At 35.4% G+C, this 1,125,866-nt stretch overlaps 9 protein-coding genes, 1 long non-coding RNA gene and 2 other non-coding genes across 32 annotated transcripts; 8 read left to right on the top strand and 4 right to left on the bottom strand.

Moving 5' to 3' along the window:
• Positions 1-1,679: 1,679 nt before the first annotated feature.
• Positions 1,680-73,980, bottom strand: LOC138701783 (calcium-binding and coiled-coil domain-containing protein 1-like). 3 transcript variants are annotated; one of them, XM_069829045.1, is made up of 13 exons: positions 73,778-73,980; positions 69,847-69,985; positions 51,104-51,311; positions 50,686-50,879; positions 47,909-48,052; positions 46,568-46,735; positions 43,768-43,947; positions 43,594-43,654; positions 38,507-39,482; positions 32,584-32,830; positions 28,927-29,198; positions 20,603-20,732; positions 1,680-11,590 (listed from the first exon to the last, which is right to left on the bottom strand). In XM_069829045.1, exons 2-12 carry the CDS (start codon positions 69,982-69,984, stop codon positions 20,609-20,611), a joined length of 2,712 nt encoding a protein of 903 aa, XP_069685146.1. In that variant the 5' UTR covers position 69,985; positions 73,778-73,980; the 3' UTR covers positions 1,680-11,590; positions 20,603-20,608. The 3 variants fall into 3 exon arrangements, with proteins under 3 accessions (XP_069685146.1, XP_069685154.1, XP_069685160.1); XM_069829053.1 differs by lacking the exon at positions 20,603-20,732; XM_069829059.1 differs by lacking the exons at positions 69,847-69,985; positions 73,778-73,980 and adding an exon at positions 59,700-59,836.
• Positions 73,981-83,305: 9,325 nt separating this feature from the next.
• Lasp (LIM and SH3 domain protein Lasp) lies at positions 83,306-263,274 on the top strand. Of its 5 annotated transcripts, XM_069829016.1 has the most exons (8): positions 83,306-83,556; positions 94,317-94,411; positions 231,665-231,749; positions 237,527-237,627; positions 238,075-238,166; positions 242,191-242,403; positions 249,679-249,869; positions 253,587-263,274. In XM_069829016.1, the coding sequence occupies exons 1-8, from the start codon at positions 83,488-83,490 to the stop codon at positions 253,761-253,763; spliced, it is 1,023 nt and encodes a 340-aa protein (XP_069685117.1). In that variant the 5' UTR covers positions 83,306-83,487; the 3' UTR covers positions 253,764-263,274. The 5 variants fall into 5 exon arrangements, with proteins under 5 accessions (XP_069685117.1, XP_069685108.1, XP_069685133.1 ...); XM_069829007.1 differs by lacking the exons at positions 83,306-83,556; positions 94,317-94,411 and adding an exon at positions 137,687-138,037 and having other exon boundaries at positions 253,590-263,274; XM_069828996.1 differs by lacking the exons at positions 83,306-83,556; positions 94,317-94,411 and adding an exon at positions 137,700-138,037.
• A 7,598-nt stretch (positions 263,275-270,872) lies between these two features.
• Positions 270,873-291,760, bottom strand: LOC138692851 (coiled-coil domain-containing protein 13-like). The gene is made up of 10 exons (XM_069816566.1): positions 291,694-291,760; positions 289,721-290,105; positions 287,173-287,306; positions 285,030-285,183; positions 282,529-282,767; positions 277,548-277,658; positions 275,172-275,269; positions 274,373-274,478; positions 272,839-272,961; positions 270,873-270,956 (listed from the first exon to the last, which is right to left on the bottom strand). Exons 2-10 carry the CDS (start codon positions 289,917-289,919, stop codon positions 270,873-270,875), a joined length of 1,248 nt encoding a protein of 415 aa, XP_069672667.1. The 5' UTR covers positions 289,920-290,105; positions 291,694-291,760.
• A 3,459-nt stretch (positions 291,761-295,219) lies between these two features.
• LOC138701758 (uncharacterized) lies at positions 295,220-309,785 on the top strand. Its single transcript, XR_011332684.1, has 2 exons — positions 295,220-295,443; positions 306,711-309,785. It is a non-coding gene; the product is annotated as an uncharacterized lncRNA (long non-coding RNA).
• A 4,808-nt stretch (positions 309,786-314,593) lies between these two features.
• On the top strand, positions 314,594-314,666 carry TRNAN-GUU (transfer RNA asparagine (anticodon GUU)). The gene has a single exon. It is a non-coding gene; the product is annotated as a tRNA-Asn (tRNA).
• A 20,282-nt stretch (positions 314,667-334,948) lies between these two features.
• LOC138701747 (G patch domain-containing protein 4) lies at positions 334,949-341,638 on the bottom strand. Its single transcript, XM_069828977.1, has 5 exons — positions 341,504-341,638; positions 341,123-341,289; positions 339,469-339,579; positions 339,207-339,352; positions 334,949-336,493 (listed from the first exon to the last, which is right to left on the bottom strand). The coding sequence occupies exons 1-5, from the start codon at positions 341,565-341,567 to the stop codon at positions 335,878-335,880; spliced, it is 1,104 nt and encodes a 367-aa protein (XP_069685078.1). The 5' UTR covers positions 341,568-341,638; the 3' UTR covers positions 334,949-335,877.
• Positions 341,586-514,827, top strand: LOC138701732 (probable inactive tRNA-specific adenosine deaminase-like protein 3). Of its 3 annotated transcripts, none has more exons than XM_069828950.1 (3): positions 341,586-341,707; positions 346,921-347,012; positions 510,555-514,818. In XM_069828950.1, exon 3 carries the CDS (start codon positions 510,595-510,597, stop codon positions 511,903-511,905), a length of 1,311 nt encoding a protein of 436 aa, XP_069685051.1. In that variant the 5' UTR covers positions 341,586-341,707; positions 346,921-347,012; positions 510,555-510,594; the 3' UTR covers positions 511,906-514,818. The 3 variants fall into 3 exon arrangements, with proteins under 3 accessions (XP_069685051.1, XP_069685069.1, XP_069685060.1); XM_069828968.1 differs by having other exon boundaries at positions 341,596-341,648; positions 510,555-514,827; XM_069828959.1 differs by lacking the exons at positions 341,586-341,707; positions 346,921-347,012 and adding an exon at positions 417,160-418,544.
• gem (transcription factor CP2 like gemini) lies at positions 401,281-907,620 on the top strand. 11 transcript variants are annotated; one of them, XM_069828911.1, is made up of 17 exons: positions 401,282-401,718; positions 645,066-646,061; positions 646,987-647,194; positions 693,197-693,320; positions 750,931-751,008; positions 774,757-774,837; positions 780,352-780,593; positions 783,849-784,005; positions 785,262-785,406; positions 786,857-787,069; positions 788,710-788,856; positions 791,992-792,102; positions 802,091-802,185; positions 874,798-874,981; positions 893,826-894,022; positions 894,787-895,031; positions 897,539-907,620. In XM_069828911.1, exons 3-17 carry the CDS (start codon positions 647,023-647,025, stop codon positions 897,586-897,588), a joined length of 2,241 nt encoding a protein of 746 aa, XP_069685012.1. In that variant the 5' UTR covers positions 401,282-401,718; positions 645,066-646,061; positions 646,987-647,022; the 3' UTR covers positions 897,589-907,620. The 11 variants fall into 11 exon arrangements, with proteins under 11 accessions (XP_069684953.1, XP_069684984.1, XP_069684993.1 ...); XM_069828852.1 differs by having other exon boundaries at positions 401,281-401,718; positions 645,066-647,194; XM_069828927.1 differs by lacking the exon at positions 646,987-647,194.
• Positions 907,621-931,238: 23,618 nt separating this feature from the next.
• On the bottom strand, positions 931,239-953,330 carry LOC138701680 (uncharacterized protein PF3D7_1120600-like). Its single transcript, XM_069828839.1, has 4 exons — positions 953,123-953,330; positions 941,359-945,398; positions 937,299-937,416; positions 931,239-933,608 (listed from the first exon to the last, which is right to left on the bottom strand). The coding sequence occupies exons 2-4, from the start codon at positions 945,378-945,380 to the stop codon at positions 933,501-933,503; spliced, it is 4,248 nt and encodes a 1,415-aa protein (XP_069684940.1). The 5' UTR covers positions 945,381-945,398; positions 953,123-953,330; the 3' UTR covers positions 931,239-933,500.
• A 2,823-nt stretch (positions 953,331-956,153) lies between these two features.
• Positions 956,154-1,031,363, top strand: Start1 (Steroidogenic acute regulatory protein-like). Of its 3 annotated transcripts, XM_069828816.1 has the most exons (14): positions 956,154-956,814; positions 956,991-957,087; positions 966,017-966,174; positions 974,914-974,994; positions 982,199-982,276; positions 989,361-989,414; positions 991,152-991,284; positions 994,163-994,288; positions 997,757-997,812; positions 998,597-998,749; positions 999,279-999,383; positions 1,001,273-1,001,448; positions 1,004,280-1,004,439; positions 1,004,549-1,031,363. In XM_069828816.1, exons 2-14 carry the CDS (start codon positions 957,003-957,005, stop codon positions 1,004,564-1,004,566), a joined length of 1,383 nt encoding a protein of 460 aa, XP_069684917.1. In that variant the 5' UTR covers positions 956,154-956,814; positions 956,991-957,002; the 3' UTR covers positions 1,004,567-1,031,363. The 3 variants fall into 3 exon arrangements, with proteins under 3 accessions (XP_069684917.1, XP_069684926.1, XP_069684908.1); XM_069828807.1 differs by having other exon boundaries at positions 956,155-956,814; positions 1,004,280-1,031,363; XM_069828825.1 differs by lacking the exon at positions 989,361-989,414 and having other exon boundaries at positions 1,004,280-1,031,363.
• A 39,066-nt stretch (positions 1,031,364-1,070,429) lies between these two features.
• LOC138709304 (gustatory and odorant receptor 24-like) lies at positions 1,070,430-1,111,455 on the top strand. Its single transcript, XM_069839983.1, has 7 exons — positions 1,070,430-1,070,651; positions 1,090,579-1,090,832; positions 1,097,526-1,097,786; positions 1,100,418-1,100,702; positions 1,104,526-1,104,603; positions 1,104,712-1,104,801; positions 1,110,831-1,111,455. The coding sequence occupies exons 1-7, from the start codon at positions 1,070,435-1,070,437 to the stop codon at positions 1,110,933-1,110,935; spliced, it is 1,290 nt and encodes a 429-aa protein (XP_069696084.1). The 5' UTR covers positions 1,070,430-1,070,434; the 3' UTR covers positions 1,110,936-1,111,455.
• Positions 1,111,456-1,117,658: 6,203 nt separating this feature from the next.
• On the top strand, positions 1,117,659-1,117,731 carry TRNAV-AAC (transfer RNA valine (anticodon AAC)). Its single transcript has one exon. It is a non-coding gene; the product is annotated as a tRNA-Val (tRNA).
• Positions 1,117,732-1,125,866: the final 8,135 nt, after the last annotated feature.

Raw genomic sequence — 1,125,866 nt, 5'->3', positions numbered from 1 at the left:
AGTTTCGCAGTCAGACGCACTAACCATTACTACACAGATGTGGACAAAATGCTGGAACAAGTGCACTGCAACCAATGCGGGCTACCTTGAAAAACAAAACAATGCAATTTTGAGGATAAATAAAGGTATTAATTTATTCATAGCTTTCTGATCAAGGTCAGGTCTTTCACTACAAACTCAACATTCTCCAATCTTCCCTTCTTTCCACCCTCCTTTTAGTCTCTGCTTACAATCCACATATCTTAATGTTGCCTATCATCTGATATCTTCTTCTGCTCCAAACTTTTCTGTCATTCACCATTCCTTCCAGTGCATCTTTCAGTAGACAGTTTCATCTTAGCCAGTTTCTTTCTCTCTTCCTGATCACTTTTAGTATTTTTCCTTCACCCAATCTTTCTACCACGGCTTCATTTGTTATTCTCTCTGTCCATTTCACATGCTCCATTTTTCTCCATATTCACATTTCAAATGCTTCCAGTCGTTTCTCTTCACTTCTTTGTAATTTCCAGGTTTCTGCTCCAGATAATGCCATACTCCACACAAAGTACTTCACTAGTCTCTTCCTTAGTTATTTTTCCAGAGACCTGCAGATGATGTTCCTTTTTGTACTAAAAGCTTCCTTTTTCATGGCAGCAGCTCATGTTACTAATTATAGTACACACCAAGTATCTGAAGCTGTCCAGCTCCAGTAGCATATCCCTTAGTATCATCTCCACTTCTGCAACAATGCCATATCAGCAGAAAATCTTATCTTTCTCCTACTATCACCCTCTCTTGTTCTGAAAACAGTTCATCACTAAATCCTCCAAGCAGATGTTGAACAGGGTAGATGGTAAAAGGCATCCTTGTCATACTCAAATAAAGGTACAGTAGAATCCCAATTTTAAGAGACCTCCATTTTAACACTTTTCCATATTTCATATTAAATTTTTATGGTCCCTGTAATTATTACATATGATTACATCTTGACTAATGGAAAATGCATTTTGATTCAATACGTAACACACTCGTAAAAATTTTTTGAAGTGTCAACCACTTGACAATGCTGCTGCCTCGCCACCATGTGCTAATGATGTGAAGCACATGATCCTCCCTCTCTCTGCACCTACATGAAGTTGCATGTTTTTGTAACAATCACAACTTACAGCATCAGTCGCTTCCTGTCTCTTGTGCTCGCTAGGTGTGTAGTGTTAGCGTTAAAACAGAAGAGATGGAATTGTTTTCGCCATTACATATCACTAGAAAACAATGGCCACAAAAAGGAAAACACTTTCTCTCATGGAAAAAGTTAATTCTATTTGCGAAATGGAAAAAGGAAAATCCAAATGTGAAGATATCTGAGATGGTAAGAAGAAAACCTGACTGGCACCCAGCTTCCCCTTAATATATTCCGGATTGTTGTACATTATTATCCATAATTTACTTATTGTAGCATTTTTGCCAGTAAATTGAATTTTTGGAAAAATATTCAAAATTTCTTAAACAAAAGCAGCAAACCCCTATTTAGTGTCAACCTCCACTTAAGTGTAATTATTTTGTGTCCCCAGAAAAACGTTGAATAAAGGTTCTACTGTATGACGTAACAAAAAAAAAAAAACTTGATCATTCATTACTGAACAGTCCTTGTAAAAGAATATTGGAGAAGGCTTCAGGAATCTTAAAATAATGTAAGACAGAACTGTAACTTGAAATAAATTTTAATTATGCAAAACGTATGCACTACAAGGAAGAGAAAAGAGAGGATATTGTTACATACTTAATAACATAAACACATTTAAATATCACACCACTCTTTTGATTATAATATGTCTGTTATTATCTTCTGAAACTAAATATTCACAATTATGATTAATTTGTTGCATGAGAAACAACTTTCATTTCTACAAACATAATCACTAAAAGCACTCGTGATACATATTATTCTACAGACTGTAGGTTTTATCTATATAATTCATTAATCTAATAAAAATGGCTATATCAAGGAATAACAGCAAGAACTACTGCTAACAGATTTTTGCAGTGGACAAAAGACTTTGTAAACATACCATCTCAGGTGTCATTATTTTCACTAATATCAAAGGACATATTGAACGTACCCTGTACTTCTGATTAAAGAATTCAAGCATTTAAATGTTCATTTTCAACAATACTGTTCAATTTTTCTTTAGAAAAGGTGTTGAGATAAGTGGATAAAGGAAATTCAGGAGGAACAATCTGCAATAGGATGACTCAGAATTCAATCGGTGTATGCAGATGACATGATTGCTTGTAGAATGATAGATCTGACAGAGAGAATGACAAAACTGAAATGTAGTGCTGACGAAATGGGATGAAGATAAATGCAAACAAGACGAAGACCATGATTATTGGCAGAAAAATAAAAAAAGAAGGTAATGTGTGAATTCGAAATGAGGTACAACTGAACAGCTTCAAATACTTGGAGTGTACTGCAAGTAGTAACATAAGCTGCTGTCATGGAAAAGGAAGCTTTTAATACAAAAAGGAGCAATCATCTGTGGACCTCTGGAAAAAAAAAATTACGGAAGAGACTAGTGAAGTGCTTTGTGTCGAATGTGACACTGTCTGGGGCAGGAACATGGCCATTACGAAAAAGTGAAGAGAAACGCTGAAAGCATTTGAAATGTGGATATGGAGAAGGATAGAGCATGTGAAATGGACAGACAGAATAAGAATGAAGCTGTAACATAAGACTGGATGAAGAAAGAATAATGCTGAAACTGGTCAGGAAGAGAAAATAAACTGGCTGGGTCAATGTATAAAAAGAAACTACCTATTGAAGGATGCACTGCAAGTAATGGTGAACAAGAGAAAAGTTCGGAGCAGAAGAAGATATCAGATGATAGGCAACATTAACATATATGGATCATATGCTGAGACTAATAGGAAGGTGGTAAAGAGAAAAGATTGGGGAATGCTCGGTTTGCAGCAAAAGATCTGACTTTGGGCAGAAATCTATGAATGAATAAATGAATAGCCTATGAAAAATGTTCGAACTTCAAATATCTAGACTCACAGATAACTGTTAACACAAAGAAAGAAATTAGGACCAAAATATATGCAGTTAATAGATGTTATCATGCTCTATTGAAGATTTTAAAACAGGAGGCCTGAATAAGAACATTGAATTAAGATTTGGTAAATTTGTTATAAAAACAACTTACTTTTCTGTGTTAATGTGAAACTATGGTGGTAATTTACCTTAGCTGACTAGTTTTGGCTTGATATGTAGCCATCTTCAGTGTGTAATCAAGATTTTTTTTTTTTTTTATCCAGTGCCACCAGATTGTCTTTTCGATATTTCTGGTCTTCTCTCCTGGCTGTGGCTTAGTTGTAACCCACGTATATCAAGATGTATATTCAAGAATATAAAACTATACCATACATTCGTTAGACCTGTTGTCATGTATAATTCGAATGGAAATCCAGGAGGACATAGACAGAGAGAAAGAGCCATGAAAATGTTGACTGATTTTAAAATGACAGGAGTTAAAAATGGAGAACAGATGCTGTTAATAGAGAAGAACTGATTGATAATGTTTGGGAGATTAAGGACCTTCATGTGCTACAGAACGGAGGAGGATGAGGATGAGGATGATGAGAAGAAGAAGAAGAAGAAGAGGATAATTACTTAAATATTATCTTAATATTTTAAGTTCAAGAAAAAAGTACTGAATCTTCTAGTCTGAAATTAATAGCAATGAAATTAAAACAATGTTGGAATTAACAGAAACAGATTTACAAGGTAAAGATGCTGAATTAATTTGAAAATTCTACATTTCGATATAAAAACCAGAAATAATTATACCATTAACCACAGCATAAGAATGTATTTTAACTTTAATGTACATATAGTATCAGTATTGCTGTTCTGTTTCCTGGCAGGTGAATAAAAAAAAATATTTAAAAATTAATTTTTCTCAAAATAGACAAACTTTTTATATAAATTTCTGCTTTACAAGATGATCTACTCAAGGACAAAATATTAGTTTAGTGTCCAAATTTATGAACATAATAATAATGTAGTTCAACTAAATTACCATATTTGTAGATAGGAGGCATCACTTCTTAACCATCGGTATGTTCTCATTCATTGAATTTAATACATAAAATTTCTATCATGTATTAAATATTTGATTTCAAAAACGTTAATTTATAAAGTGCAACATTATTATGTGCATGGCGAAAAAAATTGACATACATAAAAATCACAAATTTTCAATACTGTTATATATTTTTAAACAGTGACAACTTGAAGAATTTTAGATCAACCACAACCCCATTTACAAAACATAAAAAATGAGAAGGCAAATATGTGAGATATCGAAATAAATAGAATTTTTTTTTATCTTGCTGTCATTTCTAGACATCTTTGTAATTTGTTACTCTTGCGAACATTACATACAGATTAATACCATAAAGCACACAAATTCATAAGATGTAGAATAATAATAATAATAATTTACAAGGCAAGAAACAAATATTAAAATACCACATAACTTTTTAATAATGTTGTTGGTTACTCAACAATTAAAAAAGAAAATCTCAGATTATCTTTTGTACAGAGCCAGAAACAAAATTTGGGCTGCCTGAACTTTCCAAGTTCTAGTTATAACTTACTGCGCATGCTCAGTAATCATGTGCAGTATGTTATAAAGGTGGTCCAAATTTTGTTTCACGATCTGTACGAAGACAACAAAATAATCTAACTTCTTTATATAACTTTGTATACATAAGAAATGAAGTACCAAGCACTGCCTTGCTTTTACTACCACAATGCACAAAGTTAAACAAACAGTACATGATGACGATTATTATGATGCTGCTCTGAGATATTATTTTTAATACATGTGAAGTGTGTAACTGGTAAACTGTAAGAGATATTGGCCTTCATTAGATTTCATCTCTCAATGTGCTAATGGAAGAGTGGACAACTTTAGCAAAGGACTATTGAACCAATATGAATAATATCTCAGTGTAATCCTTTCTAAAACAGCACTTTATTGACCAGTTTTTACGAACACGGGTTTAAGAAACTCTTACTGTTGTTTCTGTATAAATAAATATGTGTAATGTATGTGTGTACATTATACCTATGTCTTTGTACACACACACGCACTAGCAAATACACACTTCTGTCGAAATATTTAGAGAATCTCGATAATTAATTTAACAGTTGTACTGATACCCAATTATGTTTTGGTCCACTCCTATTTCCGAATTAATAATGCAATTATTTATACAATTCACTTTCATCACTTGTTAAGTAAACGCAACTTTAATAGAGACCCATTTTGGTAAACTGAGATGTTTTATAATATATAAAAGATAGAAAAATAACAGTTTACACCTTCAGAAGTAAATTTTGAAAAATGTATGATAATGAAATGAAGTCTGATTTCCTTCTGAAACTTGTAACAAAGGTCTACCAGATGCATCTAAGAATTCAAGTACAAAAATTAAAGGAGACGCACTTTTGAACTTCATACAGATTTAAATACCTCAATAATGTATCTTATTGTTGCATCTATTTGTGTAAATTAAAATTTTAAAACTAAAGACAAATATTTACAAATGGAATACTAAATAAATTTTACAAGAGAAAGAGTTCATCCAAAAGGCTGGACTCGGGAAGAGTACCCAAAACGCTCATTGTATTTCCGCGTTGAATTGCAATACTTAAATGTTGACGCAAATAAGTAGTGCAACGATGATCACCAGTAATGGAGATCAAAATTTGGCCGATTTGAGATACCAAAACTTTAGCGTCATGACTCCAAAGACCGAAGGTCTCCACAGCAAAGGGGACAAGGATATAATTGTCTAAAAGATGAGCATATTTATTGACTTTATTTTTCACAGCTAATTCAGCAGCAGATGCTGCACGTCTGGAAGTATTCGGCAAGTAAGATGGAGCTAGAGTGTCAACGCAAGTGGAGTCCCAAATTAAAGATTTTCCTCTAGACCATGCAATTAAGGTGAGACCATCAGGTTTTTTACCATCCGTGCGACTAACACCTGGTGGTTCCAAAAGAGACGGGATGCCACAAGACGTCAGAGATCTTTTAATGATATTATTGAGAGATGTATGTCTGGGATACAGTGTAAATCAATATAGTGATGATATTTGCAACTATATGGCAAAGCTTGATTATTTCACAATGCATAACTATTTTGTTGTGACATAAAAGTTCTAAGGTCTCAATGTAACTCAATATTTATATTAACAAAAAATTTAAAAGGAAGGAAATGGGATTATATAAAAATAATGAAGTCTGGACAAATAAGAATTTTCAAACATCGAATCTGAATTTCTGTATTTTTGATTCTATTAACATACAAATGACAACAAAAATACTGTTAGAAAGTTTGTATTGTATATATAGCAACATAAACATAAATGTCATTAATTTAGTATCATGTCATTACTACAAAGAAAACTCTGAATTAAATCAGAAACTAATAAGACTGTAACACTGTAACTTAAAATTAAAAAAAAAATGTGATTATTTATAGCTTTTAAGATATATTATTAAACTAAGGTACAATACTGAATGAATGAAAGAATCAATAATGATGACGATGCGAGTAGTAATAATAATAATAATGATGATAATAATAATAATAATAATAATAATAACAATAATAATAATAATAATAATAATAATAAGAAGAAGAAGAAGAAGAAGAAGAAGAATATGGAAACGTAAAAAGATTCTTCCTTTTTCAAAATATTCTAAGTTGTTAAATTTTGAAGTCATTTTTATTAATTGAAAAGAAAGTAAATTTCTCATTTTTATAACAATTAAACCTCTTGATTAAACATAAAGAGAAGCACTGATTTCTTAATAAAAATATTAAAATTTACATAGAATCCTGCAAGAACTTCAATGTCAGAAAAGAAACCACTAGAGCAGGCCAGCAGAACTCGCTAAGTAGGGGAACTATGACGTCAGCCTCACTCCACTTCTATTGGGGATGATCGACTTCCGCCCCGAGAATGAATGTTGATGCAGGCAAGCGTAACTAGAACGCCGTGACTGCACAGGTTGAAAAGATGGGTGGGGTAAAAGAGGGGAGGAAAGCAGTCACTCTCAAGAGCTACAGTTCTGCAGACCTGCATTAGACATCTATTCCAAAGGTAATTACGAGTAGAAGAAATCTTTACCTCTTCTGACCTTTAAAAAATGAAATGCTATCATAACTACCAGAGAAGAACAGAAATATTTGATTGAAAATAACAGATACAACAATCGAGGACGGAGGCACACCATTAGCCAAATGGCTACAGCATTGGTTTTCCATGCTTGCAATCTGGGTTTGAAATCCAGAGGGGTACAACTAGAAATTGTGATGGACAAAGAGATAGTGTTTGGCAGTAGGTTTTCATGGGGTAACCACATTTCTTCTACCAGCATTCCACCATTGCTCCATTAATCATCATTATACAGCATTACATAGTTTTCCTCTTATGGTGCACCAAGAGCAATGCCTCATGGCAGCTGAAAGAACTAAAATCATTAGCATGTCACCCACTAAATAGGGATGCTTGATGAATGACATAAGTCAAGTGCCCAAAATTAGTGAAGAAAAAAAAATTACCGAGGACGGACACAATGCTAGCCATGAAAACAGCTAATTGCTAAAAAAGAAATGTAACATTACATTATGAAATCATAATTTTAATGCTGAGACATGTTTCGAAGATCGTAAATACTGTATATACTCAAATACTCCACATATATTTCTTCCGGAATTGTGCAAAGAAAACTAGGATGCGCACATTATTTGAAACACAAATTACAGCCAATTTAATTATTTTTATTTATTTATTTTTTTTTTAATTTTCTCTCCTAAAATCAGGGTGCGTGGATTATTCGCGTATATACGGTATGTTAAGGAGACTGTGTACATAAACAAGAGTGAAACGCTATTCACATTCGCCTCTGGAATTACAAAGCGAAGAAAACTTTTAGTACTATAAAAATCACACGAGTTATACATTCTCTTTGAAAGCATCTGAAGCTTTGTGTCTATTACATAATTATACACAAAATAAGATATAAACTACACTGTTGCCAACAATATCTGGCCAAAAAATTAAAATGGTGAGTTTTGTGAGTTTTAACCACCATACAATTAAGCAGACCAAACATTCATATACACGTCTCCAAGCAAAACTTATGTTCGCTTTTATTATTATTACCAAGTCTAATTTAAAATGAACTGTTGCTTGCATTGTAGCTATGTTGTGAGCTTTAATTTAAAAAATAAGTCGAAGAGTAAAATCTGAAATCAATCAAAGTCATCTGAAATCAATCAAACTCAAACTGTCAAGCTATGGAGTCAATCCTTTAAATATTGCTTCTAAATTATCTTACAAAATATGCTAATACTTTTGTATTTTGAGTTATGATTGAACTTAATTGGTGTATGTAGCTTAAAAATTAATGAACGTCTCAAACACATACTTCAGAATCACAGAATATATTATATTTCCGTCATAAGTGATGCTTTATATTACAAAATATATGTTGTCATCTATTAATAGAAAACTTGAAACATGTTTTTCATCATTTTTGAGACAATCACTAAAACAATGGTTTCATAACATACAAATGGAATACTCTCACATCCTAAGACTGGCATTCATTTATAAATGGAGAAGAGATATTGAAGATATAAAATGAAATAATTAATACTAATAATAATAATACTTTACTCAGGACAGTCGTCGAAACAGACATCTAAACCAACGACTGGAGGAGGAGGAGATGAAGCAGGATCTTCAACTTCCTACGCTAACCTCTGGATATTAGGACATTATAGAGTCTGCACTTTTCAGAACTATAAAATATAACATATATTTGATGCAGTTTAATATAAAATAGCATTAACAGTAACATCATGATTGTCTCCAAAGGAGGATTTTTACTAGAAAGGAATTTACTTTTCTAGTATTTGTTAATTTCATTCTACTTATTATTCTTCTTCATATTACATAATTGATATTAGTCTGCATAAAATAAGGAAGAAATAAACTTGAATATGTCTACTTCTCAATAACTCAAAAGACCCCATAAGATAATAACTGTGTAGGAGAATGTCCTCAAATTTTCTCAAATGCCACTGTAGTGGGCTGAAGTTAGCATTACAATATCATGCTATTTCAAACAGCTTAGTCAAACTACTCAAAATATTACTTCAAGTGCGCAAAACTGAATTGCAAACATAGAAACCAACTACAGACTCAGTACGAAAACTTCGTAAATGTAAATAAAAAACGAAACTCTTTTCATACATGAACTTAAAATGTTAATTAACATACTAAATTTATATAATTGTACACTAACACAGAAAAAGATATCAGTAAATTGATTTGGCTACCTCTGCCTGCTTCCATAAATTTCAGTCCAATACTACAACCTATGGAGGTGCAAGGAAAATATGGAGAGGTGGAGCAAAGACGAAAATTATAGCTTTAGAAAATTTTTCTCAAAATTGATCTGGAATGTAGAGAAAAAATTACACTAAATAAAATTCTTTACAATGAAATAAGAAAAAATAACTTCCAAAGCAAATATTATCATAGTATTATGTAACTACTTATTGTTTATGACATGACAATAACAACTACAAATATTATGTTTATCTCAGTATCCTCAACCCTTTCCTGTTCTTCCATTCAAAAATGGAATTCTGAGTGCACAATTACACAATTACTTCAGTTAAACGTCCTCATTATAACGAATCATAAAACCACTAATTCTTACCTTCAATAAGAGAAAAATTACGTAAAAGTTTTGCTATATTTAAATGTGAGAAGATGCTCAAATACAAACGAATGTAAAATAGGTAATTCAAAGTGACTAATAGTTTACTCATACATCTTACGAGGCCTGATATAAAAGTAATGGTATGAATTTTGTAACTTGTCAATATTTAAACTTGTCAACTGGCCTAAATTTTTCTCAACAATCAATCCAAGTTTTCACTGAGATGATGCAATGTACCAGATTTTATTATTGCATGACCATGCTAGAAACATGAAGAACAAGAGGAGGGTCAAGCAACCTGATTTACCATTAAAAGGCTGATACTTCATGAACAGTAAGCAGAAACAATGTTCACTATAATGAACACAGTTCAAGCAGAATGTGTTTCACTGGCAGAATTACCATTCTTATATCATTAATTTATAATGCATAAAAATAATTAACTTTCAACTTCGACATTTTTTATTACAGAAAACTATTTTCAGTGAAGATTACAATTATATTTTAATCCAATAATCCAGCTCAAATAACATAATTTTCTCTTTTTAAACTTGATAAAAATGCAGATAAAATATTAAGTAACTACAACGAAGGAAATACAGAAAATAAACCTTAACTTCTTCTCAATTAAGTAAATTGAGAACATTCTGACAGTTTTTGGCACTGACTTTCTCTAGGAACTTTCATTCTCTCATTCTCTGATAAGATAAAAATATGATTTTAAACCAATTAAAATCTCATCTAACTCAATGTGGTAAAATTTTTACTTTCATCTAACTTATCTCTTCTATTCATGAAGTTTTATCACGCAAAAATACCTGTATATTTTAGTCTTCAGCTATAAGCAATGAAGTGTCAAATACAGTTTTAAGCAATTGTGTTCAGAATGAAACCAAAAAATACTATAATACAACCACGATTATCCGTCTCTCAATTAACCGATCATCAGATTATCTGATGGTGTTTGAATCATGTGTCCACTATAAAGTGCACTTGAAAAGTGGAAACCCTCACACAGATTTTGGAGCAAATGGATGACACTTCATTCCCAGACATTGTTTTACTTCAGAGAATTAGAATGGAGATCAGAAAAAATAACTGTTGGTAGTAATCTTCAGAGAAAAGTGAGAGACACTTTAAAAGAACATACAAATAAAGTAAGAACAAACATAATGGATTATCCGCCTTTTTCAATTAACCATATCTTCCCTCCATTTCATTACAACGGATTATAGAGGTTCTACTATATGAATAAGACAAGAGTTTATAATATATTATGATAAAACAATTTAATTAAAAGAGACTTACGTAATTTTGTGGTCTTACTATAAACTGGTAGCTTTTCCCCATTCATAAATATTTATGTCCTAAAACTTATTAAAACAGCATAAAAAGAACTGTCCAAGTGTCCATTAAAAAGAACTCATTTATACGAGTAAAATATGTGTTCTGTTTCTAGGTTGCATACTTCACATCTAGCACATTTATCATCTCTCTCAAATACATTGGAGGAAATTTAGTAGTAACTCAAGAAGAAAATAAATCAGACATATTAAAAACTCACATGCATCCATCCAATTTACTGTTCATACTTATATTTACTTATAAGCTTACATATTATATACAAGCATGTACTTCACTTCGTTTATGATGTTAAAACTAATGTCTTGACTGTCACATAAAGCTAGAATTTTGAACTAATCTGCTGTGGTTCTACAAGAGTTTCTTGAACAAATATTACACAAAAAATAATAAGCTGCGACATGATGTTCCAGTGCTGCATTTGTTACAGGAATCTGCAAAAAGAAATACCACTGCATTAACTATACAACTTTTACATTGTGAGTTAATTTGGATACTACCTGTTGCCTGACAGTAAATGCCAATACAGAATAAAACTGCATAATAGTTTGACAGTAATAGCTTAAGATTATCTGCTTTAAGATTTTGAAATAATGACCTACACTACTTAATATTTACATTAATAAAATAATGTCGGAATGGAAAAGAATATCAGGGTGTCTGCCGAAAATGTGAAAAAAAAAAAAATTAGTTACTTTTAGTTACAATAACTTACTAATTACCCATAAATATAATGAAAAAAAAAACACTAATCACATTTCAGTCATCTTACGATCTGTCATCAGACTTGATTCTTAAGTTCTCTGATCTTCATTTAAAGGACCTTCAACTCCTCAGCTTTTTCTTTCAATAACATGTACTTTTCAGGGGCGAAGCTCTTAAAAGACTTTTGAGGCTTAGCCTACCCAAAAAATTTGAGTTATTATACCTAGTAACAATATAAGATCGTAATAAGGATGTAACGTAACACTCGGTTTCATTCCGATCCAGCCATATATTAAATTTACTGCACAGTAGACTAAAATGCAAATCTTGTAGGACAAAATTAATAACTTCTCTCGTATCCAACAGATTTTTATGAAACTTTGTACATTAGTTACTGATTGCATATGTTTTTATGTGCAAACTCTGGTTACGTTTGTACAAGAGGAACTACCACTTTACAAGGGGTGCATTTATACAAAAATTAATAACCTCTCATATCCAACAGATTTTTATGAAACTTTGTATAATGGTTACAGGCAGTGCATGTTTCTTTTGTGCAAAATCTAGTTACGTTTTTACAAGAGGAACTACTCTTTTACAGGGGGTGTATTTACACAAAAATTAATAACTTCTCTCATATCAAACAGATTTTTATGAAACTTTGTACAGAAGTTAGAGGTAGCATATATTTTTGTGTGATAACTCTAGTTACGTGTGTATGATAGGAACTACCCCTTTACTGGGGGTGTATTTAGACAATAGATTTTAATGAAACTTTGAACAGAATTCACAGATACAAACTTCGATTACGTTTGTGTAAGAGGAATTACCCCTTTACTGGGAGTGAATTTATACAGAATTAATAACTTCCTTTCTATCCAACATATTTTTATGAAATGTTGAACAGAATTTACAGATAAAATATATTTTTGATTACCCCTTTATAGAGGGTGCATTTAAACAAAATTAATAACTTGTCTCCTATCTAACAAATTTTTATGAAGTTGCTCGTAGAATATATTTTTCGTGTACAAACTCTTGATTACGTTTGTATAAGAGAAACCACCCCTTTATGAGGAGTGTATTTTGGATAAAAATTACGACTTCTATCTAACAGATTTTCATGAAACCTTGAACAGGAGTTAAAGGTAACATCATTTTTTTTTATCAAAGCCAACTGACTTGCAAAACACAATTGTTCTTTCGAAGTTTCTTCGACAAGGGATTTATCAGTCTGTGCTTAATACAGACACTTTCATGAAAAGATTTATGCAGTCTTCCTACTTTTGAAGAATAGCCTCAGTGGCATTAAGTCGTTTCTATAATTTTGTGATATTAGTAGAAAATTGTACTTCACAATTTAACCAAACCTAATGTTTCAGTAAAAACGTATTCAACGTATTCCTATTCAATTGTGTTCAGAACTTCCGAAAAACAGATTTAGTTTTATGTATTTTTGGTAACTTTAAAACTAACAACACTGCAGTCCTGTAATCTAATACTTTCTCTGTACATATTTACATAGTACATTTAAAATGTCACTTTTTGTTCCACAGAACTTCAAATAATTCCATATGGATTGTACAGGTAAACCATTTTTCGCTCCGCACGACATAATCTCACCAGAAAGAAATTAATATATTGATATTTCATTCATTTCATTTCATTTAGTGTTCTGCCCAAGTGCAGGTCTTTCACTGTAAACCCAGCTTTCTACAATCTTTCCTATTTTCTGCCTTCCTCTTCGTTTCCTCATATGATCCATATAATCTTAATGTCGTCTATCATCTGATATCTTCTTCTACTCTGAATTCTTTTCCCGTTCACCATTCCTTCCAGTGCATCCTTCAGTAGGCAGTTTCTTCTCAGACAGTGATCCAAGCAATTCCTTTTCCTCTTCCTGATTAGTTTCAGCATCATTCTTTCTTCATCCACTCTTTCCAACACAACTTAATTTCTTGTCTGTCCACTTCACACATTCCATTCTTCTCCATAGCCACATTTCAAATGCTTCTATTCACTTCTCTTCACTTCGTCGTAATGTCCATGTTTCTGCCCCATACAATGCCACACTCCATACAAAGCACTTCACTAGTCTCTTCTTTAGTTCTTTTTCCAGAGATCCACAGAAGATGCTCCTTTTTCTATTAAAAGCTTCCTTTGCAATTGCTATCCTCTTTTTGATTTCCCGACAACAGCTCATGTTACTGCTTATAGTACACCCCCCAAGCATTTGAAGCTGTCCACTTGCTCTACTGCCTCATTTAGAATTCGCAAATTTATCTTCTTTTTTTTTTTTTTCCTATAACCATACTCTTCGTCTTATTTGCATTTATCTTCATCCCACACTGCTCACAGCTGTCATTTAGCTCCAGTAGCATATCCTTTAGTATCATTTCATCTTCTGTTAATAACGCTATATCATCAGCATATAAGAATATAAACTAAATTTTCCTGTTATGAAATTAAATAACCTTCTGTCCACATAGCCTATACATTTTTCAACAAAGAATGATTAGAAAATGAATTAAAGAATATTTATGTAGATGAAGAAAAGCATTTACTCCCTGCAGACCTCCTGAAATTCATAATTAGCAATAGTCTTCAAACCATCTATAAAGAGGTAATACAACTTATCTAGTTGGTCTTGGCATTCACCATTACTACAGCTTCCTCCAAAAGAAGGATAAAAAATTATTTTCGAAATTCTACGAAAAAAGAAGTTCTCTCAGTACAATTGCCACTGAAAAGAAACTGGGTAAACAACTTGCAATTGATCAAAGTTTCAAAGAACAAGTGATTAATACTTTTGCAACCAAGAAGAACTGACGCCTGGACCTGCCATATAAAAATATAAGGTAAGGAGATTTTTTTCAGCCTACCCAGTATTTACACCATAGCTTTGCTACTGATATTGCAACTTCAGCTGTTTCAGCTCCACCTTGGCCAAGATTAAAATAAGTGAAGCAGAGCAATTTCGTTACTTTCGTTAACAATTATTGCTTAAATTAGTTACTTTTTGGTTACTTTCGTCACCACACACCCTGAATATTTATTATAGAAATTTTAATACGGGTAGTTAAATAAATTATTATATAATGAACTGACAATAATCCCACCTCTCCTCAATATAACTTACAGACTGGAATCTCTCTCCTGAACAATATTTTCCACAAGTCTAAAACACCAGCTTTTTGAAATGATGTATCACAGACGTAATTGAGTTAACAATTACATATTAAAATAAGGAGGAGAGAGGAGACATTAATTTGGAAAAATTAAAGTTTAATTATGTGCCAATGCTTTATTAGCTGTTTATGAACAGTCTCAGCAGTTTGTTTTTCTCAGGTCAGTTTTATGTCAAAAAGTTAATTTTCTGGACCTTTTTGATAAATTATAATTAGTTCAGATGATTTTTCCCTTTTATTTTCTTCATAAATATTGCGAACTTACAAGAAAAATATCAGCTTTAATCACCTATGGCTGTGAATCTTCAATTCATAATATGTTTCTGCTTTCCCACTTTTTACTGGGTTGTACCTAGAATAGTATAGCTGTAGATACACCTCCAGCTTTAACAATGTCCCTAGGTACAACAATATTCTCACAAAATGTTGGTTTTGTCTCAGATTTTTAATATGCTGACGATAGGAAATATGCATCACACTCAAAGAATGTGAAGAACTACCATGAAGGCAACAATGATGTTAAACTAAATTCAGAAATATTAAAAAAAATCGTAATTGAAAATTGTACCGAATCTGAAGGAAAAAAATAGTCAATTGAAAATGTGTCCTGAACTTGAGAAAGAAATATTCAATTATGAGCAGAAATATGTTACCAGAATTGTAGAGTAAATTTTCTCAAAGGAATTCGATGTCAAATTCCTAATAAAAGATATTATATAACTTTTTTTTACGATGAAAATTCCGAAAGGTTTAGTTTATTTTCCAACAATAACATTCTGAAAACTACCCAAATCACAAACTAATTGAAGGTTCTAAATGTAGAGAAATAAAAAAAATACATATTCCCTATGAAGCTTATTTGGTAGAGTAGGATACTTCACCAAATTTCACTTTAAGTATTACTCCCTATGTGCTTACTCCTATATCTGACTGTAGGTAATATTTATTTTCAAACACGTTTTTTTAATTAAAATGTATATTTAACTTACTTTATTTATAAGCACACTTAATTCCAAAGTTCAACATACCCTATTTCTAGAGCCTCATATTTCGGGACACTTGGAACACGTTAAAAAGAGTGCTCAAAGGACGAATTAAGAAAGGAAATAATTTTTATGTAATTATTAGGACACTATAAGAAAATTTTGAGAATTTAACCAAGTGAAATGTAAAAATCAAACTGAAAAATGTAGTCTGGTCGTTATTTCTGGCAGCAAACCAGATAACAGTTCTAGTCAGTTGACACATTGGTCCAATGGTATTGGCTGTCAATGATACACATGTGGCAAATGTTCTCACGTTATCAAATCTAGTATATCTACTGTGAGCAGTTGTACACAAATCATTTTAGACAATCAAATGCCCGTTAATCAAGCAGAAAAAATTATTTAATCTATGAAAAAGAAAAAAATAAGTAAATTTTAAATATTAGAACAAATTACCTATGAATATACAATAAAATCCCGATAAGACGCTGTTCAAGGGACTGCATGTAAACCGTTTATTAGACGGGTATACTAATTTTGACTTATATACAGTATCTATTAGCATTTTTCTTTATTGAAATACATGATTCATGAAAGGTAATACAGTATTATCCATTATGTAATTACTGTACTGTACGTCAAAGACATTTACAATATGTACTGTACTTAATTCTTTCCAAAAAAGTCATTTATAGTTGTTTGCGCTTACATCTTCCCGACATCGCAACTGCAGTGATTGAGTCGCGATTTTTTATTATCGTATATAATGTCGATGATGGAATTCTTAATGAATCAGAGAGTTGTTTCTTATTAAGAGTACTGTTTTTATCGTACTTTCGTAAGATTTCCAATTTTTCTGACACAGAAAGAGCTTTTTGTTTAACTCTCATTGTAATCACACTCACAGACACTTCAATACACTAAAGGACAACAAACTGCCCAGCAAAAATTTCCAGAATTTTATTACGGCTGAGAGGAATGCTGTTTGAGAGAGAAGGTTAGCAAGAGGGTGAGATATTGTAACTATATGTAAGCTTTAAGCGAATAGGTAAAGAGTCGCATAAGAGAGTGTAACAAGAGGGTTGGGTACTGTACAGTATAAAGGTTTAATTGCGCAGGTAAAGGGTCGAATACCAGTACTTTCCAGGTTAATGGCACCAGTGAGTTCAATGGCCAAAATGTTTCATTGCTGTTACAGTACATTGCTGAAAATTACATAGAAAATATTCCACAAAAATAGTGTATTATGCGAGACCTGAGCGCAATGAACAGGCTATTTTATAAAGGCGTTACATATAAAATGTGCAAGGACAGGAAAGAAAAAGCGTATTACACGGGATAGTATAATATCGAGATTTTACTGTATTAAACATGAGGGTGTGAAAAAGATCGCCTCCATGTGATGCCTCCTGGATAATGCGAAATGATCTTCAAAACTAGGTGCACATCTCAGTATAAAACCTACAATGGAATAAAATGGTTCCCAATCCAACTGGACCTCAAAATGATTCACTGGAATGCCCGAGAATTGTCCCAGCCCAAAATTACAGAACTAAAGAAAAACTGCAATATCCAATATTATCGACACAATTATAACAGTAGAAGCAAATGTTGCTCAAGAGAACAAAAAATATTACAACATACGATAATACTACAGAAATACATAAAACAGGCAGTTTGAGTGGCACACTAGTCTTCAACAAAAAAAGGCTTAATAACAAAATGTATAATCATCAAGACGATGAATGATAAAATCAATCAGAAATCATTCAAATAAATACTGTACTTGAAAAGGAAAATATCGCCAAGAAATTTATTTTTTTATATAGAATTAGTCCTTCTCTGAATAACGACCTAAACTTTGATAACATAACAATCACACTATTATAATGGAAGACTTTTAACGTACAATCACAGATAGGGACCAGTGGTGGGCTTATGTGAGGGCGGCAACGAACCTCTGGGTTCCTTAAAAGCCTGTGTGACTCTGAATACTAACCATTTCTCAACATACTGAAGAAGAGAACTTCTGCAAGAGCAATTCAAAAATGCAAGCACAATTTCTGGAACACAAAAACTATATGCTTTCATGCCCATAAACATCCAAAACTTCATAACAAAGATATATCCCAACTCTGAAATGTATCAAGAAGAAAACATTTCGTTAAATGATGAACTCGACTATACCAATATTGCAGGATGTGTCACTTGTAATGATGACAATAAATGGTGGATTGGGTGTGTGCTAAGCGTAAAAGAAACAGATAGAGTGAAAATTATGCTTCTGCATCCCAGAGGACCATCTCCATCATACGCTTATCCTACAAGACCAGACATCAGAATCATACCTATGTAATTAATTCTGATGATGTCACTTGATCTGTAAACTTCAACAGGAAGAACTTACACTCTCCCACAAGAGGAGAGCATCAAAATTAACCAAAAGCATATATCAGCATGTAAATAGTTTTTAAAACAAAAATTATTCCTGATGAACATTTATGAACCTTAGCAATACGGTAGACCTGTGTATGTGAAAACATCTTAGTCAATAATTCCACAAGTTTCTGCAGTTCCAAAATGAAACTTACAGGATATATAACCATATAACTTGCAAAGGAAGTTGCAGGAGACGAGGATATCTATACTAATAATAAATCTGTAGCCGAAATTTTTCTGGTAATTTTCGATTTTCCAAAAATAATTGGTCCTAACATATATAATTAACCACCCTGAAACCAAAAATCGCTTTTTTGAAATTTCTGTTTGTATGTTTGTCTGTCTGGATGTTTGTTACCTTTTCACGCGATAATGGCTGAACCAATTTATATGAAAATTGGAATATAAATTAAGTTCGTTGTAACTTAGATTTTAGGCTATATGGCATTCAAAATACTTTATTTGAAAGGGGGGTTATAAGGGGCCCTGAATTAAATAAATCGAAATATCTCGCTTATTATTGATTTTGTAAAAAATGTTACATAACAAAGGTGTCTTTAAAAATGATTTCCGATAAGTTTTATTCTTTGCAAAATTTTTATAGGACTGATATTTAATGAGATAAATTAGTTTTAAAATTAAAATAACGCCATCTAAGGCGGTGCAATGAAATAAGAACAAATGACTTCCTCTATAAGGGGCCTTGGACAACAACAATCGAAAGATATTAAACATAGCCTAAAGAGAATGTTTCTGTGTTTGTATGAAGTAATATCGGATGCTAAATTAACCGATTTGTATAATTAATTATTATTTCACCATTGGAGAGTGTAGTTTCTCTAGATGGACATAATGCTATAATGTTATTACAGTAACGTCTGAGTGAATTGAGGACAGGTAAGATTAAAATAGCTTCTTATGCACAGAAAACTTAATAGGCTATTTTGTACATTCATTAAACTATGGTTGCATGTAATAACAAATAAGAAACATGTTAAAGGAATTGTCATTGCACCAAATGAGTGGTCTCTGGACCAAAATGATCGCATTTTAATTATTTAAATACAATTTAAATTAAGTAACATATTAAACGATTTATCCTTCTATCAAACACGGATGTTCCCTGGATCAAATGTCCTATTTTAATTACATAATTACTTTATATTTATTTCTAACTGGTGCAGCGGAGCGCACGGGTACGGCTAGTGGAGACAATATATTTCAAGATGCCGAATCCACCAATGAAACCGAAATACATGAAATAGAACTACAGCACTGGCAGACCAGATGGGACAATACAACTAAGGACACAATAAGCAAATCCTTTTCTTCAGTTAAGGGAAGACTTAAAATCAAATTGCCTACATCACATGAGTTCACTGCAATAGTCACAGGCCACAGGAAAACAAGATCATATCTACATAGCTTTCACATAATTGAAAATCCAACACGTACATGTAACAGAGGACAACAAACTGTCAACCACTTAATACATGAATGCTCAGATATTAAACAACAAAGATCACAACTAATAACACAAATCAGGAAAAATGGAAGCGACTGGCCAGTAACTACCCAGTAACTTATAAATAGACATTTGAGACCATTCTACCATTTTATCCAATCAATAAATTTGTAAATTTTGTATTAAAATTAATGTAAATGTTATTAACAGATAAGATGTTAGGATTAGAGATTAATTTGTAGATTAATTAAAATATTATACATATTTTTATTTATTCTCACTTATTGTAACAATCATGTATATATAACATTAGAAAACTGTAATAGCAAAATTTATATTGAAAAAAAAAGCATGTAATATTACATTATAATGGGCATGCTAACGATTTCTTAATGAAAAAAATGTACAGGCACACGCGCACACATAAGCACTTGTGTGCACACCTGCCTGAGTACATATAAATTACTCCAGTAAGCTTCAGGGAGAATACAAGGGTGGCGTCCAGGTATTCAACGAAGAGGGAAAGGCTACATAATGTATTTAATAAAACCAAACCCAACAAGATTACTACAATGAAGTTATATGACTTTGGAATAAAGGCTAAATCATTAAATGTTCCATGCATTTTCATTGATCCTATAAAAAAATACTGTGCCAAATTACCTGCATCTAGCTGAGATGTGCATCAAAATGTTGTGTAAACAGGTCATAGGCTCCTGGAGGGAATGTAGCATAGCAGATGGGGCATATAGAGCAGACAATAGATGTGCTTTTCACTTGTGATGCCCCGGCACTGAAAGGAATCAAAACCTTCAAACTAAGGGACATATCTATCTAAAGTTCCCTGTTGCAGGACTTTGACGTTTGTCACAGAGTCCACGTATAATTTAAGCAAAATAACTTCAACCCTAAGATAAGAAAATAATAAACATTCCCACTTCTAAATTTTACATTATAAAATAATGAGAGTGAAATACAAACAGAATAGGATTCTACAAACTACATGTACTTAACAAAATAACACTTTAATTAATTAAAAGATATTATGAGCTTTTCATACTTCGTGTCACAGTAGGACTGTAAAGAAACAGAGAAATAGAAATATACAGGGATCTGGACTAATATAACGGTATTTCATTAATAGTAATAATAGTAGTAATAATAATAATAATAATCTCAGTAATAACAATTCAAAGTAGCTAAAACTTCACGATGTGACTAAAAAGTCAATGATAGAAAGTATTCCTATAATTTTTCCCAATTCTATCCCTAATGACCAATTTTCCATCAAGAGATATTTTCGAAAATAGCATGTCATCTGCCAAACAACTACACTGGATTTCAGTTTCTGAACTGGCGGAATAATTAGCACTTTTATGGGGAAGATAAATGTTAACAAAGTGAAGAGAAAACGAAACAATTCATTAGGCTTTCTACTAGTGAAAAATGTCGTCTTCTAGCGACAAATTGCCAGCATGATCTTCTAGACAGTGTGGTAAAATTTATTTTGCCAGAATACTCCAATTGCAAGGCGCTTTGTGCACCAGAATTCAGTTTAAGTGTCATTAAGTTATTACCCAAATCTTTAGTATTGTTGTTGTTTAGTCAACTGTCCAAGGACAGGTTTGAACCTCGTAATTCATTCATTCAATCACAATGTTCTGCCCAAGGGCAGGTCTTTCACTGCAAACCCAGTATTCTACAATATTTTTTATTTTCTGTCTTCCTCTTAGTCTCCACATATGATCCATATATCTTAATGTCGTCTATCATCTAATATCTTCTTCTGTTCCGAACTGTTCTCCCATTCACCATTCCTTCTAGTGTAGTACATCCTTCAATAGGCAGTTTCTTCTCAGTCACTTACCCAACCAATTTCTTTATCTCTTCCTGATCAGTTTCAGCATCATTCTTTCTTCACTCACTCTTTTCCACATAGCTTCATTGAACCTCGTGACACCAATAAGGCATCACACATGAGGCAACTAAGCCAGGAGATAATAGGGTAGAGTGGCCACTTCCTTTCCTCCTCCATTGCATACATCGCTGAGTAGTAACATATTACACTAATCAAACTCTGTATGTATAGAAACAGTTGTTGTTCCTCTGACACTATCATCAAGTGAGATGTACTGCCTGATAAAGATGTACATATCACCCAGTGCCTCAATCAGAGGTATTAATCGCACTTTACAAGGCTGATCTACACTACACCAGTGATGAGGTGAGGTGAGGTGAGGTGAGGTGAGGTTGGGATGCCACAAGGGAACCAAAGCTTCCAGAGAAAACCCATATTACCTGGATCACAGGCTTGCCCAACACTCTTAATTGGGGGTATGTCAGGTGAAAATGTGATAAAAGGCATGACTTGTACAGTATCCTATCCTGCACTTTATTGAATAGTATTGAACGAAAATGTAAGCATGGAAAAGAATGTTGTAACTGTGACTGATATTGATTTACGTAATTAATATGTCAAGTATGTTTACATGTATGATGCAAGATATATAAATAAGCAAATAACTTGCTCACAAGCATGTTGCAGGAATTTAGACTGACCTACTGTATTCACTGAGAAATACATATATTGTCAACAACTGCTAACCTGGATGCAGTATGATGACATGGAAGAATTAGTTAATAGGCATAAGTGAACCTATAATTAAACATAAATATGAAAGTTATAGAATAAATTTAGATTTTTAAAGTAAAAAAAAAATGAAAAATTAATTTTAAAATGTACATGGTAAAAAATTGTGAAAAGGAGCAGATAAATAAGTTTTAAAGTTTTAATAGTTATCACGATTGGTTTAAACATGCACTAAAACTAGACATAAATGCAAGTTTGAACAATTAATTACTGAGATTTGCGATAAATTAATTAGTTTAGGAAATTGTATATTTATTATGTATAACCACTTTTGTATATAGATTATTTTTTTAAATGATTAAGTTTGTACTTTTGTGAACTAATATCAATAAATCTATCACTATCTATCCCGCACTCTAAAGTAAAAAAAAAAAAAAAAAAAAAATTAATTTAAAAATGTACATGGTAAAAAATTGTGAAAAGAAGCAGATAAATAAGTTTTAAAGTTTTAATAGTTATCACGATTGGTTTAAACATGCACTAAAACTAGACATAAATGCAAGTTTGAACAATTAATTACTGAGATTTGCGATAAATTAATTAGTTTAGGAAATTGTATATTTATTATGTATAACCACTTTTGTATATAGATCATTTTTTTAAATGATTAAGTTTGTACTTTTGTGAACTAATATCAATAAATCTATCACTATCTATCCCGCACTCTAAATATAATGGTGACAATCTTATAGCTCTGAACACTTTGCTTTTAAAAGATTCATGTTCAATAGTGTGTATTGCCACCTCAGGCTCTGATGACCTCTTACAGGTAATGTGGCATGCTTCTTATGATTCAGACTATGTCTTCTTGTGAAATAGAGTCCCATTCCTCCTGAAAGTGTGCCCGAAGTTCATTTAATGTTTCTGAAACAACAGCTCTTCCATGAACTCGCTTTTCAAGAATGTCCCAAATGTGTTCCAGGTCAGAACTGTGGGCTGGCCAATTAATAGAATTAATCTGAACCTCATGCAGAACATCTGAAACGATTCTTGCTGCATGTGCTTGTGCATTGTCATGCATTAAGAGAAAGCCATTACCAATAAATTGAGCATAAGGCACACTGTGAGGAATTATACACTCTTCAATGTACCGATCCTCGTTCATTGTACCATTCTCTATGAAAACGAGCTCTGTGCGAGCTGCAATAGAAATGCTTGCCCTCACCGTTACAGAGCCTCCATTGAAAGTTATACTAGATGACATTGTACATGGTGCATAGCACTCTCCAGGTCTTCTCCACATACATGGTGTAGTCCACCTGCTGAACGCAAGGCAAACCGGGATTTATCAGTGAACAGAACAGACCCTCAATTGGCTATGGTTCAATTGATATGCTGACGAGTACAGTGAAGGCATGCTACTCTATGTTCTGCACCAAGTTCTGGACCTGCGGCAGATTTCCTGGACATCAGTCTGTTCTCATGGAATCTTCTCCTTATGGTTCTAGCAGACACAATCACAATGCGTACCTCCGCAAGGCGATTAGAAACAATTGTTGCTGGCAAATGACTGTTGCTTAGTACAGTACTGACAGCAAATCTGTTATCTTGTTCATTTGTAAACCATGGTCGGCCCGAATGTTATCTTGTGTATTGCCCAGTTTCAATGTACACCTAATGGCATGATTCATTATGTTTTGTGCTACACCCAACACATTAAAGATGTATCGGATGCTGCAGCCATCCTCACTAAGAACTACTGCCTTTGCAAAGTCTTCAGGTCTCATATCTCTTGGATTATGAGCTGAATCTTCAAAATAAACCACATTGATTTGTTTAGTAATGATAAACAATTGAATGTGTGAACAATGAACATAACATTAAAAAATCTGCATAAGCAACATTTTGTTCAAATCTAGATTGTGATGTTATTGTTGGTAAAGTGTTGGTGGTATAAAATTATGACCATTTTCGTTTTCAGTATATGTTACGTTTATAATCTTATAATTAAATTAATCACCATTTAAAACATATTGGTTAAATATTAAATACATTTACAAAGTAAAATTCAAGTGTCTCAAATTTTCTGTCTGCCAGTGTATTATATTTCGCGTTTTATCCCTAATTAGTTGTAAGATAATTGCAATTTTGTATAAATTGGAAAGAGAATTTTATGTAAAAAAATAACTCTATATTACATATTAGGCGTCAAAATAATAATAATAGAAAAGGTTTCATGCATCAATTTATTCTACATATTAAAATTAAACACAACTTTATAAAGCTGACAAAAAACGTTATTTGCGTAATGTAACAAGTGCACTGTTTTTATTTCTGGAACAAAAGCATAGCAGAAGTCACAATATTACTTTCTTTCATTCTGTGCCTACGTCACTAACAATTAAATTATACTTTGAGAAAAACCTTTCTGCATCAACAGATGCACAAGGAACCCAGATACATTTCAACACAGCAGATCGTTGGCTTGGAATGGCAAGGTTCTAACCACCAAAATTACAGAAATTGATTTTCTGTGTAAATTGGCCTTAGATTAGGGTAATCTTTTATATTTAACAATGTAGCTGCCATTTGTTGATTAATATGAAAAATAGAGAATGCCAAGGTTATATCTGCCATAGAAAAAATCCAGTAGTTGGAATGACAAAGTTCTAACTCCTGTTATTTCTGTAGTATTGACTCAGTAACCAACCATTGCTTGTTTTCAGAGCTTACGTGTGTGACTGTGTGTTGTGTTTAATTCCGTATCAAATAAGAATGTATTTATGTGATATTCTACATGGATTCCAGAGCCATTTCACCAAAACAAGGACTACAAAGAAAATAGCAAACAAAAATAAATGGCAGGGCACAATCAAAAAGCAGAAACATGAAGCTGACAAATCGTATGTAAGTAGAAGGGGAATATAATAAATAAAAAAAGGTTGTAAAGTGCAATGTAATATAAAATGTACCTCTAAAATCAGTGATAATGAAATAAAATAATATTCTATTTCTATTATACAATTTATACTAATGAAAAACGACACTTTCTTCTTCATTCAACTCAATGTTTCCTCACAAAATGTCCAAGACGTAAATAATAACAGTTTAGAAAGAAAACGATAAGAAAAGGGATGTAGCTGAAAGAGAAAACAATAAGAACAGGGATGTTTCATTCTTAATTTTTTACCTTGAAAAATGTCATTAACTTTCCAGGGGCTGAGATAAGTTCTATTTACAGAAGGAAGTTAAAATATTTACAATCAGACAGGCTACTTTACCACAAAAAAACTATTTATTGTACTTTATAGAACGACCACAGACTAATGGAAATATTAATGACTTGGCTAGTGCTAGATTCAGCTACTTGTGAAAATTAATTTACTGACTTGATTACATGGAGTGAGTCCTGTACTTCACGGAAACTTAATTCATATATTTCGAATGAAACACTTCAATTTCTAAAAGAAAGCCTTGGAATAAGTACTGTAACCATGAACATTCTATACCCGGTCATTCTTGCTGCCAAGAAGTGGACAGCCCACACAGTTCAATTGAAAAAGCTATGCAAAAACTAAAATGTTTTCACCTTTGGATCTAGTGAGATTGCTGCAACAAATAAATAAATTTAGGCCTTATAGAGTAACCCAGTTAAGAGATCCAGACTTCAAAGATTTTTTTTCACCTGCCCAATTACTGAATTACAACTTGTATCATTTTCAAAAATATCAACCAACAAATTTACTCAGATTTTTTATTTTATTATGTGACACTGAAGTTGTCTCATAATAAAAATGAAGAAACAAATACAGTTAACTTAAACTGTTCGAAAACAAGAGCAGACAAACAGTATTACTTCAAGACATTATAGAGGACACACCAAAACCAACAAGTAAACTTACAGATGCCGTATCTCCAAAAAAAAAACTTGAAGGAGAAATACATGCCGAAGTAAGACAAGAAATATTAGAATATCTTGAAGTTTCAGTTGCATGATTTGCAGTGATTGTATCGGATACTTAATTTTGTTCTTGTAGGTTCTATAACAATTAAAGAAATGTCAGTAATTTTATTAAATCAACAAACATGCATAAGTTTTAATTTACCACCAACATTATTAAAATGATCAGTAATAAACGAGACAGGCAACAGAATTTGTGATATTTTATAATACTGAAGTAATATTCTCCCAGTCAGCAAGACAGGCAACAGAATTTGTGATATTTTATAATACTGAAGTAATATTCTCCCAGTCAGCACTTATTCTGACACAATACCAATAAAACAAAATTTTGATCCAATATTTAACACGGTCATTCATTTGTTCGGCTACGCTCATGACGAGAGACCGGTATCGGTCGGCGAGGTGACAACGTAACTCTGCATCTCAGCTAGCATGTGGCCGCAGCAGTCTGCTGTTTGCCAACCTTGTGCAGGAGTTGTATCGGCATGAGTCACCTCATACAGATCCCATTCTTGCCGTTGCAAGTGCATGAAAATAAATGAGAGGCGCTGTATTCTCACAAACTGATTAGGCTGTAAGTTACACCCTCGCATCCGCCGGTCTACCCCAGCGCCATCATCCGTGCACCTCACAGACAAATTACATGGTGACATCTCTACAGCTAAGCTGAGTCAAAGGCCAGCGCATCCACATGTTTGCCCTGCAGCAAATACCCTTGCATCTCGCCCTGCATGCAAGTCCATAAGCTGGCTTGGCAAGATTCAGAGAAGAAATTGAACCTTGGCAGCTTACAAGCATGTAGGTATTCGATCTTTGCGGATCATAGGTTTTCATACAACAAAAATACATCTGAGCTGCAAGCAAACTTATTAAAGATGAGCAAGAAACAAAGAATGATGCTGTAAATTATAAATAAATTTATTTAAATAATTAAATTGGTTTTTTCTTGTAATGAAACCTAAATCATATGATCTTGCATGATTTTGATATGGTAAATCCGAATATACCACCAAAAGTCTCTTTTGGTCTAGTTTTTTTAGTTACGAGCTACATAATTTATGTAAGGAAACAAGTATAAAAACATGAATTTAAGTTCACATCACTTAACAAAATAATCACCACAGAATGGTAAACAAATCATTGTCTGTCAGCAAAGACTTGTATTTTGTTCTATGAAGACATGCCTAGGTAAAAAAAAACTCCAAAATATCAAGGGAAAAATATTACACCCACAATTACGGATATTTAAAAAGTTTACTCTGACTGGCTGCTGAATTACCAGAATAAGCCTTCAATTTCTCATGTTTATTGTAGCTCGTTTTGTATTTTATCCAAATGGTAGAAAGAAAAACAGAGTATGTCTTTTGCAGTTCCGATGATTTGGCGAGATGACCAATGGTTACTTCTGTCTTACAAATGTATCGGGATTTACTGCGAAAACTAAGCATTTAATACTGTTTATCCTGAAGTGATATCAGCTCGAAAGTCAGTACCACACAGTGATGATCTGTCTGTACTGATTCACATACAAATGCCCACTTCTAAAAGTTCTTCAATATCCTCCTCTTTAGGTTATCTTTCTAGTTCTGATAAAGAATACTATTCCAATGTAAAACGCTACATCTCATTCAGCAATGTGAATAAAATGATTTAGCAAGAGACCTCAGAGACTTACAGTTGGAGAAAACCTCAGGGAAAAACCCAACCAGGTAATCAGCCCAAGTGGGAATCAAACCCAATCCGAGCACAGTTCAGGATCAGAAGACGAATGTGTTACCCACCTGAGCTTCACCGATGACCATATTTTAACATTAACACCTTCAAATACGCCCCTTTTGCACACAATGTTCCTAATAGTTTTTCCATTCTTCGCAACAATTCTTTAAGTCTTATTCCATTAGGCTGTTTAGAAACTGTGTCATGAATATTTATTTATTATATTCTATACTGTTTCACAGTGATAACCTTTCAACTGCTATTTAATTTTCAGAAATAAGGAATAGTCACATGGAGACACATCTGGACTGAAAGGTGGATGTGAAGATACTGTAATCTGTTTCCCTGCCGAACACTGTCTAATTGACTAATTTTATATTAATCATAAGTAACAACCATTTTTTCTTGATTTCTCACATTTAGAGACAGGATTATTTCATGTGCCATGAATCTACAGCTACTTTTCTTAATGCCAAAAATGATCGCTATTGGCAATATTTGAAATTCCAGATTCAAGACCTTATGACAATGGTAACCACTTGATCATGAAATATGATTAATTATTAAAATAAGATAATAAAAATTATAATTTCAATTCAAACATGAATCTGGTTCTAAAACCTCAAATTTTGTGCAATTTTCAAAGTTCTCAATCTGGAATCCCCAATAGAGAAAACTAAATGTTGCAATTTCTTATATGTATATTTATACACTTACGTATCAGAACTTATTCCTGTGGTTTGTGATAAAGATATTAGTTCTGCAGTAGCAGGTTCCCTTGTAGAACTGCCTGCCTCTGATTGGTCTGATGATGACTTGGACTTCTTTTCACTAAGCTTACTATAAAATTTTGCCAATCTTCTTTCAACCTTCTGTTTCTCAGTATACAGCTTCCTGTACTCTGCTGCTGCCATCTCTAAACGTAATTTCAACTGCTGTTCCTGCTCCAGGCATGTATTTACTTCAGTAGAGTTTAGGCTGCTGCATTGCTGCAAAGCAACAGTTTAAAAGAACTCTCATCATTTGATTCAATATTAACATACACATGTAAAAATATTTACTCAATTAATTGTTAGGGCCTATATGAACTTCAATGCAATGAGACTGCTGTTCTGCGCAGTAAATGTCCTGCATATGGGCTATTCGTGCTACATGCCCTGCCCATCTCAAACGTCTGGATTTAATGTTCCTAATTATGTTAGGTGAAGAATACAATGCGTGCAGTTCTGTGTTGTTGTAACTTTCTCCATTCTCCTGTAACTTCATCCCACTTAGCCCCAAATATTTTCCTAAGAACCTTATTCTCAAACACCTTTAACCTATGTTCCTCTCTCAGAGTGAGAGTCCAAGTTTCACAACCATACAGAAGAACAGGTAATATAACTGTTTTATAAATTCTAACTTTCAGATTTTTGGACAGCAAACTGGATGATAAGAGCTTCTCAACCGAATAATAACACGCATTTCCCATATTTAATCTGCGTTTAATTTCCTCCCGAGTGTCATTTATATTAGTTACTGTTGCTCCAAGATATTTGAATTTTTCCACCTCTTCGAAGGATAAATCTCCAATTTTTATATTTCCATTTCGTACAATATTCTGATCACGAGACATAATCATATACTTCGTCTTTTCGGGATTTACTTCCAAACTGATCGCTTTACTTGCTTCAAGTAAAATTTCCGTGTTTTCCCTAATCGTTTGTGTATTTTCTCCTAACATATTCACGTCATCTGCATAGACAAGAAGCTGATGTAACCCGTTCAATTCCAAACCCTGCCTGTTATCCTGAACTTTCCTAATGGCATATTCTAGAGCGAAGTTAAAAAGTAAAGGTGATAGTGCATCTCCCTGCTTTAGCCCGCAGTGAATTGGAAAAGCATCAGATAGAAACTGACCTATACGGACTCTGCTGTATGTTTCACTGAGACACATTTTAATTAATCGAACTAGTTTCTTGGGAATACCAAATTCAATAAGAATATCATATAATACTTCCCTCATAACAGAGTCATATGCCTTTTTGAAATCTATGAATAACTGATGTACTGTACCCTTATACTCCCATTTTTTCTCCATTATCTGTCAAATACAATAAATCTGATCAATAGTCGATCTATTACGCCGAAAACCGCACTGATGATCCCCAATAATTTCATCTACGTACGGAGCTAATCTTCTCAAAAGAATATTTGACAAAATTTTGTACGACGTCAACAAAAGTGATATTCCTCGAAAGTTACCACAGTTGGTTTTGTCCCCCTTTTTAAAAATAGGTACAATTATGGACTCCTTCCATTGTTCTGGTACAATTTCCTTTTCCCAAATAGCAAGTACAAGTTTATAAATTTCGCTATATAATGCACTTCCACCCTCTTGTATTAATTCTGCTGGAATTTGATCGATACCTGGAGACTTGTACTTTTTCAGATTTTCTATCGCAATTTCGACTTCTGAAAGCGTTGGTTCGGGTATAAATGGCTCAGCAGTTTGTATTCCAATTTCGTCCCGATCATTTCTATTTGGCCTATGTACATTTAGCAGTTGCGCAAAATACACAACAATTGATATTAGAGTTTACGAGTTTTAAAGTATTTCAGCAATGAAGAAAGAAGTAAATATGACTTCAAAATGTCTCAGATTTTAACTTCAGAAGCATGTAGTGTAAACCAATCTATGGTGTAAAGAATGTATTCAGAAGCAAAAGAATTCGGTCTGGGGCCTTCAGTTTTTCTCTCACCCAGAAAACAAATAAATGTACCAAAGAGGACGACAAACTTAGATGATTTTGAGAAAGATGTAGTATGTAGAACTGTTTTCTTTAACTTTATGATCGTGGCGAATTTCCAACAGTCCAAACGATTATTTATGGGACAACATTTCTTATGTCCACCTTGAGAATATTAACAAATTTAGGCTTTGAATACAGGTACAATAAAACTTATGACAATGACGAACGGAAATTACTTATGGAGAGCAGTGATATTGTTGTGTTAAGGTTAAAATTCCTTCGAACAATGCACAAAATTCTAGTTTATAATGACAAGAGATCAATATTTTACTTAGTCGAGACCTGGATAAATCAAAACCACACATTATAATACATTTGGAAAGACTCATCAAGAAATTGTGGATTACAGATTCGACAAAAACGGAATTTTTACCAGAAAGCAAGTGGGTTTTCGATCTAAACTGATGTCAGATTATCAAGATGAAACAGTAGCTGTCACATTTAAAGACTTGGATCCAAGGAGCAGATATACCAATCCAACCAACAAAGTACTATTGGGATGCTAGCTGGAAAATAGATGAAACCCAAAATCCAGAGCATTTAAAAACTGATTTCTGAACAGATACATTAATTATCCGGAATTCCGAATACCTCAGCTAGAAAAAATGAAATTCAACAATGGCTACAATAAAAAGAAATTAAATTTTCACAAACAGAAACTAAATTTGAATTATCAAAGAATGTATGAGCTGTACCAATTTGCTAATGAAAGAGTCCATTAAATAATATGATTATCCCCATACCATTGTCAATACAGCACCATTGGACTTGTGTGGGCTCAAGTTAAGTGTCAAGTTGCCAGGAGAAACAGCAAATTCTAAAATTGTGGACGAAGACTTGTTTATGCAAAAACAATACGTCTTTTGCATAAAACACATAGAAAAATTACAGGAAGACGATTTCGGTAAGAAATACGATTTCGTATAGGTTGGTGCGATATTTTAGAACCAATATTATAATAAATTTAAAAGATAGTGACACAAGGAGCAGTTACAATGAAAAGCAGCAAGACTGACGGGAATGACAAAGACAATGCAATGGAGAACTGATATCTCTTTCCCTCTAGCTCCAGCACCTCCATCTCTCTCATACAGGATTCATATCCCTCTCCTCCTTCCCCTCTCTTTCACATGAGACAGCGATATTGCAATACCGCAGCAATCTGCAAGAGATTTTCTGCTGATAATACTTCTTTGTTAATTTAGAACATATCAATTTATAATGTTTTTATTTGTGATAGTGATGTACCGAGAACCAAGTTTCAAAAGCAATGATATGAAATATTCATCTAAAAACAATGAAATGTTAATTTATAAATAATTAAAAAGACAAATACTGAAACTCACTTGGAAATGAGGGGAGAAAGAAGTGGAAAAAAAGGAGGGATAGGGTAAAGAAGGGGAGAAGAGGAGAGGAGAGGTAAGAAGAGAAGGTACCAGTTTGAAGAAAAATTGTATCTTTTTTATGTTGAAGGTTTATCAGTTCAGAGACTTAAAACTAAAAGGAAAGTTGTATTTAACTAACAAAAACTGACATCTAAAGATATGAACTCCATGAAAACTGCAAAATGCATTACAAATACCTGATCTTGGGAAGTACCGCCACTTGTTGTCAATTTTTTCTGCAATTCAGTTTTCTCCTTTTTAGCAAGTGCCAACTTCTCTTCTAAACTTAGCCCACTTGCAAGAATTTCGCTGCTATGATTCAATGCTTGGGTTAGCTGATTCTGCAGTGTTTCCAAATCACCTCCATGTTCTCTGACGAAGTGAATTTCGTGTTCTTGCAATTCTACAAGCTCTTTATATGCATCTTCTTCGTTATTTTCATACCTTAAAATATAAACATAAATGACGTTATTCCTTATGTATATTAAATGAACCTAGAAATAAAATGTTAAATCTCGTAATCAACTGTTTGTACTGTATGACAGATGGTTTTCTTCATGGACAATTCTGTGACTTGCTAGCCTAATTCCCTAAATTTTAACTAAATAAACTGTTAAAGCCTTCGTCTCTATGCTTCACATGTTGCTATGTGATTTTACAAACAGTTCACCCTTCTGTTAAATTTTGAGTGTGTCAAGTAATGCGTCTGCCAAGTTTTCCTTCCTCCTAGCCGCATTCTTTATTTGAGAAGATGGTAGGAATCAGCACTCACCTGGCTACCCTATGGTTCCTGATATGTCTGGCAATCAAAGTGAAAGCAGCTCCATTTGCTACACAAACGTCATGTCATGCACATAAGAGGCTACTCTTGAGACAACTACAAAAGCAGCTTACAGAGAGCAGAAGAACCTCGACTCTGAACTGCGTCACTTCTCACCGCTATTTTTCCCACGACATTCCTGCCTTTGATTCCCTCCCCACCATTCATTCTAGCTTGCCTTGAGCATTAGTTTCCTTGAATTTCCTTCTCTACAGACGATTGTGGACCACTGTTTGCTAACCTCGTCAGCAGAGAGTACAGAGAGTAGCTATAAACCCTTTCGATGGTCATCAAACAGCAAGCAAACGTTTGCAGAGCTTCGATAAGTAAAGGTTGTTCTTTTGGTCATCGGATTCAGGTCATTCATTTGCAGCCTCAATAGCGAGGGACCCCCCCCCTCCAAAGCCTGATTCCTATCCATCAACTTTCCTAACTGCTCCAATCCCCACTCTACAGGGCAAGCGGTTTTTTCTCCCCAGGCACTCCCGTTTCCCCCGCTTCCTGTATCTCTATTTCTGTCAAAATTACATATTCATCTTAGCTCACATTGGAGTCAGAGAACGAAAATTCAATTTTTACAATGACATTCCCATTACCCCTACCTGAGAACCAGTAGGGAAAACTAAAAGATTCAATAAATCAATAGTTCTATAATGAGTCTTTCCTTTCTACATCGTCACATCATCCCTCCTCCATTACCAAAGTTTCGGCCCTCTTGCCCATCTTTCCATTCTCCACCCCTCCTCTACATTTCAATGAAAATGCCAGCTGGAGTACATAATGGAGTTCAGCACACAACAGACATTTAGTATATTATGACCAGAGACCGGAACTTTGGCAGAATGCCTTTTTAAATGTGTTAAATCTATCTTCATTTTGAAAGTAACTCTGTACAGTTTTATATTGTCCTTTTCTGCCTTTTTTAATATAAATGCCTAATTTACAAAATAAATGCTTTTTTTTTTGTCTTTATTTGATTATTTATTAATTTATTATTAAAAATTGCCTACAGGTATATTTTAATCTATTTCTATAACCGCTACAATGAAAGTGACTTCACCGAATGTTGTTGTCATCTAATGCCGGGCTTTGGCAACGAAGCCATTAGCATTCTTGCTCTCCAAATATTTCTCTGTAGTGGATCCATCAGGTAGAACTTCACAGGTTATGAGATGATCTTCAGTCATTTCTTCTTCTTTGTTGCATAGAGGGCAATTTGGATTTGTTTAAATTCCTATTTTATTCAAGTGTTTGGCCAAATAATCGTGTTCTGTAAGCAGTCGGAATTTTGCTACTGCAGATTTACGTGGGATTTCTTGAATAATTTCTGGTTTTTTTATTAAAATGCTTCATTTTTTATCTTTGGAGTTGGTACATAGTGCTTGGTTTTGCCTGATTTTATATTTATTTTTAATCAGTCTTTCGATGGATGTAAAAGGTAGGCTTGTATTTGTATTCTGAATTAAATTGGATTCTTTTTTGGCAAGAAAGTCAGCAGTTTCATTTCCAGCAATTCCGCAATGTGCAGGTATCCATTGCAATTGAATTCTTTTCTGTAGTTTTTGAAGTTGTTGGATCATTTTGTGACATTCTTTAATTTGGATTGACATCATTTTATATGAATTTATTGCATATAATGCTGCTTTAGAATCAGGGAGAATGACAGCATTTTGAAATTTATCTATTCTGTATAGTAGGTGTTGGAGTGAGATATGAATAGCCATTATTTCCGCATCAAAATTTGTTGTATGATGTCCTGCTAGTTGATAAAATGAGAATAACGCACACGTAATTCCTGATCCTGAGTTGTTATCGATAGTAGACCCATCTGTGTAGATATGTAACCATTCTTCTGGTGGGTATCTATTGTTCACAGCTTCTAATGCCAGCGCTTTTAGTACAGGTTTGGAAGTTTCAGATTTTGTAACTGGTTCTTCTAAATCTAGTTGAATGTTAATTGGTTCGAAGGTTAGAGGGTTTTCTCTGCTTAAAATGTTTTCTGTAGATTTAGGGAGATTCAATTCTGTTTTTATTTCTGTGACTTTGGACAGGAAACTTGTTTGTGTTTTCAACTTGGTTGGTTGTAACAGTCTTTTTTTCCCATTTTGTTGTTGTTAACCGTAGCATTTTTTCATGGTGTGTTAGTGCCTGCTCCTCTAGGGTGAGATATATTGGAAGGTTCTGGGTTAGGGCTTGCATTGCCGTGATTGGGGTTGATTTTGCTGCACCAGTTATTAGTCACAGGGCCTGATTTTGGCATACTTCTAGTCGATTCAGGTTGAAATTATTTGCTGTAATTAATACCTCCGCATTGTAGAGAAGTATTGGCTTGATGAATGTTTTGTACGTGATGTTCAAAGTCTGCCGATTACTACCCCATTTGGCTCCAGCTAATCTCTTAAAAATTGGAAGTCTTTTTATTGATTTGTTTACTACTGCTTCAATATGATTTTTCCAAGATAATTTTGAATCAAAAATTGTCCCTAAATATTTTGTTTCATATGTTTATCTCAGGTTTGTTTTCTTGAACCGTAGATTTAGTTTTGGGATTTTTTTCTTCAAGCTAAATATTTGAAACGTTGTTTTATCAGTATTTATGCCATCAAATTGTTGTCAGTCCACTTTTCTAATAGGATCAGAGCCTTTTCCATTGAAGTTTTGGATTTGACTATTTCTGGGGAAGATGTCCACATGACCATGTCGTCTGCAAAAAGAGCTGTCTTTATTTCTGGGCTTGAAACAGCTGGGGGGAGAGCGTTGATGTAGATGTTAAACAAGGTTGTACTCAGTACTGCACCTTGTGGGAGGCCCATTTTTATTTGTCGGAATTAGGAAGTACTGTCATTCCCAGAAATGCTGGGAAAGGAAGTGAGTGAACCAGTTTAGTATATTATTGTCTTTCAGTCAGTTCATATTCTCTTTGCAACAATGAGTGCTGCTGTGCAAAAATGTATAACAGTAAGCGTTTTAATTATCGCTTGTATTTCACAAGGCAACTATGAGTGCAGATCTAACGTTATTTTTAACGGTTATTTTTCTTTCAGTTTTCATTGCAACATTGTTGTAGCATGACCCCAGAGAACTTAAAAAAGCATTTGGTGGTTGTGTGCAACGAATAAGGCATTGCAATACATAGGCCTTTTAAAAACATTTTCATTTTTGTGTCAAGTACAACAGCAGCATTTTGTTTAAAACTATGAAGTTCTTTAAAATATGACGATCGAGTTATTGAATAGTGTAATCTAGTAAATAAATGAGTCTAGTGCAAGGTTTTTTGTAATTTCCTTTTATTGCGTATTTTAGCTATTTATAATGCCTTTTTGCCTGCCTACGTTAGCTATTTATGATGCCTTTTTGCCTGCCTACTTTAATGATTCATAATGCCTAAACTTCCAGTCTCTGATTATGACATTCAACCCTAACAGCTTTCAGGTAGTGGAATTATGCCAGAGAAAACATGAACATTACAGAACTTCCTAATTCAATCTTCAGTTTCCCCAACACAATACCAAAGACATCGTGTAAAGTAACTAGATCCATTCATTCCCACTGGCAGTTGTCGAAAGTAACAATATGTTGGACAAGACAAAATACAGAGAGAAGAAAAAAGAATATGAAACATGCAAATATGTTCATCCTTTCAAGGGGTCCTGCCAATAAATGAGTTACTAGTTCGTAGGTCTATTTACATCATACCAATTATTACAACAGCATGTAACAAACAGAATATCCACTAAGCCACACCAAATTCTAGTTCCAATGCCAGATTGAATCTTTCTCTTCCACCTATCTGATCCCCTTTGGTGGCCTACCCTCATGTACTATGTCGCAGAATATGTGACAGTGACATAATGTCCAACACTATGTACAGAGGTGCACTCATTACGAGTGACTAAGTGGCCAGGGTCTCACGGAACAACATGCTGTCTTGAATCACGAAGTGATTACTTACGCTAGTCATATTACTATGATGTACCGGTGCCGGAGAGAATTTTTCTCCATTCTATCCATCCTTCACCATTTCATAGTGTGTTTTAGAAAAGCCATAGATTTAATTCTCAATATGCTCAGTCAATTTAAGAGAGCAGTGTATTACGACAATGAACGATAGAAAGAATTTTAGTTTTGTCCTTTAAATGTGCAAAAATTTGATTCCAACAAATGTAACTTTTCGTTCTGAGAAGAAATTTTAAAACATTACATTTATTTGAATCAAATTTCTGCATATTTAAAGGACAAAACTAATATTCTTTCAATCGTTTATTATCATAATACACTGCTCTCTTAAATTGACTGAGCATATTGGGAATTAAATCAATGGCTTTCCCAAAACATGCTATGAAATGTTTCATATAAAACAATTTTTATCTCTGAAAGGAAGCAAAAACGAGCAAAATTGTATTAAACTTTTACGTTTGAAATATCTCAAAGAATAACTCCCTGAAATTAATGACATTACTTACAGTTCACCCTGTACACATCGCAACATAAACGAAAGTTGTAAGAGTAGCCTACACAAAAATATTAAAATTTACTTCACAACTGCATAGCCTGGTGGGCTATTCAAATATCAATGTCGGTTATTTTTTTCTTTCCCTGAGTTTACATTCTCTATTAAAATCATGTTACTGGATTGTATCACATATACATACAAGGTAAGTGGTGATGATGATGACAATGATGATGATGATGATGATGATGATGATGATGATGATGATAACAACAACAACGATTATGATAATAACACTAACAATAATAATAACAATAATAACAACAATACTTACTTACTGGCTTTTAAGGAACCCGGAGGTTCATTGCCGCCCTCACACAAGCCCGCCATTGGTCCCTATCCTGAGCATGACCAATCCAGTCTCTATCATCACATCCCACCTCCCTCAAATCCATTTTAATATTATCCTCCCATCTAAATCTCGGCCTCCCCAAAGTCTTTTCCCTCCGGCCTCCAAACTAACACTCTATATGCATTTCTGGATTCGCCCATACGTGCTACATGCCCTGCCCATCTCAAACGTCTGGATTTAATGTTCCTAATTATGTCACGTGAAGAATACAATGCGTGCCGTTCTGTGTTGTGTAACTTTCTCCATTCCCCTGTAACTTCATCCCTCTTACCCCCAAATATTTTCCTAAGCAAAAACAACAATAACAACAATAATAATAATAATAATAATAATAAAGAAAGAAGTATAAAACAAAAGAAAAATATGGTTAAGAAACAGAAAAAATAGAACATCAATCAATTCTGTCAACATTAACACTAACACTGAAACAGTACTTACTCTGCTTTCCTTTCTGAAGCCTGGGTTTGCTGCTGCATTAAAACTGACTTTTCCTCCTCTATTTCCCTTATTCGTTGATCTATCTCAGTAAGCCTCATCTTGGAGCTATCCACAAATTGTGTCAGTTCATTTACAGACTCTTTTAAAGCGTCAATATCAGAGGTACCACTAAAAAACCCATCAACCATAAGGTAACTACGTCTTGAACTCTCTTGTGCTGCTGCAAGTTCCTCCTTTTTCTGGGCTAGCTCGTCTTCTTGTGTGTCACGGATAGCTGCCACATCCTGTAGTTCACAACATAACTTTCCTTCCTCGACATCCAACTCTGAGATCCGCTCCTTTATTGCGTCCAATCTTTCCATCTGAACGTTTTTATTAGCTATTGCTTCTTCATGTACTATTTTCAGGTTTGCAATCTTGTGTTCAATATCAGTGAAAAGTTCCTTGAAGTGGGAGTGTCTCTCTTGCTGAATATTTGATTCTTGGAGTTGAAGTCTTAAAGGTGCTGATTCACTTTCTAACTCCATTAAACGTTCTGTGAGACGTTCATTATGTTCCAATGACTTCTTATGAGCATCAATAGCCTTCTTTAAATCTGACTCCATAGCTGCTAATGATCGTTCATTCTCTGCTATTATGTTCTGTGCCTCCTGCAATTGTTGTTTCAAGCATTTGTTCACTTGGGCGGTCTCTAAAATATCCTTCCTTCTCTCTTCTTGTGCTGTTTGTGATGCAATCAGATCTTTCTCGATAGTCATAGCTTTCGATGCCACATCTTCCAAACGACTTTCATATATCTCAGTTAATGTTTTTATTTCTTTCTCTTTTTTACTTGCTGATTGGATTAGTTCACTCAACAGACGTTCTTTTTCCTTTTCTAGGTCATTTACGTGCTTTATCTTTTCCACTGATGCCTTCTCAGCACTCAAAGTTTGTTCTAGAAGTTCCTGAAGATTTTTCTTTTCTTTCTCAAGTTCTACAATGAACAAAAACAAAAACTGATTAAACTTACAATAGTGTAAAAGGCTTAAGTTACAAAAGAATTATCATTAAATCTTACATGTGTAATGATCACTGCACTACTGTTTATACACCATTTTTAGTTTTAGTGGAGTAATTTCTCCGATACAGAAGCAGAATCAGGTAATTTCCATTTAATTGCAAAGTTACACAAAATGATCATTTAGGTAAAATGTATTCTAATAACTTTCTTCTTACCTCTCCTTCACATAAGTAGTCACTCAAAAACTGTATAATAAACCATATAACTTCCAAAAAATAAAGAAAATCACTTATTATCTACAAAATGAAACCTTCTGTAGTTTCAATCTCCAACAAGCATTGCACCATACTAACACCATCACCATCATCATTAGACTGCGGAACTTGATGCAATTACATGCTTTTATTGATTTGACATATTGAAAAATTTGCTCTGATTGTGGTGTTGGCTGATATGTACACTTAATGGCAAAAAGAATGGGCCGACTCTTGATCGATAGAAATGCTTAACTTTTATCACGCAGTTCACTCATGTAAACGCAACGCAATGCAAGGCATTGATGTGGTGTCTCTTCATTGAAAGTCGTCCATCTACAATGTAGTTAAACTTAGGAGCTGTGTGTGGCCCAGTGGTAAGATGTCTGACTTCAATACCAGAGGTTGAGAGTTCGTCTCCCTATACGGTAAAATTATATTATTATTATTATTATTATTATTTTTTTTTAGTTTTCAATTAACTTAGTTTAAATGTGAAATAACATTTGTTCATAAACTTCGTTATGCCTGCCTTGTAAAAATATTGTTGCCCATCACCTGTGAGCTATTAATAGGCGCGATTTGATCCGTATAAACAAAAAATACTTGTTTCACATCCTAAAAAACGGACGCATATCAAACATAAATAAATAATTAAATAAACAAGAAACAAACAATTTGTTAATATATTAACAAAAAAGGCCTGTGGTGGGGACTAGTATCTTGTCCACAATCCACCTGCGTCAACAACTGCCCTCATTCTGCACGGCATGAAGTCTACAAGATTATGGAACAGGTCTATACTCATGGCCACCTCTTTCCACGCATCTAGAACTCTATTCCACAATTCGTCAGCTGTTCGAACAGGCAGTTGTTATGTCCAATTAGAGTGTAGCATCGGTTTGACTGTAGCCCACAAATTTTCAATCAGATTCATATCTGGTAATTTTGGAGGCCAGTTGACCAGGTCGACATCAGGTCTCCTTGTAAACAATCTTTGAATCCAGTTGGCGGTGTGTACCGGGTGATTATCCTGCTGGAAGAAAAGTGTTCTTTCTGGATATCGTTCTCGGGCGGAAGGGATCATTGCATTTGCCAAAATGTGTCTATAGACTTCTGCCGTAAACCGGCCGTGGATGCATTCCAGAAGTCCTGCTCCATCGTATGACATCCAGCCCAATACACGACGCTCACACGACCTGTTCAGTCATGCCACGAAGCGTTCATCGTATCGGTGGCCATTCATACAATAAAGTAGGGCAGGGCCATCATTGCTACTGGAGACAATTACCTCGTAGGAGAAAATGACATTTCTCCAATCGAAGTCCTGTCGGAGAGTAGCATACGCTAGACGGTCCATGGCATCCTCCATCGTCACAGCTCAACGACACTGTATGCCACGCTTTCTATTGTCTCTCTGCCATCTTCAAGTGTAATGACGAGACAGAACGTTTTATTAACAGACAAAAGTATTTTTTGGAAGAGAGAGAGAGAGAGGTTTATTATTTATTAGATTAGATTAGATGTAAGAGATATCGCCACATAAATATAGCTTTGCGAGACGTACATGATGGCAAATTTGTAATTAAAAAAAAAAAAGACATTGTGGGAGTTTTGTACCTTGATCTACTACTATTAACTCGTTCAATAGATCAATGGGGTAATGACTTGTGCTACTGTGACTGTTAATATCATTTCAGCATAATACTTTGTTTTCCTGTTCATATTCGCTTCAGTTGATTTTGTATTTATCAATTTTATTATTATTTTACTCTTCAGAGGCCATGGTGTATCTAGAATCAATCCTTCATTCGATTTTGTAACATATTTTAGACTTTTAAACAAAATACAGCAAATTTAAATGGTTTAATTATGTGTTACCTGATGAACTATGGCTTTGACGAGATGAGCATGAGCAATGTTATGTCTTTGGAACTTAGAAATTGCTGGTGGCCCATTCTTTTCGCCATTAAGTGTACATCTATTATCGGGCAGTACATCTCACTTGATAATAGGGCAGTACATCTCACTTGATAATATGTGTCAGAGGAAGAACAATTGTTTGTATGGATCTGAAGTCTGACTAGTGTAATATGTAGCTAGTCGGTGATGTATGCAATGGAGGGGGAAAGGAACTGGCCACCCTACCCCATTATCTCCTGGCCTACTGGCCTAAGTGGTGCCTTGTTGGTAACACTTGTGAGGTTCAGACCCGTCTTCAGACAGTTGACTAACAATAATATTGAAAAAGTAAAAACTGATCATGGCTTTTACATTCAAATGAAGCAAACATTATTTTGTTTAAATGCATATTTCGAGGGGTTTCCCTTCTAAATGCACATATATTTTTATTTTGCATATTTAAATGCAAATATTAACATCTTTCCTTGTTTTCCCTATGTTTTTATCTAATTTCAAAATTTCTCTGTGTTAAAAATAGGAATAATTTCCAAGATATATAAAAATTATGTGAGAAATAAAACCAATAATTAGTTAATTACTGTTGGCATGAAATTGTTGGATGACAATGGACACTTCTTTCTATAGTATAAGTTGGATCGTTTCCACTTTAACATAAGGCTAGCTCTGTGTACATACTAGCCATGTTTTCAGGAGCCAGAGTGAACTTACACATTGCCTAGATGTCATTCAGACTTTTACTCTGATTTCATTGAACCAAAAATGGATGTATATTATTTAGAGACCTGCAACAATAAAGTCACGTATTGCTGATGTCACAGAAGTGCTGTGAAAGGTAAAAGACTCACTGGAAGCAGTTCCTGAATCACAAACTAAAGCAGTGTCTGCAAAATTTAAGAGTGTGTTAGAGAATAACCCCCCGCTATAAAGAAATGCTTCAAATTGCTGACATTCTCAGTGGAAAATGTGAATCAGTCACTGAAATTCAGAACATTTCTGCTTACAAATATGCACCAGTCACATCATGTGATGTCGAGAGAATTAAAATAATTCTGACAGATAGGAGAAGTTTCACAGTAGAGAACTGGAGAAATCATTTGTTGTTTACTGCCATAATAATTATGTTAAAAGCAAATAAAGTTAAAAAAAAAGTTGGGCAATTAGAAAGTTAAAAATGTACCAATTCAAATATGTATGTAAAATGAGTAATTAATACATTTACAGAAAAAATATATTTAATGAAATTGATAGCTTGATGACAATTATTGCCATACTCTAACTTACTTTAACTTACATCATATTATTAAACCAAATAAACCTCTGAAGTGTTTTTCTTTTACTGCACATATTTTAATTTTTAGCACGTATTTCAACAGTTCCGTGGTATCATCATCATCATCCTCGTCGTCGTCGTCGTCATCATCATCAGTAATGAAGAAGAGGGTTTAAGACTAAATAATCTTGCTCATCATAAAATTCAAATGTTTCTGTTACATAAATGATCTTATATGGTGGTAAATAGCCGAAAATAAAAGCAAAAAAAACTCGTAACTGTATACATAATTATCAGAAACACAACTCTATAAATTACTGAGGAAGGTAAAACCCTAGATCATATATGTAACAGATAACTCCTCGCTACGTTAAAATCGGCAGCACTTTGAAGAGAACAACCGCCAGGATCGCCATCCATCCGCCGTAAACAAACACGAGATGGCAGCACAGTCGCTAATGCAATTCAAATGGGAATTATGATGGGACTCCTTATGTAACAACTAGATGGCAGCGTAGTAAACCTGACAAAAGTTGTTAACCTCAAAGCCTATAAGCCCGACATATCTGTTACATATATGATCTAGGGTAAAACTCACGCAAGCTAGAAATGGTCGGGTGATGACAAAAGAACTTACCAGATATTTTGTTCTGTTGCTCTCTGCTCTTTATCTCCAAATTTTGAATGTCTTCTCGTAACTTGAAAGAGAGGAAAAGTCTTCATTTAAGTATACATATGCACATGTTAAATAAAAGTGTGATAAGAACCTGTGAAAGATGTTAGCAAGTGATTACAGGTATAATACCCATACCTGGTTGTTTGTAGCTTGCTGAACACGAAGCTCTTGAGCCACCATCTCCTTACTCTGTGTCAGTGCTTCCAACATGTGACTCAGGCTATCCACTTGACCCTTGTATTGACTTACTTCTGCAACCACGCCAGATTTGTTCTGTGTCTCACTTCTTAGCAGTTGTGCCATGTGCTCCTTATCCTTCAAACAAAACAAAAGCTCGAATTTAACATAAATGAGAAGTAATTTCAAAGACATGTTTTCCGATAATCAAGTACACTACGTATATTAATGGATAAAAGTAGTCAGTCATGAACTTATCTAATAAATAAGATGCTATAATCTCATTTAGTATAATTCAACTAACATTTTCCACCCTAAAAAGCCATCTTAAGGTTGGGTAAAATTGAAAACATTTGTTGAATTATACTAAATGAGATTGTAATATCTTATTCATTAGATAAGTTCATGACTGACTTACCTTTATCCATTAATATAATAAATGAGAAGGCTAATGCCCATTCTCCTTAAAACTTAAATTAAGATTATTTAACTCAAATGTGAAGTCGATTTTATTATATGGGTACGAAACTTGGAAGGCAATGAAACAAACTGGAAAAAAATTGCAAGTCTTTATAAATCGTTGCTTGAGGAACATCATGGGTATTTGGTGACCAGAGATTATAACTAATAAAGAACTCTAGAGAAGAGCAGATCAGCACGAAATCGGCACAGAAATCAAATTCAGAAAATGGAAGTGGATTGGGCATGTACTAAGGATAGAAAATGATAACATCATTAGAATGGCTCTGGATTGGAACCCTCAAGGACTGAACAGGCGAAGAGGAAGACCTAAAATAACATGGAGCAACACAATTAGAGATGAGGCTAAACAGGCAGGAAAAAGCTGCAAAGAAATTAAAGCGTTGACGAACAATAGAGTACGATGGCATACTTTCAACAAGGCCCTATGCTTCCCTGCAGAGTGACACAGTTTAGATATTGCATCATAGGTTCGTATTTTTTTTTTTTTGAGGAGAATGGGAACACTGTGACAGTGAACAGTGAATGCTGGGGACATTTCTTCAATCAGAACTGCGTAGGCGTCTATGTGAGATTGAAAGACAAATTGTATGGTTTCAGCAAGATGGTTCCATGATCATACTGCAGAAAATTCAATGACAGTTCTGCACTGCATGTTTCCAGGGCACATCACTTCCCAGCATGGCGACATTCCCTGGCCTCCCCACTAGCCTGACCTTACTGTCTGCGACTACTTTTTGTGGTGTTACCTGAGGTCCAAAGCGTATGTAAACAGGCCCCAAACTGATGACCTGAAGACTGCCACTGCCCAGAAATCGCCAACATTGATGGCGAAATGTTGGAAAGAGCGACACGCAACTTAAGGGAAAGATTTGAAGAGTGCATAGAGAGAGACAGACACCATTTGAAGGACATAATTTTCAAGACAATCTAAATGTATGTCAACAAAATGGCATACATAGCCAGCTTTTTTGGCAGTAATAAAATTGTTCTAATAGACATAACTACTGAGTCATTTCTATTTGATAATCGTCCGATTTCTCTGCCACACCTTGTACTAGACTGTGATAATACCTTATTACTTGAAGAAAACCAGGTAATCATATCAAACACTGATGACAATTTACAGAAAACCACATTTAGATTAAACAAGCTGACGACAATATGGGCTAAAAATCACTGTAACAAATAGAAAAAGATGCCATTTAAAGGACCTGACCCATTAAGAAGAAAAATCGTTATCAAAATCAAGTAATTGATTAAGTACAATGAGGGACATAATAGTTGAGTGACTTGAGTATTTTCTAAGTCTAAAAATGCTATATCATGGATGCTCCAAGCCGAAAGTTTTGGTTCATATGATGACAAGATATTTGCTTCGCTTTTCTGTTTAAGTATTACACTCTATGCTGAGAAGGAATTAAAATTGTAACCGCTTATGAACCGTGCTACAGATCTTGAAACAGTGTCACCTGCTCAACAATTCTGTGGTGTTTGGGTAAAGGGAGATAAGTCATAAAAATGAGTTCGGAGATAAATGAAAATTAAACTTGGAACCCTCATTACAAATAATTTTCTACACAAATAAAACACATCAACTACTAGTATTCTTTGATTTTTGCACACCCGCTTGTATAATTTAACTTGTGTGTTCATCTGGGGAACAAAATTCCACCTGGACAAAAAAGTGACTTAGACCCCTTTACCCGAACACCACAGAATTATGTCCCCTACTGTACATACATTCAACTATTTAGGATATAATATGATCTCACACGAGGGAGAAAAGGATATCAATAACAAGCTGAACAATTTTTAAAAAATAATATGTATACCAAATGGCAATTTTAAATCAAAGACAGCAATAAAGAAAACTACAACCTAATTATATTATATCCTGACTTTTCCCACTCTTCTATACGCAGTGAATCTTGGACAACCAAGCAGCAGATGCATCAAGAATAATTAGAGCAGCAGAAATGAAATTCAAGACAAAAACAACTGGTTACGTTTGATCAGACTACAAAACTAATGCAATAATAGTAGAAGAATTAAAAATAAATCCAGTCTTGGAAAAAAAAAAAGTGGAAAATTACAAAACATAATGGTTACAGCATGCAGACAGAACGACAAGAGACAAGTGGCCTAACTTCATGATAGTTAAATGATGAATGATAATTTCTTTTTCACATTCTGCACAGGCTAATTCTATCCAACAAATTAATGTAAAAATTAATACATTAAAATCTCCATGATAGGTGATATCCAATTTACTTACTGCACTCAGAGTGTCTACAGTAGCTGTGAGAACTTGAATATGCTGTTCTACTTTTTTCAGCTTTGCTACACTCTGGTTCTTCTCTGTGTCAAGTGCCAGAAGATCTTTCTGTAATCGTTCCACGTGGCGTTCCATATGCAGATTTTCTTCTAGCCTCTTTTCTAAAGCCTATAGAAATAATTATGGCTCAATTCAGAAAATATCACATGTAAAATTATAAATGCTATTGCATATCCTCCAATATACTAATACCCACATGCAGTCACCGTGCATGCGTGCGTGCGTGTGTAATATCATACCCCTAGTAAAATACTGTCATATGTCGAAAATCAGATATTTTCGTAAGCAATTTTCTAGACTGTTGTACTAGTTATGAAATTCTAATAATAAAATAGTGGAATATCAAAGGCTTTGGTATCTGTTTATTATAATATTTTTACCACAATATTTTACTAGAAAACAGTAAATGTTTACAGATTGCAATTTTTGAGTTAGGACACTATTTTAGTGGGAGTGTAATATATTATCATATAGATGGCTAAGAAATGATACTTCACATCTACAAAAATAGTCATTCAGTTTAACTACACTATTATTTAGATTAACTACATTATTATTACATTAGGGTTGCCATAATTCTGGATACAAAAATACGACCTAAAATCTCATTCTTATTACAACTAATTTGAAATTTTCCACCTCTTCAAAGGATAAACTTCCAATTTTTATATTTCCATTTCGTACACTATTCTGATCACGAGACATATCATATACTTTGTCTTTTCGGGATTTACTTCCAAATCTTCCTGGGCCTGATGACAATAGTAGAAAAAAAATTAGTGCCCCTTCCTCCCCCCATCCCATTAGAAAGACCTGGATCCGTCACTCTTCTGGAGCCTACTAGCAAGAAACAGTGGAAATATTTATGATTTTAATTCCGACACACTGATTAAGGTGCACAAATTTAAAACTGATATTAAATAACTCGAAACCAGTACAGAAGAGTCAAAGACGTAATTGTCAAGTACTTTGCAGTGGAAAACAAGCAACTATCTATCATATTTTATCATAATACATAACAAAAATGCATATGCAAATCTAACTAAATTAAATGATTAATAAGGTAATAAAATCACAAAAAAGTGAAAGATAAATAAAATAGAATACAATACAACAAATCGACAGATTACCTACATACGTACATATATACATAGTACAATGCAACAAATCGACTGATTTCATGTATACATATAATGTATTTCTCTTCTAAACATAACACAGTATAACATAAAATTACTCATAAAATATAAAGAAGTACTAATATAATCATTATCTACATACCCGTTTTTCAGTTTCCAATGTAATAAGCTTCTCAACAGCACTCTGTAGTTCCAAAGCTATTTTATTGCACTTCTCTTTTAAAATCAGCACTTCGCCCTCTAGACTGTCTTTATCTCTCTGCAACTGTTCATTTGCCGAAATTGTCTAAAAACAAAGAGCAATATATACATTATTTATTCAAAAGAATAAACATCAGCCTACAAAATGCAGGTGACCACAAAGACCCTGAATTCCAGAAGAAGTGAACATGGAAATATGAACATGAGTTTACATAATATTTTAAAAGCACTTCAAAAAATGCAATTCAATAATGATAGTGATATAAATAAAACAGTATAAAAGTGTCACAGATTAGTGCAATATGTAGCTAATCAGCGATGTGTGCAATGGAGGGGGGAAAGGAACTGGCCACTCTAACCATTATCTCCTGGCCTAGTTGCCTCATAAGTGGTGCCTTCTTTGTATCATTTGTGAGGTTCAGATCTGCCCTTGGACAGTTGACTAAACAACAACAAAAATGTCACAACTTATTACAATAATTTAGGCACAGTAAATGATTGTGTAAAATACACATTGAGCCAATAATAATAATAATAATAATAATAATAATAATAATAATAATAATAATAATAATAATAATAATAATAATAATAATTTCTTTTAATATTCTGTGAGGGATGCCGAGTTCTTGTAAAACATTCCATGTATACTTAGTTATACCTCCTTGGCTACAAAATAGTAATCCTTGGTAGCAGACAGAAATAATAACTCACAAACATATTTTAGCAATTTCCAAAATCATTCTTTGTAACAATTCAATGGTAATGTTTCATGGACTTAAGTTGCATAAAGAAAAACAAAACTGCACTAGGAAATAAACTATTTTAAAACATAATCAGACGTGGAGAGAGTCAAGGGAATCATAATGCAGATGCTTTTGAAATTATACCTAAATTAACTGTAATAGATGTAATTTTCAGTAAGATAAATAAGCAATATAAGATAAATAAGCAATACTGTGATAGGTTTTTCAGAAAAAGAGATGTGCAGCGCAAAAAAAAAAAATCACATCCACTAGTGACAAAATTAATAAATGCAAGTATAATAATTGGACAAATGTTGTAAAAATGAATGAATACAGATCACTTCTATAAATTTCAAACTATGTCTCCTAAGAAAAATAAAAGTTAAAACACCTCTGAAACATTTCACAGACAACATTCTTTGATTGCTGAAACAAATCATCTCATCAGACATTCGTGAAGAATGATGAAGATGATAAATGGACAACTTTTTCCTTTGTCATGAAGGATCGTATTCTAATCTCAAACTAAAGTCGTTTAAGCAATACCAAAGTATATTAAAATTGTGGGTTTAAAATTATTTATTTTAATTCCCAAAGTAGCAATTCCCTCTGTCTTTACGACATGGGATAAAAAATATGGTACAGATTACAGATGAACAATAACAGTAAAATCTTGGAATGTAGGCTTTCATGCCGGTGTCATACGAATCGATGTTATCCGGGCTAAAGAGCCGTGGTCTGTTGGTGCTGTTGCTACCATACATTTCGTCTGCTGCTCCGGCAGACATCGTCAGTGGTGTGGCACACATAGTTTCATGACCTGGAATACTGAACATATAAGAAACTGCCGCCTTGGCCACATAGATGAGTCAGCAGTAGCCGAACATGTGTATAAAGAGGGGGAGCACAACATCAGGTTCTAGGACACTGACATCCTAAGTGGCACGCCACACTCGAACCCGACAGTAGCTCATCACAACACGTCGACCACCGGTGTGGACCATGGCGACAACGGCAAGCCATGCTCCATCCCGACCTTAAATACCGTAAGCAAACCAGCCACATCCCAGTCATTCCCAGCACACTACAGAGATCTTTGCGCTCCCATTTGCCACACCACTGACGATGCCTGCTGGAGCAGCAGACGAAATGTATGGTAGCAACAGCACAAACAGACCAGGGCCCTTTCACCCGGATAACATCAATCCCAATAACAGTAAAGCTTAAAATATGTAATATAGTAAGAGTAAACAAGATGATGATTCAATCAAATTAGAAATACGTGTACAAAAAAAGGAAATACGAGTATATTGATTTTAAACTTTTCTTCTAAATGAAAGCAGTCTAACAGAGTAAATTTGAAATATCTCTTTTCACTTTGAGAATAAGCACACAGATATTCGAAAACAACCTTATTTCAAGTCAAAATGTGATTACAACTCGAAACTATAAACTAAACATATATTCAGTTTGACTTGTGTACAATTCAAATTTAAACATCTTAGAAGAAAACCGAAATTTTAAAATAGAAATACAGTATAGTACACTGTACAGTATTATCATAATCTTAACCAGTCTCCAAACATACATCCTTAACTGCAAAATTTTACTGAAGTGTGTCCAAACTTGCTAGTGCAAGAAATACACGCTAGTACAGGTGGGCGCAAGTTTCGGCTCTCATCAAAGTAAAGGTCCCAATTGTGTGAATACAAAACAAAATGCTGGTGAGTGAAATTATAAAAAGCCATTGTCTATGACTTTTCTTTTGTAAAAAGTAAATTTTATTAGTCACACAAAGTCTCTTTTCAACTTTTATTAGACAATATCATTACATGCTCGTAATGAAGAAATGATTGCATAAAAGTGGAAGGAGTAACTGGAAGTACTCAAGAATAAATTTGCCTCACAACCATTTTCCATTTTCCCCATTTCTCAGGAGTATGAAAGCAATCATAGTACAATAATTGTTCACCTGTCTTAGTTTCTCGTCAGTAAGTGCAGTTCTGGATCTAACAACCACTAGTCCTCCAGGTTCTTCTATGGCACAAAGTTCATTCTCATGAGGATGCCGGAACTGGAAAGGGACACTTGCGCCACAGACGACATTGTCAGATGTAACATAGCACAATTGGTAGAATTCATTCACATCTTTGGGTAGGCTGCTGGCTGCTCAACAAAACAATGCTAATTGTAAATCCCTCTCATATTAATCTATTACAACAATAATAATTTCAGAACTAATGAAAACAAATAATTAAATGAAACAATTTACACTACACCACAACAATAATAATAATAATAATAATAATAATAATAATAATAATAATAATAATAATAATAATAATAATAATATATAAATAAATAAATAAAACCATAATAAAACCACTTACCTTTAAACAGAACTTGAAGTTCTGATTTATCTGACACTGGTGGTCCTGGTGCCCACTCAAACTGAATATATTCTTGGACAGAACTCCAGCCAACACGGAACAGAGCAATTCTGTCCCCATGAGATGGAGTGACTCCATCAGTCAGAGAGTATCGGCAACAGATATCTGCATCAGTTGGGTATGTGTCAGCAATGTCGTGGAATATGACCTGTTGAATTAAGTACACATGTCAGATTTAATCAAATAAAGAAATAAAATTACTCATTAAATTAAATTAATTTATAGTAAGTTAAAAAAATGCTTATTATAATGATAATTATGGCCGCCATGGTGGTCTAATAGGCTAAAGCACTGGATATCTAATCCTGTGGACCCAGATTCGATCCCTGGTGTATCCTCAATTTATAATGTGTTGGGCAAGCTAGTAGTCCAGATACACAGGGTTTTCTCCAGGAACTCCGGTTCCCTTGTGGCATCCCAACAAATCACCATCATCTCATCTCATTATGGGTGTAGCACAGACCAGCTTCCTACAGTATAGCACACTCTGGGCAATGACTCTGTCAGTAAATTGGTCTACAGAACTGGCTTCATATGGGTGAATGATGATCAGTCAAATACCACCTTTAGAAAAATAAATAAATAACTAATGAAAATGATGACGATCACCATGATGATAATGACAACAACGATGATGGTGATAATAATAATAATCCCCTAAAAATTGGCAACTAAACAATACCTAATAACAAACACAAAATCATAGAATAAACACACTTTTCTACTGTTTCAGAAAATCATTACTACGAATTATTATGCGACAAAGACGTAATTACACATCAAACAGTCGCAAGCTATATCAGGAGACATAACAGTGACAGAGAGGAAGGGAAAGGAGACTACAGTAGAACCACAGTCTAGTATATACAGTCACGTAGCTTAAGTTGTGAGGGTGCTAGGAACAATAGACTGTGCCGGTACTATTTCACATTGTCTGTAATGAGGCAATATTAGCGATCATAGTGGTCAGCAACTATTTATGGATGCATATTTACTACGTATTGAGCTTCATGACTGTATGTATTGATCTTCATGACTGTATATACTAGACTGTGGTAGAACCTCTATTATCCGGTTAATCAACAAAATCGGATAATCCGTACTATAAAAAATTTTCATAAATTAAGTGCATAATATTTAGCCTATAGTTCCGTAATTTTCTACGTGTTCTTGTGTTCAACATGCTAGTTAGTGGATCAGAAGTTCACTAATTTAAGTCTGGTTTTCAATGACGGGTTTTAAGGCCCAAGGTAACTCCTTGTGTTGGTTGTCTGCGGAAAGATAGGAGTAGAGATCTCATGTTGTAGATTTACACACTCGTACTTTGTACAATTTACTCTATTTTTTTTATTAAATCGCGCACAGTTGTAATGCCAATGTCGTATTCTGATTCGAAATAAGATAAAATTTCTACTTTTCCAAACCTCTCACTTATTTGCGCTTTTTTCGATACTTAGCAGAACACGTTTTCTTTCGACACCCATAGAAGAAATTTTACATATGCTATACAGTATGTCCACTCCAACAGTAGAACAAGGACTGGATTGTACAAGGGTTTTGCAATTGTGTGGAAGTTTTTGGGGTCATTTCCTTGAAAAACGGTACAAGTTGGGAAAAACACTTCCTTAAACAAGTAACTGTAGAGGACTCCATATTTTGTCCTGCAGCAAGAGAGAGAGAGAGAGTCGGATAATCCACCGATCGGTTAATAGGGTGACAGATAGTCGGGGTTCTACTGTTATTCCTTTCTATCTCTAAATCAGAAAACCTGGATTTAAAATACAGAGTAAGTAAGCAAGTGCCAATTCATAGCACAGGCTGTGGCTGCAAGAAGAAATCCAAATTTTCTCAGACCATTAGTAATATCAACAACCAGAGTGACACAAAGAAAATTCAGCAGTACCTTAGTATACATATAAAACAGAACTACTTCTGGAACATACGAAACATAATCGAGATAATATAGAAAGTAGCTCTCTTATGCATAATACTGCTCACGGGTATATGGACAGTGAATAAGCTGCACTTGTTGACCACAACCCTGAACTTATTGTACAAAAAAACCACGTAGAGTAGAGATTATATAGAGTGCAGATGACTAAAAAAAAGTTTTCTACTTGTTTAAACAGACAAAATATAACAGAGAAGAAATCAGGCCGTCTGTGTAGATTCTGATAATCACCCTCCTCCTTTATATTCAATTGTAATGGTGAAAATACTGTAGTAAACATGTCCTTGTATCCGTGAAAAAGAAATAGGCTACTTTTTAATTTTATCGAACAATTTTCATTAACAAATAACAAGTAATAGATCTAAGTTAAACAATTATTCCATCTTAGACACAAGAGAAACCAGCACAATAAGAAATCCTAAATAATGGTTATTCGTACACACTTTCTAATAAAATATCCCATTGTTATGTCACGCGTAAAGTTATCCTATATTATTCATGCTACCTTTGTTAGGAACAAGGAGTGTATATTCCTACTTTTGTTGTTTTAGATACTTGATGCCATTGTGAGAAGTGGCTTTTGTAAACGTTTATCCACTCCACTCACTGTTCCTAACAACAGTAACATGAATGAAAGAATAATTTTATATATTAAATATTAAATTATAATACCATTAATTTACTACAACGATTTATTAAACGTTGTATTACATAAAATAATATGTACCATAGGAGAGTAAACAGATTTCATGAACTTGTGGAAATTACTCGTATTAACCTCAACTTGCACCTCTGGTGCTAAATACTCCATAACTCAGAATAAAGTCCTCCTTTTCTCTCTTGTAGCACAAATTACTATGCTGTACGAGTAAAAGTAGATTTTATCCATGCATGGGAGTGTTTAGTACAACATGCGCATACCAAATGTGCTAACTTCCATGATTTGATTAAATCCATTTATACAATACAAAATGGATACCCAAATGAATAAATGAGTAAATATATATACATATACACATATATATATATATATATATATATATATATATATATATAAATACTTATAAATGGCTTTTAAGGAACCCTGAGGTTCACTGCCAGCCCTACATAAACCCACCATCAGTCCCTATCCTGAGCAAGATTAATCCAGTCCTTACCATCATATCCCACCGCCTTCAAATCTATTTTAATATTATCTTCCCATCTATGCCTCGGCCTCTCCAAAGGCCTTTTCCCCTCAGGTCTTCCAACTAACACTCTATATGCATTTCTGGATTCACCCATACGTGCTACATGCCCTGCCCATCTCAAACGTCTGGATTTAATGTTTCTAATTATGTCAGGTGAAGAATACAATGTGTGCAGTTCTACGTTGTGTAACTTTCTCCATTCTCCTGCAACTTCATCTCTCTTAGCCCCAAATATTTTCCTAAGTGCCTTATTCTCGAACACCCTTTTTTGTTTCTTTTTCAATAACATGCATATTGTAATAATTGAACTAATTGTAGCTAAACAAGCATAATATTGTTCTTCATTCATGGTCTTCTAAACTTAATGCATAAATATTAGTATTAACAAATTTAGCTGTTGTGGAGCAAGCGTTAGGAGAGCTTTTGTTCCCAATTTTAGGTTATCTTTGATAAAATCTTTTATTAAAGATTTTATGTAATGTAAAATAGCCAAAATTCTATCTTTTATCAAAGATTTTTGATAAAATACTTTATCATATTCTTTGTCAAAGAACTTTGATAGTGTAATAGCAGCCTAAGCATGGCTAATGGACAAATCTAGCATGTCCCATCTACACTGACCTATAGGTTTTGTTACAAATGCCACCCACTTGCACATATGCATTCTTGACAACTTCGTAAAATGTTTTTGTTCGCAGTAACAAACTAATTACATCAACCTCCAAACCAGGGAAATGTGGTGTATTACTACAAAAGTAATAATTTATCATTAAACACGTTCTTATTGCACTAATGTACCTTATCATTATTGCAATAGAAATAAATATTTCAGAAAATTAACAGTATGTTACACTTGAATGAAAGTGTAGTTCAGTAATCTCCCAAGATGGCTTGGCAAACATGACTAATAAACTCCAGGAAAAGAGCATAATAAATAGCCAGGTTTTCCTGGCAAACTTTCTCAAGTATGTAGCTCTACCTTTCAACATAACTTCACTGCACTATCATTACAATATCTGAAGAGATTGTGTGCGAGACAATATGATGAAGGAAAGTTATTAAGGGCACTAATGTTTATCATTTGAGAGATATTTTAGAATTTAATACAGTAAATGTTTCTGTAAACAAATAAAAACAAAAAGAACTACAATATCTTATTCTGCTGTTTCTTGAGTAAGGAAAAGGCTTAAAAAATGATCACGAGCAAGCTGCCATTTGGTGTTGTTTAAGGAATTTAAAGTGATATTAATTTCCAAGTACAATGTCTGATTTTCCGTATGTACAGATCCCCATAAACTCATTCGTATTGAAAACCAACATCTTAGTAATATGTAAACAGAAGGACGGATGGACAGAGAAGCAGGTGGTTGGATGGAAGGCTAGACGGATGGACGCAAAGACGAATGGGTGAAAAGAGATTGGCAGATACACAAACAGCATACAAAATACAGGTTCATCAAAATTAAGAATGATGAAATGTGTTTTTTTTTTAATCCTACACATTTGTCTAAAAAATGTTGTCGCATTCTATTGTTTTATTAATATCACTTATAATTTTCGTAGTGAAATATTATTCAATCTAAGTAGTTTCTCAAATCATACTTTTAATGACATGTTATGTGACCTCTATTACAAGGAAAACAATATGTTAGTTATGTGTTATTTCATCTGGATACGAAGAAATTTAATCACTTCAATCACATGTATGAATCCCACGCGCCATAAAACAAGAATACGCCATACATCATCTGAAATTTCTCTATCTTGCGAAAGATATAGATACAAACTTGATAAGATACTGCGCATGATGTAAAAGCTCCACCATCTGCCTCAGAATTCAATGATTCAACATTATTGTATGCAAAATATTCACACTTTATCTCACAATCGTTTTCGAAGTCAAACTTTGAGGTACAAGGTAGAATAAGGAAGGAACAACAAATAAGATTGAGCTTTCTGTCATATAGAGATGAACAGAGTGCTATTATTTTCTCACTTATTCGTATATATAAATAAAACTGTAAACGACAAAACAACTTATTTCGCACTTAGATTCTATATATTAGTAAAAATCTACACAATACATATCAAACATACAGGAGGCTCTACTGCTCATATTTTCTCACAATATAAGTCTTTATTACATGGTAAATAAAAAACATTTTAAATAAATAAATGTAAAATTATCTGCAATCTGCAATCACATTTTCCCAGAATTTTTTTAGAAAGTCACAAGATTCCCAATGACGAATGTTTTCATCTTCTTTTATGGTTTTATAGCCATTTACAAAGCGAATCACAACACAGCAAAACAACATGAAGTACCACCTTCATATATGAGCTAAGGTTACCAGACATCGCTGTTTTTCAGATACAGTTCCCAAATTTTGCTTTTTCCCTCCCTCAGATAAAACTCATCCCAGGAATGTCCCCAGATTTTCAGTGTTAACAATTATTAATTTGGTTTGCAAACTGTTGTGAGTGAATTTGCTAATAATAATAATAATGATTTATTTAACCTGGCAGAGTTAAGGCCATACGGCCTTCTCTAACACTCAACCAGGAGTAAAGACTGCGTTACAAAAACACTACAAATTTACAAATTACACTACAATTTTACACACAAAATTGAATAAGATAATAATAATAATAAAAAATAAACAACAAATAAGAAGAAATCGGACATAATATATAACATACAGAAAGAAAGAAAAAAGCATAATAATATGTGAACAGCAGGTCAAAATAAATGAGGCATACAAAAAAAAAGACAATTATTCATAATAATAATAATAATAATAATAATAATAATAATAATAATAATAATAAAAATAAAAAATAAGAATAGTAATAATGATGATGATAATAATAATAATAATAATAATAATAATAATAATAATAATAATAATAATAGTAATATTAGTAATAAAATAGTGCAGTACAAAGTATACAGTGAATACAATATTTCTAAGTACACACAATAAGGAAAATTAAGATTATATATAGCTCAACTTATCACATTAGAGATATAACATTATCGGAAAATATGAAAACAAAAATATAAAATAAGTTGAATATCATTAGAACATAAAAAAATGTGAAAACGTGGAAACATGCAATACAACACTTGTCATAATAGTAAGTTAGTTTGGCAACTCGTCATAAGATAATTTTCTAACTTTGATTTGAAAGAATTCAATGTTCGGCAGCCCTTGACTTCAGGCGGCAGAGAGTTCCAGTGACGAGAGGTAGCAACAGTGAAGGATGAGGAATACAGAGACGATGCGTGAAGTGGAATTTCTAGCGTGTTATCGCGTTGTGATCGAGTATTAATATTATGATAGCGAGAGAGAGTATGAAATCGAGCGAATAAATAATAGGGGGATGAAGAGTGCATAATTCGATATAAGAGAGAAAGTGAGTGCAGATTTCTCCTCTCATGTAACCTAAGCCATGATTACTTTCTTGAAAGAAGGTGAGATATGATCATAGTATCGAACATTACAAATGAAGCGGACGCACGCGTTATGAACACACTGTAGTTTCTGAGCAGAATCAATCCTGAGATCACTGAACAAAACGTCGCAATAATCGAAGTGAGGTAGAATGAGTGTCTGTACCAGCGTCTGTTTTAATTTAGATGGATAATGATACAATCTTTTTAGTGAACAACTTCGTCACTTTTTCATGACACCATAATCAAAACTGAAGGTGAGAACGTTGAGTTTTCCATATTGTTAATAGAAAAACTGAACTCCAGAAAAGAAGAGAAATGTATTCCATTACCAATTAAGTAAGTTTTGGCACCTGTAGAAGAATGTGGTTCTTATTCCACAACAAAATTTCTCAGTCTCTCTTGTGAATTTTATGAAAATGCTGTAGAATATCTCAGTGTCTGGGTTATTCATTCATAAAATATCTATGGAATGTATACTGCTGAGATCTCCTTCACAAAGAGAAAAAATTTGAAGAGATAGTATTTAATTTTTCTTCAAATGTAGATGGACTTTACCTGGATGAAGATAATTTATTTGATGGAATTTCTTGCTTGCAGAAATAAGTGACTTCAGAGAAAATAGCGAAATGGAATGAGGAAAATGCTGAGAATGGAGTGAAATTTCTCGAATCTTTTTCTGAGAAAATGATTCCTGTGCACAACTCCAGAAGTTGGTTAAACTATCTCTGTGTCTTCCTGGAAATAATCCTTCAGTGGAGAAAGAGTTCCCCCTCCCCCAATGAACATGATGATGGCATCCCAAAAATCCAGAATAAGTTTATAAACTGATCAAGCCATGCTATCTTAACCAACACGACTTATCAGCAGGGCCTGTATTTACGTATGGGCCAATGGGCCCAGGCGCAGGGCAACAAATTCGTAGGGAAGGAAAAGTTTTGAAGAAAAATAAAGAACAAAAAATCAGGCTTAAAATAAATGTTCTATATTTTCCTACTTAGCAAGATGTCTGCTTCAGATAGTAGTATGTTAAATTGTTGTTACATGTTACTTTTTTCACTGTTTAACTGCTAAATGTCTAAAAATTACGTAAGTTAGTTGAGGGAAACGCAACATTTTTTGAGATCCATGGGCATAACACTTCCTGTTAGGAATGTGTTCCAAAATTGGGATCCAGAGAATACCTGCTTATAAAATTCACTCTTCTGCGAAGTATCAGTAATATGAATAGTAGGTAGGCCTAAGTAGAATGAATATTTTTAGTGTGTAAACAGAATGACATTTTTGTTGATGTTTAGTCAACTATCCAAAGGCAGATCTGAATCTCACAAGTGATACCAAGAAGACACTATTTATTAGGCACTAGGCCCAGAGATAATGGGGTAGGGTGGCCAGTTCCTTTCCCCCTCCATTGCATACATCACTGACCAGTAACATATTATACTAATCACTCTTTAGATGCATACAAACAATTGTTCTTCCTCTGACATAATATCGTCAAGTGAGATGTACTGCCTGATAATAGATGTACATCAGCCAGAACCTCAATCAGAGGATAAAATTGATGTTAATAAATAAATAAATGTTAATGATTAATGTTGCAATAAGTATTTTCTGAATGCACAATAGCCACACTGCTCTTTCTTAATGTGAAAACAAATCAATCCCTATTTCTAGCAATCTCTCCAGCTCACAACTGTAGGACACTTTTTTCATTATTTTGTTTATATAAAGATGGCAGTAGATCGAAAGTTCTTAATATGAATTTCCCATGTTATTTTGATAACAATGAAACAATTCTAAGCTATACCTTTTCTGAACAGCTCACCAATGCTCATACCTTCATGTATAGCCACTTCTATTAGTTCTAAGTTTATGTCTAAATTAAGTAAGCAAATAAGTGATCTTATTCAACAGATACAATAACAAAATGAACTGTACCATCATTTCTAGAATTCAGTGATAATCGTCATCAGTATTAAGTGTATTCTGTTCCATTCAACAGCACTTACCACACTTGCAATAAACTGGCAACTGAATATAAACACATATGCACTGCTGTTAAATGGCCTTGGTGATATGATAACACACACAAACTTATAACGCAATGTCACAATCAAAGTCAAGAGGAGGAAACAGATACCACAACAACAAAGGAAAACAATTTGAAACTTTGAATAGGTTATCTTAAAACTAAAGCATATTATATTACAACTTACTCACTTACAAAGGGTTTTAGAGAACCTGAAGGTTCATTGCCACTCTTACATAAGCCCACCATCAGTCCCTATCCTGAACAAGATTAATCCAGTCCCCAGCATCATATTCCATCTCCCTCAAATCCATTTTAATATTCTCGGCCTCCCCAAAGGTCTTTTTCCCTCAGATCTTCCCACTAATACTCTATACACATTTTTGGATTCACCCATAAATGCTACATGCCCTGCCCATCTCAAACGTCTGGATTTAATGTTCCTAATTATGTTAGGTGAAGAATATAATGTGTGCAGTTCTGCACTGTGTAACTTTCTCCATTCTCCTATAACTTCATCCCTCTTAGCTCTAAATATTTTCCTAAGCACCTTATTCTCAAACACCCTTACTTAATCTCTGTTCTTCTCTCAAAGTGAGAGTCAAAGTTTCACAATTGGTAATATACCTGTTTTACAAATTCTAACTTTCAGTTTTTTTTTTAAAGCAGACTAGATGATGAAAGCTTCTGAACCGAATAACAGCAGGCATTTCTCATATTTATTCTGCATTTGATTTCCTCTAGTGTCATTTATATTTGTTACTGCTGCTCCAAGATATTTGAATTTTTCCATCTCTTCAAAGGATAAATTTCTAATCTTTATATTTCCATCTCGTACTATTTTCCGATCACAAGACATAATCATATTACTTTGTCTTTTCGGGATTTAATTCCAAACATTTCTCATTACTTGCTTGAAGTAAAATTCCCAGGTTTTCCCTAATAGTTTGTGGATTTTCTCCTAACATATTCACGTCACCAGTATAAACAAGCAGCTGATGTGCTACGGTGATGGGTTGTTAGCCCTTTGCCCAACCCTTAAGCTGGACTACCACCACTTATCGGCTGTCTGCGACTGCATATTCAATATATTCGCAACTACCTTCCATATCTACAGGCCGTTTTCTCTATTTGCAACCTGAGGGTGTGCCACACCATGATGATATAAAGCATACTATATTAGTCTTTAAAAACTCTGAATTCCTAATGAAAGTAAAGTCACTTCTCAAACATAATTTTTATGCTAAAAAGTTGTTTTTTATGTTACATCTGCACTGCAAACATTCAACTTATTGTGCTAACCCTATAATGAAATTATTCACTCAAGTCACTGTAATATACTTGTGTTCATGAAAGAAAGCTGCAGATACTTTATTAGGTGAGTAATAAATATTCCAATTCCAATGTTCTACTCTCGAAAATGGGATATTTCTTGAAATCCAACACAACACAATTGCATAACATATACTGATCTATTTTCAAAGTTCATCCAATAAAGTGCAGCCCAGGTTATTCAAAACAGACACAAATTATGTACTCTCTTTGACACCGAAATTGGTTGCTGTTCAGAGACTAAGTCCTCCTTGGAATAGCTCAGGAAACAATGTGTGCACTGTGTTTACATGTGTGCATTTTACATTGAAAGATTCGAAGCCCAGACTTTGCAATGAGAAGAAAGAGTTCTATCGCTAAGTCATACAGGCTTCATAGGGAATATGTCATTTCGTGATAAACAGATATGTTGCTTCTACAACTTGACTCCATTCTCTGACATCGATGTTTAATATTTCTTCCTGTGAATCTCGAATGAACCCAAACAACACTTAGACAAATTCAGACTACAGGAAAGTGACCATTTTTCGTGTCAAAGGGTATACGTCCTTTGTAGGATTCGTCTTGTTATTTTTCTACCTAATACTTGTAAACGTCAATTCTTCAGTTTTCTTTCCACGCAGTTCTTTAAGAAAAATTTCAATTCTTTTGCTGTTTGAGAGTTTGGAAAACGACATTGCCCTTTTGGAAGTAACTGTCGAAACAGAAAAACATAATGACTGTCACCTAATCATAAATATTACACAAAAAAGGTTAACTTCTGCTGTAAAATTAGAGGTAAAATTACGTGATAAGTGATCTAAAGGAATATAATATAATAAGCCATTACGAAATTCATCAATCAAAATATATGATCAATGCCAAAAAACAAATCAAGAGAAGATAAATAATAGACTTCGAAGCAGCACTTGTAAAAAGTATATGTTCATGAATGTAAAAAAAAGATACTGAAACCAATGTTAAAGCAAGCTATGTCATTGCAGAGCTGCTAGAAAATGATTTATTGAAAGTGAATTCGTTAAGGAGTGAATTGTTAAAACTGCTGAAATTGTGTCTTGGTTAGGTTCAAACTCTGAAATATATCCTTTTCGCGAAACACAGTGGCCAAGAGAATTGATGATTTTTTCAACTGATTTAACTCAATAATAGCTATAAATCTCTATTACAGTTGATGAAAGTACGGATATCAATACCATGCAGTGGTGATATTCAAACACATTAACAACCAGTTCTCTCATGAGTATTAGGAATCGAGTGAATAAAAATCTATTGGAAAAGAGGATGTGACAAAATTAATATGAGTTGCAAATATTTAATACAATGTATTCCACTGTATTTATTTTTATTTTTTGTTTCTTATTTTTATTGTGTAATCATGTAAATCGTGTTTATTTATCACTTAACACCAATATGTATTCCACTGTGTTGTTTTTTTAATAATTATTATTTTTTTTATTGTGTACATTTTATTAAATTGTCGGTTTCTGGTTTAATTATGTGAATTTTACTTACTTTTAATCTAATATTAATATGTATTCCAATGTCGTTATTTTTACTATTTTTGTGTGATTCGTATTTGATTCTAACAAAATTAATATGTATTCCACTATGTTTATTTTTATTTTATGAGGTAAATTTTTATGTAACTATCTCTTTTGATCTTATTATGTACCTAAATCGTATCAGTATGTAATTACTTAAATCCGATCCAGTTGTAGGTTCAACTATGTAAGCAAGTTTTAATCCTGGTTAGTGTAAGAGAAGGCATTATGGCTTTAACTCTGCCAGGTTAAATAAAGCCATTATTATTATTATTATTATTATTATTATTATTATTATTATTATTATTATTATTTTTATATTTCTGGTAGCACCTCTCTGAATGTAACTAGGTGATTTAAATAAACTTAGAAGAAACAATACCATTCATTCTTATTCCATCAAGTGATATAAACCACAGATTAGGCATGTTACATGGATCACGGAAACATGAAAGAATCTCTTCTACTTTAATCACAGAAACCACAAAGGATTAGATACAGTTTTCAGCTTCCAATAATATTGTTAATGTAACGTCAACACAAAGCCACAAGTAATGATCACCTATGTCGACACTTACGGTATCCAGTGTTTTCTCATAGAGGTGTTCAAACAGTTCTCATGCAAAGTAGATTCATCTGGAACTTTGTGACCACTAGTGTCTTCAAGGGATTCTTCACCACATTCTACGAGATTTTTTTGATGCAAATACCTCAAAAAACTGCATATTGAAAATGTACACCATAGAACTTCTTATGGATGAAATGAATGGTTGAATTAATCTTTTTCCTTTTTCTTTTTTGTGACTGTTTTTACTCTCCCCCTTCCCCTCCCTGAAAAGTACGATTTAACAGTCTCCTTTAGATTCGTAAATATTTTAGAAAGTTTGTGGACCAATAGGTTTCATACATTTGATTACGGAATTACTAACGAAAAATACATGTTACAATAGTAATGTGAAACATACACGTTACAATAGTAATGCTACAAAGGAAAAAAATTAGAAAATGTCAAATCCTAGGAATCCAAGCTTCACTAATAACATGTTTGCGCTCTACCATCTCTACCATGGGCTAGACCGCTTGGCCTGGTTACCTGGTTGGGTTTTTCCGAGGTTTTCCCCAACTGTAAGGTAAATGCCAGGTAATCTATGGGGAATCTTCGGCCTCATTTCGCTAAGTACCATCTCGCTATCACCAATCTCACTGACGCTAAATAACCTCGTTATTGATACAGCGTCGTTAAATAACCAACTTAAAAAACCATGGGCTAGGAATGTTTATCAATATTAGCAAAGGTCTGAATTTAGAATGACACTGATGAAATCTTGGTTCTCTCTCAAATCATGAAAACTTTTGCTGACAGTAAAGCAAGAGGCAGAAAATTGAATGTTTTCATTTACAATGGTGTCAATGTGTTTCTTTTGCTATAAACAAGACCTCTATACACACTATCCTGATGTGACATATTAACATGTGTCATATCCTATATTTGAATGGAAGTGTTTATATTGCTATAATATGTCGAGTTATTGCTGTATCTCACACAATAAACCATCTGAGGCATCAAATCAATATATGGATTCCCAGATTTCGTCAGACCTGTTAAGGCATAAGAAATGCTCTGCTCATTGTCGAATTATGTATCGTGGATATGAACAAGGCAATGCTGTACTACCTTTCTCAGCTTTGTTACAACCATTTCTAGAAGGGCATAGAACTGATCTTTCGACATGTAACAATACACTGAAAATCGCTCTTTATCTGCCAGAAGTTGAGGTATCAGGTAATGTAACTCGCCATAACCATGCATTTATAGGATGCATCCGCATCATTCTTGTTCCATGTTCAGCTGCAATCATGCACATTGCTGCTACATTCGCCTTCTAATCAAGTTCAATCAGCAACATCTTTGCCATTGCAACACAATGATGCACTTATAAAATCTATTCAATTGACGTGACACAATGTCGGAGCAGTGTAAACAGCTGAGCCCTAGGTGCTGTTTTAATAAAACCCAGCAGTTCAACATTTTCAAACTATAAAATGGTACAAATTGAAACACCTGTGCTTCGTTGGATGAGGCATGTTCTTAAAGTAAGTTCCAAAAGGGTGTAGTAAGTAAACGGGAAGATATTTACAAACCATTTTTGTTGCATTGTATTCCCTACACTTCAATTACTTCTCAACATAATCTCCACAATTATTGAGGCATTTATCGAGTCGTGGCACAAGTCTTTCTACCCCCTCTTTGTAGAATTTGCCCGCCTGTGATGTGAACCACTCTCGCACTGCTATTTTCACTTCATCGTCGCCATCAAAATGTTGACCACCGAGGAACTTCTTGAGGTGCAGGAAGAGATGAAAGTCACTCGGAGACAAATCCAGGCTGTAGGGGGGGAAAGTCAATTTGTTCCCAGCCAAATTTCGAGATGAGATTTTGGGTGTCACGAGCTGTGTGTGTGGCCGAGCGTTGTCATGAAGCAACACAACTCCGTCGGTCAGCATCCCACGTCTTGTTCTGAATTGCGCGACGGAGCTTCTTCAAGGTTTGACAATAGGTTTCTCTAATAATGGTTTCACCCCAAGGCAAGAATTCCATGAGTAGGACTCCTTTTCTGTCCCAAAAAACAGTGCACATGATCTTGTGTGTTGACATGGTTTGTTTGAATTTCTTTTTCCTTGGCGATGCAGTGTGCCTCCATTCCATGGACTGCTGCTTCGATTCTGGTATCATGTGAGACACCCAAGTCTCGTCACCTGTCACGAAATGGTCAAGAAACTCATCGCCTTGCTCACTGTAACATGTGAGAAAGCTCAATGCACTGGAAGCTCGTTTGGTTTTGTGTTCCTCGGTGAGCATCTTAGGTACCCATCGTGAGCACAATTTTCGATATCGTAATCGACCTGTCATAATTTTGTAGAGAACACTCCGCGACATTTGTGGAAAATTCAAGGAAAGCGAAGAAATTGTGAACCTCCTGTCCTCATGAATTTTTTCATCGACAGCATGCACCAAATCGTCATTGATCAAAGATGGCCGACCAGTACGCTGCTCGTCATGCACAGAGACGCAGCCCTAGTTGAACTTCCTAACCCATGTCCTGACCATTTCATCACTAATGGCATCATCACCATACACCTCACAAAGTTGACGATGAATGTTTAAGTATACTGTATTATTTGAAATCACAAATAGGACTGGTATCATGGTTTAATTTTTTTTACAGTGTATTTCCAGTTTCTACATATACCGTAGCATAGTTTTAACTTCTTATCCTAAGTGATTTACGTTAATACAGTATATGTGCCAACAAATAAACATAATTTTAATGATAAAGAACTTTTAATTTCAATTAATAAAAGAAACTGTACTTTTATTTGCAATAGGTAACAACTACTAACGTAGCAAAGATAATGTCTTGTTTTATTTGAGCAAAATCATTAACTAGCTCGTCTTTTACTTCTTAAGCATTTATAAAAGTGAAATATTTTAATGCAGTTCTCACATTTTTTCTTTAATACTAATACTCAATTATTAATTTTTCTAATCTTAAACTCAGGGGGTAAGGGCAACTGTCCCGCTTTGCCCTCTGTAAATGACGCCTCTACCTATACTCAAAAGAAACATTGGTCTTATTTTGTCTTGTTTTTTTAACTGATTGCTTAAACAGTTCCATTTATTTATAAATACCTAGAGTCATTCTAAATATTCAATAAAGTTAGGATAGAACAGTCAAAGGACCTAGTTCTTGGAAGGTTGTGTTGGAGTAGGCAGTAGCAGTGATGGCAACATACAGTAGAATGGCTATTAAATGTATATTTTTCCAGTCACTCTAGAACTTCCGTGTAACTTGGTACTTACCACATTTATGAGATGTGCATATTGAAAATGGACCTCAATCAAGTCGAGTAAAGCCAATAAATTGTCGAGTTCTGGGCGATAAAATACAACCTAAGGACCAATTGAGTGACCCACTCACACACAAACCTACCAACCAACAATCCCTATATCTTGTATAATATGGACTGTGACTACTCACTTAAATCTCTGGTTTGAAATCTATGTTATTTTTATCTATGGAGGAAACTGAAAGATAGAAAGTAGTCAATTGGAAGCAATTTAATGCAAATGTAATTAAAATACATTATTCATGTCAAAATTTCTAACATCACGAGAAATCTACTATAAGTTAAATTAAACTTAGGGTATGAATGTCTAGGAAACAAACTACTAGTTTATTGGGAATGGCACACTGCTTCAGAGCCTCTAACCATGACTAAACTCCAAGGGGTTCTCCTTATAATAATGAAACAACAATGAAATAAGGATAATAGGAGGAACAGAATTACACAAACAAAAGTTGACCCACAACCCATCTGCCTACCACAAAATTCACGTTAACTATCCTAGGCTGAACCCTAGCCTCTTTGTTGAGAAATCGTATGGATCCGAAAATGTTAAGCTTCTGATATATTAATAATAGGCCTATATAGGTAGTGCAAAATTATTTAAGAGAATAGGCCACACCTACACAAAGGGAAAGGATGCTACAATTGTTATGCTCATCCAAGTAAGACAAAATCATGGGACTCAATGAATGACAGGTATGAATGCAAACAAAACTGTGTACTTCGCTGCACTAATATTAGTATGTGCAGTGATGCAATATGTTGCTGAGTTACTGTTACGATCAATGTCTATAAATAGAGTAGCCTACATCATCCTAAAAGAATGCTTAGTGACGTCGCACTGTGGGAAATAAAGTTACCAATTGTGGAGCTCTTGAGCTGTATCATTAAGGATGTCGTATTGAAGGTGACAAAGGAAAACAATATAAGTAAAAAATACTTCGTAATACGGAATTTCTCATTCTTAAACAAATTAAATTAGAGTCACGAAAATCTTACAGCAACAACAAATTATGAGCTGAAATGTCAATTTTGTCCCAGTTTGAAACAATGGTCTCTTCTACTGATGAGAATAAGAGTTATGAAATTAGCTAGGCTACTTTCATAACCTTCCAATTAAATGTAGCATCGTAAGTTATAAAAAACGTATAGGCTAATTGAGATTATGACATCCAAATCAATATTGTTTTGTTTCTGAAACTTCCATTCTAAATTTAAAAATGAGAGACAGACTAACTCTAAAGTTCAACAAATTACATTTTTTCGTAAATTGACATGTTTCACACACATAAATTAAGTGGGAAATGAACTTCTCTCAAATAAATTACAAAAATTATATAAAGATTTAGTATGATGCAGACTCAATGGAAAGAAAATATATTTGCAATGGAAAATACAGGATTGTAAAGGGAAAGGCTAGTAATATAAGGTCAAAGAAAAAAGTAATGAAGGACAAATTAATGGTGATCAAACCAGTTTTAAGTTATTTACCACTGTGAGTCCAGAACATAAGATCCAAACATTACAGGCACGTAAAATGATATACAGTAGTTCATTGCTGAGTAAGTGGGGCTGAGATCACATCTGTAAAACAGCCTGATTTCTATTCTCGGTATGTACAATTTTAGCCTGTTGAGCACTTATTCTTGTTCTCTCTCATCTGCTACAGTCTGATAACATTGTCCAGCAGATACACATGATAGGGTCATATGGATGTGGATCAGGGTTTGTTGGCAGAGCTAACTGATGTGACAATAGACAATGCATGGAGTTTACAGATTTCACCTACCAACATTAGCGAGGATTCCACAGTCTACTAACTTATAGTTTTTCGATCTTTCCACGTTTCTCCTAAAGATTGCAACAGTCTTATAATTTATAGACAGAATCAAGGGAACTGTTATGAAGAATCCACTACAGAAGCTCCGATTACAAACAACAGATTGATCAGCCTAATGGACTTCCAAGACAAACACTTTTATCAATTTCACTATGCTGCCATCTAGTGGCTGCAAAGGAAGTTACATTATAACTTATAGAATTGTATGGAAATACCTCCGTCTTTGACGGTCTTATTAATAAATTTTCTTTACTGTAACCTATTTTATATTTCAATTTGTATAATCATATTTTTGTAAAAGGCAAGGGTCCAAGAGACCTGGTACTTTTAATAAAAACATCTTAAAACTCTAAAAAAAAAAAAAAATTGTATGAAACAACTGTACTTCCATCTAGCCATTGTTACCAAAAAATGTCTTTGGTGGAGGTTATGGTAGTTATTCTCTTTTTATGTTGCCATTTCATAACATGGGAATGGTCAATCTGATATATGTGATCAGGGACAGAACTCCTCCTGACACACTGTAAGATTTCAACAAATTATGGTCTTCAAAATCTTGCAATGACATTTCTTTGACCTATGTACGCATCTGTGCCTACTGAAAGAATATCAGCTTGTGTGTTTGAAAGATAGGTTGAAAATGGAGTTAGATAAAGACTTGTTAGAACACGTTTTCGAGATAATCACGTAACCTTACCATCATTTCACCAATTTCATTTTCCATAACAGTCACTCCATAAGATTCCTACAGCAAAAGACTACGCAGCTAAGTTAGGAATACCCTAGTTGGTCCCAAAACTTATTTGTTAGTCTAGTCATTTTGTTAATCAACAAAGAATCAATCAATTGAGGGCTTTGCCGGAAGAAAATTGGATAGACCTATACGCCCTTCTTCAGAAAACAGTTTAAAATGTAGTGAATAATTATAGTAGCGAAATTTTGTTTTGACTGTACTGTACATACCTGCAGAACAGGGCTGCGTGTGTGTATAACATTTTAATCAGGTGCGTTTTAAAATCTTAGATTGCATGTATCTCAATTCGCCATATTGAAGTATACGCCCTTTTTCCGGCAAACACCTCAATTGTCAATCAGGTGGAGATGTCAGTTCACATCTTATTTATTCTACATGTTGGTGTGTGTGTGTGTGTGTGTGTGTGTGGTGTGTGTGGGTGTGTGTGTGTGTGTGTGTGTGTGTGCGCACGCGCGTGCATGCGTACGTACGCATTGGTGTGTGCGTGCGTGTGAATGCCCAACAGTCAGCTGGTGAGTGAAATGTGAGGGTTGACAATGCCACACGAAATCAAAGTCACATAGAGAAACCACTATGTCAGCCCTTCATTTCTCGGATTTTTTAGAGCCAGTGCATTCACTTAATTACGAAAACTAGGATCACTATTAATTATGAAATACAACAGACATAAATTGCCTTACCTTGGCGTACTGTGACTGCATGAGTAAAGAGTCTGGACTAAGTTCAGCAATATGGGGAATACTATAATCTTCAATCAAGACACTCAATTCCTCTTCCAACAGCGATGATGCATTTTGTGGTTTAACACTGTCTGCCATCCTATAACAACACATATATTAATTTTGAATTCTCTTTTATTTTTATGAAAGATATGATGAAACTACAGTGAGTCCCAGCAAACATTCCTGATGTTTCTGTCAGCCAACCAGCAGTAGATCCCCTCCTCTACCACCACTGCTTGCATCCACAAATTCATGATGCTCCAATGTATTAAAATTTCCCACTATATTATATTAATAACATTCGGTACTCACTCTCCTCACAGTAGCTGTTGGAAGTGTTGCCCATCTTGTGTGATACATAATTTACATCACGTCATTCACAAAACCTGTTTCATTAAAACTATTCACTAATTTAATATTGGTTTTCTACATGGAACTGGGCAGCCAGAAAAATCTACATCTAAAATTTTCCCTTGTTCTGCCACATGACTTATTTTCCAGATGTAGCTAAGTTTTCAAAATTGGATATTTCAGTTTTATGACTAACTACTAAAGATGCTGATTTGACTATTTTCACGAGTTGATCTCCCCTTATCTGCATGTGTAGGCCTACATGTTCATGCACTGAACATAGCACAAAGCAATAAACGTCACTTCTTTCAATAGTCATGCAGAAAAGGGGAGACAAACTCGTGAGAATAGTCAAATTGGCATCGTTAATGGTTAGTCATAAAACAGGAATGTCCAATTTTGAAAATGTATATCTGGAAAATAAATTTTGTATCAGAACAAGGAAAAACTTTAGACATAAATTTCCTGGCCACTCAGATCCACATAGAAAACCAATACTAAATTAGTGAACAGGTTTAATGAAACAGGTTCTGTGGATGTGATGTGATTATGTATCACACAAGATGAACAATATTTCCAGCAGCTACTGTTAGGAGGATGAATACCGAATGTTATTAATATAACATATCGGTAGTAAGTTTTAATCCTTCAAAACACCATGAGTTCAAGGATGCAAGCAGCAGCAGTAGCAGCAGAGGGGAGATTACACAGAAAATAAAAATAAAGATTATTTGTTTATAATTCTTGCGCATGTTAACAGCATTAATTCAACAACCTAGTGCATTAGATGTTGATGTAGTACGGTATGTGTTTCATATATCAGTACCATGTTTCTTGGTTAGGGAATTTTTGCGGTTATTTATGAAAAAAAAAAAAAAACTGAAAATTCAGTCAACTGCGAAATGCAGTCGGTTGTGTTACGATTTCTCAAAATATTCTATCAATTAAAATTTGTCATGCTGTGTCTGGTGAAGGAGTACCTCATGGTCTGAAATATAAGTAGTGATGTTCAACAAAAAGAAACTAATAGGCCTAACTTATTCACAATGAGGAAAGATCTGTGCATCTCCCTCACATCAGTTAATTACTGATATTACTGAAGATCTCATCCTCTGACTGAGGTTCTGGCTGATATGTACATCTATTATCAGGCAGTACATCTCACTTGACGATATGTGTCAGAGGAAGAACATTTGTTTGTATGCATCTGAAGTCTGACTAGTGTAATATGTAGCTAGTCGGCGATGTATGCAATGGAGGGGGAAAGGAATTGGCCATCCAACCCCATTATCTCTTGGCCTAGTTGCCTCGTAAGTGATACCTGTCTTCGGACAGTTGACTAAACAACAATTGAAGATCTCAAGAAAAAGTCTGACAAACACACTTGACAGAACAAAATAACGTTTTTATGAAGTGCATGAAAAATTCCTCACTTTGGTGGTTTGAAGATATTGACTACCTAGACACGCAAAGTACAGGAACATACTCTGGCGTAGTCATATCCAGTCCATATCTTTTGATGAGTCAGCTATTTGTTCAAAACACATAGACAAATATAGCCTACATCTATGCCGATTTGCACTCCATCAAAAGTTATGCTGTGATATTTTCAACATTCACAAGCGTCAATTAAATCAGCCCTACGTGAAATAACATTAAAAGAAGCAAAGGAATTAAGAGACAGTGAACGATCTGTGACTCCTGGGGAGAAGCTCTGTTCAATGTTTAGGAAACGCTTGTGTGAAGTTCGTAACACACTCACAACTCAAAACAGAACATCGTCTTCTTTTGGTCAAGAAGTTACTGAGTCTACAGATTTGATTCAAGAATCACCAAGTAGACTGAACACCACTTTACTTCAGTAGGCATATCCCCTATACAATTGCACTCAGTTTCTAGGCACAGGTAATCGGTTGCAGCTAAACGAAAGTTTCAATCAGCAGTACAAAGCACTCAGTAAAATTTATGATATTGAATTAGCAACTGAACCAGAACTTGAGACAACAAAAGCGAACGTGCAAGAGAAAGCACAACATTCTGATAAGTTAATGGAAAAATTGAAAATAAAATTAAACATGTCAACATCCGTGAAGGAATCCAATACTTACACTGGTACCACTGTCATGGCCTAGAAATAAAGTTAGTGAAATGTTTGACGTTTCTGAGTACATGATACGCCAGGCACGTGCACTTGTGACTGAGAAAAGTATTCTAGCATTGACCGAACAAAGGAAAGGGAAGAAACTATCAGAAGAGACAACCAAGAAAGTGATTGATTTTTACTTGGATGATGACAATTCAAGAATAATACCGAAATGAAAGACAAAGTAAGCATAGGCCTAAGTAAAAATGTTTATAAACAAAAAAGGCTTGTTTTAAGCAATATGTCAGAACTGCATTCAATGTCCTCACTATTTTACTAAATAATTCTAGAGTAAATTAGGCTACATTTTTTGTTTGTTTAAAACAAATATGATGACTTTAAGACCAACGTTTTCCATGTTTCTGGTCACTCACGTTACAACTTAATCCTAGTTTTCAAAACTTGATGAAAGGCATTTCACATAAATTAGGAGAAGAAATTATAACCTTGTGTTCACTTATCACATGTATTTTTTAATATCCTCCACTATGAGTGTTTCTTCTACTTATTATAAAATGCTTGAAAATATAGGGGGGAAATTTCAGTACAGGGATTCCTCACTGACAATTATATCTTACAATATTAAAAGGAGCAGATTTGTCTGCGTTTGTCGAATGCGCACCACCATGTTTACGAAAAGGCACGTTTCGGCGCCAATAATTTATTTTGTGTGCACAAGGTTGGAATTTTGAAGAGGGAAAGGAAGGAATCCGTGTTCTGAAATTTATCCTAAGGAGTTAGGGGGATTAGGCTTATACCACTAGTTAACAAAATTATTAGCTCCAGCACATAATGTGCATTCTTGGAAGGACATAAAATAATACAGACTAGCGTAAATGAACGAATATTGAATTACGGTACCGCTACTCATCATTATGCATATTCTGACAAAAATTTAGTAAGTGGCAGATGGTTCGCCGTAACTGATATTGACGTACGTACTCGAAGTTCAAGTTTATGCAATCCATATAAATATCATGTTAACAGAAATGCTAAAGTAGGATATTATATATTACACAGTTATCCCCGCAGTAATAATTTGACCGACAATTATCAATTTCCTCTCAACAATTTACAATGAGTGTAAACAAGTACCGGTAATAAAAAACACTGACGTGATTCCTGTTCTTCCCCATCTGAATGAGTCATTTATTTTTATTTTAATGTCATATCTGCTTCAGTATTGCTAGCATAAATACAATCGAAGTCACTTACGCAAGACAGGAATTTTGTGAAATCATCCTTAAAACCTATTAATAAAATACAACAATAAACATCTGCTTTAATTCAATATCTTATTACATCGCTTAACATTTTCCAGATTCGCCGTCTTCTACTCACACAGTTAAATGTACCGTTACAGGCTAAAAACAATATACTAAACAATGCACTTACTTTTTGTGTATCACACTGCAGAATTTTAGAATTCAGAAGAATATCGAACAAGTTAAAATAGTTTATGCGTAATTTTCTTCACGAATACGTGTGACAATCATTATTCTCTATTGCAAGTGAACATCAATACACAGATTCATAAAATACCAACTAAAGATGTTGCGAAACATACAGCTGTTAAACGCGATTACGCAGCTGGTAATTCTGACAACAGGTTCACCAACATAAAATACGTCACAGGGAGAAAAACATACGACATTCAAACTTCTCTAAATGCAGTCTAAATATACCATTATATAATATCTTTTGAAATTAAATTAAATAATGTTTCATTTAACGACGCTCGCAACTGCCGAGCTTATTTCAGCGTCGCCGGTCTGTCGGAATTTTGTCCCGCAGGAGCTCTTTTACATGCCAGTAAATCTGCTGACATGAGGCTGTCGCATTTTAAATACACTTAAAATGTCATCGAACCCGGAACTTTCAAATGAATTTTTCTAAATAATTATTGGATTTTTTTTTTAATTTTTGCCACTACCTTTCCTATATTTTACTCCTAATAGTTACATACGTCGTCTCTCTTGAAATCACCTGGTGAGCACTGAATTACATGATTTCATGTTAGGTTAGATTAGCTGTAAGGTAATTAAATTTGTGACGAAGCCAAGAAATTATTTATTTTTCTTCTCCCGAATACATTCATCCGTCTTTAGGTGCTTTGCTTTGGTTGCTATGAATGTAGCTTGTCGTTTAATATCTGGGTTATATTTAGTGAGGGAGAGAAAGTTTTACTTCATTGCAATGTTGTGATTTACTGTGCTCCAACCACGAGAAAGTCTCTGCCGGATGAGACGAAGGAGGGTAATGCTGTGAATGAATGTTGATGTCATAAGGTCACACACGTGGGTACTCTTATCTCTATTGACTAGCTCTCACAGCACAAACCATAACATTGATACCAATGAGTTAGATACTATAGAGAGGTCAAAGACCTCAGAAAGTTGAAGACAATTGAACATTGGTCCGCCATGTTTCGGTTAGTCAAAACAAAGGGGCGCGGCTCGGATGTTGTAGGAAATGACTGTAATGAAGTTAGTATTATTGTGAATTGAGTTACATATTAAGACTATGTTAATAAGTAAAAAGTAAAATACACACAAACCTTTACGTTTTATAACAGCTGTAGGCCTATGTCTTACTAGTTTCACTAAATATAGCCCAGATATTAAATGACAAGCTATACTCGATGCAACCAAAGCAAAACACCTAAAGACGGATGAATTTAATCGGCAGAAGAAAAATAAATACGTAATTTTTTGACTTCGTCACAAATTTAATTACCTTACAGCTAATCTAACCTAATATGAAATTATGTAATTCAGTGCTCACCAGGTGATTTCAAGAGAGACGACGTATGTAACTAATAGGAGTAAAATATAGGAAAGGTAGTGGCGAAAATTAAAAAAAAAATATCCAGTAATTAAGTTATTGAGAAAAATTCATTTGAAATTGGAATTAACACAGAGAACTTTTGAAAACTGCAATTGTTAAAACTACAAATAACCTCTTAGCATGCAACATAATAATTAAAGTATGACACTAATAGAAATTTACTCATGATCATAACTCACCACATTTATTGAAACGATAAGATACTTACGATTAGCATTGTTATCAGAAACAACAGGAGCCACAGCTAGGTACACTTCTTTTCGCGTGATGGAGACATCATGTAGTCTAATATAATTTGAAACAAATATTGTCGCGTGATGGAGACATCGTGTAGTCTAATATAATTTGAAACAAACATTGATCTCACACGTGTCTCGCAACTAGGCAGAGACTTTTGCAGAATAAAACTGTTCTTACATTATTTTGAACAATAATGACAAATTGTGTGTGATGCAAGTGCTAACTTTCCTCTTTGTTAACAAAAAGAGCCCTACGCATTAATAAAAAGAAAATTGGAGTAGGCCCTATAAACACAATAAATACTAAACTCTTGATGGTACAAACTTATTAATACAGATATTTCGCTTATGCTCAGTCCGTCTTATCTTATAATTCTCTGCGGCAATGGTACCTGTATGGAGAGGGTTTAATTATCCAGCAACGAATATTATGATTTACGGTACATTTCATTTAAATCCGAGGGAATGAGACATTTTTGGAAAATTTAAAGTCTTAATTATTACTTTTTCATTTATAAATCAGCTTTTTACAAAACCTATAGTGAAATGTTTAAATTAAATATTGATGTATCTGAAAAATATAATACATGTACCAACTCGTTGCACTGTGCCTTGCGGAGGCTGGCGGTACTATAGACCGCCATGTTTTTTAGGGAACGATCCATAATACTGTTGGCCTCCGCAGGGAGCGCTTATCAGAGGTCTTCAGCCTCGCTATAGTATCTAACTCGTTGATTGATACAGACATATTGATACTACCCTAGTTACAAAATTAGATCACAGTAATCTCCTGGTCTTTTAATCTCTTCATACAGGAAATAACATATGCAGGAGAGCGCATGGTTTTTAAACTGGCTTTATAATGGTAATATTTTTTATCTACTTCATTCCAATAGATGAGGCAATAGTAAGCACATTCCTTTCACGGTTGATCTCCTGGTTGGAGAACAGTATACATGGAAATATTTTGTCCTCTGATCTGTTCATTAGAATTGTCGTCTGCTGTAGGACTATAGGTCTCGCAACCACGGATTACCGACGGAAGGAATGCGGATCAAACACTGCGATAAGGAAGAGCGGGCGACAGGAAAGGTCACGAGATAACTTGAATGATATTCAAGAGTACATTCGGAAGAGAAATTACATCGATAGAATCAGTCTTGCCTTGTGATAGTTACATTACGACTTTAGTTTGTTCCATTTCATGTGAATGCGTGTCTTGTATCGCAAGGCATTATTATTTCATTCGTAAACATATGTTGTGCGTTTAATTAGCTTCGACTTTTTCTCTTGCTACATTCTTTATTTCCACAACGATGTCCTCATTTGTTCATCTTCTTGGAAGAGCCAGTACTTCTATCGGCTCGCAAATCTCCCCCACCCCTCGGCGTGCCTACATACACACGTCAAAACCGACAGCAACGCCACCATTGGTTTACGGTAATCGTTTCTTGCGTGAGCTATACCACTCAAAGACGTTTTATAGTATACCACTTGACAGCTCTGCTGTGTTGCCACATCTATGAAGATAACTTGTTAATTTAAGATGGCGGTGACAATATGGTACTGCTGCTTCAACGAACTCCTGCAAATGTTTTATTAAGGCAACAAAAGTCGATTTTGGATATCTAAGCCCTCCTCTGCCTTGGTCATTTAATGGTGTCGAAGTTTTAGGCATAGATATATTCCTAATAGACCAATCACAACTTACTTTCTCATCAATTACGCGTATTAAATATCTGCAAATCAATGCTTGGGAAACAGTTTCTAAATTAATGTCAATTCTATCATTTGGTACTCTAAGCTTGTCCAAAAGAATCAAAACATGATCAGGAAGAACAAGGTAATTTTCGGTACCGGTATCTGTGATACTATTCCCACCAGTTGGAAAGGTCTTTCTGCAATATATATTATCTCCAATGACATTGGCTGCTTTGCAAGCTATCATAAGTCCTGACTTCAATATTCTTTTGATAGCTTCTGCTGCTGTGTACGTACATGTTAAATGTTATGTTTTATTTAATGGCGCTCGCAACTGCAGAGGTTATATCAGCGTCGCCGGATGTGCCGGAATTTTGTCCCGCAGGAGTTCTTTTACATGCCAGTAAATCTACTGACATGAGCCTGTCGCATTTAAGCACACTTAAATGCCATCGACCTGGCCCGGGATCGAACCCGCAACCTTGGGCATAGAAGGCCAGCGCTATACCAACTCGCCAACCAGGTCGACATGTGTACGTACATTTGTTATATCATTACTACCACCTCCCATTCTAACTGCGCTAAAAGAATCTTTACTGGATCTCCAGAAAATCTTCTTGTGAGAACGTAGAAAAATCCATTTTTCAAAAGATGTATGATACAATGAACTGTAGAGTTCACAGTGAACAGAAGTGCCTCTGTCGTCTCTTTGGTTAGCCCTTTCAATTTAGCCCGTTTCGATTCAGCCTGAATCCTTCTTATATATCCGACGAAGTATTACTGTAGCCACTGCAGTCTTTCATCAGCTACAGAATAAAACTGCATGGAATTCGGGTTGCATTGTCTCATATGCTGTGTTTTGTCACGTCATGCATAGTGAAAAATTTATATATACACTTCATGAAATGTACAGATGGGGCAGCTTCTGAGAAGTATACATTGGTATTGATACGGGCATTGTTATTCATGAAGTCAACTGTGGCAGTTACTCCAGGAGAGAAAACTTGTACAGCCGTTGCTAATACATTCATTCTTTCGAAGTTAGTAGGTTCAATGCTTAGCATAACACCAGGCTTTAAATTTTTTTCTTGCAGTTCTCTCTATAGTCTTCTGAACGAAAATGGATACTACACACACGTAAGTAATCAGTTGGAACCCACCTGCTACCATTATAGACATCTTGTCTGGATATAGACACCAGCCACTTTTCTCTAAGTTCTTTTGCTGAGGAAAATTCATGATATTTTATTTCCTTTGAATGTGAACTTCCTTGTCTAGATTTACAAAGGAGAACACAACAATTCACCATTTTTAAATATGAACATAGCACCTAATTTATATCGAAAATTAATATCACGTTTCGCAATAATTTATGACTTTGCACAAAGTTTATACACACAAATTAGAGCATAAAAATTCAATATATTTATAACTACTGACTTCAACGAATATTTAGCTTAGTCAGATGTAATAATTAATCATACAATCACTAACAATCGCCTCAACATTTTAACATCTGCAGATTAGAAATGATGTGGCTCTGTGCGGTATGGTGCAGTCACAGTCGCGCTCTAGCGGCAAATTCTAGAAACATTACTATACGGCATTTCCCATATGTGTTATAAATTTTATAAATTGTACCGAAGAGTAGGCAGTATTATTACAATCCAGACGGCGGTGTCATTGCTATACGGCGTTTCCCATGTTATAAATTTTATAAATTGTACCGAAGAGCAGGCAGTATTATTACAATCCAGGGGCCTGTTTCTCAAAACTCACGTACTAGTAATACTAGTCTGTACAGTAGTAATAATAGTTTGTTTTACAGGGGCCTGTTTCTCAAAACTCATGGACTAGTAATACTAGTCTGTACAGTAGTAATATTAGTTTATTTTACAAGTCTTGTGTTTCTAGAAACTACAAGGGTAAAGTAGTAGTTACCAGGGGCCTGTTTCTCAAAACTCACGGACTAGTAATACTAGTCTGTACAGTAGTAATAATAGTTTGTTTTACAAGTCTGTGTTTCTAGAAACTACAAGGGTAAAGTAGTAGTTACCAGTTCACAGACTAGTAATATTGGTCGATTTCACCAGTTCCTAAGAGATTCTGTTTCTCAAAATGCTAATCTAGTTGATTATAGGCTACTAGTATTCCACAGGAATGTTCCTACAAGACTCTAAAGACTGGTGATTTCTATATTATCAGTTACCAGTGGCAATCTTTCTCAGATAATCAAAACAAAATATTGTAGTTATTTTTTTAATATGTGGTTTAGTGATTCCGATTGAAGTAGTACAGAAGTTGTGAGAAGAGCTTAAACTATATCGAGAAAGAACAATTATTATTCCTTTACGGGAGCATTGTTTAAATATAATGAATGGTTTAAATAAAGTGCTGAAAAGCTTGGAGAGTTGTTCAATATAGTGGGACCTGCCATAACAAGACAAACAAATAGAAGTCATGCATTATCAGCAAAGCTTCAAATACAAATTGCTCTACAAATCGGGATGTTGATTATTTTCCAATGCCATCTGGTTTTTCTGCCCTAGACCAGCAACACATGCAGAATTTTTTTCCTAATAATCTGATACCAATTCATCAACTGCAGTAATTTTTGCTGACTTTCCACCTCCACAGCCAGTTCTTCTGACATTGTCAACTTTAGCCTACAAATTAAGTACAAAATGACACTAATTTACGAATAGATCAAACGTAAAACTGGAAAAAAAAAAGGCGAATTTTTCAAGTCATAAGTGGCATCCATGTCGCCAGTAGACTCACTTGCTACATAATGTGTTCATATTATGATACTGTGAACTTGAATTGGTACTCGTCAAAGTTGCTTTCTTAATGTTGGGCCAGTAAGTGTCCCTAACGTATGCATAATCTTTGTTCTGAGGTATCAGTTCCATACCCTCACATATTACAAATTTTTTTGTCCATTCGTTTACTTTATCATTTTTTGTTACTATGCTTGAAAAAGCACCAAATAATATATCCTTTGATTCATTAATCATATTGAGTATAGTTAATTTGCTTTCAATTGATGGAATTTCAAGAAAAGAGATAAGTAAGAACCAAAACACAAACAACTTAGCCTTCTAAATTCAAATAACAATACCTACCAATGGCTATAAACAAATTAACTCAATCAGCTGACTAGTGAAATAGATCATGTGACTAGTGAAAAATTGTCACAAGTTAATAGACTGGTAAAATAGTTTGAGAAACAGAATCTACTAGAGCTGATGAAATATACTCTGGTAACTAGTAACTGGTGAACTACTAAACTAGTATTTTTGAGAAACAGGCCCCTGTTCACAGACTAGTAATATTGGTCGATTTCACCAGTTCATAAGTGATTCTGTTTCGCAAAATGCTAATCTAGTTGATTATACTAGTATTTAACAGGAATATTCCTACAAGACTCTAAAGACTGGTGATTTCTATATTATCAGTTACCAGTGGCAATCTTTCTCAGATAATCAAAACAAAATATTGTAGTTATTTTTTTAATAAATGTGGTTTAGTGATTTCGATTGAAGTAGTAAAGAAGTTGTTGTGAGAAGAGCTAAAACTATATCGAGAAAGAACAATTATTATTCCTTTATGGGAGCATTGTTTAAATATAATGGACGGTTTAAATAAAGTGCTGAAAAGCTTGGAGAGTTGTTAAATATAGTGGGACCTGCCATAACAAGACAAACAAATAGAAGTCATGCATTATCAGCAAAGCTTCAAATACAAATTGCTCTACAAATCGGGATGTTGATTATTTTCCAATGCCATCTGGTTTTTCTGCCCTAGACCAGCAACACATGCAAAATTTTTTTCCTAATAATCTAATACCAATTCATCAACTGCAGTAATTTTTACTGGCTTTCCTCCTCCACTGCCAGTTCTTCTGACATTGTCAACTGTAGCCTACAAATTAAATACAAAACGACACTAATTTATGAATAGATCAAACGTAAAACTGGAAAAAAAAAGGCGAATTTTTCAAGTCATAAGTGGCATCCATGTCGCCAGTAGACTCACTTGCTACATAATGTGTTCATATTATGATACTGTGAACTTGAATTGGTACTCGTCAAAGTTGCTTTCTTAATGTTGGGCCAGTAAGTGTCCCTAACGTATGCATAATCTTTGTTCTGAGGTATCAGTTCCATACCCTCACATATTACAAATTTTTTTGTCCATTCGTTTACTTTATCATTTTTTGTTACTATGCTTGAAAAAGCACCAAATAATATATCCTTTGATTCATTAATCATATTGAGTATAGTTAATTTGCTTTCAATTGATGGAATTTCAAGAAAAGAGATAAGTAAGAACCAAAACACAAACAACTTAGCCTTCTAAATTCAAATAACAATACCTACCAATGGCTATAAACAAATTAACTCAATCAGCTGACTAGTGAAATAGATCATGTGACTAGTGAAAAATTGTCACAAGTTAATAGACTGGTAAAATAGTTTGAGAAACAGAATCTACTAGAGCTGATGAAATATACTCTGGTAACTAGTAACTGGTGAACTACTAAACTAGTATTTTTGAGAAACAGGCCCCTGTTCACAGACTAGTAATATTGGTCGATTTCACCAGTTCATAAGTGATTCTGTTTCGCAAAATGCTAATCTAGTTGATTATACTAGTATTTAACAGGAATATTCCTACAAGACTCTAAAGACTGGTGATTTCTATATTATCAGTTACCAGTGGCAATCTTTCTCAGATAATCAAAACAAAATATTGTAGTTATTTTTTTAATAAATGTGGTTTAGTGATTTCGATTGAAGTAGTAAAGAAGTTGTTGTGAGAAGAGCTAAAACTATATCGAGAAAGAACAATTATTATTCCTTTATGGGAGCATTGTTTAAATATAATGGACGGTTTAAATAAAGTGCTGAAAAGCTTGGAGAGTTGTTAAATATAGTGGGACCTGCCATAACAAGACAAACAAATAGAAGTCATGCATTATCAGCAAAGCTTCAAATACAAATTGCTCTACAAATCGGGATGTTGATTATTTTCCAATGCCATCTGGTTTTTCTGCCCTAGACCAGCAACACATGCAAAATTTTTTTCCTAATAATCTAATACCAATTCATCAACTGCAGTAATTTTTACTGGCTTTCCTCCTCCACTGCCAGTTCTTCTGACATTGTCAACTGTAGCCTACAAATTAAATACAAAACGACACTAATTTATGAATAGATCAAACGTAAAACTGGAAAAAAAAAGGCGAATTTTTCAAGTCATAAGTGGCATCCATGTCGCCAGTAGACTCACTTGCTACATAATGTGTTCATATTATTATACTGTGAACTTGAATTGGTACTCGTCAAAGTTGCTTTCTTAATGTTGGACCAGTAAGTGTCCCTAACGTATGCGTAATCTTTGTTCTGAGGTATCAGTTCCATACCCTCACATATTACAAATTTTTTTGTCCAGTCGTTTACTTTATCATTTTTGTTATTATGCTTGAAAACGCACGGAATGATATATCCTTTGAGTCATTAATCATATTGAGTATAGTTAATTTGCTTTCAATTGATGGAATTTCAAGAGAAGAGAGAAGTAAGAACCAAACACAAACAACTTAGCCTCCTAACCTCAAATAACAATACCTACTCAAATGAACTCAATCAGTTGACTAATGAAAGAGACTAGTGACTAGTGAAAAATTGTCACAATTTACTAGACTGGTGAAATAGTTTGAGAAACAGAATCTACTAAAGCTGGTGAAATATACTCTGATAACTAGTAACTGGTGAACTACTAAACTAGTATTTTTGAGAAACAAGCAAAGCGAGCCCCAAGTCGGCCGTGCGCTATTATTGACAAATGCGACCCTTTAGTTAAGATCCGAAACTCGGTGTATTAATATTAGCTTCCTATGAGAGATGGCGCAGACATCAATATTTACATATCAATTTTTTTTGTGACTTCTGTACAACATAAATAACTATTTATTAAACAATAAGAACAATTATAAGATGAAAATAGCTCCATATTTATTCTAATGTATTTGTTACGTTTAAGAAGTATAAAACAGCCACATCTTATTACAAACAACTACTTAAATGATACGAAATTGACTTTCTGAGTGTGCCCCTCCTCACTGGCATTGTAGATTCGAAACCATCCGAAGCGACAGTTTGTGAATTTCCGTCCTACTGCAAAGTTGTTTGTGCGTGCATGTGTAGTCGATTGGCATTTCCGTGACGATTCGTCAAAACTAGTGATTTAGTGGTTGGTGTAATACGAAAGTTTGTATCTAATTTACGTACATTACTTGTATAGTAAATAACAATGAGTAAAAAGTGTGCGAGATGTGAAAAAACAGTTTACCCGATAGAAGAATTAAAATGCTTAGACAAGGTGAGATTCTTGCTTTATTTTAATCTTCATAAAAAGTAAAATGGAATACTGCTCTTTCAGAGTTCCTTGTATCGTTGAGTTTTGTGTAATTGCTTCTACGTACTGTAGTCGAAAACGTATGATATAGGTTTGATATTATTACCAATACCGGTTTATTTTAAATGGTACCACTATAGAATCGCAGTTTCCAGACTGAAACGGCCTTCATAGTATGTTCTCTTAAGTCTGAAGGGCATGCACTTTTTCAGAGCTTCTTTTTTTAATCTTTTTAAATTTTAATAACTTTGAGATGTATACTCACTATTGTTGGAGTTAAACATTTTCGATTTTCAATTGTGCACCTAAATATTACCTAGACGAAATTAAAGGCTTTTCTTGAATATCCATCATTGGCTAAAACTAAGCACACAAATAGCGCACATTTGTTGTTCACCTACAGTTGTTATAAATATAAACAAACTGCTGTTTTTTTGGTTTGTGTGTTAGATCTGTATGATTCATTTATATAAAGCACCCCACTTCTGCTTCACACAGATTGCGTATTGGTATAATTTAGTTCAAATCAGTTGACGGTAGGTACGTACTACGTTCAGTTCAGGGAACTTCGGGGATCCTTATATGCAGATTTGGTCAATCGTCGCCAAAGCCCAAAGCGGAAAATAATTATGGTCGCTTTGACGTTGTATTATTGGTCCAGGGAAAATAACTCTTATTTTATGAAAGTACTCGCGGGCTCGCAGCAGCCACCATTACGGCTAAACTAGCGCTGAGATAGTTTCCTTCGTACTCCACACGAATCTGTGAGAGGTTAGATTTGGTTAATTTAGGCTTTTATTATGCCTTGCATATACGATCAACTGCATTTCCACAAAAAATCCTGACTACTAGCGCTGAGAGTTCCAAAGGGCAGATCTTTCACTGCAAATCCGGCACTCTCCAAGCTTTTCTATCTTGTACCTTCCTCTTTGCCTCCGCGTATGATCCATATATCTTAATGTCATCTATAATCTGATAGGCTGATTTTCTTCACTCCCGAACTCTTCTCCCGTTCACCTTCCTTCCAGTGCATCCTTCAGTAAGCAGTTTCTTCTCAGCCAATAACCCAACAAATTTCTTTTTGTCTTCCTGATCAGTTTCAGCGTCATTCTTTCTTCATCCATTTTTTCCAACACATCTTATTCTGTTTGTCCATTTCACACGTTCCGTTCTTCTCAATATCCACATTTCAAATGCTTCTATTCGCTTCTTTTCACTTCGTCATAATGTCCATGTGCCTGCTTCATACAATAAATACCACACTCCACACAAAGCAGTGATTATTACCTATTAAATGTACTAGCAAGGCCTAGTGCAATTTCTACAGTCCAAAAATAGCTTCGAAGTAAACAAATGTGTAAACCTATCTGTTGTTTTATATGTTCTACTTATTCGTACCGGTATTAAATGGGATAAACTTAAGTAATTCTCTAAAATAACTACACCAAAGGAGGCACGGCTTTGGTTTATATCAGGTGCCGTGATAGGTTAGTTATTTATTTAATTAATCTTGCAGTGAAAGTAATCTAAACTGTTCCTGTAGGTTGGAATAGATAAAAATAATTAGTACGTATATGGAAGTTAGATCCTAGGTACAATTAACATTTGTCTTTGAAAGGTGAGACATGGTGGCACTGCATGTTTAGGCTGTCTGGATTCTTAACAAACTCTAGATATTCACAAGTAGTGTGATAACCCTGATCAAATATATAACAGGTACAGCTTGATCAGTGTAATGAACTTTAAAGGAAGGAATTGCATGAAGCAACTGTACTTCCATTTAGCCGTCGTTACCAGAGAATGCCTTTTCGACGGTGGAGACTCTGGTGGTTATTCCTCATTTTATGTTGCCATTTCATAACATGTAAATGGCTAATCTGATAACATATGTGATCATGGGTGATACCTTAAGTACTAGTCAGCAAAGTGCAAGCAAGACCACCACTTAAAAATAACTGAGGGCAAAGGCAAACCATTGGGACACAAATCTAATCCAATAAAAAGAAGAAAAATCTCTAGACAATAGCGGAGGATATAGTTGACCAGTGTTGTTGGCATTACAATATTTACCTATATTCTGTTTATCCCTGAAATAAATTTTTGCTCAGGAAATTTGTAGCCCTACATGTTTTTTAACGAAGTCGAGTGTAATGTTTTTAAATGATTATCATATTAGGCTAGTTACGTAAAATTAGTCACGGTTTTACAGCATCAGAACCAGTCCATTACTTTACCGAGACGTAACCTTGACTTAAATAAGCTTTTGGATTGTTAACTAGACTGGTAATTTGCATATAGACCACTTTTACACTAAACCTAAAATTTGTTTTTGCAAGATATACTAAAACCCTAAACTGATCTAACCTAACCTTTTCCTTAATCTGTGACAGGTTAAGTTAAGTTAGGTTAGTGTTTTAGTATATGTTGTAGACACTAAGGTTAGGTTTAGTGTAAAAGTGGTCTATATGCAACGTCGTCTCATAGTAAATGACCACTAGACTAGTATCTTTTATAATGTACGTAGCTTACAGTTTCGTTTCATACACTAGGGCTGCTGATTGAAATTTTAACGTATGACAAGAATATATTTTCATATTGGCCAGTTATTTGTTGTACGTACAGATGGAATTTTTTAGATTGGAAAATAAGACTACTGTATATTTCTATATTTTATTTAAAAGAAAAGTATTGGGTATCACAGAGTATTTTCATAGGTTTTTTTTTTTTTTTTTTTTTTCAAATACTAATCTCATACTGGGTCCTGCCACTGATTGTGACCGTTGTCAGTTATAATCATACCACGCTCCATTAGATGGAAAATAGTAATCACTAGTTGCCGTAGTTTTATTTAATAAAGTAAAAATAAAAATTACTGTTCGAAGCTGTAACTCAAATTACACTTTCATGTGTTTCATTATCGGCTGGGAGAAATAGACTAACCACACGTTACCCCTTACTGGTTAGTTGATCACCTTTGCTGAATGTGAGATAGCAGTCAGCTGTCCGCGGGCTGTCGAGCCATAAGAAAAGCTACTATATAACATGTACTTATTCGGTGTAGTTAATATTTCTCAAATTTCTCTTTCGCCACAGGAAAACGCGAACATATTTCTGAAACGTACTATACTCACTAACTCAATACTGTTTACTATGGCCGTAAGGCGACTTTGACTGCATACGCGGCCTTGGTTCTGTGTGGAGGACGTTTGGAAGTTTACTATTAGAGGGGGTGGGCTTGAAGTACATTCCAAAACTCAGGTACAATAAAAATTGAAGTAAAAATAAAATGATGTCCCTGTACATCCATATACTGTACAGTACTCCGAAATGTTCCAGTAACCTAGATATGCTATTCTTCCTTATTTTAGTTTCCTTTACAATTAAAATTATTTCATAATTATATATTGATTTTTTGTTTCATGTTTATTGCTTGGGTTCGTGAATGGCCTTAGTCTTTACATTCTAGTTAGGATTATTTTGCAGTGATAGTTCTGTTGTACATAAAGTGAACAGATAAAACAAATACAGCATAAACTGTCATGTAAGCTGTGGATAAAATGTTGTAACTTCAAGAGTAATTATTTATATTTGTAAAATTAACTTCTAGTTTTTTCTACTACAGCAGATGATGTAACTAAGTTAATTGATTAATTAATTGTCTAAACTTAATAATTAATTTATATTTTAAAAGTATTTATTTCAGTCACTGACTTCACAGCATATGTTTCAGGTGCTACACCTTTACATTACATATTTAAAGGACGTATGAATGTTTTCGTTGGTCTACGCCAACATCATCAGATACGAAGTACATTTCAGCAATATCAATACTCTCTACTTCGTATCTGATGATGTTGGCGTAGGCCAACGAAAACGTTCATACGTCCTTTAAATATGTAATGTAAAGGTGCAGCACCTTAAACATATGCTGTGAAGTCAGTGACTGAAATAAATACTGTTAAAATACGATATAGACTTCTCTGAAAATTAAAAATGAATTGCAAAATATTAATAATTAACGCTTGATGCAACAAGAATTTCCTTTTTTGTATTTCATTTCAAGGCAAGTGAATGTGTTGTGTGATAATTGAAAAAATAAAAACACAGATACAGAATGTCTGCTATTAAACTAATTTAATTCATTGTTTAAACCTAGTGAGTAATTCTAGGTACAATAAAAACTTCATATCTGCTTATACTGCATATAAAAATGCAATTAAGTTATAACATCCTAATTATTAACAACAAATATTCTTGGGGTCAAAAAAAGATCCATATAGTATGTAGTATGACATTCTAGAACAGCTAAGTTGCGAGGATTAAATGCATATTTATCGATTTACCACAATATTTGCATTAAGTAAGCTGTGGCATGATGTCAGAGGAATTCATTGATACTAAGATTTACGTCAGTATTATAGTCTTTGTGACTACGCGCTAAATGCATAATGAGCCATGTCGAGTAAATGATTTTCCACATAGCTGGCTTATAGCATTAGATAAAATACCTGATGAAGTAGATGACATGCAAGAAGCACTAGCAGGCGAAATATACTAACGTTAAAATTCATTTTAAAATATTAAGGACGTAATATTCAAAGTCGATAACTATTTTATAATCCAGAATAATATTACAAAAAAAATAATAATAAAAAAAAGGAGGGGGAAGAGTTTATAAAGTGTCCATAGCAACACAATATCAGATCAAACAAAAAGAAAAATCCAAAATTAATTAAGCACTTCTTAAAAATCATGTTACTAACATTTGGTCCGTGCATTTTATTTACAGACATTAACTACCGAGTGTAACAAAAGTTTCTGTAACAGTATGTTAAAATTATTCTCTTGTTAATTTCCATTTTCTCAGGAAGCATGACCAAATTTTATGGTGTATGTGTTGGTACTACTTGATTGTTGTGTGATGCAATCCTATTGGCTGAAAATGTGATATTTACCATCAAATATTTGAAGAAAACTAAAATTTTCACTGTACCAGAAACTTTTGTTACACTCTGTAGTTGTCGCGTGTCGCCAGCCAACAATATTGACGACGTACATTCATTTCCCTTCAGCTGTACTGTCCATTTACTGATGTTTTAGCTAGGGGGTGGGGAGCCCTCTTCCCAGCAGGTAGAGTTTTAGCTAGTGGAAAGGGGTAGTGTTTACTTAGTCTGAAGCAAGTCAAAGCCCTATCCTATACAGCCTATACTGATACAGCTACTTTATCTGAACCTTAATCATAAGATATAGAGGGAACTTATGTCAACAACACTCGCAAAATATATATAAAATCACAGCAAACTTCAGATGTATCCAACACATTTCAAAGCATCCTCCTATTATTATTATTATTATTATTATTATTATTATTATTATTATTATTATTATTATTATTATTATTATTAGTTATTAAACTTATTATTACTTTAATGTCGTTTACAGTAGACATTTTACATCGGTGACCATGGGTTCCCTTTCTCAAGTTGCTTGGTTAAGACCACTTTATCAATAATCGTTGAAATTATTTCGGTGTTGTTCATTAACGCTATATACAGAATGTTCCTTGAGGAATGTAAAATACTTAAAGGATAATATAGTTCAGGTGAAACTACATTGAATTAGCCTGATATACTTATGTCCGAAATTTAACGGTTGGGGAGATGTTGATGGGTGAACTTTTAAATGGAGACGTATCTCTACATTTAAGAATAATGTGATATACATTATTGAAAATTCTCTATCTTGGTGCAGTTCTAACAAATTTGTTGCACATTAAGCACAAACTCTGTAAAATAAAATAAAATAATATTACACAAGACAAATATTACTGAGGTTAACATTCTTATGGGAGAGAAATTTTACATGATATTCTTATTGAATTTGGCATTCCCAGGAAACTAGTTCGATTAATTAAAATCTGTCTCGGTGAAACGCACAGAGTTCGTATAGGTCAGTTCCTGTCATGCGTTTCCAATTCATTGTGGGCTAAAGCAAGGAGATGCACTATCACTTTTACTTTTTAACTTTGCTCTAGAGCAGTGGTCGTCAGCACTCGCTGAAATGTGCAAAGGGTAAGCGGTGCCGTCCCGTGTGCACCGTCGTGCAGCAGGAAGAGAGAGAGCATACCCGCTAGCAGCTACGAGTGCACCATGGTGCACTGCGTTTTCCGCGGGTAAGAGACGCTAGCCCCAGGGTGCTCTGCGCTGAGGACCGCTGCTCTATATTATGCCATTAGGAAAGTTCGGGATAACAGACAGGATTTGGAATTGAACGGGTTACATCAGCTGCTTGTCTATGCGGATGACGTGAATATGTTAGGAGAAAATCCACAAGCGATTAGGGAAAATGCGGAAATTTTACTTGAAGCAATTAAGGAGATAGGTTTGGAAGTAAATTCCGAAAAGACAAAGTATATGATTATGTCTCGTGACGAGAATATTGTACGAAATGGAAATATAAAAATTGTAACTTTATCCTTTGAAGAGGTGGAAAAATACAAATACCTGGGAGCAACAGTAACAAATATAAATGATACTCGGGAGGAAATTAAACACAGAATAAATATGGGAAATGCCTGTCATTATTCGGTTCAGAAGCTTTTATCATCCAGTCTGCTGTAAAAAAATATGAAAGTTAGAATTTATAAAACAGTTGTATTACCGGTTCTTTATGGTTGTGAATCTTGGGCTCTCACTTTCAGAGAGAAACATAGGTTAAGGGTGTTTGAGAATAAGGTGCTTAGAAAAATATTTGGGGCTAAGAGGGATGAAGTTACAGGAGAAAGCTACACATACAGAACTGCACGCATTGTATTCTTCACCGGACATAATTAGGAACATTAAATCCAGACGTTTGAGATGGACAGGGCATGTAGCACGTATGGGCGAATCCAGAAATGCATATATAGAGTGTTAGTTGGGAGGCCGGAGGGAAAAAGACCTTTAGGGAGGCCGAGACGTAGATGGGAAGACAATATTAAAATGGATTTGAGGGAGGTGGGATATGATGATAGAGACTGGATTAATCTTGCTCGGGATAGGGACCAATGGCGGGCTTATGTGAGGGCGACAATGAACCTCCGGGTTGCTTAAAAGCCAGTGAGTAACATTCTTATGGAGTCCACCATGAACTGCAAGACTGTATTATCACAGCTGAGGAGAAGTGTTTAGGTATTACTCGTTGCACGAATGATTGCACGATCGTCTTGCGATACGATCCATCTCCTACGCACTGTTTATGCTTTAGTTCGCCTATTGGCCGCCGGCAATCATTCGTGCAACGAGTAATATCGTGGCCTCCGTGATAATATCTTATCATGAAGACCACGGTAATACTATTCATGTTATGTTTATGTGACCGCTGACCTTCACACTAGAGGGGACAGGAATCCTCTGCGATAAAGATAAGGTTGTGTTTCTTTTTACCATATGAATAAACAAACAAAATACTACAAACATACAGAATGCTTACAAATTCAATCATTGCAGTATATTATGAGAGTACCAGAGTATTAGAGTAGTTACATTTTTCCACTGTTTTAGATACAACAGGTTAACAATACAGTACAATGCCGATATGGTAAATTGCAATTTACACAGGCTGCTTTGCTTTGTGCAGAGCACGTCTAATATAGTACACGGAACCGCAAGATGTTCCAATATTTCGGCCGTCAATTTCCCAACCATTAGACATCGGACATATTTAGGGGTAACTAGTGATATCGGTAAGTATTAAACAGGATCAGTTTTATCGGTTTTAAACCAGAATGCTGTTTAAAATGTTTTTTATCATGTTTTATTGCATTAATTGGTTTTATTATCAAATTAAAAATATTCTTGACACAAATATTAATAACAAAAGTGAGAATACAAACCGATAATAATAATAATAATAATAATAATAATAATAATAACGTAACTCATAGTTTTAGTCTTTTCAAAATTAAATACTTTTGAGCTAGAAAAACTGAACGTAAATTTTCAGCACAATACAGGCTACAAATATAAAAAGCAACACTAATAACAAGAGGAATAAAACTTAAAAATAATAAAAACCTTTTCTCTTGGCATTTTGAAAACTCTCATAGTTATAAACTAGAAAACAAATATCTTCCTCATTTCTTGTTGCTACACTAATCTTCCTTAGTAGTTGCTTCATCAGATATTGTAGGCTCTAGATGCACTGGTTCAGAACTAGTGAACTTAAGATTCCATCTTACCATTACAAGTTTCTCCAACCTTTCAGGGCACAGCCTATTTCTGAGTTTTGTAAGAATGTTGCCATGAGCGTACCAGTTACTTTCGTATGCAGCCGAAGAAGGCGGCACATTTAATATTCACAAAAAAAAATTGAATATAAAGCCTGTCCAGAACATAAGCCTTTCCACCACAGACTGCTGTTTCAAAATTATTCCAAATGCTTGAACGAGGTCTCATTGTACTCACGAGCTTACACAGTACAGTATCATGACACGACTGGTTACGGACTAAAAGCGCGCTCTGAACTGATCTATCAGTTGTATTATGTATTTGTGTATAAACAAGACATCCAACAACCAGCAGCATACACCAACAACCCTAGCGCCTGGCACACAGAAGTAAAACGCCCAGACGTATATGCAAAATGGATGGCATATATGATGATTGGATTGCATTCAGTAAATCCAATTAATCCTAGTAAACAGGGTTTTAAACCCATAAAAAGCGATGTATATGGATTTAAACGAATTAAAACCGTTTTTTTACATCACTAATTTTAACCCAACTATATTATCCTGAAATATTTTACATATTTCCTCAAATACCCTATATTCTTTTTTTTTTTTTTTTCGTTATTAAGTTACGTTTATTAAAATGACCACGACTCACTTCCTTCCCAGTCCTACTAATCTTCATAACATTTCATAATATGTTGTCTTCTCACCTTCCGCTACAGACCTGCTATCTGTTCGAGGTAACTGCTCTCTAGCGAGGGGAGAGAGCATTAGAGGCAACTGCTGAAGAGCGGAAACTTCTGACAAAAAATACCTACATTTTGAATTCTTACCTATCATGTTTATCTTTGTATATTCCTTCATTGCTCTCTTGTATATTTCATTTCTGCTGTGGATGTGTGTTTTTTCCTTTGCTACTGTTACACGGTGTAGTGCATCCCAAATAATTAGTTTGAATCTTTGTACACAGTAGTGGCAAAAAAAACCGGACCGACCCTTGTAGCTGATTTCAGAACCTTGTTCACTCCAGAACGTCGGTGCATATTCCTTGGACCCAAAACCACTTGTGCATTTGAACAACAGTCACGCAGCTGATTACTGTTTTCGTCCGGTTTTTTTTTTTTTTTTTTTGCCACTACTGACAAAATTATGCGTCGCGCTGCGTCTGAACATTGTCAGTAGTTGCAAAAAAAAAAAAGTCGGACGAAAACAGTAACCAACTGCGTGGCTATTCAACTTCACAGGTGGTTTCGGGTCCAAGGAATATGCACCGACTCTCTGGAGTGAAAAAGGCTCTGAAATCAGCTAGAAGGGTCGGTCCGGTTTTTTTTTTGCCACTACTGTACATTATAGGAAACACATTGAAATTACTTCAGATTTGTTTTATGGAGGCCCACTTCAAACTTGTGTTTTATGGCAGACATCAGAACTGCCCAACAGAGAAAATGTAAGAATTGAGCCCAGGAAATTACAAGTTTCTTTCATTACACATTTAGGGCCATATTCATAATTCATAGACATTCTTAGCGCGGGCTTCCGGTGGATGATCAGCGAACTAACGTTTTTCGTATTCATAAACTAGTGTTAGCTATATGATATATGAATCCTGTACAAGTACTCGGTCGATAGCCGGGGCTAGTTTAGCATGCTCGTAGCGCGGGCTAGCGAAATGTCTATGCATAACACACTTAGAGTACAGCCAGTGCCACCGATTCTGGCGTGTGAAATAAGTAATGAGAACTTGAGAGCGAGTATCTTATCTTTGCAATAAAATGTGGGCAAGAAAGCTGACAACTGTGATTGGCAGATTACTGACGACACATCTGTTTAGGAGGTGGTACCACTCTCAGCCGAAGTGGCAACAGATGCCACTGACTGGACAGTGTACTCAAAGACATCCCAGAAACGCGAAGTGCGAGTGTCTTGCCTTTGACGCAGTGGGCAGATTGCTGACGCGACGTGTTGGGTGGTACCGTTCTCAGCTGCACTGGTAACAAGTGCTCACTGACTGGCTTTTTACTCAAGGACACGCGCCAAAAACGCTGGCACTGGCTATACCGGTACCATCCTTCACATGACCTACAGAAATGAAGTGAGCTTTAACTCTGCATTGCAGACTTAAAGGCATCTTTGTAGTTATGGAAATATTTGAAAAGGCAGATGGCATGCCAATGCTGAAATCTGTTTTTTTTTGTATTATTGGAATATTTACCTTTTATAATAAGTAATTATAATGAGTAGACTGTTTCCTATGTTATTGACGTCTGGGATTCCGGTCGTTGTAAAAAGAATGCTTTTTTAATAATATGTAGCAGTTGTGTTGAACTCCGATACAACCTGGGACTTAAAGTAACATAATATAAACACTATATTAAGAAATACATTTAATTTCTGTTATAAAGCAGATTTTTAAAAGTTGCGTAAGGAGAACATTTTCACATGGCCTTTTGGAGAGAAACAATGGGAATGTTACGCCTGTTTGTTACAAGACTTTGAAATATCTTTTTTTCAGATCTGGCACAAACAGTGCTTCAAATGTCAAGTGTGCAATATGACCCTGAACATGAGAAACTACAAAGGATTCAACAAACAGCCATATTGCGAAGCGTGAGTACATGACTCTTGTTCAATAATTGTAGATTAATTATTTATATAATGGTGAGAAATACTATTTGTACAGAGTAATGTTGTGAGCAGTGACAATACCGTATTGGTATAAGTGGAATTGGAAGTTTAATCCTATTCTACTTCATTTTGAAAAGGTAATTTTTAGTGCCAGTAATTACGTAGAGTCGTGATGATACAAGTTAAATAAGTCTTGGATATAATCCTTTAATCACTTTTAGTTCCGGACTGAATTTCTGTGGAGAGTTTCAAGGAGAGGTGTGTGACTGAAAATTTTTTGGCACAAGTGATAATTGTATTTTATTTCCATTATGTAGCTCATAAAACCATAATCTTGTTGAGCTGAAACGTGTAATAAATAATTAATAATCATTCAGTAATAAAATTCTAGAATTTATGATGCTAAAATAGTTTTATAGAGTTGTAAGAATGTTTAGATGTCTAATTCGTAAAATATGTGTTGCTCTTTGGTTTTGAATGTATATTATTTGTAAACTTTAATTAACATCTTGTTCACATTACAAAAATAATTCAGAAACATTTTCATTTTAGAACATTTACTGACTCCTCGTAGTCAAGTATGTTAATTATAGGAAGTATTCCATACTGTTTGTACGTATATAGCAAGACATAATGTGCTGAATTTTATGTACCAGTACTTATATTTTCAGCATTATATGTGGCAGACACATCTGTCTTTTATTTCAAAATTTCCCAGTATAAATAACTATTTCAATTAAATTTAATGTGAAAAGAAAGTCAGCTCAATTTAAATATTGAGGGGGAAGTTTAAAACTATTATAGAGGTGGGGTGTGAGAGCATTTTGCCGTCACAGCTCTGAACTGTGACAACTCCCGAAAAATAGCTGTGACAGGTGATTGCGATTTTGTAACTGTGATTTTTGTGTTCGGATGATTCTTGGCGATTGCGAATGTTGTGTCGTCCTGGCATTCACAGAGTCCTCCATTAACGAAGATTTGTTTTATAAACACATACATTATCTGAACTGTAAGGTTTGCAGTTATTTTTTCTTTTATAACCAGTTCGTAGAGGAGACATACATAGATATTTCGAGGTGCTCCCACCTTCATATTATGATTCATATAGGGCCATTGCTTGTGGGTTGCTCAAGAAGTCGAACAAGTATATCCCACATTTGAATCTTTCAGGACTGGGCTAAGCTTTGTTGTAATATAAAGAGTAAGATAGTGTCACGACTTGCATCATAAGTTCGTGTTTGAAAGGTGGGGCATCATCTTGTCTCACTGAAACTTTGAGATGCAACGGAAAAAATATCAGTAACACTTACTTATTCATTGAGTGGATATAATTAATTCATCAAATATTTTTAGCTGTTTTTGATTAATAGATTCATACATACAGAGATTTAACATACGAGTAAATTAGCACAGCATGTAGCATTATGTTCCTAACGTCCAGAAGGTCATAGTTCATTTTCATCTGTAACTGACAAACTTTCTTTTCTTCAATTTCTGTGGAAGACTATCCGTTTAATGAATATAACACACAAAGACTTAAACAAATATACTGTGTTTAGCAGATTGATTTATAAAATATCGTCTGCATGTTTTATTTATACGGATTGTGTGACTAAAACTATTTTTACGTTGTTTTTAATTCTAAGTACCATGCTGTTAAGACACATAACGTCCATATTTGTATATTCATTTTCCTACATCTGCATTACGAGGAAATTTGTTACCTGTTATTCCAGTCGGATAGAGTAATGTTTGATGCAGTAGCTAGCCTTCACATACTCTGCTGGAGTTGAATCTTACCCATTGAGTGTGAATTGATGAAGCAGTAGAGTAATGCGTATATCAGATAACGTGATCTCTAAATAAAGAGAACTATTGTGTGTTCATTGTAGGCGGTGACGGTCTGTTCTGCAATTAATTTGTTTTTATCTTAACAAAATATTCAGTGAAGGTTTTGGCAGTTCATATCTGCACTTGTTCGATACTTAACAAATGTCATGTTATTGAAGAGTTTCTTATCGATTAGTGTTTACGGTAGACTGTGAGAAATACTATTTCCCATATAAGTTTTGTTGAAAGTATAAAGTTTCAGACAAATGTTCGCTATCTGTTACAAGATATTCCTTGAAGAGTACGTAAGACTACTGTCTCGTATTTGTTTTTATGTAATGATTTATTCAACGAAAATTTTTTATTTTATCAGTAAAATGATGGAATCATTATGAATAATTAGTAAACAGCTTACAACGATCCGTTAATGACGTTTATTTAATACTAACCTTGCATTTTTTTTTTTGCTGAGGTTAGAGGCGTGCAAAATAGTACTGCAGTCTGTTTCAGATGTGCAACTCCAGATTTCTCCATTAGCCTACAGAGTAAATTATAGTTCAGTTAACAGCTTCATACTAACGATATCAGAGTTAATTACCTAGCATGTCTTTCGAAATTAGTTGTCAAATATGCTTTAGAACTTCACTCAGGCTACCAATTTCGTATGACATTCTTACCCCAAAATTGCTTTATTGTCGTTGTATCGTGAAATCGTTGTTCTGAATTGCGGAAGTAGTTTGAAAAAGATTTCAATAATTACGAGACTGCATCTTACTGTTTTATTTGTCCGCTTTTTAGAAGTTAATTTTTTCTCTTCATTTTAATATTGCCAGATAAATCCTGAAACTAGACTAACAGATACTCCCATAGGATGGGTGTCGACACAGTGTTACACCCCCAATTAAGACAAGACATCACGTTGATGTTGCATGAATATTTAATCATCAGCTGAAATTTTAACCAAGGACCGTGGTATACCTATTGAACATTAGAACAACACTGATGTACCTCAAATACTGTATTGGAAACATTCTAAACATGATTTCTGGACATTTTCCCGAACCCGCATTCCCGAACATCCATTTTCCCGAATACAAAATTCCCGAATCCACATTCCCCACAGACATTTTTCCGATTTCTTTGATTTCCATTTTCCCGAATACAAAATTCCCGAATCCACATTCCCGTCTTCTTTTATTTCCATTTTCCTTATAATACAGTATTATATATTGTCACACAAATGTATATAATATATTTATGGTATATTTAATTACGCTTTCTCTTTACAAAGCGAAATAATGTCCAAGTGTCCTCAGGTAATCGAGATGTCTATTATCGGCTGCATACACTACGGGTCAGAAGTTTCCGATCACCTATCACAACTGTGGATTTCTGGTTAAAACAAGGTTTCATTTTGAATATTCTATCATATCATAATGCTAGAGAGAGAAAAAAATGTTTATTTTGTTGGTCTATTTAGTTTTTCTGATGTTTTTGTACATTGAAATGAAGTATATAGTTGTTTTCATAGCTGATCCAAAACTTTTGACCGGTAGTGTAGGTGTGATAATCCTGCAGGTATTCATGTTTGAAGTTGACAGATTATTTGTTCGATGTTCATTATTTAATGTGGAATTGTACTGTTCCACAATGTCGTATCATATCGAGGAGGTACAGGTCGCCTTCTGCCACGAACTCGTGTGCCACTGATGTACATGACATGAAAGTAATCAAATGTTCGGGAATTTCTCGCGTAATATACAGGGTGTTAAAAAGTATTCAATATTTTAGAAGGTATTAGTATGCATCAAAACAAGAAAAAATGTCGAATAAACATGGGTCCTACGACACATACTTTCTGAGATCTAAACACTTGTTCATAGGAGGTGCTCAATGTGACGTTCATTCACGGCAATGCATTCCTCTGCCTTTCGGCGTAAGGAATCACACACTCTTTGAAATGGACCTCGTTGTTCTTGATAACCAAAAGTCTAGGGGATTTAAGTTTGAGGTACGTGCAGGCCAAGGTGTGGGGCCTCCCCAATCCAGCGATCCTGAAATGTCAGCGTCAGGTGTTCATGCTCATTGCGGAAAAAATGTGCTGGTGTGTCATCATGCATGAACCACATCTGTAGTCTTTGCTGATATGGCACATACTCCAGCAAGGTAGGCAATACGTTAATAAGAAAGTCCTGATAATGAACTCCAGTTAATCTCTGTGGTAGCACGTATGGCCCTTAATCTATCGCCAAGAACGCCTGCGTTGATTGCGAATCGGTGCTGATACTTTGTATGCTGATTACGAAAATTCACAACACCATCTCTGCTGAACCCTGCTCATATCCGCAACCAGACTTTTCTTTTCAGTATTCCTTGCGACGTATCAGTATTCCATGCCTGGGGTGTCAACTACGGTATGATTATCTGGTAGCCTGCTGTATTGTATGGCAGAAAAATGCATTGCTATAAATGGACGTCACATTGAGCACCTCCTATGAACAAGTGTTCAGATCTCAGAAAAATGTGTGTGTTGTAGGACCCATGTTTATTAGACTTTTTTCTTGTTTTGATGCATATTATCAGGTCCTAAAATATTGGATACCTTTTTTAACACCCTGTATTCGGGAAACTGAATAGCAAATTAAATTCGGGACCGTGACTTCGGGAACTTGGCTTCGGGAAAGTAACATTCGGGAAAACATCCATTCTGGAATGCGGATTCGGGAAAATGGGTGATAACGTCTAAACATAGATTAAAGAATGTTACTGTTTTTTCTAAAAAAAAAAAATCTTCCAACACTGTTTTAAGTTCGAATATACAATATAATGTTTTTAATTTCGAATATACAATATAAATCCAAGTAACAGCAGTAATGGGCATCGTCGGAGGAAGTAATTTCAGACAAATGATTTCATACGTCTCTTGAAACAATCACCAAACGCGACTTGGCAGCAATTAGTCTTGGAGTTATTAAGTAGGAACTTGCATCACTACTGCTCTGCTGACAGAGAGCATTATCCTTCGTTAAAAGCACAATTGGTAGTTCCAGTACAGAATATTAACCGAATAATCCTGCATGAAGGGCAATGCCACTAACATATTTCGTCCTGTCAGAGCTTCTTGAAATAACATTTAACGAGTTACAAACATCTGGTGTACAGAGTTGTGACGTGTTTGTCGTTAACAGAAATTGTACGATGTCGACGTCAAACTCCAGTTATAATTTCTTGGTATATTTAGTAAATATATTGAGAGTGGTTCCAGTTACAATGTTTAACGAAACATTCAAATATTAGAAAAACAATTTTCTTAACGAGACTTGGCCTTTCGCGTTGAGTTAGAATGATTTTCCCGAGTGTGTAGTAGTTTAATTTTCTCAAACATTTCTAAACTGAGTGAGATTCCCTCGGGATAGTGTTGCTCGGGACAAAGCAGGTTCACTTAATTAGGTTCATTTGTTAATTATGGGCTTTGATAGGTGCATGTTACCCATTAATAGCTCTAACAGCCCTTGGGGAGTTCAGGCCTACTTCAGAAATAGTTCTCACAACCTAAAATTGGTCATACACAAACAGCGGAACTCTCATACGTGGATGTATTATGTAAGAGTTTTGATTAAATTGAGCGATACATGTTTGCACATCACGGGCCATATTCATAGACATTCTCAACGCGGGCTTCCGGTGGATGATCAGCGAACTAACGTTTTTCGTATTCATGAACCAGTGTTAGCGATATGATATAAATCTCGTACAAGTAACCAGTCGATAGCCGGGGCTAGGTTAGCACTCTCGTAGCGCGGGCTAACAAAATGTCTATGCGTAGCAAAAGTTTATACCCTACTATGCATTAAAGCCGGGATATTTCAGTGTCTAATACAGGAGACTTTTTGAATGAACGAGTTTTTTCATCAACTCTATAAGATTTGGCAAGTATCAGAGTTTCCTGGTCATGTTATACCTTGGCGCAAGGTCGCCGTTACAATACAGGACAAACGCAAAACAAGAAATATTCATATATACTCAAGACCCTGTAAAAGAGAATTCCTACACGTTCCTATCCGGCATAAAACCTGGTTAAATCAACGATTTTCTAATAATTGTATTAAAAATGAAATACTTCAATTATTACTTTTATAATTCACAATTTTATTCTTGTTTTTAAATTCGATTTTGAATCTGTGGCCAGAAATACTACCTCTTGAATCATAACAGGAAGTAGTAAAAATATAATTATTCGCTGTTCAAAATTCGAAGCTTGCATATCGAAAACTAGCTAATATAGGGTGCGTCAGAAAGAATGGATGGATTTCAAACTATCGATACGCAGCGAGGGGAGGGATAGAGTGAGGGGGACCATGACTGTTGGGTCAGCCAGAGAATGCAGTTTCAGTTGAGAACATGGTGTTGGTCTGGCGTACAACGTGTTTTCATAACAGAGACATTTTTGAAAAATGAAGAGTCTGTGATCGCCACTCAGGACTCATTTCGACATCGGATGTCACGCTAGGATTCCAACTCGGAATACAATTTTGCGATGGGTGCCTTCATTTCCTATCACAGGTTCAACATTAAAGAAGAAATCACCTGGACGAACAGGGAGCGCGTGCATACCTGCAAATGTGGAGACAGACAGTAGGTTGTCCGGCCACCTCAAAGATCAGCCAGTAAACATGCTATTGCTCTGGGATTGTCCGGGGATACGGTAAGATCTCGCGCGCTGCGACTTCTTTCTTTGGGACTATTTGAAGGCGTAAGTTTGAAAACATCGATCACATACACTGGACGAACTAAAGACGGCGACTCGTGAAGAAATCGCGGCAATCCCGCCAGCTATTACTGCGAGTATGATGGCGAACTTAAGAAAACGCCTCGATGCCTGTATTGAAAGCCAAGGACATCATATGGCTGATGTTGTATACCATAAAATAAACTGCATGTATTGGTGAGTCTGTTGATATCAATAAATTTTTGATTTGACGAATCCTTACAATTTTCTTGCCGTGTGAAATCCATCCGTTCTTTTTGACGCACTCTGTATAATATACAGTAATTTAATTTAGCATTCAAGTAGGATGAGACCCAGGAATCCAACCCAAAGAGTACTGTTAGGAACCATTGCTTTCGGTGCAGCATGTGACACCAATATTAAAAAAAAAAATACTATTTTTAAAATATGTGCACTTTATTGAGTTTCGAAAGTACCTATATGTAAAGGTCGTGTTAAATATTTCTGGACATACTGTACGTGAAATTAATTTCATAAGATTAATTTCTGTAACGAACGTAAAGATGTAAATTTCGCGACGTGTAGAATTAAGAATTCATTTACAGCCATGAAACATTAGGCACTGTCAAATACATAACAAATAGGACTTGTAGGATTTCAGTAATAGTAAAACTTATCACAAATCAGTACAATGCTTTCCTTTTCCCTTAAATACATTTTCGTGAGCCTTGTCTCTATTACAAATGACTTTTATGTTCTTTTATTGGGGTGAATTATTTCGATGTTATTAATTTTCAACTCGTATAATATGCGTAGGTTTAAAGTCGCGTAGGAATTACGGTATTGAGTTCAAATCTCGATTAGAGTAGTATGAACTTACGTGTAGTGCATAGAAGAAAAATCGGTATCGTGCTGACTCCACGCCACGATGGTTCTAGTGTTATGAACAATATGTTTGCATAATGTTAAAATGATCAAGAAAATAGCAGAGGTGAAATCATAGCGATGATAAATTATAACAATAATTGTGGTGTTAATGTATTTATTGAAAATGTTGCTATAATACGAACCACAAATAATTACGTGAGAATTTACATTTAAAAAACCATGGTTTTTATATGTCTATATCAGTTGTTTTAGAGACCATTCGCTTAGGAGAGTTTCAGAAGTGGTTCTCCCGCCAAAATGGACATGACTTATGAACGCTGTACATAGGTCGCTGTCGTATAGCACCAGGAAACTCCCCTCGTACCCTCTCACTTGCCGGAATGCCCACAGGTGAACAGACCTTGGATACATTGTGCTATTGGTTTCAGAGGAGAAGACTGCCTTCATGGTTTGATGCGCAAGTTCATAGTTCCTACACGTTGCTGCTCCTATTGCAGTCTCACCATGCCTGGAGTCCTGTTAAAAACAGTATATTTTTTTAGTTTGTACCGTAGTTCTTTTTGTGCGTGTCTTCTAAAGATACCCAACTGTCATCTTTAAACAGTAAAAGGAACATATGCAGCGGATGTACACTCTTCCATTGACAAGATTTTAAAATTAGTTCGTGCATGCAGTGTTTAAATATAAAATTTAGCTATTGCGGATACATGCTATGTATTTACAACGCAACGCGTTTTCAGTGCAGTTCTAAAAACGCGAAACACCGAGAAGACGGAATTAAACAGTGAGGACAATAAGCATTTGAGGAGCGTTATTAATAGATATTTGTGAACGCAATCTGTGGTAAATGAGATATTAAAACATTTTTTTTTTCTGTAGACATTATTAGCTACTTACAGATGGCTTTTAAGGAACCCGGAGGTTCATTGCCTCCCTCACATAAGCCCGCCATTGGTCCCTATCCTGTGAAAGTTTTTTAAATCCAGTCTCTATCATCATATCCTACCTCCCTCAAATCCATTTTCATATTATCCTCCCATCTACGTCTCGGCCTCCCCAAAGGTATTTCTCCCTCCGGTCTTCCAACTAACACTCTATAAGCATTTCTGGACTTGCCGCATGCTCTGCCCATCTCAAACGTCTGGATTTAATGTTCCTAATTATGTCGGGTGAAGAATACAATGCGTGCAGTTCTCCATTCTCCTGTAACTTCATCCCTCTTAGCTCCAAATATTTTCCTAAGAACATTATTCTCAAACACCCTTAATCTCTGTTCCTGTGTCAAAGTAAGTTTCACAACCATACAGAACAACCGGTAATATAACTGTTTTATAAATTCTAACTTTCAGATTTTTTGACAGCAGATTAGATGACAAAAGCTTCTCAACCGAATGATAATAAGCATTTACCATATTTATTCTGCGTTTAATTTCTGTTACTGTTGCTCCAAGATATCTTTATTTCTTCACCTCTTCGAAGGATAAATCTCCAATTTTTATATTTCCATTTCGTACAATATTCTGGTCACGAGACATAATCATATAGTTTGTCTTTTCGGGATTAATTCCAAACCTATCGCTTTACTTCAAGTAAAATTGTCGTGTTTCCCCTAATCGTTTGTGGATTTTCTCCTAACATATTCACGTCATCCGCATAGACAGGAAGCTGATGTAACCCGTTCAATTCCAAACCCTCTGTGTTACCCTGAACTTTCCTAATGGCATATTCTAGAGCGAAGTTAAAAAGTAAAGGTGATAGACTATCTCCTTGCTTTAGTCCGCAGTGAATTGGAAAAGCATCAGATAGAAACTGGCCTACACAGATTCTGCTGTAAGTTTCACTGGGACACATTTTAATTAATCGAACTAGTTTCTTGGGAATACCAAATTCAATAAAATATTATATGAAACTTCTCTCTTAACCGAGTCATATGTCTTTTTGATATCTATGAGTAACTGATGTACTGTACCCTTATACTCCCATTTTTTTCTCTAATATTTGTCGAATACAAAAAATCTGATCAATGGTCGATCTATTACGCCTAAAACCGCACTGATGATACATTTTCATCTATGAAAGTATTATTTTGAGATTAAGTAAATTGTATGTTTAATGCATTGGTTCAAATGGTGATGAATTTCCCAGGGGTCTCCTGTTCGAGTAAAGATTTGCGTCTTTTCCATACGTAGTAATTAGGTTTGTGTTGCACCTGTCGTGTTTGAATAATCGTTGGATTAACCACCTCATGCAATCAGTCTGAAATTCTCTGCTTTTGAATGTTTAGTATCGGGTAAGAATATCAAGCACATTTAGCAGCAAAAATCTCGTATGGTTAGTACTGTAGCGCTGTATAGTGTTACCTTCCAAAACAGAATCGAAGATACATTTTGGATTGAGAGATTATCGATGTAGTTATCCCGTGTGATACAAATTCAATAAAAAGCATGAAAAGGTACTAAAGTATAAACATACGAATAGAATTAGAAATACAACTAGTGCAGAACGTGCAAGCTAAGCTACCATAATCATACTCATCATTGGTACCAGAAGATGTTATTAAAATTGTATTCTACCGAACAGGGAACAAATTCTTTTAGTGGGACAGAGTATCTCGGATTGATACAAGTTTGCAACAGACTTCAGCTCACATATGTGTAAGTACGGTATTTTATCAAGTCACATTAAGGCTGGTTTACAATAAATCAGGAACGAGGATCAGAAGAAGAATAGGGAAGCGAAGGACGTGAATGTGAAGATGTTCGATTCACAATAAACCGAGAAAGGAAACGCCAATTCTTATCGATATTGCATGTCAATAACGATTTGTGAATTCGATGTTACGGATTCTGTTATTTATAGTATATATAATTGACCAATGGCGTTCTCTCATGAGTATAAGCCAAGCAACAACGTAAACACAGGTTAACCAACTTCAAAATTTGTGACAATATTTTTAAGAATTCAATTCACGTGATAATGTGATCCCACATATACACTTAGCATAAATTGAAAGTGTTTCTACTTAACTCCTTAGTAGAAATGATGTATGAAGAAGAAATTATGTCACGGCCTCCTTGCTACAAAATATACGACGACCCAATAGCTTTATTTTAACAGAAGGAATCTAGTAGACTGTGATCGGAAACAAGAACGGCAAAGTTAAAACTTCTCCAGCTTTTACGTTTCCGTTCCCGTTCCTGGGCTCCCGCAAGCTTCTCGTTAAAATTGCGAATGCTCACATTTAAATATATGTATTATGACAATTTTCTCGTTCTTGTTCTCGTTGTTTCCGTTCCCAGTTTATTGTGAAACAGGCTTTACTTCTTACCTTTCAGATTTTCTCTTTCCCATCTTCCCTTCTTGTCATAATAATAATGATCCTTATCTTTTCAACTACAGTATATGAAATCTTATTAGATAGGCCTAATTGAAAGCTTATTATTATTATTATTATTATTATTATTATTATTATTATTATTATTATTATTATTATTATTATTATTATGTGTAATCATTACGTCGCTGACATCCCCATATCCCTGGTATAGCCATGTCATGTCCTCTCGAGCCATCGACATTTTTTCTAAATCTCTTGTACGTAGCTTCAATTCTTTTTCCATTGTTTTCTTCGTTCATCTGTCTTCTGTTTGTACTTCTCGGCAGTTACATTTTATATTCCGTATACAGGTATATTAAAGGCTGGTTCACAATAAACCGGAAACGGAAACGAGAACGGAAATGATGTTAAATGTATTTAAATGTGAGCATTTACAATATTTAATTGTGAATGCTCACATTTAAATGCATTTATTTTAACAATATCTTCGTTCTGTTCTAGTTGTTTCCGTTACCGCTTTATTGTGGACCAACCTTTAGTTTTAGTGGCATATTAATTGCTACTGTTACAGTGACCTATTAAGGAACGCTTAATCCAGTCGCTTTGAAATTCGTGGTTATTTACTTTTCTTTTTCGGTTATATTGTACTTGATGGAATATGTTTAATAAAGTTATATTTTTGTCATTCTGTAAATATTGACATTTTTCTTAGAGAGTTCTAAAGTTTTAGTCTTGGCCATAGCTGAGTCAGCTGACAGTTTTTTTATTAGGCCTAAAGGAGTCCACTGTTTGTTTCATGACGGATCTGCGAGACTAGCTGTAGAAAAACTGTACGTGTGGCATGTTTTATCCGAAGTCTTGGTGTCATTGCTATTCTGATATCATAGCTACATTTTTGCCGTATCATCGTACATATGTCTCTGAACCTGTCTAGTTGGATGGAAGGATACGTTAAGTAAAGAATTATTACCAATTACGGAATGCCGTAACTAAACAAAAATGATGTGCTTCCTCAGAATTCTGGACTACTACATTCGAAATTTTCTCACATTCTGCATATTCATTCTGTTTCATTGCTCGCTGAATTTCAAAGAAATGTCAGTTTGTCTACAAGTTGATGCCATGTAACAAAAAGTTTGAAATTGTAGTGCTCGACTTCATTCACAAAAAGAGGGTATGAATCATGCATTGATTCACTGAGGAAATAACACTTTCTCTATGTGCTCTTGACATGGATTGAGTCATTCATTGTGCGTGTAGTGAAATACGTAAGTTATTGTCATTCAAGGGAATTCTGTCGCGGCAGGAATACGAGCGAATAGGTGATATCATTTAGTAACATCCTGTAATGACCGCCATTCCGGTACGTTATTGAGGTCTAAATTAACAGAAATGTCACAGTCATCATGATAACGAGTGGAACAGATGTTGAGGAAATGAGAGTAACAATGTGTATGTTTTCCATTACAGATTCGAAAACTAAGACGTTTAACTTCGTGTACCTGACCTACTTTTATGAGTCTACTTATTTTTTGTGCTGATTTCTTGACGTCTTTATCTGCGTATATTAGTGTTAATTGCAGTTTTCCATTTCAAATTTTCTTTATACGAGTATTACTCCATAAGTTCGGCCATTAATATATTTTCCTTCTCCAGGAATTTGCCGCCTTTTTCGCGCCATTCTCAAATTCGACTATGTATTAAACATTCATAGGTAATGAAACTCCTTGGTCATATACCGTAGTCAGCATTGCACAATGCAACTACATAAAGCCTTTTTTGAACCGACGCATGCGACATGTGAGGTGCGAGGCCCGCCTGGCACAAATCCGGACTACACGAGAGATAGTGAGTGGTTTCTATAATTGCGAAATGCGAGGTCTGCGCACCACGCAGCCAAAGAAACCACTCACTATCTCTCGTGTAGTCCGGATCTATGCGAGATGGGCTTCGCACCACGCACTTCGCATGGGTTGGTTCAGAAAAACCCAGGTTTTAGACAACGCGGGACAGTGGCTACAGCCAGTTTCTATGGGAGGTAGATATATCTCTAATTTTCTTCCAGGAATCAAACCCATTTCCTCCGAATTTATTTAAAAACCTCAATGATTTGAACCATTGACGACAATAATTTGAGTAATACTAAGTAAAAAGTATCGGAAAGAGATTTCGACATAAGAGGGATCAATGGAAAAAACAAATTGTTACCTATTAATGAGAAAAAATAAGATTCAAAACTTTCTTCCTTCCTGAACTAGTGTAAGAAAACATTTATCATTTAAACTTCGGCGAAAACAGTTGTGTTAACACATGTGAAATTGATATTTATCAGAATTAAAAAAAAATAAAAGTATAGTTAGAAGTTATTTCATTCTCTTATTAAATGTGCACTAAAGCGTTCCATAATCAGCTTATTTTTAAATTGTTAGTACATATTTCTAGGGTTCTTAGTGCATAGTTAGTTGCATGAATATTTTGGCAGAGTTAGTGCATTTAAATCCTAGGTCTGCTCATCATGAAAGAGACGAAAGGCTTAACTTTGAGAATGAGCTCAAGTTGTCTGCAAATGTTCAAATTGAGAGTGATTTGAGACTTTGAAGAAGAACAAATTTGTTGGAAGAGTGATGTAAAAAATTGAAAACTGGTTTCACTTGGACTGTGAACTTGGTTACGCTAAATGATAGAGATAAGGTTACGTAACACTGTTAAAGTAGCGAATATGAGTTATGAACTTTATGTAGGTCACTATACACACCAAATATGTCCATGTTATAAAGTTACAAACCTAACGCCTTATTAGCAGAGAATGTAAGTAGAACTTTCTACTCTTCTCTGGGTAGGTCTGCGTAAAAAAAGCTAGGTTCTTGAAATTTACATATAAATGTCTGGATTTTTCAATCCGCTGCAGAATCTTTTAGTCTGAAATTTTTGAGTTTAAGTTTAATGCTAAAATTGACTATATTAACGTGTTTTATTGTATCTTGGCTTCAAGTTTTGTTTCCAGTTGTTAGGCTACGCATTGAATTGATTGCCGTCATGGGTAAATTAACATATTCAGTTTCTTTTTGACCTCCATTAAAGAACATGACATCTAAATGAATAACAGACTACTTATTAGTAAATTATTCATAGTTGAGCTTGAAGTTGCGAATTTGTTAATGTTACTTAATTTAGTGGCCTAGTTCTCACCACTGCAGACGTAGCTAAGATTCTGAGATATATTGTGTTGAACGAATATGCTGTGCAACTGCACTGAAATTTTCCTACGACATAATTACATCTCCATTTTATCTCGTCTTTTACTACACTTCGTGATTCATAAAGAGGGCGCTAAGTGAAGAATTATACACAATTTCTTGGGTGTGGGTCAAATGATGACAGTTCTCACTAAAACCCAGCGCACCCAGGTTCGATTACTAGTTAAGAATTGGAGATTTATACGGAAATTATCTCCTTGTATTTGCCTTGTGTAGTCTCGAGCAGCAGTCTTGCACTGGCTAATCATATGACATTGATCACACTAATTGTCATCTGCAGTGTTGACTAAATATCTAAATAAACTTGAGCAAAAAGCTCAAAAGACTGATAAACACAAAAAAATTGAGAAGCTACACTTAGAACAAATTCTACATAAACAAAATTTCAGAAAACGGTAATCATTAGAGATGAACAACGATTGAGAAAGCAATGCTAACAGCGCCCGCAAAGCCGAAAACTCGCACGACAATATTGACTACATCGCGTCGTTGACGTAAAGACTGCTCTTGGGTGTTTCGAGATGTCGAGAGTTGATCACTCCCGAAGTCCCGAACGCGTCAAGCAGCCTTGAATCGCCTCAGTTGTTTATACCCGACTGAACTTTTATCTACTTTGGTAACTGTTATAAATGTATAAACTATCGAGTAGCCTATTTGAAACATAATCTATATCTTTCTTACTTTCCCCAGTCTTTATGGCCGATTTAATTACTAAGTCCTTATTAAAAGGCTAGGAATTTTATTTTCTTATGCTTGAGATCAAATGTGCAATCTCAAGTAAAAAGATATTAACGTTATGTTATATGTTTCTTAGAAATGCAAATTTATTTGAGAATTTTTTTCTATTTATATAACCATAGGTAATTATAATAGAACCAGAACATTTTGATAACTAAGATACTGTTCTATTTTGTCTTTTTGTCTCATTTAAACATTTATAATGTTATTTATTTCAATTATGTATCTTATTCAAAGTTACGAAATCTTCCTACGCCGTCCAAATGTTACTTCGAGAATGATGAGCGAGACTCGAAGCGCACGAGAATGACGAGATGAGACTCGAAAGACAAATGCAACGGACAGAGCGAGCGAGAGCGGCAGTTAGTTTTGTTTATCTCTAGTAATTCTGAACATTTCTAATTTAGTCCGAAATTTTCTAAATTTCCATGCTCTCGACTCTGTTGAAATCGTCTTGTTCTACTGCCAACGAATGATTGTAAATTAATCAAAACACATGATGATGATGATGATGATGATGATGATGATGAAGATAATCATAACCATGATTATCGATAGAAGATAATATTGTTTGGGAAGAATAGTTCGAATCTACTCCGGATGAAACCGGATACAACCTGGAATGGACCTTGTTCAGGACGATTAGTTTTTTTTTTATTTTAGTAGGTTATTTTACGACGCTTTATCAACATCTAAGGTTATTTAGCGTCTGAATGAGATGGTGACAATGCCAGTGAAATGAGTCCGGGGTCCAACACCGAAAGTTACCCAGCATTTGCTCATATTGGGTTGAGGGAAAACCCCGGAAAAAGCCTCAACCAGGTAACTTGTCCCGACCAGGAATCGAACCCGGGCCACCTTCCAGGACGATTAGTAACCACCATGCATGTTTGAGGAGGAGATTGTCAGATTACTGTGGTATGAGTAGTTTTAGACATGGGTCCGATTTTTAACGGTTGTGATGGTATCGTTTGTCGAGCTATACAAAATTCATATAGGCCTACAGTTAAAAGTGTTGTATATAATTAATAATAATAATACTAATAATAATAAAAGTAATAATAATAGTAATAATATTTATTGGTCATTAAGTAATTAAATTATAATAGTCTTCGTTAAAAGGAAACATTACAAATTAAAAATCAATTTAAAAGACAAGATCATTCACCTCCACATTAAAGAACTCAGCAGTGTAAAAAACCTCATCAGTTAACCACTTTAAGAGAACTTTTTTAAAATGGGAAAGAGCAACACATTTGGCATTAACTGATATTCCTGTAGTTTCCCAACTTTCCAGTGCTTTGTAAGTCGACAATATTTAAAACTAATCACCACATGACTTATTGCCATAATCATGAATGGGTGATCTACAGTATTTATCCACATTTTCGTTTATAAAAATCAGACAAGCAGAGATATAAATTCCAGGAAAAGTTAGTACCGGTATTTTATAATTAATAAATAAGCTTTTACAATGTTTAAAATGAGATTTTCTTGCCATGATACGTAAACCTATTTTCTGCAATATAAAAGTCTTGGTTTACATTTGCTGTAAGTACTAATGAAAATTTGAACGTTAAGATTAAGGTATCATAGTGATTAGTCAAAGTTACTATATTTTGTTACGAGGGATGGATTGCAACAGCTGACGTAAATTTTTTCATGAGTGAACTGAGCGCTAGCATTTCAGATGAGTGTTTCGCCTCGAGTCTGTGACATACCTGGTGTCATTCATTACTTTCCGACTCCGCTACTGTTTATGCGAGATCCAAACGAATTATAACACACTCTCTCCGTAACCGGCACGTGGCAGCGCATCGGCTCGAGAGTCAAATTTCTGCTTTGTGGTAAGGAAGTAATTATACATCTGGGCTTAGTTTCTTCATAATCTTCTTCATTCAACAACAATAACAAATTGCACTAGTTTATAGTAACATCTACTCTTCAAATAGTATTTTCGTTAACATATGTTTACTTTGGATACTGCAGGAATGATGCAAAGGTTACCAGCATTTGATTTATACCATTCATATTGAACTTTTCCCCATTGACATAGAAAACTTATCCCGTTTGCCATTTCATTCAAGACCATCACATAATATATTATCTTTATCTCGTCCGCAATCTGAATGCATTGTTTACTTTTGTTACCGTACTTGTTCATGAGTATAATATCGTGATTGCTAGCCGCACATTAGTCACCTTCCTAACAGCGTTGCGCCACAGTCAAGAGGACGGGAGTTGTGAAACGTATTTTCTCATAATTATAACATTTAATATTTTTCAATCGATTGAAATGACTCTATTCCAAACTTTTTTCTTATTTTTGCCTTACTCTCCATCTGCATCTTCTAATAGAATTTAATTATATAGTCTCGATTTCCGTCACCAACTGATTTAGACCGAGGTACTGAACTCCTTTCACATTGTCCGCTACAGATAGTTTTACGTGCGGACAATGCAGAAACGAGAGATGAACAAAACTAATTGCCGCTCTCGCTCACTGTGTTCGTTGCAGTCTCGCTCATCATTCTCGAAATAGCATTTGGTCGACGTGGAAAGATTTCATAACTTTGAATAACATACATCATTGAAATAAATAGCATTATAAATGTTTAAATGAGACAAAAAGACAAAACAGAGCAGTATCTTAGTTATCAAAATGTTCTGGTTCTATTATAATTACCTATGGTTATATAAATAGAAAAAAAAATTCTCAAATAAATTTGAATTTCTAAGAAACATAAAACATAACGTTAATATCTTTTTAGTTGAGATTGCACACTTGATCTCAAACATATGAAAAGAAAATTCTTAGCCTTTTAATAAGGGCCTAGCAATTAAATAAAGTTTGGGGAACGGATTATTATACTCTGAAAGGTAGAGAGATGATGTTTCAAATAGGCTACTTGATTGTTTATACATACATAACAGTTGCCAAAATAGATAAAAGTTCAGTCAGGTGGCGATTCAAGGCTGCTTGACGTTCGGGACTTCGGGAGTGATCAATCTCGGCGTCTCGAAACACTCACAAGCAGTCTTTACGTCAATAACGCGACGTATACAACATTGTTGTGCAGGTTTTCGGCTTTGCGGGCGTTGTTAGTCTTGCTTTCTCGATCGTTGTTCATTTTAGTAGAAACCGTGCTTAGTTTATAACTTGATGATGCTGATATGTGTAAGAAAAAAGCAAAAAGAGCTACATCAACGGCAGGTTTAACACCGAAATCAAGTTTTATTTTCACCAAAAAAATATGGTCCCTAGTCGTAATGTTTGTATACGTGCATAATGAACGTACCACATTACATTCTCTATTGAGTCACCAGCATACAGAATGGCCCAATAAAAAGGTAACCGAAGATCGTATGCCGCGTGTAACATTGAAAACACCAAAGAAATGTAAGCGTCGGATATCAAGAGAACTCGTTGCACATATTATAGTGCGCAGCAGTGTTTAATGCATTGATACATGCAATGATATTCAGGTATTTCGTGAGCGGAAGAAGCCAGACTTCATAGAACGAGTCCAATAGTGTGCACGTGTTCTGTTCAATGTGTATAAAGATCCTGAGTATCTCGAAAACTGATGGTGGTCTGACGAATGTGATGTGCTACTGAGTGGCCATGTCAATAAGCAATGGACGCATACTCGAACAGCTATTTCCCGGTCGGCTGATTTCTAGACATACATTTTCCACACCCTTCACGAAGTCTTGATTTGTCGTTGTGGAATGCGTTTTTTGGGGGGAAAGATTGTATTGTATTGCGTTTTTTTATGATACTGAGAAAAAAACAATGCTTCATACCTTTTCATCGTAGTCTAGACGAAGTTCGTGCTAAGTTCTGCACAGTTTAACAGTGGAGCAGTTTGATGCTATGGTCACTAGGTTGATAAACCTTATGAAACATGTCGTTTACAATGATGGAAGACCGAGAGAGTTGGCGCAGACGGTAGCATTTGGGACTCGCATTCGGGAGGTTCCGGGTTCAAACCCCGTTGCCGGCCAATCTGGCTGGGGTTTTCCATGGTTTCCCTCAGTCACAAAGGCAAATACCGAATTGTAAATTTATGTATTATGATTCATAAACGCCGCATTCACCAATATCATAAAAAAATTAGTCAAAATCGAAAATCAGTTATATAAACACATGCCATCTGCAACACACAATAGAAACAGATAGCCTACTCAAAATAGTAACCACGGCCTACTGATGTACCCATAGATCCTTTAAAAAAAAAAACACGCGATATGATTACAGATGTTAAAGCGTGTATAAAATAAAAAATGGAAGACATGCAGAGCACGAAGTTGTACGTTAGGCCTGTCGTTGTGTACAAAATGTTACTGAAGTATTTCGGTTACCCTTTTTTTGGGCCATCCCGTATTTCCTTTCTCTGACGATGTGTACCTCTGAGATTCTGGCTGATATGTATACTCTGGGCTGCAAAAGAAATGCCAATACGAAATTATATCGTTTTCCGAAGACTTTAGCAAACATGGCGAGGTGGAAAGCTATTTTCCTGAGATTATTTTTTTTTAAAACGTGTAAGATTTTTATAACATGTTCACGTTATTATTTAAGTTAATATGAATTGATTTTAAATTATTCGTATACTTTTATTTTACAGCATTAATAAGAATACTACACGAAAATAGTGAAACTGCAATTTATATGGTATTCCACAACTTTCCTTATTATCCATGGAAGCTGTCATAGTTACAGTCGATATATGCGGCCAGTTGGTTTCAAATTATATTAACAAAAAAGTATTACTGTAATTTTATTATAAATATAAATGTAAAATTTTATTATAGATACAGATACAGAAATTAAAATTGAATCTAATTTAAACATTTAACTACACATTTCTCCTTTGCATAGAATAAAACCTCTTCACAAAATTCAGGCCATATCAGATGTGTTTGTATATTATTATTTCATGCATACAGTGAAGTCCTTGTTACACGATAATATTTCAGATCGATAGCAACTTCGACTCGACATTTCGTCTGCAGTCCGATGTACTCCTATTATCAGGCAGTACACCTTACTTGACGATATGTGTAAGAAAAAGAACAATTTGTTTGAATAATAATAATAATAATAATAATAATAATAATATACTTTATAATATAATAATGCATCTGAAATCTGATTTGTGAAATGTTACTAGTCAGCGATGTTTGCAATGGAGTGGCAAAGGAACTGGACACCTTATTGGCGTCACTTGTGAGGTTCAAACCTGCCTTCGGACACACAAAGTATAAAGAAATATTGTACAAAACACTTGGTTCGATTTCGATATTTTCAAGGAAATAAAAGTTTCCAGCATATTCCTGATATAAAAAGTCGTTTCCGGCATGATATCCCCACCTCTGTGACGCAAAGAGCTCAGTTTCGTTGGATTTGTCTCGAGCCAAAGTACAATTCTCCCAAGATGTTTTTTTTTTAATGTTATGTTTTTTATTTAACGACTCGCAACTGCAGAGGTTATATCAGCGTCGCCGGATGTGCCGGAATTTTGTCCCGCAGGAGTTCTTTTACATGCCAGTAAATCTACTGACATGAGCCTGTCGCATTTAAGCACACTTAAATGCCATCGAACTGGCCCGGGATCGAACCCGCAACCTTGGGCATAGAAGGCCAGCGCTATACCAACTTGCCAACCAGGTCGACTTCTCCCAAGATTTGACAACAAGCATCAAATATAATTTAAAAGAAAATGCTAGGGTGTCTGAATCTATAGCGTAACAGTAATCTACAATCCAAGATCCTCGTTGGATCCGAGATTCGAGGATTGAAATCCGCCCTAGGGTGATATGCGATAAGATCCTTAACATGGCTTCTTTAGGGAGGAAAGTAAAGATGTATGATTCGTGTTGTACATTTACGGGAAACGAAATAACCCGGTTTCTGATATAGGGTACCAGGCAAAATCTGTCCAGTCACTTTTCGTTCGCGTTGAATTAGGACTGTGAGTAACTCCTGCAGTTGAAAGCATCGTCAAACCCCACCACATTCCAAGGTCCATACGTAAAATCCTGTATCTCAATAGGTCACAGTGTATAGTGAGTCATGCGACATAGCTACGTTAGTGACCTTGCATCAGCCGTATAAAACATAATTTTCTGGTCTATAATAATGCAGAGATCGACCATGTTGAAATACGTCAAATTTTCTTTGTAGTTTGAGTGGAGTTACAGTAAATAGTGGTACTGTATTATTAAATTTGTTTTAGACCTGATTCAGTGACAATTTATCAGTACACAGGTTACGTAATGTCCGAGATAGTATAAGTGCGTACGTACTCAGAAAACGTGTTCACCATTTTATCGATTAAGTCCATAATGTGAGATGAATTGGTGCCATATCTGTTATCTCTCTGATCAACTTCTATGTTTACACTACAGTATGATTCCATCCTCCTATGTTTATGGCACACTGTTAGGTATTTACGATACTTATGTTAAAAATGGAATTTTATTTTGCGAGTAGGGATGTTTATGAAACGAGGCCGCTAGCCGAGTAGAGCAAACCCAAGAAGGAAAATATCAAGTCTAATGTGTGTCGTACATTGTTTCTTTATTTAGACAGTCGTTCGTCCGTACTGGTATAGAAACAATTTCCGCAACTTCTTCACTGCTGTATTCTCCGTAATTAGCCAAACTTAATCACATTTAAAACAAACATTGGCTCAACTCTGCATTGCATTGCAGACCGATATCCCCGGTTAAAACCCGGGTGCCACCTAATTTTTATAATTACATTTAAATCTTGATCAATTAAATTATCAATAAATTAATTTTATAAGCAATTTATTTAATCTGTGTACGTTACTTAACCAAAAAAAGAGTCCTTTTTAAAATTTGACACTTACTAACACCAACAATGAATCCTTTTAGTCGTTAAAATGTCAGATTATTGAAGTAATTGACACACATTTCTGTGAGGATCATTCCATGAAAATAGTAACCTGAGTTACCATACAAAATTAATTTATATTATTAAATTTACGCTGTAATTAATAAATTTAAAACTTGTAAAATTGGAAAAGAGCAATTGAAATTATATAAAAAATGTTATACATGTTTTGTAATTATCAGAACTTAATTAGCCTACTTTAGAAAAACGGATAAATTGAGAATAAAATTCACTGCACGTAACCTGAGTTACCATGGAATGGCCGTGACAGTCAGTGAGTATTTTCGTATACGCAAAAAAGCTATATTAGGATACAGGGAATTATACTTCCATCAGTGGTCGAAATATTTTGTCTTGCGAATTAATACTTTAGTCTTAGCACATAAGCAGGTTGGAGGGGCAAGACATGCTCTCCCTCCCCTTAGCCATCACTTAGTTCATACATTTTTTTTCTAAAATGAAAGTTGTAAAATCAAACAATTCCGCGTATGACAGACGAACATCTCGTTGCTCAGTTAAAATTGGCTACATGCAGCTTGACTCCTAATTTTAACGAGTCAATGATACATCCATCATATTTAAATTGTGAATAACATCAGAAAAAAAAAAGTCAGTCAAATAAAAATGAAAAACAAATGAACAAACATATTGACGTAAATTTAATTGAAATTTTCCTTAGATTGAGTATGTTCACTGTCTGTCTCTACTTACGCAAAACTTACAATAGTGAAGATGTTCCGCTACGTCTCATCTTAAACCTCCCTCCTTTCACCTTCCTCTTTGCTGTGTTTTGAGGGCTGTATTTCATATGATGTCATCTTTGTCGACCACTGGTCCTCTACTAGTCCCCCCAAAACCTCTTCGCATCAAAATTCAGCCTCCATTTCAGAACATAGAACATTCTTCAATCTTTGCTGCAGTCGACTACAAAAATCGATATTTTTACGATACCCGTAGAGGAAGTAAAAGTGCACACAATATTCATAGAAAAAAAATAGATAATTATTGGCCTTACCAAACTATTGAAACAGAAGTCACAAACATGTTTTTTAACGGTGTTGAATAATATTTTGGTACATATTTAATAGTTTTTGCGATAGAAAGGGTGTACTTCGTGGTTGTCATATTTCGCACAATGATTCAAATTTCGCGTTATTTTGCGATTTCGTTCTACTTAAATATGGTATTTTAGGTATCTAAAAGAGTAACTGTAACAAAGAGAGTAATTGTGAAAAATTTCGCGCGTAATCGCTATTGCCAAAAAAAAAAAAAATACGGTCCCTAATTATGACTTCTTCATGAACTTCTCAGCCATGTAAGTGACCATAAATTTTATTAAGCTATATTAAAAATTGTTTTATCCTTCAAAATGAAATTGTCCATTTCCTCCTCCCTAATTTTAAGAGCAAGTGACATTGATTTCATTATGGATAGTTCATCAATGTTTAGAACATACTTGGGACTGGCATGTGGGTGGATAAACGTGTTGTTTTTCGGGTTACAATGAATACGCATTAACAAACGTTTTGCTGTGTCTTTGGCATCGAACCCAAGTTTTACGTGGAAACCAAAACAAGTTTGATGTCCAAGTGGCCTGTCAATGCCATGAGAAGAGAAAGTAGTCCAGAACCTGACTGCACCGGACGACTCTTCTGCCTTCTGAATCTAGCTCTCACCATATGGACATCGAACACTAGTGTTGGCGAAAGTAGTTCAGTACAGCTCCTTGTATTACTTACCTATAACCGAATCTGTATGTGCTGCACAGCATTGTGTCTCAATTTATTTGACATTTTTCTTCTCTATTTTCCAAGTCAGATTTTGCATTTCTGGTTACAAATTCAGAGAGCACGGTTTCTGTAGTCGCCGGTATGGAACTCTTTTAATAAGGGTTGTATACAGGGTGATTCACGAGGATTTACCGTCACTTACGGAGCTTATTTCCGAAGACATTCTGAACAAAAAATGTCATATAAACATTTGTCCTAATCTCAATACAGTATGTTCAAAGTTACATTAATTTGAAATTGTTAGTCAAATAATTTTTTTCTTTAGTTTTAAGAGTAAAAAAATATTACAAATAGAGAATTAACTATTCAGAAGTGACATTTAATTGGCTAGTGTTCTGAAGCTGCAAATGTATTCTTAATTGCTTTCTACAGAGTTCATTTTTCAATTTTTAACTAAAAATTGTATAATTCTTATATATTTATCACAAAAGTTGTTACAAATCATACGACTTCAGGAACTATCATCGTGATGCACGTGGGGAGCTACGATAGGTAGCGAAAATCCAGTTTCGCAAACCATCTATAACGGCTGGGAGGGGATCATTGTGCTAACCACACTATACCTTCATACTTGTTGGACGATCTTCCACCTTTGTTTCGGCATGTGGACGTGAGACCAGCAGGCGGCTGGTCGGTCTTGGCACTTCGTGGGCTGTAGCGCCACGGATTATGTTCATCCATGTACTGTACTGAAACCTGTGTCGGGGAATACCTATGTCCCGGCATCGGAACGATGGATTAAATACGAGTTAACCACTTGACACAGAGTACGAATTTGGAGTTTTAGTTACGTATGTAATAACACTTCTATTGTGCGTATGCAACAGCTAAACTGCGCGTAAAGAATTATTTTTGTAACTGTTGCTTATAAAAATGAACCGAAGTTCGCTCCCAGGGAGAATTCAGGAATTTTTTTCTGGAAAATGCGATTGTGAGGGCAGATTTTCACCAGAAAATTCGGTTTCCTCCGCCACTCGTCCTACCACCGTTTCGTTATCATCACCTTATCTCATTATAGCCCTACGTAGGCGAAACAGATGTTAACTTAAGATTTTGTATAATATTGATTGCTATTACTGCTGCTTTTGCTGCTGCGACTACAAATATATAAAACTTCGAAGCATAAATTCAATTTACAGTATATATTAAATTATATGAGGTTTGGACTAAAAAGAAATCGGATCAATATCGAATTAATAATAGAGATGCGATGTATGAGAAAAGCAGCTGAGTATTCACTTTAGTAGCTTAAAAGAAATTTGTAGATCTTGGAAGAATTACATATGCAGCCAATTTTGGTATTTATCCAGGACTACAAATTGAATTAGATACAGAACGTAGAGGGCAGGATACCCAACCTAAAGGGAAGTGAAGTTCGTGACGACCGAATAAAGGACTGATTGACACCGTAACAGACCGCGAAACACAAGGTGGAAAGGACTGCTGTTGTTTCAGATAGATTGGATGTGAAGTTGTTGCGTTTAGCATTATTTCCCTATATAATTTCCCAGGGAATTTTTAATAAATCAATTTATTGAATTATGTATGATCATACAGTTTCTAGGTAATATTCATTGTATATAATTATTTATCAGATTGTAAATACAGTGCATACATTTTATAGAGTGGAAGCGGCAGCGCACTGAGAACTCGGATATGACTTAAGAGTCAAGAACACACGAGATAAACAGTAGATAGTTTTTTTATTACATTTTCAAATTGTGAAACTGCTAAAAATAGCTTATCTTTTTCAAAGAATTGTTGGGCGTGGAAAGATAAAATGTATGCACTTAAGCGTAATGTTTGCTCTACAATAGTCTTCTCATCACCATTTTGCTTCTCTTTTAACGCAAAGTATAGTTTATATTTTGAATTTTTGCTGTTTGGAATCACAAATGATTAAGTTATCTCAGTCGAGCAATGTTATAAAATCTTGTTTCATGAAGTCTTTCAGCAGTTTTAACTAGGATGATGTCGATTTCATTTCTTTCCAGAGTAAATAGTAAATGAAGTAGGTCACAGTTCATGTGAATCACTGGTTCATGGAACTTTGTACATGAATCGTATAATGCAACTCACTTGTGCTCTCGGCGGTTTGTATTTTGATACCCTCTGCAAACAGATGTTGGCGTGATTTTAGTGCTGATAGGTTTTTCAGTGTTTGTATTAGGGATTTCCAGAAGCAACAGCAGCAAACAGCATGAACTCCCTACCTAGCTTCTTAATTCTGTCAATCACTTCGTTGTTTTTATTTTTTAACTACAAATCTGTTGAGAGATTCCACGAAAATCGAGCAATAATGGAATGAGAGTAATAAAAGAAATAAATGGTATCTGAGAAAATCTGTTTTACAAAGACACTTCAACAACAAATAAAATTATTGTGAGCTGAGATTTCTCTTATTAAAATGTAGAAATAGGCCTACTCTTACCCATGCGCACACAATCCATTATGGTGTATCGGTTTGAGATTCATTGAATTTTTGTTCGATTTCCGAGAGAGAAATGTAAATTTCTTTTTCTCTTATCTTTTTTCCCCCCCTTCATCCCCCTTCTTCTAAGAACTGGATGTGTGTATTTGTCCTTTGTTTTCGTAAGTGGTATTCTTGTGCCATGCTATTTATGTAGCCTGGGACTTCTGCTACTTGTGTCTACTGATGATTGAGAAAGTAAACAAAAATGTCTGGTAGCATAAATCTCAATGGAGAGTATTAGTATGACTTTGATAATGATCATTTATGTGATTTTAAAGAAAGTGGGCCACGTTTAACCCGATCTGATTTTATCAGAAGTGCAGTAGCCATTTCATTGTTTTTCTTCTTTTCATCATCATCATCCATGGCACTACAATTCATCTCTCAATCTGGGCCTTCTCAAGAACTCTCCTCCACTGTCTCGATACAAAGCAATCGTTCTCCAATTCCTCATTCTTAATGATACTGCATCCCCATTCACTCCAACTATCCACCGCAAAATTGGCCTTTCTTTCCCCCTCTGTCCACCGTTTGTAGTATCATTATTTTCCTTGGAATTTCTTCATCCTTCATCCTCATTAGATGTCCTGCCCACCTCAGTTTGGATATCTTGATGTATTTACTGATATCAGGATTCTTAAAGAACAGCTCTTGGTTGTACATCTTCCTCCATATGCCATTCTCACATATTGGCCCATAAATCCTTCTTAGTATCTTTCTCTCAAAACAGAGGAGGTCATACTCATTTGTTTTGCTAGTAGTCCATGTTTCAGATGCGTATGTGAGAATTGACCTTATCAGAGTTTTATAGATCTATACCTTTATAGATCTCGGTAGAACATGGCTTTTTCATGTGCTGTAGCAATCCAAAGTAGCATTTGTTCGCCGCTGTTACACGCTGCTTTATTTCCTGTGTGATATCATTATTCATTTGTACTATGGATCCCAGGTAAGTAAAGGACTCTGCTATTTCAAAGACATAACTCTCTAGATATATATTTCAGATGTATTAGCATATCTTTTGTCTGAGGTCATATATTTTGTCTTTTTTAAATTAACAGTTAATCCCATTCTTTTTGCACTACCGGCCATTGCAGTACAGTATATGATCTGCCAATACTATCCACATCATCAGCATATGCTAATAATAAAATTAAACAGACTTTGTAGCAATAGTTTTTTCTCTTTGTATGCGTAAATCTCTTACGGCTTTCTCCAGTGCGATGTTAAAGAGGAGACAAGGTAAGCCATCCCCTGTCACAATCTAATATTACTTTCAAATTCGTGACTAATGTTCTTTTGAATTTTGAACCCCAGCTCCTCTTCCGCTACCATACTTATTACTTGCGTATATTTCGGACATTCTCAGTATCTGCGAAAGTTTCCTGTAATTTTGTTTTATACCTCAGTCTGTCTTGAGTGAGATCTAGTTTTTCTGCATTAAACTTTCTGTGTTTAAGACCTCGGAATTTCTTAACATTGGATAGTCTGGAGCGAATCCTTGTAACCACAAGGAAGTGGTCCGAGTCCACATTAGCTCCTCTAAATGTTCTAACGCTCATCAAATTTAGATCTATGTCTTGCACTTATTAAGACATGATCAATTTGATTCAATATAGTTCCATCTGGTGACCTCCATGTGTATTTGTTTCTCTTTCCCAGGGAACATCGTGCTACCAATTATTAGTCCCCGTGATGTTGCAAAACTAATCAACCTTTGTCCATTTTGTGCTCTGGTGGGCGCTAAACTGGCCAATTGTAGGATGGAATGCTTTTTCTTTGCCTATTTTTGCGTTTAAATCGCCTAATATTATCTTTATATCATATCGGGGAGTTCTATCCACTGCTCTTTTTTCTTCTTTTAGTTAAATCTTCAAAATGTAATTTCTTTCGCACTTTTATATGTGTATGCATTTTATTTTGTAACTAGTTTTGCCTAACGGTGGGATTATTTTTAATTCTCATGTAGTAGTAATAATAATAATAATGATGATAATAATAATAATAATAATAATAATAATAATAATCCCAATTTTTAAAGCATCCTCAAATGAGAAAATTTTACTAGAGGAAAAGAAGCAGTCAGTAAAAAAAAAAAAAAAAAACCAAGACTGGTACTGGGAAGTAGAGCGAATCACTGTTCAAGGATGCAGGTGTTTTCAATATGTTGTGCATGTAATATTTAAAGAATATGCATGTTCTGCAGAAGACATTTATGCAAAGTGAACAAATGGCATCCGAACAAAACATGTCCATCGGTTTCAGTCGAGTAACTGCTGAGCAGTTGTGGCTTGACAGATGGATATCGGTATAACTCATGTCAACAGATTTTGAAACTGTTAACACCTTTGCTGAAATGGCGACCGTGCAGGATTAGATCAGGAAATGGTAGTGACTCGACAATCATAATTTATGAATTAGGCGACTACATTGTCTGCCTCTCTACAGAACAGGACTACAGAATTTCTGTATGAAGGATCCAGATTCCAGAAGCTTGGTTTGTTTTGAACTGATGTTCTGTTTATATCATGTGCTCCAGCCGATTGAAAGCAATATATTTCTGTCGTCGACATAACTTTCAAAACTATCCTTTGGTAGGTCCTCCGTCTTATAGTTGAGCTGAAAGGTAAAGAACCGTAATGCTGACCACACGTCTCAATATCGAAGGTTGTAGAAAGCAGAGAAACTCAATCAATCCGATTTTTTGTTGACGTACCATTGCATGCGCGGCGATATGCAACTCATAAATTTATTTAGCTAGCATATAAAGTGCCTTATCCGATTTCTCTTCGATTCCGGGAATTTCAGTGGTTAATGCTCCCTACGTTTGTTGTAGATGTTAGGTAGCGAAAATCCGGTTTCGCAAACCAGCCAGGTTAAATAAACCATTATTATTATTATTATTATTATTATTATTATTATTATTATTATTATTATAACGGCTGGGGAGATCATCGTGCTAACTACACGATACCTCCATTCTGGTTGGGTGCTCGTCTACTTCTGCCTCGGCATGTGGACGTGAGGCCAGCAGCCGGCTGGTCGGTCTTGGCCCTTCAGAACTGTAGCGTCTTGGATTTACGAGTACTTACTTTACGTTTGTTGTAGAGATCCTATGGAGTAGAGTATATTAGGAGTAGCACTAGTTACCCACTACTTCTGCATCGATGATAGCGATATACGAGTATTGCTATCTATGGAGAAATAATGAAATGATGGCAGGGGAATCGGGGTACCCTGAGATAGAGGGTGATACAAAAGATCGTTTACAACGTTTGAGGGATGGTAGGGGAGGTCAAGAGGAATAACTTTTTATGTACGAAAATTCATGTACATCGACAGTTTTGCCGCTAGGAGCGATTAGGGCATAAGAGCTCATTTTCAGCACAGATTTTCAGTTAATATATGGGCTGACATTGTAGGCGATCGTCTGGTTGGGCATTACATTTTACTCAACCGAATAGGTAGTGGCAATTATCATCTGTTTGTACGTGACGTCTTAACCACAGCTCTTAGAAGCTGTTCCTCTGGTACTCGGTCAACAACTGTAGTTTCAGCATGACTGTGCTCCTGCACATTATGCCATCGCTCCAGGAACTGCATCAGTGAAAGGTTCCCCAATCGTTGAATTGGAAGGGGTAGGCCTGTACAGTGGCCACCTCGATTTCCCGATCTGACACCGATGGATTTCTTTTTGTGGGGAGACATGAAACGTCTCGTTTACTCGACCTCTGTAGATACCGCAGAAGAATTGATTGCCCGTGTTACTGCAGCTGCAATGGCCATCGCGGAAACTCTTGGCATTTTTTAACGTACCAGACAGTGGTACCCAGATGCCAACTCTGTTGAAGTCAATGGCGAGTTATTTGAACAACGTCTGTAAGTTAAACATGTAAACTTTCCTTTCTTGGAATTGGTACTTAGTACGTAGAGTTGTGACCCACTCTAATGGGAAATCTGTCGATGTAACATGAATTTTGGTACCTACATTAAAAAATTGTTCATTTTGATCTCGTCTATCATACCTTAAACGTTGTAAACAACCTTTTGATCATGGAGGATGCGCGCTCCCATACCCCTAACCTCTCCAACTTATCAGCGCCCCTAGCGCCAAAACGGTGGATGTACATGCATTTTCGTACATAAAAAGTTGTTTCTCTTGACCTCTCCTACCATCCCTCAAACGTGGTAAACGACCTTTTGCATCACTCTATACAGGGCATAGGCTAATTGCTTGGATTTGCTGGTATTTGAACTCCTTGTCTCGAATCGATCGACTAATGTTATGACAAATTTTTTATGCCAGATCCAGAATGATATAGACCTAAATAAACTATTGAAAGAGAGTATGCAGAATTAAAAGACCACTTCTTAACATTATTGATGATTCTGTATATACCAACAGACTTAAGTTCCTTTATCTTTGGTTCATTAATTCAGTACAGCATAATGTGAAGTAAATTGAAAGAGTCATTTTACACTTTTAAATTCATATTTCAATTGCTGTATTCAAAGGCTTAATCCTAAACTTTATAAATAATCATTTTTTTTGTTATGTCCGTATATTGAGCGTATAGTATATTGAATTCATTTTATGTACTGGTATCGCACTAAATAAATTGAATAAACGATAGTAATTGATTACTAAAATTTTAATGTAAGAGAAGCATAATTTTGAGAATGCCATGCAATGCTCGTGCTTTACTTAAATAACATTTGTTTATAGGAACATGTCTACCTACTGTGTTAAACGACGCTCCGTATCAACAATATAAATTATAGTTTGTGATGAAATAGTTTGATGTAGTGGAAAGTAACTCCATACTATGGATTCCATCCTTTGGCCATATTAACAGTAAGATAGTTTCCACCCCATATGGATGGTGTTCGATCTCTGGTTGTCTTTGTGATATATATAGTGGATGAAGCTGTTGTGCGGTTGGTTCTCTTACTACCTCACGTAGATTTCCAATCTATCGTCACCATTTCATTCTCTTCACAGTCTGAATAGTCCCGTTATCTCAAGATAGTCTTGAAGATTACTTGTCTACCTGCCAATCAAAGAAACAGTATACATAGATCTCTAGCAGATCATATGAGATCAGTGATCATCATGGCACAGCCTAATTACATTTTTTTCGCTAGGTTTTCAAAAACTATGATGAATGCCAGGTGATCATTGCGGATCATCGGTTTCATATCAAAAATACCTTCTCGCTATCACTGTACATACGCTAGATAATCTCCCAGTTGATAGAGCTGGTTAAATAGCAAATTATCATAGGGAAAAAAGGGTTTCTAGCAGTAATATTATTAATTTTCGTTGTTCTTGTCATTGTCATTATCAACTCTGCATTTCTTCATTATCGTATAGTCATTCCATCATATCTGAATGGTCTCTGTAGTTCAAAAGAGGCGACAAATTATCATTCACATTTCCTGTAATCCTCGGCCACCGTAAAATTTACTAGGAATTTGACGAGTACAGAGAATTACAGGGTTTTTTCCGATCTCTGATAACGAATTTGAATGGCATCATGTGCGTCATGAGTAACACGACAGCTGAACTGTGGCGCGAGGTGACAGACCAGTAGTGAGTGATCTTATAGTCAGAGTGCATGCTGACTCCCAAGAAGATGGAGCCTTTTTGGGAGAGGTACATAACAACCCTTTCCAATGCCAAGTACAGTTAAGTGAAAGTAAAAGAAGCCTAGAATAAACGAGGTTTCGTTATTTCCAAGAAAGGCATATTCTGTGTACTTAATATTGGTAAAGCTCGAATGGATTTAATTTGTATCATTTCGTGTGGTGCGGCGACTTGTGACGGGAGGTGGATTTGCTTGCTTTTTCCACTCTGGAATTAATCTCATCCGAGCTTTGCTAGTCTTATTAGATACATACAAGATCCCTTTCTTGGAAATAACGAAACCACGTTTTTTTTTTTTTTTTGCAGACTCCTATGATTTTCACGTAACTGTACTTGGCATCGGAAATAGTTATGTACCCCTCACAAAAAGGCTCGAGTTTCTTGAGCATTGCTACTGGGATACACCGTGCACTCTGATTATGAAATAACTCACTACTGGTCTGTCAACTCTCGCAGCAATTTAGCTGTCGGTGTGATTCCTGACGCAAATGACCTCATTCAAATTCGTTATCAGAGATCGGAAACAACTCTGTAGAACAGTTCTGTCATTTCTTATAATGAATTGTATGACTTACTCATTCGACCGATTATGTCTCTCAATTTACAGGTGACTTAAAGCATATTTTTACAAGTTCGTCTGAAAGAAAGACGCAGTTCCAGGACATCAACACGAGAGGAAGACGAGAGTTAAAAGAGGATGATAGCGGAATTGTTACTGTATTTGCATCGTTCGATCTGTGACGTATGAGTTGTTACAGGGTGTAGCTTCAGCTCAGAAACCATGGACATTAAAATGAGCGTTGCCTTTGTATAAAACCACTCTACTGGAAACAATAAGGTTTCTTAGAAGGTTCAGAACTCTTGACGATTGATAACAAAAATACACCTGAGGTCAAAGCTATTATGAAATGCAAATGACTACAAAACAGGCTTATCTACGTCATTGAAGATCTCATTTTGACTTCAAGAATAGACGGAAGTCTGAAAGCGATGACACTAGTCCGTATTAGACGATTGCTACTAAACTTGATAAATTATAGAAGATAAATAGAGATACAGAGATATCTAGATATGTAAGATAAATATGCAGAGAGAGACACGAAACTGTGATAATTAACTATCCTATTCAGAGGCGATAGAGATGTACGTTAATCTTCCAGTCGTGTAGAGTAGACTATAGGGTAGGCCTATGCAAATAGTAAATGAAGAGTGCACTGCAAGAATGATGGATGTCATTTGGAATACATTTTGCAGGAGAAGCAATTGAAAGTTTGAAATGCTTAGCGCTCAAAGCTTAACTGTGATATTCCGATCATTACTGGACAATGACTATCAGTGTTAATGCCATATAACTCTATGTACATTCTATATGTCTTAAGCTATGCATTGACAGTCTTGGTTCATTTTAAACAAGAAAGTGACATCCATCATTCTTGCAGTGGACTCTTCAAATTTGATGTATGGGAGATATACCTGTAAGTGCCTTTTATAATTTTTTCTAAATAAGTTATTTTACTACTACCAGTTATTATTATTATTATTATAATATTATTATTATTATTATTATTATTATTATTATTATTATTATTATTACTATTATTATTATTATTATTAATGGATATTTGAGGGAGGTGGGATATGTTAGGGATAGATTTAATCTTGCTCAGGATAACGACCGATGGCGGGCGTATGTGAGAGCGACAATGAACCGCCAGGTTCCTTAAATCATTATTATTATTATTATTATTATTATTATTATTATTATTATTATTATTTTCAGTCCAGGTAGGCTTACTTACAAATGGCTTTTAAAGAACCCGCAGGTTCATTCCCGCCATCGGTCCCTATCTTGTGCAAGATTGATCTAGTCTCTATCATCATATCCCACTTCCCTCAAATCCATTTTAATATCCTCCCATCTACGTCTCGGCCTCGCCAAAGGTCTTTTTCCCTCCGGCCTCCCAACTAACAGACTTATTGTATGGATTCGCAACAAGCTGTTTTTTACGGTGATTTGTTGTTAGCCCTTCGTCCAACCCCCAAGCTGGAGGACCACCCCATATCGGCTGTCCACCACGGCTTATTCAATATATTCTCTTAAATGATGGATATGATTTTTCAAACTATGAGACAAATAGGCATCTTCTACGATCACGAAAAGAAAAAATAACCTGTTTAGGGACGACATATTCATGGCAGCCATGCAGGACAGTTGTACCGAAATTTTTCATCATACACTCTTTATGATTCCGCTTACTGTTTTCTCTCTCACGTCTTCAGAAGAGCTTAACCCCATTCTGCCATTATGTTTCTAATGTACTGTAGATAATGATATAACTCACGAAATTTTCAAATAGGGCTACACGAATTTAACAATGAATAATTTTCCAGGTGCCTGCTATGTTCGCCGCGCATACAGATCTTTTATTTTCTCTCTGCCTCCGTGCAACGTCATAGTTGCGGTGAGGGGGAAGAGAGATAGCAAAAGGTTTCAATGCTTTTTAATACATTGACCCCCACGACTAAGATAAGTCACATGAAATTTAACGATCATTGTTCGGTATATTTGTGTTTTATTACTGTGGCAATTTACTAGCCTCCTCCCCAAAGCACGATGTGTTATAAACAATCTCTCATTTGACACTGCATGTGTATGATTCTGAGCAATCCGTTTCTTTTTATGGTGCATTTGTTACTAGCAATCAGCAATCGATTTTTACGCTCGAAGAGATTTTTAACTTTGATAAAAGGACTTGTGCTATTGAAGTCCATCGCTGTGGACGTAGAACAATGATATATACTTCAATTATAATACTATCAAATAAAGGCGATACAAAACTTTGAAGTGATAATGTCAATTTCACTTTCGGCTAGACTGATAACCTTTTACTGGCTTTCCTTATGGAATGATTGTCTGCACCTCGTGGTGTATTGGCTAAAATAAGAGTTCAGCCATTAGGGCCTATTCCTCATGGATTTTAGATGTTCAATCCACATGAGGATAAAAAATGAGTTATTGCCTTTCGTTAAAAATTATAACATCTGTAAAATATTTTAGTAATTAAATGTACGTAACCATTTTATACTGGATCCTGACAATTCGTACCTGCGACAATTCGTCTCTTGACAACTTTTGAAGATCCGTCCTGGGAAATTAGTCTCCAGTAGGACAAATAATATTTTTGAAAAATGTTAAATTAATGTTCTTCTGTTGCTAAGAGACGGTTGATCGTTGTTATGAAATGTTAAATAGTGCATTTCTGTTGCCAAGAAACGGTTGCTCATTTGTGGCTTAATTAATCAAAATTAGTAACTTGTGAAAACTAATTCTACAAAAGTCTCGAGTGATGGACCGTTCAAGAATCACAACCTCCGAAAAGGAGAAACCGAAACTAATAAACAAAAGGTATGTATATATCAAATAAAGAAGGTGAGGAAAAAAACTGAATTTAGGTGCGAAAGGAGGGGTGAATGTTCTGGTCGTATACACGTAACTGCCGAAACGCGGAGCGACTGTGCCGTTTGGTACAGTTCAGTTCAAAAAACACGACCGATCATTTTGTTTCCGTGGGTGTACGTGTGATTAGCATTGAGAAAAGCCGCAGTATTGATAAAATTAACATAACATAAACATAAAATAGGTGATACAAGCAGTTACTGTAATTGTAAGAGAAAAATCTGTGTTACTTTGATTGCAATAGAACCTAGTGGGCTGGATAAATTTTGTATCTGAAATACTGTAAAAATACTTAAAATAATTTGTTACATTTGTCTGTATAAATTCATTTCTAATTAATCAGTGTTGTTACTCTACATTGTAATTGTGTCATATGAAACATGTAGTTATTGGCAACTTCCTTTTACAGTTCCAGTGAATTTAACTAGTCTATGGAAAACCGCTAACTTCACATTCCAAGAATTAGGCTACGTGAATTTGTACGATTCCCTTTACTCCCACTTCTCGCTTTGTGATGCTCCAAAGGGAAACTTCATTCAGTCTGGTCTGGTACGTCGTGAAACAGATGTTCTCGACTGTTCTAAGTAGGGAAGTGGTCACCTCATGTGATCACCATCCTTGTACTTGTACCGTTTCTACTTTATCGTGTCATATCCTGAAGAAAACGGTATTCTTCAAATTACATCTAAAAATATGTGCATACGTGGCAGGAAAAAATAGCGCTATTGAAATCCCCTTTTAAGACTGCCTTGCATGTGATCAATTCTCTGTGATAACTGATTTAAATGTCTCTCTTCTCGCGAATAGGTAAACATATTTTATCAACTGTCCTAGACCTTCGTGTATATGTGCAATACCATGTAGGTAGTAAACTCTCTTACCTCCAACACTTTATTGTAAACTTTCTTTCCATGCTTCATTCAGCCTATGCACTAAGACAGGGTTGCAGAATTCGGGAAGAAAGGGGTGGCAGTATGGGGAAAGAGTTCGTTTCCCCATCTACAAGGCCGAAGCCTTTAATGACGTTTCTGTAACACACTGTTCTCTCTTCTCTTCTCCCTCTACCGTAAAATGACGCAAGGGTTGAAGGGAAGGGATGAGTTACGTGTTCCGGCTTATGACGTGTGCTTCAATTGTAACACAGTTTTGTATCCCTGCACTAAGAGGATGCATGATGGGACTTAACGTGACACCGGATCTTTGCCTAACACAGAACATCGAATTGACAACGAGAATATATCCATGCCCTAAATGGGATTCGAACCCAAGCTTCGAAGTCTTGCGCTTTATCCGTTACGTATACAGAAATGTATTTACCTATCCCTCCTAGAACCTATTGACACATGAATAGTGTAATGAAGTATACAGTTTAAAAGTCTAGGCGAAATTTTCGGTAACATCCCTTTCTTGCCCTTTGCTCCAAATTTCACAGTCGTTGCCGGCAGTTGTGCATTTCAACAAGTGGTATGTATAAATTACTACTCCCCGATGCTATAATCTTGTGTTCGCTGTAAACATTCTTATCGTTTATATAGTATGAGTAAAATTTCTGACCTTGTAATTTGCTGATAAAGGTTGAACGAAAGAGAATGTATAATTACGATATGTGAATGAATAACGAGGAATTGAAAAAAAAGAAGGAAGGCGCGAAAAATAAAAAAGGTGGCTATGAAGTAGGGGAAGAACGGTAAACATGTACAGGAGAAAAGGAAACATTGAAAGGTTAAGGAAAAAGCAAAAAGAAGAGGAAGGGAAGAAAAAAGTGGTGAGGCAAATGAGATAGAAGAAAGAATATGTCGAGTAATAAAGCAGCGACAAGAAAATTAACACTGAATTAAAAAAGGGAATAGTACAAAAAGGGAGAGAAGCGAAAAAGACAAAGAAATAGAAAACTTAGAAAAGAAATAGAACCAAATCGACGAGAAGAGAGAATGAAGTATTTATTCATTGTTACTGTAAAATACTGTCTTGTAGTTCGGAATGTATCCCAGCAAATTCTAATAGCTTAATTTCATGTTGTATAAGTTCGCGTTACATGTGAAAGTGTGAATATTTCCTGTACAGAGTTGCACAGCTCGACTATCGTGCATTTGTTTGCAGTTTTTTGTCTCTCTTATTTGTCTGCAGTTTTGTATTTTTTTCTTTTTTATAATTCCCCTAATCTCTGATTGAGGTTCTGGCTGATATGTAACCTAATGTGTTATCAGGTAGTACAGCTCATGCATTTTGTCAAGACACTCGCGCAATGTGCAGTACGGGAACAAAGTTTCTGTGAGGGTGGTAGGAATAGAAGGGAAGGTCGGGCTTGTGTCTACAGAGTTAAGGCAAATTCCCCTATAATTCGTAAGTAGACTCATCCGATCTCGTGCGCAGCTCTGTAGGAAGAGTCTGGACATAATGCATGCGCATGCGCTGTACATCTCGCTTGAAGATATGTCGGAGGAAGAACAATTGTTTGTATACATCTTAAGTGTAATTAGTGAATTATGTTGCTAGTTAGCGATGTATGCAATGGAGGGGCCACCCTACCCATTTCCCGACTCACTTGCCCCATAAGTGATGCCTTATTGACGACACTTATGATATTCCAACCTGTCTTCGGACAGTCGACTAAACAACAATAATTTGCTTCCAGTGTACTTTTTAAAAACATTTAACACGCAGAAGCTGTCTTTCAGAATCTGGTATGTGGTGAAAAAGTAACATTTATTTGTGAATAGCTTTACCATCATGATAATAGGCCTATCGTAAATAATGTTTACACCTTCCTAATGGTCTCTTTCATCCAGATATTTCATAAAGAAAGTGACAAGCAACAAGTTTTTCACCCTCGTTCGACATTCCATTCTTAGGTCACTTTCATGTATCACAGTCATTCAAGCATTCTGAGCTACAGACATTTTGTTATTAAACTAGCTTTCACAATTTTCCTCTCGCTCTTTTCGTGCTACACCGTGTCGCATCCGCATAGCAGAGGGAAATTACATTGTAGACATTACTTGTCTTTTTTCCCGGAGTTCATAACAAAATATGGAACGTTTTTATCATTTCTATGTTATAATCTTGTTATCGTCTTGTGATTATAAATTAACACTGTATAATAATTATTAGATGTGACTCCTGTGTCACGTAATCAATGTGACGCAAGACCAGAAACAAGACAGGATGGACTGGACACAATGCAAAGAATACTCCCATTCGCATAATAGTCTATATCCTGGTTTTTCCCTACCGGGAAAGGAAACTTGGAGCCTGACAGATTTGTAGCATTCCATCCACTGCGGAGGATGTTGGTTTTTTAGGCCTTACGTTTGATTTCAAAATTGTTCAATAAATTGAGAATACATACATCTTGAATGTATTAGTTGTTTGCAAATTTTGGTAATAACGCAATTATGGTTAGCTTTTCAAGATTGTAACCAGTTTGGTAAGGTCCCAATTTACGATATTAGGAAATATTAAGCTTCTGAAATTTTCACTGCGCTCCTATGGATAAACTTTTGCCAGTAATACTGCCTATAAAGTGTTTGTCTATTACTGATAGTATGCACATTGAACAATTTCGATTAAGTAAAACAACTGTTGCGAAATAGACGCGTAAGACAATATAGAGCTAGAAGCATGCACAAAAAAAAAAAAAAAAAAAAAAGGACCACTTAACACAAGTATAGAGGCAGAACTGAAGTGTTGGCGATTGTATGAGTAAGATGTATCACATCGGTAATGTCGTCAGAGTGGGAACTTAGAACACGACGTGCATTTTGTTTCCGCGTAATAGCAGAAGAATTATAAAATACTAACCATTTAAAATTAACGCATTTAATTGTTTGCAGTACAATCATAGTCAACTGACGACTTTTCAATGGAGAGACCTGAGTTCGACGTCTGTCGTTCCCGATAGTGAAGTGATTATATTGCTACTAATTTTATCCGAGATTCGCTGATATAAATGCAATCAAGGATATTATATAAAGATTTTCCATGTACAGTATACATACACACTCACTCACTCACTCGGTTTTTTAATGTGTGACGCATCTTCCTAAATGTCTGTTCCATTCTTCTACGTTGTTTCATTGGTCTTCATCCAAATTATTTAATCTCCTCATCGCTATTTGTATATTATTCTTTCAGATTGTTATAAACCTTCCTCTCTAGAGTTTCCCCGGTGGTATCCATTCCAGTACAGTTCTTGGTATTCTGTTATCCGGCATCCTTCGCACATTTCCGTACCATTTCAACTGTTTCGTTGTAATATCGTCCAAATTTGTAATTTCCACTCCCGTCATTCTTTGATTTTGCTATTTCTGATTTTGTCTTTTCTTGCTATTTGGGCTGCTAGACGCCAAAAGTCCATTTTAGAAAATTAATAATAATTTTGATTGTTTTCTCGACTGGCCAGATATCTCTACCGTAAGTTATTCTGCTATTGTAGATCTGTATTTTTCTTTTGCTTATGGTTTTGTCCCATAATATTTCATTCAAAGTTTTATACTACATAATATACACACAGCGTGTTAAAAGTATGGAATTTGACTCATAGCTTCTTAAATTTTAATTTCAGAAAAAAAAAAGGTTTGTACAAAAACTTGGTACCAGTGTTTGAAAAAAAAATATTAAGACATACAGGATGTGACAGTAAACTTCATTTTTTTAAATGGCACTCAGTATTAAAATTTCATATTCCGAATATCCATTAAATTTTACGTACGAATGTGTATACATTTTACCCATTCACCCGTTTTATGTCTTTTATGTAAACAAAACACTATGAGTAATCAAACTTTACCACAAATGCTCATTCATTCAATGTCCCAGTAGATACGAGATGGAACAGATCCGTCTGGTAACTGAGAAAGACAAGATACACCGTCGCAGCGATCTCCGATTGGTTCTCCTCATATGCAGGAGATTTGCCTCGGTGAATAGTTGTATAGTCATTCTCTTATCAGGTCGTCCCACATAGTTCTAGGTGGTTTAGCGGTTACCACGTTAACCATTGGATTTTGAAGAGCGATAAAATTCTTGGCAGTGCTTTCTGCGGGAGGCAAACAAAGCTGGGAGGTCCCGTGTCACAGATTTCTGATGTAATAACGATCACATAACGATATTATTGCCTCATGTGGAACGAGCTGCTACGGTTAGCCAAATTTATGAAGATTAATTCGAAAGCAGCAAGATTAGTTTAGCTAGCGGGTGCCGACGTCTTGTTGCGTCGCAGATGTGTACCGAGCGCCATTGTGTCGAAGACAGCCTTGTGGGAACAGAAACAATGCTAGCCAATAAATAAAACATGTTGCACAGAGCGTTTCCTGTACAGCATTGCTTTACTTTACACGCTTTTGCTGAGAGGTTTATGGAGACCTGTTTGTAGTTCTCTTGTAGGATTGCGACACAGTGCATGTGCGTACGCAAGATCCGACAGCTGGTTTTTTGGTTCACGTGATAAAGAGTCGGGATTTGAGAGTCGCAATATGATGACTATCATAATGAGGTGTACTTACATGTCACGTACGTGATAACAGAAATAGAATTTGTTTACATGTAAGATAAAATTTGCCGTGAATTTAATATAACTTACATATGATCATTGGCCCACGGCTCAACCTTAGCTCACATAGACGGAAAGATCCCTACCAGGAAACGCGACATTTTCACTAAAACTCAATAAATCGTTTCAACACGTCTTCATTGACTGCCATCAGTTACAGCTTGTAACTTTTAGCTGGCAGAACAATATGTGCGAGAAATATATTTAAACATCCTATCTTTATTACTGTCTCTGAATAACTTCTGCATTTTAAAACGACATTGAGTAAGCAAACACATAGGCTACAATTGAGCCGTTCAGAGCAGAAATGTGGTAATTCAAAATTGGGTAATGAGGTTTAAAGTAAACATTCTGTAAAATACAGCGCAAAGTAGCAATTAATGTGTCCTTCGTGCTATCCACGGACTACTAATAGTTTAAATAAATTGAATATTAATTGCTACTTTGCGCTGTTTTTACAGAATGTTTACTTTAAGCCTCATTACCCATTTTTTACTTACACCACTTCTGCTCGGAACGACTCAATTTTCCTCTGTTTATGAAGTTATGACCGGTTTCAAATTTGATAATTTTAATATACTTCAGTGCTATAGACAAAATGTAAATAATTGTATAAAAACTTAATGTGGTTTAACTTCGAATCTGTTTCGTCTCGGCTATTTTGAATGGTATGTCAAAATACATGGGAAAATTTCCCCACTTGAATATGAACCTTGATTGTTACATTGACTACAATACACGGGAAACTTCCTCAGAACTTCTTAGAAATTAAAGCAGCCAGAACTACACTCATTCTTACTTCCTTAAATTGAACTAGTTACGAAATAATTGTATGAAATTCAACATTCTCACCCTAACCCTTTTCCCTTACGCAGAATGTTTTTCACGTATGTCGAGGGTGCACCGCTGTGAAGTAACGGTTAGCATTCCTGACCGTGAAATGAGCGGGCCCGGGTTCAAATCCTGGTTGCGACAAGTTGGTTGAGATTTTTTTCCGGCGTTTTCCCTCAATCTAGTAAGAGTAAATGCTGGGTAACTTTCGGCGCAGAACCGGGGACTCATTTCGCTGGAATTATCACCTTCATCTCATTCAGACGCTATATTATAACCATAGCAATTGAAAAAGCGACGTAAAATAACCAAATAACCGTATCTTGAGATTTACACTATTATAATAATGTCATAGTCAAATGTAGAATTACTTTTAGTACAGAAAATTACTATTATCTATGCCTATGACATTGTGTCATAAATGTCATCCTTGACATTTGCCCTTGCATATAAATTCATTTTTCTAATATTTTTTCGTGCATATTTTTTCTATTCCTGTATTAAAAATCCACGCCTTAATGCTGTTTACATAGACCTATTAGTTTGACAATTTGCTCTCTTCGTCTCTGATGTGGGAATACTAATATTTCTTGTGATACAAAGTAACATTTTCTCATATGAAACCAATTTTAGCGAGAAATTTAGAAAGTTCACTCAGAAAATATGAATTTCAATTAAAACAGCAGGGGATAATATCATTTAATCGGAATATTTTCACCACCACCACGATCACCACCACATCACCACCAAACTAATGGACTGTTCCGGTTTAGCCCTCGTTTCCACATTTCTGTCACCAATTTGCTTATAGTCTGTTTATTAAGATTGGAAATATAATATTTTCTATTTCATTTGACATTCCTTATTCATTCGTTCATTCATAGTATTCTGCTCGAGGGCAGGTCTTTCACTGTAAACCGAGCATTCTCCAATCTTTTCTATTTTCTGCCTTCTTTTTAGTCTCAGCATACAATCCGTATATTTTATTGTCGTCTGTCATCTGATATCTTCTTCTGCTCCGAACTCTTCTCCCGTTCACCATTCCTTCCAGTGCATCCTTCAATAGGCAGTTTCTTCTCAGTCAGTGACCCATCCAATTCCGTTTTCTCTTCCTAATCAGTTTCAGCATCATTCTTTCTTCACCCACTCTTTCTAGCACACTTCATTTCTTATTGTCTGTCCGTTTCACACGCTCCATTCTTCTTCATATCCACATTTCAAATGATTCTAGTCGTTTCTCTTCACTTCGTCGTAATGTCAGTGTTTCTGTTCCATACAATGCCACACTCCAAACAGAGCACTTTATTATTCTCTTCCTTAGTTACTTTTTCAGAGGTCCGCAGAAGATACTCCTTTTTTCTGATAAAAGCTTCCTAGGTCATTTCTATCCTTCTTTTGACTTACTGGCAGCAGTTCATGTTACTGCTTATAGTACATCTCAAGTAATTCCTTATTTAATTTCTGGAATTTAAAAACCTCTATTATTTCACTAAACTTCAGCTCGTGTGTGTATGTGTTTTAATATTGTGTGCATATTTCAATATTTGTGTACATTTCCGAGTTCCAGCTATGAGTTCATTCACATTAGCAGAATTATGTGATAGTATCATTACTGTCCCCTTATCCAAGAAGAATTATTTTATCTGCTTCATTATTGATTTAAGTACGGGAACGTGCACTTTTTCATTTCGTAGCAAACTTGTGAAATCTTCCTTGTTTGCTACCCACTTAAAATGACTCATGATATGAAATACTGAGAATCATTTCCACATTTAGTTCCAGTGTTGCATCGGTATCAGAGTGATGTGTAAGTGACTCTCTCGTAGGATCTTGTATTAAATTAGTGATTTTTAATTCCAGTGAACATGGGTTTGTTTGCTGCCGGAGATCCTACTGCACAGTTCGATATGTCTGTGAATTCTCAATGCTCCATTTTGTATAGGAAGAGACTTTCGCGTGTAGTTAATATTACGTCAGTTCCACGACACATTCGTCACCAGAGACTTATTAGAAAGAGTAAAGGTTCCGTCATAAACAAGCCCATTGGACAAAATATTAACAAGCTTGTTGCCAAAGAAGGTACCCTGAAATTAAACCTGGAAGCTGAAAACTACAAACACCATGGCCGTATACTGAAGCGTCATTCGAGATGCAGGTGAGATTTTGTGAAGTTTAAATGGAGAAATATGAAAATAATATCAATAGCAGTACTAGTTCCGAATTGCCTTGTCGAATACATACTGTAGTACAGTGGTGTCCACACCTGTGGAGTAACGATTAGCGCGTCTAGCCGCGAAACCAGGTGGTCCGGGTTCGATTCCCGGTCGGGGCAAGTTACTTGGTTGAGGTATTTTCCGGGGTTTTTCCTCAACCTAATATGAGCAAATGCTGGGTAACTTTCGGTGCTGGACCACGGACTTATTTCACCGGCATTATCACCTTCATCTCATTCAGACGCTAAATAACCTAAGATGTTGATAAAGCTTCGTAAAATAACCTACTAAAATAAATAAAGTACAGCGGTCGTCAGCACAGAGTACCCTGGGGCTAGCGTCTCTTACCCGCGGAGAACACACTGCACCATGGTGCACTCGTAGCTGCTAGCGAGTATGCTCTCTACCTCTTCCTGCTGCACGACGGGGCACACGGGACGGCTCCGCTTACTCTTTGCACATTTCAGCGAGTGCTGATGACCACTGCTGTATTAGATCACTTTCTTTGCCTATCTTATTCATATGTTGGTCCATTATGTATGTATTTATTCACAGTGCAAATGGGTAAATACCCGGTGGCAGTGGTAACTAATTACACTCAATGACAATTAATAATAATACAATCAATAATAAATTGCAATTAATAATTAATAATACTAATAATAAATAGTAATAGTATAATAATATTAATAAGGAGCATCGTAATTTAAATGAAGCACGATTTCTTAAAATAACATTTAAAGTAAAAGATAATTTGTATCTTAACCCTAAGTATTCCCATCATTAATTGAGCCGCTTGGACTTGTCAGCATGTAAGCTCATAGAATATAGATTCTCCAGTCTCCCTGTCTTCCTCTCTTAAGTTCTTGCAGTCTCATCTGATTCACATTACTTCTGATTGCCAAGGTTTTAATTCAATTCTATATGCTGTATGTATAATGGATTCAAACATTCGAAACAAAGATGAAGAGGATTGATTCCATGCTGTAGTTTTCCACATTCAAGCAAAAGTACTGGTGAATCTAAATGTTCGTGTGTTTAAATTGAAGGAATTTTGCTTTACAAATCGATCATGTTTGGTTGAATTTTGTGTTTGTTGAATGTTTAATATTTTTCCATCAAATAAGGTAATTTATAAGACGAATAATAATACCGTATTTCCATTGCTTTGAGTTACTTGAACTCTTTTTAGCTCGTAGATATTCGCTTCCTCTGGTAGGGCATGCTCTTTCGTTTGTTTGATATATTGTAGTTTCGTAGGGCGAGGGAATCTTATTGGGGGACTCGGTTGTTCCAAATAATATTTAATTATAACTAATAATTCGCATTGGAACTATAGTTATTACAAACATCATTGATTCTATTTCACCATGGTTTAATGACTCTGAAGATGCGAATTTTTGTTCGTATAGTGCTTGACCTGAATTTCCATAAAATCCAAGGCTGCTAGATTAGTTCCAAATTGCACAATTCGGTAAAACTAATGCTTAGCGCTGTCTCCCAGTACGATATTTAAGGCAGTATCAGTGCTTTTATATCATTAACTTGTAGGCCTGAAGATTTGCATGGAAGTTTTTGCTCCCATAATGTTTCCATAAGGACGGAAAATATGGCCGATTTTTGCATATAACTTAGTGTTCACATAATATTGTTTACTTAAATTATGTAGTAAATATACCAACGCCTCTTCGCTCTTTTAAGTTACAGGTGATTGGTTATTGGAATCGAGCAATATTTTTATAACTTTAGTTGATATAATGGGGATTTTATTCACTTCTTGTAACATCACATCAAGATCTAATATTGTCTAGTTGATCTGGTAGTTTTAGCTTTAGAACAGGCTCGTTTTTGATGATCAGAAAATAATTTTGGCAGTATTCTACGCTTCGATCTTTCTGATTTTTCTTCGAAACATAAAACAAGGCGACCTAATTCTTGTCTGAACACACTGATTTCTATTTAAAATAGGGTTTCTACATAAAAGCTTTTGTAATACTCTGTAGCTTTGTTGTCATTCTGTATGAAGGTTTGACGAAAATTTTAATAATTTATGTAATCTGGCAGAGCTAAGGCCAGTAGGCTTTCTCTTCCGCCCAGCCAGACTCTAATTCTAACTGAATATCTGTAACTTTAAATTTCAAATTGTATTACATAGTTTCTGATAGATTGCCTTCATCGCTGAAGTTCAATATGTGATTCAGAACAGCACTGTTCCTTGTTTAATTTTACGGTTTCGCCATTCCATATGCCAAATAGTACTTCGCTCTTCACGCGACATTTATCTGGAAGAAAGTAAATAACCCTTAAGGTGGGTTTATCTTCTAACATGTTGGCCAGGAATGTTGGGGCAGACAAGTTAGGATAGGTCTGTTTGAATGTTAATTCATAATGAAACAAGTTGCCAGCTCAACATATCAGAAATGCTGGAAGTTGTCATGAAGCAGGACTTAAAAAGTCTGTCCTATGCTCATGATGGACGAATACGTGGCTTTGCCAGTTTTTAAGGGGATCTGGTCCTGAACGATTCAACCAAACTCTACTGCTCACTCAGGTCGAAGATATATGATAGTTGGTCCAGACGCCAGTCGTTGCAGATGCCTTCTGAAAACACACGTGAATGCAAGCAGAAATTATACTTCCCCTTTTATGTCTGTCTTCATTTTCCTATTGATAATTTAAGTAAAGGTATAAAACTGACGATAAATTCCCCGAAGTTAGATATAACATGTAACGTACACCAGAATTATCACTTAAGGGAAATTGTAACTTGAAACTGCTCTCGGTGAAGGACGGATATTTGCACCTTGAGTACCAGTCCTGATCACATATATAACAGATTGGCCATCCTCATGTTAAAAACGTAACATATTAACATGTGGATGAGAACAACCACCAGGATCGCCACTGTCGATTGAGAACGATCGCTAGATGGAAGTACAGTTGCTCCGTGTAATTCAAATGAGGTTATAACGTGACTTCTTATGCAGTAACTAGATGGCAGCAAAGTTGTTGCTGTCGAAGCCTATTAGGCTAAGCAATCTGTTGTATATGTGATCAAGGGTACCAGAAAATAGATGAGTAATAAAAATAATGCCGGAAACTGGCTAGACCGCAGGCGTCAAAATGTTTACTTACATATCCGTATAAAGAAAGAATTTTACCCAGATACCCACGTCTACATTTTGGACGAATGCTTAAACATAGCGCTGAATCTGATTCAGTTATTTGAAATGGGTAACGTATGGAAAGAAAAAGACAGTCCTTTTCACCTTGTATGAGAGAAATCTCCACATTCTTGTTGCTAATAGAACTCAGATTGGACGGATTCATAGTCCGGTTTTCTATCACTAGAGTCACAGCGAACAGATTCTTTTAATAAATAATTAAATTTTATGTTAGAGGATCACTATTAACTTCCTTAATAATGAATAGAAAACAAAATTTTCACTTCTTCCATAGTTCTACATGGGGAAAGTGTAGCTTGAAATAACTATTGTTTATATAGCAATGGACGCACGGTATCATTTGTTGCTACCTGTGTAAGTGTTCACTATTATGTCTGAAAGTCTAATGAAATACTGTTGTCATGATAACTTTAGTTGCCTTCCCCTTGGCGCTACTTTCGAAGATGGGTATTGGTTCACCAGTAATCTTAGTAAAACTGCTGTCATCTACAGGTATTTTTGACCTTTTGATATGTGCCGCTGTTGATTACATGGTCCTTACACCAGTCCCATGAAATATGTTTCGAATAATAAATCTGTAACCAAAATGTTTGTTAATTTTCGCTTTTCCAAAAATAATTGGTGTTAATATCTATTAACCATTATGAGATCGAAAATCGCATTTTTGAAATGTTTGTTTGTATGTCTGTCTGTTTATCCGGATACACAGTTAGGCCAACATAAAAAATTATCTTCGTACATAATCCACTCTATATTGACATTAATTTGGAGTGATTTATTTAAGGATGCATTCAAGACTAATTTAGAAAAACATTAAACGAATTATCCTTGCACCAAAAACGGATGTTCTGTGAACTAAATGATCCTATTTTAATTATTTGCATGTAATAACAATTAAGAAACATGTTAAGGGAATTATCCTTGCACCAAGTGAGTGCTCTCTGGACCAAAATGATCTTATTTTAATTATTTAAATACAATTTAAATTAAGGAACATATTAAACGATTTATCCTTCTATGAAACACTGATGTTCCCTGGACCAAATGTCCTATTTTAATTATGTAATTACTTTATATTTCTAACAAGTGCAGCAAAGCGCACGGGTAAAGCTAGTATATAATAAATATAGCATTGTAATTTCTTTAGAAATTTTATTATTTCTCACTATTTCCGTTAATTTTACTATTTCTCACTATTTCTGTTGTTGGATGACTAAGTTACTTTTCAGTCATTTACAATTCCTTCCATATTTTAGCCAAAATACTTACGGTCTTACTAATAAAAACACTATACACAGACGTTTAACTGTCTTATATTTATACAATGAGTTGCTCGTTTATAAATCGTGTGCAAATTCCTTACTAATAATCACTGCATACGTCGAGTATAACAGTATAACTGTTACACAGCTACGTCATAGTTTCGTCATTATTTCATTCCGAAAGGTAATAGAATATCTGAAGTTCTCTATTGCATCCAGTAGAGTGCTCTAGTGTGCCGTGTCAAGTATCGATAGTACAGTGACTCTGATTGATTACCACACTATATTTTGGTCAAAGAGTACAAGCTACAGCAATATTATTCTTAATATTATGTGCTCTTTGGTTTGTTCTGTGGTTACGAGGCAACCATCATCATAAAATGACAGTCGATACGAACAGCTGTTAGAGGGGCGGCCATTTTTTCTCTATATACAACGCTTAAACAAGGGGTTTCGTGTATATACTGTAACTACTGCAAAGCAATTCCCATGTATAGTTACAGACTGTTTATACATCCATCGCTTATGCATGGTTTATTAGTAACGTTTTCTGTCTCAACTCTGCATAAGTCTCGTATAAAAACTATACACGGTTTATTAAGAAGACCGTTAATGTTGACAAAAGATTGAAGACAGCTGGCCTGTGGCCTGGCCGGAAACAAAGGAGAATCATGTTGACGTGAGGTCAACATAATGCTGTACCTTGAAGCACATCACGTTGGCAGTGGACATACATTCCATGCTCTAGGTGGAATTCGAATTAATGACAAGTTTTCATGTAGTATAATGTGTAACCGCTGCTTACATCTCACAAATAGAAGTGTGATCCGCTGCACTTAAATATTTGGATAGTCCTACTTAATTCATTGTGTATAATGTAACTATAGTTGTCCATCCTTGCCTAATTTATTCTCATCACCACTAGAATGGAAACTGTACTTGTAGGAATGAAGGAGTTTGTATCCACAATAGTTTTACAAGTTCATCTTCCTCTGATGATAAAGAATATTGCTCCTCGGACCTGCATTAGAGGTAACTGAACCGTACACACGTCAAGTGGAACGTACAGTATCTCTCAAACACATAATTGAATCTTCCGTTAAGCGTTTCATCTTTTAAAACTTCGGAACTGTGCTTGGAGCTTAGTACAACTTTGTGGCTCGTTCATTAGACCCACACCATGCGGATTAGATGACCGGAATTCGACTCTCTTTAACGGCTCTTTCTGAGGGTAGAATAACAGGTAAAAACGACACCTTGTACTCGATGTTTCATCTTGTTAAACGCTCATCTGTCCATGTGCATGCCATTGAGACTTGCTGAAACGTAACTTGGATAGTTTCCGAAATTTGGCAGTGGAAGTTGTCGTATGACATATGGTCAGCACCAGGTTATGAGCGGCTTTTCATATTCGTAGAAAACTCAGTACTCAATTTAATATGTAGTGAGTGAGTGGCTCCGGGAACCGTTTTAGAACCTGGGCGAGTCAGTTCAATTTTTTCTTGATAGGTTTATAAATCCGGAAACTCGAAAAATATTTAATGATATTGTCTCTTTTGTCTTGATTTAGATTTAAATTGACTTTTGTTACTTTAACAACCACTTAACTGGTCGTAGAAACGGTAGTACTTCTAGCAAACCTTCCAGTCGGTCCTGTGAGATTCGAACTCGAATTTGGCACGACAATAGACGTTCTGGAAATTGGATTAATAGTTGTTTGTTCTTTTAAATTTAACTTGCTCTCGCCAAGATTCGAATTTCTCTCCTACATTAACATCCTATGGTTTAGCTAAGGAGTTATACAGTCACGCATATTTTCTGTTACAGCTAAGTGGAAATGTTCTTCGAAAAACGCTCGGACGTCAAACAATATATTTTAAAAGATACTTTTTCACAAAAACAAACCATTCTTGATATCATTGTTGTGCGAAGTGTGATGTCATCGGAAACAGTTTCAAACGACACCCTGTATTTTTCTGTATACCATCGGAAAGATTTTATTATTCTCCATGGTTACACAAGCTATCAATTGTTTTATACAGCAAATGTTGGTGTTCTGCGACAATATCTGAATTTATCTTTTTCCAGCATCACTAATGCTTTCTCTTTGTATTGCTCTGTACAGTGAGAAAGCAAAGAATTTAATGAATTCTGGATCCTAGTAGTCAGTCGTAGATGTCGGCCATATGTCCCAAATTGTGGAATTAGTAGTAGTTCTTAGTATTACCCTCTACAATAATCCCATCTTAGCAAACTTTAATTATTTTGTACAGTGACGTGACAGACTATAATCTGTGCATTTCGAACTGGCGGATCAAGGTCACTTACAAACCACGCACGAGTCAATGAACTGAAAACTGTGAACTGAAGCAATGATAATTCCGGCTGTCCCAGCTGACTTTAGCTGAGGAGAATGGTCCAGGATTGGGGTAAGCACGCGTGGCAAATGCAGTCTATTGTTTGACCTTGAGCCGCCAATTCGAAATGCACAAACTAAATGCGTGCATGTTGTCGGAATTGCCTTATAAAGTAGTTTACACCACTCTGCATGTGGAGACAACCCTGATGTTTTAAAATGAGTTTTATGAAAGTTGGGAGTGATTAAAAATGTCTTGAAGATTGCGGTACGTTTTAGTGTATAGGCCATATACGAAATTATTTTAATGTACCGAAGTACATATGATATTTCCATGCAGATATTCTGCGTCATCATACGATGAAAGAGTAATGGAACGGAGAAAAATTCTCTCCGGCGCCGGGATTTGAACCCGGGTTTTCAGCTCTACGTGCTGATGCTTTATCCACTAAGCCACACCGGATACAACCCCGGCGTCGGATAGAATCGTCTCAGATTAAGCTCCAACTCTTGGGTTCCCTCTAGTGGCCGCCCTCTGCACTACGTCATAGATGTCAACTAGTCACTCATAACGAGTGCACCTCAGCACATGTGTGGACTTCGGTCCTAAGTTCATAGACATCTATGACGTAGTGCAGAGGGCGGCCACTAGAGGGAACCCAAGAGTTGGAGCTTAATCTGAGACGATTCTATCCGACGCCGGGGTTGTATCCGGTGTGGCTTAGTGGATAAAGCATCAGCACGTAGAGCTGAAAACCCGGGTTCAAATCCCGGCGCCGGAGAGAATTTTTCTCCGTTCCATTACTTTTTCATCATATACGAAATGCTTACAGAACGATGGGGTGAGTGTATACCACGGAAACAAAACATTTTTAATTAAACAAAGCCTACATAAGTTATCCTATTTTGGCTCTATACCCCGCTGAAGTGTCGCAGTCTTTGACAGGATATAAACATCTCATCGTAACATTTGAAAACAAACTACTTCATCTATCCATCTATAATATTTGAGCTGATGAGTGATACATACTATATAAGTTTACATTTAAGATATGTAAGTATTGAGCTGTGTGTTTTCTCAACATAATTGTACTTAATTATTACGAGTATTTATTATCCTTTGTTCAAGTTTTCGCTTAGTTCGAGTATGATTGAGAGAGAAATGTGGAGTGAAGGAAAAAAATACTTAGTTCAGCGACAACTTACTGTTTTTCATAGTGCAAAGAGATGTTTTCATTGTAGAATTTCCGAATTATTGAGGACTACAAAAAGAAATCTGCGATACAGAAGTATAACTGATCAGGAAATTTAAGTAGAATCCAAGAACACAAATTCGCAGTCAAGCGTTTAGAAGAATGAAGAAAGAAAGCGCATAATCAAATTGTTGGAAAGATTATTAGAAATGAAGGCTATCACGGGAAAGCTAGAATGAAACCCTACTTTAAGTAGAAAGCAAAGGTTACTTTTTATCAGAAGATAAATTAATCAGATTTCCTAATAATAAATACTTCATGCAGAAGAAATGTTACTGCAAACTTAAAATCTCAAGGAAGTGAAATGTTTTCTTTCTACATATCCGTGAGATATGGTACTACAAATTTTGATGCTGAATTTGAAGCTATATGTGTAACGGTAAAAAAAATTGTCATATTTTTCTGTGCAATTAAGCAGTTATAGCTACTTTCAAGAACAGCGATTGATGCTAGAACATCAATTACTTCTAAAAAGTAAAAATATTCTTGAGCATTGGAAAATTATATATCTCATGAAAAGATTAATTAAAAAGAAGTCCACCACTGTGGAGTACTGATTAGCATGTCTGACCGTGAAACTAGCGGACTCGGGTTCAAATCCTGGTTGGGACAAGTTATCTGGTTGAGGTTTTTTCCGGGATTTTCTCTCAATCCAAATAGAGGAAATGCTGGGTAACTTTCGTAGCTGGACCGTGAACTCATTTCGCTGACATCACCAGCTCACTCAGATGCTAGGTAACCATAGTAGTTGATAATGCATCGTTAAATAAGTCAAATAAAAATTAAAAGAATAGTTCTTCATTGGGTACCTTCACATTGTGGTATTGCTGTTAATGAGACAGCTGATATAAAAAAATCATTCAGAAGTTACCTTTTCATTTTTGTTAAAAAATTTAATTAATTCAAAATTCATAGAGATTAATTTGGGATATTACTCGAAGTAAGCTGTACACAAAACATGGAAAATTCTTTGGGTTTGCAGTGAAAAACCTCCCCTTGGGCAGAACATGTGTGTGTGTGTGTGTGTGTGTGTGTGTGTGTGTATGTACAATATGAACTGAATGTATGGATGGATGGTATATTTGACTGATTTCTTAAATTCGGGAAATTGAGTGGTGATCTTACATTAATGTTATACACTGTATGTATTTATAAAGCGATCTTCAGAACAAGAAAGTGTTCCGGATAAAACCCTTAATGCACTTTTCCCACCAGCATCTCATCTTAAACTGCTTTGAAGGTAACAGCGGTGTAGAGTTTGTGTGGACTCTGCAGTATCTGTTTCCGGCATAAAACAGAGAGCAGAAAACACGAGACTTGTTGCACATTGTGCTTGTTCAGACGTTGCTTTCCGTTGTATACTAAATTCCGATTCTTCTTACTTTGTGTTATGAAAGTTTAACTTTTACCATTTGTAAATCCAACGTTGCCACAAGAGTAGCCTCCCTATAATCGTGATCGGCGTGGCTGAATGATAGAGGAGTGAGAGAGAAACATAAATGAGGTCATACATATGACATACATGCCCCTTACTTTCTTCTTTGAATCCTCTATGTATACATCATACAAGACAAATGCTTATCGCAACAAATAATACTGACAGCTTAGTGGCTCTTTGCCCTAATAAGGTTGTCATGATGCCAAATAGAAGATTGGAATAATGCGTCCTTGTAAATCACTTTTGATTTGAATCTAAGGGTAACTATGGCTTATTTAGATGACAATCTCGTGTGAAGGGTTGTATTCCATTAGAGCACTCAGCTGACTGTTCAGCACCAAAGAAGAGAGGAGTTTATTAGAGGAAGCAGCTGTGAGGTTTTTTTTCAAAGAATATTCCGTTTCATTTTCCCATTGCTCCACTATTTATTCATAATATCTAACCAAAAAATAGACCAAATTTAACCAATTTGAGTAGTCTACCGTTATGCTTATAGGCCCAGTATTGAAAAGAACGAAAAATAGCTGACAAAAGTAATGATAATTTCAAGCTCAGCCAAAGGTCCCGGGTTCGATACCTGGTCGTGGAACAATTCTTAGCCACCGGCGTGGCTCAGTCGGTTAAGGCGCTTGGCTGCCGGTCTGAAGTTGCGCTCGGGCGAGGGTTCGATCTCCGCTTGAGCTGATTATTTGGTTGGGTTTTTTCCGAGGTTTTCCCCAACCGTAAGGTGAATGCCAGGTAATCTATGGCGAATCCTCGGGCTCATCTCGCTATCACCAATCTCATCGACGCTACGTAACCTCATAGTTGATACAGCGTCGTTAAATAACTAACTTAAGAAAAATCTTCCCTTGAAATGATTTAAGCCAGCTTTACAGGGAGATATACCTGAAAAATCCAGATTTATATAATACACGTAACTGTTTCGATAACAGAAAATTACGATTTAAGTGTCTCAGGATTGGTGTGCACTCAGTGCTGGGGGTCTGACGATGTCAACTCATTTTAGATACGTTGATTTAAGGAGAAAATTGATACCGTGGCCTGGTATAGTTCCTGGGTAGCTCATTCAGTAGAGCGTTGGGCGCTCAGTCAAAAGTCTCGGAATCGATACCCGGACCTGGAACAATTTTCCCCTTGAAATTATTGAATTCAGCTTTACAGGGAACTATACCTGAGAAAGCTAGATTGGTAAAAGTAATAATATTTCAGCATCCAGTGCATTTAAACTTGCATTGTCTTTGGTATCTAAAGCCGAGCGCTTGACAGCTAAAAGTCGCTGGTTTTTCTCGTTTGATAATCAGCTTAATACACGTTGCAAATTTGTATAGGACATATTATTACACAGATGACTGCACGAGCGAGAGTATGGTTCCTAATTTCCTTATAGGTCGTCTGTCCAGTCTTCATAGTGGCGAAAAGTTACTTGGAGTTAGAACGAAGTAATGACGGAATTTGTTATAGAATTTTGTTTTTATTCATATTTATTCATGTACAAAGGGATGTTTTATAAGTAGAACCCACATTGTGTCAACTGTTTGTTTCTTATTACTTGGAAACCGGAATTATACTTTTCCCTTCAAAAATTCATGGCTATGGTAACCACATCATCGCTGAGGACGGCTAAACTTGTATTGTTCAATAGTTCATTCTTGAAATGCAGAAATAAAAAACAATATCCTACAACTCCAATGCTTCCAACTTAATAGAGAATTTCGCACGATTACGTTTATAAAATAATACCATTATTAACCTCGTTTATAATGTGTTTGCTTTGGTCACAAATTAGCACATTCATTATGTGCAGTTATCTTGAATATTTTTGCTATTTGTTGCCTTTTGGTAACTGGTTCTTAGGTGGAATAATAAATTCTTCTCAGGTTCTCAGTCAGGAAAATTGGATAGTTGCTTTCAAATTTTCCTTCAATCCTTGAAGAAGATGGCGGAGCTAGTCGTCGAGAGCTTGGAAGCAACTATCCAACGTACCTGGCTGAGAACCAGAGAAGAGTTATTACATATCCAACGCCGGGAAAGTCTCTAGTCCTACATGGTTCTTAAATGTTTGTGATCCTTCCTTTTAGAGCAGTGGTCGTCAGCACTCGCTGAAATGCGTAAAGAGTATTCGGTGCAACATCACATGCCCCGTCGTGCAGCAGTCAGAGAGGGAAATAGCGCGAGGAGAGAACATATCCGCCAACAGCTACGGATGCTTCATAGTGCAGTCTCTTAGCCGCGGGTAAGAGACGCTAGCCCGAGGGTGCTATGTGCTGATGACCGCTGTTTTAGAGTATTTTTAGTAGGTTATTTTAAGACTCTTTATCAACATCTAAAATATTTAGCGTCTGAATGAGATGGTGATAATGCCGGTGAAATGAGTCCGAAGTCCAGTACCGAAAGTTACCCAGCATTTGCTTATAGTCTATTGGGTTGAGGAAAAACCCAGGAAAAAACCTCAACCAGGTAACTTGCCCCGACCAGACGCGCTAATCGTTACTCTACAGGTGTGGACTTAAGAGTGTCGTTAGTAGCGTATTAGTATGATTAGCTTTCAGATCCACATTTCTTTGGATTTATTCTCAGATAATTATGTGTCGGTGTTTTTAACTCTTTAGTAATCTACTCCACTACTGCTGCTGCAGTTATGAATACTGCATATTCTAAATATGCGGATTTACACACACACTTGAGGGCAGTGGAATTTTAAATATGTAAAAATATTGTGATTGTGGCATATAAAGATTTGGATTCCGTGTCGTACACTTCAGTCACGTAAAGTAACGTTATCTCTGTATGGGAGGGATTGAGACAATTTGTTCCACATTCACGTTCTACTCAAGTAAACTTCGTCATTCACCTAGAATTATGAATTCGGCCTTGCAGGTGTAGCACCACCACAAAATCGTCATTAGGCATCGGAAGTTAAGGCACTAAAAATGGCGCCTACAAAGGCTCTAAAAACAACAAAAATAGGGCAATAAAAGGCATTGAAATTATACTGAATCACACATAATTCATAAAGTAGACATCCATGAGACCATAAGTAACTTAACAAAGTACACTGGAAAAGTAGTAACATGGACTTGTTTCACTTGTACTTATTGATCCACAACTTCGTCTATAATTTGAGTTACAATAAATAACAAGCAACTTTTCAAGATTAACGCACAAACTTCTGTCACGTTTATTGGACGATGATTAATGTAACAACAATGAGACGTCGGTAGAGCCGCGAAGTCCTACCAGCAAGCACCGTCTTTGTCCACCACAAATTATAGTTGGACTCACGGGATTCGAAACCGGGTTATCAGCGTGGAAATCCAACGCTTCATGTATTCGACTAGTACTGATATTTGTTGTTTTAGTCAACCGTACGAACCTCACAAGTGACACCAATAAGGCATCACTCATGAGGCAATTAAGCCAGGAATTAATAGGTCAGTGCTGGAGTCAGATAGCAGTGCTAGGTAAGGACAAGATCGATTCGGGAATAAGGGAAACAACAACACTGCATTGCAACAGGTTTTCCCATATCTATGGCTACTATAAGAACTGCAATTTCGAACGCAGAAATGAATGCAGTATTCTTGAGTATTCATATAAAAAAGGCAAAGAAGATATATATAAAAGCAAGAAAAGGGCAAAAAAAAGTACATATTAAAGTAAAAAAAAAAGGCGTAAACGGCAAAAAAGACAAAGGCAAGATCAAACTTTATCGGAATGCTTCATTTCTCATGATTAGTGCACATTTACTAAAAGCCTTTAAATATGAACATTAATAAAATGGACATTTTCCTAAACATCCGATGTCTAGTCATCACTTTAAATGACTAAGTCATTTCGTATATTTCATACTCGACATTTTGCAAAGACTTTAAATTATCACTATAAAGGTTTATGTGGTTATTACGGTGAAAGATCACTTCGTAAGATATCACATAATAAACAGAATTTAGAACGAACACACACACACATATACAGTTCCTGTGGAAGTGAGTTAAAATATCCGCTGCTTTATAGGGAATCGAACCCGCGTCCATTAGATTTATGTGATATAACTAGTCGCAGTAGGTCATCACTTTACCTAGTGTATTCAATGGAGCCTATTTGCTACTCGTGAATAGCATTTGTGCCACCAGTTCGACGAAATTTGTTCCATTCCCAACCAGGAAAGTGGGAGAAAATCACCATACTAACCCAATCCCATGTCAGCTGGTGACAATTAAAATTTTTGCGGTTAAGCTGACGGAGAAATTGTGATATTTACCGAAGCTTTTAATATCAGTGTGAGTGACTTTTAACATATAGCAACACCATGGTTTGTGCATAGTCAACAGAGAAGGTTGACGCGTTAACGCATTGAGATATGAAGGTCAGATGTTTCTGTAATGTGTTCACGTACCCGTATTACTCTTTAAATGAAGAAAGTGAAAATATTTATGTAGTTGAGGTTGCGGTGTTAGCAGTATGCAGCATAACAATTAATTCCGGATTTAGTTCTACGCGTAAACTACAGCATCGTCGGAAATTGTTGCTGGCCTCTTGAGTGCGTCGATGTCTCTTCTGCTAAGAACCCAAGTAATGCAAAGAATGAGTATAATATTATGTAATTGATGGCTTTCAGAGAACTTCACTTCTCTTTCGCCTGTCCATTTTCGTCAGCTATGTCTTATATCAGTTTTCTCGTTATTTTCCTTTCATCTCGTCTCTCATTTTCTCTTCATTTGTTACATCGTTTTCCTTCCATTTGTTTGTCTTTTTTCTACTTTTCATCCGCCCTATTAGTTTTTTCTAATTTTTTTTCCTTTTTGTGTTTCTGTTGTACAGTATATTGTTACATTCGGTAACATAACATTGGACGTTTTGTGTATATAGAAGCGCGGAATTCCATAATGCCGTATCACTTATTTTTATCATTGAAACTGTAATCGATTTCAATACAATGTATACATTGGAACCCCCTGAAATCTGCCCTCTCCCCTTTCGCACGCACACACACACACACACACACACACACACACACACACATACAGTTCTCCTAAGTAAGAGATTTTTTTTCTAGAATTTATTTTGTTTACCATAAAAACCTTATATTATCACCTTATATCCCTGGTAACCTCCGTTCGTGTTCGAACAAGAGATTCATCTCTACTTGACGGCTGACAATAAGTTGATTCTGTATTTCACCTGTTCCTGGATAACTCGGATAAAACACCTACCTCAAATTAGGGAATTTTAAAAGAAATATCCTTCCTAAGAAATGCCATTCAATCGAAAGTGGAGAGATTGGTGTTTGCATACCTCTATGATTAAGGCATGGAGACTTAAAATTTTGCCATACAACAGCACAAACAAGAAATCAACAAATTGCTTCCTGTTTCAGAAATCATTGTTACTTTAATAATATACGCATCAAATAAACCGCCTACTGAGTAGAAAATGGTGGCTAGGAGAATATGGCACACAACTCAATCTAGAAATATAAAAAAACTCAAGATTTTTTAATAAATATTGTTCATTATTCTCGTATCATTAAGACTTGAAAATTAATCAAGAAATTAACTCATGAATGTAGGCCTATGCGTTCATTTTGAATAAGTAGGCTGATAATGCTGTACAGCAAAACCAATTTTCACCTAAACTTAGCTGTTACATGTGTTAATGGCCATTAGAAAAACATCAGATTGCTAAGACAGGTTTCACTCTAAAATTTGAAGCTATCAGTGTTGCGTTTTTAGGTATGTAGACTTCTCTGTTTAGTATACTGGCGTAACGTCGTAATATGTGTAATTAAAACTATGGTTTTCTGTACTACCTGTTTCCCAGATGTGTCTTGACAGTAGTGCATGTTTTACCTAATCACTTACGAGTACTGCTATTCCTATTGTATTACTGCGCCATTATTGTCATAGTGTAATAATTACTGTGCAGCCCTCGTATTTTAGAGAAGATGCATTAATAAATAATTAAAATCACAATTAATGTTTAATATCTTCGAATGCCATAAAAAATAATAGAAACGTGATTCAGTGAAGCTAGAAATGTTGTACTGAAAGTCGGACGATGTGAAAGTGGAGTGTTGAAGGTTTGCACCAAGACGGCCCTGCACTTTAAATTGCTGTCTCGTGACGTCAGCAGCGTGACCCCGCGCTGACAGCTGACTCGCTTCGTCGTGTCCCGGAACGTGTGCGGCTTGTTTTTCGCTTTTGAGGAAGTTTCATAGAGTCGGAAACGAGCATATTGTCATTATAACGTAGAAACTGGTTTGCTAGTTATTTCCATCCGAACTCTGAACAAGTACTTTTATATAAACACCTACGTTACGCATAATCATAACTCCACGGACGTTAACACAACAGATATCGGAAAGTCTCTACCTTAGCGTGTACAGTATAAATTTTTTAAGTAGCAAAAAAAGGATGAGCATCCTTACCTCTTCTCATATAGAAATAAACACGAATTTACGATGCTATAATATAGTCATAAATTTTACGCAGTAATAAATATATTTTACGTAAAGTGGGGTATACGAGTAATTATTGATATTTCTAAGTAAAACAGAATAACAGTATATACTTTATCTTCAAGGATGGTCATTTGACCCATTTCTTCCCTGCTTATATGGGAATTGTGAATAAACATCACATAATCGCAATAAACAGGACTCAATTTTCATGATGATGTTGCAAGCTCACTTAAAAAAGGAACACTCCGTCCCTTAAGGAGAGAGGGACAGAGATACTGCATGTGTCCACTTCCCTGTAGGCTTATAGAGAATCGAACTCGGACCAGTTTAAACGTGACTACTCGGTTCACAATGGAGAACTTGTATTACAGACTATGTAGTATTTTTGTCTAAAATTCTGACGAGTTCTACATTTGTTTACCATCTGGGGAAGGAAAAGAGAAGTTGGAATATGTAATACAGCGGGGGACAATGTAGCAGTTGATGTCTAGCCAAACTCATGACTGAACTGCAGAGACGTATGGGAGATTTATCGTGACACATAAAGTAAGAAAGGAGGAATCATAGTAGCATAAGTGCCACGTATTGTTCGCTCAGAAAGCTGTTGCCTTCTAGGAAGTTGAAGACGATCACTAATGATGAATTCGATTTTGATCGTTTCTGTTCGAAAAGGGAAGTTAAAACATATGTTCCGATTATAGCATGGAATTCAAACGTTTTTTTTTTTAAGAATACGAGATATCAATTTGTATGAGAAATGTACATACCTTATTGATGGCATTTACATTACATGTCTAGTCCTGTAGTCCTGAACATCATTGTCAGCATCATGCGATACTTTTGGGATAAAGTGGTTCTTCCAGCATGTGTAATTGTATTCTTTATCATAAATATACAGAATGTATAGAAACACCGACAACGCTTAGTATGTTGGACAAGACGGTAAACTGATCATTTTCAAGAGGGAACCCATGTCCGGAAATTCATGATTTGGGCGCTGTGAGGCGTCGAAGTTTCATCGGATTGTTTTTGTTGTCATTGATTAGTTATGTAACCCAGTAGCCATCAGCGTAAGGTGGATGACGAACTCCACCTTAACGTTCCTGCGCATGCGCTACATTGGTAGAGGGACCTGTGCCATGGCCACCATGGTCACCTGATTTTATACCTCTTGACTATTTTCTGTGTGCTACTATGAAGACTGTGGAGATGCTACTCCTGTAACATCAGAGGAGAACCTTATCGCATGAATTCACACTGCGACTGAAATAGTGAGCACAAAGGCGCACTTATTTGACCATGTGCGTCAGTCTTTGCACTCTGAACAGGTTTTGTAATTTACTGTACAGTATGATACTCTTGTTGAGTTTCGTAAGGAACTGTGGAACGCACACCCATCACCATGTCTGAACTGTTCTCAAACTACGACGCTCCACAGCGCCCAAACCATGAATTTCTGGACATGGGTTCCCTCTTGAAAAATGATCAGTTTACCGCCCCGTCGAACATACTAAGCGTTGTCGTTTCTATACACCCTGCATACATACGGTATATATAACTTATTCAGACATAATAATGAATCCTGAGTGTACAGGATGATTAACGTGCATCGCCTTGTATCTTGCATACTCTCTGATACGACCATGGACTTGTACCCGTAATAATTATTGGCAAAACAGTTGGAGAGATTAACTGATAGGCGAAAATTCTTGGTTAAATCTGATGATCGTTGGGTACCTGCCTGACTCATTATTCGCAGTGCTGTACTTCGGTATTTCCGTCCTCATAGAAGTAATGCATGTAGATAGTTGTATGTTGTTGTTTTTTCTGCTCCTGTCCATTTATTCCAGGAAAAAGAATTAAAACAACGGTAAGCAGTTCCGAAACGTTGAAAACTGAAATAAAATGTGGTTGAAACATACATATGTTTAATAAACCGGGTGAAGTTTTAATTGCCATTTAAATTACTTCAGTAAATTGCATTTCTTGTTACGTATGATGGAGATTTAGTCGGCAAGTTTTCCTCTCATACCCCTCGAATGACCTTGAACCATCGCTGCCCTCTCCCTCAGCAAGTCTGTGTAATGGGCAAATTATTTTTTATCTTGACGCTTTGATGGCGGTCCAGACACTGAGCTGTCAAACTGAAGCTTGAGCTGGTCTACATAACAAGTTTGCTAATTGTTTGTTATGAATATGAAATGTAGACCTCGCAAGAAATCAATCTTGAGAGTTATCACCCGCATGCTAAATCTTGTCGGGGTTCTTCTTTGCCTGCTCTCTATACTTGTTTGAATGTGAAGTCTTTGTTTTTCAGTACTTATCTTTTAAGTGAATACGTCATTTTATTTTATTACATGTTTCAATATATTTTTTGCACTTTATTTCCTTTTATCTATTGTAACACGTTGGATGAGTTCAGTATAGATAACGGATGTGTAAATCTTCTACCGTAGGGCTCTTGTTATTCTTGGAACTCTTCATATTATCCCAGACACGTGATAAGAGCGCTTGTGTATGCAGTATTCATTATGACACCTGGCGTTCTCAGCCGCTGATGGTAAAGCGTATCGTCAAAACAACATCCTTTGCGGCCAAAGAAAAGTAAAAGGAAACTGGTGAAGACAAATCTGTTTCCAGAAACTAAAACCAAGGAGGATTTTTGAAACGTTGGAGATTTCCACTGTTTGAATGCTCTCACGTCTTCAAACTAAAATAAAAACTCGTTGATTTGTTTTCAGTGCCAGTGTCTCCAGATCAGTTTAACTGGATTGGCTTTCTGCTACGTTATGTTCAAACCTCGACTCTGACCTTTGGTAGGGATAGTGATGTCGGTAAGTTTTAAACAGGATCGGTTTTAAACCAGAATGCTGTTTAAAATGGTTTTTATCACGTTTTATTGGATTGATTGGTTTTATTATGAAATTGAAAAGATTCTTGACACATTAATAAAAGATGAGAATACAAACAGATAGTAATAATAATAATAATAATAATAATAATAATAATAATAACGTAACTCTTAGTTTTCGTCTTCTCAAAATTAAATACTTTCGAGCTAGAAAAACTGAAAGTAAATTTTCTTAACAATACATGCTACAAATGTAATATAGCAACACTAATAGTAAGAGGAATAAAACTTAAAAATAATAAACACCTTTTCTCTTGTCATTTTGAAAACTATCATAGTTATGAACTAGAAAGCAAGTATCTTCCTCATTTCTTGTTGCTACACTAATCTTCCTCAGTAGTTGCTTCATCAGATATTGTAGGCTCTGGATTCACTGGTTCAGAACTAGTGAACTTAAGATTCTATCGTTGCGAGTTCGATCCCGGGCCAGGTCGATGGCATTTAAGTGTGCTTAAATGCGACAGGTTCATGTCAGTAGATTTACTGGCATGTAAAAGAACTCCTGCGGGACAAAATTCCGGCACTTCCAGCGACGCTGATATAACCTCTGCAGTTGCGAGCGTCGTTAAATAAAACATAACATTTAAGATTCCATCTTACCATTACAAGTTTCTCCAACCTTTCAAGACACAGTCTATTTCTGAGTTTTATAAGAATGTTGCGATGAGGGGACCAGTTACTTTCGCATGCAGCCGAAGAAGGTGGCACATTTATTATTCGCGAAGCAATTGAATGTAAAGCCTGTCCAGAACATAAACCTTTCCACCACAGACTCCTGTTTCAAAATGATTCCAAATGCTTGAACGAGGTCTCATTGTACTCATGAGCTTACACAGTACAGTATCACGACACGACTGGTTACGGACTACAAGAACCGGCCGCGTTGAACTGATCATGGATTTGTGTACAAACAAGAAATCCAACGACCAGCAGCATACACCAACAACCCTAGCGCCTAGCACACGGAAGTAGAACGCCCGGATGTGTATGCAAAATGAATGGCATATATGATGATTGGATTGCATTCAATAAATCCAATTAATCCTAGTAAACAGGTTTTTAAACCCATAAACCCCATCCTATATGGATTTAAACGGATTAAAACACTTTTTTTTACATCACTAGGTAGGAAAAAACAGGCTTTTCAAAAGTAAAAGATAAATTTAATTGCTTATATTTTCTTCATTTTCTACACAATCGTAAAAATTCTGGTATTGGCATGGGATTTTTTTTGCATTACTATGACAATTTTTTTTTTTTGTTTCTGATTGTTTTGGTGGTGGTATTATCAGCCAGTTATTAACCCAGCAGAGTATGGGGCTATCTGAAGGAAATTGTTCTTGAGCAAATCTACGACAATTGATGAGCTGAAAGACTTCATCGTACACAATGTAACACGAACTCAGAGCTGATGGATAGGACATTAATTGAGAGGGGCTGTTACTTGTAAAAGAACTAAATGGTGGATACATACAACATCTAACTTACTGCAGTGGGTGGTGATGCGAAAAATCGCGTTTCTTGTGTAATATGACAGTGCCAGAATTTATAAGACAGTTATAGAAAATGAACATATATAAACAATTAAAGTTACTTATTTAAAAAAAAAATAAACAAATAAAATATAGCCTATACAGTATATTCTTATTACAGAGACTGTATCTTTCCCATTATTTCTTTCCCTTTGTCTTCTTCAGCGGTAGTGCTTTTAATCGGATAAATACCGCTGCTTGTGCAAGTTCCTTGTTTATAACTCATACAAGAATAGGATCCAACTCTTGTAGTTCCCAACGAAAAAAACAGTTTTCGAACGCCGCCATTTTTCCTACAATCGATATGAACATTGCGGTGTAAGTCTTTGACCACGACGCTCTGCGGTGCGGGAAGCACCTACAAAGCTATTTTTTTTTTCTGGGATATGGACGATTAAGTTCTGGGGATAAACTGACAAGACTGTTTAGCAAGTCACAATGATGAGGGATGGGATGATCAGAGGAGAAGGTGGAAATATGGGCTACCATTTTGTTTTCCTCATAATAATGGAAAATGATGTGACATATTGCTTGGAAATCTTTATTGGCATACAAAGTAATTATTCATATACAGTTTGTCCAGTCTTAAAGATCAATAGTTGCAATAGATGTTTGTATATAATTACTTTTTGAAAGAAAGACGAACTGGTCCTCTACAGGTAGTGGGGTCTAAATATGGGCCACCACAAAAATTTGGAAATAAAATTGGAAAAAATAAAGAAACATAAGTAGGAAACCTGTGTCACATCAGTGGCAGTATTCTGTAACAAATAACTCAAATCACGATAGTGAAAATACGGAACGTGTTAATGTGCTGGTAATATGGGCTACCTATCCCATATTTGACACATAGCGATGGCCCATGTTAGCATCGACTCAAGAAGGTTTCTAAGATTATATATGGAAATTGTTTAAATAAATATTACTCTTATGCCATGTGATAGAGCTATTCTTAATCAGTACAACACATCAAGCGTGATTTCTAAACACTAAATATATTTCTTTCAATAAAATTGAAACTACATACCTGCAAAAACTTTGAAATTGATGAAGAACACACCACATAGCCTAAACACCACAAACGCAAATGATTTGTGTCTTTGTGCACGCAGACTAATGGACACGAGATATACTTTTAGAGATTTTTCGTTAGGTAACAACACCATATTATAGTAAAAAATGAGGTAGCCCATATTACCACTCCTAGCCCATATTTCCATCATCTCCTCTACTTTTGGTCGAGAAGGATATTTGTTGATTAAACTTATCCGTCTTGCAACGATTTCTTCTGATTCGTTACAATATAACCGCTCAACATCGATCTTCAGTAAACTATGATAGTTTCCTAATGTGTCTATCCTAGATGCTGTCTTCAACAACCAACAAAATATTCTTTTAAGGCGTTACCTCTCAGAGATTTTTCATGTCAGGCTTCTGCAGTATAGTAATATGGATGAAATGTAGACGTACTAATTGCGTAAAATACCTTTAAAAATAAGTCGCTACTAGTTCCGCTTCCAAAAGTGAATTTTATTAATCAGTTACGCGTCTCACTTGTAACTTAATCTTGAAAATTCGACACTTTGAATTTACCGTCGGGCCTGAAATTTAGTTTACAGAGTCATGTCATCGTATGAATTTTGATTTTATGTATGCATGTGTAGCCTATACTATATTTCCAAGCATATGTGTTCAATTATTATTCTTCTGTCATTACTAGGCCCGTGGCATTGGTAGGCTATATTTGTATTAGTTTGAGGTCGATTGAAGCTGAACATACGACGCCGGACGTGTTTCAAGTACAGGCAGCGGAAGCGAATTTGACACACGCCTAAGCAAGCACTTTCCGTGTTTTGTTTAAGATTATTGCGTATTATAAAATCAAGACAATACAAGCATTGTACATAAGGATAGAAGGAATCATACAGAAACGATGCAGCTTCCATAAGTAATGTCCAAACTCTTCCTGGTGACCGAAATATTAAAAAACAGTGTGAATATATTTCATCTAATTTTGGATTTATCCTCTTTACAACAGATTACCTCGAAAAGACTGGTGTGAAATTGGTGGAGCAAATTTCGATAGTAACTGCCGTCTCAAAAGTGAATGATCTGCAAGATGATACAAGCAAAAAGGTGTGTGCGAAAATGAACACAGTAAAAAAAAAAAAAAACAACGTTTCAATTCATTATGCAAAATTGCAAGAGTTTTGTCAGATGACAAATGTGATTGTTATTAACTTGATGTAGAAATGGATGATGTGAAATATTTTACATATGCGCCCTTGGTTTCAGCCGATGTAGAACGCAGTTTTTCCACATACAAGGTTGCACTATCCGACACTCGGCGAACATTTTCATTTGAAACTTTGAAAATAAATGTTGTTCTTTATTGCAGCAGGAACCGAAACCGGGCGAACAACATGCGAGAAAAGTAAGGCACGGAATAGATGTGATAAATAAATTAATGTAACAGTTAAATATAAGGAAAGCAAAATTGTACGCCATAGGCTATACGTTTTCTGCTTTCTAAAACTGTAATGCGAAACTATAAATATGGAAAAAAAAAAAAAAAAAAAAAAAACCACACACATTTTTCAGACTTCTGTTTTAGCATATTTGTGACAATTTAAGTATGATTTCCAACAAATTATTCTCAACCTCACCAACATTTTAGACCTTTCCGATATTAACCCTTATATATAATGACTGTATTGTCTTGATTTTATAATATACAGTAATCGGATACAAAACACGGAACGTGCTTGCTTAGACGTGTGTCAAATTCGCTTCCGCTGCCTATACTTGAAACACGTTGACTACATTCTGTCCAGCGTCGTATGTTCACCTTCAATAGACACCAAAGTAACACAAATATACCGATGTCACGGCCCTAGTCATTACATGGATATTCTCCTTGGTGTTAGTGTGACAGCGTTTTTAGTTTGTGTTGGTATTTTACTTGGGCCACTATTAAATTTTGCCTATTTTACAAAACTTTAAGGTAATGATCGCAAATAATCCTTGATGGTGATGTGCCCTTTAAACATCATTATCGGTCCATAATTGAAGAGAACTTTAATAAAGAATTATCGTTATCATATAGGCCTTGTATTAATGTGTCCGTGAAGCATGTATGTTTTGAGACTTAATTTCGTTAGTTATTCTCGTCTTGCAATGGTAATTAGACTTAAAGTGCCAAACAAAGTACGTTGTAGTTTTATATGTGATCACGAGACAAAATATATTTGCACTTCAATTAACTTTGTCTTTCTAAAGGTGAAACTACTGACGTGGTAGATTCTGCGCTTCATACCCATGTTTCCTTTTAGTCGTCTCCATATTCAGCGGCAAGTCACATACGATACCTTATGCGTGCTGGAGGACATTATTGCTCCAGTTATGGCAGCTTTCGTAAATATCAATATACGACGTGGTCCTCAGCTCGAAGGAAGCCGTATCGCCTTCGGCTAGATTTGAATCCGCAAGTTTCGTATCCTTAAAGCATGGTAGCTACCAGAACACAAAGAATGGCATACATTAAAAACCGTATAATAGTAAGTTATTTGAAAAGTAGCGTACTGTTGGAAACATCGACATGGTGCTATATGGAGCAACGATTGACTTGTATGTATCTCAACTGTACTGGCCATAAGCCAAAAGCTTTGCTCTGAATTTTATGATACAGTAATCTTTGTCGAGTGGGAATGCGTAGGCGAATAAGTGGTTTCTATGACGTTATACTTGAGATTTTTGTTTAATAATAATTCATGGTGGACTAACTTGGAGACGTTTCTATTCTAGCTCAGCCGAGGAAGTTACGAATGCTGTCTCGAATAGTAACTTGAGGAATGGCTTAAAATGCCATTAACAATTATATCAGACCCGTGGGCCGTGCCTACCAGTGATGCATGGGGTGACCCTAGATCCACATGCAGGATAACAGCACTGCAAATGTCGATGGAAAGATAAATTACAGTCTGTCTTCATTGCTAAGGACAAAAAAATATTTCTTATGTGAAATAAAATTCCAAGAAACTTGACGTAAAATATCACTCGTCCAGAAATTAATATATGCCCACAGCGACGATGCTCATTTTCAAGTTTCCCTCCCTTGCCTCCCCATTCATCAGAGTATGAATTTAAAGAGTGTGGGTTTAGATAATAGCAAAAAATTATGCAGACTTAGTGTTCGTAGGCGATGTATAAAATACCTAACCAGTTTTATCAGTTCTGATACAAACTCTTGCTCAGACTAGGGATGGGAATGTATCCGCTAGCATGTTCAACATTAAATTAATTCTTAGACTTGCGGAAAATTGAATTAGGGCCCACTTTAAACTGCTACTTTCATTAAAATAGTGTACTGATAAAAATTAACAAAGTTTCTCCAAAACAATTACACATAATATGTTTGCAAGTTTAGTTATACAGGATGATTCACGAGGGTTTACCGTCCCTTACGGAGCTTATTTTCGAAGACATTCTGAGCAAAAAATGTATAAACATTTGCCCTAATCTCAATATTTTCAAAGTTACATTAGTTTTGAAGTTGTTAGTAAAATACCGTTTTTATTTACTTTTACTGTTAAAAAAATATTACAAATAGAGAATGAACTATTCAGAAGTGTCATTTCTTTAATTGGCTAGTGTTCTGAAGCTAAAAATGTGTTGCTAATTCCTTTGCACAGATTTTATTCTTCAATTTTTAACTAAAAATGACATCATTCTTACCCACTTATCACAAAAATTGTTACAAATTATACGACTTTAGTAACTTGATTCTTTAAATATTAATTCTGCATCCAACTTACAGTCTTAAGAGTGTCGTGATTTGTAACAATCGTTGTGATAAATTCGTAAGAAAATGTAATTTTGTAGTTAAAATCGGAAAAAAAAAAAAATCTGTACGAAGCACCTATGGAATTCACAAATATTTTTAGCTTCAGAAGAAATGATACTCAAGAATAGTGGTATTTTACAAACAATTTTAAATTAGTGTAACTCTGAAAATATTGAGATTAGGACAAATGTTCATATGACACTTTTTGCTCAGAATGTCTTCGGAAATAAGCCCCGTAAGGGACGGTAAATCCTCGTGAATCACTCTGTATATAAGCATGCACTATACTATCTATACCTATCTGAATGGAGTGAACCTGTAACGAACATAAGCAATTAATATTGTTCGTTTTCTAAACTATTATTTAATTTTGGAAACTATTTTAGCAGTACAGAACGCCCATTCGGTTTTGCTGGACGGCATTGTACTGAGATAGTCATAGCCAGTTGAAATTTAACTCTTATTATTTAATCTTAAAAAATAGTATTTCTTTTCTTTATACGGGTATTCCTATGCTTCGGATTTTACCAGGAACAGTTAAAAATCTATCATCAGTTGCCAACTGAAGTTTATCTTTTGACAATTTCATCTCAATCTTTATAAGATAACATGCATAAAACGTGATCTGTTCTGTTTTGCTGTACTAAGCTTGAATTATGTTCAACGTTATCTGAAGGAGAAGTGTAATTTTCATTATACCTTATAGTCAGTGCTGTAAAATCCATGGCGCTACAGCCCATGAAGGGCCGTAGTTGGAAAAAGTTTCGTACTGGAACTCTTCAATTTCAGAAGCCCCCAGATTGCTTCTTAAGTAGCTTCTTTTTTTTTTACCGGCTCTCACTTTCTGCATGCAGTTTCATTTGTTGTCCGCCTTCCTGTTCGCAACCAAGACTACATATATGAAAATTAAGCTGCTTGCTCTTGAGATGATTACAGGACAGTTCCTTTCCTTCGTCATAATTTCAGCCGTAGCATTAAACGATCTTTCACATTCTGATATAGATATAAGTAAGTTTTGAGTTCCTCTGATTATTACTTTCGACAAATCCCCTGAAAGCATGGATCAACTTTCGATTTTCTGGTAAATCGAAAAAAGAATAACATTAATCTGTTTACACTTTTGTCACCAAAAGTGATATCCATATCAGTGTCAGGAAGCCAAGTTTTTTTTTTTTTTTTTTTTTTTTTTTGAACAATACTCGTACTTAAGTCTCTCATAATTTTGATTCCATCCTCTGATTTACCTTGTTTCGTTCATTATCCACATTAGAACGAATGCCTGACTGATATTAGTGAGCTTGAAGTTTCTTGCTAAACTCCTAAAAACTGGCCACAGTCGATGGAAATTACTGTATAGTTTGCACATAAACTTGTTTCTTCGAAAACTATTTTTGCGCAGCAGCCTGAGGTCATTCGACCCTGGCACGCTAAGACTTAGGAGATCGCTACTGCAGAGGTTATATCAGCGTCGCCGGATGTGCCGGAATTTTGTCCCGCAGGAGTTCTTTTACATGCCAGTAAATCTACTGACATGAGCCTGTCGCATTTAAGCACACTTAAATACCATCCACCTGACCCGGGATCGAACCCGCAACCTTGGGCATAGAAGGCCAGCGCTATACCAACTCGCCAATGATGTCGACTCAGCCACTGTTGATGTCTACCGTAGCTGTAGACGAAACGTCTGTCTAGATGTAGTATAGCCATTAGACCACAGCCTTTTACCCGGGAAAACTCTCACCCCAATCTTTAGAACAGGGGTCGTCAGCATAGAGCACGCTGGGGCTAGCCTCTCTTACCCGCGGAAAACGCAGTGCACTGTAGTGCTCTCGTAGCTGCTAGCGGGTATGCTCTCTATCTCTCCCTGTTGCACGACAGTGCACACGGGACGGCACCGCGTACCCATTGCACATTTCAGCGAGTGCTGACGACCACTGCTTTAGAAGGTTTAACTTCCGCCTCAATTTGTAGACTCATCCAAAGTTTATCAACTTCACAACACACAGCACGTCTAAGAACGTTTCACAACCAACCGCTCACTTTCCTTAACAAAATAAGCACACTTGTGTGAAGACCAGCATTTAGGACACGAACAACATGATTGTACAGGTAGTTCTGTTTCTTTACTAGAAGTTAGTCTACGGAGATCATGTACTGAACAATACTTTTCACAGTTTTCCCTGTGTTCACACATGCAGCTGCAGTCTTGGTCAAAATTGTGATAATTATTTCGTGAACATACCTTATATTTTATTTTATTTTGTTTATTTATTTGGATGCAGTGCGTTACAATTTTGAATGACAGCATTGACCTCCGGTCACATAGCTATCACTCATCAACATACAATTTATATTTATACATAAGTAAACCTTGTTACATTATATGCACACATACGTTTTAAAATTTATTTTACATGTCTTTTAACTTATTTATTTCCCTCACTCGTTTTTCTCTTACTTTCCATAAGTATGTTCCTAAGGATTTTATTATCTGTTCATTTGTAATTCTTGATATTTTGACTAAAATAATTTCATTACTAAAATTTAGCCACTCCCTTTTCATAAAACTGCGTTCACTCCAATCTGTCTTGACACATGTTAACAATATATTCTTTATAGTTTCTATAGAGCGGGTAGAAGAGAAAGTGACGTTACTTCCTGTAGTTCAGTGGTTCGTCGCCGAGTGGCACTACCTCTGTTTTCCGACCGCAGTTTCAGGATCGGTATTCGAGCGAATGCAAAAGGTTTTTAAAAATAACCCATTAGATAAGAATGTATTGTAGAGCACTTTGTTACAAGATCTGTTCTGGTTTCAGAATTATCATCTGTATGGAGATTTTTAGTACGATCGTAGGAAACTATTATTTCTAATGCTTTAATATCTTGCGACATTCCTCCTGACGCAGCGGGAGACTCCAATGCATTGTGCTTCAGGACGTCCCCACATCACGTTTCCCAAGGCTTCGCAAATGGGTGGAACGCGCACGCTTTCTGGTTTATACATTCCTTACATCACTTGCACGTTGCTTGGAAAACCCTCTCTTGCCCAGAAGAATGGCAGAGTGGGTCAGACAGAGTTGGCAACGGCGAACATAGGACTCGACAACCTTTCTCGAATACGTGACCCCGGCACAAGAAAACGGATGCTCGAGTCTCCAGCAGGAATCCAGGACATTTCTCTCTGCAGGAGGTTATTACGAAGATTTATGACATTCTGTTACCCTGAAAACTATAAGTTAGTGGTAAAATTTTGCTTTTAAAGTAGGTATGTGGGTAATACAGCCATTGTGATGCAACGCTTATTATCTTGTACCAGGCGAAGTGGAGAGTTACGTGTCACTGGGTGTTAAAAATGAATGTTCACTTCTTATAAAGGTGATGTAGTAAAATTTTACTTGTTGTGCAGTATGTCTTGAAGTTAGCTGTGACCTAAAGAATCTCAATTAGTTACACGTACTGTATTCATTTAACAGTGGATGGGCTCTTGGACTAGCTGAGACCGGAGATTAAAGGCCGATATTTAAAGATAAACTTTTGGTACGTGTAAAGGGTAGACAGACGTCTATTACATGGACTATTTCAACACTCTTTCTTTAGTTTTATTTTACAAATTTTAATCCTTTCCTTCGTAATATTTCTTCTTCTCCGCAATTCTATCCTTCAAAATTTATAATAATCATAGTATAGGCCTGTATTTCTTTTGGTGGTGTCACGACATCCGTTGCAAAGCTTTGAGGAAGGGACTTACTCAGAGAGTTCCTAAATTTCCTTAATGATTTTCATTTATTTTATAATTTTCCCCCACTCTTTCTTGTGCACCTGAAACTGATATTAACCTGTAATTATATAAATATATAGTAGGCTATATACTATCAGAAACTTAAGTTAGGGCCCTTTCACACGGTAGGGGAATTTATGGAAACTGGTTTTATTCGAATCGATTTCTTGCGGACAGCAGTGTACACACGGTTCGACTTTTCTCCGTGCATAATTAAATTTAAGGTACTAGTATACAGGAAAAAGTCGAACCGTGTGTACACTTTTGTCCGGACGAAATCGACTCGAATAAATGCCCTCTTCGAGAAATTCCCACACCGTGTGAATGAGTCCTTATACAAGAAATGAAAGAGAATAATAATATTCTCGAATTTTCCGGTACTCCACTGAATTATCCTTATTTCGCCTCTTTTATTTTAGTCCTCCCCATCACCACTATTATTATTTCTCTGATTGATACCATTTGTCGTTTATCACCACCAGCACTACCGTTATCATCATCACTATTTCTCCAAAATCTATTCCATTTGACGTTGATCACTGATAAGATACCGTTAGGCTACTACAGCAGTGCAAGCACAATGGAATTTTTTAGTGCAAAGTGATTATAATATACAACAAACCCCAATAACAGGAAAGAAGATAGTACGAGCCTTATAAAAAGCAAATGTGTTCATTTGCGTAGTCTAGAATTAAATGTCGGTTGACTAGTACACTGTAGTCCTAAATAGGACTATGGATGCTTCTTCGTCGAATTAGAAATACACAAAGTCAAGTCTGTTTCAAGAGTATTTTTGTACAACCCTGAGATTCTTTGCTGTACGAATGGAATGCCGGAAACTTTCTCCTCACATGAGTTCGTGCAGTATGGAATAGTCTGATTCTAGCATGTATCTTCTGTTTGTTACCTGCACTTCGTTGTGAAAGAAGGGAAGAGCACACAGTTTTCTAAATTCGGTTTTATACTAACATTGTGAGGTTTTTGTTGTTGTTTAGTCAACTTTTCGAAGACAGGTCTGGACCCCACAAGCGACACCAACAAGGAATCACTCATGAGGCAACTAAGCCAGGAGACAATGGGGTATGGTGGCCAGTTCCTTTCCCCTCTATTGCATATATCGCTGACTACATATACACTAATCAGACTTCAGATGTATAAAATGTTTTTCCTCCGACACAGTCGTCAAGTGAGATGTACTGGCTGATTATGGATGCACCTACATATCAGCCAGGACCTCAACCAAAGGTCATAATTATTATGAGATTATTTAGTTTTTCTTTTAAAATATAGTTTTTTTTAATACGATTGCCACTCGAATTTGAAATTTGGAAATTGCGAGACCCGAGAATGCATACAACAGAATTTTATACTTCATTTCAAGTTACGAATGCAACTTAAAATTGAATGGCGAAAACATGATGAGACTTATTTGTATTGTTATGATTATCAGAGACAATGTCCAATTTCAATTTGTCCACACTGAAATGAAGTCCAGATGATGGTAACGTCCTTGTCTCTAAAAGGTCCAATACACAAAATGTTCAATTCCCAAAAGGTCCAATACACAAAATGTCCACTTTCCAAATGGCCCAACGATGTGAAAAGTCCTTTTTTCATAATGTCCATAGAAATGAGCCCCCTTAATTCAAAATTCCCAATTTCCAAAGTCCAAATACAAATTGTCCAGTAACAGTGGTAAATTATTCTTAGCCAGTAAATAAGGATAGAATCAAAAGCAGATCTGAATTTGTAACGCATCTTGCATTGCAGACTTTTCTGCTATAATACTTCCAATATTTCGACGTTCTATTTTGGTTCTCTGAAAGATAGTGATATAAATTTTGTCTGTACAGCGACATAGGCTTATGTTTTTGCGTCAGTATTATTTCTGTCATGTTCAATTTGCCCGAAATTCCTTTAGAGCTCACTTCATGAGAATTTTGAAATTACAGTACAGTTACCTGGTAACATCACAACAGTGAAAACTTAGATTTGTTCAGATTAAGACTTCTCCGGTGGACTTTGTCATTGGACCATATTTCTATAAAAACTATTTTCTTATTGGACAATATGTTTATCTGGACCATATAAGTATTGGACCATTTCATACTTTGGATCATATATGTATTGGACCATTTCGTACTTTGGACTAATTCCTTCTGGACTTTATATCATGGACATTTTGTTGTCTGGACAATTTCTGTTGGACCTTTTAGCTCATTGGATTATTTGCATTGGACCTCATCTCTGTTAATGATTATTTTACATCACATGTCACGGGGTCCTGAAACGTTTCTTTTTAAACTAATTAGACACCGCACCATTTAGGATAGACTTTAAATTTGACTTTCCGTCCGTGCGTGCGTGTGTCTGTGTGTGTGTGTGTGTGTGTGTGTGTGTGTGTGTGTGTGCGTGTGCGTGTGTGTGTGCGTGCGTGTGCGTGTGCGTGTGCGTGTGCGTGTGCGTGTGCGTGTGCGCGCGCGCGCGTTTTTAATGACTGAGTTGAGTTGAATATTTTCCAAACCTTGATTTAAGGTAATTTTAATTACTTCTTCACAGTTCGTAACATTCGAATGTATCGCTGACATCAGAAGTACTTTACAGTTCATACTTGACAGAATTTTTACACTTCAGCATATTCCATTTCCTCTCCCATCTCATATTATGTGACACTTCTTTTTCATCACATCGTTGTCGTCATTGTTACCTCTTATATCTTAATTTCCAACACTTCTCTGCTGCATATTCGTGATTACGTCATCTTTCGGAATTCAGATACCGTAATAGGAAAACAAGAGAAAAGAACATGTTCAGTCTGCCATTCCACCCTTTCCGCATCCGTAAATACGTGATTGGACAATAAAGAGTATTCATGTGATCTGCTGAGGTAAATACCCTCAGAGCGGCTTCCGGGATTTAGAAATCGTGAGGTCGAACCCAAGTTAACTGCTCACGAATGTTCAAAACAATGCGATTGACTAAAATCAGAATTGTCAGCTTTTACAATTTAGCGTCTGTGTGGATCAGTGATACAATAAATTCATCGTTCACTGTAACTAATGTGTACAGTTACTTGTCATTATGAAAGGCATATTCATTCCCTTTTCACTCTTGCTTTTTCTAGGAAAACAGTACTAAAATTATGAAAAACATCTTTATTCTTGTGTTCTCGTTACGTGGTGTCTGTATAGTATGTGCAGTTATCTCGATTCCGTACAGAGATTAGTCATTTCCTAGTAACCGCCGGCGGGTATTTCGGACATGAAAATCGTACCGTGACTTATGGGATCAGGTACTGCTTACAGCAGTACAATTTTTGGAAATATTCAACATTTTTTCCCTTCATTTCTCTATCTTGTATAATAATGAAAATTTGTATGTATAAAACACTGTCCTTCTGCTATATGAAAAAAAAAAATAGTTTTACGATTTAAAAAAAAATTATATATATATATATATATATATTTTTTTTTTTTTTCAGAATTCAAAATGTTGCCAGTTCACTGTGTAGAGATGAAGCGTTTCCCTCGTAACTAAAAAAACTTATTAACTTTTCATCTTCTCTCTCTTTTATTTTATTACTGAAATTCATGTTTACAATATCATGCTCTTTCAACTATATTTCTTAATAAATAATATATTTTTTTTTTATTTTTTGTAATAGAAAATATTTGACTATTTTTTAAAATGAGTTTATTTTTATCAGACTATATATCAAAGGTAGAGAAGTGAATGTATTATAGACATGACATGCATAGATACACACAAAAAGTTTCATCACAGAATGTTGGATAGTTTTTGAGTTATGTGGGAAACTCATCATCACTGCACAGCGAACTGAATTTTGAAAATAATAATAATAATAATAAAGTAAATAATATTTTAAAATCACAAAAATATTGTTTTTTTTTTCTTATAGCAGGATGACAGTGTTTTACACATATTAATTTTCATTATTGTACAAGATACAGTAATGGAGGAAAAAAATGTTGAATATTTCCACAATTTTACTGCTGTAAGCTGTACCTAACCCCTTAAAGTTCAGAATTTCGAAGTGATGATCTGGTTCTCGAAGGAAGATCTCGCATATTATAAATGTGTCCCCGCAACACGATTAAATCTAGTATCGTGTTGCTGTTATTTCTATAATGATTTTCTTTATTTAGCGCTACTATTTTTCCTCGTAAATAAGACGAAAGAAAATAGGGATTGAGGCGGCCATAGTCTTAAGACACTTCATACGATCACATACCTTCGTAATCTCAGATCATTGAGCAATTTAATGGATACACAGACTGCGTTGACCTGCTTCAATTATACCAGCCCTGTCAATGCAGTGAAGAACAGAGTGTGCCCGGCTTCAACATACAATGCTGTAGAATTAATAGACTCGTGAAACGCTGGTAGGTACAATTATTTTTTGCGTACTGATCTCACTCTTAATGCACATTTTAACGCCATACCACACATTTAATAGATATACAGTACTTAGTATTGTGCAGTTCCGACATTTTTTATGAAATTTTCATTGACTCTACCCACGGAAGTAGTCTACTGTATAATGACAAGTAGGCTTATTTGTTTCTCACTAAACAGTTTTACTTCTTAGCTTCTCCCTAACAGTAAAGGCTGGTTCACTATAAACCGGGAACGGAAACGATAACGAGAACGGAAATAATGTTAAAATAAATGTATTTAAATGTGAGCATTCACAATGTTTTAATTGTGAATTTTCACATTTAAATACATTTATTTTAACAATATTTCCGTTTTCGTTCTCGTTATCGTTTCCGTTCCCGGTTTGTGAACCAGCCTTAACAGAGAGACTGTTCACTTACGACAGCAGCCCTAACTAATCCCTGCAACAGTCATGCCTACTATGCGGTTTACGTTATGTCATCTTTTTCTGATTATTTATAAGTACACCGGTATATCACTTTATTTAAAAAAAGTAACTGCGACTGATGCTGAGGAAAATAAAAATCTATATTCATGTATGCAATGGAGGGGAAAAGGAACTGGCCACCTACCCAATTATCTCCTGGCTTAGTTGTTTCATGAGTGATGTCTTATTGGTGTCACTTATAAGATTCAAATCTGTCTTCGTGCAGTAGACTAAACAAAACATCCATGACAACCTATATGTTAAAACAATGAAAAATATTATTAGTACGGTAAACAATATTAAAATTTGTTACTTCGCAACCTGTTTCGGTTTATATATTGCAACTTTCAGAAAATTGATTTTACGTACTCTTAACTGAACTGCTAGTATGTCGACTTTCCATGTTGGAGATCCGTGTTGTAATGCTAACGAGACTAATTGGAAGTTGTGTAGACGGGTATGCTGGGGCATGTTTCCTCAGAGTACTTCAGGTTCACCCGGTATCATCGCACCATTTCTCAGTCACGTCCATCACACTACCTTGAAAGCTAAGGTAAGCATGCCCAGCAGTGCACATTAAGAAGAACTGCGCCTAGAATAGACATATTCCAGTTATAGGACTCCTAGTATGGTGACGTACTTGACACAAAACTATAACTTACCTTAAGACAGTGGTAGCCACCGGTGTAGTTCAGTCGGCTAAGGTGCTTGCCTGCCGATCTGGAGTTGCGCTCGGCGTAGTCTCGATTCTTGCCTGGTCTGATTACCTGATTGGGTTTTATTCCCCGAGGTTTTCCTAACCGTAAGGCTAATGTCCGGTAATTTATGGCGAATCCTCGGCCTCATGTCGCCAAATACCATCTCTTTATTACCAATCCCATCAACGCTAAATAATCTAGTAGTTGATATAGCGCCGTTAAATAACCAACTGAAAAGACTGTGGTCGGCAAAGATGACGTCATATAAAATACAGCCCGCAAAATACAGTGATGAGGAAGGTATAAGAGAAGTCGCGAACACCTTCACTATTGCAAGTTTTGGGTGCTCAGAGACGAACAGTGAACATACCCAAACTAAGAAAAAGTTCAATTAAGTTTATGTCTGTATATATTTGTTCATTTCTTTTCCATTTTTGTAAAAGAAATTGTTTATTTAACGACGCTCGCAACTGCCGAGGTTATATCAGCGTCGCCGGTGTGCCGGAATTTTGTCCCACAGGAATTCTTCTACATGCCAGTAAATCTACCATTTTTGTATGATTTGATTTCTTTTTTCTGTTATATTATACACAATTTAAACGTTAGGATGTGTAATTAACTCGTTAAAATTGAGTCAAGCTGCATGTAGTGAATTTTAACATAGCAACGAGATGTTCGTCTGTCATACGCGAAATTCTTTCAGATTTCACAACCTGATGCTGTCGTGTTTACTTCAACATTGCGTATTTTTTAAGAAGAAAGGCAGATCATGCCTTACCCTTCCAACCTGCTTGTGTGCTAAGGGGTTGACTCGCGATTCAAGAAATGCCGACCACCACTTAAGACAACTGTCACCGATCTACCGCAGTCGGCAGGCACGTTTATCTGCTTATTCGGAGCTATGCTAGGACGTGGGTTCGATTGCCGCTTGGACTGGTCACCTATTTGTTTGTTTGTTTTTTAGATTTCCCCATGGTAAATGAAAGCCATGGGTATTGTAGATTATACATTTATTTTGTTTCGTTATTCTTACTGTTGTTCGTAGACTATTCTCCCATATCTCGTTTCGTTTTATTTTGTGGGGCTCTCATGTGCCCAATCTGATTAAGTCTTCTTGAATAATTTTTGACACTACTGTCCGTTGCTGGGTTCTGTGGCCGGCGTAGAGGGGCCATACCACGGCGCGCGGGGACGGGGGAGAAGCGATTTTGGAAGTAGTTAGCCTATTTCCCTCTCACTCACCGTTCCTCCCGTGTTCCTGCGCATGATGGCATGATCACTCTACAGCAGCCACAGAACCGTGCAACAGACTGTACACCTGAATGGTATCATTTATAGGTTTAATATTCTTGTCATGCTTAATTTTTAACTTGTGAGCGGTTTTCGCAGCCTCAAACACTACTGCTTAAACATGAAAGAGAACAGGCATTGAAAATAAACGTGTTGAAAGATTTGGCTTTCCAAATACTTCTGTACCGAAGATTGATTGACTCATAAGCTCTTGTTTTCAATATGTTACTCAGGCACTCTCACAGTAATTTACAAGAAATAAGACAAGACCTTGAAAAAGCTGTGCACATGTAGACACCACTTTAAGAACTATAGTGACTTAGTGATGAGTGGATAGAGATAAATTATATTTTTTCTTTAAGGCAGAAAATTCTCGAGCATTTCGGTTTACACAATTTTCGTGACTCGCGTTTCTTCAAATTATATTCGTCTCCCTGGCAATTGAGCATTAGCAAATTTTGCAATAATAATAATAATAATAATAATAATAATAATAATAATAATAACTTACTGGCTTTTAAGGAACCCGGAGGTTCATTGCCGCCCTCACATAAGCCCGCCATTGGTCCCTATCCTGAGCAAGATTAATCCAGTCTCTACCATCATATCCCACCTCCCTCAAATCCATTTTAATATTATCTTCCCACCTACGTCTCGGCCTCCCCAAAGGTCTTTTCCCCTCCGACCTCCCAACTAACACTCTATATGCATTTCTGGATAATAATAATAATAATAATAATAATTTCATTTGAACGATAATAATGGTACACTTTTGGCACTCCCGATGAAGCGAAAGCTTGTGGCCGGGAGTGAAGTTTACATTGAATAATTGAAAAGTAATATTACAAGTTTAAGCTTACACTAAAATAATTATTTGTTTGTTTAATTTAAATAATGAAATATATGTAAGCAAAAGTAAAGTGATGAATATCGAAATAATAATATAAGAAATACAATGAAATTATATCAAATATATGTAAGCAAAAGTAAAGTGATGACTCCTTACAGTCCCGACGAGCCGATTCATACTTGCACAGTAATGTGTCTTGCACACACACTTTTCAAGAATCAAATAGAGAGTCATTTCATGCGATATCACACGAAATTGCACTCGCAACAATTGCACAAGCATCGATGCCATCTAACGTGAAGGGGAATCGGAGAGCAGAGTGGACGGCAGACGTCCAACATGCCGTAGGTCTGTAAACCAAAACAACAGCCCTGTAGTTTCGTATTCTATCTCTGAATTAAATATTTTTGTCTGTATGTGTGCATGAGCGTCTGCGCTACTAGGTTAATTTTTTATAGGTAAGAGAGAACTCTAGAAGGTAAAAAAAAAGTCACTTCTTTTCAAAAAAACCGTAGTCTGTTCCACTTTTTCGTAAGGACTTCATTTAAAGTACCGTTAATTTTCAAGTAAAAGTTTAGGTATTTCATGTAGGCCTACATAGCTACTTCCTATAAAAATTAGAGCGAATAGAATAAAATTTTTATGTGAAAATCTGAGGAAAGTATCTTTTTCTCACGTCATTGAATTTGTAACTGTAACGTGTACAGAACGCACGACTCCTCATGGGGAAAGAAATTTTCTCATGAAATTTCGCCCAGTGTCTGGGACCGGTGCCCACCCAGAATCGTGATGCACTTGGGGAGCTACGATAGGTAGCGAAATCCGGTTACGAAAACCAGCTATAACGACTGGGGGGATCATCGTACTAACCACACGATACCTATATTCTGGTTGGATGATCATCCACCTCTGCTTCGGCATGTGGACGTAAGACCAGCAGCCGGCTGGTCGATCTGTGCTCTTCATGGGCTGTTGTTAACGTGTACAAAACTAAACTTTCGGACGACTGTGAATTCATTGTTCATGTAAATTAATTATCTCTTTCATTGTTATTCTTTACTTGTTTCCTTGCTACATATACTTACTGGCTTTTAAGGAACCCGGAGGTTCATTGCCGCCCTCACATAAGCCCGCCATTGGTCCCTGTCCTGAGCAAGATTAATCCAGTCCCTACCATCATATCCCACCCCCCCCCTCAAATCCATTTTAATATTATCTTCCCGTCTATGTCTCGGCCTCCCCAAAGGTCTTTTCCCCTCTGGCCTCCCAACTAACACTCTATATGCATTTCTGGATTCGCCCGTACGTGCTACATGCCCTGCCCATCTTGCTACATATTCCTTCCTTATATATAATATTTTGGGTCAGACTTTTTGACATGGTTTCAAGGTATGATTTCAATTTAACCATACACCCTACCCTACAAAGACATGGCGTTACTCTTGAATAGTGTAGTAACTACGATGCCAAGTTTCCAACAAGGCATCCCATCCCGCTGAAAAACATTCTTGTCTTTAGCGGGAACTGAACCCACAACCGCAACGTCAAAGCCGTATTAATGAATGCCTCTGCTTGAATGGGAATGCCTCTGTGACTGACGACGGCTCCTTCATTGGCTGTACTACTCCATCTCAGCTGCAGTCCATGCGTCACTAACCGGATTCTTCTGCTTCTCCTTAACATATCTTGTGCAGCTCTGGTTACGTCATCGTTCAACTTTCCTACATTTTGATTAATGAATGTAGGTTGATCAATAGGACAATAACCTGTGACAGTGTCCTTTCGTATCCCTGTTTCAACGTTCACTTCACGTTGGATATTTCTAATTTTCACCTCAGTTGTGTGGATGAAGTTATTGGGGCAGATTTTTTCGAGTGCTTCGATTACTATACCCATCATTCTCATTATCTCTAAAGCGCCTTTAAAGAAGAACATGAAATAAAGAATACGGATGTACACATTATTCGTAAGTGTAAACTTCACATCCATTATCATTTCTTAAACAAGTGAAATAGCTATGAAATTCTTGGAAATGCGTAAGCATTTATTTGTATCATTACTAGGGTAAGGAAGTTCGGTCTACACCTTTTGTAATATGCGTGTAACTATGCCTTTAAAGTGTGCAAAATAAGGTACCTAAAATGCACGAAATAAAAAGTGCCGTTAGGTCTGTGGATCTGTGCCTCGAGTCCAATGAATTAATTAGGGTCTTATATTGATTGTAAGTGTTCAGTATTACCACAGTCTAATATATACAGTCACCAAGCTTGAGTTGTTGAGTACTAGGAACAACAGACTGTGCCGGTATTATTTCGCATTGTCTGTAATGAGGCCATAGTAGCGATCCTAGTGGTTAGCAACTATCTATGGATGCATATTCCCTACGTATTGAGCTTCGTGACTGTATATAATAGACTGTGGTATTACAGCGCAGCTAATAACCATGATCTCCAATGGCTTAAAACAGGTTCAGGAGTTAATGGAGTATTTGATGCCATACTTTTGAAAAGCTATCCTAGATGTGCTAGGTTTCACAAAATATTTTCTTTACCGTGGGTAATGTTAACTTATCTACTCTAGCCGTTTCGGTAGCTCAGTTGTAAAAGCACTGGTTAAACGATGGTTACGGATCCGGTTCAGATCTCGGCGATGGCAGAGTCGTATTTGTGGTGGACAAAGTCACAGTCCCTTTCAATATTAATCATCATTTCAATAGTATCAACATCAACCAAAATACTAAAGCTGGATGTGGTTTTGTGACTGCCGTACAGATAGCAGGACTTCGCCTGTTCTTGAGTCTTCGTGGCTGAATCGATAGACGACAAAATGCTTTGGAGCAGATTTATTGGAATATAGCGATTTCTTCTGATGTTCTCATTCCATTATAATTTTTTCTATTGCTGTCTTATCTCATCGTCACTAAATGACTTCGAATTTGACAAATACTTCAAATAAATTGTTACAGTTAGGATTGATAACGTTCAATGTTAAGATGTACTTCAAAATGTAGATGTGTTGTATATGACTTTCTGATTTCGTAAACAAATATAAATTGAGAAATACTAATATTTACGTCTCATTGTACAGCAGTTGCGTTAGAATGTACATTCTCTGTTACTGATGCCGTTACTTCTCTAGGAATTACTGGAATGTGAATAATGTAGGCACGTTTTTCCGAAGTAAAAACAGGCTCTTTACTTTCACCTTCAAAGCTTGTGTCAGTTACAAGTCAGACGGTATGTTTGAAGAGTTGTATTTCTTCAATGTTGTTACATTGAAATTTTATGAAATGGAATAACTAGTCTTTAAGGGTGCTATGCATAGACATTTCGCTAGCCCGCGCTACGAGCGCGCTAAACTAGCCACGGCTATCGACTGATTACTTGTACAGGATTCATATCATATATCGCTAACACTGGTTTTTGAATACGAAAAACGCTAGTTCGCTGATCATCCACCGGAAGCCCGCGCTAAGAATGTCTATGAATATGGCCCTAAAAGTTCGGAAGTTTATTTTGAAATGTTAAATTTGCGGATAAGAAAAAATTTCGCAAGGGCTACTACAAGCGTTACTCCTCACTTGCCTTCCGACTAGGGTTAGTGACAGCTCAGTGACACACACAAAATCTGCGTAGTCAATGGACTCTGGGTAGTTTGTCTACTTCATATATTTTGTGTTTTATTTATTTATTTTGAAGCTTTCAATCTGGCAATCTTTGAGTGTGATTGAACATCATATGGGAAGCCTATGAACTTTCACATGGGATGGATTCACATTCTTAATAGCAACTTCCGACATGATGATTACATTATTCTGCATTAACATTGATGTCTCTGGAAGAATTTGACTTCTACTGAACATGATTAGATATCACGAGAAAAACAGATTAATATCCTTCGTCAGCTGAAGGCAGTAAAGTGTGATATCTTTACCATTCAATCTCTTAAACTGCAGTGATCGTCAACTCGGCCTAAAGCGGGCACGGGCGCTCAGCACTGCTTCCATGCAAGACAAGCGGGCATACCTCATCCTCGACATTATGCAACCCTAACTCCCATTAAGTAGATACTCTTAGTAGAAGCTAGCTGCAATGTTGAATAGAAGTAGTATGTTTCAACGGTCGTCGTCACCTTCGGGAGAAATTCCATTCACAATTTCAAGACTTGAACGTGTGGAGTCAGATTTCAAGATTTTCATAGCCTAGCGTTGGGAAAAGTCGTCCTTTTTCAGGAACATTTCCGGTTCCGAAATAACAGCCAGCAAACGTCTGACACAACGTAATAATCACCAAAATATATTGCCTCGGAACTAGTTCTGTTTCCAAAAATTTTAGACCATAATGCAATTCGAACCACGATAGCCGTTACAGTCAGGTGTAAGTGCAGTAATTTATACAAACTATAAAACATCGCAATGGTTTGATCATTCCTTCTGCTAAATAAAGGATATTACTACTACGCGATATTAGTCTCTATTAAAGCTTTATAATTTATTTATAATAAACATTGAGGTTATTTAGGCTACATTTGTACTGTTATGTTTATTTATTTATTTTATTGCTAGTAAGTTTGAAATGAATACAAGTTAATAAATACAATGAAAGATAAACTAGCCCACTCCTGAATGAGTAAGACTCGTGCTCAGGAGGGGATTCCAATACAGACAAAAATAAAATTAAAATTGAGAGTGAATACAGATTAAATAGTGTTTAATATGTTTAAACCCAAACTACAGTATATACAAATTTTTAACAATACAATACTGTGTACAAATTTTTATAATTTTTCTTCATTGAATATAATAAAAGAATGACTTTGGAATAATAATAATAATAATAATAATAATAATAATAATACACAAACTTACAATTTATTAATTTTTTTGTTATATTAATAGCAAACAATGTAACTGAAGCAGATTGGCCAATCAGACTGATTGTTTAATATTAAAACGCGCCCTGAAAATTCACTGTAGTAAAAAATTTCGCGCTTCTTCCAGCATATTAATATGTGAAGTAACTACTAGGCCTATACATCCAAGGAAAGCACTTAGGCTGAAACTGTTATGATCTCTGAGAAAGTATCTGGAGTGTTCAAGACAAGATGGTTAGACGATGTGTTATACACTACTCCAGTTCCTATGAGGAACAGTCTGCCAGAAACTCCTACTGTTATTTTAGAACAGAATTTTCCGACCTACAATTCTTTTTTGAAACTATTATTTTCTCGAAACACTTCCGACAGTACTGTTATTTTTTCCTTCTCTATCATAGACCCATCCACTGTGCTCTTTTTGAGCTTCAGCTAGAAATTGGACTAATAGTGTGATAGTGAACTGAAGATGAAATATAAAAGCAGAAAAAATTTTGTATGATTTTTATTCACATTTTTCATCAGTCAGAATTCTCAGGCTTCATCAGCACGATTTCGTCAGACTGTGCATGTTCGGATCTACGTACATATGCGAACACTGTTTTCTTTAATGAAAGTAAGTAATTATCACCACAGTCTACAACATTTCCTCAGTTCATGCACTACCCAGATCATAGTACATAACTGCATAATACTGAATGCTCAATCAGGTACGCTACACATTAAATGAGAAAGATCTCTTCTAACGAAACAGAGTTAGGAAATGATCCCAGGATGGAGGCAGCATTCCCTCGCTGAACCGCTATTCCAATGCGTTGACGAAGGAAATTGATACATCTAGGATCGCCGGTACGGGACAGTAGGCGTGTACCAATTTGGGTGAGTAGATCTTTAGCGTCTCTACACCACGGACCAAAGGTCTCAACTGCAAAAGCGACGAAGATGTAATTTGATGTTAAATGTTCATATTTGCGTCGTTTAGCATGATAAGCGGATTCAGCAGCAGATCCGGCACAATTGACAGAAGATTTTACTGAATAATTAGTACGCAATAAAAGGGCTCAAAAATCCCGTAAAATTAGCATTACAGAACATCAGGAAATATTTTCACCAATGGTCCATTAATGCATTAACAAAATGAAAAGAAAAAGTAGAAATATGAAATACAGTATCGTATTTAGTTTTATTTAGCTTTCATTTCATCCCTAACCCATCAATCAATTGAGTAGCCCAGATGCAAAACCAGCTAACTGCCAAAAAAATGAAAAATGAGATAATGGTAACCATGGTTTCAGTTCGTCATTAGCTACGTAATAAGCCATACATTCGGTTACAAATCCAACTCTAAACCCTTTAAATCTAGTAAATAAAATTGCATACCGTTGCAAAACCTGCTAAGTGTGGAGAGCGTAAGGATGCAATACCTGCTAACTGCACAATGCCATGTTTACTTTTGCAAAACCTGCTAAATGTCACTGAGACAACATGGCCATATTGAGAGTTACGGATGCAAAAGCTGCTATTTCGATCTCCATAAGGATTACATTGAGCATACTAAAATAACGAATAAGATATTATTAGACGCTGATAATAAAGCTACTTTTTGCTCGTAGAGTTAAATTGACTATACTGCTGCATCTAATACATCAACTGAGAGTTTCTGCCCACGCTTTATCGGGGACTTCTAACCTTTTATGTTAAGTGTGTTGAAGTCTTGAAGTGGTTACTGTGATTATCTTGTAGTTTTTTCGACTTTTGCCGAAATGAGTGTGGATGGATATGGTGTATCCTGTTTCTATAACTCTGTTAGTGTTGAGGGAGAAGATACAGATGATGAAGAGAATGGTACCAGTGAAAAGGAGAATCCAAAAGTTTAAACAATAAAGGTAAACATTTCCAAAAGGACTACATTCCAATGGGTGTCATCCTTAAAGAAGCAAACATCAGGGACATTGAAAGACTTCTGCAATTGCACTTCGGGGAGGACTGGTTTCGGAATGCAAACCTGACCTTCTACACCGAAATGTTCAACCAGCAGCAAGACCTTGCTGTTGCAGACCTGAGTGAAGATGAGGATGAACATACGGATGTAGTGGACTTCGAACTCATGGATGAGGAAGAACCGAACATTTTTTAAAGTGTTATATTACATTGATGTTTGTAGAAATTGCAACACCAAGAAGGATACATGTGACTGAAATGAAATTGATATCACAGTTTAGATACATGACAATACACAAGGATTAGAATTACAGAACTACCTGATCTGTGACCGTGAGATTTCAGTATGGAATGAAGCCTCCATGCGCTGCAATCAGAGCTTCTAAGCGTCGAAGCGTCGTGGTATGGAATCAAAGAGTTCCTGGATATGTTCCAGGGGAATCTCCCTCCACGCAGTTTGTATGCGAGTCCACAAAGCGTCAAGAGTGTGTGCTGGAGGACCATGACGAACAAGTTGCCGACCAACCATATCCCAGACATGTTCGATGGGCGAAATGTCTGGCGAACGTGCAGGCCAGGAAAGCAGTGATACCCGTCGTTCTTCGAAGAAGACTTGCACAATCCTCGCCACATGTGACCGGACATTGTCCCGCTGAAATATGGCATGTGGAGTTGCCTGAGGGAGGGGCAGTACCTCGGACTGTAAGACCTCTCTAATGTAGCGGTTGAAGTTCAGATTGCCTGAGTACGTAGGAAGCGAGATCGCATATTGCATCACACTAGGAACTTGTCCGCAATGCCGCTCAACAATGCAGGCTCTCAGACTGCGTTCACCACGGTAGCGCTTAACACGTATGTGACCATCACTGTAGGACAAGTTGAAGCGGGACTCGTACGAACACATTACATTTGGTACTCTGTTTTACACATCTCCCGAGTTTTGGGTCGTTCGGGCCATTTTTTCTGGGTGTTCTTTTCACAAACAGTAGTACATAAGAAAACCTTCAAACTATAACATTAGTATTCTGTTCTCCTTAATTACTTTTTTATAGTACAATATTTGTGTGTTGAATAATATTTAGGTATGTAACGAAAATAATGTTCTCTTCCACCGTCAGTTTGTTTCCAAGTTAGTCTTGTCAGATAAACTGTTAACATTGATCAAATACCAGGTTTTGCAAACTAATGTATCGTTAATATGGCTACCTATAGAGTTGCAAATCCTGCTAACTGCTCTGTTCGGCTGCAAAACCTGCTATTTGCAAATTAATATACAATATAACTAATTACCTATTAATCATATATTTCTGAGCTGTAGGAAGACAAACTAAATATTTTTTCCCCATTTATTAAACTAGAAATCATGCCTCTAGCATCTGTGGTTAAGTTTTTACACAATTTTCCTCATTTGCCAAAATTCGTCTAACTTGCAAATAGCTGGTTTTGCAAATTGGCTACTCAATTGGTTTCATACACGTAAATACCAGTTCACACTCACATTACTTTAAGTTTAATTTGATCAATAAGAGAAACAATTACTATCACGAAAAAGGAGCCATCATCGCAAGCCTTCTCTGTGCCCGCGGTAGCGGGACCATAACGTCTTTGAGCGGGACACGAGCGCAGCGGGCTTCAGGACTGGCTGAGATGACGTCACAGGGCATCGAGTTGATGACCAAGAATTGTAATTTGGTCAAACCTTATTGCGGTAATGGATTTCACAGCTCGTAATTAATATTGACCATGAATAGAGTAATATATATATATATATATATTTTTTTTTTCGGCATTCAGAATCAAACATTCTTTTGATACTGTCGACGTAAGTAGCATACCTTGACCGAAGTCAGTGTTGTCATTCAGCGTTGTACAGCTCATATATTTTGTCAAGACACTCACCCACTCTTTCTACAGAGCTGCGCACGAGATCGGATGAGTCTACTTACGAATTATAGGGGAATGGGTTAGTTTTTGCCTTGAACTCGGTAGACACACTCCCGACCTTCCCTTCTACTTCTATCCCCTCTACAGAAACGTTGTTCCCGAGTGTCACACATCGCGAATGTCTTGACAAAATACATGATGAGCTGTAACTCACTGTAACCAAATAAATAAGAATTCTAAATAAAATAAAGTTTCATGCCACATTTAATGTTTGCAGGCCCAGAACCGAGGATGTATATAGTAATACCATACTGAAGCGTTATTAATTAAACATCTTATGTTTTATTTTCTCCGAAGTGAGAGTGTAGGAGTTCGCGAATGATTCGAAAGGGGTCTATAGAACGAATGTGTGTTTTTAAACTATATTTTAATTAAGCTTCGGTTTATCATGTCTTCTGAGTCTTCACAGCTTGTTGGAATATTTTTTTGCTTATTTAGGCCTATCAGACATTTTGAGACACCGAGTTTAACGGAAATGAGATCGCCTTAAGAACTTCTCTTGGTTTGCAAGTCTTGCCTACCTGTCTGATATTTTTAGAGTTAAATTTTTTTGATTTGCAGTCTTCAGGGTCCAACTTGTAGCAGTGCTTACCGCTCAGAATCAGATGAACTCTTGCTCGATATCGTTGGAAATATGAGATAATCTTGATTCATTAACGTTAAAATTACGGGACTATATGAAAGAAACAATTTAAAACAAAGCTGAAAGAACGCTTCATGTCACATGTCTGTGGTGTTCAGATAATCCAGTAATACGTGGACATGAATCATTTTCCCTATTTCGGCCAACTTTCAAAGTGACTTCATACGACTCTGGTCGTTTTTCTGTTTCATACTTTAGACACGTGATAGTTCCTTTTGAACCGAAAATGGACATGAAGCGTTTTTCCCGCTTGGTCTTCAGTTGGAAGAAAAACCCTTTGTTGGTGACAAAAAATATTCCGTCAAAGAGAGGAGCTGTTGATATTACTTTCTGATTATAGTTTAAAAATCGTGTTGCAATCTTGGTTGCATGCACGAACATCCCGAATTGCATTTAAAACACTTTAATTCCCCTTTCCTTCAAAATACTGCTGTGAATGTAGGCTAATATAATTCCTGCTCTGATCGTGAACAAATATAGAAATAAACTTAATGTTGCGCTAGACATGCGACTGATGTATCTACAATTGAGCCAAGCTTTGTGGAAAAACAACAGCTGCAAGGCAATATCAACTATCTTGTTGACAGCCTTCTGATAAGCCTAAAATGCTAATTTTCTTTTTTCACCGAAAAACATGATGGAACATAAACTAATTCAAAAGCTGAAACTGAAGTAGGCCTATAATATTGTTATCAGTTTATGAAGGATGCTTAATTCATTACATTATGCAAAAATTTAATGAGTATGAGTATGTGTGGATCCTGACACTCAAATGTTTCGGAACCTCTGCAAGGAACTTTTATTTTTTTGTGATTGTTTTGTGTATTTAATTTTTCTGAATGTTGTTTGAACGTTGATACAGAAATGCATAGCATTATTGTTAATAATAATAATAATAATAATGGACCAATATTATTACTTCGCCGACTCCTGACAACACCAGTTTCATTAAACCAAAATAAAGTTTAGTGAACTTAGTGTAGTTATGATTGTTAACTATGGTAGAAAATTATTTTCCATTGTATTATATGTGTAATGTAGGACCAACATCACAGACTGAACCTTTGGGTAGTGCAGAGAATTTACCATTTTTGTTAATATTTACTTAATATTGACAGTATTTGGAAATTGCGTATTTTTTACATCTGTAAAATATTACTATTGTTACATGGCATTGGGATTTTATCGGTGATCAAAGTGTGATCTTTAGATTTTTAATCGATACTAGACATTTACAAGCAGTAGGACTCTTTGGCCATATGGGTAGCATGGCACAAGGTCACAATTTTAAAATAACAGACCAAACATAAGCTAATGCTCGCACCGCACACCCACTTCATATGGAAGAAAGGTAAATGTTCACTTCCTGTCTGGAATTGAACACGGATCTTTTTTGTTTCTATTCGGAAACTCTGTTATAATGGATATTTATTTAGCGATATAGTAGAAAAGAAAGTGAATATTTGATTGAGTTGGTAATTCGACAAGAGTGAAGGTCGAATTTATATAAATATCTACATACGTATAATTTTCAATGGATGGAGGAAGCAACTTTGTGGTTTGAGTAAAATTTAATTCATAGTTGAGAAAAATGGTAAATAATAGAAAGTTACGCAAAAAAATCTAATTTCCCTCCAATGTAATTGTCTTCAAGAATGGCGGCGTGTGCCAGTGTCCCTCTGTTAAACGCCAGGAGCAGTGCGCAAGTGGGCCAAAACAGTTGCGAACAAATGGAAAGGATATGCATAAAAAGTTGTGCTTGGTGGTGACTGGTGAAGGTGAAAGTTTGCAGCAGACTAGGGGCGGGATCGACAACGAGCTGCACAATCGGATGATTGGGGCACCACCCACAACACTACGGTCTTGTCACAAAGATTGATACAAGTTATATTCATTACTTCGCCATCGAGCTCTGAACGGGACCTTGTGAATCAGATCACTTGAACGAATGGTTGTTCGTTGTCCCCAAAGCTGTTTTTAGAACGGATTTATTTTATACAATTCCGAATATCACGACCCCAATAGGAAGGTGTATTGCTTCTGCCCGGGACTAGAATGGTTACTAGGGTGCTATTCATAGACATTTCGCTAGCCCGCGCTACGAGCGTGATAAGATAGCCCCTGCTATCTACTGGTTACTTGTACAGGATTCATATCATATCGCTAACACTGGTTTATGAATACGAAAAACGTTAGTTCTCTGATCATCCACCGGAAGCCCGCGCTAAGAATGTCTATCAATATGACGTGAAAGGTGAGACTAGGCTTTGAATACAATAGAAAATGTAAATATTTTGCATTGCAATTCTTTAACAGTGGAGTAGAGTCCACACCTGTGGAGTAACGGCTAGCATGTCTGACCGCGAAATCAGGTGGCCCGGGTTCGATTCCTGGTGGGGGCAAGTTACCTGGTTGAGGTTTTTTCCGGGGTTTTCCCTCAACCCAATATGAGCAAATGCTGGGTAACTTTCGGTGTTGGACCCCGGACTCATTCCACCGGCATCTCATTCAGACGCTAAATAACTGAGATGCTGATAAAGCGTCGTAAAATAACCTACTAAAAAAATATTGGAGTATATTCAAATTCAAGCAGACATGTGGACTTACTCATAAAAGTAGTGGAACGAGAAATATTATTCTTCCACATAGTAGATGTGTATTTTGACAGTGATCGTAGGATTGTTCGTTTCGCTTACATCACACTGCGAATGTGCAGTAAACAAGAACCCCTGTATATATATGCTACTTGTGGACAGTCGTGTGAAATTGTTGCCTACATATAGGAGAACTCCCATCAAGACTCTCTCCAAATTGTAATTCTGTATTTGTATACTCTATTCAACACTCCTGTTTACGGTTTACAATTTGTAATCATGAATGAACAGGGGATGAAGAACTCTATGATTTTAATAATTTTAAACGTATAGACAGGAGTGAGAGGCCATTAACAATTTTATATTATCCAATCATTTACACACATTTTGGGCGTATTAATATTGTCATATTCTACCAAGATACACACCAGTCTGTTCGCTTATTTCGCCCGCCCTCATATTTTCTACCTTGTTTTCTGGTTGTTCATCAAAAGTCTTCCCAACCTCACGAGAAGTTCTGCATAGAATTGTGTAAAATGCTTTCCCATTCGAGGTGATGGTTCGCAGAGACGTCTGCAAAAGAAGTATCCGTAATTTTGTCGAGACTGATTAAAACCCAAGCTTTTTCGTACTTGTACACATTTATTGTAATTTTTGATCTGAGGTGATGTTGATTATATGGTATGAGGATTTTTGTTTTCACAATCTTACAAGGTTATAAGCTAGCTATGAGGGTTTTAGAATCTGAGTTGAACCGTATCTTTTTCGTATTTGTCATAAGAAATAGATGAAATTAAAATGTTTTTACCTCTCTGGTATTTCCTTCCTTCCCCAATGCCAGCAGGTTGTCTTTTTGACATTTCTTGTCTTCTCCTTGCATTGGTTTATGTGTAACCCACTTCTGAGGTGGGACGCCTGGAAGGGGGAATAACGTTGCCCCGATGATATGGTAGGATGATTTTGTAGAGTCAGACGTCTTAAATCTTGTATAACGTAAATTCCAGACCATGGACGAACGCAGGGACAGTTTCCTTTAAGAGACAATCCCTGTTCTTTGACCGGGAGTCATGAAGTGTGGCCAGAAACTGATCACTAGACCATGAGGCTGGTCATCTTTCTGGTATACGTAGGTGCATATAATTTTAGTTCACTTTCATAACGTATCTTGAAGAGTCCTAGACTTTCATTTATCAGCTGATATAGCTTTTCTTATGTCAGACATGGACAAAAACCAATTACAATCGGAAATGCAACTCGCATATCATACAGCTTCTGTGAGAGGAGTGTAAAAGAGTAACATTCAACGCTTATCTGTGCAATAATGACAATACTGTGGAACTAATCGAAAAACAATGCTACAATAACGATCTTGACAAAATCAAATTGGTCATTTGACATCCGACACTGCATCAATGAGTGTAATGTAACATCCGACACTGCATCAATGAGTGTAATGTAACATGTGTACGTGATAACGTCACACATTTATAGTGATTTTTACCTTTTACTACGTCATACTACTTTTCACCAATAAAACGGCACGAGAGGACGTGTTTCAACCAATCATGGCTGCTTATCGCTACAATTTTATCACTTCCCTAGCATTTGTTTATTTTTATCACTTTGTTTTTATCACTTTCCTAGCATTTGTTTCTTTGTTTGCCAACGTTCCAAACTGCAAATTCTTTACGGTACTATAAAACATGCTTTGCTATCGTCATTTGTTTCCCTCATAGATAGTCGACTGAAAATGGCGGCTCCGTTCAAACATTTTGGCGTAGCTAACATTAGTGAAATAGAATTTTAATAATTTAGTTAACATTTTATTGTATTGGTGTACTTTATTTCTCCTAATCGTGTAACAGTCGGTTAAATTCCACTCGAGTTTTGATTTTCTCTAGATAAATCAAAACCTCTAGTAAGATTACTGTTGAAAAAACACGCACACAAACTTACATGATCTTAGCATCCTATTTACTGTTTTAAGCGAAAGCCTTAAACATTGTTAATTACACATAATGACTCGTCTTGCTAATGGTGAGTGTGTGTTGGCTCATTTCACAAAAGGATTGAACAGGTCAAATGGCATCGTGTTAAGGATAAATATAAGAGAAATAATTTCTTAGAGTGAAAAGTGAATTTCTAGATTCTGAGGATGAGTAATTTCCAGTTTATCTTACGGAACTTTATTATCAATAATTCTGCATTGTTAATCGGGTCACGAGTACTTTAAAAAAAAAAAGTTGTGATTTCCCCCCTCCCCCCGTTGTGAGAATTTTTATATTCATGATATAGCTTTGAATATTTTCATCCTTCGTTCTCTTTCTTCGTCTTGTCTTTTTTTCAGTCTTGTGTATTTTTCATTTCATTTAATTTCACACATTTCATACTTTATTCTTTGTTTGCTTTTTGTCCATGATTGTCTCGTACTTAATTCTTTTTAATTTCATTCCTTCCTGTATTTTCCTTCAGTTTCCTTTTCTTTTTGTATGTTTCTTCCTAGATGCTTTCGTTTTTACTTTTTGTTTTATCCCTTTTCCATTCTTCAGTTTTTTCATCTTTCGTGTTCCTTATTAAATGTGTTTCTTTCTTTATCCTTCCTTCCTTCAATTCTTCCTATTTCTCCCTTTTGTTTCAGTTTTTATGTTTCTTTATCTTCAATGATTTGTTCTTGTATAGGCTACGTCTCAACACGAATTATATATGTATATTTTCTTTATTATTTACGAACTCTTACGAGTATTTGTTAACGTAAGCTTGGCTAATCCTTGACGAATTGCTGAATCTAATCTCGATACACTCACGTACATTATTTCTATCAAGGATCATTGTTTATCCGTTATGGTCAGACCTACAAGGACGGAAAATAAGCGATTTAAGACTTTTTCAGCATGAGAATTCTGCAGGATTTTGTGTAGATATAACGTACACAGCATAAGATACATTATCATCATGTAGGCCTATGTATAATGTATATTTGTCATCAAAATCATGTACAATTTGTGTGTCATTCGTTAATGGTGGTCCTGTTACATTTCTGTTTTCCAAGAAACCACCCTTAACTGCATTTTACTATTAATAACTATTCTATTACTACATATTACATGCAATCATCATTATTTATTAATTAAAACTCTTCCTTGATTCTTGTGTGGCAAGAAATGGACCACCGTTTTGATGTTTGTCGCGCAACACATGATGCGCATGTTGAGTGCTTGCAACCTCGTGGACTATAAAACTTTAAACCTTTCTCTATCCAATGGTGTGCGGCAAGTGTTTCTACTGTTCATAGTTTGTTTAAAATAAATATTTGAAATCTGCTCTTTCTTTTGAATAACCCTGTATATTACCTATGGTTATATAAATAAAAAAAATTCTCAAATAAATTTGCATTTCTAAGAAACATGAGACATGACATTAATATCTTTTTTACTTGAGATTGCACACTTGATCTTAAAAATATGAAAAGAAAATTCCTAGCCTTTTAATAAGGACCTAGTAATTAAATAAAGACTGGGAAACGGATTATTATACACTGAAAGACAGATGTTTCAAATAGGCTACTTGATTGTGTGTGCGTGCGTGCGTGCGTGCCAGTTGCCAAAGGTAGATAAAAGTTCAGTCAGGTATAAGCAACTGCTGACTTCGGGACTTCGGGAGATGATCAATATCGCGTCTCGGAAGTCTCACAACCAGTCTTTACGTCAAGGACGCGACGTAATACTACATTGTCATGCGGGTTTTCGGCTTTGCGGGCGCTGTTAGACTCGTTTTCTCGATCGTTGTTCATCTCTAATCCCATCATTTCTTCTCTGTTGTTATGTTTTGTATATTCTTCCTGTCTCCATATGATTTTTTTTTATTTGTAATCTATTAATGATTTTAAACCGTTTAACTTGCTAAACATTTCCTGTCTCGCTATCTCCTTACTCCTCTCCATTATAATTTTGCCTATTAAATTTATTCATTACTCGATTTAATAATTGAACGGGTGAGTGGAAAAAGGATAACATTCCAAAAAATTTAGAAACTAAAGTGAAATAGCCATTTTGTAGAGTTTTGCTTAAGCTATCCCATGAGTGTAAAAGGGGCATATTCCAGTCTCATATTATTATTATTATTATTATTATTATTATTATTATTATTATTATTATTATTAAAACCAGCATTGAAGCTTAGTTGAGTGGAAGAAGGATAATATTCCAGGAATGTTATCTTTTTTCTACTCAGTATTGCATTAGTATAAATCCGAGGTCACAGTTTTCTGCCATGTGAAAGAATATTTTCAGTCAAACGACAAGTTCGAAGATTAGATCGGATTTACTCTCCAAATCAGTATGACATTCGAAATGCCAGGAAACTAAACTCCCCATGTCAAGCAAAGAGGCTTCAAAACAATCGGTACTCAACTTCAAACACTGGTGGCCAGAGTATTTCAAGAAAACATGTAAAGATATTGAGAATAAAAACCTGACATTCAACATCAGCAAGTAGGCAACTTATATTCATTCGGAAGATGACAGACTGTATCGAGGCTTCAGAGTACACTGATGGTTTGCACTCTGGATCATTTAAGTTGAAGGAACAAAATCATGTGGAGCTTCCCACTACTTCAGCATATAATGGGAAACTTGGAACCAATATCAAAAAGTTAGAGGGCATCTCAAAAGTCACGCACTACATACCTGATGAGTACAAGGCATTCTATGAAGACATCCCTTAAGTATCCAACTCAAATATAGCAGACAGTGATAAGGATGAATAAAGACTCATAATATGGTCATCATTGTATAGAGTAAAACCATTTTAAAGTGTTCTTTGTAATATTAAACATTTCATGTCACAAAAAAACATAGTTAATAATTTTATCTGTGTCAAAACATGGAGTGGAAAAAGGATAATATTCCAACACATTCAATTATTAATAATTAATAAACAAATAATTATTTTTCTTTGAGATTATTTGAGAGAACACTTGACTAGTTCTACAATTGCCTAATAGTAACTTTTCCAATAGAAACCTTAGCTTTTTCTGTAAACTTATTTTTTATTTTTTGTTTTCCCACAGACTAGGGAAGTTGGAATGTTATCCTTTTTTCCACTGGCCCGTTCAATTTAATTAGACCATAATAAATTCATGCACGGATTGCTAGCATATAACAAATATAGGCTATAAATTAAAACTCTTTCAATGGCATACATTTCACTTTCTTGTCACTAATTAACATTTTCACGCATGACAGTGTGTCGAGTTTATCTCGGCACTAGAATTTAAAAGGAAAGCGCGATTAGAGTGAACACCCTGTTATCTCAAGTGTGCCCCTGACAATTAAGGAGATATGTCACGGACCTGAAGACAATGTAGCGTGGGGACGGCCGGCCTTCCTCTTAATTACTCTACCAAACCCATCACACTCCCAGGCTCTGGTGCTTTCCATCAGACCGGCAAGGCCGAGACGAATCAGATTCATATAATGCTTTCGAACCCTGTCTGACAGTTTCTGAATTCTTCTATAGGTTCCGCCCTCATAATCGTCCTAAGTGATCGAATAGTAAAGTACTTAACCACTAGGTCAAAGGTTCATGAAATAAAACCAGCCGAATATGATGGATTTTAATAGCGATAAATATTCTTTACAGCACTTCATACGAAAAGGAAGTAAAATTGGGAGGCACATTTTGTACATTTATGAGATTTCGACGTATAAAAAGCCCTGCCCTTGAATGAAAGGGTTCTTGTTAAGATATTGACCATTTGTTACGTCATAACTAGGGGGCAGATGTTGGTGAAAAGTCATCTTATTTTTCACATTAGGACGATGCCTATTATGAGTAATATAGAAATCCTTTCTATGTTAATATCAACGTAAAAAAGTAATTATATTGAATTTTTTTATGGTTTTGAACTAATAGGTCATTTTTATATTTCTCAGCATTTTTTGGTCATGTTTAATACTTTGAAGAACTTTTAGATCATTTGGAATGCATTTTACTTTCTGCTTTACCGATAGGTCTGTCAAATCATTTTCTAACCAAATAGGTCAGTAGTAATTATCTACTGAATAAGTGAATAACAGTGAAGTTTGAGTTTTATAATTTGGAACAGACTCTAAAGTCCATCGCCCATTCCACTGAAGGCTTTACTTCACACAATGGAAGTAATATAAAATGCTTGACAGCAGCTTAGTTTAAGTGAGAACTTTGTCCGCTACTGTTCTTTTCTCGGTGTCTTTAGAATTTATTTGGAAGGGGGGAAACTTTCACTACGTCCTGGACAGGACGTTGTGTCCTCAATATGGTTCGGAAGGTATGTCTGCTGTAGTAGACAGTATTTTTAACACAAAGATTGCAAGAATGCACGCTGCGCCCACAATTTGTTTCGTCATTCACACTCCCTCATCTGGAAGATCTGGCAACAAAAGTGAAGCACGGAAGGAGACTGAGAATGAAGGCACTGATATGGACCACCCCTGATTGAAACATATTGTAAATCCTCGTTAAAATCTATAGTTTTCCCTTAAAACCTTCATTTTGTTGCATATTCTTTTCCTTTATCTTAGCCAAATTCCAGGAAGTTGCCTCCTCTCTCCGAGATTTGCAGGGCAGTCATTGAAACAAGGTGACTAATTTTTAAGAAGTTGTGGTGCGAGTACGGTGAATAATATTTAAATGTCATTTTCTTTTAATTTCTACGTCATTTTTCCATTAGTTTAAGGGGATTTTAATGATAATTTTAAGTAGATTTTTAGATCAACATCCGCCCCCCTAGTCATAACCATCGGCCGTTGGGGTTACGAATTCTGATCTGCTGATGGCCCCATCTTAGGAATGAAAATCTTCCCTCATGTTAGTTAATATACTCTCTAATGAAGGCGACGGCGGCGGGAATAAAAATGACGACAGTTACAACGACGGGAATAAAGACGATGGCGACGATGATGGTGGAAACAAATATCAGTTAGCACACACTTGACTCACAGTTTATAGGGCGTGTTTCATTGACATTGATTTATGACCTCGTAAAATTATTTCGACTTCTCCTTGACTAGTCGTCGTAGCGAGGCTCATTTTGGAAACAGAACCGCTCTTACGTGGGCGCAACAGAACTTACTAGTGACTCACTCATACTCTCATGAAGGTCAGCAGCATCCGTTGCATACCCATGTGTGATCTCTGTGATGAATAATAAATGGTAATTACTTTTTGCAGTCCGAGCCACAAGAAACAGTTCCTACCCCATTTACGAATGGTACAGATTTGTGTTTGTTATCATTATGCGTATGTAATTATAAGGCCAATGAACGCTACACTATTTTTGCGCATTTTTTTCCTCTGTTGGATGTCATGTTACAGTGTGGCCCCATTTTTATTTAACATGCGATGTCTGCTGGAGTGTTTTAGAATTATATTGCTTGCATCTCCGCGTTTACACTGCTACTACAGTACTTGGTTTAGAAGTAGCCTACGTCTGAATTCGTGAATCCAGTAGCTAAGCTGTTGCTCGGATGGGAAAAGTTCTACAAGCTACCTACCTCGAATTGCAGTTTTCTCGTAGTACGTAGAACTACAGGTGATAGCAACTACATATCTTGTCTTCATCAAATGTATACAATATGCAATATCATTATCAGGCTTCGGCCTAAGGACACAGAGTAACCAGTATGAGGTTTAGAGTACACGGATTATAAATGAGTCATGACCCGTGTGGAAGGGTGACTGCAACAGCACAGGTGGGTCCGTAATGTGCATTACCGTTGTGTGTATTGCTGCTTGGCTGCGGTACGTGTAACAGGCTTCGGCGTAGGGACACCTGATTGAAGGTTACAACTCACGTTAATACTTTAATGGTAGACATTTATTGTCTACACTAGGAATGTACTGTATATACTGCACTATACAGGGTGAAATATATTTTGTGCTGTACTATGACGGACTGTTTACATGTTGAGACACGAAATAACGGCGCGCTCCATCTCCCACTCCACTCGACCAACACAACACTATCGACCGTGTGTTCTGAACTTCATGCGTTTCTGTGCCCAGGACCGAAGCCTGATCATTATTTAACGGTTTGAGAATAGCATCTTTAGTTCAAACAAAGAAAACGAAGTTACTAACTCCTTTAAACTGTCTTTATTTTGCTTTCTCCTTCAAGACGCTTTCAGTGAGGAATGTTAATTCTGTGCTTTTATTGGTCGATTGACCTGCGTTGTTTTATAAATTTTATTTTTTTAACTGGCGGTTCCAATTATGAGTAATGCAGCCACACAACAGGTCCACACGGAAGTAGCCTACTAGTAAACCAATACGAACCAGACATCTTGTATTTAAACTTGTAAACAACACGTTAATTAATATTGCATCAGACATTTTTGTTCAAATTTTATCGCAGAGAAACGGACAATAAATTTGTCTGACTCTCTTTCATTTAAGGAGATCTCTTTTACATGCCCTAAATCTACGACAGTAGTTTTACTTGTTTTCCGAAGGAAGTCACGCAAAATATTTAACACTAAAAAGTTCATTGCTTTCATATAGGTTTAGACCTCAGTTTTAATGATCAGCGTGGTAATAGCTTTGCAACAGAAGGCTGCGTGTTTGATTAATGTTCAATTTCCATTATGCCTTATCATATAACTTACAATTGTAAAGGGAATTATAAATTACTGTTGAAAAAAATCTTTATCAACTATAAATATAGATGTCTTTGAATAGAAACACTTTATTAGAATAATATATAACTTTGACATATTAGTCCGATAAGATACAAAGATATAAATATTTTTCAATGGGTTGTCCAGTCTATTAACTTATCCTACTTTGAATTGGCTTTAAGTCTAGTTAAACATTTAAAATATTACAGAAATGTGAAGGACAAACGTTTTCGCCATTATGGCATCTTCAGGTTCTGAATCGTGTATATTTTATGAACACCTCTTTCATGATGGATTAAATAGTATGGTATGCAAACTAAATAAAAACAGTTTACAGCAAAATTATTCAATTTTAAAGTATTGATTTCATTTTGTACCATTATTGAATTGGTTTCCGGTTCTAGTTCGTTCTTACAGTTTTCTGTGTGTGGCGTTGTTTAGCTGTATATTAAAATGAATTAATTTATTTTGTAATGCCAACTTTGTTTCTCTCTCTCTCTCTCTCTCTCTCTCTCTCTGAAAAGTACAATTTAGTCTCTTTTAGGCTCTTACCGCCTTTCAGCTGTTTTTAGTACCTGTAGGATTGACACATTCGGATTCCGTGGGTATGAAACGGAAAAATACATTGAAATTTTCTAATACGAAGTAAGGAAAAAAAGATAAGTTAAAACCTACAAATTCGGACCTTAATAAGTTACCATATTGTCTCGTGATCGCTGCATAACTTTATAGTTGACTAGACACGTTAAATCTAGAAATATCTGTTAATATTGGTGTTTGAAGTACTTGGCATACTTTTAGGCCTACATGTATCATAGAACTACTTATCATGGAAAGGTCCTGGCGTTCAACCCCGGCAAGTCATGGGGCACTTGTATTGAACTTAGCTGTTAGTTGCCTGGTTGACCGTATTGTTCTCATACCACAATTGCCTAGATATCGCTGTATCTTTTAATGTCTCGGAATATCCCTAATGTCTGTAGGGCTAATTGAAAAATATGTTACATGCAGAAAGGCGGTACATGTTTCAGGTATTTACCAAGAGGAATGGGAATATCTCACTTTATAGCATGAGTGGTGTTTCTTATTGTAAAGGCAGTTATTGATACGAAACAGTTTGCTCTACATCTCTGGTGTGGAAATATTCGAGGCCATGCACGAGCGTGTGTCAACGTATGTGTGACGTACACCCTGCGTGATACTCTTGCATGCTACGATCCGTAATTTTCCTATTTCCATTCTCTCCTATAGGAAATTAGATGTTTCAACTGTTTCCGCAAAACCTGCCTGGCATCAAGTCAATTACATTATTTCCTACAGTGTTGTGCTGGAATTTGTTCGCAACCTGTTTCTTGCTGCACATTGTACACATTTTTCAACAGAACCGAATGCAATCCTAATAAAATTATTAGTTTGTAATTTTATGTACTTTTTTCCTTTCTACAAGTTGTGAAAAAGTACTTTCTGCGTCTCCTTTCAGCAATGTTCACGATATATTAAACGTAGTACGAGTATGTTAAAATTAATTTAACGATTGTCTCTATCATGCACTTAAAAGCGCTACAGCTCTTGAAAATGTACGACTGTTCATTGTTAATATACCTATAAATCATGTTTCAACGATTTCCTTTCTTTTAATAATCCTGAAAATTTTTTACGAGATTGCTGTGAATAGTTAGTACAGTAAGTTCTTCGACAGCCTAAAATTGTAGTCAGTGCGCTGGCGGATGTTTTTACTTTCTCACTAGAGAAAATATTGTGATCCTACAAAAATTAGTTCCCGAAATTTTGAAGACACGTTTTGAACATCTCTGATGCCGAAAAAGTTGTTTTGGGCATGCCGTCTATCCTTGTACAGCAGTCTCTCCTAAACTAGGTACCGAACAAATTGTGTTCATAGAACTATGAGTCAAGTTATCCGGAAATTGTACACATAAAATATAATCTACTTATTAATAATAAAACTGTAACCAAATTTTTTCTGGTAATTTTTGCTTCCACAAAAATAGTATAATGAACTGTCCTGAGGCCGAAAATCGCATTTTTTGACATTTTTGTTTGTATGTCTGTATGTTTGTTACCTTTCGCGCGATAATGGCTGAAGCTATTTCTACGAAAACTGGTATGCAAAATAAGTTAGTTCCCACTTAGATTTTAGGCTGTATAGCATTCAAAATAGGTACTTTCTTTAAAAGTAGGGTTATAAGGGGGACTGAAGTAAATAAATCGAAATATCTCCTTTATTATTGATTATTTTAGGATTATATTACGTAACAAAAGTTACTTTGAAAAGTGTTTTCAACAAGTTTTATTCTAAGCAAAATTTTTATAGGACTGATATTTAACGAGATATGAGTTTTAAAATAACAATGAGCTTTATATGCGTGCCGCCTCAGTCAGGCTGATAACATTCCCCGAACGCCGGCTAGCCTAGGGACGAGTGGGGTTGCCTGCTCGAAACCTGGATACGCAGTAAACCTTAGTGTAGTCAGCCGGTGTGAATATGAGAATGCGCCTACGTTGAAGGTTAGCGCAATAGATCGTACAAGGTCGCAGTGCTGGGTTAGTACAGTCCTCCCTCCCCAAAAAGTCCATTCCATTCCAGAACTAGAATTGGTGTTCTAGAAATCGTGGAAAAGAGGAAGAACCCCGGCTGAATCTGGAGCTGAACTTACCGGAATTTGAACTCTGCTCTCTCTATAGCCTGGAAGATTATTATTATTATTATTATTATTATTATTATTATTATTATTATTATTATTATTCATAAGCTGAAATATATTTTTCTTGTATTTCTAACGTAAATCAACTCCGAGCAAAACTAAATTAAGAAAAATGGTCTTAATTACCAGAATTTAAGAGTAGTTTGTTTTGGCTATAAGTTAATTCGTTCCTATTAAACACTGCCGGAGTATCTCAATCCATACTTCCGCTTGGAAATGTTATTTTTGTAATTGCATCTCGCTAATTGATGGACTCCATTTGGTCTACAGGAGGGATATAATGGTTTAGTAGCGGAAACTGTTCATAACACGTGCATTATGAGTATTAGAGCCCATTCGAATAGGGATATCCTGAACTAGCACCAAGAGATAGCGCGCGTGTACTTTGAAGGATGCGCTTTGCGTGTGCATTTGTTTGCCAGTATATAAATATTGAGGATTTGCATAGTGTATTAGTATATTAAATGCTGTTAAAAACAATTTTCGATGCCAATTTTTTTTGTGTTCCTCTATGTAAAAACCAGAGAAAGGTTTTTTTTTTTTTGGCCTTCAATCAGTTTCCGAAAGATGCATACAGCTAGCTAGCTCAGACCTGCTACCGCCATACATTCACTTTCTGCTGTATCAATGCCGTTGTCGCTCAATGTCTGACAAGGTACTGCTTGTTCTTCATGTATTCTGATTCACAGCAAACAACACAGATACATCAGCCGTTGGAACAACACATTTTATATAGGTAGTAGTAGTAGTATTTATTCCATATTTATAAACCCTATTTTACATATAGTATATTAGGGTTATATTTTAAACTAATCATAACAAATTGAAACTTACAGACTACCATACAATAAATATACACTTGTAAGAGTGTAACATATATAAATTAATTAGATTAATGTCTTGAAATTACAGTCGAAAAACATAGAGAATTTAACATGAATAGCATGTTGCACTTATAGATAATATTATGACACTTAGCTAATATACATACATACATACATACATACATACATACATACATACATACATACATGCTTACTTACGTATGTAGAGACATAACATATAGATACATACGGTGAATAAACATTAATTTGATTGAAGGCTTGAAATTATAATCGAAATACCTAGAGAATTTAACATGAATAGACATGTTGAACTTGTAGATCATATTAAGACATTTCGCTAAAATATGTACATTTGTAGACATAATATAACAACATGTAGACATATATTTATAAATATACACATGCATACATACATACATACATACATACACTCACACACAGATACATATATATTATATATATGTATATATATATATATACACACACAGCAAGATGTACGTCAGTAACAGATAATTGGAAAGGATGAACAATATTAAATACCTTGGACATTCATTATCACTTACACATAACTTTGATATACAAAATAAATTTACCAAATTTATAAAAACATAATGCATAATAAATACAATTTTAAAACCATCATTTATTTAGAGTTATACACGAATCGCAGTTAAAAAAGAACTCTTGCCCGGCAGTTTTAATCGCTGCCGAGATGGACTTCATGAGACACAAAATGGAACCACGAAAGAAATAATGATATCCTGAAATAACTCAAAGTCGAATCAATATTACAATATGTTAATCATTTCAAAAGGATGGATAGAACACTGATACCGAAACAAATCCTGCAGTACGCTCCTCGTGAAAGAAAATTTGTTGGTCGCCCTGCTAAGAGTTGGACTGACGTGAGACCTTAACAGACCATCTAGTCTAATACATGTTTTGGATTATCATGATGATAAAGATGAAATTATAACCTTGAATATATAAGATGTATGAATTTGACGAAACGTTTGTAGCAACAGTGCTTTTGAAAAACAGTGCATATTGGTTGCTCATAGGTTATTTTACAGTTTAGAGCATGGACAGTAAGGTATTGTCTTTGCATGTAAAATATAGGACATTCAAACAGTAGATGTTCAACCGACTGAATATCTCCACACGAGCACATCGATTCTTCTCCAGTCTTAATTTTGAATCGTTCAAAATAAGCTCCAAATTTACCATGACCTGATATAAATTGTGTACTAATAAAGTTTGGAGAGTAAATTTTGCATTTCAGTCGATCATATACCTGAGGAAAAAATAGGTTTTTGGTGACTGAACCTTTATCACTTGTAGACCAGTGTGAATTCCAATTAGAAGTAATATGTTCTTTCATTTTACATTTGATATATGAGATTGGGCACTTTATGTATGAATAGGGTATGTCTGCGGAAGCAGCTTCTTTCGCAAGTTCGTCTGCTCGTTCATTGCTTACAATACCTGTGTGTCCTCTAACCCAGGATAGGCATATGTGATTATTGTGATTTTTAAATTCAGACCTTATATCCAAAGCATTGGGATGAAGATTCCTATTGTTTCTAACTGACAGAAGTGCTGCTTGTGAATCAGACAGTATGCAGGAGTTCGTTTTGTTGATAGTACTCCATCTTATTGCTTGAAGTATGGCAAATAGTTCAGCTTGGTACACACTGCATACTGGTGCTAATCGATATTTAGAATAAAATATTTCTGTACCATTATTAAAAGCGGTAAAAGCACAACCTACAAAGCTCTTGCCATCTTCTCCCTGTGTTCGAGAACCATCTGTGTATATATACACATCGTGCTTGCAAAGGCATCTTGAATTTACAACAGGATGGAGATGATTTCTTGGATGACCCAATGAGAGAAAATTAGCTCTTTGTTCAATTTCGTATTGAACACCTTCGTCAAGAAATAATTTACCCTGTTTATAACTAAGGAGCTCAGTTCTTGCAATGGCAGTTAAATAGAGTGGTGCTATGCCTGCTATAATTAGAGCTGCATCTGTTGAGATAGTTCGAAAAGCCTGTGTGATACGTAAAATGAATCCACGTTGAATCTGTAGTATAGGTATAACAAGTAATTTTTCAAGTAATTTGAAGCCTACATTGCATTTGCATCTTTAATTAAATCCCATCGATTTCACAGTTCCATTGGGTTTACTATATGTGACAGTTTCACAGGTGGCTGAAATAAAGCAAAGAGATACTTGAAACATCAATCATTATTAGGAAATGACTTGGACTCTTCTGGTTCGTCCGATATTTGTTGATGCACCTTTATTTCCATCTGAATATGCTTTCTTCCTTAAAAAATATAACTAATTAAACAGCGCCACAAAACTGCTAGCTATTAAATAAAAAATAAGTACTTCAAGTAAGGAATTGTTGGCTACAGTTTCATTTTGGGAGAAGACATATGCAATCTCGGCAGCAAACTATGATAGCTTAGATTATATTCAGTACCGTACTTGTATGAGTTCCCGGAGTTTACCCTTGCATTTTAAGATGGAATGATACTAGGCCTAAAGTAATTCTCGATTAACTGGGATGTTGATTATCTGGGACGATCCGCAGTGGAGAATTATACACGTTTACACTATTATTTATTCTAAATTAAATTAAGGTATGAGGTAGGAAAGTACTGAATTATATTAAATGTTACTATGTTATACAAAATAATTGTAAATATAATTTTGACACGCACAGAAAACCACCAAGCCAGGGAACTTCAGCAACTGTAGCATATAGCCCTACATCATGTTGTGCCGCATGGAACGCTTCTGCCATCTAACGACAAAACTTCGCATAAGATACCTCTATGGACAATAGCAACTATATTGGCATGGTGAAGAGGAAAGAATTTACGTGCATGACAAATCAGAATAATATAAAAGAGTAAATTAATTTTGGCTATAGGTCATATTCTTTAAGCACACTGCTAGATCCTACACCTTGCAGATATTTGTTTTATAGTACAAGGACACAGTTTGTTGTCTAGTCAACTGTCCGAAGACAGGTCTGAACCTCATAAGTGACACATTAAGGCATCACTCATGAAGCAATTAGGCCAAGAGATAATGTGGTAATGTGGCCAGTTCCTTTTCCTCTCCATTGCATGCATCACCGATTAGGTACATATTACAGTAATCAGACTTCAGATGCATTCTTCCTCTGACACATATCGTCAAGTGAGAGGTACTGCCTGATAATAGATGTAGTCTACATATCAGCCAGAACTTCAATCAGAGGTAAAGGACATAGTGTCCAGTCAAAAATTACCGAAGTAACATCATTAGAGTTCGGGTTTTTATGTAGCCTAATTACATTTTTTCAATTTTATTTTTGCAAATCATTGATCCCAATCGTTATTTTTAACGGTTAACTGAATAATAAGGAACTACTAGAAGTCCGACACTGAAGAATGGAATGCAGAGTGCAGTAATCACTGATCATACTTTTGTTGATACCACATTTTTACTACTTCAGTTAAAAAGTATTAAAGAGTTTATACAAGAACAAGAGAAATAAAGCTTAAAATACTAATATGTGTTGCTTCGAAAACTATTATATTTTATTCAACATATTTATGTACAGTATAATTTCATAAAACTCAATCATATAATGATTTTCAAAGCATAGTATGTTATTAACTCAGAACAAAAAAAAAAAGTGAAGAAATATGACAAAGATTATAAGAAAGTTTTTTATATAATTACCGGTATCTTAAAGTGATAGAAAAATTAAACATAAATCGTTTATGATCTCACCTTTTCAATTATACCTTGGAGCAATTCGCCTCGTTGGACAATTTTTTTTCCTTGCGTGGATTCTCCAGCAGGAACAACTCATGCCGGCGTATTTCAGGAATAAACCACTCCCGTACTGGCCCGTTCACGAATGTACTCTTGATGAATGGACGTGCCTCCTCTCCCCTCTCTTTTCGCCTCTTCTTTCAGATTTATTTCTCATCTGTTTTCTAGATTCCATCTTTCTTTCTCTTCCTGTTTTAAGGCGTGATAGCAAACAGTTTAGTAGGAAAGAAGTGAAGTATTTCTAAATATAGTATCTACGCACTCAATTGTCTGAAACTAGCTTTCGCAGATGTGAAAATATACACACTGTGTAAGGGCCCGTTCACACGGTACCGGTACGAGCATTTATTGACATCGGTTTCGTACGGACAGCAATGTACACACGGTTCGATTTTTTCTATATAATATACAGTTATATTATAACTTAAATTCCATTATGCACGGGAAAATATCGAACCGCGTTCGCAAAAAAATCGATTCGAATAAATTACCTTTTCGACAAATTCCCGTACCGTGTGAACGAACCTTACCGTACATTACTACTTAGGAATATGAATACTAAAAGTATTTACGTACGTAACCTTCAAATCATGGGATATACCTGGCTTGGAGCATTAACTAATTAGCAAAGTATTTACGTAACCTTTATATCGTTGGATATACCTGGCTTGGAGCATTAACTAATTATATCAAAGTATTTACGTAATCTTTAAATCGGTGGATATACCTGGCTTGGAGCATTAACTAATTAGCAAAGTATTTACGTAACCTTCAAATCATGGGATATACCTGTCTTGGAGCATTAACTAAATTATCAAAGTATTTACGTAACCTTTAAATCGTTGGATATACCTGGCTTGGAGCATTAACTAATTAGCAAAGTATTTACATAACCTTTAAATCGTTGGATATACCTGGCTTGGAGCATTAACTAATTAGCAAAGTATTTACGTAACCTTCAAATCATGGGATATACCTGTCTTGGAGCATTAACTAAATTATCAAAGTATTTACGTAACCTTTAAATCGTTGGATATACCTGGCTTGGAGCATTAACTAATTAGCAAAGTATTTACATACCGGTAACCTTTAAATCGTTGGATATACCTGGCTTGGAACATTAACTAATTAGCAAAGTATTTACGTAACCTTTAAATCGTTGGATATACCTGGCTTGGAGCATTAACTAATTAGCAAAGTATTTACATAACCTTTAAATCGTTGGATATACCTGGCTTGGAACATTAACTAATTAGCAAAGTATTTACGTAACCTTTAAATCGTTGGATATACCTGGCTTGGAGCATTAACTAATTAGCAAAGTATTTACATACCGGTAACCTTTAAATCGTTGGATATACCTGGCTTGGAACATTAACTAATTAGCAAAGTATTTACGTAACCTTTAAATCGTTGGATATACCTGGCTTGGAGCATTAACTAATTAGCAAAGTATTTACATAATCTTTAAATCGTTGGATATACTTGGCTTGGAGCATTAACTAGTTAGCAAAGTATTTACGTAACCTTCAAATCATGGGATATACCTGACTTGGAGCATTAACTAGTTAGCAAAGTATTTACATAACCTTTAAATCGTTGGATATGCTTGGAGCATTAACTAATTAGCATAGTACTTACATAACCTTCAAATCATGGGCTATACCTGTCTTGGAGCATTAACTAAGTATCACAGTATTTACGTAACCTTTAAATCGTTGTATGTGACAGTATGCAAAATATGGCTGTTACTTTCAAAGACAAACTTCAGTAGTGAAATCTATGGATAATTTTTGCTTTTTATGTTTGTGGTAGGTATATAAATCTTACAGTCAGATGTTTTTACTTTTATTATGGGGATTAAAACCCAGTATTGCGACAATTGGTGATGTATTATCCTAATCCCCAGCTAGGCACATTCTCACCAGCACCAGTTAACTGCGCTAAGGTCCGCTGTGTATCTAGGCTCTGTAGAACCTTCACATACCCTCTGGATTAGCTCCCTTGGCACGTCGTCGACCGGTAATCGGAGAAATGCTGATAAAATTATAAGAAAACGGAATGACGTCGATGTCTATGTCGAGGACAACAGAACTCTGAGAAATTCCCTCTAACTGCGATTTTGTCCACCAAAAGTCTATGCCAGACTTGACTGGAACTACATAATAACCGCAGGGGTTACAGCCGGATATTATTATTATTATTATTATTATTATTATTATTATTATTATAAATAATTGATACTTTTCACTACAGAACATGATTGTCCAGATTCTTAACTAACATTAGACATTAGCTATAATAAAGGGAATTTCTCACGATGCAATAACTGCGTATTATGTCGCTAGGCCGCCACTTAATATATTATACCATAATGTCGAATAATTGTAACTCGTACCGAGGTAACCCCTTGCGTGAGCAACCCGCAACGCATATTCTTTAAGGTCGTTTTTCCTATTTTATATGGAAAGTTATAGACCTTAGCATAGCATGTTTGACGTGCAATATCTCCTGGTTCTGTAGGCTTTTGGATACCCATGCGTCCACACCTGTGGAGTAACGGTCAGCGCGTCTGGCCGCGAAACCAGGTGGCCCGGGTTCGATTCCCGGTCGGGACAAGTTATCTGGCTGAGTTTTTTTCCGGGGTTTTCCCTCAACCCAATACGAGCAAATGCTAGGTAACTATCGGTGTTGGACCCCGGACTCATTTCATCGGCATTATCACCTTCATATCATTCAGACGCTAAATAACCTTAGATATTGATACAGCGTCGTAAAATAGCCCAATTAAAAAAAAAAAAGATACCCATGCATTATACTGTAAGTTTTTACACACAAACATAGTACGGGGAACACACATACAAACACTGATTCCCTATGCGAGATAAATATGTAGGCCTGTATACTTTAGGGTCGGACATGGAATATAGATTCCGCTCGATTTGTAGCTACAAAAGCTGTCCTTCGAGTTACAGTGAATGAGATCCTGAAAGTATCGATTAGACATTAAAAATGAACATCAAAATGCTGATCATTGAAAAGATGAATTTTAGTTGTATTAAAAATAACTAAGAAATACGTAATATAATAGTTCCATAGTGACTAAATATTTTCCATTCGCAAAATAGTCATTCGTTCATAGCTTCGATCTGATTTACAGCCATATTTTATGTTATTGCCATGAATGACGCTACAGTCCGTGTGGAACCTTGGCTTCTGTAGATTCGTCTACAGATTTCTGAAAACAGAATATTAAACGTAACGTTTTCCATCCATATGAAATTCCATTGTCTGCTTAGCACGTATTCCTTGAATTCCATAAGTATCTTTTTAATACACTGCAACAATACAAGTTTTTTAATCCTCGGTGTGACACAGTAATTAACGAGATTTCGTCATTTGTCTTGTACAGAAAGTGTAACATGTCATCGATTATCTTGTCTTAATTGAACAACTAGGCTTGAAGTCGAAGTGTACAGTTATACATTCTGTTAATTTTGGTGCATAATTTTTCTTTGCACCGCGGTGTGCTAAATTACACAGTACTGGTCATTCATAACCACAAACGTGTGTTATAGCACCCACTGGAAATGCCCTTGAAAAACGAACAGTAGCTTGTTAGGTTAAGAATACATGACACACTTCTAAGTAAACAGAATTTGATGCCATATGAGACTGAATCCACTCCACATTGCAGGAACCTCACATTGTGTGTGTCTTGTAATTATCCTGTAATGTCTCAACGGTGGCTCTGCATCATGACCAGAGATGCATGAATTTGTGACCTGTCTAGTATACGATCTAATAAATCTCCCTCCTCTAATCGCAGTGATGAATCTTTATTTAAAATCAAAACCATAAGATGGTGATTCACTTCACGATTCGACAGATTTTTTTTTTTTTCAACAGTAGAGATGAACAACGATAGAGAAAGCAAGACTAACAGCGCCCGCAAATCCGAAAACCCGCACGACAGTGTTGTATACCTCTCGTCGTTGACGTAAAGACTGCTTGTGAGTGTTTCGAGACGTCGAGATTGATCACTCCCGAAGTCCCGAACGTCAAGCAGCCTTGAATCACCGCAGTTTTTTTTTTATGGAGTTAATGTTGCAGCTTCTATACCCAGTATTGTTGTTTAGTCAACTGTCCGAAGAGAGGTCTGAACCTCACAAGTGATACCAATAAGGCACCACTTATGAGGCAACGAGACCAGGAGATAATGGATTAGGGTGGCCAGTTCCTTTTCCCCTTCATTCCATATAGCCTATCGCCGATTAGCTACATATTACACTAATCAGACTTTAGATGCATACAAACAATATCCAGTATTAACCTAACGAAATGCAAAAGTGGCCATCATAACAATCATCCCACAATTTAAAATATTATGTGACGTTAATTTACTTTTACTGATTTTTATCAGTCCCTAAGTATGAGCACCCATTGAAAAAAAAAATAAAAGTGGCGTCTATGAGTTTGTCTTAATGTTGTCTGTCATTTTATACCTTCTCCTACCGTGAACTTTTCTTCCGTTCATCATTCCTTCCAGTGCATCCTTCAGTAGGCAGTTTCTTGTTAGCCAGTGACCCAGTCAGCTTCTTTTATTATTTTTTTATTAGTTTCATCGTTATTCTTTCTTTATTCACTCTTCCTAGCACAGGTTAATTTCTTATTCTGTCCGTTCATTTCACATGCTTAGAGTTCTTTTAATGTGGGAACCATGAAATATTCCGAAAATTTCTTCTTAATTCACGCCATTCTACTCTACTGCAGAAACTTTGAATCTCCTACAAATTTCAACGTTCTTTGAAATAAGATTAACTAAATCGAAAGAACAGGCAATTTCAGCAAAGAAGAATACTTAAGTACAGAGATTGGAATGTGAGGTAAAGAAATTTCACGCCTGACCTTGCCAGAAATCTCGTAGAAACAGACACCGCAACTTCGAGGAAGATATGCATTAAAATGTAGTGTTTTGTAAAACTAAAAGGAAAGGCAAGTGAGTCATTCTGTACTTCCACTTGCCTTACTAATTCAGACTAAATTCCTACCTCCCCCAGCTAGTATGAAATACTGAAAACCACCGTATTGTTGAGGGGTTACTGGTTCCTAGTCGTAGAAATTTTACTCGTCGGTGAACCGCTGAAGTAAGGTATAATATACTTTAACATATGTCACTTTTTAAATTAGTACTATTGTCTTAAACAGGAAATATTTAAAGTGATTACAATATAGGTATAGCCATTTTATGTGAATTTGTGCAAAATTAATTACATGTATGTATCTATTTTGACAGTACAATATATGGACGAAATAAAATGTCTTACTTTAGGGAATATAAAAATTATAAAGGCATTTGTTTGCAATCCAGAATTAAATGATTTCATTCGAAGAAGAGTTCAAGAAAATAAACTGTAAACAGTAATTTACTCGCAACATGATTGAGCTGAATTGTAACGTAACACGTAAAACGTATGAGAAATTATGTCGTGTTGTGACGAGAATTTTTTTTTCGTTCCTTGCGTCCTCTCATTTCTTGCATTCATGCATCATGTATGTTCGTTGAAATAATATTGGAAATAGTATGTTACCCATAACATAGTTTCTGAACATATGTTGCTCTTAAGTGCAGATTGTATAACTGTATTAGAGCTCTTAGTTCTCCTTTCTGAGTGAAACATTAATTCGTATGCACATTCTCCATTTGTTTAGAGGTTTTGTTTGCCTATAACATCATAAAGCGTCTTGTAAAATTTAAAGCTTGGAACACAGTATCTTCCCATTCATTTTCTTTGCTACTTGTCTTTTTTCTTTTGTAACTTACTTTCTTTGCTCTTGTTGCCGTAAGCAATGTGTTCTCTCTTAATGCCGAATTGTGTACCTCATCCCTACTGAAAGCATGGTTCACACTGACAAGTCGTGATGTTAGATTTCGTTTTGTTGTATCGGGTATAACCGTCTGATGGATTCTCTGGAATTTCCCATATAGCACCTTACAATTCATGTATCTTATGACCCTTGGGGCATCTTCATATCCAAGCTTTCAGACAGCTTGAAAGAGATGGGTATCATTTCCATCCTTCTTCTCCACCCACAAGTAACCTGCACGTTAAGGAAGCCACATACTTTAATTCTTTTCACGGAATTTACGTAAATTCATCTCCATACGTCATTCTTAAAAGTGGAGTAAAAGAGTAACCTGCGTATTTTAATAGCGCGTACACAAATTACCGTAAAACTGGATGAATAGGAACTAATTTTTACTATGTCGTATTTCTTAGTTTGTAAGAATGCATACAATAATAAGAATATTTATTGGTTTACTCGTTGCGAATGAAAATATAAATACTCTTTATTATACAAGGTGATTCACGAGGATTTACCGTCCCTTACGGAGCTTACTTCCGAAGCCATTCTGAGCAAAAATTGTCATATAAACATTTGTCCTGATCTCAATATTTCAGAATTACATTAATTTGAAGTTGTTTGTAAAATACCATTATTCTTTAGCTTCAAGGGTAAAATAATATTACAGATAAAGAATGACTGTTGAGTAGTATTATTTCTTTAATTAGCTAGTATTCTGAAGCTAAAAATGTGTTGTGAATTCCATAGTTGCTTCATACATTTTTTTTTTTTTTCGGTTTTCAACTACAAAATTACATTTTTACGCATTTATCACAATTGTTAACGCCACCTTTGTAAATTCTTTAAGACTGTACATTAGGATACATAATTAAACTTTAAATAACCAAGTTCTTAAAGTTGTATGATTTGTAACAATTTTTGTGTAAAGTATGTAAGAGTGATGTTTAGTTAAAAATTTAAGAACAAAATCTGTACAAAGCAGTTAACAACACATTTTTAGCTTCAGAACACTAGCCAATTAAAGAAATGATACTTCTGAATAGTTAATTCTCTGTTTGTAATATTTTTTACCCTTAAAACTAAAGAAAAAAAGGTATTTTACTAACAACTTGAAATTAGTGTAAGTCTGAAAATGTTGAGATTAGGACACATGTTTATATGACATTTCTTGCTCAGAATGTCTTCGGAAATAAGCTCCGTAAGTGACTATAAATCCTCGTGAATAATCCTCTAGTTACTCTTTAACACTAAGAAATAGAAAACACCTCATTTTACGGTGCTCTGTCAGAGGATTTAGAGAAGCAGTGGAAATGGCCAGTCCACGTACGAGAATGGAAAGTTTTCAAAGACGACATACTTAAATTTTCAGGTACGTTTGGATAACGTATTTAAACGAATGTTAAAATCTAGAGGAAGTATTGTCCTTTCGGCTTAATATAGACAAGTTATTATATTTCTTAATAGTGACAGAAATAGTGTTCTTTCGTAGCTCCTATGATAATAAATAAAACGCACTGTAATTCAGCAAATAATTGAGCGGCAAATAACGTCTTCGTGTGCTTTCTGCGAACGCCAACGAAAGAGCAAAAATGGCGGGCGATTATATTAAGTATTTATCGAACCTTAAGAAATGAATAACGTCTTCATCAGCGAATCACAAGACGCACACGTTTAAATGTAGTCGACCTGCAACGCGATTGGCTGCGGAAATTAAAGCGTCAGGACTATAGGTAAGACCACGGCAGAGGAGAATCTGTAACATTCAATAATGCAAAATAATTACTTATATATTTAACATAATAGACGTACTTTCAAATGTTTTCCATTGGAGGTAGAAAGATAATTCTAAAGACGTGTCTTTACTAATTGAATCATATTAGGAGAAAAATGTATTTGATCACTTTATGCACTTTCAACTTTAGTAACATCTTATAGTTTTAAGTTTTATTTACATTGCCCGCTTTGTTACTTTTCATTTTTTATTATATTATTTTTTTTTTTTTTGCGTTCATGATTTATATATTTCAGAACATTTTTCAAGAAATGTAAAGCACGAATTTTTGTGCGCAGGTGGGAATGTATGACTTCATCATTTCTCCCCACACATATGAAAATGGCGGCTATTTTCAACCTCCACCTTCACATATCTTGTTGGGAGACGTTGAAACTAACCAGAGCGGATGTGCCTTAAAAGTTTAGTCAAACTAAACAAGCTTTATCTAGAAATATCTAAGAATTCTGCATTCTTTTCGACTTACGCATAAAAAATTCGTTGCTACTTCCCCTGCTTGACTCTTGGTTGACGATGCTTCAGGTCTTGATAATTACATAAATTAATTTGATGTTGCTGAATAATTGAATCCCGGATTCCAAGAGAGGTCCAACTCCCATTTTATGCGACATTTAGTTTTCATGTGCAAACAGTTTGTTTTCCACTCATGCATCTGTAGAATGAAAATAACAGCCCAACTCCAAACCTTTGTACATGAAATAAGGATTAAAAAATTCTACGGATTCGAAGAGGATTCAAGCCAATGTTCGAATCCGACAAACAGTTGTACAAAATTTGCACTATGTGGCAGCACAATCACTGCGTGTAACTCCTACTGATCATCGAGGGAAACATAACAATAGACCTCGAGCAAAAGCAGATTATGTTTATTGAAGATTGACACACACATAAGATCCTTTCCATATAAAGTAGTCCATTATGGAAAATCAAGAAACAGTGTAAAGAAGAGTTACTTGTCGGCTGATTTATATCTGATAAAAATGTATTGTGAATTTTTGCGCTTAAATGACCCAGATAAATGTGCTGAAGTTGTTTAAAGAAATCTCGATACAGAAAAAGTGAAATGTGAGGTAACATAAAGGTATATATTAGGTATTTTCGATCAGATTTTAATTATTCTTTTGGGAGACTAAGCTCAGATATTTACAGCTTTTGTAAGGAGAAAAAAAAAGTCCGAATTAATGCTGAGAAAATTAAAATATTAAAAGAAAAGCTCCAAAAACTAATTGAAGTTCACAAATCAAAAGCGAAGGTTTCCTGCCCTAATTTGCAAAAGTATGAAGAAGAGGCCCAGAATAATGATCCGGTAGAAACGTTATACTTTGACTTTATGCAAAACATACCATTTCTTCATTTACCTATAGGAGAAATCTTTTATTTAAGACAGCTCTGGGTGTACGTTTTTGGTATATAAAGTGGTAAAGCAAAAAAATACGATTATGTTCTTTTGGCTTGAAACAGAGGCAAATATATTAACGAAAAAAGTGGATGAAAATGTCGAAATTTTGTACCTTTTCAGTAATGGCACTACTGACCAAAACAAAAACCATTCCACTGTTGCATTTCTTTAATTATTAATAAAGTTGGTCAGATTCAGTAAGATAGTGCATCAGTTTCTTGTAAGGGGGCAATAGTTTTCAACCATGTGACAAACATTATTATTATTATTATTATTATTATTATTATTATTATTATTATTATTATTATTATTATTATTATTATTATTTTATTTTTATTTATTTAATCTGGAGGCCATCAGGCCTTCTCTACCACACCATCAGAATACAAATAGGCATATAGAAAAACAAATGCAGGGAGAAGAAACAAATAAGAAACATTTTGAAGTGTTAGAAAGAATGAAAAGAAAGCAGGAAGAAGTGCAACATTACATGGAATGGGTAAACATGATTCGTGAAAAGTTTGATGTTGTTTTAATGAAAGGGCTTGACATGAGAAATTTTAAAGGTCATTTGGCTAAGTTTTTTTTTAATTAATTTGTTAAAAATGGTGAAAAATTTAAAATTTCTTAATATTATGTATTTACTTACAGCTCTGTTCATGAAAATGAAATAGAGATTTCACGAACAATTTCAAACAAGGTAACTTCACGTTTTAGACATATCAAACCATATCTTGTACCAGATTTCCAAATTAACTTCTGTATACTTCTGTACTACCTATAAATCCAGCAAAATTGCAAGATGTAAGTAAAGTAAGAATGCATTTACAACCAGAAGTAGTTGAATACATACGAGTAGAATCACTCCAGTCTGCTGAAAATGTACGATCTGAAAGTGAAACAGAATAAATATTGTAAAATGTGTGATAATGACGTATAAGAAGACAATTGGATTTATATTTTAAGGTTCCTTTATTCATTTATCACCAAACTGCATTGGAAGAAGGCAAAAATATCATTACATTAAGCTAAGTGTATGTACACCGTGTCTCTGAAGTAAGTCCTACTTTAATATTTTTATTTAAGTACCACTTAATCTTAGGCAATGTTTTATGGCTCATATAGTGCACAAGGATCCCAGGTTTTGCTTCATTAAAGTTATTCTATATGAACGCCGTGTGCGACGCGATATCTCAATTCCAATCAGACTCTGGATAACATGTCAGGTGTCACCGTGACTGCGGTTTCTTCAATCCTCATTCGTAGATCCTGCAGGTCTCGTGGTAGAGGTGGTACGTAGACTTTCTCCTTTATATAACCCCACAAGAAATAATCGCAGGAGGTTAAATAAGGAGATCGCGGCGGCCATTTCATGTAAGCTTTGTCTATATCTCCTACTCATCCTATTTCAACGTTGGGAAAGTGTGAGATTGAGATAGTCGCGAACTTCACAGTGATAGTGGGGGTGTGTCATCCTGCTAGTATAGGTAATCATTCGAATCTTTATTCAGTTGAAGCATTAACTACGATTGGAGCATGTCAAGGTAGGTTATGCCAGTGACTGTAGACTCCATGAAAAAAAACAGGCGATTACGATGTGACGTGTAGCACCTTTCCACGTTGTTTGGTGCGGTATTCCCAGCAAGAAGGATCTCCATAAGAACTTCTGAGAGCTACGTTGAAAACACTACCGTACACGCACAACACATTCATTAGAAACTCCTGGACGTCCAGTCTTTTTCTGTGAGCACAAGCAACCAGTCGTGACTAATTGATGATGCCACTTCTTTATCACCTTTCTGTTGAGTGCCTCCTTTTCATATATCGTCCGAAAAAGGCGTTGCACTTGCGTAGCACAATCATTTGCATTGAACTGCAAGACGCAATATGGTTTTTCCGTACCATTAAACGCCATTGTTGGATTGTTGCGCACAGAGCCGCTTGTGGTCAATCAAGGAAACTATAATTAAATCTGCAGCGTGCTGTACTTGTACAAGAGCTCGGCCGTTCGGCTACCTGATCATCCACACAATAGGAGTGGTAAGCACAATAAGCCTCAGGCTGCAGTGTAAGCCTTAGGGTCCCTCCTCCGTACAAGAGGAAGGAAAAAAAAAGACAAAACTGGATGGACTATCCTTGCACATGCCACCTGATTCATCATAAATTGTACGCCAGGCTGTGCGCTATAAATTGCTGAAAGTGGGACTTACTTTAGAGACACGGTGTACTAAAGTATCGGATTACAAAAAGGTTCCAAAATATTATTTTTTATTAATTTATTTTGATATTTTAAAAATAATTTCTAACAGTTTTAAGATTATAAATGGATCATAAATATGAAAATGTTTAACCAGAGTAACATATCGATGTTTAAATATACAATTCCTATAATGTAGACAGTTTTCTTTGATTTCCCAAAAAAAGTGGTCTTGTGGAGATGAGTCCCTCTTGGATTACTTGATTCAGTTGGAGAGAACAACTTTACGTTTGTACATAAAGGAGATTAAACAAACGCGGAGGAAAATGTGAAATTTCATGATGTGTACTTGAAGACCCAGCCATAGTTCAGTAGCTGTGGAATGTTTCTTTTTCCGTCCTCTAAGACTCCTTAAAGATTTCCCTGGTGTTTTTATTTCACCATTTCTCCATTATAATTATGAATAAAATGTGGAGTTGAAAAGAGACATTAAATGAAAAATTACCTGTTCGATCGGGCACCAGACTGTGGAACACTCGTGACGTGACAGCATAGATAAGAAATGTCCATATCCAAGACTAAGTTCGACCGCTGATCGTGACGTAGATTTTACGCAGTATTAAACCGTCTCTCCAATTTTGTCTACATTGCGATCGGAACGAACAAATCTATTTTTAAACAGCTTGCAGCTATGCTGCGGTTTGTCCGAAAAAAAAAAAAAAAAAAAAAAAAAAAAAAAAAGATAAACATGAGCAAAAAGATTATAGAATCACTGTTTGAAAGAATTTATTTATTGTTTGTTGTAGTAATCTATGTCAGTTGTCCATAGCCAAACATTCAAAGTCCAGTCCCTTTGCACTGTGAACTCCATCTGCTACGATGATGACGTGATAGTCCAGCACTGTGGAGGATGTTTCCTTGACATGCATATGTTCCAGTTGCTCATAGTCTGGCCGATGTACGGCTCAAATTTGCGCACGTCAAATAGGTTACATGTATTTGTAAAAAGTTACGTTATATTGAGAATATAATACTTCCTTTCATTTTTTAATCTATTTAAAGCTGTCAATTTTTAATTGAGCCGTTCAGAGCAGAAGTGGTGTACGTCAAAATTGGGTAATAAGGTTTAAAGTAAAAATTCTGTAAAATACAGCGCAAAGTAGCAATTAATATGTCCTTCGTGCTGTCCACTGACTACTAATAGTTTAAACAAATTGAATATATTGATTGCTACTTTGCGCTGTATTTTACAGAATGTTTACTAAATAACCCTCATTACCCATTTTGACTTACACCACTTCTGCTCTCAACGGCTCAATTGTTATGTATAATACTCTCAACTGTTGCTTATTACTGACATGAACCTGTCGCATTTAAGCACACTTAAATGCCATCGACCTGGTCCGGAATCGAACCCGCAACCTCGGGCATAGAAGGCAAGCGCTATACCAACTGTGCCAATCAGACCGACGTTATTACTTCGTAAATGATGCATTGCAAAGTAGCGTTATTATTATTATTATTATTATTATTATTATTATTATTATTATTATACTCGCCACACTATCCCATTATCTCCTGCCCTAGTTGCCTCATAAGTGGTGCCTTCTTGGTATTACTTGTGAGATTCAGACCTTTCTTTGGACAGTTGACTAAACAACAACATACCTGTAGCTCTGTAGGGACTGCATATGTATTCTTGATCTTTTTCCCCCATATCACCTTAAGCGGTGACCTCCAGTTTCTTTAAATTTGGTTTTCATAAGTAACAGCATACCTATACGTAGGCCTACTACCTGTTTCTATTACACTTCAAACTTGACATGCTGTTCTGAACAAATTTATAGTTTTCCAAGAGTGTAATAATTCTCTCAGAGCATTTATTCGAAATTACAATCTCTTTTTGGTGAGTAAATTTGTATAATGTATCTTTACTTGCATGTAATTGACACAATAAATATCATTCTATAAGAATGATAAATATGATGGTAATACTTGCACTAAAGAGCCACTGACGTAGTCCAGAAATTAGCGAGTAGGACTCGTGTTCAGAGACTGCTCTCGGATGTGGGTTCGAGTCCCGGTGGGGCAGATTACCCTGTCCCCTCCCCCCCGAGATTTACCAAACTAAGGGGAATTCTAGGACTCATCTCGCTGTCGCGAATTCACTGACTCTGGATAACCATCCAGTAGAAATAACCTGTTGAGATTAAGATTAAAGTTTTCAGAACCTCTAGCCGATGTACGAGAGAAGTCGTTAAGACAAAATGTGATATCGTAAACAGGAAAATACTGTGGCTTGTATTTGTTTCTGTGAAAGCGACAGGAATGTAACGTGTAGTTCGTGAAGCTTCATATCATTGTGCACCGGGCTTCATTCTTTCTCTGCATGTCGACCTAATTTTGAAAACTCGTTCCAAAGTCATTCCTCTTCTCGGAAGGATCTGCTTCTTTTGGTCTGCAGAATAACTTTCTTCTTCGCAGTTCATTCCTACCCCTCCCGCCTCCATTCCCCATCCTTCTCCCACCGAGAGCTATTTCAACTGTCGTCTTCGGGATTGGGCATTTCAAAGTATTCGCACTAGTCTTATTTTGAACGTGTACAATGCTGTATAGTGCCTGATGCTGTCTGTTCCTGATGAAACAAATAAGAGAAACGGCTTTTTTCAAGGTCATCAGGTCTAGGACGCACTATACAGGAACAGCTGTCATTTTCTCTCAGTCATCCTGTCGTGCAATGTGGACCATTTTAACTTACGAATCTGCATAACCCTTGGTAGGATCCGAATTCATCTAGACTACACCTAGAGTCTAGATTTCTAGAGACTTAGATAAGCCTGAGCACTTCAACACTAATGGGCCTTGTCTCCTTGAAATACTGTTAGCTCAGAATCCTTAGAATGAAATATAGGCTAACTAGTGTTGAGACTTATTATCTTCTCTAATCAGTTTCAGAACCTTTGGTGTATTAAATCGCAATCCACTGTTAAAAATAAAAAGTAATGATTTTGACTTTAACTCTAATGTAGTCATTTATCCATATTACTTTTTAACGATATTTAACGACGCTATATCAACAGTGAGGTTAACCAGCGTCTACGGTAACAGTAGCGAAATATTTGACGAGATGAGTCGGAGGATTGGCTATGGGATTACTTTACATTCTCCTTACAGTTGAGCAAAACTCAGGAAAAACTTAACCAGGTAATCAGACACAGCTCGATTCGAACCCACGCCCGAGCACGGTCTCGAATCACGAGTTCAATTCGCTGCCCCTCAGCTACGCCGATGTTTCTGTTACATTGTACACTGGATTCCATTAATGCCGTCTTGTTCTTTAGTTGTATTGACAACGAAACTGCGTCTTCTACCCCCACCTCTACTGTGCACGTGCGGCTTGTCTCGCCTGTATTGTGTGTTCCAGTTTTCGGTGGCGGTCATGCTACAGTAGTATATACACAATTTATAACTGGTTTGCGATGCATGTCAGCATTTCAGAGGTGCAGCGGCACGCCATTGCTCTTAATGGCTGTGTGTCTGTTGTGTAGGCCTACATACTTACTAGCGGGGGTTGGGGGTGAAACATAACTTCAAAACGTTAATTAAGCATTCTAGAGGTCCTATAGGGGATTCCACGTTAAGAAAAAAGCATTATGCATATAAGACTATTCCATCCAATGACCAGTTGCCATAGGAACGCCTACCTACCACATAGCTGGTAGAGTGTACGAGAAGGCCTATGGCATAAACTCTGCCAGTATACATAAACATTATTATTATTATTATTATCATCATCATCATCATCATCATCTTATACAACAGTGGAGCGACGTGTTGTGCCCCGTCGTGCAGCAGAAAGAGGTAGAGAGCATACCCGCCAACAGCTATTAATGCACCATAGTGCAGTGTTTTCTCCGCGGGTAAGAGACGCTAGTCCTAGGGTGCAGTGTGCTGAGGACCGCTGTTATACAATGTACTAAGCAAGATCCATAAAACCAGTGCTTTTTTCTTAACGTGGAATGCTCTAGCCTATAATCTGCTTCAGCAACTGAAGTTCAGTCCCTGCCCCGTACTTAAGACGCTCAACAGTTCAACGTTCAGAAACCGAACTACACTTTCTTGTGTGAATAAATTACATTGTTAGGCAAAATTTATCGTTTTCTGACTTCGGTTATAGTCATCCAAAGCGCAACATGTATTTCCTCTTAGATTATTGTATATAATCTTTCAAAATCGTTCAACTTTATCATTTGTTTTCTCCTTTTCGATCTTAGTGAAGTTTATATTCAATGAACCATCCAAGAATGGCGACATATTTTAGGTATTGTATAGTCGTGGTATTAAATTTTAACTGCTTGTTCTCAGATGAATGGTTATTAATGTTATTACATTCGAAAACATCTGCAAATCGCCGGACATAAATTATTGCTTATAAGAGATTATAATCTTAAAATTAAATTAAGAGCTGAGACCTTTACAAAAAGACCGAAAACTATAACTGATTGTATAACAATTGAACAGGTAATGCATATCTGAACATATCTACAAATCACAGGACATAAATTATTGCTAATAAGAGATTATAATCTTAACATTAAATCAAGAGCTGAGACCAAGTCCTTTACAAAAAGACAGAAAATTATAATTGATTGTATAACATTGAACTATGATACTTGGATTGTAATATCCCCTACTTAAAATGCATACGTTTAGATCGTACCTAGGGGCACTGCGTGGCCAAAAAAGAAATCACTAACAAAATAAGAACCAGTGTATAAATGGTTATAACATTTAAAAAAATAAATGACTGCCATATTTCCAAAAGGCATGTTACAATATAAACCGGAAAGGAAAAATTAGAAGATAACGTAACTTACATAATGCAGTTGGAACAGGCCAGATACTCGTGCTGTGATCAGATTATAGGCCTATCTCTTGAGTTGTAATACATAACGTTACATGCGCAGCGATTTTATTCTCTTAGCCCACAAACCCTACAATTTGAATTACTATCATAGTCTCATTATGCTTGTTCTGTAAGAGTACAATGACTTGTCAGTAAGTCTATCACAGTGTTAGTCTGCCTTCCCAGGACCAAGATCCGCTTAGTGACGTACTTTGAGGGTATTCAGTCAGATCCACATTGCTATTGAGGTAGCAACCTCAACTATATGTAGCAGGTTTCGGAAACTGGATTTTTTTGTTGTTGGCAGATGCCTGGAATTGAGCTGGTAACACCTGTTTGGTCAGGTATTAAAATGTTAAAACACTTGCATGTGGAATACAGAGAAAAAAATGGTAAATATATAAATGTTGTGATTAGTTTGCATTAGATGACATTCTTGTCATACTGAAAATTGAGGCTGTTTTGAAATCACTACTTGTATTGACTAGTTTGGCAATGAAATCTTTGTATAGAATCTGGCATTGAGTATTTGCGTGTTTTGTGGTTGAGATTATTTGGCTTGTTCGATGACTGGGTTTCGTTCTTCATTCCGCTTGTAGAATTTTGTACTCATAAAAAGGTTTTGTGGAGAATATTTTAATTTCTTTCGAGAGATTGTTAAATATATCTAGTCATACTCTATACGTTATCCGTAGAACGTATTCTTTTGTTTGTGTAGCAGTTCGTTGCATTTATCATGCATGTATGGAAGCATCGAAAACTTGTTAAAAATTGTCAGGAAAAGTTATGTACGGTACATGTACATAGGGTTGTTTCCGATCTCTGATAACGAATTTGAATGACGTCATGTGCGACAAAAATCGCACTGACAGCTGAACTGTGGCGCGAGGTGACAGACCAGTAGTGAGTGATTTCATAATCAGAGTACACGGTGTATCACAGTACAATGCCCAAGAAAATAGAGCCTTTTTGGGAGGGGTACATAACTCTTTCCGATGTCAAGTAGTTACGTGAAAATCATAGGAGCCTGCAAAAAAATGTAGTTTCGTTATTTCCAAGAAAGGCATCGTATGTGTACCTAATAAGACTGGCAAAGCTCGGATGGGATTAATTCCAGAGTGGAAAAAGCAAGCAAATCCACCCCCCGTCACAAGTCGCCGCACCCCACGAGATGATACAAATTAATTCTATTTGAACTTTACCAATTTTATTAAGTACACAGAAGATGCCTTTCTTGGAAATAACGAAACCTCGTTTATTGCAGGCTTCTTTTATTTTCATTTAACTATACTTGGCATTGGAAAGGGTCGTAATGTACCCCTCCCAAAAAAGGCTCGATTTTCTTGGGAATTTCTGCTGAGAGTCTCCGTGCACTCTGACTACGAGATCCCTCACTAATGGTCTGTCACCTCGCGCCACAGTTCAGCTGTCGTGCGACTCTTGACGCACATGAAGTCATTCAAATTCGTTATCAGAGATCGGAAACAACCCTGTACAATAATGAATCACAAATGAAAGGAGAAGTACAGGAGTTAAGATTCTACAGTTTGTAAGGAAGGAAAGAAAACACTGGTTGCAACCTATATAAAGATCGAAAAATGAAATATTCGCCCACACACATATTTATTTATGTGAGCAAAATATTAAGGGAGTTGGAAAATCAAACAGGCGGCTAATTGACAAAATTCATTAGGATATAAAAACAAGAGATTTTTCTATTGCAGAGATACTTATTAAAAAGAAATGCTACACTTCGAAGGTTCAAACTTCCCTCGTCTTCAGATGAGGGTATGAAAGAGACGTCTTCGTTAATAAGGCATATCCACCGAGTTTAAATTTCTCTCCGTCACTTGCAGTTCAACATGATGAGGCTGCTGCTCATTGGATTGTTATAACTGGTTAATCTCATTCATTGATCGAATCAACATCTTTATCGATAAATCTAGTAGAAAATATTAATAGTACCGTCATTACCCATAACTATGGTCCTGGAACACAACTATGGTCCATTCAAATTTTGTACTCCATAACGTAGTACCTAGTCTATCTATATTTTTGCTGTACTGTAGTTTGAAGTCAAGTCACTGCAGCTATCTACGAACGGTCTATGTAACTTCTACAGTGTTCTTTGAATAGTTGTATCGTGAACCATAGTTGTGTTCCAGGACCATAGTTATGGGAAATGACGGTATATATCGCTCCACCCAGTAACGAAGATGGTTCCAACCTTAGAAATGTATTTTAAGTAGTACCTAATTTTTGGCATATTTATTAAGAATTAATTTCTGTAGAACAACTCGAAGACCTACAAGACACTCTTGGCCAAAGAGATGTGAATCGTCCAAAAAGAAGACAGGCTAAGGATAGTGAAAAATATTTATAGTTTCTCATATATGATCGGGATTGACTTGAAATCTTCTGATGGTCTTCTCTTGTTTCTACAAAAGCAAAACAACGAACTTTGTCTTCCAGTCTTATTAACTTAGTAACAATGTCCCGAATGAACATATCTCTAACAGGTACTTATCACAAGTTTTCTACAACAGTTGAAGTATTCCACACAAATCTTCCTGATGAAATGCTACTGTATCTAATCCTCACCTGAGCACGACAACACACTCTTTCAGGGGAGTGCAAGAATTTTGTCAATTTACAATTTCTTTGCGTTTTATTTTTCTGTCAATAAACAATATTATATATTATAACTTATTATATACCCGTTTCTGTAGGAGACCATCAATAACTCAGCTTAGATCTATAGGCCTGTTTCATAATCTAGATTTATGCTAGAACTGGTCTTCCACCTTTTTATAATAATAATAATAATAATAATAATAATAATAATAATAATAATAATGATTTATTTTAGCTGGTTAGTGATCGGTCTACAAATCTTTGGCCGTTGGCTTGTACATACATAGTCCTATAGTCTGTATGGAATTCTGTCATTCATTCTTGTTATCTGTGCGAATCAATTATTTGTATTAAGTTTTACTCTACAGGGAATTCCATTATTTTTGTTGAGGTTTTTCGTATTCCTTGCAAGTTTAAGCCATGAGTGTTTTGGACTTCATCGACCTGATAGTCTACTACACGGATCTACAGTTGATCCCATATGATGTGGACACCGGGCCTTCATTCCATGCAGTAGGCTACATCACATTGCCAACGTACAAATATGCATACCTTTCGATGGTTTGAACACAGCTATGGTTTCCACACACAAATCAGAACTGCGCTATTACTGTTTCATATACGGCGGCTGACATAATCTTCATATATTATCTCCTACGCTTCTCTACAGTCCCAGTGTTGTGTATGTCTATTTCTGCACGAGAAATGTAACATAAGATATTGTTCTTTATTGACTGTGTTGTGCAAGAGCTTCCTGGTTCTTCCTTCAATTGATAAACTTGCAATATCCACCTTTCCGAAGTGAAATTGATAGACCTACATCAACTTTGATAAGCGACTTCCTCTTTTCTTATCTGTTATTGACAGTCTTATATTTGCGAGTAGCTAAAAATATACCTTGCGAATAGTAAGTGTAAATAAACCAAAACTGAGAGAAGAAAAATTAGATAAAGCTTGTATAAATCTAGTCCAATAATTAAATCATGCATTAGAAATCCGGAATGTACGAAGTTGGGTCATGTTGGAATCCCTGGTAACGAGGCAGCGGATGCTGCAGCAAGGGACGGTGCTATGAATAGATCTCAAGTATATTGGCGCGAGATATGGCAAGATATTCAAAATCACTTGAAATATAGAATATGGTGGCAATGGGAAGGAGAATGGTCTCGCTCGGTTGAGGATTGGCCATTCTCATCTGACACATGGCCATCTCCTACATGACGAGCCTCAGCCGGAGTGTGATATATGCCGTGTTCAACTTACGGTGGAACATTTTTTATTGCATTGTAGAAAATATGACCATGTCCGTCGGCCGACTTTACGTGACGCTCTTGGAAATGATTATAATTGTACAAATACAGTTCTGATATTTTTTATCGAATACAGGGTGATTTAGTGTTTATTGACCAGTTTTACTTATCTTCCGGACCCTATCCGGAGGTTACGTTTGTTGTTTAGTATATGTTTTAGCAAACTTGACATTTTGGACCTTTTACATCCGAATATTTTATACAATTTTATTGTTTTGAAATGTGCTATGCAATTTATCTCTTGTGGCCTTAGTTTTATTATTTTATTGGTTCGTTTCGAATACTACCTAGGGTCTGAGAACTGCTCACTTAAATGATTATTTACAAATCACCTTGTGAATACTGCATTTGTGTACCTCGTTTTAACCGTGACAACACTTTTTAGTTCTTTTTAGCATTCTGATTATTGTGTTGTGTTTCTGTTTTGTGAAGTATTTAGGTAAGAGCGCAAATAGCCATAGTAACTGACGCGCCCTTTTTAAACCCCACTAACTATACGAAGTTCCAGCAATGGTTAAACAGTCTCGCAAGCGATCATTAGTTATTTTGGATCTGAAACTGTTCTTCACAAAATTAATGTTGGAAAACATACTTTCGCACACACATTATGTCGACGACCCAAAAATTGCCAGCACATATTTTGAAAACTTGCGCAAGTTAGGATATGAATCACTATCAAGAGAGAACCAAGACGTTCACTGACGTAATTCACAACGTGACACTGATGCTTATACATCTGTGGAGCACATTGTTTTAGATTTTGGGAACGTGTAAGTCATACATTACTCCCTGAAATATTTTACTGTTTTAATTATTATTGTAATTATTTTTCTTTTTACCTTTGACATTGCATAAACCGTGGAGGTCCGGGAAAAAAGGCTTCAGGATCCGAACCGGAGTCTGTCATTTGAAGACCACTGGCCTAAGAGATTCCAGGCAGTAATTTTCCTGCTCCGCTATATAGTCTACTGACAACATGATTCAGGAGTCCTGCAAACAGTATTGGTTCTAGGGCTTATCTTTGAAAGGTGGAATGGGAGACCGGTAATTTTGATGTTTGCTTTTAAAGTCTTTCTTTGATGGTAAAAGTTTGAAGATAAAATTTCGCAGAACATGAGAAGAGCATTTCCAGTCACCGAAACTGTGCTAATTTTACATGCAGTTTCCGTATTTATTTTTATTATCAAAAGTTGAAACTTCGCGCGTCGTCAGGAAATGTGACGATACATTCAATAATACGAAGGCTGTAGCCCTGCCTCGATCGCCGTACTTGCTTCCTGTTTATGCACTGATAATGAAGGGCTTGCGGTCCCCGTGTGATTCATCTTATATTTGAGATACCTTTGAATTAGAAGTACTTAATATTATCAGTAAGACTATGTAATATCGAAGCATCCACAAATTAAAAGCATCAAAATTACTTCATGGATATTCATCTTGTATTGCGTTTGTCATCTAGAGATGACGCAGATTGTTGAATTTTTTCTCATCTACCATTGTTAATTTCTTAGCCATAGCTCAGTGAACTAACAGCTTCTTACCCTTGAGGCTACAGTTTTAATCCGGATAGTGAGATTCATGGTGAACAAAAATAACATTGATGTAGTTTTTTTTTTTTCGGTTACTCACATTTCTTTGTAGTTTTCATTCCATCATTATTAAATTACCACATATCATTGTCTTAGAATAGATTCTGCAGTTAGGAGGAAAATTGAGACACGTAAAAAATGTAAATCTATAGGCCATCGGTTGGAACTACAATATTGTGAACTTTCAGAGACTGAAGAAGCAAAGTCGAAAAAGACAAAGACTTTTCCATTTATCTGAAAAATAAGAGGAAGTACAGTCTTAGAAAAAGGTCGCTCGTCCTCTGATAATGCGCACTGTCTCCTTTCTGAGTCTTTATAAAGTATCTGTCCGACTAAACTTTTTTCTAAGACTCTACAATAATAGACGAAAATATAAATGAGGACCTAACGGGAGAACTAATTCAATTTTATATTACTGGGGGAAGGGAGAAGAATACTGAATTCCGTGGATAGAGCGAAAGATGAGCTAATTTCAAAACTTATTTTTAAAATATTGAGAAATTAAATGTCTCCGAAAATTAAAGAATGCACAGTAGTAGATAGTTTTGTTTGCAGAAACTGAAGACGAATTAAAACGCTCTGTTTTTAAACTACAGATGATTTTAAAAGAATACAATATGAAAATATCAACCGAAAAGACCAAAGTAATGACAGTTTCTGGCAAAAACCTTATACGAACAAAAATAGTGGTTGATAACAAAATAATAGAACAAGTGACAGATTTTGTATATTTAGGAAGTCATATTTCTTTGTATAATTATAAAAAAGACAATAAATAAAAATATATTGAAATATAATCAATTTTGAGAAGGGACTTTGGAAAGCAAATGCGAAAAGAGGTCCAAATCCGATTTTACAACATAATATCAAAACCAGCTCTGTTATATGGCAGTGAATGTTGGACACTGCGGCAAAAGGAAATAAATAGAATCAACGCATCACAAATGAGATTTCTACGATCACTGACAGGAGTTACCTTGCGGGACCGCATTAGGAGCGAAGACATAAGAAATCAGTGGGAAGTTGAGGAGATGACCATAGACGTCCAACATTATCAACGTAAATGGAGAAACTACCTTCTTAGGATGCCTGAATATCGTTTACCAAAGAGACTATTGTAATACCATCCATGAGGACGAAGAGATTTAAGCAGACCTCACCGACGTTGGACGGGCAAATTCCATTTGTAGTTCACAGACGGGAAACAATCCAAAACTGTGTTTTGGCAGAAGAAGAAGACAATAGTAGATAAAATAGACTGCAGGAAACAATATTTTATATTTTATTGAATATAGAAGGAGCTAGATAGAGCATCTTAGTAAAGTAGATCACGGAAGAAAGTTTAAACAGATCTGTTATTCGCATTAGAGATGGAAAGCGTAAGTTCGGAGAAGAAACATTATCACAAACAATACGCCACAATTTGACCATCTTGAGTGGTTCTTACCGACATTGAATAATTCGAAATAGCATCGAATACATAAACAAAATATGAGAAAACCTTGTATAAGCTTGATCACACCTTGTAATTTCCATTCTTTTTGCAGTCTCCAATTAAAATTCCTCGGGCTTGGATACTGAAAACGTAGCAGCGGTCCGCATTGGATGTGCAGCGAGTGCCGCTTTTATGTGGACACCTGCTCGGTACAGTAGTGCAGTTTGGCAGCAGGATGTAAAGCAGCTTTTCGAGTTCAGTGACAGTGAAGCACTTTTTCGCAAAAAAGAATGCAACACGGTATTATCTCGTATGAGATAATTAGGAAGCAACGTATTCGTATACAAAATTTCAGCAGATCATATTTAGTTCCTAAATAATGTTAGGGTCATCGTCTGTCTACGCTCTCGTATTTCCTCTGTTTAATTATTTCCTCCGCTGTTATGCTAGGATTCTGTATCTTTCTGCTATGCTATGAAGGAATTTGTTTCTTATCATGTCATTTATCTAAAATGATATTTATTGTGGAATGTTTTATTTGACAATACTGAAGGATTAGAGATTAATTATAAATGGATTTTTTTTGTATTCTTATTATACGAAGTATAGATAAATATTGTGATACTGCAGAAAATCATTTCAAGGTTTCCGTACGTTCTCTGGCATGCTACTTGTTCCTTTGTATACAACAGTCTTTGTCCTGAATCACTGATCACATTTTGTTCATGTTGAGTCAACTCGTACAAAAATAAGTAAATAAAGCCCTAAAAAAATCCCTGTATGCCAAACATATTTAGCGTCTGAAGTTCACCGGATGAGATAAGTGCAACTAATTGTGAGATCACATTTTATATTGTATAGCCTACTTACTGCCTAATTTCGTATGGTCAGCCGGGAAAGACGCATATGAAATGATTCTTTTTATTCCAAATTCATTGCATTGTCTGAAGCTATTGCTTTTAAAAAAAAGTATTCATAATCGGCTGTAGGGTTTTTCATTTCATTATACAAGAAATATTGTGTCCTCGAGTGTTTTTTTTACTTGTTTATTTAACGACGCTATATTAACTACTATGTTACCGTCGATGAGATTGGTGATGGCGAGATGAGGCCAAAGATTCGCCATAGATTATCTGACATTCGCCTTACGGATGGGGAAAGCCTCGGAAAAACTCGACCAGGTAATCAGCCCAAGCGGGGATCGAACCCGTGCCCGACCGCAACTCCGAATCGCCCTCAAGTGTTCAGAGTTAATGTAATTGCAGGTGCATTTCTTCTGAACACTACATTATGTTAGTAGACAAGCTTTTCAAACTCTCCAATTACAGGCGGTATTAAGTTACCAAAGAAAATTTGGACAGGAGTTGAAAGCATGTGAGCTATTGTGAATGACATTTTTCTTTTTTATTGAGTGTTACAAGTGGTAGTTCTAAAATTATTCGACGACGCTGCTTCAAATGTGCGGTTATCTAGCGTTGATGAAATTGGTGACAGCGGGATAGTTCAAGTCCAGTTTTTCAGGCAAAGCTCCCTGTAAAGCAGACTTGAATAATTTCAAGGAAAAAATTGTTCTGGGGCCAGGTATCGATCCTGGGACATCTGGTTGAACGTACCAGCGCTCCACCAACTGAGCTACCCAGGAACTCCACCCGACACAGTCTCAATGTTTCCCTTTATATCCACACAACTCGAGTGGGCTGACTAGACGCCAGAGACCCACATCGAGCGGAATAGTGTTTTGATGAGATGAGCCCGAATGGCCGTCTTAATATTATATTGCAATTGGGTAATCACCAAGCGGGATTAGAACCCACGACAGAGTGCAGTCCTGGAGCACGAGTACCGCTCGTTATCCCTATACCATGTCGGTGGCCCGAGTAAAATTAAATTATGGTTTATTTAACGACGCTCACAACTGCCGACGTTATATCAGCGTCGCCCGTGTGCCGGAATTTTGTTCCGCAGGAGTTCTTTTACATGCCAGTAAAACTACTGACAGGACTACTGACTGTTGCATTTAAGCACACTTAAATGTCATCGTCCTGGACCGGGATCGAATCCGCAACTTCGAGCACTATACCGACTGGCCCGAGTATAAACTTTCCAAAGGAAGAAATGTGGAAAATAGAATATAATAGTGAATAATTACACGAATCTTTACTTGGCTTCTCAATTAAATGTTCCATACAGTAGGAATGAGTGAGGCGTGTTGCAGAAACAGTTAATTTCCATAATTCAGTCAATCATTTAGGAAGTCTAAAATAATATAAGAATTATAGAGAAGGATTGCTCGTTAACGAAAAATTGACTATGAAATCTGTACGCTATAATATACGTATAGTATTCTATTCTTGCAAAGTTAATGATTCAGTGGTGAAATTCGTTTCATAAATATTGGGGAATGACCTCATTCCTAGAAATGCATGAGTGGGTATTTCCTGTGTACAATTTTGCAAAGGATCTATAAAAAGTGTAGCTGAAACATTAGTTACTTTCTCCTTCACACTGCCATCATCAGACACATTTGTTAAACCACACGAGTTGTTGAAAATGACCTTGTCAGCTTTCTTTCTTCCCAGTTATTAACTTCACTTTTTATGTTCCTTTTCGTTCACAAGAGTACCCCACAGTCCGAAGAAGAGCTTGTGTCGAAAGCAGTGACTACTGCCTTGACAAATAGAAGTGTCTGGAGAAAGACAAGGGACGAGTTAAATGGGTTTCCAACTCAGGAAGCTGTGGTATTCATTATGTAATCTCTTAAATCAGACTTGTTTGTCATCTGTTGCTTCACTATTGTCTTCTCGTTGAGTTGGCCCTCCATTGTTCCCTCCATTGATGCAGAGCTAGAAGATCATAAATCATTTGTTTGTATAATAGAAGTACACAGTATTGCCTTGAAAAGTATTATAATAGTGAATGGTAGTGTGGAAAGGGGTCAATAAACTTAACCTACTTTAACGATCTACATATTGAAGGTGGCTAGGTTAACTGTTTTAGTTGACGAATTGACAACTCTTCAGTTAAACGTTCCGTGAGATGGATGGCAGATTTAAAGCTTCGGGATATTATTCTTTTGATGATAAGTAGATGGATTAAGACGAGACTTTCAAGACGAGAACTGCGTATTATGCACAGACGTTAATGTAGCTAATGAAATGGAAAGTTTTTAATGTTTTGAACTATTTAATGGTTTCATATTCAGGTACAGAAGTAAAGGGAATATATCACTTACGTTACCAACATCACTAGTCATCGTAAGCCGGCGGTCCCCACTTTTGAGTGTTACTGTATATAGAGTGAACCGTAAGTAATGTCATTAACTGCAGGGGGTATTCTTTGAGGTATTTCAAACAAAAACATTTAATACAATTTTGCTAGCTTTTTTGCTTTCTTTTCGAGATAAAAATTGTTTTATATTTGAATCAGGAATTTTCAAAAGGGACCAAGTCCGAAAAAAGTAAATTTTAAGGAAACAACACAAACCTTTTTGTATGGATCTGGATGTATAACAGTCCAAACATGTTGATACACAATTTAAATGTGTACATTCCATAGAACTTGGTTCCTTTTAATGCTGAAATCCAAGAAGAGTGTATGGAGAGCCAGAAACGGGTATAAACTCAATTTGCAAAAAATATGGACTTGGTCCCTTTTGCAAATTCCTGATTCATTTATGAAACATTTCATAGCTTGTTTCGGGAAAGGCCATTGATTAAATTCCCAATATGCTTATTCAATTTAAGAAAGCAATGTATTATGGTAATAAATTATTAAAATAATTTAAATCTGCAGAAATTTAATCTGAACAAATGCAACTTCGTTCTGCAAAGGAATTTTACAATGGGTGCTTTGAGCTCGTAATTCCAAGTTAACCCTGATAATTTAATGTAACTGAAGTTGGAACCAGAAGATAATTCCCTTAACAAAAATCTTCAATTTCAACATACGCTTTAAGTGATATACAATAGTAAGTAGGTGTAAATAATTTGTTACAAAATGCATACTGTAACTCGTAAAGGTCTGTCTTCTTGCTGACTATAGGTAAGGGGTGCCCCATTGTGTCCTTTAAATAATAAAAAGAACTTCAGATAAACTGCAGTTGCATGAACAACTCTCGATTGATTTCCTTTACGAATCAGGACGCAGTTCATTTTTATGTGTCGTCTACTTTTGATTGCTCACTGGCCTCGATCAGTAAAGTAATACGATGTTACCCGCTAAACGGTTGTCTCCCGCCCCCCTTTTCGGATATAAAAATCTTACCCACCCTTACTTACCTGAAGTAGAATTTAGAAGTGATAACCATCTTTTGGTTACATGCCTCACATTTTCATATATTCCAATAAATATCGTGAAAACTTTGTAACTAATGCATCAGTTCATAGCATAAATACTCATCAAAAAATGACTTTTTTACTCCGTCGGCATGTCTATCGTGCTAACAAAAAGGAGTGCGTTATATGGCAGTAAAAATTGCAATAGCCTCCCTATGGATATAAAAAATCAAATTCAAAACAAGATTATTTAGGATCAAATTAAAGAAGTACCTAATTTCTCATGCCTTCTGTTCTGTAAGTGAATTTATGACATTCAACAATGCTGCTTGAATATTTCTGGCTTGTGTTAAGTATCGATACTATCCCCTTATGTTCTACTAGTATATTGTAAAACACTTCTGTATATAATTCAATTAGACTGTGACTATAATTAAGGCTTTGTAGTAGTATTAAGATTTTTATGTGTTCCATATTCTATTAGCTGTGAGACGATGTACGAATACCATGGAATGTAAATAAATACAATACAGTACAATACGTCCATGTTCTTGCATCATTATGTTGTAATCTTTCACATGAATACAGATTAAGACAAGATCATTGCATGTAATTAATCGTCATTCTCGACTAATTACTGAAAAGTAGGAAGTGTGCTTAGTTGAGTTTTCTTCCATGAAGTAATGATACATTTTCTCTTCTGGTAATTTGCTGAAAACAGAATTATTTACCAAAATGTCTTTAAAAAATTCATCGTTTCCTCGTGAAACATCTGCCCTAATCTTATTACACATGCATTGATTACACACCAAACTCTGATTTTCATGTTTAATAGGGAAATATCTTGCCAGTAATTTGTAAACCGTATCATACTTTATATTTCAATTCGAAGGAGTGATCAAATGTAGGATTACTAGATACCGAATAGGTAAAACACTAGAATTCAAGATGATTATATGATATAATTGTGATGATTATTACAACTTGGGTGTGTGCATTTTATATTACCGATGTAAGATTATAAGTACACATCATGGCAAAAGAGCAAGGAACTAGGGAACTAGAAATCACGCTTTCATAATGTCGACATGAATGTGGCTGGTAGAATCAAATTTCAGTTGCTTCATGTCCTTATTTGAGAGAGTCCATTAATTCATATCTCCTGCCAACTCTTTCAGTAAGTGTGAAAATAATTACATTTGTTAACTTAATTGAAACAAGACATTTATCACGGATCCTTTAGGTTTATCAGCTCATATTTAAGTGAAAGAATAATATACCTCTGCTTATCTTCTATTAAACAATTTCAGTTGCAATAAAATATAGTAACATGTGTATAAATTAGCATTTTTGTTTATTTACAGGCACATCCCAAAAGCAAAGGCAACTACCATGGCAGAAACACCAGAGCTGAAACGAATTGCGGAAAACACAAAAATTCAGTCAAATGTAAGTCAGACATTATTCTTGTTATTTTTACTGTTAAGGAATTTCTATAACAAGTTTCCTTTTACCCAAAGTAATTTTGCTTCTCCACAGTTCTTGGAAGCATCTTATTACCCTTCGAAGACACGTTTTCAAATTCTCGAAAGTCCAAAGACTGTGTTGGGGCAGGTTTTCCTTTTCTCTGGTGCATCATTTCTCTCGTCTTACACAAATTCTCCGTGAGGAAATGTCCAGCTATGTCAACCAACGTATCCTTCTTTTTATAATAGGTGGTCTTTATACTGGATGTTCCATTTATCTTGAGACCATAAAAAATAACTTCGTACGCAAGCACTAAATGAAAAATTGTTTCATTCAAAAGGTGTACAAAGAACTATAATATGATCTGTATAAGGAATCAGATATCATAGCATTCATAAAGATAGGTCGTTTACATTTGACTGGACACCTTATAAGAATGGAGGACTCACGACCTACAAAAAGAGCCTTCATATCTAATCCTGGAGGAAGTAGATCCTGGGGTAAACCTAGGGATAGGTGGAAGGACAATGTAACTGAGGATGCAAAAATTATTGGAACACGAATGTTGATAGTTAAGGCTAGACGCAGAGAAGACTGGAGTAGCCTTCTGAGGAAGGCTAGGACCCTCAATGGGTTGTCAGCCCGATGATGATGATGATGATGATGATGATGATGATGATGATGATGACAAAAGGCGTACAACTGAAAGGGGTAAATAATACTGATGGGGAGGCAACCTTGTAGCGTTTTTTATTAATGAGATACGCGTATTGACATTGTTTCTTTAAATTACACTATGTATTTATTATTCAATATTTCAATTAAGCTCGTCAAGACCTTTTCAAAAATGTATCACTGTGGGTCATTCTGATAAACAGAACGTTATTGATGCCTCGACAGCATGGTTCTTGTGCATAATATGAAGTGATTTGACTTCAAGTTAGTGTAAATAATATGTAGTGCATTCCAAATGATACTCAAGGTCGCGTAACTCATACGAATAGCTTTGGTTTTATTCTGCTGAACACTGATGACTGAGTGAGTGGTCTGTGCTACATTTGGTTTCATGCATTTACTGTAAACCAAAGCTACGTGGAATGGATTACGCGACCCTGGGTATCTGCAATGTAGGCCTACTATGTATTGTTTACACCAACTTAGTCAAATCACTTCCTTTGTACATACTATGCACAAGAACCATGCCGTCCAGGCACCAAGTAACATTCCATTTATTAACATTCTGTTTATTAGAATGACCTACTGTTATGCATTTTTGGACAGGTCTTGACGAGCTTAATTGAAATTTTGAATAAATACATAGTGCCATTTAAATAGTGTTAGCACTCGTAAATCATTAATAAATAATGCTACAAGGTTGCCTCTCCATTGGTATTATTTTCCCCTTTTAGTTGTACACCTTTTGTATGAAATAATTTTTCATTTGATGCTTGCGTGCAAAGTTATTTTTGGTGGTCAAGATAAATTGGACATTCTGTATACCTGCCACTTGAGCTGGAAACAAATCAGAGATAAATAAAACGAAACATTGTTATTAGTTGGACTTTTGCTGGTGTACACCCAACTCTGATGAGTCCAACGGACAATTTAGAATACCCAGATATAAAATTAGGGAAAATTTGTAAGAATACTCTTAATATCCCAATGTCCCTTCCCATTTATTCACCAACGTTAACCAGTATGATTTCCATTGAGGGATTACAGAGTCTTGCTGGTCATCAAATTTGTTACGTAGTATGATAATCATATTTTACTTTTTTCCTTTAAAGACAGGAAACATTAAAGTCGCTCCTCTTCAGTTTTGATGGTGCAAATTATGTAAACTTGCATCTTCATCCTGTTATTTTCGCCTGTATGAAGAAAATGATTATGTAACTGTAGAAATAGTGACTTACATTTTCATTAAATTGCCAGTAACCCTCAAAATAGTAATAAAAATAATAAGTTCTTCTTTCAAAATGATCTGTATGAATTTGTTCTTTTAAAACTGTAAATGCATTCATTATTTGAGAAACAGTTTCCATTCACTTTTCTAGTGTGTTCGACAGTTGGCAAAACTCGTATGAAAGATATTTTAATTTTGTAATTAAAATTGAATCCCTCAATTAGCACAGCATTTATTATTATTATTATTATTATTATTATTATTATTATTATTATTATTATTATTATTATTTCAGATACAAATCAGCCTAGTTACTGCAGAGTGTTACAATTAAATAATGGTATGACCTCCGTCTCTTCTATTAATTAACATAAAATCTCGGACTATTCTATTCTTATCAGAAGACGAGCCTTGCTAATGTCTGTGTTGGTTTCCAAGAACAAATTTAATTGTTTTAAACTTCGGTGAAATATGCTGGATTCTGAAGTAATGACTGGATTTACAAAGAAACGTTGTGATTCCAAAATGGTTGAATTTCATCCGCCTGTAGCTTACATTTTTCTGTTTTCTCTTTGTATTTTTCTCAGCATTGTCTGTAGACATTACTCAAGCTAAAACTGAGACATTTCATTCAGTGGTACAGTAAATGGGTGCAGAATGCTTCAGGTTGTAGATGTAACATGTTTTAGAATGCATTGTAACTTGGTTAGAGCATTACTGAAGGGACTAAAGAAATGGATGTAATAAATGAGTGTCGCTATAAAAATATCTCGCGCTGTAACATGGTCAAAGGCATAATGCCTAGGACTCGTGTTACGGAATGCGAGTTAGTTCGAGTTCCCATTGGAATTTCCGCATCAAATTACGGCTAGTGTATGGCACTGGTGCCCACCCAGCATCGTGATGAATTTGGTTAGCTATGATAAGTAGCGAAATCAGTTACAAAAACCAGCTGCAACGGGTTGGGAGTAGGGGGAATCATCGTGCTAACTACACAATACCTCTATTCTGGTTGAATGATCGTTGACTTGTGCTGAGGCATGTGGATATGAGACTAGCAGCTGGCTGGTCGGCATTGACCCTTCATGGGCTGTAGTGCCACGGATAAACAATACAGTAAGGAAAATTCGAAGAACAAATGCATTCGAAATAATATGTATTTTGTGCATTACTGTAATTTTATATGCAATTTTATATAACCCTACATTACTACAATTTTATTACCAATGGAATCAAAACAACTCCCAATAGATTCTGTGAGATTCCTCATTAATATTAACAGCATCAAAATGACAATAGAAGAAAAAGCACTGATCCAATATGAAAAACTTATCAGATTACCAGGAAACAATTTGCATTCATACAGTCTTCTCTGTAGATTAAAAACTCAAAGTTTTATATCCATGGTTCAAGAATTAAAACAGAAAATCAACATCCCGAATTTAAAAGAAAACTTACAAATTAAACCAAACCCTTTAATGCTATTAAAATTTAACACAAGAAATGCTGAAATCAGAAATAATGAAACAATTGTCTTTAGAGACAATTAATATTAGGTACCCTCCACAAAACTGGCTTCTTTTATACACCAATGGATCCTTGATCTCCAGGGAACTAGGTGCAGGCGTTATGTGCTGTCTCTTCTCACTTTATAGATCTCTTGGGTATGGAACAACAAGTTTTGATGGAGAAATCATTGCAATAAGTGAAAGTGTCAGGAATCTTCAATGCCACATTAATAAATTTAAAAATGCATTTATATTGTCAGATTCCAAAGCAGCTATTCTATCAATAGTCTCTAGACACACCCCTTCATCTCAAACAGCAGAAATAACTAAAATCCTCTCTCAATTAATAACACTCAATAAAAGAATTATATTCCCGTAGATACCATACCATTGTGAATCCTGGGAAACGAGAATGCGGATGCTTTAGCAAAGAAGGGCAGCTCTGCTACTTACAGACCTGTTACTAAATCTACGTATTACGCTCTGAAAAGATTTATTAAATCTACATACTTAGACTTCAACAAACAAAATTTGATAACCCAATCTCGAGGGGAAAAAATGGAACTCTCTGCACCATAATCCACAGTTAAGTCCCGATTTACCACGCAAATCGTCTGTAGCTGCATTTCGATTGGCAACAGGCTGTGACTGTTTGGCCAAGCACCTGCATAGAATTGGAATATATGAGTCCCCTAACTGCTCATTGTGCAATTCAAATAAAGAAATGGATTCGGAACATCTCAAAATCTGTGCTTCAGTGGCCGACCATGACAATATCTTTGAAAAATATTGGAGTGCAAGAGGTCAAATGACTTTGTCAAACGCCTGGCAATAGAAAACAAGAACAACAACAACATATTTAAAATATTGTGCGTATAGTACTCATTAAGAATGTGAGTTAAAGAAATTTATAACATTTTTCTCCTTCAGTTTTGCATAATATTGCATCTGTAAATCATTATCAATTCTTCCTTAACAATTCCAAATTCACGGCACATATTAGCTTTCTTTTTACCACTATCGATTTATTTTATAATGTGCTTTGTCTTCCACATGATTGACTATTAAAAATGTGTCGTTGCAAAAATACTAAATCACATTTGTTTAACACAGAGACAAAAAACTGTACAGTACATATTTCTTAATGACTGTAACTAATGTTTTCTATTAGCCATGCTCTCTATAACTAAGTTCAACTGTAATATCTACTTGATGCTATTTTTATAATTTATTTAACTTACGAATACTAAACTACTGAAAACACTGTAAAACAAATTCGATACAGAAGAACACGAAACATGACATTTTTAAGATACAAATTGGTTTTGTTATAAAATTATTTCCTTAGACAGTTGTAGACTCTTCACTACACCACAATATTAAGTGAGAAGCCTTGTGCACGCGCGAATTAATGCCATAAACACCACAAGCATAAGAGTCAAACAGATTTGAAAATGCAGTTGTTAACCCCAACTAAATAAATTTAATTTTGCCCAGTGACGTTTGTATTCGTTCTTTTCATTGGTTAACCTGCATAGAATGCAGTTTGACATATACGAACTAAAGCAAAGAGCTGCGTGGAATTTAAATTGTATAAACCTTCTTAACTGGGACAAACTGACAACAGGACTCAGACCTTTGAACTGAGATTTCTAGTACGTTCCTTTCGATTTACAAATACTATATTGGGCTTATTCTGTGTTATTTTCATGTGTCATTAAGTTAATGTCTTCTTCCCAATAATGTTTATATTTACTATTTTTTAAAACCATTGCCAGACTGAATGTTCCTGTGGTATGGATTTTGTAATTAATTTATGTTTAAAAGGTATTTTCTGATGAATTAATTTACTTACTCGTTTGTGCCTTTGTACTAAATCTGGATATTTAGTAACCCGGTAATTATTTTATTATTTTTACCAGTTCATCTGCAGATGGCGTCAATATGATTCATGTTAAGTATGCGTTATATTTTCTAATATTTTATACCTTTAACTTACCCAGCTATGATTAGATCTGCTGTTTTGTATTATTTTCTTGGAATAAAAGATAATTAGACCTAGTCATAGCTTAGTCATTTAGCAGGCAATTTTATTCGAAATCTAGCCATTTCTGCGAGATTTATGTCGGACAAAGTGACTGTGAGCAGATTTTCCTCGTGTATGCAATGGTTTCTCTGCCATTTTCATATCACCATAGTTTCCTGATAGTAATATAAGAATAATATCATCTGTAGTTTAAGAATGACGTTAAATAAAAAATTGTCTTATTTTACAAGAGACTGGTGATTTATTATAGTTTATCAAGAGGGTATTTAATTCACTGCAGTATCTTCTTTGCTTTTTGTAGGTTTTGTATCATGCGGAGTTTGAAAAAGCAAAAGGAAAATTCACACAAGTAGCAGATGATCCTGAAACACTGAGAATAAAGCAGAATTCAAAGATTATCAGGTATGCTGTATGCTGCTTTGTATAACAAATATATCGATATAAGATCCTCATCAGTTCTAGAAGATTGGTTTGTAAATCACATAGTTTGCATCAATGTTAATATTGATTATCATTTTACGTTAATGAACCTCTTAATTAGATTTATACAGGTGAAGTTCAGTAATTTTTTTGAGATATCCAAATTTGCATCCCATAATGAGAACGAAGATTTAAGATTCATAAATACACACTTCTTATGTTTTCAAAACATATAATTTTATTTAAAGCTTTTTAACTTCATTTATTTAAATTATCTCAAATTTTTGTTATTGGATTTATACTTACCTATATTCTTCAATTCATTGTGGTTCTTAACTGGATTATTAAATGTAGATAAACACACCATAGCATATTCAATATTTGTAATTTATAACAAGATTATGTATATTATGTTTATTTTAATTTTAGTAATGTTGCTTATCATGGAGAGTTGGAGAAAAAAGCAGCCATGGAACAGAAAAGAGTAATGTCAGGTGAAAATGGCGAGTCTGTTGGTGATGGTGAGTATTAAACTTAAGTTTTCATTTTATCAGTCATTTCTTAAAGTTCTTAACGAAAATTTTCATTCATCAATCATAGTTATAATATAAAGTTTCTGACTAAAGATCATTTGTTTTACATCTTATAAAATATTTAAATACAAAGTTAAAAGACCAGTATTTTACTATCTTTAATACTGTTATCACTAGAAATAAATTGATACAAGTTCAGTGATATTTAATATGTAAATACAACAAGTCCCAGCAAATGTTCTTGGAATTCCTGCTGGTTGACCAGCAATCAATTCCCTCCGCAACTACTGCTGTTTGAATCTGTGAACTTGCGGCGCTTTGCTAGATTAAAATACGAGAGTGGATTGGAAAGTAACACACAATAATTTAAAAAAAAAGTTTAATAGGTAACAAAAATAAAAAATACATAAATGAACTCATCTTTTAGCTACTTTTCTACATAGGCGCCAAGTTTCTCAACACATTTCTCCCATCATGGAGTAGCTGACTCAGCCTTTTTAAACCCCACTAACTAACCCATCGTGGTACCAGTTTCAGTATACCTGTTCATAGAAGTCCTTTCGGTTGGAGTATGGCCATCTGCAGACAGTTGATTGCACTTCTGCATTGGTCGCAAAGCTATGGTCGGTCAGGAATTTCTTCATGGGACCAAACAAATGAAAGTCCGACGGTCAAGGTTGGGATTGTATGGTGAAAGCTGGAGCACCTCCCAGCCAAATGTGTTGATTTTCTCGCGAGTAGAAGCTGCAACATGGGGGCGAGCATTGTCATGAAGTTTGACATCGTCAGCATTAATGTTACAGCATTTGTTTTGTTATGTTGGTAAATTTGCTCCAAGCATTAGGGGGTTCACCAGCCATGCAGATAAGGGGAGTTGATGTCTCGAGAGAAGTCGAATCAGCATCTTCAGTGGTCGGTGATAAAACAGGATGTCCAATTTTGAAAACTGGTTAAATTTATTATTTTTTATTATTATTTAATGCCATGCGTCTCTGCCTACTTTTGGTGGTTATGATGAAGAATCCTGCTCTGAGGTTGGGGCACCCATTTGTAGTATGTAAGTCATAATCTGGCAAAGCACCGTGAGTTTGCAGATGTAAACAGTGATGGTAGTGGGAAGTGACCTGCTGTTCGTGGACAGAGAGACACGCTGGAAATTTTTGCTGGGACTATACAATGTTTTCTGGTTCATATGTTTGGGGTGTTTCAAAGCATTGTGTTGGAAGAAGAAAATCAGTTTGTATTAAATGTTTGAATTGTGGCTGTTGTGAATGCTGTAAATATACTATAATTGTTGCATTGGAATAATTACTTGCTATGTTATGAAATAAAATTATGGAAATCATTTATAATTTCATAAGTCTTATTAGGAATTACTAAAATTTGAAATTCCACAAACTCTCATTGTCTTTGTTATCCAGTCTGTATGTAAGTATGAAACAAAATGCCTTGATGTTTGCACCGAGCAAATGCCATGCTTAAATTATTGATGATGATGATGATGATGATGATGATGATGATGATGATGATGATGATGTATTTCAGTTTTTTTATTTTTCTCATTTTCGTAAGGGAAATTTGATATTCTTATAGTTGCCAATAAAATAGAAGACTTAAACTGTATTTCAGGAATGTCCTATTACTTTCTATTTTGTTTTTAATATTTACACTCCTTAATATCCTTAATACTGTAGGATCTTTACATTTGATTTCTCAAAAAATTCTCTTGCAAATATTACATTTCTTACTTCATATAATTTCCGTCATTTTAAGAGTACAGAAGATGTATGTATCTATACAAATGAACTAAGCTCATCAGTACATGAATGAACAATATTGCAATTACTTGCCATGGAACAGTCTGGTTTCCTTTTACTGAATACAGTGTTTCCCAGGTCAATGAAAACAAGAGATCCATTCTGTTAAGAGAATGTTTGGCTTCTCTTAAAGTTTTTGTACCATGTGAAGCCTGATTCTCTGATTCCACTAACAGAAACTGCACGCTTTACATATTGCACCATTATAAGCAGATAAGCACATGATGCATAGGATCTACAACATGAGTTTCAAAGTTCTGGCGCATTTTATTTAGCATAATACAACACCTTTACAATCTTCTACTGTAATATTTAGTGCACATGATGGAAAACACTAAAATAAAATGCAAAATAGACATTCTCTGCCATGCTGAAGAACAGTGGCACTTAACTGGTTAAGACAGCCTGCCACTTTTTTCTTGCATTCTGGCTGTTGACATTTGGCAGACCAGATATACCTTCTGAACTCTTAAGACAATTGGATTTCTGTCGCACTTCAGACATGCATTACAACACACAAATTCATGATCAGTTTCATATCAAGGCATAAGTGTGAAAGTAGGTAATGCAGTGAAGATACTGTGTTGCTAGGCATTAGTTACAGCAGGTGTGTCAAACTCATTTTGGGCTATGAGCCGTTTCTCATATCACATGACCTATAGACTTTGTCATTATTAAGCATATATATATATATATATATATATATATAATATATTAATTTCAGAGTTGTTGCATGTTGCTGATTCATACTTTTGTTTTTCATGGATATGGGATGGGCTGTGAAAGAAAAGAAAGAAAAAATAATGGGTCGCCAGTTTGACATACCTGAGTTATGGTGTTGGTAATTAACAGCATAGGAGTAGTAGGGTAGTTTACCTTATTAATAACAGTAATAGGTTATCATTTTATTACATAATTCTAGCATGCAAGAAGTCTTAACAAATCTAACACAAGTTCCCTTGATGTGAAAGTAAGATCACTAAACAATAAATGGTCATTTAAAACTGGGATAATGGTGCTGGTCCATTTATTTTAGTACAGTTATTGTCTTGCATAATTCGAATTTACTAAAAAGTTGACATTCATATAAATCTCACTTTGCATATAAAAAACATTTGGAATTTGGATAACCTGTCAAAACAGCTTCTGCTGAAGATTCAATTGCAATTTTATATGCATGTGATGTCCACACCTGGCCGCGAAACCAGGTGGCCCAGGTTTGATTCCCGGTTGGGGTAAGTTACTTGGTTAAGGTTTTTTCCGAGGTTTTCCCTTAACACAATATGAGCAAATGCTGGGTAACTTTTGGTGCTGGACCCCGGACTCATTTCACTGGCATTATACCACCTCATTCAGATGCTAAATAACCTAAGATGTTGATAAAACGTCGTAAAATAACCTACTAAAAAAAATATATGCATGTGACCAGTGACATGATTTATGCTCTTAGTTAGGAAACTTCAGATTTTGTTGTTAAACATGCAATTATTTTCAAGATAATTTATAAAGAAATATATGTACCGGTATTTCTTTAATTTCCAGTATTGTTTGCGTAATAAACTCTTGAGTTGGGCTGTAAATTTCTTTGTTCATGTTTATGAGAACAAATATAAATGGAATAAATAAATAAAGTTTAAGTACTAATTGCAAATTCTTATTTAAAGACTAGGCCTAATTTGTAACTTGCATTTTATGTGATCTAACAATGTTGTTTGCATATCAATATGAAGAATCTCATGATGATTTGTTACTTAAAAGTTTTATATGTTTGAAAGAAAAAACACTTGTTAAACAAGTGCAATTTGATTTGATTTATTCTTTGGAATTAAAACACGTTTCCTATTCTAAGTTAAATAATAACTGTAGTTGTAATTTTCTTTTGTACAATCCTCCACAGAGTTCGTTGTGATTTTCTCTATTATTTGTGTTTTCATGATTTAATATCACTGGATGGAGAGGAATTTTCATGTAAAGGATTATAGTATACAGGAAGATGCTTTCAGCATGAATCCTTTCTTCACAACTAATTGAAGATCTCCCTTGGAAAAATTGGCTGAGGATTTTTGTCATTCCTCTAGCTGCTAGGTACTAACAAGTTGCTTGAAATTGGTGTTAGTAGAATAGTTGTGTGGCTTGAAGTTGCTTTGTGTTATATGTTGTGTATGTGTTTTCATCTCCTCCCTCCATCATTATAGCCGATGACTTAAACATGCCCCCACCCCCGCAAGTGCCTCCCCCTGCTGAGCCCATCAATCATCATCACTCAATGGGAGTGCAGTCCCACCACCATCATCATCATGTGCCTGGAAAGATAGCGGACTACGACCCCTTGGTGGAGGCTCCCCGTAATTCCCCCTACTCGGCAAGACAGAGTGCTACTGTTATCTACACTTCTGACAGAGGCGCAGGTATTGCAGGCTCATTTGTGTATTATGTGAGAATTGTGTGGTTTTATTCCAACACTGATTTGGGGAAAGAGGGGTGGGAACTTTTTTTTTTCTTGAAATTGCAGTATTACATATAGAGAGATAGAAGGCAGTATTTCAGTCTTTCGCAGTGATTGAATCTTGAAAATGTTTCGGATTTTTTAACTATGCATTGATTTAAATTTTCTGACGTTTCGGAATTATCCACAGATTCCATCTTTGAAATCATATTGATAGACATCTGGAAGAATTGCCAGATGTCTGTCTGGTTAGTTTAGATCAGGCCTGCACAAGGTTTGCACTCTCAGAGTCGGTTCACAGCTCGAGAGTGGAATCCAGATATTGGCTGCGCTGTGTATAAGGGTGATTTCGTACAAAATGTACACAAACGTACTAGTACGAGTGTTCATGAAATGAATTCCCATTCAGTATTTACAAAACTATCTTGGACTATTATTAATTAATAAAGAAATATTTATTTTACAGAAATAATAGAAACTCTATAGCTACTTAAATATACAATATCATTTTGTTATATTTTTATTTATCAGTATATCAAAACGGGGTTTTATGCTGTTGGCAGCTGAAAGGAACAGTACTGATCGTAATGAAACATCAGGTACAGATGTTCGATGTCTGCCTTTATTAAAGTTGATAATTAAAACAGTTGCTCACAAATATAAATGTTGAGCCAAACATAGCAATCATTGTCATAGCCAGCTTGTGTAGTCGTGGATATTATTGCTGAGTCTTGTAAAACTCAATTAGACTAGTACTATTATTCAAACGGTCTTTAGCCCTTAGGCCACATTGAAGATCAATAAGTTCAAGCTGTAAATTGTATGATACAGTTTCAACTTGTGTTGAAGGAATTTATTACGATAACTTTAAACTTCTTTCCAATTAAGACAAGATCTTGGAACCTAGAATAAAATTCATTTTAAATTTTAATTAATATTTGCACATAATCGTTTAACATGACTTCATCATGAGCAGTTTCTATCGTTGAAATTATATTATGTTTTCCTCTGTCTTTCAAATTTTTGTGGCAAATAAGTATTGACTCCAGCTGCTTTGAAAAAATGAGCATATTCCCATGCAATATTGAAAGAATTTGCCTGATGATCATTTTCCCGATTTTTAGATTCCTCCATTATGTAGCCGTTAGGCAAAGTGAAATAGCTACTGATAATACACACTACTCCAGATAGCTGCGTGGACTATCCTCTACCTATAGCAGGCCTACGTCATTCCGATGTACTTTTTCGGCGAGCTGTTAGACAACTCTCCCGCTCTGAAGGAGCGTCTGTGCTCAATGAGCGCTGTTTGTGCAGGTGTGGTTTAGACTATTCACATGCAAAAGTTGCAATCTTTTTACTTTAGCAGTTAAATTGTTTCCATTTCTATTTATGTAGTGTAAATTAAAATACTACATTTTCATCGTAGCAATGAAGGAATATTTTATGAAAATTAAGAAAACCTAATCATCTTCAATGTTGCCCTCTAATACTGTATAATAAACTACAGTTTTCAGGTTTAAGAGACAGAAAGTAGGCAATCTTTCTAGGTCTTCTGTGATACTACACTAAGAATGTAACCTGAAATTAGTTTCGAAAAATCGGAGAAATTAAATTTTGGCACATGGTTGCAAAATCCGAATGTCAACGAAAAAAGTTAATTGTTTCAGTGTGGTATAAAACCAAAAAGTCTCCCACGATACAAATTGTCGTGTATGTTATTATGATGTATCTGTACAAATCTCATTCAGCTTGTTCATCCTTCAATATAAATTATATTTGGTAGTGCCTATGCTGACTTACTCTAGTGAAAATGACACTAAAATATTAATAAAAGAAAATCTAATCAGCAGAGGTAAGGTTTTTGCCTTCTGTGGCAGGGTATACATAAAAAAAAAAAGCGATTCTGATAGACTAATGGAACTGGGTAGAATTAATTCAATAAAGGAAATATAAAAATCTGCTACATACAGATTTCAGAAATCTCAGCATAGAAATTCTGCAAAATAATACATTACAAAGTGAGAGAATGGAATTCTTTTAAATAGGCCAAAGGTAGAGAGAGGGTTTAATAGATACGGCTCATACAAATAGTGGAATTCGTTCTCGCTTTATATTAATTGTTGTTGAAATAAAATTAACAGCTCCTAGGATTGAGGATACACCAGCTAAGTGTAATGAAAAAATTGCTAGGTCAACCGTTGCTCTGGCATTTTGTGTTATTTGCTTACTTGTTTTATTTACATTCTAGTTAAAATGCAAGAAAAATGCATAAAATAAATTCAAGGATGTCTATGGAAGAGTAATAACTAATCCCTATCACTGTAGTGCGACAAAGGTGAACATTATTTTTAAAGACTGTTCTAAAGAACATGCACCACTACACAGGATTTTTGCTCTTCAGTCATGGTGCTATCATCTGTTAGAAAAACGAAAGATGCGTAGATGATACTAAAAATATATGACGAAATTTATGAAAGGAAATGCTTTTGAACACACTTCGATTCACTCTCTGAATTTTATGAGGGGAAATTTACAGTTTTCTGCTGTTTATGGTCTTATAATCTTCTTAGGTGGGTCAATAACTTTCATCAAATAAGTCATAAACAATTACTAATCACCTTGTCCTCAGACACTTGCATTATTACAAATTTTGAATTTTGGACTGAGTGGATTCTAACTGATTTTTGTTGAAACAAATCATATGATGTAAGAAAAATTGATTAAATATCATACCCTGTGATTGTACTGCTGTTGCTTGTGCCATGATCACCCATAGCTTAACGACAGACAATGATCTCTGCAGGAGTTGGCATCACATACAGGTACTGACCAGACAACTTTGCATAAAATTTTACGAAAACTTCTGCAGTTGCACAAAATTGCTGCTAAGTGAGTGCCACATGAACTGACAGAAGGACTAAAGTAGACACATTATGAAATGTGTTGTTTGAACCTGGAACAAGGTGACATTAAGGAGACAACATGTTGAACAGGATAATTGCCATTAACAAAACCTAGGGCCAGGGCCTATGATCCTGAGCTTAAATGCCAGTCTTCTGAATGGCAACACCAAGGATTGTGAAGGCACAAATTCCGCCAAATCTCCTGTTAAATTAATGGTAATTTTAGCTTATGACATTCGAGGAATTCGTGTCATTTTGTTCCACATGGCCAAAGTGTTAATACAGTCTACTACGCCACGTATTCCCAGAATAACCTATATCACAATAAAATTTCCTTCGGAAAGAAGACGATTATAAACTCCATGAATCCAATTCTTTCGCTTCTGTTTTAAAGCCAGTGCAAACATATCTTTTCGCTAGCTATAATATAATTATAATAAATGAAAGTTAATATACCAATTAAATTTCATTATGTTTGAATGCACATTATGTATTAATTTACTATTATTTCTTAAGTATGTAGTTATAATAACCACTTTCATGTGTTAAAATAAAAACTCAGTTGTATGTTACCTAGTTGACTAGTTTCAGCTTTGTCTCAGCTGTTTTTATGATATTCTAACCTATGATCAGTTTCTTCCAAAATTTTTAGTACCATGATCTTCGTGACGTGGTGTCTTTTGTGAATTTTTGTGTCATTCAAATTTTCAAAATGATCGTTTCTTAAATGGATAACATTATCTCCATCTAACTTAATTTTTGAGCAGTTCCAGATATAACAGTTCTACATTGAAACGTTCCACCATTTTATATTGCAACTAATGAACGATTAAATATTTAAAGACAGAAATTTCTAAATCACTAAATTTAATTATAGTTTTACTGGTTCATTAGGCCGAAGATGCTTGGTGAGATATAAAAATGATTTAATGAATCAGTAAATAAATGAATGAATCATTACAACCTTAGTGAAGCTTGGTGAAACCGGCCCTGATACTGCTGAACACCTGGTCATCCAGTAATGTGCGTATATCCTTGTCATGAGGTGTCTCATTTTGTTAGACGAAGTAGGGATAACAGAGCTGAAATATGGGAACTATTATTACAGTAATTCTCTCATGTTGTTATAAGGAGATTTGTACACATACATAATTATAAAATTGTTTTGGAAAAGAAATAAGAATTTAAAATGGCAATATATCAGCAGTGGACATTAACAAGTAAGTATGTAGAATTCTGGAAGATATCTTGATAAGATTATAATGCATGCTTAAAAATTGGGATATGTTCCTGTGGAGTAGTTCTACGTAGCGTTAGATGATGTCGTATAGTCTCCTCCACTAGTTTTGCTTCGTAATTTGTGTTAAATGTTGGAGATTTTTTAAGTAAACGTGTGTGTGAATCTTTTGTGTATTGGTGTAAACTTAGTCTTTGTAATATTGTACACGTTTGTTTAGTAATATGAGATATTTATATCTCATGGTGTCTTAGCATAATGGTTGCCATGTTTGTATTTGGATTCGAAGTTCCACAGGTTCAAACCAACTGATGATGTTGAATTTTTAAGGAAAAATGAAGATTCTTAGCATTGCTTCCTTCTGAAGGAAATTAAAACCAAAGTTCATTTATGTTAGATTTATAGCACATGAAAGGACCCAGACATAGTCCAAATCACCAGGTAACTGTTCCATACTGTTGTGTGTCTTGTTTTGCAGACTAATACCTTTGTGGTTTGTTATCTCGATTGAGACTGTAGATATCTTTACAGGACAAAGTTTAGTGAAACCCATAGAGGCCTTTGTGAACAAAATATGAGACAAGTTAGAAAATGGGCGGAATAGACCATTAAAGACTGTACCATTTAAGGTGTTACGTAAAATTTTGGAAATATTAAACATTTTTTTCCTCCATTACTGTATCTTGTACAATAATGAAACTTAGTATGTGTAAAACGCTGTCCTTCTGCTACATGAAAAAATATTTTTACGACTTAAAAAAGTGATTTATTTATTTTTTCAAAATTCAAAATGGTAGCAGTTCACTCTGCAGTTATGAAGCATTTCCCTCATAACTCAAAAACTATCCAACATTCTGTGATGAAATGTTTTATGTGTATTTATGCATGTCATATCTACAATATGATGCAAAATCACTTCTCTATCTTTATCTTTGATAGATTGTCTGATAAAAAATAATTTCATTTTAAAAAATTGTCAAATATCAATATTTTCTTCTAACACAAAATATATATATATATATATATACTCGGCCTGTCTAAAAAGTATCTGACCTTTAGCCAGAAAAAATATTTCAAATACCTGACAGGGTTGGGACCCTAATCCCCTTCAAAGTAGGCCCCTTGTGCTTGCACACACAGCCCACCGATCCTTCCACTGCCGGAAACACCTTTGGAAGTCTTCTTTTGGAATGGTGTTCAGCTCCGTCATCGTGTTCCACATTATCTCTTCTCTACTCTCAAAACGGGATCCTTTCAGTGGTGTCTTCAATTTTGGGAACAACCAGAAGTCGCAAGGAGCCAGGTCTGGAGAGTAGGGAGGTTGGCGAATGGTTGTAATTCCATGTTTGGCCAAGAAAGTGTGGATCAATTGGGATGAATGTGTGGGGGCGTTGTCGTGATGCAAGTGCCAGTTGTTTGCCGTCCACATGTCTGGTCTTTTGCGCCGAACTGCATCACGGAGTCGCCAGAGAACATCGTGATAGTACTCCTTTGTCACCGTTTGTCCTTCTGGTGCGTATTCGTGATGCACAATTCACGGACATCAAAGAAAACAGTCAGCATCACCTTGATTTTGCTTCGCACCTGCCGCGCTTTCTTTGGCCTTGGAGACTCGGGATGCTTCCATTGCGACGACTGTCTTTTTGTTTCTGGGTCGTACCCGTACACGCATGACTCATCTCCAGTTATCACGGTGTTCAGAAACCCAGGATCAGTGTTGGCGGTGTCCAGAAGGTCCTGTGCAACGTCACGACGGAGGTCTTTTTGTTCCGGGGACAACAACTTGGGCACGAATTTTGCAGCCACTCGGTTCATGTTCAAATCATCACGCAAAATTGCATGTGCAGAATCTTTACTCACTCCAACCTCTTCGGCAATCTCCCGCACGGTCAAACGACGATCTGCCATCACCAAATTTCGCACCCTCTCAACAACAGCTGCACTCTGAGCAGTTTGGGGCCTGCCACAATGCTGCTCACTCTCCGCTGATATGTGGCCATCTTTGAATCGGTTGAACCACTCCTTAATTTGTGTTACACCCATCACATCTTCCCCAAACACCTGCTGAATCTTACGAATTGTTTGACTTTGAGAATCACCAAGCTTTTGACAAAATTTGATGCAGTATCTTTGCTCAATTCGTTCAATCATCTTGCGAGAAAACTAAATCCGACAAACACTTAGAACAGCACCTTACTTGGCGACCACCAGCCAGTGACTGGCACAAGCGAATGCGGTGAAAAAATTCAAGCATGCGCATTACGGTTCCTCCTTCCACTGTGCACAGTGGCACCACCTTAGAATCACTACTTTGCGCGGGAAAATTTATTAAAGACTGTAGTTGAAAGAGCATGACATTGTAAACATGAGTTTCAGCAATAAAATGAAAGAGAGAGAATATGAAAAAGTAACAAGTTTATGAGTTATGAGGGAAACGCTTCTTCATTGCACAGTAAACTAGCACCATTTTTAATTTTGAAAAAATGTATAGGTCTATCTGAATAATTTTTTTAAATCGCAAAAATATTTTTTTCATATAGCACATACCAATTTTCATTATTGTACAAGATACAGTAATGGAGGAAAAAAAGTGAATATTTCCAAAAATTTTACTGCTGTAAACTGTACCTAACCCCTTAAGGGGACTACATGGAGATAAGTAGGCCTGACATATTTAGATTTAGATCTGTAAATAGCTAGATTATTACTAGGACACTGATGTCCACAAGCGTTATAAAACGTATGTTATATAGATTAGCCTTGTATGTGATAAGTTTAGAAATACGAAAATAGGCAATATACTGTTTCTCTGTCGTTCTTTCTTTCTTCAACTTCGAAACAAAGTAAAGTAGATTCCTCCTACATTATACTATACTGTAGCCCCTTCTTGAAAGTCGGGTAATATATGAAGAAGACAGAAATACAACAATTTACATTTACTAGTACTAACTTGTTCTATATATGCTTTCTGAATAGAAGCAATACTTGTATATTGTAAAGTGTTGTGGATAAGGTGATAATTGTATCTTGTTTGCTTATTGTGATAGTCCGTTCCTTGCTTTGATGTGTTGGTGTTGGTTTGGCTGATGTTCCACAGTGACAAGTCCACCTACACGACGGGTTGGCTCCATTGCAGACCTCGATCCTGTGAACAATTTCTATGGCTCACTGTCGACAGACTACAGACCCCCTAGCAGTGGCAGTGGCAGTGCCAACAATTACAATAATCATGTTGTGACTACACCCATAATTAATCAGAACCAGCCAACCAAGTTGCAGTCATCTGGGGTAAGTCTTGTCTTTGGAACTATATTAGTAAGACACTGTTACGTATGAATGATGGACAGTCAAGTATCTGCCATTAGTAAAAAAAAAAAAAAAGTAAGACTCTGTTTCTTTATTAAAAGAAAACTTGGTTAATTGGGGACGCTCGGGTTTTCGTCCAGAGCCGGCCTGGCTGTCAATGTGTTGGTTACCACAAGGAACACACTTGCATGTCCAGCACTTTTAGACCTACAATCCTTCTGTTACAATACCTAAAAGTTACAGTACTTACCAACCTCACATTCGTTGCTCAAAATGTCCTGCATTTACTGCAACATACATGCGACATCTTTTTATGAAATTTGCAGTCATTCTGTAGGGCCTCAATTTAAGTAATTTTGTCGCCACACCAGCAGAACTTTTACTTATTCCAGTTTCCTGCGCTAAACGTCTGAGGGACTTTTGAGGGGTGTGTTCCAATCTTTCACCAATCTTGTCTAGTTTCTCTTCCGACAGAACACAGCGTTCTGTTTTCGGTTTTTCATCATAGACCGAACCTGTCCGCATGGACTTCTTATAAAGAGATTTTTTTATTGTACTGGCAGCTGAAACTGATCTCTCTGGAAATTTTTCCCGAAATTTGCATCTTGTCACTGCACAAAATTTTCGTTTCCATATGTATGTATTGTATAGATAAGTATGTTCACATAATGAATAAGTCATTACAACAATAGCCTACACGGAGCACTTTAAACTTAACTTAAACTTTTAAGATTACAGTTTTCACTGCCAACTTACTTCTCACAACACAACTAAAGCAAAACTGCAGTGTCACTCATTGCTTGTGCGCGTCGAGAATGTGAATGCACTATTCTCGGTGATCATGCAATCTCTTGGCGGGGAATGGCTCCTGCAAAACCTGAGCATCCCTAACTAACCTCACTGTAGTACATCAGTTTACAATGAAATTCGTAGTTTTTCAGTCATATCGAAAGTTGGGCTTTTATAAAATAGTGTAGTTTCAAAAACTCAACTTGGAAGCTTTTAAAATTCAATTTACAGATAAGAGGTATTTTGCACAGATTGTGGGTTGAATGAATGACATCAAGCCTACTCATTCTCTGTCTTCCTATGGTAAGTAGCATCCTAGCCCAGTGCCAGAGAAAAATGTGTACAGAAAAAATTACGAACTATTAACCAAATTAAAATGTTGTGTAATATCCTTAATATTTGTCTTTTGTGTGAATGACTGTGTTTTCTTGTGTGAATGGCTCTGTGCATGTGTGCGTACGTTTTCTCTCTCCATTATAATATTTCTACCCCAAAGTATCACATCTGCAATTCGAGAGTGTGCGTGCCTATTTGTATATAATATGTACTGGTAAGCATACGTGTGAGTGTAGTATCGAAATAATGTGTCAGAAATACATAATTACTCCACTGTGGATGTAAATTACATTACCATCAATTGCTGTAGAGTTTAGGGTTGTCAACTTTTTTTTTAAGAAAATACAGGAGATTAAGAAATCGACAAAATTTCACATAGAAAATTGGCAAATTATTCAGTTCAGTTACTAAAAAGCAACTTTATTCTACACTTCGACAGCTAAGCTTAAATTAAGAATATTTTGAGACAGATCTTGTCTCGCATAATAGTTGAAGTCGATAGCAGTTTGCAGCTCTGATTACATTAGATGTGTCGTACTCCTGTTTCAAACATCTGTCCAATATTGTTCATGAGATAAGACATTATCTTTGTATGAGCATTACTACTTGGTATGTATAGAACAAAACTAGCCAGTTTTTCTAAAATTATAATATTAATATTGCTTGATTTTAAACAGGTGAGCATTAAAACCCATTTCCTGCAAGCATTACCTCCCGAAAAGACTGCACATTTCAATGCATCTCTTGAACAACAAAATTCATCATATAAACAGGCATCATTCACGGCAAAATCAAATGTTTAGAATAATGATTTTTACATTGCAAAAATAAGGGAGAAAAAAGATACGGGAGCCAGGGAATTTAAAAATTAGGGGTAAATACGAGGGATCCCGAGAAATATAGGAGGGTTGGCAACCCTAGTAGAATTAGGAAACTTATCAAAATACTGTGATTGATGTGGGATTCTATCATTCTTAATGGTAGTGGGATAGTTTGTAGCAAAATAATGACATAGTACTTACTTTATGTAGCAATTTTTAATTTTTTAATAAAAACCCGCAAGAAAGTTTAACATTTCTAGTTAAAACTCCAGACAAAGAGTACACCTATGGAGAAGAGACTCCTATTCTCTCTAAAATTTCAGAAATGCATTTGATGGTCTGTAAAGTCTCAACAACGAGGGAGTTGTTGGAGTGAATTAATACTCTCATGTATTCCCCAACAGAAAACCAGAAGTAACAAGTGTAGAGACTTTCGAGACCAGGAAACTGGCTCTTCTCTTCCAATCCATCTCCTACAAAAAAATTGCTCTCAGATGTGTTGCATACTACCAGCAAAGTGAGCAGAAGCCCCACCATGCTGGAACAACATAACTTCACGTACTTTCTCTACTCTAGCAATTCCTGTAGCATCTATTGCATTCAAGTCTCGGTGGGAGTAGTCAGAACTGACTAGAAAATCATTCGTAACATTTACCCAAGCTGGTAGCCTAAGTGATGAGAGTCCTAAAGGTATCTGAGAACAAGAAGTGGAGCCACCGGCGTGGCACAGTCGGTTAAGGCACTTGCCTGCCAGTCTGAAGTTACGCTCGGGTGCGGATTCGATCCCCACTAGGGCTGATTACCTGGTTGGGTTTTTTCAGAGGTTTCTCCCAGCCACAAGGTGAATGCCTGGTAATCTATGGTGAATCCTCGGTCTCGTTTCGCCAAATACTGTCATGTTGTCACCAATTCATCAACGCTAAATACTCTAGTAGTTAATAGAGCGTCGTTAAATAACCGACTAAGAAAAAAACAAGACGTGGAAGTGACGAAAATCCAGAAGCCATTTTCATTGGATCCAGAACATTACTGACTGCTTTATTTAGATTGGCTAATGGACAGAACTGTGGCTACTGAACGTGAATGGTTATAAAAAAAGAGGGTGCATATTAAATAATTTCCCTTATGTAAGTTCTTCGACTAATAGTTCAAGAAAATAGCTATAAACGTGAATAAAGAAATTCAGTTACAAAACACGTAAAATGTATTACACTAATTTTTGTTAAAGTACATGTCAAAAGATGAATGGAGGGAGACACACACAGACACAATTCTATAAATATAGATAGAGATAGAGAGAGATGGATGGATGGATGGGTAGACAGGTGGGTTGGTGGATGGATCGGTAGATGATGGATAGATGAATAGACATAGACAGATGGGTGGGTGGATGGATGGATGGGTAGGTGGGTGGTTGGACGGGTAGATGGATGGACGGGTGTGTGGATGGGTGAATGGATGGGTAGATGGATGGATGTATATAGATAGATATGGATGAAAGGGCAGATGTATACAGATAGATATTATATATGGATGGACAGATGAGTAGATGTATACAGATAAATAGATATGGATGGATAGATAGAGACAGTGAGTGAGTGTGTGCGTGCATTTGTTTTTTTTATTCTATTTATAATTTAACCTAAAGTTACTCTCAATAAATAAAAACATGAAAATACATTCAAATGAACTTGCCTGCATTAATAAAATATATTAGTCTCCATTATTTACACTGCTGCTTCTTTTGTTTCAGAAGGTATATAAGGCAATGTATGATTATGATGCCCAGGACTCTGACGAGGTTTCTTTCTTGGATGGAGATCTCATTGTTAACTGCACACCCATTGACGAGGGCTGGATGACTGGCCTAGTCCAGCGAACAGGACAGACAGGCATGCTCCCAGCAAATTACGTAGAGCCAGTAAACTAATTCTTCAAGAGTCTTAAATTTTTGTGGTTAAAGCGTTAAGAAGATTGCGAAGGAAGGAAATGAAAGGTACGACAGTACATGGAATTAGACACCTTCACTGTGTTAGCATGTCACGACATTGATCACAACCGAAGACATTCAAAATGTTGTAATTATCATTGAAGCAAGTCATTTTCAAAATTATTACTTCTCATTCTTTACCGACATATAAATGCACCCTAGGGTTTTTGTAACTTTATTCTTGATAAATTTGAGCATATAATTAACGAAGATAAAAACATTTTAGACAAATCCAATTTTTGTAACTACATTCTTGATTAATTTAAGCATGTAATTAACGAGGATAAATCATTTTAGACATCCTTATTTGCACAATGCAACCAGCCTTTTAAACACATTTATGTAGTTTGTTTCAGTCTGACATGTCTTCTAAACATGAAGATTACTTGTATTGTGCAGATAAAGATTTGTTTAAAATTATTAATTAATTAGGTTTATCAAAAATAAAGTTATAAAAACTTCAAGCTGTGTGTATAGTAAGTTGGTAAAGAACGAGGAGTAATTTTGAAAATGACTTGCTAGGAAGAACTACAACATTTTGAGTACCTTAGGTGTGGTCGATCAAGAATAAAGTTACAAAAACTTCAAGCTGTGTTTATAGTATGCTGGTAAAGAATGAGGAGTAATTTTGAAAATGACTTGTTAGGAAGAACTACAGCTTTTTGAGTACCTTAGGTTGTTGTCGGTGTCTCGAAATGGTAAGGGATGAAAGTGTCCAATTTCATGTACTCTTGTGCCTTTCATTTCCATCATTTGCAATTTTCTTAATGCTTTAACCACATACTTTATATTCATACATAACATTCAGAGGTTACGTAAAGTATTGTGAGAAATTCTTCTGTTGCCATGTTTCTTGTTTCTTTTTTAGGTTTATGTGTTAGTGTTATTACTTTCTATACATTCTCTTGCCTAGCTTTTTAGTAGTAAAATTATTTTATTCACTAAAGCAGTTATACAGAAGCAGCAGAATTTATGTTGATAAAACTAATTTCTCTTAGGGGATTTGTGTATATTGTGAAATGTGAGACTTCAGTCTGCATAAAGGCAAAAGGCTGCTCATGGCTCAGGTTCTTCATATTTTTGTAATTCTAAGTTAGCGGAAGTGGCAAATTACGTCAGAATTTCAGCAATATAATGCAGATCTTTGCAAACTACACCTGTGTACTGGCTTTGGATGTGAAACAAGTGGATTTTTTCTACCAAATTTATTTTTGTATATTTTGTTATTTTTATCTGTTAAACTGTATTTTCAAATTATCTGCACTCCATCTTGTAAATCGCTAATTTTTGTGTTCAATGATTTGTGCATTCTTAATTAGATCAGCTATTTGTGTAGTGTACATCAGAGTGACACACCTGCTATGTGTGACTTTTAAATAAATATCGTTTTAAAACATGGCAAATAATAAAATATCAGACTGAAGAAATCTGTCATTTTATTTGTACTGTATGTCTTATAGTTATATTGGACAGTCTCACCTGATGAACCTAATTGGTTAATTGAGACTTTCTAAGAACTTGTGACAGTAAATGTAACCAGTCTTTACAAGTGACATTCAGTAATACAAAATACGCAATTTTGTCCAATAAATGATATAATATGTATATGTTTTGTTTAAAAACTTGAAATGAACATTTGATATTGAACTATTTTTAGAGGTTCATCTATACTTTTGTGCAAATTAGTTGTTTTAAAAATGGAAGAATTTTATACCTAGTGGTAAAGATCATATATTCTTGAAATGTGAAGTCTTCGACCTAGGTCAGTCATTTTATTTATTGCTGCGTATTTTAGTGGTAGACAACTCCACTCACTTCATGAATAACTTAATGTCAGTAGAACATTTTCAAGCATAAAGATACAATAAACACCTCAATAATATTAAGAATGCTTGTTAATTCTGAAATGTCTCACATTATTAATTTATTTTAAATACAAGCCATTTGTAAACATTAATGTAATTTAAATTCTGCAAAAATTAAGACAAAGTGAAGTCATTCACCAGAAATATATCTTAAAACAAACTTATTTTGAGACTAAGAATCTACATTCTTTGGAAAATACAGAATGTTTAAAGGAGGTGGAGATTACAGCAATTTTTTAAATTGTGGCATCAGGTAGAAGATAATTATGCCTTCTTATATAAGATATTAAAATCTTATTACGATGAAAATATTTGAGAGTCATTTGATCAATTAAATGATATTCGAAAAATGTATGGTACTTCAGTAAGTTGTCATTCAGTGTTTGTTCATTTTCGGTAACAGAAAATAGTTATAGCTGCGTATATTTGGAAAATTTGCATTCTTTTAGAGAAAAACACAAAAATTGCTTGGATTTAATTAATTACAGATATAAATTCAGTTTATGGGACCTCTGAAATTTAACTTCAAAATAAGATATAGGTTTACTTTAAATGTAATCAACATTGTTTCTTAGCAAAATGTTAATTGAAAGAGGAGATAGCCATAGAGCATGCAGTTGATTTAACTAAGGTCCTCATAGATTTTTACCAGGCCTCCCAGTGTAGGTATTTGAAAGATAATGAAAATTAAAGAAGTTTGTTTTTTTTTTTTTAACTTTTCACGCAGACTAATAAAATTATATATGAGAGACATTCAGTACAATGAGGATTGGAATATTTTCTTTATCTCTTAAATTTTATTGCACAGAATATTATTAATTTGATATTTATTTCAAGGGAATAACAAAATAAATAATCTCGGTGAATTGGTTTGATAATGTCATGATGATTAGGAATATAAATTGACGATAATTAAATATATAGTCATACATATGTTTAGTGACAGATCTGTTCAGAACTGAAATTTTACAATACAGTAACAATTCCCTCCCACCTCCCATGAATTGAATTCATATCGAAGTGATATATTTAAAATTGCAAAATACATTGTATAGTCTTGCATCTCCCCCCCCCCCACGTGATTTAAAAATATATAGTAGTTGTAAGTTCTATGAACTGTGCTAGACTTCCAAAAACTGAACGGAATTGTGATTTAAAATACACCTGGTTCCTATATCGAACTTCGTTGCCTTAAGAGTGCTTTAACTTGAAGAATTTTACAATTAAAAAAGTAAAAGTAAATCTGTTAAATCAGTTGCTTAATTTTATGAAACCTGTTAATAATACTAAAAATTTGTGTAGCTATTTACAGTTGATTGTTCACTATTTTTATAACATTTTGTCACATTTATAACTGTGTGAAAGTGTTGCTGTAAAAGTTGTATATTTTCTTTCTTTTGTTGTGAAAGTGTTTTGAGGCAAGTTACAACATGTTTCCTCCAATATTTGTAACAAGTGTGCCATATCCTTAGTTACAAGACTATTCAGCATTCCACTTTTCACTGTCAGTAAAATAAATGAAACGATTATGTTACCATGGCTCAGTTAATTTCATGTAAATAATACTCAAACTTCATTCTGCAGAAATGTAGCCTACTTAATTTAGTAATAGTTACGACCATACTTGTGAATCAGCATTATTAATCTGAAATGCTTACACCCCTAGAGTTGTGAAGGTCTAGAAATCTTTGAAAGTACATTGAATGTAAGCAGAAAATTAAAGTGTAAAATGAAAATTAAAAAAATAAGTCTTTATAACTTATTACAGTCTTAAAATTTACCCTTAATTTTATATCTGTTCAGATTGATTTGCAGGACAGTTTAAATATTTATATTATTTTTTTTTTATATAATAGACTGGGAATTGTCAAAAGATATTTAAAAAAAAAGACTCTTTTTAAAAGTACCACCTGTAGTTAAACTGATTGAAAACAAGCAAGAACAGATGGGGATCTCTGCCTTACCTTTTAGATTCTTTCTGCTAGTCCATATTTCTCTCTTTTCCTCTCCAGTTTATTTATCTCTTTCTTTCCCAGTTAGCTCTCTTCCTTATTTTTCTCGATAAGAATTTAAACATAAATGTGTAGAGTGTGATTATAGTAATATGTAATATAATGCTATTTTTTCTTTAACTAGTTCACCTAGTACCTTAATATTTTATTCATTGCATTGATGAAGAGATACAAATTAATTTTATCCCTCAGTTGCTCACGTGTACCTGGTTGGTTAAAAAACACATTTGGCTAATTTTTATTTTCAGGGTGTGCGAGGGCACATTTTGAAAATCGAAGGGGAAGTTTAAAACGTTAAGAACTACTGTTATAAATTTAAAACATTGCTGATAAATAATATACATTAGTCATCTTCAATGGAATGAAAAGGATCAGTAATAAATGAATGTTTATATAAATGAAAAAAACACTTTATAACCCGAAAATTAAATAGTTTTGTAACATAACTTTAACTTTGATCTCATAAATTGAAGCAAGGTAAAATTTGTTTATGCTACTTAAAACGTTTCACAGTATGCAAGCCATGTAACAATAGAAATTGAAATAATGTGATCTGGTCTTGAAGCTACATGCAAGTGTCACGTATTTATATAAAATTTCACGTTTTTAAAGCTATTAAATGTGATGAACGAATCACATAGAATTTAATTTAATTCAGAAAAGGTCGCCATAAGTTGAAATGAGACCCAAAAAAAGAGTGAAATCTGACTGAACCATAAGGGAATACTTCGTTTTTCACATTCCTAATTAGAATAGTGATTATCAGTATTCTTAAGAGTATGGTAAATGGTAACCTATATAGCATCATCCAGAACTGTTGAAGTTCCGAGTTTCCAAATAATGAGGACATGGCACACTTTTATGAGTATCATGTAATTCTGTTGTCCTTCTTATTCCATTTGGACCAAGAAATAGTTCTATGATCTCTGCATAATTCGAATAGCATGTGTAATTTTACAGTTTACCAGTATAAGCTTCAGAATATTGATAGATTGATGTTGAAATGCTATTGTTCACTCTCAGTAGATCATATGTGTAAAGCTATGAAAATAGACATTTTGAATGCTTGAGAAAAAGTTATTCTATGCTGTTGCTGTCTTTATATATAAGGGTTATTTTGTGATAAAGATTTAGGACATCATTTGGATATTTCACTAACAGAACTGATATAGGTTAGTTCATTTTCTAGTTAGTGACATATGTTTAAAGATACATATGAAAGTGGAAAATATCTACTGTACTTTCTCTTTTTACACATTCATTCTAAGAATTGCATTATTTTGCAAGAATTTATTTCGTACCTCAATATATCTCGAACACTAACTTTCCATTCCATTATTTGCATTTAATATTGTGGAATATTTCTTTCTTCCCAAAGTTAATTTTTTTTTATCTCCCCCTTGTTGTCAAATGGAATTCTATACGTAGTATAATATATTATATATATAAAAAAACATGGCACTGACATTTATATTGTACATAAAGATTAGTATATTTACCAGATTAATAATAATTCAATATTACTTTGTCTGTTAAAAGTTATAATAGGTTAATTAGCTCATAATTTTTAAATATTGTATTACAACTTATAATATATCAATACAGATGTATACTACTTCCAGTACAACATGTTTTTATTAAGTTTCACTGGATTTAGCATACATCATAACTCTTGCTTCTGTTGTATAATTTTGCAATATTACAGTGTAAGTGTAATGACGAAAATTTATGCCAGCATGCAGCAAAAAGGGCAGTTAGTCTAAAATATTTAGTTAAATTTAATTTCTTAGTTACTATTTATCAAACTAGAATCTGTGGACCTCTAAGCAATTACATATTGTTAAAAGGGGTTTGCACTGTCTTAACTGCTTACTGTTGTATAATTCTTATACTTACTCACAAATAACTGGATTTAATGATTTTCTTTGTTTCTAGATAAAACTAAGCATTCCCATTAAATATAATCTCATTCTAAATTTGAAACAGCAAGATTATAATTTCTTAAATAAAAATTTTTAAATAAAAATTGTTAAAGATTTATTCTTACAGACCAGAGAGTTGCAGTTTTGGCATACATGTATAGAAAAAGTTGCATGTCTCCCTTCCAGTGCATGGGAGACAATTCTAAGGAACATATAGCATAAAACGTGATTATAGTAAGTTAATTCCATGTCACTTTTGGAAGATTTTTTTTTTTTGTGGTAGAAATGATGTCCTTTCATAATCGAACATTTTTAGAATTACTGTAGAAAATATAAGAAGGGGTCCACAAATTGAAGTAGTTGGAGAAATACTGCTATTCAAAATAAATGCGGAATGATTACAATTTATAAATGACGAACCACTCTTGAATAGTAGTTTTCAGAATTGATTTCACGAATTTTATAAAGCTCATTGTTACTGTAATTATAGTGAAACCTCGATCCATCGTGTTTTTGGGGAACAAGGAATAAAAACGATAATACCGAGAAACCATAAAAATTACCGTACTTAGGCGTATAATAGACGCTACAGAGTTATGAACGTAACCCACTGTTCTCTGTTCATTGGAAATACCCACATAATCGATGCATTTAATTTTTAACAATAATCATAAATAATATAAAATCATAATGAACGTGTCACGTAATATTTTATTCTTGTTTGTAAGCTTGCAATTAAAAATCTATTGTTTGCTTAAATAGGGTATAAAATGAACAACCGAATGGTTAGTGATTTCACTGAATGCACCTTTATTAGAACATTATGTACACTATTTCTTGTAGAAAAAAAATCTGCAATTACCTTTCGTGCACACTTTATGCCAGAACTCTATAGTTCTGATAAGTACGACACTGAAGTAAACAGAAAGGTGGAGTTTTACCGCCTCCCACACCTTCGTACCAAGTCATGCGTGTGATGAGGATGACGTACACACTAGAAATTAGTTCGCAATTCCTTACGAGTTGTTAATCATTACAGAAAGTTTAGACAGAAATGAAGTATGAGAACCTAGATTCGTGATACGTTCAGAATGCAGATATGTGTTACCACAAATCCATTCCCAAGTAGGCGGGCTTCCATGCATTACATGCAACTAGAACTTGCGTCACAAATTACGGTTATAATACACGCTTGAAAATAATGTCGGAACTTGGCTAGCTCTTTAGTAACCTAACAAAGATAATTCTCCTGTACGTTTCTAAGCATATGAACATGTACTGAACATAAACAATGTACAGAAACACTTGCCACTGTGGAGATCAGCGTCTGTAATCTAGTACAGCTGACTCTAAACAAGTCGCAGCGTTAAGACTACAAATCTCGTTAGGTAAGACGACTGCGTAATATATTCCATAATAATACTGTATCAAGTGTTTATACACCTCCATATCGTTTTTGTGTGGAAAAATATGATTAATCAATAAATTACTAAATTGCATTTCTTTTCATAATTTAATGCGTCTTCATAGCACAGAATTTCCGCATTAGCAGACTATATCAAACGCACGTGGAGAATTCGCGCGCTGCACTAGAAAGGCGAATCACGTCACGTATCGTGGCGGCGTAATACATTTTACGTTTCTCCGCGAAGTTTGACACAGTCTCCGGATCTCAATCTTCTGCATTCTTTTACTTCAAAGATAATGATGGAGAGCAAAAAGTTTGCCCTTTCAAAATAAAAGAAAACTATCCATGCGGGAAAATATGGCATCGGGACCGTGATTTCTCAACGATTGATGTGTTCGAGGAACGATGGAACCGAGAAAAAATAACGTTATTTATATGGGACTATTTCCGGAACCAAAAAAAAAAAAAAAAAAAAAAAAAGCGGACGAGAGCGGCGGGAAAACGACGATAATGGGAAGGATGCATCGAGGTTCCACTGTAAGCATAGTCTGATTATTTTACTAGGAAGTTTTAAATTTGACTGTATTACAAACTGTTTTGGTTTAATTTTTGCCCACTTTCTTATCCTGTTCTGCATAATGTTACTGTAATATTAAATGAGTAAATCAAGACTGATTTTGTGTATCTGTTGCTTCATACAGATATGTCCTATTCTGTACTTCGAGAGGGTAAGACAAATATATCTGGTACACAATTCAATTCTTTTATGATAAAATTGCGTAGAAAATTGGGAATTTGATAATGTCCTATATTATAGGACACAAGATTTTGAAACTGATATTCGCTAATAACTCTTCAATGATCCATTAGTTAAAGAAGCTCCAAGTAAGACTATGCGTACTTTTAAGTAGGTAGAACTTAGCAGTCCTACTCTTCAACACCAAATTAAAAATAATTACGTTATAAAAGTACAAATATTTACAGTTACAATGTAGATAACCAAAAATGGCAACTGGAGAAGTTGTACGACTATTACCATTTGACTCTGCTTTGCTTCACTTCATGAGACTTGGATCCAATAAAACTCTTTTCTTAAAGTTTTCACAAAGGAAAAAAAAGACCGTGAAGTCAAGTTGTAGGCGCCATTGTTCAGGTATTCTCATATCAGGGTTTTGTAAGACTTTCTATCTCAACACATTTTTATAGTTAACATGGTTTCCACGTGAGAAATGACGTTATGGCAGTAATTTGGGAGAAATATTTTTCATTTGCAATGAAGAGAATGCATAGTTACATAGGGAGAACTATTCCTCTGTCAGTCTGTCATTTCATGGTTGCTCTAACTTGATAACATTAATTGTTCAAATTCCTCAAAAGAAATCTCGTAATAAATATTTTGCCATGGAATAGAATGAGAGTACCAGATGTAATACTAAATTATTGATAATCTTGGTAATTTGATAGTATTATTTGGGCATTAGTAAAAAAAAAAAATACTACGCAGTGAAGTCGTCTTTTACAGATGGATATAGCTGTATTACAAACATATACAAGGTAACGGATATTAGAAATTGGTCAAAAATATGTACCAAAAAGTGCCATTGACGTAGTTCAAAAATTAAATGTTAACAGAAGAAATATATTTATCTCAGGATCTGAGAATGTGTATTTTATAATATTATTAAATCCATGTTGGTAAAAAGAAGTGTTTTTTAAATTAATTCAGGGGATACAACTCTAAACCTCTGAGCATACTAGAAGTTGTTACGAAACTTAAAACAATAATTATTGTATGTTCTATTTTTTTTTTTTTTTTTTTTTTTTTTTTTTTTGTGATAGAGGCAGTTAAGTATCTCAAATATGAGAACATAACAAGATAAATATTCAATAAAATGCCGTATTAAGAATATATTCAGTTACATTTGGATGGTTATGCCATTAATTCAGCATATAATTTTCAGTTAAAGTTTATTCATTGTATGTACTACTCGAAGTAGAGAAATAAATATTGAAATTCTCTTTATTTATTGTAAACTTGTTTATGAAACAGGTCTACTAACTGTTGTATGGTATGATTTGTTCTTACCGAAAGTGCTATTATATATATAATTTTGGTTTTCTTTAATTGGCAAAGAGAAAGAAAAAGCGTTATTACATTAACATTATTTCTGTATATACACAACTTCTGTGCTTAAAATGATGTAGCATTACTCTGTAGTTAATAAACTCAATTTACAAACAAAAGTATTAATCCTTAATTTGCTGACCTGAACTATTAAATGTTGGTGTTATCATACACATTTTTATTTTTCTTTCTTAGAAAATCTATAATTAGATGATAATAACAAAACGTTTCTAACGTTACATTCACTTTACGAGTTTGAGAATCCATGATTTTGAGTTGTAAGATGTAATTTAGATTCTTAAATTTAAACTCCTAACAAATGTTTAAAATGTTCTCCTGTAGTAAACAAGTCTCCTTGGCAACACACAGCCATCTAGGATACGGTGGGTGCATCAGCAGACTTGTATCCATCCATAACATCATTCGATTATCTAACAAAATGAATATTATTATTGGTTACAAATATAAGTTAAGTTGTTGAATTGTACCTCGAAACGTGTTGAACACAAACTTTCGTTGTTATGAGTTTCTGAATTGATTAAAGTTGCAACACTTGCTATCAAGCTGACAATATGTAACATATATTTATATGAACTTTTTTTCCTTGTTTTGTTGTGAGGAACATGCCCCCAAGGTTTGTCAAAGTATTTCTGAAACACCCTGTATAATCAAAATTATTTACAAATTTCAGCAGTATATTGAACATAATTTTTAAATTCATGAACAATCAATCTTCGTGTGACATGGGTCTACCTCACATTATTACAGACAGCAAAGTTGGCTGTAGTGGAATTAAAACAACAACCGACTTGCGACATTTGAAAGCATCCTACAATAGACTATAGGTGAAGGGCAGAGAGAGCAGTAGCATCTTATTGACCACAAGGAAAGGGAAAGGGATGTCATGAAAACCCGTGGCTGCCTTCAAATGTCACAAGATGTAGGACGTTATCTTTAATTCCACTACAAAGTTGTTTACTGTTTTGGTACGTTTTTTTTTTTTTGTGGGAGGGTGGGGATGGGGGGGAAGCGGGGGTAAAGTTAAGGTAAAATAATCGAATTATGAGAAGATAGAAGAGAAAAAAAGGTTACTGCAGTATAAAAATGAAAATAGATTAAAAATTCAACTTCAGTTCTGTTCACACATTTTTTACTATTTACTTCAGTGTTACAGTTAAAATATAATAATTTTATTATCTATAACATTTTCAATGACTGAAATTATGTATTCTGTATTAGTTTGATTTCAGTGCAAATATCGTTCTCAATTTTACATTACTTGGCTCATACAGTATTAATCTGTTAACAAAAAGAAATAAATGTGTAAATAGATAGTAGTGGATATTTATTATTAATTTTTTTTTTTTTAGGTATAATCAAATTTAATTGTTCGATACTAATTTCAGGCTCTTCCACTTGTGCCTGAACTTTGTGCAATATTATCTTGTGTAGGTCCGTTATTAGCATCCATGAAAATTTGACGGGTTTGATCAAGAAGATTTGCATAACTCTTCAAATCATCTTCTCTTTCTTGCTTGATGCTTTGGAGTCTTGTTTTCAGAACACACAACTCCTCCTCTGCAAGTTCGAGTCTAAGAACAAAAACATTCCTTTCAACAAGTTAATATTGAAAATTTTTCGTTGAATTTCAAGTGGCAGCATTTCCAGTTTCAAGTCCAGTCTAAGTTTAGTTGCCAACAGGGAAGTAGAGATTATTTCCATCACATAGGTACTGAGTGTATATCTTTTGTCTTACGGTGTTTCTTTTCGTCTTTTTGAGTACTACTTGTGAATGATTAAATGTTGAGCAAGAATCTGAATAGCATATTTAGCAGTGAAAAATTTCAATGACTTCTGAAGCATGCTGATGATTAGGATGATATGAGGCAGGATGGCCCACCTGTCAGGATCGGATTCACGAATGTTGCCCAGACCACCTGTCGGATTTGGACAACCATCGCATATTTAGGGCACAAAATGGGTCAGACCAAGCCAAGATAGGAATTAATGTGCGGTCTATCATAATAGATCAAGTTAATATATTTCTTTGCATACCATACTCAGGGAACTTAAGCCTCAGATGAAATTAAAGATAGATATATTTAAAAGAGGTACAGAATGAATGGAATGAACGTCATTCTAAGAACATGATGCCAGATTCAAATAAAATCCTATCTATACATCATCACTTAAGATATGAAGCTGCTTGTTTTGTATGGAAATGGTTTGAATTATGAACAACATGGATATGCAGAATTTGAAGATATGTATATGAAGTTTTGAGGACCTTCTACTTTGTTTTCCCAGATTTGATCATGACCATTAAAGAAATGTATAAACTCGAGAAAAGATGAAAATAGACAAGGCAGTGAAGGATTTGAAATAATACCGAAAGAAATAATGGATCAGTTATGAGTGAATAAGAACCTCTCCCTTAGTTGGCATTTTCATTCAACCTACAGGGAGAAAGGACTTTGGGTTGCTGAACATGGAGACTATTGGGAGTAACTTGAAATGAAATGGAGCAGATCTTAGAATAGAATATTTTTATCATTATTTTTAATGGAATAAGCCAAATTTTGGATGATAATACTGTAATAACGTAAAGGAGTTAAAAATGTAGATAAAGGAGACCAGAAGCATTTATCCATAAAGCGACAGTCAATGAAATAAACGAAAAAAAGAAAGAAGGCTAGTTTTAACAAAATAATCATAAGCATCATAGCTTCAGAAAACAAATGGAGAAACAAAGCTTAATAATGGCAGAAATATAGATGATATCAATATAAAATATTTACAAAATTTAAAATTCGAAAGTTTACAACAAATGTGACATGAAAACTATATAAAAGAGCTTGAAGAAACAATAGGGCATCTTGTATCAATCACGTTACAAACAATTTCAGCGAAAAAAAAAAATAGAGGCATGCCACTGTCTAAAAACATTTTCATGCCACATAACATAGCGTAGTATGAATGTAAATCGCAGACAATAAATTGAACAATATGGAGACCACACTCAGTGTGATTGCCTTCCCAAATATCTACACAAGATTGGAATTTCAGCTTCACTGAATTGTGTGTTAAGTAAAAGATGGATAGAAACTACCTACTGTTTAGTAAAACTCCTTCTCAGACCACTAACATTTCTTAATATAAAAGAAGTGAGCACAAAATTCCAGTACATATCTTTACTTACTTATCTTTAAGTTCTGAAATAGATGATTCTTTCTCAGTACGTTTAGCAGTATAATAGTTTCTGTTCTTTGTCCTAGATTTCTCTAACTCCAAACAAGTTACCTTCGTTTCCAAACGAGCTGTTTTCTGACGTTCACGTCGTAGACAGTCCTAAAAATAAAATTGCAAGAACTTTAATGTGCATGTCAGAAATTAAAGAAAAAAGTTCAGTCCGATCTAAGCTGAGATACATTGCTCGTAATAAAGCATATAGCCCAAAATATGGAAGGGTGATATAAAAATCAGCTCTTTATGAATTTATGGCTTGGATTCTATTCAAATTAGATTCATATTATCTTGACAAAAAAAGTTTATAGGCACCGTGCAAGCTCCTCTGGTGGCGACTGTTGTTACTAACTGCAGGACAGCAGCGATAGAGTTGTGCTTGAAGCGTATGAATATACTTAACGTCTCAGGTTAAACGATTAGAAATATGGATGATCCTAAAAAGCAGAAAGGTAACGCAAATTGCTGTGTTCTTAAGTGTAGTAATGCTTATAGGAACACACTAACCGATATTGTTTTTACTCATTCCCAAAACAGAAAACTGAAGCGGAACAACGCTAATATTGTGAATCCAAGCAGCACGCAGACGAAAGTAAATAGCACTACACTGCTTGCAATCATATTATTATGATATACTAATATAAAAAATAAAATGTATATTGTATATTATATTATGTTTATAAATAACAATTAAGTTAACAACAGGAATTTATAATTTAAATTTCAATGTTGTATGTGCTATTATATTTAAAAATAAAAACACAGTACATAATTACTGAGTTCTTTACATATATATTATGTATAATATTAGCAACAATAAATAATATATTTACTTTTAAATGTATTCATATCGATATTTAAGTCTTGATTTAAAGTGTTCACCTTGGGAATCAACACCCGCAACAAGAATTTGCAGTATTCATTTTATTGGGAACGAGATCAGGATACCCCCCAAAACTAGCATACCGTTCCCAGTATTTTTCCAAAAGATTACAAGAAAAAGGCTGCCTCATCTCAACTAGCTTCGGAAAGGTACGAAAGAGACTCAAAAAGAAGATGGAAAAATTAAGTATTATGGAAGGTGAATGCTCAACAAGTGTTGTTTCGAAAAATGAAGTAGCCATACAGGCAGGAATGAACCAATCTTAGTGATTTTGTTTTTTCTTTCACAATTGATTTGTGTGAATTGTCTACTCAAGTGTCTATTTCATTATACAGTATGTCGAACTGAAGTCACATAAGAAATGTTATGGCAAGAGTTCAGAACAGATGATATGTGTGATGAAATGCAAGGTTTCCAAGGTTATTCTTCAGTAAGAGATGAGACAGAACTACGAGACTTACCGGGAGTGACATTTGTGGTTTTGAATATATTGTTAAAATTGCTGCCGATTGAAACACAATCATACCGTAGTAATAGTAAAGAAAATCGTCTACTCATATTTTAAAATTAAAATGAAAACTGGATTGTCGTATTCTTCTATGAGGGCGATGTTCGGAGTTAATTGTACAACTATGTGATTGTGATTTTTGTATTTTTACCACCACTGTAATGTTGTTGACATCCACAGTGAATTTTGGCCTAGCAGAGAAAGTATTCAGGAAACAATGCCCACAATATTGAAAAGAAAGTAGACTACCCAAAATACAGAGTGACAATTGTACTGAAGTTAAAGCGGAACAGCCACCCATCGTGGATCAAACAATGGCCTTCAAATCTAAATGCTACGGTGGCAGATTGAGTGACACATTCATAACAACTGATTGCAGATTATTGACTCTATTAAAAGGTGGTGGTGAAGTCAGGTTTTCCCGGAATAAAAACAAACCTCTCCAATAAAGGAATCATTGTTGTTACTCCATCGCATGATGGCAAATTAACAGCTGAAGAAGTCGAAACTACTTACAGCGTTGCCAGTGTTCGAATTCATGTTGAAAGGTGCATCAGCGAATTAAAATATACTATAATAACATTTTACACAAACTATCAATTGAACTGCTTCCGTATGTTGATCTTGTTGTTTTTTAGTCAACTGTCCGAAGATAAGTCTGAACCCCACAAGTGATACCAACAAGGCACCACTTACGAGGCAACTAGGCCAGAAGATCATGGGATAGGGTGACCAGTTCCTTTTCCCCTCCATTAAATACATCGCCGATTAGCTACATATTACACTAGTCAGACTTCATATTCATAGAAAAAATATTGTTCTTCCTCTGACACATCGTCAAGTGAGATGTACTGCCTGATAAAAGATGAAGCCTACATATCAGCTAGAACCTTAATCAGAGGTAGTATGTTGATATTGTTCATGTGTGTTGTGTTTTAGCAAATTCGCAGTCGCCCATTATTCAGGAAGTGTAATTAAGACTACTTTTAGAATTAAATTACATACGTAATTTATAGAGACATTATACACATATAAATATTACACACGTCATGACATCAAATATAAGTATATCAATGTTTTCGTAATATGACTTCCCCTTCATTCAATTGTCTGAAATCTGATTTAAATGCCAAACAACTACAATGATATTTTAGGAACTTTGTAGTTACATTTTTACACTCCTCTAGCAGTAGCCTACTGGACTTTCCACTGCATCTATTAAATAATTAAAGACTCGAGAATGCTGGATTTGCAGTGAAAGACCTGCCTTTGAGCAGAACACAATGAATTCTTACTAATACTACAACTTCTTATGGGCAGAAAGCCGCATCTAATTTCTATCACACATGACTAGTGAATGACTGCAAGCCTGTAGTTAATTAGGAATTGAGACACTACACGGCACCACCAGTACGATTTTCGGACCCATGCACGGTGCCTATAGTGTATTATGTAACGAGCCTATAATGGTAGTAATTAAGATGAGAGTATGTTCATGAAAATACCAAAGGAGAAAAATTCGATCTGGTGCTGCGGATTGAGCCTTGGCGTAGCTTCAGTGGTTAGAGCGCCCAGTGCATAGAACTGGGGGTCCTGGATTCGACTCCCAGCACTGGAGCGAATTTTTCTCCATTAATAACCAATGGTAACCATAACTGATAATTCTGTAGGACCAAAAAATTAATCTTTATGTAGAGACTAAGTGATATAATAGTTGCGGCTCATAGTTAAAGGCTTTGAAGCAGAGCTGTCCCTACAAAAATGTTAAAATGTATTTTTAGTCATGGAACTTAAAATTTAAATTCATAGGAAACGTTTTGAAATTTTACTCTGTCGACTCAGTAATGACAGTCAACATACTTGGAATTCTTGATATTGTCGGTGTTTTTCAGATATGTAATAGATCATAGGCTCCACTTCCACATTATTCCCTGTGCTGGGAGACTTGGTTCTGTTGTTTCTTCCTGACACAAGGACTCGGCTCCATATGCTGAAGTGTTTCTTTCCAACTCCTACAATATTTCACGTCTTCTAGCTTACATAAAAAACATTCAAAATGAAAACAAAGGGTGGCTGAATCCCCAATCTTGAAGCTGTATTTGTCTCAGTCTCATTTACTCAATGACGAATTATTAACTGACCTTTCAGCAGAAACACTGTGACAAGATTAAGGAGTATTTATTTGTTAACACAAATGATAACCCTTAGTGGCAAATTTATAAAAAATAATTTCCATTGCAGCACATCAACTTGTACCATAAGATGTGACAGTTACGCCATTTAGTGAGACTTATATGTATGAGTACGGTGAGTTTATACATATTCGAGCATTTTTAAGTTTCCTTTTTATTTTGTGTGAACTGAACTTCCTTCATGAAAACAATTAGTGAAAACTATGCTGAAAGACATTAAACTCTTACAGATCATAGTGACCATTAGAGAAGCAGAACAATGTTTCTCTACTCTGAAACAAGCGAAAACTTTCGTGAGACATATAGTAAAAGAGGCCGATTTTGTGCACTTCCAATGTGTTCCACTGAAAAGGAGCTGTTGGAATCAGTCAGTTTCAATGAATTTGCCTTATATCACTTAGCACGTACATAAGGAGAGTAAGGTTGATTTCATTTACAAACGAATTAAGGTAAGCCACGTGCACATATTATGTTTGTTAGTTAAGTTAGTTTGTTTGTTAGTAATGCTCACGAAAAGTTACTATTACTACTACTATGGCGCTACAGCCTGATATCGGGCTTTGGCCTTCTGAATCTTGTCTCTCTAAATCTGCCTATGCAGCGTCTTCCTTTTCCAATTTCTCATTCCTAGAATCTTCTTCGCATCCTCTTCCACAGCATCACTCATCTGTTCATTGGTTTGCTTATTCTCCTCTTGTCTTCAATAGTGGTGTGTAAGATTTTCCTTGGATGCGTTCATTCCCCATTTGATGAATATGCTCAGTCTGTTGTAGTCTTCTGAGTTTGACTGGAGATACACATGGTTCTTTATTATTGTATCTTACTCTCCACATACATTATTTTCCTCAACTGGTCTCCAAATGCATCATTGGATCTTTCTTACAATGGAGTTCATCGCAAGTTCTTGAGCTGTGTTGATAGTCCAGCTCTCACGCCGTAATATAGCACAGTGTTACGGAATATTCCTTTCAATTTCTGAAACAGGGGAAAGCTTTGTTTTCCATTTAATTTCTGATTGACTCTATTATTGGTTACAATTTGCACGGCCATAATAGGCATTGATTCTGCTACTTCTATTATAAGAACCAAGCACCTGGCTTTGTATGAGTTCCAGTTGTTCTAGTTTGTGTGAGTGGCTGAAATGGAGTTCTTACTTTCAAATAGTACAATTGGTTTGACAAGTTTTAGATTGTACTTAATATACAGTGTGTCTGCAGAAACATTCCGGGGTTATAAACTACTTAATTCTGTCACTATGTGTTTTACGAAATTCATACCAGTGTCATTAGAAAGAACAGCTCAAAGAATTTCAGGAAATGTGTAATTGATAATTGTTGACCAAAACAGCAGATGGCAGCACAAGAAGAAAGGAAAAAAACGCAGTTTCCGCTATTTTGTTTGTCATTAAGGCATTGTTGGATATAAGCAAATTGTGTTAAATGATCTGAATGTTAAATTTTCAAGTCTGTGTGAATTCTGCAGCATGAGAGTTATTTAGGTTATGGCGAATTCATTCTGGCAACGTTTCACATCAATGGAAAAGTAAACAAGCACAATGTTAGGATTTGGGGGAGCGAGAATCCACATTTCATTTTGGAGGTTGAACGTGATTCTCCTAAGCTAAATGTGTTTTGTGCCATTTCGAAACGGAAAGCATATGGCCCATTTTTCTTTCAAGAGAACACTGTCACCGGTATGAGTTATCTTGATATGCTTACTGAGTGGCTGTTTCCACAATTGGAGGAAGGCAACGAATTTCTTTTCCAACAAGATGGAGCACCTCCTCACTGGCATCTTGATGCATGGAATGTTCTAAATCAACAACTTGTAGGAAGATGGATTAGGCGCACTGGGAACCAAGATAATGTCTTCTGCAGCTGGCCCCCGAGGTCCCCTGTCTCGACCATCTGTGATTTATTTTTATGGGGTCACATAAAGAATTTTGTCTATATACCTCCACTACCTCAAAATCTGCAAGAGCTCCAACTTCATATCACTGCTGCCATCGAGTCCATCCGTATAGATATATTGGAACGTTTGTGGCATGAGTGGGAATATCGCCTTGATGTCTGCTGCGTGACACGTGGAGCACACGTCTAGTGTCTTTGAGGTAGGTAGTTTCTCTTTCTAATGATACCAGTTTCGTATAAATCTGGCAACTGACAGCGACGCTATAGCAGTTTATAACTGTGTAATGTTTCTGCGGACATACTGTACTTCTGTTACACCTCCACTTAATACTAGCGAGTCTATTAAGTGTTTAAAGTTTTTGTATTGCTTTTGTTGTGATTCTAGTGCAAGAGGTCAAATGACTTTATTGTCAAATGCCTGGCATTAGAAAACAACAACATATTTTGATAATTCATAATTGTATCTTATTTTGCAGAAAGTTATAAAACCATTTCAGCTTTTTATTTTGGATCTGCTCATCAGTTTAAGAACGAGTTCCATTCAGAATCACAGACTCTGTCAAAATGAACTAATATTGCGAAGAAGATTTCTTTTTCTATCAAAGCAATCCTTGATGATCTTGGCTCAATGTAACAGCATCTTGAGATGTTGACTGACATTTTCGAAATTACGGGGGGTTCTTCTGTTTCTCTTCACCAGCAGTCGCGTCATTTAAATATCATCTTCTTTTGACTGTAGACATCTTTCACAAATATCTGTCAACAGTACTACAACTCATTCCAAAATCTTATTTCTAGCAACTGAAGTTCATCGTAGACTAAAGTATTGCAATAATTATTATTTATGTTATACTATTTATAATAATCTGTGTTTATATTAAATGCCATGGATATGTGAAGACAATGAAAATGTAATCCCAATATATGTTTTCTTTGTTATCACTTGCCTCTGCATCCTCTGCCTTTTTTCTCTGTTCCTCCAGACGTCTGTTGGTGACTGCCAACAGCTCAATGAGCCTCACCCGCTCTGCTTCAGCTACCAAGCCCAACACCTGGTACTGCCCACCATCCTGTGTACAGTGTAAAGTACGATTAAACATTACAGTATCATTACGAGAGAGGACATGGGAATATATAATATGGTATAGGAAAGTAAGAGATGAAGAACAGGATGTGATCCTGAATAATGGAATACCTTAATAAATTATTATATTGGTTGATTTCCAATTCCGAGCATTTGACTGTTAAGTTTTCAGCTCTTCTCAACTGATCATGACTCAATCTACATCCACTTTTAATCTGTGCACCTCTTATAAATATGTGAAAGGGTTTGCTGCACATAGAAGGCAGTAAGTCATTGAAATTACGAATTGATGTGTTCTTACACTTTTATTCTGTCAGAGGTCTGCACAATTGTTACTGTGGCGACATCAGTTACCGAGAATTAAAAACAAAGTAATTGCGGACCTGGGCATAAAATTTAACGTTCTTTAAAAATTTATTCGTAAATAAAAAGGTCTGTTACATGCAATGTACCTATTAAGGGGTGCCAATAGCTTTACTTCCTCATGTATTGGAAGTGGCTCTTCGAATTTTTCCACCAAAAAATTCATTGTCCTCAACTGAGAATTATTCAACCATGCGTCGAGAAGCATGTACAATAACCACTAGACCACATACAACTACAATAAACGTATCTTTGATACAAAATTGAGATTGGGTCAGATTCAAACATTGCAATTAGGTGCATAAATGGCAGTCTTTGAAATATAGATATAGTGCATCTACCGTTACAAAACAAGAACCTTTGTACTATAGTTAAGAATCATATAACTGTATACCTATCATATATCTGTACACGACAGAAAAGGTGCAATTGTTTCTTCGAGTGGAGAATGTTTTCATAAATTCGAACACCGGCTCGAAAGAGGTATTTGTTCGTTGTTACTGTCATATTGTCTCAGATTTAGACTGGTGTCACACTGATCCAAAGTCACGGATATGTCAATATGTCTTTCTATTGTAAAAGGTATCCCCGTAACATGCCATGAAGACACTTGGGGGGGGGGGGGGCATGGAGGTAGAGCCCCATGCTTTCCATGACCTCGGCACTAGAATGAGGTGGTGTGATCAGCACCACGCTCTGACCGCCTTTTACCCCCGGGAAAGACCCGGTACTCAATTTTATAGGAGGCTGAGTGAACCTCGGGGCCATTCTGAAAGTTTGGCAACGAGAAAAAATCCTGTCACTACCTGGGATCGAATCCCGGACCTTCCAGTCCGTAGCCAGCTGATCTACCTGGCCGCCATCTTTCTATTGTATAATGTTAAAATAGGTTGAAAACCTAAACTTTTAACCTTGATATGAATAAAATTCCTTAAAAAAAACTGTATTATTCTGGAGATTGAAAATATTCTTATTTTCAATTTTGTTGTTGGCATAACAGAGATTTATAGTAAGACAAAATGTTCATAATTTACCAACTTAGGAGATTTTGGTGTTTCTCCAGAATGTGCTGTAGACTTGCAACTGCCAATTGATTCCTGATTGTTTGAATGGAACAGTTTGTCGGACTTATATTGTGCCCTGTGAAAATAATAAGATGCATTAAGATTTGATCTCCGTATCTTCTCCCCCTTTCCCCTCCCACCTATTCTTCTTTTTATCGTATGCTGTAGCTTACTAAAGGACTATTTATTATTTGAATTACAATACTTTTATGTAACATTGCAAATAATAATAGAATGACGACAATTTCTTATTTTCAGTATTTAACTTATTGGTTTTATTCATTATAATATCCACGAATGAACATACAGATTACAAATTGAGCAAGTTTCAATAAGTTACATAATGGTCATATACTCCAAATGCATTATTTAATCCAATTCACATAGTGCTATTAGTATCTCAAGAATATATTAAGGCAACGTATCTTTCTTACTGTTCTGATTTTTGCAGCATGTAAAGGGACTTTTAAGATTCCTCTGGAAATTTTTGTGACATTTTTTCCATGAAGGTCACTAGATAAATTTCTCATAAATAAAAATTAAGTACCGGTATTGAAGAATATGAGAGAGAGGGAAATGTGTGGCTCCCCAAGAACACATTTTTTTCCAAGTGTCATGATATTAAAAAAACTTTCGTGTATTTTATACTGGTAACAAAATTTTTATTACGTGACTTATTGTCAATTTGTCCTTAACTTTATCTTTACATGATCCTCTGCACCGAAAAGAAAGCCCCTTTTTGAACCTTAATTACTTAAAATATACTTACACTGTTTCTCTTTCGTCCATCAACCTTTTTTCCAATTTATCTATTGCTTCATTTCGTTCCAATAAAATGGCGTGCATATCTTGTGTTTTTGATTTTTCCTGTATTATAAAAAAAAATGTAACACAAATTAGTGTAAACTTAAAGGGTTCCATTATAGTAAACTTACTGAAAAAATTACTGGTATTTGTATCTCTGCTGAGGCCATCTTCTGAAGGGAGCCAGGAATTTTTGCTAAGAATTTTTAATACCCTTAAAGTATGTCACTAAACAATAGGAGAGATACAAATTTTGTATTAAGGATAACAAATTAATTACTTACATAAAGTAACACTTTTATTTGTTTGTCTTTCTGTCTTTTAATAACAATTAATATTTTGTTCTTTTAATTATATTTACATTACGATTCCAAATTTTTGTGTAAATTAACTTTTATTTGTCGGTGTATAATCTTCTGGACCCTAGGGATCGTTCTCATTGGAGGGCAGATAATTTTATGAATATATCAATTTATATAATTCGCCATTATGGCAGGAAAGAATTACCAGCACATTCCCTAGGATAGTTTAAATCTTCGATTCTCTGTTACAGCAGTCCTCAACCTTTTTCAATGATGTATCACTCACTATTTTAAATTCAAGACATTAGATGCACCACTAACCAAATTTATTATGGAAAAATTTCATGTGTGTCGCTCTCAAGGTCATAATTAGCGTTTCTGTGCTCCAATACCAATAATATATTGATTTATTTAGACGTGTTTAATTAAGAAACAGTTCCTCTTTTAATTTACTCAGTGGAGTGTTCCATAAAATATACAGAAAAATGCTTAAAGTTCTAGTCCTATTTGTTTCATAAATGATTAAAAAAAAAAAAAAAAAAAATGCTTCATTAACAGATACAAGTAATATCCCTGCTGCAATGCTAGAATCTGTAACTGATGTAAATAAACACAGTTTCAGTGTGAAGGTTGTGCTTGTTTAGCAAAACTCACCTTCTTTATATTCGGTTTCAATTGAGTTTTATTTTATTTTATTGGATTATTTTACGACACTGTATCAACATCTAGGTTATTTAACGTTTGAATGAAATGAAGGTGATAATGGCAGTGAAATGAGTCCAGGGTCCAGCACCGAAAGTTACCCAGCAATTGCTCGTATTGGGTTGAGGAAAAACCTCGGAAAAAACCTCAACCAGGTAACTTTCCCCGACCGGGATTCGAACCCGGGCCACCTGGTTTTGCGGCCAGACGCGCTGACCATTACTCCACAGGTGTGGACTTCAATTGAGTTAATTTGAGTCTAAAATCAGGTTCAACATTCAACTTGTTCCTGTACTTATTTTTAAAATAAATTAGAAAAGAAAATCCTCATGCAAAGGGAAGTACCTGTGAACACTAACAAATTTTACAGCTTTTTCTGAGATGAGAGGATATTTATTAACTCTTGCCAATCAAAAGTCCTTTAAATTCATCCTCTTGATTCTTGATCACTTGCCTCAGACTTCCATCACAATAATTCTCAGAAGTTGTTTTACATTATGACAAGATGTCGTCTATAGAAAATGAGTTATTAATCCAAAATTCTGAAGTCAAGTTTTCAGGGAAATGTACCTTGAAATCTGTAATTAGGTTCCCACAGTGCTTCTTTATATTCGCCGCCAGTTCACTATTAAGAAGAATATTATTTTCATTCAAGAAAGGATCCAACAGTGGTAATGAACACGTGTTTCTACAATCTTTTAGTGACGAACCCCAGTTTTTTTTTTATAAGATCTGTGATTTTGTTCTGAACTAAGAATAATGAAGTGCCTGCACCCTGCAAGCTTTTATTCAGCAGGTTCAGGAGGAAAAATATATCTGCCAATCAGGCAAGCCACAGTTCATCAGTAAACATTTAAATCTGAAGTGTCAGAGAGAAAAATCTGCACTTTTGACCTATGTTCAAACAGACAGCCCAATACATCACCCCTTGATAACCACCAAACTTCAGTATGATATAGAAGTGAATGATGCTCAACACCCATTTTACTGCACAGAATCGAAAATAGTCGTGAGTTCGTAGCTCTGGATTTAATGAAGTTGACAATTCTCACTGCTTCATTAAAAACTGTCTTCGGATCATTTTCTGATGCACGAATCAGGAAAATAGACATTTGATCTTAGTAATGTTGTGAAGGTTCTGAAGACTTCTTCAAAATCGTTAAAAACTTCTGGGAGACACGGAAAAGGATCAACAGTGTTAGATGAGGAGGGGCACACGAAAACTCTACAAGTTAACGTACTGTACATATAGTTTAAAACCACAGTTTATCTAAATAAATCATTAAAGTAAACTTATGTAATTCATTTGCATTTTAATACTTCCTTTGTATACCAACCTCAGCCAAATTCTGCAAGAGGCTTTCACGCTCTTTCTCATGTTTTTCTGTAAGTGTATGCAATACAGCTGCATGTTCTTTTGCATTTTTCTCCAGCAAATTTACCTGGCCCTGTAACAAAAATTACGTACTGAATTCACATAGATATGATAAGAAACAAAACCACTTACCAGTACTGAAGCCAATGTTGTAACTCAGCATTAATTAAGTGCCAACATTAACCAGAGTTTATAAACTGAGAGATGAGATGGGGACAGCAATCACTTAGGCTGACACACAATAGCAAACAATTGAAATATTTTTGGATCACATTCACTAGTCATGTCCAAGGACGTTCCAAGAATTTGGGAGCATATCAATAGTTGACTATATGATAACCTAAATATCGTTTATTGAGTAGTTAGCCTACATAATAATACAGCGAATTTTACTACTCTTCTTCAGACAGTTTACTGTACTCCCTACTAAGCACAGATGGGGTAACTGAAAATTTTAGGGAAAATGAGACAATAACGTATAGCAATTCTGTGGAGTATTTTGCATTTAATACTAGAGTCTTATGGTTGCATCGAGGCTCTAAATCGATACCTTAAAAATGATGTACAACTAGGGGTTTGTGCACTTGCATACTTGTTATACTAAGCTCTTTAGTATAATTATCTCAGAACTAGATTGCATTTATCCCTCTGTGCTTAGTTTTTTTTTTAAGTAGATTATTTTACGACACTGTATCAACATCTCAAGTTATTTAGCGTCTGAATGACATGAAGGTGATAATGACAGTGAATGAGTCCGGGGTCCAGCACCGAAAGTTTCCCAGCATTTGCTCATTTTGGGTTGAGGGAAAACCCCGGAAAAAACTCAACCAGGTAACTTGTCCCAACCGGGAATCGAACCCGGGCCACCTGGTTTTGCGGCCAGACGCACTAGCCATTACTCTGTGCTTAGGAAGTAGAGGTGTGAGGTCTGGTGACTGTGGAGGCCATGACAGATCTACATCACAGTTGTACCACTGATGATGGTTGTCATTAGGTTAAATTTCACTCGTACATTGTTTAGGAATAGATACGAGAGGATAACAAGTGTAACTACCAATTTTGAAATATGTTGAGAAAGGAAGAAGCCAAGAAAATGACACTCTTTCAGTAGGCTTACATTCTGCGTATAATTAACATATATCGTTGGCTTACTTCTAAAACCTCGTAAGTGCGTTTGAGGAAATTGTACAGGAGAGCAAAATAACTTCTTATTCTTTTTACATTCCAACTAACAACTCTTATAATATGTATTTGTTATGTATAAAATACAGAAACATTTGTAGACTTACGAGGTGTTATAAGAAGACGCAATTAAAAAATATACACAGATTTCAATATTTGGGAAAAATTGGACTTACGAGGTTGTGGAATTAAGCCAAGGATATTACTGTTCAAAAAACAACCATAAACCATATTCTTCATAGGTTAAACGAAATGAGGTCACAGCACAATATGCTATGACAGTTCGTGAGAAATTAACATGTTCGGTGTGCACTGGATTGGATGAGATGGACATAACTTTATCATTGTTATTAAAAATCAACTCAACATCTATGTATATTATGATGATTGATCACATGATTTGATGCTACACTGTTCCGCTGATTTAATAGAATATGTTTGAGTCCAAAGAAAGCAGCAAAACAGTACAATATGGTCTGTTGTGACAAGAATCCAAGCCACTGCATACTGGTAAGGCATCATGTCATAAACACATTCACGTCCGAATATTTCTGACAAAGTAAATATTATTCAACACCTTGAAAACGGTGCAAATATTAAGGATATTGCTGGAGAGTTTAAGGTAATATTCATTCATTTATTTACTTACTTACTTACTTATTTATTTATTTATTATTGTACTTTATAGATAGATGTATTCTAGGAAATAAAATTAATTTTATTAACATTGTATCAGATTCAAATTTTTTAAATAAAATAACTCTTAAATACCCATTCCTGTATGATCAATTTTTTTACTGTTCATAATATTCCTTGACTTTCGTGTTCTACCTAAACATGACACTTGCTGATTGCAGAGGACTTGCTCCGCATGTTATATCTAAGTAGGTAAATATTGACATTCTCCTAAATTGACGAAGCAGTGTACTGGAGTGTGAGTGAGTTTTTTTGTGTCTTTTGAGGGAGAGGTGAGGTATAACAGGAGTCTATTATAACTGACACGGACTTCTACTAGATCATGTACGTTAATTAGATTCTTTTTACAAGGATATGTGAAACAACACAGATAGAGCCTCTAGTCTATAGATGAATTGAAACAAATGATTATTCATGTTATCTAACACACTGCACAAGCAACACTTTTAAAAATGACAGAAGAATGTCAGAATCGAGTGACACTCTCTCGAGCCACATAGCACACTGACCTTTAAGAGCTGAGCGACATCTTTGGAATCACATCCATTGAGTGTCTTAGTAGTCAATTTAGGACAACCACTTAGTTTCATGCCTAGCACACTAAACTTTATTTTAAATTTATGTAATAAACTGCCTATACATTCGTCGTGTAATGGTTTTGGAATGATTGGATGATGATGAAACTCATCATTTATTTTAGTAGATTATTTTACGACACTTTATCAACAGCTTTGGTTATTTAGCATCTGAATGAGATGAAGGTGATAATGCCGGTGAAATGAGTCCGGGCCCAACACTGTAAGTTACACAGCATTTGCTCATATTGGGTTGAGGGAAAACCCCGGAAAAAACCTCAACCAGGTAACTTGTCCCGACCGGGAATCAAACCCGGGCCACCTGGTTTCGCGGCTAGACGTGCTAACCGTGAAACTCGTCATGCAGCTTTTCTTGTTCTATGGTTGTCTCCACAAAGCAGTACTAGCTCTACTCGCTGTTCAGAAGTCAACATGATCTCTTCTTCAACTCTCAATCAATATCAATCACAACTAAAAATAGTAATGAATAATGATCTCTCCTTCAACTGTCAATAACATCAAATAATACATCAAGGAAACGAAACACTTATATCAAGACTTCACTCCCACAAACAGCTGGTTCAGACATCATACAGGCCTTTCTAGCTCTGAGTGGAGAGATGCGCTAAAGATGACCGGTAAAGTTGCTCCTGTACGCACTGTGCCAGACAGAACTCAAGACAATAACCACTGTAGGCGATGCCACAGTGAGATTGAAACTTTGGCTCATGTCTTGGGTTCATGCCCTTTTGGCGAAATTCTTCATAACAGCAGACATCACAAGATCAGGTCTGTAATCGCAAAATGCCTTAAGTCCAATGGCTACACTACCTATGAAGAAGTCCATGGAATAGCGGATACCGGAAGACATCGGCATGTTGATATTATAACATTTAAACCTGGAGAGACAAAAGGTTATATTCTGGATCCGATCATCAGATTCGAGATGCATCAGAATCAACCCGAGGAGGTTAATCTAGAGAAAAGGACAATTTATGAATCAACTATCCCTTATTACAAAACATCATATAAACTCAAGGATATAGAAGTCATCGGATTAATGGTGGGTGCTAGAGGGTCCATAACAAAACAATCCGTGTCATTCTGTCATAAATTTGGTGTCCCAATAACAACAATTAAGGAAATTTCTATGATAGCCTTGAAGGGTTCTCTGAAAATTTTACGGCGACACTTGTATTTCAATTCAAATTGAATTTTCTCATTCTATTTTTATCTGTATTTTTTATTTTACTGCAAATTTTCATTATGTGAAATATTATCTACCGTAAATTTTAGTTTATTGTAAACAAATTTCTTGTAAGACATTTTTAATGTCAACTTAAATGTTACTGTTTAACATTCTTTGTCTTTGGCAACCTCACCAAGTTGAGGAAGACTGAATAAATAAAAAAAAAAAAAAATAGCATTGTTGTTTTACCATGGCCCACTTCACAATTAAATCGCAAAACATAAATATAAACAAAAGATAGCAGTCACTTATAAATGGAATAATGCACTGCATTTGGCAATTTACTTTTGTGCCACACAGTATGAAACATTATTGTGAAAACAGAAGAAAGACTATTTAGCAGTGGCGGCTTGTGGATATTAGTCGTGGAGAGGCACAGTTATAATACTTACACTGTATTGTCAATTTAAGTACCGGACACCGGTATTACATTTTCGAATGAAAAACAATTATAACGTGCCCTTACCTTACTTATTCGAAATGGAATTCCATACGGTTTTTCTTGACACAGAACTTGTCAATGACTAGTTCATTGAAATCAGTAATTTCAGCTATCACTGTGTTTTCTGTTGACAACATTCTGAGCGCATTTAAACTGTCTTCCCTCATGCGGTTACCTAAATAATATATTTATCAATTTTAAGGTCAAAAAACACCTCAGTTTCTGAACTGGTCATTGGCAATTTAATTGACATTTAAAGTGATTTTCACCAGCAATGTTGGCTACACTGCTGAGTTGACGCAGTTGAAATTACGTGGAAGATACGGAGTGGTAATACATATGATTTGGTAGTTTTCGTATCGTCCTTATGTTTTAATATCTTAGTTATTACAGGTATATTTGACTTGCAATGACTTTTCTTTTTTTAATATGTATAGAACTTTCAATATTTTACTCTGTGAACTAAAGGAATTTGGAATCATATACTCAAATAACTCCTTTAAATAATTCTTTTATAACTTTACAAGTTGAAAAATATTCGAACGATGAGTCTCTGAGTCTAAGTATTACTACGTTACTGCCTAATCTCCTCTATGTATGCTGAACTTGTAGAAACATAACGTGGATACTGAAATTATCAAATATTGGAGTTGTTGGACAAATTCAAATAGCATGTGTTTGCTAATTTTTTCACAGTGAGGGCAACATCTAGATTCCTTTCCCATTAGCCGCCACTGCTTTTGAGTAATTTGTTGTTTTTTTGTACCGTACTTATTATTATGCTCATGATTTTACTTACAGTTAAGGCTTTAATAAGTTGATCATCATGGCTTCCTTTCTCTAATATTGTTTTCAATTTTCCTTTAACACTTGCCAGCTCTCCTTCCAAGATTTTCACTCTCGCTCGTGCACCGTCTGCTTTTTTCTTACTGTCTTCTAACTGTGCATTTACGTCTTTTAATTCTCGTTCTGTCTGTTCATGAGCTGCTCGACGTTCTCTCTCAATTTGTCTCAATGTTGTCATTCCCTTGTTACATCCTACTCAAACAGCAAAAGTGTAACATATTAATACATACCTTCCTACATCCTATTTCTGAAGAACATTTATGTAACCTGTCCAGATCAGTTTGTCATATCTGACTTACAATTTGACTCAAACACCGTACATTATTATTCATTATCCTTTTTTTGGTAAAGAATAAAAATAAAGCAGAAAATAAATTAAATTAGACAGAAGAAAATCTTATTCTTTGCTGTTATTACCGAGAGGATATAATTGAAGGGTTCAGAACCATAGTGGGCCAAGCGCCATTTACTAAAACCGTAGGAAATAAGGGTTAAAATGAAGTTATTACCATAATTCATTGGAAACATATAGCAAGAAATATAAAGTATACACATTCAAACTAAATGATATGTCAATCTTCATTAAACTATAGTATTCACTTATCTTTAACCCTTCCTTTCTCCGTTTTTAATAAATGGCGCTTGGCCCACTATGGCTCTGAACCCTTCAATTATTAAATTTAAATATTAGACTAAATGCAATGAAAATCATGAAATTTTTTTGCGTTTCCTGGAAAAAATATATAAAAAGAACGCAATGCGAACAAAATATTTTCTTTCCTTTAGAATAGTAACTCTTACACTTTTCTGCTGATCACACTCCCTTTCCCACACCTGTTTTGATTGATTTCCTTTAGGTATCCGTTTTGTGGTATCATCAGTCGACTTAACCTGTACTTAAGGTTCGGTGGAGTCTCATTGTCATTAGAGTGCCTTTCCTCTCCCCCATCCCCATGATAGCATATTACATCTCCTCAGACTGATACCATCCGTATGCCACTCACAATTCGTGTCGCACTGTTTTGAAAGAATGCTATTGAAATAATAATGAATATTGAAATTGAAAGTTTTAGTGTAAGCATGGCGACAAGTTGGAGAACCCTGAGACTACCTGCAGGCACCTTGGCTTTGTCCACTGTCACCGGGATTCGAACCTGGATCTGCAGTCATTGTTACAATCGAAAAATGTTCGGACAATGACTGTTGAACATAAGAAACATAAAGAAACATAATATCATATATTAGACATTTTTATATTCACATACAATTAAAATATTTTCGTTAACTCATGAGCTTTTCCATATTCTTCTCATATTCACTTACAAATGGCTTTTAAGGAACCCGCAGGTTCATTGCCGCCCTCATATAAGCCCGCCATCGGTCCCTAGCCTGAGCAAAATTAATCCAGTCTCTATCATCATATCCCATCTCCATGGAATCCATTTTAATATTATCCTCCCATCTACATCTCGGCCTCCCCAAAGGTCTTGTTCTCTCTGGCTTCCCAACTAACACTCGCTGTTGATAAAGCGTCGTAAAATAACCTACTAAAAAAAACTAACACTCTATAAGCATTTCTGGATTCGTCCATATGTGCTACATGCCCTGCCCATCTCAAACGTCTGGATTTAATGTTCCTAATTATGTCAGGTGAATAATACAATGCGTGCAGTTCTGCGTTATGTAACTTTCTCCATTCTCCTGTAACTTCATCCTTCTTAGCCCCAAATATTTTCCTATGAACCTTATTCTCAAACACCCTTAATCTCTGTTCCTCTCTCAAAGTGAGAGTCCAAGTTTCACAACCATACAGAACAACCAGTAATATAACTGTTTTATAAATTCTAACTTTAAGATTTTTTGACATCAAACTAGATGAAAAAAGCTTCTCCCAGAAACTTAAATATATCCAGTATAAAAGTACGTTGATTTTGAGGATATAGGCCTAATAAATGTTTCGTTGTACATTTTAATTTTGAGTTTCTAATTAAATTTGCTTTAAGATGCTGGAGTAGGCTTCCATGGCTGCTGTTAATGGGTTGTGAGTTTCTGAACTTCTGCCGCATTGTCTCAACTGCTAGAACTAACATTTCGACCATCCTGCTGTGGTCGTTCTCAGAGCTGTGGATGTGGACGACCAGAGCAGGACGATCGAAACGTTAGATCTAGCAACAGAGACGACATGGCAGAAGCCCAGAAACTCACAACCTTGCTTTAAAGATGCTAGAACAGTGCCACCTCAGGTTAAGAATCATTGCTTTAGAAGAAAAGACTGCACAAAATAGACTTACAGCTTGCTGAAAACAATATTGTCGGTATAAGAAATGTTCAAACCAGTTAAACCTCCTGTTCCTTTTAATATCTGGAAACGTATTATTTTTGGCAGTATGCATCATTTTCTCCACATATCATAATATACCAATAGTAAGTAATTAAAGGAAATAGAAAAGAAACCTGTTTTGTCATCATTATGCTCTCCAAGACGTTCTTTCAGTTCTGATATTTTTTGTTGTAGAGCAATGATCTGTTGGGCTCTTCCACGCCAATTAGAATTTCCTGATGTAAGACTATGTATGGATACATTATCGCCAATTTCACTGGACAGGACCTTCAAGTAACAAACGCATAAACTGAAAACTTTAGTTCAATTGAAGTTTAATTATAATTCAACAATTAATACCTTTCAAGATAAAAATAAAAGTTTAATAATCATTATTTACTTAATATTAATTATCTTAGCATGAACATGGAATTTTACAATTCATTTTGAAAGTATTTCAGATAAGTCTCTGGATAATATCAATGAATGTTTATGGTTTTAGTCAATGACTTATCATACAATATTCAAGGAAGTAATCCTTTTATATTACGTATTTTATGATTTGTATAAACGTTTTGCAAATGCGACGAAAACGTATCATAAAATAACAACAAATCATAAAATATGTAATATAAAAGATCAATTCCTTGAATATTGTATGATAAGTCACTGACTGAAACCATAAACATTCATATTGATATGAACATGGAAGCCCAAGATGCAATAAGTATCTATAAGTAGAAACATTCAAATATATTTCAATTAGCCTGTTTATTAATTGAAGGGGTGAGAATGCTATAGTCCTAAGCTACACAGACAAAATTTTACAGGAGAGCGTATTGAAGGTTTAGAGTACAATGCGGTATCATAATTTCTTTGGCGTATACGTACGTCATTTGTTGAGTAATTTTTAATATTTTAATAATAGCTTCCTCATATGGGGCGCCCGGGTAGCTCAGTTGGTAGAGCAGCTGGCTACGGACTGGAAGGTCCGGGGTTCGATCCCAGGTGGTGACAGGATTTTTTCTCGTTACCAAACTTTCAGAATGGCCCACTCAGCCTCCTATAAAATTGAGTACCGGGTCTTTCCCGGGGGTAAAAGGCGGTCAGAGTGTGGTGCCGACCACACCACCTCATTCTAGTGCCGAGGTCATGGAAAGCATGGGGCTCTACCTCCATGCCCCCCCAAGTGCCTTCATGGCATGTTACGGGGATACCTTTACCTTTTTACCTTCCTCATATGTGTAAGAAGTGAACTCGCACAAAAAAAAAAACATTTTTATTAAAACTGTGGCTTTGGATATCTCATTCTCATTCCTTCAATTACAATAATTGCTCTGCTTAATTTAAGACAAAATACCATATAGGAAACCTAGTTTACTCCCAGGACGACTTCAGAATACCGCGTATTTGTTATTTCATTATTTATTTATTTTCGAGTGACAGGTACTGAGATTTACATCTTTGACCTAAACACAACTTTAACCCTTAAGTAGTCGTGTGGAGTGTTGTGAACGCCCCAGTCAGATATTACGGAGCTCGTAACTATATATTCAGTAAGCATGTACTTCTGAAACTTTCAGTACCGGTACCTTTATTGGAATTGGTAAGGCAATAATAACCATACACATTTTTGAAATCAGAATTCGCATACTCAAGATAACGGTTTAATTGGGTGGAGTGGTTAAGCACGACTGCTTCAGGGTTAATATAAAAAAATAAAATAAGACATAGAACGCAAAAGGAGAAGAAAATGTTCTTCATTGTCTCATTAAGTTCCTAGCTTCCCAGTATTGGTCACACTCTTTCACTTTGGTTAAGCGAAGTAGGTGATCCCTATTCATATCTTCTTGTAAATCACACAAGGTACATTTTGGGTCTGGTAGTAAGCCAAAACGATGGAGGTATTATTTCATTATTGAATTATTTATTTTTGGTCCAAGGGACATCTCTTTTTCTATGTACTTATTTATTTATCTATCCTTGTACCATCAATAAAAAACAATTTTTTTATTATTATTAATTTGCACAGTCTTTGTACATAAGTACTTACGCGGTATTCTGAAGTATAGTGTTACTTCCCTTCCAAAGGACGCTCCTCTTGAATACATGTGGATTTAAAGTCTACTGATCTCAGTTGGATTTGAAATAAACGTCGAGTTCAAAAGCAACTGTTGCTAAGCAAAAGCTGTTACTAAGAAACTTTACCATTATTACTAACGATTATAAATTGGCTATTATTAACTTTAATCAATAAGTGAAAGGCATGACACGTACCTTCTGGGCCATTTTCAGATCTTGTTTCAGTTGTTGACATTGATTACGACATTCATAAAGTTTTGAACTGGTAGAATTTAGTTTTTCAGTTAACATTCGCACCTGGTCCTCTTGTTTTTCTCCATTATCCTGAGCTAGTAGTGAATGGAGGAAAATTAACATTTTTTTTGTATTTCCTATACCGATATATATATATATATATATATATATATATATATATATATACATACATACATACATACATACATACATACATACATACATACACATGCACTTTTTTTTTCTTTTTTAGTAAAAGCAGATTTGAGGAAATCCCTATAGTTGCGTGTAACTTGTGTACAGGAATTAGGGTAATGAAATTAGGATAAATAAATACAATTTGCTGTAAGATTTAAGTGTGTCTTTATTTAACAACACTCTTTACTATGTCCAATGAATAACATTTTTTAAGAATATATTGCAAACACCCTCCTCATTATCCTTGAGTTCGAGATTTCTAATTAGGTCATAAAATTCGTTCTCATTTGAACAGAAGTAAGAATATGGAGAAAGTTAGTCAATTCTCCTTTTCTCTTGGCCCTTCAAAGCTTGAAGATAATTAGGTAGTGCACTAAAGATTGAAATACATGAATAAGAACGCCTTTTTTGTAACAGCTGAGACTAACAGAGGCGTTCCTACAACCCCAGGTAAATGTTATAATGTGCAAGGTTCAGAATTTATAGATGTGGTAGTTAGGACAGGTAGAAGAGGAAGAGGTGTAGTGATGCTCCTTCATTAATCATTCGCACAATGCATCTCCTTCCCCAGCTAGTGGCACTAGAGGTAGTAGCCATTAGAGTCTATATAGGCAGAGTCTAGTAGCAACGCTCATGGTTAAATATGGTAGATAGCATCTACCTTGTAATTTATTAATTCTGGTGGAATTAAGGAATCGGGCCTTCTTTTTCACACAACCTGAAATTATCTGTCTAGTCTAGAACATGTAATATTATGTTAATATATGCTTAGAAGTAAAGTAGCATGTGCGTTGCATAATAACTTAGGCTATTTATTCATTTATTTTAATTTTTTTCTTTTTAGGTACGTAGATGAAACTAGGTCTCTCACTATTACTGTAATTTGGTGAGAAAAGATGGTCTGCAGTGCATCTAAGTGAACAACAATCCTTTGAAAAAGAAGCTGGTCGGTTACCCAAAACTCGACTTACTCAAGTTGCTAGCACATTGTTTGTGGCATTCAAAAGATGTGTCTACTGTAATATTATTGGCTTATTTTTTCACTCTTTCCTCCAACCCCATCTAAAAAAATTGATCACCGATACCAACTAAGCTTTCTAAGTAATCTGATAATTTTTAGAAAATTCCCCCCCCCCCCACCAACAGTTTCTTTGCAGATCAGTTTAAAAATGAACTGATAAGTAGGTACTATTTATTATGATACTACTAAGCATATATATATATATATATATATATATATATATATATATATATGAATCACTTATTTATGAAAGGCCAGTTGTCCAAAAACATATATTTGTGGGAAATTTAAAAAAAAAAAACTGTTTATTGAAAATACTAAATACTGTATTTAAAAAATCTGAAAATATGATATGTTATACTTCAAAATAAAGGGAACATGTTAAGGAAATTTTCAGTTACTATCATCAAAATTGTCAACCATACAGCTTTTTGAAAAGGCTGGACAAAGGGCCGTTCTTAAATAAACATTCTTCAATGAAACATTTATTAGAAAAATAAGCAGTAAACATGAGCTATAGGCCTACTACTGCCTCCTACTTTACTGTTCGGTCATGAAGATGTGAGAGTGCAGAACAGTTCACTTTTGTCTTCAGAAATGTCGGGCAAAAGCGATTTCAGGTGACGAACTTTGTCCTCTGTAATTGGTTGACAGTCAGTGTAAGCCTTTTGGTTCGGCAAAGCTATTTATCCTCCAAATGCATATAGAAAGTGCTTGGTTTGTAATACTCCAATGTAAAGTAATGATATATGAATTGTCTTAGACTATAAAGAAATCGAATCATAATCGACTAGAGCAGATATGCGATATATGAAAAAAATACTCAAGTATTCACTTTTGGATCATGAAAGGAACTTCGACATCTTGGGAGAATTATATATGCAACCCATTATGGAATTTAATCAGGACTACTAAATACAGTACGTAGAGAAGATGGATAATGTCAGGGCACACAAACAGCCCCTACACTACCAACCTAAATGGAGGACAAGTTTGTGAGACAAAATAAATGACTGATTGAGACCACAACAAACCGTGAGGTCTAAAATGGGAAAGAAGGAGGTGGAGGATGATGATTATGATAACGAGAACCAAATGATGATAATGTGACACTAGTGGAATAAGAATGGCATAGTAAACTAAAGTACACAGAGGAAAACCATCGCCTATTTGCTGTACCCACTGAAGGCCTCACAGGATTTGCTGAGACTCGAATGCCGATTCCTTAGCGAGAAACTACAAGCTGACAAAACTATAAATAAGATTAACTTCACATAATGAGTCTCTTACATTGCTCCTTCTTCTGGCTGGACAGAGCAGTCTGGCTTGCTTCAATGTATTGCGCCAACTTTGCCTCTGCTGCTCGATGTCTTGATTTATGTCCTTCTACCTCTGCTGTTAACTCTCGCACTCGTTTACTAAGTTCTACAATTTTACTGGCAGCCATTTCAGATGCACGGCTAGTTCCCGCCAGTCCTGGCATTGTCATAGAGAACCTCTGGTTCTGATCTACATAAGCTTGCAGTTCGCTTTCACGTTCTTCCAGCACTCGGAGCAGCTGGCCATTTACCTGCGTCAATGCCTGAATCCCAAAAACTCATATTGTAGCAACTATTGTTAGTAACATTTGTGACGCAGTACAGTAGTTGGCTGATGCCTTCTACACCGGTGATATCTGTGAATTATGGAAACATGGTGTAATTATTGCAGACAAAAGAGAGATTACATCATTACAAAATATAATAAGTTATGAAAGTCTTGACTGTTGAATTCACAATTAATTCCAAGCCAGTCTTCCTTAGCAAACTGAGAAAGTGGCAAAACACTAACAAAATTACCAGTTCCGTAAGAATGCGTTTGTACAATGCAAATTTCACTTGTATACGCAGGGATTTGTAAAGAAAATCAGTTTTTTACACAGACGTAAATAACTAACTACTGGTACCTTTCATATACGGTATTAATAATACAGCAACCAACAGAAAAACCTCACGATTTTGGACAGGACTGCACCTGTCTCATGGTGCAGTGGAGAAAGTGCTGATTAGCGTACTGGATTTATCAAGCAATGCCATTTCAGTTAAGATGAAGCAATGGGGTGAGCGACATTATGCTTTTGTACTAGAAACCTATTTTAAAATTGGTGATTCTGCAGTTCGAACCCAATGATTGTTTCGTAGAGTTCAATATTGATCGTCACGGCTGTGTACCCAGTCGCAATACAATAGTGCTTTTGGTCAGACATTTTCGAGAGACAAACTCAGCTCAAAAAAAGAAACTCACGGGCCATCCCTGTAGGCTACTGTTTGTACCCCGGAAAATGTGGAAGCTTTGTGTTAGTCAGTCATCAGAAGTCCACATCGCCCTGTCTCACAATTGATATGTTCCTAATATGTGATGTAGACGTGAAAGTTGTAATGTTATGATAAGATCATATAAAGACAACAAAGGTGATGTTAGAACCTCTTTGTTTTTAATGGTACAATATGGTATATAACAACTATCACAAGAACCATGTTTGTTTGTTTTATTTTTTGTCTGAGTATATCACAACTGATTGAATTGTTTATGCCTTAAATTTAATTAACTTACTTGTTTTGTATTATACATATAGCTCAACTGATGAATGATCGTTTGTAAATTTAATAATCTGATTGGCTATGTATTGTATATTTTTAATAGAGCCATCGATGTAGCTCAGTCAACAGACTCGCTGGGCTTCTGATCTGGAGCTGTGTTCGGGCTTGAGTTGGATCCCCTTTTGGTCTCATTGAATGGTTTCTTCCGAGGTTTTCCCCAGCCGTGGGACTGAAGCCAGATGGTCTATGGCGAGTCCTCGGCATCACTTCATTTCACCCTTTTGATTTGATTACCTGGTTGGGTTTTTCCGAGGTTTTCCCCAACCAAAAGGCAAATGCCGGGTAATCTTTTGGCGAATCCTCGGACCTCACCTCATCATTGTAGAAAATTACTAAATTGTAAAACTGTAAAAATTGTAAAATATTGTAAAAATTGTAATTGTAATATTGTAAAATTTTGACTTGTTCCACATCTTAGAGCTTCATTGCTCATGTAAGATCTATGGAATATAATAAAGGAATGAATGAATAAATGAATGAATACGTTTTCTGTTCATTTTACGCGTAATTTACATGCCACGTAGGAAACAGTTTTTATACGTAAATTCACTAACACTAGATGTGAACAGTAAAGTCAAAACATGAGAAATTTAAAATATTAAGTAGAATAAACTAAGTACTTACTCTAATCTGACCACGAAGAAATCTATTCAATTCTTCTGGAAACATGATGTCTGAGGGAACTTCGTCAGAAACGTCTGAAAACTTAAATCAAACATAACATAATTATGGTACTCCATTATTTAAAAATAAAATTATATGCAGGCCTATTATTCTTTTAAGTGATTTTGTAAAAATGTATATAGGCATATACCAGTACCTGAAATTTACGGTAGGCCTAATGTCACATGGCCTGTAAGTACAGTATATTGCTGTCACAGTAAACTAAATTGGGCAAATACTGTCATGCTGGAAGGAAAATCGATTTTGTGATTTTGACGGAATAAATAAACGTTTTTATTATTCTGGATAATGAAAAGTAGTTAATGTAATATCATCCCTGCATCTCCCCAGAGCTAGATAATGTAAGGGCTGACTCACAGCAGCATTGTAACTAATCCCACACTCATAGTGGCAAGACGTCACTACAGCACAGCCTGCCAGGGCTAGAGAATTAAAACTGATTCGAAAGTAAGTTTCATAATTGTTACTTCAAAATGCAGTGCAACAGGATTATTCGTTTTATAGATAATTTATCTTTTCAAATGCCTTTAACTCCAACGTGTTTATGTATTTCTAATTTTGCTTTATGAGGTATACCATTTTTGGCTAGTTTTTATTCAAAGGATTTAATTTTGGAGAAAGTATCTCCAAATGCTGTGGTTTTCGAAACACCTGTTTCTTGTGAGAGACGGTGGAGAGATTTTCGAGGAAAATGTTCTAACCTTTCTACTAGTTCATCGAGTTTTTCCTCAGTAAGTACACTTGGGTTTCTCTTTCCACGTTTATTCACAACTGACCCCTTTTCTCTAAACTTTTTATGAGGTTTAACATAATCGTCCCATGTGAAATGAAAACACCAGGAAATTGTGTTGCAAAACGTGTCACACTGTTCCACAATTTTTCGTTGTTAAGTAACACTCGATAAGACAAATCCTTTATTGTAATGTAAACTTTTGTGGTGCCATATTAAACCACAATCTTCAACTAAGGCGTACATACATCAATACAAACGTCAATAGAGCTCATAGGGAACTGAACAGCAGGTATCAGTTGCAATGTGACCATGTGCTGTCTCCTTGAAGACAGGGAAAGAGAGAGAAGGCAGGGACAGAGAGACTGTAGCGGACCCCATTCACCGGGAATGACAAGCGCTGACATTGAGCCCATTTGCCACCGAGTTCCATATATATATCAATACCAGTAAACATAATAAATTAATAATAATATACTGATTATATGCAGAGACTAAAAGGAAAGGAAGACAGAAGAGAGAGAAGACTGAAGAATGTTGGGTTTGCAGTGAAGGACTTGTCCTTGGGCAGAAGACAATGAATGAACTCTTCTGTCCACATGTTAAAGAGTATGAGAATTTACATCGATTACAGCTGTTATCTTTACATTTCAAACTGCCAGCTCAAGGTCAAGCAATGGACTGCATTTGAAATGTGCTTACCCCAATCCTGAACCATTCTCCTCAACTAAAGTCAGCTGGGACAGTCGGAATTACCAGTGTTTTAGTTCACAATTTTCAGTTTAGTGACTCGTGCATGGTTTGTACGTTTGCACATGACCTTGAGCCGCCAGTTTGAAATGCACAGATAATAGTACTTCGGATATTAACTATTTTAACTAGGGTTGCCATAAGTCCTTAAAAAGCGGGATTTTTCTTAATTTTAGTGCATGGAGAAGTGTCTCGCCCGATTTTCAACAAATCGGCAAATGTCCTGAATTTTAAGATTGATTTAAAACTTTCACAGTAGGGTCTTTAGGAAGTGTGCACAAATGAAATTTATTACATTTCCTCTGTTAGAAGGCACAGTTAAATATTTATTGAAGCATGGTTACAAAGGTGATGATTCAGTAGCATTCAATCACTTTGTTTAATAAAGTTTGTGAAAGAAAAATTGAATGAACCAGGACTCTGACAGTAATTTTATGCAAAAACGAGTTAGTGATAAATGGGTGAAATTTTTCAGTTCTTGTAAAAATAGTGAGCAGTATTCAGAATTACTAAAGATTGCCCAGTTCTATTTCTATTTGCCTGCCCATAATGCGTGCATGGCAAGAATCTTTCCTATCATGAATGCCTAATGGAGAGATGACAGGAATGGCTAAAAATTGAATCCATTAGAGCAATTCTGATGATTCAATAAAGACATGTCAGGCTTGCAATTTGATGAATATTATGATGCAAAACAATTTCATCTTCAGAAAAATATGATTGGTTTAAGATTAAGAATGAAGTAACGAACTGAATCATAAATTAAATTGTCGTAACTACAATATGTTGCGTTGGACAGTTGGAGTCTTGAATTCTTACCTCATCCTTAGGGCAACTCTAATTTTAACGAACTACAGTAGGCTACTTAGTTGTTGTTTAGTCAACTGTCCGAAGACAGGTCTGAACCTCACAAGTGATACCAAGAAGATACCACTTATGAGGCAACTAGGCCAGGAGATAATGGGGTAGGGTGGCTAGTTTATATCCCCCTTCCATTTTCATTTTTCCAAATGTAGGCCTACCAATTATGTACATATACAAATCTGGCTTTCAGGTAGTAGCTCCCTGTAAAGCAGGTTTGAATAATTTCAAGGAAAAATTGTTCCGGGACCGGGTATCGATCCCGGGGCCCTTCGCTTAGCGCACGAACGCTCTTCCGACTGAGCTACCCCAGGAACTATACACGACACCGTCACAATTTTTCGGGATCGATACCCGGCCCCAGAACAATTTTTCCTTGAAATTATTCAAACCTGCTTTACAGGGAGCTACTACCTGAAAGCCAGATTTGTATAATACATTCGTTATTGGAGGTACATTAACAGAAAGCCACAATTTAAGTCACACAAGTATTTGCGTGCACTCATAGTTGTGTTCTGGCGTCTAGTCAGCTCATTTGAGTCGTGTGGATACAAAGGAAAAATTGTGACGGTGTCATGTATAGTTCCTGGGGTAGCTCAGTCGGAAGAGCGTTCGCGTGCTAAGCAAAGGGTCCCGGGATCGATATCCGGCTCCGGAACAATTTTTCCTTGAAATTATTCAATTATGTACATAATTACTTGTTTTAGACTAATCTAAGGATTTTTAACGAGTGTTGCAAAATATTATCGGTACATTGATATCTGTGTGCGATCTATGTTGATTTTTGCTAGTTACTAGTATTATAATATTTAAACTTACCGGTACTTTAATATCGAGTTCATCATTTAAAGGTAGGGCATTGTTTTCCTCTATTTGTTTCTCTGTTGAGGAACTTCTCATGTAATTACAGCTTGATTGCATTTTGTAATTTTCATGTAGAAATATTATGTTAATTATGTACAGTACCGGTGTTAAGATATAAAAGTTCAGCGTAGAATTGAACGGCTAATAATACAAAATGCCGAACTAGCCCGCTATTTGCAAAGTTACGTTGGTAATACATTACATTTTTACCTCTGCAACCTATTATTATTATTAATATATTATTGTATATTCAGGCGCTGAATGTGTAAACAAAATAGGAAATCTTGCATTTTAATAGGGCTATTCAATGAATTTTCATTTCAAGTTGGCTACATTGTGTTATCCATATCATGAAATTTAATGTGTGCAGAAGTTGTGCTTACGAATTTATAAGTAAAATGTTATATTGAGCTGTATTACACTGTGCCCTTTGTCATTTGTTTTTGTACAGTGTGAAGGCACATGTTGAAACTAAAACTGTACGGGTAGGTCTGGTTAGGTCATTGTACTACGTTTTTCGTAAAGTGAAGTACTGTAGGGAAACATCAGTGACAGTGTTAAGAAAACTTATTTATAACATTCAAATTCATTCTCGTGACTTAATGTTACTTATACTAACATTTAGTTATGTATTATGTTTTTCGTTTGTTAGTATACGTGCTGTATAGAGTTATATATTAAAAATTGCTGCTGCTCTTAGTTTTGCAATGTAGTGTTAGGTTAGACTTTGGGAGTACCAACTTTGAAGTCTTGAACATTTAATTTCACACAGTAAGGGGCGCAGTGTTGCCAACTGGACAGATTGTAACTGTCAGAATTGACGGAATTTCAACGTAGCGGATGGGAAAAGAATGGCTTTGACGGGTGACGGATTTTTCTGGCGGAAATTACGATTTACATCGTCCTTTGACTTTTTTAGCTGCTGTCATTTTTTATTTAATTTTTGGGAGATTTTACTTTTTTCTTTGAATAGCCCTTTTCGTGCCGTATCATGTTAAGGAATCCCCTGTTTCAGATTTCCTCGTAATCAAGACCGAGATTGACGAATTATGTTAATCAACATTGGTAAGTAAGGTGTGTCAAAATTCGCGTTTTGTTTGTAGCCTGCATAATTATAGGCCTGTTGAGTGGGTTTTATTTTTCATTTTTATTATAATTATTTTTTAAATTTTGACGGATTTGCAGGTGTTTGACGGTGATACAATTTATTTGTTGGCAACACTGTAGGGGCGTACTGGCCACTGTGGACTGGAGACTTTCTGTTTGTTCACGAGTTTCATAGATGAATTTAATAACATTCTTAGATCAGTTAGGTCTTCTTCCACGTTATTTGTGAAACTTCCATGGATTGTACTTGTTGCAAACTGTTTTTCCAACGTTATCTTGTACTTGGGTGCACAAATGTATGATTTTGTTCTTGTAAGTCTTCTAAATGATTGTGGAAGTAAATGTAAATAAACTACCAACAGTACAACTGTTACAAAATACCAGTATCATACCTAATCTTATAAGAATGTGTGATCACTGTAGCTGTTACGTATGTGTGATCTTCATGGCACGGATTTTCAAGTAAATGATTTCGGTAATTTTGGAGGACGACCACTCCACGATTTTCGAACTTCCCCCTCCCCCCACAAACTATTTTATGCTCGATTTTCGAAAGTTAGTGGGGGGGGGGGGACGATTTCGGAATAATGCGTAAGTACATTAAGTTAGGTATGTGGTTATTGAATTATTATGTGGGAGAAAGAAACGATTTCGGAATAACATTAAGTTAGGTATGTTGTTATTGAATTATTATCGAATGATTTATTTTTGGTGCAAGGGACATACCTTTTTATGTAGTAACGTATTTATCTACCCTTGTATCATCAGTAAAAAATATGTTCTTTTTTAATTATTTTTAATTTGCATAGTCTTTGCATATAAGTACTTACGCGATATTCTGAAGTATAGCAGAGAATAAAATTTCGGAAAAACATAATATAATCTGTCACATATAATCTGTCGCAAAATAAACTAACCTAACCTTAACTAACCCAAGCAAACCTAACCTAATCTGACCTTGTAATGTTATGTTAGCTTAGGTTATACTAGTGACAGAATACAGCCACTATAAAAAAAATCATGATCGTGATTACCGAAAGTGTGTGGCCACACTATATAGATCACGCTTGGTCCCGTCTGATCAGCAGCTGATTTACCATAGAGAAAACAATTTTCTCTATGTAGGCCTACATACTTTTATGTTTGTTTCCCTCTTTGGACAACATCCGAAGTTAATATCACAATCTAGTTTATAGTCACGAAGCTCAATACGTAGGGAATATGTATCCATAGATAGTTGCTAACCACTAGGATCGCTACTATTGCCTCATCACAGACAATGTGAAATAGTACCGGCACAGTCTATTCTTCCTAATACCCTCAACAACTCAAGCTTCGTGACTATATATACTAGACTGTGTTAATATTTTCTTTCAATGTTTGTTCATTGTTTTCCCTTTTTTATTGTTGTTTCTTGCAGCTTGATATGAGAAATTATTTATTAAAATTTTTAGAGATTTTATAATCTAAACTGATACAATTTATACCATTACAATGTTCAGATTTACAGAAGTACCGTATTTAATAAATCTTAAAGAATGAAAAGTTTGTCTAAAGGGCTCGATTCGGGAAGAGTACCTGAAACTCTCATTGCATTTCCATGTTGAATAGCTATACTTAAGTGTTGACTCAAATAATTAGTGCAATGGCAGTCTCCAATAATGGAGATCAAAACTTGGCCGATTTGAGATGCCAGTAGAGCCTAGTACATACAGTCACGAAGCTCAATATATAGGGAATATGCATTCAATGGCAGTTGAACTTTAGTTGCTAGCCATTATGATTGCTACTATCGCACAGTCTGTTGTTCCTAGTACTTTCAGTTGCTAACCGCTTGGAGCATTGTATCGTGAGAAATGCAAAAAATCACCTCAAGCTTCGTGGCTGTATGTACTAGACTGTGATGCCAAAACTTTAGCATCATGACTCCAAGGACTGAAGGTCTCCGCAGGAAAGAGGATAAAGATATTATTAATTATCTAAAAGATGTGCATATTTATTGACTTCACGGCTATTTCAGCAGCAGACATGCGTCTGGAGGTATTCGGTAAGTGAGATGGAGCTAGAGTGTCAATGCATGTAGAGTCCCAAATTAAAGATTTTCCTCTAGACCATGGGGTTAAGATGAGACCATCGGATCGTTTACCATCCATGTGACTAACACCTGGTGGTTCCAAAAGAGATGAGATGCCACAAGAAGTCAGAGATCTTTTAATGTTATCATTGAGTGTTGTATGTTTGGGAATGCGACCTCTGCTTCTCACACAACTGAATGCATGATGGCCGTAAATATCAACAATTTCTTCGCAAATACATTGGTGTGGCTGGCAGAGTTTACTACCAAGGCATAAAGCCATTGCGATTTTAAAGGATCTACTATAAGAGTACCAATTTGAGAGTATGGTTAGGCATGTAACCAAGCTCCAGACTCACTGTCTTGAAGAGCTAGGAGACGTAGAATATCTTGTTCGGATTTGAAAGAAGAAAGAAGTTCATCTAAAATTTTTGAGAAAAAATAATGTCCCACTGATTTTGAAATTCAGGATGGGCAGGAGAATGAATGGTTTGTGAGGAAGTATACCAAATAGTGAGAGCATCACGCACAGGGCAGATTTCAGCTGCATCACTGTATAAAGGAAAGATCGATTTGATGCAACAAAAAATTCCAAAGCCAGAAGAAAGAAAAGCAGGTATACAAATATCAGAAAGTTTCCGAATACCCACACCATCAAATTTAATAGGGAGAGAGGCTTGAGTCGAAATTGTATTTGTAAAACATATATTTAGGATCATTTCCAAACTAGATCGAAAAAGAGCATCAGCTTTATGTGAGAAAGACGGAAGAAGCCATAAAAGAATACCGTAGTATGTATAAAGTAACCATTACTATTTATATTATTTTGGAAAGAGATTTTATAACCTATAATAATTTATATCATTATTAGCCTATTATTTATATTACACTAACGTTTGTGGAAATTGCAACACCAAGAAGGATACACGTGACTGAAATGATATTGATATCATAGATTAGGTACATGACAATACACAAATGATTAGAATTACAGAACTGCACCTGATCTGTGACCGTGAGATTTTAGTATGGTGTGAAGCCTCCATGCACTGCAATCAGAGCTTCTAAGCATCATGGCATGGATTCAGAGAGGGCCTGGATATGTTCCTGGGGAATCTCCCACCACGCAGTTTGTATGCGAGTCCACAAAGCGTCAAGAGAAGACCATGACGAACAAGTTGCTGACAACCATATCCCAGACATGTTCGATTGGCGACATGTCTGGCGAACGTGCAGGCCAGGGAAGCAGTGATTCTCATCATTCTTTGAAGATGGCTTGCACAGTCCTCGTCACATGTGGCTGGGCATTGTCTTGCTGAAATATGGCATGTGGAGTTGCCTGAAGGAAGGGCAGTACTTCGGGCTCTAAAACCTCCCTAATATAGCGGTTGCTGTTTAGATTGCCCTGAATATGTAGGAGCGAGATCGCATATTGTATCCAGTGTATCCAATCATCACACTAGGCATTTGTCCGCTATGGCGCTTAACAGTGCAGGCTCTCAGATTGCATTCACCGTGGTAGCATCTAACACATATGCGGCCATCATTGTAGGACAAGTTGAAGTGGAACTCGTCTGAAAACACTACATTTTGCCACTCAGCATGCTAGTGATGGCGTTCACATGCCCTTTGCAGTCTGAGGCATTGGTGGTTTCTGGGCAATGGAAGCCGGCGCAACAGCATGCAAGCCACTAGTCCAGCCCTCAAAAAACGGCGACAAACCGTTGACGCAGACAGGTCCACACCCGTTGCAGTACTGCATCAACTTAACACAGTGGATGAAGCTGTATGGTCCGTCACAGCCATGCGGACAAGATGGTGGTCATTCTGTGCTGTGGTCATATTACGTGGTCCAGTACCCGCTCGTCTCTGTGTACGACCCTCTTCTGTACACTGGTTCCATACACGCATCACTGTCATAGCAGCATGCCCTGTATGAGCTGAAATGCCACGGTATGACAAACCTACTTCCTGGAGACCAACCACTCTGCTCCGTTCGAACTTACTCACATGGTGATATTGCTCCCTTCCATGTTGACGAGGCATACCTACACCAGCTTTCACGTTTGCACTTTGTTTGGAAGCTCTGCACTGACTGAGGAAGGCATAACACTGACCTTGCTGGTGACACAAGAGATGTCAGTATTGGGCGCATGTGTATGCCATCTCTCTGGAAACGTAACCAATTATTGGTGATACACTGTTCTACATATCTCCCAAGTTTGGAATCGTTCAGGCCATTCTTTCTGGGTGTTGCACTTTTCACAAACAGTAGTGTATTTTGTAATAAAACATTTAGAGATTTTATAATCTAAACTGATACAACTTATATTATTTTGGAAAGAGATTTTATAACCTATATAATTTATATTATTAGGCCTACTATTTATATTACGTCATCATCATCATCATCATCATCATCATCATCATCTTTTTTCTTTTGTATAAGCTTGAACCTTGTTAATAACCAGACTTAGAATCTCGCCATTTTTTCCTTGGTCTCCCAACGCTTCGTCTTCCCTTAGATAGCCCTATACACTCTTGTACTCTCCTTACCAGTCTATCATCTCCCATTCTTGATACATGTGATTTCCATTCCCCTCTCCTTCTTATAACCTATTCTTTGAATATTACATTGGGGAGTCCGATGCTTCATGGATCACCGGTCCCAAACACTGAAACTTGACGCTTAGCTAAGCATGTACAGTATATTACAGTCTCCTCTTATCTCCTTCTTACTCTGTCTTTTCTTGTCTTTCCTGTTGTTCTTCTATGTATATTAATTTCTGTTGTTTCAAATAAGTGCCTTGTTTTTGCTGCATCTGCTCTAGTTTCTGCTACATATGTCATTATTCGTCTTAAAATAGTTTTGTATACTCTCATTTGTTTTTAGATATTTATTTTTCCATATGAAATCATTTAAACACCCTGACACTTTTGATGCCTTAATCGTTTGATCCCTTACTTTATATTCTAATAAACTAAAGCTGGTTATTGTGACTTTCAAATAATTTATCTGCATAACTTGTTCAATAATTGTGTTATCCAGTTGTAATTTACATCACAATGGTAATTTGCTCACAGAGTTTTTGTTTTTTTCCTATTCTCATTCCGTACTTTTTACATGATAAATTCAGTCGAAGTAATAACTGTAAATTGTCTTCTGATTCACCAATTAAAACATCATCTGCATAACACAAACAATTTCGAATCTGCCCATCTTATATCCTTGGTGTTTTCTTATTTCCTTTAAAATTTGATCCATTAAAATATTAAATAAAAATGGACTCAGTGAATCTCCCTGTCTGATGCCTTTTCTTATTAGTAATTATTTTTGTCCTATTGATTTACCATTTACTTTGATTATCGAATAAGAGTCTGTGTATTCTAATCAGTGTATATATCCATGATTAATGAAATCAATCTATTTGGTACATTCAAATTATTTAAAATATCTAAAACCATTTTCAGGTTTATGTTGTCAAATGCTTTGTTTAAATCCACAAAGCAATGTAAAACTGGTACAGTATACTCTAATGATTTTTCAGTTTCGTGGTGAATAATATTAGATTGCATTTGTACATGAACATCCTCTACAGAATCCCTGTTGTACATCACTTAATGTGATAATTTTTTTATAGTTTCTGAGAGATAATTTTGAATGTTAATTTAAATGTAATGTTTAAGATTAATTCCTCTGTAATTTTCCATTTTCTGTTTGTCTCCTTTCTTAAATATCAGTAACAATATTCCTAATTTCCATTTTTCTGGTACCCAGGACTTTAAAAAAAAAATCTGTTGAATCAAATACCGTACTTAATTTCAGAATGAAGAGATTCTCCTCCATATTTAATCATTTCATTTGTTATATTATCCAGTTAGGTGATTTTCTATTTTTTAATGTTTTTATATTATCAATTACACCTTCTTCTGTTGCTTCCACTAATATTTTTAATGTACCTGTATCTTCAATTTGATCAGTATTGATCTAAATGAGGGGTTGGAAAGCAATGGTGGATCATTAATGTTTAGGTGAAGGGTTTGGACTTTTTTTCCATTGCTGGTTGTCACAATCAAAAATTAAGACACAATGTTTCGAAGGGTGGTTCTCCCTTCGTCTTCAGGTGGAAGAAAGGAGAGAAAGGAAAAAACCTACTGTTGGGATCGTTACGTACAGCTATTCTGTATGACTGGCAATGGAAAAAAAGTCCAAACCCCTCACCTAAACATTGATCAGTATCGTCTTGGTTTTGTTCAAATAAATGTGTAAAGTACTCTATCCATTCCTCATTTTAAATTATGTTTATGTTTACATACTCCAATTGTCTCTTCTTTGGTTTCGGATGGATTTCCATACCTGTCTTTGTACTCCATAAAACATATTATTTTCTAATAAAACATTTTTAAAATGAACCTTAACCTCAACAATATTGTCGTAATGGAGACTGAAATTAAAAATTCTGCAAAAGAAATTAGTTAATCCAAAATGTATTGAGATGAAACATTTTTCATCAGCCTTCTATTGTCCTCCATATATGAATAATTCGTCTGGCATTTATTAATATAATCTTCTATTTTTCTCACATCTGCATTCAGTTTCTCCAATACATCTAATAATAGCCAAATGTCATTTTCTAGCCATTCACTTCGTTTTCTTTCCATTTTGATATAATACAATGGAAGGAGTAACAAAATTCCATAGCAGCAGCTATCACGACTTCCTAAATAATAGAAAATTTCAAAATATCAAGGTGATTCGAAACCAAAGATTACCACAATGTTACTTTCGTTCACTAGGCCGTGCTTCAGCACAATTATCTAGTTCTGGAAACATGATTAAGCTCCTGATCATGATCAGGATATTGAGACACTACAACCATGATCGCGATTAGTGACTGTAGCCTGTCACTAGTATTAGGTTAGTTTAGGTTATGATAGGTTATGTTAGGTTGCAGTCGAAATTATGTTTTTTCGTAACTTTTTTTCTATTACCTTTCGAGAATCGAGCATAAAATTGTTGTTTGTGAAAAAAAAAAAACGAAAATCGTGGAGTGGTCGTCCCCAGATTTATTCTGTTGTAGAAATTACTCTGTTTTATGCCAGGTATGGAAATGATTGTTATCTTTTTGTCACTGTATACAGAATCCATAATAATTTAGAAATTGGTTGTGTATATGGTACTATATTCAACAGAAATTGTTATAGTGGGAGTTTATTTTTATTAGGATAAAAGTTTTAAAATGTAAATAACGACATTAGGTTTGTTTCTACAGCAGTTGCCGACCACTTGCAACCATCATGAGCATGCATGATGGCTGCAAACTGCTGAAAACTGGTTTAGAAAGAAATCTATTTTTCTGCTATGGTTTTTCAGTTTTGTTAATAGGCCTACACAAGTGATCTAGTACCAGTAGAAAGGAACTGTTGTTGTTTAATCAACTGTCCAAAGATAGGTTTGAACCTCATTAAGTGATACCATAAGGCATTATGCTTTATTTTTAATCCTGATGTGATACAGGATAATGTGATAATTCTTTTTAATCATAAAATTCCTCTGAATTTATTCCAGTTTGCTTTCCATAGTAAGAAATTATCATATTATTGAAACGGGCCTAAGCAGTTTCCCTTCTTTGTAGATTTTTGGCAGTCCATATTATAGCCTAGGAGGAATGGATTCATGAGATATAATTTTCTTAATAATTTGGTCTGGTAGCTTGGACTATTTTATATAAGAGAGCTCGTTTTCTTTCTACCTTCTTAGTAGGATCAGAAAGTTACCCAGCAAGTGCTTTTAATAGGTTGAGGATAAACCCTGGAAAAGACCTCAGTCAGGCAACTTGTTCCAAACAGGATTCGACCCCAGGCCCATTAGTTTCACAGGCAGACACACTGGCCACTACTCAAAAGCGGTGGACATTCGAGTAATCTATCTTTATTGAAACACATTTGAGTTCAGTCTTTTCTTTTACTCTCGGTTCCATTTTTCATCAGGATTCTACAGGGTGAGCTCGGATTCTTCCTCAGTCGATAATGAGCTTGCAATATAGTTTGCTAATTAGTTAATCCTAATAGTCTTTTCACAGATGCCATTGGTTTTCTGTGTGAGCAGTGATTTTAGTTTATTCAGTATTGTATAAAGTTTGGTAGTATGCTACTATTAATAAGTAGGCCTATGTTTGCGATAATTTTGTGGAAAATCCTATAATTGTTAGACTACAGTTCCATAATTTTGCCTTTGAAGTTTGGAATATTAATGTGGAGAAGTATGGACTGGAGAAGAGAAGATTCATAGCTACACAAACTCTTCTTCAGATGACCAAAAATTATTCAGTGTCATATCCATTGTAGGCCTACCTACATTAGGTAGTGTGCTTCATTTAAAGATCATGAAACAGGTAAATTTTAATTGAATCTTCGATCTTGCCATGCACCACACATGAACATGACATCTGTTTTGTGTTGCTTCGTTTCATAATGAAATAAAACTGAGAGAGGTATAACTTTACAAATACACATAGTCTTTATTATCTGGAAAAAGAAATAGGCTAAGTGAGTTTTTGTAAAATAGAGGATCAGTGACAAGTTTGGTTTGATTTGTTCAGATTTTTTATGTACCTTGGATATATTACGTTTTTTTTTAAGCAGATAGGTAAGTAAAGAGAAAGCGAGTTTTCGAGGATTGTTGACAGGCTAGGTTTGGTTTGTTCATGGTTTTAGTATGCCTTGCATGTACGTTTTTTGATAGATAGGTGGGTAGCAAGTTTGGCTTTTCTGTAGCACGTGACACAGTAACTTCTAAGTTGCATTATTCTAAATTATACGTTATGGGAATCTGTGACAGGTTTGTTAGGTTAAGTTAGTTTCGGTTTTTAGTATGTCTTGTATATACGAATCTCTGATAGGTTAGGTTGGGTTAGTTTAAGCTTTTAGTATACCTTGCATGTACGAATCTGTGAGAGGTTAGGATAGTTTAGGTTTTTGGTATGCCTTGCATAATGAAGTGAAATGTGTGTTTCACATTCATTTTGACATGTTTTACTTCTTTATTGCACGTATTAAGGAATTACTTTTAGGTTACCTACACCAATCAATTCTTTACAATTTTTAGATATTTTCTAATATGTTTTCAAGTCAACTGACGTCCTATATGAATTTTTCACTTCAAAACTACAGTACCTTTCCTCTGAAAATTACACCATTTTTATACTTTTTTTCGTCAAAAAACCTTAAGTGTCACGTACACTATAGAAAACCTGCGAGTTTTCGTAAGGTCTAGGATCAGGTTAGATTTGATTTGTTTCAGCTTTTGGTATACCTTATATATACGCTTTTTGCTGGATAAGTACACAAATACATATTAAGCCTGGATCGAAGAAAGGAGTGCTTTCTAGTGTAGTGGAATATAACAATACCACTGGGTTATGTGATGATTTCATGTGAAAATGCCTGAGAAAATTGTTGGTTGGTATATAAGAAACTGAAGCATTTCAGGTGAAATGGGTAGGCTTACATTGTGTCCATAACGTTGTATGCTACAATTTTCAGGATATTTTCAATGATTTAAGTAGATTTCTTCTCCTGTACATGGTTTGTAGCGACATTGAAGTTTCACCAAATTTTTGCAGTGTCAAAATTTATGTCATTACCACTTCCCAGATATAGTGGTAGTTATTAGTAAACTAGTGATGGGCAGTATCGAATAATTTTAAGAATCCAATAATCTGTTCTCGAATAATATTAAGAATCAAATAATTTATTCGAATAAAAGTACTCGAATACTTTTATCATTCGAATAACGATTTGATTACTCCGGTGCTCTTATCCAGCATTCAGCATGTCAGCGATAACGATAACAGTTACAACAGTGCACTGTGCAAGAACAGGAGTTTATATATTTTTTTTATGATTCTAATTACATGTTGTAGCTATGTGCAACTTCCGATATAGATGTTGATTCCTGTGTCCTGGACGAGAGAAAGGAAGAGGTGAGACAGAGACAGATGCTCTGAGCAAGTTTTTATTGCACACAACCAGCTCGTGTTTGTAGGCGAGGTTAGCCAAATGTATACAATTGATGAGCAATTGCTGTTCTTTAGAATTTCCTTCTCACTGTTTCTTTCTGTTCTCGCAGCATCTACCATCTGAGCAAAGTATTCGAATACTTGTTCACAATTCGAGATATATCTCGAGAACTTACAAGAATGGAATAATTCGTACTTTTTTATTCGAATACTCCCATTACTAGTAGTTATGCTGAATTTACTATAATTTTACAGTAGATTTTTCCTGATTTTAATTGTCTAAAATTTGAGAAATATGTCACATTGTATAGGTAATTAGAATTGAGGAACATAGGCCTACATGTTAACCAGATAGTGAATTAAAATTCTTTTTTAGTACTATAGAAATCATTGTCTTCCCCCCCCCCCCCACGATAGAAATTTTCTTAAAATTAAGTAATGAAATGTAAATATTTCTAATATGAATAGTATATTATGTATATGAAAAATATGCAGATCATCTTAGAAATTTTAATTTCTGATAACATTTCCTATTTTTTTTTTTTTTCAGGGAGTGAAAACAACAGTTAATAAAAGAAAGTGGAGCACCACTTAGATAGGAATGTCAGCATCCAGATATGTCACGGACAATTCTGGCTTTATAATTGATGAAACGGGAAGCCATAACAGAAGTATTCCAGATGAAAATTATGATAATGTTGCTGTTGTGATCGTCAAGAAGGAAGACATCAGTGATGATGAGGACAATGTTATGTACATTGATAGTGGTGATGAAACAGAGTATTTTGAACTCTTAGGTTCCGAAATTTCACAAAACTCTTATGAGTCTGAGAAAGACATCAATACCAAAACACACATTAACCCAAATACAATAAACATACTTGTTAGTTCCTTGACAAAAACTGATGTTAAAAATGTAGACTCCGATTCTTCTGCATCGTCGTTGAAATTAAATATCGTAGATAACAAAGATAATGATGAACGACAGAAAAAATCAAAATATTCATCAGCAGCTCTGGTATCAAAATCACAATGTGAGAAGAATGAAGACATATCTCTGACTGTACTATCCACCATGCAGCAGTTTAAATGTAGTGAATGTGGTGAAACTTTTGATCTTAAAAGTCATCTTATTTTACATGAGCTTTGTCATGAGAAAAATAAAGGTAATTCTCAAATGAGTCAAGAAGTTGTTATTGTAAAAGAAGAAATTTTAAGTGATCATGAAGAGATACCAAATGCAGATAATGATAATATGCCTGATGAATGCTGTGATTTTGTAGAGACATCATTACTCCCGGAAAATGAAAGTCATTTAGAATTAAATAATGAGAAATCCGTATCAAATTCGGTTGGTCAGCCATTAAAAAATGCAAGTAATTCAAATTTTTTTGCTCTGCTTGTTAATTCGGGACTGAAGACATACCATAAAATTTACAAAGATATAAGGTCTTCAGAAGAAAATAACTCCAAACATGTAAATGAACAGAGCATAGATTCCAAAAGTAATTTGGATATGAAGACATTTAATGAAAATTTGTCATGTCAGATTGTAGGCCTACAACCTAATGTGCAACAGTTTAAATGTGAAGAATGTGGTGAGACATTTGATCTTAAAAGTCATCTTATATTACATGAGCTTTGTCACGAGAAAGGTAATTCTGATCTGAGTCAAGATGTTGTTATTGTAAAAGAGGAAATTTTGAGTGATGATGAAGAGATACCGAATGCAGATGATGTCAATATGCCTGATGAATGCTGTGAGTTTTTAGAGGCATCTTCGTTTTCTGAAAATGGAAGATGTTTAGAATTAAATAATGAGAAATCTGAATTAAATTCAGTTGGTCAACCATTAAAAGATGCAAATAATTCAAATCTTGTGGCTGTGTTTGTTAATTCAAGACTGAAGACGTGTCATGAAATTTACAAGGACATAAAGTCTTCAGAAAAAAATGACCCCAGACATGTAAAAGTAAAGGTCATAGATAACAAAAGTAATACAGATATGATGAAGACATTTAATAATGATCCTCAGAGAGGGTCAGCTTATCAGAAACGTAGGATAACTACCCCTATATGCAAGAACATGCATTCACGTCCAGAACGTAATTTCAAATGTGAAGAATGTGATGAATGTTTTGAACTTAAAAGTCACCTTGTAATGCACGAGATTAGTCACGAGAGATACAGGAAATATGTACAATGCCAGGTTAAGGGTGCACAAAAGCAGGTGGATGAAACAAACACAATAAATGGAATCTACAAATGCAACAAGTGTACTCTGACGTTTAAATTTAAGAACCATCTTGAATTACATAAGATGAGTCACATGAAATGCAAATGTCATTACAAGAAACCAGGATCCAAAAGTACTGAATTGTGTACTTGTTTTGTGCGTTTATGTGTTTCGTGTGGCAGAAATTTTTTTGCATCTATTAAACTAAAAAATTGGACAAAATGTATAAAGTGCTGTTTACATATAGATTCTGTGATGAAATTAAGGACAGCTTTTCCGATGGAAACACACAGTGAGTTGAAAGACGAGCCTTCCAGAAAAATTAGAAAGATTGAAGGAAGTAACAGTTTTACTTCTACAGTAACAGACGTGAAAAGATTGTGTTATTCGTGTGGAAAAATGTGTGCAAATGTAATTAGATTTAATACATCATGGCTGTGTTACAATTGCTGGAATGTTAGGTTACAGCAGAGAAGTATTGCTAATCTTCTAGGAGGAAAGAATAAGAAAAGAAAAGTTAAGGCACCAAGACGTAATGAGGGGGTAGACTGTGCTTATTGTTTGATATTGTATCCAGAGAGAAGTCATTTTTCGAATCATAAATGTTTACACAAATCGGTATATTTGAAGGAAGATGATTATTGTGATGACTACAAAATTGGACAACATTTCTTACTGTCTTCTTTAGGAAACCCAACAGATATTGATGAATTGAAACAGGAGGATAATTTTAGGGACTCTGAAAAAAGTGATAATGAACAAGACGAGGAAATGGCAAATGTTGCAGTGCAAATATCAGAAAATAATGACGATTCTTTAACCAAGTTTGTACTCTGTGATAAAACAGGCGAACTGATAAATTTGAATTCAGTGATTGATACAGACAATGTAATTCAAAAAGATTTCCAAAATGAAACGTCTGCTAATTCTGGTAAACAAGGAGAGTGAGGGAAGTCAAAGGGAACAGCTTAAGTAAATCATTTTTGACTCAAGAAACTGATGTAAACATATATAGTACTTTTCTATGTGTCTACCTAATCAGCTTACTTCATGTAGCCTATAGTTTTGTAAGGTTGGAAGAAATACGCAACTTGGCAATATAAGAATGCCAATTCTTAATTTGAATTAGTGTTTAAACTGCAGATGTATTATCTTCTAAAAACCCTCAAATTATTCATAATTTATAATAAATCATTTCATGTTCAAGTAAAATTCATAGGTAAAAAAATAAGATGTTTACAGAGTCACTGTGGAAGTATGTGAATATTTATACACATTATTTTTCAATGTTTGTTGATCTTTTACGAACATTACAAATAATTCCACCTGATTTTATTATAAAATATTTTGGAACTATAAATACAGTACCGGTTAATATATATTACTTCCCACTTTTGTTTTTATTATCCTTTGCATTGTTCAAAGATTGGTGTGTATTTTGGTTTCAATTATAGTAAATGTTAGGTAAAAAGTGGTCTAGATGTACTTTCACAAAATCTCTGCAAGATGTGATATTTAGGTATATTTGCTGAGTAATGAAGTAGCTTCATCAATTGCATTACATTCAGATTGCTTATTGATATATATGTGATTTTAATTTATAGTAATTTATACAAAATCGTTATGAGATCTGTCAGTCTTTACAAACAATCTAAAGAATAGCCTAATTTGTTTTTACACTCAAATTACAGCTGTTGTAGTTAACGTCGACACTTATAATTTGTCTAAAAAGAGATCGATTCGCGAGATAATGTGATTGTACATGTGCAGAAACCTTCTGAATCTGGTCTTCATAATAGTCATTGGTTAGTATAGTAGCCACAGTTATATTGTACTCAACGGCATGCCACACTTTGATACTGATATTGTTTTATAGACAGCACTCAGCTTATTTCAGCTGAATATGGAGTTGTCAATCTTGCCGACAAAAACATTATTGAAACCAAGGTAAAGAAAGAGGAATGAGACAATATTGCACCTGATCTTTTTTTTATCTGATCCATGATATAATCATAGCTACATACCTGCTATACAATAATTATAATTATAAATATACTGTTCCAGAAAGTTGCACCCTTTTCCTTGCACTGCACCAAAGGTTCAGAACACTCTCTCTCTCCCCCTCTCTCCCGCTCCTCCTCTCTCTCCCTCCCTCCCTCCCCCTCTCTCTCCCTCCCTCTCTCTCTCTGAGCACACGGTAATGTGTTTAAATTAATAATCTGGCATTATCTGTAAATATGTCAAACTGACTTTTCAGGAATAATATACAAATGAACTTTAAAAAAAACGATGTTCATATTGTCATGGCAATCAACATTTGCAGAAAGGTGCATACAAGTCGGTAGCCATCCTTTTTGACCAATATGATGTCAAACTATGATCTTTTCTTTCTATAAAATGGAACTTTGAATGCATATTTACATGTACTGTCAGTCCATCCCCTTCTTATTATATCATTTGTGTTACACTACCTTTCATCAAACTAAATTACCTGGTATTATTTCAAATGGTACTTGTCACATTTATAAAAAAAATTTATATCTCCAAGCGGTAATTCCCTCCTTCCATTATATACCTACTATTATATGAAATAAAAAAACCGAATCACGTAATGTCTCTTTGTATGGGAATTCATTGATTTCCAAAAGGTGTCCTAGCAGCTCTGTACATGTTGGTTAAGCCCATTCACATAAAAACTTACAGATTTCCTGACAAAATTGCATGAAAAATTGTCAGCTTTGTAAAATTTCTGTTTCTTTTCCTCTTAGACATTTATTTCTCCCATTTTCTACAATCTTGCTCATTGTTTTCTTGTTCAGTTTTATAATGTTTGCTGTTTTGTTCATGGATCCTTTTCCCAATTCTTTCTAGCTATGTAGGGATTGACATTAAACACTAGATCTTGAGACCATTTAGATGAAACAATAGGTAATTCTTTCTTACACGGATTTCTTGATGTATTAGGTCCATTAATTATAATCAGTATATCTACAATTTGTTGGTTTTCATTTACCCACAGTCTACAATGGTTAGAACATTAATCTGTATGTGAAAAGTATAAGAACTGGAAATACTACAGACTCCACGTGGACTTGATGAATGGCTGTTATCTTTCGTGCTGATTTTCATTTGTGAAGAGGAATTGGTCATTGGCTCAATTGCGATAAATTATCAATGCCAAAGAAATTCACAGTATGTTGTTGTTTTGTTGTTGTTTTCTAATGTTAGGCATTTGACAATAAAGTCATTTGAACTTTTGCATTCCAATATTTTTCAAAGATATTGTCCTGAATTCACAATATAATAAGGAGAAGTGCGCACAAATGTGCATTAGTTTTGGGCTCTGCTGTATTCCAGCAGCGATTTTCTCTTTAAACACTCACTGAAGTGATATCTTGCACATGGTTTGTCACACAGTTTACACACGCATTCCGGTGGTGGGTCGTGATAGTTTGACGTTTTGCAGAGTTTGTGATGATACCCATGCACTGCCAGTCTTGTCACTGCACTGCGGATCTTGTTGTTTGGTCCAGTCCAGCTCCGATCGGTCATCGCGTCCGTTGCGTAGAAGTCGTTCGGTACTTCATTTCTCTTCTGTTGTCTTTCCTCTTTCAGAGCTGCTTTTTGTGTGGTAGCTGGTAGTAGAAACTTGGTACGTAGATCTTCTACAAGGAAAGTTTCACGTGCTAACTCATATGCTAGTCTAGATGGTACGAATTTTGAGATCCCTATTGCGGCTTTTAGGAATCTTGCTTTCACTTTTTTTAACACGTTTAGATCTCTGTAGCTAAGGCTAGTCCATGTGATATGTATTCCATATGTTAAGATGGGGAGCACTTTTGCTTCAAACAATTTCATGGCTGTTTCAAGCGACAGTTGCGTGATATTCTGTATGTCATGGATAGCTATCATTGCTGCTGCCGCTCTTTCTTTCGTGTGTATGCTGAAGGATCTTGCTGTTGTTTGGAGCGTTACTCCAAGGTATTTATAGGCGTTTGTGATTTGAAGAGCGTTGTTCTGAGTTGGATGCGGTCACCTTCAGCCTGTCGACCACCCATTCTGAATACCATCTGCATAGTTTTTGATGGATTTATGTCGAAACCATTTTTGTTGGCCCATGATGCGAGGTTGTGTATTGATTCTTGTAGCTCTTCCCTATCCGTTGACCCAAGCACCATGTCATCAGCGTAGATATACATTTTTACTGATGGGCGACATATCTGAATTCACAATATGTACATATGTTTATAGACGAAACCGTTGTAGAGCCAATGAGTGAAATGAAATCCTGGATACTATACAGACACACATCGTGGCTACATTTCTATCATGATTATAAATTTGAATTAACTGAATATAGTATCAGTATATAAGAATATTGAGAGACATTGTCAGTTACAAAAGAAATAGTTTTGGGTGGACCTGACTTGAAGCATTTTTGTACCTGCAACTATTTTTTTTGTAGCAAATAGCTCCGAGCGTCATTAAATAAAACATAATTTAATTAAATTAATTACGAACTATTAAATTCAAAGATTGTTTCGTTTAATAACTTACCAAAATAGGTGACGAGTTAATGACGCATTACATTATATTGTAAATATTTTAATTAGCAAACGTTTTCGACCTTGTTAGGTCATCTTTAGGTTATTAAGAACAAATATATGAACACAAAATCCAGTGAAATATGATAGATGTGGTTGAAGCAAAACACTATGTTACAATAAGTTAAATTTTAAAATATTAAATACTATACTTCACTGGATTTTGTGTTCATATATTTGTTCTCAATAACCTGAAGATGACCTAATAGGGTCGAAAACGTTTGTTAATTAAAATATTTACAATATAATGTAATGTGTCATTAACCCTTCCATGAAAGAATTTGGCAACACAAGCAGAATTTCCATGTTATTGAACAATTTCTTGCAATAAAATATAAAAATTATCACAGGTCAATATTATAGATCAGTACGGTATTTTAGGGCTGTTATTAATTTTAATTTGTAATATTTTCTATATCTTCTAAATTTGACAATAAAGTAAATAAAACATTAAATAATTATAATTTTTAATCGCTAAGATGGAACTCAGTCTACAAATAAACAGCCTGCACCAGTGATTTATATACCATTATCACCATTACTACCACTACCAAATGAGACATTTTAATTACAGGTAGGGCCTAATTTTAAAATCATATATGCATATGTCAAATATTATGTTACCTACAATTTAGCATAGGCTACCTCATATCAGGAGACAACCCTCTGAAAATGTCTAGTACAGCATTGAAGCAGTCATAGCAGAATTTTTTCTTATACATCTTAAATTCCACACTGAGTGACTCTAAATCAAGTTCAGGGCAGCTATTTAAGTCACTGGGAATTTCAATCTGCCTCTGCCTTTTATTATTTTTCTTCATGTATTCCACTATTTGTTTAGTCCCTGTTGATCAAAACATGTTTTCAGTCCTGCCGAAGCAGCATCAATGACTTTAAAGTACTCAAGATTATAGTATTCTTCAATGTTTTCTGGTGAATACTGCTCAGCTGGACCATAGAAACTTTTGGGTGTGTTTCTTTTTCTGGAGAGTTTTACTGATTGCAATTTCAGTTCTCAATCCTGATCCATGGTTGTTTTAATATATACAGCGAAATCGTGGTATTATTGCAATCATTTTTTTATGAATCCCTTGGATAACACATTTGTTTCATCACATGCCCATAGATACTTGCATATCACACCTAGAATCTGTTGCTCGGTCATATTTCCTCTCGCTGTGTTCAAACTAACTGCTCACTGGAATTAGCAATTCTCACAATGGTTGTTTTAAAAGATCATGAAATTTATCTTCACTTATTTTTTCTGAAATTGTACATTCTACCAACCTAACTGCTGACATCAGTCCACTAATAGTCTGCTGGCGACTCTGAAGGGTTGAGTTCAAAATTTCAAGAACATGGATTATATCCCCGGGTTCGATACCCGGCCCTCGAAATTATTCAAATCAACTTTACAGGGAGTTATACCTGAAAGCTTGATTTGCATAATACACGTCACTGTTCGTTAACAGAAAACCACTATTTAAGTCACACAGAGTTAGTGTGCACTCAATGTTGGTTGCTTGACAGTTGTCAGCCCACTTTGAGGTCTGTGGATATAGAGGGGAAAATTGGATCGGTGTCTGGTAGAGTTCCTGGGTAGCTCAGTTGGTAGAGCATTGGTATGTTAAACCAAAGGCCCCGGGTTCGATACCCGGCCCTGGAACAATTTTTCCCTCGAAATTATTCATGGATTATATCACTGGCCATCAGAAGTGCAAGTGTATATCAAACATTCAAATCACAGCTTACGATATTTGTCACTGCTTTGATATAGCATAGTTATCAATTGATAGAAGTTTCAAATATTGGTTAGCATTCTAACTTTGCAGTAGAGGCTCTGAGTTCAAAATATTTTTTAAAATTAGAGGTGTCAAACAGCTTCGCGGCAGAAAATTTGAGGGAAGGGGTCCAGACCTCCCAACTTCCCCCACCAGGCACGCCCATTAGTTTAGGGATTAGTAAGCTCAACTCATGTTCAGAGACTGCTAGGACATAAGCTCGAATCTTTCTTGGGCTGATTATCTAGTTCAGTTTTTTTTCGTAGGTTTTCTCCAAATGTAAGGTGAATGTCCTGTAATGTCATGGTGAATTCTTGGGCTTTTTCTTTGGTTCATTAGTTCTACCAGTACTGGATAACTGAGCAGTTGATGCAACATTGTTAAATAGCCATTTAAAAAACTCTTTCCCCTTCAATCCCATCAGGCAATAAAATTCTGTGGGTTGTCTTCATTGTAAATATAGCCTTATATCAGTGATTTCCAATTATTTTTCTTCGAGACCATATAAAATGAAATTTCTTCGAAGTGTTGCTGGTCTCTTTTAGATCAAAAGAACGAAACATAATTGGTACGAACATATAAGAAGAATGAATGACAACCATTTACTTAAAGTAATAGTGGACTATGAACCAAGAGGTCACAGAAATGTGGGTAGACCAAGAACAAGATGGATAGACAACATAAACTTTGAAGACAGAACAGGCCAATAGGCCTAATCCATGTGGTTGATGATAGTGCCATATAAAATTTTTAGTGTTCAGACATGAGCCAGAGGATAGAAATAATAGTTTAATACTCATGATTAAGAAAAATATGTATTTTTACTCGTACAGTATTTAGGGTTAATTTTACAATGTTTAGTATGTTTTTCATGACGTCTAATATTTATAAACAAACTTTTATTGTGTAATAATTTTTTTACTACATTTTTACATATATTTTATATTCAAATGGACTCAGAAATACACCGTGAGCACAAAAGATTTAGATGATTTCCTTTAATTACTACAAGTGTTTTATTTTACTTCGACTCATGGAACCTTTACAAGAAAAAGACAAAGCTCTCAAACTTTTAAAGATGCTTAATATGATTGCCCTATATGATAAGGCACCAGTTGATGCAATGATAAAACTGTTTCAATACCCTTCTCAGTATAGTACCATCAATGCTGCCAACAGCCGTGGTAATCTGCAGCCTCAATTCAGCAAGGTTATGTGGTAAGGGTGGAACAAACACAGTTTCCTTTATATAGCCCCACAAAAAGAAGTCTTAGGTGTTAGATCTAGCGAACAGGGAGTCACCTTAAAAGATTCAAATAGTTCTTTTCTGCACGTTCTGTGGTAGAGGGGTATTAAGGTACCAGTGTACTTCATGGTGAAAATTCGATGCTGTGCCATCCTACAGAAAAATAAAGTCAACCTTATCATTTAGCTGTGGCATCATCCATATGCTAATCATATCCAGATAACAGATCCCTGTCACTATTGGTTCAGTGAAGAAAAATAGTCTACGTTTTTGCACGACATTGCACCAAACACACTATGTTTCGGTGAAACATACTCATGCTCAACAATCAACATATGCACGTGAATTCTCATTTTTGAAGTGAAAATCTTTAAAGATATGCTCATGAACAATTTGTCACATTTTTACATGAAACAATGACTGTTTTAGTTTCTGCATAAAATGCATAACTAACTATACATCACTTATAGTTATGCTCTTCATTTATGAAGACTGACTACATATTTGTGCATTCTATCCTTTTTTGTTTTTCTCTTTCCTTGTGTATTAACTTTTGAAATAAGTGTTCAGTGAAATGTTGATTCTTCATGCATGCAACTCTTCTTTTAATTATTTCCCTGTTAACTCTCTTGAACATCCTTTGCGAAATTTGAACTTACAAAATAATTCAGTAAAGAAGTAAAAATGACAGTGTTACAGAATATAAAATTATACAGCAAACAATAAATTTATTCACTCTGTATGTAAACTATACTTTTTAAATAATGTTACCAATATTTGTATAATGAAGTAGCATAGTAGGATGTGTCTAATATTTGATTATTCATTGTAGACTAAGATTATTGGTTAATTTTGTTTTCATATAGGCTATATTTAAATTGTCTCACATGAGTATAAAAATTATGTGAATTAATTTTTCTTTCTCATTACAAATGGTTTGCTTTAGAACTGTGTAAGATAGTGTATGTATGTTCAAATTAATTTACATATCTATTGGTTGTATAAAATAAAACTACTAACTTATATGTATATTTAGTGGAGTCGAGAAAATTTAGAAATCTCCTTGACTACATTGTCTTATAATACAGTATATGTACAATGTTTAGTTCAAATGAAAGTCAGCCGAGGCAATACGTGTATTGGCTAGAGTTTGCTTTAGGGATATTGTCAGCAATGGTTATAGACTTTTTACTGGTAGGTATGGTTGGAATACCTGTCATTGTTGTTTCAAATAAAGGAAAAAAGAAACTTGAATGGTGCAAAATAGTAGCATCCAAACATAAACAGGTGCTGTAATAAGTTTAACTGGAGAAGATACATCTGCTGAAATCCATTGCAGAATTTTTGCAGTATGTGGAGATAATCAGCTGTAAAGGGTTGGTGTTTGTTCTGGCCGAACATCTCTACAGAACAATCCACGACCAGAGCAAGTGCTCAAGGCTATCATGCTAAATTCAGCATGTTGTCTGAGAGAATAGGAGAATAATAATAAGCGAGTTTAGTTTATTACAGTAATATTGTCGGACCATCAGATCTGTGCCCCTTCAGCACTGTCGTCATCCTTGGAAAAGTTAACACCTGTATTCCCTTCATTCCACCCACTTTACTCCCACCACATCAAACAGCAGGCCACAAACCTTGCCAAATAGGGATGTTGCCAAACTTCCGTCAAACAGTCATATCTCTTGAATATTGCTTATTAATAATATTTATTCATGAATTAATTTAAGTAGGTCTTATGACGCTGATTGACTTTTACGAATATTTGGAGATAATTTTTTTTAATTATAGTGGATATTTGTTAGTTAAATGAAAATTTAGTGAAGGGAATCTATTTCGTTTTTGAATAAAAATGTTTTCGTCATAAATACTTCTCCTTCACCTCATTATCTTATTTTTTAGGTTTGGAACGTGATCTTGAAGTCCTAATAAAATTATATAATTGAATCGGTCAGTGGAATAAGGACCGAAGTCCAGAGAAGTAAATTTTTCAGGAGACTAAAAAAACATCACATCTCCTAAATCATTAGACCAACACTAACAAAAATTTGCACAGTTGTAGGTCATAGTGCACCACTCTGACTGATAATGAACACTCGCGTGTGAGTTTAATAATATGGGTAATAAATAGGATGGTAAGCGGTGGACTTCGGTCCTTATTACATTGTTTTATTACCGGTACGCAGGTGTAAAAGACAAGCACAGTAATCTGAAATAGTGAATTTTATTTATTGAATAAGTTGCATTTTCAGAATACACACATCACTTAATTTAATTGTCTATAAAAAACAGGATATGACACCAATATGATTAATAATAATAAACTATTTCAATATAATGAGAAACTGCCGTGTCCTTAGTCACTGCCATCATTCTGAGTTTTGCTACATTCCTCACCCTTAATACTTGGCAAGTACTGTTGTGCATTTTCTGATAGATACAGTATTTCTGGAGTTTAGATACATCGCATACCTTTGCACTTTTAACGGGTAACTGCCCATGATACAGCTGTGGTACATTGATGTTTGGAGTCACATTATTCTTAAGGAAATAGAAGCTGCTCATGACCATTCTGCTCATTAATTTATTGATTCCTACCTGGTGTTTGTGCAAATTATGGTATTGGAAAATCTTGTATTTTAATACCTGAAACACATCACCATTTTGAGATGCGCTTTTCTTGAAAAACTGTATGAAATACCCATCAAAGTCTTTGAAATCAGTGTGTGTCATTTTACCAACTTGAAAGTAACATTTAACAAGTTCAATCCATTCACTTGGTATCTCCACTTTTTCCACCTGCAGCACCTCTATGAGAGACTCCGAATCATACTCTTAGCTCGGCCAATACAATAATGTCCAAAGTCTCGGACATCGGATCTTGTTCCATACATTGGAATTTTTAAGCCGCTGTAATATGGTAATGGGCATGGATATCGATCATTTTAATAGTGCATAATGTGCGCCTTGTCTTTAAGAGTAAATTGCACTCAAAAACCATTTTTGGAAAACTTGGACTTCGGCTCTTATTCCACTGTCCACTTCAATTGCAGGAATTAGGGACCAGCTGTGACGAAGTTATTACATGCTACGATCTTATTTATATACTATATAACACAACATACTGATAATGTGCAGGAGTTCTAATTTATGCTTATAAAAATAATTGTTATTCTTTAATGGCCGCAATTTGGGATCATTTAACCCATTTTGCTTCTTGCTTCCCAATAAAGTTGAGAGAAGTTTTTATTTCGTTGTGCTTCCTTGTGCAGTGCAGTGCATGTGAATAGGTGTTCTCTTGCCATAGATGAACCTGGTAAAAACTAAAAATAATTTACAATTTACATATTTACAAAAGACCAAGACTTGTATTATGCATGACATTACAGAGGGCATATCTTAGACATATCTAAATCTGAGTCACTACTATTGCTGCTGCCTCCATCCAAATTGATAACAAATCTAGCTACTTCCTCTTCTATTAATCCGTCTGTCCTCTTTGCCTCTAGCTTCTTCTTCTGTACAAGTTCACATTCTTTTTTCCATACATCACTTGTTATTCATGAAATAGCATCTTCTGTGATAGTTTTTATCTAGCTTAAACTAGATTTTATGTTTTTATTTGCAACTTTTTGTTTTATCAAACCCCACACTTAATAGGACTAAAGTCGCAATGATATGATGGCAATCACAACAGTGTATGACCATGTTTGTGGAGGAGGCGGTTAACTATATTCAGGTTTCTTCCTTTTCACAATTTCCAACAGTTCTGCTTTTGTCATATCTTCCTCAAAGGTTATATCATTCCTTCGCAGCCAGTGTTGAATTTCTATCTTCTTGTTTGCAGTATACGTTGGCTTATTTTGTTGAACTGTGTGATATTTTGCATTGTCCATCACCACAGTGCAGTTGGGAGGTAACTTTCTTATCAGTTTCTCCAGGAGCCACTTCTGAAAGTTGATGCTGTTCATTTCGTCGTGATAATCACCTGTTTTACTTTTCAACTTGAAAGTGAGTAGTGCGCCATCAATAAAACCTTCATTGGCTTCAGCGTGAGTGATTATCAGTCGTTTCCCGGACTATCATGGCATGTTGTAAGACATAACACAAGAGACATCTGTAATCTTCATCTTACGATGTTTGGTGACGTATGCACGTCCGTTGATGTGACATATTAATGAATTTAAATACTATTATAGTCACAATCATGCCATGGTATGAAAGAAAAATTTCACAACCTCGAGCAGGAATCGAACCTGCGACTTCCTGTTCTCCGGTCAGGCGCTCTACCACTGAGCTATCGAGTTCGTCTCACGCCAAAGGCTTGGAATTATCCTTTCATGCTGGCGACTCTGTTATAGAGTACTGTCCATAGCGTCTGATCTAGTCAGCACTGCTTATGGGTTGAAAGAAACTTTTACAAATGTAATCTTCATCTTACGATGTTTGGTGACGTATGCACGTCCGTTGATGTGACATATTAATGAATTTAAATACTATTATAGTCTTTCATACCATGGCATGATTGTGACTATAATAGTATTTAAATTCATTAATATGTCACATCAACGGACGTGCATACGTCACCAAACATCGTAAGATGAAGATTACATTTGTAAAAGTTTCTTTCAACCCATAAGCAGTGCTGACTAGATCAGACGCTATGGACAGTACTCTATAACAGAATCGCCAGTATGAAAGGATAATTCCAAGCCTTTGGTGTGAGACGAACTCGATAGCTCAGTGGTAGAGCGCCTGACCTGAGAACAGGAAGTCGCAGGTTCGATTCCCGCTCGAGGTTGTGAAATTTTTCTTTCATACCATGGCATGATTGTGACTATAATAGTATTTAAATTCATTACAAGAGACATCATTGCTTTGCCAGCATTTTTGACAGTATAATGTGAATGTATCCATGTTTCATTTAAATACACAATATACTTTGCTTCTCTGCGATATTTCGCAATTTTTCTTAAATAACTGGCCCTCCATGGTACAATATCATTTCTTTTAATGAAAATACATCTTACATTTCTACATTTTTTAAACAAACCCATGTCCCAAATCACTTTCCGTAGTGTTTCTTTCCCAGCTTGAAAATTTATTATTTCTCTCACATCCTACAGTAATTTCTTCAATATTAGAACTTCTTTCTGCACTGCATAAAATTCTTCTATCTTTCTTCTTAAAATACATCGGTTCATATCATCTACAAGAATTAAAAAGGTTCCCTTGGTTTGTTCTTTCCTGGTGATTCTAGCTTTTCATCTCCTGCACAGACTCCCTCTCTCCTGATTTTCTTTATTAGGCAGTCTGACCTGCCTATATAAATTACATAACATGTTGTATTAGTATTAGTTAAGTAAGTAATTTTAATATGTAATCAATTGAAATAAAATAAGCCTCACCTGTGATCGCAGCTGTTCTCTTTGTTGCCTGATTTATAGGAAACAGATATTGACCTGTTTGTTTCTCTTCATCGCAAAATGCTATTATTTGCTTAATAATATTTCTTTCACAACTCTGTGCTACAGTATTCATTTGAGTTGACAACACTGGACTGTAAGTGCAAATAAACTGTCCCGCAATAAGGCTCAAAATTGTGAGTAGTGGGGGAGAAAAAGGGAGAGAGAGAGAGAGATAGAGATAGATAGAGATAGGAATGCAGGGAGAGAAATGAATTACCGAGGCTGAGAAGAAATTAGGGTTCAGTTCGTGTATCTTATGGGGGCTCAGTTACGATGGTCCGACAATACTGAACATCAGCCAAGAAAGTATCCATAAAATTCTCCACAAATACATGCAGTTCGCAAAGTTTGTGCATAGTGGATGTCATCCCCTTGAACTGCTGAGCAGAAAGCAGAATGTACGAGAATTGGCCAACAGAACCTCAGACAATATCAGGAGAAAGGTGATCAGTTCGTCCCACATCGTGGTCTAAGGCATCCTGCCTAGGACTCGCGTTACGGAATTTGCGCTGGTTCGAGTCCTCATGGGAGAATACATTTTCTCATGAAATTTCGGCCAGTGAATGGGACTAGTGCCCACACAGCATCATGATGCGCTTGGGGAGCTGCGATATGTAGCGAAATCTGGTTGTGAAAGCCAGCTATAACGGCTGGGAGGATCATCGTGCTAACCACACGATACCTTCATTCTGGTTGGATGATCGTCCACCTCTGCTTCGGCATGTGAGCGTGAGGCCAGCAGCCGGCTGGTCGGTCTAGGCCCTTCACGGGCTGTAGCGCCGCAGATTAATTTAAGGTGATCAGTTCTTGTTTCACATTGTGACAGGTGATTTGAGTCCTGGTGCCATCATTTTGAGTCATACTCTCGTTGATCTAACATGAAATAGAAACACACCAGATCTCCTCGTCCTAAAATGTTCAAGTTGCAAGGAAAGTCTTGTTATCGTTTATTTATTTAATTCTTTTTCTCCCGATTATTGGGGTCCAATTCTATTGGAATTTCTGGATTGTGGACAAATGATTAATGCCCAGCACTATATAGACACTAGGGCGTCTTAGATAAAACATCAAGAATAAATGCCCAGCCCTTTTGTCAAGAAGATTTTACTCCATGACAATGCTCGAGCTCACACTGCTGGATTAACATGGAACGAGTCGTCCTGGGTGGCGCAGTCGGTATAGTGTTGGCTTTCTGTGCCCGAGGTTGCGGGTTCAATCCCAGCCCAGGTCGAAGGTATTTAAATGTGCAGTTGCGAGTGTTGTTAAATAAAACATAGCTTTAACATGGAATGAGTTGCAAAGGTTTCGTTGGGAAGCATACATCCCTCATTCCCTTACAGCCCAGACTTATCTCCATGTAATTTCCATAGTTTTGGAGATTTGAAGAAAAGCCTGAAGGAAATCATATTTATATTGGACAATGAGGGACAAAATGCTGTTAAACAATAGTTCACCTCCAGGCCACAGGGATTCTATGAAGCCGGTATCTGTCACAGTGGGAGAAGCGTGTTAACAACTCTTGCTTCAGAACGCCGAAGAAAGTAAGTGCCAAAACATGGATTTTCTGGTTATGGTTTTCCATGTTGGTATTTCCAAATAGCAGGGATTGATAGTTGCGTATCTATTTCGATGTTCAAAGGAAGTAAGTCATAAAGCTTTATCCAAAGTGAAACATTCATCTAGCCATATCTTAATTTCTTTCTGTTACTGATGGCTGATTGGCTGGGTTTCATTTGAAAGACCTAATGGGTGTATTGGCTGAGTTTCATTTGAACGACCTTGGTGTAAACCATTGACCTCTTTGTTTTGAGAATATTAAGCCTGTAAAAGTCTGCAAATATTGAAGTACTACAAATGTTTGTTATTATTGGCACAAATGTTGTACTGAAGTATATTTTTTAAAATATTCATTACACTTTATAATAAAATTGTACTAACATCAACTTCACAGCTATGGCACACAATAGATTTTCTTACAAAGAATATTTTTCAATTTTGAAAATTGGATGTGTAATTTACTAATTACATCGAATGAGAATAATGTAATTTAGACTGGTGTTTGTAAAATATATACAACTCATGCATTTTGTCAAGACACTCGCGATGTGCAGTACAGGAACAACATTTCTGTTGAGGGGGTAGGAGTAGAAGGGAAGGTCGGGTGTGTGTCTACCGAGTTCAAGGCAAAAACTAACCCATTTCCCTATAATTCGTAAATAGACTCATCCAATCTCATGCGCAGCTCTGTAGGAAGAGTGGGGGAGTGTCTTGACAAAATGCGTGAGCTGTACAAAAAAATACTGTTTCGATTTTGAAACAATTGTGTAATTTAGACTGGTGTTTATAAGAAAAAAAATTGTAACTTTTTTTTTTTTACAAAATAATACTGTTTCGATTTTGATGCAGTTGAATGTGTTTACTGATTACATTCTATTCGATTACTGTAGTTTAGATTAGTTTTTGTACAAAAAATCTCAATGAGACTAATCTGTACGTATATGTGTATGTTTTTGCACTTAGTAAATGTGTCTCATAGAATTATGTCAAAATAGTTGATCTGAATATTGGAAAACCCATCTAGTTGCTGTAGTCACTTTACAACATCCTCAGATTCATAACAGTTGTAGTTTAGGTTATGTTGCTGAAGTTTTGTATTAATTTTGTTTATTTGTATCCTTTTATTGTTGTTTCGACCCTTAAATGCTTATGTTATTTGCTGTTGAGTTCTTGGTTTCATTATAATTGGATATCGCTCAATTTAAATATAGACACCGAGCTTAGGAGAAACATATGGTCAAAATTTTGTATAACAGTTTTAAACTAGTCAAGAATTAAACCAGTCAAGTACCAGTATATAATTTATCATTGTAAATACCCGTTACTTTCTCATTATAATAATATGCTAAGTAAAGAGAGAGAGAGTGTTGTGATGTTGCAAGAAATCGCATTTCAAAATTTTCACGGAAATTCATGTTTCCAGCACTCCTGATATAAAAACAGTATCTTATCCTATCTATTAATTTTTGTGCACAGTGATTCTCTTAAACTGTGGACGAATGTTATTCGTGTTCAATATATTTACAAGTAAACTCATCAGTTGCGGCTCATGAACTTGTGGATTGGGGGAGCTGCAGTAGATTTTGGTATATATAAACTTCACTTCGATATATCATTACTAATAAGTATAGGACAAAAATAAATGCAGTACATGTAGCCTACCTTTATAACCTTTACTCCATGCAGTATTAGCAGTAAAAAATGAAAAAATTACCTGTGAACATTCATTTCTTGTAAGTGAAGTCCATCCTTCTGTTCTTGCGCTTTATGAACTCCTCCATTACTTTTTCATTGAAGTCTATTGTTGTCTCAACAAGTTTCCTTTCAATTGTCAACATAGCGAGTGCCGACAGACGATCCTCGGACATTGTGCTACGTGTGGAAAAGCATCTCTCAGCTTCCGCCATAGTCATAGGGGTTGTTAGAACAATTTTGAAGAGAGAAAACACTTCACTTAGAGAGTTTTCGAGTCCACTATCTATCAGGATCTGATACAGTTTCAGCACACCAGATTCTTCATGAAACTCTCTGTTCGCAAACGTTCCTTCTTTAACGTTGGATATGCTGCTGCTGTGTTTTCTAACTCCTTCTCCGGAAATTCTTTGCAGTAAAGAGCGAAATGGTTGGTCCGGAAGAGTTTAGCGGCTGCAAGGTGTGCGGTGAAATCAAATCTTTCTCTGGCTTGGACACAAATCGTATCACAAATTTCTTTTACAGCTATGGCCATAGTCTTAGCATCGGTTTTCCTTCTTTTGACAGAAGTATGTTCTTCATCACAAGATTCACCGCACCACTTGCTCCTGATTCTGGATATGACCTCATAAAAATATTCCAAAGCTCTATTGATATCGGCTGATGTAGCATTTCGATTTTGAAGCTGATCGTAAAGAACATGTACATGAGGCATCACTCGATGAAAAAAACGACAGCCAAAACAAAAAATTTTCGTCTTCTAGTGCCCGTAAATGACCTGTTGCTGGTTGATAGATTGCGCGATTTTTTACTTTCTGTAATTCTTGAAAACACTCTTTAAGCGGCTCCAAGTTTTCATGGACAGTGTTCACAATTCTACTGTTGAAATTCCACCTAGTTGCAGAGGCTTGTGGAAGTTTTCGAGAACATACTTTATCAAGTACAGAAGTGCGCTGTGGTGATCTAGAGAAAAAGGCAGAAATTCCAGAAAGGTCACTGAAAAATATCCGAACCTGGGAGTTTTGGGATGCTACCTGCTGCATTATTAAATTTAGCTGATGGGCATAGCAATGAACGAAGTGAGAATTTGGATAATTTTCTTTTACAATTGCTTGGACCTCGTTTTTACCCCCACTCATTACGGCCGCTCCGTCATATGCTTGGGCTATTAGTTTCTCGTTGTGTCCTTTAAGCACCTGTCTTAACTGTTCTAATAGGAAAGAAGATAAACTGTTAGCGTCTTGAGATGACGGATTTGTAAACCCCCAAAACCTTTCTTGCACCGTACCGTTATGTTCATACCGAAAAGCCAAAACCTCCTGAGTCTGTTGGGAGACGTCTGTGGTATCATCTGCTATGATCGCTAAGAAACTAGCACCATCGATTTCAGTCTGAATTTCAGATCGGCAGACACTCAACATGCAATCTAACAGTTCATTTTGAATTATTTTAGAATTGCCTTTAAAGACAGTGGCATGTTCCAAATGATTTTTGAGAGGTTCGTTTAGATTACTCGCGAACTGTAGCAACCCACGAAATACACCAGGGTTCTTCGAATCGTTTTTTTCATCGTGTCCCCTAAAGGGAAGTTCATATTGGCCACAGAATTTTATACAGTTAATAATTTTTTAAAGAATTTCACGATTTTTCCTCACTTCTTGATTATATTTGAGAATGTTTGTTCTGTACGCTTCACTTAATTGCGCAGCAATATTAGTTCTGCCTAACATAGCCAATGAAACAACATTTTTCAAGCGAGACTGCGAAGATTCGTGCTTTTTAATTTTTAGGGCCAAATGTCCTAAATCTGTCACACCACTCCTAGTCCATGCAGCATCACCACCGAAGAGGAGGCAAGGAAAACAAAATACAGCATTTTTTTTGTTCACATCCACACAACCACAAATGCTTAGCGTAAATTTCATTGTTAAACTTCCTTATGTATGCACTATTTCGGCTAGACGAAGCTTGAGTAAGATTTAAGTCAGGTAACGGACGACCCTTTAATTTCACTTCAATCTTCTCCGCAAGGGAAAGTTGAGAAAAATTAATATTCTGTAATTCACACACACTCATGCTTGCACATTTGCACTGGATAAGTTACGGTACTAAGATGTCACACCAAAGCAGCACTCGGATATACTGATGGTCAACAATTTTCTAAAACCAGAAAGAGGTCTCTTTCGTATTTTACATGCTATATCAAAAGGACTCTACTCGAGCAATCACTTTGAGTTAAGGAGGCTGGATATATATTAATAAGGCAAAAGAGGATATTAATTTTTTTATATTAACTCGATAAGATTCTACAACAATAACTATGTGAAGAGAAAATAAAAATTTTGTCATTAAGTTTCAAGGGAATAGAGAATCCATTTGACGTAGCATTACAATAGCGGTGTGGGAGGAGAGGAAAGATCCCTTGTAGCCTGGCTCTGCAAGGCCCTGCAGCAAGATATGGGTTTTAAACAGCGGCAGTTCCCCTCTGTTTCCCTTCACCATGCAAGACACACTCTCTATGAGCTTTTCCACCCTGCAAATCCCAGGACGACTTTGAATGCAGTGTCAATTCCAATACTATGCGCAAAAATATTATGCATCATATAATAGTACATATTCCCGGCCAGATGAAATATAAAGCAATTTACTTAAGAAAAGCTATAAAAATTATTCTACAAATTAAAATTAAAATTATTTTTAATTTCTTGACAAAGCAGGGGGTGCTGCAACTCCGCAGCTCTTATGGGCGAGCCGCCCCTGAAACTCATCCAATATGAATTTTTGGTTTCTCCCCTCCACTCCAATCTGACCATATGTTTACAGTTTACAAGACAAAGTTGGATGACATAAAGTTTTATGCTAGACAGAATTCAAAACGTCAATCTTCTCAAACTTTGTCATTGTACATGTACATACAGTATTTGAAAGTGTGGTTTATGTAAATTGCCGGTCAGGAGGAAAGACGTGTGTGAGAGTGGAAGTCAGAAAGGAAGTTTGACATGTGAAGGGAAGTGGTTGTTCATGCTATCGTTCCCCAAAAATGGAACAGCTATACATTCTGTATGTACTTATCTGACTACATTCTTAGATTTGCTCATTTTATCTAATGTGTTGTTGACATGATGTATATTACACACTTATAAAATACAGTACATCATTATAGCTAATTCACAACTGCAAAAGCAAACTAATCAAAGCATTTTATCTGTTGCAAATCAAGATTTCAGGTATAACTCCCTGTAAAGTTGATTTGAATAATTTCGAGGGAAAAATTGTTCCGGAGCCGGGTATCGAACCCGGGACCTTTGGTTTAACGTACCAACGCTCTACCACTGAGCTACTCGGGAACTCTAACCGACACCGATCCAATTTTTCCCCCTATATCCACAGACCTCAAAGTGGGCTGACAATTGTCAAGCAACCAACTTCGAGTGCACACTAACTCCGTGTGACTTAAATTGTGGTTTTCTGTTAACGAACAGTGACGTGTATTATGCAAATCAAGATTTCAGGTATAACTCCCTGTAAAGTTGATTTGAATAATTTCGAGGGAAAAATTGTTCCGGAGCCGGGTATCGAACCCGGGACCTTTGGTTTAACGTACCAATGCTCTACCACTGAGCTACTCGGGAACTCTAACCGACACCGATCCAATTTTTCCCCCTATATCCACAGACCTCAAAGTGGGCTGACAACCGTCAAGCAACCAACTTCGAGTGCACACTAACTTCGTGTGACTTAAATTGTGGTTTTCTGTTAACGAACAGTGACGTGTATTATGCAAATCAAGATTTCAGGTATAACTCCCTGTAAAGTTGATTTGAATAATAGGTCTTTCTTCACTGCCATATTCCATAGTTTTGAGATATTTCAGTCTCTTCTCTCGGAGTAGTGTATCCATGAGCTACAATTAAAATTAATTTTATCCTGGAGAACGCCAAGCAAAGGTTTCACCATTTGCCACTGACTTTTTTTTAGATTAAACCTACTCTTTTTTTTTTTCGTGTTCTCTTCTTGTAAGATGTTGAAAATGTGGTCTCACTGCTCACATATTCTTTTTTCCTTTTTTCAAATACACTGTAAACTTTGCAAGGCTGTGCTAGTTGCCTCTGCAGCACGAGCTTGGACCTGTTTAATATGTATTGGGTCCCTGCTCTCAGCTTCTCTTGATAAATCTGTAAATACTGGTTACTCTTTCCCTACTCTGAGCATGAATTATTTTTTGACTCCACTTTCCATGATGCATAATAAAATTAAGAAAAACACAATAGACAAAAATATTATCAAGGTGAATTTTTCAGGATGGTTATTATTACGTGAACCTGCCAGCATGGGAATGTACTGTAGCTCTCTAACTAATGTTTCTTTTGCCCTCCATAACCACTGGTGATGTGGTGATTGTGCATGTTAATGTCACATGACAAGTCTAACCTCCGTAACTGTATATGATTTTATTATTCGAGTTCAATTGTAACTTCTAGATTAAGTGATGAACTAGCGAAAAACTTCTATGTACGGTACCATATTTAATTTGTTACGCTTCCCTTCGAAAACTGTGATGATTTCTGCCTGTTTTTTTTTGTTGACGAATTTAATATGCCAAAAAATATGTCTTTGACAATGGTTTGCACTTAAATTATGCATACATGCTTAATGGATATACCATGCCTTGGTTAGATGAGATTGTTTTATTGGTAGTTTTTAAATTAAAAACGAGATTTTAAGTTCAGAGACCACTTGTAAGAGAGAGAACCATTATTGTTTACTGATGTATATATGATTGCAAAAAAGAATTTCTTAATTTTTAAATCAATTTATGAATTTAAACTTATTGTAAAGTTAGAATAAAATACAATAGTTCAAATGATATACAGGGTGATTCACGAAGATTGTGCAATACTCTAGGATGTGATTTCTGGCATCATTCTGATGAAAAAAGTTCATATAAACCAGGGGCGTATTTTGCGGGCTACCGGCGGTAGCCCAAGGAAATTACAAAAGAAAAAGTTTATAATATAACATAATGTAATAATTTTGTATTATTAGTTTTACCATAGTAATTAAAATTAAAGTAATTGTTAGGGTCAGCGGTAGCCCAAACCCTTTAACCAGTATACGCCACTGATATAAACGTGTCATATTTTTTAAATTGAGTGAGATATGCCCTCCTGAATGTTAAACATAAACGTAGATATTATGAAGGTTTAAGCACTTAAATTATTTAGAACAATGGTACTGGGTGTATAATAAATTCATTAAAGAACATTCACGTTAGTACTCACCTGAAAAATCCGTATTAAATCGGTTTTTAAAACCTCACCTTCTGCAGCAATACACATAGCCGCCCGAGTGTGAACTGCACGCTCTGCATTCCCTAACTTCCTTTGTTCGGATGCTAGGTACATACTGTACGTTGTACTGGTGTTGAGCTATCTCTAACCGTGACCCTGATGTCACGAGATTTTGTGTCGCTGCTATCAGCTATACTGTAACACATACAGCTCCAGACGTCCAGAGAGAGAGAGAGAGAGAGAGAGAGAGAGAGTTCACAAGAATGTGTGTTGCGGAAGAAAGAAACTTGGTTTTATCCAAAACTATTCAAAATCTGGTAAATGTTTATATGAACTTTTTTCATCAGAATTATATCAGAAATCACATCCTAGAGTATTTCACAATCTTCGTGAATCACTCTGTATATAGAGTACATAGTGAAATTCTTTGCTATTCCACATGGCTGTTAGGTCAAGTGACATTCCTAAGAAAGCTGACTGTTTCAAGCTACTAAAGCAGGTGTGTCAACTCATTTGGACTGGGAGCAGCTTCCTGTATTACTACCTCTTGTGGCCACACACAATCTATAGACCTTATCGTTACTAAGCATAAAAATGTTTTTCAATTGCTGATTCATACTTTTTTTTTCATGAATGAGGGATGGTCTGCAAAAGAAAACGTAAAGGGCTGCCACTCTGACGTACCTGTACTAGAGCAACATGGACATGTACCTACGAACATTGCTGCAGATCCTGTTGATTTGTACATAAGCATTCTTGACTCATTTGAAAAAGTTATGCACATGGTGGTGAAGTCACTGGAAAGTAATGCGATCTTTCTCCAAATATTTATTGTCTTTTAGTTCTTCCAATGTGAGTTACTCTTGTAAATATTCTGTAGTATAAGTTTCTCAATAAATAAAATGTGTATGAGGCAAGTGCAGTGACTAATTAAAGTAATAAATCTGCCATCAAACACAGTTTTTGTTAGTTTCTTCACTTAAGCTTTATCATTTTTACAAAAAAAAAAATTAACAGACACTTACGGGCTATAAAAAGAAACCACACATATTTGAACAAAAGCACAGTTTAAGTCAGACCATTCCAAGTGGACAGCCACTGGGATGCCCCGTGTCTGCCCTGGGTTTACATGAGCCGTGCTGAGCCCCTGAGAGAGACAATACTGATAGCTGAGAGGGAGGCCAGGCTGCCTGGAATATTGTAATATCTATCTTTCAAAATTGTGTGACACTGAAGCCTTATCAGTTCTCTTTGGAATTTGACTGGAGCCTGCTCAACATTTACAGAAAAGGGAGTCATAAAAAATGTTCAAGTTCCTGCACACGGCGAGAGATTGTTTTGTGGAGAGAGACTAATTGACTCAAATAACGTCACCAGGGAAGGAATAATATCTCTGAAGTTGAAATCATACACTCGGTCCTTAACAAACATTCCATCCGTAAAAGGCTGGTTACTTTTGCCGATATTTTGAGCAACAATATAGCTTGCATCGACAACTCTTTCGGAACTTGTTCACTCAATGTGCTGCGAAAGAAAGGGAAAAATGAATTTTTAATGAACTTGTTCACTCAATGTGCTGCGAAAGAAAGGGAAAAATGAATTTTTAATGACATTGCCACTATACAAAAAATTACATAGTTAAATGGACAGAAAATCCTTTAACAGTTTAATAAACGTTTTTATAATAATTCTCATACATTGTTGATAACTGTTCAAAATAAACTTACTATAACCATCAATTTAATTATATTGTCTTTAGAGTACTTAATTGGTTGAAATGATATTTACCTCGGCATAAGAAGACTGCATTTCGCCCTTTATTTTTGTTATTATTGCCTTTCTTTTTTCGCCGATGATATGAGCGTGGGTATCAGAATGTTTAACTTCAAAGTGACACTTAATGTTGCACTTTTTACCCTACATTGATATGGCATATTAAACACTGAACATTGTTGTCGTCAGATTAGACAAGATACAAGCCCTCCAAAAGGGGTTAAATCCTGAACCGACTGTCGACGTATTTCTCTTCATTCTTATTTAAAACAGTTAAGCACAAACGATAGTAAACCATATGGATGGTTGGATGAATGAATGAATGAATGAGGGAATGCATAATCCAGCAATGCCTGAAAAATATAATCGAACATACGAGGGGAAGAATAGATGATTGCATGCATTTGTACACCACCATAGCCTCAGCACAGAGAGGAGTGGAGGTCCAGCCTGGGCAGACACAGAGCAGCGTCTGGGTGCCCTAGCCATCAAACGCTGTGTTGGAATGGTCTGGTTTAAGTGATCTCTCAGTAAGCATTAACACATTCGATTGAAAATAGAGTTTAATGACTTCTCAAGAAACTAATATTTCCCACTCAAAGTGCACTAATCTCAGAAATGTGCCCTCTGCTATCTGGTTGTGTAGAATAGTAAGAAGAGTCTGTGAATTTACATACTGTATAGTGTGTAAAAATCAGTACAGATCAGTAGCTAAACTTATACTCAGATCATTACCAAAACTGATCAACAAGATAATTACGTAATGAGGAATAAATGCTATCAGAAGACACTATTGTCCGTGACTCTTTACTACATTCACACTATTCCCCTTAATTCTTTACTATATTAACATTATTTTCCTTCACTCTTTACTATCTTGACACTATTCCTCTTTACTATATTAACACTATTCCCCTTTATTCTTTATTATATTAATGCTATTCCCCTTTGCTCTTTACTACTTACATTAATATCATTCCCCTTTACTCTTTACTCTCATAACATTATTTCCATTTACTAGGTTTCAAAACATTCGTCTTAATCCCTATGCCCTCACACCCATCCCTTTCTTACCTCATTCACTGGTATACCCATTTTTTCCTTCATTTCATCCATTAACATTTTCCATATCTTTGGATCAATCTTTACATCACTGTTCACTTCCACCATATTTCTGTCTTCATTGTTATTGATATTCTATTCTACACTGTTACTATTTCCATCACTATTTGTTCTGTTACTGCACTCACACTTTCTGCACTTTCTTCTTCACTTATACTTGCCGAAAAGTTTTGTGTTAACTTCGAAAGTCTGCCACGAAGACCCTTGAAATGCTTCGGGGGGCCTATGGCATTGACGTGTTGGGTCGAACTCAGTGTTTTGGGTGACACTCGTGATTTAAAAATGACCGAACATTGCTGGAGGAAGACGAGAAGTTTGAATGACTCTGTACAAGGACAATCCCTGAAAATGTCCAAGAAATCACACAACCAATTCAGAATGACCATCTGATTACAATTTTCTCCTAACCAGACAGTTAATGTCGACTTCTACTGTGATGTTTTGAGGAGACTGCATGAGGATATTTTTTCTAAAAGACCACAAAATTTGGCGAGACATAAACTGGCTATAGCTATAGTTAATTCTTTGGAAGTAAAATTTTGATGAAATATTTCAGGTTTTGTGATATTACTAGTAATATTGTTTTTATTATTTTTATGTAATTCTCTTTTCATAAATTTGTCAGTTTTTTTTTATATTGGGATGTAATCTGTGAGAGTTTGAGTAGTGTTTATTAAACGCATTTGCTATATCTCTACTATCTGTTAGTGTTTTGTTATTATGAATAATAGGTTGGCTAGTATTTTCTTGTGTATTGGAAATATTCTTCAGAAATTTATATGTTTTACGGCTATCGGTTCTGTAATTAATATTTTCAATAAATTTATTAAAACTGTTCTTTTTTTGCTGTTATGATTGCTTTTTTAAGAATGGCAGTCTTCTTCCTCCAATCTTGAGTATCTTCTGGTGTTTTGCTATGTTGTTGTTTTCTAATGCCAGGCATTTGACAATAAAGTCATTTGACCTCTTGCACTCCAATATTTTCAAAGATATTGTCATGGTTAGCCACTAACGCACAAATTTTGAGATGTTCTGAATCCATTTCTTGATTTGAGTTGCACAATGGACAGTTAGGAGACTGATATATTCCAATTCTATGCAGATGCTTGGCCAAACAGTCATGGCCGTGTTTTGCTATGCTCTGTTTTGGTTCTTGCTTTATCTCTATCTTGTTTGTTTCAATAAATTCAGGTTTTCTGTCCAGAATGGGGTGTATTTTTTTGGTTTGCCTCGTGGAATGTTTTTTTGCAATTGTAAGAATAGATTCACAGAAATATTTGTTCAGTCTATCTGAGTTTGTATTTTCCATTAGTGGTGTGTTGAGCTTGAGGTGTTCGTCTAGTTCTGTTGTAAATAGTTTCCAATTCGCTTTCTTAAAATTCCATGTTGTTTTGGTATTGTAGGTTTCCTTCGGTTTTGGTGGAGGTGGATAGAAGCAATGATGACTCTATGGCCAGATCCAGCGTCTTCAATTATTTTTTTCTTGGTTTCGTGATGGATATCTGATGTTACTAGTAATAAATCTGGATGTGTGCCAGAACCAGAATAATGTATGAAAGTAGGGGGATCTTCTTTTCTGTAGACAAGTTCTGCGGTTTAGTATTTAGGAGGTCTATGATCATTTTTCCAGGTTGGTTTACATTATTGTAGCCCCAAAGTTGGGAGTGGGCGTTAAAATCACCAATTATGATAGTTTTAAGTTGTATATCAAACAAAGTTAGATCAAGGGGATTATTAGGTGGGTTATAGGCACTGTAGATTTTGAAATGTTGTTGAATTTTCCATACTTCAATTTTTATTAGTTCTAATTTGTCTTGAATATCCATTTCTTTTATGATTTGAAAATTTGTAATTAATTACTTTGATATACCTGAGAGAATTCCACTACTGATCTGTCTACCTTTGAGTAACAGTTTCATACTAAAACCTTTAAAATCAAAATAGGTCTGAAATATAAACAGTAAGTAATAGATAACAAATTGTGTTAAGGAGAAAGAATGTAAGTAATGTCAACTTCATTAACTTAGAATTATTTTATTTTATTGTGTCCTCAAATTTTGAGGTTGCCCATAGACAAAACATACCACATAATAATAAATTTATATAATGCATGAAATAGAATTACTGTACAATAATCTTAATGTATAGTAATCGTAGTTTTATTTTGTTTGTGGGCCATTTTAATAACGCAATACAGGTAATTGTACCTTGCCACATGACAATTTGAAAGTACTACCAGTATCTTGTATTATTACGGTACTTCAATTACAGCTATCATTGTGGATGAATGCAATTTGTTTTGTTGACATCAGAATTAAAGGTTGCTCTGTTGCTTGATTGGTTAAATTTGCAATAAAGTCTATCAAACTGGCGAATACAGACAATGGAGATGGAATACCTCTGAAGACGAAATGGGTTTTATGTTACATTAAGTTAATTGTTTACATGTTTCTCATTTTATTTTCTATTTTACAGCAGTATGGTAAGTTGCTGAGTTTATAACTTGGAATATGATGTTTACATTGCAGAAAATCAAGAGGCAAACAGAGCACGGTTTCTGTTACCATGTTTATAACTTCAATTGGGAAAATTTCCCACAATTTTGGAAATCGTCTTAAATTATGGCCATGTTGTGTGCCTCCCCTTTCCTTCAGCTCGTAACATTAGGGTAATCTAGTGAATAATTCGCCATTGTTGATAGGTTTACAGAAGACAATCTCATTTGACAAAGCTTATCCAACTGAAACTCTCAAATACATACTGTTAGAATACAAAATCTTATCACAAAATAAGTAAAAAAAAAACTGAACATTGTGAAATTGTTATTAATCCAATTATTTTACTAAAAAAAAAATAAAATAAATGTATTGGGCTTCGGTATTTTTAAGCCACCACTGCATTTCTGTTATAAGACTACCATTATCTTAGGTGGAAAAAGTACAGTCTTCTACAAGACATTCTTGTGCTTCTTTCTTTTCTTCTTTTTAAATACATCATTTTCTTCAGCACTCTGTAATGTAAAATATTGTTCCATTTTAGAGTCTATGTTTTCACATAATGCATCATTGTATTTTTTTCTTTTGCCTTTCTTTTTTTTCTTCAGTATCACATTTTCATTACAAAGTAAATCCTGATTTATTTCATTTAGATCCTGAGAATCAATCTTGTCTTCATTATCTGGTACAGACTTTCTTCTCTTCTTTTTACATTTCGTAAAAGTTTCACCAACAGTATTATCATCTTCAAATGAAAATAATTCACTTTGAATTTCAGGTACTGGAATAATATTCTCCTCCATCAGTTCATTTTTTACAGAATGTCTTTTAGATTTCTTCTTCTTTTTAATATAATGTTCTACTTGGGGTAGTGTTGATTCTAGGAAAGACATTTCTTTTTCTGTCTCACTAACAGGCTTCCTTGTTTCACAAATTTCTTCACATTTGGTATTTTGTTTTGGTTTATCTTCTTTATTCTTCTTTTCATTTATCCCAATCAGTAGCTGCCTTTCTTGTTGTTCTATTCGTGCCAATTTTCCATTTAATTTAAGTCCATGTCTTGCACCTCTGAAAAGAAACATAATTAAATTATACTTAAAACTGTAAAGATTTTTCTGAAACATTACAAGTTCTTGATTACATTAATGAAATCATTTAATTATTCCTATAAGCAACTAACTATATTCACTTAACATAGGCCCGGTTTCTTCAAACTTTGTTAAAATGCACCTAACATAGTGTTAATTAACTGTAAGTTAAAAGTATGAATTGCTGTTAAAAATATTGCGTTTCTTCAACTTTACATTTCACATTTTAACATTCATTTTGTTAACTCTCTGTTAGGACCAGAGATTCTAGAGTTTAACCATAACCTATAACCAAGTATAGGCTCACTTCTGTTTTCTGAACTCTGACAATTGCGATTCTCGCTTGTTTCTATTGTTTGATTCAGAGAGGATAGAAGTCTTTCTATTCTCTCAGGTTTGATTTCTGCTTCTTTCCTCGTCTGTATCACAATAGCATGGAGTGGCGTATTGGTGTTGCTGTTATGAAATGGAAAACACTGGAACAAAAAGAAATCGTGGGACTAATTTCTTTTCGTTCGAAAGAAACCTTCTGCTGGAAATTATTTCGCAGTATAAACCAATTAATGAGAATAAACAAACAAACGGATCTAAGTTGAAAGCGAAAAGTGAGGATTGGCACAAAATAGCCTATACCTTTGTATGAACGTCTGGTCTGTCAAATCACAGAAATCAACCCCTCTGTTTATGTATTCATGGATATCATTTTCTAAATAATCCAGATTAAGTTCAGCATCTAACGCACCAGCCATATTGGATACTTCTATGCTAACAGGAGTTAAATGATTTAACTGCATGAAATTGGGCAGTTAAATTAACATAGGTTTTAACAGCCTGTTAGTACTAACAGTAGTTGAAGAAATGCTTCAACTGTTAAGTTTACAGTTAAAATGGAATAACACACTGTTATAATTTAACAAAGGTTGAAGAAACCGGGCCTTAATGAATTAATGATTATAATAATAGATTAATTACTTAAACTTTTATTGATCTAAGAGTATCTCATTATAAAATATCATTTTTAAACAAGAGTTCGAGAAACTTTGGCACCGAAAAGTCTACGAAAAAATGTTAGCAGAAAAATATAACTGTTATATTATTATTTTTGCATAATTTTTTTATAAGTCACGAAAGATTTACAAAATTGCGAGGAGATAAAGTCTCACTGCATGTCCCTTTTTCCATCATTATTATTTCCCCTTACTTTTTTACTTGCCTTATTATTTATATATTTTTTATACCTATTCACTTTGTGATATAGCAACGTACTGTTTCATTTTATGTTGTCACTAGCATTGTACAGAGTTATGATTATAGTGTCAAAGTATTAGGCCAAATTGTTTTTTTTTTAATTGGTTTGATATATTTAAAAGTTACAAATAGGTAAATATGTTTCAGAGTAATTAGGAATAATTTCGCCAGTTTTAGTTGTGCCTATTCTGTTCTTTTTAGTCCGTTTCTGCATATTGACAATCAATTGCCATTTTAATTCACTATTATTATTATTATTATTATTATTATTACACTGACTATTCTGTTCACACTTTGGTAACATTTGTGCAATATACCCAAACATACAGTAGTTTATCATTTGACCTGTTTGTTTGTCAAGTGATGTAAGTCAAAAACCCTTGTTTTGAGAAAAACAAAGTTTTGCGTTCATTACATTTAAAAAGTTCCAGTACCATCTCCCATTACTGTTGCTGAAATATATATGTGACAGAGAAAACGTATGACTGACTGCCCAAGTGTAGCAGTGTACTGGACTTACTTCAGAAGGCATAAAACATGAGGCAAAAAATAGTTTTGTACTCAAGCTTTTAATGCACTCTTTTGGTAGATTTATGTACTATAGCCTTACGTCACTTGTCAAATGAATTCTTCTCCATATGGAGAATCTAATGGCACTACTAACTCAATTTCAATTTTCACCATTTCACGATCAAACAGCTCATTTAAGGAAGTTGTTTCCAAGCAACTTCACCTTTGTTTTGACAAGATGGTGAACTTGAATTTCTCATACTCTACATTATACTGAAAATTTCAATAAAACATGTCCTGTAGGATATGCACTTTCTGAAGATGAAACTGCTTCAATTTGAGAGGTGAAAAAATTTCTCACTTCTCTCTTTCACAGTATCTCATTATGAAATGTTGCCTGCAGTTATTACTAAATTTGAAAAAAGAGGATATACACATATGTATGATAACATTAAAGACTGTTGGAGATAATATGAAACAATCTGAAAATATATTCCAGCTAAAGCAGAACCTGATATGAGTGATACAAGCAAAATGAGCATTGTCTGTATTTTAAAAAAATCAGATTAGCTGATGTAGAAAAATCTTTCTCCGCTCTGAAGACTATTTTGTTTCATAAAAGACAGAGTTTGAGCATTGAAAAGAAGAAGAAGAAGAAATGCTATGTGCAATAAATAAGCAAGAAAGTATAGACATTAACAAGGAGATGAATAAAAACATTTCATAATATAACAGTGCCTTTTGTTCTTTGAACTCTCTTTTTCGTGATATTTTCATGCCTTTTCGCCTTCTGCTTATTTTATATATTTAAGTCCTTAGAAATCTGGGCTATAGCTATGACACACGCACTACAATTATTTTGAATAATATTTTATGTATGGGTATATCCATAATAGTCCATTCCAAGAAGTAAAGGCACAACATTCAGTTCTTACTTATGAGCTGTGCGGCCACCACATATTCTGAACAGGTCATCGTCTGTCAAACTTTCAGAAGCGGCAATAGGATTTTTCACTTCAGTTGCTTCTGGTTTACTTTGTGCTATTCTCACAATTTCTCCATTCCCTGTCAAAGTTGATGTCTGAAACAAAGTATTCGTAAAAGATTTATATTTTGTAAGAACTCCTGCTGCAAGTATCACAGTGGAATTTATTATTATTAAAAAATTAGATAAAAGTCAACATCACTTGCACCTACCTTGAGGAATGTACCATATTCGAGCGAGTTCTGTTTCCTGAGTGCTTTCAGAGAGTATTTCTTTGTTGTGATCTCCATGCTCTCATCTTGCAATTCAACAGCAACTCCATCCTGAAATAACACCAGTATATAATTCAGGTACTAAAATTTCTTTTTGATTTAGAATCCCTACTTGCTGATAAGCATCTCATATTTAAATACTTGAAGACACTGCAGCTTTACAATATCTATTCAATGCTTCATAGGCTTAGCATGAAAAAAAGAGAAAAAATATAATCCAGCTCTTTGGTTTTTCCCACTATTTACATGAAGTATAAACAGCTATTCTCCTGCAATAAAAGTTCATCTCGAGATTCATGTCTTCAGCATCTCCAATACCAGAAAAAATGTTTGCAGCATACTATCTATCTATGCCTATTCATAGCCTTTTCAAAATTACTGGACAAATCTTGTTTGAATTAAATACTTCACGACTAAATTTATCCAAAAGTATATTATTGTTTCAATTTTGATTCGACAAATACAGTAATATAAAATACAAAATGGTAATTTAATGAAGATATCTCAAAAGACTTTTCTTTAACTCTTTCTACAAAACAAACATAATTAGTTAAAAGTGTATTAAATTTAGATGAACTTTGCAAGTCAACACTTCAATCATATTTTAGCATTCATTACCTTAAAATGAAAAGACTATGGAACTTAATGTAAACAACCATTTGACATTTACAAACTGTTGTAGCTTTTAATGTTGGCATAATTACGGAATGCCTGAGTTTGTGAATGAAAAAGGTTGAAAAAAATTTGTTTTACAGAACTACCTTGATGCAACTTCACTTAAAATATACGATTTTACTGGTTTTTATAAAAATACATGTATGAAAAAACATACACAGTTTTAATTACAGTATTCTCTTTAAGTTCTTCCAGTTTATTCGTTGTGTAATATCAGTTTTAGTTTACTGAACTGTATAGTTTGTTTAGATTTTGGGATAAACTCCAGAACATGGAATGCACCCTTTCCCTCTTATTTCAAAATTACAACCTTGTGCACACAAAATAAATTATTGTCACTGAAAAGTGCCTTTTCCTAAATATAATGATGCGCATTCGACAAACGCTTTGGTAGGTGCAATCCGTGTTCTAAAATTTTCCCAGATTTTGTAACAGACGGATAATGGGCATAACGTTTACTTGTGCCTTTCTTTCAGAAAGAATTTGGCCTCCTTCTCTATCCTTCCTCCTCCTAATCCTTTGTGAAAAGTAGCTCCATTGTCAATGCCAAGTTACATAGGTTTAGATGAAGAGATAGATTGATGTATATTTTAACAATGACTGGTTCGATACATCAATTAAAAGAACTTCATACTTTATGGGGACCTAGGTGAGCGAATGCTTGTAGTGTAGTCCTGAACTCATTACTCGGCTAAACTAACGCTGAGGTACTTCCCTTCGTACTCCGCGTTTATACACGAATCTGTGACAGGTTAGGTTTGGTTAGTTTAGGCTTTTGTTATGCCTTACATAGCCTATTCGATCAATTGCATCGCCACAAAAAATCCCTTATAATTAAATTTAATAATTTTCAGTTCCGAAATCACAGGAATTACTTCAGCGCTAGAGCCAAAACAAATATAGGATCAAATATACTTACTTCGGTTGTAGAAACCTGAATGTTATTTGCTGCATTATTGAAAGCATTCTCCCACCAATGATAAGTGAACTGTTCAGAAGCATCATGACCAATTCCTCGATTATCAAACTTCAGTTTTGGCTTCAAGGCTTCTTGAATTCCAGTTTCATTCCGCCCAAGGCCTTTACCTATGAAGAGAACAAAAACGTAGTAACTATTTACATTACTGTCTTCATTCACATAATTCTGAGACTGTGCATGAAATGTAAGAGGTTAGATTGCACTTCAGCCACATGGAGTGACGATATCTTTAACAAAAGTACTAGCTCAATACGAACAATTCCTGATTAAAAATGTAACTAATGTGCCTTATTTATGAACACTGAGGTGTATATTACATACCTTCCTTCCAGCCATACTTTAATAGTTGATTTCTTGCAAAATCCATACCCTTCACGGGCGACATCTTGCTTCGGAAAGGAAATAACAAGTGAAAAACGTTCTACTTTTACAACATAAGCAACATAGGACGATCATATGGACACAGGTTAGAAATGAATATGCACTACGTGAAATATTTAGCATACAGTTGAATGATTTGTTATGGTAAGTATTTGTATTTCCTCATATATAAATTAATGTTGAGGAACGAATGGTGTTATCACAGTAAATGTTATGAGGGTAGAATGTATAATTTGAGGTTAGGTGGGTACATTATATTTTGGAACAAAGAGTGCTAGCATTTTGCACAGATGATGTGAACAGTGCACAGCAGCGCATAATTTAAATGTTCTTCTATCACGTACCACAGTGGTTAATTTTCCCAGTTTCTTGGCCAAAACCTCTATAGAGATGTTCGAATTAATTTGAACGCAACAAAGTCGAAACAAATCGTAAAAATAACATAATTAAGAATTAAATATCGAGTAAATTAACATAAATAGCTACAGTAAGTTGTTTTTTTTTTTTTTTTTTTTTTTGGCGTGGATGATCATTTCACTGTTTCTTAGAGTATTCAAAGTTATAGTTTATTTTATTTATATATACATATATCTACATTTTCTATACATAATATGTGTACAGTACAGTACCTTTGTCACTCGTTAGCATCAGAATCTGCGGAGATAAGGAAGTCCCTTCATCAGGGACCTGAGTGGACACATCTAGATGTGTACATGCATCTGGAGCTGACAGAAGTGATAATGACATCCGCCGACAAACGCGACAGTTTCTTTCTTCGGACTTTCAATATTCTTTATGAAATATGGTCTAACAATGCCTGCAGATCAGTTTCAGCATACTTTTCTGTTATTTTAATGACGTTGATATCGGTATAGCATGTCTTTTGTGCTTTTAGCACCGTTCTGTATTGCTGGAAAATGTGGACGTTGGATTCTTTAGCCTCGAACCTAATCAGTTATAATGGGATTCGACTAGAATTGACAATGCTTTCGCTCCAGATAAAGATATACAACGCTCTGAACTTAATTTATAAGCTTTCTGCATTTTGACTTACTGGTTGGTGTTGAAAATTGTACATCTTTCTTTGCAGCAGCAGTATCAAACCTCGCCTGCTTCACAAAGACTCATTTATGTGGCATACGTGAATTCTGAAGGACCTACTGTTTTGTCTTAATCTCCGTAATTTTCGTCTTTTACAACGTTCACTACTTTAACTAAATTCTAGTAATTTCAGTAACACATATTGGAAAACTCGAAGATTAAAGCCATTCCTTTTTCTGTGGTAGGAATCTTCCAATTGTCCTATTTGACCGTTGTCATCTGGTTTTAAAATTATATATTAAATGTTTTAACACAGTCCTTAATTCATCGGATGGTGTTGCAGGGAAATCGGTTATGATTCTGTGTTCTCTTAAATAATCGCACTGTTCTTCAAAATTAGATGATGAACGTTCCTGTAGTATAGTAAACAATTCACGTCTAGTGAGATTTATGTAATTACTTTCATATCTTGAAAGAAATTACAAAAATAGTTCAAATTTAAATAAACTGATAAAGGACTAATATGATCTGCGCACTTCAAAACTAAATTCGAGCTAGTGAGTCGAGTGGCAGTTGGGGGCAGACTTTCTTTATTGGTACATTTTTTTTTTATTTTAGTAGGTTATTTTACGACGCTTTATTATCTTAGATTATTTAGCGTCTGAATGAGATGAAGGTGGTAATGTTGGTGAAATGAGTCCAGGGTCCAACACCGAAAGTCACCCAGCATTTGCTCATGTTGGGTTGAGGGAAACCCCAGGAAAATACCTCAACCAGGTAACTTGCCCCAACCGGTAGTCGAACCCGGGCCACCTGGTTTCGCGGCCAGACGCGCTAACCGTTACTCCACAGGTGTGGACTTATTGGTGCATGAAAAGCATCCACATAGCCTAGGTATGATTTGTAATGAGAAACTTCACAGGACCTCACAAGATCAATAACTTTTAACCTCTGTGAATCTGCCGCTTTCACATTTTCAACCACAATCAACGTGATTATATTATTTAATATCTAAATGCCGTTAGTTAATTAGGTAATTAATTAAATTATGTTCAAATATTCTACATACCTCCAGGAATCGAAACCATGTTTCAGCTTTTAGTTTCACACTTATATCACTTATTTATAACATTTCAAAAACGACCTTTCTTTCGCCACGAAACCTCAGCAACTACACTGTCCAATAGAGGCGCATTTTTAGCCATATGTTTACAAGCACAGGACTGGATATGGGAGATGAAGATACACGATGTTTACATGCCCTGTCCTCCCTGTTCAACTGAAGACAACAAACAACCCTCCCCTATATGTTTCAGTTTTGGAGTTTTGGCCAGGAATTCGGGAAAATGAACACTGTGCATATGAACTATTCAAGGGGGCTATAAATGAAATAGTCCTCTTGGGACTTCCAACTGTTCTATTTTTCAAATCCTTCATCCGTTTAAAATCATGATTTGTGTGATGTTGAAAACGTAAATTCATGCTGATGTGTAAACAGGTTTTCTTAATTTTTTATGGTAAAAGGAGAAATTTAGATTTTTCTTCATTTTGACGCCTCTGCCAAGGGAAATTATTTTTAAAACATGCTATTTCATTTTTTAAGTATAAATTAACACATTTTATATTGATGATAAATTGATAAACAAGTATCGAAATAGTACATTATGCAACGAGCGTATAATGATAGTAATTAAGACGCGAGGATGTTTATGAAACTCGCGCTCGATTCATAATTTTCATACGAGCGTCTTAATTACCATTATAGGCAAGTTTCATACGATTTTTTATGCTCGACCATATTTCTAACTTGAAATTATTCGTAAGTATTCATGTTATTGTTATGTGAGTGAGTGCAATAGCCTACCTCATGAATTGTGAGATGTGCGCAGACGCGAAAGTATTGATTTTTTCCGGGAAACGAATATCGACGACCTTGATAATAGTAAGATAAACATTAGTCTTGATATAACCTTGAAATTGAATTCGACATTGAAAAACGAGATGACAAATTGAATTTATTTGAATATTATTTACAATTAACGCTAATTATTATAGTAACAGAACATAACCTTCTGCGACAGTATTGGATTTCCAGCCTCCGTGACCTTTCGATAGTTGTCTTTCGATTACATATCCGAGAATAATCGAAAACCTGTACTTTAATGAATAGGTGTACTTTAATGACATGCATTAAAGGACTGCTACCAGGTGTATAATTACTACATTTCGGTATGGTCGAGCATAAACCTATTAAAGAAATAAATATAATACCCGTTGACTTTTAGCGTGTCTACTAAAGCCATGGACACAATTTTCTGTTGCATGAGACACAGAATACAGAATATAAGTTAAAATACTTTGTTAGGAGAACAGATTAGGAAGGTTCAAGTGTTAGTGCGCTAGTTTTCCGTCTGCATGGTCCGGCTCGATCATCGGCCAGGTTGTGATGGAATGTGTGATAGCCAGAGTAGACATCGCAGAGAGCTTTTTCTCGGTGTTCTCCTGTTTCCCTCTATCATTCCATCAACATTCTCCACCTCCCCCTCATTTCATCTATCATCTGCAGTATAGTAAAAATAGCTTAGGGTGAAGTCTTCAGGGTAGTACAGGTTTCTGATGGTGATATAGGAAGGCCTTAGGATTCTGGGCCCCTAGGACTTATCAGGCTGTATTCGATAAAAATCTCAGAACTGCATTTGTACAATTGAAGTCGTTTGCAAGATGAACATGGGTTTGATTAATAGCACGACATTTAAGGAAGAAGGTATAAAGTTCTCTACAGCTTCATTTCCTGTTTTATGAAGCTTACTCTTCTTTGTTACTGCTGCAGCAGTGGCGATTCCTCCATGTAGGATATGAGGATGATCCTACAGTTTAATTTCGAGCCTCTGAGGATAGAAAATATATGTTAACTCCTGTGAAAACATTTTAATTACAGATTTTGATTTTCAATAGGTCACTACGTATTAATTTCCTTTAAGTTTCCATTTTCTGTCCTGAGTTGTCGACACTGCACAGCTCAGAAATAATTTCCGAGGAACCATCCAAATATCTTACAGCAAACGGTATTTCTAATAATGAAGTTAATGGACAGGGGAGGGTGCGGAGGGCAGGATATGGCTTGAGTTTAACCACTTTGAGGATATGACCGTGTATCCTAATACTACGATCCTACTTTCTGGGTGATGGGGACACTGTCAGAGACTACAATAAGAATTTTCAAGTACCCTTATAGCCTGGTGTGTGGATAAGCTTCAGGGCTTCTACCGCGTTGTCTTGGTGTTAGTGGCTGATGTTTCGACCGCTGTGTTGTGGTCATCTTCAGAGCAGTTGTTGGATAAGGAAATAGTCTGCCAGCTCGTATATATATATATATATATATATATATATATAGTAGTCTCGATGGGGGGAGTACTTGCGGTGATAGGTCGTAGATTCCTCCTCCTCCTTAAATGCAGTTCATTGATCATTTTAAAAGAATAGAATAAAGGAAATAATAAATAATTGAAAATGATATAATATAAAAAATAAAATGAATAAAAACCAAAATTATATAAAAATAAATAAAATGAGCTATAATAAATACAAGAATTAACAGAATTTTCAGATGACAGGACAGCCGAAAGAATGTCTGAAGTTAACTGTAGCAAGAAATTAATTGCGCAAGTGTACGACGGAGCATCGGTAAATATCGGGCAGTACAATAGCTTAGGAGTCATATTCGCAACTAAAATGGGCAGGAGAATCGAACTTCACTACTAATAAATTGCCAGTTCTAGAATAGTGAGTCAAAGACTAACATAAGCCTACTTGTATTGATTTTGCATGCTCCATTATTATATTATTATTATTATTATTATTATTATTATTATTATTATTATTTTATTTTATTTTATTTTTTTTCCGTCTTGGTCATCAGTAGTTAATCTCATATTCTACATACAAAAAATATCACTAGTCGCCACTGTGCTGCAGTCTCTTCCCACGATTTCCCTCAGTTAACTTTGTCCTTCAGGTATCCCATGATCATCATAATCGAATCACTGATGAAATCATCAAACTAAAAAAAAATAATATAAACACTTATCTTTCTTCGTGACCAGTGTAACTAGCTTTTTAAACAATCTCAGTGTGTGTGTGTGTGTGTATTTGTGTGTGGGGTGGGGTGGGGGCACACGCGCATGTGTGTAAATCCATTACATTTTGAAATAATATTTTCCATTTTTTTAATACTGTTTCTTATATTTATTTTCAATATAATAATGTAAGAATACCTAATGCAAATTTGTTCCAATGTAAATTTATTTTTGTTTCAGTGATCATTTGCTTTTTGTTACATCTGCCGTGAAGAGGAGTTTGAACTATCTGTCATTTTGCAATATACCTTCCTGCTCATTAATAAACAGAGGTAGGAATATAAAAAAGATTTTGCAATGTAACAGCAATTCTATATTAACATTTTAGACATGAATTTAATTAAATTATGTGATGTATATTCTGTTACAGTCAGAATACAATCTAAATTAATTTATGTTCTTTCTTCTGCATTTAATTTCAATAATTCATTGAGTTTAGTAATAGATGAAAAGTCTTCTATAAGAGATTGTATGGATAACACCAATTACAAAATCCGCGACTCACTCCTTCCCAATCCTTCAATCACCCATAACATAATTTCGTCCATCTTCTTCTAACCTTTCTCAACTTGCTAGCCATCTATAAGAGAAATATCGAAACTCGCTGAGTGTGCTGCCATTTGTCAAAGGAAAGAGCATTAGAAACAATTACTGGAAAGTGGAAACGCTTAACAAGAAAACAAAATTGAAATAGCAACAATCAGTAAAGTTTAAACATTGCAGTTAGCGAGTCCATTTATTGTACAGGCCCCGGATAAAAAAAAAAGACCCACTTAGTAACAAAATTTTAATGTCAATCAAAAGTGACATATGAGTTGCCTTTGCTAGTTTTATAAGTAGTTTTGATGGCAAATTTAATTACAATTTACTTACAACCTTTACATCTAACCCTAATGCTACATTTACCTACAGATGTTTAATTTATACTTTTATTTCATTCTGCCGATTCCACTTGAATCTTTGTGCTCATGTATAAAGCTTACATCAGTATTGTGATTTTGCGATATAGAAAAAAAATATTACATACAAAACATTGTATATAAACATATATAATACATATGTAATAGGTAAGATAAGAAATAAAGGTAGCCAGAAGATGCTGGGGGAAAGGGGGCATGAGGGTAGAGCTCTATGTTTTCTTAACCTCGGCATTAGAATGAGATAGTGTGGTCGGCACCATGCTACGACTGCCTTTTACCCCCTGAAAAGACCCATTACTTAATTTGATATGAGGCTGAGTGGACCTCAGGACCATTCTGTAACTTTTGGTAATGAGAAAATCCCTTCACTAACTGGCTTTGAACCCAGGATCTTAGAGTCAATCACAAGTGATATATAAGCTGCCTTTGCTTGTTCTAAAATAAATTTTTATTACAAATTATAATTTACTTACAGTCTTTACATCTAATTCTAACTTTAGCCATAGACGTTTAATTTATACTTTTATTTCATCTGACGATCCTTCTTTAATCTCTGTGCTCATTTCATTTCATCTATTATATTCTTACATCAGCATTGTAGCTTTGGGACATAAAACAAGCATAACATTATGTACAGAAAAATATAATACATAATTATTAATAAATACTAGACAAGATAAGAGGTAAATATATCCCCTTTATATGCCATGAAAGATCTGGGAGTGGCATGGTGGTAGAGCTCCATGCTTTCATGACCTCGGCACTAAAATGAGATGGTATAGTCAGCACCATGTTCCTACCGCCTTTTACCTTCGGGATAGTCCCAATACTTAATTTTATAGGAGACTGAGTGAACGTTAGGCCAATCTAGAAGGTTTGGTAACAGGAAAATTCCATCACCACCCGGTATTGAGCCCAAGCCCTCCAGTTGCTCTATCAACTGAGCTACCCACATAATAATAATAATAATAATAATAATAATAATAATAATAATAATAATAATAATAAAACCAGCTGGCTGCTGGCATCACTAATTTAATTTATAAATATAAACGTTCTTCACTTGAGTAGAAGATATGAATATGGAGAAAGTTTGTTAATTCTATTTTAAACTTAATCTCTCTAGTCTTATGACGCTTTAAGATACTATGTACCGTAATTAGGAAGTATAATACATGAATAGTGAACTCAGTTTTTCTAATAGCTGAGACGAAGAGATCTGATTTGTCTCTTGTATTAAGGAGATCTGATTTGTGTCTTGTATTAAAATTATGGATGTTCTGATTAGTTCTAAAAATATCTTTATTTTTTAACATAAAACTTCATAAGAGTAAGAATGTACTCACAAGACAAGGTCAAAATAAAAAATTTATAGGATATCCTCTAATACACACTTGTAATAAAATTATTCTGAGGCTGTTTTCTCTTGTAGAACAAAAATATGTGTAGCTACTGATGAGTTAGCCCACCCACATTTGATTCTATACCGTTTTAAGGGTATTTATTTCGCCAAAAGAAGATAATAGCTCAGTTTAGGGGTATGTTTGTATGTTTAGTCAGCAGTCCGAAGACTGATTGAAACCTCAAAAGTGGCACCAATAAGGCATCGCTCATGAGACAGCTAAGCCAGGAGATAATGGGGTAGGATGGCTAGTTCCTTCCCCCCCCCCCGCCCTCTGTTGCATAGGCCTACATTTAATATATTATTCTATGTATGATTTACAGTTCAAATTATTACCCAATTCCAAACCAAGAAACTCTTTTCTTATGTTCATCATTAAATTAAAAATTAAATCAACATACTAAAGTCTTGACAAGTAGTAATTTGTGATATAGGCCTAGAATATAGCCAATGCTTATGTTTTATTTTTAACAGATGCAATGTCTTTGTAAAATATTGATAATCACAGAAAGTTGCAAATTTACGAAACAAAGTTGTTTGGCTTTTATTGTTGTTAAATAGTTCAGATTGAAGATATTCAGTACCATAATAAGAATTGCTGTTAAATTGCGCTATTTATAGGAGCTCATTCATTTTGAATATTTTATTTATATATTTTAATACATTTTCACTGATAATTGTTTATAGTGTTACCTACAGTTGTTCTCTTCATAAAGTGTTTACTTTTAAGTGAATTTATGTTTAATCTCAATATATTTCAGATAAATGCAAACTTACTTGGGTTTTTGTTACCAGGAAATTCATGTCAGTTAATATTTCATTACTCCTGCTGTCTAAATCAATCTTCTTATATTCTTGTATTGGAGCAAGTTGATGTTATGGAAATGGGAACACGAATAGAAATGTGAATGGTGTGGTAAAATGTAAGATAAGATTTTGCAAAGATTTCTAAAAATCACTTTCGATATTTACTGCAGCTGAATGTTATTAAATTAGCTCACTTAAATGTCTTAAACTGCATGCTGTCATCATACTTCTTTACACAATGTCTCAGGTCAACAATATAAAAATTGGGCGGTTGTTAGAGGATCCTGATATAACTATTTTGAGATGGAATATACTGTCGTAGGTGGCAACTCATTCCACGAAAGTTTGAAACTGTGAGGTGAAGCATACCGTAACAAATAATGTGGGGAATGCTTCAGAAAACTCTTTTACTATTTAACCCAAGCTGCCATGGCATTTTACAAGTATTAAAAATAAAATGTGAGTTGTTTCAATTATCACTGCATAACAAATTTCAACTTTGTTTTTTTTGTTTTTTTTTTTTTTTTTTTTGTGCTGGGCATGTGATATATGTTTTCTATATAATTTGAACCTCCTGAAAGTGAATATGACAATAAAAAACAGTTGTTAGTTACGGTTTTTGAGATTTTTTCGAATTTGTATCTATTCAAAATACAGCTTTATATAATGGCAATAAGGTTAAATACTCACTGTTCAGAAGATTACAGCTTTCTTTTTCTACATTTTCTTTTATACTGGGCATCAGGTACATCACGAGCTAAAGTCCAACAGTAGTCTGCTAGCATATTGGTACTCCACTGTCCTTGATATCTTTTTTCCATAGTTGAAATTCCTTTATGAAAACGCTCACCATGCTCATCACCGAAATCGCTACAATTCTCGGGGAAAAGTCAAGATGGGAGTGAAGGAAGTGAATTTTCAGGGACATGTTACAACCCATAGTTTCATACGCCAACAGTAAATTTTGCATTAGTTTTTCATAGTTCTCACTTCTACAGTTACCCAGATAATTTAATACAACCTCCTTGAATGCAATCCAGGCGGCTCTCTTCCTTCCAACAAAGATTCGAAGTGATTGTCCTTCATTATTGCTCTAATTTGCGTTTCATTGAAAATTCCCTCTTTTATTTTTGAGTCACTCATAGCAGGAAATTTTTCTAGGATATGTTTAAATGCTTCAGTTCATGATGCATCCCTTTAACAAAATTCTTCATTAACCCTAACTTAATGTGTAAAGGGGGTAAAATTACTTTACTTTGAGGTGTTAGGGATTGATGTACAATATTTTTCTTCCCCGGTTCTAGTGATTGTCGTGTTGGCCCTATTTTTATTTTATAATGCTTATCTCGAGCACAACTGTCCCATTCACACAGAAAGCAGCAAAATTTTGTGTAGCCTAGTGGACATGAATGTCAGTTACCGGTACGTTCTTTCTCAAATTGTTCAGTATCTGCATCATTTTGGAACTATATTGACGTGAGTCAACTAGGACTCTGTTATCCCTTTCCATTAGATCTATTCACTTCTATTAACAAGTGCAATTTGGTATCTCCTTAATACTATAGTTGTGCAAGTTTTCGGAGCTAGGGGGGATAATTTTTCAGGATCTGCATCATTTTGAAACCATTGACTTGAGATATTGTGTAAAATTATTTCTGGCCATTCAACAGGCATGAGTATTAACTGATATGTATTTTCTCAAATAGCAAAATAATGAAAATCAAAGAATTGTCTTTGTAAGTGTGACTATAACGTGACAACTTTCTATGCTGTCTTTTTGTTACAAAACGTCTTTAAATTTATAACTTATTACCATTATTACCATTATTAATTAGTACATATTAGAACTAGGACTCTGTTATTCCTTTCCATTAGATCCATTAACTTCTATGAACAAGTGCAATTTGGTATCTTCTTTGTACTATAGTTGTATTGCATTGCATTGTAATTATTAACATTCCGTGGTATTCATACATTGCTTCACAGCTAGAATAATAGGGATCTATTGTTAATTATTGTGCTTGAGATTTGCGAGGTTGAATTTGGACAGGATTTAAATTGAATTATGTTAGTTTTGTTACAATTTAATACTAATTTATTGACTGAGAACCAATCACATATTTTCAAGAGAATTTCCTCTGTTGAAGCTTGGAATGTGTTAGAGTTATTGGCTGTAATTACTATACTTGTGTCATCTGCAAATAATAGGGGGCAGGTTTACGAAGCGAACAAGCAAGGGAGGATAATTTTTTTAATACCAGATAATGTAATTTCCAATTTTTTCACCTGAAAATTGTTATGCTGATAACATTAAGATAAATTAAAATGACATTATCCTATCATACAAGTGGATACTTCAAATTACACTCATAATAATATTACGTGTCCGTTGTTGAACTACTGTCTCAGTCATTTTTGGTTTTCCATTAGAATACGATATTTGACACAGTGCCTCTATGCAATTTTTCCACAATTTTTTTACATAATGTTGCTAATAATAATTAAAAGTCTTCTATAAAGTTTATTATACTTATTTTATACACACTCGCTTTTAAAGTAGCTATATACATTTGAGTTGACATTCCACCATAAAATACCGGTATGTCGAGATGGACTGTTCGAAATTTCTGTCGATGTGTGAGTTGATAGTGTCAATGGTGGGAAGTGGTGGTGACGTCCATCAAGGCAATGTAATGTTTAATAGCGCAGTGGAAGAGCATGGCCAAGTAATGAAATTAAACTCGTCGGTAAGTGAAAGCGAAAGAAACGTTGATTTTTTTCCCCTACAAGGAGGATGGTGCTTCATAGTATCCCTTTAGCAACTGCCACTTTATCAATTCCGCAGCTATATGGGCTACTATCGATGAAATTGGTGATGGTAAAAGTGCTGAATGCGAGACAATGCACGGGGAAAATACTACTTCCATTCACTGATTTTTTAAGCAAGGGAAAGTGCATTTTTTTTCTTTGTCCAAGGAAAATACTCGTCTTTATTCGCTTATTTTAATTTTATTTTTTCATGTCTTGTTTCCATAATTACTTTAGAGCAAAAATGACGTAAGTAACGCCTCGGACTCTGCAGTTTAACCTTGGTGATAGTGAAATGATATTTTACTGAGATGAGTTCAAAGATTCGCCTTAAGGCTTGGTTTTTCTGAACCGACCCATGCGACGTGCGAGGTGCGAGGCGGACCAGACTACACGAGAGGCAGTCAGTGGTTTCTATAACTGCGAGATGTGAGGTCTGCGCACCTCGCAGCCATAGAAACCACTCACTATCTCTCGTGTAGTCCACCAAGGCTTTACAGTTTGGCGAAAACTCGGAAAAACCCAACAAGGTATCAGTCCAAGCGGATTCGAACCCACGCCCGAACATAGTCTCGGAGCACGACTTCCGCCCATTGCTCCTAGACCACGCTCCGTCCATTGCTACCCTAATTACACACACACACACACATACACACTTGCATAATCACCATTATAAGTGTGTGACTCAGGAATATTGGTCGGAACTTCCGGAGCTAGCATAGGACTTCGAGGAGAACAACAGTATTCAAATTTCGTTGCTTTACGTCAGGGATGTCAAAGCAGCTGAACTACGTGCTCTCAAGAACCCGCACATTACTTGTACTTTATCTTGGTGAAAAGTGAACCTTGTTGGATTTATATTGCTTGTAGTATGAGTACGTAATACGGACGTTTTGACACGTCATAGACTCCTACTCACTGCCACATTTAACACGCATTGCAGTGCCGAAATAATTTCGCATTGCATTCTGGTTGTCGTGAATCCACTGAAGTAGGCAGGCTAGGAACAGTTTTCGTATTACAGATTCTATTTATATAATATATTAAAAACCACGTTATCGATATTGTGATAGCAAAAAACGTGTTTCGCCCAGAAAATCTCGATCGAAGTTGCTTTCTTTGTAGCATCATAATATTTTTCTTTATATTTCGCGTACTAAGGAAGTAAACGCACCGAACTTGTGAATTTGATATGCTATGGTTGGAATATTTTAGTGGGAAATCTTCTTTTCCCACAACTCTTAAATGTTCAAGTCACTGTGTAATTACATTCAGTTTCCAGAAAAAACTGAAATGTACAGAGACGTAACAATACCACAAATATTTCATCAGCAGGATGTCTTTGGGAAGATGATTAGCCACCACTATGCGGCCCTTCAAGTTATAAAAATGTGGGAATGGAGATGTCATAAGAAATCTCTTCCATAGCAACAAAATGATAATGGGACATCAGAGATAGATATTGTTTTGAGGTCCTTATTGAGGAGTTTCCATAGCAAGGAAATATAGTATAATGTCGACATGTGACGTGGATGAGAGATAAATGACAAAGTAAGGAAATATGAACTCTATTTTTGTGGTAGGCCTATTCCTTTTAAGATTTTTGGTTATATGTGGTTAAATAATGTTTCATGTAAACTTGTCTGAAATAGTTTTGTGTGCTACATAAAATTAGTATATTTATAGGCATATAATTAAAACATTGTGCAGCTTTTAACCCTTTGCGGCATAGTGGTTATTCAGAAGAACCGTATTTTGAAATTGTGTGTAGAGTTAAAGTGTTGAAAAAAATTGATTGAAGCTTTGGTATGATCCATGATATGAAAAATATAAAAAATTAATTTGTGCTTCAAAGGGTTAAAATGGTAAAATCCGGCTACAATAAGTAATTTTTTTCTCTTTGTATATAATAAGAAACTTATAATTATAGCGTTCTTTTCTCGCGATGTTTTCGCCTGCATGTTTCTTAGCAGTGGGGAAATGGTGAAAGGATTTTAAATATACAAATACAGCCACGGAAAAAAATGAAAAGTATCGTCTTTGAAAATTTTGTTTTAATTTACCACCCTAATTTTTGGAGAATTGTAAAAAAAAATAACAAGTAAATAAAATAAATCAAATCTCATTCAGGATAGCTGGATTAGGAGTTTGAAATATGATTGTCCGGCATTGAAATCAACGTCTAATCGGTCATATTTTTTAATGAAAACTGGTTAGAATTATAAGACTTTAAAATACCGCGTAAGCAGTTATGTCGTTATAGTACCGTTACCAACTATTGAATTATTTATTTTTATTGCATGGAATATCTTTTTTGTATATACTGTATGTGTGTGTGCGTATGTGTGTGTGTTTTTTCAAATATGAGAGAGACAACCAAGACATTACAAACTTAACCTCATTTCTTATGAAAAACTAATCGCAAGATCTGTGTTAAAATCCTTAAGCGATTAAAATATGAAGGGATGGGACGCAGTGGTGGCTCGTGTGTATTGAATTCAGGGGGGCTGCATACAAAAATAAACCATGCAACTTACTTTATTTAAAGATTAGTTCCATGCGCCTTGTCTTGTAGGTTGCAAACTTTCGAATCATCCTCTTATTAAAATCCGATATGCCGTTTAACATACGATGAAAGAGTAATGGAACGGAGAAAAATTCTCTCCGGCGCCGGGATTTGAACCCGGGTTTTCAGCTCTACGTGCTGATGCTTAATCCACTAAGCCACACCGGATACCCACCCCGGCGCCGGACAGAATTGTCTCAGTTTAAGTTGCAACTCTTGGGTTCCCTCTAATGGCCGCCCTCTGCACTACGTCATAGATGTCTATGAACGTAGCCTTTACAATGGAAAACATAGCTAATGCGGTCAGTCTCTCTTCTCTCATCGTATTTCTAAGATAGGATTTTACTCTCTTCAAACACGAAAAGCAACGTTCTGGTTCGGAAATTGTCATTGGTATGGTGATAGCTATTCGTAGTAGTTTCACAACTTCTGAAAATAGGCCTGCAAGTTCTTAGATAGAAGAAACTGCAAGAGCGTGACTGCGTCACTGATATTTCGGAATTCTTGTCTCTGATACAACACAGTAAGTTCCGTTTTTAGTTTGTCTTTATCGAACATTAGAAAAAGCTTCACACATACATTTAGGTCATTTTCAGGAAATGAGCTTTTGTAGCATTCAAATTTTTCTTGACACATAAGAGAAGATAATATCAGATGATCTATAAACTGTAATCGGGTGTTAGCTTGTGTGAAAGTGAGGTCACACATTTCCTTGGCTGCCGCAACCCTTGTCTGAATCCCTTCGACCTTACGACGCTTTTTAGGGTTTTCATTTTCACAGATCTCGCTGCTCAACTGTGCACTGTTCCGTATTGTCTGTATGGCATTAACAAAGCTTGATATGCAGAGTCGGCCTCGGTAACATAGTCGGTTGCGGGTTCGATCCCGGCCCAGGGCGATGGCATTTAAGTGTGTTTAAATGAGACAGGCTCATGTCAGTAGATTTACTGGTATTTAAAAGAATCCTGAAGGACAAAATTCCGGCACATCGGTAACGCTGATATAAACCCTGCGGTTGCGAGTGTCGTTAAATAAACCATATCTTAATGTTTATATGCAGATTTGAACCTTAGAAATATCTAACTGGCGATGTTGTAGTTGGTTGTATTCTATATCTACACGATACAGCAATAAATGAAAAAAACTGAGCCAGAAATTGAATTCAGGATCTTCAAGAGCACGCACCAGGGCGCTTGCCTCATTTATTGTGATGTTGTTAGATGTTTCAGATTCCATTATGGTTTGGAAACATTCTAGCAATGTCTCCTTCTTCTCATGAACAACATTTACTGTTCTTATTTTAAAACTCCATCTTATTGGCCCATCTGATGGAATTGTCTTTGAAACACATAATCTAATACAGACTGTATGGAATTCAAGAGAAGAAAGCAGGGATACTGGATAAATTAGCAAAAAATATGTGAGCCTTTGTATTTTGTTTAGCGGCTCTTTCCATTATGAGATTCAACTGATGGGGACTTAATTTCACATTTCTCCTGAATTGTCAAGGTACTGAACTGAATAGACTGTAAATATTGTACAGAATTAAACATTGTTGGTTGCACTTGTTATACTCACAACATTAAAGAAAATGTATTTAACTGCGCGCTACTCACAAGCTGCTGCGATTTTTGCAGCGCCTAGAAACTCTCGATTCCCGGCCAGGGGGTAGCAGGGGGAGGGGTAAAACTAACGCGCAAAGCATCCGAGACGAGACTGGCAGCTCCAGGGGAGGAAGTGGCTTCACCCATAGTCCTTGTCTCTGGCTTCGCTCTGGCAGCACCAGGGAAGAAAGTGACTTCACTAACGATTGCGTGCATGTCAATGAGAGCTTAATTTAAAAAAAATTCGAACCGCTAAATAGGGACTGCATAATAAATGTATTTCACAACATAAAACGAGACAAGAGCCACAAATATCTGGGGGTGCTGCAGCTCCGCAGCCCCTCTTCGAAAGCCGCCCCTGGATGAGAGTGGAGGACAGTTAATATTTTTGTAACAAGATGGAACAAGCACGACAGGCCTCCTTCTGCAGAGCGAACATCGGCGAATATCGAACTTCACCATACTCGACAAACTTGAACCGAACATAGCGCCTGTAATGCACGACTCTAGTATGTACAGGGACATCATTTTATTTTTACTAACATTTTTAATATTAACCTGGCTATACCTTTGGATTAATGATTGAGACCCGGAAACACCGTTCGCTACCTCCTTCCACGACTGGAATTCGATGATACTGACGTAAAATACAAACAAATCACTTTACTAAGTACAGGAGGGAAGAAAAGTAGGAAATATCGCGATTTTGAGTGTGATAATTTTCATTAGGTTTTCTTTAATCAAAATACAGTACAGTATTAACAATAAGTGTTTTTACTCACGAACTGAGTTATCCATGCGAACTTATTCATTATGCAGTGTATATTATACTGTCTACAGCACATTAGTAACTCATGTTGAAATACGTAATTCTGTACCTATTCTATAAAAGAGTACCTTACGTACTGTAAATTCAGTCTTCACTTCTGCCCAACCCGTACAGATAAAATTACTCAGACATGCTATGTACTGTCCGTCCAAGTGGTTATGTCGCAGGATCGTAGAAAGGGGGGGGGAAATCACGTGATAGTTAATTACTTAACGAGGCCCTTTTATTTAATTTATTTTAAACAGTTGCATAATATTACGTAGACGTCCAATTAATTCCTAACAGAAATTAATGTTTTCAGAAAAGAGCTAAGAAAGCCCAGCCACTAGTCTTTACAGTGGAGCGAGCTGAAGCAGATGGGGGAAATCGGGATGCGACGTAGGCAAACGGACGACAGTACCTGTGCGAAAATATGATTCAATATTGGAAGTTTTCGTCACTGGAAAACGCGAACATATTTCTGAAACGTACTATAATCACTAACTCAGTACTGCGGCCTTGGTTCTGTGTGGAGGATGTTGGAACTTCGTTAGTAGAAGGGTGGGAGTGAAATACATTAAAAAACTCAGGTACAATAAAAGTTGAAGTAAAAATAAAATGATGTCCCTGTATATACAGATACGGAATTAAAAAATGGGCCGCGTCTTGGCAGCAGTCTTCTTCTATGTAGGCAATAGGCTTCGCAAGACTGTTCACAAGTAACGTACATTTAGGCGCTCTTGTTTACTGCACAAGCGCACTGCGTTGTATCTGGAACTTAATAAAATTAGGTACTTGTTCTGTTCTCTTTGTAAATAGTTCTCTTATTGTAGCATAAATTATTTCAATCTTCAGTAATTTCATGCCTAGATAATTATTCTACGTATAATTTGTACTTTAGTAAATAATACTTTATCCATAACCGTAACAAAAAAACATGCGTTACTAAATACTTTTGCATTTGTAAAGTAGGCTTTTATTCAACATTATTTTATTCCACGAGTGAAATAAACTTTACCTCACAGTTCATTATTATTTTCCTAGTACCCAGGACCGCACATATATCACTTTTCCATTCAACTATTACTCAAGAAGTTAATATATTAGTTACTAGATGTCACTTCCTCTACTTATTTATTACTATTTCTTGTATCTCCGTTCACTCAATCTACTTCTCCTTTGTCTATCTACCACCACCACCACCACCACCCCCACCCCGCCACCCCCACTTTGTGCATTACAGCCATATCTAATAAGCACTTCTTTTATTTTGTAACTTTAGGGAAGCGAGGAGATTCGATCCGGCGAAGTTGGATTTACTGAATTTCGAATTATTGAATTTAATAACATTATAACAACACGCCTTAGTCAACTGAGCTAAACAGACACGATGATTAATTATGTTTTAATATTCCTCTTAAGTTTACAGAAGAAAAATGTGAAATTATTTTAATCACATTAGTCCCGTGAACGCTTCTAAATAACCCCTGAAACTTGAAAAAAAAATATATATATATAGAAATATATTAAAATTATATAATTATAATTTGTTATTTTAGATACCATTCTTCACTATTCATGGCTTCCTACATCATAACCTACCTAGTACGCGTATCGATTCTAAAATCCATGCCATGATATCTGATTATATGAGGACTTATTTTCAACATATTTTATTTTATAAAACAGAATTTTTTTGTTATGGTCTTGGATAAAATTACGTATGGTTGTGGCTGACGCCTCGTGCTTAAATCTTTCCACTCGCGCAATAAAGATACACTTACCTCACAAGTATCTTAAATAACTATTCTTTGTTCTTAAATTCTACAATAAATTGTCCAGTCTTTGTTAATCAGGTAATGTTTTAGTACTTCGATTTTATTGTAACTGTAAAATTAATATTAATTGTATTCTTGATATTGTAGTTTCCTGGTAGAGGAGAAGAGAAACCTAATGACCTTATATCTTACTTACTTACAAATGGCTTTTAAGGAACCCGCAGGTTCATTGCCGCCCTCACATAAGCCCGCCATCGGTCCCTATCCTGTGCAAGATTAATCCACTCTCTATCATCATATCCCAACTCCCTCAAATCCATTTTAACATTATCCTCCCATCTACATTTCGGCCTCCCCAAAGGTCTTTTACCCTCCGGTCTCCCAACTAACACTCTATATGAATTTCTGGATTCGTCCATACGTGCTACATGCCCTGCCCATCTCAAACGTCTGGATTTAATATTCCTAATTATGTCAGGTGAAGAATACAGTGCGTGCAGTTCTGCGTTGTATAACTTTCTTCATTCTCTCGTAACATCATTCCTCTTAGCCCCAAATATTTTTATAAGAACCTTATTCTCAAACACCCTTAATCTCTGTTCCACTCTCAAAGTGAGAGTCCAAGTTTCACAACCATACAGAACAACCGGTAATATAACTATTTTATAAATTCTAACTCTCAGATTTTATTTTTTGACAGCAGACTAGATGACAAAAATCTTCTCAACCGAATAATAACAGGCATTTCCCATATTTATTCTGCGTTTAATTTCCTCCCGAGTGTCATTTATATTGTTACTGTTGCTCCAAGATATTTGAATTTTTTTACCTCTTCGAAGGATAAATCTCCTATTTTTATATTTCTATTTCGTACAATATTCTCGTCACGAGACATCATCATATACTTTATCTTTTCGGGATTTACTTCCAAACATATCGCTTTACTTGCTTCAAGTAAAATTTCCGTGTTTTCCCTAATTGTTTGTGGATTTTCTCCTAACATATTCACGTTATCCGCATAGACAAGAAGCTGATGTAACGCGTTCAATTCCAAACCCTGACTGTTATCCTGAACTTTCCTAATGGAATATTCTAGAGCGAAGTTAAAAAGTAAAGGTGATAGTGCATCTCCTTGCTTTAGCCCGCAGTGAATTGGAAAAGCATCAGATAGAAACTGGCCTATACGGACTCATTTTAGTTAATCGAACTAGTTTCTTGGGAATACCAAATTCAATAAGAATATCATATAATACTTCCCTCTTAACCGAGTCATATGCCTTTTTGAAATCTATGAATAACTGATGTACTGTACCCTTACACTCCCATTTTTTCTCCATTATCTGTCGAATACAAAAAAATCTGATCAATAGTCCATCTATTACGCCTAAAACCACACTGATGATCCCCAATAATTTCATCTACGTACGAGTTAATCTTCTCAAAAGAATATTGGACAGAATTTTGTACGACGTCAACAAAAGTGATATTCCTCGAAAGTTACCACAGTTGGTTTTGTCCCCCTTCTTAAAAATAGGTACAATTATGGAGTCCTTTCATTGTTCTGGTACAATTTCCTTTTCCCAAATAACAACTACAAGTTTATAAATTTCGCTATATAATGCACTTCCACCCTCTTGTATTAATTCTGCTGGAATTTGATAGATACCTGGAGACTTGTACTTTTTCAGATTTTCTATCGCAATTTCAACTTCTGAAAGCGTGGGTTCGGGTATAAATGGCCAGTAGTTCGTATTTCAATTTCGTCCCGATCATTTATATTTGGCCTATGTACATTTAGTAGTTGCGCAAAATAGTTTTTCCATCTGTTTAGGATTGATGGAGATTCTGCAAGCAAGTCACCATTCTCATCCTTGATCACGTTTACCCTTGGCTGATATCCGTTCTTAAATTCCTTTATACCCTTATATAAATCCTTATATCTACCAGATTAAATAAACACATAAGTAAACAAGTAAACAAACAAATAAACTAATAAATAAGGAAATGAATAAATAAATAATAATAGATAAATAAGTAAATAAAGATAAATTTATACTAATAATAAAACTGTAAGCTAAATTCTTCTGGTAATTTTCACTTTCACAAAAATAATTGGTGTTAACTGTCCTGAGACCGGAAATTGCATTTTGAATTTTTTGTTTAGGCCTATATGTCTGTATGTTTTTTTTACCTTTACACGCGATAATAGCTAACTGACTTCTACGGAAATTGGTATGTGAAGTAAGTTAAGTCCCACTTATATTTTAGGCTATGTGGCATTCAAAATACTTTCTTCAAAAGGAAGGTTATAAGGTAGACTGAAGTAAATAAATCGAAATAACTAGCTTATTATTGATTTTTATGATAATATTTCATAACAAAAGTTGCTTTAAAAATGTTTCCGACAAGTTTTATTCGAAGTAAAATTTTTATGGGATCGATAGTTGAGATATATGAGTTTTGAAGTAACAATGCGCTTTATATCCGTGTCCCTCAATTAGGCTGACATCAGAGTCCGTGGATGTTATGTGTCAGTAACAGAGTAGCGCAATCAACGAGTCGGCCGCCATTGTTATTCCTTTTCAACACGCGTGGGATAGGAATATTTAAAGTAAAACTCAGATATTTTTAATTTGAAGGGCAAAATCTTCAAAAGGATATTCGTTTATTTCAGAACATTATTGTCAGTCAACATACAAATGTACAAAAAGTTAATTTAATATTACAGCATAAATATGCATTTAAGTGTTCAATACATTCCTTATAGGTATTAGAGCAGCATGAACTTAATAAATTTCAAGCAATGAATGAAAACAACATTGTTGCAAATAAAAAAATAATAAATCTAAACATTTCCAACTGCACTCCTCGTGCAAACTCTCCGGCTTCCACATTTAAGGGGACACTATACTGAAATATCTCCAAGTTCCTTAGTTTTAAGGGTTCACAATAGCGAAATCAATAACTGCCATACTTATGAAGCTAGATTCACCAAATTTGATCACTGGTATGTCTGCTTAATAGTGACAAGTGTACAAAATTTCATCCGCCTATGACAAGTGGTTGCATTTTATTAATATTTGATTAAAATATTGAACCGCTTTATATAAAAAGTCGCTTGCACTACAGTTTACTTTATTTTTAAGTGATATTCACTTATATGGATCCTTACATACATGGGATCAAAGCTTACTATAGGGTTTTACTAGAATTTTTTATTGTAAAATAAAACATAAAAAATAAATAGTCATAAAAATTCCTAGTAATTTACCCATTCACTGTACAGAGAATTCCAATAGTAATGTTTATTCCAGTGTATATAAGGAATCATATAAGTAAATATTAATTAAAAATAATGTAAATTGTGGCGCAAGGAACTTCTTACATAAAGCAATACAATATTTTATTAAGATATAAATAAAATGCAAACCACTATCATAGAGGGATGAAATTTTGTAAATGTGTTATTATTAACTAGATATACTAGTGATAAACATTTTGCGAATTTAGCTTTAAAAATATGGAAGTTAGTTATTTCAGTATAATGTCGCCTTAATAGAGTTTCTACGGTCTTCGTATTTTCCAATCGAGCCAAACAATACAATCTTGTCTCAAGAATGAATTCAGAACATTCACAAATATGTTATGGCATTCTGGCAAATAGCAATTAGGATTAAATTCAGAAATGCTTGGTTTGAAAGGGAGAAGATGGTAAAAATTTGACATTGATCCTAATTGATACATAATTTTAATTTGTTTTATGTAGAAATATCATTGCTGCAACAACTTAAATTTTAGATTAGTTTTAGAAGAACATTTTGGGGGTCAAATTTTGAAAAAAAAAATAAATAAAAAAATAAAACAATAAATAAATAAATAAATAAATAAATAAATAAATAAATAAATAAATAAATAAATAAATAAATAAATAAATAAATAAATAAATAAATAAATAAATATCAAAATACAGTCATTAATTTTATTAATCTCACAATTATATGGTCGCTTAGGTAGAGGATCATTCCTTTTTATGTTTATAGTCACTTCTTTCCTTTTTCCTTATTTATTTCACCTTGTGACAGAGAAAACAAATGTGAGCCTTTTTCAGTTCTCTGTGAACAGTTCTGAACACAGCAGCACTGCATTTTTTCGCTTACATTACATTCTTTCCCTATACAACTGTATACTGCATAGCGCGCGCTGGAATAACAATGGCGGATTTGTCGGCATTTGCCGGCGCAAAGGATTGCAGTACTCTGGATATCCACGAACTCTGGCTGATATAATAAAATGAAAACAAATCTCTGCGATTATTTGAGATTGCCTTATATATCAAGCGTAAGATATTCACATATTAACTTAGCACTCTCCTTTTAATTTATTGAGTATGTCCGAACGACTATAGAATGTAAGAACAAATGCATAATATGTTGTATAGCATAATATAACAAATCATAAAGCTACAGTCAGTGAAAAAAAGAAAGAAGATGAATAAGAACAGTAAGGTATTACTGACGTTTTAGAGGAAAAGAAGAAAACATTTGAAACCATGAAATAAATAAACCATCCGAGAATTAAAATGCATAATTTGCCAATAACGTTTTTTCTTGAACATTTTTTTTAAGCACCGGGAATTTGATGTACCTTCATATTCTAATGGAAGTTGATTATAAATTGTTATTAAAAATTCTTAATCCCTTTCGTACCTAAGTTACTGAGTCATTCTGAGAAAAAATATATATTTGTTTGTAGCAAGTGCAGCAAAGCGCATGGGTATGGCCAATAAATAAATAAATAAATAAATAAATAAATAAATAAATAAATAAATAAATGAATGAATGAATGAATGAATGAATGAATGAATGAATAAATAAATAAATAAATAACTAAATAAATAAATAAATAAATAAATAAATACCGGTCACTAAATAAGTAACTAAGTAATAAATAAGTAAACTTATGGATGAATGAATAAATGTATCATTGGACCTATCCATTTTACAAACCGCCAGCGAAGTTATTGCTTGGTTATATTTACAACAGATTTCCAGCGCCCACCCGTTTAGTGCACCGGGCGCCCACTGTGCGATATGCCTGCCGTGATCACGTCTGATATACATCCTAAACATGTAAATACATTTTCGGTTTCTCTTCGGAAATTGGATCTATGATCGCCTGCTTTGTAGTCATAGATTCTACAATTATTGAATAAAAATGTATGTTTAGTCAGCAGTCCAATGACTTATAATCTCATAAGTAGGTCCGTATTCCAGCTACCTATAAACTGGAATGAAGTTGCCTGATTCAAAGTATATGTGACATCACAGCGCAGATACAGGTACGTTCGTATACAAAATAGTTACGCATCGTCTGCTCTCTTCCTCTAGAAAATGAAAATCGGGACGCAGCCATAGTGAATAATCTTATCGATCACTGCCCTTACTAGTCGTATTAGGGCTATTTGAATAATTACACCTTTATGGCTGATTTCATTGCAGAGCGTGTAATATTGCGGGGCATAGTTGAGGATATTTGAACTAATATTTTTACTATCAATATAGACAACATTATATATAAATTGTGTGAAAGAAACGTAAAAGTGACAAAAACAGTGTACTGAAAGATACTGAAATACCAAAAGGGACAGAAAGTGTGTTGAACGTAATAAAAAGAACCAGTATCATAAAAATCTAAAAATTATGAAGATATTAACTCGACGTTTAGCATGGATGATGTTCAATGCCAATATCCCAATTAATAAATTAATAATAGGGAAGTTATAGAAAAAGTACATAGAAAATTAGTGGGTTTTCAGTGATGAGCGAGATGCAATATCCTAATGAAACACGAAAAAATATCACACAATAGGAATATCTTCTACTACATCATGCACCAATAACATCATGTGCTATTGAAAGAATTTCTTGCAATATAAAATCTTTACAAGTGACGTCCGCATCAAGTTCCGTAACTTACGAATGCACATTATTATTCACTACAAAGATCACGACGAAAATGAACATCATGGCTCAAGCATGTGTTTACTAGTATAGCTTCAGAATGTCGGGAGTTGACTGTACCCCACTAACACGCAGCGACGACCTGTTTGTTTATATCCTTATCCGTTGCATCATCTGTGTTCGGCGTACTATAAGTTATACCCAATGTGTCTTTAACTTCAGTCTTTAGGTAGCTGGAATACGAAGCCTACTCATAAGTGACACCAATAAGGCATCACTCATGAGACAACTACGCGAAGATATAATGATGTAGGGTAGCCAGTTCTTTCTCTCCTCCATTGCTTACATCGCTGACTAGTAACATTATAGTTCACTAATCAGATTTGAATAAATGAATGAATAAATAAATATATACATAAAGGAAAAGTCTTTTTGAGATCATGTTGTTAGAAACCTAGCCTACATTCTTAAAAACAGACGTATTTTATATCTTACATACAGTATACATAATCAACGATACAGATGTTGAAGGTGGTGGCACATCACCTGTTGGTTCCCTCCTACCACCGTACAAGCGACCATAATGACACATTGGCATCAGCTTTCTCATTTGTCATAGCTTGTAAGGGAGGAGTTTCTTCATTGTGAAACACAAGTAATGAAAAGAATTGTGACTGCGTTGTGTACCGCCATGTAATTGTCTACAGACCTCAATGACCGTAATTTGTCTGCTTGTTTGTCTTAAATGCTATTGACTTAAATGACAACACATAAAACACAACCATGTACTTTTTTCTTTTCGCTCATAATTCTCGGTACTTGCTTCTGTTCTATTGTTTCCCTGGCCAAGGGTGTGAAAATTGTAGTCCTTGCTTTTTTATTTGACACTTCATTGTTAAGTCTAACTAGGAAATATACTTTCCATTTTAAATGTATATCATTTAGTTGCTTGTAACAAGCTCAAAGATGGTGATGTGTAGTGAATGTTTCTGGTTTCTGCGTGGTTTATTCAGACACTGTTTTAATTGAATATTAATTTCAATGTTTGGTGAATTATTGGTAAGTTTGAAGATAATTAAATACAATTATGTGGCTGACATTTTGCAGAAAGGAATCAACAAAAAGTTACTCGTATCGGTTAGGATTAGTTTAATCTTGAAGGCCAATTTATACAAATCCCTTGAAACTCTAATATTTCAGTCTCAAATCGTAAACAATTTTGGAGGTCACTTTTGTTGACGTCGTACAAAATTTTGTTCAATATTCTTTTGAGAAGATTAACTTCATATGTAGATGAAATTATTTGGGATCATCAGTGTGATTTTAGGCGTAATAGATCGACTATTGACCAGATTTTTTGTATTCGACAGATATTGGAGAAAAAAATGGGAGTATAAGGGTACAGTACATCAGTTATTCATAGATTTAAAAAAGGCATATGATTCGGTTAAGAGAGAAGTTTTATATGTTGAATTTGGTATTCCCAAGAAATTAGTTCGATTAATTAAAATGTATCTCAGTGAAACTTACAGCAGAGTCCGTAGGCCTATAGTCCAGTTTCTGTCTGATGCTTTTCCAATTCACTGCGAGCTAAAGCAAGAAGATGCACTATCACCTTTACTTTTTAACTTTGCTCTGGAATATGCCATTAGAAATGTCCAGGGTTTGGAATTGAACGCGTTACATCAGCGTCTTGTCTATGCGGATGACGTGAATATGTTAGGAGAAAATCCACAAACGATTAGGGAAAACACGGAAATTTTACTAGAAGCAAGTAAAGCGATAGGTTTGGAAGTAAATCCCGAAAAGACAAAGTATATGATTATGTCTCGTGATCAGAATATTGTACGAAATCGAAATATAAAAATAGGAGATTTATCCTTCGAAAGGTGGAGAAATTCAGATACCTTGGAGCAAAGGTAACAAATATAAATGACACTCGGGAGGAAATTAAACACAGAATAAATATGGGAAATGCGTGTTATTATTCGGTTGAGAAGCTTTTGTCATCTAGTCTGCTGTCAAAAAATCTGAAAGTTAGAATTTATAAAACAGTTATATTACCGGTTCTTCTGTATGGTTGTGGACTCTCACTTTGAGAGAGGAACAGAGATTAAGGGTGTTTGAGAATAAGGTTCTTAAGAAAATATATGGGGCTAAGAGGAATGAAGTTACAAGAGAATGGAGAAAGTTACACAACACAGAATTGCACGCTTTTTATTCTTCACCTGACATAATTAGGAATATTAAACCCAGACGTTTGAGATGGGCAGGGCACGTGGCACGTATGGGCGAATCCAGAAATGCATATAGAGTGTTAGTTGGGAGGCCGGAGGGAAAAAGATCTTTGGGGAGACCGAGACGTAGATGGGAGGATAATATTAAAATGGATTTGAGGGAGATGGGATATGACGATAGAGAGTGGATTAATCTTGCACAGGATAGGACCGATGATGGGCTTATGTGAGGGCGGCAATGAACCTGCGGGTTCCTTAAAAGCCATTTGTAAGTAAGTAAGTAATTTCTTTATCATAATAATGTTTAGAAATACGGAGTTATTTATCATTTCATTTGGAGTCTTATCCTATGGAAGAAATACTTTCCGGAACATCATTTGAATCGATTTGGAGTAAATAGTCGTTTTCTAGTTTTTAAGAGGCCCATTATTTTTGTTAGTAAAAATGACTATCCCTTGCGCCCAAACAGAACAAAGTTCTACCAGCCGACTGCTGGCCTCACGTCCACATGTCTTAGCAAAGATAAACGATCATCCAACAAATACGGGAGTAACGTGTGGTTTGCATGATGATCCTCCGACCTTGATAGCTGTTTTTAATAAAATAGCTAGATTTATTATGTTGTGTATATTATTCCCGAATTATTATATTTATAAATACTGAATATGAACATAATATGACTTACCTTTTGCACAAATCTCTGTACCCTACATTAACAGGCAAACTTAATAAAAAAAAGTCGGTGTGTTGGCTGAAAAAACAGTATTTGTACCCATGGAAATTTCGAAATAGATTAGTTTTTGTATCACTACACTTTATCTTTATTTTGCATACAATAAGAAAATAGAACATCAAACCGCGTAACTTCATTCCTCTATATTCGTTGCACTAATTTTAAGGGTGTTTTACATGAAAACGATGTATGAAAATGTTCTTTTTCTCCCGATCTTGAAATTGAACTGCGTTTTTCTTTATTTATTGCAGTTTCATGTGGGTTGATTTTCTGGAGATTGTCTTCTACATAGGGGAAACTCGGCTAATTCCGCAGTAGTGCATATATGATTTTACAATAGCGTGAACGTAAGCTTTGAGAGGCTGTCAACAGAAGACATGTCCTCTGCAGTGCTATGGAAAAAAATTAAGGATATTGGTCGACACCTCTGTCGGCAATACAGTGAAACATAGAAAGTTGGCTGTTTTTCGTGTTTTGCTACACAGCTGTGAAGAAAGTGAGCATTGTTACATATAAATTGTTCCTTTTATGTTACTTTCATAATATATTTCATAATTATTTACTCCTGCGGAATTAGCCAAATCCTATTGCGGATTTATCCGCACTGTTGCGGAATTACCCGAGTTGTTCTTTTTCAACTATAATGTATGTACAACTAAATATATTTCCATCTTAATAAGGCTCTTTATCTCATTTGGTAATGAAAGGTTTCGTCTACATACCTTGATAATATTTTTCAATAAACATTTTGATAAACATATGATAGATTTACTTCTTAATATTGCGGAATTAGCCGAGTCTCCCCTACCTATATAGTGATAATCTGCTCTGCAAGTGTTAATCAGATACAGTTCACTTTAGACTACTGCAGCATTAAAATATTTATTAGTATTCTTTGTTATGGATTGACTTTAATGTTATGATATGCCTATTGGACAGCTACAAAGTGCTGACTTACGACGACTGTGAACTCGAATTCAAATCTTGGCGATGGCGGAGTTGTGTATGTGATGGACAAAAACAAGGTTTTGACAATTTTCTCGGAGTTCTTTCGTTTTTCCATCGCCACTCCACCAATATTCTCCACAATTTCCCTTTCATATTATCTCCGTCTCGAAAAATAGGACATCTGTGTTTCCGTGACGCTGAATTGACCGTCCGCCGGAATAGATATTCCTCTCGGTTTGTCCAAAGATGGTAGGAATGCATAGTGTGCATGGTGGGGCCAGTTTAGCCTGGAGGCACAATCGCCACAATAATTCTCTTTTAGCTGAAGTGCTTAGCAATGCTTCAGATCTCGCCCGTTAAGCGCAGCTAGTGTACTACCACAGTCTAGTATATATAGTCACGAAGGCCAATACTTAGTAAATATGCATCCATAGATAGTTGCTAACCACTAGGATCGCTACTATCGCCTCATTACAGACAATGCGAAATAGTACCCGCACAGTCTATTGTTGTCAGTATCCTCATAAACTCAAGCTTCGTGACTGTATATATTAGACTGTGGTACCACTCTATGTACACTGGACCACTGTGAAAGTTAACGTTCATGTAGGCAATTTTAAATCGTGGCGTTATATTGATTGCATTTGTAGAACTTGATGACAAGTTCTTTCCTTACATTTTTGTTTTGAACGTGGGTAATTAAGTCGTACAATACATGGTCACGGTTACTGGAGGAAGGTAGAAAATAGTAAAGAAATAAGTATTTTTCATTTCCAAAAGGAGAATTATAGCAAACTGGAAGGCCTGCTCCCAAGATCATGCAAGTTGATCTGCTTCATTGGTATAGGGCTAGACCCTACTTACTTGGAATCGCGGTAATAGTAATTTATAGTATAAGAGAGTAAAATTAGATTTTATGCGCGAGTAGAAAGTTAGCACCCGAGGCGAAGCCGGGGGTGATAATTTCCACGATCAGATATGTGTTTATCAGATCTGTACCTTCATTTGAATTTATTATTTACTGTAGGTATATCTAATAATACGCTAAGAAACATGAACAGCTTTAATAATCTCCTTGATATCCTCAGTATTCTCGGAAAATTGAACAATTTTCTAAATATCAGCAATTTTCCTTATGCACACGAACGAAAGTCACTATCAAAATTTAGATTTTCGGCGACTTCGAAGTAAAGTCATGATTGAAATTTACTTTCGTCGAAGTGTCGACTGTGAATAGGAAAATGACGACTTTGTACTTTCTGAAGTCAACTTTGGTCCAAAATCTCGTTTATGAATACGACCTGTAGTAATGATGCAAAGTGGAAAAAGTTTGGAATGATGTGATGAGAGCAACTTCTTGAAATCAGGTGATTGAAAAGCGACTTCAAATACAATTAAATTGACTAGTGATTGGTTCACAAATATTATTATTATTATTATTATTATTATTATTATTATTATTATTATTATTATTATTATTATTATTAGACCTCGGATTTTAGGCACTTAAAAACTAACTTTTAGGCACCTAAAATAGGCTCTGAATTTATCAAAATGGGCACAAAAACATATATTTAGGCACCTAAAAAATACAATATTTGAAACAGCTAAAATTACTATTTTATACACCCAAAATGTAATTTCTATTCACATAAACTACAGTAATCATAAAAATGCAATTTATTAGCTAGTATTAAGCATTACGGTATACAATGACAAAAAAAGTAAAAAAATATTGCGGTTAGAGACTTTATTTTTGCTAAGTCTTAAATTATGAATACCGATACGTAATTTTTATGAATTCATCGGCCTCATTGCTCTGAGGCTGCTAATACGTAAGTGCTCATATTACAATTACATTAATTAATTTACCAATGAATTTAGAATTAACACATTATTCATAATTGGCATTGCAATACATAACAACGTTTTTCTCTAATTTTATGTTGTAAAACTTTGCCTTTTCTTAGACAGAATTATTTTATAAGCGAAAAAAATTCTTCTTAGTGATACCGAAGCAATGGATGTACATTTGCGTAAATCTAGCAATATTTGCCATGCTGATTTCTTTAGGGAGAGCTACATCCTCCCGACTCATCACATCCCTACTATTTACTCAAATGCTCAACAAAACCAGACACCTGCCAGAAATGGCTTCATTCCTACAACCAAAATATTACAGGATATTTTAATCATATTCACCCCATGACATTCAGAACTTTCTCTTACACTGCTACATAAAAATTTAAAAATACATGCATAACAAATAGAAATAGGCAATTTTTGGCTCTAAAATCTTAAAAATAGGTCTCATTGAGTAAAATAGACATTTTAGGCACCATAAAAGCGTAAAATGGATAAAATATGTAATAAATGCAATGCAAAAAATGAAATAATAAGCCAAATGGATTATGTTGCACTGCTGGAAAAGTTGTTCTTCCAGAGATTCAAGAACTCATACAACCAATTAAAATCTTACTTGTAGTAGTACATCTGCTACCAACATACGTTTTAAATAATATGACAATACAACATTTTATTCCAAATGATATCGTTTGGTACAAAAAATACACAAAGTCTTCTTTCAGCTGAGACTAACAACCCTCAGTTCTTACAGATACAGGGTGATTCACGAGGATTTACCGTCACTTAAAGGAGCTTATTTCCGAAAATATTCTGAGTAAAAAGTCATATAAACACTTGTCCTAATCTCAATATTTTCAAAGTTACGTTAATTTGAAGTTGTTAGTAAAATACCCTTTTTCTTTAGTTTTACGGTTAAAAAAAATATTAAAAATATAGAATGAACTATTCAGAAGTGTCATTTCTTTAATTGGCTAGTGTTCTGAAGCTAAAAATGTGTTGTTAATTGCTTTGTACAGATTTTAGTTTTCAATTTTTAACTAAAAATGACATAATTCTTACGAACTTATCACAAAAATTGTTACAAATCATACGTCTTTAGTAACTTGATTCTTTACAATTTAATTATGCACCTTAATAGGCAGTCTTAAAGAATTGACAAGAGTGGCGTGATTTGTAACAATTGTTGTGATAAATGGATAAGAAAATGTAATTTTGTAGTTAACAATCGAAAAAAAATTCTGTACGAAGGAACTATGGAATTCACAACACATGTTTAGCTTCAGAATACTAGCCAATTAAAGAAATGATACTCCTGAATAGTTCATTCTTTATATGTAATATTCTTTTACCCTTAAAAGTCAAGAATAATGGTATTTTACAAACAACTTCAAATTAGTGTAATTCTGAAAATATTGGGATTGGGACAAATGTTTATGTGACATTTTTTTGCTCAGAATGCCTCCGGAAATAAGCTCCGTAAGGGACGGTAAATCCTCGTGAATCATCCTGTATATTCTGTTTGAGACGCTGAACAATTATTCTCTCTTAGGTCTAATATAGTACCAAGCTTAAAAGTACGAACAGAATTAATTGAATAACTCCAGAATGTATTGCATGATAATAACATTTACATTCATAATTTTAAATACAATTTTGAAAATAATTCAGGAGCGAACGACTTACATTATTCACTAAATAATAACAAAGCTCTATTTGAAAATATAATAGATTTAAGTCAGTGATATTTATTTATAACAAGTGCAGCGAAGGGCACGGGTATTTTCTAGTTCATAATAATTTTAATAAAGAATGCATTAAACCTAACATTGATAATACTCAATCTATTGGGTAGGACAGGGGCGAGGCCTTCGATTGGGGGACCTTTAATCATGGCTGGCATGGGGCCGCATGAATATCCCATTGCCTCATTCATTGAACTCTCGTTAATAATAAGATATTCTTGATATGTTATATACTGGATACAGTACATTCCTTTCGCACAATCTTTAAAGTGAACGTAATCATAACTGAGTGGTGTGCGGCAAGCACAGATCAACTGTAAAGACACATTGAAATGGATTTTTCTCTTAATTATGTCGTATAGATATCGGAAATGTTAGACATTATAGACTATGGCAAAATTATATCTAGTAGTATTGTGTTAATAAAAAGCTGATATGTTGATATGGTGGCCTATCGTCAACAAGGTCATGCATGAACCATCCTGGCCATTCTTATTACTCTGAATACCTCATTGCGCTGTGCAACTTGTCGTAAGTGGCTCTCATCCAATAGGAAAATATTAATTTTTCTTCAAACGTCTGAAATTTGTTGTAATGCACTTAAAACATTATTTGATTGAGGTTTGGTTCTATTCCGCTACTCTTCTTCAGTCATAAGTGCAATTCAAGGTGATAAGTATCTGTAGTTCATATTTACTACGAGTATACTTACATCATGTGATGGACGAAGTCCATGGTTATCTCCTATTGCACCTGCAGTCGATCGTAATATTAGATTCGCTGGCACATCACAGTGGCATTACGACTTTCCACATGTAGGCCTATATTTTGTTTCATGGCTGGCTGTATTGTACAGTATTTGAAGGCTAAGGCGCTGCATTGAAGCTATACACCATGTCCCGCCTAGAGGGCTCGAGAAAAAAAATGCTCATCATTTAAAATCAGATGAAGATATTGTTTTGATTTATATCTGACAAGATGCAGAAACTGTCCAAGTTTATGCACCAATGGTTTAAAAACAGTTGCATGTTAATGCGCATGCGCACTAACGTTTATCGTGGAAACAAGCCTGGCGCCATTCAGTAGAACATTCCGTCATTGGACCATTCTCCTTCATAGAGGCGACAATCAGAGGGACTGTGTATCTGGACATGTGCAGAACTTTTATTGTTGACCAACTCCCCCCAGGTTTGGTTTTTCAGCAACATGGGGCTCCACTCCATTACTTTGGAGCAGTGCTTGGCTTCTTGAATACAAACTTTCAGAATAGGTTGATTGGAAAAGGAGAACCCTTGCCTGGCCACCTAGGTCACCCATCTTGACGCCCATTGACCTTCTTCTGGGGCTTTATGGCGAGTGTTGTGTACCAACATGATACAGTTGACACTTAGGAAAAACTGAGACAACGCATTACAATGCAGCTGCGCTAATCACTCCACAAATGTTATGGAACACTTGGCAGAAGGTTGAGTATCTTTTAGACGTCTTTAGGGTAGTTCGAGGCACACTTATCGAGTTGCACTGCCATTCTCCGCAACTCGGAGAGTTTTTACACCAAGTTGTATAAAAAGTTATGTTATAAAACTATTATTTATACTTTAAATTAGCACTTATTTCTCGATCCCTCTAAGCGGGACACGGTATCTATCGTGAGCTTGAATCCAATCTAAAATATTGTCATTACAATGTGTGTATCCCACAACACAAGAGTCCCATCGCATGTCCATGTTAGGCCGAAAAAAAAAAAAACAAAGACGAATATGGGTCTAAGTCAAGACTTCAGTTTTAAGGAGCGTAAAAATGTATAGTGAAAATACGAAAGTATACATTTATTGAAATACACAGAGAAAAACAGCTGTCCCAACAATATGTTTGCTGTTACAGTTTTTACTTAGACTTTGCCAGGATTCGAAACAAATTTTTTGTTCATGTGTCATTAATGTAAAGAATAAGATAGTTTGATAGTTTTAAATTTTGGTCGTTGATAGAAGTAACAATAAACCATTACGATTTCAGAAGTTTATGATAAGACGTGACTGCAAAGAATATTTTGGGTTTTGAAAGTAGGTAGCCTATAACATAAAATTAATTTCTCCGCCGCTTCGGCACTATTTTTAGTTCTCATCGTTAGTACTGTAGTATTGGCCAAGATCTGAAAGGCTCACCTAATCTGTTGGTGCGTAAAGCTTGCTTATCCAGAAGAACTGAGCAAAGCAAAATCGATAATATATTCAGTAATTTTGGTGTCCATTTTTGTACGCATTAATTTTATTTATGTTTATTTTTTTCTCTATTTTTTACGGATAAAGGACCAGAAAGTTTACACTGCAGTCTGAGGCTTATTGTGCTTACCACTCCTGTTCTGTGAATGATACTTGTAGCCGAAAGGCCGCGCTCTTGTACAAGTATAGCACGCCGCACCGTAAACTTAACCCAGGCTATACTGGGTGTTCATTTAAAAGTGTGTCATGACGTCACTGTTATGAGTCAGCGATTTGAAGCGAGTTTCAGCTTTTATGTCAGAGAAGTTGCTTATTAATCAAGGCGTTCAATCTGAACTTGAAAACGTGTACGGTATAACTTGAACGTCGTAGCAACAGATGACGGTCTGTACTGTCTGTGTGCTACCATAACCTCTTTCGAACTGTGTTTTGCGCGGCCAAGTCGTACGCAGGGTATTTGTTATTGGTTGCGTACGGTAACATTCTACAATACAAATCAAATGCTTCGTGTCCATGTTGACCGTCGAAGTTAATGTCAACAAATACGTAAGTAATCGTCTTAACCCTCTCCCCATATCCCGACAATAAGAAAAAAACTCACCTCAGTACGTGTTTCCAAACAGTTCACATTCCTGCCACTACCGGCGTTACAGTACATATCGGTAAGTACTCTTCAGAATGAACACCGTACTTGATAGGCAACTTCTCTGACACATAGGTTATACACCTCTGCGGAAGTGTAGGAAGATTGAATTCTCTAGGCTCATTGACTAGCCATATGACGGCATACAGCGAGCCATGACACACTTTGAACTGAACACCCAGTAGTATGGATGATAACACTATGTGAATTAATGATGGCGAAATCAGTCCGAGGTCCAACGCCGAAAGTTATCCACTAATTCTTCTTTCATTGGTTGAGGGAAAACCACGGAAAAACCCTAATCAGGTAACTTGTCCCAACCAGGGCCAAACATAATAGAGAAATCAATAAGGAACTTTTTAATCCTCGGATAATGATTTTCTGATAATGGAAACTGCGAGTGACTGCAGAAAAGTGAAGAAATTAAATTTGAACAAGAGGAGAAATTAAATTTGAACAAACAGCTACAAAATCTTTTTTTTTTTGTCACAAAAATGATAACATTTTAAATGTAGGAATTTGTGAACTATTAGAATTTTTTATTGAATGATCGATATTTTGATACTCATAAATTTACCACTAGAATCCCACTCAAGGAAGAATTGAGGCGATCAGTCGTCAAAGATATTGCTCCTGGTGAGTTAGGTCTGTACTATCAGAATGATGATGGTGATTGATGTAGAAGTTGTGAAATACCGACGGGAAAAATGGGAATTCTTCGTCATTGACTACCACAAACTGCGACTGAACTCGAGAGGATTTAAACTGAGGCCTCTAGTATGAAAAACGACGCTATAATATGCTAATTGTCCGCCAGAAGTGAAAAATATTGAAAATATTTTATCTGACAGTGAACTATAGAGGTATAGAAGCGCTTATTGGGCGGGACATGGAGCGTCCCTAAGCATTTGAGTCCGGTACGTGTGCCAATAATGTTAGATGTTTAGAGACATTGCGAACAGTAGGATTATCTGAGTCCTTTTTAATGTGTATTTAATAATTTACTTACGATTCCACTTTACATGTTTTTATGCGCATAATGAAGAGTTTTTTTTTGTAATAGTCTGCTTTCCATTTTCATTAAATATGTCCAATAGACTTCATGTATTTTCTTTCATTCAGTAATCTGTAATTTTAATAACTCCGAGTTCGTAACTTAAAATCTCATTTCGCCTGCCTGCAATCTATCTTTAATCTTTTAGTCTACTATCTATGGCTCTTCGGCCCGTTTTCGACCCATTGCCTCCCCAATTCTTCCTCTCCATTCTTCTCTGTCCCTTGCTGCCACCTTTCAGTTCCGCAATCGCAGCAAACTGGTAATATCTTCTTGAACCATATCCTTCCATCTATCCCGTGGTCTTCCAACAGGTCTTTTTCCTCCATATTGCCCCTCTAAAGTTCTCCTTGGTTTCCTTCCCTTCTCCATCCTGACTATATGTCCTGCCCATTGCAGTCTCCTGATCCATATGAAAGTTGATAAAGCTATATCTTGTCTAAGGTGTATAATTCGTGATTATATCGGATTCTCCATTTTCCTTCCCTTACCACTGGTTTAAATATCCTCCTTAACAGCTTTCTTTCGGAGTTGTCAATTGCATTCTGTGATTTTTTGTAAAAGTCCAATTTTCACTTCCATATATAATTATACTAGGGATCATTGGTTTATATCAGCGGTGACCAAAACTCGAGCTGCAGTGATTACTTTCGACACACAGCCTATGAAGTAAGGAGACGGAGGAAAGGTACTTGACATGAAAACTACATCCAGTGGTGGTTCCTGTACTAACATCTTGATCAGTGCCGCGGATAAAAATCTCAAGCTTTGCTGTATCAGTAATGCCACTGCTGTCATCAAGAGCCAGTGAATAATATATACGATTTTTCTTGCTTCGTTTTTAACCTTCCTCTTGAATATAATTAGAAACTTTCTAAATTCTTCTCTCCATACTTGGTCGAGAAATTCGTAATTTTTCAAAATTAAAAACTTCTTATGGACAAGTTATTTAAGTTATTTTAATCATTACTCATTTGAGAAATTCTGTTCTATTAAAAGGCTTTAGAGCACGAGATATTTCAAACCCCATTAGGTAGCTGACTTCCTTACATTTATGTCATCTTTCTCTTCCTGGCTATAATTTAAGACATGTCAATTCCTGGCGTTTAACGGTTCGTTGACACATAATATTGAATCAGTTTTTCTATAATAATAATAATAATGATGATAATAATAATAATAATAATAATAATAATAATAATAATATTATTATTATTATTATTAAATGAATAACTAATAAATAGTTACCCTCATCTAAAGATTAAGAAATTAAAATTGAGATAAAACCTAATAATTTTATCCTTCTAGAGAGAAGATCTAAAAATATCAATAGCCTATTCATGTACGTACAAAAGAATTATAAAAACACATACTTAGTGGTCAGTAATAATAATAATAATAATAATAATAATACATTATTCAGTGTGACAATTAATGCTTCTATATACTCCTAATTGAACCGTTGAGCAAAGTAAACATATTACATTTTGTCCGACAGAACAACACAGTAGTTCTCCTTCTCATTCTTTACGAAACCACGATGTAATCACGACACCCGCTTTGGTCACCGCTGTTTTATATAGTTCAATTCGACTTCTCCAATTGGCTCCACGATACCTAATTAGAGGGATAAGTGAATAATATGCTTTACCCTTTTAGTCATGAACAGTTATTGTAATATTAGTACTGAGTAAACGATATTTTAGTATTTTAACCCCGAAGAAAGAGATATGGATATCGTTATTCGAAAGCTGGAATATGGTGAACTCTTATTTCACAAACCCTGTAGGATTTTCATAATTTCAGTACATCTGAATATAGCAATTATTGTGAATGTAATCATTAGACAACGTGTTTCTTCTGAACTAACGACGATATGATTAGAGACGATATGATATAATATTAGTATTCTATAATAGCAGAAGAAGCCGAAGCAAAGTCGAAGCAGTCAGAAAAACTTGCCTATTGCCATTACTGCATTATTCATAACAAATCTTATGGGATCTTCCAGAGATAGTACTCCTCCTCCCGTTAGAGAGAAATCGTCACCTGACTGACAAAAACTACAGCCGTGCCGTCAGAGTGTGGTAACGAGTCCATGTAAGACCAGAAGAACGGGATTTTTCTATTCGTTTTAATTTCCGGAACTGCTTTGGGAGCGCTCAGCCGTCTGCCAAATGGAGAGTGAGATGAAGGAAGATGTTTGACGCAGTGGTGGCTGGTGGTAATTTTGAATATACACAAACGTTAAATATCTTGAAGTTAGTCAACAACAGTTTTGAAAGAGCACGCCTAGATTCATACCAAATTTCGCATAGAATAAACTGCTTTAAAAATTGTATTGTGTTTTTTTGTTGTGCTCACAAATAAATAAATCATCATCATCATCATCATCATCATCATCATCATCATCATCATCATCTTTCATGCATCAGGAAACTTTGTCTGTAGCAGCCATATTACTGTTCTGTCCATCGTTTTCTTGGTCGTCCAACGTCTCTTCCACCAATCGGTCTGCAGTTCAAAAACCGATGTGGTAGCCTAGTAGGTTGCTTTCTTTGTACGTGGGATAACCAATTATTTCTGTATTGCTTTACTCTCTCGTTTATCTCAAATATTTCTAATTCTTCTCGGATATCTGCATTCTTTTGTGATCTCTTCTTCTGCAACCTGCAGTATTTCTTAGGAACCTCATTTCACTTGATTCAAGCCTAGCTTTGTCGTTTTCATTTAAAATTCAAATATCACTACCATACAATAATAACACTAGTGGTGGTAACATGATCAAATGACTTGCAGACTTGGAGAAAGTAAGATAGCAACCCCACACACCAAGTTAGCCTTGCGCAGCGCTCGTGACGCGGCCAGGGTGAAAAACAAAAACACTGAACAGTCTAACTAAAGGAAATACATACTGTAAATTTCGAGTAGCATTCACGTTGTTGAAATTTCTAAACGTAAAATTGCAGAACAAATTAAAGAATAGAGTCTACACGATACTTGTCGTAGGTAATTTAGTGTTGGATATAGAATCACCGAATAGAATTTTAGTGGACAAACCATTATGATCAGAAAAAGGAACATTAAAAATAGTTGAACTTATTAAAGGTCTAGATATATTGGTAACAATGTTATCAAGACATGATTTCCCCCTAGTAGGGTTGGTATTAGTAACAATTTGCAGCTCTTAAAATGTTAAAAAATTGTAATGTAAAATCTGTATTAATATTAACATCTATATTAAAATCACCATATAACACATAAGGCAATTTAACCCTAGGATGCATGGCCTCTTGGATTTACATCAATGCATAATGGTGGCCTCAAAGGCCTCCAGTATAAATTCAATGGATATTCTTATCTTTTAAGTTAAATTTCAATGCTGTGGTATTTTTATTCAGTTAGTTATTCAATATAGTGCTATAATAGAATAATTATACACTATGTATATGTTTTAGTAGCTAAATGTGATAAAAATTTCTCTATATGCACAAGTTCTGAAATTATAGTTCCATTATATAAAGTGGTCCTGCGCTGTGTCGTCGTGGTCTAAGGCATCCTGCTTAGGACTCGCGTTACGAAATGCGCGCTGGTTCGATTCCTCATGAGGGAAGAAATTTTCTCTTGAAATTTCGGCCAGTGTATGGGACCGATGCCTACCCAGAATTGTGATGCATTTGGGGAGCTATGATAGGTAGCGAAATCCAGTTATGTAAGCCAGCTGTAACTGCTGGGGGAATCGTCGCGCTAACCCCACGATACCGCCATTCTGGTTGGATGATCGTCCACCTCTTCTTCGGTTTTTGGACGTGAGTTCAGCAGCCTGCTGGTCGGTCATGGTCCTTCATGGACTGTCGTGCCTCGGATTATTATTATATAAAGTGAAGTCCAATTCCCTTTTACTGAAAACAGTCTTCCCAAATAAGAATACTTTGCTCATTGCACACATTCTTAGAACATTTTGAACAACATTGAGCAATTTGTCTTTCTAAGTCACGTAGGCACAAAAAGCATCTTCTTTTTGGCATTATTCTTGGATGAAATCCATATCCACCTCCTGGGGCCTTTTGACTCCACGCCGGGCAAATGCTTGAAGGACATTCATGTTCAAATTTGGATTGTTGACTCTGTGCGTCATATGTGGTCTAATAAGTTCAAGGTTGTATCATCGCGCCAAGTTTGTTTCTTATGGCTGCTAAACGTCGTCCTTCCAGATTTGTACAGTATACAATAGGCTACAATATTACTTGTGATGAAGTAACTCCATCCATGCTTCGGTATTGACGAATATTCCTCTTACAATACCTGGAAAAATTTTTGTAATATTATGAGTAGCACCCGGTTAGAAGGTGGTAGTGTTTTACTCCACTGAGTTCCATCACTTCCGATCAGAATGTTCGCAGGCAGGGAGTATTTTCTGTATGATTGATGTCAGATGCTTCGTCACTACTTATGTACTATGTATTCTGAACTATCTGATATAGACCTGTATTCAGGTTCATTCTCTGAAGCTTTGCTAGATTCATCCAACCATTCAGAAATTGCGGTTGAAGAATTAAAATTATCTGTGTTTATTGTAGTACTTGCAGTAGGCCTTTCTTTAGAAACATTAGTTGATGCCATACTCTAAACAAAAGAATAAACTTTCTAAGTTTAGAAATAAATGTGTAAATAGAAGTAAGAATTAACATTTGCATGATTTCTATTTTTTTCTCTCTATGAGGCCGGGAGGGGAACATCCCTATACACCGCGAACTGAGGCCTGTTGTGCGCCCTGAAATGAGTTGCAGCCCAACGACCGCACCCACGCCGAACCGACCTAAGCCCTAACACCCTAAGGACCAGTCCCGTCATCCCTCTAAGTCCGTGTACCACTCCACCACAACAGCCTCCACCATATCCCCCCCTCAAATGGTCTGAGTGTGCTCCTGTCCCGTCTGGCCAACAGTCTGAGGTGTAGGCCACCCCTCACGTCGGGAGGGGAGTGGGTTCCTTTGCTGGGTCACCAAATACCGTTCTTTGAGGTATCCATGGAGGCCGGCCGAGAGCGTCAGGAGTACCGAAGGGCCGCCGCAGGCGTGATCTGAAGGCCAAGAAAGACAACCGGAATGATAAGGAAAGGATGATGAGGAGGGGGAAAGGAAGTGGCGAGAATGAGTGGAGTTCCATACGCCTGATAAAGTTACCTAGGAGTGAGGGAAAACCCCTCAAAAACCTCACACAGGCAACTCGTCTCAAGGGGGGAATCGAACCCCGGCCCGATGGATTCGGGAGCGAACACATTACCACGAGACTACAGCGGTGGATATTATTTCTGTTAGTAAGACACAAAAAACACAATTAGAATAATAAACATACTTGCATTTCACAGCACTGAGAACAGCAGCTTACTTTGCCAATGTTAAATCCAAAAATGGTTATAAAATTAAAATGTTGCAACAATGCCACTAGGATAGAAATGTCAGAAGTGTCAACATTCACATATTAGCAGTAAAACATAAAATTGTATGGCTGTATAATGAATAAAGCAGGACAGGCCTGAGAGGCCCCCGCTGTGCATTATACGTGTAGCATTTACAAACATTAATTTTAAACAGTTTAATTTAATGTATCTCCTTAAATGATCATACAACATGTTCTTAGATATATTTTAGAAGATTACATGAAGTTTGGTGCAATTTCATAATATTTTAACACTTTTAAGAGAGTAATAAAATTGATGAAAGGCCTCAAAGACCCCCGCCATGCATCCTAGGCTTAAAAGAACTCAGAAATATAAACAACTTCTCCAATAACTATACACACAAAAGTTTATCACCTTTGTGGGAACGGTATATAGATAATAAAATCGTTTTAAAACTTGATAACAACACAGCAGCAACCTCAAAATGTTGTTTGTAACGAAACTTATCAACATCAATTGTTCTATAGTCAATGTTTACGTTGAGAAAAATGGCAACATCAACATGTAACTTGATTTCCCTACAAAATCTAGCAACACAAGTGTAACCATGTAATTTGATAAAATCAAACATAAGTATTACACCAATGTTTCGTTAATCAAACAGCTAAGAATTTGTTTTCATGTAGGCTTAATAGTTTTTCTAGCTCACTAATTTTATTACATATAGATTGAAGATTTTAGGCAGAGTAAAGTAATCACTAGACAGCTGAAAAAAGTCAAATACAAGTCATATTTACGGTTTACAAGTACTGTACGCTTAGACTATGGCAGGTATGCTCATTCTCTGACTCCCGATTACGTTCTGTAATCACAACCTTCGAATGTAGAGCGTGCTGTTCCTCGTTCGAAGCTCGACGGATGACTGCGGAAGGCAGTTCAAGTACTTAGTAAAGTACGAACAGTGCGGGACAATGACAGAGTCAAAACCTTCTGTAAGCAAACGACCATTCCGTACAGTGTGGAAGTAAGACTATTAATTGTTTTGTGTTCGGTAAAGTTTTACTATGTTGTAAGGTACTGTCAGGAATACTACTGAGCAACATACAATGACATATAATACGCTCTGCCATCCAGAATGACAGGGAAGCTGTTTTCTGTAATATGTATTCATACACCGACATTATTATTATTATTATTATTATTATTATTATTATTATTATTATTATTATTATTATTATTATTATTTTAGTAGTAGTAGTAGTATTGTTATTACTATTGTTATTACTATTGTTAGGTCTATTACTATTATTAGTATTATTATTATTATTATTATTATTATTATTATTATTATTATTATTATTATTGTGGTGATTTTATTCCAACAGAAATACATGTTATGATAAAATAATTTTTCAGAGGCACTAAAGTTTCAAGAATTGAAAGCACTTAATGAAAGGCCAAACATTGAAGAGAGTCGAAGAATTTAGGATCTATGTTTAGGAGCAAGTTGTGTAGTGTGTTGGGAATTAGCTAAGGCACTAAAACCCTTCACGGATGGTGAACTTGTAAAGAGATGTATGGTGCCTGAACAAAATATAGTTAATTATATCTCTGTATGGAACAACTCAAATTCGAATTCACAGAACATAGATTTAGTGATTTTAGACGTATGGAAAGTGATATTAACCTTTTTGTTAATCCTTTCATAGTAAATTTAGTACAATTCGTGAGAGTGCAGTTCCAGGACGAGTTCATTGATTTACAAAGTAACGTAGAGTTCAGAACTAAATGCAGAGAATATGACTTGACAAGAATAGAAGTATTAAAAAATTAACAAAACGAAATATCCCAAGATGAGCTTATTCGCTGCCACTATGTTATCTGCCTTTGCCTCGACATACGTGGGCGAAGAATTATTTTAGTGAAAGTTGCTAAATCCAAACATAGATCCCGATTAACAGATGAGCATATTCTGAGCCAGCTGCGCATTGAGTAAATTCGTTGGAAATATATTTCCGATTACTTGCAGAAAAGAATCCACATGTTGAACAGACCGCAATGTATGGTGGAATATGAAAATAACATTATCTATGATATAATAATATCGTAACTATATTAAATATAATACAAAATATACAACTGAATATTACAGTGTATATTCTTTCCTTTTTAAAATTCAGTTTATTATCCATATTTGTAAGAGTATCACAGCGATGCCACAGACGGTGCTGCAATGCCCAGTCCGTACACTCTGTGTGTTATGCAGTGCAGCATCATCCGTGTAATCGGAGCTTTTACAATTTTGAGCATACCTGGACTATGGCATGAGGTGTGCACGCTTCCCAAGTAGCTACAACACGGTACCGTCCGCAGAGAGCACCACGCGAACACCGCTCTGCGTTCTCAGTTAATCCTCATCCGTACGTGAACAGAGAATATTGAGATATGTAAACATATTTTTCATTTGTGTTCAATGAAGTGATCATAATGCCTAAGACAGATGTTAAAAAAACATAGGGTGTATTTTTAATACAAGAATATGGTGTCCACATTTTTAGTAGTGATACTGGTGAAACAATTAAGTGTCTGTTATGTATGTGTGCATTAAAAAAGATAATAAAACAGTCGATAGAACATCACTGTAATACACAGAAACACATGAAAAATGTTGCTCGTATGTTAGAAGAATATAAGGGTTCAAGTTCAAATTCCGCCTCAAATACGAAACATGACTTGTGCCAGGATTTGTGTCGAATGATGATAAGTTGCAATATTCCATTCAAAACTTTGAACAATCTTCATTTTAAAGGGTTGATAGAAAAGTACACAAAATATGCCATTACAATAGTTACATCAACGTACAACCAATATTCAGTGATTATTCCGTGTGTCAATTTACATTTCCCCCCGGCCTATACCTGCACGTGCCTCTATTGTACCTACTGTGCTTACGTAAACAACAATCCTCTGATGAGGCAAATTAGTCTCGTTGTAGTTACCTTCACATCTGAATGACTTTTTTTCCGCTGTCTAGTAATCACCATACTAGTCACATCCAAAACAGCAGAGATTAACCGGTGCTGATTTTGTGAGGAACGTGAAAAAAAAAAACGCCTAACACAGGCATTGGCAGGCCATATACTGGTATTCAATGCTGCACTTAGGTGTTCTTCAAATATATTCCATTGAAAAGAAGAATATAATTCTGGATTCCTGGATTGAAGCTTTTCACCAGACACTTCTGGAAATTTAGGCTTCAGAAATTCTAAAACAGTATCAGGGGCAAGTCTGTAAACGTGAAGTGAGATAAACTTAGGAATATCTACTAATGAAACAACATCAGAAGCACTATAGTCCCGTCGCTCTTATTTCCGGCAGCCAATCACGTTGCAAATCGGCTACATTTAAACGTGTGCGTCTTGTGATTCGCTTATGATGAAGTTATGCGTTTCCTAAGGCTCGATAGATACATAATATAATCGCCCGCCATTTTGGCTCTTTCGTTGGCGTTCGCAGAAAGCACACGAGGACGTTATTTGCCGCTCAATTATTTGCTCAATTACAATGCGTTTGATTTATTATCATAGAAGCTACGACACGATAATGTTTAACGGTGCGGCAGATAGATTCCTCGTCTGGTAGCTCGGCAACGAAAGAACAAAAATGGCGAACGATACTACATACCTAGACTTTATAGAGCCTTCACTTCCTAAGACGTAAGCAAAGAGGAGGAGTCACGCCGGGAATAACAGCGTCGCGACTATAGGAGTCATATTACAGACTATCGAAGTATGCTTTTGTTTGTGTTTACGACGCACATCAGTTTCCGCCCTTTCACCATCATTATTCTTGTTAACTATATTCACTTCTTTTTCGCAATTTAAAGACTTACTAGTAGAATTTTTTCTAGATTTCTCGATTCTATTATCACAGTGCACTTGATCCACAACACTAGTTTCAGGGTTACGTTTGATTTCATTATGTAACCTACTTGCATAAACCCCGGATTCACTGACATTTGTTACTTGATTCGTTGTTGCGTTGACTTGAGTTGACTTTTTTTGTGATCCTTCGTCTTCTGACGAGTTACATCATTATAGTCATTTTTGTTATTCTCACTTTCACAACATCGTATAGTAGACTCATCAATAAACTTAACTCCGCTAATTAATTTTCCACTGCATACAGTTTACACCATTAGCTAATTTTGACTTACATCGCGTACAACATCATGTAGGGTCAGATCCGTTTTAAGCCATTGTGGTTAAGATACGATACACAGATGGAGCGAGCTCAGGCACGTCCAGTCACCACAGCAGAAAAAGAGTGTAGAAAAGAGAAAGGATCAAAGGAAAGGAAAGCAAAGAAAGAAAGGGAAAGTAAAGAATAGTAAGAAAATGAAAGAAAAGAAAAAAGGGAAATAATAAGGGAAAGTAAAGGAACGAGAAAAGAAGGATAAGAAAGTAAAGAAAGGAAAAGAATAGAAAATAAAGGGAAGGGGAAGAAAAAACAGGAAGTGAAGAAATGGAAGAAAAGGAAAATAAAGAATGGGAAATAAAGGAAAGAGAAGGGAAATAAAAGGAAAGGAAGAAAGGAGGAAAGGAAAGAAAACGAAGTAAGGAAAGGGAAAGGAAAGGAAGAGAAGCGAAAGTAAAGGAATGGAATGAAAGGAAAGGGGAAGAGAGCAACTGAAAAGGAAAAATAAAGAAAGGGGAGCGAAAGAAAGGAAAGTAAATGAGACAAAATGAAGTAAAGAAGGGAATTAAAAAAGAGTAAATTGAAGTAAAGAGGTACAAAGGAAAGAAAATGAAAGGGAAGTAAAGAAAGAGAGGGAAAGGGAAATAAAAGAAGTGAAGTAAAGGAAAGGAAATGGAAAGAAAGAAGAAAGGAAATGTCGAAGAGAGAAGCGAGACGAGATGAGAGTGGGGGGGTGGGAAGGCGTTGATAAGAGAAAAGAGCAAATAAGAGAAGAAGAGACCGGTTGAGAAAAGAGGAATGGAGAGGGGAAAAAGACAGAAGATGATAGAAGCCGAGAGAAGAAGAGAAAATAAGACATGAAATGGTAGAAACGAGTGAAGAGAAGAAAATATAATGGAAAGAGGGAAATGAAGAGATATGGAGGGAAGAAAAGGGGGAAAAGAAAAGATGAAATAGAAAAGGAAAAGGAAAAAGGGGAAGGCTATGCAAAAAAAGAAATATATATAGTGACATGGAAGTAATTCATTATTTATTTATTTAAATATAGGCTACAGAATACAGAATATAATTACAACAATAGAAATGGAAATAAAATAATACAATCAATATAAAAAGAGAATACAATAATAATAACAAAATTTGAGGACCGAATGAGCAGCGCTCGTGTTCGGTCGCAGTTCAGATATATTATTAATATAAGAGGAATATAGAAAATAAAATAGGAACTACAATTAAAATTACAGCTACAGTGAAATTATATAATATAATATATTAATATAAGAGGAATATAGAAAATAAAATAAAGTAGGAACTAAAATTAAAATTACAGCTACAATGAAATTATATAATATAATATTGTGAATTTTATTAGTAACAACAATGTAATTTATTCGTCACAACAATAATTCCTTTCTACAATTCGCCTTAAACGCTCTCGTCAACAATTGGATTTTCACTCAACACAATATTCGTTATAAAACTCCACCGACGACAATGACAATTTACTTGGACTAGTACGAACAACAATGAACTGTTAATCTTAACTAATATTTACAAAGCACTATTTACAAATCAGAACTATCAGTTCTCAATTCACAGTTCTTCTATCTCAGTCACTCGAGTTCACAGTATCTCGAACCACAGACCTCCAGAGACAGTTCACTGTACTCGAACTCAGGTCCCTCCAACTGCGGTCCACTGCACTCGAACTCAGGCCTTCGGATGCTGACGCAGATGCGGACGCACACTCGAGTCGAACTCCGGTACACAAGACTGGCTTGCTTGCTCTGGCTTTCTCACTGACTGGCTGACTAATCAACTGAAAACTGCTCGAGTTCGCTGGCGCTTCTTCTTTTATAGCAAAATCATAGTTGCGAGAAATTTCTACTGGTGTGTAGAGAATTATCTGGATATCTCCACTTCGACGGACTTCTCGAAGAGTCGGGAAGGTCCGTTCCCCATTCACTGCGTTAAGTAGCAGCTGCGCGCGCAGCCTCCCCTCGCGTGTAGGCCCCTTTCCCCACTACTCCGCCGCGCGCCGTCCCTTCGTGCTCCGCGCGATCTGCTTTCTTGCGGGACGCTGGTCGTGAGTTCGAATCTCACGTCGCTGTCACAATATATTAATATAAGAGGAATATGGAAAATAAAATAAATTAGGAACTGAAATTAAAATTACAGCTACAGTGAAATTATATAATATAATATATTAATATAAGAGGAATATAGAAAATAAAATAAAGTAGGATCTAAAATTAAAATTACAGCTACACAGAAATTATATAATTTAATATATTAATATAAGAGGAATATAGAACATAAAATAAAATAGGAACTAAAATTAAAATTACAACTACAGTGAAATTATATAATTTAATATATTAATATAAGAGGAATATAGAAAATAAAATAAAGTAGGAACTAGAATTACAGCTACACAGAAATTATATAAATTAATATATTAATATAAGAGGAATATAGAAAATAAAATAAAATAGGAACTAAATTAAAGTTACAGCTACAGTGAAATTATATAATATAATATATTAATATAAGAGGAATATAGAAAATAAAATAAAGTAGGAACTACAATTAAAATTACAGCTACACAGAAATTACATAATTTAATGTATTAATATAAGAGGAATATAGAAAATAAAATAAAATAAGAACTAAATTAAAATTACAGCTACAGTGAAATTATATAATATAATATTTTAATATAAGAGGAATATAGAAAATAAAATAAAATAGGAACTAAAATTAAAATTACAGCTACAATGAAATTATATAATATGATATTAACATAGAGAAAAATAATATCGTACGTGAATAAAGTAGGACAATTTATGAAAAAATAAATATTCCGAAATTATGGAATACAAATATAATATAGGCAAATTAATTCATACACATAGGCTATGAATTTATTTAATCAAATTGAAGACATTAACACGTTTCTAATTTTCTTGTTATATGTTAGTGGGTTACATGTTAGAATTTCTGGATGTAATTTAGCTAAAGAATTATACAGCCGAGGGCCAAAATTAGTGCTGTGCATTAGACCAGCAAATGTGAAACATTTAAGTTCTACTAATGTTGAATTATTATTTCGTCTTGTGTCATGACTATGTGCCTGTAATATAAACTTGATTAAACTTATGTAAAACTTATAAACTATGTATATAAACGTAATGATTCTTTTAAAGTGCAAACACTGCCAGATATTGTGAAATACAGCATTTTGGTACTTCAGCAATTATGTAATGAGAATGACAGGGAATCGAAAGCCTGCTTCTTAGCCGTTTTATTCACCCAACATCTTACAGAATCTTCCGAAGGCCGAAGATATTATCTAAGCAGCCTCTGTGGACCATGTATCATCATCATACAGGCTGTTTTTCTCCGTACGAATGCAAATGTGTAGAAAACATCACTTGTATATGCAAATTCTTCCTCATATAATTAAAGCTACTGAAGCGCCTTTAAAATGCCTTTCTGGCTTATCAGAACGACCTAGTCTGTCATTTGCCTTGCGCTAACCTTGACAGATAAGCTTGGCTTGTGTGCTCAGAGAGATTGAATGACGCGTGCAAAGTAACCATAATAAAAATGTGTATATTAACTCTTATGTTACCTAGCCATCACAAGCATCAACACCGAACTTCACTATATTGCATAAATAAATTAATTAATTAATAAATTTCGTCCAATATTCCTATTTCACCATAGGTACGTGACTACTGTTCATCTTAGCGTATGGGAATTTAAATTACATGCAAGCCTACCTAGTCACTGAAAATATTAATCAGTAATTAATAAATTGTTTTTTAATCCAATGGCGGGTACCTCCTTTAGCTTTGCATCATTTACTCAAGCGTCCCTCTTCTAGAGGGTGTCCCAACAAGAACGCCGGATTTAATAATGTGAATAAATATAACAAAAACAAATATGAAAAAATAACAAAGTAGATAGCAGTGCCTCCAACCCAACAATAAGAAGATATTGCTGGAACATTGCACCATTATCTTGTTGTTGGGTTGGCGGCACTGTATATAATTATGCGTATGTATGTATGTATGTATGTATGTATGTATGTATGTATGTATGTATGTATGTATGTATCCAATGCCTACCCACTTCACTTTACGTGATTCGGATTCCGCATATTGCAGATAGATGCCAGGACTGTGACCCATTTTCTATTTGTACATCACTTCGGCGGGCCACACTGTACGATACATGATGTGTATCTGTGGAGAGTTATGTCGTGTACTAGGGTGAGTACATGTGTAAGTGTTCGTGTAAGTGTAGTGTCTGGAATGAGTGATGATGATGAAGATGAGGAAGGGAGAAGGGGAAACCCGGTGCCGGCACGTAGCCTACTCCTGTCAAATAGCACTAAGGGGGCCGCCAGACTTAACGTTCCCGTCCGACGGACGAATCACTATCAACAGTGACATATGCCTTCTCTTCATATCGTCATTGTTCCTGCAATAACTCCTATGTGACATTTATCGATTTTCAGATTTTTGCTCTATTAAATAGTTTAAATAGTGATACAGCAAATAATAAAATCTTCTATATGTAATTATATTTCTTTCTTTCGAAAATGTAAGAATTCAAAATCCCCTATGTACAGCTGCCATAGGATGAATAAATGTGTTTTTTCCTCCTACTAAAAATTGTATATTTTGCACATAGCAGTTATTGCAGGAACAACGACGATAATCACTGCGGAGAGATTTGGGATTTAACCCAGGCATATTGGTGCACAATCTGGTGATTAGAAGTTGCGCATCGCCATCTCTCCTAGTTCCGAGGTAAAAATGTTTCATGAAAATTTCGGGCACTGTTATCTATTCTATTACCTGTTTTCTTGCATTTATTCGTATGATTAAATCCGGCGTCCTTACTGAGGCACCCTGTAGTAGTAAACGTGCTATGCCGTGCCGTAACTATAGATTTTTTCTGCGTAGCGTTGTCTTCGGCTCTCCACATAATACTACAATTTGAAACATACAATATTTGTCAAATTATTCATGACCACCTTATTCCAGAACCTTTCATTTGCAGTGACAAGCGGAACCATTCAACAATGACGTTCTCTCTTCTACTTGACACTAGGTACAATTAAGAAATCTGGCATAACATTACCTTATGGTTCCTGCGTAATTTTACAATGTTAATTATCTATTAGTCGGATGCAAACATTTTTGAGAACATATAGTACTGTATTATAGTCAACGCTTGTTAATATGTCACTATATACAGTATTATGTCCTGAAATTGAGATGAAAACATTTTCGGGCAAAAATTTGGTGTAAATCAATGTATTGTGCAATTTTGGCATAAGGGTTTCAATAATATGGTGATGTATTTGTTGTAAAAAATATTATATTTCACACTGCAAAAATCAGTAACCCACACACAATTAATTACCAAACATCTGAATATGTGATGCAAATAATGGTTGGTGAAAAGAGGCTGACAAGCTTAAGCTCCTTCCAATATTCGAAAGCTGAAGGAATTCAAATGCAAGTTCTTGAAGAAATTAATACTAGAGTGGGTGTACAATTACGATCAGGGGCGCACGCAAGATTGGGTTACCGAGGTTGAACGCCCCCCCCCCCTTGAACTTGAAAAAAAAAAAGACATATTTAGATTTGAGTATTTTTTTAATCCATAATCGTTTTCCGTTCTATAATTTTTCACTGTCAGAGTAACAAAATCTACATCGACATAAGGCATAATCCTCCTACCTTTCCTTCAGTACAAACCCTGTGCTTTGTACTGCGGCATGTTCGAATTATAATAATGCTATATTTATTATACCTACCGCCTAGTACCGAGCTTGTACCTAATAAAATGAAGCCGACACAGTATGGAATTTAACTTGTTGTTTGTTAAAAATTGATGATTGTGAAAAAAAATATATTTTATAAGGTATGTATGTATCCAATGCCTACCCACTTCACTTTACTTGATTCGGGTTATATTTTATAAGTAGATACGAGTATATTCATGAATATGTTCTATTTCTATTAGAACATAGTATAATATTAATAAATATACCGCAATATAATAATACACAAAATTTAAAATACGATAATGTTAATTTGTAAAAACTTGTAATGATAACCTCCTCCTTGACAAAATTCTGCGTACGCCATGATTACGATAGTCATGAATACTGAATCCGTTTTTAGGTATTTGCGTTCAACTGGCTTCTCTGGATGACAGTTCACATCAGACATTGAGTCCCAGTAAATTAACTTCTTGTCTACATGAATGTGTAGATACATGCAATATTGGTGATTCACTCTTCCATTCGGCTTAAATTTTGTTAGATCAAATCATTTTGCTCGTAAATTTCACTTTTTTTTTTTTTTTTAACCTTTTCCTTGAATGACAAACATGCGCATGGGGTTTTTTTACTGTCCTGTCAGTTGCATTGTTGGCTCTGGCATTTTTATGCGACTAGCATGATCTTTTGATAGAAATCACACTACACATTCCCGCAATAATTCAGCTAAACTTTTAGAGTCCATAAAATATAATGTGAGAGTCTAAGCAGCGATGGGCGTTTGAGTGCATTTGCCCTCCGTGCGCACGGGGTATTCCAAGTGCGAGCGCTGCAGCGCGCTGTAGTGTGCCAGCAGCTATAACATCTTACACAGCTTTTAAATGAGCTACATTTAGGGCTTCAGGGAAAAGAGATTCAAGGAAAAATTGCTGTTATGGATACGTCAAATGCAAAAGGGCGAAATATATCATTTCCCATCCTTATCTAAGCGCATAGAATTTTGAACAATGAAAATTTCGAAATGTACGCATGCATTCTATCCGGTCTATTAGAGGAATTTACATCAAGGTTCCAAGATTTAGATTGCCTGGAAATGGATTTGCGTATTTTTGCTACATGTTTCGATTCCAACTGATTATTGATAACGTCCCCCCTTCATTATAGTGTGAATTTATTGACCTGCGATGTGATCGAGAGATGTGAGCGAAATATGATTCAAGGTCGAGTCTTATGCAGTTTTATGACGGATTCCCAAGAGGACGCTTTCCCAATCTGCTTAAGCTGTGTGAGAAAGTTTTGTGTTTATTTGGTTCTACTTATAGATGTGAACAGTTATTTTCTATTACGAAAATAAACAAATCTCAAACAAGAAATGATGGGATTTTAACGGCAGTTCTTCGCATAGCTTGTGCTAATACAGTTTCTCCAAATCTTGAGATATTGAGTAATATGAATTAATGTGCAACAGACATGTTTTGTTTTGTGAAGTGTTTAATTACTTTGTGTTCTTATTTAGTTTGGTAGAAAGAATAACATTTTCTTTTAAAACATACAGTACGTACAGCAAGATGAATAAACTGGTTTACGTGCACTCTAGAAGCACACTTCTCTCGTAGTACACCGTGCAAGTACAGAGTGCATAATTCTGCCCAATCCTGGTCTAAGCTTACACCAGTTTTGGATCAAAAGAATACAAGAATACCTCGAGTTTTCAAAAGAAGCTTTTAAATGTTTGGTAACATTTACAACCTCCTATTTATACAAAATAAGTTTCTCATCTATGATTGCCATCAAAACAAAAGCGAGAAATCTCCTTGAACTCGAAAATGATATCACTGTGAGTGTATCGAATAGAGAGTCCAGATTTGAGAAGCTACTTTCTGGGGAAAAAAGGCACATTTATCGCATTATCATTATTTTATTTTATAGCTACTGAAACATTTCTATTATGTTCAACGTTATGTTTCTGAATACAAAATGTGTATATGTTAACAGGACTTGTTTTGTTTTAGTTTATAAATTATCTCGCGATCTCCCAAAATTCTTCACAAGATCTTCCAGAGGGTCGTTATAGTTGATTGATGCACGTGTGGATGGGCCAACAGTCAGTAATGGACTGACAGGATGAAAGAAGCCAATAGGCAGAACCCACAACTAGATAAAATGACGCTGTGTGTATTTTTAAACCGCACATCAGAGGGACGCCGCGTCAAAGCATCCTTTTGACGCTCGTATATATCGGATTCCTGCCACAGTTCCTTCTGTTGTGCTAGGACTCTGGTCTTCCTGCAGTTTTTCCTTTTTGCACACTACCTATCTCCTTGAACTGTCAGTATTATACTACAAAAATTGCTTTCCTTTCCAACACTGTTGGTACCTAGTAAAGTAAATTGTTAACTGTGAGATTTCGGGTTGTCAACTGTTGAAGTGCATAATATTAATTGCTTCATTACGTTCATCTCGAAATATCTTTGAATTGATTCTTCCGTGAGCTAAGTGAACAGCATTTCTATCGGTGTACATACAAATATGACAAACCAGTATAAGCCTCACCTAACTAGAAAACTTTATAATCCCATACTTCTCAGTTTTTTGTGGGACCTCTGTAAGAAACAAAGTTCGTCGATTGTTACATATCCTTGATGCACCATCGTTGTTATTCCTTTTTCATTGTGTGTTATGGACAAATTCCATATCTACCCATATCTGAGTTTATTGAACTCTAACCTGATTTGTGCTTTTATCGTAAATCGTTAGATAGCGTCCCACAAGTTATCTTCAAAACAGTTTACTGACTTCGTAGCACGATAGAGTGGATTAGAAAACTTCCCCCAGGTCTGTGTGTGATCTGTGCTGCCAGGACAGTTCTCTTCAAAGACGTTATAGGCCTATACCGCTCTCTTATACATCCTAGGCTCAGTGTTGCCAGATGGTTACATCTTAAACTCAGTGTTGCCAGATGGCATGAAGTTTCCCGGGCTATGGGAAATGTTGCCTGTTCTCAGGGTTGAAGGCAAAAAGGGATATCTTTATTTTAAAATGGGAAAGTCTGTATCATCGGTCAGTAAAAGATAGAGAATAAGAAACACCTAGGATAGAATGCAGCATATCAGTTCAGCTTTAGCTTTAGAATCAGTGTAAAATTAATTACTAACCGTTATTATTAATTTATCAGCATTCAAATAATAATGATTTATCAGTACTCTGTGTTCAGGATAAGTCCGGATTAGAGACTTAAATTATTGTAATAAATACAAATCTCAACCGTTTTAATGCACAGGAATAGTAGGGCTACATAAGCTATTTTCGTTAAAATTAGTGTAAGGGGTTAGGTATAGCTTACAGCAGTAAAATTTTTGTAAATATTCAACATTTTTTTCCTTCATTACTGTCCTTCTGCTATATGAAAAAAAAAAACAAACATATTTTTACGATTAAAAAAAAATATTTATATAGTCTTTTTTAAAAATTCAAAACCGTGGCAGTTCACTAGACAGCGATGAAGCGTTTACCTCATAACTCATGAACTTGTTAACTTTTTCATGTTCTCTCTCTTTTATTTTATTGCTGAAACTCATGTTTACAACATCATGCTCTTTCAACTACATTCCTTAATAAATAATTTTTTTTTTAATTTGTGTTAGAAGAAAATACTGATATTTCATAATTTTTTAAAAATGAATTTATATTTTGTCAGACAATCTATCAAAGGTAGAGAAGTGATTTTGCATCATATTGTAGATATGACATGCATATTATTATTATTATTATTATTATTATTATTATTATTATTATTATTATTATTATTATTATTAAGGCGGTCAGAGTGTGGTGCCGACCACACCACCTCATTCTAGTGCCGAGGTCATGGAAAGCATTGGGCTCTACCTCCATGGCCCCCAAGTGCCTTCATGGCATGTTACGGGGATACCTTTACCTTTGACATGCATAAATACACACAAAAAAATTTCATCACAGAATATTGGATAGTTTTTGAGTTATGAGGGAAACGTTTCATCACTGCACAGTGAACTGCAACCATTTTGAATTTTGAAAAAAAAAAAAAATCTTAAATATATTTTTATCATATAGCAAAAGGACAGTGTTTTACACGTACTAATTTTCATTATTTTACAAGATACAGTAATGGAGGAAAAAAAAAAAAGGTTGAATATTTCCAAAATTTTACTGCTGTAAGCTGTACCTAACCCCTCAAAGTTCGTACTGCAAATATCCTAGTGTCTCAAAGTTACTATTGGCAAATCTATTATAATAATATAAACGAGCAAAAAAAATTGCAAAGCGAAAGTAATTTAAGAGTAATCACTAGTTACAGAGCGGTTCGGAGTGGTTTTACCGCTCGGTGCATGGATTTTTGTATTGATAATGTGATGTCCTGTGTTATTTTCGGTAGAGGTCAGATTTCGTGCTAACTCACTTCAAGGGAGTCCCGCCATTTGTGTGCCTATCTAATCCCAATAAAGCTTCTGAAGAAGGCTAGGGCCTACACTGGTCTGTCGTGTCATTGATGATGATGATGATGATGATGATGATGATGATGATGATATGCAGTAATACTCTTAAGATAGCATTTATTGAACTAAAAGTAATAGTTTTATATATTTTCTTTTGAATGTAAATTCGGTTACCTTTTAAATGTGTGCATCTAATAATATTTTAAAGTTTGGGAGCGGATGGAATGAGAAAATTTTGTGTCTTTGTAATGTGCCAGTTACAACGTCCCTGAAATCTGTCCTCAATATAACAACGTAAACAGCTGGAGTTCTGCTTTAAGGAAAAGGAACCTCGTTCCAGATATATTCATTGGACACAGTGATTTTTTTTCTTAGTTAAGAAGAATTAGCAGTTTTTTTGTCATCCTCACTCGCTACTGTCTTCATCTTTTCTGACGGTGACAGCTGCTGCTGAAGACATGCATTACCAGACACAAATATTCGACATAGAACGTGAATACCAGGGCTCTTCTCTCGAACTTCTAGGGAGGAGAAGAACACTATAAAGCACTCATTAACCTAATACAAGAAAAATAAAAAATAGTTAAAATACACTAATAGCAGTGCTGCTGCTGCTGATGATGATGATGGTGATAATAATAATAATAATAATAATAATAATAATAATAATAATAATAATAATAATAATAACTCAGTTAAGAGAGAGGTTTTATATAGGCTAATATTCTTATTGAATTTGGTATTCCCAAGAAACTAGTTCGATTAATTAAAATGTGTCTCAGTGAAACTTACAGCAGAATCCGTATAGGCCAGTTTCTATCTGATGCTTTTTCCAATTCACTGTCGGCTAAATCAAGGAGATACACTATCACATTTACTTTCTAACTTCGCTCTAGAATATGCCATTAGGAAAGTTCAGGATAACAGGCAGGGTTTGAAATTGAACGCGTTACATCAGCGGATGACGTGAATATGTTAGGAGAAAATTCACAAACGATTAGGGAAAACACGGGAATTTTACTTGAAGCAAGTAAAGCGATAGGTTTGGAAGTAGCTAAATCCCGAAAAGACAAAGTATATGATTATGTCTCGTGGCAGAATATTGTAGGAAATGGAAACATAAAAATTGGAGATTTATCCTTCGAAGAGGTGGAAAAATTCAAATATCTTGGAGCAACAGTAACAAATATAAATTTCACTCGGGAGGAAATTAAACGCAGAATAAATATGAGAAATACCTGTTATTATTCGGTTGAGAAGCTTTTGCCATCTAGTCTGCTGTCAAAAAATCTGAAAGTTAGAATTTAGGCCTATAAAACAGTTATATTACAGGTTGTTCTGTATGGTTGTGAAACTTGGACTCTCACTTTGAGAGAGGAACAGAGATTAAGGGTGTTTGAGAATAAGGTTCTTAGAAAAATATTTGGGACTAAGAGGGATGAAGTTATAGGAGAATGGAGAAAGTTACACAGTGCAGAACTGCACGTATTGTTTTCTTCACCTGACATAATTAGGAACATTAAATCCAGACGTTTGAGATAGACAGGGCATGTAGCACGTATGGGCGAATCCAGAAATGCTTATAGAGTGTTAGTTGGGGGACCAGAGGGAAAATGACCTTTGGGGAGGCCGAGACGTAGATGGGAGGATGATATTAAAATGGATTTGACGGAGATGGAATATGATGATAGAGAGTGGATTAATCTTGCATAGGATAGGGACCTATGGCGGGCTTATGTGAGAGCGGCAATGAACCTGCGGGTTCCTTAAAAGCCATTTGTGAGTATAATAATAATAATAATAATACAATTCTGCAGTTTATTCTCAGTCCCTTTCTCTTTTCTCATTGATTGGTTAAATTAAAAGACGCCTGTTTTCTACATCCGTGTATGATTTATCCAAACAGTGCCACGATAGTATCTTCCTCATCTGTAGCTGGGACTGAGACACAAGCTCTGAACAAAAGATCTTTTGACAAAAACAACTTTGTTATATTGGTTTGCGCCCAATTCGGAAGCAGTAGGTTTATAAGAACAACAGGTTTAATCAAAGTATGTTTTTTTTACATAACACCAACATCAAGTGAATAATTTCAAGGGAAAAATTGTTCCGAGGCCGGGTATCGATCCCGGGACCTTTGGCTGAACGCACCTGAAAGCTAGATTTGCATCAATATCAAGTGTAACGAAGTTAATATAAAAATGCAAACTATAGTCAATCAATTGCAAGTGTTTTTTTGGCGTTTCTTTCGTACTTTATCTGTTTAAAATGCCTCTTTGTTTTAAGAACTTTCAGTGCATACACTTCCTATATCTACTTGGTGCGATTAAGCTTCTCCCTCTAAATCTGAATATTTTAACTTTCTAATGTTGAAAGCTGTATATTTATTCTCATCTGGAAAGGATGACTCAATAGTCCAAACCCTTGCTACTCGTATTTAGTCTGTCCTATACTATACAGTAATATCTATATATGTGTCCATAAATGTGGGGGCATGTTCCTGACACCAAACCATAACAAAAAGTTCATATGAACATGGATCCGCAAACCCTTCGTTAGGGAGTTATGGGTTTATGGGTAATGGTACATGTGATACATTTAACAACACACATTTACAAAAATAAATTGCTCAAAGTGACCTTCTCTTGCTTCGATGCATGCCCTGAGCCTGCGTTCCATGCTTTGCCCTACTCTGTGCAAATGTCCCGGGGTGTTACGGATTTGATCATATGACGTGCTGCTACCGTATTCTGATAATGTAGTGCATATCCGTCATTTCTCTCACTGAATACATCTTGTGATGTGATGAATGTTACTGTGAATAACACAAAACAGAAGAAAAAGCAATCAGACAAAACAAAACAAATGTCATGACCAACTGTAATGAAGAAAGTGGGAAAAATACAAGTTTAAGATGAATTACATAACCAGGGATCACTACAGGAAATTCCTTTCATAACTCCCTAACGAAGGGTTTGCCTACCCAGGTTCATATGAACTTTTTGTTATGTTTTGGTGTCAGAAATACGCCCCCACATTTATGGACACACGCACACGCACACACACACAGATATATATACCCTGTATATGCTAAAGAGTTCCACATGACAGCAATATATTGTGCATGTATGAATAACTTCCTTTCAGAATGATAAGTAACTCCATTCATTCATTTATAGTGTTCTACCCAAGGGGAGGCCTTTCACTGCAAATTCAGCATTCTCCAGTCTTTCCTATTTTCTTCCTTCTTCTTAGTCACCTCATATGATCCACATATCTTATTCTTAATGTCTATTTGGTATCTTCTTCTGCCCCGAACTCTTTTCTCGTTCACCATTCCTTCCAGTGCATCCTTCATTGGGCAGTTTCTTCTCAGCCAGTGACCCAGTCAATTCCTTTTTCTCTTCCTGATCAGTTTTAGCATTATGTATAACTCAATTATAATACGTCATTGTGAATGCTAATACTGTATGATAAAGCAGTTAGTTGAGGATTGGTCTTACATTGTCCCTGTAGTCTCCAAAAACACATTGATCTACACATTATTGACTGATATAAAAACAGGTTTATTATTATTATTATTATTATTATCATTGTGTCAAGTTAAATGTTATCATGATTAATATATTAATTATTCGTATGTATACCCAATAATTGTAGTGTTAATAAATACATACATAGGTACATATTGTGCAACAAATTTACACTCATTATTAATAATTTTCGATCATAACGTAAAAACTAAATGGAAAATCGATACCAGCGGTGTTCTGACGACTTCTTCGGATAGTCTAAACAGTTCTGGTTTTCGGGCACCTTTGGCATCTCTATTCGTAGATGTGTAATTTATAAGTACCTTAAATTAGACACTCGTTAAATGTATTATGTATTCATGTATCGAATGACTGATTTAACCATATGATTATCTCTGATTCAGTAAATTTGGAATGCTTAGCTGTGAAATAAAAATCGCATTCAAATTGCGGTTTTTAACTGCAAGTGGTGCATATACATTAGAAGAGAACAGCAATGAACATGGAAAATAGGTAACGGTTTTATTGATCCTTTTTAAATTGTAACCCTTGACGTGGAATTATAATTCAAGGCATATGGAAGGAAATATGAGGGGAGAAACATGAACACCCGTCCTTGGCAACGATCTCACAGTCATTCCTCCACGAATCCTCCATTTTTAAATGTATTTTTAATGGGCTACCGTCTACCTCGCAAACAAACCTCCATGACGTGATGCCAGGCTCCTATTAATTTTTTTATGCCAGCAAGACAATGGGACACCTTCTGTACACCATGAACCTGAAATGTGTATTGTACCTACATATTATTACGCAAATTGACAAGTCTGTCTTTCTAAGACAAGAGAACCTTCAATGCTCATGCATAAGTAATTAGAATTGTCGCCTCTAATCTACAGGTAGGCATTTTGATTGGTCTGAATAACGTTACCTCACGTGTGGGATCATCCAATAAGCTTTACAGTAAACTTTCCGTATACTGGCTCCACCAAGCGGGAAGAATTCGAAGTTAACCCCCCTGTGGACAAGTTGTGACAACTGAACAGCCGCAGCAGTTGGCCTAGTCGTTGTGTTTTCTGGTTGTGTTCCCGCTGCCTACTTTCTTCCTCGTATGCATGCTGGTGCGGTATAGCCATAGAAACGCAAACATGTGGGGCGTCATACCACAATTTACACCAATTGATGAAGACGACGTAAATGCTTGACACGTATTAAATGCTGTGTTGAGCCTTCAAAATAGAACTGACCCGTACATTAGTGATCATAAGTGATAGATTGTGCAGTGCCATTAACTTATATGACATTTTAAATTGATCTATTGGTGCTTGTAATAAGAAACACAGTTGTGTTCTTGTTTTTTTTAACACATCTATTGTTAAGACACGTGGTGCCGTTCGCAAGGAGTGGATAGTGTTTGTGTTTATCAACACCTGTGACAAAAACGATTCTCTGTCGGCTGTACTTCAAGGTAAGTCAGGATACTTAACTGGAATTTATAGTGCTCATAGGAGCCACATTGTTATTGAATTTGCGACTGTGAACAAGCTTCAGGTAAGCTTATACGTATATTCATTTTTTAATAGTTGTACAAAGTTCACTTGCGTAATGAGGTCGTCGTATCACTCCAACATTTGTTGATTAAAAACCAAACTACGTACCTATGTAAATGCAACTGCCGTCACGTTCCTTTCATTGATTTACAGTGTGTGTATATATGCCTAATATAAGGGAATTGTGATTAGCTTGGAAGTAATAAAACCGTATACCCTTGACGTTTTCAGACTAAATGAAGGGGAGAGGGAAAAGTTCCAAATTGAAATGTATTTTACGTTTATATACTTTTAAAATGCAAGAAGAACTGTTTGCACATTTCTGGTAGCCTACCTGTTTTTCTGTTCTTGCTAATATTGAAGATGCATGGAAGGATTGGTGACAGTCACTGACATTGTTGTTAAATTTGTTAACATAATTGAAGTAATTGTAAAGACCAAAGAACTAAAGAAAAAATAATCAGTTTAATAGAGAGTAACTATTTTAGAATGCTCTAGATTGAAAGTAAGTTGCTTCTTAGGTGAAAGGGAGTGTATGCAAATAAGTAAATTCCACCACATAATATCGGAACTTAAAAGTAAAACATGAAACTACACTAAAAAATTTGGGAGTCATTTCGCGATTCTTCTGTGACCCAAAGCATAAACGCAGAAAAATGCTTTATCTAGGTAACAATACTAAAAATAGTTGAAAAATACAAAGAGGTGTTCAAACTGTAAATCACTGAAGGTAGCAGAAAAATACAAAGTGCTGTTCAAACTGTTTGTAAACGGTAACATATCCCAAGGCTAAACTAGCGCTGAGATAGTTTCTTTCGTACTCCGCTTATAAACTTTGCACATAGGAATCTGTGACAGGTTAGTTTAAGTTTTTGTTATGCCTTTCATATACGATCAATTACATCTCCACAAAAAATCCTTTTATAAATTAAACGATTTTCACTTCCGAATGACCTAAACTACCTCAGCGCTAATTTTACCAAATCCCTCCCAATACTTTGAGAGAAATTAAAAAGTTCAGCAGCAACAGCTACTACTGCTACATTTAATCTGCAGTAATCATTCCCTTCTGTAAGTTAAGACATATTACGACATTCATTATATAGATAGGCCTATTCACGCTGTACAATAGGCTATTGTGGTATGCACAATTCTTTAATTTCGATGTCGTTAAGTTCTCATAATTCAAACTATGCCAGTGACGTAATTTTCGGTGAACATTTTATTTCCGAAATATTTATTATAAGAAGCGGTCAATGTAGAGTATCCACCAGCCACTGAACGAATATTGCACACTTTTATCACTGCCAATGTGGCGCTATAAACCAATTTTCAATACTTTTATCACAACCACAACACATTTCAATGCTTATTGTTATATATAATTATTACTACATTAACACAGTAATATATCACGAAACATGTGAAATGTAATTATTATGAAGGCCGCCATATTTTCTTCCTGGAATTAGTACGATCCACTTCCACTAGATGTTAACCGACACGAGTGGCAGGGCCGGCAATACATGAAAACGAAATAATACTAAATGTGAGGAATGTTACTACAGGTGTGTTGTATTATGTGACAGTTAGTTTAGGTTTGGTGTGTATTATGTGACAGGTTAGGTTAGGTTTGGTGTGTAATATTATGAGAGAGGTTAGGTTAGGTTTGATAGGTACCGTAGTATTACTACTTCGTTGGCGACACAGAAACCCACTGTTACATTAACGAAATATGGCGGTATCCTTCGTTCACGCACGACGATTTTCGTATATAAGTAAGGTACGTATTTATGGCGGGTCGGGCGGGCTTATAGCTCTCCCAGTGATGACATCAATTTCTACTAATCAATACTATAAATCCAAGGCATTTTCAAGGTATTTTATCAAGTTCCTATAGTGGCTAGGACATAAGTAATATTCATCGCCAATAAGATAATGGCACATTTTTAAAGAATTTGTCACTTAAAATGGCATTAACTATAACAGAGACGGCTCCACCATACTCCATAGGCTTTGTCAGGTTTTTAAAATTTATGAGGCAAGAAGAAGTTCTAAAAAGGAAAAAATTATATATATATTTTTTATTTAAGTTAATTAGCTACAATATTTCATTCACAATGAAGACTGATGATGTTAAGCAGTACAGTAATTTATAGTGCTGGTAGTTGAGGGACACTCATGTCAAGAAAAAATGTCATCGTGATATTGTTTAGTCAAAATACGTAGTGTTTAGTGACGGTACGTGCGGAAGAATATTGTGTTTTAAGACGGAGTGTGCCACGACAGAAGGAAGTGTTAGGTGTTATGACTTCGGCCTGACCTGTTTGACCGCCAGTAATGATGAGTAACTCGAGTAGTAGATATGATAAAATTAGTTTTGTTACAGTTATTAATACTAACTTTGCAGACAGACAGCTAGATAATTATACCAAAGAAAATATTGTACAAAGAAACTTCTGTGAACTAAAAACCAAGTCTAAAGAGTGTCTATTTTAGATATATTGTTGATACAAACGCAACAATGGTTGGTTACTTAGGAGAAGGCGAGCGGAAGGAATGTGACCTTCTTGACTGTAGGTATTGATTGTTATAAACATCACTCAGATAAGAATCCCAGTAGCCAGGTTATTACTAATACTGAAAACATCGGTTAAAGTATTCGTATGGAAATTAAGCAATGCTAATTATTTTAGTAAACTAACTATTAATAATAATCGCTTAATTTGGTACGAATTGTATATCAATAGCTGAACTTCTCACGTCTTAAGCACTAGAGTAATCATTAGCAGCTGATAAAGTTTGCAATTCTGCACATTTGTTAACGAATAGTATCGCTATTGCGTCACATAATGTAAGCTTCCATATCACTAATGTACTTCCCCCTGCCGCCTCATCCCGCGCTCTTCTCGAGAGTCACAAACAGTAGTGGCATTTAAGGGGAACAAAGATTGTACTTGAAATAATACAAATGAGTGAAATAAGAAGACAAAACTTGCTAGTTAACATAGTTGATAGTGTAGAAGAATATAGACAAATATGGCTGAACTACGTATAGTACAACTTGTGGAAGACGATACCAAAAAAACCTTTGTTTACAAAACAGGAGGACGTAAAATATTGGATGCCCAATAAAAAAAATGGCATGATCAATTTGGAGGTGCAGGAGGCTTAGGTTTATTGTATCATGAAGGAGAAGAAGATGGGCATCATTCCTTCCTTTCAAAGGTTGTTCAGATTATGTACATTTACTAGACACTCCAGATACAACACCTCGACGTCAATATTATCTACATTTCTTGAAAATATTTATTAATTTTTTTACAGTAGATTAGAAAAACAGTAGGCTAGGCCTATATTCTTCTTGTTCTGTCTTACAATATAGGGGTAGGCCTAAGCATTTCGCCTGTTCTTCAGTACTCCGCCTCCTTTCCACTTTTTTTTCGGTATACCTGTAATTTTTTTTTTCCAACAGAGAACTTATCTCTTGCTATTTTTATAATTCTTCAATTTTTCAGACGAGTTACAGGATCATCCCATTTTTTATTTTGAATCCAATGTGTATTTAGTTTTTCAAATCATGTCCTATATTTCACTTCTGACTTAAGTTAATGTCTGAATATTTTAATTAATATTCTTAAAACTTTTATTTTACTACTTTTGTTTCTGTTGGAGCTGATCCTGTTTCTGCTGCTATTAAACTGAGTTATACATTCCTTCTTTTACATCAACTTTTAAAATTATATTTTTCCAAGTTGTTTTCCATAAACAACCTACAATTCTGTCGGTCTTGTTTCGTCAGTACTTTTTTAACGTACATAGGTGGCAATATTTATGCCCATATGTTTTAATTTTGATATTTGTTCAATAATATTATCATTAGGCCTACATATTCAAAATGGCCAGCTGTCTATTACTACTTCAACGATTTGACAATCGAAATCCCATACTAAAATTTGACCATCGCATCGGTTTGATGAATGAGATGACGAACGTCGATAAATTAAAATATCTGTTAACTTGTTGTGATCATGGATTGTGTAGTTAGTCTTAAAGAGTCTATATGGGGAACCAAAAATGCCAATAATACACGGAAATACTTTATATTTGATTTCATCAGTAAAACAACTTTATGGAAACACGTTTAAAATTTTGTAAGTTGAAATTTCTTACAGGAACTACCGTATGTAGTGGCTGGTAGAACAGGTTGCGCAGCTAGAGAATCGGCAAGCCGAAGTTATTGTGAATGTTGAGACAGCTAAAAAATAAGCTTCATAAAAAAATGAACTGCCATCTCACGTTTGTTATTATATCTTCCATTCGTGAATAGCTGGAAGTTATCGATCATGAAATCTGACATAACTGTCCTTTTCTAAGCGTAAACTATTTGAACACAATAATTTCTAGTGTTAACTCAACGGATTCTTCAAATTCAGATTAAGGAGAAAACATTAAACAATTTTTTTTCGAAGTTCGAAAACAGTGTATTCTGAAATCTGCTTTAAACTTCATCAGAGGAATTAAATCGTATGGAAAAGATTTTGCAATAGTTGCACTGCAGACTTCTCGAAGATAGAATGGTGAACAGTAAATATATAACAAATTCATAATTTTGGTGTAGTCCTGAGTTAGAGTAATAACAGTTAATTTTATATAGGTACGCTAGAATGCTAGATTCAGGACAAAATGGGTTGACTACTACTTCAGGCAGTATTTTAAACTAAGGATAGCAATTGTAAATTGGGTTTAGAAATGTTTAACACTATGATTGACACAAAATGTTATCGCCCTAAAATTAAAAAAAAAATCTGTTAATTTTTATTTGTAATTAAAAAAAATTGCTTATACATTCCGGGTTAAGGAGTTAGGTACAGCTTACAGCACTAAAATTTTGGAAATATTCAACAAATTAGTATGTGTAAAACACTGTCCTATATGTAAAAAATATTTTTACGATTAAAAAAATTACATTTTTTTTTTTTTTTTTTCAAAATTCAGTTCACTGTGCAGTGATGAAGCGTTTCCCACATAACTAAAAAACTATCCAATATTCTGTGATGAAATTTTTTGTGTCTATTTATGCATGTCACATCTACAATATGATGCAAGCTCACTTCTCTACTTTCGATAGATTGTCTGATAAAAAAATAATTTAAAAATGGTCAAATATCAGTATTTTCTTCTAACACAAAATAAAAAAAAATATTATTTATTAAGGAATGTAGTTGAAAGAGCATGGTATTGTAAACATTAGTTTCAGCAATAAAATAAAAGAGAGAGAACATGAAAAAGTTAACAAGTTTATGAGTTATAAGGGAAACGCTTCATCACTGCACAGTAAACTGCCCCCAATTTGAATGAAAAAATATATAAATATATATATTTTTTTTTTGAAATCGTAAAAATATTTTTTTTCATATAGGAGAAGGACAGTGTTTTACACATACCAATTTCCATTATTGTACAAGATACAGTAATGGAGGAAAAAATGTTGAATATTTCCAAAAATTTTATTGCTGTAAACTGTACCTAACCCCTTAAATTATTTGAAGTGAAGTATGACATTACATAAAATAGAAACACGGTGTAAGTATAACACCAAAAATATTATGAACAAATTTTGTTATTCCTAGATGTATGATTTTTATATGCATAAAGAAGTGTGAAACATATTATTTCTGATGTTATTAAACTTTCTGTTTGAAGAGGGAGGGGAAGTATCCTAAAGAATTCCCTGAAACACTTCGAAGCTCTTATAAGTGCTCGGAAATAGTTCTAGGGATGATCGAGGCGTAAAAATTGGACTTTACTGCAAAAACTATAATCATATCTTTATTTATGAATTGTTATTGAGATGCCAGAAAAGATGCATAGTCATGAAAATTCTAATCCTATTCATGATTCAGGAAGCCAGATGAGTGATCTGTTAAAATATTAATACAAAATACAATATTATTTCAAGCCCAAAATGGATGTTAATTGTAGATACACCTAGTGACATTGAGACGAGGTCGCCCACTGAAGGTTGTGTTGTTAAGGTCAACCACGTTGATATTGTTAAAGCATCAATGAAATTGTACCGATCGATACGTCATTTGCCTTTGGATGTAACGTCTCGTTAACATTATTATTTATATGACCTACTTACATACGATTTGCAATATGGTATCTTTGTGAACGCAATAACAAGTGTGACACTACATAAAGGGTTAGGCCAGCTCCATTGTAAAATTAACAGTCCACTTTATAAAGTGTAATTATTACTTGTGCTGGAATTCAGTGCTGTAAATTATGAGACGAAACGGACAATGGTATGCAACTGCTAAACGGCAGATTTAACGCAATGCATGACTTACAGTTATAGCGGATATGAATTTCTTTTAACAGCTTGGGCATTTCTTGTGACAGTGCATTATATGCCATGTGAAGGCCATCATTGTTCGAACTCATATGTTTGAGTTCGGTCCGATTTTATATCGAAATCAAGCTAAAAAATTCACAGAAAATGAATGTAGAGAAATACCTGGGTAAGATATTGCAAATTTTTTATTTGTTAAAAAATTATAAGAGACATTTTATTTTTTTGCATGAGAAAGACTTCCAACTTCGGAGTTCTTAGGCTAATGAACAGTGAGTGACCTCTAGGTTTTTAATATATAGGGTGTATCAAAAACAATCATCCGATTTCAAAAGGCTATATCTTTTACATGCATGAACATAGAACCTTGCGGTAAATTTTAAAATACACATCTGAATAGACAGTTTTTCTTACGGTTTTCACAAACACGATAGTCAAACTCGTTCTATACTTGAGCGAGCATGTCTGATTTTACTGCAGCCACTGCTGTTACGTGGTGTCGCAATTCGTTGACATTTGTTGAAAGGAGGCCACATAAACGTAGTCTTTCACAAATTCCCATAAGAAAAAATCAGATAAGAGATCGGGCGACCTTGGTGACCAGTGGTGAAATGTCAAATACGTAGGCCCCTTACGGCCGATGCATCGTTGAGGAAGCTCATTGCTAAGAAATGCTCGGATATGTACGGGGCAGTATAGTGGTGCTGTTCTGTTGGAAAAATGAAATTATCGGAATCTGCTTTTAATTGCGGAAAAAGCCATTTCTGCAATATGTTCAAATATGAGATTCCCGTAACACTGTTTTCCAACGACTGTGGATGAACTGAGACACTGCATAACAACAGCAGTGGCTGTAGTAACACTACACATGATCACTCAAGTGTGGAACGAGTTTGACTATCGTGTAGGTAGATGTATTCCGTATATGGTGTAGTGTTTGTTTGGTTTTTTTCATTTAGGAGAGAGGGGATTCTGATCTTCCATTCTTATGATATGATCCTACCGATTTTGCTTTAAAGATTTATTATTTTACGTAATTTGAAAAGCTTTGATCTTTTATATCTGCATCTTTTCTTATTGAGGGTGTGTGCGGTCTAACTTGAAGTATGAGGAATCTCATCGCTGGACATTTTTTGTCAGATGCCAAGTTCAGTTTTTACTATTGGATCCCCTTTGATACTGTCATCAACTTAAAGAATTGTAACTGTGTAATTTTATTGTTTTCTGTGCCCGTGTTCCTCGATTTTGTCGCATATCGTCGGTACGTGTATGTTGAACTATAAAGAATGGAAACTGTTAATTTTATTCTAAACGAGGGAGAAATCGTTGACGAATTACTTAGAATAGATGTAACTTTGGCTTTTTCCATTACTAGTAAAATAGTCTATATAAAACAACGCTTTGGAAGTTGCACTTTCCCTTCGTCGTTAGGTAAATAAAAAAGCATAAAATAGAATATCCTATTGGTTGGGGTCGTTAGAAATGGCCAACTCCGTGTGACTTGACTTCTTTAAAATTTGCTAGTGAAGTATACAAGAAAAACTTGATAGCGATTCAGACTGAGAGATCTGCCTTCACTTAAATAAAGGTTAGAGTAGTATCTTTTTTTTTTTTTAGTTGGTTAGCCTATTTAACGACGCTGTGTCAACTACTAGGTTATTTAGCGTCGAAGGGATTATGATAGCAAGATGGTATTTGGCGAGATGAGGCCGAGGATTCGTCATAGATTACCTGACATTTGCCTTGTGGTTGGGGAAAACCTCGGAAAATACTCAACCAGGTAATCAGTCCAAGCGGGAATCAAACCCGCTCCCGAGCCTAACTCCGAATCGGCAGACAAGTGCCTTAGCCGACTGAGCTACGCCGGTGGCGAGTAGTATCTTACTCGTTGCCTTTCTAACAAATGTGGATTTAACCATTTGTAACGACTCAGCTACAGAGAACCTATTCAACAAAAGAGACTTGATTATAAAGGCAACAAACACAATAATGATTAAATGAAAGATTTTAATTAATCGATTTGTAGAGTAATAGTTAGCATGACTGAGAAACAAGCGGGCCCGTAAATCCTGGTTGGGACAAGTTATCTGTTTGAAATTGTGAGCACAGTTACCTCAGACACGACACCGGGCCTACACTTGAGATAACATAGGACAAAACGTTGACAACGGACAGACATCCATCCCTAGCCTCAACGAATGAAGCTACACCGCGGTCGACGATATAAAGTGGACTATAGTGAGAATACTCGTATGTGGCGTAAACCATGTTCATTTTAGGTCATATACATTTTACCAGATTTTTAGTATGAAAGAGAGGCTATATAGGGTAGATTTTCATTGATGGTCTTAAGAGTTCTCTCCACTGCTATCATCGTACATTACCTCCATTAGCAGCATATTATCTCTCAGAATGTGAAATTTTGAAGGGTTGTACAATTATTTTTGTTACCGAATATTAAAACTGTACGTTTTTTCACTGTTAGCGCGTTATATTTCACCGGAAGCATTTGAATTCGCGCTACAGGATACAGATCAGTATGTGTTCACATAGTGTGGAAGTGGGTGTTGACGTTTGCGGAAATACGTCGTGTATGTGATTAAACAGGCTTTGCAGTAACAGAGTGTTTATTAATGCAGTGTTTCCGTCGATTTCTTAACTTATGCACCGGTGTCGTATCTTAAAAATTCTGCTTCAGAACTCTTCCACTTCGTAAATTTAAACAATCCATTTTTGAATTCCTTCGCTGTTATTCAAGTGGCTGTTTTTTCCGCTGTACATTTCGGTGGTATTTGTGATAGCGAGAGGAGTCTGAGGTTACCGAACACCACAATGGTGACGTAATAGAAATATAACCCGCACACCACTATTGTAGAGAGAGGGATGGAGTGGGTATCGTATTGCAGTGAATAACAGTGCACGAATAAGAAGAGGTTGGGAGTATGATGCCATACTTGAGTAGAGGCAGGACATATGTCGCGACACAGCTTTAGGCGATCATTGCACTATAGAATTACTTCACATTTGCCTTGGAGTTGGAAAAATCTCAGAAAAACTCAATCAAACCATCGGCCCACTTGAAATTCCGAATCCACACCCGAGCTCATCCGCAAATATTGAGACCAACTTGCTACCATCTGAGCTTTACTTCCCCCCCTGAGAAAGCCACGATAAGAATATTATCGCCATATAAAGCCATCGTTGCACACGTGGACCTCCAGTCTGTTGGCAAGATAATCGCTAGATCCCCGAGGACGACGTTACTGAATATACCGGGACATCATTTTGTTTTTACTAACATTTCCAGTATCATCCTGACTATACCTTTGGAATAACGGTAGAGAACCAGAAAAACTGTTCGTTACCCCCTTCCAAGACCGGAGTTTGATGATACTAGTATAAAATACAAACAAATCCCTTTACTAAGTATAGGAGGGAAGAAAAGTAGTGCATCCATTCACGTAAACTGGGAACTATTACGATTTTGAATGATAATTTTCGTTAGGATTTTATTTAATCAATATACAGTAAAATATTACAATAGGCATTCTTACTCGCTAATTGAACTATCCAGGCGGACATATTCATTATGCAATGTATAGTACAATATGGAGAGTGCTTTAAATTGAAAAGTAATCAAAATCGGGATATTTTAAATAAATTGTTGGTAATGGTGGACGTTCATTTCGATACAGGCTTCAGTTATTTTGTGCATATTATCGAAAACGTTTTTTAAGCATATTTTCTGAAATGTAATGCACGAATGCATTTTTTTCATGAATGTAATACTTTAATTTCCTTCTATTGTTGTAGGATGTTTAGCAAACACAACTGTTTTACAGTAACCCCAAAAGAAATAATACAAAACACTCAAATCAGTCGACATGGTGGGCCATAATCCTGCGCCTGTTGAATTAACTCTACCTACTCTATAACAGAGTACCTTACGTACTGTAAATTCAATCTTCACTTCTGCTCGATCCGCACAGATAAATTTACCCAGATATGCTATCTACTGTCCGTCCAAGTGATCATGTCGCAGGGTCATAGAAAGGAGGGAAATCACGTGAAAGTTATTTACTGAACGAGGACATTTTATTTAAATTATTTTAAACACTTTATAATATTACGTAGACGTCCAATTCCTAAGCAGCAATTATTTTCAGAAAAGAGCTAAGACAGTCCAACCACTAGCCTTTACAGAGGGGCCAGCAGAAACTGGTGGGGAAAACCGGAAAGCGACGTAACCAAACGGACACAGTAGCCTACCTGTGCGAAAATATGATTTAATAATGAATGCACTTTATTCACTGGAAAATACGACTATATTTCTGGAACTCAGTACTGTATACTGTGACCATAAGGCGACTTTGACTGCATATGCGGTCTTGGTTCTGTGTGGAGGACGTGTGGAAGTTTACTATTTAGTAGAAGGGTTGGGAAGGAAGTACAATAAAAAATTCAGGTACAATAAAAATTGAAGTAAAAATAAAATGATGTCCCTGTACATGAAGAAATAAATCATTGTACATAAGTATGAAATAGATAATAAACTATTTAGTTTACTTTTTGTTTCTGCTCGATAATCAGTCGTCGCTTATTTTTCGAATGGCTCTTCGCTTATGTAGTTGGGTATACACTTCCTCAAAAGAAATCGACAGTGCGGAGGAAAGTTTAACGATATAATAATACTGTAGGCCTATTTATGCCAAATATTTAGAACAATAATTTATATAACTTTTTATTTCGCTTAATACAGTAAACATTAGTGTTGCGCAGACAATTTAAAAATCTACTATTTGGTTTAAATAAATCTTCGCTTAAACTATTACTTTGGTTTTTGTTTTTTTTTTTTTTATGAATGTTGGTGAATGAGAAAGGTCTTCCGCTCTTGTATTTTTCCTACAGGATGTGTTTCCGATTGTAGCGCTTCAAATAACTCAGTTTCCTTGTTAATGTTTCAAGAAATAGATGTTTTATCTGAAACTTCCTTACACAATACGTAATAGTTGCTCTCGAACGACCACAAACAAAATTATTAGAAATAGTGCTATATTTGTATTGATAAAAATTCTTCCTCAATACTCATGTGTCGTGGTTAGGAATTCTGAGCATATGGTAAGCTTATATCGAAATAACTGAAGACTTAAAAATATAAATTTTGTTCAGATTTTTCGTGAATATGTTGTTGAAAATATTGGTAGTGAGCGTTGCCAGAATTTACCATTCTTACATTCTTTTAAATCTTACCAATATATGAATTATTTTTCTTGCAAGTCATTTAATTTAAGGATTGTAAAACTCGAATGTTGAATTTAAAAAATCGATTGTATTCTGATTAAAGGATATTGATTGACCTTTCTGATCATTAAAACTTACGTACTGCAGTACTGTCTAATGAATGCACATCAAATATTGTACATAACCTATCAATAATTGAAGCGTCGGCTGGAACAACGTTATAAGTTACATTTGGTAAAATTTACAGGAGCTACAAAAATGTGTACACGTACAACGTTGTTCTTATACGGTGGCAAACTTTTGAATGGACAAATTTCACGTACTGCATTAATGGACAGTTGCAAGCCAAAGAGTACAGCAAGATAACATGACATACAACATTATTACACGGAAACACGCCGAATGAAAATTTTGTAACGTTGTTCCAGCCGACGCTTCAATTATCGATTTTTAACTGTAAGTAGATATTCTGGTAAAATTAACTTTTTCTTGTTGTAGTCTAGTACATAAAAGTGTGCTTCGATTAAAAGTTTATTACTGAACAAATTTATGTTTTGCATTGAAACATACACGTAATAGTAATAATGTCATCATCATGTTAAATGGTTTATACTTATTATCCTGTATTGAATTTTAATAGACTTATTTTCATCTATTCAAATGTTCTCTCACATCCCGTTATCCTTTGTTTGAATTATTTGGGAAACCTTCTTGTTGGTAAGCTCTTATATGAAGTGCATAGAGTATTATTATTATTATTATTATTATTATTATTATTATTATTATTGTGATCTATTGAAACTACTGCTGAAACATACTTGAACTGATTCTCATCAACATTAGACATTCACGAGTAACTGGACTCGTTGGTTTTTGTGGTTAATTTCACGTAAAACCACCACTTACGACAAAGCAGGCTGAACAAGAGACTAGAAATAGGCCATATGAACAAAATAATACAAATATCGACTTCCTTACTGGTAATCGAACTCGGGGTCATTGAATTTGTAAAACGTTATGCTACTGTTACATGAGCTATATTGTGATGTTTCGTGAATGTCCTTTTTTTACCGTAATTTAAATAGTGATTTCGATTAAATAGGTTGCCAAGTAGAAGATATCGAGTTATATTCCTGACCATACGTTACTCCCGTATTGATTTGATGATCATGCACCTCTGTCCTGGTGAGGAATGCGGATGTGAGGTCAGTAATCGTCTGGTCTACCTTGTCCTCCATGGGCCATTGTTCCATGAATTTTATTTTTATTTCTGACACGCAGTAGATTTTTCTTTTCGTCATAGCTTCTGAAAGGATTCTATTGGCTTATTCATTCCCTTCACAGCGAGTACCGGAGGTTATTCAGTTGAGGATCAAATGAGGCCGAAATGCGTTTCTGATTAAGCATTTTCTCATGATGTGGCTGCAGAAATCTCCCATCCTCTCTCTCACAGGCATTCATAGAATCTCAAGTTGCTAACTGTGGCTTTAATTTCTGGTTCTACTTTATTTTTTATTCGTTATTATTAATTAGATCAGAGACAGGACAACTTAGCATCCATCGTGAGCCTTTTGAAAGTTCTTGACGAAACTGAATCTTCAAAATATTATTATTAGCAGCAAGTTGTTTCTTTTTATGTATATTTAAGTTTCCAATTCTAAGTTTATACATATAGGCCTATATTATGTACAGTAGTGGCAAAAAAACCAGACCGACGGAATAATCAAAGTCCCCGAAATGAGCCACTGCGCATGCCACGCCCGCATTCACAAGATAGCGAATAATCTATTGAAATTGTTGTAGTTTCGACTGCTGACGTAGCCCATTTCGAAAGCCATTAGAAAATAAGCTGGTGAAATTCATGTTCTCGGAATAAGTTAATTAAGTAGTAAAATATCGCTGCAATCAAAAAGTATTGGGAATAAATTTGAATAAGGAACAAAAAAAAGTTTCCTTCCCAGGCAGATTCGAACCACGAAAGTCTTAGTTACCAGCCTATCATGCTCTGGAGTGAACAAGGCTCTGAAATCAGCTACAAGGGTCGATCCGGTTTTTTTTGCCACTACTGTACATGATATACGCCTCTTTCTCAGAAGTAATATTTTTGACTTAATGTATTTTTTTTATACTTAATACAATCTATAATATTAATGTATTTTGCTTGTAAACCGACGAAATGTAAGTTTAATCTAATTTAGTTTGACCTATAATGTCATTACATTTATTGCTTATTATTATTGGCCACCCTACTCCATTATCTCCTGGCCTAGTTGCCTCATAAGTGGTGCCATGTTGGTATCACTTGCGAGGTTCAGACCTTTCTTCGAACAGTTGACTAAAAACAATATTTGTTGCAGATGTGAACAAAGAAAATTTTACTCTCACATTCTAATAGTAGGCCCAATGGCCGATGCCAGACAAGGACTGAGGGATTCATGTATGCGGTCATAGGCCAAACTTTACAAGACACGAATAATTTCATGATATTATTTGTATTGTTTGTGTCGAGCAGGCCAAGTTATGAAATACAGAAAATTTGGAAGCTGAAAGCAGTTATAGTACTTCAGTCATTTTATTGTAATAATCAAAGCAACACCAAAATCACTCGAGGCATAACGATGAAATTGCATATACAGCAAATGTGCTACCGTACTTTAAATGGAAATCAGTACAAAGACATTACACATTGCATGAAGTTTCTCAGTATTATGGCGATGACTTGATAAGTAAACTAACAGAATGTAGGCAATAATAAACTACTACTAAATAATAATAATAATAATAATAATAATAATAATAATAATAATAGATGTGTGGTATTCACTGTTCATTCTCTCTTTCTCTCCACCCCCCCTTTCTCTCCCTACCCACCTCCTCAACTCTTTTAAAAGGTTGGTCACCTTAATTTTTTGTATTCGTCAATATATGTACCATGGAAACCTGAATTGTGTATCACAATATTGCATGTAGGGTAATGCTTTATTGTCGTTGGTCATGCAACAGGAAAACGCCAATGATAATTTACATTTTATGGTAGAGTGTATTAAAATTATTACAGTTGCAAACTAAATAAGAGTTTATTCTAATTTGCCATTATTTAGGTTAACCTTTCACACGTCATGCCGTTTAACAGCTATTGGTAATAATTTTTTGTGATTCCATACCTCCTTTCAGCCTATTGACGTTGATGGTTTTTCTGAAAATAATTCCAAACTGTTGCAATGCAGTTGTTCTTGCGTTTTTATCAGTCTTCAAATGTATGGTAAATACCATCTCTGATAGGTCTTGAGAATTGTTTCCGTGGTCACCATCACTTTTGCTGATCACTGATAATACTTCACAGGAAGATATACATTTTCTTCATGATTTTGGAATTTCTGCTTGCTCAGTCGAAATGGTGCAGCAACTGTTGTTACCTTCATAATAAATTCCTACTACTTTTCACTGTTCTCTTCAGTTCCAGGCAGCAACTGTTGTTACTTTCATAATAAACTCCTACTACCTTTTAGTGTTCTCTTCAGTTCCAGACATAAGCAACGTGAACTACAGCTTTTAGTCAGGCTATAGAGTCTTAAAATGCCTTATGTGTGTAGACGTCTTGTTGGCCTTCATTGGTTATCTTGTATTAATTGACTGTTTTCTCTTTTATAGCAGCAATACTTCTGATCTTTCATTAGTAATATGTGTGGATGGAGTCCTGAGGTAGTCATCTGTTGTTTTGATCTACTTTTTGAAACATTTATATCCGTTTCTATTCTTTTACGTGTCACCAGCACACAGCGATGATTAAGACGTTTAAGTATTTATAACGTAATGAATTTTTGATTGAGTTAAAAATGTTAATTTTCCATTTTATGTTTAAAATTGTGTTAATAAAATATTAAGACATTTATGTGAGCGATGCTGGGGTGCAGAACAATGTTTCATAACATAATTCTCCTCGGTCCTAAGATGAGATTTTAACACTGACCGTGGAATTTTTATATTCTTTGATTTATTAAGAGATAAAGTGTGACTTCACTTATGAAAAAATTGGAAGAACTCAGCAAAGTATTAGAGCATGTAACACATAATCTACATCAGGGCTGAAGGTAAAGTTTTATCAACATTTTTAGTGGGGAAAAAAGTTGAATGCATATTAATAATTTTTATCTTAAAATTAAGAAATAATATTTGAGTTTTTCACCACATACAAGTTATTAATATTAGCCTATTTCTTATGGAAAACCGTAGACATTTTTTTTTCAATGAAATACAGAATTAGCGTGAATCATATACTGTTGAGAATATGCCACAACCGGTCACACTGCGTTAGTTTCATTTTAGAAGCTAGGGAAAAATACCGAACGTATAGTACATGCCAAAAAAAAAAAAACAAGAATAAATCTTAGCTGAGATTCTCTGATTATGAGATGCATACAAAAATGTTGAAGAAGAAGAATACTACGTATGCATTATTTCGATCTCATTGGAGAGTAAACTAAAAAGTTCGAAATGATTAATCTGTCGTCGATACGTATTGCAATTTAAGACGATTGTGCGATTATGAGAATGCATTTGTTAAAGTTAATAACGAAACACTCGAATTCGTATTTTCTGTACAAAATTGCCTATTGAGTAGTCTTAGCGAAATAAATTTAAAGTTTACCGTAAGAAATGCAGCTGGCTGGTAACACTGTCAGAAAGACGTCAATTAAAAGCCGCACAAGTGTAGAGAAAGAACCAGAAATCAAGAGCCAATTAAAGTGACTGATAGAAACCATACCGAGAAACTGCTCACGATAGACTGAGAAGTCGTTGCGAATGTTCCACGAAGCATACTGTAGTGGAAGAATTCCAATGTTCGGCCGATCAGAGTTCATCCTTCCTTTTTGTTTTATTTTTTATTATTATATGTGAGGGGACAGATCGTCCATTGCTTCAATATAGCCAATCAAGATCGACTGATTGTGATGAATTATGATGACATCTGAATATCGGTCCTGCTCCTCCTCTCTCAGTGTACATACTGGCACCAGTGAGCGGAGTGTTTGATAACTGTGTTGCAATTTTATTGTGATTACGAACGAGCACTTTTTACAAAGGATTCCTCGTCTTTTGAAATGGTTCATGGTTATTGTGAAAAAAGAAATGTTTCTGCAGAAGGTGAGACTGCTATTTGTGATTTGTAACGATTTATTTACTCCTGACTATATATATGGTGTCTAGATTTTAAGGGCGTGAATCCTGAGATTGTGTATGATATGCATGACATACCGTGCAAGGGTAGTAATAGGCCCTCCTATAGCTCTGTGTTAAAACATAGGCTTACCATTAATCGGAATCGTGTTCGATTGCCGGCTTTAATTTACGTAATTAAGATCTGAGGATGAAGGTTTTTCTCTGTCTCTTAACATTTTACGGATATTCTCATTTAAGCTTATCTTCTCTTCATTTTATATAATTTAATAAAAAATATGACGTAAGAGCTTCGATGATTCCAGTCGGAGATGAACAGTAAGATTACAACATTCTCACAGCTACGCACCTAGACTCCTACTGTACATATGAATCGGTCATTTGTAAAACCACATGAGTCACAGAAAACAAGTTTCGAGAAAAATAGAAAAAACTATCTCTAGCTAATGTATTTTATGTTAGCTCTGTGAAATTTTTACAGGATGACCATACCTTAGTATGTCTGATTACAAAAGCATTGTATCTTAATTATCTCATTTCATACCAACTTAAAATATTTTTTAATTCTTGGACTCGTGTTGTTTTAACAAGTACCAATAAGATCAACTTCAGTATCCTGTTACAATATGTAGTGTATTGTTTGTTGCAATGTGAAATACATTATTATACAGTTTTCAATCAATTTATATTGTTATTTTTACTTGAGATTCAAAATGGTTCATTTCATTCACAAATTAAATACAAAATATCATAGCCGATTTAAAAAAAGTTATTTCTGAGTAATTCATTTTCAAAGCAGTGTGTCACATGTTTAATGGAAATATATGAGTACACACATATCTTCAGTTAACAATAAGTAAATAACGTAAATTGCATATTATCCCTCCAACAAAGACGGTGTTTCTTGCTTTGGGATCTCTTTTCTAGGACGTTTCCTCTTTTTATCATGCACTTCTACAATTCTTGAAGGTACAAATCTTGCTTATTTTTGCTTTCAAATGTTGCAGTTTTGTTGAAAATGTCTATTCTATCTGGTACAGGATTTTCATAGAACACTGTTGCTTGCACCTGAAAGCAACAAAATTGACAATATTAATATCTGTGCCATGTTTCTGACCATAACCCTACTTAATTTCACATAAATGCTTCTCGTTGACAGGACCAACAAAGAGATCTTGTGACAATGTAACATGGTAGCAAATGCATCACGGGTGCATCATGACGTTATTCATTAAACCACATTAGTCCGGGACTAATATTGTTTTGAAAGGAACTCAATATTTTATAGACTGCTCAGAAATGGTCGGACTCAGTTGTTTCGACTGGAAATGATGCGTCTACTCCTAGTGCATGGGATAGTACCAATAACTCGTTTTCGTAAAAATGTGGACTCATGTGGTTTTACAAATTATCGATTCATATGTTGTTTGGGGACGCCCAGTTAGCGAGATCCGGGATGGTTTATTCTCATTTGGGAGGGATCTCTGTAGTATACCCGGGCTGAAAATTCACCTATTGAGAATTTTGTAATTTCACTTGTCCCTTCATTTTTGCTTTCTTTTTTTATTCCATCATCCCTCCCAAGGATTTAACGAATACTAAATCCGTCAATGGTCGTCGTGCGCAAAGGCTTCTTTTTTCGCTTTCCGAAGATAAGAAAATAAATACACGATGTTGATGTAATATTTATCATTTCATTTTGCAGATATTTTAATTGCATTTTAAATGCAATCATAGATATTATCTTTCGTTATGCAAATAAGTAGACAGTATCATTTTACTACATGCCAGTCATTCTGGTTCATTTTTTTCGATAGCAGTATGTAACTAGTTTAAATATCATTGCCTTCATAATAATGACCACGATCAATGGTAGCTCAATCATTTAGCTGATGACTTCTCAGCAAAGCTACGATGAGCATCTGTGGGGCAGGTTTTCCTTAATTGAGGCGTTTTGTGGAACAAGAACTTAACTACAAAATCTTGATTATGAGATACAGAGCACCAAACATTTTAGATCTGGTATAACAGCAATGCGCAGAACGACATTCAAATGTTCTTAGAGGGCGCTATATTTGTTGGAGGGAAATAATATTTCGTCAGGAGGGCAACCAACCAACCAACCAACCAACCAATCACGTGCCGTGACGCATAACTTAAGTTATGCATTTTTTTTTCAAGTGTCACACCAAAAAGAGGTGTTTGCCTTGTCGGGTTTACAGAACAACCATGAGGAGGCCAGCCTCCAATAATACACAATCATCACAATAAAAATATTATAAACACAACAGAAATGATTTGATTAATTGGCTAGTGAATTATGGTCTTCTGAAAAGAAAATGTTTGGATTCACCTAAAGTTCTCATAATTGAAACTTCAGCCTAATTGACATTTCAATAGGCCTATATAATTAATGATCGACAGAGTAGAGTAGTTTTATTGACCATGTTGCGTTGACTTATTGAAAGGCTGAATTGTCTTGAACATACTAATAACGACACTTTCTTAAAAACCTCCTTGAGTTATGGTAGAAGTTTTGGATGTTAAAAGAACTTAACAATTTATGAAGTTCATGTAATTCTGTCTGTAACGGCTGAGATGTTTGTCTAGATGCAGAATGAGAATTGATAGACGCTATTTTAGCCCAGGTTGAAGTTGAGATCGAAGGTGATGGGGATTGCATTCTTAGTTAACTTTGTAGTATTGGTTTCGACGTGGTGAGATTTAGCCTACGTATGAAATAAACTTTGGGCATTGACGATAACTCGCAGCATGTTTATCTCCACAATTTGCACATAGAGTTTCATGTTGTGGTCCTTTCTTTGGACAGTCAGCTATAGCATGTTCACGCGCGCACTTAACACACTTACTCTGGTGATGACACCCAGTGGACACATGACCAAAAGCCTGACATTAAAACACTGACGTATAGCAGGAGGGCGATGTGATGTTAAGGATTCAATCATCTTCAAAAAATTGTGTAACTCTTGACTTGTTCCACATCTTAAAGCTTCATTGCTAATGTAAAATCTATGGAATACAATAAATGAAATTAAAAATGCATGCTGGAAACGGAAAAAGTCATACGTTAAGTTGTTATTCCAAGGAACGCTTCAGTTACTTCATATGTATTCCACCATTGTTCTAGAACCGCCACGTCATCAATCGTCGCCACTGCGTAGGTTCAGTAAGTGAAAAGGAATAATTGTTTTATCTCTAGAATAACTCAGGATTGTTCAGTTGATATAGAAATTGTCAATCAACTGCCCAAATTCATTTTTACCTTCACAGTTCTGTGTGCAACTGGTCTATATTTTATAACACAATTGAATATCCCGTAGAATTATTTTTAACAATTATTCTTTTCTGTCTACAATCTTTACCACGTTTTTTATTATTATTATTATTATGGACATTATTGTAATTATTATTTTGTTATTAGCAGCTTTGATGGTAGTTTTGCTTCAGAGTATGTGTCTCCTTCCTCTTAAATTCTCTAATGAGGACAATAACAAAATTTGTTTAATGGTATTGAGAGATTCATTATCCATTTTACACAATCACTTGTATAACACTACGTAATATTATTACTTCATTTCATTATTCTTCATTGTACTTTCATCTCATGTTTAAGTTAACCTCTGCTTTGTATTCTGGATCCTAGTAGTCTGCCATAGATGTCGGCCAGATGTCCAAAATTGTGGAATTAGTAGTATTGTTGCGCTTTTCACGACATTGTGGAGTTTGGCACGGTTTTAAAGCAAGACTTACTCATTGCATAAAAATTTGTAAAGAAAACTGAAGTGATTACATATTTATTATGCATAGTATTTATAAAGTTTTTCGGATATTTCACCAGAAAGGCCGAATACTAGCCTACTGGAAGAAAATTTCGACTGCAACCTCTCTTTATAGAAATGTTCTTGTGGGACATTGACGTTAAAACACCGAGAAGATCAATTTTGATAATGACTTGTTTATGAAGTGAAACATTATGCAAGAAACCGTAATTTTTATAGAAAGATTTTGAGAAGTTCGTGTTCAAATACGTATGTGACGTTTAACAAATTAATAAATAATAATAAATATCCATAAAGAGAGTTTTAAATTTATCTCGTTACAAAGTATGACAACAATAAATATTGTAATGCTGAATAAAATGTCAGTTTCTAAATTTCACGAAAATCTCTCTGGTAGAGAAACTGGTTTTGGACATTCAGTATCTATGTGCAACGATTTGTCCAGAACTATTGATAGGATTTTATTAGTATTCAAAATCCAAGAGTCAATTTATCCGTTTAACATTTCATTATCCTGGAGTCAATTTATCCAAAAATGAAAGATTTGAAATGTAATTGAGGACTTCACCCGAATAACGGCGTATACCCTTATACGCCCGTTTTCCGACGATCAAGGGATTAAATAGTTGAATGCGTATAGTACACTGTAGTAAATTTTGGTAAGTCTAGCTTCAATACATAACACAGGACACAGTGTTAAGTGTTACGTGTTTACGTTGAACAAGTGGACGCACCTATTACAGCGGCATCATACACTATTGCAAGCTGTACTGTAGTAGGCTAATATTCGATGTATAGGCCTACTTCAGGTTGTCAGTTGCAGCAGTGAATCATGACCGAAAATATATGAAAAAAAGGAAGCTTGTGAACAAAACTAAATGGGGAAAAAAAAAAAAAAAAAAAAAAAAAAAATGGAAACAGTGACAAGTCATACACAACTTGTACAGGCAAGGAAATGGAAGAGAAGTCATATACACCGGTAAGAAGATTATGTATGAAAATGTGTACACATGAAATTTCAAAGGACGATCAACTTTCTACTTTTAAACGCTTTTGAGACATGAGTTCAAAATTAGAACAATATCATTTTATTACTTCTTGCCTTGAAAGAGTGACTCTAAAAACTAAGAAGCTTCAGTAATTTAAGAATAGGGATAATGTGTTGAAATATAGTGTTTTCTGTAATTGGAGTAAAAAAAATTATGTGTCGAAACTTTCTATTAAGTCTATTGCAAATTTCAGAGAAACGATTAACAACAGTTCAGAATAAACTGGTTCCAGGTGACATCCTCAATGATAAGAGGTACATACTTAAATCGTCCTCATACAATCATGATGCAAAAGTATAAACAACTGCAATACAGCACATCAGGGATATTTTCAGCTTGGACCTCATAATCTGCATCATTTGTTTCCTTCAACATTTCGAAGATGGAAATGTAAGTGTCGCAACTGAAACTTTTGAGTCCAACATAAATGAACCCAGTGCCTTTGAAACCTTCCAAGGCGAAGGACTTAAGAGACCTCTTACAGTTTTTAAATGAAGATGGCCAAAGTTGACTGACCTCAATGCTGTATAAAGCCAAGACATCATCACACAATGGTGAAGATGACTCTAGCAACAATAGTGATGATGCATAAAGAAGAAAAAGACATAAGAATAAGAACCATAAACTAAAAATGTAATGTTATTTTGTAGGCCTACTTGTGTAATTATTAAATAATTTTATTTAATATGTTATGGTGAATGTATATTTAATTTTGTTGAATTTATTTTATTTTACTTTTTTGAGACAAAATTATTTATAAAGTACGAGATGTTCCCATATATAATTAATTTTCATGCAAAGTTAGACACCTAGAACATCAGAATAATTAAAAACAGTACTAAAACATATTGTCGCCGGAAAAAGGGTATATACAGAGTCCCATATTATATTTATTTACTAATAGTAGAACATACTACTTGCTGTTATGCTTCAATAATTTTGTTTTAGACATCCTCGAAACTATTTAACAATAATAAAAAACTTTTTGACGCAACTGTGATGAACCTGACAGCTTACAAACATTGAAATTAGTTTATATCAGAACTACATTTTTCTTATACGCCCTTATTCGGGTGATGTCCTCAATTGTTTTTAGTGGATGGAGCTTTATTTGAAATTGTCAGAACACAATAGCGATTTAATCATATTTATCAGAGAATTTCCTACGTCATTTATTGTATTACATAGAATTAACAGAAAATGGCAGTGTTTAATTTTGTGTGAATGGAAAACTTATTTATTGCAATAATTATCTGCGTAATTACCTTTCCAACCACGCTTGTCTGTATCGCCTTCGACGTAGGAGCACCTGTAAAAATGTCACCCGATGCACAGAAGTAAACAAACCAAAGAAATGGGTTATATAAACCTCTTGTGCATACTTCACCTCCTCCCCTATATTTGACTTGTTAATGAGAACCAGAAAAAAAGAGAAAAGTAAAATAGTCATTACCAACATGACTTCTGACTGCTCTTTCATTGGAAGAATCCAAAGCACCATTGTTTCTTTCATTAATAATTATGTCTGTATGAAACACCACATTCTTCGCTTTGTCAGTTAATCCATACGAGCTAACCCTTTTCTATAGGCAACAAAGATCATGAACGTGAATAAGTGATTTTGCTGTCGCGCTCTTAACTAATGAAATACGTAGTATTTAACATTCTTCGTTTAGAAATCAGCAATTATTATTTTACTTACCTCATTTGTTTCTCTTTTACGAAAATGATCGGACAGTTTATGTTTTAACTATGAACGATAAAATTAATCTCTTTCCAGACTAAAGCCTGGTTTATTTGATTTTTTTGTGACATTTTCACGTGTTGAATTACCTTTTCGCATAGGTAGAACAGTGTTAGCAAGCTTTTATGCAAGATTATTTTCTACGTACAGCATATGTTAAATCAGCGGTCATCAGCACAATGAACCCTCGGGCTAGCGTCTCTTACCCGCGGATAAGAGAGGCACTAGCATACATTCGTGGCTGCTGGCGGGTATGCTATCTCCCTCTCACTTCTGCACGACGGTGTATATTCTGATACACTCCTTACTCGTTACCCATTTCAGCGAGTTCTGACGACCATTTTGTTAAACTAAAAGTATAAAACAAGAAGACAATCATATATTCACGTGAATAGGCTATATTTATTACATTATTTTTTAAGTTGTATAAAAATACTGGCGTAAAGTGGAGAAGCGCTTGACAAATCTTCGAAATGGTGTATAGTGACCATTTCGAATACAGCGGACTTCCATTTGAAGTTTAATTCGTGTCATGTTGAGACTACTATATCTCTCTATAAAGGGAAATATTATTTTACGTATAGAGAATCCAAAGTTTTACACCTTTGAACTGAAATGTTAGTTTTTGTATAACTATGTTAAAATGATAAACGGCTTTTGAATTAGACAGTGATTGCCAAAATTCGTTTGATACAAGGTTATGTAAAGGAGCAGTTATATTAATTACTGTTAAAACATGTAATGAAAAAATACTGTATATACCATACAATTTACAAGTCCCCGATTTTTTTTTATTCAACGATGCTCGCAACTGCCGAGGCTATATCAGCATCGCCGGTGTGCCGGAATTTTGTCCCGCAGGAGTTCTTTTACACGCCAGTAAATCTACTGACACGAGCCTGTCGCATTTAAGCACACTTAAATGACATCACTCTGAGCCGGGATCCAACCCGCAACTTCGGACATAGTGCAATGTTATTATTGCTATTATATAAATAAATTTAACCACATAACGGGAACATAACAACGCAATTGAACACAGACTCTATAATAAACCTTTTTTTTTTATATAAATCTATGGCAATATCAATTCTTACATACATATCAGAAACATAGACACTAACGGCAAGCATAAGTCTACATGCAGAATACAAGCAGCTGGAATAAGATTCCTCATATATCCACTGCTATGGAGTAACGATTAGCCTGCCTGACCGTGAAACGAATGGGCCCGGGTTCAAAGGACAAGTTACCTGGTTGAGATTTTTCCGGGGTTTCCCCTCGAACCATTAAAAGAGCAAATGCTGGGTAACTTTCGACGTGACCCTGGACTCATTTCGCTGGCATTATCACCTTAATCTCGCTTGAACGCTAGATAACTATTGATAAAGCGTCCTAAAATAACCAGTTAAAAACATTTCTCAGTTCCTACATAAAAACTGACAAAAATACTGGTACCCTGTCCGACAAGAATTAAAAATAGGAGAACTGAATGAAATAATAAACAAAAACAGGAAAAACTGACGACAACCTATTGACAAGTTGACTGAGATCAGAATCCCAACTAGCCTTAAAATACCTAAAGGGGGCAGAAATTTGGGTAGGCCAAAGAAAAAACGGCCCGAGAAATAAGGAGCCGGAAGTGATTAAATAGTCCAGACTGTGAAGAAGAAGAAGAAGAAGAAGAAGAAGAAGAATTATGATTATTATAATAATCTTCTCTTCATCGATGTCTATGATATATGCCTAATACAACTATTCGATTACACTGAACAACAAATTTTTACTTTTTGTCTTGCTTCGAAATAAAAATAGGTGAATATTACTAATATGTGTGCCCTAAATCTAAATTTAAAATCCAAATTGCCCTATCATGTACCATTTTCCGGGGAAAATGAATTGAATTTTTTATGACAAAACTTATTTGTTTTTAATTTTTCACTGCTATTGATAAAATTACAACACACTAGGGATTCAGAATTCCTCATTTTACTTGAAAAAAGGTGTACTAAATACAAAAATGATGTTACATAGTTTAAAACACGACAATAATAATATTTCATGCGTATACTGAGAAAACTCTCGGAATTTGCACTTACATTTAAAATAATTTTCTGGATGACTTTTGTTTATAACTAGACCCGGGACTATATTTTACAAGAAACGAACAATAATCTTCAAGCATGCTAGATGATGATCTTCGTTTATATCGCCTTTCCATTTCAGATATTTCTTGATGAAATCTTTCCCCATGCTCTTCGTTTACCGCTCCAAAGTTAAGAGGTAAGAAATCCAAATGAGAATGTAAAAAGTGTACTTTGAGAGACATATTACACTCCATTTTGTCATATGCACTTGACATGGTTTCCACAACAAGTTCTATGTAGTTCTCAGCCCTAGAATTTCCAAGGAAATTTGAACAATCGTCTTTGAAAGCGTGCCATGTCATTCTTTCTGTAACGAAAATTTTTTTCCTCAAACAAAGAGTCAGCCATAATTTTGTGAATTTGTGGACCGATGAAAATGCTCTTTTTTAATTTTCCTTCACTCAAACTGGTAAACTCTGCCTTTAAATACTGAAAACCACATCCTTGTTTGTTCATTGCATAGACCTCACTTTGAACTGTTATGAAATTTACTTAATAGAAGGGAACCAATATCTGTTTATTTATTAGAAGTACAAAAGAACATGTCAACCACAAAAAGAAACCGGGAATCAGTCATAAATTCATAAAATGCATTAGCTTGTGTTTTGGTTTATACCCCCAACCCGCGCCTGATGTTTCCTGGGGGAGCGCTTATTGAAAAGTGAAATCATAGTATATCTTAAAAACCTTACGTGTTACGAAGAAAAGAGATGCATTTTCGGATTCAGCGCACATCAAACTATAAGGGGCACATTGTTTTAAGTCGGAGCAAAAGTCCTGTTGTTCAGTGTTATATTGATCATTTTTTGGAAGGTATTTCATCTCTTCTTTCTGTTCGCCGATATCTTGTTATTTTTGCAGGAAGGCTTTGAGACGTCCACATCTATTCTTTCCTGTATTTTATCGTTTTATCATTAAGGTTAAATATATTGATTTTCGTATAGCCAAGTATACAGTTATGACAATTTATTTTGCTTGCTTTTGTGCTGCTGCTGTTTTAAGAAATGTTGGATATTTCCAAGTACCTAGACACAGTGTGTGTATTTGACAAGGCTGGAGACCTTTCTTTAAGATAATTCAAAATGAACACATTTATATATATAGCTCGTAAGAAAATAAGATAAATCTGCGATTTCCTGTGGGTATTAGGATCCGGATCCACAGATTTTACATCCGGAAACTATCACGTAAACCACCAGAGTATTATTTACTCCGTTACAGTTAATAATAGTATCGACACGAATGCATTAACGCCATTCTTGTAATTATGATAAATAAATAATTGAAAACTGTATTAAAGATTACTCATTTTTTGCATGCGTTTGCGTATAATAGAATCTGACCTGTCAGTTTAATACAGGAAAATACAATAGTAATTTATAGTACACTATTTACTAAAAAGTAATTGGGCACTGTTTTTGCCCCTTCAGAACCTCGTGGTACCACCTCTTGTTGCTATAACAGCAGCCACCCTGTCAGGCATGCTCTCCACTAGTTTGTGTAGGATATCCACTGGAATGCGTCGCCATTCCTCTTGCAACATGGCACTTAGTTGGACAATGGAAGTTGGCCCCCATGTTTCGGCGGCTACTATGCAGTGGTATGCAGACAATAATGTTGATCGTTTGGAGTGGCCTGCACAGAGTCCTGATCTCAATCCCATTGAGCACTTTTGGGACGAATTGGACCGGCGCCGGCGATAGAGGCCTCGGAAGATGCGGCCAACTTCCATTGTCCAACTGAGTGCCATGTTGCAAGAGGAATGGCGACGCATTCCAGTGGATATCCTACACAAACTAGTGGAGAGCATGCCTGACAGAGTGGCTGCTGTTATAGCAACAAGAGGTGGTACCACGAGGTTCTTAAGGGGCAAAAACAGTGCCCAATTACTTTTTGGTAGATAGTCTATAAGAGAGTAAACTTAGATTTTATCTGCGAGTGGAAAGTTTAGTGCCCGAGGCGAAGTCGAAGGTGGTAATTTGCACGAACGCATAAAATTAGTTCAGTCTCGTGTGTTATACAATATTTTATCCATTACTGGTATCTAAATTTAATTTTAAATTCAAGGCGTTCTCTTTATAATGTATTATTTATGAAGAAGTTATAAATGAATTAATGTATGGATTTAATCGTTGCTAATGTGTTGGTTGTCAAGGAGACAGTGATTTTAAAAAACTTAATTCATTGCTGTGAATGAAGCCATTGTTCAGGTTGCTAAGAACGGTGAAATAAAGACCAGTTTAGATACCAATCATGGATAAATGTAATTGTTGTAGTGGGAGAGGCAGCCTGAGTGAACCTCAGAGCGGAAGTAAAGGATAGATTTTACGTGCCAAGAACGGTAGAAGCTGATCATCACTAAAGTGACAATCACTGTCATAATATTTGTAATTAATAATAATAATAATAATAATAATAATAATAATAATTATAGTTATAACCAAACCACAGTCATCAATGCAACCACCACTACCACCATCACATTTATCACCATCATAGCTACACTTATCGACATCATCAACATACTCATCATTACAAGTCACCATAACCATTACTATCACTACAACCACTATCACTACCACAACCACTGTCAACTGAATTACTATTACCGCCACTTCTGCTGCCATAACCATTAGCATTACCTCTACCTTTATAACACAACTAATCACCATCATCACCATAACCACAACCATCACAGCAAATACAAATACCATCGCCGCCGCTGCCATCATTATCATCATTGACAAAATCGAAAGAAAATGACATTTAAATAGTCTGTTATTCACCGTGCTCGCACCACAGCTTCTTAAAAATTAGTCACCTTGTTTCAATGACTGCCCTGCAAATCTCGAAGAGATGAGGCAACTTCCTGGAATTTGGCTAAGATAAAGGAGAAGAATATGCAACAAAATGAAGAATTTAAGGGAAAACTATAGATTTTAACGAGGGTTTACTATGTGTTTCAATCAGAGGTGGTCCATGTCAGTGCCTTCATTCTCCATCTCCTCCTTCCGCGTTTCACTTTTGTTATCAGATCTTCCAGATGAGGGAGTGTGAATTACAAAACAAATTGTAGGCGCAGCGTGCATTCTTGCAATCTTTGTGTTAAAAATACTGTCTACTACAGTAGACATCCCTTCCGAACCATGTTGAGGACACAACGTCATATCCAGGACATGGTGAAAGTTTCCTCCCTTCCAAACATAAATTCTAAAGACACCCTCGTACCAACAAAAGAACAGTAGTGGTCAAAGTCCCCACTTAAACGAAACTGCTATCAAGCATTTTATATTACTTCCGTTGTGTGAAGTGAAGCCTTCAGTGGAATGAGGGATGGGGTTTAGAGTCTATGCCAAACTATAAAACTCAAACTTCACTGTTATTCACTTATTCAGTAGGTAATTACTGCTGACCTATTTGGTTAGAAAATGATTTAACAGACCTATCGGCAGAGAAAAAAGTAAAATGCATTCCAAATGATCTGAAAGTTCTTCAAAGTATTAAAAATGACCAAAAAATGTCGAAAAATATAAAAATGACCCATTAGTTCAAAAACGTCAAAAAATGCAATATAAGAAATTACTTTTTTACGTTGATATTAATATAGGAAGGATTTCTATTTTAATAGACACCATCCTAATGTGAAAAATAAGAATATGACTTTTCATCAACATCCGCTCCCTAATCATCATTTTGTGGTCGTAAATTGTATTAATAGGACGAATGTCTTATCCGTGTGAAATTCCTAGACCTTTATCTTTCCAGCATTTCCATGATAGTGTAATATTTCCTAGTAGATGTCTATAGAACAATAATGGTAGAACAGATTTTAACATGTAGTTTCTAATTCTAAGATATTATTTTATTTCATTTATAAAATTGGTGCGTTTTCACGAGTATTATTTTATAATTTTGTGTTTAAAACCAATAACTAAGTTAGAAAGTCAATTTGTACTCTCTCCAGTTTTCATATTAAAGGGTGCTATTCATACACATTTCGCTAGCCCGCGCTACAAGCGTGCTAAACTAGCCCCGTCTATCGACTGGTTACTTGTACAGGATTCATATCATATTATATTGCTAACACTGGTTTATGAATACGAAAAACGTTAGTTCGCTGGTCATCCACCGGAAGCCCACGCTAAGAATGTCTATGAATACGGCCCTAGGTTTTTAACTAGTCAGTATTGTGTAGTACATTTTAAATTAGCATTTGAATCTCAAAATTCCCAACTCCATTTTTTGTATGTGTGTAATTTTGTTTCGATTTCCTCATTAGATAAATAGTCCTACTGCCTTTCAATTAACTTAATTGCAATCTGTTTCTATTTTTCCCATACCTCCTACACATTCCCGTGAGGTTAAGGAGATAAAACCATACAAATATAGTCTCAGATTTTGAAAGAGAAGGTCATGGTACTATTGCTATTGCTACTTTGTTCTTGTAATAGTTGAAAACGTTGATATTGTGAGACCATCTCAAGAAACGAGTAAAGATAGAAGTGATAAAGTTCTGCCTTTTAATTCATTGAAGTTTCATAATACTAACATAGGTTAAGGACCTGTTTGAACGTTCCAGGAAGCGTTGTGATCGAACACTTCTTTTGTTTTTACTTAAGTATCTGCTGAGTCTATAAACGTGTTGTCTCATTTAATGGTTAGGTCTGAGGTATAGGTCGTTAAGGAAAAGAAAATTCTATACTGTTGTTGACGTAGTATTACATAAAGCTTTCTATTTTGAATATCGACATATATTTTATGTTAACAACATTCTTTTTTGACGCAGAAGTCTTAAATTTCGGTGCACGTAGGGGGGGTCACTTCGGCGCTCGCAGTGTCAGATATTCGCGTTATGTTCACAGTGCTCCGTGCCTAGAGTAATGAACGATATATTGTTTGGATGATAAGAAATATACCTATACGCCAAAAAAGCATAGAGAAATCATGAAAACTTCCAAAAGGGCAGCATGTCAAAATCACCTATGAGTTTCGCAATAACCCAAGAAACAAATATTTTTTTACGAAGTTGTAATGATGCCTAACAATCTGAAACAATTAAATTAGTTAAGAAATAAATCTAATTTTCAAAAAAATATTTTATATAATTTTTTTTTTCAAAAAAATATTTCATATAATTTTACGATGCCGAAACTAGCTGCCGCATAAAAGCAAGAAAACTACAGAAAACGGAAGGAGAAGACAGAGAAGGCTTCACAGAGGTCGAAAAAAAATAAAGTTCGCCAACATTCAACTTATCGGTGTGACGCTTTGTGTAAAATTTGCGATTCAGTCGAAGCTTGAAACCTGACGATTTTTTTTTTTTTTTACTTGAAAGTAGTACAATCTCTGCAAGAGGTTCCCTATAGACCAACATAATATTGCAAATGGTTTTCATTGTAACAGATTTTTCTTTGAAATTACTGAAATTGCACCTTTAAAAAAGACTACTACCGTAAAGTAAATAATCTATGACCTTTAAATCGCTAATAATTACAAGTATATTTTCTGAGACACCGAATAATCTTTACAAATGGTGAAGTATCAGCAATAAAATTAAGATGGAAAGTATTAAAATATTTCGTCCATATTCCAAAACATTGTAATGAAGGTTATTATAACAAAGTTTAAGTTTACTTCTAACTCATAACTTAGACGAGTTATGTTTGAACTTAAATTGGCACTTCTCGCCAGAGAGACTGGCGTTGAGCCTAGTATGATTAGATTTATGATGGATAGAGCAACTAGTTGTAAGTTTTCTTACAGTAGCCTACTTACAGATTTATTTACTATTTTCATCCCGTCACGTTCCGTTGACGCTTTGTCATCAGATGAATAAGTGATTATGTAGTCCCGAATTTCTAGTATTTAAGTCTCAATTTAATCTCACGGAGATATGTATTAGTGTTTTATATTTCTGTAGGCCTATATACTATTTATATTGCATTTAGAATTTCATAAATCTTTTTGCAAACATGGAATGTTTCATACCTAAGCGGGATTCGAACTCATGTTCATTGTTTTTAGAACTAAAAATTGACTTGAAATGTTGCATATACCGGTTATAGAATATTGGTAAATAAATTATCACATATTAGGAGTGTATATTTTATGTTCAATTAATTTCAGTTTCGTACCTCCATGCACGTACACGGTTTTTTTTTATAAAACACTATTAAAATATTTTGTGGCATTTTATAGAAACATGTTACTGGAGCGAAAGCACAGTAGTGATTCTCAAAACTATTTCTATGAAGAAGATTCTAAACTCGTTAAGTATCTTCTCATTGTGAGACTTGTTAGCCACAGTAATGTATCAAAGTATACCGTGTCCCGCTTAGAGGAATCAAGAAATAAGTGCTAATTTAAAGTATAAATAATGGTTTTATAACATAACTTTTTGTATAACTTGATGTAAAAACTCTCCGAGTTTCTAAGAATGGTCAGTGCAACACGATGTGTGCGCCTCGAGCTACCCTGAAGACATCCAAAAGGTACTCAACCATCTGCCAAGTGTTACATAACATTTGTGGAGTGATTAGCGCAACTGCATTTATAATGCGTTGTCTCAGTTTTTCCTAAGTGTCAACTGTACCAGTTGGTACACAACATTAGTCATAAAGCCCCAAAAAAGGTAAATGGGCATCAAGTTGGGTGACCTAGGTGGCCAGGCAGGGGTTCTCCTTTTCCGATCAACCCATTGTGAAAGTTTTCATTCATGAAGCCACGCACTGCTCCATAGTAATGGGGTGGAGTCCCATGTTGCTGAAAAAACCGATTCTGAGAGGAGTTGATTAACAAAAAACATTCTGGAACATGTCCAGATACACATTTCCTTTGATTGTCGCCTCGATGAAGAATGGTCCAATAACGGAATGTTCTACTGAACGGCGCCAGGCTAGTTTCCACGATAAACATTAATGCGCATGCGCATGCGCATGGACATGCAACTGTTTTTAAACCATTGATGCATAAACTTGGACAGTTTCTGCATCTTATCAGATGTAAATCAAAACAATATCTTGATCTGATTTTAAATGGTGAGCATTTATTTCTCAATCCCTCAAAGCGGGACACGGTGTAGTTAAATAAAATGAAAATGAAAGTCACAGTTTCTACAAAAATTGTATTAGATTACTTGGCAGTGACATGATAGCGATGAAAATGCAAAATGTGCTAGTAATCTCAAAAAATGTTTCTAGGCCTATATATGGCATTAAAATGTATTTAATCTAAAAGGTTCCAAATATCAAAACTAGATTGAACTGGTTTGCCGTGGGGTCAGGTTACACACTTGGGATACCATAAGAGCAGAGGCAACTGTCATAGTATTGTGATCATCAAGTCGATACTGTACGTGTCAGGGTCGTATTGAAAATCTTTCTGGTTCGAGAGAGACATTAACTCTTCTTGCAAAGTGTTTTTGTACATTTTAGACATTAGTAATTTTGTTTAAAAGTTCTAAAATTGTTTTCACTCGCGGTGAAGCAGACTTTAAATGTAGAATACATATTTTTTTTTTAATTGACATCGTATCAACGAATGTAAATATTGTATTTTTAATTAGGTACATAGTAGTGTCATTATACTGACTTAGGAGGTCTTATCTCACATTTACGATAATATGCAGATGATTAATAGCTCATTAAACCAATAGACGAGTTCTCACTAAAGGTACAGAAATTCGAAATACGTGGTCGTCAAAGCTATTGCGGAGTACATAAGTGACTAGTGGTTTTTTTTTATTTTCTGCTTGCATAATTTGTATTATTGTCATATATTATCGTCTCTGATTAGCTCTGTAGTTGAAAGGAGTCGTTAAATAAAGAATAGAAATTTCTCCGATACCGTGAACTATCCCGAAGACAGCATGTTTTTTCTTTGTTAAGAATATGTTTTTATACAAACCTTTCCATTCACCTTCTCGGAAGCATTTTTATGCGTTTTAAGCACTTCACAATGATACCTTACATATAGTTTGCCACATAGTTTACACACACAACTTTCAAATGGACTGTGGAAATATTTCTTTTTACAGAATTTTTTTGTGGTAGCCAAGTACTGCTAGTCGAATGATTGCACTTCTTAATTCCTGATTGGGCCCTATCCAGTTTAGATTAACTATGGCATCAGTTGCATAAAACTCCTCCCAGATCTCATCTCTCTTCTCTCTTCTTGTTTACTTACTACTAATACTACCACTATCTACTATTTCTTACTACTAATACTACTACTACCACCACCATCATCACCACTACCACTACCACCACCACCACTACCACCACCACCACTACCACTACCACCTCATTTTCTTATGTTATTTTAGGAATACAGAGTTGTTTCCGATCTCTGATAACGAATTTGAATGACATGTGCGTCAGGAGTCACACGACAGTTGAACTGTGGCGCGAGGTGACAGACCAGTAGTGAGTGCTCTCATAGTCAGAGTGCACGGGAACTCACATTAGAAATTCCCAAGAAAATCGAGCCTTTTTGAGAGGAGTACATAACAACCCTTTCCGATGCCAAGTACAGTTAAGTGAAAATAAAAGAAGCGTGCAATAAACGAGGTTTCGTTATTTCCAAGAAAGGCATCTTCTGTGTACTTAATAAGATTGGTAAAGCTCGGATGGAATTAATTTGTATCATCTCGTGGAGTGCGGCGACTTGTGACCGGGGGGGGTGGATTTGCTTGCTTTTTCCACTCTGGAATGAGTCCCATCCGAGCTTTGCCAGTCTTATTAGGTACACACAAGATGCCTTCCTTGGAAATAACGAAACCACGTTTTTTTGCAGGCGCCTATGATTTTCACGTAAGTGTACTTGGCATCGGAAAGAGTTATTACGTATCCCTCCCTAAAAGGCTCGATTTTCTTGGGCGTTGCTACTGTGATAGATACACTGTGCACTCTGATTATGAAATCACTCACTACTGGTCTGTCACCTCTCGCCGCAATTTAACTGGCGCTGTGATTCCTGGCGCACATGACGTCATTCAAATTCGTTATCAGAGATCAAAAACAACCCTGTACACATGTGACAGGAATGCTGATACGTTACTGTCGCTTATAAAGCTTGTAAGACACCTACGAATCATGGGTATCACAGATTGTACCATATGGAGGCGAATATGCAAGGTAGAAGAAACTCTTCAACCCTAGAATGCTATCGTACGTAATTTTGACGTATAATGGGTAAACAATTGATCTTCTCTACTTTTTCCGCCAAGCGAGCCCCTCCTTCTTCCAGCTATGCCTCCAGCTGTCAGTTGCTGACCAGCAATCGTGACAGCAGGTTGCAATTTACACGCTTAGCCATGTGATTATAAGATGTATTTGGAAGTATGCGTCAGATTTACGTATCAGTAGTATTAATGGAACATTTTCTGTCAGTGCAGTTTATTTATTTCCCTATAAGTGTTTTTATCTAACAAGTAACACTGGATGAAAACTTACGTGATAATCCTGACACTATTATGCAAATTATAGATCAGGGATGTCAACAGCGCTCTCGAGCTTTGAACTGCGGAGCCTTCACGCCTCCCTTACCGTGCAACGGTAGCAGGCAGTCCGGCCGAATGATAGTAAACAAAAGCGAAACTGCGGCGGCTAGTACTTTGATAACTTTTATACGAGTACATCTTACTAATTGATTAGGAACTCAGTTTAGATTTGCACTTGACGATCTCTGATAAACAAAGAATGTAGCCTACATGAGAATGAACTATGATAATAATAATACTAATAATAATAATAATAATAATAATAATGATGATAATAATAATGATAATAAAGTTTTATCTACTGGGTCATTCCATGAATGTTGTTCGTTAGTGATGGAAATAGGTAAATCATAATAATAATAATAATAATAATGTTGTTAATGACACATTTAAAATATCAACTTTGTGTGTATGTTTTGTAGCAGTGCAACTTCAAGTTCAGAAACGTAATCTGTTTTGATATAATGTATAAAATTTAATTGCTTTTAGCGCGACTTGAAATTTGTTCATAGTTTTTGTTACAGATTCAAAAATATCTCTTCCTCCAGTTCGATCCTTTAGCGAAATGACATCTACAAGATGAACATTAAAGTCTGAGTCGACACTCCTTATGAATATACTGTAGCTAGCTGCGCCGTAACTTTCCGATTGGTACTTTCATCATGAGCTGTAGTGAGTAATAAGTGAAAGTTTTCATTCTTGCTATCAGTTGTTCCTCCAAGTTATCTCCCATTTATGATACGCGCTCTGCAACAATATTACGAGACAAACATATAGATTTAAAATCATTAACGTATTCCGGACATATCCCTTTTGCACCAGCTATGAGACAGCCTTTCACAAATTCTCCGTTAGTAAATAGCTTTGAAGCCGTCGCAATAATTTCACAAATTTTGTAGCTAGCACGAACCAAGCTTGTTCTACTAACACCCGATGATGATTATGATTATGATTATGATTATGATTATGATGATGATGATGATGATGATGATGAAGGTTTTCTGAATTCAATCTTGATTTTAATTCTTCTACAGCCTTTTCACGAGTGAAACCGGATAACTTTTCTGGTCCATAAGCTTCAGCATGACGTGTAGAATTAAAATGCCTTTTAATATTATGATGGCTAATGTATCAAGTTCTTTTCTACATATTAAGCAATGTGCCTTTCCGTCCTTTAAGATAAATAAATATTTATCTGTCCACTCACTATTGAATCGTCGTTCCATATCCATACCAGCCGCCAGAGTTGATAAACACACTGCGTACAGAACACTGCTACAGCGACCTGACTGACTGTCGTTTCAGCTCAGCTACAGTAGGAAACAGTATTAATCGTTTCACAGTTTGAGAGCGCTGTTCGACATCCCTATTATAGATGAAAGTTCAGATGATGATGCTGAAGGCAATGTAGAGATTGAATGTGAAGTTTGTGACAGTGACAAGGACCCAAAATACATACCGGGATGATGTTGCAGCTCAAGGAGAAAAAAATTAATGGAAGATACAGTAGGAAAGATTGAGAATAATATTGTAGAAAACAAGCGAATGGAGAAAGAAGAAAAAGAAGCAAGAAAACAGGAAATGGAAAACTCACCATCTATTCCGCTACCGAAGAAAAGAGAGAATAAATTGTATTCTGAAATATCTTCTTGTAGTTAGATTTGTGTTTTTTTTTTCTGTAAATTTATTTTGATATAAGCAGAAATTAGGAACAAAAAACAAATGAAACTAAAGAAACGAAATAAAAATTATATTCATAAATATTTTCTTGTAGTTAGGTCTATATTATTTTATACTTCATGTCAGTTTATTTTCATAAAAATAGAAATTAGAAACAAAAATGGAGACCTAAACAAATAAAACTACAAAGAAGGAAATAAAAATTATATTCTGAAACGAATATAGAGCCCAAAAATACTATTTTCGCCTATTACGTCATTTTTACGTATCAATAGCAAGACAGTACTACTCAATGACGATAACATTCTAGGGTTAAACATCCTACTCCAAAGTCCTGAACTGGATAAATAGGATCACATATTCTGAGATCTGATTACTAGTCCCTGATAATTTTAAGGGGATTGAGTTGAGACAAGTTTAATCTTTCCTCATTGTTTAATCCCTGTGCAGGGATGTGTGTGCAAGATTATTAGGCTCAAGTGTATTTATATGGAAGAAGTCATGCGGTCAGCATGGCTCAAGACCGTCGCTTAAGACAACACAGAACTAATACAAGACTCTTGTGGAAGGAGATAAATTTTCATTACTTCATCGAAAATCAAACACTAGTCGACTGTTCGACTGTATTTTTGTAGCCTGATATGTTTGTTGCCTCTATAGCAACGGAATATTACTTATGAATAGCCTCAGCACACAGTTACGTGTTTTAATGCAGGATTAATCAAGAAAAGAACCCATAATCAGATAACACAATCGTGATAAACGTCTTCAGAAGATAACACGTGCTATAATTGTTCACTGTATTTTACAATCTATAATACCAGTATCCCCCGTGTGATGAGGACTTTTACTGCCATTGCATATAGTTCTAGTGTAGAAGTAATGCATAAATTGTGCTGTGACGTGAAAATTGTCCACTGCAAATAATCTGACAGACGATAGCTTACGCACGTTTCTAATTTTTGTGTGGTGATATAATAGAGACAATATGTTGCCTTCTATTCAAGATTTGATCTCATGGTCAACGTGTTTGTCTTGACTCTCGAAGATCTTTGCCAGTTTGGTATCGAAGCTCTTTTCTTGCCTGTTGTAAGTTTTTAGTTTCTTTATCTTCGTCTTTGTATAATGTGACGCAATTTCTGCCTTTTGGAATTTGAATATAGTTTTAAGATGTTAATATGATTTACTTTTGAAAACAGATTAATAGTGATCATATAGTGATAGGCTATATATATATATATATATATATATATATATATATATATATATATATATATATATATATAAAGTTTCTACCTATCATTGTGTTAATTATATGTAATATTCTATATTTCTTTGTTACTTAATACAACCTTTTATCCGCTTGTTATAAATTGAGTTGCTTTCGTAGGTAGATAGAAGACATCATAAAAGGGCGCAGCTTCTACGTTGTGTGAAATCCACGATCGTAGATTGAAGTCCTGCATAGGACAGGGACGTTTTTCCGTTGTCAGAGTGGAGCCCTGTGTTTCTTAGGTGAAGAACCGGAGTTATGCATACTCTCCGTTCAGGAGTCCCGTCAGATCGAAAATAAGTAGGCCTATGTGTATATCTAATGCCTACCCACTTCACTTTACGTGATTTGAGTTCCGCATATTGCTGATTGATGGCAGGACTGTGACCCATTTTCTACTTGCACACCACTTCGGCGGGCCACTCTGTACATGATGTGTATCTGTGGAGAGTTATGTTGTGTATTAGGGTGAGTGTAGTGTATGGAATGAGTGATGATTAAGGGAGAAAGGGAAACCCGGTGCCGGCACGTAGCCTATTAGATCGAAAATATTCATAAATGATCTAAGCTTAAATCCTTAAAAAGTATGTAAATTTATTCCATATATATAATATATATATATATATATATATTACCGGTAATCATTGAAGACGTAATATATAATTCGAAATGTATTTAACATGTAGTGACAAATTAAAATAACAGTAATTTCCTGGATTGCTTTCAGTACTCTTGAGATATGACGGACACATGGTATTTAGTTTACAAACTAGAAATAATCTATTTTTTTATGTCATAGCACAATTCTTTGTTATTATGTAATTAAGTAAATCCGTGGCGCTACAGCCCTGAAGGGCCAAGTCCGACCAGCCGGCTGCTGGCCTCACGTTCACATACCGAAGCAGAGGTGGACGATCATCCAACCAGAATGGAGGTATCGTGTGGTTAGCACGATGATCCCCCCCCCCAGCCGTTATAGCTAGTTTGCTGAACCGGATTTTCGCTACCTATCGTAGCTCCCCAAGTGCATCACGAAGCAGGGTGGACACCGGTCCCATACACTGGCCGAAATTTCATGAGAAAATTTCTTCCCCCATGAGGACTCGAACCAGCGCGCATTCCGTATCGCGGATCCTAGGTAGGTTGCCTTAGACCGCGACGCCACGGCGCGGGACTATTATGTAATTATTGTCTTAATTTTCGTTGTGTAAGAAATAAACATGCTTTGCCCAAAAGTTTTTAATTAGTACTTAAACTTGGATATTGTACCTGATCCAAGACAGTGGACTACTGCCAAGGATTTGACAAGTTTCAGGCTTTTATATAACGAAAGGACGATGCCCCAAAGTTGAGAGCTCAACGTCGTCGCTGTATTGACTGCACTGATAAAAATAAACTGTAGAATTTTAGTTCATATAATACTGGCATTGTGTAGGCTCTACCTTTTAAATCTGTTGGACGTTGAAAAGCCTCGTTGGTACTAATTTCACGGATCTACACTTTTATTTTTCTTGGTGATCGATTATTGGATGAAGGTATAAGTAAATTTACCGAGGGGAGAAATATTTTCCTTATCTATGAATCCCTTACTGATAAATTAAATTACTTTGATATATTACAGCAGAAATTGTACACAAAATTGATTAGATAAGGCATACAGCATCTTCATCTATTATTTCAGTATTATAAGTGTTAGACATGTAGAACGAATGGCTGAAGACGACTATCCCTGAAAGAAAAAAATATATATAAAAAATGCATAGGATGGAGAAGCATAGGCAGACCATGCAAAAGAGAGGGGTACCATAACCGTAACATGCACATTAAATGAGTCGCCCATTTCCAGAAACCGTTAAGTCCAAAAACATTCAAATTTGAGTATTGTACATCATCTGATAGCTGGAATTGTCTTAGACATTTTAAGCCACATTTACAGGTATTATAGACGTTATTTCCCATTCAAATTTACGACTGAGTATTGGCTACAGTTCCAGAACCGTTAAGTCCATGAGTGTTACATTTCCATAAAACGTTAAGTCCATAAGCGTATAAAGGAGCAAAGCCTGTTAAGTGCAATAGAAAAAAGTGCATTATGTAAGATACAGTTTCAATTAACGTTACATTCACACTTTTTTCAATCCATAATTTCTCCTAACTTAATACATAAAAACCACATTATGTTAGGTATGCTATGCTCCTGGATAGCCAAAGAATCTCCAAAAACTGCCAAGAATATTATTCTATTGTTACTTAATGTTGGCCACTCGTTGATACTTCCCGATAGATTGTTTGATCATATAGAGGAGCAAGTTAAAGCAAGAAGCCTTATCTTGAAACCTACTGACTATGAACAAATTATATTATTAAATTTGGGACTATATTAAAACTGGGAACAGATGTACAGGTGTCTGATTGGAAATCGCCTGTCAGAGATATAGTAAAGCCTTCTTCAGCTTGGAATTTCCAGTTAAAGATGTAAAAGGAACATTATCAAGAAGAAAAAGGGGGTCAGTCTGTAACTGTTCAAGGTGAGCAAAGCTGCAACCTTGATGATGGAGTAGGAAAACGTATCTGCAGAAGAGGGAATTCATTCATGGGAACTCAGCCCACAGAAATTGAAAATGGTGTAAAGCTAAACAAAAGACAAAATGAAAGATATCACAACCCTCTTAAATAAACACAATGGGCCTGAATGGAAGAGTTACGAGGATCTTCTATTCTACAAAAATTTAACACAACAGATAGGAGTTAAACAGCCGAAGAATAGTGAAATAGGTGAAATACCAAATGAAGATGATACAATGATAAACCTTCAAGTGAAAAGTGGAAAATAATTATTATCCATTAGAAAAACAGAATCATAAAAAATATTTTTATTTTCTTAGCTTTTATCCACGTTATCATATTAACTGTGTTATTAAAGATAACTTCTTAAAAAGCTTGTTTAACTTACTTAATGTGCCACTCATGAATCATAGTTCTTGTAAATTTTATGTTCCATTTGCTTTTTTTTTTTTTTTTTTGCTAGTGATAAACTGATGCTAATATACTTTAGTAACAGACTAATTAATAATAAATCAGTAATTAAGTCACTTTTATTTAAAATGTCTTAAGTATTCTCCCTTGTTGTGTTCCATCTTGAATAGTCAAATACAGTTCCAAAGCCTGTTATATCCCGTTACAGAACCTAACACCGTAAAGTCCAACTTAAAATATTTAATTAAAAAGAAACTTTTACAATATGATTTCAGTATTTCATGTAGATCAGATGGAAATAAATTACCATACAAAACTAAACAAGGAAATTACAGAAAAGCGAATTTGGAAACAAATGACAGTTTTTCCTGATTTCTGTAAAATTTTGTTGGAAGGACTTAACAGGTATCGGAAATGAACGATTCAAATGCCTAAACCTCTAGGTGAAGAAGAAATGTTGGAACTTTTTCTTTTTAAAATATTCTCATCAGTAATGAGAAGGTATCAATGCATTACTTATTCTTATTTTAGAATCTATTTTGCTAATAATCTTCATTCGTTGAATATGATACGATTATGTAAAATGTAGCATGTAGAAGTTGAATGATTTATCTGATTTATTTATTAGTTATTATGATAACCTAGACACACGATCACAACACTCCTCAATATTATCCATTCCCTCCCACCGAACATCCTCATATTCATCTTCTTTCACTGTGGCTGTTCCTCGGCTTTGGAATTCCCTACCGAGTAATGTCAGGGACTGTCAGACATCAAACCAATTTAAGAATAGACTAACGAAATATTTTTCTAACAATTCTTGTTAACAATAATAGCTGTTTCAGGTTTCTCAGTGTTTAATGGTTATATTATATATATATATATATATATATATATATCATAGAATAAATATTTAAATTATCTCATTATTATTATTATTATTATTATTATTATTATTATTATTATCATTATTATCACTATTTCTTACCAATGTTTATTATTGTCACACTAACATTACTTATCTAACTTTCATTATTTACTCTCATGTTGTTTTATGGTCTAGATATTAATATAATAACTATGTAACCAGTTGTACCTATTCAATTAGAATTAGAGTCTGGCTGGGCGGAAGAGAAGGCCTACTGGCCTTAGCTCTGCCAGATTAAATAAATAAACTATTATTATTATTATTATTATTATTATTATTATTAAATTATTATCTTACGTTTGCTGCTGTATGTCTCCAGTTTTCAGTGCTGTAACATTCACTGAACTCCGATAATAATGCGTTGGGTCGAGATGTTGGGAAAAGTTTTCGTAAAATGAAAGGTTAAAACCCCTGAATTCAAAGAAAAGAGGCAGTGCGTATAATTATGATCAAAAACATAGTAAAGCAATAGTTTCTCAGTAAAGAAAGTAGCGTAAGATTTGTTAGGATTTATTAATTGTAACAAAATCCTACCTATCTGAATACTTTTTAAGAACTACTGTATATTAATAGAGTTTGTTATTTTTTGTAATGGACAACCGTGAAAAATCTTTACTCGTATCGGTTATAATGTTCTGGCACATCCACATACAAAATAGATTTGTGATTGTCTTAAATTTATCTACCAGGAAGGAGACGTTACTGAAGCAGTGACAGAAGTATTTGCGAAATTCTCTCTGTTTTGTTTAACAACCTGTCAGTCGAAAATTTCTTTTGTTTTAATACATTCAGCGATTTTGCCCACTTCATAGTGTTTCTGTATCTTTCCCGGTTGATCTGTTTAGTTTCTCAAGGCTGTCTTTAGATACGCTCCCCACTGAGAGTGTTGTGAAGTTTTGCTTCCCTATTCATTAAGTGCCTGTCATTCAATTCACTTACCAGCATTTACGTAACTGGAAAATGATTAACATGAAACCTGCGTAAGTGTGACATACGTCAGCTAGTGATCAGTCTTGTCATGTAAATTGAATGAGAGAAATAATTGCCAACTGTGTTGGTACTAGTGATTTTTGGATTATTCGTATTGAACGCATTGATGATTGCAATTTTATTATAGATGGCTAGTTTTTGGTCTTGATCGGTAATTATGTGTCCCCCTCTCAGCAGTAACGTGGTTCGTGATTCACAGTTCATTTTAAGTCTATGGGTATGGTAATTCTTTGTCTAGTCATCTAGTGTTACGCTCTTGCCTGTCGACCCAAGTATCGGGAGTTGAAAGCTGGCTAAGATACGAAGTTCTGTGAAAAACTTCAAATGTGGCTTTCGTCAGACGAAGTATAACCATTGCGTCCACCGCGTAGTAATATTTGTAGAGCATGTAGGAAATTTCTTTGTTGATATTGAAGATAAACAAAAATAAAATGTTGCATACAGGACCGTCATTCATTATTTTACCTTGCTATTAAGGGAAGATCGTTACGATCCACTATTGCGACCTAGTAGATCTATTGCGCGTTACCAACCCACACCAGCAGACTACACTAAAGTTCGCTGAGTATCCAGGTTTCGACTACTGCAACCCCATTTTCCCGTAGACCAACTCCCTTTGTGCATCGTCAGCCGTCTTCGGGGAATGCTATGAAATGATAATGGAATAGATATACAGGATTGTTTCCGATCTCTGATAACGAATTTGAATGACGTCATGTACGTCAGGAATCACACCGACAGCTGAATTGCGGTGAGAGGTGACAGATCAGTAGTGAGTGATTTCATAATCAGAGTGCACTGTGTATCACAGTAGCAATGCCCAAGAAAATCGAGCCTTTTTGGGAGGCGTACATAACAACCCTTTCTGATTTCAATACAGTTACGTGAAAATTGTAGGACCTGCAAAAAACATGGTTTGGTTATTTCCAGGAAAGGCATCTTGTGTGTACCTAATAAGACTGGCAAAGCTCGGATGGGATTAATTCCAGAGTGGAAAAAGCAAGCAAATCCACCCCCCTCCGTCACAAGTTCCCGCACCCCACGAGATGATACAGATGAATTCCATTCGAGCTTTACCAGTCTTATTAAGTACACAAAAGATGCCTTTCTTGGAAATAATGAAACCTAGTTTATTGCAGGCTTCTTTTATTTTCACTTAACTGTACTTGGCATCGGAAAGGGTTGTTACGTACCTCCCCCCCCCAAAAAGGAATTTCTGCTGAGAGTCGCCGTGCACTCTATGAGATCACTCACTACTGGTCTGTCACCTCGCGTGTTGTGTTGAAAATTCGTTGTGAGTTGGTTAAAATGTATGGAGAAATTCGGCTTTTATTTTTTTTTGTTATTGTGAATAATCTTTAGTTTTTTATTTAAGTCCGATTTTTCTTTTAAGATTCTACGAAGTGTCAATATCAGGCTGCTGCTTCAAATCCAAAATGGTGGTTTGATGAAAAATGTAATGTTAAGTGTCGCAGTAAACACGTTATTAAAAATGTTGTTCCCACAGTTCAGCTGTCGTGTAACTCCTGACGCACATGATGTCATTCAAATTCGTTATTAGAGATCGGAAACAACCCTGTAGGACGGAATTATGTTGATACCTAACTTAGAGATGTGGAGGAATACCGAGAAAGACCTCAGCTGCAACCCTATCCGCTACAAGCGGCAATAGGCCCTATGAATGTTTCAATGAAAAATCCAAGATCTGACCGGGACAGGCCGAAAGTCTAGACCAGGGATGCAGAACTGGGGAAGAGAAGGGTGGAAGAATGGGGGAAGAGTTTGTTTCCCCGTCCAAAATCCTCGGCCTTCAATGACGTTTCGCAAGCACACTGAATACATATCTCTTCTCCCCCTACCATGTCCAATGACGCGAAGGTTGAGAGAAAGGGCTGAGTTACACGTTCCGACTTGTGATGTCTGACACTATTGAGCCGTTCAGAACAGAAGTGGTGTAAGTCAAAATTGGGTAATGAGGTTTAAAGTAAAAATTCTATAAAATACAGCGCAAAGTAGCAATGAATATGTCCTTCGTGCTATCCACTGACTACTAATAGTTTAAATAAATTGAATATTAATTGCTACTTTGCGCTATATTTTATAGAATTTTTACTTTAAACCTCATTACCCAATTTTGACTTACACTACTTCTGCTCTGAACGGCTCAATTGTAGCACAGTTTTGCATCCCTGGTCTAGACTCAGCCACCGAAGGAAAGACTTATCGTTACTTCCTTCTCAAAGGCTACAGATGACACGACGATAATGATTGTGCCAGTGAGCTCTATTCTAAACTGGAGGCACCACCGCAATCACTGCCATCGTGATCTAGACCAGGCCGTAATGCAGGTTGTGTGACGTCACTCGATGAGTCGGGCTTTTCTATTTGAGTATACGGAGCTGAGTGAAATATATTACTTTATAGCGTGTCGGCGCTCAATTTTATTTAGTGTAATGTGTGTATAAGACCCCTTCACACTTCTTATTGCATAATATGTTGCAGAAATAATTACAAAACTGTGTTATTTTAATGTGAACGGAGTTTTACATGTTAACATAACCTGGTTGCATCAACATTTTAAGTTTGGAATGGAAGCTATTTTGAGATTTAATAAAGAAGAATTATTTATATTGTGATTTTAATTTAGCACATCTACCTTCCTTACTTGTAGGTACAAAATTTACCACAGTCCCTCCTATGAAATTAGTGTATGTACAGTTGTGTGTTAACCTGGTAGATTAGATAAATACAATTCATTACAACCCAGTATAGTAGGGAACAAATAAATAATACAATTAAATTTTTATTCAATGTAATATGTGCATAAGTTCCATTTATGTGTTGCATAATGTGGCAGGAATAATAAATAAAACTGTGTTATTTTTATGTGAAGAGAATTTACCATGTTAACATAACCTATCTGCGTCAACATTTTAGGTTAAAGTTGAGAACGAAAACTGTTTTGAGATTTAATAAAGAAGAATGTATTTTAGGATAAACTTCAGAACACGGTTACCGTCCTTACTTATAGGTAGAAAATTCACCACAGTCCCTCCTATGATATGTACATACGTTATATTACTTAGTAGCGCTGAGGTATAGTTCCGGTAATTTCTGAACTGAAAACAGTTGAATTTATTTTTTGTGGAGATGCATTTGATCCTATAAGCAAGGCATATTAAAATCCTGAACGAACCGAACTAATTTGTATATGCAAGATGTATGAATACGAAGGGAACTACCTCAGCGCTAGTTTAGCCCTAGTAACATATTAAACTAATCAGACTTCAGACTGGAGTACCGTCTGAAACGAATAAATACAAGTGAAGTGTAGACAAATTGCATTTATAAGTTATACGTAGCGTTATGCTTAATTATAATGCATAATTGCGAATATTACTGATAGAATAAACATAACCTATAACTTCAACACATTAAAATATGCGTGCGATGCAACTGAAAATTGTTGAAACGTGCATAAATGAATGTGCAAGAATTTCGTAATGAAGCATGAGTGCTTTATTTCAACTAATTACAATTCTAGATACTGTAACAGTAATGAAAACTATAGGGTATAATTTTTCGTAATATACTATATGTATCTCGTTTTTAGTTCAAATTGTGTATATTATCAAACGTCGTATTATTTACTCGTATAATGTAGGTTGTTCACAAATAAAAAGGGCGCAATAATTTAAATTTAATAAGACAAATACGGTAAACTAGCAATAATGGATTAGACAAGAGTAACATCGATAACGCTGCACTTAGGCCTAATCACTACTTACTTCACATGCCAGTCAATGTTTCACTTTCACGTATATATTATTACACATATTTAGCCTACTGTTTATAAGACCAAAAATTCACTTAACCACATAAGGACGCAATATTTAATCGAAATAAAGGCAGGTATAACACATACGAACTTTGCCTGCAACAACGTAATTTTCACACCAAAAATAATATTATACCTTAAATTGCAAGTAAATTGTGTCTCAAGTGTCTCACAATCACTGTTTAAAATTTTACTGACGCAATTACACTGCATTTCAGAGAAATATATGTTATTCTTCATGCACTGCAACTAATTCATATGGTTGAAAGACCGCCTTTCGCGATCAGCTGTTAAGCGAGTCACGTGGTCTGCCTTACGGCCTGTATTAGATCACGATGGCAGTGACCGCAATGCTCTTTCCTGTCTGAAAACGTGACTGTAGACGCCATGTTGGTGAGGGTGTTGTTCTCTCTTTCTAACTAATGTGTTTCAATGAGTCTTTCGTGAGGTTGATGTCACACATGCGCAGTGAGCAATAAGAATTCCGTTATTGTGTACGATAGCATTCACTGCAAGAGTGACAAGGACAACAATATTAGAAAGAGATAGCAATACGCTCAGGCGCTCAGAATTAGTGTCACGCTTTTAAGACATTGAGTTGTGCCTCTAATGTAGTATAGAGCTCACTGGATTGTGCACATATAAATGAAGTCGATACAGTATGATCAGAGGCAATGGCGTGGTTTTACTGCTCTTTAGGCCTATTTTAAATAAATTAACCAAGCGTATGAAACAGTGGAGGGGAAAGATGGTTTTTCTAGTTAACAGAATAAGAAATTAAGAGAAAGTGTTGGTGCACAAGATTTATAGCAATTGTGTTATTGCAGTTAAGTTTGTATCTTTAAAAACTTTAATTGCTAAAAATGGAAATCTTGTAATTGAACCTACGCTTGCTTAGTTTTCTGTGCAATTTCTTTGTGTGGGTGTCTGTGGAAGGGGAGTAAAACTAAATATCCTTTGTAGTAGTATATTGTGGTTCATATAAGAATCTTGGAAATACAAATTAACACTTCTCTAAGTTTTATTCGATTTGCGGATATATTTCTGCGGGTCAATAATTCCCTTGCGATTGCAGATATCTTACTGGATAGAGTTTCGTGAGTCCACAGAGGACTCTAATTTAAAAACAAGAAACAAAATTGAAAATATAAGCTGGATAAGCTAAATGTTTAAGAGCCACCATTCTGAATAATAATAGTAATAATAATAATAATAATAATAATAATAATACAAAATATTTGATCTAGAATAGAATATTGGTATTGCTGCGAGCTGAGAAGATGGCCAGTGTCAGAAATGCCATTCGCCAGTGGCCTGTAGGTTGAGGTGCATGGACAGTGAGGAAAGATAACCTATTCAACGAGGTGGTAATTGTGCTATTGTGCATTAAAAATAATAGACGTAGCATCTAACACACAATCAAATAATAATTGTGCATGCGTGATATGTGTGTGGCCGAAGTCACACCTGCCTGTCCTTCGCAGTTAGGCCTAACAATAACACCCTCTGTCCCTCATACGTAGCATACAATCTCGTCAGCTCGTAACAATATTGAGTTATTACTATATAGAAAATTGAGAGAATAGAGAGGAAGAATTGAGCCAAAATTGCGAAGCGTGGATAGTATAGTAGACACTATGTATTCACAGAATTGTCGTTTTTCTCCGTCACATTAAAAATCATCTGCTTCTCCTTAATTTGCTCTGAAGCTTTTGAGGAAACATGATCTAAACCAGGCTCGAGCGTTAATAGTTCAATTGAGGTACTGCAGACTACCACTTAACTCTCCACTCCACATTCCTCAGCAGAGACAGTTATGTATCTGACCGATACGAGTAGACCTGAAGGCATGCATTGCTGAGTGGCGGATTTATAAGGTATGCATCATAACTTTCGGCTCTTGCTGGTCTCCTAAAATCCACCACTGATGCACAGTGCTTTACTATGTGTTCATTTCTAAAGCGGTGAAGCGGAAAGAACATGGGCGGGGATATCTCCTTACCATCTTCCTTCCCCTTTATGCACAAGGCTGATCTAAATCCCACATTAATCTTTTCAAAACGACACTTCTATGGCAGAGAACCACACTGTTCCAAGTCCAACTTTTTATAAGAAAGAAATCTGTGTTTCAGTGTGTTTCAGTTCTTGTCTGCATATATGAATCTAACAAAACTGTAAATATTCCTCTCCATAAGGTTGCTATGAAGCTATTCCAAATTGTTTCATGAAGCTTTGAATGTCAGGAGCTTCTAATATAATAATAATAATAATAATAATAATAATAATAATAATAATAATAATAATAATAATAATAATAATGGCTTTATTAACCTGGCAGAGTTAAGGCCGTAAGGCTTTCTCTTACACTCAACCAGGATTAAAACTAGCTTACACAGTTGAACATAAAACTGGATCGGAATTACATACTGATACAATTTAGGTACATAATGAGATCAAAAGAGGTAGTTACATAAAATTTACCTCATAAAATAAAAATAAATATAGTGAAATACATATTAATGTTGTTAGAATCAAATACGAATCATATAAAAACAGAAGCCGATAATTCAATAAAAAATGTACACAGTAAAAATAAAAATAAACACATTAGTATACATATTAGTATTAGATTACAATTAAGTAGAATTTACATAATTAAACCAGAAACCGACAATTGAATAAAATAAAATAATATCTCTCCTGAAAAAAAAATAGTAAAATGGACTTGAAACAGTCTGGTTCTGGGGCATCGACTTGATATTCGTCTAAAAAAAAAAAAAAGAACATTCCATACTTTAGAGGGGATTTGATCTTGCATCAGTACCTGTAGGTTACAAGTAGTGATACACCTATTTCAACTTTAGTATTGAAGATCTTAAAATAAATGTAAAAGAGAGGATCTGTAGTCAACTTTGAAAATGGAATATAAGAAGTAACCCAAAATATGAGGCTCCATTAGAAATATAAATTGCATATAACTACATTCATTCGCATTGTTTGAACAAACATGTGTTAAAATCGCCATTACGTAGTGGAATATTTTTCGGTCTCATTGCAGGTGGAGACTTAATATCATATTCATGATATCTGGATGACATCAATTGATACAAGATGACAAAATAGTGTTTGAATTTCCTCTACAGTTAATTGGAACATGTGTGTTACCCGAGTTTGTTTCACTCGCGATAAATAGCAAAACAAAAAGAAGCATCAGAAACAGCTGCCTGTAATTGCGCACGCATCCATTAACAGTTGACTGCCAGAGTTGCAAATGTAAGCAGTGTTGCCAATTGGACGGAAATTCCGTCAAAACTGAAGGAATTTCAACGTAACGGACGGGAAAAGAATGGCTTTGACAGATGACAGATTTTCTCGCGGAAATTACAATGTACATTGTCTTTTGACTTTCTTAGCTGCTGTCATTAAGTGTTTAAATTTTGGGAGATTTTACTTTTTCTTTGTGCCGTACCATGTTGAATCCCCTGTTTCAGATTTCCTCGTAATCAAGTCAGGGGTTGATGAATTATTTTAATCAAGATTGGTAAGTTGTGTTAAAATTTTTCTTGCGGGACACTAGGTACAGTTTCTCCAAATTTACTTTTTATTTGTATATGAATATATTGAATTTTTTTTTTTTTTTTTTATTTTGAGGGATTCTGACAGATTTCCAGGTGTTAGACTGACGGTGATACAATTTATGTGTTGGCAACACTGAATGTAAGTCAGGAATAGTTCACAGTCTAGTATTCAGTACATGTCCGTTGGTAAATAAACTTTTTGTTGTCGAGTTTTCCCAATTTTTGTTGTGGTTGTCGCACAGAATCTGAATCCTAGAAATCGGTTTTGATTTAAAGTTAGAATTAACGTTATTTTTGTAAATATTGTGTAATAAATTATTAAACGGGTTACAATTTTCCTTTAAATGGCAGTAAGAAGTGTTGACTTCTATGCTTCAAGTCAGCTTCATACTAAAATGAATATGAATTGTTAATGATTATCCAAAAAATAGAGTTACAGGCTGTATGAAAGAAAACTCGAATTGTTAGTTTAACGATATTTGATGTAAACAAAATTGTTGATGTAGTTACTATATATCTTTTAAATTGTTCGTTTACATCCGATGGTACACATGACTTCTTTTTTGACTTCGTATATTACTCGTACTTTAGCGAAGTTGAAAAGAAATAAACTAAAATTGACTGTATTAATACAACATTGCTTCGGTTTTGTGGCTATTAGTATTAACCGTGATCACACATAACAGATTGGCCAACCCCATGTTAAAAACGGCAACATGTGAAAGAGAACTGCCGCTACGTTTCGTCACCGTATAACAGTAACTTTCGGTAAGAACCGCTAGATGAAAGAATAGCTGTATGCTAGCTCACGGTTATAACAGGACTTCTTTTGCAGTCACTAGATGGCAGCACACGGACATTGGTTGTAGAGCAAGTACAATATAATCAGACTTGAAGAATGGTTTTATTCCTCGTAAGAATTGTACACATAAAGTAACAATAACTAGTTGCCATAAAGAGTTAAACTTTCATGGCCCACTCTGTTGTATAATTAACACTAACATAAGCCAGTTGTGATTTCAGAATCCTACGTGGTAAAAGTTGTCTTGAAAGTGCTGTTACATGTGATCAGGATAGTAGACATGGTACTAGGTTATTATGGGATATATTTTACTTTAACTTTTGGGGTACTGAGAAGTTAATTACCCCGGTTTTTTTAAATATATTTATTTGCTTTTATTATATTATTTAAGTTCAGTATGTTTTTTTTTTCTGCGCAGAATTTATTTGGATTATTCTTGTAAAAAAGAAAATTACACTTAATATTGAAAAGACTTTCGAGATTCGAAAGCTACACAACGTTTGATTTATGTTGTAACATTTTGATTTTATTTATGCCCTATAGTGGTTTATAACTAGCTGTACTGTTCAGTTAGGGAAAATACATTTGCTCATGCAAATAAAATACTTTGTATATAAAACCTATTTTCTGTTAATTTATCTGCTGCATTACATAATCATTAGTGAAGTAACTGAAATGCATCGCATAAAATACAACCTCCAATTAGCTATCTACAGTACAAGAAATACCGTTATCATTCGTCGCGATGTCGAAATGTCCTTGACATCCTGGACGATTGCAACGTTTCAGTTACATTTCCATAATAATAATAATAATAATAATAATAATAATAATAATAATAATAATAATAATAATAATAATAATAAAGTCTGATATCAGTAGAGGCAGTGTTTTGTACAGTGAGACGTGGAGTCATTTACCAATTTCCACTGTGACGGAATGGTAGAATTTTCGGATAAAGTGAACAGACCTTGAAATGGTAGAATTTTCGGATAAAGTGGGCAAACCTTGAAATGGTAGAATTTTCGGATAAAGTGGGCAACCTTGAAATGGTAGAATTTTCGGATAAAGTGAGCAGATCTTGAAATGGTAGAATTTTCGGATAAAGTGAGTAGACCTTGAAATGATAGAATTTTCGGATAAAGTGGGCAGACCTTGAAATGGTAGAATTTTCGGATAAAGTGAGTAGACCTTGAAATGATAGAATTTTCGGATAAAGTGGGCAGACCTTCAAATGGTAGAATTTTCTGATAAAGTGGGCAGACCTTCAAATGGTAGAATTTTCGGATAAAGTGGGCAGACCTTCAAATGGTAGAATTTTCGGATAAAGTGGGCAAACCTTGAAATGGTAGAATTTTTGGATAAAGTGAGCAGACCTTGAAATGGTAGAATTTTCGGATAAAGTGAGTAGACCTTGAAATGATAGAATTTTCGGATAAAGTGGACAGACCTTGAAATGGTAGAATTTTCGGATAAAGTGAGTAGACCTTGAAATGATAGAATTTTCGGATAAAGTGGGCAGACCTTCAAATGGTAGAATTTTCTGATAAAGTGGGCAGACCTTCAAATGGTAGAATTTTCGGATAAAGTGGGCAAACCTTGAAATGGTAGAATTTTCGGATAAAGTGAGCAGACATTGAAATGGTAGAATTTTTCTAATAAAGTTAGCAGACTTGAGTTCGATTTCCTACTGAATGGTGCGGGTTTTTCTTTGTGTTGGTTTTTTACTTTGTTATTTAACGATGCTGTATCAACTACTAGGTTATTTAGCGTCGATGGAATTGGCGATAGCGAGATGATATTTGGCGAAATGAGGCCGAGGATTCTCCATAGATTACCTGACATTTGCCTTACGGTTGAGGAAAACCTCGGAAAAAACCCAACCAGGTAATCAACCCAAGCGGGAATCTAACCCGCACCCGAGCGCAACTCCGGATCGGCAGGCAGCCGCAATAACCGACCGAGCTACGCCGGTGTCTCTCTTTGTGTTGTAGATGCTAGGGGCCGTATTCATAGACATTCTTAGTGCGGGCTTCCGGTGAATGATCAGCGAACTAACGTTTTTCGTATTCATAAACCAGTGTTATCGATAAGATATGATATGAATCCTGTACAAGTAACCAGTCGATAGCCCGGGCTAATTTAGCACGCTAGTAGTGCAGGCTAGCGAAATATCTATGAATAGCACCCTAGATGTTTATCCCTTGTTTTATATTTATTATGTGTTGTCTTAGGCGGTGGCTTGGTGTTATACTAAGGAATTAATCGAAGAACCCCATTTTACTTCTGAATGTTTAGTCGTAATGCTTGTAATCCTGACTCAGAATTATAGGTAGGCCTATTCACAATAACGGGACTCCTCGATTATATGGTCGACATGACGCAAGGCTACAGTGCAAGACAAAATACTCGGGACATAACGCAGTCTTGTTGGAAGGGGGATGGATTTCCTCTTTCTTCTCTGAAATCGATCATAGGTCGCGGATTTGGGACTATCCTTTAATACAATACAGGGACTCACCTGGCCTATATGAGGTAGAGATAAAATGTCTGCTCTTCTTGTGAAAATAGAATCCAGGTCCGCTGAATTTGTAACTTGAAATACTACATATTTAAAGCTGTAGATGATGATAATGATAATGGCAATAATAATAATAATAATAATAATAATAATAATAATAATAATAATAACAAATAATGTAAGGGCGGCAATGAACCTCCGCGTTCCTTAAAAGCCATAAATAATAATAATAATAATAATAATAATAATAATAATAATACTTCATATGTTTGGAAATATTTAATTAGCACTGTTAGTTATTTTTAAGCTCTAATAATTTTTAATTTATTCGGTCTCATTCAGTTTCGATAATACCAATATTTTCATCGGAATTTGTCGTTATTATATTGTGATTAATAAGTTTCCTTCACCCTTTCGTGTATAAAAACTTCTAAACCGTCCACTTAAAATGACAGTCAAGAATTACATAGGTTTTAACGAATTTCTGTCCCGAATCTCTTAATATAGGCCTACGCATAGGTAAGTTACTGTGTTAAAAGTGAAAGAGAACCGATTTTTTGTGTTCAGTGCACCGATTCGGTAGTCGTCTTCTGAGTGACGTCAGTCTCATAACTTAGTTACTAACGTCGCAGTTGTGTTGCGATAATGCCGTTACTTAGCAACGGAGACCATTAATAGAGGGGAGGGATCCTCATTCTTTTTTACGGAATAGCACGTTGATTCCAATAAGGCAAACAAAGGGTAGGAGGGTGGGAAAACACACAATTCTTATGGAACAAAATTATCATGTTACTGCGCACAAGCTTGTCACCTTCACAAGACGGTCATTTTCTGTTTGTTACAGTCACTTGTTTTTTCTTCTGTTCGATAGGTTTATTAACTTCCATTGACATTAGGTTCCGTAAAATGTACTTTTGAATTCCCTCGTTGTTAAAGTAGTAGGTCGGATTGTGCGTCACCGTATACCAAATAGTGTGATAATGTTATTTAACGACGCTGTATCAATTGCAAGGTTATCCAGCATTGATGGAATTGGTGATAGCGAAATGAAGTATTTTGCGAGGTGAGTCTGAGGATTCTCAAAGGAATTACCTGACATTCGCCTTACAATGGGGACAGATATTGGGAGAAAATCCAGTTCGACAGTCAATCCAAGCAGGATTCAAACACATTCACAAGGGAAGCTTTGTTGCTCGATTCCAGCTTGTTACCTCTAGACTACGACGTTGGCCCCAGAGAATGTTAATGGGTTAAGAAAGCGTTAGTTTAAATGGTTTTGTCAGTATTGAAGTTGTAATAATATGAATATTTAGCTCTGATAAATGTGTGTACTCAATATTCATGTTTACAGGCAATAATGATAAGGAAAAGCAATATTGTAAATTGTGGAATTTCTTCCATTTGTATATACAAAAGATACATTTATTTTTTTGTTATTTTAGTAGGTTATTTTACGATGCTTGTCAACATCTTAGGTTATTTAGCGTCTGAATGAGATGAAGGTGATAATGCCGGTGAAATGAATCCGAGGTCCAGCACCGATCGTTACCCAGCATTTGCTCATAATGGGTTGAGGGAAAACCCCGGAAAAAACCTCAACCAGGTAACTTACCCCGACCGGGAATCGAACTCAGGCTACCTAGTTTCGCTGCCAGATGCACTAACCGTTACTCCAAAGGTGTGGACAAAAAAAAAAATATATATATGATGGATATTTTATACAACACTTCATGTTACTTTCCTGAGCGCGCCTGTGAACAACAGTTGACATAACTGATCTACGGCTACCACGACCACAACTACTACTACTACTACTACTACTACTACTACTACTACTACTACTACTACTACTACTACTACCACTACCACTACCACTACCATTACTACTGCCATTACCACTACCACCACCACTACTACTGCCACCACCACTACGACCAACACCACGATCATCACCACCACCACTACTGCTACTACTACTTGTCATCGGCGTAGCTCAGTAGGTAGCGTGGTTGCTTGTTGATCCGGAACTGCATTCGGATATGGGTTCGATTTCAGCATGGGCTGATTACCTGGTTGAGTTTTTTCAACCAAGGCAAATGTCCGGTATTCCTATGGCGGATCTTCAGCATTATCTCGCCAAATACTATATCGCTATTACCAATTCCATCAACGCTAAATAACCTAGTACTTGATATAGCGTTGTTAAATAATCAGTTGAAGTAACTACTACTACATCTAATCAGTTGTCGACCTGGTTGGCGAGTTGGTATAGCGCTGGCCTTCTATGCCCAAGGTTGCGGGTTCGATCCCGGGTTAGGTCGATGGCATTTAAGTGTGCTTAAATGCGACAGGCTCATGTCAGTAGATTTACTGGCATCTAAAAGAACTCCTGCGGGACAAAATTCCGGCACATCCGGCGATGCTGATATAACCTCTGCAGTTGCAAGCGTCGTTAGATAAAACATAACATTTCTAACCAGTTACTCAATCTGTCTGCAGAGCAAGAAATTCTAAAGAATTGTAGATATATGAAGTTATTAAGGAACCCACAATTTCTATGAGATTTATGTATTCTCTTTAAAAGCATTAAATACAGGACTTATACAGCTTTTGCACTACTGTGGTTGTACGTATGTATCTTAGAATTTTGCCAAATCATTTTATATGGTACCGGTAGTCTTTCATTAGACATATCGTTGCCAGGATCTATCTTTCAAGGGTGTAGGTTAATACATGTATAGTATTCACTGAACTGATAGTATTTAAGAAGTTTGCAATCCAGATCTCATCCATACCGACACGGGCATCCCTGTAGTTAAATCACTACATCGAAAAATAATTTAAGTTTCCTGCGATGAACGTTTCACAGAGAGAGTTATCGAACGAAATTCCTAGTAATATGACACTCAGGCGTGATTCTTCAAATATGGATAGTAAGTCGACGACAAATTTACGGTTTTAAACAATAATTAACAATATGAAGCTTCTTATAGTATTGTGTTAATTTCTCTTCCAACAACTGTTTAATCTGTATCACCGAAAAAGGGCATGATTTATAATTAATTATCGTGATGATAATGATGATGATGATTATTATTATTGTTATTATTATGGTCGAGGCCCTTGGACCTGTTCCAAATTTGAATTAGAATTGAAGGATTCAGAGCTATAGCGGGCCAAGCACCATATATCAAAAACGAAGAAAACAAGGGTTAAAATTAAGTGATTACCATCATTCAATGAAATATATAGCAAGTAATATAAAGTATGCACATTGAAACTAAATGATATGCCAATCTTCATTAAACTATGGCATTCAGTAAACTTTAAACCTTGCTTTCTCCGTTTTTCATAAATGGCGTTTGGCCCACTATGGCTCTGAACCCTTCAATTGGTTCCACCATCTCTTTTTGGTCTTTCCAAATGTGAATTATAACTACTCCTATTTATAGTTCTTGTGATTGTTGTGGCTGGTGTACGTTCGACATGTTCGTCCCAATTCATTTGGCAATCTTTTATTGTTTTTAGGATGCTGTGCACTTTTAATTCTGCTTTTATTATCCCCACTTTTCTTTCTATCCATCAAACTATTTCGCTACGAGAATAAAAAAATAATTTCGGCATTCATATCCTATTTTGACTGTCATACGGTGAAGCAGACAATACCATCACGTTGCAGTGTGTTAATAGGATATCTCTATGAAAATTTAATTTTCATTGTTCGTGTACAGTATATACGAACTGATTCACCTTGTTTTCTATTTCAGATTTATTTCCGTTTGTTACATTGCAACCTAGGTATTTAAATGTATTCATTTTACTTTTATTAGTTGGAATCCTAAAAATACCATTAGTTAATTTTATTATGAATTATTGGTCTGAAACCGCAAATCATCTTGGATGGTGAAGATTACCTTTGTTGTTTAATCAACGTTCAAAGACAAGAAACTAAGCCAGGAGATAATAAGGCTATCTTTGTTATTAAATCCTAAGTTTGCTTGTTGAGGCACAGCCTAGAGCGATTAAATTTTATAATAATAAATTGCTTTATAATTTCAGTCAACAACTTATCAATTAATGCAGAAACAATTTTCTGTTATTTCACATCCGATCAGTCACAATTTTTGTAACGCTTCGATGAGATGACCTCGACGCCTGACTGCGTCTTCCTCTTAACATCGTAAGTATTAATAAAAGAGCATAACTCTTGCTTTTCTAATTATTGTTTCGTAAAAATTATTTTTTAGTTAATTTCAGATGTCACATACACCTCATCGATTCGAGTGACTGATCAAGAAACTTACAGAATACCTACAATTGTAACCTCTTCTTCTGAATGTGGTATCACTAATGGCTTTAAATTTTAAATTTTAATTATCAATACATACATTTTTATGATTTAAACTTGTTATATAACATCAAGAGATTCAAATAGTGCGTTCATCACTTTATATGACTGTTAGTTTGAAAACTTTACAAAATATTTTATCAACAGTAATCTCACTAGAGGTTTTGATTTATCTAGAGAAAATCAAAACTCGAGTGGGATTTAATTGGTTATTACACGATTAGAAGAAAGTATATAAAGATTAGAAGTAACAAAGTACTCCAATACAATAAAATATTAATTGGCTTACGAAAATACAACTGTCTTCAAATGTATTATTGTACCATCTCAACATTACGCTAGATGGCAGTAGTGTTTTATGATTATGTTTTCTTGTTACCGGTATCAGTTGTGCCAACTATGGAATCATCATTGAACTCTGTGGACTGTTACTAGTCAAGAAGGCTTTGTTGATTCAGTTTCATTTTTATTAAAACATTTGCATTTCACTTCAATCATCCGGGTCCCAGTAATCAACGTCATTTGACAGATGATTTTCAATAAATCTTAGTATTAAACAATCTCTGATATGTGACTATCCATAATATCATATAGCAGAAGCTATAACAAACATAACCTAAATAATATAAACAAGTGTTAGAAAAGTTTTAATTAGGGATGATGAAATAAGCAAACGTTTTAATTAACGATGATGAAATAAAAAAATAAACATGAATAATTTTAAAAGAAACAATTATTGAAAGTACAATTTTCAAATTTGAATGTTTTAGTGGTAGGTGGTTCAGTTGATGTTATATTGGACGTGTGCGTAAAAGAAGTGAACTCGTTGATGTACATGGTGTATCCCTCAACTTATTCAGGATTTCCGAATGGTGCTCTTCATATATCACCAGTGATCTTTATTAATTCTTGTTCTTGGATGCCAATGCGAGTCATATTTGAAAGTGCTGTGCATCGATTGGAGTGGTTTGTAATTTTCTGTTTTTTGACGTCCAGACCAGTGCAGTTTGAAATGTTGGCAAACAAAGAAACAAATGCTAGGGTAGTGATAAAAATAAACAAATGCTAGGGAAGCGATAAAATTAAACAAATGCTAGGGGCGCGATAAAATTGTGCGATAAGCAGCCATGATTGGTTGAAAGACGCCCTTTCGTACCGTTTTATTGGTCGAAAGTAGTGTGACGTAGTAGAAGTGTAATAGTCATATTAAAATGACTTAGAACCACATTTTATATAAGCTTAATATTGTTTTTAAATAGTTTTGATTTTTATTTATAATGTGTGTGTATATATATATATATATTTCTTCTGTTTCACCTATGCTCAATTTGTCAATTTATGTCTCATCAACTCAAGATGTTTTTTTTTTAAATCGAAAATATTTGTGAATATATAACCTTGTGATGTGAAATAACAGAAAATTGTTTCTGCATTAATTGATAAGTAGTTGACTGAAATTACAGAATAATTTATTATTATATATACTTCAACTTATCTGAAATCTTAACCTCAATATGACTTTCAAAGATTAAATTTTAGGTGACAATAAAAACCGTTAGCATAGCTTCTTTTGGGAGGCAAGTAAAGTCAGAGAGTAGGTTGTATGGCGCGTAAAAGAGCCATGATTTAAGTAATAGTAATATAAGTTACAAGAGCGGTATGGTGACGTTTTCATGTTCGAGGAAAAGATTGAAAAAGCGAAACGTACTTGAGCTTTTTTAATTTCCGAGAACATGAAAACAAACATACCGCTCGTGTATCGTACATTATTTTGTGCGAAGATCGTTTATTACATACCTGAAAGACGAATTTCTAATTAGTTGCAATGAAATCTCCATGTTGGTTTCTGTTTAATGACGGCAACTTCGGAAAACCAAAATATCTTTCTTCAACATTGTTGCTATAAAATGTTTTCTGTGTTTACTATACTCCAGCAGGCCATGATATACGTCTGTCTTTTTTTTCCCCCCGTCTATAAATGCGAACTTAAAACTAACGGTAAGGATATGTAATGATTTATTTTTTCATTTTAATATTTTAACAATATTATTTATATAACATATTGGCAGTAATAACATCGGCATCTGGAATCTTGTTGATTTTTTCACGGCTTCCTTAATGTTACTTGTATCAGGAATGCAATAAGTTTCGTGGAGTAGTAGACTTTACTTAATTTTTGCAAATATTTAAAAACAATAATTAACATTGCAATTTAGGTGAAATTGCAGTGGTAAGTTTCCAATTTATAATTATTACTATGTTAAACGTTTCTAAAAATAATATGTTAAAAGCCTAAAGCAGTAAAATGAATGTCGCGCTTAAGCGGTAAGAAGAGGGAAATTGTTATGTGTGTTACGTTGGGAATACTGAATGTGGTATTTCACACTTACCGCGTATTGGTTCTGTGCGGAAAACAAGCAAATACGCACGATCTCACACAAAATTAGTTTCTAGCTCTTGTTCACCCTCATCAACTTCCTTTGACGGCACAGGCACATGCTTCAATAGGCCAACATCTTTATGGGGATTGCAGATGTCTATATAGGACATCGCAGAGGCCTAGAACGGACAAAGCAGGAAACGTAAAGATGTAAGACTTTCGAATGCCGCAGCATTTAAGTAATGTGTAAAGGGACCATCACTGTAAATAATTGAGACTTACGTGTAGTTAAGAGCAGAATCCATTTATCATTCGTGACAAAATTTACTTGTACAAGTTTTCATTCTAGTACCAGATATAGTAAATACTATCAGATATTTTGTTACGGAACACGTTCTGTATTGATTAATGTTACTATTGACGCACGCTATCCAAATCCTGCCTTGTAAGTATAACGTGCTGATTGACCATTCGCATACAAAAGCTGTTTTCGCTGTGCAAGCAACTGTTTCCAACTCGACTCCGCAGTGTGGAAACCCGATCTTCAATATCCGCCCTCGTCAACGAACTAGACCGCTGAGTCAAAGGGAACGGTGAACTTGTAACATGTTGACTGAGCAGTACAGTATACTGTAGAAAGAGTCGGCATCATCTCTCTTCTGTTGCTCTAATTTTTTACTAGCAGCTAATGTTAAAGAATTAATAGAACCATAAAAATGACAATTGGAAAGTAATTGTCGCTTATCGCGGTGCAGAGAAAATCAATTAGTTGCATGTTATGCAGAATGTTTCCGGGCTGGTGTTACTAACTTTCAGGGATGATGAGGAAGGGCACATGTATCAATTTGAGATAAGGAACTCTGGTCCGTAAATGACTGAGTCGAAAGTTACAAGCAAAAATAGTTGTGTGGAAATGAAATAATTTTCTTCCTCTGTACACCTTATTTATGTGTATTTATCTGTACATCTTACACATACTGTATTCATCTGACGTTGTTTACGTTGTCTACTTACACTTACAGTATTCCGTTCAGTGCGCTGTTTGAGGGGTGGGGACAGGAAACTACACTAAAGCAATGCAGATGGCGTAATGTAACGGACATGGTCGGTCCTGATATGCACGTCTGTAGACAACAGTGTATGTGTACAAGTTGCAGTGTCCAGTCGATCAGTCCTAGTGAAATGGAGTACACGAGAGCGGAATACGGATGAACCAATGGGAACAGTAGACAAGCTAACAGATCGTATCGGGGCAAGTACCCACGTAGGAGACATCCGGCCCATACCATCTTTCCACGACTGTTCCAAAGTTTAAGGGAAGGAGGGCACGTGGTGCCAAATTACAATTTCATTTCCACACAACTATTTTTGCTTATAACTTTCGACTCAGTCATTTCTGGACCAGCGTTCCTTATCTCAAATTGATACATATGCCCTTCCCCATCATCCCTGAAAGTTAGTAACACCAGCCCGGAAACACTCTGTATAGACTGAACTTTTATATGAGGCGTTCAGAGCAGAAGTGGTGTAAGTCAAAAATGGGGTAATGAGGGTTAAAGTAAACATTCTGTAAAATACAGAGCAAAGTAGCAATTAATATTCAGTTTATTTAAACTATTAGTAGTCAGTGGATAGCAAGAAGGACATATTAACTGCTACTTTGCTCTGTATTTTACAGAATTTTTACTGTAACCCTCATTACCCAATTTTGACTTACACCACATTTGCTCTGAACGGCTCATATTTTACTACTACTAGGCCCTATATACTCATTTTTACTTTAGACGTACTACTAGTGTTACTATTACTACTACTCGTATGTACTATAGTCACCTTATTATTTGCCACCACCACCACCACCACCACCACCACCACCACCACCACCACCACCACCACCACCAAGGTTGTCATCCTCGATGGTCTTGAGATCACTATGCTGCCTGCTGGATACAAGGTGCGCGAGTTCGAACTCGATATCGAGGTCTTTGAATTTTGAAGGACGATAACATCTTTTCTATGTTTTCCTCCGAGAGGGAAATAAAGCTGTGGGTCGCCCCCCCCCCCCCGTCTTAATATGGCTTTTAAAAAAGCTTATTCCTGATAGATGGCTCCAGACAAAGCTCGACATTTCTCATCCACGTTGATTTTTGACACTGAATAATCTCTGTATAATTAAAATCCTCATCAAGTAAAACGCTATTTACTTTCTGTGCCGTGTACAATGAAGAATAACCCTCACTGAAGTCTATGCCAGAAATTTTTTTCTCAACATTATTAGAGCTTTTTAAAAGTATGTTTTATTTAACGACGCTCATGACTGCCGAGGTTATATAAGCGTCGTCGGTGTGCCGGAATTTTGTCCCTTAGGAGTTTTTTTACATGCCAGTAAATCTAATGACATGAGCCTGTCGCATTTAAGCACACTAGGCCGAGATCGGACCTGCAACCTCGGACACAGAAGGCCAGGAGACATAATTAGATGGACATAGTGACAATTCCGAGATGTTAAGATGTGTACAGTCGTTATGGAGTTACTAAGAAGAGAAAAGTCGTTGCTTTCCATTGAACGACACTTTTTCTTTTTAGGAACACATGAAATCTGAATTACAATCATGTTTTTATATTTCGGGCTGGAAAACTGGCAGACACCACAGTGATGACCGATGACCTGTTTTTTCACATTCCATGGAAGCTGTGGATAATAATAATAATAATAATAATAATAATAATAATAATAATAATAATAATAATAATAATAATAAATTTGAAACTTTTAAAACTGTGTGGCACCAGTAGAACAGCTCTTATAGAGATGTAACTAGAATTGAAACAAAATAGTCTTACAAACTAATTACTATGATCATCTGTTTATATGGGAATAATCTGTGGGTTTTAAAAGAAAGACACAAAACCAGAATAGACGCGGAAGAGATGCGATACTTATGATCTGTTGTGATAGTTACCAGAATAAATATTATTTAGAATGAATATTTCATGCGCCAGTTAATCATCCGAAGTTAGAGAAATAAATTTTAGAAGGTAGTAATCATTGATGATACTATGTAAAACGTATAGTTGAAACTATCGTAGATTGCATTAAAGAATCCTGCTGTATAAAAGATGAAAAAAGAAAGTATTTATATAGCCACAAAACGATGTGCGTACATATGTGTTATTTTCCAAGCAAATCGATGCTCTCTTACCAAGAATTTAGTACAAGAAAGGGACAGGTCTCTTATTCAACCCACCCCATTTACAGATAGTGAGTGAAGGACGACAAACTGTGATTTCCTTGTCTAAAGGCGGGAATTTTGCAGAACGAATAATACATTAATACAGTAGTTCAGTCAGTGGGGCTTGGTGTAAGCGAAAGGTCAAAAATGCGTAGTGCTGCCAGAGGTACGCGTTGGCAGTTTGGTGCTGAGAATTGCATGTTATGCACATCAACATCTGCTTCACGGATTTGGGACGTGACTTGGTGTTGGACGCGAGAGTGTAGAGATGCCACACTAACAATAGCAAGTCGTGCGAATTTATCGAGGCAGAATGTTTGTACTCAAGACGTCCAAATTCCATCCCCGCAGTGTTCCACCCACACTGAGGTTTCGTTGTTTTTATCACTATAATGAAGAAGATTGAACCTAGCACTAGCTCATGTAACAGGGTTCGATCCTAGGCAGACCTAAGATTTGTGATAGAAAATGAGATTGATTCTATGACTACTTTGATTTGCCCTGCCTTTGTCATTCCATTACCGCAGACTTTTTAAGTAAGAAATTGAAAATCCATGAGAATTGCGGTAAGGCTACAAGTTATCTACAGACGTGGACAAATTATTAGGTAGAAATAATGAACAAAAATATATTTTGCACAGATATAAGGAACAGAAAATTGAGTCTTGAGGTTACTAATATTTTCTGAACATTCCCTTATTCTCTATTAACACGTTGATTTTGTCAGGGATGCTGGAAACCAAAGTTTGTTACTTTCTTTGAATATCAGCATAATTTAGCCAGACATTACACAGTGCTTAAATGAGTCCATGTTTTGTTATAAGCCTCTTTTTGTTCACTTTCTTCTTCAGCATAGATCACAGATTTTCAATTTCGTTCATGTCCGGTCTTCTTGCAGGCCATGGGAGAATATCTTCTGCAGTCCTAATTAAAACACCAGTAGTACCAACATAGCCAGAAAAAAACATACTTAACTATCGGCAAAATATACCAGAAGTTGTAAACAATCATATTTACTACACTAGAGACTTTGTGAATTATACTGATAGTTGATATGACGAATTATATTATGTTTCCAAGAAAAAGTTTTAGTCTAATAAATTTGTCCACTTTTGTATTTCTCTTGATACCAAAGATAGAAAAAAATTAGAAATATCGTCACGAGAAGTACTTATAACAGGTGCACGGACGACATATCTCAACTTTGCCAATCTACAATACTTTAATTACAAATTATGATGAGCATAGGCTAATCAGTAATAGGTAACACTTTGCGAACAAATGTTGTACCTTGATGCCATTTCATTGGGAGACGCGCATTTAATTTTAAATTAATATCTAATGTTCAAACCTTTTGTAACTTAGGATATTGCAGTCGCTGGCAGGTAAATTTATTTTTTTAACAAAAAAGAGTTATTTTGATTAACGATTGACAGTGTGAAAACTAATGTATTTGCCAAAATTCATTACAACCACAAAAGAACGTGAAGATTGTACTTGCTAACGGTAGTTTCAAATAGTTTTTACTCGTAATTACAATTCTTTATTTATCATTCCTTTTAAACTACATAAATTAGAGACAATGATAATGATCTGACAATAGTGCAGGAATAATATTGTAAAAAAAAAAGAAAATAGAAAATGAGATTGATTCTATGACTACTTTGATTTGCCCTGCCTTTGTCATTCCATTACCGCAGACTTTTTAAGTAAGAAATTGAAAATCCATGAGAATTGCGGTAAGGCTACAAGTTATCTACAGACGTGGACAAATTATTAGGTAGAAATAATGAACAAAAATATATTTTGCACAGATATAAGGAACAGAAAATTGAGTCTTGAGGTTACTAATATTTTCTGAACATTCCCTTATTCTCTATTAACACGTTGATTTTGTCAGGGATGCTGGAAACCAAAGTTTGTTACTTTCTTTGAATATCAGCATAATTTAGCCAGACATTACACAGTGCTTAAATGAGTCCATGTTTTGTTATAAGCCTCTTTTTGTTCACTTTCTTCTTCAGCATAGATCACAGATTTTCAATTTCGTTCATGTCCGGTCTTCTTGCAGGCCATGGGAGAATATCTTCTGCAGTCCTAATTAAAACACCAGTAGTACCAACATAGCCAGAAAAAAACATACTTAACTATCGGCAAAATATACCAGAAGTTGTAAACAATCATATTTACTACACTAGAGACTTTGTGAATTATACTGATAGTTGATATGACGAATTATATTATGTTTCCAAGAAAAAGTTTTAGTCTAATAAATTTGTCCACTTTTGTATTTCTCTTGATACCAAAGATAGAAAAAAATTAGAAATATCGTCACGAGAAGTACTTATAACAGGTGCACGGACGACATATCTCAACTTTGCCAATCTACAATACTTTAATTACAAATTATGATGAGCATAGGCTAATCAGTAATAGGTAACACTTTGCGAACAAATGTTGTACCTTGATGCCATTTCATTGGGAGACGCGCATTTAATTTTAAATTAATATCTAATGTTCAAACCTTTTGTAACTTAGGATATTGCAGTCGCTGGCAGGTAAATTTATTTTTTTAACAAAAAAGAGTTATTTTGATTAACGATTGACAGTGTGAAAACTAATGTATTTGCCAAAATTCATTACAACCACAAAAGAACGTGAAGATTGTACTTGCTAACGGTAGTTTCAAATAGTTTTTACTCGTAATTACAATTCTTTATTTATCATTCCTTTTAAACTACATAAGTTAGAGACAATGATAATGATCTGACAATAGTGCAGGAATAATATTGTAAAAAAAAAAAAGCAATCTGTCGTCATTCTTAGAGAATTGGCCTCCCATCCACATTCATTCATTCATTCATTCATTCATAGTGTTCTGTCTAAGGGCAGGTCTTTCGATGTAAACCCAGCATTCTCCAGTCTTTCCTATTTTCTGCCTTCCTCCTAGTCTCCGCATACGATCCATATCTTAATGTCGACTATCATCTGATACCTTCTTCTGCCCCGAACTCTTCTCCCGTTCACCATTCCTTTCAGTGCATCCTTCAGAAAGCAATTTCTTTTCAAGCAGTGACCCAACCAATTCCTTTTCCTCTTCCCGACCAGTTTCCGCATCATTCTTTCTTCACCCACTCTTTCCCACACTGCTTCGTTTCTTATTCTGTCTGTTCATTTCACACGTTCCATTCTTCTCCATATCCACATTTCAAATTCTTCTATTCGCTTTTCGTCGTAATGTCCAGGTTTCTGCCCCACACAGTGCTACACTCCACACAAAGCACTTCACTAGTCTCTTCCTTTGTTTTTTCTCCAGAGATCCCAGAAGATTCGCCTTTTTACTAGTATAAGTTTCTTTTGCCATTGCTATCCTCCTTTTGACTTCTTGGCACAAAATATGCTAAGACCGAAACTTCCGCCTCTCTATAATAGGGGTTATAACAGGTTGTTATTATTATTATTATTATTATTATTATTATTACTTCTTTGTCCATACCAAGATAAGTATTACTTTCATGAACCTAAAGCAGCAAGTGTATTGCTCTGTAGGTCCCTGTGCATGTTCTTCACATAAAACCTGTTTAAAAAGATATATTTACGGAAGTTCCTGTAAATATTCCTAATAGGAGTTAAATTTTACACATTCAAATTATGTACGGAGTTTCCATTGGTGATTTCTTTCGTAAATCTATACTGTTGTATTTCCCGGGAATATATACGGATAATTTTGTAGAGAATATGAAGCCTGTATTTTTACTTGAGCTAGTAATTAGTAATTTGATGTTTTTCTTTCGATAATAATAATAATAATAATAATAATAATAATAATAATAATAATAATAATAATAATAGTAATAATAATAATATTAATAATAATAATTATTATTATTATTTACTAATAATAATAATAATTATTTACTAATAATAATAATTATTTACTACTAATAATTATTATTATATAATTATATATAATTAATCGCAAGTGATGTTGCTTGGCTCTAGGTATCTCCCTTGTCCAAAGTTTTTCCTGTGGTGTGTGAATTGCAATCAATTTTTCTATGATTATTAAGATAATGTAGACCCACTCTCCTTACCTAATAGACCTAACTACTTTTCATTCAGTTAACCTATTATCTGATTCTGTAAATTAATAATAGGAAAGCTGAATAATAGAATATATTAATTTTTATAATCTTATGGAAAGAATAAGAAAAATGAAAACTATCTCCGCTTCTGCGTAAGTGGTAGCATCTGTAACTACAAACTCAGCAGCCCGTATTCGGTTCCCGGCAGAGATCTGGAAATTTCTCTCTCATTGGAACTAGGCATATTCCTTAAGTCTCGTGTCTTCTGTATTGCCATAAGCGGTGACATTTGCAATGTTGACCTTATAAACAGGAGTTCCATTAGGCCTACTTATTAATGTCTAATGTTGATTCATAATAATAAGATGAACCGATTGAAAACATGAATTCCTGAAGACCCTATCAGGCGATGGTTACTGTGATGTTGGTGTTGTATGTAAATAGAATTTTTGCCCCTTTTATTCTCTGTTTTGAAGGGATTGTTTTTTCATTTATTTTATTTTTAGTGGGTTATTTTACGACGCTGTATCAACCTCGCAGGCTATTTAGCGTCTGAATGAAGTAAAGGTGATAATGTCGGTGAAATGAGCCTGGCGTCCAGCACCGATAATTACTCAGCATTTGTTCGTAATGGGTTGAGGGAAAACCCCGGAAAAAACCTCAACCAGGTAACTTGCCCCGACCAGGATTCGAACCCGGGCCACCTGGCTTCGCGGCCAGACGCGTTAGCCGTTATACAACAGGTGTGGACTGAAAGGATTATGAAAGTAAAGTTAGGATTAATATGTGAAACTTTAGTTAACGGTAGAATATTATTTGAAGTAAAAGCGGATGTAACATTAATGGTTAAACTTTGTTAGAGTAGTTGAATCCTTTCCTAGTAGGATTTCTTTTCACAACTTTATTGTTGCCTCGAATAGCATAATATATTATTTGTGACTCGGATATTGACGCCTGATATTCTCGTCCTCTGGGACTTTTTTGTTGCCATAGGAATCGAATGGTCTTGTTTCCTACAGTAGTTTCTTATTTCTCCCTGTATTAGTGTTAGCAATATTGTGCTCATGAAGAAGTATTAAACTCGATACATATCTTCAACACCGATTTTATCTGCAACAAATTTCAGTTAGACTGGACTAAATTTGAACCAGTGTCTCTGATTCACTACGCCACCTTGACTACTAGAGCATTATAATTTACTAATGTAACATTTTTTAAAAACTAAAGGGACTGTAGACAATCGAAGTAACTGATAGACTGTGTGGTTCAATGAAGAGAAAGGAAACTGTGACACATAATTGCGTAATAGCCGTTTTCGTTACAAACTAGGTAATATTTCATCAAATAATCAAGGCCCTCTAACGATGGAAATAAAAATAAGCAAACCGAGATTAAAAAGATACATGGAATGGCGTTTGACAGAGACGGAGACCCTAGTTGGTATATGGAATTATATATCTTCCACATTCTCTCACCCGTAGTGATGACCGGAAATGCAGCGATCAGCAAATTGCACAAAATGTAATGCATAGCTTAATTACACAGGCCTATGACGATTTTGTGACACGGAATATTTTATGTCATGAAGGTCAAATCGAATATCCTAATTTCGAAAATAATACAATTTTTGCATATCACGTACCTTACGTATGTACAATTCTGTATATAACACAAAGTTGAGAGTTCGTCATTCTAGTATTAGAATCGCTACGCGTCCGACTTGTAGCATGGTATATTAAATAGTGTAAACATGTAAAATCATTTGACTTCATGTTTTACCACTGTCAATTTGTGCTGAGATTGTCATATTTTTAATTGAGAGTAGATTCTTCCTGCGACCCTATCTCACACTCATTTCCTTTCCTCTGGTTGCCATTTCTTAAGCAATAGAGATACTGCAGAGGCGATACAAATTATTTTTTTCTAATATAACAGCAGAAACATATTTCTCCCATACTTGGTACAACTTGAATCTCGTGTCAGTGTCCCTGTTTTAAATTTGTATTTTGTTATGTTGTATATTTTCTTTTTTTCTTTTTGCACTCTTGAAAGTTAAGTGTAATTTCTGCAGTATTCAGAATATTTATAACAAATATAATATTATTAACATTCAAAATTTGTTTTTAAAATATAAAGAGAGTTGAATGTTTTCAAATAATTGTTTTTAATATTTTAAAAGTATCTGCCAACTCCATGAGGAATACGATTCAAAGATTTGGTTAAAAAACGCTTCAACATCCCCCCTACAGTCGAGATCTCACCCCATCCGATATTCACATTTTTGAAGAGTTGAAGAAAGACATTCGTGGACTTCATTTTACATCGGACGAAGACGTGTGTGACTGGGTAAAGAACTGGTTCGGTAGATAGCCCACAAATCTTTTAAAGAATGAGATTGATCGTCTTGTCTCGCAGTGGGATAAATGTATAAACAATTTTGGAGATTACTTTTGAGGTAATAAATTACTATTCATATATAGAACCTACACATAAATGAGCATAAATAATACATGAGGGGACTATAATCAAAACCAGTTATGTCCATTTGTTAAAAAAATGATTTCAGACAGAAATTAGTTTAAATTGGTTGACTTAGTTACAATTTTATTACATTTTGAATGGAACAGAACTGGTGACAGGAACTTTAATTTGAATGTTATAGAAATGGACATCATGACAGAACTGGTCATGTCCACGTGCATATAAGTAGCGTAACTGGTTGTCATGTTCATAATAAATTGACGTAACTAGTTTAGATAGTAGTCCTTACACATGTTTCTCATTTCAAGTTGTAATGATATTGTTAGTTTGCACTTCTAAAAATAGCGGTATATAATCGAATATAATTAGTAGTATAATTCACGACCAATTATAAAACTAGCAAAGTGGAGACGATCAGCAACTTCGGTTTGTTCCGTTCGTAAGTTGCACACAGGTCCTGCTGTTGCATCATACACATATAAGTAATCTTGCTATTTTCAGCTCGCTAGCATCATGTAGCAATGTGGATTGTAGACCAACTATTTAATACATCTTGATTACACAACTTTTAACACTATATCACTTCGGAAAACGTATTACGTGTCTTTCTCGTGTTAAATTTTACATTGTGTCGTTAACATGTTTCAGCCTGTTATCGGCCATCTTCAGAACTGGTTGTTGCTGATCTTGGCGCCTTTTGTTTGTGTTCTCTGTGTGGGTGTGTTTGCGTAGTGTAATGTAACCAAATACATACCACAACAAAACGGATACAACCCCAACATAATAGACAGCATAATAAGAAAGACAAACCATAATCACAGAAAGCATAAGAATACAAGTCTAACACAAGAACACAAAAAATGTATCACACTAACATACGAAAACAAAAACACACACACAAGGTTGCAACCTCATTCAAGAAATTAAATTACAACATCGCATACAGAACAAATAATACTCTACCAAAGCATCTCAACACACAAACAAATACAACCACACAGGCGTATACAAACTCAAATGCAACACCTACAACAACTTCTACATAGGACAGACAGGCCGATCATTTCAAATACATTACAAAGAACACATCATAGCCATAACAAAACTACAAAACACTTCCACATATGTAGAACACATCACAAATGCTAACCACACCTACAGAGACATCAACACAGATATGGAAATTCTACACATTCAACCAAAAAGCCAGAAACTCAACACACTAGAACAATACGAAATATACAGACACACAAAATCACATCCAAATTCTCAACACACAATTCAATTTCAGAACACACACACTCTTTGACTCCACATTACACTACACAAAAAAGGGCGCCAAGACCAGCAACAACCAGTTCTGAAGATGGCCGATAACAGGCTGAAACATTGTAGATAATACGTTTGCAAACTATTTAAATATAAATTGTCGATTTCCTATGTCTTGAATGATATTTGACTGTTTCTTTAAATAAGATCACCTCTTAAGGGAATGTTATATTAATGTTACAATAATTTTTTGTCGTGCTTAGTGTAGTTTATTGAATTTTCACTGTACTTTGTTATAGCAAACAGTCTCATTTTAAGTCGGTTACATAAAAACACTCACTGTACGGTTCTATTGGTAGTGTTCCTTCTTTGTCTTTTTTACTTCACCCTTTCCTACTGACTTACAATCCAATGCGGCGTAGAGGAGGATATACATGAGTCATTCAGTAATTAGTGGCAACAATGTTTGTATGTGATGCCATCAACGGCAAATGATGCAAGCTGATAACAATGAGAAAGAAGAGCATCTGATGTGTGTTATCTGTGAGTTTGAAGACAATAATCCCATTTATAAGATATTTGTAGTGAGTTTAATTTGTAGACTGTTATCTGTAGTGCTCTAAAATGTTTAGCAAATACGAACAAAGATGCTTCATTAAAATTCAGATTGCAAGAGGCAAGAATGCTCAACAATGCTATACACATACAGCATTACTGGAAGTTTGTGGTAGAGAGATTCCACCATATCGTACAGTGGCTAAGTGGGGACATGCATTTCACAACGGGAGGGAAGATGTTCATCAAAAACATGGAGCTGGCAGACCGCAATCGGCAAGTGTAGATGTACATGTGAACGCTGTAAGAGCATTGCTGGAAGAACACCGGGCTATTCTTTAGACCATTCCACACTACTGTAGTTATGCCGTTTTTGCACACAACTGTATATAATCAACGTCGCCAACATAAGAAACAACTCGTCAAAAGTAATACTAATATGTAATAATCCTCTAAATACTAAATCCAGTAGGAAACGTTAGTTAATATGACGAAGGTTAAGTTTGGTTTGTAAAGGTTTTTAGAGCTTGTTCTCATTCGAATAATCTGATAACAAATGATGATAGACGAAGTATAGGAATTTTTTCCACGGCCTACATTATTTTGAAACTGACATGGTCTAGTTGCTTCTGTTGGTAACGCAAGAAAAGGCAACATGGCAGGTGTCAGTAGGAAATGGTCTAAAGTTTCTCCGAACACTTAACTTGTATTGAACTAGCAAGGGAAGTTGGAATTGCTTCTGATACAATTATTTACATACTTACAGAAGAAGTTAAAGATGAGGAAAATTTCAGAGTTCATTTAATAATAATAATAATAATAATAATAATAATAATAATAATAATAATAATAATAATAATAATAATCCATGGCGCTACAGCCCGTGAAGGGCCTAGACCAGGTATGCTCATTCTCTGATTCTCGATTACGTTCTGAAATCACAACCTTCGAATGTAGAGCGTGCTGTTCCTCGTTCGAAGCTCGACGGATGACTGCGGAAGGCAGTTCAAGTACTTAGTAAACGTACGAACAGTGCGGGACAATGACAAAGTCAAAATCTCCTGTAAGCAAACGATCATTCCGTACAGTGTGGGAGGAAGACTATTTTTGTTGTGCGTTCGGTGAAAACGTGAACTCTTTACTATGTTATAAGGTACTGTCAGGAATACTACTGAGCAACATAAAACGACATTATAGGGTCTGTCACCCAGAACATGTCGAAGTAACAGGGAAGCTGTTTTCTGTAATATGTATTCATATACCAACGTTATTATTATTATTATTATTATTATTATTATTATTATTATTATTATTATTATTATTATTATTATTATTGTTGTTTGATTTTATTCCAAAGAAATACATGTTATGATAAAATAATTTTTTCAGGGGTGCAACGTGCATTACAGTTTCAAGAATTGAAAGCACTTCATGGAAGGTCAATTAGTCGAAAAATTAGTGCCTGAATAAAATATAGTTAATTATATCTCCGTACTGGAAGAGTTCAAATGTGAATTTACAGAACATAGATTTAGTGGTTTTAGATGTATGGAGAGTGATATTAATCTTTTTGTCAATCCCTTCGTAGTAAATGTACAATCCGTGAGAGTGCAGTTCCAGGATGCGTTAATTGATTTACAAAGTGACGTAGAATTCAGAAATGCAGAGAATATGACTTGACAAGAATAGAAGTGTTTAAAAAATGAACAAAACGAAATATCCCAAGATGAGTTTATTCGCTGCCGCTGTGTTAGCTACCTTCGCCTCGACATACTGTACGTGTGTGAACAATTATTTTCGAGAATGAAGGTTGCTAAATGGAAACATAGATCCTGATTAACAGATGAGCATCTTTTAAGCTAGCAGCGCATTGCAGTAAATTCGTTGAAATAGATTTCCGATTACTTGCAGAAAAGAAAGAACATGTTGAATAGACCGCAATGTATGATGGAATATGAAAATAACACTACATATGATGTAATAATATTATAACTATATTAAACATAATAAATAATGTAATAACTGAATATTACAGTGTATACTCTTTCCTTTTTCAAATTCAGTTTATTATCCGTATTTGTTAGAGTATGAGAGCCATGACACGGGCGGTGCTGCAAAGTAGTTGCGGAGCCCAGTCTGTACACTGTGTATGTTATGCAGTGCAGCATCATCCGTGTAATCGGTGCTTTTACAATTTTTAGCATAGCTGGCCTAGAGCGACCAGCCGGCTGCTGGCCTTACGCCCATATGCCGAAGCAGAGGTGGACGATCATCCAAGCAGAATAGAGGTATCGTGTGGTTAGCACGATGATCCTCCCAGCCGTTATAGCTGGCTTTCGCAACCGAATTTCGCTACCCCAAGTGCATCACGATGCTGGGTGGGCACCGGTTCCATACACTGGCTGAAATTTCATGATAAAATGTCTTCCCCCATGAGGACTCGAACCAGCGCGCATTCCGTAACGCGAGTCCTAGGCAGGATGCCTTAGACCACGACGCCACGGCGCGGGACCAGAGTTCATATATTGAGCCATATTATGTCAACATCGTTTCGTAAAATTATTCCAATCGTGTCACCTCCTATTTTATGTTTTATTTCTTTTGTAGTGTTTGTTATTTAAACTTTCTAATTGCATCTTCAGGAGAAATAAATTGATAAAGAACTTTTATAAGTTGTCGTGATTTGAATACTCGTAGTTATCGTAAAGTTGGCAGCAGTTCTCACGCACGGCTTCTACTCGTGACATCACTCTGTACTTTGATACTCGTGCGTTATGCCTCCTATCTGATATTTAATTACTTGCATATTTGCTGTTTGCTAAAAGGATTGTTAATTGTGGCAGTCACCTTCTCAGGAAAGTTTTTGCAGAAGCGAACCAACTACATGGGACTCGTAGTCTCAATTCAAGTGACGAAAATTACACAGAACTATGTTGGTTGAATGGTTCTTAGCGCCATCAGTTTTTAACGCAGAATTCTGTATCCCGGATGGTACGGTGATAATTGAGGACGATAGCAGAGTTGAATTTTAATGTGGGCTAGAAACGAGTAGTAAATTTTGCCTATGAAGAAGTCTATACTAAAATATTTATCATTCTTAAAAATTATAGTCCTTAATTGGATTTGAACAAAGAAATATTAGGTCTAATTGCGAACTATACCGCGGAGATGAGGTCATATATCTGTGTTATTTCTGAAGTTTTAGAGCTGCTTTCTTGTTAACGACGCTTCAAATCTTTATTTCTTCTCTTTAAAAAATGAGTTTTCTCTAGAAGTTTACGATGTCACGTGTAGTCTAAGTTTCTTATTTATTCACCCACACTTGTGAGATTTCCAGTATACTGTACAGACCGATTATTTAGTCCTGACAGCTCAGCGATGCGAAAGAGGGGAAGTATTAGGAGGAGTGGGGAGAGTTCCGGAGTAGAGATAGGGCGAGCGGTCGGTAAAGGCAAGCGAGTGAATAACCCAAACACCCCTTGGCGTAACTAGATGGACTCGCCTGTCCCACGCGCACATCTCCAGCGACTAAATAATCGTATTATACGATCAAATGAATCTCCCTCCCCTACCCGCAATAGTGCGTTAGTTGGGTAAAAAGGGAGGTTAAGAAAAGAAAGAAAGATTTATTTAATAGTTATTATCGTGATTAATTTAAACATTTGCTTCTCAAATACTGACTACATATTCTTTTCTTATAATAAGCTTTTAAACGGAGATGAAATATGTTTTACACTTTTTCTTTATTTAAAGGCATCGAGAATATTTCTGTGGTGTTTGGTCAGAACATAACTCCAAAATGGCCATTTTCTATTATCTATACCTACTGGTAGGCTACTTAGAAGCTATATAAAAGCTTGAGCGTGTGCATATAATTAAACAGTGCCCTAATCTATGTTATTTTCATGGGAGAAGACGCGTTTCATGCATATAGTATTAGAATGTCAAGAAACAGAAAGTGGTTAGAACAAAAATTTTAAGGTATTTATAGATATGTAGCATATAAGAAAATATGTAGTACAACTAATATAAACGAGTGAAAAAATAGGCAAATTTTTAATGGTAGTGAAACTGAAATAAACATCTGAAAGTTAGAATTTATAAAACAATTATATTACCGGTTGTTCTGTATGGTTGTGAAACTTGCACTCTTACTTTCAGAGAGGAACAGAGATTAAGGGTAGTTGATAATAAGGTTCTTAGGAAAATATTTGGGGCGAAGAGGGATGAAGTTACAGGAGAATGGAGGAAGTTACACAACAACATGGACGTTTGAGATGGGCAGGGCATGTAGCACGTATGGGCGAATCCAGAAATGCATATAGAGTGTTCGTTGGGAAGCCGGAGAAAAAAGACCTTTGGGGAGGCCGAAACGTACTGTCTTCGCACTACGAGTTGGCGCGGGGAGTAGATAGGCGGGACGGGGGAACTTTACGCTACACTCTGACCTGACAACTTCAGTCCACTTACTTGGCTACACGGGAACGGAGTCAGACATAAAAGATTCCGCATCTTCGGTGCTGTCGCTATGACTATCATTATCACATTTTTCAAAATTTCTGGAGTATGATCTGTCCATGATAATCGTCTGTTTATGTTCCAGCCGTGTATATTAATTCGAATCTCTCAACAAAGCCATTAGCCCCACCGGCCCCCATCCTGATGGACAACAATGAGTGTTCTGGACACATTTACGGTAGTCAAAACTCCCGTAACATTTTTATCGTGCCAGAACTTGGGAAACGTTAAATTGGTAGGCCTATCTATCCGCATTTCGTCCAGGTACAAAATCGGTTTTTCCGCTTTCCTAAGCTTTCTTATTTGGTGTAGATAACTTCACGTATTCTAATTTACAATGTTTTTCTTCAATTTTTTTTTGCACACTTCTTCCACCTGAAATCCTTTTTCTTCAGTATTCGTCTTAATGTTGTCTTTCATTTCAAATCAATTTTCTCTTGTAAAAGGGTAGACGTTTGTTGCAGCTTGGTACTATTTTTTACTTGTTATTTAACGACACTGTAATAACTACTAGCTTCTTCAGTGTCGATTGAATTGATGATGGCGAGATGGTGTTTGGCGAAATGAAACCAAGGATTCGCCATAGATTACCTGACATTCGCTTTCCGCTTGGCAAAACTTCGGAAAAAACCCAACCAGGTAGTCAGCGCAAACGGGAATCGAACTCACTCTCGAGCACAACTGCAGATCTGCAGGCAAACGCGCTAACTCCTGAGCTACGCCGGTGGCCCTCTTTCTTTTTCAAATAAAAATTCTCAATTATATCTTTTTTGTCAATCTGCCTTCGAAGTCATCTACATTTGCGTTTCGGTAGTCTGGACGTTTACATTTTTTTTCTCCCTCAGGTGTCGACAACGCACTTTCTTCTGTGCAGTCTTTCATTTCATTCCTTATACGCTGTATTGTTCTTGTGGATAGATTAGAGTACTTTTCTATCTTTGCTGTAGGTTTCGTAAGAGGAATGCAAAGGCACTGTTGTTGTTTTTCTTCATCACAGAATTATTTTGCACTTCTAATAATATTCCTTTCTTCGCTATAGATTGTCAATCCTTGTTTCCTCTTTGTCGACATATTTACAATAAACAAAAAACTGCTATAAACCTAAATAACAGTATACAATAACATAAATTCTATTAACTATATTATTATCAACACTATTAACACGAAAAGCAAAGGATAACTAAAACAATACAAGATTTGTGGTATACTGAAAACAATTGTCTTGTTGAAACTAATAAAATACTACAGTAAAAACCCCACTATTATTATCACAAAGTCGCAAAGATTCATAGACACGTGTAGTAGATGTTTGTGAAACAGGAATACTGCAGTGAACAGCGCGGTGCGCATGCGCGACTGTTTCCCCTCCGCCCCGTCTAAGTACTTCAGCCGCCTTCTCCTGGCGTGACAACAGTAGTTGGGAGGATAATATTAAAATGGATTTGAGGGAGGTGGGATATGGTGATAGAGACTGGATTAATCTTGCACAGGACAGGGACCGATGGCAGGTTTATGTGAGGGCGGCATTGAATCTGCGTATTCCTTAAAAGCCATTTGTAAGTAAGTGAAGCTGAAATGGGAAGAGAAAATTAAAACTCATGGTTTATTAAATTGATCTTTTTTGTAGTGTGTGATTAGATAGTAGTTAATCGAATGTATTATGTTTTGAAAAAAAGTATAATGGATTAGTTTTTAGGGTAATATAAGACTTGACATAGGTAAATAAAGTTCTGAAGTAACGCAGATCTGGAGTAATATAGAATTGTAACAGATCTTTCAGAAATATTATGGATGAATAAAATATATCATGTTATTTTCATTCACATTTGTATGTAAGCTAGAATTCTGATTTTTAAAGAAAAAGTGAAAATAAAAATGCTTGTATCTCAAACAGCCTTTTTTTAGAGTTACTTATGTTCTGACTAAACACCACAGATTTATCTCGTATAGAAATATAAGCTAAACCAGCGGTGCACAACCCGCGGCCCGCCACTATGTTTGCTGCGGTCCGATAGTAAAGTTTCAAACTTAAAATGAAAAAAAATATATATTTGAACAGCCTTTTATTATTAATTAGTATAAATTACAGTAATAACTAATTAGTAAGACATTTATATAAATTTTATTTATTATTGGAGGATGTCTGCCCGCAGTATTCATAAGGTTGTGCACCCCTGATCTTAACCATAATACGGTATATCGGACTGTTTCTTACCTGTAGCAGACGGACGTATGGCGGGACTTGACTCCTGTGACGTAGTTACAGTAAGACACCGGATCTCCAAGACACCGCAGAGCGCTGTATTGACAAAGGACAAAGTCCATGATGCCCTGAACGGGATTCAAGTCCACGACCATGACTTTCATATAACGCTAAGCTGCTCCACAAACAATGCATATGCTGCAGACTGTTATTTCTTACTTTTGGAATTATAATAATTTGACGGTGGTCTTTACAGACCTTCTATTCCGTACTTTTTCTAGTAAACATTTATAATTCTGGAGCGTGATTTTCTCCATAAATGGTTCCTTTTTAGGGACAGGGTTATGTAATGACGTAAGAACGCACTTGCTTCACGTGAGCGCTTAAGAAGAGTCGTAAAGATATTGATGAGAATGGAAAAGTGGTACAGCAACTCGTGTCAACAAGACGTCACCTTCCAAATACATTTCCAAATATTTACATGTTAACAAGACCGCTGTGAGCTCTGTTTATCAGAATTCCCTTTGTTAAGTGGGGGTAATGAGTCGGTGTCTTCATTCCGAACGCTATAATTTTTACGCAATGCTAGTATCGATGTCATTCTCGAAACTCTTCGCATTCAGTATCTTCCACTGTTCTACACTGCTCTTGTCGAATGGAAGGGAAACTTCCATCTGCATTTACACAGGGATAGAACGTGAGAAGAAAAACTGTTACGTATTGACTTTAATAGAACTGACGTTAACGGGAAATAGATAAATTAGTGGCATTAATGTTTAGCGATAGTCGTGGACTGAAGGGCAGAACTATAGGAGATACATTTTCAAGGTCACGTGTGTGGTGCTGGGGAATGAGTTTTTGTGCCAATGATCAGTAGACGGACAAGTTGTATGGTTGAAGCTACAGCGGACTAATTGTAGAGTTTCTGTAGACCGCAACAAGTACAAAATCATATTCACACTGCGCCCAAAAAGTTCTCGGTACTGCATTCAAGATTGTTGGATCTTTGGTGTCTAGTGTAATAGCTGCAATAACTACGAAATATATTGGTGCTGTGAAGAACATTTTGTTTTACAATATAGTAGTATTAGACTTTGAACTGCGAGTAGGTAGGTGTAAAGTGGCACGATTATTGAGAGTTCACTTGAGACTGGGTTCGAGTTTTCCGGGAAAAACGTGTTCAAGATTTGTGAGTGTTTTATGTTTGGAGAGATTTTTTGAAGATTTGAAAGTGCTTCTACGCATGTTCTTAGGAATTAACAAAGGCGTCGTCACACACATTGTAAAGGACCGCGGAAGATTTAATGCGTTTTTTAGGTCTGCACTTTTTATCTCGTGTAACGACAAGCGAAGGACCTGAGGTTAAGTTTTTAATAAAAACTTGTTGGATCATACGCTATTTGATTTTTCCCTCGTTCCGATGATTATTGCTTAAATCGTGTAAAGTGTGTTCTTTTAACTTAAAAACAAATCTCCTATAAGAGATTTGTGGCAGTTAATTTCTGAAAGACTGATCTCCGATCACATGTTAAGAACTTAGAACGTTACTCAGTGAATTAATTTACAAAGTTGTGTTCTAATGGAAGTCGCCAAAGACGGGATATCCAGTGTTGGAAGTTCTACAACAGCGGGATGTCCTGAATGGTGCTGACAGTAAGTGAAAACTTTCCACTTATTACTAAACTTTTTCATATTAATTCAAGAATACTGTGACCTAGGAGCCTCTTAGCTACGAACTCGTATACAATAATGCTTACAGTTGAAGTAAATTAAACTAATAAACTTATTGATGTCCTAGTCTTTATAGATGATTCGTAAGTAAGTGTGAATATTTCAGAGTTTAATGTCGACGTCAAAATCATCAGCATAATGAATTAGGTTTTCTAACCTCATACTTTTACAGAAAGCTTGTACTGTTAAGTCTTCCTTCTTCCTGTTATACTTTTTTGTTTGATTTATGTAGGAACAGTATCTCTGGAATGTGATATTCTGGCAAGTTTTATTATCGCACGTATATATGTAAGTAACATCATTTCGTTTACGGTCACTAGGGCTAGGATTTTGATGAGCTATAAATCATGAAAAAATGCCCTAAAACAATACATTTATGACCTAAAAATCTTTCTAAAATTCCCTAAGAATTGATGTTACATAATTGGCTTAATAGGAAAAGAGGTTTTGTACTAAATATTTAGACCAGTAATTAAATTAAATTCTAGTACTAACTTTTAAGTTTATTTAATTTTACACAGTTTTTTCTAAGTAGTACACTTTAATTAATTATTTTACCTGATGTAGTTCCATGTAGTCCACCACAAGGCCACTCTTATCCGGAACTTATAGCAGGTATAGAGGAGTCTATATTGAAGGGGTGGTTGGACTGATCCATTACATGGGGTGTACTACGTTAAAATGGCAATATTTGTGTAGAAAAACGATTAAAATATTATACAAAATAATAGGTATTAATGGACAAAATATGTAGAGAAAATATCAAAGGAAATTTTACAATAATAATGGGGATTTATGGCCAAAATTAAATGAAAATGCCTCAAGAATGACCGAATAAAACAATGCTCATGAGTTGAAGCAGGCAAAAAATGCAAAAAAATGCCCTAACAAATGTGTCTTAAAACGTTCAGTTTATCACATAACATATAAATACTAAAGCAGCTATGTTTCTGGCTTACTATAAAAAAGATACAATTTCATCAAAATCCTAGCCCTAACGATCACTTATCGATAGTCATCTGAAGAATCGGATTTCTATAACATCAAATATATATATATATATATATATATATATATCACAGTATATTTATTTAATAATAAAAAGCCAACATAAAACCTCACATAAAAATACCCAGTAAGAATAAATATCGTGTTCGGGGACAGTAACGTTTTTATAACGAGTATTACACAAATTATACACAATTCACAAAAATATGTATGTTGTTTCCAAACCAAAATTTAAAATTCTAATACCAAGATTTGATTCTTAACAGAAGTAGAAAGATAATATACATAATTCACAACAGACGTAACATCAGGATGAAATTCTTAAGAAATACATAAAGATAATAATGATAGTAATGATAATAATAGTATAATAATTATTGTAATGAAGTTAATAGAGATAGTTTATAATTATAATAATTTCAGAGAGAAGAAAAAGGGGATGTTGGCAATGATAATAGATTAATATTAGTAGGAAATCATATTGCTGTAGGTAGTAACAAAGATAATTGAGAGAGATAATATACTTAGGGAAGAAATAAACTTGATTTACAATAAATGATACATATAAACTTGGAAAATCTGTTATTTGAGTTGTTTAATTCTGGATTTGCAAATTTCATTACTAAAAGTAGCCAATTCTGAGTGATGTTTTACTATAGAATTATATAGACATAGATCATACTTTATACTATACAGTAAACCAGCAGATGTAAAGCCTTTAGATTCAACTAAAGAGTTTCATTTCGTCGTGTATTATACTCATGTGGTTCAGCTGAAAATTTCATTCGATTTTTATGATATAATTTCATTACTGAGTATTTATAAATTTGGTCAATACTAAAAGCATTAGGTTCGGAATGGTTGAAATTGATTGGATAATCCAGTCGTCTTTTCGATTAAACAAATTATTATTTCGGAATTACAGTGAAAAGGGATTCCTTAAAAAAGTACAAACAGAAATTGATATTTTACTAACAGATTATTATAAAAGTGATGACTTCATAATAAAGGTTACAAGTGAAGGCTCGAAACACACAGGCAGGGACGTTTTGTTCCTGGGTAATTTTTGTAATATAACTGAAACCATTCAGATCATTTCGAATGGTTTTGCAGTTGTGTTCAGTTTCTCACAATAGTTTTCATCTCTCTTTTTTTTTTTTTTTTTATTTTTTTTTTATTTTATTATTTTTTTTTTTTTTTTTAGCATAGATAGGCGTTTACAAGCCACCTCACAAGTAGGAATTCAAGGCGCTCAATTTCGATGGTAGAGTATCTTTCACGACCTGTTTCAAGTAAGCAGGATGGTAAATAAAGAAATGCGAGGGAACACCATGGGCATAAACCTTAACCTGGGAGTGTAGCGGAATGGACAGTTTGCGTTGTTTGCTACTCCTTTGCACTGTGACTTCGAAATAAGACCCCTTTCTGCCAACAGTTTGGACTCGCCGCGATTTGAATCTGAAGTTCCGGAAAGTCTACGATTTATTCGTTTTGCACAATGTGTTTTAATTTTATTTGTGAAATGTTTACCATATTCAAAACGGCGAGGGATGCGTAATATTGAAGATGTGTCATGTGTTTTTTTTCACTTGGTGTATTTTACAACACTTTATCAACTGTGATGGTTGAAATGAAGGTGACAATGCAAGCGAAATGACTCCAGAGTCCAGCGCCAAAAGTTACCCAGAAATTGCTCTTAATGGATTGAGGAGAAAACACCGGAAAAGAAAACCTTAACCAGGTAACTTGTCTCAACCAGGATTTGAACCAGGGCCGGCTCGTTTCACGGTCAGACATGTAAACGTTATTTCAGTGGTGAACGTTGTGTGTTAAAATTCCATCTAAATAATGAATTTTCTTTGTTTTTGTGGGCTCTTTTCGTGTTTTAGATATAGATCTGGCGTCGTGTTTATTTTACATCCTGGAAATCCCACTGTATGTGCATTTAATGTAATATTAAACGGGGTAGAAGGCTAACGGCCAAACCACAACAAGCTAAGAATGCTGTCGATATACATAGACGTTGTGGGATAACTAAAACTGTCCACTATATTTCTGCATGGAATACTCTGGTATATACAGTACCTTGGTACTATTGTGTTATCAACTTATCTTATACTTAGACAAAATTTCGTGCTACAGTCGGGATACGAGCCCAAGACTGTCATTTTTACGCGTCCTAACCATTGCACACATTACGGCCGGCTTAATAATAATAATAATAATAATAATAATAATAATAATAATAATAATAATGCGTCTATTATAGTAGTAAACATTTTGACGAGTTTTTCACTAAGAAATTTACTTATATTCGCCCTATGAGGGATATGAAAACAATGCCAACATAAAGAAATACGATGCTTAATTTAGGTCCAATCTATCACAAAATTTATGTGAAGAAAGCAAACTTTCCCTCTTCAGACAATAATATTCAGTATATTTTAGATATTATTTTGTTTCCCTAAGTAAAATCAGCTGATATTGATTTCACATGAGCGCTTTTGGTTGTTGCTGGTCACCTGTTTACATAACAAGTTTATTGAATCATCAACGATCTCTTAATTGTTATTACACACAGTGTGTGTTAATGTTGTCATATGCGTTTCATGAACCTAAAGAATCAGAAGATAGCTTGTAGTAGGACTATATAGGAATGTTGATACATTTTAGTATAATGTTCGAATAAAAAGTTCACGTTTATTCATTATTTTGAGATCTGTATAGTATCCTGTGCTACAAACAAATTTCTTATGCGAAAAGTAATTGTCTGGATTGGTGATGATTGTCCAAACGTATTTATTTAATTAATTAATTAATTTATTAGATTCTTCCGGATACACACTGCAACCTGTTGTTCTGTTATATGTCCATTAATGTTTTCTGTCCGTCCGTCAGAAGCCTTTCTACAGTTGTCTTATAGAGAAATCTGTAGTGTCAAGAAATTAGCCCACAGAGACATAGACCAGCAACAAACTTGGTGGTACTGCCTGGACTGAATTTTGTCTGGTCTTTTTTTATTTAGAGCAGGGCCGGGCAACAGTAGTGAGCGGTACAGATTCTAGTGAGCGGCAGCTGAGAGCGCGTTATTGCCTCTGTTACGCTGTAAGAGGTGGATTCATACATTTGACTCCAGTACGATAGTACTTTGAGATTAAACATGACGAGATCCATTGTTCTAGATAAAAAAAAGTTGTAATGAAAAGAGTCCAAAATTTCGTTAATCAACCAAATGTTTAATAGATTTTCTTAATTACTTTGAAAATTATTGGTCTAAAATAATTCATGGGACAATAAATATTTAGATATGCTCGTATTTACAAGTATATAGATTATATACTTATATTTAGGACGTAGCAGATATTTAGGTGTATATTTGTCTCGTATTGTTAGGATAGTTCAGACTTGGTCAAATAAAAAAATCTACAAGCTTTGTGCACACTCATTTATTTCTTGAATTTGTGTCACCATTAGTCATTATTTTGAGAATTATTACTTCAAAATTGATGGGTTTATAATGATTGATAGCCTGCCTAACTAGAAAATGAGATGTTTTTACGTATACCATTTAATTCATTATAAAATTGTACATACTGTATTTAGATTAGGAAATATTCAGGCTTACATTTGTCGCAAATTCTTCGGAGACATAAAACAGTTGAAGGTTCTTTTTTCTGAAGAGAAACGAAAACAAATGGACTTAATTTTAGCGTTGCCACCTTACCTTGAAGAAGGAAAAAGAAAAATTGAATAACTTGTAGTGTGATGCACAACAGGTGTCTCTTGGCAAAATTAATTTCAGTTGTCGCGCAAAGTTGAATTTTGACGCTATATAACCAAGTTGTAGGAAATCGTCGTTGGACAATACCAAATACAAGTATTGTCTATTGTTAGTGTTTTGTATTTTGTTGCACAGTGATGAATTATTGTATATATCGAGAGAAAGTCTGATGGTGGTTAAAGAATAATTCATGAGGCATATAATTGAACATTATTATAATATTCATACTACATAATTATGTAGTATGAATAATTTTTAAACGCTATGTAGTATATCTATTGTGTAAGTTTATTTTCTCGAATACGAATGCTCAGATTATTTAAAACATGCTTATTTCAATCCCCTTAAAGTCTATTACTTGTTGAGAAAGTGAATATGCCTATTATATCAATGCGCGATAGATATCTGTATTTTGTGAGCTGCTTCTGCACAGCTGTTTTGCAATGGAGAATTGGCAGTAGTATTTTGGGAGCAAGAGTCGCTCTCTGCTGCTCCACGGAGCGTACAGTTGCCTGGCCCTGATTTACAGACAGCACGACACACTGCTGAATTCAAGTTCCACCCAAGGAAGTCGTATTAATAATTTCTATTGCATTTCAAAAATCCTTTTCAATCTGCCGACTTTGAGCTCGTGAACTTATTCACACCCTACTTCTTTGTCCACCTTCATTCAAGTTGTAGATACTATGAAAATAATTTTGTTTTTTCACAGCGATAACTTCTGCAATTTATATAAGAATAATTTTGAATGCCCAAGTTTCGTAGCAAATGGGTCTATAAGTTATGCTTTTCTGGTCTGATCGTTCTTTCTGAGATTGTCTTGTATCCGTCGGACTATACCGTTTTATTGTCTTAGAATGACGGTTCTCTATTTCTGTATCTATAAATTAAATTAATTTCAATCTAAAATATAAGTATATTAGAATGGTGAGGATCTCTTGAACGTTGCGGCTCACTGCCACATATTTTTCTACTGTATTTCCTACGTTGTATTTCAGAGGTCTCTTGTATTCTTGTATCGACAGACGTCGTCGTCTTCTGTGGTCTTGCAGTTGTCATGCTAGCCGTTAGGTCCGAGGTTCGCAGGTTGATACCAGGCCGAGAACGATGGATTTCATAAGGCGATAAAATAAATTTTTCGCATGGCTTTTTCCGGGAGTGATGCAAAGCTCTAGGTTTTGTATCGTAGATTTACGGCACATGAAAGAATTGTGTCCCTGATAGAGGGATCAACGAAAAATTTGCCGGCCATTTGTCTCCCACGAGTAATTTCAACGCAGAATAACTTCTGCAGTTGAAAGCATAGTTAAACTGTTGTTGCTACTACTGCTACTGCTACTACACCACGACTACCACCATGACTACTACTCCTCCTACTACTACTACTACTACTACTACTACTACTACTACTACTACTACTACTACTACTACTGCCACCACTACTAGACGATCTGTAGATAATATACTTATCTCTGGCATTTTTGCTCAAGTCGAAGCTATATTACATGCAGTAAATCTACCACGAGGTCTTGTTTTTCTTTCTTTTGTATAAAACGACGGTTGTAATTTTTATCGTCACTTAAAAATCCACCGTTCAAGAACGACTTTGAACCCCCGAATTTCAAATGCATATGTAACAACTTGTGACAGGGATGTATTTCTGGCTTGGGGGTCTCGGCGTCGCCAACTTACTATTTTTCGAGGTCGGGCGCGCCAGGGCACTTTTTTATATTCATATTATCGCCAAATTTTGAATTTACAAAGAGTCATATTTTATTCATATGTAGACAATTTGATAGGACTACTCTGCAGAGCCAATAACCTCTTTGTCTAGATTCGAATGTTTTTTCGCCTGGCATTCAATAAGTATCCTTGCGGAAATTATGATGGAGACGTCGGCAACGACGAAGAGAACTACTAACGGTACAACCGAAATCCCAGAGCCAAGGCACTTTTTTTTTTCTGTTGTTTCCGATTTATGTCGGATATACAAATTAGTCGGCCTCAGTGTGCGCAACGGCTAAGATGCATTACTTAGCGTTTCATGGCATTACGGTTGTAGATTCTAAATCTTCTACGGACATGCATTTTGTCCTTTGTAAATGTTGATGTTCTATATTATCCTAGGCGTCGTGTCCAAGTGGACTTCGTGATGAACAAAGGCAGTGCTTGGTGGTGGACTTTGTTTTCTCTACTAACATTTTACCATTGCCTCATTAATCATTTAGTTCTTCTCCTGTGGTACACCAAGGGGAACGTTTCTGTCAGCAAAAACAACTATAGCTTTGGCGCGTCACTTATAGATGGCGACACATGGGTGACACGTTGAAATCACGCCACGGAAGTCGTACTAGGCCTATATGCCCGTCAAGTGTAGGTATTGTTCTCGCCAAGCTTTGCGACCTTACTCACACCACTCTGCTGACTCGTGCCTTACCCAAAACATAATAAATCATACAGTGCATGCCTGTTAGTTATGCAGCGTTGTCACATTATGACTCTAAATTAGCCCAGACGCCGGGCTGAGGCAAGTACGATGTTTGTTTTTTTAACAGAGATGTTAGTAATTCTATCTTGCGGCAAGATAAGTTGACCTCTCTACTCGGGCTGAGGCCGATTATGTTTGGCAACGCTGTTATAAAGCAATTCAGTTATCGGCCGCGGCCAACTGCATAACATAAACATCGAGAGCATGTTGATGTGACTTATTTGACTTCTTTCCTCTGAGCTGGGGTCGTCTAAGCCGTAGATGGATCGGCGTTTGTCTCAACGTTTGAACGCTGGTCTTCTTCCAGGCGGCCCGGTTTCGGTACCCGGCTAGGTCCTGATGGAATTTGTGGTAGAAAAAGCAGACGTTAAGGAGTTTCTCGGGTTTCTACCGTCTCCCTCTCATTCCATAACACACTCCACATTCCCCTCATTTGAATTCATCTGCAATAGTTAAACATAGACTGGGATGAAGTCTTGGGAGTAATTCTGATTTTCAATGAGGCAGCTTTAGAATACGTAGGGCTTGGGGTTTAGGGCCTTGAGGCTTATCAGGTGCTCGTCTGAGAATGGGGCCTGGTTCTGTCAGGTCTTAGACAGGATGACCCACCTATCGTCAGATTCACGGATGCCACCCAGGCCACCTGTCGTACTTGGACAGTCATCTCGTATATAGGGTGCGCAATGGGTACATGAAAGCCTGAGGGCATATATCCATCCTGGGATCTGTCCTCGAAAAGCCAAGGCAAAGAGACAGAAGGAATCCGATATGACTTGGATGATCTTCACTAGTGGTATAAAAATCGACACATCATAATGTACTGTATATAAGTCCTATTTTTCATTTGAGTTTTTCCCAATTAGAACTTCAGAAATTTATGAGATGGAGCAAATAAAGAATAGATATTATACCCTAAATCCTGTATTGAAGTTGTTAAATCGTCTTTTATGTCCTCTGCTGTCGTTAAAGTAATGCATTTTGACCACACATCCAGCGCATATGAATTAGTTTCCAAGCAGGAAAGAGGAAATTGGATATTTATCTGCCTTTTATAGGGACTTGGTGTATAATATCATTTATCTCGTGTTAACTTGCTTTATACTATAGTCCCGTCGCTCTTATTTCCGGCAGGCAATCACATTGCAGGTCGGCTACATTTAAACGTGTGCGTCTTGTCATTCGCTGCTGATCACGCTGTGCATTTCCTAAGGCTCGATAAATACTTAGTACAAACTCCCGCCATTTTGGCTCTTTCGTTGGCGTTCGCAGAAAGCACAAGAGGACGTTATTTGCCGCTCAATTACAGTGCGTTTGATTTATTATCATAGGAGCTACGGCATGATAATGTTTAACGGTGCGGCAAATAGATTCCTCGTCTGGTAGCTCGGCAACGAAAGAACAAAAATGGCGAACGATACTACCTACCTAGACTTTATAGAGCCTTCACTTCCTAAGGCGTAAACAAAGAGGAGTCACGTCGGATATAACAGCGACGCGACTATAACTTCATGGCAAGGGAGTACTTTACTTGTGTATAGTAAAGTGGGCTACTCTTAAGAAGTGATTACATCATTTAAAAACACTACAGTGATTTGTATAATAATAATAATAATAATAATAATAATAATAATAATAATAATAATAGTAGTAGTCGTAGCACAGTCTAGTATATACAGTCACGAAGCTTAATACGTAGTAAATATGCATCCATAGATAGTTGCTAAGCACTAGGATCGCTAATATCGCCTCATTACAGACACTGCGAAATAGTACCGGCACAGTCAATTGTTCCTAGCACCCTCAAAACTCAAGCTTCGTGACTGTATATATTAGACTGTGGTGGTGGTGGTGGTGGTGGTGGTGGTGGTGGTGGTGGTGGTGGTGGTGGTGGTGGTGGTGGTGGTGGTGGTGGTGGTGGTAGTAGTAGTAGTAGTAGTAAAATATTTTTTATTTTGGCGTTCAGATTTTGCCCAAAATTCTTGTGGTGTGAAAAACCCGTAGCCACATTTATTAACTATTGACAGAGTAAAAAGTGTTTCAGCTGCCTTGCACGTTCTTGGAAGCTGTTTCTTCTTATTGTGGTTTGTTTGCACACTGCGTATTTTTCAGTCCTCGCTAACTGATTAAAATGACCTTCGTTGCACAGATAGCGAGAATATCTGCTGCTCTTTTAGTCTAGCTTGACATGTTGCAATCGCTTCTTAACCACAGTTCAGCATGTGATGGCATTTCTTTGTGTAACACTGTAACATTCTTATAAAATAATATTTATTAACGAGTTTGTTCTCGTCTTAATATTGCCGAACAACTTTATTACGTAGGTAATTAAAAAGTAGATTCAGTATGTTCTTTCAGAGGAATTATTAATCAAAAAGTTCTGGATTGATTCTTTGCCTCCTCGTCCTTCCCCTCACCCCTCGTTCTTTTGTTTTCATGGCCATTAATTGTTTAATTTATAACTTAATTTTCAAGGTTTATCCATATGTTGAAAAGTTGTTTAAATTCGAACTTTTAAGTCATAATCATCATCATCATCATCACCATCACCATCACCATCACCATCGTCCACACCTGTGGAGTAACGGCCAGCGCGTCTGGCCGCGAACCAGGTGGTCCGGGTTCGAATCCCGGTCGGGGCAAGTTACCTGCTCCAATGCGAGCAAATGCTGGGTAACTTTCGGTGCTGGACCCCGGACTCATTTCACCGGCATTATCACCTTCATTTCATTCAGACGCTAAATAACCTAGATGTTGATACAGCGTCGTAAAATAACCCAATAAAATAAAATCATCACCATCACGTGATTGGCAAGGAAAAACACTACCGCTCGTACGTAAGTTTGATCTAGTTGTGCTCTGTCACTGTAGGTTCCTTCTAATGTTATCTTTTTCCTGTATTAGAGGAATAAATTTTTTCTTATTCTCTCATTTACCTTTTTGTTTCCCTGAAATATAAATCCTGCCTGTAAATAATTTATACATTTTTAGGTTTTTATACCAAGGTATAGCAATTTTTTTCTGCTATACAGTTGTAACTGTCTTATGTAACGCTGTGAGATGCTGACCCAACAAATGCCCAACCTGTAATAAAATTATTCAACTCATCCCAGACTCTTCATAACATATTCCTGTCAATTATCTGGATAGGTTCGATAATTCTCTACTTCAGTTTATCGAAATCCAATGGTAGAGGTGGCAGAAACATTTTTCACCGAACGTCATAAAACTAGTCACATGGATTAGCATCGAGCATCGAGGAGCGAGGAGGGCCACTTCACTTGTCATCCAGCTCTTCAATATACATGGTGATACACGAGGATTTACCGTCCTTTACGGAGCTTATTTCTGAAGACATTTTGAGCAAAAAATATCATATAAACATAGTTTCTATTCTCAATATTTTCAGAGTTACACTAACTTAAAGTTGTTTGTAAAATACGTTCTTTTCTTTAGTTTGAATGTAAAAGAATAATACAAATAGAGAATAAACCATTCAGAAGTATCACTTATTTAATTGGCAAGTATTATGAAGCTAAAAATGTACTGTGAACTCCTCAGTTCCTTCGTACAAACATCTTTTTTCTATTTTTAACTAGAAAATTACATTATTCTTACGCACTTATCACAACAATTATTACAAATCACACCACTTCCACCGACTTAATTATTTGCAGTTCAATTTTCAATCCTAATTGGCAGTCTTGCAGAGTTTACAACACATTAAAAAAAATTTCGCCGTCCGCTTGAGTACACTTGGCCGCACGTTTGTGAACGGCACTCGTCGCTCTACGTAACTGCATACGGCTATCTTTGATTTCCGTAGCGCTCGCGCTGGCTGCTGACTGCACGCTGACCAAGATCACAGCAATGCGTTCCAATAACGAAACGTAACTCTGTAAATATTGGGAATAGGACCCATGTTTATATGACTTTTTTGCTCAGAATGTCTTCGGAAATAACCTCCGTAAAGGACTGTAAATCCTCGCGAATCACGCTGTGTATTATTCTGAAAGTGGCGAAGCCTGGGGGTTAAGATAGGTAATGTAGAGATATGCCGCCGGTATTTAAATGAGAGCTTGACTTCACGCTGCTGCCGGTTATTTGTGGATTTGCTTTATAGTTCCTCTCGTATTTTACCCTCGAAAGTGGTATAAATAATTTATTGACACAATGTATTTTTTATTCAAAATTGTCTAGTTTCTCTGTGCCTTTAGATTTTACTAGTAGGCCCTATTTAGTATAGCAGGCCATTTTGCCAAGCATGAAATTGTGATTATATTGATTTTCTTCAACGTATGCCAATTTATTTTTATGATTGAATTTCGAAACAAATTTCTAATAAAGCCGTGTTAATACATTGTCTCAAACTGAGACAGTATAGTGCACCGTTAATTGAGTGGGATTTGTCTATCACAATGTGAAGTAGACGCTTGCAAGAAGAATCACCGCCATTTTTCATTCTTAAAGATATGATACTTCAATTTTTCCTTTAGTGCACTAGTTTTCGGAGGTTTCATAATGTTAAATCGGTGCTTGTCTTTTAAAAGTTTATTAGGTAAGTTCACTCTCACTGAACTACAATTTCAAGCCGAATGGACATAGTTTTTAACCTACGAATTCTTTCGCGTGACTTACTCAAGGAACACAAGGATCAGAATCCAACATTTTTTTAAACAATAGGTACAGAACTTACGATAGAAGGGGAGAAATTACCTTGTTGTATTATCTATCTGCGTAATACATAAAGGTGGTATTGTGCACTAACCCTTTTTGTCTAACACTTAACGATCATAAAAGAAAGCACTTTTAGCTAAAGAGATATCAGAGAAAAACATTTGTGTCGTTTTAAAACTCACATTCTATGTCAACTGTAACTTGAGATTTCCTCTACTTACATACCGCTCCAACAGCTGACAGTCATTTTGTCCTTTGTGAAGGTTAAAGGACTTCCCAACTGTTAAACTGTTGCCGTAGTGATGTTCCCTCTAATTTAGTCCGCACTTTTTGTGCATAGATAGCATGTGTGAAAGAAGAAAAAAAAAGCAGACTGCTCTGCTACGAGCATGTCTGATGTAACAATTTTCGTATAGCAGTTGTATTACGCTATCAGCTATTGCGTCCAGAATCGAGGCAATTCATTAAGTATACGTCTACAATTAGTAGGCTTAATTTCGGTACATAATTTGTGATCTTAAAAATTTCGTAAATTTATTTTTTTATTATTTATTTTGTTTTCCTTTTATTTGGTTCAGTTGTGGCTCGTCAGATGACGTCTCCCTCAACAAACCGTTGTTCGGTCACTGATTGGTGGGGGGGGGGGAATCGGTTGGGGAAGATTCATGTCTGACTGCTCGCGGTCCGTCACGTAGCGGGCGCGTACATAAACATTATTTAGCTTCAAAACCCAACAGTGCTTTAAAAATAAGCATTTGATTGGTTTCATTTAGATCAGTTTTTTCAATTGGATTTTGTCATGTTACCGCTGTGAGATCTTATCGAAACTTATAATCTCTTGTAATTTAACCGAGTCATTAAATAACCAACATCATACTTGTTAATTTTTCATTCTTGGCGCGACATAATTTGGAGGAAAGTACAGTCGCTTACTTTTATTGTCTTTAAATGTCATTATATATGTAGTCTTTTAAAGAATCTCTGCACGGCAAACTGATCACTTAACCCATAAAGCTACTTACTTTTACTTATGGCTTTTAAGAAACCCGGAGTTCATTGCCGCCCTCACATATGCCCGTCTTCGGTTCCTATCCTGAGCAAGATTAATCCAATCTCGACCATCATAGCCGACATCTCTCAAATCCATTTTAATATTATTCTCCCATCATAGTCTCGGCCTCCCCTAAAGTCTTTTTCCCTTCGGTCTCCTAACTAACACTCTGCATTTCTGGGTTCGCCCATACGTGCTACATGCCCTGTCCATCTTAAAAGTCAGCATTTAATGTTCCTAAATATGTCGGGTGAAAAATACAATGCGTGCGGTAACTGTCTCCATTGTTTTTGTAGCTTCATCCCTCTTAGCCCCAATTATTTTCCTAAGCACCTTATTTTGAAACACCCTTAACCTCTGCTCCTCTCTCAAAGTGAGAGTCCAAGTTTCACAACCATACAGAACAACCGAAAATATAATTGTTTTATAAATTCTAACATTACGTTTTTTGAGAGCTGTAATGTAACTATTTTATGATTTCTAACTTTAAGCTTTTTTGAGATCAGACTATATTACAAAAACTTCTCACCCGAATAATAACAAGCATTTCCCATATTTATTCTGCGTATAATTTCCTCCTGAGTGTCATTCAAGTTATATCTGTTACTGTTGCTCCAAGATATTTGAATTTTTCCACCTCTTCAAAGAATAAATTTCCAATTTTTATAGGCCTATTTACATTTCGTACAATATTCTGGTCGCGAGACATAATCATATACTTTGTCTTTTCGGGTTTTACTTCTAAACATATCTCTTTATTGCTTCAAGTAAAATTCCCATGTTTTCCGTAAAAGTTCGTGGATTTTCTCCTAACATATTCACGTCATCCGCATAGACAAGCAGCTGATGTAACCCGTTCAATTCCAAACCCTTTCCGTTATTGTGGACGTTCTTAATGGCATATTATAGAGCAAAGTTGAAAAAGTAAAGGTGATAGTGTATCTCTTTGCTTTAGCCCGCAGCGAATTGGAAAAGCATTCGACAGAAACTGGTATATATGGACACTGCTTATATTTCACTGAGATACATTTTAATTATTCGAACTAGTTTCTTGGGAATACCAAATTCAATAAGAATATTATATGAAACTTCTCTCTTAACCAAGTCATACGCCTTTTTGAAATCTATGAATAAATGATGCACTGTGCCCTTATATTCCCATTTTTCTCCAGTATCTTTCAAATACAAACAATCTGATCAGTAGTTGATCTATTACGCCTGAAACCACACTGATGATCCCCAATAATTTCATCTACAGATGAAGTTAATCTTTTCAAAAGAATATTGGACAAAATTTTGTACGACGTCAACTGAAGTGATATTCCTTGAAATTTACTATAGTTAGTCTTCTCTCCCTTCTTAAAGATAGGTAAGTATAATTATGGGCTCCTTCCATTGTTCTGGTAAAATTTTCTTTTCCAAAATAGTAAGTACAAGCCTAAATTTTTTTCTAGATAATGCTCTTCCACCCTTTTGTATTAATTCTGCTGGAATTTGATCGATACGTGGAGACTTGTACTTTTTTAGATTTTCTATCGCAATTTCGACTTCTGAAAGTGTGGGTTCGGGTATAAATGGCTCAGCAGTTTGTATTTGAATTTCTTCCCGATCATTACTATTTGGCCTATGTACATTTAATACACCTACTTTATTGATTTATTTATATACCGTATTTTGAAACTACCAGCTTGATTTTCTTCAAGATTGAAATGTTGTTATCATTAATAAGAATGTCATTACAATTTTAAGGGAATCGTTAAATAAAAAAAAAATTACTGAAGGAACATAGTCATGAGCATAGACTTGGTTCGTAAGTTCATTAGATGTAAGGGAACAGTAATTTTGGTCAGCAATAAAAAAAAAGAATTGAGGAATTTCTCGTCCGCGAAAGACCTTCAGCCAGCCTGCCTTCGTCTGTAAAAACTGCATATAATAACGTTACATGAATTGCATGATGATGTAATGATGTTGATACATAAATCAGAAGTTTGTAGCGAAATTATTACTAAGCTGTGATTTGAATATTATAGTTTTGGTTTTACCCAAGAGGAGACTAGTTTTTACGTACTGTAATGTTGCATTCTCAGGGGCGATCATATAAGACCCACAGATAATTGTCCCAAAACCTTCTCCATGTTCACAATTTTCGATTAACCTTGCTTTTATTATTACGGTTACATAATCCATCTGCTCTTATTTTATAACTCAAGTTTTGAATAAGTTAACAAAGTAAGACACTTAATACGAAATCGCCATCGGCGTAGCTCTGTCGGCTAAGGCGCTTGCCTTCCGATCCGGAGTTGCGTTCGGGCGCGGGTTTGATTATCGCTTGGGCTGTTTACGTGGTTGGGTTTTTTCCGAGGTTTTCCCCAACCGTAAGGCAAATGTCAGGTAATCTATGGCGAATCCCCGGCCTCATCTCGCTATCACCAATCCCATCGACGCTAAATAACCTCGTAGTTGATACAGCGTCGTTAAATAACCAAGTAAAAAAATACGAAATCCAAGCCATAAGCATAAATAAGACGGAAGGTCTATATTTTTTTTTATTTAATCATAATTCATATATACGTGGTCATGGCGGATTAGATGCAGTCCAATTCTCAGTCCGCCATTCCCAATAAATACAAATACAAAACAATTTACACAATAATATGATTACACACCCGCTCATTAAAATATTATAATGATAACAGAAATTACATACAATAATAATTTTACCCTCTCTCTATCCTGAAATTATTTCTTCTGCAATATTCTCTCTATATTCTGTAATTCCCCTCCTTCTCTATTTAAACATTCAGTGCTTACATAATTATACATTTTTACTTACTTACAAATGGCTTTTAAGGAACCCGGAGGTTCATTGCCGCCTTCTCGTAAGCTCGCCATCGATCCCTATCCTGTGCAAGATTAATCCAATGTCTGTCATCATATCCCACCTCCCTCAAATCCATTTTAATATTATCCTCCCATCTACATCTCGGCCTCCCCAAAGATCTTTTCCTCTCCGGTCTCCCAACTAACACTCTTTATGCATTTCTGGATTCGCCCATACGTGCCACATGTCCTGCCCATCTGAAACGTCTGGAATTAATTTTCCTATTTATGTCAGGTGAAGAATACAAAGCGTACAGTTCTGCATTGTGTAACTTTCTCCATTCTCCTGTAACTTCATTCCTCTTAGCCCCAAATATTTTGCAACGAACCTTATTCTCAAACATCCTTAATCTCTGCATATAACATTATTTTACTAATCCAGCTAATATCTATGCTACTCACGGTCTACTCAAAATGAGCTTCATACAGAGTGAAAGATTCTCAATATCTGTAATCACACTTCATATCCGTCCTTTATCTTCTCTTCCCATCGTATTTTGAGTCTTAATAGGAATATTTACAATTTCCTTTGATTGCTATCGTTTAAAAGACGACTTATCTTTTTATGTGATATCTTATCGTTCATACATAAATAACACGGTCTATATAATTTCCAATAAAATTAATAGGAATGAAAACGTGTTCTTTTATGACTCGTGTGATAGTACATGCGACTACAAATCCAGTGGACTTGTGTTCGTTTTCCGGCGAGAAGGCTCGTTTTACTAGGACATTCGAAAAGTAATGGCAGCATAGTTACTGTTTCACAGTATATTTATTTAGGTTACTTTTGACATTACATAGTTCAAATATAGTCTTCTGCCATGTCGACAATACGTTGCTAAATTCTTGGAAGATGGCGGACTCTATCTGCAGCAGCATTTCTGGATATCTCTTCCACTCAATTTGCAGTAGTTCAGTATAGTAGGACCTCTTTCCCACTGGCTTCTAGAAATGTCCTAAAGCACTGAGTTGCATGTTTTCTCTTGTAACTTAGATTTTTATGAATCACCTTTGTTCGTACTTTTAGGGCCGTATGGTTACTACAGATCAGAAACAGCCACTGTATTTACAAAGTATGGCTACTTCGAGACTTTCAATATTGCAAATTTATGAATCAATTGCTATTCTATTACATAGTACAAGATTTCAATGGTCACCGCTAAGAGCACTGATTTACAGCATTGTTGCAATTATCGAATACCCTAGTACTCTTCATATACTGAAACTGAGTTATGTTGTTACCTCATCAGTCATTAGCCAGAAGGACATTTATATTAGTGTTGATTAAAATCTTCAAAAGTTTAATGTAGAATAGATGAGTTGGTTAGATTCTTGAAGTATATGAAACTGTGCTTATGTAATGACAAAATTTGCCGAAGTTGATCGAAATTATTGACAATTATGGGTTTATGGTCACCGCCGCTCTTACCATCCACTGCTGCTACGCTCACCACCATTATTAGAAAATTATTAGCTTTTCGTGAGACTGGTAGTCTTGGTTGTCTCGCGGTTATGCTGGCCATTGGATTCGAGGTTTCCTGGTTCAAACGTGGTCGAGGACAATTGATTTTAAAAAACGATAAAATCCTTAGCATGTCTTCCTCCCGAAGATAAGTAAGTAAAGCTGTGGGTCGCGCTCGTAGATTTACGTCATGTGAAAGAACCCTGTCCTAATACATGGCTCCAGGCAAGAGTTACATGTAATTTCTTAACCCGTGCTCAATTTCGACGTAGAAATCATCTGTAGCTGAAATCTTTCTTAAATAAAATGCTACGTACTACGTCCTGCGATATTATAACAGTGTAAATGAGACTGGAAGGAGAAATCCAATGGTCGGAGAGAACCTACTACCTGTTGGCTATTTTTACACCACGAATTTACAGTCTTCCTGGGATCGGATCCTTTCCCTTTGAAGTAATCTGTAATCAACTAAATGAAGCGGTGCTCGTCAGCACCAGTGTCCATATTGTGTGTTGATTTTGGTTAGTTCATCAACAACTGACAGTGTTCGTTAAGGGTTCGACACTAGTGTTTACGAAGACGTGACTTGGAGTTGAACGCAATGTAGTCTACTTAACGCAAGACTGGAATAACATGTTTGACTGCTTGGCGACATAAGCGTGTACTAATTATTCAGACCACATGATTTGAACTGCATTATATGCATGCGGTCGAGAAGCACGGCTGTCAGCAACAATGACTGATAAACGGGAATGCTTATCTGAACACGTGGCAATATGAAACGCAACACTGCTCAATTTCTACATTTCAAGTTCAGGGTTCAAATCCTGAGGGATTGCCGTGCGTGAAGACGTAAGCGCTGAGCATGCGCAGTATGTTATAACAAGAACTTGGAAAATTCAGATGGCCCAAATTTTGTTTCTAGGTCTGTACCAAAGAAGCATAACAGTGTAACTAACCCTACAGCATCTTATCTACTCCTGAATACCATGGCAAGGGGTTCCTATAGTGCGAATACAACTTTGTCATAGCGCTGCGCAGCAATTTTTCTATCGGTGTATGCAGAGTTGTAGACTATACACTCCAGTCAGACTATGGGGCTAACTCAGCGGTACACAACCCGCGGCCCGGGGGCCGGGCCTCGTGCCACTATGATTGTTGCGGCCTGATAGTAAAGTTTCAAATTTAAAATATATTTGAACAGTTGTATTATTAATTACCCTATAAATTACAGTAGTCAATAATAAAATTAGTAAGACATTTATGTAAATTATTTATTATTGGAGGATATCTGCGGCCCTCCAAAAGAACGATTTTTTAAAATATTGGCCCGTAGTATTCATAAGGTTGAGCATCCCTGGGCTAACTTAACATCGGTAGCTGGACGGCACAAAGATTATTGTAAAAGTTGTTAAGGTGCAGGGCTGTCAATATAGCCATAACTGTCATAAGAACGTCGCTATAAGCTCCTTCGTCTCTATTTTCAAGCTAAAATCTCCTTAGTTTATATGTTTTCGATGTTCAGTTATACACCGTGTCCCGCTTAGAGGGATCGAGAAATAAATGCTCACCATTTAAAATCAGATAAAGATATTTTTTTGATTTACATCTGACAAGATGCAGAAACTGTCCGAGTTTATGCATCAATGGTTTAAAAACAGTAGAATTTTCATGCGCATGCGCACTAACGTTTATCGTGGAAACAAGCCTGACGCCATTCAGTAGAAAATTCCGTCATTGGACCATTCTCCTTCATCGAGGCGACAATCAAAGAGAATGTGTGTCTGGACTTGTGCAGAACTTTTGTTGTTGATCAACTCCCCCAGGATCATCGGTTTTCAGCAACAAGGAGAACCCTTGTCTGGCCATCTAGGTCACTCGACTTGACGCCCGTTGACCTCTTTCTGGGGCTTTATGGCGAATAAACAGTGGTACAGTTGACACTTTGGAAAAACTGAGACAACACATTATAAATGCAGCTGCGCTATTCACCACACAAATGTTATGGAACGCTTGGCAGAAGGTTGAGTACCTTTTGGATGTCTTCAGAGTAGTTCGAGGCACACACATCGAGTTGCACTGGCCACTCTCCGAAAGCCGGAGAGCTTTTACATCAAGTTGTACAAAAAGTTATGTTATAAAACCATTATTTATACTTTAAATTAGCACTTATTTCTCGATCCCTCTAAGCGGGACACGGTGTATTTAATGAGAATTTTATGTTCTAAAGACATGCTAAATATTCACCTAAATATTCTCTTAAAATTATTCATAAAATATATTATCTTAAAGATTAAATTAATTAGCCTAACGTAATATACGAAATAAAACTCGCGTATGTGATATTAATGCTCATTATTAATTTTTCTTCCACTTTTTGTACAACGTTTAGTTGAAATAACGATATACTTATTGCATTATCTCATAGTGTTGTAGATGTTTTTTTATAGTAGCTATTGTTTGAATATTAAATTTTAGTAGATGAAATTATATTTATCATTTAGAATTGTATTAAAAGGTAGACTTGAAATTATTTATTTTCTTGTAGTTTTGTGATACAGTTATCTTCCCCATATTCTCTTCTGAGAAGAAATATTACAAAACCAGTCTTTGAGTGTGCTTAAATGCGACAGGCTCATGTCAGTAGAGTTACTGGCATCTAAAAGAACTCCTGCGGGACAAAATTCCGGCACATCCGGTAACGCTGATAATATATAACCTCTGCAGTTGCGAGCGTCGTTAGATAAAACATAACATTCACAAAGTGAGTCTCAATATTCTGCTGTTTAACATGGATTTAAAGACTGAGAAAGTCCTCTCCACATCACATGTCACCGAACATTGTGTATGTATATTTCCAATTCGTACTGGTAGTACCAGACCAATTAATTGAGCACACGTGGAGTTGTTTCCATTTATTTTGATTTTACTTCCTTCATCTAAGTGGAAGAAAACTGTCTAAATATTATATCGTTTTCTTCTCTTACTTTATCAAGAAACATGACGCAAAGATCGTTTCGCAACATTTTTACAACAATGAAGCACATACAGTAAATGTTGAATATTTTGTATGCATCATAGACTACTAGTGGCTTGTGGCTTGTGCTTTCAGTAACATACGCTATATATACTATATAGCCGCCACTCAGTAAAATATAGAAACCAAAATCTAATTTAAGATATTCTCTACATCTACTTAAATAACCCCAAAACGTTTCACTTTCATATCATCAATATAGCATTAATATCTATAATTAATAAAAATAGTCACATCATGGCATTGACTACAATAATATTTCATTTCTAATGGTAATAATGTCATCAAACCAACTCAAGTTTGGTAGTTTTTAATATCCAGTACACAGCTGTACTCAGAAAATTACACACCCCAGAATCGAACCTGTAAATTATTTTTAGTAAGTTAAGTTTTTAATAATCAATTTAATTAGAGCTCTAAATATGTCAGCATTCTTGCAGATCATGACCTTCGTGTAATATTGTTTACTGTAGTATGTGTTTTGTTTTATTCTGAAATGCAATTAGCTAGTTTAGCTAGTTCTCAAAACTGACGACAGATGGATTTTGGAGAAAAGGAAAATTATGTTGAAAAATTGACATTTCACTGAAAACTACTATTTTTCTGAAAAACTTTGATTTCCAAGCTTCAAAATGAGGGGTCATTTATTAAAATCCGTTCAGCCGTTTTCCCGTAATTTCCATTACCAGTTCAAATTATATATATAGAAGATGATTGTCTCTCTTCTTTCTTAATTAAATAAATGAAAAATTAAATAATCCTTAAAACTGATTTTAGTATTATGACACTACTTTTTTCGCCATATTTTAAAACAGAATTTGCATTTGTAAAATATGCTAGTCAGAATTATGTTATGCACAAATTACTAAGACTTGTCGTTTGTCATCCATATATTGGTAAATTGTCACTAGTATCTTTTATGCAATAGACTACAGATGTCGACTAGTAAACTTTCAATCTCTGTCTCCACTGATTTATTTTATTACAGTAAATACGGTGGATTTGATTTTAACATTCTTGTTAAAAGGCAGAATATTAGGTTCAAACGCAGCTTTATCTGTTGACGGCTTTTTATGTAAGGCAAACGGGACTTGATCCTCGTTACATCCTGTAACGTTTGTGGTGAAGTGAATGTGAAGGCAGGTTGCTTCTGCCACTATAGCTTTCATCGCCATATTACATGTTTTGGTTAAAATAGCTCCTGTGAGAAAAATGTAACGCAGTGCAGTGTATCTTACAGAGTATGTAGATAATAGGGGATTCCTTAATTTTGAACCACCACTTGGAACGGTCAAGACATCCGTAATGTCACGAGAACCCCATAACAGTACGTATTAAAAATCTCAACTTGCAATAGCGAATATGAGTCACGGATAAGGTGTGGTCTATATGATGCCTAATATCAATTCTACATATGTCCCATTAACATTAAAACAAGGGCTACCGACCTCTGAGGTTTCAAGGTCTTCTATTCATAACTTGAAAGAAAAACAACACGTTAGATAATTTCTTTTATATACATTCTTCTTTACTACATTACTTCCGTGCTTGTCCTTAGATTCGACATTCTTGCATTCAAAACTGACCAAAGTAATGAACTTTCAGGGTTATAAAATCTTTATAGTCACTGAAATTATTCTGTACTCGGGTCATCGTTGAACCATTATGCGTGCAGCCTCCGGATGGAAGGGATGAGTTTTCAGCAACGAAGATACCACGTATATGGCTCTATCGATCTAAGTGACCAGAGATCACAGCTCAGATTTCTCCAAATGACGCCGGTATCATTCTGTGGTATGCTAATGAAATTGGCCACTAAGTCGTTCGCTGATTAATGTAGGAAATACTCCTGTAGACCAAGGTTAGGGTGACCAGATTCACATCAATAGAAAAGAGGACACAAAGCTTCAAGAAGGAGAACATTGTCCGAAAAAAGAGGATAGAAAATATGTACTTAGATTTAGGTTAGGCCTGTATTTTACTTTAAATTACGTCAATATTTATTTTATTACAAAATCTTTACAGTATAGATTTAGGTTTATATCATACTTAAAAGTATGTTAATATCTATTTTATTACAAAATTAGCTATATATTATGAAAGTCAAGGAAACTATAATTATTAAAGAGGACAGAAAATATCTCTTTAGATTTACATTCGCACTTCGATCTCTCGATTTATTAGGCAACTCTGAGCAACGACCATAACAAGGAGGAGCAAAAGAGACACGATCGTTGGCAAAGAGTACATATTCCGTTGATTCTGCTACCACCTACAGGCAAAATACTTGAATAGGGCGTTAAATCAGATAATTTCAAAACATCAGGTATACAATTTACGAAAAGGAGAACATTTCTTGATCTTTTTTTAAATTCACCCGGACCCCGGACAAAGGCCTAAAAAGGACATGTCCGGAGAAAATAGGTCGTCTGGTCACCCTAACCAAGGTTAGTAGGCCTCCTTGAGTAGACTGAGCACTGCATTGGTTGGAAACCTCCTTGAACTGATTACCTAGTTGTATTTATCGAGGTTTTCCACAACTATAAGGCGAATGTCTAATACTCCCATGGCGAATCGTTAGGTTCTCCTCTCCAAAATCCCATCTCGCTTTCATCAAGTGCATCGATAACCGAATAGTTGATGCATGTCGCTAAACAACCAATAAAATGCACTTGCATATGCCAGATGATCTCATTAACTGGACGTTCCGACTCGCAGCGGTAACCTCCTGAGTGTTTCTCACAGAGAAGTGCCGTACTACCACAGTCTAGTATATACAGTCACGAAGCTTGAGTTGTGAGGGTGCTAGAAACAATAGACTATGCCGGTACTATTTCGAATTGTCTGTAATGAGGCGATATTAGCGATCCTAGTGGTTAGCAACTATCTATGGATGCATATTTACTACGTATTGAGCTTCGTGACTCTATATACTAAACTGTGGTAGTAATATGGTTGACCCTCTCAATCTAGCTTCATAGATACGTAGGCTAACACCGTATCTTACAGTTAATAGAAAATGAGATGAAATGGAGTTAAAGGGAGAAGATTAGTGGAAGGAAATTTGTAATGTTGATAGAAAAGAAAGAACCACGACAAGAAAATCCTCAACCACTAGTCTTGTCTTCATCCCACATGGCTTGGCCTCTAGATCTCCTTCATAATAAGGGCAAAATGACCTTGTTTATCATTACCATTCAGATTATGCGCTTAATTATTCAGTTACTCGTATTAATGAACAACTAGGTAGTTTCCTGATGTTTGTTTCGGAATTTCCCATTGAACAAATAACCACTAAGTCCGAGTAATGAGACACGGCTCTCGCCTTTCACAATTGGATGTATGCAGTTCATTTTATTATTCCACAATCAAAAATAGGCTAATTGCTTACGCAAATTTGTTGGCATTACACACAGGGTGCGAATTAACGGGGTGATGGAGGATTTCCCCCTGTTGGAAAGTTATCCCCCTCTCATAAATTCATAATAACCTCCCTGCCAGAGATAAATTCTATCCCTCCCTCACAAAATAATTGTTTTAATACGAGTGTACTTTATAAAGTACAGTGTAAAGTAAGCAAAGAAAATTATATTAATATATTATCATCACCGACAAGCGGACAACAATAACTTAGAAATTACACATCTTATCTTAAGCGTGCTCATAGATATAATTATTATTATAATCAAGTTGCAAGACAAGCAACTCAGTACAACCAAGCGTTGAGCCGTATCGAATGAGGATAATAATAATAATAATAATAATAATAATAATAATAATAATAATTTTATGTATGGTATTCTCTATCTAGGCTTCTATCCTCCCTCATCAGAAATCTTAATTCGCACCCTGAATACACATCCTTGAAAGTTAATTAATCGTAGTAATTCGTAAAGTAGTTCAGTTAGTTTATGTGACATAAACACTGAATCTACTATCACTATAATGCTCGTTACGTTGTTTTAAGAAAGAACAGTTAAAGTGTTATTTGTACGCATAAGGCGATAAATACACAGGGTGAAACTAATGTAACATTTTAACAGCTTATTCCTTGTGTAAAGTACAACAAAAACTTCTAGTGCCATATTAGTCCCAAGTGAATATTTTTCTCAGAAAAAATAATTTTCTCTTAAATGTTAACACTGTTTTACTTGCTAAGTAGGTATCCGTAGGATTCTGAATTTTACCCTTTTCATTCTTGAAACTGACAAGGAATGATTGATCCCTTTGCAGTTTTTCAATAAAAAATTGACGGTTTCCTTGCAAATTAAATAATAATTAACACGTATCGTTATTTCCTGCATTAGGCAGTCTGGAAACTACTGGCGTGACTAAGGGAGGGAATGCTGTTATTCAGACGAGCTCGTGGTAGGTAACCGGTGATGCGATGTTGTCCAAACTACGCAGACTTTCAGCCTAATTTAGCAAGGCATCTAATTACAAATAGCACTTCAGTCTGTACATTTATCTCACTTACATCATATATATTATATATATTATACGTAATGTGGTGGTCTGCAATTTGAGAGATTTAATTTTTTTAACAAAGTAATTATTAATGCATTATACATTTGCAGATTAACAACATAAAAATGAAGTACGTTCGCAAGTGTTTTATAAACTGGGACTTATGAATGTATTTAGTAGCATAATTAATTTTTGTCAAGTACCTACTTCATCTAGTACTTACCGCTAAATTTAATATTGCCATTTGAAACCATCATAGAATTAAATGCTTTTTAATTGGTTATTTAACGACACTGTATCAACTACTGGGTTATTTAGCGTCGTTGGAATTGGTGATAGCGAGATGGTATTTGTCGAGGTGAGGCCGAGGATTTGCCATTGATTACCTGACATTCGCCTTACGGCAGGGGGAAGCCTCGGAAGAAACCCAATCAGATTATCAGCCCAAGCGGGGGTCGAACCCACGCCCGAGCGAAACTCCGAATCAACTAGCTATGTCGGTGGCTGATTAAATACTACTACTACTACTACTACTACTACTACTACTACTACTACTACTACTACTACTACTGGTACTATTAATAATAATAATAATAATAATAATAATAATAATAATTCATGAACTCTTGGTACAACAATTAAATGGTTTAAAATTGAAACACCAACGCTCCTAATCCAAAAACATACTACATCGTATCTATGTATAATGTATTAAAAATTGCCGCCTATAGTGAGATGCTTGCTGAGTGGATAGTAGGATAACATAACATGATAAAGATTGTTATGCATTGTTCATTAATAAATTAAGTTAGAACTAATGTATGGATGTATAAATGTATGAAGATATTCACATAAAGCCACACGTATGCATACTTACAGATATATGCGAATATTTATGTATATAAAAGAGACGCTTTAGACCAACAAGATGACAATTTATTACCAAATATTTTGGGGCTCGAACCAGGGCATTTATTAGATTTACGGTAGACAAAGAAAGGCAGTATAGCAGGTTTTTCGAAATACTTCGATTTGCCTTGACATTTTCATTCCAAGGTCTTGTTCAGAAACGAGTGAACGATGATGAATTTTCAACTTTCAGCCCTGACGTTCCTTTAGAACGTAATACGGCGTGCTCTATTGCCAGCATAATTGATAAATATAAGTTGTAATCATTACGAGAAAACAAGAGTAGTAAATCCATCCATATAATTTGTGTATAACGCGAAGGGACAACTGCTTTCTCGCAAACTTGATTTAATAGGAAGCTACCCTTGACACCTTGTATTTGCGAGATTTTCTCTCTTGAAACTAGTATCTTGATATGGTGACGCACAAAAGAGTTTCGTTTCATATGTGAGAATTTTGAAATAGCTCGTTTCACTGCTGTTATATCGTGTTGTCCTGGAAAGGAAGAGCGAACTGTAGCGCTGCGTCCATCGGCGGGAGGTTTTACGCTAACTCCTAGCTAGACGCATTCCAAACATACACTAGCTGACTACACTAAGGTTTGCTGAGTATCCAGGTTCAGAGCAGTCAGTTCCTTTGTCCGTAGACCAGCCCCCTTCATGTCAGGCGGCGGTCGAGGAATGATGTGGATTGATGATGGAATAGAAATCGGACAGAATGAAGTTGTTGTCTAATATGAAGAGACGGGAAAGTTCTGAAGAAAACCCCAACTGTGCACTTGTCCGCCACAAGTATCAATATGTTCTTTTAAATTCACAGCCGTTACTACCGTCATATGACATATTTGGAAAGCGGGGTTCCTTTGAAACATTTCAAGAACAATTAAAATTTTGTTATCAGCCTTTTGGAAGATTAAGCTACATTTTATTTTTAGTTCTGAGTATTCCGGACTAATTACATATTCATTCCATCTTTGGGGGTGTTGTCTCTCGTCGCCATAGGAAAGTTGTCTGTTTTGAATCCAAATTTTTTTGATAAAAATATTGTTGGATGGAAGTTTATTAAATTATCTTCTATTGTTATTCATATTATTTTCGTTTTATAGTCTTTCATATTTCTTCGGAAACTATTTTCATTTATTTTCATCTCCATTTAAGCCTACATATGTAGTTTTCTCTTTAAGATTTTGGGATTTTTTTTTTATTGTTACTTCTTGTAAGACTTGAACGCGAAAAAGACTTTTTAGTATCACGATTAAATATAGCATTACTAAATGTGTTCGATGTATTCATTTGCATTTTTTGTTATAAATTTGAAAATGCATAATAATTCATTGGTCACGGCATATTGGATTGTAAAATTTCCCTTTAGAGACTCTGAAAAACCACGATAATCGTGAGAATTTATTATGTTTTTTTTTTTAATATGAAGTACTAGAACTTCGATATATGAAGCCAGAACTGTATTTCGTAGTTTTTCTCTTGTGAACATTTTGGGAACAGTTTTACGACGAAAGAATGAGAATTTTTTCACTCGGTGTTCTTAAAATAACCTGAAAGATATTACGGTTGCTACGTAAACGAAACTGGTGCCATATAGGTAAATTAAGAAGGGTAAATGTATCTCCTCTAGACGCTCTGGAAGCGTGTGGGGTACATGGGGGAGTAGAAATTCAGACTTCTATGATATTAAATTAATTCCTTTATTTTATTATTTATTTATTTGAGTATACAATTTCTTGAACCCTATTTTATCCGAAAGTACAAGTTCTTAAATATATTACATATAAAATTACAAAACTGTTTATAACAGCATGTTTTTTCTGAATATATTGGATAATGGTTTGTCATAATATATTACATTAAAAAATGTAAATGTCCGACCAAAATAAATCTTCTGTTTTCGAATACTGGACAATGAAACAGAAGGTGATCCACAGTTTGCTGTTCCTCACAGATACATAAGTAGCCATTTTCCTTATGTAATTTAAATCGTTCTAAAACATTTCGAGGACATAAGATTTCAGGTTTTTAAAATGAATTGGCTGTAATTAGGAGATTTCTCTGGCTCCTTCACGTTGTAGGTTACAGTCCTTTCTTACCTCAACGAATAATCATTTTCTTGATCGTCCTACTGTTCTTCGTGTTATCTGTACTCGTATCGTACCAGTTTTGTTTATTAGTCGTTCTTCAGATGTGCGGTGCTGATGTCCATACCATGTTTATCTGTAGCGCATGTATTATCATTATTGGCGTATCATATACACGGCATCACTATTACACAAAACGCAGATGCCTATTTTTATAACCGTATATTAGAATTTCAATATTTTATTGCATGACTTGGTATCTTCATTATACAGTACCTATAGCCTACTTGATGAATAAACACACCATCCATTTATTGCAGTAACGTCTACTTATGTTAATATAAAATGTGATATCTATGAAGTAAAAGAATAAAATGAATGTATTTTTGAAAATAATTTTCATCCAAACTAGGAGATGGCATAGAAAGTTGTCTTAAATCTTCAGTGATCTCGTATGCATTTTTGTGTCACTCACATCAACATTTCTGTATTTTCAGAGCTGAAGTTCCATATAAAGTTCGTGATAGTTCACGGATTATGAATTGCAAACGCAGAAAACTAGACTCTTCGTCGCATCTGCCTAAGGACAAAATGGACGTGACTTGTATTGGCACAAGCTCGAAACAAGAAGACGGTCTAGAGAACTGGCAACTCAGACCTGTACTCGACGTTGACATCACAGACCACAGAGTGCCTCTAATTGACGTTTATGTGGACAAAGTATCAGATCCCAAACAGACTTCGAGACTTATACAAGACCTGAATACCATTTGTCCTATTCCTTCCCTTCAACATCTGAAGAGAGTATCCAAATGTGGAATAATTCTGAGTCTCGCTGGTGAAGACACAGCCGAAATGTGTGTTCAAAAATTGAGAGATCAAGGACTCGATACCCAGGGTTTGAACTGCGAGCCGCATATCGTGCAGGTATCAGCCGTGGCACCCAGAACAAGAGCCCAGTACCAGGAAGCAATCAAGTTGTGGCCGTGTAATTTCCACGAGGACAAATATTTGGAGAAGATCTTGAGTGGGAAACTGTTCAGCGACAGTCAGAAATTAGAGCAACAGAACTATATGAAGATTTCCTTGGAGGCTGCTCGTCGTAGTGTTGGTTGCGGGGGTGCAGGAGTGGGTGCAGTAGTTGTAGATCCAGAAAAGAAGAAAGTTATAGCTGTAGGATATGATAACAGGGGTAAAAATCATCTTCAACATGCAGTTATGGTGGTCGTTGATTTGGTTGCACATTTTCAAGATGGTGGAGCTTGGAACTTAGGGGATGATCAATGGTTTCTGGGGACTGTGGAATCAACTAAAACGAAAACACGCGAGAAATTACTTTTAGATATAAGAAATGCAGAAGTGAATGTTACAAAACGTAAACCATTACCATCGAGAGACGTTGAAGGTCCTATAGAATTGAAAAGAATTAAACGGTATTCCAGCTCTGAAATAAATCACAGACAGGAAGCATCACGACAGGAATCCAAGGATCTAAAATATGACAAACAGATATTTTTCAAAGACAGCCCTGACAGTCCAGACGACAGCGAGAAAAGAGGCATTGTCGGCGGCAGTGACCCTGGAACAACGGGAACACCGAAGATGGGGCCTTATCTGTGTACAGGATACGACGTTTATGTGACGAGAGAACCATGTACCATGTGTGCAATGGCACTTGTTCACAGTAGGGTGAGGCGTTTGTTTTATGGCTGCTCTAGTTCTGAAGGAGCACTTGGTACTAAGGTGAAAATTCACACTTTGAAAGCTCTTAATCACCATTATGAAGTATTCGCAGGAATTTTGGAAAATGAGTGTAAAAATGTTCAAAGCGTTAAATCCAAAGAATAATTCTGATTCTGTAAATCAACTTAGACCACTCAGTTCTGTCCTCGGAGTTCACTTTTAGAGGAAAGTTAATGTAGTGAAATCAATGTAGTCTTAACTGAAAGCGTGAGACTTCGACATTCATGGTGCTCACAAAAAGAGTCAAGAACTTTTGTCTCCAAAGTAACAAGAGAATAAAGTATAATCAAGATTTGAAATGACTTGGAGATTATAACCGCTGCATGTGCAATCAGCGAGGCACAGCTTTAAGGCTACGTGATGATGACGTAGATGCAAATCCCGTCTAGGACATGAATGTTTATCCTTTGCCGTGTGACGTCATGTGCTGTCAAATTTGGAGACCTTGTGGAGTACAAACACACTCTCTAGTTTTCTTGTCGGAAGGTGCGGTTGATATCTCTGAGCAGGAAATAAAAAACCTCGAAGAAGGAGAAGAAAAGGACTGAAATACGATGGAGAGTCAAAAAGTGAGCTTAATAATTGTTTTATTAATTTAATTTCTACAATAAGACTACAAACACTTTATCACTTTTCAACATAGTATAACAGGAAGACTTGCCTTGAACGTAGTGGGGATTATGTTGAAAAGTGATGTAGTGTTTGTAGTCTTATTGCACATATTCTTTCTTTCTTTCTTTCTTTCTTTCTTTCTTTCTTTCTTTCTTTCTTTCTTTCTTTCTTTCTTTCTTTCTTTCTTTCCCTTAGTTTAACCTCTCCTCTTTACATTCATTTATACGACCCACGCCATACGGGCCTTACAGGGCCGCGACTTGTCGGGAGAGGAATTAATCTATTGGATCACGTACATACTTTTTTGACCACACAAAGACATGGAGGGCCTCACCGGATGAGGGATCAGCTCAATGCCAGAGCTACTTCCGATACAACACAAACATTTAAGACATTACACAGCATTCACTCACACATATGAAAGGATTAAGGGAAGGATCGCAGTCCATGGCCGGATTTTCAAGAGGTACAATCCCGGCATTTGCCTGGAAATAACTGAGGAAATATTGTACATATTCAATTAATAAAACAATTATTAAGGTTACTTTTTGACTCTCCCTCGTATATAATTAAAGTTGTATGTTTTTTAGTTCATAAGCTATAGGTTTCAACAACTGGGTTAAAGTATGAGTAAGAAAGTTGCTTTTGTAACGTATTTCGCTTTTGATATAATTTAAATATGTATTTAAGAAAAGACAGATTCAATAGTACGATTCCGTGGAAACTTGTAGAGAATGTAGCGGATAAGTTGAAAGTATTTTTCAGCGGTATGAATTTTGAATATATTTTTACAAATGCATTTATACTTGTAAAATAAATATATTAAAGGCTTGAAATAAATATGTTAAAGGCTTAAGCTTTGAAAATTATCATTAAATGTTGTAGATGGTCATATGTGTGTGTAATACCCTACATCCAGAAATTTTAGACGGAACATAATACAAATATATCTAGTGAAAACTGACATTTTATAAGGTACATAAAATGTTGGAAAATAGAAAATATTTTTTTAGAAAATGAGTATAGGCCTATTTAAATTTAGACTAATTGAGTTTCAAGACTCAAGAGGCGGAATTATGTGAGATTATCTATAAATAATTAATTTTTAAGCTGATTGTGTATTTTGAAATGGCATAATGAATATTAGAATTGTGAAATATTGTTTGTATCAAACATTGAAGGGAAAGAGAACGTTGACATTTGCTATCGCTTCCATAAATCTTCTGTTATTTTTCCACAATAATCAGAATATTGAGGCAGAATTAATAAAATTTAAAATATTTTTATTCCGAGTGATAGCTCTATCATTGACCAAATTGCCCTAGTTTTTATACAACTTAGACGTAGCTCGTGATAGACCACGTGAGTGTGGATATATGAGCACCAAAGATGATGAATAATGATGAAATTGTGTAGTACCCTATACTTCTACGTCGGTATTCGATCTGTCGTAATCTAAGTCTACCTATAGCCCAATTTTTTTTCGTGAGTAATATTTCCTTCTGTACTCAAAAATTTCGCCCAACCGTCCTACGTGGTATGGTTGTAGTCTCTATTTTCTTGTGAACTCCAAATATGATATGTAATCTTTGTGTTGTTTCTCATATTGTTCCTCTTTTTTTAAATATTTTTTTAAAATCTTGATACTTAATTAAGCTTTTTGTCAATATTTCTCATTCTACTCCCTCTTTCTACTCTCAGAAATCACATCTCCGCCGCTTTAATTCTACTGTGAAATCTACATTTCGCTACCATATAGTCGCCTGGAATCTGAAAGCATAGCAGCCGTTAGCTTCATCTGTAAAACAGAGTGCGCATGCGTGAGCATATATACTTGCAATAGGCTACTGCTTCTACCCACCGCATGACGTCACTCATGCTTGCAGATCCCAGGCGGGAAGTGTAGACACTTATAAACGTAAGTTTAATTATTTTTTATTTTATTTTTTTAACTTCCAAAAGTTCTAGTAGTATTTAAATTTCTAATTTACTAGCAATGTAGATTTTCCTTATATATGTGAAATATGATTTCTCTCCGGAAAATTGAGCTTTATTAAAGGTAGTCATGACTGGAATTTGAACAAAATATTATTATTACTTTTATCCATTAAAACTCCAGTCCTTTCTCTATCATAAAATTGAATCAATTTACCTGTTCCACCCTTTATAAATTCCTCAGCGGACATTTTAAAAGGCATGCGCATTTTACTCAAAGATCTCGTTTACTTCTCCTTCGCTCTTTTCTCGGATTTTATTATTATTATTTCTCAGCATTTTGCTGTGTATAAAATGTTCCGTGTGACGCATTTATTAACCGAATTAGTTGAAAATTTCTGACAATGTTGAAATGACAAAAATAATTAGAATTTACTCTGGGTTTTTATGTTCATTGAGTTTTAGTATAAATTTTCATATGTTAAATTTATAATAACTTAGTTTCAAAAAATAATAAAAATGGAAGTTTATAAATATGTAAACAGTGAAAAATAAATGTCATATTAAAACCCAGACCAATTTTTGTTCAAACAAATGTGAATTTGTACAAAATTTCAGACCAATCAGATTAAAACTGTTACGCAAGCGACTTTTTTTGTACCGACTAGTAATTAAAAAGTGATAAATGCTAATAACTTGGGAATAAATAAACCCAAGTCCAAATTTGGCGCAATGTGTATTGGTAAGTATATAAACATGCGATAAAATTGTTATAATAAATTCAAAACTAGAAGTTGAAATATTCGATCATAACTATTCTTAACCTACTTTTTCAATATTTACATCGCACTGGTTTCTATATTGTCTTATAATTGTAGTGTATTCCACAGAGTTAAACAAATAGTAGCTATTACTTCGTTCATTTCATAAATATTCTCTATAGGATTGATTAAATTTTCATTAAATATTATTTTTATTCATCTGCAGAAGGGACGACCAAATTCCTTCCTACACTGCAACTAGGCCTACTTGATCTATTGTGCACACTCTACTCTCTGGGAAAGAAAGGTAAGATGAGATGAGTGATCGCTACGAGTGGATTTACAGTCAGGAGATACTTTGAAAATAGGCAGGAAATATGCCTAACGGTCACCATATAGCTACGTATACAGATCGACTTCATCATCCAATTCCTTGTCTAACACCAGTTATTGATTATGAGCTTCACATAGACTGAAAGTTGCTTTCTGGCGGGCCATTGCCATCAGCATCAAATAAGCTTTTACATTACCCTTTGCCATGCATTTTTACGAAGTGAAATTATGCAAAATGAAGAGAGATATCAAAATGAAATGGACGTCAGATTACCATTTTTAAAGTTGAAATGGAATCCTGGAGAAAAAAAAACTCATCTTCCGAACTTATCAATCACCGCTGGGAATCAATCGGAGTCGGTGGAATTTGTCCTCGCTTCCGAAGGGGAGTATGCAGAATGAACGTTTACTTTCCTTGACAACATCCTGATCGCAAAAGAAAAGAGGAAACGAGATTAAGTAATCTTAATGTTACATTGCAACTAGTAGACCTATAACTTAATTCCAGTGTTTATCAACTCTTTCGGTGATTCAGCCTGGTGATCTCGCAAATATTGAGGAAACGCGAGGATCTTCTTCCGTCAGAATTCGTAGAATTTTTTGTGACACTAATTCCTGAAAAAATATATTTCTGGTTATATCACATTTATAGAAGCAGTAGTAAACCAGAGCCGATTATACACCGTACACAAACCTCAATATTACGAATAAAAATTTAAGAAATTGCGTGGCATGCTGTGGTATTTTTGCAGGCATTAGTATTAACGTTGCATGGTGGCTACCTTCTTGAGTTCGAATTCCACTTGGACGTTAATTTGAACTGTAGCCTATGTAACAAATCCTTACTATTTGTTAATGATCTTATATTTCATTTGCGTTAAAAGATTTCAGCTGGCCTAAGTGAATGGAACTGATAATGTGTAGCTTTGCCCTTGTATAAGCGCGACGATCCTTGGGTCTGATCATGCCTTTGTCTTATAAGTAGAGTTAGGCCGGCCTAAGTGTTCCGTCAGCGATTCAGTGGAAACAGGTTAGGCATACAGGGTTGTTTCTGATCTCTGATAACGAACTTTAATGACGTCATGTGCTTCAGGAATCACATCGACAGCTGAATTGTGGCGAGAAGTGACTGACAAGTAGTGAGTGATTTCTTAATCAGAGTGCACGGTGTATCACAGTAGCAATGCCCAAGAAAATCGAGCCTTTTTGGAGGGGTACATAACAACCTTTTCCGATGCAAGTGAAAATCATAGGAACCTGCAAAAAACGTGGTTTCGTTATTTCCAAGAAAGGCATCTGTGTGTAGCTAATAAGACTGGCAAAGCTCGGATGGGATTAATTCCAGAGTGGAAAAAGTAAGCAAACCCACCCCCCGTCATAAGTCGCCGCACCCCACGAGATGATACAAATTATTTTCATCTGAGCTTTACCAATCTTATTAAGTACACAGAAGATGCCTTTCTTGGAAATAACGAAATCTCCTTTATTGCAGACTTCTTTTATTTTCAATTCATTGTACTTGACATCGGAAAGGGTTGTTATGTACCCCTCCCAAGAAGGATCGATTTTCTTGGGAATTTCTGCTATGAGTCTCCGTGCACTCTATGAGATCACTCACTACTGGTCTGTCACCTCGTGCCATAGTTCAGCTGTCGTGTGACCCCTGACGCACATGATGTCATTCCAATTCGTTATCAGAGATCGGAAACAACCCTCTATACAGAGTATAGTGCAACAGGCGCTACAGGGATTGATTGTCCATCAGTTTTTGGTCGATGTTGTAAAGTATGAGAGTACGTAGCTTACCATTGATAGCGAGTTGCCTTCTTATGCGTTTCTTTTATGCTACCCGACTCTTAGACTGATTGAAGCTGTCGACCTCTATGACAGATTTAACTATACTAGTACTTCTTAATTAATTCACCCCCGGATTGCTTGGCCTCGTTTTTCGAGGGCTGGACCTGGGACGGATCCTTACACTCAGGCATGATATAGCTAGCCCAATGCGCTTCTAAACAGAGTGGAAGTAATATAACTGCAGATTTTAACAGCTTATTCCTTGGATAGAGTACAGACCCAGAAACAAAATTTGGGCCACCTGAATTTTTCCTGAGCATGCGCAGAATGTTATAACTGGAATGATTCTTTACAAATCACCTAGTGTATACTGCATTTGTGTGTACCTCGTTTTACCGTGACAACGCTTTTTAGTTCCTTTAGCACTCGGATTATTGTGTTATTTGTGCTTTTGTTTTATGAGGAAATTTAGATAAGGGCGCAAATGGCCACAGTAGCTGACTCGCCCTTTTTAAACCCTATTACTACTATAACTGGAACTTGAAAAATTCTAGTGGCTCAAATTTGTTTCTGGGTCTGTACAATAAAAATTCTGGTACTATATTAATTACTTTCTTCAGGGAAAAAAAATCGCTTAATGTTAACACTGTCTTACTCGATAAGTACTATCCGTATGAATTTGATTTTACTCTTGTAATTAGAAAAAACGATAAGAAATGATTTACGTCTTTGCAGTTTTTCAATAATATGGTCGGTTTTCTTGCAAATTGAATGAAGAGATTAACACGTATCCTTATTTCCTGCCATTAGGAAGTTTGATAACCATACTGAACTGTGACTAAGGAAGGGAACTCGACGAATGGTGTTTTCGACGCGCTGTTGCCAAACTACGCATACTTTGTCTAGTTTTGTAATTAACCTTGCACTTAATTACAAAAAAAGGCGTAATAAATTTTGTTATTTATTTTAATGTATTCTATTGCCCAATTAAATCTGCATAGTTGTATCACTTCTTCGTATATGCGATTATTGTCCAAGTACCACAAGTGGCCTGGGTGACATTCCTGAATCCGACGCTGACAAGTAGGGGAGAGTTGGGTAGTATCGGACATCGGGTAATATCGGACAGTGCGTTTCTTTCATCTACCACAGATGGTAATACCTGAATGACGTGGTTACGTAACTGTATGCAACATCACAGAAACGTAACCATGTCATTCAGGTACTATCATCTGGCTGTAGATCAAAGAAACTCATTGTACGATACTACCCAACTCTCCCCTATACCGTTCTGCCTCATCTGCAAGAAAACCGACCATATTATTGAAAAACTGATACTGTGCTTCAACCACGAGAAAGTCTCTGCCGGATGAGACGAAGCGGGGTAATGCTGTTGATGTCATAAGGTCACACACGTGGGTACTCATATCTCTATTGGCTCGCTCTTACAGCACAAACAATAACATTGATACACACATGTTTATACTACCCTAGTTACAAAATTAAATCACTGTTAATCTCCTGGTCTTTTAATCTCTCCATACAGGAAATAACAAATGCAGGAGAGCGCATGGTTTTTAAACAGACGTTATAATGATAATATTATCTATCTACTTCGCTCCAATAGATGACTCAATAGTAAGCACATTCCTTTCACGGTTGATCTCCTGGTTGGAGAACAGTAGATCCAGGACCCATCCGCAGACGATTAACCTGATAAATCCCATGGGGCCCTCCAAGCCCTTGATATATCAGCATCGGAAACTCATAGTATCCCTAAGACTTCACTCCAGCCTACTTTTACTATTGCAAATTATAGCTGATTATAGCTGATATGAGGGGGAGATGAGTGTTGGTGGAATGATAGAGAGGAACGGGAGTATCCCGAGAAAATCCTCTGGAACTACTGCTTTGTCCACCACATATTCCATCACACTCGTGGTAGGATAATTACTAGCAGATGAGCAAAAAAAATGAAGATATATTGCGCGCAATCCTTTCATTCGTGATATGAGACGTTCCGTGAATTTTATGATTTAATACGCTGGTTTTTCAACATCACTCCCTTTCTGAAGGAAGCCGTAGAAAGATTGTTATCGTGTTTAAAATCCAACGTACTGATTCTGGGCTGAAATTTCCAATCTCGGAAATACAGTAAACACTCGACGTCCGTCGACAGTTTCATTCTATTCTCAACCTAGTTGTCTTTTTCTGACCTGACTGGATCTAGACTTCGCAAGTTGTAGCTTCTGCGAAGAAGCCAACAAAAAGTTCTATATCTGTCAGAAACAACATTATCGACTAACATTCAAGACATTACACTGTAACTTTACTGTAACTATAACAATAAATAAACGTATATGACGATTTCTCGCCAATTAGAGTTCGCTTATGTGAGGTTTGTGGACAATGAGCCTATGAAACATATTTATTCGATGGGATTGATTTTCCTACCATTCTCATTCCACCGTTGCCTTGTTTCACTAACGCCTCATCTCTAGTGAAAAAGAAGCGTTAAGCAATGAATTTGCGATATTTGCAATTAAACACACAACGTTATAAGCAAATGAAGTTACAGGAGAATGGAGAAAGTTACACAACGCAGAACTGGACGCATTGTATTCTTCACCTCACATAAATAGGAACATTAAATTCAGACGTTTGAGATGGGCAGGGCATGTAGCACGTATAGGCGAATCCAGATATGCATGTAGAGTGTTTAGTTGGGAGGCCGGAGGGAAAAAGTCCTCTGGGGAGGCCGAGACGTAGATGGGAGGATAATATTAAAATGGATTTGAAGAAGGTGGGATATGATGATAGAGACTGAATTAATCTTGCACAGGACAGGGACCAATGGCGGGCTTATGTGAGTGCGGAAATGAACCTCCGGGTTCCTTAAAAGCCATAGGCTAAGTAAGTAACGTTATAAGCAAATTTCAGTGTTTGATCACATTTAACACAAGTTAGATTAGCAGTGACTATATGCTGAAGACTGTGGAAAGGAGCGGACGGTGCGTCTAGATCAGTGGCTCTTAAAATATGGCACGCGTACCACGAAGGTTTGGTAGGTGGTACTCCTTCTAAATTAAAGAAAATAACCAATAACTTTAATTGAAAGTGAGCTACAGCTATTCGCCAATCAGTATGTAATATGGTCAAGCGCCAATTTCTTAGGTATAGTGTTGTCTATCTTACAGAAGATCTAAGTTCAGAGCTTTGTATAAAAATCCATTTTAGATGTAAAAGAAAAAAGTTGTCTTTAAGATTTCTGTTAAGAGTAATTAAATGAGCTTACTTGTCTTGAGATTGCTTTTCAAAAAAAGAAAACTGCCGAATCTTTTGACTAAAAAAAGAGGAGTTTCCATCAGTGACTACAAAACAGTAGATTCCAATTTCGTTTGTCTTGTACACCAATGGTCAAAGTAGTTTTTCTTCTTAGTGGGAAAACTATTAGTATAAAAATTAAATCTATCTTAGATTAGGTCTTAAAAAAAAACTGTTCCTGATATTAAAAACCTAGTGCCACCAAAACAAGTCAGAGCTGGACTCGAGAAGCCCTTAAAGATTTCAGCCCAGATCCGCGGGCATTGCCTGTACCCGTGCAGACCTCCATTGTAACAGTTTCTGTTATTCCATTATTGTCTTATTCGAAGAAGTATGTGTCAGTGATGAATTTTGAAGTGAAGCTACACCAAACAGTGACTTTCAAATGATAAAGACCATGTTGAATTAAAACCTGCTGTTCATTTTCAGATCGAATTCTGCAATTACATAATTTGTTAACTTTACAATTAAGAAGGAAGTGTGCATCGTCTGTTCCGAAAACTTTGTTTAGCCAATGAATATTAATTTGAACCTCTGCTAGTACAAATAAAGCAAAATCTTATCTTATCAGCGTGCCACTTTCTTTGCGTGGTAACACTGATTTTGGTTTATATGGGTACAAACTACCTTCTGTTAAAATGTTACGTATTATAAACTTGCTTAGACCTTGAGAAAAGGCTCCTGGTACTTTCATAATAGCACTGAACAAGCACTATAATGACTTTTAATGGTAGACTCATGGCTTAGAATTTCAAAATTTTATTCTGTAGTTGTGCTATAAAATCATTCCTCATGTTTTAATTAACAAAACGGTAACTGTAGTAACGTAAAGATGAAGGAAATAATATTGTAAAATAAACCTCAGAGTTCACCTAATACAAGAAGTTTTGCTTTATTTAATTCTAAAATAATATAATTGTTATAGTGATGAAAGTTTGAACTGGCTTGTGAATAACTTGATGTAAAAAATTTAATAGATTAAACATGTTGTAAGAACAAATTGTTACTACTATATTATTTAAGCCATATTTTCATGATTACTGGTTGCCATGACATTCTAAATAGAATGCAGTTAATTATGCAATTCGAGAATTCTTGAGTCGACCAAGTTATCCTTGAATTTTAATGTAGCAGGTAAGAGTCAACTTACATGAAACACAAAGGATAGTTTATTCTAGATAAATGCGTTGTTACTGCCATCAAATTTTCATAGCTACGTCATACGTCAGGTATACAGGATGGATGGTAACCTCTGCACCAAAATGAAACTGACAATAGATCAAGAGAAGAGATCTGAAAATCTAAATAAGTTTTTTCTCTCACATTCACAGTTTTAGAGGAAATCGTTATGTTTCTATGAAGCATTTGGCAACATCATGGCTGCTGCAATAACTCTAAGCAAGCGCAGCCTGCACTTCTTGCCTTCCCCTCCCCCTCTACTGTACTCAGTCCATAACATGTGACGTGCGCTGCGTTGCAAGATTTATTTCAACAATCTTCGATATTATTCATTTTAAATTCATGGCTAAACGGTTTAATTTGCAAACAAATATTCAAGATATTAACTATTCAGATTATTTTTCCTCTCTGCTTGTATAGCAATCAGCCATTTCTCTCGGGCGGTTACCGCAATAGAGCGCTGCAAACATTGGGCAAAGACTATTTTTTTTTTCCTGCTTAACGGTACTTCATCGAAGGAAAAGTGTAATAAAAGTTTTGCTAAATTTAACATGTAGAATCGCCTCTTAAATTTTGGTGTAGAGGTTACCTTCCACCTTATATTAAAGATAGTTTCCTATTATCATGGGTGTCATAAAAATATACTTATAGGAGTGAAATATTTCCCCTTTCTCTTTCTCTTTTCATCCATAACTCAGTTGACGGTTTCTCAGTCTGAGTACTTAAATCTTCTTTGTCATTGTTTTTCACCATTTCTCCCTTATCGCTGAATTATCGCTTGCCAGTACTCCTCTATGAACAGAAGAGCGTTAAGTAAATAATTATGCCAATCTCTGCTCCAAGAGTTTTCTTGCCTTGCCTACTTTAGAACTTTTGGCGCATTGTTATCCTAATGGTTAGATCCTTGGCTATTCACGCCGGAAACGGGGATCAAATCCCAGTGGATCCAAGTGGTATTTGTTGTGGTCGAATATGGTGTTGTTTTGGGGGTATATTTTCGCGGATTACTGTCGCTTCTTTCACCGATATTGATCTGATGTAACGTAGGTTAACTTCTCATGGTGCACCAGAGGTAACGTCGAAAGCAGCAAAGACATCTAAGATCTGAAAATTGGGCGCATTACTTGTAGAAGTTTGTTTTGGCCAATGCCAGAGTTCAAAGTATCCGTCGCTGAAAATAATAGTCAACTTTCTTCCCTGTGTCTTCACATAGACATACAGTGTATTACAGTTACATAGGATTGATACATTACTTTTAGATGATACGAAGGACATAGCTCGAAGGAAACTGAATAAACACGAAACGGACATGCACGCACATGCGTGCGCACACACATACGCACAAAAAACTTCAATTCTGAAATAGTGATTTAATTTTCAACATTATGTCTTTACATCTATAGAAAGCTGGACATAAATTTCGAATATGCAAGAACTGCAGTGAATTATAAATACGAGTATTAATAGCAAAAATGTAATAACTTAAAGAACTAAATCCTCAGACCCTTACGTCATCTCTTGAGAGAATCATGAAATATATATATATATATATATATATATATATATATATATATATATATATAATACATTCCTACATCCACTGATAGCTTGACTTAGGTATCATTTAGTTTCCGCGGTATTAAGACATCGCGTAAGATAACATAAGATAAATACAATATCAGGTACAAGGCCAGTACTTAGGGGAGGGTGATACATTTTCATTTCCCTGCAAGGAACCGAACCCAATACAAATGAATTTGTACCACTTGATAAGTAGTGATGATGATGATGATGATGATGATGATGATGATTTACTTCGATTACCTAGGAGTATAAAAGACTAGAGTTGCGCATAGACATGATTTTTTTTATCTTCACCATAGTTTGAGAATGACCTTGGAATTGGCCCTCCCGCCTGTTATATATTTTTTTCAGGAGTAAAGATGGACTAAGCATAATATTAATTTTCATACCCTCATGCCAATGTTATAACATGGCAGTTCTCTTTTCCTTCTTAACATACGATTTTTCAGTCTTTGGACGGAGATTTCTCTGTTTGTTTTTAATTTATAGATCAGTGGTATGTAAGACATTTATTTGTTTGTGAATTATAATAATTGTTAATTTTATACTACTAAATAGTATTATTTTATTTCACTTTTCTTGTTTTGTGGTAATACTAAAATGATATCAAAAATAAATTGTGATCCCGCCATTCCTATACTTGAACTATGGCTCTTTCTGCTTGCATGTTTCTTTATTTTTAATATTACCTACGCTAATTCTGTTCTTAAGAGGAAGTGGGTTTCACCTCGTATTTCCTGTTACAGGAAAAAGTTGGCTTGCGCAGTTGTTACAGACATCTGCTTTTTCTCTTTATGAAACGAGAAACAAGCAAATGTTTTATATTTTGGCTACAAGAAATTTATAGCCTAATATTCGTAATATCTACGAGTATTATGTTTGTATACATTATTTTTCAGTTTTCACATCGACTATATCGAACTTGTGTGTCACAAGGCTTGCATAACAAATCGTTCTCAAGTTGTTTATCCACTGCTACAAGCATACTCCAGTTAAATTATAATTTGAAAATATAGTAAATTATTATTTTTTGTAAGAAACAGTCTTATCCAGCATATTTAGTTACCTTTTAATTTGATTATGTTATCTACTATTTCTAATAGGCTATATTAGCTTGCAAATACTCCTCTTACTTCAGAGTTGTGTTCACTGAAGTCCTTGTAATGCGATCTGTTTTAAATCTTTAATGTAAATTGAAAATTTGAAAGCAAAGAATCAGCAACACGTACTAACATAGCATTAAAAAAGGTTTTGTATAGAGTTTGAACATTCATATGTTCATACGAAGGTTGGAAGGTAACATTTCATAGAAGTAACATGGTTGTTAAAGTATTAATCATTTCCTTGATTTTTTTTGTAAATATAAGGAACTTTCGAGAACCATTACATTAATCACTAATTGTCACTTTATTTCTTTTCAGTTTCATGCCTCCCTTTCCTATTTATGTCTTCTTTTCCGTATTTTCTTTAATTTATTGATCTATCATTTTACTTCTTTTTCTTATTAATTTATTCTTCCACTTCGTCTTTCTTAATTTTCTGCATAATTTCTGTTTGTTTTTCCCTGCGCTATTTCTTCCTTTCACCATAACATTATTTTGCTATTTTTCTTCGTTATTTATTCTTTGTAATTTTTTAATGGCGGATGTTTACTTCAATTGCACCTAGTCTCTCCCTCTAGGAGGATTACGCCACAATTGTAGACTGTTTGCCGCAGAGCGTTGTCCTTGGTACACCATAGGAAGTGGTCTAGAGCAGTGTTTCTTAACCGCCGGGCCGTGGGAATTTTTCGAACTTAGGAATCTTTCAAAATTCGAGAAAGGGAATATTGCTGTTTATGACCGGTCATAAAAATTGCCTGCAAGCTGATTACAACAATGGGCGGCGAATCCTCTGTTCTCAAAACTGAACGAAATAACAGTGTTGCAGATGTCAGTTGTCAATTAGCTGAACCGTATAAACAAAATTGTTCACTTAAATTTAAAATTAAGGCAGGCTGTATCTAGTTCTCAATACTGAATAGTCATACTGAATACTGTCTCTTCGCAAGTTCGTTTTGCAGTGTGCAAGTGCTGTTTCAAAACTCGAGTGTCGTGATTTTTTTAAAGTAATAGGCATACAGATTTAAATATTGATATGAACAAAAGATAACGGACTTCGCTTGTAGGCTATTAAGAAATTTCGTACAGATGTTTGTGATGCAACAACTAGTGATGCATCCACCTCAAGTCCACAGAGTGATCTCCAGGATAAGCAAAACAAGGGAAAATCTACTAACACATAGAATAAATAAAGTCTTCGTTTACTCTTACAGCTCATGCAGTTTGTCAAGACTCTCGCGATGTGCAGTACGGGAACAACGTTTCTGTAGAGGGGGTAAAGGTAGAAGGGAAGGTCGGGCGTGTTTCTATCGAGTTCAAGGCAAAAACTAACCCATTCCCCTATAATTCGTAAGTAGACTCGTCCGATCTCGTGCGAGCTCTGTAGGAAGAGTAGGGGAGTGTCTTGACAAAGACGGCAACCTTTTCGCAAAGTTGATATCACGTTGCTCCAGCGTGAGAGTTTACACCTATTACAATGTAAACAGATCGAAATCGCATATTGCTGGTTGCTTTGACAGTTGCTTGTTGCGTATTACTCCGGTGTATGAGGGAGAATTATGACAGTTTGGAGAAATCCAAATAAAGAAAATTTTCTACTTATTTATATCTCTGCTGTTTAGTCTGAAATTGTCTTCACATTCAATATTGGATTAATACATTTATCGTAATAATTGAAGCAATTTTCTTTTTGCCAGGTAATTATCTCACCGATGTCGAATAACCGTTAAAGTAAAGGGCTGTGGAGTAGAATAGAGAAGAAATTTCAATCCGCATCTTCCTTCTTTCGTGCATCGTTCGGGCTCTTGGCTTTGCGAAGTGAATATTGCCGAAATTAATACATGTGAAGCACTGCATCATCTTGAAGGAAACGTTTTTCTTTCAGCGTAATAGAGGATAGGGTTTCATCTCTTATGATTAAAAACTGAGGTCGTTGACCTAGTGGGTGTTATATTCCCCTTTCCAAAACGAGTTGTTTCCTCATTTGTAATAATGTAGTACTTCTTGTGTACCTTCTACAGTTTACATATTTATAATCCTTCCTTCCAACAACTGACGCGTTACTGTCTCCTCGTACCATCCATCAGTTCTGTTTCAGGCAGACTGTGTTCAAGCCCCGCTACTAACAATGCCCAATAGTGTTATGAGCTCACTGAGAGTCGCGTCTGTGGCTCGAGCTCTCGCGCTGGTCTTTCTTGCACGCGATCCAGGTTCGATCATCGGCCAGGTTATGATGGAATTAGTGGTGGACAAAGCAGACGTCATAGAAAGTTTTTTTAGGATACTCCCGTTTCCCTCTATTATTCCACCAACACTCCATTTTCCTCTCATTTAAGTTATTTTGAAATGGTAAAAAAAATGTACTTGGATGAAGTCTTGAGAGGCAGTATTGGTTTCCGATGCCGATATAGAAAGCACTTTGGAGCTTATCGAGTACTCATATAAAGATGGGCCCTGACTCTTTCAGGATCTGTCGAATTGGACAGTATCGCATCTATTGGACGCACAATGGGTTAGTGTAAGATTAAGTGCAAAGATCCGTCCCGAGTCTGGCCCTCAATAAGCCGTTTCATTTTGAAGGTTTTATAAACTAATCTTTTCAGAGCATAGTTTGTCTTTCTTTTCTAGTTCTTCAGGTCTATATTGGGAAAACTACTTCGGATATAGCTCGTGCGGAATCTGTGAAGCTTGGAGGGAGATAGCAGTAGTGTGGTGTGGAGTCGGCTACCGGCCGATATTACAGTGACGAGATGCAAGCGAGACTGAACAAACGTTAACCCCTCCACTCCTAACCGCCTGTAGAACTGGTTTCGCCATCAAGGTCAAGCTTCACCAGGTTCCGTTCGAGCTATTCCTATTCGCTTTGATCCTTCCATGCTATCGTTATTGATAATCGTAAGTTTTATAAACTCTTACTCTTTAATGATGTTATAAGGTCTTTGCCGTTGTATCCAGCAGTAATGATTATGGTAATAGTCTGTCTCTTTGGCCGGATACATCCTCATTCCTATGAGATTCTTGAATCCAAACCATTCACAAATAGCTGGAAAGTGGTAAGCATGGCTGAAGATTATATAGGGTGTTCAAATGTCACATAAACCATGGAGAATCGCAAGAATTTCATTTCATTTTCCAGGAAAGTACATTTGTATTCATTTTACATTAAGTGCTGAAAGTGGCCGCCGTTCTTTTCTTCACACAAGTGGACAGGATTAATCATGTTGCTGAACACCGTTTTCAATGTTTGTTGTGAGATGGCATCAACATTGTTCTGAATATTAGTTTGCAATTCCGGAAAACTGTGCGAATGGGTAACGTAGACAGCATCCTTTAGGTATCCCCACAAAAAAGTCAGGAGGTCTGGAGATCGCACTGGCCATAAATCCTGGAAAACACGTTCCAAGTAACGTATAGTGTTGGCCGTATGATCTTTGGCATTTTTCTCCGCTGGCAACGCGTTGACAAATTATTCCATCATTGTTACATACCGGTCACTGTTCACTGTCTGTTCGAAGAATGTAATGAAGATGCGATTACGCGACATGGCACACCAAACACCAATTTTCTGTGAGCGTAGAGGCATCTCCTGCAGCTCATGTGGGTTTTCAGAGCTCATATTTGACTATTTTGGGCATTTACGTATCCGTCGAGATTAATCATGCCTCATCCGCCCAATACCAAGCATCCAATTCCTCCCACTTAGCGTTACAGTTTCTATGAACCAGCGATAGTAAGCTTGTCGAGTTTCGAGGTCTCTGGGCTGCAATTGCTGGACGACACAGATTTTGTAGGGGTACAGTTTTATAAATTTGCGCAAAGCACTGTGGGCACTGCCAATGAAGAGTCCAGACTGTCTTAAAAGGCGTCGCACTGTCTTCTTGGGACTCTGGGAATATCCAGCCTGCACGTGGGTCTATTTTTCCTCTGTTAACACCTTCGGTCGACCACTTCTGGGTGCATCCCCTACATTCCCTGTCTTCTGAAATTAGTCGTATAGCCGCTTGATGGAAGATTTGTTTGGAGAACCTATTCCGTACTTGTCTGTGTAGGCCTTCTGCGTTCGAGCATAATTCAAGGAGTGGATGAACTTAGTGGCAATAAATACATGCTGTTCTAACGTGTATACCATGTTCTTCAGCACCTTGGAAAGAAAAACAAAATTCATACGATTTCTCATGGGTTGCGTGACTTTTTGAACACTATGTACCATACGATAATAAAAATACAAGACAATGGACATTTTATTGAAGGAGATACATTTAAGTTTCTTCATTGGGAACCGAACTTAGGTTTGCCAAATTCATAACCGAATGCTCTGTCACTTCAGCCACAAATGAATAATGTACTTTATAAAATTGATTTGAAGTATCAGGTGGTAGGAGCATTCATGGGAAACGAACGAGAAATACTTGTAATAGAGGATCATCGGAAAGAGATACACGAGTCATATTTTCTACCACATATGCCAAGTAGGCTCGTCGGGATTTGAATCCGACTGTATGAAGTGGAATTTTTAGCGGGTTAAATACACACATACATATAATGTATGCCTGATTACAATAAAGGTTGATGTAGAGTAGAATAAATCTTTATGCAAGTTATCGTAACTGCTACCGACTTAATACTAATATTAATTAATTGTTCATTTAATTATAACTAGAGACCGGTACAATATGGGGAACGTTTTACCAAAATGTGAAATTTATTTTGACGAAATATGAAAATGTTAAATAACTATTTCAGTGCTAAATATCTTCATTCCTAAATTGTTTGGAGCAGATTTGCACAAGTATTTACAAAATAAGCCTTTAAATAATAATAGTTTCGTCTGTTTTAAATATACCAACATTTATAATGTACATCTTGATTACACAACTTTTAACACTGTATCACTTCGAAATATGTATTATATGACTTTCTTGTGTTAAACTCTATCGTACCTGGTTTACATGTTTCGACCTATTATTGGGTCATCCTCAGAACTGGTCGTTGCTGGTCTTGGCGCCTCTTGTTTTATTTCCTGGGAGGGTGTGTTTGTGTGGTGTAATGTGTAGTCAAAGAGTGTTTCTGTTCTGAAACTGAGTTGTGTGTTGAGAATTTCATTGGGGTGTGTTTTTTGTGTGTCTATATTTCATATTGTTTTAGTGTGTTTAGTTTCTGGCTTTTTGGTTGGGTGTGCAGTATTTCCATGTCTGTGTTGATGTCTCTGTATCAACAGCACATCAGAGACATCAACTCAGACATGGAAATACTACACACGCAACCAAAAAGCCTGAAACTAAATACACTAGAACAATATGAAATATACAGACACACAAAAACACAACCCAATGAAATTCTCAACACAACTCAATTTCAGAACACACACTCTTTGACTACACATTACACCACACAAGCACATCCTCACAGGAAACAAAACAAGAGGCGCCAAGACCAACAACGACCAGTTCTGAGGATGACCCATAATAGGTCGAAACATGTAAACCAGGTACAATATAATTCAACACAAGAAAGTCATATAATACATATTCCGAAATGATAATGTAATAAATCTGCATAATTAGTTTTTAAGCATTACCAAATTCTTACCTGAATCCAGGAATTGCATTACTCAATTTTTAAAGAAAAATAATTCTTTCACTGGCTGCACTCAACACTGGTTACAGTGTAACACAAGTATCTTTACTGTATTTTCTGGCAAAAGGTTACACCTTCTGTCAGTTAATATTATTTTCTACGACGAAAACCCCCATAAAGTTGCAAAAAAGAGGAGAAATGAAGACAGCAAAATTGATGGTTTAACCGGTTTAAAACATTAATTTGTACGTATATAAATGGATTAGCAACACTGAAAAGATGTTCACTGGATTCGAAATAATGAGGAAGGGTGGAATTGGAACCACGTACTTTGTTTTGGTTTCTCGAATTCAGTGACTTTCAAAGGGAGTTTAAAGATTTCACTTCCCCTTAGGAATTTTGGAATGCTGGTGCACTGAGAGATTCCGGAATGTCAGTGGAATGGGTGGCTTGAGTTTTTCAAGCGTTTTCTTTAAATAATCTCTCTTGTCTCTATAACGTCTGGAAAGTCCAGTTCAGTGGTAGTTACATGAATAGGCCTATTAACGGAGGTACAAAACTCGTGTTTCATATGTTATACATGAACTAAGACGTTAAAAAGAGTACTTAAAAGTTATATGTACGAAGCAGAGGTTCACTGACATACAGAATATCTTACGATGTCTTAGAGTTCGCTCAGAAACTCTGTAAATGTCTTTTAAAATATTAATCGTCACTGCCACTTAGAAAACCTGTTTGTGTACTCGAAATGTTTGCTAAGTGGAAAGAAAAACAAGTGTACTGAGTTGTGCATGTTAAAAGAACTTCGTCGTCGTGTCTTGGAAGCTGAACTATCGTTTGCATTCTTATCCGGAAGAGAACTCTCAAAACTTCAAACTCCTTCGCGAAGTCTTCTTTCACCAATCGTCTACTCGGCTGAAAAGTGACCCGCTTTCGACAATCTCCGTGCCGGCGACGACATTTTACTTTCTTCAACATAACACATTGCTTAGTGCAAAGACTTTCAGAGCCGATAGCAAGTATAGTAATTGTCAATTTGGGAAAATACGGCGTTTGAGACATGGATTTGCAAGATTGTTCTCTTTCCTCTTTCAGGATTGCACCACTTCTCCCTTAATGATATGACCATATTTATGTAACGTACGCACATCCACCTCCTGTCGTACGCCAAGGTTCGTTTGGAAAGACGACAGAAGTGATCTACATTTTCGGTACGTAACTCTTGGAGGAGATGCTTGATGTTAAATGATCAACAATGAAAGAACCTGTCGTTGAGAATGAAAACAAACGATGGATGTATTTAATTAGTTACACTACTGACATTTGAATTTTGAATGTATAAGTGACCCGAAAGTCAGTTCAGGTAATTAATTTATTTAGTATCCGGATAATACATTATATTTAATTTTTACTTTCACAGTATTTAATTTATTCAAAAGAGGCTCTGTTGTTTTGGTAACCATATTTTTCACAATATGCAGTAAAAATGTCAAATTCTTAACATGGAATTCGTTGCGAGCCTATAGTAGCACCACAGTCTAGTACAGCTATGGGGACTATCAGCAAAGTAGGGAGGGAACGTTCCTACTCACCCAACATTCGTTTGATTGACAGGCGAGGGGTAACGCAGTTGTTTTGCTAAGTCAAGTGCAGTGGTGGATTCGACACACCTTGCGCATCAGTAATTTCTCCGCTCTTATTTCTTGTTTCAAAATCTTTATAGTATTTTGTTTATAGGAAGTACACGTATCATACAATAATTATGACGGCCACCTACTGTCAATAGGCAAATTATATATTTTTCAATTGTATAACTACTCCTTTATCATGTGCACAAAAAATTCTTGAACTGCCTTGTGATCGACATAAAAAAGTATTTATTTTTAAAAAACATTAAGAAAAAAGCAAAGGTCCATTGTCATTTAACTGCGCAATATATTAAAAGATACAATGCTCAACATAATACATTGTTTCTTTTTAAAACCAATAAAGTAACTAAGCTCCATTGTCATTTAACTTGAAAACATATTAAACACAATATAATGATCAACAAAATCAATTGTTTCTTTTTATAAATACTAAAGAAAGTAAAACTAAGCTCCATTGTCATTTAACTTTAAAACATATTAAACAAAATATGTGAGATATGAATGTAACGAAATACTACTGTAGGCCTATACTGCTGGTTTTCATTTTTTGTTGTTGATTGCCTTCGAAATTGCTTGTTATTAACTAAAAAGGATATATTTGGCTCTAAAATAGAACAGCTCAACCGTAATTCTGAAACTAAATGCATGTCTGTGATCGTAGACCTGGAGATATTTTTGGTCATATTCATTTTGAAAAGAAAAACAGCTCACAACAGTAAGTTGAGCCAAACGTAGATACCATACGCATTGCAAATGTGCGCAGATTAGGGAATTGCTCTTCTGGTAGGCATTTAAAGAGATCTAATCCATTTTTCCTAAACACTTTAGTGGCGTGCGCTTTTGCATCTATATAGTGGCTCTGATGCTTGGGTAACATCAAATACAAATGGGTTATTCAACAGACACATCTCCATGTCCATTGCAGTTACTTCTGAAAATCTTTCTTGGAAAGAGAATGCATCAAGTAGGCCTAATATGCTCTCAAAGTTTTAAATAAGTTCAGTTCCAGATACTTAATAAAATAATAAGTATCTAAATCCTGAAAATACCATAAACATATCTTGTTTTGTATCTTTTCACAAATATTACGAAAATAGCTTTTAAAATTGTAACTAAATACTTGTAAGATCACCGAAGTCCGCTTTATGCTTCCGATCAAAGTGGCGTTTAATACTGAAGCGTTTTATATGCGCAATTTTAAACCTACATATTAAGCAACAGACTTTCTTCTTTTTGTAAGTAACAAAAAATTCTTTTTGCCACTCTTCCTGAAACTGACATCCCGAGATCGAAGCCATACACGCCACTGAATGAAGCGTATCTAGAGAAGCACCAGGCGGAGAGAGAGTCGGTGGAGTGAGGTAAGGCGACTTTGAGTGCAGTGGCCCTTCGGAGCCATTTTTCCCCATAGTTGGTCTAGTATACTTGCCTCGAAAACATGACGGCCTCTCTTCTTGGAATTGGTAATCCGTCATAAACCCCCATCCTCTACTCAACCCCTAGCCGCGTGGCAGAAATACAATAGATTCCAACATTGCCAAATTTACTCGTAAGTCATTGCTTCTACCTGTTTGTTTTCACCTGTTGTCAGTGTTTTTTAGACATATGTCGACGTGTTGTTTTATACTGTTGTGCACTTCAATATGTCTAATTTATTCCGGCCATGATTAATGAGTGTAGGAGCCGATGATCCGCAGTCAGGCCTCCTGATTCACCTGAAGATCCAGGACCATCACGACAAGAACAAATAACACCGTCGAAGAAAACAGGATATGTTATTTGCAGAGGAGTGTGTTAAAATTGTATCCAACGTTAGAAATTCTATCCATAGAGTAATCGAAAGTGTTTATAAGTACAAATCTTAATCACTTAACATCGGACGCAACCGGCGGAGTTTGTAAAAAAATATATATGGGGCATAGTAATTAAGAATTACGGTTCGCCAACTGAAGAGAAAATAAACTACTGTAAAACAGAATTCGGTAAGATAGACGATTTTGTGCGTGATTTACTTCGTCGAACAGTACTCGGAAGAGATATCGCCAACAGCAAATAAACTTCCGGAAATATTCTGATTTGTACATTATGTTTAAGAATGCAGAAAAAATTGCATTCGAATCTATCCAGTATTTTCGGAATTACCAGGAAAAGGGTTTTTAAGGAATAAAGGCCTAGTTTGCGAAGAAGAAAAAAGAGCTCATGCCGTTTTCCACTTAACAGCTATTATAGCCAATGCCGCACTTTACATTACAAATCATTACTTCAGAACTAATACAGAGCCACTGGCATAGCTTAGTTGGCTTAGTTGATTGCCGATCCGAAGTTGCACTCGGGCGTGGGTTCAATTCCCGCTTTGGCTGATTTATCTGATTGGGGGTTTTCCGAGGTTTTCTCAACAGTAAGGCGAATGTCGGGTAATCTATAGCGAATCCTCGGCCTCATCTCGCCAAATACCATTTTTGTATCACCAATCCCATCGACAACAAATAACGTAGTAATTTATACAGTGTCCTTAAATAACTAAAAAAACTAATACAGGTTGTTTTATCTGAATGAACTTCAATAGTTGGTTTATAAATTTAAATTTTATATTAAGCCTATATTTCACATAACATAATTTTAAGGTATAAGAAGTGTACATGCCCTTAATTAATTCAATCATATTTCGTATCTTATAACGTTCCATAGGCCTACAGAAAATCTGCATCGAATCAGCAAGTAAACTGGCAGAGAAACAAATATAGGCCTATTCTTTTGTGCTTTAATATGATTTTCATGTTATGAAAAAATGATGTAAAAGGAATACATTTATCCATGAGCGGTATCTAAACTGGTCTTTATTTCACCGTCCTTAGCAACCTAAATAATGACATTATTCCCAGCAGTGCTTAAAAGTTTTCTAACTTACAGCAGTGAATTAAATGTTTTTAAATCACTCTCTACATGACAACCAACATATTAGCATTAATTAAAATGGATATATATGAACTTCTTCGCCAACAACGCATTACAAAGAAAAGACCTACACTTTAAAATTAAATTTACATATCAGTAATGATTAAAATATTGTATAGCATACTAGAGTAAACGGATTTTATGCTCTCGTGGAAATTATCACCCAAGGCGAAGCGGATAAAATCTAATTTTACTCTCTTGTACTATAAATTGCTATTCAATGATCACAGTTTCCGAAAATTTGACCAGCGCAACATCCTTAATTAAGTATAAAATTCTGGAACTTCTTCAATAACATGAGAATTTAACACTTATTATATAACTCTGCATTTCTTTGTTAATTTAGGCAAAACATGTTAGTGAAAATATAAATATAATGTGTTTTTAAAATGAGCTTGTTCATTTTTATACCAATTTTGTTTTAGTAATTATAAATTAAGGTATATTTACAAAGATATTATAGTCTCGCTGAAAATCGCGGTTTCACGGAACACAATTTGAAAAAAGGTTCGCAAATCACAATGACTTGAAAAATTGGCAACTCGGCTAAGGGTTTATCCCTTGCGCGTGCCTGCAGTTAACTGGTGAAGGGTATGAGGGAAGGTCGTCATGTTTTCGTGCGAAGTATATATAGGTTAAAGTCACGAAGCTTGAGATTTTGAGGTTACTAGGAACAATAGACTGTCCGGTACTATTTTACATTGTCTGTTATGAGGCGATAGTAGCGATCCTAGTGGTTAGCAAATATCTATGGATGTATATTCCCTACGTATTGAGCTTCGTGACTGTATATACTAGACTGTGGTAGCACTACTATATTTGAAGTTTAGTAAATGCAGTAAAAGTAAAAGTGTGGAAATTACTAAGTGTGGAAATACGTAAACAAAAGCCAAGCATTATTAATTAGAATTGGTGACCTGTTTGACATACAGCGTAGTAGTCTATATGTACACGTCGTCCATGGCGACCTGGTGTTAGCCATACTTGCTACTAAATCCGAGGCTCGCGGGGTCAAATTAGGCAAAAACGATCGATTTTTAAAAACCCTGTTTTGCATTAATGTTCTTGACTATGTTTCCCGGTCCTTAATGAGTGTCTAATTTTGCTTTAGTATTTTCATAAAGGTAAGGACGGAACGTGCCAAAGCAGCCTGTATTTAAACATAGTGATGATGATGGTGTTGATATGACGATGACAAAAAGAAATTTGTGTAATATTGGGAGCGAGAGTCCACTTCAATTTCAGCTTAGGTCTACCGGCATGGAAAGCCGAAGTTATAGCTCAGCTAAACGACATGTCTCATTGGTACCTTAAATGCATCTACTGAGCGATCTTTCCAAATCTGTGATTCCGAAATCTTATTTATCCTTTGTCCAGATGACGGTCTCTCGCCAGAGTCGAACTTCGAGTTTTCCAAATTCTGTGCTGTTTCTGATGGTCTAAACTTTGTGGAGTTCTCCAGTATCGTGTTACCTTACAATTATCTTTGTTCAAGAGAAAGTGTCTTGACAGGTTTTCTCAAAGTACAATGTTACCCCACATATTACATCAAAGTAGGTTTTCCTTAAGCATTAAGTTATCTTGTCTTTATGTTTGTGCCAAAACAACTGTGGATATTTTTGTAAGTAATAAGTTCTTCTGTCATCTTTATCAAAACAACTGTGGATATTTTTTGTAAGTACTAAGTTCCCCTTTGTTATCGTTATATCAAAGTAGATGGGAGAGAGATTATTTGGAAGGGCTGGACTCGTTACTTTCTTGCCAAAATAGCTGTGGGGCAATTTTTTTTTAAGTTGTGAGCTTCCTTGTTATTTTATGCCGTAGCAACTGTGAGGCAGATTTTCTGTGAGAATGAGTTCCTTGGTCTTTTTATACCACAGCTCCACAGCGGCTATGGGATAGATGTGCTGTAAGCACTGAGCTCCTTAGTAAATTTATATCAGAGCAGCTGTAGGGCAGATATTTTGCAAGTGCTGGGTTTCTCTGTTATTTTCTTCATACATACTTGTGTGCGGATTTTTTTTCAAGCACTGACTTTCCCTGTTCATTTATTATTTCTGTACCAAATTAGCTGTGGGATAGACTTTTTATAACTACAGTAAACCTGTCTGAAACCACCTCTATTGAGAGACCACTCCCCCTAAAGACTAATTTTTTAAAGAACCGTATTAAAAATCCACAAAACCAATGTAAATCACACCCCTTTTAAGAGACCACCTCTCTCCCCCACCCACCTACCAGTGACTGAATAGCCATTTCCTTAATTTTACACCTTTTAAAAGAGCATACTGTATTTTAAAAATTTACAATTTAGTATTTTATTACATGCCTAGGCTATAGCCTAAATAAATTCCAAGAAATTCGTACAGTACTAGAAGTTAAAATGATGTTTGGCAACGTTTTTAAGTGATACCATATTCACGTTAAACGCCCATCTCTGTCCTTAATCCCTTAAGAAATGTTGGGGATTGCTACAAAAAACGGCCTCCGAGGTATGACAAAAGGTTATTTGCATTGCTATTTAACAGTTTCTTGAAAGGTAAGATTTCTCATGCCGTATGACTGTTTTACTTTTCTTTTTGTACAATAAAATCATATCGTTACATTGTTAATTACAGTGCAATAATTTTTCTTCTTCCTCCTACCTATTAGAAAAATCCGGTGATCAACCCACCCATGACGAGGATGAAGTCAAGAGAGAATTTCAATCCGAAAAAATGTGACTAAAACAAACCTTGTATAATATTGAATTAATTCAACAAAGAATAGTGTTGAAAATGAGACTGTAAAAAGGAAATGTAAAAAAGTTGATCAGAATTCAATTTATTATTTTGTAAAGAGGAATCAGAGGAAAAAATTTAAAAAATAACGTAAAATAAGAAATAAAGTTCTGATTTCAAGCTTTTATTATTAGCAATATTTTCCACGTTTTTATTTTATTAACATAGAAACGGTTTAACCCATTATTTGTGTAAAATAACTCTCCCTATTGAGAGACCACCCCTCTGAAAGACCATTTTTTCATGGAACCAGCATTGGTCGTTTCATACAGGTTTTACTGTACTAAGTTTCCCTGTCATTTTTGTATCATTGTTCAATTGAGCCATGCCTTCGTATCTACAAATCAAAACGTTTATGCAGTTTAATTCATGTTTTACTCTCATGTGCCATTGAAACGTGGCACAGTAGTGTGTTGTTCAAGTGTATTTCACACCTCCATAGTGAGGCACAGAAAAAACACTGCATGGGAGTTAATTTCGTTGTATAATGTTTGTATCTGTTGTACATTTATTAGTTGGCAACACTGTTCTGCTTGTGGCTTCTGTGTAACTGCGTGTTGCTGTTTACAGGCTCGAAATGTTTACGGTTCTAGTCTTAATTAACACCAATTACTTGTCTTTTGTTCCGTTGCGTCATATAATTACTTGCTCAAATACTCTGTTTTTAAGAATCACGAACCATCAACAGAAAAAGAGCAGTTCGGTGACTGTCGCCATGCCAGTGGAAAGTCCTGTACTTAATAACAGTTCTAAATTACTCAGATTATTGAACCATTTTAATGTGGTGCATGATGCAGTGATAGTGTGGGAGGAAATTTGTCCAAGCTCTGAAGGAACGTGTTATGTTACATTAAATTTAATTATTTGTAGAATAAAAATACCGTTTTATAACACGGAAGTGACTCAAGAGACTATTAAGTGATTAAAATAAATAAAGTCATCTCTATCACGGGCTATGAAAGTCCAGAGGGCAACATGAGATCAAGACTCCCACCTTCGCAGACAACCGGCATTAGTAATAGCAGGGAGATCATTTATACTTGGGGTGCCTCCTTCATCCTCATGAAAATTCCCTGGTACTCATTTCCGCTATTGCCCGAGGCGATTCCAGGTCTATAGTGCAGCTGGAAGAATTAGGTCAATTGGAAAAATCCATGACCCCATCGGGAATCGAACCCATAATCTCAGGATGTGTAGCGTTGTGTCTTAATAACCACTACATTATTGCATGCTCCGATTAAGTGATCGATAACAAATTCCACAATTTGGGACATCTGGCCGAAATCTACGGCTGACCACTAGGATCCAGAATACAAAACAGAGGTTAAATGAAAAGTACAATATGATTGCGGAGAGAATACGGAACAATGATAAATTTAAAAATAAAGTACAATTTGAGTTTCGAGAAACATGAGATGAAAATACGTTGAAGAGTAATGAAATGAAGAGAAAAAAATTACGTACTATTATACAACTTATAAAACTGTGATAGGAAGTTAAATAAAAACAACATAGAAATTAGACTTTACATGAAAGCTAAATTAACCATTAAACTTAAAACAGCAAGTCCTAAATGAAACAAAATAACAATTAAGTGTTTATTATTAGTAGAGGGGATAAATGTTAGGGCAAAGATGACAAAATACAGTAATAACAGGGAAAAGCGAAATATTAGGAAGACTCTCGCCTCATATTTGCTTTGTCTTAACACTAGAGACCGGATTTTAAAGGGAATCCCTTTTTTTATTTCAACACGAAACATGAAATAATTAATTACGTTGTTCAAAACTATCTTCCACCGACCAAATTACGTGGTTTTGACTTCCCTTTTTTAGTCCATATTTCCTTTCCCCCCCCCCCTTTTTTTAAAAATCTCTTATTTTGGTTCTTTTTTGACAGAATATCGCAAACATTTAGATAATTTTCCTATATTTTTTTCCGATAGGCCTATAACTTTTTGAGCAAGCGAAAATAAATATCGTTCTTATTCTGATTCCAGACATTGAAAACTAGTAAAATGTGCTGATTTAGAGTTCAGGATAAAAAGAAAATTTTCACCTCTGGTTTCAGTTGATGTTGAGCGGTCATTTTCTGTTTATAAAGACATTCTGCATTCAAAGAGGCAGAATAATAATGAAATGTTGAATATGATCAAATACAACACTTTCCTTATGTTGTGAAGCGATAAATATAAGGTGTATGCTGTGTATATCCATGAATGTGCTGAAGTGTGTTTTCAATTAAAATAGCACCCTTTTGAAGGAGTAATATACGGTAGTTCTTTTTGAAGTCCTTTTTTGACTATATCAAATACAACACTTTTCTTATGTTGTGAAGAGATAAATGTAAGATTGTGTGTGCCATGTATATCCATGAATGTGCTGAAGTGTGTTTTCAATTAAAATAGCACCCTTTTGAAGGAGTAATATACGGTAGTTCTTTTTGAAGTCCTTTTTTGACTATATCAAATACGACACTTTTCTTATGTTGTGAAGAGATAAATGTAAGATTGTGTGTGCCATGTATATTCATGAATGTGCTGAAGTGTATTTTGGGGAGTAATATCCTTTTTCAAGTTTTTTTTTTGGGGGGGGGCTATAACTTTACCTTTTTTGATGAAAAATTTTCCCTTTAAAATCCGGTCTCTAGTTAACTTATAAAACTGTGATAGAAAATGAAATAAAAATAACATAGAAATTAGACTTTACATAGAATGAATAATTTAATGTTTTTCCGTCATTGACTTAACATTTCATATATAAGGATAAACCTTTATATTACATATTTTATTCGTAATTATTAACGTTTTCGTCACTACGAGTGACATCATCAAATACCATGATTGTGAACACAATCATAGTATCTAATATCACTCGTAGTGACGAAAACGTTAATACTCACGAATAAATATGTGATATATAAAGGTTTAGGCTATCCTTATATATGAAATGTTAAGTCGATGAGGGAAAAACATTAAATTATTCATTGTATTTCAAGGACTTATCGGAAGAAAAACTCCTTCAAAATGAATTAAAAAAAAAAAAACTTTACATTGAAGCCAAATTAACGATTAAACTTAAAACAACAAGTCCTAAATGAGAAACTGATTCAGTATTATGTGCCAACGAACTGTTAAATGCCAGGAATTGACGTGTCTTAAATCATAGCCAGGAAGAGAAAGATGAGATGAATAAATGTAAGGAAATAAGCTACTTAATGGAGTTTGAAATATCTCGTGCTCTAAAGCCTTTTAATAGAACAGAATTTCTCAAAAGAGTAATGATTAAAATAGCTTAAATAACTTGTCCATAAGAAGTTTTTAATTTTGAAAAACTACGAATTTCTCGACCAAGTATCGAGAGAAGAATTTAGAAATATATCGATTATATTAAAGAGGAAGATTAAACAAAGAAGAAAAAAATCGTATATTATTAACTGGCTGTTGATGACAGCAGTGACATTACTGATACAGCAAAGCTTTAGATTGAGCTTGAGCTGCGGGATTGATCAAGATGTTAGTACAGGAACCACCACTGATTGTAGTTTTCATGCTAAGTACCTTTCCTGCGTACTTCATAGACTCTCTGCCTCATGTAATCACTACAGCTCGAGTGTTAGTCACCGCTGTACACAAACATGCAGTGCCAGATGTGATTTGGGGGCTCTTACACCATAGACAAATAATTGTCCACTATGCATCTAATAAAGTTTTCTTTTTTCTGTAATCGTTGCACGTAGAGGTGAAAGGATGTAATGTGTTAATGATTTTTATTTTCCTCCGCATGTAAATCCTCCTGAAGATTTAATATCTATCTGAAATATTTGAAGCTTTCTGTTTTGAAATGACTTTAAGTTCAGCAGCTTTTCTTTTCCCTTTGTTCTTCTTGTGTTATGGAGACAATTATCATAAGAACACTTGCTATTAATACTCTGTACAACAGTTGCCACTTTTACGTCATCAACTAACATGGTGGCCTATGCCTAGTGTCAATTATCTGTTTCGACCACGATCCCTGGGACAGTTGGTTGCCTCTCAGCAGCTGGAGAAGCTTATGTGCGTTTCAGCGTCGTGTGTAGCGTCGTAAATGACCGCTCTCCACCGTAAGGTGCTCTATTCAATTTTCAGGTTTAAAAGTGACGTCAGCTGTGCGTATCTCTTCGTGGAGTCATGGTAACGTCATTTCTATCCCAGGCCGTAGCCATATTATTCTATGGATTTTCACAGTGCAATTACGACTAATTGGTTATTTTATTAACTTTTAATCCTCATTAATGCTTAAATTAGTTATTACTTATTATTTATATCATCCGAATACTACTAGTATGATATCCAGATTAGGTGAGAGAACTGTTTTGAACCTATTCGCATTTGATTATTGTGTTCGAATCCAGTCCATAACATTATTCTTTGCCTGCATGTATTCAGGTTTGAATAAAAATAGTAAGTTGAATAATGCGCAATATCGAAATCATTTATTATTATTATTATTAGTTTGTTGTTATTATTATTGTTATTATTATTATTGTTATTATTATTATTATTGTTATTATTATTGTTATTATTGTTGTTATTATTATTATTATTATTATTATTATTATTATTATTATTATTATTATTATTATTATTATAGGTGTTTGAGAATAAGGTTCTTAGGAAAATATTTGGGGCTGAAAGGGATGAAGTTACAGGAGAATGGAGAAAGTTACACAACGCAGAACTGCACGCATTGTATTCTTCACCTGACAATTAGGAATATTAAATCCAGACGTTTGAGACGGGCTGGGCATGTAGGACTTATGGGCGAATCCAGAAATACATATAGAGTGTTAGTTGGGAGACCGGAGGGGAAAAAGACCTTTGGGGAGGCCGAGACGTAGATGAGAGGATAATATTAAAATAGATTAGAGAGAGGTGGAATATGATGATAGAGACTGGATTAGAAAAACTTTCACAGGATAGGGACCGATGGCGGGCTTATGTGAGGGCGGCAATGAACCTCCGGGTTCCTTAAAAGCCAGTAAGTAAGTAGGTCTAAATAAGTATTATTATTATTGTTATTATTATTATTATTATTATTATCATCATCATCATCAACATCATCATAATCATCATTATCATCATCAACATCATCATAATCATCATTATCATCATCATCTTAAACACCAGAATCGATCATTTGTTGAGACTTCCAGCCAGGGCGATTAAAGTTTATTCTTTTTTCAGGTACAGTGTACGTTTTGTGTTGAGTTTTTTTATAACTTATTGTCCAGTTAATCATATAGGATGAATACTAGCCGCTTTCGAGTATTGATCGTGGTGACTGTGGAGCTGATTTTTCGGGGAAGCGTAAATATGCAGGCTGCAAGGGAATGTATTGAAGTCCTCCTTAGTTACGATTCCTAGAAGTATAAATAAATAAATAAATAAATAAATATATAAGTAAATAAATAAATTAATAAATTAATCTATTAATCTATTAATGAATAAATAAATTAATTAATATATTAATCTATTAGTAAATAAATAAGTAAATAATTAAATAAATATATTAATATATGAATTAATATATTAATAAATAAATACAATTAATTAATATATTAATAAATAAATACAGTTAATATATTAATAAATAAATAACTTAATTAATACATAAATAAGTAAATAAATTAATTAATTAATTTCGAAAAAGAAAAAGCATTTTATTTTTTTCAGAAATTTGATGCCGTTTCCATGAAATTGTTTAAAAATATAAGTACGGTAGAGTAAGGTATTTATGGCCATGTTCTAGTTTTAATTTAGTAATAGAAAGTACAGGTTTCGATTTATCGCCTAAAAATGAATTGTAAATTTCTCTCATCAATAAGTAAGCTTAGTAATGTGGCTGTGGAGAGCCGGCAGCTATGCAGGCAGGCTACTTAATGTAGAATTACACATACCCCTATGCAAGTCAGTAAAATGAAGGAATACATATTATGTTACTTTTATTTTCGTCGAAAAATTCGAAATTGCTAATAGATTATAGGTCTAGTATTATTATAGTAGTATCAAAAACATTTTTTCACAAAATTGCCTCGTAATGACCTGATTTAGAGTGCGATTGAATTAATGTAATGTTTCCTCCAACCCTATATGTTGTTACTTCTTTTGGAACGTATTGCACTATATATTTTATATTAAGATTAGACTTGCTGCAATTAGGGTGCAGCTAATGCTAGTAGGCTACTAACATGCTAACGTTATTACTACTACTACTACTACTACTACTACTACTGCTGCTGCTGCTGCTGCTGCTGCTGCTGCTGCTGCTGCTGCTGCTGCCACTGCTCTCGTACTTCATTAATGCCTTTGAAATGTTCACAGGATTAATAATAATAATAATAATAATAATAACAATGAAGATAATATTAATAATTCGCGTATTTCCTCTGATTGAGGTTATGGCTAAGTAGGGTACATTCAGGCAGTACATCTCACTTGACGATGTGTCACAGGAAGAACAATATTGTTTGTTTACATCTGAAGTCTGATTAGTGTACTGCATCATGTAGTTAATCGGCGATGTATGCAATGCAAGGGGAAAGGAATTGGCCACACTACCCCATTATCTCCTGGCTTAGTTACCTCACAAGTGGTGTCTTATGGTATAACTTGTGAAGTTCAGACCTGTCTTCGGACAGTTAACTAAACAACAATTCGCGTGTATGATTCCCCTTACGTTCTCATTTTTTAGAGCAGTGACGTTTTTTAATTGGTTATTTACGTCACTTTATCAACTGCTATGGTTATCTAACGTCTGAATGAGATGACGGTGATGCCAGCAAAATGAGTCCAGTGTCCAACGCCGAAAGTTACCCAGCATTTGCTCTTAATGGGTTGAAGGTGTGTGTGTGTTTAATGCCTACCCACTCTACTTTGCGTGATACGGGTTCCGCATACTGCGGATAGATGGCAGGACTGTGACCCATTTTCAAATTGCACACCACATCGGCGGGCCACGTTATGCATGATGTGTATCTGTGAAGAGTTATGTCGTGTACTATGGTGAGTGTATGTTAAATGTTCGTGTAAATGTAGTGTAGGGAACGGGTGAGGATGAAGATGAAGGTGGGGAAGGGAGAAGGGAAACCCGGTGCCGGCACGTAGCCTACTCCTGTCAAATAGCACCAAGGGGCCTCCAGGCTTAACGTCCCCATCTCACGGACGAATCACTATCAACAGTGACATATGCCTTCTCTTCATATACACTGCGGAGAGATTTGGAATTTAATTCAGGCATATTGGTGCACAATTTAATGGTTAGAAGTTGTGCACCGCCATCTCTCCTAGTCCCGAGATATAGAAATCTTACAAGAAGATTTCTGACCCCGGCGGGAATCGAACCCGGGCAGACTAGTGTGGAGGATTGGTTGAAGGAAATTACGTTTTTTTTTCAATATATTAGCATTATTGTTATTATGGGTACAAAATAAGGTTGGAATATTGTTTCTACCAGTAGGTGAATTATATGATTTTGCTCTATCTTAATTGTTCACTATCTCATTGCAAGTATATTATAAAATAAACAGTAGGGGTGAACTTATGCATTCTTATCTGACACACCTAGTTTTTTAATTGTATTTGAAAATGTCGTCCTGAAATTTTAATATTCCATGTTTCTTCGATTGCTGTGAGTAATTTAAAAGTGTGATTTATATTAATATCATCATTCTGATATCTTTTTATTAACATGGAATGTGTTTTCTTCATAATATTTTATATTTTGACCTGTTTTTAGTTAAATAAAGAAAATAAACTGATATAGAAGCGTTCATACTTGACAGGTGTACATTTTTTTAGTAACAAATCATTTATGACTGAGACAAGTATCTGATATACATAGAACAACTCTGCAAACTCATTGATCCTTTCTTGCCCTCAATTCAACAGCGATGACGTTTCACTTTTGCGTGGCTTGTTCACTTCTTTCATATTAGCGGCACGAAGTGATTGCTTTTAGTAATGTAGGACTCCTCCTCCATGGTCTTTGCAGTAGTGCTAGGTAATCAAAGTTGCAAAGGTACAGTCCAGTCTTATTGCAAAATTTTAACCAGTACTGCTTGTCTATTCGGATGACGTGAATATGTCAGGAGAAAATCCACAAACTATTAGGGAAAACACTGGAATTTTACTTGAAGCAAGTAAAGAGATTGGTTTGGAAGTATATCCCGAAAATGTCTCGTGACCAGAATATTGCACGAAATTGAAATATAAAAATTGGAAATTTATTCTTTGAAGAGGTGGAAAAATTCAAATAAGTTTATCTTGGAGGAACAGTAACAAATATGAATGACAATCTGGAGGAAATTAAACGCAGAATAAATATGGCAAATGCGTGTTATTATTCGGTTGAGAAGCTTTTGTCATCCAGTCTGCTCTCAAGAAAGCTGAAAGTTAGAATTTATAAAACAGTTATATTACCGGTTGTTCTGTATGGTTGTGAAACTTGGACTCTCATTTTGAGAGAGGAACAGAGGTTAAGTGTGTTTGAGAATAAGGTACTTAGAAAATATTTGGGGCTAAGAGGGTTGAAGTTACAGGAGAATGGAATGTTTAAAAATGACATGAGATTATTATTTCAAAGTTTCACGAAACTGTGATTATTCGAAAGTATGTTACAACAATTTTTTTAAAATTGAATTATTGTTGTTACACAAGAAGTAGTGCAAAGTGAAACGGTACACGTCGCACATTGTCAACAGTGTTTGATTAAATTAATTTACCAACATCTCTGGCGATTAGTTTACTAAAAGTTCCCAAATTTTCTTGGTTAACTGTTGGTTGTTATTCTGTATTTTATATGCCAGGGTTATGAATTTTAAAACTTGCAGAAAATTTCAATAGCGAGAATTTTATTGCTTGAAAAAAGGAAAGAATCAGTTTTTCTTAATGTGACGGTTATTTAATTTGCTACCTAATAATAATAATAATAATAATAATAATAATAATAATAATAATAGACCAATTTTTGTAAATACTGCTCAGGAATATACAGGGTGTAAGGGGTATAGGCTAAATGCCATTATTTTAACTGATGATTATTCATGTCATGAGAAAGAAAAAAGTACTTACAATTTTTTTCTAATTGTAATATTTAATTATTTTTAAATTTTACAATATTAGACGTTTTGGAACATTGCTGGATAGGGAGGAGTGGGTTTATAATTATACAGTACAGCTCAAGCGGATACAGACATACCGGTACAGATGCTCTGATCTAATGCAGAGCGAACCATGACAATTCTGTTGTTTACATAAAACGAGCAGCAAATACAAACTTTCAATCCCATTAATAGAACATTATGATACATTTAGATTTATGTAACAATATTCCTCCATTTTTTTGTATGTCTAAAAAATAAACAATAATGGTTTTCTGTACAAAATCACACGAAATTTTTTCTAATGCAAAATTTTAATCTCTCCCGCTTCCGCAAAGCAATATCATTTTTAAACAAATTTCTGGTTGTGTGATTTTCGAAACGGGGTAAGAGACTCCTAGTTTCTAAAAATCGTTGAGAAACTGCTACAAAAGTTTGCCGATTAGGTAACCTTCTTTGAGGAAAACGTTGACGGTAATCCTTCTTGTCTCACTTGAATTACGATGACTTTCTCCATAAATTAATAACATATGATATTCCTAAACTGTAAATGACATTAAGTTGTTTATTGAATACCCTGTACTGAACTGTCATCCGCTCGACAGTATACCTATGGACAGGGAGCTTGAAGTCACAAGTAGCTGAACTCGATGCGGTGCTGTGGATTGAACTTCGGCGTAGCTCAATGATGAGAGCGCTTGGTACATAGAACCAAGGACCCGGGTTCGATCCCCGGCGCCGCACCGGAGCGAATTTTTCTCCTCTAATATTAAAATATATTATATTTACAATTTTAACCCTTAAATTGACAAAGTATCCTATAGGATACAACAGGCTAATAGGCTAGATGCTATAATTTTAATAGAACAATAGAAAAAATTTGGTAGGAAAATTCTGTAGTGCTTGGGAAAAGTGGCATAAGTCAGTTTCCACAAACATTTTTTATTAATTTATTGACAACTTACGGAACATCTGCTCGCTTGGGAAAAGAGACATAAGTATTTCTCCCATTACAATAATTCATGCAGAAGAAAATCAAATCGACATAAACCAGTGTGAAGACAGTTTTTTTCCTTCTCCTGTAAAATTAACATTTTTGTCTTTGCCACTTTTCCCGAGCACTACAGAATTAAAATTTCACAATACTGTAATATTGTACAACATATAAAATATATAAATTACGATAGTTGTTTTCTTTACAGTCCGACAAGGTGTAATAAACTAGTGTGAGAAATGAAGTTTTACCAATTTACTTTACTTACTTTATCTTGCTGTGCTTGTTTTTCAAACTTTTCCTCGATTTTGTAAAAAGCACTTCCCAACCTTGTATCGTAAAATATTATTTCTTACCGAAAATGGAATCAGATATCGGGTTGTGGATTCCGGCTCCGACTAAAACGCGAAGTTTTTTGTTCTATGTTTTATGTCGATTACAGCTCACATTAAGTACTCTGTTTTCGTAGGGTAATAAGAATGATGGAGCTCTGTACCGAGTTTTGAAAAAAATTGTATCGATATAGTTTTGACGAAATAACTGCGTATTTTGAATAGAGCTTCAATTTAACAAGCATTATATTGTAATCTTCTTTGGTATCCAAGGTGATAGGCAAAGAACAGAGATTGTGTTACTCCTGGGGGAATTTCTCGTGGCAAAATAATTAATTATTATTACTTTTTTTCTTACATCAACAATGAGAAGGGAGAAATATTATTAACAGCTGAGTCATGTTCTAATATGAGTTCCTTCAATTAATAAATTACTTTCTGTTATCCGTTTTCATTGTCAAGCTGAAGTACAAGGCCTGTTTTGCAGAAGGTTAAATTAAGTTTACATATCTCTGGGAGCAGGATAATTATTGTAAGAAATGGTTTTGCATGAAATGTACGACTATTTGATTCGGATTGTTTGATGAGTTAGAAATAAAATTATTCGCTGACAAATTTAAGAAATGGTTGAGCTGTTTAAAATTTTACCATTGCTAATTTTCAAAATTGTAGCACAACGTTTCGAAGAGTGGATCTCTCTTCGTCGTCAGGTGAAAACCTACTGTGGGGATCGTTACAAGAGGAGAGATCCACTCTTCGAAACGTTGTGCTACAATTTTGAAATGCTAAAGCAGTTTGGGCTTCAAAACGAAACAATTTATATGAAAGTCAAGGTGATAAAATACTGGTTAAAAATTATATTTGGGGTCCAGTCGCTTTAATGGTCGATCTGCTACAGAGTTCAACAAAGAGAGGGGTGGGGAAAAAGGGTGGGTTTATAAACTGCACAAAGGGTTGCATCCTATAGGAATGGGATGGGCGTTGGAAGATGGAGAAAAAAATAGAAGAAATGTATGGTGTAATGTGAAGTTGCGTTTAATTGATATCGAGAGGTAAAAGATTGAGCTCCAATGTTCGGAAAAATCCTCACTACATTTACAGTCAGATCTCATGCTTAATTGGGGAAGGTGTGACTACACAAATTCTTGTAACAAAGACAGTAGAGCAGGTTTAGCGTGGCTAAGATTGGGGGCATGGAAGGGTAATAAAATTGTCAACGAAGAAGGAGAGCGCCTTTGTCCACCGTGCGGGGAAAAGAACTCCTGGAGACATATTTTATTGCAGTGTGTCGAAACGGAACATATCCGGAGAAAGTATCTACCACCCTCGAACTAAGTCAGAATAGGAGTTCGCTTGCATATCTTGACTTCATGGGGAATAGAAAATGCGGCAGACAGATTAGAACTTAAGCTGTTGAAGTTTTATGATGCGAACTGACGAAGGGATAATGGTAAATACTGAATTATACAGTTTTATGCATGTTTGATACAGTTTTATGCTTGTTTGTATGTTAGGTTAGGATATATTATATAATTTGTCTTGTTTGTGCCATTTTATATTAATCTGTGTGTTCTTTCGGAGAGTAATTGAATCTAATCATAGGTGAGGGGGGTGAAACCTACGAAGTAGGACTTGCTTTACACAGCACGTACGGTCAGAAGACCCGTGCATTGGATTTAAGAGAAAATTCTGATAATATAGTACATCTGTGTGTATAATATTGCTCAATAAATCCATCTATCTAGGCCTAACTATCTACAATTATTTTGAAAATTAGCAATGGAAATACTCCAAACAGCTCAGCCATTGAATAATTCACCGTTGCTCTCCCCCACCCTTCATTCAGATTAAATTTAGGAAAGTAATGTGCACCATCAACGTTATGTCCATGATGATTAATACTACCATCATCGGCAGTATCATATCCTCCATCACTACCACCACCGCCATCAAGGTCAGTGTCGCCACCACCGTCAGTATCAGTATCACTGTTATCGCTATAAAATAATCCGCATTACCATTGTATGAAATTATCTGAATGTAATATACCTTTTTGGCACACCTACATGAAAACTTCTGTTTTTCATAACACATTATTGGTTAGAAAGTTCTTCTTTGCTGTACGTGTACGGCAAAAACATTGTTAAAATTCATTTTTCCGTACGAATATCGCAAAGTTGTCATAGTAACATAATAAAGTTATAACTAGATGTACCATAAAGACAATGTAGTAGGCCTATTGGAAAGTCGTGGCTTCTAGCGAGAAAAATGTCGATAGTCTGCGATTAATTAACAAGTTAATTAATTCACATATAATTTCTATGTAGTTGTGCCAAAAAATATTGTACGTCTCATCCGTAAATGTCTCACTCGTACACAAAAGAACCACTTTCTGTCTTACTTATGTAAATAATAATAATAATAATAATAATAATAATAATAATAATAATAATAATAATAATAATAGCTTTATTTAACCTGGCAGAGTTAAGGCAGTATGGCCTTCTCTTACACTCAACCAGGATTAAAACTTGCTTACATAGTTCAACGTACAACTGAACTGCATTTAAGAAATTACATACAGATACGATTTACATAATGAGATGAAAAGAGATAGTTACATAAAGATTTACTTCATAAAATAAAAATAAACATAGTGAAATACATATTAATGTTGTTAGAATCAAATACGAATCACATAAAATCAGAAGCCAATAATTCAATAAAAAATGTAGGCCTACACAATAAAAATAAAAATAAACACATTGGAATATGTGTTAGTATTAAATAACAAGTAAGTAGGATTCACATAATTAAAACAGAAACCTACAATTGAATAAAATGTACACAATAAAATAATAATAATAATAATAATAATAATAATAATAATAATAATAATAATAATAATAAAACACAGTGGAATACATATTGGTGTTAAGTGATAAATAAACACGATTTACGTGATTACACAATAAAAATTAGAAACAAACAATTAAAATTAATACAGTGGAATACATTGCATTAAATATTTGCAACGCGTTAGGTCTGGCAACTCATCATAAGATATTCTTGTAATTTACATTTAAAAGAAATCAAAGTTCGTAGTCCTTGACTTCAGGTGGCAGAGAATTCCAGTGACGAGAAGTAGCAACAGTGAAAGATGAAGAATAAAGGGATGATGTGTGGAGTGGTATTTCTAGCATGTTATCATATTGTGACCTAGTATTTAAGTTATGATGGCGAGAAAGATTGTGGAATCGAACAAATAAGTAAGAGGGAGCAGAGGTGTGCAAAATTCGGTACAAGAGAGAAAGAGAATGTAGTTTTCTCATCTCGTTTAACCTGAGCCACAATAATTTATCGAAAGAAGGCGAAATGTGATCGTAGTAGCGGACATTACAAATCAAACGAACACACGCATTATGAACATGTTGCAGTTTCTGGGATAAATCCACCCTGAGATCACTGAATAAAGCGTCACAATAATCGAAATGTGGCATAATAAGAGTCTGTACAAGCGTCTGCTTTAATTTAGTTGGATAGTGGTACAATATTTTTAACGAGGGAAGGATGGAAAATAAGTATATCGTATTTGTATACATCAGCATGATCAGTAACATCACAGTAACTATCACAACTTACTGCTGTGATCAGTAAGTGAACATTGTTATTAAACAACATATAAACCAACAATTCTTATAATCCTGACTGCTATTACATAACACTTCTCATTAATACGCATTCAATATGATTTTTGTAGTGGATGTTTTGGAGAAGTAATAATCACTGTTTCATTTGATTGAGAAGGCTATCGCCATTATTCGAAGCACACCTGCATTTGTCTACCCGTATATACATGATTTATATTGTTAAGGGCTTAATACCTTCTATTGACAAAATGATTTCCGTTCCTTCGTTAAAGGGATTGTGAATGCCTTGTTATTAGGTATTCAGCGAAGGCTGTTTCTCCTGTCATTTTAACGCGTGTCGATCATCCACCTTTATTATTCACACCCTCTTCCTGTTTGTTTAAGCAAATGTTTTGTTGAAATACACGTCCCAAAACATGTACTGTAGTTCGCTACTCTCCCATATACCTTTAAAGAACTACAGTATAATCACACACTTCCAAGGTTTGAGCTCTTTCACGTGTTTTTTTCTTCCATCTTTGCGACAATAACAGGCACTGTACAACCCTTTCCTTAGGTAAACCCATTCGGTAAACGTTATACGAAGAAAGTGACCAAGGAAATCCTTGGAGTTGTCGCCTACGCCTAAAGGCTGGTTCACAAGAAACCGGGAACGGAAACGATAACGGGAACGAGAACGCAAATATTGTTAAATAAATGTATTTAAATGTAAGCATTCACAATTAACGATAAGCTTTCCGGAGAACCGGGAACGGGAACGTGAAAATTAATTGTGAATGCTTACATTTAAATACATTTATTTTAACAATATTTCCGTTCTCATTCTCGTTATCGTTTCTGTTCCCGGTTTATTGTAAACCAGCCTTAAGTGGGTATGATCAAATACTCTCCAATGAAGGCGAAGTATGAAAGCTTCTAAAGACATTCAGAACTAAATCATAATTGAAGAGTCCACTGCAAGAATGATGGATGTCATTTGGAATACATTTTGCAGGAGAAGCAATTGAAACTTTGAAATGCTTAGCGCTCAAAGCTTAACTGTGATTTTCCGATCATTACTGGACAATGACTATCAGTGTTAATGCCATATAACTATGTATGTGCATTCTATATGTCTTAAGCTATGCATCGACAGTCTTGGTTCATTTTCGACAAGAAAGTGACATCCATCACTCCTGCAGTGGACTCTTCAATTACATTTGAATATTCGAGAATTGTGTCACTTCATTTCTATTCCAATAACTTTGTAACTTCTTATTAATTAAAAATGTTGTGAACATTGTGACTCTAAATAATGCTATTGCTTTACATTTTCTTATTGACGTTAAATGCACACCTCTCCGCTTTTCCTCACGTAACCCAGCACGCCGCAAAGAGTGTATCAACAATCCAAGCCGCTGGATAGCAGAAAAGTCACTTTTCGCCGCTTGCAATGCTAAACAGGGAAGCTTTCCAGTATTAATGTTAGATAGTATTTGATATGACACAAATACCGCACCGATATAACTCAGGGGTAAGGGGCTGGTTTGATCCCATCGTGAGTTCAAACCTCGCTTTGGTCGATTACTTAGTTGGAATATTTTCAAAGTTGTCATGTAACGCAGAAGTAATACTTGGCGAATTTTCTGTGAATAATCTTGCTATCACCAAGTCCAACGACGCCACATAACTTTGTAGATACAGCCTAATTAAATAATGGATTTAAAAAACACTCAAGTATCAAGGCTAAACAGCCATGTTGTTAATTTAATACAAGGGCATCTAAGCTTGCTTCTTCATATACTATAACACTTATATTTCTACCTGTGGAGAAATCTGAAGAACAGTTGTACGCTACAAAGCCACCGACACTGGATGTTATGAGAGACGAGACTGTCACTGCTTGCGAATCCATTCCAATGGAAATCATATCTGCTGTTTGCCGATCTATTGTACAGCGTTGCAGATGGCTGTCATTTTGGCGGTCATTTTGAACATTGTAACTTCAAAAGGTTTGTGACTTGAAACAGTTCATGCTTTCTGTTATTTTTGTTCTAATTATTTACTAATATTCAAAGCGTGTAAACATAATTTTGGGACACTGTGCATTTTTGGTAATGGGGAATGATTCGTCAATCAAATTAGAAGTTCATGAGTTCTTATCGACCAATACTGTACTAAGTCCCTCTGATTGAGGTTCTGGCTGATATGTAGAGATACTGAACTAAAATTTGGAGCGAGACTTAATGGGAGTCCATCTGTATATAGTCAACAATTTCACACGACTGTCCACAAGTACCATATACTAGTATGGACACTTGTTTACTGCGCATGCGCAGTGTGTTGTAAGCGAAACTTATACTGACTAGAATAAGGGAGATCCAAATTTTAGTTCTCTAACTGTATACATCTGTTATCGAGCAGTACATATCACTTGACGATATGCGTCAAAGAAAGAATTATTTGTATACATCTGAAATCTGATTAGTGTAACTAGTCAGCGATGTATGCAATGAAGAAGGAAAGAACTACACTACCTCATCTCCTGGCTTAGGTGCCTCATGAATGATGCCTTATTGGTGTCACTCGTGAGGTTCAAACCTGTCTTCGGACAGTTGACTAACAACAGCTGTGACCACCGGTCGGCTAAGGCGCTTGCGGGTTTGAAACCGCTTGGGGTTTTTCCGAGGTTTTCCTCAACCGTAAGGCGAATGTCAGGTAATCAATGGCGAATCCTCAACCTCATCTCGTCAAACATAATCTCGCTATCACCACTCCCATCGACGCTAAATAACCTAGTAGTTGATACAGCGTCGTTAAACAACCAAGTAAGAAAAAACAGCTGTGCTAAGCTGCAACTGCAAGCCGTTTCTGCTTTTCAGGCACACTAGATATACTGTACTTAATAATTTTTATAATTGTTGTTAAATTATTTTGATTGGGATACTGTTTTTATTACAGATAACGATTGTGACTAATTTAAAATTTTCTTCTGTTTAATTTTTAATGTTTGATAATTGATTTCAAGCTTTTCGTGTGTCTGTTAGTAGTGAAAAAAACAACAGTATCTGTAATCTGTTTATTTCATTTGAACTTGTCTACTAAGATAATGATTGACTTACTGTAACCTACTGTCCTCTTTGTCAGAGCATGTTTCTTTCGCTACAGTCTGGCTGTGCTAATTTCAAGAATGGGACGAGAATTGCATTAGTAATATGGTTGGAATGTATGTTTAGTTTAAACGATTGTGCCAGTTGCTCATAAACAATTTTTAGAATTTCCTTATGTTAGTGTAATAAATTATTATTATTATTATTATTATTATTATTATTATTATTATTATTATTATTATTATTATTATTATTTAAACATTCTCTTTAGTTCATTTAAAGACCTTGGAATATTCATGGAGAGTAAACTTTATTTTCACAAGCAGTCTACCTCTGTGGAGTAATGATTAGCATGCCTGACCGTTAATCTAGCGGGCCCAGATTCAAATCCTGATTGGGACAAGTTACCTGGTTTAGATTTTTTCCGAGTTTTTTTCCTCAACCTATTAAGAGCAGGCGGCCGGGTAGCTCAGTTGGTAGAGCAGCTGGTTATGGACTGAAAGGTCCGGGGTTCGATCCCAGGTGGTGACAGGATTTTTTCTCGCTGCCAAACTTTCAGAACGGCCCCGAGGTTCACTCAGCCTCCTATAAAATTGAGTACCGGGTCTTTCCTGGGGGTGGTGCCGACCACACCACCTCATTCTAGTGCCGAGGCCATGGAAAGCATGGGGATCTACCTCCATGCCCCCCAAGTGCCTTCATGGCAAGTTACGGAGATACCTTTACCTTTACCTTACCTTTACCTATTAACCTATTGGGTAACTTTTGGCGCTGGACCCTGCATTCATTTCTCTAGCATTATCACCTTCATCTCATTCAGATGCTAGATATGTAGCAGTTGATAAAGTATCGTAAAATAACCAATTAAAAACTCAACACTTGGTTCGTTAGAAAATGTTCACGTTGCCTCTCGAACATTTCATTAGCATGGTGCTATCACAGTCTAGTCTATACAGTCAAGAAGCTTGAGTTGATGAGGGTACTAGGAACAATAGAGTGTGCAGGTACTCTTTCGCATTGTCTGTGATGAGGTGATAGTATAGCAATCATAGTGGTTAGCAATTAGCTATGGATGCATATTTCCTACGTATTGAGCGTCGTGACTATATATACTAGACTGTGGTGCTATCTCATATTCCGTGCATAAGAGGGATTGGGAGTTTAAAACCTTATTTGGGAAGAAATCAGTGAGTTCGAAAGTGAAATAGTGAAATATTTTAATGTGATATACAACACCGGGGAGGTCCACACCTGTGGAATAACGGTTAGCGCGTCTGGCCGCGAAACCAGGTGACCCGGGTTCGATTCCCGGTCGGGCAAAGTTACCTGGTTGACGTTTTTTCCGGGGTTTCCCCTCAACTCAATATGAGCAAATGCTGAGTAACTATCGGTGCTGGACCCCGGACCCATTTCACCGCCATTATCACGTTCATCTCATTTAGACGCTAAATAACTTAAGATGTTGATTTTTTTATTAGGTTATTTTACGATGCTGTATCAACATCTAGGTTATTTACCGTCTGAATGAAATGGTGATAATGCCGGTGAAATGAGTCTGGGGTCCAGCACCGAAAGTTACCCAGCATTTGCTCGTATTGGGTTGAGGGAAAACCCCGGGAAAAACCTCAACCAGGTAACTTGCCCCGACCGGGAATCGAACCCGGGCCACCTGGTTTCGCGGCCAGACGCGCTGACCGTTACTCCACAGGTGTGGACTAAGATGTTGATAAAGGGTCGTAAAATAATCTACTAAAAATACCGGGGATATAAACATAATTTGAAATTATGATATTGTAATTCATAAACAATTGTTAAGAAGTTTACAATAAACTACTTTATGACAAAATGTTATTTTCCCGTCTTCAGAACCTCCCCATTCTAAAAATTCTATGACGGGCTTGTCAGATACATTCGAAGAAAACAGTTTTTAATCCGATACAGACTCAAGTCACAAATGAAGATATGAACAGAAACTTTACCGTGGGATTGGAGAATGGAAGAGATGGTCGATTCTTCCATCGATAAAGTCAGTGAATACTGGCATTATCTAGATACTGGCATTGGGATTCACCGTGCAGGTACATTCCCTCGCTTATATAAGTCACGGACTAATCGTAAGTTTGCCCTTGTTCTGCGTCCTGCGGTCATCCTATTATTTCGGCATTACCTTCTTGTATATCCATCATTAAATTCGTGTACTTAGTCACACTTGCTTTTTTTTTCTGTCACGCCTTGTTTGGTGTGGAGTGAATTGAAGTACATTAAGAACCTACATTAGTGATGATGATGTTGATGATAAAACCATTTCATTTATTTTGATTAAAGATGTATACATTTAGACCTTGAATTCAGTAGGTCTTCAAAGGATAGCCAGTGATGAACTGCGTTCGTCATTGATATATAATTATACAATTCATTTTTAACATACAAGTACGAGTATAGTATTATTGCATTTCCAAACATTAAGAATATTCGAAATAGAGGAAGGAGATAAGATGCGACGTTGTCTCAGTCTCTGAAGCAAAATGGGAAATATTTTTATAATCCAGCGCTGTGGAGTAACAGTTAGCATGCCTGATTATGAAACGAGCAAGCTCGGATTCAAATTCTGATTGGAACAACTTACCTGGTTGAGATTTTTCCGGGGTTTTCCCTCAACCCATTAAGAGCAGATGCTGAGTAACTTTCGACTCTGAACCCTGGACTCATTTCGCCGGCATTATCACTTTCATATCATTCACGTCCTAGTTAACCACAGCAGTTGATAAAGCATCGTAAAATAACCCACTAAAACAAAAAGTTTTAATTCTTTCTTGGCGCTATATTTCTTGAGTTTTGGCCTAAGTTCGTATCTGGAATATCTCTCTACTTTAAAGTTTAGCCGTCTATGTACAGTTACCCTTAAAAAGAATGAGACGATTCTTGGTCGTCGGAAGTTGAAGTTCTACAGCGCGGTTCACTCGATATCGACGTAACGATACATAACATGAGAAATAGTACAAGAATTGTTACAAGGACTACAACAAGGACAAGGACCAGAATAAGGATCACGAAGAAGACTGCCATTTAAGGCCAGAATTTCACAACATAGCTCGAGTCACAAAATATCATTGCTTCACTGTACCGAATGGCAAATGCCTGCTAAGGGATCTACATTCTGGACTGCTGCTGTCACTGTCTTGTCTCGGTAGCTCATATAGTAGCGTGTTGGTTCCGCTGTATAACCGAAACGTCTCGTGTTCGATCCCGGGTAGAACTTTTTTTTTATTGAGGTGTAATTAATTTGTTCAGAGTTCCTCGACTGTCTAATTTGTCGAAAAATATGGAATAATTTATGCCCAATTTCTGGGTTTTACAAGTTGGCTGAACCTCGTCAAAAAAAAAAATAAAACTTACTTGGAAGTTAAAAGTATTTTTCCTCAAACAAAAATCATAAGAAACAAAAAGAGACCTGTTAACTTAAAATCTTGTCCACATGCCATCAGCTTCTATTACAGATCTAAGTCGATCCGGCATGGATGTCACGAGATTGTGAAATAAGTTCTGATCCCCGGCGAGATCTTCCCAGGTGTCAACAACTTGATCCCACAATTCGTCTCGATTTCGAGGGCGTCGGTGGGCATAGGGACTATCCTTCTCTTTTTCAATTCCACCCATAAATTTTCGATGACATTCAAATCAGGTGACTTCGGAGGCCAATTAATGATTTCGATCTCGGGTCTCCTTTGAAACCATCTTTGAATGCTTGCAGCATAGTGCACGGGATGGCTATCCTGCTGGAAGAGCAATGTTCCTTCGGGAAAACGTTCTCGGGCGGAGGGAAGGAATATATTTTCCAGAATGTGCTCGTAAGTTCCCGCATTAAGCCGGCCATAGATGCTTCTATAACGCCAGGTCCATCGTAAGACATCCACCCCCAACACGATATGCTAAAGCGCCCTGATCTTTCACGTCGGTGCACATAGCGCTGATCATGTCGGAGACCATCCTCACGATAGACACGGACAGGACCTTCGTAATCACTCGAGATGGTTGTTTCGTCGGAGAAAATTACATTTTTCCAATCGAAATCCACTCGATTGGTAGCGAAGGCAAGACGGTCGACAGCTTGTGCTTCCCCCAATATTTCCATTTGCGCAGCCCTCCGGCTCCTAATACCGCGGTTCCTCAACCTGCTGATCACAGTCTGTGAAGAGCCGGGAAAGTTAGATACTGCTCTTATTTCGTTAGCAGTCAGAAAGAGGTCCTGTCGAACTGTCTCGAATAAGAGAGCATCCTCTTCCAATGAAGAAATCCGCGGACGCCCAGGAATAGGGCGATTTTCGACCTCCCCTAAATTTTGGTAACGATAACCTACCTCGCGGCTGTACTTCCAGGAACACCGACCAAACGGCCAGCAGATCTAGCCCCATATCCAGCCTCAACTAGAGCTATAACTCGCTGTCTCATGTCACGTCGGTTCGCCATTACGATGAGAAATGAGGGATGACGATAATACTTTAGTGTAGACAATGACTATTTAGCGTGATATAGAATTATTGAAATAAGAGGCATCTTGCATAGTAAGAGTTAATAAATCAACCCTAAATTAAATATCTAAATAACAGGATATAACAGGAAGTCCAACTGTTGCGAAACTAATCAAATTAAATCTAAGCTGAAGTAGCACAGCCATTGATAAATGTTTTGTACACAGAATTAGACTGAATTCCTATTCGACAGAACCTATAATCAATGGCTTGTCTGAACATGATAAATAAATCCTAAGTGTTTCCAATGTCACTGAACAATTTCAAAATATTAATTTAAAAACTAATAAAGGATCGTAAATGTTGTATCTAATGATTATTTACATTTATGTCTACAAAATGAATCTTGGAAAAACGTATATGATACTGGTACTACTAATATTAAGAGTTAATGTATTGCATTTTTCACTTAATTTCATAATCACTTCATTGGATTTTCTCCACTCAATGTTGTGAAAAAATTCAAAAGTAAAAACATGTAGATAACGCAGGGACTTCAAAATCTCATGTATTAAAAAGAAGAATATATATGTAACGAGTTGCAATGTAATGATCCTCATGTTCTTAAATACTGCAAGGAGTACAGTGTAATTTATCAAAAATTATGAAAGAGGGAAATAGAATATATTTGAATAGAAAAGTACAAAATTCAGATAATGCAATTAAATCTATTCGGAATATTATTAAATTTAAACTTGTAGATATCCTAAGAAAGAAAATATTTTTTTCACTAAAACCAATGATTATAAAGTAGAGGATCCCAAATCTATTGCAAATTCTTTTAACGTATTATAGTATATAGTACAGAAATATTATTGACAACTTAAACATTCAAGATTTTGCAAAAGATACTGCAATTGGTTACTTAACAGATGCATTTAATAATTAGTATTAATATATGTAATTAGTCAATAACTGCAACAGTGCTTTTCCATTCAATCATAACATGAATAAAATTGAATGCATACTAAATTAAACACTATTGCAAACACGTAGATAAAATAGTTAAAATTAACTGAAGGTGTGAGAATGAAATAATCTAAAGCCATACTTTTAACAAAAATTGTTTTGTGCGAGTGCATTTCTTACACATATGGGAAAGCTATTAATAAAATATTGTAATAATTACTCAACAAATTACATAGCCTAAGGACTCTAAACCTTTGTAAAAGTTTGTCTATTATTATATATATTTTTATAATTTCATTTTAATTGTTAGTTTTTAATATATATGCATTTACATTGTATATGTGTGTGTATAAATGCATTCATTAGATTAACGTTTATAATATTATAACTTGTAATTTTGTATTGTTTGCGATCATTAACACTTAATCTCAGGACTTTGTAAAACTCTATTTCAACGTTACTTAGATATTTCAACGTTATTTAGACAAAAAAAATCGTTGTATAGACTAAGAATCGAACTCGCACTCTTCTACACAACACGCAGAAGTCTTACCGTCTGAGCTATTGAAACGACATGAAAGCTTTCTTTTCTGTGTGGAGTGTCGATCTAGTCATGAAGGTCCATTGTTGATTTAACTACACGATTTATGTATATATTTATCTTTCATTTACGTAATATTATCATATTTTTTGCAGTTTTTGAAGTGAATTTCGGAACGATGCTAGTAACAAACCAAATAGTCTGAATTTAAGTAACTCAATATTCGTTATCTTGTGTATCAGTGCTCTGGTCTCCGATCATGCGCAGTGTCTCACATCTGAGACTTAGGAATATTCAATCGTCTCATCCTTTTTCAGGGAAACTGTACATTGGGTTTAGTAAAAAAAGCAATCATTGTACCAATTCACAAAAAAGGGAAACCTGCTCATGATGTTAATAGTTATCGACCAATAGCACTATTAAGCAAGATAGCAAAATATCCATGGAGTCCATGATCTCCAACAGATTAACTTGGTATTTAGAATCCCAAAATCTTTTATCACCAAGACAAACCGGCTTTCGACAACTACACTCTACCAATGAACAAGTCATACGCCTCGGCCAAGAAATAAAAGACAGTTTTAACAAGAAAGAAGATACCTTGGCAATATTTATTGACTTTCAGTTAGCATATGACTCTGTTTGGAGAAATAAATTATTACTAAAACTCCAGAAATTAGGTATCTCCAGCAATATGTTCAGATGGATATCAGAATTCCTTAGTCAAAGATTCATTGCCACTAAATCAATAACTCACTTTCTAGTTACAGACAAACATATCGAGGTCTACCTCAGGGCGCTGTCCTCAGCACAACTTTATTCAATATTTATATAAATGACTTACCCTCCCTATTAGAGGAATCAAACATGAAAACAGCACTATTTGCAGATGATATAGTTTTGTGGACTTCCGGATCTTACAGACATAGAGACAAAATTCAAAATTCTGCCTCTTAAAGCTCTAAATCAACTACATGAATGGAATACATAAAATTTGATGACACTCAATTTAAGCAAAAGTAACTACCAAATATTTTCACTCGGTAAAAAAGAAAGAGAATTCAATATCCAATACAATGGCCAACACCTTCCTAGGACTTATGAATCCAAATATCTTGGAGTTATTTTCGATAGTAAGTTAACATGGAGCAACCATTTGAAATACATTTCTGAAAAAGCTCGTAAAAGATTCTCCCTTCTAAAAAGACTAGCAGGAAAGAAATGGGGATGCTCTAGGAATACTTTGAACACTACATACAAAATGTTTATACAGCCAGTGCTGACATACTGCGGAGAAATTTTAATTACTTCACCTTTCATAAACGAAATAGAATATGTTCAAAACCAAGCTCTCAGACTCATTACTGGTGGAATCAAAACAACGCCAATAGATTCTATGAGATTCCTCACTAATATTAACAGCATCAAAATGACAATAGAAGAAAAAGCACTGATTCAATATGAAAAACTTATCAGATTACCAGGAAACAATTGGCATTCATACAGTCCTCTCTGCAGATTGAAAACTCAAAGTTTCATATCCATTGTTCAAGAATTAAAACAGAAAATCAATATCTCGAATTTAAAAGAAAACTTACAAATTAAACCAAACCCTTTAACTCTATTAAATATGGAATATAATCTAAATTTAACAGAAGAAATACTGAAATCAGAAGTAAACACTGAAATACTGAAACAATTGTCTTTAGAGACAATTAATATTAGGTACCCTCCACAAAACTGGCTTCATTTATACACCGACGGATCCTTGATCTCCAGAGAACAAGGTGCCGGTGCAGGTGTTACGTGCTGTCTCTTCTCACTTTATAGATCTCTTGGATATGGAACAACAAGTTTTGATGGTGAAATCATTGCAATAAGTGAATGTCTCAGGAATCTTCTATGCCACATCAATAAATTTAAGAATGCAGTTATATTGTCAGACTCCAAAGCAGCTATTCTATCAATCGTCTCTAAACACACACCTTCATCTCAAACAGCAGAAATAACTAAAATGCTCTCTCAATTAATATCACTCAATAAAAGAATTGTATTCCAATGGATACCATCCCACTGTGGAATCCTGGGAAACGAGAATGCGGATGCTTTAGCAAAGAAGGGCAGCACTGCTACTTACAGACCTGTTATTAAATCTACATATTACTCTGTGAAGAGATTTATTAAATCTACATACTTAGACTTCAACAAACAAAATTTGATAACTCAATCCCAAGGGAAAAAATGGAACTCTCTGCATCATAATCCACGGTTAATTCCCGATTTACAACGAAAATCGTCTGTAGCTGCATTTAGATTGGCAACAGGCGATGATTGTTTGGCCAAACATCTGCATGGACTTGGAATATATCAGTCCCCTAACTGCCCATTGTGCAACTCAAACCAAGAAATGGATTCGGAACACCTCAAAATCTGTGCTTCAGTGGCTGGTCATGATAATATCTTTGAAAAATATTGGAGTGCAAGAGGTCAAATGACTTTATTGTCAAACGCCTGGCATTAGAAAACAGCAACATTGGGTTTAGCCCTTAAATTAGGAAAAACTTCATTTCTCACACTGGTTTATTAAACCGTGTCGGACTGTAAAGAAAACAACTATCGCGATGTCCATATTTTATATGTTGTACAATATTATAGTATTGTGAAATGTTAATTTTCCTACCAATTTTTTTCTATTGTGCTATTAAAATTATAGCATATAGCCTATTAACCTGTTGTATTGTTTAGGATACTTTGCGAATTTAAGGGTTAACATTGTAGACGTACACACGATTCGAATCCTTTGACATATGGTCATTTCAAAACCGGGCGTTTGTATATTGCAATGCAAATGACCGCACTCTAGGCGAGGTTTGTACCCACACCTATTACAATCATGTACCAATAAAGTCGTTATTTATTAATAATAATAACAATAATAATAATAGTAATTATTATTATTATTTAATATTATTGTTATTATTTAATAATATTATTATTGTTATTATTTAATATTGTTGTTATTATTTAATATTATTATTATTTATTGTTATTATTTAATATTATTTATTGTTATTATTTAATATTATTTATTATTATTATTTAATATTATTTATTATTATTATTTAATATTATTATTATAATTATTATTATTATTTAATATGATTATTGTAATAATAATATTATTATTTATTTATTTATGTATTTATTTATTTAATCTAGCAGAGCTAAGGCCAGTAGGCCTTCTCTTCCGCCTAGCCAGACTCTATTTGACCTTGCATACCTCAATATAATATGCATTTTATCTTTTTCTTATATTTAATATCTTCGTCGTCTTAATATAATCGCCATTTACACAGAACAACAACAACAAACACCCCCTTCCCACCACCACTTTCGGGATTGTGACTCTTGGCCCTTTCCTTTCTTAATTTCTGCAATCAGTTTATTTTCGAACTGTACTTGTATTTATTGTACCGTTTAACGTACATGCGCCTGTTGAATCAGTTTATCAGACAGCGTAAGATTGTCTTTAAGAACTAGGCTTCTACATGTGATTTTGTGCAAACATGTCAAGGACGTATTGCGACTTTTTCTGGAATCTCTCCATATACGCCTTATAGCTAGTCTTGTTCTATGTCTTTCAAGTGATGCATTTAGTATATTCCAGAAGTTTCCCTAGTTTTAGATAACTTCTCCGTTTCTTATGCCCTGTATCTTGCCTACATTCAGGGCAGTTCGGAAACGTATTGATTGCTCGTTGTACAGTAACGACATAATATTAATAAGCCTATCTAAATAAATGCATTTATTTACTGTTTTTTTAATGTAGTTTGAGATGACAAAGGGACAGAATTCGGTTCCAGATAAAACTCATGCAATTTTAGACGTTGTAATTGTGAAGCAGGTTTTCTTCGACAACTTTTATTCCCGTGTCTTTTTTATTTCATTGTTTTTCTATTCATTCATTCATAGTGTTCTGCCCAAGGGCAGGTCTTTCACTGCAAATCCAGCATTCTCCAGTCCTTCCTATCTTCTGCCTTCTCTTTGTCTCCTCATATGATCCATATATCTTAATGTCGTCTATCATTTGATATCTTCTTCTGCCCCCAACTCTTATGCCAGTTTTTTTATTATCATTACTAAGCTGCGGATTTATGCCTATGTGCCTATTTTAATCCTTAACCTGAAGACACAGGCTTTTAGGTTACATATCCATTTTAAGGCATTGTGAGTATTATATGTGAATTCTATAGTGCCTATAATTGCCTATTTAACTAGTAAATTCCTATTTGCTTATAAATGCCTAAAATTTGCCTAAATATCCGTATTATTAGCCTATACTTAAATTTATTGTCAATTTTATCGATATTTGTTTTATCTGTAATTTGTTTTCTTTTTATCTAGAAGAGAGGAGTGATATCATACAACTATCGATAATTCTATGTGTTACGTTTTACTGTCACCAGAGTGCGGAGAAATCGAGTAATTTAAATTCAGCCAATAAAAATAAATGTATTTCGAAAGCCACGTGAGTAATTGGTGGTAGTTGAATAGGGTAATTGTTTTAAACTGTGTCCGTTTTGTGACTTGAGAATGAAATTAATTTTTCTGGAAAGCTGCCTGCTTACATAACGAAACTGGAAACGAGGGGTATTCCATTCCACAGTGCTGTGCAAGTTATGAAGGAAGTAGAAACTATTCTTAAAGAAATATCAGGCAGTGTGGGAGAAACAATGATTAACAAGTATTTGAAAATTGTGAAATGAAATCCTGATTGGGAGCAAATGTTATTGGTGGCAGAAATACTAATTGAAAAGACACTGACATTACTGCGTTCCCACTGGTTTGGTCCCCAGTTGGGATTGGATCCCAGAAGTATTGCCCCATCACTTCATGTGAAGTGGAGAGAAGTTTCTCCCAATTTAAGAACATTCTTGCAGACAACAGACATCAGTTCTCATTACAACATTTGGAGGAATATTTAGTTATTCACTGCCATAATGACATTCCCTTAGAAACTAGTGTATAATGCTACTCTATGGTCGTGTTATCCATTAAGAATTAGAAATTGTTAGTGCCTTTTTAAATGCCTTTTTTAGAATTTTGAGTGCCTATTTAGCCTGCCTATTTCAACTGTTTTTAGTGCCTAAAAATCCGCAGCTTGATCATTATATAATATTTTATTTACTCTGAATAGCTGCTGATTGAAGAGAATCGTTAAATAGAGAACTACCCCGTTTATTGTAAATTTACTTGTTTGTTATACATGCACAATATGAAGACGGGCACGAAATCAGGCGTTAGTGTTCGTATAATTATTAACTTACTATTATTATTATTATTATTATTATTATTATTATTATTATTATTATTATTATTATTATTGTCTCTCAAGGATATTGGCCACTATAGACATTTTCGGCCTTAAAATTTATCTGCCAGTTTCTTCTTCCATTCGAAATATACCGGTACGTCATTAATTTTGACAATTTTGATGTGTACATTCGGTTTACACTTTATATCCAATTCCTTATGTATATTGCTATTTTTTTAGGTTACTTTAGGCTCTTCCAAGATTACATTACTTGGTTTGAAGTCTAATATTATATACCCTGTTCTTGGCATAAATTCAATCTGTGCGGAATTTCTTGCATACATGTATGCATGTAATGATTATACCTTCTTGTCGTATTTAAAAGACAGATTTTGTGTTGGGAACTTCTTATTTTGTTTCGTTGAATATACATTTGTGCATGAGCCTCTAATTATCAGACCAATAAAAACATACCATATATTGATACCTGTAGACGAATCGGGATTTTTAAGGTCATAAAAAACCCCTTAAATGGTTTCATTTGATTAAAGTGTGAAGTATCTTCGCTAAAGACGTGCTTACGTCATGGTTACGGGGTCGGTATTCCCAGTAGAGAGAGAACAACAACAAAAAGTATTATTTTTAAAGGGAAGCTGTTGAAGTATATAACACGCTAGGCATGTATCTATCACGTGGCAATTTAAAGAGGAACTTTTGAACAAATTAGAGTCGATATGCGAAAAGAATAGAGCAAACGAGTCAGTGATCATGAAGTGATGATGTGAAATAAAATGTCCTTCAGTGAACGAATTGCGGTTTTCTGATAGAGCTCAGTTAGTGGCTGTTTCAGCAGACCCAGGTTCACTTCCGCAAAGAGAAAATGAGATGTTTGTTTTCTCATTGAAAGAATTCGAGAGAACTTAGTACCTTCTCATTAATAATTATGTAGTTCGAGGTCTTGCGCAATAATAACCATGTCTTGCACTGTTTGTAGCTGTATAGTTTTCGTAACGAATCTGAATGAAGTATGTTCAGCAGCGAAAAGTCGGAATGGCATTTTAGATGATGATGAAAATAATAATAATAATAATAATAATAATAATAATAATAATAATAATAATAATAATAATAATTTATTTAACAATGTGTATAGCTTTGCAACCGTTTTTACGATACACTTATGTTGTCTAATAATAATAATAATAATAATAATAATAATAATAATAATAATAATAATAATTTATTTATTTAACAATGTGTATAGCTTTGCAACCGTTTTTACGATACACTTATGTTGTCCAGTTTGTATAGTCCGGGTCAGCTTACTTCACATCTTAAGGGTTAAAACTAACAATTTTTCCCCATTACTACATATGCTAGTGGATTGTGGTGATTTTCTAGTTTGCAGGTTGAATTGTCTTTTGCCAACTTCGTTTCGAATTTCGATACTGACAAATGCTACAAATGGTAGTGATTTTGTAACTGTTAATGTTGGCAGCTGAGACAGACTGGAGTTCCATGAAATTAAAATTGTACTAGATTTCTGAGTCGGTTACTGGAAGGTAGTGAAATTTAAACATACTAATAATTAATTAATATCAGTATTAATATTAATACATAATAGTTATTTTGTGTATTGCGTTGTGGTTACAATTCAAAACTATAGTCAGGTAAGTGTAAATAAATATAAAAACTTGGGTGTGATAATGCAGGTGGGTAATCAATAGAAATACCATTTCACATTTTAATGAATTCCTTTCTTGTTTAGATTTTTATAACAATAATGTCAAAAAAGAGGAAAAAACATGGCAGCGACTCCACCAAGAAAGCGTAAAGCATGCTGTGAGAGTGAGGATAACGTCCCCTACTGGCATTCTGTTCTTTCAGATTTAATCGAAAGAAGTTCATGAAGAAGGAATAAGATTATGCTCGTGGAGACAGCAATTATAAGTAGAATAGCAAACCCATGAAAAGATGGCAAGAAAATCGCTTTTTCAGACCGTAACAGTTCTTTTGGGACTAGTACTTGACAGGATGATGATGATGATGATGATGATGATGATGATGAAGAGCAAAATTATTAGGAGTGAGTATTCTTAAGCATACATTTCATTGTTATATTCAGTTTTCGGGGTTAGTACTAATAATTTCATGTAGTCAAACAAAATACATTTTTAGGTTAGATCTCGAATATCAATTGTTTAGTCAAACCAATTAATTTCATCTTGCCAGACAAAATACCTAACATGTTGATCTCTCTCTCTCTCTCGTATAGTTTTCTTACGAAAATATGTTACAAAGTATTGAATTACTTAGAATATCCTTCCAACATAATGGTAAAGTACGGTAAGTAAATAAGTCATTCAGTACTTGGGATCATGATTTTACTTCGTATGGTGATATCTGGTAACAGTTGGCAACACTGACAAGACGGCAATATTTGCTGTTTAGGAACTGTTCTTATGTGACCCTCACCATATATGGTGCAGATGATACATTTATTTCTGCAGGAGACTAATAAACAACGACACAAGCGTTCCCAAATAGTACGCTTTTCCGCTGTGTCGGCTAGTAAATTGTATTGCCTGGATGTTATTGTTTAAAGGCGCAGTCCCTTTAGTTAGACATGAGGGGCTCACAACCAGAGTGGACCAAGTCGACCAGTAGTCAGTTTGTGGATTAATTCAATCTCGGATGAAGAAAACTTAGATTTATTCATTGCCATAACAAACAAAGTCCATAACTCATTTGTTACTCCACAGAGGGCAGCATTTCCTATGGAAGGTAAAGGTTACTAAGCATGAGCCAGGAACTTTAAGACTCAATTTCTCAAAATTATTCCAGAAGGACTTGATCCACTCTGGTTGTGAACCCCTCATATATAATTTCAATGTACAGTATAAGAGAAAATCCGGTGTATTGACTATAATGATATCTGTCCTGATCTCATGAACACAAATATACTATATTGACTACTGAGTAATTTTAAGGAGTTCCATGTAGTATATGTCTGAAGCAAGGATAATTTGTATAAATAATTTCTTTATTTTATTTTACCCAAGATATGATACTATTTCCGGGTATTTAAAGCTTTCTCAATTAAGTCAAGTTCAAGAATTTATTTACAAGGTATACCTATTTACTATTTACTGTACATATACTTATACACGAATAATAACAATTATTTTTCACATAAAATACGTCTTAATATATGCGCAGTTTCCAGCGGAATTTTTCTGCTATCTTGTAATTGTGTGTGTAACGGAAATATCTTTCAGATAATTTTTGAGTGATACATTACGTTCCCAATTTAACCAATAATTAGTGGTATGATATTTGGATTAACCATGGCTTACATTTCAATCATAAGATTCTTCTTTTAGAGATACCAGATTATATCATCATCATCATCATCATCATCATCATCATCTCTTTTCGTCGTATTTGATTATGAATTTTTAACTTCAGTACACACTGGCGAATGAGAAGATAATAAAAATAACGTGTTTTTACGTAAGTACCTTACATACAGTATATGGAAAATCTGATGAGAACTTACTCTTTGTATAATGTCTACAAAGCTGGATTAACCAGTTTTTTCCATACTGACTGTACAAAATGACGTGAGACGTTTGTGTTTATTATTGCTGGTTGGTTTGTGCTGGGCCAGTAGCAAGTGCTATCTCACAGTGACGTATATTCTCTTGGATTACGTACACACACGTGCCGCCTTATCCTCGCAAAAATAGAACAAAGTTTTGCTTCGTTATTTTCAGCAACATCTTTGCCAATAATTATCCACATTGCCAGCCTCGGCCTTTCTTCCCCTGTCTAAGATATTCGCACAGATTCCCTGTCTACCGATTTATCCGCTTCCCGTCTTCTACAGGCAGGACTGTCGGTACCCGGGGAAGACGTGCGCCTGTATCAGACGACGCGACGTCTAGAACTATGTTCTTATTTGGCGTCTGCTATTCCGAACTTCTGTGTATGATAGACTCCATACTGACTCCGACCAAGCCCTTAACCGTGACATCTAATAATAAATATGACACTTTAAGTAAAGATTTGAAAACCCTTTGAAACGATAATTGTTAATGAAAATAATTTAAATTACGTAACATAAAAATGCTGAGCTTTATACTACATATTTATTTTCGAGATGCCAGATCCTCTTTCTTCTGGTTAACATAATCTTTGTTGTAATAAATAAATGAATGAATGAATGAATGAATGAATGAATGAATAAATAAATGAATAAATGAGTAAGTAAATAAATAAATAAATGAATAAATGAGTAAGTAAATAAATAAATAAATGAATAAATGAGTAAGTAAATAAATGAGTAAATGAGTAAGTAAATAAATGAGTAACTGAGTAAGTAAATAAATGAGTAACTGAGTAAGTAAATAAATGAGTAACTGAGTAAGTAAATAAATGAGTAACTGAGTAAGTAAATAAATGAGTAACTGAGTAAGTAAATAAATGAGTAACTGAGTAAGTAAATAAATGAGTAACTGAGTAAGTAAATAAATGAGTAACTGAGTAAGTAAATAAATGAGTAACTGAGTAAGTAAATAAATGAGTAACTGAGTAAGTAAATAAATGAGTAACTGAGTAAGTAAATAAATGAGTAACTGAGTAAGTAAATAAATGAGTAACTGAGTAAGTAAATAAATGAGTAACTGAGTAAGTAAATAAATGAGTGACTGAGTAAGTAAATAAGTAAATATATAAATAAATAAATGAGTGAGTGAATAAGTAAATATATAAATAAATAAATGAGTGAGTAAGTAAATAAATAAATAAATGAGTGAGTGAGTAAGTAAATAAATAAATAAATATGTGAGTGAGTAAGTAAATATATAAATAAATAAATGTGAGTAAGTAAATATATAAATAAATATGTGAGTGAGTAAGTAAATATATAAATAAATAAATGAGTGAGTAAGTAAATAAGTATATATATAAATAAATGAGTAAGTAAATAAATAAATAAATAAGTGAGTGAGTAAATAAGTAAATAAATACATAAGTGAGTGAGTAAGTAAATAAGTAAATATATAAATAAATAAGTAAATAAATAAATGAGTAAGTAAATAAATAAATACAAAATAAGTAAATATCTCTGATTGAGGTTCTGGTTGATATGTAGGCTATAGCTGTTACCAGGCAGTACATCTCACTTGACATGATATGTGGCAGAGGAAGAACAGTTTATTGTTTGTATACATCTGAAGTCTGATTAGTGTAAAATTTAACTAGTGAGCGATGTGTACAATGGAGAAGGAAAGGAACTGGCCATTCTACCCCACTATCTCCTGGCCTAGTTTCCTCATGAGTGGTGCCTGTCACTTTTGGGGCCTAGACCTGTCTTCTTACAGTTGACTAAACAACAAAAATAATAGGCTAAATTAATTAATTAATGAAAATCCATCATCATCAACATATATTTTTAGGCCTACTGTCTTTTTCATTTTCATATGGAAAATTAAACTCACTGGATAGTTGAATGTATTTGCTTTCTTGATACATTTTTCATTAATTAATATTTCGCTTCTCTGTGAGCTTTACCTCGAAACGCTATTACTTTAAACTTCGCTGATTGCTATCGTTAAACTGTATCGGTAATTTTTTTAGAACAGGGAAAATTGCATTTTAATGAAAGATTGAAAGAAATGATCTCCGTTTCCTGGACCCCTGACAGTATATGAGGACAAATTAAGAAGAAAAAGAAGTTTAGTTTGTGACTTGTATTCTGTAAATTATTTTCTGAATCCGATATTATGAGCTGATGTAGATATTTTAAATTTACTTCGCCCTGTAATTTTAATTCCTCCGTTATTCACTTCTCAAACGTCTGGATTTAATGTTCCTAATTATGTCAGCTGCAGTTCTGTGTTGTGTAACTTTCTCCATTCTCCTGTAACTTCATGCCTCTTAGCCCCAAATATTTTCCTAAGAACCTTATTCTCACCGGTTGTTCTGTATGGTTTGAAACTTGGACTCTCATTTTGAGAGAGGAACAGAGATTAAAGGTGTTTGAGAATAAAGTTCTTAGGAAAATATTTGGGGCTAAGAGGAATGAAGTTATAGGAGAATGGAGAAAGTTACACAACGCAGAACTGCACGCATTGTATTCTTCACCTGACATATTAGCAACATTAAATCCAGACTTTGAGATGGGCAGGCATGTAGCACGTATGGGCGAATCCAGAAATGCATATAGAGTGTTAGTTGGGAGACTGGAGGGGAAATAGATATTTGGGGAGGCCTAGACGTAGATGGGTGGGTAATATTAAAATGGATTAGAGGGCGGTGAGATATGATGATAGAGACTGGATTAATCTTGCACAGGATAGGGACCGATGGCGGACTTATGTGAGGGCGGCAGTGAACCTTCGGATTCCTTAAAATCCATTTGTAAGTAAGTAACATACACCTATACACCGTAATAACGGGGTGGGGAAATTTACTTGATGCAGTTTAGTATTATTCAGAAAATTTCGGTGGTTTTTACTTCTGTCGTTAATGAACCGAACAAAAATGATGCCACTTCGATTGAAATTCTTCAGGAAATGTTAAGTGGCAGAGTGTTAAAAAATTACGTGGTGTATATCTCCGCTAAGTTGGGTTTCCTTTACAGCACAATTGACAGACTTGAAGCCGGAGGGATTCTTCTGTCAGAGAGGTTATATTTTTTATTGTTGCAGTATTTTGTTTATAACAATTCTAATTAACTATATAGACCTATTTATTTTTAAAATCATAAACAACCATGTGTGTTTTTCTTATAGCATAGTCATTCATCATTTCCAAAAACAGTGTTTTGCAGGTGAATACACTAATTTATTTTCGTGAGCTGACTGTACAACTTTATGCATGCTCAGTATCAGTAGTTGGGGCCTTGCCGCACGGTTCGTTGCACAAAACAGTGGACAGCGTAGGTATTACCTGATTCACACGGGGATAGTTTACAGGAGTTAAGTGCTTGAAGCCTCTAAACTTGACACCGTATTTGTGATCACACGGAGACACTAAACTTGAAACCATGTTTCACACGTAAATAACACGCGCTGAATGTTGTACAGTATGCTTAAAGGCACACTGTTTTTAAGTTTTTTTTTTGCCTTTTTGCAAACCACTTGTACATTAATGTTTCGGATACCTTGTTATTTAAGTTTTATAACAAGTTTCTGAAATAATTCCCTCTTGTTTAATTTTAATTATTATTATTATTATTATTATTATTATTATTATTATTATTATTATTATTATTATTATTATTATTACTGAAGTATTTCTTGTGCTGTATATATTCCACGGAAGTTCGTACATCTCATGCAATTCTAAAAATGTTACAATAAGGTGTAAGCCTATATATACTGTATATTTTTTTATTTATTTATTGTGACTTATGGAAAAGTACACAGGCTAGACGCCCATCAAAGCACCTTCTTCACATAAATATACAATTTAACTTATAAATTTATTATTAATAATGATTCATATGAGCAGCAGTTATAAAATAGTTATATGCAACTCATTAGCAATAAATATAAAAGAAATGAAAACATGAAAGAGATGTAGCTCATAATTATTCAATATTGACAAAAAAAATAAGAAATTTTGTAAATTGGTAATAAATTGTAGGGCCAAAACAAGTAAAAAGTTGTGATATATTTTTTTCGATCTAGAAATATTGAATACCAAATTTATTCTATATCTATTTGGAGGGACATAAACTGGAATGTCCACACCTGTGGAGTAACGGTCAGCGCAGCGCGTCTGGCCGCGAAACCAGGTGGCCCGGGTTCGAATCCCGGTCGGGGCAAGTTACCTGGTTGAGGTTTTTTCCGGGGTTTTCCCTCAACCCAATACGAGCAAATGCTGGGTAACTTTCGGTGCTGGACTCCGGACTCATTTCACCGTCATTATCACCTTCATATCATTCAGACGCTAAATAACGTAGATGTTGATACAGTCGTAAAATAACCCAATAAAATAAAATAAACTGGAATTAGTTTGAGTATTTCAGCGGAATCGGTATTATTTTTGTTCATAATTTTCTGAGAAATATCATCGAGTAAGTCGTTCTTCTATCATTGAACGTATGGAAACCAAAAATTCATCTCAATAATCTAAGTATTGTAGTTGGGATATGGAATGAACAAGATATTTGAATATCTTATTTTATAGGAACCAAAGGAATTTATTCTGTATCAAATCTATAGAATGAACGTTGTTTTTGCAACGAGGGTTCCAAATTATTATAGCACATTCCAGTTGCTTCTAACCAGGTGTAGGCCTAATCTAAAAACAGGTGGTTGCTTGAATATTTTCGAATTCCAAATCGAAGTGATTTGTAAGCAGAATTAGTAATTGTTAAACTGTGGAGTTTGAAAGTTAAATTAATTGCAAATTCGATACCTAAATTAATTAGCTATTAACTTAAACAATCACACACTATCCACAATATCTGCTTGCAAGTTGCAACTTGCTACAAGCTAGCATTCACACAAGGAAAGTGGTGGAGTCAAGTTGATCACGTGATGGGAAAGTGGACACAAAAGTTGACGAGTCAACTCAAATTCTGCTTGACCGCCAAGTCACAACTTGACTGTCTCGACCTATCACACGGGGAAAGTCGAAGGAAAGTCGACTTGCTTCAAGCACTTGACTCCTGTAAACTATCCCCGTGTGAATTGGTCTTATGTGTTCACTAAACTTGTAGTTCAATGTGACCAAACTCTGGGCTCTACTCATAACCTTCAGTATTCCTTCGAGAGTTGCAGGCCTGGGACTTGAACAGTATGTGCCATCATAATACACTACTTCTGCTACACATGTTACGTCAAACAAGCTGCGTTCAATGGATTGCAGTGGCGTCTGTCCGAGCGGTGTTGGCATCACGCCCGTCCCTCAACGAGCTCTGTCTTGTGAGCCTCTTGGCAGTTGGTGACGTCTTTCTCTTCCGCGACTTGACCTGGCTTGCTACAGGTTATTCTCTCACATCGTAACGGGAACCTTACAGTGGTGTTAGCAGCATGAAAATCATACAGGCGTTGCCAATGAATACATGCTCGTACATGTTGTATTTCCATTCTTGCATTAATTTTTTCATTGTATTAAATTTTCTTCCTTTCATTATCTGCTTCGTTTCCTTTTTTAATTCTATCTCTGTATTTTTTACATTCTGTCTTCACTTCCCTCCTTCATTTATTTATCTTTATTTTACCCTTTCCGTTTTCTTTTGTTCTTTACTTTTCGTTCTTCCGTTCGTTTCTTACATTTAGTTCTTTCTCCCTACGTTCCTTATCGTCTTCTTTCGTTTCTTCTATTTTGTTCTTTATTTCTTCATTGCTTATCTTCTTGCATCTTCGTTTCTTATTTTTAGTTATTTCTTCCATCGTTTCTTATCTTCTTGCTTCTTACGTTTCTTCTTTTACGTTTTTTCATTTACTCTTGTTAATACTTGTTCTTTGATTCTTTCTTTTACCTTATTATATATTTTTAGTTCTCTGATTCTCTTTCTTTAATTGCTTCTCACGTTTCATCCACATTATCTTTTTCTTCCATTCTTTTTTTCTTAATTTATCCATTCATATTTGTTCTTCATTCTTTCGTTCACTCATTCTGTCTATTTACATTCTTCTCTTCTCGTTCATTCGTTGTCTTTCTTACCTTTTTATTGTCTTCGGTGAATTTTTCCTCCTTCCCTTCTATCATTTCTGCACATTTCTTTATTCTGTGACGTTACAGTTGTTTCTTCTTCCTTTCTTGCCCTTTTATTTCTTTATATTATCTAGTTTTCCTTTGGATTTGTTCCTTATATTCACCTTGTTTTTCTTTCTCGTTTTTCCTTTTTTAATGCTCTTTTTTTAAGCTGTAGGGGCTATTAAGGTCGATTATGAAATATACCTATTGGAATAAAATTGGCAGAGGAAACTTAAGTACTTTAGTGTGCTGAAGCCTCTTTGTCCATCACAAATGTTACGGAATCTGATCATTCGATGAGAATGTTGTCACCTAACTGATGAGATGCAATTGGGCGTCTTAACGTTCCCTTTTGTCACTCATACTCGTTTTACAATATGTAAATATACTTTATCATACAATATTCGATGTTGATAATAATAATAATAATAATAATAATAATAATAATAATAATAATAATTAATAATAATAATAATAATAATAATAAATATAATTTTTTTCTTCACTCCAGCCATAACTTTGAGAATGGCTTCGGTGTCCACTTACTATTTATTTAGACTAAAATTGCAACAGCGCACTTACAAGTACTGATGTTTGTTAATCGTTCCGGGAAAGTTTTGATCCATTCTATAGTCTTCTTTTTTCTTTTTTTTTTTTTTTTGTGAGTTTCTTCACTTAGTCGTGTTCCATATCCTGTTGTGTTTTCTATATACATGCTAAATTTTGGCTTATGATATACCTACAGGACGTAACGAAGGAAGTGGACACAACTTCAGATATGGATTCTTCATGTTTAACTATAGAAGAAAAAAAATGATTTTATCATCATGGATCCTGAAATGCTTGGTTTCTGAATAAGCTTGCAAGTATAATCATACTGCACTCCAGTACGTTTGTTTGCTGGAATTATTTTGATGCATTCTGTTACTTAGATGAACTGTACTTTTCCTTAGGTGAACTGTTCAAAATGTACACTACTTGCCTGAATGTAACCTGATTCACACGGAGATAGTTTACAGGAGTAAAGTGCTTGAAGCCTCTAAACTTAACACCATATTTGTGATTACACGGAGACACTAAACTTGAAACCATGTTCCACACGTGAAAAACGCGCGCTGAATGTTGTATGCTTATATGTACACTGTTTTAAGTGTTTTTACCTTTTTTGCGAATCAGTTCTACATTTGTTTTGGACACTTTGTTTCTTAAGTTTTGTAACAAGTTTCTGAAATAATTGTCTCTTGTTAATTTTAATTATTATTACTATTATTATTATTATTATTATTATTATTATTGAAGTTCAGGAGGATATGGTCTGCAGGGGTCTAGAAATGGGCGATTGGTAAAACCGGAGTACCTGGAAGTTGAGAAGCGGGAGACGGCGACAGCCGTAAAATTACTCGCAATACATACATACATTACTGAAGTTTTCTTGTGCCGTATATTCCACGGACATTTTTACATCTCACGCACTACTAAAAATAAAGTCTATATATTTATTTTTATTTATTTATTATGACGTACAGGAAAGTAAGTACACAGACTAGGTGCCCATCAAAGCATTTTCTTCACAAAAATTTAATTTTTAATTATTGATAATGATTCACATGGACAGCAGTTATGAAATGGGTACTAATATATGCAACTCATTAGTAATATAAATAAAAGAAATTAAAACATGAAAGAGATGTTGCTTATTAAGATTAAAAAATCAGAAATTCAATAAATCGATAATAAATTGCGGGCCAAAACAAAGAAAACGTTTCTATATTTCTCTCGATCTAGAGATATTAAATATCAAATTTCTTCTATATATATTTGGGGGGATATAAATTGGAATTAGTTTGAGTAGCATATTCCACTTGCTTCTAACCAGGTGTAGGCCTAACCTAAAAACAGGTGGTTGCTTGAATAATTTCGAATTACAAATCCAAGTGATTTGTAAGCAGAATAAAATTAATAATTGTTAAAATGTGGGGTGTGAAAGTTAAATTAATCTCAAATTCCATACCTACATTAATTAGCTATTAATTTAAACAAACCGTACACGCACACTATCCACAATATCTGCTTGTAAGTTGCTACAAATTAGCATTCACACGAAGACAGTTGTGGAGTCGAGTTGATCACGTGACGGAAAAGTGGAAATTTGACTCCTGTAAACTCTCCCCATGTGAATTGGCCTTATAGCTCGCAGCTCATCGTCTCATCGAGATTCTAATATGCTTGGCCTCTATGCTCACTAAATCTCAATCCATTGCACTTCTTTCTATAGGGGCACTTAAAGTCGTTGCTGTATCAACTTCTATGGATAAAGAAGAAACTCCCCTCTGCGAATTCTGCAAGGCTGTCAGACAATAAAAACTATACCAGGAATTTGAGAGCATGTTCAGATCTCGATGAGACGACGAGCTACGGCCTGTATTCAAGCAAGAGGCGGATATTTTGAACAGTTCATATAAGGAAATGTAAATAGAATGCATCAAAATAATTACATCAAACAAACGTACTGGAGTCCACTATGATCATACTTGCAAGCCCTACTCAGAAACCAAGCATTTGCGGACCTGTTTTTTTTTCTTGTTAGGAGGGAGGGAACATCCCACGCACTACGACCTGAGGTCTATTGTACACACCCTATATGGGGTGAGCTGCGTGCCCGTCGATCCTCTACGCTCACCGACCTAACCACTTGACCCCCTTAACGACCGGTCTCTACAGCCAACAGATTCCAAGTACCACTCCTGCTTCGGCAACCCCCTCAAGTCTCCCTTAACGATCCGAGGCGGAAGTCCTCCCAGAGAAGGTCCATAATCATTTGAATACAATTCACGGAGGTCGGTCGAGAGAGCCAGCAGCTTCGGAGGGCCGACTGTAGAGCGATCTTAAAACCAGAAGAAGTAACGGGATGATGAATGAAAGGATGATAGGAGAGGAAAGGAAGTAGCAAAGATGAGTGGGGTTCCAATCGCCTGATAAAGTTATCTGATATTCATCCATAGGAGTGAGGGAAAAACACCGAAAAGATATCACCCAGGACCGAGGATCGAACCCGGGCCCGCTGGGTTCGGAGTTAGACTCGCTAACCCCTCAGCCACAACGGTGGACTGCGGACCCTGTTGCTGTAACTATTTTCTCTTCTATACAAATTATGAGGAATCCATTCCTGAAGTTCTGTCTACTATTTTCCGTTACACCCTGTACACAGAAGGTACTTGCAACTCTCAGAAAATAGAGATTCTATTCATTCAGTAATTTATTCAGTGCATTATTGCTGATTCATTTCAAGTTCATGATTAAAATAAATGTCTGCCATCACTTAAGTTGATTACATGCTTACAAATAGCACACAAGATGTTGCATAGTAGCTATTTACAATGTCAAAGAATAATAATTTTGCAATTTCGTGTCTGTATAATAGAAGAATTCCAAGGCTCGTCAGTAATAAACAATTTTTTATTTAAAGTTTCATTCAAACCACAAAGGCTATTCGTAGGTAATAATACAGCGATATTAAAGAAAAGGGGAATGAGGATTTCAGGGAAAACCCATGTACTCGAAAAGCCTGCAATAAAAACATTTTTTTTTTCTGCAAATGGCTGATATTTGTATTGAAAGAACAGAAAATCTAAGAACAAAAAATTAAAACTACAGCCAATTTGACTTCTATTTCAAGATGCCATCCTAAAATTAAAGACTATTTAATGTGGTAAAAATTTGATTTCGGTAGTAAACACTTAGTTTTATGTTGCAAGAATTCAGATAATACAAGATTCTGGTAGGAAAATGTTACCTGCATAACTAAAAGAATCGAAATGAAGGAACTGTTGTAATATTCTGTTAGGGAATATGTATAAACTTGTTATATTTGCATCAGTTTTTGTGCATGAGTAATGATGATAACGATGATGACTTACAAATGAAAAAAATGTGTTGCTATATATAAATATATTATTTTTTTTTATCAATCATATGGCTTAACACAATACACAAAACAAATTATTCAATGTTTAATATATTTACGTTTGTTGTATTATTCTACGAACGTTTTCACCCTCTAAGGGGCATCATCAGGTACAATATTGTTACAATATCAAATATCTAAAATCAATTATAAAAGATATGAACACATGTTCAAAACTGTGCATCATAATAAAGTACAATTTATGTAGAATGTCAAACGTAGTATACACTTAGATAAAATATTTAAAATGAACATACAAAATTTATATATTAAGGCAAGACATGAGTCAAAGTACACTGAATTCACAAGCCTAAATGGCTATTAATTGTGTGTTATGTTCATAGAATGTAATATGTCGAAATATAAATATATATATATATATATATATATATATCTATACAAACACACACATACACTCACACACACACACACACACACACTTGAGTATTAAAAACATGTTATATTATATAAAATCTAATTGAAACTTAATGTAGCATAAGATTTGCTGTCGATATGACGTTGTTAGCAGAAGAGGAAATGATGCTAAAGGATATGCTACTGGAGCTAAATGACAGCTGTGAGCAGTGTGGGATGAAGATAAATGCAGATAAGACGAAGAGCATGGTCATAGGAAGAAAAGTGAAGAAGGTAAACTTACGAATTCAAAATGGAACAGTAGAGCAAGTGGACAACTTCAAATACTTAGGGTGCACTATAAACAGTAACATGAGCTGCTGCCAGGAAGTCAAAAGGAGGACAGCACTGACCAAGGAATTTAATAGAAAAAGGAGTATCTTCTGCGGACCTCTGGAAAAAGAATTAAGAAAGAGACTAGTGAAGTGCTTTGTATGGAGTGTGGCATTGTATGGGACAGAAACATGGATATTACAACGAATTGAAGAGAAACGAATAGAAGCATTTGAAATGTGGGTATGGTGAAGAATGGAACGTATGAAGTGGACAGATGGAATAAGAAATTTGTTGGAAAAAGGGGGTGAAGAAAGAATGATGCTGAAACTGATCAGGAAGAGGAAAATGAATTGGTTGGGTCACAGACTGAGAAGAAACTGCCTACTGAAAGATGCACTGGAATGAATGGTAAACGGGAGAAGAATTCGTGTTAGAAGAAGATATCAGATGATAGACGACATTAAGGTATATGGATCATATGAGGAAACAAAGAGGAAGGTAGAAAATAGGAAAGATTAGAGGAAGCTGGGTTTATAGTGAAAGACCTGCCCTTGGGTGGAACACTAAATGAATGAATATTCTGTTGTTCATTATTACTCTTTCAAAATATCGTTCTCAAATTTTAAATGTCTATACTATTTAAAATCACTATACTAAGACTTTCCGAATTCCCCTCCCTAATTACGAGAAGAACAAAAAATCGCTGCACCTATTTAACACTCAACCTTCGCATGGTTTTACTTACTGGGATCCTCTTTTTCTTAATACACATTGTTTTAATAACCTTGCTAAATCTTGACATGAGTTTCCAGTTCACTTTAGTTTGATCATCCATTCCTTGAAATCAAGCAACACTCATAATACACTAAAAAATGTAATTACACTCACTGATATCATCATTGAGAAGTTCCATACATAATTTTCTAAAATTTCTTCTTTAACCAAACTAGCCACAGTTTTATTTTTCTTCTGATCCGTTTCAATTCTTTAACGTTCTAACTGACCTCTATATCAAAGTTGTCTTAAACAGTTTTCATCACACTAAACACAATTTACCAGCATTACATTACCAAACTACTATTATTACATTAGGCCTATGTTAATTTGAAGTGTCATTTTCTTTCTCACATTTTATTAGTTATGCCGCTCATGCACCAACTTAGATTGTAACTTTTTTGGCCCTTAATTCTACCCGTCAGCAATAAAAGACTGCCTAGTGGTGACGAAATCATCATTTTTTCTTGTCGAATCCTGCTGTCTTCTCTGAAAATTATCCGCACCTTCCCTTGATCTCCCTTAAATCTCGCTTATTCTTGCTTCGTGGGTTCTGCTTCTTGCTGACTCATGTATCTTTGAACATATGTTGCTGCGTTGTCCTACTCGGTCGACTACTCCACTTGGCTGAGCAGATTCCTGACTGGATCTTGCTCAGTCGTCGCATTTGTCCATCATCTGTAAATAATAATTATGTAGTGGTAGTGGTTGTGATAATGATGATGATGATGATAATGATAATAATAATAATAATAATAATAATAATAATAATAATAATAATAATAATGATGTTAGAAATGCATACATTCCTGGAAATAATTAACATTGACGTAAAATAAATAAATAATTCTAGAATCGAATATAAATTTCCAGAAATTAGTAAACATTGATAAGAATATAAAATAAATTCAAAACGACAAAAATTACTAAATTTGACTTGTTTAACCATGGAGCAGTGAACAGAGTTTATGAAGACATGAGCATTGTGTTTGATATAAAAGAAAAGAGAAAATGGCTGTGCTCAGAATCCGAGCCATAAGAATCATTATTATTATTATTATTATTATTATTATTATTATTATTATTATTATTTAAGGCTTTCATGAAATAAGGGGATAAAAAGGAGAGGACTGTAGTCTTCGTCGTCATAAATTACATTAAATTTATATTCTATCAGAAAGTTAATCCGAGTCTTCGATGTGGAAAACCGATGTTTTAGCTGTTAGTTTAACGCAGCGGTCATCAAAACACTGCACGCTCGGGCTAGCGTCTCTTACCCCCGGACAAGACACAGCCCTAACGTGCAATCGTCGCTGCTGGCGGTTATGCTGTCTCTCTACCCCTTGTGCAGACGGACCAGTTACACTCCATGCACTCTACTCATTTCAGCGAGTACTGACGACCACTGGTTTAACGAATCCCATGTTCTTTTATACTTCTTTGGAAAAATATAAGGTACAGTTGTCAATTTCGTCATTATCATAACTACGAGTTATGATTCGAGACTTTTGCTCAGTTGTTATGAGGATTGGAATCTAACATTATACATTCCCTGATTAACTTTTCGGTCAACATGGGACAAGGCAAACAATTTCTATGGACAAGATAAATCGCCACTTTCCTGCCGGAAATCGAATCCGATTCCTCTGGATTGTAGCCAGAAACGGATACTACTTGAGAATAAAGCGGAGGGCGAAGTGACTTTTTTGAAATCTTATTATTAGAAGGCACATATTGAAGAGATAGTATTTTCACTGTGTTGACCACTTCGTTGCCATAGATTCTTTAAAAGACTTCCAGAACATACACAAGCTAAGCAAGAGACGTTATGTACTGTAATACAGCATTACAGCTTCCAACTCGTGAAAAGTTTTAAATAAACTATATTAACCCCACACAGCTGTACTATTGCAAGTGTCAAGTTTCCACAGTTAGCTAGGATATGATTATTGAGAGCAATAGAAAACTACCATAAATCCTCATTATGAAATTCCTAGAAAAATGCAATAAACTCGATTCAGGTTACATCTACTGCATACTGAATGACCAGCAACAGCGCTCTCGTTCTCTCTCTCTCTCTCTCTCTCTCTCTCTCTCTCTCTCTCTCTCATTGAAACAACGCAAATGGATGTATACGTATGGGAAACGTGTAGCACGCGAAGGTTTATTTTTGGAGGGCACAGAAAGGCCTATAGTTTTTTAACCATCATTTTAAACTATGGAGGTTATTCCGAGACGATAGTATAATGATTAGGTCTAGTGAAATGTTTGTTGAACAAAGTGGCTAGGGCAGCTGTGGGGACTATCAGCAAAGTAGGGAGGGAACGTGTCCTACTCACTCCACATTCGTTTGATTGGCAGGCGAGGGGTAACGCAGTTGTTTTGCTAAGTCAAGTGGAGTGGTGGATTCGACACACCTTGCGCGTCAGTAATTTCTCCGCTGTTATTTCTTGTTTCAAAACCTTTACAGTCTTTTGTTTATATGAAGTACTTGTGTCATACAATAATTATTACAGCCACCTACTGTGATTAGGCAAATTATGTTGAAGTTCTGGTCCACACCCCTTATAAATATATCAAGTTGTGCTGTATATTTTGTATCTGTGCGCTCATCTAGGGCGAAAGAATAGAAAAGTAGGTGCTCCAGTTTTGTTTCTAACTACTCCTGTATGTCATTTGCAACTTCTGTAATCCTGTCGGTGACCGTCCGACGAGACAGAGCAACTGAGTTTATAGCAGTCATTGAATTTGGAGAAACCTCCTCGGCAGCAATCACTAAGCAATCTTTAACGAATTCCCCACCTGAAAAACAGCGGTTTCTTTTAGCTATAAGCCAGGATATTCGATAACTTGCGCGTAATATTCTCCGTCGGGAGGTTTCATTCTGGGGTGCATTTGACTTCTATTTCAATTCATTAAGTCTACGTTTCCTCTCTGCAACCCTAAGACAAATAGATTTATTTATTTTAGTAGGTTATTTTACGACGCTTTATCAACAGCTTAGGTTATTTAGCGTCTGAATGAGATGAAGGTGATAATGCCGGTGAAATGAGTCCGGAGTCCAGCACCGAAAGTTACCCAGCATTTGCTCGTATTGGGTTGAGAGAAAACCCCGGGAAAAACCTCAACCAGGTAACTTGCCCCGACCGGGAATCGAACCCGGGACAGCTGGTTTCGCGGCCAGACGCGCTGACCGTTACTCCACAGGTGTGGACCAAATAGATTTAAAAATATATTACAGAACTGATGACATCGCATCAAGTAGGCCTAATATGCACTCAAAGTTTTAAATAAGTTAGTTCAGTTCCAGATTTAATAAAATGATATGTAACTAAATCCCGAAAATACCATAAACGTATCTTGTTCTATATCTTTTCATAAATCTTGCGAAATTAGCTTTTCAAATTGTAAATAAATACCTGTAAGATCATGAAAGTCCGCTTTATGCTTCCGATCAAAGTGGCGTTTAATATTGAAGCGTTTTATATGCGCAATTTTAAACCCGCATATTGAGCAGTAGACCTCATTTTTGTAAGTAACAAAAAATTCTTTCCGTCACTCTTCCTGAAACTGACGTCCCGAGATCGAAGCCATACCCGCCACTGAATGAAGCTGTCTTTACGAAGCACTAGGCGGAGAGATGGTCGGTGGAATGAGGTAAGGAGACTTTGAGTGCAGTGGCCCTTCGGAGCCATTTTCTTCCATGGTTGGGCTAGGGGATAGTGTTTTTCTCCGTATACTTTTATCTTCTTCCTTCCCTTCTGGTTCTACAGCACGAGATGGTCCTTTGCTCACGTCAATATCTGTAATTCTTCTTTACCTATCATTAGATAAGTATGCGTATTTTCGGTATGTTGTCGGGTTTTGCATAAAAAAGAAGACGACGACGTCATACTGACAATAGATGTACACTTGGTCGAAATGAAACTGGCCAATCGTTACCGCTGGAGCAGTTAAAGTTGTCTACTCTCTATACCAGATGTCTTTGGAGCAGATATAAACAACGGAACGAAATGCAAGAGAGCGCGGTTCACACGATACTAAATGTCTGTGTATGAATTAAGTGACCGACTACGTTCATATAACGAAAAGTGAAAGTTAAAGCAATGTGTCTTTGAACATACCTTCTTGCATCAGTCACTAATTGTACTGCTGCCGTCCGCTCATACACCGCACAGATGCTAGACGCAATAGAACTGTAGTAGTGGACGAGTCTCTGAATACCGTGTCGTAACGGTGAGTAACTATAACGTCATTGGTCGTAACCAGAATATGCACGCGCTAGTGTCTACAACGCTCTCAGCTAAGTAATGTCTCGCCAACCAATAGGAGCGCAGTGATAACATGAGATGCATCGAGACCCTTGTTATGGTCTGCTCCAAAGACATCTGGTATAGAGTGTAGAGTCCTGTTCGGGTGAGATCGCGATTCATGGTTCTTTTCCGCGCAGTTTCCGTGCACGCAATAATACAAGGCAACCTTGGTGGCTGGAACTTAAGAACTGTCAATACGCTGTTTCTTTTTTCCTTCTTGAAGGCTGGCTTAAATCAAGCTCATGAACAACAAAATATTCGAATGTTTCATCATCCCCATGAATAATGAATTTTTTGAATGTGATTTTGACAATCATCGCTCTCACTTCAAGAACTTTTTAAAGTTTCACCTTAAAAAGTATGGAAAACGTGAACAAATGGCAGAATAGCAATTGTGTGGAATATAGCTATGTACCGAACTACATATAATATTTTCATGCAGAAATTCTACGTTATCATATGATGAAGGATCGGTGGAGCGGAGAAAAATTCTCTCCGGCACCGGGATTCCAATGCTCACATTTAAATACATTTATTTTAACAATATTTCCGTTCTCGTTCTCGTCGTAGTTTCCATTCCCGATTTATTGTGAACCAGCCTTAAGTAATAATCCTCCTCGTGGATGCATGCTTAGCTTCTACAAATATTTCAGTAATGTAATTAAGTTCTTCTCGTGGTATTAAGAATTTTAATATATTTTTTCTGTCAATTCTCACCTTAGTATTTTAGAAAATTGCAAGTATACAATTTGTCTTAGTTTTCCCCTTATACGAAGCTTATAATTTCTCCCATATAGTGGCTTTAGGAGAAGAATCGTACGTACAATAAGCACATTTGTAATTTGTTGATTGACGGATTTACTATGTGCTCGACTGCATTATCTTCCATGCAGTAACCACAGTTTTCTTTTATCTTGTCACTTCTCTGAAGAAGGAAACCAATTATCTGCTTTCAGTGATTATGTCTTTTTTTTAACCTATTCCGTCGCCATTCGTGCAAGGATAATGATCCAATATGAGACACGAGTACAATAGAGTCACAGCCGTGTAATACACAACCGGGCATGCCCAAGACAAAGCACAGACATTAACGTATCTACTGGAAATTGTCTGTTACCGTGGACAACACTGGCACCGTCTTTTTATTTCTTTCTGTCATATACCAAATTCCTCTCTCCCTCTCCCTCATTTTCTACAACGAAATCTCATGTTACTAACTTCAAAAGTATATATTTATTATTTTATTTCTTCCTCTTTTCTTCTTCTTCTTCTTCTTCTTCTTTTCTTCTTCTTCTTCTTCTTTTCTTCTTCTTCTTCTTCTTCTTCTTCTTCTTTTCTTCTTCTTCTTCTTCTTCTTTTCTTCTTCTTCTTCTTCTTCTTCTTCTTCTTCTTCTTCTTTTCTTCTTCTTCTTCTTCTTTTCTTCTTCTTCTTCTTCTTCTTCTTCTTCTTCTTCTTCGAAATACGAGCCAAATTAGTGCGGAAAACAGAGGAAAATTAGAGCGAAAGATAGAGCGAAATTAGAACTGAAAATTGAGCGAAACTGGAGCGGAAAATAGAGTGAAATTAGGGGGGGGGGGAATCATGCTAATTTGGAGCCGAAAATATGCCAAATCAGAGGAAAATCGAAGGAAATCAGAGCGAAAAATATAAGAAAATGAACCGGAAAGTAGAGTGCAATTACCTACAACGGAAAATAAAGGCAAATTAGACAGGAAAATGAAGCGAAAGTGGTACGGAAAATAGAAGGAAATTAGAACTGAACCTAGAGGGGAAATTAGAATTAAAATTAGCGGGAATTTAAATAAAAAATAGAGCGAAATTATAGCAAAAAATAGAGCAAAATTGGACCGGAGAATAGAGCGAAATTAGATGGAAATTATAGCGGAAATAGAATGATGCTAGAGCGGAAAGTAGAGGGAAATTACAGCGTAAAATAGAGAGAAATTAGATCGGAAAATAGATCGAAATTAGAGCCGAAAATTAAGGATTATTTGAGTGGAAAGAGAGAGATATTAAAGCGGAAAGCGGAGGAAATTTAGAGAGGAAAATAGAGCGAAATTAGATCGGAAATTAGAGGAAAACTAGAGTGGAAGTTCCAGACAAATGAGAGCGGGAAATAGAGCAAAATTTAAGCGGGAAAGAGGGTGAATTTGGAGCAAGAAATAGAGGGAAGTTAGGTCGCAATTTAGGACGAAGTTAGAGCCAAAAATTAAGAGAAATCAGAGGAGAAAATTGAGGGAAATTAGACGGGAAATTAGAGATGACCTTGGCCTCACATATCAAGCCTCTCCAAATGTGATATATTTGGGAGTTAATGCTTGATTGAAGCATTTTCTATTACTTTTTTTTCTACAATTCTCCACGAAAGTATTTTACAAGGTTATATGCCATACTCCTCTTTATATAGTAAGTGCTTTGTGTACTTAGTTTTTTTATTTTATTTTATTTATCTGTTTGATTTTGTTTGTTTATTTATTTATTTATTTATTTATTTATTTATTTATGCCTCTAATCCGAAAATAAGTACTATCGTTAAGGAAGTGCGGTTTTTACATAACAAAACAAAAACCCTACATTAGAAATGAGAAGTTCACACTTTGGAGTAATGGTTAGTGCATCTGACCGCGAAACCAGGTGACCCGAGTTCGAGTCTCGGTCGGGGCAAGTTACCTGGTTGAGGTTTTTTCCGGGGTTTTTTCTCAACCCAATACGAGCAAATGCTGGGTAACTTTCGGTGCTGGACCCCTGACTCATTTCACCGGCATTATCATCTTAATTTCATTCAGGCGCTAAATAACCTAACATATTGATACAGCATCGTAAAATAACCCACTAAAAAAAGAAATGGGGCTAAAATAATGATGTAATTGAAGCTAGGAAACGCAAAGTTACGAATGAGACAAAGTTACATAATACAGATTTTTATAATTTTTGCTCCTTCGTCGAGTTTAGTTTATACTGATAAAATAATGAAGGTTAAGATGCGTGGAATATGTAACTGCCTTAAGGAACGTGTTTTGCATGTAGCTATACTCTTTATCGAGGAACGTCTAGGAAAGAGGTCACTTAGAAGATCAAGGATTCATAGCGGGTATTGGTTTCTAAAGCCTCAGACCCGAACGTATCTGGTTCATGCTTCAGCTATGAAAGCTGTAGTTCTCTAAAATGAAAATACAGACGTTCGTGGGATTACAGTTACTTTTCTTCTATTTATAGAAATACTTTGCATTTGACACCAGTAAATTGAAGAAAAATTAAACATGTTGTTTGTGTATAATCAGTTTTCATTTTAGAGTGAATATTTATATTATTGGTTTAGAAATATTCTGATGGCAATTGAGCCTGCACAGTGAATGTAAAAATTCTCAAGTGGTTACTTCTTCTTATCCATTCAGTGGGCTTAGTATGATAAGTTTGTAACTTCATTTAATTGTATTACGTATTTATCTTCAGTTTTTGGCTACCCTACTTAAGGGGTTAGGTACAGCTTACAGCAGTAAATTTTTTTGAAATATTCAATATTTTTTTCCTCCATTACTGTATCTTGTACAATAATGAAAATTGGTATGTGTAAAACACTATCCTTCTGCTATATGAAAAAAATATTTTTAAGATTTAAAAAAAGTTTATATATATATATATATATATATATATATATTTACAAATTCAAAATAGTGACAGTTCACTGTGCAGTGATGAAGCGTTTCCCTCATAATTCATAAACTTGTTAACTTTTTCATGTTCTCTCTCTTTTATTTTATTGCTGATGCTCATGTTTACAATACCATGCTCTGTCAACTACATTCCGTAAAAAATAACACCTTTTTATTTTGTGTTAGATACTTGACCATTTTTTAAATGAATTTATTTTTATCAGCCAATCTATCAAACGTATAGAAGTAATCTTGCATCATATTGTAGATATAACATCCATAAATACACAAAAAAGTTTCATCACAGAATGTTGAATAGTTTTGAGCTATGTGGAAAATGCTTCATCACTGTACAGTCAAATGAATTTTGGAAAAAAAAAAAGTAAATATATTTTTTTAATCTTAAAAATATATTTTTTTCATATAGCAGAAGGACAGTGTTTTACACATACCAATTTTCATTCCCCTACGTCGGAAAGAGAGAACAGGGAATACCACGACTCAGATGGTCTGACATGTTTACCAAAGAGGCGGGGAAACAATGGTCGAAAAAAAAATGTTATGTTTTATTTAACGACGCTCGCAACTGCAGAGGTTATATCAGCGTCGCCGGATGTGCCGGAATTTTGTCCCGCAGGAGTTCTTTTACATGCCAGTAAATCTACTGACATGAGCCTGTCGCATTTAAGCACACTTAAATGCCATCGACCTGGCCCGGGATCGAACCCGCAACCTTGGGCATAGAAGGCCAGCGCTATACCAACTTGCCAACCAGGTCGACCGAACAATGGTCGAGGACAGCAAAGAACAAAGTTTTGTGGAAAGAACTAGGGAAGGTCATTGTAAATAAATAACGTAATCAGTGTTAAGATATTGTAAATAGTAAAGTCAGTATTAGTGAAAGTGTAAGTTAAGTTTTGTAAATAGTAAAGTCAGTGTTGAGAACGTGTCAGGTAAATAGTGTAAATAGCAATCAGTGTTTGTCAAAGTGCCAGTGTCAGTATAATGTGTGTGTAGTGCGAAAAAAAATGAACAAAGAACAGTACTAAGACTAGTTAAGTTGAACAGGGTTATTAGCCATGTCACAAAGGTAGTATACACGACAAGCTCGCCTGGATTGCCTCACCAAGCGAGTACACTTGAGCCATCCCTGTCGAGGGGTTCCAACTCCATCACAGGAGGCCTGTGCCCAACATGGGACATCATGGCTAACATTAATTAATTAATTCATTCATTCATTCATTCATTCATTCATTCATTCATTCATTCATTCATTCATTCATTCATTCATTCATTCATTCATTCATTCATTCATTCATTCATTCATTCATTCAATTTTCATTATTGTACAAGATACAGTAATGGAGGGAAAAAATGTTGAATATTTCCAAAATTTTACTGTTGTAAGCTGTATCTAACCCCTTTAGTGGAAAAAAAAATGAAACGTATTATAGTGGTAGTATGTTAGACAGTGAAGAATTATATTCTATTCGAAATCAGTAATTAGTAAATAATAAATTAGTAAATATTATTATTATTATTATTAACTTACATAAATCATTGTGTGATGGTATGTTGATGACTGAACAAATATGGAAACCTGTGTGATCAGTACCACAGCCCCGATTTTTCTCCAGTTTATTTTAACAGTAGACATGTGGAAATAGTGCTGTTAAATAGGTTATGACTGTTTCCTCTTCCCTGTCTAGTCATAAAATGTAATTAGGTTTATCCTATCTTTTCTGTGACGTAAAACAAGAGTCAGTAATGCGTCGTTAGTGAAGCGAGATAGAGACGATAGCGTCTTGTTTGTGAGTGAACGTTACGTTCAGTCTTATGTGGAACATTTAATGAAATGGTAGAAAGTGTATTTTCTCCGTTAGTAGTAACAACTTGAGATGTATTTGGATAGTTATTTCTGCAGGACCCTGTAGCGACACATTAATTTGTGGATGGTGTGTCTGCTGTTAATGACACAGGTTGTAAGTGTGTTTGTCCACCGTATTATCATAACAGAACTAAATCCAACCTGAATGCGCCGTCTATCTTATCACTCTGATTTTTTACTGTACGAGCACGTTGCCAGTAGCTTTCAAGTCTTGACTTGCTGAGTTCTTAGCAACAGTGTTCCTTATTCAGTTACTTTTTTGGAATGAAACTGATCATCTGAGAAGAAAAAATGATCGTAATAACAATGTGCTGTGAGTATATAACCTGTAATAATGTGCATATATGATAGTTATGATTTCAGCTTGAATCTAAATACGTAAAATAAATACTTTCTTGAATTGGTGGCAGTACGTTACTCCTGTTCATCGTACGTATAAGGAGTGTCGACAATTGTGATTATGTGAACAGTGTTCGGTGACATCAAGTGTGTTACAGTGGTAGTGACTAAAATCAGTAATATTACAATTGACCAACATGAGTATATAACATGCTATAAGTAGGGTTGTGACATCGGTATATTTGTGTTAGTTTGAGATCTATTGAAGGTGAACACAAGACGCCGGACAGAATGTAGTTGACGTGTGACGTGTTTCAAGTATACTGTATTTTATTTCATGGAGTGCAGTTTCATAGAAAGGACTTTGCCGACAGACCTTCTAATGCCCCCCCAACTAATTGGTTGTCATAAATAAATGTCTTCCTTACAGTGACGGAAATCTTGTCTTCTCCTGTCAGTAACCAATCACAACCTTCGTTCAGAAGAATTGACAGGTTCCCGTGAAATCCACGTGGAGGCAAAGTTGCCGTATCTTTTCCGAATTCCAAGAATCCCGTCAGTCTCGCTGTCTCATTTCGAGGGTCACCAGGATTGTGGCAACTGTGCAATGTTGGAACGAGGGGACAGGATGGAATTGTCACAGATGTTTGTGTAGGAAGTCATAAATCTGTAAGTGGGTGTTCAAAGGAGCCACCGAACTGCACTCCTCGAAATAAAATGGAGTATACAGGCAGAGGAAGCGAATTTGACACACTGCTAAGCAAACAAGTTTCGTGTTTTGTATACGATTATTGTGTATTATAAAATCAAGACAATACAATCATTGCATAATTAGGATTATTATCTAAAAAGTCTAAAATGCTGGTGAGGTTGAGAATAATTGTTGCAAATCATATTTAAATTGTAACAAATGTGGTAAAACATAAGTCTGAAGAGATTTTATTTTTAATATTTATAGTTTTGCATTACAGTTTTAGAATGCTGAAAAGTATATGGCGTACAGTACAGTTTTGCTTTCCCTATATTTAGCTGTTACATTTATTTATCACATCTATTCTGTACCTTACTTTTCTTGCATGTTGTTTACCTGGTTTCGGTTGCTGCTGCAATGACCAAAGTTTCAAATGAAAATGACCGCCGAGTGTCGGATAGTATAACCTTGAGGAAAAACTGCGTTCAATATCGGCTGACACGAAGGACGCATATATAAAATATTTCACATCATCCATTTCTACATCAAGTTGATGACAATCGCACTTGTCATCTGACAAAACTCTTGCAATTTTGCATAATGAAATGAAACTACAGTTTTTTGTATTACTATGTTCATTTTCTTACACACCTTTTTGCTTATAAATCATCTTGTAGATCATTCACTTTTGAGATGAGATTATTTACTATTGAAATTTGCTCCACCAATTTCACACGTCTTTTCGAGGCATTCGATTGTAAAGGGGATAAATTCAAAATTAGATGAAATATATTTACACTGCTTTATATTTGGGTCACCAAGAAGAGTTTGGGCATTACTTATGGAAGCTGCTTCGTTTCCGTCAAAGATCTTTATGACTCCTTTTACCCTTATATACAATGATTGAATTGTCTTGATTTTATAATACGCAATTATCGTATACAAAACACGGAAAGTGAGGCGTGTGTCAAATTCGCTTCCGCTGCCTGTACTTGAAACACGTCCGGCGTCGTGTATTCATCTTCAATCGACCTCGAAGTAATACAAATATACCGATGTCACGGCCCTAGTTATAAGTTAGGTAACAACAGTAACAGAAACTCTGAAAATGTTAAGTACTGTGCTACATACTCACCTGACTGTGCAACACTTTTTTTTTTCATTCTCTATATGGAAGGCAAGATTAATCAAAATTACCACAGCTGCAACGGAAGGCCTTAAATTCATTTCATAAAACATTTTTCAGGACTGTTTGTAGTTGTATTCACCCTGTCCGAAATATTAGGCATATCTTTGATGGTGCTTTGAAGATGGATGCGTGTAAAGTGAAAAAAACTATAGTTTTCAGTGTTCATGCCAACTGTAGTTCACGAAATTGATGACGCTCATTAAGTTACCTCTATTGTAGCTTTCGTAATTGCTTTGAAATATCGATAGCTTTACTTGTCCTTCAGTCAATTTTAGTTAGTTTTAAGCTAGCTCAACACGAATTTTTAATTTAATTATCATTGGGAACATTTTTCAAACATAAAATTTGAAATTAAGAAGTCCAAAATTGCACAATTAAAATAACTTGGATAAAGCAGAAGCATTGACTCATAACAATGAGCTCTTTGTTCCATCGATCCTCATTATTGTGGGGACCTCGAACTGACGCTACATATTCACAAATAGTGGGTCTCTTTGGAGATACAGTTAGCATGATTCAAGGCCACTGCGTAAGATAACAGAGGGCAAACCTGAGATAAAAGATACATACACAGTTTCTGTCAAAGGGAGACAAACCTGCAATTTCCTGACAGGAATCGAATACAGACCTGTATTTCCAGCCAGAATCAGTCATAGCGGAAGAAGTCTTTTGTAAAATTAAGCTGCGTGAAAACTACGGTTTGAAATCAAACTCCGGTTAGAGCATTGAAGTGTTTTCGTTGTCGCAGTAGGCCTAATGTCTTGTATCAATGCCAGAAATAAAACACGACTTACTGTGTAGGTATTGTATGTTTATATTTACTATGTGATGACATGAAAAGTTCGGAAGCACGTATTGACTCTATCTTCAGAGACACCTTGCTGTACCTTCTGGATGACCAGCAATGATTTAAATACAATTATCCACAGAGCCATTTTAATGAATATCATAGGTCTACTTACGGCGATAAAATATGAGGAGACCTGGAAAGCATACCACAGTAAAAAGTCAAATCCTTAGAGATTTCAGAATTGTTTTTGTATCGCCATATTACCTATATTCACCGCTAGGCTCCGCCACTTTCATTCATTCATTCGTTTATTCATAGTGTTCTGCTGGGGTAGGTCTTTTACTGCAAGCCCAGCATTCCCCAGTCTTTCCTATTTTATGCCTTCCTCTTTGTCTACGCATATGATCCATATATCTTAATGTCGTCTATCATCTGATATCTTCTTTTGCCCCGAACTCTTCTCCTGTTCACCATTCCTTCCAGTGTATCCTTCAGTAGGCAGTTTCTTCTCAAACAGTGACCCAGCCAATTCCTTTTCCTCTTTCTGATCAGTTTCAGCATCATTCTTACTTCATCCACTCTTTCCAATACAGCTTCGTTTCTTATTCTGTCGCTGATGTGCGGGTGGAAACGTGTTCCGTGAACGTAAGAAATGAAAATTTAAATTAATTACTGAATGTTAAATTAAAAATAACATATTTGAGGTTATGCTGTTAGAAATTGTATAAACCAGAAAACTTTCTTATACTTGCTATTAGTTGGTATTTAGCAACGTTTCTCCAGGGCTGCAATTCAAGAACTGCGGAGTAGTGGCCAGCGCATGTCTGACTGCGAAACTAGCTGGCCCGGGATCGAATCCTGATTGGAACAAGTTCCTGGTTGAGGTTCGTTCCAGGGTTTTCCCCTCAACTCGTTAAGAGCAAATGCTGAGTAACTTTCGGTATCTGATCCTGGGTTCATTTCACACCGCCATTATTATCTTCATCCTGCCTATTTCCATACTCGTATGTCATTCTAACATAAGGAGAGAACAGAATCCGACCTAATGGGTGCCTCAACATCAGAACTGGATTCCTCATCATAATCGGCAAAAAGTAGGTAGAGGCGCAAATGGCTGGCTATACGTCAATAAGTGTGACGTTAGCAATATAACAATGTTGTCATGCATTACTGTAGTAGACCCTACCGTACTCTCGGAAAATCTGCCCCAAACACCAGCTTTCTCCAAATCCTACTTCGATTCGGGATTTCAACCGGGGTCTTCGGTGTCGCTAAGCATCCTGGTAAGGTAGATCTAAGTATCATTACTTATTAGAACTTACGTAACTACATGTAGGCCTATAAGTATAAACAATTGTTACTAGAGAGTTTAGAGCGAATTGTGCGGAGAGGGGAAGGTACAACGATAGCGGGAATGTCAAAAATGGTTATCACTATATATAGATAGAATGCTGAATCAACAAAAGATACATTGCAAATGGTTTTGGTCAGTCTCGTGCGGTCTGTAATAAGTTTTTGCTTGGAAGACTTGAGGTACCGTATTCTTGCTTGAAATGTAATTTTTATTAGCAATTGTTGGGAGAACTTTCTTGCATCACGTTTTTCTTTAATCCCCGTGGAGATAAAGAAATGGCAAAATAAGTAGTAAATACAAAACGTGGAGTGGTGATCGCAGCAGTTCCTTCGAGGAGTCCGACAAAGAGGACCTTGTCTGAATAAAACCTTGCAATTTGGCAACTTCTTGACAGACATTTATAATTTTTGAACAGTCATCCTTCCATTACATATCGTCAGATAGCCGACACGCGGAGAAAATTATCATCAGAAACGCTCGTTTTGCTGTGTACACACTCTGTGCAAGATTCTTCAGTGTTCCTAAATGTTGGACTTTCACGACGAGATCTCAGCTGTCTGTACATTTCTGCAATTGGTAACTTTACTTGCATCTTTTGCCTTGTTTAAAGCTTTTTTTTTTCCTCATTAGACATTAATTAACTGCCTTATTATTATTATTATTATTTTTTTTTTTTTTTTTTTTTTTTTTTTTTTTTTCAGTGCAATATTTCGTGTATTCTCAAGACATTATTAATTTGTAGTATTCTCGTTTTCATCATACCCGACCGACAATAAATTTATTCTTTCATTACTTCTCAGATAGGCTATTGTTTTTTAAGCAATGTGCGACTTGGCTCGGCTGTATGCGGAGTTGTGACGTCCGACTAAAATAAATCCACATCAACTGAAAGAATGCGTTCGGAATGAGACATATAATTCTATTTATATGATCCGTGATCCTTCGTCCTCTGGAAACTTGAACTTTCACTGCACATACCTACGTTTTACCTAAAGTAATCTCACTAGACTCACTAGAGGCTTTGATTTTATCAGTAAATCTGCGATTGGAATACTCTTAAAACTCTAGTGGGATTTAATTGACTGTTACACGATTAGAAGAAAGTATATAAAAATTATAAGAAATAAAGTACTTTAATAAAATAAAATATTAATTGACTTACTAAAATACTAAACAAGTCTTAAAAATACATTATTGTACCATCTCATCATTACAAATATTCCACTAGGTGGCATTAGTGTGTTATGATCAGCTGTTCTCTTGTTACCAGTTGTGTAACTATACAATCTTCATTGAACTCAATGGACGATTACTAGTCAAGAAAGCTTTGTTGATTCAGTTTAATTTTTATTGAAACAGTTGCATTCCACTTCAATTATCAATATATATAAAACAATGTCTGATACGTGACTATCTACAATCTCATACAACAGAAGTTATAATATAACCTAAATAATATAAACATGGTAAATGATAGAACAATTTAATTAATTTAGGATGATGAAAAAAACGTGAATAATTAAAAAAGTACAATTATTGAAAGTACAATGTTTGCAAGCAAAGAAACAAATCCTATTGAGGTGATAAAAACAAACAAATGTTAGGAAGGTGATAAAAATGCTAGGGAGATGATAAAAATTGTAGGATAAGCGGCCATGTCGTTGCGTACCGTTTTATTTGTCAAAAGTATCACGTAGGAAAAGTGTAACAGTCCAAATAAGTTACTGCTATACTTTAGATTATATCTTGTTAGCTTATGTGAATATTCATACCGCCAAGCGACGATTCTCGTACTTTTATTACACATCTTCTATAATTTAATTTTTAAAATATAATTCCTACTGAAATCGCTAGTTCACGTAGAGTTATATTCTTACATGGGAATTCACATACAGTATTTGCACGAGGCATCCTAACACTTCTGTATTTGTTGGTGTAAGTCCACTCGCATAAAACTTAGAGATTTTCCAGAAAACTAAATAACAAATTTGGTCAATTTTTCAAATTTCTTTCGCTTATTTATTTTAATTTTTGGCGTTTTATGTCTTCAGTTTCTTCTAAAAAGTTGCTCCCGTTTTCCTGTTCAGTATAATGATCCCTTTCCCAAATATTTTTTTTTCGAGTCACACAGCTATAAACATCCAACATTAAATTTTGAATCTGTTTAGATAAAGTATAGAGTTTATATTATATCTCTGCCTCTGTACCATGTCACAGTTTGCGTAACGGAGGAAGAGAGATAACAGAAGTTTGCAAAGATTTTTAATGATCTGACGCCCACGACCAAGATAAACCATTTAAAATTTACCGTTCACTCACCGGCAGAGATATAATAAAAGAACTGTACCAATAACTTTCTTGTTACACGAGTTTCCCAATGTACTTTGTTCCTTAATCGTATAGTCATAACCTGTCTTTGTTTTGATGTCGGTTAGCTCCTAAACGAGGCATCGGAGAACATGGGTTGTTTTACGAAAAATGATCCTCATTGCAAGATCTATCGATCCCTAGAGTTTGTTGCAGAGGTCCTGGTAGTGCATAGTGTGGAAGTGGAATAACCTTGCAAATTGAAAGGAACAATAGGGTACACTTAAATGAATAGAAAGCCTATATTACGTTTTGTGATTAAATGCACGGTTAATCAGAAAATTAAGTTTGAAGTTTCAGCAGGCCGGCAACATCGCCGCTAACACACACTACTCGTGATACGGATGTAAAAGGTCAACGAACTCGGTATGTCTCGGTAGGTGAGCTGCTCTCTGCCTCGACGTTGCCAATTGTAACATCGTGCAGAGACTTGAAATGGGAAGTTTTTAAAATTAAAATCACACGAAAACCGTCCACGCTATTGAAGAACGTCAGAGGGATAAATGATTCTTTATTAGATTTCCTATTGATATGGATAAAACTCACGATCCTACTCGTAATAGTTACCGAATAAGAGGTTGTTAAACATTTGGGGGGAAACATTTTTTTCTAAAAGAACTATGAACTTTCCACCAATATGATATGTTTGATATATTTATTATAGTTAACAGACAAAAAATATACATACATATAATCATTGAAGCCTTACATTACATACTTTATAATTTACATATAGATATACAATTTTTAATATAATTTCTAAACTTAACTATCTAATATAAAATGTTTTATCTTGCACTTGCGACTAGTTTTGTGCAAGATTCAACTCATTTTAGTATGTTGTTACAATTAGTCTTTGCTCACTTGCCTAAGATGTACTTCACGTTTCAATCTGCACTGTGCAGCTGTTGTATATAGGGCCTAAATCTTCCATTATTCTGGTATATTTAAATCTTTTGAATATATATATATATATATATATATATATATATATATGTTTTATTTTATTTATTTATAGTATTATTCAAGAAACTAAACCTTTTTTCTTATCCAATTTTTTTTGTCATTCAATTCTAGCTATTTCATTTATTCTTCCCATTCTAATTTTTTGACCAAAAAAGATATAGACCTATTTGCCTTTGTAACTTTATGTTATTATTATTATTATTATTATTATTATTATTATTATTATTATTATTATTATTATTATTATTCATAAGTTTTCTTATAGCTATTTCTTTATTCATTTGTAGGAACTTTTCATTTATGAATTTCACCCGTATTTCTTTTGTATATTGACATTAAAAAACAACATGAATGCCATCTTCCCTATGTCCACATAATGGGCACGTGCCTTGAGGTATATTACCTCTATTATTTCTTAATCTCCAAATCCCCAGTCTGAACCAGGCTAGTCCAAATCTTTCTTTCATTTTCATATTATCTGTATATGTATTCCGTCCCCATATCCTTTTATATTCATTAAAAATATTAGGGAGCGCATTTCATTGATACTACTAAAATCATTTTGTCTAGTAATATTTTTACATCTTGATTTAATAAAGTTTAGGCTTGCCGCGCTGTTTCTAGTAGCCAAGTTATCCCATAACCATCCTAATCCTATATTAAAAATGTTATTTTTAATTTTTACAATTGCCATATTTGTCGTATTTGCAATTTTATTTAATAAATATTGTTTCATAAACGTATTTTGGTCACTTTGGTTTCTTTTAATTAAATATTTTGTGTTTCTAACTATGATTGTACTCATGATATTGCCAATTCCTATTTCTATTCTAGCTGCATTATTTGAAGAATTTAAACTAATGTTTACAATATTTGGCTCTTATTTTATTTAAATTTATAAATGTTTTTCTTCTAATCCCCATAACTCACATCCATATAATAATCTAGATTCATCAGTCGTGAAATAAATTCTATTAAGCATATTAACGTTGATATTGTTTCCACCAATATGATATTATAGTTTTTTGTTATATACAACATTGAGCTATTCGCTCTGAAAATCTGCAAGGCTATTTCAGTTCCACCCTTTATATAGTGAACTTCAGATAACATCCGGCGTTTGCTATTTTTTCTTGTTCTAATTGTACATGATCTACACATAGAACCAGCTAATAGTATCACAGGACGAGATGCTTTACTAGTTGCTAAGCTTCAGTTCCCTGTATTTGGTAAGTTATTGGTGACAAGTGTAGAAAATGGAAGTATGTGAGATAACCTGGCACCGAGCATCTGCCAGCCGCGAGGTGGACGACCTACTTTTTTTTCGCGAATTGGCGACGTAATTGCTCTGGGACTCCGCTACGTGATCCGGCGTCTGTGAGTGATTCATTTGCGCAGAGGATGTGGAGAATTTGGTTTGACGATGAATGATGCATGATCTCATTGTTAATGAAGCAACATGACGGCCGCGACTGTGAAGTTTCTATTCATTCAGCTCGCTGCAATTAACACACTGAATTAGTGTCGGAGCCGCGCGTTACCTACAGTACATGAATTGTATACAGAGTAACTGCCTGTGTTTTGGCCGACTGTCTGAATGTCTGTACAGCTCTCTCTTTCTGTCCGCCATTCTGTCTCCTTTGAATTATTTACGGATACATAGGTAATAACCGTCTTCTGATGTGACTCAAATGGTAACTAGTCACTTAACAACGAACCCTGGTTTGATTTCTAATAGAGGTGTAGCCACAGTCTAGTATATACAATCACGAAGCTCAATATGTAGGAAATATGCATCTATAGATAGTTACTAACCACGAGGATCGCTACTATCGCCAGACAATGCGAAATAGTACCGGCACAGTCTATTGTTCCTAGTCCCCTCAACACCTCAAGCTTCATGACTGTATATACTAAACCCCATTTCAGTTTGGTTGATAGGCTTTCCCCTTTACTCACAATCTCTACCATCAGTGAAGGGGAAGATGCTACTGTCCATTTCACAAACGTTCGAGTAATTGACTTTCTACATAGTAGAAAAGTTTTCCGGGCTATGAGGCCGTGGTCTGTTGGTTGTGTGACCAAACGTTTCGTTCACTGCTGCGGTGAACATCTTCAGTGGTGTCTATTGCTGCACCAGCAATAGACACCAGCAGCTGGTTCTACTGCGCGTGCCGATTACGGTCTGCGCTGGCTGCATCGTTGTATATATCTACATAGTGACAAATTTTATTTCTGAAAGTGTTTACCGGTACTCTATATTTCGAAAGTCCATACTAAACGTTTATATTGAATTTTACTGCTGTTTATATTAACTGACATATTAAAAAGCTACCGACAACAAACGATAAATGTTTTCTCCTCCGCTAGTTGCCACTCTACAGCATACACAATGGGACAATCTGCACTATGTCACTTCCCCTGGCTTCATAATACAAATTGACATTCCTAAATGTAATTATTAGTTGAAAATATTGTAAGAGCTACACAAAAATATACTCTAACATGTAATTGTCAAACATCTGTAACACTGTATTTTATATTCACTTATGTACTTATTTAATATTTTATTTGCTAGTGTGTACAGCTTGGGGGGGGGGTGCAGATATAAGAGTTAACAGCTACCAATCTGCCACTGACGGACTCAGAGCAAGTTGAAGGGGAAAGGAACGCCTTCGCATCCTCTCAACTTGTATGAAATATCGTTTAGACTTTGGTATAGCTTTATCTCCTTTCCATAAGAAGTGGATGACTGGATGTACTTCCTTCTATTTCGGATTTGTCTTAAACGGTGACCAATTGCCACGATGACCATCTGACCAATCAATTTGGTTACAAATAAGAAACTGGGAAGAGAGAAGTTATGCTATTAACTTAAGGTGTATTTGGACTTCCACTATTTGCCATTTTTGTCCTCCTTTTGGTTGATACATCACTATTTTGAATGATATACAATTTTTATAACGGTTAATAGCCATTAAGAAATCGTTTTTCTGAAAGCCGTGCAGTTATGATAACTATTCACTTAAAAAGTACTCGTAATTGCAGCTTAAGTATAATACCGAAGAGAGCGACTATCTCTGTCGCAGTTCAAGGATCGGGAAGGAGGAGTTCAGAGCAACAATGAAGGTAGAGAAGGCTATAGTAGTACGGATAGAGTAAAGAAATCTGAAATGATTTGGCCATGTTTTAAGGAGGGACAGCGGTAGATGCCCTAAGAAGCTATGCCAGCAGTTGATCCCGCCGGTAAGGAGGGAATGCGCTCTTCCAAAAAGATCTTGGAACGAGTACGTGCTTTGGACCGAGCAAAATCGGGACCTAATCCAGGACGACGCTTAAAAGTTCTAAGAGAAACATACCAAGATTATTTTTATGTAATCCAAGCCTCCTATATTTTCGTTGCCCCATAAATTTTGTCTGCAGGAGTATTCAGTTCGACTTATAATTCTGTAGATATTAATTTTTTAGAATAAACCTATTTAGGCTACTCTATTTCCGTAGCTGGTAATTATGTAAAGAAACTAGGATATATATTTAAATCCCAAAGTTTCTTATGTGAAGAAATTTTATATTTCAATTGTATAATGTGGAAGTGAAATAACCATGCAGATTGAAAGGGACGATAGGGTATCGGTACACTTAAAGGAATAGAAAACCTACATTATGTTTCGTGATTAAATACACGGTTGATAAGAAAATTAAGTTGGAAGTTTCAACAGTCTGACAACCTCGCCGCTAACATAGTCGTCTTTCTTCTCGTAATAAAGATGTAGGCCTAAGTGTTCAACCAACTCACAAGCAAACATTCTGATGGGGGCAGATAAAAAGTTATTTTTTTTTCTTTCACCATGTTAATAATGTCGAAACAAGTGCATATACAAATTTTGGCCACTCGACCATAATTACGAGGGCCGTAAAAAAATAAGCTCGCCAGGGGCCGTTAACAGAAAGAAAACATAATTTCATTGGAAAAAATTATTGGAAGAGACACAACACTTGTTCAGTTATTTTGCAACATATTTCCCACCGGAACTGAGACATTTGTCATATCATGGGATCGACAAAGAGGTGCAAACGGCTGTCAAACGCTGATCCCAGGCGGCTGACTTCTACGACACAACTTACTTACTTACTTACTTAGTTACTTACTGGCTTTTAAGGAACCCGGAGGTTTATTGCGCCCTCACATAAGCCCGCCATTGGTCCCTATCCTGAGCAAGATTAATCCAGTCTCTACCATCATATCCCACCTCCCTCAAATCCATTGTAATATTATCCTCCCATCTACGTCTCGACCTCCCCAAAGGTATTTTTCCCTCCGGCCTCCCAACTAACACTTTATATGCATTTCTGGATTCGCTCATACGTGCTACATGCCCTGCCCATCTCAAACGTCTGGATTTAATGTTCCTAATTATGTCAGGTGAAGAATACAATGCGTGCGACACAAGGATACAAAAATTCATCCCATGGTATGACAAATATCTCAATTCCAGAGGGGGATATTTTGATAAATAGCGCAACAATTGCTGTATCTGTTTTAATAAATCTTTCCATGCAATTGTGCATTTATACTGTAAACGGCCCTAGGGCAAATCACTTTCTGGACGGCCTCATAATTGCGATCGAGTGGCCAAAATTGTATAAACACTTCTTTTGACATTGTTAACATGGTAGAAGGAAAAAAAATTATCTGCCTCCATCAGAATGTTTGCTCGTCAGACTTCTCTCTGTACACGAGCCTCTCTCTCTGGCTACGACATTGCCATCTGCTTGCTTTGTTCATTGGCTTGAAATTAGTGGTTTTTAAATTAAATTTACCGGAAACTGTCCATGCTGTTGAAATACTCCAGATGAATGAATGATTCTTTATTAGATTTTATATCGATATGTACAAAAATCACGATCCTACTCGCAATAGTTATCGAATAAGAGGGTGTTAAATATTTAGGAAAAAAAATTCTGAGAAAACCATGAAATTTCCACCAATATGGTATTACACTTTTTTGTTGTATAAAACATGAACTATTTGCTCTGAAAATCTGCAGGGTTATTTTACTTTCTCCCTGTGTACAGTGTTTTTCAAAAGTAACGCATAATTGCAAACGAAATTAAATGAGGGGATTTTAGAGAAAAGTCTGACATGTCTAACCTTATATTTACTCTTACTCTTAGAAAGGTATATTTTTATGGAAAAAAAATATATTTCTACAACTATTTTGTGCGAGTTATAACGTTATCAAGAAAATTTTTAAGAGATCCCCATCTGAAAGATATTTCTTATTTATTTTATACAGAAGCACCATTGTTATGATCAGTGTGATGATAATTTTTTATTGTTCATACACTTTGTTGATTCTTGTGTTATAAAAGCAGTTTTATTGACGGAATAATCATGAAACAAGACATTTTTAACAGGAAATGAGAGATTTGAGATCCTGACGATGATGTTAGGATTTGATGACAGAAGACGTACACAACAAGAGGTATGCACACTTTTTAACGAAACTCATCCAAATCGGCCATCTATTTCTCAGTCAACTGTGAGTAGAATGTAAGTGAAAGTAAGAGAAGATGGACATGTCAGACATATACATAAATCTAGTAGGCGGTCCACTGACAAAAATTTGAATCTTAACGTTTTGCTAATAGTCGTAGACAAACAACATTCTTCTCTCCATGGAATTGAATTTATTATACCTATTCTAACTTAAAAGTGTATGGATGGGGTGTCAAAAGAGCGGTTTTTAAGTCGGCGTTCATGCCCTTGGCCTTTCAGCTCCAGGAAAAGGAATTGAGAGAATTAGCCATTGTGGCAGGGTAACATTGTTGTCATTAATAACAGGTGCCTCGGCAGCCTAACCACAGGAAACGATTGGGGTTGGACGCCTCCAGACAATACACAGTTCGATATAACTAGTTCTTGCTTGGTCGTCCCGGATTTTGTTGGCCATATCCACCTCCTACAATAGCTGATTGAAGAGGAGTAGAGCAGGCTACAAGATACGTCTTTTATCCTGGATTTTGATAGAAATGCCACTTCACCATAAGGAATTGTCTCTATATTTCTTACCCGTTGTAACTCATTCCGAAGTGACTTCTCTTCAAAAGTGCCAGAATTCTGCTCAACGGGGATACTCTCAGATTTGTAGTAAGAAATCATATCCAGACATACATATTATCTTACATGCACACTTCCATAATGTATTAATTAATTAATTAATTCATTCATTCATTCAATCATGTCTATAACAGAGCAAAGCCCCAATTACAATAGGCAGTACAGATATTTCTTTAAAACATAGAATTGCAGATAACGTGAAAAAAAGAGATAAAACAGATACAAATACAAGATACAAGTGTAAATACAAATTAAAAATGAAAATTAAAAAACAGACAAATAGATACTACCTAAATAAAATACACAGATATAGATATAAATGAAAAATACAAAATAAAAATAAATGAAAAATAGATAAGTCTAGATATCATAGCCAAAAATCTAAAATGTAGCTATAATTGGCAAATTACAGAGTAACAAATATTATTTAAAACCAACTACCTTCAGTATATTAATAAGAAAATGTTCATATTTCATGTAAGAAATGCTGAAATCTAGACCCCATGTTTTACATATTTCATTGAAATTTGAACACATTTTTAACACTGATGAATTTTTATGTGCTGAAGTATTTGGTTTTTTTTATAACATGACGATTTCTTAAATGTGATGTTCTGGCGTTAATCTGGATTTGTGGTAATATTTCGCTATTATCCAGTAGACCGTTGAATATTTTATAGAATAAAAGTTGCTCAGCAAGTAATCTACGTCTTCCAAGAGACATTAAATTAAATTAAGCAAGTAGATTGTTGTACGAAATTTTGTTATGGAGGACCGAATACTGATATTTTCTAAAATATAGATTCTCGAGAATCGTTTTTGAATTTTTTCAATTTGATTACTATATGATTTGCAAGTGGGTGACCAAATTACTGAGGCATATTCCAATTTAGCGCGAACATGACAATTAAAAAGGAGTGTCAAAGTCGAAGAGTTTTGTAAAGTTTTTGAATTTCTAATAACAAAACCCAGATTTTTAAAAGCATTATATGTCAGTACATCTCACCATACAAGGTGAACCGTAAGTAAAGTAATTAATTTGAGGGGGTTATTCTTTGAGATATTCCAAATAAAGTATAATACAGTTTTCCTAGTTTTTGCTTTCTTTTCAAGAAAAAAAAAGTTTTGTATGAAACATTTCATTGCGAGTTTTTGGGAAAGCCACGATTTAATTCTCAATGTACTCAGTCAGTTTAAAAAAGCGGTAGGGCCTATATTTTGATAATACATGATTGAAAGAATTTTAGTTTTGTCTTTCTAAATGTGTAGAAATTTGGTCCGAACAAATGTAACTTTTCGTTCTGAGAAGGAATTTTTACAATGTTACATTTGTTCGGATGAAATTAATGCACATTTAAAAGACAAAACTAAAATTCTTTCAATCATTTATCAAATACACTGCTCTCTTAAACTGACTGAGTATATTTGGAATTAAATCAATGGCTTTCCCAAAATACGCTATAAAATGTTTCATATAAAACAGTTGTTTTTCTCGAGAAGGAAGAACGAGCAAAATTCTATGAAACGTTTTTGTTTGAAATATCTTAAAGAATAACCCCTTTAAATTAATGGCATTACTTACGATTCACTCTGTATATTTCATAAATGGTCATATAATAGATCATATTGTGTCGTAGAGTACAGTATTACATTATGCGCTCTGGTGTCATATCGTATCGTACCACATATAATATCGAATGGTATCGTTGTACGGTGTAATAAGTCTGATCTCGTTGTCTGAAGGTAACTTGTATTTGTTGCATTTGATCGTATCGTATCGTATCGTATCGTATCGTATCGTATCGTATCGTATTCAGTGGTGGCTGTGGTAATTTTGTATAGGCTTGCACTACTATAAGTAAGTTCATTATTTCTAAGTAAACCATGCAATTAGAATTTACTACATATATATATATATATATATATATATATATATATATATATATATATATATAATTCAGCTTCTGCTCACTTCTGACTAAAGAACATACAAATTTCAAATGTTATTGGATGTTTTCATATATGTAAGCTACCGAAATTTATCATAGATTCGTATTTCTTTCGCTCTTCGCTGAATTAACTGGCAATGAGACTTCAGTGACATGGTTCAGCAGGATGTCTCCTTCTGAAATAACAAATCACATTACATTGACTGTTACACTTACACGTTAGTCAATTGATACAACAACAACAATAATAATAATAATAGTAATAATAATAATAATAATAATAATAATAATAATAATAATGGCTTTATTTAACCTGGCAGAGTTAAGATCGTAAGGCCTTCTCTTACACTAAACCAGGATTAAAACTTCCTTATATAGTTGAACATACAACTGGATCGGATTTAAGTAATTGCATACTGATACGATTTAGGTACATAACGAGATCAAAAGAGGTAGTTGCATAAAAATTTACCTCATAAAATAAACATAGCGGAATACATATTAATATTGTTAGAATCAAATACGAATCACACAAAAACAGAAGCCGATAATTCAATAAAAAATGTACACAGTAAAAATAAAAATAAACACACTGGAATACATATTAGTATTAGATTACAAGTAAATAGGATTCACATAATTAAACCAGAAACCGACAATTGAATAAAATGTACACAATAAAAAAATAATGGACTAATAATAGTAATAATAAAATAATAATAATAATAATAATAATAATAATAATAATAATAATAATAATAATAAACAACACAGTGGAATACATATTGGTGTTAAGTGATAAATAAACACGATTTACATGATTACACAATAAAAATAAGAAACATAAAATAAAAATAAATACAGTGGAATACATTGCATTAAATATTTGCAACGCATTAGGTCTGTCAACTCATCATAAGATGTTTTTCTAATTTACATTTAAAAGAAATTAAAGTTCAGCAGCCCTTGACTTCAGGCGGCAGAGAATTCCAGTGACGAGAAGTAGCAACAATGAAAGATGAAGAATAAACAGATTATGTATGGGGTGTTATTTCTAGCGTGTTATCATATTGTGACCGAGTATGATAGCGAGAAATATTGTGGAATCGGACAAATAAGTAAGAGGGACCAGAGGTGTGCAGAATTCGGTAGGCCTATAAGAGAGAAAGAGAATGTAACTTTCTCCTCTCGTTTAACTTGAGCCACAATAATTTATCGAAAGAAGGCGAAATGTAAACGTAGTAGCGGACATTACAAATCAAACGAACACACGCATATGAACACGTTGTAGTTTGTGATAAATCCACCCTGAGATCACTGAATAAAGCGTCACAATAATCGAAATGAGGCATAATAAGAGTCTGTACAAGCGTCTGCTTTAATTTAGTTGGATAGTGGTACAATCTTTTTAATGAGTGTAGGGTGGAAAATAATTTCTTGCATGGAATCGATAGAGAGGTGCAGAAGGTTGTCACATACTGGTTTCGATCTCAGGCATAGGGATACAAAAATTCATCCCACGGTATGACAAATGTCTCAATTCCGATGGGGGAATATGTTTAAAAATAGCTCAGCATTTACCGTTTCTGTTCCAATAAATCTTTCCATGAAATTGTGCTTTCTTTCTATGAACGGTCCCAGAGAAACTTATTCTTTTACGGCCCACGTAATTACGCTCGAGTCGCTAAAATTTGTAGAAGCACTTGTTTTGACATTATATTGAAGTAAATGTAAATAAATGCACGTGGCATAATGATTCCTGATTGGCTATTGGACGCACAACGCCTCCAAACTCGTGCTTGTCATCTTCTTCCTCATATTAAAATAGTTCCTTCTAAAATAATAAAATGTATAATATACATGGAATACGAGTGAATTAAACATGCTTATAAGAACACTTTCTTACGATTTAAACAACATGTTTATATTAGTAGTTTCAGACATTGCGTGTTAAATCATTGTAACGTGTATTATGGCAACGCGCATGCGTAATAGGCATTAAGTCCCTCCCAAGGTGACTTGCAGCTTCACAGAGCACATCAGCACAGCTGGTATAACGCAGTGCGAGATTCAGTGTTGTCAACCTCAAATAAATTTCTGTAGAATTAAAGAAATTCTCCACTCTTCAAAGAATAACATTTAATCACGAATCTACAGAAAATGAAAATCCACTATTCCCTGTAGAGAAATAATAAACATTAACCCTCTGTGAGCAATTTACGGGTTAGTTCAATGAATGTGTTGAAATGTCTGCAATATATCAGACATTGGCTGCCCTGCGTGCTCACTTGCTGAAAATAATGCGCCCTGGTGGCTGCTTTGGTAGCTAGCTTGCGATTGCGGAGTAATACATTTCGGTTTTGTTTATGTCTACTTCAATCTTTAGTTGGAAATAGTTTAGATTCAAACACCAGTATGGCGTCTGAAAGATTTGGCCAAGCAACAAACGACGAAATAAATTAATTCGCCAGGCTAAGATTAGACATTATGTATTAGGCCTATATTACGTTAATTATTACAATCACTAGCGCTACTTTTAATTCATATTTGGTATGTTGCAAGTCATAAGACCATATCTGCAGTGAACAATGTTGTGAGGTTAAGGTGTCATTTATTGTATTTGAAATATCTTATTTTATGGGTTTTATTAGTTCTGTTAGTACGATTTATTCGCGAAATAGTCTTAACAAACACATTTCGTAACTTTGAACTTTCTAGATAAATCCACTCGTCACTCGTCTCTAAAGTGACCCGCGGAATTATCGGTAAGTTCAAGATCACTCGTGGCATAAATTACTTTAACGGGGTTCGAACCCACACCAAGCTAAAACTACGTGCCTAAGCCGTTGCATACATTGCGGCCGTCTCTGTTTTGAATCTACCTGTTAAAATTGATGTAATTTAATTGTGAAGTTATTTTTTTCGCGAAATATAATTAACATTTCTCACAGTTTGGTCTAGTATCAGTAGCTAAATGTATTCTGCGAGAGAACTTACCAAGAAATGAAATGAAGGAATTGATTCCTCTGAAGGGACTGGAGAATTTACAGTAATGGTTAGAGTTATAATTGAGTCAAATAAATAAATAAATAAATAAATATGTAAATAAGTAAATAAATAAATAAGTAAATAAATAAATAAATAAGTAAATAAATAAATAAGTAAATAAATAAATAAGTAAATAAATAAATAAGTAAATAAATAAATAAGTAAGTAAATAAGTAAGTAAGTAAATAAGTAAGTAAATACGTAAATAAGTAAGTAAATAAGTAAGTAAATAAGGAAATAAGTAAGTAAATAAGGAAATAAGTAAGTAAATAAGTAAGTAAGTAAATAAGTAAATAAGTAAGTAAATAAGTAAATAAGTAAGTAAATAAGTAAATAAGTAAGTAAATAAGTAAATAAGTAAGTAAATAAGTAAGTAAATAAGTAAATAAATAAGTAAATAAATAAATAAGTAAATAAATAAATAAGTAAATAAATGAATAAGTAAATAAATAAATAAGTAAATAAATAAATGAATAAATGAATGAATGATGGCTTCTGTAGAAGCTTTCTTCATTCCTCTCTCAACAGAGCCGTTCTTCTCCAGTTCCTTATTCCCAATATTTGTATGTCCTTTCTCACATCATCTTCCCACATCAACCTTGGTCTTCCAATTTTCCTTGTTCCTTCCTGATTAGTGCTAAACACTTTCTTAGTTCTATCATCCGCTCGCAACACATGCCGGATCCATTGTAGTCTCTTGCTTTTATGGTTGCTACAATATCTGGTTCTTTAAAGAGTTATATAGCTCATGATTATGTCACAGTCTAGTATATACAGTCACGAAGCTCAATACGTAGTAAATATGCATCCATAGATAGTTGCTAACCAACAGGATCGCTAATATCGCCTCATTACAGACAATGCGAAATAGTACCGGCACAGTCTATTGTTCCTAGCACCCTCATAACTCAAGCTTCGTGACTGTATATACTAGACTGTGGTTATATCTCCTCCTCCATACATTCCGTTCCTCCATTGGTCCAAATATAAGCCTTAAAACTCTTCTTTCAAATGTTATAATTGAGTATAGAGTATAAAATTCACTGATTATCTTATTTGTATTTCTTTCAAATTCATTTTAGACTTACGGTTTTACTAATAAAAACTCTATGTACAGATATGTAACTGTCTTATACTTATACAATGAGTAGCTCGTTTATAAGTGATGTGTAAATTCCTTACTAATAATCACTACATACGTCGTGTGTAACAGTATGGCTGTTATACAGCTATGTCATAGTTTCGTCATTACTTCATTACGAAAGATAATAGAATATCTGAGGTTCTCTATTGCATCCGGTAGAGTTCTCTAGTGTGCCGTGTTAAGTACCGATAGTACAACTGGCTCTAATCTATTACCACACTATATTTTGGTCAAAGAGTACAGCTACAGCAATATTATTCTAATTATTCTGTGCTCTTTGGTTTGTTCTTCTGTGGTTACAAGGCAACCATCATCATAAAATGACAGTCGATACGAACAGCTGTTAGAGGGGCGGCCATTTTTTTCTTTATATACAATGCTTATAAAAGGGGTTTCGTGTATATAACTACTGCAAAGCAATTCCCATTGCATAGTAACAGACTGTTTATGCATCCATCGCTTATGCAGGGTTTATTAGTAACGTTTTCTGTCTCAACTCTGCATAAGTCTCGTATAAAAACTATACACGGTTTATTAGTAAGACCGTTATTGTCTACGCATTACCTCTCCGATTATTTTGTAGTCGAGAAAGTTTCACTCGGTGTTTTGCGAAGTTTCTACGCCTTGCTTATAGGTCTCGGTTTCTTGAATTTGCATCAGAGTTTACTCCTTAGGACACAAGTTTTGTTTCTTTGGGGTCAGGGAGTGAATTATCGTGCAGAAATTAATAGACACTTCCCGTGTTTTCTCTTCTATAAGGAAAGCTGCTTATAATTGCGTTGTATTGGCACCTGAAGGCCATCTAGTGGAATAGAAAAAATCAACACACACTTTCCTTTCATCGTTCAGAAGGCTCAGAAGCGAGCATGTCTCCACACTACTGTATGTTAGCATTTTTTATTGCAAAGCAGTTGTCCTCGGCCATCGAGTGATTACATTGAATCTGAAGCTCGCGTGTTCAAAGCCACTGAGAAAAGCTAGATTGTAAAAGCTGAATAAAGCCTTTAAAGCCCTGCATTAGGCGAATATTGGTGTAGATAGAGCGTCTGCTTTCCACTCTGAAGACCCAGTTTAAAAATCCGGTGAGTCATAGAGAATTATTTTACGATCTAACGCGGTGTTGGGTCGGGTTTTCACGGTGCAATCCCGTTTTCCTTGCCAGAATTGCACTACTTTCCATTAAGTATGATTTGAAGCTTCAACTGTGTTGAACGTGATACTATAATATTTGCTTTTTGTACCTTGTTACATATTTAGAAATATCAAACACTTACGTGCTACGCATCTGTTCCATCATGAAGCCAAGAAAGAACAGAGTTCGAACATCTGAATCACTTCGTCGATGTAACTTATCACTGAAGATGGAGAAGCATTCTCCGAAACATGCCTGAATAACATCTTCAATAAACTTATAAATTGTTCATATAACTGTGACATATCTCCTTTAATGTATTTTATGAAGGAATCTGTTTGTTGGATCCATTACCGAGAGCTATTAAGTTTGTTGTTGCACAGTACAAAAGCCCAAAACTCTTCGCATTAGTGTTTCATAATTCAGAGTCGTGGTCATTGTAAATTGCTGGGAATATGAATAATTATTAAACATGGTTCTAATAATGCTCCATAGTCCAGTAATTGGTCGTTTATTTTTCATACGGGTCTGCTGTCAGGTCCTATAGAAGCATTGTCACCTGGTGTGTTCTGACAATTATTGAAATTTTATAATGTGCAAGACAACATTGATCCACATGCTCGCGACAATCTATTATTGCACTGGAAACTACAATGTGTATATATGTTATTGCTAAGTATACAGGCTGAAAGGTGTTCAATAACAGTCCTTTTAAGGGACGAATCCTTATCATAGTATGAATGACAATGTCCCCTACCATTTTGTTTCTTTGTGTTCAGATTTTCCAGAAATAATTATTTTACATGATAATGTTTGATTCCACTGTCTTTCAAACACATGTAGAAATACGTGTTTTATAAACGTCTTTACATTAGGGACTAGAGCTTTCAGTTCTAAGAAATATTTTGCATAATGTTTGTGTCACGTTAACTCTTTAAGTGTAGTATTTCAGTACTTTATTAATAAATCACTTTAAGTAATGGATGTTTTCAAACGCTGTTACTGAACTATACACGCGTGCTTCTCCGTAAGGCCTCAGTACCACAGTATGTGTATGTGTGTGTACGAGTGTGTATGTATGTATATATATGTATGTATGTATGTATGTACACTATGTGTGCGTGTATGTGCGTGTAATGTATGTATGTAGGTATGTATTTATTTGAATGCAGCTTGAACTTTTAACGTATTTAGTGAAGTAAACTTTAATGAAACCATTAAAGTGAAGGATTTGAAGGACTTAGTAATTACTAATACTGCACATCAGTCATTGGCAAAATATTAGAATGCCCAAACCAGTGACGACGCAACCCGCAAAGCCATTTAATACAGGTTCTGTACGGTAACGAGCGGAGAGATGGGGAGGTGAACTAATGTAACCACCCCCCCCCCTGTTCTATAAAGACTAGTTACGTTCCAAGTACCAAATCTCATAACCTTATTATAGTCGATAGAACATTAATTAAAATCTGTGCTCCAAGTGAAATTGAAGCACTGTATGTTGATCGCCATGGTAAACATTCAATAGTTTTAACATTCTTTCTGCCATTGCCGGCTGTCTAATTTAAATTTCTTGATACAATGATTGTATAGGCCAGTCTTTATCATTTGTAATCAAACCTATGGAAACTGTGAAATCTCGCAATTCCGCCCATTTGTTTTTCTTCAAATTATTTGTAATTATATTATTAAGTTTTCAAAATAATATTTCTTTGCTATGAAATGCTTTCTATAGAAATGAGATTTGCTTCACGGCTTTTGAGTTTGTAATGCAAGCTATTTCTCTTACTGCTATGCAAAAACAATATGAAACAAAACAGTATAATCGGCAGTGATCGCAAAGGTTATAGAACTGCCATTCTGCACTCTTCCAAGAAAATAAGAAGTAACTGTCAAGACCCGCTCTCACTTAGCGGGATCGAACCGAATCGAATCGAAACGAAAAGTCTGCTGCCGCTAACATCTAGTGGAATCGGACCGAACAATACTTTCGTGTTTTGGAATACAAAAGATGATAATTCTACATAAGATTTATTAAATTTTCTTCGTTCATATTAATTTGTGATTTTTGTATCAGCAATAACTTTCAATAGTAAATGAATTAAGCCGCCAACAGTGAATATGGTTCATTTGTTTTTTTACGAAGACTTCACGAAAACTTACGATCATGCCCGAAACAAGAAATTCTGTTCCGGCAGTGGAATAAATATTCTAGCTCCTGAATTCTGTTCCGTTTGATTAGCTTCGATTCGATTCGACGCGCCGCTTTCTGCCATCTTCCATTTAAATACATTGTGAAGAGACATTCTGATCGATTCGATTCCGCTAAGTGGGAGCGAGCCTTTACAGTTTACCAGGGTAGATTTTTTACTACAGTAAGAAAAGTTTTATGAAACAAGAAACTTTATCTCGGTAGAAATTTGATATTTACCGGCGTAAGCTACCGCGGTAATTGCTGGCCTTTTATGAAACAGGCTAAGGGTCTCATTGCAGGGATCAAGATTCGATTCCTACCAAATTCTATGACTTCCTTTATGTGGACACAGCGGATCATTTATCTGAGAATTCCGTTTCTCCATAGTTGAATGGTGTAATTCAACCACTCCTCCACTCTTTGTTATAGCATAATGTGTTTAAAAAAGGAGTCAAACAAGTAATTAATTTGGATTCATGAATGCATTGGACACACATTATCCTTAACCATCACTTAGACTTAGGGAAAAGTTTTCTGGGCCTTAAATTAATATCTTGACCTTCGTTTTACCTCAAACACAAATAAGCAGTTCTCGTCAATATTATTATTTAACCACAGGCTTGTACTTTTGTATACCGCTACTAAAGGAATGTAGTCATCACAGTATTTGCGTTGATAAGCAAACAATCGTGACAGATTTTTTTTGGAGTCTTATACAGGTGTTCTTACTCACGTAATCTGTATAAATGTTTAAAGCTTCCTGAGAGCTTTGTTCTGAGTTAAAATCCCGGCTACTGTATGAATTTTGGTTCAATGTTATCTTAAGGGAAGACTCCACTGAAAACCATGAAAAATTATTTCCAAATTTTTTTTAGCTATTTCACTTATTCAGAATTTATATTTTCATACCCCAAATGGGTTCAGCTCAATTCTGATTACAAATACTCGTATGTTTACACTTTTTAAATTAAGGCTGGAAGGGGGCGTGGAATTTAAAGAGCTGTCAAAATTGTTTTTCATCGAAGAATTCTTTTTTAAAATTTATGATTACAAATCTAGTAACTTTTTGTTGACTCCCTGAAGTTACTAGATGAATGTAGCGGAGGAGAATATTAATTTACATAAATATTCATTTTATTTTCAAATATATTTTTCTGTGTTCATTTTTGTTGATTCAACATTAACTTTCTTATGCCAAATATTAATCAGTCTGGATTAAATTTTTACTGCAAGTATTTATGAGGTAGCTGCATGCTTCTATGCATTTATTTTGTGAGAAATGCTGCTAGTTTATTTTATTAATATCTTTCTTAAGAAAAATATTAATAAAATAAACTAGCAGCATTAAGAAAAATATTAATAAAATAAACTAGCAGCATTAAGAAAAATATTAATAAAATAAACTAGCAACATTTCTCACAAAATAAATGCATAGAAACATGCAGCTACGGCATAAATACTTGCAGTAAAAATTTCATCCAGATTGATTAATATTTGGCATAAGAAAGTTGGTGTTGAATCAACAAAAATGAACACAGAAAAATAGATTTGAAAATAAAATGAATATTTATATAAATTAATATTCTCCTCCGCTACATTCATCTAGTAACTTCAGGGAGCCAACAAAAAGTTACTAGATTTGTGATCAGAAATTTTAAAAAAGAATTCTTCGATGAAAAACAATTTTGACAGCGCTTTAAATTCCACGCCCCCTTCCAGCCTTAATTTAAAAAGTGTAATCATACGAGTATTTGTAATCAGAATTGAGCTGAATCCATTTGGGGTATGAAAATATAAATTCTGAATAAGTGAAATAACTAAAAAAATTTGGAAAAATTTTCATAATTTTCAGTGGAGTCTTCCCTTAAGTAGAGAAATATAATCGCACTGATATCAATTTCATAGAAATCTTACTATGTGTTCATTTATAGTATGTAAGATGAAAAAAATCAAGGCTTGGACTGAGGTTACCCCTTGACAAAGACAGCATCGCTAAGAGAAATTTATGTTAACTTGTACCCACACAGATAAAGTAGCACTTCTTTGAAGTTACTTTGCATTATTTAGATTTCGATATCTTAGGAGTAAAATAATTATAAAATTAATGTTGTGTTTACACACAATGTATGTCGCTTATCCAGAGTTTCTGAACAATCTATGAGTACCGCTCACGGATCGGCAACTGTTTCACACCTATCATTAATCAGGTACGTAAGTAGGCGTACAGTATATCACAATGGTAGTGAACTTCGTCCTGGTTCAGCTGAGTCAGTAAACTGACACATTAAGTTGCGTCTAGATTATTCGGGCTTTTGTATACTCGGGCTCGGGTTCATCTTCTTGTCTGAGGGTCTAATCTACACTGGTCGAAGCTCTCAATGAGTGACGAAGTTTTAATTGCGAGTGCGAAGTTTATTATCGTGCATTCGTTATTGGAGAAAAGCAAAAGAAAAGTCGCAAGAAGCTAGCGGATGGTGGATAAAATCTTTTGTAGAATTAGCCGAGATAGTTGAAGCGTTTTATTGTCTGATTTAAGGGTTGAAAATCTACATTTCAATGCAATGTTAATGGCTGAGAAGTGATACCTCGTACCTATAAATTTGCAGGTGAATCAAATAACTGTTCAAAGTTAATGTTTCTCAAAATGTACAACATTTTTATATGTTTCTGTTGTGCAAGATCTTCTACTCGGGAACAAAATATTAGTTTAAAAATTAATTTTTCCCAAAATTTACAAAATTTTTACATATGTTTCTGCTTTGCAAGATGATCTACTCGGGGACAAAATATTAGTTAACTGTCCAATTTTGTGAACATATAATAATAATAATAATAATAATAATAATAATAATAATAATAATAATAATAGTAATAATAATGTAGCTTAATCTAAATAATAGTGTATTTAAACTAAATGACTATTTTTGTAGATACGAGATATCACTTCTTAACCATCGTTATATCGAATGTCTTACAAATATTGATGCCTCTAATCAGCAGGTTCTACAAGCAAAAGGGGTTCACAGAACTTTATGTTTTCATATTCATTTATTAACTGAAGAACTAAAGAGTTAATCCGTTTGTTCGTGTGATCTTAAATATGATTACGCCGCAGTATAAGTCAACAAGACCATGCTTTTCCAAAGGCTTGCAACTTGTGACAGGAATTTCTTTGATAACCTATAGTATGTACGCCCTTTGACACGGAAACTGGAGAACTTGGGAATCATCGTGTGCACTGTGTTTACACGCGTGCGTTTTACATAACGATATTCGAAGTCCGGTCTTTGTAACGAGAAGAAATAGTTCTACTGCTAAGCCATAAAGACTTCGTAGGGAATTGTTTCTTGACATACAGATACGTCGCTGCTACGACTTGATTTCATTCTCGGACCTCAATGCTTAATATTTCCCCTTGTGAATATCTTGTTAACCAGAACGACATTTAGACTAATTCATACTACAGAGAGCGACCATTTTCCGTGTCAAAGGCTATACTTGCACCAATCGGTGTCAGACGAGCCCGTGACTTTTTACTTGAGCTACTTGTATCGATGATCGTTAGTCCGTCAACATTAATCCGCTTAACAACCAGTGTCATTACTGCATGGTTGCCATACGTACGACTATAGTTGTACGCATATGACTATTTTGATTAATTGTACGAGGTACGACCGAACTCTGTGTCGTAAGCAATTTTGTACGACTATTTTAATGAAGAAACAAATTTACTTTGAAACTTACAATGTTGATCTATAAGTTAATTAAAGTAAAATTAAAGGTTAATTCATCCCTTTTTAGCCAAGTTTTCTTCATTCAGTATATCGTTGACTAATATGAAAAACTATGCTTTAAAGCAGTAGTGTCAGAGTTGTAAGCTCCGAAACCGGTTGTGGTGCTAGAGACGTCCAGTCGGAGCGTGAACTTGCTTATGTCTGTGGAAGCACCGAAGCACGCAACGAGTTACAGTGGAGCGCTCCGCTCCGTTTAGGCTGTGTCTGACAACGCTGCTTTAAAGGAATAAAAGATGTTTGGAAAATCGATATGGTGACTACGCTTGTCATGCAAGTCATGATTTGTCATCTTCAGCTCTAGGTGTCATTGTACTGCGCGGTTATGTCAAAGTAATACGAGTTCAGAGATCTGCTAACGTCCTTAGGTATTCGGCAATGGGAGTCTTTTATCAATGAAATATAGTACCGCAGTAGTATTAAGGGGCCGTATTCATAGACATTTTTAGCGCGGGCTTTCGGTGGATTATCAGCGTTTTTCGTATTCATAAACCAGTGTTAGCGATAGGATATGATTTGAATTCTGTACTAGTAACCAGTGGATAGCCGAGGCTAGCTTAGTACTCTCGTAGCGCGTGCTGCGAAATGTCTATGAATACCACCCCTAGAAGTCTAAACGCGCCGATATTATAGCGGTGTCGGATTTGAGTGGACTGCAGGTTGATTAACTTGATGTAATTATCAGGTGAAGCATTGATTGATATTAAATATCTGCCGTCGCGCTGGCCAAAGACAAGTTTCTTCTGACTTTCAGTATAATGATGTTGTTTATGACCAAGCGCCATCGTGCATGCTTTACGGAATTGACAGTGTTGATGAAGAAATAGTGATTTGTTTGAATGTTAAATATCATTGTCCATGTGAATAATAATTCGTAATATTCTTCATTTGAACAAAAATTTGCTGGTATAATTATAAATAGGCCTACGAACCACTTTTTTTTTAGTGCTATGTGAATATGTTTGTACGCACTACATATAAAAATAGTAAGGTGATAAATGTACGACAATTTTATGCTGAAGTACGACATTTTTCATAAGTTGTTACGACGGTTGTGTTTTCTTTATCTGGCAACCCTGGTCATTAGTCGTCAAGTCATCACCGAGTCCGAGTACAAGGAAGAGCACGGGTAATCTGGACTCACGTTAGGTATAATAACGATTTGACACCAAACGGACAAGAATTTATCGCATTTCTCTGTGATGCTTGTAACAGACAAGGAGGCTTGTGGAGATTTTCTCTTCAATTATGGCAATAATGGAGGATTAATGCATAAACAGTTGCGAATCATTAACTCATTGAATTTTAATGGCTAATAAAAATTGAGCATTCAGTAATTTCATTATCTTGTGTTACTGCAGAATATACTGTATGGTTATTATCACAGATAAAACGTGTTGTAGTGAAGAAATTTCATGTGCTGTTATTAGGGATATGACAATCTCTTAACAAGATACTGAGGGGCATAAGTTCACTTTCTTTGGCACCAAGATCGTGCCGAACGGGGCAAAGTTCTTCTGGAGTAATCGTGCTATCGCTCTCTGTAAAGGAAGTCTGGGGGTAGTTTAGTTTTACATACAATACTATTGTACTCATAAGGAAAGTCGGTGTTTACTCCGTGATTATAGTGCAACGTTTCGTTTTCTCTTGAAAGAGACTAACAACGAATATGTGTAAGTGTTATTGTGCATAAATTACTTTAATTGCTATGTCTATTTTAGAAGCAAATAAGAAAATAACTTATTACTGTACCTATTTTGAAATCAAAACTTCTGTGATAACGCTGAATACATTATCATTACTATTGTTATTATAATCATCATTATTTATTGTTATTAAATTAGTCATTCTCAACATCATCACCATAGTCCTTATCTATTTCTTTATCAATGTCGTAATTATTGCCATCATCGCCACATTTCATCACCATCGAATGTTATGTTTTATTTAACGACGATCGCAACTGTAGAGGTTATATCAGCGTCGCCGGATGTGCCGGAATTTTGTCCCGCAGGAGTTCTTTTACATGCCAGTAAATCTACTGACATGAGCATGTCGCATTTAAGCACACTTAAATGTATTCGACCTGGCCCGGGATCGAACCCGCAACCTTGGGCATAGAAGGCAAGTGCTATACCAACTCGGCAACCAGGTCGGCATCACCATCGAAACCACCATAGGCCCCCCTAATCATCTTCATCTCAATCACTATCATTACCTTAATTTATTATTACCTGGTGATATTATTATTATTATTGTTGTTGTTATTATTATTATTGTTGTTATTATTATTATTATTATTATTATTACTCGTGGGTTTTAGTTCGAACTTAGGGTTAAGATACAAATAAAATTAACTTTAAATGTTATTTTAAGTGATCGTGCTTCATTTGATTTAGAATGCTCATTATTATTATTATTATTATTATTATTATTATTATTATTATTATTTTTATTTATTAATTTACCAGAGCTTCCTCAAATTAGAGGCTGCCATTAGACAAAGCATACTATTAATTATTATAGTATTAATAATTATTATTAGTGTTATTATTAATTCTATTTTTTATTAATTGTGTTTGTTATCAATTGTCATTCTTGAGTGCAATTAGTTATCACTGCCACCGGGTATTTACCCATTTGCAGTGTGAATAAATACATACACATACATTATTATTATTATTATTATTATTATTATTATTATTATTATTATTATTATTATCCCCAACATCATCACCATAGTGCTAATTTGTTTTTTAACAATGTCGTAATTATTGCCATCATCTCGAAGTTTCATCATCATGACCACTACTACCACCACCACCACCACCACCACCACAATCATCTTCATCTTAATCATCATTGCTTACCTCTCTCTCGCAGAGGAACATTTAACATCACCTTCGTCCACTCTTTTTCCTTTACATATTTGCACATAGCCTATAGCTGTTAATAATGCTGTCAATATTAATTGTTTCCTTATACAGTGAAAATGACCTTCATGTCTAAATTATTAAAATCATTATTACGTGCAAATTATTAAATTTACGATCATTTATTAATTAAATACAATTACTGTTAGAATTCATATATTATTCACACACATTTAGTAGAAAAGTTAGCTTAGCTGCTTCGTGTAGCGTCTTATACTACATTCGGTATCTCGTGCAATTACCTGCGCGTCAGGGGAAAGAGAATGTGGACTGAGAAGCTTCCCTCCCTTGCTACGGTCCTACTCGTAGCAAGCGAACTAACTTATCCCCACCATAAGGTTCTTACTAGTTCTTACTATATGTTACGGCGCACGTAATCATTTCGTTTCAGGAGATAACGAATGACTATAATTACTGAAAATATTTTATAATATAAAATTTGGTAAAGAGAGATACGTCAATCGGTATCTGTTGAATGATAGATTTCTCCATTAATAAAGCGGATTTGTATGTGAAAACTTAATGTTATTACTGTGAACGACATGGCATGGTAGTATTCTAAAGTTGCACGAGACAATAAGTACAAGTTGTGGCTATCCCACTTTATCGCTTTTTCGTGATCGAATGTAGTCATTGTTTGGGTAGAAATATAACCAATTTTATAGCAGTATTCTTTCATGCAAATACTTATAAATAAGGTTACAATATATCAAGAAACTTCGCAGTTCTGATTGCATGAATTCCACAAATAGTTGTAGTTAATTGAATTTTATAGATACATCAGGTTACTGAAAGTAAATAACAATCCCCCGAATCAATTATTTATTGAAATTGTAAATAATTCGCTGTTGAATTAAATCCTCATCATAGTTGCAAATATTGTCTAGTTTCTTCAGAATGCAGCCATTCCGCAGACAAACTACTGATTCTTGGCAAAGGGGTAGAAATAAACCCTCATCATAGTAGCAAATATTGTCTGGTTTGTTCAGAATCCAGTCATTCCTCAGACAAACTATTGATTCTTGGCAAAGGGGTAGAAATAAACCCTCATAATAGTAGCAAATATTGTCTAGTTTCTTCAGAATCCAGTTATTCCTCAGACAAACTATTGATTCTTGGTAAAGGGGTAGAATTAAACCCTCATCACAGTAGCAAATATTGTCTAGTTTGTTCAGAATCCAGTTATTCCTCAGACAAACTGTTGATTCTTGGCAAAGGGGTAGGATTAAACCCTCATCATAATAGCAAATATTGTCTAGTTTCTTCAGAATCCAGTCATTCCTCAAACTACTGATTCTTGGCAAAGGGGTAGGATTAAATCCTCATCATAGTAGCAGATATTGTCTAGTTTCTTTAGAATCCAGTCATTCCTCAGACAAACTACTGATTCTTGGCAAAGGGGTAGAAATAAACCCTCATCAGAGTAGCAAATATTGTCTAGTTTCTTCAGAATCTAGGCATTCCTCAGACAAACTACTGATTCTTGGCAAAGGGGTAGAATTAAACCCTCATCATAGTTGCAAATATTGTCTAATTTCTTCAGAATCCAGTCATTCCTCAGACAAACAACTGATTGTTGGCAAAGGGGTAGGATTAAACCCTCATCATAATAGCAAATATTGTCTAGTTTCTTTAGAATCTAGTCATTCCTCAGACAAACTATTGATTCTTGGCAGAGATGTAGAATTAAACCCTCATCACAGTAGCAAATATTGTCTAGTTTCTTCAGAATCCAGTTATTCCTCAGACAAACTATTGATTCTTGGCAGAGATGTAGAATTAAACCCTCATCACAGTAGCAAATATTGTCTAGTTTCTTCAGAATCCATTTATTCCTCAGACAAACTATTGATTCTTGGCAAAGGGGTAGAATTAAACCCTCATCACAGTAGGAAATATTGTCTAGTTTGTTCAGAATCTAGTCATTCCTCAGACAAACTACTGATTCTTGGCAAAGGGGTAGAATTAAACCCTCATCATAGTAGCAAATATTGTCTAGTTTCTTCAGAATCTAGCCATTCCTCAGACAAACAACTGATTCTTGGCAAAGAGGTAGAATTAAACCCTCATCACAGTAGCAAATATTGTCTAGTTTCTTCAGAATCCAGTCATTCCTCAGACAAACAACTGATTGTTGGCAAAGGGGTAGGATTAAACCCTCATCATAATAGCAAATATTGTCTAGTTTCTTTAGAATCTAGTCATTCCTCAGACAAACTACTGATTCTTGGAAAAGGGGTAGAATTAAACCCTCATCACAGTAGCAGATATTGTCTAGTTTCTTCAAAATCCAGTCATTCCTCAGACAAACTACTGATTCTTGGCAAAGAGGTAGATTTTTTATTTGCTACAGATTTTCTCGCATTATGTTCGGTACAGGTTCAGTGTCACAGGTTTCCTTCGATACTTCTTTTCTCTACACTTCTCCTTTCACCATTGCTCTGCTATGTACTTACAAGGGAAGATCGCGATAAAATCGTTTCCCGCATGTAACAGACTATAGTAATCGCACAGATTGGTGTATGCGATAAATGCCATTAAATATTTTATAGGCCTGTGTGAAAGATTGAGTAACAATATAATGATTAAGGCCCGAAAGTTCATGCCCTAAAAGAATACAAAATATGCATGCAAATATGCTCTTAAAAAGTTAAAAATATGTCAATAAATATACAGTAATAAATGAAGAGATTACGTCTCTTGCAACAATACATACTGTATGTTAATTAGTATGAACTTACATTGAACGTTGAACCAGATGTTCCGTTGCCTAAAATCAGCGAAGAGTTGCAGTTCACAAACCAACACGTGGCTGATGTTTTCAATTGAGAAACCTCGTCTGCTGCTTCCGAAGATACTTTTGTATCGTGAAAAACTTCTTTCCACGTCGCACGGGGTTATTGGGGCGTATTTAAGTGGTGTTAATTATTCCGCGAAAAAGAACAAATCTTTTTGTGCGATGGAGGATTTCCCTTATAGAATGTCTCGAATATGGCACAGTTGTTAGTATCCAAGATTTTAAAAAATAATTGTGTCACTTTTTCCTTTAATTTTACCCTACACTGCCAGCAGCAGAACTCAGATTTGATTTCGCTCCTTAAAAAGCGACTAGTGACACATGTAAGGGAGTGCCAAGAGTTTCCAGTGACGTAATTGCTTTTGGTAAACCGGAAAAATGAGCAGATATAAATACAAAATTCCCTTCCAACTCGGTGTTTGCTATATATTTTGAGCTGTGTCAATTGACCCAGCATTACTCAAGTCCAACGAATTGACTACCTCTATAACTGCTTGTAGACCAACATGCATACCGCATATGTACCCATCGGATTAACATCGGAGCAAGTGGAAATGGAGTATTAGGTGCTATTGATTCAAATAACTGAACTCTTCGTTGAACATTTAACAAAAAAAAAAAAAAAAAAAAACTATATGGAGACATGTCAAAGTCAGCGACCTAGCACATAATCTTTGAGTCTTCGTACTTCATCACGGACTAGGGGGATCATCGTGCCAATCACACGATACCTCCATTTTGGTTGAATGATCGTCCATCTCTGCTTCGGCATGTGGACGTGAGGCCAGCAGCCGGCTGGTCGGTCTTGGCCCTTCATGGGCTGTAGCGCCAAGGATATACTTAACTTTTCTTTTTATTTCCCACGCAGTTTCCTACTTTTTGCGTTCACGAGGGAAAATATCTGTAAATCTTATAAATTGCCTATAGATCTAAAACATTAAGAATATAAAAATGACAAAATGTGCACTTATGCATAACACCATGCTTAATGAACTAAAAAAATATTGACAATTTGTATAGATAGTGTGTAAGCATATAGTTATATTCTCCAGGAATTACTATGCAAATGCATGAACTTTCGGACTCTGATAATGACAATATACCAAATGTGGCAGAATAAAATTGGAATATGATATGATATTATATGATATATTTATTCATCTATCTGTAAGACAGACCTGTTACATTCTATATTACCCCAGATCTGCCTTACTTTACAATTTTATTTACCTATGCCAAGTCTCACAACTAAAACAAACAAAAAATAAAAACAAAAAACACAAACACACACATACACGCTACAAACTCAATTTAATACACCATTAATTTTAACTTTCTCTTCCCATTTCATCTTCACTATCATTAAAAATTTGCCCAATTTATTTAACTCTCTTATATTAGTTATATTATATATTTTCTTATACGCTATATATCTATTCATTGCTCAACAATTTATTATTTATCCACTTTTTCCTTGTATTGTCTGTTTCTTGACACACTAATAATATATGGAACGCGTCATCTCCCGTGCCGCAAAGGGGGCAGATATCCTTCTCTATGGTACCCCTCCTGTTTTTCAATTTCCTTATTCCTAGTCTCCACCAAGCTGAACCCATCTTCACTTCCCTGTTATATAAAATTGGAATACAAAACAAAAGTAATAAAACACCAAATAGGAAGATTCGAATTCAGAATTCAAGCTCTCACAGATTAAAGTTTATGACTTCAATCACTCGGCGAGGTCCGCTGATGAGTATATTGCAACTGATGCATGTTCAAGAAACTTTCGGACGCCACCATTTACTATTAAAGGCTGACCATCTTCAGCCCTATAACTATTACAAGATCGCGTTTCCAGGTCGCGACCTTGCAATGTTAGTTCTTTCCCTACGTGTGTGTCAAATCCTGAAGCTATTTTCAGGTTGACGAATGTTAAAGTTCGTCTTGTAGTTTGTTCTTTCACCCATGTACTCGGTGAACATTATCACTTGCCTACGTGTAGTACAAATGCAACAAGGAGTCCTCGTCTTTGTTTCCATTAGCCAGAGCTTGTTTAGAAGTTGATTTTTGTCCAAACAAAGGCTGTAGAAAGTCTTGTGCTTAAACAGATGTGCCTTGGAAGTGGCGAAATTCCTGCCATGTTAAATGCGTGTGTGGCTTTGGAATTTGCAAATCCAGTTCTTGAGTGACCTTGTCCGTTATTCGCCAGTACTTGTATATTTGCATTATCATCTACAGGGGGGCCTTGTCTAGGCGACTGCCATTAGCCATTGACAATTAGTTAATGGTGCCACTACATGACTTCAAAGTATAAACCAGTTTACCCATTTATTTTCTGTTCTTATTCTTATATACTCATCTCCTCCTACTTAGGTTTGTGACGAAGTTAAAAATGTGATGGGAGATTTATGAAATCTCTTGGATTGCGTGAAACGTCTTTTTTTGTACATAATTAAGTTCAAATATTTTTTAGATCTTGTTCGTAGCACAACCTAACAAATACATTACAAATGTAAGCAAACGTATTGTTAATAAAATGTTTATTAACATAACCAAAAAGTTCTTTATAAAATTACATTTCTTTAACATTGATCACATTTATAGTTTGTACATTTACAGTTGATGTATAGATGCAATATTATCTATAACTGCTACATATTGTAAAATAGTTTTTCGTACCTTTCTACGTTCTCTGGTATTCCCTTACAAGTAGGGTTACCATGAGAAGAAATTCTGTAGGAGCACATGGAATCTAAAATAAGAGGACATTGTTGAAAAAAGGAGGACTTTTTAAAAATTGGTAGGAACAAAATTAAGTAAAGATAAAAACAACGGCTCACCTTAGTTTTCTCACTAGTTGCTGGATCAGTATTACATCTGTACCCTACTCATCGGTGGAGCCCACTTTGTGCACAAGAGCCTGAAGAGAGAAGCGTATATCTTGTAACAAATAACTATGGAACTGTTCACAGAACATGTCTTCGAAATTATATTTCACTATGATGGTACCTCTGATTGTCTCCATTAGCATGCGATTTCGTTCTTTTGTCCATTGAGCAGATATTAGGGAAAATGCTGTCTCAGCACTTCCATTGTGACTTGGGATAAATAAATAGAATTGACATATTTTTAAGAGTTCTGAGAAAGTTTCAGTGCTCGCAGAACTATTGTAATTGAAGAATTTGCACCATTGTTTATCTAAACTTAAATCTTTGTCCAAATTAACTTGATTGGCATATTTTTGTACATTGCAGATTAAAATTGATAAAACAGCTTAGAATAATGAATAGTGACGTTTTTAGTGTAAGAATTCAATGCATGTCAATACGTCATCTATTTTATGTTTTTTATGTGATCCAGCTTCAACCATTGAAAGCAGTTAAATTCTTTCATAGGTTTTCACCATTTGTTTAGATATTCTATGCATAATATCGCATATTATTCAATATTCATATTAATTCCAGTTGAAATGCGAAGTGCCGGACATTTCAATTTTTTTTAATACCTGCCGGACAGGATAAAATGATTAAAAAAGAGGACATGTTCTCCTTTTGTCGGACGGATGGTAACTCTACTTACACGTTCATTTCCACTCTTTGGCACGTTTTGGTTTTGCTGGTTCACAATTTTTCTTTTCACTATCATCGTGTCCTTTTCGCTTGCGATAAGCACGAATGTACTCTGCTTGCGACTTTTTCGATTCCATAACAAAGCAATTTTCTAACTCTTGTAAAAGTTGTTAGTTTCAACCTTCACATATAATTATAATGAATTATTTTATTTTTTTAGTTTCATATGATAAATTCTTTTATTTTTTATTTTGAGTACCGAACCTACTTTGCTTAAGTGCACTCGTCTAGATTGCACTTACACGATCGACTGTTGTAATCATATGACGTCATTTTCCCTCTATCGCACACATTTCATTTGGAAACTATCATCTATCGATTGATGTAATAACGAAAGCGATGATGCTTGTAACTACCGGTAACTTTAAAAACTTCATCTTATATAAAGTGTTACACATTTTCCCACTTGTAGATCGAACATGAATGTTTCATATCTTAAAGAACAATATGAAACAAAAACAAATCGACTTTCAGATCCAAAAATGTACAGTTTCATTCACCCTAATATTGGGAAAGTAGTTTTTAGCATGCCGATTGTCTCTATACAGTCTTTCCTCTTAAACTGTCATAATGACATATATCCCTACCAGCATGTCATCATTATATTCATGGTTTGGATTTTGTGTTTTCTTCTTCTTTCCTTCCCAATATTTCTCGCTCTTATCTCTCTATGTTTTCAGTTAATTGTATTTTGCTTATATTTCTTTATCGAATAAAAATTATATCCCTTACATTTCTTATGGAATTATTTTGAAATTGGTCCCTGAACGTAAATACCTCGAGAAATCTTCTTGTTGAAGCGTTCGCCAGATGTTTTTTTTTTAAATAATGAGTGTAAATGTTCAGCTTTTGTGTTGGAATGTTTCATAATACTGTATTTTAGTTTGTCTTGGTTTTTTTTTATTGATAATATTTACTTTACTTCACGCTCTCCTTACGTGTTGCTATTTACCCTATGATAAATAAAGATATATGTGTTTTCTAAGTGCGAGAATCTACATTTTATATAGTTGTCTGTCTATTGGATGAGTTTTCCTTCGGCAATCATAACTTTATCGCCTCATAGTAGGCGTCGGCATGTGTGCAGCTTCCATTGACGCCTGCGTAGTGCAGTGAAAGAAAATGCGCAATTGGATGAGTGACATAACATGGCCATTACGCCGCGTCTGTAGCTCAAGTGCTAGCGCGCTGGTTTTCCATCCAGGCTGCCCGGGTTTGATTCCCAGCTAGGTCGTGATGAAATTTGCGGTGGACAAAGCAGACATTACAGAGGGTTTTTCTCTGGTTTCTCCCGTTTTCCTCCATCATTTCACCAACGCTCTCCACCACTCTCCCACTTCATTTATCATCTGCAGTAGTAGAAACAGGTTGGGTTGAAGTCTTGGGGCTAGTAGTGCTGATATAGGAAGGACTTGCATCTCCGGGCCCCTGGGACTTATCACGTTACTCGTTTGTGGACGGGACTTAGCTCTGTCAGGGGCTGAGGCAGAATGGCCCATCTGACAGCATCGGTTGATTCGGAAGAGCTTGTAGCTCCGGGCACCTGGAAATTATCAGACTACTCGTCCTCGTAAAGCCAGTCAGACTGCCAGCTTAGCCATTAGCGTACGTGGTAATTTGCTTATAGTCGGTCTACAGGGTGTTAAGAAAAACGTATCCAATATTTTAGGAGGTGGTAGTATGCATCAAAAAAAGAAAAAAATGTGTAATAAACATGGGTCCTACAACACATACTTTCTGAGATCTGAACACTTGTTCATAGGAGGTGCTCAATGTGACGTCCATTCATGGCAATGCATTCCTCTGCCCTTCGGCGTAAGGAATCACGCACTCTTTGAAATTGACCTGGTTGTTCTTGATAACCAAAAGTCTAGGGGATTTAGATTTGAGGAACGAGCAGGCCAAGGTGTGCGGTCTCCTCAGTCAATCCAGGGATCCTAAAATGTCAGCGTCAGGTGTTGACGCTCATTGCGGCAAAAATGTGATGGTGTGCCATCGTGCATGAAGCACATCTGTAGTCTTTGCTGACGTGGCACATACTCCAGCAAAATAGGCAATACATTAATTAGAAAGTCCTGATAACGAGCCCCTGTTAATCTCTGTGGCAGCATGTATTAATCTATCGCCAAAAACGCCTGCCCATACGTTGATTGAGAATCGGTGCTGATGCCTTGTTTCTTCAACTGTATGGTAATTTTCATCAGCCCACACATGCTGATTACGAAAATTCACAACACCATCTCTGCTGAACCCCACTCATATCCGCAGCCAGACTTTTGTTTTCAATATTCCTTGCGACGTATCAGTATTCCATGTCAGGGGTGTCAACTACGGTATGATTATCTGGTAGCCTGTTGTATTGTAGGGCAGAAAAATGCATTGCCATAAATTGACGTCACATTGAGCACCTCCTATGAACAAGTGTTCAGATCTCACAAAGTATGTGTTGTAGACCCATGTTTATTAGACATTTTTTCCTTGTTTTGATGCATACTAGCACCTCCTAAAATATTGGATACTTTTTTAACACTCTGTGCACCTATACTAGGGACGGGGAACTCGTATTGTAAAAAGAGCAGTAAGTATGAGTACCTACATACATAAATTAAGGTAGTGGGAAAAGCTAAACTCTCTGAGAGAGGCTGGTTCCCGTCGTTGGTATATACTGTCATTAGAATTTGTGTGCAAAGTTGACTTTTTTATTCGATCTTTCTGAAAAGTATTGAAATTTGTAACAATTACTCATAAGAAAGCACTTATGTCTGCATATTTTTGTTAAGCCTCTACTGGAAATTGAATTCCCGAAATGCATAAATACAACACTAAATATATATCGATAATAAAATACATTTTTCCAATGTGCTGGTAACTAAGACTTTTTTTTAGCTTATTAAAAATGAAGAGTAGTTTTGAAATTATTGGTACCCTAATGAATTCAGTCCTTTCCTGGAATAACAACTTAACGCACGTTACGTCGCTTTAAGTTTTCAGCATATATTGAATCCTTAATAACATCTCCCTTCTCACAAAATATTATTTCCTTCCAAGGCCACCAGCTCAGTCGGCTAAGGCGCTTGTCTGCCGATGCAGAGTTGCGCTCGGGCGCTGTTCGAATCCCGCTTGAGCTGATTAGGCCTACCTGGTTAGGTTTTTTCTGAAATTTTCCGCAACCGTAAGGCAAATGTCAGGTAAAATCTATGGCGAATCCTCGGCCTCATCTCGCTATCACCAATCCCAAATAACTTCGTAGTTGATACAGCGTCGTTAAATAACCAAGTAAAAAAATTATTTCCCTCAAAAAACATAACGCCTTCTAGAAACATTTGAATGTCATTCTGAGCGGTGCTCCTATGCCAGATCTCAAATGTTTGATACTCTGTATCTCAAATTCAAGATTTTGTAGTTAAGTTCTTGTTCCAGAGAACGCCACAATTTATTCTGAAGAAGTTCACAGTTGTATTTTTTTTTTTTTTTTTTACAGTTTTTGAGAAACGAGAGTCTGGATATAGGATGTTAAGTTTTCGGTTAAACTTGGCAAAGAATTAGCTTCGAATGATTGCAGCTCGGATGTGATCTCAGTCTTCATTAGTTGATTTTTGATGTTGAAAATAAAATTGTCCACATGAGTAGGCCTGTGTAAAGCCAGACGTACTTATCTTCATTAATTTATGGTTGTAATGAGAACGTTACTATTAAACTCACATAGCTCTGACTGCGGACTGCTACACACACATTCAATGCATGCACATTTTGTGAATTCATGGATACTGACGGAGCAGAGTTGTCGACCACTGACTACCCCATAACTAACGTGCTTTCCTGTTTTGTTATATTGTATTTGTTTGTAAAGATTTACGTATTAAATAGTTGTTTTGTTAAAATGTCTCAGCAGGTGCAGATCTGTGTAATAGTGGGAGCATGCTTGTGTGTATCGCAGGTTATACAGATACTGCTCATTGCTCTCTTGGAACCCGGATTTAGGGAGCGTTCTGCTGCTCCACCCTGCTGTATATAACCTCAAACGATTTTTATATGTTTCGTAGTCACGCAAAAGTTCGACACCCTTCTGTCCCTACCCACACTGTTAGTTATGTGTGGGCTGGCACGTATGGAAAGGAAATAGATCAGGCTCAGATGTAGCCCAGTTACGTGACAGTTTTTTCTTTGCAGACCAGTGAGATTTGCCTCAGCTAAAGCGGCTTTGAATTGTGTTTTCTCTGAGTGCTTTATCTCAATCCACTTTTCTTTCATTATGACACTAGCATTTTTGATCTCTCAGTAGCCTCTGTAATTTACCAAGTTTAATAATAATAATAATAATAATAATAATAATAATAATAATAGTGATGATGTTGTTTTCATGGTGGTCTAGTGGCTAGAGCGTTGGACTTATAATCCTTTGGATCCGGGTTCGATCCCCGGTGTATCCCCGATTTATGACTTGTGTTGGGCAAGACCGTGGTCCAGCTAATATAGGGGTTTTCTCCGAGAGCTCCGGTTCCCCTGTGACATCCCAACAAATCTCCAACATAATCTCATCTCATCGCGGGTGTGAAGAAGATCAGCTTCCTGTAGCTCACCCTGGGCAACGACTCTGTTGGTAAATTGATCTACACAACGTTTCGTATGAGTGAATGACGAAGCCAAGTACCTGCCATTAGTGAAAATAATAATAATAATAATAATAATAATAATAATAATAATAATAATAATAATAATAATAATAATAATAATTTTTCCGTCCGGTAAAAAGGAAAATTGACTTCTTAAATGAACTCAAAACTGAGTCAATTTCTAGAATACATTGATCAGTTCCAACAAAATTAAAAATCCTGTTGTCAAAATAATGAGTTTACATGGGATAACTAAATCTCTTTATACCTATAGGCATCACGAGGGGAAAAAGATCCGTTGGCAAACCTGTAAAACGTTGATGTGAAAATTTTAATGTACGATCGTAACAGGCTTTATATTCTAAAACTTCTCAGAAAAATGATTATAATTTATTACCACCACCACCACCACCACCTCCACCTCCACCTCCACCTGTATTTGAATATTGTGTTCTTTGGCAGACCAACGTAGCTCAGTGGTAAAGAATTGACCTCTTCGTTTGAGATTGCTCTCGGCCGTGAATTCGAATCCCGGTTGGGCTGAGTACCTAACTTTTTTTTTTCTCGAGGTTTTCCCAGACCATAAAGTGAATGTCAAGTAATCCACGGTGATTCCTCGGTCTCATCTTGCCAAAATACGATATAACTATCACCAATTTCATCAACTCTATATAACCTCGAAGTTGACATTTTTTCACAGATGGCTGTGGAAATTCGCCTCCTCTACAAACAGTTTCTAGACTTCTCTATCTTTAGGTCTTGCCTTTCAGTTAAAAATTCTACATTTCCTTATATTTATATATACATAGTCCTACCATCTGGTTTTGTATCTGCCTCTCAACCTGCTTTCCTGGGGTGCTTTTCTTATGGCATACATTCTGTTGATATGACCTAACCATTTTAGTTTATTAATTTTTATGAACGACGCAATATCTAAATCTCCTCTTATCTCCTTTAACTTTTTGTTGTTTCTTCATTGACTTTCATGGCACCAAAATTTTCCTCAGTGCCTCTCTTTCAAATATGATCTGTTCTTTACTGATAATCTGCTCTAAAGGTCCATGTCCCTGCTCAGTATGTAGTGATAGGCCTTATTAAAGTCTTGGAAATTCTCATTTTAGTATCTCTGTATGTATGTTTAAGCCTTGGTTTTTCTGAACCGACGCATGCGACGTGCGAGGTGCGAGGCCCGCCTCGCACAAATCTGGACTACACGAGAGATAGTGAGTGGTTTCTATAACTGCGAGATGCGAGGTCTGCGCACCTCGCAACTATAGAAACCACTCACTATCTCTCGTGTTGTCCGGATTTGTGCGAGGCGGGTCTCGCACTTCGCACGTCGCATACATCGGTTCAGAAAAACCAAGATTTTATTGGCTCCTAATATGGGAAGTGGTGTATAATATGGTATTTTTGCCGCCAATTCTACACTTCCACTATCCATTACTTTTTGTCATATACTTATCAACTATTTCAAGAGTAGGCTTCTTTGTTTGTATTTTGGTTTTTATTTTGTCGGGGTTGTTTCCTTTACATGAACATAATATATTTGATTTTGTTCATTTATTTCTAATCGAAATTTACTTGTTTTTTTTTTTTACTGTAAGGGTTAGAAATGTTTCTTCGTGACCCTTTATTCTGCTTTTCCTCTTTTCTCCTAAAACGTTATCCGCATAGGAAATAATTTGACTCTCTTTATTAAAAATTGTTCCTTTAGTTTGTGTGTTGGATTTCCGGACTACTAATTCCAATACGGGAGTAATTGTGTCACCTTGTATTTAGCCTGCATTTAATTTGAAACCATCTGAAATTTGTTTTTCAACTTCAAGTATTGTATAAACTTTCTTATTATTCTGCCCAAGTTTACTAATTTCCTATGGAAACCTCGTTTGTTCATTCCATCTCACATTTACTCATCTTTCAATACACTATCATAAACTGTTTTAGAAACAGAAAACCGGTAGTGTATTTAAAGATTTCGTTCACAGCATTTTTCTTGTATTTGTCTCATTGTAAAAATCTGGTCTGTTGTGGACCGTGTCGTTCTAAAATCCCATTAGTATTCCTCTACCATTTCATCTGCATATGGTTTGAATTTGAAATAAATTGTTAGCCAAGACTTCATATGCCGTGCTCCAAGTTGATACAGCTTCGTTAAATAACAGATTAAAATAAAAGAAATTGAAGAGAGACAATTTCAGACATTTTATCCTTCTATCCCGTGTTTACTTTTTTCTTAACCTATTCTCCTTCCTGATGTTGTAGACTACCTCTTTTCTTTACTTCTCCTTCCTGGTGTTTTATACATTTCTCCTTGCCTTTTTCTTCTATCTTATATTTTTCTCTGCTGCTTTCCATGATTTTATACTTATTTTAATTTTTATCTTCACTGTCCTACTTCCTTTCTCATTATCACCGAAAAACGCGATGTTTGAAGGCGTCGTTAAATGAGTGATCGAGACACGTGCTCTGTCTCAGCATGTATGGGACTTTACACTATGAGAAACAGATAATGCAACGCATTTCTCAGCCAACACACAAGCAATGCGGTTGCAACCTTGTCACGACAGTGATGCGCGTGTGCCAGTTGGGGGCCCCCAGGATCTGGTCTATTCGTGTAGTGTAGTGGCTCGAAGTCAAACTTTCACTATACTTGTTTTTTTTAAAGATGGGACATGATAGGAGCGTTGCGATCGGAAAAACAACTGAATGTCACATAGCGTGGTAGGCCTGTTGCTATGGTAACAACGATAAGAGTTGCCAAACTTACCGTTCCCACGTGGCGAGTGCTTAATAGCTCTCTTGGCGACATTTATTGAGCGCACAATGTTAGCATTGGTACGTTTCGTCTTTGATTCTCTGTCGATTTTTGTATTGTTTTCTTACCTTCACGTCAATTGTCAATGAAAGTTTTAACGTCAGCCATCTTAACGACAATTGCTAGCTTCTATCAGCTGACGGCGTGTTAGTCCATATTGGCAACATGACACTGTAGTTCCAAGCTTGACCGGTTAACTGTCATGTCTCATCTTAAAAAAAAAAAAAAACTAGTATAAACGATTACAAATTGAAAATTACTTAGATTTTCACACATTTGCTGATGTAAAACATAATAGAATTGAAGGTAGTATTTGTGAAATAAACAATTATTTTCTTCATACAAAAACTCAACAGTAACATAAATGATTAAATAAATACATCTTGATTACACATCTTTTAACATTATATCACTTTGGAATATAAAGTATATATATATATATATATATATATATGCTTTCACGTGTTAATTAAATAGGTTACCTTGTTGACTAGTTTCAGCCGGTGGGACTATCATCAGAACTGGGTGGTCTTCGCTCCTTCTGATTGCGTTTCCTGTGGGGGTGTGTTTGTGTAGTGTAATGTGGAGTCGAAAAGTGTGTGTTCTGAAATTAAGTTGTGTGTTGAGGATTTGATGCGGGTGCGTTTTTGTGTGCCTGTATATTTCGTATTGTTCTAGTGTGTTTAGTTTCTGGTTTTTCGGTTGAAAATATAGAATTTTTATGCCTGTGTTTATGTTGCTGTAGGTGTGGTTGGCGTTTGTGATGTGTTCTGCATATGTGGAAGTGTTTTGTGGTTTGGTTATGGCTGTGATGTGTTCTTTGTAACGTGTTTGAAATTATCTGCCTCTCTGTCCTATATAGAACTTGTTGCAAGTGTTGCATTTGAGTTTGCATACACCTGTATGGTTGTATTTATTTGTGTGTTGAGATGCTTTTGTAGAGTGTTTTGTGTTCTGTTTGCGACGTTGTAATTTAATTTCTTGAATGAGGTTGCAATCTTGTATGTGTATTTGTTTTCGTATGTTAGTGTGATGCATTTTTTGTGTTCTAGTGTTTGTGTTGTATTCCTATGTTTTTTGTAATAAAATTCTGTTTTGTGTTTCTTATTATGTTGTCTATTATGTTGGGGTTGTATTCGTTTTCTTGTGGTATGTAGTTGATTGTGCTTAACTCTTCTAGTTGTAGTCTTGTTGGCTCATTGGTATGTTAAGTAGTCTGTGTACCATTGCTCGGAATGCAGCTTGTTTGTGTTGTGTTGGGTGGTTGGATGTATTGTGTATTAATATGTGTGTTGTTGTTGTTATTGTTGTTGTGGGTTTTCTGTAGATTTAGAATGTGTGTTTGTTGTCAACTTTTGTTATTGTGATGTCTAGGAAATTTATAGATTTGTTATTTTCAATTTTTAATGTGTAGTATAGCTTTGATGTATTTTGTTTATGTGTTGATTAGGTTTTGAATCTCTTTTGTTTCCTTTGTATAGTATTGGTATGTCGTCTACGTATCTGTGCCAATATATGATGATGTCTGCGCATTTGTTGTTTTTGTTTAGTGTATATGTCTGTTCTATGTTGTGTAAGAATATATTTTCTGCTAGTATGCTGGAAATAGGTGATCCCATGAGCAAGCTCTCGGTTTGAGTCTAATATTTGTTGTTATATGTGAAGTAGTATGTAGTATAATAATTGTTTGTATTCTTCAAATTCAAATGTATTTACAATTTACATTTGAAATGAATACATGTGAATAGATACCCGAAATGAGCATATGCTCGTGCTCGGGTACAGTCCAGTAGTCTACATAAATTTTATAGGGATCAAATAATAATGCTGAAGATAGAAATAATAGTAATAATAATAATAATAATAGTAATAATAATAATAATAATAATAATAATAAAATAATCGTGACAGAAATGATACAAAGATTGTAATACAAAATAATTCATTAATAATAATAATAATAATAATAATAATAATAATAATAATAATAATAATAGTGATAAAACAAAAATATTTACAATAATAAAATAAATACCAAGACGGATAAAATAAAATATAAAACCACTAGCGAGAGTTAACACAACTTAAATAAGCATATAATAACCGGAAAAAAATGACGAACTCGAAAATCAACAGAAAAGTTCGTTGTATCGCAGACGACAGCAACCGCCGTATTGACATTGTGTTGTGCATTAAATAGTAGTAGGGGGGAGCCGAAAGTCTACGTACGTAAGTGCCATTCTCTTCGAATCTTCTCGTACAATCATGGGAAGTTAATGCTGCAAAAACAAAATATCTACGAATCAAACTGTTCATTATTACCAGGATAAATACAAATAATATTGAAATATATTAATCTAGTTTCAGTTATAGATCTCCCCTTTTGTGCAAGAGGTATCGTATCAAAATATTTTATGAATGGCGGGGGAAATATAAATTTCAAGAACTCTCTAGTGACAAGAGATAGTGACAAGTACAATCAAGTGTATCTGTGGCGATGCTAAGAAATCATTTATTGGAGATATACACTGTTATTAATTAAGAAAATGATCTATTTATATTTATTACAATGTTTTATCTTATAGGCTACATGCATCAGATAAATACAATAAAAATTAGTACCATATAATGCTAGTAACAATAAAAAAAATAAATAAAAAATAAAATTGATCAAATATCATACAAACATTTTCACGTGCAGTAAATGTTTCAAATTTTGCACTTATTGGTACATCCAAATGGTAATATACTAATATATTTGTAATGGGACGAAAGTGATATAAAATTACAGATAAATCTAAATTATTTGATGAAACTCTTCTCCTCGATCTGATGTAAAGAGTATGATGGCGGATCCCCACCTAAGAAGTCAAATATCACATTGGTATAGATGAAGTTTCATGTCGTAGGTAGTAGTCGAACCATGATCGTGACTTTCACACAACATTAAAGTCATGCACTTTAGTTGCATACACCGCGTTCTTTATACTATGTGAAAAGTTGCGGTGTAATCAATAAGCAGAATATGATTATCACAGTTCAATTACATTTTTTGGTAAGAAATATAATAGTAACTTGCAAGCGCCAAACTTCATCACCTTCAGTCAGAAATCGGCAATTGTAAAAGATGCTGAGCCATACACTTAATTTTATCATTTCGAATGAACTGAAAAAAAAACGCTGTTTAATTAACGCACATACATAGACGATGTGTTCCGTGTGAATTTCTTTACCATTTCTCGGAGACGGAAGCAGCCTAGTGGGTTGAAAGATTAGCTGACTTCTCGGTTAAGACTGAGCGAATGTGCGCGCACACACAATCATTGCGATACTTCTGCGCAGTTCGTTATGTGCATTGATTTGTTTGTCCATAACAACCATGTCTGACAATCTCCTCAAGGTCAGAAATGCTGTATACTAGGTTAGTCTTTGAAATAAAGAGACTTTCTGAAGATGACATTATCAATTCAGTGTTGCCAATCCGATTCTTAAAAATCCGCTACGAAACAGTGCACAAATCGCTAAAATGAGATTTTTTCCCCCCCACTGTGACTTAAAAATACCCACTAAATTCCTATATCAGCAATACAAATTTGATAAATTTTACCCGCTAAAGTAATACTGAAAAACGCCATAAACTGATTATCATAAATAATATAAAAGTTGTTAAATGAAAGAACATGATGATGACGACGATATACAGATACTACCACTGCTACCACTACCACTACCAAGAATGAACTATTCAGGAGTATCATTTCTTTAATTAGCTTTTATTCTGAAGCTAAAAATGTGTTGTGAATTCCATGCTTCGTACATTTTTTTTTTCGATTTTTAACTACAAAATTACATTTTCTTACGCACTTATCACAACAATTGTTACAAATCACGCCACGCTTGTAAATTCTTTAAGACTGTACATTAGGATGCATAATTACACTGTAATGAATCAAACATCCTAAAGTCGTATGATTTGTAACAATTTTTGTCATAAGTACGTAAAAAGATGTCATTTTTAGTTAAAAATTGAAAAATAAAATATGTACAAAGAAATTAACAACACATTTTTAGCTTCAGAACACTAGCCAATTAAAGAAATTAGGAATTCGTTCTGGCTTTATATTAATTGGTTTTATATTAATTGTTGTAGAGATAAAATTAACAGCTCCTAGGATTGAAGATACACTTCTGAATAGTTCATTTTCTATGTAATATTTCCTTACCCTTAAAACTAAAGAAAAAAAGTATTTTACTAACAACTTCAAATTAATATAACTTTGAAAACATTGAGATTAGGACAAATGTTTATACGACATTTTTTGCTCAGAATGTCTTCGGAAATGAGCTCCGTAAGTGACGGTAAATCCTCATGAATCACTCTTTATATACTGTATATAAATATTCAGGATATGATTATATAATTAAGTTTACAGGCCATATAAAAAGATTTCTGTCGGATTTTTTTTATAATGTCTAAAATGTCTATTTTACATGCTAGAGTTTGTCATAAAATGCCTTTCTTATTGCAACGTCGAACTTTTTCGTGAAATTTGTATTCATTTGAACTTAATAGTCCATCAGAAAGGAATTATTGCTGCTACGATGTTGTCCGCTACCATTCATTCTTTTCAAACCAGAACGTTTAATTTTGTAGTTAAGTTGAAATAGCAGACCATGAAGTTTGCGATAAACTACCGTCAAATGGGCAAACTTGGAACAGTGTTTAACTTGGAACAAAATCATAGGGTATTTTAGTTTTGTTACAGTAACGCCAAACTGTAATAGAAACTATGTGCTGCACAAAAAAATAACAAGTAAAGATTATGTTACCACTGTGACAAAACGAAAATACCCTATGATAATGTTCCAAATTAAACACTGTTCCAAGTTTGCCCATTTGACGGTAACTTTATTTCACATTGTTTAGAAAAAAAATCTACTTTTCATATGCGACACGTTAAGAAATCATAGACCTCTCGTTAGGGTAGTAAATGAACAATATTTTACATTAAACAAAGGTCTGAAGATTTGCATCTTGGTGTAGACGATGACGATTTCGAAGTTCTACACATTGATGCTGCAAAGTAAAGTATATGGTTGACACGTCTGCAAGACTTCCCGCTGAACTGTCAAGCTCTGTGTTTTACATAGAATAGCTCAAACCATCAGGAATACAGTTTCCAAAGCCAGCAACCTTATTTCGAATATGAAAGAAACCTATAATGCCCCATAGAAGATAATTAGATAACACTGTTTCACAAAAGGTAGTCTTGGCTCTATCTATTAGCACAACCAACTAAGCAATTTTATTATTGTCAGCTACACTGAGTAGAAGAGATTGTCTTTCTTTTGAACGAAGTGAGGAAAAGCAGATCAGCTTGTGTTACTACTATGAAGAGAACGTAAGACTGCACTGCAAAAACAAATATTGCTTACAGTTTATCAGATCTTGTTTTTATTTCTATGTTCTTTCATTACAAACCTAGAAGTCGTACTCAGTTTGTATTGACTTGTTATCAAACAATAAAGATAAGTAACAGACGGAACAAGATAAATGTATTTCACTGTTGTAGAGGAGGTGATAAGGAAAACAAAATGTGTTTCAACAAGATTTGAAGATATGAACTTGGATAAATGAGCGACTGTCTTAGAAAAGAAATCTGGGTTTTCCATATTCAAAGGTCTATTGGCTATGACAAATTAATAACTTGTGTATCTTCGATGAAATGTAAAATTAACTAATGTATCCAATTTGAAAGAAGTTTCAGTGACATTGGTTGCTATGGACATAACTTCTACTGTTATCATGATTTTTTTAATAACACTTATGCCACATTTACAATCTGTCTACAATAGACAATAAGTAAATATTATAAAGGAATATGACATGAGTGGAGATGTTATCCCATGACTACACTCCAAAAGAAAAATAACAATGTTTTAAATATCATGATTTAGAGAGTGTATACCTGTTCCGATCTTACTAGGCATTTAATCAATATACAAACTTTTCGTTTTAATTGAAATGATTCCACTGGACAACATCTAAAGATTAACACTAAACAAAGAAATACTGCAAGCAGGATTCTGAATAAACTGCATTGAAATTCCAGTTGTATGTTAAACGAATTTAACATTTTAAATACTAGGTAAATTATTTTCAGTGTTAATGTCATGGATACATTACCTAGATAAAAATACACATTCCTTTCCGAAATTTAAGAAAGTATCGTTTTAATACGCAACGGATTAGGGTGACCAGATTCACAAAGATAAAAAAGAGGACACAAAGCTACAAAAAGTAGGACATTGTTCGAAAAAAGAGGAAAGAAAATATGTACTTAGATTTAGGCTGAAGTCTATATTATACTATAAATCACGCCAGTATCTATTTTATTACAAAATATTTACAGTACAGATTTAAAGCTTATATAGTACTTAAAACTATGTTAATATCTATTTTATATCAAAATAATTATGAAAAACTTAATAGTAATGATTTTACAGTTACGTAGCTACATATGAAAGTGAAGGATACTATAGGTATTAAAGAAGGCAGAAAATATCTATTTAGATTTACATTCGCACTTCGATTTCTCGATTTACTAGCTACCTCTGAGCAATGACCATAACAAGGAGGAGCAAAGAGAGTTATGATCGTTGACAAAGAGTATATTCCGTCGATGCTGCTGCCACATACAGGCAATTTACTTGAAAAAAAGGCGTCAAATCGGATAATTTCAAAATATCAGGCATACAAGTTACGAAAAGGACTTTCTTGATTTTTTAAAATCCTCCCGGACCCCGATAAAGGCCTAAAAAGGAGGACATGTCCGGACAAAAGAGGACGTCTGGTCAGCATACAATGAATATTACTTAATTTTGAATACTTAAAACTATATGTTTAGATCCTGTTTAATTGACTTTGAGGTTAGGTACCTAAATTTGACTTACGACCTAAAAATCCGAAGTCTAGTCAACAATTACTGTAGCATTTAGCATAATATATGCAATATTAATATTTGAAGAAGAAGGAAAAAAAAATATTAATGTAACCTGTATGATTTATCACTGTTGGTCTGTGGATAGTCCACATCTGTGCAATCTGTCTTCGCCCTGTCATATGCAAGCTAATCGATTGATAAGAGTGCTAATTTTAAATGAATTGTGGGCATCGATGTGTGTCCTGTTCTGTTATTCCGTCTCCCTAGTTCACGATTAGCTACCTGATAAGCCGCTGATCTTCCATTCAATCACCCATTTCTACTGAATCATAATTGTTATTGTGCGCTTGTGTGCATCTTGTTGTGACGAATAAACGCCGCCTGAATGCTTCTGAACATTACCCACTCATTTCGTACAAATCTGTTCGTGTTCTACTGTATATCGGTCTTGAGGTGTCAGGCGTTGCAACGAATTCGGAAAAATCTTGCTGTTGTTCGCTCCATGGAATGTTCGCCATAAAAATCCATGACGTTTGTCTCGCGAGAATATGAGAGCTTCCCGTTGCATCAGTGATGGTGAGGATTGCTGTGAGTGTTAAGTGAAATAATGGCAGGGGGATGGGAGTAGGTAAAATATAGACCCAAGTTCCACATGAACTTCACCAAGTTTTGAACCTGATTTCCGGCATTGTGGGAAATTCTAGATTTCAGCTAAATATACGCCATTATAAGAATAATCTCGAGTATATACAGTTAATCAAAAGTCAGGAAAGATTTTTCAGAAAAACTCCCGTTTCTTTTGTTTCACTGTTGTTGCTATGGAAAATGAAATAAACAGAAATTCAAGCGATTGTTGAGTGAGTTAATGTCATTTTTTTTTTCGAACTCATACTAGAAAAGAATGGTTTTGCACCTACAAATGCAAATTGATCTTATTCAGTGTTACTTACTTACTTACTTACTTACTTACTGGCTTTTAAGGAACCCGGAGGTTCATTACCGCCCTCACATAAGCCCGCCATTGGTCCCTATCCTGAGAAAAATTAATCCATTCTCTATCGTCATATCCCACCTCCCTCAAATCGATAGTCGACCTGGTTGGCAAGTTGGTATAGCGCTGGCTTTCTATGCCCAAGGTTGCGGGTTCGATCCCGGGCCAGGTCGATGACATTTAAGTGTGCTTAAATGCGACAGGCTCATGTCAGTAGATTTACTGGCATGTAAAAACTCCTGCGGGACAAAATTCCGGCACATCCGGCGACGCTGATATAACCTCTGCAGTTACGAGCGTCGTTAAATAAAACATAACATCTAACATCAAATCGATTTCTGTGGTCGTGCCAGAGAATCAGTCCCATTCCGAGGCTTATTTGAAGGATTCGTAACAATCTGTTTTGTACGTTGAAGGGTTGTTAGCCCTTCGCCCAACCCCCAAGCTGGAGGACCACCCCTCATCGGCTGTCCGCGACTGCTTATTCAATATATTCACAGCTACCCTCCATATCTGGAGGCCGTCTCCTCGATCCGCAACCTGAGGACGCGCCATGCCGTGGTGATAGGGACCCACAATACATGGCTTATTCAGTGTTACCGTAATAATAATAATAATAATAATAATAATAATAATAATAATAATAATAATAATAATACAAGCCGTAGATCCCCAATGGGGGCAAGGTCTCCTGCTTGGGCAGGGGTGGCTCGAGTTTTGACCATCAGAAGAGCCAACCTGATGGTCTATATTTACATTCCTAGTTTTAGTGTCCACAATTTTATTACACTAGCACTGGTTGTTGCTGCCGCTCAAAGTTGGTTGACTGCGTCCTTCCATCGTATTCTTTGGCGTCCTATTCTGGTCCACAGTCCTCCTAGCTGCACTTGAACTCGTCCCCCCATCTGGTTCTCGGTCGTTCACGGTTTCTCCAGCCAATTCTTGGATCCCACAGTGTCGCCGTGTGTGCCCATCTGGTAGGTTGCATTCACGTTTCCTCCCCAACGCCTTCATCCTATTAGATAATGTGAGCACGTCCTCTATGCTGCTTCTTCGCCGCACTTCTTAATTTCTAACTCAGTCCTTCAGGCTTATTCTGAGTATTTTCCTTTTCATTTTTCTTTGACATCTTTCTAATTTTAATGTCTGTTTCTTGGTGAGTGACCAGGATTGCGCCCTATACAGAAGTACAGGTGCAATGCAGCTGTTGAAGATCTGGCTCTTGTTCATTAGGATGAAGGACAGACTCCAAAAATTTTTCCATGCTGATGCTATTCGTCTATCGATTTTGCTATCATGCCATGCATTTAATAGAGATTGTTCCAGCGCACTGACAAGACACTGACCTCTAAATGGATTGAGATATGAACCTTGCAATTTGTCGTTATTATGGAAGCCTGTAAAAATTTTAAGATATTCTGCAAGATTTTTTTCTGAATCCTTTTCATTTCCTAGGAGAGAGGCTACTAGTTATGAAGGAGAAAAAGGACAACCCTATGGGAATGTTTTGAAATTGACTTATACCTGAATAAACCCCATTCTTTTATGAACAAAACTGTATTATCATTGTTCTACAAACTTAATCACTGACTTAACAAAGTTAGAATTTATAAATCTCATTCATGTTCATCACAACAAGATGCACACAAGCGCACGATAATCATTGTGTACAGTCTTAGAAAAAAAGTTTTGTCGCATAGATACTTTGTAAGTTCCAGAAAGGAGACAGTGCTCATGATCAGGGGACGTGCGACTTAGTTCACAAGAGAAGGTTAATTGAGGTAATAAAATTAGTTTGGTTTAGTTGTATGTCTGATATGCGCACTGCCTACTTTATAGAGTATCTGTGCGACAAAACGTTTTTCTTAGACTGTACCTTTTTAGTTCTTCATCCTTAAGAACGTAAGATTCGTAGTTTTGGTTACTACTGGTTTATAGACTAAAATTAGTGCTTTGAACATTTATCTGATCTTGATCAGTTAACTGACGGGTTATCACGTAAATAATACGGAATTATATTCTGGGTACATTATCTTAGATTCCTTTCCTCTGTGTTTCCATTTGACTATTAATCCTTCATGGGCTTTGAAAAACTTCTGTAATTTAAAAGGAGCGTTAAATATAAATTTATCAATTATTAACGATCGGAATTTCTAAGCTTGTTGCTTAACCATAAATTAGGCCAATGTACTGGATGTGAACTTTGTATCAAATGTGATAAACGAATAGATGTGCTGTGACTAGTGTGATATACTGTATCAACAGGTTACGAATACCTTGTTATTAATTCATATTGTGTACAACTGCTGTGCACCAGGTAATTCTTTTTCTTCTGCGGTAATATGTCAAGCAACTCATAATTGTTTCATTTCCTTTGTTACAGAGACACTGAATGTATTTGGACGAGGAAAAGCCACCTTCTAACCATCACACGGAGCAGCTATCGAGCACTGTTGGTAACTCAGAGTACCATTTCTGCAGTAACACCAACTTCAAACCCTTAGGTGTTTGCCAGAAGGCGTCCCGTCGTCGCTTTTATTGGATTCCCAAACGTGAACGCAAGAGGACTATTTCATCGCTTCATCTTGGTTGCGGAATTATATGCAGCCAGAGTTGGTTTTTTGTTGATGAAAATATATAGTTGCCAGGATTAAAATCCTTCAGTTTAATCCCACTATAGTGAAAACTGGTTAAAATCATTGGAATCTGTGAAATACAATTTCCAACCACTTCAATTACAATACTGAATCGGGAGAATACCAGAAAGCAGTTTTGGCCGTCATAATTTCTTCTTTGAAATCAAACAGCACCAAATGTGATTTTTTTGTTCTGGAGCCTGTACGGGACTTTAGGTAAGCGAGTTATGATTTTGTGCCGCTAGTCAAATTTCCAAAATCAGACGAACTGTTGTGGACAACAAGTGAATAAAGTGGCTTAAGAGAAACGTTTCGTAGTCTGAGTGCGGAATTCAATATGGTGCGGCTAATTTACTTAACGCCAATCTAGTTACTGGTGTCTCCTAGAACGGTTTGTCCGCAGCAGTGCGGGTCGGTGGTATCTCCGTGATAATATTTGATCTCGTGTGCTACTACAACCTGAATTTGGTGATTCCTTTATCTCCGAAAGTGGTCATGGTGATGGTGGTGTATAGAGCTAGAAGGTTTTGCGAGCAGAAGAAACAACAGAGCCGACAGAGAAAAAGTCGCCGTGCCGAAGATCTTGCCCCTGTCATCACTACTGCTGTCGTCGAACCTCCATGTATAGAAAGTCAACCGCGGAGTTGGAGCGTAGATCGTGAATCGCGTCGGTTGGCCCTCAGTGCGAAGGAAATCACAGTCCTCGAGAGAAGTTGAACGGTTGATGAAAGGAATAGAGGAAGGTATACTCATTTGTCAGAGTTATATATTCCTTCAAAAAGGGTATTAAAATAGTAGTGATTTTCAAGAATACACCAACTTTGTCTGCTAACAAAATAGTATTACGTATATTTTTACAGCTTGCAGCAGATTTTTTTGTTTGGTCTTGAGTTTACACTAACAGTGTGCATGTAATCAAACTCTTAATTGTCTTAATACGCAATAGAATCCGAGTGATGTTTCATATGACTGGGAATCTAGCCGCTTCTTTACAGTCTCTTGAAAACAGTTCCGGTTTCATTGGTAATTTTTAAGGAGAGAATCGGCACATTCCAGCCTTTATCTTTGTTTAAGCGGGGTACAATCAAAATTATAGAAGATATTACATTTTAGCCAATCACTGCAGACTCAGTGAGTGTTGCTTCCATTCCACTCCTTTGTAAGTTCCAGTGTTGGGCTTTCTCACTCCTCGTCAGTATCCACAGCCATCCAATGCGTGTCCTCAAAGGTATGGAAGTTCAAGTGATGCTAAACGATGTGGCTGAAATCATGGATCTACCATTTCCAGACACTCAGCCTTTAGGAACAGCCGTTCAAGATCACCAGTTAGTTCCAGTAGGTACCGAAGAGATCGGAAACAAAGTTCAGTCTTGGTCAGACCCCATAAGTCCTTCCTCAAGTTCGACCGAATTGGTATCAGATGATAACGGACCCGACGAATTCTTTTCCTGGCCTGATCTTAAATTGGCTTTAAATAACGTAAAAAATAACTTGACAGTCGCCGTTAATAATTCCTCTTTCTATGGTGGAGGTGTGGGAATGATACAGAACACGGTGACAACTGTCAACAATGGATTCTCTATGACAACACTTGCTGGAGGACGCAAGAGGAAGATGTGGGACGATGCCGACTCTCCAATTGCTAAGGTGCCAACGTCTTCTCCACAGGATCATCAGCAGATCTCTCTAGCCGATGAACAGCAGATGGTGATTGCGGAACCTCTCATTGTTGGCGACTGCAATAACGGTGCTAACGCTAAGTTGATGACAACAATTTCTCGCTTCAAGGACAACAAAGATCCACTCTCCGGAACTTCGCCTCCGACGGCTATTGGGACGGACCAGCGTAAGGACAAACTCAAGAAGGGAGACACAGGTAAGGATTTTTATTTTATTTTATTTTATGTTTTCCGTTTCTCTCTCATTATTTGAAGCTTTTATTGCTAGATATAAAGATCATACTACATTTCCAAGGGTATTGCAATGCTGGCTGATGATCCAGCACACTTCCTCTAGGGACAGTAATAATGAGATGATGATAGAGATTTAGTGAAAGAAGAAAGTAAATTTCTGTGCATTTATATTCTTCGCTATGTTTTAATGATATTTACTTACTTACTTACAAATGGCTTTTAAGGAACCCGAAGGTTCATTGCCACCCTCACATAAGCCCGCCAGCGGTCCCTATCCTGTGCAAGATTAATCCAGTCTCTATCATCATATTCCACCTCCCTCAAATCCATTTTAATATTATCCTCCCATCTACGTCTCGGCCTCCCTAAAGGTCTTTTTCCCTCCGGTCTCCCAACTAACACTCTATATGCATTTCTGGATTCGCCCATACGTGCTACATGCCCTGCCCATCTCAAACGTCTGGATTTAATGTTCCTAATTATGCCAGGTGAAGAATACAATGCGTGCAGTTCTGTGTTGTGTAACTTTCTCCATTCTCCTGTAATTTCATCCCGCTTAGCCCCAAATATTTTCCTAAGAATCTTATTCTCAAACACCCTGAACCTATGTTCCTCTCTCAGAGTGAGAGTCCAAGTTTCACAACCATACAGAAGAACCGGTAATATAACTGTTTTATAAATTCTAACTTTCAGATTTTTGGACAGCAGACTGGATGATAAGAGCTTCTCAACCGAATAATAGCACGCATTTCCCATATTTATTCTGCGTTTAATTTCCTCCCGAGTGCCATTTATATTTGTTACTGTTGCTCCAAGATATTTGAATTTTTCCACCTCTTCGAAGGATAAATCTCCAATTTTTATATTTCCATTTCGTACAATATTCTGGTCACGAGACATAATCATATACTTTGTCTTTTCGGGATTTACTTCCAAACCGATCGCTCTACTTGCTTCAAGTAAAATTTCCGTGTTTTCCCTAATCGTTTGTGTATTTTCTCCTAACATATTCACGTCATCCGCATAGACAAGAAGCTGGTGCAACCCATTCAATTCCAAACCCTGCCTGTTATCCTGAACTTTCCTAATGGCATATTCTAGCGCGAAGTTAAAAAGTAAAGGTGATAGTGCATCCCCCTGCTTTAGCCCGCAGTGAATTGGAAAAGCATCAGATAGAAACTGACCTACACGGACTCTGCTGTATGTTTCACTAAGACACATTTTAATTAATCGAACTAGTTTCTTGGGAATACCAAATTCAATAAGAATATCATATAATACTTCCCTCTTAACCGAGTCATATGCCTTTTTGAAATCTATGAATAACTGATGTACTGTACCCTTATACTCCCATTTTTTCTCCATTATCTGTCGAATACAAAAAATCTGATCAATAGTCGATCTAGTACGCCGAAAACCGCACTGATGATCCCCAATAATTTCATCTACGTACGGAGTTAATCTTCTCAAAAGAATATTGGACAAAATTTTGTACGACGTCAACAAAAGTGATATTCCTCGAAAGTTACCACAGTTGGTTTTGTCCCCCTTTTTAAAAATAGGTACAATTATAGACTCCTTCCATTGTTCTGGTACAATTTCTTTTTCCCAAATAGCAAGTACAAGTTTATAAATTTCGCTATATAATGCACTTCCACCATCTTGTATTAATTCTGCTGGAATTTGATCGATACCTGGAGACTTGTACTTTTTCAGATTTTCTATCGAAATTTCGACTTCTGAAAGCGTGGGTTCGGGTATAAATGGCTCAGCAGTTTGTATTTCAATTTCGTCCCGATCATTTCTATTTGTTCTATGTACATTTAGTAATTGCGCAAAATAGTTTTTCCATCTGTTTAGGATTGATGGAGAGTCTACAAGCAAGTCGCCATTCTCACCCTTGATCACGTTTACCCTTGGCTGATATCCGTTCTTAAATTCCTTTATACCCTTATATAAATCTCGAATGTTTTTATTCTTACTATTTGTTTCTACCTCATTCAGTTTTTCCTTCAAGTAACCTCTCTTTTTATTCCTAAGTGTACGACATGCTTCCCGTCTTTCATTGAAATAATTATCTCTCTTCTCCTCAACTGGATCCTGTAAGAATTTCAATTTTGCCTGTTTCCTTCTTTCTACTACCATGCAACAATCTTCATCAAACCACGGTTTCTTTTTGTTAGTTTCATAATAACCTATGCTCTGCTCAGCTGCAATTTTGATACTATCTCTGATATTTTCCCACACGCTATTAACATCTAATTCTTTCTCAACTTCGTCGGAACTTTCTAAAGTGGCAAACCTATTCGAAATTTCGACCTGATAATTTTGCTTAACTTCCTCGTCCTTTAATTTCAAAATATTGAATTTAGTAATATTAACTTGTTGCTCTACTCGCTTGGCTACTGATAATCTTTCTCTTAATTCTCCAATCACCAAATAATGGTCAGAATTACAGTCTGCACCCTGAAAGTTCGAATATCTACTATACTAGTATGTCTCCGTTTATCTATCAAGATGTGATCTATTTGGTTGTGTGTCAATCCATCTGGAGAAGTCCAAGTATATTTATGTATATCCTTATGGGGGAATGTTGTACTTTTGACAATTAAATTTTTCGATGTGGCAAAGTTGACTAATCTAACTCCATTGTCACTACTAATTGCGTGTAGGCTCTCTTTTCCAATAGTTGGTCTAAAAATATCCTCCCGTCCTACTTTAGCATTGAAATCCCCCAATAAAATTTTCATGTGATATCTAGGGAACTGATCAAAAGTATGTTCCAATTCCTCATAGAAGCTATTCTTTATATGGTCGTCTTTCTCTTCGGTAGGGGCGTGAGCATTTATAACTATGATGTCGCACCATCTACCCTTAAGTACTAAATATGATAACCTGTCACTGATAAATTCGACCTTTTTTACTGCTGATTTTATTCTTTTATGAACAAAGAATCCTGTTCCTAATTGGTGATTATTGTTTCCTTCCCCATAATACAACAAGTAATCTCCTATTTGTGATATGCCATTCCCATCTAACCTAACCTCTTGTACTCCCACGAAGTCTATTCTATATCTAGCTAGTTCTTTTGCTACTAATGTTACCCCTCCTGTTCTATAAAGACTAGTTACGTTCCAAGTGCCAAATCTCAAAACCTTATTCCTTTGCTGTGGTCGTGCCAGAGAATCAGTCCTATTCCGAGGCTTATTATAGGGATACGTAACAAGCTGTCTTTTACGGTGATGGGTTGTTAGCCCTTCGCCCAACCCCCAAGCTGGAGGACCACCCCTTATCGGCTGTCCACGACTGCTTATTCAATATATTCGCAGCTACCCTCCATATCTGGAGGCCGTCTCCTCGATCCGCAACCTGAGGACGCGCAGGGAAATGGAGATACAGTGGACTCTCCTAAGTTCGACTGAACAGAATTGAAAGTTCAGTCCAATAAGGGTAGTGTTGTGGCAGGTGAAATGAATACAAATTCTTATTGGTTAGCCAACAACGAATACAGTACTGTACTTGCATTTCTTGCTCGCCCCGAGACTTGTGTATGCTCTTCTAGTACCACAGTGGGTTTCGACAGTTCCGTCTCACAAACGACAAAATTCTCAAATATAAAAAGAAGAGTTCATTAATTTAAAATCAGTGATTAAATATGGATGTCCTAATCAATAAAATATTCTGTTTTCCTTTAACAAAAGTATCACTACAAGGCACAGAACCAATTCCCATTCAAATGGCAAACTCATTTCTTAGTCCCCTATAGGGGCGTGTCTAATTCTCCTACGTAAGCAGTCGAACTATAGAATGTCGAACTTGTTTTCTGTCGAACTTCAGAGCTTCCACTGTATATCTTTCTCCCACTGGCCTGAGAGTGTAATATTTGACCTCTTCTGTCTTAATCAATTGCCTTGTCATGTTAGCCAGGCAGCAAGGGTGTCTCGCTGTATTTTTTATGTAGCCTATAAAGATGATTCATAGTCTTCACAGGAATGAGGACGGAACTTCCAACTGAGCTCATTCCGTATCAGGTTGACAATAATGTACAGTACTGAATCGAGCTGTATTTATTGTGCTGGACATGTTATTGTACTTTAGATACTTACCGACACAACCAAGAAACGCACGATTTGAACGCCCCACTGTGTAGGAGAGGATAGATATCATTGAGAATTGAATCGCTTATTTCAGAAACCAGTCAAACGCCAAAACAAGAAAAAATGACTTAATGGCGGCATAATGTTCTATCAGAGTATACGTACATCCCGGTTCGATTCCCGGTGCCGGAACGATTTTTTCCCGAATTAAATGCTGATAATACACATTGGCTACTTCATAGTAGTCGTGTAATATTCAGTTAGGTAGGCGAGACCTCATATATAATGAATATGTGATGTATTAACTGTTAGCAGTTTTCACAAACTGATGTTGAATATGGCCATAAAGTCATTTAAATATGCGCTCCTGCATCTATGACTTACATTGTCTAAAGTGCAGGTAGTAAGGCCGTAAAACATTACGAGAGGAGTTCAGCCGGCATCGTGGATCGTGTCCCGGTATAGCTCAGTTGGAAAGAGCACTCAACGCGTAGAGCTGAGAGGTCCCGGGTTCGATTTCCGGTGCCGGAACTAATTTTTCTCGAATTAAATGGTGATAATACACATTGGCTACTTATAGTAGTCGTGTAATATTCAGTGAGGTAGGCGAGACCTCATATATAATGAATATGTGATGTACATTTTAGTGTTGAAAACAGTCAAATTCCGTCCTCCTGTAATGTCCAGGCATTACGTTGAATTTCGTGTTAGGTCAGAAACCAGTCAAGCGACAGCGCTTGGCTGGTTTCTTTAGTAAACTGTGGGTACATTTTGTCTTCACAGTTTTGTGACCAACTGATTGAAAAAAAATGTTTTGTGATTAGCGTAGTATTTTTTTTAATAATAACAACAATCGACCTATATCGTAGTGAAATGTCTCAAAGTTCAGAAGAAGAACATGTACCTAAAAGGAAACGAGGAGTGGTAAACGAAAACGCTTATAAACGTAATACTATTCGCAATGCAAGGATAAAAGGAGAAGGCTATGTTTCTTATTCTGGCAGGGAAGTACCTCAGAAAACCAAGCCCGAATTCTCACTTGCAAGTGCAATACGAAATGTTATGTAAACATTAATGAGGAAGTGTTAAATGAAACATGAAGGTATTTTCATTCTCTCAAGATACCTATATTCAGACTGGTTGAAGTTACTGAAGTTAAGCGTATACGTAAAAAAACAAGGTCCAGAGCAAGAGTTAGGCAATGAAAATGTTAATGAAGGCACTTTCAAAAGATCTCATTCTTACAATTATATTATAGGCTAATTTAAGGACTGATGGTGTACTGAAACATGTTTGCAAGAATGTGTTTATGAAAATCCATGGTATTTCACATAACAGATTAGAGAGAATTCGTCAGTTATTGCTTGAAAATACTATTCCTAAAGAAATTACACATTTCCTTTAAAAAATACGAGTTTTATAACAAAATCCTAAACAATTCGAGAATTATGCCATGAAAATACGTTTGCACCACTCGTTTATTGCAGAAAGCTTTTTCGTATTTTTTACAGCTAAGCTAAAACGCACAAAATATTTTTTCTTAGATAAAGAGTATTGAAATATATATTACTTTCAGCAAAAAAATATTAAAACCACTACCAAACCCTTTAGTCTGATGCTAGACAGTTTTTTTTATTTTCCCACAATTGGCTAACTTGGCGCTTGACTGGTTTCTGAAATAAGCGATTCAATTCAAGACATACAAGCCAGTTCTCGTTATATTTCTGGCTATCCTGATTTAGACACACTAACCTGGAATTTCCTAAAAGTTCTTACATCGAAAGACTGCTCAATATCTTTCTTCACTGGGTGAGGTATGGTTTATGGGGAAGAGTGGCATATACAGGGACATCATTTTATTTTTACTAACATTTTTAATATTAACTTGCCTGTACCTCTGGATCAACGCCGTTTGCTACCCCCTTCCACGACTGGAGTTCGATGATACTGGCGTAATATACAAACAGATCACTTTACTAGGTATAGGAGGGAAGAAAAGTAGTTCATCCATTTACGTAAACTAGGAAATATTGCACTTTTGAGCTTAATCATTTTCATTAGGTTTTTGTTTAATCAAAATACAGTACAGTATTAACAATGAGTGTTTTTACTCACGAACTGAGCTGTCCATGTAGACGTATTCATTATGCAGTGTATATTATACTGTCTACAGCACATTAGCGTGCAATATAGAGAATGAATTTAAATTGAAAAATAATCATAATATGGATATTTAAACACATTTTTTTTTAATGGTGGCCGTTCGTTTCGATATAGGCTTCAGTTATTTTTTGCATATTATCGCACTATAGACTATTTGTACCTAATTCCAATTACCAGTTTCGTTCTTCGTACTAGTAACTCATGTTGAAATAATTCTGTACCTACTCTATAAAAGAGCACCTTACGTACTGTAAATTCAATCTTCACTTCTGCCCGATCCGAAAAGATAAAATTACTCAGACATACTAACTACTGTCCGTCCAAGTGGTTATGTCGTAGGGTCGTAGAAAGAAGGAGCCTTTTTATTTACGTTATTTTAAACAATTGTATGGGTATAATATTACGTAGACGTCCAATTCCTAACAGAAATTAATGTTCTCAGAAAAGAGCTAAGACAGCCCAGCCATTAGCTGGCGAATAAAAGCTGGTGGGGGGAAACCGAGATAGGACGTAGGCAAATGGACGACAGTACCTGTGCGAAAATGATTCAATATTGAAAGCTCTTTCGTCACTGGAAAACGCGAACATATTTTTGGAACGTACTGTGGCTACTATGACTGTATATGCGGTCTTGGATCTGTGTGGAGAACGGTTGAACTTCGTTAGTAGAAGGGGTGGGAGTGAAGTACATTCAAAAACTCAGGTACAATAAAAATTGAAGTAAAAATAAAATGATGTCCCTGTATTTACTCGCATCTAGATTACAAATGAGATCATAGTTCCACCTCCAAATTATTTACTTGATCGAGAAATGACCTATATTTTGCCTACAGTTCTTACTCAAGGGAATTACTGTGTTTGCCTTAAATCTATGACTCAAGCTTTACTTATCTTGCGAAGGGAGTCATGCTAAACAATATCGCATTCGGCCGAATTTGAATTCGCGAACCTCCAATATTATTTTGAAAGTATATCAATTTTTATTCCGCAGTGTAATATCCTGGTTTTCATCTGTGAACATATACAATTGTTAAATTTGCCTTATGTTTAATTTATATTTCGCTTGAAACCTTCTGATAGAGGATAACAGACAGTTTAAATCGATTCACTGTACGTAATATTGCATTGCTTAGGTACATACATATGAAGCGATCCCTACAAAAACGAGGTACTCCATTTTTACAAAGTTATGGAAAACAACAAAAAACATATAAGAATTCAAATTTTAACTTACCATCTTTCCTTCTTCAGAGTATGTCCTAGGTGCCTAGAAGTTTCATTTCACCACTAGCTCATTTATTACAATCAACAATTCAGGGGGGGGGGCAAAATATGAACAAATAATGGAGCTACCCCCTTTTAACAATAAAATTGGATAAAACCAGCCACATTTTGCACTGAACACACATTTACTGTGCGAATATCATAAACTACAATGCGAGACATAGCAGATGCCTATATAATATATGTTTCGAGAAGAAAAATTGTTTTAAATTAAACATTCCATAGTGTGTTTTGGGGAAGCCATTGATTTAATTCCCAATATGCTCAGTCAATTTAAGAGAGCAGTGTATTATGGTAATAGTCTAAATGATTGAAAGAACTTTAGTTTTGTCCTTTAAATGTGCAGAAATTTGATCCGAACAAATGTAACATTTCAAAATTCCTTTGCAGAAAGAAAAGTCGATCTTACATGGTGACACTAATCTTACTGGAACTTTTATATGTAATGTGTGGCAGTACTTTAAACGTTTCGACGTTTTTCATTTATCCTGGAAAATAAAACTAGGGAATTGTTTTAACTTTTAACCATTCTTCGCGCGTTACTTACGATGGACGCTTACTCATCATTACAGCATATAGTAAGCGAGAAGGGGCAGAATAATTTGGTAGTTCTAAATGGAAATAAGTTTAGGAAAGATCGTGAAACACAAAGAGGAGTGGCCTGGAGGGCACAGTTAAAACTTGCAAAGTAAGAATATACCTTAATGAAATAAACTTTGCACATATTATTCAACAATCGAATTAACGGAAGATTTTTATTCTCGTTGACGAGTACCAACTTTATAGTATGATAATTTTTAATCCTTTGACGAGTAACCTACCAACTTCATGGTACGATTGAAACAAATATTTTTAACCATACTTGCCAATAACGTGCAGAGTCTCCCAAGTCTATAAAATGGGAAGGAAAATGTTGCGAAAATATTATAATGACTGCGCGCAACTGATGAGTACTCACTAGTAACCACTGCGCGCAACTGATGCACAAAATTCAGGTAAAAACTTTCCGTACGCGCAACTGATAGAGTCCCCTTCTAAGATCGCAGTGCTGGGCCGTAACATCCCCTCCCAAAACTCAATTCAATTCAGTACTCTACGTCAACAATATTGAAAGCATAGTTATGTCATTTATTACTAATATGCTTAGGTACTACTGCTACCGCTGAACCAGAGTTCCCGGTTGCGATTGATGATTCTTGTTGTTGATATCAGATGGCGTAACTTCCCTGGTCTCGACCGTTGTACAGTCATTCGGCCAAGCTCAAAGGTCACAAGGCTTTTTTATTTGTATCCGTTGAACTCTAAAAATTTAATTTCATGAGTGGAAGAGTCCATTTACGAGCAAACCATGTGCTTTAGATAAGATATTTTTGTTCGCATTTCTTCGTAATTTCCAAACGTAACCCTTATAATAAGTAGTTTAGCGTTGGTACACAAACAGGAAACGCGTCGCTTTTGTTTTTGGTAACTAATTCATTGTTACGTGGAAATGAGAAGAGGAACCACGATGTACGGTCAGTTATCTATTTATTTACTCAGACTATTGCCGCCAACGTCTTTCGTTTAATAGGACTATTTTTGCAAGACCTCGTCTAAATTATTTTACAACAGGTTAAAGTATTTCACATGTTTAACTATTCATTAACCTTCTGACTCACTGAGTTGAAATCGAGAGAGGAGTCAATGCTTACCTCATCTCGAAATCAACAATACCTAGCAATATTCAGTAAGTAGCTATTGCAAATAATATTCGAAAATAATCATAATCATCTATGAGTACGTAGAGAAAAAAGTTTGAATCCCACTGGGCTAAACCATCTCGCAATAAAGTCATATAAAATGAAATTATCAACCAGTTGCATATTTTTCGTTAGCAATTCGTTTGCAGATGTTAAATTCACACTGAAATTTAGTTCATAGGACGGTCTCCGAGACATATTCTTTCGTACAGTACCCATTGTGTAGTAATAGCAATCCCTATAAATTCAGTTTTATAAATAATTAAGAATGTAATATTATTACCATCGTCGTCGTTTGTCACAAGCATAATGCCGTAACTGCTGCAGAAATAATAATAGGATCTAATAATAATAATAATAATAATAATAATAATAATAATAATAATAATAAATCATTATCATCATTCATATCGCGAAATAAATTGATATAGCGATGTAACATTTTAGTTTTAGTTTGAATATAAACTCAGAATACTTAAATACAAAGTTATTTTACGTTATAGCATGTCTTTGCTGTGAAAAATGAAACCAGAGTTTTAGACTTACTAGTATAGTGTTGTCAATAGGATGGTTGATGTTGCCGAACAGCTGTCAGTTTTGCGAAGTTTAGCTCAATTGTTGATACACTTATGCCGAAAATGTAATTCCACATTACGTTTACGTTTTGTTGTTCAACAAAATAAAGTGGGAAAAGTACTGTACATTTACACACATTATGTTGATGCAAATGGAATTAAGTGTTTTATTGCAAATGGGGAAAAATAAGGATTCATGGGTCGTGCATGCAACCAAGATTGCGAGAGAGCCGTTGTAGGAAACACGATTTAAACAAGAATCACAAGATCATTCTAACAACTCTTCTTCTTTTCCTTTGAAGGGCAAACTGTATATTTTTGTCATCGAATTACATTTTCCCATTACTGGAAGGAAGATATTCCCTTAATTTTAATGTTAATTGAATCAAGATGTTTTTATTACTTCCAACGATATCCGACGAGAGTCATCATTAGTTACTAGAAAGTCACTGGCATTGAGAAATTATTGGAATACTTGATAAGCAACTAACCAAGAACACAAGTTTATTTATTTATTTTTTTCAATCTTATGCTGACTGGTGAACACAGTCAAAGTTGGACCCGGAGGATTGGAATTTAGAGAATTTTAAAAATTCATTCCTTTTTTCGCGGTATTTTCAGTAGATTACTGATATTTGTCTTTATTGTATTCATTTTGCACTTGTGCCAACGTTGTGTTATGAATGAGAAACTTCGGTTCAAGTGTGATTATATACATAACTTTTTGAAGTATTTTAAAGGGTTCTTTAATTATTCTACAAAGAATTTGAAACCTTTTATTATTTATATTTTATATTATTGCAACGAATTGTTTGGTTACTTCAGAAACATGTTATATTAATTTGTAACTCTTTTCATAGAACTTAACTTCTCTCCATTGTTGTTGTTTAGTCAACTGTCCGAAGACAGGTTTGAACTTCATAAGTGACACAATAAGGCATTACGCATAATGCAACTAAGCCATGAGATAGTAGGGTAGGGTGTCCAATTCCTTTCCACCTCCATTGCATACATCGCTGACTAGTAACAATTATTTACACTAATCAGACTTCAGATGCATACAGACAATTAGTTCTTCCTCTGACACATATCGTCAAGTAAGATGTACTTTCTGATAAAGATGTACATAATATTAGCTAGAACCTCATTCAGTGGAGTTTTTTCCATTAAAAACACAAGGTTTGTTTGGTTGTTTTAAGCATGCGTTTTGCACACTTCTTTTAATTGGTGTATTTACGTCTGTGATTTGTTTTCTCCGTTCTGATTAACAGCAAAAATTGAATTATACGGTATATGTCATTTTAGACATTGGAATAATTTTACATTCTTCCACAATATTGCCTGCATTCTCTTAACTATTGAAAAGATTCTAGTTTAGGTCTATCTGAGTAACCTTTCTTTGGGTTCACGGCTAACACGAATTACCTTTCACGTCATATAAATGACGATGTTGTCTCTGTTGTTACAATACTCAGCACTTCCATAAAATAGCTGTCAATTCCAGTGGTCAACTACATTTCCTACAATATAGTGATGGCCGTGACGTCATTGGCTAGATAAGGCACGTGTTTGAAGTGTGACGAAAATGGCGACCTTCGCGTATCAAGAGGAACGACCGCTCTTTACTGTCTTGTAATGCGCCTGTAATTTCTTCTGCACACTACTGCCATCTCTCGTTATACTGGCGAACTATTAGATGTAGGAATCTTGGAACAACGCTATTTCGCGATTCCTCTGCTAACAAATCCAGTAGAAATTGAGAATTGTTATCTTCACACATTAAGTGCAAAAAAGCATTATGATGCTTCGAAGTTCAAATTCGAGATAGCTATTCTTTTGGATTGTATAGTTAATGGGTATCCCCTTCACACGGCTTGAAGGCACATGGTGACAAGGAGGTAGCTACTAAAAACATGCTTTCGTCACAGTCTACTATATACAGTCGCGAAGCTCAATATGTAGTAAAAATGCAAACATGGATAGTTGCCCACCACTAGGATCGCTGCTATCGCCTCATCATCGCAGATCTCTCTCCTAGCAGCCGACAAAATATGTTACACTTTCGTTGTGTTCTTTTGGAAAAATTAACACCTTCCTTCCATTATTGAAATATTAAATGCATAAAGTTAATTTATTATTTTAATGAAGTATATTAAATTCCACCATAAACTCGAAGATACCTGCAAGATATAGGTTAATATTATTTTTGTTTGTGCAAAACGAACTGAAATTTACTATAATCGCTTTACTCATTCAAGATTATAGCGATAATTAACTATGAAACCAATAAATATTAATTTGCATTTCCCTTTACAACAATAATAATGGAAATATGAATTAATGGATTAACTTATGTACGTGTACCGGTACTTGTAGTGTACGCTTACGTAGTTGAGGTTAAGCAATAATAATCATACCAGAATTGGAAATAAAACGTGATTAATAAATTTTATTGGAACAGACTTTTTCTACATCTCTAAAAAAGTAACAAATAAAAATAACAACAAAATTAACAGCTATAATTAAAAACATATTCTTTGAAAAAGAAGTAGGCCTAAGCAATAATAATCCCACCAAAACTGAAAATAGAATGTGAGCAATAAATTTCATTAAAACAAACTTAATTTTTCTACGTCTCTAGTAAAATATTAGGCCTATTATTCCAATTATTGTATTTTAGCCATTAACATTTTCATTACAACCAGTAACGAACATTTCACAAGCATCAATGTGAAATACGCAACGAGCTAGCACTCGATGGAAATACGATTGTCCAAAGTCGACCGTGGACTGTCTATTGTTTCTAGTTGCTAACCGCTTGGAGCGCTTTATCACGAGATTTGCAAAAAATCACCTCAAGCTTCGCGACTGTATATAGTAGACTGTGCTTTCGTGATCTCGGTATACTGGGGACAGAACATCTAGAAGCTTGGAGACGGTTACTTTTACTGTCCGACCACCCCTCCTCCCGCACTAGCAGGTATACGGTACCATTCAGCTGCAAAACATTTTCTGAACAGACGTTATTGTATTGTGAGAGCGCAGCTGGATCAACGAAAGTAGATGGTCAACGTTTTCAGTTTGTAATGCAACGAACAATTCTGCTGTGTGTGGGTTCTTCTGTGGTGACGTCACTGAAGCCTCTAGTTGTTCTGTCCCCGGTATACTAGAATGAGGTGTGGGGACTTCAATCGCCTTTTACCCCCGGTCATCAATTTGACAGGAGGCCGAGTAGACCCAGGGGCGGTTCTGGAAGTTTTAGTCCCGGGGAAGATTCCCTTTACTTCCCAGTCCGTAGCCAGTTGGTATCAATCCGTCCATCTTTCATCATAACACCGAAAAATAATTTTACATCTTATTTGTCCTTTTGTGTAAATATGTTATTGTTTCTTATAAATACTTATATTATTTGATTGTTAAAACATGAAAATTCAGACTAACTGATGTTTACCTCAAACACTACTCGAAATAAACTACATCAGTTTTTTTTCTTAATTACTTTCTTCCTTTTTTTGCATTAAGGATTTTTGTTAATGCTGCATATCTACTTCCAGGTCATACCACAGTAACTCACGTTACATTCAGACACATTTAGGAGCATATGAGATATACCTACTGAAACAAAAAAAAAATGAAGTTTTTTGGCTTATTTATTGCAGTTAGAAACATTCTTCATTGCAGTAATCATTAATCGGTAATATGATTATTTATTTGTGATTTATTGATTAAAGAGTTGTAACTCACGTTACACACAAAAAAAGACATTCCAAGCAAACACAATGTTACTTCAGATCTCTCTGAAAGTAAAATCAGTACGTGTTTCCAGTTTTACCGGTATTACTGTTTAATATATTCAGAACATAGTCACTTTTTAGAACCGTGGATAACGAAAAGAGGAATAGAAGAAAATAATTTTTTAGGAAGTTCTAGTAACTCACATTACATTTTGTCCGTAAATGTAAATTTGAGTCCATTATGTTTTGTTGGATAGTGATTCATAAATTTTAGTATAAAATATAGAAAAATAAACTTGTTTAAGGGGAAAGGCAGGTGAAAAATGTATTTTAGGAGATATGAAAGCTAAAAATGTGAAAATTAAATATCCTCCTCTTTTCTTATGTAAAACAATTAGGAAAAATGTGTTTGGTTATTTCAGGAGTAATTTTTTTAAATTTGAAAAAAAAAAAAAGGTATGATTCCAAAAAGAGCCTAGAACTTTTCCAAATTTTCACATTCAAGTCTGTTTTTTTTTTATTTTTATCCAGTATTGTATGTTAAATAAAGATCAGTGCTGTTATTACTTTTCATTAAAAAATATTAATTAATGCGGTTTATAAAATTCTAAGTATTTTAGTACAAAACTCAATTAAAAAATTTCTAAGCAATAGTTTAAGGAGTAGAGAACAATGGATGCACAGAATTAATTATTATACTTTCATGAGCATGCACAAAAGAAATCAGCCTTTTAGTACAGTTTCTGTGGAAGGTTCAACATTTTTTTAATATGTAATCTTAAAAAAAAGTGTGGAAAATGACATTTTAAAATTTTCATGCACGAGGCATTTAAAGCGCAGTTATTTAAAAATCGCTTATTTATGACTGGTTCCAGACGGCGTAACTACTTGAAACTTTGGGAATACATTCTTTAAAGCAGGAGTTATTTTTTTTCTAGGAAAAATAAAAAAAAATGATTTTTGGTCATAAATGATGAATTTTCACCCGTCTTCTCTCTTAACACTTGTCTTATAATATTGCACCCGAGGTGATTTTCTTACTTCATTACATGATGTATGACGCACCTGTCATTTTAAATTTTCATTGCATACACAATGGCAAATGAACATTTTATTTCAAAAGAACCTAAAATTCAAAGGCGTTACATATAATATAAACCCAATTACACTTTGGTATCAAGTTTCTTATCAAATCTGTAAAACATTCTGTCCCGTTTCATTTCAACAACTGATGTAGACAGCTTGCGTAAAATCTGCTTCGTTTTCACATATGATTCATTTATTTGAAAAAGCGCCTTGAAACACGTTATTTTAACGTCATCTTCATCTGCAGAATTTCACAACATGTGAAACTTCGGTTATACTGTACTATCATCAAATTTAACTAATAATACAAGAGTTCCTACTTCAATACCCGTAGACATTAATTCATCTCTATTGAAAGAAACTATCTTCTGACTGATCAGTATCTGCACCATGCACCAAAGGGTTTTAGAAACAAACTTTGAAGTTGAAGGGCTGATACCTGTCTGATAATCATATCTGGCCTCTTTACTTAAGGGGCCAGGTACAGCTTACAGGAGTAAAAGTTTTGGAAATATTCAACATTTTTCCTCCGTTATTGTATATTGTACAATAATGAAAATTGGTATGTGTGAAACACTATCTTTCCGCTATATGAAAAAAATATAATTTTGTGATTTAAAAAAAATTATATATATATATTTTTTTTTTCAAAATTTAAAATGTATAGTTCACTGTGCAGTGATGAAGCGTTTTCCTTATAACTCATAAACTTGTTAACTTTTTCATGTTCTCTCTCTTTTATTTTATTGCTGAAACTCATGGTTACAGCATTTTGCCCTTTCAACTACATTCCTTAATAAATATTTTTTTTTATTTTGTATTAGAAGAAAATACTGATATTTGAACATTTTGTAAAAGGAATTAATTTTTATCAGACAATTTATCAAAGATAGAGAAGTGATCTTGCATCACATTGTAGATATGATATGCATTAATATACACAAGAAATTTCATCACAGAATGTTGGATAGTTTTTGAGTTATGTGGGAAACGCTTCATCACTGCACAGTGAACTGCATTTTGAAAAAAAAAATGTAAATAATGTTTTAAATCGTAAAATTATTTTTTCATATAGCAGAAGGACTGTGTTTTACACATACGAATTTTTATTATTGCACAAGATATTGTAATGGAGGAAAAAAATATTGAATATTTCCAAAATTTTACTGCTGTAAGCTGTACCTAACCCCTTAAAATAGAAGGTAACAAGCAACGTTTCTTTTTATATGGTAGACTTCGTGCAGTAGCTGCCTATACTTGTGTTGGCCTATCTCTTTTATGGTTGTGGCAGTTTATAATATGTATATAATATACTCGTAAATATCCGAACCAGACAATTGTGCACACCGAACGAGTTGCTTGTAATTAGTTATAGCAAGAACTAATAATCACCAAACTAACTCGCGGGAAAATACAAGCATAACGCATTTTCAGAAGGAAATATATTAATGTTGTGAAAGTTCACTTAATGTACTTCAAGGAAATATGGAAATTTCAGAGGAAATAATAATTTAAAAATTCAATGTTTTGTTCTTAATTTCGCGGAACGATCCTTCCATCATTTCGCAATTCACAGCAATAAATATTTTGATATATACATCTTAATTACACAATATCAATTGATTACATACTATATCACGTCAGAAAACGTATTATCTATCTTTCTCGTGTTAAATTTTACATTACCTTGTTAACATGTTTCAGCCTGTTACAAGCCATCTTCAGAACTGCTTGTTGCAGGTCTTGACGCCTTTTGTTTGTGTTTCCTGTGGGGGTGTGTTTGTGTATTGCAATGTGGAGTCAAAGAGTGTGTGTTTTCTGAAATTGAGGTGTGTTGAGAATTTCGTTTGGGTGTGTTTTTGTGTGTCTATATATTTCGTATTGTTCTAGTGTGTTTAATTTCTTCTACATAGGACAGACAGGCAGATCATTTCAAACACGTTACAAAGAACCCATCACAGCCATAACAGAACTACAAAACACTTCACATATGCAGAACACATCACAAATGGTAACAACACCTACAGAGACATCAACACAGACATGGAAATTCTACACATTCAACCAAACAACTAGAAACTTAACACACTAGAACAGTATGAAATATATAGACACACAAAAACACTTCCAAACGAAATTCTCAACACATAACTCATTTTCAGAACACACACACTCTTTGACTCCACATTACAATACACAAACACATCCCCATAGGAAATACAAACAAAAGGCGCCAAGATCAGTAACAACCAACTTTGAAGATGGCCGATAACAGGCTGAAACATGTTAACGAGATAATGTAAAATTTAACACGAGACAGACAGATAATATGTTTTCCGAAATATTTTGAGCTAAAACGTTCCCGGAATCTAGCTTCAGCTTACGAATTTCTGAAGATTTCTGGCAATGCAACTATTGCGGAAGAAGTTTCTCATCTACTTATTATTTTTCGTGTACTAATATAGTTCACAATTGTTCTTAATAGGACGAATTATGAATAGTCTAAAAGTACGAAGGTCTAAGATATTTTGTCCATTCTGAGTCGCGTTCTCAGGAATTCCAGATAAAAATACGAATTTGCATAGAATGGTTGCTTTGATCCATTTTATTCTCAGTAGCCAAGGTGCAGTTCGTATTTTCGTTTGTTTCTGTTTAGTTCAGACCACTGGAACAGGATGTGTGAAGACGCTTCTTCCTGGTCACATCGCCTACATACAAGATAATCAATGATATCCATGATGTGTAGGTGTACTTTCAAGCAACCTGTTAGTATCACTGCCTCCATACATATAAGCTACTAATTATATTCTGTGATATGCTAAAGCCAGGCCGTAGTCGATCAGTGAGGGAATTAGGTTGTCTCATAGCTGGTATATCATTTGGAATTTCTTACAAAGATCTCCTTTTAGTGATCGGGGTCAACACTTACAGAAAGACCAATGACGTTCCTCGTCAAATAGAGGCACTTGGAACACGTTTTTAGCCGAAAGCATCAACGTTCTCATTCTGTGATGCGTGTCCTGCACCATACGGGCTTAGTTTAAGGCATCATGCCTTGGACAAGCGTTATGAATTGAGCTCCGTTGAGTTCTCATGGAAGAAGAAATATTCTTACGATATTTCGTTCAGTTTATAGGACCGGTGTCAACCCAGCACTATAATAAATTTAGGGAGCTACAATGAGTAGCAAAATCCGATTTCAAAAGCCAATTATATCGAATGGGAGGACATCGTGCTTATTACATGTACCTTCATACTGGTTGAATAATCGTTTAACATTCCTGACGCATATGGACGTGAGATCAGCAGTCGACTGTCGTGCAGCGGATTTGTATTTGTTATATTACGATGTGTGTGTACACGACCCACACAGAGTGGATTTTATTATGTCTTATAGGAGAAAGTAGCCATCAATGGACCAGCTAGCAAGTTCTTATTTTATCTAACAAAGGCAATACCTTAAAATTATGTTCATAGGCTTGAACAATTACATTACTAATAAGGAATGACAAAATGAAGTTTCAGGGCTACAGCCTACTTATATCTGTTTAAAGATTACCTCATTTAAAATTCGGGTATTGGTTCTATGAAGGCGACAGGCTTCTATGAATGGACCACTATGTTAGCATGAATGGACCAAAAGAAAAATTTAAAAAATATCTCAAAGTAATGTCAACAAATGACAAATAATAACAATGAAGAAACATAGATTCGATTAATGGATGTTCAGTTACTTTCAATGCAATTGTAATCGTATTTTGAAACTGAAAATCATGAAAAACACAGTCTTTTGTCATTTCAGTGTTTTAAAGTTTTCAGCTATTTCAAATTAGCTAATGCAGTAGTTAAAAATGTTAGTATACAACTTTAAATTACATGACAGCAACATAATGATGTGATTGTACATATGAAATTATTTTCTGGAGTTTGATATTATTCTTATACTGTAGATAAAACAGTCTTCCTTTTCAAGACACACATGCCACACAGAGTATTTCTTTTGACTCCGCTTAACATTTGCACAAGCTTCATGTACCTATTTCCTGCAAGATATACACTGAATCACATTTTCCTCGATGGTTTTTTCATACATGAAACAAAACCAGGAATCTTGGTTTTGAATGCTTCCTGAAGGGAATTGGTTTCCATGAATGATCCATTTTAAAATGCAGTCCATTCATAGAAACTCCAGAGAGTCCATCCATAGCGATTTCGCCATTTTCTAATCACACTTCAAGAGCGCTGAAGAGGTTATACAAAATTTATGAATATAAAACTAAAAAGTAAGTAAACAGAACACTGTTTCCAGCTTTATAGGCCGTTTCATAACTTAATGCCATTAAGCCAATGTGCTCTGTACTTAAAGTTACTTTAAAATTATAGTAAAAATAACAAAAACGTATCTGAGCTTCTTGTTCAGCCCAAGTGTTTGCTGCCGCCACCAAAGACAACTCAGGGAGAAGCCTTGAGGCGACGTTTCACGCATACGCAATTAATATGGCAATGGTCCATTGAAAGCAACTGTTCATCAATGGCTACTCTCCCCTAATTGAGTTACTATGTTCCTACATTTTTATACCAGAAAAAGAGATGATTCAAGCCGAACTATTTGTCTGAGAAGATGTAGATATTAATAATTCTGTCATCTTATCAGATTTTCTAAGGCATAAATTACGATAGCATATACATTCGCCTGAAAATCTTGTGGATGTAACTCAAGTGAATTGGATAGTTTGCATTCGAATCCTAGTCCATAGGTCTATATTTTAATTACAGTTGTTTCTCTTGTTTTGGAGACGTGGGTAGTACACATGAGAATAACAGGAGCTTTACCTAAAAAAACTAGACTTGCATAAGATATACGTTACTGTAGGTACGTTAACAGAAAACTACAATTCCAAGTCACACAGAGTTTGTGTGCACTCGACGTGGGTCTCTGGCGTCTCGTCAGTCCACTCGAGTTGTGTGGATATAAAGGGAAAAATTGAGACGGTGTCGGGTGGAGTTCCTGGGCAGCTCAGTTGGTAGAGCGCTGATACGTTCAACTAGAGGTCCCAGGATCGATACCCGGCCGCGGAATAATTTTCTCTTGAAATGATTCAAGTCTGCTTCACAGGGAGCTTTACAGTACCTGAAAAACTTACATAGTACAACTGAGGCTTCCACACGGAGGTTGGGTTATAAATTCTGGAAATTTCATGTCAAGGCAATACTTTACTGCAATATTAAAGGCAAATGAGGCAAATATTCGGTTGTGCCCCGTGCTTAGAACATCATTCACTGATTTCACTCGCAGTAGATTTATTCCATGTAGAGAATGCCTATAATCACGGCCTTCATTGAACATTTGTCGAGATCTCTGCGTCCGTAACTTCATTTTTTATAACCAAGTGAGAAGATGGTATCTCTACTCGCACTTGAGCCCTAGTAGTAGAGTAGTCCTCATAACATCTGTAATGAATAACAATCCAAACACAGTGCACTGAACTCTACACGTACATCCAAAAGGAACGACAAACCTAAAACATAGCGACCGCTTTCTTCGTACCATAAGTTACTTGAAAATTTCACTGTTATGACGCATGATTTTACTGAAGAAACTTTACCTTAGGATATTATTTAGATCCCTATTCCTGATAATGAAAACTATATTGGTTTCATCATAATAGACTTATGAATCTTCGGATTCACGTCAAAATTATTCTGTGTTCGCCAATTCACGTAGAATCCTAAATATATTCCACAATTACTGTGCCACAGACAAAGACGCTGCTTACAAGTTTTCAACAGAGAGGCCAAAGCTCGATCCTTGGCACGTCTCCAGAGCTTTATGGTGGACAAGGTGGCTGTAGAACAGGTTTGTTTGTAGTAGCCTACTTCTGTTCGATTTATCATTACCATGACTTCTTAACAAAGACTGAAAATCTTTTCTTAGCATTTCTCCAGAGATTTGTAGTGGATGAGATGGCTGTGAAGTGTAAAGTAGGTTTCTTTCGAATACTTACGTTTAATTTCTCACTATCACTTAGCTTCTAAATGATGGCAGTGGTAATAATAATAATAATAATAATAATAATAATAATAATAATAATAATAATAATACTAATAATAATAATAATAATAATAATTTATTACAAGTAAATTACTAGACAACAAAAGAAAATGTTGAAGTCTGTTGCAAGCGATTAAGAAAATATTCAACTTATAAATAGTTCGTAACCATAGTAAATTCTAACAGAACAATAACTCACCGTTAACTGTTATGAACAATGTTAGAATACTACTTCACTGGTGTATAACATTAGGCAATTACATTCAGTGATTTAGCACTAGTTCCATGACCAGGATCTTAATTCATTGTAACGAACGTCCTTATTACAACAATATTATTAAATTAATGTTCCTTATTGTTTAAATTCTTAAGGGGTTAGGTACAGCTTACAGCAGTAAAATGTTTGAAATATTCACTTTTTTTCCTCCATTACTGTATCTTGTACAACAGTGATCGCCAAAAGCTGTGTCGCGACACATGCCCCTGTCTCCACTCAAGCGTAACCATGACATATATACCCACCCTCTGTTTACAGCCATCACTTCGATATAAGTAAAAACATTTATCAGCATGTAATGTCACAAGTGTGTAGGATAATATGTTTCGATGTCTTTTCGAAAACAGATAGTAAGTAAAAACTTAATTTTAAGGAGCATAGAAGGAAAAGTATTTATTTTGTGCAGATGGCAAAAATAAGAGATACTTAATTTGTTGTAAAATTTTAAATGAATTATAAAAGAACAATGTTCGTTGTCATTATTCTTCTTGTTACGAAGACTACCACGCCCTTACCTGTAACTTGAATAATAAACGAACAATAAAAAGTAACGGCTTCTATGTCTTAATCGGGGTAAAATACATCGACGTTCTTTTATCGACGTATGTAATGTAATTTGAATATTTCATAATAAATAAACAATAAAAGGTAATGGCTTCTATGTTTTAATCGTTGTAAAATACTTCCACCTTTTTTTTCTACGTATGAGTGTAATTTGAATATTTCATTAATAAATAAACAATAAAAAATATCGGCTTCTATGTCTTAATCGGAGTAAAATAATTCAACGTTTTTTTTAAGTATGTAGCGTAATTTACAATTTCGTGACCAGCCTGGTACATTTTTCTAATTTCAAATATCTGTTGATGTAAAGTACACGCTCTTTCTATGGTAAATAAGAAAATTAATTTATTTTACTTTATTAATAATACAAAATTAATTAATAGGGGGATAAAAAATTAACATGGAAAAAAGTGTGTATAGTTAATAGTAGAAGAATATTATATTGCTTTCGTTTTTTTGGTCACAGTCCGTCTCTGCACTGTTATTCACTGCATTACCTGAGGAGATACCCACTCCACCCCTCTCCCTGCGATAGTGGTGTGTGGGTTGCATTTCTATTACGTCACAATTTCGTGGTGTTTGGCAACCACTGTTGTACAATAATGAAAATTTGTATGTGTAAAACACTGTCCTCCTGCTATATGAAGAAGATATTTTTACGATTAAAAAATTATATATATATATATATATATATATATATATATTTTTTTTTTTTTTTCAAAATTCATAATGGTGGTAGTTCACTGTGCAGTGATGAAGCGTTTGCCTCATAACTCGTAAACGTGTTAACTTTTTCATGTTCTCTCTCTTATTTTATTGCTGAAACTCATATTTACAATATCATGGTCTTTCAACTGCATTCCTTAATAAATAATATATATATATATATATATATATATATATATATATTTTATTTTTTGTTAAAAGAAAATACTGATATTTGACCATTTTTTAAAATGAGTTTATTTTTTATCAGACAATCTATCAAGGTAGAGAAGTGATCTTGCATCATATTGTAGATATGACATGCATAAATACACACAAAAAATGTCATCGCAGAATGTTGGATAATTTTTGAGTTATGTGGGAAACGCTTCTTCACTGCACAGTGAACTGAATTTGGAAAAAAGAAATGTAAATATATTTTTTTAAATCTTAAAAATATTTTTTCATATAGCAGAAGGACAGTGTTTTACATACACTAATTTTCATTATTGTACAAGATACAGTAATGGAGGAAAAAAATGTTGAATATTTCCAAACTTTTACTGCTGTAAGCTGTACCTAAACCCTTAAACTGCAATATTAATTACGTAAAAGCCAATGAAAAAATGACGGGGGATTCTCCCGAGAATTGCGTGAATTATCCTTTGTTTTATTTTATTGTTTTGTATTTTTTGGTTATTAAGAATTTGATTAACACTTTCGTTTGTAAATAAAACATAACACTCCTCACTTAGTCACTTGCAAGCATAATATTATACAACACTCGACAGATGGCAGTTCGCATACGCTTTGTCATGTGCAATTCAGCAGAGACTTCTTGAACTCCGTGTGACACTAAAAATATTAGATTCCATCATCAGTAAAGCTCAAACTAAGACATTCACGTCAAAAGAGTAAATAATTATAATTCTACTTTTAAAATTGTTATGGCGCTTTTGGTAAGCAGCCATGTTGTAGAATAATAACACGTAAAGGAGCGCTCTCCACGAATGAGTGGGCTCCAAACAACGTTCAGCGATCGTTTTCCTCACACTTAAAAATTCCTCAGAGATAATTAATTCCACCTTTTGCAATGCGGATATGGAGAAAAATGGAACGTGTAAAATGGACAGACAAAATAAGAAATTAAACTGTGTTGCAAAGAATGGGTGAAGAAAGAATGATGCTGAAACTGAACAGGAAGAGAAAAATAAATTGGTTGGGTCACTGGCTGAGGAGAAACTGCCTACTGAAGGATGCACTGGAAGGAATGGTGAAAGGAGAAGAGCTAGGGGCAGAAGAAGATATCAGATAATAGACGACATTAAAGTATAGGCCCTATGGATCATATGCGGAGACTAAGAGAAAGGCAGAAAATAAGAAAGATTGGAGAATGGTGGGTTTGTAGTGAAAGACGTTCCCATGGGCAGAAAACTATTTGCTAATACATAGATGACTAGAAAGTATAAACTTCTGTCTTTATGAATATTTACTGTACAGAGAATAAAGAGAGCAGTGGAACGCCTGTGTATCGTGTTTAGATTGTTCGCATCGTTTGTGCGCATTGCAAATTGCCTAAGGGTCACGGCGCTATCAATCTCTCTGAATCATGATTCACTAAGAGCTGTAATTTATTCCACTTAAAATGTTTTTTTTTATAATAATATCTCTATTATTTAAATGTTCATACAGTGTCGTGTGGTCATTATAAAAAAGCAATATTTTAATATATTAGACTTACATGGAAAATACTTCTCCCCCCAAATCGAAACTAGATCAATTTGCTGCTTTTGGCGTTGGCTTCGATGTATCATTGGAGGATCTACAATGCACAATTGTTGTTATTGTTATTATTATTATTATTATTATTATTATTATTATTATTATTATTATTATTACTGCGAGAAAGACAGTACTCAGTGCAGACTTGCCACTAACCTCATCTTTGTTTACTCCAAATTCCATTTAGATGCGTCGTGATATGAGATGGGGTCTCCGTTGTAGACTGTCAGTGTTTCAGACCTTTCTAACAGTGCGATCCTCATGTGAGACATATTTGTGGTTTCGAAGTTGAGTCATGCCTTATTTAAATAATAGCCTGTGATATCTTGTTCCACTTTTTGTAAATTTATCTTGTCAGTTTGAATATGTAGGTTTTTTACAGTTATAAATTCTGATATACTTCAGTAGATATTACTGTAGAAATCTAACGTAGAAATTTTTTTACGTTCAGTTATTGAGTGGTATTGTACACAAAAGCTAAAACATAGTATGACGCTCCACGAAAGTCATCGTTGTGGATTCGAATCCCATAAAAATAATGCATCATTAATGTGTTTATGTAAGTGATGCCTTGGAGTCGTGCTAACCGCACGTCATGAGAGAGCCAATTTTTGTGCATATGGTGTATAGTTGACGAAGTTCATGTGAAAGGAAGGCTGTACAATAAAAATTCCTATAGTGTATAAAAACCTCGACAACAATTCAAAATAACGTAAAATGAAGGTGGTACATACATACATACATACATACATACATACATACATACAATTCAAAATAACAGGCGGTGGAGTGATTGAGTAATTATTAGCATAAGATTCAAAACTAGAAATTCTCTAATTTTACGACTGGCCATATATAAAATTATTGACTTATGTTGGTTACTTAAAAATTTAAACGCGATTTAAATTATGTAGAAACTAATGAGTAAGAATACCTAAATTTTTTTTTCTATAAATTAAGATGCCATTTCATTACTAATAGGCATGCATAGAATGCAGAATAAATTTTTAGTGTAAAATTTGCTTCACGAACATCTTATAGATTACGACGTGCTTATTCGCTGAAAGAGTGTACTGTATGTCCAGAAATTGCAGTCATTCATTCATTCATTCATTCATTCATTCATTCATTCATTCATTCATTCATTCATTCAGTGTTCTGCCCAAGGGCAAGTGTTTCACTGCAAACCCAGCTTTCTCCAATCGTTCCTATTTTTTGCCTTCCTCTTTGTCTCCTCGTATGGAAATTGTAGTTTCTAATTGTTTATTTTAAATAGAGCGAACCTCTTCAGCGCAGCACGGTGTGGATCGCTAGAAAATAGCAGTGCTATAATAATAATAATAATAATAATAATAATAATAATAATAATAATATAATATAATAAAAGACTTGTATAAAAGTTCTTAGCTTCGCTTCCTTCAATAGGGAGTGAAGTGTGAGAGAACGACCGTATCATTGTTTCACGGTAGTTACTAAAAAAAATTGTCTACGCGAGGTAGAAGTGAAACTTCTTAAGCTGTAAATGTGTACTAATCTTTTTAAATATTCGTGTATTGAGACTATAAATTATAATTAAATTTAATACTTTCATACTCATTACTCTTCCTAATTTGAAAATGAAACAATTTTATTGTTTTATGATAGCTAAAATAAGATATTGAAAATAAAAGATAATTTACCAACGCCTTGAGAAGCTTCAACATTTGAAGGGTTCAGAACCATAGTGGGCCAAGCGCCATTTATTAAAACCGTAGAAAATAAGGGTTAAAATGAAGTTATTACCATAATTCAATGGAAACATATAGCAAGGAATATGAAGTATCCATATTCAAACTAAATGATACATCAATCTTCATTTAACTATGGTATTCACTTAACTTTAACCCTTGCTTTCTACGTTTTTAATAAATGGCGGTTGGCCCACTATGGCTCTGAACCTTTCATTTCACAGAGTGTTACTCATCTGAATGTTATACAGAGCTTTCAGAATATGATATTGTAATGATTGAAGACGTTTGTATTTGAGTTTTATGTTATTTCCATTTCGAGTAAGTAAACCTTATTTTTCCATTACGTAAGTCTTATTTTTTTAACAGTTTTAGCTATAGAAGTGTCTTGATTTTTAATAACCTCGTGTATTTGTATTAACTAATAGTTTTCCACTTTCCCTTTGTTTTTTTCGTGCAGAATAAAACGAATCTTTTTCGACAGATGGTAGCGGGAAAATTGAAACAAACGGCTGCATGCAGGAGTTCGAATAGTAAATTGAAGTCATAGATCTTAGTTTTGCCTATACATTGTTTATGTTTACATCAATTTTCTTGCTGTGATACTAATCGATAACAGACGCAATAAGCGATTTCTCGGAGACACGATCCCACTAAAAGTCCGTTACAGAATTTTGTTTCACAGCGTTCGGCTTGTACAAACTCTGCCTGAAGAAGACTGAAGAAGGTCACTTCAAAAATTTTAATCGAATGCCGTCTTAGTGTACGTAACAACTGAGATGTAACTTTGACCTGCCTGAGTGCCATCATAGGTTTGAATTCTATCAAGGACAAATTTAATGTTCTAAGTGTTCTGACTTGTACTAACTTCTTATCACGGAAATACCACTGTGTGTGTGTGCGCTTTGTGTCGTTTGAAAGTGCCCAAAGGAAGAGACTCTAACGGGGATATAAGCACCCTTCACAAGAGTGGAAAGTAACTAATACACTGAGAGTAAATATTGAAATATTTTCATTTTTTCTGTATTTATTCCATATAGGCCTAGTTCCTAAGTTCAGCGTCTGCGTAATCGAAGAGTGCAAACTGTTTATCTGGTCACAATGAACCAGACCGACGTTGACTGGCGTCATGCCACATGACCTTGAAGTGACATTGCTTCGCAGTAATACATACAAATGATCTTCACTGTGAAATATCCATGGTGTGGAGAGTTCACAATCCCGGTCAGAAACTTAATTCCATTTTTGTTTTGGTATTTTTAATTCTGCAATGCTTGCGAAAAGTGGCATAAGTCAATTTCCACAATTTTTATTAGGTGATTGAGAACTTAAGGAGCATCTGCTCGCTTGGGAAAAGAAACATAAGTATTTCTCCCATTAGAATAATTCATACAGAAGAAAATCAAATTAACATAAACCAATGTGAAGACAATTTTTTGCTTCTCTTGTAAAATTAACATTTTTGACTTGTGTCACTTTTCCCGAGCACTATAGAATTTATGAAATCGAGTTACGAAGTATATACCGTTATCCCAAAAACAGTTTGTCTTCTCAGTTAGTATTTTAAGACAAACTAATAAAAAAAGAGTAAGTTCTTAAGTAACCTACTTGAACTGATATTTTAAATGAAACTTTTACTAACTTACAATAAGAAATATTTTGATAAAATTATTGAAATGACGTTCAAAATACGTGCTAATTTTAATCATTTTGATAGTTTGTAGTTTAGGCGGTTGATTGTTGCTTCGTGTCATGGTTATGAGCTGTCCTGTCATAATATGCCACCTCGTTGCTATAAAGCTATCTCGCGAATAAAAATGTATTTTTATACTATTGTATGTGAAATTATTGTCATTTTATCATTCATTACTAGCTTCCTTATACAGAGTGATTCTGTAACTCCGTTACAAACTCGTTGAATAATTTGTTCAACAACTGTAAGGCGAATGTCAGGAAATTACGAACCCTCAGACTCATGTCACTAAATTCATCTCGCTTACACTAATTTCATGGACTCTAAATAACCTTGTCCTTGTTACTGCGTCGTTAAGACCGATTAAAATCGTCATACAATAATAATAATAATAATAATAATAATAATAATAATAATAATAATAATATAATAATAATAATAATAATAATAATATACTTGAAGGATTATGACAGTTGTCATTTTCCATGCTTAAGTCTTGTAGGCGTCTGAACTATAGCTATAAAGTAATAAGTGACGAAGTTCCTCGTCATGTGGCCACCAGAGGGCAAGGTTACTGGCAAAGACAAGTTAAGATAAATACAAGACTGGATATGACTTGCTGGCTGGCTTTTCGAGGGTCAGACCCAGGATTTAACTTCACATTGACCCATTGTGTGCCGTGTATGCGATGCTTGTTCCATTCCGACAAGTAGCCGGGATTCATTCGTGAATCCAATGCTGAGAGATGGGCCATCCTTCCCTGAAACGTTCAGCTTCCATCTCCTAAAGAGTAACTGATAAACCCGAGGTATCAGAGCCGCAACTCCTTGCTGTATGAGAACACTTGCAAAACGTTTATTTTCTGAGGTCGATTTGGATATGTAAGTTATATAATCCTGGGTCCAATTCCTCAAGAAACGCAATTAATTAATTAATTCATTCATAGTGTTCTGCCCAAGGACAGGTATTTCACTGTAAACCCAGTATTCTCCAATCATTCCTTTTTTAGCCTTCCTCTTAGTCTCCGCACATGATCCATGTATCTTAATGTTGTCTATCATAATCTTCTTTTTTCCTCAACATTTCTTCCGTTCACCATTCCTCCCAGTGCATCGTTCAGCAGGCAGTTTCTTCTAAGCCAGTGGCCGAGCCAATTTCAATTTGCTTTCTGATCAGTTTCAGCATTATTCTTTCTTCACTCACTCTTCCTAGCACAACTTCATTTCTTACTCTGTCTGTCCATTTCACACGCTCAATTCTTCTCCATATCCACACACTTCAAATGATTCTAGCCGCTCTTCTACTTCGTCGCAACGTTCACGTTTCTGTCCTATACAATGCCACATTCCACACGATGCACTTCATCAGTCTCTTCCTTTGTTCTTTTTTTCAGGGGTCCGCAGAAGATGTTAATTTTTCTATTAAAAGCTTCCTTTGCATTGCTATCCTTCTTTTGACTTCCTGGCGGAAGCTCATGTTACTACTTACAATACAACCCAAATATTTGAAGCTGTCCACTTGGTCTACTGCCTCATTTAGAATTTTCACCATTACCTTCTTTAAATAGTTTTATTATTTTTTCAATCTGTGACTTAACATGCCATATGCAAGGTATAATTCCTTTATACAGGGACATCATTTTATTTTTACTAACATTTTTAATATTAACCTGGCTATACCTTTTGCTACCCCTTCCCACGACTGGAGTTCGATGATACTGCGTAAAATAAAAACAAATCACTTTACTAGGTACAGGAGGGAAGAAAAGTAGTTAATCCATTTACGTAAACTAGGAAATATCGCAATTTCGAGTTTGATAATTGTAATTATGTTTTTGTTTAATCAAAATACAGTACAGTATTAACAATAAGTGTTTTTACTCACGAACTGAGCTGTCCATGCGGACGTATTCATTATGCATTGTATATTATACTGTCTACAGCACATTAGCGTACACTATAGAGAATGAAGTTAAATTGTAAAATAAACAAAATATGGATATTTAAACACATTTTTGAAAATGGTGACCGTTCATTTCGATACAGGTGTTCAGTCCTTTTGTGCATATTATCGCACTGTAGACTATTGTACCTAATTCCAATTACCAGTTTCGTCCTTCGTACTAATAACTCATGTTGAAATAATTCTGTACCTACTCTGTAAAAACGAACCTTACGTACTGTAAATTCAATCTTCACTTCTGTCCGATCCGAAAAAATAAAATTACTAAGACATACTATCTACTGTCCGTCCAAGCAGTTATGTCGGAGGATCGTAGAAAGAGGGGAAATCACTGACAATTAATTATTTAACGAGGCCCTTTTATTTAAGTTATTTTAAACAGTTGCATAATATTACGTAGACGTCCAATTCCTAACAGAAATTAATGTTTTCAGAAAAGACTAAGACAGCCCAGCCACTAGCCTTTTCAGTGGCGTGAGCAGAAGCAGGTGGGGAAAATCGGAATGCGACGTAGGCAAACGGACGACAGCACCTGTGCGAAAATATGATTCAATATTGAAAGCTGTTTCGTCACTAGAAAACGCGAACATATTTCTGGAACGTACTATACTCTGCTGCTTGACTGCATGTACGCTGCCTTGGTTGTGTTGGAAGTTTACTAATAGAAGGGGTGGGAGTGAAGTACATTCAAAAACTCAGGTACAATAAAAATTGAAGTAAAAATAAAATGATGTCCCTGTATTACATAATTAACTATTTGCATAAACGTTTTCGTCGCTCTTATCGCGACTAAATCAGATACATTTATTATCATACATTTTCAATATGTTAACCACATTTTAATTCTGCGTAACAATCAAATATCAATGTCAGTAAAGTTAAAACTAACAACTTAAAAATTGTGTATGACTTGAGGCTTTCTCGGCGTTTGATGTAGAATAACTCTTCTCGGGTTCTCAGCCAGGTGAGTTGGAGATTTGCTTCCAAACTTCCGACGGCTAGCTCTGCCATCTTCTCCAGGGATTTAGTGAAGTGAATTTTAATGGCAGGCAGAGTAACTATCTCATGCCCCCATGTTTTAGATTGCTACCAGTGCACTTCATTAGAACCAGGTTAAGTGATGTGGGACCATGTCTAGCCGGTATATATGCAATAGTAGGGCTTCCCGCTGCGGGTCAATCAGGAGCTAGTGCCTAGTCCCGACCGCCAGGCGCATTCTGATTGGCGGAAGCGGTAGCCAATCAGGAGCTAGTTGCTGGTCCCGACTGTCTGCCGTGTGCTGGTGGTCTAAGCGTATTTATGGCAGGTTTCCATGCTGTACTCAGCTGTAGACCCCTGTCTCTGTTGAAATTATTGCCATCTAGCTGGATTTCGATGGCTTCCTTGATAACCGAGTCTCAGTAACCTGATGTCTTGTCCAAGATGGTGGCTTCCACCAACCAGAATGTGCCTGGCGGTCGGGACAGGAACTAGCTCCTGATTGGCCCGCAGCGGGAAGCCCTACTATTGCATATATACCGGCTAGACATGGTCCCACATCACTTCATTCCCTGAAGAAGATGGCAGAGCTAGCCGTCGAAACAAATCTCCAACTCACCTGGCTGAAAACCAGAGAAGAGTTATTCAACTTAAAAATTAAGAATTAAGAGACAATCTTCACATATAACAACAATACAATATACAATGGAATCTATATGATATAAAACAAGCCGTATCATATATATGATTTGTAAACAAGTTTTCATGTACATTAACATAACATATTTGCATTTTAATCACAAAATATTTCAAAAGATTGCAAATAAGCAGGTGAAGACTTGTAATATATATTTTAAATAGCCTATTTGTACTTTTACCTCTTAACTCTTAATTTTTAAGTTGTTAATTTTAATTTTATTGAGATTGATATTTGATTGTTACGCAGAATTAAAATGAAGTTAATATATTGAAAATTTAAGATAATAAATGTGGGAATATGTGTGATGAGACTTCCTTGTGTTAAATTCTAACGTATCTTGTTTACATGTTTCGACCTATTTATGGGTCATCCTCAGAACTGGTCGTTGTTGGTCTTGGCGCCTCTTGTTTTGTTAGGTAGATACATTAGAATTTAACACAAGAAAGTCTCATCATACATATTCCGAAGTGATACAGTGTTAAAAGTTGTGTAATCAAGATGTATAATAAATGTATCTGATGATGTCGCGATAAGAAGCGACGAAAACGTTTATACAAATAGTTACTTATGTAATATAAAGGAATTATACCTTGTATATGGCATGTTAAGTCACAGACTGAAAAATAGTAAAACTACGTATTTAATTGAGTTACTAAGACTTATCTGAAAAAAATCTCTCAAAATGAATTGCAAAATTACTTTCTTTATTTTTCTTCCTATAAGCATGGTCTTCGTTTTGTTTGTGTTATCTTCATTCCATACTGCTCACAGCTGTCACTTACCTCCAGCAGCATATCCCTTAGTATCGTCTCCTCTTCTGCTAATACAGAAATACTTTTATCCGAAACTTACTTATCAAATTGTACCTGAAATCAACTTACTAAAGTAACACTTTAACCTTAAGGCTGGATAAAGTATCACTTTAACAATTGTATGAATAAAGTACAAACACTACATGTTATCTTCATTCATACCTCTGATATCATTGCATCTTCTCCAATCACAGAACACGTTATACTCCTTTTCTTATGTAGATTTAGATTTAGTTGGTAACAAATCTGATATAACACACTTGGCTTCCTTCAAAACTTTGTCTGGTATCAATACCTTCTCTTCTTCTCTCACGATAATACCGGTAAGCATTTTCCTAAATATTATTAATGAATCAATTACTGTATCATTCAAACTACAACAACAATTAAAAAAATTGCCTAAAAATGATTCTCTCATATTACGTATTACGATGTTTGTGACATACGTATCCAGACGACCGTGCTCTAAGTAATATATTGTATATCCGAGGAATGAATTACTAATATTTTGCATGTATATTTTAATTAAAAAACTAAGAAGCCTCTTTAACTTAATAAGTGTTGGATAAAATATTGTATGGTACAAGAGAATCAGGACATATTTATACACTCGCGGACATTAACACTCTCGACTGACGTTTCGCGTGTCAAGCCTTTCGCTCGTGGATAAAATACGTCTTGATTTTTTAGTACCATAATAATTAATTGACATTTCACTGAAAAGTATTACTTTTCCGCAAATCTTTGGGTTCCAAGCTTCAAAATGAGGGGTCATTCATTAAAATCCGTTCAGCCGTTTTCCCGTAATTTCCATTATGAGTTAAAATTATATATATATATATATATATATATATATATATATATATATATATATATACATCTGTGCTATCGTAGATAAAACATTGTATGATACACAAATAAAATTGAGTAAATGTATGGAACTAATTAGAGTAAATAAATACTTCCACTCTTTCTTGAAGGGTTTATAGTAGGTCATTCCAGCCAATAAATTATAATACTAGAGGGTTGTTTCCGAGCTCTGATAACGAATTTCAATGACGTCATGTGCGTCAGAAATCACACCGACAGCTGAATTGCGGTGAGAGGTGACAGACCAGTAGTGAGTGATTTCATAATCAGAGTGCAGGGGGTATCACAGTAGCAATGCCCACTAAAATCGAGCCTTTTTGAGAGGGGTAATAACAACTCTTTCCGATGCCAAGTACAGTTACGTGAAAATCATAGGAGCCTGCAAAAAACATGTTTTCGTTATTTCCAAGAAAGGCAGCTTGTGTGTACCTAATAAGACTGGCAAAGCTCGGATGGGATTAATTCCAGAGTGGTAAAAGAAAGCAAATCCACCCCCCCCCGTCACAAGTCGCCGCACCCCACGAGATGATACAAATTAATTCCATTCGATCTTTACCAATCTTATTAAATTCACAGAAGATGTCTTTCTTGGAAATAACGAAACCTCGTTTTTTTGCAGGCTTCTTTTATTTCACTTAACTGTACTTGGCATTTGAAAGGGTCGTAATGTACTCCTCCCAAAAAGGCTCGATTTTCTTGGGAATTTTTGCTGTGAGTCGCCGTGCACTCTGACTACGAAATCATTCACTATTGATATATTTAATATGCGTTATCTTCTTTTTATTAATTACCGGTAATTATGTATAATGCTTTTCGCCAAATAGTCAGAATAAGTACCAGTCGATGTTCTGATTGTCCCTAGATAAATTTACTTGCAACTAAACTTAATCGTAAATTTTTCTTTAACATCAAAACCGTTTGTAGCATAACACGATAAAGGCCTGAATTTTTCTGAGATTTTTAAAATGTGTAATGAGAAAGTACATGTCATTATCATGCTGTTGTTCTTTTCTTTATATTGCCTAAAAGAAAAATGGAAGTCTGTACTTGAAAAAGCTAAGTAAAAGCGTAAAATAATACTTTGTTCCTCATGACTTGGTTTGAAGCGAGATTGAGAGGTTAATATAAACGAAAGTAGGACTTAACACACTCTCCTCCTCAGCTGAATCGGCATGTCCGTTGTGTCAGGTGCAGGCGTCTTGGCCACAGGAAATAATCACTCTGTTTTACTGGGTAAATAGTGCTTATTGCTTCAGCTGGAAGGCAGTAATCGATGTTTTTCTTCCTTTTATACAATCTTTCCACACATTGCGCAGGCATGAGTTGGTAAATACCACAAATGGACTTATTCATGACTGCTTTGATGTTAGTCTGCGACATTAAGCGTGGGTGTGGACTCCTATCGCTGTATTTCATCACGAAGCAATTGAAGGTTGTTTTAATATCGATTGAAAATATGCAGTTACTTGGGAATACTTGGTATGTTTCTTTTTTCTTTTGATAATGCACTGACAGTGATAAGGGTAACTGTTACTATATTTGTGCTTTCCTGAAAGACTCTGCCATCAGCACCAATTGTAAGGATTCTATGCTTGCTTTTGTATGTGGGACGTATGTTTATCTTAGTCTGTTATTTAACGACGCTGTATCTACTAGGTTATTTAGCGTCAGTGGAATTGGTGATAGCGAGATTATATTTGGCGAGATGAGACCGTCCGTTCATCATGGAATTAGACTTGCATAGGATCTTTTATGTTTAGTTACGATTATTATGAGAAGCAAATGTCATACTACTTGCATTGATATTTTTTGAAACTTTAAACATGGTGTCTGAAAAGTATTCATAAGATCTACTATGTGTTCAGATACGATTATTATGAAACACAACAGACGTATTATTTAATAGCAACAAAAGAAAGTACTTGTAACTAGACATCGGATGTTTAGGAAAATGCCTATTTTATTTGAATGTTCATATATAAAGGCTTTTAGTAAATGTGCACAAATCATGAGAAATGAAGCATTCCGATGAAGTTTGATCTTGCCTTTTTTTTGCCGTTAATGCCTTTTTTGCTTTAATATTTACTTTTTTTGCCTTTTTTATTTTTATATGTAATTGTTTTGCCTTTTTCTTTATATGACTACTCACTCAACAGTACTGCATTTATTTCTGCGTTCGAACTAAGGAAATTGCAGTTCTTATAGTAGCCATAGGTATGAGACACACTGTTGCAATGCAGCATTGTTGTTTTGCTTACTCCGGAATCGACCTTGTCCTTCTGACTCCAGCACTGTGTTGGGAACACGAAGTAAGCAGTCAGTCTAGGATTGTCTTTGTGAGGGTACTGTTGTACGATGAAAAATGCCAAAAATGAAAACATTCAAAGCTTCTTTATATCGTCAGTGGGTAGCAGAATTTCTTGCTTTCACTACTAATGGAACGATTATTATGTAGCCAGGATGGCACTGTTTAAGTATGCTTCAGCCACATCATTAAACATTGAGAGATCTTTTTCTGCATATAAATTGATTTTGTTCAATAAACGTGACAGAAGTTTGTGTATTAATCTTGAAAAGTTGCGTGTTGCTTATTGTAACTCAAATTATGGACATGAAGTTGTAGATTCATAAGTACAAGTGAAACAAGTCCATAGAACAGAGAAATTACTTTTCCAATGCACTTTGTTAAGTTACTTATGGTCTTATGGATGTTTACTTTATGAATTATGAGTCAGTATAATTTCAGTGCTTTTTATTGCCCTATTTTTGTTGTTTTTAGAACGTTTTTAGGCACCTAAAATATCATTTTTAGTGCCTTAACTTCCGATGTCTACTTATAACTTTGCGGTTCTAAAATAAGACTTTAAATCACTATAGTCGTCATTAAGATGTATCCCTTAAAATCGCATTTCGATAATTAGTTTGGGAGATAGAGAACTGTAAATTTAACACATCCCATGATCATTGTTACTAATGGGAGGTTGGTGTGTTTAAATATGCATGCTTTGGAAATGGGATATCTCAAAGAACGGTTAACATAAGACAAGACATTTTGAAGCATTTAAGATATTAAATATGACTACTGTAGATTGTAATAACGCTGATTGTGACGTCAAAGTAGCTTTCTTCCTAATCACATCTACCACAATAGAGGATGTAGGATTCATTGTATCATAGTCTATAGTATTTCGAACATTAGCGCAAAATGTTTTGAGGAAGTACCGTCGTTCATTTTGAATTTAACATTTTCATGTTACGTATTATAGTTCATTATTTCTAATCAGAAAGCACATTGGAATATGATCAGTCTGCTTTATCGTAGTATCTTCGCCTGAAAATTCATGTTATTTTATCTCTTCATTCCATTGACGTAGATAATTTTTAATCGTGATGTGCATGCCTTCGTTTCTTCAACAAGAATTATGTTAAATAAAATATATGTGCCGTTGAGAGTAGAAGTGGTGCAAGTCAAAAATGGGTAATGAGGGTTAAAGTAAACATTCTGTCAAATACAGCGCAAAGTAGCAATTAATATTAAATTTATTTAAACTATTAGTAGTCAGTGAACAGCACGAAGAACATATTAATTGCTACTTTGCGCTGTATTTTACAGAACTTTTACTTTAAACCTCATTACCCAATTTTGACTTGCACCACTTCTGTTCTCAATGGCTTATATATGGGATTAATTACGAATAAAGAGGTCAGATTTATGTACCATCAATCTAAATCGTAGAGCTTATCACTATATTATGTCACTGTAAGCCATAAAAATAAGATTTCATTATTTTATATCAACTATAAAAATAGTGTTTGTCAGTTCGCTATGATTTGGAAGGAAAACACCGATAGTGTTTTTTAAATCATACGCAGGGCTCGAAATGGATGTTTTCACGAACTGAAATGTTTATTTTCGTGAACATGGTGCTGTCGATAACGAGAACGATGACATTAATGACCAGCGAAATGATGTCAAGTATTACCATGAAATATTTATGCACACATCAATTAGTATAAAAATTTTGCACACATTGTTTTCGGAAATGTTAATCCCTTTTGTCATATTTATACAGACGGAAACGACGAACTGTAGTCGCTCCCGCCGAAAAAGAAAAGTATTGAATAAAATGCACACATCTTTAATAAATTATTTCGACGCATATATTATTACTAGCAGCAGTAATTCCCGTCCTTACATTTATGACTGGAACCTTTATTTCGAAAAAGTTTTTGAAATGGAAAGTCAGATGAAATTCGACTCACTGCCTAGTAGCGGCATATGATATCAGATCATTAGTGCGATATGGAGTGACCCCTGCGGTAGCTGAGTGGTCAGACCTTTAGCCTATCACGCAGGCGGTCCGGGTTCTAGTCCCGGTCAGGTCGGGATTTTTCATTAAAAGCCTTGGGGTTTTTCTCGGGGTTCTCCCGTTTTCTCATATTAGACGCCTACATCATTCCGTCAACGTTTCTTCATTTCATCATTCCATAATATCCCCCGAACGCCGGCTGGTGACGTACGAAAGGGACGAGTGGGGTGGCTTACTAAGAACGTGGATACGCAACGAACCCTACTGTAGTCAACCAGTGTGCGTTTGGGCATGCGCCTAGCTAAAGGTTTGGCGCAATATATCGTAAAAGGTCCATTTTATTCGATATGAAGTGATAAAGTAGGCTTATTCCTCTGTTAAATATCTAGGTATGTACATGGACGAGATCCTCAAGTGGAATGTCCAAGTCACACACACATGCATGACCGTCTTCTCCATCCTTCTTTCATTAACTCGCCTGAAAAGTTTTCTACCCTTTCAATTAAAAAGAATTCTCACACAAACATTGGTGCTGCCACATTTTGACTATTGCGACATTCTACTAACAGATTTAAATTCTAACTTAGCCAAAGATTGCAGCGCGTTCATAATGCCTGCATACTGTACGTTTCATTTGCAACATCCGCAAATACGACCACATTACACCTTCATTGAAACGCTCCAATGGGTAAGATTACAGGACCGAAGATATATCTATTCACTAATTTTTCTATATCGCATCATCAATACTTCTTCGCCTAACTCTCTCGGTGCATTTTAATTTCTTGTCCTCTTATCACAGCCTGGGTACTCGTTCTAAAAATGAGCCTTTATTATCTGTGTCTTCCCATAAAACAGCTCACTATTCTTCCTCTTTCACAGTATCAGCAATTCGTTTCTGGAACTCCCTACCCAGCTCCCTCAGGAACTATCGAACGATATTGCAGTTTAAAAGTAAATTGTTTAAACACGTGACCAGTATTCATGATTAATTCTCCTTTGTGTGTATGTGTGGAAATATATGTAATTTTCCTCAATGTTGCATGCTAATAGTGTGCTTTTAATAGAGGTCCTGATTGTTTCAAGTGTGCGGTAAAATGGAAAGTTCAAACGTTCCGTAACTGCTCATCTGCGTTATCTCCAATTATGTGACAGTAGCATATCACATTATGTCAAAATTATCGCTAGAATGTTCTTTTCTACTGAATCGGTTATGCCAAGCAAACTGTCACAGATTTCAATCTACGGGATGAAATAATTGTGTGTTGATATTAATGCAAAGAGCAATAGATCAAATGGGCCTCCAAAAACATTGCTAAATAATAATAATCAGCCCATATGATACGAAGTTGTTAGTAGACGTAACAAGGTAAAAAAAACTATCTTTCTAGGCAAAGGAAAGTCTTACAATCTAATTATTGATGTGGAAAAAGTAATAAATCAAAATTTCTCATTTTTTAAAATGAAGATATACTGAACTGCATAGATTTCATTAATTTAGACAGGTCAACTTTAATAAAATTTAGAAGATTAGATGTCTGGTGATTATATTTAATTCCTGCTCAGATTCAGCCGAAGAACTTGGATTTTTAAGAGGAAGATAAAACAGTGAAACTTTAAACGGACAAAGTAGGAAATGAACTGTAATATGTGAATACGGGAAAAATAAGTACGCCTTAGTAAATAGGCTGCAATGTAATCGTAATAAGAAAGGTAAACTACATTTCCTTGAAAAGTCTCGATGTCTCGTTACATTTTCATACATATTTTCCGTAAGATACGGATAGAATACCAAAAAATAAAATAAAATAAATAAGAGTATTATCGTAGGTATTGGGAGAACTAGTATGGCCTAATTACCCTTTTTTCCAACAGTGAGTCATCAATATCTGTTCTTATACACCGTGTCCCGCTTAGAGGGATCGAAAAATAAGTGATAATTTAAACTGTAAATAATGGTTTTATAACATAACTTTTTACAGAACATGATGTAAAATCTCTTCGAGTTTCGGAGAATGGTCAGTGCAACTCGATGTATGCGCCTCGAGTTACCCTGCAGACATCTAAACGGTACTCAACCTCCCGCCAAGTGTTCTGTAACATTTGTGGAGTGACTAGCGCAGCTGCTTTTGTAATCCGTTGTCTCAGTTCTTCCAGAGTGTTAACTCTACCACGTTGGTACACAATATCCTTCACAAAGCCCCAGAAAAAAGTCAAAGTGCGGTCAGGTCGGGTGACCTAAGTAGCCACTTACCCAGGCAAAGGGTACTCATCTACTGATCAACCTATCAGAAAAGTTTGCATGCAAGAAGTCATGCACTGCTTCATAGCAATGGGGTGGAGTCCCATGTTGCTGAAAACCCGATCCTGGGGAGAATTGGCCAACAACAAAAGTTCTGCAATATGTCCAAATACACATTCCCTGTGACTGTCGCATCGATGAAGAAGAATGGTCCAATGGCGAAATGCTCTACTCGTCTACTGAATGCCGCCAGGCTTGTTTCCGAGTTAAACATTGGTGTGCATGCGCATGAACTTCTAGCTGTTTTTAAATCATTGTTGCATAAACTTGGACAATTTCTGCATTTTGTCAGCTGTCTTTATCTGATTTTAAATGGTGAGCATTTATTTCTCGAGCCCTCTAAGCGGGACAAGGCCTATATAAAACTTCTTATATTACGGAATGTTCATTTCACGGCTTTTCATTTGACCTTCAGTTGCAGTAAAACGTAGAATGCTCGATTTGTTTTATTCTACTTTGATTTCGTCGCCTAAACTTATTTCTTTTGTCGGAAATTTTCCAACATTATACCGAGGTTCTTTTTTTAATTTGTTAAATTATAACTAGTCGTTCTTGGATCTAAAAGGGAAGGGGAACACTTTTTCGCACTTCGTTATGTTCATAGTGTTGATATTTTTCATTTATTCGTTGTTGTTGTTGTTGTTGTTAGGTGAAAGTGTTAAGACATTTCTATTGCTAAGATTTGAAGTACTGCATTGTGGCGCAAATGGTGACTTTTTCACCAGGGTGCTTTTATCTGTCCGATCCCTAAAATTAAAACCCCATTATGTGCAAATGATTTCCGTCCAATTATCATCCTACCTGCTCTATCAAAAGCTCTGGAACTTATTGTTCACAAACAACTAATGCACTATCTACCTGAACATGCCTTATTGGACGAATACTAATCCGGGTTCAGAAATGGACATAGTACGACTACGGCACTACTAAAAGTGAATGAGGATATACGTGAAGCCACAGATGAACGTAAATTAACATTACTGACATTACTTGACTTCAGTAAGGCATTTGATACAGTTGACACGGACCTTCTATTATGTAAATTAAGACTTCTGAATCTTTCTGAAAGTTCTGTTACTTGGTTTGTATCCTACCTTCGCGAACGTCAACAATGTATCATTGCATGCGATTATTTTTCAAGATGGTGTGTCCTGAAATCTGGAATTCAACAAGGATCAGTTCTCGGACCTTTACTCTTCATGATTTATATTAATGACGTGACTAAAATGATAAAACACTGCAAATACCATATGTATGCTGACGACTTGCAAATTTATTTGCATTTCCACCCTGACGAGACTAGTGACGCAGTAAATAATATAAACGAAGACTTAAATTCGATTTCACTGTGAGCACACAAATTTGGATTAAGGTTAAATCCAGAGAAATCGCAAGCAATCGTAATGGGACATAATCGTCTACGAAGTACTCTTGATAGTGGTACTATACCACATATAATATTGAATGGGATTATTGTTAAATACAGTGAAACGGTTAAAAATCTTGGCATTTTTATGGATAGCGATCTAAATTGGAACACTCAAGTAACACACGCTTGCAAAAAAATATTTTCTCAACTTCACTCTTTGTTTCATATGAAAGATTTTCTACCACTTAATCTAAAAAAGAAACTTATTCAGACGCTTGTAATACCCCATTTTGATTATTGCGATTCCTTACTAACTAATGTAAGTTCACTCTTATCTGAGAGACTACAACGTGTTCATAATGTGTGCATACGATTCATCTGCAATACTCGTAAATTTGACCATATAACACCTTCCCTCCAGTTACTTTCATGGGTGCGTCTGAAGGAACGAAGAACAATACATTCACTGTCTCTTCTATTTAGAATCATGCATACTTCTACTCCGAATTATCTCTTATCGCGCTTTCAATTTCTTACAACTCTTCGAAACCGGCATCAAGCACTTCTTTCCATCCCTCATCATAGAACGTCTCTATACTCATCCTCCTACACTGTAGAAATACCACGTCTCTGGAATTCGTTACCTAATGATGCCAGGGACTGCCGGACTTTATCACAATTCAAAATTAAATTGGAACATTTTGTCTTGTTTAATGCTTTTTAGGTATTGCTAGAAGTGTTGATTTGTGTTTTTTACTCTAGATTAAAATCGCAAGTTTCTTGTTTATGTTAGTTAATTAGGATAGAATTAATTATACTTAATCACTCATTTAAAGTTTGTGTGACTGCAACCTGTGTATATTTTTGTGTGACTTTACTTTGTTTATAGTGTTTTTTTTTTCGTTTTTATTTCTGTTCTTGTATTTGTATTTCTGGTGGTGTGGAAGAGAAAGCCTGATGGCCTTAACTACACCAGAATAAATAAATAAATAAATAAATAAATAAATAAATAAATAAATAAATAAATAAATAAAGGTTTCTGAATGGGGGGAGGGGAGGATAGGATCCTAGATATAGAATACCATTTATAAAACTATTATTATCCTCATTCGATACGGCTCAACGCTTGGCCGCAATGAGTTGCTTGTCTTGCATCTTGATGATAATAATAATAATAATAATAATAATAATAATAATAATGATAATAATAATATTAATAATAGTAATAATAATAATAATAATAATAATAATAATAATAATATTCATGAGCAGGCTTAAGATAAGAATGTAATTCCTAAGTTATTGATTGTTGTCAGCTTGCCGGTGATAATACATCAATATTATTTTCTTTGCTTACTTTATACTGTACTTTATAAAGTATACTCGTATTAAAACAATCATATTTTGTGATGTGGATAGACGTTATCCCTGGTAGGGATGTTGATATGAATTTATGAGAGGGAGTAACTTTCCAACAGGGGGAGGGGGAAATCCCCCCATCCCCTCGTTAATTCGCACCCTGTTTCCCACTAAAAATTAAGTTTCATTTTCCTGATAGGAAAGTGAAGATACATAATCCTTCTCACAGGGGAACTGTCCTTGTTACATATTTTTCACGTGTTGAGTTCATCGGTGGTTTTACATCTTGCTGTGTGAATATTTAGTGTTGGTTAATAATAATCATACGCCAATAATAATAATAATAATAATAATAATAATAATAATAATAATAATAAAAAGAGTGTGAACCTTCTAGTGGCGGCAAAAGTGAAACTTTTTGAGCTGTGATGTGTAGTGCAGTACCTATATTAGACCTATTGCATCGATTTCCGGAAACGTTATATGAAGGATTTGTTCATGCTGAGAAGAGAAAATTTTTAAATTATTTTTAAGCTACAGTCAACTATAAGCGAAGTATACAAAATCAAATTAATTATTTATAAATTGATTTTCGAATATTTGATTAGCACCTTAATTTGATTTAATGTTCTTATATGGTGAACTGGAATTTAATTCAAACTCACCGACATCAGTAAGTTGGATCAGACATTGCACATGTTGATTCTTTTCCGTGTATGAACATTCACTAAATCGATAACGCTTTGTAACTGAACTGCAGGAGGAGATTAGAAAATACCTTTTTTCTTAACCTGCATTCTCGCACCCGTTTCAGTCGTCTTTTTCGTTTTTGGCTAATTTTTCGGAGACTTATTTGCACGCTTTCTTTCATTCATACTATTTTTTATGTTTTAATGCAAACTCATTGGGTGTTCTGGTCTGCCTTAGCTATAGTGACATTTCTACTGCCACTTTGTTACATGTGCAGGCTAACAACGTTCATGAAACTCAATATCTTCTCAATATTGTTTGCAATATTTGAATTATTTTATATCATAAGCAATTTTTCAGTGTCAGTAATCACAATGTCGAATTGAAGTCATTACTTCAAGTTTCTTTCCTCGAACTAGGATCTTTCCTCTTTACATTATGGTATTTAAGTTACAGGTTACATTCCAAATAAACTTCATTTCATTTTCCAAATATGTCATAAAAACTACCCTAGAGCATTAAATAAAACGAGACTAAAATAAAATTAGTCACAATTAAACGAAATTAAATATTAGTGACGGCAACTACAAAATGATTATGGCTATTTATATAAAAAAGACATTTTTCAACTTGTTCTACAGACTGGCCAATCTGTGATTGATTTCTGAGATATCAATGTTTGTATTTCTGTAACTTGGTTATTTAACAACGGTGTGTGAACTACTAGCTTATTTAGCGTCTGTAGAATTTGTGATCGCGAAATGAGGTCGAAAATTGCCAAATAATTGCCTGACATTCGTATTACGGTTGGGGAAAATTTCAGAAAAAGCCCATTTAGGTAATCATTCCAGGCATGAATCGAACCCACACTTTAGCACTTTTCCGAATCAGCAGACATATGCGCCTGCCGCCTGAGCTACGCCGGTGGCCTCAACGTTTGTATTAAATTAAATTAAAGCAAAATATCAATGTTCAGCAATGTATTTAGATGTACAATACAGTATACAAAATAATTAAAACATGGAGTGATATTAATTTGTACAAGTAATGTAAATAGTGTACCTGTAATGCTGAAGTAGAGTTTTATAATAACCGATCTTACCTGATGTCACTTTCTGAGGTAAATCTGTATTAAGAGCCAACATTTTATGGTTACGCACACATTCACAACACAGCATCAAAATATATCTAGCCCATTTCCATAGAAACATTGCCAACATTGTAAACAATGCTCCTCTTTCTTCAAGTTCATTATTGTAACATAAGTTGTGTAGTGCAGGATAACTGTCTTTTTCAGGTGTTAAATGTAGTATATAAAATTATCTCATCAAGAGTGTCATTTAATAACAAAAATTAATTTGTTTTTATTTTGTACGTTAAATGATTCTGCGTACTTCATTACATTAAAAAGTAATGAAATTCCTACAGCCTTTTGCTCTCTCACATTACTCAATTTTGAAACTGTGGTGTATTAAAAAACCGAAAGTGCTTACTTGATATATCATCATCAACAGTGTCGAAATATACAAGAATAAAATTGAAACTTTCAAATATCCGTTACGATATTAGACCTACTATTGAAAGGATGCATTTTATTGTCATATTAAAGTTGTAAGCAGAGCTAGGAAGTTGGTACCAAAACTGTTAAGTTGTGTAAGTTTGGACTGTATCTCTACCGAATGAAAAGTAATAGCGCATCTCTCAATGTCAATAAATCAGAATGACAAACATTTACAGCTGAGTGGTAACCAAACATGTGCCCCAATCGTCCACAGCCTTAGAATAAGCGAATAATATAAAAAAAAAACAATAATTTGTAATAACAATCTTCTTAACTCCCAATCTAAAGTACTTTAGCCATACATATAAAAATAACATGCGAAGTATACAATTATGATTCTAGCCTCACTACAACAAATAACAATCAACATTTTAATTTTATCGAAAGAAATACTTCGTTTATGTTTAGAAAAAAAAAATATATGTACTCTGAAAATATTCGTTCTACGTCACAAGACGTTATTGGAGCAAATCTGAAATAGGCCTATGATCAGTATTTCTTACTTTTATCAGGCGAATAACTACTTTGTGAACAGGCAGGGCTGTTCAAATAAAAAGTAAAATCTTCCAAAAATTAAAAATTACAGCAGTTTTGACGGAATTTCCGTCCAGTTGGCAACACTGATTGCTGCTTGGCTATGGTACGTGTAACAGGCTTAGGCGTAGGGACACCTGATTGAAGGTTACAACTCATGTTAATACTTTAATGGTAGACATTTATTGTATGCACTAGGAATGTACTGTGTATACTGCATCTGTACAGGATGAAATATATTTTTTGCCGTACTGTGACGGACTGTTTATACGTTGAGACACGAAGTAACGGCGCGCTCCATCTCCCACTCCACTCGACCAACACAACACTATCGCCGTGCGTTCTGAACTTCATGTGTTTATGTGCCCAGGACCGAAGCCTGGTTATAAATGTTGCCACATATTCCCAAATAATTAAATTTCCTCTAATGTTAGGTAAAATATTGCCCATTTTCTCTCTTCTTTGGAAACTTCCTTCAACTTATTGGTTCAGAACTTTATCCAACACTAGATATTCAGAAGTAGCATTTGGCTAGCATGGCGAAAGTAACCTTTCATCGGGGGACATTTGAAGACGAACAACACGCCCAGGTCCATCACCGTGGAGTAACGGTTAACATGTTTGACCATGAAACGAGCGGACCCGGGTTCAAACCCTGCTTGAGAAAGTTATCCAGTTGATGTTTTTCCGCGGTTTTCCCTCAACCCATTAAGAGCAAATGCTAGGTAGCTTGCGGCTCTGAACCCTGGATTCATTTCACTGGCATTATCATCATCTTACTCAGGTGCTAGATAACCATCGCAGTTGATTAACCGTCGTAAAATAAATCATTAAAAAAACACACCCAAGTCCAATGTAAAGGAGATGAATCTCGTCTTACCTGCAGGAGATACGAAGCCGTGTTCGCTGAATTAGTAGGCGAAAATAATAACGCTGCTAGTTGACCCATAACAGAAATCTCCTCTTCCATTTCATACTAATGTAATTCAGAAAACTGTAAGCTTTGAATACCCACTTAATCGTTATTCCCCGTGTTGCAGGATCATCGGCCAGCAGGATGAGTAGCTGGCAGGTGGAGGACATCGCTGATAATCTCGCAGCCGATCTTGATGGCAGCCTCTCAGGTCTCGGGGTGGACCTCAGCGCAGCCCCGTATAACATGAGGTAAGAAAAATGTATACATTTATAATGCAAATCTCTTAATACTATGCTAATTAAAGTACAGGTAGTACAAGGAATTGAAGCCTGTGGGTTGTTAAGATACTCTTCCAGGATACAGCTTAAATTGCATGAATTATTTGGATGCATTGTTCACATACAGGCCAATAATAGCACGAAATTTGAAGTTTTCTTAGTTGCACAGCTTGAAAAATAGCACTATCACAGAAGAGTTGGATTCAGCGTTTATACACAGCACGCCAGTTAGATGGCGCATAGTTCCTATTCAGCTGTTGAGTGTACACTGCGAAGGCTCCACGAGTTGTATGGGAAAATCTAAAAAATTTATGAACATTTTGTATAAATATCAGGGAACGACTTCGATTATCTGTTCGGAAAATTAACGTCGTTAATAGAAAAGAAAGACATATTAAAGAAAGCCTGTATCACAAACAGAGCGCCTTGTACTGTAGTAACGCAAATGTTTAACAATTGGCATGTCGCTATGCAGCAACGAAACGTACGAGTATATTATGATCAAATTGTGTTTGTTTCCATTAATGTAATATACCTGAATTGTCCTGTAAGTAACAGTCTCTGATGCATCTATTCCCTATACCAAAATCGTTATTTATACAAGCAAGCGCATAGCGCTTGAAATAAGCTCTCAAGTGGTTCCTGCGTAACGCCAATTCCGCCGCTAGGAGCGCTGTTCGGTTTTAGAGATTCGTAGCAGAATACTTAAATTACATTGACATTTGGGGCCGTTGCTTATTAAATGCGTCGTACAATATTTTATGAATAATAGATGCCACTTTCCATCTTCTGTGTCACAATTATACTACAATAAATGGTTCTTGATATTACATATGAGCCGTTCAGAGCAAAAGTGGTGTAAGTCAAAATTGAGTAATGAGGTTTGAAGTAAAAATTCTGTAAAATACAGAGCAAAGTAGCAGTTAATATGTCCTTCGTGCTATCCATTGACTACTAATAGTTTAAATAAATGGAATATTAATTGCTACTTTGAGCTGTATTTTACAGAATGTTTACTTTAACCCTCATTACCCCTTTTTGACTTACACCACTTTTGCTCTGAACGGCTCATATTATAAACTAAGGCAATACCTTCTTGTTATTTAATTCATACACCATACGTTTTCGGAAATAATGAAAGAAATTTAATATATTTTATGTGAGCACTGTAGCCTACCCTTTTCACGTATTTTATTATTATTATTATTATTATTATTATTATTATTATTATTATTAGTAGTAGTAGTAGTAGTATTATCATTATTATTGTTGTTATTATTATTATTATTATTATTATTATTATTATTATTATTATTATAAGAATTTCTAGTATTATCTTCCATTTCCCTGAATTCATAATTTAAGCACTTGTAAGTAGGCTTAACTTTTCCTCTCTTAAAAAAAAGTATATTGACGTTGACGTGTTATGATTTTTACTGATTGTTAGGAAACAGCAGTCACAATGCATGAGAAGTACAAGCGCGATTTTTTCTTGATGATCTTGTAGTGGCGAAAGAAATATCGAAGGCCTGCTGATTAATCTGTAGTATACACTAATAGCAAATTTTGTTGTATTTTAGTGTGTGTAAACATTTTTAAATTAGAAGTTAGAATTAAATTTAATTAGGAAGTTAGTCTGCAATATATGTGATCAGAAATAGTTTACTGTTGTGTCCCATTTTGCAAATCCAACCACAGTAAAGATTGTGATTTGTTGTTTCATTATTTTTCCACAAAATGGACTAAGGAAGAAATGGTGTTTAGTTAGCCGTTTGTCGCTAAGCAAAGCATCACGTGTCTGCAGCAGACAATTCAAAAAAGCCGATTTTAGCATTAGTATAACAAGAAAATGTTTGCTTCCTTATGTGGTACCATACGTATTTGAAGATTTCCCAAAATATAAACAAATATCTCAGGATTTTCAAGGACTTTTTTTTAGAATTTTGCCGCCCATAGGCACATGCGCATGTGCTCTCCACGATATCCATTTCTCTTTTGTTAATATCTGCATGTCACTCCCCTGAGGTGTTTTCTGTCGTCACTCATGACTTGCAAAATTTAATTAAAGCACAAATAAAAATCTTGGGTACACCATACGGTGATAGTTGTATCTTATCACAACGAATAGTTGTAGTAATTATTATTTATTTATTACTCGCAATGTAATAATATTTAGTCTGGCTTGGAGGATGAGGGGAGCACGTTTTACTGAACTCGGCACGCGCAACACTAAAATCGCTTAGCTGCATATTTGTATCCGATATAATGCAAATCGTATACGTGTCAATGTTCAGCAGTAATAATTAACCATTGTCGTAGAATATTTCGCTATTACAGACGATTTTTAAACGTACGAGTACCGTCAACTCGGGCTGCTTCAACCCTTAAGGTGTTACTTGAACCCAGAAGAAAAAAATGTTTACTTACCATTGGAGTAACTTAAGTGAAAATATTTGTACAGATGAAAGTTTGCAGAGAAAAAAGACCACAACTTTCGACACCAAACTGTTATTTTACTGTACATCGACGAAAACATTTTTTTCTTCTGGGTTCAAGTAACACCTTAAGGGTCAAAGTAGCCCGCGTTGACAGTACTCTTTTCCTCGAAAGTATTGAATAAGAGTATTGATTGTCTTAAGACAAGACAAAGCAAGAACTATACTGTACTGGTTTAATAATAGTCTGAAAGTTCAATGGTCTTAGCAAATATCGCTAGTAGATCCATCTTTTCAGATAAATTTCCCTCATGCTTCGCTTCGCGCTTGTGAAATTGTCCACAAAATGAAACTCATGGTATTACAGATAATAATCTTCGCACGGATTTATACTCGTATAACTTCGATCAATAATAGCATGTACACAATTTTATTTTTATTTCATAATGATACTAATCTGTGTTGTAAGAGTCGAAGTGGTGTTCGTCTGCGGTCACTCATTTCCGACATCTTTTAATGGAATGTAGGCTACTTTCACTCGCAGAAGTTCTGTGTCCGTAATTCTTGTAACTTCTGCCCTGATATTTTCTTTAAGCTTTCTATAGTAAGCAGATCATTCCTGCAGACTTATTTTTTTATGTTTCCTCACAAATAATAGTTCTGCATAAGGTCTGGGGATCGTGCTGGCCATAAATCTTTAGTAATGATCCTATAATCGAAAACCTCTTTTAAACTTATACGAATATTTGCCTGTGCTATCGGTCAACATGTATAGTAATATATTGGTGTTATCATTCTTCTTGCAGGTAACAGTATATTATCATACGCCAATTTCGTATCATGTGGTGGAACTTGATGTATTAATCGGGGAATATGTTGTTCCAGTATTGTGTAAACTAACATGGCCATGTAAATGAAACCACGTCCCGTTGTAATTCTTGGACTACTGATACTCTGTAGGTAAAGTTTGTTTTAAAAATTCAGTACCGTAGTTTTATAGGCTGAAAATTTTTAGACTTGTGTTGTCTCTGCATACCGACTGGAATTTTATTTGGAGAACGTTCTAATATTTCTTAAATTTGATCAAGGTTTTTTTCTTTTAGAAGACGACGATTTCGCTCAGGAATTTTATCGTTTAGAGATACAGTTTCCCTAAGTCTGAGAAGTCATCGTACTGTACTGCGGAACTGTCCCACCAGGAAATTTCTCTAAACTCACATATGCACAGAAGTTTATCACTGAACATAGAAGTTTAAGCACAGAAAATTAAGAATAGTGCCGACTATACTTCAGCGAATGTGGTGTAAGTTGTACGGATTTTTAGGCTGGTTCACAAGATTTCGAAACCTAACAATAGAGAACAGCGTCACGTGGACTGGTGAATGCATTTAGTAAATCTTACTCTGACGTGTGTCGGATAAGACTTTTAATTGTATGGAAAGAAAATAGCCTACTGAAAGTTTTATCAAAATATATCAGAAATGTGTGAATGCAAAGCGACACCACTTTGAACAGCTTCTGTAACACAGGTTACTGGACTGCTCATTATGAAATAATATAATTGTGTGAATTCTATTATTAATTAAAGTTATATCACTAGAAATACGTGCAAGGCCGGCCACACATACATAGCTCGTGCACGCTTTCCCAACCGGGTGCAAAAAAAGGACGCTCTGTACCTATCTGTCGGTCTACTTATGTTCCTACCTATTTGCATGCTTTTATTGACCTATCTACCATCCTATCTAGACTATAGGCATATTATTCTATTTACTAAACTTCCTACTGATGTCATATCTCTTACTTATTACCAAATCTGATCCACTCACCTACCAATCTATCTACTCTCTTACTTATCCACTGACCTTACTTTGATACCTGTCTATTTGCTCTGTCTGTATGTTTATCGAGGGGTTTCTTGTTCCGTCCTGAGATATTCTAAGTTTATCTGATAACATGATAAAAACATCCATGACCTAAGGGGGATTTAACTCTAGCAGAACTATCTGTTTACATTCTCTCATTTAATCTTTTACAAGCAGTGTATACTCTGTACAACCCTGACAGTGTTTCACATTAATCTTTTCGCGCAAAGCTTAATGTCTATGTCGATGTTATGGATTACTCTATTAGTGAATTAAGTTAGGCTTAGTTTATCGGTGCGAGACAAACACGATAACAGACGAAAGACTTCGCGCCTGAATTGCATCCTGCATTCACGTGATCAGTGCAATTTTGTAAAGTACTCCAGCTATTCTCCAGCGGTAATATCATGCCACGGCTTTCTGCTACTATATCTATATATATTTTACTCCAATTTCAGCTGTCTGTTGTTACTTTCATATGGGCCTGTCGTAACAATAGGCTATCATTTCTTGTTCTACTTAATTTTCATAATTATGATCACCACCACCACCTTCTTTAACTTGTCTTCGTAATCGAGGGTCTAACTTGTCTAACTTTTTAACGTGCTTCAGTTACGAAGTTAAGTACTGTGTCACTTCTGGTCACATGTCATTTCATTTATATTTTAAAACTGTATTTGTTAATTTGCTTCTGATAATGGGCCCCATATTTTAATACACTATAATGTCCAAAGGTATGATTTTGCGGCCCTTGGCGTCGAATCACCGGTATAACCAAAACCACGTTTCTGGCTTGTGAAATAAGTAGTGGGAACGTTGAGAGCGAGTATCTTATCTTTGTCGCATTGTGTGGGAGAGAAAGCCGACAACTGTGATTGGTAGACTGCTGACGTGACTTCTGTTTAGGAGATGCCACCCCCTCTCAGCCGAAGCGGCAAAAAATGCCACTGATTGGGCAAAGTACTCAAGGACATGCCCCAGAAGCGCCTTTACCGCGGTCAGTGGACAGTAAGACTGACAACAAACACTGTGATTGCCAGATTGCTGATGTGACGTGTATTTGGTTGGTATCGTTCTCAGCGACACTGAAAACAAGTGCTCACTAACTGGATTTTTACTTAAGGACACACGCCAGAAACGTTGGCGCTGGCGGTAACACGTTCTTTCCTTAACCTGCACGTGGGATCTCGTTGGCCCAACAGTCAAACTGTCTCTTTCATGGTCGGGAGATAATCCACTCGTCCAATGTGTGTATGTGTATGTGTGCTTGTGCGCGTATATGTATACATAGAGTATCTCTAAAATTCTCCAACAGACTTTGGGACGTGCTTCTACACACAAAAGAATGAAAAAAAATTCCATATATACATATGACCGCAAACAGAGCATTCTAGAGCTAAATAGCTTTCAGAGTAGATATTCGAAATGCCATCCTCCCTTCTCAATGCAGACCTTGACACAGATGCTGCAATGAATGTCGTACACGAACCAATATCCCAAGTATTCTGGGAATGCTTGCATATGCTTCATAAAATATGCCGTTCCAAAGTTTCCCCATCATCCACTGGAGTTCCATGAAGTAAACGTTTTCTTACAATAGTACAGTCAATAACCTTGGATAGGTCGACAAACAGTAGACAGTTGACGAATTACAAAGGACTCCAATTCCGAATTGGATACGGTCGACAAACAGTAGACAGCTGACGAATTACAAAGGACTCCAATTCTGAATTGGATATGATCGACAAGCAGCAGACAGTTGAGGAATTATAAAAGACTCCAATTTCTAATTGGATACGGTCGACAAACAGCAGATAGTTGAGGAATATCGCTTTTGTTGACGTCGTACAAAATTTTGTCTAATATTCTTTTGAGAAGATTAACTCCTTATGTAGATGAAATTATTGGGGATCATCAGTGCGGTTTTAGGTGTAATAGATCGACTGTTGATAAGATTTTTTGTATTCGACAGATATTGGAGAAAAGTGGAAGTATAAAGGTACAATACATAAGTTATTCATAAATTTCAAAAAAGGCATATGACTAGGTTAAGAGAGAAGTTTTATATAGACTAATATTCTTATTAAGTTTGGTATTCCCAAGAAACTAGTTCGATTAATTAAAATGTTGCTCAGTGAAACGTACACCAGAGTCTGTGTAGGCTAGTTTCTATCTGATGCTTTTCCAATTCACTGCGGGCTAAAGCAAGGAGATGCACTGTCACCTTTACTTTTTAACTTCGCTCTAGAATATGCCATTAGGAAAGTTCAGGATAACAGGGAGGGTTTGGAATTGAACGGGTTACATCAGCTTCTTGTCTATGCGGATAACGTGAATATGTTAGGAGAAAATTCACAAACGATTAGGAAAACACAGAAATTTTACTTGAAGCAAGTAAAGCGATAGGTTTGGAAGTAAATCCCGAAAAGACAAAGTACAGTATATGATTATGTCTCGTGACGAGAATATTGTACGAAATGGAAATATAAAAATAGGAGATATATTCTTCGAAGAGGTAGAAAAATTCAAATATCTTCGAGCAACAGTAACAAATATAAATGATATTAGGGAGGAAATTAAACGCAGAATAAATATGGGAAATGCATATTATTCGGTTGAGAAGCTTTTATCATCCAGTCTGCTCTCAAAAAAGCTTAAATTTAGAATTTATAGAACAGTTATAGGTATTACCGGTTGTTCTGTATGGTTGTGAAACTTAGACTCTCACTTTGAGAGAGGAGCAGAGGTTAAGAGTGTTTGAGAATAAGGTCCTTAGGAAAATATTTGGTACTAAGAGGGATGAAGTTACAGGAGAATGGAGAAAGTTACACAACGCAGAATTGCAGGCATTGTATTCTTCACCTGACATAATTAGGAACATTAAATCCAGACGTTTGAGATGGGCAGGGCTTGTAGCACGTTTGGGAGAATCGAAAAATGCATGTAGACTGTTAATTGGGAAGCCGGAGGGAAAACGACCTTTGGGGAGGCCGAGACGTAGATGGGAGAATAATATTAAAATGGATTTGAGGAAGGTGGGATATGATGATTGATATGGATCGATGGAGGGCTTATGTGAGGACGGCAATGAACCTTCGGGTTCCTTAAAAGTCATGAGTAAGTAAATAAGTAAGTAAGTAGAGAAACTTCTCTTGAAAATGTAATCTACGGGAAATGAGCTTTAAATATTTTTCTGTAGACTTTAATTTCTTGAAACCAAAAATCACGTTCTTGTGTTTACAAACAAGCAGCCATTAGGCCTACTAAGATGGCTGTCGATATGAGAAATTTAATCTCCAAACTCTTACTCATCAGCTGGTATAGGAAATATTGCTTCAAAAAGAAATTAACATTTATTGGAGTGGGAGAGACGCTATCGACTGTCAGGAGGGACTGAAGTTGCAGCATCCTGCCTTTTGAATCCTAACTAAAAATTATTGCAGATACATATTTTTTTTAAGTAAAATATACTGGAATGATTTGTTCATTAAACAAAAAAAAATATATATATAAAAAAATAGATTTTTTAAAGTCTTAAGGCAGTAGTCGTCAGCACTCGCTGAAATGTGCAAAGGGTAAGCGGTGCCGTCCCGTGGTCACCGTCGTGCAGCAGGAAGAGGTAGAGGGCATACCCGCTAGGAGCTGCGAGTGCACCATGGTGCACTGTGTTTTCCGCGGGTAAGAGACGCTAGTCCCAGGGTGCTCTGCGCTGTTGACCGCTGTCTTAAGGTGTACCTAACCCCTTAATCCTTTAGACTTCGTCTTGTGAGGACATTTGAAATGTTTAGTGTATGGAACCCCAGTGGATGATGTGGAAACGTTGGAATAATGCATTTTTAAGCATGTGCAACCAATCCCCGAACACCTGAGATGTTGGTTCCTGTTCGTACCCAGTCCTGTATTCAAATGGGAAGCTCGCATTTTGCACACCTACTCTGAGGGGTTCTACATAAGGAAATGGTTCAGTTGTGAACATACATACAGTATGTGCATATGGAATTTTTTAAATTCTTTTTGTGTGTAGAACCTACTCTCAGTGTTTGTTGAAGCGGTTTGGAGCCTGAATATATAATATATATTAGAGACAGACAGACAGACAAACAAACACAAACGGAGACGGATATTCAGAGAAAGAGAAAAACGTTTTGAATATGCTTCCATATGATTTTATGTAGAATAATCATTTTAATTCTGAAAGTTAACAATTTTATGCCAATAGCAGTAGCCCTATAATAACATAATTATGTTAGCAACACTCAAGTAATACGTCTCTCTCCTTATCGACTGTTTTACGCACTTTGTGGAAATAATAATGTTTGAAGCCTTTGTTAGAATCTGCTCAGAGGCACGAATGGGGTATTAATGAATCTTATGCATCCTGCCCGACACCACGTGGTCTCGATTTGTAAACTTGTGACATTCAGACTCCCTGCGAAGAGATATCGACTTGTTATTTTCTCTCGTGATAACAGATGTTCCTTTGTACTCTACTCATGTCGCTATTGCATCAGAAGTGATCAGTACAACGGTTGCCAAACTGTGAAACGTGTTAGCTCGAGAGAGTGTAAACTGTAAAAGTAATGGTTGTGATGTTTATTCATCTGTCCTTATTCAAATAAAACTATTGTTCACATAGGATGAGATGATTATAATGGAGCAGTGGTGGAATAAGAATGGGAGATGATAATTAGGCCTGTATACAGAAGTTCTCGGATGAGTTTTGCTTCTTTTCTGCGTCCACAGTGAAGGGTATTGAATAAGCCCAGGAGTACTATATTGAGAATGTTATGGCCAGGAGTGTATTTCGCCGAGAGCAAACGACATAAATATTTGATCACTACTATCATCATCATCATCATCATCATCATCATCATCATCATCATCACGACCACCGCCCTTGTTTTGAATTTTTCAACTTATATTAGAAAGACACAGTGGGCCTCCTGTGACTTAGCGTCAGACCGATGTCGAGATCGCATATCAAAAAATACGTAACTTAAATTTATATAATTATACTGTTTTAACTCTCCTTTCTAAAAATTTCGCAAGTTCCTTTTCCTCTAGGATTCCATCCAGGGAAGATATTTAAATTTGTTGATGGAAAAACTGTAGGGAAGACTTTTCCTGTTGGATTTCAACCGAGGCAGTTCTTTAAATTTGTTGATGAAAAAGCTATGGAGTAGGTTTTTTCCCAAGTACTTGAACTTTTCCTATGGGATTTAAACCAAGGCAGTTATTTAAATTTGTTGATGAAAAAGCTATGGAGTAGGTTTTTTCCCCAAGTACTTGAACTTTTCCTATGGGATTTAAACCAAGGCAGTTATTTAAATTTGTTGATGAAAAAGCTATGGAGTAGGTTTTTTCCCCAAGTACTTGAACTTTTCCTATGGGATTTAAACCAAGGCAGTTATTTAAATTTGTTGATGAAAAAGCTATGGAGTAAGTTTATTTCCCAAGTACTTGAACTTTTCCTATGGGATTTAAACCAAGGCAGTTATTTAAATTTGTTGATGAAAAAGCTATGGAGTAGGTTTTTTCCCCCAAGTACTTGAACTTTTCCTATGGGATTTCAACCAGGGCAATTATTTAAATTTGTTTATGAAAAAGCTATGGGGCAGGCTTTTTTTTTACTAAGTACTTGAACTTTTCCTGTGGGATTCCAACCAGGGCAAACATTTAAATTTGTTGATGGAAAAACTATGGGGGAGACTTTTTTTCCGAGTACTTGAATTTTTCCTGTGGGATTCCAACCAGGGCAGACATTTAAATTTGCTGATGGAAAAACTATGGGGAAGACTTTTTTTCCGAGTACTTTAACTTTTCCTGTGAGATTACATTCAGGGTAGGTATTTAAATTTGTTGATGTAAAAGCTATGGGGCAGACTTTTTTTTTCCCAAGTACTTGAACTTTTCCTGTAGAATTCCATCCAAGGCAGATACTTAAATTTTTTGGTGAAAAAGCTATGAGGCAGACTTTTTCCAAATACTTGTCACATTTCTGCTTTCAGTATTCTACGTAAAGGACATAGAATATTAATTAAGCCGTCTTTTTAAAGGAGAAGCCGGCACAGGAGTCTTAGTTCTTTTTTCGGGAATAGGTCACTAATTCTCCTTCCCTTAGAATACTTCTCTTTTGCAGCCCTACTGGAACTTGGTCTTCCCCAGGTTTGTGGTATGTCTTCGACGCAGTTTATTCATTATTAACCTAATAAAGAAGCGCAGCTACATGTTTGCATGAGTTTCCAAGTCCGGCCGGGCAAGGGCCGTAAATCTATAAAAAGAAAGGTCGATTAGAGAAAAAATCACGGATAAGAAAGTAATAATAATAATAATAATAATAATAATAATAATAAATCATAAAGTATTGCAATATAAACTTAGGGAGACATAGAACTTACCTCAAGTGATACTTGGTAAGGTGGATGAGTAACAGACGTTTGCCGGACCACTTCTGCTTTTAATAAAGAAAAAATCACCCCTCTTCATTTCTTTTACATTATTCACATGCCCACTAATACAAATATTTTTTTTCCCTTTTAATAATCCATTCTCACTAATGTCACAGTCTAGTATATACAGTCACGAAGCTCAATATGTAGTAAATATGCATCCATAAATAGTTGCTAACCACTAGGATCGCTACTATCTCCTCATCACAGACAATGCGAAATAGTACCTGCACAGTCTATTGTTCCTAGTACCCTCACAACTCAAGCCTCGTGACTGTATATACTAGACTGTGCTAATGTTACAACTTTTTATCGGCAAAAACCCGCATGTAATTTCTATATCACACGTGACTAGTGAATGAATGCGAGCCTGTAGTTCATTACGAATTGAGACACTGCGCGGCGCCACCAATACGATATTCACACCCATGCACGGTGCCTTATTACTCCTACGCTTATATCTCCATGTTCTTATTCATTCATACATTGACCTTAGGAGTACGTTGCTATGGGAACTGCTACTATGTTTATGTTATAAATCGGAGATAAGTATGGGGTCACTGCGGATTTGACAGACGTATGGCGAAATAGGCCTATCAGTAACCTCATCTAACCCTCCAAACCATCGCGTCATGACCTGCACTGTATAGCGCATGAAGTCGTTAATCTTTTTGTGTTGATTTATTACAGCGTGCATGGTCACGTACTATATTTCAGTTAAATTTGCATGATATGTATTCAGTTTAGTTTTATCTTATCGACGGGAATTCCAAATTGGTGTAAATTCTTTGCTTACAGTGTTCCATTTTTAGCAATTATTTTATTGAAGATCCATTTTAAACGTTAGAATCTCTTCAGTCGATAACACAAATGTGATATTGAAGGTTGATATATTTTCGCAATCATGATAAATGCGAAGTGTGTCCAAATGCTGTCAAAATAATAATTTTATGTTTAAAAACATGTTACGTATATTAGTGTATTTTTTTAATCAGCTATAAAACGTGAAATTGAATACAAAATGCAAAATACTGTATATGTGTTTCTGTGAAATAAGAGCGGAATTACTTTTTGTAAAAGATTTTTTGTGTTTTTGTAAAAAAAAATCAGAATCTATCTAAAAACCCCGTTACATACATTTTTTTCAAATAGTTTGTTCTCATTAAAAATAATTATCTCCATTATTTTTAATCTTCACTTATGAACATTGTTGTATTTTGACCTTTTTAAGTATTTAATTAGTTTGTTCTCATTTGAATTTTGGAGTTGATCACAGGTACCCCTACTACCGGGTTGTTACGGGAAATGGTACTACCACCAATCGATTCTTTACATAGGTTCTGCTTATCAAAATTTTTATGAACAACCAATATCATATAGTTTTTGAGAAAAAAAGCCTGATACGGGTGGTCTGAAACATCCGGTATACCTCTGGTGTGCTAGTTAAATGTGTTTCTAATATCTAATACCAGGTTTCTGATTGGAACTATCACGAGACTCGTTTTTAAAGTGAGTACCGATAATATAAAAATAATAAACACAATATTGTTTCCAAAATACTTTATTTTCATTGGATTCTACACACCTTAAACTTCTTCTCCACATAGTTTTCGCCATTATTGAAGCACGTGTCATAAAGGAGGTCCAATTTTTATATCCCTTCGTCATAGAAAATGATGCCGCCTATGATGAAAACCAACCCTGCACTGCTTTCATGTCATCATTGTTATCGAAATGTTCTCCACCAAGGAATTTCTTCAGATGAAGAAACGTAAAAATTAGTGCTGTTGATCGAACAAAATATTTAATCGATTAACTATTTGAATTTAGTCGATAGGTTAAACCAAACGTAAGTGCAAGTTTGAACCAATAAATTACTGAGATTTGCGATAGATTAAGTAGTTTAGAAAATTGTATATTTTTGTATTTAGATAATTTTCTAATTATTAAGTTTATACTTTTGTGAACTAATATCAATAAATCTAAATGTAAACATATTTATTATGAGCCTTATAATTTATTGTGTCAATTTCTCCGGGAATTTTTGAGACAAACATAAATAACAAAAAGTATGAAGACTCACCTAGTTAATACTGCTTCATCCATGATTTTAAACATGTGAGTGCATTCACATACTCCGAATTAAGTGCCACTCTACGTTTAGTAACGTTTCCTGCATCACTAAATACGAAAAAACTTTTTTTCTGTCAAGCACTTCTCCACAATCGTTCAATTTAAATCCAAATGTTTCACCGAGTTTACCTCTCAAATTCTCATATGACATAATGGAATTTACACTTTTCACAAACCACAGAATTCTTTACCAAACTAAACACACAACCTTCATATACAACGCACTACAGAAACTGCAACTGCAAAAGTACAGCGGTCGAAACAGAAGACTGGCCTCTATTGTAATCGAATTACCAGATTTTAGAAAAAGAAGAAGATAGTTACGCTCTCACTTGCACACAGTGTAGACATGGCTATTTTATAAGGGATGAGAGGAACGAATCCCAGAAAAGTATGTATTTCATATGCTAGAAAGATGAGCTGACAACATGGTGGAAGTTTTCTTGGAAAACCATAAAACGTAATTAGGGTTTCGCATTGTGTTTCAACTTTCAATAGAAGTGGACTAGGTCACTGTCCTTATATCTCCAACTCTTTCTGAAGTGTTTGTGCAAAGATTTTCGATACGCTACCTGGTTTACAGTTAGAAAATAACAGTAATATTGTGCTTTTAAGTAAGCAATTTCCGAGAGAGAAATATTGTCTGAATTTTTGGTATGAGTTTGTATTAACAAAATAATTGATATAAATTACAACCGATTAATTTTAATCGACTCGATTATTCGATTAAATATTTTTGATCGATTAATCTTACAACATAAATTCATCGATTAATCGATTAAATCCCACAAAACTAGTAAAAATCACTTGGTCCCAAGTCATGGCTGTAGGAAGGATGGTCAAATTATTCCCAGCCAAATGACGCGATGAGGTATTGGATTTGTTTGGTTGGGACAGGCAAGGCGTTTTGCTTCTTGAATTCAGATGCAGAAAAAGGTGAAAATACTTCCCACATGAACCAGGTGTGTCCTGGTTTTGTGTTGTCTCAAAAAACGGTGTTCTTTTACTACTCGTATGTTGACCACATAAATGACGAGTTCTGCTACTTGTAAACGTTTAGTGTTCTTTCATGATTCATATGTAAATGGGAATGGATCGAGCCTAGGAGTCAAACTCATGAAATTTATTATTATTATTATTATTATTATTATTATTATTATTATTATTATATTGATAAAAAGTAGCGTATTTGTATATAAATTCAATCGATTCCAATTCAATTCACGTTTTACATCATCAGTTTCTTGTCCCTTTCATAGAGACTGGATCCGCATCCCCGTCCTCTTGATGTTTTTGTACCGTACTGACCATATAGCTAAACGTTCCTCATTCTTGTGAATGTTTACTGTAGGGTCATAATCAGGGGCAGATATTTATGGAGATTAATTTTATCATTTGTGTTTTTTTTAATATTGGTGTCGGCGAAGATTGTTGGAGGTTGATTTGTACTCTTTGCGGAGATTAATGGAAATTTTGGAAAATACAATTATTTTGGAATTGGAGTATTAACTCAGTATGAATATTACTTTCCAAATAATTAACACTAAAGGTTCGTTGGATTCTGGTAAAGATGCGGTATGGCCAATAGATAATATTTGTTGGATTGAGACTGTATTTAACACACATTCATTAAAAACGAAAAAAAACTTGCAGCCTTCAGATTAACACTTTTACGGGTAAATTATTAGCGAAATGTTGAATTCTCCATCTTTTGAGTTCACTAATGTAATCAGAACACCTGGAATACCATGTAATGTAGCCTACTTGGATATATATATAACAAATTCAAGTGAAAAAAAAATTCTTAAAAAACTCAGAATATGAAATTCACTGTAAAACGACGCAATAACAATAATTCGCGAATGTGTTCGTATTTCGCTATTAGAATTCTATTTCGCGGTTTGTCGCTATTGTTTTATTCGTACATTATTAATCAAAATCACTTAATTCGTAAAGATTAGTAAAACTCTATTGTATATCAATTATGACATGATTTTTGCGATCTCCATAAATACCCAGCCTGGTCATAATCCATATAGGATTTAGGGTGGACGAAAAGTGCAAATTATTGAGGTAGACTACTACATTTTTATTCTCATTGCCATTATTTTCTCTGTACTCTTTGGTTGATGAACGCGCTTGTTTAGATTCTTAACCAGCATTAGACTTTCATAAGCAGCGAGAATCTCGTCATATGTTCAGCATGGTCCAAGGTCACCGCTTAAGACAACACAAAAAAATAGATGAAGACATACTCAGCCCCTTGGCAAAGGGCTTAACTTCGTAATACTCTGCCGGAAATGGAATCATGGTGCACGGATTTGTGGCCAAAATCTCTATCGGATAGAGGTCTAAGCCACAGTGAAGCTTATTACAGTCCATTAGTCCTCAACTACACGTCTGGTCCTATTTATTGTGCGGTTTCTCCATTTCAGTGTTAACCTCTTGACTTCGGCCACGAACTTTAACACCATTAGGTCTGAGAAATTTTGGAAGAAGGATTTATTTCGCGAAATAAGGACAGACATTACTGTTACAATTGAGTACATTTACGCGCGAACTTTGAGCCAGCAGATAGAGCAGAGAGAGTAACGAACTAAAATTGTTTTTTTTTCTGCGGTCTCCGTGACAAGATAAAGAAATAATCTACGTAATTTTCATATTATCTGCAATAATTGCAAAACCTCGTATTGCCTATTTCTTGGACTTCAGCTTGGAGGATGTTTTTAACAGAATAACTTCGAGGCTGAGATTGACTTTCAACGTTTAGATACATAATGCTTCTTCCTCATATAGGTGGTGTGAAAGATAATCCAGGTGCTTTCAAGAGCCTGAGACCCTTGTCCTATCTGTTTATAGTTAACTGACGGCCCCTCACAAAAATAATTCAAATCTGCACCTTTCAGATTACCTGAGATTTGTAGTGATCAGTGTGGCTGTGGGACTATTTTCGAACTACAGTAGAGCATCAATTATCCGAAACAATTGAGGACGGGAGTATTCGGATAACTGATTTTTCGGATAACCAATCATTTACGAAAACAATTTGAACCCGTGTCATAGGATCAGTATATGAAACAAAGAAATACTGATATTAAACACGAAACTGTACATACAGTATAAATTTTGTATCACGCGTCTTACAAATAACACAGAGAACTGACTAGCCTGTTTGACAAGTTCAAAATGGCCATTAAAGTAGGCCTACAGTTTAGGAAAAGAAGTCCATTTTTTTTTTGCTTCAGAGCTGAGATTCATTTTTTTTTTTGCCGCTAAATCTTGCAAACAGCACTAGCGAAACTTCTACATGGCGCGCGCGCAAATTTGAATTTGCCGACTGAAATGCTTTCGGTTAATCGATGTTTCGGTTGATCGGTATTCGGATAATCGATGCTCTACTGTATTTTTGTTATAGGCCGAAATTGCTCAATTACTGTATTATTTTTTTCATAATTTCTGCATTTCTTCAGTGCGTGAAAATGAACGTTAAATGAATAATTACACCTGAGAACACTTTCGGAAACAGTTCAAAATATTTTACTTTGAGGAAATAACAATGAAAATGATAAATAATAAAAACAAATAAATACATGGATATTAAGTTATGAAAAAGATAAATATGCACTATAAAGGAATGAATGAATAAATAAACAAAAAACAACGAAAAATTAAAGACGACAAGTAAAGAAAGATGTACAGAACGAAGAGAACAAAGACAGAAAGAACAGGACGAAGAAACTATAGGAGTAGAAGGAACATAGAAAAAGAGTTTTAAAAGAAACATGGACTCATATGATCTTAGTTTCGTGCGTCTTTATGTGTCGAAATCATATGACACTTAAAACCTAAACTTGCAAGACTGCGGAGAAGTTTTCGACTTACGAAGGTTTTGCTGCACACTGCAACTTAGGGCCCTTACACACGAGCGACTTTTAGCCGCCAAGGTCGGCTGCAAAAAGCAGTCGACCTTAGAGCCCTTTCACACGAGCGACTTTTTGCCGCCAAGGTCGACTGCAAAAAGCAGTTGACCTTAGCGGCTTGTCGCGGGGATGCAGTCGGTAATGTATTTAAATGGAAAACGCCGGTTGCTTTACACACGAGCGCTGACCCCGACGGCAGACCGACTGCAGCCGCTGTCTTGCAGTCTGTCCCCGCGACCGGCGGCAGCGTTTTCTGCTTTCACACGGACGGCTTTTAGCCGCCAAGGTCGGCGACACGCAATGGTTCAAAACATTACAATTAGCTGGAAATAATTAATATCTTTTCTCCTATTTAACAGATTATCATGTAACTTTGTACAGTAGTTACAGGTAGTATATTTGTTTTGTGTACAAACTCCGGTAACATTTTTATAAGGAAACTACCTCTTATATGTCGGCTTCGGTAGCGTAGTTAGCCGTCTGTGCTCGAGGTTGCGGGTTCGATCCCGGCTCAGGTGGAGCTCATTTAAGTGTGCTTAAATGCGACAGGCTCATGTCAGATTTACTGACATGTAAAAGAACTCCTGCGAGACAAAATTCCGACACACCAGCGACGCTAATATAATCTCTGCAGTTGCGAGTGTCGTTAAATAAACCATATTTTTTTTACTACTCCTTATGAGGTGCATCTAGAGAAAATTAATAACTTTTCTCCTATGTAACAGATTTTCATAAAACTTTGTGCAATAGTTTCGGGTAATTTATTTGTTTTGTATACAAACTCCGATTACGTTGGTACAAGAAGAACTACCTCTTGTAGAGGATGTATTTAGAGAAAAATTCATAACTTGTATCCTATTTAACCGATTTTCATGAAACTTTGTGCAATAGTTTCGGGTAGTATATTTGTTTTGTTTACAAACTCTGATTATGTTGGTACAATAGAAACTATCCCTTACAGAGGGTGTATTCAGAGAAAAATTAGTACATTTTCTTCTATCTAGCAGATTTTTATGAAGCTCTGTACAGTAATTATAGGTAGTATATTTGTTTTGTGCAAACTGCGATTACGTTTGTATAAGGGAAACTACCTCTTATAGGGGTGCATTTAGAGAAAAATTGATAACTTTTCTTCTATTTCACATATTTTCATGAAACTTTGTGCAGTAGTTACAGGTAGTATATTTGTTTTGTATATATATATTGATTACGTTTGACTAAGGAAAACTACCCCATATAGGGAGGTGCATTTAGGCAAAATTATCAACTGTCCTCCTATTTAACAGAAAATACGTTGAAAAGTATGCTACGAAAGCGACTGAAGGTAAATGAAATTTATAGCAACATGAAACAGAAATATCTCAGAGTAAAGTAATATGTAGCTTGTTTGAGTTAAATTAAGTAATTTTTTTAATCTCAAGACAAAGTTAGAAATAAAAAATGAGATTTTGTACTGCTTAAAAAGACGTCAAGTAAGCCACAAAACATAAATTAATAACACTTGCCAATCACTTTACATGATAGAATATACCTTGAAGATGAGTTTCCACCTCGTTTCACTTAGTTAAAATCGCAATAGAAGAATACAACTCTACTCCACAATCGCCGTCACGGGCATGGCTTGCGGGGCTGTTTTTCCCTATGCTTACTCTATCATCACGTTCTCCTAAGTAACATGATTATTTAATTTTATGAGTAGGTCAGAAAATCGATTTTTGGCCGCACAGATTGTTGATTTGGACAACTGCGTGACAGTTTCATTCTGACAACTGAGCTCTAAAGATGGAATCTTTCGATACAGATGCATTCATCGCAGAAATACAAAGTGAGTCTGCTATATGGGATTACCAAAGTGATAAATACAGTAATCGACTTGGAAAAACAAAAGCTTGGGAACAAGTGTGTTGAAATTTCACACAAACTTCATGGAACTCAGCAGTAAGGAGAAGAATGAAATTGGTAAGTACACATAGGCCTGAATACCGGGTGGCGCAAAAGTCATTTTACACTCTTGAAAATAAATATCATTGCAGTAATATCACGAAAACAACGCATGTAATTTGGCACCAGTAATTTACTAGTGGAGTTTAAGGTTAATATCGTACATAATTGTACTTTTTCAGGTTGGTGACGAAACAAAAGACAAACATTTAGGTTGGTATCATATATAATCGAAGTTTTGCAGGTTGGTAGGTAACAACAGAAAAGACAAGCAGTTAGGTTGGTATCATAGATATAGGCCTAATCGAAGTTTTGCATATTGGTAACGAAACAAAATACAAACATTTATGGTGGTATCATAAACAATCGAAATGTCGGGTGTGATTGGATCGTAGCTAATTTATTGACGGCAATCTCAATATGCGCATGTATACGATACTTGAATTTACTTCGATATGTGATACCAAAACTTACCTCCCCATTATAGTAGAGATATTCATGTGTACTTGGTTCAGGTTTTTAAGCTTAGAGTGATAGGATGGTCTGCAGCCATTAAAATGTCATCACGTTCACCCGATTTCAGCCCAAAGGACTTCTATCTGTGGGGTGGATTAGCAGATACATGGTCCAATATTGAACTGCCCATATTACGAAAATGTTCATTATGTGGTAACGTCCACTTATGTAAAATGTCAAAGCTCAGAAAATGTCCAATTACATAAAGTCCAAAATTAAAATGTCCAAACTGGCCAAGGGGCAGTTCTTAATTGAATATGATCCAATGCCTAAAATGTCCACTTGGAACGAAGTTGTGTAAAATTTCCAGACTTACCTAAAATATGTTACTAATGAATAGTGATTAAAAAGTGTTACGGTAACTGTATTTAAATTAGTTCAGTTAATTTATTCAGAATTGTTATAAGAAGGCACTGAAGAAATACATTAAAGTTCACCTTGATGATTATCATCTTCAGGTTGTGGGTCAGAAAGCAATTTTAGGCGGAAAGAAATTACTCTTAAGTAGCGAGGTGTATCATTGTCGTCTTTTATTTACTGGTATCTGGTTACAAGATTTTCCACTTGTAGATTGTGAAGGTATTTTCTGCTTAGTGGGTGTTTAATATTTTCATGTCCACCTTCATGTCTTCATGGGCTCGAAGCTCGTGAAAAAGGCACTGAAATTGGCCATACTGCGTTCGTTGCGTAAGAATCGGATGTATCCAGTATTTTCTATGTTTAGCACGCCTCCTTCTACGACGGAGAAGAAGTAATAAAAGTAGTTCTTCATCGACGTCCATTACTACAATGCGAGTGAAAAATGATACACCTCTTGCAGTTCGACTGCCGCCGGAACCGACGACACACACCGCCCGTGTCGACTGCAGAGCCGCCCATGTCGACTGCTTCTGCCGTCGAAAAACCGCTCATGTCGGCGGCAGACCGACTGCTTTTTGCAGTCGACCTTGGCGGCAAAAAGTCGCTCGTGTGAAAGGGCCCTATTAGCGGCTTGTCGCGGGGATGCAGTCGGTAATGTATTTAAATGGAAAACGCCGATTGCTTTACACACGAGCGCTGACCCCGACGGCAGACCGACTGCAGCCGCTGTCTTGCAGTCGGTCCCCGCGACGGGTGGCAGCGTTTTCTGCTTACACACGGACGGCTTTTAGCCGCCAAAGTCGGCGACACGCAATGGTTCAGAACATTACATTTAGCTGGATATAATTAATATCTTTTCTTCTATTTAACAGATTATCATGTAACTTTGTACAATAGTTACAAGTAGTACATTTTTTGTATACAAACTCTGATTACGTTTGTATAAACGAAACTACCCGCTATAAAGGGTGCGTTTAGAGAAAATCAATAACTTTTCTCCTATTTAATAGATATTCATGAAACTTTGTACAGTAGTTACACGTAGTATATTTGTCTTTTATACAAACTTTGATAACGTTTTTATAAGAGAAACTACCCCTTATGTGTTGCATCTAGAGAAAATTATTAACTTTCTCCTATGTAACAGATTTTCATAAAACTTTGTGCAATAGTTTCGGGTAGTATACTTGTTTTGTATACAAACTGATTACGTTGGTACAAGAGGAACTACACTTACGGGGGATGTATTTAGAGAATAATTAATAAGTTTTCTTCTATCTATCAGATTTTCATGAAACGTTGTAAAGTAGTTATAGGTTGTATATATTTGTTTTGTATACAAACTCCGATTACGTTTGTATAAAGGAGACTACCCCTTATAGGTGTTGAATTTATAGAAAAATTAACAACTACTCGTATTATTAACTTTTCTTCTATTTAACAGACTTTCATGAAATTTTGTACAGTAGTTACAGGTAGTATATTTGTTTTGTATAGCAACTCTTGTTACGTTTGAGAGAAAGGGGTGCATTTAGAGTAAATTAATAACTTTTCTCCTATCTAACAGATTTTCATTAAAATTTGCACACTAGTTATAGGCAGTATATTTGTTTTGTATACAAACTCTCATTATACCCCATTGTAGGGGTGAATTTGGATAAAATTAATACCTTTCCTCATACGAAACAGATTTTCACCAAAATTGTACGGTAGTTAAGGGTAACATATATGTTTTGTGTACAAGCTCCAATTATATTTGTGCAAAGGAAACTATCCCATTATAGGAGTGAATTTAGACAAATTTAATAAGTTTCCTTCTATCTATCAGATTATGATCAAACTTTGTACAGCAGTTAGAGGTGAAATATTTATTTTGTAACAAGAGGCAAAGCTTTCTCAGGAGTTAGTGGAATAGGCTTTATAACAGCTGACATGTACGCTCTTTTTATTTTGTGGCACGTTTCGGTGTAGTAATTGTAATTTCCTTCACAAAATTAGCAGCATCTTTCTTTCCCTGATCTGTCAAGCTTATCTGTGTCAGAAAGAGAAGTTACTCCTTTTTTGAGACTGCAGTGTGTGTGGTAATTTAACGACGCTGTATCAACCACTAGATAAATTAGAGTCGATAGGATTTGTGATAGTAAGATGTTATTTGACGATATGAGACCGAGGATTCGCCATAGATTACCTGACATTCGCCTTACAGTTGAGAAAAACCTCGGAAAAACCCAACCAGGTAATGAGTCCAAGCGGGAATCGAACCCACACCCGAGTGCAACTCCGGATCGACAGGCGAGCACCTTAACCGAATGACGCCGGTGGCCTGCAGTATGTTTCTAACTTTCCTTCTCTCAGACCTCTCAGAAGATTCAGAAAACATTTTCCTAGGTCTGATTCGTCTGTCACTTTTTCCAACAGATGATCGAATGATAGCCCTGATATTCTGAAGTAGTGAAGAAAATTATCTTCATAGGCACGAAGCTCGTGAAAAAGGCAGTGAAATTGGCCATACTGCGCTCATTAAAAGACAATCCAATGTTTCCAATATTTTCTGCATTTAACACGACTTTTTCTAGGATGGAGAAGAAATAATAAAATTAGTTCTTCCTCGACGTGCATTATTATATTACGAGTGAAAAATGACACACCTTTTGCAGTTCGCCTGCCGTCGGAACCGACGACACACACCGCCCGTATCGACTGCAGAGCCGCCCATGTCGACTGCTTCTGCCGTCGAAAAACCGCTCATGTCGGCGGCAGACCGACTGCTTTTTGCAGTCGACCTTGGCGGCTAAAAGTCGCTCGTGTGTAAGGGCCCTTACTGTGAAAAGTTTTGATATACTGTGTCCAGGACCTGGAACTGGATTGTGTATACTTTATTTCTGTTATTCTGCGGCGGCGTCATGTGATAGTGATCGTGTGGCCAAAGTGTCCCACTGCTTGTGAAAGTAGATAGCTAAGAATCTGAAAAAGCATGTGCATCAGTAACTTGTAGTAAAAGTTAGTAAGTATGTCGTTGATGTTGTTGTTGTTGTTGTTGTTGGTGGTGGTGGTGGTGGTGGTGGTGGTGGTGGTGGTGGTGGTGGTTGTGGTGGTAGTTATGATGATAATTTTAAGATTTGTTGAAATACCTAACATCATAAATATAATAATTATAATACAAAAATAAATAATTATTTTAACGTAAACAAAAAAGAGCATTGGTTATTTTAATTACGATGATACTACTGCTACTACTGCTACTGCTACTACTATTACCCATTATCATCAAAGGTAAATTACCAACTACCTCTGCTAAAAAGTAGGCGTACTATATCATCTCGAGTTTTTTTCCTGTAAATATTCTACTGATTTGTATTTGATTTGCTAGGCAATGGATTATTTTTGTTCATATCTGTTGTTGGTATTGTTTAGAATATATTGAATAACAATAACATTTAACTCCGTATCTATTTACGGTAACCAATTAAATTGCTGTTAATTATCTTCCATTTCTAATTGGTAATGTGCTTCTGCGTTTCTTTCGGAATAAAAGGCATGTGTGCAAAATCAGCAGCTAAAGAAATAAATGAAGTCGAAAATGAAGGGATGATCAATAGTAGGACGGCATCAGACTAGTTTTAGGGATTCAATTTTGGAGATCTAAGACTTGAAGGTAGACGTCGCACAGGAAGACCACCTATTGTAGGGAATAAGGGCGTTTCCACCAAACTGGAAGAGCAGCCACTCGCCAGTATCAGTAATTCGTCAGCAAGTCTTCATGTTTCTAAGGCCACAGACTGTCACCATCTTCCAATTTGGGATTGTGTATAAACGGTGACGATTAGATTCGCAACAATTGACCGAAGCACACTTATAGGATAGAAACTTGAGATGAGCTACTGTAATATTCTTGTTAGTTACAATATTGCATCTTCTTAAGATGAAATAATTTACCAAATAAAATAAGCATTATGTATGTAGGCCTATGTATGTATGTATGTATGTATGTATGTATGTATGTATGTATGTATGTATGCAGGCGCGGATACAAGGGGGGGTCTGGGGGCTATAGACCCCCCTATCATTTCAAAGACTTTTTTTTTATTTAAAATGTACAAAGCATTATTTTTTCATTCATATAACTTCTATGATTTCTTCACTCTCTAAACTTCATATTATTTTGCTATTTCACTTTGACATAAAACTCTCTTTACAGTTCGCAGTGAATAGATCAGGTAAGTGGTCGCATGTCGCATTCCTTAGGGGTCGTTACCATGGGGTTTAACAATAGCTCGGACTTCGGAACGGAAATCTAACGGTAACCACCTCTACCACACTGTAGCTAGGCTGCTACCAATATCTTTGTTATCGTACTTTACAATAGCCACTACATTCGACTTCTGAATTGAGACGAGAAGTGATCAGTCTGCACAGGTGAATTATTTAGTGTAACAGTTATAAGAAATTATAAAATGTCGGAACGTAAGTTTCAAACAAATATCTTACAATTTTTCAAGAAGCCGTGTGGTGAAGTGAAAGAAAAGTGCAGTACGGATGACAATGATACAACTGATGAAGAAAAGTGTATGCCTGTTAATACCGTAACAGGGAATCGGTTATGTGCGGTGAAAGTGATGACGCTAGTTCGACGACTCATAATGTATTAGATATTGGTTGCTTAGTGGAAAAAGAAATATGCAGTGACGAGATAAAATACAAAGCTCTAACAAATCCATGGGTTCCAGACGAAAAATATCCATTTCCGAGGACACTAGAATCGGGACAGTCTAGACAATTTCAGCATGCGTGGCTTAAAAGATTTCCATGGCTGTCTTACAGTAAGAAGGATGAAGGTGCGTTCTGTCACCTGTGCGTTTTATTCGGAACTAAAGAGGGAGGGCGAAGCAAACTTACGTTACAGAATTTAGTTACGAAACCTCTAAGAAAATTCAAAAAGGCCTCTGAAATATTCAGGAGACATTCAGAGAACAGTTATAACAAAACTGCTCTCTTAAAATGTGACAACTTTAAACGAGTGTTTGAAGGTAAGGTAGAGAACGTTCTGGTTCAATTGAATAATGAAGTGTTACAAACAATACGCGAAAACAGGATGAAACTTGTCCCAATAGTAAAAACAATTATTTTGTGCGGCCGACAAAATATTCCATTAAGAGGACACAGGGATGATGGTGCGATTGACTTGGAAAGCGAAAATCAAAACGAAGGTAATTCCAAGGAGCTTCTTAAATATCGCGTTGATGCCGGTGATCAGATTCTGCATGTTCATCTTAAAAATGCCCCAAAAAAACTCTTCTCTAACAAGTAAAACAACGCAAAACGATCTCATAAACTGTTGTGGCACCATTATTGAAAAGAAAATTGTTGAAGAGGTTAATCAAAGTAAAACATCTCAGACGACTTCAGCTTCGTTAAACTGTAAGTAACATTTAATCGACTTTCCATTCCAGTCACCATTTCCTTTAGAATTAGAACTAACTGAAGACTTAGAACCTAAGAGTGACAATATTGTTGTGGTTTATTTATTTGTTTTTAATCCCATTGTTCTGTGTAATGATTATACTACTGTATTCATATGTTAATTGAGGGGTTGGTGCAAGAAAGGCACTTCTCTCAAATGCAAGTTTAGAGAAAATTGATGTTGGAAACTCAAACCGTAATAATGTTATCTATGCATGCCTTTACATTTTGTGTACCGGTACTCCTGACCTCTATGATTACAGTATTGAACTACAACTTTGTGATCATATGCATAACAGATCAGAGATCACAATAAAGCTTTTTACTCAAAAAGGGCACATCCTCTAAAATGCCCTTCTTGCACCCAGCCCCTCAATTATTATTAGCCCCCCCTATTATTAAATTCTAGATCCGCGCCTGTATGTATGTATGTATGTATGTATGTATGTATGTATGTATGTATGTATGTATGTATGTATGTATGTATCTATGTATGTATGTAAGTAACTTAGTAAACTGTTCGAAGACGGGTTGGAACCTCATAAATGACACCAATAACGCATCACTCATGAGGCAACTAAGCAAGAAGATAGTGGAGTATCTATGTTCTTAAATAATTCACTCCATTAGTCAAGTGCAAGGTTTATACAGTACAACGGCGGTGTTTTGAATGTACCAAAAGAAAATTCAACTGCAGTAATATAATAAAGTAGGTTATCGCACCGAAATAAAGGGGGAAAAGGTGTGTTTTAGGAAATATCATTAAAATGAATGAAAGTAAATTTCTGGTTAAAGTTCGCCAAAACATTAAGTACCTAATTATGACCGCGTTACCGTTTTATTTGTGGTCTATGGAAAATACCATGAAATTATTATCCACATTGTTTATGAATATTACGGAACAAAAACTATCACAAGGGCCATGACCGATTGGATCATCTTGGCTGTCTACGTATGCGCGGACTTGGTTAATAAAAACCTGAACTAACCCAATCTAACCTCCGTATATGCAAGATGTGTAACCGGAACAAAAAGGGATCTTGATTTGATCTGGAGTGTACACGCGAAAATAAATTGAAGTAAGAATCACGCTGCCACTGCATGAGAGGTCCGCGCATGTACCACAGCAAAACTGTTCCTGTCGTGAGCCCCTTAACTAAGACATTTAATCTACTTGCAATATTTACGCAAATACATCTTGTCGCTAAGAGTAGTGCTCAGTAATTTCAGAACGACAGAGATAGAGAGAAAAAAAAATTCTCCTTCTAACGAAGCCTCAGACCAATGTCATGTCCTTATGTTGGCGACATTGTGTATTTAGTTAAATTTGGTCGTAACCGTAACGGCATGGTACAAAGCTACCGTACCAGTTTAACGTATTAATATAAATGAATTAAAATAGAAAATACATAATTTATTCTGCTCAATGAAATATAATTAGCATGCAGGACATTAAAATCAGTAAAATTAATGTAGAAATGACAGCATTACAACCACGGTTCTCGAGTTCTGAATTGTTACGTCTTCACATTAAAAATGTCAAATATATTGGTTACACAGAATGTGGTTAATCTATTTGGAATATGGAATTCTGTTGTGCTGCAGTTTCTTCAAATACTTAACTGTTAATGAGACTCACTATAACACCTAGATAGTGATACAATCTGCAGGTAATTTTCGAGATTAACTCCTGAATAATTGCACTGACCCATTACATGTCTCTGTAAAAGATGTATTAAATTTTGCGGCCACACCCCTTTCAATACGGTCGGAAGTGTTTACTATATCACTTGGATCTGGCAATGTGCCTGGAACAGGTCGTGTGACTTCCAAGATAACACGTGTTCTGCATCTCAGATAAACGCTAAGTAAGCCAAATTGGACCTCTAAGACCAAAAAATTACTAAGTGTGGCCAAAAGTACGACCAACTGTAATGTTGTTGAACGAAATTTGCTATCTTTATGAGTGTTTTAATAGTTTCTGCGTTGATCTGTGCTATTTTTATCACAAGTGGAAGATAACAACACTGTGACCTCTCGAAAAGGGAACTTTCCAAAGAGATAACTCCAGAATCGTCATGTATGGAATTGGAATTTGAAATAGTACAAACAGTAAAACATTCATAAGCGCGGTTGTAATTTTCCTTTTATTTCATAAAGAAGTTAGATATAAAATGATAGTGTAATGACTGTTAAAAAATTCCTGTGTACGTGAATCTGAGAAAAGTTTAAAAGGTTAATCCATGTTCAATGGCAGTGACACAAAACTTACATTATATATGTAAAAATTCACAAATTTAACATTTTCTGGTGTAAACTTTAACAATGCACAAAAATAGTTCAGATTGCCATTACGTGTGACAATGAAACAGTATGCAAATGAAACGAGTATGTTACATACTTCTTGACTCATCTGTAAATAACTTTGCCCTTTTATTATTAAGAACATTCTGTTAGCTACTATTCCATTATGGTGGTACAATCAAATCCTATGAGAAAGCTTGGGTATTCAAGAACAAATGGTAAATGAAAAATTGAAACTCCTTGTTCATTACTCTGTATCAGCAAATTCTCTGTTCACTAACTTCTTTGCATAAATTATCATTTTTGTTTATTTCTGAGCTAACTAATTTAGTCAACAGGTAATTGAAATATATTACAGTTCTATATACTAAGCCAGGTAACTTCACTGAAATTAATCTTCCGTTTTAAATTTCTCCATTCGAAATATGAAGAGGGAGAATTATGACATACTGGAAAAAGAATTGGAACTTGTCACGGTATTACAATTTTTCAACATTCATTGTACAGTAAAACCTGTCTGAAAGATCACCACTATTGAGAGACCACTTCTCCTAAAGACCGATTTTGTAAAGACCTGAATTAAAAATCCATAAAACCAAGGTAAATCACACCCCTTTTAAGAGACCACCTCTCTCTCCGACCACCGACCACCGACCACCGACCAGTGATTGAATAGCCATTTTCTTAATTTTATCCCTTTTAAAAACCATAGGCTACTGTATTTTAAAAACTTACAATTTAGTATTTTATTACATTACTATAGCCTAAATAAATTCCAAGAAATTGGTACAGTACTAGAAGTTAAAATGATATTTGACAATGATGTTAAGTGGTACCGTATTCACATTGAATGCCCATCTCTGTTCTTAATTCCTTAAGGAATGTTGAAGATTGCTAGGAAAAAAAGTACAGTGATCAATTGCAAACGGCCTCCAAGGTATGACAAAGGGTTATTTGCACTGCTGTTTAACAGTTTCCTGGAAGGTAAGATTTCTCATGCCGTATGACGGTTTAATTTTTCGTTTTGTACACGAAAAATCAAATCGTTACTTGCTAATTACAGTACAATAATTTATTTTTTCTTCCCCCTACCTATTAGAAAAATCCGGTGATCAACCCACCGATGACGAGGATGAAGTTAAGTGAGAATTTCAACCTGTAAAATGTCACCAGGCTAGAAGAAGTCTTATATAATTCTGAGTTAATTCAACAATCGGCACCACTGAAAGACTGTATGAATGGAGAACAAATAAATGAACTTTAAAACATTTTAAAGGACAGTTTTGAAAATGAGATAGTAAAAAAGAAATGTATAAAAGTTAAGCGGAATTCAATTTATGATTTTGTTAAGCGGAGTAGGCCTATGTAATGAATGAAAGCAGAAAATTGTAAAAATAAAGTGAAATAAGAAATAAAGTTCTGATTTCAAGGTTTTATTGTTAGCAATATTCTTCACGTATTTTATTTGATTAACATAGAAACGTTTTAACCCATTATTTGTGTAAAATAACTCACCCTTATGGGAGACCACCTCTCTGAAAGACCAATTTTTCATGGAACCAGCAATGGTTGTTTAATACAGGTTTTACTGTATAAGTGAAGTAATTTCTTATTATTATTATTATTATTATTATTATTATTATTATTATTATTATTATCTTTAATTCTTTTATTTAAAACATATATTCATAGTGTGTCTACTGCCATTAATGCCGATTGCAAAGATAGGAGCCTTAACCTCCCGCCATCCTCTGGTCCAATTTGGCCTATAACGGGTCCTACCTCTACCTATATACAGAGTATAGCAAAAATACAACGGCCAAATTTGATAAGTAAATAAGAAAACATCTCTTGTGCGCATTTGAAAATGTGAAAATGTTTGATTTCCGTATTAGAGCTCTTTTTCTAGTATCTGGCCAAATGTGCCTTTCAAATATGCATGAATACATTGACCTCACAACGATGACTGTTTCCCCCCCCCCCCCTCATTTGTAATGTTATCCAAGAGACAGTATTTTTGTTACAATCTATGTATTGTATTCAGTATATAAGATACATCGACAAATGGAGAAGTGCAGATAGTATGTCATCAAAAGTGTTTGTGCGAGATCGTGCGTATTTGCTTGGTTTCCGCACAAAACCAATCCACGGAAAGTCTAAAATTCCACATTCAGTATTCCCAACCTAACACACATAAGTTAACAATTTCACTCTTCCTACCGCTTAAGTGACATATTGATTTTACTGTTTTAGGCTTTTAACATATTATTTTTAGAGACGTTAAATATAGTAATAATTATAAATTGGAAACTTACCACTGCAATTTCACATAAATTACACTGTTAAGAAACTGGGAAATCAATATTCATGCAAAAAAGTTTCACAATAGAAAAAACTGGTGGTGGTGCTCCAGTGACTCTGAATAACTGCACAAATGTAACAATTAATTTCAATGTGCAGAATTAGATGTCAAAGATATTTTACATTTCTAAACATCTCCTTTACCGGCAAAATTAAACTTGCCGATGTTATTACTGCAATATGTTATATAAATAATATTGTTAAAATATTAAAATGAAAAATAAATCATTACATAACCTTACCGTTTGTTTTAAGTTCGCATTTATAGACTGGGGGGGGGGGGGGAAGACAGACGTATATCACGGCCTGCTGGAGTATAGTAAACACAGAAAACATTTTAAAGCAACAATGTTGAAGACAGATATTTTTGTTTTGCAAATTTGCCGTCATTGAATAGAAACTAAGATGGAGATTTCATTGCAACTAATTAGAAATTCCTCTTTCAGGTATGTAATAAACGATCTTCGCACAAAATAATGTACGATACACGAGCGGTATGTTTTCTTTCAATTTTCGGAAATTAAAAAAGCTCAACTACGTTTCGCTTTTTCAAACTTTTCCTCGAACATGAAAACTTCAACATACCGCTCTTGTAACGCATATTACTATTGCATCGTTGAAATTCTCTACTGAATTATGCCGTCATCAAAACTTCTTCAGACAAAATGTTAAGGATTGAAGAATTACTTTGAAAAATTAACATTCTTAGACCTATGCTAAGTGTATTCATAGGTAAATTTACTAGCTGCACCTCATGCCGGTTGTTTGACGATATTTTTATGAATTTCTGGTCATTCAGCAAGCTTGAGGGTTGGGATGGAAGTTTTGCGATGGAGGTTGGAAACATTACAGGTCTAATTGATTTTTATATTTTGTAGACTTTCTCGCTTACAGCAGACAGAAATATTGCATTGGGGAAGGGACAATTTGACAAAAATTTCCTTATTGTAATAGTTATTTGAATTACTGCTTGAACGTATGATAAACGAATGTTTTTTTACTTGGTTATTTAACGACGCTGTATCAACTGCGAGGTAATTTAGCGTCGAAGAGAGTGGTAATATCGAGATTATATTTGGCGAGATGAGACCGAGGATTCGCTATAGATTACTTGAAATTTGTCTTACGGTTGAGGAAAAGTTCGGAAAAAACCCAACCATTCAATCAGCCCAAGCGGGAATCGAACCCGCCTCCGAGCGCAATAAACGAATGTTAACATACAATTTTGGACCGAGCTATAGTTGTCAAATGACTGTTCCTGACTGAAACTTCGCGGTGTTTAATCTCAACACTTCATGCGAGATTCATTAGAATATCCATAGAAGTAGGCTATGTCTTGTCCGAAATGTGCAGCTATTTTCATAAAGTTAGCTTATTTTTCTGTTGGCTTTGCATCGTTATCTGTTCACCTCAAAGTTTTTGTAGTTGAAAAGTTGCGTTAAAAAAAAAAGAATGATTTTATTCTCTTCTTCTAGACCTACGTTTTTGCATGATCAGTTCACTTCATTTTTTTGATAAGAATCTGAATTAATTTTCCTCTTTATCATCTTTAATGTTTCTGGATAGGGCTGTTAACATACCTATTTCTCCGTCTTAATTTCATTGCTGTTTTCATTTAAAATATGTTCAACAATAATATTACAACGCAGTTTATAACATAACTATTGGACCGTGGAATTTTCACACTCAACACCTGTATTCAAATCTCAGCATATCAAAATAGAACTTTTGATCGGTACAGGTAAATAGGTAACAGTTTGCCACAAGGTTTTCCGTTGTAGGCTTATTCCTGTTTCCCCTTATGCTATTGAGTCACTTCTCTATTATCATATCAGATAGAACGATAACAAACAATACGGACGAAATGCTTTCATAAATACTGTACAGATTTGTTTATCGTGATGTCTTGAATTCCTCTAAAATGCTTGAGTGTTTTCGCTGATCACGTGTTGCAGACACCTTTCCTTAAATTGTGGGTTTAGAGGATTATGTTAACGAATTAATCCTAAACAAAACTTTTAAAGATGGATTATAGATTATTATAGTGTTATCGATAACGCAGAAAAAGTTATCAGAGTTTGGATAGTGAACGGATATGAGTCGCTTAAGGGACATCGCAGTGAACAGCCACTTCAACCGTCCGCGCAACATGTTCGACTTCACGGGACCCCCCGCTGATTTCCGTGCGTTCATGGATTCCGACTTGGAACCATATCCATTTTACCGCCTTCGCGACTGCCGCGTCGGCTCTGCAGATTCATGAGGACTTCGTATCGTTGTAAGTGGAGGCTCTGGCCCCACTACGGTGAGAACAGCGAGACTCGTGGTCGCAAGAAATTAAGACTGCTGCCTCCTGTCTGTGGCATCGCTGGTACGGTGTGCAGCCATGCAGAAGTATGCGTGAGGTGAGTTTGAATACTTGCTTCATAATGATCTCATCTCTCATAATTTAGTATATATTTTTTTTTTTATTAATGTCTCTTAGCCGAAGGTTTTCCCGTCGATATATTTCCATCCCATTGTTAGTTTATTAGTCCTATATGTAATACAGAAAATCACGAAGAAAATCGTATGGCGAATATTGATGTTGGGCGCCATTGTGTGTCGTTAATTTCAAATAGAGACTCATTAATTTTGCTAAAAATTATACTTCACGTGCGCCATTCCCTGATAAATTGACTGGTTACGTCAGCGTATAGGGAATTACAAGTATGGACACTTCGCGTCGGTACCTTTGATGTAACAGCACTGATATCAATGACCTTCAAAAAGCTTGAGCGTGAGATTCTGCTTTTTCCCTAATAGTTGGCGCTGACATCACACCAGTTAGCAGTCGACACAGCGGAATATACAATCTAGGTACATTTTGTACTCAAATAAAATAAATTGGACCGATGAAATAATAAATCCGTCATTAACTCTAATGTCTAGACTCTCGAGTTCCTTTATAATGAGAGTTAAGACTTGACCCCATCAACAATTAAAATATGTAATGATTTGATAGCGCTGAAAATGGAAAAACAAAACTCCTATGAGAAGTAAAACCATACGCCTATAATATATTGTATACAAATATTAAACGAATTTGATACGTAATTTTATAATGTATTATATTATTTTATAATATAATTTATTATATATAAAACATAAAAAATATTATTACAACTAGTTTATCACTGAGAAATAAGGAGAAGCTGTTAACTTGAATTTATTTGAAGCAGAGCGTTACTGGATTATGCAGTAAGGTAGGCGATGTTTGGATCCTGTGTCTCAATTCTTATATTCAATTATTATCTTAGCGTGTGCTCGATTACACTAACCTCTAGCGCTTGAAAGTGGAACTAAACGCCGGCGCACAGAGAAACAAAATAGGAAAATTCACTGAGTGTCCATTCTATATAATCCCTATTCGCTGGTTACGCTGCATAGGTGTCTGACTCAAGCCGTCATAAATTTGTTAGGCATCACACACAACACGACTAGGGATGGATACACAATAGTTTTCGTCGTTGAAATTCTCTCTCTGCGCTTGTATTTTAGTTTTAGTAGCGATGAAAAGAATTAAAATAATATATAGGCATGCAGGATGGACTAATTGATATACCGTATTGATTGATCCTATGCGTTTAAGTAAAGAGACATTAATTTCTAATACGCGGATCTCTCGAAATAGTTCATGGCTCTTAGCTAGAGTGATAGGTTAGCATGAATGTTTCGACTGCCTGCCAATTCACACGGGAATAGTTTACAGGAGTCAAGTGCTTGAAGCAAATCGACTTTCCTTCGACTTTCCCCGTGTGATAGGTCGAGACAGTGAAGTTGTGACTTGGCGGTCAAGCAGAATTTGAGTTATCGTGATGTACTGAAGTACATATGATATTTCCGTGTAGAAATTCTGCATTACCATATGATGAAGGATGGGTGGAGCGGAGAAAAATTCTCTCTGGCACCGGGACTCGAACCCGGGTTTTCAGCTCTACGTGCTGACGCTTTATCCACTAAGCCACACCGGATTCCAGTTTCGATGCCGGATTGAATCCTCTCAGTTTAAGTTCCACCTCTTAGAAGCAAACATTCTGAGGGAACAGATAAAAAAGTTTTCTTTTTTTTCTTCCACCATGTTAATAATGTCAAAAAAGTGCTTATACAAATTTTGGCTATTCGACCGCAATTACAAGACTGTCCAGAAAGTGATTTTCTCTCGAGCCGTTTACAGAAAAATTGCACAATTGCATGGAAAGATTTATCGAAACAGATACAGCAGTTGTTGCACTATATGTCAACATATCCCTCACTGGAATTGAGACATTTGTCATACCATGGGTTCAATTTTTGTATCCTTGTGTCGTATAAGTCAGCCGCCTGGGATCTGAACCAGCGTTTGAGAGCCGTCTGTCTAAATTCCGGTGGGGAATATGTTGAAAAATAACTCAACAATAACTGTGTCTATTTCGATAAATTTTTCCAATGAAATTGTGTTTTCTTTTTGTTAAACGACCCCTGGTGAACTTATTTTTTACGGCTGTCGTAATTGCAGTCGAGTGGACAAAATTTGTATAAGCACTTCTTTTGACATTATTAACATGGTGGAAGAAAAAAAAAATACTTTTTTATTTGCCCCCATCAGAATGTTTGCTTGTTAGTTTCCCTTTAATGGCCAACCCTCATGCACTGTGTCACAGATGTGTGACAGTGGCACACACTATGTGCAGAGGTGCACTCATTACAAGTGACTAAGTGGCCGGGATCCGATGAATGAACGCTGTCTTTTAAATCACTAAGTGATTATATACGCATATCATATTATTGTGATGTACCGAAGTACATATGATATTTCGGAACTGGAATTCGGTGTGGCTTAGTGGATAAAGCGTCAGAACGTAGAGCAGAAAACCCGGGTTCGAGTCCCGGTGCCGGAGAGAATTTTTCTCCGCTCCACCCATCCTTCATCATATGGTAATGCAGAATTCCTGCACGGAAATATGATATGTATTTCGGTATATCACAATAATATGATAGGCCTATGCTTAAATAATCACTTAGGGTGTTATTCATAGACATTTCGCTAGTCCGCGCTGCGAGCGTGCTAAACTAGCCCCGACTATCGACTGGTTACTGGTACGGGATTCATATCATATCGCTAACACTGTTTATGAATACGAAAAACGTTAGTTCGCTGATCATACACCGGAAGCCCTAAGTGATTTGAAAGACGGCGCTCATTCCGTCGGATCCCGGCCACTTAGTCACTCGTAATGTGTGCACCTCTGCACGTAGTGTGTTGGACATTGTGCCACTGTCACACACTGTTGATTCACAACTTGCTCTTCGCACCAAGTGAAGCTGGTATTAACAATGTACACCTAACTTGTAGGCTATCAAAGTAACCAGACGCAGGACCCTAGTGATATCTGTTCTTGAAAGATAGCTTCTGATTATGTCCGTTGTTTGTTCCGAATGAAACAAAACATTATTAATTTTAGGGATTTGAGATAACTTACATATTAAGATATATTATCGGAAGTATAAAAGGAGTAGATGACTCGCAACCCACTATTCAACGATAAACGCGACTAGAAGAAACATTAGAACCACTTTTTCGGCATCAGAGATGCTGAAAACATATTATATTTCCGCGAAAAATTTCGTACTCTATATTTGCAACATCGTAGAAAGTACTCTCTCTTTGTAAAGGAAAATATTTTTTGAAACATGATATTATCTCTGGAAGTTGTAAGAGAGCAACAGAGAAATAAATGCACGTGATGACTGAAGAAGTTACACCCAATTGGTGACATGTATTTGAGGAGTGCTAATTTCCTGAAAAGCGCATAATGTAAGTTATTAGTGTGCAGCGCACCGCAAGGACTCGTCGTACCCTAACGTATGCAGTCCCGCCTCGAGGTCGAACCTATCCGGATCAATCTGCCCAATATCGAAAAACAAGCTGCTAAATGTAAACATTGTACACAACGGACCGACCGTGTCCTAGTTCCATATTAGGAAAGTCCGAAGTTCGAAACTCTGAGCATGGCTACATCACAATTACAACCTTGGCCATGTAAAACATAGACTTTTTTTGACCTCGCTCACAAGTGTCTTCTTTGTCATATCTTCATTTCCTCTGTCTACACTATCATATTTCTGTGTCACAGAAGTTTGATAAAATGTATGTGATAAAATCTTTTACAGTGTAACATAGCATCTTTGATCACATCTAGCTGTGACATAGTTCTGTGATAAAAGTTATGGTCGTCATCATACCTTTGATAAAATCTGTGACTGGGAAGAAAGAAAATGGTAGGCATTAAGTACACATGGTTTGTGAAAACCACAAAACTTTTAATATCACATTGTGAGTCACGTGAAATGTTTCATCATCCATTATTAAATAGTATATATAGGATTTCACATCTTCATAATGAAGTTCTCTCAGTAGAGTTTGATGGATTCCTTTTGTATCTTTTCTCTCTACCTCAGGCCTGCAGAACTCTTAAATGGGGGAAATATGACGTCTGCCTCACTCCACTTCTATTGGGGATGATCGACTTCCGCGTAGAGTTGTTTACATTCTCTGCCCGTGCGAAGGTCCATCAGTGGCGGCATGTAATTTTCAAAAAGGATTGTAATAAATTCATTGTCTTTATAATGCGTTATCTCGTTTCAAGGTTTACAATTATGCTAGATTTCCTGTCGGTAGTTTCTTTGAGATTTCTTTGCACCTAACCAGCTTTAGATTTTCGAAAACTTTCCTCCTATTATCACCTACGGAAACATAAATTTATAGTATTTAAGTAATGAACCTTGAAAGTCAGTATTAATTTCAATTCAAAATGACCCCAACGAGTGACGTTCTTAATTTAACAGTATATAAATAAATAATCAATATACAATTCGTAATAATGAACTTACCCGAAACTGTGCATTCCATAATTTTATTCTTAATATGGGCTTTGTTGAAATGTGGTTTAATATTGAAATGACGAGTAGAAATGAATTGCATGGGACAGAGTAAACAAGCAATTCTTTCGTCTTCAACAACAAAATAATCATATACCCATTTCCTTTGGAAGTAGTATTTCTTCACGGGTTTAGATTTTGCCTGTTCCAATTCTCTTTAACGTACGTTTTCCTCGGTGCGACTATTGCGATGATCGTTTAACGATGATCGTGCAACGATAATCGTTGAGCACTATTTCTTTGTATTTCCTATGGAGCTGTTTTCCTCCGAGCGACTGCCGCGACCCTAGAAAATACAAAGAAATAGTGCTCAACGATTATCGTTGCACGATCATCGTTGAACGATCATCGCAATAGTCGCACCGAGGAAAACGTACCTTTAAACTGCAGTACGCGTATTGTGTATTTATTTATATATTTATTTATCATTTATTTATTTTTTATTTATTTAGATATTTATTTATTTATTTGCCTGGAGTGCGTTACGATGTTGAATGACAGCATTGACATCCGGTCATATAGCTATCACTCACTTATCAACGTACAATTTATTTATCGTCCTATTACTAGTAAACCCAGTTAAGACCAGTAATGCAAGTTTTGTAAAAAACAGGAATTAAAACTTTATTAATGCACGAAAAATCATAATATGTCCTTCAAATAAAGTAATTGGTTTGTTGCCTGCATGCAACATTTCGGACTTGCTTCATTTTAGTAGAATACAGAGCACGGAAAGACAAATCGGGGACTGTACTTAACTTATTTTACACAAAAAGTGGACGTACTAGCAGACAAGAAGGTCAGTGACAGATTGTATTAGGCTTTTACGAACTTTCGACTCTCGCTGGTCGCCTAAAATCCACCACTGATCCACAGAACCTTACTCTGCGTTTGTTTATAAGACACTATAAGGGAAAAGGACATGGGCAGGGATTTCTGCGTCCTTCTCACTTCCTCTTTTGTGCCCAGGACTGAACTATAACATATCTTCATTCATTCATAGTCTTTGCCCAAGGGTAGGTCTTTCATTACAAACCCAGCATTCTCCAAGATTTCCTATTTTCTCCTTTCTTCCGCATATGAACTATGTATCCTAATGCCGTCTATCATCCGATATCTTCTTCCGTCCCGAACGTTTCTTCCGATAACCATTCCTTCCAGTGCATCTTTCAGTAAGCAGTTTCTTCTTAATAGTGGCCCAGCCAATTTCTTTTTCTCTTATCAGTTTCAGCATTATAGTTTCTTCACCCATTCATTCTAGCACAGCTTCTTTTCTTATTCTGTCAACCCATTCACACTCCATTCTTTTCCATATTCACGTTTCAAATGCTTCTAGTCGTTTCTTTTCACTTCGTCGTAATGACCATGTTTCTCCCCCCTACATTGCCACACTCCACATAAAGCACTTCACTACTAGTCTCTTCTTTAGTTCTTTTTCCAGAGATCCTCAGAAGATACTCCTTTTTGTATTGTATTAAAAGCTTTCTTTGTCATTGCCTTCATGGCAACAGCTCATGTCACTATCTGTAGTACACCCCAAGTACTTGTAGCTGTCCATTTGTTCCATGGCCTCATTTCGAATTCTCAAGTTTACCTTCTTTATTTTTCTTCCGATAACCATGGTCTTCGTCTTGTCAGTAAATTTAATTGAATTAGTTCGACTTGAAAAATAATTCACTCATATCTCCACCAGCTGTTGGGAAATACTAGTGTAAACAATAGTTAGATCCGTATACGACGTGAACAAAATAGTTTTCAGAGTGAGAGACCTAAAATGAGAGATCAGAAAGAAAAGACAAGTGAGAAGATGAAACATAACTGTACTGTCTATGAAGTCACTTGGCCGAGTCTGGCTACTTGTTAACGTGTAATGTAGATTCGTGATAGTGGGGCAAACTGGTCCGAAAGTTGTTGTGGTGACTAGATTACATTTCCATTCAAACGAAGCTTGGGTCTTGGCATTAAAGTCGTACCCTTCTGTGCCCCATTAAAATTACATTTTTATTGCTCTTCTTACTACAAGTTTCACTTACACCTGTACCTCCTTATTAGTACTGGACAGAATTGAGTCTTAAGTACATTTTGAGGCTAAAATTACGTCCATTACGTAACTTCCCCGCATTCTCGCGTCACAGCATTGTATTTGACACACAGGCTACTGATAAATCCAGTTTTCGTCCATGTTGGCATAGATAAGTGAACAGGTGTGTTATCAGCAGCTGAATCCGCAAGCATTTTTTAACATTATGAGTCGCCTACCTATCTAATCCTTCTTGAAGCTTGTGTGAAGTGCAATAAAAATACGTGAATTTTTGTTTGTTATTTGTTCAGCGAAGAAATACACTATGTTCATACATTATTGTTTTTATTAATTAATCATTGCGCCTGCGTATTCTGAGAGCTGATACTGTGAAGTTATGATCAGCATTACGGAGAGCATGGTAGGGATGGGAAAAAGAAGTCATGGAAAGAGAGAGAGAGAGAGTATGTGTGTGTGGTGGTTAGAGTGGGGATATAATAGACTGGAAGCAGTTTGAACTGGTTTGCCTTCATTGGTAGTTTCGCTTACTGTATATCTACCGGTAGACCCTCCTCCTCTTTCGCATGGGCCCCTCTTTTCTCCCACTTCAATTTGTCCTCACTCCACTATAAGCCGTAAGGACGAGAGTGTATTGTTGCTACATCTAAGCTTAGGCACGTCTTCGTAGTGTAGTGTGAGTGTCCTAACAACATTATGAATAAATGTGATATATCATATAAATCCGTGCTTTTAGAATGAAAGTGTTAGTGTAGATTACAGTGTCAGCAACCCCAGAAAGTGAAAACTTGTGTTAGCGTGTTTGATGGGTTACATAAGCGTTGTTATTCATAAAGAGAATGTGACTTGGAAATGAAAACATCATATATTTTGTACGCGTGTAGTTGAAGAAAAGTAAAGTGAATATTTTGTTTATTCGGACAAAATGTGACTTAAAATTTACAAAAAAATTTATCATAAAAATGTGATGTTCGTAAGAGTAAGAAAATGTGACTTTAAATAAGTGGAAATAAGACGTTCATAGATAGAAGCGTATTACGGAACTGTATTTGAGATTCATGTAAGATATTAGTGTTTTCTTTTTTAAGAGTCTTTTCGACCTATTTATGACGCATATTTTCTACCTCAGTGAAGAAGTACCAAAGATTTATAGTATTTTTTAATAGTTAATCAGTTTTCACGAAAATCGCTATAATTATTCAATACCTCATAGATTCGTAACTAATTCTGTGTCAAGCAATTTGTGAATGTGTAAACATAACTTTGAACTGCCAATATAGAATTACTAAACGTTACAAAATGTGTGCAATAATATTACAATAAGTATATTCAGCGTCAACTAGTTTATATAGATGATTCAAGATAACAGCATAGTTGCAATATTTTTCCTCGTAAGTCATTTGAATTGTTCCTCTCCTGTGTTGTGGGTAATGTGATCCGGTCGTGACATTCAATTTACTCGCTGCTGGACTGTTTCTGTAGTGCTATGTAAATGCAAAACAAACCAGTATTGCACATGGAAAAGTGCACGTTAAGAAGCACAAGTGTACTTCTGTTTACAGTATTTAATTGACTTCTGCAAATCAGCATCAATTTCGGCATGGTGAATCTGCATATATTTTGCCAGCGTAAAATGCACCTTTTCATGGAAGATATTCCCGCAAGGTAAATATTTAAATGTATACTATACACTGCATAATAAGATACACAGATTTATCAGTTACAATAGTAAATCGTTGTGGGATGACAACTATGTGCTCATTAATTATTATTTTTGTGGCTTCCTAACCCAGATGAATTATAAAAAAAAAAATAGAATTCTTCTGTGATGATGAATGAATGAAAAGACACGATTAAACAGATTATATTGTAAAACTTGAGGACAATCATTAAAAGGAAACCTAATAAAATGTCAGCTTCTTTCTAATTTTTAGGGAAAAAATATCCAATTATAGTGAAGTTTTAAAAGAATAGTGACGTGGAAATTCTCTGACATCTATTAGATTTTCTCCTGTTTATCTGTTCTTGAGCAAACTGTTAAGTTTTTCACGATTTTACTTTTCTTCTTCTTCATATTCAACCTTTGGCTGTTGCCTGCCTATGGAGAATTATTGGGATATCACAGGGGAACGGAGTACCGGGGGGGGGACCCCTGTGGTGCCTGTACCACGGACTGTTCAACACAAATGATAAATTCAAGGAGGATCGGGATTTGAACTCAGACTCCCTGGTTTATATGACCATTCTGGTTTATAAGCCCATTGCCCTAGTACTGAGCCAGCTGTGGTGTTCTCAGTCTGTTATTTAAAAACTCTGGGCCATATTCATATACATTCTTAGTGCGGGCTTCCGGTGGATGATCAGCGAACTAACGTTTTTCGTATTCATAAACCAGTGTTAGCTATATGATATGATATGAATCCTGTACAAGTAATCAGTCGATAGCCGGGGCTAGTTTAGCACGTAGCGCGGGCTAGCAAAATGTCTATGCATAGCACCCTATGTTATCAACTACTTACTACACGGTTATCTAGTATCAGTGGAATTAGTGGTTGCGGAATGGTATTTGGTAAGGTGATTCCGAAGATTCGCCTTACACTTTGGGAAAATCTCGGGGAAAACCTTATCAGATAGGCTAATCAGTTTAAGTGGGACACAAATCCACTCCAAGTGACTCTAGGAGTGAGAGTCGAGTTGGGTAACCCCAGACTATACCAGTGTCATAAAAATGTTGGCTCGATAATTGTTTCAATACAGATTCCACACAAGTATCATCAGGCTTCACAAGTTTCATTGGCGTCAGCCCTGCTGAGTTAAAATATGCTCCCAGTTTGCCGCAGTAATGTCTGAATCATTTTCTTCTGAGGCGCGGTAATTTCACGCAACATTTTGTGAATCTTATTCAAACTTAATAAATTGTGTTGTTAGTAAATAAATTACGTCGTATCATACGTAAATATCTGTTTCAACAGATACCTTACACCAATGCTTAAAGTGGCTTTGAAATAGATGACGGTATGCAACTAATAGGAGTAGCTTAAATATAGAAAGGCTGGTGGTGATAATTTCAAGATAATAATCATGTAGAATTATTAGTTTCAAGTTGGAATAGCATATAACATGGCCTATTTAAAAACTTAAATTGTAAAAACCACAAATAACCTCTTAGCAAGAAACATAATTTAAAAAATGCACTAATAGAAAGTTACTCATCTCTTATATATTTATTTAATGGGTAAGACATTTGAAGACCTAACATTCTAAATGTGCTAAGTGCCAATTTTTTAAATTTTATTTTATTCAATCTAAGGGAGGAACATCTACTGTATATGAGAATATCATACTAACTTAAATTGTCTTTGTCGTAGCTCAACTGTAAGTGACTCATTCGTGCGCCAAAAGACGGTGTTGCAGGTATCTCAGCATGCATTGCGCAGTATGTTTTTCATAAGTATCTCATAAAGTTGTTTTTGGCACTTAGCATATTTACAATGTTAGGTCCTCATTTATAGTTAACGTTGTTATCCGAAACAGTTTCCTACACTTCCATTCTTTCCCATGTTGGACACATTGTGTAGTCTAATACAATTTGAAATAACGTAGCAGTCTAGCTCGTATTACAGCATTAATCGTGTCCATCCCGAATTATTAAAAGTTGTTGACTCTTTATAAGAAAAATGTATTCTAGTTTAATTCAAATTAATAATATATAGGAGTTTTCATCTTAGCCATAATATGAAATTAAATGTAAAGTAAATAAAATAAGCTGTTTGGAATGGATGGTAACCTTATGTAAAGGTATAGTACATTCACATTTTATCAGTCTTACATACTATAGAGTATTCGGACCTTAAATTGCAGTAGAGCGAAGAATGGAAACTATTTGTCTCTTTCCTTCTCATGAATTTCGCCATAAGTGCTATCCTGTTCTAATCTAACGAGGTTTCCACATTTTCGAAAAATATATAGTAATCGATTAAAACACATGAATGTATAGTTACGTAGAGAATTTGAAGCTGGTTCTGTTGGCTTAAATTAAAAAGTCTTACGAAGTAATTAAGGGTGAAAATGTCAATATAATGAAAATTTACCCCAAATGCAAAATCTTCGCTACACGAAACATATCTCGTCTTAACTCCTATATTAAATCCGTTAGAAACTTTTCATTTCTACTGTTGGTAAAGAAACATTCACTCTCCACGTTCGCAAGTTTAAATCTACTTTTTAATGATAAGAAAATGCAGAATCTCTTTCTTTTTAGTCATAGTCAGAAATTTTTACACGAAAACACGAAAAAGTCAGCCAGCGGAAAACTTTTTTTCGGTGTTTTCTATACATGGGGTCAAAGCGGGAGAAATGTCCTTCGAAGATGGAAGTTATTTTTAAAACAAACCCCAAGTCTGTAGCTTATTTAGTTCCATATTTATGACTTAGGAAAGGGTGGATATCTATTCTGTTTCGTTTTGACGCGTCGAGATAGCTCCTGCAGCTATCGTAAAACATACACACATTCGAATTTTTCCTCATGAAGATCACGGAGTTACATCTTGAGACTGTCACGTGCATTGACGATCATAAGCAATTTTATAGTGTAATATATCCAATTATATACAAGTAAGGGTAGTAATTTTATGTGTGTGTGTTAGTGCTTGTGCGTAGAGTTTCTTAAAGTAAAACTTGTGCAAGATAAAATAAGATATAGCCCTATAAGATAGCAGAGTGTAAAATGGATTCTCAAATTAAGAAGAAACGTTTCATAGATAAGCTTAAGCCATTCTTGCACGCGTTCTTCTGTAGTTGACGTCGCAACAACGCACTTCATAAGCGCTGTACTGCAATTTAAGGTCCGAATACTCTATAACGGTATGCCCACCGGCTTGTTTCCAAGGTTTCAGATGCGTACCCGGCTGATACCGGCTCACTAAAGCACTGCCTTACACAATGCATGCTGAACCATTGAAGCAAACACTAATTAAACGTCTGTATTTCTGTAGCACATTATATGATAAAGACAAGGTTAGCTTTGTTGGTCAAAAGTGCAGGCATTCATAAAAAGGAAAACAAAGAGTAACTCGTCGCGCCGGTTATATTAGCGAAATGTTAGGACTTGTCCACTAAAAAATATAGACGAGTGCTGAAGGATGATTTTGCCGACGGACGACGCAATGGTACGACCCAGTTCTCAGTGGAACACTCATGTACACACTCTTCAGATATTCACTAAATCCTATAAACGTAGAATTTCGTTTTACTTTCTTGCAGAGAACATGTAAAGATATCGTAAATCAAGGTAAGTTACAGTAAGTTGAAGAAATGTCGTAACTCGCGATGCTTGGTATATCACTATACAATATAGGGTGTAAGGAGTATAAGTGCCATTATTTTAACTGATGATTATTCATGTCACAAGGAAGAAAAATGTCCTTACAATTTTTTTATAATTGCAATATTTAACTAATTATTAAAGTTTACAATATTAAACGTCTTGCAACGTTGCTGGATAGGGAGGAGTAGGTTTATAAGTACACACTACAGCTCAAGCGGGTACAGACATACCTGTACAGAAGCTCTATTCTAATGCAGGCGCGGACCATGATAATACTGTTGTTTACATAAAACGAGCAGCAAATACAAACTTTCAATCTCATTAATAGAACATTATGGTAAATTTACATTTTATGTAACAATGTTGCTCCGTTTTTTATTGTGTCTAAAAAATAAACTAATGGTTTTCTGCATAAAATCACACGAACTTTTTTCTAATGCAGAATTTTAATATTTCCCGCTTCCGTAAAGCAGCATCATTTTAAAACAAATTTCTGGTTGTGTGATTTTCGAAACGGGTTAAGAGATTCCTAGTTTCTAAAAATCGTTGAGAAACTGCTACAAAAGTTCGCCGATTAGGTAACCTTCTTTGAGGAAAACGTTGACGGTACATCCTTCTTGCCGCACTTGAATTACGACGACTTTCTCCATAAATTAATAACATATGATATTCCTAAACTGTGAATGACATTGTAAGTTGTTTATTGAATACCCTGTATCGAACTGCCATCCGCTCTGCAGTACACCTAGGGACAGGGAGCTTGAACTCGGCTGACTCGTACTTATGTCTATGCACAGCACTGCCTGCTGAACACATTGCCACGTCTCTCACGCCAGAATATTAACAAATTTTTATTTAATTTCACGAAAACATAATAGAACACACAAATATTTATTTAAACTAATATTAACTCTTTGCTAGATATATCTACTGATGTAATTGTTTTCGTAATTTTGCTAACTATATAAGCAGTATAACGCGAATAAAATAAGAAAAGAAATATTTTGTTTTCTGGGAAAACTATCAAGTTTTGACCCTATGTTGTATCGACATGTTTTGATCCTGTAGGTAGACCGTCCCCGATGACTGTGAAAAGGACTGCACTTATTCCCCCTTACACCCTGTATAGTAGCTTATGCGATGCATTGGTGGAAAAAGAAATTTCATCGTTAACTTGGTTAAGGAGTGGAAACTGCTTTGTTTTAGTGCTATTTAACGACTCTGTATCAACTACTGGGTTATTTGGCATTGATAGAATTAGTGATAACGAGTTGGTGTTCGTTGAGTTGAGGCCGAGGATTCGCTATATGATGGCCTGACATTCGTCTTACAGTTGAAAAACCTCGGAAAAAATCCTATAATTTAATTAGGCCAAGTGGGAATGGATCCTACGCCCCTGTGCAACTCCGGATCAGGAGGCAAACTCGTCCGTATTCCGAGCTACGCCGGTGACAACCGCTTTGTTAGTCGCTCGTTGCTTCTCCAGTTACTTTTAAAGAAGCTCGTCAAATTCGTAGCAACACGATGCAGCATCCTGTTTTTTTTTTATGAACTGCATTCAAATCCAAATTCTGTCAAGAACATGTGAATTTTGTTCGGTGTTGTTTGGCGTTTTTTTTTGTTCAGTCAGTTTGTAGGCTAGTTTTCGAGACCGGAAAGATACCTAATCAGAGCCGCATCTGTGGCTAAAGTGCCAGCGCGCTGGCCTTCCATCCAGGCGGATCGGATTCGATCCAGATTCGGTTAGGTCGTAATGGAATTTGTGACGGAAAAAGCAGACGTTGCGAAGGATTTTTCTCAGGGTATTCCCGTTTCCCTCTATCATTCCACCAACACTGTCCATCTCCCCCCGCCCTTTTCATTTCATCTATCATCCACAATAGGAAAAGTAGGGTAGGGTGGAGTGAAATCTTGGGGTAGTACGGGTTTCCGATGCTGATATAGGAAGAACTTGGGGCTTCAGGCCCGTGAGGCTCATCAGGCTACTCGTCTGCGGACGGGACCTGGCTATATTAGCGGCTGATGCAGGATGGCCCACCTGTCAGCGTCGGCTGATCAGGAAGGGCTTGGGGCTCGGGGACCCCTGAGACTTATCAGGCTACTCGTCCGCGAAACGGAACCTGGCTCCAACAGGGGCTGAAGTAGGATCGGGGAAGCACATTTGCGATAATTTTCTAGAAATGTAATCTTTTTGCGTCAAAAAGGACAACCCGTTTGCAGCATGGTTCTGCTAGTTTCAAGGGCATGTTTGCGGCAAGACTCGGCAATACGTGGTGACTGCTTAGAGGTGTGTCAATTCTTGTTCTAACATATGGCCATATTTTCCCTCCCAATTTTCACAGGCTTAGGAATGTCCACTGCTTGGTTAAAAATATGGCTATACTTCAGTGACAATAATGCCATCTCGTTTGATGTTCATAAAAATCTACAACTTTGTTGCATGGAATTTCATCCCCAACACTTCAATATACTGCAAGAGTTCAAAATCTCCATCCTGATATTTCTCCCATTGAGAAACGATGAAATTAATTTTGTCGGTCGTACTTTTTTTATTCATGTTACGTTGTTCGGAATTTACAGAGTTTATCTTGATGCGGGCAATTGTTTGCATTTCCAGTAGAACATCGATGGTCTTGTAAATGTTAGGTTGTGGCGAATAAAATTGAGAATTGTAGAATGAATGAAAGGATTCAGGCCCATTTGTTGTTCGTAGGCCATCAGATGGTTCCGCCGCCCAGAGAGAAGGAGGAAACCGGGCGTCTCCATCTGCATATGTGTTCAGCATATTACAGTCTGCAATTTCCATGTCATTAGTGCGGGCGATTGACATAAGTTCTGCGAAAGCATTACCTGCTTCTGAAGATGGAAGGAACAATTTTTACGTCCATGTTGCTGTAGAAAACTTTCGTGAGTAGATGTAGGTACTGAAACAGACAAATGAGCATTACGATATCAGTGGTGCCAACTTTAATTTATAAGCTTAGTTCAGAAATATCAACATTCTTTTTTTTATCGATAGTTTAAGTGTTATTTTTTGCGTTATGCGAACATTACGATATCGGTGGTGCTGTTACCTTTTGGACATCCTTTCAGTTTATCAGGCTTAAAAGATGTTTTTCGATATACCGCAATCGGTCCTCCAAAAGCAACGCAAACTGGCTGTGATTTAATCCTGATTAGCCGTTCTGTCGCAAACATGCTGTCACCGGCAGGATGGTCCACCTGTCAGGTCGGATTCACGAATTCCATCCAGACTACCCGTCGGACTTGGACAGTCATCGCATATAAGGACACACAATGGGCCAAATCGTGCCTAAGTATACAGACTCGTCTCGAGTTCAGTCCACGTAATGCAAAGGCAAGCCTAATCAGACATTATCTGAGGGGGAAATTATACCTAGTACTGTACTTGTTTTTTTTTTTTTTTTTAGACAACGTTCGAGATGATTGAGCATAATTCAACAGCCGTGTATAATAAAGGATAGACTTGGTTCTTATCTGGTAATGAACAAAGCTATTTGCACAAGTGTTACGTCATACAAGAGCACTTTTCTTGTTTTGCAACCGTATCCTCCGAAATATTTAGTTTAAATGTAGACTCTAGACTTCGTATTATGGATATCAAATGTAGGATTTCGCAAACAGTCAATAGTACTTTAATATAGATTATTATCAATGCAAACCTCGCTCAGATGTCAGTTTACTGATGATTCCTCGTAAAGGAAGCCGGAACTTTATTTCAGTCAATTGCTGGGAGATTTGTGGCGTGCATAGCGACTGTAGAGTAGGCTTTCTGCGAGTACTTCTTTTTTATTTTTAATTGAGTTACTTTACGACGCTGGCTGTAACAACATCTCAAGTTATTTAGCGTCTGAATGAAATGAAGGTGATAATGCCGGTGAAATGAGTCCGGGGTCCAGCACCGAAAGTTACTCAGCATTTGCTTGTATTGGTTGAGGGAAAACCCCGGAAAAAACCTCAACCAGGTAACTTGCCCTACCGGGATTCGAACCCGGGCCACCTGGTTTCGCGGTCAGACGCGCTAACCGTTACTCCACAGCTGTGAACGAGTGCTTCTACTTTACTTGATACTCGGGCACAGCCATAGTTCAGCTTGACATATTAAAGGGACATGCTATGTGCATGTAAGCTGCATAGACCTTTTACACAACGTCTTTTTTCTAACATTGTAGTTAAAATTCGGATTGTAGATTCTTCCAAAGCTCCAGAAGAATTGAATAATGTTAAAGGAAAAAATTATTCCGTGACCGGGTATCGAATCCGGGACCTTTGGCTAAGCGCGCCAACGCTCTACCACTGAGCTATCCAGGAAAGATACACAATCTCGGTCCAATTCTTCCCTTTTATGTCCACATACTTCAGCAAAACAACGCACATGTGCGTTAAACATGAAACCACAACTAAAGTCATACAGTATAGTATGCACTCTATATGTTGGACCATTGGCGGTTGTCAGACTCACTTGAAGTAAGTGGATATAAAAGGAAAGAATGGACCGAGATTGTGTATCGTTCCTGTCCCGGGACAATTTTTCCCCCTTTAACATTATTCAAACCTGCTTTAAAGAAAGCTAAACCTGAAAACCTAGATCAGCTCCAGAAGGATGTTCAACACCTCATAGGCTAGTTGTAAAGTCTTCCTGAAATGATCTTATAGTTTGGAAATATTTTCTGAACGGACCATGTTCACTAATTTTCCCAATAATTCTATCAGGCTGTTAGCAGGTTTTATAAAACGTCATCAGGACTCGATTCCGGCTTATCTTGAAGGATTTTTGGTGGACAAAGCGATAATGAAGTAGATTTTTTCCGATTCATAGCTTAGTCAGTTGACGGACGCCTTTAACAAAAAGAATCGACGTTCCATCGTATGAGATTTTTTTTTAAAGATTTATTTGAAGTCGCATAACTGCTGGGTCTTTTTGCGACCACAATATTCATATACAGAACAATACAAGACAAGCAGTGAAGATTACAAACAAAGTACACAATATATTACAATGTATCTAGAGGTAAAAAATTAAATAAATAAACAAAAAAATAATGAACACAGTATAAGAATAGTATAAATTTTACAATCAAATCATATTGTACAAAGAAATTTCTTGAAAGAATTGAACTGCTTGTAGAAGAACATTTGCATTGTCGAGTGCATGTAGATATGTTGTACTTTTTCCTTGAGGTGTGGTATCTTCGGCATGCTATGGTGACGTGTTTGACAGTGAGGAAGCAATGACAAGTTTCGCAGGTTGGTGGTTCATTTCTTGATATGAGGTAGGAATGGGTTAATCTTGTATGACCAATTCTTAATCTTGATAATAAAACCTGGTCTTTTCTATTAAGCTTGTGGATCGGTATAATAAGAGAGCATTTTGATTTGACTTCGAAAAGTTTTCTTGAGGATTGAGAGTCCAAAGTTTAATCCATGATTGTTTACATTTACTGTCTATGAGGAAAATGAAATCTCGATGTTTTAAGAGGGTATTCTCGAGGATGGTAGAATCTTCAGTGCTTTCTTTGGCTTCTCTATCAGCTGCATCGTTGCCTGCAATGCCACAATGAGAGGGTATCCAGATGAAAATAAGTTCTTTTCCTTTTGTTAGAAGTTTATGATATAAGATTTGAATGCCTTGTGTTAATTTATCAGTTGTCCATGCATTACTCAGCGCCATTGAGCTTTGAGTATGAGATTTGTGGTTATGGGAAAAGATTTTTTATACCAACTGAATTGAATCGAATCGAATTTAGGAAGGGCGGCACTGTGACCTTTCAAAATTTATTGAGTTAACTCTCAAGCTAGGCGCATTCCCAAATTCACACCAGCTGACTGAAGTTCACTGCGTACCCCAGTTTCGAGCAGGCAACCCACTCATCCCTCCGTGCGTCGCCAGCCAGCGTTCGAGGAATGTTATGTGATGATAACGGAATATAGAAACGTTGACGGAATTACGTAATGCCTAATATGGGGAAACGGGAAAATCCCGAGAAACCCAGCTGTGACTTGTCCGTCACAAGTGTCACTATGGATTAATAAACGAAATTGACCAGGACTGCAGGCTGAAGATCCTACCACTCAGCCACCGCAGGGTAGATTTTGTTTACTAACGCCATGTCCAAGGTTAAAGCGAGCAAGGCGGTTCGTGCGGTGCGATGCGTTTACTGCGGTTGACGTTCACAATCAAACTGTGTGTAATAAATGGAGTTGTCCAACGTGAACACGAGACGCGTGCGATTCATACGATGCTGTGAAGCCGCACCGCACGCATTGTTTGGAATTTAAAACGGTTTGATTTTCACCGCAGATGTCGTACGGCAAGCAATAGCAATTGAAGTGTTAATTTCCGAAGTATAAACAAGAAATGTATTGTGGAACAAAAAAACCCTCAGTACAAGGATCGTTTAGCTATTGACAAAGAATGGAACTCTGTAGCTGATAGTACAGGATATTCAATTAAGTTTAAAATAAATAAATATGTAATTATATAGGTTTTAATCAATGTTTATTGTTTTCAAAACCCGTGATAATGAGATTACTTAAACATTAAATTACTTTCAATTAAAATTATTGATAAAAGGTGTCTCGCACATTTTCTGCTGCTCTCGACGTACGATTGTTTGCCTTCGAGTGCTGGAAATTATGATATCCTTGCGTCACATTATCTTCCGAGGCATTGGTAGAAGTATCCTATTCCTTGTCAATTATAGCGCCATGGAAAATTATTTTACAATGTGAAATGCATTTTCTACAATAATTTCAGTAGATTTCAACAACATTCCATTCTATAGTCATTCTTCAAAGTGATAAACGGTAATTGAAATATGAGGCCATTATCTTCTTTTGAACTCTTCTAGTATAGGGTCTCATTAGATGTGTTCTTAAAGGATAAGCTTTGTCTCCTAAGAATAAAAATTAAGTTTTCCCCCCCCCCCCGAAGTTAGGTACCTGCGCAACTTTTCGTAAAGGTAAAGAGTCTTTTTTTATGTTTTGATAAATAGCTGAGTTATTAAATATTCATGCATAATTGTCTTTTCCATATGCGTCCACGTCGATCATTAAAAATCGATATTTTGCATTAAAAACTGCCGTTCGCAGTTACATTGGACACCTTCGCTTTTCCTCGCAGATATTTGCGATGCGTGTTTCCCGCATTGCTCGTGCTCGCATTTACTTAGGACACGGCGTAATACTGTTGCTTACCGCTCCGTTTCATCGTATCTGTAGTTAAAATGGTGTTAAATGATTATTATCGGACTTTTTACAATTTTATTCCGTTAACAGATTATAATTCCATCGACTGTCAATAGTCTTAGTGTTAAAATCTAGCCGAATAATTAGGCCTACCCATTAAGCGATCAAATGAAAATTATTTTAGAAAATCACAGAACAAGATGGATTATAACGGAATGATGAATGTAATTTAAAAGACCGTAATCGTGAGAAGCAGCTCTAATAACGTGTGTCCACCAATGAGATTGATATCGCAGTGTTTTGTTGTCAGCCTCTGCGCCCTCGGATGTTACTGTTTTAATACCCTAACTTACTTTACTGACATACTTCAATTACTTATCAAAAATAATCAAATGGTACTTACCATTGTAACTTATCAATCATTCGGCCTCTGCTCTTAAACATGCGTCAATCTATTTGAAGATATTGCAGGAAACGGCCTGAAGTTTATTTTGCTGTTTTGCAAATCTTGCTTGAAAATATTTCCCTTCAAATCCTCTAGATTAGGCCTACGTGGCTTGTTTGCATGTACTTTTCGTTTAAGGGTTGCCCACGTAACAATTTATGTCCGGGGATGTGGAAGGCCACAGATCTTTGCTAATCATTCTCTCATCGAAGTGGTGGGACATATGTGCCGGGATAATTACTACAAAATATCCTCTTGCACGATTTGTGAGAATTTTTTGTTCACATATCTGTCGTAAATGAACATTCTGTTTCTAAATTATATTGAATTTTAACTATAGGCTATTACATAATGAACCCTCACACAGAGCAGTAAACGTGTCAGACTAGCATCATAATCAACTCAATTGCGTACAAAACCGGTTATGAACTAGCATGACTCGCTACGACCGATCTTCACTACGCCGGGAACATAGTTCGTACAGTTTCTGATCAATCTAATCTGTGACTCCCGATATGTTGTACAGGGCGATCCGTAGTAACATGAGACCTGTTCTTATTTATTGTTCAATAATCTATATTCATACATGTATTGTAATGGAGTGAGAGTTTTGTCAAAAATGGATCTTAACCTGTATACCAATGCGTGCAAGACAATTAATATCGTGAGGCTAATTGAAGGGTTCAGAGCCATAGTGGGTCAAACGCCATTCATTAAAAACGGAGAGAGCAAGAGTTAAAGTTATATGAATACCATAGTTTAATGAAAGTTGATGTATAATTTAGTTTTAAAGTGCACACTTTTTATTGCTTGCTATAGGCTTCATTAAATTATGGTAATCACTTAGTTTTAATCTTTGTTTTCTCCGTTTTTAATATATGGCGCTTGGCCCACTATGGCTCTGAAACCTTCAATTCCTCCCACTGTCTAACCTAATAACACAGATCTAAGTTTTCAAAACCTGAGGACATCTTTCCTCTGAGATCATGAATATCCTGGGCCGCTGTGCATATACTCCACTTTTTCTACAAAATCTCACAAAATGAAGTCTGATGGTATCAGGTCTGGCGAATTTAGAGGTAACATGATTCGTCTATCTCGATCACACCAATTGTTGCCAGATATGTCTCCCAGACAATCACTGACGTCTGTTGCCAGTGAGGAGATGTACCATCCTGTTAGAACACGATACCCATGCTGTTTTCTTGTTGTTGCAGTGGTTCGAATAAGTTTTTCGTTATGTCCAAGTATGGTCCTGCTTGAACTGTCTCTTTGCACTAAACGATATTTAGTTTATTCAGTAGTTGCCAATAACTTCTTTCGTTTCTTACGCAGTACCAGTAGGGATAATGCAGGCCTGCAGAACCCGTAAGTAGGGGAAATGACGTCAGCCTTACTCCACTTCTATTGGGGATGATCGACTTCCGCGTAGAGTAGTTTACATTCTCTGCCCGTGCAAGGTCCATCAGTGACGGCACTGTAATTTTCAAAAAGGATTATAATAAATTCATTGTATTTATAATTCGTTATCTCGTTTCAAGGTTTACAATTATGCTAGATTTTCTGTCGGTAGTTTCTTTGAGATTTCATCGCACCTAACCTGCTTTAGATTTTCGAAAACGTTCCTCCTATCATCATCTACGGAAACATAAATTTATAGCATTTAAGTAATGAACCTTAGAAGTCACTATTAATTTTAATTCAAAATGAACACAACGAGTGACGTCCTTAATTTAACAGTATATAAATAAATAATCAATATACAGTTCGTAATAATGAACTTACCCGAAAGTTTGTGCATTCCATAATTCTTAATATGGGCTTTGTTGAAATGTCCTTTAATATTGAAATGACGAGTAGAAATAAATTTGATGGGACACAGTAAATAAGCAATTCATCTTCAACAACAAAATAATCATATTCCCATTTCCTTTGGAAGTAGTATTTCTTCACGGGTTTAGATTTTGCCATGTTCCAGTTCTCTTTAAACTGCAGTTCGCGTATTGTGTGTGTGTGTGTGTGTGTGTCTATATATATATATATATATATATATATATATATATTTGGCTGGAATGCGTTACAATGTTGAATGACAGCACTGACATCCGGTCATATAGCTATCACTCACTTATCAACGTACAATTTATTTATCGTCCTATTACTAGTAAAACCGGTTAAGACCAGTAATACAAGTTTTGTAAAAACAGGAATTAAAACTTTATTTATGCACGAAAAATCATAATAAATTCTTAAAAAAAAAAGTAATTGGTTTGTTGCCTGCATGAAACATTTCGGACTTATTTCATTTTAGTACAATGTAGAGTACGGAAAGACTAATCGGGGACTGTACGTAACTTATTTTACACAAAAAATGGGCTTAATCGGCTTTATTAGTAATGGGACGATATATACATAGGTATACTTTCTTACATTATATGCACACATACATTTTAAAGTTTATTTTACGTGTATTTTAACTTATTTATTTCCCTCATTAATTGTTCTCTTACTTTCTATAGGTATGTTCCTAAGGTTTTTATTATCTGTTCATTTGTAATTCTTGATAACGTATTGTATACCTGCCGCCGCGAGAATGAATGTTGATGCAGCCGAGCGTAACTAGAACGCTATGACCGCACTGGTAGAAAAAGTGGGTGGGGTAAGAAGGGGTAGTAAGGCATTCGCTCTGAGAAGCTACAGTTCTGCAGGTCTGGGATAATAGACTACAACATCATAATTTAACTAAAATCCTGTATCACTCCTGTTTATACATTTTATTACGATTTTATTTTATGTCTTCCCAAATGGATCAGGCTATATTTTTTGAGCACTTTTTATATATACAGTAAATTACATCATATATTGCTGGCGAACAATGTCTGATTAGACTGCAGCGCGAACTAAAATATTAGTGTCTACATAAAACCACAGTCTAGTATATAAAGTCACGAAGCTCAATACGTAGTAAATATGCATCCATAGATAGTTGCTAACCACTAGGATCACTACTATCGCCTCATTATAGACAATGCGAAATAGTACCTGCACAGTCTATTGTTCCTAGTACCCTCATAAACTGAAGCTTCGTGACTGTATATACTAGACTGTGATACAACGCTAAGGATGGTTACGGTAATTGGAATTCAACCCCAGAGCCTTGAAACTTTTTTATTAATGAACTAGTCCAGAAGTGTAACTCTTTATCGCCCATATTTCTCGAACTCTTGAACAAACTCTCTTGGTAGATAATAAAACGATTGAGTAACAATAACCCATTGGAAAAAGTCGTTATATCCACTTGAATTTTTTTTTAGCTAGGGAGAAAAAATTTGCATACTTTTCTCATTCAAGCTATCAAAATATATATTTTTAAAAAGATAAAGAAAAATATAATTTATTAAAATAGAATGTACTTGACTGATTTTGCGGCTGGATAAAGGATGCAACTGATTCTGGAACTATGAAGTGTCTGTCATTTTAGTTTCTCATCATAAATCACTGAAGGTTGTACGATAATCTTCTGTTCCGACTTGAACTTGACATTCCTGGCATGGACTACCAATGTCTCACCCCTCCACTTGGTTTCTATGAAGAAACTTGTTTCTGTATTTCATAGTCATTCTATTTAAGTTGTTTGCCCGGTGATTATGTATTATTTTATTTTGTTTTGTAATCAAGGTGTTTGTTTGTAATTTTCGTATTTTTCCCTTTGTGATTTCATTCGTTATTGTAAAACTTATTAAATTTTCTAAAATTTAATTTCTATTTGTCGTGTCTAAAACACATATTTTCTTTGAAATGGATGATTCACGTCCTTGAAGAACAATTGGTGTGATTATGTCCTTAATTTTTTTTATTTTTTAAGTCGTGATTACAGAGTACAGTACAAACACTGCACGTTGTAAATGCTGCATCTGTTCGTAAACGAAATGCAGTATTACATACCAGTTGTAGATGAAATGGTTTAGTAATACATTTACGTAACAAAATACTATTGTTAATAGCTTATAGATTAATTTGTTTATTAATACATGCAGTCTTACAATATGTTCGGTTTTATATAGTTTATTTTTTATATGTTTATTTACAGTCTTAAACACAAAAAATGACCGATCCTCTATCCCAAACTCTTCTTCCGTTCACCATTGCTTCCAGTGCATCATCCTTCAGTAGGCAATTTATTCTCAGCCAGTGACTCAACCAATTCCTTTTCCTCTTCCTGATCAGTTTCAGCATCATTCTTTGTTCACCCAACCTTTCCAACACAGCTTCATTTCTTATTCTGTGTGTCCACTTCACACGTTCCATTCTTTTCCATATCCACATTTCAAATGCTTCTATTCACTTCTGTTCAGTTCGTTGTAATGTCCTTGTTTCTGCCCCATATACTGCCACATTCCATACAAATCACTAGTCTTTTTCTTAGTCCTTTCTCCAGAGCTCCGCAGAAGATGCTCCTTTTTCTATTAAAAGCTTCCTTGGCCATTACTATCCTCCTTTTGACTTCCTGGCAGCAGCTCTTCGGCGAGTGCAATATTAGACTTATAGTCCTGAACTCCTTACATTTCTTAGCTTTATTTTTCTTCTGTATTGGAATCAACACTGTCTCCGTAAAATCTTCAGGCCATTCGCCTTTCTCATAGGCTATACCTATTTCGTTGCATAATGATTGAATTTGCTTCTTGTCTTTACCCAAGCATTTCACTAATTCAATGGGGATTCCGTCAACTCCTGTTGCTTTCTCATTCTTCATATCCTTAAGTGCTAGTTCAATTTTTCCGCTTAAAACAGAAAATCCTTTTTCGTCTTTTGATACGGCTTCTTCATCTTCTATAGCTAAGTCACCTGGACGATTCCTTGTCTCATATAACTTTTCTACATAATTTGTCCGTTTAGTATTCCTTGTTTGTATTATTATTATTATTATTATTATTATTATTATTATTATTATTATTATTATTATTTTATTATTATTATACATTTATAAGTTGTATTAGCTCTGAGCTACGTACTTCACAATTTTGGACCAATCATCTCTATTCAAGCAGCTAATCTTGAATTAGTTCCTTACAAGAATAATGAATGTAGCCTATGAATGTATTATTAAATGCAAATTGGCGTAGGCCTATGCTAGGTGGCAGTATCACATAATCTATTACAAAAGACATATGCATAAAGTTTACAAGAGTAGCTATGAATAGCAACAATACGAGAATAATACAATAAGTCGAATAACAAGATAAGCTTATTTACAAAAAAATATATATATAATAATAATAATAATAATAATAATAATAATAATAATAATAATCATCGTAATAGACAATAGTAATAATAACAATGAAATAATAATTCATAATTCTTGCTACTGAACTAAATTTCATCTCCAACAGTCTGCCCTTTCTTAAAGTCTTGCTATTTACAACAATCTTCCTAATTTATTTTCAAATCTTATGATTAGTTAGGGAATGGCCCTCAAAAGCCATTGCAGGTAATTGGTTTCAATCATCTATTGCTCTATTTAAAAACAAAGACTTTCCTATATTAGTCGCTCTGTTTCCTTAGATTAATTTTATGCATATGATCTCCCTTCAAGTAATATTTCGGTTCGACAAGTCTACGTTCTACATCCCTCCATGCCCTGTGCTCCGATTGCACCTTAAGAAGTGCAAATTTTGTATAAAAGTCCAAACAGAAAATACTAAAATTTTCTTTCCCTTACGGGCGGTCGTGTGAACATTACTCTCGTCATATATAGATTACAGTAAGAAATGGGAGCATTATATTTTTAATTTAAATGTAATGACTGAAAAGTACTCGACCAAAATTTTTATATACATACTTTGTTCTCATTTCAGTGAGGCCTTGCTTGCACTACCATCTCTCACCGTTTTCAAACAAGAGGCCCCTTCACCTTCTTCTCAAAATGATACTGGGTAAGTTATGTCGGTAATGTGGAAGTAAATACAGTCTGAAAATATAGTAATTTTAAATTAGGATTGGTTGAGTTTTTGAGTTGTTTTATTGTTGGAGTTGAACGAATTTGGTGCAAGTTTAGACTTTGTAAAATATAGGCTCGAGCAGTGATACTAGAAAATTTCAACATTGCATTCAGGCTACTAAAAGTTAAAGAAAAACCATAAACGCAGTTAAGCACTTTGCAGATTGTTATAAAAGTACAGAGTGTTAAAAAAAAGTATCCAATATTTTAGGAGGTGCTAGTATGCATCAAAACAAGAAAATGCTGTCTAATATACATGGGTCCTACAACACATACTTTCTGAGATCTGAATACTTATTCATAGGAGGTGCACAATGTGACGTCCATTCATGGCAGTGCATTCCTTTGCCCTCTGGCGTAAGGAATCACGCACTCTTTGAATTTGACCTGGTTGTTCTTGATAACCAAAAGTATAGGGGATTTAGGTTTGGGGAACGAGCAGGCCAAGGTGTGGGGCCTCCCCTATCAATCCAGCGGTCCTGAAATGTCGGCGTCATGTGTTCACTCTCATTGCGAAGACAATGTGTCATCATGTATGAACCACATCTGTAGTCTTTGCTGACATGGCACATACTCCAGCAAGGTATAAGAATGTTAATAAGAATGTTCTGATGAGCCCCAGTTAATCTCTGTGGTAGAACGTATGGCCCTTAATCTATCGCCAAGAACGCCTGCCCATATGTTGATTGAGAATCGGTGCTGATGCCTTATTTCTTCAACTGCATGGGGATTTTCATCAGCCCACACATGCTGATTACGAAGATTCACAACACCATCTCTGTTGAACGCCGCTCATATCCGCAATCAGACTTTTGTTTTCGGTATTCCTTGCGACGTATCAGTATTCCATGCCAGGGGTGTCAACTACGGTATGATTATCTGGTAGCCTGCTATATTGTAGGGCAGAAAAATGCATTGCCATAAATGGACGTCACATTGAGCACCTCCTATGAACACGTGATCAGATCTCAGAAAGTATTTGTAGGACCCGTGTTTATTAGACATTTTTTTTGTTTTGATGCATACTATCACCTCCTAAAATATTGGATACTTTTTTTTAACACTTTGTATAAGATATCGAGAATACTGCCAGTTTTGTCAAAGTTGTAGCAATACATTTCATTTTCGCGAAACATAGATTGCTGAATAATGATCAAGGAACCTCCCTAAGAGACAGTTGTGTCTTTCAGTTGTGTTATGTGGCATTCAAGCTGTACACAACGATCGAAACGCAAATTTAATGCTGAATAGTTCCGCGTATGGCATAGGTTTATCCATAACCACTGGATTGTTTGTTACCTTAAGAGTGATCCAGCGTCATACCGACCCCAAGTCACGGAATTCTCACCATGTATCCGTCTAGTGTTTATCATGTGAAGATTAAGTCCAGATATGGAGTGAACTCAAAAACTATGCAAAGTCTGTAATCCTCATAGAGTAGTAATAAATATAATGGGTTTTAAAGTTTTTTTAACGGCTTTTATATTCTTTACATGAAAAAGTGCAGTTTCAGAACTCAGAATGCCAATCATTCAGTTTCTAAAATTCACCTATGTATCATATTTATTAATACATTAATTTGAATATTCAGACTGAAATTAAATAGTCAGTCAGTTTCAAATGACGCGTCCTGTACACTCCAGTGCATTGATGGTCGGATAGTATAAATAAATCAAATGCTACCTACCACATACCTACCCCAATGTACTAGTGACAGTTGAAATCTGTAGGTCTCATGTGTATTGATGGTCGGAAGATGTAAACAAAAAAATTCTCTTTCTTCCCTGAGTATAGGAACAACCAATAAGATGTTTGGCAACGATCTTTTTGTTCAGTGTGGGAAGGAGGGAAATCAGTGGTGGAATTCAACACATACTGGCTAATGAATAATGAATATTTTATACGGAGTAACAAAAAATACAACATAAATTATAACTGAACAGTGATTCCAAATTAAATGAGTATACAGGGCTACTACAAAAGAATCATTCGTTTTCAAACTGCTATATTTTTCAAAGTATTACTCGTACAACAAAAGAACCGTACGCGCAACACATTTATTCCCACACTCTACAAATGTTCTATGTGTGCCCCTCGGGTGACACGACATACGTCCAGGCGGTAGTCCAGTTCGTTCCACACATTGTGTAGCGTTGTCCTGTCAATGGTCATTACCGCATTATTGATGCGCTCCCTCAGCTGTACCAGTGTTTGTGGCAGTGGATATACGTAGATGCGGTCCTTAATGTACCAAAGGTAGAAGTCACATGGTGTTAGGTCTGGTGACCTGGGGGGCCAAGGGAATAGAGCTTGGTCAATGTACCAACACGCCCAATCCAACTATTCGGCAGTTAATGGTTCAGGTATTCACGAACATCAAGCATCCGATGAAGGGTCGCCCCGTCTTGTTGGAAGACAAAATTGTCTCGCATATTCCATTAGGCCTATACAAAAACTCTTTTCTTGTTTTGTCACCATTTTGTGCAGGAACTAGACTCATGCTGCCATCTGGTGTACCCAATGCAAACCAGGTTTGTTTCCGGTTCTTTTGATGTATCACTCATTGTTGTACGAGTACAACAGTGGAGAATATAGCAGTTTGAAAACGAATGATTCTTTTGTAGTAGCCCTGTATTTTAATTTAGTACCAAGTGACTCTTAAAACAGAAACATAATATCTGTCACTCGTACATTGAGGAGAGGTTGTAGTTTGTAGTACGATTTGTCAATACCGTCCCGACCATCAATGCACTCGAGTGAACGCACACAACCTACAGCATGTTTGCAATCGAACATATTATCGTTGTGAAGGACTAGAATGTACAAAGGTCGGTAAGACGTAGTAATTTCATTCTATTGCATTATTTTAGTAATATCTTATAGCTGCTAGCTACTACCTATAAGTACCACAACTTCTGTAATAATAATAATAGTCTTTATTGAACAACTTTCAGCTATTTTTTATTTGTTCTGGAGACCTGGCTCGCTTCCTTGCAGAGTGAGGGTGATTGTGGAGTATTGGTGGAATGATGATATAATAGTGAGGGGAAACGGGAGAGTCCCGAGAAAAGTCGCGCTCGTTTTGTTCACCTGAAATGTCTTCTGACCGAGACGGGGATCGAACTCGGATTGCCACGGTGAAAGGCAGAGGGTAATCACTCGGTCACTGGCGAGGATGCGAACTTTTGTAATGCTAGGGCATGTTAAGTCAGGTCAATGGTGCAGTACCGTATTACTTGTTACGTTTATAGTCGATATTTTGAATAACATGTCTGAATGAAGATAGAAATAGTACATTTCACTGTATTATGTAATTGTTGAACGATGTTTATCATATTAATGATATCGCCATGAAAAAATTATTTGTACAGACGACTATTGCACAATTTGTCCAATTACACAATAAAGATACTTTATCGTTCATGAGTTCATTATCTCAAATCATTTAGTTACTTAATCAGAACATTCTTTCATAATACATCGGTAGAGTTCGGAAACATCCTGTAGGCCTATATGTACGTTATATCATGTTCGTATAGCGTATATCAATCATATCACTGAAATTGAAGGTGTTAAATTAATTTTATGTATTTCCAAAGTAAATAGACGATTTCATAACAAATCGAGAGATAGGGTTGTGAAGAGAAGGAGGAAGAGTTTACACATATGCGTACTGCGTATGTACGAAGAAAAGTGTCTGTGAGCTGGGGAATAGGTAAAGAATTAGGCCTAACCATGAGCATTGTGTATATTGGTTTTATTTTTATCTTGTCATGAAATTATCGAACTTCAGGGAGAAATAGTTTTAGCAACAGCGATTCAGAAAGTATAAGGAACCTGAATACTTCAAACTATGATTTCAGTTCCGGTCAGACCGTAGTTGAGAGTGGACGTGTTTTCTTGTGCTGCTCCCAGTATTCCAGCGAAATCTTTTACAATGGGGGGACCAAAAAATAACCGTAAAGTGGAAAGTGAAAGCGGAAATGAAGTGAGTGGAGACAGCAAAGTAATATCTACTCTAAAACAAATGTTTGATGAGTTTAAATCAAGTATACAATTGGAGATAAGTGCATTACAGCAATCAGTTCAGTTCATGTCAAACAAGTTTGATGCATTTAGCGAAGAGCTGTGTAAGACGAAAGAAGATCTGAAAACAACACAGGGGCAAGTGCATGATCTAAAAAAGGAAAATGAACTCTTGTGGAAACAAATAAATGAACTCCAGCAGTACACGCGTAGAGACAATCTACTGGTGTTTGGGATTCCGGAAACTCCGGAAGAATCCGTTCCTATGATTGTCCAAAATATTTCGGAAGTCATCGGAGGACCGGAGCTTGTCGCTGACTTAAGTGTTGTACATAGGCTACCTGCAAAACCCGGCAAGACGAAGCCTATTGTCGTCAGATTCAACAAAAGAATTAGTCGAGACACATGGCTCCAGAAATTCAAGTTAGAAGCGAGGAAACACCCAGAAGGCCCAGGAATTCCGCTACAAAGGATCAACCCTTTGCTACCTGATGGGAGGCTGACTGCTGGTGAACATTTGACAATTGCCACCCGTGACCTACTAAACAAAACAAGAGAGGCAGCTAATCAGAAAGGGTACCGTTTTGTATGGACGAGAGATTGCAAGGTATTTATTCGTAAGGATGAAACGAGCCCTGCTTATAAGATAAATTCTTTCCAAGACCTAATTACATTGTAATTGTCTTACTGTCTGATTTTTGTTATCCTTTTTAATGTTAATATTTCTAAACAATGGATTGTCTAATAAATGAGCTAAATTATTATTCCGCTAATAATAACACTCGCACAGCAGTTTTGGAAGACTTTAACTCTTGCAACAGTTACATTGGTAACAATTTACACGATTTTAAATTATTTCACTTAAATATACGCAGCTTAAATAAACATTTCCTGGAATTCTGTGCCACTATGCAAAATTTTAATAATCCTTTCGACTTCATTATATTGACGGAGGCTTGGTTAAATCATGACTCTGGCTATGATTTACCAGGTTATAAAAAGTTTGTCAAAACGAATAAATATAATAAATGCGATAGTTTAGTTGTCTACTGCAAAAATAATATTGATGTCACAATAGTACATGTAGATATCCCACAATGTAATTCTATTCATCTTAATTTTATATGTAATAATACTCCATTCTCCATTGTGGCGATATATAGATCCCCAAACAATTGTATAAATGAATTTTTAGACAATTTTGAACTATTTTTGTTTAATTCTAAAGACACAAGCAATCAAATCATTGTTGGAGACATTAACATACAAATTCTAGAAGACAAATTAGACAGTACTGGCAATAGGTACATGAATATCTTACACGAATATGGTTTTGTCAAATTTTTACACTCTATCACTCGGCCTGATTCTAAGTCTTGCCTTGATCACATATTTTTTAAAACAAAGAGTAACTGGAAATTTGTACCTGCTGTTTTGTGTAGTGCTATTACCGACCACTATGCAGTTATTGCATTATTCGAAATTGGAATTAAAAACTCTAATACATCTCAGTATCCTCTCCATATAAAAAGAAACATAAATTACAATAAGCAAATTTCGCTTATAGAAAAAGAAAATTGGGATTCCGTGCTTAGCTGTGAAAATGCTGAATTGTGCTTTCAAGTATTCCAAAATTTAATATCTAATTATATAGACATAAGCACAGATGTATCTTACTTTAAAGTATCTTCTAAATTAAGAAAAATAAAACCCTGGATCACCACAGGTATCATTAAGTCAATCCGTATAAGAGACAAATTAGCCAGAAATATTAGAAAAGAACCTGATAATATAAATCTAATAAATTATTACAAAAAATACAGAAATACTTTAACTCTTATTATAAGAAACATGAAAACTCAGTATTATCAATCTCAATTTCAGAAGTATCGAAATAATCCTAGGAAATTTTGGCAAACTATTAATGAAGCCACAGACGTAAATGTGAACCAAAATAGTATCATATCAGAGATTTTAAATGAAGAGGGAGAAATATTTAAAAACAAAAAAGACATAGCTAATGAATTTAATAAATATTTCTCAAAAGTAGGACATAGCATTGCATCGAACATCAACAAATCGGCATTTAACACGAAAAATTATTGCAGTGGCCATAATAAGCACGCATCTTCCTCCATGTTTTTATCACCAGTAACCGAAGAAGAAATTTATAATATTGTTAAATCCTTAAAAAATAATGTCTCACCGGGAATCGACAAAATTACAAATAACACATTAAAGATTATCATTAAACATGTATTAAAACCGCTTGTTTATGTATTCAATCTATGTCTCACCCAAGGAGTTTTCCCAGAATCTCTGAAAAATGCTGTAGTTGTACCGGTCCATAAGTCAGGGGAAAGAAAAAGTCTGAATAACTATAGACCTATATCCTTGCTCTCTAGCTTCTCAAAGATATTAGAAAAATGTTTAAAAAACAGATTAGTAAATTACTTAGAGAAAAATGAAATTCTCTCCAAACATCAGTATGGCTTCAGAAATAAATTATCTACGGATGACGCAATTATTGAAGTCACTGGTAAAATTATGCAGGAGTTGGATAACGGTTCTAAATGTTTAGGGATTTTCTTAGATTTAAGGAAAGCTTTTGACACGGTGAACCATCGTTTACTTCTGGACAAATTATTTGATATAGGAGTCAGGGGTATTGCGCATAAGTTATTTCAATCATACTTAAACAAAAGAACTCAGGTAACCAAAATTGATGATAATATCAGTGAAAATGTAAATATTGATATAGGTGTCCCTCAGGGAACAATTTTAGGTCCTATTCTATTTTTAATATATATTAATGATTTATTAAACATTGATTTGAAAGTACATAATGGCTCCTGTTATTCTTACGCTGATGATACGGTGGTGATTTTCAGTGGTTTAACTTGGGAGGACACTTATAAACATGCCAATGTAGGTATAAATTTTATCAAAAACTGGCTTGATGCAAATTTGCTATCTCTAAATATAACTAAAACTACTTTGGTGCCATTTTCTTTAACAGTCTCTGGATTGAACAAATTGAAATCACTTTCTCATTTAAAATTAATAATCCACAACTCATTTTGTAAACTCTCTACAACCTGTAAAAGCCCTTGCCTGAAAGAATCTGTAGATGTGAAATACCTGGGAATTATTGTTGATCAGCACTTGAAATGGGATAGACAAATCACCTTTTTATGTAACAGAATACGTAAAACAATTTACAAATTTGTAAACCTTCGCCATTACTTGCCTACTCACGTATTACGTTTGGTTTATTTGGCTCTAGTTGAATCTGTTATCCAATATGGTATAATTGGATGGGGAGGCATTACAAAAACTGCTCTTTTTCCTCTAATTATGTTGCAAAAACGTATAATCAAAATTTGTTTGAAAAGGCGACTGGATTATCCAACAAATTTGATCCATTCTGAATTGAATGTTTTTAGAATTGACCAAATTTATGAATACTCTTTAATGAAATTCTATCATAAAAATAGAACGAAATTTGTAGCTCAGCCACATGCTCATAATACGAGACGAAATGAAATTCTTAAATTAGTTGAACCTAAATATTTCACATCTGCTGCTTTACTACACAGTACAAATTATGGTCCACGGCTATATAATTCGATAATAAAATTTCATCCAGAATTGACTACTTTAAGCAATGAAATTTTCAGATCCAGAATTAAAAAATTTATATGACAGACTTCCCTGTATATATATTATGTACCATGTATTGTAAAACAAGTTTATTTCTATCCTAAGTGTATTTTTCTATTTTATCTTGGTTACTATGTCAACATGACCTGCACTAATTATACTACTAATAATAATTTAATATTAATCCATCAATCTAAACATCGTCTCTTTTTTCACTCAGTTATTATTAGTATTATTATTTACTAATTTTATTACAATCTTTATGTGAGCTTTTTTCTTAAGTATTTTGTCTACAAAGTATGTGTATCTATGTAACGGAACTGTCCCCGAACACGAGCTTTGCTCTTTCGGGGTATTTTAATGTAACGTTTTTATGTATATGTTATTATTAAATAAATAAATAAATGAATAAATAAAAAAAAAAAAAAAAAACTGAAGTATAATTGGATGTAGAAATGTTGAGACAAGCCTGGGAGAAAGAAATTAGTTCGTGGCACGGTAAACGAATTCTACTAACGAAAATGACAATACACACAACTTTAAAAGTATGAGGGTTCTGAATATTCCAATTTTCTTATATGGAGACGAAAACTACACTCTTATAGCCAGTTACGTGTGGAATATGTAGCATCAGAAGTGATTTTTTTTAATCAGTTGCAAAACATAAACGACAGAATATGTGACCCGTTGCGCGAAAAGGGATCTAAAGTCGTGAAAGGAAATTTTACAGGAGAACAAAATAACGAATTTGCGGAATAAAAACTGCATTTCTTTGTTTTGACATCTTGCGCTACCTGTACGCTTTTTTACATACTAAACTAGGACGTAGTTTTACACAGTGCTTCTTAAATACCTAAATCTTTCTTATAGTTGCTAAGGAAACAAATGAAACTTTTAATTTGCATTTTTCTCGAAAAGTGCATAATGTAATATCAACATTCAATAAGTAATATATTAAAAACTATAGCACCTAGAACCATGAATTTTTTAATGCTCAGTATTTCATCCCCTTTTTAAAACAAAACAAAAAACAAAACAAAAACAAAAAATGAAAAATCCGACTTTAGGTCCCATTTCCTGCAACTAGTCACATATAAAAAAAATTAATATATAAGAAAACGATTGAATATGCCACTAATGTTAATTAAGCAGAAAATGACGTATGCAGCAGTGGCGTAGTCAGGAATTTAAAATGGTAGGGGTGGGGGGCTACGTTTTGGAATCACTTAACAAATTTACCCATAACTTACATGCAACTTATTAAAAAGACAATAATAATTATAAATTATTGTTTAATACTAGAATTTTAAAATGAATTTCGACTCCCCAAAAGTTTTTATAAAGCAAAATCAATTTTCCTCGTTGCAGAGTGAGTCAACAGACGCTGACCCTAAATAAATTACTTCATCTAGTTAGTAGTGCATCGTATGGGAACCTACAATTTTTTTAATTAATCGTATGGAAAAAGAAAATTTTGTCTCTATGTATGTATGTATGTATGTATGTATGTATGTATGTATGTATGTATATGTATGTATTTATTCACACTGCAATGGGTATATACCCGGTGGCAATGGTAACTAATTACACTCAATAATGACAATAATAAACTTATTAATTAAAAATACAATTAAGAATAATACTAATAATTAATACTAACAATAATTAATAATAATAATAATAATAATAATAATAATAATAATAATAATAATAATAATAGGGAACATCCTAAATTAAATGAAGCACGATCATTTAAAATAACATTTAAAGTAAATCTAATTTGTATCTTAAACCTAAGTTCGAACTAAAACCCACGAGTAGGCCTGTATGTTCATATCTGCACAAGTACCTTTCAACACTACACTCATTTCGCTGTCAACTCACTCACTGCACTGGAACTACGACACATTTCACTGATTCTATCCTGATTTCACTAAAACTTCAAAACATTTCACTGTTTAAATACTTTGCTTCACTGACAGGAACACGTTTCACTTACACAACACACTTCACTGACACAACATAATTCTTCACTGACACAACACTTCAATAACAAAATATCATTTACACCCTTTAAATACTGTGTATAATTACCGTCTATTAGTAAAGTCCTTAAACCTATTTTTAAATACATTTTTGGTTGTTGGTAAAGCCTTTAGTAAGTCTGCAGGTAAAGCATTCCAGTCCCTGATAGTACGATTGAGAAAAGAAAACTTTCCAGTGTCCGTCCTCTGTCTTCTGTCCGTCCTCTGTCTTCTTGTCCGTCCTCTGTCTGGAACCATACGGCATATGTGTGTCTAAGTTTTGTACGCAGAGATCTGTACAGATCGTAGATAATCTTTTGCTGTTCCTCATGTATTTGTTTGATGTTCATAAACAAAGATTGTCCACCTCTGCAGCATTGGAATACAGAATTATATAAAATAATGGTTGGAAAACAAGAAGTGCTGCAAATACACACTCCAAGATTCATCGAGACAAGTATGCATTTACGGTTGTGCTACATGGTGTATTCTTTAAATCAAACTTGTACAATTAAAATGTAAAGCAAAACAATGTATTTACTTATTCTTTAATATTAAAAAAATCATTAAATGACAGTCGAGAGATAGAGAGAGGAGAGTAAAATACATTTCAAGGGAGAAAACAAGGGGTGGGACGTATGGCCAAGAAAAAAATTACCATGACAGCACTGCTAGTTAGGTACTGTAATGAGATCAGTATCTTAATAATAATAATAATGTTTGAATTATTTTAATTTAAAACTTGTCAATAGAAATATAAAGGATTTGTTATTATGTATAAATAAATATTGGTCATTGTCGGTGGAAACTGTGAAACAGTAGTTTTATTTCAGTGTCGCTTTCGCAACGCTAATGGTGGATTGTTTCTACATGCTTTAAATAAAATATAATTTTATATTTGTTTAAAAATTAGAGGGGAAAAACTAGGGTTGAGCTCCCCCTCCCCGTGATATGCAAACAATGAAACAAATTTTCAATTCGATAAAGTTAGCCGCATTGATATTCAAAGTTAATAGAAGTGGAGATAGATCACGTGTGACAGAAATAATTTGTTTTGCAGCTTAAACAGTCCAACGAGTCTAATTCTGAAGCTTATACTTGGAAATGTATGATGATTTGATTTGATGGTGATGATGATTATGATACAGGAAGTAGTAGTTCCGTATAGTTCTTTATTCCGCAGCATCAAAGGCAAGGAGTGAGCTACACGTAACAGTCACCTCTGTGTCACCTTATTTATCCGACACGTATAGCCTGAAGCAGACTAGATGAAATATAATACAGAGCAATGAGATAAAAACATACCACCACATGATTAATCACAAGTCCTGTTATTGTAGTCAAGAATGCTGACCTGTCTCGTACTGTTGTTCCTTGAAGAGAGCGTTCAAAAAGCGTTAGATGTCACGGAAATAAATAGCATAAATTCTTTTTTTTTTTTATTTTAATTAGGTTTATCAACTTGTTTTAGACAACAGGGACTATACTCTTCCCATCATGTAGGTACCTGTAGTCCATCTATACACACACACACACACACACACACTCTTACCTCGTTTTATCTTATTAATGTGATTGTCTTATTGTATTTTGCGTATTGTCACAGAGTTATTTCTCAGTTGAATATTATCTTTCTCTGTAACATAATCATTTCTAATCCTGTCCATGCTTGTATTCCTCTTATTTCCGTAAGAATCTTAATTTTAGTTGTTTAGAGTGTTTTCTGGTTTTTGGAGAATCCGCTTTGATTTCTGGTAGGCCTATATAAATGAGAACCAACAATCATATCACTTCGATCCTGTATAAAAATACTGTCTGCGTTTTACCCATAGAGCTGACGCGCAATGTGTTTTGTTTTGTTTTGTGTAAACCGCAGTCCTGGTTTAAAGTCTCACCTTCGACGTGAATGTCTATTCGTTGCCGAAGACTAGCTTCGTACGTATGTACAGATTTTTGTGAATACACGGCGTCATGATGGCTTGTATCATTGAAATCTTTGTTCACGCATCCATATAGTGTAGAAAGTTCAGGATACAATCTACTGTAGTGTAAACCGCACTAGAAGTATGCGAAAACTTTGATAGATGGACATATACTGTAGTCCTACATTTCGAGTCATTGCTGAATTAGTTTGTGGTTTTATACTTTAAATGAACCTTAACTTTAAGATCAGATAGTTACAACAATTCAAGCATTTTATCATAAACTGCGTTTCGCAAAATTAATAAACAGTTTATTCTAGGTGGAATTATATTTGATTGTTTCAATACACCATAAAATTAAGGAAATTAATGAAAATCTTTTTGGAATAGTTTTTAGTCCTAGCTTGTGGTCTACTAAATGCTATGGCGCAGATTTTTTTCCCTACTATTCTCCATTCTGGCTTTACTTTTGTTACATTATTGCTAGGACCGTGACATCGGTATATTTGTATTGGTTTGAAGGTGAGCATACAACGCCAGACAGAATGTAGTCGACGTTTCAAGTATAGGCAGCGGAAGCGAATTTGACATACACCTAAGCAAGCACGTTCCGTGTTTTGTAGACAGTTATTGCGTATTATAAAATCAAGGTAATACAATCATTGTATATAAGAGTTAACATCGGAAAGATCTAAAATGTTGAGGTTCAGAATAATTGTTGGAAATCATACTTAAATTGTCACAAATGTGGTAAAACATAGGAGTCCGAAAAAAAATATATTTTTTTTTTAATGTTTAGAGTTTTGCATTACAGTTTTAGAATGCCGAAAACTTATATGGCGTATGATGATAGCCTATAAGAAAAAAGATGTGTGCGAAAATGAACACAGTTATACAAACAACTGTGGTTTCAATACGTTATGCAAAATTGCAAGAGTTTTGTCAGGTGACAAGTGTGATTGTTATAAACTTGATGTAGAAATGGATGATGTTTGTGACAATTTAAGTATGATTTTTCAACCTCACAAGCATTTTAGATCTTTCCAATATTAACCCTTATATACAATAATTGTATTTATCTTGATTTTATAATACGTAATAATAGTATACAAAACACGGATCGTGCTTGCTTAGGTGTGTGTCAAATTCGCTTCCGCTGCCTGTACTTGAAACGCCGACTACATTCTGTCCGGCGTCGTATGTTCACCTCAAACTAATACAAATAGGCCTATACCGATTTCACGGCCCTAATTATTGCATATCATATCGGCATGGTTTAAAAATGTGAATTACATGGTTTTAATAGTCCATCACTGTGGAGTAACGGTTAGCATGCTTGACCGTGAAGCTAGCGGACCTGGGTTCAAATCCTGATTGCGACAAATTACCTAGTTGAAGTTTTTTCGGAGTTTTCCCTCAACCCATTACAAGCAAATGCTGGGTAACTTTGGGCGCTAGATCCTGAATTTATTTCGGTGGCATTATCATCTTCATCTGACTCAGACAGATAAACATAGCAGTTGATAAAGCGTCATAAAATAACTAATTAAAATCGTTTTATAGTACATCGTGTAATATATAATTGAGTAATTGAACTGTGATGTCATTCAGAATCGATAAGAGAATGGGCTGAGAAATAATTAATACTATAAGTAGTGAGATTGTAGGGGAACAGAAGTATTGTCATCAAGAGAGTATATTATTCAGATCTGCGTTCTTCATTTCAGCAATCTAAAGAAAAAGCTAATCCCGTCCCTTGTTAATAACTCACTAGGCAATGTTTGAAGGACACATTTGCAAAGCCGGCTATCTCTGACTGAGAATCCAAGTGGAACTTTGTGTGAGTAAAGACACTATTGGCACAGATTAAAAGCTGGTTCACAATAAACCGGGAACGGAAACGACAACGAGAACGGAAATGTTAACAAATATATTTATTTTAACAATATTTCCGTTCTCGTTGACCTTTTCGTTTCCGGTTTATTGTGGATCACCCTTGACTTTGAATAACTTAGTTGTTTTCTCCTTTATTTCTCGATCATCAAGGAAAACTGAGACAGGTACAATAGAAATCTAGATTAAAGTTAGTATATAGGTATTATATACCTGCACGTAATTAGTTTAGACTTATCTATTAGGCCTATTTGTAAAGTTCATTATCAGAGGTTGGTTCCGACATGATAGCCTTCTCTTTTTCGAAGATGATACCTTGAAAAGCGATAAATTCTGTAAAAGTTTCTATACACCGGCTTCTTTAGGATGTGGAACAGAAAATAACTTTGAAACTTCTTTCCTTTACCTCACATTTTGTTTTCATAATTATAAAAAGTCCAGAAGTCGCAAAATGTAAAATCTGGATTCTGTGGTGAATATTTTTAACACGTTTCGCCGATTACTGTGAGCTGTCACTCCATCCAACTTTACAATATATGTGACTTTACGTTATCTTGATGGAGAAATCCTTTTCTTGGCAAAAGAAATTATTTTCTTTCCCAATTTGCTCCCCAGATATGTTCTATGAGGATAACTTAATATTTCCTGTTGACATTTTGCCTCTTTGGATGGAGGAGAATGATCTTGTTTCCATACTGAGTACTGTCTCGTTTTAGGATCAAAATGTATCACCCAACTCCCATCACATGCGATGATGCTGTTGAGAAATATTATGGATCAGTCAATGACTTTGCTACACGATGACACATATTTCGACTGTTGTCTTTTTTTTTTTTTTACTTTCAGTGAGATCATGTAGCAATCATATTTTATAAGCAAAGCCCATTATAAGATATTTTGTTACAATGTAATCTCTTTTTCTCCTCACATCCTTTAGCGACAATCTTATATTTTCACTCAGTCTTGTGACCTTTCTCTACACCTCACTCTCTTCCCATTTGCTCGAAGCTCATCGTTTTTGCCACCACTTCAAAACCACATTTTTTGCATTAAGTTTTTATCATAGGCTTGATGAATGAGAAAGATTTTATGAAAACCAATTTTCTCAAGCAAAATACATAATTCAGTAGCAGAACAATGACGATTTCACTGGCTAAATATCTAATTGGTTGTGTTAAAATGAAAACAGCTTAACTTTGCTAATAGATAGATAGTTGAATACAATACTAACAATGTAAATACATTTTCTGTTACGTTTTAAATAATATTAATGTTCTAGTTTATGTTCGATACTGACACTACATCCAGGACACGACTTTTTTTTTAAACAGCCCACAAAACGATGTACAGTAGTGGCAAAAAAATCGGACCGCCCTTATAGCTGATTTCAGAGCCTTGTTCACTCCAGAGCACGATAGACTGGTAACTAAGACTTTCGTGGTTCGAATCCTGCCTGGGAAGGAAACTTTTTTTTTGTTCCTTATTCAAATTTATTCCCAATACTTTTCGATTGCTGGTAAAATTCGTGTTTTGGGAATAATAAGTTAATTAAGTAGTAAAATATCGCTGCAATCGAAAAGTATTGCCTGGGAAGGAAACTTCTTTTGTTCCTTATTCAAATTTATTCCCAATACTTTTCGATTGCAGCGATATTTTACTACTTAATTAACTTATTATTCCCAGAACATGAATTTTACAAGCAATCGAAAAGTATTGGGAATAAATTTGAATAAGGAACAAAAAAGTTTCCTTCCCAGGCAGGATTCGAACCATGAAAGTCTTAGTTACCAGTCTATCGTGTTCTGAAGTGGACAAGTCTCTGAAATCAGCTACAAGGGTCGGTCCGGTTTCTTTTGCCACTCCTGTACAACTTCCGAAACTTTGATCTCAATTCCCTGAAACGAAGTATTGAACTTATTTTTGAGCAATAACAATAGTTAATAACACATTTTCTAATGATTTCAAATTCTCATTGCACTCCAAGCTATATTAATAGGTGTAGGCCCTATGTTGATTTGCAGTGCTTTCAAATATTGTCGTCGTCTGAATTCTATCAAGTCTGGCAGTGTAAAATTGAATTTCTGAGTTGTAATAAGGAATTCATGGACCCTAATGAGAAGATTGTAGGACGATAATGAATGGTAATTTAGTTGTATTTTAAAATATCTGTAGCCCTCGCATTCAGGAACAGGTTTCTTATATATGCCGGTAAATCCATAACACAGGACCTTCGTCTTCCCTTGCGTTCCGAAGAAAACCATGCTATGGATTTGTGTCGTCCCTAGAAATACAGTATATAAAAGTCTTGTTCGTACATCCCTTATTTTTGTGATAATATACGTTTCAACTGTCAAATAAGATAAAAATTTTGTTTTCTTCTTCACGTATATAATTGTGTGCAGTTTATTCATAATATTCGCTATTAGATTTAATTATAATGTATCTTTAAAACATTTGTTGTTATGTTAAAAAGAAATCTCCATTATTCGTTATGTTCGATATGCAACTTTTCTGTTCGTACACTTACAAGTCTCGCCCTATCTCACCGTTTCAAAATACGCTGACCGATCCATGCTTGCTACTGCTGAGTGGTGGCTTCCCTTGTTTACATTTTTACCTTGCAAGCATGACAGTAGTGTACGAGATGGCGAAGCTTTCAGAAGATCTGAAGAAAGTTATTGTTCAACTTGCCCTTAAAGGCAAGTCTTTAAGGAAAATAAGTAAAATTGTTGGACATACACATTCAACAGTTCAGCATATTGTAAACAAATTTAATTATGAAGGGTCTTGGAAGAATTTTACGCGAAAACCAAAAGAAAGAAAATTAAATGAAAGGGGCGAAAGATACATTGTACAACAAATTCGTTACCCTAGGTTAAGTGTTGAAAAACTGCGTTCACAAGTAGAAGACACTATAGGAAAAGAAATGTCTAACCAGACCATTCGTAGTATATCATGACGGATATCATGACAGGGTTCCATGTAAGAAACCTTTTATTAGCGAGTCAAATAAAATAAAAAGACTTCTATTTGAAAGCGAACACGTTTCTAAAGAGGAGGACTATTGGGATCGTGTAATATGGTCCGACGAGACGAAGATAAATCTTTTGGGCTCAGATGGTTGCAACAGATTGTGGAAGAAGGCAAACTCTGCCTTCAGGAAAGAAAAGACTATTCCTATTGTAAAACACGGAGGTGATTCCATCATGATATTGATCTGTATGTCTTCCTCTGGAGTCGGAAACGTACACTTCATCGATGGGAATTATGGATAAAATGACGTACAAGTGTATTCTTGTGACAAATTTGAAAGAAAGCGCTAAAAATATCGGCTTTCAAGGTAATTATATACTTCAACACCGCTGAAATCGTCAAGACCTGGCTCATTTGGAACGTTCCCATCAACTCAAAATGCCACTTCAATCAGGGGATTTAAATTCTATGAAACATTTCTGGCCAATTTTGAAAACGAGGGTACAAACTAGCAAGGTAACATCCATTCCGGAGCTCAAAAGTATAGTGGCAGAAGAATGGCAGAATATCAACCCAGAGGTTTGCAAGAATCTTGTCTCTTCGATGAAAAGAAGATGTGAGGAGATTATTAAAGCAAAGAATATGTTACAAGATATTAATTTTGTGTAATAGTTGGCAATTAAGACTTTGAAAAGTAAAAATGATTAGATGTACGAAGAGAAAAGTTGCATAAAATGTGCACTTTTTTTTTTATTTTGTATGTTTATTTATACTGGTTTGAAAAATTTAGTTGAAGCTTATTTTATATCCTAAAAAGAAGATATTGTTTTTTCATATTTTAATTTAACTCATTAAAATAAAATATATTTTCGTTAACGAAATTATATATTTTTAATAACAATATTACTGTACGAACAAAATTGTTACATAATGTACATCGTGATCGACCTGCTTTGAACACGCGAACCTGGTGTCTAATAACAAGATTAGTAACCACAGTGGTACTGAGAACGATTTGTATGCATTTATTGGTATGTTGAGACTGATATCATAAGGAAAATTATGCACTTACATATTATTCGAAAATTCTATTTTCTCCATTTTTGCAGCTGTAATAAATTGGATTTTCGTTTGTAATGAACTGGACAGGTATGTAAATAATTGTTTCGGTCTTATGGAGCCTTCACCTCAGTTTTAATTATACAATAGCATATTCCTTTTTTATATTCCGCATTCTGTCCGCATGATGAAACAATTGTGAGTAGCAAACATTTTGCGAAATGATATCCAGCACCAGACCAAGTTGTTATCAGGTAGCATTAGTAAGAACTAAGTAAGTTTTAGGCTGCAGAAACCAGTTTTAACTGGCAGGTACTGCCTGCCTATAGGTTGTTCTTCAGGCAGATTGGGTTATCAGACATTACCGTTGTGCTTTATGTAAAAATCCCGTTTCATCTTATCAATTGGAAACATTAATTTTGAGACCTGGTTCGTCTTTGTATTCAACAGGTATTAATTTTGAAATGTATGGCTATTATTATTATTATTATTATTATTATTATTATTGTTGTTGTTGTTGTTGTTGTTGTTGTTAAATACTAATAATACATTACATATCGTATTCGATTTAACTTTCCGTACTTATAAAATCATTCGCGTGTATTTATAATGTTTGTCACACAAATCTGAATTTATTTTTATTTAGTTTTGAAAGATGGAAATACCATGTGTCATAACATTACATTCTTTAATCAATAAATATATCAGAAGATCCTGCTCGGAAGGGATATTCTGAAGAAATATCTGGGTTTTCAACCTTTAGTCTTTTGGTCCAAAGATCTGAAGACATGCTTTTTTATGTCCTTTATCCTTGGGGAACTTTCCAGATGTGTGTGCATGTGCGTGCTCGAGTATGTGAGAACGAGCACTTTATATTGAGATATATATTTTTTTAATCTTTATAAATTAATTGTTAATTCATCAAGATATCTTTGTGTAGTAAATTACATATAATCGGACAAAAAACGTAAGGAAGACAGACAGGACTTCATATTCACTCTTAAGAGACGAGTCACAAGAATACAGAACAAACTGGTTAGAGTATGCAAATGGAATTGAAGATGACTGGCAAATGTTATGTAGGTCGACAGGAACAGAATTTGATCGAACGATTTGCAACTTCGTAAAGGTGGAACGAAATCGCAGACGTAAATCCTGTGTTACTATTTTATTATGTTTTTCAAAACAATAGTTATGATGTGAATTACATCTCTTTTTTTGTTTAAATACGTAGTCAACTGCTTAAAAATTATGATTTTTCTTAATTGTTTTTATAATTTTTGTTTTTAAACAAAATTGCTTTTATTATTAAATAATCATGAAAACCAGATATTATGTTTAGAGGTATAAAAAAGATGTAAAGAACAGCGCTTATGATGAAAAAAATAACGATATTAATACAGTAATAAGGTGTAAATATTGTTATTTGTGCACACGACATGAAATGAAGGGTTCAGAGCCATTGTGGGCCAAGCGCCATTTATTAAAAACTGAGAAAGCAAGGGTTAAAGTTAAGTGAATACCATAGTTTAATGAAGATTGACATTAGTTTTAATGTGTATACTTTATATTACTTGCTATATGTTTCCATTGAATTATGGTAATAAGTTCATTTTAACCCTTTTTTTCTACGGTTTTAGTAAATGGCGCTTGGCTCACTATGGTTCTGAACCCTTCAAATGTAATCATCCGCGCTCAGATTTTTTCTCGCGAAACTTACTTTCAATATAAGTCGTTCGCCAACGCAAACCTTTTTTCCTACTTCCTGCAGACAAACTTTTGTTCCTCTTCTCGCCTTGTATGCGACAGCAGAAGCCGATTGACATAGTATGCTGTTGAGTTGGCAGTCTCTATTTTAATGATGGTATAATTTGTTCCTTTCTTTTCTTTTTTTCCCTTTGTTCTTTCTTTCTTTCTTTCTTTCTTTCTTTCTTTCTTTATCCGTTTTACTCCTTTGCAATACCAACTTACACACCAATGTGGTGTAGGAGAGAGAGAGGATATTTATCTTATTATCTCTGAAGACATCTAGCTCACACATTGCGGGCCTCCCTGAATGTGGAATTGACACAAGGCAGGGCATCACAGAGACATCATAGGACAATCACAAGACAAAGGGCAACCATGCAGTCCCGTAGAAGGAAGATAAATTTCTTCCATTACCTACACCGGGAATCGAACCGCTTGGCTGGGCAGCGAATGTGCTACATAAAGCCTTGGTTTTTCTAAACCGACGCATGCGAAGTGCGAGGGAAGCCTCGCACAAATGCCTCGGTTCAGAAAAATCAAGGCTTTGGACCTACTACGGCGAACATGATTGCATTCTATTTTATGAATAAAATATTTCTGATGTTCTTGCATGTGGTCAATAATAATAATAATAATAATAATAATAATAATAATAATAATAATAATAATAATAATAATAATAATAGCAGCAGCTTATATGCCACTTAAATAAATTCGCAGGACCCAAATTGCCCACGCATATGAGTTTCTTAATTTCTACTGTAGCGAGAGTGCTAGAAGATACAAAAGACATTTATGTTGATGGTAGTGTACGTACAGACCGATTATTTAGTCCTGACAGCTCAGCGATAGTAATAGGAGTAGTGAGGAGAGCTTCGAAGTAGAGATAAGGGCGAGCGGTCGGTAAAGCAATGCAGTACAGCTTAACTGTACTAGAAACATGCCGCTCTACCGCACGTGTGACATCCGATCGCTCCGAAGGCAAGCGAGAGACTAATCCAAACACCCCTTGGCGTAACTAAATGGACTCGCCTGACCCAGGCGCACATCTCCGGCGACTGTCAGGACTAAATAATCGTACTGTACTCGTATTTACGAAGTAAACACGTTTTATTTTATACAGTAGGTATATACGAGTAAGTTCCTTTATCAGGACGTACGACTGCCATTATTATTATTATTATTATTATTATTATTATTATTATTATTATTATTATTATTATTATTATTATTATTTATCCGAGGACAATTAGGCCTATATATTTGCGAAACTTCTTTAGTGTAAGCATTTTACTTAGTATTAAGTAACTGCCAAGTGTTGGCTTTATGTAGAATAAACGAGATGAAACGTATTTCATAATGAGATCATTATAGCATTGAACCTTAATTTTGAAATCAGTGATGTATGGTAGGGCTTTATAGTTGACCTACTTTATGTGAGGACCGGCAAGCTGAAACACAGGTCACGCGTCTTGAATTGGAGCATTAAGTTTATCTTATTTAAAACCAGTCTTTGCTGTTCAATTCATTAACTGGAAAGCTAGTAATTTAATTTTATTGTGACATCAAGTAAATGATTCTAATAAATGCAATGCTTGTATTTTAATAATAATAATAATAATAATAATAATAATAATAATAATAATAGTAATAGTAATAATATAATAATAATAATAATAATAATAATAATAATAATAATAATAATAAAAGGTGGTTCAATGGCTAGAGCGCTGGACTCAAAGTTATGTGGACCCTAGTTCGATCCCCATCGTATCCCCGACTTATGACATGTTGGGCCAGCCCAACAAAGGGGTTTTCTCCACGAGCTCAGGTTTGTGACATCCCAACAAATCTCCAATATCACGTCGCCTCATTGCGGGATGTAACGTAGTAGATCTGACTCCATTGTCGTAAGCTAGACAACGACTCTATCGGTAAATTGGTCTACGCAACTGGCTTCATTATGGCTGAATGACGAATAGTCAAGTACCCATCTTTATTAATAATAATAATAATAATAATAATAATAATAATAATAATAGAAGAAGAAGAAGAAGAAGAAGAAGAAGAAGAAGAAGAAGAAGAAATTGCTGCTTATAATTCAAACTATTTGGCGTGAATCTTATCATAATATTTTAGTTGTGGAACAGCTACTATTGTAATGCAAGTTTTTAGTCCATATTCAAGTTCGTTGTACTTCATTGCTTCATTTAGTCTTGTTATTGGTTCACGTAGTGAATATCAGGTACTACAAAACACATCAGTTTTAGTCTTAAAGTAGTCTAGTTTTACTTCATTATTTCAACAAAAATATCGAAAAAGTAAGAAGTGCTAGAATTACTGTGTAGACCTAGATGAGATTATTCATTTTTATTCGTCTCTTCTTTTGCTTTGCCGTTTCTTAGTCTTCTTCTTGCTCTTCAGATGTGCTGGTACATATTATTTCAAACACTTTTTAGCAAGGAGCTTTCTGATGACAGTGGACTAGTGCCTATCTTTCTGTCCCACTCTACATAAATACATATAGGAAGCGAAGCTAAAAGTTGTTTCAAAATACGTTTAATGGATTTTACTCATTGTCTTATTAATTTTGTTTTTTTTCCTTAGAAATTACCTTACTGTTTCTCTTATCACTTTTCATAAACTGACAATATTCATGTTTTAATTAAATATTGTTTGAATTTAAGTTTCACAATGTTTACATTTGTTCAATTAATCATATGGAAGTCACTATGTATAATATATAATATAGGAATATTTGTCTTTATCTGCAATAACTTATTTCCGTAGCAATATCACTGTTGTAGCCTAGAAGGAAGAATGATTGCCTACCTTTATTTAACTTCTTACACTCGCATGTCCGGTGTACAAAATACCGTAAACTGGGGTTACTTTGAACACAACAGGAAACTTTGACCATTTTTTTCAGAAAATCATATTTGGGTTTCTACATGCTGCACTTGTTATAGATGGAGGTAAATTTGGTATGAGAATGATTTTATGATAATTTACCTCCATCTATAACAAATGCAGCATGTAGAAACCTAATTATGATTTTCTGAAAAAATGGTCAAAGTTTCCTCTGTGTTCAAAGTAACCCCAGTTTACGGTAGTATAATATATTATAGAAGTGGTATGTTGGGACGGTAACTATCGTTCACCATGTGCCATGATATTTTGTGGAATAATTTGAAGGATAACTTGTTTGGTCATTACTTGGATTTTCATTTCTGCCATTTCAAAATGAAATTTGTAGAAAAAAAATGAGTACTATACATAGCCAATATATATGCATTCTTAAATTATTATAATTTAAATCCAAATGCTTCGAATGGACGAGTTTAGCATTCCATATCAAATTCTAAGCTACATACCTAATGCGAAACGGTATTTAAGAAGACTTTAAAATATGGTGGAATAAGACAATAGTAGGCTATTAAAACCTGACCCAATATGTCATAAAGAAGTTTATTATTATTACTATTATTATTATTATTATTATTATTATTATTATTATTATTTATACTGCTCTATATACTTTAGTTTCTTGCTTAAGAGTGTTTTTGGTCTGTAGCCTGTTGCTATCATTTTGTTGCTTGTATTATTGTCAGTTGTGCAGAAGTAAAGATATAAGTTTATTCTGATTGTGTTATAATTGACTTGAGTTAAATATAGGATTTAGCTTTGAAAACAAACTTTTCCACGGACGAACTCTAATCTGATAAAGAAATCATAGTTTAAAAGTTGCGTATTCTTTTGCTTAAAGATAGCTCTGTATTTTTTCAGAAAACTTTTCATATTTAATAATTGGTATACATATTAGTAATATCAGACTCCAATTTCATCTTCATTATCTGAGTCCTTGACATAGATGTACTTGACATGAAGGCTAGTACTTCGTATTCATCGTATGATACTATAAACAACTGCACAATTATTATTATTATTATTATTATTATTATTATTATTATTATTATTATTATCATTATTATTCATAATTACCCGTTTAATGAATAGAATTTACTTCATTCCTTCGATAAAGACCTGCATTAACAGTATTATTTAACTATTATGGTTAATGAGGTCAAACTGTAGTAATTAAAAATTTAGTTTTAGTTATGACAGGAATGTTTTATTATAGCAAAATTTTTCAAGAACATACGTAGAAGTATAAGTCAGGAACATTTAGTAGACATGTAACAGATAATTAATTTTTAACTAATGTAGTGTGTTTCAATGTAAAGTCTTTTTCTTAAATGTGATTAATTAAAACTAGAAGACTGCATGAAACATCGAATACGTACAGTATGTACATTAAGTGTGTAAAATTTAAAATAACACAAGACATGATGTGTGTTTTATGTTCATTTTTAGCCAAAAAATTGTCAAGAGGCTCATGCGTGTACCTGCAAGTCCTTTCCAGTACATCACTGAAAATGATTCTTTCAATATTAGGTCAGTTGAAATTAAATTTATTATTTTATGCTTTATATTAGGCTAATCAAATTAGTCTTGGTTCACTACATTAAAGTTTCACTAAATGAAGTAATACATTTCGAATTTTTATAATTAATTATGTTTCCTTTACAAACGGTAGGCCTATGATGGATTATTGTCTATGTATAGTATGACACAAAGGTCGCTTGACAAATGAGAAAAGTGTAGCTCTGTTTTGAAATGAAAAACATAGGCATGATAAATTATATTTTCTATGGAACATAAATCGAAATGATTACGTTTCTATGCAGCAACATTATTATATTGTATCAGGTAAACATGAATTGGTTTATATCTAAAAGCTTAATGTTTCCAGTGCATCAAATAATTTACTATAGGCCTATACAGTATTTACTAGCGCAGAGGTTCAAGATGTTCACCATTTACCTCAAGACAATGTCCCATTCAATCATGCTTTTCGCTGTTACGCTTTGTTTCAAGTAGTCTACAGATGCAGACTGTTACACTACATTCCCCCCCATAGAAAGATGTGAAGTCTTGTGACCTTGAAGGTTGTGACCGAGATTCCCCTCGTCAATCCAATCCATTGTACACCAAACACGTTATCGAATTTCCGGTGAAACTGTTCAAGCAAAATGTGCATTTTTTAAATATAGTTATATTGAAGTGATATAGCTTGTTACAAATGCTGCTAACTTATTACTTTAGCGGTTAAATTCCGTTTACATTTCTAATTTATATAGTTTAATAATTTCAAAACACTACATTTTCATTGTAGAAATAAAGAAAACTTTTATAAATAATACTTACAGATTATATAAATCTCTTTAACATTTTCAATGTTCATTTTACAAGCACGCTTGAAATTATCCAGTAGAAGAGTGTAGGCCTATGGTTTTGTCCCAATAAATACTAAGTACTAAATTTGTCATAATTTACGTATAATTTGATCAAGTTTGTAATCTAATGTAAGGTTTTATAACGCAGTGGAAATTTAAAGATAAATAACTGAAAATTTATTCGCAGAAATTGCATTTTAAATATATAAAAATTAAAAAATATTAAGACCTACAGAGAAAGACCTTAAAATCGTTAAAAATTCTAAACTGTATCCATAACAAAAATATTCTTTATTCATTCCAGAACAAATAACAACAGTCAACATATTTTCTTAGCAATCGAGCTGATGTTTTTGTGTCCTTGATGGTATTTGTTAGTACAAACATTCCATGATTTAACACTTACGCTCATGCTTTGAACACCTGATACTCGTAGCATGTTGTGCTAACTGCTACAGTTGTGTTTAAAATTGTTTGAAGGGGCATGCATTTATATTACGAAATATAACTGGTATATGGTAAACTTATCTTATTTGGAAGAACGATTTACTAAAAGGTGTTTTTATTTTTAATGATTTTGGTGTGAATATTTCGGACTTAAATCTGAAACCTAGGTCTTTTTAGTTAAACAACTTGTAAGCAGCAATATAATGATAGAAAAAAAAACAATATTTAAAGAAGTAAATATGATTTTACTATCAATTTAGATGGCAATTATCACATGAAAGTGAGAAAGATTTCGAAACATAAATAGTTAAATGCCAGTAAATATTGGGCATATTCAATCAGATTTTCAGACCTAATCAGATTTTAAAAAATCAAGACTTAGTGTACACAACACTTTAACAGTTCCGATTTTGCTGTATGGTACCGAAATTTCGACATTTCGAAAAATTATATAATAAAATTAAACACAGAAGAAAATTTTTTTTTTTAGAAAGACAGCGTAGTGAACTTCGTTAGATTATAAAATAAATTTAAAAATTTTACAGGAACTAGAAATTACTTCTATTTGAGAAAGAATCGAAACTTACAAAAAAAATTGGATTTGTCACATATTGAGAATGGATGGAAACATAATCCCTTTAGACCAAGAGATGGATTCGGAACACCTCAAAATCTGTGCTTCAGTGGCTGGCCATGATAATATCTTTGAAAAGTATTGGAGTGCAAGAGGTCAAATGACTTTATTGTCAAACGCCTGGCATTAGAAAACAACAACAATATAATCCCTTTACAAAATTTGAATTATCAACATGGGTGGGGGGACACTAGGTAACTATTAAAAGTCTAAACGATTTAATTTTGTGTACTGAAAGAATCCATCAAGTCTAGAATTGTGAAAGATTGTGATGATGAGCTTTCGGTACTTTTATTATAGCATTTTAATGTGTTACAGTACATAACTTTGCAGTGAGATGAATTAGACAGTGATTAGAGAGGGTTAAATTTGTTACAACTTCATTCTGACAAATAAACGTATGCTGTAAATTTTAGTACAATAAAAATCTAGAGTGAACTGTAAATAATAAGAGTGATTGTATAATATGTAAGACAGGAGAAAAGGCTTAATAATGACACAAAAAATATACGTGAAATTCTAAAGTGATAAAAAGAAACCTTGTATACATTTATTTAACTAATAACTAAGGAATCGTGGTGAAAATTTATAAGTGAGCAGTATTTGTAAAATATTAAAGGAAAGATAACATGTTACTATAATCCATGGTCTTATTCATCACGTTTGAGTAATAAATATTACAATAAATAAAATATTTTGTGATACTTTCTCTTTCAAACCTTTCCCCATCATTTTAAAAACTTTAATTTGAATAATTTTATGTTATTTTCGGTGAGAGTTTTACACATATTGGTATAGTACAGACATAATAATAATAATAATAATAATAATAATAATAATAATTATTATTATTATTATTATTATAATAATAATAATGATAATAACAATAAAAATAATAAATTAACTATAAAATATTTTTGTAGGCTGCAAATTTCTTACATTGCCAAAATCTTAAAATATTATAAATTTAAAAATGTTATTATATATTAATTTGTATATAACCCTGTAAACGATAAAAGCAAAATTATAAAATTAAGAATATGCGTGCAATTAATTATAAGTTGTTGGTCAATTTTTAAAGAATGTCGAGACTTCGGAATATATACCGGTATTATATGTCTTTCTCGTGTTAAATTTTACTGTACCTGGTTAACATATTTCAGCCTGTTATGTGCCATCTTCAGAACTGGTTGGTGCTGGTCTTGGCGCCTTTTGTCTTTCCTGTGGGGGTGCCAAGACCAGCACTAACCAGTTCTGAAGATGGCCCATAACAGACTGAAACATGTTAACCAGGTACGGTAAAATTTAACGCTAGAAAGACATATAATATATATTCCGAAGTGATATAGTGTTAAAAGTTGCGTAATCAAGATGTATAATATAGAGACACTTATTAATAAGATAGTTCATCTCCTCTAAATTTTATACCAATGAGTAGCTGTGGTGGTGTTAGCAACTTATCACGGAGCAAAGTTCCCATCAAATGTGCATCTTTGTCAGCAGTAATTTTTTGAAGCTCTGAATGTGTCAGTCATATTTGCTTGTGTCATGGTTATGTATATTGATATTTGATAAATTTTGTTCATGCTTGACAAATACTATGACTTTATACAAATATGTGTAAAGAGAACATCGGATAAACTATTTTGTTATGGATGAAGAAATGTCGACAAGATTTTTCATAATCCAGATTATAAATTTTCTAACGCATTTCTTTTCTAGAAAAAAAAAACCTATTTATGTATAATACCGTTGCTGCACATTTCCAAATTTCTGGGCCATACCATATAAGATTCGGTGTTTTAGTATCAGTAAAATGTTTGAAGTAGCTCAATAAATAAATTGACGTGTTAATTTTATTGCATACTTTCGTACTACGTGTCAGCCAAAGTTAGGTTTTCATCTACCCAAATTCTCAGAAACTGATGCTTAGCAGTATCCTTCAATTTTCCATTACTTATAATGAAATTCATTTTACCGATCTCATTTCTTTTAACAAGTTCAAATTTTATAAATTTTTGTATTTCCAGTGTTGGTCATGTCAAGTTGTTTGCTTCAGAATATCCTACTATATCGTTAGAAGTAGAATCCATACTCTGAGCCAGCAACAATTTGCTGTTGTGTCATTGATTATGCTTGTTTTATCTGGACTCAAGATATAATACTTATTTTAATTATAATTATTAGAAAAAAATGGGCTAATAGGCTATATTTCTTCATAGTTAAGATAGCGTGTGATCAATGTTTAATAGAAAATAATATATCATTTCGTTATATAAGAAAGTTAAAAATAACGTACAGTACTGGTACCAGTACTGATACATTTACTGAACATGTGCTCTCTAATCTGTGATCCACCTTTCTCTTTTGTCTGATTCTCGAAACGAAGTCATAATTATTAAATTAAATTACTCTCATATTACAATTAAATATAAGCCCAAACTTGTACACATTTTATCAAACTTTACCACACTAACTGCTGAGGAAATAAGGAATTCTGTGTTAAATTTTATTATAAGTACAGTACATACTTAAAGACACGTTATTACTTTCTTCTGTTTTGTTAGAGAAATAAATACGTATTTCGTGTAAGTTAATGTACAGAATTCTGGTCTATGACAATTAAGTCATTTTGCCTTGACATTAGAAGTAACAATCAATTTAATACTTTGCATTGCAGACATGTTCAGTAATGAGTTGAAATTTTGCAGTAATTGACATCCTGAAGTAGGTCTACTGGTAATCGAAAAATAGGATTGAATCATTTCGAAGCTCTTGAATTTTCAACAGTTTCAACATTAAACTTTTTTTCATATACTGTATTATACTTACTTTTATGAGGTATATTTGTTTCTGACTGTCTTGCCATGAGTTCCGCAGTGTCCTAATGCTCCATTTGGAACTGTTTTTCTTACTTAAGTCATGTATTAGCTTAATCATATTATGAATGTTTTGATTGTACATTTTTCCTTCGTCGAAGCACATTCTATAAGCAGAATGATACGACTGCCTTTGATTCATAGTGTATTACTGCATTATTGCATTTATTAAATGTGTAGAAGAACTGTTGTGTAGTAGTTTCTCTGTCGATATTTGTCGTACTTCCTCTACACCACGTAAAAGTAAAATAATTCGCATGTTTCACCTGTGTTGGCACCATTTTCAGAATCTTGCAGTGAGCAATCTGTGTAAAGCCTTAAAATATATTATGTGTCAAATTTATTGTAAATCAAGATAAAATACGGCCCTCCTTTTACGTGCCAAAGGCATAGCTCAGAAAATTTTATTTTTTAATTAATTCAGTAAAATGAAGTGGTGCCCTTTAAATTTGCACAACTCAAAAAGTATTTGGTGTTATGAAGTCAGTATCGATACCACATCCCACATTTTGTATAGTTATGATTGCTTTCGTTCTACAAAATACTGTATCGTAAACAATAACAATATGAAATTCTAGTTGAAGTAAAACAGTATAATTTTCAGTTAACTTTGCAGCATTTTCATGTTGCATAAAACTGTCTCTGACACTGTGCCAAGTATTCAGGGTTTCTGACCTGTGGAGTCTCTAGCAGAAACCTGTTTGTTTTGCAGATTGCAACAAGCTTCTCCAAACTCGGGCAGTGGTGGTGTTGGTGAGGCAGATTCAAACACCCCCAACAGCAACAACACACCTAAAAACAACACGAATAGCAATGTCAGTAAGAACAGCGGAGGAGGCTCTCCCCTGCACCAACTGTTGCAACAACATAACAACAACAGTGCTTTCAATAACAACGTGACCACGTCTGCCTTGTCCAGCCCTCCCACTCAGCATCCTCAGCTAGAAAATTGTGGTATGTATGAACTTCATCACAGTCTCCAATTTCATTATCATCATCTTCATCTTTTTTTTACTTATATATTTGTTGTTTTATCCTCTTCTACTTCTCTTCCGCTTTTTCTTCTCTTCTCTCGCTTTGACTCTTTCTTTGGTATCAATTTTTCCTTTCCGTACTGCAATAACCATTTTTATGTTGATTAATTATCAGTGGTGGTAGCAGTAGCAGCCGTGGTGGTGGTGGGAACAGTGGTAGTCGTAGGGGTAGCAATGGTGGTGGTGCTAGTGCAAGCTTCTGATAATGTTACTGCTTTATTGGAAATATAAAACTTATGCTGTCTTGACATCTAATGCTCCTGTTCGGTATTAGACAGAGAAATCGCAAATAACAACCCAGTAGATTAATAGATTATAATAGCACTGACTTCCTATTAGTAGAAAGACTTTCAAGGGATTTTTCCATTGTTCTTAGTGCTTTCTTAACATCAAATTTAATGAAGACACAAGTTATGAAAATTAGTAGGTAAAAGTCGAGCATTATAAATCAAAAGTATCAGCAACATTGAAGGAAGTAAAAATAGAACCAATAATATCAGTAGAAGTTGTATCTACGAATCTCACCAAGCATGTACGTTACAATAAGACATACTAATGATACCCATTTCTTAAGACAGTGTCCGTTGTGAGAAAGTTTCGTGGTAGTAGACTAGGATGAATTTTTCAGCTGTAGCTATCTGTTACTTTTATCATCATCATCATCATCATCATCATCATCATGAAATGACGTTTCCACTATTGCCTCTTTCATTGGTTTTTATCTTCTTCTTTCACCAATTCATTTCAATCTCACCACTTTCCTCTACATCTTTCTTTATCTGGTCGCTCCAACTTGATATGAGTTCTAAATGTTTTCTTCACTCCAATTTTTAATTCTAGAGCATTCTTGGAAATCTTATATTGGATGGTCTTATAATTTCAACCTTGATTTTTCAATTATGCTTTGTAATGAAGTTGCACCAAATCTATCTCTAATTGTCTCAAACTATGATATCCCTTCTTTTTTTTTCTCCACAATATTGCGCAGAAATTTCATTTCTCACGTTTGAAGTCTGCTTACATCTGATTTTATTAGTGTCCATGTTTCTGCCCGATTGTTACAATGGGAATATAATAACATTAATAATGTACAGATTGAATAATAATAATAATAATAATAATAATAATAATAATAATAATAATAATAATAATAATAATAATATCATCATGAAGAGTACATGGGAAAAACAAAGTCACAATTCTGTAATTCACTATTTTACTGAAAAATGTATCTGTTTTTCTTATTAAAACTGGTAAAACAGAATTATCACCACGCATACAGTCGTCCTTTCCTACTTTTTCATTAGGAATCGCAATAAATTTTGCAGTAATATACAGTACTGAATTAGAAGTTGACATCACCTTTAAGAGAATTGTGACTTCGATTGATTTTTCCTTATTGATAATTCTTCTTTACTCTATACATCTTGATTACACAACTTTTAACACTGTATCACTTCGGAATATGTATGGTAAGACTGTCCTGTGCTAAATTTCAACGTACCTCGTTTACATGTTTCGACCTATTTATGGGTCATCTTCAGAACTGGTCGTTGTTGCTAGTTTTAATAAGAAAAACACAAAAATTTTTCAGTAATGTAATGATGTATCACTTTATGAAAATTGTGACTTTGATTTTTTTTCCCGTGTACTCTTCATAATATTATTATTGTTGTTGTTGTTGTTGTTGTTGTTGTTGTTGTTATTATTATTATTATTATTATTATTATTATTATTATTACCGGTATCATCATCATCATCATCATAATCATAATCATCATCCGTGTGAGTCTATCATGGCATTATTCTACTATCCTCCTAAATTTTTTCTTCTAGCCATATGTGTAGGCCTACTTGTATCCAGATTAATTTTACTTTCGTTTCCTGAACGGGAATAAATTCCAGAATCTTCTTTGGAGCCTATTTTCTGGCGAGCCTTCTTATTATAAATGTTTTGAGTTGTAACATACTGTAATGTAATCAACAGTAGTAAATATTAATCCTTATTTTATATAATTTTGGATTTTGTCCATTCATTGCATGATTGTTAAAAACAACAGCAGCATCAATAACAGTATTATTATAGTATGGAGGAACAGTGAACAAATGCAGTTAACTAACATGAATAATTCTTAGTGTGATTTTAGTCATAATATTTGAAATAGGCCTACAAGTTGTCGTTGGTTACCAGTACCTTTGTTGATTAGGTCTATATCCCAGCTCTACCAGTATAATATTGATACCTAGTCTCGACATCTAGCCCTGATAAAGTGCTCATCGGCTTTCGGCACATAAAAGTACTAAAAGTCGATAGAATTTTCTGCATACCGTATGTCTCGCATATTTTTAAAATGTTCCATTCAGCACGGAAAAAATCGTTATGTTACTGGAAATTTTAGCGTCAATATTGATTTTAAATTCATGTAGCGTTTGGAATTTGTTAAATATACCGGTATCCTGTCAATTTCCCTCATAAATATAAATCGCAAGTAGCCTACTTAAATCATAAAATCGGCCACAAGTCTTCTCCACTTATCACATTAATCGTTAATTGATAAGTTGAAAGTGTGCACTGTTGCGTTATGTGTTATGAAATTGTAGTAACTGTATCACTTTTCAATTCAATGTAGAATGGAATTGATATGGTATATTAGTATATCCCCTGAAATACCAGCCTTATTTAACGCTTATTGATCGCACAGGGAATAAAGAATTTCATGGCAGGTAAAATATCTGTTGCCACAAACTTGTATGCAGGTATAGTTTTTTTATCTTTTTTTTTTTTCACTTAAAAATATAGTCGATTATAATGATTTTTTTAGTATTAATATGAAAAACTAAGTGGTATATTACCTATATACTGTATCACCTATTATTCTTTTTCATTCTCTTGCTGTTCGGAAATTTCTTCCAAACTCTCATTTGCGTCTTATCCAAGATGCATGCTTCATAGAAATACCATATATAAAAGATCTATGTTTCACAGTATATACAGTACATGTTCACTTGGCTTCTTACTACCAAAGATGTTCACTTAGGTAAAACATCCAGACTAAACACTATGCATTGAAGATTTTATGCAGTGCCTATTATCAGAAATTTAGTAAAAGAAAGGCGTGTTGTAAAGTAAAACTTTATTAATAACTGATGTGGTATTGTGTATCGTTTTTATTAGGACCTGTAAGTCAAGCCATAGTTGGCAGCACAACAAGCAGCCATCCTGCTCTTAGCCATGGTGAGAACTTCCAACATCGCAGTCCTGGTCTAGTGACAACTGGCTCTTCGTCTTCAAACACGTCCTCTGTGCAGCAAGATTTAGGCGTTGATTGCAGGTAGGCCTGAATTTAGACGAAATCTAAACTTGTATGAGGTACCGGTACTGGTATGGAAACATGTAGTACTTACTGTTTCTGGGGTAACCTTTTATGATCACGTTATAGTATCAATTAAATAAATGCTTGAATTGAACTAAATTTAAAAGGATAATGGATCCAATTTTACAAATGAGTACAGAGTTTCATGATGCTGATTTTTTTTATTGTTTATTTATTTTTTTAGACATTCCTATGCTCATCAACCCTACGAACAAAGTCTAAACATAGAATCTCTTTCTTAGACAATGATTGCTATTGCATAGTCATGCACAGTATTATTGATCACGATCAGAGTTTGATAATGAAATTATTATTATGATGTACCGAAGTACATAATTATGATATTTCCGTGCAGAAATTCTGCGTTACCATATGATGGAGATGGATAGAACAGAATGAAATTATTGTTCTTGCTCTGCAGTATTCATATATGTATTTCGTGTTTTCTTATCTGACAAGTAAACATTCTGATGGGGGCAGATAAAAAAGTTAATTTTTTTCTTTCACCACGTTAATAATGTCAAAACAAGTGCTTATATAAATTTTGGTCACTGGACCGCAATTACGAGGGCCGTAAAAAATAATTTCGCCAGGTGCCATTGACAGAAAGAAAACACAGTTTCATTGGAAAAAAATTATTGGAACAGACACAGCAATTGTTGTGTTATTTTTCAACATATTCCCCACCGAAATTGAGACATTTGTCATATCATGGGATCGACAGAGAGGTGCAGACAGCTGTCAAACGCTGGTTTCAATCCAGGCGGTTGACTTCTACGACACAAGGATACAAAAATTGATCTCATGGTATGACAAATGTCTAAATTCCAGTGGGGGATATGTTGACAAATAGCGCAACAATTGCTGTATCTGTTTCAATAAATCTTTCCATGCAATTGTGTTTTTTTCTGTAAACGGTCCCAGGGAAAATCACTTTCTGGACTGCTTCGTAATTGCGGTCGAGTGGCCAAAATTTGTATAAGCATTTCTTTTCACATTATTAATATGTAGAAGAAAAAGATTTAAATTTTTTATCTGTCCCCATCAGAATGTTTCCTTGTGAGACTGAAGGTAAAGCTGATGATTTTAGTGCAAATGATTTTAGGGGTCTGTTCAGATTTTCCTTCAAAGTAAAAGGCAGATAGGACTTTAAAATTCATACGTCAGATTGTCTTAGAAAGCTTTATAATTATTTTAATATTCTTTATTTTCAGATTCCAATATGTTTTAGCAGCTGCCACATCAATTGCCACAAAAGTAAATGAAGAAACACTGACATACTTAAATCAGGGACAATCATATGAAATCAAACTGAAGAAACTTGGAGAGCTATCTGCCTACAGAGGAAAGATTCTTAAGGTCAGTGAAATTGACAAACTTCTAAACAAAATTGTTAATATATATATATATATATATATATATAAGAATATATTAAATTAATGTTCCTAATTATTTGGGAAGCATCTTTTCAATATCTAACATAATCATATCTTTCTCGCGCATGCATGTGAACATATGGCTTTTAAGGAACCCGCAGATTCATTGTCAGCCTCACATAAGCCTGCCATCTGTCCCTATCCTGTGCAAGATTAATTCAGTCTCTATCACCATATCCCTCCCTCAAATCCATTTTAATATTACCCTCCCATCTACGTCTCGGTCTCCCCAAAGGTCTTTTTCCCTCCGGCCTTTTCAGACCATTATTACAATTATTAATTTGTTTTATAAAATATGTGTTGTCTGTAGTGTTTATTTTCATTATTCAGTGGACAGATATCCAAGTCAGGTTGTTGAATTTGATGATTGCCAGTGTCGGAAGCTGCAACATTTCAATGTAAGAATTCTAGGAACTTAATTAAATATTTAAAATTCCAGTATTTTTATTGAAAACCAATAGAACAGATGTTATTTTAAAAAATATACATTTATTTTTTTTTCTCTTTCAAATAGGTACAAAATGAATATTGTTTGTAAATAAGTCATTTATTTTATGTGATGAAGATTTCTTGTCATCCTCTACCATTGTAATTATTATTATTACCCTATTCTACATTTCTGCCAGCGTCCTTCATTATCTTCCTATAAATGCTGGACTCAGAGCTCTGTAAGAACGTTTTAATAAAAAATTTAAAAGGGCTTGGAGTAAAGCAGCAGCTATGAGACTCATGGCTAGGCATTTCTTGATCTCGTCTATCCTTATATAGAAGAGTGTATATGTATGGCGATAGGGTTTCTGAGAGATCACTGTTGCTTGATAGGACACGTAGAAGTCACTGTATAGGGAGGGAATATGGTAGGAAAGAAGAAGAAAATTCGTCATTTATCCTTCTCCACTTTGTTCTGAACTGGATGGAAATAGGTGTTAATATCATGAAAATACTTCATTGGCTTCTGAGAATGTCCAGGGAATTAAATATGTCAATGTATGCAATTTATACTTGCTTCTAGTGTGCCTGTGTAATTCCTGTAAACACACAATAAGCGAACCACATCGATAAGTTAAGTGCTAAAAACCACTTTTAGGTTGCTCTGAAGGAGATAATGAAGACTCAGGAGGGAAAGATCCGTAATCATTCTGTCATCTCAATGATATCGAAAAAATATTACATTCAAAATGTCATTAAACTGAATACTAAACAGTCACGCAGAATGCCTGAACAAGATTTTTTGGTGTATCACTGAAATGTAATAATGTGTGTGTGTTGGCACTAGAAAACATGCAGAGAGATAGAAATATAAATAATATTGAATTCATACGAGGAATATGAAACAAGTTTTATATATGAGTGTGTGTATATTTTATTTTCAGAGTGTGATTCGAATCTGCTTCCATGAGCGTCGGCTACAATATATGGAACGTGAGCAAATGGCAGCATGGCAGGCATCACGACCTGGAGATCGAATTGTTGAAGTCGATATCCCACTATCGTACGGTGTTTATGATGTTGTTCAGGACCAGTACTTACTCAACACTGTTGAATTTTTGTGGGATCCTACGAAGGAAGTCGGAGTGTATATTAAGGTATGTACAGTATTTTATAGGTGTATATATTTGGAGGGTTTATTATTGTGTTAAGAACCGTTATTCATCCTTGTACATCCACTCATTGTTAGCTTCAATAATTTACATTCAGTCACAGTGCTATTATTTACTCAGCTGAAATAGCTGAGATAGTACAGTAATTGATATTGTCTTGTCTAGCTGACTAACTTCATTTGAATGTTCTGACTTACATAAACTGATCTTATGCAACTTACCTGACAGACCCACCGACTTTGTTAGCCTCTTATTCTTTTTTTTTTTTTTAATGAGATTAAAATGTAATTATCTGAAATTGTGTTGAAATTAGATGAAATTGTGTCTAGCAAAGGAGTTTATGAATTTTCTCATTAATAATAAAACAGTAATATTATAATAATTTATTTATTTATTGATATTTATGTGCTGGACAACAGCCATTAGCCAATAAAGTCCAGCACAGTGATACAATTAATACAATAAAATGAACAACTATGGTGCAAATTAAACAATTGAAATAACAACATAATGTATAACATAGGTTACAATGATTAATTTACAAGAATTAATAGTCTACTATAAAATTTTATGGAAAGGAGTTGATTCTTACAAAAGTATTAGGCCTACCAATATGTGTATAAGGATTATGCAAATAATATTAGCAAAGTCATTGCCATATTCTAATACTTCTATACATTGAATGGAACAAAATTGCCTACATGTAAGTTAGCATTTTTAATACATCTGGAGACCGGCGAAGAAGATTTAGAATTTCTAATATAGAAGAGTTTGTGATGTCTCATGTCCTTCATAGGAATACGAAGGCTGACACTGTTTAAGAAAGATTGACAATTAATGTCACTTTTAAGGACCTTACATAAGAATAAGGAATCGAGATCATGACGTCTACCATACAAGCTTCGACATTTAAAGTGTTCGCATTTTTTATCGTAGTTATACCCGGAGTTATTAGGCAGAAATCTATATGAACATAATGAAATAAATTTCCTTTGAATATTTTCTAGTTTTTCCGAATCAGTACTTGTAATAGAGTTCCAAACTACAGATGCATATTCGAGTTTCGATTTCACTAATGTATAGTGTAGTATTAAAAGAGAGTCAGGTGTTGAAAAAGAATAAGTAATTGACCGAATTATTCCGAACATTCTTATTGTATGGTTATAAATATAATCAGTGTGGTTGTGAAAATATAATTTATTGTTAATTAATACACTGAGGTCTCTAATACAATCTTTTCTGTTAATCAATAGTTTTTAGATGATAGTTATATTTTAGTGTAGAGGATTTCCTTGAAAATGATATTACATAAGTTTTGGATTCATTAATCATCATCCCGTTATCAATTGATCAATTGATAATTGAATTAATGTCATCCTGAAGAAATTGACAGTCAACAACACTGTTGATTTTTCGAAAAATTTTAAGATCATCAGCGAATAATAGCTAGTCAGAACTTATTCTTTTGCAAATGTCATCAATGAAAATTAAAAATAGAAGAGGTCCTAAAGTTGAGCTCTGGGGCATACCACAAATAATATTAAATGGATCAATAATAATAATAATAATAATAATAATAATAATAATAATAATAATAATAATAATAATAATAATTTTTTTTTCAGGTGAACTGCATCAGCACAGAGTTTACTCCAAAGAAACATGGAGGAGAGAAGGGTGTACCATTTCGAATTCAAGTTGAGACCTATTTGCAGGGAGAAGGAACTTTGAAGCGACTCCATGCTGCTGCTTGTCAGATTAAAGTCTTCAAGGTAATATATACGCACATTGTTTGGAGTTTGTGAATTGGACATATATACGCCTACTAGATGGAAGTGATATAACTGCAGATTGAAGGAGGCAATAGAATACATTAAAATAAATAAAAATCTATTGTGCGTTTCGTAATTAAGTGCAAGGTTAACTAGAAAATTAGGCTGAAAGTGTACATAGTTTGACAATAATGCATCGCCAGTTCACCTACGAATACACACACGAACTCAAAAGCAGCATTCCATTCCTCAGTCACTGCAGCAGAGTTGCCAGACTTCCTAATGACAGGAAATAACTATACTTGTTAATCTTTGTATTTAATTTGCAAGAAAACAGTCCATTTGATTGAGAAACTGTGAACAGATAAATCTAGGGTTACCAGATTTTCAGAATGCCAATAAGAGACAGAATGAGTTTGAGCCTTGAGATGAGATGTTCATCGAAGAAAAGTGAACATAATTTGAGGAATCCCCATATGCACACCATGCCATTTTATTACCATAGTTTCGTACATATCTCAAAACATTCAAACTGAATCAATAATTAGTTAGCAGCTTCATTTCATCAGTAGGCCTATTCTGCCCAAGGGCAGATATTTCACTGCAAACCCAGCTTTCTCCAATTTTTCCTATTTCTGCCATCCTCTTTATCTCCTCATATGATCCATATATCTCAATTTCGTCTATCATATGATAGTTTCTTCTGTCCGAACTCTTCTCCCGTTCACCATTCCTTCCAGTGTATTCTTCAGTAGGTAATTTCTTCTCAGCCAGTAACCCAACCAATTCCTTTTCCTCTTCCTGATCAGTTTCAGCATGATTCTTTCTTTATTCACCTACACTTTCCAACACAGCTTCATTTCTTATTCTATCTATTCACTTCACACGTTCCATTATACTCCATATCCACATTTCAAATGCTTCTATTAGCTTCTTTTCACTTCGTCGTAATGTTCATGTTTCTGCCCCATGCAATGCCACACTCCATACAAAGCACTTCACTATTCTCTTCCTTAGTTCTTTCTCCAGAAGTCCGCAGAAGATGCTTCTTTTTCTGTTGAAAGCTTCCTTGGCCATTATCCTCCTTTTGATTTCTGGCAGCAGCTCATGTTACTGCTTATAGTATACCCAAGTATTTGAAGCTGTCCACTTGCAGTACTATCTCATTTAGAATTCGCAAGTTTATCTTCTTTATCTTTCTTCCTATGATCATGGTCTTCATCTTGTTAGCATTTATCTACATAACATACTGCTCACAGCTGTCATTTACTTTAGTAGCATATCCCTTTGTATCATCTCCTCTTCTGGTAATAACGCAATATCAGCAAATCTTATGCACTTTATTCTTCTTCCTCCTACTATCACTCCTCCCATGTTATGAAAATAGTTCTTTACTAAATCCTCCCTAAAGGTCTTTTTTCCCCTCAGGTCTCCCAACTAACACTTTGTACGTATTTCTGGATTCACCCATTCATACTACATGCCCTGCCCATCTCAAACGTCTGGATTTAATATTCCTAATTATGTTAGGTGACGAATACAATACGTACTTTTCCGCGTTATGTAACTTTCTCCATTCTCCTGTAACATCATCCCTCTTAGCCTCAAATATTTTCCTAAGTACCCTATTGTCGAACACCGTTAAGCTTTGTTTCTCTCTCAAAGTGAGAGTCCAAGTTTCACAACTATACAGAAGAACCGGTAATATAACTGTTTTATAAATCCTAACTTCCAGTTTCTTTTATTGCAGACTAGATGACAAAAGCTTCTTAACCAAATAATACGTAGGCATTTCCCATATTTTTTATTCTGCATTTAATTTCCTCTCGAGTGTCATTTATATTTGTTACTGTTGCTCCAATATATTTGAATTTTTCCACCTTTTGAAGGGATAAATTTCCAATTTTTATTATTCTATTTCGTACTATGTTCTGGCCAAGAGACATAATCATAAAATTTGCCTTTTCGGGATTTACTTCCAAACCTATCTCCTTATTTGTTTCAAGTAAAATTCCCGTGTTTTCCCTAATAATTTGTTGATTTTCCCCTAACATATTCACGTCATTCGCATAAAAAAGCAGCTGATGTAAGCCATTCAATTATAGAACTGTAAATTTATCATTGTTAAAATTATGAAGTTAACAAAAAATGGTTCACAGTGAGTCCTTATAGATAGGCCTATAGCAGCCATTATTGTATTAATCTTTTTCTGTAATAATAAAATATCAATAATATGACAGTTATTTCCCCATACTATGATTTCGTAACTTAAAATACTTTGAGAAAAAAATGTGAAGTACCGTAAAATGGAGTGAATAGGGACGAAGTTTTATTATTTTTTATTTCTTTGTGTCAAAGAGCAAATACAGTATATTAATAAGAGTGTGTATTTGTTCACTCATTATGAATGAGAACATAAACACTATTATTATTATATTTAATCTTTGATACAAAGAAATGAAAAATAATAAAACTTCGTCTCTATTCACTCCCTGCATCCATATTCACCTCATTTTACGGTGTGCACTTCTTACATATTGTCCAGGCACAGATGACTGTAAACTTCTCATTAAACAGATTGTGCTATACAGTTTCTCATTTAGATAGATAATTGATGTGATATTCCTGGGTTAAAAGGCCATCAATAAAAATACTTAAAAATTTTTATTTCAGTACAGTCATGAAAGCCAATTAATAAGGCTGAAAATCATATTGTGCGTCTTACTTCCAATGGGCATTTAACCATTAGCTTCTAAACCATTGTGAAGCCCGAATTAGTGTGAAGTTTGCTTGGGTTTTAACATTATCGAAATTATGTCTGTTACCAGTACTAATAAAGGTTGTGTCAATAATGGTTTGGTTTCGTTGGCAAAGAGTAATCAGTAAACGTAATTAAAAATAAAAAACCTGCCTTCTACTGTTTATTGCTGCAAAGACAGACATATTTGTAGATTTTCATTTTAAAGTGTTGGTTTATGCAGTACTTACAATGTACAGTGAAAAAAGTACAATGAATATCTTGTATTATGATATATCCAAATGCTGATTTATAGGCCTACACAATTTTGTAATCATGGTTTTTAAGTTTTTAAGAGTTGTAATAAGTAATATATTCGACTTCTCTTTTATTTTCAGTTGAAAGGTGCTGACCGCAAACATAAACAGGACCGAGAAAAGATTCTGAAACGTCCACCACTAGAACAGGAGAAATTCCAACCTTCGTATGATTGCACAGTGCTGAATGATGTAAGCATCAATATTTTACTTATATAATTGTTTCATCCTCTTCCTGTTCCTCATGATCAGTGCCGCCATTGGAACCACTGTCAAAGTTGTGAGGTTCACATTACACGTATGTAGTAATTGCTGACATGAAATACACATTTATATAAATATATACAAGTACAGTAAAACCATGGATTACGAGCCTAATTCGTTTCGAAAACATGCTCTTAATCCAAAACACTTGCATATCAAAGCGACTTTCTCCATAAAAACAATACAAACTCAGATTAATTGTTTTACAACATTTTATTCATATAAAATACAGTATAATTTAGGTAAAATTCAATACAATAGTGCAACACAAATTATTTTACTGTATTTTGTTTTGAGTATCTTTCACCTGTTTTACTGCTTAGTAAACTTCTTGAACATTTAAAGAAGATATTGTGACAGCGACGTGAGATTCGAACTCACGACCAGCGTCCCGCGAGAGAGCATATCGCGCGGGCTTCACGGGGAAAGGGGAAAGGAGCCTACACGCGAGGGGAGGCTGCGCGCGCAGCTGCTACTCAACGCAGTGAATGTGGAACGACCTTCCCGACTATTCCAGAAGTCTGTCGATGTGGAGATATCGAGATAATTCTCTACACACCTGTAGAAAATTCTTGCAACTATGATTTTGCTATAAAAGAAGAAGCGCCAGCGAACTCGAGCAGAGTTTTCAGTTATTCAGTCAGTGAGAAAGCCAGAGCAAGCAAGCCAGCCGGAGTTCGACTCGAGTGTGCGTCCGCATCTGCGTCAGCATCCGAAGGCCTGAGTTCGAGTGCAGTGGACCGCAGTTGGAGGGACCTGAGTTCGAGTGCAGTGGACCGCAGTTGGAGGGACCCGAGTTCGAGTACAGTGAACTGTCTCTGAAGGTCTGTGGTTCGAGATACCGTGAACTCGAGTGACTGAGATAGAAGAACTGTGAACTGAGAACTGGTAGTTCTGATTTGTAAATAGTGCTTTGTAAATATTAGTTAAGATTAACAGTTCATTGTTGTGCGTAATAGTCCAAGTAAATTGTCATTGTCGTCGGTGGAGTGCTATAACGAATACGGTGTTGAGTGGAGATCCAATTGTTGACGAGAGCGTTTAAGGTGAATTGTAGAAAGGAATTATTGTTGTGACGAATAAATTATATTGTTGTTACTAATAAAATTCACAATATTTTCACTATCACTAATGGAATCACTTCTGACTACTTGACTGATTGGACTCTTTTGCTTCGACTAAGAACCTATGCAATGAAACCTGCTTTTGCCTCGTTTTGAGGATTTTGCGGAAATGTGACATTGCATTGTCGTTAAACAGATTTATCGCATGCACTGCTACAACCATAGGCGGAGAGAGAACTGTTTCCTTGGGGGGGGGGGCGGCAAAGCAAAACCATAGAATCCTGATACAACAAGAATATGGGGTACATTATTTATCTTCTCTCCCTGTTACAGCTTGACCGTGGTACAGTATATCGGAGTATAATAATTTAATAAAGGTATTTTCGGGAGTCATATTTCTTACAGTGTTGCATCCATATCCGCGATGTTTCGGACCGAGTTGTATAGGGCTTGAACTGTAGGTCTATTACAAATTATAATAGAGCATAACTTAAAACAATCTCCCTATTTTTTCTCTCGTACAGAAACACATGCATACATCAATAAAACTATGTAACAGTGCTAACAGAAACTCTTTTATATGAAGCTTACCTCCTTAAGATATCATATGAAATGCAAATTCTAATTATTTTACTTAACCTCTCGTCTTTAAGTTTACACATTATACTGGAATCACTTTTCTTTTTTCTGCATTATTCTGCAGTATGTTATTCATATTTCTCCAAGTGGCGGCCTGATCACATGCAGACTTCTAACACATGAGTACAGGCTATTACAAAAGAAACATTACAGTGCTTCCATTCCTCAATGAGGTATAGAAATTCTTATACATTCAGAAATGTAAAATAAATATTACAGTCCAGACACATGATCTGAAGACATTAATTCGCGAGTTTAAGCACAGAAACTTAATCAGAAACAAAAGCAAGAAAAATATTTTGAATTCATTATTTTATAATGTTAATAGAAAAAAAAAGAGTTCAGACAAGTTTGGGGGGGCAGTACCCCTCCCCCAACCCTTCCCCATAACTCCGCCTATGGCTACAACCTTATCAGAGTGATGAATTTGAACAAAATTTTGTACTGTTTCCCACTTCTTACACACCTCTTTAATCTCATTTGAAGTGAGGGATTCGTTCGCTCTTTTCTCCTCTTCTTCCTCAAACGAGACCTTCTCCATTGCCTCTTGCTGTTGCTCGCAAGCGAAGCAAGTTACATACAAATCGTGGTGCTTGTATTGCAAGACATCACTTGTTTATCAAATAAAAAATCTTTCCTCATTGTTTGCTCGTTTTGCAAAACACACTCAAACCAAGTTACTCGTAATCCAAGGTTTTTCTGTACGTAATTTGATGTGCAAAAACTGTTTTATAATTATACTTTTCTGGAATTTTCCCAATTGCGGTGATTATGGAAGAATTCCACAGAAAATTGCGGGACATTGCCATCAATGTTCGGAACTTGGAACAATTCCTGTAAATAAGGGATGGTTGTCAACTTTATAATGATATCCATACATTCGAATTTAATTATTAACTTCATATCATCATGTTTTCATACGTCGTTAGAGATGCTCTCATAACGCAATGGAAATGTGACTTCTCTTTCTTTCACTTTTTTTTTTTTAACAGACAGTGATATATACGGCTATGTCGAAGTACTTCTCTATTGACTTTCGCTGCATGCAGGAGGTTGATAGAGAAGTATAATCATATCACAGCATATTTTAATATAACTGAACGAAATAAATGATAGGAAAGGTCTCATGTGCTAATCACTTTCTGTGATGTGCAACACTAAAGAACACTAGTAGAAAGGACCGACATTTCGACATTTTACAGTATTTTGTTATGAGCTCAGTGCGTCTGTTTTTCTTTTGAAATTTTCTTCTGTAACTCGTTGAATGAAGGATGAATTATAGGATTTTACCAAGAAGTTATTTTTCAGTACCTACCTTCTTAAATACGAAGGATTTTGTTCTATATTGACTTCAAGTCTATTTTTCATAGTTCTCTTTCTGCATCATTATCTGATTTACATACGATATACAACATTATAATAATCATCAATCCAAAATAAATGACGTAACAAAAACTCAGATGAACAAACACTAAAGTCTTAACACCTGATCTAAACGTACTGTCACAATGCCTGGATCTGTATGAATTTAGTTGGAAATTAAAAACACTTCAAAATTTTCCATATAGGCTCTTGGGAGTGAGGTTCTGCTGTCATGTTTAGGACAGTTTGGATATTTGTGACATCACAGATATCTACACGATACTCCATTTCATGCCACACCTGTGCCAGCATAGTCTGATCAATTGAGTCAACTGCGTCACCTATATGTTGCCTTAACTGCTGTAAGTCCTGTCGAAATGGGAGTACAAATACCTTGTCCTTCACATATTCTCAAGAGAAAAAAAATTACAAGGCGTTAGGTCCAGTGAGCTGGGGATCACAACATCAATGACATATCATCCAACCCAGCACGGGCAATCCAGCATCCTGAAAGATGCTTCGTTGTTGACGGCCTCTTGCATAAGCAGCCCGTATCCTCAAACTATTTTACCCATCTCATAATGTTGTGATGGTGAGGTGCTTTTCTTTAGCAAACTTGGTCTGGAAATTTCTCTGAACAACGATTATCGATGACGTTTTTTGTGTATTCTAGGATAAAATAGCTTTTTCTATCGCTGATTCTACCATTTTGATTAACAGTGCCTCGAGTGTTTTCATTGTTGCCAATCGTAACTTGAAAAGTTAACTTTTCATGTTATGTTTGTATTTGTGAAATAAATTCATTAGGCCTACAGAAGTCACAATAATGTTTCCTTTTGTACCAATCATTTAGAATTTCCCTGTATTTTCATAGTTTAAAAAAAGTGACTAATGGTGCGAACTGTGACATTTTAGCAAAGCGGGAAATTTCTGGTAATCCCTCAACTTGAACACATTTAACAAACTACCAGTAGTGAGTACCACTGGGTATCAGTCCTAATATAGCACTACAAATCTCACTTTGTCTTAAAACTGGCAGGCTGAAACAAGATGCTGGGAACAAAACCAGTGATACATATTTACATCGTATGTAAAGACAAGACATTTTAGAACTTGTAACTGTGAGTGAAGAAAAATTGTAGTACTTTTGTAGTAACTGGATTTACTTCATGGACGCCTTCCTTCATGCCACATGACTTGCTGAACAGTATTTGGATTAGCTGGTACTATAACACTGTTTTTCTCAGAGCATGGCTGTAAGTAAAGGCCATACATGGATGTAAGCAATTTGCAGTAGAATTTATCTCATCATACCTTGTTAAGAGACTGAGCTCTTGCCACATAACATGCGCAAAATATCAGCATAAATGCGTCTTGACATACATGTATAAACCAAATTACAATTCAGTATTTATTTCATTATGGTAGGTAATGAATATAAAATAAATTAGACTTGGCCTAAAATTATTGGGAGACAGTCTGAGTATCTCACTTGACACTATGCTGCTGGTATTGACTTGGAGTTCTTGTTTAAAATATTTTAAATTTATCGGGAATAAGCTTATTTTTTCAATATGTCCCAGCAGAGTACATTAATGCGTCATTAAACTGAAGTTTATTAATAACAAATTTGTGTCATACCACTCAAATCAAATTATATGAATTTGGAAATAAATGTAATTATTTGCGTTGTTGTTGTTATTGTTAACTAATGCTGAGTTTTTGGCAATGAAGCCATTTACTCTCTTGCTCTGATGTAGCAAAACATATCATCATTTTAATATAGGCACCATATTTTTATGTTATGGCGGTTATATCACCTTCACACAACCCCCAAACTGTTTGGAAGACCCACACCTGCCATTGGTTAACGGGACCATATGACCCAGCTGGAAGGATTGTCAGACAACTCCACCGACCATATCTCCTCTTCACCACATAGGGGACGCTTATGCATGCTAAAATGGTATTTCCTCCATTTCTGGTGAAACAATTATACTGCTGTACCTCGCTCCCTGAAGCCTCGTTTGTTAAAATCAGGTTGCACCACGGGAAGGTGAGGATGAGATTTGAGTAGGAGAGATAATGGAATGCACTTCACTACTTCTTGCAACCCTCATTTGCATTGTTTAAATGATTGAAAGTGTAGATAATATACCCAAGAAATATTTGTCAATAATCAATATGTTGGAAAAAGTAGATTAGATTAGATTAGATTAGATTTATTTAACCTGGTAGAGATAAGGCCGTCAGGCCTTCTCTGCCCCTCTACCAGGGGATTACAACTATAACATGAACAATAAGATTACAATTAATATTAAATTTACAATTACAATTACAATAAAAATTAAATAAGAATACCTGATTAATGAAAGCTAGACATTTTATCACAGAAGTTAAGAACAAAGAATATTTTTGTATTTACTAAATTACAAATTAAACCTACAATAACAAAATTCTATAGTGATGAAATTATTAATGTTTATGCAAAATTCTATTTCAAAATATTCGTGAAAATAAACATTTTGAATATCTCTTATATTGGAAGACTGATTTTGACATTTCTTGTTTTTTTCTTCATGTGTGTATAACATTTTTACTACGAAAAATGTTACTATTTTGTTAAAGATCAGCTTTAACGATTTTTGTTGATATTTTCCTACATAAGAAATACAGTAGAACCTGGGTAGTCGCTAGTCCGAACCGCACTAATCCGGAATTCTGGATAATCCAAACATGCCAAAGAGAGAGAGAGAGAGAGAGAGAGAGAGAGAGAGAGAGAGAGAGAGAGAGAGAGAGAGAGGTGGTAAGGGGAGGGGAGGGAGAGAAAACGGGAGGGAAGAGTGAGAAAGGGGGAGGGGAAAGGGAGATAGAGGGAAGGAAGGGAGAGAGAGCCCTATCTGAACTGAAATTAAATTTAATGCTACAATATTTAGAAACTCATAATTTACAATACATAGTAAACTTACTTTAACACTACAATAGTGAATGAAAAGTAAATATAAATATTAGTATAAAAGGCATAGTTAGTCGATTGTCATATTCTTACCGCCATCTGATAAACATAATGAAACAATGTTGGCATATTAAAACCCTGCTTAAGTTAAATTTTTCGGACTGATAGCAGTCCGAAAAGCAACTATTTTAGAGAGCATGTACTAAAAATTACTATTGCAAAAGAGTGAGAAAGGAGAAAGAAAAAGAGATTAAAAAGTTCAGTGAATGCAAGTGGTTCTTAAGGATGGAAATGCAATCTTTTATGGTCTAATTGCTTATTTTTGAAGTAATTTGTTGCACAGTTTGTTGTTTTAGTGTGCGTGTGCATGCGCGTGCACGTGCACATGGGCGTGGCCATGCACATGCGGGCGTGCGTGAATTTTTCTCAATGTCTGAGAAAATTTAAAACACTTAACAATTGAAGACAAGACCCATGTTTCATTCGTAGTTACTGGGGATTTAAAAAGAGGTTTGAGGAAACTGGTACTATTGCGGATAAGAAGATATCTGGAAGACCGAAGGTAAATAATCAATGAGGTGCGTTAGACAAGTAATGAAACTAGTAGAAATAATAATTGTTATGGAATTAGTAGTGTTGGTCAGGTGTCCACACATCTTCAGATGAGTTACAGCACAGTTTGGAGAATTCTAAGAAAACGTATTTGTCTTTACCCATGTGCACTAAAACCGGTTTTCTCATTCAAAGAAAAATGATGTCACTGCTGCTGATTTGCGTCAGACAAGTATTGAAACAAGTAGAAATAATTTTTATGGAATTAGTAGTGTTAGTCAGGTGTCCAGGCATCTTCAAATGAGTTACAGCACAGTTTGGAAAATTCTAAGAAAACATACCGGTATTTGTCTGCACCCATATGATTTTGCTTTATCCACACGTGAAGTGTAGATAGCTCAAATTAGAGCAGATTGGCAGTTTTAATTTTCCTTTTCATCTATTCTTCCTAATTTTTCACTTGTCGAGGGTTTGCCCTACAGATGTAGCATAACTCTGTTGAAGAAATATCGCTTATAGCTCTGCAGACCTTGCCATCGATCATCATCATAACAAGAGTGCAGTAGCGGACGGTGGGTTTGAAAGTTGCGGAGGCCAAGACGTGAATGATGAGAATAGAAAAATATAAGGCCTGTGACGTACCTCATTACCAAGCGCAGAATTTATAGATTTTAAGAAATTAAAATTAGGTTTTCCAATTTATGTTTCAGGATTTTAAAACTTATGTTTAGGAATTTACATGATTTTACAGGGAAAAAATAAAAATAAACAACATATTGTTAATATTATTACAACGGCTTGGTAAAGATTGCCTTTCTTTAGGACACTCTAAGTCCTAACCTACGAATTAGGTCTTTTTAGATCATATTGAATTTAAGAATGTTACTCTTTGCTACATAAAACGAATAAGAAAAGCAATATTTCGAGAGTAACGAGATTGCAACAAAATTGATTCGAACCTAAGAATCCAGGGCTTGCTCATTACTATTACATAGTCTAATTTTACAGCAAATTAACTGGACGTTCCTCTTTCTTCGCAAACCGATCAAATAGGTCACAACATACTGAATAACTGCTACTAGAAGAAGCTAGAGACAAATCTGCATTTGTTTCTAAACTCTCGATATATTTAAAATACTGTAATAAATAAATACATCTCGTAACACAAAAGAATAAAATAACAATAACACCCGCAAACAAGAGAAAATCTAACATAAATGAAAACTTTTACGCAGGGAGAGAAAACTAACAACACGTGACTCAATTTTCTAAAACCACGAAGAGAGAAAGAGAGAGAGCTTCTTTATACAGCCGAAACCAGCAGTACAGTTGTCAGCGATGGGTAGGACGTCTCCAAATCGGCTCCCCTCGCGCGTTCTAATCAAGTTTAAACACTCTTGTAACCAGCTATCTTATTGGTTGAACTGCTGTTGTCATGGTTACCAGGGAGTAGCATCATGTAACAGACTTCTCTCTCCCGCTCTCGCATAGACACTGCAGGCTGCTAGATGTCGACTATACAGGTTACAGCGCTATCTGTTATTTTTCAGTACGAATTATTTGTACTATCTACAGTATACTGAGCGGGCATCACTAACTGGATGTGGTGTACTTTACGTAACTTACTTCTTAGTTGTAGTAAATAGTAAAATTAATATAAAAGGAAAAATATTCGTCATTTGCTGTGACTTGTCTGTGATCTTAATTCAGCTGAAATTATTACTGCCATATTGTGTTCTGGTAAAATATTAGGGGAGGCACTGCTTGCCTTGCCTCCCCTGAAAATCCGCCGCTGCAAGAGTGTGTTTAATACTGAGCTCTTGCCCTGTGCTTGAGTACCTAACTATTGTTGACTGATGTGTAGCTAGATGATTTTCTATGTAGGCTCTTTCTTCTAATGACAAAGCAGTTGTTTCCTTTTTCTACTGGTCGGCAGTATCTGAAAAATGATGGGTGTGGATGTTGTCATATAACGATTTTTCCTGCAGTTGCAGATATACTGGTATGTTCTGCCCCAATATATAACTGAATCGATACAAGGCTAGTTAGAAGAATATGACTATCACTATAAGTTATATTTATGACATTTTGTTTATATTGAGACTGTCCACTGGGCTCATTCCAATCCCATTTACTAATTCATATACAATTTTGAAAACGTGTGTAAAGTCTAATGTTTTAATGACTGTGTCCTGCAGATTTACTATTCAACTGGTAGTTTGGTATAATAAATTTTGTAGTCTAATCTTTGTGCATACTTCAGCAGTGAACAACAGAGATAGGACCTATTTTTAGACTAATATTCGGTGATTCGAAGGATAAATATCATCCTTTTTCCATCTTTGATAGAGCTCTCGCTGCAATTTACGAAACTGCAATGTAAATTAAAACTATAAAATAAGTGACAGAGAAACAACCTACTATCACACGATTTAACTTTGACTGACCACCCGATCTTGGCCTCATCCTAAATTCACCTCACAACTACCCTTAGGTAAGATGAGTGCAGCGCGAGTGATGAAAACCAGACGCACGCCTGTGCTTGAGCAGTGCTGGCACTGGACTATAGGCATATACAAAAGTTCATCTACACTCCAAATTTGCATGTATATGAAAAATTTTTTTTGTGTGTTGGTGTACAACATTCCAGGATATATACTGCTGTGAAGAGCATAACCCTACCACTTTCCTCTTTTTTGGTAGCTTTGCATATATAATATACAAAGGATTACATTAAAAAAGCAAAGTTAATTTATGTGAAGAAAAACAAGTTTTTATTTTTGTTTTTGTTGTACTCAATGAGAGTAAATAAGTCAGAGAAGGACATACTTTTTGGTATAATTTTCAATTACAAACTATCAATGACATTTATTTTATAAACCTTTAATTACGTCCTTAATATCTCAGTAAGTTGCAATTTCTTACTGTACTTTTGAATGTCATAACAGGCACCAAATTCAAACTTATGATTGTGATATATTAAAATGTATTAGCCCCATCAATTACTAATACATCAGTATATAACATATTCCTCTCAGGGAAAGTCTAAAAATTGAATTTTGTCACGGATTTTGGGATTTTGGATCGCTGTGCAATGGTCACCACTAGGAGGACTGATTTACAGCATTGTTGCCATTATTTATCGAATGCCCTAGCATATCGAATGCCCTGTCCAAATGAACATACATATAGATAATTTTTTTTTTTTTAGATTCTGTGGTCTTTTTTCAGAGGCCATGAGGGATTAATGCTTATTAATTATTGTAATTTGTATGAATTAAGAAATAAGTCGAGTTTTAAAAACATTATTATAATAATTTAATATCTTGTATGTTTCACACAGATCCCTACAGACTCACTGACAACTACGCCTTTAACTTCTGCAGTCACATCCACTAGCCCTAGTGCAGCCAACTTCAGTCCACAGCCTGACACCCAGTAAGTACAATATTCAATTATTTATCTGCTATAATAATGTGACCAGGTCACTTTGATGACGGTCAGGTAATAAAATTCAAAATTTGACAGGAGTAGTTTCATTTTTTCGGATGGAGCATTTTGTTTTCATTATTGGTATTAATTGTTGCCGGCCAGACAGCACCACATAAAATGTTTGTTTATGCTCTCATCAAATTGCCTGGTTGCACTATATCTCAATAGTCCTACATATATTGTATTGTGTGAAATGCCTTACTGTGGGGTTACAACCGAGAATTCTTGTACTATAATCGCTATATTTTTCCATAAACATATTTTTCACGAATTCGTACCGTAATAGAGGATATTTATTAAGTTGATTGGCAATGCCTCTAAAAGTGGTCAGTTAGTAACACAGAGGGGCTGTCGTCCTGTCTTCAAGTGTCGCAGTAGATTATATCCTCTTTTCGAAGACGTACTTATTTTCATTAAAAATTAAATGAGACGTATATCCTAATGTTAAACAAGTGACCAAGAGATAAATAGATTAATATGTTACTTAATTATAAATATATTGCATTATAACGTATTTCTCAAGGAATGATATAATCAGACTGGTGGTAAATTAATGTGATTTTACTCAAATGTGCTTAAATCTACACCTTAATGGATGAAACTTATTTTACCCAAATACCGTGATTACAATTATTTTCTGCTTATCTAAACTGGAGGACAAAATGCAAAAGGTTAAGACTACAAAAATTGGAGATTATGTTATTTTTATTTAGACTACACCTATCACGAAATGAATTGGGTTACGGAGGCAATCCACACTTATTTTGAAAGATAAACTGGATCGTTTTCAGTGTAGCATTATATACGAGGCAGTATTGGTAAGTTCTTAGCGTAACATGAAAAAAGTTACTATACCTGAAAACAAATTATTATTATTCAACGTAACTAGTAATCATTAATTATCACCTTTTAACTCTATATAGTCCATACCTGTGGAGTAATGGTCAGCGCGAAACCGGGTGGCCCGGGTTCGAATCCCGGTTGGGGCAAGTTACATGGTTGAGGTTTTTCCGGGGTTTTCCCTCAACCCAATACGAGCAAATCCTGGGTAACTTTCGGTGCTGGACCCTGGACTCATTTCATTGGCATTACCATCTTCATTTCATTCAGACACTAGATAACCTGAGATGTTGATACAGCGTCGAGTGTCGTAAAATAACACAATAAAAATAAACTCTATATACTTAGCAGAACTATTATAAAACATTTCTTTGCCTATTAAAAAAAGATTGTTTGTCTTGGTCATTAAACTACTCTTCGACAGTTATTATTGCTTTCGTTTTTTCTTTCGGAAGTGAATAATAGTTTGAGAGGAGGGACTAAATCTGGTGAATATAGGTGTTGATTAATCAATTCAAAATGAACTTAATTAATTTTCTGCAATCCAATCTTGATTTGTGAGCGGGTGCATCGTTTTGCAAGAACAGCTCACCTTGTAAATTTCACCATGATATTTATCCACTATTTTCTTCCACAAATTTTGTAAACGATAAAGAATAATACACTTCCGTCACAGTTTTACCTGCCGTAATTATTTCATCTTTGTCCCAAAAAACTGATGCGAGATCCCTTTCTGCCGATTTTTGAACGCGAAATTTTTAGGATGGGAAAAACAAGAGTTTGTCCATGCTTTTGTTTCTAGATCATAATGATGGATCCATGTTTTGTCTATAGTTACAATAATGTCTAAAAAGTTAGAAGAGTCCACTTCAAAACAGCAACAAAGCGACTTGCAAATTGTCACTCTGAGTAGTTTTTGATCAGCATTCAGGCATTTAGAGATCCATGTAGCTGATAATTTTCTCATACCCAAATCTTGATGCATGGTGTGATATATGTTTGATTCCAATTCTTTGATTCTCCGAAATCTTTTCATACACGGCATCACATTTTCTGGAGTGATCACAAAAACAGATCTTTCAACATGATGTTCATCTTTGTCGTTTTTTCTCTCTTAAATTTTGCAGTACAGTTTTTTGGTGGCGTTCAAAGGAGTATTCACTGTATCCGTATAAATTTCCTTGCTGGATAACCCTTTTAGAAGTATGTAGTTACTTTATCACTAACCAGTACTCGAAGTTGAATTTTTTCCGATATACGGTAGTATGTTTAAAAATTCACAAAACAGAATCGGCTTAACTTTTTATCAGAGTGTGAATTAATTATATTTATTTATCAAATAACATATCGTCGTTGTTCCTGCAATAACTTCTATGTGCAAAATATACAATTTTTCAGTTGGAAGAAAAAACACATTTATTCATCCTATAGCAGCCGTACATAAGAGATTGTGAATTCTTACATTTTTTAAAGAAAGAAATATAATTACATATAGAAGATTTTATTATTTGCTGTATCACTATTTAAGTTATTTAATAGAGCAAAAATCTGAAAATCGATAAACATGTCACATAGGAGTTATTGCAGGAACAACGACGATATTCTCTTTCATGAACCATTTTCGCCCTTTGTTTATAACGAAGATCCAAGGCGAACTATGTATTAATACTTTTTAGTATTAAGGTATTGCAGCATTCATTGTGAGCTCTTTACGGTCATTGTTTTAGAAGAAAGTGATATTAACCTTCTTAATACTAACTCCTAATATGAGGTTACTTCTCATGCCAGTCAGCGTTAAATTGGAAGAAAAAAATAGAACATATTGAAATATCTTCTTTTATTAAGATAAAGTTTGGATACCAATTAATATTAGAAAGTTAAAAAAAAAGAGAAAACTTCTAATGATACAGAGCGAATTGTTGCACGAAAATAGTCTAGCTAAATCGCCAAATGCTCTTGCTGATTATTTCTTGTGTTTCTGTGTACTGAATAATTGCTTATCTTAAAAAAATATATTTTTGTTACATTGTTTAATGAGAATCATACCACATCACAAGTGAACAGATATAACTTTCAAATGTATATAGGCAGTGGCAGAATTATGTAACTGTATCAATTTTAAAAAGTCTGCACATTATATACGTACCAGTACTTAATTTTATAGGTTAAAACCCAGTCAAGGAAGATGAATTTTTAAGTAAGGAATTGTTGAATGAGAATTCCGAAGATAAAGTTTATTGACCAGTTCAGAAATTTAATTTTACAAGTTATAATCTCCCTCCCTCATTCCTTATAAGAACATGATTAATTAGTCCCGAGTACTTCTAGTTCTGGTTAGTTAAGAGCTTCTTGATGTCAGCTAGCCTGGCAGCTTGAAGGATTACATTTCTCCAATGCAAATCAGTATTAAATTTAAAACCCCTGGTCCATGGTGAAAGTTGAGATTAGTAGAGTTGAATTACAACGTAGGCGAAATATGGCCAGCATATTTAGCCTGGAGCCCTCTCTTTCAGAGATAGATTTTTTTTCTGTGTCTCCTAAATCTATGACACAGGTCTTCCAACTTCATTTCCTTTGCAAAAGAAGCAAAACTAAAAGTTCTTTATTTTTTAGAAATCTGTCAGCCTCAAATTACTTTCTGAAATTAAAGCCTTAGAATGAAAGCCACCAAAGAAAAGATGGTACGTAAATGTCCATCTTTCAAGTGCACTTATCTCAGAAACAATTGTGTTGCGTCACAGAAATATGAAGGTCTTCCTCCTTAGAAGTCATTAAAAGTCATTTGGATACATTAGATCTCTCTTTGTTATAGTTATAAGTAGAGACCGGAATTTAAAGGGATAATTTTTCATCAAAAAAGAACAAAAAAGGGAAAGTTATAGCCAAAAAAACTGACTTGAAAAAGGACTATATTAATCCCCAAAATACACTACAGAACATTCATGGATATACATGGCACACACAATCTTACATTTATATCTTTACAACATAAGGAAAGTGTTGTATTTGATATAGTCAAAAAAGGATTATATTACTCCTTCAAAAGGTGCTATTTTAATTGAAAACACACTTCAGCACATTAATGGATACACATAGCACACACAAGCTGATATTTATCGCTTCACAACATAAGGAAAGTGTTGTATTTGATCACATTCAACATTTCAATATGTTTCAATATGATTCTGCTTCTTTGAATGCAGAATGTCTTTATAAACAGAAAATGACCGCTCAACATCAACTGAAACCAGAGGTGAAAATTTTCTTTTTATCCTGAACTGTAAATCATCACACTTTATTAGTTTTTCAATGATTGGAATCAGAAGAAGAACGATATTTATTTTCGCTTGCTCAGGAAGTTATAAGCCTATCGGAAAAAATACAGGAAAAATATGAAAATGTTTGCGATATTTTATCAAAAGAGGACCAAAATAAGAGATGTTTTTAAAAAAGAAGAAAAAGGAAATATAGACTAAAAAAGGAAAAAAGGGAAGTCAAAACCACATAATTAGGTCGGTGGAAGATAGTTTTGAACATCGTAATTGATTATTTCATGTTTCGTGTTGAAATAAAAAAGAAAGGAATTCTCTTTAAAATCCGGTCTCTAATTATAAGTTATAACATAACAGTAGAGAGGGCAAGGGCTTCTTGTATTGAAGCAAGGTGCTTTACAAACTAATAGTTTCTGGATTGTCATGCTGGGAAACTTTCAACTTAATTTATAGTCTTTCCTTTGTGAAATTCTTCCATTATTCTTGACTGTTGGCTGCTGAGAGGTTTTTTTCCATTTGTCGTGTGTTTTGTCTTTCTACATTCCTTTCTGATTCCACGCAGTTAATCTGTAAGCCCATCGTTTCTTGATCCAATCACATATCAGAAATGTTAACGTAATTTTCATATGGAGATTAAATTTATTATTATTATTATTATTATTATTATTATTATTATTATTGAGCTTGAAGTAGTAAAAGTAGCATTGTAATGAGCGTATGTCAGCAGTGATTTCGAAATTATGTACCATAGTAATGATTGTCCTTTGACAAAAGTAACATGAAAATGATGGTATGTTTTTGAATTTCATGAAGTGAAATTAATACATACGATTTTTTTGTAGATGAAAGATGAAAGTTCTTAGCAAATATAACAATCCATAAAAATATTTATGTTTTGACGTAGGTGAAAATTTCATTGTTACATAAATAGGCCTATTGAAGTCTAAATTTGGAATTTTATTATTTTATGCTGCATCTTTAGGATACTTTGTTAATAAAATTGTCGTGTGCGATGTATACGTGAGGATGATCTTTTCGTAACAGATATTCATCAAGGTCGTTTGAACGAGATGTATACATACAACTGAACAGGCTTAATACCATAATTATTATTAAGATCGTCATTCATAATAAAGGATTAAGGCTTGAATGTGCTGAAAATATTAGCAGCACATTCAAGCCATAAATGTCGTAACTATAGCATTTTTTTCGTTAAAGATAATATCAATTGTTATTACGGTATTTACCAGTATATTTTTTATATCCTATAATCTTCTGTGCTTCAAGTGATAAGTTGTTCACAATCTAGCAGATAGCAGAAATGAACAAAATGCTGATAACAAGGAACAAGTTAGTTAACTTCTATCTTACCTAATATCTGTATAATGATTGCACACCTTCACACTATTACCACTTGTCAAGACCAAGTACAGAGTATTAAGGACGCACCAACGGGGGGAGGGGGGATTCCATCGGGTCCAGATCCCTCCCCCCCCCCCAAAGTGATAAGTTGTAACATTTTTACCGAGTTTTTAAGCATTGATAGCATATAATAAATTCTGTTATCTATAATTTCACCGAAATGATTCACGTACATGTACATAACACTTTTGATTTGACATCAGTCGTGACATCACAGTTTCTCCACAAGATGTTGAGATGTTGTTAACAAACTAAAGAAAAAGCCAAGAAGACTGGACTTTATTAAAAAAAAAAAAAAAAGAAAGAAAAGAAAGAAAGTAGCTTAGCGTGCACGCGTGTGTGTGTTTTTATGTGTATGTTGTGTGTCATCCTTTTATTGGATCACCCCCAAAAGAAATTCCTGGGTGCGCCATTGCAGAATATAGATTATTTGAGATCAGGTGTCACACGTGATAATAAGAGCTTGATTTCTTAATTAAAAGTAAATGTACTTGGAAATATTGTCATGTTTCATAAGAATAACTTTTATACGACTGTACATTGATTTATGTTTATTTTATAAGGATCAACTGATCAACTTGTGCTATGTAATTTGACAGATTTTAAGCACAAAGGAAAGAAATAGGAAGCACTTGTGCAACAAATTTAACGAAAAAAGTCTTACCATGTCAAAACTTGCAAAAGTGTAGGCCAAACTGTGTTATTGAAATATTATTTGTTTGTATAATTGTTTCGAGGCGTTACATTTATTTCTATGGATCTTCATACTTTCTTTCTGGAAGGCTGAAGAAATTCAGGAAGATCAATGAAGGAATTACAGGACTTATACGACACCGTGGTACAAGTAAACAATTTCTCCAGTTCCTTTAATACCACATGATGGTAATGCTTTGTTTAAATTTTACGGAGTGGAAATAATTTTACTGTCTGAGACTTTTTTTTAAGGATTACAATAAAAAATTCAAGATTACTGTCAATGACTTCTTCCTGAAAATTTGGAAGTAAAGATATGCATTACTTGAGTTACTTACTGTATATTCATTAATCCACAAAGATAAAAAAAAGTTAATAACTTAAGCACCATATTTATTTTCTGGTAGCCTATAATTGCTGTTTAAAAAGTACATGCATATAATTAAGATACGTCGGCATATTATGTACCAGTACTATTATGAACCAGTAGCGTAGCATGGCTTCTGAAACGAGAGAAGCAATCAAAAATAATCTAGTAATAATTATTACTGAATTTAATTGAAGATAATATAATTTTATATCAAGAATTTACAATTTACATCAACTGGTGGACACCAGTGTAGAGTAACAGTTAATCTGCCTGACCGTGAAATGAGTGGGCCCTGGTTCAAGTCCTGGTTGGGACAAGTTACTAGTTGAGGTTTTTAAGGGGTTTTCTCTCAACCCATTCAGAGCAAATACTGGGTAACATTCGGCATTGGACTCCAGACTCATTTCGCTGGCATTATCACCGTCATCCCATTCAGATGCTAGGTAACGTGACATGTTGAACCCTTTTCGTGGTAGAGGGCTCCAGGCAAAATTTGTCGGCCATTTCTCGCTCCTACATTGCATTTAGACTCAGAATAATGCCTCCAGTTAAAAGTATAATTAAATAAAACACAGCTGCAAGTAATGGTGCTCATGCTGGTTGCGGTATATTAATTAAATCCCAAAACATTTATTTTGCACGTTATACAGTCAACTCCGGATATAGTGAACCTCTGCCGAGGTTCACTATATCCGAAGTGTCTCTTCCCTAACCTTAAATGACAGAAATGAATGAAATTGTGAACAAGAAAATAAAATATTTCATTTTTGTTTAATGGATTACACTGTATACTGTTACTCACAGTTGATTTACTTAAACTATGCTGTCGACCCAAGTCCGCTTGCGAAAGACCACGTTCAGTGTCACTTAGCCTATAATATTCACCTTATCTCCCAAAGAAAACACTTTACGCTTCGACATTTGTATACAGTACATTCACTGTAGCAACACTAGATCAGGTAGAAATGACAAACACTGTTATGGTGTGACTGCGTTCTCAGCCTTGGAATTTCCCGAGTCACTTAATGGAAACTGGGAGAGGGTTGATGGAGTTTGAATGCCATCGAAATCTTACCTTCATTTATGCTCTGGACATAATGTCTGTCCCCTTTTAATAAAAGGACGCAATTTCATTTTCAGTTGTTTCGATTTGTCTATGGTTTCGATGCTATCAGTCATAATGACAATGTTTCTGAGAACAAAAGACAACCCTTTGACGGTGGAGGATTAGAAATAACAGTAGAGTGCCTGAGAACAGACGGTGGAGTGAGGCAGGTCGCCACCCGTTGCCTGGATTTACAGTACAGCTCATTGTCTAGGAATCACTAATCGTACCTTTGTCCTTTGACTAAAAAAGTAAGAAACTTAGAATGTTATTCTCAACACATTATTCCAATTTTATACAAGAAGGTCTGACTTCAAATAAGAATTTGTCAGATACAAGGTTCACTATAACCGAAGCAAAGATTCACTATAAACGGAAATATTAATGTACTTTTTAATGTATGCGGGTTGGGACCAACGATTTCGGTTCACTGTAGCCGAATGTTCACTATAACCGAGTTCACTATATCCAGAGTTGACTGTACTTAAATGTAATACAAATAATCGGAATATTTAGATAATTAATAACTCTGGTATGAATTAAGATTGAAAGGGGGCAAGGGTAAATTTTTGTTACAGAAAAATTATAAAAAAAATTATACTGTTTTTAATGAACGAAGTCCAACAATTTGCGCCCCCGCCAACTTACATACGCAAATCTTAGACATATAGCAGTCAAACTGTAAAAGAAAAAGTTGCATATAAAACAATTTAACATATGCTATCTAAAGCAGTCATCTGCGAAATAGGAAAATATTAGACATTTTCAGCTCTCTTTTTCTCAAACTTCTGCTGCCCTACGAATTTTCCACCCTGGCCCATGCTTAAATACAGGGCTGCCTAAGCTAATGTGGAAGTGAGAGGGCTTTTCTGTGTACACAAAAATTGTCACTGACCGTCGCACAAATCTTAGTGCGGACATTGTAGAAACCATGCTTAGTTTATATTATGGCGATGCTGTTATAAGAGATATATGAGTATGTGTGTAAATACGGACCTGCCTACAGCTAATGTAGACAGTGATAAAGTTTTTCTGCATAGGTAGGCCTACAGAAAATGCTCACTGACTGTCGCACAAATCGTAGTGCGGACAATGTAGAAATCATGCTTAGTTTATATTTTGGCGATGCTGGTATGAGATGTGTGTAAACATAAAACGTACTCTAACAAAATGTTTCATGTTAAACTTAACTTATTTGTCAATTTATTTCTCAAAATACGTATCGAATTGACAGCCTATTTCATGAAATACCCACAGAAATAGTGGAAGGTTTAACACCGAGATCATCCATTTTATTTCACCAAAAAATAGGCTACGATCCCTACTCATAATCTAAATTGGATATTTTTATTTTCGTGATAAAAGTATGGTTAATCACATATTTTGTTATGTATTTTATTTTGTTTATAATTGTAACATAAAATATAACAGAAACCGATAAAACTTTAACTCACCCCTGAAAGAGTAGAACTCGTGCTCAGGGGCGGATTCCTGAATTTAAATTAAGAAGTATATAACACAATTTGTCTTATGTCTATTACACAATAAGAATATATAAATTTAAATTTACAATTTTTCATTATTTATAAAATCCGTACATAACTTTTTAAATTTAATACTAGAACTATTAGAATTGACAAGATTAGGATATTTAAATATAAATTTGTTATATATTTTTGGGCCTAACTTACTACTATGATTAAGTACTGTAGCAGTGTTGCATTTTGGTTCAAACAATCTTAAAGAATTCATACCTTTTGTTTCGTAACTATGAGAATACAATTCAAAATTATTTCGATATTTATACATGAATTTTGTTAATACGATAAAATAAATTTTTCTGATTTTAAGAACATTAAAGTCTAAAAATAATTCTTGAGTTGGAAAAATCAATGGGTTTATGAAGACATATTTCAATTATTTTCTTCTGTAATAAATAAAGTGGATTAAAATTGTTTTTAAATAAGCTACACCATCCTATAATTACCTATTATTTACTTACTTGCTTACTTACTTACAAATGGCTTTTAAGGAACCCGCAGGTTCATTGCCGCCCTCACATAAGCCCGCCATGGGTCCCTATCTTGTACAAGATTAATCCAGTCTATTATTATATCCTACCTCCCTCAAATCCATTTTAATATTATCCTCCCACCTACGTCTCGGCATCCCCAAAGGTATTGAAAATAAAGTTAAATATATTGTGCATAATAAACTTATTGACAAGTAATTCCTCAATAAAACAAAATAATATATTATTTTACGTAATTTATTACAAAAGTAATACATATACAGTATGTTGTAGAGTTCTTTGTTGGTCCATATTCTAACAAACCTCAGTACGAGTCCATCTTCCATGGTTCAGGGAACTCTCATCAGAACATGTAAAAACTGCACAACTGCACGATTTTCAAGCGTCATGTCAGTGGAATTGATAATAGCGAAATGAGTCCGAGGTGTGTTTCTCCGACGGTAAGGCGAACGCCAGGTAATCTCAGAAAAATTAACCAGATAGTCAGCCCAGGAGGAACTCGAACCCATGTCCGTAGTCTCGGAGTGAGAGTCCCGTAGCTAACTCAGTCCTCACCGGTGGGTGGCTCATTGTAGTTAGCGGACAGTTGGGTAGCCATTAAAAACATGTTAACTGAGAAAATCTTTGACACAGCAGTATAGCAACTTTTGTAAAGACCCTATAGATTCCTGTTGCCAAGCCAATAAAACAATAAGAATACTCGAGGGGTCACGTGAAGCTGTTTATCCTCCACTTGACCTAACAGATGTTATTGTGTGTGTTGACACTAGGGATTTAGTCGACCCACATGATCCTTCAGCCCGTCTGACTGGCTCCTACCAGATTTCTGCTCCATAAATTTGTCTGCGGCTTGTAATATCTAACCACTACTGCAGCGTTCTCAAATAGAGTTCTTTATATGGAACTGCTACAAAAACTGTTCATTCTATCTTTTCAGTATCAAGAACTTCAAATATCGAATGGCTCCGTCTCCAGTAAAAAAAAAGTCCATATTCAAAATCAAGTAGAGTCCATTTCTTTGTATAGGTCTCGCAAGCAGGGAATACCGACGGAAGGATTGCGAATGAAACAATGCGATAAGGAAGAGAGGGCGACAGGAAAGGTCACGAGTACAGTCGAAGAGAAATGACATCGATAGAATCAGTCTTGAGTTGTGATAGTTACATTACGACTTTAGTTTGTTCCATTGCATGTGAATACGTGTCTTGTATCGCATTGTATTATTATTTCATTCATATGTTGCGCGTTTAATTAGCTTCGAATTTTTCTCTTGCTACGTTCTTTATTTCCACAGCGTTGTCCTCATTTGTTGATCTTCATGGAATAGACAGTACTTCCGTCGGCCCGATCTCTCGCTCCCTCGGCGCGCCTACATACACACGTCAAAACAGTAGGCAACGCCACCATTGTTGGCCTCACCAAAGGTCTTTTCCCTTCAGGTCTTCTAACTAAAACTCTATATGCATTCCTAGATTCGCCCATACGTGCTACATGCCCTGTCCATCTCAAACGCCTGGATTTAATGTTCCTAATTATGTCAGGTGAAGAATACAATTCGTGCAGTTCTGCGTTGTGTAACTTTCTCCTAATTTCATCCCTCTTAGTCCGAAATATTTTAACCTATGTACCGCTCTCAAAGTGAGAGTCCAAGTTTCACAACCATAAGAACAACAGTAGGCTACTTAATATAACTGTTTTATAAATTCTAACTTCAGTTTTTTTAGGAGACCGGATGACAAAGCTTCTCAACCAAATAATAGCAAGCATTTATCTATTCTGCGTTTAATTTCCTATCGAGTGTCATTTATATTTGTTATTGTTGCTCCAATGTATTTGAATTTTTCCACCTTTTCAAAGGATAAATTTCCAGTTTTTATATTTCCATTTCGTATTATGTTCTGGTCACGAGACAAAATCCTAATTTTATCGTACCTTTAATGAAATAAAACTTGAAGTATTCTTTTTACAAATATAGCCTATTGTAGCGTTGCGCTGTAAGCCGCGGAAGATAGCTGGTTAGATTTCTGATAATATAATAGATTTTCTTCGTTGATTTAATCCTTCTGCCTGCACAGTGACCTTTAGATTCATTCAGTTTCTACGTTTACAAAAAATGTTTGAATAAACTAATAGAGTTGTGGGAGAACATAGGCTTAAAGTCAATTTTTCATGGCGAAAACAAAACAAAAAAATGAAGTTAAAGCGAAATGATGGTGGACTGTGATGGTGTGGATTGCATGATTTATTGTAGCATTGGAAATCTCGCATTTATTGATAATACAGTGGACACAAAAATGCACTGAAGTGACACGCTGTAATTTACCACGTAGTGAATTTAAGTTTGACATAAATGGGTTCTACTATTTTCAGCAGGATAGTGACCCAATACATGACCATCGTCACGGTTATACAATGTTCGTAGAATTCTTAACCGTTTCTCCAGTCATCTTACCTGAATCCTGTAGGTCTATAGAGCATTTGAGGTTAAGAAAATACCATTCGGTATATAGAGTGAACCGTAAGTAATGTTATTAATTTCAGGGGCTTATTCTTTGAGATATTTGAAACAAAAAAGTTTAATACTATTTTGCTCGTTTTTGCTTCCTTTTTCAGAAAAAATGTTTTATATGAAACATTTCATAGCGTGTTTTGGGAAAGCCATTGATTTAATTCCCAATATTTCAATTTTTTTCAAATTTAAATGTACTAAATAAATATGCTGAGTCAATTTAAGAGAGCACTGTATTGTGATAATAAATGATTGAAAGAATTTTAGTTTTGTCCTTTAAATATGCAGAAATTTAATCTGAACAAATGTAACTTTTCGTTCTGAAAAGGAATTTTAAAATGTAAGTATAATGTATAACTATTTATCAGCAATATAAAGCGTTTATATTTGATGCAATGCTTAGTTACAGTATTGAGATTTACTTCCGTTATTTATATAGGTTAGAAAGTATGTAAATAACTTATTTAAATTATTTTACAAAGAAGGGGGATGTCCGCTAAAAAGACGCGTATACGCGCAAATCCGAACGCTCTTTAGAGAATCCATGAAAACTTTTAGATATGAATTAACCAGAGATAAAATAAAATAAAAAAAACAACGTCTGTGAAATGTGGTGAAAATATCAAATGGAACCGCCAAAAAATTAGCGGGATCAATTTCGAGAAGATTTTAAATTGATAGATGCAAAATTCTGAGATTCTGTATCATTATGATTTTTTAAATAAACTCTTCTAAGTGTAAATACTTTTTCGAGGAAATAATCCGGGTTCCTTGTAAGTATTTTGTGAAATATTACAGTAGGTATTTGCTTGTATTACATTTTGTAGTAAGACGAAAGCTTGTAGTGTTTTACGCAAGAAAAATTGTGTGCAAATACATTGCTTGCTGTGTATCGTCTTCCAAGGCAAACTCATATTTACAAAAGTGAAAATGCATTACATCGTATTCGAAGTTTACACTTAAAAGTGAACCATAAATCGCTAGACCTATACCTTTCTCGGAGGTGAGAATAATGTTATCGAGTGTCAACAGTGAAAATTCGTGAAATATATAATTTCAAATTTGTTATTGATGGTTATTTAAAAATTTAAATTGTCGGGTTATAATTTAGCGATGGCCTTGACAGTGCAATAATATTAGCCTATAAGCAGTCGGTGTTTGAAATAGCCGGCTGAAATGCTAACCAGTGGTTACTGGTATTCAGTTCTAGTAATCGCCCACAGGGTTGTTCTTTCAAATATATTCTATAGGAATAACAGGATGTGGCTGCTATAAAAAGAGTGACTAGGTTGACTGCAGCTTGTACAGGTTTAAACTAGATACCTTCTTAGTGCTTGTTAGTCCTTTCACTGGCGAACTGGCACGCTACGAGCTTTATTGCCAATGCAGCGTTAATGGATGTGCAACATCACGATAATTTTCTTCTGTCTGGACTAGAAATCGTGGCGGCCATGCGGCTCGTTGGCTTTACCAATTAGTGCACCATGCAAACATTAATTTGCATTATATTATTAACTCGAGGCATCTGACTGAAGTTCTCGTAGCGGTGTCCTATGCAGAGTTAGTGAACTTAGAGGTATAAGAAAAGGGCACAAAAGAGCACACACTACCTCTACCTTCCGTGATACTGTTTATTCGATTCTTATACCTGTTAAATTATATGTATTTATGTATACATTAAGAAGATACATTAAAAACTATTAATTTTATGCATCAAACAGAAATATAAATTAAAGGATTTATCCCCGTGTGAGCAAACGCTCGTGGTCGAGAGTTCAAAACCACTCTGTAGATAAGCAGAAATAAAAAGAAGACAAAGTAAACAAATTAATATAAGCAATAAAATAGCACAGATACTGTAAAATAAAATAGTACAGTTCATTGGTTCAAAGATACCTGTTTCTCAGTTTTCTAATAATTGTTTAAGATTTCTTCACATGAAAGTTCTAGAAGTAAACATAGCAATATTAATAATAATAATAATAATAATAATAATAATAATAATAATAATAATAATAGTAATAATAATAATAATAGTAATAATAGTAATAATGCCAGTAGTAATAGATGATGATGATGATAATAATAATAATAATAATAATAATAATAATAATAATAATAATAATAATAGTAAATCCCTAAAAGACAAAGTATATGATTATGTCTCGTGACCAGAATATTTTACGAAATGGAAATATAAAATTGAGGCGTTTAGTTGCAAAATCAGATACATCACTAAAACACAATTTTTCAGTATGAAGGAGAAACGTTTGCAACGAACCAAGGATTTGCAACCAATATCATCATACAAATCCGTGTGATGTATCGGTCTTTGGAGCATAACACACATTTGCAAAAAAATATTTTCTCGACTTCACTCCTTGTTTCATATGAAAGAATTTCTACTACTTAGTCTAAAAAAGAATCTTATTCAGACGCTTGTAATGCCCCATTTTGATTATTGCGATTCCTTGCTAACTAATGTAAGTTCACTCTTAGCTGAGAGACTACAACGTGTTCATAATGTGTGCATACGATTCATCTGTAATACTCGTAAATTTGACCATATAACACCTTCCCTCCAGTTACTTTCATGGGTGCGTCTGAAGGAACGAAGAACAATACATTCACTGTCTCTTCTGTTTAGAATCATGCATACTTCTACTCCGAAATATCTGTTATCGCACTTTCAATTTCTTACAACTCTACGAAACCGACATCAAGCACTTCTTTCTATCCCTCATCATAGAACGTCTTTATACTCATCTTCCTATACTGTAGAAATACCTCGCCTCTGGAATTCGTTACCTAATGATGTCAGGGACTGCCGGACTTTATCACAATTCAAAATTAAATTAGAAAATTTTGTCTTGTTTAATGCTTTTTAGGTATTGCTAGAAGTGTTGATTTGTGTTTTTTTTCTTTTTTCTTTTTTAACCTAGATTAAAATTGCAAGTTTCTTGTTTATGTTAGTTAATTAGTTAGGATGGAATTAATTATGATACTTAATCACTCATTTAAAGTTTGTGTGACTGCAACCTGTATATTTTTGTGTGGCTTTACTTTGTTTATAGTGTTTTTTTTTCTCTCTTTATTTCTTGTGTAGCTTTACTTTGTATATTATAGTGTATTTTTTTCTGTTTATTTCTATTATTGTATTTGTATTCCTGGTGTTGTGGAAGAGAAGGCCTGATGGCCTTAACTACACCAGAATAAATAAATAAATAAATAAATAAATAAATAAATAAATAAATAAATAGCAGTTGTAGAATCATATGAAGATATGAAATATAGCATTAACTCATTTTCGAAAAAAAAGTGATGTATCTGATCTTGCAACTACACGCCTCAATTGGAGATTTATCCTTCGAAGAGGTGGAAAAATTCAATAATATTTTGGAGCAACAGTAACAAATATGAATGACACTCGGAAGGAAATTAAACGCAGAATAAATATGGGAAATGCCTGTTATTATTCAGTTGAGAAGCTTTTGTCATCTAGTCTGCTGTCAAAAAATCTGAAAGTTAGAATTTATAAAACAGTTATATTATCGGTTCTTCTGTATGGTTGTGAAACTTCGACTCTCACTTTGAGGGAGGAACAGAGATTAAGAGTGATTGAGAATAAGGTTCTTGGGAAAATATTTGGAGCTAAGAGGGTTGAAGTTACAGGAGAATGGAGAAAGTTACACAAGGCAGAACTGCACGCATTTTGTTATTCACCTGACATAATTAGGAACATTAAATCCAGACGTTTGAGATGGGCAGGGCATGTAGCACTTATGGGCGAATCCAGAAATGCATATAGTGTCAGTTGGGAGGCCGGAGGGAAAAAAACCTTCGAGGAAGCCGAGATGTAGATATGAGGATAATATTAAAATGGATTTGAAGAAGGAGGGATATGGTGATAGAGACTGGATTAATCTTGCACAGGATAGGGACCGATGGCGGGCTTATGTGAGGACGGCAATGAACCTGCGGGTTCCTTGAAAGCCGTAAATAAGTAATAATAATAATAATAATAATAATAATAATAATAATAATAATGTTACTAAATTTAAATTGACGGATTACCGTATTTACTAGCATATTATACACTTCTTTTTCTTTTTTTAATGCAAAAAATTATGAGGGGTCTTACATGGACATTTGTAAAAAGAGAGTAAAGAAATAAAATTCTTAAAATTGGGTAGTGTTTAAGATTTCTTCACATGAAAGTTATAGGAGTAAACGTAGCAATAATAAATAATATTACTAAATTTAAATTGACGGATTACCATTTTTGTAACGAAAAAAAGTACGGGGGATCTTATACGGGAATATGTAAAAAAACGTAAAGAAAACAAAGTTCTTAATTAAAGTTAGGTAACAGTAGGCCCAACTGTAGAAATTAGTTTTAAAATGCCATATACAGCTAAAGTATTTTTATTTAAAAATTATGGTATTTACCATACGAATAACACGCTAAATTTCGAAGTTGTAGCGGCAAGTTTTCTTTTTGATATACCCAATCCAATATCGAATCATATTGGGTCATACAGAAAATTCGCGACCAGCAGCTTTCACTCCATTTCTCTCCGCTTGTTGCTCATTTTTACATTCACACCTGACACTATCTCTTCATCTGAATGACTGATATCCGAAATACGGTATTCAAAAGCGATACCATCAGTAGAAGAAGAAGGAATTTGTCTCTCTATGTGCTGTGAGAATGGAAGGAATTTGTCTCTCTATGTGCTGTGAGAATGGAAGAACTATCGGAACAGAGAACAGAGCCATACGTATGTATGTTCTGTAGGTGTCTGTCAGATGCCGTGGTACCCATTGTGTGCACTGCAACAACCCAGACGTTCGTGAATTATTACGTGCACGGAACCGACACTAATGTTGAGTTCATTGGCAGTGTTACTGATACTCAAGTGACGGTTTTCTCATACCATAATGTCCATCGATTCAGTGTTTTGCTCTGCAATTGCGAAATTTGCTTGGCCAGGTCTGGAGAGGTCAACAGTCGCCCCACGGTCATACCGAAATTTCTTGCATTATATTCCTCGACAAACTCGTTTCGTCAAGCACATTCCTCATATGCTGAGAGATGTCCACTGGCTCAGTGCCTTTCTTGCATAAAAATTAAATCACAGCCTCTTGAGCCCGCGCTTTAACATATCCGTGATCCTCCTTATTTGGCAGTACCTGTACGTGCTCTTCTTCCAACTTCACACATCAATGACACTGAACAACTCGCATAATAGAACGATGCTACATTGACCTCTACAGTGGCATCACCATCTCCGATTACTTAGAACAATTAACAGTGTTACAATGCCAGTAGTCTGTGTTTCATTTGGAGGTACCTTTATGAAACCATTGATCGCTCAAGGAATAGGTTGAAAGACAGTAGTTTAAACAAATTTGAAGTCCAATTTTAGGTTGTGAACTGACAACCAAACATTCTGAAGGGGGCAGATAAAAAAGTTAAATTTCTTTCTTTCACCTTGTTAATAATGTCAAAAGTAGTGCTTACACAAATGTTGGCCACTTGACCGCAATTACGAGGGCCGTAAAAAAATAAGTTCGCCAGGGGCCGTTAACAGAAAGAAGCACAATTCCATTGGAAACATTTATTGGAACAGACACAACATTGTTGAGCTATTTTTCAACATATACCCCATTCAGACATTTGTCATGTCATGGGATCGACAGAGAGGTGCAAACGGCTGTCAAACGCTGGTTCCGATCCCAGGCGGCTGACTTCTACGACATAGGGATACAAAAATTGATCCTATGACATGACAAATGTTTCAATTCCAATGGGAGATATGTTGACAAATAACGCAACAATTGCTGTATCTGTTTCAGTAAATCTTTCCATGCAATTATGCTTTTTTTCCGTCAACGTCCCCAGGGAAAATCACTTTCTGGACGGCTTCGCAATTGCGGTTTAGTGGCCAAAATTTGTATAACCACTTCTTTTGACATTATTAACATGGTGGAAGAAAAAAATTTAACTTTTTTATGTGCCCTCATCAGAATGTTTGCTTGTGAGATGTTACACATTTAAATTGAAGGGGAAAATATATCATGGGATCTGCCGGAAGTTTCATTCCAGTTTCTTTGTCTAAGAAGCTATCATTATGAGTGAACTATTGCTAAGACAACGAAGATTGGTTGAAATATCTTGACGTTACTTACTCTTCTGCCAACTTTTAAGTAAAATGAACGTACTAGACTCACATTCGTGAGATCGCGGGTTCAAACCCCGTGACCGGCAAATCTGAGATTTATGGTCATAAATGCACCGTCTTAATCACCATTGTCATAATAATTAAGAAATTTAAATCAGTTAAAATGAATAATCATTTGACAATAGAAACAGAACCACAATAGTCTACGGCCTACTGATAGGCCTACTCAAAGTTCCTACACTTGCGATATGACCTGAATCAGTGTTTCTCGAACTTTTTCCACCGTGGAACCTTTGCTGTCCATTTTCTTTGTCTTGCTGTTGTTGTTGTTATTATTATTATTATTATTATTATTATTATTATTGGCCACCGGCGTGGCTCAGTCGGTTAAGGCGCTTGCCTGCCGGTCTGAAGTTGCGCTTGAGCGTGGGTTCGATCCCCGCTTGGGCTAATTACCTGGTTGGGTTTTTCCGAGGTTTTCCCCAACCGTAAGGTGAATGCCAGGTAATCTATGGCGAATCCTCGGCCTCATATCGCCAAATACCATCTATCACCAATCTCATCGACGCTAAATAACCTCGTAGTTGATACAGCATCGTTAAATAACCAACTAAAATTATTATTATTATTATTATTATTATTATTATTATTATTATTATTATTATTATTATTATTGTTATTATTATTATTATTATTATTATTATTATTATTATTATTATTTGACAGAAATAAGGAAAAATATTTCAAGTGTAAAACACTGGCATTTATCTGTTGTAGCATATGAGTCGATATGTAATAACCTAATAACATCAGTTTTATTATCATTAGAATCCAAATAATGAGAGAACAATAAAAAACCAACAAAAAGGATAACACAATAAAATAACACATTATTATAAGAAAAAATATGACAAGATGTGTATTGGATTTGAACACAAGTCTCCTACTTAACAATTAAATACCCTATCCATTGAGCTAACTGAATGTCGTTCAAAAGGAGTTCCATGTCCATTGTCCATTACATGTTTACATACAACTGTTTCATGATTCTTATAACGTTATTTAAGCCCTTTTAATCACAACTTCGGCATGTTTTGATTTTATATTCCAATTCAGATCTCCCAGAACAATAAAATAAGCTATCATTTGTTAAAATCTGAAGGGGGAGCAATGAAAAGTTTCCCTTAGACAAATTCACGCTACAGGAGAGCGACCATATTCCGTGTCAAAGGGTGTATTTTCAGCCCAGTGGATTAAAGAGATATTCTGGAAAATAGTCGACACAAACACTGTGCGACTGTGGATTAAAATGAGTCAGCAATACAGGAAGTAATTCAAAGACATGTCTGGCTCGGATCGTCCTTGTAACGCTCAGAGTAATCCTTATGGACTTTGTAGAACATACTGTAGTATAATAAATGCAGTTCGATAATATGTTGAAACAACGAAACAGTTCAAGTTCTGAGTTAGGTGACAGCAGTGCTAATTGAAATAATGTGAGCGAAAATTCCCTCCAGGGTTCACAACACGTACTGCGTTTCGTAAATATAGTTATAAATACTTGCAATATGATTTACGTGGCGTGGAGATGAATATAAACAAAATCCGAGAGTTTTAATGCGGAAATGTTTTTTCAAATCAGTCGATGGTGCCCAATAAACTAAAAAGACATTTAGAACTGCCGTTTTCAAGTCATACTTGTGTGAATCAGCATTTTCTATCGTAAAAAATAGTGAAATCTAAACAAAGGAACAGACTGCTGCATCTTGAAGATGATTTACATGTTGGCTTGTCAGTCATAAGGTCACGTATAGATAAACTCTGTGCAATACACAAAGCGCAGACTTCACAATATTTCAAATAGGTGAGTTTTCAAAAATGATAATAAAGCACTATTTTTATTATTAATAAAAACAAATAAGTGTGTCGCGATATCGTGGACGTTCAGTAAAGTGTGTCATAAGTTAAAAAAGGTTGGGAACCAGTGGCTTAAGCAGTCAGTTAAGTGACCCATTTCACTGCTAAATCATTTGAACATAAACATACCATTTGAAGCAAAAATGAAGCATGACGATGCACCGTTCCATTCTGCGTTGTTAACGGGAATTACTTACCAATGTGTTTCCTGGAAGGGTCATCGGGCACCGTAGAAATGTCGAGTGGCCTGTAAAAAGTCCAGATGTAACACGGTGGACTTTTTTCTGTGGGGATACCTTAAAGAAAAGATGTACGCCAGGAAATCTCGGGATGTGATTACTTTAGAAGCTGTAGTTCCAGAGGAGTGTGGTCGAGTGCCAAATGATATGTTTGTGAGGGCAGTACAGAACGTTCAGCCACTTTTGGAAAAGTGTGCAGCAAATGCTGGTGCTTACATTGAATTTTAAATGATGAAAAGTTGGATATAAATAACGATCGGCCTATATAATATAATATAATATGATATGATATTTTATATGATATATGATATGATAATATGATATGATATGATATATGATATGATATGATATGATATGATATATGATATGATATATGATATGATATGATATGATATGATATGATATGATATGATATGATATGATATGATATGATATGATATGATATGATATGATTAGGTCAGCGTCGAATTTATAAGGAAGGAAATGATTCAGAGCAACTTTTTTTTTCTTTCTTCTCATATTTTAGGTTTAAATGTTATTTATTGTGTGCGTTTTACCGAAATGAATTTATTTCTAATATAAATTAAGGTAGGATTCTAAATATGATTTATTTTGTATTTTGTATTGATGCGCACGCATACAGTATACTGATCACATGTTAAGATCTGGGTACAACTAGCATGTTAACTATCCGATTACATATGAACTAAAACTCGTTGAAGTAATATGAAGCTATAAAAAGAAATATACACATTTCTTTCAAATAACCCGTATTCGAACTTCGGCACTATGACTTACAAGTCATACGTTTTACCAGTCCTACACAGTAGATCTATTGCCTCCTGTGTTTGAATGAAATGCACACTTTTTCGTCGACCACTACTGTATGCCCTGTAGTTGCAGTGGAAGGTTTAAGGAACCACTATTAACATTTTATTAATTTTTTGGGGGAAAAAGATTATTATTATTTCATATTAAAATAATGTTCATTTTTATTTAGACTTATTATGTGATGATGCAGATTATCTTTTCTTTTTCTTTCTTTCTTTGTTAGGAGTAGTAGTAGTAGTCCTGGTCACTCCGCAGGGAAGCATAGGGCCTTGATGAAAGCACGCCATCGAACTCTATCTTTGTTAGGAGATTGCACTTTTAGTTCTGTATGTAGAATTCTTTGTGCAAAATTACCCAGTTTACCTAATATAATTTCCCAATTACGAAATATTTTTTTCATTAAAATTAGTAAGAAGTGTTCGGAATACACATTTGGGAATTAATGGAATGGCTTTGAAATTATTTAAATCTTACTTAAGTAACAGAACTCAAGCAACTAAAATAAATGATCACCTTAGTGAATCACGTTAACATTGATATAGGTGTACCTCAGGGGACGATTTTAAGTCCTGTTTTGTTTTTAATATATATATATATATATATATATATATATATATATATATATATATCAACGATTTACTTAAAATTGACATTGAGAAATATTCTGGCACTCTGTATTCTTATGCTGATGATACTGTGGTTATATTTAGCGGTTCGAGTTGGAATGAAACTTATCAAAATTCTAACAGTGGTATTAACATTATTAAATAATGGCTGGATGCTCACTTACTTTCTTTGAACGTTTCTAAAACAAAATTAATACCATTTTCATTAACATCACATGGCCTTGAGCAACTAAAAATAAATAATAATAGAAGTATAACAATATATGATTGTAACCTACCTACTTGCTCATGTAACGCTTTGAGTATATCCTCACAAGTTAAAATGTTATGTTATGATTTATTTAACGACGCTCGCAATTGCAGAGGTTATATCAGCATCGCCGGATGTGCCGGAATTTTTCCCGCAGGAGTTCTTTTACATGCCAGTAAATCTACTGACATGAGCCTGTCGCATTTAAGCACTTAAATGCCATCGACCTGGCCCGGGATCGAACCCGCAACCTTGGGCATAGAAGGCCAGCACACAAGTTAAATATTTAGGCATTATTATTGACCAACATTTAAAATGGGACAAGCATATCTCCTTCCTGTGTAACAGATTGCGTAAAACAATCCACAAATTTTCCATTCTACGCTCTTATTTACCTGTTCATGTTCTGCATACTGTGTACTTAGCTCTGTTTCAATCAATAATTCAGTATGGTATTTTAGATTGGGGAGGAATGGCAAAATCGACTCTCCATCCTTTAAATTTGCTCCAGAAAAGAATTATCAAAATTTGTCTATATAAACCTTTTGATTACCCAACAAAATTAATTTTTCAGGAATTTGGTGTATCAAATCTAGAACAAATTTATAAACAAACATTGCTGATTTACTTCCATAAAAACCACAATAAATTTAAATTTGATCCTCACGAATACCATACGAGACAAAACTACAGTTTCTTTCTAAATACTTCCAAATGCCACACAACTGCTGGATTAAAACACAGCAGAAATTTTGGACCCAAAAAATATAATGAATTAATTAGAGCTTACCCTGAGCTAAGTACACTTAACACTCATAGATTTAATAAACAAATCAGATTAATTATTTAATTGTTTAAGCTAATTGAGTTAAAAATTGATACTCTAATATTTGTGTACTTTTGTATTTTCTATTTGTATATAGACCCTATTATTACATGCTGTATTATTTTACCATTTATTAATGTTATTGTGCTCAATGAACTCTCTTAATTTTGTGATATAGGCTATTTTGTATAACTGATCTGAACTGCGCCCGAGCACGAGCTTCTGCTCTTTCGGGCTGCAATGCCTAATGTAGCTCAAGTGTAAAGTATTAAATAAATAAATAAAATAAAACAAAACATCAGCCGTTTTGAGAGTAAAATTACAGAAACGTTCGCGAATTAACACAGAGTACACGGTGATTACCGAGCTGTTCCGAGGTGGGACTTGGCCTTTGAACACTGACCAATTTCCATGCCATTCAGGAACAATACGCCGCATCGCAGTTTCAACCTAACGTCGATGTCATTCTGCCTTTGAGTCAGATGAAGAGAATAGAAATTTGCAAGGTAGGGCGGGGGAAGATGAAGTATTCATGATATCCAATCAAAATTCGTTGAGATGTAAAAAGAGGAGATAAGTTATTAGTCTAGGAATCACAGTCTTATATCAGTGAGATGTTTAAATATTGTGAATCTGTAAAATTTTTGCTTTCTGACCTGACTGAAAGTAGAACATGAACTCAGGAAACAATAATAGGCCCTACCAATAATGTCAAGATTACTTACTGCGTCATCATGGCGTTTCAGAATTGGTGTAGTAAACACGTTTTTCGAAGAGAAGAAACAGGACAGAACTAGTTCTACTGTTGACTTAACATAAGAGTAAACGACGGGACACAGTCTTATCTCGAAAGATAACGTACATGGAGGCGATCGACATAAATTCATATTAGTGGGGAAAGTTCCAACACTTTTATTTACCAAGGGTTTCCTTGCCACTGACAGGCTTCAGTTCTCTCTCTTTCTCCACTTCCCCTGTCTTCCTTTATTTCTATTTCTGTCTCCTTCCATCCTCTCTTGACTTTTACCAACAAATTTAATAAATATATTACTTTGTGAATTCCTTTGTTGCCTGGCATGGCAAATCATTCAGTGAAAATTTCTCACCATAAATATCGGGTTTCTAAGAGCAGTGAGATTTGTTGGGAGGAAGCATTCCGCAGTGTGGGTTTTCTCAGAGTAGGGTAAGGTTGCCTAATTCCGTGACATTATTAATGAAGCCTATATTTATGCCAAAATTGTAATACAAATTTTCAAATAACACCTAAATGATGTTATTTTGACCTTTAGCTACAGTTTTACAACATTCATTGTCAGCAGTTTTACAAGTTTGGTATAATATGCTTCTTATTGTTATACAGTGGCTCCTAAATCCGTGACAGGGATCCAAATTCCGTGATAGTGGTTTCCTAATTCCATGAGTGATATCCTAATTCCGTGATACTAAAATAATCCTCATTAACTACTCAGAAAACAAACGTGTATTTGGAAAAACACATTAAAGTCATGGTACGAATATATTGTTTTAATATGGATTAAGCAAGAAATTACAACATCGATAAAGGGCCTAAGTGACAGACTTCATAGAAAATACTTGTGTAACTACAGGAATACATATTACATATTAATATATTATAAACAAAATAAACTGAAAGTTAAATTCAATACAAAATTACATTTGAATAAATTGAATTATAACACAATTATTTCTCATTATTTATATTCCTAACAACAGCAGTAATTAAGTTAAACACATGGCCTATTATTTTATTATTACAATTGATGTTTTATATAACTTATTTCTATTATTATTATTTCCACGAACTATTTTCTTTCGTGGACATTAATTTTCAGAATTTAGCGTTGGCATCACTGGTCGAGTGAGTCAGGAAGGAGAAATATGAAAGTAAATCCGAAAATGGGAAAGCTCCTGTAGCATAGTTATTGTCTCACAATGTCTAAATAATCATGCACATTGATTCAGCTGACTATAATCTACAGTAATATATCATTTTTATAATGCTATATTAACTCTTACCTTAAATATAAAATGTTTCTTCAGGAGCGGTCACAAGAAAAAGAAAAACTTACTGGTCAACCATCTTTCACTGAACAAAAGCTTCTGCAGTCGACTGCTTCTATTCAAAAGGCGGGTAGTCAATAGAATTGAAAAGAAGACATCTCCTGGTATCTGTTAGGTATTTCAAAAATTTAAAAGTCAGAGGCCACAACTCCATTGCAGTCAATTGAAATTTCATCACGGGATTAGGGGTATCACGAAATTTGGCACCTTTACCCTACTTCAATTTTTTTTATCATTATCATTTCAGGAGTGGAAAAATTCACTAACTAAAAAAGTACATTTGTCTAGAATGGAAGTAAAGTATTCTTAAGTACGTGAGCCTGAAGACTGAAGAAAATACGAGTATTTGTGAATTACGGAAAAAGCCTGGGAAATACTGAGATCTGTCGCCTCTACAATATTATTAATTTTATAATTCACAATTATATGGTTATTTTATTCATAAAAACTTGACATTGTTGTGAATTTCGTTGAGTAAGATTGTGAACGCCTAAATCAAGATGGGAGGACAGTGTTATTCAAGACCTCAGGACACTTGGAAATTACAAATTAGAAGAAAGAAGTTGATGATAGAGATAGGCTACCAGGTGAGCGCTTCTGAAGAACTCCCAACCCTACCAAGAGCTGTCAAACCGATGATGATGATGATGATGATGATGATGATGATATGGTGAAAATTACAAACAGTAGTGCGTGTAATTTTTCTCCATGCTATCTTATATATTTGAAAGGACCCATTGAGCATCAGGTAATGTTCTGTAACAATCGGCTATGAGAGAAGGGTTTTTGTATAAACAGAGCAATTAGTTCTGTGAAAGAAAGAAATACAAATTAAAATAAACGGTTGGTAGTGAGCACTCCAGTTTATCTCCTGTTGTTATTATTATATTCAGTTCCCTAATTTCCAGACAATTGAGATGAAGATGAGGGCGGAAGATTGATTGTAAAATCAGTGTGGATTCTTATATCACTGTGTTAAGAAATGCCTAGAGTTGACAGAAGCATATCTAGATTTGTGATATCGTGTGGGAAAATAAATATTGGTAATTATGAAATACATTTTAAGAATTACTTTCGAATTTTATTGATAATATAGCAGTTAAAATGTAGAGAAAAAGAAGTTACTTTTCAACCATCCCTCGTATTTCTAAACTTAAAGTTTATCGTCCATCTAAAGATTACGCACTCTCTTCTTCCAGCGGTTTCTGTCTATATATTCTCCCCTCTAAATTTCTATTTATAATACTTTGATTCCATCTATCCATGTGTTAACCGATTTACTGCGTTTCATTTTACCATATTACAGGTGGAGTCAATTGTGTAACTTACATGTCAATGTTATCTATTTTTTGTGTTCACATACCGTCTTATTGATTGTTCTTCCATTTGTCAGTAAAATGTCGTTCTTTAATCCCCATTTTTCTTGTAATTGTTTTATTTTATCCTATTAAAGTGGGAAATGCTTACCGAATGCTCTAAATAATCAATTTCTATTCTTAATTTATATCTCATTTTCTCGTTTTAGTGAGTATGTTCCGCTACATCTGTTATACTGTACTATAGCCTATACTTTTACGTGTTTCCATAAATATGCTTTATACAGGATATTTCTACTCTGTGGAACTGAAATGAGCATACAGATTAAAGTTATTGTTATTGTTTCATCTGTCACTCTCTAATTTCCATTGCAGTGGAATCATGTTATTATTCTGTCGATTCCAGATCACGTACTACTGTGAAGATACTTCACGGTCGTTACTAAAGTCCCTTCAATTTTCAGTTCTTCAGTGCTTGTACCCATATACGCCAGTAGGAATTTAATGTAAATAATTAGAGCACGGAAGTTAACTCCTTAAGCCTCCAGATATAGAGGCCTATGCAATTATGTTCTTAAAGGGAAAATTACTAATAAATATGCTCTAAAGAAATCTATAAAATTGTGTTTACTGTAATAGCATGAATACTAGGTAAAATATAAACGTATACATACAGAGAGATCGTATGAAAACCGTTCCACAGATATATACTATCTGGGACCAGTCTGCATAGGAACTCTCAGTATTATGAAACTGAAACAAAAGTGGTTTCATTGTCTGGAATCAGTGATGAATTGCTGCATTTCATGACCACTACAGAACTGTTGCTCTTAAAGATATTTTCTTTTATCGTGAAAAATTTTCCCACATAATGTTATTAGAATATATTTAAACGGATAGGCCTGGTATAGCTCTGGCCTTCTATGCCCGAGGTTGCAGTTTCGATCCCGGCCCAGATCGATGGTATTTAAGTGTGCTTAAATGCGACAGGCTCATGTCAGTACATTTACTAGCACGTAAAAGAACTCCTGCGGGACAAAATTCCGGGACACTGGCGACTCTCATATAACCTCGGTAGTTGCGAGCGTCGTTAAATAAAACATAACATTTATTTAAACGGTGTTAACCGTTTCACAGAGATACATTTTCTGGTATGATGGAGGATTTTCTTTCCAGAACGTGGACATATCTTATATCGATGATATTAAGGAATTCACCAATGGAAAACAACTGGCTCAGTCTTACATACAGTATATTATTCCAAAGTTAGTTTTGTAATACTTATACACGTGGATTTACATAAGGTATTTCATCTACCGTTCAGTTTTCTGCTTGTTTTAAGTTCATGTTATGTGAGCAAAGATTAAAATCAAGCATTTAAATGCAAATTATTTTTTAATTTGCCGTATAGGTTTTGGCATATTGAAAAGATGAATGGATTTATTATAATGTAAACATACGCAATTACATTCAAAATAAGTTCATGTTTAATTAGCTTAAACATGCATAATTCGTATAGATAATAAAATAACTGATCGTCATGTAGTTATAACGTATGGAATGATAGTGTACGTATATACATGAACTTAGGCTCTAATTATGGTAACATTTAGTGACATACTGTTTGGTTTGTATGTTTTATCACGAAATTCGCATATTTGTTGTCTCTTTGACTCATAGTGAACTGGGAATCACTGGTTGACACACGCTGAAATAATCGAGCGATAATAAAGATCATGTTGCATTTACATAACCGTATAGAAACGTCTGTGAATGAAGGTTATTTAAGTATGGATAGTCTTAAAGTAGTCGTGTGCCGATACAGCCGTACGTGAATACCACCTCCTTGCCATATGGCAGGAACTAATCTTTGTTATACGTTGCGTGTTAAAGTGACATCTATACATAGAGCTTTCTCTCCTCATATAATTAAAATCTTTCATAGCGTGACGGAAGGAATGCAATTTTCTGTTTTCGTTGTATTCCCTCTTACAGCACTTTCCTCTTCCCAATACGCAAGGCATTGACAGTATATGTTCTCTTACTACACTTCCAGAGTTCCCGCTTAAGCCTTGGTTTTTCTGAACCGACCCATGCAACGTGCGAGATGCGCGCCTCGCACAAATCCGGAGTACTCGAGAGATACAGTAAAACCTGTATTAAACGACCGTTGCTGGTTCCATGAAAAACTGGTCTTTCAGAGGGGTGGTCTCTTAATAGGGGGAGTTATTTTACACAAATAATGGGTTTAAACGTTTCTATGTTAATCAAATAAAAACGTGGAAAATATTTCTAATAATAAAAGCTTGAAATCAGAACTTTATTTCTTATTTTACATCATTTTTCCAATTTTCTCCTGTGATTTCCCTTCACAAAATCATAAATTGAACTCTGCTTAACTTTTTTACATTTCCTTTTACAATATCATTTTCAAAACTATTCTTTAGCATGTTAAGAAGTTCATTTGTATGTTCTCGATTCATACAGTCTTTCAGTGGTGCCGATTGTTGAATTAACTCAATATTACATAAGGCTTGTTCTAGTCACATTTTTTCGGATTGGAATTCTCTCTTGACTTCATCCTCGCCATCGGTGGGTTGATCACCGGATTTTTCTAATAGGTAGGAGGAAGAAAATAGTATATTAGGCAACGAGCCTATAATGGTAGTAATTAAGACGCGAGTATGTTTTCATACGAGCATCTTAATTACCATTATAGGCAAGTTTCATACGACTTTTTATGCTCGACCATATTTCTAACTTGAAATTATTCATAAGTATTCATATTATTCTTATCTGACTGGGGAGCGGAAGTGACCTTGTGCAATATCTCGTAAATTGTAAGATGTGCGCAGACGCGAAAGTATTGATTTTTTTCCGAGGAACAAATGTCATTGACCTTGATATAATCTAGAGAGTAAAATGGACATTAATCTTGATATAACCTGGAAATTGATTTAGACATTGAAAAACGAGATGACAAATTGAATTTCTTTGAATATTATTTACAATTAACGCTAATTATTATAGTAACAGAACATAACCTTCTGCGACAGTATTGGATTTCCAGCCTCCGTGACGTTTCGCTAGTTGTCTTTCGATTTCATATTCGAGAATAATCGATACTTGCGCTTTCATATTGCTTTCTGATTGGTGGAAAACCTGAACTTTAATGAATAGGTGTACTTTAATGAGGTGCATTAAAGGGCTGCTACCAGGTGTATAATTACTACATTTCGGAATGGTCGAGCATAAAATAAATTATTGTACTGTAATTAACAAGTAACGATTTGATTTTTAATGTACAAAACGAAAAGTAAAACCGTCATACGGCATGAGAAATCTTACCTTTCAAGAAACTGTTAAATAGCGGTGCAAATAACTCTTTGTCATACCTTGGAGGCCATTTGCATGTGGTCACTGTACCTTTTTCGTAGCAATCCCCAACATTCCTTAAGTGGTTAAGGACAAAGATGGGCATTCAACGTGAATACGGTACCACTTAACAACGTTGCCAAACATCATTTTAATTTCTAGTACTGTACGAATTTCTTGGAATTTATTTAGTAATGTAATAAAATACTAAATTGTAAATTTTTAAAATACAGTATGGTCTTTTAAAAGGGGTAAAATTACGGAAATGGCTATTAAATCACTGGTCGGTGGTCGGGGAGAGAGGTGATCTCTTAAAAGGGGTGTGATTTACATTGGTTTTATGGATTTTTAATTCGGTTCTTTAAAAGAATCTGTCTTTAGGAGGAGTGGTCTCTCAATAGGGATGGTCTTTCAGACAGGTTTTACTGTAGTGAGTGGTTTATATAGCTGCGAGATGCGAGATTTCAATCACAATGAAATGAAGTAGTACGAGCCTAATTCAGAATTTTTGTAAGTTGGCCCATGTGAAACGTTGATTTTCCTTAATGTTGGTAGATCACAGAAATGGAAATACTGGAATCTCGAGACGGGACAGCACTTATTGCTTTTTCCCGGAAACATTTGCTGCCGTGGCCATCACGAGGCAATGGCTGACATCATATATTGATTGCTGTAACCAGTTAGAACCGTCGCCAAGCGTTGCAGCAGTGCGAAGGACCTCGCCTCGATAAGCTGGCCAGAACCGGTAACGGACCGAAAAGTCCGTATTCGGTGCAAAGTGGCAAAGTCTGGAATAATGACGAAGAGATGGCGTCAGTGTTGCTGCCGCAAAGAAAATTATCATGTGGCAAGTGGGTGGATCTACAATATGATAATCTGACGTAGTGTACGTTGTAATTTACAATCGAATCTATCTGAAGGTACACGTACAGCAAGATACACTTGAATTTTATTTTTTTAAGAATGTGATGTCGAATATATGAAGGGTTCAGAGCCATAGTGGGCCAAGCGCCATATATTAAAAACAGAGAAAACAATGGTTAAAATTAAATGAATACCATAATTCAATTAAACATATAGCAAGTAATATAAATTATGTACAGAAAAATTAAACGACATGTCAATTTTCATTAAACTGGATTTTCACTTAACTTTAACTCTTGCTTTCTCCGTTTTTAATAAATGGCGTTTGGCCCACTATGACTCTCAACCTTTCATATACTCCTTAAATTACTGAAGAAAATACGTTTGATGGGTTGATTACTTTGAAATGTTGTGTACTTGCTAGGTCGTTAACGCTTCTCAACTGAGCTAAGTATAAATTATAATATCTATTTTCAATTTTCTTCACGTCTACATTCATATACGGTAGTATTACCATACATAGGAAGCAGTGGTCCAGTAAGATTATGAATCGATATCTTACCACTGTTACCAAAGATATCCACAATAATTTGATTGAGTAAATTTCCTCCCGGCTGACTCAAATTCTTTTTCATTAAATAACCGAAAGTAAGATATCTAAAATAAAATCAACATTTCCATATATTTTCACTTTAATGCTACTTAACAATTTAAAATCAATTAGTGCAGAAGGGAAATAAATTTAGAACATGGAACTTTTTAGTTGGTAATTTAACAATTTTAGCGTCGATGAATTGGTGATAGTGAGATGATATTTGGAGAGATGAGGCCGAGAATTCGCCATAGATTACCTGACATTCGCATTACGATTGGGAAAACCTGAAACAAAATCCAACCTAGTAATCAGTCTAAGTGCCACTGGCGTAGCTCAGTCGGCTAAAGCGCTTGCTTGCGATCCGGAGTTGCGCTCGGGCGCGGGTTCGATTCCCGTTTGGGCTGATTAACTGGTTGGATTTTTTCCGAGGTTTTCCCCGACCGTAAGGCAAATGTCAGGCAATGTATGGCGAATCCTCCGTCTAATCTCGCCAAATATCTCGCTATCACCAAAGCCATCAACGCTAAATAACCTCGTAGTTGATATAGCGTCGTTAAATAACCAAGGAAAAAAAATCTGTCCAAGCGGGAATCGAACTTACTTCCGAGAGCAGCTCTAGATCATCAGTAGGCATACGCTCTTGCCGACTGAGCTACACCAGTGGCTTAGAGAGAACTTTAGTGTATTGATTTCCACAATAGACCGAATAAAATCAATTAATAATGAATGCTTATTCGTTGGATTGAAATTCACGTCTCTTCATTACCAACGCATTTCTGATACATTTTTTTCAAGGTTTTCCTTTATTCGAAGGCATGTCAACCTTAGTACCATTGAGTTGATGCCATGTTTGTAATTGAGCCGTATTGGAATTAAATTGACAAGGGTAACTAGACAAGTCGTCGCCGGAATAGCTTAGGGGTTAGCGAGCTGGGTTCTAATGTCGCTTGGGCCGATTACCGTATTGATCTTTTTCTGAGGGCTATCTCAATTGTAAAGGAAGTACCATTTCGCTATCACAGATTCCACCGATGCTAGATAACCGCGAGATTGATGAAGCGTTATTAATAACAGAATAAAAATAAAACTATTCGAGAAGTCGGAGATTATTTATAATATAAACTTCAGCACCCTGTTAATAAAATATGTCGTATGATGAACTATAGGAGCCTTGAAATCCACATCGGATACGACCTTGCAATATCGGATGGAAAATTCCAGCACATATGAGAAAAGTTTGGAATAACTCAATTACTGAAGCCTTAAACACTGGGACACCTCTTCAGGTGGTATAAATGCGGTCAATTCGTACCTGCGAGAAAATAGTGAAAATTTCATTCGCTAGCAGCTGGCGATTGTGGCAATCAATACACGTGATGTCTCGAATAAGAAGAAATAAATAATAGACCTGTCGTTGATAAAATATTAAACATTTTGCATGCGTAATTAATTATAAGTCTGTGTACATTATTGAGAATTTCCTGTATTGAAAGTTATTTTCTCGACTTGTGTCAGTCTGCTGCAGAATTTATTAACTTACAATTAATAAGAGTTGTTTCCTGTTTGAAAAGTGTCCACTAGGAAAAATTTCACTGTGCATGATCCGGAATTAATTTTAATGTAATTGTTAGTAGGCTATAATGAAAATGTTACCTGCATTTTCGCTCAGATGCAATGTAATCGGCCAAAAATTCAGTGAAATCATCTTCCATTCTCGGTGAGGAATTGGAGATATATTTTACTTTTCACGGACTCAGTTTGTATCCGTTGTCTTGCTTGTCCTGCATGCTGTGATCTCGCATCTTGCTAACAACATGACTAGGGGTTCCCACTGTTTGTGAATAGGCCTACCTAGTGTTGGTTGAGTTAAGCATATTCCGCAGCAAAAAAGTTATTATTATTATTATTATTATTATTATTATTATTATTATTATTATTATTATTATTATTATTATTATTTAGGCACACTTCAGGCCGACGGCTTTAGCATTGAATTTTAACACCGGAGACTAGAGTTAAATCCCGGCGAGTACAAGTAAGATTTATGATTGACAAAATCAGCTTTTGAGATAGATTTTGCATGTGCTTACTTCACCAATTGTAGGTTTATCTCCCATGATGTTCCGAACTCAACATCAAGGAAAGATACTTGAAAATCCAGTGTTTTGTTTCTAGAGAGGTACGTTGTGGTCAGTAACCGAATTCATGTAGTCTCCATTAAATAAAAATATTTTACCTTAAAATCATATAAACTTTTTGCTGTCGAATATTGTTTTAAAATTGCTTTGTTATTATGAAAGTCTTTAGTTTTTTTTTTTGCGTAGTAGTACGAAATATCTTTGAGTATTGTCAATGTAACAGACTCTCGATGTTCTTGCAATGCAGTGGTTTTTTCATTTATCTCTCGGTATTCCCATCGTGTTCAACTTAAATCTTATTATGATTGTAAGGATAATAATCCTAATTATAGTGTAAATAATTCTAATCAAATTACAGAAATTGAAGAACCTATTTTTTATTTGGTTATTTGGCGATGCTGTGTCAACTACTAGGCTATTTAGCTCCAATAGAATTGGTGGTGTGGTGGTGACGAGATGATTTAGAGGATTTGCCATATATTACCTGACATTCGCCTTACGGTTGGGGAAAACCTCGGAAAAAACAACCAGATAATCAGTCCAAGTGAGGATCGAACTCATGCGCGAGTGCAACTCAGAATGAGCAAGCAAATACGCTACCGCTTGAATTACGCCGGCGTGTTAAGAACTTATTTATGTAAATTGAGATACTGCGCCGGGAATGGAGGCAACATCTCTGACACGATTGTAATGCGTGTAGCCTGTGGATTTTAATAAAGGCAAGACAAAGACGTTTTAGAACTGTTACCAAAGTTCGCACACAGATAGTAAGATTATGTGACTGATACTTTCAAAAACTGAAAGTTTTGTTTTGGTCTGAGAAAGAGTCCCCAGTATTTAATTAATATAAGGATCTATTCGTGTACGTGAAATTTCTCGTTAGAGCGTGACAAACACGTTTAGTGGCTGTTCAGATTTGTGGAGAAAGAAATGAGCGTGTCAAGGAACAACTGAGTGAGGTAAGTGTTGTACTCGTATGCACTCGAACTGTCCAGTCGATTTTCGCATTGCCTAGTAACTAGACCGATCTAGTTACAACTGAGTGTAGATTCGGAAGCCACAAGTCCTGTCAAGCTCATCTTTCCAGAATGAACAGTGCCGTGAGTGATATGGAAAGTCCGCCTTGAAGAACTCTCGACGCTCGGAGAAATATAGCTGCGTCAAATGCAAGCCAGCCTTGAGAAATGTATATTATGAGTGACTTATCAGTTTGTAGTCCTTCCATACTTGTAAGAAAGGAACTTATGAGTCCCATTGCCACTTCGAAATTTGACTTGAAATGTTAAATATTCTTAATTAATTACTAGAAAGTTTGTCGGTTTATAAAATCCAGTTCTCTACTTACATCGATAGCCATTTTTACGGAATCGGCTGTGACCAGCGAGAATATTAATTTGTAATATTTTCACTCTTTATGAGGGGTAATTCATAGCTGTTATTGGGGTGACATCTCTTTTTCACGAACATAAGGATTTATTACACTACTTAGTTCGATTCCCACTTGCGCTGATTCCCTGGTTGAGATTCTTCCTAGGTTTTCCCAAACTGTAAGACGAATCCTCGGCATCATTTCGTTAAAATTTCATGTCGCTAAAGGTATATTTTACGAAAAACGTTAGATTGTCATAATTAACAACTCACAATTATTAGTCAAATCCTTTATACCGCCTTTTTTTCCTCATGGTGAAGTTGCGTTTGTTGCTTTTCTCTTGTGTAAGGTTCAATATATATTTTTTGTAGCCAGTATTTTTTGTTTCCAATGACTGTTTCTTGCTCTGCTGTCCCATTTACAGATGAAATATGGAAATTTAGTATACACAGCCTGCTGACCAACAAGCATACACAACTCTCTCAGATCTCCACAGATCATTCAATTATGATCTTTATATTTTATCTACGTGAAAACCAGTTCAAAATTCTCATAAGTTTCTTTAAGGTGTACTGAATGACCAACAGGTAACGAAACATACTTATTGCCATTGTGCAAAAAGCACTCATCACTCACTGCCTTCAGACTACTTTTGGCGGAATCGATAAAAGTTTCCATTCATCCACTTCTTACTGGACATTAAACTTTTGTATCAAATCAGGAATATCACTGCAGTATACTAAGGCACCCTCTTATGAAGAGGAGGGCGTAAATTCCCATTCTCTACTCCTGTACCAATGAAGAAATGTTTCTGGTCCCAGCAAATTTATTTATTTTAATATGGAGCGTAAGAACTCGGCTTTTTCCTTGGGTGATCCTAAATATCTTATTAAATCATTGGATTCAAACTGGTAAACTCTTCAGGACTTTAATTCTCTACATCGCACAGCCTTCTAGATTATGTTTCTGACTCATTAACTGGTTAGTACAAAATTTTACTTTAGAACACAGGGTTATGAATGCAACAAAATCACTAGTAGGCCTAGGTTATATTAATAATATAAAACATAAAGTATAGTTTTGCATAAAAATGGTGCGTGATTTGCCATTTTTGAGTCATTTCTGGCTTCAGCCCACAAAAATAGGTAAAGGAGAGCTAAAAGTTAAAAAAAAAAAAAGAAAATTCATCGCAAGCCTGTGATATAATAATCAGCAAATGGAATGGTATAATATATTATATTACCTGGTTAATAATTTTATATCTGGAGATTAAGTTACATTGTTTATTTAAATTAATGTTTCGTCGTAGATATTATTTATTACCTGAATAAAATGATGTAGACAGCTCTTTTTCGCAATAATTTTTCACAGTTCCTGTCTAGAGATCTTATCGAGTACTTTTTGTAGTCCACAAAATAAAACGTGAATTTCTATATTATATTCACATCTTTTTATTATCTACATCAATATGAACACACATTCTGCACAAGAACGTCCCTGCCGAAACCCATGTTTTTCTTCATATAATATGTTTTCATATATTCTATTCAGAGTCTTGTGATAATTTTAACATAATACTCTGTAAGTTGGATATAAAGCCTCTCTTTTCTCCAATCTAAATATAAAACTTAACTGAACTGAACTTAAACCTGAACTTAACATTTTCAAATTGAGGTCACGTGACCATGAACGAGCCTATTATTTCTGTGAGAGTGCTTTCCTCTAGACCAGGCTTGCAGAACTGGGCGACAATTGTGGCGTTACGTCACACATCGGAATACGTCACTCACTCCTTCCTTCCACCTCCGCGTCATTGAATTGGTAGGGGAGGGGATTTGTATTCAGTGTCTGTCTGTAATGTGATTGCGTACGAGCCACAGATACGTCATTCAACGCCGATGGACTGTAGACGGGGAACCAACGCTTTCCTCATGCTTTCCACCTCTCTCTCGCCAGTTCTGTATCCCTTCTCTAGACTAGAACTTAACTGAACTAAGAGAATCTGAACGTGACTGACATCTGAATCTATACTTTTTTTTCAATTTGTCACTAGAATTTTAAGTTTTCACCAGAACTCTACTCGTATATGAGAAAAATTACGGTGGCATTCGTTTTTTTTTTCAGTTCAGTTCTCAATTTCGATATGATTGTTCCCGTGTAGTAAGGTTATTAGACATATTAGTTTTTATAGAATCATTGTGCTTTTTCAACAATATGAATGGAAAACGAAAATTCCCATGTATTGAAGAAGAAAGAACGTTTGATTTCCTACGTCAAATCGAATGTTTATATAACATTCAAGACAAAGAATATAGGAATATGGAGACGAAAAAACATTATTGGAAAGAGTTCGGCAAGGAATTAGAACGATCAGTTAATTAAGATTCACATTTTCAAAATTAACATAATTTTAATAATTATTTTGACTCTTTTTGACAGAAAAAGTTGAGATCTGAACAAGTGCAATATAGTAGCACAACCAAATGGCTAATATAACTGTAGGCCTGCTGATTAAAGCCAAATAATCCCATCAGTGAAGAATATTTTTATTATTGCTTGTTATCTTTTACGTGTAATGTTGCTGCTGTAACCCTAAACAAACCCTAGCTCACACATGCTGTAATTTAAAACAACAATAACTTCATAAGCTCCACGTGAACCGCAACTAGCAAACATGATATGTACCGTAAACCTAGGTTAGATTGGCCCAGCGCGTGTTACTTTGGCCCACAAACGATAAAAAGTTTAAAAAATGTTTCGCACTGCGAGTTTCATCTACATCATCCATTTCTACGCGCCATACGATAGTCACATATTTTAAGAAAAACTCCCGCTTTCAGGATTGTCTATAACAGTCTTTGTTGGACACCTGTGCTGTTATGGCGTTTGTTGTAGAAGTAGTAAATTAATATTTCGTAAACTTCCTTCTTCCCAACTGATACTGGTGATTGAAGAAATCAAATAAGTGTATTTTTTGTAAGCTGAAAGTACTGACATACACGATATGTAAAAAATATTTGATTATTGTAAAACTCTTTGACAGTATTGTCTATCTAAAAAATAAATAGCATCTATTCACATGGATGGGGCCTACATTGGCCCAAGCCAGGCCTGCAGAACTCGCAAAGTAGGGGAACTATGACGTCAGCCTCACTCCACTTCTATTGGGGATGATCGATTTCCGCCCCGAGAATGAATGTTGATGCAGCCGAGCGTAACTAGAACGCCGTGACCGCACAGGTAGAAAAGGTGGGTGGGGTAAAAGAGGGGAGGAAAGCAGTCTCTCTCTCAAGGGCTACAGTTCTGCAGGCCTGGCCCAAGCCAAAGTAATCTGTAGCGCTAAATTTTCTTTCGTCGTAACTGTTTGCAGGCCATGTCAGACCATTGCAATTAAAATACTCAATCATTGGCTGTTGGAAACTTTGTGTAACTTGGAAAAACCAGTTATATCCAGCTGTTATCACTAAAATGAAAGGAAATGGAATTTATGCTGACTATGCATGCAAGTCCTGCTGGTCGGTATTGAGTATGACCCCAACAGAAGAACATACTATTTTGCCAGTGGAAAAGAAACTAAACCCCTCAAAACAATTGAAGAGATGTTTCTCTGTCTTCAAGGCGTCAACTGAATGTAAAAGGTCTATAGTTTTGTTTATTTTATTTTGCAGCCTTATCAATATAATTTATCTCTGTGGACTTCGTGCCATGCCGTTTTAGACATAGTATTGTAAACATTACATGTCAACAAGAATTTGTAGCATAAAACATTGGAAAGGTTTAAATATTTGTCTCAAAATAAATCTTTTATGCTTCAGACAGACTTATTTTTAAGAATACTGTTGCCAGTTTGTAGTTTAATTTCCCAGTTGCTGTATTATATTGGCCCAGTTTAATTCTACTATGATTATATATGAGAAAACTAGATGAGTCAAAGTAACACCATGTGCCAGTAACTTTGGCCCACAGCTTTGAACTAAGTTTTATCATATGTACTATTATCAGTGACTATTATGATTGTTGAAATGCTTTTAGGAAATGTTCCCGCACTTGCATATGAAATTTGGAGCTTTAACTCCGAGATTTTCACAATAAACCAATAAAGGAACATTTAAAAATGCATTTCAGTGGATCCAAGTAACCCCGGTTTACGGTACTTTAAATCTTTTTTGCAGAATGATGTTTATGATCTGTATTATCTGTTAATTCGTTCACCAAAAAGAACGCCAAAGTATCCAATTCCACTTCAATTTTTTCACTTTCATGCATCCTAGTCAACCACAGCCATCAGCGCAAATATGGGGGTTTCAGTTCAGTTGTAAGTTTTGTGGGAAAGCATAACTGGAAACTGAACTTGGAATACCTTAACTTAAATCAACTCGAGTCTGATATTGGAGGAAAGCGAAGCTTAAGAGAATGATTTCACGATAATTATTACAGTTATTTTTATCGTCCCTCATGAAGTTATGGTCACTATCCCTCTTTTCCATTCGTCAGGATTATTTTGCCAGCCTACATCTATTTCAAATTTTAACAAACCGTATTTTAGAATAAAAGGATCGGTGGAGCGGAGGAAAATTCTCTCCGGCACCAGGATTCGAACCCGGGTTTTCAGCTCTACGTGCTGACGCTCTATCCACTAAGCCACACCGGATTCCAATTCCGATGCCGGATTGAATCCTCTCAGTTTAAGTTCCATCTCTTAGTTTCCCTTTAGTGGCCAACCCTCATGCACTGTGTCACAGATGCTCTCATTCCGTCGGATCCCGGCCACTTGGTCACTCGTAATGAATGCACCTCTGCACATTAGTATGTTAGACGTGCCGCGGTCACACATCTGTGACACAGTGCATGAGGGTTGGCCACTAAAGGGAAAGTAAGAAGTGGAGCTTAAACTGAGAGGATTCAATCCGGCATCGGAATTGGAATCCGGTGGATAGAGCGTCAGCACGTAGAGCTGAAAACCCGGGTGCGAATTCCGGTGCTGGAGAGAATTTTTCTCCGCTCCACCGATCCTTCATCATATGATGACGTAGAATTCCTGCACGGAAATATCATGAGCCGTTGAGAGCAGAAGTGGTGTAAGTAAAAAATGAGTAATGAGGGTTAAAGTAAACATTCTGTAAAATACAGCGCAAAGTATCAATTAATATTCAATTTATTTAAACTATTAATAGTCAGTGGATAGCACGAAGGACATATTAACTGCTACTTTGCGCTGTATTTTACAGAATTTTTACTTTAAACCTCATTACCGAATTTTGACTTACACCACTTCTGCTCTGAACGGCTCATATGTACTTCGGTACATCGCAATAATACCATAATACGTATTTTAGAAATTCTGACTTTATTCCTTCGTACTTTGTTCGTGTTCAAGGCTTGATTCAATTATTCTTCCCTCGTAATGTAATTTATGTCTGAAATTTAATTTCTTTCCTCACGGCAATTTTCATGTGGATTTGTCTACAAATACTTTTAAAAATTCTAATTATCTGTACTGTTGAGATTACATTTCGAAGTGGCACGTGGTAGACGCCGTGGTTATTCCAGATAATTATACCCTTCGTGCACTTGGATGACATATTTGCATAAAGAATAAGAAATAAATGCTGCAAGTTCAACAAGTCGTTGTTGAAAGACACGGGTATTTTAAGACTGAAAGCAAAGAACCGGGTCGTGCTTGAATTAACAGGTTCATACAGGTACCATTAGTTTGTCTTAATCAGTTGAAGTCGCTACAAATTCCCTGATAATTGAAATCATAGTCTAACCAGATTGCTCTAGTTACCTTTCTACTCTCAACAGGTTTGTGTCAGCTTTAGTATAAATATAATTTTAAATAGTAAATCATTTTTTCTACCGCGGCTTGCAAAGTTAGTATACGAATATGTAAAACATTGGAGTGATAAACAAATACAGTGAAAGAACGATTGGGAAATTAATTTTTTATTAATTTAGTAGCCACTTTTCAGTGTACCGTTTGATATTACCTCTCTGATTTCGTGTTTTTAAAAGACAAAACCATATCTCAATTGATCGTTTCTCGTTAAAAGAATCGTCGTTCAGTCCCAACCAGATTTGTGAGACTTGCAAACGGCGTCTCGTCTGTGGCTCAACCCTAACGCATTTACCTTCCATACAGGCGGCGTAGGTTCGATTCTCAGCCAGGTTGTGATGGAATTTGTTGTGAATAAAACAGATATTCCGGAGGACTTTTATCAGAATACTCTGGTTTCTATCTTTCATTCCTCCAACACACTCTGCCTCCTCCTTATTTAATCATTTCTGCATCAGTTAAAAATAGGCTGGGATAAGTAAAATTTTTAGTTAAGTTGACCGTTTCTCAAAAAGATGGACTTGTGAGCAGTTACCGTCAGATTTTGTAAGACTTGCACACAAAATAGTTGCAGGACAAGTTTGTTTCAGTTGTTTCTCGAGTAATTAATTTCATCATTGGTCTATTCTTGCCATATTACTATAGTCTAAATAGCCTCTATAATTGAAAGAGGACTTAATTCTTATTCTTCTATTTTTGGAGCGATTTTTTTTGTTGGTGGAGCAAGACTAAGGCCCAGGTTCAAGATCAGCCGTATTTCCAAGAAGTTCTACGATGCACGTAGCCTTCTATAAAGAAACTTTAACGGAGATAAAAGCCGACCACAGCGCGGTGCTGACGTCATCTCCTTATTTTTTATTCCTGCTTTGCGTTGTGTAGGCTGTATTTATTTATTTATTTATTTATTTATTTAATCTAGCATGATTAAGGCCATAAAGGCCTTCTCTTCCATCCTACCAGATAGCACACATAAATACAAAAAATACAAACACTGAAAAAATAATACAAATTAAATTAAAGTCTATAGAGGGTCAGCAGAGTCAAAGAACACTATAGAAGTAATAATAAGCCTAATAATAATAATAATAATAATAATAATAATAATAATAATAAATACATTACATATTAAGGGTAAAACTGATAACAGCATAGTTACAATATTTATTATATGTTATGGGTTAAGCCGAAGTTGCGCAATCTGACAGGTGTTTAATAAGCAATTCCATGAACTAGAATGAGATTCCTTAATTTAAATTTGAATTTTGATATTGTCCGACAGTCTCCGACATTGTCAGGGAGAGAATTCGAGGCGTGGAATCGATATGCTGAAAGATGATGAGTAGAAGGATGTTGTGTGCAAAGAAATAGAGAGAAGGTACAGTCTTAGGAAAAAGCTTTGTCGCACAGATCCTTTAGCTATAAGTTTCAGAAAGTAGGCAGTGCGCATGATCAGACATACAACGAAACAAAACTAATTTTATTACCTCAGCTAGTCCTCTTGTGAACCAGGTCGCTCGGTCCTCTGATCATGCGCACCGCCTTCTTTCTGGGGCTTATAAAGTATCTGTGCGACCAAACTTTTTTCTAAGACTGTACATGTTCTGGAAAGGTAAACAAAACGAGATGCTAGGTAAGAGGACGTTGTGTAGGCTGTAGTCCGTAACATAAGACGGATAGTTTTCAGGAATGTAAAATTTCTCGAAAATTTTCCGCCAGTAGGCCTACACATTATTAAGCTTACCATTTATAATTCAGTTCCTGGGTTGACCCTTCAATTCTAGTCAAAACAAGAGAAGGGTCTATGGTCGATGAGTGAGAACTTTTTTTTTTATTCAGAATTAATTTACATTGAAAATTGACGGCATTAAACAAATACGCATGTAAGGAATTACAACTAGACATGGGGAATTACAGAGGACAAAGGATATGAACATTCAAATGAAATAACGGAGATGTTCAGTAGTTTAAGCTCTGTATATATTCTTGGAAGAGCTGGAATCATCAACCGCTTACTTCGAATCCTGAAATTTCAGACAACAGTGTTTTGGGTGTTAAAACCATGAAAAATAAAGAAAGAAAATCCGTTTTTTACACCTCATATTCGTGGAACTTACATTGTTTTAACTGTTGAATTTAAGTATGAGCAATGTATCTAATTTTCATGACGATTAAATGGTTAGTCTAGCAGAATTTAGTTCATCTTTCGATCAGAATGAGAGCAGGTTTGGGCAAGTAAATTACCTGTACGTATTTTATGTACAATTTACATGTAAAATAAATAATATAGAAAACTGTTTTATACAAGGAATAATAAACTAACATTTATTGATTTTGACAATCTAAACATCAATTATTTCATTCCTTTTAAGTCCTGATAAGAAAAATGTATGTTGCAGCAGAAAAAAATTTTTTTTTGTGATTTTATAATGTAGTCTTTACAAAGATTATAACATTTGTTCATACTTACTTTCATTCACTCTAATACTTAGAAAAATAGCAATGCTTTGCTTACTGTCGTTTGTTTGTTGAAAAACCCCATAACATCCTAACTAATTTATATGTTATAAAACGCAACTAATAGTGAATAAAGCTAACATTTAGCAACTAATATCACTTGTTAAATACATTTTGACAATTAAAATAAAATTAATTAAACTAAACAGTTTTTATTGATTTCCCGAAAGTTTTGTTTTTGTCACTTGTGGAGTTTTAAAAATAAACGATTCTAGTGATAAAGGTCTTTTTATAGTATAACAGTTTAAGGTAATTATTATGGTTTGAACATTACTCATTAAATGTAATAATTTTCCAAATTTTATGTGGTAAATGACTAATCATCAAAGAGTTTGGAAGCATGGCTGAATAGACTTTTTGCATGTCACAACATTAATAAACTTATTTTTTTAATCTTCGCTTCCACTGGCATTACTATCTTTATTGGTCGTAGGCCATGTGTACAGTTCTGTGTAGAAACCTTTCACTTCATTCGTTATGAATTGCAAAATCTTCTTAAGGTCTCCATTTTTTTAACATTAACTGGTAGCCTCAATTTACATGCTAGATTTATTGGCAGTTCAAACGGTAAATTTTCATCACAAACTGAACAAAGAAAAATTAAAAATAAAAGTTCTTAGAGTTTTTTTACGTATTTTACATTTATTGCGTTTATTACGCATTATTTACGCGTATTTTACTGTAATGTAAATAACCTTTTTTACGCGTGAAGTCCCAACCCTGAATGAGAGGTAATAGGTTGCATCATTATTTTATTACTGTAGAGCCACAAAATTCGTTCAGGTCATTATGTTGAAATCTGTTAAATAAGCGAAAATGTTTCTTTTCTGTATGTAACCGGATGTATCGGGTGAATTTTATCTAGAAAATGCGAAGCGTTGTCTCGCAGCATGTTGTTCCTTCAGGGACTCGACCGTTATAACTCTTCGTACGTATCGGAAGTCATGGCACCAGTAAAATGCAGGAAGCGAGGATGATGTAGACATCTTCCTTTCGACTTCACTCACCACGTGATGCGATGCTATTGTAATTAATTCAATTTCTTCATTGTTATTCATGAAGCTTTAATGTTAACCTTCAGAATCGTGACCTCGAAGGCAAAGGTCGAAGGGTCGCTCAGCCTCAAATATACGACGATGGAAACAGATGGCTAATGGGCGAGCGGAAACCTCCTAAAATAGCCTAACAGACATCGTGACGTAGCGTTGACTCTTCAGATTAAACTAGTTTTCGGGTGTTTTTATTGTACTCATTCATTCATATTTTTCTGCCTCTCTTAGTCTCCGCATGCAAGCCATGTATCATTTATTGCAGCTTTTCTCAAACTTTTTTGAAGTGGGGACCACTTTTTTAAGTGAGAACAGTTCCGCGGATCACCTTACTCTTGTTCCCTTCAAAAGCAAATTTATCATTTTTGTAGCATATTTTAATACCAGTATAGGCCTACTTATAATTTAAAACAGAATTAATTAATTAAAATTAATTTAATTTTATGTAGTATTAACTAATTAAATTAATGTTAATAGAAAAAATCATTTTCATTTTATAATAAATCAAGACTATTAGGGTGGTATTCATAGACATTTCGCAGCACGCGCTACGAGCGTACTAAGCTAGCCTCGGCTATCTACTGGTTACTAGTACAGAATTCAAATCATATCCTATCGCTAACACTGGTTTATGAATACGAAAAACGCTGATAATCCACCGAAAGCCCGCGCTAAAAATGTCTATGAATACGGCCCTTAGAGTTTGGATAATATTTAACTTATTAACTAAACAAAATAAATAAATGTTGGTACTCATATATTTAAATATCCTAATCTTGTCAATTCTAACAGTTCTAGTATTACATTTTATAAAAATTCAAAAATTGTAAATTTAAATTTATATATTCTAATTGCATAATAGACATAAGACAAATTGTATTGTATACTTATTAATTTCAATTCAGGAATCTGCCCCTGAGCACGAGTTCTACCTTTCAGGGGCGAGCTAATGTTTTTCTGTATATATTATATTTTATGTTACAATTATTAGCAAAATAAATAAATAAATAAATAAATAAATAAATATTAATGACATGGATAAGCCTGCCGATTCTTGCACAGTTGTTCTATATTTGGATGTATGCTTGTAAGCTTATGTTGGAGATTGTCACATATGTCGAGTCGATTTCGGTACTTAGTTTTTATTAGAGTTAGTGATGAAACCCCTTTCTCACATAGATACGTAGAAGCAAACTGAATTATAATCTGTAAAGCACCATTGTACAGTTCACTATATTCTCTTTTCATTTGTGATGAAGTTCAGAAATTAACCATACCTACCGCTTGGAATTTCATTTCAAGTCCAGTGTCATTCAAGAGTTTAATTAACTGTTCTCTTTCACTCAATGAAAGTTTGTTATTTTCAATATCGGAATGAAAGGGATCACTAACCCACGAAAATTCGTCATATTTACTTGGAATATAAGTTTCAAATTGTGACCTCAGAGTTTCTAGATGCGAACATATGTCATTGCATAATTCTTTTCCAATAACGAAATCATTTTCAACCAAAAAATACTCTAGTATTGGAAATGGTGAAAAAATCCTCTGTATTACGGAACTGGCCCATAAACCAAGTTTTCTCTCGAACGCTATTTCCTCATTGCCTTGAGAACAGTCAAAGAATTTACCTTGTAGAGAGAGATTTAGTTCGTTTAGTTTTGAGAATACATCTGAAAGATATGCCAATGTACTTAGCCATATGTCATCAGCTGATGTGCAGGGAAAAGATGGCGAGAAACACCATGTTCATAGTGCTTTAAATCCCTCTTTTGCTGCTGAGAGTAAAGCGGGAAGTCAGTAAACAGGTAGGGTAATAAATTTCATAAAATGTCAATACTGGGAGAAAAAGTGAATGGTGATTGCTATGTGTCATTTCCAAACTCTGAGATGTTCGGCTATAGTGTGATACGGAATTCATTTGAATTTTACTTCTTCTTCTGTCCTTTTTGAAGGACCTCAAGGACAGACCTCGAGGACCACAAGTGGTCCGCGGACCATAGTTTGAAAACGCTGATTTATTGTATTAAGACTACTGTTGTATATTGTGGATAATTCTCTGAATAAATGTTATTTTTATTTTATTTTCCAGTGGTTTTAAATCATTTGTTTTTTGACATCCCAGTGTGAAGTTGTAAGATCTTTCCTTGTAGTTAAACTGTCATAATATCGACATTGTTCTTGTTCATGCGTGTTAGCTTTTCTGCAGAGGGTGTATACAAGCATAGCTCAATCTAAAATCCATATTTTGTAAAATTTTCGAAAAGACTGATTGTAATCTGTATGTTATTACTACTTTATTGGTTTGTTTAGGGTTTTCTTCCAGAATTCGTGACTACGAACGTCTGGATATGCCTTCGTAAAATACCTTCTCTCAGAGAGAGAGACACAGAGGGTTTACAATAATTTGGCTGAATTATTTTTAAATATGCTTTGGCTAATAGTGCCCACATAACCAGAGATTTCCAATTCTTATGGATATTTAATCTTAGTTCATATTCTTCATAACACAGGTTGTAACAGGCTATAGTGCCCAATTCTTATATAGGTGGTGATGATGGTGCGCCATTCAGATCAATTGGAACATCAACTTAAAATCATATTTTTTTATTTGTCCCGAAGAGATTGTAAGTTGTAATTTGTGAATGATAATGGCGACAGTAGTAATATATCCAAGAAAATTATTCTGAAATAAATGACGTTATTATCATAATTATTAGCTTTCCGAGTTAATGTAAAGCTCATTGCTGTTAAATTGACAAACTACCATCGTACCTATATACTATTTTTCGTCATAAATTTTTAATGCCTTTATGTCTGTTTTTATGTTATCAATAGAGACCGGAATCTTAGTCACTACTCTTTGAAGTTAAGTGAGTATGGAGTTTGTGCAGCGAGCCAAATGACTTGACGAGGAGTAGTGGCGCGTGGTGCTGTACGATTAAAACAGACTACTCACGCATCAAGGACGGGGCTTTGTTCTGTATTACAAAAGAATAAACATAGCTTTTTCTGTAAACTTTTAACTTAAAATTTTACTGTTTCACAGGCACTACTGTTAATTAAATATTTAAGCCTATATTACAACAATCCTTGATGTAAAATTTTAACTTACAATGTTAGTGTTTTATAGGTACCGCTCTTAATGCAGTTTTTAAGACAATATTATGATAATATTTGTTGCAAACTTTTTAACTTAAAATGTTGCTGTTTCACAGGCATTACTCTTAATGAATCGTTTAAGCCTATATATATATATATATATATATATATATATATATATATATATATATATATATATATATATATACAGGGTGTTTCAAAAATACGGGGCATAATTTCAGGTATGTATTTCCCACATGTAGACAATCAAAATAGTTCATTACAACATGTGTCCGGAAATGCTTTCTTTCCGAGTTATGACCTTCACAACATTGAAATTCACCGGAATCATACCTCATGTTTTAGAAGACACTCCACTGATCAATCGTCAACACATTTACTTCTTGCATGATGGCGCTCCTGCACACTTCAGTCGTACGGCTCGCCGGTACTTGGATCGAAGGTTTCCTGATCGATGCGATGGATAGGTAGAGGTGGCCCAATTGCTTGGCCTCCACGCTCACCTGATCTGAACCCTCTCGATTTCTACTTGTGGGGCCATTTAAAATCATTGGTTTATTCGTCTCCGGTGCCTGATTTGGAATCCCTTCGGAATCGAATTGTGGCATATTCTGAGGACATACGCAATACTCCTGGAGTTTGGGATCGTGTTCGCAGGTCAATGAGGTCAATGAGGTCTGTATTCAAGCAGGATGTGGACATTTTGAACATCTTCTGTAATGACAACGACCTGCGGGAAGAAAAACGTTCCGGTGAATTTCAATGTTGTGAAGGCCATAACTCGGAAATGAAGCATTTCCGGACACATGTTGTAATGAACTATTTTGATTGTCTACATGTGGGAAATACATACCTGAAATTATGCCCCGTATTTTTTAAACACCCTGTATATATATATACAATCTTTGATATAAAATTTCAACTTAAAAATGTTACTGTGTCAGAGGTGCTACTCTTAACATATTTAAGCTTATATTACGATAATCTTTGATGTAAAATTTTAATTTAAAATGTTACTGTTTTATAAGGACTGTTCTTAATGCAGTGTTTAAGCCCATATTGCGATAATCTTTGTTGTAAAATTTTGACTTAAAACACCGGTATAACAGTAACATACGTACTACCATGAATTAAATGTTTAAACCTATATTACAATAACCTTTGTTGTAAAATTTAACTTCTTCAACATTGCCAAACTGAAGTATACTATACTTGTTTAGGAGTAAGGAATCTATTGTAGAGTGATCATATGGTTTTTAGTTATCAATAGAGCCCTCCGTTTGATCACCTTGAATACTAGTTGCTGTTCGTTTACTGATGTTTTAGCCATTGGGAAGGGGGTAGTAACTGCACAGGTTGCAGCCAGTGAAGCATATCGGTACGCGACAATTACAATAAATCAAGCGCTGTTGCAACACTTTATTTGAAGAACAGGCTAGTTAGTTCTTTACTTACGAGCTGAAACTAGTGAAATGTTGAGATTAAAGTAAGGGTATCAGACATCCCCGTTTCCAGGGACAGTCCCCGAATTTTGATTTTTGTCCCTGAACAAAATTCGTCCCCGGAATGTCCCCGAATTTAATTTTTTGGCCCTATATCCCCGAATTTTAAGTGTTAATTATTATAATTTTATGAAAATGCTTTTGAAAATCTCAGTGCCTGTGGTATTCATTCACGGCATATCGGTGGGATGTAGGGTAAAGTTGCCTATTTCCATGATATCCTTAATCCCGTGATACTTTTTTAAAATTGAATGTCAGTCAAAGCTTTGCCGTTCGACTATAGCGACAGACATCTTTCGCGAAAGACTGCATCTTTCGTCTACTTTTGAGACATCGGTGAACTTCCTAGCAAGATACCTAATCCCGTGACATTCAGTGAAAAAAATTATCACGGAATTACGCAACTTTACCCTATATTGCTAAGATGTCTTCCTCAACTAGAAAAATTTGAAGAGACAAGTCATTATTTTTCTTCTAGTGTAGATGGACTTGACTTTGAAAAAATAATTTATTTTATAAAATTTCTTGCTTGAACAACTATGTGACTTCAGAGAAAATAGCAACGTGGAATGAAGTAAATGCTCATCTTTGCTCAAAATGGAGTGAATTTTTTTAAATTTTCTCTGAGAAAATGATTTTCTATGTAAAACTCCTAAAGTTGATTGAAATATCTCTGTGTCTTCCTGGAAGTAATGCTTGTGTGTAAATTAGAATGTGTATTTATACAAGTGAATGACAAACTAACAGAAATGTTATATATACCGATATCTGTCCCCGAACATTGTGAAAAATATCTGGTTCCTTAGATTAAAGTGTAAACCAGTTATCATGTGGTGTCCTTGGGAATCTGTGTCTTCAAATATTGATAGTGATGATGAAAATGAACGTTGTGTATCACCACTTGGAATGGTAAACATATAGTACATACACAGTCAGCTAAAACCATTACGAGTAGCTTTGAAAATCAAGGGAATTAAAAGTGACAATGCTCTTTTCTTTCTCCTGCAAAATCTTTTTAAAAACACATAGCGAATTTTGGAGACGCAGCGACGATACGCTAATTTATGATTAATTCCTAATAAACAATGAGGAGTAATTGCCCTTGTAATATCAATTACAGCCTTCTGCTGCTGCGATACCTCTTTATTTGAGGACAATTTCTTTCCAACCAAGTGAGTTTTGGGAAAAGAAAGAAGTCTGAGGGTGCGAGATATGATGAGTAGGGAGGGGGTGCGGCAACAATTCAAATTGTAGTTCGTATAGTTCAGGCACCGCGATTGCAGACGTGTAAGCAGGTGCAATTTCTTGGCGAAACAACACTTTTTTTCGGCCATACCTCGCCTCTTCTCGCGAGAATTTTCCTTTTCATTTGCTGCAGGAGATTTGAATAATATTTTCCGGTTATTGTTATCCTGTTTGCTAGATAGTCTATCATGATTATCTCCGTAGAAGCCAGAACACCGACGCCATGACTTCCCAGCCGATTGAGCAGTTTTTACTTTCTTTGGAGGCGGAGAATAACTGTGCTATCTACTCGTATGATTTGAAGAGGTCAGAGCCATAGTGGGCCAAGCGCCATACATTAAAAACGTAGAAAACAAGGGTTCAAATTAAGTGAATACCATATTTTAATGAAACATATAGCAAGTAATATAAAGTATGCACATTGAAACTAAATGATATGTGAATCTTCATTAAACTATGGTATTCACTTAACTTTAACCTTTCCTTTTTCCGTTCTTATTAAATGGCGCTTGGCCCACTATGGCTCTGAACCCTTCATTTGTATTTCGTTGTATTTCGTTTGAACAAAACGCAGTACTCAGATAACAGATAACTTCCAAATTAATCGTGCCGTGTGTACCAGTCATGAAGAGACATATCGCATAGCCCATTTAGTATTGCATGTTGCATGGTCCACGGGACAGAAGAGGGAAATAAATGTGTATTGCACATAAAAAAGAGCCGCGCGTGATTTCGTTTCAGTGCTACGAATTAGAAGAGCCCGAGTTCAACGACAGGTAGGCCGACAGGGTTAGGAAGTTTGGTGAGGAGATAGCTATCTCTTCTTACAGGAAAAAAGTCAAGTTAAGGGGTTAAGTACAGCTTACAGAAGTAAAACTTTTGGAAATATTCAACATTTTTTTCCTCCATTATTGTATCTTGTACAATAATGAAAATTGGTATGTAAAACACTGTCCTTCTGCTATATGGAAAAACAAAAAATATTTTTACGATATAAAAAAATTATATATATATATATTTTTTTTTTCAAAATTCAAAATGCCAGTTTACTGTGCAGCGATGAAGCGTTTCCCACATAACTCATAAACTTGTTAACTTTTTCATGTTCTCTCTCTTTTATTTTATTGCTGAAACTCATGTTTACAATATCATGCTCTTTCAACTACATTCCTTAATGAATAATATTCTTTTTATTTTGTGTTAGAAGAAAATACTGATATTTGACCATTTTTAAAGTGAATTTATTTGTTATTAGACCGTATATCAAAGATACAGAAGTAATCTTGCATCATATTGTAGATATGACATGCATTAATACAAACAAAAAATTTCATCACAGAATGTTGGATAGTTTTTGAGTTATGTGGGAAACGCTTCATCACTGCACAGTGAACTGAATTAAAAAAAAAAATGTAAATAATTTTTTAATCGTAAAAATGTTTTTTTTTTTTCATATAGCAGAAGGACAGTGTTTTTCACATACTAATTTTCATTACTGAACAAGATATAGTAATGGAGGAAAAAAATGTTGAATATTTCCAAAATGTTACTGCTGTAAGCTGTGCCTAACCCTTTAAGTCCAGTTCTATGACAATTCTGAGAATAGTAACGGGTATGACGAGTTCTGTGACAAATAGCTCCGAGCTCAGTAGTTTTATTGTTAGAGGGGTTTGTTAAAGGGATAATTATCTGTTGCACAAAAAAGATTGCCTTGTATTTCCAAAAATTAAAAATATTGTATATTTGAACATAATTAATTTCTCCCTCTCACCTGCATTCCTTCCAGTTCAGTTATTCAATTTACTCGCAATTACCTCATGGCCGCCAATTGCGATTTTATCGTATTGTCTAAATAAGTATTGCTCTAGAAGGCCATGATATTTTAATCCCTCACGGTACGGCCACTAAAGAAGTTTGGTTGCCTGCCTTCTCAGGGTAGAGATGCAATTTGTGATCCTTTCACTGCATGACAGTACGCGAAAAACCAATTAAGGGGTTAGGTACAGCTTACAGCAGTAAAATTGTGGAAATATTCAACATTTTTTTTCCTCCATTACTGTATCTTGAACAATAATGAAAATTAGTATGTGTAAAATAGTGTCCTTCTGCTATAAGAAAAAATATTTTTACGATTAAAAAAAAATATTTACATTGTTTTTCTTTCAAAATTCATTTCACTATGCAGTGATGAAACGTTTCCACAAACTCAGAAAATATTCACCATTCTGTGATGAAAATTTTTATGTGTATTTATGCATGTCATATCTACAATATGATGCAAGATCACTCCTCTACCTTTGATAGATTGTCTGATAAAAAAATAAATTAATTTTAAAAATTGTCAAATATCAGTATTTTCTTCTAACACAAAATAAAAAATATATATATTATTTATTAAGGGATGTAGTTGAAAGAGCGTGCTATTATAAACATGAGTTTCAGAAATAAAATAAAAGAGAGAGAACATGAAAAAAGTTAACAAGTTTATGAGTTATGAGGGAAACGCTTCATCACTGCACAGTGAACTACCACCATTATGAATTTTGAAAAAAAAAATATATATATATGTAAATAATCTTTTTAAGATCGTAAAAATATTTTTTCCAAGATACAATAATGGAGGAAAAAAAATGTTGAATATTTCCAAATATTTTACTGCTGTAAGCTGTACCTAACCCCTTATGTAATAAATGTAGACATAAGCTTGTACTTCATAGCTCCATTACCCAGAACAGCATAGTAATATATAATATATAAATCATTAATGCCTGATGAATATCAGTATACATGTATGCAATTTTTGCAAATTAATTTTGCTACTTGGAGACTAGGTGGTATTGCAGGTCTCTGAACTGGCAGCTGCAGGCGTGTATTATTCATGAAACCGACTGAGGAAACTAGTCACAAGTGGGGCCGTTCCATATGTGTTTTCCACTCGTCCGGTGGAACCGGAGCGAACCGGTTCAACACGATAATGTCGTTCGTGTTCTCTGTTACTCTCAGGTACAGGTTCGCGATTCACTCGTGAGGCCATGGCTGAGGAGGAGGCGGCGGCATTCTAATCTCTCTAATCTGTCTACTGTACGTGTAAATTGTATAGACCTAATGTAGCCTTTAGGCTAATATTTGAAATATGGACCAACATATTATTATTATTATTATTATTATTATTATTATTATTATTATTATTATTATTATTATTATTATTATTATTATTATTATTATTATTATATCTTCCGGGTATCACGATCACGGATATTTTTGTTGTCTCTCTCCTAGAAGTTTCTTCATCCGACATTCAAAACTTCAGTGATCATTCGTTGTACTTTGCCCAGGGCTATTTGATGTGTTCAACATAGTGCGAATATTATAAAATAAAATAATTCCAGTATGTCTTAAGGTTCTGTGCTTTGCGTTAATTTCATTTGGATAAAGGCATAATTTTTATATATGCATCTTAGGTTTTGTTAATAATCGCATTAGTTGTGTGGTTTCGAGATAACTTTTATAGTTTAAATCCTGTATAAGTTTTATATCCAATTGATAGAATAATATATGACGATACATTCTGCTTTAAGGGCAGTTTTGATTGATCCACTATTGGAATGATAGAAATTCCATATAGAATGTGTTTTTTTCCCCTATAGAAAATGTAATTCCCGTTTTTACAATATTCTGGACTTACCAAAAACTAGAAAGTTGTAATTTCATTTTTACACGAATCTGGATTCACCAAAACTGAGTAAATGTGGCAATAATTAATTCATTTAACGCCGTCTGCTCCTTTACCCTGAATATTTTATAGTCCTGGATGTAGTGTTGTAGATACACCCTACGAGTATTTCATGTACTAGACAAAAACTAATGGATTAATTTTCCAGTGAAGGCGTGTGGAATGACTTTACCAATCTCTTTCAAACGCTTAACCAATAGTCTATAAGAAATACACTTGTCTTAAGACTTTTCTCTTTTCTTAATTTTTTTTTATTTTAGTAGGTTATTTTACGACGCTTTATCAACACCTTAGGTTATTTAGCGTCTGAGTGAGATGAAGATGATAATGCCGGTGAAATGAGTCCGGGGTCCAGCACCGAAAGTTACCCAGCATTTTCTCATATTGGGTTGAGGGAAAACCCCGGAAAAAACCTCAACCAGGTAATTTGTCTCGACCGGGAATCGAACCCGGGCCACCTGGTTTCACGGCTAGACGCGCTGTTACTCCACAGGTGTCGACTCTTTCCTTAATGCAGGAGAGTGAGAAAATTAATGTAACATGTTAGAATCCATTCTTTTGGTGTTACAAATGCATACAGTGATCTGTTTTGTCACGAAAGACAAAGTTCACATTTAAAATTCAAATTGACGCCGCCAATCTGAAACTCAATAAGAATTTTGAACGACTACGCTGATCTTTACTTATAACAAAGAGACATCGAATGGAATTTCGGGTGGGACACTGCGACCCAGCGCTACGTGAGATCTATTGTGCTAATCTAAAAAAAAAAATCCGGGCGTGAACGGGAATCGAATCCGGACCGCCTGCATGGCAGGCTATAGGTCTGATCACTCAGCCACCGCAGAACAGAAAGACTTAGGTTCACTGTTTCAAAGTTTGAAGTAGTATTACAGAGACTGGATTAATCTTGCTCAGGATAGGGACCCAGGGTTGCCAGATTGGTACAACTAAAAGTAGCGAAAGCTCGCTGAAAAAGTAGCCAACATTCAGAAAAAGTAGCCCAATATAAATGGCAGATTTATATTTCGCGGATTGTATATGTTTAACGAAATCGGAAAGTTTTTTTTTTTTTCAAGTCTCCTTTATGAGAACTAATTTGAACTTTATAAACTTTACAATCTGCTTTATTGCTGTCGTCTTTCACATCCTGAAGCCAGTTTGAGAATTAAGTAGCATTTACCCATTGGCTAGTAAACGTTTTGGTATGAGTTACTTCTCCCACTTTCCTATTTTCAGCAATTACAGAACGAAATAATAAATATTTCAATTTTCAGTATAATCATAAAACAAAATAAATGTATAAAAAGTTATTCACTATCACAATTTGAAAATGTTACTGTATATCACTTCTACAACAAACACAGTTCTCTTAAAATTATTTCACTATAGGACTCAGAATTCAATAATAATTAGCCTACTTTATAATTAGGATACAAAAAATTTAAAAAAGTTAACTCTCTAATATAACTTAAAAATTATATATTACTTTTACAACAGATCCTAGTTCCTAATTTAAGATTATTGTAATAAACTACATCGGCATTCACAAAAATACTAACGCTACTAGCTACTACTAGCCTGCAGGCTGCACTTCGCCACTGCATTTCTGCTGGCAGTGGTCATGGTGAAACGAGAAAATCCCCTTACACTGGCTTGGTCATGTGACATTGTGCAATATACTGTATGTATTTCGCATAGGTACTTCGATTCTCTTGGTTAAGATGGTGGTAGAATAAGGCGAGACGTACACTGTAAAAGGTTTTTTTCACGGAGTGGAAGATTGTTATTACACCTATTATTATTAATTTTTCACAAATTCAAATCAGAAAAAAAATTGCCCAAAAATAGCCCCGAACATTTTTCAGTAGCCCAAAAAGTCGCAAGTAGCCCAATGGTAAAAATCAATAGCCATTTCAAATTTCAAGTAGCCCAATTGGCTACTTGTAGCCCAATCTGGCAACCCTGTAGGGACCAATGGCAGGCTTATGTGAGGGCGTCAATGAACCTCCGGGTTCCTTAAAAGCCAGTAAGTAAGTAAGTAAGGGATATCAATCCTATGTGCCCGTCACCTTTACACCCAAGTAAACCCTTGGTACTCGTTTCTGCTAGAGGCTGAGTAGACCGCAGGGCCATAATGCGGCTGGATGGATTAGGTTAATGGAAAAATCCACCAGGAATCGAACCTGCGACCTTCCAGCTTGCAGCGTTATGCCTTAACCGCGACGCTACCGCGCGAAATTAATTATATTACTGATAATATATATTTAATGTTCAGTTACAAAAACTCTCTAATAAAATGTGATACTATAGCCTATTTGTCCTGTTCTATCTCGTCTAGTAAAAACGTCGATGCAACGGAGATAATATTTTTACGCATAGTTGAACGTTTGCAAAATCTAATAGCCTATAAGTCTCAAATGGTACAATAAAGATGACCTGAAAGTAAGAGTAGCTCACACACATATTGACTCTGTGTAGAGAAAATTGAGATGGTCATCTTAATAGAAAGATTAATGAGCGAGTTCCAAGGTGTTATAAGCCCTGAGAAGAAAAAAAATAAAGAGAAAAATAGAGAAATATATGAGACAGTTAATATGATAGTTAAGTTTAATATTCCGTACTTGGAATAATTTCTATGTTAATTCATGTTTTATATCTTAAGAACTCTGGTTGAAATTAATGCCTTCGCCTATCTTTATTATACCGTTCATGATATTGTAATGGAAATATAAGCGCCCTACCACCAAAACTAGTTAAAATTAAACATTTTAACTAGCCAAAATTGATGCTAAGCACTTAAAGGCTTGTCCATTCAGTGTTCACATGATAACAAGCTGATCATCTACTTCTGTAAAACATGGTTCAACAGTGATACAGTGATGTCGCATTTTACATTTTAATGTTTTATTTTATCAAAACGTCTTTGCTTGATATTCATGAAGTTTTTCACCAGTTCGTCCATGTTTTGTCTGGAGTAAGTTTCATTCTGTATATTTAACACAGCTTAAGCACTTAATCTCGACTCGGCCATTGGTCAGTTTCAGTTTAGAAAAAAATCTTTCAGTCGTTCCCGATGTGATGGGTATGATTAGATGCAATTCCATTGCGGTGCACCGATCAGGAAGACTACTCGCTAAACAACTGTTATCAAAAAAGAAAATCTCACGAGATCTTATATGGATGAACTTTTCTCCTTCACATTTCGGTAGTCGTAATTGAAGGGTTCAGAGCCATAGTGGGCCAAGCGCCATTTATTAAAAAAGGAGAAAGCAAGGGTTAAAGTTAAGTGAATACCATAGTTTAATGAAAATTGACATATCATTTAGTTTTAAATGCGTATACTTTATATTACTTGCTATATGTTTCCATTGAATTATGGTAATAACTTCATTTTAACCTTTGTTTTCTACGGTTTTAGTAAATGGCACATGGCCCACTTTGGTTCTGAACCTTTCAATTGTCTTAAATCTGCCTAGTTGGCCAATAAAATTAACCGGCAAATCTGAGTCATATTTAGGCCTATGTACGAGTTTCGAGGTCTTTTCTTTTAATAATCTTTCAGTCGACAGTTTTATCATTTGTGAAGGATTAAAAAATATAAAATGGTGGTTAAAATTCATAATACTAGTGAATCATTTGGTTAGCTGCTGAATAATTAGGGTCGTTTAGGGACATCTCGACACGCTAAGGAAAAATGTTAATTTTGGGATCCGTTTATGCAAATTTTATTCTAATTTTTTCCCTAATATCTATGGACATGTTTTCTGTACAGTTGACATATCTGGTGCCAGTGTGATCATTGTATATCACTGTAGCCTATTTAAAAAATATAAATTGATGCCGAAGTGTTGTCTTCTTCCATAATGGGGGAGCTTTCGATATTAGTATGACAGACATAGGAAACACTTTAAAACACAGCATTTACAGCACAAATTTTGCCCCTGAAATAGGTCTATAAATATTCTATAATAATCTTACTCTCGTTGGTCACATGTGAATTTTTCATCGGTGCCACTTTCCCCACATGCCTCGTGAAGCCATTATTTTTTGGCATTCTCGAACACACTGAACACGAAGTTCTTTGACATTGTCTTCGTAGTAATACTCACTACACGCGGCTGAATAGGTTTTTTCTTAATTGTCCACATTGTTTGATGGACTAGCTCCCTCCCCCTACACGCCGAGCATTAAATTACTTCGTTTTGTGGGAAAGCCTAACTTCTTTTTGCTGTTTAGTCTCCTTCAGCTGTTTCCTATAGTTTTCAGACGTCATTACGTCTGAGTCTTGCAGTTTTCTTCCTCTTTTGCAACCAGATGGAAGTGTTATTAGCGCAACTGGCGAATTTCTTCAAAGGAAGTATCAGTAGTAGGTGAGGAATTAGGCAAGTCTAAATGTCCTTGTGCAAATGGTGTCTGTGGTGTTTTTGGGGAGTGGTAATGTCTTCTTCATCGCGAATTTCACATCAATTTTCGGCTAGAACCAGATAGTACTCAAACATGTTATCCTGTTGTACGTCAGGATGTCAATTTTCTTACGTCATTAATTGTTAATCCATATAACCTTTAGAATCAAGCCGAAGGATATGCCGAACTAATTGATCTTCCATGTTTGTATCTATAGTTGTGCCTTTTGCTATTTGTCCGATATCAATGAAAATATAAAGTTTAATGAAGATTGGTTCAATGAAAAAGTGGTTATACATGTAGGCAGACACACAGGGAGAAAAACAGGTAGACGGACAAAGTGCCACTAAAAAACTCTACCCTATTGTGAACTCTTCTAAGGGAGATATTTAAGATACGATTATTTAAGAGAGAGAGAGAGAGAGAGAGAGAGAGCAGCCATTAAACAAAATATTGCAATAGGCTTGAATTGAATTTACGGGAGGGGGGCACTATGGCCCAGCACTGTCGTATAAGTTGCCTAAAAGAACCTGAAATATTCACGTAAAAGTTAAGTAAAAAAATTGGAAAAAGCAACCAAGAACCTGGTTAGATCTATTATCAGGCAGTACATCTCACTTGACGATATGTGTCAGAAGAAGAACAACTGTTTGTATGCATCTCAAGTCTGATTAGTGTAATATGTAGCTAGTCGGCGATGTATGCAATGGAGGGGGCCACCCTACCCCATTATCTCCTGGCCTAGTTGTCTCATAAGTGGTGCCATCTTGGTATCACTTCTGAGGTTCAGACCTGTCTTCGGACAGTTGACTAAACAACAATATTAACTTTATTAAATTTCTCCCTCGGGGGTCACCCTGCGACGTGTGGTTTGCGTGACCGTTAGTCACTCTTTTGAACACAGCATCAAAAGTGTCTAAGGAGACTTTAATTTTCTAAAATACAATATATAATATATATTTCCTTTAATTATGGCGCTCATGTGCGCTTCTCACAGGTTTTATTTTATGCAGTCATACACAATTTGTGGAGTAATAAAAGCATTGTGCGTAGACCTTAGTAATAAAACAAATTTTGTTCAGTAATAAAAAATACAACAGAATACGTGAAAGCAATAGTCTAACATTAATACAAATTTACATTGTATGAGTTGCTTAATACAAATTAAAAGCAATGTAAACAAAGTATAGCAGAATTATGTAGATGTAATATGAAAAATTATCTTGTAAAAGTCATCAGTGTCTTAGAACTTTTTATTCTTTGATGTGTTGATCCTCCTGCGAGCTGTTTTTTTATATTTCTCAGCACGGCTGAATATATCAGTAACTTACAGACTTTAAAAATCATATTCTCTGTAGATACTGAGTACTAACTCACCGTGACCATTGTTAACACGTTTGCTAGCTCTTCGATTTTTAAACAAGTTGTAAGCAGGTAAAATCTACAATTTATTGTTGCCGCCGTTATTATTATTTGTGGAGTCTGGCGTTTCATCCAATGGTTCTCGCTTAATATTTGTAATAATAATAATAATAATAATAATAATAATAATAATAATAATAATAATGTGTCATTCCTGTAATTTCGGTACTGTACCAATTTGTGCAGTAGTAAAATTTTCTTTAAAAAACCTCCGTGCTTGTTTGTGTCATTAGTATAATTGAAGTGACTGTAAAATATTAACTCTTCTGTGTACACTTTCCAGTTGAGTATCGTACAGAAACTTGTACCTTCTCGCATCGATGGTTTTACAGATATGACGTGACACACGCATAGAGTGGCCAATAGAATGAATCTATAATTTCCGCGTACGTACTTAGCTATAATACAGGATTTTCCGGTTAGAAACTTTATTCCTGTGCTTTGCATTATAGATTTAATAGAAAACGCTATATCACAAGTTAACCGCATTTATTTTTGGTATTTTTATTCTAGTACGAAGACGTTCTGCTTTGACAATGAACCTTTGAATTGTGTGAGAATTGTTAGCTATACTAAATGTAAGTCTCTCGAAATAGCTCGTTATGTAAGTTGTACTTTAATTACAGACCAGAATGACAACAAGTTTAATATTTTTACACGTTTCTCTGCGACAGTGTGGTACCTTCGTCATGAATTATCGTTACATAAACATCTATATAAATATAAGCTGGACATGTTTTTGCATTCGTTAATTATTGGTCCAAAGCTGGATTCAGGCGGTATTCATGTTGTCAAATCTTGTATTTTCATCGTAACAGCGCCAGTATAGGTTGGTTGGAACAGAAAACAAATTAATAATATTAGGCAGTCCTCATGTCCGCACCCATTCCTTGAAGATGTCGAAAGTTGCCGATGTCTCCCGAACATATCTTCAATAATCATTCCCTCTGCCCCACCACTTCGTCCGAACGAGGCTCGAGAATGCCGCAACAACTGGCATAAACCAGTTGGAAGCCGTTCATAGCTGCTGGCAGCCTCGCTAAGCTTGGAAAACTTCAGTTGCAGCAACGCCAGGCAGCAGTGTTTTTGCTCACTTTCGTGGAGTGACTTCGGTGTTTTTTTGTCTAAACGGAACCTCCCAAACGTTTGTTTTCTAAAAAAAGAGTTACGTGTTAGTGTTTATCTCACCTTAATGTAACCGAGTATAATAAATAACGTTGCCTCCGGCATTCTCCCTTTTCCTGTCAATGCATCAGGCAAAGGGGTTACGTTAAAAGGCGAATACGCTGTTGCGTTTTCATTTGTTCTTCACTACGGCATTGTTGTGGTTATAGCGAATGAGTGTACGGACATTAAAATTACGTTCGGGACTAAAAGTCGCACGTGAGTGTGATTGTTTTGCATCGCTGTGTTCCAAACAAAGCGTCAACATTTGGGAATGGTGTACACAGAAACATCCAAAACTCTTAAAGGGCACGCAGAAATTTACAAGTCTGGAGTCCAACAGAACATCCGCATCGTACGTCAAGACATCTACATTAGCTGACAAGCAGCCCCTCCAGCCAGCGGTAAAGAGAAGTGAGCCTAATTTTGAACTGCAGCCCCTCCGCCATCATTGCTACAACCATCATCTAAAAAAGAGCTTCAATAACAACGGAAATCAGGCTATCCAAAACAATCAGATTTCAACTGGCCTCGACGGACTTTTGTTTTACGAATATAATTCCTTGCTTTATGATTATTTGGTCACCTACAGTGTAAGTGTCGGCTGCAATAATGGTATTGTATCAACGAGAAAGAGGGGTCGCAAATTAACTGGCGGAAAGTGTAGGTCCCCTGACGGCCCCACATAAATTCCAAAACCAATTCTTTATATATATTTTTATTAAGAAGACTGTATTGTTACTCTGTTAACAGTATTAATGAGTCATACTACCTTCGTTTTTGAAGGAAATTTTTCTTTGTTGCTTAAGTTCAACATGTTTTAAGTATTTCTCAGAATCAGGACAATAGGAATAGATTAAAATATTTTTGATAGCTTATTTAAATACTTGAAATTTTCGTGTTTCATTTTTAACTCTCTCCTTTCCGTTACTGAAACTCGTAAATTTTTCGGGTGTGTGACTTTTACCTCATAAGAGACCAAGCGCCATTCAACATGGACATTAACTAGAATATAGATTCTCATTCCTCAACTTGACAAGGCTGACAGTTTCAACGTTCATTCTGCAAAAATTGATAATAATTTAATTTGTGTGTGGTTGAAGAAAGTGTGTATTAGTCATGTTGGTTCTCGTGAATACTGTGACATTGGCCCATGATGACTTCGTGGTTAGTGCTCGCTTCTATCATGCCATGTCCCCAGTGCCTAGTGAACAACGAATACAATTGGCATTGCTCGGAAAGAGGGTTGCAGTGACATTCAGAAGACGTCATATCAGTCAACGAGGCGCCGGAGATGCCAGACTTGTGTACTATCACAAACGTCCACGACGTCTGCAGTGTCGAGGAGGCTGGAGAGCCGTCATTGTGTAAGCACATATATACTGCATATAAATGGTCCATAAACTTCTGTAACTGGAGGTTATTTTCTAACCATTGAATTCCTTTCTTGGATAAAATTGAAAATAATCACTTTCATAATTTTCTTCCTCGAATAAAACATTTGTTCATCTATTTTTTGTAAATTCACTTTCCTCCAAACACCTCTTACAATAATAAATTGGATGTTTACCACGAACTGCGCATGCGTAAATTAACAGCTATTGATTGGAGGTATAAATTTTTGTCTGTTGTACACATTCGACTGTTTGTAGTTGAATGCAATTTTTCTTTTATTAAATACCCTATAATATGTCTTTACTAATTTTGTTACTGCAAACTTTCTCGATGATTTGACAGTCACTGCTTCACAATGATGCTGTAGTCATGAATAATATATTTCCATCCGCACTTAACAATTTAATTACAAAATCTTAATTTTATACTGTTTATAATAGTATAGATGAGGAGGCGATACCTGACATGTGAGCTGTGCGAGAGAGGAAAGAATGAGTCATTACAAAGAGAGTTTGTTTCATGATGGTTAATATTATACGAATCTACTCACACGTAAGTTCATCTCAGACTAAAATATATCTTCCCCCTCCATACCCATTGGTAATATAGCCACGCCACATGATAAGGTCACAGGACAGGTCTTACCTCTCTACTCTAATAAGATATGTCACTTCCATTGTTTATAACTAGAAAAATACATCTTGGATTCGAATTGCATCTAGGACAAATGTGTGAATTGTGTACGTGACGTTTGTAACGTATCAGTGGAGGCCTGGCGTCGAACTGACATCACGTTAGTGTGACATTGAAAATCGCCAAAAAGAGGGCCACACGGAAGTTTACTAAAAGCTGTTCTGCGTTATGAAATCATTATTGATATTTTACAGTCATAAAGTTCAAAACTGCAATATAATTATTTGTTTGTTATTCCAAACTATCTTGCGCAAACATTTAATTGAAATTTGAAGTTTATATATATTTTTTAGAGATTTTACTACTACAGTAGTTCTTATATTTGTGGAGATCAGTAGGAAATGTAACTTGTATTTAGATGCTTTTTTAATAGTTCATTTGAGGGCTGTCGAATTTCATTCTTAAAACGTACCTTATATAAATCTGTAATCCGCTTTTGTCCTTTTTTAAACTTATTTTTAGTCATAACCTTAATTTAGTGATTAATTGTGTATTACGTAACAGTAATTACCCAAACCTGTAGTACTGGTACCGGTACATATAATTAAAAATGTCATCGCACTAATACAAAGTAGTATAGTTAGTTTATTATAACAATAGTTACATTTCATGGACATCTATTTGCATTTAAATTTGTTATGTGGAGCTTGTATCTTTTAAACAGTAATGTGTAAAGCTTTTATCAACATTTTTTCCACAATCATAATTCACAACCTCACTAATTTGTAAACATATTGAATATTTTTATGATTTTTCTCACGAAAAATGACTAACATATTCCTCCGTATTAAAATATATATTCTGTTTTAATTTTTCTTCGGTCATATACTTTTAAAGTGTACACAATATGTCTTGTTGACTCAATATCATAAAGTAATCCTAATATTGACCAATCAATATACTAATTTTAATTCCATGGAACTATTGCATGTACGTATGAGAGGGAGAGGAAGAAATGTAGCATCAAAGTAATATCAATGGAACACCTGTGTCTTCCGTCCTGAGTAATCAAACACTCTAAGTTGATATTAAAGCTTTAAAAAAAAAGGACCTTCAGTGAAGCTTTTGACAAAAAGTATGAACCGAAACGTTTAAGTCATTGGAAAGTTGATACTTGCAGTATTAGCCTATGCAGCTGGAATAATGAATTACGTGCTGGATAGAAAACTGAATGAAGTACCAGCGACTTGAGTTTAAAAGTAAGTTTTGGTAGTAGACAGTGTCGATATCCTGTTTACAAAAAATTTTCATTGAATCAATAAAATGTAGTTCCATTATTTTCAACATAATATATATTTAATTATGTTCAAGCTGTTACAATTGTTTAATAACAGTCTCTAATACAGTATTTCAAAATCGATTTTATTTTTATTATTATCGTAAATAACCATAACAATTGAATCGTGAATTTCAGAAACCTCACATCACACTTTTCTTTAAATTCAATTTTTCTCACACCTACAGTGTTCAGCAGAGTTTTTTTAAAGCAATTTTTATTACTGCACAAATCGGCACCAAAATTCTAAGATACTGTTGGCTGTTACGAGTTAATTTCTTACATCAATTTTGCATAATTATGCTACAATTATTTACATTACTTGTACTTTTCCGTTTATTGTAACTGTATGTAACTTGTACAATGCAAATTTCCATTAATCACTTGGTATTTGTTGTTGTCTTTTAACTTTTATTACTGCACAAAATTTGTTTTATTACTGCACATATTGGTTTATTACTACAGAAATTGTGTATGACTGCACACTAAAAAAAGCTCTGGTTCAGTGTACATTTCACTGCGACAAAAATTTACAGTGAATTGAAGAAAATTGCAGGAACACCACAAATCCAGGTCCCTTTCCCTCTTCTTCATCTAAAATTTATTTTAAAGAACTAACATGATTATTACTAATCGTGAATTGCAGAAACTCCACGTTAATTTTTTTGCCAGAAAATACTACATTAAAAAAAAAAATAAGTTCAAGTATGTCAAATAATAGAACTTGTTGTTGTTGTTTAGTCAACTGTTCGAAGATAGGTCTGAATCTCAAAAGTGATACCAAGAAGGCATCACTTATGAGGCAACTAGGCCAGGAGATAATGGCGGTAGGGTGGCCAGTTCCTTTCCCCCTTCATTGCATACATCGCCGACTAGCTACATAATACACCAGTCAGATTTCAGATGCATAAAAACAACTGTTCTTCCTCTGACATATCATCAAGTGAAATGTCCTGCCTTATAATATATGTACATATGAGCCAAAATCTCAGTCAGAGGAAACTTATTGTTATGCTTTAATAAAAAGAAAATCACTTCAAAATACCAAACGCTTTTGAAGGTTTTTTTTTGTGTCTCCTGAAAAAATTACTCAAATGGACATGTAGGGTCTCTGCAATTCACAATTTCATTATAGTTTCATAATTTTCAATGTGGCTTTCTTAATGCCTTTTATCTCGTCTGCAAAAAATATTAGGCCTAGTAATAATTTCCGCCATTGCTGTGTACAAATACAAGGGACAGTCAATAAATTTCCAGACTGCCCTGAATGTAGGCAACACACAGGGCATAGGAAACGAAGAAGTTATCTAGATCTAGAACCAGGTAAACGCCTGGAAACTATACTAAAGGCAGAGAAGAAGACTAGCCATAAGTCGTATAATGAAGAGATTCCAGGAAATACAGTATCGCAATAGGTCCTTGACATATTTGCACAAAATCACGTGTAGAAGCTCAATTCTTAATCCTTGAATTCGCAAAGTATTCTATAAGATACAACAGGTTAATAGGCTATTATGCTATAATTTTAATAGAACAATAAAAAAATTGGTAGGAAAATTAAAATTTCACAATACTATAATATTGTACGACATAATATGAAATATGGACATTGCGATAGTTGTTTTCTTTACAGTCCGACACGGTTTAATAAACTAGTCTGAGAAATGAAGTTTTGCCAATTTAAGTGTTAAAGGCAATTTGGCACTATTTAACAGGCGGACTCAGCAGGCATGAAAGCAATGATCTTCAGTGACACGCGCTTGTATATTTAACGGCACAATAAATACAAGTGCAGTTTGTAAATATATTGATTGCACTTTGTATTTTGCCATTTGAAGTTTCTGACGAGGTTATATTTTATGTTGATTTCGTAAGTCTTTGCACTGCTTTAATTATGAAGGTGCTTGAAGTACATTGAAAGTATTTTTTTTGTGAAGTTCTACATGAAAACTTGATTGCGGTCTGCTGTCATTCCAGGGGTAAATGGCGGTCGGAGTGTTGTGCCGACCACCACCTAATTCCATGCCCCATTGCCCCCATGCGCCTTCAAGACATATTTACCTATTAATAGATAGTCAAGTGTGTCCTCCTTCCTCTGATCTCATAGTTAATACATTGTTCATGATATTCCTGTATCAATTCAATTTATTCGGCCATTAGGCATACAGTTTTTAGGCTTCGTCAGAATACATTGAAAAACATATAAATACATTTAAAAAACACTAATAAAAGAAACAGTAAAATTTAAATAATACAATGAAAACATGAAATAATTTGAAACTTTTAAATTAAAGAAAACTAACTAAATTGCAATTAAACTTATTTATTAAAATACAATTTCATACAAATTTGTGTTGAAAAACTCAGCAACAGAATAGAAAGAATTATTTAATAACCAATTGTAAAATCTGGTTTAGAAGCTATTGATTGGTAATTTATAATATTGACTTGGGAGCTTATTATATAATTTCATCCCTATAATTAAAACGTTTGTGTTGCTCTTGTGTAATCTACAATATGGAATATTAGTTTATTCACTATTTCTAATTTCATGATCATGTATATTGGCCACTAATGAGTAATTGTCGATATTTTGTCGAGTGTAAAGTACTAGATCATATATATATAGAAATTTATGATTGTTAAAATCCGTGATTGTCTGAAAAGTGGCCGACAATGTTCCAGATAGTTTGATTTACATAAAATTCTAATGGCTTTCTTTTGTAAAATCAAGACGCTTCCAATTTTGGTTCCATTTCCCCAGAAAATTAGGGCATATCGGATTATCATAGGCTTACTTAATTGCATGTCAGCATACTATAATATATAAAGTATCATCGTGTGTTAGATTGGAGCTTAGGTTATTGCTTAGTGGTTTACCGAATTACCATGGACATTTATACAATAATAATAATAATAATAATAATAATAATAATAATAATAATAATAATAATAATAATAACAATAACAATAATAATAATAATAATAGTCGGGATACAAGAATTTTAAACTGCATTTAGTGACGATGGGATAAATTGGCGATAATAATGCAGTAGTAGTATTATCTAGTTAGTATGACAAGAAGAACCGAAGTACCCCGAAAAACTGACTCATCTTCCGGTCTCTGTAGTCGGAAGTCGTGAACTAACTGAGGTAAGACCGCGAAAAGTTAACTCTTGACATGAATAGGGCTAGAGATGCAAGATTATTAAAATAGTGGCAGTATTTATGTTCAGTGAACAGTCCGGAGACTCGTTGGAATCTTATACGCGACACCAATAAGGTGTCCCTCTTGAGGAAACTAAGCCAGGAGATAATGCAAAAAAAAAAAAGAGAAAATCATTCATATTACACAGACATTTAGTAAGAATATTTCTTTCCAGAAAGTAACATTTGAGAACAATTTTCATTATAGTATGGCCTTAGAAAATATATAACATCCACTCTTTTACTTATACTCAGTGGGAGTATAGTATTGTCGACTTAGAAACAAATATAAAAAAACCATTCAAACAGAACAACACGAAGCTCGTTTATATGGAAGGTCGTCTATATTTATGATTATTAAATCAACGAGATAATCGCTAGTCCAGTGACAGATAATAAGGAAACTGGAAAAAAATTATCTATGTACCTACTAGAGATGAACAACGATCGAGAAAACAAGACTAACAGCGCCCGCAAAGCCGAAAACCCGCACGACAGTGTTCTATACGTCGCGTCGTCGTTAACGTAAAGACTGCTTGTGAGTGTTTTGAGACGCCGAGATTGATCACTCCCGAAGTCCCGAAGGTCAAGCAGCCTTGAATCGCCACAGTTGTTTATATCTGACTGAACTTTTATCTACTTTGGCAACTGTTATAATTATATGTATAAACAATCAAGTAGACTATTTGAAACATCGTCTCTACCTTTCAGTGTATAATAATCCGTTTCCCAGTCTTTATTTAATTACTACATCCTTATTAAAAGGCTAGGAATTTTCTTTTCATATGTTTGAGATCAAGTGTGCAATCTCAAGTAAGAAGATATTAATGTTATGTTTTATATTTCTTAGAAATGCAAATTTATTTGAGAATTGCTTTTTTTTTCTATTTATATAACAATAGGTAATACCATATAATAGAATCAGAACATTTTCATAACTAAGATACTGTTCTGTTTTCTCTTTTTGTCTCATTTAAACATTTATAATGTTAGGCTATTTAATTCAATGATGTATGTTATTCAAAGTTACGAAATCTTTCTACGCTGACCAAATGCTATTTCGAGAATGATGAGCGAGACTCGAAGCGCACGAGAATGACGAGACGAGACTCGAAAGAAAAATGCAACGAACACAGCGAGCGAGAGCGGCAGTTAGTTTTGTTCATCCCTAGTACCTACCGTAATTGAATTTTCAAAATATCGTATTATCTTGTTATTACAATAATAATAATAATAATAATAATAATAATAATAATAATAATAATAATAATAATAATAAAGCCATCGGCGTAGCTCAGTCGGCTAAGGCGTTTGCCTGCCGATCCGGAGTCGTGCTCGGGCGCGGGTCCAATTCCCGCTTGGGTTGATTACCTGGTTGGGTTTTTTCCGAGTTTTCCCCAACCGTAAGGCAAATATCAGGTAATCTATGGCGAATCCTCCGTCTCATCTCTCTAAATATCCTCTCTCGATCATCAAGTCCATCGACGCTAAATAGGCCTAATCTCGTAGTTGATACAGCGTCGTTAAATAACGAAGTAATAATAATAATAATAATAATAATAATAATAATAATAATGGGGTAATAGTAGTGGTAGCACTAGCAGTAGCAGCTAGAGTAATAGGAAATTAAATTAGAGAAGATTCTGGTGAGCAATGACTAATGCTCGCTCAAACATAAGGAAACAGATTTCTCGCTTTCTTATTCAGTGTTGTGATGAGAGATACAGTATTGGTGGTATTATTATTATTATTATTATTATTATTATTATTATTATTATTATTATATTATCGGTTTCTTAATGTATAAACAATCTTACGATAACCCTTTTCAATATTCTCCATTGTAACACTCGTCCTCTTCTGGATTGAATATCTTAATCGCTGTTTCTACAGTAGGCCTACATTATGATTCCCATTGTGCTCCTTGTCTTCTCCTTGTGTTCCTTGCCTTCCCCTTGTGTTCCTTGCCTTCTTCTTGTGCTTCTTGCCTTCTTCTTGTGCTTCTTGCCTTGCCTTCCCCTTGTGTTCCTTGCCTTCTTCTTGTGCTTCTTGCCTTCTTCTTGTGCTCCTTGCCTTCTCCTTGTGTTCCTTCCTTCCTCTTGTGCTCTTGCCTTTCCCTTGTGCTTCTTGCCTTGCCTTCCCCTTGTGATCCTTGCCTTCTTCTTGTGCTTCTTGCCTTCTCCTTGTGTTCCTTCCTTCCTCTTGTGCTCTTGCCTTTCCCTTGTGCTTCTTGCCTTGCCTTCCCCTTGTGATCCTTGCCTTCTACTTGTGCTTCTTGCCTTCTTCTTGTGCTTCTTGCCTTCTTCTTGTGCTCCTTGCCTTCTCCTTGTGTTCCTTCCTTCCTCTTGTGCTCTTGCCTTTCCCTTGTGCTTCTTGCCTTGCCTTCCCCTTGTGATCCTTGCCTTCTTCTTGTGCTTCTTGCCTTCTTCTTGTGCTTCTTGCCTTCTTCTTGTGCTCCTTGCCTTCTCCTTGTGTTCCTTCCTTCCTCTTGTGCTCTTGCCTTTCCCTTGTGCTTCTTGCCTTGCCTTCCCCTTGTGATCCTTGCCTTCTTCTTGTGCTTCTTGCATTCTTCTTGTGCTTCTTCCCTTCTTCTTGTGCTCCTTGCCTTCTCCTTGTGTTCCTTCCTTCCTCTTGTGCTCTTGCCTTTCCCTTGTGCTTCTTGCCTTGCCTTCCCCTTGTGATCCTTGCCTTCTTCTTGTGCTTCTTGCCTTCTTCTTGTGCTCCTTGGCTTCTCCTTGTGTTCCTTCCTTCCTCTTGTGCTCTTGCCTTTCCCTTGTGCTTCTTGCCCTGCCTTCCCCTTGTGATCCTTGCCTTCTTCTTGTGCTTCTTGCCTTCTTCTTGTGCTTCTTGCCTTCTTCTTGTGCTCCTTGCCTTCTCCTTGTGTTCCTTCCTTCCTCTTGTGCTCTTGCCTTTCCCTTGTGTTTCTTGCCTTGCTTTCCCCTTGTGATCCTTGCCTTCTTCTTTTGCTTCTTGCCTTCTTCTTGTGCTTCTTGCCTTACCTTCCCCTTGTGTTCCTTGCCTTCCACTTGTGTTCCTTCCTTCCTCTTGTGCTTCTTGCCTTGCCTTCCCCTTGTGTTCTTTGCCTTCCCGTCGTGTTCCTTGTGTTTCTTGCCTTCCCTTTGTGTTCCTTGCCTTCTCCTTGTGTTCCTTCCTTCCTCTTGTGCTCTTGCCTTTCCCTTGTGCTTCTTGCCTTGCCTTCCCCTTGTGTTCCTTACCTTCTTCTTGTGCTTCTTGCCTTGCCTTCCCCTTGTGTTCCTTGCCTTCTTCTTGTGCTTCTTGCCTTCTTCTTGTGCTCCTTGCCTTCCCCTTGTGTTCCTTGCCTTCCCCTTGTGTTCTTTGCCTTCCCCTTGTGTTCCTTGCCTTCTTCTTGTGCTCCTTGCCTTCCCCTTGTGTTCCTTGCCTTCCCCTTGTGTTCCTTGCCTTCCCCTTGTGTTCCTTGCCTTCCCCTTGTGTTCCTTGCCTTCCCCTTGTGCTCCTTGCCTTCTTCTTGTGTTCCTTGCCTTCCCCTTGTGTTCTTTGCCTTCCCCTTGTGTTCTTTGCCTTCCCCTTGTGTTCCTTGCCTTCCCCTTGTGTTCTTTGCCTTCCCCTTGTGCTCCTTGCCTTCCTCTTGTGTTCTTTGCCTTCCCCTTGTGTTCTTTGCCTTCCCCTTGTGTTCCTTGCCTTCTTCTTGTGCTCCTTGCCTTCTTCTTGTGCTTTGCCTTCCCCTTGTGTTCCTTGCCTTCCCCTTGTGTTCTTTGCCTTCCCCTTATGATCCTTGCCTTCCTCTTGTGTTCTTTGCCTTCCCCTTGTGTTCCTTGCCTTCCCCTTGTGTTCTTTGCCTTCCCCTTGTGCTCCTTGCCTTCTTCTTGTGTTCCTTGCCTTCCCCTTGTGTTCTTTGCCTTCCCTTTGTGTTCCTTGCCTTCCCCTTGTGTTCCTTGCCTTCTTCTTGTGCTCCTTGCCTTCTTCTTGTGTTCTTTGCCTTCCCCTTGTGTTCCTTGCCTTCCCCTTGTGTTCTTTGCCTTCCCCTTGTGTTCTTTGCCTTCCCCTTGTGTTCTTTGCCTTCCCCTTGTGCTCCTTGCCTTCCTCTTGTGTTCTTTGCCTTCCCCTTGTGTTCTTTGCCTTCCCCTTGTGTTCCTTGCCTTCTTCTTGTGCTCCTTGCCTTCTTCTTGTGTTCTTTGCCTTCCCCTTGTGTTCCTTGCCTTCCCCTTGTGTTCTTTGCCTTCCCCTTATGCTCCTTGCCTTCCTCTTGTGTTCTTTGCCTTCCCCTTGTGTTCCTTGCCTTCCCCTTGTGTTCTTTGCCTTCCCCTTGTTCTCCTTGCCTTCTTCTTGTGTTCCTTGCCTTCCCCTTGTGTTCTTTGCCTTCCCCTTGTGTTCCTTGCCTTCCCCTTGTGTTCCTTGCCTTCTTCTTGTGCTCCTTGCCTTCTTCTTGTGTTCTTTGCCTTCCCCTTGTGTTCCTTGCCTTCCCCTTGTGTTCTTTGCCTTCCCCTTGTGTTCCTTGCCTTCTTCTTGTGCTCCTTGCTTTCTTCTTGTGTTCTTTGCCTTCCCCTTGTGTTCCTTGCCTTCTTCTTGTGCTCCTTGCCTTCTTCTTGTGTTCTTTGCCTTCCCCTTGTGTTCTTTGCCTTCCCCTTGTGTTCTTTGCCTTCCTCTTGTGTTCTTTGCCTTCCCCTCGTGTTCCTTGCCTTCCCCTTGTGTACTTTGCCTTCCCCTTGTGTACTTTGCCTTCCCCTTGTGTTCCTTGCCTTCCCCTTGTGTTCATTTCCTTCTTCTTGTGCTTCTTGCCTTCTTCTTGTACTCCTTGCCTTCCCCTTGTTCTTCTTGCCTTCCCCTTGCATCCCTTGCCTTCCTCTTGTGGTCCTTGTCTTGCTCTTGTACTCCTTGTCTTCCACTTGTGTTCCTTGTTTTCCCCTTATTCTTCTTGTCTTCCCCTAGTGTTCCTTGTCTACGCTTTATTCTCCCTGTATTCTCCTTCCGCGCGATGTTCGTTAATAATCTCTTCTGCGTAAAGATACGCAGAACAGTAAAGCTCTGCACCTGTCTACAGGTGATCGCACTCACACGTAATTTTACGTATAGTAACGTAAAGATACATAGTGTAGTAAAGCTATGTACCTGTTGATTTCTTAAGGCTAAACGTGTACTCTGTCACTTCAATTTCAGCGGAAACCAGCCCAGAGGAGGTCGTGGCACTCCTACAGGCAACAGTGCTGTGACTCCTGTGGCCATTGTGACAGCTAAGGAGGAGCCCCGCAGCCAGCCGGTAGTTACGAATTTGTCAGCACTTCCAGCACCGCCTACTAATGCAGTGTTACCAGATTCACAACCTCTTTCGACAGAATTGCCGGTAAGTTGCTAATAAGAGATTTCAGCATAACTTAACCATAACATGCATGTTTTCTGTGAACAGTTTCTCCCCTCTTTCATTATGTTTGTATATTTTGCCATTCTCTTTGTCATTATTTTATTCTTTATTTGTTTTATTCTCTTCTTTTCTTTTTCTTTTTTCCTATATCATCGTCCTGTCTTTTTATTTTCTTTTATTGCTTTCCATTTCTTTTATTTTATTTCCTTTTATTGCCTTCAATTTATTTTATTTTATTTCTTCTTATTGCTGTGTGTGTGCGTGCGCATATATAACCTACATGGAAAAGTTTATTATAATTATATTCATGGGAGAGGGTTACAATTTATTTAAAAATTATGTACGCTTAACAGACTCATTTCTAATACATGTCATGTGTAACCATAGAAAGCTAATATAAGATTGGCGTTATTCACATACAGATAGATAACGATATTTATGGGATATTCTCATGTGCTTATATACAGGATACCAGTTAATTGTTAATTGTCTGTGGCTCAGAAACAGTTCTTTACTTGTCCAGTTAATAGTACATTCTGGTTTAATGCATTATGGTTATTATTTGAGGATTGACTGTTATTCATAGCTTGTTCATTAGATAGCCTACATTTAAATCACAGAAAATTGTATTTATTTATCCTAATTGCATTACCCTAACTCCTGTATGGATGTTATACGCAATCATAGGGATTTTCCTCAAATCCCCTGTCACTTTTATTTGTAATATAATATGTTTCCTCAATAGATCTAAATAAATGACTGAATACACATTTAACAGTTATTTTCTCTTCTTGTCTATGACACAATATTTATATCATTTCTATTGATAGGAATTTAGCATGCAAAGGTAGTTTGAGTGTTTCGGTTGACCTGTTTTTTAACATACAAATTACGTTTTAGTTTTCATTCTTTTCTAAAAAATTTCTGGTGGATATAAGAAATTTAATCAGTAGTATTGAGGAACAGATGAAAAGAACGGTCGCACAGATAGATTATGAAAGTCGACTGGGGACGGATTAACAAAATTCCTTTTTCTTGATCGTGACACTTCGAGTGTAAAGACCATTATAATCTGTTTTTTTTTTTAACAATAGTATTGACAAACGAGGAGGGAGTGTCAGCTGTGAAACTTGTCTCATTGCATCTTCAGTCACCAAAACTTCTTACACGAATCGGGTTTTGTAAACCTGTCTGGAAAGCTAATGCCCTAGACTGAAACACGAAGTTAATATTCTATTTTTCTGGCTTTTCAAATGTATTTTGTAAAGTCACGCAGTATTCTAAAATATTTTTAAATTTGCATTTTTCTTAATTTTTTATAGATATGCCAATTGTCAGTATTTTATACATTGAGAAAGACATTCTTCTTTTATAATTAAATAATTTTGAAAGGGACTGTAATAAATCCAATATGGTTTCGTTATTTGATGACAGCAAACGTATGCGTCCACAGCTGTGGAGTAACGGTTAGCATGCCTGACCGTGAAAGGAGCGGACCCGGGTTCAAATCTTGGTTGGGACAAGTTACCTGGTTGAGGTTTTTTTGGAGGTTTCCCTAAATCCATTAAGAGCAAATGCTGGGTAATTTTCGGCGCTGGACCCTAGACTCATTTCGCTGGCTTTATCACCATCTCATTCAGACGCTAGATAACCACAGCACTTGATAAAGCGTCGTAAAATAACTAATTAAAAAAAAACAAGAAACAAACATATGCGTCCACTTGGTAGCACCTCGTCCCCTTTTAGCTCGATTTGATAGTGATGCATAGGAATGGTCATGGGTGAGCAACTCGTGCTCTCGAAGTGTCAACACAACGTCAGTGCAGGTAGAACAGACTCTGTACTAGCTGTAGTGTCTGTATGCGGCGTTGCTTACGAGATTATACAAGCTGGCGCATAGCGCTTGAAATACGAAAGTGGTTCCCGCGTAACGCCAATTCCGCCGCTCAGAGCGCTGTTCGGTTCTAGATATTCGTAGCAGAAGAGTTAAATGACATTGACATTTGGGACATTTAAAGGATTCGCCGTTGCTTATTAAATGCTTCGTACAATATTTTATGGTCAGTAGACGTAATTTCAAAACTTCTACAGTACATCTCAATTATATTAAAAGAAATGGCTGTCATTCATGATATTAAAAGATATTACATATGATAAACTAAGACACACTATCTTCCTGTTGTTCAATTCATACACCATACCTATCAAAGAAACGTAATACATTTTACAAGAACACTGTAGTCTACCCTCTTCACGTATTTATTTATTTATTATTATTATTATTATTATTATTATTATTATTATTATTATTATTATTATTAAGTTCCAGTGAATTAAAGTATTGTATTATCTTCTATTCCCCTGAATTCATTATTTCCACTTACTAGTAGTTCAAGTATTGCACTATTGTCGTAACATTTTCTATTAACTACCCTTTTTCCTTATTCCGCGCTCGTCTTCTCCTGAGTCAAAGACAATACTATCACAGTCTAGTCACGAAGCTTGAGTTGCGAGGGTGCTAGGAACAATAGACTACACCGGTACTATTTCACATTGTAATGAGGCGATATTAGCGATCCTAGTGGTTAGCAACTATCTATGGATGCATATTTACTACGTATTGACCTTCGTGACTGTATATACTAGACTGTGGTACTATAATCGTCGGCACTGTTTGTTCTTCCATCCTTCTGACGTGGTCAAGCTATTCTCCCTGACGGTTCTGCTGTGGCAGTGAAAATTAGTATATTAGTATGATTGTCCACTCATCACAAAGCATGCAAACTGTTATACGATTCTAGAACATTCCGATTTTTGTTCTACTATTAATTTTGGATGTTTATTTCGTTCCATTTAAATCCTGTTTCCCAGTAGCGACGATTCGTTCACTAGGCTAACAAACTGTCAAACGTTCCAAGATAAAACCCAGCAGAAAATTAGGATTTTTTAAAAATAGTTTCTTTGGATGTTTCACGTTCCCATTTAGTTTACTTTAACCCTGAACTTCCAATAGTCAGAATGGTGCATTTAAGGTAACTCAGCACAAAATGTAGAAGCTGTTACACGACTAAAAATCTCTATTTCTAACTGTATTTTTATATTATTAAGATTCATTCAGAGATACGAAATTTTTCAGGATTTTAAGAGATTGGCCATCTTATCCAGTTAAGTTTGATTGAAAAAACAGGATAGCAATGATTTTGAAAACATGATGACTAGAGACAGGATTTTCATGCACTATCAAATCGTAAAATATGCATGCATCCATGCACTATCAAATGGCCAAATATGCATAATGAAGAAAAAAAAACACTGAAAATATGCACTATCAAAATGGAAACTTGCATTTTATTTTAGAATGACACAATGTACTACTAACAGTCCTTCCAAATTTCTAAGATATTCTTTTCCCTTGATCCACTGTGCCACAAGATCTCTTCTCGAACATTTAATCGGGGACATTACAACACTTCACAGAACACAAATACAGTAGCTAATTCACAAAACACCTGTACATGTAGCCTACTGCAGACCTTCTACCTATCTACTTGTCCAAATTAAAAGCATGTTAGAGGTAGCATTTTAGTGCTATTGTCGCCAAACTACAAAGTATGGGAGGGAGCAGAAGAGGCATCCTTCTAATAATAATTTTAGCCTCAGGGTAAGACTTGTAGAGAAGAGGAGTGTGAAATTCCAGTGTGACAATACAATGAGAGGATTAGCTGGTAAGGTTCAAAGTCCTCAGGTAGAAACCCTGCAAACCATTAGCATTTCACTTATATTTTTCAGTACATATACTCAAATATTGTAAGCTTAGAAATAGCAAACTCTACGAGGCAACATTTATAAAATGCAGAATCATGCAATTTAATATAAAATATGCAATGAAACTATAAAAATGGATGTAATATGCAACATAAACCTCAAAATATGCATTATTAAACTTAAAATCTAAAAAAAAAAACATGCATTATGCATGAATTTACCACTAAAAAGACCAAAACATGCAAATATGCACGGGAAAAGTATACATACATATTTAAAATCACTAAGCCATGAAACGGATATTTACAAAGTTTGAGAACTGTAGCAAGCTTATATAAAAACATACATTTGCATGGAAATCCTGTCTCTAATGATGACAACTACATGAATATGGAAAAACAACTTGCTAGTGATTTGACGTGATAAAAGCGCCTCTCGTCCCTCTTTCCTCAATACTTTCATCAGGATGTAAAAAAATAACGAAATCTGTACTCGCCTGAAGAAGATAATACGTACATATATTGAGTAACTCTGTAAGCATGTTCTAAGGTCATCCTGAGATACATCTAGTGTTGTAGATGTTGAGTGTAAGTTGACCAAGTTAGAACTGGTTCTTGCAGTGTCATTCAGCCAATACCAAGTCAGAACCAGATATGTATAGTGTGGGGCAGCGTATAAATAAATATTCTAAGCAATGGACCTTGACAGTCAGCGAGCTCCAGATATTACAACTTCTTGTACAGTTAATTAAATTATTACACAGTGGAAAGATTATTTTAATCATCTGTTCGTATATAAGATAACGTACAATGTAATTATATACTGAATGTAACAAATACCCCCTATATTAGTACTCACATGTTATCTATATGGAAGGAACTGTTCAGTTTGATAACCTTTCACATTAGCATTGCAGTGAGAATTTCCATGTGGAAATAGACTTAATATCTCAGATAAACAACCTGTCATTCAGTGACATATTTTTTTAGCTGACTATGATTCTAACTCGATGATCGAATGGCTGTCGTGTTTGTCATTCTATTCAAAATTCTTAGGTTTAAAACTCAAGCGATGACTTGAAAGACATATTTTTTTTTATAGATAATTGTATTTAACTGGCTATGGTTCTTCCTCTGTATTCGAATGGTTATTATCAGAGACCGGAACTTTGGCAGAATGCCTTTTTAAATGTGTTAAATCGATCTTCATTTTGAAAGTAAATCTGTACGAATCATACCTTTGTGATTTAAACGTCACACTTTTATGTTGCCCTTTTCTGCCTTTTTAATATAAATGCCTAATTTACAAAATAAAAAATGTTTTTTTTGTCTTTATTTGATTATTTATCTATTATTTATTAATTTATTATTAAAAATTGCCTACAGGTATATTTTAATTTATTTCTATAACCGCTACAATGAAAGTGATTTCACCGAATGTATATTATTGTCTTTCAGTCAGTTCATATTCTCTTTGCAACAATGAATGCTGCCGTGCAAAAATGTATAACAGAAAGCGTTTTAATTATCGCATGTGTTTATTTGACAAGGCAACAATAAGTGCGGGTCTAACGTTATTTTTAACGGTTATTTTTCTTTCAGTTTTCATTGCGACGTTGTTGTAGTTTTTTTTAGTAGGTTATTTTACGACGCTTTATCAACAGCTTAGGTTATTTAACGTCTGAATGAGATTAAGCTGATAATGCCGGTGAAATGAGTCCGGGTTCCAGTACCGAAAATTACCCAGCATTTGCTCATATTGGGTTGAGGGAAAACCCCGGAAAAAACCTCAACCAGGTAACTTGTCCCAACCGGGAATCGAACCCAGGCCACCTGGTTTCGTGGCCAAACGCGCTAACCGTTACTCCACAGGTGTGGATACGTTGTTTTAGCTAGCTAAATATTTCATATCGCAACATACTCGTATCAGTATAACCAAACACAAAAATGCACTTTCCAAGGGTAATGGGAAGAAGATTTCTTTGCTTCCAACAGTAATTGCAACATCGAGTCGAAAATCTCAATTTGCATTCGATTTATGTAAAGCTTTTCTTGCTGCCGAAATCCCTTTGTGGAAAATGCAACGTTGTAGGTCTAGTGCAAGGTTTTTGTAATTGTCTCTTATTGCGTATTTTAGCTACTTATAATGCCCTTTTGGTTGCCTATTTTAATGATTCATAATGGCTAAACTTCCTGTCTCTGGTTATTATGCTTGCCATTTTATTCGAAATTCGTGGATTCAAACTCAAGTGAGGATTATAAAAAGTTAGATTTTGATTTATTTTGGAAGAATAAAAGTAAAGATGGAAATACCGTATCATAGATTTATGACGCCTAGGTGAACTGTGTCCCTGAATGAGACGACTTAATAAGAAAATTACTAGCAGTTTCTCTTCCACGTCAGAAATTTAGCTCTGCTAATTATCATCTTTGCCTACCATCTTCACATCAAGGGCAATGAACGTAGCCCTATAAGAGAAATTTTACATTGTCAGATTAGCAGGATTCAAGAAGGTTGACTTCGTCCATGTCCAGAGACATTGAGAATCAACCATGCTAGCCTTGTCCGTTATGTAGCCTACGTAATAGTGTAACTAGGCGCATTTGTAATGCTTCGTTCGTGGACATGAATGTTTGTTCCTTATCAGTGTACTGTGTTTTTATTGCCTTGAGTGCAGTACTGTACCCAAGTGACGGGAATCCTACTCTATGTCTGTTTAGAGTAGGAGGGACATACATAAAGCATGTCTGATAGAGAAGGAAACTCCTTGAAGAATTTTTGTATGTAAAGCGAAAGATCAAATTCCCCATCGTTGCAAAGCTTCAAATGTTAATTTTACATTCTATATGTTCATACTAGAAACGCTACATTCCTTTTAATGCGACTTAATTCATGTACATCGCGGCTTCCGTTCAGAACAACATGAGCCGTTCACGTTTAAGCAATGTTGCCTAATTGTAACGTTAAGACTTGGTCGCTATTAATTATGGTAAGTTAAATATTAGATGCGCCTAGATCAGACCTGCAGAACTGTAGCTCCTCAGAAAGACTGTCTTCTTACCCTTTCTACCCCACTCACCTTTTCTACCAGTGTGGTCATAGCGTTCTAGTTACAATTGCCTATATGAACATTCATCCTAGCGGCGGCAGGTACACAATACGCGCACTGCAGTTCTACTACTTCCAAAGGAAATGAAATATGATTATTTTGTTATTGAAGCAGACGAAAGAATTGTTCGTTTACTGTGTCCCATCCAATTTATTTCTATTCGTCATTTCAATATTAAACAACATTTAAATAAAATCCATATTAAGAATTATGGAATAGACAAACTTTCGGACAAGTTCATTATTATGAACTATATATTGATTACTTACTTACTTACTTACTTACTTACTTAGGGCTTTTAAGGAACCCGGAGGTTTATTGCCGCCCTCACATAAGCCCGCCATCGGTCCCTATCCTGAGCAGAGTAATCCAGTCTCTACCATCATATCCCGTCTTCCTTAAATCCAGAGCTGGGCAGCAAGAGCGGATGCTACTCTCTCACGGGGAGCCGTATGAATATTAAGCGTCCCCGTTTAGAGTCTAGAGTCTAGGGTTCCGCTCCCGATGCCCAGCCCTGCTTAAATCCATTTTGATATTATCCTCTCATTTACATCTCGGCCTCCCCGAAGATTTTTCCCTCCGGCCTCCCAACTAACACTCTATATTCATTTCTGGATTCGCCCATACGAGCTACATCCCCTGTCCATCTCAAACATATGGATTTTTATGTTCCTAATTATGTCAGGTTAAGAATACAATGCGTGCAGTTCTGCGTTGTGTAACTTTCTCCATTCTCCTGTAATTTTATTCCTCTTAGTATCAAATATTTTCCTAAGCACTTTATTCTCAAACACCCTTAATCTCTGTCTCTCTCTCAAAATGAGAGTTCAAGTTTCACAACCATACAGAACAACCGGTAATATAAAAAATTCTAACCTTCATCTTTTTTGAGAGCAGTCTGGATGACAGAAGCTTCTCAGCCGAATAATAACAGGCATTTTCCATATTTATTCTTTGTTTAATTTCCTTCCGAGTATAATTTATATTTGATACTGTTGCTCCAAGATATTTGAATTTTTCGACCTCTTCAAAGGATAAATTTCCAATTTTTGTATTTCCATTTCGTACAATAATCTGGTCACGAGACATCATCATATACTTTGTCTTTTCGGGATTTACTTCGAAACCTATCTCTTGTACATTGATTATTTATTTATATACTGTTAAATTGAGGACATTACTACTTGTGTTCATTTTGTATTGAAATGGATAGTGATATATTAACTTTCAAGGTTCATTACTTAAATGCTACAAATTTAAGTTTCCGTGGATGATGATAGAAGGAAAGTTTTGGAAACTCTAAAGCAGGCTAGGTGCAAAGAAATCTCAAAGAAACTACCGACAGAAAATCTAGCATAATCGTAAACCTTGAAACGACATAACGCATTATAAATACAATGACTTATTACAATCCTTTTTGAAAATTACAGTACCGCCACTGATAGCCCTTCCCACACGCAAAGAATCTCTACGTAGAAGTCAATCATCCCCAATAGAAATGGAGTGAGGCTGACGTCATATTTCCCCTACTTACGAGTTCTGCAGGCCTGGCCTAGATAAAATATTGTGGTCACAAAGATGATGAGACGTATGGACTAAGTCGTGTAGAAAGCACTATAACTGAATTCACACTACACTGATATGGAATTAAGCAAACACTGTGTGATATAAGTACCAGGTGGCCAGTGAATGACAAAATTAGATCACCATCTAGGTAATATTGAAAGGGTTACCCAACCCAAGGGATTTATTTATTTATTTATTTATTTATTTATTTATTTATTTATTTATTTATTTATTTATTTATTTATTTATTTATTTTATTCATTTATTCTGGCAGAGTTAAGAAGTGAGTTATGCATGCAAATAATAATAATAATAATAATAATAATAATAATAATAATAATATGGTTGCTATGAAAATCGATATACTTTTCATTTGTCTGTGTTGTGCATTGTAGGTATAGCTACATTATACTCGTATTAGAAGCCACTTGCTTGCAAACATACTCGTCGTGTGGTTATGGCTGGTGTGTTCATGAACAAGGAGTACACAGACTATCGTATGGCGCAACCCTTCAAAATTCTGCCGACGCACTCAGGCCTTATGCAAAGCGGTTTCCGTATCGGCTTGCGTCTCCTGTAAATGTCTGTAGAGACACGACGATGCGTGTGGAGTCGATTGAGCATTTAATATGCGTTCAATATAAGAGAGGCCCATTTATGATAACGGAATATCTGTCCAAAATATTATTATTTTCTAGAAACCCCGATTTAACCCCACTGATTTTTTTTTTCCTGATATTACATCAAGTCTCTGGTGTTTGAAAAAGAACAAGAGAATCTAAACGACCTAAAGAGGAGAATTATTGAATTCTGCGCAACTATGTCCCCAGCAATACTCCAACATGTCCATGCGGATACAATTTTTTATGTTTCTTTTACTGCATCATTCATCAAAGACGTGCATTTGAAGATCATGTTTGCGACTAAAATAATGTCCCGTTTATGTTTATTTCTTATTGTCCGTGTGCTGTAAAATTATTCATTTCTGTGTAGTTACGTTATTATTATCAAAAATATAAATTCACAAGTTGTTGCATAAATAATTCACAATGTCCTAAAATACCTACCTTCCTATAAACATCCTACCTTGGATGCCCACGTGTTTTTTTTTTTTTTTTTTTTTTTTTTTTTTTTTTTTTTTTTTTTTGCTCGGAATGGTAAGAAACAACTTTGTATTCAGGAAATCAACAGTTAAATATGACATAATGCAAAAAACACTATAAACTATCCTGGGAAATATACTTACGTAATTTGATTTACTTCAGATTCTTCTGAATCATTTCATGTTGCCTTGGCAATAGACAACACTTATTACATCAGTGTACTGTAAGGAAATATGCATATACAGTATTTAAAATACGGCGCTGACCGGCCACAGGTATAAATAGCAGTTACTGCATAAGGTTAACAAAGTTGTCAGCTACCTTAGTTTATGGACAACTAGGCTAATAAATCTAGCGAACTATGCAACGCAGAACAAATAACGCCATTGTTTATTGTCCCTGATGGTAATATCATGTATGCTTAAATAATAGCGGGGTGTTCTGTCATATTTCAAAATTGCGTTTAAAATCAAAGCTGTCACATTCTTCATTTCATTAGACGAAAAACGTTAAAGATAATGTGAATTAATTAAACTGGTTTAACTAAAGTTGTATTTATTGTTTTAATAATGGACATAATTAAATAAAGCCACCGGCGTGGCTCAGTCTGTTAAGGCGCTTCCCTGGCGGTCTGAAATTGCGCTCGGGCGTGGGTTCGATCCCAGCTTGGGCTGATTATCTAATTGGGTTTTTTCCGAGGTTTTCCCCAACTGTAAGGTGAATGCCAGGTAATATATGGCGAATCCTCGGCCTCATCTCGCCAAATACCATCTCGCTAACACCAATCTCATCGACGCTAAATAACCTCGTAATTGATACATCGTCGTTAAATAACCAACTAAAAATAAAATAAATGAAATCCTTGAAATTACGTAAGTCTCGTATATTTCTTTATCCGAAATATCCTAGACCAGTCTATATTAATGTTGTTCATATACAGTAATTTCAAGCACGATAAAAGTCTTAGAAGTAAAAACACATATACATTTTAAAAAGAAAAGTTAATTGGAAATAAAACGTTTTATGTAAACTGTTTCGTAGATAGTTTCTCCATTAAAATTTTCATACAATTAAAAATATTGTGTAAATTAAAATTTTCTGTAAGGAAAGACCAATAGTTTAATAGGAAAAAAAGGATATAAAATGTTATGAGTTACTCGTATGACTCCATTTCTTCTCTTTGTCTGAATATCACAATTGTGACAGATGACGTGCTGAAATTGAATACACAGTCTCTACATTCTCGAGTTCCATAATAAACTCTTTTATAAAAGTCCATATTTTGTAGGTAGACTTTTTAATATGGCCTTTGTGTTGTGAAATAAAGACAAATTTTAACAAAATTGTATTATTTTCATTTATCGAATTTTTACTATAAGAGAGTTGGTACCAATTCCTAAATGTGTAAATTGTTAGCGTTATAAACTAGCAAGTTTTAAATATTAGTCATGTGAACTAAAGACAGTTACAAAGAATGGACAGTAATTCATTTTCAAAATTGGCATCACATTACCGATTCGGACGCAGAAGAGACATTGAACAACCTAGATACAGAAGGTGTGACAAACAATACCTTGAATCTTGGCGCAACATATGTTATTATGACCTAATCAGCAGATTGTTTTTGTTGTTGGCGACGATGACGTTGATGATTATGATTATTGTGACAATGATATTCATTCACTTACAGTTTTCTGGCCAAGGACAGACTGCAAACCCAGCATTCTCCAGTGTTTCCTATTTTCTGCCTTCCTCTTAGTCTCCGCATGCGATCCATATATCTTAACGCTGTCCTGTCATGTAGTATCTTCTTCTGATATAGTAAACATAATTGCAACATTATTTTCCTTTTATTCGAGTTCTCCATTCACTTATAATATAGACATCTATGTAACATATAATACTTTCTGGGAATTATATGTACCTGTATGTAAGAGTGAAAACTCTGGATAGAAATTGATGTGGGGAGAAAATTTCATCGCGTCATAGCTTCCAAAATACATTCACTCTTACATAAAATGGAGTGTCGGATCTTGCTAGTGCAGGACTGCCAGAGTGAGGTGCTCCTACTATCAAAGTCAAGTAGCTCTACCTCCCTGCTTCTCAGTGGTATGTGCAGGGATACATTTACGATTTAAATGTACAGGGACATCATTTTATTTTTACTTCAATTTTTATTGTATCTGAGTTTTTGAATGTACCTACTTCACTCCCACCCCTTCTACTAATGAAGTTCAACCGTCCTCCACACAGATCCAAGACCGCATATACAGTCATAGTAGCCTTACGGTACGTTCCAAAAATATGTTCGCGTTTTCCAGTGACGAAAGAGCTTTCGATATAGCATTATTTTCCATTTGCCTACGTCGCATCCCGGTTTCCTCCACATACTTCTATTCGTCTCTCTGTAAATGCTAGTGGCTGGGCTGTCTTTTCTGAGAACATTAATTACTATTAGGAATTGGACGTCTACGAAATATTATACCCATACAATTGTTTAAAATAACTTAAATAAAAGGGCCTCGTTAAGTAATTAACTGTCACGTGATTTCCTCCCATTCTGCGACGCTGCGACGTAACCACTTGGACGGACAGTAGATAGCATGTCTGAGTAATTTTATCTTTTCGGATCGGGCAGAAGTGAAGATTGAATTTACAGTACGTAAGGTCTCTTTTATAGAGTAAGTAGATACATAATTATTTCAACATGAGTTCCTGATACGAAGTACGAACCTGGTAATTGGAATTACGTACAATAGTCTATAGTGCGATAATATGCACATTAGAACTGAAGCCTGTATCGAAATGAACGACCACCATTTTCAAAAATGTGTTTAAATACTCATATTATGATTATTTTTCAATTTAACTTCATTCTCTATAGTGTACGCTAATGTGCTGTAGACAGTATAATATACACTGCATAATGAATACGTCCGCATGGAAAGCTCAGTTCGTGAGTAAAAAAACTCATTGTTAATATTGTACTGTATTTTGATTAAACAAAAACCTAATGAAAATTATCAAACTCAAAATCACGATATTTCCTAGTTTACGTAAATGGATGAACTACTTTTCTTCCCTCCTATACCTAGTAAAGTGATTTGTTTGTATATTACACCAGCATCATCGAACTCCAGTCGTGGAAGGGGGTAGCAAACGGTGTTTCCGGTTCTTAATCGTTAATCCAAAGGTATAGCAGGTTAATATTAGAAATGTTAGTAAAAATAAAATGATGTCCCTGTATAAAAAATATTTCAGTGAACAGAAGCTCGTTGATTGTCTAATCCCTCGGTGAATCATATCTTATTTACTCACTTATCTTCGAGATACAAGGTGCACTGAAATTACTATAAATAGTACGGTTTTGAAAGAATAATGTTTAAATATAGAAATGTGGCTGCGATAAGATAATCTTCAAAAAGGATAATTAGCCTATTTAGTAGATGATGACCCAGTTAATAGTTTCCAGAGTATTACTTGTTTTTATCAGTGCACAAGGAGCAAATAAAACATTACGAAGCTAGTACATTTGTCATCTTTACCGCATTTATGTTAATCATGTTTATGCTAAATGCACATTAGTTTAAATTGGTTACTTTCTGGAACAGTGTTGCTGTTTGTGAGGAAATAAATGGACTTGTTCGAATGTCTTATCAGTATATTTTTTTTCGTTAGAATTATGTGATAAAAATTTTAAGTACCGATTTTTAAAGTGTTTTTTTCCTCACTCGTAACAAAATTCGCTATGTTTCGCAGGCTCTTCAGGCAAAAAATGGCGCCCCTTAAATTCTGCCGCCTTGTGGCAACTGCTTGGTCATTCACAAACTACACTCTCGTAGCAGCACTGTAAACACATCCACACAAAGTAAACGTTCCGACCAAAGACGGTTCCGACAGTGAGAAATGCTGACACCTACAGGCTAAAATACAGACTATTAAAATTCCTCCTCGAGATATAGCACGTGAACGATAGGCATCGATGTATCTGACATCTGTAGGATAGATTCACTGTTCACTTAACGCTCTGTGCTCTTGACGAGTCATAAGCGGCCAGCGAAAGACAATTTTCTCCCGCGCATGCGTGTAATTCCTGTAACCTTCTTGAAAAGAGCACGGCTTGTACGTGAACGCATGTTGCCAAGTTTACATAAGAAGTTTATGCAAGATGCGAGAAGTTTAAAATACTCGATTCTGATATTATACAGCCCCACTACGTCAATATGGTATTAAATAATAAAACTAATCGTGCATTAATGAAAACAAGATGTTCACGTGTTCTTGTGCTCTTATTGACGTACCGCCACTGGTTGTATTTCTCCTCTCACCTATTTGTACTAATTAAGTCCCTTATGTTTTATTTCAATCTATAGATCTGTGTATTACTTTCTTGTATTGTTGTTATTATTTTCATTTTGTATTGTCTCAATTTTGTCACTATATTTTAATATCTTAGTATTTTTGTTCTTTTCACTTTTCGTTTAAATTCACTGCTTCTGTGTATTTTGTGACCTGGTGTAGTGTAAGAGAAGGCCCTCTGGCCTTAACTCCGCAAGTATAAATAAATAAAACAAATCTAAAAATTATCTGCGCTATATTAACTGTAAGAATGTGAGAACTTGGAGACACATTCGTTAAGATACAATGGCGTGTAATTGGAGAGAGTAGTTAATTGTTTCCATCCTTCGCCCCACCTTGTCACATGACATGCGAAGCAAGGCTGTGCAGTCAACACACTGTGCCAGCAAGTGAGAAATTTCTACTCGAAGTCGATTAAATTTTTTGTAATTTCTATTCATATTTCCATTTTACAACCTTATAGTTGGCATAGGCAGCTAATTTTCTATTTTTGTCTATCTTTTGTGAAGATAAATGTGCAATTGAGGACCGTTTTTGCAAAACTTGCTAACTGCAAAATTTGCAAAATTGAGATTTTGATGGATTCGTTAACATAAGACAGGCCTCTACATGATGTTCAAAGCGTCTTAGTAAAATTGGGTTATTTTTCTTCATTGTAGTGTGTCAAAGTGTGATCGTTTTTTCAAAACTTGCTTTCTGCTGTAAGTGAGAGATACAGCAAAACTTGCTTATTATAGTGTTTTGTCTCTCCTGTAAAATTTAGTTTTTGTTTTTTTTTGTCAGTTAGTAAGTTTTGCAAAAACGGACCTCAATTGAGAAGAGGTTCGACATGAACTTTACTCACTAACAGCAGCGGCTGGTGGCCAAAATAATGAGTGTGCTACAATCGCTATATCGGCCGAACTTGTCAATTACCCTGGTGTTAAACCCCTCCATCTTGGACATCATTCTCTTTTCTATTGACAGTATTGCAAGAAAAGTGAGGCGATCCTGAGACAATGTGTTCCTTAAAAACGTTTTTATGCGTTTGAAGCAAGAAAAACATCTTTCTGGCTCAGTAGTGGTCATTATGTTGTAACCAAAATATTTAACAACTTCGTTACTTCACAGAATGGATCCTGTAAATTGTTGGAGACTATGTATTGTAACAATTGAACAGTCATCTACAGTTCGGAAGTCGGGTCTTCCCTATTGTGTATTTAACACTCTTTTGTTCAGTATAGTATAGCTGTTGACAGCAACTTCAAGTTTGCGTTAAGGAAAATAATGCGAAAAATTGTCAAAAATTTGCTGTTTAACAATTTTGTTGCGTCTAGATAGCTTAAAGACTGGAAACGATAAGTAGTTTCCTGAATTATACGATCACATACTTTCTTGGCTTCAATTTTCTGTGATTCCATTCTCTGTCGCTTGCTGACTGATTCAGGAGGAACCTAAAAAAGAAAGGTAGATGGCAGCAGCAGTCGGACACTTGAATTACCAAATACATTGTACATAGTTCCGAGTTCTTCCACAAACAAGCATTCTTTCGTTACGCTTTACTTTTGTAATCTCCAAGCTGTGTTGTGCTGAAGTTGACTACAGCACTTCCCCGCGTAAAAATAGCCAATCAGAGCAGTGATTGCAGCTTCGCACATGCGCATTAATTGTGTACATTCTCATGTAGAGTTTTGAGTAGCACTGCGTACCCCCTGAGGCACCAAAGAGCGAAGAGCGAAGACTAGACACACTATAACGCGTCATGAACATAGCCACGGGAAATTGTCAAATGAGAGATCAAATACTATGGTATTACAAGTACATAATTTGAGCAAAAATTATCATTGTGCTGTAGCACATAAGGACGAGCCGCCCCTGCTCATTAATAGTTCCCTTGTTAGTTTATGATCTTCATAATTCGTTACGGATGTTAAACCAAACAAACAAGTTCAGCAAACAAATTAATGCCGTCAATCGTTTCGGAAGTGTTTTCCTCAATGGTAACGATGACAATGACTGTAGTGTGGGAGGGAGAGCAGGAGGAGCTGAAAAATTAATGTGGTGGCAAAAATAATGGGAGTATTCCGATAAAACTTGTCCCAGCATCATCACAGTCTAGTATATACAGTCACGAAGCTCAATACGTAGTAAATATGCATCCATAGATAGTTGCTAACCACTAGGATCGCTAATATCGCCTCATTACAGACTGCGAAATAGTACTGGCACAGTCTGTTATTCCTAGCACCCTCACAACTCAAGCTTCGTGACTGTATATACAGTAGAACTTGGTTATAGCGACCTCGTTTTGTGCGACACCTCGCCTATAACGTCAAATATTCTGTGGTCCAAACTAATTCCCCATAAGACATATGGTTTTCTAACTTGCTTAATACGACAAACGTATATGCGTCTACCTCGCATATAACGTTATTTTCAACCTCAGTTTTGAATAAGATTTTCTAAGAACCAAAGTATTTTAAGAAATATTGTGTTGAAATCTGACCCTGACAAATTCTTTACTGTCCCCTTCTGTCATAGACCTCTTGAATGCAGGCGGATTCCCCATCCCATTGTAACCTGCCCGAATTCATACGGTATTAGATCAGTTTCGACAGGAAGTTTTCAATAAGTGCACGCATTTTAACGCAGTATGGGCACTAAAAGAAGTGAGTGACGCTTTAGAAGTCATTAGAATTATGAACATGTTCTATGAAGCTAGGGAAGGGAGCAGTGAAATTGCAACTGAAATTATGAACATAGAATGTAATTTAGAAAGTGTGTACTGGGCAAGTACGAGACAACAGAGTAAAATAACTGATTACTTCACTCCTAAGTAAATTAGTTTGGCGAGTACTGAACAAAATGTTTTAATACAGAATACTGTATTTATAATTGTAGGCCTACGTGTATTTTATTATGTTCATGGTAGGCTTAAAAGTGAATACATAAATCTAAAATAAGTCTAATTAAGTTTGTTATTTTTCATTTTCCACCTCATTAGATTGATAATGTGAATCTCGGTTACTACGACACTCGTTTATAACAACATAATTTTTAAGGTCCCTTGGATGTCGTTATATCCAAGTTCTACTGTACTAGACTGTGGGATCATCTTTGTCAACTGCAGTTTTAATTAGACTCTCCAAAATTTGAACCTGGGTATCTGACATGAAAAACCGATATTTCATTCCAAGCAATGTATACTGAGCATAATTTACGCTTTCTTTGTAATCGCACCAATATCTTAGTTTTTATTTTTAATATAAAAAGTAAGAGATTAGGAATACAGTACACGATAAGAGTCACTTAAACAAAATGATCTGGAAGTTCAGAGGTTATTCGCTATATACTTATGAAAGACATGTTATATTTTTAATCTTTTGGCAAATGAGATTGGAAGTTGAAAGAATGACGCTAACTGGAGTTTGAACTCTTGTTTGTGTACAAGCTGAACATATGCTTTTATAACCACATGGTCCCAGCAAGGTCTGGTTATCACTGGTTACCGCTGCTGTTCAATTTAACATCACTGTTAAGCTTTAGGCTATAGCCTATGCTGATGACATCATCATTCTTAGATACTGTTTTGATCTCTCTCTAATATTACTTCATATTTTACTTCAGCTTCGTGTTTTTACAAGATAACCGTTTATTCTCATTAAGCTCTTGTGAAGAAATACTAGGATAATGTCTTAATAAAAACATAATTGTCTGAAGATGAAATCTCTAAGTTTGTACGCAGAAAGAAACGTTAAAACGAAGTAAATAAAAATATTTTTTCTGCATATTTCATGTAATAGTTTTAATTATAATTGCTAGTATCAGTGAAGTTTTTTGGTTAAGTATTAACTTTAAAATAAAATTTGTTTGGTGCGAAATGAATGGAACTAAACATTTTGAAACAAAAATATAAAGGATAATTTCAATGAATTTTAATGAATTGCTAGCCTTTCTTTCCCCTTTCAAATTCATTTCATAGATCCTGGCTAAATGAGTACCGTACAGCTTTTGGTTAGAATCCCGCCAATACCGTACCAAGAGTAGGCCCTAATTTTATTGGTAATAGACTGAGACAGTGTTGGAAAAGGTTTTCACTTATTGATTGTTTTCCCTGTAATATAGCTAGAGTTTTAGACATCCATGGGATTCCCTAAGTATAGATGGTGAGTTCATCTGATGTGAAATGATAGCAGGGAAAACGCGATTACTATCATAGAATCTCTTAAATATTACGGTTTTTGTTTACTAGAAAATCTGATTGAACAATTGGTGTTTGAATGTGTGTTATCTGCGTGAAAGTAAGTGAGATTATGATGCATCCCATAAATAAGGGAATAAATATGCAGAACGTTCAAGTAAGTTAGTTACAGACTTTGAGAAGTGATAAAAGGGGCAAAAGGAACAAGTTTTGTTAAAGAACACATCCGGCGGCGCTCCAGTATGATGCTATGCCCTTAGAAGTATCATTTCATATTTGCTCATTTTTATCGTAATTTTAAGGCCACGTTCTTAATTTTGTATTTATTTTTTTATACTGGTGTATTATGTTTTTGTTATCATTATCTACAATATCTACATCGAGGTTTAGATCTGTTGGCTGTTCCGGCTTTCGAAAGTTGTTTTGATTGTCAGTCTGGCTGTCTTTAAGAATAAATCATTAATTCCTCCCCCCCCCCCCCGGTTGCGTTATGAGCGCATCGTAAATCTGGTGATGGTGCTGCCTCCAAGCCTGCCGGACATCATCTTTGTGTTGCTTCACCTAGACATATTATCAATGTATGTTTTTATATAGATATTAATTATCAAATTGAAATTTGTTTCTTTTGACACCCAATCACTTCTCTATGTACTTTACAGTTTCATCTGTAATGTAGTAACTTTGTGGATATGCTAGGAAGTATTCTTGATATGGTGACTCATGATTGACTTTTGCTTCTTGCAGTTATACCTCCAACCTCTTCCAAGTGAGGCCACTGCCCAGCAAACTGCACAGTGGCTGCAGTCAAATAGATTTGGAGGATACCTAAGAGTGTTTGCCAGCTTCTCTGGAGCAGACATCTTGAGACTTTCCCGTGATGATCTTATTCAGATCTGCGGTTTGGCTGATGGAATTCGCCTCTTCAATGCTCTTCATTCTAAGTAAGTTACTTAAATAAGTAAGTTACTTTAAATAAAATAAAAAAAATTAAGAATACAAGTATAATTGTGACTTTGTTACAGACTTTTAGAAGTGGTAGAGGTGACCAATCTGAACAATTTTAAAATAGAGATCCATGTTTGGAAATGGTCGATTTGGTAGTTAGAAGCTAGCTAATCGGTCTAAGTAACACTGCACAATAATAATGCATTGATTATGTCATGATGAACTTGTAATTAATGAATATCAACTTAAAGAACATTACAATTTAAATCAGTAAATCTAATCACTACAGCAAGTGTTAAAATTTATTCCACGAGTTTTAATACAGACATTACAAAGCATGCTGTCAACTATCACACAAGTTTTAAGATTCCTGGCATACGATACAAAAAAAAAGATGTGAAATAAATGAATGAGATGTATAAACAGTTGAATGCTCTTCCATATTTAAGTATAAAAATGTACCGGTAGTATTAGTAGTATTTATTTATTTAACCTGGTAGAGATAAGGCCGTCAGGCCTTCTCTGCCCCTCTACCAGGGGGAGTAGGAGTGCCATTTGAAATTTCTAAAGGGGGTGGCTGGAGGGGGGGAGGTGAAACCTAAAATGCAATTAAGCCTGTTTCAGACTTCCCTCTCAATATTTAAATTGACGTGTTTTTGTTTAAATTGAATTGAATTTAAATAATTAGTTATTTAGACTGGGAAGTTTTGTATGTTTAAGTAATAAGAAGTTCGTTCACACTTGTGCTTCTTTTGATCAGGGCCATTGCCCCACGCTTGACTCTGTACCTGTGTGTGGAACAAAGTGCAGTGTACCATGCACTGTACCTAGACAGCCTGTCGTGTGCCGAGATGGCTAGCAAGCTGGCACAGATGATGGGCATCACACCAGATCAGATACACGACATCTATGTTCAGGGACCGGGAGGAATACATGTTCTCATCACAGACGATGTTGTACGAAATATCAAGGACGAGGCCATGTTCACCATTGAAATATTGCAAGGTAAGCACATTGCATCCATGAGTATTTACACACTGTAGAAATCGACTTTCATTATTCTAGTCTGTTGTAATCTATGAATAACCCTCTTCTAGTTATAGGTCTTATTCTTCTTATAAGTTTATATTACGAAATATGTCTAAATAAATTATCTGTTGAAAGAAATATTAAAAAGAAGTGGTCTTCGCTATTCTGTAAAATATTTACAAATGAAGGGTACACGGGAAAAACGAACAATGTCACAATGCTCTTAAGGGTGATGTCATTACCAGTATCTAATTCGCTGCATTACTACAAACTTCAGTGTTACTTTTATTAAAAGTGGTAAAGGAGAATTAAAACCACGGATACATTCATCATTTCCTTCATTTCAAGTAGAAACATCAATAAATTTTGCAGTAATATACTGAAATAGATCACTATCCCCCCCCCCCTAATGGAAATGTGACATTGCTCGTTTTTCCCGTCTACCCTTCAAATGTCTTCATTTTATTAATCTGCAGAATTTAACGCAATTACAAAGAAGACTAATTCGAATAGAATAGGAATATTTATGCCGTATTCACCCATCATATTTCTGTAAGACAGACTTGTTACAATTTAATATTACCCCAGGTCTGCCTTACTTTAGGGTATACCTTTATTTTGCTATGCTAAGTCATACATTTCCCTGCTACTCCACCTCACCTGACTATTGTCGGGCCTAAATATCTGTTCCTCTATGACATATATACGTGTAGCTCCTACAGAAATTTCACTTTAGTAATATCATTAAAACTACTGGTAATCTAATAAACTTCCACCGTTGTGGAGTAATGGTTAGCATGCCTGACCGTGAAACGAGCAGGCCCAGATTCAAATCCTGGTTGAGATTTTTTCCTTGGTTTTCCCTCAACCCGTTAAGAGCAAATGTTCGGTAACTTTCGGCACAGGACCCTGGAGTCATTTCGTCAGCATTATCACCTTCATATCATTCAGATGCTAGATGACGACAACAGTTGATAAAGCGTCGTAAAATAACCTACTAAAAATAACAAAACCAAACTTTTCAAACATAACACAATCATTTAACACTAATGTCTAAATACAACCACTTTCCTATACCTTAATATTCGATACACCACATCATTATCTAACAAGGAAAAAAGAACTCGCACAATACAGATCAGATTAATAAATCATTAAGTTTTAACATTCTTTTTTCATTTCATCTTCATTATCATTAAGAATTTGCCTAATTTTTTTTAACTCGTTTATGTTAACTTTACTGTACTACGTATTTACTTATAGACTACATATCTATTAATACTCAACAATTTTTTGTCTAACCACTTTTTTATTATATTTCCTGTTTCTTGACATGCTAATATTACATGGAACGTGTCTTCTCCCATGCTGCAAAGGGAACAGATATCCTTCTCTATGTTACCTTCCTGTTTCTCAATTTCGATATTCCTAATCTCCACCAAGCTGGGCCTACCACAAGGAAGGCGAATTCTGCAGTGCTTGGGAAAAGTGGCATTAGTCAGTTTCCACATACATTTTGTATTAATTTATTGACAAGCTATAGAACATCTGCTCGCTTGGAAACAGGGACATAAGTATTTCTCCCATTACAATAATTGAGCCGTTTCAGAGCAAAAGTGGTATAAGTCAAGAATGGGTGATGAGGGTTAAAGTAAACATTCTATAAAATACAGCGCAAAGTAGCAATTAATATTCAATTTATTTAAACTATTAGTAGTCAGTGTATAGCAAGAAGGATATATTAATTGCTACTTTGCGCTGTATTTTACAGAATTTTTACTTTAAACCTTATTACCCAATGAACGGCTCAATTTATACAGAAAAAAATCAAATCGACATAAACCAGTGTGAAGACAGTTTTTTTTCCTTCTCCTGCAAAATTAACATTTTTGACTTGTGCCACTTTTCCCGAGCACTACAGAATTAGTAATTACATATTCTTGAAAACACCACTTCTTTAAACATGTTTTCACTTATTTATTCATAAAAAATTAAATTTTAAATTTCAGTTTTTAGCTTCGTTTCAACACACAAACTGGAGATAAATTTTTATCTTTCGAAAACACTATATAACTCATTCACACATACATACATGCATAGACATACTGAACAAATTATATATGGAACCCTTTCTGTGAAACAGACAACTTCTGATTTAAAAGAGTAAACAGCATATAGAGCATAAAGCATGAGTTATAAAATACCATGCCATAGCCGACTTCATTTCATTTCCTGTGTTCATGGAGTTATTTTTAACTTAGCGGATGTTTTACATTTAAACATCGCAGTATTTTGACTTGCAAATGTAGAACGATATTAACATTTAAATTGTAGTCTAAGATGAATGATTTAACCAAACATGTTTACTCATATTCATTACGAAATCCAGTGTGTTATATTCATCAATATGGCCTCCCCCTTCCCCTTTCTTTCCCATACCCTTATGTGTTGAATTAATTACATTTTAAAAATCTGATTTTCAGATCAATCAGTGGAGAGATATAGACTGTTATTGAAACCTGCTCCACGTTGAACAAGAGACAGAGAAGAACTAAATCTCACAAAAGAATAAGCAGTCATCCATTCAGACCATGCTCACTGAATTTGTGCCATTGCTGAAGCATTATAAAATAACAGTAAAGTCTATTTTACTACGTATATTAGAGCTTGAGAAAAAGTTAATGAACGTAGTTTGAAATGTACCTACTTCGTAACATATAATTAACATACTAAGTATATGTTAAAGATAAATAATAGTTTTAGTACAATTGATTCATTGTATATTTGACAAGTAGTACTAATTTCAGTTGCTAATTAGTTTTGTTTAATCATTGCTATTGTTATTGTTTTCTTGTAGGTTACCATATGTACAAATATAAAATTGTTATAACAATAACTTTTTGCCATCGTTGCAAGACAAGTAGGTACTTCAGTGTAAATAATGATCACTGGATTGTACATGAGTAGTGGATATGATATGTTGCCCGGATAATAATGATCTCTTTGATCAGATGTTAGTTAACATTGGTGGTAATATTGTATTTGATATAAAGAAATACATGAACGTGATAACACTTGACTTCAGCAGGGATGGTACTGGTACCAAATGTTGAAATAACTGCTGACATTTGGAGCTGCAGATGAATGTTTGAATCCTACATGCATTGAGATATTCTGCAATAAGTTAGCATTCAAACTGATACATACAGTTAAATAATTATGTATTTAAGTGTTACTGTATCCATACTGGCCTCGTTAGCAAATGTATGAGAAGTACTTTAAAAAGTTTTAACTTGTAATTTCAAAGTTACCGGTACTTAGGTAATTTTATTATGTATTCAACCCCATGTGGGTAAATGTTGATAACAATGAATGCCTTACATTGAATCCAGATTACCTCATTTCTTTGGGTAATATGTTATTTTTCAAGAAGTTTAATTTCATTTTATTTATAGAGAGTCTTTTATGAACTCCTAACACCAAAACTAACGATACAATTACAATGTATAAGAACTTATTATGTTATACATCCGTCACTATACTATAAAAAAACTATTATGGTACTAACAGGATTTAATGACCAAGAATTTGTTTGTTAATATGTAGACTTTCGTTATTTCAGAATGCAGGTCTGTATACGAAGTATTGGAAGATCATATTTCAACAGTTTCAGTACCGGTAATATCGTATGATTTCTTTCCAAGGATCAGGGAGAAACATTATCGACCATGTGTTAATTATTCGTCTGTTAATTCTGATGAAATATGAAGGAAACACGGCCCAGTGTGTATATTTTTTTGCAACATATTACTAGATGAGAATGTACAAGACATGTTATACCGAATGTGGAGGAAGATTGTGCATAATAAGTCCACTGAGATTGGACTATATACCACCCACTCTGGCAGGAAGAGTTTAGTCTTGAATTGCTGACTTGCTAGCCACATGACCTCAGTGATTATACTCTGCCATAACTTTGCAAATCAGTGATTCGCTCAAGTTGTCTTATACCCTTTGGCACTGTCTTATGAGGCACAACTTCTTCCATGTCTGGTATAGTATGAAATGTATATGATGAAGAGATGTATTCGATTGACTTCACTATAGCGTTTGTACATCTAGTGATTTAATAAGGAATCAAATTATATGAAGTACAATAACTGGAGTTACTGTAATTAGTGGTTTGTTTATACATCACTTTTGTACCCATATAAATTACATTTTATTTAAATAAATTCGTGAAAGTTGCCTTACTCCTCTCAGTCTCAGTTTCTCTCTTAGTGTATGCAAAGTTGACTTCATATTATAAAGTAAATTCTTTATTCACTAAATGACTAAGTATGGAAGTAATTACACCAGCCTGTTGCTAAAATTATAACTGGTTATGAAAATACGCAGAATTATCTTGCACTTTACTTGGTGTCAAAAAGTATTAACAATTTTGATCCTTTTTACTATTTCTGTTTATGCATTTTTATATGCAGTACTGTAATGTTAAATGGGTTATATCATTACTGAAGGATTTTATATCCCACATTGTTAGGGTGACCAGATTCACATCGATAAAAAAAGAGGACACAAAGCTTCAAAAAGGAGGACATTGTTCGAAAAAAGGGGACGGAAAATATGTATACCTAGATTTAGGCTTAGGCCTATATTATACTTTAAATTACGTCAATATCTAGTTTATTACAAAACATTTACAGTACAGATTTAGGCTATGTTAATATCTCGCTATGTTAATATGTAGCTATGTTAATATCTATTTTATTACAAAATAATTATGAAAAAACTTAATAATAATGATTTTACAGTTAGCTACATGTGAAAGTCAAGGGAACTATAATTAATTATTAAAGAGGACAGAAAATATCTATTTAGATTTACATTTCTCGATTTACTAAGCTACCTGTGAGCAACGATCTTAACAAGGAGGAGGAAAGAAAGTTATGCTCGTTGGCAAAGAGTATATTCTGTCGATGTTGCTGCCATCAACAGGCAAGTTACTTGAAAAAGGCGTCAAATCAGATAATTTCAAAATATCAGGCATACAAGTTACGAAAAGGAGGACATTCCTTGATGTTTTAAAAATCCGCCCAGACCTCGGACAAAGGCCTAAAAAAGAGGATGTGTCCAGATAAAAGAGAACGTCTGGTCACCCTATACATTAAAGCATCATGGTCTAAGGAATTATGACTGTACTCACATTACGGAATGCACGCCGGTTCTAATCCTCATTGGAAAGGAATTTTCTTATGAGAGATCGGCCAGTGGATGGGACTGGTGCCCACCCAGAATCGTGATGAATTTGGGGAGCTAACAAAATCCAGTTATGGAAACTAGCTGTAACAGCTGGGAGGGGATCATTGTGCTAATCACATCATACCTTCTTTCTGGCTGGGGCATGTAGACGTGAGCAGTAGCTGGCTGGTCAGTCTTGACCCTTCATGGGCTGTCACGCCACGGATTTAATTTTTTGTAAGAGTTTTATGTCGTATAGAGAAATGTCTAAAGTCAGTGATATTACTCTGAAGTCATTGTTGACTGTCATTAGCTTTGACACTCTGATGTGAAGTATGTCGAGATTGTGGGGATTAAGGTTCACTCTTTAGACAAAAACTCGTTTGAAAATATGAGAGTTGTCTAATCGCGTTTTTCCTGTTTGTTTCTATAGGCTTCAGTATTTTTTACTGTTCCTGAATTGAGCTAGAATTGTCCCGTAGTGTAAATGGAATGTACTTCTTATAGTATTATATCCAGTTGTAAAAAGTAGTCCATATTACATATTATATTCCATTATGTAAATACATAACTTGCATTAGAGTGGAATTAAAATTAAAATTTGTCGTTTGGAAACTGTAGGCTGCTTAAGTTCTGGCTATGGAACAAAGGCTTTCCTTTGTTCTGATTCATGAGGAAAATAGAATGGACAAGGAAACTAGATCCATGTCTGATACTTATTGAGGACTTTTGGAAGGCGATAAATGTTAGTTTTCATGAAATATAATAAAACTATCTTGAAGGTGAAATTGTCGTAGCAGTGCTTTAGGTATTATGCCAGTAAGTGGAATTTATTATTAGCCATCTTCTTTTTAGCAGCATTTTAGTTGTATTATAATTCTCGTGAGATATTACAATATTTGTGTCTTTATTCTTAGCTGTTTAACCCAAAGTACAACTTGTTGTTCAGGTTTTTGTGAAAATAAAATGATAATTCAGAAGTTGAAACATGTTTTGATATAATTATAGTGCACTTACATTGTGCTTTTATATTGTTACACTGCACTTTGAAATAAATAATATAAATGGTAAGTTCGGAACATTTATACTTTTTAACTATATTTTAGATGTTACAAAAAATCACATTCAGATTGTGTCTTAATCTATATTATGAAGAAATGTCTTCAAATAAGACATAAGAATGTGTCCATTTCTTTAGTTAAGGATGTATAGGCCTAAATGTCCGCACTTTCACAATTTGGCTTTCACATAACGTCTGATCCTTCCACAATAATCTATACTTCGTTAGAATCACATTTTTCTGTTTCTTGAATTTATTTGACATCCCTAAATGAAACACCAGCACAAAAATTAGTAGGCCTATTCCTTTTTTAGAATTTTATTGTGAAATGCATTTGTTTAGAGTGTTCCATTTAAGTTGTTTGGGCATCCTTAACAAATTTCTGTGTTGAACACTTAGTCGTAACATATGCACTTAAGTTCAGTGGTGCTCAAATTGCTGTCCACATAAAAATCTTAAAACTAATCGTGGCTTCCTATTTTATGCACTATTACTTAGTACACAATTGTGTAACAAAACAGTACATTCGTATTTATCTCTTTACAGATAAAGTTTTCGTAGTGATTTGTGTCTCATCTCTGAAGAACAACTGTGTAAACAGTGATAATAATTACTGTACATAATTATTTTATGGAATTTAGTAGGAATTTCGTTGATATAATATTTCAAGATTTTAACATTTAGCTTTGTGTGTGCATTCTTCTTGAATAGCTTCATATCATAAATTATCTTTTACAAATGTGTACCAGTACGTCAATTTTTTTTTAATCCCTGTTCAATTTAAAGTTATAACCCAAAAATTTTTAGTGATAATTTTACAGTCTGGTACCGGATAAGCTTCGAATCACGTGACAGTAAGTAAATTATTAGTAATACACTTGTCTCAATTAATTATATGCCAAGTATTCTATGGTAAATTGTATATTAGTGTTGTGTTGTGTTGTGCCATGTCCTATTACTAATGAAATCTTTGAAGTTAAGTGTGAGATTAAAAATGACCATGACAGACAAGTTTGAGTACCACTGCCACAATCCTTTCTATTTTATTTAAAATTTTATACGTAACCATCCTTTTTTAACTTCCCATATATATTTGCACATCGTTTTTTTCTTAAACAATTTATTAAGTAGGTACTGTAGGCTTATTTTAAAAGAAAAATTTCACAAAGAATATCATTCATAAGAAAAATATATATATGAACTACCTCTATCCTTCCCCCAGTCTTAAGCCTGACTTTGTGTATGTTTTTCCAGGAAAGACAACTTTGACTTTTATTCTCCTTGAGATGTTCTTGTGTAAACAAATTTCAAGTCTCCGTATACAGTATGATCTATTTATTTTCATACAGTATCCATTATGTTTTAAATTAGTTATATTTACTGTTACAATCTTTCAATTTTATTTACTTTCAGCTAATTTGTAAATAAAATCACAGTTTTTTGTTCATTTCAATACCAAACAAATATTACTCAAGCTCTAAATATAATTAAAATACCGTATTTTAATAAACATAAAGTCAATCTTTAAATCTATTACTTTCATGTAGTAGATTATTAGTTTTCAATAATGTTTGATTAGCAAGTGTGCTTATGATAGTTTCACTACATTTGCTTAGTATTAAACAGCTCATAGAGAGTATATTTATACTACCTACAAATTGATTCGAGTGTGGGGATAAATTTATGAACACTGATAGATATGTTGCAGTCTTTTCTCCTCCCACTTCTCAATAACTGAGTTATGGTTACTTTTAATCATTGAGAATTGTTAGTATTCTGAGAGAACTTAATATATAATTATAAAAATTTGGAATCCTCAGTAGTAATTACACTGTTAAAAGTTGTTCATGTGAAGCTCATCAATGTATTGAGAATTTTGTACTGCTTTCATAGAATGTATACTCGTGTATTAAATCCATTTGCGATGGTGTCTGCTTAATTAGAAACCTACTTAACAAGTAGGGGTTCTTGCAGTGGGAGTTTTGCAAAGTTATCTCTAGCAAATTCTTACCATGAAAATCGATGTGACTGTAGAAATGAGAGAAAATTCAGTTCTAAATTCAACGTTCGTTTAGTTTGTATTATGTACTTAGAACCAGAGCAGAATAGGTACTTGGCCTTACACGTGAAGGGAATAGTTTCACAGAGACTATTAAAGAGTAATCTTTGATTATGTAAATGTAATCTATTATATGACTGCAGTGAGTTATTAAATAGTCTTTAATTTTATAATTTACCAAATTTGATTTTTTTTTTTTTTATCTTCGTGGTTTTTTGTACTTAAATTTGGTTCCACCGTTAAGAGTAAAAAGTAATAGAGTGAAATGATTTATATATATATATATATATATATATATATATATATATACACACATATACACATAGGGCCGCCGACAGATTTTATGGGCCCCTATGCAATACTGTACTCGGACCTCCGTTGAAAAAAAAGTAACAATTACAAGTTACCAGTTATTCTAACCATAATAATTATTTGCAAAATAAATAAAAGATAATCCCATACACAGATACGAACTTAAAAATATATACTTTTATTACGTTGAAAACTTTTAGCAAAACTTCACATTAGCACAATATATTATATTCATAAAACATTATTCTTAAACACCTGTATTTTCTAACTTGATGTCCAACATCAATAAACAACTCTCCTTGACTTCATTGATGCAAAATCATCAATTATGTTATCAAAATTTAAAGACCTAGCAAAATCGCTCTCCAGACTAAGGAGCCAGGGTTACTCAGTCGTTCTTGACACATTGTTTATCTGAATACATTTTTTATTTCCTTCATTTTGCTGAAGGATCTTTCAGGAATTGTATAGAATTGTATAGGATGTTCTAATGGTTATACAAATATTTGGAAATAAAGTATCCAGTTTTAATTCTCTCAGACTATTTAGGAGATACATAGGTTTCAGTGGGGTTGGCCCTAAATTAGAGGCATGAATTGATTTTAAATATTTCGGCTCATCACTGACTTCTTTATTAATATTTTCATAATATTTTTCACGCAGTCTAGCACCCATATTACTATCTTTCAATTTTTTCTGTCTCCCCTTGTGCTTCTTAGCTCCAGACTTATGCATGTACTTGTTCATTGTGCAGTTAAACTATAACCAGTAACACTAATGAACAGAATTCACTAGACAAACGACAACAGAAAGACGAAAGTTTCGACACGAAACATACAATGTACTGAAAAAGAAACGTATCCTGCGACTTCGGTTTGAGAAAGTCCACTAGTATATTGCGATGGGCCGGCGGGGGTTTGGTAGTTAAGAAGGACAAGCCAATAAATAATTGAACGTGTTCAGTACAAGCGATGGGAACATAGTTCAGGCAAATGCTGGGGGCCTCAATTGTCGTGTCAGTGAACGTTAATGCAGGAAACCGATATTCTATTATATAATGTCAAATATTTACATATGAAGTGGTGATTTGTATTAATTCTACTATTTTTGAGTTAATATGTAATATTTATGTAACAAATGTTCTTACAAAATTTTATAGTACTGGTATGTATCTGTGAATAATTATTCGTGATAATAAAAAGTAGTCAGACTCACTTAATCTGACGGGCCCATATGCACTCGTTCCTTTTGCCCCCCCTTCTCGGCGGCCCTGTATATATATATATATTACACTATTACACAATCTCCAGACTTTTCTTCTTTCAAAATTTCATTATAGGTTTTAAATCATGTCACAGACAAACGGCATACTGTATTCTTTGGAATTATTTTTGTTTTATGAACGGTTCACTCAGAGGCTGGAAAACTGGCTGCCTCTCATGAGCAGATTAATAATTTTTAATACTCTGCGAAAGTGTTAGACTTTATTAAATATCTTCACTAGCAATTTTATGTATATTTTCAATGTTAATTTTTACTCTAATAAGATCTACTTTTTGCTTTGCTCTTCACTAATAATGAATATGAATAATGTAGCTTTGCTAGGATGTTTTTTGTCTGTAACTGATGCTGCAAGCTTTGATGTTCTAATTGAAGCGTCTTAAAGTCAAGTTGGTATGAGAATCACTACTAATATATTTTCAAATGTTATTTTGTGCATGGAAAACAACAGTCCATTTGTTGTTTCTTATGTTGAGTTTATATTATAGTTATAGATCTCTATCATGTGTAGTTTATATTAAAAATATTTGATGTGATAGTATTGTTAGTTGTTGGCTGAGGGATACAACTAAAGTATGATAGTCAATAATTCGAAAGTTATGCTCCACATTTTTCTTTATAACAAGAATTTATGTAAGAATAAAAATGTGACCAGATGTACTTACTATGTCAGTTATGCAGTACCTAACACAACTTTCATGCTTATTATTAAAGTCAACTGTGGCACTGTACCGGTACGTAAATGCACATAATCTTTTCCTTTCTTCAGATGTCATAGAAATGACATTAATTATTGATTTTGTCAGCAAAACTCGTGACATTTGTAATTACCTATACAATGAAATGTGTTTGTCAGTCTTTTGGTGCCTTCATCTATTTTACACAAAGATCGTTATTGCTTTGTGTACATTATTGTTATTGCCTAAACTCTTTTCAGAGTAAACATTATTCGTAGACTGCCTGTGCCAGAATTTTCATAAGTGTTGTTACTGTTACAATATTCAATATATTAAAGTTGTGATTTAAAAAGTAGCATTTCTCTATACAGAACAAAAAAGGAAGAAAAAGTGGGGCAAAACTATTTGATATACATACATATACATGACTATAACGTAAAGTTTGTTAAAATCTTATTCTTTTCACGAAATTGTTGTGTTGCATAATGTCACAGAATTACAGCTACACAGTTGTTAAATGAAACTTTCATAATGGTAATGTTGTCTTGCAACATTTATTAAACGAGGTACTAATTTTTTTAATTCTATGTAAAAGCTTAATTTTTAATCTGTTGTATAAGATTGCTGATAATGTGACCGATATCCACAGTCAGATTTGAGATGCTAATTGTGATATTAACAAAATATGAAAACAACCTTTGCTTTAACCCTAGATCATAATACCCAGATTGCTCGGCCTTATAGGCTTTGACCGTAACAACTTTTGTCAGGTTTACTATGCTGCCATCTAGTTTTTACATAAGGAGTCTCATCATAACTCCCATTTGAATTACATTAGAGACTGTCCTGCTATCTCGTGTTCGTTTACAGTGGACGGGTGGCGATCCTGGCAGTTGTTCTCTTCAAAGTGCTGCCGATTTTAACACAGGGATGAGCTATCTGTTACATATATGATCTAGGCTTTAACCAACAAAATTTAATTAACGTTTCATATTGCTTCTAAATAAATTTGTAACCATAGTTCTGTGCATTATGTATAAATTTACATTAGTAGCTTACCACAAAGCGAAACTTACATTATATAAATAAATATTACACATAATTTTTGTTTATTTTATAATTGTTATGTTACAGACTGTGATGTTCTTAAAATTTTCGTTTGAAATTTGGAAAACATCAAATAACTATTCCCTTATCAGTGCAAGAAGTTAATGATTAAACTTTATTGAATTTGTATATAAAAATTAATAATTTAATCGAAATTATATGAAATATCATTTTAATTTTAAGATCATCATTCTGTAATATATAAGTTCAGAATATATGGAAAAGTATAGAATATGGTAAAACATAAGAATTATTTGGTGAAAGTGCCCACAATGATTTGCAAAAACAGATATGAATAATTTTCGAAATTATGTAAATATATGTTTAAGAGATCCGATTTTGAAATAATAATAATAGATCGTAGCTATAATTTGACGCAGATTAATTTTAGTTTTAACATCATTGATTACATTAACACAATTGCTTCAGTTCCTTTGTTATTTATGTAATAGCTTTATTCGTGCATAATTCTGAGAATATTACATACAATCTTAATGTTAATGCTAGCTAATTCTATTTGTTATACCATGATTTCATATACTTTCTCTATGTTCTAAACTAATTTTAGATGAAACACACCTAATCAGTTAAAAACTGTCAGGTGTTTCAACTTAAAGAAAGACTTTATTTGAAATATAAAGAGGTATTATTACTCAAGAGCTTTTATTTCAGCATAAAATTTCTCAGATTCCTTTTCTCTGTAACAGTTTCACACTTTTATATTTTCAAGTGGGATTTTTCTGTGGATTTTGAAGTACATATTCACATGTAATTATTGGTATTGTATCACAGGAAGTGTGTTGGAAATATATCTATTTTAATTATGCACTTTGGAAAACTTGTTTTATTCTGGAGAGGTTGAATGGAATAAAAGTAACCTATCTCCTTATTTAAGTGTTCTAGGAACGTCTGTCAGAAATTATACAGAGATATTAGACTTTTCTAAATCAGTTGTCAGCTAAAAGAATAATTGCGGTTATTTTTAATACTGGTACCTGTTGGTACTAATAAATTTAAATACCACTAGGTAGAAACTGATTCCATGCAGCCTCACATTCCTAAAATATACAATACCAGTACTCATTTCATATTGAATGAGTGAATGAATGAATTTAACTGAGGGGGGCACGGACGGCCCAGCACTGCGACCTATTGAGATCTATTGCTCTAACCCTCGATATGGAATGAGTTGCATGCCATAGATCCCCTACACACACAGCCCTAATCACTTGACTACCTTAACGACCGGTCCGTACAGCCGACAGAATTCATATACCATTCCTGCTTTAGCAAATTCCCCCAAGACCCCCCCTGTCGGTCCGAGGCGAAACTCCTCCCCCAAGTAGATCCGCCTCGGGTGCCATTGCAGAAGCCATCCAACATCGCTGAATTAGATTCCATGGAGGCCAATTGAGAGAGTCAGCAGCTTCAGGAGGCCACCGGTAGAGTGATCTGAAAAACTAGAAAAGGGATGATGAGGAAAGGATGCTGAGGGAGGAAAGGAAGTGGCGAAGATGAGTGGGGTTCCAATCGCCTGATAAAGTTACCTGATATTCATTCATAGGAGTGAGGGAGGAAAAACCCCGAAAAAACCTCACCCAGGCAACTCGTCCTGACCGGGAATCGAACCTGGGACCGCTGGGTTCGGAGTTAGACTCGCTAACTCCTCAGCCATAACGGTGGCTCGTAAGGAAATGTCTATCTGCAATAGAAAGAAAATTGTTTTCTGTAAATAGGATAAGCTGATTCAAGAGGCATGAGGCCTCATTTCACTCTAGTAGTTTTTTCACAGGGATATTTACTAACAAGACCGACATTATTCATTACACTATCTCAGTTTTCATACACACATGTACATATCTTTTCTCATGTTAACCATCTGTCCTGGGATAAGGATTTTACTGTAATAAATTACATTTTTCCTCGTAAGGAAAGATCTCGACTTGTTAGCAATTTATTAAATACTACAAAACTCTATACAATCCTGTGACCTGGGTTCGATCCCCAATGTACCCTCGATTTATAACTTGTGTTGAGCAAGCCCATGGTCCAGATACACGTTCTGGGAGCTCTGGTTCCGTTGTGGCATCCCAATAAATCTCCATCATCATCTCATTGAAGGTATAGCATAGGCTGCCCTCCTATGGCGCACTCTGGGCAATGACTCTGTCAGTAAATTGGTCTACATAACTATCTTCATATGAGTGAATGACTAAGAGTCAAGCACCCACCATTAGTATAAAAAAAAGTCTTCAGAGTGCAACTATCAGCTTTGTATTTTTGTTAATTTTTCCTGGATATAATATATGAGCCGTTCAGAGCAAAAGTGGTGTTAGTCAAAATTGGGTATTGAAGTTTAAAGTAAAAATTCTTTAAAATATAGCGCAAAGTAGCAATTAATATGTCCTCCTTGCTGTCCACTGACTACTAATAGTTTAAATAAATTGAATATTAATTGCTACTGTGCGCTGTATTTTACAGAATGTTTACTTTAACCCTCAATACCCATTTTTGACTTACACCACTTCTGCTCTGAACGGCACATATGATACTCAATGTTTTTTCAAATCAGAAATACCATGGCGCACAATAAATGGCAGCAGAACTGTACGAATATACTAAGTAATCCCGCAAAATTGCTTAAAAAGAACAGGCTTTTGTTATTAAAAAATCTGATTTTTCTGCTACCAGTTTTTGTGACTTAGAAAAATCATTAGTATAAAAATGTCAGTTGTTGACTCCTTAACAGACTATTTTGCAAGGTCATTATTAAGAAAACTGCCCTCACAGCGACTACAATATTAGTATTATATTAGAATTTTTCGGCCCATAGACATATGTATATCGCCCCCCCCCCCTCCCAGATCTACCTTTATTTATTTATCTTTGTTTTTGATAATGTTTGTATCTCACTCTCCTGGGATGTTATCTGTCATCATTCATGATTTGCAAATTAATGAAAGTACAAAAAACAAGCATTTTCCTACATCACACAGTAACAGCTACCTTATCACCAGCTATTAATTGGTAAAAATGTAGAGAGAGGGGAAATTTCTCGTTGTGACAAACTAATTTTTTTAAAGAGGTCTAGGAATTTTTAAAATTCAATGGGAAGACCTTCTTCAGCATATAAGCATCTGCAAACGTCTTTTATATATTGATAATCCCACATTGCGGCCACAAAGAATCTTCAGGAGGAAATAAATCAGTATATTACCAGCTTAATTGCTTAGCATCGAACATTCAGAATGAAGAGTCCACTGCAAGAATGATGGATGTCATTTGGAATACATTTTTCAGGAGAAGCAATTGAAAGTTTGAAATGCTTAGTGCTCAAAGCTTAACTATGATTTTCCGATCATTACTGGACAATGACTATCAGTGTTAATGCCATATAACTCTCTATGTACATTCTATACGTCTTAAGCTATGCATTGACAGTCTTGGTTCATTTTCGAAGAGAAAGTGACATCCATCATTCTTGCAGTGGACTCTTCAAATCTTCACACTAAGAACTTACGACAAGCACTTCGTGAAAATTCTTTTCATCAGTGGAACAACTACTTAAGTAAAGGAAAAGAAAGAGATAGTTTTCTATTCCCATTAGAAAAAAAGGGAACTCTTGGATTTTCAATGAAAAGGATCAGTCCAGTAGTCAATTAGTCAATGGATACAAGCTGTTATGATGAGTTATGTGATACCTGTTCGTTCTCTCCCCAGCATAACCTTCGACCCATTGCAGAAAACGCGACGAACATGAAACCCTTTCCTATGTCTTGGGTTTTTGCCATCATTGTCACAACCGAGTTCGCTCTTTGATTGCTGATTCACTGCGTCGTAATTCTAATTATGAAGTCTACGAAGAAATTGGTTGTCTTTCAACTGATTGTTTCTCACGTCGGGCGATATCATTGTACAACTAACATTGAAAGAGGCTTTTCAGAAATTATAAGGAAACATAGAGACGTTTTCCAGAAACTCTTGAAAAATCTAATTCACCCATTCTACCAACATTCTGGGATTCCTAAAGGTAAAAGAAATCTCAGAATTACACTTTAAAATCATTGAACTCGTAGCGTCAATGAATTCAAGAAGTAAAAACAAAATTCCACTTTTGCTCATTCTTTTGAGTCTTTCAGTGTAGCCATTAGCGCAGTGGTACTCACTAGAGATTAGAGGAGAGCCGAAAGTGAGAAACAGTAATTTGGCAAGAGCCACAATGCATTTCACAGTATTGAAGTTTAACAAAATGCGCGTATTTTCAATTATTAAATTATTTGGCTTATTATTATTATTATTATTATTATTATTATTATTATATTATTATTATTATTATTATTATTATTATTATTATTATTATTATTATTATTATTATTATTATTATTATTATTACTGTCACATACAGCCAGAAGGCACTCCTTAGCAATCCCCGAATCTGTAAATGACTTAATTTCTGCTAGTTGGTACGATGTTTTTTTGTCAGTTCGTTTTTATATGTACAGAAGAATATATTATTTTCTGTTCAATATTACAGACATTTTTAACATAAAGATTGAGATCGTTTTGGATACTTGTTATCAAAATTTGAATTTAGCTATAGCAATATCTATTCAGATCAAACGTTTATAATCAGTTATTGTATCAAGACATAAAAAAAAACACAATATGAAACATGAAAACAAATAGCCTACATGTCTTAGAAAATCTTCTCTGACAGTCAGACATCGGATTCTAGGGCAAATGCCTATTTTGTTTCTTTAGGAGAAAAGTAAAAATAATTATTAATATTTGTGTTTCATGGAAATTGAAAGGTATTCAAAGAGTTTTATAGTGCCCTAAAATGCCCTAAAACGGTTATTAGAGCCTAATTTGTTAATATTCGCCTAAAAATGCCTAACTCACTGTAAAGTTTCGCATTTTACTCTTACTTTTTATAATTTATACATGCATTCACTGCGAAATTTAAGGCATTTAAAAAGTGGAAAGTTTGCTTCACACCGGCCATGAAACCATTGATAAAGGAAACAAAATGTTTTGAATCTCACGACACTCGCAATAGATTTCACCGAATTTAACATGTTTGGAGGCATAAATACCGACAAAGAACCAACCTTAGTTTTGAAGCAGGCAACAATCACAACATGTGCTGCTACCGATTCAGAGATATACTATACTATAAAAATGACTGTTTTCAGTCTGAAACCGATTAGCTGTACTGCCCTTCAGAGTGTCATAAAATCACAATTTTTGGAGAAAGAGTGTTTTTGAAATATTTATGAAAAGTCGTAAAACTGCGAATTAGTAGGTTAAACCGTTACAAAATATTTAAAAGAATGGCCCTCCTAGTGTTAACACTACCAGGAAATGCAACAATAAGTGGAACTTTGTATTTTTGTCCAATTGAATCTCAATAACAACGGTTCATTCGAATGCTCGTTAACAGTTGCTCTTTCCCTCACCTTATTTGTGTTGAGAAGTTTTGAGCGGTAGGACGTTTTCCTGTGAAGTTTAACGCGATAATGCCGAAAAATATAAGAGCAAAATCTACATTGATCCGGCAATGGCTAACAGAATATTCAGAATTCACTTATGATGGAAAAATAATATTCTGCAAGATTTGTAGCAAACAGGTATGTAACAATAGTTGAAATATATAAATTCTGTTAATTTTAATGAGTAGGCCTATAATATTTATACGTTGACTGAGCTATCCTGAGGTATAATTCTTTTTAAGACCACTACACTTTAACCTTTTAAATTCCGATAGTTAAAGTATTTGCAGGTCATTAAAATTTTGATTGTTCGAACCCACTAACTTTGTGATAGAAATACGGCAATACAACAATTAGGATTTTATTTTAATTCAGTTTACTTTACATTTTTAGATTTCGCAAGAAAAGAAGTGCCACCTGAAGCAGCATGTGCAAGGAGCGGCTCATAAGGCTCAGCAGAAAAATCAACTGCAACAAACTTTACTAACACAGCCTACTTCATCCAATCTCAGCAGCAATTTCTATGCTGATTTAACCAGAGCGTTTGTTGCTGCTAACATTCCCTGGAATGCAATTGAAAATCCGGTTTTAAGACAGTTTTTACAAAAATACTGCAAACAAAATATCCCATCTGAGTCGACCCTAAGAAAAAATTACTTAGACAGAATATACAATGAAACTTTAGCTTCCATTCGGGAGGATATAGGTGATTCTTACATATGGGTCTCTGTGGATGAAACCTCAAATCCTATGAATAGGTATATAGCAAATATGGTAGTAGGAAAACTTAGTCCTGATGGACCTTCGATTCCACACCTCGTATGTGTTAAGGAACTTTCGAAAGTGAATAGCCAAGCCATTGCTTATTTTGTAAATAAAGGCCTACAGTCTTTATACTCAGGTAATATAGACGATTCTAAAGTTCTGTTGTTTTGTACTGATGCTGCCTCATACATGGTTGCTGCAGCTCCACTTCTTAAAACATTTTATCCTAACCTCACGCATGTAACCTGTCTAGCACATGGCCTTCACAGGGTTTCTGAAACAATCCGGAATGAATTTCCTCTTGTCAATTCGTTTATTTCTAACACAAAAAAATGTTTTTGTAAAGCCCCATCCAGGATTTCAATATTCAGAGAGAACTTTCCAGATATCCCACTCCCACCTCAGCCGGTTGTTACACGATGGGGAACCTGGATCCAGTCAGTGGTGTATTATTCTAAGTATTTTAAAGAAGTGGTCACAGTTATTGATAAATTACCTGAAACTGATAGTGCAGCGTGTGTGAAAGCAGTGAAAGATTGTCTGAATGACTCACGAGTGAAAAACGATATTGCTTACATAACATCAAACTTTTCTTTCATACCTGCAAGCATTGAACAATTAGAACGTGAAAAACAATCTCTTTGTAGCCAAATAGCAATAGTAAAGGAAGCTCAAGTGAACATACATTCTGCTTTGGGCGAAACTGGGAAAAAAGTTAAAAATAAGTGGGACAACGTATTAAATAAGAATGTAGGATTTTCTTTGTTGGAAAAAGTATCAAGAGTGATATCGGGGGAAAGTGTAAATGTTCCAGTAAGTATTGATGTTTCTATTGTACCTAATTTAAAATTTGCGCCTCTCACATCAGTTTCGGTTGAAAGAAGTTTTTCTGCTTTCAAAATGATTCTCAGTGACAAAAGGCAAAGGTTAACTGTGGAGAATTTAGAAAAAATTCTGGTGGTGTACTGTGCAGATAATTGTAATAAAGTCTGAGCATGGAACTGAATTTCATTAACTTAAAATGAGTAATCTTGATATCAATAATCATTATTTCATTAGTTTCAATATATTAAATTTGTGCAGCTCTGTTTATAAATATAATATAGTATTCTTTTTTAATGTTTAAACATACTTTTTTGTGCGTATTTTAGTGTATAACTAAAAATTTCAGTGAAAGAAATAAGCATGATACTTTGATGTGCCTAAAATGCCTATTTTCATTAAAATAGAGCCTAATTTTACAAATTTTGAGCTTATTTTAGGCGCCTAAAACTGCAATTTTTAGTGCCTAAAAATCCGATGTCTAGTAATGATGCAGGGCAAGCAAAGTTTTATCCAGTTTCACATTATTACAAAGATCAACAGAAAAAAATATATTAGTTTAAGAGCCGCAATAAATACCTTTCAGGCCGCGTAATGAGTACCATTGCATTAGTGTCTTGCATTACAGGCGTTATGTCCGGCTCAAGTCTGTCGAGTATGGCGAAGTTCGAAATTCGCAGATGTTCACTCTGCAGAAGGAGCCTGTCGTGTTTGTCCACCTCAAATCCTTCCGTCCGTCTTTCATCCTCTTGTGTAACCTCAGAATGGTGATGCCGCCACATAGCTGTCGTTCCACAAACATTCCGCTCGTGTGAATTGGACCTTTATTGAACATAGATAAAACTATTAATTTCTAAAGGATTATTTTGTAAACAATGGTGTAAATCTGCTCCAATTGGCTTTGGAAGGAAGATATTTTTGCATTGAAATATTTATTTTATATTTTCATATTTTGCCAAAATTAATTTCATATTTTTACAAAATTTTCTTCATATTGTGCGGGTCTCAATATTCCCACCTGAGACTACTGCGAGAATTGCATAATCAAACTGACGACTGGCGCAACTGATGGATGTTGAGACCAATCACGCCCCACATCATAAGAAAAAAATACCTGTATGAGAAAAGCTATTTCAATACACGAGAGGCTGATCACCACCTTACGATTCCAAAGTACTGGAAGAATTTTTCAAAACCTCGAAATCACGACTAACATGTCAAAACAATCGCTGTCGAATGTCAGACATTACCACGAAATGCACGGGACTAAACAAACCAAAAGACAAAGGGGAACTGAACGAGGCATGACAAGAAGTGGAGAGGAACGTCCAAACGCACCATCTTGCTTGTGCAGTTTTCGGAAAATGATGCTCTCGAGATCATGCCTCCAACACAGTGATCAGTCTTTGTTCAGTTCTAAAAATCGCTCAGTCTTACGGTCCACACGCTCCTTCTTGCAACGTTTTGCATGTGCAAGTAAAACGTCAAGTAAGTTGTTGCGTCTAGACCGGGCCTAACGTCAGTATAACCACTCCTAAAATATCTAAACGCTTAACTAATACAATCAGAAGAATAGCACGCTATCTAACATCAACACAATCACTCCTAAATCTAAACAGTTCACTAACACAGAATAACAAGCAATCTAACGTCAACACAACCACACCTAATTCTAAACTTTTCACTAACACAATCAGAAGAATAACATGCAATCTAACGCCATTTCTAAAAAAAATCTAAACATTTCACTAATATAATCAGGAGAATAATAAGCAATTTAACGTCAACACAACCACCCCTAAATCTAAACACTTCACTAACACAATCAAAACCACCGGCGTAGCTGGGTCAGCTGAGGCGTTTGCTGATCCGGAGTTAAGCTCGGGCGTGGGTTCGATTCCCGCTTGGGCTGATTACTTGGTTCAGTTTTTTTCGAGATTTTCTCCAACCCTAAGGCGAATGTCACGTAATCTATGGCGGATCCTCCGCGGCAAAACACTTGCAAAAAAAGTGAAATATGTTGCCTCTTCAGTGAATTACAAAAGTCTAGCAACTCTTTTCGCTCGTATCCTTGTGGCTAAGCCACACAGTGCTGATGTGGAGCGGCTCGTGAGCTCAGACACCTCCTTGAAGAGCACGAAACGTGCCAGAATGAGTGCTGAAACCGATAACCTTTGTTTCTTTGTTCACTATAACATGCCACCTCTGGTTGAATGGAATCCTCGGGAAGCAGTACTGTTCTGGCTCCGGAAATATGAATGACGTACCCGCGATTATCCGAAGTTGTCACAACTTCACTGGCTTATTCAGCCATGCCAAGAAACGTCAAGGAGTCAGCTCACAGGAGGATAACGCCACAAAAGCAAAGAAAAAGACATTCTAAGATACTGTTGGCCGTTACGAGTTAATATGTAAATTTTCATGAATACAAGGCTGTTGCTTTCACTTGGTATCTGTTGCCTTTTAACTTTTATTACTGCACATATTGGTTTATCAGTGCACAAATTGTGTATGACTGCACACTAAAAAAAACTACGTGTTATGAAAGCAAGTCATCAACATAAAACAAGAAATTCTTAGCAGAAAATTATCTTTTTATATCTCTGACAAGTTCATGTTCTTTGAATTTCGCTTCTATTCTACTTACAGTTTACTGAGAAATAGGTGGCCGATTTGGATGAGTTTCGTTGAAAAGTGTGCATGCCCGTTGTTGTGTAGGCTCGTCTTCAGTCACCAAATACCATCATCATCAGAATCTCAGGTGTCTCATATAAGATTTGACGTTTCTGAGCTTTTTGCCCGAAATACCCTCGTTCACACCTGTGGAGTAACGGTTAGCGCGTCTGGCCGCGAAACCAGGTGGCGCGGGTTCGATTCCCGGTCGGGACAAGTTACCTGGTTGAGGTTTTTCCGGGGTTTTCCCTCAACCCAACCCAATATAAGCAAATGCTGGGTAACTTTCGGTGCTGGACCCCTGACTCATTTCACTGGCCTTATCACCTTCATCTCATTCAGATGCTAAATAACCTAAGATGTTGATAAAGCTTCGTAAAATATTTAAAAAAATCCCTTCATTAAATTTTAATTGCAATTATACTTTACTTTTGAAACACCTTGTAGTTGAATTCCGAACTCACCCCTCGTGGCCTTCCAGTAAATAAATGAATATCGGCTCTGCCCAGTTGCTAATCTGGACTAGTGAAGGTTAGTGGTGAGTACTTTTAGCGCACGAGGAAACGTGATGTTCGTAGTTAATAACGTCAAATTTAGTTTTATTAAAGAATTCAAATCGGGAGAAAGAATTTGGAGGTGTCACATGGAAACATGTCATTAAAGAATTTGGATATTGGTAAGTACCGGTAGTTAATACTTTCTTTTTTTGATACGAAGTAGTTAAATATTTCATTTAAATCAATGTTATACTCAGTATTATTTTCTCGTTAGAAAAAAGATACCTTCGTAAATTTCTACACAATTATGAAAATTATGTGACGGCATTGCCCAAGGATATTTTCTATGCGTTTTGTACAGTTTTTTCTATGAATTTCGAATAGGCCTATTGTTATTTTCTGTGTGTTTTGTACAGCTTTCTCAATGAAGTTCGAGTAAGCCTATTGTTATATTCTTTGTGTTTTGTGTAGATCTGAATGAAGGGGAGGGGGGGAAAGCAACGGTGAATAGTTTAATGGATGAGTTGTTTGGACTTTTTCCATTGCTAATTTTAAAAATTGTAGAACAACGTTTCGAAGAGTGGATCTCTCTTCATCTTGTGTTTTGTATAGTTGTATGAAGTTGAAATAGGCCCAGTGTTATTTTCTGTGTTCTTTACAGTTTTTCGATAATGTTTCAATAGGCCCCTTATTGTTTATTTGTATTTTGTACACTGACGACGGAATAAAACTCCGTCTACCAATATTAATTATTGTTATATTATCCCAAGATTTGAGATGAAGGTTCGAAACTGAAACGTCGTTGTCATGGTCAGAGCAGAAAAACAGTCAATGTTCCGTGAGTGACCCAAATGAGTAAAACTGGGTCATAGAAGTCTTATCCAACTCTGTATTTAGGTAGTGCTGCGCCCATGAGCCGGAAAAAAATTTTCGTCCCCACCAAATAACTTACACAAATCTTATTCAACCTGTAAAAAAGAAAGTGGCATGTAACAACAATTTAACATGTGCTGATATTTAAAGCAGGTATCTACGAAGTAGGAAAACATATAAAATTTATTTTCAGGTCTATCTTTTCTTCTTTCCTCAAAATTTTGCAGCTCTGGGCCCAGGCTCATGTGGCCCATGCGTAAGTACGGACCTGGTCTTATCGTTACGCGAGAATACGAGTTAGCTTCGCATCACGGGGAAAACGAAATGAAATAGAAACGTACAAAATTGTGGTTCTCGAAAGCAAATGCAAATACGCAGAATAATGGAAACTGTGAAGGCTAGTGAAACATACGTCTGGCAACTTTTGTGTCTCAATAGGTTTACGGACTTTTTTTAAGTCAGACCATTCCAAGTGGGCAACCACCGTGATGCCGCGTGGCAGCCCTGGGTTCGTAGGAGCCGTGCCGAGCCCCTGACAGAGACAACGAGTGAGTGGGAAAGAGACGGAATACCGATCGCTGGGAGGGAGGCACGCGTGCAAGTGGTGGAATGAGCCAGTGAGGTGTATGGATGGCACATTTTATGACACAGAAAGAATTTAAGAATTACAACCGGCCTTTACAAAATAATACAACAAAATAAAAATTTCCTTTTTTTCTGTAGTTAGGAAGACAAATGACAGTATTTGATTTCATCAACTTGGCTATATCAGGAAAAATTGTTTGAGAAGAATGAATCCGTAACACTGCTTCCAACGCAACATCAAACAAACATGACCTAGTTTTACTCTTATTCAGGTTCATGACTGAGAAGCTGTGTTCACAAAGGTAGGCCTATGTAGAGCCAAACATAGCAATTAACTTGCGTGTCAATGCGTGCATACGCGGGAATTCTTTTTGTTCCAAGTTCTTATAAAACATAAAGAGGGCGCCTATAATAGGTATCTATCTTTCAAAATTTTGTGGCATTGAAGCCTTATTAGTTCTCTTTGGAATTTGACTGGAGCCTGTTCAACATTCAGGCCCTACAGAAAAGGGTGTTATAAAAATGTTCACCAAATTCCTGCACGTGGCGAGAGTTTGTTTGTGGAGAGAGACTAATTGACTCAAATAAAGTCACCAAAGAAGGACACAACTTGCTCAACATTTACAGAAAAGGGCGTCGTAAAAATGTTCACCGTGTTCCTGCACGCGGCGAGAGATTGTGTAGAGAGACTAATTGACTCAAATAACGTCACGAGGGAAAGACACATCTCTAAAGTTGAAATCGCGCACTCCTTAACAAACATTCCATCCGTAAAAGGCCGGCTACTTTTGGCGATATTTAGGACAACAATATAGCTTGCATGGACAGCTATTTCGGAACTTGGCTCACTCAATCTGCTGCGAAATAAACGGAAAAATGAATTCTTAATGACATTGTCACTATACAAAAGATACATACATAGCGTTAAACGGACAGAAAATAACAGTTTAACAAATATTTTTACAATAATTCCCATACATTGTTGACAACTGTTCAAAATAAACGTACTATAACCATTGATTTAATTATATTGCCTTTAGAGTACTTAATTATAGTCGCATCACTCTTATTTCCGGCAGCCAATCACGTCGCAAGTCGACTACATTTAAACGTGTGTCTTGTGATTCGCTGCTGATGACGTTATGCACTTCCTAAGGCTCGATAAATACTGAATATAATCGCCCGCCATTTTGGTTCTTTCATTGGCGTTCGCAGAAAGCATACGAGGACGCTATTTGCCGCACCGTTAAATATTATCATGTCGTAGCTCCTATGAGAGTCAATCAATTGTTCTGTAACTTTTAGAATTCATTTCGGAATATATATTATATGTCTTTCTCGTGAATTAGATTTTATCGTACCTGGTTAACATGTTTCGGCCTGTTATTGATCTTCTTCAGAACTCTGAAGAAGGGCAATAATAGGTCGAAACATGTTAACCAGGTACAGTAAAATCTAACACGAGAAAGACATATTCACATGTAATACATATTCCGAAGTGATAGTGTTAAAAGTTGTGTAATCAAGATGTATAAATAATTAATGTCTAAGGAAAACATAGAAAAAATTCTAAATTAAAGAAATTATTAACTTTGAAGTGAGCCGTCCAAAATAGACATTGACATGATAAGCGACAAACTTTTTTATTTTTCACTCTAGATAGGGGGTCAAAGCGAGAGAAATGTTTAGAAAGAATGGAAATTACTTTTAAAAGTGGCTGCTATTCAAAATCTTTACTGGTTTGCGAGTTACGGTAAGTTAAATTTTTTTTTTTTTTTTCCCCCCCCCCCCTCCTTGGCGGACTTTTGTGTGCAGAGTGACAACTTTTGTCTATTAGAACTGCGGATTCTCATAGAAATCATCACTCTGATTTCAAATTTGTTTTCAAAATATTTTCATTGCTTAAGGTTTTCGAGTTAACCGTGAGTTTTGAAATGTAATTAAAATATTGGACTCTTACTTTGAGAGAAGAACAGAGATTAAGGGTGTTTGAGAATAAGGTTCTTAGGAAAATATTTGGGGATAAGAGGGATGAAGTTACAGGAGAATGGAGAAAGTTACACAATGTAGAACTTCACGCATTGTATTCTTCACCTGACATAATTAGGAACATTAAATCCAGACGTTTGAGATGGGCAGAGCATGTAGCACGTATGGGAATCCAGAAATGCATATAGAGTGTTAGTTGGGAGGCCGGAGGAAAAAAGACCTTTTGGGAGGCCGAGACGTAGATGGGAGGATAATATTAAAATGGATTTGAGGAAGATGGGATATGATGATGGAGACTGGATTGGTCTTGCACAGGATAGGGACCAATGGCGGGCTTATGTGAGAGCGGCAATGAACCTTCGGGTTCCTTAAAAGCCATTTGTAAGTAAGTAAGTAATTAAAATATATCTAGTACATAAATATCTAGGCTGATTAAACACTAGCATGATATACTTTGAAAGTGAGAAAAATAAAAAGAATTTCTGAGGTGACATTAAAATTACTGGCGATATTAAAGAGGAAAGATGTGAGGAATATGCTATTCGATGTATTTAGGCTACTCAAAATATTTACATACAGAAAGTAATAGTTCAAAAGTTAATAGACTAAAACACAATTAGGTTCCAAGGCAGTGTTAGTAGTCTTACAACAAATTGTAAAAGAACTTAGTTTCGAGTGGAAGAAAATTAATCTACCTAATAGAAGAGTAGGCATGGAACACATTGACAGCAGTATTAGAGACGAATCTTGTGACAATAGTCAGCTCGTATAAGAGGAAGGTGATTATAAAAATTGACTACTACAATCTATGTTAATTATATATCGTTGCTAGGATACAACATCGTTCTAAAACTAACATGAAAGAAGAGCTCCAAATTCCTCTTTAGATCTACCAGACAAATGGAATTTAAAAGTGAGCTGACTGAAGTTAATACATACGAGTATGTTCTACTGTTGTGCAGCACTAGACCTGTAAGTAGGTGATTCTGGTGTCTGAATGTGTGAATAAAATTACTGAATGTCATGTTTTTAACTACACTGGAATAATGTTTTTTTTTTATTCTTTCTCGTTCCTAAGAAATGACTACTTAATTTATTAAACTAAGATTGTGTTTTCTTTAGAAAGGTCTTCTTCTTCTTCTTCTGCTTCTTCTCCTCCTCCTCCTCCTCCTCGTTATACTAAGCCTACAGACTGTTCCATCCAGAAATTAGTAGTCTCTCCATCTCTTTTTCGGTCTTCCAGGATATCTATGTCCCTCCACAGGTAAACTGTCCCTTACTACGTATACAATTGAATCAGTCGGAGCTAAAAGGAACTAAGTTACTTTTCACAACATTTCAGAAGAAGCAAAAAACATTCCACTAATAACACAAATATTATATTTTTATGTTATAGAAGACAAAAGAATATTTAAAAGTCTTAGTTCCTTCTTCCACCATTCGATGCGCATGACATCCGTTGTTCAAATTGTTGCATAACCCAAAACTGAATATTTTGACTTAGTTCCTTTTAGCTCCGACCGATTCAATTCTATCCAATGCCATGCGGAATACATGTTGGTTCCATTCAGTTCTTCGTCTATCCACTCAGTAACTTATTGCTTGGGTATTTGAGTCGGTCAGAGTCATAACTCACATGCTCCAAAAAATGAAAAATTGAGATACCATTATATTCCCATGCGGTTATTTGCATAGAACACGATTCAGATTCACATGTGAAAAATTAACCTCTGAATCGTGTTCTACGCAGATAACCGCATGGGAACATAACGGTATCTCAATTTTTCATTCTTTGGAGCATGTGAGTTATGACTCTAACTGACTCATTTAACTGTCTTCTAATCTCTTCACTTCTAACCTTGTCTCTTCTAGTTTTATGAACGATTTTCTTTCAAATATTCATTTCATTTGTCTCTAAAATCCATTTCATTCTAGAAGTATCCGCTCTTGTCTCAGAAGCATAGGTCGATATTGGGCATTTTACTGCTTTATAGATTCTTTCTTAGTATCATCATCATCATCATCATCATCATCATCATCCAGCCGGCGTGGCTCAGTCGGTTAAGGCGCTTGTCTGCCGGTCTGAAGGTGCATTCGGGCGCGGGTTCGATCCCAGCTGATTACCTGGTTGGGTTTTTTCCGAGGTTTTTCCCAATCGTAAGGTGAATTCCAGGTAATCTATGGCGAACCCTCGGCCTCATCTCGCCAAATACCATCTCGGTATCACCAATCTCATCGATAGTAGTTGATACAGCGTCGTTAAAAAACCACCTAAAAAAATCATCAGCCATACAGGTTATAGTTCCAGAAGGACTGTTATGGTCCACAAAAGTTTTCTGCCCATCTCTTCATTGGACGTCCAGTAGATCTCCTACCTTGGTAATGCAGGATTGCACGAGGAATTCTAGTCCTAGACATACGCCTCACATGCTGACGCCAGTTATCTGATATATGTCTGCTAGTAGCCTATAGAGCTCATTTCAAGTTCCTTTAAGATGTCTTCATTCCTTTTATGGTCCCACTTAGTATAGCCAGCTGATCAGCGCATGAATCTCATTTCACTAGCAATGATTCTACTTGCGTCACATTTCCTTAGAGTTCATGCTTCACTTCCATAGCGCAGGACTAATCGTGCTAAGATTTTATACAGACAAGTGCAGGTATGTCGCTGAACTAGAAATGGTTTCATGATTCTATTTATGATGCCCATTGATTTATTATACGTACTGTAAAATTTTGTCATGAATGTCTAAATCTGCTAAGAAAGATAATTTGTAGCCAAGATATTTAAATTCTTTAACTCTTTCCAAAATACTTCCATTAATATAAATCTTGTTAGGAACGGGCTCTTTGCCACAAAAAGCCATAATTTTAGTTTTGTCAGTAGAAATTCCCATAGAGTATTTATCTGCTATGAGTTTCAAATTGTATATGGACCTTTGTAAATCGTCCTCTGAACAGGCTAGCAAAGCTAAATCATCTGCAAATAACAATACGTCCAAATTTAAATTGGGATTTATTAGTATGTGACCATGTCTTGTTTTCTTAAATTCACGTATCATGGCATTCATATATATATATATATATATATATATATATATATATATATATATATTAAATAGAAGAGGGGACAGTGGGTATCCTTGTTGGACACCAGAAGAAACCATCTTCCAGGTTGTTGGCCTCGATAGTGTAGTTGGTATAGCGCTGTCCTTCTATGCTCAAGGTTGTGAGTTCGATCCTGGCCTAGGTTGATGGCATTTAAGTGTGTTTAAAAGCGACATCTCATGTCAGTAGATTTACTGGCATGTAAAAGAACTCCTGTGGGACAAAACTTTGGCACACCGGCGACGCTGATATAACCTCAGCAGTTGCAAGTGTCGTTAAATAAACCATAATTTAATTTTAATTTCTTACAGGCTAACAATTTATCTGCAATTTTAATTGAGATTGAAGTGTCTTTATATATATTATAAATATTCTGTACAATTTGTTGTGGGATGCAATCTTCTACTAATATATTCAATAAGACGTTACAATTTCATGATCAAAAGCTTTTTTGAAATCCAGAAATGCAATGTATGTTTCTATATTGAATTCTCGATTTTTCTCAATCAAAAGTTTTATTGTGAAGTAGCCATCACAACATGTTCTGCCTTTCATAATTCATTTCGTTCTTCGCCCAAAATGTTCTCATAATATTGATATAATTTTTTTTTTATTAAATTTGCAAATATTTTATAACCAGTATTTAATAAACTAATTCCCCTATAATTTTCAAAATCCTTTCTATTCAGCATTCTTCAATCTATCCTGTTTTCCGCCTTCCTCTTATTATTGGTCCTATTTTTTTTTAAAGGAAGAGTTGTTCTGAAGTTTACTGTTTTGATATTCTGTTCCCATTTATCGGACAGCTAAATTTAATCAAGAATAACTGCTAAATGGTTTTATTTAACAGACTAATGCTACGACTTATACATGCCATGTGTCAGTGAATTTTGTTAGGAGACATTTTCGCAGAGAGAATAACTGAAGCAGTGAGATCAATAACCATTCAAGTCCACTTCTGGTCTTCATTTTTTGCAAATTTTAAATTAAATTTTGAATAGATATTTCCACAAGTGTTACTATAAAAGTTGGTATACTACTTTGTCTTGATCTCTAAAACAAACAGAAATATTACCAATACGTGCAAAAAATAATAATTAGGTTAAGAAATAAAAAAAATGTTTTTTGCATTTTTCTCGAAACTTGTGTAAATGGACTTGAATCACAGTCTAGTATATACAGTCACGTCACGAAGCTTGAGTAGTGAGGCTACTAGGAACAATAGACTGTGCAGGTACTATTTCGCATTGTCTGTAATGAGGCGATAGTAGCGATCCTAGTGGTTAGCTACTATCTATGGATGCATATTCCCTACGTATTGAGCTTCGTGACTGTATATACTAGACTGTGCTTGAATGGTTATTGATGTCACCGCTTCAATTTCGTAAGGACTATGGGCTCTGAGATCCCCTAATCTTATTCCACCTGATTATTTCTTTTGGGATGCTGCTAAGTCGGCAGTATGCCTATATCAAGACAATCCTTAAGAATTGATGACCTAAAATTGACAACAAGAAATTAGACAAATTCAGTGACAAAATCAATTTTAATTAAAGTGTTACATAATAAAATAAAATGTGTGGATCTATGCCTTCGACAGAATGGGGAATATTTTCAGCATCTTATTTGAAAGGGGAAGTTCACGTTATCATCATCATCATCATCATCATCATCATCATCATCATCATCATCATCATCATCATTATTATTATTATTATTATTATTATTATTATTATTATTTAGTATTCTCTCTTTTCCTGATTCCTAAAAATTCACTTCAACCAGTCCGCCACTGTGCCAACACCAAAAGGGATTTGTAATCATTCGTGCATGGTTGTTTACGCTAATGCTAACATAGAGCCAGGGTTACCACCACATTCCTCGTATCTAGTGGGTTCTCGCTTATTCTAATACTGTGGAGCAACTTAAAGATCAGACTGTATAGTCTAAGAATTCGACTATGGTGGTCAGTCAGTGTACATGGAATGGTTTACCCGGTTTCTTATTTGCTAAGGTAGGGTCATATCTTCCACTTATACAGGGTGGATCGCTCGAATGTACCTAATTTCAATTGTAAGTGACTGGTAAACGGTTGAAGATAGAAACCTACAGTAACGTTTATATGAAAGGAAAACTCAACAAGTTTCGATATGCACATCACCATATCTCTAAGTGAGCTCCAGCTGTCACTGTGACGATATCGAGGTGATGAACGATTTCTTGCCAAGCATGCTGGAGCATGTCTTCTGGAATGCTCTCAATAGCCTCTATGATGCGCTCCCGAAGGTCTCTGACTGGGGTGGCATACACTTTATCTTTGACGTAGTACCAGAGAAAGAAATCGTATTGGCGAATTCTACTCGAGTTTGTCATCCGGCTCCAGACATTGCATTAACTGCACTTTGTATGCATACACTTTGAGACGTTTATGGACAATTCGTTGCAATGTTGATTTTGGTACTTGAAGTTCCCGCAAAGCACTTCTTAATGACTTCCACAGGCTTCACTCATATGTGGCTTGAACATTTGCAGCCATTTCGTTGGATGTTCTATGACCACCACTGTGCTTCTTCAACACCAATCCTGTAGCTATAATGAATCGTACCACTTCTTAATGCTTTTAGCAGTTGGAGCATCATGGTTAAACACTCGCCAATACTCCCTTTGCACTCTTAACAATTGATGTAAACTCTGCATACCACAACACAGTTTGCGCTTTCATCTGCAGTGTCGCCATTTCGACAATCGATACAATCCACGAAAAGAAATTGTCTGCCCATCATCTACTGACAGGATTTGAAACTTGAGTTTTCCTTTCATATAAACGTTACTGTAGGCTTCTATCTTCAACTGTTCACCAGTCACATACAATTGAAATTACGTACATTCTAGCCGACTGCCGACATCTCCAATAAATATTTCTGATCTAAGCGTAACTCCTTTATAAGAACACTAGGAATTTGAGAAGGAATTGCTTCAAAATTGACAACAGGCAGTTCTTGACCATTTTGTAGCAAGTTTCCAATGAGCCATGAAAATGAATATGGACCTTTTGTCTGTCCATCTAATGCCCATAAAAGCTGACGAAAGGGTAGTTCATTGAAATGAAACATGTAAATACACCACTGCAATAGTCTCTGGAGATGATTTTCAAGTCTTCTTATTACTCCACTTTACATACTTAAAATAGTGTTTGTTCCATTGCATTCTACTGCCAACAAGTTTTTCAACTCGATCTTCAAAGAACAGGAATAGTCTCAGGAACAGGATGCTCCTTAGTATGGAGAGGATGGAGCTTTAAAAAAGGAACACCCGTTACACTGTAGATGACTAGACCTAAAGGAAAAAGGACCAAAAGATATAGTTGTATTCTACTGGGAAGCAAGAGGACTAATGGTGTAAAACCAAGCTCCAGCTATTTGAAAACAACACAGTTTGTCAACTCGATGTTAGTCTTCTAAGGCTTTTAGCATAGCCGAAGATTATGTTGTTAGCAATTGAATTGATGAGATGCAAAAGAAAAATATTCCATATTGCATAATTTTAAGAAAAATAAAAAACTGTTAGGAGAACTAACACGGGAATTTTTCTGGAAGCAAGTAAAGAGATAGGTTTGATAAGTAAATCCCGAAAAGACAAAGTATATGATTATGTCTCATGACGAGAATATTGTACGAAATGGAAATATAAAAATTGGAAATTTATCTTTTGAAGAGGTGGAGAAGTTCAAATATCTTGGAGCAACAGTAACAAATATAAATGATACTCGGGAGGAAATTAAACACAGAATAATGGAAATGCCTGTTATTATTTGGTTGAGAAGCTTTTATCATCCAGTTTGCTATCAAAAAATCTGAAAGTTAGAATTTATAAAACAGTTATATTACCGGTTGTTCTTTATGGTTGTGAAACTTGGACTCTCACTTTGAGAAAGAAACATAGGTTAACAGTGTTTGAGAATAAGGTGCTTAGGAAAATATTTGGCTCTAAGAGGGATGAATTTACAGGAGAATGGAGGAAGTTACACAAACAGAACTGCACGCATTGTGTTCTTCACCTAACATAATTAGGAACATTAAATCCAGATGTTTGAGATGGGCAGGGCATGTAGCACGTATGAGCGAATCCAGAAATGCATATAGAGTGTTAGTTGGGAGGCTGGAGGGAAAAAGACCTTTAGGGAGGCCGAGACGTAGATGGGAAGATAATATTAAAATGGATTTGAGGGAGGTGGGATATGATGATAGAGAATGGATTAATCTTGCTCAGGATAGAGACCAATGGTGGGCTTATGTGAGGGCAGCAATGAACCTCTGGGTTCCTTAAAAGCCAGTAAGTAAGTAAGGAGAACTGATACACATTAGAGAAAAAGTCACTATTGGTGGTTTGCAGAACTAGTTGAGGTTAATATTTTTTACCTATTCCCCATAACAATGTTATTGTTATCTCATAATCAAAGCCCAAAGTGCATGGAATGTTTTCCTTTTGTGTCTCACCATCTTTCATAAGAACGATACATGGAATATTTTCAATACATCTGTTTATTTGAAAGAATGTATTGAGCAGAAAAAAAAAACTTTAAACTGTCCATTCCTCTTTCTTTCACTCACAAAGCAGTCAGTCAGGCTCTTCTGCATCTCTATCTGCAGACCACAGCAATATGTTGTTGTAGAACTTCTTATACTCATGTGGAATATATTGAACTCTCTTGTCCACATCAAGTTTCTTCTGGTTAATCGAAACTTTATTATGATAAGCATGTGCTGTTGGTAGTATGAGCCATGCATGCTGGCTCAACCGTTGGAACAGCCTACCACAACTCATTTTGACTAGGGCGACATCTATACTATGAGCATTTTCCTACCTTCCTTCCTTATTGGCAGCAGAAATTATGAGTATGCAAGAGAGGGGGAACCGAGCTCAGCTGAAGGGTCGAGTTAGTTTGCCATGTCACTCAGAAATCTCTAGGCATACAGTGAGTCAACTAGTGTCATGCATATACACTGCGTGGCAAAAGTCTCTCTGCAGTGAACTCAGAGGTGCATGTGAGCGCTTAAGTTGCCAGCACTAAGATAGGGCCAGGGAGCAGCGGTACGGGCCTTGACCTAGAGCAGGTAGTAACTGATAGAATTCTAGTGTGTACAGATGAATATGGACATTGTGCTTGTAAGTTAGAAGTTAATATGTTATCTATTGAATTTAGTACACATATATACATCGCTAAGTTTAGCAGAATTCATTGTCAACGTAACTGAGTGTGCTAGTGCATCACCCTTGCTGCAGAGAGACTTATGCCACACACTATATATATATATATATATATATATATATATACCGTATATATTTGTGAGACTTTTCCTGCTGCATCTTGAGTTGCTGATGGTAGTTTAATGTTTCAGACCATTTGCATTTTCTCCCTTTTCTTTTCTCCTGACACAGTATTTGTTTCGATACAACAATATCAATACTACTAATTACCATTTTTGTGTAATTTGTTTGATCATTAATGAAACTTCTATCCTTTTCGGCACTTTTCGTTGTTCATCACATCTGCAAAGACTGAAGCCTAAACATTTGCATACAGCAATATCAAATAACTTCTTGGCTTCTGTTTTAACATTATGAAGTTTTACATGGTTCCAGTGTTTGTTTTTCAAAAGTATTCTAATGGTATTTCGATATTACTTACTTACTGGCTTTTAAGGAACCCGGAGGTTCATTGCCGCCCTCACATAAGCCCACCATTGGTTCCTATCCTGAGCAACATTAATCCAGTCTCTATAATAATATCCCACCTGCCAAAAAAATACATTTTAATATTATCCTCCCATCTACGTCTCGGCCTTCCCAAAGGTCTTTTTCCCTCTGGCCTCCCAACTAACACTCTGTATGCATTTCTGGATTCGCCCATACGTGCTACATGCCCTGCCCATCTCAAACATCTGGATTTAATGTTCCTAATTATGTCAGGTGAAGAATACAATGTGTGCAGTTCTGTGTTATGTAACTTTCTCCATTCTCCTGTAACTTCATCCCTCTTAGCCCCAAATATTTTCCTAAGCACCTTATTCTCAAACACCCTTAACCTATGTTCCTCTCTCAAAGTGAGAGTCCAAGTTTCACAACCATAAAGAACAACCGGTAATATAACTGTTTTATAAATTCTAACTTTCAGATTTCTTGACAGCAGATTGGATGATAAAAGCTTCTCAACCGAATAATAACAGGCATTTCCCATATTTATTCTGTGTTTAATTTCCTCCCAAGTATCATTTATATTTGTTACTGTTTCTCCCAGATGTTTGAATTTTTCCACCTCTTCAAAAGATAAATTTCCAATTTTTATATTTCCATTTCGTACAATATTCTCGTCACAAGACATAATCATATACTTTGTCTTTTCGAGATTTACTTCCAAACCTATCTCTTTATTTGCTTCTAGTAAAATTCCCGTGTTTTCCCTAATCGTTTGTGAATTTTCTCCTAACATATTCACGTCATCCGCATAGACAAGCAGCTGATGTAACCCGTTCAATTCCAAACCCTCTCTGTTATCCTGGACTTTCCTAATGGCATACTCTAGAGCAAAAATAAAAAGTAAAGGTGACAATGCATCTCCTTGCTTTAGCCCACAGTGAATTGGAAACGCATCTGACAGAAATTGACCTATACGGACTCTGCTATATGTTTCACTGGTATTTCGATATTAGTGTAACAAAACGAAAAACTGTAACTGTTGGAATTGAAGCATGTAATCATATTTTTTTTTAAGTTTTCCCCTACTACGTCTGCAATTTTTCCTCTGGCAGGCTCTTTAAACTTACCACCTTTCAGCTCTAATCATTTAAATGAGTAACATTTTACTACATCCGCATAGGTTGGAAAAGTTCTGAGACGGAAAAAGTAAGGTGGTTCGAAAAGCTAGAATAATTAGTTGTTGTCTTGTCTTATCTGTATAGAGGATTCTGACATTTTGTTTCACAAAACACATCCAACATGTAGGTCTTCAAACTCGTCCCAAAGAAACATAAATATCCCACCCCTCCCATTTAAGTGTTGTGTAATTTCCAGACACATTTATAACATCTTAAATCTGCTGCTGGTAGCCTCTCCTAATTCCAATGACACAATATACTTCAAAATAATTTTTAAAATTTAAAATTTTTACTGAACACAAGCTCAATGGAAAGCTGAATAAAAATTCTGATTTTTTCTTTTTTTCTGTCCATTCTATAAGGCAACTTTACACTCTATACTTTCTTGAATTTCAAAAAAACTTTTTTTTTCGACACATCCTAATGTATACAGCATACTCGCATTCTGAAAGATATGGATGCTTTGCACAGTATTAAATGTTGTCTTTTGCGTAATTACAATGTGTCTCCATTTTTATGAAGAACCTAGTCATCCTAATCAAAATGAGTGCGAGTTGTTTGTTAACGAAATAGAGTTATTTTATTTTTAATCTTCTATTGTAATAACAACTACGTCTTTGACAAGGTACTGTAAAAAGGCTTCTAGTGATAGGGAGGGAAACAATGGCAACAATAATTCGGAAAGTACTGGAATAAAAGGTTGAATAAAGTACTTGATAATTTTGGGATAATGTGAAAAAAGATTAGTGAAATGTTATTCTCGTAAATAGAAAGTTAATATAATAATTTTATTTTTAGATACTTTACAGAATTAGAATCGTAGAAATTCTGTTTCTGATCTTACTTTACACAACATATCAATGGCTAAGAAGTGATATCTCGTATCTATAAATATGGTAATTTAGTTTAACAACACTATTATTTATATTAACTAAGTTATTATTATTTTAAATTGGATAGTTAACTAATGTTTTGTCCTCAAGTAGATCTTGCAAAAGAGAAAGTTTGTGTATTTTGAGAGAAATTAATTTTTAAAACAGTTGTTCGGTTCACCCGGAAATTTACAGATATGAGGTATCACTTCTTAGCCATTGATATATATGAAAAAAGTCTTTGTTTTTAGTGTTAATTCAAATATTTACAAGAGATTATTCAGCAAACCTATTCTTCCTATTTTGCACACATACACACACACACACATCAAGTATGGAGACTTAATTATTTTACATTTGTACTCCATTCTGTGGGAAATGAAAAAAAATAAATACAAGGTGTGGCACAAACATATCTATTTAAATGCGATGCCACTGCATGTATTGTAAATGGCACAGTGCGGCTCAACTGAGTCATTTTCAAACAGTAGCCTTGTTTATATGAGCATATTACCGTTCTGTCTATGTATCTACAGAAGATCTATCATTCAAGTAAAATGTTATTTTCATGTTACAAATCGTCTGTTTCTGCTACAACCTTCACATTTATGATAGTGAGAGCATGAGAATACTGTAAAAGAAAAATAGAAACATCTCTTCATTGCAGTGTAAAGAAATTTGCCTCCCTGGAAGCAACTGATTAAGTTCCATTTTTAATTACAGAATATCTGAGCCTGAAATGGTGTAATACCAGACTAAACTGTAATGAGGATTATTTGTTGAATATATTAATTATTCCATCTTCAGCACTTTAATGCACAGATTCCAGCTTATATCAATGGTTTACAAGCAAAACACATTAAGTAAAAAAAAAAATAAAATAATAATTCTAAGAAAAAGGTGTAAATAATGTATGTGTATAAACTTAGAATTGGAAAATGAAATGCACTTAAAGAAAAAGACTTACTAAAAATAATATTTTGAGAATTCAGTTTTGTGAGAACAAGAACGCCTTTTTCTCAGCAGTAATATTTTTGACTTAATGTGTTTTGTTTGTAAACGATGTATTACGATAGAAATGGGAAAACAAAGGCAAGGTTGATGAAGGAAATAAATTGGGTGAAAGAAAGAAGGTATGGAGGAATGGAATATGTACAAGATGGATAAGAGAAAGGGAAGGGATGAAGGAATGCAGGATGAAAGCCAAATTAATTTTTTTTTAGATAATGCTTAGTGTTTAAAATTAATCTAAAATCTTTTAACAATTTAATTCAGTTTCAGTTTTTAATAACTACTGGATAATTCTAACAACTGAATGTAGAAATACAGGATGCTATAGTGAATTAACCGAGAAATTATTTCTTTGTCATTTTATCAACTTTCACACCTTTATCTTGTAAAGGTTTATTCATAGTGCTCATTTCAACACATGCTGTTTCTAAAATACCTTATTCTCAGATATCTTTTTCACTCAATTGAATTACAACACAAAAGAAGGAACCTCAAAATTGTCATACCGATTATTAAATCAACTGTCTCAATTTAAACTGTAAAGTATTAGCCCAATTCAATAAATAATCCTCATTAGTGTTTAATTTTATGTCATGTACAGTTAAGCTATGTATAACATACTCAGTCTTTTCTATAGAAGAGAAACTGTACACTCATTATTCCTTCTCATTCTCTTGACAGTAACAGTGAATTCTCTTTACAGGCTAAATGTCACAAAAACAGAAATATATCACTCTAATTTTCCTTTCCGGACTTGTTTAAAGACAATGTTATGGAAATGCAATAAGAAACCAAGTAATTGTAGGTTTCTTTTAAACATAATAAGCCAGTATTTTCTTAGAGAGATAAAGAAAATGATACACAAAGCTGGTCCAAGAAACGTACAGTGGATCTTGAAAATCTTTATGATGGCATCCTAAATTTTTAACAAGCCAAACATACAGTAACATATCAATGCAACTAGTAGTACCAAGAGCTGTACAAAAACACATTGTTACAGTGCATTCATTCATAATTCTAGTGCCATTTTAACAATCTTTACAAAATAACTCATCTGTTTTTGTTACGGAGGGCTTTTTATGTTTTATGCCATTTATGTGTATACTAAAATATATTATAGGACAAGTCCTTTTGCTAATAAGAACTTCACAGCCGAAATGTAATTTTTTTCATATGTTGGTCTGTACTGCGCAGTATTTGTATGACAACACAACATCGTGAGCTTCGTAGTTTAGTCGCATTTTCTTTTATGATCTGAAACACACAGAACCAAATAATGTTGAATTAATTTTAACATTCTTAACATTAACAAATGTATTGTTTCAAGTACTTTGGCATAACAAGACGAGTATGTATTTTTAATATTTCGATACAATATAGTACTGATTTGTTATTCATTTGCCAATATAAATGGGTAATTTTATAGAAATAGTCTTAATTATTTTTGTGGTTAAGCACCACACAGCAATGACTGCGATAAAAATACATATATACAGAGATGCCAATCTTTCAAGTGAATTGTCAGTAATCTTACAGTCACATGTCCTCGCTTCTAGCAAAGTCAGTTGTAAAGCATATTACACGTTACCTGTCGCTTCAGTGGGTGGGGGGGGGGGGGAGCTTTGTCACATGTTTCGCAACAGCTGCTTTTTTTGCAAATTTCTTCGTGAAGCATACTTATCCATATGTTGTCATCTTAATCTTCTGGATTAGAAGTGATTCCAGGGTAGATGTGTTTAATGTAGGCCTGAATTCTATCTGATTTTTTCTCACAACAGTGATGACTCTTTCCATAAGAGTCTCACTGTGAGGCATACTTAGTACTGCAAACACAACTTCACTTTCACTTTATACTTTATACTCACTTTCATTTCTGAAATCTGCAATTTTGACCCTATCTGCATCTATTCTAGATACAATTATAATATATTCAAGAAAAGTAGGTATCACATTGGTAAGCTTAACCAAATCTGGATCTTTTTCAATAAAATATTCAAGAGGTGAATATAGAACACTTTTTGTGTGAAATATCTGATAATGTAATGCAATATCTTTATTTCATTAATTTCAGGCAATAGACAGTGTCAAACTTTAATACAGATATGTTGTTGTTTTCTAATGCCAGGCATTTGACAGTCATTTGACCTTTTGCACTCCAATATTTTTCAAAGATATTATCAGGTCAGCCATTGAAGCACAGATTTTGAGGTGTTCCGAATCCATTTCTTGGTTTGAGTTGCACAATGGGCAGTTAGGGGACTGATATATTCAAATTCTATCCAGGTGTTTGGCCAAACAATCATGGCCTGTTGCCAATCTAAATGCAGCTACAGACGATTTTCGTGGTAAATCGGGAATTAACTGTGGATTATGATGCAGAGAGTTCCATTTTTTCCCTTGAGATTATGTTATCAAATTTTGTTTGTTGAAGTCTAAGTATGTAGATTCAATAAATCTTTTCACAGAGTAATACGTAGATTTAGTAACAGGTCTGTAAATAGCAGTGCTGCCCTTCTTTGCTAAAGCATCCGCATTCTCGTTTCCCAGGATTCCACAATGGAATGGGATGGTATCCATTGGAATACAATTCTTTTATTGATCTATAGATATACAATCTTACATACTACGTACATATTTTCAATCTTCATATTTAAAAATTCGTCAGTGTGATAGAACACATTTATAACTAACCATTTATACCATCTTGTTTCAAAACATTTAAATTTCAAAGTTTTTAACGTCTTCTGGCAATCTATTAAATAGTTTCGGACCCAGATGTAAATATATTATATAAAATATAGCTGTTTTTCATTTTACTAAAGCTGTCAGATGGCAAATTTCATGTAAACTTAGGTAAGAACATATTACTATATATTATATTAAAAACTCATAATTTTTGTGATGTAAGATATCCTTCATTATACCCATTTCCTAAAAGAGATCCTAAAACCAGTGACGTCAACAATAAAGAAAATCATGAAATAGCTGAAACATGTCACTTTTCGGATTTACAGCAGTTGCCCGCCCATCAGAGAATTTATTTCCATAAAGATATTAAATATAAAGTTTGATGTGTCTGAGCTTCCCCCCCCCCCCTCAAAATCTCATTCAATTTTAATTGCAATTATGTGTTACTTTTGAAACATTTTGTGTGTGTATATATATTTTTTTGCCGTGATAATTTTGTTTTTCCATAATAATATTCTGTTTTCGCCATAATGCCATAATAATTACGGAAAATCCCTAATACTTGACACCTCTGTATATAGGAGTACGAGATTACTTAGTTTAACAGCAATGTATCAATTACTGGATTATTTAGCATCGATAGAATTGGTGATAGTGAAATGACGAGGATTTGCCACAGTTTACTTGACATTCGGAAAAAGCGCAACCAGGTAATCAGCCCAAGCAGGAATCGAACCTTTTTTTATTGTTAATGAAACCTGAACAAATAAAAAAAAATCGTAGTCTATAGGTTAGCAGCCGGGAATCGTTCTCCTAGGCTGTGCTCAGCTATGGATTTGAATCCCTCTTGGGCTGATTACCTGGTTGTTTTCTCGAGGTTTTCCTAAACTACAAGGCGAATGTCAGGTAATCCCATGACATACCCTCGAACTCATCTTGTCAAAATACAGTTTTTACTATAAGAAATTCCATCAAGACTAGATAACAGTGCAGTTAATACACTAAATAACTGATAAAAAGAAATAAAGCACAAAAGAACAGTTTGCTTATATTCCACCTTAAAATAATAAGCTTTAAATAATGGTATACAGCCACGTACTCTACAAACTGTGGACATGAAAAAAAAAATGAAACAAATTAATATGAAAAGTAGCTAACAGTTAATTTCCATTGTCGTAATATTCATTGAATTTTGAAGAATGCTACGTCAGTATTAAAGATTTTTTCTTTTGTAGAAAAATGTGCTGTACTTTTGCAGGATTTACTAATTATCATATGTACTGAAAGCGCTTTACATTTTACAATCATACAAATATTTAAGTATTACTCCAAGGACAATTGGAAACTGACAGCAAATATTTCCAGAATTATCCCAGTAAAAAATGTCATGTGAGAAAGAGGAAGTGACATGGCAAGGTATTTTATGTAGGCTTAAGACCAGGTAAAGGGTTCAGTGCTCTTCGGATCTGTGAGCCTAGTGAAAACAAGGAACAAACATTTAAATTTGTTCCAAATATTATTAAAAGTAAACCTAAAAAATCTCATAAAAAGTAAGTTTTTTATATGGCGATCTGAGCACAATAAAGAGGGTATTTTATAAAAGCTTCGTATAGGAGATGAGCAGGAACCACACAAAAAGTAATAAATAAACAAGCACATTTGGTTAAAGTTTTGCTACATGTAAAATACAAAATAGATTATACAGGCATCATTCAAGAGAAGAAAATCGATTTTAAAAGCAAAATAAAGATAGAATGTGTGCTCAATGGAAACATTTCAAGTAATGTCTTGCAAATTGTAAAGTGCATGTAAGTAGTTAGTTTCCTTTGTGGCATTTCACTGCTGTGATGTAAGAGAAGTGATTACAATAAGCTTTTAAGACATATGTTAAATTACACTCTTCAATACATTAATATTAAATTATTCATGGAGAAAATTGGTATCATTAATTAAAATTATGTTATTTGGATTATTTTAACCAAACTGCTCTAGTTAGTGCCTTAAGCAACATAATGGAAGAATTAACTTTCTGAGAGGTTCACTTTCAGTAGTTACGAAAAGTTACCTGTATGAAAATTTCAAAAAATGTTTATCAGATGGAATATATCTCATAGCCTAAGCCATGAAGTAAAGAATAATGATCATTTTATTGCTTATATTTTTACAAAATTCCCAAATATTTTAAATGAACATCTACAATGCAACATGGAAAGAATAGAACAGAAAGCGAACTGAATCAGTAAAGATTATATTTACCTGTAACTGTTGCAGATGGAAAAATCTCACACTTAGATGTGCATATCTGCCTTGCCGTTTGATGTATATTTGTTTCTTCGGTATGCATAATCTTGATGCCACTTCATCTTTATTTATTCTAGAAAGAAACACTGGTATGTACAATTACGAAGAAATATCTCGACTTCCAACACCAGATTTTTCATCCTGTATCTGGACTTTATATTTTGAATGTCAAAGTTAAATTCTTGTGTATTGTTTGCAAATAGTGCTTAATATGTTCTGCATACAATAATTAATTAAGTTAAAAAATAAAGTAAAACTGAAAAATATTGATTTTTCTTATGTGCTAAAAATTTGAAAATTATGTGCTGAAACTAAAAAAAAAAAATATTTTCTGAATATGAAAACATAAACATCAGAATGTCTGTAACTTACTAGAAAAATTTATATTGACATTTACCAATTGTAGCTAAACATCAGCTGTAAAATGTTGACTGGAGTTGCAGTGCACAACAAAATGTCATCTCCAGATTGTGGGTCACAAATCCTTACCTATTATCCGAGAAAAGGAATGTTCTACATCACACAATGTTAACCTTACATATCTGAAGAGAGGAATATCACTCAAACACACACACACGATTAAATTCACTTATGTTTTGGCTTTCCAAAACTTGAGCGACTTTTCAGAGGGTTTGGTAGCCACTATTTCTCTCAAACATACCCCTAAATTTTTTTCTTAGAACTTTTATTTTCGAACCTGAGATAGAGTTAAATTGCCTTTGAACATACTGTATTGGTTTAACTTAATTAATAAATCTACAGAAGTTTCTAATTTATTTATTGAGTGAATCAAGAAACCGAAATTAGCAGATATGAAGGCCAAGTCACATTTTAAAGTAGTATCACATATTAAATTCTGAATAATCTCAATTGCAGAGGCATCATCTTTGTGCAGTTCACTTACTACAGATGTAAATGCTTCAAAATGATCTGCATAATACAACACAGCATTAAGCATGACTACAGGTGTAGGAGGCAATGGAAGATCAGGATTTATCTTTTTGAAAAGATCAATCCGTGATGGTGACAAAGACTTTCTATTGGACACTAACTTGTTCACATTAGGATAAAATGGATCGGATTGTTTCATACAATCTATGCAGGGCGTGAACTACACACGTTACATGAATCATGTTAGGGTAACTTACACAAAGATCTTCAGCAGATAAAATATGTTTAAATCCTGTAGGAGTGCAGTAGAATACTACTTTTTGATAGCAGACTTAAGTCACAGACACTGGACTATCAACTTTTTCTTTCTGTGAACTGAAACCTACGCTCTTACCCTCACACCATCATTATAGAACAAAATATAATCAATCACATGACATTGTTGCTCTCACATTCTGTTATTTATGCAGTTTTATTTGTTAGTATGAACTGTTACTTGGGTTGTATTCTAATGTTTTTATTCTCCTCCTCTATAAGGAGTTCACTCCCGCCAATAAATGGATCCGACAACCTGATCGCCTCACTAGCAGTGAATGAAAACAAGATCTTAAAATGACAGCTAATGTTTGTCCGCTGCGTGCTATACCAGGAAGGTCCCGAGACGGAAACCACTGTCGTCGTTGCGTCAGTGAGACTGAAACTCTTGGCCACATTTTGGGTGCCTGTCCTTTCAGCGAGACACTGCGGAACTCTAGACATCACAGAATCAGGTCCATGATTGCCGAAGCCTTGAGGAAGAAAGGTCTCACTGTGCACGAAGAAATCCATGGCATCTCTCAAGAGGGATCCTGTCGGCGAATTGACATGCTTGTCATTCCACCAGGCTCTACATCCGCCTACATTATCGACCCGACAGTCAGGTTCGAGGCACAGGAACAACAGCCCGCTGAAGTCCACTCAGAAAAATGCAGAATTTATGAGCCCACAGTTCCATTCTATTTGGAGAAATATCACCTCACCTCCATTGAAGTAGTTGGGCTAATGGTTGGTGCTAGGGGCACAATACCTCGCCTCTTTGCCAGTTTCTGCAAGCAGTTCCAGCTGAACAACGACTTCATTCGTGATGTTTCCCTTGCCGCTATTAGAGGATCACTTGCCATTTTAAAATATCATCTGTACTTTGTTTCCTAAAAAGGGAGAATTTTGCCCGAATATCTAATCTGTTTGTTTACTATGTTTAGGACTGTTATATGCATGCTATTATCTTTCCTGTACTTAATTTTCCCTTTTGTTTGTTCTCCTCCTTTCTCTTTTGTGGTCTGTTTTTGTTTTCATTCAATATGTTTATTATGCTTTGTCCAATGAGGCAGTCCCATCGTTGGGAAAGCTGAAAGAGTGTCTTTCAATGTGTAATTATTCTACAGAAGTCTGTTTGTAAGGATGAACTAAACATGTGAACTGTCTTCATGTCTGCTTGCTTTCTTGACAGTTTATTTTAGAGCTGTCGATTTGATTAATATAACTGATTAACCAATTAATTTTAAAATTTGATTAACCAAACAAATGTTTTAATCGATTAAAAATTATTTTGTGGTGAAGGAAACATAACTGCATTGTGAAGTCTGTGTATCCTTTGTCAAAATAATCACCCAAAGGTAACTGGAAGTTGGTGTTTGTCCACATGTATCTGACTTTGCCAATTAGTTGTTTATGAAAATCTCAGTTCTCAGTGGCTCTAGATTATCAGTTCACTTTCAAAGACTGTGTGTGATTGTTGGTCCTTCAAACATCAATGTATGCAGTGCTGTATATTTGTGAACTTCAGTTATAAATATGGCTTACGAACTATTGCATGGAAAACTTGGTGAAAGTTTTTGGATTTAAATTAAACAATTGTGAAAAACTGACAGATAGAAAAACAGCTTCTTTGTAAAAAAAAAAAAAAAAAAAAAAAAATGCGGAAAATGATTCAGTTAGAGTGGAAGCACAAGTAGTCTTCAATATCGTCTTAACATGTTGATTCTTTCCAAAGTGGATCTACATCTACTAACGTTGCTATTTTCAGTTCATCTTCTCAATCAACATTGGAGCACCCAAATAGTGAAGCTTGTATCCTCTGTTAAGTGGTTTGTGCAAGATAGGATAGTCAACATTGTCTGAGGTCATGGTCTCAAAGTGGTTTTTGCAATTAAATCTTGATTTTTATGCTTACCATCTTCCTTCTAGACACAAAATAACAAAAAATCGATGAGTTGTATGATACTGAAAAATTAAAATTATTAAACGAACTGAAACATGCAGAACTTGTTAGTTTCACAGGACATTTTCGGTGTTCGGTGTCTCACTGTAGATGCTTGGGGATTACGGTGCATTAGATTGACTCACTTTGGGAATATCATAATTCAACATTACAAGTTAAGTATGTCACAGGGAAGCACAATGCTGCTACTTGCACAGAAGAATTTGAAGACATAGTTCTTGAGTGGAACTTGAAAGACATACATCAGTAAAATTTAAAATATTTGAATCGGTTGAAGCTAAAAGGAATTAAGTCAGAATATGAAGTTTTGGATTATGCAACAATTTGAACAACTGATGTCATGCGCAACGAATGGTGGAAGAAGGAACTAAGACTTTTAAGTATTCTTTTGTCTTCTATAACATAAAAATATAATATTTGTGTTATTAGTGGAATATTTTTTGCTTCTCCTGAAAAGTTGTCAAAAGTGACTTAATTCCTTTTAGCTCCGTCTGATTCATTTGTAAAAACGTGTGTTCTTCTTTACAGCATATGGAATAAATTATTTTAAAATAATATTAGTGTTTTTGTTCAAACTTACAATGTTTAAAATCAATTAAAATTCGATTAGCCTGTCAATCGATTAAAGACATCCAATTAACCTGCCACAAATGTTAGTCAATCGACAGTTCTAGTTTATTTGCTAGTATGAACTAATCATATGTATACAGTGATAAGTACCAATGGTTTACTGTCGGGTGTTTGGTTTATACCTTTCTCTTGCTATTACCAATTCCACTGATGGTAAATAACCATGCAGATGATATAATGTTGTTAAATAGCCGTTCAAAAAAAGGAGGAGATCTTAATAGCTAAAATACTAACCCTTTAGAAATTCTTAAGAATTTCACAATGCCTCTTGCCCTGCATATTGTCTTATCTTGGAATAGATATTCGCATGGGTTGCTTGCAATAATTTCACTCCAGTTTTTTGTATTTGTATGCTGTGCTGAGGATCCCTGATGAATAATTCCATTTTCTATGTTAAAACTTGGCGTACTTCCTGAGCATACTTGCATATTATTATAACCATTATTACCGAACATACTGTTCCCTTCACTTTGCACATTTGTTATCCCATGTCTTGAATCAAACTTAAGTAGAGGTGATTCATGCATTTTCTCTGTGTTTTCAATACACATTCCTTGCATTGCATTATTGTTCATAACACTTAAATTTGCATCAAATGCACTCCTTGTACAATTCCTATAGCCATCTTCACAATTATTTCTCTCCTGGAACTGGGGAAGTACTTCTTCTATTGTGAATTTATGATCATATTCATTATAAAATGTAACATCTGTTTCAGTATTACTATTAGACCACTCATTGTAATGAATATTAGTATCAACTTCTCCATTAAAGTTTATAGGAAATTCATTTTCTGGACGATTACTATCACTAAATTTGGACTTGCGTTCATTAACTGAAGATTGTATAGAGGAATTTTCTTGTTTATTATCACTGAATTTGTAGTCATTTTCATTTACTGAAGATTTTATAGAAGAGTTTTCTGGATTATTATCACTGAATCTGTAGTTATTTTCATCAAATGATTTTAAAGAAGGATTTTCAGGGTTATTATCACTGAATTTGTAGTTATATTCATTAACTGAAGATTTTACAGAAGGATTTTCTAGATTACTAACTTCATTAACAGATGATTCTATATGAGAACCACTTGCATCTGTGTTGTTTAGGACTCTTATGGTATTCTCTCTTACAAAACTGAAGTCTGAACATAGCACATGGTCATTATTCATAGCATTAGAATGACAGTTGTTTTCAATATGTATTACATCTTCATTTTCATTAAGATTGTGAACATTATTAAATGTATTATTTCCGACTGGTGTTCCATACATACGTATTATAATGTCATTGGTGTCTGCAGGATTATTCGACATTTCCAACCTACTGTTAATTTCTGCTGCTGTTCTCACTGATAAGCAGTTATTCGGAAGACAACTCTGAGTCTTCTTCTCATCCATATTCATGCATTCAGTCATTCTGTGTATTATACCATCAACTGATGTATTTATAATGTCAACTTTGTTCACATGTTCCACACTTTGTTGGGCTCTTGAAACTTCAAATAAATGTTGGCTATCCTGAGTATGTGGGGCAATATATTCGTCCTCTATGATCTCTTGTTTAATTGTTACTTCTCCCAAAATTTGTAAATCCTGTTCTTCGATCTCTTCCTTTATTACAATCTCCTCTGGTTCACTTTTAATAAAGGTAGAAGTTATATCACTGTCACTGTCCTCAGACTCAGAGGTGTAAACGTATGCAGTTTTACGATACTTTTGACAGTTGTGTTCTGCATGACAGCATTCTGTTTCTGCAAAAAGTATCCTAGCTATTGGTGATAAACCAAAATTGGTTTTCGAAATAGGCCTAAGTTTAATTTGTCGATTATGTGAATCTGTTAAATTTTCTGAAATCCTTTCATGCATGGTTTCATCATCATTTACTAGATTGTTCTCCACATTAGCATGCTTGTGATTTTTCTTCTGAGGCATTACTGTTGTTATTGTTAATGTCTCTTCATTATAAGAAATATTATTCTTCTCAGATGCTGACTCTATATTATCTATTTTAGATTTATCTTTGTACTTCTTCTTTTTATGCCCACTTGTACATGGTAGTGTTTCATTTTCTGTCATACTCATTTCATTATCATTGTGTTTCTTTTTGTTCTTCTTCGTCTTTAAATTCCTCAATGAATTTGTACTACTTTCTTCCTCTATCTTGCTTCTTATATTTTGATCTTCTTGGTCCTCATTTAACTTCATTGAATTGATTTCAGTTGTACATAGTAGTGTTCCATTTTCTGGCATACACATTTCACTGTCTTTATGTTTCTCCTTCTTTTTCTTCTTTGCCTTTAACATCCTTAAAGAATTTGTACTATTTTCTTCCTCCAGCTTGCTTCTTATATTTCGATCTTCCTGGTTTTCATTTGTCTTCAATGAACTGAGTTCAGTTTCACTTTTGTGTCGTTTCTTGTGTCTTTTGTCAGAGTTATTACATCCAATGTCTGTCACGATTCTTTTTTTCTTTGGAATTACTTCACTGTCATGATTTGTAAATTCACTACATTCTTTGTCACACACACTTTCATCAGGAATAGGGTCTCTATCCTTTCTCTTTCTTTTTTGTTTTTTGTGTTTTAAAATTGTTTCTTCGTCTTTATCAAGTAGCTGCTTGTCTTGTTCCGAAACAAATTCTGTTTTGTGCATGTCGAAATTCTTGTGATGTTCTTCATTTTCTGAGTGTGTACTATAACTGTGCTTATATTTCTTTCTCTTCTTTTTTTCGTGAAAATCATCAGATTTCAATATTTCTTGTCCTTCAAATTGCATATTGGAATTATATATATCATATAAGCTTAATTTGTCTGAAGTTTTGTTATCATCTTCTACACCATCGTTCTGTCTATCATATTTCGGTTTCTTTTTCTTTTTAAGTTGTTTATCACCATTATGTACATCTTCCTGTTGGATTAAATAAGACTCTTTGTTTTCATTTCTGTCTTCTACTCTATCTTCCTGTCTATCATATTTCGGTTTCTTTTTCTTTCTATGTTGTTTATCACCATTATGTACATCTTCCTGTGGGATCAAATATGACTCTTTGTATTCATCTCTGGCAGTGTCTTCCACTCTATCTTCCTGTCTATCATATTTCGGTTTCTTTTTCCTTTTACGTTGTTCATCACCATTATGCACATCTTCCTGTAGGATCAAATTTAACTCTTTGTTTTTATCTCTGGCACTGTCTCCTACTCTAGCTTCCTGTATATCTTGTTTCGATTTCTTTTTATGTTGTCTATCACAATTATGCACATCTTTCTGTAGGACTGAAGATGACAGTCTTTTTTCATCTCTGATATTGTCTTCTAGATTATCTTCTTGTCTATCATATTTCGGTTTCGTTTCCTTTTTGTGTTGTTTACTACTATTATGCACATCTTCCTTAAGGATCAAATACGACTCTTTTTTCTCATATTTGTTTATAGATTTATACTTCTTCTTTTGAGACATGACTTCAATACCATCGTTAACTGCTAAATCAGAACTTACATATTTATGTTTTCTATCCTTCTTTAATTTTATTTCTCTTTTATCATTAATATCTGATGAAAATGAAATTTCATGACATTTCTTCCTTTCCTTTGGAACCTTTTCACATTCATTACTGTTGTCTATCAGGCTACCATTTTCTAATTTGAAATCAGTATGACCAGTGTTAACAGAGTAATTTTCTTCATTAGTACAAATTCTTTTCCTTTCTTTTGAACCAGATTTTGTTCTTTTTCTTTCTCTTGAGTCAGCTGCCATCAACTCATCAACTGTCAATTTTACATCATTTACATTCGTTTCTTGATGTCTTTTAATTTCTTTTTTGTTATACGCGCAGTGATGAGGATAACTGATGTAACTGCCATTTACACAACTACTGTCCCTTTTCTTTTCGTAAGTACTGTCATGATTTTCTTCATGTAACACTTTCTTAGATCTGTGTTTTGATTTTTTAAGCTTATGACTACCATCACTGTTTTGTGTATTTATTCTTGATCTTTCATTTAGAGGATTTCTCTTAACTGTAATGTGCTTGATCTTTTTAGTCTTTTTTAAATGAGTTACTTTCTCTGAAATGTACGTTGTTGCATCATTTGATTTAAACTGAGAACTTGAATCAGACTTTCTTTTAGCTTTGTTTGATTTATTATTTTTAAGAGCATTTTTGTCCAATTTCAGTTTCATTAATGTTTCATTAGCCCAGTCCAAAAGTTCATTAGGATCAACTTCAGAGCAATTTTTATCTTTTTTTCCAGCCATGATGTCACCAAAATAAGTCTGAAAAAAAAATCAAAATTAAATTTGGCATTTATACACACAAAAAATTATAAAACTAATAAATTGATTAAATTTATTTATTAAAGCAAAATATAATAATGGAGTCCAATGTTAAGCCGACCAAGAAAAATATCATATTACAATAATCTTCTATTTGCATTCGTTTCTGCTGAAGATAGTTGAAGATACTTTACGTGGTCACTTTGAAGAGCACACTTATGCAATATAAGTGAGATAGGCATATTTCACAGTGTGATTACGTGATTAGTGAGGAATTGAGATTCGAAAAGAAAATTTGTTTTGCTTACATAAAAAGGAAGTCAAGAAGTGCAAAAAGAGAATGGCACATTAAGGGAATAACTTAGATATCTGACAATTAATATAATACAATAATCGTTGGTAACTGTGGGCCATATGAAACTGAAGTGTACAAACTGACGAAGAGTACATTATACTATGCTCTATATTAATCACATTAACAGGACTTTTGTTAGAAAGAAAGGAAGGAAAAAAGAAAGAAAGAAAGAAAGAAAAAGGCTTTTAACTATTCAGAAATTTTGGATGAATTAAATTTGAAAAAAAAAAAAAAAAAAAAAAAAAACAGAGGAAGATATTTTCAGCAGAAGTGTAACTGTTGGAATCTATACTCAGTAGTTAATTTGAGTGTGATTATTGCTAGCAATTTATTTTTAGTAAAACAGTACTTCCAAACTTCACATTTTAATTGAAATAAACAGCTATTTTTAATATAAACTTATATTATATCTGTATTTAAATTTAATGTCAGAAACCGCAATATAAGTTATAGTGGAAAAGGTAAAGGTATCCCGGTAACATGGCATGAAGGGGCTTGGGGGGCATGGAGGTAGAGCCCCATGCTTTCCATGACCTCGGCACTAGAATGAGGTGGTGTGGTCGGCACCACGCTCTGACCACCTTTTATTCCTGGGAAAGACCCGGTACTCAATTTTATAGGAGGCTGAGTGAACCTCGGGGCCGTTCTGAAAGTTTGGCTATGAGAAAAAAATCCTGTCACCACCTGGGATCGAACCCAGGACCTTCCAGTCCGTAGCCAGCTGCTCTACTAACTGAGCTACCTGGCCGTAAGTTATAGTGTGCCTTTAGATTTTTATATTTAAGTCACACATAGATAGTAATCTTTTTACAGTCTCCTCTAATTTATATTAATATCCCGTAGACATATTCAAAACAGTAACTTATATGATGAGATATCAAAGATCAAAGATGGCTACCAGTTTTGAATCCTAAATCACTAATGTTCCTAAATAGATATTCAGGGTTAAAGACAGTGTTCCACGCCATGGATTCGTGGTCTAAGGCATCATGGAGGAATAAATTTTCTCATGAAATTTCAGCCAGTATATGGGACCGGTGCCCACCCAGCATAGTGATGCACTTGGGGAGCTACAATAGGTAGTGAAATCCAGTTGTGAAAGCCAGCTATAACAGCTGGGGGGATCATCATGCCAACCACACGATATCTTCATTCTGGTTGGATGTTCATTCACCTCTTCTTCGGTATGTAAATGTGAGGCCAGCAGCTGGCTGGTCGGTCTGGGCCCTTCAAGGGCTATGGCGCCATGGATTATTATGATGATAAAAATAGTATTTTCACATACAACTTATTATACAGGACAATTCACGAGGATTTACCGTCCTTTACCGAGCTTATTTCCGAAGACATTCTGAGCAAAAAATGTCATATAAACATGGGTCTTATTCTCAATATTTACAGAGTTACATTTCGTCAATGGAACACATTGCTGTGAATGTGTGTTCTTGATCAGAGTGCAGTCAGCAGCCAGCGCGAACTCTATGGAAATCAAAGATAGCCATATCCAGTTATGTAGCGCGAGTGCTGTTCACAAGTGTGCAGTCAAGTGTACTCAAGCAGACGGCGACATTTTTTAAAATGTGTTGTAAACTCTGCAAGATTGTAAATTAGGATGCAAAATTTAACTGCAAATAATTAAGTCAGTGGAAGTGATGTGATTTGTAATAATTGTTGTGATAAGTGCGTAAGAATAATGTAATTTTCTAGTTAAAAATAGAAAAAGATATCTGTACGAAACAACTGAGGAGTTCACAGCACATTTTTAGCTTGATAATACTTGCCAATTAAAGAAATGATACTTCTGAATGGTTCTTCTCTATTTGTATTATTCTTTTATTTTCAAACTGAAGAAAAAACGTATTTTACAAACAATTTTAAATTAGTGTAACTCTCAAAATGTCTTCAGAAATAAGATTCGTAAAGGACGGTAAATCCTCGTGAATCACCCTGTATAAAGGAATAATAATTATATTTGCGCAAGTCTTATTCATTACTTTTTGTTTCGCTTGGTCTCATGTTTTCTGTGAGAAGCATATTGTCGTGTATGTGGTTATTAAACATGTAAATGCTGTTCATCCAGATACATCCCTCATTTTGTTAATTGTGAATAGCAGTGAATGTATCAAGTTATTAAATTTCATGGATTAGACTTACGATCCTTCATTGATTGGTCGTAATTCAGAAACAGTTCTCAGTATTAAGAAAAAAAAAAAAAAAGCAGCAGCCACAGAGACTCAAATTTTCAGCTGCCTGCCTTGAGAATGAGGGTCCTGTATCCTAGAACTCTTGGCTACTGGGACTATATGTAAGACCTTCTATCTGCACACCACATCTAATCCCAACACAATGACCCAAGATCAAAATATAACAAATGCAATCGTGTGAATGGTGCTATGAAACCAGCTCCAAGAGTTGGCCCAAAACTTTTCTCTAGAACTGTACAACATACAGTAAACTCATCAACGTACAAGAATACCAATATGATATCCAATTATATCAGCTATTTCATTTATAGCAACAGAAAAAATGACACTGCATAGATAGAAATTTTCATCCAATAATGAAGTAATGTAGTCCATAAACCAGTGGTTTGCTGAGGTTGGACAACCCTTCTTCCAGTAAGCTGTGGAAATGGAGCATCGCTGGGAGAAGTGCATCAATCTACTAAGAGATTATGTGGAAAAATGAGGTACCGGTAAGATTTATTATTTTTTTTTGCAACTATAAGTGGGTCAGGGCTACGGCATAGGAATCAATACTACCCTTTTTACTTCACAACCAATGACATGTTGGCCTTTCCCATGCAAGGTGCTAAAATAGATTCTGTCTGCTGTGCAGCCATAATTTTGTACATGAAAAGCAAATCCTCCAAAATGAATTTGCTCTTGAATTAACTTGCAGTTCCACCTGTGAAATAATGTATTTGGGATAAGTTGAAATGTAGTTTATCTGTGCAAAAATTCTTTTATAGGGCTTGATTGAACACATGAACTGCTTCTTTATCATGCTGCATGAAGTCTAGTCTGACACAATACAATACCTAGTTCAAGTGGTTTAAATTGTTGTCATTATTCCTGTAAAATACAAGACACGTAATTTGTAGAATGCCAATGAGCCTGCATGATTACTGACTGATGGCAGATACCATAATTTTCTGCAAAATCCTATAAAATAACAATTTCGTTTGCTGGTAGATTTTTTATAGACTTATAGGCTATATTTTAGGTTTTTTCAAGGGGTTTTCCCTCAACCCAATATGAGCAAATGCTGGGTAACTTTTGGTGCTGGACCCTGGACTCATTTCACTGGCATTATCTCCTTCATCTCATTCAGATGCTAAATAACCTAAGATGTTGATAAAGCGTCGTAAAATAACCTACTTAAATTTAAAAAAATAACATCTTTCTTTTGTCTCTTACTTAGAGTTTTATTTTCTAATGGTGAGGAAGGGAAGTACAAGCGCATTTCATCTCTTGTAGGTTGACAGGTCTGATGTTACATGTGCTTTGCTATTGCTATGAGTGATATAAGATGTTTAGTTCAATATTTTGCTGATATGGCTGAATGCTTGTCACACTATACTCCGTACTTTGTAAACCATTAATTCATTCAATAAATGAAACTAATTCAAAATTTTTTTTCGCCAATTTCGCCCTGAACAGCCAATGTATTGGGCGAGTTTGTATCAATTAAAACGTCTCCTAGAATTTATATCACTAAAATGTAAACATTACAGTTATAGTAAGGCTATTTTTTCCTAATTGTATTTTCCTGGATGATTTCACATGTATTAAGGTAATTTTGTATGTATAAAATGTCTCCAGCCCAAGTTTACATCACTACAATGTAAGGTTGCCCTGTTGCGACATGCTTTACATAATTCGTATTTCACTATTACTAGTAATGAAATTCTTGGTAATAAAAAAACCGCCTGCCAGTACTATAATTAATGACACTGGCTCTTCCTTACGTGAGGCTCGATATTTGCACTAGTTTAAAATAGGCTACACTATGGCTTTCAAGAATACTTTATAAGTTACTGTAAGCATGTTACAATTATTCTTTCCAGGCTTTTTGTGCTCTCTAGATGTCAGAAATACAATATATTAATTAAGCCTATATTACGTTATAACAAAGTTACAATTATATTCATTGCGAATGCACTGTATGTGGAGAGCAGAGGCAAAAGAACAAGATGCAATGTACCCAACACAGTGTATTAAACTTACAAGCAAATGTTCTGATGGGGGCAGATAAAAATTTAAATTTTTTTCTTCCATCATGTTAATAATGTCAAAAGAAGTGCTTATACAAATTTTGGCCACTCGACCGCAATTATGAGGGCCTTAAAAAAATTGATTCGCCAGGGGCCGTTAACAGAAAGAAAAAACACAATTTCATTGGACAGATTTATTAGAATGGACACAACTTGTTGAGCTATTTTCCAACAGATTTTCCATCAGAACTGAGACATTTCTCATATCATAGGATCGACAGAGAGGTGTAGACGCAGTCAAACTTGGTTCCGGACTGAGGCGGCTGACTTCTACGACACAAAAATTGATCCCATGGTATGACAAATGTCTCAATTCCAGTAGGGGATATGTTGACATATAGAGCAAAAATTGCTGTATCTGTTTCAATAAATATTTGCATGAAATTGTGCTTTCTTCTATAAACGACCCCAGGGAAAATCACTTTCTGGACGGCCTCGAAATTGCGGTCGAGTGGCCAAAATTTGTATAAGGACTTCTTTTGACATTATTAACATGGTGTCTTTTGACATTATTAGGGGTAGTTACCCAAAGAGCGAGCAGTCCTATAAGAGTACGCAGCTTTAATTTTCTATGTTGGCTGCATTGCAACGAGCTGAAGTGTAACTTCTAAGAAGGTATCTTCATAAGCGATGTTCTGATATAGAAGTCACTTTTTATTGCTGAGGATTATATTAGTTATTGGTAAGTTGCAATTTTTTATACTAATCTTGTAATTTTGTGTATTTTGAAATTAGTTTCTTTCTCAGGAAATAATTTTGAAATCGGTTTTACAATGTGCGCATGGAAAACGTTCTTCCATAACCTGTAAGTTCGTACAAAGCGGGAAATCAGTTATTGGATGCTACTTCCATCTATTGTAATGTTTTGTCAGTACAACCAAGTCTCAAAGAGGGCGCACAGCTGGATCCCTCAAGAGCGCGTGCGTACTCTTGGAGGACATTAACATTTCTAGCATTGTCGGATAAAATAAAGCAGTTTAAACTTCTTCTAAACATCGTGTGATTCTTCATTTTAGGAAACGTCGTGTAGGGAAAGTTGCATCAGCTGAGAGAGGACAGATAGTTTCAATTGTGTGTTGTCTGTATCCAACAGGCATCTACATTCCTCCAGCTATTATTTTTCCGAGGAAGAGACTCAATCCTCAATTGTACAGAGATGCTCCTGAAGGCACCTTGCACCTAATTTCGGATTCTGGATTCATGAACACGGAGCTTTTCGTAGAATGGCTGCAACATTTCACAAAATTTGTAAAGCCAACCAAGATTGATCCAGCTCTTCTAATCCTGGATAACCACACTTCGCATTGCAGCTTGGAAGCAATATTATACTGCAGAGAACACTTCATCATACTGCTTACTCTGCCCCAAATGCGAGCCACATGATCCAGCCCCTTGATAAAAGCTTCTTTGGCCCCTTAAATCTGTCTTTTCTACAGAATGTGATAAATTTATGGTTCGCAATCCAGGACGTGTGATAACTCACAGGGAAGTGTCTTCTCTTTTCTGTAGAGCATATGAAAGGATAGCTACTCTGGAAAAGGCGAAGAATTCATTCCCTGCCACAAGAATCTTCCCTTTTAACCCAGAAATATTCATGGAGGATGATTTCCTATCGTCTGCCGTGACATCTAGACCAGACCCCAATCAAGAAACTGAAGAGAAGAAGCCTCAACAGAAAATTCAGTTAAATCCTGATGTAGAGGAATCTCAACAAGTCCGTCAAAATACATTTCAAACAATTTTATCTCTCGTCCTGACGGTGAAAATAATCTGAATGGTCAAGTTTGCTCGCCGTCCACTCTGCTTCGTCTACCTTCAGCAAACCTCCAATCAAAAAGGAAGAGGACGGGGAAGAAATCAGAAATAATGATTTCATCTCCATACAAGAATGCTTTGGAGACATCAGGGAGGAAACAAATCGAAGGAACTGATCAGAAGTCCATTTGGTCAAAGGAGAAAAAGCGACTGAGGATTGACCCAGAAACTCCCACAACATCCAAAGAAAACTGCAATATTTTCTGTTCAGGTTGTGGTAAAAAATCTCAGGAACCGTTGGCAGAAGACTGGGTGCAATGTGAAAACTGCAAAGAATGGTGGCATGAAGCCTGCTCATGCTATGAGGGGACTGATGTATTTATTTGTGACATATGGTAGCGCGTACTCTTGAAGGACTGTATGCGCACTCTTAGATGCTTGTTCCTACAAGAGTGCGCAATGCCCAGATTTTGATTAAAGGGTCAATACTCCTCTATAATTTCTTGTGTAACTGATTTGTGTTTAAATAAACAATGTTCAATAACTTCAATGACATAACAAGTTTTTACTTTATCACTCAACTTTAACGCTGGCAAGCAAATTAATTTATGTGCGTACTCTTGGAGCCCTTTCCCCTAGCATGGTGGAAGAAAAAAATTTAACTTTTTTATCTGCCCCCATCAGAACGTTTGCTTGTTAGTTCTTGCTTTATGTATGGTTATAAATCATTGGATAAAAGACGAGTATTTTCCCTGGACCAAAAATACAATAAAAATGGAGTAAAATGGTTTATTTACTACCATAATAAAAAGTAGAGGTTTTCTAAAGAGTTTTTCGTATGAATAGTTGGCCTTTTCCCGAACACTGTGAAATTAAGTTACTTCATCCCATATGTGCATTAAAATAACTTTGTTGCACCCTTCATGGCTTACTATACTACATAACAATTAGTATCATCACTGTTTCTAAGGTGACAAATCATTTATGTCTTAAAATACTAAAAAGAACAGATTTGTCTGCGTTTGTCGAATGCGCATCATTATATTTACGAAAAGGCACTTGTGTGTGCACAAGGTTGGAATTTTGAAGTAAGAGGGAAAGGGTGCAGTCCGTGTTCTGGAGTTTATCCTAAAATTATGTGTGTAACCTAATTACTGCGCGCTTTTTATGCAGTCGTGTAATTTCGGCATTTGCGTACAGCTCGTGCTCAGAATCTTACCACTCCTGCAAAAGTAACTATTATCTTGCAGTAATCTATGACCGGGTCACTTTGTGAAAGGGAAATAATCTATGCATATTTTTGGGTAGAGGTTAGAATATACGTGTGCTTGCACTTACGAGATCCACAGATAACGCGGTGGCTGTAGTGAGAATTTAATTAGGACCTGTACACTACATAATAACACATTCCGACAAAAGCTCTCTTATCATTCTTATCACACAGACAACACACGATTTCGATTATGTTTCATGAAACTTATCTAATAACAAAACACATCAGCCACATGTCTCGTGTATTTCTCACTCAGCATCACCGGCAACAATCAGTGTTGCCAACACGCAGGTTAACAAGTCATCCACTAAATTTCACTTAAACATGCGCTGAAATTCCGTGAACTATTTAAAATTGCATCGCATCCAGAACGTATAAAATATAAAACGAATTTGGGCTTGGGGGATTTGTGATATCAACATCCAGAACTAAAGCTACTTTCTTTTCTTTTCAAGAAGTTATACACAAAAAACTCTTCAACCAGTGCGCATAATTGAAAATGGACCCGAAACAAAATTAAGTTCTATACCTGAATTGGTGAAACTTCCATGGTAATTTTCTATATCTCTCCACACTACACAGGAGAGAGAAAACGTACTTAAATCATTGGAACCTTTTCACATTTTTCGGCCTCACGTTCATAGGCGGAGTTATGGGGGGGGGGCGTGGGGGGCACTGCCCCCTTTCTATTAACGTTAGAAAATATTGAATTCAAAAGATCTTTTTTGCTTTTGTTTATGATTAAGTTTCTGTGCTTAAATTGATGAATTAATGTCTTCAGATCATGTTTTTGGACTATAATATTTATTTTTAATTTCTGAATGTATAAGAATTTCTATACTTCATTTGAGGAATGGAAGCACTGTAATGTTTCTTTTGTAACAGCCTGTACTCATGTGTCTGCAGGTGTTCAGACCGCCACTTGGAGAAATATGAATAACATACTGCACAACAATGCAGAAAAAAGAAAAGTGATCTCGATATAATGTATAGGCTACACTTAAAGACGAGATTAAATAAAATAATTAGAGTGTATATTTCAAATGATATCAGGAAGGTAAACTTCATGTAAAAAGTTTCTGTTAACACTGTTACGTAGTTTTATTGACGTATGCATGTGTTTCTGTACGAGAGAGAAAAAGAGGGAAATTGTTTTAAGTTATGCCCTATTATAATTTGTAGTAGACCTACAGTTCAAGTCCTATACAACTCACGTCAGTCCCGTGATTCCCCTGATTCTATCTAACCTTGGAAATGTTATTAGTTGATATTCATAGGTATTACCCCTGATCACATATCATTAAGATAAATGGATCATATGCAAAGTTTAAGAGGAAGGCAGAAAATAGGAAAGATTGGTAGCAGTTCACTGTGCAGTGATGAAGCGTTTCCCTCACAACTCATAAACTTTTTAACTTTTTCATGTTCTCTCTGTTTTATTTTATTGCTGAAACTCAAGTTTACAATATCATGCTCTTTCAACTACATTCCTTAATAAATATATATTTTTTATTTTGTGTTAGAAAAAAATACTGATATTTGACCATTTTTTTAAATTAATTAATTTTTTTTATCAGACAATCTAGCGAAGGTAGAGATGTGATTTTGCATAATATTGTAGATATGACATGCATAAATACACACAAAAAATTTCATCACAGAATTTTGGCTAGTTTTTGAGTTATGAGGGAAACACTTCATCACTGCACAGTGAACTGCCATCATTTTGAATTTTGAAATATATATATATATATATATATATATATATATATATATATATATATATATATATATATATATATATGACTTTTTTAAAATCGTAAAAACATTTTTTTTTTTCGTATGGAGAAGGACAGTCTTTTACACATACTAATTTTCATTATTGTACAAAATACAGTAATGGAGAAAAAAATGTTGAATATTTCCAAAATTTTATTGCTGTAAGCTGTGCTAACCCCTTAAACGAGAGGCTAGCTAAATGAACTCAAACCGAAGTATGTGGCACTGATCAGTGGGTTGGTTGAGGAGTTTTTTTAAAACCCGAGTCACACGGGGATAGTTTATAGAGTCAGTGCTTGAAGCCTCTAAACTTGATGCTATATTTGTGATCACACGGAGACATTAAACTTGATATCATGCTTGAAAAAAAGCGCGCGCTGAATGTTGTATTCGTAGTGATGTTTGAGTTCTTGTATTCTGTTATAGTTAATAAAAATCAATAGTGAACTGGCATTTTTAGTTTGGTGAAACTGAAGATGCCACCAGCACATATTCAAGCAGCTAATTGGCGCCTTGTTATTGTATGAATTACAAAATATTCTTGAAAAAAAGGAAAAGAGAACATGGGTTAAGAAATGGATTCGTAGAAGAATTATGCACGGTGCATCTAATACCTCGTTGAAAGAATTAGCTGAAGAAGGTCGTGCAGAATACAGGAAACATCTCAGAATGCGTCCTGTTTTAAGGGTTTTTAACTTTTTTCGAACCACTTCTATATATACGTCAAGAGGAGTAGAACTCCTCTTGATATACGTCTATGTTTTTGAAACCTTGTTCCATGAGTTCGCTGACTAGTTTCTGGAATAATAATTCCCGCTTGTTTTTATTGAGGTATTCTTTGTTACGTATATTCCATAGAAGTTCATACTTCTCATACACTTCCAAAAACTTTATGATATCGTTGGAATTCCACTTAGGAGCGCTCATTATTAATAATTATTAATTTACTTCGACAATAGGCCTAAAACAGTTGACGGGTCGTCAACTCAAATTCTGCTTGACCGCCAAGTCACAACTTGACTGTCTCAACCATATCACACGGGGAAAGTTGAAGGAAAGTCGACTTGCTCCAAACACTTGACTCCCGTAAACTATCCCCGTGTGAATTAGGCTTTAAGTGATATCCTAGATCATAGAAGTAATGGTCTAGGATGGTATGGGGCCGAGGAATTGTGTAGTGTGTGGGGGAGGGGGATACCAAAGAAGTTAAAAATTCCATGAAATTTAGCAAAAATTCCTCAATATTGGCTACACTGTAAACAACTTGTCCGATCTGATCACATTCAAAACAATGTGCCATTAGATTGCATAGTATCTACAAAGCCGTGTGTATCATAATTATTCGTGTATCTTGATTGAAACACGCAATTCTCCGTCATTTGAAGTCATTAAAACCTCGACAAAATTTTTGTGACTATTTATCAACCTTTCGTTATAGTAACTTTAGATTGCTTGTAAAAATGATCAAACATTTACCCTCATCTATTTTCTCAGTGTGTTTAAACATGTGATTACATGAATATTGCTTTCCTTTGTTATAGTAATTTGTGATAGTAATTTAGAGGAAAACAAAGTGTGTTTGACGTTATTGTTTTTACTGGATCGAAATAGGAAAGCGTGATTACCCTATTGACATACGTTCATATGAACATTTTAAATGTAAAATCTAATATATTAATCAGTCTAAACTCATAAATATTGTGGTATAGTTGGATGTTTCATAACCCAGCTTTTTTTTTATCGAACTGAAATTATCATCACTCCATGATTCATAAGGAAATGCAATGTTGTTAAAGATTAGGAGCTTCTGTTCAAGAGAGACATACTATCTTTTAAGTACAATTTCGTTGTCAAGACATTCGTCACTGAAATGTAAAGTTAGTGTTTGCATATGACTATAATAGATATACTGTTTAACATTAAAACTGTCATCATTTAGAACTTGTGGAAGTGACGGAAGTTTTTAGAACAATAGCAGGTGAGTGAAAATTACTGTGATTGTATGCTTAATAATCAGTAATATTAATAATGGACATGCATTTAGGTAACGTCTGAGTTATTAATTTTGTTTTTTTTTTCTGTTAATATTTTGCTTTATTAATTTTAATGAAACTTTGTTATTAAAGTTATTAAGTTAAGAATATTTAATTACAGAAGCTTGTAAATATGAGTGTCAATGAAGAAGTCAGAGCTGTTGCAGAAGCTCTTCTGACAGCTAGTACATCTAGTCAACAACCTACACCACAATTTCGTAAGTGAAAAATAATGTATATTAGTATAATACAGCATCATTCATTCTTCACCCACTCTGACCAACACAACTTTATTTCTTATTCTGTCTGTCCATTAACACGCTCCAGTCTACACTTTTGGAGTAACGGTTAGCGCGTCTGGCCGCGAAACCAGGTGGCCCGGATTCGATTCCCGCTCGGGGCAAGTTACCTGGTTGAGGTTTTTTCCGGGGTTTTCCTTCAACCCAATATGAGCAAATACTGGGTAACTTTCGGTGCTGTACTCCGGACTCATTTCACCGGCATTATCACATTCATCTCATTCAGATGCTAAATAACTTAAGATGTTGGAAAAGCGTCGTAAAATAACCTACTAAAATGAAAAAAATCACACGCTCCATTTTTCTCCATATCCACATTTCAAATGCTTGTAGTCGCTTCTCTTCACTTCGTCGTATGCCCATGGTTCTGCCCCCATACAATGTCACACTCCACACAAAGCACTTCACTAGTCTCTTCCTTAGTTCTTTTTCTAGAGGCCTGCACAGGATGCTTCTTTTTCTATTAAAAGCTTCCTTTGCCATTGCTATCCTCCTTTTGATTTCCTGACAGCAGCTCATGTTATTGCTTGTAGTAAACCCAAAGAATTTGAATTTATCCACTTACTTACTGACTCATGTAGAATTCACAAGTTTATCTTCTTTATTTTTCTTCCTATGGCCATGGTCTTCGTCTTGTTTGCATTTATCTTCATCCCATACTGCTCACAGCTGTCATTTAGCTCCAGTAGCATATCCCTTAGTATCATCTCCTCTTGGGCTAATAATGCCATGTCAGCAAATCTTGTGCAGTTTATTCTTCTTCCTCCTACTATCACTGCGCCCATGTACTGAACAAAGTTTTTTTCTAATTGTAGTAGTAATGCCTATATGGTGTTGGACGCAAAGGCAATAGGCCCAAAGGTTTATCACAAAGATAAATGTTTATATAATATATAAGGGGTATAAGTGCCATTCTTTTCACAGTTGTCAGGGATGGTCTACTGGATCAAAAAATGTCCATACAACATAGGGTCAAAACTTGATAGTTTTCCCAGAAAAAATATTTTCTTATTTTAATTGCGTTATACTGCTTATATCGTTAGTAAAATTACGAAAACAATTACATCAGTAGGCATATCTAGCAAAGAGTTAATATTACGGTACTTACTTACCTACAAATGGCTTTTAAGGAACCCGCAGGTTCATTGCTGCCCTCACATAAGCCCGCCATCAGTCCTATCCTATGCAAGATTAATCCAGCCTCTATCATGATATCCCATCTCCCTCAAATCCATTTTAATATTATCCTCCCATCTACGTCTCGGCCTCCCCAAAGGTCTTTTTCCCTATGGTCTCCAAACTAACACACTATATGCATTTCTGGATTCGCCCATATGTGCTATATGCCCTGCCATCTCAAACGTTTGGATTTAATGTTCCTAATTATGTCAGGTGAAGAAAACAATGCGTGCAGTTCTGCGTTGTGTAACTTTCTCCATTCTCCTGTAACTTCATCCTTCTTAGCCCCAAATATTTTCCTAAGAACCTTATTCTCAAACACCCTTAATCTCTGTTCCTTTCTCAAAGTGAGAGTCCAAGTTTCCCAACCATACAGAACAGCCCGTAGTATAACTGTTTTATAAATTCTAACTTTCAGATTTTTTGACAGCAGACTAGGTGACAAAATCTTCTCAACCGAATAATAACAGGTATTTCCCATATTTATTCTGCGTTTAATTTTTTTCCAAGTGTCATTTGTACTTATTACTATTGCTCCAAGATATTTGAATTTTTCAATCTCTTTGAAGGATAAATCTCCAATTTTTATGTTTCCATTTAGTACAATATTCTAGTCACGAGACATAATCATACTTGTCTTTTCGGGATTTACTTTCAAACCTATTGCTTTACTTGCTTGAAGTAAAATTTCCGTGTTTTCCCTAATCGTTTGTGAATTTTCTCCTAACATATTCACGTCATCCGCATAGACAAGAACCTGATGTAACCCGTTTCAATTCCAAACCCTGCCTGTTATCCTGAACTTTCCTAATGGCATATTCCAGAGCGAAGTTAAAAAGTGAAGGTGATAGTGCATCTTTGCTTTAGCCCACATTGAATTGGAAAAGCATCAGATAGAAATTGGCCTATACTGTCTAATAAATATTTGTGTGTTCTATTACGTTTTCGTGAAATCAAGTAATAATGTATGCTTAAATTTGTTAATATTCTGGCGTGAGGGACATGGCAACATGTTGGGCAGGTAGTACTGTGCACAGACCTACAGTACATACTTGTAAGCTGAGTTCAAGCTCCCTGTCCATAGGTCTACTGCCGAGCAGATGACAGTTCAGTACAGGGTATTCGATAAACAACTTACAATGTCATTCACAGTTTATGTTATTAATTTATGGAGGACGTCGTCGTAATTCAAGTGGCACAAGAAGGGTGTACCATCAATGTTTCCCGCAAAACAGGTTACCTATTCGGCAAACTTTTGTACAGTTTCTCTACGATTATTAGAAATTAAGTGTCTCTAACCCCGTTTCGAAAATAACAGAACCAGAAATTTGTTTAAAGTGGTATTGCTTTATGGAAGCGGGAGGGATTAAAGTGTTGCATTAGAAAAAAAGTTCGTATGATTTTGTGCAGTAAATTGTTATTGTTTCTTGTTTAGATATACAATAAAAAATGGAGCAATATTGTTAAATAAAATGGAAATTTACCATAATGTTATGTTAATAAGATTAAAAGTTTGTATTTGCTGCTCGTTTTATGTAAACAACAGTTGACTTGGTCCACCCCTGCATTAGAACAGAGTATCTAGTGTGTCCCAGTATGTCTGTACACGCTTGAACTGTACTGTGTACTTGCAAACTCCCTCCTGCCTATCCAATAACATTGTTAAACGTTTAATATTGTAAACTTTAATAATTAGTTAAATATGCAATTATAAAAAATTATAAAATTTAATACGTGGAAGACATATAATAAGTTTTCCATTATAAAAAAAATTGTGAGGACATTTTTTCTTCCTTATGACATGAATAATTGTCAGTTAAAATAATGACACTTACACCCCTCACACCCTGTGTACTGTATACTGTATATATATGTTTTATATATATATATATATATATATATATATATGTATGTTTGAATATAAGACGATTTTGTTTATAGAGTTTTGTGAGTAATATAATACTCTATATGTTAGCAATTATACTTTTGTACCTCAGACTTCAATAACTTATACATAATTTTATCTCGAAATATGAAAAAATGTTGCGAGTGTTACACCCAATACCGTGAAACTGCTCAAATTCATGTTAGTAGCCATAAACTGACTCAATTTGAGTTAACAAAATAATAAATCAGTTTGCAACAAAGGCATTTATTAATCTACACACCAGTACCAGTACCCAAAGTATTAGAAGATTTTACACGACATAGTATTTTCTCCTTTCCTGTTACACTCTTGAGACGTCTGTTGTAGCATGATGACCTTTCAGCAACCAAGATTTAACATATTTGTCAAGGTTGAAGTTTATTAAAGGAGGCCCAACAATTCTAGTAAGAAAAGGTTCCTCATGTTGTTAACTAGCATGATGTCAGTAGAGAGAGAATGAAACTGAGTTGAGGGAAACTTCACAATATATTGACACTAGAAAAAAAGCACTGATTGTTGTTATTAATATGGTTGTATATCTTCTTCAGTGATATAGTCGTCCTCACACCCTAAATGAACTGAAGGCTAGGATTCGTGATAACTAGGGGGCAGATGTTGATGATCTAAAAATCTACTTAAAATGATCATTAAAATGCCCTTAAAGTAATGGAAAAATGACAAAAAATTAAAACAAAATGACATTTAAATATTATTCACCATACTTGCACCACAACTTCTTAAAAGTTTGTCACCTTGTTTCAATGACTGCCCTGCAAATCTTGGAGGAGGCAACTTCCTGGAATTTAGCTAAGATAAAGGAAAAGAACATGCAACAAAATGAAGGCTTTAAGGAAAAACTATAGATTTTAATGAGAGTTTACAATGTGCTTGAATCAGGGGTGGTTCATGTCAGTGCTTTCATTCTCTCTCTCCTCCTTCTGTGCTTCACTTTTGTTACCAATCTTCCAGATGAGGGAGTGTGAATGACAAAACAAATTGTGGGCACAACGTGCATTCTTGCAGTCTTTGTGTTAAAAATACTGTCTACTACAGTAGACATCCCTTCCAAACCACGTCCTGTCCAGGACACTGAAAGTTTCACCCCTTCCAAACATAAATTCTAAAGACACCCTCGTACTGACAAAAGAACAGTAGCGGTCAAAGTCCTCACTTAAACTAAGCTGCTGTCAAGCATTTTATGTTACTTCCGTTGTGTGAAGTGAAGCCTTCAGTGGAATGAAGGATGGAGTTTAGAGTCTGTTCCAAACTATAAAAGTCAAACTTCACTGTTATTCACTTACTAGCTAAAAGCACCTGGCATTGCACGGGTTTTCCTTTCTGCTTCTGTTTTTAATTAAACTGCTTAGTACATTTTCGGAAATCTCGGAAACCTAACTATAGACAACCAAAACGATTTGCCTTTACTAAGCTAAGATTAATCTTCACTTAACGTCACTTACATGAACTGATGAACTCCTTAGCGAAATGCCTGCCAGTGTTAACTCAATTTAAAACAGTTGTAAATCAGGCACCGAAAAGAAAACATGTCATCTTGTGCCTGACGTTCAAGGTTTTTTTTTAAATTTATATATTTATTTGTTTTTATTTATTTATTCTCGTGTAGTTAAGGCCATTAGGCCTTCTCTTCCACACCGTCAGAAATACAAATAAAATAATAGAAAAATCAAACTATGAACAAAGTAAAACCCAACGAAAATATGAGACAGTATAAATAAAATACTATGGATATATTATTTATGTAGTAAAACTCCCTTTATGGCGGGTTAAAATAAAATAACGTATTTAAAATAATGTAAATAAATTATCAAAATAATAAAAAAGAAAGTTTAGCTCAGGTTCGAACTTGGGTCCCCATATATTAAAGTCATTCATCTTACCATAACACTACACAGAGCTACATATTTAACTGCTTGAATTTAAGTATTACAAATGTTTCACATTTGCTGTCTATTATGTTTGATTTTGAATTTATAAAAACTAAACAAATATGTGTTTTATGTCATTTTGTATTGTATATTATTGCCCATGACACCTTCTATCAAGAAATCGTTCCTCATTTACGTAATGTTAATTTAATGTTATTTTATTTATTATTTCAATAACAATATGGCCGCTTTTACAACGGAAGACGACGTGATTGGATGACGTAAATAAAAGACAGTTGACTGTAGAATAGGAGGCCATTGTAATATAATACATGCCATTTCGTTCTAATTTTTATTGTTTTCAATAATTTAACGTCCATCTGTCCAATTTTAATGTAGCCTATGTTCTTCTCCAGGTTATGAAGGTTAAATGTGCCAACTTTGGCAAATATTGGTCAAAGCGTGTAGATTTGTATTGAGTACATACATACATACATACATACATAGCCACATTGACTTTTATATATAAGATTCACTAGGTAATTAGTACTGACCTATTTGCTTAGAAAATGATTTAACAGACCTAGCGGTAAAGAAGAAAGTAAAATGCATTTCAAATGATCTGAAAGTTCTTCAAAGTATTAAAAATGACCAAGAAATGCCGAAGAAAAATATGAAAATGACCTATTAGTTCAAAAACGTAAAAAAATACAATATAAGACATTATTTTTTACGTTAATATTAACATAAAAAGGATTTCTATATTAATAGGCATCACCCTAATGTGAAAACTAAGATGATGACTTCTCATCAACATCTGCCCCCTAGTGATAACATTACATCAATCAACCGAAATCCTCGTCATGCAGCTTCACAACCATAATTGTTTTTACTGCAAATTCATGATGCTCTTCCATCCACTGCCTCATGGCAACTGAAATGGCAATGCCTAAGAAACAATATTGTGGTGTCAGTGTCTTACCAACTTCAAGTATGACTTTGCATTAATTGATTCAAAATCTCCCATTCCTGTGCACCACTCTGTATTTTCACTAGTTTTACTGATTTTTTTAAATGCTCTATATCGTCGTCGTTCCTGCAATAACTCCTATGTGCAAAATATAAAATTGTTCAGTAGGAAGAAAAACTTTTACTCATTCTATGGCAGTAGTGCATAGGAGAATGTGAGTTCTTAAATTTTAGAAAGAAAGAAATATAATTACATATAGAAGATTTTATTATTTGCTGTATCACTATTTAAGTTATTTAATAGAGCAAAAATCTGAAAATTGATAAATATATCACATAGGAGTTATTGCAGGAACAACGACGATGTACTTGTCTTCTACTTTTACTTTTACTGGCTTTCCACTTCACAGCAGTTCGCCTTTGATTCCTGCTTTCCAGAGCTTCCTATTCTCCCACTGTCCCTCTTCCATGCCCCTCTTCACCATGTATGTGTGTATGCCTTCATACCATGTCTTTCTAGCTCTTCCATGCTTTCTTCTTCCTGGCATGGTCCCATTGAGGATAAATTTAGGCTACCGTTCCTCCGACATTTGTTGCACATATTCATACTACTGTAAAGAACTATTTTCTATTCTATCCATAACAGTTTCATCTGCACCCATTTCTTTCCTAATATATGTTTTTCTTACACGTTCTAGTCTGGATATCCTCATACTTCTTCGCAATCCATGCATTTCTGTCGCCAACATCCTTTTCTGCATTTTTTCATTTATTGTCCAACTTTCTGAACCATATGTAAGTATGCTTCCTATTATTGTTTTTAGAATATACTGTTTGGTATTTCTAGTCATGTCCCTACTCCACAAAACACAATTCAGGGATCTAATCGCTTTCATAGCACAATTTACTCTATTAGTAATATCTTTTTCACATGTGCCAGATTTATCAATAATGGATCCCAGGTATTTGAATTCCTCAACACATTTAATTGTGACATCATGTATCTGTAGATCTTCTGAAATTCCTCCAATTACCATGTATTCTGTTTTAGCAATATTTATTTTCAATCCACCTGCTTCAAATGCATCCATTAATTTACGGACCATATATTCTATGTCTTCTTTGTCCTGTCCTATTATAATCTGGTCATCTCAAGTACTAAATTGTGCATTAACCGATCATTGATATTCACTCCCATTCCTCTGCATGACTTATTCCACTTTATCAGTATATATTCTATAAATATCTTAAACAGTGTTGGTGACATCCCACATCCCTATCTTAATCCTTTTGTTGTAATGAATTCTGATGATACCCAATTTCTGACTTTAACACATGCCTTACATTCATACATCCTTTTTATAAAAATAATGAGAGCTTTAGGGATTCCAAATTGCTCCATTGACACCCAAAGTCTGTTGATAAAAAAATGCTCTATGTACCATTCCGTGAATCGGTCATTTCAAATGCAAAAATCTGCTACTTTCTGAATGACTATCAATGTCACCTCATGAAATGGATTCAAATAACTTTTGCGCAAATTTGGTTCAGATGATAAGTGTTCATTGGTAGACTTTCTGTGGCACTCAGTTTTCATTGGTAAACTTTCTGTGGCACTCCATGAGATAGGAAATGCATGATACACTGAGTAGTCCACATTTGTGGAGTAACAATTAGTGCATCTGGCCGTGAAACCAGGTGGCCCGGGTTCGATTCAAGTTACCTGGTTGAGGTGTTTTCTGGGATTTTCCCTCAACCCAATTTGAGCAAATGCTGGGTAACTTTCGGTGCTGGACCCTGGACTCATTTCACTGGCATTAACACCTTCATCTCATTCAGACGCTAAATAACCTAACATGTTGATACAGCATCGTAAAATAACTTAAAAAAGTAGACTGAGTAGTAAAAACTGACTTTATTTTGTTGAAGTAGAGGTTTGAATAGACAATGTTGATATGTCACTTAATGCTGGTCTCATAAATAACAATACCAATCTGATTTAAGTGGCATTTGTTCTTTGCAGAAATTTGTGAGAAAAGGTAAGATATAATTAGGGACGTAATTATCTCCATGTCAGCTCTTGCAACAATGTGGTTAGTGCATTGTGATGTCTCAGTAATGGTTCTGAATTGTCCTGATTCCATAACCAGTGAGGCTTGCATTTGCGAGATATCTAACGTACAATCAAATTTCTCTCTCTTCCCTCCCTGTACTAGTGTAAGTCGGATAAAGAGGAAACAAAGCAGAGTAAAACTTCTTTCTCCATATTATCAGTTTTAATGAACATTTATTTAAATTTGTTAAACATCATGCATTTTTTACAAAGCACAAATAGCCAGAGTAGCTGATGCACCCTTTTTAAACGTCACAAATTAACTAACTTGTTCAAGGTTGCAGCTTATTTTAACAATATAAATGATTGTAAGAGAGTACGCACTTGTTAATTATTCTGGTATTGATCAGCAAATATAGTTGGGGTCAGTGGCAGCTGATAAGACCAGAATGTCAACAAAGAGCCAACAGCGTAAATTCAGTGGCAAACTCAAATATTCACCTTGTACTGTGTTATTGTGATGTGCTGGAATGCAAATACTGTTCTAGTCTTGAGAGAAAGAGGTGAAAGTTGAGTGTATTAACATGCAGTGAAGTACCAGATCTTAGGACACGGAGTTAGTGGATGGCTTGACTAATTAGTTCAGGAGTTCTATGTAGCACAATTAGGCAAAAGACTGAAATGCATATGGACCTGACAGTAGCAAATAAGTCATTTAGGAGTGAGCAAGAGAGAAAGAGTGTTATTACTGAGTGTTTATACATGTATTCGTTTATTACTGTTTTAAGTAATAATTTATATTTTTGAATTGTATCTTTGTCTTTTTCTTTGCAGAACACAGCCTAAGTTCTCAACCTGGACGCTATGCAACGGAAGATCTGGTTACAGGCATGAGAAGGGATGGTCATATGTCTGTAGTTCGAAGATTCTTCTGCCTTTTTGTTACTTTTGACCTTCTTTTCACAATTTTGATGTGGTTAATAATTATTCTAGTAAGTATATGTATTTAGTCGTTTTTAAGAACTTTAGATACTGTTAAGTGATTTCACGGAGCTCTTGATATCAGTCATATTTTCCAAGCTAGAAAGAATCATGAAATATAAATGACACTCGAGAGGAAATTAAACACAGAATAAATATGGGAAATGCCTGCTATTATTTGGTTGAGAAGCTTTTGTCATCCAGTTTGCTCTCGGGGAGGGGGGGGGGAACATGCAGAAGATTAGGGGATAAGTGACGAAAAAAAATTTGGATGTATGGACGAAACTACAGACTTGCTAGGATGCTATGTGGTTAACGTTATGTTAGCTACAGTGTAAGAATATATAGTTAAAGTGAACATTTCCTAATCAACTGTGAAAAATGGAAAAAAGTACCAGGAGCATTTTCTTGGGGGTAAAGGTGGCAGACTGACATCTCTGCTGCCATTAATGGTGATTGTTAAAGTGGAAGCCTTAACCTTTGCCACTCTCTAGATCTATTTGGCCTATAATGGGATTGACTTTACTGTACTATATATAGTATATATACTTACTTACGGCTTTTAAGGAACCTGCAGGTTCATTGCCGCCCTCACATAAGCCCGCCATCGGTCCCTATCCTGTACAAGATTAATCCACTCTCTATCATTATATCCCACCTCCCTCAAATCCATTTTAATATTATCCTCTCACCTACGTCTCGGTCTCCCCAAAGGTCTTTTTCCCTCCGGCCTCCCAACTAACACTCTATATGCATTTCTGGATTCGCCCATACGTGCTACATGCCCTGTCCATCTCAAATGTCTGGATTTAATGTTCCTAATAATTATGTCAGGTGAAGAATACAATGCTTGCAATTCTGCGTTGTGTAACTTTCTCCATTCTCTTGTAACTTCATCCCTTTTAGCCCCAAATATTTTCCTAAGAATCTTATTCTCAAACACCCTTAATCTCTGTTCCTCTCTCAAAGTGAGAGTCCAAGTTTCACAACCATATAGATCAACCAGTAATATAACTGTTTTATGAATTCTAACTTCAAGATATTTTGACAACAGACTAGATGATAAAAGCTTCTCAGTCGAATAATAACAGGCATTTCCCATATTTATTCTGTGTTTAATTTCCTCCCGAGTGTCATTTATATTTGTTACTGTTGCTCCAAGATATTTGAATTTGTATATATTGTGAATTTTATTTCCACTCAACAATAGGATTTTATTCTTCCAACAATAATTCCTTTCTACAATTCACCTTAAACGCTCTTGTCAACAATAGGATTTTCACTCAACACAGTATTCGTTATTGCACTCCACTGACGGCAATGACAATTTACTTGGACTATTACGAACAACAATGAACTGTTAATCTTAACTAATATTTACAAAGCACTATTTACAAATCAGAACTATCAGTTCTCAGTTCACAGTTCTTCTAGCTCAGTCACTCGAGTTCACAGTATCTCGAACCACAGACCTTCAGAGACAGTTCACTGTACTCGAACTCAGGTCCCTCCAACTGCGGTCCACTGCACTCGAACTCAGGCCTTCGGATGCTGACACAGTTGCGGACGCACACTCGAGTCGAACTCCGGTACACAAGACTGGCTTGCTTGCTCTGGCTTACTCACTGACTGGCTGACTAATCAACTGAAACTGCCTCGCGTTCACTTGCGCGCGTAATTTATACTCACACCACAGTTTCTGGAAAGTACGACTTCTCGAATTATCTGGCTATCTCCACTTCGGACGGACTTCTCTAGAAGATTCGGGAGGGTCCGTCCCCCTTTACTCCGTAAGTAGCAGCTGCGCGCGCACTCTCCCCTCGTCGCGTTGACGTAATACAACCCTCTCTCTTCTCTCCGCCGCGCGCCGTCCTTCAGTGCTCTGCGCGATCTGCTCTCTTGCGGGACGCTGGTCGTGAGTTCGAATCTCACGTCGCTGTCACAATATATATAGTGGTCGAGAACTTGTGTTACAGAAGAATATGCTAGATAGAGAATACTAAAATAAACACTTATTAGTAAGCAATGTGTGTCCTGACTCGCACTAGTATGGTGCTAGAGTTGTTCTAGTGTTGGGTAGCCAATCATTCATGCAAGGACCAGTGACAACATGTAGTACTCTTCATTACAGAAACGATTCAAAATGACACCCCCTCCTTCCCTCCTTTGTTCTACACCACCGAAACTTTGACTGCTGCACTCATTAAAGGATACCAGATGTAGTATGAATGGTGTTACAGGCTGCAACAATCTGTGAAAGATCATTGACATGGTCTACTGATGTAGCGTACACTAGAGTCTTTACATGTCCCCAGAAGAAGTCAGATGGATTAAGATCTGGTGATTGTGCAGGCTGACCTCATTCCGTGACACCTGATGTAGAGGAACTCATTCTCGATGTAGTGGGAGATGAACTGTCCATCAGCACACATGCAATTACATGCCGTGTTTCATTAAGTCATAGCTCTGTGTTGCGCATTATCATGAACAGTTTCTTCTGCAACGTGTTCAGTGTCTTAACTGGAAACATTATACACGAAAATGTCAGTTTTGCAATGGTTTTTACGCCAAAGAGCAGTGATACTCCAGTTTGGAAGTTCTGTGTAGTTAACTGATGAATCAACTTTCACACAGAATTGTTTATTTAACACACATAATCAGCACATTTGGGATGAGGCAAATCCACATTCTATTTCAGTCTATTCTCATCAGGTGCGATTTAGTATTAGTGTGTGGTGTGGCATCATGAACGACGTACTGTTTGTTTCACATGCATTGCCAAATCACTTAATGGGGAGATGTTACAGGAAATTTTTGGAAACATCCTGGAAGAGATACTGCTTACAGTATGCACCAGGATGTGGTTCCAGCATGACAGAACTCCTGTGTGGCAAGGTGAAATCTTATAGTAACATTGATAACAGATGGATAGGTTATCGTGGTCCCTGCTCACGGCCTGCACGATCACCGGACCTTAACCCGTTTGTTCTTTTGGGAACATGTAATGATTCTCGTATGTTCCACACCAATAGATCGTGTGGATGATCTTCCATTGATTTTCGCAGGCTGTAACACTATTTGTACTACATCTGGCATTCTTGAATGAGTGCAGCAGGCAATGCTTTGGCAATGCCAGTATCCTGTAGAACAACGAGGGGTAGGGCATGGGGTGGGTGTGTGCGTGTGTGTGTATGATAATAATAATAATAATAGTAATAATAATAATAATAATAATAATAATAATAATATTAATTTAAATCAACAGTCCTATAAAAGAAACAACTAGGATAAATTTCGGGGGGGGGGAGGCTTAATTCTCCCAGGTTTCCCCTCCCTAAGGCCGCCTATGAATACAATTCACAAAAACAGTATACAAAGCACATTATTGTAGAGCAGAATCATCTCATTTCAGTGAAACAGTGAAGGGCATATGACACAGGGCATATTTGTTTGTTATTCGTTGGCTACTCTGAATGCAGTTGTGTAAATTTGCTTTGTGTAATAGACTTAGCAAACAAATTTGCTACCCAGAAACTAGAGTGACCAAAGTTGAACTCTGCTCTACTTTATTTGCTAGTCACTGGCTATTCTGGTTGCCTGTACTGTTTGTCATACATATGAGCAGATAGTGTAGCCATGTGTCATTACATCAGCGACTTCATCCACTACTCTCTTACTCGTCAAGCTTTCAAAGATGCTACTATGCAGTGAATGAATATACTCTGTATCATATACCCTTAAGAAATAGGCTCATTGTTGTTATGAGGAATACTACACATTAATTTATAGACAATATGAATATGAATATGAAGGAGACATAGAAAATGAAAATGTTGTATAAGTATGTGGCTATGAATATAGCAAAACTTGTGTCTTATCTTATGACATTCTCAGCTATTTGTTGTTATACAGTATGGTCGCTTCACACTTGATCCGAAGAACAAGGGCGAGAGCAAGCCTGTAGAGCATGAGGTAAAATGCGGCATTTTAGATTTAGATCCACAATCTTTGGCATATTAGCACATATGGGCGAATCCAGAAATGCATATAGAGTGTTAGTTGGGAGGCCAGAGGGAAAAAGACTTTTGGGGAAGTCGAGACGTAGCTGGGAAGATAATATTAAAATGGATTTGAGGGAGGTGGGATATGATGATAGAGACTGGATTAATCTTGCACAGGATAGGGACTGATGGCGGGTTTACATGAGGGTGGCAATGAATCTGCGGGTTCCTTAAAATCTGTAAGTAAGTAATCAATGCCGGTGTATTGCACTCATATAACTTTTATTAATGGCATGCACACAATCATCACTTTATTTCACTAACCCTGTGTTACAGTAGTTGCTGAAAGTGGTGTCCATTAGCATTCAGACATTCCCACATCTTTTGATGAAAAGTTCACGTGCAAAAGTTCTTCTTTCGTTATCCTTCTAATTTCTGTTTTTATATTGTCTTTCAGTTCATTGATGGTGTATGGGTTATTTCTATAGACTTTATTTTTTTAGGGTTCCCCACAATGTGCGGGACATAATCTTGTTATTTTTTATGATTCCCCACAATTTGCAGGACATAATCCTGTTATTTTTTATGGTTCCCCACAATGTGCAGGACATAATCCTGTTATTTTTTATGGTTCCCCACAACTTGCAGGACATAATCCTGTAGAAATAATTCTGTCATCAAAAACCTCCCTTATAGCCTCCAAAGAAGCACCTGCGTCACGTTCCCCAGATCTTCCCACATGCATTTATTATTTGTGGGGGAATCCTAAAAAATAGTCTTTAGAAATAACCCACACACTATCAATGAACTGAAAGACAATGTAAGAACAGAAATTAGAAGGATAACGAAAGAAAAACGTTTGCGCATGAATTCAAATTTCATCATAAGATGTCGGGAATGTCTTGAATGCTATTGGACATCACACTGTAACACAGGTTAGTAAAATAAAATGATGATTATGTGCATGCCATTAATTAATAAAAGTTACATGAGTGTAATATGCCAAGATTATGGATCTAAAATGCCACGTTTTACCTCTTGCTCTACAGGCTTGTTACCACTGCATTCTTCGGATCAAACATGACGTGACCAGACTGTATAATTGACAGAAGTAATAAAAGTCAGTGCTCTAGGTTGTTTTAATTCACTCTTCGAAATTTGGTTTAAATAATAAATGAAACTACTAACTCTAGACATGCTGAACTTTATTTTTGAGAATTTTATTGAAAATGGGTTGTTTGAGATGTTCCCAACTGTATGACCCCTTGCTAATGGTAATGAAGTGTTGATGGACTTAATTAAAGAACATTTAGTAATCTTGCAGCAGAAGTTCAAGAATTATTTTGAAGTGTGTGTTCAAGATTTCGACTGGGTTCCATTCATTGTGAATTCAAAACATCTCCCAAATAATATACTCGTATAAGAGAAAGTGGCAGATTTGAAAGCAGACAGAAATTAAAACTTCTTGGAGTTCTTTGGAGACATTTTTCGTTAATCCGGACTAATTGGGGGGGGGGGGATAAGTTGACTGGTTTAACGAAAGTCCGGACTAACTGAAATAGCATAAAAGAAGAGTAGAAAGTACATTAAAACTCCGTTTATAGTAACAAAACACGTTTATTATTGTATTTAAAGGGCATAGAGCTAAATACACAATACAGTGCAGTGAAATGTAAAGCAATACATATGTGATACCCATAATTATGATGATGTGCCTGACGGAGCTGACTCTGCATCACTCAAAACTCTTGCTGCGGAAGTTGGTTTGAAGTACATGTCTATATTCTTTTGGGGCAGTTTGGAATGTATTTTCTTCACTAATAATTCGTGGAGGTGTCTGTGTCTAGTACACAGACATGTTTTCAATGTCATTCCTTCAACAAACTGGATTACATGGTTTAAATGTTCTTTCACATCACTTAGCTTTATTTTGGCCAAATTGCTGGCCTCTTCTCCTCCTTGTCTTTCTTTGACCTCAAAGCTCTCAGCTGCTGTCATACTGTCCACAGTCTCTCATCAACTTCCAGCCATGCCATAAAAGTAAGTCTTGAAACAAGGTTCTTTAATTTTTCGAAACCCATAGTTTTTTTTTTTTTTTTTTTCCCGTCTGGATTAAACGAAGTCCGGGTTATCAGGGTCCAGGCTTAAACTAGATAAGAAAAGAAATTTACATTCACTTCTCCTTCTCTTTGAAATATTGAATTCTTCTATTCCTTCATACCTGTCATCTTGCTTCACTTTTCTTCCCACCATAATCTGAACATACGCTCTCGCCATGAAACAATACTAATAATACAATTGCATCACACCTCCTCATACTCATCCTCTTTCACAATAGCCATGCCAATACTCTGGAATTCGCTACCTGCTAGCATCAGGAACTGTCGAAATGAAATTTAATTCAAACACAAACTTACTAGGCACTTGGTCAGTAATTGAGACTTGTTCAGACATGGCTTCTTATAAATAGTTCTCTTATTCTAGCACAAAATATTTCAATATCCGGTAATTTCATCACTATATAATTTAATTATTCTAGATTTAATTTTTACTCAAGTAAAAAAAGTCTTTCTTTGTTTAAACTTCTACAATAAATTGCCTACCCTTTATTAATTAATCTTTTAGTACTTTGATTTTTATTGTATTTGTAAATTTAATATTCATTGTAATTATAATTGTAATTGTATTTTTAATGTTGTAGTTGTAATCCTCAAGTAGAGAGAAAGAGAAGGCCTGATGGCCTTATCTCTACCAGGCGTGCCACGCGCACGCACGCGCGCGCGCGCGCGCGCACACACACACACACACACACACACACACACACACACACACACACACGTTCTGTCCAAGAGCAGGTCTTTCACTGCAAACCCAGCATTCTCTAATATTTCCTATTTTCTGCCTTCCTCTTAGTCTCCACTTATGATGCACATATCTTAATGTTGTCTATCATCTGATCTCTTCTTCTACCTCGAACTCTTTTGTCCACCATTCTTTCCAGTGCATCCTTCAGTAGGCAGTTTCTTCTCAGCCAGTGACCCAACCAATTCCTTTTTTTCTTCCTGAGTAATTTCAGCATCATTCTTTCTTCACCCACTCTTTCCAACACAGCTTCATTTCTTATTCTGTCTGTCCATTTCACATGCTCCATTCTTTTCCTTATCCACATTTCAAATGTTTCTAGGCGTTTCTCTTTACTTCGTCGTAATATCCATGTTTTTGCCCCATACAATGTCACACTCCACACAAAGCACTTCACTAGTCCCTTCCTTAATTCTTTTTCCATAGGTCCGCAGAAGATGCTCCTTTTTCTATTAAAAGCTTCCTTTGCCATTGCTATCCTCCTTTTGAATTTCTGGCAGCAGCTCATGTTATTGTTTATAGTACACCGCAAGTATTTACAGCTGTCCACTTGCTCTACTGCCTCATTTATTATTCGCACATTTATCTTCTTTATTTTTCTTTCTGTGACCATGGTCTTCGTCTTATTTGCATTTATTTTCATCCCATACTGCTCACAATTGTCATTTAGCTCCAGTAGCATATCCTTTAGTATCATCTCCTCTTCTGCTAACAGCACCTCATCATGCCTTGTTTGCAGTTTTTCTTGGGAAAGATAAATATGGTAGCTTCCTGTTGCTTTCCATACACCACTTTCTCTAAAATATTCATAATACTTAAAATATTATATTAAAATCTAACTAATCGGAACAGAAGATTTTGATGCACAATTTGTGTTCACAGCACAGCATGTGATTGCATGTTGTATTAGTCTACTTGTCCTTTTCTTTCTTATTTTTCATCTCCTCTTCTTTCCTTTTCTCCTTTCCTGTCTCCCTTCTTTCTTCCTTCCTCTTATGTCAGTATCATCACCATCGTCATCGTCCACCACTATCTTCTTTTTCAATTTCTATCCTTCATTTTCTTTTCATCTTATTTTTCCTTTTGTTTCTAGATTCCTTTTCATTTTTCTCATCTTATTCCCTGCATTTCTCTTATTCACGGAAAAAACCTACTTCTAACAACTTCATAATGTCTATTTTTGAACACCCTTCCACCTTGACCTCACGTGGGCTAACCAATAGGAACTGAAAACATCACTTCCTTTCCAGCGCCACAAGGCAAGTGAAGATAGTGTTGCCTCATAGATCTTTAGGTCAGTTGTCATATTGTAAACATTTCTGCTGTTAAATGCGTTTTTGACTTTCATAGTGACTATGATCAGAATTAGACTTTTGGGTATTCTACCATGTTCTGGAACTTGACATTTCCAATGTTCGGAACTACATACAAGTTCCATTATCAGGGAGGATAGGTAAGACCAAAAGGGTCTCCTTGTCTGTTGGGCTCGTTATGTCTGGTTAATCCAGAAGACTGAGCCTAATTCTGACTTCTGCACTTATCAATAATGAGCACAAATCTTTGCCTGCCTGATCTTTGCGTCCAGGGTGAGAGGAGACAGAATGGCCACGCTCTAGCTCTGTACTTTCCACATGTTTCAGGAGTCGATTCTTTTGTTGCGATAACAGTAGTTTAGTTTCTTTCTCTCAGTTCTCGTCTTCTTTTTCTTTTTTCATTGAATTTTCCTTGTCTTTCTGCTCTCTTATTTTTATTTATCTTACTCTTCCATATCTTACAGTTAGACAATTATTGTCTGTTATAGCTTCTATTTATAATTGTTAGCTGTCTCATTCTTACTCTTTCGAGATGTCACGCAGATTATTGTTTAACTAACATTTTCTGTTACAGTTAAATGGAGATGACATAATCTCTGCACTTTCAAAACAAGTAGTACACTACAACATTCATACATCTTTATTTGACATAGTGGTAAGTAGTAATATTTTAATGCAGATTCTCAGACCTATTTCACTACATTCAAATCATCAATAGTTAGTAAAACTGAAATATTTTTTATTATGATTGACAATTTTATAACTCATTAAATTGTTTTATTTTGAAATCTTAGCATCATTAAATGTCTTTGGTAACATACTTTTATACCAAGAAAAATTAATGATCTTTTGTCTGCATGTACAGCCTTAGACACAAAAAATGATGCGTGAATTTGTATCAAGTCCACTTTGGGCAGTGCCTAGTTCACACGACTAGGGAAAGGATATTTTATGATCATGTTAGTACCTCAAAATGTGGGCTTCAGTGACTGACCATGACAATTAACTTCGAAAAATATTGGAGTGCAAGAGATCAAATGACTTTATTTTGAAATGCCTGGCATTAGAAAACAACAACATGATCATGTTAGTAACAGTCTGATAAGCAGGTAACAGTTTATTAAATATTTTATGTAAAAGCCGTCTATATACTAACAACTATATACAGCAACCTCCTCACTCCTCATCATTACTTAAACTCTGTCAAAACTGACTCCTGCAGCATGTGAATACCTTCCATCGGAAGAAAATGTGGAACTAGTTTCACAGTGATACAAAGCTGCTATCTCATAACTTGTTAATTTTAACTTATTTAACACGTTAAGTTTTAATCATATTTTATCTTGTGTACAACTTGTATAATTATATTGTTTATTGAATTTTATAACTAATTATGAATTACCGGTACTGTGTCTCACAATTGTGTGTTGTATCGTTGATCTGAAGATTATAAATATTGCCGAAAATGTTAATCATTGATTTCTTACTTATGTAGTATAGTATTTAGTGACAATAATGAAGGTTGTTAAGTGTAAGCACTGTCCTGCTATATGAAGAAAATATTTTTACAATTTGAAAAAAGTTATTTATATATATATTTTTTCAAAATTCAAAATGTGCAGTTCACTGTGCAGTGATGAAGTGTTTCCCTCATAACTCATAAACATTTTAACTTTTTCATGTTCTCTCTCTTTTATTTTATTGCTGAAACTCATGTTTACAGTATCATGCTCTTTCAACTACGTTCCTTAATAAATAATATTTTTTTTTATTTTATGTTAGAAGAAAATACTGATATTTGACCTTTTTTTTAAAATGAATTTATTTTTTATCAGACAATCTATCAAAGATAGAGAAGTGATCTTGCATCATATTGTAGATATGACATGCATTAATGTACACAAGAAATTCCATCACAGAATGTTCTATAGTTTTTTAGTTATGTGGGAAATGCTTCATCACTGCACAGTGAACTGGGGGGAAAAAAAAAAAAAGTGAATAATTTTTTTAAATAGTAAAAATATATATATATTTTTTTTCATAAAGCAGAAGGACAATGTTTTGCACATATTTTCATTATTGTGCAAGATACAGTAATGGAGGAAAGAAATGTTGAATATTTCCAAAATTTTACTGCTGTAAGCTGTACCTAACCCCTTAAAAGCCATTTGTAAGTAAGTATTTAATGACTATTTTGTACCTTGATAAGCACATAGACAGCGATTACGTAAAATAATTAATAAATAGAGAAATTATGTTTATTTTATATCTAGTTTACTCCTTGAATATATCTTTGTTATGGATTGGTTATAACAATTGAATTGGTCGGAGCTAAAAGGAACTAAGTCAAAATATGCAGGTTTGGGTTATGCAACAATTTGAACAACAGATGTCATGCGCATCAAACGGTGAAAGAAGGAACCAAGGCTTTTAAATATTCTTTTGTCTTCTATAACATAAAGATATAATATTTCTGTTATTAGTGGAATGTTTCTTGCTTCTCCTGAAAAGTTGAGAAAAGTGACTTATTTTCTTTTAGCTCTGACTGATTCAATTGAGCTATAAACAGACAGAAAAACAACAACAAACAAAACAGAAAAAAAACAGAACCTAGTTGTGCATAAGAAAGTCGTGCACTTTAAACCTAAACTCTCATGGAATGAACCGAAGTCCTCTGAAGGAGACTTAGCATATGGTAGCTGGACATTTTTTGTCTAGTATATGTTATTTTTAGATTGATGTTTGAAACTATGTATTTTATTATGAGTGAAAGCACATAAATATCAAATTATACATTTCTGTTGGAATTTTCCTGATGGAAGAGATTCCACTTCTCCACAACGCTGCCCACATTTTGTTCAGGATGTCGAAGTTGCAACATCAGACACTTTGGACAATAGAAGTGTTCAATAGAATTTAAAACTGGGCTGCTACTGGCCAGCCCAGGGTTGGTATCCTGATACCGCGAAGGTAGTCTGTGATGCAGCGAGCAGCATGGGAATGGGCATTGTCATGCATCTGGATGAAATTTTTGCTAGTGAAGGGAGCGAAAGGGATTGCATTATCTGTTAAAACTTCCCATTCAGAAATGCCTCCATCAACGAAAACAAACTCTGTTTGAGCTCCAGAATTGATATCCCCCAATCACAGAGTCACTTTCAAACAGTGTTTTTTTTTGAGAAGTTGCAAGGCAAATATTGTTCCCCATGCCTTCTCCATACTCTCTCTCTCTACCTTCAAGTGACTGGAAACAAAATCGCGACTAATCTGTGAACAGCATCATTCACCACTGGTCCACAGTCCAATTCTGGTGTCGACACTCGAACTGTAATCACACAGTCTAGTGCTAGGGTGAGTTACAGAGAAATTCCAGTTCTTCTTGAAGTCAAGTTGACTTTCCGGAGTCTTCATCTGACATTCCTCACTATTTCGAGACGATTTCTGACCTGGACTGTGGTCATCTGGAGATATTGTAAGACATGAAGAATCAGAAACCTGTCATTCCTAGTGGATGTAAACCTACCATAGCCTGATTTCTGTCTGTGGTAGATACCCAGTTCACTGAATCATCGGAGGGCATATTGGATGCTTCCAAAAGAAGCACCGGTCCCATTAGTTGCAAAACGAATTCTTCATCCACCTTCAACCAACACGAATATTGAGAGGCATCTTAACTTATCAAATTCAAAACAAGAACTGGAGAAAAATGTTGTCGTATGACGAAAATGTGCCACATATTGATAATTTTATTCATCAATAGCAGCCACTGCACAATTGCAAAACTTAAAAAGTTTTATTGCTGGTCCAGTGTTGTAAAACCATAAAACAAACAGCCTAGTGCTTAGGGATAGAAAATTACTGATTGGATGGTATTTTTTAATCTCTCAACATCATATTCATCTTCAAAAGTGTTGAATAGATCTTTCCTTAGCCATGAAAGCTACTTAATTTAATAATATTTTCTCTAAATTGCTGCATTATTGACAATGACTCTGTTTTTACGAAGTGATCCACTTTTTTTGGTGTATTTTAAAATAAATAAAATCATAAACACACAAAAATTATTTTTCTTCTGAATGTTTATTATTTTCTTGTAATAAAACAAATGATCCTCTGGTTTATTATGTGTTACGTAGTTCCTGTATGCAATGTACTCTTTGTTCAAGGTGGTGGGGATTTTTTGAGAATGCTTAGTTCATTTTATGTTTCACTTATTTAAACGTTAACTTTGCTACAACAGAAATGTATATATTTTTTAAGTTTCTTCAAATTATATAGGACTTTTGCAAGTAAAGGAGTTTAATAGAAACTTGTAATAAGTTATGGGAGAGTAATTAAAAATCTACTAAAGGTTAATATGACAATAATTTTTTTAAGTTTACAGTGAATATTCTTTAATCTGTAAGTTCTTCAAAATTTCCAACAATTTTGAGGATGAACTTATTTTTAAGAAATTAATGAACGTTATGGTAAAAGTTTTGTTCAGTAAAAATATTGAAAACAAAGAGAATGACCCTGAGAATTTGTTTAATTAAAGGTGTTTACAAAGAAAATGAAGAGAATGCTATTGAATATTTAATAGATTTATTAAAAAGACCAGTTTTGGTACATTGTTACTTGTCAAAATCTTCACACAATCAGAGTCCGGATTTTAATTATATGCAATATTTTGCTTAATATTTTACAGACAATGCAATTTGTTTAGAAATTCCAGTTGTGGTAATGTTGTTACAAGAATGTATGAATTAATAAGTCTTTTTTTTTTTTTTTTTTTGTTGCCGTTTTGACATTTTGGATAACTTTTTCTTTTCTATTTTATAGAATTAATTTTTATTTCAGTTCTTTTTTTGACATTTGTTCCACTGCATTTTTCAATATAATATGTTTGTCAGAAGGAACTTGTGACAAATTAATTATTATTCAAATTATTCTCCAATATCTCACTATGTTCCTCACTAAGACAGTGCTTTAATATCAATGCACGTAAAACAGAAAATTATATTTCAATTCAATAGATTGCACATGTTAAATGAGTTAGAACTCATCCTGAGAAATGTGATAAAAAACACAAAAAGTGATAGTGATTGATATGGTAAAAGTTGACTGTAAATTACCGTGAGATAAATTAATAATACTTTAATATTTAATATTTGAGGAGAAAAAAAATTCGCTCTGGTGCCGGGGATCGAACCCGGGTCCTTGGTTCTATGTACCAAGTGCTCTGACCACTGAGCTACGCCGAATTCAATCCACAGCACTGGATCGAATCTACCTCCTTCAGTGTTTCCCTTTGTGGCCTGAGTCCAAGTTAGGCATATATGTTGACGTATATGTCTAGAGTTCGATCCCCGGCGCCATAGCGAATTTTTGTCCTGAAATATTAATTGTCAACATTACAGAGATTATTCTGGAGGACAAATTAATAAATCCGTAATATAATAATACTTTGTTGAAATTTTAGGTCACGTTATTAAAGGTAATTGATATATGAAGCTTGCATTTCCAGAACACTGTAAGTGCCAATTTGTAAAGTTTACAGTAGGAACAAAAATAGTTTTATACAGTACATACAACGTAGTAACTTGCACAACCTGAAAGTGCACTACTTTATTACTTGGATTAGCACTTTCTTCATAACCTTTCGTAATATTGTCAAACAGGGCACCTACAACTGATATATGTCAAAAAATAGATTCTTCCTGTTTCGGCACTTACAACGTTATGGAAATGCACACTTCATATGATATGATGTGATATATGATATGATATATATATATATATATATATATATATATATATATATATATATATATATATATACTCCAATCTTTCCTATTTTCTGCCTTTCTCTTTGTCTCCTCATATGATCCACATATCTTAATGTCGTCTATCATCTGATATCTTCTTCTGCCCAGAACTCTTCTCCCATTCACCATTCCTTCCAGTGCATCCTTCAGAAGGCAGTTTCTTCTCAGCCAGTGACCCAACCAGTTCCTTTTCCTCTTCTGGTCACTTTCAGCATCATTCTTTCTTCACCCACTCTTTCCAACACAGCTTCATTTCTTATTCTGTCTGTTCACTTCACACATTCTATTCTTCTCCATATCCACATTTCAAATGCTTCTATTCGCTTTGTCATAATATCCATGTTTCTGCCCCCATACAATGCCACACTCCATACAAAGCACTTCACCAGTCTCTTTCTTGGTCCACTTGCTCTACTGCCTCATTTAGAATTCGCAAGTTTACCTTTATTTTTATTCCTGTGGCCATGGTCTTCGTCTTATTTGAATTTATCTTCATACCATACTGCTCACAGCTGTCATTTAGCTTCAGTAGCATATCCTTTAGTATCATCTCCTCTTCTGCTAACTGATATATATATGTTATGATGTGATATATATAATATTATACTGTATATGATATTATGAAATATGATATATGATATATATTTGTGAAACAACTCTTTAGATATAATGGTGGACCTCACATTTTTGTATATGGTGCCACCATTACCATTTGTTCCATTTACACGGACTTCCAGTATTCTCCTAATAATTACTTCTGCAGTTCTGTATTGTTAAGTTCATTAATTTAAGCTATACTTATTCTATCTTCTTTTCCTTACTCACTATTTAGGAACTAATTAAAAATTACTCCCTTTCTTAATGCCATCCATCTTACTGTCTATCTCTTCCTTTCTCATTGAATATATTCTATTCTACTCTTCATTTATAACCTAAAAATTTAAATCTATTTATTTTTCACTAAACCATTCTTCTTACTATCCCAATTTCACTTATCTTTTCACTGATTTCTATAACCACTTATTTCACACCCTACTCACTCCTTCTATCCTCACCATAATAAAAATCTGTACCATAATCACAATTGCTGCTTAGCTACTCCTCACATGAATCATTTTTAATTAGTTTACTTTATCAATCACTCCTTACTTACTAGCAAAATTTTCCACTAATCGCTTCTTCACCATTGAAAAATAGTAATGTTGTTAGGTCTGATTCTTTCACTATTACACTGTTACACGTCATTATTTTCCTTTTCCTATTCACTTTCCTTGGTAGTATGTTTCGATAATCTAGCACATCACCTCACTATTCTTCACTCCTATTTTCCATTCCCTAACAGCTCAGTAGACATTTTACATGACTCCTCGACTTCTTTTTTTCAGCATACTTAACACACTACCAGTATCACCCTTAGTCGCTTGTCTTGAATCCTCTCCACTACCATTCACTGCCGTAAACTCATCTTCTTTATTCTTCTCTTCATCCAGTCCTTTTTCCACACTTAAACTCGATAATAGAGTGTTCTCCAACTCATCAGCCCTCACTAAAGTTGGATTTACTGCATCTTTCCCTATTCCTTCACTTAACAAACCCTTCCTTTTATTTGTTACCTTTTCTCTTTCTTTTAATACTTTCTTATCCCTGTGTCACTTATACCCTTCACATATCTCGTATAGCTAGTTACATTTCCTACTACCGATACCTGCTTACTCGTCCCTTCTTTTGTTTTGATATCTTCTGTCCGTGTCCTTTGCTTCTTAACATTTGATGTAGGTTCCTTCCACCTGAGCTTCTTGATCTCAAGTTATAGCTTTTCTTATTAAAGATAATTTTTAATGGTATAAATGTCATTTTATGTCTTTGACTCTTTTAAGGTAATCGAAATTCGGTTCCTGGTAATAATACTTATGTTTACAGTCTAGCTTTCAAATTATAAATAAATTTTTTTTATTGTAATTTTTACATTACTCATTTGTTATTATTATTATTATTATTATTATTATTATTATTATTATTATTATTATTATTATTGTCATATTTTTAATGCAGATGAGTGCAACGTGCAGGTTTACATTCCTGTTGCTGTTCTATGGCTTACTTTACATCCGCCATTGGTGGGTCATAGCGGTGAGTATTTTTTTTTGTTTCTTAATCTATAAATATAATTTTTAATTCACTCATGCCATAATCATCCACTTGTTGCATAAATAACTATTATTAACAAGAAAAAGGTTAGATATTTTTCTTTGATTCAAGAAGTAGAGGAAGGAGTGTTTCGATAGGAATTGGTTATTTATGAATTCGTCCTTAGACCTCGATATGGGGAGAGCTATGATGTATGATAGTAAAGTAATATTGAGGTGAGAGAAAGATAGGGGTAACGGAGTGCCTAGAGTGAGGAAAAAGTCTGCTTGTCCAGATGTAATACGATGAGGGGGTGGGCAAGAGAACGAGAGAGAGAGATGGAATCAGGGAGGTGGTTAGTTCTCGCAATCGGGAGGTCTAACAAGCTGTAGCTCGCGACTTTCCGACTGCAAAAACAAACTCCTCAGAGTCGACGGGTCAAGACGTTGTGGCATGTGACTTTCTGATGCCATGAGTGGGGAAACCATAGACTCTATTGTCAGAGGATCAGTGTAGCTCAGCTCGCTACTTACCGATTCTAGAGGGGGTTGAGGGGAGGGTTGGGGATTCACTAGCCGGGATGAGTGTTGGGAGTCGAAGTCGGGACTGTTGAAAGGGGTGAAAGGTAGGGAGCAGAGGCTAACATCGGGAAGGAGATGTGAGTGCTTCTAGACAATGGAAAACAACTGCCTTGCCTGGCTTTTGCCAGCCTTTTTATTAGGGTGGCTCCTCCCCATCATGTGACTAGTGACATCACGTTGGCACAGAGCAATGAGAGAAGGAATCTCCATCCATTTTCATGGTTCTGTCTTGGCTAACAGGTCCTGTTGCTACCTGGCAGGCGGTATGGAAACTCCCCTAATGGTATACGTGGTCTAACTTCTTAGCTCTAGACATATGGTCAGCTGCGAGGCTCCCCTCGGAAAGTTAAGGCAGGAGTGTGGGGTGCATCCTACTCTTAGTAGGGAGAAAAAATAGCGAGTAGAGGTCTGGTATTGCAATGCTTTGTCATGGCTAAACTTTTAACTTGAAAATAGAAGATGACATGAAATCTAGGTAGTACTGCAGAGGGCATAAAAATGATAGATATACAACAATCACTTTCTCTTAAATCACCTTTTATGGTTATGAAAAAATAAATTTGTTGTTAATTAGAATTTTAAAAATTGCTTTGTGTCTAAGATTTATTTGTAACTAAAATTGTTGCCTGGAGCGCAGTTGCAAGGAAGTGAATCAAAAATTAAATTTCAACGAAAGAAAATTCACTGTTCAAAATAGCCTCCAAAGGATGCTTTTGTTGTGTTTATCAGCCAAGATTATCGAATATTCCACAGTCATAATATGATTAAAAGTCTTATAACTGAAGACTGTCCTCTTACCAATAAGCATGATTTTAGAAATGCCAATCATCTTCGTAATTGTGCAGTTATAAGAATGTTTTGCTATATGGATGAGACTAGAAAATCAGCAAGCATGTAATATGATTTTTAATTTTATTTTTTACCTCTTTTCGCTTGTGCTGTTATGCATTGATTAGGATAATATTGTAGTGTTAAGGTGTGGTCGGATGTGGATTTGATTCTTGCTTGCTTGGGCTGATTACGTGGTTGGGTTTTTCCGAGGCTTTCCCTACCTGTAAGGTTAATGCCAGGTAATCCCATAGAAAATTCTCGGCCTCATCATGCTACATATCAACTCAACATCATCAGTTCTATTAATGCTAAATAAGCTAGTAGTAGATATGGTGTTGTTAAGTAGCTGACTAGAAAACTAAAATGTTTGAGACAAAACTGGACATGATCACAGATTTTTGAGATAAAAATGGAATAGATGCTGCAGACTAATTGGCCCTTTTCTTGTAAGAGTAATTAAAATTAGAGTGTTATAATGTTAAAAATAAAGTAATATATTGCTACAGTACTTGTGTAGTCACTCCCTTCCCCCAAATCGGGACTTTTCATCTCCGTAAACTCACACCAGGGACATTTCGTCACACAAAAGAAAAATGCCACTGGGACATATTTGTACGTTTCCTAAGTAACTTCACAGGATCTGACTGTTGTATGTTTCCTAAGTAACTTCATATGCGAAGCTTGGCATAATAGGATTAATAAGTTAGTTGGAAAAGATCATCCGTCTCTTTTGTCTTCTTGAGCATTTACAAAGGGAGGTCACCGAAATTCAGTGGGATGTGAAGAAATTACAAAGTGTACAGTACGTACAATCATCTGTAAAGAAGAAGAAGATATGATGTTGATAAGTGAGTTGAGCATTTCGTGTCCTGCTATCAGGAATATTGTGATGTGTCTAATATCCCCCAGTATTTAAGGGTCTTTGACCACAATTTTGCCGGAAGTTTTTTAAGTAATTTATGGTAATCTTTGATTCCAAGATAGCAAAATTACTGTGAATAAATATTAAAATAAATCAACAGTTTATAGCCTATATTTTTACTCTAGTATTCTGGTACATATTGATCATGTGACCAAAAAACCTGATAAATATTGAGCATATGACCAAAAGTCCACTGGTGTGTATTGGGCATATGTCCGAAAGTGTGCTAGTACCAACTGTTGTGTGATGAAATGTCGATGAAATGTCCGTGGTTTGAGTTTTCGGGTACAAAATGTTCTGAAATCCTTTCCCCTTATAAACATATTGTTTGTAATAAACATTGGATTTCTCTCCATTTTCTGCAGAACTATAAATAATAATAATAATAATAATAATAATAATAATAATAATAATATTCATCACCAGGGAACGGATTTATATGGACTAAAAATATATGAAATATGTAAATATATATGTAGTTATTTTTACCAAAATATGGAATTAAATATGGATTTTTACCAAAATATGGAATTAAATATGGACTTAAAATTATAAAAAAATGACTATGTACGTTAAATATTGGTACATTTTAATCAAACTAAACAAAAAATATAATGGACGTACCTTATCTTCCAATGTAGTTTCAACAAAACACAATTTTTATTGTCTGTTACCATAACAATAGGTTACAAACATTTCTTTCAAGTGCTGAAAAGTGAATCTTCTTCTATTGTCTCTGAGGATAGATTTATACTGACTAAAAGAGCGTTCGACGTCACAAGAAGTAACTGGTACATAATTCAATTTCACAATGTCTGCTGGGGATAAGTCCAAGTTAATCTTCACTGTTGATTCACCACTCATCACAGCAACAACCTTTTGTAGTTCTTCATATCCAGGGTTTTTTGAAAGTACAGTGTCCACCTTAGCTCTTACTGCATCTGCAACTTTACCTCTACCACGATTCAGTTGTTCCACAGTACTATTTATAATTTCAAAACTTTCAGATAGTGAAAGGTGCCTATTTTGGAGACTTTTGAGCGTTTTTATGATGCATGAAAATGTATGCTGAATGTGAGCTAAGTCATTCTTCACACTTATGTCACAGGTAACTATTTTCGCAGTATCAATTGAGACTGCATCTTCAGAGTCCAATGCAAGGAGAACATTGTTAATAGAGTCTATATGTTCGGCATAATATTCAACTGCTTCTAGCCATGTACCCCATCTAGTTAAAATTGGCTTTGGTGGCAATGGAATTTCAGGGTACATTTCTTTCAACACGTTAACTCTACTGGGAGCTTTGAGAAATACTTTTTTCACTGATGAAATCAACAAATCTACTTTAGGGAAATTGTCTCTGACCACTTCTGCCACACGATGAAATGCATGCGCCACACAAGTAAAATGAGTCAATTTAGGATATACAACAGATAATGCTTGTCCAGCTTTGACCATATAAGGGGCAGCATCGCTAATAAAGAATAACACATTATCGTACATAATACCCTTTGGCCACAGGATACCCATAGCTTCGTTGAACAGTTTAACTATAGTTTTGTTATTGCACTTTTCTAGAACATCACAATGTAAAAGAATTCGTTCAGAATATTGTTCACTTAACAAACCGATAACTACATTACCAACAAGTCTACCTTCTTTGTCGGGAGTCTCATCAATGGAAACCCAAATTGAACTATCTTTAATTTCATCTCTTATCTTCTGTATTGTCTCATCGTAGATGGATGGAGCATACGTCTTCCTAAGTGTTGACTCATCCGGGATTGTATGTTGAGTATATTTTTCAAGGAATTCCCTGAAGACCTTATTCTTTAGTTTGTAGAGAGGAATATCAGCAGAGATGAGAGAACGGCACAGGTCGATGTTAAACTCAGATCTTACATTCGATGTTGTTGGTTGTGTTAAAAACAATTGTCTCTGCTTGGAATTTAGTTGTTTGTTGGCCTGATGTTTACTAGTTGTAATGTGTTGTTGCACCAGGAACTTTTGTGTAGATGATACTGCACACTGACACAAATTACAAAATAATATTTTATTGTCAGTTGATAAACCATCTTCTTTAAATTCTGAAATGTAACTTGTTAGTTTTGATTTTAAATTGACTGAATGACGTACTTTTGGCATATTTACCGTCTTTATAGTATGATTTACAAAACTGAACCTATGTGTACTCTGACTGGCATTTAACTGTTGAGCTGCACAACTGAAGTCTGTTAAAAATTTTAAATTAAATTAATACAGTTTTGTAACTTACTTTCCCATTGTTGATAGGACTGCTAATTTTCAAATAACTCTGATGTTAAAGGGATTACTGAACATGTGTTTAAATCTCTATTGTTGAAATGTATTTTTAAAAGTTAATGGAATTTTGTTTTGTTTTATTGTTAAACCTAATATAATATGGACTGTTTTATATGAAATATGGAAAATATATGGAAATTAACGAAAATATGTACTAAACTCTAAAATATGGAAAAATATGGAAAATAAAAGTAGGATTTTTCAACCCTACACATTGTGAAACATAAAGATAATGCAAAATATAAATTATATTAGCTTTATAAGTAAATATGTATTTACATATAAATCCTTTCCCTGTTCATCACCATCTTTCTTCTGTTCAATTAACAGGCATAGTGGCCTGTTACAGTCTTCAACAATAGTATGTAACATCTTCCAACTGATTTGGAGTCAGTGCTCCCTGGTGGTCTTGTAAATAAAAATTTTAATTTAAGTAAGAGTAAAAAGAAATTGAAAAAAAATTTGAACAGTAGCTGTTACTTTTAATTCTTATACTGTTTTATTATTATTCCTCTTACAGTACTAAAGACTACAGTTATTAGTTCTTAAAAATCTCATTCCTACAACTGCTGATTGTCGTTCATCTTGACATCAAATAGTCCAAACTTCACTACCATAGCCAATGATTGTGGCAGAATTTTATATAACTTGAATCTTGCGTGTTTTTGGAGTTTTGTGACTGGAAAAATCTGGTTAATGATTCTCAGTGCTTTATTATAGTTTCGAATTTTGTTTGATGTTAGCGTTTAGCCTAAATATTGAGAAGATGTGTATATTGTTTGATGTTACCTGTAATAATTTTTAAAACACAAACCAGAAGCGTAATATTCGTTTACCTACTTTAGACAGTTGTTAGATTCTTAAAGAAATATTTAATCACATTCATGAAGTATAGTTCAAATAGTAAAATATAATACAATATTACTATGCAATATTCATACCTGACTAATAACTTTTTAATTTTAGTCGAAATTAAGTGAAATTTTAATCATACCACATCCTGTTGCCATATAAATAATATTTAAAACTACTGGTATATAAATATGGTTCTTGAGTGGTGCTAAAACTACACAGAGGAGAGCTAATTTATTCTTATAATGCCTTAAACATTGGGAAAGAATTTTCAATTCAGATTTTCCTTTGCTTTGAACTTTTATATTAAAACAATACCTTGTTTTTAGAATGTTTAGGTTTGTCATTAGGCATACTTTTTAGGAAAGAAAATGAGCAGAATTGTGTGAAACACAAATAACAATTCAGAATGATACTACCCACGCTATTTGAGCAGTATTTATTTGACTGAATTATTACATAGCAAAAGAACTTAAAAGACAATATTTAGCCTGTTATGAAAAAATTGAATATTTGAATTAAATATGTTCAGTTTGTTTTGGCTTTCATTTCAAGAAGATATTAGTGTCTTAATTAGATTTTTATTATTAATACTTCAAAATAAAAAAAAGAACTGAAATATGTATTCATATTTTGTTCTTGCATCTGTTCAAATATTATGGCAATTAACATAGTTATAGTCACATATTTAGATAAATTCATAAAAGAGGAGGAAGCATAGGAACCAGATCTTTCATTTGTTGAGTAAAAAAAAAGTCTTTATTTTAATATTAGAGAAAGATTTAAGTAGTAGTGTTGGTATTGGTCACAAAAATGACATTTTCAGAGATTTGGCACAGCAACACAAGGACTATTGTAATATATTTTTTCCACAACTGGGAGTAAATGTCGGTTTATAGGTTACCAAAATCGGGAGAGAAATTATAATGTAACAGTGAACCCTATCAATTGTTGTTTTTGTGTCATTTCCTTGCGTCTGTGCTTGTGTGTTCAATAAAATAGCTCCAGCTAACTTCAATAATAATTTCATAAATAAAATGCGACAATTTACTCCTAGTTACGGAAAAAATAGCATATACACCACGGAATCGAAACACAATTTTTTCCTCAATACATTAATGGGATAAAACCTTCAGGATGTAATCATGTACCTCGGAAAAAAATCATATGTGTCTCTCCCTTAATGTATAATATACTCTACTAATGCTGTGTCCACTTTCTCCCCCTCCCTTCTCGTCCTTCTCTTTCTCTTCCTCTTTCTTCTCATCCTCCTATTTCTCTTTAATTTCGAATTTTTGTTCAGGGGCAACATACTCTTTCTAACCCTTCTTCCCTCAGTATGCCCCTGGCTGCAACCACCTGTAGGGTTAATTTGGCTGTCTCATCAAAAATGTAATATTTTTTGCACCCCTGTAGGTAACTTTGATGTATATAGCATGTGCTGTGTATTGATTTTGTTTCACTCTCAGAATGACTTGCAGCATAGGGTAATTAATTGCCCACTTGTCGTGGTGACATACATTTATTATGCAGTGATAATAACTCTAGAAATCAACATGTTTCATTTAATTCATTTCAGCTGACCACTGCAGGAACATGTGCTTTTCTTATCTGCAAAGTTTTTGTGTACAGTGTAAGTGTTTATATATTTTAAAATTGACTTCTATTGTTATATTTCGAAATTATTTTTAGCAAGTATTCTGAAATAAAAATATCAATTAATTATTTCATGAATTAGTATTTTTTTTTAATAATTCGAAAAAAAATAGAATTTTTCGAGATTTATGATATACTCTTTGATTTCTTTATGATTGTGCATTTGTATTGTTTTTTCTATTGGGAGAATTTTTTAAGTCATATTGTGGCTGAAGATATAAATTCTATGGTACATTGTTATTATCGAATGAATTTATATTTTGAAATTGTTTTATATTACGAGGAGAACTAATTTATTCCCTGCAAAAACGAGATAGCTCCACTTCTACAAAGTTGTGGAAAACTACAACAAACATTCTAAAAGATTCATATTTTTTACTGAGCTTTTTTCCTTTTTTAGAGTATGTCCTAGGTACCTAGAAGTTCCATTTTATCACTCAGTCATGTATTATAATCATATAATCAGCGATTTAAGGGGGATAAAATATAAACAAATAATGGAGCTGCTCCATTTTTGCAATAAAATTGGTTCTAATTAGCCACGTTTTCATGACCATACAATTACTGTGTCAATATCATAAACTGCAACACAAGACATAACAGATTATATATATAGACACACACATACATATAGTATATACATATACATACAAGTTGAACCATAAGTAATTTCATTAATTTCAGGGAGTTATTCTTTGAAATATTTCAAACAAAAACGTTTAATATAATTTTGCTCTTTTTCTTTCTTTTCGAGATAAAAATTGTTTTATATAAAACATTCCATAGCGTGTTTTGGGATAGCCATTGATTTAATCCCCAATATGCTCGGTCATTTTGAGAGAGTGGTGTATTATGATAATACATTATTGAAAGAATTTTAGTTTTGTCCTTTAAATATGCATAAGTCTGATCCGAACAAATATAACATTGTAAAATTCCTTTGCAACGAAATGATTTGGAGCTCAGCTTCAATTCCACTGTAACTTACTGTAAAAAATGCTTGAAATTACACCGTTCTTGCAATAGAAGGTCGTGCATATTTTTTAACAAGCAAAACATTAATTTTTACCAAAAACTGGAACCATCCTCTTTTTGCAGGGAGCCCTTCAATTTTTCTTTATTTCTTTAATTAAAATTATAGAATTCTCTCTCACCTGCCAGAACAGTTCAAATAAAATTATGCATTTGAAGAATTAAATTTTTAATCACATAACTCTGTGTTAAACTAAAACATTTTATATTTAACAGAATTCCAAATTCAAAATGTTATTCTTGAACTGATCGTCATTTTGGAAATGTTTAAAAATAACAAATTTGGAATCATAACAAACTTCTTGAAGAAGAAATAGCCATTTTGTGGGCATTGTAGGTTACCAGAAATTCGTAATCTATGTAAGTGTTTAGTAATGTACAACTGAATATAGCACTGAAATGTAATAATTTATTAATAAAATACTTAATTAAGTTACAAAGTATATTTTTGGATTTATATTACACTATATTTTAGATTGTTAAAAATTCTCTTTGTAAACAATTAATTTTATATGGTTTTTGTATTGAAATAAACAATATTGTAAAATTAAAATTTCAAGAAACATTCACTTACAGAGTTCGAAGTGAAGATGAAATTTTATTGCTAAACGAAATTGTTCACTTGTAATATTATGATGTATTTTTAGAAAAAGGCTCTGATGTATATTTTTTACTAATTTAGTGGACATCGGCAAATCAACCGGTGTTCCAAGTTCTTCTGGTGCTCATCACATTTGTGCTGTCTTGGGGAGAAGCATGGTTCCTCGATTTCAGAGTCTTGCCACAAGAATTACAAGCCTTGGAATATTTACAAGGTGAGAAATAGAACATTTGTCACTGGTTTAAAAATAAAGAGATTTTTGGTATCTAATTCCTAATTTATGCTCATTTGAGATTATTTAAGTTATTTATGTTTAAATAAATATCTTAAATTTTAAGATGGTTTTGAGATGTTTTGCCTGGGTTTTTGTAGACCTATTCATCACTCGTCATCATCCTTTCTAGTATAAACTATATAATATTACTCCTTTTATTTACAATAAATTTGATATTTGCAAAATTTAAAATGATATGGAAATGACTTTAGAAGTTCATTTTATCATTGTAACATTTTTATGTAAGAGGTTTTTTTGTCTCTGTGTATATTTTTATGAAATATAGCAACTCCGGAATTAATTAATTTTAAATCATTATGGCAATAAAATGTTTGCTGACTTGTAAATCCATGCAAGTTACATGTACATTGTGGAGAAGTAGTCTTGCGGATTTCCAGATGAATAGCTCATGTTGTATGTGACAAAAAACTGTATCATATTGGTGGAAAGTACATAGTTTTTTCAGAAAAAAAAAATTATTTCCCAAATGTTTAACAATCTCTCATTCTGTAACTACTGCGAGTAGGAACGTAATTTTTGTCCATATCGATAGGAAATCTAAGAAAGAATAATTTATCCCTCTGGCATATTTCAATAGCATGCATGGTTTTTGTGTAAATTTAATTTAAAAAATCTCTAAATTCAAGCTATTGCATGAAGCGAGCGAGTGACAATCTCTGGGCAGACAGCAGCTTATGTACAGAGACTCACTGATTTCGTTGACCTCTTACATCTGTATCACGAGTAGAGTGTATTAGTGATGATGTTGCCGGACTGCTGAAACTTCAAACTTTATTTTCTAATCAACTGTGCATTTAATCACAAAACGTAATATAGGTTTCCTATTCATTTATGTGTACTCTATCATCCCTTTCAATCTGCAAGGTTATTTCACTTCAACTGTGTGTGTGTGTGTGTGTGTGTGTGTGTGTATGCGTGCGTTTTTTTTTTGTTTTATTCATTTTTTTGTGAATTGTTTGTGGGGTTACTTTACATTAACTGAAAAAGCTTAAAGCTTTTTTTTTTCATGTTATTTCACCATTTTTTTTATGAATATTGAAAGTTGTGTAAGAATGAGATGAGTTGAGTCGTATTATGAAGTTGCATGATTTTTTAAAATGCAAGTTAATACTAAATCTGATAGCTAACGTTTAATAAATTATGTCTTACTATCTTACTTACTTACAAATGGCTTTTAGAGAAACTGGAGGTTCATTGCCACCCTCACATAAGCCTGCCATCAGTCTCTATCCTGTGCAAGATTAATCCAGTCCCTATCATCATATCTCACCTCCCTTAAATCCATTTTAATATTATCCTCCCATCTACGTCTCGGCTTCCCCAAAGGTTTTTTTCCCCTCTGGCCTCCCAACTAACACTCTATATACATTTCTGGTTTCACCCATACATGCTACATGCCCTGCCCATCTCAAACGTCTGGATTTAATGTTCCTAATTATGTTAGGTGAAGCATACAGTGTGTGCAGTTCTGCATTGTGTAACTTTCTCCATTCTCCTGTAACTTCATCCCTCTCAGCCCCAAATATTTTCCTAAGCATCTTCTTCTCGAACACACTTAAAGTCTGTTCCTCTCTAAAAGTGAGAGTCCAAGTTCTACAAACATACAGAACAACTAGTAATATAACTGTTTTTGAAATCAGACTAGATGACAAAAGCTTCTCAACCGAATAATAGCAGGCATTTACCTTACTAAATTTATTTTGTGTTTAATTTTTAATTTTCTCACAAGTGTCATTTATATTTGTTACTGTTGCTCCAAGATATTTGAATTTTTCCACCTTTCCAAAGGATAAATTTCCAATTTTTATATTTCCATTTCGTACTATGTTCTGGTCACGATACGTAATCATATACTTTGTCTTTTCGGAATTTACTTCCAATCCTATCTCTTTACTTGCTTCAAGTAAAATTTCCGTGTTTTCCCTAATAATTTGTGAATTTTCTCTTACCATATTCACGTCTTATGCATAAACAAGCAACTGATGTAACCCATTCAATTCTAAACTCTCTGTTATTCTGGACTTTCCTAATGGCATATTCTAGAGCAGAGTTAAAAAATAAAGATGATAGTGCATCTCCTTGTTTTAGCCCACAGTGAACTGGAAAAGCGTCAAACAGAAACTGGCCTATATGGACTCTGCTGTATGTTTCACCGAGACACATTTTAATTAATTGAACTAGTTTCTTGGCAATACCAAATCTCTTAAGCGAGTCATATGCTGTTTTGAAATCTGTGAATAGCCGATGTAGTGTGTACAGGTATTATGTCTATAAATTTAAAAAAAAAAAAAAAAAGATAATAGAATTAAAGTTCATCTAAAATGATTTCGATAAATTGTTTTCTTAGGTGGTTGAATACCTAATCATTACCTTTTGAGTTTGTCGAAGTAGTCAAATATAACATAATATATTGTAATATGAAACATATCTCCATTTTCTCATGTCCAACTGAAATGAATAAAAGTTAAGAGAACCAAATATAACTTAATACTTACCAAAAGGAGGTTATAAACTTGAGTTATTTAGGAATGCAATATATGGTGTCACATGTTAATTTTAACTAAGTTTATAAATACTGCTCTAAAGGTGGGTTCCAAGCCAAAACTAGTCAACTGCGTACCGGTATTTATAACTTAGTTCAAATTAACATGTGACCGTAATCACCATATATTGTATTCCTAAGTGATATAGTGTTAAAAGTTGTGTAATCAAGATGTATAATTTAGTTATTTCATGTAAATGTAATGCTCAGTGGTTTTTCTTTGTTGAGAGTTTGTGTTGTCTTGAATGTTCACAGCCTTGTCTTCATATCCTGAATCAGAGAGGGCTCCATTATTGAGGAATTACCTGCAAGGTCTACAACGGGTCGATGACTACACGGAGTCTATCGGAAACTTCTATTCCCCGATGGACTCACCTCAAAGTATGTTATAACAAACATCTCTTTTTTTTTTTTTTTCTAAATATAGTGGGACTTTTTAAAGCCTTTTTGTTTCTGGATCTGTGCGTATTTCACTTCGAGAGTTTCAAGGTTTTAATAAGTGCCATTTTGGCCAGTTGTTCAAGGTTATCAAGCTGGCTTAAGAAATAATAAAGAAATGTTTAACATGGCTTTCCTTTCGAAAAAAAATGTAGACGTGAGCCATGGATCGTAGATACATAGTTACTTACAAATGGCTTTTAGAGAACCTAGAGGTTCATTTCCGCCCCCACATAAGCCCACCATCGGTTCCTATCCTGAACAAGATTAATCCAGTCTCTACCATCAAATCCCATCTCCCTCAAATCCATCGGTCCACTAGTTTCTGCATGTCATCAGAGAGGAATGAGGCCGCCTGTTGACGACACCAACAATACATTGGATTAGTGACTTTACCAGAGACTAAATACATGTCCATTGAATACAGGCATCCGACCTCCCCTTGTCCCAAGAAGTTCAAGACACATCCCTCAGCTGACAAAGTGACGGTCATCATCTTTTGAGACTCTGATGGTGTGGTACTTGTTTTGCCTTATCCACCTTATAGCCTGGACCTGGCGTCATATGATTTCTGATTCTTTCCGAAGCTCAAGGAACATCTCAAGGGCACACACTTCACGTCCAACGAAGAGGTCACCAATGTAGTGTGTTGTTGGTGTCATCAACAGGTGGCCACATTCTTCTCCATGCAGAAACTAGTGCACTGATGACGTAAGTGCATCAATGCCAGTGGGAACTATATAGAAAAATGATACACTCCTCGGAAAGAGGGCATTTCTAACTTTTCTTTTTTTTTGAGTGTAATATCTTCGACATTCATCAATTAAACGAGTTACAACCCCGAGACAAAACTTATTGAACTTTCCTCGTATTTGTTAAAATTATTTTGCTGGAAACAGTATTAAATTATTTCATTACAATATTTGAATACATGAAGTAAATAAGGATATAACTTCCGAGAAGCCATCATGGTGGTCTAGTGGCTAGAGTGCTGGACTTATAATCCTGTGGACCTGGGTTTGATCTCCAGTGTATCCCCGATTTATGACTTGGGCAAGCCCATGGTCCAGGTGTAACATAAGAGCTTTCTCCGGTTCCCCTGTGACACCCCAAAAAATCCCCATCATCTCATCTCTCATCTCTTATCATGGGTCTAGCGTAGACTAGCCTCCTATTGCACACCCTGGGCAATCACTCTGTTGGTAAATTGGCCTACACAACTGGCTTCATATGGGTGAATGACGAAAAGTTAAGTACCTGCCATTAGTATTAAAAAAAAAAACTTTCGAGATAACTTATGTTGAAGCAATTGGTACATACACGTCCCACTATCTGTGAAGCCTAATGAAACAATAAAGGAAAGAGTCTAGTCTTGTTTATGTTGTAGGAATGGGTACATAAATTGTTATTCCAGTAAAAACAAAATTTTCACCCTTATTTACTTCAAATCTTCATTTTATTTTAAATACTATTCCAGTGGATTTACTTTGTTGTTCTACTGTGTACTTTATTTAAAACATGTGTTGCATAACAATTACTTGTCGATGCATTTCTCTCTAAAATAGAGTCAAGTTAAATTTTCAGGGGTGAGAGTGCATTTAGTTAATTTTAGTCTGTTGTCATTTTTCACAAACAAAAGCAACCCTATAAGCTGTAATGTAACCAGAAATTTAATGTTTATTGTTGGTCAACTCTGTTGGATTGTGCGTAATATATGATCCAGTACTGTAATTCAGAAATGTTAATTGCAAAAAGTTATATGTAAAATATACATACTGCATTTAGTTCTTAAGTCAGTGCCCTGGACCATGTCTTACCTGGCCCTGGATACACTTTGAAATTTTCTTTGAAAATTAGTGCAATAAAGGTTTTGACTTCTGTAGAATTAGTAAACTTGTTTGCTAAAACATTATTCATGTTTCTTTGACAGCCAATAATAATTGTCATATTATTACATTACTCTACTTCATTAAAAAAAAGCCATTTTTCTGGAGGAAATTAAATCATATTTAATACCATAATTCATGTAATTTTTATCTGAAGGGTCATACAAATTTAATGACTTGTTGCTTTTTAACTTTTAAACAGTTCTGAATATTTTCAGAGGACTGATATAATTAATCTTAATGAGAATTATTTAATTTTAATTTCAATGAAACTGAGGTTTTTAACATGTTGATTCGTTTTGTTTCTGACTGGCAGGAACTATGGGATGTAAGTGTTGCTTTTATGTTCTTATTGTAGTATTTTAGGTGAAATAAAGCATGAAACATAAATTTATAATAATAACAGATTGTATTATAATATTTCTTAGATAAATTTATAATTAAAAATAATACTATTTTTAGATAATTGTTGTTATTATTGATATTATTATTGGCTTAGACGTATGGATGAAAGGATAACGATAGTTCTCTCTGCACCTGGCAATTACTAATGGAATTTTTCTTTTTTATATCCATTGAATTTTTTGTGTGCTGTTGCCATGTTGTTATTTTTCACGCTAAAGTCATAAGGAGGATCATTTACAAACGTGCTGAGTTAGGAGCATGCCTTACAAATATGGCTGGTGTGGTAATTCCTGAATAGATGACATCTGGAACTTGATTTATGATCTGTTGTCCATGGTGTTTTCTGCGGTATAAGGATCAATTCGTATTAACAGAATTACAATTATTCATATAAAGATTTGATTGACGTATAAAATCTAATTGTTCGAAATTGAAATTATATAGACATAGGCTTTTGATAAATAGAACTGCTCGTATTTCTTTCGAGTTTCTCCCTGAATATACTCAAAAAGCTGTTGTTTAAAATTGTGCAAACTTAATTGTATGTCCACAAAAGGAAACTCAGTATTTATCATATCATACGGTACATAGCTGAATTTTCCATCAGTTTTTTAATACCCTTGAATGAAACGAATTTCTTTTTGTCAAGTGATGTTGAACAGAAATAAAGCTTCCTTATAAGTCCCTTGATTTCATCTCTGGTTGTTGTTATGTTAACATATTGGCTCTACAAACTAAGTACTGTTCCAAATGTTTAAGTTCTTGTCTTGCAAGTACTGACACATTAAGAGTTGGGTGGTATCCAATGGTTTTGAGCAAAATTATCGTTGTTTTCGATTTTGCAGCAATTTGCTAGTATATTTTTCGAACGAGGTTAAGTACTGGTATGATAAGGGGGGATCGCAAAAAAAAAACTCGCCCAAATGTGGGTCGTGCCTTCAAAAACTCTGGGAACAACTGGCCTACACTACTCTATTACAGAACAGTACCTGCACTTATTCATATGATCACAGAACTTCGTGTTATTTTTACTATTGAAACATAACCTTCAATATTTAAGACTTTCTTCTGTATTGTTTAGCAATATGTTATGACTTGTTTCTTATGTTTGTTTCTGTAGGTTCTGATGATGAAGGGGAATCCAGAAGGTTTTCAGGCAGAACAAGAACATCACAGGTAATTCTAATAAACAGTTGTGACAATTATAAAATACAGAATATCTCATTTACCCTATCTCGAAAAGTGAATCATGATGTGACAGATGAGTGCTTGCTTTGGACCAAATAGGCGTAACTCAACATAAATGTTAGTTTTTTTTTTTTTTTTTTTTTTTAAGCAAACTGCAAGTCCGTTTCCTGAGTGCAAGCTGAGCATTTAGTCAGATTAATACAATCTTTTCCTACCTCTCTTCCCCTCTCCATAAACTGTGATGTTGCATAGAGAGAGATATAATGCAAGGTCAATAGAGGGAGGTTGTCTTCGTTGCTTACATTGCATCAAAATACTAAACTTAAACAGCTGTGTATCACATAATGACAATCACTGTACAATGAATGAAGAACCAGAAAAAAAAAAAAAAAGAGTCAAAATATCAAGTCTAAACTAGGAGATGGGGGAGGGGCAAGGAGATTGTTATGAAATTAGAGAATCTGTCATTAGAAACTGTCTGTTAACCTACTTGACTGACAGACTAATAGTGCAGGAGTTTATAGTGACTCGCATATTTTTTTAAATTCTTTAAAGTGGTCTCTACTTTCAGAAAGTTAGAGGAACTGTTATACTATTCTTATGAGCATATTCTTTTAAGTCATACTATGTCAAATTCCCTATGTTTTTATAGCTGCCATTGTGGTTTTCTTCCAGTAATGGTTCAACTTCGATATAGGTTTATCACTGTATAATTAAAGCAGAAATTTGTTATTTTCTGATATGTACTTAATTGCAGGAATAAAAATTTCAGGAAGTAAAATACAAACGAGAAGGGCAGGAGGTGCTGGAAGTATCATGGAAGATTCTCAACTCTCAAGACTGGAAGCTAGAAAAAAAGACAGAAAGTGGAGATTCAATTTACAGCAAACAGATGCCTCGTATGGGGAAAGTTTTAAAACTCGTGGTAAGTATACCTTTTCTTCTTAATGCATGCATTACTGCTACCGTAAATGTTGTTATCTTCTGTAAAGTAGTCCCTAACGTTACTGTTTGTTCACAAAATCGTAATAATAATTCTAAAATGATTAATTTAAATATTAAATAATGAATTTGAGATAGAGAGGGAAAGAGGGTGTAGTGAGAAAAAGAAATGGGAAAAAAGAGTGGGGAAGAGAGTGTAGTGAGAGAGAGAAATGGGAAAAAAAAGGCAGAATAATTTCGTTATGAAAGTAATTTTTTTTCTGATTACCGTACTTTATTAAGCAGTATTGAGAATAGGAATAACTGAAGTTGAATACTCTATGGAGAGAGACAAAGAGCAATTTCATTGTATGAAAGATTTATTTTTCTGATTACTCTGTTTTATGCAACAGTATTGGGAATATTTTATGGATTTAAGCTAAGAAAAAATAAGCAGTGTAGGTTTATATACAGAAGTACTGTAATTTATTTCTGAAATACTAAGCTTTGTATGTGATTTTCTTTTATTTCAGGGGATCGTAGATTTACCCCCACATATTCTGTTGGGTGAAGTATTCCATAAGATAGAGAATCTTCCAAAATGGAATCCTACAATTTTAGAAGCAAGAATTGTAGAGGTATGTATAGTATAATAGGAGTTGCGTCATTTTTAGTATAAAGCATTTCGTTTAATAAAACGTAGGAAAATGAATTTTTTGAAGAATATTCTCTGCAAGAAAATGAATGCAGTGATTAAAGACCAGTTTATGTGGAAATTCCACCACCACCTCCATGACCCCACCCCTTTCCCTGCCCCCTTCATGAGACATTTAAAATCCGATTGTCAAAAGTACTACACATAAAAGTATTCAAAGCACATACAGTAGAACCTCTATTATCTGTGGTAATGAAGGGGGTGAGCTGAACGGTTAATCGAAAAAATCGGATAATCCGTACCATAGAAAACTTTAATAAATTAAGTGTTACATAATGCAGTTTCGTAATTTTCTCCGTGGTCATGCGTTTTAACACATTAGGTAGTGGATCAGAAGTTTTAAGTATAATAGCTCTATTGGAAAGACTGGGTGAAGAAAGAATGATGCTGAAACTGATAAGAGAAAAAGAAATTGGCTGGGTCACTGACTGAGAAGAAACTGCCTACTAAAGGATTCACTGGAAGGAATGATGAAGATTTCGGGGCAGAAGAAGATGTCAAATAATAGACGGCATTAAGATATATGGATCATATGCGAAGACTAAGAGGAAGGCAGAAAATAGGAAAGACTGGAGAATGCTGGGTTTGCAGTGACAGAACACTATGAATGAATGAATGTCAATGACGGGTTTCTAAGGCTCAAGGAAACTTCCTATGTTGGATTTATGTGGAAAGATAGGAAAATTATAGGTCTCATGTTATAGATTGAAGTAATTTATACACTTTATCCTTTTTTTTTTTTTTAATATTAAATCTCACACAGTTGTAACTCCAATCTCGTATTCTGATGTGAGATGAACAACAGTTCCTCTTTTCCAAAACCACTCAATTATATGCACCTCTCTTCGATACTTAGCACAACATAATATTGTATTCTTTTGGCACTTCTGGAAGATTTTTGCAGAGAAATTAAACAGATCACTCGAACAGTAGATCATAATGTGTAAGGACAAAGGCTTGTAATATCACTCTCTATAAAAAAATACGTACTAATGTATTGTGCAGTACTCAATATTTTTTCTGCAACAAAAAAGGAGAGAATGACAGACGGATAATCCAACAATCAGTTAATAGAGTGACAGATAATCGGGGTTCTACTGTATATGTAAAACAATAAAAATATATAAATTGTAAACAGTTCAAATGCTATTTGTATAAATATTGGCCTACATAATACTCTATTATTACAATATTGTTCGAATAGACTTTTATTATAGGCTACTGTAATAGCAATATTTCTTTAGTTTTTATTTCCGCCTCAAAGTAAGATACCATACTTGATTATTGATTCAAAATAAGACAAATAATTAGATTTCATATAAAGAGTAGGTATAGTCTTTCTTATATTTCCAAGAAGAATATACCATATGTTAGTTGGTTTTAGATAATTTTGTTATTAAATTTTCAAAATGTGGTCCTCAGGATAGCTGATTGATCAATAGGTAAGAGTTTTAGATTGAAAATCATAGAAACTGTCGTATCTTCATTTTACCAAAGACCTTTTGCTTTAAACCATTCCTTAGTTTTATTTTAGTAGTATCTGCTATATATGTAGGAATAGTAAGGCACAACAAGCCGAGCAGAGGGTGCATTGCTAGCCTATGGACCCATCTTGTGTACCAAAGGAAGAAAATAAAAAAGATTAAACGTGTAATATCAGCCAGAAGATGATAAAGAAACTCAATTATTGTGGATTACATAAAACATGAATGAGAAAATGTGTGTCATCTTTGTGAAATTTTTTATTTCCTTTCTTGTGTTTAGTTTAATGAATAAAATAAATAATATGAAAATGTTTACTGTTTTTCTTAGGTAATAGATGACCATACAGACATTAGTTACCAGGTGGCAAAAGAAGCAGGAGGTGGAATTGTTTCAAGCAGAGATTTTGTTATCCTGCGGTATTGGGGAATGAAAGAAGACTGTTATGTATCAGCAGGTGTTTCAGTAAAACACCCTGAAGTACCACCCGTCAAGCATTATGTTAGGTAAGTATGATGTTAAATCTCTGAGTAACTGATTCAGTCCTGTAATTTTCTGTGCTATTGTGCTAGGCCTGAACTTGCTTAGGTTGCCCTTTTTATGTGGAATCTACTACGTGATTGTTGCAGCCTTATTGCTGTCGAGTTGTGCACCATTGCCTAATAAGCTACTGACTAATATCTCAGATATAAAAATCTTACCCTAACTCACTTTACCTTACAGTAGAATCTCAAATTGATAATTTTCTTCTTCGATTCGTACATCTTGTTCAAATGTTCCCAGCAACTAACCAAGATTGTGTGTCATATTGTTGGAATTTTCAACAGTAATATTCTTTTTTAGTAAAAGGTAAAAAATTGTTTTTTAATTTCTTGTCTGACTAGGAAATGGAAGAATTTAAATCTGGGGGTTGAAGCTGGCAAAATTAATAATCATACGATCATCAAGTATTTAAATACCTGATTTCAATAAATGAGAAAATTGAGATGTGCATATTTGTGTTGTTCTTCATGAAATAGTTGTCATTTTTGGCCTTTTTTCAAACTACTGAAGAGAGGAGTCATTTCTTTATTAACGTATATCGTGAAACACTTCATTATTCTATGCTCATTTATTACGCATAAAACTGTAATTTTCATATCGTATACAATAATTTTTGCCATTAATTTGCATATCATATATTTACTTCATATATATATATATATATATATATATATATTCATTTCGTATTATGCAATTCTGGTATTTTGTGTAGAATGTTTTGGGCATCATACTGATGTTGCAATCTTTAAAAGTGTCATATATAAAATACAGTTAACTCTGGATATAGTGAACTCGGTTATAGTGAACATTCGGCTGTAGTGAACCTAAATCGTTGGTCCCAACCCGCATACATTAAAAGGTACATTAATATTTCCGTTTATAGTGAACCTTCGCTTTGGTTATAGTGAACCTTAAAAATTGAAGTTACAAGAGTTGTATACTGAGAAATTCTTATTTGAAGTCAAACCTTCTTGTATAAAATTGAAAGAACATGTGTTGTTGTTATCTAATGCCAGGCCTTGACAACGAAGCCATTAGCATTCTTGCTCTCCAATATTTCTCTGTGGTGGATCCATCAGGTAGAACTTCACAGGTTTGTAGATGATCTTCAGTCATTTCTTCTTCTTTGTTGCATAGAGGGCAATTTGGATTTGTGTAAATTCCTATTTTATTCAAGTGTTTGGCCAAATAATTGTGTTCTGTAAGCAGTCTGAATTTTGCTACTGCAGATTTACGTGGGATTTCTGGAATAATTTCATTAATTAGCATAAGTGTAACCGTTTTTTAAGTGGGCACCAATTTTTTGTTTGTAATGGTGGTTACATCACCCACTCACGTAAACCCCCAGTATGACTGGAGGGCCACACCTGTCGTTGGTTAATGGGTCCATCGGACCTGGCCGGGAGGAGTTTTAGAGTTCACCGGCCTTTCTCACAAGCACCACTGAAAGAACATGTTGAGAGCAAGATTCTAAGTTTCTTACTCCTTTAGTCAAAGGACAAAGGTAGGGTTAGTGATACCTAGATTCAGGCAACCTGTGACAACCTTGCCTCACTCCACCATTGAAGGGTTGCCATCTGTTCTCAGGCACACTACTCTACTGTTATTTTTAATCCTCACTGTCAAATGGTTGCCTTTTGTTCTCAGAAACATTTCCATTATGACAGATAGCATCTAAATGACAGAAAATTAAATTACTTTCTTCTTTTATTAAAAGAGACGGACATTATGTCCAGAGCACAAATGAGGGTAAGATTCCGATGGCTTTAAAACTCCATTAAGCCCCTCCCGGTTTCCATTAAGTGACCCCAAAAATTCCAAGAATGAGTATGCAGTCACACCATAACAATGTTTATCATTTCTACCAGATCAGTCTGTTTCTAGTGTTCAAACAGTGAATGTACTGTATAAAAAAGAAAGTCGAAGCGTGAAATATTTTCTTTGGAAGATAAGGCAAATATTATAAGTGACATTGAACGTAGTCTTTTGCAAGCGGACGTGGGTCGACAGCATAGTTTAAGTAAATCAACTGTGAGTAAAAGTATACAGTGTAATCCATTCCACAAAAATGAAATATTTTAATTCCTGTATAGTATTTTATTTTCTTGTTCACAATTCGCTGGTGCTCGTGTAAAGGGAGTTAAGTTGATTTGGCTAAACTGGAATAAGTACAGATTTGAACTATCCACAATTACTTTTCTCTTGTGTTAAAGGGGTTAAGTTATTCTTCTATCTATGATGCAGTTACAGTGCTCCATATTTTGTGACAAAAGGGTTTTGTTCAGTACCAAAGGAGAGAAGTTTACAAACCTTGCAATTTGACTTACCCCCTTTACACGAGCACCCGCGAATTTCATTCATTTCTGTCATTTAAGGTTAGGGGAGAGACACTTTGGATTTAGTGAACCTCGGATATAGTGAATGAAGTATGCAAGTCCGCAGAGGTTCACTATATCCAGAGTTGACTGTAATTTGTTTCATAGTATTAATGTTCACACATGTTCTTACAAAAAAACAGAACGAGGTTGATTGCTTATCAGTATTAGCTTAGGTTGATGTTATGAATCATACTTATTTGTGGTTTAGATTTTTTATCGTACCTAATTCCTGGAAATATGCACTCTGTGTAATGTTACTACTGGTAACAAGTCAGCTAAAGTGTTTTCTGATGTTAGCTATTATACGAAATACAATGAAGATGTTTGCTCCCTTCAGCAGCTATTGCAGGGATAGTTTTCTTTCATGTTACTTCCATGTTATTAAGAGACTGACTTATGTTTTATGTTCGTAACAGGGGTGAGAATGGGCCTACATGCTGGGTAATGCGGCCTATTCCAAATGATGATAATCGATGTATGTTCCAGTGGCTTTTAAATGTCAACCTGAAGGGTTGGTTGCCAAATTATGTTGTGGAATCAGCACTGACTCAAACTATGATCGATTATATGAAATATGTAAGGGAATATTCAGAAAGACTCAAAGAAGAAGGGTTTGTTGACAATCCCTTTTCAACATAATTTAGATGTCCAATTTTTAAACATAAAGTGATATTTTTTGTTTCAGAAATCCTATTTGCTGTAATTCGAATATTATCAGACTCTATTGTCATATCCTGTTTATTTTAAATGAAGCATTTTATACCAAGTTTCTTTATTGATTGGACCCAGTGGCAGTTATGGAAGTTAATGGAACTGCATTTATGCTACTGCTCTCTACTATATAAGTGCCTATTTCAGTGTAAGCATTTTCTCTTACTGCATTTGAAAAAACAATGATTTTTAAGTTGCATAATTTTACCATTTGTTTGTGTATATTCCGAATTTTATTTTAGTAAAACAACTGGCGCTACTTTTCTTGAAACCCCAGTTATATGTTATTGTTTCTTAGACATTTTGTAATATTGTTTATTCAGCATTTGTTAAGATCATCGTTATTCTAGTCTTATTTTTTTTAGTAATTTATGGGATTATGCAAAAAAAAAAAGAGATAGTTTTGAAATTGCTTCAGTTTTATTAAAAATAAGGCCTACACAAAGATTAAAACACCATTTCATTCCCATAAGATTATAAATGATGATGATGATGATGATGACGATGATGGTCATCGTCCTCATCTTCCATCATCATCTAGCGTTGTTTTCAGTTTCTTTGGGTAATATAGAGCCTCCATTTGTTCCTCTTCCAGATCTCATCCTGCATTCTTTCTCCTCGTATCTTTCATGTCTTCCTTTGTCTTGATCTTGGTCTTCCTCTTGATCTCTTTCCATGTACTATTAGATCCAGAGCTAAGTTCGTGGTTCTACAATTCATTTTTTATGTGAACTTTTTTTTTTTACATCATTTCATAAATCTGATATTCCCAGTTCATCTTGAATACTTATATTTTTGGTCCTACCTCAGGGGTGGCAAACTCTTGTAGTAAACAGAGCAGTTGGTATATGAGTACACGTGCAACAGCAACTATAGCGGGAGAAGCTAAGCACTCTAGAGCAGCTGTTCCCTGGCCCTGTCCTAGCTAGTAGGCTATGCTAAAGCAATTTTAAGTCCATTGTCTTCAAAGCTGGTGACAATTGGCTTTCAACACCAGGAACAACTTACAAAAAGATGGAAATCCGTCAAGATGAAAAGGACAAGATATAGGATTTAAATTTGTAACACTAATCTATGTGTCCTTGAATAAACCACCTAATTTTTTAGATTTCCTGAGAGCTTAATCGCTTTATTTCTTGGGTATTTGAAGGTCAACAAAGAAATATCTTTTTTTTTTTTAAATGACTCGATGGTGGGGCTTCTTCTTTGTATTGCTATTTTTTATCCTTCTCTTATTACTTCAATACTATGTAAGGGAAGATGACTTTGGACTTAGAATCTAATCTTTCTAGAATCTCTCTATGTGGGCCTCCCTGACTGTGTTGTCAGTACAATGCAAGTCCACCATGGAGACATATAGGACAAATGTAAGACAAAGGACAAAAACATGATCTCATGGATGGAAGATAAACCTCTTCCATTGCCCACACTGGGAATCGAACCACGTACCACTTGCATACACTATCCACAGAACTAAGGTAACAAAGATTATTGAGAAATTATTAGGATTTATTTTTATAATCATGGAGACCAGATTTTCAAGAGATGCCAGAGTATTATGCAATTTCTAATATTTTTCGTATTTGGAATTCTCGTTAATTTTCTGAACCATCTACGGATTTTAGATTAGGAGAACCTTCTCTTTCTTTATGACAGAATTAATGTCTGTAACTTTTCCACCAGGCTTCTGGAATTATTAAGGCATATTACAGGATCTTTACCTCAAATCATAGTTCTGTTCTTTCATAGGACATTGGGTAATAGTTCTATTGCAGTCATAATAACGCCAAATAAAAGAAGTTCCCATTCAGAGTAGAAACCATTATTTTGAGGAATATATTTGCGATAGAAACTCCTCAATAAGCACACAAGAATAGCTTGAATTACTTTTATTTGTTACATTTGTATATTTGAAGTACTGGTATTGCCAAAATAATTGTAGCCCTAATTAAAATGATCGAAAAAAATATTATGATTTTAAACTCTAATTCTTTCGTGAATTAAAGGGTATCTTTATCTTTATGGAAGTCCTTCTTAATAGGTTAAGAAATTTTAGAAAATGCCTCGACTTTCAGAAAAGTCTGTACATAAGTTAATTGTTTCATAAATACATCTATGTCATACTTTTGCAGAGACGGAGTTGCAATTCTTTAATTATTGAAGTTGGAAAAAGTAAAACACTGAATATGACTAGAAGTTTTCATACTACATTAAGAGCCTTCACTTGGACCAGATTTCAGGGTGTATGTTGGCTGGTTAATTTTCAATATTCAGCTGTTTAGCAATGAAGGCATCTATATCTTACAACCCAATATGTTGAATTGCTTTAAAATTGTTAGAAAGAGCATCACAGTTCACTAGGTAATTTTCATATGTTGAATGATCCATCTTGCATATATCAAAGTCCAGTGAAGCAGGATTTCAGCTTTGTTCGACAAAAATATTACCACAGCTGCTTTGTAAGAATGGATTTTTCTGGGATGATAAACTAATATTAAAAGTAGAGCTGTCGATTGACTAAACACTTTGATCAGTTAACTGGATGCCTTTAATCGATTAATCGATCAGTTAATCGAATTTTAATCGATTTTAAACAATGTTTGTAAGTTTATAACATTTATAATTATTCTGTATACTATAAAGAACACACATTTCTAAAAATCGTTGGCTTACTTTTGAAACCCCATAAGCTTAATTTTTCTCGAATGTCAAAATCTGTGTATATTTTCAAAATGCGTCTGCTAAAAACACGTAAGTGCAAATTTTTCCATATTTTATAAATAACAAATGCATAACAGATGTTAACTTAGGTATAGAAAGAATAAGTTATTTTGCTCTCTTGTACAATTTCCTCAAATGCATTTATGTGTTTTTAGAAGTAAGCCAACGAAATACTTCATTTTCAATTTTATTGATGTTTCTTGGAAATAATTATTAAGAAGCTATTGACCATAGGCGGAGAGAAAACCGTTTCTTTGGGGGGGGGGGGGGCAAAGCAAAATCATAGAATCCTGATATAACGAGGTTACGGGGGATGTAATTTACTTTCTCCTCCATTATAGCTTCACCGTGGTACAGTATATCGGAATATGGTCATTTAATAAAATTATTTTTGGGGTGCATGTTTCTTTGTGTTACATCCATATCACAATGTTTCAGACCGAGTTGTATAGGGTGTCAACTGTAGGTCTACTACAAATTATAATAGGACATAACCATAGACAGAGTTACAGAAGGGTATGTGGGGGCACTGCCCCCCCCCCCCACAAATTTGTTTGAGCTCTTTTTTTTTTCTATTAACATTACAAAATATTGAATTCAAAAGACTTTTCTTGCTTTTGTTTATGAATGGGATATTATTTGTAAATGCTACCATCGTACCATATTCCTGGAAAATGGCTGTTTTCACAAAAAAATCTTTGGACCATGATTGTTTTATGAAAACTACTGTAAATTTTCACTCCTTTAACATGGGACTGTGGTGTTTTTTTTTTTTTTTTCACTAACACCTAATTCAGTAGATGGCTGCTGCAGACTTCTAACACAGGAGTACAGGCTGTTACAAAAGGAACATTACAGTGCTTCCGTTCCTCAAACGAGGTATACAAATTCTTATACATTCAGAAATTTAAAATAAATATTATAGTCTAGACATATGATCTGAAGACATTACTTCGTCAATTTAAGCACAGAAACTTAATCATAAACAAAAGCGAGAAAAGTCTTTTGCATTCAATATTTTCTAACGTTAATAGAAAAAAAAAGTTGAGGCCTCCCCCCACCCCCCATAACTCTGTCTATGCAATTGACACTTATGATGTGCAAAAAATTTGAAAAAAAAAAAAAAGTTTGTAGTTTACACTTATTTATATTATAGTTGGGCTACATTTCTCTGCCAAACACGTCAATATGTTGAAAATATTTCATAAATGTATTTGTTATTTAAATTTCTTTAACACAGGATATAGGCTTCACTATTAGGTGCCCCAACCTTGATTTTCTCAACTGGAATGAACTGGAACTAGCAACATTAGTAGACTTAGATCCACCTTGGAAAGGATGAACATGCTTAATGTGATATTGGAGATTCTGCTTCCACTATAACTAGACAATCTTCCGCATTTCTTACAAAATAATGTTTACATGTCTGTCACCTTTCCACAATCATTTAATTTAATTTAATTTAATTCCGAAACTTTCACAAAGTTTTCCACACAACAGTTCATAACCCACATTTGTAACAACTACAATTCACAAATATATGACACTGAATACATTGATCTCTGAATAACCAGCAATCACGCACAATGTTTGAAAGTGAACTGATAATCTAGGATTAATATTTGAGGAGAAAAATTCGCTCCGGTGGTGGGGATCGAACCTGGGTCCCTCAGTTCTATGTACCAAGTGCTCTAACCATTGAGCTATGCTGAAATTCAATCCACAGCACCTGATCGAATCCCCCTCCTCCAGTGTTTTTCCCTTTGTGGCCTGACTCCAAGTTCGACATGTATGTTGACATTTTATATTAAGTCAACTGCCTTTATGCAAGGAGTGACTTGGTGTCCAGGATTCCCCCAGTAATATGCACTGTTGCTCGAAGAATCTACGTAAAGATTAATTTTTTGATTCTACAGAATAAATCTGTTATGGTAACAATTAATATTAGAGGAGAAAAATTCGCTCTGGTGCCAGGGATCGAACTCGGGTCCTTGGTTCTACATACCAAGCGCTCTAACCATTGAGCTATGTCAAAGTTCAATCCACAGCACCGGATCGAATCCCCCTCCTCTGTGCTTTTCTGGTGCTGTGGATGAACTTCTGCATAGCTCAATGGTTAGAGCACTTGGTACATAGAACCAAGGACCCGAGTTCGATCATCTGTGCTGGAGCGAATTTTTCTCCTCTAATATTAATTGTTACCGTAACAGACATATTCTGTGGGATCAAACAATTAATCTTTATGTAGATTCTTCGAGCAACAGTGCATACTACTGTGGAATCCCAGCCACCAAGTCACTCAACTGAGTGCTTTCCTTGTATAAAGGCAGTTGACTTAATATAAAAATGTCAACATACATGTCGAACTTGGAGTCAGGCCACAAAGGGATAAAGACTGGAAGAGGGGGATTCGATCCTGTGCTGTTGATTGAACTTCGGCGTAGCTCAATGGTTAGAGCACTTGGTATGTAGAACCAATAACCGGGTTCGAATTTTTCTCCTCTGATATTAATTGTTACCATAACAGACGTATTCTGTAGGATCAAAAAATTAATCTTTACGTGATAATCTAGAGCTACAAAAAGCTGAGCTTTGATAGTTTCATAAACAACTAGTGGACAAGTCAAGTGCATGTGGACGAAACATAAATATTCATTTATAAAAAATACAATATACGGTATGTCCTTTCATAGTTTATGAACGTAAATAGTCGCAAAGGCCATGTTTTCAAAGAAAAAAAAAAAGCTATTAAGGTGGGATTTGTGCATAGTTGTACTGAGAGTACTATTGTTTTTAGTTTTGTAAAGCACCGGTAAGGAGACAAGAACATTAATTTAAACTAATGACATGTCACTCATTAGCTTAAGAGTTTGCTGCACCAAATGATGTACAGATTTTGTGCTACACAGACTTCACAAGGCAGTTATGTTTCCTTCACTACAAGATTATTTTTAATTGGTTTGATTAAGCGATTAAAACACATTTGATCAGTTAATCGAATTTTAAAGTTTTGTTAATCAGTTCGATTAATTGATTAAATTGACAGTGCTAGTAAAAAGTACTTTTCTGTGTTATGTAGAGCTGAAGTCTTGTGGGCATGACTAATTTTTGTGTAGTGTTCTTATATGATCAATTTGGCTAGTGTGTGTGGGGTATTCAGATCTTTAGTTATACTGTAGACCTACAAACTACATCTTCTCTTGCTAACCTGGTCAACTGTTTCGTTCTCAGTTACCCTCAATTTGGCAGAATGTTCTGACATGCAGTTCTACAGTATGAGAAGATGACGATGTTACAGCACCCATTAACTTTTTAAAAAATATTATGTAAGGCATTTTATGTAGATACACACAGCAGTTGTTTCAAGCATAAATTCCTTAACTGCTGTTGTGTCCATCTGTTACTGTTGCTCTAATAAAACTGAAGTGACTATGATTGTACAATTTTGCACCTTGTCATCAATATTTTAATTTGCTCTGTCATACATTACCAAGTCTTTAAACTCGTATTACATATGATAGGCTCTTATTTCGTGTGTATTTATTGCATATCTATTCTACTATCACTTAATATTTTGTTTACTTTATCAGGTATAATAACTTCTATTCATTCTGTGAGACCAAGCATGCACAAATTCTCTTAATCTCAAGCTACATTTGAAGAATGAGTGAAAACTGCCATCTTTATGTTATTTGTTAAGAAAAGAATGAGAGTATCTTCTAATGTTCTTCTGGATAAGAAATAGGCTATACTAGTGTAGTATTTTTAATTTGAAGGAAGAAATTTGCTTTTGTGATATTTCAGCATATGCTGAAAATAAGTTCATTGTTCAGTATGTAAAGAAATTGAAATTATATTTTTAACTTAGAATTTTTTTTTTCCTATTAAGCAGAATGTCCAGAGACTGATTTTTCTATGTGTTGATAATGCTTCCTATGACCAGGTTCTATTGGCCACTTCAGAAGATGATCTCCAAAAGTCAATATATTCATTAAACACAGTTGCAAAAGACTATAATATGACCATTTCTGTAGAAAAGTCAAAAGTTGTGGCTTTTAAAGGTAAATATCCAATAAGAAGTAAATCTGTATTGTAAACAGGATTCTAGAACAAGTGAATACATTTAACTATTTAGGGTACCATCTTTCATGTGAAAAAGGAAAGGATATTGGTACTAAAATAACTAATTTTGTAAAATTTAAAGGCATTATCAGTTCAGTTGTGAAACTTAATTTAGTACAGAAACATACAAGATTAAAGATGTACAATAGTGGTAAAAAAAAACCGGACCCCTTGTAGCTGATTTCAGAGCCTTGTTCACTCCAGAGCATGATAGACTGGTAACTAAGACTTTCGTGGTTCGAATCCCGCTTGGGAAGGAAACTTTTTTTTGTTCCTTATTCAAATTTATTCCCAATACTTTTGGATTGAAGTGATATTTTATTACTTAATTAACTTATTATTCCTAGAACATGAATTTTATCAACAATCGAAAAATATTGGGAATAAATTTGAATAAGGAACAAAAAAAAAGTTTCCTTCCCAGGCAGGATTCGAACCACGAAAGTCTTAGTTACCAGTCTATCATGATCTGGAGTGAACAAGGCTCTGAAATCAGCTACAAGGGTCGGTCCGGTTTTTTTTTGCCACTACTGTACAACATTTTAGCACAACCTACTTTAGTCTATGGATCAGAAGCCTGGACTTTGAAATGAAAAGGTGTTCAACATATAACTACCAACGAAATGAAATTCATGAGAAAAATGGCGTGATATACACTTTGGGATAGAAAATGAAAGACAGAAATTTTGGAAGAATTGAACGTCCAACCTATATTCAATTTTCTTCACATCTATAGAGTTGATTGGAAACAGCATGTTGAGAAAAAATGCCAACAGAAAGATGGTCAAAGGCAGTGCTACATTACCGCCCTTCTGGACAACAGTCTGTTGGAAGGCCATTAAAAAAATGGCTTGTGACAATTGAGACTGCAACAGACCACTAGGTCTAGTGCTTGAATTGGATGATGATGACATTCTTTTCTTATTTGCATGTGTTAAATAACTTAATGGCCCTGTTAACTTAAAATGAAAGGAGTACAGTACTCAATAAAGATTTTGTTTAAACAAATATAACAGTGAAAACCACATGCTTCTAGAATGCTTCATTCTCTCGATATGTGTTAAGAACTTGACGTGGTGACGTCATCCCTCAATGTTAGCTGAGATTCACATACTGTTGACTGCAACACAACCTGATATCACTCGCGCCTATTGTTATCACATGATAATTTCTGTGTTATGTAACAAACTTCCTTTTTTCTTTCTTAGTTTATATTTGCATCAATAGATATGTTACACACACAAAAACTTTTTACATTGTTGTATCTATGTTTTAATGATGTGCATGCAATAAATACAACATTTTTAATCATTTTGAATTTTATAAGTTTTAATATTTTGACATATGATAATGCTCCTATACTGTTTTATTCATTATGTACTGGGTATGTATTTTATATTTCACTTGTGTTCAATTTGTCTAATTTATTGCTTCCACCTGATGGTGATTTCTTGTAAAATCGAAAATATTCGTCGATACAACCAAGAATTATAATGTGATCATTGTAACAAAACTTGTTTTTGTACCAATCTGATAAGTTGTTGACTGAAATTGTAATATAATCCTTCTTATCATATATTATTCAACTTAATCAGAACTTTAACTTCAACATGACTTTTAAATTTATTGCAGTTGTTGAACAACATTATTAACATTTGTTAATCACAAGAGCAAAGAAAACTCTTAGGAGTGCTTCAAAGGAGAGCAAGCTTAGTTTCTTCTTTCATTTCTTTGTTGTCTTCCATGCTAAAATGCTTTTGTAAAATGCATCCACATCTTCTTCTTCAGGAATATACTTAAGCATTCTGCAAATGTCTTAAATTTTGGTTTCATTGATCGGGCATAAACCACTGGAATAACCATTCCTAGTAAGAAAATCTGGAAAATGTGGGTAGATTGGTCCCAAGATAAAAGTATGTTGAACTGCTTCCTCAATGAATGGTTTAGCCAACACTATACCAAATTTTTCTGCAGAAAAGCAGAACTCCTTTTCTCTGGGAATGTCCTTAACAGAAGTTTCTACAGAATTGGCACTTCTTTTGTAAATATATGGCCACTAGTTGAAGTCATACACATCATTACTCTCCACAATGGTAACTGTAAAATTTCTGTTTCCATTATAACGAACTGTAGTTCACAAACTTCCTTCATCATGTAGATTCTGTCCACATGGCCTCAAACTTCTTTTCATGATGGCGAAATCCCTGATGCCAAGAAAGAGTGCTCTGATGGAGAGAAGTTTGATGTTGAAACGTTTCTGAGCACTTATTGCCATTAAGAATGTAATTAGTGTGTGTTGTTATTTTGTCCCTGACAACTGTCCTAAAACAACCAGTTCTTTAATACTGAATGGGACACAGTTATTGAAGTATTGCAGGAGAAAACTACATATCTCATTAAGACTTTTCTTGGCCTGTCCTTCATTGTAAACAAAGAAGGACACTTCACTGGCTTCCATGTTGTAAACGAAAAGAATAACAAACAGTTAAACCCGAGACTGTAAGCTGGTGATAGTAATATATGTCCTCAACTGGTATTTTAGGCATACATACATTTTTCATGTATGTCAAATGTGATAGCAAGAAAATCCTCACTCTTGATGCTTAATTTGGCTGCATCTTGCAATACTTTTTACTTCAGCTACAAATTTAGCACGATCATTGAGTATATTGCTTTTCATATTCATGCTCTGTTCTCCACACGTAATACATTTTCTCATCTAACGAATTACCAACCACAACAGATAAAAACAAATGTTGCCAACTTATTGCATGACTAAAATTACATATTATGTATATTATTATGGAAGTTGCTTCAGTACTTGACAGACAAATAACTTGAGTCAAGGACTAAAGTTGTTTTTCTCCCTAACCAAATATTCTGCTACTAAGAAACACTATATAATAGTTGTGGATTAAAGTCATTCTGCTACTATATGATGCCCTTTGCACACGGTAACATAATGATGCTCTCAACTCAAAACCCCCAAAATGTGGACTTCAGTTCTTTTGAAAATTCATCATTCAAGTATAGTTAACAAAGAGTCATGACAGCTCCGATGCAAATTCGGGAACCATGTGGGCACATGGCACCTGCTTGTAACGACAGTATGGTAGGTGGAGCCAGGCCGGAATCTACAGTGACTCCACTATAAATCTTGGGTAAGATAATCGCAAAAATGAAAATAGAGATATAGAAGAAGGTATTTTTGGAGTAACAGCTCTACATCTACAACAATAATGAAGTAATAACAGAAATATAATGATTGTTAGATTTTATAACCACATTATTTGTGTTGTATTATTTTATACATAAGTGTGTGTGCTGGTGTATCGGAAATGCCTCAGTGTTTTGTTGGGTGCTAAAAACTGCGAACACAGACCTTGAAATAAATATTCGTGGATTTCCAAATAACGAAAGATCATCAGGTAGATTCATGGTTGAATCGAATAAATTGGTGTAATTTCAAACCTACCCAGAATTTCGTTTATTCTAAACACTTCGTGAACAAAGCATTAGATTATGTGAATGGGTTAAGCATTGAACTGGAGGAAGATCCTTATATGGCCAGAGATGTTCCACGATGTACCGGTATCACTCCAGTGAACCATCCTGAATCTCTGGAAGCTGTGAAGTGCTGCTGTTTCTTGAGATTCAGGGAACTGTGAATGTAATAATAACTTTGTCCAATACAAATTTCCGATACTTATATTTCTATATTATCAAATATTTATTAATACTCAAGGCCCTTGGTATAAAGCCATTCGGATTTTGCTATCAAATATATGAGTTAAAACTTTGAATTTATTTAAAAACTTTCATTATAAAAGGAATTTGGAATCGATTATAATTTTTTTTTTTAAATCGAGTTACCAGTAACACTGCAATAAATATTCAAAAATATATTTGAAAAGTAAAGTTATTAAAAACTTGTAAAACGAAGAAACATTTGGTAACATTTAAAGTATCCCTATTGCTATAAAGATATACAGGCCTTAGTTCTTTTTCTTAAAAGTTTTAAGTATTGGCTGAAAGAAATCAGTGATAGTGATTGAATATATATGAAGGCTACAGGAGAAGAAGGAGGAATGTCAGATAATAAAAATTTTTCAGGAAACTATTTTTAAGTTTTGGTTACTCAAAATCCTTATTTATTAATTAGGCAATGAACATCTTTTCATATCAAAACAACAATTGTGTTTTTTTAATTACTTTAAAACTGTCAATTTTATATAATGGACACACATACAGTATGTTAAATACACGATAATACAGTAAAGTGAACAAATACACAAGAAAAGAAAGAGGAATGTCATTACACATTTTTATAAATCCTGTAATTAAAGAAACAATTTTACATGAATGTTGTTAGAACTTTTTTTTATCATTCAACTACTTATGGGGCAGATACTGCAAGTATTGTTGGGCTTCTGTGGAGCAAAATTTCTTCAATTGGTCCTTTGTAAGTGGGATGAAATCTAAAATAAAGCAAACGTAACAAGGGCAATGACTTAATTAAATTTAAAAAATGGGCCTAGGTAGTGGACAAGAAGACATCTTGCTATTATTAACATTATCATTTACCTTCTTGTAAATAATTGGATAGTTGAAATTCATTTTCCTGCAGATTGCACAACCGCAATCAATGTGAGGTCTTGATCACAGAACTTGAATACAACCCATGGTATGTTGAGCGATGGAAGATGAGTGTTTCATGGCTTTTTTCAATCTTCAGCTCTTTGATCAGTCTAGTTTGAAAAGGACTTTTTTTTTTTTTTTTTTTTTTTTTTTTTTACATAATATGAAGAATCTAGATGTTTTGACCAAAATCGAAAAAGACTCTGATCTTCTAGCCGTTCTGAACACATCTGCCCAATCACTCGGAATTTCGGCTTTGGTCTTTTGATTGATCAGACCCATATTCTTATCTGCCCATCTAAGAATGACCCTTAATTGGGAATGTCACTCGAATGCTATCAAATCTTTTTTCAACATGAACCAGATTGTGAAGGAAGCGAAACATTGTATAATTCTTATTCTGACCTGCATATGAATCACAAAATAAGATCAAATCCCTGACTTTCAAGTCCAGGTGATTGTAGACAAAAGGTGAAGCATGGAATATACATCGTCAATGGTGCAATGGTTTCAGGATACATATAAAAGACACCATCTCCTGAAGACAGTACATGGATATTGAAAATGTAGATGGAGAGCTGTCGTCTATAATAAACATCGTGTGACAGAATGTGTGATAGTGGCACAATGTCCAACGCACTATGTATAGAGGTGCACTCATTACGAGTGACTAAGTGGCCATGGTCTGACAGAACAGGACACCGTCCTGAATCACGAAGTGATTACTTTATGCTTATCATATTGGTATGATGTACCGAAGTACATATGATATTTCCATGCAGGAATTCTGTATTACCATATGGAGAAGAATAGGTAGAACGGAGAAAAATTTTCTTCGGCACTGGGATTTGAACCCGGGTTTTCAACTCTACATGCTGATGCTTTATCTTCTAAGCCACACTGGATCTTGCATTGGAATTTGAATCTGGTGTGGCTTAGTGGATAAAGCGTCAGCACATAGAGATGAAAACCTGGGTTCCAGTCCCGGTACCAGAGAGAATTTTTCTCCATTCTTCCCATTCTTCACCACACTGTAAGAGTAAGCTACAAAGTTTGTATGTTCTTGTTGTTTTAGCAGTGTTCATTGTGTCCCTAAATAATACAGCAGAGTAAAGTTAAAATGGAAATTACACGAAATGAAAAGAAGCAACTAGAAGCTTTTGAAATGTGGATATGGAGGAGGATGGAGCATGTGAACTGGACAGACAGAATAATAAACGAAGCTGTGTTTGAAAGAGTGGATGAAAAAAGAATGATGCCGAAACTGATTAGAAAGAGGAAAAGGAATTGGCTGAGTCACTGGTTGAGAAGAAACTGCCTACTGAAGGATGCACCGGAAGGAATGGTAAACGGGAGAAGAGTTCGGGGTAGAAGATATCAGATGATGGACGACATTAAGATATACAGATCATATGAGGAGACAAAGAGGAAGGCAGAAAATAAGAAAGACTGGTGAATGCTGGGTTTGCAGTGAAAGACCTGCCCTTGGGCAGAAAAGGTATATTAAAAATGTAATACACTCAACACTTCTTTCACATCTCTTATCATGACAATTTCACAACAGCAGGAGTAATGTTGATGAGTTGCTGAAGGGATGCATTCATCGCAGACATGCCAGTTTGTGGTTACTTGTTGGTTTACATGCTTGCTCTTTTTTTTTTCCAACTTCTTGTAATATAACTTCTCTTGGGCTCGAATTGATAGCTCATGGCCTAATTCGGGCCATAACTCGTGAAAATAACTGTAAGATATGTTGCAACACTGAGTACTTAAACTAGGGAAGTCATAATGACCACTGATACAGCGAAGAAGCTTAGAGAAGGTGGGATGTATATCATTTTCTAACTCCAGCAACTTTTAAATGTGGATTGCAAGCATTCTATTGTACGACGCTCAGGTTTTCACAGAAATTAATCTCTTCACCTGATCTATTATAGTCATTTTCTATCTAAAACTGCATTTTATAAGTTAACAGGGCCTTTAAGAATATATAAGTGTGGTTAATATCCAGACAGCATTATTGTGCATTCAAATTAGTGAAACTAGGAATCCATATTAAATTCTGTAAATAAAAGGTTGTCCACGTGTTGATTTACAAACCTGAATAGTAACACAGACCAATGAGAGATGATTACTGTCTACAGAAATGTTTTTCGTGGGTCTCTTAGCTGTTGTGGGTCTAGGGTAATATTATGTGATCAGAGGAAAAATTGAAATATTGGAAAGAAACTCAGAATGGTCAATATTATTGAAAAATGTAAATCGCTATCAGAAATACTGGCAGTATTTAAACAGAAAAGAAGATGACTACATTCCTGAAGCATTTAAAGACTGAGTGGTCATTCAGAGGGCCATATTAAAAACTGCAATAAATTGTTTGTTTTACGACTATGTAGTATACTGAGTGTTCATTTCAGAGTGTGTCATGATGTCACTGTTGATGAGTCAGCGATTTGAAGCAAGTTTCAGCTTTTGTGTCAGAGAAGTTGCCTATTAATCAAGGCGTTCAATCTGAACTTGAGAACGAGTACGGTATAACTTGAACGTCGTAGCAACAGATGGCGGCCTGTGTGCTACCATAACCTCTGTTGAACTGTGTTTTGCTTGGCCAAGTCGTACGCAGGGTATTTGTTATCATTGGTTGCGTATGGCAACATACCACAATACAAATCAAATGCTCTGTGTCCATGTTGACCGTCGAAGTTAATGTCAACAAATATGTAAGTAATCGTCTTAACCCTTTCCCCATATCCCGACAGTAAGAAAAAACTCACCTCAGTACATGTTTCGAAACAGTTTACATTCCTGCCACTACCGGCATTACCGTACGTATCAGTAAGTACTCTTCTGAATGAACGCCATACTTGCTAGGCAACTTCTCTGGCAGATAAGTAATACACCTCTGCTGAAGTGTAGGAAGATTGAATTCTCTAGGCTCATCGACTAGCCACGTGATGGCATACTGCTAGCCATGACACACTTTGAACTGAACACCCAGTATAAGAATTGATTACGAAGGTATTGAAACAGTATTGTTTGTTAGACAATAGTAAACCAAAATATATTTAGAAGCACACTGAAACTTGTGTTTTGATTAGATGGATACAGCTGCCTTGATAAGTTGTTGTTTTTTTTTTTTCCTGTTTTACTGTTTCACACAGCAGAACAGTAACAACAAAATAATAATAATAATAATAATAATAATAATAATAATAATAATAATAATAATAATAATAATACGGTAATAATATCCTCATTACTGATCGTGGGTTATAACACATCAGATGGGAGGCCTGTTTGCTTGCTGATTGAGAGCTGTACCCAAGAATGAATTCGATTTCTCTTGGGCAGACCTAGTTGAGTTTTTCCGAGGTTTTCCCCAATTGTAAAACGAATGTCAGATAATCATATGAATCCTCGGCCTCATCTCGCCGAAATACTACCTTGTTGTTATCAATTCCATTTTTGATAAAGAACCTGGTAATTGTAGTCTATACAGTGTTGCTAAATAATCAGCTAAAAAAATAACATAGGTACTACCTAGGAAATCACTAGGAGTTTTGGCATTCCTGTAATAAATGAGCGTTAAAATATACACATTTGTAGTTTTCTGCAACCTTTTTTAAATTGTAAAAATGCAGAACTTATAAATTCTTTATAAGTTTATAAAGTCTGTGAAAAACAAAATTACGACAGTGTTTTAAAAACACCAAATTGTCGCAAACTTGAACACGATTTTTTAAAGTGTTTCCTGCCCATTTTCGTAAATGCTTATAGGAAAACATTCGAATTATAATTTCCTGCTGTTTGGCACCATCTTAAATATTTGTAAGTCTAAAATGAGTTTGAAATTGGAAGAAGGTTGAGATTAAGAGAGTTAGGAAGGTATGACTTGCTTTCACCTGAAAATAAGCTCTAACTTCAATGAAGGATTATTTTACATTCTTGACTTAAGTGCCGCTGATTTAAATATATAGGCTCGTAATACATGGCCAACATCCACAATTTTATAATTTTTTATTTCTTTTCACTTCTTTGGTAATTTCGAAATGTTGGAGTGTGTCTTTCCAATTCTTTTAAACTAATCTGTGTTTTAAATAAATATTTTAACTTTACTTAAAGCTTTCCAGTAGGTCAGAAAAATAACACCACTGATTGACCTAGTCATAAATTTAACATAGATATACATATGTACGCATGCGTGCATGGTATTAGGTATGTGTGTTGCAAATGAAAACTGTATAAAGCACCATATTAATTTTAGCACTCTGCTTTGTTTTCTGCTGTAGAAATTTACTTGCCTTTTTTTTACAACGTACAACACTATGGTAGCTTTTACTTGATTCATTTTATTTCTCCCTTTTTCCGTAGAAGTTTGTCTAGACTTTAATTTTATTTTTTCTGCCGCTTGTTGGTGTAGATTCATATAATAATTATCTCTCAGTGGCAGACATGTACTGGGAAACAGAACAAGTAGGAAGAAATTTGTAAAACGTTTCTCACAAAATCTACTACAAAGTTCTCAGGTAAAATAATTATTATAATTAATTATTTTACCATAATAATTTTCATTTATATGTATTTCGTCACAATTGTTCTATATACCTGAAAAAATGTATGTTTCTGGCCTCAAATAATGGTGTTCAATAATTAGAAAAATTATAACTGTTGAAGTTACTATAGCATTAAAGATAGATACTTCTTCTGAAAACATTCAGTTGTGAATAAATTGCATTGTGATGAGTTATTATTCCATTCTCGAATTGACATTCTTTCGTGATTATTTTCTTCTTTTGGAAAATAATTTATTGTGTACATTACATAAATTAAGGTGATTACTAAAGTTCCTCATGATTCTTCAGGTATTTTATGTTTATTGTGGTAATAATATAATTATTTCGCGTTTAAGGTTTATGTTTATTATCTTTGTTAATTTAATCGTTTGTTCACGATTTTCATTGAAAGAAATTAAAAACTTCGCGGACTAATCAAAATAATAATTTTTAACCTTTATCATGTAAGAACTTCTCTGTAAGGTATGGAAGAATGTTGGTTATTGCCTACTGCCGTCCATAGAAACTAATTTTGTAAGTTTTGTTTGTATATACTTGCAATAACAATTTTTAAATATTAGGTGCACACCTTTGGGTTTTATTCTGCACTGAGGAAATATCTTGTTTTGTTTGAAGTGGATAAAATTGAGAGTATGGTCTCAAAACGCATTAAGTCCATTTTTATGAAAGAACTGGGCTAATCTTTTTATCCACTGGTGTACGGACTGAGCGAGTTTTCAAGTAATATGCATAATAATACAAACTTTTAGACAAGAATTGGCCTTGTTTTGAAAGAAAACAAGCTTAAAATATAATGATAGAGGTCTCAAACATAATATATGTGTATAAATCATAAAAATTTCCAAATGAACTGATCGAGTTTTGAGATCACACTCTTAATAATTATACTTACAGATAAGTTTTGATAAAGATTAATCCTAGCTTACATTTTTTTAATTTTATTTTATTTTGCTAATACTTGTAACATAAAATATAGTATACACAGATAAAATTTTAGATCATCAGTGAAAGAGTAGAACTTGTGCTCAGAGATGGATTCCTGATTTTAAATTAAGAAATATATAATACAGTTTGTTTTATGTCTACAAATTAATAATTTGATGTTCTTATTTAAATGTATGAATAACTTCTAAAATATGTTTTTACTGCTGCTGTAGTATTTTTTTTTTTGGTTTCTAGTCCAATTTTTAGAGCATTTTAGCTTAGATAGAATACCAGTTAATTACGAAATATATTGTTACAATTACCAAACTTCAGATTTGATTTTTATTTCACTTACTGTATATGTTTTCGAACAAATTTTTACATGAAAGATATTTGAGAATAAATTATGTTCCATTGCGACATAAGTGTTGCAGACGAGTATAATATTCAGAACTTGGATATAAATACTCAGAATTAATATTCTTTGACAGATATACTAAAATCGATAACTTACATCAGTTACCGTATATGTACATAACAATGGCAATACTGGACCCTATTCGACAGAGCTGACATGCCCTCCTCCCAATATGTAATAATGATCATATTCATACTTCTAAAAGTTACACTGAACTTCGTTCAAGTGAAATAGGAACAACAATTTGCATGTGATTCTGAAGTAGCTTATTATGTGTAGTAGGAAATTTTTTTACTTTAATGAGTATCATTTTTAAAACATTTCTCCTGTTTTAATCGTAAATTTTTCTTATAATATATCAGATATGCCCTCTTAACCTTACCACCTTTCTCCTTTAAACAAAAATATTATAGTGATGCCCCTGGTTCCTAAATTCATATTTCGATTATAAAATATTCTTTATGCATATTCCGGTTTACCTATTTTCACAAGAAAGGAAATAGTTTTCTTTTTGAAGCTCAGATCTATTAAATAAGGGACATTTGTTGTGGCACGGTATTAACAACTGAAATCAACAATCCTATTATTTATCATTCTGTAATGTTTGGGTGGGTATTTGTGATGTCTTGTGACTTGGAAGGAACATTTTCGCCATTGGAAGCTTTCTTCAATGACAAATATAATACATTTTGAATCTTGCGTACACTACTTTTAACACTTGAATATAATTAATTGATTAACTAGTGGACTTACTCGTGTTAATTATGTAAGATTTGTGCGGCTCTGTAGGCTCTGAAGATGGTGCATGAAGCACTGAAACAGCTGTAAGCCACACAAATCTTACATAATTAACACGAGTAAGTCCACTAGTTAATCAATTAATGACAATTATAAGTTCACTGAAGTGAAATTTAGAATGACTTTATTTTATTTTTTTTTTTTACATTCTTTCTGTCACTGCAGATTGCCATACTAGACAAAAAATACTAAGAGAAAATTAAATGTGACTTTAAGAATATAATACAAATATTGGTAGCTAATAATTCAAATATCAAATTCACAGAGTATTACACAAATATTTGAGAGAAGTTAACAAGTAATTAAATAATGGACTCAATTAACAAAATACAAAATAATTTATAAAAGAGACACATTAAACTAGAAATGATCAAATACTTAGCAATTAAGTTCAGATCAAAACATTGGATTTCCAATAAGTTACCAGTTATGTCATTCTTTATAGAGATGGTATAAGAAGGGCAATATCGTAACAAATTTGTTTCTTGAGAGAGAAAAAAAAGTTACAAAAATAAAAGACAAGTGCATGTAATTGAACCATGATTACCAATCATCAGTTCTATTACAGGCATTTAAGTCATACTTTATCTAAAACATGGAATAGTTGGATTATATATCAGCTGCTTTTCATGGTCAGTTCATTGTTGGATTCAAATCACACTGTGAAATCAACTATGTAGTCTAATCTGCGGTTTCTGTCAATTGAGATAATATCAACTCGTCGTGTACTGTCAGCAGTGACAAGTGCATGGACCTCTTCATATACTTCATAATTTTTGCTTCTCAAGAGTGCAGCTATCTTGCTCCTTATATGATGGTGGCAGATGTGTCTTAGGAGCTCACCATAAGAACAAGAGCCAAGGTCATTAGTTTCTGTTTCTTTGCAATGTGTGAAAAATGTTCTGTTCTGGCTCCACCCATGAAGAGCCTATACAGGAGCAACATTGCCTTGAAGCTTAAGAGTATCTCACCATTCAGAGCTGTGAAGACTTTTTCTAGTTTCTAACTATCTGTTGGCGAAAGGACAGTCTGTATATAGCACTACTCCCTTGGCGTTTTTAAACTCTTTTTCCTGAGAAGACCCCATAAGTCAGAAGATTTCTTTTGTCTTTACAACTCCACATCTGACCCTGCTTTCCAAGACAACGGATTCTTTCAATTAGTACTCTGCCCTCTGTTACAAGATAATTGAAACGAAAGTACGTAAGCAAGTCATTTTAAAACGGAGAATCAAATTAAATATTCTCTCAAAAAAGGGCCTGTAGACTAGTGGACACATTTTACGGCTACCGCTTCAATTGTGACAGTGAATGATGACGCAGTTTTTCTCCATTTCCTCTTCATCCAAGCCAAATGCATCCACATGTGACATTTGGATGCATTTAAAGTAATATGTACAGTCTATCTGCATTTGTCACATTCTACCCATGCCCTTTTCAGTTACTTCAACTTCTGGTTTAAGCTTTTGCCGCGTTTCTTGCAAATCCAATCTTCGAGGTCTTCAATCAATTTCTTTTGTTCTTTGGCAGATTTTTCTCTCTTCCGACGAGATAAAATGCTGCTTCCATTTTTGGAAGGAGACACCTGTTTAAGTTAGCAATTTTCTTTTTTGGATCTTTTAAAGGGGCTTGTAATAGTACTTATTTTCTTTGAGGATTAGGATGGAAATGCACAAGATGGATCAGGTTGGTGGGGGGTGTTTGGTGTGACTTGTGATGACTCCGGTAACTAGGTAGTTGTGCTTGCAGGTATATTAGGTGATGTCTCGGATGCAGCTGGTCGTTCTACGAATTAGTTTCCAATTGACTTCCCACTTCCTCAATTCAGCAGTCACGCCAGGGATGAAATAAATCCTTAGCGGAATCTTGAGCTGGCCACTGCTTCCCATTTTGAACCTCTTCAAATGCTACCAAAGTGGCAGGATTAATCTCCTCCTCTAGCATTTTAATGAAATTCTTGACCTGGAATAGGGAAACTTCTTTTTCTGCTCAGTACTTACTAGAGGATTATTTACCTCTCTATTCTGGACTCATTTGCCAAAATTAACATTTTGACAGTTGAATGGATAAAGCCCAGTGTGTATAAGTCCATTCTTTATTACTTCTGCATTAGCTTTGGTAGCGAAGACAGATTGTAAAAGGGGACAAAATGTTTTCTTGGTCATATCCTTCTGATAGTTCTGATATTTTCAATTGTATACTCCTTCCAACCGTCCTTTGTGGGCTTGAAAACACTAACATCAGCTGGCTGCAGTAGATGTCTATTGGGATGTAGTGCAACCAACACCAGCATGATATAATTTGAGCTGTAGAAGTTACTCATTTGGGATGTCACAAGGGAGTGGTGGTCATCAGCAAGCATTATCACAGACCTTAGAATGTTTTCTCTCTTTAAAAAATTCCACGAAATGATTAGAAATATATTCTAAGAATACTTCGCCATTCATCCAGCTACTCTCTAACAGACCAATTTCCCATGAATGTGGCACAGAATCTGTGACACCTCTAGTCTATAATATGGGAAAATAGCCATAGATGGCATGGTTTCCCCACTTGCCGAGAAGCACCTCATCACAGTTAATTGTTCCTTCTCATTTTTTGGGTACGTGATAATAGTCAGCTCTGCCCCAAGATTCCTGGACTTTGCCACTTTTGGGCACAACATAAAGCCAGACTCATCTGCGTTAAACACATCCTTGGATAATTTAGGACATCCCTGAAGCCATCTGCAGTTAAAGCTAATTTCACTTCTTGGGACCATTTCTCGATGCACGTTTCTCGGAAATTACAGAGTTGCATTTCATAAATGCATGAAACCACGTCATTTCCGGCAAGTTATTCGTGAAGGGATAGGGTCATTTGTCTACATCAAGCACCTTCTTCACTGCATTACATGATAGGTGCCTGTTAATTGGAAAGCCCTTCCTAACCAATGATAAAACCCATTATGCAGGGAGGTTTTATTCAGCTGATGTCAACCTACATGCTACCCCATTCTTCGTTCTTCAGGAATAGTGCCACTAAGCTTCCTGATTAGCATTGATATAGGCAGTCCAGAAGTGCGTGCAGCTTCCTTCTCTGTCATGCCATTCTGTACTGCTTCTACAGCTTCATTCATCTTCTCAGAATACGGCGTTTAAGCACCTTGTCTTTCACCATTGTAGCTAGTGTAGGTTACAGTCTTGTATTTAGAAAACCAAATCTATACAAAGATTAAGTAGCCTTTTATACAGTAAGTATCTTTAACCGAAAATGAAAATACCCAAAAAGTGAGTTAAATCAATTAATTTTATTGCATCCTGAGGCTTATTGTGCTTACCATTTCTATTCTTATGAATGATTGGGTACCGGTAGCTGAATGGCCGTGCTCTTGTACAAGAGCAGCATGCCACACTGAGAGCTTTAACTCCGGGTTTTATATGGATGATGATGGTGATGATGATGATGATGATGATGATGATGATGATGATGATATGTGAATTAATGATGGCGAAATGAGTCCGAGATCCAACGCCGAAAATTACCCAGCAGTTCTGCTTCAATGGTTGAGGTAAAACCCCGGAAAAAACCCCAACCAGGAATTGGATCCAGGCCCGCTCATTTCATAACCAGACGTACTGACCATTACTCCATAGTGGTGGACTGGCAAGGTGTAATACTGTGCATTACAGAAATTATTTAAAATGACACTACCTTCTTCTACACAAGCATTGCTTAAGCATTGACTGCTGCACTCGTTCAGGATACCAGGTGTAGTACGAATGGTTTTACAGGCTGTGTTAATCTATGGAAGTAGATCGACATGGTCTACTGATGTTGCGTACACGAAGATCATCACATGTTCCCGAAAGAAGAAGTCAAACATATTAAGGCCTTGCCATCATACAGGCCCTGGGATGGGACCACAATAACCCATCTGTTACCAAAATGTCATTAGATGTCATCTTGCTACGAGACTGAAGTGTGCAGAAGCTCCGTGATGTTGGAGCCACATCCTGTTGCATACTGCAAGCGGTACTTCTTTCAATAAATTAGTCACTCGTAATGAGTGCACCTCTGTACATAGTGCATCGGACATTGTGCCACTGTCATATATTCTGTGACAGTACATGAGGGTAGGCCACCAAAGGGAAAATTGAGAGGTAGAACTTAAACTGAGGGGATTCGATCCGGCATCAGAACTGGAATCCGGTGTGGCTTAGTGGATAAAACATCAGCACGTAGAGCTGAAAACCCGGGTTCGAGTCCCGGTGCTGGAGAAAATTTTTCTCTGTTCTGTCCATCCTTCATCTTTCAATAAAACAGAAAGGATATTTTCTAAAAAGTTCCTGTAATGTCTCCCCATTAAGTGATTTGGTAAAACACGTGGATCAAGTAGTATGTCATTTATGATGTCACACCACTTATTGACACTAAGCCGCACCTGGTAAGGGTGGAATGAAATGGAATGTGGATTTACCTTGTCCTAAATGTGCTGGTTGTGTGTGTTAAAACACCATCTCCTGTGAAAATTGATTTATCAGTGAACAACACACAAGTTGCAAATTAGAGTATCACTGTACTTTGATGTAAAAACGATTCGCAAAACTGGTGTCTTCGTGAATAATAATTTGGACTAAGGTACTGAACATGTTGCATATGTTGTTCATGAAGAATCCGCAACACAGAGCTGTAACTAAACAGAACAGGACATGTGGTTGCATATGTGCTGATGAACGATTGATCTCCCACTACAAGAAGAATGAGTTACTCTACTTCAGGTGTCACAGAACAAGGTTGGCTTACACGATCACTGGACCTTAATCTGTTTTACTTCTTCTTTTAGGGACATATAAAGACCCTCGTGTATGCCACACCAGTAGGCCATGTCAATGATCTTCCATGAATTGTCACATCCTGTAACACCATTTGTACTACAAATGGCATCCTTGAACCAGTGCAACAGTCAATTATTCGGCCATGTCAATATTGCGTAAAACAAGGGGACGGGGGCGTCATTTTGAATTATCTATCACCCCTATTTTTAAATTTAGAAACTTATAAGTTTGAATAACAATAATTTTATTGTGTATGAAAACTGTTTAAAGGATGTTTAATTTTCTGTTGCATGCAGTCTGAAGAAACTATTATCATGTGCTTGAAGAAATCAGTTTAAAAATTATGGAAATACACGTTTCCAATATCCAACATTCGTGATTGCTAAGAAGTTTGGTTATTTCCATTCTTTTCTCTTAACGTATTGCATAAATATTATCGTAATTTTTTATCACTAAATTTACCAGTGAAATCTAAAATAAGATGTTGACATTTTTATTTGAATGATACATATTTCATCCATAAAGTATACAGATTGACTAACTGTCCCATGTAAGGAATTCTGATGAATCACTCTACCGTCAAAAAAATGTAACACTTTTGAAAGTATAGAAATATATAGTTATTTTAATTAAATTTGTCAGAATATACCCATGTGAATGGTATAAGTATGACTGTTGCAGAGTTAACAGATCCTCTTATCGTCCTTGAGACTGCTTTCAAAGTGAGAAACAAACTTTCTTGTGATTACAGATAATCTTGCCACTAATCTATATATATAATGAACATAGATGCCTCTTGCTCATTGTGTGCTGTTGTCTGATTATGTGATAGTTACCGAAGTATCAGCAGTGTTGTGATAAATTTCATTTATAGATTTTAAAAAACTAAAATAATTTGAAGTATTAGAAATAGAATACTTACCATTTTTTAGTATTCATTCCATAATTTATAATTAATTTTTTATGCACAGTGTGATTCATATAACAATGTATTTATTGTAATTCTAAGAACAATAAGTAAACCAGATTCCTCTTCTAAGTAGTAGCTTTTAACGTAGCATTTTATAAATATGCCCTAATATAATTAAAGTATCGGTGTATGATATTTTGAAGTTGTGGGAATATATATTATGATTTATTATTGTATTTTCATGAAATTATAATTTGATTTGAAAGTGTCACTACAGACTTTAGTCAAATATGGTGGTCTTCTTGTTGGAATCGAGGTTCAAATTTTGCCGTTTTCTGCAAATATACTAAACTGTGCTAAATGTAACAGATGAATAAGAGCAGACTTAATTGAGAATTGCGAAATTTATAATAGAAGGTTATTAATTCATTGCACTACCCAAATGTAAGGAATATTGTTAAGATGTATTCTCTTAAATTGCGTTATTAAATACTAGTGTTATGATTTGCAAAAGCATTAGATTGCGTTGATGATTTTTTTATTAGATATGTCTACATAACATGCATTAATTTTACATGAATGTTTCGACCATTAGTAAGAATAATTATAAAGTGATATTTAAAGTTTAAGATACAAGAACTTTCACTAGCCTGACCTGTTATTTACTGGTGATTCTTAAGTGATTGAAAGTGTACATTTATGTTGTAGGCAGGGCTGCTCATAGAAATTGTGTTTCTTTCCTCCCACAAACATTTGTCAGGTCCTTCTCACCTCTCGCCAATATTGTTGAAAGTCTATTAGTTCAAATATAGTAGTGAGACAGGCAAAGGAAATTTTATTGAAATGTTTGGCACCCTTATTTGTTACTGAAATTGAAATATTCTAACTACTCTAACTTTTTGTTAAGTTTTAACTGCTTGTATACTTTGTGACCTGGTAGAGTGTAAGAGAAGGCCCTATGGCCTTAACTCTGCCAGTATATAATAATAATAAAGAATTATTATTATTATTATTATTATTATTATTATTATTATTATTATTATTATACTTGGGCAAGAGAAATTGAAAAAAAAACGCAGTTTATAAGCATGTTTAATAATATCTTACAATCATTAAAAAAAACGTAATTTTTAAAAACAAATGCAAGTATAGGTTACATTAAAACATTTAAAATATATTTAAGAAAAATTAATATGCAAATGTAACTAAGTGTAATGTCGCCTAATTAATAATTGTACAGTAGTATCCTAACTAAAACTTCACATTTTTTTTATATAAGGTCTTGAGTAGGCTATTCAGTTTTAATTCTTCAATAGTAGCTTTTTTTTTTTCACTTGTACAGAGGAGGGACCCGAAGGTTTGCACTGCAGCCTGAGGCTTATTCTGATTACCACTCCTATTCTGTGAATGATTAGGTAGCTGAACGGTCGTGCTCTTGTACAAGTACAGCACACCTCAACATGAACTTAACCATGGCTATTGTCTTGATGATGATGATGATGATGATGATGATGATGATGATGATGATGATGAAATGAGTCCGAGGTCCAATGCCGAAAGTTACCCAGCAATTGTGCTTCAATTGGTGAGGGAAAACCCTGGAAAAAAACTCAACCAGATAACTTGTCTCAACCAGGATTTGAACCCGGACCTGCTCATTTCATGGCCAGACGTGCTAACCATTACTCCTCAATAGTAGCTTACTTCTTAAAATTTGTTGAAATCATATTACCATTTCAATAATATGTGACTGATTTTCTTCCAAAATAGATGTTTGAGAATATTTTCTCTTCTCCTTCCAAAAAAAATAAAAAAAAAAATTAATCTGTCTCTCTCTAGCATCCAAGCCCCCGTACTCGCTTGATGTCCCCCTCTCTATGAGCGGCCCGGTTCTAGAAGTCTGTACTACAGAGGATGAAAAATTTCAACAATTTCGAAGGACTTATTTTCAACTTTGAAATAGAAAATTATTTGAAAATTTAGGTATTTGTAATGATACTATATATTTTTATGATACATTGTGGACAAAATATGAAGATGTTTTTTTTATCGCAATAAGTTTTGAGTGTGCTATAAATTTTTCTTAATGTTCTTTCATTCTTTGATCAAGCAGTTTACCTTTCTCTTCCAGTCTAAGGAGTCCATTACTTATGTGGTCTGCAAATATTTTGTTTTCCACTTGCTTTATAGATCATTACTGGTACTTCATTTGGGAGTAATCTAGATTATATAGCTCATTATGGCTAGTGACGTTAGAAATGAGAAAATTGCATGGAAATGTTTAATGCCATGGTGATGAGGTTAGGTTAAGCATGGTGTGTGTAGGTAAATGGAAGTAAAGCTCTCAACATTTATGTTGTAAGTAGGTCAGTCATAAGACTTACATAATAAAGATAATTACCCATTTGGAAATCTTACAGTATTGCAGTATGTTCTCTACTCTATTTTCTTGAACTTGACGAGCTATTGAGTACTGGTAATGTTAGCTTCTGGTTCTAATTATGTTCATTTCAAATTTTATTTAATGCTGAACTCCCTTCATTGAGCTCAAAAGTTCCATTTCAGTCGATAACATATCGTCCCTCCTCTGGCAAACTAGCGAAAGTGAAAAATAAGCGACCCTCCACTTAAGGTCTATATTGTATTATTTAATAATGCAATATAGACCTTAAGTGCAGGGTCGCTAATTTGTCACTTTCGCTAGTTTGCCAGAGGAGGGACGATATGTTCAAGTTTTATAGTCATTAAGTAGAAATGGTGCCGCTGTAACCTTATAGAACTTTTCTGTGTATTTTCAAGTGTCTTGTCTTTATGTAAATATAATTTTTTATATGTTCTTAATATGAAAATATATGATACACAGTGAAATGTAAAAGTGCTTTGGATGTGCCAAAATAATGTCTTGCATTTTTTCATATGCTCTGTAGCTTAAAATGTTTCTTGAACGTATATTCCTTACCATAGATTTTAATATCAGAAACAAGATTAAAGTTTCCCGTTATTATAAAAATCTTCTATGCAGAATTGAACATTTTGTTTTGTACTGCTGAAAGATTTTTCATATAAGTACAGATTGGAAAATTGTGCCTTATAAAAGTTAATTCTGAATTCTTACTTTAACCTTATGGTGCATTAATATTTAGATTTTTTATACAAAGTAAATACTGCAAAAGTCGCATATTATAACATTCGTTACGTGTTACATGACAATATAAAGAATGAAATATTCGTTACTATGGAAACTGTTTAGAAATAAATTTTCTGTAGGATATGAAATACCAAATTTACAAATATATTTCCATTCCCGTAAGTATGAAACCTGTTTTTGAAACATTTTATTTTAATTTCGGTGTATTTGATCGAAGTTCTGTTTTTTTTTGTGTAATTTTCAATGTTACAATGTAAACTATCTTACTAGGTAATATTTCTTCGATTAGAATATTTTCATTTGAAGAACTGATTTAGAAAAGGTAACTGGTTTTTCTTATTGGAAAGCTTTGTATTATGCTCACTTATTGGTTTCTAGAATGTTCCAGAACAAAGTATTTTCTTTGTAAATTCTTAATATGTAAAAAGTTCTAATTGTGGAAACCCTGTTACATTTCTGTGACAAGCCCTTTTTAATTTGATATGTCGTATAATGATACAGTGCTTTTATTATGTATTACAGTATATTCCTTTTGGTTTTATAAATTTTTACAGACAGTATAAGTATCATCATTAACTTCCAAAGCTTATGTGTGTGTTACAATAAATTGTATACTATAATTAATTTTTAAAATAAAGCTACATATGCTACGATATATTTAATCTAGTGCAGTTTTGAGTTAAACACATTACATTGATACCTCTTGTATTGTCAAGAAATGAGTTACTAGGTACTGCATATCATGTACTAATGGTTGCTAACAAGCGAAGAAACCTGCAGTGGTTATTTTAACTTGGAAATAAAGCAGAAAATAGTAATTTCATTAGTTTAAACCATACAATTTCATTTTGTACATTGAAATTTATTATGAGTTAACACAAATACATAAATATATAGGTCAAAGCTTACATTAAATAGTTTTAGTAAGCCTTATAGAATAATGTAGTTATACAGTATATGTTTATATTAAGTTCTTTCAAAAGTTCAAACATTACATCGAAATAACAACAGTGTGAAATTGTAGGTACAGCACATTGGTAAATCATACACGAACAATGAGATAGCAACATGACCTTCATCGAACCGGCTGACAGACCAACTTTTCAATATTGTGAATATGATAATTAGATATTGTAGCATCTGAACGGCTAACTTTTATGGTAGAATTGATAGTAAATTTAATTTAAGAAGCATCCAACACCACATGTTATATGAGCAATGCATGACTAACGAAGACATGATACATGTGGCCAGTTATACAAACGCTAACTTGAAGTTTTATAAGGCTATTAAAAAAACTTAAAAAAATCTAACTAAAAGTACAGCAACAAGATTAATCAATAAGTTGTGTAATAAATATGCATTTAATATCATACTGTGATCGTCCATGATAGATCGAGATCGCAAACGGGCTGTTACGTAGGGTCGATAAACTGTATTGTTACTATTATGTGTATGAAGACTTGTAAGTGGACACTTATTTGATAATAGGACACATAATTAAATGTGCATATTTTAACAAGAATAACATGAAAATATTTGCAAATCAGTGAAGGTATATGGGGTCATAGATAACTAGTATGATTCTGAATTGGTGTTTAAGCGTAAACAGAAAATGTTATGGATCAATCGGAAGGCTTGGAAATACAAGATTGAATGATAAATGTAGTTTACATAAATTTAAGTAAGTAACACTATGAACACTTATTAACAAATATGTTTTTAAGATAAATATTATTATAAAGAGTTGCAATTATATGGTAAGTGAACATCAAATTGTTATAAGTATAATTGGTCTCATGTATTATGTAATTTTGATACACACTATTGTCTGAAGATGCCCACATAGGGTGAAAAACGTTCACAAAATAATTAAAATGTGTTAAAAAAAATATTTTTTGGGTTGACATTATAAATAAGTCAAGACGGAAACATTGAAACCATATTACTCTTTTATTATAATATGACTTATTGGATAATCTACAAAAATGAATTCAAAATTCAAATTTAAAATTATTCTAGTTTACATACAATTATGAATGAAAATTACACAACATTAGATGGAGATATCACGGCTATACCAAATGAAAGAGAACTGTTTCTTATATAGGGCTGAACTTTCAGCTAAAAAGCTTTTTTGGAGTTATGTTCTGACCAAACACCACATAATTATCACATGAAATAAAATTCTTATCTTCTGCCTTCTACTGTATGATACGGAATCTATTTTTGCTTTGGGATGTTTTGTTTTGATTGAAAATGACTGGGTTAGGCCGGGATTACGATCAACATTCATTTGCATCGTGTTGGGATTATAGTAGACGTGGAGGACTGTGCATGCATTGAGGTGGCAGCTGAGGCATGTGATGTCGGCTTGATTACAAATAGCAGTCGGATCTCATAAAGCAGCATGGGCAGTGTAATAATAATAATAATAATAATAATAATAATAATAATAATAATAATAATAATAATAATAAATTCACAGGTCCTGATTTCACCGAAAATATTATTTTCACAAATACTGCCCATGCTGCTTTATGAGTTCCGACCAGTGTTGTCATGGTAATTTTCTCTTGGTCATACGCCTCACTCTTTGTTTTCTCCCATGAAATATATTTTACTCTCCACTCTCTATTTCTCCGACTGTCATTTCACGATTTTTTTTAATATTAAAGAAGCAATAAAGAAATTGTTTTGCTTTACATTTTAATTGTACAACAAGCTTGATTTGAAGAATATACCATGTAGCACCACCGTAGATGCACACTTGTCTCGATGAATCTTGGAGTGTGTATTTGCAGCACTTCTTGTTTTCCAACCATTATTTTATATAATTCTGGACTGCAGTGCTGCGGAAGTGAACAATTTTTGTTTGTGAAAATCAAACAAAATACATTAGGAACAGCAAGAGATGATCTAAGATCTGTACAGATCTCCATGTACAAAACTTAGGCACCCTTATGCCGTATGACTCCATACAGACAAAATTTTTTTTTTCCCCATACGATTAATTAAAAAAATTGTAGGTTCCCATACGATGTATGGCCCCATATGGTCTCCATGATAGCACTGGTTCCGACTACTATTTGTAATGAAGGTGACATCATGTGTCTCAGCTGCCGCCCCTATTATTATTATTATTATTATTATTATTATTATTATTATTATTATTATTATTATGATTATGATGTACCGAAGTACATATGATATTTCCGTGCAGGTATTCTGCATTACCATATGATGAAGGATGAATGGAACAGAGGAAAATTCTCTCCAGCACCAGGACTCGAACCCGGGTTTTCAGCTGCAAGTGCTGATGCTTTATCCACTAAGCCACACCAGATTCCAGTTCTGATGCCAGATCGAATCCCCTCACTTTAAGTTCTATCACAGTTTAGTATATACAGTTGCGAAGCTTGGGATGATTTTTTGCTTTTCTCGCGATAGTTGCTAGCCGCTTGGAGCGCTGTGAGTACTAGGAACAACAGACAGTGCCACTGCCATCGTGATCTAATACAGGCCGTAAGGCAAACCATGTGACTCGCTTAACCTGATCATGAAGGGTGGCTTTTAAATCATATAAGGAATGCATAAAGAATAACATATATTTCTCTAAAATTTAGTGTAATTGCAATAATAAAATTTAAAACAATGATTATGAGACACTTCAGACATAATTCACTTGCGAGTTAAGGTGAAATATTTTTGGTGTGAAAATTACGTTGTTTGTATGTGTAGTACCTCCTTTTATTTGAATTAAATATTGCGAAATTCTTGTACATTCATTTATGCACGATTCAATAATTTTCAGTTGCACCACACGGATATTTAGATATGTTGAAATTATAGGTTATGTTTACAGTACCACAATTATCTTCTTTATACTGTGACTGTACCATTACTTCAATATTCGCATTTATACATTATAATTAAGCATAATGTCATGTATGATACGCCACACATTCAATTTGTTTGTATTTTAATATTACAATTGAGTACGTACTGAATTATTGTATTTATCTACTTCCTAAGAGACGAAGTAACACAATTGTACGTACAGTAATTTCATAGGAGTGGTATGGTAAATTTTCTATCTACAATTAAGGAAGGTAGATGTACTAAATTAAAATGAGAACATAAATTCTTTTTTTATTAAACCTCAAAATAGCTGCCATTCTAAGCCTAAAATGTTGATACCAATAGATTATGTTAACATGTAAAATTCTCTTCACAATAAAATAACACAGTTTTGTAATTATTTCTGCAACAAATTATGCAATATGAAGTAAACGGAACTTATGGACACATTACACTAAATAAAAATTAGCAATGATACGCAATAAAGTTATAATATAATATTTCACTGAGCTTCACACACTGAAATAGAAAACCCGAACATACATTATCATCTGCTCGGGAAAGGGTCTGTGCTGAGGCGATAGTAGCGATCCTGGTGGTCAGCAACTATCTATGTTTGCATATTTATTAAGTATTGAGCTTCGCAACTGTATATACTAATCTGTGGTTCTATCTCTCAATTTTTCTTTTGATGGCCTACCCTCACGAGGAACTCTGAAACAAAACCCGTTAAGTCCACCTCCGATCAAAATTGAGTTTGAAACGGATTCATACTCTACGAAATGTCCTACATCGATCTACAGTCTCTCTTCGGTTCTCACTCCGTTGCAACCCTGTTAAAAATGCGGTCGAAATCGAGTGTTTGTTTTATAATCCATTCAGTTCACTGCTGCAGTCGGAACAAACCCTGTTAAGTCTACAGACTCTGACTTCTGTTTATTCTTCAGCCACATAATATCAATGATTTTATTAGTTCATTGTTGCAGCTGCATCTGCTGCTGGAGGCATATCAATGTTACTGTAATGGCATCATTGTTGGTGTATAAATTACACATTTTTAATAATTTAAGCAGGAGAATAAAATTGTATTCATAGAAAATAAGTCAGTCTCACAGTAGTGTTCTAGTAGTAGGTGCCAAAGAGGGAAGTGTGTCTGTCTTAGAGGGATCTCTAGGGTCAGAAAGAGGAAATTAATGACAGAGACAATGTGAAAAACAGAATATGAAGCCAGGTACAATATTTAATATGAAATCTCCATTGTAAATTAAATGAAAATAATGTAGTCCTGAGTTAAATTGTTCGTAAAAATGTCATGGATATACGACTCCACAATTTTATTCTAGATATTATAATGATAGGGATCATGGTCTCATGGAATTTGAACCACCCGGTAGTCACAGGAAGGGCGCTTCAAATGCTGTTCGATCCCCGTATATAGTTTTATAAAGCCCAGAAAAAGGCTTTATGCACATTACAACAAAGTGGAACAAGACAGGTTTCTTGCTTCATTATGTCTGTTTAATCCACGAAGAGGAGATGTCAACGAAAACACGATTTCGGAAAATTGAACAGTCTTGTTGTAAAATATATAGTAAGAGGGTTTTTGAATGTAGTCATCATGTTCATGATAGCGTACATAATAATTTATGCATTTGTAAGCGTCTCAAAAATATTTCCGACCTGGGTAGCACATTGGTAGCATACTCGCCAATGAACTCAAAGGTTGCGTGGTCAAACCCGGCCCAGGTGGTGGATTTTAAGTTTCTAAAATCCACAGCACATCAAAGATATTACCCTAAAGATACTCAATCCAATGTTACACTTGGTTATGTTGCGATATAACCAAGTTGTTAGAGCGACTATAATCAGATTAAAAATTTAATTTATTATTATTATTATTATTATTATTATTATTATTATTATTATTATTATTATTATTATTATTATTATTATTATAGGTAAGAGGTGCCAATAATGAGGAGATTCCAATCTGTTCATTCTTTCGTGCTCTCTTCGGTATCAGTCAATGTTAACTGAACACTATAGCATCCAACACACTGGCTGGAAAGCCCACTAAGGAAAGATGGGGTGACGATCGTAGGTCAAAACGGTCTCAAAAAAGAGACGATCTGTTATTACATTTATATCAAACTTGAAAGCATGCGAAAGCCACTACTCTCTCGGAAAAAGTAAGAGATTGTACCTTCTTTCAAATCTCAGTATAAGCAAACTACACAAAATTTATAATTCCAGTGTCAGACTCTTTGAAAGTAAAATGGTGGTTCTTTTACAACATCTTTTCCACTGAATTCAACTTGGGGTTTGGTACACCTGCTACCGACATGTAGATATTGTGCAAGAATGCATCATGAAGTGTAATCCTCTGTCAGCGGTAAGAAAAAGGAAGAAACTCGTGCTGCACTCATCGTCCACAAAATCAGAGCAAAGAAATTCTACAAAATGTTGAAAGAAACCCAAAAAATTCTGACACACTTTCAATTTACAAGAGGTTCAGCCGTGGCCGAAACTACCAATAAGTGAGGCTTTTATGTTAGACAGATTAGATTCTATGTATTCTGTATTGCAGATGTTGAGAACAAATTCCCTAACTTTTATTGCTGAACTGAAAATCAGGCAAGCCGAGGAGTAAAATAAGTAGCTTCAGCTGTTACAAATTTTCTTAGCAGACAGAATTGTGATGAAGCTGACTTCATTAAAAAGCTAGTTCCAGACAGGTGTGGAGGCCAAAATCGAAATTCCATTCTTGTACATGCTCTCTAGTGGTAGCTTCTGCAAAAATCACCGCAATCTGTGAAAGACATATGTATGATTTTTCCTGGTCGAGGTCATTCATATCCTCCCAACAGGTAGGGCGTTTGACATAATAGAAAAAGCATTGTGAAGGCACTCTGAAATATTTATGCCTAAAGACTACCACAATTTCTGTCGTAATGTGGACAAAATTTCCGTTCTGGGATAGGTTAGAAAGTTCAAGATTTCAATGCATTTACCTCCAAAGTTCATAAGCAGGAAGGGATCAGTACTATGAAAACGATACATTTGATGAAGAAAATAAAGGCAGGTAAAACGAATGTAAATGTAGCAATGAATGTGTCATATCGATTTGATCATCATAGACGTTCGAAATCATTGTTAAAGAGAGGTTGTCATGTGAAAGATATAACTCAGCCCTTGAACATGGCAGTTTGCCCAGGTAATGTGAAAACTGCAAATAAGGCTGATGTGGACTGTTTGTTGAACAAAGATCTGGAGATGAGTGGAGGAACATGCCAGAACTACAGTCTTAAGCAAACATTGTTGATAAGAAAAATGACATGGAATGAAGAGGAAAATGAAAGATGTGATTGTCTTGATAAGGAAGAAGGTTTTGGAATGATATAGCATTTTCTTTTGTGTTTTGATTTGCTTGTGAACATGACTAAAGCATAATAGTCATAAATTTTGGACCATTAATTCATTAACAATCACTGTCACATGTACTGGTACGAGTTAATTTTTGATTTAGTAAGCTTGATTTCCTAAAGTACATACTTGTATTTCGTTAGCTTCCGTTTCTAAAACCGTTTTGTCCACCCGTATGGAACAAAACAAGTTAAGTCCATCCGAAATTTTTTTTCAGTTGCCATTATTCCTAATTTAGATGCAAATGATTTTCAGCGCAAGTCATTTTGTTATCAAGAAAGAGACCTTTTTACAACAGTGGTTTCTTTTAATTTTTTTATGCACAAGTTTAAGCGTTAGAAGTTTTTCGTCTTTTATGAAAATTTATGATTTGTGGACTTAACGGGTTTTGTTTCGGAGCTCCTAATGTATTGTATCACAGAATAATTCACACGTTCGTTAGTTTGAGTTCTGACTTTATTGTGAAACGTTTGTTTAATGTTTTGTGCATTTGACAGTTTATATTTTTAATAGTAGTAGTAGTGGTAGTGGTAGTGGTAGTGGTAGCGGTAGCGGTAGCAGTAGCAGTAGCAGCAGCAGATTTTAGTTGGTTATTTAACGACGCTGCATCAACTACTAGGTTATTTAGCGTCGATGAGATTGGTGATAGCGAGATGATATTTGGCGAGATGAGGCCGAGGATTAGCCATAGATTAATTGGTATTCACCTTACGGTTGGGCAAAACCTCGGAAAAAACCCACCCAGGTAATCAGTCCAAGCGTGGATCGAACCCGCGCCCGAGCGCAACTTCAAACCCGGCAGGCAAGCACCTTAACCGACTGAGCCACGCCGAATAACAATAATAATAATAATAATAATAATAATAATAATAATAATAATAATAATAATAATACACAAAATTTAAAATAACGATAATGTATTTGCAAACAGTTTTAATAATAACCCCCCTTGACAAAATTCTGCGTATGTCACTGATCAGATAAATCCTTTCTTACTGTAGAATAGGACCATTATTGAAGATAAAAGTAACTACAGTAGAGTCTCGTTAATCCGAACTAATTGGGACCAAGACCTATTCGGATGACAAGATTTTCGGATTAACCGAAATATTTCCTGTAATGCAATGCATGCTATTCACGAGCGCTGAGAGACGGTGGTGGGAGTACCCTGTTGCTATTTTTAGAACCACAACCAACAGATTCACTTCATTACGACAACAGAAAATTACTGATTTTATGAGCGTGACAGGTAATGTAATTTATGTACAGAAAACACCAATTGTAAGTACCTTTGAATGTGCTATTTTCATAATTGTTGAAGTAAAAGAAATTGAGTGAATTTATACATTTTTTCTTTTCGCTATTTTGTACTGTTACAATAAATTTGTTTTTTTTTTTTCTTAGAATAATTGAGGACTTCACCCGAATAATGGCGTATGCGCTTATACGCCCGTTTTCCGACGATCAAGGGATTAGATAGATGAATGCATATAGTACACTGTAGCAAATTTTCGTAAGTCTAGCTTCAATACATAACACAGGACACAATGTTACGCATTTACGTTGCACAGGTGAACGCACCTACTACAACGGCAGTCACATGCTGTGCAAGCCGTACTGTAGTAGGCTAGTATTCGATGTTTAGGCCAACTTCAGGTTGTCAGTTGGAGCAGTGAATCATGCCCGAAAATATTGGAAGAAAAGAAGCTTGTGAAGAAAACTAGATGGAAAACTGAAGAAAGGAAAATAAATAGGAACAGTGGCAAGTCATACACAACTTGTACACGCAAGGAAATGGAAAAGAAGTTATTTACACCGGTAAGAAAATGATGTATGAAAATGTGTAAACATGAAATTTGAAAGGACGATCAACTCTCTATTTTTAAACGCTTTGGGACATGGGTTCGAAATTAGAACAATGTCATTTTATTACTGCTCGCCTTGAAAGACTGAATCTAAAAGCTGAGACTGAAGAATAGGGATAATTTGTGGAAATGTAGTGTTTTCTATAATGAGGGTAAAAAATTCATGTTATCAATACTTTCTATTGAATCTATTGCAAATTTCAGAGAAACGATTAACAACAGTTCAGAATAAACTGGTTTCAGGTAACATCCTCAATGATAAAAAGGGTACACACTGAAATCGTCCTCATACAATCATGATGCAAAAGTATAAACACGTGCAATACAGTACATCAGGGATATTTTCAGCTTGAACCTCATAATCTGCATCATTTATTTCCTTAAACATTTGAAAGACGGGAATGGAAGTGTCGCAGCTGGAACTTTTGAGCCCAACACAAATGAATCCAGTACCTTTGAAACCCTCCAAGGCGAAGGACTTAAGAGATCTCTTACAGTTCTTAGATGAAGATGGCCAAAGTTGGCTGAACTCAATGCTGAATAAAGCCAGGACATCATCGCACCATTGTGAAGATGGCTCTAGCAACAATAGTGATGATGCATAAAGAAGAAAAAGACATAAGAACAAGAAAACCATAAACTGAAAATGTAGTGTTATTTTGTAGGCCTACTTGTGTAATTACTAAATCATTTTATTTAATATGTTATGATAAATGTATATTTTATTTTGTTGAATATATTTTATTTTACTTTTTTCAGACAAAATTATTAATAAAGTACGAGATATTCCCATATATAATTAATTTACATGTCAAGTTAGACACCTAGAACATCGGAATAATTAAAAACAGTACTAAAACATATTGTCGCCGGAAAAAGGGCGTATACAGAGTTCCATATTATATTTATTTACTAATAGCACAACATACTATTTGCTGTTATGTTTCAATAATTTTATTTTAAATATCCTCGAAACTATTTAACAGTAATGAAAAACTTTTTCGACGCAACTATGATGAACCTGACAGCTTACAAACACTGAAATTAGTTTATATCAGAACTACATTTTGCTGTATACGCCCTTATTCGGGCGATGTCCTCAATTTTTTTCGGCTTAACCAGATTTTCGGATTAGCGTAGTTCGGATTAACGAGACTCTACTGTATTTTCATATTTTATGCCGGGATTATAAGCCAGAGAAATAATCTGTTATGTTAATGATTGCAGTAATGAACAGTGGCGTAGCGTCAATGTAAGCTAAAAAGCTTAGCTTCCCCAGTTAATAATAATTTCATAATAAACCTGCAGTTTATGGAGAAAATTATTTATTAATTTTAATAGAATTTATATTTACGCGTTAAATATTGTGATGCGGCAGCTCAGGATTATTTGTGATGCAGCAGCAAACAAGAAGCCTGCACACACCAGCTTCCAAGCAGACCGGTTTCTTCTGTGTAATCCACCCCGCAGATTTTCCATCCCTTTTAAACTACCCTAGTCGCAAGGCTCGGAAAGAAGCTAGCTTTAACATTTAAAATAAGTAGTTTCCGAGTTATCCCTATTCGTCAGTTGTGTTCAGTTGAAGTGTTAGTGTGCATTGTGGCTGATATAATAAATAATGAGCGAAATAACAGTTCCTGACACTAATTTACTTGAATTTTTTTAGGACAATTGTATTATCAAGACTGACTTACGAACAAAAGTGTGATTTAAAAAACAAATGACCGACTCCCTTGCTGTCAATGAAGGACACAACCAAAAGACAGACGCATACTTACTTAATGATACTAATATTGTGATTTCTCTAAGTATGACAGGGAGTGAGCTAATGCTATACGTATACGTGTCTATTTGTTAAGAGATATGTGTAAACCGTGAAATCATATTTTATTACGTCTCATTTGAGGTCATGCCTTATTGGTGTTACGATGTTCCAGCCAATCTTCGACTGCTGACTTGAAATTGACTACTATTTATTTTAAGACTGTATTTTTGTAATACATTTTCTCATATTGCATGAAAGACAACTTGAGTTAGCTTCCCCTGCTCAAAATTTCATGCTACGCCACTGGTAATCAATGCTACAGTAGTGTTGCCGCACTCCTAAACTAACAGTAGGCATAGACATCAAAGTCTTTTGAAGAGCATAGTGCATTAACATCTTGGAATAAAATGAGATGAATATAAAAGGAGGAAAAACAACAAATCCTGTTTTATCTTGTTAAGGTATGTCGAGCTTCTTGAGAATTTCCAATAGCAGATGATGGGATAGTAATAATAATAATAATAATAATAATAATAATAATAATAATAATAATAATAATAATCTTCTTTTTTCATGTTGCTCATCTCACTGTCACCCACCGTTAATGTCTTCTCTTAAATTTATTATCCTCTCCAGGATTTCATCCTCACAAAATCCTCTTCCTGCAGAATTATTATTATTATTATTGTTATTATTATTATTATTCTTTTATCATTATTACATGTCCTGTCATACGACTAGCCTGCTGGTTTATTAACGGTCTTTTCGTATGTCAACGGCTCTTTTAATATTCAGTCTTTTCATGTTAATTCAGAAGCTGTCAAGAAAGACAAATAAATGAAAAATAATGATTTTCTTGCGTGTTACATAGATGACGTGATGGAAGTGTGAATTTTTATTGGAAGTTTTATCGAACACACGATCATTCAGCCAGTCGAGGTGGGTTCCGCCAAGTTGGTGACCGGGGGATGCAATGGTGGCTCTCGTGCTTTTCTTTTCGGACATTAATCGCCTTATCACCACCCAGCCCCTTTCATTCTCTCATCTTTTTCATCGCTGTATTTCTCCTCGCCGGCCACCATTGCATGCGGAACGCCCACCACATCATCACAGCCATTTTCACCTCTCCATCCCCGCTGTTTGTTTTGCCACGTCCGCCACAATAACGGGATTGATTTGTTAAGGATGCCTTGCTAGGTTACATTCCTCTTCCTCTTCTAGTTTTTATATACATTATTAGGTTAAGTATCTTAGGCTTACAACTCCCGTCTCACCAGCGGGGATCTTTCCTATCTCCGTGGACCTGTCCCACGGTTTCGAGCGCGACTTCCAACTTGTGTGGCCCGACAGGGCGCCCAGCAACGAAGCAATAGTGGACCCTTCATACTGCCCCTATATGCAAGTTTAGGTGCCGAGCCCGGACCAGACATCAAGTACACTCACGTAGAGCCCCCCAGGAGGTCCGGGGCGATTTAGACGACCCGGCGACCGACTCTGCTCGCCGGGACGGATATATCGCTCCGACGTGTTACCGCTGACTTATGGGTGTCGCAGTGTAATCAACCACAAGTCCCCTGAAGCTGCGTGCGGTCTCGGATTGTTCCGGCTTTGGGAGGCGGGTCGGAGTTAGCCGAGTGGCCCGGCGGTTGTGTTCAGCGTAGAGTGGGGAGCCACGGGCGGTTATTCCCGTGGTAGGGACATAAAACTACGACACGCCTCTGGTGTAAAACTTGCCATTAGATGTGTAATGTCCAGTTTTAAGGGTAACTTGCGTGAGGTGGGTTACTTGGGATCGGGCTATGGGGGGGGGGTCCTCACAGCCGGCACAGACCGAGAAGTCTTTTTCTTCCGCCCCCCCCCCCCGGTGGCAGGCTGACGCCGACGGTTACGTAGGGGGGGGCAGTTCAATATGTCATAGCGCTCCTCTTTCCCTACCCCTCATAAAAAATCAAGACATGAAGAAGCAAAAAAGGGTACACTGACTGGTCACACGACGAACAACGCAATGGAACTGGTTCCCGAGAATGTGAAAAAATATATGCCGCCTCCAAGATATCTAAGTATTACTTTAACAGGCACCGAAAAAAAAAAAGAAACACATTAGCCCTTTTTACGTGAGACGTGCGCTCGATGGACTCGTTGGAAAAGTCAAGAATGCCACTCGACTCCGCAACGGTAGCCTCCTCGTCGAGACTTTGTCTCTCAAACAAAGTGAGACGCTGTTGAAGGCTGAGTTGCTGGGGCCGTATCCTATAAAGGTTGAACGGCACTCCTCGCTGAACACCACGCGTGGAGTGATTCATCCGGATGTTCTGGATGGCATCAATGATGAGGAGATACAACTAGAGCTTGCAGACCAGTCCGTGTCCGGCTGCTGCGTAAGCGGGACGGACGGACTTATCCATTGAGCACGGTATTCTTGTCTTTTGAAAAATCCCTCCTATCTGAGTACATATATATCGGCTATGAGTGTGTCCCTGTGCGTGCGTATGTGCCGAACCCAATGCGCTGTTTTAGGTGCCAACGGTTCGGACATACGCAGAAACGTTGCACAAATGAGCGGCGGTGGTGACCATGGAGACTCTCCCTGTCCCAACACCGCGCACTGTGTGAATTGTGAAAGGGACCATGCCGCAAACTCTAAGGAATGTCCGAAGTATCAGGTAGAGAAGGCAATACAAGAGCTCTGAATCAGAGATAATATTACTTTCTTCAGGCACGTAAACGTTATTTTGATTCGGATAAAAAACAGAAGGAAAAATCATATGCTCCAGTGTTACAACAAGCAACGGAGGGTATTGACGTGTCAACACAAACGCCACCTCTCGAGTGTATAGCTGGGAAGCTAGTTGAAATCGCAACCCAGACGTATGTGGACACTGGCACTCAGACTGAGGAACCAGACGATGGCTGTGGCGTAGATATCAGACCCTATAGACCAAAAAAGATAGTTACTGGGACTGCAAGGCCAGACTCTAAACCTGGAAGAACGTCACGATGTCGCACTCCTCGTTCGAAAGAGAAATCGAGAACACGATCTCGATCCCGTGCTAGATCAAGGTCACGATCAGGAGTGCGACGAACTGCAAGTGAGTCGCCACAGTCTGTAACGAAACAATCTCAGGCACAGTCGAAGGCTCCAAATCACAGAAAAGATAAGAAGAGAAAATCACCTGTAAACCACCATGATGATTTAGCTCCATATAATGATTGATATTGCACAGTGGAATGTGAACGGTGTTCGCAGTAGATATACAGAACTCCAAAACTTGATCTATCATGAGAACCCTGCTATTTTATGTCTACAGGAGACACACCTCCGGCCTGAACACTCCCTGAATATATCAGGATACAGTGTTTACCGATACGATCATCTTGCCGGTATTCGGGCCAATGGAGGTTGTGCCATCCTACTCAGCCAAAGCATCTTTTCCTCTGTTATCATTATTAACACTCCACATCAATGCATCCGCGCTACAATAACTTTACCTACCATCCATTTTTCAATAGTCTGTCCCTATATGCCCCCAGAAACTCCTTTTACAGTGAATGAAATTGAACATATTCTGTCGCAGGTACCTGCTCCATATTTTTCAGTGGGGGATTTCAATGCATCCCACCACTCTTGGGGATCAAATTCTGATGATGGCAGAGAAAATAAAATAGCAGAGGTATGTACCCGTCTAAATCTCATTACTTTGAACTCAGGAGAAGCAACACACCTCTCCTTGGCTTACGGTACATACTCCATGATAGATATCTCCATTTGTCTCAATTTTGTCTACGCATTTCGAATGGTCTGTGATTCACGACCTACATGGCAGTGACCACTACCCCATCCGAATGTGAATGTCCGCTTTATGTCCTGAGGAATCTCGCTCTCCAAACTGGGTTATTAAAAATGCGGACTGGGTCGGATTTTCGGAGTCCATATCATTCGATAATAACGGACATGAAAGTGTGGACTCCGTAGTAGACCATTTCTCTAATGTGGTTATAAAGTTAGCGGAGGCCAAAACGCTTCTCTGTCCCCTGGTGGACGGATGCCTGCAGAGATGCAATCCGTGACCGCAAACGTGGTTTACGCCAATTTGAGCGCCATCCGACCCAAGAATATTTTGTCCAGTTTAAACGTCTTCCAGCCAAAGCTCGTCGCATTGTGTGCGATGCTAAGAAGACGTCCTGGACAAAATACGTCAGTTCATTGAAACACAACGTCCCAGCTAACACCATATGGGACAAAGTCCGTCGAATAATGGGGAAACGTAGTTCTGTAATTCCGGGCCTTCTAAACAATGGAGTAACGACCACCAGTCCAATAGAAATTGCTGAAATATTTGCTACCACATTTTCACAAATAAGCAGCTCAAATAATTATGACCCGAAATTTCTGAAAATCAAATATACTGCAGAAAAACGAAACCTAAATTTTCAATCTGACACCACTGAAGACTACAATGCACCGTTCACATCCGAGGAGCTGGAGGCGGCACTAGACACATCCCCTGACACCTCTCCTGGCCCTGATAACATCCATAACCGCATGCTTCGTCATCTTCCACCAGCTGGAAAATCCTTTCTTCTGTCTATATACAATAGAATCTGGACTGAGGGTGTATTTCCATCTGCTTGGCGTTCCGCCATTGTAATTCCAGTCCAGAAACCGGGAAAGAACCCTTCTTTACCTGGCTATTACAGGCCAATCTGTATCACTAGCTGCGTATGCAAGGTTATGGAAAAGATGATAAGCAAACTCCTGATGTGGGTACTCGAATCGGGAAACCGATTATCTAATATCCAATGTGGTTTTCGTAAGCACAGATCCGCCGCAGACCATCTTGTTCGGCTGGAGACCGCCATTAGAGATGCTTTCCTCAAGAAGGAACATCTTGTCGCGGTCTTCTTTGATCTAGAAAAGGCTTACGATACCACATGGCGTAATGGTATTCTGCAAACCCTGCATGATTGGGGACTTCGTGGCAGTCTACCAACGTTTATTGCGAAGTTCATGGCAGAGCGGTATTTCCGAGTTCGAGTAGGCACCACACTTTCTAACGAACATCTCCAAGAAAACGGCGTTCAGCAGGGATCTGTATTAAGCGTTCTTCTTTTCTGCATTGCGATCAATGGCATTGCCCACTGTGTGGGTGACCGAGTATCTTCTCTCTTGTACGTTGATGATTTCAGTCTATATTACAGCTCCTGATACCTCCCATCTATCGGTCTACAGTTGCAACTGGTCATCAACGTGCAATCGGAGTGGTCTGTTCGCAATGGCTTTAAATTCTGCACTCAAAAGACGCAGTGTGTCCACTTCTACAACCATCTTGGACTCCATCCACATCCTGAACTGCGGCTTAATGGAGTGGAGTTGCAATATACAGACACTGCGAGGTTTTTGGGCCTTATCTTTGATTATAAATTAACGTGGGAGGCGTATATCCATGATTTGAGTAGGCGTTGTGAAAAATCTTTAAACATTTTACGCCTTTTGTCAGGGGTTCGCTGGGGTGCAGACCGCATAGTGCTTTTACGTCTTTATCGTGCCCTTATCCGTTCAAAGCTGGATTATGGCTGTTTTATCTATGGCTCAGTAAATAAATCTAAGCTACGTCTCTTAGACACTATCCATCATCATGGGATACGACTCGCTACAGGTGCCTTCGGAACGAGTCGGATAGCGAGCCTGTATTGTGAAGTGGGGAACCATCACTGTATCGGCGACGTAATGTCCTGTTGTGCTCATATGCTGTTAAGCTCCGCTCGCAGCCTGAGCACAATTCTTTCGACTCTTTCCATCATTCGTCTCTTTACGGCCGATACAATGAAAATCAACGGAGACCTCGTCTAGCAGGCGTGCGATTCCGTGAACTGCTCTCTGAGCTCGACGTCCATCTACTATCCGTTAGCACACTAGAATGTAATACCACTTCACCGTGGATTATACAACGTCCCATGTTTGATGTAAGCCTGAGCCAAAGTTTTAAGAATTTTACACCAGCTTTTGTTTATAGACTTCCTTTTAGTGAACTTTTATCATGTTTTCCAAATTTTTCTTTAGTTTTTACTGACGGATCCCGAGTAAATGATTGTGTTGGTTGTTCCTTCGTTGCAAATGGACAGATATTTAAATATAAACTGAGCGAATATACCAGTGTTTTTACTGCAGAATTATATATGCTTTTTTTTTTTTTTACAGAATTTTATTGTTTTTAATTCAACAACCTCGGGGCAGATATCTAATCTGCTCCGACTCTTTAAGTGCCATTCAGTCTTTGCAGTCTCTCTATTCAGATGATCCCCTTGTATTAAGAACTCAGCAGCTGTTCCACACACTCCTAAGCTCTGACTCCGAGATTGGAGTAGTGTGGATTCCTGGCCATGTCGGAATTCCTGGGAATGAGGCCGCAGATGCTGCAGCCAAAGATGGTGCCACGAATGGCACTCTGGTATATTGGCGCGAGAGGTGGCAAGACTTACAAAATCATTTGAAATATAGAATATGGTGGCAATGGGAAGGAGAATGGTCTGCACAAGAGGAAAACAAATTACGAAGAATAAAGAATACTGTTCGAGTTTGGGATTCGTCCACAAGAGCGTCACGACACGAAGAAGTTTTACTCACCCGGTTGAGGATTGGCCACTGTCATCTGACATATGGCCATCTGCTACGTGGCAAGCTTCAGCCGGAGTGTGATCTATGCCATGTTCCACTTACAATGGAACATTTTTTATTGGATTGTAGAAAATATGACCGTGTCTGTCGGCAATATGGAATTCGGCCCACTCTACGTGACGTTCTTGGAAATGATTTTAATTGTATAAATGCAGTTCTGAGATTTTTATCGAGTATTGGACTTGACAGGGTGATTTAGTTTTTTTACTGATCCGTTTTCCTGTCCTCCGGACCCTTTACATCCGGAGGTTACATTTGTTATTTAGTATATAAGTTTTTTTTTAACCAAACTTGACATTCGGACCTTTTACATCCGAGTATTTTAGAAATACGCCAGATAATTTATTTATGGTAGCATTTGTTTTATTGTTTTATTGTCTCTTTTTAAATACTAGTTAAGGTCTCAGATTTTTATAATGTTTTATGCATCATCCTGTTGAGACTGCATTTGTGAACCTCGTTTTAATCGTGGCAACGTTTTTTTTAGTTCTTTTAAGCATTCTGATTATTGTATAATGTCTGTTCTGTAAAGAATTTTAGATTTTGGCCGATGAATTGTATATGCTTTAAATTGAATAGTAATCTATATAGCTCTACTGATAAATTGTTTGTGTTTGTAATTTGAAGTAGTTTGCATGATATGTATTATCAATTTCTGTATATCACAACTGGTTGAATTGTTTATGCCTTAAATTTAATTAAATTGTTTTGTATTATAATATAGCTCAACTTATGAATGATCGTTTGCATTTGTAAATTTAATAATCTGATTGGCTATGTATTGTATACTTTTAGCAGAGCCATCGATGTAGATCAATCGACAGACTCGCTGGGCTGCTGATCCGGAGCTGCGTTCGGGCTTGGGTTGGATCCCCCTTTGGACTTTGGTTTCTTCGGAGGTTTTCCCCAGCCGTGGGACTGAAGCCGGATGGTCTATGGCGAGTCCTTGGCATCAACCCCTTTGATTTGATTACCTGGTTGGGTTTTTCCGAGGTTTCCCCCACCGAAAAGGCAAATGCCGGGTAATATTTTGGCGAATCCTCGGACCTCATCTCATCTCACTACATCTCGCCAAAATGTAAAAAAATGTAAAAAAAAAATTGTACAAAATTGTAAAAATTGTAGAAAATTACTAAATTGTAAAACTATAAAAATTTGTAAAAATTGTAATTGTAATATTGTAAAATGTTGACATGTTCCACATCTTAAAGCTTCATTGCTCATGTAAGATCTATGGAATAAAATAAATGAATGAATGAATGAATAGCCATAGTCGCTGACGCGCCCTTTTTAAACCCCACTAACTAACTAATGAAGTAACAATACTAACACTTCTTGACCTTAGCAAAGCTTTCAACTCTGTAAATTTTGACCTGCTCACCCATAAATTGAGAAATATGTATTTGTCAGAGACTGCTGTGAGTTGGTTCGAATCCTACTTACGGGAAAGACAACAATGTGTTGTATCCGGGAATCGAAGCTCCTCCTGGCTTGACATAACATCAGGTATACCACAGGGGTCGGTACTCGGACCATTGTTGTTCACAATATATGTCAATGATATTACATCTCTTGTAAGGCATTGTAACTATCACTTGTATGCTGACGACCTTCAATGCTACATCTCTTCCCGCTTAGACCCTGTAAATGACGCTATAGATAAATTGAACGAAGACATTGACTCGATTGTGACATGGACAAAGAAACTCCGTCTTAAAATCAATCCTGGAAAGACACAAGCAATTATATTAGGACACAAACGGCAAACCGACGCTGTAAAACACCTCGACATTTCCCATGTTAAAGTAAGTACAGTGCATATCCCTTTCAGTTCTTCAGTAAAAAATCTTGGCATTCAAATGGATAATAATCTCAACTAGGACATGCAAATCACAGAAACCTGCAGAAAAGTATATTCTATTATCCATGTGCTAAAAAGGATAAATGTTCATCTCCCCTCTTGCTTAAAAAAGTCCCTTGTGCAGACACTTGCATTTCCCTATTTCGACTATGCGGACATTTTACTGACTGACCTCTCCAGCGACAACAAAATGAAACTTCAACGTGCTCATAATTTGTGTGTACGTTTTGTAAGCAATGTTCGTAAATATGATCATATTACCCCATCCCTGGAAGCAATAGGTTGGCTTAAACTAGATAAGAAAAGAAATTTACATTCACTTCTCTTTCTCTTCGAAATCTTGAACTCTTCTATTCCTTCGTACCTGTCGTCTCGCTTCACTTACCTTTCTTCCCACCATAATCTGAACACACGCTCTCGTCATGAAAAAATACTAAAAATACCATCCCATCGCACCTCCTCATACTCATCTTCTTTCACAATAGCCCTGCCAAGACTCTGGAATTCGCTACCTGCTAGCATCAGGGACTGTCGAAATAAAATTGAATTCAAACGAAAACTTACTAGGCACTTGGTCAGTAATTGATTACTTGTAAATAGTTTCTTTAATCCATCACAAAATATTTCAATATTCAGTAATTTCATCACTATAAAATTTTGTTATTCTAGATTTAATTTGTAATTCAGTAAATATAAAATATTCGTTGTTTCTCTATGATAAATTATCTAGCTTTAATTATTCAGGTAATCTTTTCGTACTTTGATTTTATTCTAATTGTAAATTTAATACTAATTGTAATGTTATTTGTAATTGTAATTGTAAATCTAATACTAATTGTAATTTTATTGTTGATATTGTAGTTGGAATCTCCTGGTAGAGGGGCAGAGAAGGCCTGACGGCCTTATCTCTACCAGGTTAAATAAATAAATACTAATAAATACTAAATAAATAACTAACGATCATTCAGTAATAAAAAATTGTTGTATTGCGTAGTACCTTACTGTAATTTATACAGAGCGTTTAATATTTAAGAGAATGATTCAACAGTACGGTTACAACCAAATATAGGCCTATCCATATTTAGAGTTCAATAACTTACTACAAAGGCAATTTTATTCGAGAAAAATAAAATGAGAACTTCTTGCAGTTCTTAGCACTACATTCAACTACCACGCATGTCACGGTAAAGCCACAGTCTAGTACAGGGATGAGACGATATTAGCTCCCAATCATGGTAGAAGAGCTCGATCTTGATCACGAGCGCATAGCGCATCCGCTACACAACATCGTGACTTAGACGTCAGAGATGTACATGCACATGCAGCGAATAAAGGCAGCAATTATTACAATAACTTGCGTTACTAAATTTGTGGCTATGTAATAGGGCTAATTATTCAGTTATTTAATATACATGTAAATATATAAACAAATCGCAAAGGGAAGGGTATTTTAGGAACAAAAAGAGAAATAGGAAAAGTTAATTGTATGTGAACCATTTTATTGTTAACAGCAATTATTTATTATGTAAGTACTTCACTTCATTGGTTAGGAGAAACTAATAGGGTCTACCTGCTCGACGTGTGTGATCTCTAAGTACTTTTAAGTATTTTAAAAAAAATAATAATGACAGTATTGACTGAAACAGAGTATATTGATTGTGTCATTGTAAAATGTAGTCCTTACTCTCCAGTCGTGATTATGTAATGAGTTTTTTAGAGCGATTTGTGAGATGCACGTAATACGAAAAAACAAATTGATTAAATTAAGATATTGAGAGCCATCGTAATTTTTGGGGTCAGTCATTTAAGGGGATATGTATGATTTTTAAATCTTCCACAATTTTCGGCCAAAATTTGTGAAATTTAAACTATATAAACAGATCTATAATAATATCATCAGTACAAAATTTGGTGCAATTAGGTGTAATAGTTTTGAAATTATATTTTTAAGTATATTTTTATATTGACGTTATAAAAAGCTCCTTGCATCAAAGTTTTCAAAATATTTAGTTCATATTTGCTCAAAATTCTGAAAATAGTTATTGGAATAAAAGTGAATTAGCTTTTTGAGCTTAGTAATAGTATAAGTTAAAGTGCAATCAAAGATAAAATATTATTTCTAAATTAAAGAAACACGTAGTCTAATAAAAGTAAATATCCAGAAACAAGCAACAAATAAGACATCAACAATACATTTAAAATAAAGAAATAAAAGGAATCTAGATACAGTCTACTGACCCAAATGTAAATTAATTTACCTTCGATGTCAATTCCGAAAGCAATTTATTTCTCTCTTCTTCTAAATAATGCCTATATTTTTTTCATGTTGCGTCTCATAATGCCGTTTTATGTTTTTTTTTTTTTTGCAAATGATATATTTTTTACACAACAAACACTGGACTTCATCACCATTTTCGAAGCATAAATATTGTATCTTCCACTCTTCCTTGAAAGCTTTAAGCGCTTCAGTTCCGTCATGATGCGTTGTGTTCTAAGATCTGTACATCCTTTAGCAATGTTTACAGGTAAAAGAACTCCGCGCGCGCGCAGCGGGCAGAAAAGAGCTCTCGCTCTAAAGTACTAGTCGCCATCGCAAGACTGGTCTAGTATATACAGTCACGAAACTCAATACATAGTAAATACGCATCCATAGATAGTTGCTAACCACTAGGATCACTAATATCGCCTCATTACAGACAATGCGAAATAGTACTGGCACAGTCTATTGTTCGTAGCACCCTCAAGCTTCGTGACTGTATATACTAGACTGTGGTAAAGCCTTGGGTTTTCTGAACCGACGCATGCGGGGTGCGAGGCCCGCCTCGCACAAATCCGGATTACACGAGAGATAGTGAGTGGTTTCTATAGCTGCGAGGACTGCGCACCTCGTATGCGTCGGTTCAGAGAAACCAAGGCATAAGAGTCCGAGAATAAGTAATAATTGAATCGCTTATTTAAGAAAGGCCCTTTGTCCACAAAATAGGCATTTTCATTTTATTGTATGAATGGAATCCTTTTACCAAGGCGCTTCATATAGGCAAGAAATGCCACATGTCCAACTCATTGTATGTGTAATATGGGGTTTCGTAATAACTGTTTATTTACGAATGGCCCTATGTCCTGGAGAAAAGACCTTTCATAATTAAACTTCGATTGTAATGGTTCGTGAACGGAATTTGGAAGTATGTAAGAAAACAATCATGAGTCTGTTAGCTGTTGGTGAGAAGAAGATGTGGTTACAAAAACTCATTTTATTGGATAAATCCCCAAAGGACAACAGAGGCAAACAACAGAACCAGAAGACTATTTCAGTCACTACAGTGAAGCAAGTAAAAGTTCACATTGCAAGTTTTCCCTCGAAAACAAGTCATTAATCTTCCAAGGAAGTACACTACAGCGTTTTGACTACAGGTTTGGTAGACCGCAGCTAGATACATGCTGTGAATGAGAGGAACTTCAGGTCCGTGTTGAAAGTCCTACTCTTAAAGAAACTGCTAAGAGAGTGGCAGAAGGTCAACTAATTGTTCACAAAAGGAAGAGCAATAAATTTTATGCATCACTGAAGCAAAAGAAGGAATACTGCAAAAATAAAGACAATGTTTTATGTTTAACTGTTGATTAAATGCAGAATATATATCGGCCCCATATTCCAATCCAGCAGGTGTTTTACTTAGGGCCGCTGACACTGAATGTATTTTCTATTCACAATGTTAAGTCTGGTGAGGCCTGCCTTTTGTATATCCTGAAGATATTGCAAGGAAAAGAGTAGTGATGTGTGCTCTTTCTTGCTCACATATGTGAGAGAAGAGGTGTCGAGCAATATCGATGAGCTGTATATTTACAGTGATAACGCAGCAAAGCAGAACAAAAATCATTCCATGATTTGCTTCTTGATGACACTTGTGGATACGGGTCGCTTTTCAAGAGTTGTGTACAAACTATCAATACGTGGACATTCATACCTGCCAAATAACTGGGATTTTAGTACGGTGAAGAGCAGCCTAAACAAAGTGGATAGACATTATACAGGCAGAGATGTGATAGAAATTATTGCAAGTGCAAGCCACAAAGTTGGTGACCTGAAATCGCTTTTGCCCGACTTTCTCAAATACATTCACATCTTCATAGCCAAAAAAGCAAAGAGGCAAGTGCAAGCAACATAGAAGGGAAAGGGTAAAGAAATAAGGAAACACAGTCCTACATCGCATGTTTACTGCTCATTTTTGTATTAAATGTTTCATTGGAGGATGGAAAAAAGTGTTTATTTAAGAAAGGCCCTTTGTCCAGCCTTTTCAAAAAGCTGTATACTTGACAATTTTGATGATAGTAACTGAAAATTTCCTTAACATGTTCCCTTTATTTTATAGTATAACATATCATATTTTGAGATTTTTTAAATATTTAGTATTTTCAATAAACAGTTTTTTTTAAATTTCTCACAAAAATATGTTTTTGGACAACGGGCCTTTCATAAATAAATGATTCAATTATATATAAGAATTTTAGGTGTGTACTATTGGTCAGAAAGGTGCAAAAAAGGTACTTTAATTTAGTTGAAAAAGGTGCAAATTTCAAATGTAAATATTCATAACAAACGGTAGGCCTACGAAAACACATTACATACAAGGTAATTCATGCATTAAAAATTCTGTCTAAAATGTCCCAGGGCACAATGTTATTAAAATCATTTGTCCAGAAAACTGTTAAAACAGATAACAGTCAATTCCCCCCCCCCCCCCCCCCCCAGTGAGGCTACTCCTCTGGTCACTACTCGTATGTAGAAAAAAGGAACATTTGGTTTTTATTGTTAAATTTTTTTAGAAATAAAATACGGTAAAGAAGCTAAAAAAAAGGGGGAAAAATGCAAAAAGATGCTGACATTGAGACAAGGTGCAACCAAAACGCAGTTAGGAGTGTTTTTTTCGTCCATGTTGAATCTTTCGTACACTACTTAGTAGGCTCTGAGGATGGTGTCGAATAGCACCGAAACAGCTGTAAGCCGGACATGCTTACATAATTAACACAAGTAAGATTGTCATTTAATCAATTATTTATGTTTATTTCGTGTTTTCTTTGCAAGACAAGTCAAGGCATTTTAGTAGAAAAAGTTAATAAAATAAAGTGCAGCATCTAAAATTCCTAGCTCTAGTAATAATCTACTGATAAGGACATACTCCTCCTAATGATTTATTTGTTTGTTCTTATGGAGAGAGTATAATTTGGCGCGACTATTGTTTTTTTCATCAGTGCTATAGAGCATTCCACACGTTAAGAAAGAAACATTGGCTTTATGGCCCTTGCCTAGTACATTGTAGAAGCTATGTGGTAGATAGGCGTTTCTATGACAATTGATTATTTGATGGAATAGCCCCATATGCTCAATGCTTTTTCCTTAACGTGGAATCCTCTATATTTTACACGAATGTCTGTATTATGTCAACAGAAAACATACGGTACCATGATTATGATATTTTGAAAATCTGATGTGCGTTTGATAGTTTTAAGTTGTACCATCAAAATTTCAAGAAGTAGTCCAATTCTATTAGTTGGAAATATTGTCGAAATTTAGTTCCACCACATATTTTACTAATTTCAAAATATGTTATGTTACGACTTTGTGCCAACTGCGTAGTTATCTCGTGTCGGTGAAATTGGTGATACTAGGGAGGTGGCATTTTGGCGAGATATGTCAGAGAATTTATTTACGAGATTTTCGTAGCCCTAATACTTGCCATAGAATTGGGAAATATCTATAAAAAACAAAAGCCGGCCAAGTAATCAGTCCAAACGTAATTTGAACCCACAATCGAGCACAGGCTCAGAGCACGAGTCCCGTTCCCTGAAGTCTACATCACGCCGGTAGTCTGTTTTACAATTAAACAAGTTGTTTTTATCATTCTTATTATGCACGAACACACTGATCCGTTTGAGAAGGCATACAATGGCTATAAAATTATATGAAATACAAAAGTTACTTCAGTTTCAATAGGATGTTAAAAACACAGAAGTTTTGTATAATTCTTTTTACGAAAAAAAAAATCATGTTATAATTTAGTAACGACTTAATAAACAGAATGCCCTTTACTGCAAGACAAAGGATTAAATGCGTGTAGTGTTTCATAGAATTTGAAAATATAACGTCAGTTGAACGTCGTTTTTGCCGTGAGTATGATGTTCGAAGAGCTCCGAATTACAAGTTGATAGCGTTATATGTGTAGAGCGTTCTAGCGATAAGTACCGGTTCATTCGTTGTCCGCTAGGGGACGGCGGTTGTTGAGCAACTGCCGGGCGGCCAGCTCCCTCAGCGTTCAGTACCTCACGTAACGTTTCAATGATCAGTCAGTCTGAGGTTGAAATACATGAAAAGGAGTCGTGTCGTGTCGTGTCGTGTCGCTCATTTAGTTACTACGTAGAGATTGCGTAATGGTGAGATATTCTGTGCTTGAACGTACATACGTTATGAAAACTTATTATACGAAAAAAATCGTGTGGCAAAACAACTGAAAGAAGATAACATTCGTGACGCAATTAGACAAATCAGTGGAGTGGAGATCATGAATGTGAATGATGTTTTTTTTTACGGGGATGTGAACTCTGTATAGCGCAAAATGGTCAACACTTCCAGCAGCTGCTGTCATGAGGATGAGCACAAAATTCTGTAATTAATATGACCTATAATAATTAATGTTAAGTGCAACATATGGTTAGTAAGTTTGGATGTAAGTTTTAACTCGATGAAGCGCCTTGAGTTTAAGGGCTCTGTTGCCGGCGGTCGCTCAGGCATCATGCCGCCCAGCAGCCGCAGAATAAACCGGTACTTATCGCTGGAACGCTCTGTGTTATCGCGCGTTTAAAGAAAGTGGGCCTGTTAGCATGCCACTCATTGGTGCACGTAGGCGTGTTCTCCAAACCGAAGCTGTTGTTAGCGCTGCACTGATAGCAAATCCCAAGAAGAGTCTTAAACGACAGTCCGCAGGCATGACGTGTTAACGTGATCTAAAACTCTATTCCTACCGCATGAAACGTGTTATTGACACGATGCGCAGAAATGGATCACATTCGCTCTTCATACCACAGCTGCGACAGAAAATCCACATGGACACTGTGTTCCAGCGGGATGGCGCCCCACCATCTTATTGAGCAAAATATTTTCGTGGTTTTCTGAATAAAATTTTACATGAACTGGTACAGTTGTGGTGGACCAATTGCGTGACCTCCAAATTCTCAACTTTTGAATACATACATACATACATACATACATACATACATACATACATACATACATACATACATACATACATACATACATACATACATACATACATACAGAGTGTTTCCGGGCTAGTGTTACAAACTTTTAGGGATGATGGGGAAGGGCATATGTATCAATTTGAGATAAGGAACCCTGGTCCGGAAATGACTGAGTCGAAAGTTATAAGCAAAAATAGTTGTGTGAAAATTGAAATGTAATTTGGCACTACGTGCCCTCCTTCCCTTAACCTTTGGAACAGTCTTGGAAAGATGGTATGGGTGGGATGTCTCCTACGTGGGTACTTGCACGGAAACAATCTGTGAGCTTGTCTACTGTTCCTATTGGCTCATCCGTATTTGAAAAATCAGGTCTGCATATTCCGCTCTCGTGTACTCGTCCATTTCACTAGGACTGATCGACTGGACACTGCAACTTGTACACATACACTGCTGTCTGCAGATGTGCATATCAGGACCGATCATGTCCGTTACACATTACGCCATCTGCATTGCTTTAGTGTAGTTTCCTGACCCCATCCCTCAGACAGCGCACTGAACGGAATACTGTAAGTAGACAACGTAAACAACGTCAGATGAATACAGTATGTGTAAGATGTACAGATAAATACTCATAAATAAGGTGTACAGAGGAATCAAATTATTTCATTTCCACACAAATATTTTTGCTTGTAACTTCCGACTCAGTCATTTCGGGACCAGGGTTCCTTATCTCAAATTGGCACATGTGCATTTCCCCGTCATCCCTGAAAGTTCGTAACACTAGCCCGGAAGCACCCTGTATATATATCGTGAGATGTAAGATCACACCTGGGAGGGATTAACCTTACGATATGAATTGTGTTGCATATACATCGGTGGGCTTGTTGAGTTTAATGTGGTCAAAACTTTCATCCTTCAGGAATTAATTTATAGATAGCTAAAAAATAAATAGTAACCGTTGTCATGTTACAGCGTTTTTATTTGATATCTTCCCAAACAATCACCCGGTATTATGAACAGTATTATCTTGTACATCCTTGCAGTCTCTTCATGTCCTGACCGTCAGGTCGCGAACCTGTGAAGCAAGCGGTCCGAGTTGGAGGCCCAGTCAGGGCTAGGATTCAACAGTGACATTTGTGGGGCGGACAAGGTTGCAATTGGAGTTCTTTTTCTCAGAGTTCTCTTGTTTCCCTATGGTAGGCATAAGCTTCATTCTGGCCGATTTCCATTTCATTAACATAGTTATAATTTCTTTAAAATGTGTCTCAGTCAAACATACAGCAGAATCCGTATAGGTCAGATTCTGTCAGATGCTTTTCCAATTCACTTCGGGCTCAAGTAAGGAGATGCACTATCACCTTTATTTTTTAACTTTGCTCTAGAATATGCCATTAGGAAAGTCCAGGAAAACTAAAAGGTTTTGGAATTGAACGGTTTACATCAGCTGCTTGTTTATGGGAATGATGTGAATATGTTAGGAGAAAATCCACAAACTATTAGGGAAAAGATAGGAATTTTACTTGAATTAAGTAACGAGATAGGTTTGGAAGAAAATTCAGAAAAGACAAAGTATATGATTATATCTCGTGACCAGAACATGGTAGGAAATGGAAATATAAAAATTGGAAATTTATCCTTTGAAGATGTGGCTTGGAGCAACAGTAACAAATATAAATGACACTCGAGAGGAAATTAAACGGAGAATAAATATGGGAAATGCCTGCTATTATTCGGTTGAGAAGCTTTAGTCATGCAGTCTGCTTTAAAAGAAAACTGAAAGTTGGAATTTACAAAACAGTTATATTACCAGTTGTTCTGTATGCTTGTGAAACTCTCATTTTGAGAAACGAACAGAGGTTAAGGCGTTCGAGAATAAGGTGCTTAGGAAAATATTTGGGGCTAAGAAGGATGAAGTTACACGAGAATGGAGAAAGTTACACAACGCAGAACTGCACGCATTGTATTCTTCACCTAACATAATTAGAAACATTAAATCCAGACGTTTGAGATGGGCAGGCATGTAGCACGTATGAGTGAATCCAGAAATGCATTTAAAGTGTTAGTTGGGAAATCAGAGAAGAAAATACCTCTTGGGGAGGCCGAGACTCAGATGGGAGAATAATATCAAAGTGGATTTGAGGGAGGTGAAATGATCTTGCTCAGGATAGGGACCGATGGCGGGCTTATGTGAGGGTGGAAATGAACCTCCGGGTTTTATAAAATCCATTTGTAAGTAAGTCATCATTTCTCGGATTAGTGGATGGCGACGTGCAGAATGAACAGGTCTGGGGATATTGGGGATGCCTGTATGCAATCTGGATACGCAGTGACTCTTAGCACAGTCAACTTGTATGAGCGAGAATATGAGTTACCTTAATACGTAGTTTACAATGATATACGAGTACGTAGCGCCAGGAGTGCATTCTCCCCCTTCACGATGATGAATGTTGATTATCTTGTACAATAAAATTATTAACTCAACCTAGGCTCCGGGGATATACAAGGGAATTAAATCAACGCGAATGATCTGACACTAAACCCGAAACATTCTGTATGCGTGCTTCTGAAAATAATGCACATGGAAGGTGTCTGCTTAACGGAAGCAATTTGTCAATTTTCTCGTATGCAACTTTGCGTGTTTCTCATCGAGGTAATATGTTGACCTAGATCCTCTAAGAGATAGATTGTGGTCTTCATGGTCGATGTACTTGCAGTCGTCTGTATGGAAACTGCACCACAGCGAAACCGTTTTGTCCCGTTGCATGACAATTTGACATAATGGTGGAAATATAAATGGATCAAAAAGAAGAAATAGAAGCAGATAAAAAACTGCCAGTTGTTTTAATAAATCAAGTTATGCACCCATTCTTTCGAGCTTTTCACATCGAACTTTTCATTTCTACTTGTGTGAAGGTTGATAAATCTCACTGTGGTGGACACACTTGAACAGTTACTTACTTTCAATTACTGACTGCTATATTTATACTTAACTTGGAATATTCTGCTGTCGGAGCCAATTACAATTCGATATTCATGTATAATTACCCATTTCCACGAACATTTCGTCCCTATGAAACTAACAGTTTAAGTCTCCGAAGGAACACAACCAATGTAACAGGTACGTTAAAAAATTTGTTGCGGTGCGGCTTGTTTAATTGTAAGTTACATATTTGTTAGTAGATAAGTCAGTGACGTCAAAGAAAGCGCATTTTTCTGACCTTGACGTCGTGCGCGGGCATCAAGCGCTAGGTATGGAAGGAGAAAGGATTACGTATATGAAAAAGCAGCCTGGTGGATTAAAAAGACAGTGGTGTATAAACTTCAAACGGAACGTGAAATTTTATGTAGTTATTTTTATATGGCTTCTTTCTGTTTGATATCATCTATATTGTCTGTAAAACAAAAGTATTAACACCAATTTCTTAATATTTTACTTGTGTTTTAAACGTAAATAACATAATAAAGAGTTAAGAAGCAATATTCACATCAATTCCATAGTAGTATAACTATACTGTACTATCTCTCCCGAAGAAAGAGATTGAGTATGACATGATAAGTTGGAACTGATATTGATGGTATCTTTAGCATTGTAAAAGTAATCAATAAACTAATCAAAACAATATTATATGTAGAACAAAGCAAAGTTACCTAGGTATATGTTTGAACTGCAACTAATATTACATAACAAAACTCTTATCGCAGTATGCTTTTAAGGTGATGTTGGTGCGCAACTTTCTATCATCAGAATATTAAATTATTTTCTCGAAATCTGCTGAAGCTACGGAGCTGACTTTTTTACAACACATGGGCATATATCTTTTCTTTATGATGTAACAGTAGTTGCTTTGTTAATTTATTTCCTTACGAACATTTTCCATGCGAATATTTTAAAAATTTTCACTACACTATCTTCAATAATACGCATTTACGATATATTAGATTTACAAAAACATTGTTTCAGTACCTGTAAGGCTACTAAATAAACGTATCTGAAAATTTCATTTTTCTGTAAAAAAAAAAAGTGAGAATATATTCCTTTTGAATAAAAAAGCGAACTTGTGAATAATGAGCATTGCAATTAAAACTTACATTCTTATAGTGTACTTATAGTTCTCAGACAAATCTAAAAATTAACATGAATACAGTTTTAATAAGTTCTTTCCATTATCCATAGAATGAGTGCTGGCCACCCCTGTATACAGCTCGACCAAGCGGCATATAGTACCTCTTTCATCTGTCTCTTTCCTTTCCGCTGTAAAGCGCTCAGGTTCTCATGAGCTCTAATGCGCGCGCTTGCTCCTATGGGCATCAATTGACATGACTGAGATAGATTGACTCTCAGATTTACTGTGAAAGTAAATACGCATGGTGAACAGGCATGGCCAGTAGTTAATAGTTACTACGCATGTTGAAAGATACAAAGTTGCAGTGTCAAGCCAGGCCAAGATCTTTGGATCCTGAAGTAATTTCTATTGGTTATTGATTACTGCCGGACTGGGTGAGATAATTTGTAAGCGCTGCAGGCCAAGTAGACTTTTGTGCATCCGTTGGAATGAATTTCGTTCCGCTGGCGCCAGCGTTTTTGGTGTGTGTCCTAGAGTATAGTGTCCAGTTTGTGAGCATCTTGCTAGTGCAGCTGAGAATGGTACCACTTCCTATACACATCACATCAGCCATTTGTCAAACACAGTTGTCAAACTGACTGCTGCAAAGGTAAAACACTCGTACTTAACGTTCCCATTACTTATTTAATACGCCAAAAACGGTGACATACATAGTGTTCTACCAAATGGCAGGTCCTCAGGTCTTTCACTGCAAACCCAGCATTCTCAAATCTTTCCTATTTTCTCCATTCCTCTTACACTCCGCATATGATTCATATCGCCTATCTTAATGTCGTCTATCAAATGATATCTACTTCTGCCCCAACTCTTCTCACGTTCACTATTCCTTCCAGTGCATCCTTCAGTAGGCAGTTTCTTCTCAGCCAGTGACCCAACAAATTCCTTGTTCTCTTCCTGATCAGTTTCAGCATTATTAATCTTCTCCCACTCTTTCCACTTCTTATTGTGTCTGTCCACTTCACACGTTCAATTCTTCTCTATATCCACATTTCAAATGCTTCTAGTCGCTTCTCTTATGCTCTCGTTAAGTCGGTACCACCATCCGCCACACCACGTATTTCCTCCAGCCAACAAGTCCGAATACCATATCTGTGATGTTGATCTGCCGTACCTCAGGATAATCTGAGTCATTTAAGTCGCTAGGGTGAGATCCGAAGCTGCGGTTCCTTTCTGCAGATTTATAAGTTGCCTAGAATTCACAACCACGGCCATCTAAAATCTTTGGACAAACCACGAGAAACACTCGCTACGGCTATCGGACGATCCTATACCGAACAAACACAAGTAAATGCTCTTGTTTTTTGAAAAGAAGATGATAATGAAATGGAAATTGTGGAGAGTATTGATGGAATGAAGAGGCGAACCTCGAACGAGGAACCTCCGTCTCGCATTGTTTACCACAAATACAATTCCGCCATCTCCAGGATTTGAAATCGAATCCGTACTCTATTAACTGAGCTGTCATGACTGCTTGCTGTCTTTAAGTCGTTACTCTTAGCATGGCTTTCCGCGAAACCAAAGTGAAGCTGTGAGTTCTGTTTCGTATGCTTACAGAAATTAAATAGACTACACTTTGTCTCAGATTACGAGATCTGCAGGCAAAAATAACGGCTAGTTACTTTTCGGACAGATGTTTCTGCGTATCAATAAATCGCTCTCTCTCTCCAATACTTTTCAATAAGCTTATATTTGAATGAAATATGCAATTGAGAAATGGAAACAAGAAGTCACTGGAATTAAAATAAACCGAAATCATGATATAAAAGCTATATTATTTTCAGACAATCAAGTACAGTAGTTATACCAAACAATAAAAACAGTACTTACTTACTGGATTTTAAGGAACCCGGAGGTTCATTGCCGCCCTCACATAAGCCCGCCACCTGTCCCTATCCTGAGCTAGATTAATCCATTCTCTATCATCATATCCCACCTCCCTCAAATCCATTTTAATATTATCTTTCCATCTACGTCTCGGCCTTCCTAAAGGTCTTTTTCATTCCGGCCTCCAAACTAACACTCTATATGCATTTCTGGATTTGCCCATACGTGCTACATGCCCTGCCCATCTCAAACGTCTGGATTTAATGTTCCTAATTATGTCAAGTGAAGAATACAATGCGTGCAGTTCTGTGTCGTGCAACTTTCTCCATTCTCCTGTAACTTCATCCCTCTTAGCCCCAAATATTTTCCTAAGCACCTCATTCTCAAACACCCTTAACCTATGTTCCTCTCTCAAAGTGAGAGTCCAAGTTTCACTACCATAAAGAACAACCGGTAATATAACTGTTTTATAAATTCTAACTTTAAGATTTTTCGACAGCAGACTGGATGATAAAAGTTTCTCAACCGAATAATAACAGGCATTTCCCATATTTATTCTGTGTTTAGTTTCCTCCCGAGTATCATTTATATTTGTTACTGTTGCTCCAAGATATTTGAACTTCTCCACCTCTTCAAAAAATAAATTTCCAATTTTTATATTTCCATTTCGTACAATATTCTCGTCACGAGACATAATCATATACTGCAATAAAAACAGTTTGCAATAAATTAGCACCATAAAAACTGAATAATCTAATAAAAGATTATGGAATGAAAATTTCAACCGAGTGATAAAAAACTCCGACTTTTAAGAAACACGATCAAATCATGAGTAAAAGAGTAATAAATAATAACATTATTGAACAAACCAGCTCATTTACGTATTTATTTAGGAGGCTTACTATTGTATGAAGATGAAAAATACTTATACAGAGTGTTTCCGAGATGGTGTTACAAACTTTCAGGAATGATGGGGAAGGGCACATGTATCAATTTGAGATAAGGAACCCTGCTCCGGAAATGACTGAGTCGATAGTTATAAGCAAAAATAGTTGTGTGGAAATGGAATTGAATTTGGCACCACTTGCCCTCCTTCCCTTAACTTTTGGAACAGTCGTGGAAAGATGATAAGGGCCGGATGTCTCCTACGTGAGTACTTGTTCCGATACAATCTATGAGCTTGTCTACTGTTCCCATTGGCTCATCCGTATTCGAAAATCAGGTCTGCGTATTCCGCTCTCGTGTACTCCTCCATTTCACTAGGACTGATCGACTGGACACTGCAACTTGTACACATACACTGCTGTCTACAGACATGCGTATCAGGACCGACCATGCCCGTTACACATTACGCTATCTGCATTGCTTTAGTGTAGTTTCCTGTCTCCATCCCCCAGACAGCGCACTGAACGGAATACTGTAGGCTAAGTAGACAGCGTAAATAACGTGAGATGAAAACAGTATATGTAAGATGTACAGATAAATACACATAAATAAGGTGTACAGAGGAATAAAATTATTTCATTTCCACAGAACTACACTCATGGCAAAAAAAAAAAAAAAAAAAAAAAAAACCCGGACACTTTAATATTTGCTGGTATTTTGCAAAACATTATCTTCTCATACAATATTATGGTAGCCATCTGTTATGGAGACGTGTATACATTGTTGATTGTTTTTGTTTGATAAACAAGCCATTACAACCAAATATTCCAATTTTGCTTTCGGAGTCTCAGCTATAACAATTTTGTCTCAACCATTTTGTGCTTCATTATCGTTATCATTCGTTATTTCTTTATCTTTTACATTTTCTGAGTTTAAGTGGGGTTGTAACATTTGTCTTAAAACAAGATGCGACCTGAAGATGTGGCTCGAGCTATAGCCCTTTACGATGATGGACGCAGTGTACGTTACATTGCAAATGTTATGAATGTGGCTAGAAGCACAACCCATGATACCATAAAACGGTATAGAGAGATCCTAGAATATACCAGAAGACCAGGTTCGGGTCGTCCAAGAGCTACAAATCCAAATGAAGACAGGTAATATATGGTATTGAGAGTTCTTAGGGAGCGCAACCTGCCAGCTACTAGTGTAGCCCAGCAATTTGTTAACATGCATGGACGCCCAATTTCCGCCAAAACAGTTAGAAGGAGGTTGAAAGCAAGTGTACTGATATCAAGTAGACCTGCAACTGGTCCCAGACTTCTTAGGATGCATCGATTTGAACGACTGCGTTTTGAAAATGATCACAGGGATTGGAGAAATGGACAGTGGAGCTGTGTTCTGTTCACCGATGAGTCCCGTTTCAATCTGTGCTCACCTGATGGACGTGAAAGAGTCTGGAGGAGGGGAGAACGATTTTCACAGTGATGCATTTCCGAAAATGTGCCGTATGGAGGTGGTGGAGTGATGGTTTGGGCAGGAGTGTGTACGGAGTTGGTTTTTGTTGAAAATGGAAGACTAACAGCTGATAGGTATATAAATGAATGTTTGGCTGATCATGTTGTGCCATTTGGCCAATTTGTAGGCGATAATTTTGTTTTAATGCATGATAATGCAAGGCCGCATATTGCCCATGCGGTCGGAGATTATCTCCAAGAAGTGGGAATCCATGTTCTTCCATGGCCAGCAAGGAGTCCAGACATGAACCCAATTGAACATGCGAGGGACATGCTGAGGCGGCGTGTTAAGAATAGTCGACCGAGACCAGAATCGTTACAAGAGTTGAGGCGAGCACTTGGCGAAGAATGGGAACTTATTCCTCAAGAAGACATTGCTAACCAAATTGAGAGCATGCCAAGACGTATGGATGCAGTTATTCAAGCCAGAGGGGGTAATACCCGTTACTAAAAAGTGTTTTTAATGTTTAAGGTACCATAAAATGAAAAAAACAGTTAGACTAAACGATGCCATAGTTATACGCCCTTTGTAATTTTTTGTAAATTTTCTCATCAGAGATTTTTTTTTCAAATGCTGTCGTATAAGGTGCTAAATGAAACATTATTTTGTTTAAATGGGTTTTGTTTCATTTTGAAATAATTGTCAACAAAATACAAGCAAATATAGAAGTGTCCGGTTTTTTTGTCCCTGAGTGTATTTTTGCTTGTAACTTTCGACTCGGTCATTTCCGGACCAGGATCCCTTATCTCAAATTGATACATGTGCCCTTCGCCATCATCCCTGAAAGTTTGTAACATCACCTCGGAAACACCCTGTATAGGTAACAAAATTCAATACTTTTAAGAATAACATGAATTATTAATACTAAAGCCCGGTCCAGCTTACTTGACGTTTCACTTGCACACTCTTTTAGTTGCAAGTACGAAGGAGCGTGTGAACCGTAGAACTGAGCGATTTTTAGAGTGAACGAAGACTGGAAACTCAGTTGGAAACATTCAGTTCTGAAAATCGCTTAGTTTTACGGTGCACACGTCCCTTCTTACTTATAGTTTTTTGCATGTGCAAGTAAAATGTGAAGTAAACTGTTGCATCTGGACCAGGCTTTAACCAACAAAAATTTCAAAGGATTTTCGAATAAAAATGTATATCACTTTCAGTCTTCTAATATTATTGTAAACTGTGTTAGCGAAGCATGAACAAAATCAAAGGATAAATCAAGAATTAGAGCATCTGAAATGCAATTTACAAGAAAAACTGTACAATATACTTGGTCACATTGTAAGGGAAATGAAGATATTGTAAATTAATTAAAAGTCACCCCAGTTTTAGGTCAAATTTAGGAATATAAAAATGATTGGTCTGCACGAGAATGTCTCCCAAGAATAATGAAATATTCGTTTTATAACCTAGTGAAATAAGACGACAGAGAAGACCTCCAAAATGGCTATTAGTCATTTGAGACCGGAAAAAATTAGCCAGTGGTCCAAATCCATGTATAATGTTGATTAATCGATTAAGACTGGATTTTTCTGCAAGAAATTTTGTGAGATCCAAAGGTTTGTAACGACCAAACCACGAAACAGATTTTCAAAGATAAGAGCGGGCACAGAAGTCCAATACAGCAGGCTGAAATGTATTCGGAGCCTAATAGCTGTCGAGCTCTCGGAATATAAAAGTGGTAGATAACAAATAAAGATGTAGCTATTGCAGGCGTTTTACATTGAATCTACTGCCGCAATGTACAGTACGATTATTTAGTCCTGACAGTCACCGGCAATGTGCGCCTGGGTCAGGCGGGTCCATTTAGTTACGCCAAGGGTTGTTTGAACTAGTTAGTCGCTTACCTTCAGAGCGATCGGATGTCATGTGTGCGGTAGAGCGGTATGTTTAATACAGTTAAGCTGTACTGCATTCCTTTACTGACAGCTCGCCCTTATCTATACTCCGGAGCTCTCCCCGCTACTCCTTTTACTTACGCTCTTTCGCGTCGTCGAACTGTCAGGATTAAATAATCGGTCTGTATAGCTCGCACAAGGAACGATGACCGAAAAACAGTGTTGGCGTTACTGTCTGTTTTGAGACGTGTATGTAGGCACGCCGAGGAAGCGAGAGATGCGGGCCGATGGAAGTACTGCCTCTTCTGAGAAGATGAACAGATGGGGACATCGCCTGTGGAAATGAAAAGCGTCGCAAGAGAAAAATTCGAAGCGAATTAAAAGCTCAACATTATGTTTACGAATAAAATAATGATACTCTGCGAGGGGAACGCTCCATCACTATTTAACAAAATAAACGCACTTGGAACAAGACACGTATTCACATGCAGTGGAACCGAAACTAGAACCGTAATGTAACTATCACAGTGCAAGACTGATTCTATCTATCCTGTCGTCGGTAATCCCTGCTTGCGAGACCTATACATTCATGCAAACATACCATGTAAAAGCTGTTTGTTTCGTATCTCGAGAATGATTCTTATCAATATCCAAAATGTGGAGATGTGCATATAATAATTTTGGTAAGAATTGATTGATGTAAACCTAGTTAATCATAAGACTGACTACGACTTTATTCACTTGATAAAAGACGTTTTATTTCTTGTGATAATAATCTAGGTACTTATTAATATTTCTGTGTATTCTGAGTTTGGTAGGCCTATAAAAATATTGCTTATACAGGTTATATGGGTTTAGTGTTGTGCATTGAAGCATGCGTTCTGTTCGTCGCTGTGTACCAGTTTCTAACCCAACGACCCGTGATTGGATTCACGGCGTGGATAGAAATAAATTATTCTCCGTACCATGGAACTGAAGGTTTGTCCCTTGACTTATGATTGTTCTGTGATTTCTCCGAGGCTGTCGAGTGTTATGCCGATCCCACAGCCAGCTAGGGAGGCCCGCAATGTGAATATGTCCACTGTTAATGAAACGAAATCACCTCTTCCATGCCCCGGTGAGTTGTAAAATGGAAGGGAGTTAAAAACAAGAAAAGGAAAAAGAAAGAAGAAAAGAGAGAAAGAAAAGGAGAAAGAAAGATGTTCCGTGGCTCATTTGACGTCAGCTCATACAGCTCAAAATACCTATATCCGAAATCGATTAGCTACAAGATAATTGCAAGAAAAGGGTGATCCCGCAAGGTAATATTAACAGCTGATTTTTGGTGATGTTCGTCAATTCCCTCCTAACATTTATATCTTTCGAAATACAACTTAAACTCAAGGAGAAACAAACACCCACATCATATATACAAAGGAAAAGTCCCTTGACAGAGACGGGAATCGAAGCCGAAAGCTCCTGGTTAGGAGCCAGCGTCACCGACCACTAGAGTAGTAGTAGACCAAGAGGCTGCCGAGACACCAAAGAGAGTGTAGCAAAAGTAAATTGTACTACTTAAATTATTAATAAAAACCAAAGAAGAACTAAAGGCAATCGTTATAAATACACAACATAAGTTAATAAAAGAAAACCTTCACCAATGAAACTCCAAACAATGCATGAACACAAGAGAAATATCTACTAGTAAAGAGAAACCCAAAAAGTATACAATATTAAAGTCTAATTCGCAGAAGATGTTTGTATTAACATTCCTTACCTAGATTCAAATCCACGTCCGATAGTTTAGTGTACAACTTTACGTAAAATTACAAATTTTGACTTTAACATAAGGCAAATGTTTTATGTAATGACAATGAGGCTAACTTTTATATTAATATGGTATGTTTCAAATGCAGAAAGTGGCATGCCGTCATCACACATCAGCACGCTTTATGGAGATGATATTTCCATCCACTGGTCCAGAGTGGTGCCCCAATCTAAGAATAACCATCCTATCATGAAGGTAGGACATTCTTCTCCCGTCACTGGAAAGCAGAGCAATTCCTTCTACAGCGATATGAGACTTATCATGCTGACGATGAGGACGATTGGAATATTTCCGTATACCGTCAATGAAGCAGGTACTTCGTAATTTTTCATATACATACAAGTATATTTTAACTTTAACACTTAGAGCCAAGTTTGAACTATATTTATGTTTGAGACTGCTTAACCGAGAGTTCGTTTAATTTTATCTAGATCTAGAGCGACCGAAGCTACTACAGTTGTGTGTCTTCTTAGTGAACTGCCTCGCTTTAGTTTTACTGCTCATCATTCATTCCTGTGATGTAAGCATCTCATTAGTTTTTGTCCTATCCAACAAATAATTTTTGGTAGTATTTTGCCTCACTCTCCGACATTTTGTTATTCTCTTGCTAACCTGATATTTTTCAATTTAAATATTTCTGTTATATATTTTACAAAGTCCACACCTGTGGAGTAACGGTTAGCGAGTCTAGCCATGAAACCAGGTGGCCCGGGTTCGATTCCCGGTCGGGGCAAGTTGCCTGGTTGAGGTTTTTTCCGGGGTTTTCCCTCAACCCAAAATGAGCAAATGCTGGGTAACTTTCGGTGTTGGACCCCAGACTCATTTCACCGCATTATCACCTTCATCTCATTCAGACGCTAAATAACCTAAGCTGTTGATAAAGCGTCGTAAAATAATCTATTAAATTAAAAAAAATTACAAAGGGCAGCCTGAAGATATACACGAGGAGAAAGGCCAATATACGTTCCAACCATCCCTTATTATTAAGACAAATACCAACTTCATGATATCAGTGTCACAGGATTGATGTTTGATGCAAGAGGAACAATATTACTCGACCAAGGCGAGTGGAGTCCTGGAACCCGGAGCCGTGGCGCTACTGCTCCTGCGTTCGTAATGAGCTACTGTATCGCGATAGTTCACATTACGCCCGCGGCTCCATTCGCGCCTGTCGAGTAATACTGTCCGTTACTCAGGAGAAGACGAGCGGAAAGAATGTGACCTTCTTGACTATCACTGTTGATTATTACAAACATCGCTCAGATAAGCATCCCAGTAGCCAGGTTATTACTCGTGCAGGAAACATGAGTAACAATGCGTATGCAAATTAAAGCTAAGTTGAACAGAAGGAGACCTAATGTTTCCGCTTACTGCAGTACAGATGTTGCACGTGTTGTCTTACGTTATCTGTTCACATCCCTTCCTTCTCAGTCCGCTATCGTCTTCTCCTGAGTCACCGACAGTACTTATAGTTGTGTCGTTATTTCCGGCGTGATTCCTCCTCTTTACTTACGCCTTAGGAAGTGAAGGTTCTACAAAGTCTAGGCAGGTAGTATCGTTCGCCATTTTTGTTCTTTCGTTGCCGAGCTACCGACAAGAAATCTATTTGCCACACCGTTAAACACCGTCGTAGCTCCTATGATAATAAATCAAACGCATTGTACTTGGGCAAATAATTGAGCGGCAAATAACGTCCTCGTGTGTTTTCTGCGAACGCCAATGAAAGAGCTAAAATGGCGGCCGGTTGTATTAAATATTTATCGAGCCTTAGGAAGTGCATAACGTCATCAGCAGTGAATCACAAGACGTACACATTTAAATGTAGCCGACCTGCAACGTGATTGGCTGCCGGAAATAAGAGCGACTGGACTATAATTTCTCATATCAATTCATTAAGAACCTAGGACTGCACAAATTTTTTCTAAATGATCTGGCTCTCCTCGTAATGAAAGAGTCAGTCAAACTCTCAGGGAATCAGCTATATAGATTGTAACTCACTGAACTGGAAAGCCTGATGCGCTGTTATCATTTTCCTTGATTGTTTGTCACTCCTTTACTCTGTTAACTTTCATTGTCTGTCCCCTATTTTATTTTATATGCTTTATCTGGCAGCCTCTGATTTGAGGAAGCTCTGATGAATAAACAAAATGGTATCAGTTTCGTTTTAGACGTTGACGCCAGAATTAGACACAATAAAATTACAACCTATATTCTAGAGTATATCTCTGAAATAAGAGCATATTTTTTGAGCGGTGACAGAATGTGTCTGGGACATTATCTTAACATTAGGAATATTGGGTCCTCGACGTTTCGTTATTGGTTATGCAACGTCAAAGATGGCATCGCTTCACCTGAAGCTCTGCCTGAAGATTAAGTAACTAGCGGTTCTATGGTATATGATGTGGGAATAAATAGCCTACAGCGTGTTCGCAGAAACATTCCGGAGTTATAAACTGCTATAATTCTGTCACTATGTGTTTTACGAAATTCATACCGGTGTCATTAGAAAGAAAAGCTCAAAGAATTTCAGGAAATGCGTATTTGATAATTTTTGACTGAAACAACAGATGGCAGCTCAAGAAGAAAGAAAGCAGAGTCCGTGAAAGAAAGAAACCCCGTTTCCGCTATTTCACTTGTCATTAAGACATTGTTGGATGTAAGCAAATTGTGTTAAATGATGTGAATGTTAAATTTTCAAGTCTGTGTGAATTCTAGCATTGTGTTTGTTTACTTTTCCATTGACGTGGAACGTTGCCTCGTCACTAAAAATGAATTTGGCTGATAGGTATTCATCATCCGCCATTAGTGTCAATAAATGTTCACAGAAAACACGTCATTTTGCATGGTCATCCGATTTCAACTTATGCACTAATTGCATTTTGTAGGGGTGAAATCGCAGATGACCTTGGAAACGGTGGATTTATAAATGTTTAACTGCAGGCTAGCTCTACGCACAGACTTTCGAAGTCTATGTACAGACGCGTTTTTTTCTTTCTTCTTGTGCTGCCACCTGTTGTTTCGGTCAACAATGATCAATTACGCATTTCCTGAAATTCTTTGAGCTGTTCTTTCTAATGCCACCGCTATGAATTTCGTAAAACACAATATAGTGACAGAATTATAGCAGTTTATAACCCCGGAATGTTTCTGCGGACACACTGTATTTTTTAATTGTTTTATTTAACGACGCTCGAAACTGCCGAGGTTATATCAATGTCGTCGGTGCCGAAATTTTGTCCCGCAGGAGTTCTTTTACATGTCAGTAAATCTACGTACTGACATGAGTCTGTCGCTGGGATCGAATCCGCAACCTCAGGCACAGAAGGCCAGCACTCTACCTACTGCGCCACCCAGACCGACTGGGAATGAAAAGAAACGATAATTTCAGAGAGAAGAACTTCGTGTCCTCAGCGCGGGATGTAGTCATTCGCACAATGTCTATATAAAGAAGAAAACAATAGTGTTAAAAATTTGCTTTTATTCAAACTATCACACGATGAATTTTCGAAGTGTGTGCTATTGACTTCACAGCATAACGCCGGACTACGAACCGGTAACACTGATAAGCAAAGAGAGCAGATGGGGTACGTTATCAGTGGACACAAGTTTACTATACCGAGAGCTTTGACTACGACACGAGGTGGGGGAAGGGGTCTTACCTACAAGGTACAGTCATTGTACGCACAGAGCTCTCTGATGTTATATGTGCTGTCTTAGATAGTTTTCAATACCTGTGCATTTCCTGACGTATTTGAATTTCCTTTCTTCATATTCTTCTTTATTGGTCCTTCTGCACTATTTCCTATATTTACTTTTTTCCTATCGCAGTCCTAATTAGTTCTACTTGTGCTTACCGTAAGTGCAAAGCATTTATTTGCCTTTACATTATAACAAAGTTTACGATATCCGGAAAAAAAGAAGCCTCGGCTTGTACAATTGCAGCGATTTGTTGAGGAGTTCGGATCGCAGCACTTTCCCACGGATGGTGGAAAACTTACATGCAAGGTATGTAAAGTCGATCTACTGGGGAACAAGAGACACCATGTACAAAAACACTACAACTCTGAAAGACACAAGGAATGTTTTAAGTTGTTGAATTTGAAGAAAGTCGAAGCTATTCCCACGAGTTCAAATATGGAATGTGATTTTTACTAAGACTTGGGCCACATGTTCGTTAGGGCAAATATTCCATTTAAAAACTGAAGCACCCATGTGTCTGATCATTTTTGCAAAAATATACAGGTAGAACATTACCCCGACAATCTACTCTGCGTACGGGTTATTTAGCAAAATGTTATGAAGATGTCTTACGTGAAATTAGATAAATCTTAAAAGATTAAAAATTGTGGGTATCTATACATAGACGAAACGACAAATATTGCAAACAGATCCGTTGCTAATGTTATTGTTGGGGCACTTCAAACTGAAGGTGTGGGCAAAATGTTTCTATTGACATCCGAAGAGCTAGAGAAAGTAAATCATGTTACCATTGCAGCTCTGTTTGAAAAATCAATGCGATTATTGTGGTCTGACGACTTGAAAGCAGGAAAGCTTAATGAAGTATATTGTCGTGCACTGTAACAAATGCAGTCATGAAGAAGAGCAAAGTAGTACAAAGTAAAATACTATGTTTTCTATGTTGTTGCATTTATATACGTTATATTATTCTTATGTAGCTACATTAATATCATGTAACACAGAACTGTGTATGTTGTAATTAATGTTAAATATAAACAATAGGTTATTTAATATTACAAAGTGAAATTACTGAATAATAGAGATAATTTGCTGCAGGAACTGTACTCTAGTCGTCGTTATTGTAGCGACTGAATGACATTCTCCCCCTCCCTTCCTTGCTCCCTAATACATTACGATATAGTGCATGTAGCAGTTAACTGAACGGCTTACGTACACCAAATGCTCTCTCTTCTGATAAGTATTTCAGGTGCTCGATCTCGAACTTCACTGCAGCAGTTGCAATTAGTGCCACAAGTTCTTCTCGATGTTTACGTGGCTGAGATACACAAGGGCCTTCATGTATCGTCAGAGAAAAAGGATTCAAATTTTGACAGCTCACGTTTTCTTGCTAGTCGAAACGACCCGCCATGGCCAATCCAGCGTGGAGGAAACCTCTTCTTACTTTGTAACTGACACGAGCAAGTGCCCCATCGCACAGTGTGCAATAACGCAAATCTAGCTGGACAAAATTAATAACTTCTCTGCATTCCAACGGATTGTTACGAAACTTTGCACAGACCTTATAAATAGCACATATTTATTGTGTACAAACTCTGACTACATTCGTATACGAGGAACTATTCCTTTATAGGTGGTGGTTTTAGACTAAAATAATAACTGCTCTCCTATCTAACAGATTTTTATGAAACACTGTACGGAAGTTACAGGCAGAATATATTTTTGGGTACAAACTATATTTACGATTCCATAAGAGGAACTATCCCTTTACAGAGAGTACATTTACGCAAAATTAACTTCTTCCCTACATAACAGATTTTTATGAAACTTTGTACATGAGTTACAGGTAGCATATATTTTTATGTAAAAATTCTGATTACATATGTATGCTACCTATATACCTAATTATTTTACAGAGTTTCATAAAAATATGTTGTATAGGAGAGAAGTTATTAATTTTGTCTAAATGTACCACTATAAAGGGGCAGGTCCTCTTATGGTAAAAAATAAAATATTCCACCTGCAACTTCTGTATAAAGTTTCATAAAAATCTGTTAGATAGGAAAGAAGTTACTAATTTCGTTTAAAGTCTCCCGCTATAAACGGATAATTTTTCATGTGCAAACGTAATCAGAGTTTGTACACAATACATATGTGCCACCTGTAAGGCATGTACAAAGTTTCATAAGAATCCGTTGGATTGGAGAGAAGTTATTAATTTTGTCCAGCTAGTGATTTGCATTCTGATTCACTGTATGTTTATTGAGCTTAGATAAAAATGTGTCCAATGTTTTTTTAACCTGATGTTCGATGTCATGTGAATAATTTTTCAAGCCTAAAAACACTCACAAGTGATAAAAAAACTTCCTTATTCCATTATTCTTTTCTGCTGTTAAGCCAAATAAGGAACAGTTACCGTATGCCCCACTACTGAAAAAATTAATTACTGACAAATGCGCAAGAACGCGGAAACTTTAAAACAGGGATTCAACACTCTAAATGATGCTGTATTAAATGGTAAGAGAATTGTTGTAACCGGACGCGACCGGCTATACTAAAACTCACATTATATTAGGAGATCTTCAAAATATATTTTTTTTACTGTAATGTCTAAACCCTTCTGTAAGAAGGAAAATACTTTACAAACTTGTAATTGAAGTTACATTAGTAAGAACGTACCTATCTGAAGAGATTCCATGTCTCATAATACAATACTCACTAACAATTGGCTCTTTTCACCCACATAGTAAGCCTCTCTGTCTACGGCTGAACAGGAGCGAGAAATGTTACGAAGAACTCATTGTTCATACCCTTCTAAATATAGCTTGCCTCTGATAAAGGAGTAAAAGCTGTTTCTCACAACATTCTCCAAATGTTAAAGAACATGAATTCATATTCATCTATGCCTAACTAAACAAGTCGAAATTTGATTTTTGTCCACCTAGATTGGGAAAATTGCACACTGTGCGTCGTGTTGAAATCACTTTCGTCTGCTGATATGAAGCGGAACATCTTCAAGAAGACTGGCAATACCTTCCGCACAGGAGGAACGATATCAATTACGTCGCGAAACTCGACAATGACACGTTTGGAACCCCAAGTTCCTGCCCTTAAAATGAATTCCATTAAACCCTATGAAATATGTAGTTATTTCAAAGACACCGAAGTAGTCCAGATAAAGAAATCTAGGCGGATGAGATTATTCCCACACTTGCTATTTAAACCTTTTTTCTACCCCTGACTATCATTTAAAGTCTTTTTGACATCTTTCTCCGCACCGAGTAGAGCATCCACACCGGGATCCGTGGTGAAACAAAAGGTGGTAGAATTTCAAATGCTCACTGTAACAACATGAGCCACACCCTAATGCTAATTTTATTAGTACCGGTACTTAGGCTATGAGCCAATGTAATTTGCGTGACCAAGCGGAATTTTCGTCACACATTATATTTTTGACACAGGCCACATCGTCACACATTACATTTTTGACACAGGCCACATCGTCACACATTACATTTTCGACACAGGCCTCATCGTCACACATTACATTTTTGACACAAGCCTCATCGTCACATATTACATTTTTGACACAGGCCTCATCGTCACCCATGTATTGTGGGTCCCTATCACCACGGCATGGCGCGTCCTCAGGTTGCGGATAGAGGAGACGGCCTCCAGATATGGAGGGTAGCTGCGAATATATTGAATAAGCAGTCGTGGACAGCCGATAAGGGGTGGCCCTCCAGCTTGGGGGTTGGGCGAAGGGCTAACAACCCATCACCGTAAAAAACATCTTGTTACGTATCCCTATAATAAGCCTCGGAATAGGACTGATTCTCTGGCACGACCACAGCAAAGGAATAAGGATTTGAGATTTGGCACTTGGAACGTAACTAGTCTTTATAGAACAGGAGGGGTAACATTAGTAGCAAAAGAACTAGCTAGATATAGAATAGACTTCGTAGGAGTACAAGAGGTTAGGTTAGATGGGAATGGCATATCACAAATAGGAGATTACTTGTTGTATTATGGGGAAGGAAACAATAATCACTAATTAGGAACAGGATTCTTTGTTCATAAAAGAATAAAATCAGCAATAAAAAAGGTCGAATTTATCAGTGACAGGTTATCATATTTAGTACTTAAGGGTAGATGGTGCGACATCATAGTTATAAATGCTCACGCCCCTACAGAAGAGAAAGACGACCATATAAAGAATAGCTTCTATGAGGAATTGGAACATACTTTTGATCAGTTCCCTAGATATCACATGAAAATTTTATTGGGGGATTTCAATGCTAAAGTAGGACGGGAGGATATTTTTAGACCAACTATTGGAAAAGAGAGCCTACACGCAATTAGTAGTGACAATGGAATTAGATTAGTCAACTTTGCCACATCGAAAAATTTAATTGTCAAAAGTACAACATTCCCCCATAAGGATATACATAAATATACTTGGACTTCTCCAGATGGATTGACACACAACCAAATAGATCACATCTTGATAGATAAACGGAGACATACTAGTATAGTAGATATTCGAACTTTCAGGGGTGCAGACTGTAATTCTGACCATTATTTGGTGATTGGAGAATTAAGAGAAAGATTATCAGTAGCCAAGCGAGTAGAGCAACAAGTTAATATTACTAAATTCAATATTTTGAAATTAAAGGACGAGGAAGCTAAGCAAAATTATCAGGTCGAAATTTCGAATAGGTTTGCCACTTTAGAAAGTTCCGACGAAGTTGAGAAAGAATTAGATGTAATAGCGTGTGGGAAAATATCAGAGATAGTATCAAAATTGCAGCTGAGCAGAGCATAGGTTATTATGAAACTAAGAAAAAGAAACCGTGGTTTGATGAAGATTGTTGCATGGTAGTAGAAAGAAGGAAACAGGCAAAATTGAAATTCTTACAGGATCCAGTTGAGGAGAAGAGAGATAATTATTTCAATGAAAGACGGGAAGCAAGTCGTACACTTAGGAATAAAAAGAGAGGTTACTTGAAGGAAAAACTGAATGAGGTAGAAACAAATAGTAAGAATAAAAACATTCGAGATTTATATAAGGGTATAAAGGAATTTAAGAACGGATATCAGCCAAGGGTAAACGTGATCAAGGATGAGAATGGTGACTTGCTTGCAGACTCTCCATCAATCCTAAACAGATGGAAAAACTATTTTGCGCAACTACTAAATGTACATAGGCCAAATAGAAATGATCGGGACGAAATTGAAATACAAACTGCTGAGCCATTTATACCCGAACCCACGCTTTCAGAAGTCGAAATTGCGATAGAAAATCTGAAAAAGTACAAGTCTCCAGGTATCGATCAAATTCCAGCAGAATTAATACAAGAGGGTGGGAGTGCATTATATAGCGAAATTTATAAACTTGTACTTGCTATTTGGGAAAAGGAAATTGTACCAGAACAATGGAAGGAGTCCATAATTGTACCTATTTTTAAAAAGGGGGACAAAACCAACTGTGGTAACTTTCGAGGAATATCACTTTTGTTGACGTCGTACAAAATTTTATCCAATATTCTTTTGAGAAGATTAACTCCGTACGTAGATGAAATTATTGGGGATCATCAGTGCGGTTTTCGGCGTAATAGATCGACTATTGATCAGATTTTTTGTATTCGACAGATAATGGAGAAAAAATGGGAGTATACGGGTACAGTACATCAGTTATTCATAGATTTCAAAAAGGCTTATGACTCGGTTAAGAGGGAAGTATTATATGATATTCTTATTGAATTTGGTATTCCCAAGAAACTGGTTCGATTAATTAAAATGTGTCTCAGTGAAACATACAGCAGAGTCCGTATAGGTCAGTTTCTATCTGATGCTTTTCCGATTCACTGCGGGCTAAAGCAGGGAGATGCACTATCACCTTTACTTTTTAACTTTGCTCTAGAATATGCCATTAGGAAAGTTCAGGATAACAGGCAGGGTTTGGAATTGAACGGGTTACATCAGCTTCTTGTCTATGCGGATGACGTGAATATGTTAGGAGAAAATACACAAACGATTAGGGAAAACACGGAAATTTTACTTGAAGCAAGTAGAGCGATCGGTTTGGAAGTAAATCCCGAAAAGACAAAGTATATGATTATGTCTCGTGACCAGAATATTGTACGAAATGGAAATATAAAAATTGGAGATTTATCCTTCGAAGAGGTGGAAAAATTCAAATATCTTGGAGCAACAGTAACAAATATAAATGACACTCGGGAGGAAATTAAACGCAGAATAAATATGGGTAATGCGTGTTGTTATTCGGTTGAGAAGCTCTTATCATCCAGTCTGCTGTCCAAAAATCTGAAAGTTAGAATTTATAAAACAGTTATATTACCGGTTGTTCTGTATGGTTGTGAAACTTGGACTCTCAATCTGAGAGAGGAACATAGGTTCAGGGTGTTTGAGAATAAGGTGCTAAGGAAAATATTTGGGGCTAAGCGGGATGAAGTTACAGGAGAATGGAGAAAGTTACACAACACAGAAATGCACGCATTGTATTCTTCACCTGACATAATTAGGAACATTAAATCCAGACGTTTGAGATGGGCAGGGCATGTAGCACGTATGGGCGAATCCAGAAATACATATAGAGTGTAGGTTGGGAGACCGGAGGGAAAAAGACCTTTAGGGAGGCCGAGACGTAGATGGGAGGATAATATTAAAATGGATCTGAGGGAGGTGGGGTATGATGATAGAGACTGGATTAATCTTGCACAGGATAGGGACCAATGGCGGGCTTATGTAAGGGCGGCAATAAACCTTCGGGTTCCTTAAAAGCCATTTGTAAGTAAGTAAGTAAGTAAGGCCTCATCGTCACACATTACATTTTCGACACAGGCCTCATCGTCACACATTACATTTTCGACACAGGCCACATCGCCACACGTTACATTTTCGACACAGGTCTCATCGCCACACATTACATTTTCAACACAGGCCTCATCGTCAAACATTACATTTTCGACACAGGCCTCATCGTCACACATTACATTTTCGACACAGGCCTCATCTTCACACATTACATTTTTGACAGAGGTCTCATCATCACACATTAAATTTTTGACACAGGCCTCATCGTCACACATTACATTTTTCACACAGGCCTCATCGTCACACATTATATCTTTGAAAGAGGTCTCATCGTCACACATTAAATTTTCGACACAGGCCTCATCGTCACACACTACATTTTTGACAGAGGTCTCATCGTCACACATTACATTTTCGACACAGGCTTCATCGTCACACATTACATTTTTGACACAGGCCTCATCGTCACACATTACATTATCGACACAGGCCTCATCGTCACACATTACATTTTCGACACAGGCTTCATCGTCACACACTACATTTTTGACACAGGCCTCATCGTCACACATTACATTTTCGACAAAGGCCTCATCGCCACATATTACATTTTCGACACAGGCCTCATCGTCACACATTACATTTTTGACACAGGCCTCATCGTCACACATTACATTTTCGACACAGGTCTCGTCACACATTACATTTTCAACACAGGCCACATCGTCACACATTACATTTTCGACACAGGCCTCATCGTCACATATTACATTTTCGACACAGGCCTCATCGTCACATATTACATTTTTAACACAGGCCTCATCGTCACACATTACATTTTCGACACAGGCCTCATCGTCACACATTACATTTTCGATACAGGCCTCATCGTCGCACATTACATTTTCGACACAGGCCTCATCGTCACATATTACATTTTTGACACAGGCCTCATCGTCACAAATTACATTTTCGACACAGGCCTCATCGTCACACATTACATTTTCGACACAGGCCTCATCGTCACACATTACATTTTCGACACAGGCATCATCTTCACAAATTACATTTTTGACACAGGCCTCATCGTCACACATTACATTTTTGACACAGGCCTCATCGTCACACATTACATTTTCGACACAGGCCTCATCGTCACACATTACATTTTCGACACAGGCCTCATCGTCAAACATTACATTTTTGACACGGGCCTAATCGTCACACATTACAATTTTTGACACAGGCCTCATCGTCACACATTACAATTTTTGACACAGGCCTCATCGTCACACATTACATTTTCGATACAGGTCTCATCGTCACACATTACAATTTTGACACAGGCCTCATCGTCACACATTACATTTTTGACACAGGCCTCATCGTCACACATTACATTTTCGACACAGGCCTCGTCACACATTACATTTTCGACATAGACCTCGTCACACATTACATTTTCGACACAGGCCTCATCGTCACATATTACATTTTCGACACAGGCCTCGTCACACATTACATTTTCGACACAGGCCTCATCGTCACACATTACTTTTTCGACATAGGCCTCGTCACACATTACATTTTCGACATAGGCCTCATCGTCACACATTACATTTTCGACACAGGTCTCATCGTCACACATTACATTTTCGACACAGGCCTCATCGTCACACATTACATTTTCGACATAGGCCTCATCGTCACACATTACATTTTCGACACAGGCCTCATCGTCACACATTTCATTTTCGACATAGGCCTCATCGTCACACATTACATTTTCGACACAGGCCTCATCGTCACACATTACATTTTCGACACAGGCCTCATGGTCACACATTACATTTTCGACACAGGCCTCATCGTCACACATTACATTTTCGACACAGGCCTCATCGTCACACATTACATTTTCGACACAGGCCTCATCGTCAGACATTACATTTTCGACACAGGCCTCATCGTCACACATTACATTTTGGACACAGGCCTCATCGTCACATATTACATTTTCGACACAGGCCTCATCGTCACACATTACATTTTGGACACAGGCCTCATCGTCACACATTACATTTTCGACACAGGCCTCATCGTCACACATTACATTTTCGACACAGGCCTCATCGTCAAACATTACATTTTTGACACGGGCCTAATCGTCACACATTACAATTTTTGACACAGGCCTCATCGTCACACATTACAATTTTTGACACAGGCCTCATCGTCACACATTACATTTTCGATACAGGTCTCATCGTCACACATTACAATTTTGACACAGGCCTCATCGTCACACATTACATTTTTGACACAGGCCTCATCGTCACACATTACATTTTCGACACAGGCCTCGTCACACATTACATTTTCGACATAGACCTCGTCACACATTACATTTTCGACACAGGCCTCATCGTCACACATTACTTTTTCGACATAGGCCTCGTCACACATTACATTTTCGACATAGGCCTCATCGTCACACATTACATTTTCGACACAGGTCTCATCGTCACACATTACATTTTCGACACAGGCCTCATCGTCACACATTACATTTTCGACATAGGCCTCATCGTCACACATTACATTTTCGACACAGGCCTCATCGTCACACATTTCATTTTCGACATAGGCCTCATCGTCACACATTACATTTTCGAAACAGGCCTCATCGTCACACATTACATTTTCGACACAGGCCTCATGGTCACACATTACATTTTCGACACAGGCCTCATCGTCACACATTACATTTTCGACACAGGCCTCATCGTCACACATTACATTTTCGACACAGGCCTCATCGTCAGACATTACATTTTCGACACAGGCCTCATCGTCACACATTACATTTTGGACACAGGCCTCATCGTCACATATTACATTTTCGACACAGGCCTCATCGTCACACATTACATTTTGGACACAGGCCTCATCGTCACACATTACATTTTCGACACAGGCCTCATCGTCACACATTACATTTTCGACACAGGCCTCATCGTTACACATTACATTTTCGACACAGGCCTCATCGTCACACATTACATTTTCGACACAGGCCTCGTCACACATTACATTTTCGACACAGGCCTCATAGTCACACATTACATTTTCGACACAGGCCTCGTCACACATTACATTTTCGACATAGGCCTCATCGTCACACATTACATTTTCGACACAGGTCTCATCGTCACACATTACATTTTCGACACAGGCCTCATCGTCACACATTACATTTTCGACACAGGCCTCATCGTCACACATTACATTTTCGACACAGGCTTCATCGTCACACATTACATTTTCGACACAGGTCTCATCGTTACACATTACATTTTCGACACAGGCCTCATCGTCACACATTACATTTTCGACACAGGCCTCGTCACACATTACATTTTCGACACAGGCCTCATCGTCACACATTACATTTTCGACACAGGCCTCGTCACACATTACATTTTCGACACAGGGCTCATCGTCACACATTACATTTTGGACACAGGCCTCATCTTCACACATTAAATTTTCGACACAGGTCTCATCGTCACACATTACATTTTCGACACAGGCCTCATCGTCACACATTACATTTTCGACACAGGCCTCATACTCACACATTACATTCTCGACACAGGCCTCGTCACACATTACATTTTCGACACAGGCCTCATCGTCACACATTACATTTTCGACACAGGCCTCATCGTCACACATTACATTTTCGACACAGGCCTCATAGTCACACATTACATTTTCGACACAGGCCTCATCGTCACACATTACATTTTCGACACAGGCCTCATAGTCACACATTACATTTTCGACACAGGCCTCGTCACACATTACATTTTCGACACAGGCCTCTTCGTCACACATTACATTTTCGACACAGGCTTCATCGTCACACATTACATTTTCGACACAGGCCTCATCGTCACACATTACATTTTCGACACAGGCTTCATCGTCACAAATTACATTTTCGACACAGGCCTCATCGTCACACATTACATTTTCGACACAGGCTTCATCGTCACACATTACATTTTCGACACAGGCCTCATCGTCACACATTACATTTTCGACACAGGCCTCATCGTCACACATTACATTTTCGACACAGGCCTCGTCACACATTACATTTTCGACACAGGCCTCATCGTCACACATTACATTTTCGACACAGGCCTCATAGTCACTCATTACATTTTCGACACAGGCCTCATAGTCACTCATTACATTTTCGACATAGGCCTCATCGTCACACATTACATTTTCGACACAGGCCTCATAGTCACTCATTACATTTTCGACACAGGCCTCGTCACACATTACATTTTCGACACAGGCCTCATCGTCACACATTACATTTTCGACACAGGCCTCATCTTCACACATTACATTTTTGACACAGGCCTCATCGTCACACATTACATTATCGACACAGGCCTCATAATCACACATTACATTTTCGACATAGGCCTCGTCACACATTACATTTTCGACACAGGCCTCATCGTCACACATTACATTTTCGACACAGGCCTCATCGTCACACATTACATTTTCGACACAGGCCTCATCGTCACACATTACATTTTTGACACAGGCCTCATCGTCACACATTACATTTTCGACACAGGCCTCATAGTCACACATCACATTTTCGACACAGGCCTCGTCACACATTACATTTTCGACACAGGCCTCATCGTCACACATTACATTTTCGACACAGGCCTCATCGTCACACATTACATTTTTGACACAGTCCTCATCGTCACACATTACATTTTCGACACAGGCCTCATCGTCACACATTACATTTTCGACACAGGCCTCGTCACACATTACATTTTCGACACAGGCCTCATCGTCAGACATTACATTTTGGACACAGGCCTCATCGTCACATATTACATTTTCGACACAGGCCTCATCGTCACACATTACATTTTGGACACAGGCCTCATCGTCACACATTACATTTTCGACACAGGCCTCATCGTCACACATTACATTTTCGACACAGGCCTCATCGTTACACATTACATTTTCGACACAGGCCTCATCGTCACACATTACATTTTCGACACAGGCCTCGTCACACATTACATTTTCGACACAGGCCTCATAGTCACACATTACATTTTCGACACAGGCCTCGTCACACATTACATTTTTGACACAGGCCTCATCGTCACACATTACATTTTCGACACAGGCCTCATCTTCACACATTACATTTTCGACACAGGTCTCATCGTCACACATTACATTTTCGACACAGGCCTCATCGTCACACATTACATTTTCGACACAGGCCTCACAGTCACACATTACATTTTCGACACAGGCCTCGTCACACATAACATTTTCGACACAGGCCTCATCGTCACACATTACATTTTCGACACAGGCCTCATCGTCACACATTACATTTTCGACACAGGCCTCATAGTCACACATTACATTTTCGACACAGGCCTCGTCACACATTACATTTTCGACACAGGCGTCATCGTCACACATTACATTTTCGACACAGGCCTCATCGTCACACATTACATTTTCGACACAGGCCTCATCGTCACACATTACATTTTGGACACAGGCCTCGTCATACATTACATTTTCGACACAGGCCTCATCGTCACACATTACATTTTCGACACAGGCCTCATCTTCGCACATTACATTTTCGACACAGGCCTCATCGTCACGTATTACATTTTTTGACACAGGCCTCATCGTGACAAATTACATTTTCGACACAGGCCTCATCGTCACACATTACAATTTCGACACAGGCCTCATCGTCACACATTACATTTTCGACACAGGCCTCATCGTCACACATTACATTTTCGACACAGGCCTCATCGTCACACATTACATTTTCGACGCAGGCCTCGTCACACATTACATTTTCGACACAGGCCTCATCGTCACACATTACATTTTCGACACAGGCCTCATATACACTCATTACATTTTCGACACAGGCCTCATAGTCACTCATTACATTTTCGACATAGGCCTCATCGACACACATTACATTTTCGACACAGGCCTCATAATCACTCATTACATTTTCGACACAGGCCTCATAGTCACTCATTACATTTTCGACTCAGGCCTCATAGTCACTCATTACATTTTCGACATAGGCCTCATCGTCACGCATTATATTTTCGACACAGGCCTCGTCACACATTGCATTTTCGACACAGGCCTCGTCACACATTACATATTCGACAGAGGCCTCACAGGCCTTTTAATATGTGCAACATCAAAATTGGCATTCTTTAAAACGCATCAATATGAATGAACACTGCTCTCATCTCAGGTGAGCTTTAATTTATTTCAAATATGACATATGAGAATGAAATTCATATTTAGTGACATTAAAAATTGTTACAAGAATGATTATTATGGTAAAATACATAAGATTTTCAATATTATATCATAATCATGTCTTGATTTTTAATCATTAAATTTATTCAAATATATAATAGGGTGTTTCGGGGCTAGTGTTAAAAACTCTCAGGGATGAAGGGGAAGGGCACATGCATCAATTTGAGATAAGGAACCTTGGTCCGGAAATGACGGTGTATATAAATATAGGGTGCTTCACGAGGATTTACCGTCCCTTAAGGAGCTTATTTACGAAGACATTCTAAGCAAAAGATGTCATATAAACATTTGTCTTAATCTCAATATATTCAGAATTACACTAATTTGAAGTTGGTTACACGCATTACCATCTCCTCACATCGGCACTCTCATAGATAGCACATCCTTTAAAATCGCAATGGTTTTACGCCTTGGTTGTAAACTCTGCCAGCCACACCAATGTATTTGCGGAGGAATTGCTGATATTTACGGCCATCATGCCCTCAGCTGTGCGAGGAGCAAGGGTCGCATTCCCAGACATACATCACTCAATGATATCATTAAACGATCTCTGACTTCTTGTGGCATCCCGTCTCTTTTGGAACCACCAGGTATTAGTCGCGCGTATGGTAAACGACCCGATGGTCTCACCTCAAGTCCATGGTCTAGACCTAGAGGAAAATCTTTAATTTGGGACTCAACTTTCGTTGACACTCTAGCTCCATCTCATTTGCCGAATACCTCCAGATGCGCAGCATCTGCTGCTGAATTAGCCGTGAAGAAGAAGGTCAATAAATATGCTCATCTTTTAGACAATTATATCTTTGTCCTCTTTGCTGTGGAGACCTTCGGTCCTTGGTGTCATGACGCTAAAGTTTTGGTATCTCAAATCGGCCAAATTTTGATCTCCATTACTGGTGATCGTCGTTGCACTACTTATTTGCGTCAACGTTTAAGTATTGCAATTCAACGTGGAAATGCAATGAGCGTCTTGGGTACTCTTCCCGAGTCCAGCCCTTTGGACGAACTCTTTCTCCTGGAAATTTTTTATTCTGTGTGTAAATATTTCTGTTTAGTTATATATATATACATATTGGAGTTATTTGTAAAATACCATTATTCTTGAGTTTTAAGTGTACAAGAATATAAAAAATAAAGAATGAACTATTCAGGAGTATAATTCCTTCAATTAGTTAGTATTCTTAAGTTAAAAATGTGAATTCCATAGTTGCTTCATACAGATTTTATTTTTCAATTTATAACTAAAAATGACACCATTCTTACGAATTTATAATACAATTGTTACAAATCACGCCACTCTCGTAAATTTTTTAAGACTGTACATTAGGAAGCATAACTAAACTGTAAAGAAACAAGTTCCTAAAGTCGTATGATTTGTAACAATTTTTGTGATAAATTCATAAGAATGGTGTCATTTTTAGTTATAAATTGAAAAGTGAAATCTGTACGAAGCAATTAACAACACATTTTTAGCTTCAGAACACTAGTCAATTAAAGATATCACACTTCTGAATAGTTCATTCTCTATTTGTAATATTTTTTTACCCGGAAAACTAAAGAAAAAAAAAGTATTTTACTAACAAATTGAAATTAATGTAACTTTGAAAATATTGAGATTAGAGCAAATGTTTACATGACATTTTTTGCTCAGAATGTCTTCGGAAATAAGCTCCGTAAGTGACGGTAAATTCTATTGAATCACTTTGTATATACCTGTAATTTGTAGTCCGCCTCTGCATAGCTATTTTGCACTGGAGAGCTGACAGCAGTATTTAGAGAGCAATAGCCGATCTCTGCTGCTCCGCAGAGCGTTCAGTTGCCGGCCCTGGTTGACATGAAAACAGAACGCTTTATCTTTTCCACTCATCACCGTTTTCCTTAGCTGTCCAGTCGTGGAAGAAGACAGTTGAACCGATGCAGAAGAATTACATTTTGAAGATTTATCTTCCAAAGCACGTATCTCACAAGAGGATAAACTAAATAGATTTCGCATAATGAATTGTTGAAATTTGGAACATTATTTTGATCTGTACAGTGTACAATCTGTACAATAAATAACACAATGTCAATACGGCGGTTGCTGTCGTCTGCGATAAAACGAACTTTTCTGTTGATTTTCGAGTTCGTCATTTTTTTTTCCGGTTATTATATGCTTATTTAAGTTGTGTTAACTCTCGTTAGTGGTTTCATATTTTATTTTATCCGTTTTAGTATTTATTTTATTATTGTAAATATTTTTGTTTTATCACTATTATTATTATTATTATTATTATTATTATTATTAATGAATTATTTTGTATTACTATCTTTGTATCATCTCCGTCACGATTATTCTATTATTATTATTATTATTATTATTATTATTATTATTATTATTATTATTATTATTGTTCCTATTATTTCTATCATCAGTATTATTATTTGATCTCTGTAAAATTTATGTAGACTACTGGACTGTACCCGAGCACGAGCACATGCTCATTTCGGGTATCTATTCATATGTATTCATTTCAAATGTAAATTGTAAATAAATTTGAATTTGAATTTGAATTTGAAACCAATTTAAGAATAGGCTAACGAAATATTTTTCTAACAATTTTTGTTAACAATAATAGCTGTTTCAGGTTTCTCAATGTTTGTTATATATAATCACAAAATAAATTTTTAAATTATCTCATCATCATTATTATTATTATTATTATTATTATTATTATTATTATTATTATTATTATTATTTCTTACCATTGTTTATTATTGTCACACTAACATTACTTATCCAACTTTCATTATTTACTTTCATGTTATTTTATGGCCTAGATATTAATTTAATAACTATGTAACCAATTGTATTCAATTAGAATTAGAGTCTGGCTGGGCGGAAGAGAAGGCCTACTGGCCTTAGCTCTGCCAGATTAAATAAATTATTGTTATTAAAAATTATTATAATGATGCTTTATATTCCTTATGGAAGAAACGACGGTCGAATCGAGAGTTCAGCACTCGAGAGATGACAACGGTATTGAACGGTATGGACATTCTTAGCGCGGGCTTCCGGTGGATCAGCGAACTAACGTTTTTCGTATTCATAAACCAGCGTTAGCGATATAATACGAATCCTGTACAAGTAATCAGTCGATAGCTGGGGCTAGTTTAGCATGCTCGTAGCGCGGGCTAGCGAAATGTCTATGCATAGTACCCAAAGAGCTTAATAATAGAGAGATTACTGAGAAGAATGCAAAATATGACGAGATCTGTTGTGCACGCAGGTGAACTTCAGTTCCGGTTCATGTCTGTGGCCACGGTGTATTCGTTCCTTGTACAAGCATCAATGTTTGTGATGGCGGGATGTATAGAGAAGGAAAGGATCCAGGAGGTCGCAGCATTCAGGGCTACTTACGTTGAACACCTTATCGACACAGCTTTTATCGTCGCACACCTACCGGTGTTCTTGGTTCCTGTCACTCATTGGCTGGAGATGAGAAAGATGATCAACTATGTGAACAATTGGGGAGTTCTGCAGGTAACATAAATGTGCAAAAAAGTAAAGAAACTTTGAAAGTTGCGACATTTCATAAGTAATAATAATAATAATAATAATAATAATAATAAATAAACAAATATATTAATATATTTAAAATAAATATGAAATAAATACAAAAAAGACTATGTACCGTATTGAGGCCAGCATCGTTAGTTTGAATCCAGTTTAGTCACAGATGTTTATTCATTGTCACTGTATTGTCACTAGAGATCAAACAATTCGTTCGTAAACACGATACCAGTGTATATGTGACTCGAGTATTGTATATGACGTCAGAGGGAATGGGTTAGAATTGTTTTCTGTACCGCCTGGTTACAGCAGCAGTGCTGAACTGTGGTGCTACGTGTCCAATGCGTAGTAAGTGAGCGAGTCGATATCTAACCTGTAGTGCAGTGTTATTGTCATTACTTTATATATTAAGTCAATCTAATATATGTAGGCTTTAGTTGAATTGTACACTCTATAGAGGTCTACCAAGAGTAATGACTTTACATTGGTTATATTTCACTCCAGATGTTCTGAACAGATAGTGCGCAATGTTTTTGTTCCACCGAAGTATACCTTGTCTGGATGTCTGAAATCTCCTTTTGATTACATCTGACCGCTGTGCAGAGTTCAGAAACACCCACACTGTAAGGTTGAAGCGTAGGCAACTTCGTGTCCAAGGAAGGAGAGGTTTCATCATTAATTATCACTTTGTCGTCTTACACGGCGCTACTATTGAAGAAACTGACTAGAAACAGAAATCACTGAACTGTATGTTGCGAATAACTTCATATACATTTGAATCGCACTTTTTAGAAAGGAACTAAGTCAAAATTTGCTACTTTTCAGGAGAGCATAATAGTAATATGCGTTACAAGAGCGATATGTTGAAGTTTTTATGTTCGAGGAAAAGTTTGAAAAAGCGAAACGTAGTTGAGCTTTTTTAATTTTCGAGAATTGAAAGAAAACATAGCGCTCGTGTATCGTACATTATTTTGTGCGAAGATCGTTTATTACGTACCTGAAAGAGGAATTTCTAATTAGTTGTAATGAAATCTCCATCTTGGTTTCTGTTCAATGACGGCAAATTTGCAAAACAGAAATATCTATCTTCAACATTGTTGCTTTAAAATGTTTTCTGTGTTTACTATACTCCAGCAGGCCGTGATATACGTCTGTCTTCCCCCCCCCCCCCAGTCTATGATGAGTCTGGAATCTTGTTGATTGTTTCACGGCTTCCTTAATGTTACTTGCATCACGAATGCAGTAACTTTAGTGGAGTTGTAGAGTTTACTTAATTTTTGCAAATATTTAAAAACAATAATTAACAGTGCAATTTAGGTGAAATTGCAGTGGTAAGTTTCCAATTTATAATTATTACTATATTGAACGTCTCTAAAAATAATATGTTAAAAGCCTAAAGCAGTAAAATCAATATGTCACTTAAGCGGTAAGAAGAGGGAAATTGTTATGTATGTTAGGTTGGGAATACTGACTGCGGAATTGTAGACTTTCCGCGGGTTGGTTTTGTACGGAAACCAAGCAAATACGCACGATCTCGCACAAAAACAGTTTTTCATGCACATATAGCAGAATAAAATATTTAAGACTTACATTATATAAAGATAATATGGCATTGAATTTAATGATAACAGACTTTTTAAGAAAATTTTGTGCTACAATGGTATACATAAATTTCTAAATTTGAGACTTAGTTCCTTTCTTCACTGGAAATTGTTTTTGAAAAAAACAAAATAAATAGATTAAGTTAACATTTATTCAACGCAGATCTACATGTATTTTGATTAAATTGACATGTTAGAAATTTTAAAATAATATTATGAATCAAAATGGACATATTTCATACAAAAAATTATCACAGTTCACAAAGTGCAGTCGTAGAGAGCGGTCGAGTGGTAAACAGTGTCTATAAGTAGGTTAGCGTGTGGAAGAAGTTATGGGTGACGACCTAGTTTCCTACAGAGCGCGGATCGGAGGCTATAATGCAGGGAATTACCACAGGCATACAAAATGTGAAAATGCTGTAGTGATAGATAGATTCAATATATTTCTGACCGCGGCTGTTTTATCAATCCTATTAATTATTGGAAATGTGGAACTAAACCCCGGTCCAGGCTCTAGGGAAGGAAGAGACAACAGTGATGAAGTGTTTCAAAGAGAATGGATAAACTACATGAAAGAAACGAGAGAAGACAGACACAAAGCAAGTGTTCTACTAAAAAAAGGTTCAAATGACTTTGATACACTAGTTAATAGGTATAATGAAGTGGAAAATAACTTAAAAGAGGTTATTCAAGAGCAGGTTGTGTTAAAAGCAATAGTGAAAAGATGTGAAATTGAAAGCAGAAGAAATAACATTGTTTTCTATGGTGTGGAAGAGGAAAATTATGAAAAAGGAAGTGGCACTTGTTTTGTTAGACTTATTAACTAAATATTTCAGACTTAACTTGGACGTAAGGGCAATAAATAATGCTTATAGAGTTGGTGGAGGAAAGAATAGACCAATTGTCGTGAACTTAAACAGTTATTTCATCAAAGAACACGTTATGGCTAACACGAGTCAACTTAAAGGAGCTAAGATTTACATCGAGAATGACTTCACGAAAGAAATAAGAGAGAAACGAAAGAAATTAGTACCATTATTAAAAGAAGCCCGCATTAAAGGCTTTAAAGCAATCTTAGTGAATGATAAAATAAAGATAAATGGGAATATTGTCGACCTAGAATTCCTCAAAAATCAAAATATTGAGGATGTATTGAGCAGCTGCAAAAATAATAGTAATACGAAAATGGCGACAGATAGAAATAGATCATCCTCTCCACATCACGCAAACAGAAGAAGAAGTGGGTCACGAAATAGAAAATCTAGAAGCGTAGAGAGAACTGAGCAGATAAGTAATGCTATTAATAGGCTTAAGCAATCTGAAATAACAAATTGGAGAATGGATGGGCTTACAGGAGCGAAGGATTTAATAAGCTACTTAGATAAAATTGAGAACAATGTTAACAGAAATCCCGATAGAAGAAACAAGAGTGGAGAAGGAAAACCTAGTTTGGAAGAAGTTACAGGAGCCAGAGAGGATGCTGTTAGGGGAGCTGTACCACAGGCTGAGGGAATCACCAGGGAGGGTAGTCCGAGGTGCTCGAGTGGATGTATAGCAAGAAGGAGCGGTTTTGGAGCAACTAATGAGGGCAGCGCAGGTAAAGATCTGGTGACACAGTCTGGTGGAAGTTCGTGGTGCTTGAGAGGAAGTGAAACGTCTACTGTAAGGAGAAGCTTTGCTGGATCATACGATGAGGTTGATGCAGGTGACGAACATTTGCTCAAAGGTAAAATGACACATAGGAACTTTAATAGAAATAGATATGAACAATCTAATTCGAATAAGGATATAGTTACTGAACGAATTTACTCGCTAAGAGATAGGCAGCAACAACGAATAAACTTTCCTGCTATTAGAAAAATTAATAATTAACTAAGTAAGAATGGTAGACATATTTAAAAAATAAGATTTATTAGCGTAGAAGTTTTAATAAATACAATTGAAAATAATACTTTTATGAATTTATTAAGTAATAACGGCGTAAATATTATAGCTGAATAATAACTCACTGGAAAATATTTTTTTTTTTTTTTTTTTGCAAATAGCTTTATTGATTTGTATGTGATCAAAAGAGTAAGACGTTATAAATTGGTAAATACTATTCTTTAAATTAGACAGAATTGTACCAAGTTATAAATTTATTATAAACATAATAGCAATGAATGTAAATGAGTGCATGCGATTGAATTGATTAAAGTGGAATTAATGTTATCATGTAATTAGATTGACAAATAATGTGTTTAAACAAGTAAGCTGACAGCTGTATTGAGGTTACGTCGAGGACTTTGCTGACAAGCGAATGCACGAGGTTAGACACTGCCCTACATATAGACATAGAATGTACTGATTCAGCTATTCAGTTTGTTCACATATTGTCGGCATCTGCTAACCTATATGCGATATTTATTACATGAAATAGTTAAATATTATGTAAACGAGGAAATGAAATTTAAATATAAATATAACTGATGTAAAAGATAATTAGATGATTATAGCAGCAGGGATGATTTATATACACTTGTTTATTATACAGTTAAAAAAAAGAGAATTTCAAAATTAGCAAGTAAACAAGTTTGAATGTTTAAAATAAATGCGATAGGGTGAAAACTTGCATTAAAACCAGAAGTAAGTGTAAGTTAAACCAATATAAGTTGAATAATTATATGATGGAAAATTTGTTATTAAATTGTGTAAATATTGTGTATAATCACTATTTGTGAATGTATCAGTTTTAAGATTAAGTTTATGTACTTTTGAACTATTAATAAATATAATATCATACAAAAAATTAACACATGTGAAATGACTACTAGATCTCATTCATGGTGCGCCAGGACCTGTGTAGTAGAATATGAAAATATTTCTTCGTAAAAATATGCTTCAGCATTTTTAACACTGACGTACTTCATTAGTTTCTTAAGGTCTTCAATCTTTTGAGCATTGATGGGAATTTTTTCTTCTGGATATGCCTTTGTTAGTTCAGTGTCAAACTCGTAAATTCCCCTTCCCAAGGAGAAACCTATTGCTCATATAACTCTTGATGTATGGACGAACTTCTACAACGCCAGGACTGTCTGAGCTGTATGTGAATTCCTTTCATACAGAGGGTGTGAAATGAACCTTTCTCTAACGAGGATTCTTTGAAGTTTCTTCCGATATGGTGTTCTTTTTGAAAAATTTAGGCCACCACATATCAAAGTTACTGATCAGTTTTTCAGAGTCCACTTTGTATGGTTATTTCTATATATTCTTTTATTGTATACACCATATCGGGCCTTGTTATTGCTTTTCTGAAAACCCCAAAACCCCTATCATAAGGGAGAAAGGAGTGGCCTCGCTCAGGAAAATAATGTTTTATAGTTTTGAATCTTACAGAAGCTGCCAGACCAAGAAAAAACCTAACTATTGTATGATTTTTGTTTTGGCCTGGGCAGCTATCTTAGGACATGTGTATGTTTTCATCAAAATAGTATTCCAAAAACGAACAAACATCATTGGTTCCCTTTCGAACCTGTCCTTCGTAATACACGTACAACACACATTGGTTGGATTTAAGATCATGAATGCAAAATATATTAACCTATAATTGCCTCGTATAGAAGACTTCTTTGAACTGGTAATTGGGGGAAGGGCAGATTATGCTAACAACATTCATCATGTCTTTGAATTTTAGGGATCATCTTAGTGAAATTACTGGCTCATGTATTGACGCACACAACTTTCTCTGTTATAAAAATACTTTAAGAATAAAATAATCATGATTATCTAAACAGCTTATTACCGGTACTTCACAATTACCTATACAAACATTCATTGTTGTCTGTATAAACACATATTTCGTAAGCAAGTCCAACAATATACCAAAAATTAATGTAGCATAACAGAGTTACAAACGATATGTTGTCATATTTTCGATGTCCAAACGGTGAAGAAACGCACTAACTTCCTGATTTAGTTCTTTTCTTCACCGTAGTATAAACATCACGGTGATGTTAGAGACACATGGAAAGGTCTGACTAAGTTCCTTTCTTCGCCACTCAATGTGTCTTAGAAGTAGTAATCATTTGGCTAATAAAAACAAAAATGGCAAATTTTGACTTAGTTCTTTCTAAAAAGTGCGATTCATTTGTACTCAACCTGGTACACAAGTGGACAGTCACTGATTGTTGTTGTTTAGTCAACTATCCGAAGACAGGTCTGAACCTCACAAGTGATACCAGCAAGGCACCACTTATGAGACAACTAGGCCAGGAGTTAATGGGGTAGGGTGGTCAGTTCCTTTCCCCCTCCATTGCATACATCGCCGACTAGCTACATATTACACTAGTCAGACTTCAGATGCATACAAACAATGTTTTTCCTCTGACACATATCGTCAAGTGAGATGTACTGCCTGATAATAGATGTACATATCAGCCAGAACCTCAGTCAGAGGAACGGTCACTTATAAGTACATTATTAGTCCGTATCTCATCTCTCAGTAGCCAGCAATGTCAGTTGCTTCTGAGACGCGTTGCGAAGTGACAATGAAGTTCAATTGATTTAACCAATACGAATGATATAATATCGGTTAGGAAGGGAAGGATCTATGTTTGTATAATTATGCAAAATTTGTCTACTTTGTAAATTAAATGAATTCATTCTAGTGTTCCAAATTATAGAACAATAATATAGTTTTGAATACCGGTAATCGAACTGTTTGATAGTTTCTATTCGATAGTTTTTCTTAAAGGCCTAGTATAAACTTATTCCATGTGCGAAGAGTGGAGATCACTGGTCAAAAATGATCGTCCCTGCTGCATTTTCCATTGAAGGAAGATTGCCTTAAATGGAAAGCTGACAATGATACAATATTCCTGTGTACCCATTTGGTGTGAGGCTGAAAAGTAAAAAAATGAAGAAAAGGTAGTTTTAAATTAATCTCGATAGTAATGTGAAAAAATCCTTAATGAAAAGTGAGATATTTAAAAATCATTAGCGTCTTTTAGTTCTCTATAATTATTAGAAAAGAAAACTTTTTTGTTCCTAAAGATTGTAAGATTGTTTCTGTTTTCATTTCTAGAGCGACTACAACAGACTTATCCAGAAGGAGCTGTCATTGAATCTGAAGCGCAGGGTGCTCGTGATGATGGGGTTAATGGCACTGATGCTCATTGTGCTGGAAATTGACGGGTTTTTCGTTATACGAGGCTTGCAGAAGTGGTGGCATGGGATTCCATTTGGCTTCTCTGCCACTCTTTGCGTTCTTCTGCCTTTCAACTGGACCTCTACTTGCAGGGCACTAGTGTTCACTGCAAAGGAAATCATGGACGATATGCAGACAGTAAGATGATTTTATCTATGAAGAATACCTCTATATTTCATTATCAGAATCATGTTATCCTGATCTGAAAAGTCGCTTATTCTATTTGTAAAGTTATACTTAGATACTCCAAACAAATAGGCAACATGCATCCCTTCCACGTCTTGTTGCTATGACTGAACTGGTTGAACTTACAAGTGAATCGGGGATTGCAGAAACAGCACATATCATGAAAACGAAATTTTTCAGTAGACACAAAAAACGGTATTACTGGTGGTAGACCACATCATTGGTTATAGTCTGGCTTCTTCAGACAGAAGCCTAATAGAAGTGTCGTTTTATACAAAATTTATTGGAATCTAATGAATTGTTAATGAAATAAATCAATATATATTAGCTTGACATGTGCTGTTTCTGCAAGGAATCAAAATTATAGTAGGCCTTTAATTTCAGTTCAACTAAAGTTTATTTGTCAAATTAGGGATTTAAGATATGCATAGGCCTACTGTGTACTTAATATGTAAGTTCAGCATATAAATGAACTTATTTTTCCACAATAGGCCACTGAAGAATATTATTGTAAAATTCTTGATATTCCAGTGGTATTAAACGCATTAGTTTGCGTATATCGTCAAGCTTTTCTCTTTGAATTGGCACGATTTTGTCTGGATATGCCAATGAAGAAGGTAAATATGGTATTCTCCTTTGTACTTACAAGCAGACATTCTCAGAGGGGGTCCAAACCTGTGGAGTAACGGTTAGCGCGTCTGGCCGCGAAACCAGGTGGCCGGGTTCGATTCCCGGTCGGGACAAGTTACCTGGTTCAGGTTTTTCCGGGGTTTTCCCTCATCCCAATATGAGCAAATACTGGGCAACTTTCGGTGTTGGACCCCGGACTCATTTCACCGGCATTATCACCTTGATCTCATTCAGACACTAAATAACCTAAGATGTTGATAAAGCGTCGTAAAATAACCTACTAAAATAACAAAAAGATTCTCACGGGGACAGATAAAAAATTAATCATTTTAATAATGTGAAAAGAGGTGCTTACACAAATTTTGGCCACTCGAGCGCAATTACGAAGACCGTAAAAAATAAGTTTCCCTGGGGCCGTTTACAGAAAGGAACAAAATTTCATGGAAAGTGTTATTGGAACAGATATAGCAATTGTTGAGTTATTTTTCAACGTATTCACCACCAGAATTGAGACATTGTCATTCAGTGGAATCAATTTTTGTATCCTTGTTTCTTAGATGTCTGGAATCGGAACCAATGTGTCGGCACATGTCTTTGACATTAGTTGTTTCAGCGCGCTTCCAGGATTTCACAGGTCTCCGAATGTGAGACGGCTATACTGACGTATGTGGTTTCTGGATGGAATGATAGCCCTATATCAACAGTCCATGAAACTCGAATTAACTCATTTCGCCAAAAATAGTGACATGTGCTGTTTCTGCAATCCCTGATGCAAGTAGTCCTGAAACGTCGAAAACGTAGGGTTGTCGATTGGAAACGGTAGATTTTAAAATGGTTTTGTAAGACCATAGTTATGCGAACAAAGTAAATTCGTTGAAAAAAACAAACTTAAAAGTGTGTAATTTAATTATCTTGTTTACTTTTTTAAAAGAACCTGGGTGAAATGTCTCACATTACAAGTTAAACACTTATGTAAACTTTAATGTAAGTTATGAATATCAAAATCAATGTTTCTTATTACTTTTCGTATGTGTTTTTGAAGCTCTTTTGTAGTACTAGGACGATTCTGGACGACTCTGACTTTGTAGCTCCATTCACTCAGATCTGCAGATGTTGCTGGCCAAATCTTGAAATCAATCGATCAGGAAACATGGTTCTGAGGATAGTTAAGCCTTTTCTTGCAGTGTACACCGATGTACAATTCTGTTAGCAAGCAAATGGGAATATGCCGTAAATTTTTATCTTGTTTTGTCAGCAAATAAATGCAGCCATGTATTGAAAACAAGAAATAAATGCAATCCTTGTTATTATTACAATCCGACTTCACTTAAAAATTTAAAAACATTTCTTCAGGACAAAACGAATGTTAACAACGAAGCAATACAAAATTATTCTTGAAAATTACTTCTACACAGGAGTTTTAGTTGGAGAGCAGTATCATTATGATGTTCATTGTGTAAATTAATTTCTGGGCAATTGGCCACAATTTCATCAACTTTCTCGACGAAACCTTCTCAGAATTATTAACAGGTAAATTCAGTATTTTCTAGTCCACGTGGCAAAATGACACATGGTTTTTAAAAACAAACATATGTAATGAAAAAAAAAAATATTAAATACGAGACTCAAACATTTGAAAGAACCACAGATTATTAAATTAGTAAATCGCCTGTCTTTGGTTAGGCTCGGCAAACAAATCTATTACGTGTAAACCCAAAAACAAGTCTCATTCAAAATCGAATACGGGTTAGGCCTATATGTGAATTCCCCTTGTATAGGAATGGACTCGTTCATATTGTCATTTTGTCGAATATGATATACGTATTTCCATGGCAACCGAAGTCGAATGACGTCAGCGTTATTTCCGTTCCACAAAATCTTTTCATTTTTCTATTGGTGTAGGTCAAATATAAACGTTACACGTAAAATAATGTTATGTGGTTATGGTTATAGCACATGGCGGAAATGCATTCTGGGGCAAGCGACAGATTGAACCAATACAGAAAACTATGGCTGAAGCTCAGTTACCAGACCCAAGGACTGGGCTACTGTTGCGGTATAACATATGGCGCACAGAACCTCGTGTTTTTCACCATCCAGATCATCGGAGCCTACGCCTTTCTGTCCGAGATAGGTCACGGTCCCTTCATCACCAACGCCTTTTTCGCTTTGACCACCATAGTGTTCGGCGGGCTCCTCTATTTCCAGTGCAATGCGGCCCACACGGCCACAGCAGAGGTAAGAAGTTTCAATCATTGCACTTCCCGAACTGTATCTAGATACAGTGAGGGACTCACCTCACCTCACCGGCCCTGGCCGAAGGAGAGCATCACAGGAGACGCTGGGAGTAGGGATGTAGTCGAACTGATGTTGTGTTGACAGGCTAAAGGTCTGACCATTCAGCTACCGCAAGAGTTAACACATGTATAGTCAATTGAACTAGACCATTTAACAAAATGTCTTGTCTACTTTTCATTTGTCCTTTTTGTTAAATGGTCTGTTTCAATTTGTAAGATTTATACACATTAAAATGATGTTATTTTAATCAACAGTTTTATACGTAAATCTTGTACTTCCGTATCTTCAAGTTGAAACTAATTAAATTATATAATTAATGTACACCAGTGTCCAAAAGTTAAGCATAATTCAATATTTTGTCCCAACCTATCAGAATGGCACCAAACTTGTAGAAATTAATCACACAGGATATGGTATGCAACAGAGTAATATATATCAGCATTTTTTTTATTGTCGTGTAGGGACACATTTTACACAATTACGGTAGAAAATCTGACTCTCACTTCCACAAAAATGATGGTGCCGAGCGGTTAATATGGGGTGTGGTTACTTCTTATGGCTACACAGGTGTCGCAGCGCCGTGGCATGCCCTCTACCAGGTGGTTCAAGAGCTCTGCAGGCAGCTGTTTCCATTCCTGACGAAGGGCATTGCGGAAGGTTGAAAGTTTCCTCCATGGAGGCTGGTGGGCTGCAACTCGTCTTCCTAATGCATCCCAGGCATGTTCTATAGAGTTCAGATCCAGTCCATGCGCCGGATATCTTCCCCCTCATGATACTCGTCGACCAGGTTGGCTCTATGCGGACGTGCATTGAAATCCATAAAGATGAAGTGTGGACCAACTGCACCTCTGCAAAGTTGCACATGTCGTTCCAATACCTCGTCTCTGTGACTCTGGGCATTCACAGCACCAGCTGCGAATATGTGCAGATCTGTACTTCCATTGAACATTATGCCTGCCCGCACGAGTACGCCACCATCACAAAATGGGCATTTTTCCACGATTTTTTTGGGATGAAACCTGGTTCCACGTTCCCTTCAGATTATTGTGCGACGGGAATCATTGGTCAAGCAGAACCTGGACTCGTCTGTAAACAGCACATTCCTCCATTCATCCAAGGTCCGATGTTGGTGTTGCCGACTCCACTGTAAACGGTTTCTTATGTGTACTCCAGTGAGCTGGGCACACACACTGCTGGTCGTCTGGCACAGAGACCGCCTGCTCTGAGCCTCCGGTATACAGTTTGCCTGGAAACTCGAACGCCTGAGGCGGTTGCAAGCTCCGAAGACAGTTGTCTTGCAGGCATCGTCCGATTACGTCTTGCTGTTAAGGTCAAATATCGGTCCTCTTGCGGCGTTGTGACCCATGGGCAAGCTTGTATAGGCATACGACGAACATCTCCTGTGTCTTCGAACAGTCGCCAAAGCCTGGAAATGAAGCTTTGATGCCACACTCAGGGCTCAAGAGACTTCGATCTGTGTCTTACCTGCTCCCAGACGTCCGATTATTCTACCCTTCAAAACAGGGTCCAGTTGGCGTCTCTGTGGCATGTTGGTGCTATCCTGTATACACTGTGATAAGAAACTACCCTCTGTTCACAATGAGAGAACAAGAACGAATGAGTCGCACTGGGTCTGCTTGCTTACCTTCGAAACACGTGTTTATTCGGAGGGGAGGCGGAGGTTGAGGTACCCCCTCCCTATGCACAGAGCACAAGTACGATGCGGCACACACTGTGATAAAGTTTTATAGCAATTGCTCACCGTTTTCCCTTTCATTTCTCTGTTTTACGAATTATGCTTAACTTTTGGACACTAGTGTATTTTATTAAAAAAACATTCTTTTAACATTTCAGTATATACAAACAAATGATGTAATATAATTTTTGTTGGTTGAACTTAATACATTCCTATTTTTATTTTTAAACATATTTAAGTCAAACAAATCATATTGTAATTATTGCAATTTCATGACAATTTATTGTTTTTCACACTCTTTTAAAATATCTCAAATTTTAACATGTGATAAGTAACTATTTCAGTTACTTACTGGCTTTTAAGGAACCCGGAGGTTCATTGCCGCCCTCACATAAGCCCGCCATTGGTCCCTATCCTGAGCAAGATTAATCCAGTCTCTATCATCATATCCCACATCCCTCAAATCTATTTTAATATTATCCTCCTATCTACGTCTCGGCCTCCCCAAAGGTCTTTTTCCCTCCGGCCTCCCAACTAACACTCTGGATTCGCCCATACGTGCTACATGTCCTGCCCATCTCAAACGTCTGGATTTAATGTTCCTAATTATGTCAGGTGAAGAATACAATGCGTGCAGTTCCGCATTGTGTAACTTTCTCTATTCTCCTGTAACTTCATCCCTCTTAGACCCAAATATTTTCCAGACACCCTTAACCTATGTTCCTCTCTCAAAGTGAGCGTCCAAGTGTCACAACCATAAAGAACAACCGGTAATATAACTGTTTTATAAATTCTAACTTTCAGATTTTTTGACAACAGACTGGCTGATAAAAGCTTCTCAACAGAATAATAACAGACATTTCCCATATTTGTTCTGAGTTTTATTTCCTCCCGAGTATCATTTATATTTGTTACTGTTGCTCCCAGGTATTTGAATGTTTCCACCTCTTCAAAAGATAAATTTCCAATTTTTATATTTTCATTTCGTACAATATTCTGGTCACGAGACATAATCATATACTTTGTCTTTTCGGGATTTACTTCCACACCTATCTCTTTACTTGCTTCAAGTAAAATTCCCATGTTTTCCCTAATCGTTTGTGGATTTTCTCCTAACAAATATTCACGTCATCCGCATAGACAAACAGCTGATGTAACCCGTTCAATTCCAAACCCTCTCTGTTATCCTGGACTTTCCTAATGGCATACTCTAGAGCAAAATTAAAAAGTAAAGGTGATAGTGCATCTCCTTGCTTTAGCCCACAGTGAATTGGAAACGTATCTGACAAAATTTGACCTATACGGACTCTGCTGTACGTTTCACTGAGGCACATTTTAATTAATCGAACTAGTTTCTTGGGAATACCAAATTCAATAAGAATGTCACATAAAACTTCTCTCTTAACCGAGTCATATGCCTTTTTGAAATCTATGAATAACTGATGCACTGTACCCTTATACTCCCATTTTTTCTCCATTATCTATCGAATACAAAATATCAGTTAATAATTGTAAATGTTTCTGTCGCAGTCTTGACATCACTGATGATGGGGATGCAATCCCCGAAACATGTATGATAAATAAAGAAGCTCCACAAACCTAGTGCTCATACAACTGTTATATATTTTCTTCAATTTTAATGTGTTTTATTAATTCATTTCATCTTTTAGCATCTTAGTATTCTCTTACACTGTCTTCCAGATCGTGTTGACAATTAACAGATAGCTGACGACACTCTTCATGAAAAATTAAGCAAAGAATTTTATTTGTGAAAAGTGTAGTGGATTTTTTTGTTGAGAGAATTGTCAGCAAATTGAAAAAAGAATTACGTTTTTTTTTCCCCGACGTCTTGCCTAGAAATATCCAAATGTGTTTGTAGTTGCCTTTTCGGTCCAACATAATTTGAGAATACAAAAGCTTTTTATAATCATAATTAATAATATATATATAAATTCCAGAATTAACATAATAAGACTTCAGCTAAATAAATGTAGCGCATGTAAAGCTGACGTCTTTATTCATAACAAATGCAACTGTTGAGTTTTAATGCTAAGTACTTGTTTACAGGTTGGTGAAATTTTTCAAGAGAAACTTGAAGAAATGGAAATGACATACCCGACAAAAAACAAGACTGCAAAAGATAATGTAAGTTTGTGTTTATATTTTATTTCATATTAACAAATGCAACTAAATTCTGACATGTCTTACTTTAGAATTAAAAGTTCTATATGTAGGTGTTAATTTCGATTACAGATAAGACACTTCTTAGAAACAATTACATTGAACTCTCCTGTGATCAGCCTTTGTGGTTTTGTTGACGTCAACAGAAGCTTGCTTACCTCTGTAAGTACATGGTAACATAAAAATAGGAATATTTACAGTAAGTGTAACGCTCTTCCATATCAACTCGAAACTCATGATGTGGAATCAGTAAAATGTTGGGTCCACACTAACAGAGCACAGGATCAGTGTTGCCAACTCAGAATTCCATTTACCTCTGCACAAGCTTAAAACACCGCTAAACTGTAATTGAAAAACTCCAGATTTTTCTTAACACATCACCTTCAAATTTGAAATACAAACTATACAGTTTTAGGAACTGGAGAATTTTAAAAAAATGTAGACTAAATTATGGAAAGTGTGTAGGCTATCACTTTGTAGGCTCTATATTCTGTGCAAAATCGTAAGGACAATTAAATCTGAATATTTTGCATTCAATATCACCTTAAATCATTTACATCGAGCTTTCCAACTACCACCGACATCTTCTTCCACCTAATTTTTCAACACATGTTTTTTTCACACATATATAAACTTTAGAACGTAGAGAGTTATACGTGGCATATTTCTTCAAAGTGAATGAAGTAGCTCAAGAATATACTGGACACTTCGGAAACAATCATATTCAGAATCACACCAGTCGGTTCGTAATCTGATTTCACACTGAACTGGAGACGTGCCTGCTAATAATGAGTCTGGTTTTAAGTATGTCTGTGTTACATAAACTATAATGCGGAATGATAAATTAAATAATATATCATAATATAAGTTATCATAAATGGGAATAAATTTGAATAAAGAACAAAAAAGGTTTCCTTCCCAGGCAGGATTCGAACCAGGAGTCTTAGTTACCAGTCTATCGTGCTTTGGACTGAACAAGGATCTGAAATCAGCTACAAGGGTCGGTCCGGTTTTTTTGCCACTACTGTACATTATGTACTCAAATAAAATAAATTGAGCCTATGAAATAATAAATACGTCATTAACTGTAATGTGTAGACGCTAGAGTTCCTTTATAATGAGAGTTGAGACGTTGACTCCAACAACAATTAAAATATGGAATGATTTGATAGCACTGAAAATGGAAAAACAAAACTCCTATGAGAAGCAAAACGATATTCCTATATTATAGTTTATACAAATATTAAACGAATCTCATACATAATTATATAATGTATTATATTATTTTATAATATAATTTATTATATATAAAATATAAACAAAAAATATTATTACAACTAGTTTGCACTGAGAAATAAAGAAGAGATGTTAACTTGTATTAATTTGAAGCAAAGCGTTACTGGATCATGCAATAAGGTAGGCGATGTTTGGATCCTGTGTCTCAACTCTATTCTCAATTATTATGTTAGCGTGTGTTCGATTACACTAACCTCTAGCGCTTAAAAGTGGAACTAAACGCCGACGCACAGGCAAGCAAAACACAGGAACATTCACTCAGTGTCCATTATTTGTAATCCCTATTCGCTGGCGTATCTGTTATGTTTGAATATTAAAAACGCAGACCGTTCATGTGAACAGACTGGGTAGCAGAAGGAATGTGTTGCCAATGATTTTCAGTTTAATGTTGAACCGTTATATTCATAAGCAGAGGGCGGATCAGAGTGACCAGGTTCCGTGACGTCATGTTACTGATGCAGAGAGCAGAATGTCTCGGCACGTGTTCCCTAGGTACAGACAGTGGGTAAAGAATTATACAGTACGTCAGTAATGTCAGAGTTGAAAGCTCCAAAACCAGTTGTGGAGCTAGATCGGAGCTTGAACTTGCTTATGTCTGTGGAAACACCGGGGCACGCAACCAGTCTAGTGGAGCGCTCCGCTCCGTTTAGTCTCTGTCTGACAACGCTGCAGTACATAGTAGGAACATTACGTTCCGCTTCGCAAACAGGTGGCGTATGCTACTACTAGTAAAAGTAAATGCGAAGTTATTATGTGGGAATACGACTATCCGATGAACTACTCGTAGTAGTGGCCTACTGGAAAGAAATGTTTACTAACGTGTGAGACGATAGAAAAGGTGAACCACACAACAATGGCAACTGTATTTTCTAATGCCATGGATATTTTGTGGCCTAATAGTATCAGGTATAATAACATGTTTTTTAAGCACAGATGCTGAGCCCTATATGATAAAGACGGCCAAGGACACAAAAATAATATATCCTAAGTTGGTTCACCTAGCTTGATTAGCACATGGACTCCATAGGGTGGCGAAAGTAATTCACTATTCTTATAGTGACGTCGATAGCTGTATAGGTAATGTTAAGAAAATTTTTCTGAAAACACCTTCCCGAATACAAAAATTCAAGGAAATCGCTCCCGGGGTTCCCCTTGCACCAAACCCCCATAATAATAAGATGGGATAGTTGTCTGGACGCTGTCTTCTATTATGCCACATATTATGTTCAAATTGTGAAAGTGATCACTTGTTTAGATTCGACAGAGGCATATGCAATTGAAATAGCAATATCCCTAATTTCAGTTGACCTTTAGTTTAGACTTCATACAGAAGAACTTTTGTCACTTACCGAAAGCCATAACGTTGTTACAAACATATGATTTACACATGCCAAAGACTAAGAACATAGTGGAAGAAGTATCTGTAAAACGTAAGGAAACCAAAGCCGGAGAAGTTGCGAAAAAAGTGAACGAGAAACTTTAGAATGTGTTAGCAAAAAAATAATGATTTTTCAATCATGTGTGTTGTGCGAGATGTGTTGCTGCAAAAACAAACAGAGCCCTCCAAATCAAAAAGTGAAAGAAATATATCAGATATTGATATAAGTTAGTATATTATTCGTATTCACCTACTACGTCTCGCGATGTCGAAGGGAGTTTATCACGATATAATTTTTGTTTAAGTAATATACGCAGAAACGTTCACTTTCGACAATCTCCGCATGCACAGTTGTCAAAAAAAAAAAAAAAAAAAAGTGGTCGCACTCGTGAACAGCGAAAATTTTCTAAGTCCACTTCGGGTCACGGCAATGTTACTCGATGCATGTCCTTGTAGAAGCAGTTCCGGAACTATGGAATTATTTCATATCTGCGTCTCGTAGACCAGCGGTAGAGTGCTCGCTTAATGATTGAAAGATTGGGAGTTCGGGCCTTGTTCCAGTTTTCATTTTATTTTTTTAATCGTTCTTTAGCGATATAAATAATATTTAAATTATAATTTGTATTCTGTTACCGTTCTTTCGCGTTATAAATAATATTCAAGTTACCATTAATATTCTGTTATCGTTCTTTCGCAATATACTCTGAATTTATATAAGAAATTATTGTAATATAAATAACCATTTTTCTTTGTGAAATAGGTTATTTTATTTTAATAATTAATAATATATTATATAATATCTTATATTAATTAAACAAACCGATATTTATCATTTATATTATGTTATCGTTCTTTAGTAATCCCGTATAAATAATACTGAAGTTATTTATATTCCGTTATCGTTGTTAGCGAGATAAATAATATTCAAGTCATCATTTATATTCTGTTATCGTTCTTTAGCGACATAAATAACATAAATTTAATATTAGGTTTGGAACAATACAGTTGCATAAGACTGGTGTTAGTTTTTTTCCTTTTACATTATTACATTAAATTATCTTCAAACACAATAAAATGAAAAGGAGTGACGAGAAATTAAATCTGAGACGTTTACATAAAAATTCCGACGTTCTTTCGACTGAACTACGAGGGCACAAGTAAAGAGACATTTGCGAAAAAATTGGCCCAATTCCCCTCCAAGATTTTCTGATGATTTGTAGAAGCTCGTCCAGGATGCGGGGGACAAAGGCTAATTAGGATTTTCCGGTATCTGATCGGGTCAAAAATCCTGATAGAACTAATACTTAACCCTTGCGGTGAATTTCGGTGAAGTCCGGAGGGCCCAATTAGTCAAATCCACTCTCTTCACCGCCACGCTTGGGCCCCCTAGAATCTATTAAGATTCGAAAGAGACAGTGGTGTGCGGAAAGCAACGGGAAGTTAACGCATTTATCCTTCCCAAGAAAAACTGCAAACATGAGCAAAGGAAGCTTTTAACAGAAAAACAAGAATCTTCTGCGACCTCTGGAAAAAGAACTAAGGAACAGACTAGTGAAGTGTTTTGTGTGGCACTGTAGCCTATGGGGAAAGAACATGGACATTACGATGAAATGAAGAGAAACATATAGAAGCATTTGAAATGTGGATGTGGAGAAAAATGGAACGTGTGAAGTGAACAGACAGAATAAGAAATGAAGTTGTGTTGGAAAAAGTGGATAAAGAAAGTATGATGGTGAAACTGATTAGAAAGAGACAAAGGAATTGGTTGGGTCACTGGTTGAGAAGAAACTGCCTACTGAGGGATGTACTGGAAGGAATGGTGAACGGGAGAAGAGTTCGAGGCAGAAGAAGATATCAAAATATAATAGACGACATTAAGATATGTGGATCATGTGCGGAGACTAAGAGGAAGGCAGAAAATAGGAAAGATTGGAGAATGCTGGGTTTGCAGTGAAAGATCTGCCCATGGGCAGAACGCTTATGTATGTCTAGAATGCTTGGAATGTCGTGGCTGAGAATAGTAGTTATTTGAAAAGACTCTAGTCGATTCCATGCCCACTCGACTACAAGAATGCTGGGTAACTTTCAGTGCTGGACCCCGGACTCATTTCACCGGCATTATTACCTTCACCTCATTCAGACGCTAAATAACCAAGATGTTGATAAAGCGTCGTAAAAAATCGAATGCAAGATGTGATCGAGATGTGGGAAAGATAGATTAAATATATTAAATCGTAGCTTTTTGTTTTGTTTTTTGAACGATTAATTGTTTGAATGTTCTAAGGCAGACGCCAGTAAGTTTCTTTTGTTTATGCCACGAAAGATATTTTTGTTGAGAATAAAATCTTTTTTTCTTTCCATTTGCAGCCATAATGTCATGATAAGAAATGATAAAGGCATGGCATAATACATTCATGAACCTGATGTTAATTACTAAAATAATCATAAAATGGAAAGGAGAAATTATGTATATTTTGTATCTCTCTCTTAAAAACAAAACAACAAATAACATAAAGAGCACGAGGTTGTATTCGAACGCAGGACGTCACGATTAAGAGGCCAGAACGCTACCATTGCGCTATCAAGTAATATAAATAATACTTTAATTATAACTGTAGATGATACAACAACATGTAACATCGCCTGTCTCCGAACTATAGCGAAGATACCCGAAGGGAACTTTGCTTCTGGAGAGCGGCCACTTTTTCTTTTGACAACTGTACATTATTGTCCACTGCAATGCACAGACTACGTAGTATTCACTTTACACGTAAGTACAATGTACTGTTTTATAACGGAGTAAAAATTCACAGCCGTCATGTACAGCACAGTGTACGCATTCTCTTGATACAACTGTACGGACATTGCAGGTACGCGCCGTTGTTTAATTCTGCAGTCACCGTCTCTGCTTCAACATAAACAGACTATAGTAAATGGTGAGTAAACTTGTAAGAACAGTCACTCTGATCCGTCCTTTGTTCATAAGCATATGTTTAACCGAAAACCATATTTAGTGAGCATATTGTGGTTAAACGTCTCATTATACTGATCATTGCACGTTTTACCTTTGAGGAGTAATAATGATAATAATAATAATAATAATAATAATAATACAAATAATAACATTGTTGGTATAATATACTTGCAATACTGGTAAGGCTATGTAAATTGAGACGCAGTTCCGATTTTCTTCACCACTGACATTCACTTACAATTTTATTAATAGGCCTACGTAACGAGTTGGAAGTCTTCTGATATATTTGTCTGTAAGCTCTGCTGTGACCCTGTATCTTGCTGATAACACTGTCAGGGAAGTCCACCATGTGAGAGAGTCTAGTTTTGGTTTATAGAAATATCAACACACATAGATAATGATGTAGCTCCTCTAGGAAAGAAAGAGAGGAAGAAAAATATACCTACTATTATGTATGTGGACCTATAAGTTGTAGGTGAAGCCAGTGTTAGCAAAATAATGTATTTTTAGAATGAAATTTACGCATAATGCTCTTCATTTCAGTATTTTTCTGCTACCGTGACATATTTGGTGGTTCTGTCACAATTCCAGAAGAGTTCTTCCGAAGAGAAGAATGCTGGAAATGAGACTATCGCCACAAAGACATAGATATTTCCGTCACATATGGGGAATTCTGTGATTTTACATGCCTGTACTTGTCGATATGTGAAACGTGTCATTTCTTGCACTGTAACACGATTATCATTCACAATATCCAACGTAAAATGTCCAGTATGCAAAACTGTCCAATGCAAAGAAGTGTGCACGCTTGTAAATAGTTCAGTATCACAGTGGGTAAGTTATTAAAATGTCCACAATAAGTATTACCAAAACGACTAGGGCCCTATTCAAAGAATTCGGGCCAAGATGACCACTCACTACCGGACTAGTGGCGTATTGAACTAAGGTTTTTCACACCCTTATTTCCTGGGCTAATTTGCGCAAAGATTTCTGAGGACTTCGTTCTAATCGAAAACCTATTTCATTTCATGTTTCCTCAGTTCAGACGACCCGTTTATTCACTCGACGCTTCTTATTTTGAACCTGATATGTCTCGTTAAATTTCTTTACAAGTCTGTATACTTTTAATATTAATTAATATTTAATATTAGAGGAGAAAAATTCGCTCCGGCGCTGGGGATCGAACCCGAGTCTTTGGTTCTACGTACCAAGCCCTCTCACTATTGAGCTACGTCGAAGTCCAATCCATAGCACCGGATCGAACACCTCTCCTCCAGTGTTTTTCCCTTTGTGGCTTGACTCCAAGTTGGACATGTATGTTTACAATTTATATTAAGTCAACTGGTATTATACAAGGACAGCACTCAGTTGAGTGACTTGGTGGCCGGGATTCCACAGTAATATGCACAGTAACCTGTACAGTGATATGCACTGTTGCTCGAAGAATCTACTTAAAGAGTCCACACCTATGGAGTAAAGGTTAGCGCGTCTGGCCGCGAAACTAGGTGGCTCGGGTTCGATTCCCGGTCGGGACAAGTTACCTGGTCGAGGTTTTTTCCGGGGTTTTCCCTCAACCCTATATGAGCAAATGCTGGGTAACTTTCGGTGCTGGACCCCGGACTCATTTCACTCACATTATCACCGTCATCTCATTCAGACGCTATTTAACCTAAGATGTTGATAAAGCGTCGTAAAAATAACCTACTCTACTTAAAGATTATTATTTTTTGGTGCTACAGAATATATCTGTTATGGTGCTGTGGATTGGACCTCGGCGTAGCTCAATGGTGAGAGAGCTTGGTACGTAGAACCAAGAACACGGGTTCGATCCTCGGCGCCGGAGCGAATTTTTCTCCTCTAATATTAATTGTTACCATAACATATATTTTGTAGGACTAATAATCTTTACGTAAAGTCTGTATACTGTTTTCTTACTTGGTACAGGACCATCGGGGAAACGACATCTGAATTTACGGCAACACGTTCCCCACGTATATTTCACGAAAGTCTTGCATGTAAAAAATGCATTGTTCTATATTGCACATCATAGCACAAACACGCACAACAGAGAAGCACTGAATACTGACTTGAGAGCCGAGGGAATCTGTCGTAACTAGGGAGATACATAACGCCGGAACTCGTATAATTCTCGCCCGTCAACCTGTGTTCATGGTAATGGGGGACATCTTGGCTCGAACGCTCTATACATGACAAGTGAATGAAGATTGTGTTACACAAAGAAGGATGTACAATAAAAGTGCACTTCGTTACTTCACAACTGGTAAGAAGGCCTTATGGCCTTAACTCTGCCAGGCAAAATAAAACTACTACTACTACTACTACTACTACTACTACTACTACTACTACTACTACTACTACTACTACTATTACTACTTATACTACTAGCCTACTACTACTAAATTCGTCTACATAACTGGCTTCATATGGGTGAATGACGTAAGTCAAATACCCGTCATTAGTAAAAAATGATAATTTCGCATTTAATGCGTGCGGCCGTAGACTGGTGAGTAGACTCTAATGATAGCCTGACATGTCGCAAACGGAAACATTCGTTATCTCGCGAAACCTACTTGCGCGTGAGGGGAAGAAGAAAGTGGACTGAAAAGTTTCGCTCCCGCTTCTACTTGTAGCTTGCTAGCTCATTTACCCCCACCATAAGATTCTTACTCTGAGCTACGCATGCATTTGGTTCCACGATGTAATAATAACGATTTTAGACCTATATCATGTGGTGTTACAACTAACCTGCACGTAATATATATCTATTATTGTCTTAACATTTTACAATGTCATATGTGTGAAATAAACCTAGAAAATTTATTTAGCAGTTTTATTTAACCCTAGCCACACAAATATCCTTCAGAAAATTTGAATCTTAGAGTTATGGCTGTAGCACTGGCTGTTCTATCGGCTGAAATCAGGGGGCAGATTAGAACAGTTTATTTGGGCCATTTAATTAATCATACAAGAAAGGAAAAGTGTGATCAAGTGTAATGTATATTAAAGGTGAATGAACTAATTTTATCAAATATAAATTTACTTATTTAATAATGCAAGGCTTGAGCCGCTTTTAAAGAGTGGGAGTTTTCTCCAGAAAAGCGATTTGGGAAATGTTACCAAGAATGTGTTTCATATTTACATTAAAAAATGGAATACAATCCATTTCAAAGTCCGCTGTTATTTCTCTTATTTGGGCGTATTGTGTAAGCCTACCCAGACTCTTTTATTTTTATTATCACATAGTATACAATCGTATTCACATGTTTACACATCCACCAATATGGCGGACCACTGGAGACAACGCCTTGCAGTCCGAATACACGGTAAGCCATCCAGCTTAGTTATACACATAGCGTTAGTACAGGGACATCATTTTATTTTTACTAACATTTCTAATATTAACCTGGCTATATCTTTGAGAACCATAAACACCGTTTTCTACCCCTATCGACGACTGGAGTTCGATGATACTGGCGTAATATACAAACAAATCACTTTACTCAATGAATGTTTTACTCACGAACTGAGCTGTCCATGCTGACGTTTTCATTACGCAGTGTCTATTATACTGTCTATAGCACATTAGCATACAATATAGACAATGAAGTAAAATGAAAAAATAATCAAATATGGATATTTAAACACTTTTTTGAAAATGGTGGCCGTTCATTTCGATACAGGCTTCAGTTCTAATGTGCATATTATTGCACCTAATTCCAATTACCTGTTTCGTCCTTCGTACCAGTAACTCATGTTGAAATATTTCTGTATCTACTCTATAAAAGAGTACCTTACGTACTGTAAATTAAATCTTCACTACTGGCCCATCCGAAAAGATAAAATTACTCAGACATGCTATCTACTGTCCATCCAAGTGGTTATGTCGTAGGGTCGTAGGAAGGGGGAAAATCACGTGACAGTTAATTACTTAACGAGGCCCTTTTATTTAAGTTATTTTAAACAGTTGTATAATATTACGTAGACGTCCAATTCCTGACAGAAATTAATGTTTTCAGAAAAAAGCTAAGACAGCCCAGCCACTAGCCTTTAAAGAGAGGCGAATAGAAGCGGGTGGGGGAAACCGCATCCCGTAGGCAAATGGACGACAGTACTTGTGCGAAAATGCTTCAATATTGAAAGCTCTTTCGTCACTGGAAAACGCGAACATATTTTTGGAACGTACTGTTTATTATGACTGTATATGCGGTCTCGGATCTGTGTGGAGGACGGTTGAACTTCATTAGTAGAAGGGGTGGGAATGGAGTACATTAAAAAAACTCGGGTACAATAAAAATTGAAATAAAAATAAAATGATGTCCCTGTACAATACATATTGATGACCACATCCCTCCATTGAACCAGTCGAACCGGTCGAAGGGACTCCATCCGGACGGCTTTGGATTGCCGGGCTACCGGTTTTGGAGAACAGCGAGCCATGGGTTTCGACTAAAGTCTCGTGAGAGGTTTATCATAGGCAAGTGAAGTTGCGTATTCAGTTATCCTTTCTTATAACGTTATAAAATAGGCTGTTTTTTTTATCTAAGTCTATCAAAGTTGTGCAGAGACTCGTTATGAAATTATCTGCAAATGCTTTTATTGAGAAAACTTGACATTTTATGAACAGAAGCTTGTGTTGCTGTAACATTTGTCAATGTCTAGGTAAGGAGTACTATAGTTTGGAAAGTCATTTTTCCCTGGTTCTATAAGTTAGAGACGTGTCACATTACTTTATATTCAAACCCTACATAGTTGCCGACACTTCAAATAGATTTATAATATAAGGGAACTAAAAATAAGGTATTGGTAGCTAGCATCAGTTGCACAGGAACTGTCACGCGTTACCAAAAGCGTTATGACTTCAAATAAGATTAGTACACCGGTTCTTGACTTATGAAGGACTGCAATGAATGTAGGCCTAATAACAGTAATATATTAATGTCCTGCATTACATTGCTTCTGTTGTAGTAAACCTTTTCAGTAATCTTAACTACTAACTTCTATCACAAACTATAAAACTGTTACTGTAGGACAGGTATGCTCGAAATTGTAAAAGCGCCGATTACACTGATGATACTGCACTGCATAACACATACAGTGTACGGACTGGGCTCCGCAACTACATTGCAGCACCGTCCGTGGCATAGTTCTTACACTCTTACAAGTAGGGATAATAAACTGAATTTGAAAAAGGAAAGAATATACTGTAATATTCAGTTATTACATTATTTATTATGTTTAATATAGTTATGATATTATTATATCATAGAAAATGTTATTTTCATATTCCTCCATACATTGCGGTCTATTCAACATGTGCATTCCTTTCTGCAAGTAATCGGAAATCTATTTCCAACGAATTTCCTGCAATACGTAGCTGGCTCAAAATATACTCATCTGTTAATCGGGACCTATGTTTGGATTTAGCAACTTTCATTCTCTAAAATAATTGTTCGCACACATAGGCTACGTCGAGGCAAAGATAGCTAACATAGTGGCAGCGAATAAGCTCATCTTGGGATATTTCGTTTTGTTCATTTTTTAAATAATTGTATGCTTGTCAAGTCATATTCTCTGCATTTAGTTCTGAATTCTATGTTACTTTGTAGATCAATTAACTCGTCCTGGAACTGCACTCTCACGGATTTTATTAAATTTACTATGAAAGGATTAAAAAAAAGATTAATATCACTCTCCATACTTCTGAAATCACAAAATCTATGTTCTGTGAATTCACATTTGAGCTGTTCCAGTATACTACAGAGATATAATTAACTACTTATATTTTGTTCCGGCAGCCTTCCATCTCTTTACAAGTTCAAGGGTTTTAGTGCCTTAGCTAATTCCCAATATACTACATAACTTGCTCCTAAACATAGACTCTGAATTGTACGACTCTCTTCAATGTTTGGCCTTTCATGAAGTGTTTTTAATTCTTGAAGCTGTAGTGCACGATGTATCCGTGAAAAAATATTTGATCAAAACACTTATTTCTGCTAGAATAAAATCACAATAATAATAATAATAATAATAATAATAATAATAATAATAATAATAATAATAATAATAATAACGTTGGTATATGCCTACATATTACAGAAAACAGCTTCCCTGTCACTTCGCATGTTCTGGGTGGCAGAGCGTATAATGTCGTTTATGTTGCTCAGTAGTCTTCTTGACAGTATCTTACAACATAGTAAGCACTTCACGTTTTCTCCGAATTAATCTTCTTCCCACACTGTACGGAATCATCATTTGCTTACAGAAGTTTTGACTCTGTCATTGTCCCGACTGTTCGTACGTTTACTAAGTAGTTGAATTGCCTTCCGCAGTCATCCGTCGAGCTTCGAACGAGGAACAGCACGCTCTACATTGGAAGGCTGTGATTACAGAACGTAATCGGGAGTCACAGAATGAGCATACCTGCTGTAGAGGTTTCCACTATCTCACGAGGAATGGTCATGAGAACCATGTTAGTATTTGTACTGTTTTCCATGCAGTATGAAGACGCAATTGCATTACCGGTACCTGTAAATTGTATAACAAAATTTATAATTGATATTAAAAAATCGATTTACTTTCCATCTTGCGTCCACTTTATTTTGCCTTCAGACAACGAAGGTAAGTTGTGATAGATTTCACATGAAGTTTTTCCCGTTCTCAAAATTTCGTCCTCTTTTAAGTGGATATTTAAAAGTTTTCTCGGAATTTTTATCTTATTTACATGTCTTCTATTTTATCGGCCTCCGAATGGCTGTTGTAACATTGGGAATGACTGCAAGAGAGGTAAGAAAGGATATAATAACTTTTCCTAACTAACCCGGATCACGTAAGTGATGTGGGTAGATATTGGATACACACACATTTCTTACCGTCTTGTACGTTCATGAGTTCCGGAAGAGGTAAGCAAATGCTACAGTACATACATAAAACATTGTTTTTAGTGGGTTATTTTACGACGCTTTATCAACTGCTGTAGTTATCTAGCGTGTGAATGATTTAAAGATGATAATGCCAACGAAATGGGTCCAGGGTTCAGCGCATTTGCTCTTAATGGGTTAAGGAAAAACCCCGGAAAAAACCTCAACCAGGTAACTTGTCCCAACCAGGATTTGAACCCGGGCCCACTCGTTTCATGGTCAGGTAGGCTAACTGTTACTCCACAGCGGTGGACAAGACAGTGGTGTATCATGTTCAAGAATGTATGATCATTAGTTTTGAATTTAAAATTTTAATTTTGTGTTGTGTTACCGTACATTGTTAATATAATTCTCATCTATGGCGTAATAATGATATATTTATGGTTTTAATAAATCTGAACTCCTTCACTTTCACCAGAACAAAATACATATGGTTTCCGTGGTGTAGTGGTTATCACATCCGCCTAACACGCGGAAGGTCCCCGGTTTGATCCCGGGCGGAAAGAATAATTTTTTGTCTTGTTCCATGGATATGCTTCTCTTCAATAATTTGAATAATTAATATGAAATTTGTGACAGACGATTAAGTTTATACATGTACAGGCGTTTAGTTTTGCTTTTCTGCTCTGAAATTTTACTCGTGTACTGAGGCATGTGAAATGTTACAACAGGTTTGTGGGAAGTCTGGTGTACGCTATAGTAGGTCTATTACTCTTAGATGTAAAGACTGGTTCACAATAAACCGGGAACGGAAACGAGAACGGAAGTAATGTTAAAATAAACTTATTTAAATGTGAACATTCACAATTAACTATTGTGAATGCTCACATTTAATTACATTTATTTTAACATTATTTCCGTTCTTGTTGTCGGTTCTGTTCTCGGTTTATTGTGAACCAGCCATTATAAAATAATGTTCATAAAACCAAGGCTTCAAACATAAATCCTTACGCACGTAATCATTAAAGGCTGGTTCACAATGAATCGGGAACGGAAACGACAGCGAGAACGAGATCGGAAATATTGTTAAAATAAATATATTTACATGAGAGCATTCACAATAGTTAACTGTGAATGCTCAGATTTAAATACATTTATTTTAACAATATTTCCGTTCTCGTTCTCGCTGTCGTTTCCGTTCCCGGTTTATTGTGAACCAGCCATTATAAAATAATGTTCATAAAACTAAGGCTTCAATCATATTTCTTATGTACTTAACCTACTTAACCATTAAATTGTGAAGGAAGATAAGACGAATAACATTAAAACTGTTAGAGATTCCGAATATTTCATTAGGTACTGCACATAGGCTGTATTTGCTGCCCCCAAACGCAGTACGGGAAACATGCCGTGCCAAGTCCCGGCCGAAAGCCAATAGGAACGGTCCTAGAGTACAGATACAGTAAGTATGGAGCTAAAAAATCGTACGGTAAGTTAACGTTGTGAAAAACTGTACAGAGAAGTTTGTGAAGTAATCATTACTTGCCTTTCATTCACTGATTTATTTTTTGTTCCCTTTGATTTTTGTTGCAAGGGATAGTACAATTTTTTCGTCCAGGGAAAATAGGCATACTCGTCTTTATTCGCTGTTGAAACACATTACTCATTTCAACTTGATATTTTGTAACAACATAATATACGACCGTACTAAGCTAGCCAAGTTTTGACCGAGGGATATTACATTGGATAGCCATCTTTATTGATCATCACTTGTTTCTCCTGTCCTTTCGTTCAAGGCTCGATAGGGCACGGACGCTAATGCTGGAACATTTGCTTACCTGCATTCTAGAACAGTGATTTTCAGCCTATGGGGCGTGAGGAACAATTAATGGGGGGTCGGTAAATAATAATAATAATAATAATAATAATAATAATAATAATAATAATAATAATAATAATACCGCAAAACGGGTGAGATTGATCACTTTCAATCTTAAGATTATTGTAACTTTTTCCATAATTTATTTACAAGAAATTCAATTCAGTCCACTATACAAACTCACATGTAATAGTTGCGACAAGTTCTACATTGGACAGACAGGCAGATCATTCCAAACACGCTACAAAGAACACATTGAAGCAATAACCAGAGGACACAATACATCTACATACGCCGATCACATAACCAATGCTAACCATACATACGATAACATAAATGCGGACATTGAAATTCTACACATACAACCCAAGAACCAAAACCTCAACACACTAGAACAATACGAAATATACAAACACACTAAAACACACCCCGATCAAATTCTCAACGCACAGATCAATTTCAGTACACACACACACACACACACACACACACACACACACACACACACACACACACACACACTATTTGACTCCACTTTTCAACACCTTTCAACAATCAAACGCACCCACACAACAGGCAGCGAAGTTCGAGATGACGCCGAGATATAGTAGGCTCTGAGGATGGTGTGATGAAGCACCGTAACAGCTGTAAACCGCACAGACTTACATCATTAACACGAGTAAGTCCGCTAGTTAATCAATTACTCATTCTTTTTTTCTGTAAGGCGGGTGCACACAGAATCAGACACGGCGCGACGTTTTGCTTTATAGTGTCTCACAACTCGCGACAACCGATCTGCTGGCTCTGTGGTTTTGGAAAGCTGGCCTAGGCTAGAAATGACGTCAATGAATGAGACTGTTATTGTTATTAATTGTTATTCACCTGTTGCTTTCATCTCATTTGCAGTTTTGTCACATATTTTTAGAAACCCCATTTTTGTCGTGATATTGTTTCAGAGATTGTACAGAACGTATCTTTCCTGTACTAAAACAACTAATTTATACGCTTCGAGCTCCATTATGAATAATGTTCACTACACAACAATAGTATTTGTAGATAGTGGAAGCGTGCAATCGTTCATGTGGCAACTAACGCATGCGCAGTACACTGCAGCTATCAGACTCTGCTCGCGACCAAATTCAAGCAGTCATCATGTCGTATCCCGTGTCTCCTCGCGACCGTCTCGTCGCGTCTGATTCTGTGTGCACCCCATCATAAGAAATCAATGGGAGAGAAGTACCATCAGACAAAATGTTGCGTCGCTTCGCGCCGCGTCTGATTCTGTGTGCACCCGGCCTAACTGTAGTACATGTTCACCTGGTTTTTACTAAAATCACTGAAAAAATACGTTTTATACAATAATCACCTTAGAATAAACACGGGATCAATAATAAACTGTGTGATTTAGATTTTATGCCATAAGCGTCTCCAGATTATTATATGATAAAAACATATCTAAGCTTGATACTGTATGAAGCACAAGGCTTGATGTTTTATATATATATATATATATATATATATATATATATATATATATATAATAATTTTGTTACCTAGGTTTTGTTAATCTCGTTGACAAAGACAGCTTTCAATTACTGAAATCAGTGGAATTTATGCCAATTATGTCAACAAATATACGAACCTGGAATGACACTGTGGTGCCAGTGAGACAAGAACATACGTTTCTGTATATTCTCCTAGGTGCGCCCAATACTACACAACGCTTTATAGCAAAGGTAAGATTATTCCTAATGTATCTTAATCCTTTCACCGAAAATTTAATTTTCAATTATCTGTATACACGCCCTTGAAGTACAAAGGAGAGGAGGTATTTGAGGGCTCCCATATTCGACATTACAAGATATTCTGGTTAGGAATAGTAGTTTATGTCTTTTTATAATTTGGTTTTCATAATATTTGCCCTACTGTCTCTTTAAGGCTAAGTGGACTCCGAAGCCATTCTAGGAAGTAGTTGTCCGTGGTCGAATTATTACCACAGTCTAGTATATACAGTCACGAAGCTTGAGTTGTGAAGGCACTAGGAACAATAGACTGTGCCGGTACTATTTCGCATTGTCTGTGATGAGGCGATAGTAGCGATCCTAGTGGTTAGCAACTATCTATGGAAGGATATCTGAAAGTTAGAATTTATAAAATAGTTATATTACCGGTCGTTCTGTATGGTTGTGAAACTTTGAAACTTGAAATCTAACTTTGAGAGAGGAACACAGATTAAGGGTATTTGAGAATAAGGTTCTTAGGAAAATATTTGGGACTAAGAGGGATGAAGTTACAGGAGAATGGAGAAAGTTACACAACACAGAACTGCACGCATTGTATTCTTCACATGACATAATTAGGAACATTAAATCCAGACGTTTGAGATGGGCAGGGTATGTAGTACGTATGGGCAAATCTAGAAATGCGTATAGAGTGTTAGTTGGGAGGCTGGAGGGAATAAGACCTTTGGGGAGGTCGAGATGTAGGTGGGAGGATAATATTAAAACTGATTTGAGGGAGGTGGAATATGATGGTAGGGACTGGATTAATCTTGCTCAGGATAGGAACCGATGGCGGACTTATGTGAGGGCGGCAATGAACCTCCGGGTTCTTAAAAGCCATAAGTAAGTAAGTAAGTAAGAATTATTTTTATTAATTATGTATTATTGTTGCTACCTCTGCTGAAGATATTACTGTTACGTTATGACAAAATGTTGTTTCATACTCTGAAGTTGTATGAAAAATTATTATCTATTGCTGAAGTCGACACCTGTGGAGTAACGGTCAGCGAGTCTGGCCACGAAACCAGGTGGCCCGGGTTCGAATCCTGGTAGGGACAAGTTACCTGGTTGAGGTTTTTTCCGGGGTTTTCCCTCAACCCAATACGAGGAAATGCTAGGTAACTTTCGGTTATGGACCCCGGACTCATTTCACCGGCATTATCGCCTTCATTTCATTCAGACGCTAAATAACCTGAGATGTTGATACAGTGTCGTAAAATAACCCAACAAAATAAATCTATTTCTGAATTGAGATGAGATGAAAATGTAGATCCAATTCTATCGGAATAGTGATTAAAACAGTTAGTTTGCTAACTTATTAGAAATAATTACATTATTATAGTTTATGGAGTTGATCTCACTAACTTCAGCTGAGTCCACAATAATTTTAAGAGTTAATATTCTTTCAAGTCCGTTTGAAGATATTAAGCGATCAAGACGTGAACTTTCTCCTCTAACTTAGTTTCAGCAATGTAATTTATCCTTTCTTGTTTTGTGTTATCCACTTAGGATTTGTATATTTATTCGAAAATGCGTTCGATGCAGATTCAAATCTCGTTTGGACAGATTACCGTGTTGGTTTTTTCCGAGATTTTTCCAACTGCAAGGCAATGTTAAGTATTGCCATGACGAATCCTTGGACTCATCTCACCAAATACTATCTCACTAAATCCAGCACTAATGTGCTCTTTTCGCACAGTGTAAGAATATTATGTGCGTGTTTTTGGCTACTGATCAGGCCTTGAGATCGATTCCTACTTGACTTGATTACCTGGTTGATTCTCTGTCTCCCGAGATTTTTCCCAACTGTAAGTCTTAGGCGAATTTCAGGTAACCTATGGCGAATCCTCGGCCTCATCTAGCCAAATATAATTTCGCTATTACAAATTCCATCGACGCTAAATAATCTAGTATGTACCTAATTGATACAACGTAGTTAAATAACCAAAAAAATGTAATTTCTTCCAAATAATATTTATTAGGTAAGCCTTTTTGTGTATTTCTCTTATGCATATGTGCGTTAGACTGTGGTCATTTTATTGACTACGCAAAAGATGGTAGTTTATGTCATTCAGTGACAACATTTATTTTTCCCAAGATGTCCGAACTCAGCTGTTTGCTAAAGAGAAGAATTCTCCTGTTCCCTGACTCTGCGACGTCTTTGGAGCAGTACTTCAGTGGTATTTACGTGAGGTTCGACTGTGAGCTGTTGGTGGCGCTGCTGTCGAATGGTACTCGGAAGCATCCCTCAGTCTGGTGTATCGTACTGCGCGCTACGCAGTTCTGCACGTCCATCGGATCGCAGACTGGAGTTACATTGCTGGCTTCACATGGCTTGGAGGTCCTTCCTGGAAACCTAAGAATCTTCAAGGAATTCCTATTAAAGCAGCATTTATTCCTATAGTAAGTTTAGTGTGAAATCATAAGTTACATTTTCAAGCTGTTATTACCTATTATTATTATTATTATTATTATTATTATTATTATTATTATTAAAAGGGAATATAAACTTTAAGATATTCTTAAAAAAAGTTTCCAAACTACAAGCCCGAGAAGCATAGGCCTACTCTCTTATTTTGTACCAACATTTCAAAATATATTTGTCAGTTCAGTTCAAATGTCAGGAAAACTCTCAGCGTGACTTAACTTATCTGCCACACCATTCATAACACAGGAGGAGAAAATTTGACAAAGCGTGTGGATAAGAACTAACTGCGGTGAAACGAGTGTTGAGCGTCTTCCGCCGGTTTTGGAATAGATACCGACGCACTTGAACTGCCAACATAGGATACAAAAGATCACACTCAATCGCTTTCACCACCTTCATCTTGACGGGATATTAAAATCCTAAACTAACCTAACCTAACCTAACCTAAGTGCGTCAGTGTCTTCCAAAATCGGCGGAAGTCGCTCAACGCTCGTTTAACCCTAACGGGAAGTATTTATTTATTTAGTAGATTTATTTCTACTGGCAGAGTTAAGGCCATGAAACCTTCTCTTCCACTCGGCCAGTATTAAAACAGTAGCAAATATAAAAATGGGAGAAATCAGGAACAATGTACGATTAATAATAATAATAATAATAATAATAATAATAATAATAATAATAATAATAACAACAAAATGAAAAGTTTAGTTACATGTCTGTAGTGGCAAAAGTAAAAAATGTTAATTTCAGAGGAGAAAGAAAACAAACTGTCTTCACACTGGTTTATGTCGATTTGATTTTTTTTGTATGAATTACTGTAATGTGAGAAATACTTATGTCTCTTTTCCGAAGCGAGTAGATGTTCCATAAGTTGTCAATAAATTAATAAAAAATGTTTGTGGAAACTGACTTATGTCACTTAGATGTAATTCTAAGAATTATAGTAATGTGATTCGAAGTAATTGTTAAAATAACAAAGAAAATTCATAAGGCATGTTAAAAATAAAAATAATATATTAGAAAAAATTATGTTTTAGGAAAGCTCACAGTCTAAGCAGTCTGGCTGATAACCTGGTTTTGAAATTAGTAAATGTCTGACAGCCCGATAAGATATGAGGTAGGAAGTTCCAGTGACAAGAAATGGAAACTGTGAATGATGAAGTGTATCGGAAAGTGTTACGATGAGGTATACTCAATGTGCCGGTGATCTGAGATCAAGTATTTAGGTTATGGTTGGAGCATAAATACACAAGACGAGACGACAGATAACTTGGGGTTGAGGTGCGCAGAATTTGAAGTAGAAGAGAAAGACGGTGTAAAGTTCTGCGATCTTTGAACGGGAGCCAAGATAAAGATTCGAAGAATGGTGAAATATGATCATATCGTCGGACATTGCACACATATCTCATACACATATTATGAACACGTTGTAATTTGTTGGAGAGTTCGGTGCTTAAGTCAGTGAACAACACGTCACAATAATCAAAGTGCGGCATTACTACGAAAGAAAGTAATGTTTACCATAGTAAAGAGTTTTAAGATATTTGCCAATAAGTATTTAATTCGTAAAAAAGTTATTATTACGCACCTATAAATTGTACTCTACAAATTGAAATAAACGCAGTTTCCTCTGTTTTAACACAAGAAATAAAACGTAAAAATAATTTATACATTAAAAACAAAAATCAACGAACAAAAATATTGATACAGTCCCATATTATGGCTGTTTTTTGTCTGTACATTCGGAGTTCAATACTTGGTTGGGAACCCTTTGGATTTCAATATGGCTTCCAAACGGCGTGGCATCGGATCGACTAACTTTGAGGTTACTGAAGCAGGGATATGTTTCCATTCTCCTTCCAAAGCGTATTTCAGGTCTTGCTTGTTGCAAATTTGCCTTGAACGAATTCTTCTTTACAAATGTTCCCATAAATTCGCAATGGGGTTAATGTCCGGAAACTGTGGGGACGTTTCCATGTACCTTGGTGTGTTCTTTTTTTTTTAAATTATGGTTTATTTAACGACGCTCGCAACTGCCGAGGTTATATCAGCGTCGCAGACATTTTGTCCCGCAGGAATTCTTTTACATGCCAATAAATCTACTGATATGAGCCTGTCACGTTTAATTACACTTAAATGCCATCGACTTGGGCCGAGGTCGAACCCGCAGCTTCGAGTACAGAAGGCCAGCGCTATACCCACTGCCCTACCCAGGCGACTTGATGTGTTATACAGAATCCATAAGCGCGTATTGAAAGCGGTGTGCTTGGGATCATTATCTTGCCTACTATTGGTTACATGGTTTCACGTTAGAAGTTGCTAGTTCAGAGATTGGTATTAGTGTGATTACTGTGTGTGATTATTATGGATTTTGTAGAGAAGTATGCTACGCTAATAATTCGAGAAGACGATCCGGAAATCATACGCAAAACGTCGAACGTCTTTGGAAATCCTTAAAAAGTGTGATTAAGAGGGAAGGCTGTCGTGACGAAATATATATATATATATATTTTTTTTTTTTCAGTATATGTTTTTTCAGTATATGTATTTCCACACTTTGAAAGCACGTGGATAAGACTCTCTCTGAAATGTTGCCACTATTTTTGTCTGGTA

Source organism: Periplaneta americana, chromosome 1 (genome assembly GCF_040183065.1).
Source record: "Periplaneta americana isolate PAMFEO1 chromosome 1, P.americana_PAMFEO1_priV1, whole genome shotgun sequence".
Lineage (NCBI taxonomy): Eukaryota > Metazoa > Arthropoda > Insecta > Blattodea > Blattidae > Periplaneta > Periplaneta americana.
The sequence above is the reverse complement of the archived record's forward strand: the minus strand, read 5'-3'. Positions and strand labels throughout refer to the sequence as shown.

Excerpts from the sequence above, each read along its gene's own strand:
- LOC138701783 (XM_069829045.1), bottom strand. The coding sequence starts at position 69,984 with ATGGCAGACAGTGTTAAACCACAAAATGCATCATCGCTGTTGGAAGAG. Across the intron at positions 50,880-51,103 it reads ACTTCAAGTTCTGTTTAAAG|CCAGCAGCCTACCCAAAGAT; the intron begins GTAAGTGGTTTT and ends TTTGTTGAGCAG. Across the intron at positions 32,831-38,506 it reads GCTTCAGAAAGGAAAGCAGA|GTATGAAAATAACGAAGAAG; the intron begins GTAAGTACTGTT and ends TTATATTTTAAG.
- Lasp (XM_069828996.1), top strand. The coding sequence starts at position 137,748 with ATGGGTTTGTTTGCTGCCGGAGATCCTACTGCACAGTTCGATATGTCT. Across the intron at positions 238,167-242,190 it reads TGGCGAGTCTGTTGGTGATG|CCGATGACTTAAACATGCCC; the intron begins GTGAGTATTAAA and ends CCATCATTATAG. Across the intron at positions 249,870-253,586 it reads CCAAGTTGCAGTCATCTGGG|AAGGTATATAAGGCAATGTA; the intron begins GTAAGTCTTGTC and ends CTTTTGTTTCAG.
- LOC138692851 (XM_069816566.1), bottom strand. The coding sequence starts at position 289,919 with ATGACAATGCCAGGACTGGCGGGAACTAGCCGTGCATCTGAAATGGCT. Across the intron at positions 282,768-285,029 it reads GCATAATGATGACAAAACAG|GATGTAACAAGGGAATGACA; the intron begins GTTTCTTTTCTA and ends CTGTTTGAGTAG. Across the intron at positions 270,957-272,838 it reads AAAAGGCAGAGGATGCAGAG|AAATTGAAAGGAATATTCCG; the intron begins GCAAGTGATAAC and ends CCCCTGTTTCAG.
- LOC138701747 (XM_069828977.1), bottom strand. The coding sequence starts at position 341,567 with ATGTCGCCCGTGAAGGGTATGGATTTTGCAAGAAATCAACTATTAAAG. Across the intron at positions 339,580-341,122 it reads TTCAGGTTTCTACAACCGAA|GATGGAGTTGCTGTTGAATT; the intron begins GTAAGTATATTT and ends GTGTTATTTCAG. Across the intron at positions 339,353-339,468 it reads AATATGGTACATTCCTCAAG|ACATCAACTTTGACAGGGAA; the intron begins GTAGGTGCAAGT and ends ACTTTGTTTCAG.
- LOC138701732 (XM_069828968.1), top strand. The coding sequence starts at position 510,595 with ATGAATTGCAAACGCAGAAAACTAGACTCTTCGTCGCATCTGCCTAAG.
- gem (XM_069828852.1), top strand. The coding sequence starts at position 646,531 with ATGCGTGTCCTCAAAGGTATGGAAGTTCAAGTGATGCTAAACGATGTG. Across the intron at positions 693,321-750,930 it reads GCAGCCCCGTATAACATGAG|TGAGGCCTTGCTTGCACTAC; the intron begins GTAAGAAAAATG and ends TTCTCATTTCAG. Across the intron at positions 792,103-802,090 it reads ATTGCACAGTGCTGAATGAT|ATCCCTACAGACTCACTGAC; the intron begins GTAAGCATCAAT and ends TGTTTCACACAG.
- LOC138701680 (XM_069828839.1), bottom strand. The coding sequence starts at position 945,380 with ATGGCTGGAAAAAAAGATAAAAATTGCTCTGAAGTTGATCCTAATGAA. Across the intron at positions 937,417-941,358 it reads TTCTTAAGAATTTCTAAAGG|AATAAATAAAGATGAAGTGG; the intron begins GTTAGTATTTTA and ends GTTTCTTTCTAG. Across the intron at positions 933,609-937,298 it reads TCCATCTGCAACAGTTACAG|ATCATAAAAGAAAATGCGAC; the intron begins GTAAATATAATC and ends TGTGTGTTTCAG.
- Start1 (XM_069828807.1), top strand. The coding sequence starts at position 957,003 with ATGAGTGTCAATGAAGAAGTCAGAGCTGTTGCAGAAGCTCTTCTGACA. Across the intron at positions 982,277-989,360 it reads GCCATTGGTGGGTCATAGCG|CTGACCACTGCAGGAACATG; the intron begins GTGAGTATTTTT and ends AATTCATTTCAG. Across the intron at positions 999,384-1,001,272 it reads TAGAAGCAAGAATTGTAGAG|GTAATAGATGACCATACAGA; the intron begins GTATGTATAGTA and ends TGTTTTTCTTAG.
- LOC138709304 (XM_069839983.1), top strand. The coding sequence starts at position 1,070,435 with ATGCCGTCATCACACATCAGCACGCTTTATGGAGATGATATTTCCATC. Across the intron at positions 1,097,787-1,100,417 it reads TCATGGACGATATGCAGACA|CACATGGCGGAAATGCATTC; the intron begins GTAAGATGATTT and ends TTATGGTTATAG. Across the intron at positions 1,104,604-1,104,711 it reads ACAAGACTGCAAAAGATAAT|ATAAGACACTTCTTAGAAAC; the intron begins GTAAGTTTGTGT and ends TTTCGATTACAG.